Raw genomic sequence first — 807500 nt, 5'->3', positions numbered from 1 at the left:
ACGCCGATTTCCGGAATGAAACATCGTGGCCACCTGGCGACCTGGGATAACGGAATGACAGCCAGCTAAAAGGCAGCTGTACGCGCAAAGGAAACGGACGCAAACAAACGCCTAATTTCCAGTTATCTGTACAAAGTTATAGCAACTCTGCGGTGAACGGCAGTTTATTCCCCATTCCTGAACTCAAGTGCGTTTTTCTACTGGTAATTCACTCAGAGAAATCCAATATTACTACTGTAGAGTTATAGCCTTGTCAAAGAAAAATTTTCCACACTAATGCTGTCTTTTGTGTTTTAACTTTTAAGAGAGAGAGAGAGAGAAGGGAAGATGGAAAGGCAGGGAGGTTAACCAGATTGAGTCCAGTTTGCTACCCTACACGTGGGGAGGGGAATGGGGAGTGAAAGAGGGAGAGAGACAACTTAGGTGTAGGACTTTTAAACTTTCTGTCATACTTGGGAGCTCAGTATAAGTTTGCGTGTCATTGTCGCAGGTTCGTGAGTTCGGTCCCCCTGTGGTGGTGCTGGGCAAAATTTATTTTTCTTCGGCGTATGACGAGCTTAACACTGTGGATGAGGGGACTGCTTGTTGACGGTGTACTTGAATAGACGGACAGAGGGACACAGCCAAGTGAGTTTCGACAGTTTTACTGATGTCGCGGTACTAATAGCAAAAATTAACAAATACCCTAATGGGAACTTCTGAGCCTGTCCGAATGATCCTGCTTAACTACACCAACACGTCATTTCGGGAACACGTGACTCACTAAACATGATATGCCGTAAAGCACCCGCAGCCAAGAAATCTGACACATTCTTGCTTACGAACAAATTCCGGTGACGAAATGATCCGCCACAGACTGCCATTTCTCCTAAATAGATGGCTGGTATTGTTCCATTGCTTTTTTTGTGCTTTTGCTATGTGATGTCATTTTCTTTGTGTGTTAGGTAGATATTGTAGAAACGCTGTTGCCATCGTATTCCCATTGTGAATTTCTTTTGGTAAGGGGGTACAGACCCCGTCAAGTCTCTTTTCTGTTTCCTGTCGGCACTCGATCCTGGCTACCGTATATTTAAATATGCGCGATTGTCAAACATGGGCTGCTAAGCACGACGTCGCGGGATCGAATTCCGGCCACGACGGCCGCATTTCGACGGGGGACTAAATGCGGAAACACCCGTGTACTTAGATTTAGGTGCACGTTAAAGAACCCCAGGTGGTAGACATTTCCGGAGTCCCCCACTACGGTGTTCGTCATAATGAGATCGTGGTTTTTGCACGTAAACTCCATAATTCGATTCGGCTGTCAAACAAACCTTCACTTTGACGTAAACAGTCCCGCAGTCTCGCATAAGCGTGCTCCATAGGTGCAGCTACCGCAGTGCAGACTGAAGTACCAGCGCGACCTATCGTCCGAGACCTATAGTGAACAAAATATACCGTCACAGTCATCAAGCACCGCACAGCCAATGCCGTTTCCAAGGTTCCTGTACACTACTAGCGACAAATCAGCGCCGAACGACCCTGCACTCAATTCGCGATTGGAAAAAAAAATGGCGAGGCTTAGCTTGGTTAAGCCAAGAATGCGTTGCATATTGCGCGAGTTGGGGCCCAGCTTTTCTTCCGGCTGTCGTGACGTCACGTCACGTGGTTGCGCTAAAGGTCAATGGTGGCTGCCCGGCCGCGCCCAGGGGCTGAACTGAGTGATTTCAATATGCAACGCATAAAAACACTGTGTACATAGGTTTTGTGGGAGCTGTGATGTAGCGGAGCAATGTACTTTGTACCACGACAATTACAACGAAGAGCAAAGACACGCTTGCCGTTTCACTACCGTCATCGCGGAAAGAGGGAATAGAAATAGACCCACATATGAGACGCGCAGCAATGAACAATGGCTCGCACCCTCAATGGCGGCTGCCCGGCCGCGCCCAAGGGCTGAACTGAGTGATTGCAATATGCAACTCATAAAAATGATCTCGATTACTACAGTGGTGCGAAACTTCCTTCTTACCCTCACACCGTGCCGCAGGCCTCATCGTCCGCGCTGCTTCCGGCGCATGCTCGAGTGACGCGCCGTAGCGTTTCGCGAAGAAAACTTTCCGAGACCTTCGACACATAAGCCACGCCACCACACTTCTTTTTTTAGACAACTATCTGCCAGCACGCACGCATGCCAACGCGTGACTGAAACGTGGAGCGCAGATCGAGACACGCTCGGCACTGAGTGGTGGGCCACGCAAATACATGCACGCTGGACCCGCCGTGTACGTGAGTAGCCTTGGCTCGGGGCTCCCCGAGGGCGCTTGTTTCGTGCATGGATTATTGACGCGCGGAGACGGTACATCTGCGATGCGCGATCGTTAGTCACACGCTCGAGAGTATAAACAGACCGCGATACGGTCTCGTGCGGTGGGACATTCATATTTGGCTTTGTTCGGTTTAACGAATAAAAGAACCAAGAAACAGTGAAGGGAAGGAACGAAAAACACAGTGTGCGTTGGAAAAAAAGTATTTACCTATTGGTCACGACAACAGTTTTCCCCCTTCACCCTCCTTACCCTGCCCGTAACGAGAAAGTAAAACAAACTGCCACTATAGAGCTTGACGCACGAACACGGTTGTCGTACAAGGAATCCGCACGAAATTTCAATATAATACTCAATAGAACGCCCCATTGAAGGCCATAGAAGTGCGAAAGGGTTTAGCAGAGTAAAAAAAATTCGGCTGGAACTAAACTACACACCGACGCGGACAGAACTTCACTTCATGGTGGGTGTTATTCCTTTTCGGGGAAATATATAGCACGGGACTTTTGGAAAGCCTGCAATAGAAAACGTAGCGTACGCATCTCGAAGTGACCGAAATGCGAAAACTGTGATGCGCATGTCAGCCACATTTTTGACAATATTACGCGAGCAGGACAGAAGGTGGACCAGCGCACTCCTGAAGAGAAGAACGCGGCAGATAACGCTTGCACTGAAGAGTGCTTCGTGCGCAATGTCACAGATCTCGTTGCTACTCTGCGTTAGGAGGTGCTGGCGCAGTGTGTGCTGTTCGACATGCGAGTATTCAGATTGCTGACACAGATTTAGGTAAATGTTCGACCAGCGGAGCTTGTCCCAATATTCTGGAATCCCGCACTACGACATTTCTTGCCGCAGTGTTGCTTTGGGACCTTAAATCCCATTTCAAAAATATATCGGGATAGCCGATCTAAATTGGACGGGCACTGCTTTGACGGCAGATGGAGCTCGATTAGCCTTCCAAAGCGAATAGCTTTCTTCGGCTCATCAGACCAATTTTCTTCTATGTCACCGTTCATGTGGGCCGATCCCGAAGGCAGTGGAGTCAAACACATCTTCTCAAAGCAGTAGCTGCCACGAGGGAAGAATGCGAGAAACGGACACGTGACCTACACGCCGGACGTATCAAAGCGCTACTTTGGCCCCATAGAAGCATGCGCGTAATTGTAGCCTACATGAACACCCTTCTTCAGGGTTCTGTGGAAGACATCCTAGAAAAAAGCGGATAGCATCCCTGCAGTCCCTGAAGCAGTTTTCTATGGTATCCTCACGTGGACCTGAAGCGGGAATGTGTATACCGTGGCACATAGCACTGAGGGATTTATTCTGATGACATTGGATATGGCATCAGAATAAGAATCTCTCGCCTGCAACCATGTCTTACCTGGGAGGGCTTCTGTGTGCCGTTCGAAGAAAAACGACGTTATAACGCCTGGTGGCAAGTACTATCGTGAGCAATGTGAGCGGGAACACGCGAACGCGTGGCGAAGAGCCTCGAAACCGAGTTAGCACGATACGCGGTTGGCGCTGTCGAAAACAGAGGAGGAACTGGGGCGCTCTTCCGCTAACGGTTTGCACTCCCTCCTCACTATGCTACGAAACGGAAACCGATTGGGTTTCACCGGCTGCTACACTCTAAAGACAGTTTGCACCCTTTGGGGTGTATATTTGTCCCATAACGATAATCGTCATCTGCCTTGCTTGCGTTTCCTTTCTTGAAAACTCGTTGCTCGCTACTTTGCTGTCGAGAATGCTGGGTCACACTGATAACGCGCATGCCGTTCGTGACTGGGAAGTACCGGGCTCGCAGCGTTAAAGAAAGGAAACGCGGGCAAGACAGATGACGATTATCGTTGTGGGACAAATATACACCCCAAAGGGTGCAACTGTTTTTAGAGTGTAGCGATGATAAGGCGGTTACAGCACACAGAGCGCGGCAAATGTGTTGCCTTATAGTTGCGCGCAAAATACATCTATCTCTCTCTTTCTCTCTGCGACACGCCCGGAACATCTGGCAGCGATACCGGCTTGATAGTATAGCCCGTGTAATAGCGTTCACGAGCAGGAAAAAAGACCCTGTTGTTTTTTATACCTATTTTGCTGTGTCCTGCTTCCCGTGAACGAAGAAAACTTGCACGCAGTGGTCGGTTGAAAAGTTTTTTGGGGCGCTTGTGATATGGTAACAAGCTTCACATGTACATAAAGAAAGTGCCCCATTACATCAGCATTAGCTTGACCTTGCGCGATTGGTGGGCTAATAAAGGGTCATGGCTCGCCCGGCTTGAATGACGGCTTCCATTATTTTTGGCAGAGAGCATCGACGAAGGCTGTGTCAACTTGAAGACGTTTCCACTTTTCTTGCACGGCTTCCCACAGTTCATCAGCGGTCGCCAAGTCCAAGAAGAGCGTGGAAAGGTTAGTCTTCATACGCGCCCAAACATGTTCGGTTCCATTATGTTCATGTCCCCCACCCTTCGCACACCACTCAAGGCGCATTAACCCTCGCTCATCTAAAAGACGTGTTCCTACCTTTGCTGTATATGCGCAGGAGACCAGTCCTGTTGGTACAGATAGGACTCATCCGGGTGTGGACCTTTCTACGCATATGGGATCACCTCGTGCTCTAGCAATGTGCAATATGCAGCACTGGTAAATCTCCCAAATATTCTAACAAGGGAACTTATAGGCCGTCACGCGAAATAGCCGCCCACACGTTTACCGACGTGTATCCGCTTGCGGCTATCTCCTTGATGTTCTGCGGACAGAAGGGTGTGTTCTTCATGCGCCACACTCTTTTCTGCTGGTACCAAGCGGCTCGAGGTAGTAGATTCGTCGGAGATGATGACATACTTCCAATCCGCCACCCTCCGGTTACGGTGATTGACAGCGAACTTCTCGCGAGTAGTTTTGTTGGCAGCTGTAAGAAGGGGCTTCTCAGCGGCGATGCGACTTCAGAGTGCGGCTTCCCTTAACCTTCGCCGTACCGTGCTGTCAATTGCATATGCCAGGTCGAAAATACTGCGCACGTCCTTCGCACTTTAAAATGGCTTCTCATTGACTGCAGCAACAATTTGCAGGTCTCGGTCCATCGACGTGGCGCGGGGTCACCTCTTGAAGGACGCATTAAGGACGCGCCGCACATATCGCTATGCTTGGACTGTCCTGTTGACGGTCTTCAACTGGTAGCGTGTCAAGGCAGCAATGTCGCGCTGCGTGTGACCTTTCTTTGACAATTCGACGACTTCTTCTCGCTTATGCACAGGCACTCGGAACGTCATTAGGCGCTGAAACACAGATGACTGCTAGGCACGCACAGCCGTGGTCTACTTTATAAGTATATTCCACGAAAAGAATGTAAAACAGACGTATCAGTGCTCAGCCAACACCACCAAGATATAAGCAAATCATGTGTATCACGGCGGGCTATATGTCGCGGGCGATCCCTCAGTGGTTATGTAGCCTGATGGGTCATCGGATGTGATTGCCCGCACTGATATCAACTCATATCATCGCTAGCGGCCAGGCACACGCAATCAGCTGCCGTTTCGTAGCAACGCTAGCGAGGCGAGGGTGCAAACAGTTAGCGGAACCTCGACGCCCTTTCCACTTCGTTTCCGACAGCGGCCGCTGCGAATCGCCCCACTTCGGGTTCGAGGCTATTTGCCACACGTTCGCGTGTTCCCGCTCATACAGCTCACGACAGTATATTTGGCGCACGCGTTTGAAAGCATCCTGGTATCGACATCTCAAGTATAGGCAACGCAAGAAAAGGGTGCAGGAGAGAGCGCGTCTGCCGCAGCTGCAGAACAGTCTTCAAAGTTCGTCTATTGCCTTTCGAAAATCCCGAGGACGCCTCATACGACATGTTATTGCTAGTTGATTTATGCACTCTCTGGAATCTATAGCAGAACATACGATAGGCATGCGGAAGCTCCGCGATCAAGGCAATCGTTTTCGAAAAACTGTGGTTTATGTACTAGGGTACATGCGGCTCAGGAGGCCGCAGCCAGAGTGGATGTTTCCGTTAGATGCATGTGTTTTCCTATCTGAGTATTATGTGTGTGTACATGAAGCTTGTAGACTGCTACTGTCCTTCTTTTTCATGCAGTAAAGAGACAAAAAAAGAGTGTAATCATTGCCTATTGGTGAGAGAATTGGGCTGCTGTCATGGAAGACACCTTCGATCTCACCATCATTCGAGCATTTCTTTATGGCATTATAAGTGGGCTTCATCCACTCGAGATTTGTATCGCGTACCCTTCACACCACACTGTGCGCGAAATCGCAAATTCGCGAGAGAAGCGTTTGGTCATTCGCTTATATTGTCATTCATCATCGATGGTTCTCGCACATATTTTTGGCTTGACACTGTTTGGTTACTGGCTAATGAACCTGGCTTCCGGTTTTAAACCTATTTAGTCGGTTGGCATATCAGTTCGGAGTGATTCCGCTTACAAAGTACCCTGAGCCACCCCTCGGGCTTGGCGAAAAATAACAACCCGCGGATAGCATATGCTGCTGTGAGCATCTCAGCCAACTTGTGCAGTCGTTCGTGGTGCTCGCAAGCGGAGCACAAAGTCACCTTTCTCTCAAACGCTCTCCTTTCAACAGAAGCCTGCTGCTCACACTTTTCTGGACGCTTTATTTCGTAATGTAGCAGATTCCCATACGCGGCTGCTATTGGCCAAAAGCTGACGTCAACCAAGAAGGGTTTTTTGGTCAGCCGGCTTCTTCCTACTGTTACTGTGCATATTTATTGACGCAGTTTAATAAACAGGCTGAAGTAAGCGAGGCTGCTTTCGAATTTCGATAATAATTACGTACTTCCGGAACAAGCCGACTGCCCTCTGCTCGCGCTTGGCCGCGGCCGCACGAGCAGAAACTATGGCCACGTTGGTCATCGGTGTCGTAACCGTCCGGTCTCGCCAATTTCGACTAGTTTTGAACACTCAGCTATGGCTTCGACCCATGCAAAACTTAAGGTCAGACCACACGCACCCTTGCCAGGGCGCGCTCACCCCTGGCCGGTCCTGGTTAGATGCCTTGGCACACTTCGCTTCGTGAGGAGTTATTGACAGCGTTTTTAAAATGCGCAAGTTACCCGCGGCTTCACCCACGGCTACTATCCGTCGGTGAAGCTAGTGCAGGCCAAAGCCGGTCCGCACCTCTGCACCACGTAGCACAGCGAGACAGGAGGGTATGAGCGCGAGCGCGCACTCAAGCCAAGTCATGCACAAAGCAAATGCTCCAGTGGCATGTTCGGTGCACCTGCGGTCTGCTACGTAGTGTAAATACCGCGGCCGCCGCGGGGTGCCGCCACGAGCCGACTGGCTTTAAAACCCCTTACACTTCGTAAAATAGTGCCATGCTTTGAAGAATGCCGCCTCCTCCTCGCGCGCTCTGGCCGAGGCCGATGCCGCGCCGCTATTGGCCTAATAGTATCACGTGGGGCCTCGCGCCGTGCGTCAGCGCCATTTTCGCTCGAGAAGCGTCTACGGAGTGGCGAGGAGCGCATGTTGGCGCTGTTGCTACGCTCGAGCAGTGTAGGTGGCGCCACGGTCGAGGAGGGAGCGTGAAAGAGAGGATAAACGAGGAAGAGGGAAGGCGGAGGAGGAGAGTGTCGCTACTTTACGAAGTTTAAGGGGCTTTAACTGGCTTAAGGGTGCCTCGATGTCCTCCTCGCGGGCGGGCAAGGAAGTCATAGGAGGCGGAGGAGGAAATAAAGAGAGAAGGCAGGGACGTTAACCAGAAATGCGTCTGGTTGGCTACCCTAATCTGGGGGATGGCAAAGAGGGAACAGAAAGATAAGATAGAGAGAGGGAGGAAAGCTGCGGTTAGCTCGCGCACGTACGCGCCGGGCTTGAGCGAGTCAAAGGCGTTCACGTAGGGCCAGTCTCGCTGAGGACAACCGCGTTTGGTGCGTCGTAGGCACCAAAATCGGAAGTTTCCGCGTCTACGTAAACATGCGAAATAAAACTGGAACTGCGTGCCACGATGACGAGAAGACGGAGCGTTTTGGGCACACCCCGCTCCACCGTAGCCTTAGCAGTGAAAGTCATTGAAGAAGGAGGGGAAGCACCGCGAGCGCTATGTTTGATTGCCAATAACTCCCCTTCTGCTGAACGCACTGAAGAAATTTGTTGCGGCAAAGTATTTTTGGAATAGTCTAACTTCAAATGCATTTCTCGACTTCGATAAAAAGTGGTTCGGGGCCCCTTTAAGTCCCTAATATGGTTAGCATTAAGCTCGAGCCATTCCGGCTGACTCGGCGCAACGTGGTCCTGCAATATAACAGAGAGCTATGATGAAAGTGCCACGTTTGTCCTGTTATTAAATCTAGCGAGTTCTGGTCCCTTCACCCATAGAAAGTTGTTTGGCTTTCTAATGCTCCTAAATGTATCAGCAGCAGATAATCTATAAAACCGGGACACCAACCGATTCAATGACAAGTTCAAAATGGCGTTACACACCAATCGACAAGTTTCCCGATCCAACAGATGATAAGCCCGCCACAAAGAACGTTGCAAAAAAAAATTATGTGGTTTTACGTGCCAAAACCACTTTCTGATTATGAGGCACGCCGTAGTGGAGGACTCCGGAAATTTTGACCACCTGGGGTTCTTTAACGTGCACCTAAATCTAAGTACACGGGTGTTTTCGCATTTCGCCCCCATCGAAATGCGGCCGCCGTGGCCGGGATTCGATCCCGCGACCTCGTGCTCAGCAGCCTAACAGCATAGCCACTGAGCAACCACGGCGGGTCAGAAAGAACGTTGCAGCAAAGAGACAAAGCGAAAATAAGCGAAAAAAATACAGTTCTGTTTCACGCCCAACGACATCGCTTCTATTGTCCCTTCATCCCGCTACTGCTACTGGCCGGAAGACACCCAAGTTTCAGTAAATACTGCTCTTGACTCCACCGACAAAGGCACGCCTTCATCGTTCTGTCCTGTAGCTAGCCGAGTAGCACATACGAAAGCGTCGTCATCACCACCATTGTCACTGAGCCCGCGGTGGGAGACTCCCCGGCTTCGGTGGCAGAGGTAATTGGCGCCATCTATGAGGAGGGCGAAGCCGAATATCCGTTTCCCTTTCATGGCCTCGTAGATCACCGCACGCATGAGCGCCGATCCAGGTGGCCGAGCCCTTCCTCCACCATCTCCTCTCCCCTCGCCCACCCTCGTAACTCCCTCGCAACTCCCTCACCTTCAGCTGTCTCCGCGCGCGCGCCGTGCGGCCCCACCGGCCCGGCGCCAGCTTAGCCCGCTGCATGACGTTTCATGTTTCGTTATCTGGTGTTATCGGGAAACGTGCGCTCCTGTGCGTTGACCGGCGTGGGTAGTTTCGTCAGTTTCGTGGTCCTCCGTAGCTGTGTGGTTGTGCTCCGCGATGTTTCACCCGTTTCACGACTCGTACCGCTCGTGCATCGTGCAGGGATGCACGAATACCTCAAGAACAAGCCCTGCAAGGTTGTTCCGGGCGCCTACAGATAAGAGGTGAGCGCGCAGACCCAAGGACATCAGAAGGCGCATGAACACGAACACAGCCCTGTTCATGTTCATGCTCAATGAGCCTCTGGACGTTGTTGCGCCTTGAGCGTGCTACATTTCCCTCTTGCCGGTAGAGACAGCTGACAAATAGATGTTCCTCCTCATTGTCACCTGGTCTGTGACTTGTGTTCTTCTGTGCCAAGTCTCATTCTGCAACTTCAGTAACTTGCCCAGCTTTCCGTTCCACCCTTAGTGCTTTTTATGTGTGTCACATTCTACAAACGTACCAACAGCTGAAAAATTACTGTTTGTGTTTGTGTATTATCTCAGTAATCGCCGATGGGAAAACCGCGCGAACAACTTTCATGTGTAGGCATGATACGCTTTTTTTTTCTTCTGGAAAGCATGAGCATTGCAAGTGTCCTACATGCAAATTTGTGCAGTTCGTGTTTATTATACAAAGGAGTGCCTAGTAGGTACGACTTAAGTGAAGCAATTTTACTGCTAAGCATAGCATACGGGGGAACAAGAAGTCGTGTTGTTGGCTTATTTCACCAGGTGTTTGATTGAGGAATACGCCTTTCTGCGAATGTTTTCCGTGTGCTGCTGCAAAAGCCGACTGCCTTCTGTTCCCCCTTGCCACCGTTACTCAAGTTGTGGCCAAGTGCAAGATAATGTGATAATGTGTATTTCAGTTTTTAGTACAATGTGATTGTTGTTCTGCCATGCCTTTTTCATTTTGCTCAGTAGTAATGAACACGTAACGCATTTCATATAGTTTCGTGCAGGTTTATAAGTAAGCTCTTTTTTGCTATGTCTGTCAATCAAATAATGTTAGCATTTTATTCTACTTTTTAGGTATTGTGCGTGTCATTGTTTTTGCCCTTACTAGTGAGTTTTCCCTTTCTATAGTTGTCATGACTATGTCATACACGTCGTCCAGTTATGTGCAATATTTTAGTGCATATATCAGAAGCTCGTCTACATTCCGGTCTTGAGAGCATTATATAAAAATCTTGTTTTTTTATACGTGTGTGTACATGAAACGGCATTCGCGTTTTCTAGCACTTCCATTTTTGTTATTTCACCGTCTGTGAACTTTTGTGTTTAGTACTCTTGTAAATGGTATGCACCTTTCCCTTTTGCTCATTTTTTGAGCGTGTATCACACCACGTTATAAGAAAAATGTTTTCGGAAACGAAGTCAATAAAGCGAGGCCAAAGATCTGTTGTGTTGGAAGTGGAAATTTTTTTTATGTAAAGCCAGGGCTAATCTTAATCACATTCTGTGGGAATGCCCACAGGCTCCCTCTGAGGGAAGAATAAAGTGTTTAGAACAATGGGAGACCTTATTACTCAGCTCCGATCCGGACATTCAACTGAAGACCGTCCGACTGGCCGAAACCGGCGCTAGGGTCCAAGGACTCGTGGCCGTCGTCTAGGTGGGGAGGCTTAAAGCCTTCCCTACATCTGTTGCACAAATATAGTTTTACCATCCAAGTCCAATGTCCCGGTACATGTTGGTATAATATAAGTATGGGAAAGACTGTATGCTGTCCTACACAGCCCCAGCCTCGAAGAACAGTTATGGGCTGTCCAACGGGCCCGCGACGCAGCGGAGACGCTCGGCCTCTCTGTCCCGACGTGGGAGCGGCCCGCTGCGCGCTAGGGCGCGCCCTAAAGGACCCTAATAAAGTTTTTCATCCATCCATCCATCCAAGACTGCGTGCGTGCCAACGCATAGCCCAAGGCGCACCACGCGCCAATTCGCTAGCAATGCCAATGCGAGGCGCAGCGCGCGCGATTGAGAAAAAAGAAAACAACGCGCTGCGCACAAGTAAAAGCAAAAAACAAAGTAAGCGGTGTGCGCGGCACGGGGGAAAGGGAGCGGAGTGGGTGGGCATAATAAAAACAAAAAGAAAAACGTTTGGGAGAGGAGGCACCGTGCGGCTGCTGTTCCTGTTGCTATGACAACGTAAACAATCGTGTACGTGTGCCGCCATTTTGCTTCTGCGTCGCCCTGCTGTTAGGGCCGTAACTGAAGGGGACCTCGGCGCTAGCGTCGAAAGAGCGTCTGCTCGAAAACAGCCACTGGCAGCCATACGGAGAATTACCCCTGCGACTGAGCTTCGGCGCGCCGAGACCCGCGGACAGCTCCCGGCCGGCAAACTTCATCGGCTACTCTTTAACAAGGGCTTGGCAGAGGTCATCGTCGTCTTGAAGCACCGCGGAGGCATCTTCGCAGCACCTGCCGCACGTTCGGTTCACGGCCCAAGCCACGGCGCCCAAAGCGCCGAGGTACGCCAGCACAGCCACGATGTGCCAGGTGAACACGCTGGCGGCCAGCATCATGTCCGAGTGGCTGTGCACATCCCATGGCGGATGTTCGGGTAGCGGGCTGTAAAGGATGAATCCGATCTGCCAGAACCACGTTGCCTGCAACAAGCAGAAGCACGCGCGACCCAAGGATGCCAGCACGCTTCGGGGTCGACACATCTCGACGAGGATGCAGGCCGCCTCGGCCGCAATGGTGTAGACCAGGAGCGTGTGGACCAGAACGTCCAGTTGGGCTCTTCCGTGCAGGTGGAAGTGGAACAGCAGGCCCTCGACGGTGACGGCCAGCAGGAGCACCGCGTAGTCGGTGTACGGCGGGAAAGGGAAGCGGACGTTGGTCATGACGTCGAAGACACCGCTGAGCAGATAGAAAAAGTACATGGAGATGTGCTGAGCGCTGTCCATATGAACGAAGCAGCCGCTCTCTATGCCCGCGGCCACCTCGTTGGCAATACCCACAGAGCAGGTGACAATCTTAGCGATGCCTTCGAAGCTGAAGCGCTGAGACAGACAGGGTATCGGGTACGAGCAACGGCAGACGTAGTGCCGCTTTTTCTCCCTGCTGCGGACGTAGTTGCGCCAGGCGAAAAAGGCCCACCAACTTCCCATAATGAACAGGAAGGTTCCGGGCAAGGCGTGGCCGAAGAAGGTTCCCATGGTCCCGACCACTGGACAGTGACGTTCGAGGCACTCCTACTTTGCACTTGGCCTGCGATAAGTGAAATCATAAGTACGATAAGCATGATTACGGCCGTGCGTAAATTAGGTCATGATGATGCTCGACTATGGCGCCTCTGCGAACCACAGCAGAAAGGCCACGAAGCGGGTAGTTGTAGAAACGTAAAATCTAAACATCAGTATACTATATAGAACCTATTTTACTGAAAATCGGCTTTGAAAGGTCTCCTGTATATCAGCTGTATTAGCCTGAGGAGAACACCACTTGCGAGACCAACTACAAAGCGCTGTTGGCTAAGTAAAAAATTGCTAATTATCATTGTTGTAATTCACTTCAGAGCACATGGTTTTATTGCGAAATCGAAACCTAGCAGATAATGATGCAGTACTTTATTGGCACAAATTCTTTCCTTAGCGCCAATTTCTATAAATACGACATACGTCTTCGAAACCTGTGGCACAATGCATCGATTTACCACGACGCATTAGCCCCGTTTTCGACAGAGCTGATAAGTGGTAATCAAACATCAATGCTTCTTGACGGAGGAAGCCTAAAAACAGTGAAGAAGAAACTAGTAATTGGCAAGAATCAGATGTATGCGTTAAGAGACAAAGCCGGCAATATCATTACTAATATGGATGAGATAGTTCAAGTGGCTGAGGAGTTCTATAGGGATTTATACAGTACCAGTGGCACCCACGACGATAATGGAAGAGAAAATAGTCTAGAGGAATTCGAAATCCCGAAGGTAACGCCGGAAGAAGTAAAGAAAGCCTTGGGAGATATGCAAAGGGGGAAGGCAGCTGGGGAGGATCAGGAAACAGCAGATTTGTTGAAGGATGGTGGACAGATTGTTCTAGAGAAACTGGCCACCCTGTATACGCAATGCCTCATGACCTCGAGCGTACCGGAATCTTGGAAGAACGCTAACATAATCCTAATTCATAAGAAAGGAGACGCCAAAGACTTGAAAAATTATAGACCGATCAGCTTACTGTACGTTGCCTACAAACTATTTACTAAGGTAATCGCAAATAGAATCAGGAACACCTTAGACTTCTGTCAAGCAAGGGACCAAGCAGGATTCCGTAAAGGCTACTCAAAAATAGATCATATTCACACTATCAATCAGGTGATAGAGAAATGTGCGGAATATAACCAACCCTTATATATAGCTTTCATTGATTACGAGAAAGCGTTTGATTCTGTCGAAACCTCAGCAGTCATGGAGGCATTACGGAATCAGGGTGTAGACGAGCCGTGTGTCAAAATACTGAAAGATATCTATAGCGGCTCCACAACCACCGTAGTCCTCCATAAAGCAAGCAACAAAATCCCAATAAAGAAAGGCGTCAGGCAGGGAGATACGATCTCTCCAATGCTATTCACAGCGTGTTTACAGGAGGTATTCAGAGACCTAGATTGGGAAGAATTGGGGATAAAAGTTAATGGAGAATACCTTAGTAACTTGCGATTCACTGATGATATTGCCTTGCTTAGTAACTCAGGGGACCAATTGCAATGCATGCTCACTGACCTGGAGAGGCAAAGCAGAAGAGTGGGTCTAAAAATTAATCTGCAGAAAACGAAAGTAATGTTTAACAGTCTCGGAAGAGAACATCAATTTACAATAGGCAGCGAGGCACTGGAAGTCGTAAGGGAATACACCTACTTGGGGCAGGTAGTGACGGCGGATCCGTATCATGAGACGGAAATAATCAGAAGAATAAGAATGGGCTGGGGGGCGTTTGGCAGGCATTCTCAGATCATGAGCAGCAGGTTGCCAATATCCCTCAAGAGAAAAGTATATAATAGCTGTGTCTTACCAGTACTCACCTACGGGGCACAAACCTGGAGGCTTACGAAAAGAGTTCTACCAAGGACTCTGGTTCTACTCAAATTGAGGACGACGCAACGAGCTATGGAAAGAAGAATGATAGGTGTAACGTTAAGGGATAAGAAAAGAGCAGATTGGGTGAGAGAACAAACGCGAGTTAATGACATCTTAGTTGAAATTAAGAAAAAGAAATGGGCATGGGCAGGGCATGTAATGAGGAGGGAAGATAACCGATGGTCATTAAGGGTTACGGACTGGATCCCAAGGGAAGGGAAGCGTAGCAGGGGGCGGCAGAAAGTTAGGTGGGCGGATCAGATTAAGAAGTTAGTACATGACCGGGGTTGTTGGAGAAGTATGGGAGAGGCCTTTGCCTTGCAGTGGGCGTAACCAGGTTGATGATGATGATGATGATGATGATGATGATGCTTCTTGCAAAAATTTGGGAACATAACTTCTCCAAACCAATGTGAAGCACATGATTTCCGCTTAGGAAATATTATTAGCTTACCTGTTAAGATTCAACTTCGCAATTGGGGAATGTGCTCTAAAGGGGCTAAATAAAAACGTAATTAGTTCAGGAAGGGGTGAACTAGTGTAATTAGTGAAAACACTCAGTAGCTCAATCTTTCTTGTGGAACATCGTCTGCTCTGCCACAGGAGGCTAAAGCGCTAAAAATCAGTGCCGTTAAAGAAAGGTGATATGGCAGGTTTCTCATGAACACAAAGTTTTGTAAAACTTTCAGCACAAATATGCACCGTAGGTCCTAGAAGACTCACGACCGGACCTTTTAAGGGTTCATGTGCGACGTCTGCTGCTTCTTTTTCTTCCTTATGTGCTTTGCACGCGTGAGTCCACATCGACCAAGATTAAGGAAATTGTTCAACACTGTAAGCAGGTAATGGACAGCAGAATCTTATAACATGTAAAGTCATGCATGGGTTAAACCACATTGCAGCCACATTTCCAGTTGACAAAAATCCTCGATGGTGAATGGGATGCTGCACAGGAAAGTTCAAGTGATGGCAGCAAAATAAAAGACAGTGTGCTCAATGTGATAAGGTGTTACCTGTTGGTGTATAACTTTACCAGGGACAAACTCATCTGTATAATGAAATATTAGTTGCAGCTTTAAAGAAAATTCATTGATTAGATTCTTGCATTTCCGTGCATGTTCTTGCGCCTGCGCGTTCGCGTCTTCTCGTAATGGGAATTGTCCTGTTTGCGTTTAATTTGACAACGGCAAACTTCGCCTTCGAAATATCTAGTAGGCTTGAAGCCCTTTTGCAACAATGAAAACCTAATTGAAGAAAAAAATGAAGCGCTTGCTCTACACCTCCGCTCAAGTGTAATGGAGCGTAATTAAAGTTCCAGCTCAAGAAATTTCATGAAAATGTACGTGGTGCGGAAAGAAGACCTAGCATATCAGATTTGTAAAGTCACCAAGTCAATTGCTTCATTCGATTCAACCAAGTGACTTCTCGGGAAAAAATTGTGACAGTGGTGGAATAGAAATGGCAATGAGAATTAGAAACAAACTTTGCAGGCAGTGCCTGATTTGTCCTTAAATCGCACCTGCGTAGCGCGTTAATTGGTTTTGAGCTAGACATACCCTGGCTTTTCGGGGACGGAGAGGCTGCACACTGTAAGCCAGCTGGACTCGCAAAAGCAGGTCGCAGCGTGGTCATAAACATTCCCGTCATAAGGTCACGGTGAATCGAGCGGTTCCTGTGGAGCTATGGATTCCAATTTTCGGAAAGACCTTGTTTGACGTGTCATAAGCTCTATGAAAATTTGCGCTCCGATCGACAGAATTAGCTCATTCTACAGGCATAAATCTGTGATAGATATAGAAGACAATTACACCGAAGTCCCCCTGCCGAGGTTCGTTCTCAGCACCTGCTGAAGAGAAGCATTGCCACAGATGCACTGTGCCGAGGACAAGTGAACAGTCCGAACGCGGCGGCCGCATTTCGATGGAGTGGGGGAGGGGGGGGGGAGCGAAAAGCAAGAACGCTCGTGTGCGGGTCATGGTAAAGCGAGTCCCAGGTGGTCAGAATGAAACCGGAGTCCCCCCCTTAATGGTGTGCCTCGTAATCAGATCAAGGTCTTCGTACGTAAAATCCCAGAATTATTTTTTTTTCTTTTAATCGCGCTGGATGCAAGAAGTTTGGCATGTACGAGCCGTAGTATGGGAAGGCTTCGAAGCAAGTCACTAAGGGTTGCTCCATTTGTGACAGCGGTATCAATTACAGTCTTTCCAATGTTGTGTACTAACAGATTGATTGATTGATTGATTGATTGATTGATTGATTGATTGATTGATTGATTGATTGATTGATTGATTGATTGATACATTGATTGATTGACCGAATGGTTGGAAACCGACCGACCGTACCAAACGGCTGGATTGGTCCCCAAGCAACACAAAGGCTACAAAAAACGCAGCAGAGGAGGGGCTCCGAGTTGCCTTCTTTGGCCATCTCCATTGTCTTTGACGGCGCACTCGAAGCATGGCACGCGAGCGTTTTATTTTTCCATGCTGCCATTATCGCGATGCGGTCAATTAGAAGTTCAACCCACGACGAATTAGTTACGACATACGAAAATAACTTGTTTCTATCGCTTTACGTCATTTAACGTCATTTCAATGATTGGCAGAACTGCACGTTTTCCCAGACGTACTATCGTGCTTAGCATGACGCATTTCGATGGGGGCGAAATGCGAAAACACCCGTGTGCTTAGATTTAGGTGCACGTTAAAGAACCCCAGGTGGTCAAAATTTCCGGAGTCCTCCACTACGGCGTGCCTCATAATCAGAAAGTGGTTTTGGCACGTAAAACCCCAAATATTATTATTATTATGCTTAGCATGAGCTACAACTAGCGGCGCTAGCCTTGCATCGAGTGCCCTCCTAGATAAAATGCTCTCCCTGGGAGTGCTCCTGGGAGTGCTCTCCCAGCTCTCCCAGGTGGCGCTAACTTGCCACGACTAGTCACGCTCGAAGTTGAAAAGCGTTTCAAAAAAGATCGCTGTACATTCGAACTTGCAAAATCGGTTGAAATCGGTAGATTTCTTCATACTGGCAAAATGTGAATTGAAACGATGTTATTTTTTTCTTTTGCCAGTGCGCATGCAGTTGTTGCTGTTATATTTCTAGATTGTGCCATCTGCTAAGCAGGAACGCCAAGACAATGACCTTCAAAATCCCTGGCGCTGTGCGCGCCTTGGAAAAAATCCACACAGGTAATCGAGAAGTAAAAATAAACGAAGAAAGATCCCCTCTCCAAATCGTCAATGAAGTTACAGAAAGGCCAGCATATGACATCTGGTATAACTGAAGTGGTGCCTCAGATTTCGCTTCAGCCTAAAAATAAAAACAAAAGAACATGCAAAGACTCGCTCGTTGCTCGTGCGCTGTAAACGTTGATCGCGCTTTAGCCCTAATCTATTGAAAGAGTGGTGGTAGATTTTCTAGAAATAGCCGAAATAACTAGATTTCTTTTTAAAGTTCATAAATTTCGCGATCCGTTACGTTCAACACGAAGGAAATCGGCACATTCTCAAAGCTTTATTACTGAATTAATAAGATAGAAAAACATAAGCAGACTCACTCATAAACTATGGCGTTGAAGCTGGCTGCGGTTGGTACATTTGAAAGTCATAACAGAGCGAAAGTCGGCGAAAATAGGGGAGGAACACGAACGACGAGTCGCTGATCTTCAACTAAGCAATGTTCCATGCTGCGCAGCGAATATAAATGCGAAAAAAGGGGGCTGAGGAGAAAATCATGACCTGACTGCGAGAAAGTTCGTATGAAATGCCACAGCTCAAACACGCACGTAGACAGCAGTCGAAAGGATTCTGCAGAAATTCGAAGATGTTTTTTTTTATTAAGTCTTCATGATTGATTGGCTGGCTGTTACTTCGCTTTCGCGTATTTGTCTTGCTGGTTCATGTTAGTCTAATCACCGCTTTTTCCGGAGCCGAAAAAAAAAAGCTTACGCATTAGTAGACGATTCTCAGCATTTCTGTGGCATTTTACAGCGAAGCTGCGTATGGCTAGCCGAAAACTCCTCCGGCGCAACCCCATGCGCGTGCGCAAGAAAAAAAGAGAGAGAGAGAGAGAGGCGCGCGATTGGCGGCGCCGTTAGTGACGTCGTTGCTTTCCGACAAGCGCAGTGTTGCCAGGTTTGGCTATATGTATAGCCAAATTGGGCTACAGAAAAAAAAAACATTTGGCGTCGACCTGGGCGAGTTGGCCATGTGGCTATATATTTGGGCTGCTGAAGATATGCGACTTGGCTTTGTTTGGGCTACGCGTGGCGCCCTAACCCACGCGAGTGTACAATCTTAAAACTGTACGCTCTTAGACAAATGTACACCCTTTGGGTTGTATATTTGTGGTCATCTGTCTTGCTTGTGTTTTCTCTCTTGAAAACGCTACGCTCACTGCTTTCCTGTCGAGAAATGCTATGTCGTGCTGATAACGCCCATATCGTTCGTGACGTGGAAGTACCGGGCTCGCAGCGTTAAAGAAAGGAAATGCGGGCAAGACATACGGCGATTATTATTGTGTGGCAAGACACAACCCATAGGGTGTAATTTCGTGCAAGAGTGCAGTCGGATGTGAAAATGTATATACGAATGAAACTGCAAATAAAAATGGCTATATTTGGCTACAATTTCTTCCTCTTTTTTTTTGGCTACATTTGGGCTACAATTTCTCTAGCTTTGGGCTTCAACGCCTTGCCCGACGTGGCAACACTGGGCCCGAGCGCGCGTGCAGCAGCTTCTCTCCGGCTCCCAAATGAGTAGGCCACGCGTCATACGTACTCCTGATGAGCAGGAAGCTTTTTTTTTTCCTGTCCAGTCCTGTCCGAGGGTGGCCACCGTGGGCGCGATTCAACCCGGGACCACTAGCTTTGAGCAGGGCAAGTCCACAACCACTGCGCTACCACCGGGGGTTACACGAAGGGAAACACGGTACTATGTGCATTGCTGGAATGGCAAAACGATCTCAACTTTTGCTCACCCCAGCGTGACCCGTTTGCAGCAACGAGCTCGGTCGGGAGAGGGTGTTCCAGCCACGGTTCGAGCGTGAGGGAACTGAGGGAAGCTCACAGTAAAATTGATTATGAGGAACGGCTGATGAATATGGAAGAAAGTAAAAGGGCTGGGAGAGTGTTGAGATATCTGTACAGGAAAAACATTGATTCACAGTGGAGGAAAATAACTAGGAAGTTTACCAGCAAGTATGCGGCCTCTAGGGTGAGCAACAAAGCAACAAGGAACGTCAAGCGGAAAGTCAGAGAGGTTGAAATAATCTCATGGGTGGCGGCAATGGAAAAAAAAAAAACCTGCCATGAGTAATTACCTAAGAGGAAGAAACGAAATCAGGAAAGAAACAATTTATGGTAACTCAAGGGGAAGCTCATTACTTTTCGAAGTGAAAGCGGGATGCCTTAGAACACGCACCTATAAAGGGAGATATATAAAGGAAGAAGAAGCATGTACTTGCGGCGGTAAAGTTAAGGAAACGATGTAGCATTTCTTTATTAGAACGTGAAGATATCGGCACAGCGGTCGATTTAGGCACCACTGGACACCTTAAAGCGCTTAGGTTCAGCGAGAGCAGGGGGAAAGTAAACATGGCTGCTATAGAGATTAGTAAGAGGCGATTGAAAGTGAAAGAAAAGTAGGGAAACGACAAAAACAAAGATCACAATAGCGGGTAAAAAAATTTGGTTATGGGAATTCATCGTGCGTTTTTATTTCTTTTTCTTTTTCCTTTTTTAACCTAGATAGGACATTAGGCAGAATAATAGCGAGAGCTTGATGGAGCAACACACCGTCCCGTTTCAAAGGGGACGCTCATAACATCGATCCATCCATCGATCTATCCAGCGTTGCAGCGCATACTGAACGCATGTCGCACACCTGCAAACATATATACATATATATATATATATATATATATATATATATATATATATATATATATATATATATATATATATATATATATATATATATATATATATATATATATATATATATATATATATATATCCTGTAATTAAATTCGTCGCGGTATCGAATCCCGGCCACGGCGGCCGCATTTCGATGGGGGCGAAATGCGAAAACACCCGTGTGCTTAGATTTAGGTGCACGTTAAAGAACCCCAGGTGGTCAAAATTTCCGGAGTCCTCCACTACGGCGTGCCTCATAATCAGAAAGTGGTTTTGGCACGTAAAACCCCAAATATTATTATTATTAATTAACTTCGAATGTTTTCCCTTCTGCATCACAAGAGTGCTTGAGATCCAGGGAGTTTTCAGGTGCACTGTTGTTCCCTGCAGATGTATAGGCACAGGTGTTTGATGTGCACGTATACTTCGCGTGACATTACTATAACCTCCGGCTAGAAATTCGTATTACAAGGAGCATAGCTTTGTTTTCCTTCCGCGATCTTTCTTGTCCGTGAGAGAAAAAAGAATAGAGAACAAAGAAGCGTTTTTTTAACCCGTTGTTGTTCTTTTTTGCAAGCTATTAAATCACCAAATAATTCACGACAGCAACTAAAGGCGAATACGGGGAAAAGAACCCGTAAATGTGTTACATCAGCACTCCTTCAAAGAGGAGGTCGACGACCTCTTCGGCGAATACCCGAGTCACCCGTGCCAGCTCACCGCCGAAATTATTTCGCCCTACTGGCGTCTACACTTCGACAGAAGCGTACTTACATTCAAGATGCGTTGGCTACGTGTCCTACGGTCGACGAAAAAAAAAGGTGTTCGTCAGCTACGCTGAGGATGCCTTTTGCCCGCTCACGTAAGCGACAACGTGTCCACAGCTGTTGAGGAATCGGGAAATGCCTCCGGTTCAAGTACGCCAGGAACCTCGGAATTCCGCACATATTGGCCCGAGTAATCAGTGCCTCGGCGCCACTTCATCGTGTAGAGATAACCCACGTCAGAGGCCCTATATGCGGACGAAGTCAAGCGCATACTTCGACCGCAGCTTGAGACCGCAATTACCTTGTGTAAATGTCAGCCCGAGATAGCCATCCTTTCGTCGGCACGCTTTCAGAACTGCCGTGACAGCGGTCAAATTTATTCAGACTGTCGTCGGACGAGGATTTCTGAACTCTGGCCTTCAGGCACTGCGCTGTTTGTTGTACTTCGGCCGACGCCCGACAAAGCCCCGCGCCATTTTAAAGGTCTGGCCACCTACGTCAAGATTCCGACTACAGTGTTCTAGAAGGAGGTAGTGCGCTCACATGGTGGTGGCGCTTGACGCATTTCGTGTCGCCGCCGACAGGTGGCGCGGCTCGCAGCGTCACCTGAAACTCGCTGCCATGTCGGAGTAGAGCGGGTACCGCGCATTGCTGCAGTTCCCGAAAGAAATGCAACACTCACGATGTGCAATGCGCGATACTTGTTCTGGTGCCTCTTATCAGTGTACAGAGAAAATAATTACCGCCGCTGTGGCTGATCTACCGAGCGTAGGCGATGTCTTGTACCGGAAGCGCGGATGAACGCGCCTGGCTATTAACGCATATACAGGGCGCGAAGCGATGGACGATCCTCTTTTATTTCCTGCTATTAAAATGTGCAATGTGGTTTCGCTAATGCAGCAGTCATATTGGAGAGAATTTTAGCATTGCCTTTTTTTTTTTCGTAATCGCTGGCCTGCAACGGGAATGCGCGCTACAAAGGAAAATCGCTTTTTCGAGTGTTAAGCTCATGATTTATATGCATGACATCGTTCGCACTGTTAACACGACACAGCATATAGAAAGGAAATATAAAATGCACGTACGTTTAGCCAATGTTTATTTACAAAGAAACGAGGAAGGAATGTGGACCAGAAAAATCAGGCTCAAGATGGCTGAACGTTTATAAGTGGAGATGTTTACAAACTGATATAAACATGCACCTGCAGGCTCGCCTCAGGAAGTTTTCGCGATCTTCCTGTGCATGACTGTTTTCCTTCTCTCGTGTTTTTCCGAGTTAATGCCCTTTGTAAAAAAAATGGGGCTGCATTCTAATATAAAAGCTTATTACATTCTTGGTGAGTTCGGCTGAATGCTCACTGCAACCAATTTTGTGCGACCACTTTGCTTTCACCAGACTAAGCACATCCAAGATGCTATCAGCATGTAGTCGTTTTTTGCTGAAGCATTCAGTAAACATGTCTTCAAGCATTTTTACAAACGAAAAAAGTGTTCCACGTGGGTAGAGAAGGCCGCCTCTATCCCTGTGCATGCAGTGTCAACGCAGCAAGCCCAGGATTCTCATCTTCGGACGACACGGTTAGCGCATTCATGCAATCCTGGCAGTTGGTTTTCATTAAGCACTTTCGTGCGACATATCCAGACACATAGTAAGTTATCCGAGAGTCGCTCCTCTCTATGTGCTGGTCGTGATCGACCGAAGACAACACTACTTCGGCGCCTGGTAAATTCCTCGAAACAATGAGAGCATCTACCTGGTCCCACAATTAAGTTGTTGCTGGGAGAGCAACTTGCGCTGCTCTGCTGTGTGTTTAGCAAGGCAGCTACGGCACATGGATCCGCATTACCATATCTCACGGTTTTCACTAAACTGTAAATGAGAAATTGGGTGGGCGTCGGATGATCATTACAGGCCGAGACTTGTCTGACAATCCCAAACAAATTCTCAATAGGGTCCTGACTAAGCCGGGATGTCATAAGATACGAATAACCTAAATTTGTAAGGTACGAAAGAAGCTCAAGAGTGCTTGAGATTGTGACAGGCAGCCCAGTCGCTGTTGACTCCTTTCGCAGTTCTTTATCATGTGGGACGCTGAACAAAGACGCCTTTGGTGCATCCTTCGCACGACTGTATCCAGTCCGGCACACGGGCGCGAAACAGTAATTTCGACGGCGGCCAGGCATTCTCACGAGCACACATACTGCACATTGAGCCAAGCACCAAGCATAGCACAGGCACAGAGAGATATTGCGACGCATACAACGCCGGCGGTATTTGCAGTCGAGCGCCGACAACGCCGAACCAACCGTGCTGTACAGAGCGCGCCACCACAACCGCAACACGAGGCAAGAGAAGTTTTCCAGGTGAAACATGCGGCAGCGACTCTGGCGGGTATGCGGGAAATCGACGCTGAGTGCGCCGCGGCGGAGCGGCGCAGGGATACGACAGTGAGCCCACTGCCCCCTTCTAGAACACTGTAATTCCGACTGAGTTGGACTGAGTCCCACTAAAGCCCCTTAAACTTCGTAAAGTTCTGCCACGCTTTGAAGAATACCGCCTTCCTCCTCGAACGCTCTGGCTGAGGCCGACGCCACGTCGCTATTGGCCTAATAGCATCACGTGGGCCCTGCGCCGTGCATCAGCGCCATTTTTGCTCGAGAAGCGTCTATACGGAGTGGAGAGGGGCGCATGTTGGCGCCGTTGCTACGCTCGAGCAGTGTAGGCGGCGCCACGGTCGAGGAGGGACCGTGAAAGAGAGGAGAAATGAGGAGGAGTGAAAGCGGAGCAGGAGAGTGTCACTACTTTACCTAGTTTAAGGAGTTTTAAGTCCGACTACGTATGCAGGGTCTTCAAAGCTTGACTAATAGTAATTTTAATGAAAACGCTATGTAAGCGACGTAAAATAATCTGCTTGCACATGCTGGCGGTCTATGTGTGCTTTGGCGAACGCAGTTTCCGCGTCAAACTAGAGAGTCACCAAACACACACTTAACAACAGCTCCTTCATTATGTTTTTTTTTTCTTTTAAAGATTGTGGTAATGTCTATATTTTGACCTCTCGAGACAACCATCTTGGAATACAGCGTCACAACAACCCAAGAGCCCTCTGTTCGCTCCTCCAGTAGCGTTTCGCTTCCTAGGTACACATCTTTGCGGTGGCATTCGCGCAGGCGACATTGGAACACCACGATGTCAGGTTCCCGTGCAACAGCTGTACAAACTCCTAGCTCACCTTGATCGGGGAACGGGCATATAGCACGACGTGACAAAAAAAAAAAAGATGAGTTACTGGTTAAAGAGAGAGAAAAAAATCGGCATATAAAGTGTTGTCTGTTCGAACCAGGTATACGCGAGGTGACTTTTATATCATAAATATTTTTTTATGTTTCGATGCAAATTCGGAGCTGCGACACACGTTGCGTCGCACTTTCAGTTCACACTGACGACGCACGCCGGATTTCGCGACGTGAAAGTCGCTCTGCATCTGCGTGTGTGCGTGCGTGCGTTCGGAACGCGGACGCCATGCTAGTTTACAGAGCGGTGGTTGTTCAGCCTATTACACCCGGCAACAACTTTTCCGTGGTAGCGCAGCCAAAGCAACGGAGCCGAAGCACACATTACTGCGCATCTGCATGTAGTCCGCGAATGCAAGCAACTGGAAGGTATAGTACGTAGCGCACGTAGCATAAAACCTAGCGTACATAGGAAGGTACGTAGCGTACAACAAATCGTACCAATTATTATTTAATTTTTTTTAGTTCAAGATTTATTTCATAACAAAATAAATAATTTTGCTTAGGAAAATGGTTTCCGCTGCTTACAGTTCCGAGTTTTGCCTTTCTGGTGTCCACGTCTGGTTTTCCTGCAGTCCTGTAAACCGCCAGCGAAACGTCGGCACTACTTGGCGTAGTTACAAAAGAATAGAAGATCTGCACGTGCGAACGCGTGCGCGTAGCTTTCTCTGTGCTGCCGCAGAATGTTGTCGTCGGGCATAGATAAGGTGACAACGCCGCCCCGCATCCCTCGTGCTTCGAAAAGAAGCGTCACGTTAATATATATATTATATATTTTTATTCTCTTTTTCAATTCTCTTTTTCAATGTTATATGCAGCATCCAAACATACATCGCCACGTCAGGAGTGAGGCTAAAGGCTGTATATGCCTGACGAGGCCTATCCTCCTTGTGGTGACAAACAGTGCATTTGAGACAACAAGCTCTCTTCTAAACTAACATTAAAATCGCACAAAGAAAGAACATCCACAATTCTGCACAGTATATAAATGTTTCGAGATAGTACTTTTTTGAAATTACAGCTGTGAAAAGAAACAGGAAAGAGAGCACACAACAATAAATAAATAAGTAAACCACGGTTATCTAGCAATGTTGTAAATGATCTGCCACGCTAAGACTACAGTAGGCATAAGTTGTGTGTTATGACCTAAGTAATAGATCGATAACTCTTTTTTTGTAAAGTATTTTACTTGGGAACTCGTGTATTAGCGTTTCGATATCTTTGTTGTCATTCAAGAAAGCTATAACGGTACGTTCAAAGGTCCTGAAGCCCATAGTTAGTTCTAACGTCAGCAGTTTTGTGAGAGACATATCGGAGTTCATAAACAGCATCAGGCCGTGCAACTGAACAAAAGCTAAGGTTAGGTCTCCTGTGGATCAAGCAATGAGCATCTATTGCCTGTCGAAGTGTTATTAACTTATATATGTTAAGAAGGCGCAGTGGTCGCCAGCATTCTCGTGTACTCAAAGTGTAGGGAACATTACGGATTGCTCTAATTGCTTTTTTTGTAATATAAATAAGGAGTTGAGGTTTGTAGACGTTGTTCTACCCCACACAAATAAGCAGTAGTGGAGAAGTTACTGTATAAGGGTAAAATATAATTGTTTTTTTAGCCAGGTTGGTAGAAGAAGCCCTAATTTATGCATTAGTCCGACTGAGTGTGATATCTTGGAACGCAAGTGATTAATATGCTCTGTGCTGGTTAACTGCTCACTGAAGACCACACCAAGAAACGTGTAGATCTCACACGTTCACTGTTTTCTCCTCTGAAACTGAGGACAGGCTCGAAGGTTAGGATCTTATTTTTAGGTTTAAACACTATAAATTTTGTTTTTTTTTTACATTTAGCTGAAGCTCATTGGCATGTATCCATAATGATAGTTCAGACAAATATTTGTTTGCATTTGCTAAAGTGTTCAAGAAGTCATTACCGGAGAAAAATATGTTAGAGTCATCTGCATACAGAACTATATCAGCTGAACCAGGTACATTGATAATATCATTAATGTAAAATAGAAAAACTAAGGGCCCTAAAATGAAACCCTGTGGAACACCTGTACATATTGTGCCAAAAGCAGATGGAACACCGTTTACAACTGTGCACTATATTCTTGACGATAAATGGCTATTAATAAATTCCAGAGTAATACCTCTTATTCCATAAATCGGTAATTTACGTAATAATATTTCAAGTTTAATAGAACGGAACGCTTTCTTGAAGTCTAGGAATAACCCAAGTGTAATAAACTTATTTTCAATATTACTAATAATTTTGTTTTTCGTTTTGATAAGTGCCATTTCAGTGCATTTTCCTTTCTGGAAACCATACTGATCAATTATTATTGCTGATGTTTTAGTGAGGTGAGATGTTAATCGGCTCACGATAACGTTTTCTGAAATTTTGGAAAAAAACAGATAGAAATAAGATTGGGCGGTAATTATTAAGATCATTATGACTCCCGGCTTTGGGAATGACACACACCCTTGCTGTTTTTAACTGCTGCGGAAATATCCCTTTTTCTAACATTAGGTTACATACGTGCACCAGGACGGGTGCAACTACATTAGTAATAGTTTTCACTGCTTCCGCTTTAATATCGTCAGTTCCAGTAGAAGAATTATTCTTTAGTTGTGGCACGTACTTCTGTATCTCAAATGGCGTCACCGGCTCGATATAGAGTGAACCTACCGAACAATTAAGCAGATAGTGAGTAGGGTCTGGACCGGTAGAGGTAATATTGCTATTAGCACATACAGTGAGAAAGTAATCATTAAATTTATTTGATAGAGAGGCACCGCTATAAACCGTTCTGTCGATCTTGATCTCGTTTGGTATTGATGGGTTGGCTTTCGAACGCAATTTATTGAAAACTTCCCATATTTGCTCCGGGATATGTTTCTCAAAGAACACCTTGCTATAATATTCTTGCTTAGCTTTCTTCACATCAGAACTTAGATTATTTCTCGCTACTTTGAAAGCATGAAGTAAGTTTAAATCTCCACTTTGTAAAAACTTGGCGAAAAGTTTCTTTTTGTGAACAATTCTTTTGTATAGTTCCATATTTATCCAGGGCTTTCTCGACCTTTTGTGTTTAGTACGACGAGTCAGTGGAAAAGCAACTTCGTATATCGCTAAAGGTTTTTTCAAGAATATATAATAACAAACGCTGGGGTTTGTTTCCTTTATACGTCAGACCAGTCCAACTGAACGGCTAATTCGTAAAAATGGCTCGATGTTTTCTCATTATATTTTCTGTAACAAGAATGCTCTGTTCAATTATTTAACTCATATTTATGAATAGGTAGGATAGCAAATAAGTGGAACATGGTCACTGAGATCAGAAGCCAGTGCACCAGAAATAACATCAGAGAATAGAAAATCCGTAAAACACAAGTCAATACTAGTTTGAGTATTTTCAGTTATTCTTGTCGGTGCCGAAATTACATTCTCGCAATTATAACTTGACAAAATATCTGATAGGTCTCTAGACGCCACACTACCTGATTTAATGTCAATGTTAAAATCACCGAGTAAAGCAAGCGAGTTGTTAGTGTTAGCAATGTACTGGAGTGTATGCCCTAAATACGACAAAAGGTTGCTTATCTTTCCGGAGGAAGGCCTGTAAATTAAAACTACAATTATACCATTTGATTTAACAACCAAACCTTCATAGTCAACCCGTCATATTCAAGTACCCTCGCAGGCGTGCGATATTTAAAGTATAAAAGTCTGTCCTTCACTTCGTCTTCGAGTATGCAATCAAGTTCTTTCCTTGAAACTAATGAAAATAAACGTTTTTAAATAATAATTTAGCAGGCTAGGATCATCTAACTTTTCTCGTTAGTGCCCCTTTAAGGGAGCAGATATTGATAGTTTTCCTGGACCTCGTGCCCTTTGAACATTTAACGTATCGGAAAACGTATCTAACCGGTCTCGACATATATAGCACGCATACGTTACGAAACTTCTGTATAGGCTGGTTGTACAATCGTAATAACTGCATGTGTAAAAAAAAGATATGGCCTCTTTTTTTCTCTTTCTTTTTCGCAAGCGAATATAGAGCGCAATATGCCATGGCATCCTATACACGAGCAGCAAAAGGCACAAAAACTAACACGACAACAACAGGAGCCACTCGAGAAGAGACACAACTGTAATATCATCGTACTTCAGGAATCAAATAGTTTGAACCAAAATAGTGAATGTGATATTTTTGGGCATGCGTATGTCTTGGTTTGAACTCTCTTCGATTCTTCAAGTCAGTTGATAGCTGAACTCCTTGTTTAGTGGCTCCTGTTAGCTCCACGTTAGTCTTTGAGTTCGTATAAGTGTGCGTATAAGGTGGTGCACCACCAATGACCTCCGCTCATTTCACTAACTGGTAATATGGAATTATTTGCTGATCGTTTCAGATCACTGCGACAGCACTGAAGAGGTTGTGTTTAGGCTTCATGGTCGCTAATATTTAAGCCAACTCTAGATATGTGATCATGAGGTCTCAGTATTTACATTCCAGCCAGTTCATTTGAATAATCAAGCCCAGCCTCTTGTATTTGCTACCTTAAGCCGTCTGTCCAGCGCTTTCGGAGTGATTTAAAAGGACCACTCGAAGATTTGACGTTAAACACGAAAAATCAGGGCAGTGATGAAGCTGTTAAATTAAATCAAATTATCAGTCTTCACGTGCCAAAAGGACGATCTCATTGATTATGAGGCCCACCGTAGTAGGAGACTCCGGAACATGCATATAAATCTAAGTACACGGGTGTTCTCGCATTTCGCCCCCATCGAAATGCGGCTGCCGTGGCCGGGATTCGATCCCGCAACCTCGTGCTTAGCAGCCTCACACCATAGCCACTAAGGAACTACGGGGATGCTGATGATGTTGGACAGGCTAATTTGCTGCAAGGCTCGCGAAACGTGTTACCATAGCAATATCTCTCGGGACGCTGACAAACGACAGACACTGACAAATGAAGATTATGACGATGATGTGTAACATGAACAAATCTGCAATGTAACGGGGCAGTGCCACATGTCACTGAACTCGTGCTTTTGACAAACTCTCCACGAACACGCACCGCAGAGTTCGATCTGTGGCCATGGTAACATGTTTCAATGTTGACGCGGGTTTCAGCGTGGGTAAAGGGGCCCAAAGGTGGGGCCAAAGAGTAATGGGTGTGCAACGTTCAATCATGGGCGTGCAAGATTGTTAAGGTTGGTCTTACCTGTAGAACGAAGCCGCTCTCCCAGCCGGTCACCGCTTGGCTCGCACTCTTGGCCATTCCTTTGAAGTCCGTCACGCAGTCCGGGACTCGCAAACGCAGGAACAGCAGGTAATATGTAGACCGTGGACTGCTTCAGACACCGCTGGCTTCTTCTTCGACGTGGCTCTCGGCACATGCATCCAGCTCATCGCAGCCAAACGCCTTCACTCCTGTCTTGAAGCCGCGCAGTGTCAACCCCCCACCCCCCACCCCCGCCTTCTCTCGTACCTGTGTGTTATACTATCAGCTTAAGTTGAAGCACAAACAGGAAATCACTCATCACGACGTAAGTACATGGAAGGGCGAAATGTGATCGCTCTGCAGTATGTAGTCCACGTACACGTTTCCCAAGTACACGTTTCATAATCTTAATTCGCTGTTACAGATGCCGTTTAACGGAGAAGTGCAACGGCGGATTATCGTGGTGTCTGAACTGTTCGCGTTTGAGCCTATCTTGATCAAGCCTGCACTATCTCCTGGGTCGCCCAATGCCCGCACATGTTGCCGCAGTATGGGAGATATGTGGAAACATGAACATGCGCGTGATATAAGAGTACGTGCGCCGCTCACGCAGCTGTACCTGTATAAAGGTCATCTGCCTGGTGAACAAAAAACACACAAATGTTCAGGAAGTCGCCCCATGCACAGGTATAGCACATATGTGCGCAAGAAGCACCCGGGACACCGCATTCTATGCACGATACGCAATTCTGGGAGGTGTTTGAACTGAAGGTTTATTCACAAGATTAGAAACCTTAAAAACGCGATATGTACTATACGTCATCGAAAATACCAGGTAAAGAAAAAGAAAATTATTGGTGTTACACACACCAAAATATCTGCCACGTGTCAAGCCGCATCTGGAAAAGCTACTTCAGTATCATGGAGCGTTATGGAGGCGTGGCTGACAAAACGTGCTCCAACCGAGGTGCTCAGTCAAGCAGGCCACTTACCACCGTATTCAGAATAGTCCATGCTTGACTTGATCTATTCGACGCCTGTCTTGAACGCGCCGGAGGAAACGCAGTCCAGGCGTCATTTCGATCAAATCGAGCATGGGCTTCAAGTTCAGATGCATTTCTGAATAATGGGGGAGGTCAATTCGCGGGAAAAAGAATTTGCCATCGTCTCCATCACAGACAATTCATTGCTCAGATCATGGCTACACGATTATCTGTTGTAACTCTGTCCTGTGTTGTTGCGTCCACTCCTCTCTGTGTAACACCGAGAGGCACTGACAGTAAATGAAATGAAACATTCTTACCATCACAACGTCCCGTAGGCCTCATCGTCCACACGGTTTCCCGCGCACGCTCGAGCAAGCCATCGAAACCATCTATCACATAAACCGCGTTGTACGCCAACGCCACCGCACCTTTCCCTCTCTGTTTTTTTTTTCTTTTGTACAACAACTCTCGGCGAATCCGCACGCGAACCATGTCAAAGCGCGACTGTGGTCCGCCGCGCACAGGCATGCGTGGCATACAGTGGGCCATGATACTACACGCACCATGATACACGCACCAAACCACCGTATACGCGAGGAGCCCTGGCTAAGGACTCCGCAGCGTGCTTTTCTCGTGCCTGTATTATTGACGCACGGATAGGGTACATCTGTGACGCGCTGTCGTTACTCACCCGCTCGCACGCAAATAGACTGAGATAGACCGTGTGGCACGGCATTCATACTTGGCTTTATATTAGGTTGGCCCGGTGACCAAAAAAGAAAGCGAAACTAAACAAAACATGCGAAGGAGCTCCTATTGTGGTTTGGAAACAGTCATTATCCATTGGTCATGGCAACAGTCCCTTGCCCCCCCCCCCCCCGCCCATCTCTATTCGCCTTCTCCTCTCACCACCCCCATCCCCCCATAAAACAAAAGAAAGTAAAAAAATGCTGCCACTCGAAAATTTATCTCCAACAAAATTGTCTTAAAGGTACTAGCACCGAATTTCAAGAGATCTTGAATAGAAAATTCATTGAGAGCATTAGAACCTTCAATGTGTTCGAAAAGGAAGAAAATTTTCGCTTGCAGCTCCACAGATGCACCGTGCCGGACGGTATATCACTTTGGGCTGAGTGTTTTTCCTCTACAAAAGCTTCTGTCTTAATGTTACCCTTTTTTGCCTTTTAGTGTGTTTGTGTATGATGCTCTACTGCTACTGTATCAGTCGGTCTTGATGATCGTTTCGATTGGGCGTGAAGATGATGCCCGTGATGCATGTACTTGTGCACTTCTTGTGCTGTCATGGTTTGTACGTTTATTGACGCCGGCATGATTTTCTTTATTACTGCAATTCATTAACTGTATTCTTACGTATGTATACCTTGATGTGGTATTTGTAACTTTTTGTTGTTTGAAGATTTTTTTTACACCTTTCGGCATAGGGACTACAGACACCGTCAAGCCATTTTCTTATAGCTTTCTTTATCTCGCTGATCTTCCATTTCTCTTCAAACTCATTCACGGTATCCTCACCTGTCCACCACTCCTCAGTTTTATCATGCTTCGTATTCCGCGCAAGATCACCAGAGAACATAAACATTTCTGTGCCCCTGCCTGTCATCAACAACACGCAACCGTCCACAGAATGCAGCGTCTTTATAAGGCTTATTTTCATGATGTTGATATTTTTCATAACTCGCTGTCATTGTTCCTTTCCGAGCTTTGCCTTGTTGTATCATAGTTCCATGCATTTCTAAACTGGCATTCTCTTCATTTTCATTTTGTATTTCCATTGCACTTTGTTGTAGTATCTACTCTTCTTTCGACAATTGCTATTTTTGCTCATTGCTTTTTTATTATATTTCCTGCCGTGTTTTCGGTGTTGTTTTTGGATTTTAATGTAATTGTGCGCCAGTACTCATATTTTAGGGTTGTTCCTTGGCCCGTTAAATAAACGCTATTATTATTATTATTATTATTATTATTATTATTATTATTATTATTATTATTATTATTATTATTATTATTATTATTATTATTATTATTATTATTATTATTATTATTCCAAATTCCTCAGTTGTATCATGTTTCATATGCCACGCAAGATCACCAGGGCACATAAATCTTTACATGTTCCTGTCTGTCATTACCAACACTCAAGCGTCCACGGAATACATACATAGTCTTTTAACGCTTATTTTCGTGATCCCAATATTTTTCATAACTCGCGGGCATTGTTCTTTTCCAAGCTTTGCGTTGTTGCATCATGGTTTCACACCTTGTTCAACTGCCCTTCTCCTCCTTTTTCGTTTATATTCACATTGCGCCTTGGCGTAGGTACGGGCTTGCTTTGTTCATTTTTATTATTTTTTTGCTTGCATTCCCCTGCAGTTTTTTTATTTTGTTTTGTTCTTAGTATATGCATGCGCCAGAACTCTGATCATATGGTTGTTCCTGGGCACGAAAATTTGTTTATTTATTTATTTATTTATTTATTTATTTATTCATTTATTTTTGTAAATAAATAAAATCGATAATAAGACTGAAACACCGTGTACACATACAAGCGGGGCAAACAGGCCTAGATAAGTGAAAAGTTGAATTGAGGAGCTGTCATTCTCTTTGCAAATTTAAACATAACAATGATCACTACAACCACATTGAACGTGTTGAAGCTAGTATGACACGTAATCCAAAATATTTCTAGAGCTACGTGCACTCTCATTCTTCTAAAGAGAGCGCCGAACATGTATGTGTTGTTGATGACAATGGCAATGTTGTCTCGAACACTGATTATGCATTTGGAGAACATTACTGTTCTGTATTTGGTGTAAAAGATGCCTCTACCTCAAGTCACGTTCCTTCTCAGTCTGATTCAGTGCGTACGCTATTACTCAATAAAGACCTGTTTTCAAGTGTATTCGTTGTGTATTCGTGTATTTTTTTCGTGTATTCGCGGGCTTATTTCATGCTTGGAAAAAAGTGACAGCTTTACCCGAAAGGCGAAGCATCGATTGCGATAGCAAATTAGTAGACAGCCATACGAAGTAAAGATAGTAGTTTTATCGGGCGCATAAACTTGGAAACATTCGCTTACTAACTGAATTGACAAGCGTGATGTCAGCGCACAAGCAAACATGAACACGTCACACTCGACGAGCGCGGAAACTCGGTGGAAAGCGCTGGAAGCCGGTGTGAACAAGCGCGGCAGCTGCAGCGAGCGAAGTTCGCGCGGCCTATCGCTTCAACGCAAGAGCGGCGAGAGCACAGCGCACGCAAAGCCATGAGCCGTCTGCAGATCCCTTTCAAGCTACGGCGCGCGTGACCGCACGTGACCTTGAAAAGGACACCCTTGTTGGTGGAGTCAAAGGCGCCGGCCCCCACCTTGCCGCGCTGCCTCCCCACGTTCCGCCATATATGGCGCGCGAGATTGAGCGGAGATCGACAGTTGCCCTTACGGCCGGTCGCGAAAGGAGCAGTTGCTGCCGCAGCACAACGCCACCCCCTCCCTCTCTTTCATCCCCCCACGGCCTTTCACGCGACGCAAGACGGTGCGTTTGCTCTCCGCACACGACGGGCGGCAACGGTGTTTATCGCTCTTGGATTTTATACGGAACATCACGACGACGGCGACAGCGACAGCAAAAATGCGCCTGGAGTGTCCGCCGTACAGTTGCTATTGCAATGAAACACTTTTTTGTGCACGTATTGAGCAGCAGAAAGCTGTATCGGAAGTTTTTTTATGTAGCTCTACAATTTTCTCATTGACACTTTTAATCTAATTATGATATTCGAGGAGTTGAATAATTATTGAGGACAAAATATGTAATTAGGCGGAACGTAAAAAATCGTCTGAGTATCTCCAGACGACGGCTACAACATGGCCTTGGTTCTGTTCAACTTCGTGGCATTTGCATATCTTTGAAGTTTGGCTCAAGTCACGTGGCACACCCTATATAGACAGATAAGAGTGAGTAATTGTCCATGTTGTTTTGTGAAAAGTGCATTACTCTTCCGTTCTACGAGCGTTGTCAAGAACAAAAAAAAAGAAAAGGGGGGGACTGATAATTTGTTTACGAATCTGTCTTATGTCTTTCTCCCTCTGTGTTTCTTTCATTCTTTTTCTTTTTTTTCTCTTTTCTATCGACCATTGCCCTGCGAGCGCCAACATTCAATGTTCTCAACTGAATATTTATTGAAGGCTGTAGGACGTCCGGAAGAGAAAACTTTAAAAGGAACCAGAATATATCGGTGCGTATTTAAAAACAAATACAATCCTCGTCATGCTTTTTTAGATGTGGCGCTCAACTTCTAACCCATTGAGGCTTTCTTTTTTTCAAAAATGAAGCTACCATAATTGATCATTTTTTTTTTGTGGCGTGAAATGCGACAATCACGTAATTCGAACGTAGAAATATGCCTTCATATATATTCTGGGATATCTAACTCCGTAAAAGTGATCATTGGTGACATACGTTGTTTACCGGAAGCGTGGTATAGACATTGGAATTCGGGCTCCGTAAGAGCAGAGTCCAGCCAATTCTTGTGCTGGACATACTATTGGCGAAGGCGGTCGGCCAATGACATGGAGCCCTTACCAACGAAAAGCTTTCTGAATTCGGCCCCAGCTCTTCACAGAGTATACAATCATGGCCATATTCCAGGTCTTTTCTGAGCGCCTTGGCAGTGCTGCATATCCCAGAGAGCGCTACTTAAGCAGTAGTTCAAGACCACACCTAATTGCAGCAGTAACTAAGCGCTGCTGCTAAGTGTGAGCAAGCTCTAATAACGATAATGAAGCCATGCCATCGCAGCATATACACTAGTCGCATTCTCTTGTTATAGATTTAATGTTGTCCTTCACTCTGAGGTTTCACAAGCGCACTCTTCAAACGGCACAAATTAAGGCAGACACAAGATAAGCGTTAATCCTGCGTCTGCCTTCTTTTGTTTCGCCTTTAGTTATGAGCCTGCTAGTTTGAGGTAGTCGGTAAGACACATTAACACACTAACAGCGCAATTACCGACAGAGACAAAAAGTTGACAGGGCGTCCCCTTTCTTGCCACCTTTCTTGTCTTCGTCAGCAACTGCGTGGTTGAACTGTTCTGGAATTATGAAACCGGGGACGCTTTTTTTTACCGTAACCATTCCTCCCACTCGCGTCTGTGCGTCTGTTATCTTAGACCGGTCACTGCCAGTTGATCAAGTTGTATCGCGGACCAATGGGATTTTATCCCATTGATCCGCAGTCGGTGACGTCAGTAGAGTGCGGCACTGACCACTGACGTAGCGTGAAAAGGAATAGCATCAGTAAAGGCATCGCTACAAAATTTAATTAAATTATGGAGTTTTACGTGCCAAAACCACTTTTTGATTATGAGGCACGCCGCAGTGGAGGGCTCCGGAAATTTCGACCACCTGGGGTTCTTTAACGTGCACCTAAATCTAAGTACACGGGTGTTTTCGCATTTTGCCCCCATCGAAATGCGGCCGCCGTGGCCGGGATTCGATCCCGCGACCTCGTGCTCAGCAGCCCAAGGCCATAGCCACTGAGAAACCACGGCGGGTGCTACAAAATCGCGTCCCAGGAAGCGCGAACCAACTATATATCCCAGCTACACGTGCAAGTAAGCTGTCTTTCATATGTTTTCGTACGCAGCACTGCCGGAGCACAACAAAGCGACCCAGTCGAATACACGTCGTTACCTTGCAAATCCATGGCCGAGACGGACAAAATGGAAGCCATTCATACCACATGACTGTTAACGCCACCCAGCGTCAATCACCACCACCACGGGCATTCTTCGTTGCGACGTTCTCATGAGCCTCATCTCACTGGCGGGAACGTCAGGCACGCCAGGCCAATAGCAGTGTATGCTCGCCGCTTGCATCAAGAGTGTATAGACGAGAACAGGCATTGATTGAACAGTGCGCGCTCTCGTGTAGACGTGAATCACGAACGGAACGGGGTCTTCCCATTGTTTTACTGGCTGGGAAAGTGGGTCGGCGGCTTCCGTGCGCCGCCCGCTGGCAGTTTGCCCGCGCCCTCTTTGAACGTATTGCACTTGTTCTATATTAATCTTAATTTATTTTTTAATCGTAGGTGGCACCCATCACAATTGTACTCTTTGAGATAGATTATTCAAAGGTGAGGACATTGCTTGCTCGAGAAATGTCAGCACATAACTGACCAATTAAAAACTAAAGTTTAGGTGACTAACTTTTAACTAATTGCTATTGAGATACCTTGAAAGTCATTAAAAATTGAGCCAGTGAGTTTGGAAGGTATATCCTCTTAGGCCGAAATTTGGAAGCTGGCCCCTGCAGTTTCGATGTATACATGCCTGCGTTCTTAAACTGTGCGACGAAAGGCGCATTGCTCATAAATGAGTCCTCCGCTGTTTAACGACCTTTCGTTAACAAAGCAAGTGTTTTGGTAATCCATACTTCCTTAACTTTATCTCAATTTTCTCGACGAAAAAAACAATCGTGCGTTATTACAGCAGAAAATGAAAGGCCAAGCATCAACTTTCTTAGATGTCACGCAAGATCATTGACGTCAACGTAGGTCCGGGCAACGTCGTGAGTTTCAAAGTATATATCACTTTGTACTGCAACTGTTCTTGCAGGGAAGGAGTTTTGGAAACCTGCTAGGTTCGAGTAGTTGATGCGCGTAGTGCCCGTATGTGCTGTCAGCATGTTCATGCAAACTCGCGTCGAACGCGCCGGAGTAGACGCACCGTGCCGTTGCCGTATGATCGTCGTCGCCATTGTCACCCTTTCTGTCGTTGTCACACACACACGCACGCTCGCCTTACACAAACACGCCGGTCTACCTGGTAACGTTTTGCAGAACCCCGCGTGATGGTCGACAGCCACCTACCAGCATAATGCGTCTCATAACGCCGACTCCCGCAGCGCGTGCGATTTGCATAACCTATTTTCCCCAAAGGCCTTCTTTATACTAACTGTGAGGGGCGTAAGATTGTGGGGCACACCTCTTTGTTCTTTTTTATCATTTGATAGTGATCAGACATGACATACAAGAGGCCTCTGACAAGAAGGCTGAGCCTGTGCGAACACTAAATAAATTATAGGGTTTTACGTGCCAAAACCACTTTCTGATTATGAGGCACGCCGTAGTGGAGGACTCCGGAAATTTTGACTACCTGGGGTTCTTTAACGTGCACCTAAATCTAAGTACACGGGTGCATTCGCATTTCGCCCCCATCGAAATGCGGCCGCCGCGGCCGGGATTCGATCCCGCGACCTCGTACTCAGCAGCCCAACACCATAGCCACTGAGCAACCACGGCGGGTGCCTGGGCGAACACTAGGCGTAACTTGCTGTCGAGATTAAAACGCCAGCTGAGCGCGTATCTCGGAGGCACATATGACTCAAAGGAGCTTCATCGACCAACACGAAAATTTCACTGTTACTTGCTATCGCGAGTAAAAAACGCTGCAATTGCACGTACTCGTGCATATTGTTTACAGTATATACACACTTGGTTTTACGAACGCTGGATTCATCACAAATTCTATGAGCGCTCTATATGCTTGCTCTTACCTTCCGGACACTTTTTTCCTTCAACTGTGATTAGGAGAGTTGTCGAAGCCGCATCGATTTTTGGCAGTCAAGCACGAAACATGCTAATATATACATTTGTGTCATCAGGTGCTGAGCCTATACGTTGGGCGCGTGCAGCCTGCAGGTGCAGCAGACGACATACACAGTGCAAGCGAGTCGTCCGCTGCGGCAACATGCCTTTCTATGGCGCCGTCTGCTACGGTTACTTGCCTATACGATTTACATATGCGTCCCTCGGTACAGGTACAGCATACCGACCACAGTACAATCAGGCCTCCAGGGAGGTCACTTATGCAATGCATGTCATGCGAACAACACTGCGAGTCTGACAATATGCGATGGGGCATTGGAGAATAGGTGAGGGTCACAGAGCGCACGTGTACTAATACGTGTACTTAAATAACGGCACGCATCACTGACATCGGCAAAGCGTTCGTTTGTTTTGGCTCTGCCCTTTTTTTCTCTGTGTTTTCCGCTTCCCGACGAACAATCGGCTTTGGTGAGGTTGTCTTTCTGATATATTTGTTCTGGTTCATTCATCCATTGTTTCCATATATTAATTGGACCTGACAGGCACAGAAAAAAAAATTTCAGATTTGAGGCACCGCTAACTTCCAGCTGCGTCCACATTGTACGCTCTTACCACCTGTCACAAGTCAGCTGTGGGTTAACATAAGTACATGTGGTGATAGATGTAGGTTGGCTTTGTCGTCTTTGTACTTGCTCGGTAGAAGTACTGCTGACAAAGAAGTAAGCGTTTCATAAAATTCAACTCCCTCTGCCAGTAATGAACTGTCAGCAACCATGCAGTCGGACTAAATCAATATTTTGTAGTGCTTTCTGAGGGGGTGTATAATAGCTGCTAGCACATGTGAAATGCTTGCAACACATTTTGCAAGTCACTGTTGCGGCAACTCTATGAAACGGACCTGCATGCTTACGTTTAAGGACAGTCTAGCTCCGTCTGTTCCGATAAAAGAAAATTCGGTTTGATTCGGCATGTTAAAGCATATTTAGCCCTTCGACGAGAGCGTTTTCGTGATTTTGTGACGTCACGTGACACACAGGCGAAGTGGGCATGGCCCGAAATTTTTATTCCACCCATCGGGGAGGGCTAGTGGCAGCAATGGAACAGAAACAGGTTGGAATAGCTATACTTTATATAGCGCCCGTGGTTAGACTCCCCAAAATAACAAATTGATTTGGCTAAATCATGAGAATCACGGCCTGCCTAAACGCGAGACATTCATATTGAATTGCTAGTAATTATTGATCGGAACTCATCTTAACCGTGCTTTCTCCCAAGAACAGGTGCCCCTGCGAAACAATCACGTCTCTCCTGTCTCCACAATCGTACGCAACCGTTCTCACGTTGCATCGGTATTTCTCCCTCGAAACTGCAACAAGCAATTGTTATCCGTTGCAGTCGAGCAGAAACGAATATCCGAAAATGTCGAAATCCTCGAATCAAGTACGGATAAAACAGCAGAGCATGTAAGATTTGTATTGGAAATTTAGAATATTCGCTCAACCCCACTTCCAGCTGTACGTCCACACGACGTTACGCTACAGAAAGGCCCCGCGCCGTTTGTGTGTAAAGTGCAAACTTACAGCATGTTGTCAAGCTCAGCATGCGGGTGTGCTCCACGCTTCCTTCCAAAAAAGCAAACATGTCTAAACTGACGTAAAGAAGACGGCTTCTTTTCTTCGCGCTGGCCACGCGAACACACCTTGACAGCTAGCCTCGTTGGAATGGCCGACTGCAACAGCTGCGACACATGTACAGCTGTGACGAGAGCTTTGCGCAAGCCTTCTCTGCGTCTTCCGCCGTTATAGCGACGCGTGAAGTGCTTGACAGAGTAGACAATCGTCGACAACCAGGGCAGACAGCCATAGGTCAGTGACTCCAAAGTGACCCCTCGCAGAAGGCAATATATATGATGCTCCAATTCCCGAAGTCTACGGGCCTACATGATAAACTTCGAGAAAAAAAAACTGCGCACTATACTCATGACTATGCACCCATATTGTGCGGTTTATGCTCCGTTCATTGTTTTTGTGGTATGTTATTGGAGTAAACACTTTTTTAGTATTTCTGTAAACTTTGCCCCATTGCAGGGTAGCAAACCAGAGGTGCGCGTGGTGAATCTTCCAGCGTTTCCTTGCTTCTCTTGCTCTCTCTTTATCTAATTAGTATTTGAACAAACGTTGCTTGAATGCATCATCAGCTTAATCGAAAAAAAGACTGCTCGACGTGACACTTACGCAGACCAATAATCTAATTATGGTAAACAATTATCGACAAAAGGGTCAAAACATAGCTTTAATAAGCTCTTAATTGCATGTTTCTTGTTCTCGTTAACATTGAACCATACTGCACCACCTATCCTTGAGTATTTAAGCCAAGGGATTACAAAGTTTGGAACACCGAAAAAGAAAATGAAGACCTAGTTACCTGAGTGACACGAAATATATGAAGTTTATCAAGAAAGGGCGTAAATGGCAGCGGTTAAGTCAACGTTTCATCAAGGGAACCTGATCAGGGTGACGAAGACTCTCATCGTTGTAACCTTGGTTGCAGCTTGACCTGTCTTCGTCAAGATAAAGACAAGACCCTTCGTCAATGCGTCGGTTCAAACCTGAGACACCCCCTCGTTCTAATACTGTTTGTCACCGCAAGCCTCCATTCTTCCCGTGTGCACTTTGTTTTGTTTGGGCGGAACCATTTCAGACGCGTAATAATAATAATATTTGGGGTTTTACGTGCCAAAACCACTTCCTGATTATGAGGCACGCCGTAGTGGAGGACTCCGGAAATTTTGACCACCTGGGGTTCTTTAACGTGCACCTAAATCTAAGCACACGGGTGTTTTCGCATTTCGCCCCCATCGAAATGCGGCCGCCGTGGCCGGGATTCGATCCCGCGGCCTCGTGCTCAGCAGCCCAACCCCAAGTAACCACGGATATCCGGGCGACGTCCGACGGACGTCCTTTCTGGATATTCGGGATGTCCGTGGGATATCCATGAATGTCCGACGTACGTCCGAGGGACGTCCCTGGGAAATCCAAAGGTAATTGCTTTGGCATCCGTAGTACGTCCGACGCGGACATCCAGCATGGACATTCAGGGGACGTTCAGGATATATATATATATATATATATATATATATATATATATATATATATATATATATATATATATATATATATATATATATATATATATATATATATATATATATATATATATATATATATATATATATGTGTGTGTGTGTGTGTGTGTGTGTGTGTGTGTGTGTGTGTGTGTGTGTGTGTGTGTGTGTGTGTGTGTGTGTGTGTGTGTGTGTGTGTGTGTGTGTGTGTGTCTTCCCGGGGATATTCCAGATATACACATGCCTTGAAGCGACAATAGTGGCCGGGACACATTCAAGCACCGGACCATTATATATATTACATTGGTCTAATGCTTGAATGCATTCTTGTTTTAAATAAACGAGAAATGAACTTACACCAACTTCCAAATACAATTAAACGTTTATTGTCACCTTATACATATACATAAAAAGACCAATAAGCAGATATATGCGTACTGTTCAAAGAACAAATAAATACACGGATAAAGAAGAAAACTTGCAATTTCAATAGCACAACAACAAGGTGGAGAACAGCAGAACAAAAATACTTATTGCCCACCCTGCTTTGGCATTTGAGTTTGCAGCATGGAATAAAAAGAAAGAGCAAAAACACATCAATTAGCATTATTAAGCAGCGAAAGCAACAGAAATTACATGAATGAATTGATCTTGACTACATCACTTCACTAGCACTCTGCGACACGGGCACAAAAAATGACATTAACTGGCTAATGCCTTAAACTTTAATGTCATTCGCGGGGTGCCACACGGACATGCTTAATGGTATTGCAGCTTAAATGTTATTCGCGACGTAGTGCGTTCTCGTAAGTCAACTTGCCGTCAAATGCGTACTCTCGTTCCCAGTGCCTCCACATTCTGACGTGGCTAAACGAACTATTAGTGAAGAACAATCAATATATTCTTCACTTTCTTTAAACAATAGCTCTTTCTCGTGGCGTAGTGCGTTCTTACAATTATTAAAACTCACTTGGCCATCGAATGCGTACTCTCGTTTACAATGTCCCCGCCGTGGCCGTAGTGACCATATTCTCACGATATTAAACAAACTTGTAGATAACAAGAACTAATATATTCTTCACTTTTTTAAAACGAGCTTTTTATTTTCGTAGAGATCAGCAGGCGATCTTGCCGCTACTGACGGCTAGAGCTCTGATCATGAGCGCATTAGCCAGGAGAAGCCGTTTGCCAGGAGAATCAAAGGGCGCCGATGAAGAGTCCGCGGTAGCTAAAGCAAATGTAGACTCCGGGGTCCTGCTTACCAGAAAACCCGCATTGACTTGTGCGTACACCTCTCCTAAGGGATCCTGTTCCGTTCTCACAGCGAAGTGAACCATCCGAAGCGTCACGTAGAGTATATCCATCAGGGAAGCAAGGCACATTGTCCTTAGTGCGCGTAGTGCCACAACCACCGTCCTGAACTTCCGATGTCGCCTCGGTGCAGCGACCAGCATCACAAGGCGTACAAATGTTTGCAGGGACAGCCCGAACGCACATGTTAATGCATGCGTGCGGGGTATGCGCGCCACTGCACAGTTCTAGACTTGCGAATTCTCGAGCTGTTGACTGCTGGCTGCCGGTGTGAGATCCGAAGTCCTCGAATATCGTCTTTGTTTCCAGCGACGCTCTTTTTCGCGCGTGCGGCTTCTCCCGCAGTCTAGGCATCCTGGCACCTCTGAAGAAAACACATTTCAATACCCAAACGAATTAAAAAAGAAATCGATGTAGCTGTCATACCTTGGTAGCTGAGTAGGAGACTTTGGCAGGCACGGAAGGTGACAAACGCTGCTCCGCTGCCCTTAAAACGATCGCAGAATGAAAAACGGCGTGGCGACGATGGCTAGAGCTTGGATTGGGTTGGATGACTGCAGCGTTCTGCTTTGCCAAGGTTGTAACACTTCCACGTGCATCTACGCAAACATAAATAGGTTTTTAAAATATTCTATTATTACACAGTGAAATATTTACTTATTCTGGGAATATTCGGTATCTGATTTTCGAGTTTTTAGTTTCTGCTAAAGCTGTCGGCGCCAGAAAAACATAGCCTTTGAGATTACTGTCAATGCATGGCGGCTCTGACGCATTATAGCTTTCGTAATCGCTTTCAACGCACGCAGCCACCAAAAGCGTAGCCTTTGAGATTTGTTTTTGTTACCTATAATGATATTATTGTACGCACAATTGAACACTGCAGACAACTTCCTGTTTTAAGAAACCAGCCAAAAACAGGCGCACACAGGAAACATACGAGAAGACAGGAAAGAGGCTGGAAGAGGCCTGTCTTGTGTATGTTTCCTGTGTCCGTCTTTTTTTTTGCTGGTTTTTTCTTAATACAATGCACCAACTAGCCCAACAACGTGTTTTACTTCCTGTTTCAATGATAAACCTGAACCTACATGTTCGGAGGTGAGGACCAAAACTCTATAATCAGGAACTTTTCATAATGAGGGATAACTTGAGTGCTTGGCTCTAGGTCGAATAAGTGGCTTCAAATGGGCGCTTATATATTCTGCTAGTCATCCACAAGCATTTTTTTAAAGCAAACTACAAATTGTTTGTATGACCCACCGATAGAAAAAAAAATCGTATTTTAATACTGCGATGTTAAAGTGGGCAGAATTGATATCAAGTTGGAAATATATTTATTTTGCTTTTAAAAAAGAATGAACTGTGTCCGATAGAGAACAAAAATAAAAATATATAATATGAACAAACTAAAATTTCCGGCAATATATTTATGCTAGTTTATATATAACTCACTAGTGTATATCCTGGGCATGCCTATTTATGGACAGCCAGCGGACGTTCAAAATGGGATGTCCCATGGACATCCCGGTGGGATGTCCTTCGGACATCCAAACAGGATATGGACTTCTCCTGTACGTCCCACGGACGTCCGTGTTGGATATCCGGATGGATGGACGTTGGGACTTATGGTGGACGTCCCACGGATATCCGTGGTTACTTGGGACACCATAGCCACTGAGCAACCACGCCGGGTTCAGACGCGTACGTTGCATGTGAAGGGAGAAAAGCGAAATGAAGGAGAGAAGGCAGTGAGGTCAACCATGTAGACCAGTTTCTGGTTTGCCACCCTACACGCGGGGCTAAGAATAAAAAATAGCAGTTTCGCCCGAAAGGCGAAGAACACTGACAGCGATAGCAAAGCTTCGCGTGGCGCTTGAACCCACCGGGACGGTGTGCGACTATGTGCGAATGCGACATGCGAATGCGGGGGCTCCAAAATTTCTGGCACCTTTAAAAGCTTTCACACTTCGCGTAGAAACTGTGATGACATAGTATGAGACTATACAGCGCGGTAACTAACGGAGACAAAGGAGGCACACTAAGCATACGCACAGACGCGGTACTGCGTGCGTGATTTGTCTCCGTCGGTTCCCGCACTGTAGCCAAATGTAGCCAAACTGTAGCCAAAGCCGTCATTCAACCAACGAGCCCAACTGGTGACTCTGTTCACGTTTAGTGACATCGCACAAGCGCCACTGTCTGTCCGACGCCTAAAGAGCGCGGTGCCAGTGAAATTATAGATTCCCTTGAGATTGTGAGCGCTAGTAAATTTTAGCACTTCTTAATAGTCTGACAACACTTGGGAGAAAAAGTGTGCGCTGTGATTAAAACATGCTTCGTGAGTTTCAGTTGCACAATGCGATTCTCAAAAAAAAAATTTAAGGCATGATACACTCAAGAACTTAAAACCAGGTCTGAACAACTTTGGCGGTGGAATACTGCATGCATCTAACTTGCATACGCGGCGCAGATAAACATTGTACATACAGAAGCAGCAACAGCAACAGTGTATTCGACCAGTGCAGGGTGAAGGCCTCTCCCAGAGATCTTTAATTACCCCTTTCTTGCGCTAGCTGATTCTAACTTGCGCCTGCAAATTTCCCAAGTTCATCGTTCCACAAAATTTTCTGTCATCCTCGACATCGCTTCCCTTCCCTCCCTCTGTGTCTCTCTCCGTTTTTCCTCCTCGAGAGAGTTTGCAGAGTCGCTGCTGATGTATTCAGAACAAAAACAAGAGATGATGACATAATTTTTTAAACCAGTTGTTAGTGCAGATAACTAAGCAATGTATAGAAGGAGCCACTGCAGAGGAGGCACTCAAAGTGCCAGGCCAGTTCTATCTGTTTACTGGATCGTTTATAAACGTTCGGAGGAAAGTAACCTAGAAGTAATCGATTACTTTTGAGTAATTCCCCAGTTACATTGGTGGGGCAGTCATTGGTAACTGGAATTTATGACATTTTTGGATTAAGCAATTGTAATTGTAATCGGTCACTTTTTTTTTCTGCAATGCGTTCAAGTATCGTGTGTACTATAGGTTTTCGTTTGACTTGTCAAGGGAAAAAAGTATGGCTTAGCCAACGCCCCCCTGGAAATCTACGCTGAAGTCTACGCAACAAGACCCGCAATGCGTGCAACTGTACCTTATTTCCAACTTCTCAAATTGTTTACTCTTTCGGTTTAAATGCAAACACAGGTTCAATGACCCCACGGTGGGCGGGCTTTTGAGGGTGGTGAAGGAAGAATTGTAAGGCAGAGGTGTAAGTACGGAGTACGAAACATACCGGGGCATGTTTGGCGCTTCAACACGTCACGCGGAATTATGACCAAACATAAAAGAGGCTAATGACTCCTTGCTTTAAAGCAGGAGGCCGTCGAAACCGCCCACCCGCCTCCACGGCTCTTTCTTTCAAAGGTTCGCCGCTGGAAGTTCAAAAGAGGACGTCGATCAACAACCTTTGCAAAGTGCTTGCCCTATCCATATGCGTCGATAGAAAAAAAGAAGTATACATATATCGAGTTGGACGTTTCGTGTGGGCCGGGCTCACAGCTGCGGATTTGAAATTTTACGCTGAAAGGGGCAAGCCTAATGCCACGCTCTGCTCGACACGCTTCAGCGCATTTACACCAGGCGTCGTCTGCTTCGACGTTAAGCCTTTACTTTGACGGGGAGGCGTCGTGTAGTCGCCCGGAAAAGGGCGCTCGGGAAACGTCCGCGTCCGTCTGCTGCTCTTTTTTGAGACGGCGCCCTCCCGTAAAAAGACGACAAGGTGTCGGACCGCAAAAGGAAAACTTTCGACGATTTCAATGCACCGCACCCTTCTCTTACCTCCACCCCCCCCCCCTCCCACAGACACACATGCCCTCAAGTAAACAGCATAAAGATAGATAAATAACGGCAGGCTATAACAAAGAAATCCAACGCGTCTTTACGGTTACGTCCGTCAATCGATATTCTGTGGAAGGGTTCCCAAAGGAAAGCACTTCAAGTTACAGGAAGATACGCCTCAGAAATCTAATTTTCAGTTCAATATGTTTAAGTTAAGTTCAAAATGGATGTTTTAAGTTTATCGACGCCTTTTTTATATAGTTACTTCCCCCTTCCCCCTCGACAAGTGGAAAAAGTGTGGTCTCTTGGGCAAGTCTGGAGCTTCGTAACAAGACTAGCATAGTTTTATAAAGCAGCCTACACTGTTGCAATACACATAGAGCACAGACTGCAAGAAAGCTAAAAAAAGTTTGTTTCGTTTTATTGTTTATTCTTAAAAAAATAATTGTCGTACATTGTCGAGTGGTTTCCCAAAATGCACATAACCAAGAAAGTTGAAAGTTATAATAAAATCTAGATACTTTTGTTTTTTATTTATTTATCGCAGTGCCCTCAGCGTCAATAGCGCATTACATAGAAGGAAGGCGGGGAGGGGAGAAGGGTTGCGCGAATTGCACAATATGTAATAATGGGAAATGTGCAGGCGGCACATGGATATCAAAACCAAGCATCAATACTGGATTTGTTTACAAAAATACTTCAGGCCATATACATCAAGTACGAAGCATCAAATATGGGATTCCAAAAACGAAAGTATGTATCATAATGTTAAATAACAGGCATCAAATACAGATTCGAAAAATATACAACCTGTATCACATTAGTAAACATCAAATATTGAATTTAAGAAATAAAACATCATATCACATCAATTAACAAGCGTCAAATACTGGATTTGAAAGAAACTTGCAGCGGAGGGTAAAAGGAAGCGTTGGAATTAGCGTGGGCAACATTGTCCGTTAAGCGATTGTGAAATTGCGTGATGAAAAACGAATTTCTAAATTTGTCAGTTCTGTACTTGAATTCATTATAACGTTGTTAGTATGATCTACTCGTGCAGCAACATAATACTGTAGATGTATGTACTTGTCTCTTTCCATGGTCTGTTCTTAAAAATAAAAGGAACACTGTGAGGCATCTTTAGCCTTGTTCTTTTTTCTTTTCTACGCTTTTCGAGCGTTCCCCTTCCAAGGCTTTCTTTCGCAAAAGTCGCGCTAAAATTACTTCTGCGATTGCTAAATACAAACCTTATCACTAAATTTTGCATTCTTCTTTTTCTATATAGTTATTTATACCTTTTCTTTAACGCGGAGACCATACTGTACAAGCGTATACTCCAGCATAGACTCCTGAACGCTAGATTGACATAAAAGCTGCTTACTTACTGTGAAGAAATGTTTCGCATTTCGCCGCCAGAAACCAAGTACTGATTATTCGCACTCATCTGCGAATAATCGCACAGAAGAGGACAAGCCGTTGCAGATATTTTTAATAAAAATCAAAAATAACAAAGGACCTAACACGGACGCCACTTTTTTCGGGTTACGCGGGCTTTGTTTTGTGCTTGGGAACAAAAAAAAAACTTTACTTGGCACGTATTGAGCGACAAAAAGCTGGATCGATATATTTTCAGGATGGTCTACAATTTTCTCATCGACGCTTTTGCTCTGACTATAGCATTTTAATGAAGTGGAATAGATAATAAGAATTATTTATACAATTAGGCGAAATAAAAAGAAAATATTGTCTCACTTGCTCCAAGCGACGGTCAACAAACAACTTTACCTTGGTTCTGGCCAGCTACGTCGTACTTGGGTATTTTTTTTTAAATTTTGGCACAAGTTACGTTGGACACATGGTACATCGCGACAATCTTGTCTGAATATAGCTATATTCAGATACATGTCACACGCGGACTTCCAGGCGGCGCCACCAGATGGAGCAGCGTGTCCAGAGGGAAGAGCGAGAGAGCAGCTGCCTGCATACACGTCTCATAAATGACGCGTCTAGACAGTTGGTGATACGGTATGCGTGTGACTACGGTGCTTCACGCTGATCGAGTTCAAGCATTGCACAAGTATAGCAAGCTTCGCACAATGCAAACCTCGCTTACATTACGGAAGTGACAGTTCCACGGTTCGGCGTTTTAGTTTCGGTTTGCTCTGTGAAATTGACTGGAATTTATTATTTCGCGGAAATCAACCGTTGCGTCAGCTTTCTTCAGGTCTTGAAGTGTCGCATTACAGGAGCGATCGTCAGGCTGTTTCGATAGGAAGGTAATTAGTCCGATTGGTTGCTCGTCTAATCACAACCCCGAATCACTTTATTATCCGTGAGTACCACCTGAGTAAAACCGACCCGGAATTGTTTTACTGTCTAATCTTGCCCATTATTGCGGAATTTCCACCGCATTTTTATTCACGCTAGCACTGACAAAGACGCTATTATATTAAAGTATAGATGTACGCATGGAAGGTGCATCACGATCATCAAAGTTAAATTGCCCTCGTTCGTGTTTCCGCCGGTTCCTCTTGGGGAGATCGCAAGTAGCGAACAGACAACACATACATGCGCGCACACAGTTAAGAAGCACAGTGACAATGACTGATTAACGCTCATCAGCTGTCCAGGAGAGACGCCAATGCGGGAGGGTTGTGGGTTATTGAAAACTACCTGGGCAACCCCTCCTCGAGTGAGGTTAGGTCGTGACCAGACAGAATGAAACACAGTCTTTGTTGTTGTTTTTCTTCGTCTTTTATTACTCAAGTGAGGCGATGCGACATCATTGCCACGCAGGCAGCTATGTACTTCATGTTAATTAGTCTTGATCATCCACTCCTTGACGCATAAATCACTCGAGGCTATCAGATCGGGTGAATATGTATTAACAAAAACGAGAGCATGTTCCAGATCGGCCTGAATTGTTCACGCGTCATTCGAAAGATCTGTCGTATGCTCTTAACGGAATGCGCAAGCAAGTCCTTGACTTGTGGCGTGTTTCGCGATCAAGCCTTGAGGTGTCGCCAACTTTTAAACGATGACAGTGCACTGCCGGCAGTGGTAAACGAAGCGGCATCTAAGCCTTTATATTGTAAGCTTTCTTTCTAACGCTTGAATCAATGCGTACAGCAGAAAAACGTTGCTCTTTTCATCTTTAAAGTTTTCGGAAGCAGATTTGGCTTAACGCTGAAATGCTTTCCATCATGACACACTTGAATGGGCAACGGCCAGAGAGACAGTATGTATAGGCAATCTGGACGGTCTGGACCAGAAGACGAACTGTCGCGACAGAATTCACGGTTGTGCAAGTCACGTGGTTATGCACAAATTGAGCTGCGGTTGGCTGAATACTGTGAACGAAGTGGTGTCTTCTGCTACATCTTCTGCTATCTACTTCTGCTTCTACTATCTTCTGCTACAAAAGTGTAGGAACTGGAGCCCCATACCAGACTTCGACGACTCTATATTGTGGTTGGACGTATCTCTTCATTCAGCGGCGGACAGATTGTGTCTGCGATGTGCTTGTGTGTTCGCCGACGTGTGTGGTGGGACTGTACGTAGTATCTTTTTTTTTGTGCTTATAAACAGTTATGCATGTTAAGCATCGATATATCTGCTGAAACGCCGTTCACGTGACTTTTATTTCATGTAAAGATCGATGCTGTATATATAATAAAGCCACTTTCTTGCAGCGAGCTTGTGTGATTAGTGTTCTGATTTCGCTTGGCCTTTGCGGCATGCGCCAACCTCCAAAGGTAAATGCACAAGCTACTTCTGAATTCCAAATAAGAAAAATATATCAAATGTAAAATTTAAGAGACACCTGACCAAAGCAAGCAGGAAGCCGCAATAACAGAAGCAATCGATGGTGGCGTCGATCGAGTTTATGCGGAACGCTTCACAAGCGTCACTGCGCTTTCGTCACACATTTAACTTTCTAAGTGTTTACAAATTATTAACACGTCACGTATCGTTTTTCATTTTAGATTATAGGTGACTAATAATCAAGACATCATCTGGTATTCGTATGCGAGGATTTTTTTTCTGTTATCAGTGGAACTGCCGCTAATACAGACACCGCTAGCATCACCTTCAAAAACCAGCCCCACTAACTTTGTGGAAACATCGCAAGGTAGTGTTAATTACAAACACGCAACTCGCTATAGCCTGCTAAAATATATTCATGCATAGGACCCTCCAGTTGTCACAAGTTTTGCTCCCAATTAGAACGTTTCTCTATATTTCAAAAAATACCTATAAACGTACAAGGAAGCTTCATGTTATCTTGGTGCATTAGACGTGCTTTGTTTTTATTTATATATTAGAACACATCAAGAGCATGTAGTTGTATACCGATCTATACGGCACACAATATTTGATTTCTTCCCTGGCAAACTTCTGCACCGTAAGCGCGCCACCGGTGGTTCTATAAGGCCGCGAACGCTGCTGCCACAGCCGAGGATAGAACTTGCCTTAATCGTTTCCACGTGCTCCTCCAACAGTCGAGACGTGTGAACGTCGCCGTTGCTCCGCCGTAGAATGATCGAGCCTTGCGATTTGGGGCATACGCGTTACCCAGCGATGCGTGCCAAACGACTATATGTGGCCACAATCCTTGTCGTCCTGACCCATGGGTGGGGCAGACGCCCCAGAGATCGGACAAGGCCGCCAGGCGGCCCCGCCTCCATCGCGCACGCGCAGAGAAACAAAGCACACACACAAACACAACAAGCATGCACATGCATGTACATACATACGTACACACATGTACATACATACATACATACGTACATAAATACATACGTACGTACGTACGTACAGACAGACAGACAGACAGACAGACAGACAGACAGACAGACAGACAGACAGACAGACAGACAGACAGACAGACAGACAGACAGACAGACAGACAGACAGACAGACAGACAGACAGACAGACAGACGCACGCACATAACCCTTAAGGCCTGTCGTTCATAAGCCTGGCAGAAGTCGACAACAGGGCCAAACATCCTATTAAGCGAGTGTCGGGCTCTCATCCATCGGCGCCTGTAATTTCATTTCGTAGCTCTTGTATAATGACACCCGGAAGTGGCCTTCTTTCCAGACAGACGACGTCGATTAAGACTTACTGCGTCGCCCGGAGACATCCCTGGTTCTCTAAACATATTTTGCTTGCTATGTCATAGAACAAAAAAAATACATTCGACATAAAAAAGTTGCGTTAGCTACGAAGTTTCCGTTATATATATATATATATATATATATATATATATATGTATGTATATATATATACACATATGTATATATCACGGCCGCTCCGTTGTTTCTACACAAGAACACTGAGAAGCCATATGTTAAATTTAAAAAAAACTCTATAGCGGATGATTTGGCATATCTGCACAGTCAGTTTCAGTGTTAGTAACTTTTTTACAGCTCATCTGTCAAAGCAACTAGTCACGCTAAAAAACCTTGTATGTCACTTTTCAAGGCTTTCCAGAAAAAGAACCTAAATCCTTCACAAATTTTACATTTTAGCAAAATGTTTGCAATGTTGTGGGCAATAGGCAGGCAAAATTTTAATGGTCCAAGTGTGTTAGGGGTTAAATGAAAATTTCCAAATGCTCCTTTCCGGCCTGTTCAGATGCCCTATACGAAACGCTTAAAAAGTTTACCCGCTTTCCTAAGGAGACTAGGAATGCCAGAGGTTTCACATTTATAGCAAATTGAGAGACGGACGGACGGGGGGGAGGGGGGGGGGGCACCTTATGGGTGACGTGTACCACAAGTTTGAAGTGTCTATGTTAATTGCCTTTTTTTAAATATAATTATTAAATACTCGTCTTCTGCCAATTTTTATACGTTCTGCGCGGCGGGTAGTTGGTTTTCGTCGATATCATTGGTGAACTATGTGAGGTACTGCTTTTATAGTTTGTTTGAAAAAGGAAGAATGCCGTGCATGACAAACGATAAACGTTTCATGTGTGTAGCTTATTTACAGCCTTTGCATGAAGTTAGTGATTCGGGTGTTCCCGAATGTCATACTGCTCTAATTCGCAGCATTCCCGAAAGTCCTCAAAACAAATGCAACGTCATCAACTTCAAGTTCGATGAAAATATTGAGCACGTTAAGTGTAACACGTGAGCAAACTTTCGCGTTCTTGGTTTGAGTAGAAGAGTTGCAAATAATTGCTGAACCCTCGTAGTTTTCTGATTTTCGTGTGTTATATACAAGGCTCGTGGATGGATGGATGGAAAACTTTATTTGGTCCTGCAAGTAGTGATAATTAACCACTAAGCGGGCCGCTCCCACGTCGGGACCGGAAGGCCAAGCCTCAAGGCCACGTCGTGAGCCTGCTGGACAGCGCAAAATTGTTCATCCAGGTCCGGGCTGCGAAGTGCAGCCTCCCACCTGGACGCATCCTTGATCGCCGACCGAGTCTTCAATTCTTTCGCAATACCAGAGCATGTGTTCGAGTGTGGTTAAAGCACCACAATCTTGGCAATAAGGCTCTGTATACGCCTCCGGATAAAACATGTTCAGTCTCCGTGGGCAAGGATAAGTACCAGTCTGTAGTAAGCGTAATGTAAGTACCTGAGCCCTGTTTAGTTTAGGATGCGGCAAACCGTAAACCCTGCTCGTGGTTGGCTCCTCCAATGTGTCCGGGGAACTGGACAAGACACCATGCTTATATTTCGTGAAAATAAGGGGAAGGTGATGGCTAATGACGAAGTTCCAGATACGTGGAATAGATGCGGCATTTGCCATGAATTACCGTGTCCAAATGCTCCGGAGCACTATGAGTGTGTTTTAGAAGCGTCATATTTCTTCCGCTGCAATGACAAAACTACACATGCCACCGAAATCAGTCAGCAAAAATCACATGATTATGTAGATGACAGTTCACAAATTAAAGCTTTTTGTGAACACATTTCAACCACATGTAATCGTATGCATGCAATATCACGTTATGCAATGATCCAACATCTGTACCGCAATCTTTGCAAATAACATTTGTTTTTTCATTCTATGCATATTCTTTTCGTGAGTGTGTTTGTTTTTGTTTTATTCAGTAAGGTATGCCTGTCGTTTGAAGTTTACCTTCCCTTATTTTGGAAAGACTAGCGTGCCAACCTTTGGCCGGCGTCGAAAAACGACGATTCGCTTGCATGCAGGAAGTTCCACAATGTCTAGTTTTTTGAACGCGCTGCTCCTTCAGGCTTTTCTACTTACTACTGCTACATTCCTGCTTTTCCAAATGACTAACATTGCGATAAGAGTAACTAATCGCTAAAAAATTGTTTCCATAATTATTTAATGTTAGTGCTTAATCAAATGTCTGTTGCACCATCCTCCAGACTGACCTGGCTGAGCTGCCTTTGGAGAGTGCACGGCTAGCTGTTTTTTTTTTTTGGGGGGGGGGGGGCGCAGTTCGGGAATTTTTTTTTGGTAGGAGTTATGCGGAACTTCTGTAGTCTTTTTGTTTTTTTGTAGGGAGAACTTCCCATTGTCTCTCCCAATCTTACCTCTCCCATTTGTTTGTTATAATTTTGCACAGAATGTCGATGGGTTTTTTTTTTCTTCTGCCTGTGGGCTTGTGCTGTTCGATGCCGAAGTACTTCATGAGCGTGCTTAGAGAATATACTACAAGATTACGTTCTTGAAAATTGTTGTCTTGATTTATGCTTGAGGTTCTTCAAATGATTAGTACACGCGAGCTTCTTTTCTGGGTTTGGCAGACCTAGTCCCCTCTCCAGGTGAATGAAGTAATTATTTACTGACAGAGGGCGGTTGGTTTTCCCATAGATAGGTATTTACCATCGTTGTCGTACGATTTACCACTTACCGGCGAATTATAGCTAATCTTGCTAAGTAAGTGTAAATATGCTTTTATTTTGATTATTGTGATGGCTCGGTGTTGCTACGTCTCTGAGTGTTTTATCCATTCTTTTCTTGATTGTTTGGCGCATTTACAGTGACACTTTACCTGGCACCAAAAGAACATCTAGTAGTTTCGCCTTTTGGGCTATTTGGGTTTCTGTCGCAAAAATTAAAGCATTGTTTTTACTTGATTTAGTTGCGCGCCAGACATTGAGGGGTATTCGTTAAACAATTCAGCAAAATGACTACAGCTTGATTTATTTCTAACGGTTTGGTAACACATACAGCTGCAAAGTTACGTTAGTGTTTGAGCGAAAGAGCGAGAGAATTTGTTCACCTCCAGGCTCGCGGGATGAACGTCGGTCGACTTGGGGGATGAACGGACAGTGACAGTGTGACAGGAGACAGGTGACAGGAGGAGAGTGTTCGGTGCTGATATTGTGGCGAAGGCTGCACTTCGAATGCTGAACACGCTCGGTGTAGGAATGTGGAAAGGGAGAAATCACCCCTAGCTACCTCTCACGCTTTCATCAGGCACTCCGTTTTCGATATTTGATTCGATATTCGGAGATCATTTTTTTTCTCTAACACTCGTATTCGATTCGGGAATTTCGATCTTCGAACACCCCATGAATAACCGTTTACCGTAAAATTTCCCTCTTTGTTCACTTTGGTGGCTGATACACACACACACACACACACACACACGCCCCCCCCCCACACACACACACACACACACACATATATATATATATATATATATAATAAACGAGAACAAAGGGCGTTAACCGAGGGGCCCGATATTTATTAATAATAGCATAAGAAGCCAACAAACAAAGACACCAAGGACAACACAAGGGAAATTACTTGTACTTAATAAGTTATTTTAAAGAAATTATATATTTATGGAAGTGAAAGTGAATGAAACAACAACTTGCCGCAGGTGGGCAACGATCCCACGTTTTCGCATTACGCGTGCGGTGCCCTACCAATTGAGCTACCGCGGCGCCGTTCTCCCATCCACTTTCTGAGGTATTTATGCACGTGTTAATACTACGAACTTCCCAATGGGCATTCGAACTCCTCTGGACGTCTACTGGACTACCACTTCTGGATATCTTGGTCATCCATAGGACGTCCGCAGATCGCCTAAGGGCGTACGGCGGACATCCACAGGACTAGCAGGCGCATACTAATTGGCAGTCCGAGGGGTGTCCCGTGGATGTCTAGAACGGATATACGGATGTTCCTCGGACGCAAGAATTTGTTTAGGTTTTCATTGCTAAACGTCCGTCAGACATCCGTACGACGAACTGTGGACCATTAAGGGATGTCTGCAGGATGTTCATTTTTATTTAAATGGGCTGAATAGCACAGTTAGCGTAAACATTGGCTTTGTGTAGAATCTGTGCTGCAAAGATGATGCAGTATACTGACATGCACCAATGAAAATACAGCTTGCACCCATGGAACAAAGATTCCAAAGCAAGCTAAGTTTACATAAAATGGACAATCAATTTCACAGTAATTTTTATTCATTTCAATTACAAAAACTCGATTTAATACATGGAGAGCCGGTATAGTGATGCAAGTGTTACAAGTACTCAAACACAGAACTGGTCACGAGACAATTGATATACTGCAAACCTGTAACATACAGAGAAAGAATATGTGACAGTCCTGCATTATAATAAAAGCCAACAACTTATTAGCACAAACTAAGACAAAGTCTGCAGGTGACAGCTTTTACAGCAGTACATTAAAATTTTCAGCCCCCAAGGGCTACAAGAGTGAGATGTGATCACATAATATAAGAGTGTTTACTAAGCACCACTATCGGTAGTATATGTATATCTTTAGAAACATCAAGGTGGGCAGGGCCAGGTGTAGCACTCAGGGTACTTCAAAAGCATGGTACACTTCTTTCACTATAGTACGATTATTCTTGACCTTGACATCAGGGAGCATGAGAAAAAAGCTCAGAATGCCACATGGTATACGAGACAGCAACAGAGCGCAGGCATTCACTGTTTCATTAGCGTGAATGAGTCTTGAGGTGAGGCTCCTATCCCCGAAAAAAAAATTGGCGATCAGTACGCTATCGCGTTTCACTACATTCAGTAATGAGTATACAATGAACATAAAGGTACTAGCAATCCTCACACCTAAAATAACACACAGCTGAGACATAAATTATCTGGACTTCGCCTTTTTTTTTTCATATTCTAGCAATACCTTGGAAACGGCAAATGATCCCTCCTTGGTTTACACATGCATATGGACAAAACTATGCAAACAGTAGCTGAAATGTGACAAACTTGCAATGCACTACAAATAAAATACTGTTTCTTCTCGAAAAAGTAAGTCACAGTAAAACAAAATGCAAATAAGAACTGAAATAGTGATTCTCGCTATGTACTAGATAAAAACTCTGGGCTGACAGCAAGAAAACAAATACAACGCTACACATAAAAGTAAAACGACTAGAAGAGAGCAGACTTTTTGCCGCCAGCAAAGACCAGCATAAATGATAAATACTTCACAGTGAAATAACTATCAAGGAAATTATTGTTTGTAACAAATAAACATAAATCTGGAAGTGACACAGAATGGTTAAATGTGAAATATGTGTAGCATTGACTTGCTACATGCTAGTAGCCCTGCCACCTCTTCCTGAGGAAAAGAAGTAAATAGCAATGAACGGAACGGTTGATATATACTGAAACTGGAGTCCTCATGCAGTACTGCTCAATATAGTGCAGCCTTTCCGACTCACGGCCACATCGTAACACAAAAGAGGCATAATAAAATGTAATCAAACTGTTTCGTAGCCTCACCTTGCAACACACTAGAACTTAGCCATCACTTGAATTGAGATAGTAGTAAGCTTACACTTTAGCATGGTTCCTACAATACCACGTAACATAACAATGGACAACAGGAAGTACACACAAGTGGTACTGTGCATTTATGCATGTTGTGCTGTATGCAAAAGTGTCAACATTTACCAGCTAGTTCAGCTTTCTTTAGTGGTAACACAAACTGCAACGGAAGTAGCCGCATAAGACTGACAAAAATACTGCAATGGAATCGATTACAAAATAATAGAAATATAGTGAGAGGACTACAAGAAAGGAGACATTTCAACAGCAAATCTATTAAGATCGATACACACAAAAAAGGCCGTTCAGAAGCATGCAGCCATGACTTGCGAGAAAGAAAGACTGCAGTGGACTGGCTGCCCTTCACTCATTGAAGTACTCAGTGAAGACAAAATGCCCACTGATGCCTTGATGCCTTCTATTTCACACCCTTTTGTCACTCAGAATCTGAAAAGTGACATAAATATCAGCATTGTAAATCAGTCATTCAATGGAGAAGAAAACTGTGAAAACAATGAATTTAAGCACAAAATTGTGCACAAATAATGTTACAATATCAAATGATCAACTGCAGTCTATGAAGGCACTACTCCAGCCAATACACCAGAAAAGGAATTTTAAAGTCACAAGTATTCTAGCCCGCAGCAGTGGTTCAGTGGTATTGGGGCTCGGCTGCTCGGTCGAAGAACACTCCTGCCCGGTGCACGCAGAATGGAGAAGTTGAAGGGATTTTTTCGTCTCCCGTGCCGCTTTCTCTTCAGCAAATCTCTTGCGAGCTTTCTGCATACTTTACGCGCACTACACCGTATTAATAGTGAGTAGCAGCTCCCAGCAACATATGCGACCGCAAGCAATCGCGTACAGCAGCATCTCCTTGCATATATGCGACTAAAAGAAAGGCGCTCACGCGAACTACTGCGCATATGTGGCCTGTAGACCACACCGACAACACATAGTACAGTATAAAGTCCAGGCACGCTTCATCTTACCTTTACTGCGGGGCCAACCCGGCCAGGAGCTCAGGAGAAAGAAACAACAGTCTTGACCACCTTGCGCAGCCGTAGTGACAACTGAAAATGGCGCCTCCGCACTAACAATAAACGCGCGAAACGCTCGCCTTCGCGCCTTTTTCGCAGGCCAAGTTTCATCCTAGAGGCCAGCACTCGCATGGTGCTCGCTTCTCTCCCGGCGGAATGATTTCACCTCCCACAGGTGTACGTTTTCGCTGCTTCCCGTCAAGGTCGCGCCCGCGCTTAGCTCGCGCTGCGCGCGAAACGTCTCTTGTTTCCGACGGCGCCTCTTCGAATGACTGGAAATTATTGTGTTGTTAACTGTCACAACATCAATGCAAACACGAAAGGGTTAATGCCACCAGTGAAATTCTGCCGATGCACACTTCCAAAAATATTGCCGGAAAGAGCCCGCACGATAAAAAGAAATAGCCTCCCGCAAAAAAAAAAAAAAAGCAGGGTATGCGAAGCTTCAGAAAAGATTGCGCTGGTAGTATTGGGTATGCTTGCTGCGCGTTTTCTGCATCTTTAGAGAAGATCGAAATATTTATGAAGCTTCCAAATGTGTGGCTGCTGTTAATTATTATTATTTGAAAAGCGTCGTGAATGGACGTCAACTATACAATGGCGCAGTTGATCTCTGGTCACATCGATGCCTGGCGAGCGTGATGGCTCACAAAGGATATGCGTGATAACGCGTGAGCACTGTAAGCACAGAAATCATTCTGTGGCTCTGCAAGTAATAATAATGAGGCGGTCACATGTGCATGCACGTACCTTTTACGATCACGCTGTTCGTTATAATTAGAACCAGTCCACTAACCTGCCTCCGTGGGTACCTGTATGCTCTCCACCAGAAGAAGGAAATCCCATGGGCGGGTAGAATTAGATCGAATGTGGTTTATTTTATGCCGCATGTTTGAAGACTCGTTGATATTTCGCCGACAAACGTTGATGCCTCTATTGAACAAAGTTAGCTGTGGCTATAGCTTGAATGAACTCGAGGTCGGTTCTACGTTGGTATTTGCAAGCGCAGAAATGCTCAGCAAGGGAGCAGTTCGTCACTCAAATCCGAACAAAGTCATGCTCAGGATATTGGCGAAATGTCCAGCACGAATGACCTAAGGATGTCCGCAGGAGGATAAGAAGTGGATGTTAAAGTTAGTCCGATAATGATATCCACTGGATGTCCCCAGGACGACTGCTGTAGGACTTGGACGTCGGGATCTTATCCGGACGTCCGAGGGAGTTTCAATGCCCATTGGGTTTTCATTCACTTTCATTTCCTTTAATTTATCATTTCTGTAATTCAATCAGTAAGTACAAGTAATTTCCCCTGTGTCGTCCTTGGTGTCTTTGTTTGTTGGCTTCTTATGCTATTATATATATATTAGGGGTGTGCGAATATTCGAAATTTCGAATACGAATCGAATATTTTCCTTATTCGAAGCGTATTCGATTCGAGAAATGCATATTCGTAAATTCCCGAATATTCGAGGATGGCCGAATAATGGTCGAAACGGCGAATATATTCGGACAGACTGTGAATAATTTAGCCATTAACGAATTATACGCTTGCTCCACATTCTCCTAAGAACATGTTTATTCACTGAGAGCTTCACATGATCCGCTCATTATCTGTATGCTCTGCATCAAGATGGCAAGTTGGGCCAGTTGGTTGGGATTCACAGTAAGGTTCGTTACAGCGCAACACAAAACAAGGACAAAAGAAAGTACAAAAAGACGACACAGCCTTACAGCACTGTGATCTTAAGTGCTGTAACGAACCTTACTATGAATGTGTACGCTCTGTTCCAGTCTATCTGCATCAGGCCCGTGAGACATGATCAGTTTCGACTTTTTTTTACCAAGCTTTATTCCAGGGCTCTTTTATAAGAATATATGATGTACTTTCGGGCTTTGTAAGTATGCGCAATAAAATATGCACCTAGAAAATGTTACCTGGACCAATGTTGTCACAGTGCATAGAGAGCCTTTACTTTCTGAACATGTTGAGCAGTCAATTTTCCTTCGCGATAACCTGCAACAAGCGCTTACCTGACAGAGCATTACCTTACATTACCTGAGTGCATTACCTAGAATGAGGGCCTCTTTAACCTGAAGCAGCCTCGTAAAAATGCAATATTATTTTTAAAAGGGTAATAAAGCTATTGTTACCTCGTTTCGCAATTTTTTAATAGGACACATATATTCGATATTCGATTCGATATTCGAAGACAGTTTTTCGCCTTATTCGTATTCGATTCGTATTCGAAAATTTCAATATTCGCACACCCCTAATATATATATATACCCCTCCACACACATGCACCCTCGAGAAATAGTTGGTGCGTCACTGGCTGCCGTGGCCTGCTGAGCACAAAGTCACCCGTTAATTCACGCGTATGGCGGCGGCTGTATTTCATGGGGCCAAAATGCATCCGCATCCCTCCACTTGGGTGTGTCTCATAATTTAGGGCGCAGTTTTGCAACGGTAATGGACACAATCCAATTCGAGTTCATATCATTTACAAAATGGAAAAAAAAAAATGCAGAAGCAAAAGAATTTTTTATGCCGAAACCCGGGATCGAACCAGGGACCTTTAGATCTTCAGTCTAACGCTCTCCCAACTGAGCTATTTCGGCAGCTGTTCATGTTGAAAATTAAACACGTTGTACGGCATGAACAAAAGATAATTTTATATTAGGCATAGAAAAGAGATAGTTTTTTTTTTTGTGAGTGCCTAGGTTTTGCAATGCACAATGCTGAAATTTGCTCTCAGTTATTCCACTGAAGCGAAAACGGCCCTGAATGCTTCGACCCCCCTTAGGTCAGCGGCGTTCACAGAGCCATGAGACGTCATCGTAGCGCAGTGCAAGCGTTTAACGAGCAAAAATAAATGTTTATTGATATCATCGCCATTCTCGCAAGCCAAAATACAGCGGCATGCAACGTGAATCATGCGGAATGGAACACAACTTCTACGCGATACCGTCGCTGCCGACACGCCGACATCTGTGTCGGTGTCTCCATCTAGTGGACGGTGGTGATGTTTTGCCGTGTAGCGGAAGTCAGCTGCTCGCACGATGTGCATTCAGCTTCCGGCGGCATTCGAAAAATGGCCGGCTTGAGGCAAACGCCGCTCACTTGTTCGGGTCATACCCGGCCCGTGGTGGACCTGTGTTTCTCAAAGTTATCCTCGACGGGCGCCTACTACCTAATCTCGGCATGCAAAGGTGAGCGCGCCTGGTGTACCGCGAAGTGTATCCATATAGCGAGTGGCAGCTCGGAGCGACGTGTCAACATGCGAGGCGTATCGCGATTCTTTCATTCGGCGTTCCATGTGCTCGCCTCGAAACGTTGCTTTCACGGTTGAGCCTTTGCTGTCTAAGACTGTTTGAATGGATTTGTATTTTTCTTCTAATGAGGAGGTCGCACTGCGACCCTGGCGATGTCGGGGTCATACGTGGGTGTCCACTGTCTCGTGGTCGTAGCTGCGTAGGTCCGGTGCGTCTATTTGCCACCCTACTACCGGCATGCCGGCTCCGAGGAGGGATTACGGTTGCTGTTAACGTTCCTACTCTGTGCCTGAACAAAAGAATTTCGTACACTCCAGCAAACAAACCGGAGCCGAGGCTGTCGCCCGTGCTTGCAATGGTTAAAAATTGGTCGCTGCTGTAGTTTAACGGGTGACAGTCATGACAGATCGTAGGGTGCGCAAGAAGTTCGCTGTGGAAATTTCACTGTACGTTGCCTTGGTGCTTGTAATCTTCATAGCCGTATCGGCCCACGTTTGCTGCGTCTTTGTCATTTTCTGTTACGAAACGTGTTTATGGACGTAGTACAGTATTCGGATGGCGTTCTTGTCCTGTAGGTCTCAGCATCGTCATCTGAGAATCTCCTTAGTTATTGAGCATTGCCAGCAAGTTCGCCGCCGTTAAACTGCTTTGAATGTAATACCCCCCTGGTGGCTGGTATCTTTGATGGTGGCATATTGAGTTTCTCTTTTCCAGGCTAAGTAATTGTTTCATTTTCCTGCCGGAGAATTTACAAGCCGCAGACAGGGAAATGCTTGTCATCCTGGGTGCATCCATCACTTTGCCAGTGCACATCTGTTCGCATCATAATGCTAACCGCCTGTGACTGTCTTTCGAGTAAGATTCAAGGCTGGTCTCGGAACTTCATTTATGCAAGAGCGTGAGTGGGCACTGTGCTCGAATAATTTCAATCGATATATTGCGTCTGGAGGCTAACAACTTGCGCAGCCCTCCTAGACCAAGCTGAACAGGCCTTCTCCCTAGTTATCTGGTTATCCTTGCCTTTCACAAGTTTTCAGGCAACATATTGTTTCGTGTCTTGTGAGAGGACCGTATGCAACCTTTAAGATGACTTGTTCTTGGTCAAGCTTGGTTGGTATTTGGTGAAGCCATTGTAACAGAAATGAAACAAGAACAAAGAACACTAGACTAATAGCGCATGTGGTGTCCAGCCTTCTGTTCTTTGCGTTTTGTTTTATTTGTGCTGCAATGGCTTCCTCAAATGTGCAACTTTGTTGCTCGGTTGACTGCTGGCACTAGTAGAAGTACAGCTGGGAATTGTCAGCAGCAATGAACATTAGTGGTTTTACCTGTGTTCAGACTAACTTGTATATTTTGTGCTCTGCTGGCATCGCACTATGCAATGATTGTTGCATTGACCCACCACTGACCAAAGGTGGGCAAACAACCTTGCAAGGCTTGACCTCACATCATTCTCAAATCAGATTTAACGAACTCATTCAATCTCATTCCATGACGAAGTACTCTTGGGATACCTCACCTTGGCGTCATCTCAAGCTCATTATTTAGGTAGAGTACTCAATGTTGGATGTACCTAGCTGTTTGTATTTTCAGTCCATAAACCCATGTAAACCTGTTCAAGTGCCTCTGATGCAAGAGGCTCAAAGCCCTAATATAGTAAAATAAAGTACTGGTTCACGAACATTTTTTCTTGGTAAAACTGCAAAATTTTCTCTGTTAAAGCATCTTGTGGCTTATGTAAACTAGACCTGAATGTCTTTGTAACAATGTAAGAGTTTACATCAAAAGAAAATCTACTAAACACTGTTGAGCTACTGTGTGCACAAAGGACATAAGCAGGGTTAACAAACAAGCGCTTTGCCTACATCCTTCGTCTTTTGTGCTCTTTGCAGTTCGATAGCGAGACCTTACCAACTGGCCCAACTTTCAGTTTTATTAAGCACAGCTGACTCAGTTTGCTCAGGAGGAGCTGTAATACGTCGAAGCAGCCATGAAAACCTTCGGCCACAACACTGGATGTCGTGACAGTTTCTAACTTTACCTCAGCCTCACCACACATTGTGAGCTTCAGGTCAGAACCTCATGAGGTCACCCACCTTAGCAAACACTGATCTCGTGGATTTAGTTGCACTTGAAATAAGGGAAAGCTCAATGTTACTATGCTAGCTGCTGACAAATTGAATACTTTGGTGCGTTTAGTCACATGCTTAAATGCAGTAGTGTGAGCTTTTAGTGCAGATATGGAACCATTAATCATTCTAAAAGTCATAAGATGGGCAGGTGAGCAGGCTAGTTGGTCAACTATTATCTTCTGCCCTTTTAAAGCAAAACAGAAAAAATGAGAAACGACAAGACAAGGCACCACTCTCAACTTTTTGTTGCGCCTTAAAGGATTCTGAGGATAAAAGTACTTTAATTTGCAAGTATATCAGGGTCACTTACAATGCTGTGCTGACAGCTTTACTTATTCTATATGTTTGTTTCTGCTGCTCAGATGGGAAGCCCATGCTCAGGCAGGGAGACACTGGAGACTGGATTGGGACGTTCGTCGGACACAAAGGCGCCGTCTGGGGCGTTGCTCTCAACAGGGACGCCTCCAGGGCTGCCACCGGTGCAGCTGACTTTACTGCCAAGGTAGGTGTCATTGCCCTCCGGGTTCTGCAGGCTGATTATGAGCAAGCTTTAGGTCAGGAAAGTAAGGGGACACTGACTCATCAATATTTCTGCAGGTTATGTGCTCCCTCGCACTCAAGTGCTCGCACCTCCTCATGCCAGTTCTTGCTTGCCTTCATAATCGCTTCCATTTGAAGTTTCTGGCACATAACTCCACACTCGCCAACAGTAAAACTCGGGTTCATATTCATGTCCATTGACACACCCTTGGTCACTCATTCAGTTCTCTGTCTCACACCTGTGAAATGTGTGTGGGGCAAGTATGAGTCTATGTACTCGTCAGTATACTTGGCTGTGTCCGGGAGGCGCATTTAGATAATTTTGTTTTAAATTCTCTACATTGAAAAACCAGAGAGACAGTTTCCTCTGAAGTTATTATACCGTACGTTCTCGTTACATCGGGACCGGAAATATGTTTCATTATATGTGGTGCTTTGTTAAAGGTGCAGAGGTCCAGAAGAGGTGCAAGGTGTTAAAGGTGCATTAAAGGTGCTCTAAAGGAAGCATAGTAGGGCAAGGCAGGCATTCAAACAGTGTGATAGCTCGTAAAAGTTAAACAGAAAGTTAAACACATCAGTTCTCAGCACCAGTGGTGAGATCCCACTGGCATCCTTGAACAGCTGCCTTGCCTGTTTGCTAATTATTACGCAGTAGTTAATCTGAAGGAGCTGTTGCCATGTGGCGAAGTGGCCTTAGCAGCAGTTTATGCCTCTGTGGGTTAATACGAAAAAAGCAAAGGACCACCATGTGTGCTGCACTGCATGGTCCCGTGCAGATATTTTCTGTATCACACTGTGAAAAGTGTGGCGTGGCACCACTCGGAATACAGTAGGTTTCAGTTAATTTGATTCTGGTTAATTAGAATTTTTTCGGTAATTTTGTTCTGGATCAAAGGTTCCAGCCAGCACCTACACATTTCAGTGGGCACAAAATTTTATTTCGAACCTGAAATTGAATTTTGCCAGATAATATGTACTTGACCAGTCAGCATGCATGTACAGTCAACCACAAAAGTTTATGGGACGCATGATCTGCCAAGAAGCTCAATTCTCGCGAAGCATGATCACACAGCCTCGTATTAAATGATCCAGCATGTAGTAGCCTTCGTAACCTGCACAGTGATTCATTAAATACGAATTGTCATACCTTAACATTGCAGAAATTCACATTTGAAGGGGAAACCGCATCCCGTAAACTTTTGCTGTTGACTGTACCTATGGGGACCCAGTGGCGACTGCTTTAGTGACCCCTCTTGCATGTTTTCCCTCGAAACAGTGAACGATGTGTGAGGCACAGTCCTGTTGGACTTGGATTTTATATAGAACCTAGGCTTTTCCTGGCAGATGTTTCACGCTGCTCTAAGAAAGATAAGACTTTTTGTTGGATAAGTTGGCAGTTTCATGGTAGCTCTGGTTCACCGATTTTGCTCCGCAGCTGTGGAACGCAGTGGCCGGGGAGGAGCTCCACACCTTTTCTCATCCCCACATAGTGCGTTCCGTGGACTTCGACCCCGACGGCAACAAGCTGCTGACGGGAAGCAACGACAAGTCACTCCGGATCTTTGACGTCAACAAGGTGGACGCTGGTAAGCCTCTGAGAACACTGAAGGGGCTGCAACAATCCGTAACAGTGATGCAAAATGTGTCTGGTAGTAAAGGGACACTAAAGAGGAAAAATTGAGCAGAAACCATCGATGACAGTTGTCAGTGTAAGCTGTTAGCCTGAACAAGCGAACAAACCAACTAACTAGTGAGGGACAGTTCCTCCCTCCTGCTTCCATTGCAACTCAGTGGTGTGAGAGCACATGCCCTTTCCCTCAGTACCTTGGTATTGCAAGTTTGACATCTGATCATCGACCGCCACCGACCATGAAAATGGACAAAAGAAGAAAATATAGCTGTCGCTTTTTAGTAAGTTGAGCTGTTAGTTAATTGCCCTTCTACAATGCAGTCTCTAATCAATAATTCGTACTTAGGTGGCTAAAACGTCTGAAATATCAGATTTGCCAGAAAATAAGTGACATTATCCAGAAATTGACACAAAAGCTTGTCACTACATTGCTTACCTATGTAGGTATGCTTGCGTTTGACCTGGTCAGATAGCCAAGATGTGGTCAACAACGTATGCATTGAATTTCCATCTGGCAACCTAAAAAGAGGTCAACTGCGTTCAAGTAGTGGAATGTTTGTGTGTTTTTTTGTGACAGTCATTGCCCAGCACTTCATCGCCATCCTTGTTGGCGCAGACATCGAGAGTGGATTTGGCTCCACTTGGAGCTGCTTGACGATTATCCGTGACAATAATTCTTTGTAAAAGATTAATACGTGGATTTGAGGAGAGACCTGAGTGCGGGATCGAATCCCGGCCACGGCGGCCGCATTTCAATGGGGGCTAAATGCGAAATCACCCGTGTACATAGATTTAGGTGCACGTAAAAGAACCCCAGGTGGTCGAAATTTCCGGAGTCCCCCACTACGGCGTGCCTCATAATCAGAAAGTGGTTTTGGCACGTAAAACCCCATAATTTAATTCTTTGTATCAATCAAAGCAATCAATTGGTTATCTACAGCTAAGTTCTGCCCCAAAACACAACAAACTCTTATCCGTCCGATTTAATAGTATGCCTCAATCATCTGGAATCCTTTGAAAAATGAGATAAAGGTGTTGGAATCAGTACAAGAAGGAGTTAGATTTATCTGCCGCGATCATAAGAAATTTCTCACCTTCTTCAAATCTTCCAGACTTGTATCTAACCATACTTCGGGAACGTCGTCACATCGAATGTTTGAAATTTTTGCACAATTTTGTAAATTCACCACAGTGCACTTCACCTGACTATATTACTTTTTTTCTGCACCCTTCAGGAACTGGACAGTACCATTATCTCAATATTATACCATATACTTCTCATACAAACATATTTATATAAAGTTTATTTCCCCATACCATTCAGTGGTAGAATGCCTTGCCTAGAAATGTTTGTGAATTGCCTTTAAATGAATTTCTAGCAGCCATCGAACACTTGTACTAGTATGCACAATTTATTGTTTTATTATTTTGTAACCAACTTCTGCTTTAGTGTAGATTGGGTTGCAGTGCATACAAAATGAAACAATAAGATTGCCTGAAACAGCATAAGCATTTAACAGTAAATCAACAAATGCTGGGCACCAGGAATTTACACAACAAATCAGAAGCTTTGTGAATGCAGCCTTTACAACATAATAAGTTGGCTTAGCTTGTCTAAAAATTTGGGTGCCCTTGGTGACTACAGGATTCACTAGCCTTTGCTAGCTTAAGTTTCGTAAAAGGCACTGGCAACGTGGCCGACGGCCATGCCAGTGATCACGTAGAAAGAAAATCTGGTGATATGTCAAAACAATATAGTTCTGCTGAACTCGGGGGGCCAAATTGACACTCGGTCAGTCACACAGGCAGAGTCCTTATTATTATAGGAATCCAGAATTTTGTTCGTTCCTATAGTTAAGTCTGCGGGGCCAGTAACAGTGTTGCGAAGCTGTCCAAGTTATCTATCAGTGACTTCAAAGCAGAGATAGACACAATGCTAGATTACATAATGGTAACAGGTAAGTAGCTCATCAGTGAAAACGGTAAGTTTTGTGCTGTGTATACTGGAAAAACATTTGTCACATTTGTTCGTGAGAACATTGTGAACCGCTCCATACAGTTTATTTTCCATGCTACTGAAGTATTGCAGGGTCCCTTGAAGTTTCCTAGCTTTGTTTTACCTGCTTTGTCTTGACTTCTTATTATGAATGGGAGGCTGTTGCTCAGTCCGTCTCTGGTTACCAATTCGATTTTGCTTGCGACTAAGCTAACCATATTTTGCATCTTAGTTAGCAGAATTTATTGTATTGCACAGCAGGTTCACCTTGCGCTTCAAGTGCTGTGTGATGTAGACTTGCCTGAGGTACACTGGAGAACAAAAGGAATTAGCTCAGTCGATCAGTGACATGAGCAGTGAAATTTTGATGCGTATAGTTACTGTGTAGGAACCGGCTGATAGTGGGGGTGCGGAGCTCTGCCCATGTGGCAGATATACAGCAGCTTTCAAGCGATTGTGAATCTTTATCCCAATCTTTCCATTTTGTGTATGTATGCTGGCCAGGAGTTATTCTTTTCAAGCAGCAACTTTGTAAAGAACTGCTCTTGAGAGCGAGGAGTAGGAATAGCCTTGTACTCATGCTTTCAGTTTTTCATCAGCACAGCATCCCACATTTTCAGCACCTCAATCGCTGGTCACTACTGCTATGTTTTCATTGCTTCAGTACAATGCATTCTGTTTCATGCATAGCAAGCAACGCTATGGATTGTTAGAGCAACTTTTCACACTACCTTGCATTCGTGACCAAAATATTGTGTGCTGTGCTCCTAATCCTTAATATCTTGAATACTTGTAGGCATACAGCGACCGCAGTACTAGTGTAGCTTTTGCAGCATTGCTTGTTAACTACAAAGTAGAATATAATAAATATAGCCTATTTTTGTTAATTTGGCCTCTCTGGGGCTGCAGTATTGTTCCACTTGAGACTGGGTTTTGTATGCCTCTTTTTGTCCCTCTGAGGGGCAAAGTGGAAGTAGCTGAGGTCAGATGTCGATGATGTAACAGGATGCGAAAGAAAGTGAAGTGAGACCAGGACAGGAATGGAGCATCTTTTGCAGAGGCAAATGGGCTACGAGCAGATCAGGCTCCGTAGAAAATAGAGAACAGAAAGTAGGGCCCACTAATGGAGAAAAGTAACGTAGAAGAGGTTTGAAATACATCAACACTTGTCCTATCAAAGCTTCCTATCACACGGTAAAAGGTATGAATCAACTAGCCCAGCAACAAGCGTTGACAGATGTTGAGTTGACCAGTGAACGGTCTCCCATCCCAGAACCCACTGTGCTGAAAGGACATACATCTGCCATCAAGAAAGTGCTGTTCCTCCAAGACGAAAAGCGCTTTGTTTCTGCATCGGATGACAAGACAGTCAGGTAACTGCTGTTTTGACTAAACTAAGAACAGTCATAGGCCTTTGATGAGACATCATTGGAACTGTGATGTTTGTGAAGTTTCCAGCATGCATTTTTACTTGGATGGGTAACTTTCTTCAAAGCAACCACCCCACAAACTGAATGGTAGGAAGAGCCCTATAATGTTGCTAGCAGTTCCGTAACAGACATGATGCTTATTGCACTTGTCTTCAGTTAATAAAAGCAAGAAGTTATGACAAAGTTAATTTTTGCTGGCAGTGGCAGAAAGCATAATGCGTGATACACTGTTTCCAGTATGCTCCTCGCGAAATTTCGCTAGTTGTTCTTTTTGTTGTTGTCCATATGCGCACCAAGTTTGGTGCACGTATGGCAGTCGCACAATTAAAACAGGTCACTGCTGAAGGCATGACTACTAAGTAGGGATCCTGAGGCTAACACCATGTATAATATATTTGTCAGTAAAGTACGTCAGTCCTTATTTATTTATACAAAATACCCCTAAATGCCCTCACAGCTGAGGGTATTACATAGGGGGGCTTTGTGGGAAAACGAGACAAGGAGCACTAGTGCATATCATTGCAAGTTTGACATTGACTCACTTCTGATTTTATAATGCACTAAAGTGAACTGCAGTCAATGTCTGACTGTTCATACAGCTTAGGGGCCACAAGAACATCCGAAAAAGTGGGCAGTCTGAAAAAGTGAATGCACGCCTTTTACAACTCCCACCAAGGGCTCAAATTGCCGCTGGCGCATCTGAAATAGCTTTAAAGGCCTGCCACTACGCATATTAGGCGTATTGGTGCTCGTAACGTGACAGGAGAAGGCAGGTGCAAGCGTCAATAAGGACCACATACACCTTTCCACTCTTAGTGTGTTTCACAGCAATCCATCACTTATGCTTCACTGGTTAACATTACTGTAATGCGGCGAAGCTGACTTTTGTGAACTGCCATTACGCAATCCTTGACCCTTGCCGTGTTTTCCGCACTTTGAAGCTGTTGGCGAGAATGACAAATGCGTAATCGACGACATTGCTGACAGCAGTGGATTCTTTCAGTGAAAAACATGGTGCCGAATAGCAGGAACCTTGGTAGGAAACGTTGAAGCAACTTTTCCTGCGTTGCCACGGTGGTGGCTATGGCTGCCAGAGGATCTGCATGTGGGAGCACTGGTTCAAGGCTGCAAGATAATAAAAATGGCAGCGGCGGTGCCTTCCATTAGTGCTGTTTCGGACCTGTGGTCACGGCAAAAAGTCCGGAATATTGAACGGTCAAAGGCTTCAGTGCCCAAAATTTCAGACGTTCTTATACATGGGTCCTATGGGGTACATGACGATGAAGGGAATGTGTACGAATCATCGGGCATACCTAAAAAATTGGTCATTGATTGTATTACACACTTAATCAGTAAAATTTAGTTACAGATCTTGGTATAATTACCATTTCTAACTTGCACTGCAGCTGTTGAGGAAAATGACCAGTTTAGAACCTCATCATAGTTTAAGGACAGTCACTGAAACATCCAGTCTTCATCAATCTGTGTTTTTACTTGAACAGCTTTAATAGAGGATATTGCACTCACTCCTGCTTTCTTTTCTGTTTCTTTTTGGCCAAGTCTCGAAGCCAGATCACATTTTCTTATCTGCATTATTCAGTGCAAGGTTTGACACGTTTGCTTATTTAGCACAGAAAAAAATTAACCACCATCTTGTGCACATCTCTACACCGCAGAAGTGTGCTGCTACACATTTTTACCACATTTAGTAGATGGTGCACATTTAGTAGGAAATTAAATGTCCAGCCAAACCATGACGCAGCATTTTGTGTTAACAATGCAGGTGAAAAAAATTCTTTTTCTCCAAAATTTGAGTGAGAACAAAGCTATACAGTCGCCGACCGTTTATTCGGACCTCACGAGGACTGCGAAAATGTCCGAATAAACAGGTGTCCGAAAAAGCAGATTAAGAAATAAAAATTAAATCCTTTATTTCCACGCACTTATTCGGGCTCGGCAGTAGGCTTGGAAGAAATCGTGAGTGCGCCGTTGCACGCTGTTCCGTTTACGCGCAGTCAGATAAGCCTGAATCTCGGAGAGGGTCGTACGGTCACTATTAGCGGCTGAAAGCACAGTCACTGCTTGTACACGCTCTGCATGCGACGGCAGCACAGCACATGGTGCGTCATGTTCCGACTCAGAGTCATCGTCCGCGGTGCAGCAGAAACCTGACGAATGATCTTGCCATCGTCGAGTTCTGCGCATGTCAATACAGCAGTGTCAGCACCTATGAAACTGTCAAATGAGACGGTGTCCGGAATCGCAACGCAACCACTGCGCAGGTCTCGGCAGAACATTTTCCGCGTCAGTAGGGAGCACATCGGAAGGCGACAAATGCTAGGCCTCCCGGCACCCGCTTGCCGGCATTCCCCAGCGCAGTCTGCGCGGGCACTGTCGGCGCCATTAGACACTTGACGCGATGTTTCCATACGCCGCGTTGGATCACCGAAACCTCGACACAGCACACAAAGCAAACACCACCGTGCCGACACCAGTCGCACAAACGAAAAACGCGGCCTGCTCGCAGCGTCTTGCGCGAAGATACAAATCAACTGCTGGATTGTCTTGACATGGCTGACTAAGCTGAAACCGGAACTGCTGCAGAGCCACTCCATCTAACCAGGCAGAAACGATGATGATGAGCGGGGATTTCCAGTAGCGCCACTTCGTGGGGCAGCAAGGAAGCTCAGTTCAAAACAAAAATGGCGTTCAGCAAGTCGAGCCATGCACCGGTCAGAGTCGGTGCATGGTGCTTTCGACCGAGTTGGCTCAAGGAGTGTCCGAAAAATCAGACGAGAGGTTGCAAGGTGTCCGAACTTTCGGCAGTTGTTATACATTATGGTCTATGGGGAGAATGGCGGTGCCGCGAAGCTGACCGAATAATAGGGCATGTCCGAATTTTTGGAGTCCGGAAAATCGGTCGGCGACTGTAGTACTATATTTACACGATTGTAAGTCAACCTGTATTTTGAAATTTGAAAATCTGAAGTTGGAGGTTCAACTTACAATCAAAATCAAAACATGGCACCGCAGGAAAAGCGAGACCAACGGGATAACAGGGGAGCTACAATATTGTTACAAATTTGTTTGCTCTACAGCCCCACCCGTAGCTTTGCGCTATTCCACATGTTTGTTCGCTTTTCGGAAGCGTTTTTCAACATTTTTTATAGTTTTACAGTGCACACAGCACTCATGTGAGGGTGTCAATAGCTCTTGGAAGTGCCGCTGTTTTATTTGTGGCGGCACCCTCAGAACAGCTTGTGGGAAATATCAGTAGTTCATGAAAGAGCAGACATTGCTCGCACGTTACTCTTTCCCTGTAGCTCTTTAGTTTCGTGCATTCGATTTGACTGCCAGCCACGTGCTACTTCCGTGCTTCCTCAGTCATCATGAGTGCTCCGAGTCCACTAAACATTCGGCGCTCGTTCACAGCAGCGTTGAAGAGGGCTGCCATCCTTTACACTGAAGAAACAAATAACTGCACAGTGGGCCGCAATTTTGATGTTTCTTAATGGATGGTGCGAGAGTGGCGACAGCAGTGAAGCAAAATTTTCACCTGTTTGACTATGGCAAACATTTGACCTTCAGGTTCTGGGATTACGTGAGCGGGTCCGAGGTGGGCAAGCTGGATCTGTCCAGTGCCCCAAGCGACCTAGAGTTGACCCCGGACGGCAGCATGCTCTTGGTCACCCACGGCCACATGGTCAGCACGTGGAGCACCGAAACGTGAGTGTTCATTTATGCCTTTGTTTTATTTGTTTGAAAATACCTCACAGACTCTGTTCAAGGCATTGAGTGAGAGAGGCATCACTAAGACAAGATCGGCAAAAAACATTAAGAAATCAAAATTTGTATTAAGGAAGTGCAAGACTAACAAAAGAAAATACGAGTCACATTATACCAGTACAACTAGCAAACAAGGAGTGGAAGTTAATACAGATACCGAAATAAAGCTTCAAAATAAAGAATTGCGAAATGATTTTGTGATTTTGATACCTGTCAATTTCACATTGAAGGAAGGAAACATTTCCAAGCATTCACTGAGTGGTTGCAAATTTCATGAGCATGTGTTTGGCGTGTATGTCCACATGGTGCAAGTGTGTTGTGAAGATGTGGTGCCTCACAAGACAATCAACGGGGCACCCATGAATTTTTCAGTCTGCAATACAGTAAACTTGAGTTAATGCGACCCTGACAGGTCTAACAAAACTGACTGAATTATCCATTGGGTTTAATTAAACAAGGTGCACAAAATACGCGAAAATACACTGCAATTTCGAAGTATTTTCCAGAGTCTTACATGTCCCCAAATCAAATGCGCACACTTTCTATGTGTCCAAATAAAAAAAAAGTTATAGATTGCATTAAACTCCGAAAGAAAGTATAAATCTAACGTGCTCCTGATTTTTTTAGCGAGAAAATTGTGTTGCACAATGACAGCCAGTTTTCTAAAGTCAGTTTTGCTGCAGTACACTTAGGTTGTGCGGTGAAGTATATGAATGTCGTGAAAGCGGCTTTGGTTTTGTTTTGTATCTAATTCGAAAGCGCAGGCAATATTCGGCACAATTTCAGCAAAAAAGAAAGTCACAGATTGGAATTCGGTAAATACCATAAGCAAGCATTGTGAGCTCCGGTTACTGTTTGAAAAATCCTAAGGCAGGCTGAAAATAGGTGTTTTCAATCGGCAGCGGTGGTCCAACTGCGCCATTTGCGCCATCTTGCTACAATTCGACTTGCCAGCTCCTGGCTTTGCCCACTCAAGTGCCATCTGTGCCAACTGGGCAAAAGTGTGGTATTTTTGCGTTTTCACAACAATGCAATGTTTTCAAAAAGTAGGGTTATGCAACTACAGTCAACGACCGGTTTTCCGGACGCCCAATTTTTCGGACATGTCTGATAATTCGGATGCCTTCACGGCATTGCCACAGTACCCCATAAAGTCAGTGTAAAGAACCACTGAAATTTCTAATGCGAAAACCCTTTGCCGTCCGACTCTCCAGTCTTGTCATGACCCTAGCTCCGAAACGACATTGATCAAAGCCATCAACGCCGCCATTTTGTCTCGCAGCCTAGAGCAGTCACTTTCGCACGCAGGTCCGCTGGCAGCCACAGCCACCACCTCAACAACGTTAGGCCTAGCTACTTTGACGTTCGCTACCAAGCGTCTTGCTGTTTGGTGCCATCTTTTTCAATAAAACAATTTGCCATTGTTAGCAGTGGTGCCGACTCCGCCTTTGTAAACCTTGCCAGTTGGTTCGAAGTTCGGAAAGCACGACACGTCGCATAATACCAGCTCCCGAAAGTCAGCTTCGCCTCAATATCGCATAGGTACGTGGGGAAGCAGATGAAGCATACCAAGAGTTGGAAGCGGCAATTGTCGCGAGACACAGTATGTATTCCTTAATTATACATGCATGCACCCACCATCTGCTATCACAGTACGAGCATTGATACACCTAATAATTGTATTGGCAGGCCTTCAGAGCTGTTTCGAACGTGCGTGTGGCAATTTCTGCCCTTGGGGGCAGTAAAAGGTGGTGCTTCGAAAGGTCAGTCAGGTATCGCTAACAAAATTTGTTGCGCCAAGTCAATGTATATCTATTCAAGGAGGCCACACCACACACTGGAAGATGACAAATTGCCTCGCAACGAAAGTGTGTACAGGATGGTACCAATAGCGTTCTCCACCGCCATCAGCATCTTTGCGACACACCATAAGGAGGCATCTCATCTTAGCGCTGTTCATAAACACACAGTTTCTTGTCAAGCTTCTAGAATTATTATTGAGCATAATACACATTTTGTCTAGTTCGCTAAAGCATATCAAAGCACGTCTGTTATTTGGACAGGGTGTCTACCAACCGGGAAAACCGGGAATTCTCAGGGAATTTGAACAGTCTGGAAAAACTCAGGGAAAACTCAGGGAATTTGTGCTTCTATCAGGGAAAATTAGCTGTAACTTTATTGAAAGGGAACGAAAGTCGTGTTAATGCTGGCTCCAGTAACAGAGGAATCGCAACGAATCGTCATTGACGCCGTGTCATCGGCACGATGTATTGCCAGAGTAGTTAACGACCGATTTTCTAGACGCCCGATTTTTCGGACATGCCCGATAATTTGCATGGTTTTGCGGCACCACCACGTACTCCATATAGTCAATGTATATTGCCCCGACTGCAGGTCTGAAATGGCATTAATCAAAGCCGCCACCGCCGCTATTTTGATTATCTCGCCGCCTCGAACCGGCACCCTCGCAGGCAAATCCGTAACCACCACCGCGGCAACGTCAGGCCTAGCTGCTTCTATGTTCGCTATTAAGCTTCTTGCCGTGCGGTGCCGTGTTTTTCATTGAAAGAATTCGCCGCTATCACCAATGGCACCGACTCCGCTTTTGTAATCCTAGCGATTGGCTTTGAAGCTCGCAGAGCACAGAGTGTTGCGTAATGCCAGTCTGCGAAAGTTAGCTTCGCCTCGGTACACTATTGTTAGGCGGTGAAGCATAACAAGCGTGGGAAGGGGGCAATTGTCGCGGGACACAGTATACATTACTTAATTACACATGCATGCACGTCGTCTTCTGTCACAGTACAAGCCCTGATATGCCTAAAAAGCGTACTGGCAGGCCTTCAGAGCTTTTTGAGACGTGCCTGTGGTAATTTTAGCCCTTAAAGGCAGTTAAAGACATGCTATAATTTTTTTCAGACTGCCCGTTTTTTTTATTTTATTTTTTTGCGGCCCCTCGGAAGTCCAAGAAATCAAATGTTGACTGTACAACTGACCAAGCGGATGCTTCAGATGATCCATGTTGTGAAAGCGTGGTAGAAGGAGGATGAGAACAGAAAGGACCGACGCACTGAGGAATTAACGGGAAAGGAAGGGTGCCGCCACCTTTTTGAAGGAGCTTGAGCTAAAAAAACTAAGTGATGGCTGATGCTGAGACACAGGTGTCCCTCATCCAAACCAAAATAAATTGTTTACGCAGTGAAACCCAACACTGAGATGTTGTGTACGGGCTGAGAGTATGTCAGGACAGTTGAGGTTGACTTCCCAGCTGCTGAGAGAGAACCTTAGTTGTGACAAAGTTCAGGACCTCATACAGATGAGCTTGCTATCAGTTGATAGAAATAGCTGATATTAAAAAAATATTTACTTATGTATGCATCTCCTTTTCATTCATATTTGAAAATGTTCGACTCAATTTGGAATGGGCTTTACCATTTCTTTCGCTGTGCGTTTTACTAACACCTTCCTTCTGTTTTCTTTTTAAATAAAATATATATTACTCCTTACTATTCAAACTGGATTAAGTCATTTTTTTTGTTTCAGCATGCTTACTAGAGAGTGACAGCATCGGGCAGCGTGGTGTCAGCCTGTCTTGACATAAAACAAAGATCTGACTCATTCAGGGAATTTCGCAAAGGTGCTCAGGGAAAACCTGGAAAACTCAGGGAATTTGGAAATGTCAACTTGGTAGACACCCTGTTGGAATGCGCATAAGACATTTGCCGTCACTTTTTGTCTTGTGCCTGACTACACAAATTGTTCTCGCTCATTTGTAATTATATGTCCATCTTGTGCCCAGGCACGTGTCTTTGTTCTCATTAGCCTGCAAAATTTTATTTGTTTACGAAGTTAAGTTACTTGCCTACCCAAATAAATATGTTTGCACCATACCATGCATGCTGTACCATCCGTGGGAAGGCAAGCTTAATTGGTCGCTGTTGGCTTTGTGTTTTCCTTCACACTTGAGCACCACTTACTGATTGCGCTGTAATAATAAGCTTCACCAAATGGTTGCAAATTACTGCTGTACTACTCCAGGTGGTCCAAAAAGACGAATTATTGCGCTCCAAATTTGCTCCAAAATAAAATGCTGGTGTGGCTGCTCCTAAACTGCTCCAAAAGGACATTTTTCCTTCTCTAAAAATTTCACCAAATCCTAAACTTACTGGACTACGACTGGCTGTGCTTCCGGTAACTATGCTTAAACTGGGTTAGTGAGGTTTCATGCTTCTTGTGCTAGCGTAAAGACATGAATGACAGGGTTAAAAAATTGCTGGCTCTCCTGTGATCGAGAGTAGATGTAACCGTGAAAGGGCAACCTGCAAAGCAGGTTGGTTGGAGATGATACTAGCTATAATCTTAAAATGGGTGTAGCGCATGTTCGCAATAGCACACCTCACCACACCGCACCACGCCATACCGTGCATTGGTCCATATGAACGCTGCCCATCTAGAAGAAGAAAACAGGCTGAAGGCGGCACAACCGGCAGCAAAAGACGCCAGGGAGATGGAGTGCACTGCCCAGTTAGAAGAAAATCGCCTGGAGGAGGTGCCACGCATTGTGGCGCCATCTCACGATGCAACGCAAAACCCGTGCCGCGGAACTCGCAGACCGCTGGCTTTGAAGAGAGCACAGGCAATGTTGTCTCAGTGCCAAAAGATGACAATGAAGTGTGTGGTGCCCTGTATCTGTCTTTTGAACGTCACCATAGGAAATGACAAAACTTAGCGTACTAGATGTTGCAGCTTGAGTGATATTGTGAACTAACATTAGGAAGAACTCGGTAGCAATATATATATATATATTAGCTTGTTTGGGCAATAACTAGCGTATGTAATGCAGTCCTGTACAAAGGGTTTGGGTCAGAGACTACATTTTCTCAAGTTTTGACTGGTTGCCCAGATGATAAAATTTTACTCGCAACTTGCCCGGTTGTTCTCGTTTGAGTACCCGGATAACGACTGGCTTTTGGCTCAAGACCACTTGAAGGTCGCAGACAACAGGAGCTAAAAGCATTTCATGCTTAACATGCAAAGAAACAATATTTGAATTAGTGAAATGCATGTCACTCATTCAGTCTTGTTTATTCATGTTCGTGATCTTGTCCTTCGTAGTCCAATATTCATGTGCACCTGCTTTGAGAATATCTTATCTCACTAAAATCTTTAGATTGCTTGTCAGCACGTTCAGTTCAGAACATTTGATGGATTGCTCATAGTTTGGGGTCGACTGTTGTGTGCGGAGTGTCGGTCTCAGGATCCCAGGCTGTAGTAGCGTACCCAGCACTAACTTGGTTTTGTTTGTGCATGATAAGTCTCTGATGCCATTGAGGGCAGGATATAATGTTGGTGGCAAACACGAGCTTGTGTCTGTCGTCTGCTTTATGTTCAAGTAGTGTGTCTTGGTGCGTTATTCTGAGGACTGCGAAAATCTGCCATGTTGGCATTTTGAGCCTATCGGTTGAATCGTCGCCACCATGTGAGACAAAGCAAATGACTGGATCACAAATTTTACAGTATCCAGGAGTTTGACAGTGTCTAGAGTAGTCTCCTTGTTCAATGGTGGAATTTTATGTAGCATCCATTTTCAGTTTGTCAGCTTCAGAATGTATTGGAACGTTGCCTGTTTGGATTAAGTCATGCAGGGGCTTTTTTTGGTAACAATCCATGTCATGTTCTGTTCTTATCATGTAATGCGTAGAGTGACCAGTGGGTGATATTCAATATGTCAAGTGTCATCTGCCGTCTCGTCGAAGGCATGGCAGAATAAAACTGCTCTCTCGACACCACGCCTACAGATATAGCTGCTGCTTTCATCCATGTTCTGTGGTGGCCTCCTAATGCAATTCTAACAACAAGCTAGGCTTGTATCTTTTCTGACACTAGATAATGTGTGAGCAAATAAAAAAATCAGCATGCTAAACAGTGGCCAACGCGGACATTTTGCATCTTGTTCCCTCTTGTCTGTTTGTTTAGTGCAAGTGTATAAATATATATTTAGAGTACCTCCCCCTCCAATTGATTTCATCAACTGGTAGTTCCTGCTTTTTAAAATATTGTCTATTAGAATAAAGCACTGGTAATTATTCATTGATGCACATTGGCAAAATACAACAAATGATTTAATATGTTCATTCAATTCTTGATATATGCAATATCATCAGAAGCCAACAAACCAATGACATTGAGGACAATGTTGGCTTCTTGTGATGTAACTAATAAAAATTGGGCCCTCAGTTTCCTTTCTCCTCATTCATGATACGTAGAGTGTTATACAAGGCTTGTTATGCAGTAGAACCCCATTGATGTGTTTTTCAGGGGACCATCGAAAACAGATGTAATAGTCAGGAAAATGTGACAGTGAGGGGACCCCCAGATCACCGCTGCAATGTCGGGAACAGCTCTGCGCATGTGTATAATTATGAGACATCTACTATGTTCTCTGGCAATAATCCCTTTTCATTAGCATACTTCACCGCATAACACGGTTGTGTTGCACTGAAGCAGATTATTAAAAGCCAGCAAAAACTACAGTCGCATTGTGACAGGTTTATTGAAATTGACAATTACATACTTCCTGCATTTCATACTTGTGAATTTGCCTCTGCACCGCTACATTTATGAGACCACTGCATTCAAATGCAATGTCAAATGCAGGAAAATTCTAGAATGGCGACGTATCAAATGTAAGCATACTACATAGGAGTCAATCGACTTTAGGTCAACGCAGTGTAGCATACATGCTTGCATGGTTGTCACCGCTTTTGTTTACTAGCAGACACTTGCGCTTGTGTTTTGGTTGTCTGACTGGCATGTCTCTCTCGCACAATAGCATGGAAAAACTGAAGGAGTTCCAGATTCCAAGCCAGGTTAACTCAGCATCCCTGCTGCCTGACAAGTCCTTCTTTGTCTGTGGAGGCGAAGACTTCAAGATGTACAAGTTCGAGTATGAAACTGGAACAGAGCTTGGTGAGGCCATTCTCTGGGCTTTAGTCCTGAAATCTCTAAAATTGATCTTCACTGATAAAAACTGCAGTAAATTCTTTATTGTGGCAGGTGTTAGCATGACAGTGATACTCTTTGAATTTCAGAATCATTCAAGGGACACTTCGGACCCGTGCACTGCGTAAGATTTTCCCCCGACGGCGAGCTGTATGCGAGCGGCAGCGAAGATGGAACCCTGAGGCTCTGGCAGACAACGGTTGGCAAAACGTATGGCCTGTGGAAGTACGTACAGCCAACGGAAGGCCCCGCTGGTGAGGGCGTGGCAAACAACAATAATAACAACGAAATTCCCACGCCCCCCGACACTGCTGCCACAACGCCGACCGCCAACAGTGCCGTCAAAGCAGAGGCATGATCTCCCCCCCCAGGGCTGGTGCGAAAAGAAACCTGGAACTGAGATCCAGCAAGCGTTTGGGGGCAATCTTGGATCCTGCACAAATGAGAGGCGGATGATGCCGCTGTGCAACTTGCAGCATAGCAGAAGTGGCGCCGTTTGCTAAAGTTCGGCAGACGGTTGAAAGTCCAGAAGTGTGCTGTCACCACAGTTGCATGCAGAATGTTCGTGTCTTTTTTTTTTCTTCCCCTGACTTTCTTTTTTTTTCTTTTTTTTTTTTGAAGGAGGTGAATAACTAAGGGGAGAAAAATGTCCTCCGGTTCCGATTGTGTTCTGCCAACCATGTTATGCACAGTTATGCTGGTATCGTGGAAGTGCGGTTGCCGCCTTTGCTTTATCCAAAGTTTGGGCATTTTCCTTCGACGTTCGTTTGAAGCATCGGGGCTCGTCTGCCAAAAGTCAGTAGATAGCTGGAAACCTAGCATTGTGGTGGTCACTGCAATTGCACGCACAATGATCGTGCTTCCGTTTCTTTTCGTTCAACTTCTTTGTTTTTCATTCCTCTGTCTACTTATGAGAAAACCAAGTTGACTACAAGGAAGAAGGGGGTCGTTTGCTTCAAATTCTCTCCTGGTAGCAAAGTTATGCATATTAATATAATGTTCTGCAATTGTGACAGTTTTACTATGCTGAAAGCTGGGGCATTCTCATCTTTTCTCTCACTTCTTTTTTTTTTTGTCTGGTTTGTTATCTGGCAAAGGAGAATGTGTGAAGGCCATGGCATTGATGGACATGTAATATGCTTTCTTTGTTGTTACATAATGAAAAAGCAGGTTTACTGTGCCCAAAGCTTGGGTGACTTTTTTCTTTCTCCTGTTTAGTTCACAGTGCATTAAATCACAAAGGAGATAAAAGTGAACTGGAAAGCACTGTCTGGTGTTGTTGGGGGTCGATTAAAGCCTTCTTTTTTGTTAAGCTTAAGGCAGGAACCTTTGTGCTGTGCAGCTTCTATACCTGTTTAACATTATGCAGTGCTTGACATTCATTAGAGGAGGATTGGTATGCAAATGAACCTGCAACAAGCATTGCTTTTTGGCTGCTGTGAATTTAGCTAAAATGTGGCAAATGGTGCGTGTTAATGTGCAAAATTTTTCAAGATTTCTTGCTTCAGCCTTTCTACTACATGGGCTTTCACCCATTTTTTTTCTGTGAAATGGCAGTTTGATATTGTAGATCAAGTTGGATTGCTGTGTCATAGACTTTCCAGGTATCACTTAACATTGGCAGATATGTTCTTGTGGCTAAGTGTACTGTACATTCGCGTGCATTGCCAACTCCTTAATGTAGCCTACACCCCCACTTTCAACTCTCAGAAAAAGACTTCAAGATCAGTACTGTGGAACAACTGCATATTCATTACAACATTCGTACCTTTACATAAGGAACTCTGTGCAGTTGCTGGTTTGAAGCGCAGTGTGGTTTCCCAGCCATGCAGACTACATTTAGTGTGAATCTGCCTGGTTTAGCTTCATGGCAGCGCACCTTGAATTGACATCAACCACACCTGAAGGTAAACTTTCTTGCCTACCGGCAATGTGCTTAAATGTATGCATTTTTAATGTACTGCACTTTGAGTTTGTGCGGACAAAGAACAAGTAGAAGTGAAAAACTAAAACTGTCTACGATGAATACTTTGTGGCTAGAAGGAAGGATGGTTCAGTTTCAGCATTTCAAGTATTTTACGCAGGTTGGGATGACGTTTTAAAATGTGCAGTTGGCATAAAAGGTCTTGGGAATGAAGCATGATGCTTCAGTACAACTGTCTTAATACACGCTCATCACTGTAGCAGTTTTATAGCGCTTACGAAAAAGATGTGGTTACAAGAAAGTTCTCCATTGGAAAATTTTCTATTTTTCAAGCAAGAATCTGGAACCCATGTTCTGCATAAGCTAGCGGCTTTTGGTCTACGAACATTTATCCACAACGGTATGCTTTTTCATGAATGTGGATCCCTCTTGGATGCATTAGTACCCACAAAGACAAGAAGCTCTGATTTTACACTGTTCCAGGTTTCCCCTGTGAAACTTGTGCAGAACAGGGTTGTTTACATTGGCAAGGTAATTGACAGGTTCAAAAACTTTTGGGCAACACTTGAGATTGAATCCCTTTCAAGTGCTTTGTAGCCAAGTGACTACAAAGATAACTTTCCTTCAACAAAGTTTTCCTGCCATACAAAAATTCTTTAACAGTTTATGTGGTTCATAAACATTTTTTCCACAGCTTTGTACACTTTGATGAAACATGGTTTCCCTTCTTTTTGTGCGCTGTATAGCAATGATAGGTGGGGAAAAGAATGCTTCAACAGAATTATCAAGGTTGCCCGACTGTGAAGAAGAGTTGTTTATGCAGCATGGTAGTTGCTTACGTGGTTTGTAAACCTTTGTTCGCAACCCTGTGCATTTGAGTAAAGCAGAATCCGTGTTTTGTGCTCTAGTAGCCGCAGCTGATAAGCCAGTGGCTTGGCAGCATTAGTGGAGCTTTGCTGCTAGAAGATCTCTGGTAACGAGTTCTTCACTTTAGTTTGCTTAACGAGAAAGTTCGACACAGCTTTGCTCGTGGATATGTCATGTTGGTGCTCATCTCACCCGCATCGTAATATCTGTGAAGCTGCAGCAGAAATTAAGTGAATGCTGATTTTTCAACGGTAGACACACCTGATGTCCTTTTTTATTCCAAGTGTTTGATTTTGCCGTGTTAGACATTTCGTTTCCTTCTATTCCTTCCCTAGCAACGGCAGGCTGCTATTGGACGAGTATAAATGTTACATTTTGTTTGCGTTACATTGTATTACCAGTTCTATTGCGAAACAGTCAACTGTGATTCTCCAAGAACGACCTGTCCTCTTCTTCTACAATGGGAGCGACGCTTGCCTCAAGTCGGAGTTATATTGATGACTGTGAACTTCGCAAAATAAAAGTTTGGCATGCCATGCTAAAGAATGCTAACAGTAGTGTTGCTTCCAACTTTTTGCATATAACCGTGGCGTTTTAAAGGACCCCTAAACCATTTGAGAGTTTCGCAGTTGCTACCCTCCCCAAAGTCGCTTCCTTCTCTGCTGTGATTATAGATGGCGCTGCATCAGCAGAGCCACCAGGGGGCGTGTAGCTGACCTTTCTGTATCACACGGCACAGCACTGACAGTTTTGTTTGGCTAGCTGTGGAGGTTGGCTGCTTTTTTGTAAGTGTGTTTACCGTTAATTGCTAAAGAGAGTGCATACTTCTCTAGAAGATATGTATGGCTACAGCAGTACCCATTGTCTCACTGGCGCTTGTTTTGAAAATGTCAAGTTTATCAGGACTCCACACCGTTGCCACCGCACACGCAGTGTAAAACACTCAACACAAAATGATATCCTTTAACTGTGCATGAGGACGAGCGTGCAACTGCATGGCAAAGGCATGCTAGCAGACAAATCTACTGTTTCTTATACGTGGGCCAGTTGACATTTCACACACTGTTGACATTGCGTTCATGACCTTGTTCATGTCGCAGTTTGTGAAGGACCGGAAAATTCTGGAGAGGTGGTTTGCTACCCTTAAAAAGGCCATTACATGACATCTTTGACTACTATATTGTTTTAAATTGAAATTAAAAGGACAGCTGCCGGTCGCCTAATTCAGAAGTTCTGAAGCTTTGCAGGCTCTTAATCAGAAATAAGTGACTCGGATTATAAGCTTTAAGCTTTTTTAATCAGTAGGAACCGCATGTTGATGTAGAGCATGCAGTGTAGTGTGATGTGGAGCATGCATCTATAGTAGTACCCCCGAGTGCCTTGGCACTCGGGGGTACTACTGACCAAGAGCAGTGCCCACGGTATTACATTCCAGCACTGTGGCAACTGCAGTCGTTACTCAAATTGGCGCTTGGGCTACAAGGCTACACTATTTTCTGCCCAGCCGCACCACACAAAATCGGGCTCGCCGCCGCAGAATGCAAGCCGATGATGTCAGTTTCATATCTAGTCAACCGTAGCGGTTAAATTGTGGTCGTAATTGACCCGCTATGGTTGCTTAGTGGCTTTGGTGTCGCGTGGGGTGAAATCCTGGTCACGGCGGCCGCATTTTGATGGAGGCGAAATGTGGCCGTGTATTTAGATTGCGGTGCACGTTAAAGAACCCCAGGTGGTCAAAATTCGTGGTCACCCACTACGGCATGCCTCATAATCAGATCATGGTTTTACACGTAAAACCCCTGCTTTTCCTTTCTTTATTTAGTGGTCCTAATTAAACGTGGTGAAACCACAAACCTCGGAAATTAAGTTTGCAGCAACAATGTTCACGATGTGACTTGTGCAGATTTTGAGTCGAAGAATTTTATTAAAATATTGTTAGACGCATTAAATATTGGTTGTTGTTTTACACTGGCTTTATAGTGCCTGTGGCAGAACTGCAAATATGCCTGAATAATCGAGCTTATTCAAGATATTGGTCAGTGATGCAGACCAGAAAGCCGGGGAAAATTTTTATCCCTTTATTGCTTTGAAAAATGTCTGAGCTTTTTCTCGGCTAGCGATGTGAAAGGCTGGCAAACATTCAGTGACCAGTACATCACTTCACATTTATCCTGTGGCATTCTGCTATCCTAACTGAAGGTCACCAAGAAAAAAAAAATTACCTGAGGGCACTGTGTGTACGCCATTCTTTATATCTTGATGGGCGTTGTTCATGGTGGCCGCTGTGAATATTTCTCCTTCATTGTGCACGAATACGTTTAATTAGCTAAATTTATAAACTTACCTTATCGATGATATGTCTATGAGAAAGTTGTGGTGATGTTGGTAAACACCCAATAACAGCATTTTTTTAACAACATAACTTTTGTAATAAGAAGCACAGCCCGTGAAATATGTTTCAAAAGTTAAAAAAGAAAATGCTGTGGTCGTGACAATGCTTCTGCACACTAAAGATTGCATAAATATATACACAAACCTCGTCAAATAAGAGACAGTCGGAATGAGCGGCTGCACTTTTTTTCTTGCCGCATTAGCAGTTTCTGGCGCGCATCTTCAGTCCCTATCAAATGCAAAGTAGCGCGACCTTGTAACAGTTTGCTTTCCAAACCATTACAAGACCATTGCCCAAGTTTGCACGTTCGTAGTATATACAATGCACTGATGACAATGTTTACATCTGAGACCACTTGTATTACTGGTGCAAAGACGTGTTGTCGCGTAGATCTTTAAACAAGTTTGCAGGCATTTGCTCGTTTTTCTTTGTCGGAAAAAATTACCACAAGACTTAGGGCGCTATATGCGCCGTTATCGCTCATTTATTGACATATTACACAACCTTTGCATTGGCACCCTATTGAATAAGCAATAAAAGGTGGTTTGTTACAATTAAATGTTAATTGCTTGTTCACAGTGAAAAAAACAACAATATACCGTATTAATTAGAATTTGGCCAATAGTTTTTTTTTTAAATCATATTCCAAACTCTACGGTTGGCTTAATACTCAACGGTCGGCAACAATACAGAACAATAATCAGCGACTCCAAGACAGCTATTAGGAATTTCACAAAGGGCTGTGTCTACCGAGGCAGCCAAAATCCTGAACCGCAGAGCTGAAGACTAAGAATGGCACAATTACACTCAAATACCTCAAATGGATCCCGGCACATATGGGAGAAGTTACCATAAATGCCCCTCCCAACCTCAACGAGAAGGCCCACCGAGTCGCGCGAAAACTAACCCACTGCGACACGGACAGTGACTGCCCAACACCCCGCAACCCCCGGGGAAGGGGGAAGGACTGCGGCGGAGGCGATGGAGAAGACGGAGGAGGTGAAGACGACAAAGAAGCGATAAAAGACGACAGGGACAGACTGGTCATGCACCACGACATATGGACACACTACACAAAACAAAGAGAAGCATACCCACAACCCCACAAACAGCTCGACAGGTCTCAAGAAACAGATTGGAGAAGATCGCAAACCAGAACATTCCGAAACCCAGTACACTTAAACGGAATAAATTCATCACAATACCCAGACGCAAGCTGCAAGCTCTGCAAACACGAACACGCAGATATGGCACACATCTTATGGAAGTGCACACAGATCAGATCAGTATATGTAGAGGACAAGATAGAACCGGACCTTCTCGAGGAGCGAAGGCCAAGCGCTCTGACTAGCTCAGAACTACACGACCAATTATGGTCTATCCAGCGGGCCCGGGCAGCGCTGGAAAGGCTGCACCTCACCGCATGTAATGCCCGGGTGGCCTGAGCCCTGGCTGGCAACTTTGCAGGTCCTTTTTCCGTTTTAAAGTTTTTTCCGTCCGTCCGGGTCTGAATCGAGGATTCTAAATAACGCGCCAGTTCATTGAAACTGCTAAATATGTTGCATAGCTAGCGCCATCTAGAAAAGTCAGTATTGCAGCCGCTACTAACCATGCCAGTAGCCAACCGTACACAAGTGAGGTCGCCATTTGACCTGTGTCGTGTCGGCCGTATCTTCTTTATTCTATGGCCGTATCGGTGTGCGGCGTGGTGTTATCTCGGTGGCACCAAGCAGGACATGCCACTACAGTGCCAGGTACTTTGATTGTGCGCGCATTTAAAAAGTGCAGCATGTCTAATGCACTCGACGGTACCGAAGATAGTGCACTGTTTGACGTTTACAAGGAACACCGCGACGACTCTAGCAGCGACGACAACGTTGAATGAGCTCTGCACGTTCAGATTCAATAAATGTTGTTTGCGTTTTGTGAATGCTGTCCTCGCTTTTTTAGAGCGCAGCTCTTTGGCGTCCGTTCCTGGGTTTCGCGTCGTCGTCGGCGTTGTCGTCGGCGTTGTCGTCGGCCTCGTAACCAGCTCGCCGACGAATCTGCTGCTCCGCCGCCGCGCATGCGCGCTGTCGGCTCTCCGGGCGAGGGAGGATGATGGAAGGGAGGAGGAGAGACTGTGGAGGAGGGTTGGCTACACAAATGGCTCTTTGGCGCCCGTTCCTGGGTTTCGCGTCGTCGTCGGCGTTGTCGTCGGCCTCGTAACCAGCTCGCCGACGAATCTGCTCCGCCGCCGCGCATGCGCGCTGTCGGCTCTCCGGGCGAGGGAGGATGATGGAAGGGAGGAGGAGAGACTGTGGAGGAGGGCTGGCTACACAAATGGCTCTTTGGCGTCCGTTCCTGGGTTTCGCGTCGTCGTCGGCGTTATCGTCGGCCTCGTAACCTGCTCCGCCCCCCTTTCATCCCCCCAGCGCTAGCAGCGACCGACTGATACCGCTTTCGTGAGTCCGCTACCGCACTCACGAAAGACGTCGTGCACTTCCTGCAACTCGCATTAACCGTCCATCGATCCACACCGATGTTAGTAGTGGGGGACTTTAATGTTGACATAAAGACAAACAGCAATTTCCTAACACTTATGCGGGAGAACATCCCGTTCCTCTCGCTCGTAACGCGTCCCATGGCTGTGACAACCTCGCGAGGCACTTGTATAGATCTCGTCTTTGAGAATCAAGCATTGGTGTACCAAGTCGAACATATATCAGTCTATTTCTCCGACCACAAAGCTTCCTTCATGACTGTCAAGAACTGTTAGTGGAGTCTTTGTTAAAGGAATACGTGTGAAAAATAAAAAAAAATTCTGTGATAGCGCATACATGTGTTGCTCGATTTCTTTGCCTCAATCTATCGAAAAGGTGAAACAGCTTATTTGCTGCGCTCAAATTTCGCATTAGGAAGTAACGTAATCGTCGGTAATTTTTTGTTCGGCCTACATTCGAGGTAATATATATATATTTTTTGTTGGCTTCGGACTTTAGGGGGTCAGCTTAGAATCGGGGTCGGCCTAGATTCAAGTAAATACGTTATACATTAACACAAGCCTATCGACATAGAGTGGGCACTGTTCATGGAAAACACTTTTTTTCTTGGCCACATTCAGTTGGCACATCTGGCATGTAATTTCTGAGAAACCTCTATGGGCTTCCTTTGTAGCTTCGTGCTACAGTCAGGTGAATGACAATTTTTTCTTGTGATGAATTTCGCTCTCCTTGCGGGCTTCTGCAGAACCAATCTGCCATAACTTAATAGTTTTCTGCAAAGTCAGGTAAGGAATGCCTACTTCATATGCCTGTATTTCACTCATATTGACCTTTATTAAGCTGCTTCAAAACACGTATTTACTGCTCCAAAACAAACAATTCCTGCACCTAAGTGCCAAATTTGCTGCTCCCAGAGCTGCTCCAAAACTTCCTTGGCCACTTCCATCCTCGTCTCTGATCCACACCGCTCTCTTCGTATATGGTATCGTGGAGCTGTAAATATATTTGCCAAGGCAGGAGGACCTTGGTTCCACCATTAGCAGTGGCATTCGTTTACGCGCTTGCCTTTTTTGATGACTTGCTTATACGGCTCATTACTAGGAATTATTGCTGTGACTACCAGGACGGCTAGGATTCTCTATCATTCATGTGGGTAGATAGCGCACTGTCGATGCTGATTGACTAAGCCAATGAGTAGAATTCCTGTTGCTCCAGATGGCACATCATGCAAAAGTGAAAACAACCCCGAAAGTGATTGGCCAGGAATATGGCCCCAGGTGGGATATCACCTCCCATTCCGATGTTCTCCACAGGGTGTCTACCAACCGGGAATTCTCCGGGATATTGAATAGCCTGGAAATACTCAGGGAAACCCAGGGGATTTGTGCTTGTATCAGGAAAAATCGGCTGTAATTTTTTTGAAAGGGAACGAAAGCTGCAGTAATGCTGACTCGCGTAACAAAGAGGGATCGTGACGAATCGTCTTTAGATGCAGTGTCGTCTGCTGGAGGAGTTGTCAGTGTACAGTCAACGACAGACTTTCCGGACGCCCAGTATTTCGGATGGCTTCGCGGCACCACCACGTAACACGTACATAGCGTATATGGACGTCTGAAATTTCGGACGCAAGAACACTTCGTCGTCCCACTTTTCGGGCATTTTGCCGTGACCGCAGGTCCGAAACGGCACTAATCAAAGCCACCACTGCCGCCGTTTGTGTTACGTTGCCGACTCAACCGGCGCTCCCGCACGCAGATCCACTGGTAGCCGTAGCCACTACCGCGGTAAACGCTAGGCCTAGCTGCTTCGACGTTCGCTACGAAGCCTCTTGCCGTTCGTTGCCGTGTTTTTCATTGAAAAAATTCGCTGCCATTGGCTTCAAAGCTCGGAAAGCACGGGGCGTTGCATAATGCCGGTTCCCAAAAGTCAGCTTCGCCTCAAATACAGAAATGTTACGCGGTGAAGCATAACAAGCGTCTGAAGGGGCAATTGTCACGGGACACGGTATCCCTTAAAGGAGTACTGACACAACAATTTGAAGTCGAGATAACTTGTGAGATCGATGTAGGTGTTCACACACACATTGTCTATAAAATATCACCGGCGACTATAGCTTAGAACATATTTAAAATCTATTTTAAAGTACGTGCGCGAAGCCAACCGCAAAACGGAGCACCTTGCGACATTGATATCGAGGAAGGATCGTAAACAACCAAGAAAACGCTACGTCATGTGGCTACGTCACGAATTTTCGTTGGCTGCCATGTGGCTTACATGTGCTCTTCGATCTCCTCTGTTGTTGCTTGTTATATATAAAGCCCAAGAAAGATGGCCCTGCATGTGATCACGTCGCAGCAGGCTTTGGCACCTCGCACCGTCACATTATTCTGTAAAGACGGCAATGCGTGGCTGCTGCAACTGCTCAATGGAACGACAATATATGCACGTTACAAGAAGAAACCATACTTGATTGAGCATATCGGGGGGAAATTAATGTACAGAGCAGTTGGCAAATCACTCGAACAAGTGCTCTGATTAAAACCTACTGCGAATCGTACACGCCGGGCCAACTCCATCGAGCACAGCCAAGAGTCTGAGGTCGTTTATAGGGATGACTGCTGAAGTCATGGGCGAGAGAAGAGGGCAAACGAGAGCTTCACGGAGAGTTGGCTTGTAAATGTTGGCTGTCAAACGTCATGCTCCCCGTTTAGTTCCTTTCTTTTCTCCTTGGCAACATTGTAAGGGTTTGCAAATATTCAGAACTTTTGAATAATGAATGGAATAGTGTCCTATTAATTTCATTCTTCAAATCAAATAGTCAGTATTCGTTAATACGAATATCTTTCAAATAGTTCTAAACATCAACTGTGCACAATCAAACATAAAACAGGAGTGAAAGTGCAATAAAATTCATCCTCGTGGCCACGAGATGGGCATAATGCATAACTTGTGTAGTGGAGCAGGCTACAGTGCTCAAGGAGCCAGACCTTACTGGATTTACAGCAATCATTTGCACTCTCAGGAGAGTCCTGTGTATGAGAGTGAACTGCTTCTTAGCTCCTAAGGCTTCATTTGGGCTTTTAATAAAAAGTGCTGCATAACGTGCAACATATAATGACAGAAACTTGCTGCTGTTATATATGAATACTAAGATGTGAACATCGTCTTATATTCTGAAAATTCGACTGTTCAATATTCAAAAACTATTCGACATTTCATTCGCTTCTGGCATCATTTATTTCAGTCTAAAAATGACTTTTGTTTGCATACACCTAAATAAATGCAAGGTTCCAGACAATACAGACGTCAGATTTTTCTGGCTCCCTAGGAAGTGGGAAAACATAAAAAAAAAATGATTGCATGCCTTTGACTGCCCTCAAGGGTTCAAATCGCCACAGCCATGTGCGGAGTAGCATTAAAGGCCTGCCAGTACAATTAGGCGTTCTAGTGCTCGTACTACGACAGGAGACGGCGGTGCGGGTGCGCGCGTGTATTAATAAGAAACACTTTTTCCGTCCTGTGACAGTGGCCCCTTTGCACTCTTGGTGTGCTTCACCGCAATACACTGCGTATGTTTGACCGCTTAGCACAGGTGTAGTGCAGCGAAGCTGATCTTGGTAAACGGGCATTATGCAACGTTTTAGGCATCTCGGTGCTCGTACTGTGACAGACAGCGGCGAATCCATCAAATGAAAATATTAAAAATGGCAGTTTTATCTGAAGGGCAAACCGCTTACTGCGATAGCAAAGTTTAGCATTGCGCTTGAACTTTTGAAATTTAAAATAAAAGGCATGCGCTGCGAATGTTTACTTATATTTGTATGGGCTGCCATTCTCAAAATTCCAAGAAATAATAAAAAATGTAAGGCCTGCATGGTATTGAGCACCTTTATACGGGTGTCACACAAACACTTTTTATCGCAATCAAGCCCAATCCTGATCGAAATTCTTGACAGCGATTAGCTCCCTCCCACAGCTTGCGCAAAGGAGCCAATCATGACCGAGAAATGTGATTCGGATCAGGCTTGAATGCAATCAAAACCGTGCGACACCCGTATTAGTGATTGAATGGTGTAGCAATATAACCCGCATATACCCGCATAGCCATGCCTATAACTATTACATAGCATTTAGCCAGGTATGCTGCCGCTATGTCCGCTTATCGCCATCATGAACCGCCGCGAGGGAAGCACATCGATGGCGTAAATCGCGCAGCCAATGCCTTCATCAGTGCACTGCTAGAGTGCATGTTTATACGCAGACAGCTTGGGAGCACTGCAATCCCGGCACACAAATGGCTACGTCACCAGGGTAGTTTTTTGTATTTCGCGGGCATCCCCAGTAAAGTGAAAAACACTTAATACTTGATAGAGAGTTAGTAACTGTCTAATTGGACGTTTTGCAAAGCGCTCTACAACTTTTTGATTGGAATTTTTTGTCTAACTTTGTTGCTTCAGAAGTTGGTTAATCAATCTTGACTAATTATCTAATCAAGCAAAATACAAATAGTAGCGTGACACGCTACATACAAAAGGGAGCAACATGCACTTGGTAGCCTCGTTTTAGAGTGCATCGGCATATTTTTAAATACTGGCTACAGTTAGCTGACACACCCAGTATCAACCGGCTGCACGGTTGCTGCTTCCCGGCAATTGCAGCTTATGCAACCATAATATTTACCAAGAAACGCTTGCGGCGAAGGCTGTGCGCGAAGGCGAGCTTTCGAGTCTCTTTTTTTCTTTCCTCCAGTCGACCGGCATTGTCGCTGCTGTGGACGAGCGTACGTGAGCACCATCTCGTGGTGCTTCAAGGTGGCTTCCTCCATTTTCCTCCTTGCACTTTATTCGCTATTCCAGTCCCCTGCTTTTCTCCTCTCCCTTTTGCCATACTCCCCTCCCTGCTTTCTGCCTCATAATTTCACTGTAGCCTCCTTTTCGCTATCGTCTTTCATTCCCCGCTGCGCTCCGCATTCTCTCGGTTATGCTGACGCTCAAGGCAGGAATGGGCACCGAAAAGCTGTGCTCTAAAAGCACGGTACCTAAGTGCATGAAGCTTGATAGTGAATGTCGAAGCAGCTAGTTGAGCGGATCGAAGTGCAAGAGTGCTGGTCCAAGGCTCCAATATAATCAAAATGGCTGTAGTCGTGGCTTCAGTTAATGTCGTTGGGGGCCCTGCGGTCACCGCAAAAAATTCGAAAAACTGTGAAGCGTCTCAGTGTTCAAAATTTCAGACGTCTTTCTACAGTGGCTCCATGGGGTACGTGGCTAGGCGGCAAAGGCGTCCAAATTATCAAAGGCATGTCCAAAAAAATGAATTGACTGTATTAGCTACAGTTGGCTTTGGTGCTTGAAATAAGTTTTCTGGCAACAAAAATATTGAATGCTCAGCCATGATCTACTTGAAACGGTACATTCTGGATGTGAACATGCATTTTGGCCAATGGCATGGCTTCCCTGGCTTGCTGCCACTAAGCCTATGTGCCCATCCCGTGTTGTTACAGCAATCGTACAGTTGCTTGTCAGCCCTGCTGCATCAAGCTGCCCCCCCCCCCCTCCCTTTTTTGCAAACCTGATCACAAATTTTTCTTTTCACCAATATCAGCATGCATGCTTACAAGGAATACCAGACATAATGGAGATGTTTTTATGTCACATGCAGACCCGACTCCAAATGTTTCTTTTCAAGGATTTCAGCATGCCTGTTATAGTGATTGTCAGACAAAGAAGGTATTTTCTTGGTGGATGCAACTGCGGTATTAGAGCAAAGCCCAGATGTATTGTGGCACAGTCCATAGACAGATGTATGGGCATGTCGGAAGCTGTGAAGACCAATAGTACACTTCTTTCTACAACTGTGTATAAATGAGACAGATGCCAAGAACAATGGATAACCTATCTTTAATGTTCGAACTGCAGCGAACCTGCACATAAACTCTACTCCACCGGATCAAAGGTATAGTGGACGACTCCATCGTTTGGCCGTTGTGGTGGACCCTGGAAAAGCATCAAACAGCAGTTTGTTACAGAAACCTTGAACATTTTTTGGCAAATTACGAAAACGAAAATATGGGCAACAACAACAGAGGCAGTCAGAGGGACAATATTTAACAGTTTTCAAAAGAGCTTTCTCTGTTCATCCCGACGCTTTGGTTCAAGTATGCCTAACAAGTGCATGTATGAATGCGGCTGAGCACTTACTAGCCAAATCTCGCTGTGATGACGCCCTCTCTGTCACGCGCCTGCCAGTTCTTAAGTGCACATTGCTGCACGTGCATGATTTTGATCCCTGCCAGTTCAGGACACAAAGTTCAGGACACAAGTTCAGGACACAGTTTGTAAGGGTGAGGCTGAGCATAATGTGGTGGCCTGACAATGACAGCAGCCATCAGTGACCATACACTGCGTACTTCACAGATGTTCTGCAAACATACTGTCACAATAATTTGTTTGATGTTTGTTTTACATTTTATGCATATTGTTCTTAGTGCAATTTTACTGTGCTAGTTTTGTAACATTTAATGAAGTTTTCATGTCAATGTTTGTTTTTGTTTCTAAAGTTCTTTTTTATGCATATTGTACCCACCCCCTCTATAATGCCCAATGGGTCTTAAGGGCATGTCAACAAATACATAAAATAGATGACCTTAATGATGATGGCCGTCGTCACCGAATTAATAGAGTATCCTTTCACTTGTTTGTCTTGTGTAAGATCATGAGTTGACCAGGCATCTAGCTCTAAACTATCATTATGTTGCACCAAATAAGTGTAAAAAAAGCCTTTTTTTCACCAAGCTAAGCGTATACAAGCTTTATATTTCACGCTGTTTAGAAACTTGATAATATTTCGTATTTAATTTGGAAGTTTTGCTGTCTCAACACCCCCAAGTTTCTTGCTTCTTTTTTTATGCTTTAGCATTAGGAGTGCCAAAGTAGAAAAAGTGTATATGTGCGTGAAGTGTGGAAAGCCAGTCACGTGGTAGGGGTGGTTCATGTGGTGGAGGTATATATACACACACACATACATATATATATATTACACACACATTAGGGGTGTGGGAATATAAAAATTTTCTAATATTTAGCATCGAATATCAAATTAGCAAGTTGGTTTATTGTAACATGTTGGAACACTGCAATTACTTTGTCATTGATAAAAAGATTAAACTAGCAAGTCATTATACTAAAAGATTGTGTATTTGGCTCATGTTAGCTTTCAAAAGTTGAGTAATTTCCACTGGTTGTCTGTCCTCGCAAACCTGAGCCTTATTATAGCGCATCAATTTCCCGTACACTCAAAGGCGTTTGACCCTGTATCAGCTGTCACTCATCGCATTTGCTTTCAAGCAATAAGCTCAGGATTTGGGGTGGAATGTGCAAAAGAGTGCACCCTCGCTGTTTGCAAACCCGTGCCCCTTGCTACTGAGAGTGGATTTCCTGCAAAGCTTAGACGTTCAGTGGCTAAGTGTGCTTTACAGGCGAAATTTCATTAGCAGCATGAAATTGTCGCAAAATTCAGCACAAAAGCAGGCAGTTTCTTAGATAAGATAGAAATAAACGCCAAAAACCATGCTTACTTCCACAGGGCCAGCAATATATTCAATTTGTTTCAAATATGCATATCCAATTGTATATCAAAAATTTTTATGAATATTCGCACACCCTTAATATATATATATATAAATATATATTATGTGCACACAGTCAGTTGCACTTCGCTCCTTGAAGAGGCAGGATGTGTGTTGAGCGAGTTCCTGAAGAACGCAGCTTAAACCTTCAATCCGGGACATCAAAAAGGAGCGATGTAATGCTAATGCATTTCAAATCGCCACTGAAATTTTTCTTTGCAATGCTTCATTTACAGTGTGCTAATATAAACAAGCAGTTGACCAGGGTGCTCATTTACATCGCTCACAGAATTTCAAGATTTTGATGTAGTTTGTGCAACTTTGTTGATTCAGTAGACTTGTGACTCTACAGCTGTTGAAGCTGCCCATGTAGCGGCCCCCATGCTATTGACCATGGGTTCAACGGCCTTCCAAATGCCCATGAAACACTAGTACATGTATAACAGCCCTGTAATACATGGGCCTTGTTACAGAAGTTAATTGAGGGACCTCTAGCACTAGTTGTCTATGGGAGCTGCAAATATTGCAGTTCAGCAAACAGGAATGACTTGCCTAAACTTTGTCCTTCTGACTTTAAACAGCTTTCTCATTTTAAAATTGATCATTTTTCAACAGCATACTGCGCTGCATATGAAGCAATTAGAAGTGATTGGGCATGTGTGCAAAGAGCGATTGCCTTGCTGTGTTTAGAAAATGACAAAAATCTTGAGAACTTAGAAACATAAAGCTTAATAAACAATGTCCCAAGAACGCCTGAAGCCACAAGCATTATGATCAGGCAAATACAGTCAAGCCTCATTTTAGCAAACACAGACATAGCAAATTATCAGATATAACAAAGTAAATATAACATGTTTCTTCCCAGGGGTGGGCAGCACAACCCGAATGAAAGACAAAAGGAAATGCATGATATGGATCGTCCGGGCAGCGCTGCCCACCCCTAGGAACATGTTCAATCACAACTCCCCTAGCTTGCCATGTTAAAAACTTTCCTTGCCGATATTTAGTGTATTACCGGTTATTTAGTGTAATATCGTGGATATATAGCTACTATAGTGGATATTTAGTGTAATATCGGTTATTATGAAGGTATTTTTATATCAGATCCCACTTCGTTATAACAATACTCAACTGTACACGCACCAACCACCTTTTCCATGATGGCTGAAGGGTCGCAAGGCCAGACTTCCCTGTAGTCATTTCTGTGAGGAACTCTATGCTCTAATACACCCTGCTAAATGCCAAGCCATGATGCTTTGCAGCTGCGCGCACTACATACCAGGTCTACACCAATCTTTGGGAACTCTGGGCGGTTGAAGAGGTTGCTGAGGTACCAAAAGCCAATCACTGTGCCCAGAAACATGGCTATCTGCTTCCACCTGATGAACAATATAAAAAAAAAAGAGGGGGCTCGTTAGCATTGACCCAGAGACACACAATCAGGTGCACAGTGAATGACCAGTAGCAAGTGCGATGGCAGAGCAGATGTTTTTACTTGTCAAATTACTACACACTGGACACCATAGAATTTCTTAAACCCCATTCATACAGGCAAATTTAGTGACACTTACCATGAGCGCACTTCACTGCAGTGTAGCAGCATACCGTGAAATTCCAAGCAAGTGCCCCTACTCATGCAAGCACCCCCTGTCCACTTTCGAGTGATTTGAAATTGATGCCAATTACAGAGCAAGCGCCCCCTCCCTTTCATCACCCTGTTCACCAATCCATGCATTTTCACCGGACCACTTGGATGGTTCTTTTGGCACTCTTTTTACGAAATTGCATATTCAATTGCATAACATGATGCAGTTTAGTGAGAAAGAAATTTATTGTTTAGCCACACTTCTGCCGAGGTGATAGTACACCTCGGTCGTCAGTCGTCGTTTTGGTCAAACGTGCGAGGTGTCACATGCGAATTAAGCACGAGACACAAGCTGCAATTTTGCATGCAAGCTGTCATACGGTGATTCGAGACACTAGGTACGAATAAGCGAGCGGCGGGTAGCTCTGCCCAGAACAGGTGCCGCTGCATGGACGTTTGGAATGACTTCGCAAATAAAGCGAAGACAAACATGTTTGCACAGCTCTCTCATCAACAAAATGCCAATATAAACAAGACTATGTGAGCAGTGTAGACATGTTTCCGCAAGGCCACATCCGCAGTTTTGGCTCCGTTGATGGCCGCTGATGACTAGGAGCCGGCAGGTCTAGCTTGCTGGGCCGTCAAATCGGGAGTCCGGTGGCGCTTGGGATGCACCCGCATGCAGCTTGTAATGAAGTGCCTATGTTGGTCAGCACAATGTGTACACAATTATGTCATGCTTAAATTGCAATACATTGGATTTTACCGATGCCGGTGGAAGTAAACGAGCAAGCCAGGCGAGCCTATGATCGCTGAGAGACGGTATATAGGCCTACCTCGCTGGCTGCCGGATTTGGTGCCGACAGCCCTTGAATTTCACTTTGTGACCAAGCAAAGGCACCCCTGCAAACTTTCTTGGATTACCTTGGGGGGGGTCTCGGGATTTTACGGTACTGCTACACAGAAAAGGAAACAGCCATTCCTAACTTATGGCAACCTAGATGGGTAAATCAGCTGGCACATTTTATACAGTGGAAGTCCGTTTGTATGTTTCTTAGGGTACGAAGAAAAGAGAGTGCATGGTCCGCGAAAATGTAAGATTCCAGTGCACAAGCACTATAGATAAAGCAGAAAGCAATTCCCACACAAAACCTAATTCGAAGTTGAATAGAAAGCCAACGCACCAGTGAAAACCCATTAAACAAAGCTCATTATCACTGCCTGGTGGCCAGATTGAAGTTTTCCAAGTGCTGTTTTTAGCTCCAATGCACTTTTATTTTGCAGACACTGCAAACAATAAGAAATTCATGTTGTGCATACTAATTCACCCATTGCTACTGCCGTCAATCCTTCGTGCAGCAGCTCATCACCAAAGTGCGCTTGCTCATAGTGGCACTAAACTTGCCTGCCCCCTAGACCTCTACAATGTCTCTCATAAACTATTTTGCAGTTCTGGAATGGTAAAACCAGTAATTTTTAATTAGCGTATGTGTCACCAGGTGGCATAAATGCCACTGAACGATGTCTTTGCTGCCAGTGGATGCGTTAGCATTTGTGAAGCAGGGCTGCAAACTTGTAGTACTTTAGTACTTACATTGGAGTACGTTGCCTTTGCAAGTCTAGTCTTTCGAGGGTGTACGCATCCATGTAGATGTTAATCTAGACAGAAAGAAAGGAAGGGGTCAAATTAAACTTTTGCGGCACTTTGATAGCTGGCAGCAAGTTGTGGGACACTGCTAAACAGCAGTCAAGTTATCAAAGCTTGCTTAGGCTACGTAAAAGAATTCCACAGCCTCTCGCTGGGGCCTCATTGGAAATTTCAATTATGCCCTTGAACCCAGATGCACCAAACATTTTACCAGGGCTGACAATTATGTTTTTATGTGTTTGGGCATAGTATGCCCAAACACATAAGGCTTACATAAAACATTTATAATGCATTGCACAAAACCATTTTCATTTTCCTGCGACCAAGTTACAATGCGCCACTAATAACATTTACACTCAAATGGTGCCGACACTAAAAATTATTGCTTAGGCTTGGATTCCAGGAAAAGAATGCTAGCCAATGCATGACTAAATTCTATAAATTTGGAGACATCATTCAAAATTATGGCGTTTTTCACTGGTCGATCTGGAGCAGCCGCCTGAATCCTCGAGCGAGCGCTCGGCTTTCACCAATCCGAGTCTGCCAGTGGAGCACACGAACGCTCAGCGGGAGATCACACAGGAAGTCTGCGTGCACGTGACACAAACCGGTTCCGCAAACTATGCCCAACACAATGTTGTGCGTACCGACCGGGTACCGATTTCGCTTGAAGACGGAAGTGACGCCATGTGATGCGTTCTATTTCCGCCCGAATCCGCGTCTCGGCGGCGGAGCAAGTGAGAGCGATCCGGCGCGGAGCGAGTTGATCCGAAACGACCAGTGGAACGCATGAACCCGCTCCAGATCGACCAGTGAAATTCGGATTCGTTGCCGCGGAGCAAAAAATCCTGCTCCGAATCGACCAGTGAAAAACGCCATTAGTGTTCTGGCGAAGGTTCATGCAGCTCGGTGGTTTGGCGCAAGATGGTGCGATTAGAGCAGCACTTCCATCCCTGCATAATAACTAGAGACTCGATTTTTTGGATTTTACTGATAAATGCCAAAAACTAGTTTTAGGGATTCGGTTTAAATAACTATACATAAAAAAATCTGAATTTAGGAATTCGTCATGATTCAGAACACTGAGCCTGCGCAATGTGACCAGACCCTCTTAAGCGAGTTGGGTGCTTAGGCCCCCTTACTCAAGCTCGGGTGGTACAAAAGCTCCAGTGCATGTTGGGATACAATGCGCCACTAATAACATTCACACTCAAATGGCGCCGACACTAAAAAGTATTGCTTAGGCTTCACTGGGGTTCACTGGAGGAGCAGATTTTCTTTTTGCCAGCCTCACTTGAACCTCGTGCGAATAATGGGGGGCCTCGCCAACGGGGCGTGGGAGAGCTTTGTGCCGCAACCATTCATGACCACTCTTCCTGCATATTGTTGTCGGCTTATGCGTCCGTCTGTGAAAAAGGAGAGTAGGATGTGGTAATGGGGATTTATGCACACCAAGGAGACGTCATTAGTGCATGACTACTCGTGGACGCGAGCAGGGTGAGGATAATACGAGACAGCCCATTTCAAGAGGCAAAAGCCAACTGGCCATTGTGGATAGAGTAAGATTCTAGAAATTTAGTCAAGAGTTCGACGAAAGTTCGTCTGGTCAGGTAACGTGATGATGAAGAAATTGTGGTCACTGACCAAATCAAGGTGAAAATAACACAGAGACGTTTCGGGACCCGTACGGGTTCCTTGATCACACTCAAGGAACCCGTACGTGTAAGTGTGATCAAGGAACCCGTACGGGTCCTGAAACGTCTCTGTGTTATTTTCACCTTGACTTGGTCAGTGGCCGCAATTTCTTCATTCTAGAAATTTGCAGGGGTCCCCGTCTTTTTTCACAGGCCAGCTTCGAGGCATTCTTGAAATAGACGCACTACAAGTGCGTATGGTCATACACAGCGTGCACCGACCTACGTGCCCATCCTATGCTCTTGTGCTTCTTTGCAGTGCTACTGCAACAGATGCAGGGCAGCAGGATTCAAGTGTTGCTTGCACATGATTGGCAGCGCGTGAGACGGATTGTGCCAGCGATCACTCAAACCTTATTCCACCTTAACATATATTTGTATGTTTTTGTAATAATTTGCCTCCTGCATTTATAACAATAAAGCTTTCTATTTCCTTCCCGAAATAAATATGCACGAGCAGCTTTTCAAAGGGCCGAAAATGCAGTCAAGGCAGTATTGTAAGAGAATAGGTACCTATAAATGCAGAATTTTTCAAGGAAAATAAGTGCCGATAAATGCCTACCGAATTTAAATAAATATAGGTGCTGAAAAATTCAGTCGCAAATTATAACTTATGCTAGCTCCAGATAACGTAAGAACATCCTCTTGCTCTTACCGGCTCGCCGTAATTCCGCCTCAAGTAGGGAAAGTCGTAGTCCTCCTCGGGGTCCCTGCTTCCTGCCGGGACCGTGGGAATCTTGGGGTAGTCGCCCCAGGTGAGGCCCTCACTCTGGTCACGCACCTTGTAGTCCTCGGGCAGCATCCTGTACTTCTTGGCGGCCGCTCTCAACTCTTCCTCCGTCTGTGGTGCCGGCTTGGGGCACCAGTCCTTGTTCCAGTCTGCAAGCAAAAAAAAAGGCCACAAAAAGATCAAGATTCATTTACAACAAAGACAAAGTACAGGGTTGGAGGCCATCCTGGCAAGAAAGCTGTGAGCCTGACAAGGCCAGGAGGCCACCATACAGACAACAGCAGCAGAGAGCGCTGGTGCAGAACAATGAGTGCACTGAAATGTTAGCTTCATCTAGTACATTAGGCACATGTGGACGCTATTCCCAAATCTCACTTTGTATTATATGCGGGTCTGTACATTATATGTGCATTTTTACAGTAGCTTGTATCAAAAAAAGGAAAATGAAAGTGAATGAAAAGACAACTTGAAGACAACTACATGAATTCCCATGTAGGGTCCTTGTAAGGTTTTTTTTTTTACAAATAAATAAATAAGTAAATAAGTAAATAAATAAAGATCAGTTCAGCTTTCAGACACCTGTGGCAACTCCTTTGAACGTCCAATTTCATTACACTATTCTCTTATTTCAGCACTTCTGTTAAAAAAGAATAGTTAATTGTCCCTGTGATTTCCCTGGTTTCATTGCCCATTTCTGACTTTGTAGTAATTTTGCTGAAACTGAACTGAAATTCGTGGGCAGTTCAGTTTCTGGCTCAATACTGGCTGCCTCATCTGGCGGAACATTCTAGCTCTTGCCGCCCTCACATTCACAATAAAGAACATAATGGAGACTTTGGAATATCCTATGTAGTGAGCCATTCCAGGAAGCTAAACAAGCCGAATGAAGACAGTTGAAAGGAGTGCATTACAAAAAGTTCGTGTACATTATATTCAGTCAGTAGAGCCTTCAGTTAGCATGTCCCTTTGACAAGATGGATTAACTTTAACCACATTTTTGAGGATGCCCTTTGAATCATCCCTGTGAAAAAACATGAAAAACATCAGGCTCATAAAAAACATCAGGCTATTTTCTAATTGTTTTGGGTTTCACATACTAGATGGACATATTTGTCTACATTTTCAGCAGTAGTTTGAAAAACAATGGAAAGATTCTTGCTCTTCGGACTCCTCTGTTGCTGTAGCCGTTGCAACCAGAGTACCAGGATCAAAAAGAAGCGTACAGGCTTCCAAGTGGGCTCTTTTTTTTTTTTTCACATACCACTGAAAATTGAAAAGCAGAACCATTCAATGCTGTGCTTAGTTTTCGAGGGCCAAGTTCAAAGGCAAAAATATTCAAAATCTGAGTGCTAAAATATGCAAGAGAGCACTCCACATTCCTGCTCGTTCTAAACTTCTATTATGCTCACCTTCTAGTTTTTTACCACATCTGACATGGAAACCGTCAGAGAACAAAATGAATCAGACATTTTGTAAATGTGGTGTCTTTAGTAGATTTTGGAGCAATTTTCTTACAACAAGCACAGCGGAATGCTGAAAGAGCGGAAGGTGTTAAAACACAGTGTCATGTGTGCCTTACTTACTGTGCCCTGGCCTTCCATTTATATGCTCTGCTTGTGGTTTTGCCCTTGAAAGCAGTCGCAAAAGTCACCTTTTAACTTGGCTTGCTTAGACTAACAGGAACACCGTGGCTAACCAGTGATGTTCCGCGTGGGGAATTTTTCCTTTTTCAAGAAATTTTCAGCCATAATGTAGGACCAAAGGGAATCTTTCTGATATTAAAGGGAATTTTAGATTCATGGAGCAAATATTAAAATTATGCCAGTGAACGAAATATATCGTTGATCCACAGCATGTCACTGTCAGTGCACGGGCTTAACTGGGAGTTGGTCAATTTCTCATTCTTATACTCTGCATTGTCAAACAGCCGATATGCTGTTTCATAAAATTAAACCTGTACTTCAAAGTGTTGTGTTAATGCAAAAGTTAAACCACTAAGAATCGAAAAGATGCTTCATGGCATCAGTAATAGTCGATGCTAAAGAGCAAAATGCGCGGAAGAGATGTCCGGAAGCGAACAGGGCACCACATTAGAAATTAAGTTCTCACATCATACTGTCCAACCAATGTAGAATCATGTAATGTTTTTCAACGTGAGTTTTTCTTTTTTTATCTAATTTTTGTGGCTGTCAAGATACTTCATCAAAGATTATATCTGCGTTTGTATGTATGTGCAGGGAAGTTTGTGGGAACTTAATTCGAGTCATGGCGGGGAAAAGTGCTGGAAATAGGGAACTTTCATGTCTAGGAATGAGAATTCTCTGAAGTACGAGAATCACTGTGGCTAACCACAGAACGGGAAGCAGAATTCGCAAACATGCGCCAGATATACATTATTTTTAATTGCAAGCGTTCTCTGGCTGTGTGCTAGAAGTTCGAAAACGTCTGAAAGCGCGCTTCAAGCATGATACAGTACGACACAATTTCAGAACGTGAAACCGTGAAGACCTTATTGACGAAACTTGCCGTAGTTCCGAGTCACTCCTCAACGTGGGAAAAACTCGGAAGCAGCAGCCGGCTTCTTTTGGTGGAGTTTGGCAGACAATACCCCATATTTGTTCACTAAAACTCGTGTGCTTGATCGAGCAGCCGGCAGAGAGTGAACTTCCAATATCCCCGTGCAAAATTCAATCCTCCCTCTTAGCATACCTGCGTTCCGTGCGAACGCCGGGTCAACGCATAGCATGAAATAAACTACATTACAGATACTTACGGGCTGATCGGCATGATGCGATCAGTGGAGCCTTCAGCTGGTACCGAACAATTTGCCCGAAACGACCGGACCGACCTACGAGGGCGGCCATCTTTCTCGATCCTTGCCCGTGACGTAAAGGAAGTCCAGCCTGGTCTAGCCACCGGAAATGCCGAGACGGGCCCTGGCGGATAAAAAGTAAACTTCGGGAGCCAACATGGCGGCATGTCGTCCGTGGTGTGCCGTGGAGAGGTAATTTCTGCATTTTCTTTGCGCTCTGTCTCCGCTAGAAACCTGCTCGAGTCCACGTCAAGAGCCGCATTTCGATCCCGGTTTGCGTTTCTGACCCTCTGTGTCCAGCAGTTCGCTGTTCCTGCCCTGCTGCCGGCGCTCTTCAGCGCAGTGCTTTGCCATTCCCTTGTTCAAAAGGAACTCTCTCGTCTCTTTCCCCATGCCAGCTGAGAAATGTGTCGAAATGAGGTTGCTGTCGAAAAATCGAGAGGCTTCGCGATACGCTTGCAAAGGGTGAGAACGTCCCGTTACCAAGACCGGCAGACCGCCGGAATTTACTCGCGTTCTATTCGTCGACGTTGCCCGAACGAAGCGACGGCCGGGTACTACAATAATCATGTGCGCCGTAGACTCACCACCTCGCCGGTAGGCTTATCGTGTTCACGTCGGGCCCGTCCCATAGCATTCCGCCTAGGTCTGGCTGACTTTGTAGCGCTGTGTATGCCTTTACGCGACTGTCACCGACGCCTTGACACACTTTTCGGACCTCGACAAACTGACCGGGCCGCACCGGGACCGTTTTTCGGCGACCTCTCCGATTTACGTTGTTTCGCACTCGTCACGGCGCTGATTAGTCAGTACCGTGCGTGCACCCGTCGTTGCTGTATGCATGCGGTTCCTTGCGATCTCGCGGCGTTTGAGAACTTGCTGTAAGAATTTTATAACAACAAAAAAGAAAGCTTGAACTTTGAGGCGATAGTGGCTTGCACTGTTCCTTCGTAGACGCGGAGTTCTCTCGCGGCATGATTCAGCCTGACGTAGCAACAAGCCGGACGTCCCGATTATCCGCATCAGCGTGATTCCTCGGTTTTAATAGTGGGGGGTGAGCCTGGGAAAATACTCGTGAGTCCTGCCGCTTGTCCGTAAGACTTGTAGTTATCGGGAACTGTAAGGCGGTCGTGAATTTTACCCTCTTTTCCAAACTTTTTTTTCCTCGAGGCCGTATTGCTTAGTGTGGCTGCGAACATTTTTTCTTGCTTTTTATCTGTTTGCTGTCTTGGAGCTCGTAAGCGGGATTTTATTCGTCGGCATATTTTTCGGCCGCTTACGGTTCTTTACGCTGAAAAAACAGCCACTACGAAGACGGTGTCGGTGCATCACTATTTTCTTGCGAGACCATTGCTCCACCCCAGGGCATTTCACGAACTTTGGCAATCTGATGCCTTAGTGTGCGCATATTGGTATTTCAAAGTTGAAAAAGATGCAGTTTGTTGTTGTAAACAAAAAATACATTTACATAGGCATATCTTTAGTCACAATAACAATCACACTTGTGGGTAATGCTCAATACTATTCTTAAGTTATGGTTCAACGACATTTCCTCGAGCACTGAACAATGCAGTTCATGCTTTTGTGTGTGTGTGTGCTGCTGTTTTGAAGAATGCCATGCTGCTGCAGCAAAGCTTGTCTGTGCTCTGCTGCCCACCTAGTTCATAAATACTGGTGAATGTAGTGAAACGCCATTGTGTGTCGTACATTCCTTTTGGGGTCCGTCTTAGGTGTTTGCGCTGTAAGTTTATGTTCGGAATGTCAGTGAACTCAGTATTGCTTGTTTAATAGTAGCATTGAAAGCGGTCACGTGAGTCAGCTAAGAAGCTGATCCTATGAGGCATGTGTGAGTTATATAGATACCTGCAGCTACAGTAGGATCCTAATACCATGAAAATGGTTAATGCAGCTGTCAGTTTGACGTGTCAACAAACAAAAAAAGGTGGGAAGTGACTAAAGATGAAGGTGGATGGTGGTGCATGGCCGTTCTTAGTTGGTGGAGCGATTTGTCTGGTTAATTCCGATAACGAACGAGACTCTAGCCTATTAAATAGGTGCGGGGTTCCCAGCACCTTACAACCTTCTTAGAGGGACAAGCGGCTCCTAGCCGCACGAAACAGAGCAATAACAGGTCTGTGATGCCCTTAGATGTCCGGGGCCGCAGGGGGCAAACAAGGGAAACCTTAGGGGGCAAACAAGGGAAACCTTAGGGGGCAAACAAGGGAAACCTTAGTACAGGACGTGTTGCTTAGAAATGTGCAAGAAGGTGACTTCACAAGGAGAGCATGTCACACAATACCACTATTGACTTAATGAAAAGAAGACATCAGAACAGCGAATATTTTTTTGTGTGTGTGCAAGCACTATAAATAGACAGTGCAAACATTGTGGCACGTCTTTTCTTTTGCTAGCTTCGTCAGGTGTACATGTTTAAGAAACTTGAATGTGGGGGGCCATGTTCTCTGTAAGGCATTCTGTGTTTCGTGCCGATAAAAAGAATGCTCAGTACGGGCCCGGAACTTAAATGCAGAGGCTTTTCTTTGTCAGGGCCCCAAAAGAGACGTCCCTCTAATTGAAACATTGAAGGGGGGTTGTGATTAGCTAGTTAGACCAATGTTCATGAATTGATACAGTTAATTACAAGGTTATGCAAAGTTTGAGTGGTCAGACTATTTTCGTTTGCAAGGTTCTGCTGTACATCAGCCACAAGACGTGCGCCTTTATTGAAAGGTGTGTTAATGTGCACTTTAAAAGTTGCAGCAATTCTATGCCACATGCTTTGCACTCATAAAGGGATGATGCTTCAAATATGTGAAGGTTGCAGAATACTCATATTTTAATTTGATAGTAAAGTCAATCTTGAATAGCCATTTTGTTTGTGACATGATAACACAGGATGAAATTCGATGACGTGTAGCATTAAGACTAGGTGTTATGACGTTGCTCACACACGTGCACAAAAAGCGCTGCAAGCATTTATTTTTGGCTGCACTCACATGCAGTGGCCGCAGTGATTGTAGAAACTAAACAAGCCAATTTCAATGTGTCATTCATTTGTCGGCTGGTAACTCAAAACTAGTTCTAGAAAAAAGTATTGTAAATTATTAAAGTTGCTGTGGCGATGCCAGTACCTTTTCTAGGGTTTAAAAGGTTTGGTCCGTCACTTAATGCAAGAAAATAAGTTATATCTTTTCACTCGGCAACCTTTGATCTTTGAATACACATTTATGTGCCCCTAACGTATCGTAGCCAAGAGTATCTACAGTGTAACTAAATTATTCATGCACAGCTTGCTTGAGTCTGACGTGTGGCTTTTTTTTTTTTTTCAGCAAAGCTCACCACTAAAATAATTCAAAAATTGAAGCAAAACTCCACCACCGAAAGGCACTCACACGACAGATCTGGTCCGATTGATCCACATTCCACGGAAGGAAAGAAAGTAAACCGATTTCACCCTTCATTAGTCTGAGAAGCTGCCAAAAAAAAAAAAGAGGAAAAGAACAGGTTAAAAACGCTGCCGCGTCGTCCACAATTGGAAAGCTCATCAAGCAGCAGCAGCATCAGTTGTCGAATTTTCCGGCCAAAAAAAGAAAAAAAAAGCAAGTTTAAACAGTGCTCCAGTTTTTCCATCAAGAAGTTTTCTCTCTCAAAGAAGGAAAGGAAGACGAAGATACGCACTGGCAAGAAGTCCACGAACCAGCATCGTTACAGCATCGTAATCGCTAAGCCGCACAAAGCAAACACCGTTGCCTGTCTTGTCAGCTCCGGCAGGTTCCGCACACACCTCCTGGTGCCATCATGGCCAGCGCTAAGTGGCAGGTGAGTAGGGGGCATCGTCGGGCTTGGTACCATCAAGTGGTACTAGGTGTGGGACATGTGGCACCGCCGAGCGCTACATTTGTGATATGTTAGGTAGATGTAAATGGAAGCTGTAGTGGGCATGGTACTACCAAGTGGTAGCGTTGTACACTGAGTTCAGGCGTTATTGTAAGTGGTACTTATTATGGTACACTGAGTACACATGGGGAGCCAGCATTGTCGGTGGTACCAAAAAGTAGTACTTAGTGTAGGACTTCAGTAGTAACGAGCGGTAGCATTGGATGTTCCATTGATAAAATATGTGGAGGTGGTATTGGTTATGATACCACCGAGTGGTACTATTTGTGGGACGTGTGTTGGATGTGGTACTACTCAGTCATTGTGATACATTGAGTAGATATAAGTAAACGGTGTTCTATACGGTACCACTGAGTGGCACTTAGTGTGGTACACTGAGTAGATATGGTGAGGCGGTATTGTGCCTGGTTCCACTGAAGGGCACTTGTGGTAATGTGGTAGTCTGGGTATGTGGAGGCAGTATTGCGCATGGTGCCACAATGTGGTACTTACTGTGGGGCTTGAGTTGATAGGAACTGTTATTGGCTGCAGTGTCATTGTGTGGCGCATTGAGTAGACGTCGAGGTGGTGTTGGGGAAGTGGTACCTAGTGCGGGATATGATCTTCTACACACAGTGCAAAGAAGGATGGTGGAACCAAGAAAGGGTGCGAAGCACTGTGTCATTCTTTTTTTGTGTTTCGTCCTTGTTTGATCTGTACATAGATCATGGATAACCAGCTTGCCCAAGCCACCAGTCTAGTGTCAGACATTCACTAGGAATGGAAGGGGGGCATTGAACTTGGCACCGAGTGGTACTTAGTGTGGTACTTTGAGTAGGTATAAGTGGGAGCAGTGCTGGGCATGGTACCACCCAGTAATGTCCCTAGATAAGTTTCAAGGCAGTGCCATTCTCCCTTTCCTGCTCCTCTACTCTTCGTACATAGAATGCCGCTAGCATCTTCCAAATTTGAGACCTCTCAACATGCATGAAAAAGCAAATAGCTTCTAGATTGTGTTGTACCACATTTGTTCTCAATAGTAATTCTGAAACTGCATTCCGTGCAGTAAATCCTTATTCATACATATTTTGGTGTAGACCATGCTGTGTGAAAAAGCCTTGGAGCTTTTTGAGGATGCTAGTGATCAATGTGGCTGCATAGAAATGCCACTTGATCACACTAAGCCAATCACATTTAGGCAATGGCGAGAGCGCATAAGGATGAGGAGGACAGCAATTAAATGGAAAGAATGGTGCTTATTTGAACTTGTTATTTAGGGACCTTACCAGCCTATGTTACTTAGAGTAGGGTGGTATTCTGGACTCTTGTATTCGACCACATTTCGAAATTCTGCCACGTTTCAGTGTTGAGCCGACTGTACAGGACGTAGCTGCCCTGTAAGGCCATCAGGTATAACATGACGGAGTTTGAGTGTTCATGAGCTCTGATCTTGGACGACCACATTCTTGAGATTTCACAGGACTAATGCCAGATGCACCAGTGCCCACTAGCAATGCAATTCTTGGTACAGTACCAAGCTGACTGCCTTATCATTGTAGGTCAGGAATACTGTCTCTCTTCAACACACACATCTTCTGCTAGACGCAGGAAGTCTCGTGAAAGTGGAAGCATCCGTGAAAATGATTGTTTGAGAAGATCACCCCGGAATAGCACCCTGTGCCTAGTAAGATTGTTTTGTTTGAGGATTTTGCTTTGACATGATCGTTTTTGCTTGCACCATTTCCGAGCCGTACCGAAGCTGCACATTATTCCACAGTGTCGAAAGGAAAGAACTGTGATTCTACTTCGTGACGCTTCCTCAATCTCTGCATATTTGCAGGCTGAAGTACTATAGCGCCAAACAGACGACACAGGAAGAAGAGACACGGACGAGCGCTTCTTCGTCTTCTCTTCTTCCTGTGTCTTCTTCCTCTTCTTCCTGTGTCGTCTGTTTGGCGCTATAGTACTTCAGTAATGCACCAACTAGCCCAACAAGAAGTTTTGCTGGAATATTTGCAGGCGTCTGGCGCTCAGCAGGGGGAAGACGAAGCCGGAGACCAAGCGTCATCCGGTTCCCCCAGGCAAAATGGAAAGCAAGGGAACGCGCATAGGGAGGCCGGCATTGTTGAAAAACTCCTGGTAAGCTCTTGCGTGCCTCCTTGTGATTGATGTAGACCTCATTACTCCAATACCCTGGTCACTTGCACACATTACAAGAGTGTTCAAACCGAAGGCATCGGAAATCTGCGAGCCCCGTCTGCTTGCTCCCATTGCAATTCCATGAGCTAGCAATGTGTTACATTTCGAATGTTGTCTGCTGCTTTTTATGATGTGGTGGATGTTGCGAACATTTGAGCCAGCAGCAGAGCCGTGCAGACCACATTCTTGTTGCCAGGGTGACGTGCGTCACTTTTCCTTGACCCCACTCAATTTCTTTGTGCAAGTCATGTCCATATCGCCGTAAGGCAGCAGCTAGCACGCAGTGACAGAAGAAACTTAAAATAACCAGCCAGCTCTTGAAATGCTGTCTTGAAAACACGCGAGGTGTGCTGCTCGCTGCAGCCAAGATGTGCACAAAACAAATGCGTCACTTATTTAAATTTGCGTCAGTCAATAGGAGCACTTCCTGTACGCCATGTGACTGCTAGTTATCCCTTTTCGCACTGGCTTTTGTTGCGTTTATTACTGCATGGATAAATAAAGTGTTGTGACTGTCTGAATCTACGTCAACTGAATGCCGCACTTGCGGGATCAGCTGTGCTATCACGAAGCCTGATTTTTGAAGACAACACACTAAAAAAGTCAATTTTTTTCAAATTCTGCTGTGTATTTCTTTTAAATAATTGTCCATGAGATAAAGGAAGGTTTAAGGATGCGAAAAAAAATTAATAAAAAATTTGAAATTCAGATTAAGTCGGCCATTTCATTGCCACAGGCCCCCTAAATTCAGAATTTTAAACGTTTTTGGCCAATATGAATTTCGGGCGATTCAAACTTTTACGCTGTCCCAAGGGATTCGTATCATCGAGATGCCACTGTTATAGTGCATAATGGTACTCAGCATGCCAAACTCAAATGGAACCATGTTTGAGTATGCAGGACGTTTGGTTTAACCACAGTGCACTCGTAGTTTTTGTCTGTTCCTCACTAGAGCATACCTGCCAAATCTCCCATACATTCCTTATAACGTTTAGGAATTGTGTCTCGATCTTATGAATGTTTTGTAAAGTTTGACAAAAAGTACTGTTGGAAGGTTTTGCTTCTTGGTAGCCAACTGTGTAGCCTTCAAGCCTTTGACGTTGGAAGTTCACTTGGGTGATACCTGCTTCGAACAAGTTTAGTCATTCGAGTTCCTGAGGCAGGCGAAATCAGTAACAACAAAATGGCCGAAAATGTTGTAGTGTGTTACTTGTCAATTTGTGCTGTTCCAAGTTTGCTGCTGTTGGTGTGCTCAGTCTAAAGGTAAAAATGTCATTGATACACGGTGTATATATCCCACGAAAGGTGGGTGCTTAAGGCAAACAAATAAAAATGTGCTATTGCCCCCTCCTGTTTCTTTCCCTTCTTGTGCAGTGTTGGTGGGTTATTTACCAATTTTATTATTCACAGGTTGGCAGGTATGTTAGAAGGGAACTGGCAAATGCTAGTTGGTAAGCGCAAATGTGTGCACCGTGGATGAAAGGGTTAATGCTTGGGCCAGGAGTGAATGTTGACTCTATACATAAAAAACATGTGACGCTACCGTGTTTACTCGCATAATGACTGCACCCTTTGAACATTGGCCATCGAACATTAGAATTCTTTTTGCTTTATAAAAATGTGCAGGACTGTCTGCTAAGCATTTGTGGTGCCATCTCGTGGCAGTACAGTGACGTAAACCCTACAATACTTGTCTTGCTTTGGCTTGGCTGCAGCACTCGTATGGATTCATCCGGTGCTGCGAGCGGTCGGCGAGACTGTTCTTCCACTACAGCCAGTTCACGGGAAACATTGAGCACCTGCGCATAGGAGGTGAGTCACCGTTGAGGAATTCAGGGGCTGTATTTAGCCCCCTATTCAGTGCCCCTCATAATGCCCCAAAGCGTAATAAGCTGGGATTGGCCTCTCGCCATGGTTGAAGATGTAAAATGAACAGAACCGGAACAGAAGTATTGTGTAACCAGATACACCCTGATCAGATGTCATACCCATGCCGTTGTGTAAGTGATTAGGCAGAAAATAAACAACAGAGTGACCACACTGAGGAACCTTACTGAGTCAGTAACATGGCAAGCCTCTGCTTTAATGTGTTTGCCAGATAAAGAACAAAGAGTAAAACACGGTTCCAGATTTAATTCATAAGCGCAAAGTTTGGACAGCTTGGTATACATTTCTAGCTCCTCTTTTAGTGCAGGCACCATATATGCTTCTCGCACCATTTGGACAATGTGTAATGCGCTCCGAAAACACTCGCATGTCCTCTGAAGCTGTTATCAAAGCTTCGTGTTGTCCACCCAGTCACCGCCTACGATACCTGCTGAAACAGGTTCGTTGAGCCGCACTGGGCACCATGCGCATCCATTGTAAACACTGAGGCGGCTGAAGCAATAAATGGACTTGTCACCATGGGATCAAACATGGCGGCGCCCACGGGATGACTGTGGAAAGGGTCTATAGTCTACCAGGAAAAACAAATAACAAATCAAGGTTGTCGGTTGCCCTCCCTTTATGCCTTAGGCTTGCTGAAATATGTGGTTGAGTGTGTTGTGCTTGTTGCACTGGTCAATCCTGTACATCTCATTGCCCAGACCCGGTGGAGTTCGAGATGACCAATGACCGAAAATCGGGAAAGCCCGTAGCCAGCGCCGTGGTTAAGATATCGTCCGAGGCCCTGTCCAGCGAGGTGCTTAGCGATGAGGTGGCAACGGGCTTCATCACGACCGAAGCCAAGGACGGTGCCGAGGTGAGTGACAAAGCATCTCCTTAGCTGTTAAATTTTGCTGCAATTCTGGGTGAGTTCCAGTACTTTCTATGGATGGCTAAATAGGTAACAAAGCAGATAGTGGCCACATTAAACGGACACTACACAGAAGAATGAGTTCAGTTTTTACTAATAAATTGCACTTTGAACAATATTAAAGAAGCCACTGTTGCCATGAGAGAAGAAAAATGGGTAGTGACGAGGGGGGGGGGGGGGGCGGGGGCTTATAAGTTCCTGCAGCAGCTTGCCGTGATGGCATGGATTGTGACGCCGTCTGCTTGTGCGTCATGATTTTTTTTTTTTTTAAGACATGGCCACCATTTTAACATTCTGAAGTCTAAGTATGGCAATTTTCAATAACTTTCACTGAACCACAAGAGCCCACATGTGAAAGAAAAAAAAAAAAACCTTGAAATTTGTGATGCTCGCCCTAACGTACCGCCACTGTGATTTTAGTATGAAATTTGAAAAAAGTAATGTTGGCCTTCATTTCTTCTTCTAATGATAAACCTTTTATATCAAGGTTTCAAAAATTGGGGTTCTGAAGGAATATATTTAATGTGTGTAAACCGATTGTTTCTCTTTTAGTGTCCAAATTTATTGTCGAAATTTAGTGTCGAAGATAGTCAAAATTTATCTAGAGCTCTCGACTACAGTGTCTCGCATAGCCACCATGTTGCTGTAAGAATCTAAACCCTAACACGAAGGAGTTACTGGAAACTAATCGGGGAGTGAGTCACCGACTGTGCTGCAGAAAAGTGCAGCAAAATCAAGAAGACCGAAGGTGTACATCTGCCTCGTTTTCTCATGTGCGCCCAGGGCCGAGTGGCATATGAGAGTCGCGGCGAGTGCTTCTTCCTGCCGTACACGGAGGAGGACGTCGAGGAGGGCTACACGCTGCAGCAGAACGACAGCGTGCGGTTCTATCTGGCCACCTGCAAGGAGACGGGCGCACCCTGTGCCAAGCGCGTGCGCCCCGAGAACGCCCCCGCCAAGGGCACTCCAGAAGCAGCCCGGGGGGCACGCAAGAGCCTGCCGTCACCGTCGCCATCTGGACAGCGCAAGCAGGGCGTCGTCTGCGCCCTCAAGGACACGTTTGGCTTTATCGAAAGGGGAGACGTCGTCAAGGAGGTACGGCTGTGACTCCCTGTTGCCCGAAAGCATTACTCAGACCAGGAGCAATATTCTCGGGGCGATCACTCTTGGGGACACAATCACTGATGTAATGCCCAAAGTATCATACGTGCTACGCTGAGTTTGATACTACTAAATCCTTATTTAAGCTCGAGAAACTTGATGCATAGCTTTTAGCAATGCTGTTCCTTTCTATATATATATATATATATATATATATATATATATATATATATATGCACATTGGAAGTTTTCCTATTGGAGATAGTACAGCAAATCAATTAGTAATTCATTTATAAATTAAGTAACATTTCCTTGTATTGGTTTTTGTACAAATATGCTCTCCATGCCCAAAAATAAAAGTTAACAAGTTGTTTTAGCTTACCTTGATGGGGAACTGTATTTGGGCAATACAGGGTCAAGAAATTGCGACACAGAGAAGCCATGTTGTGTTCCAATGTCAAGTGTGTGGCCTCGCGTTGTTCCCACTTTGCCAGATCTTCTTTCACTCGAGCGAGTGCGGCGACTTTCGGGCCCTATCGCTGGGCGAGGACGTCGAGTTCACTGTGCAACTTCGCAACGGCAAGGAAGTGGCATGCAACATCACGCGCCTGGCGCCCGGCACAGTGGTCTTCGAGGACGTCGACCCCGAGCTGCTCCAGGGCCGTGTGACAGTCGTGGCCGACAGGGGTCGGCCGTCACAGGCAGCCGCCGCTGATCCTCTGCCGGGACGCATTGTCTACACACAGGGCGAGGAGTGAGTGTTGAAGAAGGATCTGATATTTTGCTTTGGTTGGCACGGGGAGTGAGAGAAAGCAACTACGTTAGGCTCTCTTTTGGAGAAGCTCGTGTGGGTTTTCGCTCATAGGTTATACTACTCTTGTATGGATGAGTATTTTTCTCTTTTGTGACTTGATGAGCTTACGCAAGCACTACTGGTGTGCTTTGAATGTATGGTGCGAAAACAGTAGAATCCCACAGAGATATATTTCATTTAAGGGACCGCGGCAAAAGAATCTATGATCTGCAAAATGCAACATCCAATAATGCTGGCCCTTGTTGCACTACTGAGGAGACTGAAGCCTGTTCTCACCCAAAACCTTATATGAAGGAAACAAATTACGGTCAACTTTTAGTAATTCGACGCTGATGGGACCGACAAAATTCATGGAATTATCCGGTGGGTTAAATTAAACAGTGCAGAAAAAAAGGTCAGAACATGCTGATTCATTTGGCAGTATTTGCCGGATTCCAATGAGCCTGAATCAAATGTGTGCCCACTTACAATGTGTCCAAAATAGGTGACTAACATAGAGATAATATTAAAGCTCCTAAACGAAGGCAAAGCCGAAAGGATTTATTTTTTTCGGGAAGAATGGGCAAGGATATGTCTTGCACAGTGGCAGCCAGTTTACTAAAGTTAGCTTTGCCGCACGGTTGTATGTAAAGTCAGCTTCATTGCAATACAGCAACGTTATGTGGCAAAGCATACCACCACTTAGAACGCAGTTTTCCGCCCAGTTTTCTTTGCAAAAAAGGGGTGCGCATTAGAATCGGGTTAACACCATGATCCAGACATAGGCAAGCTACCGTTATTGCTTAAAATCTTTGTAGGGCACACCAAAAATAAATGTTTCCGATGGAATAAATCTTCAATATATTCACTGTCCCCTAACCTCTGCCCAGACAGACTCTGCCAATAAAGGAGCTGCTACAGCTCCTTTATTGAGCAGCTGCCCAATTATAATGATCCCAGATGCAACGATCTGTCGGTTATAACGACTGCATTTCAGTGCATTTACAATTTTCGCACCCTTCCTATGGAAACTGCCTCCAGATATAACGAAAATGTTTTAAATTGTCGTACTGCTACCACAAATGTATCGAACCCAGTCACGGCAAAAAAAGGGCACACGGGAAGTGCCAAAGCGCGGAAGCACAACAAAACTGGGCGCTTCGCTCCAGTCCAAATCGCTGCAATGATACGGCCTGCAAGATGAGTGAGCAGCCACCTCGCGCCAATTTCGGAAGCTGCGAAGGTCACGAATGGTAGCGCGTTTTCAAGGCACGCCTTCATTGTGGAGGCAGGCCGCACGCATCGTAAACAGCAGGGCGCTAGGCGTGCGCCAGTGCAGTGACGGCATCACTCACGTTTTTGTGCAATTGTCCATTTGGCACCATGTGCATTGTGCCTGATTCAACCATTTGGAACGACCATGTATGTCCTTCCACCACGCGAACAACGGCCACTCAAGCGTACCTGTCAACGCGGCCAGAGCCGGCGAGAACGCTGCAGCACGTGCTGCCACCACACAGTGCTTGAAAGGATCGGCGGTTACTACACCGTTATCAAAAGATCCCGGTTGGGTGCCCGTTAACTTACGTATTGTCGATTAGTGATAACGGTTTGCGGTGACATCTTATCTTTCGAACGTCTAATTTCTGTCGCCCAAAGCAACATAGATAACTTATGTTGAATTCCAATGGCGGAGTCGGGGCAAGCTTTTCTGCTCGTTTCGGAGCAAGTTTGTTCCAATGGCAGAGTGAGGGCGGGAGTAAGGTGTTCCAATGAGAGAGTCGGAGGGGATTCAAGGCGGGAGTCACTCCATGGAGCAGAAAAAGATGCTCTGTCAAAATTGGCGGAGTGGACAGGAACTCTGCGTAACGCATTTCCTTTACCATGTTTTTCTGCTGGGAGGCGCCACCGGTCACGACACGCGAGGAAGCAAAAGCTGCTGCACGCTTGGCGAGATATCCATTCCGCACTTTAAAAAAAAAACAGGTGAACGGCGCTGAAGAGACAAGTGACCGGTGCGGCGGTGCTGGGAGCAAACAGTGGAAGGAAATGACAACACGCAAGGTATGCTGGGTAATTGGTGATAGAACTTCCGCTTCCACCTTGCTCTGGTGGCGCAGGTTGTGTTCCACTCACGGATCTGGAGGCGTTGCTCTGCGCCAGAGTCGAATGCTCGCTTGCAGAGTCCGTCGGCTGCTCCGACTCCGCCATTGGAATTCAACATTAATTTTACAGCTCTTGCATGGCTGATGCGCAGTCGTAATGCCGATTCCATGATGTCCGAGACTCTCACAGGACGGCGGCATGCTGCAGTAGTTTCCAAAGTTTACGCTTCTGGCCGACTGGAATACTTCACTCGTGTGCAGAATACAGGCATGTCCCACTGGTAGTAAAATATATCACGAGATCTCGAATAAAAAATGGCTGCTGCACTTGCAGTTTCGAAATGATAGGCGATCGGAACCGGCCGCTGGTTTGAAAGAACTGCACGATGACTGATTTCGTTCTTTGGATGGACGTTTCTAATGGAAGTTTGCAGTTAGGTGTGGGAATGCACCGGGAACAAAAATGACATTAAAAATTTGGTTTTCGGACCAAAGTGCTGCCAAATTGGTTATAAACGGGTTAGTCTGTATTGGAGTCACCATATAGGGTTCGGGTGCGTGCACGTTGACTTGTCAAGTTCGAATTTTCCAGCGAAGGTGGAATTTAAAATCCAAATGAAGTTTGGGCTTATAGAAATGCGTGAGTGCCGACCAGGGCCTTCGTTCGAGACCGAATTAATGGAAGTCAACTGTATTAAAATCTCGCTTAGTAAAGCTAGTTATTGCTGCCTGATAGTTCAGTTGAAGTTTAAGAAGCTTTTTAGGGTGGTCGTAGCTGTAGCTTCTTTTAGTGCTTAATTTGAATCTTTGTGAATCAGAGCCTCTATTCAAGCACTCGCAGCCCTATTTGAGTTTACACCCAGCCTTGTACATTGAAGGAATGTATCAAAGGTCAGGAGACAGTATCGCAAATGTTGGTGTGGGTCGACTTCACGTCCCTTCATCTACTTCCCAAGACTTCATGAGTAGTGTTGAGATTGGCAACAGGTGACAATCTGAACACAGTGATGGTGATCTTTCTCTGCCACATGACAGGTTCTCCAAAGTGACCATTTTCAGTGGTAATGTAAAACTGAGAATGTATCAACAAGGTTCCTTGTTATTTTGCCAGAGAACTGTATGCCTGCCTTTCATTCACTCATTCATTGCGCACTGTTTTGTCTGCAGAGAACTGGAGATGCCTTATGGTGAACGCGACCCAAAGTGCGAGTACTCCCTCCAAGTCGGCGACCAAGTCCAGTTCAGCATCGCCACCGACCGCCGGGACGGCCTCCAGCGGGCCACCAACATTGAATTGCTCGACCAGACGTTTGCCAACGAGTCTCGACAAGTGGTGAGCCTTCCTGGACTGTGCCGTTTTGTTACCAAATGGCATCGGTCTTGCTGTCTGTCCTTTAAACCATGAATTGAAAGAGCTCTGTGGATTCACATATGTTGTACTTGGCACGCAGGAGCAACTTTTAAATGTTTGTTCTTACTGAGCAGCTAGCAAAGCACCATTGTTGGGTGCAGTGTTACAGAAGAGAGGTCTCTTGTCATAAGCTTTTGATATTCCTCAGCCTGGCATACCAGAAGTAGTGAACGAAGCGCTGCGGACGTTTTAGTTGTGCATAGCTTCATGTGATTCCATCAGAACTTTCTAGCTAATACAGGCTTCTAGAAAGCTCCATTCTAATGACCTTTGGCTACAACAGTAGTACCTGGGGGAGACAGTCATTCTTTTAATACAGTCGAACCTGTTTATTTTGAACTCTGTAGTTCCGCGAAAAGTGATCATTGTATCAGTAGATCATTAGATGTGGACTCAGCCTTCAAAACATAAAATAAATTGACGACAGTGTAGCTCGTGTTGGCAGTTACAATTCAACGCCACTTTGGTCCGAAAGTCGCATTTTTAGTCTCGTCATTTCTGTTCCGGACATGTGTCCAGCTGCAAGTTTCTGTTAAAAACTTTATCTAAAGAACGAAATGGGGCACCATAGCTCTTTTAAAATGGCGCCTGCCTGGTTCCGATAACTGGCCATTTCGAAACTACGAGCGCAGCTGCCAGCATTTTTTTTTTTTTTTCGAAAGCTTGTGATATATTTTACTGTCAGCAAGACACAAGTGGATTCTGCATGCAATAGTGAAGCGTTTTAGTTGGCTGGAAGCAAAAGCTGCTGTGGTGGCTGCAGCATCAGCGGTAACTGGAAGTTAGGTTTTGTATGTTGCTTCGGTTGAAAAAGTATGAAGCTGCAAAGCTAGCTCTGGGCCGTCCAGACGGCTCACGAAAGGGCGGAGGCTCACAGGCTTCCCGTTCCAACGTGAGTGCGGCCCAGGACCCCTGCCGACCACTAAACCAAGAGTGGGTGAGGAGGGGTTCCTCAGGACTCAATAAAGTTATTTCCTCCTGCAAAGCTAGAACGCCATTGTGAACGTTCATCAGGGATTATGTAAACAAAGCGTCCACGAACCGCAATCTCCCGGTAACGGCATAGTAACTGCCAGCTCTTTGCAGTTTTGCGTGAAATTGGCGCGTTGTACTGTGTTCACATGGACTCTGGCCACGTTGATGTTCACAGCAACGATAAACAAGCAGCGCTTGAGGGACTATTAGCCCAGATTGGTTCAAATAATTGAAGTAAGGCGTATAGCACAAGCTACTGCAGAGAGAACTGTGCAGAAATGACAGTGGAACTGTTGTGCCCTCCGAGATGGCACACGGAGTTGCACGGAGAACTGCGCAAAAACTAGAGTGTCGCCGTCGTAGCACCTGAGATAGCACCAGTGCCATCATCTCTGAGGCCACAGCCGCCATACTGCCTCACCCAGAAAGCTTGCTGGAGACGTGCCTTGAAAGCATGCGTGGTTACCCTAGCATGGTTGAAAGCGAGTGGGTTTTCTCGTGGCATCTGAGATCCACATGCAGCGCTCGCTCATCTCGGGGCCCGTATTTCCGTCGTGGTTGGAATGCAGTGGGCAGACGCACTGCTCTGCTTCGGAACTTTCTGTGCACGCTCCTTTCACTGCACTGGTTTTGTAGTGCTCGTAGTAATATGACGCTGCTGAAAATGTTTATTATATCTGAATGCAGTTTCAACGGGCAGGGTCAGAAAATCGCAAATGCAGTGAAATGTGTTCGTCATAACCGATAAATCGTTATATCTGAGATAAATATAAGTGGGATTGACTGTACCTTTATATTTGATGTATAAAGAAACGTTAACACATGTGTATTCGATGTATTGAGGTATTACTATAGTGCCCTGTTATTTGCTATAGTCCTGACAAGCATGGCGGGACAGGAGTGGCCATGAATGATGGTTTTTTCATGAGTGGGCTCCTTTGCATTTGACATATTGAGGTTTAGTGCCCCTGGAGGCGCACTCAATGTCTGTTCTAGCTGTAGCCATGTTTGACTAGCTCTGGGTCTCTTCATGATAGCGGCGACCACCTTTTCATTTTGCATATTGACGTTTGACCAGATGCACACCTTTTGTCTTGTCTAGATGTGCCCATGCTTGGCAGTCCTGCACTGGTTGCCGTAAAGAGTCTCTTAGTATGACGAACAGCATCCTCACCGCTGGGGTTTTGATAACTTTAGTGCCAACGAGGCATGCTTAGTGCCCTGTCAGTAGCCATAGTCATAGCCATAGCCCTGTGTGGTAAGATTGTGGGGGTTGTCATAGAAACTGGTCTCTTGGCAAGCAGTGGACTTTTTTTTCCTTGTGCCCTCCCTCTTGGCGCGTGTCGTAGGGTGTTGTGGCCACAGTGAAGGAAAGCTTTGGCTTTATCAGCTGCCAGGATCGCGACAGCCAGATCTACTTCAAGACCTGCGAGCTGCTTGACCCAGACATGACCTTGCATCCGAGTGACGAGGTGGAGTTCACGGTGGCTCAAGTAAGGGACTCTCGCCAACAACTGCTGCCACTGTTTCCATCACCTCCGCCAGGTTGCTGCACTCGACTTGCACGTGCTTCTGCGCTGACGCACCTGCACATGCATGCTTGCTCTTAGCGACACTGCTTGCAAAGCTTGCTGCTGCTATGGGGAATCTTGCAACGAAATACGGGCAGGCCTTTGCACGTCTTGGTGCCTGTAAAGCCATACGTAGCGAACAGCTGTTTTACCTTGTGGACTTGTGCATAATAATTCGAGCACTGTTATGACAAGCACTGCTGCACCACTGCTGCCAGAAAGGTTGTAGTCTCTAGTGGTTTAAAATGAAACTTTGATATGAAGCACATATGCAGTCAACGTCTGATTTTTCGGACCCCCTATGGGCCGCGAAAACATGAAAAAAAATGTGAATGCATGCCTTTTGCTGCCCCCAAGAGCTCGAGATGCTGTAGGCACATCAGAAATGGTTCTGAAGGCCTGCTGATACACTTATTAAGCATATCGATGCTCGTAGTGTGACAGGAGACTGAGGGTGCACGCATGTATATTTAAAGAATGCGTACTGAGTCCTGTGACAATTGCACCCTTTCCACTCTTGATATGCTTCACCGCAGTACTTCGCCTATGCTTCACCGCGTAACACTGCTGTATGAAGGCGAAGCTGACTTTAGGGAACCAGCATTATGCAGTGCATTGTGTTTTCCAAGCTTCAAAGCTATTGGCGAGGATTAGAAAGGCGGATTCAGTGCCATTGCAGACAGCAGCAAGTTCTCTGTGCACAGTTCTCTGCACAGTTCTCTGTGCAAGTTCTCTGTGCTTGCAGTTGCTGCTTGTGTGTGGCTGCACGAGCCTGTTCTTGTGCCCAGGCTGCAGCATTGGCACGGCGTAGACGAGCTCGTTCCCGGTCAGCTCGCGGCATTGCTGATTGAAAGCTGCCTGCTCCTCAGGAGAGCATATGATGCGTGGCCTGCCCATTTCGGAGCCGCAGAGAAAGTGCTGCAGCTGCGTTTGGCTGTGACGGAGAGCAACGACGTCACTACTGGCACAGCTAATCCAACGCCACCTAGACAGCTCGGGGCCTTTTCACTCCGATCAATGGCGTCATGTTACCTGGTCCGACTGCTACAGAATATAATGGGGATGCTCCTGAGTAGGCAACAGTGATTTTGATATGCCGGCTTTCATTACACCAGCCTTGTCAGTATAAATTTTGGGCCAGGTAGCGTGGCGTCATGGATCGGAGCAAACAAGTCTTGTGCTATTTAGGTGGTGTTGGCTAATCGCGCGCCTCTCCTTCTCATCGCGTCGGAGGAGTTTTTGGCGTACAGGCAACGGACGGACGGACGAAACGGCTAGTGATATACAGCTTCGCAGTAAAACACAGCACCGAACAGCAAGAAGTTTGGTAGCGAATGTCGAAGCAAGTAGGCCTAGCATTGCCACATTGGTGGCTATGGCTGCCAGCAGGTCTGCGTGCAAGAGTGGCTGTTCGAGGCGGTGAGATGATCAAAATGGCGGCGGCAGTGGCTTTGATAATGCCGCTTTGAACCTGCAATGATGGCAAAAAGTCAGGAAAATCTGACGGTGAAGGGTTTTTGCATGTGAAATTTCAGACGTTTTTAAACATTGACTCTGAGATTCGTGGTGGTGCCGCGAAGGCGTCTAAATTATCGGGCATGTCCAAAAAATTGGGCGTCTGCAAAATCGAACCTTGATGGTATTTTAAATGTGACAAACCAGATTAACCTTTGAGTTTAACAAGTGGGAAGGGAAAGATAAGTCAAAGAGTCAGCTAACCCCCACTTGCATCCCCCTGATAATTCACCTGAACAATCGACAGTGGCATTCTCCTCAGCACTACCCTCATGGTTTACTTGGAACTCAAGTGCAGCGAGAAAATGGAGAGGACAATTGGTATCACGGCACTGGCATACCATGTGCATATGAACTCTGAAATGTGACTGATTAAGTTACCGTATTTACTCGCATAATGATCGCACTTTTTTTGTCAGAAAAAGTGACGCAAATTCAGGGGTGCGATCATTACGCGGGTTAAATTTTCCGCGAAAAAAAAATATTTTTTTTTTCGTCCCGCGTTTGCTGCGGGATGAGAGATAGCGGGTGCGGGACACCAAAACAAAAATGGCGGCTGGCGGAGCAAGCCGAACGCGCCAACCGCGATTTTTTTTTCTTCTCGTGAGTACATTACGTGCATTGAAACAGTTTCTTCCGTATCAGTGATGAATATTACCGTTAATATCGGCAAGTTTGCGGCAATAACATAGCCATGTCCACTTTGAGGGGACAGAAACAGGTGGGCGCGCTTAGCTGCCAGTGACATAGAATCACATGACGGGCATGCTGCGGAAACTGCGGCATCTGTCTTCACTACTATCCTAATACGGCATGTTTCCGCTAAGGGTGGGCGAATATCTTAGCTGTGTTACAAGCGTCGGCGTATGAATAGGGTACACTTTAACGTATCAGAGTAAACGTGGCTACTGTCATTGCTGCACGCGATTTGTTGCGTGCTCACGAGTGCAAAAGCAGATGAAAAGAATCGAAATGCGCCTTTATTGTTTTTGTTGACATCAGCCATTATAAAGGCAACCCATAATAAAGGCAAGTTTGGTTGTACCTCATTTTGTCATGGAAGTGCGGAAAGTGATGAAAGTAATGAAATGAGGCATCTACTTAAGAATGTTTAGTGCGTGCAGGCCGCTTGGCTTGTCTTAAAGAGTCGTTCGCGTAGCATTCGACAGGTGGTAAGCGCGATCATTATTCGCTAGACTTAGCACACGACGTATCGCTGCGGCAAGTTCGGGGTGCGATCATTACGCGGGAAATAAAAAAAATCGAATTTTGACGACAAAATTTAGGGGTGCGATCATTACGCGAGTGCGATCATTATGCGAGTAAATACGGTATGTACAGTCATGTGCTATATCTTGACCAACATTTACCTCGTTCTGCATCATCGTGTTTCGGAAGCTAGCTGTATTGGTAGTGCTCTGGTATGCTGCTATGATGTATAAGACCCACCGCGGCTGTAGTGCCTTGCTGCATGCTTTATTGTTATAGTGCTTTGTTGCATAAGATGCGAAAAATTTTTGCTGGTAGCCAGGTGCTTTTAATATCTTGCCATGTTGTCAGGGTGGTGGTATTGATCATGCATGCAATGTTAACGAAAGCCCAGGTATCCTCAACAGGTATTTGCTGTAAAACAGGCTTCTGCACATTTGCTTGCTTTCATCGGGTGGTGGTTGTCATGTGGCTATAACCAGCTGCAAGATTCGCGTGTGATTTTAGCTGGTGCATTGGTGATTGGCTCATTATTGCTTCATTAGCCATGTGTATAGGCCAGCCTGTGGTATTGCCGTGCTTGCCAATCACAGAGAGCTCTTCGGATAAGGTTTGCAAAGCTGACTTGTGGCCGGCATTGTTTACTTATGGCAGCCTCACAAAGCAGTGACGCTTATGTGACTCCGGAAACGGTTACAGTTTTCCTATACTTTGCGCGAGCAGGCCGAGGAGCTACTTGGTGTAGACAAGAGCACCTTTCTGTTTTGGTGCTCAAGACATTTGGGTGGAGGAGCTGGTGGTATGGCTGGTTGTTGTGTATGGATAATGCAATTTAGCTGTCATTGATAGCCTAATATCAACTGGATGTTTCCTTTAAAGGGACCCTGAAACGATTTTGGCGATTTTCTACAAACGTACTGAGTCGTTAGAGTAGGTTCTTCTGATCATTAATTGATGCATCTAAGTGCTCTGCGTAAAGCGTGTAATTTATTATAAGGTTTTAAAAATACACATCGCTGCCGATCGCAGCGCACTGCTCGGCGGAATTTTAAGCCGCCCCTACCCATATGATGCAAATAACCCATATTACGTCACATGGGCGAGCTATCTGATTGGCTGACCAGGGCGCGTGGTCGATAATTTTTCCAACTTTATGGGGAACAAATGATGCTCGTAATAGTTGGAATGTTAGTTACTTTGTTTTTGTAAAAAGAAAATAACTTAAAGAGAATACACAAGAATAGTTTTTTAGTACACTTCAGCACTTCCGGCACACAGCAAGTGTCGTCTGCTTGTGTTACAACGTACTCCATTTTGACGAGAGCTCCGCGGTCAGAGTCGGTCTCAGTCTTTTCGCGAGCACTATGATTCGACTTTGTTGCCTTGTGGACTGCAAACCGCGACTCCAGTATTAGGGCAAGCGCAAGGGGACAGGGTCTGGCCGCTTGACTGTGCTGGGATGAGCCACGAGATGAGCAGAAGGGCAAATGTGAACGGTCTGGACGGTGCAGCCACCTGGTGGCACAGAGCTCAACCATACACAGTAGCAGCAACGAAGTGTATTCTTTGCTGCTGGTGTGTATTTTTCGCAGGAGTGTAATCATCAACACATTGATTTATAAATGTTTAAAATGCTTTACACTTGGTTAGAGCAATATTAGCGCTTTGTTTCACTGGTTAAGTGCTGCGCCAGCAAGTGTCTGGACCGTGCAGACCGATCAGGCTGCTCACGTACGTCTACGCTAAAGTTCCTTCATCAGCTTGAGTTTATGCCTCCAGTCATTTGCCGAAATGACCAGCTTGCCTGTTTTTAGCGGAGTACCGGACACGTTCGGCGCTACGACAGAATGCTCGCAACATACGCTGCTTCGATAGCTCTCGGTCGACGGCCAAGCGGCTAGCGGAGAGGTCTCGCGCGGGAGGGGGCGTGCTCCTAAACAACCGGAAGTGAGCGATGTGACGTCGCATCGTGACGCTGAACCAGTGAAGGCGGAGCTTAGCACCGCTCGCTCGGCGAGCGAGTTGAGGAGGAAAAGCATAGCTAGGGAGGAGGGTAACTTCTAATCGCTTGCAGCTCCATTAATACGTAACGCTTCACTTAAATTGTGGTGCAAATGTTCTACTTAAGCTGTACCCTACGCGCCTACAAAATTTGTCCGAACCGTTTCAGGGGCCCTTTAACACTGGCGCATACTGTACCTCTGCAACTTGCCCTGTAGCCGTGATTGTCTTAAAATTCAATAAATGTGCTACATGCCATTTTATTCCTGCTCTATGACTTGTGCGCTCGAATTGCCACAATTCTTTTATTTTGCCTTGGTGGTGGTTGCAGAAACTTGCATGTATTGCATCCTTGTCTTGCCATTGCTTTCTTCTTGGCCCACTCATTCTGCTGTTTTTGACATCGTTTCTGGCCGAGCTGCTGCTTTTTTTCATTTAACCTGCCTGATTGTCTTTTGTCTGCTGATTCACTATGCCAGCTGCTGTATTTTCTGGTAAAAGAATGATTGACCAGTACAATCTATGCTCAGGTGCTGTCAATACATTGAATGTCAATGCTTTCTTTGACAGCGTTTGCCACTACAGTGCTGCTTCATCAACGTGAATATTTCCGATGATCTGAGAAGTGGTCGCCGTATGTTAGAACGAGTGTGCTTGCAGGAGGTCAGCGTCGCGCAGCGTCTGATATATAGAATGTGGCGGGGATCGGGATTTTGGTGTACCGTATTTACTCGAATGTAATGCGTACCCATTTGCCTTGACCTAAAGAAGGAAAGTCCTTTGCAGTACCGCACACCTCGTTCTTTCATGCAAAAATACAACTTTCTCTCATTTGAAAAAGAAAAGATTTACTCCCAATGCACTACTTGCGATTAGTAAAAAGAAAGTTGCAATTTTGCCCCAAATGTGAAGCATTGATTGAGATAGCAAATTAGTAAACAGCTATACGAAGTAAGGATAGTACTTTTATCAACCGTGTAAACTTGTAAACATTCGGTTACTAGATTAACAAGCGTGGTGTCACGTGTGTGCAAGCAAACATGAATATCCCTCACTCGATGACCGCGGGAACTTGCTATCAAAACGCTGGAGTGAGAAAGTGCGGTAGCAGGAGCGAGCGAATTGACCTTCATGCTGCCTCTTGCTTCAACGCGAGCTAAGCCATGGGAATGCAGCATGTTGTGCCTAGACGCATAGCCTCTGTCCCCGTTGCAGATTGCTTTCAAAGTAGGGGCCGCATGGCCGTGCTGTACGCAGCAGCCGCCAGAGTAGAACGCCTCTCCTTATGTTAGCACCAGTCCGACGCGCAAGTTTTGGGAACTCTAAACGCCCGTGATGCGGCCTGATTTTCTTCTGTCTGTGCATGCAAGATCACTTTCCTTCTAGTCTCACTGGAAAGATCACTTTCCAGCTAGTCTCGAAGCACGTATGAGGTCGCCATATTGAAATGCCAATAGCGATATGATGACCGAGATTTAATGTTGTACTCGATTCTAAAGTGTACGAATTATCCGTATTATCGGAACCCGTATTACCGGAAAGGAAGTTCAAATTAGATTCGAGTAAATATGGTACGTGTAGTACAGTGCTATACTTTTGCACAAGATTTCCAAGGAAGCGTCACAACAGTTTGATATAGACAATAATTACATATGTCCAGGTTCGATATATCCATGTTAGACTGAAACTGGGCACTTTTTTGCTCTTAATGTAGGATCCTGCATCTCCCAGTCGCTTCTTGGCAACACGCATTCGCCGCCTGTGGTCCGTGTGTGATGACCAAGACGGTCCTCGCACAAGGCGCTCGCTGTCGAATGGTGACGGATCTGCTGTCAACGGGGATGAATCCAAGAACTTGAGAAACAGGGTAAGGTTCTCTGACAAATCTAACCCTTGCTGGACAATTTTTGGCTACAGGGAATGCACTAGAAAAATATTGTTTTCATGCTGAGTTTGTTTTCAGTATGGAAAGAGCTTGTACACTTCTGCTTTACATTTTAAAAGTGTCTGTACAAGTTCCACACAGTCATAGGTGGCCTTGGGTGAAGCTTGCTTCTGGTGTTCTGGCTCGTGTTGTTCAACTTATTGCAAGAAAAGATTTTGCTAAATATATTTACGTTGTTGAATAACCTTATACCCTGTATTTCGGTCACTTCATTGAAAATAGTTTCCTTCGGGTATTTCATGATTGGACCTTTCTCAAAAAGTTCAGAAAAGAGTTTGGGCCCTAGACCCAAAACTATTTGTATATCTTTATTCGTCATTTGTCAAGTTATGGTGCTAAGGACTGGACATACTTGATATGCTTATTTCGTAATATGGTTCGTATTTACTCCCTTTGGGTCCAATTTTAACTGTTCTTCAAGAAGACTTAAAATCGTGGAAAATGATTGAAAATTGGTTCCTCCAATTTTGCTTATCAGCATATAAGTGGCCGCTACATGGTTAGAAAGAATCATATAAAACCAACCTTATTGTTCTTTCTGCCCTAGAACAAGCATTGTAAGACTTCAAAGTTGACACTAAGAGGAATGTGTTTCTTGAAGAATTATTTGAATCTTCACGAAACTTTGCTCTCGCATGACGTCATGATAATGATCAATGGTGCCAGTTTTGCTATTTCACGACTAACTTTACTTAGTGTCAAATTAATATTTTAGAAAATGTTTCCTAACTTTCACATTTGCTAAGTGTCGCCATACTTTTACATGCGGAACAAAGAAAAAGTATGGAAAACTTCGTAACATGTCACTTAAGCACATGTGTTGTTTCTTGTGCTTTGCAGGGAGAGTCTGGCAAAGCCCGCGGTGGGCGAAATGGCTTCCGGTACACGCACCGTGGCTACATAGCAGCCCTGAAGGAGAGCTTCGGCTTCATTGAAAACGAAGAGCACAACCAGGACGTCTTCTTCCACTTCAGGTAGCCCGCTGCTCCAGCAAGTGTGTAATAGATGTGCGTGATGTAGAGGTGCCTGCAAACAATTGTTTAAGAAGGGAGGCTACCCTGGAGACCGTACTTCATTTTTTAAGCTATCTGGATGAAACTTTCAGGGTACGTTCACACCACCGAACTATGAGGAACTGCGAAGTTTCATGAAGATATGTTTATTAGTTCCAGAGTTACTGAGGTCTAACTAGGTGGTTCATGCGTATGCCTGAAGAAGAGCCTGGATAAATGCCAGGACATCTTAAGAAGCTGAAATTCAATGTGGTAATCCCTTGATAGATATCCCAGTAGGCTACAAAGCCCTTTTCTTTAATTTCACCTCCAAATAATTTTAACCCAACTTTCAGTTTGATGTAGCCAGTAACAACCACATTCATAAAAAGTTAATTGCTCGTTTAAATTAACTGCACCAGCCCTAAAAAAAAGAAGCTTGTTACAACCAGGCAAAGTCATTCAGGAACAGAATTGGAAAAAAAAAACGGCACACAAATCTGAAGAGTGGTTCTTGAGATATCGCCTTCCCCAGCACCACTACTAGCTAAAAAATCCATTCTGAGAAAACAGGCCTTAAAGTGGAACACAAGTTTTTATTAGAAAGCTCCTGCGGAGCTTCTAATGAGCTCTTGCGACTCCAGGCACACTCAATGTGTCAGATTCTCGACAGCAGACAGCACAATTCCGCTGCTGCAAGTGTCTAGGCAGTCAGCACTCTCTGCGGAAGATCGGAAGTTCAATGCTCGTACAAATCGCATATCGCACTTCCGCGCACCAAACATCTGCACTGTCTAGGGCTTCATTGCTGGCATTGCGTGCAACAAAGAACTAGTGAAAAAAATAAGCTGAGAAAATAATCTAAAAGATAGTGCGAGGCGATGAGCAGCTCACAGTAGCTGTCTGTTGAGGTGGACGGAGCAAGGGGCAACAACGATGTGAGTGCGGCGGCCGTGTGGTATCGAAAGGCGCAGCCGCCGCCCGCACAGCAACCAATGGCAGGCGCGCTTTAGCCTGCGGGATTTGAATGCGCCACTCCCGCCAATCAGCGTTGCGCATCGCATCGTAGAAAAACGCCAACAGCGCCTCAACCGCGCAGACAATGCCATTTAGCAAGGCGGTGAAACAGAGACAAAGAATTCGCGGTCAGATTGATACCACGATGGCGCGGGCAGTCCGCATGGGCTGGGAATGGCACACGCGCAAAGTTTGACTTCATTTCAGCATTTGCGCGTGTTTTGCGGGCCGCGGTGGCCTCAGAAGTAGTGTTTTTTTTTTTTTTCATACTGTGCAGCTGAATTAGGTGCTGATAATTACAGAACAGGTAGTTTATGAGACATACAACCCAAAGATATTGTTTTTCAAAAATTTACTTTTTTGAAATTTTCTGGTTTTCAAGGGCCTCGTTCCCCATTAAGTGCCACCTATTTAGATATCTAAGGCGGACAAAGTTTATGTAATGTGTACGTGCTGCAAAGCACATGTTGCGCTGCGTAAGCTGCAAACCCATGTATGTAGTATTTGTTTGCTTCAGCGACTCGACAGGTTGAATTTGCAGTACTTCCGTTTTTTGGCACAGCTGCGGATGTGCAAACGTTGTGTTCCAATGTTTTGAGAAACTGTTGATCTTCGGCAATATTCGGGAAAACTGCCAGGTCTTAAATGTAAATTCCTCTTCCTGCATTCGATGGAATTGAGAATTCTTTTATTATTTGCAGCCAAATTCATTCAAATCAATGCAGCTGCTGTGTAATGAAAGCGTTCCTGCATTAATAAAGAAATCGGAGTTAGCCCTGAGGTGAAGCCTCCTCTTAATATACACTTCGCTTTGTAGCTGGATTCCTTGAATTTCTGGTGAATTTTTTTTTGCTTTCTTTTTGTTTTCAATGAAGGTGGCATCTTGTCTCCCTCCACACCCCGCATGCCTTTTACATCTCTGCAGTGTTTTCGAGGGCAACCCGCAGACCTTGGAGCCCGGCCAGGAAGTGGAATATGGCATGGTGCTCAAGGGCACTAAGCGTAGTGCCGAGTGCGTGCGCAAGCTTCCCGCAGGCACACTGGCCGATCCCGAGGAGGTCGTCAAGCCTGAAATTCTCAACGGCACCGTCGAGCGGCCCGTGCGTTGCTTCAACCCGGATCAGGAGCAGTACGCGGGACTCATCCGCCTCACCATCTCAGGTGAGGCACGACGAGACAGTTAGCGAAGCAATAAGTTTGCTTCACCCTTGGTCTGAAGCACTGAGCCGGTATAGCTGGATCAGTCTTATGGAATGTAAGTCTTGTATATCGTGTGAAAAAGAAAATTTTATTCAATGTTATTGTGTCGTCTTGAACTCGGCGTGGTGGCATAGTGGCTTACCGAGGTGGCTTAGCAGCTATGGTGTTGCGCTGCTAAGCATAGGGTCACGGGTGCAAATCCTGTCCTCAGCGGCCACATTTCGATGGGGCGAAATGCAAGAACGCCCACGTCCCGTGCGTTAAAGATCCCCTGGTGGCCATAATTAATCCGGAGTCCCCCACTATGGTGCACCTCATAATAAAATTGCGGTTCTGGCACCTAAAACCCCATCATTCATTCATTCATGGCAATGTGCTACTAAGCCCATGGGCACTGGATTGAATTCCTGCGGCAGCGACCGCAATTTGGTGGGAGTGAAATGCAAAAGCGCCTCTGTACCGTGCATTCGGTCCACAGTTCAAAAACCCCAGATGGTCAGAATTATTCCGGAGTCCCTCCCCACGCCGTGCCTCATACTCAAAGCATAGTTTTGACACATGAAACTCCAGCATTTAAAATTTTTGTGTGATCTTTGTTAGTAGACTGCCTGTGGGTGGAGGAGAGAAATAGCCCTTAATTCTTGCTCATTCTGTCCGGCATGTTGCTTCTTGCTGCTTGCTTAATTTGAGGTTTTTCACTTTTGGTTCTGGTTCAGGAATAAGTTGAGAGTGCATAGTGTCAGGTAATCATGGTAGCTAGAAGCCTGGCTAGTTCTACAGGCACTATATTCTCTGCTGTAACATCAGTGCAGGCGCTGAGAGTAAAACCTCTGACCGCCCCTCTGTGGACTGGAGTTTGAAACATCTCAATGCAGGGTGCCTTTTAGTTATTGAATTTTAAAGAGTGCGAAAGCTAAGGGTGTGAGGATACCAACATTTTTTCATACAAATCGAATACGAATACAGTAGAACCTTGATAATTTGAAGGCTGTGGACCATGAAGACTCTTTGAATTAAGCGGATTTTCGAATGAACTGAAATGAAGAAAAGAAAGAAAACAAGCAAGAACTTGCCTCAAGAAGAAATCACCTTTATTTTCCATGCCCGAGAAAGATACAGTAATCATTGATGCGGAATTGCTTGGTGTGGCAGTTCGCCACCCCAAGTGCCACGTTATCCAGCAGGCTCACAACATGTAGCATATAAATGTAACCATGAAGCAATAAAGCGACTGACACTGACCAAAAGAAGTACTGAAAAAGGATTAAATCTAAAAGACGTTTCGGCTTCCCTGCGGAAGCTTTGTTCACAGTGAGATGAATAAAAGTTCACGAAAGCGTACGTATACTTCAGAACGCGATGTAAGCAGCGCACGTATGATGGGGGGGAGGGTTCCCTCATTTCGATTGAGTGTGACGTGTTTTTTGTGTTAGATTTAATCCTTTTTTTTGTAATTCTCTTGGTCGTTTTATTGCTTTATGCTTCATCCCGACCACAGACGGGCTTCCGTTGAACCCTCGACTTCATAAATATCACCACCGCCAATACGGTGATGCTCTTGTCGACTGTATACAGAGACGACGTCACTCTTGCACAAATCCAAGCAAGCCTCCAAACGTTATTTGAGGCACGGAACAACGTGTTGACGTGATGCGCACGTGTGCTTGGTCAAGCTGCATGCACCCACCGGCAATGCCGAAGTTGACGGTCTCGAGGAGCTTCAAGCAACCGCGTCGACCCGCAGTGCCATGGCTTGCAGCAACACTGAAGTTTTCGAGGAGCTTGGAACAGCGGAGTCGATCATAATACGATGGCTTGAGGTAACACCAAACTTGACGATTTGAGTGAGTTCGGTGCAGCAGCCCCGGGGGACCGCGGTACTATGGCTTGCGACAACACTGAAGTGGCCGTTCCCGGTGAGCAGTGGTGGCGTTGATAGGTGGCGCTGTGGCTTGCAATGACACCGAAGCTTTCGACGATGCACTTCTCTTGTTCCAAGCACGTCTCCTTTTGTGGACCACTTTCTGCGTGCTTGATTTCAAGTGCGAGTCCCGCCCCACCAGAATAACAGCACAAAAACATGCACATACGCACGGCGCGGCAGCCTGGCTAATAAACGTAGGAACGAAAGTGCGAGCTAAAAGGGAACGAATTAACGATGAAAATATTTACATGAACGGTGCAAAAAGAGACTGTGGGGCGCGAAACACTGCACAACAAAAGGACCCTCGGGTGCACGCAGACGACAAGAAGGAGAGGAGGTGCACGCCAGGGCCAATCAGAGGGCTGCGCCTTGGAGAAGCGCGCGCTTCGCCCAATCACTATCGCTCTTTCCGAATTTCAAACTTCGAAAATGTCACCGATGCCATCGCTCACAGAATGCCTTCGTCGTGTTGAAAGGCGCCAAAATAAAGTACAGGAAACCAGCTTTAAAGATACAAAATTTATTCTGGGAGAAATGGAGTGAATGCTTGAGGTCACAATCGTATGATGTTTCACTGCTGTGTGTTGACTTGTGTAATGCTTTCGCAACTTTGTGCAGCAAATTGATTATGTAATTTATTGTTTGGAAGATGTTCCCATACTTGTTTATAAAATCACGAGGCACGATCTTCCTGCCGCCAATGTGACCACAAGATACGTGCCCACTGGCAGATGGCCACTTTAATGAAGATTGCGTTGCCAAACTTGTTTCATTTGAAAATGAAGGAAGAGAAGATCGAGGCCGTAATTTGCTCCTTGTGTGCAGGGGAGAGCGCCGAGCCCACTCCCACCTACCCGTTTGGCATCACCAGCCTGACGGACAAACACGAGCTGCTCCAGAAGAACGATGTGGTGCAGTTCCAGGTGGCCACCACTGGATCGGGTGTGGAACGTGCCGTCAACGTTGTGGCTGTGCGAGCTCGGGTTCAGGTCAGCGTTGTGTTTCTGTCACGTTAGTTGAGTGAGCGCTGCATACCATTTTCAACAAATGCATTCTGAATGTGCCAGCTTTTCCTTTTGTTTTTCACTTGCGGTAGAAAGATGTACTCGGTGTTTGCAGTGCTTTACGCGGCCACTTATCTGAAGCCTCTTGTGTGTCATGTGTGGCCCTGAGATCTGTAGTCGCGTAAAATTTTATTTGAGACAGTTACTTATGCTTAGTGTTTGCACTGGTTTGTGAAGCGTCTTGCATTATGGTGTCTTATAACATGTAATCATAGAAAGTTTCACTTAAACGTGCACTTAATGTTCGCAATGATCTGTGAGGCCACTTGTCTGAAATCTCTTGCGTCATATGACCCTTTGAAATGTCATTTTTCTTGCCTTTTTTTCTTTTGCTGGGAGGATCACTTTGCTACAAATCTGTTTGCAGGCTACGGTGGAAGCAATCAAGGGCCAGTTCGGCTTCCTCTCTCACGAGGCCGAGGAGGGGCGCAAGCTGTTCTTCCACACATCTGAGGTCAAGTCTGGCAACCACCTCCAGGTGGGCGACCGTGTCGAGTTTGTGGTTGTCTACAACCAGCGCACCAAGAAGTACGCCGCCTGCAGTGTCATCAAAGTTGGGTATGTTGCTCTCACTACACCATCTTTATGCTCTGACTACACTATCTTTGTGCTCTCACTACACTATCTTTGTGCAGGCTCTTCTGCGCACGCAGCTCTGTTGCCTCAGTTCAAATCTCGAATTGGTGTTCACTAGGGGTATGCAAATACTGTGTAGTAGATTTCGAATCAAATTGAAGAAAACAAAAAAACCTGAATATCAAATATTGAATATAAAAAAATTATCACAAAGGCTAATTAACGCTTTCAAATTTTCGTAAGGAAACATGGAGCTACACATGCTCTGGAGTCTCTTTGCATTGCATAACAAGAATGTAACAAGTAACTTAGGTAAATAAAGATCAAGATATATAGTGTGGTCTAATCTTATTAAAGGGAACTCCAAATTACTATTCCAGCACTGATTACAGCACAATTCTAGCACAGCATATACTGCTTAATGGTGTAAGTAGAGGCGTAATTATCCACACTACAGTCGAACACACTTATAACGATGCCAGATATAAGGATCTGTTGGTTATAACAACCACATTTCAGTGCATTTATGATTTTCCAACCTTGACTACTGAAACTACTTTCAGATACAGTAAAACCTCGTTAAGCCATACCCACTTAAACAGTAGTTTCATTTTAAAGGCAGTAAAATCAGACCCCCACTCAGTGGCCATTGAACGTAATGTGTTTTGTATCTGCATAAACCGTACCAGCTTATTGCGTACGTATCAGTTAACACATAGTGTTTTGACTTTTCGTCATGCAATAATGGTGGTGTGTCATCCTCATCGGGCGGCCCAGCAGAAAAACAAGCCTCAGATCTGAACAACGGCCTCCAAGCGCCCTGTGCATTCATTTCAGCGCTGTGCCAGAGGGCATTGTGCGTTCCGGCATGCGAACGATGCCCTCTGAGGCACAGTGGTGCTGCGTCGTGGCAGCTTTGAGCACTGTATGAACGTCTCCCATAGCATGATGTTGGATTTTCGTGTCCGGAAAACATGGAAGGACTCTGGTATGAATAACCTTAGTGATATAATGGTGTGGCAATATAACCCGCATATACCGCATGCCATAAAGCTAGGTGTGGCTTAACATGTACTAAATATATACAGGCGAACCTCGATATGTCGAACAGCACGGTGATCGCAAAATAGTTCGATATAGCCAGAATTCGATATATAAAATCACGTAAAAAACGCGTCAAAAACTAGCACAAATCAATCAATGAACCAATCGTGGCGCAATAGATACTCACATGAAGCTTCAAACAAAGTATTTATTTCGTTCGCTGAAAGTACTGAAGCAGCGTAGCCTGCTTCATATTGGAAACCGCGTGCTTGACCACGGCGTCCTCAACATAGTCCAAACGGTCCACAAGAGACGGTCCAGTGCCTTCTATTGCGCCGCAGTAGCGGCGTACAACGGCCAAAGCAGCTACAGCCTCAGTTGCAGTCGGGAGCGGGGCAACATCAGCGCTTGCTGGATCAGCCTCGGCAGCGTCTTCGTTTGGCCGCTCAGCAGTCACTTCTGCCGCGATCTCACGTCTGTTAACTCCGCCACTGTTCCGGTGCTGTCGTCACCGCCAACGAAGTCCTCAATGCACATGCTGTGTGGCTCAGCACCGACAAAGCGCTCCAACTGGCTCCACGGCCGCCTCGATCACGCGCGCACGGCGGGGGCGCGGGCACGCGTGATTGAGACGGCCGGGCTGGCTCACGGCCGGTCTCTAGGGGAGCGCGCCCTCCCTTTGAGACCGGCCGTGGCGGGCTCCAAGCCGCCGCGTGTGTACGCCGCTACGTTCAAATGGCGCCCTCGGCGCAACCGATGGAGGAGCTGTCGTACGCAGCAGTCTGGAACGCCCATCGCGCCGCCGCTATCTTCGAGAGTGTTGTGGGAAAGCTCGCCTCCTGTCAAAAGAGTGCACTTGGTCTGGGGCGGCGGAGTTCGATATATCCATTTTACATCCGGCCCCGTTCGAAATAAAAAATTAAAAATGCATGCGATTTTCGACGTGATATAGAAAGTGTTCGATATACGCAATAATTCGATATATCCGTGTTCGATATATCGAGGTTTGACTGTACAGCAATTTTCACTCACTGATAATTCCGCTGACGCCGACACCAGCACTGGATTTTCTGCCACAATGGGCCTTTAACGCTATTACATTAAAAAATGCAATGGCTCATACCCCCATAAGGCAGAGGCTACAAGTGCACAGCAAAGTGAAGCAAGCAGTGCATATATTTATTGAAATCACCCATACAACACGCAGAAAAGCATATGCTACAATAAAGAAAAAGCTCAAAAGAAGCATCTGAACCATAAATTAAGCATTGCACACCCTCCCTTCTGTAGTTATAGTGGTGGTTTCGCAACAGCTTTGCTGGACATCTGCTTTTGCAGGGCAGGGATGGCAATTCAATTATCTTTTGCATGGGATTTCCAAGGGGGATTTTACAGCTGTTCGATTGAGAAATATATCCTAGTTAGATATATCCAAGATCAACTGCACAACACAAACTAGACACCATTGGGCAGAACACACGACTTGTCAGATACAGTAGACGTCTGTTAATTGACTCCAGTTAATTTGATTGAGATGAAAAGGTCCTGGCTGGCCTCATACAATTCTGTTGGTCCGCACCTAAATTATTCTGATCGCAACATTGGCCTTCATCGGTTAAATTGAACTGGCCAATTTCGCCACAATACAGCCGTGTTATGTGGTGAAACATACCAAGAATGGAAAGGGGCCACTGTCACGGAACAAAGCATGCGTTCCTTAATTACACAGGCGCGCATGAACCATGTCCAGTCACAGTACGGAGCACCTATACATGTGATAAGCATACTGGCAGCCTTTCAGAGCTCTTTCTGACATTGCTTTTTTGATTTGAGCCCGTTTCACCCGCCATGTGTGTGTTATATGTGAGACCGTTAACGGGGCTTAGTACATGTTACTTAATTATACACACGCACATGCACTATTCACCCAAGAAGTGGAGAAAAGCCATCTTATGTTTTTAAGAAAGACAGATAGTGAGAAGGAAAGCAGTAAGATGAAAAACTGAAAGTCGAGGGTACGTTTAATCCCAGCAAAAGAGTGGTTGTATTTTTGGATGTGCCAGCAATCTTGCTGCTCTAACTGTGAGTGGAGACGTCACATGTGCTTTGTCCCGTAACAGTGTCATTTTTACCTACTTGATATGCTTCACCGCATAACAGCGTTGTATTATGGAGTGACCAGCTTGTTTCGACGTTTTTTTTTTCTGCCATTTGTGCAAACAGTTTCATCGCTCCCGTCAGGATTGAATGAATGGAAGTTCACCATGCAGTGAAATCTTCATATAGCGAACTTCAAAGGACCGCAGCAAATTGTTCGTTAACTTATTCTGAAATCTCATTATAGAGTAAAGCCCAAAATTAACCATTCCGCCCATGGGTTCATCAGTTGGCTTTCGACCTGTGCTGCTGCTATATTCCATAATTCCGCTGCTCGCACCACTGAAGCACTGTATAGTACGAGCAGCGTGCAAAACAGACACTGATGCTGGGAAAATCGTCGGCATGAGGCCTCCAAAGCTTAATGTTTTTTTTTTTCACATTTCTTGTGGACACCACAGCTGTCTCGCTTGAGGCAGACACCTGAGCTATTAAAAAGCGCAAGCATGTGTAAATGACACCATCTGGAAAGTAGCATCGACACGAGCACGGAGGTTTGGTTACATTTTGGCACGCATGTAGTTACCGTATTTACTCGCATAATAATCGCATTCGCGTAATGATCGCACCCCTGAGTTTTGTCGTCATAATTAGATTTTTTTCTTTCCCATGTAATGATCGCACCCTGAACTTGTCGCAGCAATATGTCATGTGCCAAGTCTGGCTAATGATGATCATGCTTACCATCTGTCGGATGCTAGGCGAGTGACTCTTGAAGGCATACCAAGCGGTCTGCACGCACCCAACATTCTTAAGGGGGGACGCGGCACTTGAAAAACGAAAATCGGCCCGAAAATCGCATTTTCAATCTCTTCATTTTCGCATTCCCGAGACCTTTCTGCACCGACCTGCAACTTTTGGTTTCAATATTACGCTTATTTTATGAGTTATAAGAGATCAAAACTGCGAATCCGCGCACGCGGACCTTCAAATTGAAGTCTAAACTCGCCTATTTCAAGCATCCGTAGCCCGCGAACTACGCGCTCCACCGCCGCCATTTTGGTCTTGTTTGAAAGCTCCTGTTTCTTGCGTTTCATTTTTTTTCTGTAAGCAACCCTGCTCATCACGCGAGAGCGAAAAAACCAACGACAAAAAAATGCGCAGCGTGTTCGTCTATTGGTTGGTTGGCGCACGTGACCAAAATGGCAGTCTGCGATTGGCTAGGGAAGCTTGTGTTGCCAACGCCGCCTCTAGATTTACATACATGCCGCCATTTTGAAAAGTTTTTTTCGCTTGCGAACGTGTGTTCTGCCTAACGTGATCGTGCGGTTGACTATGCCAGGCGGTGCGAAGAAGTTCCGATCTCTGCATGCTTTCGGCCGTACACGAAAGAAAGGCAGGGGCAGAAAGCGTGTTGGAGCTGATACTGCGCCGCAGGAGCATGTGAGGAACAATCGGGCCCTGACATCGCCTGATAACGCCGTCGTGACCGAGGACGCTTCCCCCCAAAACGTGCACTGTGTGGACTCCGGCCGTGTAAGCGTGAACGTCGATGTTATCGGTGACAGCGGTGTTCGTGGGATTGCTTCCCCTGACAGCGTGGACTCTGGCCGCGTTATAACCAGCGATGCTATCGGCAACTGCGCAGTGCGTGAGGACGCTTGCCGTGACAACGAGCGCGATGTCGACTCCAGCCGCGTGAGAGTAGACTCCGATGTTATCGGTGTCGGAGAAGTGCGCGAAGCGCGTGCTCGTGAAAAGGCCGCACTTGAGGGGCTTTCGTCGGTACCGGCAACAGCACGGAAGGTTGAGCCTTTTGCAGAGGCGAGCGGTGCAGCGGCGGCGTCAGCGTCAGATCAGCCTACCGCTCCTTACATTATAGTGAACCTGAACTCCCTCAACTTGCTCCTTCAAGTTCTACGATGTGAAACGTGCAACGAACCAGCGCAAGTAGTGAGGGGTGATCGCGACTACGGCCTCGCAGTGAAGCTGACTGTTGTGTGCAATAATTGTGGAGACGTCGCGGCCGGATGGAGCTCGCCCCGAGTTGATGGCAAGAAGACGTGCAACCCATTCGACATCAACTTCTTGGCTACGCGGGCGATGATGTCTACTGGAAATGGCCAGACAGCCATGAATGATGTATTTGCGGCAATGGGATTGTCGCACCGTGGGATTCATCACCGGACTTATCAGCACCACTTGAAGAAAACGTTGAAACCTACTGCCACGCAAGCGGCCGAGGTCGCTATGAGCCAGTGTGCACAGAAAGTGGCCACACTGTATGAGGACCTATGTTTTGGTCATAGAGGTAACATAGCAGTGTGCTATGACGGCACTTGGATGACTCGCGGTCACTCCTCTCACATAGGCGTCGGTGCTGTCGTAGAGCTCTTCACGGGGTACGTACTAGACTATGTTGTGCTATCAAACTTTTGTTTATTGTGCGAACTTGGACCGAAGCCTGATTCTGACGGCTATGCAAAATGGAAAGATGCACACCAGTGCCAAAAAAATACTGACAGCAAAGCTGGTCATATGGAAGTTGAAGCTGGCCTCACACTGTTTCGAAGATCTTTAGAACGCCATGGATTGAGATACACGACCATCTTGTGTGATGGTGACAGCCGCACATTCACTGCTATCCAAGAAGAAAAAGTTTATGGATTTGTTGATGTCCAAAAGGAGGACTGTGTCAATCACGTCCAAAAGCGCATGGGGACGGCACTGCGTAATTTAGTGCAGAAACAGAAAGGTGAGGGGAAGAAATGCCTTGGCGGGAGAGGCCGGCTGACAAATGAGCTCATCACCAGGCTCAGCATGTATTATGGCTGGGCTCTAAAATCCAATGACGGTGATGTGGACGCCATGCAGAAGGCTGTGATGGCGACGTACAGGCATGTCACGTCGACTGATGAACGTTCGGATCACAGCCTGTGTCCAAACGGCGAAAATTCATGGTGTCGTCACAATGCTGCAAAAGCAAAAGGAGAGCCTGAACCCAGGCACCACTATAACTTGCCAGAACATGTGGCAGAAGCAATGCTGCCTGTATATACGCGGCTATCCGAAAAATCTCTGCTCCAGAGATGCCAGCGAGGCAAGACTCAGAATTCAAATGAGAGCCTTCACTCAGTGATTTGGAGTTTAGTCTCAAAAGAACAGCATGCTTCTCGAGCAAGAAGCGAGAAGCCTCTTTGAGTGCAAGGAAGCTGGCTAAGAAGCGGCATAAAGATGGGATGCATCCAGATTATGCCCCTGGTGCATTTCCATGAGATTTTATTGGCATGTTGTCAATAAAAATGTTGCAGAATGTTTTTCCTTGATTTCTCAAAACAACAATTCTGACAGACTTCCGATTTTGGAGGTGAAATAGCTTCTGTCCTATTTCAGCTATCGGAATAATTTTTTTTTTTGCCAGAAAGAGAAATGTATGCAGTATGCAATATGCCCCTTTTCAAAGCAGTACTCTTCTCAAAAAGTTTTTGAAATTGGTCACATGTTTGACATGTCAAGATGGCATTTTTTTCTCACAACTTTGATGAGCTCTAACTCTTGCTCAGATTAGCCTAGAACATTGATTAATACCTTATGACACTCCCTGAACATTCTAGATAGTCTTCATACTCAAATTACTGTGTTAGGGTTTTCTGTTTAGATGCTAATTTTCCTCCAAACAAAGGACCCAGCTTATACAATGCTTTTAGAGTATATCGGAAACTACTTATCCTATGGCAAAATTAATTACATTTTTAGAATCTGCACATTAAAATACACAAAGTGTGAAAATTTCATTCAGATCTGTCCACAAATAAAAAAGTAGTCTTTCAAGTGTAGCCCCCCCCCCCCTTAAGCAGATGCCCCATTTCATTCCTTTCATCACTTTCCACACTTCCATGAAAAAAAGCTACAATTAAACTTGCCTCAGCTTTATTATTTGTAGGCTTCATAATGGTTTTGGTCAACAACAACAACATAAAGGGCGCCTTTCAATTCTTCTCTCATACACTTGTGGGCACGCAACAAATTGCGAGCGGCAACGATAGTGGCCACGTTTACACTGATACGTTTGAAGTGTACCCTATTCGAACGTCGGTGCTTGTAACGCAGCTAAGATATTCGCCCACCCTTAGCTGAAACGTGCCGTATTAGGATAGCAATGAAGACAAATGCCGCAGTTTCTGCAGCATGCCTGCCATGTGTTTCTGTATCAATGGCAGCTAAGTGTGCCCATCTCTGTTTCTGTGCCCTCAAGGTGGACATGGCTACGTTATTGTTGCAGACTTGCCAATATTATTCATTACTGGTATGGATGAAACTGTTTCAATGCACGTAATGTACTCACGAGAAGAAAAATAATCGTGTTCGGCGTGTTCGGCTTGCTCCGCCGGCCGCCATTTTTGTTTTGGTGTCCCGCACTGACAGTGCGTGACACCAAACGCCTGCTTGTCATCCCCGCAGCAAATGCAGGAGGCAAAAATAAAATGTTTCTTTTCGAGGGAAATTTAACCCGCATAATGATTGCACCCCTGAATTTGCGTCAATTTCTGTGGCAAAAAAGTGTGATCATTGTGCGAGTAAATATGGTAGTGCAGCTGCAGGAAGAAGCACGAAAGAAAACGTGGAAAAAGAAGGGCAAAAGAAGACAAACTTGCACCTCCGTTGCTAGGCAACACTCACCTGGGCGGAGCATGTGCTCACAAAACCTGATCCATTGTCATCTCCACAATAGGGAAAAAAAAAAAAGTCCCCTCGCATGATTTTCTCTTCTGGTGCTGTGTCAGGTTTTCTGAACCCATGTGCCGCGGTGTCTGCTTTCTGTGCCTTGTCGTCTGCTAGGCTACTGTGCTGGCTGCCACGGAGGATACACGAAACATGTTTCAGAATATAATTTGTAGTACTGAGGCATTGACGTGACACAAACTGAATAACGACTGTCATTCAGAAAAGTTCGGTATTCTGAAGTTTGTATTACTGAAATATTTTTGTTATAACTATAAGCAGCCATCAAGCGACTTATGAAAAAAAGGTTTGTTTTTGTTCATAGCAACAAGGTTTCACTGTATGAAACCAGGGTGTCTACCAACCGGGAAAACCGGGAAAACCGGGAATTCTCAGGGAATTTGAACAGTCTGGAAAAACTCAGGGAAAACTCAGGGAATTTGTGCTTCCATCAGGGAAAATTAGCTGTAACTTTATTGAAAGGGAACGAAAGTCGTGTTAATGCTGGCTCCAGTAACAGAGGAATCGCAACGGATCATTATTGACGCCGTGTCATCGGCACGATGTATTGCCAGAGTAGTTAACGACCGATTTTCTAGACGCCCGATTTTTCGGACATGCCCGATAATTTGCACGGTTTTGCGGCACCACCACGTACTCCATATAGTCAATGTATATTGCCCCGACTGCAGGTCTGAAATGGCATTAATCAAAGCCGCCACCGCCGCTATTTTGATTATCTCGCCGCCTCGAACCGGCACTTTCGCAGGCAAATCCGCAAATCCGTAACCACCACCGCGGCAACGTCAGGCCTAGCTGCTTCTATGTTCGCTATTAAGCTTCTTGCCGTGCGGTGCCATGTTTTTCATTGAAAGAATTCGCCGCTATCACCAATGGCACCGACTCCGCCTTTGTAATCCTAGCGATTGGCTTTGAAGCTCGCAGAGCACAGCGCGTTGCGTAATGCCAGTCTGCGAAAGTTAGCTTCGCCTCGGTACACTAGTGTTAGGCGGTGAAGCATAACAAGCGTGGGAAGGGGGCAATTGTTGCGGGACACAGTATACATTACTTAATTACACATGCGTGCACGTCGTCTTCTGTCACAGTACAAGCCCTGATATGCCTAAAAAGCGTACTGGCAGGCCTTCAGAGCTTTTTGAGACGTGCCTGTGGTAATTTTAGCCCTTAAAGGCAGGTAAAGACATGCATTAAAGGGCCCCTGAAACAGTTCGGACAAATTTTGTAGACGCGTAGGGTACAGCTTAAGTAGAACATTCGCACCACAATTTAAGTGAAGCGTTACGTATTAATAGAGCTACAAGCGATTATAAGTTACCCTCCTCCCCAGCCATGCTTTTCCTCCTCAACTCGTCCGCCGAGCGAGCGGGGCTAAGCTCCGCCTTCACTGGTCCTGCGTCACGATGCAACGTCACATCGTCGACTTCCGGGTGTTTTGGAGCCCGCCCCCGCCCGCGCGAAACCTCTCCGCTAGCTGCTTGGCTGTCGACCCCAAGCGAGAGCTATCGAAGCAGCGTGCGTTGCGAGCATTCTGTCGTAGCGCCGAACGTGTCTGGTATTCCGTTAACCTCAGGCAAGCTGGTCATTTCGGCAAATGACTGGAGGCACAAACTCAAGCTGATGACGGAACTTTGGCATAGACGTACGTGAGCGGCCTGATCGGTCTGCATGGTCCAGACACTTGTTGGCGCAGCGCTTAACCAGTCAAACAAAGCGCTAATATTGCTCTAACGAAGTGTAAAACATTTTAAACATTTATAAAAACGTGTTGATGATTACACTCCTGCGAAAAGTACGCACCAGCAGCAAAGAAGGAAACGCTTCGTTGCTGCTACTGTGTATGGTTGAGCTTTATGCCACCAGGTGGCTGCACCGTGCAGACCATTCACATTTGCCCTTCTGCTCATTTCGGCTCATCCCGTTACGGCACAGTCAAGCGGCCAGATCCTGTCCCCTTGCGCTTACGTTTGCCATAATACGGGACTCGCGAAACGCTATTGCGTTAGTAATCTTCCGGTGTAAAGTGACGGCCACAAACGCGCAAATCCTGCGCAGCAGCCAGTTCGCTTGTACGCTCCCTTGCAGAGGGACACGATGTCGGAGCTTGACATATTGCCACTCGCTATGTTTGCAGCCCACAGGGCAACAAAGTCGAATCATAGTGCTCGCGAAAAGACTGAGACCAACTCTGACCGCGGAGCTCTTGTCAAAATGGAGTACGTTGTAACACAAGCAGACGACACTTGCTGTGTGCCGGAAGTGCTTAAGTGTACTGAAAAATGGTTCTTGTGCATTCTCTTTATGCTACTTTCTTTCTATAAAAACAAATTAACTAACATTCCAACTATTACGAAGATAATTTGTTTACCATAAAGTTGAAAAAATTATCGACCACGCGCCCTGGTCAGCCAATCAGATAGCTCGCCCATGTGACGTAATATGGGTTATTTGCATCATATGGGTAGGGGCGGCTTAAAATTCCGCCGAGCAGTGCGCTGCGATCGACAGCGATGTGCATTTTTAAAACCTTATAATAAATTACACGCTTTACGCAGAGCACTTAGATGTGTCAATTAATGATCAGAAGGACCTACTCTAACGACTCAGTACGTTTGTAGAAAATCGCCAAAATCGTTTCAGGGTCCCTTTAATTTTTTTCAGACTGCCCGTTTTTTTCCATTTTTTTTTTTTGCGGCCCCTCGGAAGTCCAAGAAATCAAATGTTGACTGTACAACTGACCAAGAGGATGCTTCAGATGATCCATGTGGTGAAAGCGTAGTAGAAGGAGGATGAGAACAGAAAGGACCGACGCACTGAGGAATTAACGGGAAAGGAAGGGTGCCGCCACCTTTTTGAAGGAGCTTGAGCTAAAAAAACTAAGTGATGGCTGATGCTGAGACACAGGTGTCCCTCATCCAAACCAAAATAAATTGTTTACGCAGTGAAACCCAACACTGAGATGTTGTGTACGGGCTGAGAGTATGTCTGGACAGTTGAGGTTGACTTCCCAGCTGCTGAGAGAGAACCTTAGTTGTGACAAAGTTCAGGACCTCATACAGATGAGCTTGCTATCAGTTGATAGAAATAGCTGATATTAAAAAAAATATTTACTTATGTATGCATCTCCTTCTCATTCGTATTTGAAAATGTTCGACTCAATTTGGAATGGGCTTTACCATTTCTTTCGCTGTGCATTTTACTAACACCTTCCTTCTATTTTCTTTTTACATAAAATATATATTACTCCTTACTATTCAAACTGGATTAAGTCATTTTTTTGTTTCAGCATGCTTACTAGAGAGTGACAGCATCGGGCAACGTGGTGTCAGCCTGTCTTGACATAAAACAAAGATCTGACTCATTCAGGGAATTTCGCAAAGGTGCTCAGGGAAAACCTGGAAAACTCAGGGAATTTGAAAATGTCAACTTGGTAGACACCCTGGAAACTTGTTAGGGAAGCATGTTTTTTTTTTTTTGAAAGCCTATGACATTACTAGTGTTAACGTCTTCAAGAAAGCCTTTCAAAGCACTTTGCATAGCCTTGAGCGTACAGATGGGCTTAAAGCACATGGCCAAAAATACATCTTTTCATATCTTGGGCTTGATCTTTACAGTGAATCGCAGCCAACACAACGTCCGGAGCGTCTCGTGAGCCGGCTACGGACCCTCTCTACTGAGGACTCCGGTCCACGCATCATCATCGTTCGTCAACCCCGCGGTCCAGATGGCACCAATGGGTTTGCCAGCCGTGGAACGGAAGCAAACCCAACGGCAGCTGAAACACTCATTGAAGAGTCCGAGGAGGCCGTGGAGTCTGAAGAAGGAGGGAATGGAAATTCTCAAGACGAAGCCGAGGACGCGGCCAAGCCTGATGAAACTGAAGTTGCTGACAACACGCTCGGTGCTATGGCTGCAGTGGAGGCCGAAGTCCAGGCCTAAAGATTTAGGCTTAGTGAAGGAAGTCGACAGATTTTCTTTTTCTCCGCTTTTTGTGTTCTCTATTGGCTGTGGTGCCAGCATCAGTCTCTTTTGGTGCAAAAAAACAAACAGTGGGTGCAACAAGACTTCATATTATTTTCTTCTGCATGCCGCCATTTCTAGGTTTTGCGTTTGAGCGCATCCCTGGCAAGTTTTTTTTTGCCCTTTTTTCTTTCCTCTGTCAGTTTATGAAAATGAAAAGAAAAAAGGAAGTGGCAAATCTTATGTATTCTCTTGTTGAGTTGAGCATGTATGATTGCGTGTGCTTGTGTGGGTGTTTCTTTTATTTTTGTTTGCATTTTTCTTCGATAAGTTTCACGGGGCGCAAGTTTCAGCGAAACTTTTGAAGTCTTTGGAATTGAAGTTAGAATCGTGAAGAAAAAAAGAACAGTGTGATTGCTGTCTTGTGGCGTTTAAAGCAATGGTGTAAGTGATGTGCGCATTTTTCTTCTCCACGGCTCCATTCTTGTTTGTCTGAGGCCTTGCCTCGGCTCGGATTCTGTCTTATCAAAGATTTTTCCCCCTTCCACCTGTTTCAAAGGTACAACTGTTCTGCATGCTTGTTTTGAAACTTCGAAGTAGCCCAGTTTGAGAGAGCCGAGGCAGTCCGTTCTGTTTCTTCTTTTTTTTTCTCATTTCAGCTGCACAATTGGTACCGACTTGTGGGTGCCTGAACTATGTGATTTTTTTTTCGGTCGTGATTTCACGCTTCTTTCTTTGGTCAGCTTTCAATTTTTTGTTCTTTCACACCTTAAATGTTGACTTCGTTAATCTTTCTTTTTCTGTGGTGGTCTGTAGGAGTCGCAGAACAATTCCAAGTCTTTCTATGTGTCTGTGCATTCGTATCCAAGCAACGAACGATAAAAAAAGTTTGAAAAACTGTGCTGCTTGTTTTGATCAAGCGCGATGTTTCTTTCAATTCCTGCCCCTCATCAAAACGTGGGGTTTCCACCCCGTAAACTCCTTGCCTCCACAACTGCAATGCCACCCCAATACCTTCTCATGAAAGCAATGCCCTTTGGGGGTAATACTCATGGCAATACAGCTGACTTTTTTTTTCCTCTGTTTTCACTAACTTTTATTGTTTTGCCAATATGGTTAGAGTTTTCTCTCTCTCCTGAATAAATGACCTGTGGTAAGCCCCCATTTAAATGCCTCTGTTCCAGTAGGGTAATCAATTGGAAAAGCCGCACAGTATTGGCTTGCAAACTTCTGGCCAATTGTTAACGAGGTTGGTACGGGCAACAAATTTAAAGCGGGATATAACGAACATATAGGGCAACTACACTGATAATGATTTTTGGCAAGTCCACGTTTAACTGCCTTGGTCCCAGTGAAATTATAGGCAGTGCCACACAATATTGGGCTGCCATGTGTAACAACATTATTTTTGGGAAACAGATTCAAAGTGAAAGAAAAAAGTCAACACAGAAAGCTGTTGCGCAGGTCAGTTTGTTTGTTTTTGACTCCTGTGATAACGTGCAACAAAAACCTTGAAATTGGCAGCGCTCTACTGCAGTTTGGGTTTACTTAGCAGTAGGAGTAGCATTTTTAATATTGTGTGCCCTTAAGCAATCGTGTGACACTCTTTCGTAGAAGTTGTTTTCTTGGTTGCATTGAGGTGTGAGACCTTGCTGAGTGTGAGCACACCCATCCAATGTGCTGTGTGCCATGCCGTTGTTGTCTTGGGGGAAAATTCTGCAGCAAGAACCGAGGGGTGAATGACCTTGACTTCCAAATATTTCTGGTGCCTGTCTCGTGCACCGATCAGTGTCTATCTGTGTGCTCCTCTTGCTTCAATTTCGATGCTGAGTCATCAAGAGTATGGCGCTGTTGCGTGTTTAGATTCTGTGTGCGTTGCTTCATGAACCAAGGTGTTTTAATTTCTGTATTAATTTCTTCATTACCACGCTACAACATTAAAGCCTCCTATTAAGACCTTTGGCTATACATCTTTTGCTTTATCTGCTCTCGTTAAATTCATCTGTTCACTTTGCTGCCTCGAGAAGTTTTTGTTCTCTTGGATGCGGTGGTGTAGAGCTAGGGGTAAATTTTTGATATTGAAGTTACAGGTGGCTTTGGGACCTATATGTCGTGTTGTACCCTCCTCCACTGGAACGAAAATATAGAAGAACTGTACATTTTTCAATTACCGGCGCTTTAGGAGTGTTGAGGCACTATTTTGTAGCCTAGGATTTACTCAGTACTTTGCTGGAATGTCAGGGAAACGTCCTTGTATTAATTTTTTCTAATTTTCTGAGTTTGCTGTAGTGTATTGATGTTTGTGTCACTCTTATTTTTTTTTTTTCTTCTGATATTTGCCTGAATTTTGACAGGTTCTTCAGCATCCTCTATTTGAACTTAGTTTGATGACTGTTATATATTGTGCTATGAATTGTTTCTTCGTAAGGCATTTTTAGTCTTCGAGGCATTCACATTCTGGGCCGAGCAAACGCTCATTTCAGATTTTATTACCACCTTTTTGTCTGTGTAGAACATTTTAGCTCTGTCGACGCTCGGCAATGCCTGTTTGCAGAGTGGAGTTGATGGATGGAAGTGTTTAAAAGTGTGTGTACCGTCTTTTAATGTGGCACGGCGTTATGCAAATTATAGGGGGCGCCCAAGTAGCTTTGGAAACTGGGCCACAAATGTTGCAGTGTTGGGACAGTATTGGCATGACGTTGGACTGGTGATGCCCAGTATTGTGCCAACACGCCTTTACACGGGACATTTGTTGGCCTTGCTTCTGTGCTGCTAGGGCAGCGTTGGAAATAGCAACCCATTACTGCCTTGTTGATATCATGTCTATAGTATTGGAATTGGAGTGTATTCAGTTTTGGTGGAAAATATCATTTCTTCCTAAAGCTGTATATTGTGTGTATGTGTGTGCAGTCTGTTTTTCTTTTTTCTTTTTCACATTGCTGCTTTGAACGTTGTGGTACTTGGCTCTTCGAGTTGGCATTTTCAATTGTACACACATTAGAAGCGCTGCGAGTTTCAGTGCTGACTGTATCTTCTAACTTTATTGCTGACCTTAAATTTTTTTGCAGTATCGGTGTAGCAGATTCTTTTTATATATATATATATATATATATATTTGTATTCTATCCTACTGGAAAAGTTATGTATGCATTGTAATTACGTTTTCCCCATTCCAATTGGAAGTGATACGGACTCCATATGACTTCCACATACTTCTTGTATGAGTAATGCGGAAAACTTACTGAATTATGAGACTCATATCAAACTTTTTCAGCGGGGGCCTTAGTCATTCATTTGCTGTAGTCTGCAGACTTCTGCCATTGGCAGCCAAGATTGTCTGCAGTGAATCATTGTAGCTGAGTTTTGCCTTATTTCTCGTACTTCCGCTTCATACTCTAAATTAATTTCCACTTTTAGAGCATAGCATCTGCTTTGAAAAATCCGTTTGCATTCTAAAAAAAATTTGTGTTGCTTATATGTAAAGAATGCACAGTTAACTGTAGAGTCCGGCATTCCTTGTAGGAGCAACATGCGAAGTAAGAAATTAAGAGAGCGTCTATCGAATTTTATCGGTAAGGGCAGGCGTGTTCAGAAGGAGTTCTGTCCCGATTGCGTACAGAAATCGTATTTTTGGAAGTTCAACATGCACACTTGAACGAAGCCTTGTAAATTTTGAATGAAGAGCTGTCTGCTTTCTGCGCCTAAAGTATCACTTGGACGTGTTGAAAAACTTGCATGGTCTGAAAGGAACATGTGAAAAAAGTTTCACCAAGAGTTTGTGCAACACTTAGGAAAATCGCGTACTGTTCCCCAGTGCATTGCCGTCAAGACTGTTCACGTGTACCGCATGGGCACCGTGTGGAGGTGTACTGTCTAAATGCTCTTCTCTTCTTTTAAATGTTCTTTTTTCCCACATGTTGCGAGAGTGTTTAAATATGTGCTGCTCAAAATCAAATGAAGGAGTCTTTTCTTTTTCTTGGATACGATTGCCTTTGGTAGCGAAAAGTCAGTCTCATAAAAAAAAAATGTCATTGAATTACTGGTCGCCAGTTAACTTGCTGTGTCAGTAAGGTTCCTTTCCCAACGCTTGGTCAATGCAGGCATGGCCATATTGTACCAGCAAACGCAAGCAGCCACAGAGTGTGATGTGAAAGAAGCGACTACTTTATATAAAGGGCTGAGGAGAGGGGATTACTAATGAATTTGTCCCGCTTTTTTTTTTTCCCCACCATACTTATCCGAGACAAATCTGGTCTAACGGAGCTCAGAGAAATCGTGGAAGGGGTCATCTGTGGTTTAGATCAAGGATGTCTCGTCCCTCCCAATTTTGAAGGAGCCCTCTTTATTCTTTGTCCAGTGTTTCTAAATGCTGTGGTCTTGTCAGATCACATGCAAAAAGAGTCTTTGTATGGGAAGACATTAAAGAAGTGTTTCTAGCCAACCTTGTTGCGTGATGGTTCTAATAACATATTGCATGATATCTGTGTTAGCAGGTGGCATTCCTGATTGTCATTAGGGGTCATATCAAATATTTGTCCCTCACCAAGTCTATGTGTGTTTATCAATTCGCAGAAATGATGTTGGATTTAAATTTACATTTAAACAAAAAAATTGCGTATAGTAAAATGCTTTGGTAATCTGGACTGGCATCACTATGGAAGATGCATTGCAGTGGGATTCATTGGCCTATATTTCCACTGGTAATAAAGGCATTTATTTAAGCTTGTAAGTTACAGCTGGTTCAGAGTTGGCAGTGACTTGCAAATATGACATTGTTTGATCAACAAAATACAAAAAAAAAGTGATGCAGATCCCACGCACTGTGGGAATCTATGTTAGCAAAGCTCTCCGTGTTGCTTGTTTTGATTGTCGATAATTAGCGGTGGTGTTGATGGCAAATGTTAATTTCTTGAACGTTTATTCCAATATGAGAGTTGATGTTAAACATTACCTTGTGTATTCCACTGATGATAGTGTGTCCAGAGCACAGAGGGATATTTTTTTGCTTGCACTATTTCTCAACCTCTGGGAGGGTTGAGCAGTGTCATTGCCTCGCATGGCACATCACATCATGACAGAAGTGTTAAAACATTATTTTAATTATAGGTCTGTACTTAACCACAATTGGATTATCAGGCACAGCGTAGTGGCTGACTCTGGATCAATTTAGCAGGGTGTCTTCCAACCAGAAAAAGCGGGAATTCTTGGGGATTTTGAGTAGTCTGGAAAAACTTGGGGAAAACTCAGGGAATTTGTGCCTCTATCAGGGAAAATTAGCTGTAATATTATTGAAAGGGTCGAAAGTCGCGGTAATGATGGCTCGAGTGACGGACAGGAATCGTAATCGTGTTTGACGCCCTGTCGTCGGCTGGAGGAGTTGCCAGTGTAGAGTCGACGACCAACTTCCCGGATTCCCGATAATTTGGACGGCTTCGCGGAACCACCACGTGCCCCATAGAGTCAATGTATCGGAACGTCTTAAATTTCGGACGCAAGAACTCTTCGCCGTCCAATTTTCCGGCGTTTTGCCATGACCGCAGGTCAGACAGCAATAATCAAGCCACCACCGCTGCGATTTTGATTATTTCGCCGTCTTGAACCGGCGCTCTAGCACGCAGATCCGCTGGCAGCCGTAGCCACCACTGTGGCTACGCAAGACCTGGCTGCTTCGACATTCGCTATGAAGCTCCTTGCCGTTGGGTGCTGTGTTTTTTACTGAAAGAACTTGCTGCTGTCGGCAATGGCATGGACTCCGCCTATGCGGTCCTCGCGATTGAATGAGAAGCTTAGAAAGCACGGTGCGTTGCATAATGGCGGTTCCCGAAAGTCAGCTTCGCCTTTGTACAGAAATGTTACTTGGTGAACCATACGCAAAAGTATTGCAGTGAAGCATAACACGCATGGGAAGGGGCTATTGCCACGGGTCACACTATGTATTCCTTAAGTATACAACGCATGCACCCGGTATTGCCTGTCAGTACGAGCACCGATATGCCTAACACGTGTACCGACAGGCTTTCAAGCGTTTTCGAATGTGCCTTTGGCGGTTTGAGTCCCTAAGGGCAGTAAATGACACGCATTTATTTTTTCCAACTGGCCGATTTTTCTAACGTTTTCGCGGCCCCTAGGGATTTTGAAAAATCGACCGTGCGCTGTGCAACTGACCGAGAAGATTATTGCAATGGTCAATGGGGCGAACAAGTGGCGGAAGGAGGAAAAGAACAGAAAAAATTTACGCATTCAGGAATTAACGGGAAAGGAAGCGTGCTGCTACCGTTTTGAAGGAGCTTGAGCTCAAAAAATATAGAGTGTTGGCTGATGCCGAGATGCAGGTGTCCCTCATCCAAACCAAAGTAAGCTCTTTAAAGCAGTGAAACAACACTGAGGTGGTGTGCGCGGGCTAAGAGTATACCTCAACTGTCCTGACATATATGTCAGGACAGTTGAGGTTGCCTTACGAGCTGTTGAGAGAGAATCGACAAAGTTCGGGCCTCATACCACTGAGCTTGCTATCAGTTGATGGAAATAGTTCATATTCGAAAATATTTGCTTCTGTATGCATCTCCTTTTTATTCGTATTTGAGAATGTCCGACTTCATTTGCAATATATTTAGAAGACATTTTATTTGCTGTGCATTTTACTAACCCCCCCCCCCCCTCCTCCTATTCTCTTTTTGAATAACATAAACACTACTCCTTAGTATTCAAATTGGATTAGGCCGTTTTCTTTTATTTTTTTCATATGTTCACTAGAGAGTGACAGCATCGGGCGATATGCCATGGGTGCGATCGGAGATGGTTGTTCGGTGCGTTCGTTCGGTTACCGGCGCGCGCGATTGGCCTACTCCGCGCCGACGTCGCCAGCCGCGGGGCACCGCCCCGTTTTTGGTGACGTCAAAATGACGATACGCTCCTGTCAATCATCCGCCCACCGAGCATTTCGTCCGAACGCGACGGGAGTTGAGAAGTTTGGAGCGATCATACGGCTTCGCATGGCGCGTCTGGTGGATTGGATTGGATCCGACAGGCGGCCTTTTCGGCTGCAGAATGGCACGTTTGCGAAACGCGTTTGAAGAAATGACAGAAAGTGAATTCCGGCGTCGTTTTTCTTTCTCGAAACAAATAATTCGTTGGTCGCACAGAGAAATCGACAACATCATCGGTGCCAGCGAGCCACTGGGATGTTGTCGCTGCCTCTTGAAAAGTGCGCCACTCTTCTCGTCGTTTTTTTTTTCTTTTTCCTTCTCGATGTGCGCGACACCACCTAGGGACGACGCAAAGAACCTAATAGTTATAAATTGCAGTAGTCACACGTACTGCTATTTGAAAACGTGTTTGAGATTGAGAAGAAAAAATACATTTTTTTAGACAAATATTTCATTCAATTGGAAGACGAGAAACATTTGGCTTTGTAGTATACTGTTTGCGAGGAGACGACAAACGACGGAGGTAAACTTCCGGGGAGGTGACCGCTTCCTGATTGGCTGCTCTCTCCGCCCCGCTGTCACAAATTTTGCATACTGCAACTTTGTGACGTTGCAGCAACTGAACAGAACGCGTATCGAACAAAATATCTCCCATCGCGCCCATGGTTTCATTCCGTCTTGACATAAAATAGTTCATCACTCAGGGAATTTTGCAAAGGCGCTGAGGGGAAACCTGGAAAACTCGGGGAATTTGGAAATTTCAACTTGGTAGACACCCTGATTTAGACGCCTTGGTGTTCTTTAACATCTACCTAAATCTAAGCTGGCTTCCGCGTTTTTGTATTTCGCCCCCGTCCAAATGTGGCCTCCACAGTAGGAATCGAACCCGCGACCTGGAGCAATGCCATAGCCGCAAAGCTACTACGGCTGTCATAGAAGTGTTGATTTGGCGTGCGACCACTTCCATAGTGTCGCAAACGCCCGATAGCGCACGCAGACCCTATAGCGCACGCTCTGCATCAGCTGTCTGCACCAAAAATTTTAATGGTGGGAGTTTTCCAGAGGTAGCAGAAACTTAACTCTACCTTGAACTTAAATTTATTCAGTTTGCTGGCAACTCACTAGTTGCGTTTCGTTGCCTTCTCACGTCACCTTTACCTTCTCCTGGCCTTCCCCCCCTGCATGGGAACTGCGAGCTTACTCGATTCACTCATTTCGCAACTGCGTCTTCTACCCATTTTGTGCCCTGTCTCCCTGCCTCATCCCTACCATTCTATCTACCTCCCCTCTGGACTTGCACATTAGAAGGAAGTTAAACGCTGAAGTTCCTGCATTGCTTTTGTGGGGTGTCATGGATAATTACAGCCGTCAAGAGGGTATTGTCGTGATGCCCAGGGCGCTCCTGAGGCCATTGTGCGCATTCGACGCAGTGGCAAGGTCCATACAAGTTTCTCGTGTTGCCTTTTCTATCTGGCACACTCCTGCTATGCATATGAACGCTCTGAAATCTGTCGCTGTCTTGCATTCCCAGATGCGGCGCTTCGTTTTGAAATCTGGCTGAACTGAAACATTTGCAGTGTTATTTGCTGTTCATATAGTACTGGCATGTTATTTTCGGCCCTTCATTTACTTATGTCGAATGAAGGTACAGGACCTCTAAGCCCTAGAGAACACTGACACGAGTAGAGGGGACACGGCTTTGAGCAGTTATCTTGTTTGCGGCTACTTTCAATTTTTTCTCCCAAAGGTGTCTGTCGTGATGTCATGACGCTGAAAGTGGTCACGTGGGAGCAGTACATCAGGACATACTGACATGCTCTGGCTCGCTCAGTCGCTGCACGCAGTGCTGGCTCCATATGCTACATATTGCAAGGCCCAGTGTAGCAGCATAATCGATTGGCGAGCTGAAGCGAGTCAAAACATGGCGATGTTTTTCCCCACGTGACTACATTCTGCATCGTGACTTACAAGACAGTCACCTCCTGGGAAACGAAACTTATACTGGCTGTAAAAAAACGGAATTATTGGGGTACTCTGATGTTTGTTTGCCACTGTTTTTTAAAGATTTAGACATCTTGGACCTTGATATAACACAGAAAAATAGTTTTAAAAAGTAGCACTTTCGTCCGATAGATAGAATAAACTTTATTGTCCAACGGATAAGGTGATCCACCCAACCCTCGACACACAGGTCAGGGGGCGAGTGCCGCCGCCTCAGATGCAGGCTGGGAAAGGCGAAGCATCGATTGCGATAGCGAATTGGTGGACAGCTAGCTATACGAAGTAAGGGTAGTTTTATCGACCATTTAAACTTGTAAACATAGGCATACTGACTGAATTAACAAGCGTGGTGTTATACGCGCACATAGAAACATGAACGCATCTTACTCGACGACCGCAGAAACTCGCTGTCGAAACGCTGGAGCGAGGAAGCACGGCAGCAGCAGCGAGCGAATTGACCTTCGTGCTGCGTTTCGCATCAACGCGAACTAAGCCGCGAAAACAGCACGCGGCAAGCTCTGTCCCCGTCGCGGATGGCTTTCAAAATACCGAGGCCCGGAGTAGAACGCGCTCCCCTCCCCCCGGATCCTTGCGCGCGACGGAAGGCGGCGCGCTTTCTCCCTGCTTTCCTCGCTTGCATGCGCGAAATTCAGCCGCGATCGCCTGCTCACACACACATGCAGCACGCGGCGTCGGTTTCATCGCCCTTGTACTTTTTACGGAACCGCATGGCGATGGCAGAAATGCGCCTGGGGTGTCTATATAACTGCCATTGCAATAAAACATGTCAGTACTTTACTGTTAAATAAATTTCCCTGCCCCTCCTTCCTGAAGGGTGTGGCAGGGTCGTCTCTTCAAGTGGTTGTAGCCGTAGCTTGCTCGCTCGCGCATCTCTGCATTTGTATTGGTAGTATTAACAATGACGTCATACGTGCAGCACTTGCAAAACACCCTTGATGTATTTGAATAGGCGGCATCGTTGTTGGCGCCAACTGCGATGCATACTTAAAAGCAATAGGTCTGGACACCGACCAAAATGGTTTGAAATAGTTATTGACGTTTCGGACACACACAAATGCACAGTTTAACTCAACATTATCAAGCATGAATTAATGAGAATGTTCTCGCGATCATGGAATCAGTAACGTTGGTAGATCAGCTGCTTTCGATGACGACATTACGGATGCGAGAACGAGCGAATGTTCACTGCTTTTTGACACGAGGTTGTAAAATCCCTGCTGCATGCAGTGCAACAATACTTGGCTCACATGTTCACAGGAGATTCATTAAAAGATGGGCAACGTTTCTTTACTATGTTCAAAAAGTGTTAAGGCTCCTTTGACTCAGTAGCCGGTGAGCTAGCTGACAAAAACATCGCAATACACGACTGAATATCAGTTTAAAAAAATTATTTTCGTCTGCGTATGCACTTTTCATTGCTGAGTTCCTTCGTGGTAGCAACAAATCTTAAGGGGTAAATGACTGCCGTCCACAGTGTGATTTCGTCGCATGAACTGAAACCCGGCATATTCTCTCATCCCCTTCACCCCATTTCAACCTAGTATAATCGGGCGAGACGCTCATTTCGTTGTTTCGGCGTTTTCAGTCTATGAATACGTGTCGGGGAATGGTAAGTACTTCGTTAAATCAAATATTTCGGACAACCGCTCGTTTCGTTAAATGGAGGTTTGACTGTATACTGATTGCTCTCGAAAATCCGTTCCCTATATCTGCTTCTCGTCACCGCAGACTGCTTTGGTTAGTTGGCTATTGGTTAGTTTTCAAAAAGTGGCCTATACGTTTTCGAGAATGCTTTTAAATATCACCCCGAGCGCTGTGCGTGGGCGATGACCGCAGCAGACGACCTCCCCCCCCCCCCCCCCACACACACACACACTTGATAGTTCCGTTGAGCGTCACGACCTTCCATTTAAATCAATTCCTCGCCGCTCTTCTCTAGGATGGCGCTGCGATCGCGGGGCGCCCCACCCCGCAGCGCCCGAATAATGGTCTCTAAATGACCGGGGACTTTCCCGCGGCTCGCGGAATCACTTTGCGCGCGCATCTGAACTGGCAGCTGGGCCCCCGACTGTCGATCCTAATTCATCGCTTGCGGGCGGATCGTGCTTCGAATGCTCGAAATCGCTCTTGCGCCGAAGAAAGCAAACGAAAGCATAGTGTGAGAAAGCACATACTATCTATCTTCCCTGCCGAACTGATCGCGCCAGAGACACGTACGTACATGCACGTGACACGGGGCCGCAATTTAGCCGTGCGTGTCCGTAGCCGGATCAGTCCCGATGATCTCGCGATAGAGATAGGCGAACGTTTGTGTGGTTGCCTACGATCGCTGCGATCTCCTTCAACACGAAGGCCAGGGTGCCCGGAGCACCCTCTCGTGCATGAATGAATTCCTCTCCGTTTCTACTATACGCGCGTACGCGTGTATTCCTCTTACGCAGTCTCGTATCGTGGTTGTAGAATTGTAGTCGTGAGAGGCGGGGGTTGCGACGTCCGTCCGCGTGTACGCCGCCGCGTTCCCTCGCGGAACTCGTACTCTGGGCACACGGAGACGCCACTGGGTGGTGGGGGGTGCGCTTTCCAGCTTCGGCAATCGTGTGACGATTATGGGAGCGCCCAAACGTGGTCTCACGACTTCCCGAGAGACCTGCCGCGGAGCGCTAAGTGTGCGCTTCTACTTGGCTAGCGCCACATTGCGAGAGTACAATTAAACTCGGCCCGCCTCCGTAGCTCTCCAGTGCGGACTGCGTTGGTCCCACTGCTTGTGCACCCAGGGGAACCACAGTGCGCGTTCCATCAGCTCAAAAATAAATAAATATATAAATAAAGGACCGGAAGCTTATTAGTGAGCCATATAGGATGCAGAATGCCGTCTCGACCACCCAGAAAGTCGTGCAGCTGCCCGGTACGTCGTACGCGCACAGTCTCTCCCAATGTTGTACGCTTAGAAGCATTCGAACTGTTGGACGGGGAAGGAGCGGAAGTGAAGGTCAACGAGGAACGTTTCGGCAACTTGCCGTTTGCAGATGACGTCGTCCTGTTGAGCGACGCTGGAAATGACTTGCAACAAATGGTTGAGGACCTTAGACGACAAGGTACCATTTGAATGAGTTTGAAGATGAGTACGCAAGACAGAGCTATTGTTCAATAGCCTGGCAAGAGGACGAGAATTCGTGGTTGACGTTCAGTCTCTAGAACGGTTGCAAGCAAGCGCATTAACATTCAGCCTCTGAAAGAGAGAGAGCGAGAGAGCGATAAAAATGAGAGAAAGGCAGGGAAGTTAACCAGAGTTAAAGCCTCCGGTTTGCTACCGTGTACTAGGGGAAGGGAAAGTAAACCTCTGAATAGTCGATAGCTAGAGCCACCACCGTCTACGTCACTTGTGCTGGGCTACATAATAGCAGCCAAGGGGCGGAAACCGTTCAGTGGGCTTGGCGAACGCATGAGGACAGTGCATCAGAACAATCCGTTCTTGTTTTTCATCCAGGTGAGCTACTATCACCAAATTCCCAGCGGGCGTAGTAATAACCCATATCTGTTGATTGTGCCGGTCCAACGGTCGCTGACAAATGTGTACTTTTGTCTTGTAGATATATTTCTTCTTGCGGGCCGGGACGTTGGATTTAATCCTGGACTGTCTACGGATGAAGTGCCTAAAAAACATAATGCATGAAATGCGAGAGATCAAGGTAAGCACGAGTTCTTCAAGCCAGTGGCCTGAAGATAAACTGAATTCTATTGACAGGAAAGTAGACGGTATCGCAGCCGCTGTCACGTAATACCCGTGCAATATATAGGTGAACTACAAACAATCGTCGATCATCTGATTCCCAAAGTAGACGATTTGTAAAACAGGAGTAGATGGAACAATTATTTATGTGCTTCAAAAAAAGAAAAAAAGAAGGATGAACAGCAGAAGGTTTTAGAACATGAAGTTACCAAGAAAATCTTGAGGGCGTACTGAAAGTTCTAAATGTTTAGAGCGTACTCATAGGCTTGGGACGCCATGTGAGAACAAGTCCCGACTATATAGTCATATTTAAACTAGTTGATGATAGGGATGAGAAAATTCTCAATAACTGTGGCAGTCTTAAAAGTATCCCTTTCAATATTTTTGAGGGTTTCTCGCCTCGTGTTCGGTGATCAAAAAAAAATTAATGCACAAAAGAAAACGGGGACAATCACGACAAAGTGGCGTTGACTTACCACAAGGTAAAGATTAACGGCAGGCTACTCAGGTGGGATGATACCCAACAAGACCGTCCTCTTAAATGGCAAATGACTAGGTGCCCTAAACAAACCAAGCGACAGATCAAAGCGAAAACAGAACATGAAATCAGCGGGTGTGCTCCTGCCTATACGGGAGCTTACTATATCACTGCTAGTGCTTGGAGCATAACGAATAAAACTAGAAAGCCACACTTCTGACCTTTCGTTCTGATGAGATGCTCCTAACTGAAACGTGAGTATGCGAAAACAGCAAGGGATACGGACATAGTACCAAGCTCTCGCATAGTGGTCAGGAGGGATCGTGGTGCAAGAGGGGATGTCGTTGCTATTATTCTAAGAAAGGGAATTGACTTCACTAATATTCCTCACGAGACGAGTATTGAAATGGTCTGGATCCTTGCTCATCATGTGTGCGTACGCAGCCTGCCAGTCTAATCGGTGTAGTCGGTGTAGTCTGTAGGCCTCCCAACGCTGACGGTGCAGTGCTTCACTCACTGCATGCATTCCTTCAAAACAACACGAAACTCTGCAACAAGCTTATCATGTGTGGCTACTTCAACGAACCCGCAATAGATTGAGAACCGTGCTCACTACCGCCTTGGGCGCTCAGTCTAATGTGTTGCTCGACACTGCGTACTGTTTTAATCTCCCACAGCTTGTGCAGACATCAACGCGTGTCACGTCCCATGCCAGCACCATACTTGACCTTGCTTTTGTTTCTGAAACCGTTCATGAAAGGGCCTTTCTGTGGATGTTTCTACCCGGAATAAGGGATCAGAAAATGTTTTTTTTTTAAATGAAACTTCACGATAACAAGATCGCGTGAACCTACGAAGGAATCCTTAGATTTCAACAGCGCCGAAGAAGAAAGTATTCTCGACCACTTAGAACAAGATTTCCACTTTAATTTTTTTGCCAAAAACAAAGACATGGTTTCCTAGGCGTCAATGAGCTGTGGCTGCACTTTAAGAGTATACCGTGAATGAATGCATAAGGAAATACGTTCCCAGAAAGCGAAAAAGAAAAGAAAAAATCGAAGAATCCCATGGTTTACCCGCAGGATCCTCCACTTAAAACGGCGATTAAAGCGATTATAATCATCTCAGTCAAGCCACTCCGTCTTAGCGTCACTGGGAGCAAATCTTAGAGCCCACTTGAAATCATGCGAACACCACTTTTTAAATCATAGCATGGCAGCTTCCTAAAAAAACCTACTTAAGAAAGTCTTGGATGCATATAACGAAGCGGATCAACCCTGTTGATAATATAAAGTTTAATGACGTCGAAGTTGCCGACGCTTAGAGCATTGCGGAAGCGTTTGACAAGTTTTTTCATCGGTATTTTTACGCGAACCCGCTAAAAAAGCTGATGGTCACAGCGTTGGTTTCGAGCTTCCAGATCTTGCCATACCTGAGGAAGGCATCTTTTCGTCTCTGCTAAACTTGGTTGCTAAAAAAATATGCAAGTCCTCACGCCATACCTAATGCTTTTCTTAATCGGTTCGCGGAATAGTCCGCCAAATACCTGTTCGTGATATTTAACGAAAGCTTAAAGGAAGGGGATCTGCCTAACGATTGGATGACGCCAAAGTAGTCCTAGTCCTCAAACATAGAGACAAGCATAACGAAGACAATTACCGACTTTTGTACACACACACACACACACACACACGCACACGCACACGCACACGCACACACACACACACACACACACACACACACGGTACTGCAAGGCTCCGTTGTAGGGTCACTTATTTATTAAACTGAAGGACTTTGCCTGCAAATGTCCCGTTCGGCACCGTTTTTTGTGTATATGACTGTATCGTTTAGTCAAGGCAAGTCAAAAGTTTTAACCAGTCAAGTTTAACCCACTCTTTGAATACACGGCTGGTGTCTCCTGTGGCATATGACCTTGAACATAACAAAATGCTTGCACATGGTTATTACGCGTAAGAACATCCGCTAGTTGGCGCGTACAAGATAAAGAATATACATATTAAACAAGTAGTTGAATTCATATATCTCGGAATAACAAGTGTTACTAATGTGACCTACAATAAAAAACGCACATGTTCGGTGCGTTTCCTTGGCAGCAATAAAAAAGTTGTGGCTATTAAAGCATCGTTTGAAAAACTGCACCAGTGCTACCAAATTTACGGCATCTAAGACGATCATTAGGCCAATGCTCGAATATGCATATACTACCTGGGACACGCACACTAAGATTGGTATAGACATTGTCGAAAACGAAAGCACTTAGACTTATCTATAATACTTATGACCGGCCCATTTCAGACACCGATCTGAGATTGCAATCTGGGCTCCAGACACTGAAACTCCCCGCAAACTACGCCGTCTACAAACAATGTATATAATCGGGACACCTACATACAATTTAATTAATTGCGACAGACAAGAGGTAAGCACAATAAAATAATTTTAATGCCGTAACGCGTATCTTTCTTCCTTCTTACCCAAGACTACGCGAATAGTACGCCCTTCCGCAAAGAGTGCTCTCGATCAAGAGAACTCGACCACTCCCGGTTTTCTTATCTTCAGTGCGGGCCTACTTACAATGTCATGCACTCATTGTTTCTATTTGTTTCTGTTACACATTCTGATGTTTCCTTTTACATTGAAGCTGTTTACCTGATGGACCTGTGTGAGTGAGCGTATGCGTTGTATCGTGGGAGGGGGGGGGGGTGTATCTGGGCTGGCTAGCGTCCGTAATGTGAACAAAAAATATGGCCGTGCTGCTTGGTCTCGTAGGGGGCGAGGGGGCTATCTGGGCTGGCTAACGTCCGTAAAGTGAATAAAAAAGATAACGAACGATAGTAAGGCGCAGCAGAAAGAAAGGTCACGTGACTTCACCGCACGCCGCAACTGTGCAGTGGGGAAGCGCACCCGCGCTGGCCGCCGTTGCTGCCGGCTGCCGTCTGCTGTCGTCTGCCGTCAATATGGCGGCGCGCCAGTTGTGGCGAGAAAACATGAGGACGTGCGCCGCGGTAGCCACTGCGGTGTGTAAGAACCGCATTGTGGGTTGCAGAGGTAGACCAGTGCAACAGTTGCAACTCCAACAAAAAACGGGAAAAGTGGGAAGACCACGCATGGTGCGCGCGGCCGAACAAGCCGAGTACGAGGAGAGGCGTCGACAGCAGAGACGCGACCGACAACGTGCCCGTGCGAAAGTGAAGATTGCGGTCAGTGACTTTGCCTCCGAAGAACGTCAGCGGGAGCAGATGCGATAATCTAGTCGTCGGCGTCGAGCGCAAGCCACCGATGAAGTTCGTGCGCTGGAGGCCGCTTGGCAAGCGTCAAGCTAGGTCGTTCGAGTCGGCGTCAAAGTGGCAGAATCGTGAGTTGCCACCTCCTTCGAGTCTCACCGGGGCGAATTCCAAATTCAAGAGAGCGTATCTGGACGCGTAGTTTGGCTATAGTGGCTCGATCTGCGATCGACTGCTGCGCGGGCCAATCCGCCATCATTTGAAGGGCTCGGTTCGAAGTTTTTTTTTTTTTACGCCTTTCCTATTGTCAGCAAATGTGATGGCGTCATAGTATTTGTTCGTAATGAATTGTGTATTAGGAAACGTTTGCCTTGTTTACTACACTTTTATTTTGTTTCCCTTGGAGGAAATGAGTATAAAATCATGCATGTACCACTCCTGCCTCGGCTTCCAAAACGAAGCCGGCAGTTTTGTTAAACAAATAAATAAGGAGTAGGTTCACAAACTCCAAGTAGTCACTATTGACCGCGATCATGAGAAGAAAATTTGCAGAAAAATAAAAGTGCGTTGGAGGACATATACGGCAGGCATTACCACGTCGTGACCAGCAGCTAGCTCTATCCGTACAGAGAAAGGCATGCAGTCATAGCATTCTACCGATACTAGCATATGGGGCAGAAACTTGGAGGTGCCCTCCCCTTGTCTACGCCCCTGAAGACAGCGGAGTCTGTTAGAGAGCAAACGGGGGTAGCCGATATTCTAGTGGAGATTAAGGTGAAGAAACGGAGTCGGACTTGTCACGAAAATCGCAGTGCAAGCAACCTGTGGTCTATCAGAGTTGCAGAATATGTGCCAAGAAGAGGCAAGCGCAATCGTGGACGGCAGGTAACTATAGGTAGTGTGACGAAATGAGGAAATTCGCAAGCATAGATGGTGTCAGTTGGCTCAAGACAGGGGTGATTGGAGATCAGTGGGAGAGGCCTTCGTCCTGTAGTGGACATTAATAGGTTGCCGAAGCATGTGGCGTTTGAAGCTTTGGAGCAACACGATGTATTCTTATTTTTGCTTGCTCCGTGTGGTCTCCACCACACCAGCTCTGCGTGACCAAGGTACTCAGCCGATCAGGAACCTCCCCAGCGCGAATGCCGGCGTGACGACAACAGATAAGATTGTAGCCCTGACATTCAAGCTGTGATCCGTATCTGTATTGGCGCCGTTGTCTAAACGCTGCTTACACTGCGTTTAACTTTGGGACATATGTTTGTTCCTACAGAAGGAGACGTTCAGGCGGAGCAAATGTCGGCATGCTTTGGCAAGGCTATAACCGCCAGTACCTAGACCACTGCTCCTCTTCTTACTTTTTGTTTCCCGTGGATGTCCGTAAAAGGAAAGCTGGATTCCAAATTAGCTGGCATTTGCTAACCAGGTTTCGCCTGACGTCATCGTACCTAGAAAGGAAAAACTATAGAAAGTGTCATTAGATCAGTTTATGCTGGTCACGTGCTCTTGACGCCGTGTTCCCTACATTTCCTTTCTTTGCATTCTCCCGCTCTTTCTCCCTATTTGCATCCGTACGGAGGAAGAAAGGCTGGTTAACAGTGGATAATTAAAATGGTGGCGAGAATTTCCCTCGTTTAGCTTCATCCCCAGTACATCAGTGTGACTTCATTGACATCAAGCTAATCTCTTATATTTGGGCACACACACGCACACGCATCTCAACAGACGTCTCGAGGGTGTCGGCTGCCGCTGCCCTCGAGAAGAGGGGAGAGTGAGGAAGGAGGAGGGGGGGCGGAATGCTCCCGTCTATCAAGCGTGCGGTCCCTCTGTGCGGTTCGGCTACTACCGTGCGGGATCATTTTCAATTTTCCACTCGGGTCTGACGCGCCCGCGCACACACACACTGAAGCGGAAAAAAGACTGCGCGAACCCGCAACCTCCTCACCCGCGCGCTTTCCCATCCTCCGCTGTTCCCTTCCCGTCGACTGCTGCATCCGAACCATGACATTGTCTTGACGGCCGTTCAAAACTAGCCAGCACGAGACAGACCCGCGGCATCTTCGCCATTGCTAAAGAACAACCGTAGAAAAGCAATCAAGTAGCCGCTTTCCGTGTAAAAACCGCGAGCCTCTCCCCCCTTGCCGCCCCCTTCCTCCACTTCCCCTTTCCACTTTCTCACCCTCTCCCCATCCCCTTCTGCCGCGTATACACCGTAGCCATTCTGTTCAGTGCAGGTGCTGCATGCGAAGGGAAGTGTATGACGCCTGAGTAACTTACCTGAGGCCCGCTTTAGGTATTAGCGAGAGAAGAAGCGGGGAGGAAAGGGCAAAGTTCAGAGCGGAAGTGGTAGACGGGTGCGCTTCCCACGCGCTCACCGGGGCTACGCAAGGCGCTATACTTAACTCGAGCTACGAGAGTGGTACGTCGTCGAGAATCACAGCGCGCTGTACGATATTGGATGTCGTCCTGGGCAAGCTGGTGCATTCAGGCAACGCGCTAAGGAAGACGAGGGCCCCCGTTGAAAAGTTGGCTTCAGCGATATGCTACACGTTACTTGTCCTAGCACTGTTAATCACTACCAATCGTGGTTATTTAAAGGGACAATAAAGACAAAAATAAGGTGCGCGCTGCGTTAGTAAATAACACTTCTACAACAACAACAACAAAATGAACAATCAGTGGTGATGCAACGGTGAATGTGATAGAAATGCTTAGCATTACGGTCTCACCGCTGTGAGGTCCCGGATCCATGATTTGATCAGCGCTCACCACATTGCGAAGTGTCGTTCAGGAGATAACTCGACACATTTCCTGCCTTTTCAAGGAGCGAAGGGCAACTAACATTCTTCCGCAGCAGACCGCCATCAGTTGCACTATATATATATATATATATATATATATATATATATATATATATATATATATATATATATATATATATATATATATATATATATATATATATATATATATATATATATATATCGCGCTGCGACCTCTGACAAATTGCGTGAATAGGAATGGCATCGGAACAGGCATCGCTAGAAAACTGCGGCCCTTGTCCCCAAACAGCGATCGCCCACTTTTTTATGTTCCATTTTCTTTATTTAACGCTCTGCGCTCCTTACTTCCCACTGAAATATGGGAAGTAATATCGGACGTTCACATTCGGCGATATAGTCGTCTTCGCGGGACGTAGTGCTCGACCAGCCAATCAGTTCATTTGGTTTTGCTCAACCAGCCAATCAGCGTGCGCCTGGTGGCACTGGCGACAGTATCGCCCAAACTGATTGTCCCAGAATACGTCCCCAGGAGATGCTCCGCGTTAGTTTGAGTTCGCAGCTGAAGTATGCAGACTAGAGCGCACTAGCTCAGGTGGACCTCTCTGTCTTTCCTGTCAATAAATGTTATCTTCAGGAAAGTGCTGGTACCGTCCGATAAAGAGGACACGGAAATGGTGGGATATTTTTGGATGATAACATACGCGCGCTTATACGTCAACGTTCGCTTTAGCCTCTGTGCGTCCAGCCAAGCTCTGGTCATACCCATGCGCGTTGGAGAAGCGCACGCGCATGCGCACATGCGTTTCAGCACGCTGGGTCCAAGCGAGGGGAGAATCTGGACACATGTACCTCAAGATGAGCGAGGACATTAATGACGCGAAATCACCAGCATGCACTGCTGAAAACTGCTTCCACCGCTCGCTAGGCTGCGTGTTACGACACTGTTGTTGCCACGCTTGCTTCAGCGCTGGTTGCCCATATAGAGAAACAAGAAAGGCACACGAGATAGATGGTTACTATTCGGGGACAAGAGCCAAAGAGTGCAAACTTTTCTCAGAGTTTAGAACGGACGTCGCTTTTGTACTTACTCCCGTACTTTTTCATGCTAGAGTTGCGTTTCAATTTATGCATTTGCGAGTAGAGCCTAAATTACTGTGCATGGGGACTCTATATGCTCGCCACGATGTAGACGACGGAGTTCATTTTCCTCACTTTACCAACCACGTGCCTGGGGGTTTTAAGGTGATTACAGGGGAGAGATCCGCAAAACAGTTGAAACTGCGCATGCGAGGAACGTACCAGAATTACTAGCATATTTTTAGTTTCCACGGGATATGCAAGTATGTGGTGATTTAACCAGAACGGGAATGGATAGCACATAGATTGGCCTAAAAACTGCGTCCTTCTGGCTTCAAACTGCCTTGTGAATTTGCATAATTGATCAGTTTCGGGGAAGCTTTGCGTTATGAATGCAGCGATATATATATATATATATATATATATATATATATATATATATATATATATATATATATATATATATATATATATATATGAGATGTATGTTTGTGTGTACGTGTGTGTACGTGCTAAGAGATTTATGGTCGCACTATGTATAGAAAATTAAAAAATTTAGAAATGCTTTAGCGTAATAAGTAACGCCACAAGACCGTCTGAAGCCGACACAAGTGCCAAAATTAGACAAATCCATGTTCAATATCCCGGCATTCCCACGGTAGCCGCTCGATCGCCCCGCCAGCGTCCCCTCCGAGTAAATCTATGGTGGGAAAACTCAATGGAACGAACGGCGTTTTGCGAGCTCGGAAATAAAAGCGCGAAATCTCTTCGCCAGGCAACAGCGTGCGTTGCTTTCGCGGTTTCACGACGCCCGCACGGCAAGCACGTCTTGCACAGATCGCGGCGCTCGACCCCCCATCCCCCCGGTCCCCGATCTTCTGCCCGCGCCGAGTAACCCCGGATGAACGTGACCCCCGGTCGGTCGGTCGATTGCCCTTTGATCGGCGCCGCAGATAAAAGGGAGCCGCCGATCACCGCTGCAAGCATGCGCTGTGCCCTCGCGCGTGGTGTGTCTGTACGTATGTGGCGCGCGCGTCCGTGACCGCGCATGCGCCGGCCCTGTTGAGAGCGCGATGGTGCGGAGGCGTCCGAACCAGCGCCGCGCGTTAGTAGTCAAGCTGCCTTCCGATAATTGCGTGTACGGCACTGCGGCGGCGGTATCGGCGGCATCGATGTAGCGGTCTTCTAGTTTAATTGAGAAGTTGAGAGAGGAGTGGTCGCGGCTCACGTGATCGCGCAGCCGAACGCGTGCGTGCTCTGGAACCGCGTGCTTTGAGAACCCGAGCGGTGTGTAGTTCGGTAGGGAACAATGACGCGCGTCAGTACTTCTCGAGCTCGTGTACGCGGGCCCCTGCTTCACCGCCAGAGTGGTGACACTGTAAGTAAATTCAAAGAATGTGTTCTTAATTGAAATGCCCATTCTGAAACTCGTCAAAGTAGGGCTTTTGCGATAATTGACAAGAATAAGGGGATCCAAAGGACAAAGAGTCAAAACTATACGAACAGGCAATGAAGCCAGAAGAAGGCAAGGGGGGGGGGGCGGTGACGTGAATGGTTATGTAAAATTGAAACGTAGGTATATATGATAACGTGAAGGAAAATGAAAGTGGACGAAAATATTACTTGCCGCAGCTGGGTGGAGTGGAACCCGCATCTTTCGCATTACGCGCGCGGTGTTTTTGTAGGCTTTTTTTGTGTGTGTGCGTTGGTACAGGCGTAAGAACTCGACTGACGTGTGCAGCATCGTAAGCATTTGCGAATGAATACCTACAACATTACCGCGCTGAGGAGGCCATTCGCCGCCACTTCCACTGCCCCTGCATTTCGCCTCGCGAGCGATGCGTTCTTAAAATTCTCGATCGCGATGAATCCCAATTATCGTGCATGAAACCCGCGCAGCGCCGCCTTTCAGTCCAGCGTTGGGTTTTCAAGACCGCACGTACGCGCGCATTCTCCCCTCCGCATTGACTTTAACGAAGTGGGAGACGCGAAGCACTACACCCGGTACTGTGTAGGTTCTTCCATGCAGAGACCAAGAGATTGCGCTTCAGAAGAACGATATACGTTGGGCTGGTTGGTATTCCATGATATGATGAAACTATTGACAGCGCTAGACGGTGCGAACTACACAAGTTATCTAGATACGCAGACAAGCGCAGACTATATCAATAGACAACTTTATTGAAAGCTCACGTATATAGATAAGCGATGATGCAGGCGACAACAACCGAAAATGACGCTGTAAAAGGCGCACTTGGCATGAAATGGCAACATCAGAAAATCCCTAAAGAAACTTCAATTCAGTTCAGTTATATGGGGTTTTACGTGCCAAAACCACTTGCTGATTCTGAGGCACGCCGTAGCGAAGGACTCCGGAAATTTCGACCGCCTGGGGTTCTTTAACGTGCACCTCAAGCTAAGTACACGGGTGTTTTCGCATTTCGCCTCCATCGAAATGCGGCCGCCGTGGCCGGGATTCCATCCCGCGACCTCCGTGCTTAGCCGCCCAACACCATAGCCACTGAGCAACCACGGCGGGTCTAAGGAAACTTGTCAAGGTAATCTGTCTCATGGAGCGAAACAGACGGACGCGCAACATACGGGTCTCCTGCCTTGTCAGTGAAGTAGGCTTCGACTATCTCTCAGACCAATTTGTCCCCGTACCTCGATAGTGCTTTGGTTTTTTGAAGACACTGGAGCGCAGCCACTGCCGCATTTCTTGCAGTGCAAGGCAAGATTCGAAGATGGCTAACTCCTCAGGGAAGCCATACGTTCCCCTAAGGCGTATACATTGCCGCATCTCGTCTGGCCAGTGTACCGCGCCCAGCACGAGAAGGGAATTTCAGACACCACTCCTTTCTTGCATTGATCATGCTTTTGCCGGTGCTGAATGCCGAACACTCGTTGTTCCGCATCTGCACTTCCCCCCTGCCAGGTTATGAACGGCAGCACAAATCCTCCCCAACTTGTTCTTCGCTGTAAAAATAAAGGGCATTAATGCCGTACCATGCTCCAACCTTCTTCAAGCGGTGCGAAAGGCCATGCATGTAAGGAACGCTTTTGGACTTGAGGATCAGGTTTCGGGGACCACACACCTGCTGGATCTGTTCTACCCGGTCTGTTAAACCAGTTCTCGATTTTCACTCGGGGCACTCGAAGGTTGTTACGAATGCTATAGCCTGCTCCTGTTTGACTGCGTCCTTTAAGAAATCTTGCCCACATTTGATGGAGGAAAACTTTACTAGACACTTGGGAAGACAAGGTGAGGCGGGGATACCCTGTTTGTTATTTGGCCGTCCTAAGTGAAATGATTCTGGAGAAATTGAAACGCGAAAGTAGTGGGAGAAGGCGAGCAAGATGTGTTAATGAGGGTCATGTGGTAAGCGTTCCTTATATACGTGGTCTTTATATACCAGCTCTGAAGGCACTACCACGTCTTAAGGGACGTTGGACGTGCGGCATTGCGTCAGCCAAAGTTAAACAAAGGGCTTTCCTACCTCGTAATGGCCGTGGACAATGAGTAGCTTGTGTTTTTTGAGTCGGTAATCAAGTAAAGTTTATATATGGAAAACGCAACATGGTTGACTGTATACCAAAAGGAGATTTTACTACTCCATAACTACGAGGAACCAACTAGAAGATCCTCAACCAATTATCCTATCGCCTTTGCCTTCTGTGCATGGAGCCTGTAACGCGTTGGAATAAAAAAAAAAAATGACTAGCACATTAAGATATCGACAGTCCATCATTATTCGTGTTTGAATGGAAGAAGCTATACCTCCTGCATCCGGCCTTCGGTTACTCCATCTGTGGCACTTAATTACGCCAGTTGCAATTCTCTCGCGTAGTTTTCGGGAAATCTTTACCGTATTCGCAAGGACAGTGAACCAACACAGAACGGTGCTAGTGCACCGTGGTTGAAGAAAGCGCCGCGCCCTGGCGCTCCCATCGCTGCTCATGCAGTCGACGTCTTCCGCGGGCGGGTAATAGGTAAACTGTAATACGCTTACGAATAAGATGCGCCTTGCTTCGACAGTTGCATATGTAGTCGGGAGTGCATGTTGACATCAAGTTATCGCATCTTTCTTTTAAAAAAATTAGTGTGCCTAGCTGCGCCTGATGTCTTTGTTGCGTATAAGTTAGACGACTCACTCTTTCTTTCTTTCTTTTTCCTTCTAAGCGAAGCTTTCTACCGCTGTGTTCTATGGACCTATATGCTACGCTGCGAAACTCGGCACAAAAAATGAACGGGTAAATCTATTGCGATGAGAAAAAAGCATTGAACAGTTGCTTGCATGCACTTGGACGTAAAATATTACAACGGACATCAGCCGTCTCTTTGCGCAACATTTAATAGAAACGTTTTACGAAAGCTAAGCCTAACGTACATTCCAACAAGTGCGTTGGACGTGTCGTATTTGTCTCTTCTTTCGTGCGCTTGCAGGCGGTCGCACTTTGGACGTTCGTATAAGCACACTCGGACGAGAATCCGCCGTCGCGTGCTATTCAGCACAGCGCAAGCGCGTGTTACAATGCTGTCAAGTTTGTCTGCGATTCGCCCTTTTTTTTTGTTTTTCTCTTTGTGCCCGGAGGCTCGAGAATCAGCGCACATACAGAATTACTCTTAACCTAGTTTATTTTTTATTCATTTCTTTCCCCCTCCGCTTTAGGTTGCGCGCAGAAATGTGCTTACCGCATTCGCGCGAACTTAGGGAGCGTCTGAAACAAACTTGTGCGTCCAGGACTTGCGCGGCCTTTGTTTCGACCGAAACTTTTCAAAAGAGATTCTTGCCGTACGGGCGGATACATTTCCTTTTTATTTTATTCAAGTGTCGCCTAATGAGATTTATTATTTTTTAAGGATTTCTTTAGTCTTATATTAATAATCGAGTGCAATATGGGTAGCTGGTGCCACCAAACGAAGAAAACTCCACTATGCATTTTCATCTTACTACTACTACTACTACTACTACTACTACTACTACTACTACTACTACTACTACTACTACTACTACTACTACTACTACTACTACTACTACTTTACTGCTACTACTTATTTATTTATTAAAATCTCCTTACAGGCCTCGTATGAGGCATTGGGTAAGGAGGGCGACACAGAAGGACTAAAAGAGTATATATATTGGGCATATAACAAAACATAATATACATACATTATTAATATACAGTGGAAAAATGTATACACATCTTAGACAACCATTAAAGCATTGCACAAAAATAATAGGACTGGTAGCGTACATATTAGAGAAAATACATACTGCTGCTATTACTACTGTTTCTACTACTACTACTACTGATACTACTACTACAACAACAAATAATAATAATAATAATAATAATAATAATAATAATAATAATAATAATAATAATAATAATAATAATAATAATAATAATAATAATAATAATAATAATAATAATAATAATAATAATTGTAATAGAGAACCACCGCTGTAAGCATTCCACTTGCCCGTCTTTGGCTATGTTATTCAGGTCGTTCGAAAGCCGTCTATTAACGTGAAAGCGTTGGCTAGTTGGTCATTCATTTTCAGGTGGGAATTGTGCGAAGGATGAAGACAAAATTAAAGCACACGAAAAGTTGACAAACTAGGGACCGCTGCGTACTTAAAAAGTGACGTGCAACAACGATACAGTGCATTGTCATGTCTTTATGTTCCTTTACATCGCACAAGTCCTTAGCGCTATCCGCGCCTGAGAACGACAAGTGCGCAAACTTCATGGCCAATAGCTTCAAAAATACTTCCTACAGGTAAACAAGGGTGAGGGAAACATAACCGACACGTCCACCTGAGTCAGAATTAAGGCAGAATCGCACAGGCTGTCAGAAAATTGAAGCCTTTATAAAGAGTAGGTGTGTCATTAATAACTTCATTATATAATTTACTGGACTATGTATACGTGGTATGAAGAGTTACTCAGTTGAGTGTCTCCTTTAGTCCTAATTTTAACATGATGAAGTGACGGAGGTATAGGAGCGCCATCTCCTAATTTAGCTTTGTGTTCACGGACACGCGTTTTAATTGTTTGTTTTAAACACTGATTGTACCATGTGTGGACATAGAAAAAGAACTACAGAAAAAGTAATTAAATGGGGTACTGACATGGAGAAATAGGACACTGACACGAGGATGAGCATGCATGTGGAAAATAGTGAATAAAATGTAATGGATCCTGAGTCTTTATTGAAATAACGAAAAAGGGCTAACAGCAATGAACACATAAAAGTGTAAGGAACACTCACCTAACAAGGTAAAGATACATCGAAATCCAGTGCCTTACATACATACATACATACATACATACATACATACATACATACATACATACATACATACATACATACATACATACATACATACATACATACATACACACACACACACACATGCATGCATGCATGCATGCATGCATACATACATACATACATACATACATACATACATACATACATGCATGCATGCATGCATGCATGCATACATACATACATACATACTAGTTTGGCGTTGGCATTATGTTGTTGAGCATGAGGCCGCGGGCTCGATTTCCGCTTGCGCTTGGAGCGAAGTGAAAAAAAAATGCGCGTGCACGGAACATCTGGTGCACGTTGAAGAACCCCAGGTGGCCAAAAATAAATGTGGAGCTCCCACTATGGTAACTCGAACGCGTTGCTTTCAGTCCTTAAACCCTACCCGCCAATATGATAGTAACATTACAGCATACTCGGCAGTCTAATAAATTTACCGACTATTACGATACTTCCTAATGCGAAATTTGAGCGCAGCTCTACATGTATTTTCATTTCGCGATATATTTGCTTGCGCGGACAACCTGTCCAGGGCGGCACGTTCCAAATGGAGCGGAGTGCGGCGCATCTGCCTCGCTGATGGGGAGAACACGAGAGGCAGAGGTTTGGTTGACGCGTGGGAGCGATTGACAGCAGCCGCGGCAGACAGACCTCCGTTCATGCAGCGCTTTGTTTCCATACAGACGACGCGCACTGTACTCTGACGCCATATCGTAGCCATCGTCGCCGCACAGTCCGTCTTGCGCAGCACGACGAGTTTGTTCTCACGCTTTAGTTCCACCAACCACGAGAGCGGCCTTTCGTCGCGGGGAAGTCTTGCCACCAGTGTCAGCGGCGACAACACCCAAGGGAGCATTGCATCGAGCCTTACTCGTAGCCGCTCGCCATCGCCCCTTGCAGGAGCAGTGCTCCCCGTCCACACGCCGGTACCGCGGACTGACCTCAGCAGCAGGCGCCGTGGATGAGCGTGGCCCTCCCCACACCGCAGCATCCCCCCCCCCCCCCCTCGGAAGTGCAGATGAGATCGCCCACGCGGCTGCGGATACCGTGGCCACCGGCAACTCAGCGCATGCGCAGGCCGTCTCCCCTGTACTCCTCCTCCGCTTTCCGCATCATCGTTCTACTGCCCCCTCCCCTCCTGCACTTCGCTATGTCCTTTCTTTCATCTATCACTTCGCTCCGCGTTCGCTTTCATTCTTCGCGGCGCTCGCTCGTTCAGTTGCGCCGACGCTGCCAACGCTGGCCGCAAGAATTGGTTATTTTAGCAGCTGCGCTCTAAAAGAAGCTTCAAAGGAAGGTGTGGACCGCGCAACGAGTGATGATAAACGAAAAATGATAGGAGCTTTAAGAGATAGGAAGACCAGCGGTGTGGACTAGAAATCAAATAGGGGTAGCCAATGTTCTATAGCTTACATTGAGAGGAAGAAATCAACTCGGGAGGGCCATATGTAATGCGTAGGGTGGGTAACCGACAGTATGTTTGAGCTGCAGAATGGTTGCCAAGGGAAAGGGAGCGCAGTCGAGAACGGCAGAAAACCACATGGTGCAAGGACCTACGGAATTTGCAAATATGAGATGGTGTGAACTGGCTCAAGATCGGGGTCTATGGAGATCAATGGGAAAGGCTTTCATTCGGCAATGTACACAAATAGGCTGATGATCATGAGTTTACTCCTTTTTAAGGTAACGCTGCATGCAGTGTGGTTACCAAGTCGCGTAGTTCGGGGTATCGAAACGTATACGCAAACGCGCTAAGGCCTATATTCGCGCTGATACGGTACATTCTCTCCGAGTCGCAGCCCTTGCGTCCTTTAGACGCTCTCCAGAGGAAAGTTTCTTCGCGTTTATTGTCTTCTTGGTTTGTCGGCTCTACGCATCCATCGCGAAGAACGTCCACAAACTCGTTAGGCAAAGCAGTTTCCGGGCTTTTCGCCACTCTCGCAACACCGGCGCGCCGAGCTAACGAGGCGCCGAAGGAGGAGAGAATAATGCAGGCCACGTTTCGTGCCGGCCGTGTTTGCCTGATGCCTCCTCCTCCTCCTCCTATTCCAGCCGTGCACGCGAGGCGTACGCTCGCGCGCGCCTCAGACGTTTTCCATCATGAGATGCGCTGCAGGGACGGCAACGCTGGAAACTTTGATCAGGTGTTCTCGCGAGAGCCTTCCACCTTATTGGACTGCTGACGAACACGTTTATTTTCGCACCTGATGTACGGGCAAATATACACACGGCCGATTGCGCTGAGTCAGCAGAACGGCCAAAGAACAATTTTTTCCTTGCGTTGCACGCATGCGTTTTTGTTAGATTTGTTCGGCAACGAGCAATGCCGAGCATGCACTCAACACTTTTATGTGCACCCGCGTTTGATCCTGTCTGTCTGTCTGTCTGTCTGTCTGTCTGTCTGTCTGTCTGTCTGTCTGTCTGTCTGTCTGTCTGTCTGTCTGTCTGTCCGTCCGTCCGTCCGTCCGTCCGTCCGTCCGTCCGTCCGTCCGTCCGTCTGTCTGTCTGTCTGTCTGTCTGTCTGTCTGTCTGTCTGTCTGTCTGTCTGTCTGTCTGTCTGTCATTCATTCATTCATTCATTCATTCATTCATTCATTCATTCATTCATTCATTCATTCATTGACGCTTCCTGTCAAGACGTGGCAGAGGGCTATGGGATTCCTTGTTCCCTGAGGCACAAATGGAAGATGTCGTAAAAAAGCCAGAAACTATTGGTGATTCCTTCATTGATTGTTGTGATGCAGTATTTTGGGTGATTTGTAACGCGAACGTTGTAGAAATTCACATCAAAATAATCCTATCATCATCAAACACCTTCTTGCGACAAAAGACAGAACCTTGCCATAGGATCTCATCTTCCTTTTTGGATTGTGTAGTCTCCGGAGAGCAAGAATGATAAATAGACATGTCGAACTATCCCGAGAAACGAAACTTATTCCAGGAGAAAAAATAATTGAAATACACGGGATTCACGTGCATTCTAGTGACTCTCTTGACTGGTTCCTTCTCTTTGTCTTGTGTTTAAGTCTGCCTGGTCATTGATTTACGATGTGTTTAGTGTAAGTGCCACAGTTTCGCTTCCCAGCAATAAAGAAAAAGGAAAGTGCATTCGTGGCTTAATGGTTAGGGTATAAGGCTTCTGTGCTAGAGATCTTCGACGGTGAAAATTCGCCTGGAGTGTCCATGTGATTGCTATTGCAAGATAAGTGTCTCTTCTAAGTGACGTTCAGGCGAATGCGACGAAGGCACCTCCGATCATCAAGACCACGTGGCATACAAAAGTTAGACTTGGGGTCGAAACAGTTATGCGGACCGTATTTTCGTCACTCACAGGCTGCGCCGAGAGCGCCATGCAACGGCGGACACAAGCAACAATGCGTCACATCTTGAAAATGCTATCAGGCTCAGCTTAGGTGATTTTCCGTGTGCAGTTCCCGCCGCATGGTCAGCTCTGAAATCGCCTGCTGTTCCACAGTGGGCGGGGCAACCACTGAAGCGCAACACCGCAGAGTCACATGCAGGGCAATTATGCGTAAGTACTTTATTTCGGTGACTAGCTTAGTCTTTTGCAGGCGGGGTGACTTTAGGCATTGCATATAGCAGCCCGTGAATCACTAAAATTTACTCCCTCGTGAGCTGGCTGTTGCAAAATATCAGTGGAGGCTGCCAGCAATGCAGCAAGCTTAGAAGACATGTCCTACGACTGTGTCTTTCTGTTATTGTGGTCTTCATTGCTGATACCGACACTCCTGTGGCAGATGATGCAGGCACGTCCGAGTTATCAGCGCGAAATGTGACAGCAAGCACTGTGTTCGAGGAACAACGGCGCAAACGAACTGGGATGAGATAGAAAACACGGACGAGCACTGAAGAAGTTAAAATTAGAAGCAAAAGGTGTCGTGAAAAGAGAGGCCAACGCTAATAAGCCAGTGGCAAGTATTCCAGATCTGCACAGCTTGTCTCACCGCATGGAAAATGTGGATAGCAGATTCGGCGTAAATGTAGTCTTATCGACAAGAAACAGATTAGGCTGCATCTGTGCAGCGGTAGTAAGAAAGGGTGAAGGTAATGCACAGAAGCGGCGTGATTGCGATGTTAAGCACGGTGACGGGTTCCTTTATGTGTAGAGAGGGTGTAGCGTATCACATTCCCCTACCCTGCGGGAAGTGGTACATTGGACAAACAGGACGGGGTTTGAAGAACCGATTAATGGAACACGGAGCTTGCTTGAAAGGGCAGCCGTCGTCTGATCTGTGCCTACATTGCAAAGAATGCAAGTGGAAACCGTTACTAAAGGAAACGAAGTTGCTGTCAAGATGCAAAGATAGGACAGCGAGTGAGATTGCGGAAGCATCCTTTATTCATAAGCCCTGTGACATGTGCGTTGCGAGGCCATCGGTGAGTCTGTACGAACCAGACATTGATTAGTTAACCACTAATCTTTAATCTGCTACACGCGTTTATGGCAGGGTATATATTTGCATGTTCTTTTTTTCAACCTAAACATGCTGTTGCTAGTCTGCGCTCACCCGTGTTTTCTATCTCGTCCCTGTTTATTAGCGCCATTCTTCACTGAGTATGGATTACGAACAAGTCAGTACTTCTAAAGTACTTCGTGAGGGGCAGACCTGATCTGAGGCAAAACATGCCAGACTCGTCCCAGTCCCATGTCAGCTTTTCTCCTGACTCCAGGTATAGCGGCGGAAACGTACCGTGTAGAAAACTTACAATACACGTACCGGGGACGCGAAATTGGCCAAATTGTGGGCGGATAAACGAGGAGGGAGATAGAGGGGGTAATTAGTGTTTGTAGTACGAGCAATACTAAAGCTAGAATTTAATATTTCGCGCGAATAATTTGCTTAAAAGCAGAGGGATGAGAAGCACGCGCCCTTCAGCAGTCAGTCTACCATACACACGCTGGGCACGAAGACTGGTTGGCGCGGGTTTTCCTCTGAACAGGGCACGAATAGGCAGCTATTGATTCGTCTCCTTCGTCGGAAGGCTCCGCGAGCGTAACAGACGACACCGATCGCTTCCTGGTCGTGCAGTTTCAACAAAAGCGAGAGCATCTCCACCCCGCTCCATATCTCCCTACCGCGACCACTTCCAGTACTGCAGGCTTTGAGAGCTTGCAACTACTGTTTGTCCGTTGCCTTTCCATCGGCGTTCGTCTATTCATCGAGCCTCGGCCACCCGCGAGGGGGCGCGGTGATCTGGGAGGTCCCCTTCTTTTGTGCTCAAGTTTGCTGAGCGACTTAGCGAGCGTGCGGGACCTGCGCGCGTGCGTGTGGGCTCTTAATCGGGAGCTGGTTCAAGACAGGCAGCTACACCCTATATACTCGAAACACGGGGACGAATAAGTCACGCGCCCTGTACTCCGGTACGAGCCGTCTTGCTGCCGAGCCGCGGATCGCACGTCTTTCGACGGGCTGCCTCACCGGCCGGCAGTGTCGACATTTTGTGACACTTTGTCCGGCCACATCGACTTAGACAACGTGTTTGCGTTATCTGGGTGTTCTCGTTGAAGGAAAGTAAGAGGGGACATTACGTTAGCGACTGCGTCGCTACCAACGCTGTTTCGCCTGTAGATAATTAAAATAGGGTTGGTTACTGCGATATTATATTTGTCTCCTGTGAAGTTAAATTTTGCGCCTCTAGGTGGGCCACCATCGCGGTTGCTCACCATCTGTGCCGGTGTTTACGGAACACTGGCGAACCTGGATTACGTAAATAACAATACGTAAACATACACGCTAGAGCTATCTATTATCGGGTGCATGTCGTTATCAGCACCCAGTGTCGGTAACATAGCAAGAAAGGGCCTAAATGTATGCGAATTTTTAGTCGCCCTCGAGGCAACTTTGCCTTTTAGGAGTCTGTTCACGTTATTAATTTGCTGGTGTAGTTAATGATCCAATCAGTGAGGCTTCAAGTGAGCCTAGCTGACCCGACATCGTTTGGTTTAGTGATGGTTTGGTTTAGTAAAGTGATGGTACTTGCATTTCGCACGAAAGGCAATGTTCGGCTGTGTCATTTTCATTGTCTATTGTAAGAAATATGAGCGCAGTAAATCGAATGATGGTAATCGAATGTTTGCTGCACTACATACTGTCAAAAATCTACGAGCGTCGCTTAGCGTAATATCCTAACACGTTACTACCACTATTAATTGTTCGCAATCGGGGAGAAACTGCAGCTTTCTTTCTTTTTCTAGTACTACGCTGTACTGTATCGCACATTGTTCTCATTCTCTATTTTTCTTCCTTCCTGACCTGAGAACATTTGTTATTGCAACCTGAGCTTTGATATCATTTTTGGAGCTCTGTGAACACTTTTTCTGTTCTTATACTGCGTCCTAAGAGATTACGAAGAATGCGTAAAAGCTGGATCAGTATTTCATTTCATTTTATTACCTTAAAGATCCCTTCATAGGGGTATTACATAAGGGGTGGGAATGCATTAGTACATAATTTGCATAGTACATAACTGAACACGCAAACAACAACAAAAAACTGCATGAACTAAAGTGTTACATATGTCAGCGCAAATACATAGACCTAAATAGTACAAACTAAAATTGCATGAGCATATAAGTCTTTAACACAAGTCATTTTCATTGTGAAAATGGCGCAGTGACACTCTCCATGAACGTACAAGGGCAAATGATGGCGGCGATTTGGTGGGGCAGGCTGTTTCAATCTGTAGCGGCATGGCAAAAGAATGAAACGGAAAAGGTAACAGTGCGGCATGCGAGGGCGGTCCACTTGAACAGTGTGCCGTGTACGATGAGATGTTCGGGCTGCGGGGAGGATATAGAGTGGTTGATTAAGCGAGCTGTCATAAAACTTATGGAAAAGTGAAAGTGTTCCAGTGCGCCGGCGCCTACAAAGGGGAAGTAAATTCAATTTTCTTTAAGTAAGATATGCTCACGTCATATGAATAATTAGAGTGGATGAACCTTGCGGCGCGGTTTTTAACGGCTTGGAGTGCGTTGATGAGATATGTTTGGTGTGGATTCCATATGGCGGATGCATATACCAGTATCGGTCGGACTATTGACTGGTAGGCCAGTAGTTTACCAAGTTTGGGGGCACGTTTTAGATGACGCTTGAGAAAACCCAGTGATTTGTTAGAAGATGAAATGATGTTACTGACGTGTGTTCGCCAGGATAAGTCGTTAGGTATAGTAACACCTAGGTACTTGTAAGACTGCGCAGCACACACGGGAATGTTATTAATTGTGTATTGGTAAGGAAATGGGTCACGCCGACGAGAAAATACCATCAATGAAAATACCATCAACTGCCCTAGTGTCTATAGCAGTAACGCTTCCTTGCCTTCTCACGTCACCTTCTGTCCATGCTGAGTGTCCATGCTGACACAACAGCTGAACAACATGGCAACCAGCTCTACTTCCGGCTTCGGGTGCGCCGTACTTACCCCACTCTCTGAGAATGCTATTTCAGAGTTTCACGGGTTTAAGAACGACCCCGACACTTGGGTCTGCACCGCCCACTCTGTTGTCGCAAAACACTCTTGGCCAGAGCATCAAGAAATCCATCGCAGAAGGGCGTCTCCGAGGAGCTTCTGAGGCCTGGCATCGCTTCCATGGATGCAAATATGCGTCATGGCCAACTTGGATCGGGGCTTCGGCGTCCGCATTTGAAGCTTTTTCGAGCGCTTATGAAGCTCGGTTCGCGAAGATGCGGTCACGCCGGCGAGCCTCAACAGAAGACATCGTCACCTATATATCTACGACAAGCTACGGAGCCTGCGACATAGCCTGGACCTCTCCGGCAGACCGACAGTATGTCGTCGATGGCGTACGTGACCCAACGCACGCGGCCATACTTTAGGGACAGGGAGTCCAGAATGATGTGGAGACTATCGTTGAATGGGCACTGCAGTTGCAGGACAGTATTAGTCGGCGCCTGGGTGTTGGCTCCTCACAGGAGCGCACTACATTGCGGCGGGGATGCTTCTCGTGCGGGCGTTTTGGCCATATATATAAGACCTGCCCACAAGTGCCCCGTGAAGCCACCCAATACCAAACGCGACCGCTTCAAACAGTTAAGGTCCGCGTCGACGGCAACGGAGAGCTTACGGCTCTTGTTGATACTGTAACTCAGCGTACGGCGTCACTTCGACGCCATGCCCCAGTCGCCCTCCAGCCTTGGACCGAGGCACCCCTGCGGGGCCTCGGTGGTTGCGTATTGCCTGTCGGTGCGCTAGACCTGCCGCTCCAAACCGAAGCCCGGAGCAAGTTCCTTGTCGCAGTTCCCGTCTTCGGGGACCTGCCTGCTGACATGATCCTGGGAGCCGAGCACCTCCTCTCTGGTGAAATCACCGTAAGGGGCGGTGGTGTCCACGCCCGCTGCTTGACTCCGAGTACTCCGCCGGTTCAACATTACCAAGGTGAGCGGGCAACCCTGCATACACTATCAGCTGTATTCGAAAGGCACGGTCCCTTTTTGCTGCGCAACTTTCCGGAACCAGCTTGCTAGGACGCCATATTCCAGCTGACAAACATCCACTAGTGGCCATACCGTTGCGACGGTATGCCGAACGAGAGAGGGCTGTAACTGCCGGACAAATGCAAAAAAAAATGCTAGTGGCTAATGTTATGAGGCCCTTCTTCTAGCCCGTTCGCGACACCCGTTGTTTTAGCCCGGAAAAATGACGACAGTGTGCGGTTTTGCTTGAACTACAGTGAAAGCTCGTTAATTCGAACTTCATTAATTCGAATTTATGGATAATTCGAACTGTACGATTTGGTCCGGCCAAGCTCCACAAAAGTCTATGTATAAAAAAGTCCGTTCATTCGAACGCGAGAAGGTTCCCTCACGGATAATTCGAACTACGCTCGCCTGGCACACGGCCAGAGAAATGCGCCTACGGCCTACACACAAGGCTGTATTGCCTCCTAAACGGAGAGAACGGCGAGAGAAGGCAAAATCGGGAAAAAAATCTAACCGACGCGGGGTCAGCCAGAAGGCAGCGGCGGCTGCCGCCTCTCCGTTCTACGTAACCTCCGAGACTTCTTGCCCGTTGCGAATCTCGGAGGCTTTGCAAATCTTGTGCTAATGTTGTGCGGAGATGGCACGGCAAGCGCCAAAACACAGCGAATGAAGTACGTCGCAGCTGCGCTTGCAATCAAGAACCAACGAATCAGGGCCTTCGCCACCTTCACATGTTCGGCGTCTTCGTCTCGGCAGTCTTCATCGGTTGTGTACCTCTGTTTTCAGCTTAGGAGGTATCGGCCGTCGCGATTCATTGTGATGGTGTTAAGCCTCGGCTAACGTTCGTTTCTGTGGACATCGGTGGTGTGGCACAGTCGGACCCAGAGCTTCGACTGGAAGATGGCGTGTGCCCGCGGCACACGCCATCACTTTCTGACACGCCAAATTTCTGACATTCCCTACTGCTTCCAAATCGCAGTGTACTGTTGCTCTCCTTCACTTTCGTTAGTTCGAACTTTCGTTAATTCGAACTGAAGCGGCTTCCCCATGCGGTTCGAATTAACGAGCTTTTACTGTATAGGGAGCTAAATAAGCACAGCATAACCGATTCATACCCGCTGCCGCGTATTGACGACGCCATTGACACCGTAAGAATTTCAAGATTCTTTTCGCCTTTAGATTTGTGCGTAAAAGCGGGGTATTGGCAAATTAACGTGGACGAGGAGGATATGTGCAAGACGGCTTTTCGTACACCTTCTGGCTTGTACAAGTTCAACCGAATGCCTTTCTAGCTGCGCACAGCCCCAAGTACGCTCCAGCGCGCCATGAACATAGTGCTGGGACCGCTCAAAGATCACGCCTGCGTTGTGTGCCTCGACGACATCCTGGGTATCGGTGCAACAGAAGAACATCTACCAAACCTCGACAAAGTACTCGAGAAGTTACACGACGCCAGAACCCAAATGAACCGCAAAAAGTGTCAGTTTGGATTGACTGCTATATCGTACCTCGGTTGCATCATGTCTCAGGACGGCGTCCATGCCCCTTCCTGAAAGAATTGCAGCCGTAACGAACTATCCTGCACATGTATTACATGTATCCATACATACATGTATCTATCCATATATGTATTAAGCGGTTGCAGGTATTCCTCGGGATTGCGTCGTATTTCCGCAACTTTGCCTCCAACTTTCCGTCTACTGCTGCTTTACTCACGGACCTACTTAAAGAAGATCAATTTCAATGGAAACCTTCGCAGGACGCCATCTTCCGGACCCTAAAGCACCAGCTGACACTGACTTTTGTTCTGTGCCACTTCCAATGACGATTGGGAAACAGAAGTGCACACTGATGCGGCTCAGGTTGGTGTCGGGGCAGTTCTGAGCCAGCGTGACCCTGACGGACGTGAGCAAGTAATAGCTATATACGCCAGCGGCAAACTTTCGGGCGCGGAGCACCGCTAACACTAGAACAAACTGGGGTGCCTGGCCGTCGCTTGGAGCGTAGAAGTTTCGTCACTGCTTGTTTGGCAGACAATTCACCGTTGTAACGGATGACTCCGCTATCGCATGTATGTTTGCTAAACAATACCTAAAGCGTAAGTTTGCACAGTGAATCGTTTGGCTGCAAGATTACTTACTACATCCGACACCGTGCAGGAGCACAAAACGAGATTGCGGACGCTCTATGGCGAAACCCGATTGAGGGAGGCTCCCCACAAAACCGAGAAGGCTGGCTCATGTTCTCCCAGCAAGACGTTTAGAAGGCCCATTGTGTCGGCAAAGACTCGGTGCCGATTATGAATTCCCTAAAAGATACGAGGCGCAATAAACAAGTTCATTTTGAGCGAAGGTACGTCGTGTCGTCATCATCGTGTCAATAAGGAAGACGAACTCCACCTTCCGTTCATTCATAACCTCCTTACGCTCTGTGATTTTGCGTGCCATCCATGATACACCCGAAGGAGGCCACGTGGGATATCGATCCACCTTGCGGAAGGCACAGGGACGCTTTTTGGTGGCCGAGAATGGATAGAAATGTGCCTTCGTATGTCACATGCTGTGAGGTGAAGCATGCAGTGTGGTGTGCCAACTGCGCAAATGGAGTCCTGGGTGTCAATCCTGGATACGTTGCCCCTATCACGCCCCCTGAGACAATTTTCCGCACTGTGGGAATAGATCACATCGGGCCTCTTGCAAGGACGACAGCGGCTAACCGATATACTCGCTGTGGACCATTTGTCAAAGTTCTTAGAGGTCGCTGCCGTGCTTTCGCTTGCGGCCAGCAGCGTCATAATGTTCCTACGGGACTGCTACGAGTGGAGACACGGCCTCCCTAAGAAGCTCATCTCCGACAGGTCATACGCGTTCCGCAGCCGTGAACTCACCGTGAACTTACCTACAACAATCTGGAGTTGAGCACCACTTTCCGTTAGTGAACCACCCACAAGCGAACGGTCTGACTGAGTGGTCGAACCAGTCTATCGAAGCTCGACTCCCACCGCATTGTAGAAATAACAAGCCAGGCGAAGCCTTTTGGGTAAGAGTACTTTCAAGCGGCTGCATACGCGGTTCATGCACACGGCATTACAGAGCTCCAACGGCACCTCCTCTTACGAGATTGTGTATGGCCAACTTCAAACACTGAGTGCCACGCTCAGCTTGGACATGCCTGTAAAAGTGGGACGTTCCATTGCGCGTCAGACGATTTGCCGCAACATCAGAACAAAAGCGCACAATAAGATTGTGCATGCGTGCCCAGCAGGCGCAAAAGATGGTGCTGTGACCGCTGCCGCCGTCTGGCACCGGAATACAATATCGGCGACAAGGTGCGGGGGCAACGAGGTGCACCGTTATCTTCAATGAAATTAGACGCAAAGTTCGAAGAGCCCTTCATTAATACTGCACGAGTGGGCGAGAACTCTTGGCATGTGCGGTCCTCGACATCTGAGTGGCATGCAGACAGGAGATAGCGAAACAACGCCTCTGCGCATGTTTCGCGTATGAAGAAACTGTGTCCGTCGGCAAACCGAAAGTGCTGCGATGCGTTTTTCTTGCAGTGGCACAACCAGTCGCAGTGTGGCCAAGTAAAAGAAGACAGGGTGGAGCTCGGGATGGGCTGCTCGCTCGGCGAGGGCGAGGAAGCGGAGGAAGACGAGGCAGAATATAACAGGCAGCCCGGCGAACGGGCGTGGTCTCTGTTGCTGCTTTACAAAATAACTAAAGAAATCATAGGTATGTGGACGGCAATATGTAAAACGCAGATCTGTTCTCAATTTTTCTTTATGGACCGTACACATGCTCCTTATGGCCAACTAGACGATGTGGATAGACTCCATGTAGTAACTAACTGTGATAAAAGCTTTCACTTGTTCATTTCGTTTGTGGGCATCTCTTTGTCGATCCTTGTCATCATGGCAATGACTTTCTTCGTTTCCTTTTGTTTCCCTCCAGCTTCACCCCAACACCGAGTAGCAGACTAGAGCCCTCTTAACCTTTCTCTCATAATAAATCTCTCTCTCTTCCTGAGTATAACCAATAAGGGCCAGTCTATGAGGAAGCCAAGCAGTCTACAGGAAGGCAACAGACGATCAAGACTGCCTAAAGCACGCACAGGAGGGTCCGAATCTACAAAACCGTGTCTCCATTGAGAAAGGAAAGGGTTGTATATTATCGGTCCTGGTGGGATAAACGGGAAACGCAGCAGGACGAAAAGTTTTGAGGGAAATGTTTTGAGTCCACAGCAACCCTTTTCCGACTGTTCCATCCGCCTTCCGCGGCGCCGAACCAGCCAGCGTGACCCAATCAACGCGGCCGCATGTTTGTTTCGTTCCAGTCCGCATTGAACAGGATGATAGCGGCGTAGCAGGAGCAGCAGCAGCCCGTTTGATTTCCAGTCTGAGCGACCCCCCCCCCCCCCCCTTCCAACCCACCTGTAGCCCTCCTCCCCTTAACACCCCTCCCCCCCCTGCATACTTCGCAGGCGTTCCTTTCACTCACGACTTGGCTGGCAAGCACACGTCCCGCTAGCAAGCAGTGGCGAAGCATAGTTACATAGACGCAGGGACGGGGGGGGGGGGTGACGTGGTAGGTGGGGGGAAGTTGGGGGGGGGAGGAGTATGCGGCTGGAGAGTCACGAGAGAAAACACGTACATCGCACGAAGAGCCCACGGTGGCCTGGCAGCAGAAACAAAAGGACGTGGCACGCGATCACTTGAGTGAAAACGTGGCTACAAGGCAGCAACACGGCGGGGGGTGTTCCATGGGTGGCTGTTGGCGGGAGGGTTGGTTGCGAGGGGTAAGGGAGTAAAGAGGGGTGGTGGTGGACCAAACAACTAGGGGGCGGGCCGAGGGGGGACGCAGTAAGGCACAGCTGGAGGGGGGGGCATGTTTCGTGGCAGACCCCTCCTTCTGCACGCGCGTCTCCGTGATCGACTTCCATTGGCCACCCATTGGGAACTGGGAGGGAAGACGCGCGCGGAGCCAGAAAATCAAAAACCACGTGCAGTGGTAGTAAGCGCGAGCACGACAGCACCGAGGATCCCTAGGTGTGCGTACGTGTGTGTGTGCGTGTGTGCTCAGTTCGGCAGCGCGCTTCCTCCGATTCTGGCAGATCAGGGTCTGAAGTCAAGGCGCAATCACCTGGTGGCCACCGCTACACAGAGAGAGAGTGTGTATGGAGCGCGGCGGCATTTGCCTCTGGAACGGTAGACCTCGAGGCAGCACGGAAGCCCGACTCGTCTCGCACCCCAGACCCCACCTCGCTGTGCCAGCCTGCGTGCCCCGGCACCGCGGAGCAGGAGGACTTCGGAGCCACCACCGCGGTGACCCTGTCACGTGCCCTGAAGCCTCGCGAGAGGTGTGTGTGTGCGTGCGCATTTCACGTTTTTACGGGCCTCCCTCTTTCCACTGTACTTGCCGTTGACAGCGTTCACTGCGGAACTGATGAACTCGGGTACGTGACATTTATAGGCTTCTTCAAGAGCGCTGAAATTAGGAGATTGTCCTTCGATCTTCTTTCTTAAGAACGTGTTGCTTATAGCCATGTTCTCGTGAAATTGTGCCCGACGTTATCAGCACACCATTTAAGTCAGGAACAATTTAAGGGAGGAACTGCTGCTGCGCAGAAGGACACCTTTGAGCTGCCAAATACAATTACTCGTTTAGAACTTCAACTTATGTGACGCCGAGTCGTTTTGTCTTCTTCCGTGTCGTTCATTCCAGTTTGATCTGAAACCGGCAAGAAAGTTCCACGCCCCATGGTGAATTTCCGAGTACATACCTGTCCAAGCCGATCGCCACGGACCAAGCGAAGGCCCCAGAACTTGTGAGCATTAGACAAAACGAGGCCAAGTGGGTTTGCTTTCTTACTACTTGAACTCTGCGCAACGGTGTGCCAAAAGTATGCCAGCTTAGCTTCCATGACGCTAGCGAGTTCGCCTTCACCAGCCGGTTTCCGCACCGCGACAGAACGAGAAAGAGCGCAGGCCATGAGTTCGTACAGGATGATACGAAGCACATCGTCGGCTCACCACCACAACCACCAGCACTGCAAGGCGAGCGAGGTGCTGCGATTCGCGCGGAGGACGCCCTACCACCAGCCGGCCATCTCTTCCGGCTACTCCCAGGCCGTGGCCCGAAGGAACGAACGCGAGCGCAACCGCGTTCGACTCGTCAACATGGGTTTCGCGGCCCTCAGGCAGCACGTGCCCAACTTCACGCAGAACAAGAAGATGAGCAAAGTGGACACGCTACGCTCGGCGGTGGACTACATCAAGGCGCTCCAGGAGCTCCTGGAGCGAGGTGCCAGCCAACAGAGGCACGGTGGTTCCGAGAGGGACACTGAAGACGACGACGCCGATGAGACTTCGTACGAAGGAAACCGTGACCAACGGCAGCGGCACGTGGTCACTTCTTTCGAAGATACGGAAGGCTACTACGACTTCTCGCACATCGGAGAAGACAATGCTCCATCGCCCGCGGACGTGCCAACCTCGACCGTGTCCGAGTCTTCGGCGAGTGCCTTGGACTGCTACGGTGCGGACGATGCAGAGCTCATGGACTTCTGTCAGCCGTGGCTTGTGTAATAGCTGAAACCGTGGTTCTGTGAGACAACTCTAGGTTCTGTGAGACACTGCCATTTTCAGGAACTCAGACCCCGCTCCAAGTTGTCTGGAGAGAAGCTGAACATGCCCGGTACACAAGGACGCGTTTTTGTTATATGTCACACGTGTACAGAAATGTTTTTGTGGCCTGCGTTGCTGCATATTGCAGGACATTGAACTTTTCACACTGCAACTTACATATGTTTTAGGGTTTTATAACTCGGAGCGGCGAAAACCGAGTGTCTCAAACAACTGTTGAGCTCTTCGCACCGTGCAAGATCCGTATAAGCTTTTTTCCTTCTTTGCAGACTTCCTACGGGTTATAAAGCGAGGCAATTTTAAAGCTGACGCAGCCTGTGGAGCATGCTTCGATGTACATGAATATTTTCTTCCAATGCTTTGAACGGAATGTATCGGTACATCTACAAAGGTGCCGCAAAGTAACAAACCCCGCTTGTGCTCAGAAACACTGCCGATAAAAGAAATTCCTTCATTCTAGCCAGCGCAGTCCATGGCAGTTTCCCATGATAAGGGGTGGTTTTCTGAGATCATGTCCTGTGGCCACACTGCAACAAGATGTCAGAATCGAGTTATACTGCCTTCATAGCAATCAATGCCATACGCCGGGAAGTGCAACCTTTGTTATCTGCATACTAAACGCACTAAAATTATTGCTGGCTGCTTCTCTATCTAATCAACGATAAAAAATTCGTGAGTGCTGACTGATTACTTTTGTGGGCAGTATTACAAAGCATCCGTTTATCAAAGCGAAAAAAAGGGCTCATGGAAATTTGCGAACGTTTTATTTCTCACCGTTCAGAAGCAAGTTTCTCTGGAGATGGCTCTGCCGGCTTTGCCAGTACGGGTATAAGAGCATAGATTTTCATGTTATCACAGCTCTAAATGTGACTAGCTTAGCTATAGTAACTTATACTAGAGCCTGTCATCACAAGAAGGTCTGTAATTATTTATGTCATAGCGCAGCTTCCTTTGTTCATCACAAATGAAACCACTACAAAGTTAAGTTTTTTTGTTTATATGCATAGCAGAAAAGTTAATGTCGTCCTCTTAGTATCCTGCTGAGGTCGTCGCCTATCTTTCAACTTTCGTGGAACATGGTAACTACATCGTGCACATTGCGAAGCAAAGCTCTGGACAAGTTCATGTGAGCTGTTCCTGTTGCCTTCCCATATCATGTTAGGAACAAGCTGTGTTCACCCAAGCTTTCATGTTGTACTCATTCTCGAACTGAAGCTTAGATATCACTATTTCTGATTGAGAGGTCTAAAATATATAAACATGGCAATACATCTGCATTTTCGTGAAAGGCCTTTATTCTCAACATGAGAAACTCGAGGTTATGTCAAGCTATCTCGTCTGATTACTTGAGTTTGTAGAGTTTATTCACTTTACACGAGTCGACCAAAGACCGAAAGTGTCTGGTGAAAGCGCCGTCTTTTGAAGAAATAAATAAAGCCAATCTTTTTTTGTGATCTCGGGTATTTGTTTGTTTGTTTAAGACTCCTGTATAGAGATGATAAAAAAGAAGAAAGCAGATCTATCACAGATATTCGACAAACATTTGCGATATTTCACTTGGATAAGAAATTCATTCACATCTCAGCGCATGGTGCATGCTTAATGAAATATTCAACACATATTCAGCAACACTCTGCAACAAGCTTGGATCAGTGCGATTAACAAAGGCCGAAGTGTTTTTTTTTCCTTTCTAACAACATTGCGAATCTAAACTTAAAATATGTGGCACTATGTACGTCGCGGTCAAAGGGCTTCGTGTGTTAGCCGTTTGTAGTAAAAAAAATGCGTTGGCATTTGCAGCAAGTTGGAGCCCAGAAGCTAGCCGCTGCCTCCTGCAAGAAGGTAGGTTTGTCGGTTTTTTGTGCATTGCAGGACGAATGCCTCTGCCAGCAATTTCTAATTACCTCTTTATGCGTCAGGCGTTGGTGGTAGTGACGCTGTTTTACAATAATTTCTCCCACCTGACTGATTTCATTATGTTACAGATTTTAAATGTTTCTGCTGAATACAGTATGTCGCCAGTTTCTCCACAGCGTTAAAGTTTTGCGCAAATGAAGGATGATGAAAATTCTGTTTGCCTCACGGCATGCCTAGCCTGCTGCTCTGAAGGTTTTAGGAGAGTTAACTGCTGGGCTTGTTGGTTATCTGGCATAATAAACGAGTTTTGCCCCGAAACCACACACACAAGAAAGCAGGCAACACGGACTACCCGGGAAAAGCGCCCGTGTTGTCTCCTTTCTTGTTTGTGTGGTTTTTGCTCAAAACGCTTTTATAATGTCTAAATGACTGCGATGATATATGAAATGACACACGCACCAGGCACACAGCACTCAGCACGAACATTTATCACAACATAAAGTATTAAACTATTTCTTTGAGACCAGTACTTTTCAGGAGAGTCAAGAGCGCGTTGACATCGTGGTACGTACAGGCGGCACTAATTTACGGCCCAAGCATGCGTTTCAGATCAAGTTGGGAGCCCTGAGGTTTGTTTAGTGAGGTCGATGGGACCCTCCTTCAAACTGCAAAGAGGTTGCGATTTCAGACTAAGTGTACTATGTGCTCTCGTACATTGCACATAGGGCACTGTGTCGATTCTACCCGTTTAACTTTACAGCAGAAAGTATTTTGTGTGTACGGCGTTTGGGTGGATACGGTGAAATACATGTAGGGGCAGCAGGATGATGACAGGCAACGTGCATCCATTGTGATGACATGTATGCGGGTGTTTCTCTAAGCATCGGTCAGTTCAGTATCTCGAACGGTGACAATCAACAGGCCTGGTTCTTTCTCGATCGCCTGGGTCTCTTCAGGAAACAGTACTGCTTGGAAACTCGAGTGGCAACGAGTCCTCTTCAGCAGGCTGTCAGGCGGCGTACATCTTTCCACGTCAAGGGGCGCTCCCATTCATACGAAGGGTTCCGCATCACCGACCTCACCACATTAGCAAAATACAGGGCAGCAGATCCACCTCCATATTCAAGAAGAAAGCCTGCACGTATACAGGCAGATATACTAGGTTTCCCAGTCTCTCGACACCACCTAATTCTCCGCCCTCCTCTCCTACGCTTCCGTTTACTTGGCGCTGAAATCTTTTACCCCAACGACACGTTCGATCCCCGCACACAAAGATTGTGTAATACAGGGGACTAAGTTTGGTGCAAGTGCAAGCGAGCTCCAATGACAGTATTGTGACGCAGCAGTTATCACGACGTTTATTCCGCGTCGAAGATTGGGCGAACCGAGCACGCCGACAGCACGGATCACACTCGAGAGCCAGCCCCACAAGCGGTGATGAAGAAGAACCCCATATGAACCCCACATGATGACGATCAAGTACAGATGACAAAGAATAGCTTATTAATTCCCACACTATTAAAGTTATTGTCGCTGCTATATCCGTTTATACTGTACTACTGCATTCAGCCACGGCGGCCGCATTTCGATGGGGGCGAAATGCGAAAACACCCGCGTACTTAGATTTAGGCGCACGTTAAGGAACCCCAGGTGGTCGGAATTTCCGGAGTCCTCCCCTACGGCGTGCCTCATAATCACAAATTGGTTTTAGCAAGTAAAACCCCATAATTAAAAAAATACTGCATTCAAATTTAAAAGTGTCCTTAATTTTTTTGCATTACGGCCTGATAACTCTAAAACGACCACTCGAGTGTGTCATGATGGACGATGGCCCATCTGCTCTACGAATTACGTGGACTGCCTCCCCCCCCCCCCCACCAACTTCACTTCTTTTTTTCAATTTCATTTACAGGCAATAGGAACAAAGTGATACAGCCAACGTCTTGTTGCAGTGATATCCGTATAGTCTGTCATCTGTTACGCTACGAAGCAGCGCGTTGGTCCACCAACTATAGGCCGCATCGAACCATAACTAAAATCTCAGGTTCATTTCTTGTCTGTCTAACCCATACTGATATTTTACGCCTAACAATTTCAGTTCTGCGATCACTAGTGCAGAGGAAGGTTTGCCTCAGGAGCTGCTATCTACGTCAGACGCAGTTGCTACATACGTACGGACTCACACTTAATTCACAAGTGATAATTGCTGTCGCATAAAGCGACCACATGATTCCCAGAGTGCTAGATGCCCATCCAGTGGGAGGTATCGCAATTCTGCTCCGTGAGCTGAACTTTTCGAAAGGATGGTTTTACACGGGAACGGAGAAACCATTTTGCTCGAAATCCGCTATAGCGAATTTGATGAGGTTCATTGCGTTTAAAAGGACACGTTATAGTCCACCGACTGCAGGCAGGACATTTTTTGATGAAGGCCCATCAAGCTTTATACTGAAAGTTTTGGAAATTGGAAAATTTAAGAAAACGACTAATGTATCAGTTTTCCAGCTCCGTAACCCTGCAGTAAAAGGATGTCACGATACTGTAAACTCCCCCTTTGCAGAAATAAAATGCAAGACACAACTGTAGCATGACGCACTGGTCTAAAGCATACCACAAATTGTGAATCAGACTTTTGCAAAACTTTCGTAGGCATTGTACCTGCTTCACATAAGCACATTCGAGCTCTTCTACGGTACCTGAAGACGACATACATGAGTGCCCGATTTCGGACACGCTGCACCTGGCTCAGTGCAATTGAAAGGGCGATGGAGACTCCTGTCTACTCTCTCTTTTTCTTTCGCTCGCCCATGCCTCGTACCACGTGTAGGCTAGCAAACTGAACAGTCTAATCAAGCTCCCTGCCTTCCCTTCCTCATTTCTCTCTCTCTGACACAAAAGCTGAAAAGGCGGGCGTCACGTCTGCCCAATTTTACATTCAAGAGATTCACTTTACGAAACTGTGATAACAATTTTCACAAATTTCCGTAAGAAAATTCGAAATCCCAAATTACAGTTATGCTTCCTACAGTCAGTAAAATTCAGTTTTTTTTTCTCTTTAACTGAACAAATTGAATTCAAATAGCTTCAGCGATTGCCCAAAGAAAATATATCTGCGTTATACGTGTATTTGAGTAGGGGAATCGCAGAATCGACCGAATGGTAAAGTTTCTTGTTAAGTTCCCTCGTTATCTTTAGAGGCTCAGCCCAATATGTAAGTATGAGTGGAATGCACTAACCGGATGCTTCGCTTATCAAGGATCACAGACGACCACATCTAAGTCAAGCCAAAGAGAAGCAGATCAGTCGTGTCCTCCTAATTTTTATTTTCGGCAGGCCAAAAGTTGCATCTGCGTGTATCTATCATCACGGAGAATCCGTGCCGCGTCAGACGCAGTTGCTACAAATGTACGGACTCACACTTAATTCACAAGTCATAATTGCTGCCGCATAAAGCGACCACATTATTCCCAGAGTGCTAGTTGCCCATCCGATATATTTTCCACGCTTATGCAAAGTGTTCTTTCTTTTAATAATCGTAGTAGGATTTTTTTAGAAATTTCCAGTAGGAGGTATCGCAGTTCTGGTCCTTGAGCTGGACTTTTCGAAAGGATGGTTTTTTTGCTTGCACGAGGAATCGCAATGCATTAAGACTGGTTAACCAGGTTTTAATATTGAATCGTTTAACTAATAATTTTAAGCCCCAGTTGTAATTAATTAATTATGGGGTTTTACGTGCCAAAACCACTTTCTGATTATGAGGCACGCCGTAGTGGAGGACTCCGGATATTTCGACCCCCTGGGGTTCTTTAACGTGCACTTAAATCTAAGTACACGGGTGTTTTCGCATTTCGCCCCCATCGAAATGCGGCCGCCGTGGCCGGGATTCGATCCCGCGACCTCGTGCTCAGCAGCCCAACACCATAGCCACTGAGCAACCACGGCGGGTAAGCCCCAGTTGTAGTTTACGAACTGGAGATAATGAGCTCGCCGGGCATATCCACTTAGCAGGATTTGTGAAGCTGGCACCGGTCTCCAGATATGCGTTCACAAATTGTGGGTGGAAGTGCACCGGTGTTCCGATTAAATTTGTCCTGCACTGCTTCAAAGTCGTTTTGCAGATGAAGCAAGTGGAACAGTGTGTTTTCCCGCAAGTTTGGCGGTGCTTATTTCCAAACTGGCGCTATAGTTTCGAAATTCGTTCGACATGAAGGTCCCGTGAGGGCTCATCCGCTTCAATTCGCGGATTGCAACACGTGCCCAAGAAAAATGCGTTCAAAATCTTGATTAGTGATACTCCTTTAATAACTCAATTATGCATTTTATTACCCGGGCAAGTGTGGGGCCCACCTCTTTAAGTAATCCACTTTTGGCAGAGCAGTAGAATTGTACTATATGCCAGCAGCGATTACAACAAATCTGTTCAGGATAATGAAACACAGAAGTAATTAGCGATATTTTGTTAATGAGTCAAATACGCATTCTAATTCTAGCGCGTGTGCTGTCCACCTCTTCGAGTAATCGAGCTCAAAGATTGAACTTATGCTATCTGCGCAAGTGAATAATAAAAAGAAAGGCACCTGTTTAGGATAATAGGAAAGAGAAGCGCCTAGTACGAAGACCCTCTAAACATCAGCAGGCTTGCCGTGCATGCGCCGTCGATAGAAGGACAGCACGACGACGCCGATGCCGGAGGCGGGAATGCACCTCGAGCGTCCGCGAAATTGCTATCGCAATGAAATTGCCCTTTCGTCCGAAGGCGAAGCATTGGACGCGCTATTCGTCGGACGCCTTGATGTGTTAATATATACGGAACGTGTAACGTGCGTTCCAGTTCCTTCGTCAACCCCAGCTTCCGATATGAATCTGGCCTGGCAACCCGGATCGCCAATGTTACGTAAGCAGCCACCACGACGGGGCGTATGTAAGCGCGTCCCGGGATGGCAGCAGGTTAGGCACGACGCTCTTCAGAGAATACATCACGAGTACATCCCCAGTTCACAGGTGTGTTTAAAGTTTTTCACTTACCGAGATAACAATGTATGCGTGACAGCGGCCTCGGGTCGTTGAAGTGTGTGCGTTGCTTTGCAATCTGTCAAGCGTAGTCGTCTTGACGCTTACTTCTCGTATCTGTTGCGGCGATGAATGCCACTCCAATGCGGACTCGAGTAGTGCGAAGGACGAGAATGCACCTTTAAATAACGATTTCAGCAGTGCTGGAAATGCTTCGAAGAAATCAAATGCTACAAATGCAGAAGCCAGCGAACTGTCAATAGCGGTCTGTGTACACATATGTACCGCCATGTACAGCGAACTGTACATAGTGGTCGAGCTCAAATTCTGTCAGAGATGAGGGTCATTCAGTGCAGACAAGCTGACGCATAAACGATATTGAACACCTTGAAAGCCAAGGTTTAGACTATCAAAGCACAGATAGATAGATAGATAGATAGATAGATAGATAGATAGATAGATAGATAGATAGATAGATAGATAGATAGATAGATAGATAGATAGATAGATAGATAGATAGATAGATGAACAGATAATTTTGCTGGGTGATCAGATAGATTAGTAGGAAGCCTATGGGTCCTGCTACTTTATTTGGCTTCCATATCGGCTAATGCGCTATGAGCGTATAAAATTACTTGAAAGAAATGGTAACGGACATGTAAAAAAAGGACACAGCGATGTACGTAATGTCACACGTCAGCGTGAGGTTGAAAAATAAAAGGACAAGCGGTCACTTTAGAGAAATGAGGCATAGTGTGAATCACACTTGTCTATAGCTGGCTTGCACTGACGTCATTCTAGGCGCCATGTTCGTTAACCAGCGCGGTGATCAGCATGAGTCCGTTGGCGTCTCGCGCTACTACAACACTCTCCAACACAGATGGCAGGGCAGGAGGACCTCTCCCAATTAATATTTCCATCCTCCATCGAAGCAGGCTACCCATGGCAGTGAACATGGCACACTGACGTCATCCCAGGTAACATGTTGGTTAGCCATCGAGGTGAGCAGCATGAGTCCGTTGGCGTCTCGCGCGGCTCCAACACTCTCCAACACAGATGGCAGGGCAGGAGGACCTCTCCCAATCTTTCCGACCTCCATCGAAGCAGGTTACCCATGGCAGTGAACATGGCACACTGACGTCATCCTAGACGCCATGTTGGCCAACCAGCGCGGTGAGCAGCATGAGTCCGTTGGTGTCTAGCGCGGCTCCAACAGTCTCCAACACAGATGGTAGGGCAAGAGAACCCCTACCAATCTTTCCTTCCTCCATCGAAGCAGGTTACCCATGGCAGTGAACATGGCTCACTGACGTCATCTTAGGCGCCATAGTGGAGAACCGTTACGGTGAGAAGCTGCGTCCGTGACTTCGCGTGCAAACTTTTCTGAGTTGCCGCGTTGTCCAGTTGCGGACGGCGCCAAGTGTTACTGCGGAGGCTTTTGCTTTCACTGATGAAAGTGACCACATCGGCCGATTGACCGTTCCAGACAAATACAATTCTCACTGTACTTGCGATTGACAATACAGCATCACTGCGTTTTTAGAACGATAAGTATTACCGACTTAACGACCGCTCGTTCAGAAATAATGTTTTATATTTACCGCATGATTCGGCGGATGATACAACGTGGCAAATAGCTTAGCAAATGGCCATAACGTTATTATCGTATAACTTCGATGTCAGTCATCAGCCCGTCTATTTCACTGAGACAACTCGTCGTGAAATTTACCTCAAATTGAGGATTAAAAAAATACATATTGACGTGTCACGCACCAAAATCCCCATATGATTATGAGAAACACACTAGTGGGGCACGCCGGAATAATTCGGGACACTTGGGTTTTTTAGCATGTACACAATGCACGGAACACAAGTTTTCTTTGGAGACTTGTATCAAAACAGCCATCATAGTGATGAAACTAAAACTTTCCGGTCATACTGTAGTGAACAGAAGGGTTCGTGCAACTTTCGCAAATTTGTGCTGGCTGACCCCGCTCCGCAGAACAGAAGTACCAGATGTGCTGTAAGCCAACATCGAATAGATTGTAAGGGTCTAGGGATTATTATTATGAGGTTGACGATTGTGCTTTTCCCCTTTCGACTGGGGGCACATTGAACAGTGTTTTAACCAGAAATGTAAAAAAAGTTAGCCATGCATCCTCCCTTTAGAGATGATTGCCGACTTCAATGTTACTAGCAATCTGTCTTATGGTTCATGAGTAGTTGTTGATGGTAGGTTTGATAAAAGGATTATTATGCCAAAGACCCAGTGACCACAGACCCTCAGACCCAGTGACCCAATGCCACAGACCGGGTGACCCAAGTTGGCATCAAAGATGCTTGCTGAAGAGCGGCACATACCCAGGTGCAAATACTATGTGGCCTAAGTTGGCGTCGAAGACTGCTTCAGTGAAGAGTGGCGCACCTACGCAGTGGCATGTACCCACTGGACCAAGTTGGCGCCAAAGAGCTGCGCTAATGAGCGGAACATATCCAGTGACACTCAACCAGTTCCCCAAGTTAGCGCTGAAGATGTCTCTTTGAATGGTACATAGCCGGTGTCAAATACCAAGGCACACAAGTTGGCGCCCAAGACAGCTTCATCGAAGAGTGCCACCTACACTGTGGCACTTACCCAGCGCCCCAAGTTTTCGTGGAAGAAGGTCACTGTAGATGAGTCTTATAGCGCACGAAAGGAGAGGACACAGAAAGACGTGGTACACTAGGTGCAGCCATTGTAGAGCAACACAAGCAGAGTAGCACATGCTGAGGGACCCAAGGTGTCAGAAAGGTTCAGAAAGAGCCCCGCCCGCCTAGAGTTACATTCACAGTGACCCAAGCTGTAGTGAGAGAAGTCCATTGCAGAGCCACTCCAACAAAGTGGCAAACACCTAGTGAACCAAGTTGACGTCAGAGATATACATAGAAGAGCATCACATACCCATAGTTACGTAATCATCGAACCAGTTGGTCCGAAGGTTGTTTGTAAACCTGGCTCCCCCAGCCCAGCAGCCTGATGCACTGCCCATTTGAACATAGACTACATAATTACCCAAGATGACAGGAAAGAGGTCAGGCACGGGCATTGATACAAAGATACGCAGTTACTTACCCTAGTTACGAGACATGTCGTAACTCAGGTAAGTTCCCAAAGAATGCCAATAGCATCAAAATAAGGAAATGGAAAAGACAACGTAAGTGAACGAACGCCACTAATTTCCCCGTGATAACATCTTCAAATTTTCACCGTTGCAGGCGACAATTAGGCTTTGGAACACAAGTTGCCAAGGAGAGGGGGGGGATGTTTTTTTCTTTGGCGTAGAAAGTTTTCTGAGAACTACAAACTACTCTCGGCTTTGTCGCAGCGTGATATGCTGAAAACAGTATTATTGTTTTCGTTTTTAGTGCCCGTTTTCAAATGCCTGTTACTTTGACTGTTTACTACTATTTGCTCATTATATTGTGCTTTTGACGTTATAACGCTGAGACAACCATGCGTTTCGAGACCTTTTACTCTACTTCATTCCTCTGTGTTGTGTGGTGTGTGTTATGTGCTTAGCGCTGAGTCAGGATATGTGCAATTTAAGGAAAACGAAGTAAAACGATACGCATTCTTTTAATTGAAATCATTTAGAAGTCACGCTAATATCAGTGCCTCTTCTGCAGGTGAAAATTTATTCAAAGAAGATACATCATAAATACAGATACATGTACATACAGAAGGATGTTTCGCTCTAAGGCGATTTACCGCGAGCGGGACTTGCTGTACGTCTGAGATGTGTAGAGCAGAAGACGTTGTGGACGATTCAGAGAATGAAGTTTAACAATGCAAGGTGAAAAATAGGATAAATCAAGATGTGATTAATTTTTAGTAAGGATAAATATTTTCATTTTTAAAGCTATTTCGAAGACACTTTTGTGTTTAAATCTTAATTTGAAGTGTCCCGAAAATGAGTTGCACGAACAAAGTTAGCTGCCTCAAATGCTGGAACTGATGCGCAAATGCTTAGGGAATGACAACCGGTGGACCATTACAGTTACAGAATGGATGCCGAGGGAAGGCAAGTGCAGTCGAGGACGGCAGAATTTAGGTGGGCTGTTGAAGTTAAGAAATTCGCAGGCGCAAGTTGGAACCAGCTAGCGTGATACGGGCGTAGTTGGAGATCGCTGGGAGAGGTATTCGTTTTGCAGGGGATATAAATGTATAGTCGGATACAACTTTAGAAAAAAGGGGGCGTTTACTCCTCCGAGGCGGGTGCACCAATGGGCGCGCATTCTGGACCGACGTCATGCGCCGGACGGCCGGTGACTTCGCCGCTTCGGTCATCTGGGCGGGGCCTCCCCTTTTTTCTAAAGTTGTATCCGACTATAGGCTGCTGTTGCTGCTGCTGCTGATGATGATGAAATGCTAGGAATTCTAGCCGAAGTAGGGGTGGGGGGCAGAACGAGTATAGTGTTAATCATAACCGCTGTCCACTTAGGTTTCACTTAAAAGATAAGGTGTTTTGCACCTATTTAAATGAAATGGAGTTCCACATAAATCACAAAATATGTGCAACGGCTTTCCTTATATACCATCTTCTTGCTCTTTAAATTCCCATCACAATAAAAATCGGGAACTATGTTTTCGTTAAATAGCCACGTAGTGCTAGCGTGAAACGTGTTCGGCATATTTGCACCTACTATGCAAAACAATGTGTGTCCCCCCTCCCTTCACTTCGATGACCGGTGGAGTGGATTCGACGGGCAGTGCCTGTTGCTCGACGTCCGGATTGAAAGTCTACTCGCCGGTGGATGAAGAAGCAAGACCGTAGCTTTCTCCACCCAATCCCTTACCATTTAAGGCCCTAATAAAATTTCATACTACTACTACTACTTTACGCCCCTGTAACAGGAACAGCGATCAAGGATGTGGAACGTTGTCCCACCTAATTTTCTGCTTATAGCTTGCACCCAAGTGGAACGCGATTATGATGACCAAGAGTGTAGTGTTGCAAAGCACATGTTCTGAAAAAAAAAACTGTATAAAATATTAATGCGGCAGTTCCCGTATGGGGTTGCGCTGTCCGTACAGCCATGGCTCCACCGGGTCGCCGGCATGCCGCAGGCAAAAATTAGAAAAAACAAAAAGACGCCGCGACGCTGGCTCAGTACGACACGAGAAGGTAACCGATCGGGGTGGGCCTAAAATCAAAGCGGTCGAGGCGGTCCCGATCGGAGAAGGATCCGGAGGGTCGTAGATGGGGGGTGGGAGGTGGGGAGGGTATTCGTCACGGACAGGCGTTTTCAGTCGGGGCCGGCCGCCATCTTCGAGGACCATAGCATCAACCATCACGCTCCGCAGCCCTCGGGGGGTGGCTTCGCGGGGCTATTGGAAAATGACCGCCTCGCCGTCCCGCACACCACGGGGCCGTTGCGCCGTACCGCTTGCTCGAAGGCTCGGCGCATGCGACGCGTGTTGCTTTGTATTAGACGCGCGTGCCCGTGTGGGCACAAGGAGGAATATGGCTTCCTTTTTGTTCTTGCTGCGCGGACGGGCCGGCGCGATCATTCATTTGCAAGTCCCCGTCGGGGATGCACGTTGGCGGATGCGTGAGGGTGACCCGAGGCGGCCGTCCGAGCATGCCGTGTGCTATGTATAGAAGTGCGTATAAACATCACGTGTAAACCGAGTACACACGCACATACACCGCCCGTTGCAGAGAACGGAATTTTGTCGCACCAGCTCGATTAGTACAGGCGAGGCGGACGTTAACTGCAGAACAGATCATGGTGTGGTGTGATATGTCAAATTAACAAAATTTTTCACTACTTACTTCTGTAATTATACACCTCATGGCACATGTCCCAAACGTGGAACACAAGCTGAGCTTTTGTGAAGGAACGCTCGTTAGCCAGATATCACGTGCTTTGGTCCAGCTTCGAGAAATATTGCCCTCAAAATTTGGTGCGAAATGCGTTGGTATTTTGGCGTCCCAGTTGGCTCTTATCGCCGCATCTTCCAGATAGCCTGTGATTGCCGTCACTTTTCATTTGAAGAGGAAAAGCCTGAGATGTGCCGGCATATGACAGGCATATATGGGTAGACTTAGCATCGATGGCGGTGACTTCCTGTGGTGTTGTGAATGACCGCAACGCGATAAACAGGAACATGATGTTTGCTTATATCTTATTTTTTTTTACTGCAAGGGCTGCGATATGGCATACTATAGTTAAATGAATGCATGCAGGACAAGTCACATAGGTCGCCTGCGGACCTTGTCGTCCCTCAATTATCGTTCACGCTTGGCGGGCCGGTCTGCACAGCTCTTTCTTCGAAAAGAAAAATAATATGCACAAATATTATCGTGACAATTAGGCTTGTGGATAAAAAGGAGTACACTGAATCTCCGCACCATACGTTTTGCATGTATTGTTCGTAAATACCATCGCAAGTTTTGCTTGTACTGTTCATTTTAGTTTCATTGTATCCTTATGATGTTGATGTTTTTTTTGGCAGTATATATCTTATACGTATATCATGTCTGCACAATGTACACAGTGTGCATGTATAGCATACATGTACAGTGCTCAGCAATTCACAAGCGATTACTAGCCCGTGTTGCAGCCGACGCTTCTTGCGTCGCCGTTGGGCGCTGGAAGCACCGAGTTAATGTATTGACAGGGAGTGCCTTTGGCAAGCCATTGGCCCCCCAACCATCATATAGCTCTCACCAGTGGTGCAAAAAGCGCCGGCCGCTATGCGGGCCGATTGTTGCGTTGTAATCGGTGTGCATTGTACAGGGCATACTGCATTAGTACAGTGTATGTGTGCGTTACATATTCAAGAGTGTTAGGGAGTATGCATAACAGAGTAAATGAGAACGCAAAACAATAATTCTTGGGGAGACAAGGAGACTATCCGATGCCGGCTTCGTGAATTAAAAAAAAGAAAGAAATTGGAAGACGCTTAAGCTTCGCCTTTAAGGGCGGAACGCGACAGCGTTCAAAGACCATTTACTGCTTTTAATGTTTCCCGGCAACTGCAGGTTATGTAAGCGTAACGTTTATCGGGAAACGCTGGCTGCGAACGCTATGCACGAAGGCGAGCTTCCTGGTAGAAACGCGGCCTCTTGCGTGGATCGATCTCCTGTTATTGTTTCGCACATTTAATATTTTAGTCTGAGAAGAGCTAACATAAAGGACATGCACTGTCGATGTTTTTTTAACATTACAGTTGTTTGTGGGCTGCTCTTTTCAATATTCCGAGAAATAACTTTGTAAAAAGTGAGAGACAAGGCCTGAGCAACTTTGGTGGTAGAAAATTGGTTGGGCATGCGTGGTTCAATATTTGCTTGAATATAAATTGCCTTTCGGAATTTTTTCGATCACGGCCAACGCCGCCGACACCGGCTTTTATGCGATATGGGCTCCTTAATGTTGTCGCGTTAAAATTAGATGCAGATTGCGTCTACAAGGAGCCTGCAGAGCTGGTACTGCTGTAACTGCCCCTCACTTCCGACGGCAGTAAGTTCTTGCGGCGAAGATAATAGTCGTTGGAGAGAATATAACGTTTCGGTCTGTCCGTAAACGTATTACAGTTTGCAAAGTACCAGGACGTCGAATTAATTGACGGCAGCAGCAGCGTTGGTCGCGTCACGTTGGGACACTTCCTTCAACCACAGCACGCAAGAAACGTCTTTGTTGTATCGAGTGCTTTAATTCTCGCACGAGAAAAGACGATAGAAAGGTAAATACGCTATGCGCTAATAATTGCTGCTGACGCCTTTGCACCAGCAGACAGGGAGAATAAAGTCCCTGCAGTTTTAGTTCTATGGGCTATAGTTGACGCCAACGTCAAAATATGGCGTCATAACCGCTGCTGCACACATGTTTCCGTTGTTGCGTAAACAGAAAGCCTTTACAGACAGCCTACTAGTATTATACCCCTGACACACGGGCAAAACTAAAGTCCTTTCCAGTAAACCCCCTTTGCTACTCTGAAGGACCCTTTGCAGAAAGGAGTTGCGCCGATGACACACGGCACCGCACTAAACTTCTTTAGGTAGTTCCTCAGATGAACGCCGCAAGAAAAATAGCGCTCGCTGTTAAAGCCACAAGAGAGAAAACATTCTTAAAAAGCTGCGTATTTATTTACACTTAGCTACTGTAGAACCTATATATATATATATTTTTCATTGTTGATGGCTAGTAATGCTTATAGTCGTTTATTTTATTCGCGTTTTTGCGTTGTTATCAGCCATTTAACTTGGTCCAGCAACTATGTGCAGCCGGTGTTTTGCTGTGCGTGCTGTTTATTCTGGTGATGCCCGCGTTTCTGTCGTCCTTTCTCACGTCTATGTCGTCCCTTCCTTTGAGCGCGCAGGCGTAACGCGTTTTATTCAAGATGTTATTCCAACAACTGTGGTTTCTTCTGGGTATTTCCTGGGGGCGCTGATTGTGCAGTCTCCATCTCGCGACGTGAACACACCACGTGCGCGCAGCAAACGACGACGACACTGCCGGAATTCAACATGGCGGCACTAGCGACGTTATGCGAGCGTTTGAGAGTATAGCTAGAGGAAATCTTCACTATTTGACAAATTGTATTACCGCTAACAATTAAACCATTTTCGCAAGGTAAAAAAAATACCTATGGGCACCGTAGTTGTGTGGCAGGTTTCCTTCTATTGACGAGTTGTGCACGCTGTGTGCGAGAGTAACTCCTTTTCCGCTCGAAAAGTAGTTGCGCGATCTCCTTTCCCGAAAAGGAACTTTGCCGTAAAGGAGATACTCCTTTGTCGTGTGTCACTGCACTTGAACGCCTTTCCGGTAGATGTCCCCTTACCTAAAGGACTTTAGAGTGCCCGTGTGTCAGGGGTATTAGAGGGCCTCATCTTTTCTTAGGGCCTTATCTTAGGAGATTACGGAATGCCAGAAAACCACAGATGTAGACGGTGATGATGACAGATGATTTATTGGTATCCCTTTTGGAACGGGGTGGTGACAAATAGTCACCGAGCCTGCTTGAGTTAATCAGGTATGATATACATACCTTTAATGCTAGCGTTTTTGTATACGCCTCTTTAATGTCTTTTCTCTTGCTCAAAACTTCTTTATCTACCTTGTACCGCTAGCTATGCCTGTAATGGATCCAGTCGTATCAATCTCTTCCCTGTTTCTATTACACCGATACTGTAAACGTATTTGCTTATCTCGACGGCTGACGGTTGATGATGCCGTCAACTTTAAATCCAAGTGCTCCTGGAAGGTGTACGTTAGCTGCTGGTCTTACTAGGTGAAACCCTTCGCATTTGATTAAGGTGTGCATAGCAGTCTCCGGATTTGTGCTGCAGCATACACATGGCTCATCTTGTTGCGAGTATTTTCCCCTGTATGATTTTGTCCTTAGGCGACCCGCTGGAGTCTCAAATAGCAAGGTACTGCCCTTTCTGTTATCGTACAGGTTTTCCTGTCCAATTTCCTTCTTCCCACTCTAGTAAATGTTCATGTTTTCTTTTCTTTCCATTCTTTGCATCAAATTCGCTGTCTCTGTTTGTCTCACTTTCTTTCTGTTAAGTTCTGGTCGTCTATTTACACTTCCAATTACCCTGTAATGGTAGAAGCAGGGCTAGCACCACCTCGTGGTTTTCTAAAGCACCTGCCGATGCTGTTCTCATAAAAAAAAAAGGGAACTCATTATGGTTTTTTGCTTGCTGTAGAGGCCGGTTGCCTCTACCTAAGCAAATGGGTATAGCATGTAGCCTGTCATTGCAATAGCTTTGTATGCTTTGGTTGATCTCAACGTCACCAGATGGTGTCGCCACTGTCGCCTCCAGAATTCTGGGCCGGCATAATGTAGCGGTGCCTTCATCTCGTGCCACTCTTATCATCCGCCGTTGACGCTCCGCCGATCCCTTTGACAACCCTGGCGGAGTTCCGTCGCCGTGACAACTGACGAAGCGCGAAAAGAGCGAAAAAAGGAATGACGTCAGAGAAAGGCGTCGTTACGAAACCGCGGCCCTGCAGTATGATCGGCGAGTGTGATACGTTTAGAGACAAGCAGCTAAATGAGCTCTCTCTTTTCTGCCACGCTTTCTCAGACACAGCCGATGGGCGTCGGCCGGGTCACGTGCGCGCCCCCTTTTGCTCACATCCGTTTCCGCCATTTCCACCTGCTTCGTCGTCTTCAATCGAACCCATGCGAAACTTCCCGATCGGCCTGCTTATGCGACCGTCACGCATCTACGGCCGTGCACACTGGCTCCATCAATGAACGCGGATCGTGAAGAAGGGGGCACAGGCAGCGTAGGGTACCCGCACACAATGAACGGTCGCCCGTTCGCTTGTCGAAGCGCGAGAAAGGGGTATCCTTCTCCTGGCAATGTGCCTCTCTGGCTTTCTATGAATGGGAGCCCCCTTCCCGCAGCGCGACCTAGATAGACGTATGAATGGACAGTAAGCGGCCTCGGGCCCATTAATTCAGCTTACTCCGCGCAGGCACCACCTCTTATTCTTCGCTTGTCTCTACGACGGGCTCACGACGTGAGGTGGCTCATGAGGGGGGGGGGGGGTGTCTGCGCGTGCGTCGTGACCGATGACAGCGGTCCGCGGCCAGCGCCGCCCGTTCTCACTGCGTTGCTTCTGCTACTAAGACTGACAGCTGAGAGACTAGGTATGAATTCACGGTGAACGTGTTAAGAAAACATATATATATATATATATATATATATGTATGTATATATATATATGTATATATATATATATATATATATATATATATATATATATATATATATATATATATATATATATATATATATATATATATATATATATATATATATGTATCCATTACGACGATCCATTACTGTACTCTGACGAAGGCTGGACCAGCAGCCGAAAACGTTCGGGGCAGCCCACTGCCACCGCATGCGGGTGCAAACCCGATTTCTGAAAAAAAAAAGGACATTAATGTATGTGCACATCCCTGAGCCAGCGCATACGAGAGATCAGACGGTTTCAGCGTCCCAGAAGTGTAATTTGCGAATCTGGCCTAATTTAATATTACCTTTCACTGTCCTTTTCGAGTCCTAGTTACGCTTGCGTTCAATTCGATTGTCATTATGAAACTACGGAGCTTTGTGAGAATATCGCGAATTACAAGAAGCCTAACGAAGGCGAAAAAAAGTTGGCGCACGTGTCAGTATCTTGTAGTTCGTAAACAACGCCTCCGATCAGTGAAGCGGCACGTATTAAACCACACACTGCTTAGCGCACCGGTTCCTTCCTCAGTGGGCAAAGCGATCAATAGCGATGCAGTGCAACTTCCTGGAACATCTCAATAATGAAAAATAGGGGTTTCATTTGTGCTGGTAAACTTGCCTTCCTTTTACGGTTGACGAAAAAAAAAATTAAATGACAGGGTTTTACGCGCCGAAATCACTTTCTGCTTATGAGGCGCGCCGTAGTGGGGGACTCTGGAAATTTGGACCATCTGAGGGTCTTTAACGTGCATCTAAGCCTAAATACACGGATGTTCTCGTATTTCGCCCCGATGGAAATGCGGCCACCGTGGCCGGCATTCGATACCGCGACCTCGTACGGTTGACGATCGGGCATAAGGAGGAGGAGTTTGCGTTTGGGACGTCACTAGCTTCATAAGTAATTAGCGCAACCATACAGACATACTGTTTTTCAAAACCTTTAGCTTCCGCTATGTCACTATGGCCAGAAGCTGCGAAGTAAACTCGAATTGTCTGACAATATCAACGTTCCTGAGAGCTTCTCATAGTCGTCGAATACACTGGTATGCACTATACGTATACCAATCCCCTGGTTATTTTCGGTGGCAAACATTTGAATTGTTGGGTTTAACTTCTCAATGCCGCACATGTTCAATGACAAACACCCTGTGGTTAGCTGGGGAAGCGTAGGGGAAGGAGGAAGGAATCAATTTCAACGACTTAGGGTTCCTTCACGCGCACGCTAGGCACGGTACGTGGTCGTTTTTGCATTCTACCGTCATCGGAACGCGCTCGCCGGCGCCGGGACACGAACCCGGGACCTGGTGCGCAGTAGCACACTAAAGTGATGGAGGGACTGGCCGATCCCCGGATAAGGACGAATTTTTGTTCAACCGTGAAGCTTATTTTTTTCTAAGGGACAAGTATGGCGTTCCTTTAGGGAATGCACACCTTATGGAAACCCGTAGGAGTTCCTTGCCCACGCCTTTAGGAACCCGCATAAGCCTACGAAAACACGTACTTGGTCCTTTGGGAATCCGTACCACGTGCGAGCAGTATGCGTTCAATTGAAAACCAATACTTTTACAACGAAGCTGTCTGTGGCTAGGGTTCCGTGCATTTTTGTTCTCCGTGAACAAAAGCTGTCATCATCAATGGCTCATACACCCGCAAGCATTCATGCTCCCGTAAGCAAGCAAAAAATGCAATGGCTCATAGCCCCGTAAGGCGAAGGCTACAAGCAATCAGCAAAGTGAAGCGAACGGCGTTTAAATTCTTTCTAATCATGCATGAAACATACGGAACAGCATGTCGAAAACAGTCATCAATGGCTCATACCCCCGTGAGCAAGCAAAAAAATGCAGCGACGCATAGTTCCGCCAGCTTCATGGCTACTCTCTTTGCGTGAATTAGCTGCGATGGCACTACCCCTGTTGTCGTTGTCGGTGATTTAAATGTGTATGTGTCGGTACCGAAAAGGGAGCGCTTTAGGCGTTCCGTGTTGCAGTTCTGTGTGGCATTCCCTTGCGATGCCGCACAGATTCGGCCCAACCGACCACCCAGCGGCGTACGTGCATCGATTCTGACGTTTTCAAAGAATGTGATTAGAGTAGCTAGGGAAATTTTGACCACCGATCAATACAATAAATGAATTCGTACCTTTGCTCAAAAGTATGTCTCACCTGCGTGTCGTGTGCTAAACAGCTTCGCTGGTCAAACACCGTCACAGAGTAGAACGGCTCATGATTTTTTTGAGACGCCATACCCTGTGGGAACCCATACCCTATAGGAACCTGTATGAGTCCCTTGTAACAGTGCTACTTTATGATGCACGCCAATTTTTATATTGATGAGTTATCAATATTCAGCTTTATTTTTTTGTTAGGGACCGCCGCGTCTTGTGATGAAGCAGTAGCGGTGGCCGGCGTGAACGTACACCCGGCCACAAGAAATTACAGATAATAAAATCTGAGAAAAAGCTGAATATCTCCGCAACTTCACAGCGTGGTCTGGTATTTGCATTTCGGGCCTCGACTAGAACATGTTGACAACATTGTAGTATGGTGCCTATGCTACAGGCTGCTCGGGAAATAAGCGCTTTGTGAGATCCCGTGGTCCGTAAACATTTGTGGCCGGGTGTACATTAGGTTGCAAGAAATGATTTTCAAGATCGGCACAAAAGAAGAAACATGTAGAATGCATCATTGCCTGAACTGGGAATGACAGTGATGCTGAATATGTATAGTAGCATTTGTGCCGTTGCTGAGATTAAGAAATTTTAGTGTAAAAAAAAAAAGACTCTGGCTGATGCAGAGAAAGCATCATTGAAGACATCTGGGAGAGGATTTTGTTCCGCAGTGGATCGAATTAGGCTGGTGATTGTAGTATATATATATATATATATATATATATATATATATATTCGTTATGATGACATCTAAAGTAATATGAATAGGAAAGGAAAATAAATATTCCACGAGCAGGGTGAAACTTGATGGGAACGTGAAAGATTAGAAGTCCTACTCTCAATATCCGTGTCACGTAGTGTATCCGCTTACATTTATTATGCTTCGTGTACGTGGTTCGTCTGAATGCTTTCGAAGGGTTTTAATACTTTAGCATTAGAAGCGCCAAAGTGGAAAAAAAGTGCATGTGGGTGAAGTGTGGGAAACCGGTCACGGGGTAGAGCTAGTTATCAGACAGGAGAGCTTAGAAGAGCGTGTGTGTGGGTGTGTCGAGCGAGCTCCTGAACAACACCTTGCAATGTGGTGAACGCGGTTTATATATATATATATATATATATATGTTTGCAATGTATGCTATGTACGTCTAATCGACGCTATTGATATGTGTGTATACTATCTGTATGTTATATGCTACCACACTGTTGAGCAATGTATGGGTGACAGGGCCTTAGTCAGGCAGACAATGTACTGCCTTTAGCCTTGCCATCCAAGACCTTCACTGTGTCTGAATCAATGCTGAATAAAAAAAAAAAAATCATGTATCCGTGACCTCAAAGAAGTGCGACTTAATGCTAACGCAGTTCCCTCGCTTTTACCGCTAAATTGCCACGGAATCTTGCGTATTTTGATCAGCACGTACTTCTTAAGCTCCCTACCAAGTGACGTTGGGAAACCTTCCCCACAACGTAGGAGTTGATTTTTGTGTGTTTTGTGAAAGGCGCATCTTCTGTATGCTTGCAGATTGCTTTATGGTCGGGTCGCCCCCAGGACCACGAATCACGAAATGGTAAGTTCGCACAGTTTCTCTTAAACATCCGCATTGAGTGTTGCTAACTATACCGTGGCTGGTTCCTCACATGCCAAAGAAAAAAAATACTGGTTAAAGAGTTATAAGTTAGTTAGTTAATTCGGGTTTAATGGCGCAAAAGCGACTAAGGCCACGCTGCGCCAGTCACAGGACAGTATAAGATACAATGTTAAGGTAGTTATAGCAGTTATAGCTGTGTTACCTTAAAGTCGATAAAGATAATCGGTTTCACCTAAAAACTGGAACAGGTTAGTGAATGGCACTAGTGGGTCATCGCCCAATATTAAGGCAGGGTGCAGAGGTATATGTAAGTGATACAAATTTTTGAAATGTTTCCGCCTGTGTGTTTGAGTGTGTGGGCATGATATAAGGATGTGGGTTACTGTTAGCGTTTCGTGACATTTCTCGCATGTTGGTGAACTTTCGTTTCGAAGTAAAAAATTGTGTGTTAGATGCGTGTGTCCAATTCGAAGTCGACATAACATTACCTCGTAGAACCGTTCTTGGTGAGTGCATGATTTCCACTCGCGAAGCAGGGGTTTAGTTATATGTAACTTGTTATTTACGCACGAGTTCCATTCTTGTTGCCATTTTGATGCTAGGGCCTTACGAACCGCTCTAATACTATCTTTGTATGGAAGTGTTATGTGTGTTATACTTTTGTGCGCTGCCATGGATGCGCTTCTATCTGCAGCTTCATTCCCTGCTATCCCAACATGGCTTGGGACCCAGCAGAATCGTATGGTTCCTTCATATTTCTTGTTAAATACTATGTTTAAGATATCGCCAAGCAGGGGTTCAGACGCGGAGTTTAAGTTAAGGGCTCTTAGGGCACTTAACGAGTCGGTATAAATAATAGCATTCTTCTGCTTGTCGGAAGTAATTTTCTTAACTGCAATCCATATTGCATAAACTTCAGCGGTAAAGACTGAAGAAAAATTATTTATGCGAATGCTATTTTCCCAATTTTTTGTTACGATCCCAACACCTACGTATTCTTCTGTTTTAGAGCCGTCAGTGTAAAATTCTGCGTAATTTTTATATTTTTCTTGGATAGCTCGGAACTCTTGTATTATATGTTCTTGTGGAATGTCTTTTTTCTTTATATGTGTTAACGTCCAGTCACACAGCTGTGTAAAATTGCACCACGGGGACAATCTTGGTGGCCTTTCGGCAACCTGCAGGGCTTCGGGAGGAACATCATAGGTCTGACAATATTGTTCGTGTCAAAGAGTTATAAGTGAAACATTAGCGTTCGTGTCGTTGCATACGCCCTTTCTTTCGCGTAACTCCAGCTTTTGACCTCAATGCGAACAACAACAACACAGCGAGAGCTCATTGTTGAACTGTCACATTAAGAGGATGCTTAATCAAATGATTAACGCCTTGTAGCGACTACTTGCTGGTTTGAACGCGCCTGTGTCCAAAACATCACTGCAAGTAGCTCATGCTGTGTAGACAATGCTCATCGCTCTTCATTGGCGTAAGGCATTGTTACCGTATGGGTGTGACATCATGCACCTGCTTATTCACATTAACGCCCACCTACCTCTTCTATTTCTATCTGTTGAATGTGGCCCCTTTCTTCGTGTGAAGCACCAAGTCAGAAGCATGTCATTCAGACAAACCTTTCCGCCTTTCTAAGCATAAAATTTTCTCTCTGACTCTAATATTTGTTTTCGTTACCAATGTCTTCTTCATGCCCTGTCGGGAAATTATGGCACGGGGTCAGCTAGCTATTCTTTTTAATATGTCATATTTATGAGCTGTTGACGACTCTAATACGCACAGACTGCTCTTTTTCTATGTGAAAAAGAGCAGTCGAAGGCCTCGACTGTGAAAAAAATCACATGGCAACACACTCAGTCTTAAGAGGAAGCTTTAACTCGGGAGATCTTATTTAAACGCATTATACCTGCGTCTATTCTGAAATCAAACTGCCCATAACCCTCGTGCGTTTCTGCCAGCACACCACGAGTGGGTAGATGGCGAAAAAGGGGGGCATGAGAGGACATTAGGCAGTATAATAGCAAGAGTTTGGTGGCGCAAGCCACCACTCCGTTCCAAAGGGGACGCTCATAACATCCATCCATCCATCGGTGCCGGATTGTCAAAGGGGGATGGGGGTTAGCGGTGCTTGTGCGTGTGTCTGCGTGTGTGCGGGTGTGGGGGGGGGGGAGATGTATTGGACCTCCCGCGCACTCAACCGCCGCCTTATACCCTTCACCGTTTTCTCCGGCGTATATCGCGATCGCCATTAAACGCGCCCTCCCCGGCCCTCTCAGGCTGGGGCCAACATCCGCGATCATCGTTGAGCGGATCCGCCTGGCAGCGCATAGCGCTTCGAACCTTCGACCATGGCGAACGTCGATGCGGGGAAACGTACACGCGGCGCGGGCCGGACCGGGATCGCGGGGCACAACACCGGACACGGTCGGGCCGGCTGAATTAGGCGACCACCGCTCAGAATGGGTCGTCACGAGGCGGCGGCGGCGGCGGCGTTCCTGCGGCGTGTAGTGCTCGGTCGGGCCGCGGTGTGGCTTAAGGTTCTTCCGCGGGGGACGTGCTTTACTCGCCGACGCCGCGTTGGCGTCGATCGTCAGCGCCAGTGCGAGAGGGCGCTGTGATCGGCGTGACGTCACGCGTCGCCGATTGCGCCGAATACGCGGTGCTTGCGCACGCCTTCTGGCGGCGGACGCCGCTAATTACGTGCAGTATGCGCTGCATGCCAACGACCGAAAGGTTTCGGAGAAGAGGAGTCGAGAGATACGGACACGAAGGAACTTTATTAAAGGGATCCCGAGAAGCTGCTCCTTTAGACGCCAATCAGAAAGGGCCCCAAGCCTAAGAGTTGGAAGCCGCTATCGGGCGTTGATGTCAATCTAGTTACACGTGATGGAAGCCTCACTCCCAGAGTCGACTCTGTCCGTGTACTAGGCATGCTTATTGAACCCAACGGCTCCAGAAACCTCAAGTTGGCTAGAATCACCACGAAAACGGAAAATGTAATTAGGCTCATCGACAGAGTCTCCTGCAGAAGGGGAGGCTTGAAGGAAGACAATCTGCTCAGGCTTTTCCACGTCTTCCTTATGAATCACATCATTTATGTAGCAGCTGGGAAGTGAGAGAAAGAAATAATTTTTTTTACGCGTGGCCTATGGGTTCATAGTGCGAGCAGCTAACTTGTGCACGTTCGAAGAAGAAGAAAATAAACTTTATTGAAAAGAATCGTTCGGTAGTTTTGGTTGCGGTGGTATGACATGGCGGCTCGAAGTCCTTGGACTAGGGCATGACATCTTCGGCTTGCCGTGTATGTTTGAACTTAGCTTTTTTTTTCTTCGTTATATGCATCCGCGTGCTTGTAGCCGATCATTGCACTCTCTGCTTTGTTTCTTTGTTTTGTGTTGATTTTCCTGCCTATCAGTGTTTTCTTTCATTTGATATTCTTTTGATTGAACGTAGCATCGTCCTATGAACATGTAATTCGACCTCATCGCATCTGAAACTAACTTCGTCTTGAGAATGAACAGAAAAACAGAGAGTCAACCAAAGTGGTGTTGTCACACGGATTGACATTTCGGCTTGCACACAGAAGCCTTGTTCACTAGTGAACAAGGTTCAAATGAGGAGCGAAATGCAGTCACAATGAGTCACAAAGGTTCTCCCTGTTATTTATTTACTTATTTATTACTTATTTCAGATACCTTACAGGCCCATTTCAGGGCATTAAATACGGGGGGATACAATTTAAGTGCTCCTACAGGAGCAATCAACATATGCACCAATACAGGCAGTCACAAGATAAGAAAATGGTAAGCTTTAGAGGAGATAATAGAAGACAATAGAATACAGCACGTATACCACTGCGCATCAGCTCGTTCTCCCCAAAGCACTAATTTATGCCGAAACCGCCGTTGTTGCTCAAGGTACTGCTTGAGTTTCAGCAAAGTATTACTTCAGAAATTTAATGACAGGAGCTGAATTTGCTGCAGTAGGCCGAAATTTCCTGCGAGTTATGCATGCTTTATCCGATATGGTCAGAAGTGCCAACCACCAACCAACTGGACGCAATCAGTGCGATAAATTGTGTTAAGTATACGTGGAGCTGCAAAATGGTGCGGCTTTGGGCTTGTTGGTCCATCGTTCTATTCCAGGCAGGACTTCTCAATTTAAAGATAATTCTTTTTTTTTCTTTTTTGTACCGGGCACGTGTGTTTCTAGCCTGTTTCTTGGGCCGATCCCGAAGGTAGTGCAGTCTAAAAATGTGGGTCGTTCCCCTGGGTAGGTGCAATTTAAGTATGCGGGCCGATTCCCCGAAAGGGTCCGGTAAAAATATTAGACTTCCCGACGCTCCTCCTACTCCCATCACGTGGGTGGTCACGTGAGTGGTACCGCGCCCAGTCACTCCGCCCCATTCTCGCCCCAACTCGCTTCAGGAACACGTTGTCTTTGATCGACGTCAGCAAGAGGTGGAATCGCTTTCGAACATTTTTTTATGGTGGTTCTTGAATAGGTATATTGCAATAGGCCGCTGCTGGCCAGGAGGCGCTACGGATCTTAAAGTGTGCCACTGCAAAGAATTCGCGTAGAAATTTTAGGCGACGATTATCGAAGTCAGCGACAGCTTGCTCGAATTACCCTGCACTAGCCCGACACTTTCATTTTCAGCCTTGTAACGCCAGAGTAACACAGCGAAATTCCGCAAAGCTATCGATCACTTTGATTAGTGGGGCGATAATTCCTACTGGAATTTTCTGCACCCATCGCTGCTTGCTATGGTTAAAACGTTCACGTTTATGGCACAGAATATGTTGCTTCCTTGCGCGCACTGCACGGGTCTCGTTTCTGCACGTGTTCTCCTGCACCGTTAGTGTTCTGTGAATGAAAACGGCTGTGTTGTACGCGCGAGTCTAATTAGATAAATGGACCATGCGATTGAACTATTTACGTGCGTTGTCGACATGCAGAGTACATTAGTCCATAGGTTCGGGGTTCAAAGCACTGCATCGTACTGATGTGAACACGCGATAGGCGTGGCGATTATGCACGTTCCGTACCAGTGCACGGCATTGTCGCCAACAGTTTTTTTCATAAATGCTCCACTATGCGGCCTTACGCATCCTTTGCCTTGATCCTACGCATCGACTTCTCGTTCAAAGCCTTAACTCATAATTCAAAAGAACAAGAATGTTAATAATATTCAGCAGTACGTGGAATCAAATCACCGCAACTGTTAAATAAATGAATCTTCTTGCAACTTACGTGACAGATGAAGCAATATCTTATGGCTGAATTTGGCGCATTTCAGAACATGCATTGGGCGTTGCTTCCACCAACAAGAAAATGAGACTCTGAAAAGGTGAAATATCTTTGGTGCTAAGGCTTTGAGCACTGTGGTGGCAGAAATACGGACGATCACTTTTTTGAGTATGTGGTAACAAAGGAGAAGGACAAGTACGAGATTAATACCTGTTAGCTGTTCGTCTTAAAAATTGTACTATCTTGCATGATCGTGAGGATCGAACGTACCACGAAAGCAGAAAACTTGTTAACTAATTCCTAAATCTTAACGAAATGTCTTGCACAACAAATTTGCTTTCAATTTTTCTATTCCAAATACCTGCAGCCCCCCGAAGGCATTATTGCAGGGGTGGTGGGGATACAGAACTAAGCAAAAGGTGATTAAAAAATAACTACAAGGCATGAGAAGAAAGTAATAAATGAAGACAACTGCACTCGTTGATACGTGTGATAACAGGGCCCGTAGCATTGGTTCAGATCGGCACTGGATAACTTGTTTGGGCAACCGGTTCCATTCACGAAATGTAAGAGTAAAAAATGGGCTTTGATAAGCCTTAGTTTTGCATTTAATTTCTCTTATTTTCCATCCGTGACCAAGTTTATTCGACCTGAAACCCGGTGGAAGCAAATAAATATCTTTGTCTATGTTTATTTTACCGTGATAAATTTTATACAATATTTCTGACTGAAAGTTCCTTCAGCGAGTACATGAACGCTTCCATCCCAACTTTAGTTTAATGTTTGTAACACTATTACGGAAGTTATGATCTCTTGATACTGATCAAGCGGCAAAGTTTGTCGGTTAGATATAAAGTTTGCGGTCTGCAAACAACACAAGCATACTCCAATATAGGCCGAACATAAGTTAAATATAGAAGCTTTTTAACCTTGTCATGTTCATATGCTGCGCTATTTGCAATCATCTATATATATATATATATATATATATATATATATATATATATATATATATATATATATATATATATATATATATATATATATATGTTACGTCGAAGCGCGTCAAAGGGACGCAGGGATCAAGAAGGGAGGGAAAGAGGAGAACGAAGACGGTGCAGCGGCCATTCCTGTTGTTCGTAGCCTGCCGTTCCTGCTCTCGCACGCCTGAATAAACCCCTTTTCCCCGTGCTTGTAACAAATTGGTGGAGGTGCGGGGTACACCTCGTAACCACGGAGCCTACGCTGCTACAACTTCGCCGAAGCCGTCGACTTGCCGGACTTCCGCCACCATCACCTGACATGACTGAATACGCCTGCCAGATTCCCGAAGGTTCTGACGCGGCTTCAAGGCCAGCACCTGGCGTTCCGTGGCAATACTACCGGGTGCCACTCACTTTCGGAGGAAAAGCCGGAGAAGATGTCGACGAGTGGCTCACAAACTACCGAAGGGTGAGCCGATCTAATGGTTGGAACTCGACCGCGCAGTTGTCAAATGTTGTGTTTTCCCTTACCGACACAGCACTCGTCTGGTATGAGAATCACGAAGACACGCTCACTTCATGGGAGCTTTTCGTAGAGGAGCTCAGAGCGTGTTTTGGCGACTCTAGCGCAAAAAAGAAACGCGCCGAACAGACGCTTTCGCAAAGAGCTCAGATTCCCGGCGAGACCTGTACGACTTATATCGGAGAAGTGCTGAAACTGTGCAAAATAGTGAACTCTCAAATGTCTGAAGAGGACAAAGTTGGACATTTGTTGAAAGGGATAGCCGAAGACGTCTACAATTTTTTGATCGGCAAAGAAAGCTTGGATTCCGTGTCTGACGCCATTCGCCACTGCAGAACCTTTGAGACGCTGAAAATGCGACGGATAATACCGAAGTTTGGTCGCCTGGCGAATGTCACAACGGTGGCAAGTGTAGACCCGAGTTCGTGTGTTGACCTTCCATCAACAATACGGCAGATTGTTCGCGAAGAGTTGCTCCATCGGGAAGAGATGTACCGTTGCACACCCGGCATCGCTGGTGCGTACTTACCACACGATATGCGAAACACGGCCGTTTCGACCGCATGGCAACCCACGGTTAACTCAGCGACCGTCGAGTATAGGTCTGCCCCACAAACGAGAGGTACCTTGAGCTACCAAGATCATGACTACGACCAACGCCCTCGCCGCACGCACGCCTCCGGGCGGCCGATGCCTAGCCATGATGAATGGGGCCCACCTGCTGGCTATGCAGTCGACAGCAACATGCGTGACTACGTGCAAGAACATCGAAATTTGCGGCATCTGCCGGTGTGTTTCCAATGCGGTGTCACGGGCCACATAGCGAGATTTTGCAATCGTCGGCCAACAACGTGGAATCGTCGATCGGGGTCTTCAACAAGGACCACACCTCCTACGAGGGCAACTCAACAACCATGCACCACCTCTTGGTCAGCTGGCGTCCCTCCTGGCAACGATTACTGGCAGAGAAGCTTCCGGAGCCGCTCGCCGGCATCTGACAGGAGTTTGACGCCACCGCCAACTTCTCGTGCACCGCGTTTACGCCAATCTCCATCGCCAGTGCGCCGCCCAGCCTCGCCTTCACCACCGGAAAACTAGCTAGCGCGGCCGATGGGGGTGAGGTCGCTCGACACGTGCTCTCGACAGAAATGCCCTCTGCAGTTGCTATGATTAAGAACAAAGTGCATGTACTTGTTGATGGTGTTCCTACAATGGCTTTAGTGGATACCGGGGCAACTGTATCCGTAATGAGTCTCGGTTTTAAAGGTCGGTTGGGGCGCAAAGTTGTATTTCCGTGGGACCAGGCTGCAACGTTTTGTGGAGTGAGCGGCGAGTCGTTGCGCCCTGTTTGTGTGTGCACTGCTGAAGTGTCCCTGGCTGGTGGAGTTTTCGCGACGGAGTTTGTAGTTATTCCCCGATCGACGCACGAAGTGATTTTGGGCATCGACTTTTTGCGGCAGTGTGGTGCGACCGTTGATTGTCGCACGGGGGAAGTTTGCGTCGATGGCCATGTTTCGTCCGGGCTCTTAGAGGAGACTTGTAGTCAAGGTGAACTTTGTGTGTCTGCAGATACTGTTGTGCCTGCGTCCACCTCGGTGTGCGTGCCAGTTGTATGTCGCGGTGAAGTTCCAGACAGTTTCGATGCCTCCGTAGAGCCAATGCATGTAAATCTTGTGAAGAAGAACGTTTTTGTCCCTCATTGTGTGGTATCCATCGCCAACGGGCGTGCTGGCTTGTGGACGGCCAACTGCTCAGCAGAACCTGTCCTGCTTCCAGACGGCTTGAAACTCGCCCACTTTACAGAATACACGTCTTCGTCCGTAGCCGTACTAACAGACTCGCCGTGTGAACCTGCTGACCTTCGCCAAGTCTCAGACAAAAAGCTTCTGTCTATGATAAACAAGTCGCTCAGCACAAGGGAGCGCCATACCTTGGTGGATACGCTTTCTAAGCATCTGTCAGTGTTTGACTTTGCGCAGTCGGACAAAGCGTTCTCGATTCCCGAGTCACGAACGCGCCATACTATCGATACGGGATCTGCGCGCCCGATCAGGCAAAAGCCTTATCGCGTGTCGCCTAACGAGCGCAAGATAATCGGGGAACAAGTGAGTGACATGATGAAAAATGGGATAATACAAGAGTCCTCGAGTCCTTGGGCAGCTCCGGTCATACTCGTCAGAAAGAAAGACGGTAACTGGAGATTTTGCGTCGATTATCGAAGATTAAACGCCGGGACTAAGAAGGATGTCTACCCGCTGCCCCGGATTGATGATGCAATTGATTGCCTTCATTCGGCCTCTTATTTTTCTTCAGTGGACTTGCGCTCAGGATATTGGCAAATCCCGATACACCCGACAGACAGAGAGAAAACAGCCTTCATAACCCCGGATGGATTATTCGAATTCAATGTGATGCCGTTTGGGTTGTGCAACGCTCCAGCAACCTTTGAAAGGTTCATGGACACCATTCTGCGTGGGTTAAAATGGAACATCTGTATGTGCTATCTTGACGACGTTGTTATATTCGGGCGCACATTCAATGAGCACAATACGCGCCTGGATATTGTCCTCGACTGCATCAAAAACGCCGGCCTGGTTCTGAACTCCAAGAAATGTAAATTTGGTGACCGTCAAACCCCTGTGCTGGGTCATCTTGTTGACAAAGACGGTATCCGGCCTGATCCTCTCAAGACGGCAGCTGTCGATGCATTCAGTGCTCCGCAGTCAGTGAAGCAACTTCGTAGTTTTCTTGGTCTTTGCTCTTACTTTCGCCGATTTATTCCTCGTTTTGCTGACGTGGCTTATCCTCTGACAGATCTGCTACAAAAAGACGCACGGTTTGAGTGGACACCCGAGTGCGATTCTGCATTTCGTCAGCTGAAGTTCCTGTTAACCTCTCGACCTATCCTTCGCCACTTCAATCCTACTGCGCCGACAGAAATCCACACAGATGCTAGTGGCGTTGGCCTAGGTGCCGTATTGGTCCAACGCTATGACGACTGTCAGCACGTGATTGCTTATGCAAGCCGCTCATTAAGCAAACCTGAACGGAATTACACGGTGACAGAGCAAGAATGCCTCGCTGTAATCTTTGCGGTTCAGCGATTTCGCTCGTACTTGTACGGACGCCCATTCCAAGTCGTCACAGACCACCATTCCCTGTGCTGGCTCGTGAACCTTCGCGACCCTTGTGGTCGCCTTGCGCGCTGGGCTTTGAGGTTGCAGGAATATAACTTCACTGTTTCCTACAAGAGTGGCCGAAAACACGCTGACGCAGACTGCCTTTCCCGTATGCCGCTTGCCACGACGGACTGCGACGCCGACGATTTTGATCATCTCGTCGCTTCTGTGACACCCACTTTTCCAGATATCGATGCGTTCAAAACAGAACAACGGACAGACACTAAATTGGAGCCATTCTTTACTTCTGCCCATTCAAGTGCAACAAGCAGCTACTGTGTGCGTGATGGGCTCCTGTACAAAAGGAACTACTCAGGCACGGGTGCACGCTTCCTTCTAGTGGTGCCGGAGCGTCTCCGGCCAGCAATCCTTCAGGCTATGCACGATGACCCTACCTCCGGGCACTTAGGCACAGTGCGCACACTTTCTCGCATTCAAGAACGCTTTTACTGGCCCCGGATGCGACATTCGGTTGAGTTTTATGTCGCCAGCTGCATACAGTGCCAACGTCGGAAACGCCCAACCACTGCCCCATCTGGTCTCCTTCAACCTGTGCCGCCTTCCAGCTCACCCTTTCGGCAAGTTGGAATTGATCTGTTAGGCCCTTTTCCAAAGTCATGTAAGGGGAACCGCTGGATAATTGTCTGCGCCGACTATTTCACACGCTATTGCGAGACGGCGGCTATACCATCAGCAACTGCCACCGAAGTGTCGCTTTTCTTACTTCACGCTATTGTTCTACGACATGGACCACCTGGTGTTATCATAAGCGACCGGGGACGTCAATTCACGGCGGATATAGTGGAAGAGCTTGTGCGTTTGTGTAACTCGCACCTCAGGCACTCGACGCCATATCATCCGCAAACGAACGGCCTCACTGAGCGCACTAATCGCACGATCACAAATATGCTTTCCATGTATGTTGCGTCCGATCATAAGAATTGGGATGAAGTGCTACCGTTTATTACTTATGCATACAACACCGCCAAGCACGAGACAACCGGCTACAGCCCCTTCTTCCTTCTATATGCTCGGCCGCCCCGGTATACGCTCGACACTGTCCTCCCTTTTTACCACCACGACAACCCTACGGTCGCCGATACGCTGTGCCTCGCTGAAGAGGCTCGGAGACTTGCGCGTCTTCGGACTTTGGCATCACAAGAAAACTCCAAAGCCCGCTACGACGCACGACATCGGCCAGTTACATATAACCCTGGTGATCTCGTTTGGCTTTGGACTCCCACAAGGAAGCGCGGTTTGTGTCAAAAGCTGCTGGCAAACTACGATGGACCGTATGTTGTCATCGACAAAGTCAGCGAAGTGAACTATACTCTCGCGCGCCTCACGAACACTGGTAGACGTTCTGCTAGGACACAAGTCGCGCATGTCGCACGGTTGAAATCATGCACGCCACGACAAGCTAGTTGACTCGCCCAGGGGGCTTTGTCTGCGAGGGGAGGTATGTTACGTCGAAGCGCGTCAAAGGGACGCAGGGATCAAGAAGGGAGGGAAAGAGGAGAACGAAGACGGTGCAGCGGCCATTCCTGTTGTTCGTAGCCTGCCGTTCCTGCTCTCGCACGCCTGAATAAACCCCTTTTCCCCGTGCTTGTAACAATATATATATATATATATATATATATATATATATATATATATATATATATATATATATGATGATGATATATATGATGAAAGTTGGGTGAGTTGGTAAGTGACACAGGCAGAGACGGGAAGCAGACAGGACGGACGCTAACTGTCAACTAATTAGTTATTGAAACTATTATCATATATATATATATATATATATATATATATATATATATATATATATATATATATATGATAACTAATTAGTTGACAGTTAGCGTTTGTCCTGTCTGCTTCCCGTCTCTGCCTGTGTCACCAACTCACCCAACTTTCTATCCTTTTACATAGATGTTGCCTGAACGTCGCATTTTAGTTTCGGCGAGTACGATTCGCCAGATTTTGTGCGTTTTCATATTTCCCTGGGGTTTACTTCCGAGTTCAATAAAGAAAGGCCAGGCCGGCGAAAGATACCGTACATTTCATTGAAAAAATTTCAGATGGCCCTATGGCCCTACCAAGCTACGAAAACGCCGAAAATACCCTGGTGTAGTGTGGTTATCCTACGGCTGGCAAAATCGGTGCACGGAAATCGAGAGGCGGGATCATACGGGTGGCTGTATGAGCATGCCCTTCATCAGGTGTATGTGTGTGTGTGTGTGTTTGGGAGGCGGAGAAAGGGTCTTCTTAAGAACTCAATGTATTACCCATCAAACATATCCCTACAAACAACCTTGCCATTTTAACCTTTTAGATAATATATAACCCTGATCTATCGTTTATTATTGGTCAGAATCACCTAATCAGCCCAAGTATTACACGATTTGCTTTAAATTATAAAGTGTTATTGCCTATAACTCACAGAAACAATGGACAACACATTGTTGGATTTGCTGTGTTAAAACTCTCGGACTCGCTCCCTGTTGATATCAAACGAGTGTTATCTTGATCTTTCTTTAAGTGTTGTTTGTACAGGTATATAAAACATAATTTGTTCACTGGCATCACTCCCTTTTATTACTTCTTTCAATTCACCTAGTATTTTTTTCACTTCTTGTGCTATATATGATACCACCACTACTACTACTACAACTGCGTGCATGCTGGTAATATTCATTAGTTTCGTGCAATTAATAACAAGAGGTCCCATTTTAGTATTAAAATCTGGGATCTCTTTCTGTATATCATTCTACCATGTAAGTACGCTCAAAATATAAAAACACAAGAAATCAATCTGTCAATAAATACAAAAAACGCTCTCGGGGAACCGTATCGGTCGCGCAGGGGTTGTGAACCTCACGCGTTTGTGGCTGCGAGCATTCGTGCGTGCTTTATGCGCGCAGCACATGCGTATCAATAATCCCCCAGGTGGTGTGCGAGCCCGTATAGCGTTGAAGGAGGTCAGATCCGCTTCCGTCATCAGCGTGTACGCGAACCGTGACGTCAGCCAATTGCGAGGGGTCGCCACGTTGCGGAACTCTTTCGAACCTCCCAAAGAAGCTATCCGCATCCGTGGACAAAACTTTCGCCTCTTGCATGAGAAGCTGTTAGTGTTGCGATACTTCAGTGCAAGGACGAGGGACAAAAGAAATGAAAGTGCACAACGCGAGTGCGGATCAGCTTGGGCTAGTTGGAACGATGATCCAACTGGCCCAATTAGCAGTCTGAGAAGGTGTGCCGGATCGCTCCTCGTGCAGTACACTCGTTGTGGCTGTGCAAATGTTCATAGGAAGTATTGGAGGAGCGTTCGCCGACATTAACAACTCCCGAGTTAGGTTAACAAACTAAGAGAAAAATAAAGATTAAGGTGCCAAAGAAAAGGCAGGGAGGTTCATTTGTTGTCAGACAGACAAACGAACGGACGGATGGACGGACAGAGTGATTGATTGACTCACTTCTGACAAATTGACTAACTGAAAGATTGACTAAAACAGACAAGAATGATTGTTCGAGTGACTGCTGACTGGCTAAGACTGACGGATTACCAAAGTGATTGATTGATTAAGACTGACAGCTGAGTTACTGGGTGTGGATTTATGGCGGAAAGAACAGTGAGAAAATTAGGACATGGACAGGAGAAGAGATTGGATGGCACGCGCACTGCTGATGAGTGATTGACTTGCCAAGGAGACATTGATTGGCCGATCGGTTTGCCATTGCTGTTTGAACAACAGCACACTTGCAGACGCGGGGACGGACACGAAAAAAGCAAGCATGACCGCTGATCTTCGTCCAAGTGTCCACATGTGCGCCGCCTTTACAACAGAGACGGACTTGAGTGACTCATCGATCGTGGTTGCGGTGCTTAGCGTGCCAATTAAGGGCAACGTTTTGGCTCTGAGAGTTACCATAGCGGAGGGCTCCAGTTTAATTTTCAGCACATGGACCTTGAGGCTCTTTAACGCGTGCCCGAAGCACGGCACTTGAGTGCTTTTACATTCGCGCTCCGAGTTGAAATACGTGCACCACGTGTGGGAATCGAACCTGCTACCTTGAGCTCAGCAGCAGAACCCTGTGTGCACTCAACCACCACGTCGGTCGAGCAGTGAAACAGGGAAGCGGTGAAGCCCCCCATTGAGGTGCCGCAGCGACCGCACTTTGATGGGGGTGGAGCGAGAAGACGCTGGTGCGCGTAGGCGTAACGTTTACGAAGCCGAGAGGTCCAAGTTAATCCTGAGGCCTCCACTATGTCGTCCCCCGTAAACCTACGTCAACTTTCACCACATTTCAGTCCAGTCTTCTGCGGCAGCAAATGGAGCCCTTGACCTTGTGATGAGCAGCCAGTCAGCCACCCAGGGCGGGTCACACAGTAATTAAAGGAATGAAGAAGCAAACGAAATAGAAATAGCGGGATGGTATTGTCTGGGAAAACAGGTTGTGCAACAAACATTTTCATCCAGACGTCTTGAGGGAAGTGGGTAAATATGACTGCGGTTATTCTACCCCAATCTTATGGAGTTCTAACGTAGAAACAATATTTCAAGATGTTTGCTTTAGTTCAAGCAGCCTATGTGGGTGTCTATTGCCAACCCGATTCAAAGAGAATTCCCTTATCAATCATGGTCATCATCATAATCGTCATACTTGTGTTACAGATACCATAGGTAAATAATTATTACATGCTAGTTTGTGATAATTTAGTGGTGGTATGTGGTATAGTTATGTAGCTGTCGACCGCGGGTTCCTGGTCTGAGGAAGCCTGCCACAACAAATGCACCAACAGCTTCAATAAACGTTTATTCGAATCAATGCTAGTTAAGTAACCAGAGTATTTAACCAGCAAACTAGTTAACAAGTGCTTCACCAGTGGTAAAAAAAGGCGGTGTCTTCGAGAAACCACAGGAGAAAGCGTGTCGTCTTGCACTCATTGTTTCAACGCTTCCACGGAAGCATTCAAGCATCCGCACGATGAAATCTATAACGAAAAAACAACTTCACAGCATCGCACGTTAAGAGCCCGACAGGTCAGATGCAGATGCGAGAGAGTCTAATCTGAAAACCTTATCATGTACGCTAACCTGCATCTTTCGAGCACTGCGCGGCGGTGTTTTTTAATCGGACCCTTCTACGCCGGACGAGGCCGCGAATTTGCTCAAGATAACTAATTAGTTTGCCCAGGCGACTTCCTGACCGCTTATCGCCGCCGTCTCCGGCGTCTAACAAGAGCTGCGCCCGCGAACTCACGGGTCACGACTTCGAAAGATTGCGTCGCGCGATTTCGCCAGGGAATAAGGCCCGTGCCATGGAGGCGGATTGAGAACGGCGTGCGATGTTTGGTGCCGCTATGTGCCCCGAGTTCCTTTTCTTTTTTTCATCTCTGAAGTGAGCGATGCTCAGATCGTCTGGATGATTAAGAAGAGTCGTAATTTATCTGGGACTAAATCAAATGTAGTCGTCACCGCCGAAGCCTTTGTTAAATAATAGCGCCCTCTGCATGGGCAGCTCTGATCCACTGGTCCACCCACTCACGTGCATCTTGCAGCATACCCTATGGACTATGCACAGCGCTACCTCTAGCAAGATTATAGGTTAGGGACCGGGAAGTCTATGCACCGAACTTTCTGATGCGGCTTTTGAGTACAACATGGGAATCAGTCTTTATAAGAGTATCTGATCTTTCGCAAAACCTCGTTTGTTTACTGGGACTGCAGATCTGAGTCATCTTTACTGACGCCTGCCGTAGGATGGAACGAAAAATGAGAGGCCTACCGTTAATGGAAGACTGAAACAAAAAACTGAATCAGTGATACATTATTCCTTCTAAGCTCAATTTTCGATAATAGGTAAATTTTTGGAAAAGGAAACGGTCAGGGTTCTGAAAACTTGAATATGGCGCGGAGTCCCCGCCGCCGTACGTCAGTGTGACGTCACGAATTTCACGGTAGCTTTTTTCGTACATAGCATATTGTGACTCACTGAAGGAGTCTTCGAAGCTTGCTAAGTTCATTCTATGGCTCTTTTAGAATACGATATTACCGACAAAGAGAATGACCTTGACCCGAGGAGACTCCGCAACAATTAATAACGTCACTGCAAGCTGTTGCGAGAACTTCCCGACGGCGTCGCCACCTGTCTTTGGTGCTCGCGTCCTTTCTGGCTTATCAACCCTGCTATCGCGATAAGAGCGGTACCTTTAAAGGACAAAAAGATGGCGGTTTATATTAGAAAGCAAACGGGGCGAGTTGATATTGTAGTTGAAACAAAGAAAGAATTTAGAGTTTGTCAGGTCCCGTTATAAATAGAGCATATAACCGGCGGTATATTAGAGTTACACCATGCATTGGTGCGAGTCAGTGTGGTCTTGCAGATAACTAGGTAAAGCAGATAGCTAGGTGCCTCCTTTTTTGAATTTACCAAAGTGGCAGGCATAAAACTGAGTCAGCTGTATCAAGACAGGGGTGATAGGGGTTTGCTGGGAGAAGCTTTCCCCTGCAGTGGTCCTAATATAGTCTAAACAGAATGATGATGATTATGGCGGTGATGATGATAGTCTTACGGAATCAAGGAGAACTGATAGCTTATGTTCGTCTCAACTATAACAGGCTACGCGAGATTGATGTACACGCGACGTGACAGTCCCAAAATAATCCCGAGTTCCTAGAGTGCGAGAAAACTAAGCGTCCACGAAACGCTAGAAAACTGACGAAAAAACCACTGGCTTGTTTCGCCGCTTTGGATCGCACTTGTCCCTTTATCTTTAGCGGGTTACGTTCGCCCCGTCAACCGTTTTTGCGCAACTATAAGCCGGGTTGGTCACTGTGAGGCAGTTGACATCGTGCCCGGGGACACGGCTTTCGCGGAACTCCAAAATATAGGCCAACGGCGGCTCGGCCTTCGCGAGAGGCTCTAATAAGGCTTAGGAAGCTTATGGGACAAAAGCTACAGAGCTCTGCCCGCTTACGCGGCTGGCTCTTTCGGCCATGTGTCACCGGCAGACGTTAGGCTAGCTGTCGTAGCACTGTTGCCGCGAGCGATATTCTATTTGTATACGCTCACCGAAGTGTGTGGATAGTTACACGTTGAAAGTCTGTCTGAAAACAACGGCGTTTCTTTGTACCTTCACCCATCGCCATTGGCTTAGTGGTTGTAACTTTCTGCTGCTAAGCATGAGGTGCAGGGTTCGATTCTCAGTCGCGACTGTCGCACTTCACTGGGGGCATAATGCGGAAACGTTCGCGTATTTACGAAGATTTAAATGCCCGGTAAGGAACTCCGCGAGGTCAAAATCAATCCGTAGCCCTTCTATACACGGACATCCCTTCTGAAGAACTGTTTTCTTTTCGAAGATAGTTAGAAAGTGCAGGTGGCCAGTCAATCAGCCGAGGTTGGTGAGCAGATCGTTCTAGTTTTCGTCTGTGAGCAGTGGGAACGAGTGCTGGAATGTTGTTATGTTGCCATGTTGAAGGTGTGCAGTGTTTGACGTGGCTACAGCCGTGGATGTGGCGAGCTGGTCGAGTGGAGTGGTCACCTGCCGGGAAGGTGTGAAAGAATGTGTGATCATCATCATCATCATCATCATCATCATCATCATCATCATCATCATCATTTATTATTCCCTTAACGGCCCCATGTTGGGTATTACATAAGGGGGAGGGAAAACAATAATACGAACATCGAAGGAATAGTCATGTACAAAGCAAGGCAATGTCGAGGAAATCTTGAGGCAATGTCGAGGCAATAACGCCTTACGGCGAGACGCTAAAGTTTTCCTGTTACGGGTGGTTATACTAAGACTTTGGTTGTATTAACTGAAGCTACCTAGTCGGTTTCGCATTCAGTTTCGCACACACCAAGCTTGGAATCATTTAAAGTAAACGTGGCCTACTGCGAACACGCAGTACAAGCTAATAAAGCTTGTTCAGCCCATTTCATCTACACTTTACAACCTTTCTTATGAGTGGGGCATCAATAGGAAAGGCGGTGGTGGTCATGCTACCATTTCTCTTTATTAGGCTAGTGCATTTCTTTTTTTAGCTTCTTGCTTTCAGTTTCACCGATGTAATGCCTGGTATCAGTTATAGTAAAAGTGGAGTCGTTTGGGCGCGCCGTATGCTCAATATGTCAAAGTTTGTGCGGCTTTCACTTAAACTTTACGACCTTCTTTACGAGTGGGAGAACCAATATAGAATGATCAATTTGATGGCCTTGAGCGGCCACTTCGCGAAACTGTGCGTCTTTTATGACTGAAGTTGCTTTTGACCATGATACCCTGTAGCGAGACGTCCACCGTAACGATGCATATCATTTTGAAACATTTATAGCTATTGTTTTACAACCTCGAGGCAACCTTGTAGGGCTGGGCTGCTACGCTACCGGGTTCTTGAACGTTATGTGCGACCATTGCTTCTTCAATACTGATGTTTTCTGATGGCGGCGTCCTCTGAAGCTTTGGCAACGCAAGCTCGTGAAAGAGTAGCCATAAGGCGAACGAGATCCCTTGGGTCTGTCGCTGGCATCTGTTCCTGAAAAAGCACTTACTCGCTGCTTTAAAGAGCTTTCTTCGAGGCCAGTGTATAGTCAGCCAATGCTGTGAATAAGTAGTGAATGTAACGTTCTTGTCCGGTGAGGAGGGGCATTGTATGTGGTATTTAAATAAGACAAAATATTCGCAGTAGCATGGAGACTAATTTTATTGTCTGCTTTAGGTTTTTTTTGCTCACTATAGTCAAATGTGGAATAATCACTATAATTTCAGCTCGATGCTAATAATTTGTGCGGTGTGTGGCGAATTGTGTATGATCATAGGCTTCCACAATTAGCCGTGGCCTAACAGTTCTGTCACATTCTTTATTTTGGTCATAGTCAAATAAGATAGTGTGAATGAAAATGAATGAAGTAGTGAAGTGCGCGAATAAGGGAAAACTCGTTGGCCTTTCTCCAGCCTAAGAGCAGCGTTGTTCGCTTCTTTATAGCTACACGTTATGTGTCACCTTTTTTTTAAAACAGTGATAGTTTTCCTAAATTCCGTGTTCTAAACATCTGTAGCGTTTGGGACACCTTGAACTTAATTCCTTCCTGCATTGAGACATTTTGGGAAGCGCGGTAGAAGGCGGCAGATGATTACAAAGGGATGACCGTTGAGATTGGGTAAGGGAGCTAAAGTGAAAGATAAGACAGGCGGGTTAATCTTATAGTGTAGAGGGTATCTAAGACTACGTAGTGTATCTCCGTTTGGCAACCCTGCATTGAGTAAGTGGAAAAGGGCCACGAAAGATAGCAGAAAAGAATGAACAATGTATATCTTTAGACATATATTGATATGCCTATCGGTGCAGACACCGTGACAGTCTTTTAAGGCACCACGAAGACCCACACAGTGCCAGTGTCACGCACCGACATACAACGTCGCAAACTGCACTGTGTCGCCAAACGTCGCAAACTGGACTGTGTAACGCCAAGTGTAACGCAGCCAGTGACATCACATCACAACATCAGGAAATTTGTAGGCATTGGTTGAGTTCGGTTGGCGCAGAAGGATAGGACGTAGTTTGAGTTGTGTAGGAAAGTCATAACGCCTCCGTCTGCAGGTAACTTAAGATCGGATGATGTTGGTGGTGATGACGATGATGATAAGTCATGGCTGTCAGTGAGTTAGAAAAAGAAAGTAAAGAGAGCAACCAAAAACGAAAGGACACAGCTAGGAAGAACCGGCCTCCCTGAGACATCCGGTCCAGGATAGGGCATAGATCCCGTGGAAGCTCGCACGCTCTAGCTTCTTCCCTCTACAAGGGAGCCCGTCGGCTTGGCTTGGCTTGGCTTGTCTCGTTTCGTTGTCGTCGCCGCCTCGAGCCGCCGGCTCCCGGGGAACCTTATCCTCCCGCGTGATCTTCTTCGGCGGGCACCTTCCAATTAACGCCCACCGGAGGCACCCACGAAAGCCACGTTGGAAAAGCGGGTACTATAGGTTCGCTCGCTGTAGTGCGCCGTTCGGCCGAAGCGTGCGAAAGTGGGCACGATTCGCGCCGAGAGCTATAAAGGGTCTTACTAAATTACCGTGCAGCGTGCCAAAAGCCATGCGAAGTGTACCGAAGTGTGGTATTCGTGCGGTACTGGAGAAAGCGGTGCCGTGTTAGCGTAGCGTGTTTGTTCAGCGTAGTTTTCGACGAAAGACGAACAGCATGCAGCCGACGACAAGTGCAGTAATGGCTTCTTACCTCTTCTGGTCAGGTGACGCGATTTCTATAATAATAATTAGCAGTGCACGGAGACAGGACTCCCCACCCGGGCCACCGCTACCTAAAGTGAGACACAAACATACCTACAGCGTTCATTTCCAACTGAATCTTTATTCGTAGAACGGCCTATTCATGCCATTTTGTCAAGGATTTGTTATCACAAATTACATTGCGTAAGGATACTCAATATACACACACACACACACCTGAGGTCTGCACATGCACTATCAGTTTTACGCCGTCGAACTTCGAAAGCTTCTACTATCCCTTTTGTTAACTTATCCGGATGCTCATGCACCAACTAATCACACTCACCGACATTGTAAGGCGAGATTACCGGATATATCAGTTTTGCTGCTACTGCGGTTGTGTTCCTTTATTCATCATGTAAACCAATTACCCCCACAGTGTATTCTTGGGAGTCCTACAACTTTGGTCGTACTGCACGGAGTTGTTCGGACCATGAAGCCATAGCATACTACACCAAGCGCTATCTTACGCTCTGTCCGTCTTCATCCGGGCGAATCTTACCCCCTTCCAAGGGCCGCCTCAGCCCGAGCGGCCCCGCACTGTACAGGAAGGGGTGTGTTTACATAGTGCACGCGGTTGAGGCCTTACGCGTGTTCTTGCGAACCCGTTAGCGCGGCGGGAGCTTCTGCTCTGAGCACGAGGGCTTCATTTATCCTCTGGGCTCGATCGCGCGAGCTTTTGCCGCCCACAGGACGCGCGCGGAGGGGGTGGTTCACTTCACGCCCGCGGATCACGTGTTTTGCGGCGCGGCGCTCTGGCGCCTTAATCGCCGTCGCATCTCTCACGAAGATGCGCCTGCGTTGTGGTTCGACGCTCTCCATTCTCTGTTTGCTTAAGAAGTGTGCCGTCTGCTTGCCGATCTTGGCGTTCGAACCACTGCTGCGGCTTGACTTCCGACCGGGCTGCTTTGGTTTGTTGGCTCAGCCAGTTTTCTCGCCGGGGCGCCTTATTGAGTTGCGCCCGAAGCAGCGTTTGCCCTAGCTTAGACGATGCGAAGAGGTTTGGCCCGACAGAAAGAAAAAAAAGAGAAAGAAATACGTAGATCTGAGGCACTGCGGGAATCAATGTTATGCGAAACCTTTTGCACGTATCTAACAATATAGCGTCGGGTTTGTGGTTCCGCGAAGTGTTAGCAGAAGGCGCAGCATACCCCCGTCGGGTGAGCAAATTTGTGTGTGACGCGAGCGTGTGTGTTGTGTGACGTCAACGTGACGGTGAGGTGACGCAGACGCACCCTCGACGCTCCACCCCGTTGGATCGGTGGCGGAGCCGTGGACAGCGTTCTGGCTACCGAAGCTGGAGTGTGCGTTGTACCCAAGCACAAGGGCAGTGACATTCCTGCTGACGTGATGTGCGTGTGTCCACTTGCCTGACCAGTAAACGTCGAGCTAATGTTGTCTAGTATTTCGCAGGGCGCTAGAACTGACAGTTTTCCCGTCGGTTCCATCTCGTGCACCGTAAAGGTACGACGCCTGCCACGCCACCTATAGGCGTTATTCACCACGCCAGCGCCGCCGGGACGTGGTTCCATGCGCTCAACAGGAGTTGGCTTTCGTGCTGTGGTGCGCCAATTTGTTGGACCCGCATGCAGTTAGGGCGCCGTCTGAAGAGGTTCAGCCATAGAGCTTCTTACAATAATTATTAGAGGAAACTCTGGCGCTGGAATCGTTCAGCCACCATGGAAATGATATGGCTAGTAGATGGACTTGCCTGTTCGTCGTGCTTCAGTATTCAGGTGTTCTTGCGGCTTTGTTTATTTTGCCTTATCGGCCTTCATCGTCTTAACTTTCAGAGCACGCCATACTTTCCTAAGTACAGAAGACTCTGCGAACACGCACAATCACTACGAATTACAGCGGTCCAGCCTGTCGAAGTGGCCGAATCGAAACATGCCAAGCCTCTGAACACTTTGGCTTGCTCATGAGAAATTCATAAGAAATTATAAGGGCGCTTTATGCCGCCTGTCTATACATGAATCCTTGACGCAATAGCTTCAATATCGGCCTTCTGTGCTAGCAGTCCTGTGCCCGAATACTACGAATATTGAGGACTTCACACATCTTGTGTCAATGCTGCACATAACTATTCCGGACAATTGGCAAAGAATTTTCACACACAGTGTCACATACCGATGGATAAAGAAATAAAAAATCAAGTAATTCATAGGATTAGTTCAAAAATCCGAAGACACCTAAGCACTTCTTATGAGATGTGAATGCGAAAGCATTAATGTCCAATTGAATGGTGCTGAGCTGTCCTTCGAGTTTTGCGCTGCGACTAATGTACCATAGGGGCACGTGCTGCCAGAGCCAGCAAGCAGCAGCAGCCTGCGGTGCCAACGCCGTATCCACACCAACCAGGTGATGCCCATCGGGCGAAGCGTCGAGGCGATTCCCCCTCGCCCCCCCCCCCCCCCCCCGCAACATCTCGCTTGCTAACGCAGCGGCAGGCGTTCCTTTCCGCCTGCTCTGCCGGCTCTTCTTCGTCAAGGAGCGCTCGTGCTGAGAGCGAGGGTGACGTGGCGTCGCGGCCATCCCCTAGCTCTCCTCTCACGCAGCACCTGGCGCGCTATCACGGTAGCGGGTGTTCCCTTTCGCCCGCTCTGTTCCGTTGAGGCTTAGCTTGTGACGTGGCGTCGCAACCAATGATGAGCTGCTGCAGATGACAGACGCCGACATTTTCCCCTCAATGGGCGATTGGACGCCTTCGCATCAATATAATGCGTTATTATTGTGAGAGCATTACTTGGCTTATTGCGCAACTCCGCCGCCATCGGAAATCCATGGCAGAAAAGCAATAACAGGCAAACTGTTCACAAATTACATCATCTTCACCTAATCCCCCCCGCCCCCCTTAAAAAGAAACACCAGATGGCACTTGCCTCCATGCATCCGCTGCAGTGGCAGCACCGGCTATGCGAAGAAATGAAAACGAAAATAACCAGAAAGCCCACCTTCGTGCATCCGCGGTTGCACGGTAACGAGGCAGTAACTGCTTCTCGCGGATAGAATTAATTCGAATTGCGCTACGTACACAACGCATGCTGCCTCTTTAACCACGATGCGTTCAAGGCATCCGTCGTACGGCGCTACGGAGTCTTTATCGTCCGAAGTTGATGCGTTCACGTCTGGATTATCAGGCGAGACAGCAAAGCTTGGATGGAGGCGCCAGTTCACCGCTGACGAAGTGCGAGACCATCGCAACGTCGCTATATTGCTCCGATCACAAGGCACTGCTATTGTCGATTAACTTGGACCCGCAGACGCCGTTGCCGGAGCCCATGGCTGACGACGATGAATAAGATGCAATAGGCTTCATGCTACCCGTCGGATGACGACTACGACATCCCGCCAGAGTATGAGCTGGAGTTCACTTGCGAACCCGACGAAGAGATGTAGTGTCAATACCATGGTGCCGCCCAGAAAAGTACTGCAATCGCTCGGCAAAGTGGTGTCATCGTGCTGAAAATTGGCGTCATCGAGAAAGAACACAGCACAATGCGCGCGAAAAATTGCTTTAATAGGAACTCCGCAAGTAAAGCTCAGCTGAGAGATCGCAATATGCTCGATTTGTGGTCTTGCGCTGTCGCGACCACGTAAGCAGCTACATTACCCTCCGAAACATATCGCAGCAGCGCTAAACTCGGCAACATTTCGCGGCGACGCAAAACTCGGCGACATGACTCCGCGACACAGTGAGCGACAAGTAATGCTCTTGCATTTACGTATCATAAGAATTGCTTAGGTGCCCCCTTAGCTCTTTTTATTAAGAGATCGGTGTGCTTTGGAGATACGTATGATCCATTATTGTATGTTAAATTTTACGTACAAGAGAGATGCGCTTACTCGCATTACCTTGTCGGTCAGCCTATCAGCTTGTGCTTGCATTCGACGAAGGGACCACTACGGTTTTTGAAAGATACGGGATTGGACAAGCGGCTGTGACGGTGATATCACGTACCACTCCAGAATGATGGACTCTAACGGACGATGTGTGTGTGCTGTGCTATGTGCTCTCTCTCTCTTCCCCATCTTTCATCCCACCCCATCCAGCTCCGATGTGTAGGGTAGCAAACCGGTTAAGTTAAACTGGTTAAGCTCCCTGCCTTTCCTTGTCCACTTTTTCCTTCCTTCCTTCCTTGTGCTTGCTTTCGGCGCCCGTCTTTTTGTACTACACATATATAGTCAGAAACATATCCGCCGAGATACCTATAAGCAGCAGCCTTGCCAATACACTGGTAATTTGGAAAGGAAGCATTGCTTTTAAGATTCTTGTCGGCGTGCGGGGAACAGAAGGAGCTTCTCCGGTGTAACATGAGTTGCGCGTCCAGAGGTAGGACTACAGGCCTCCGTACTTGTTATACTGCTGCATTGATGTTGGATTCGCACTTTTTATCTAAATAAACATTTTCTTTTTAAGTTCCGGAAATGTAAATTGCTTAAGAAAATAAAAGAAATTCTCGAAAGAAAATTTCTAGTCTCGCGTTGTTTGCCCCGAGGGCTTGATGTCAAACGAACAACTCCAGCATCGACGGGTCCGCCAACAGGAGCTCACCGTCTCCGTGCATGAGAAGGAGCGTGTGAGGCAGGAACGTGAACATTTGCTGAAAGCAAATCCAAAGACCCACGGCGGCTTGGAACTGTATTCGTAACACGAGGGGGCACGCTTTCGGCTTCGCGCTCGGCTAATGGCCGATTACGACCAATTGTAACCCAGCCCCGACGGACGTTGATCGAAGAGAGCAAACTTCGCCGTGACTCGCGATAAATGTCAGGCTTTCCCGCAACTTTCGAAGAGGGTATAGCGTAGACGAAAAGTAAAGAAACGTCGCACGCACTGCCCTAAAGTTGCACAAAACCCTGCTTTCATTCTCTATCGCCTCGGGCGATCTCTCAGCGGTGACCCGCATAGGCAAAAGCAAACCCCCCCGAGAAGCATTACCGCAGGGCACTAGGAAAAGGTGGCTGGAAGACGGATGGTGATCGCGCCCGCGAAGCCACCTTCTAATAGCCTCCGGTGGCATGCACGCAAAAGCGATCGTACGAGAAGCCCGGATCGACTGGACATTACTGCGCCGAGCGAGTGAATCTCCGGCGAAGCGGAAAGCGCTTGCAGGACGCAACGTTTCGTTGCCGTTGGGATATCGACGCCTGCACTTAGTTGCGTGCAGTACGCTTTATTGGAAAGGCCCTGCGGCGATACGTCGAGGTACGATATCGGTCCATCCGTAAAACGCGGAAAATGTCTTTACACAAATTTGAGCACCGAAGAAGTATATTTTTGTTTGTTTTGACTGAATATATTTCGATAATGTGCGAATGATAAGATCTTTAATGGTGAAGACACCTTAATTTGCACAGGCAGGACCCCGAGGCCTATGATGGGGATGGGTAAAAGCATTACACTTCTCGTATAACAACCGCGAACCTCTATATTGATTTACCGGATGTAATAGAGGTGAGTGCGATATGAACGACCATTTAACCCTTTTTTTTGTGAACGTAGTGCCACCCGTAGAGATGAGAATAACAACTTTGAGAAACTGCGTCTATTAGGAACTCATTTACGAAATCAATTCACTCGCATGGGAGAGGGCGAAATCACGTTACGCCCGTCGGGACTGGCAGTTTGGCCCAGTGTAGTCTGCCGAAGTGTTTGCCCTCTTCCTATATCTGTCCGTAGAACTGAAAAGAAGTGAACATTACCGCATGTATACTTGTCCCCCCGAAAGTTTCGAAACGAAACTGTAGTAAATGGGAAGTATCGGGAACGTTTCGACATTTGCAAATTCTTGCTACGGTGCAATGAAAATGCGATGGTGTAAGGGTTGTAGGTTCGGTGTCAAAGAACGTCGAATGAGAACAGCGATTAAGAGAAATAATGACCCGACTCATGCCATTGCTCACGTGAAAAAGAGATGTACAGTGCGGTCGATGGTTAAAGGGAGCACCAACGTGCGGCTCACATTTTGCTGACCTTGTAGCTGCAAGAACTAGTTTAAGCTATGTCAGTGTACTGCACAGGTGTGCAGAAAGGTACCAGTGCTACCGTCAAGTGGAAGTTGTCTGCTTCAAAGCTGGATGGTTGCACACTCACCAAGGAAAAAATTTGCACGTGCACTCTATGCACCCATGGGTTCTCTTTAACGGTACACCGCACGGTAAGCGCATCTTTCTGTTACCCTGTCGTCCTCGTATGACGTTGATGCTTGTGCCATTGGGTCGAGTGCTTCACGCGAATAAGAAACGGCCCCAGTCACGTTGTACATCCTCCGCCTCCAAAAAAAGGTTCAAGATCACACCGTTATTCGTGCTTTTGGCGTGAATAAAGAGTTCGGAAGTCAGCCGAAGAACGGAGGCATAGTGCGGGCAATGTAGCAGCCTTTGACGGCTACCAGGAACCTTCAGCTGCGCGTGCAAGTGGTCCAGGTATCCTACACTGCCGTCCCTCGTACGAGATTCGCTGCACAGTCATGAATTGAATTCAGTGTCAAATTGACCGCTCACTGAATGGATGTTACAGGCAGCAGCCAAGCTAATGTCTCTCGAACTCTTGTTTATAAACAAGATTTCAAGCGATGCGTTACTGTGTGCTACGTAAACAACGCGCAAAGTATACGCTCCTCCCTCTATGTGCCCAATATAAATCTTTGATCAGCAATGCGTTAACAAGGGAAGCTTGAGGCTAGATCTATGACCTAAGGTTTTTCTTGTTTTCCCAGCGTTTATCACATAAAGTATCCGTCTCTGTCTGGACTTGTATTTTTTACGTCGACGTGAAACCTTAAGCGTCAGCGAGAGTAATGCTGTGGCATCTATCGTAAAATTATGCTCGTAATTGTGTGCTTATTTGAATACCTATAACCTTATTTCATGGACCTCTTTCACAGTCCGCGCATAAGGTATAGACTCCGAAAGCATTGCAGTTTCTTCGTTTGCTTGTTTAGAAAGACATTCGCGCCTTGAGGACTCGGAAAACCCCCACCTAATGTCATTATAACATTGTTGATCATCATCGTGAGCTTATCTTCTATCCGCTGGCAAAACGAAGGTCTCTCCCAAGGATCTGCAGTTACGTCTGTCTTGTGTCACGTGACTGCATGCTGTGCCGGCAGATTTTTCGCATTTCATCACACCACCTAACTATTTGCCGTCCGCGGGTGCATTTCCCTCACTTCGGCACGCATTATTTTACTTTAATTGTCCACCTGTTTTCTGGTCTGCTCCAATGCAGGACTTGTTCAACTTCTGTGTTTGTCAATGTATATATCGTAATCATCACCCAGTACCTAGAGTAGCATGAAAGGCGAACAGATAGGATAACATCTCCAGCACACCATTGAAGCGCGTACCTCTATCTTGTTCAACTTACACACTTCCTCTGAATCTCAACGTTATATAGGATACCACCTACCGCTGTTTTCTCTCTTAATCGCCACCATTGTATTTGTCTCTCTTAATGTTACACCTACTCTAACTGCATAAATCCACTAATAGCAACGCTGTACCTACTTCCGTTCGCTCTGAAGGCAGCAGGGGCTGCCCGCTTCACGCACGTGTCAGCAGCCCGCTGCACTGAAATACGAATCCTCGTCAGTCAAGCGCACACCCGGCTTCAGACATTAGTGATCTCGGTTCTATCAGCGTATTATCCTTCCAGAAACTGCATAGACTTGCCACGTTCTTTTTTCTTTTCTTTTTTTTTTCTTTTGCCGCCGTACGCGGCACCATCCCCCTCCCTCCCCCTATGATGGATTGGCCGGTGTCAAAGGTCGCAAGCGCCTGTTGCCGCGATACCTGTTAGCGGCCAGCGAAGTGACCCCGTGGTATACGCGGGGGCCGACGAATATACAGAAGAAAAATAAAATAAAATGAAAGGTACAAGGTGACTGTCTTAATGGCACGCTCCTACTTCTTCACCTGCCTCATCTCGCGGTATTTGTTTTTCCCCCCAAAACATCGTGTGCGCCGCGCCCTGCCTTCTGCAGCAGCGCACGATTAGTCCTAAGGGGAAGTCCCCGAATTCGATCCTTATCACCGCGGAATCAGAGGAACGATCGACAAACTCCGCGCATTGGCCATCTCGATTGCTGCGGCACGGGACTCCACCATTCGCATGTCACGATGTGGATTGTGCTTCTATACTAATGATGCCGATGTGGATTTTGCTGCTTGTATACAGGGCCTCAAGAAATAAATGTGGCACGCGAGCAGTTTCCTGCACAGTTCGGCAGAGGAATGGTGGGGGCGTATCTCCGATGGGTGCTTTTTTAAAAATCTCGCTGGAGTGTTCGGTGCGCCTGCGATTGGGCCGTTCGATTGTTCGTCGTTGTGCCGGGCATGTGGAAGATTGTTCGTGCAGTGTATGGTAAACAAATCAAGTGGTGACCGCATTCCGCTAAGTCAGATCAAGGACAAAGATTGTACTAGGCCGTCAGGTCCCGTTTTCTTCAATTAACCTTTGCTACTTCGAGTGCTCGTGAACAAGCAGCGGTAAATTGAACGACCGTGCAGAGGGTACCGGGGGTCATAGGACACGAAGGAGGAATTTAAAGCATGTGGCTTTGATTGGTAGGCAAGAATCAAAAGTCATGTTTTTAGACTTGAGGCGTTGCAGACAAGCAGCATGTTTGTATAAACAAACATGCGTTAGCTCTACACTACGCAGCGTGTCTCTTCTAAGTCGTTGCAGAAAGTTGCTATCATGTATTTAGTCATCTCAGGTTGTTCATACAATAGCCAGTCTTACCAGTTTCTATCTGAGCAAAAAAAAAAAAAACAGAACTTTCCCACCGCCACCAAGTATCGTACTCATGCCCCAATGTGCCAGGCGCGCTAACCACTGCACCATTGGGCAGTTTTTCTTTATTTAAAGTAAAACACAACAACATATTGCAAAGCAAGCGAGTGAAGTACATGTATAGAAAAGGTAGTGTTTAGGCTAAATCTGTATAAAGTTCAGCCCGTAATCCAGAAAGGCCCCCTAAACATATGGGTCAGCCTGTTTATTAGGCAATTCCCTCAAGACTTCTGGGTGGCCGCCTTCCATTTGGACATACTCCCGGGAGCGATTAAATCAAGGCCAGCAGTTACGCCTTGAAAGATCCGGCGTCTCTCAGTTGAGAACGAAGGCGGTGTACTATATGATATGAGAATGCTCGTAAGGCATCAGAGTCTGTGGAAAACTGTACGGGTGTTCAGAGTAGCGTAGGCACTCTTCACCTCAACCTCTACACAACCTCCATATACAAGAACAGGACAGATAAGCACAGCATAGTACAGAACAGAACAGAGCAGAGCAGAGCAGAGCAAAGAGATCAGAACAGAGAAAAGAGAACAGAACAGAGCAAACAGAGCAGAGCAGAACAGAACAGAGCAGAGCAGAGCAGAACAGAGCAGAGCAGAGCAGAACAGAGCAGAACAGAGCAGAACAGAGCAGAACAGAGCAGAACAAAGCAGAGCAGAGCAGAACAGAACAGAACCGAGCAGAATAGAACAGAATAGAGAGCAGAGCAGAACAACAGAGCAGAGCCGAGCAAGCAGAACAGAACAGAGCAGGAAAGAGCAGAGCGAAACAGAACAGAATAGAACAGAGCAGAGCAGAACAGAACAGAGTGCAGAGCAGAGGGGAACAGAAAGCCGAGCAGAAGAAAGAGCAGAACAGAGCAGAGAACAGAGAACAGAACAGACTAGAGCAGATAGCCGACCAGAGCAGAACAGAGAGCAGAAAAGAACAGAACAAAGAGCAGAGCAGAGCCGAACAGAAGAAAGAGCAGAGCAGAACAGAACATGTAGCAGAGCAGAGAAGAACGAAAAGAGAGCAGAGCAGAACAGAGCAGTACAGAGAGCAGAAAAAAATAGAGAGCACAGCAGAACAGAAGAGAGAGCAGGGCAGATCAGACGAGAGAGGAAAGCAGAACAGGCAACAGAGCAGCGCAAAACAGAGCACAGCACAGCAGAGAGTAGAACAGATCAGAAGAGAGCAGACCAGAACAAAGCGGAGCAGAGCAGAACACAACAGCGCCGAACAGAACAGAGCAGAGAGTAGAACAGAGCAGAACAAAGCGGAGCAGAGCAGAACAGAACAGATAGCAGAGCAGAGAAGAGCGAAGAGAGAGCGGAACAGAAGGCTTAGCAGAACAGAACAAAGATCAGAACAGAGCAGAACAGAACATGCAGCAGAGCAGAGAAGAACGGAGAGAGAGCAGAGCAGAACAGAGCAGCACAGAGAGCAGAACAAAACAGAGAGCATAGCAGAACAGAAGAGAGAGCAGGGCGGATCAGAAGAGAGAGCGGAGCAGAACAGGCAACAGAGCAGCGCAAAACAGAGCACAGCACAGCAGAGAGTAGAACAGATCAGAAGAGAGTAGAGCAGAACAAAGCGGAGCAGAGCAGAACACAACAGCGCAGAGAAAAACCGAGCGGAGCAGAGCAAAACAGATTAAAACAGAACGGAAATGCGCTCGAAACGCGGATTTAGTGTCAAGTAGACAAGACGATACATATCGACATTGTGCCCTGAGCTATCGTGCTGTATTGTCGCTGGGTAATTTGTGCAGAGTTTCGGGTGCGCACTAACTCTGGGATAGGCGGCGTCTGCGTGCGTGTCTTGGAGGCTACAGCAGGGCACTGCCGTAGCGAATGAATGTGTTGCGCGCATCGGAAAGAGGCAGTGTCAAAAACACACCGCGACAACTCCTTCGGAGTACTACACTTTGATCTCAAAGACATGGAATGGTACCTTGACAGCGCAGCAAAACACGGACACAAGAAGAAACAAAGGCAAGTGCTGTGTCCTTGTTTGTTGTGTCATGTTCTGATGTTCATGTTTTGCTGCGCTATCCATACACCACTTCATGATGAGCGGCCAACAATCCCATGCCTCGACCTTCGCTGATCTAGAGGACCATGATTTTTTGTCCATTGCAAGTGCCAGAAGCGATTCTAGAAGCTGATAACATATCATGGTCGCTATGTTCTGGACATCACCTGGAGAAAGTTGTTCTTGAGAAAATGGCGGTGTCAGCGATAAGAGCTTGTCGCTGCCGCCGTTGTAAATGATTTTAGGACCGGAGGAATTAGTAACAGCTGATGTTCAAATCCATGTCCCAATTGACGGCCTCCTCTGTGTAACAAATATTTATCTCGAAGGCTATGGTTTTGATGACTGTATGGAGTGCAAACGATTGCGTAAGCCGGAGACACGTCAAGATGTCAGGTTCTAGCCACCACCTATGTCTATAAAGGAGCTGAAGGTAGGGCTAGCTGGTCTTGATTCACTGATTGATCATTAGCGTTTCCAGGACAGGAAAGGACACTGATGACAAAGAAGCACAGCTCTGTCCGTGTGTGTTTCTTTGTCGTCCGTGTCGTTTGTTGCACTGGAAAAGCTGTTTGGAGGCGCACCTATGTCTATGACGTATTTCTGGCGAGACCTTGCATGACTTTGCATAAAGAGCATGAGCTTCGAGATTAGCTTTTTCTTTTTTGCCCAGATAGAGATACCTTCTCTGCAACTTTATCGTCCAAGAGTTTCCCGAGGAATTGTTTCTTCTGCAGCCCGGCAACAGCTAACGAATAGCTCACCGCTCCAACATGAAAAGCCCGATGATGATATCATGCCCGCACTGCCTGTGGAAACAAAGCAAAAGATCACGCTTCGTCCAACCGGGCCTGCCGGAGCAGCACTTGCGCTCCCGACCTCAAAGCCGCGAACTTTTTGCTTTCAGCGTTGCCCTACAGATTTAATCTTCATACAAGGCGTGCGACGGTGGGTACATAGGCCGGCCGCTTCGTAATTAATTTCGGCCGCCGGCAAAAGAAGTCTTCATGTTGTACACCCCGGCCGTCTTTCAACGTTACTCCTACTCATCACAATCTCTCATCTTGTTTGCTCAAATATTTCCTTATTTCCTTTTTATTTGCTGTAACTTACCGCCTTGTAGGCCACGCGCATAGCATATCTAGATCTTCGCGCTTTTGCCCCGACTTCATTACTTAACATTCCTTATATTCTCTCGATACATTATCCGCGCAGGAGGCCTAGTACTTACTTTTTTTCCTTGTTTTGTTTCCTGTAACCGCGTTGTGTGTTACATGTATTATCTATTTAGAACTTCTCGTATTTACACCGAGTTTATTGTTTCTCGTTTATTTAATTCTGTTTAATGTAATCTTCTCGGAAGTCTGGCAAGGCAATGAGAACGTCACGTATGATGGGATCTCATCTTCGGAGGGCTTTGCCTTTAGTATATAGAAAGCCACGGGCATCGATGTTTGGACGTCTCCTTACGTGAACAAAGCGGCTGGGTTCCGCTATCTCATTTTCAGGGTAAACGGAGCGAGGAAGGTCCGTGGCTGTCCTAGTTTCGCGTGTGAAATTCTTAAGACACCATATGTGCCGATCAACACTTCCCCCCTCCTTCTCCTCCCCCCCATCTTTCATTCCCCCATGCTCCCAGCCCGACCTCCCAGCACTACAGTCGCCACCCTCTGCCATAAAAATGTGAGCCCGTAGCGCACATGTAAATGTCAACTTTATGGTGAGTCGGGTGTTTGATCGAATTTCGCCTTGAATCTGCCTTGCCCATTTGAAAGTTTCTAGAAAAATTAGTACAGACAATTGTGCCGATAGAATTTGTGGGTGCTGCAGTTATGTCGGCACAGCCAGGCGGCGAAAGGTGAATTTGTGTAAACTTCGGCCTTATGGCTTGAAACGGCTTTGTGACTTTGGAAATCGGTCATTTTCAACCAAATTTTAGTAAAGCAATGAAGGGGGCTAGTTGGTGAACGTTCATGGTTATATTGCGCTCAGTTTTACAAACACGATATTAAGGAATGTTACGAACTCCAACCGGTGCCACCAGTGTTACGACATCCCAACCGGTGCCACCAGTGTTACGAACTTCAACCGCTGCACCACGATAACGGCTTTGTGGTCCCGTAGCGCTCGTCACCCGTTTCGTGACAGAGCGTTGGTAGCGAAGACTCCGAGCCTGGCGTCGATGAGAATAACAAAAGGGACTTTATACATTATATACAGGTTATCATACAGGACATGAACGGATCGGCACTGGGGCCGAGAGCTCACACAAACGCGACTGTTCTCGCACGACGGCGTCCGGCGAAAACGCGTGACACATCTCACCCCAGTCGGGAGCGACCCTCTCTCCAGGTGGGGTCAGCGGATCCTGTTTTCGAGCGGCGTGTTGCTGCTTTTATAATCCCCGAGGCCCATTGTCACTCAAACGGCCCAATACAAAGTCAGCACACGACGGTCGTCCGAGGGGTCCAACCAGCGACCGCGCTGGCCACTCGGTTCAAAGTTCGCGCGCGCGGTGACCTCCAGGCAAGGGAGGTGCGGCGCCGTGCCGTCGGGCACACGCGGGCACGTCAAAACACGCTGCTCCGCCGAGGCTTCTCCCGCACGAAGGCGCAGCATCTGGACTTGTGAAGGGAGAATTATGGCGCTCGCAGGATAGATTCTGCATCTTGCAGATTCGGGATCCGCGCTTGTGGTAATGGCACAACAGCATCCCCGCCCTCAGATAAGGCGCCGGGAAGACGAGCTGCCTCCACGTGGCTCGGATGCCAGGCGCGCACGTTCGTCAGGCTCGTCCAAGTTCACGTCCAGTGTCGGGACGCCAGGTAACATCACGTGCCCAGGTCCGACTCGCCAGGACAGGAGCTCTGCTCACCACGTCGTCGCCAAGGCACCTTGACCAGCTCCGCTCGGGTCGTTCCTAAGACCTTGCTTCTCGCCACTGGTCCCGCTTGGTCGTTCTGCAGCTTGCAAAACCGACCGGCAAAAGGCAACACCCAACACGAACAAGTGCCCTCTGTCTCCCGTCAAACACCAGACAAGGCCATAATTCAAATCAACCTAACTAAATTGTTTTCCCCTTTTTTTTTTCTCCCGCTGCAACAAGAGGCAGGTGTACGATCTAGCACACAAGGCTTAAACAATCAGTTTTCAAATCATCAACACAACAAAATAGAAACAATTATTAATCAGCAATAATAATTACAAATAGAATGGTCCCCTTGAAATCGCTTTGGACCGAAAACATACTTCTGAGGAAGCAAATGAGGTCATTCATTTTTCCCGGCGATATTTTCGCGGAATCCGAAGCTGCTTATATTTGCGACCCTGCTTATCCGTGTAGCGGCGGTACAATAAGCCAGGTTCCTTGCCAAATGAAACCCCCTTTTTTTCCACTCCCCGTTTGACGCTCTTCCTCAGATCGGCTAATGAACAATCTTCCTGTTGCTCGCGAATCAGACTTTTTCTTTCAACTGCAGCCTGCTCCTGCCGGCTGGCGGAAACCGGAGCGAGTGCGGAGCCCGCGTCGCCTAATTGCGGCGTCGAGTCTATATCGCGGCTAGCACTGCACGCGTCACTCCCACTCACTTCCAGGACCCGCTCGTCTAGGCCAGCCTCCGAGCTCTGCCTCTCCCGTGACTGCTCGCCACTCAAGTTACCGTGATCGGTCCGTGTGCCGCACCGCTGTTCGCTCACCGACGCTAAGTCAAGTTCCCTCGACAGCGGGCGCGCTTTGGATCGCGTGGGGGCCATGTACGCCACGTCGGCAAAGAATGATTTGCCGTGATCCCTCAGCAACTGCTCCGAGCTATTTGAGAAGAGGTAGGAAAATTGCTCCGGGAGGGCGGCTGACACAGCGGCTTCGGTGTTAAGTTTCCCAAATTCTCCTTCAATGCTAACCGTTGCGATCGGTAAACAGACACTCTCCTTCTCGGCCACTTGCCGTATCCTAACGCACTCTCCCGTAAAATCACTCGAGGAGACGAAAGACGGGTGAACAACGTCCATAGTTGCTGCAGAGTCCCGCAGTGCTCGGCACTTCTTGCCGTTTACCTTAATTTCCTGCACATAGGGCTCCAATAGACGTATGTTCTTGTGAGTTTCCTGTATCGTTGCAAAATCAATTCTCTCTGGGCAGCTTGCAGCGATATGCCCTTGCTTTTTGCAATTGTAGCAGGTTAACGGTTTCCGTTTTTCAAAAGAACGCGTCATTTCGTTTCGCTGTTTCGGACCATCGTCATCATTCTCAGATGCATTCTGTCCATCCCTTACAGTTTCTTTGGGAAGGGACTCGTCGTCCCGAAACTCGCGACGCGTGATTTCCTTCCGTTCGTCGGGCTTCCCGTAAAACCCATCTCTTCTATCTGCTTTTTCTATGCGCACTGCCTTGCTGTGCAAGCTGCGGCGGGTGTAATACTCTTCCGCTAACTCTGCTGCCTTGTTTAGCTTAACCTCCTTTAGCCTATCTTGCAGCCAGAGCCGGACATCCTCATCAATGCAACGGTAGAACTGCTCCAACGCGATGCATTCGACAATTTTGTCGCGGTCGTCGTAAACCTCTTCGCCCTTCAGCCATTCCACCAAGTCGGCTTTTAGACGAAACGCGAAGTCAACATTCGACTCCTTACCCTTTTTTGCATACCGGAACCTCTGCCGGAAAGCTTCGGGCGACAATTTGTACTTCCGCAGTAGCGCTTCCTTCACATCACTGTAGCTCTCAAACGCCTCTTTCGATAAGCAAGTTATTACGTCTGATGCCTCCCCAGGAAGCAACGCTAACAGATTCTGTGCCCAGAGGGATCGCTCAATGCTATTCCGTTCGCACACGTGCTCAAATTTCACGAGGTATTTGGCCATATCCTCTCCGACGACAAAGGGTGGAAGTTGATCGCGTATTCTTGGAACGTTAGAAGTGAGACTAGGCGCTGGCGAGCTATTTCGGGTCTCCAACTCTTTCATTTTAAGCTCGTGCTCACGAATCTCTCTCCTTTCCTCCTTTTCCTCCTCGCGACGTTGCTGTTCTCTCCTTTCCTCCTCCTCGCGACGTTGCTGTTCTCTCCTTTCCTCCTCGCGACGTTGCTGTTCTCTCCTTTCCTCCTCCTCGCGACGTTGCTGTTCTCCCCTTTCCTCCTTTTCCTCCTCGCGACGTTGCTGTTCTCTCCTTTCCTGCTCGCAACGTTCCTTCTCCTCCCTTTCCCGACGTTCATTGATACCCGCCAAGGCCTCAGCGGCTTCCTCAGCCGTTACGTCCCCAGTCCTCATGACCTCAAGGATCGCATTCTTTCTTTTGGTTGAGCCCAACTCAATGCCCAACTCCTCACAAATTTCGAGAAGTTCCTTCACCTTGTACTTCTCCATCGTTCACACTGTCCTCCTGCTGTTTACCCTTTTTGAATATACCTGCCGTACGCTACTATAACACTACTAGTAAGACATATGCAAGTATTTCACACACTGCCCTGTTTACCCTCTCAGCATCCCCTGGTTTTCAAAACACTCTTACTAGGCTTGAAACACACAAGGTTAAACACAATGCAACACCAAGTCAATCCCTGAGCTACTATAACCTGTGTCAGAGAAAGTCTGGTGTTTGAGGTAAACTTCAGGCACTCACCGCGCCGAGGTAGCTGATGCCGGTCAATCCCGTAGCTGCCATCCAGTGTTACGAACTCCAACCGGTGCCACCAGTGTTACGACATCCCAACCGGTGCCACCAGTGTTACGAACTTCAACCGCTGCACCACGATAACGGCTTTGTGGTCCCGTAGCGCTCGTCACCCGTTTCGTGACAGAGCGTTGGTAGCGAAGACTCCGAGCCTGGCGTCGATGAGAATAACAAAAGGGACTTTATACATTATATACAGGTTATCATACAGGACATGAACGGATCGGCACTGGGGCCGAGAGCTCACACAAACGCGACTGTTCTCGCACGACGGCGTCCGGCGAAAACGCGTGACACATCTCACCCCAGTCGGGAGCGACCCTCTCTCCAGGTGGGGTCAGCGGATCCTGTTTTCGAGCGGCGTGTTGCTGCTTTTATAATCCCCGAGGCCCATTGTCACTCAAACGGCCCAATACAAAGTCAGCACACGACGGTCGTCCGAGGGGTCCAACCAGCGACCGCGCTGGCCACTCGGTTCAAAGTTCGCGCGCGCGGTGACCTCCAGGCAAGGGAGGTGCGGCGCCGTGCCGTCGGGCACACGCGGGCACGTCAAAACACGCTGCTCCGCCGAGGCTTCTCCCGCACGAAGGCGCAGCATCTGGACTTGTGAAGGGAGAATTATGGCGCTCGCAGGATAGATTCTGCATCTTGCAGATTCGGGATCCGCGCTTGTGGTAATGGCACAACAGGAAGGACAGGACGTGGACGGAAGTACAGGACGTGGACGGACGTTGCGCTGCGTCCGTCCACGTCCTGTACTTCCTTAATATCGTGTTTGTAAAACTGAGCGCAATATAACCATCAACCAAATTTGTTCGTTATCTGCAACTATGGACAACGATTATGCATACGCGCGGAAACCTGTGGCATTCGTGCGCTTATAGAAATACGTTTACTTATAATTTTAGAGAAGTATGTCATCATCATCATCCACCGCCTATTTTACATCATCGCAGGACTCTCCCTGCGATCTCCAATTACCCCTGTCCTGCGCCAACCGATTCCAACTAGCGACCATGAATTTCCTAATTTCATCGCTCCACCTAGTCTTCTACCGTCCTCGACTGCGTTTCCCTTCTCTTGGTAACCATTCTGTAACCCTAATGGTCCAACGGTTATCTAACCTGCAAATTACATGACCTGCCCAGCTCCAATTTTTTCTCTTGATGTCAATTATAATATCATATATATCCGTTTGTCTCTTAACGTTATAACTGGTATTCTTCGTTCCATCGCTCTTTGCACGGTCCTTAACTGGGTCTCAAGCTTCTATGTCAATCTCCAAGCCTCTGCCCCTTATGCCAGCACCGGTAAAATTCACTGATTGTACACCTTACTTTTCAATGATAATGGTAAGGTTCCAGTCACGAGTTGACAATGTTTGCCGCATGCGATCCAACCCATTTTTATTTTTTTTTTATGAATTTTCTTCTCTTGATCAGGGTTCCCTGTGATAAGTTGACCTAGGTAAACGCATTCCTTCACAGACTCTAGAGGCTGACTGGCGATCCTGAACTCTTGTTCTCTTGGCAGTCTATTCATCATTATCTTTGTCTTCTGTACATTAATCTTCAACCCCCCTCTTACACTCTCTTTGTTAAGGTACTCAATCGTTTGTTGTAACTCGTCTGCTGTGTTGCTGAATAGAACGTCATCGGCAAACCGAACGTTGCTGAGATATTCACCGTCGATCCTTACTCATAAGCCTTCCCAGTTTGATAGCTTGAATACTTCTTCCAAGCACGCAGTGAATAGCATTGGAGAGATTGTGTCTCCCTGTCTGATCCCTTTCTTTATAGGTATATTCCTACTTGTGTAGAATTAAGGTGGCTGTGGAATCTCTGTAGGTATTTTCCAAGGTAATTGCGTAAGCGTCCTGTACTCCTTGATTACGTAATGTCTCTATGACTGTTGGAATCTGTACTGAATGAAATGCTTTTTCGTAATCTATGAAAGCCATATAGAGAGCCTCATTGTACTCTGCGGATTTATCGATTACATGATTAATGACATGGATGTGATCCATTGTAGAGTATCGTTTCCTGACGCCAGCCTGCTCCCTTGGTTGACTAAAGACGAGTGTTGCTCTTATTATATTGGAGATTATTTTGGTGAATATTTTATATAATACTGGGAGTGAGCTAATGGGCCTATAATATTTCACTTCTTTAACGTCTGCCTTCTGTGGATTAGTATAATGCTTGCATCATTCCAGTTTTCTTGGGCGCTTGCAATTGATAGACACTTCGTGTATAGAGCCGCCAGTTTTCCAAGCATTATGTGTCCTCCATCTTTGATTAAATCGACTGTTGTTCCATCTTCTCCGGCCGCTCTTCCTCATTTCATATCTTGCAAGGCTGTTTTGACCTCATATATAGTTAAAGAAGGAGTTTCCGTATTCTGTTCGTTACTGTTTCTAATCGAGGTATCCTGACTCCTCTGGGTACTGCACAGCTAAGTATAGAATTCTTCCGCTGCTTTTGCTATACCTTTGATAGCGCTGATGATATTACCCTGCTTACATCAGTGCATACATCTTGGTCTATCCTATGTGAAGTTTCCTTCTCATTGATTTCAGGCTGCGCATGTAAATGTGTGTAAAGCATGATTAATAACACTTGTGGTTTGAGATCACAAACACCACTATTAGCCAAGCAATGCACACTGTACGTGGTTCCCGTGGGAGCTAAACGATCGGGACGCTTGAGCTCCCTGTAGTAATAAATGGTCTCCGAACGTCACACCCGGCGAGGGCTCCGTAGGGGGGGGGGGGGGATGGAGACGCCAATCTCGAAGGTCATGCTTTTGCGTACTACAAGCGCCGGAAGTGTTGAAGGAGCCGTAAACACATCATGGGTGCAGAGGTATAGACACCACCTGTTTCGGAGAAGAAATCTTTGTGTGGAAATCACGCGCCATGGTACACCACTATGTAGAGACAGTATACGCACCCCAACCATGCAGCCACGCATGCCGAAGCGCATAACGCGAAACTGGCGGCGTCTTCCTCTCGCCAAGCAAGAAACATGGAGGGCGTATAAGGAATATGAAACGCACGCGCCATTTCTTGCGGTATCTGGGGCATCGAATCTCCCACGTTGTGGTGCTTGCTTAGAAAGTAATCTTTACTTGGTTCATTCTGATTGGTTCCCGCTCAGGCATTGTTCACATAGCGGTCTACAACCGGCCGCGATATCTTCATTAAGGGCTACGTTACAGCACGGTTCGCGTTCTATCGTGGCCGGGGCTTCCCCGTCGAACGATGTGGGCTTAGCCTGCGCGGGCGTGTTACACTGAGACTCGAAACAGCTATATTACTGAGAAAGAAAGAAAGAAAGAAAGAAAGAAAGAAAGAAAGAAAGAAAGAAAGGAAGAAAGAAAGAAAAAGAAAGCATTTCGTCCCAGTTCCCATCAGTGTCTGCGAGCCATGGGATAAAGCGTAACAACCACAACGCCGACATCGTTTTTATCTGATTTAAGGTAGCGCACGCCTTGTAGATATAGCGTTGAAAACGGCTTTGTTCCCGGACCCGTGCGAATCGGATAAGCATCACTTTTCGGCCCCCGCCTCGTTGCGGGCACGGATGAAGATGTTCGGCGCTGGACATGCAGCACCACCAGCAGCAGCAACAGCTAATTAATAATTACCTGCGCAAACACAAAGGAACGCGAGACGGTGCTCGATACTCTATTGTTTCCGTGGAGCACGACTTTCATGGCGGTAGCTCGACTTTTGCTGCGGTGAGCTCTGTACCGACGGCCGAGATTACGGGCCGCGAACACACAAAGCTTTCTGTTTATGAGAGCGCTTTGCCGTTGGCCTACCGCCTTCTTCAAAGGTATCCGTCAAACAACGTGGTAGTCTGGCACCAGGCCTGGCGGATATTTCTAGCCTAATAGCTTTTTGGGGGGATTGAGCATGAGCCGAGCTCCGTGACATGGAGCCCTATAGTGGGGTGGGAAAAAAAAAAAACTGGCTGTGGCTTAGCTAAGGTTAAGCCCAGGATGCGAAGCATACTAGCCTTTATTTTAACGCGACAGCGTTAAGGAGCTCGTGTCGCAGAAAAGCCGGTGTCGTCGGCGACGGCTCAGGCGTGCGGCGCTTGCTCAGGCGCACATTTCTTTGTCGCGCCGAACGCTGCGTTGCTCGACGCTCACCGCGTCCGATGCGGAGCGCGTAGTCGCTGCGCCGTACCAAAGCCACCTAGAAACAGTCTCTGTAGCACGCCGCAACCTTCGCTTCTCATTCCAACGAGCAGCTCTGTCTCCAGGAGGCATCTCACCTCGTGAGTGTCTAGCGGAGGCAAGCGCAGCTGCTTATATACCGCCGCGACGCCGCGAGCGACGGCGCGAGTTGGAGCCTCGGTTCTCCTCTGTCGTGACGTCACGGTGTCACGTGGTATTGAAGGCGACACCGCCGCGCCTGAGGAGCTGGGTTGAGCTCTAGTAATATTCTTCGCATAAAAAGTGCTATACATGGTATTGCTCGGATGCACTAGTCATGTCACAGATGATTAGAATATAGTGAGATTTCCGAGCTCTCTATACTAAGCCAATGGCCTTCCGGGACGATGCTTGTCCGGTGCACTATGGCTCCGCAAGACTCATGAAGGCACAAGCTTGAGTTATATAGACGTTGATTTACATAGACAATGACATGGACGCAACATGTATAAATGACGTTTCATAGATGAAGCGAAGCTGTATAGGCGTGTACCCACAGAGATTTATGAGACCGAATCGAATGGGAATCGAACAGTGCCAGAAGCGAATTGAATATCGAATACTTTTCAAAAAATGAATAGCCGTTATCACAATTAATACAGAAGGATGCTCACATTGCAGTATTCTTAGGGTTAGCAAGTTTCTGATATCACATAGTACATTATGAAACGTTGTTCATTAAAAACACAAATGGAGCATTAGGTGGATACAAGTGGTTTATATGCATGCGCAGGGCCCTTCAGAGGGTGCAAAAGGTCGCTCTGCAGCTTGAAAATATGGTTACTGAAGGGACGTAGCCTGCTGTGCTATGCAAACTATCATGTTTTATGTCTATGCGCTCTACAGGGTGTCCCGGATAAATTTAGCCAGAGTTTTAGTCAGATATGTGAATGCCACGTAGCTGAACAGAACCGAGGTAATCTTGTTTGCTGTCGCTTGGAGATACTCAATTTATATTTTTAATTCCGGTTAATTAAATAATTACTCTTAATTCATTCATCAGCTTCTCAAATATCATAATTAGGTGGAAAGTGTCAATGAGAAAAATTGTAGATCTACAGGAAAAACTTCCGATACAGTTTTCTGTTGCTCAATACGCGCTACATAAAAGTGTTTTTTCCGAGTGTGAAAGAAGCCCGCGAATACACGCAAATTGCCTCGAGCGGCCACTCGCGCGGCAATAAGCATTCATGCGTTTATATTTTGTTTTCTGCGCGTAATATGCTAAAACGGCGCATCATATACAAGGTGTTACTGTGTTATTCGCCTGTACGTATAATCGTGAGCGCCTGTGTGATATCCTGCATTACCGATCCGCCAATAAAGTGTTGGCTTGTGCTCTATATAGGGCGCGTTTCTTTTTAGCTTCACCGAAATTTAAAAAAATAAATTGTGGCACACAGCAGAATTTTAACCTTTAAACTGATTTTATTGATGAACCATACATTACTTCCACGAGCAATCAAATGCGTAATTGAGCAATTAACGAAATGTCTATAATTAGGCTTCTGGCAAATAACTTACAACACATATGGCAATTTACAAAGTGTAGCTGGTGAATTTCGCAACACCAATCAACTTGCAACAAATTCTGAGGCTGGCAGCAGCTTCGAAATAGGCGCCGTCAAACTTGCGGTAAAATTGCAGTGCTTCGTTTTTTTAACAGGAAATGCTATTTTATGCATTTAAGCAGAAAAGTAAATGGAATTCCAATGTAGTTAGTCGTACACTTTGAAAATTGATATTTCTGAACTGGCGTCACACTGAGAAACGTTCCAAATCGATATGCCTCGCAAATTCACTAGCTATTATTGTAAATTGCAATGTGTGTCGTAAGGTAAATATTTAATAAGGTAATTAGTTAATCTTCTTGTCAATTAGTCGATTACGTATTTTGTTTTTCATAGAAGTAATGTCCGCCTCATCGAGCAGTCTCGTTCAAATGCTCTAATTACGCTATCTGCAACAGGTTCTTTTTTTTTTATTTGGTGCCACCAAAAAACAAGGCCCGGTATAACAGGCTCCGCAAGATGCCTCACAGAGATATAACTGTATATGAACGCAGCCACTAGTGTTGTAATAAATAGGCTGACGCTCGCTTTTTGTGGCCGAGAGGGTCGCAGCGGTGTGACAATGCATTTAGCAGCACAGACGTTGACGAAAACGTGGGCCAGTTGTTGGGAAACATGTAGACCAGAATGAAGTGGCATTACTGCATTCAAATAAGGCCTTGATGGCGTGGATGGCTAACTGGTGTTCTTTGACTGCTGCCAAATCTAAGTACACCTCTATTCGATGAGATTTAAACGCGTTCGCTGATCATCGGTGAAAGGTGCGAAGCTTTCGCAGTTTAGCTATGCCTTAGTTTCTTGCGTTTGACGTTTTAGTTATGTACCGTCGCGTTTTGTCTTGATTGGTAGAATACACAAGTTTTTGTCTACTTTTCTTGGTCATGGTTTCGTAGTCATGCAGCAGTTAACGTAAACATCGACGAATGATGACTTCAATAGGTATGAACTATGACATCCTTGACACTCCTTCTGATTAACAATGGTGCTGTGGTTTCAGTCTGTGAGCTTCCCATGACTTCACCAGCTTCACTTGTCTGTGGGCACTACATTGTGCCAAGCCGAATAAACCTGAGACTTAATCAAGTGAAAATCTGGGGGACGTTATTACACTATTCTGGTGCGTACTTTAGAGTTTAGATTAAACTTCAGCAATATCAACAACGTGCTGATCCGTCCTATATATATCCATCAGAGAAAAATGAAACAGAAAAGGCGAGTCCAATAATTTACATCTCTGCTCTCCTTTCAGATTGAAACTTTTGCCCGTGGACGCAGACGTATCCGACCGCCCGTGGTGTTGACCGAGCGCACCTACCGGTTGACAAGAGCGCGTAATTACTTTCGAGCTCCTTTTCAATTTGAACTTCACCCCGCCCAGATTCGATATGGAGCACGCACTTCCAACGGGCGCCTCGTTCAGTGTAATCGATTCCTTTGTTTTTTCTTTCGTTTTCTTTTTCCCCGCGGGAAGCCGGTGACGCAAAGACACGCGCGTCGAGGCTAAACACTTCGTACTTATTCCTTCGTAGTGCGGACTCATTTCCGGGTGTTCCGCTTTCGCAATATCGCAATCGGTGGCAGCGGTGTGGGAATCGCTGTTTGCCGAGCACTTCTTTGTCGATGAACGCCGCCGCCCCGTGCGGGCGATATATGAATGGAGCGTACACCGTACCTTACTCTCTCGTCGGGTTTGTTGTTTACCCTTCCTTTATTTGGAGCAGCGTTTTGTTTGTTGCTTCATTTCCTGGAAAATACCTCGAAGAGTGCACTTCGGGAGGGAAGGTTTGCATTGTGCGCTTTGACAGCGCCTATCCAGAAAGGGCAGACTCTTCGTACTTCACGCGCAAGGAACTAAGCCATCAGCATTATGATGAGATTTAATCACATGTGCTTTAGATTGGTTATTACCAGCTGATTCAATTACATCACTGTAGATAGTACCTTGGGCAAGCCATTTAGCATTCTCTATCTTCCGCTTTTATTTCTTCACTTTCTTATTCTTTTTTCACTTCTTTCCATGACCCAAACCACTTATAAAATTTTACGTTACACTATAACAAAAACATCTAACAAATAACTCACCGTAAAGCTATCCAGTGATAGCGACGTTCTATGTGGAACTCTCAGTTTCATTCGTGGTGGCGTCGTGAGCTATCGTTCTAACTCCTACATTGTGGCCGTCGTCGTGCCAAGAATAAGATAAATCGGTTTACAAAAAAAATGACCAGGCTTAGATTGGTTAAGCCAAGAATGCGTTGCATATTGCGCGAGTTGGGGCCCAGCTTTTCCTCCGGCTGTCGTGACGTCACGTCACGTGGTTGCGCTAAAGGTCAATGGTGGCTGCCCGGCCGCGCCCAAGGGCTGAATTGAGTGATTGCAATATACAATTCATAAAAATAGAAGCAACTTAATAACAAACATAGCAAACTTAAAAGAGAATAGGCCCACATATGAGACGCGCAGCAACGAACAATGGCTCATACCCTCAATGGTGGCTGCCCGGCCGCGTCCAAGGGCTGAACCGAGTGATTGCAATATGCAACGCATAAAAGAAAAACGAGAAAAACACGAGAGACCACGTGTGCCCTATGCTTGCAGCTATGCACTTATTCCCTTTACAGCACGAGTTTCCCCCTCGCCATACGTAAGTGCAGAGCTCCTGCGATCCTGTGCAAACTGTCTCGGCTGAATGAAGAAACGATGAAGAGGACACGATGACAGCGACGACGGGGGTACGACATCAGCGTAAATTACGAAGCCGGCCGCGACATGAAAATGACATCTCTGTGAGTGACGTCTAAGACAGCGAACATGCGTCATTGTAAGCGGAACGTTAAAAATGAATGATGTGCTGAGAGGAGCACTACGTGTGGCTGCTGCAAAAGCACACCAGCCAAGTTGCGTGAACGGATCACAGCAAGACGGAGAGAGAGAAGGAAAGGAATGCAGGAGAGGCTCCCTATAATTTGTCTAGTTGACTATCCTACGTTCGAGGAGAGGTTGATGCAGTGAGCGAGGGAGAGAGAGAGACTAGATATGTGTGTAGATAAATCACACGCGCCAATGTCGCAATGAAGGCATTTTGTTAGAGATACCACTCTCAATAAGACACTTAAGTCGAGTGGTGACTCTTGTGTCTTGTTAAGCTGTGTGTGTTACTTTTACGATCCTGATGGCATGGCCTATGGATATGATCCTAAAACAAAGTCGAAGTCTAATGAGTGAAAGCACAGTCGTTCTCTCAGGCCAAAGAAGTTCCATGCACAAAGGTTGGTGCGGAAGAGACTGGCAAAAGTTTTGGGGTGGCGACAGGAGGGGAGTTCCGCTGTTGAACAGGATGCAACAATCATTGCAGCATAATACTGCGCTTTATTCAGAAAGTTCAGGCAAAACGCAAAGAAAGAAACGTCTAGGAAAGCTATGCGATGACGTAATTCTGTTGCATCACAATGCACGGTCACATCCTGCAGGTGAAATAATGGCAAAACTTAGCTTTTAAGTGATGTTCTCTCCTACATGTTTGCCCAATCAGGCTCCTTCTGAGATCCCCTTTCTCCCGATCTCACAAGAAAACTTAAAGGCACAAAGATTTGGGAATGTTTGAGAGGCAACTAATGCTGCAAATGTGTGGTCACACCTGCAGCAAACGGAAGGAATTTTGTTTGCGCGTACTTAAATACGCCGCAGAACAGATTTCGCAAGCGCATTAAATTCCCGGTGGACTACGTGGAATGGCGTGGCAGTTACACCTTCCTAGGCAATATTTTTCAGGAAAGGCTTAGTGCTTATCAACACCCCCTCGTAGAATGCCCAAAAGCAATACGTCAACCAAACAAACGAGAAAACAATGTTTGGTAGGGCCCAATATTTTACATAATTTGCACAAACAACTCTTTAGACTTGTACTTTGTCTCCATCGTGGCCCTTGTTAACAAAAAGCTGTTAATATAGGTTTGCTGGTAAGAGCTAGCTAACCCTGGCTAATCCCGATGCTGGATATATCATTAGCGGAGGCGGTTTGTCAATGGCAAAGTTAAGTTATGGAAGAGAAACTTGTTCAATTTGGCCTCGAAAGCGCAGGTGAATGACATGGGAAGCGGAACGTGCTTTTTGAGCTGTTCACCAATGTATCATTTCATTGTTCAAGAGAAGCAGTCAATCTACAAATGTAATAGTATACCTGACCAGATCTCATGTTCTAGAAAAAAAAAGTTGTAAAGCAAGTTGCAAGAAAGGGAAGTTGCAAAACATGGTCTGGATTAGTCTCATTGAAGCACTGTAAAGAACACTGTAAAGGCGAGGGAAAACACAAGCGAAATTGCCCTAAGCGTGAAGTTGTTTTCTGCTTACTCACAGCCTGCATTTTGGGGCCCGTATTCACAAATACGTCTTACGCGAAAATTGTTCGTAAGAAAAACTTCTAGCCAATCTTGATGCTGGACAACACCGTAAGCGGAGGTGGACAACCAATGGCGAAAAGAACTTACGAGCAGAAAGCTTTATGCATTTGGCCCTTGATTTTATACCTTATCCTTCACCTTTCACCGAAAAAAAAAATAAAACGCTTTCTACGCACGAGAATTAAAGCCACTGTTCAGCGCGACTTAACAGCAAGACACGCGAAGTCGGTTTGACCGTGTTCAAGAGGCGCACGATTAATGTGCCTCAGCAAAGTGACCGGTGGCGATAGGCATCAAAGATTGTTTGCTCATCGTAATCGACTCTGTTTCCCAACGCACACATCGGAAAACACAACAGAGTACCCCCTCTCCCCACATATCTTCGCCGTCGCTCTTGCAGGGGTCGCCTTCATCGAAGACCTCCGGTCCGTGGCCCATTCATCACCGCACGAATTGTCGATTACGATCCCCCCTTTCCCCCGAATACGGAATCGGCCGTTTGAAAGATGCGTCAGCTCAGGCGGCGTGCTGACTGACTGCTCCTTCGGACCTTTCCGCGTGCGAGCTGGAAGCCTTCTGGCTGCCTATGAACGAGCCACGCGCGGCGATTGTCTTGTCATGTCCGGGAAGCGGAAGCGGTTTCTTCAAGACGCCAACGGCACTCTCGCCCGCGATGTTCGTGCGTCCTTGGCCGACATTAAGGTCTCGGAGATCGTACGAAGCTCCGCCCCGCTAGCACGTCCTCCCGCTCAGAGGGACCTGTCCTCATTGGTCAGTCGATACCCGTGTCGTGTCGCGCGGAATCGACCAATGGCGAGGAGTCGCGGCCTGGTGTGACGGCTACGCCTCCACCGCGTGACGCCACGGGGTCCGTCGTCTACGCCTTAAGGCAGTAGGAAGGGGTGGTTACTGTCGAGAGATCACGAACGCAACGCGTGGGAACTGGCGTGTATAGTATAATAATAATGATGACGACGCCGCAAGAGAAATTGACCGATTGTGTGGTTCCTCGTGCAGCTTCGGTCGGTCTCCGATGGGACACCTCTATTGCGAAACGCACGACCTTATTTGCAGGATGGTGAACTCACTGAGGAAAACCCGGATGTTGTTTCTCTTGAATGGACGCATGAAGCATTGTGTCCTTGCCACACCAACACACACATAAAAAAAGAAAACAAAAAATATGGCGTTATGCTCACGCGCAGTCCATGCGTAACGAGTGTACCGTTCGCCCCGACCGGAATGCGTGAAATATGTGCTTACAGTGATGTTACGAGCATGAATGGCGCACTCAGAGGTTGAGAAACCTCCTTCTTTACTTTGCACGTGCTACGAGCGATGCGTCGTGCATAGAGTTACGCGCACAGAGCCCACGTGTGCGAGAGCTGTAATGATGATACTTTGGCTTTGGCCAGCATGGGTATAGATACATTGATTTTTCCCAAACGTTGGCCTTCCAACTTCGAACGGCTTTGGGACTACTTTCATTATTGAACATACAGAACCGGTATGACGGTATGGTATATCGGTATGGACGATTTGCAGTGATTGTGCATGCGCGTGGAAACTTTTGCCTGGCTGTGTTTAAAAAAAAATATGATTGTCTGAAAACCTAGAAAGATGAAGCGTAATAAGCAACGCCACAAGAACGTCTGAAGTCACAAGCACGGAGACTAGACAAATACACGCACCACTCATCATTCTCATAGGGACATAACGATGGTAGCATCACAGTTCTCTCTACTAGTAATTATAGGAAACTCTATGGTGTCATACGTCACTGGCAACAACGGTTAAAGCGAAGGGTTTTGTGCAAATACAAGGAAACATGCTCGATGAAATGTTCGTTCAGTGACCGCACACTCCTAACCTCGTGCATAAGTTCTACCACGTCAGCGGGACATATTTTGCAAACTGTTTAGTTTAGTGAATGGAACCTCGTAACGAGATTAAGAGCCTCCATTCAATGAAACTTAGGCGCAAGACTTTTAAAAGGGATATACAGCAAGAACGGCAAGAACCCTTACCGAATGAAAAGCCGACACTCTAGGCCATTTGTTTCAGATAAGCTCCACCGAGTAAGTAGAACTTCGTTCTGCAAATATGTTCCAAGGACCTTCTATGTTCCATTTAGTGGTGCTTTTTCGTGAAAAAAAATTGGAAATGCAGAAATAATGAAAGCAAATCTATTTTTCACCGGATGTAATTGTTGCGCTCGTGCCTAGGCAATAACCGTGGGCTGTTTAAAATCAAGGAGGCTGGCAAGTGGAGTCACACACTGTGGTATAAAAGTTATAAACAGGGATAAGGTGCCTCAGGATTTTGCTAGGAACTTTATCGCTGTTTATAAGCTTTATACCACCGTAAACTATTTAGTTGTCCTTGTAAGTTCAGCGTCACTGCCCGCCTATAAGTCAAGCAGTTGTCTTATCTCCGTGTCCCGAAACTCTTCTCGTCTCAAAGATCATCATCGACTCCGCCAAGTGAAGCACATCAGCAGCCCTCGAGCGAAGAAAACGCAACGCTTAAGTAACGTTCCTAGGTTGTTTGCACGACGAGGAAACGAATGATCGAGACACGCACCTTCGCAGCAGTGCATTCGAGTGGGCGCCAAGCGTGCCGACCTGTTGAGAAAATTATCGCCCAGGAATCGACGCGGAGTCTCGTTGTAAAGCCGCCCGCATGTTAAGGCGACAGACAACGTTGAGGGGCCTCACTTATTACTTACATACTCATTACATCTGTGTGCGTTACTGCACCCCCCCCCCCCTAAGTAATACCCTCCTGTGAGTGGGAGAGCGTTCAGGGGCATTCGGATTAAAAAAAAAGAATCCGGCGTTGGTGTCGGTGACGTTGTCCGTATGAGAATAACCATCCCGAATCATGCATTTCTATCCACGCAGGGCAATAGACGAGATAATTGAAGCTCAGCAAATTGCCCACAGAGAGAGGCTCTCTGGAACAAGGCCAGGTAGAGCAATACTAGAAGAGGTAGGATGGTGCCCAACCGAATCCAAAATTTCAGGTGAAGGCACAGTAGAACTAAAAGATAGCATAAGAGAGGTAATCAAGACGACTCCTTTCCCCAGAAATATGCACCCAGTGCACAACCTGGAAAGACGAAAGGCAAGGGCCAAAGCTCTCCTGCAAGAGATAGAACACGACAGAGAACATGCGGCATTTGTAGATGCTGCGTGGGTCAGAGGAAAGAAAGCCTTTACGGCAGTAGTAGTAGATGCAGATGGTCTCACTCGGGATGCTATTACAATCATGACTAAAGACACGACAGTCGCGGAACAAGTAGCGATAGCATTGGCTTTAAGGAATAATAAGTGGACGAAGATTTACAGCGATTCTAAGATGGCTATTAGACACTTTACCAATGGCTTTGTAACCAAAAGGGCTGCCCAGCTGATCGGTGAGTTGGACAGCCAAGAGATCGAAATCCGCTGGTTTCCTGCGCACATGGGGTCTGTCGATCCATCTCGGAAGAATTTAAACGAGATGGCTAACGCAGCTGCACGAGGGCTTACTATCCGTGCACTACGCGACCAGGACCTTAATAATATACAGGTGGAGAACAGGGACCAATTACTTACATATAATGAAATCACAAGGCATTACTACATGAACAGAAGGGAATTCCCAGTGCCACACGCTAAGCTCAATAGAGCTCAAGCGGTGACTCTGAGATTGCTGCAAACAAGAACTTATCCAAGTCCAAACTTTATTAACAAGATGTATCCTGAAAGAGAGATACCAATCAATTGCGAGAAGTGTAATGGCATCATTACTCTGGATCACATGCTTTGGCAGTGTCCTGTGACTTTCACAGACTGTGACAAGGAGAGAGACTGGTGGCAGCGAGTCCTAAACAGTGGAGTTCTTTCCGATCAAGTACAGGCCGTCCAGAAGGCCCATGATACGGCGGTAAGGTTAAACCTTACTGTCCCGACGTGGGAGCCGCCTGCGTCAACCTAAGGGTTGATCTTCAGGACATTAATAAAGTTCATCATACCATACCATACCATCCACGCAGGGCCTCTGCGTGGCGCACAAGCCTTGCTGAACTACTTGAATTTCTCAAAGCAAAATGCGTCATAAAGTTCGTAAAGTACGACTTACACACAACCTCCAGACATGATAGCGTCCGATTGTAATTTGAATATGCGAGAAAACATAATTCTGTTACGCGGAAACTCAAACGCAAACCCCTTTTCCAGCTGCCGCTTGAGGTATGTCTTAGCAGGAGCACCACGCCGAAAGCTCGCCTTCTTGCATAGCCTTCGTCGCCAGCGCTTGCCGGCAAGCATTGCGGTTACACAAACTGCTGTTGCCGGGAAGTGAGAGTAGCAGTCAGGGATCTTCGAATGCTATCGTATTCCACTTTTAAAGGTGAAGTTCAGGCATCCTCGAAATTTTCTTTATAAATTTAAATTCTTTGTGCAAGTAATGTCCACCTCTTGGAGGAGACCAGCTCATGGGCTAGCATTGTGCTATCTGTCACAGAAGATTTTAAAAAAAAATTGAAAGCATTCGCTGAAAAAGCCTGTACATTGCACTTATGTGTGTGTATCGACGTGCAGGAAAATTTACAATGGTTTTCTCATGGTCTTATGGGAGAAAACGCCAACCGTGTGGAATTTTCATGCGTCGGAATCGGAATTACTCTGCAAGGAGTGGAACATTACAGCGTTAAAGTACAATCGGAGGATTTTCTGCGAACTATACTATTTGCCATGATTGCACGACAAATCACTTTGCTTTTACACCCGACTCTAGAACTTCAATCAAGAGGTGGCTATAACGTTTTTTTTTGTTTTTTTCTACGTTGATGAACCACTTCTCCCCGTTATTATCTTCACCGCCAGCGGATCATAAAGCTAAAGCGGGAGAGTTTCTTTCTCTCTCTCTTTCTCTCTCTCTATATATATACATACACACACACACACACACACACACACACACACACACACATATATATATATATATATATATATATATATATATATATATATATATATATATATATATATATATATATATATATATATATATATATATATAATGTTTGTGTGCGTGTGTGTGTGTGTGTTAGAGACACTTACCAGGACAACTGACATCACGCTGCAATCAAAGCCGTTGTTGCACAATCGATACAAATACCGACGAAGTAGACTCAGTCCCACTTCCGATGTTAAGTTCACTGGTAATATTTTTTTCGGCTCGGCTATAACCTGTCCCACCAAATACGCACCTGCACGAGAACGCCGATTTCGGCACGGCGGCCAAATGGCCCAACCCTAATCACTTCCGCTCAGTGCTAAATTGCCCCCGGGGAGTCGCGCCTCATTAGCCCTTCCTTTTTTTTTATTTCGCGCTCAGGGCAGGCTGTGCAGTGACGACCTGCGCAGAAATACTAGCATGCAGGAGGAAACGACGTTTTGAGATATCGTGATCGTGGAGGCCAATCTCAGTTAACTCCGGTGCACAGACTTTCGTACCTGGAGCGAAGAAAGGAAGCCTGCCCGATGGGAATGTGAAGTTAAAGTGTTTACCTGCAGTACGAGAATTTCGGCTTTGACGTCGTTATATTTAGTTTCTGTTGATGGAGTTCCCTAACTCCGTTCTTCCTACTTCAAACAGCCATGTCTGCTTTTTTTAATGCGTTAGCATTAGGCGTGTCTTATGACCATGACGTCATTATATTTAGTTTCTGTTGATGGAGTTCCCTAACTCCGTTCTTCCTACTCCGAACGATCATGTCCACTATTTTTTTAATGCGTTAGCATTAGGAGTGTCTTATGACTATGACGTCCTTACATTTAGTTTCTGTTAACGAAGTTCCCTAACTCCGTTCTTCCTACTCAAAACGATCATGTACACTTTTTTTTATGCGTTAGCATTAGGAGTGTCTTATGGCAATGCGGTCATTATATTTAGTTTCTGTTGATGGAGTTTCCGAACTACATTCTTCCTACTTCAAACAACCATGTCCGCTTTTTAAAATGCGTTATTATTAGAAGTGTCTTGTCGCTATGACGTCTTTGTATTTACTTTCCGTTGATGAATTTCGCTAGCTCCGCTTTTCCTACTTCAAACGACCATGTCGGCTTCTTTTAATGCGTTAGCATTACGGGTGTCAAAGGCAGCAAAAAAATCTGTGGTGATTTAGCAATATACGCTAGACAAGTGCGTTAGCATTGCGTTGTACCTCTTTGATGTCCCGGGGAGTTGAGTTGAGTTGAGTTGTTGTAGGCTACTCGTGGGATTAGCCTTGCAGTTGCTGGCGGCAATTGCTCCACCGTAGCGGCACCTAAAATAAATAAATCGCATAATCAGACACAGACCTCCCAATTACAAATGGTCACTCTTCAGTTCACGATGTGGAAGCCAAATCCGTGTCCTGTAGGTAATTTAACAGAAGGCGAGAGACCTCCTTCCTACACAACCGGTTCCCGCGCGGGAAAACAATGTCCCGAAGAGAACTGTGAGGAAGTCCTGTGTTCTTGAGGGACCAGAATAACACCCTCCTTTCCGCGTTATACACAGTACAGCACATTACGTAGTGTTCTATGTCACCGCACACACAATACATGATTCAAACCGCATACACCACACTGAAACGTTGTTCATGAGCTCACTCGGCACATGTCCGGCCTCTTCGAAGAGCGAAGTGCAACTGAAAGCGGTCTACTCCGGAGCACCGTCACTTTTACTATATAAACAGTGTTTCAGCGAACAATTTCAAAAATTGTTAAATGTTGCCTGTGGCAGATAGCGCAATTCTAGTTCATGAGTTGGTCTTCTCGAAGGGGCAGGCATTACTTGCGCGAGAAATTTAAATGTATAATGTCGTCGAAGTTTGCGTAAATTGCTATCTGAGATTCGTATGTTAGTCTATCAAACGTTGATTCGCGCGCACTTTTGGAACACCGGGCTGGCTGGTTCGTTTCTGGAACTTATGACCTCAACTCCAGCGTTACCAAAAATGAAACTTGACATTTCACCGCCGCCTCTTAATGTTCAGCAATCCGTTTCACCTTTTACGCCTTCTTTTATTATGTGTACGTGTGTGTGTGTGACTGCATATGAGGTTTGCCTGTTCATGAGATCACTCTGTAAATCATAACTTTCACCTAGCACCTGGAGCAGTATGCCAGCCGAACAGCCAGGCTAACATCTCCGGCACATCACTAAAGCTTTAATGTATATTTCTCTCTTGTCAGCGTTGACAAATGTACTTATTTATTTTATTTATTTAAATAAACATACCTTACAGGCCCCTAGAGGCATTGTGTAAGAGGGGAAGGTACAGTGAAAGATTATAACATACAATGATTAGAATACATGTACGTGAATACAAATACAAAAACACAGGGTAAGAAATGTGCCAATGCAGAGTAACACAGTGTTGCAATAGACATAATGAACAAACCGAACGCTTTTGAACGTGACAGCTCATTAAAGAATACAATTTCACACAGTAAAACATACTCAATAGAATTGGAGAGCAAGCGGGATATAATTAGGCTATAACAAAGCAGTATTTCTCGCATAGTTGTATAATAATAATGGTAAAGGAAATTGCAAAAATTATACGTTAGGTTCAGTAGAGTCTTATTCCTAAAAGGACGCCACCGCATCTTTTATTTTTTTTATTCACAGACGTAAATGGTGTATGGAACAGCCATCCTGGTACAATCGTCTCTAGCACAGATTCCGAAGAATTTGGTGACCGTCTGCACGTGCATTCCAAGTGTAAAAATATGCTTATTACTCTCTAAAACCGTCGCTTGGCGAACTTACTTATTCATAATGCTTTTCTTCTCATTAATTTAGTTGTATGCGTAATTCTACCTTTCTTCGCTTTGTTATCTCGCTTATCCTTGGGCATTGAGAATACCATCAACGTTTTACTTGTAAGAGTTCTTTCTTGTGTGTTGACGATGTGCTATTTACGTTTCAATGCCTTGTATACTCATTGTGCTATAACTTCGCTTAGCTCGACATATGCATCATACTTGTTCAGTGTACTTGCCGTGATATGTAATATTACTCATGTAACCGCCATTACATGGTGCTCCAGTGAGGAGCCCATGAGTCACTGCGAACAGATAAAGAAATGATCAGCACTAAAAGGCACACTCGAGCACTCAAATACTATGCTGGTGCTCTTCACTGTTCGTGTTTACAGAAAACACTGAAGAAACATCTACGTCGAAAATGGGCTTGCAACTTGAGCGTCAAGCATGGCTGTGAAAGTGGCTTAGTGCAGAAACGCCGCATAGTGAGCGACTCCGAAACACTGTTGTACCATGGTATTGGCGGTATCACGATCGGTATTCTTGGGAATATGATTTTGCAGAAAAGCGGGCTTGCGACGATATATATATATATATATATGTTGTTATGACGGCGAAGAGAACGATGAAGGTGGCTGCTGCTTGGGTGCCATTTTTGTATCTCCTGCAAACCTGCAAATACACATCCGTTTGCATATGTGCGCCTGCCTCTTTCCTGTATCAGTATCAGTAAAATTAGTAAATCTGTAAATTAGTAAAATCCCACACCTAAGTTATCTCTCTCTCTCTTTCACTCCCCATTCCCCTCCCCACGTGTAGGGTAGCAAACTGGACTCAGTCTGGTTAACCTCCCTTCCTTTCCTTCTTCCCTTCTCCCCCTCCCCCCTCCCACTTCACAGACATGCATTTGGTCCAACTTTGACACTTTTAATGCCAACGAATTAAAAGTAACCTCTTCCCTGGCGTCCTCGAATGAACGACTTATAAGCGTGGCTCTTATAGGGACATCCCATGCATGGACGCACGAGGTGCAAAGACGCCGTCATAGCCGTCGGCCTTGACGCTGCCGTTGTCGTGCTGTCCCACTCGAAGGCGCATGCCCGGAACGCATGCGTAGAAAAGGTCTCTATAACCACGGCCGCTCAATGGAAACGCACTTGTTAAACGTAACTTATTCCTCAATGACATCGTCACTGTGAGGCGCTTGAAAAGGTTCCATTGAGCGGCCGTGCTATAACACGCCGGGGTGCGTTTGGATGCAAGAAGGACGAAGGGAAATCGACGCACCTTCAACGCTGGGATTCAGTCGCCTGGCTGGCGCAGCCACGTCGGCATTCTGCCTTCCATCGCTGGCACGAGCGTTGTGGGCACGCCACTATAAGCTCACCATCCGACCCATTTCAATGCGATAGCATTATATGTCCCAGGAGGCATATAATGGGCGTTGTTTTCTACGAGTGCCACCAAAAATTATCATCAGCGCTGATTAAGGTGGAATAAGGTTGGTGCAAATTAGAGCAGTGTGGATTAAGGTAGAGCTGTGGAGGACACGTGACAATCATAATATGTCCCAGGAGGCATATAATGGGCGTTGTTTTCTACGAGTGCCACCAAAAATTATCATCAGCGCTGATTAAGGTGGAATAAGGTTGGTGCAAATTAGAGCAGTGTGGATTAAGGTAGAGCTGTGGAGGACACGTGACAATGCATGACGTCGCGTATCATGGACGTAACCAATTCATTAGAGAAGTATCAATGCTTTCGCATTCAAATTGATTGAGGATACTTGAGTGACTGTCAACATTTATATTTACAAACAGAGTTTCTAAGAAACTTCAATATAAGCTCTCTAAAGCAACAAAAGTTACAGTACCCTTTGACTGGTTTTGCTGTACACTTAAGACGTTTCGCAAGTGATTTGGACTGATAAGCACAAAAAGAAAGATGCATTCATAAGCTCGACGCACGGGCACTATCCTGATACCTCAATAGATCAAGAACATTTGCCTGTTGTATACCTACAAGAGAAAAAAAAAAAACACTTCTTTTTGCTTGGCTAGCTTGACTGTCAAACATGCGTGACCAGAAGCTTTCCGTGGTCATGAACACACTGCTGCCAAATGCAGTGCGGTTAAAGGGATCCACACATGACAACTTTTTGTGGTAGCGCAGCCAAAGAAGAGAGCTTCTGTCCATGTGCTACAGCGCCATGTTGTTTGCGGTTTCGGTATCAATTTTACGAACGCGTTCAGCCACCTGATCGCCCTTCCTTTTTCCTTTCCTTTCTTATGTTTTTTGTCAGTGTTTTTATATAAGCCCACTACTAATTACACAAGGAGGCGGCATCGGAAAAGTGTTTTCAACCGGGATATGTGATAGATGACAGGGTAGACGGTGGCACGATCTCATTGTTCGCGTTACGAAGTTGCAGCGAAACTTTGTAAGGTCCGGCGTATAACGCGACAAAAAAGCTCGAGGTCGAGGCCGATGCGGTAGAACGGCCCCTAGGGTACGTCAATGGGCTTCAGAACGCCTGCAGGTAACGCCGAGGGCCGTTTACGTCGCTGACAAAGGTCACACGCCGTGACGTAGCGTCGAGCAGATATCGGTACAGACCAGGCCAGAAAAACCGACGTAGCACGTAGTCTTATGTGCGGGCCACGCTAAGATGACCAGCGGTTGGGGCATCGTGGAGTTCTTTGAGAACAGAAGCACGAAGTTGCATGAGGAGCACAAGCAGAAGCTCCAGGCCATCGCCGTCTTCTTCGTTAGTCCAAGGAGGTCGGTTGCAAAACTTTATTGAGGTCCTGCAAGGTGCTTGTGAGCACGCAGCGTGCGACTCTCACGTCGGGATCGTCAGGCCAAGCCTGTAGTCTACTGCCAGGACCTGCTGGTCGGCCCAGAGTTAATCGGCCAGGAGCGGGCTGTGGCGGGTCGCCTCCGACCTGGCCGAGGCAGTATAGGGGCTTGTGTACGTTGCCTTGCACTCCCAGAACATGTGCGCCAGCGTGACGACGTTCCCGCATGCAGGGCGAGCGTCGTTGGGGAAGTACCTCGGTATAAATTTCTTGCAGGGTGCTGAGATTAGGGCACGTCTTCGTCTGCATTAGTTTGAGGGTAAGAGCCTGAGGCCCATTAAGTTCGTGGTGACGGGGGCGGGTACACTCTTCGCGCGAGGTGAAAATGCTTGGTAATTTGGTTGTACGTGGTGGGCGCGTCCCCGTTGTCCACGACCTCGTTGTTCTCGAGACGTTGCCCGGAACCGGCGCGGTCGCTTAGCGCGCGCGCGGCCTCGTGGGCAAACTCGTTGAGGTCGGGGGGGGAGCACCCTCGACGTGTCCAACGTATGCGCGAAACCAGATTAGTGCGTGGTGCTTGATACCGTCGCTCCCGCAACTCCGCAGCACGAGCAGGGCTTGCTAGGAGACGATGTCGCTCTCTAAAACCTCTGATTGCGGACCTCGGGTCGCTGTAGATGACGCGTCTTTCACCGTTTAGCATGGCCAGGGTGATAGCCACTTGCTAGACAATCGCCGGGTCGTCGGTGCGGATCGATGCGCAGTTGGTGACTTGCTGTTTGAGGTCGACGACGACCGCGGAGGAGGCGTGGCCCCAGCGGTATGCCGCGCGCTCGACGAAGATATATGGTTGCGCTCGTCGCTGCGGATTTGCTTGGAAGGAGTCAACAGTGTAATGGACGCTGAAGCGTCTGGTGCTACTGGCGAAACTTTTTGCAAAGGTGTTTGCACACCGAAAGTTGAGCGCTGTCATCGCAAAGTGCCACAAACGCTCTCTCCTGTAGACGCTCTCGCGTCCGCTGCTGTACGCGCAAAATATTGCCGCGGTGACTCTATCTGCCACAGCGAACAACCGAGAGTACCGGCTCTGTAGGCCGCAAAATTTACGAAACCGTTTCTAATCACACTTGCGTTTGCACAGCTGGCGAAACGGTTGGAGGCATGCGGTATAGTGGGGGACTACGGATTAATTTCGCCCATGCACCTAGGGTTCTCTACCGTGCATCCAATGTACGGTACACGGGGAGTTTTACATCTTCGCCCCCATCGAAATGAGGCCGCCGCAACCGGAACTCGACCCCACGACCTTGTGTACCGGCAACGCAATGCCAAAGCCACTAAGCAACCGGTGCGGGTCAGTTTGGACCGCAAAATTCAGTTTGAACGTGCATTCGCGGGCGGAAAAGAACATCGACTTCATCGCGGAATGCATGGTTCCTACACATGTTCGTACACAGTAGCTCAGTCTTTTACGCTTGCTTGTGAACGCTATCCTAAAGTCGTCTGTTCGCAAAGGCCGCATCTGTAGCGTGCGCGGCCGTTGTTCTCGCATAGCTCACCCGTGAGGCGGGGGTGTGTTCCTGCGGCGTGCAACCAGCAACCGTGGACGGAGAAACCTTCCTTGTCTGTGGTGTTCCCAGCGGATGTGTGTACATTGGCGCCTGCGAGTCACGCCGTGACAGCGGAATATCACGTCGTAGCGAGCGCGCGTGGACCGAAAAACTTCCGGAATGAAGGTTAGAAAAAAAAATAATAAATCGGGTTGGCTGGAAGCCGGAGGGGGGGGGGGTGGTTGCGAGTGATTGAGTAGGTGTGTGCAGAGGCGTGGCGGTGAAGCTGCCTTTCGGTGTGTACAGTGAAACGCAAGGCATCGCTCCCACTCGTCGGAGGCAGCATGCATAAAGGAGTCGTGATTAACTCGTGTTCCGTATTGTCTCTTGAGAAGCGTACAGATTTTAGGGGGAGGGGGGGAGGGGCGAGGTGTTCGAGTCACTCGCCCGAAACAAGAAGGGAAACCGCGCCATTGTATGGGACGCGAGGCTGCATTGCTTCTCGCCGTTTAGGCTTGGAATTTCAGGGGCACGTTTTTTCTCCCGTCTGGCCTCTGGCTCTTTCCACTCCGTTTGTGTTTTTCTCTTTCTTTTCATTTTAGTCGTTTGTTTTGCTGAATTATCGTCAGAGACTTTGGGGTTAGGCCTGCGCGAATATATATTTCCACGGCCGAATTGATTACGAATCGAATCGTGCTGGATGGAAATCGAATCGAATATTGTAAGCTTTTCGAGTGTGGAATTCGAATAATAAACAGCTGCTTTCAACATTAATCCTAAGACGCTATTCTCACCTTAGTATACTTAAAACCTAAGATGGGCATGGGCAGAACATGTAACGAGGAGGGAAGATAATCGATGGTCCTTAAGGGTTACGGACTGGATCCCAAGGGAAGGGAAGCGTAGCAGGGGGCGGTAGAAAGGTAGGTGGGCGGATGAGATTAAGAAGTTTGCAGGGACACATGGCCACAATTAGTACATGACCGGGGTTGTTGGAGAAGTATGGGAGAGGCCTTTGCCCTGCAGTGGGCGTAACCAGGCTGATGATGATGATGACGATACTTAAGACATTAGCAAGCTTCTGTCATTATAATGCATACCACGACGCGCAGCTTATTAAAAGCTAGAATCGGAAATTGGGAGGAAATAAGCTTTTGTTTGAGTATTAACGATTTTTCCGGATGAGCCGGGAACTTCTAGTTCTCTCAGCGACGTACAGTCTTTGCTCCAGTTTCATGTGTGATGGCGCAGAATTGAAGATTTCATATTTTCGAAAACTACTCCATAAATATCCGTATTTATGAATATTGGCTGTTTGTTTGGAAGACTGAATCGAATTTGACAATATTTGATTCGTTATTCCAAGGTTTCGAACTGTCGCACACCTTCTACTTAGGGGGCTTTATGTACCTCTGGACAGTGTTTATGTTTCTAATTGGAGATCACTGGGGGTGGTCTTCGTCGTGCAGTGGACATTAAAATAGCATGATGATGATGATGATGATGATGATGATGATGATGATGATGATGTACCTGTGGACGGTATTCTTACAGTTTACGGAATGGGGAACCCCAGTGAGGGAAGATGTGCATACAGAGCAACGGGGTAACGCTATCTTTTGTGACGCTGACGTGAACACAATTGTACCAGCCATGCCCCGAATTATTTTTTATCCTCTAGGAAAGCTGTTCATCGGGAAAGGCCGGCAACACAAGCAGTTCCTATGTAGCAACGGTTTGTGAACTTGGCCACACAGATTCATTCGATTGCTTAAGAGGAAGCTTTAGCTCGGACCCAACTGCGACTCGGCCTATTCCAAATCATGTAAAACGCAAAAAAAGACGTTTTTCTGAGATAACCCCCTACCAATTTTAATGAAATTTGTCTTATTTAAGAGATACAGTTAACAATAGTGACTGGTGGAAACAGAATTTTGAATTAAGGCTTGAATTTTGTTAAAAGGGTTTTCAAAAGTTAGAAAGTTTGAAATATATAGAAGCACGAAGTTTACATATTAATAGCTCCGCATCAAGAACAGATATCGCGGTTCTGTAAACAGCATCCATTGGACCAATGAAAGCTGACAAATTTGACGTGTCTTTTTGTATTTTAGGTGAATTTTTTACAATGTGTACAAGAGTTGTGCAAAAGCTCAATTTCCATATTAGTAATTTTTTTCAGATTCACGTGTAACATACCAATTTTATCCGCTTTAGAAGTACTATTAGATGCAGTTCCCACAATTTTGATACCATTTTTCATTGCTGAGTTACACAGTTGTAAACTTGATAGTCTCGCTTTCAGAAAATTTTCGATATTTACCAATTTTCAATAAAAAATTGGCAGCCTAACTGAAACATTCGAAGCCATCAGTCACTAGGTTTTAAGTTCTTCTTTTAAATTGAACGAATCCACCTAATTTTGTGCAGTGGGTGCCGAGAAAAGATTCTTTCTTTACATGTACTCAGATAGTATAACCCGAACTAAAGCTTCCTTTTAAGATTACACTTTTTTTTTGCAGCCAACCAATGCAGACGTCTTCGCTCTACCGTTCCACATTTTGCAACATGAATTGAGCACAGTGCGTTAGCGAACACCAAGTTGCATTTCCGACAGCTGATCGCACAGACGCAGGACATAAGCGGTAACGGTTTCGTATTCCTGTGCTTTCGCCGAGGCAACTTAAGGCGCGCCGCGGAAAGTGTCGTCTGGTTCCTTTAGGGCAAAACTGCTCCGCAAACAGGGTCTATACAGTGTCGTATGTCGACGCCATTTTGACTACCAGAACGTCGCAACGCTGAGCCAATTTGAGGATCTTATAGCGCTAAAGACCGATGCTGGTTAGCTTTCGCATACGGCTATATACGAAAGAGATGGGGCGACAAAGCCGAGTCCCATATATAACCTCGACGGACGTCGTTACGGTCTCAATGACGTCATTTGCGGCCGTGATTGCCCGCGTTCCGTCTCGAGGCGCAGCTTGAAAAACGACGCCCTGTCGACGACGGACTCGAGCCGCAAAAATGGGATCGTTTTGCGGGAAAGATGGCGAGCGTTTCATTCCACGGCGGGCAGACGCCGCGTCGAAACAACAGGCGAAAAAAAAAAGAAAAAAAAAAAGATTTACGATGAGCTAAGAGGGACGTCCCACGGTGTCCGAAACAAACGATTCTAGCGAGCGGCGCGACAGGAGCGAGACAGGAACCCCCCCTGGGATTTTTGATAAACGATGTGGCGTCATGGCTGACGTTATTACGGGCTCCGTTAATTAGGCTTATACGAGAGCGCGGGGCGGCTCGGTTTCCGGGACCGGCGCTTCTGAGACGCTTCCTTCCTCCCTCCCTCCCCTTCCGCGTGCATATGTTCCGGTTTTTGCTGGACAGCGCGGGAAACGCATGTAGCGTTCAGCAGCTCCCGTTTCAGCTCCTGTTGGTCCCTCGGAAAGAGAGAGAGAGAGAGAGAGAGAGGGGAGAGAGAGAGAATGAACATTTTTATTAGGAAAATGCCGCTTTGGAGAGGCGTCCTCATTCCAGAATGCCTTGAGCTTGGGCCGCGTCCTGGGCCCTCGCAATCAGCCGTTGCTGATCCTCGAGGTCGGAGAGAGAGAGAGAGAAAGAGAAAGATTGCGTTTTGACGTTGTCGGTGTAAGAGTAAAAAAAATAGTTTTGGTTTCGAGGCCCGAGCCTTCTGACCATATAACGGCTCGCTTGTAATTAACGGACGAGCACGCTGCCTCGAATGAAGACAGTCGCGCTGGGAGTTTGTAGAATCTTTCTGTGGGGCATTTGGCGTCCAAAACTACTTGCCGCGGTAACTCAGGGGCTAAGGCGCTGCGCTGCTCTGCAGAGCACGAGGTTGAGGGTTCGGTCCCGGCCCCCGGGAGGCTGCAATCTGAAATAAGCGAAACGCAAAAATAAAAAAATAAAAAATACACTCGAGTACTTTCATTCAGGCCCACGTGAAACAACCCCAGGTGTTACCCTAGTCCCGAGTTGCCAGGGCACGTTAAACCGAACCAATAATTAAATCAATAATTGGGACATACTTATTTTATTTATTTTTTGAATGCTTTTTGTTTTACTGAGAGATCGAATAGAGCAGGCATGTGGGCCTAAAATGCAACTCTGTATGAACTGCCCTGTACCAGTTTACAGCTAACTTCAGCGGGTGTTACTACCCAGGCGTTCGTACACTGTCATTCTTTCGTGCGCGTTAGTGAAGGGTAAAGAGCTGCACAAGCTGTAGGGACCATGACCAGCGGCTAATCTTCAGAAACCTGTACTTTTTCCACTTAAAATGCTTTTCGAAGGTCAGTCATATTGTCCAGAAGTAATAGGATTAAATGAGACTACATTTATGTCGGGGCAATCACATTGTTTGTATATGCAATGTACAGTCTTTGTGAAAAGTAATAGAGCTGTACGTTGCTGCGACTTCCACGCTGACATACTGGCTGTTTGAAACAGTTGTTGGGATAAGCAGCAATTTCTAACATCCTAGGGTTGGAAAAGAACTGCCGTGCTCTGGAGTTCAGGATTCTGTGCCACAGAAACTGCACCTTACAACTGAAAGGTTTATACCGTTATGAAGAATTGCCTCTGGCAGATTGTATAAATTATATATTTTTTAAGCTGGATTACTCAGAGGGGCACATTGCTTGCGAGATGAATCAAAATGTATGGTCGACTAATTAACGAAGGTGCGCTAATAAATTTCTGAAATAAATAATATATTGTCACGTGGTAGTGACGGTGAAGAAAGAAGCAATAACACAGTAGCAATACTGTGAACGAGAAAACTAACTTTTATTGGGCGAACCTGTGCCCACAAAAACAGGCTACACTTATAGCACAACGATAGCGGCGAACACGGTCGGCGATCGTCGGGAAAAACTGATCAGCGGGTCAAGCGCGTCGGCTTTTATAGATCAGTCGTCGAATGTTCCAGATTATCTGATGGGACCCGCGTGTCTTCCACAAAGTTCTACACCATTCGTGTCACGCGATGAAATCTGATAACACAAGGTTCGGCGACAACAGACACGCGGATAGAAGCATCGGTAACTTTCCAGAAACTTCGGATACATGCAAGCGCGTCCCGCGCTGCGCGATAAGACCTGCTAGGCGGCGAAACCTGGTCGCCCGATGAATATAAATACACGTGTCAATACCCCCCTCTTGAAAAGCATCGACCCGATGCTGCAAACAAACGAAAGTAACAAAGAAAAGCACTCGTAGCAAAGAAAACAACAAACTAAGGAAGTTCATCAGCGTCCGTAAAATGGTTTAAGGCGCACCACGTGGACCACTTCAGATCGTGCGCGGCGCCGCTGTGAGTGCGAAATGCCGTCTGGCACGACCTCATAGTCTAGTGCGCCAATACGTCGGATGACCTTGTAGGGTCCGAAATAGCGTCGCAGCAGCTTTTCACTGAGTCCTCGCCGGCGTATCGGGGTCCATACCCAAACACGGTCGCCGGGCTGGTACTCGACGAAGCGTCTTCGGAGGTTGTAGTGTCGGCTGTCGGTACGCTGCTGGGTCTTGATCCGTAGGCGGGCGAGCTGTCGGGCTTCTTCGGCGCGCTGGAGGTAGCTAGCGACGTCAACATTCTCTTCGTCAGTGATGTGGGGCAGCATGGCGTCGAGCGTCGTCGTCGGGTTCCTGCCGTAAACCAGCTTAAACGGCGTGATCTGTGTTGTTTCTTGCACCGCCGTGTTGTAAGCGAATGTTACGTACGGCAGGACGGCATCCCAGGTCTTGTGTTCGACGTCGACGTACATCGCTAGCATGTCGGCGAGGGTCTTATTCAGCCGCTCCGTAAGGCCATTCGTCTGCGGGTGGTAGGCCGTGGTCCTCCTGTGCCTTGTATGACTGTATTTCAGAATGGCTTGGGTAAGCTCCGCTGTAAAGGCCGTTCCTCTGTCGGTGATGAGGACTTCTGGGGCGCCATGTCGAAGCAGGATGTTTTCGACAAAGAATTTCGCCACTTCGGCTGCGCTACCTTTCGGCAGTGCTTTAGTTTCAGCGAAGCGGGTGAGGTAGTCGGTCGCCACGACGATCCACTTATTTCCGGTTGTTGACGTCGGAAAGGGTCCCAGCAAGTCCATCCCGATCTGCTGGAATGGTCGGCAAGGAGGCTCGATTGGCTGTAGTAATCCGGGTGGCCTTGTCGGCGGTGTCTTGCGTCGCTGACAGTCTCGGCATGTTCTGACATAACGGGCGACGTCGGTGGTCAGGCGCGGCCAATAATACTTTTCTTGTATCCTTGATAGTGTCCGGGAAAATCCGAGGTGTCCAGCGGTCGGATCGTCATGTAGGGCATGCAATACTTCTGGACGAAGTCCTGACGGGACAACAAGAAGGTAATTGGCGCGGACTGGCGAGAAGTTCTTCTTCACGAGTAGACTGTCTTGAAGCGTGAAGGAAGATAATCCGCGCTTAAATGCCCTGGGGACAACGTCGGTGTGCCCTTCCAAATAATCGACGAGGCCTTTAAGTTCCGGGTCCGCTCGTTGTTGTTCGGCGAAGTCTTCCGCGCTTATTATTCCAAGGAAGGCGTCGTCATCCTCGTCATCTTGCGGCGGCGGGTCAATGGGGGCGCGGGATAGGCAATCGGCGTCTGAGTGTTTTCGTCCGGACTTGTATGTTACGGTGATGTCGTATTCTTGTAGTCTGAGGCTCCACCGTGCCAGCCGTCCTGAGGGATCCTTTAAATTCGCTAGCCAACACAAGGCGTGATGGTCGCTGACGACTTTGAATGGCCTGCCATATAGGTAAGGGCGAAATTTCGCTGTAGCCCAAACGATGGCGAGGCATTCCTTTTCGGTTGTAGAATAATTGCCTTCCGCTTTTGACAACGACCGGCTAGCGTAAGCTATCACGTGTTCATGTCCATCTTTTCTCTGGACCAGGACGGCGCCGAGGCCTAGGCTACTGGCGTCAGTGTGGATTTCGGTATCGGCGTGATCGTCGAAGTGCGCAAGTACGGGCGGCGACTGCATGCGTCGTTTGAGTTCTTGAAATGCCTCGGCCTGCGGCGTTTCCCACTTGAACTCGACGTCGCATTTAGTTAGCTGCGTCAGCGGCTCAGCGATGCGTGAAAAGTCCTTGACAAAGCGCCTATAGTAGGCACACATGCCAAGGAATCTGCGCACTGCCTTCTTGTCGATTGGCTGCGGGAACTTTGCGATGGCAGCTGTCTTCTGTGGGTCGGGGCGTACTCCAGATTTGCTGATGACATGGCCTAGGAATAGAAGCTCATCGTAAGCGAAGTGACACTTTTCCGGCTTCAGGGTGAGCCCTGATGACTTGATGGCCTCTAATACTGTCGCAAGCCGCTTAAGGTGATCGTCGAAATTTCCGGCGAAGACGACGACGTCATCCAAGTAAACAAGACAGGTCTGCCACTTCAATCCTGCTAAAACCGTGTCCATCACGCGCTGGAACGTTGCAGGCGCCGAGCACAGTCCAAACGGCATAACCTTGAATTCATAGAGGCCGTCTGGCGTGATGAAGGCGGTCTTTTCGCGATCCCTTTCGTCGACTTCTATTTGCCAGTAGCCAGACTTGAGGTCCATCGATGAGAAGTATTTAGCATTACAGAGCCGATCTAATGCGTCGTCTATCCGTGGGAGGGGGTATACGTCTTTCTTCGTGATTTTGTTCAGTCGACGATAATCGACGCAGAAACGTAGGGTTCCGTCCTTTTTCTTCACCAAAACAACTGGAGACGCCCACGGGCTTTTCGACGGCTGGATGATGTCGTCGCGCAGCATTTCGTCGACTTGTTGTCTTATAGCTTCGCGTTCTCGCGTCGAAACTCGGTAAGGGCTCTGGCGTAGTGGTCGAGCGCTCTCTTCGGTGATTATGCGATGCTTTGCGACTGGTGTTTGTCGAATCCTTGATGACGTCGAAAAGCAGTCTTTGTATCGTCGAAGCAGACTTCTGAGCTGTTGCTGCTTAATCACGGGGAGACTTGGATTTATGTTGAAGTCTGGCTCGGGAACTACGGTCGTCGGGGTAGATGCAATAGAATCCGAGAGGACGAAGGCATCGCTGGTTTCCTGTATTTCCTCGATGAATGCGATCGTCGTGCCCTTGTTGATGTGCTTGAACTCCTGGCTGAAGTTTGTCAGCAACACTCTCGTGTTTCCTCCGTGCAGTCGAGCGATCCCTCTTGCGACGCAAATTTCACGGTCGAGTAGTAGACGTTGGTCGCCTTCGATGACGCCTTCTACGTCAGCGGGTGTTTCGGTGCCGACCGAAATAACGATGCTGGAGCGAGGCGGGATGCTCACTTGATCTTCGAGCACACTCAAGGCGTGGTGGCTACAAGGGCGCTCCGATGGTATCGCTTGATCTTCCGACAGCGTTATTGACTGCGACTTCAGGTCGATGATGGCGCCGTGTTGGTTCAGGAAGTCCATGCCGAGAATGACGTCTCGTGAACACTGTTGCAGGATAACGAAGGTGGCAGGGTAAGTCCGGTCATGAATGGTAATTCTTGCCGTGCAGATTCCAGTCGGCGTAATGAGGTGCCCTCCAGCGGTCCGAATTTGGGGGCCCTCCCATGCAGTCTTAACCTTCTTCAACTGGGCGGCGATGCGTCCACTCATTACGGAGTAATCGGCCCCTGTGTCGACTAAGGCAGTGACTGCGTGGCCGTCGAGAAGCACGTCAAGGTCGGTGGTTCTTTGTCTGGCGTTGCAGTTAGGTCGTGGCGTCGGATCACGGCTGCGTCGTGTTGAACTGAAGCTGGAACGTCGCTTCGTCAGGTCGTCTTTCGTCGGTGTAGTCTTGGCTTCCCGACTTCGTCGGGACGGCGGCGTGTCGTCATTAGGTCGTCGAGACGGTTTCTTCGTCGTCTTCGTCGGCGGCGGAGGATCTTCGTCAATTCGACGAACAGCAACCGCACCTCCATCGGTTGCTGCTTTTAGTTTTCCGGATATGGGCTCGCAGAGCGGCCCCGGGCTGGGCCGGTGTATGGTCGGTGCTGCGGCGACAGGTAGCGGCCTGGTGACGGCGAACGGGACGGTCGTCGAGGGCTCCACTGAGTAGCGGCGAGGTAATCGGCGATGTCACGAGGGCGTTCACCTTCCCTCGGGCGCTGTGCGTTCACGGCGAAGCCTCGCAATCCCAGGTCGCGGTCTGGGCATCGGCGGTACACGTGCCCGGCGATCGAGGCCACTTGAGGCTGCGACGATGGCAAGACCTTGCGCAGTTCTTCGCGCACGATGGCCCTGATGGTCTCGCATAAATCGTCCGTGGCCAGTGATTGAATTCCGGAGTAGCTGGTTGGCTTGGTGCGTCGGTCAAATTGCCGGTTCCGCAATTCCAGTGTCTTCTCGATGCTCGTCGCCTCACGAAGAAACTCGTCGACGGTCTTCGGTGGACTTCTTACCATACCGGCGAAAAGTTCCTCCTTTACGCCACGCATCAGTAGACGTACTTTCTTCTCCTCGGACATTTCTGGGTCGGCGTGGCGGAACAGACGGCTCATTTCCTCAGTGAAAATCGCGATCGTCTCATTCGGCAGCTGCGCTCTTGTCTCCAGTAGAGCTTGGGCTCGCTCTTTTCGCACGACGCTTTGAAATGTTTTCAGGAAGCCGCTTCGGAAGAGGTCCCACGTCGTCAAGGTGGCTTCTCGATTCTCGAACCACGTCTTGGCGGCGTCCTCCAATGCGAAATAGACATGTCGTAGCTTGTCCTCGCTTGCCCAGTTGTTAAACGTAGCGACCCTCTCATACGTTTCCAGCCAGGTTTCCGGGTCCTCAAATGTGGAACCGCGGAACGTCGGTGGTTCCCTGGGCTGCTGCAGGACGATGGGGGACGCTGGGGCTGCCATTGCGGTTGCCTTGGCCACAATCTTCTTGGTCTTCTCAGGTAGAAGTCCGTGCTCCGGGGGCAGCTCTTGAAGACGGCGGCTTGCTCGGTGGTCCGGGATTACGTTGGTGTTCTGTTCGCGGTCTGGGCTGGGATCACGGCTTGTCGGGGGCGTCCTGTACATGGACGAAAAGCACCTCCACCAGATGTCACGTGGTAGTGACGGTGAAGAAAGAAGCAATAACACAGTAGCAATACTGTGAACGAGAAAACTAACTTTTATTGGGCGAACCTGTGCCCACAAAAACAGGCTACACTTATAGCACAACGATAGCGGCGAACACGGTCGGCGATCGTCGGGAAAAACTGATCAGCGGGTCAAGCGCGTCGGCTTTTATAGATCAGTCGTCGAATGTTCCAGATTATCTGATGGGACCCGCGTGTCTTCCACAAAGTTCTACACCATTCGTGTCACGCGATGAAATCTGATAACACAAGGTTCGGCGACAACAGACACGCGGATAGAAGCATCGGTAACTTTCCAGAAACTTCGGATACATGCAAGCGCGTCCCGCGCTGCGCGATAAGACCTGCTAGGCGGCGAAACCTGGTCGCCCGATGAATATAAATACACGTGTCAATATTGTACACGTTGCAATTCACAAATTGGAGCTGGTGAGTTCAGAAGGCGAATTCCCTTGCAACAAATTTTCAGTATGACGCCAGCATTACTAAATTCATCCCCAAAGTGTGGAATGAAATACATGGGCGTTCCACATATTTCTGTTTTTGAATACGAAAAGCGGCGTTCGCCTAAAAAAAGTGTGTGGGACAAACAATTTTTTGCCGAAACTTTGATGGCCCAATGAGGACTCCTGACAAGTTTATCTCTTGTGACATCTTGTGCATGTCTGATATATCTTTATTGTTTGCGCCATTTCACGCTGTATTTCTCTGGGGGGGACAGTTTATGCTGTCTGCATTTATCGCAATGTGATTCTATAATGCTTTCTGTTACTTTTCTGATCTTATGTAACTCCTGATGTATTTCTGTTTCTGACGTGAAACAAGTGGAGGCAGCATGACCTCCTTGTGCTAACTTCTCGTTTTTCACGTTAATCACACACACGCACGCACGCACGCACGCACGCACGCACGCACGCACGCACGCACGCACGCACGCACGCACGCACCGAAAAGAGCACACAGAGGTGTTCGAATGGTGAAAGTACAACTGTAGAGAAATTTTCAAAAAATAATAGTTAACACACCGTCGAATCAAAATTTGAATTCATTCTTTAAAAACAGATAGTGCAAAAAAAGGAAAAAAGCACGACTGCGTACATACATCGGCAAGTTCAGTAAGAAAAGACATAAAACATTTGGCACAAATTATAACAAATAGACAGGCAGTTTCAAGACGACACAAACTAATTCATGTAACTGCGTGATATCGCTATACAAAAGAAACACAAGAAATTAAAGAAAGCTGTGCACTTCGCGTAACCTACGAAACCGCTGTCACTGACTGCTGCCTCAGAATTGCCGGCGGAGATGGATTGACAACCGATGTCTCAGGCGGCCTTGCAGGTCTATCTAACGTTAGGCATCGCACGAGTATTAAAAAAGAGAATACTCTTAAATTAAATTACGGGGTTTTACGTGCCGAAACCACTTTCTGATTATGGGGCACGCCGTAGTGGAGGACTCCGGAAATTTCGACCACGTGGGGTTCTTTAACGTGCACCTAAATCAAAGCACACGGGTGTTTTCGCATTTCGCCCCCCTCGAAATGCGGCCGCGGTGACCGGGATTCGATCCCGCGACCGCGTGCTCAGCAGCCGAACACCATTGCCACTGAGCAACCACGGCGGGTAAAGAGAATACTTTTCAATGTCACGTTCTCGCAGCGAATAACAGACTATTGCATTCGCGTTCGAATATTCGCTCACGGGCTGTAAAAAAGGGCACGCAACTTTCTAGAACGACGCAGTTTCTGTCTGCGCAGCTGCATACGATACGGTGGCTTTTACGAACCGTGCTCTATCGCGCACATTGACTCGCGTGCGAGCGCTAACGCATTCGAGGCTCGCTTCCCCAGAACTCCGCAAAGTGCAACTCAACTGCGCTTACCACTGCTTTCGCCTGCATTCGATGCACAGAGAAGTACGTGAAGCGCTTCCATATGGGCGAGTTCGAGGCTACATATCTGCCATACATTGTGTACGTGCCAACGTCCCGCCTTGTTTTGCTGCTTTCTCTGTCTGTCTCTGTCTCCCTTTCTTTCTATCTCCCCCTTCTGCTCTGTTTCTCTTTTTATCCCTCTGAACCCTTCCCCCTGCGCCGGGTAGCCAACCGGAACTACCTCTGGTTAACCTCCCTGCCTTTCTCTGCATTATTTTCTCTCTCTCTTCCCTGTCATATAACTATCGCGTCTGTTTCGCACGTTCGTTTCCTTTGACGTCCATGCCTGTTTTCGACGTTATTTTTAACTTCTAATAAACTTTCCACGTCTGAATAATTTTGTACGTTTTTTTTTGAAACCTGTAGCTCCTTCATTTGCGGTATCTATGATCACCCCGTACATTTTTCGAACCCCATTCCAAATTTCGTCTCGTTTCAGTCGACGTTGAACTGTGTGCAAACGTTGAATGAGTTTGCGTGGTTAGGGGTTGGTGTGAAGGCTTGTCCAGCCTTCGCAATGGCTTCTCATGCACTCTGTCTCAACAAAACCATGCAGCACTGCTGAGGCTACAAGTAACGCCAGCTAACGAATATGGAGAGCTAGAAGACAGGCTCACCTATTGACCGCCACTAATCGCCCTCCGCGGGACGCCAACTTAACGAACGTTTATGGAAAGTATAAGCATCTCGCATTGGGTGAGTCCTCCTCCCTTGCACTCATCGTGAATGCAGCGTAAAGCGCACAATTTTGTATCTCGAAATTAGTTTAACTAAATTGGCTGCCATTCTAAACTCTGGGTGTCATTCGGACTCTAACGTAAGTGGTGAAAAAGTACAGCAGTGTTGTAGTCAGGGTGACAGGCCGGACTGAAATGTTAATAACTGAAAATACCAAGTTTTGTTCCTTTACTGTATTTTGAAATTTTTTCTGTGCTTTTTTTTTCTGATGCCTTTCTCTCACCTCTCCCTTTCTTGCAGAGTAGCATGCTACTGAACACTTTTATGCCCACAAACCTTCACTTATTTTGTATAAAGAACTATATTTATTCCCCTTCTTTGTAAGAATGCACAGCCGGCTCAAGATTGCTCACTGGCTAACGCGAGCGTTGGCCTTCTCTGTACTGCACGTTGTCACTGAGGCAGAGTATATGCAACGGCGCCCTGGTTTCTTGAATAAAAATGAAATGAAATACAATATTGCAAAATGCGTCGAGAGCAGTGAGAACGTGATGAAGTGTTATGTAGTGAAGTCTCTTTGGGAGCCACAGGGAGTCATTCGGTCTCGACGGCGGCACGGAGTTCTCGAAAGAAGAGGTGAGCGGTGGTGTTTTTCACGATTCGGGTGGAAGCGGTTTCTTTTACGACGTGTGTCGGGCCGTAAAAGCGACGGATTTACAGCGAGCGTTGAACGTGCGTCGTATGCAGTTGGATAGCCTGTGCGAGAAGTGAGAATTGCGTTAAGAACTTTTTCTGGAGACACGTTTCACGTCTCGCCGAGTTGATTCTTCGCCAATCGAAAGAGACTACTCGGTACATACGGGGATGCAGATGCATATCCTTGTGCGGCCGTGGTGCATACTTACTCTGCTGGATTGGGCAAGAATGTGACCTTTAATCTAAAGGAAGCAGAGTGCATTTGCATCTAAAACAAGTAAAGTAACAGTTTGAGGATAGTTAAGTTACCATCAAAAGAAACAGAGATTGTACAGAATAAGTCACTAAAAACACGAGATAAATTTAGCTGAAATTAGTTCTGCTGGAAGGGAGTAAAAAATAAACATTGAGGCCAGAACGTAGCAATTGGACCCCACCGAACGACGATTAGGTTGATGTTCAGTCCGTGAAAAGGAGGCACATAGCCGCGCAGGGGATTGGCCACACAAAGTGACATTAAATAATTACGTAGACCTACGCCAGAATTTGCGAAAGAGAAAGATGTAAAAGAAAGAACAAGACGGAAAACTAAAGAATTGGTATAGGGCCGAAAGAAAAGAGAAAGCCCACAAAGACGGAGGAGGCTATGCGATAAAATGACATTAAAACAACAGCAAGAAAACGATAACATCAAATTAAAGACGGCACCGATGTTGAGGCAACCTACTGAAAGCTTCGGTAAACTTGCGGAGCCCAGCGTACGCTAGCTTGCTCCGGCAGCCAAATTGAACAACTCTGAGTGTTAATAAATTGGGGACAGCTCCAAAGCACAAGGCGGTTAAGAGTGAGTTATAGAAATGTGGAACTTTAGGTGACAGAACCACGGTGTGATGATGACGCACGCCGTAGAGGGGGACTCGGGGATAATTTCGACCACCTGAGGTTCCCTTTAACGGGCGCCTAAATTTAGGCGCATGGGAATTTTTTTTGCATTTCGCCTCCGCCGAAATACGATCCCCGCGACAGGTGCTTCGCTACCTCATGCTTAGCAGAGCAGGCAGTTGAAGAAAAAAAAATTGCGTATGGAGGTCAGTTGTTTATTCCTTCATTATTTCTTTTACGATAAAAGCCATTATTGTTAATTTACAATGACTGTTGAAAAAGTATCTTTCTACTGGGCCTTTCATTTATCATTATTACCATATATATAGGCTTATTCTTAAAATACATTTCTGAAATCAACCTGCCTCTTTGCCAACAGGTTCTAGTGGTTAGGCGCCACCCCCTTTAAGCTCATCGTCGCGACAACTCCGCAACCATCGTCACCACCACCACCACCACCACCACCACCGCCGCCACCGCCGCCGCCGTCGTCGTCGTCGTCGTCGTCGTCGTCTTTATCATCATCATCATCATCATCATCATCATCATCATCATGTGAAGCCATGCCAAGAATGAATGAATGAATGAGTGAATGAATGAATTTATTTCCATAAAAATATACAAGTTCATAGAGGATATAAGGAAAAAAGTTGGAAAAGAACAACTTGACTAGTCCTTAAACCTATAAGTTCGTTTATAAAGTAACTCTAAGTTCGGCGAATAGGTACCGGATGATATTGCGCGTTTCTGGGCAAAGGCGAACGCTTAGAGTTGCGCTTAGTTTGGGTTGGGTAAAAGTCAGGTTTACGTTTCCGATTGTACAGCATAGCCTGGGCCAACATCAGCTCACGTTGACGAGAAAGGTTAAAGCGAACCCACTTTGCATTGATTCGACGTGAGCGGCAAGCACGTACCTAGGAGTTGCCTTCACCGGCGATATCCATTCTGTCTTTATTACGCGATTTGAGGCATTCATTTCTTTTCTTATTCGAAAAAAAGAGAAAAGGGCGTACTGTGGAAAGCGTCGGCGCTGGAAGAATGTTTGCGATATATATATATATATTTATATATATATATATATATATATATATATATATATATATATATATATATATATATATATATATATATATATATATATATATATATATATATATATATATATATATATATATATATAATGTGCGCCTTGTCTGTCGTAGATGTGTTCTTTCGTCCGCGTCTTCGTAGCGCTCATTTCACCAAATATATATATATATATATATATATATATATATATATATATATATATATATATATATATATATATGAACGCAGAACATAACCGGGCAACCAAAAGCCTGTTTGAAAATGCAGTCGCGTGCCTTAGCTACGAACTATGAATTTATTCGCTGGCACCACGCCGCAATCTTAAAGCGAGCACTGGCGTGCTTCGATCGGGATTGCGTGCCAGTGAACCTCAGGGTCGTCGGCGGCCGTACAAATATCGTTATCGATCTCTAAAGTCTACAGATATCTATATACAGTCTATATGAATTTTTACGCAGTGTGCGTATAATTTCGTACATTGCTGGTCCTATGCAATCTGTGATCTCTGCTAAGGAACTCCGGACAAATTTACGAAACTGTGGGTCGGCACATTTTGCCAACTGTTCGTTGCAGTTGTACACAGGCTACGCCGACGAGCGGTGTTTGCACACAGAAATACGCTACATACATTTGAGTTTTAGTACCCTAGTGTCACACTTGCCCAGCCATATATTCTGGGGGATCGGCCAAGAATCGGCACATTCCCCCGTGGAACATAGCAAGTTGCTCATACCCAGTGTGCCCATAGTTTTCTACTGGGACAGACGGCACCCTGCAGCAAGAGGAAGAGAGAGAGAAAGCAAGGACAGGAAAGGCAGGGAGGTCAATCAGAAGAGAACCCGATTTGCTACCCTACGTTGGGGGTGGGATAAAGGGGAATAGAAAGAGGAAAAAAGGGAGAGAGTAAGCACTGAGTGCGTGTGGGAGGCACACTATACACAGGGACACTATAAACGGTCTCTTAGGCCGGTCAAGTATTGCGCTATTGCACGAATCGCTTTTCGTGCCAGTGACGGGTGTGGCCACGGTTCGAGTTGTCTATTAGGGCACATACCCTCACGCCGAGGTGGTCTGTGCGGCAAGAACGCAGCCATAACAAAACCACTGACCGAAGTTGTCCATATATGTCAACAAGTGCATGCGACAAGGACGAACGCCAAACCGCGCGGACGAGGCAAAGCAAGCTTTTCGCTTTGATGTACAGTACGAGGTCCGCAACCTATGGGCTGTGTCGTATCTCTTGTATAAGGCAAAAACAAAGCAAACAGTTTAACGGTAATAAAATGTATAATTGGCATACTGTTTGTAGACAACCGATCGACTTATCTTTCAGACGTTTTACCTAATAAAGTATATACACCTTGGCCTACTGTCAATACACATGGCCATAAACTGAGGGCCCAATAGACATACGTGGCAATATACTAATGAATGTACGATGTAGTCTACAGACATTAATCTATAGTCTATAGTGATGTAGTCTATAGTGATGTAGCCTGGAGTGATATAATATCTCGAACAGTTGACATTAGTCTTATGACTATAAACGTGTAGTGAATGAAAAGTAGATTGTGGTACATCCCAGTCGATAGACATCCAACCCAGCAAGAAGCCGGTTGCGAAGTCATTAACATCAATAATCAAAAAGGAAATAGTCTTTTCTTCATGTACTTTCTCTGTATGCGGTATATAGACAATATATATCGAAAACCACCTGGTTGAAAGAAGGTACGGTCATCTGCAAAACGTTTACAGACAATCTAAAGCTATAAAGAGCTTAAATTTTGTAAAGGGTAGCTTCTTCGATCGCCGAGCTCAGAAAGTATAGGTATATTTGGACCCGAGAGAACAGGGCTGCGCAAGGAACGATCTTCTTTGCTTGTCATGCTCGAACTAGAGCACGCAAGAGCTTGGCTACCGCTGCTCGGGAAACTGAAACTAGGCACTACGAAAAAGTATTGAAGAAAAGGCGTTCGAATGTTCCAGTTCTGCTTTGAAGAGATTGTGCGCTGGCGGGAAAGGTACAGGAGTGGCTTTATTGCTTTTTCTGTACTTTATTTCTTTCCTCGGTTAGGGTGAGTAATTTTTGTTCAGAGAGCGGCGTCGGTTGTTTACGATGGGAGCCACACGCCCCATTCGTAGGAGTGTGGACGAATGTCACTACATGTGGCGCACGGTGGCTTGTACTCACTCACAGTCCCCCGTCGCATCTGTGTGAGAACGGGAGAGAGAGAGAGAGAGACAAAAACAAAACAAATAAGACAGCATTCGAGCTTTCAAATTTATTCATTCGTTCAAGAAGACATACACTGTCATAGGCCGAGCATAGCATAGTTGGGGTTGGTTTGCCCTGTTTCGAGGAAAAGAAAATGAGTACAATAGAAAAGCAAAACGAAAGAATAAAACAACTAAGACATTTTTTTTAGTCCTTCTGGTCGTAGAATAGACTGCAAGGGCGAAGTGCCAACGCAGACGACTGATTTCGGCTCTGCGTTCCCTATGAAACCCCTCAGAGCCTCTAACGCCCTGAGGGTTTCAGAAACAATATTTCCTCTTTGTACGACAAGTGGTCTGGGAAACTAACAATAACACATGTAAAGCAATGCGGCTGTCTCGTAAAATTGCCAGTTCACATCTCATAATTATAATCTTAACACTTGCCTTCTTGAGTTCGTCGGCGGCTACAAATATTTAGACGTTTACATAACGAATAACCTCTCGAAGCGCAAGTGTGTTCGCCATACTGTTAAGAAAGCTGATAGCGTTGTTTGTTTCCTAGTATATTTCGTGTATACGTTAAGCCGTTGCGCTGTAAGCATAACTAACAGTTCACTTCGTACTTCTTCTTGATTCTCGCCTAATTAAAGCCTCTGCTATATAAAACACCCGTTTGAACTAAGCTCGAATACGCTTCAACCTTCTGTGACCTTTACACTAGCTCGTCAGAACGATCCTAAGAATCTGTCCAAAAATGATCTGCTAGATTTATCCCTTCCATCATCGCTGAGCTGATGTTTCTCGCATGAAACAAGAACTTGTCGGGCGGGTCCGAGTTAATACACGTTGCATATTTTCCGCGTGTTCCATAAATTGTAATAAAGTAATAAGGATTTGGCAATGTCTCGTTTTTCACTTTTTATTCACTGGTGAGCTCGAACTGATAACCGAATGAAGGTTCGTTTGTCTCAGCGTAAGAGCAACGTGCACTTCGAAGCCGTCATTCCTAAAACAAGTCAACACTGGAGTCACCGTACTGCCTCCGTTGTAAACGTGGCTGATAATTTCGCGCACAAGTCTGTTGCCTCTGGCCACGTGCTGCTTCGATGGTGTTGTTTGTTTCATTTTATTTCCGCCCCTCGCTCTAACGCCTCTGTGTGGCCCCGAGAGTAAATAAAAGAGCTGAAATAAAGCTTGCTATGGTGGAGAACAGAGATCAATCGACCGCATACAACGAAATTACGCAGCACTTTTATCTCGGCAGGAGAGACTTTCCTATTCCACAGAAGAAGTTAAATGGAGCCCAGGCATTGACACTCGGATTATTGCAAACAGGTTCGCATCCCAGCCCGGCTTTATTCCACAAGCTTTATCCCGACACCTATGACACTAGTTTTTGCAGGCACTGCAATGACTTCGCTAGCCTAGACCATATGCTCTGGGGTTGCCCCTCGTTATGAGGCACAAAACAAATAAATGAGGACAAGTGGCTATCCGCTATCAAGAGCCCCGATGCCGGGGCGCAACTATGGGCCTGTCCAGAGGGCCCACGATGCGGCGGTCGTGCATGGCTTGACTGTCCCAACGTGGGAGTGGCCCGCAGCGCGCCTTAGTCGCGTACCTCAGGACCTTCATTAAAGTTTTGCATCCATCCATGGATGTTGGTGCGTCGCCCTACGGGGGAAACTGCCACATTTTGTAATGTGTTTAACGTTCTTTGGAAAGTCGATGCGATTTATCGTGGCCGTGGAGTTTCATACAATAATTACTAGAGGGAACTCTGGCGCTGCAGTCGTTGGCCCACCATGGGAATGATGGGAAATACATGGATTTGGCTGATCTTCGTGCTTGTGGATTCAGACGTTCTTGTGGCTTTCTATATTATGCTATATAAATCTTATTGTCGTAAATTTCAGCGCAATCTATGCTCTTCGAAGTGCAGCAGACGCCGCGAACACGTTCAATTGCTATTAATTGCAACGATTGAGCTTGTCCAGGTGGCCAGATCGAAACGCGCCAAGCGGCTCAAGGCACCGGCATGCCCGCGATAAATTCATAAAGGCGTTGCATTCGCTTGTCGATACATGCGTCCGTGGCTTAATGGTTTCAATATCAGGCTTCTGTTCTAGAGTTCCTGTGTTCGAATTCTACCGTCGGTCAATTTTACTGATGTTTATTTAATTAGTTATTACGCAGCACATTGTTGAAGATGACTAGTTTAGAAAGTCACAAAACCGGTTGACACCGAAAGGGCGAACTTCAGGCAAATCCATGTACTTCCCATAATTACCATGCTGGTACAACCGTTCTTGTTGCAGCTCTTGTATGCGCCTGAGTTCCCTGTAGTAATTATTGTATGAAACTCTATGCTCGTGACTGTCTGTCTTGCTGGGCAACTCCCAAAGGCACTGCAACCTAACAGGGCGTCAAGAAGTGCACGGAAGTACTGTGCCGTGAGAACGTTGGCAATGGAGCGTTCTCGTATTCTTTGCTCCTGAATGGGCCACCATTTAGAGCCGCTGCTTGAGACACTGTCGTTGAGAGACGCTGAGTCTATTATATAGCTTTAGAATAAGGGGCCCCAAGCGTTTGGGGCCCAATGAAATAGCGCCGAAGCTACTGCGCATGCGCGAGATGCAAACTGTGTTTCGGTTTTGCATCGGGCATGCTATTTACGTGATTTAGCGGGAGCCCCAAAAGCTTTAAGTCAACAAAAATGGCGGCACCCATTGAAATGGCGGTTCTAACATAGCACCAACCCTGCCTGATTCGTGGTTACGCGTGAAGTCTCAAGCTAGGAGAAGTGACTGCGGTTATAACTTTCTCTCAGCTAGAGTGTGCTATGAAGATTGATTCATTAGACGCCGCTGATTACGAATTAGATTGTATATTTAATGGCCCGCAGGCCTAACACTGCCTAGCTTGGCTGGTGAAGGCACGTAAAGTTGGCTGCTCAAAACTAAGCGCAACTTATTGCTTGCTGCCAATAGAAGAACCTTTAAATTGCAGTTAAACGTGGGAACACGAATGTCAAAATTACTGTTCTTATCATAAAAGCATGTATTTTATTTCATTATTTATAATAGCTTTTCTCTGACGACGTAGTGGCGCTGCAAGCGCAAGACGCTATCCGCAAACGCAAAGCTCTAGTCCCAAACTCGTCACTCTTACGTACCCGAACGCTTACACCCGCAAAGCTCTTCGGGGCCCAAAATTTTGGGGGCCCCTATTATAATACTCTATTTGTCCCAGGTGCTTCAGGGGATTCCAAACTGGTCCCCGAAGAAGCACCTCTCGAAGCATCGGCTGGCTCTCGTCTTTGGGCAAGGGGGTAAAGGGAGGAAGGGCCACGTAATACTGATATATTGCAACATAGTGCCACAAGTAGTCACCTCCCAAACCGCCTCTCAAATGCAATTTTGTATAGCAATCGGGGATGGTTAAATATTTTTAATGCGTTAGCATCAGTAGTGTCTAGTGAAAGGGACAAGCATAGGTGTGTGGGCGTATATATATATATATATATATATATATATATATATATATATATATATATATATATATATATATTGCTATGAGGTGCTGCAGGAGCGAGCTATGATGAGGGACTGACGAAGACTGCGAATGCCGATAGTCGTTCCATCTTGTATGCTTCTCTTATGCCGGTTGTATACATCTTGTAAATATATTCTCAAGCGTCTTTTCTCCCCGTAACAATATATATATATGTATAAATAATGTGAACTGTTGCCATAATAAATTTTAATGTTTCGTTTAAGAAAGCGCGTACATTGTGCCATCATTTCTTGAAGCAACAACTCGCCCATTGATTCCTTACCTTGAGGTCACTCGAAGTGGCGAATGAGCTCCTGAACAACACTTTGCAATGTGAGGAAAGTGGTTTAAATCATGCATTGGGGACCTACCTAGCTCAAAGAGGTGCAGTGTAATGCTAGGGCCTTTGTCTGGCATTTGCCGCTGAATGGGCGCTGATTTTTCCTACATGAGTGGCAATGTCGACATCTCAACACCTTCTTTCAATGTATATACCAGCAAGCATTTCAACATCACAGTATAAGGCATATTTTCCTGGCATATGAAGGCAGTAGCATCGACGACTAAAGGACATGATGGCACTCGTAAGAATTTTGTCATATCGTATTTGCGTTTAAGTTGTGCGTAATGCTAATTAGAACTGTAGAGGATACTCGCAGATTAACCAGAGCAAGCAAGGAAGCTTTTCAGGGTGACGTGCATTGCGATGCCTGCTTACAGCTGGCTCCAGTGGCACTGACACATATTCGTCAAAGCTTATAACTCCGAAACATACACACATCCGAATTTGTGTTACTATGGCGACCCAGAGTACCTCGTATTATACAGCCCTCACCGGGTTTACCATGCAGGAAAGCACGAATACTGCGTGCTCCGCTCTCCCAGCTGTCGCCTGGCAATGGAGGTTCACCTCTTTTTCCCGCCGTTTTCCTCCCTTGCATTCTACAGCACATGTTTTTTTTTATGCGAAGCATATTACTAGAGCTCAACCCAGCTCCTCAGGCGCGGCGGTGTCGCCTTCAATACCACGTGACACCGTGACGTCACGACAGAGGAGAAACGGGGCTCCAACTCGCGCCGTCGCTCGCGGCGTCGCGGTGGTGTATAAGCAGCTGCGCTTGCTTCTGCTAGACACTCACGAGGTGAGATGCCTCCTGGAGACAGAGCTGCTCGTTGGAATGAGAAGCGAAGGTTGCGGCGTGCTACAGTCTAAGTGGCTTTGCTACGGCGCAGTGACTACGCGCCCCGCATCGGACGCGGTGAGCGTCGAGCAACGCAGCGTTCGGCGCGACAACGAAATGTGCGCCTGAGCAAGCGCCGCACGCCTTTGCCGACGCCGAGGACACCGGCTTTTCTGCGACCCGAGCTCCTTAACGCTGTCGCGTTAAAATAAAGGCTAGTAGGCTTCGCATCCTGGGCTTAACCTTAGCTAAGCCACAACCAGTTTTTTTCAGGCGGAAAGCTTTCTCTGCCCTGGTTAGCTCGTTTTCATTACTGGTGTTGGTGGGACTTTCATTTTGCTGGACTCCGCAGTGGGAGTCCGGCAAGAACCTTAGCTGATCTTCTCGCTCGGTTGACACAGTCCGAGAAGGTCCATCGTGTTGTGGCTGGATGGCGCTGCCTCCCACTGCCGTGTGGTGGGGCGTGTTATGGATGTGAGCTCTGGTGGGCTTGCGCATGGCTATACTATGTGCTAGAGCGTTGCGCATTCATTGCGGTGTGGGCACTTATAAGAATAAAGCGAGAGTGTGTGACATTGTACAGATTCAAGAGTGGATGTGCCTTTGTTTGGAGTTTTGGCCACGCAACGGGTTCCTCTCGCGTGAGTCCGTTATGCGCGTCGAGGGTGTTCTTTCTGACAGTCGATTGTGTTGCAGGATGTTCGGTTAGGTTAATGGTATCGGTTCGTGGAGGGGGGCGGGGAGGCAGCAGGGAGGGAGGCGCATCCCCCTCGCGGCTACCGATGTGAATGCGCTCGGGCGCAGGCCCGGGCCTGCTGATTGCCGCGAAAGGTCCCTTGCCCCGTAGTCCCCACGAGGCCTATGTATGAATAGAATTGTGTCTCATCACTGATAGTGTGATGTGCACTCCTAGAAGTTTTTGCACTGGAAAAATTTCTACGTGACGTCTGAGAGCCCACCAGGACTATGACGTAGTCCCAGTGTGGCCTCGCTGGGATGACAACATTATCGCTAGTTCCTCTGCCTCCGCAGCACTGGCTCCGGAAACAGTGAGACATGTAATTATCGTTCCAGTATTGTCGAATACGCTGGTTATGAATGCATTGCTGTCTTGTCGTGCTGGCCGCGTCTACGCGCAAGACGTTGGGGTGATTATCATACTTCCTCGCGAGCGCCTGCGCTCTGCCTTGTCGCCGTCCGATGCGGAAGGTCGGTTGAATGTTCCTGGGAATCTGGGAGTCGTGCATAGTTTCTTGTATTCGCATAGGGATTCTTTGACGGTGTACTGGTATTCCGCATGGAATATCCGAGACGTTTCAAGACACGGTGTTCCGATATCATGCGCTGTAGCCTTTCCTTCTGGCTTACCAGGTGGGCCTCTGTGATGTCCAGTGCCTTGTTGTACATCGCTGTTTCGTCGAAGCGAAAAGTGGTCCCAACTGCTGCAAGGAAAGGAGCGCAGGAAAAAATATGAGGGCCCATTCCACTTTGTGAAGGTGAATGACCAGGGAAGCCGTAGCAGATCACACAGGGTTAGACCAGGGTGCATGCATTTATTTTCATAATCTGGTAACGGTAGTGGTGATACCTTTGTGATTACTGTCATATATACCAATTAATTCGGTTGCAACCTTAGGCAGAATCTTCGCCAAAGTTAAATCTATACACGACCGTTGTTGAGTAGTTGTGTGACTTGAATTGATGTGGCACTTCAAACTGAACTTTTATACCACAAACTGAGTAAACCATTTTTTTTGTATGGTTTTGAAATGTCTACATGGACGTCTCCAACCATGATAAACGGGCTAGTGTCCCCACGGCTTATCCATGCAAAGTGCGTGGTCATGAACTTCTCGATATCACACTTGGGTGTGCCTGCAGATATATACGCGTTGAATATACAATTCTGTCTTTCGCTTGTATGGCATAGACATCACCACAGTCGGTGACATTGTGCTCTTGTGATTCAACTTTCTCAAGATTTCACAAGATTCTTGTGATTGTACATACACTTTGTTCCTTGAGTATATGGCGATGCCCCCTGCTCGTGAGTCCATGTGCTGTTTACAAGTGATTCCAGTATACACGTCGACTTGAAAGGATGCATCCTGATTTATTCATATCATTTATTAGCTATGAGTATTATCATTATCTTTATTAGGGGCTGAGTACTTGAAGCCGCTTCATCTTGCCGGCGTTGTGAGACGTCTTGAAGCGGGCAGTGTGCTGTTCATGCCGGCATGAGCAGTTTCCCTCTTGTGCTGCGCAGTTTCCTGCTATAATTACTGGAGGGAACTCTGTCGTTGCGATCATTTAGCTGTCTTAGCCATGATGGTTAACACAGGATTTGTCTGATTTTCGTGATTCTGATTTCAGACGTTGTGGCTTGTTTATCATACTTTACCTTCCTTCATTATAACAAATGTCAAAGCAATCTATAGTTTTATGTAATGTGGAATATTCTGCGAACACGCATAATCGCTACCAATTGCAACGGTTCAGTATGTCGGGGTGGCCAAATCGGAATACGCCGAGCGTCTCAACGCACTCGCTTGCCCGGGAGAAATTCTTGAGAGTGTTCGACAGTACTTGCCGATGCTTGCGTCCATGGCTTAATGGTTTCAAAATCGGACGTCTGAGCTATAGGTCCTTTGTTAGAATGCTGCCTTGGGACAACTTTATTAATGTTTATTTATTATCTCATAACAGAGTACTTTGTTGAAAACGATGAGTTTGCGCAGTCTCGGGAAAACATTCGAAGCCAGAAGGATGAAGTTCTGGCAAATCCCACGTACCACACATCATTTCCATGCTGGCTGAACCACCCCGATGGCAGCTTCTATAGACACTGGCGCCACAGTTTCCTCTGGCATCCCCCAAGGCTATGCATAGGAGGATCAGCCCATGGATCGATAGTGGTAGGTGCGTGCCGTTGAAACAGCTACCTACGCTCATCTCTGGTGTCCGCCTGCGCCCACAAATCTCCGATGCCATCGAAGTGGACGAGCAGCACTGGATGCGGGCGCCTCTGGCATTGTATTCCTGTCCGGAATGAAATTTACCAAACATTATTTTCAAAGGCATTAATTTACTTTGTTCACAAAAACCTGCCCGAGAAGTGTGACGTAAACCTGAGTGTTTCGCCGCGTGTTGTCACTTTTTGCGGCATCCACCATTTTTGGTACGATCTTTCGGTCCCGCCGACCGATTTTCGCGTAATGGGGCATATAATGATTTATCATGAATAAATTTGAAGGTTTCGTTTACGACAAGGCATCCGCGGTGCCATAATTTCGTAAAAGAACAACTGGCTCATTGGTGGGCCATGAGCTCACTTTCGAGTGAGCTCGTGAAGAATACATTGCAATGCGGGGAAAGTGGTTGGAATGATGGATCTGAGATGCAGTTCAAAGAGGTGCGGAGTAATGCTGGCGCCTCTCTTTGCAATTTACCGCTAAATTGTCATTGATAATTTAACGAGGTAGCGTTAAGGGTCCTGTGTCCGGCGTCAGGGGCTGGCGCCGACTCTCTTGTGAGCGAAAATTCATTCCGAACCAGGCAGCCCCTTCGTGTAGCGCAGAGGCGTTGCTAAACTAAACGAATTTCTCAGAGTAAACCGCGTCGGAAAAATCGCAAATTACGACTCACACATCGCCTACATGCATGATAGTGTCGGACTGTAATTTGAATATACCAGAAAACGTAATTCTGCTGCGTCACAATTCAGAAACAAACTCCTTCATTCAGAGTTTCTGCCATTCATAAAGCAGCAGGCCCGGTTCCTTGCAACAACACCATACGCGGCACACGCCGTAGGCCGCGTTTCTTCCAGAAAGCTCGCTTTCCTGCATAGCGTTCGCCGCCAGCGTTTCCCCGTAAACGTTACGAATACATAAGCTGCAGTTGCCAGGAAGCGTGAAAAGCTTTGAATGCTATCCAGTTGCACTCTCAAAGGCGAAGCTAAGGCGTCCTTCAGATTCTTACAGCGGAGCTCTTTTAAGGTAGTTTTCAGCCTTTCGTGACGTGCGTAGGCAAAAACTATCGTGTTGGCCCACCCTGCTGACAGTGCAGAAAGGGTCCCAGCTCAATGGCACATGGCCCCGTGGGCTCGGGAAACTGCGACGCGCCCTTGAACTACCCTTGTCGCACCTGGGTCCTAAAGATGTCCCAGGCGAGACTTACCGAATACGGGTGAGAACCTCGCCGTGGAATGTGTCGCGTGTGCCGTACAGACTGGAGACGGAATCATTGTCGCCACCGCATACGTACATCAAGGAAGGCCAAAGAGGGACCTTGACGACTTTGTGACCAACACATTTGGGTGGATCCTCCCGGTGCTCCCCAGTCTCATCGTCTTTATGGGTGGCCTTAATGTCGATGTGTCTCGTCCCGACAGAAAGTGGTTCTTGGCATTTCGCTTGGGAAGGTTCCGCCTTCAGTGTTGCACCAATACCAATGTATCCCCGACGCGCCGTCGGTCGTGCTTAAACCTGACGTTCGCTAAGAACATCTTCATGGCCCATGGCCGTCCACCATAGCTAACATTAGGCCATTATTACTGTGGTCCCGAGATAAACGTATGTACAAATAAACATGGCAACGTGCACATTTGTGCTATATTGTTTTAATTTCTTTTCTTTATAGTTATATACAGCTTAGCTGGTTATCCACCTTCACAGAGTGGTGGTGCTGTAAGTTTTTTCCTACATAAATTTAATGGTAATCTCCAAGTCTAAAAAGCCCTTCATTATCCATTAGCACCAGAAATTTCAACATCATAGTTTCAGGCATATTTTCCTCGTATATGAAGACTGTTGCATAAGGTACTAAAGGACGCGAAGGAATTCTAACAATCTTTATCGTTGCTTATTTATGTTTAGGTTGTGTGTAATGCAAATTAGATCTGCAGCCGATATTTGCAGTCTAACGAGAGCAATCAAAGAGGCTTTTCAGGGTAACGTACATTTCCAAGCTTGCTATCAGATGGCTCCATTGGCGATAGGAAACTTTATTAGAGGTGCTTTGTACACAGTGCATTGCACTGTTGGTTAATCTCCAATTCAGATAAAACCTCTAAATCTGCGTTCTATGGCTACGCACAATGCCGTATTATAGTTTGCGCCACAATACGGCAGTTAGTGAATAACCATTGTGACGAACCCGCGAACTCTGGAGATGCTTCGAACATCGACAGTTAATTTAGAGTATGTTCATGCAATAACTCCCTTTGCGGGTGTTGCCTGGCAACGGAGAGGCAGCTCTTCTTCATGCCACTTTCCCTATTTGCCTTCTACAACACATTTTTTTTTTTTAAAGTGGAAGGCTTTCTGCGCCCCTTTTAGCTCGTTTTCGCGGTTGGTGCTGGTGGGATTTCTATTGGTAGATGGCATTTGTAAATTTATAACTAATGCTAAATTTTCCATGTCGGCAGGCCTGTGCACTTCATATATTACAAATTTCTTAATAAAGCGTATTCATTTGTTTCGAATGCGCTAGCAATTATATGGACGCTCCAATCAGTGTACGCTGTTGGCATCGCCATCACTCCCCGTGCATATTGAGGCATGCTGTGTGCCATGTCATGGTGTATATGCGGGTTTTATTGCTACACAAATCTTACACTAAAGATGCTCATAGCAACTCTTACGTTCTTTGCTTAATTAGTGCTCAGTATTTGGAGAATGTCAGCGCGTAAATAAAGTTCATGAAATAGAACACTCCCAGGACGCGCCTTCTATCTTACATCTTCTCGGTTTATTAAATATCAAAAGTGCAAAACAATATCAGTATCCACACCTGAAAGTGATGTAATTTTACTGCCCGAGGGCAGCGCAGTAACTGCGATGTCATTGCGGGCCAAATGTTGAAGCTTGCAAGGGTGCCGGTGCGACCCGCGTCTAGATAGAGCACCGTCCGAGAAGTTTTTTCAGCGACTAGTTCAGAGTGGGGGGGATCCCTTGCTCCGTTACAAAGACACACTCCGTCATCATACACGCATTCGTCCCACTCACGCCGCACCACGGCCATCCTTCTCGCGAGATGAAGCAGTGGCATTACGCCAGTTACAAACCGCAACTTTTCCAAATCCTGTCTCTCTCAATCAATTCTACCCGCACTGTTATGCAGATCGTTGCCCTGGCTGTGGCAGGTCGCCCACAATCTTCCACGTCCCGATTGGGTGCACTGCAAATCTCTTTCCTCCCTTGCCAACTCTCCTTTACCCCCTACGCAACAAAGAGCTGTCTGACGATGCCCTCCGCGACGGACCTCCCGGGGTCCTCCGAGCTGTGATACAACGGGCTCGAAACATCGCCGGAATCATCTCAGGGACCCTGGACTGAGGGTGCCTCCCACACTCCTCTCTGCGTTCAAATATTAATAATAAAGATGTTTTACTCTCTCTCTCTCAAATCAAATCAAATTCAATTTGCTGTCAAGTGCGACCGCAACGCCAAACCTTGCTGTCACACTCAATGCTTCGCCCTCTGGGAAACTGCGAATTTTTATTGCAATCTAATACATTTTTTGTGCACCTCAGCACTGTGCTTTTTCGCAAACATTTTTCCCGTGAGAGCCTATTACTAACCTTCACTAACGTTTTATCCTCCGCTTTATATAGATCCTCGGTAATTGATCGGATTTTTCATGACTTCACCAAGGCTTTTTACACCGTCTTACTCCTTCTACATTTATTGTAACTTAGTGCACCTGACCATGATTGTGGCCTGCCTAAATGAATTTGATAATTCTAGCAGACTAGGACTGAATGTGTCAATTAATGATCATCAATTTAAACTATTTCGTGCAACAGCGTCTGCTCATCAGAGGACTGTACGAGAGTCTCTCCTTTTTTGTATTTATGACCTACCTTATTCCATTACCTCCAATATAAAGTCCTTTCCTGACTGCTGTGTTTTTTACTGGGAAGCTTTAATGACTCTTACATGTCCGTCGTTTAATCTGGCTTTAATAATACTTCCTCTTGGTGCGACAAGTGGTCTGTGAAACTGAAGATAACAAATGTAAATCAATGCGGATGTCTCGTAAAATTGACCAGTTCACATGTTATAGCTATAATATTAACCTTTGCCCTCCTGAGTTCATCGGCAGCTAGAAATATTTATACCTTTATATAACTACTTATCTCTCGGGGCACAAGCACTTGTAAGCAAAGCTAAGAGCGCTATTCATGTCCTAGTCTCTTTCGTGCACCTGAAGTATTGCACTGTAAGCATAAATAGCGTTTCAGTTCGTAGGCATTTCCGCCTTGCTCCTCACCTAATTAAAGCTTCTGCTATTTACAACACTCATTCGGACTAAGCTTGCATACGCTTCAGTCTTGTGTGACCCTTACGCTAGCTTGTCAGAGATAGAGAGAGAGAGAGAGAGAATAAACATTTTTATTGGGTGAATGCAGCTTTGGAGAGGCGTCCTCATTCCAGAACGCCTTGAGCTCAGGCCGCGTCCTGGGCCCTCGCAATCAGCCGTTGCTGATCCTCGAGGTCGGAGCTGGCCAAGGCTCTCTCCCAAAGCTCGTTAGTGGGGTAAGGGTTCGGAGTACTTATTGGTGCCGCTCTGCAACCCCCTACTATGTTAGCTTGTCAGAACCATCATAAGATTCTGCCCAAAACCGTTCTGCTAGGTTTTTGCCCCTCTGTCATTGCTGAGCTAATGTTTCTCGCATGAAACAAGAGCTCGATCTGCGGGTCCGAGGTACTACACGTTGCATATTTTCCGCCTATACCTGTTGCATAAAATATAATAAGCTAATACCGACTTCAGAATGTCTCGTTTTTCACTTTTTAGCCAGTAGTGAGCTCGAACTCATAGCCAAACGAAGATTGGTTTGCCACAGTGTAAGGACAACGTGCTCATCGAAGCTGTCATTTCGAAAACAAGTCAAGACTGGAGTCACCTTACCTGCCTCCGTTGTCTGCATCGATGATAATGACGCGTTCAAGTCGGCTGCCTCTCTGTGACCGTTTCCTGCTTCGTTGGTCTTGTTTATTTATTTTTATTTCCACTCCTCTCTCTAACGCCTGTGTTGCCCCGAGAGCAAATAAATGAACTGAAGCAACGCTTCGGCTCACTGTCGATGCTTCACCCTTCGGACGAAACTGCCACTTTTTTAATATGTTTAGCGTTCTTTGGAAAGTCGGCTCAGACAAACACATTTCCAAACCTACACAGATACAGTAAAATGTTCCCACATACACATCGCGGCATCTGCCCCTGGTGCGGCGACACGCACCCTACACTCTTCCACATCTCGTGGGTGTGCGTGGGCAAACCTCAACACTTAAAGACGCCTAGCACGTCATTTGAGTGGTGGGAGGTACAGCTGACCGGCGATACCCTGGCGGGACAGGAAGCTCTCGTCCAGCAAGTACGTCGAGCAGCCATGGCCAGTGGAGTCCTGGAATGAGGACACCACCCACTCGACCTCAAGAGCAACCACCTCGATGGTTCAAATAAATGTTTTTTCTCTCTCTCTCGTGACTGTCTCGCTGTCTTGCGGTTGCAACTCCCGAAGGTGGTGCAGTCTAACAGAGCGTTAAGAACTTCACTGAAGTACTTTACCACTGTGCCGTGATAGCGCTGGTAAGGGAGCGTCCTCGTATTCTTCCCTCCTGAATGGGCTACCGTTTCGAGCCGGTGTCGTTGAGGCGCTACGCCTACAGTCGAAGGCGCTTCACGCAGTTCCAAACTGGTCCCCGGTGAAGCACTTCCCGAAGTATAGGCTGGCTCCCGTGTATGAGGGCGGTAAGGGGAGGGAGGGCCACCTGTAACCGATATATTGCAACATAGTGCCGCGAATAGCCACCTTCCAAACCACCTCTCAAACGTATATTTACATGGCAACCGGGGGTCGCTGTTAAATAACTTTTCATACATTATCATCAAGAGTGTCTAATGAAACGAATGAGCATAGGTATGCGGGCGTATATATATATATATATATATATATATATATATATATATATATATATATATATATATATATATATATATATATATATATATATATATATATTGACACGTATACTTTATCGGGCAACCACGTTTCGCCGCATAACAGGTGTTATCGCACAGCGCGGGACGTGCCAGCATGTATCGGAAGTTTCTGGCATGTTATCGATGCTTCTATCCGCTGTCGGTGGTCGCCGAACCTTGTGTTATCTGATTTCATCCCGTGATGCGAATGGTGTAGAGCATTGTGGAAGACACGCGGGTCCCAGCGATTAGTCTGGAACATTCGACGACTGCTGTATAAAAGTCGACGTGCTTGACCCACTGATCAGATTTTGACGATCGCCGACTGTGTTCGCCGTTGTCACCGTTCTTTAAATATAGCCTGTTTTTGTGGGCGCAGGTTCGCCCAATAAAAGTTAGTTTCTTTCACAGTATTGCTACTGTGTTCTTTATACGTCACTACCACGTGACAATATATATTAATATGAAATAAGGCAACCGAGGGGCCCCATTTTTCATAATCCTGTCATAAGAAGCCAGCAAACATGGACGAATTACATTACGAGGGTCCCGAATCCGGAAGCATTGATACCTTCAGGTAGCATGTGAGGATTTATTGGGAAGTTGCCGTCACCCAAATAGATCAAGTATTCGTGACGCGTGCGGCAGAAAGGATGTTCCACATCCGCCGCCAAGGTTTGTGAGTGGTGGCGCTGGCTAACACTCCCAGGTTTAGTTCTAGTTGTAAAACAGAAATACCCCAGAAAGTGTATGAGAAAACGGGGCCGCGTTAGCTCAATTGGTTAGCTGCGCCGCGTTCACTCCAAGAGCATCGCGCGCTTAATGGGACGACGTGGGTTCGTATGCCACCTGTAGCCAGTTGTTTTTTTCCTCCGCTTTCATTTTCCATTAATTTGTCGTTTCCTTAGCTCACTTAGTAAGTACAAATCATTCCCCCTACGTTGTCCCTAGTATCTGTATTTGCTGGCTTCTATGATATGTAATTTTAAACCGCTTTCACGAAGAGTTCCCATTTGAAAACTGCTGGTATAATGAATTTTAAGGTTTCCTTTATGACTACGTCCATTGTGCCGTCATTTATTGAAATAAAAAATGGCTGTGGCTTAGCTAAGGTTAAGCCCAGGATGCGAAGCATACTAGCCTTTATTTTAACGCGACAGCGTTAAGGAGCTCGTGTTGCAGAAAAGCCGGTGTCGTCGGCGTCGGCTCAGGCGTGCGGCGCTTGCTCAGGCGCACATTTCGTTGTCGCGCCGAACGCTGCGTTGCTCGACGCTCACCGCGTCCGATGCGGGGGGCGACGCCGCGAGCGACGGCGCTAGTTGGAGCTCCGTTTCTTTTCTGTCGTGACGTCACAGTGTCACGTGGTATTGAAGGCGACACCGCCGCGCCTGAGGAGCTGGGTTGAGCTCTCGTAATATGCTTCGCATAAAACTGTCCCAATGATCCCCTAGTTTAGCTCGTTCGAACCGTCGACTGAGTTCCTGAACAACACTTTGCAATGTTGGAAAAGCGGCTAAAGTTATAGATGCCGGCTCAAAGAGGGGCGGCGTAATCCTAGCGCCTTTCTTTGGCATTTACCGTGTAATGGCTTTTTCCTAGATATACTGAGTGAGGATCTCGACATCCCACCTCCTTCTTTCAAATCCATGAGGAGCAAACATTTCAACATCGCAGTTTCAGGCATATTTGCCTAGCATATGAACACTGTATCACACAGGACTAAAGGACGTCAAGGCGCCATAAATATTTTTAACTTTGCACATTTATGTTTAAGTTGTTCGAAGTGCTAATGAGATCTGCAGACGATATTTGCAGACTAACCAGAGCAGGCAAGGGAGCTTTTGAGGGTAAGATGTATAGTCTGGCCTGCTTCCAGGTGGTTCCATTGGCTGTTGCCGAATGCGCGTGCCGACGTGTTATTGAATTTCAAACGTCAATGCAGTAAGCTACTTCCAAACACACATATCCAAATCTGCATTCTATGGCTACCCACAATGCCTCGTACTACACCCCCCTTGCCGTGTTTGCTACGCATGAAGGCATGAGTTCGGAGCGCGCCGTTTGCGCTATCATGCGGCAATTAGTGAATCTAGCATACTGGCAGACCCGCGAATGCAGGAGATGCTTAGAAATGTGAGGACGCTTATTTCGAGTATGTTCCCGAAATGTTCCCTTTTGCGCATGCTCCGCCCTCCCAGGTGCCGCTTAGCAAAGCAGACGCACCTCTTTTTCCTGGCATTTCCACCCTTAAGCACAAAGTCGCGGTATCAAAATCCCGGCCACGGTGGTCGCATTTCAATGGGGGCCAGATGCGAAAACAACCGTGTACTTCGATTTAGGCGCACGGTAAAGGTCCCCAGGTGGTCCAAATTACCGCACTCACCCACTACGGCGTGCCTCATAATCAGATCGTGGTTTTGGCATCTGAAACCCCGTAATTTAATTAATGAATAATTTAAATACTGGCTGTAGGCGATTACGCAACAAGAAGGAAGACTTATTCAGTCGTTAGTGACGGGTAGCAGCACGTCGGACGTCTCTTCGAACAGGGCAGTGCCCTCAGCAAAGCGATCCTGCGTTGCAGCCCTCGGAACATCGAAGCAAAATTGATGCACGTTGCGTGCGGGTAGGGTTCAAATTACCTGAAGCTCAGTGTGTCTGCGCTTTTTCTTATTTTGTTTGTCATCACAGGACAGAAGTGGCAAGAACGAGTCGCCTACACATACGTCCAGACCGTGATTGAAGGGTATATTTCCCGTAAAACTATTCGCTCCTGGTAAATCCTGGTCGTCCTGGTAGAACAAGGTAAATAAATAAATAGATAAATAAATAAATAGGACGTAAACATTTAGTTGCAGGGCATTTCGATGCCCTTTCCCAGGCCACGTACACGAACTAAGGCCGCCGAGAAGGGACTGGCTCCACGACGACAGCAGAGACGCGAGCAGGGCATTGAGGCGCACGGTGGCCCGTCGGGGGGTCCTCTGCGGGGTGTCTCCTAGCCGAGCGGCTAATGACTGCTTCCGCTGGCTTAGTTCGCACGGAAGCCGCGCCCGACACGCGACCTGTAGAGCACTAGCGCGTGCTTCTCTTGCCAATCGCTGCTGTACTAATGGAGTCTTCACCGTCAGAGGGCGCCGCGGGTCCATGTGGGTGGCGCCCCCTTTCGCGTGTCCTGCTGCGCGCCCTTGACGGACAGGGCGGCTACCGGTGCTTGCGCATGCCCCGCGGATGTATAAGGGACAACGGAGAGGCAGTGACCTCTTAAAAATTAAATTATCGTGTTTTACGAGCCAGAACCACTTTCTGATTACGAGGCACGCCGTAGTGGGGGACTCCGGAAATTTCGACCACCTGGGGTTCTTTAACGTGCAGCTAAATCCATGTACATGGGTGCTTTCGCCCCCATCGAAATGCGACCGCCGTGCTTCGTGCTTAGCAGCCCAACACCATATAGCCACTAAGCAACCACGGTGGCTTGGCAGTCACCTTTTCTGATTCCAGCCGAGGCTCGTTTGTTGATTGTAACCAACTCGCTCTAAAGGTGAACAACCGGCGACCGACAGAGGGAAGTGTTTGGCTGATCGGCGGAAAGATTTAGCGGGAATGGAGGAAGAACCGAGGAGAGTGGGCATTTCAAAACGCATTTCAGGGTACGCTCGCGACTAGGTATTAGTTTAGAAAAAAAAAAATGTCTAAGCTGGGAAATATGGTGTACGTTCGTTTTCGTCTGGTCATGGTACGTGGGACGGTTAAAGGACATCGCCAGTGATGTCAGAAGGAAAGCGAGGAGCCACCTCACTCTGGTCGCCGTAGTAAGCGTGCATGCATTGCTGCAGGTTTAGTAAGCGCATAGATTTTGCTTACGCACAAGCCGCACTGCTACACGCGCTGTGATTGAAGCCTATTATATCATTGCAAAGGTCAATGAATGTCTTAGCTGTATTTCTCTGTCGTTGATGCCGAAATAGATGAAATTTTCTCGAAGGCAAATAATGAGCTGTGAAGCCATTTTATCTGTTTAAGTTTTAAAAACATGTAGCGACCGCACATATGCAGTTGTACCTGCGCAACCATGCATGTACGGCTTTTTATTCATTAAATGTTGGATCGTTGCCAGTAGTACCGGCATTTTCCCTTGTTTTTTGTGTCTATTGCTTGTTGGCTTCTTGTTCGACTAAAGGTGGAGGTAACAGATTATTGATAGACACTTATTACATCGCTTTCTAATTGAAGGCTCAACTAAGTGAGTCTTGAGGACTTCCAGCAGACGCTCAGACACGCATAGAGAAGTACCTCGAAATCCATGATGACATACCATATTATTCAAGTGAACGGTTACGCCGTTGGGATTCCACACAGAGGGAAACGAGCAGGAATACACGAAATGAACAGAGAACCGTGTGTCTCCATCCCATAGAAGTGTGTTTGGACGCTAGTTGAGGGTCATGTCCTAATTTGTGTGTTCATTGCGCTCTCCTTAACTTTTTTGTCACTCTACAAAGTACTTATGTAGTATTTTGCGGGAAAATTGCGCAACAAGAAATTAACATGAATCGTACGTATTTTACCACGTTTACCTTTTTCGTATACAAGGAAAACATTATTTATTGTGAAGCCATGCTTCGTCCATTGTCGGACCTGTTTTTAATGAATAGATCAAGAAGTGTTGAGTCACTTTCCTGCGTTTCTGTTCGTCAGTGCGTCAGTGGCCTGTAGCGGTCGTTTCAGGTGCAAATAATGGACGGCCGCTACAGTATACTCCACCCCACGTTGTACCCGCAAAACCACACACGCGTCCGTCCTGCACGCAGTTCTTCCCATTATTCGACATATCATACACTGTCTACGTTTCTCTTCACTCGCCTCCGCAGGACCACTCGACTCTTTTCACTTCTTTCTATCCATCGACTCTCTTTCTATCCCCGTCTGTTAAACAACTCCTGCCACTCCCCCGAAATGCCGGATACTCGAGCCCGCAGCGAAAGTGAGCTTCCTCGCACCGAGTATGGACGTCTCGGTCGTTACGGTCCGGTATTCCTTGCGTGACGCTTTTGTATACACTGTTTTTGACTTCCAACCTTTTACGCAAAACCTCGCGCTTGCACTTCTTTTTTTGTATTATACATCTTCGTTTGCGAAGCATCGTGTTCCGGTGGCTTTCAGATGAGTGCCTTCGTGTTATTTGGCGCCGCCACTGGCTTGTCTTGTCTTTATACGTACTTCCGTCTGTATCCCTCGAGGGGCCAGCACCGGTGGCGTTTTCTTTGCCTCGGAAAACGATACGTTTCGAGTCTATAATCTATGTTCGCTAGTTGCGCGCAGCGCTGTGGAGGCTACGAGCGCTCATGGCCGATCGAGGGGGACGAATGCTTATCGAGAATTTGTCTATTCGCGCCCTGTTTCCGTCAGCTTGTCGCCTGCTGGCGTCCGCGATGGCTCTTTGCATGCGCATAAAATATTAGCTTTGTATTAATAATATACGTCAAGGCAGGCATTGTCACCGTTTATATATTATTCAGTCCCGAAGACAGTGAGGGATGGAATTGCTTTTTAAGCTCTTTTCTCCCCGGTTTATATGGTATACCAAAGCAAAAAACACTTCTTTGTTTATACACCACATTTAGATGCTGAAGGCAGCATCCCAATCTGCCTGAACAGCGTACCCGTATGATCGTGATTCTAGTAAAGGCAATTTTTATTTGTTAAAACGCGGATAAAGGTGTAACGCGTGTTGTATAGAGGCATTTCGATGCTCTGGATGCGATATAATAGGTTACTGTGTTAACTCGTGATGTTCGAAACATACTTTACCGGTGCTATTCATCGTCTTGACCATATGGTGGTCTATGTAAATATAGTGTGAACTGTAACAAAAGCTAAATGTAACGATATGCTAAAGCTCCAGCTATATACAGTTCCAACTCACTTCAATTTAATTTATGTTTTTCCGGATGTACACTAGAAACACACTCAAGGGCTAAAAGAGATACGGTATGCAGCTTGGCTGATACCAGGCGGCGCGACATTTCCCCCTTTGATGACAAGGACAATAAATATAAATGCAGAATAGGCAGTCTGTCTTACGAGCCAAGTCGTTACAAGTACTTGCGATAAGAAGCTAAGAAAGTAGGTTACATATACCTTTCTTCAATGTAAAGAATATGACCGCATGATAAGAAGCTAAATCATGTGACAGTATTTCAATTAGAATCGCAAATCTTAGAACGCCAATTAAGTGTACAACCCAAATGCATATTACAGTAAGAGCACGATTTCATATACCCCACGTATGTTTCACTCAATTGATTCCGAGTTAAATTTTGGAAAAGACTGAAGGCAATGTGGATCACATTTCACAAGGGGTCGCACTAAGATGCGCATTTACGTATTTTGCTGGGCGCACAATTCGCTCCGGGCTATACTACATAGCCTCCGGAAACCTCGTAGAATGCACAGTACTGCGGCGAACTACAACTACGAAATGTAAATGCGCTAAAATTGTTTATTTCCTTCTCATTTCTATGCTGTTTTGTTTTGTACTACCAGATCCTTCTCCTCCCGGTTCTTGCGTGCTTGCTCTGGTAGATGTTTGGAAGCTGCTGCTCTGCCTCCCGGGAGGATCTTATCAGGTTCGCATCATATATATAGGCTATATGTTCGCCCTTTCTAAAACACGGCCATGGGCATATATATATATATATATATATATATATATGAATCGCGTTTCTCGCGTGTGCCTAGGTGTGGCTGTTGTTGGTCTAGTTTGTCTCTTCGTCAGTGAGAGAAAGACTCCTTTCAAGCAAGGTAAAAAATATATATATAAGAGAAGCCAGGCATCTGTCTTGGAAGCGATACCGGTAACTCCGTTCACTGTTGCGATCTAGAATGGGGCTCGCTGAACATGGCATGGGAAGCAACGGCTGAGTGAACCAGAGAGAACGCGCGTATTTGCATACAGCTTGTCTCTTTAGTTTCACGTACTCACGCTAAAGGCCTATATGGCATCGCATAGAGAGAAGGGGGAGGGGCGGTTCAGGTAATGAAGAAAAAGAAAATTGAAGCACGGAACATATATATTAGTGCAAGGTGGTAAGCATAAAAAAAAATTACGCACGCGTATATAGGGGCATAAACATGCATGCAAGAAATCTGCATACATAATACAAATGGAAGGCGGATCTCTTGAAAATTTAACGTAGAACGCCGTCTTATGCACTAAAAGCCTGAAATTTAACCCCACTGAACGTGGGCACATTTTTGTCACTCACTTTCTTATTACGACGTTCTTTGGTTGTTACTTCATAAAACCAGCGAAAGAAAGATGAGACGAGAACACGAAGCAAAGAAGAAACACGATGTGTTTGCGTCTCATTCTTTTAGTTGGTTCTCTCAAGTAACAGCATGAACCAACTTGCCCTAGTTCTTGAATAAACTGCTCAGTGTTAGTTAACGCAAGTTAACTAACACTGAGCAGTTAGTTAACGCAAGGCTGTTTCAGTAGTTAATTGCCTAATGTAAAAAAAGAAAATTTCATGAGTTCAGTGGGCGCAAATGCAAGCTTTAAAATGTAGTCTAAAGCTTTAAAATCGTGGTAAATACTTAGAAAGATACGTAGCGTCAGTTTAGTTATTGTTTTGTGTAGTTAGCTAGGTGATACAGCTTATGGACAAACGTAATCGGGGCTATCCTTGGTCTGCTATCCAACATGTCCAGGTCAAAGGATGTTATCTATGTCAAGGAATCTTGTGTTATGCATTTGTCCTGTGTTTATGTTTACGTTACATGCACTGTGTATTGTTCTGTGCCATGTGTTACGCGTATACGGCGTGTATTTATGCGAACATGATTTCAAAGAACCGTCGTTGAAAGAGCACAATTCAGTTCCTCCAGATGAATTGTAACTTCACGGAAATTATTTGCGCGATAAATCAAAATCACATTCGAATGAAACAATATTTTGCGAAGTAAGCTCTTTAGCTGATTACTTATTGGCACATATAGGAAGTTATGCACTGTAGGCGGCGATCTCGCAAGGCACATCCACTTGGGAAAAATTCTGCGGATGACATCCGTTTCTAGATGTGCGTTTCCAAAGCGTGCGACGAAATCACTTGCTGAATTCCCGGTTATTTTTGCCCTGCAATACGTAAAAAAGCTTTTCGTCAAAAACTCCAATGGAGCAAGAACCCATTTTATTGCATATTTGACGGCTATTAGAGAGCTTTAGATTAGGGGACGCAAAATAAAGAACTAGGGGCCAGGGCACTGCGCATGCGCGGACCGCTACATCTCTGTCTGCGCATGCGCTGTACCATCGCCCCTAGTTCTTGCGTACGCACGCCACTTGCGTCCCTAACCTAAAGCTCTCCGCTATCTCAGAGCTGGTGCTAGCCTCAAAAGCCGAGGTCAACTAAGCACTTATGAGTTGTGAATGACGAAGCATTAATTTCGATTTGAATGCCGCGGAGCGGTCCTTCTGGTTATGAACTTCTCGTGCGCAAGTTAGCGCGTTGAGACGCTTGGCGCGTTTGTATTTGGCATATTTTGGCCTTACCGACGCACAGTTACAAGGAAGGAAGGAAATCAACTTTATTCAGGTCCTGCAGGCGACGAGAGCTTTGGTCTCTCATGGAGTGGGCGTCTCCCACGACGGAACCGGGAGGTTGAGTTTCCTGGCGGCGTCGTGGACCTGGTGGACGGCCCAGAGTTGGGGAGCGCTTTCTTCGCTCCGGATTCCTTTTTCAAACTTGCGCTTGTCACAGTTACAAAGCAGTCGAGAGCTTGCGTGGACAAGGAAAGGGTGAACAACACAGGCTTGCGAGAGCGAGAGTGACGTGGCGTCGCGGTGACGCCCTCTCCTCCTCACGCAACACCTGGCGCGCTAGCGCGGCAGGAGGTGTGCCCTTTCGCGCGCGCTGCTTCATCTGGGCGCGCTCGTGACGTCGCATCGAAGCCAATGGACTATTAGGTGCCGTGTCGCTCTCGCGGATGACAGACTCCGGCTTTTTCACTCAATAGGCTTTTTGACGCTTTCGCATCAATACATTTTCGGAGTTCACGGACTCTGAGGACTCACCGACTCCTTCTTTCAAATGTCAGTCTGTGCCAGTCTGTGCCCAAATAATTAGTTCTAATGTACGTCGATTAACGAAATTGTGCTAATTGGTCAATTACGCAATAAGCTTTTTTGTGCTTGCACTAGCGTACCTACCAAGCTGTGAACTTTGAAATTTGTGAAGTGTGCCATGAGGGGCGGTGGTGGGCGGAGTCGGTGGCGGTTGCACGCGTTTTTCAATGTTTGCCCTGAGCACGCTTTTTATGTGGGGTACCTGTGCATTTTAATAACGACGGTTTACCTTTAGACGCGGACGACTAGAAGCAACAAACTTGGCACAACCGAGACTGAAAAGCAATGCTTATGTTGTTCTTTGACCACATTCATTTTCAGCGACTTTACTACTGGCAATTTTGAGCGTTTCAGAAGCTAGTTTGAATAAAGTTGCCCGATGCAAGCACCCCTCTGGAATGTGACGTCTTGCGCTGCCACGAAACGGTGGCATGGGTACCATTACAATTTTTCTTGTATCCATTATTTTTGCATTTTGCCACCACATCCTACGACACCTTTTAAAAACATTTCCTTTTCGCGAGCAGAATCTACTTTATACATACCTTACTAAACATTCGGGACAGTAGGAAGCTACGCACTTGCTCGCAGCACGCTTCCTTCATTTATGGAGTTCTGGTTCGCAGTGCGTAGGAAACCAAGGCAGCTGATATGAAAGGTGCGTATGAACACCGAAGAAGTCTTGCCTGCGGGCAACAAGTTAAAAAGAACCAACCTCAAGAAGTTTAAGAGTGTGTTATACAATCTAATTACTATGTAAGGGTAGCAGGATATGTGAAATAGGAAAAAGAAACATTAACAATGAACAAAGAACAAGACAAACTAGCAAACCAACAACAATGGCCAAAGGAAATGCCATGTAGCAACATCTGCTTTCTTGGAATAACATGGTATAAACAAAAATAAAACACAATGTCTCCCTTCGCTATACAACTCGCCTATCCTTCTATCGCGGAAAGCATGGTGCGATAGTATCAAGTAAGCGGTGTCAGGTGGAGTCAGTTGCGTTTCTTCCTTAAACATCACTTCCTGCAGGATAGCTTTGGTGGCTTTGGTACATTGTCCCAGGGACATGCCGCTACTCGCTCTTTGTGCAGACGTGACAATGGGCGGTAATTTGAAGGCATTGTTACCCGAATCGATCGTACATCGCCCACTACTGCTCATCTTTCCACGAGCAAGGATATCCTCTGCACTATAACCAAAGCGCATTGAATGGCAGGCAACTCCGGTCTGTCTTTCGGCTTCCGGCTTGTCCCGGTTTCTGGATGAGTTGGTTCCAAGAATGCCTTCGTCGGGCTCCGTTGTTCAAGAGAAGGGGACCCTGGTCCGAAGACTTTGGCCTGCACTAATATAAAAGCAAGAAGATTACGAAGACGGGTGCGACAGAATACGAAGGGGCTCGTGTATATTGGCTTTGGGTGTAGGTTAAGATACCTCACGTCGTCAAAACAACAATTGTCTGGCGCGCTCTTTGTCCCGTTGAGACTATCAATCAATCAATCAATCAATCAATCAATCAATCAATCAATCAATCAATCAATCAATCAATCAATCAATCAATCAATCAATCAATCAATCAATCAATCAATCAATCAATCAATCAATCAATCAATCAATCAATCAATCAATCAATCAGGAAATCAATAAGGAAGTTAATTAATTAATTAATTGATTAGTTATTTATTTATTTATTATTATTTAATTAATCGATCAATCGATCAATCAATCACAATTTTTAGAAGCGTGTCACTGAAGTGAGATGCAAAAGTCTAAATTACCAGAAAAGCATGCTGCAATGTTGCTAAAACTGTCACTGATGCTTACGAGCAAATTTTTTATAACGCAGGCTTTTTGGAACACCATTATATAAGCTTGCATGTCGTAAATCATTTACCAAAGCGTCTCACGCTCGTCTAGAGTCCGCGTGAGAGATGAATGAACATTGAGTTTACCAGCAGTCTGTCACATTACTATTATTCTTACATAACAACGACCAATGACAGCTGGAATTCGGCGTTTGCCCTCTCATTGTGAGGTTCCAAAAGGAGCACGACTAAACAGAACACAAGCAATTTGATCTTCCTAGCGCCCAAAGCCACTAGGTCCACATTATCTCTGAAAGTGTTCTAGTGATAGGATAGCAAAATTCTTCAAGACGCACAAGGTCGCATGTCAACACGGCGATGACAGATGAAAATTACGCGACCTTTATGCCACTCAAACGCTACGCTTCCGCCCCTTGGTTTACCTGAAGACTAATTACACTACTGAGTAGTCCGAGACCCATGCCATGCGATAAGGAAGGAGTTTGACCAGACTCGCGTGAACGAGCCTAGTCGCTCTTATATATGTGCACGCCTTTCTACAGCGTATCTTATTCTTCACCTGTTGCGTCTTAACTCTCATCATAAAATTTGCAAATGTCCACAAATTGAGCGCATTTAGTGAAAGTCCCAGAACCAGAAATGCTAAGACGCATTGAAATTGCTTCAGTAAAGAAATGAAGAATTTTGTGAGCGCATTCCTAAATCCTGTGAAAGTTACCATTGCTTCACCATGGACAAAGAGGCTTCGCGTTATAAAGTCAATTTCGGCCGCTAACATGTAGCTTTTTAATAACAAATTGTGTTGTAGAAGACTATTTCCAAAGAAACTTTCCTAACTTTGAAGTCGCTTATGTGTCGCCATTTTTTCTGTCGGGTCGATAAAAAGATGTCGCCGCATGCTAAATTGAAAAAGAGATTGTCACTAAACAGACAAGATAGACTCTAAATTTCATGATAAAGTTACTAAAATGGAAACACTGTCAATCAATCTCTATGAAAAAAAAAAAAACCAGGGCCAGGTGCGGGATTCTAGGAACTGAGGACACGTATATGAATTATTTGAACATGGCAGAATGGACATAACACGCAAAACGGAACTTTTGAGGTTTCGACGTGCCTATGCATTAAGCCTTATTCTTAGTTCGAGGGAATTTTAGCACGTTGGCGAGCTCGCGGCAGCCTGCATTTCTATTAAGTTACATCCAGTTACATTAGATTTGCTTTGCTACCAGAAAAGAAAAGAAGGAGAACTGATACTTATTTTTGCCCTTTCAGCTTCTTCAGCAGATACAACAATGTAGGTGAATTCAAATTTACCTCAAAGAAATCGAATTACTTTTTTCTAAAATTTTCAATTTACAGAAATTGTTCTCAGTTCCTCGACAAATATGAGCTTCCACTCGTTGAAAATCTCGGAGCAATCAAGTGAACGAAAGTTATCGCTCGATTTACTTAAGTGTCTAGAAAAAATGACGCCAAGAAACAGATCACAGGATAACCGTTGCTTTCGAAACGCCTCCGAAATCGATTCCAGTATTGCCACAGCCAACGCAGTACCTTGCTCGTTCAAGGAGAACCGCTTACCTTTTACTTCAGCGCCAGTTTTTCAAGCGCTCCTATTTACAACGTCAACGTCAGTTCTACCAGATGGGGCAAGCTATTTTGTAGCAACCGAGTTGAAGCCCATGTTTTCTCAGTGCGTCCTTAGTACTGAATTGAAGTTTGTGCATGCGGGCAAAAAATTAAAAAATTTGAACTCCACTGTTCAAATTTTTATTATGCTATTCGCACGAGTGTTTTGAGTTGTTTTCAATTTTGTGAAGTTCTCGATTTAACAAATTTTTTTTTTCTCGGACATCATCGCCTTGCTTAGATTGTGGTTTGATTGTTACTTTCTCTTTCTGCCAGACGTCTCCACACATTAGGCCTTAGTCGTATTTCCCATGGTTTTGGCTACTTTAGTTCGATGCGTTTTACGAACCATGTAAAACAACCAGGTGCACTTTTTATCAAGACTTTGCAGCAGTACTTTGTCAGCTTAACGATAGGCAAGCTTAACTGTGTCCGGACTAAAATATCTTTTTTTTTCATCAGAAAAAGTTTCATCAGCCCACTGTAATTATGTGCTAGCATGGTGACGAAAACGTCCATTCGAGCTCTGTTAGGCGCAAATTAAAGTGCCGCTCCAGATGGTCCACAATTATTCTAAACCGGCGCATATTACCGAGGCCCTAGGAGAGCTTCCTTCTCGGTTTTTTAAGTCGACTATTTCGTAAAGTGTTTCACCATGCCCGAGCAAAGTCGGCCGAAAACTTAATTATCCAATGCAGTTAAAGCCTCCGTATTGCAACTATTCAGAGCAAAGTAACCTTTTGGCCTTCAAGGCTACCTTTCGTTAACAAGTTAAAAGTACTAGTTCTCGTGAATTCATTAACATATTCATTCCGATGCCTCAACACGCACACAGGCACACATACTTTTTGAAATTTTATTGAGAGCAGAAGCAGCAGGGGACATTTAGTCACGAGCTATGTGAAGACCGTTTGTTTTCAGAAAACGGTAATGGAAACAACTAATTATATAACATTGCAAGAAACGGCACAAGCTCTTAAAACCAAGTACCAAGTTAACTAAGTAGGTTAAACGATGTCTCGGTGTAGTCTGAAAGATAAAGAATTTCTGTTCTAGATACCTGCAGCGTCTTAATGTCTTGCTCAAATGCAAGCACAACCCTTGTAATATATTTGCAGACCCGACAAAGGAAGATCTAAAAGCTTTCGGATTAGGACGCGGCAAAATTTTCAATCCATGCAGAGGAAAAACCTGATACCATGAAATCGTTTGGTGGAAGCAAAGTTGTTTGCTTCTTCCCTTGCAGTTGACATTCTACGATAGAAAGGAACACCCCCCCCCCCCCAAAAAAAAAATAGAGAAGAAATCAGCAGGCTTGAACGAGTCAACAAGGTGAAGAGTTGAACGAACCCGCCTGCTCTGCACTCAGTCACCGTGACATTACCGGAGTGCACCGTCAAAAGAAAACAACCGTTTTCTTATTTCTTTATCAAAGAGCAACGTCATCTGCAGCATTACTTGCCGAGGCCTTGCATATACAATCAGGGACGCCACCGTTCTGAAAGTCTGCATGACGCAGGAAACCCCGCACGAATCGCCAACCGGGACACTCCCGGGATAGCAGAGCGACTACGGCGTCCACCTCCCAAATGCACCTGTGTGCGAATCGCACAGCAAGTAGTGGACGAAGTTTCACTTCTTCACGAAAGAAAGAGGTGCCTAATAGCAGCGTAATCACGGAGGAAATAAATAAACGAGAGAGCATTACGTGATGCCGCGAGCCTTAATCAGCAAGCGAACTCTCCGTGAAGCCATCCACTTCGCTTTTGAAATGTTAGCGTTGTTTGGGTACTCGATGCACATTGCGGGACCTGTCTAGCTGTGTCTATCTGTGTACCTGCGTTTGTATCTAGCCGTTTCCCACCTACCTGGGTGAGTGGATAGTCATTGGTTAAATGGTTGGCCCATGGGTCCTGCTGTGCTGAGGTAGCAGGGTCGCTGAGTACGTGCCAATGTGTACAGACGTGCCTCTCTTTCACAAAGCTCTCTCAGGCCGACGTGCGCCACTGTATGTGTGGCACTGGGTAGCCACCGCTGTTCAAAAAAACTGTTACACCGACTTGGAGCACTGGGCATGGGCCACACGGGACTGTGCTGGCATATAATGAACACGTTTGATGCAAATTTGGGTGACTGGGTATGCACCAGTAGGCGTGTGCCGCTCTTCAATCAACATCTTTGACGCAAACTTAGGTAACTATGTGCCACTGGAAATGTGCACCTCTACACTGACAAGATCCCGTGAATTTATCTGATGCTTAGCGGAACAGAACACTCATCACGAGGCTTCCTCAAGGACGGCAAGGTGACGCATTAGGAGGCTGCGCGACAAATGCACTGGCTATGTGCCAGTTTTCGGGGAACTCCTTTCATGCCAACGCTTTAGCGAGCTGCATCATGAATACACTGGGTATGGGCCACTCTTGAATGAAGCTCTCGCCAATTCGGGTCACGGAGTATGTGTCACTGAGTGTACGGCAAGCGAGGTAACAATTCTCAGCGTTCGCAGCCACCGGCACGCCATGCTTTCGTCACGGAGGCGACGCGCGGACTTCTCTGCCATCACGTTAGGTTGCTGGCATACACCACAGAACTCCAAGTGTCGTTTATACAGCCTCGACTCATCAATGAAACTTAAATTACCAGCGAACCTTCCACGTAGTGACGCAACACTGTTATGTCGGTTGTGGGTAGGAGTAGCATTCACCAACTCCTACAGCTATCGTATTGGAATGGCGGATTCACCAATGTGCGCTAAGTGCAAGTGTGAAGAGACCATCAGTCACCTTCTGTGCCACTGTTCTCACTTCGATAATCAACGTGAGACTCTCCAGCGTGCCTTAAATAGACTGGATGACAGGCCATTTACGGAAGCGAAGATCTTGGGAGCCTGGCCTCACAGTTCAAAAACCCAGAAAGCAGTTCGAGCGCTTTTTCGCTCCCTGAGGGCAACAGACTTGAGTGCCCGACTATAGACATCCTACACCTAAGTTCTCTCTCTCTCTCTCTCTGTCTCTTTCACTCCCCAATCCCCACCCCACATGTAGGGTAGCAAACTGGACTCAGTCTGGTTAACCTCCCTGCCTTTCCGTTTTCCCTTCTCTCTCTCAGCAGTTCCACTAGATAGCGCAGCAGTTCCAGAAAGAAGCGTGAGAGAGGAGTCCGGTTGCCGCTCTACAGGCTTCTCAATGTTTGCACGCACCGGCGCGTCACGCATTGTGGAGGCCACTGGCAGGCTTCGCGGCGGCGACGCTAGATGGAGCTGCGAGTTCTTAGAGAAGCGCGAAAGAGGAGTCCCGCTGCATTACGTCCATCATACTCAACTCATTTCGACGGGGGCAATACGTCCTGTCACTATGTTGATTCAATATTAGCGTATTACAGTCGACAGTCATCATGAGATGAGTTCCGCCGCATTTCTTTTCAGCGTCACGTGTTCAGTAGGCTGAACACGTGATGCTGTGCTCGATGGGCTCGGCCCTGTGAGCTTGGTTTCCGGTAGGTTTTAGTCGACTCGCCGAGGTTCGGGTGCTTTGCTATGTGGTCACTGTCTCCATATGTGCCCGTGCAACTTCGGTTGTTTTATGGTGTTGGGCTGCTGAGCACGAGGTCGCGGGATCGAATCCCGGCCACGGCGGCCGCATTTCGATGGGGGCGAAATGCGAAAACACCCGTGTACTTAGATTTAGGTGCGCGTTAAAGAACCCCAGGTGGTCGAAATTTCCGGAGTCCTCCACTGCGGCGTGCCTGATAATCAGAAAGTGGTTTTGGCACGTAAAACCCCATAATCTAACTTCGGTTGTTTATGTCAAAATATACATCTGTCGTCTTCGTTGCGAGTCGCCACTGCGGCAGGCACCTGTTGATTCCGCACCTGTTGTCTATTTGGTAAATCGTGCGCTGAGCGCGACAATGGCCGAGGCGGAAAGCACACAAACTTAGCACGACATGATCACGTGTTCTCACCGATTGTATCTGGCTACGCTACGATTCCTCCCAGTTCTTCCTCTGTGGTCATAACAAGTCATAATGGCACAGTGCTGACCCCCGTATTCCCAAACAGTCCTCAACTGGAAACTTTTCGTCCACTCCACGAAGTTTCGCACTGCACCACCTCCCAACAGAAGACGTTATTTTTCTGAAGGAAAGTTGTGGAGTATCTATGCATGGCCTTCGAGATTGGCGCGGGCCAGCAACCGTCGCGCGCAGATCTTGAAGACCTTAGTTTATGTAGAGCAGTGACCGCTTTTGTCGTGTGGTGGCGCTGCCATCAACTTAACATAGCATCAACTTAATACATAAACGAAAGTAAGACCTACTGAAGCGTTCACCAATATAATCTAAAAACGAAATGGAAACGGAATCCAGCACTAATGAAACTCAGAGCACTTTGGGTCGGCAATAAATACGATGTGGTGTGAGGAACTTGGAAAATGTAGTGGTGCCGGCATTAATGTTTGCAAATGCAATTCTGAGCTATAAATAAAAAAAATTGTCGAGGCTCGAGATTAACAAGAGATGTGTAGGATGACTTACTTTGGGGGCCAACGGTAAATCACAAGTGAAGCCTTGCAAGGGGACATGGGCTGGGCTTCTTTTGAAGTCAGAGAAGGGTAGAGCAGGATTAGTTTCGAAATAAAAGGCTAAGGAACATGGATAAAATGAAATTGCCAGCTAAAGTGCACAAATATCTCTACTTCAAAAGCGTGGGCACGGAATGGAGCAAGAGGTCAAGAAAGATGGCGACCAAGTACAGGGTAATAGAAAGTGTAAGTAGCTAACCAGGAGTCATAAATAAGAAGGTGAAAGAAACAAGAGCGGCATATTGGATGCAATAGATGGAGTCAAAAAAAGAGGACCATGAAGATTTACAAAAATGGCAGGAAAGAAATTAGGTGGGAAAATCCATATGATAGCACAAAGGAGTGTCTTGATATTTGACACCCGAGCTGGATACCTGAGGACAAAAACATAGCGAAGTAAGCATGCTCCAGAAGACAAGGCATGTGTGTGCTGCAAAAGAAAAAAAAAAGATTCTGGAAACGACTTTGCGCATAATAATGCAATGTCAATATACTGACCCAACGAGACCCCTAATCAACGCCCACCTCCCAGGAGCGTTGGGACACAAAAAAGATGGAAGGATTAGTTTGTCAGCAGTCGAGATTTGTAAGAGACAATTAGAGCATAAGTGAAAAAAAAAATTGGGATGAGATTGATAGAACCGGAGCCGTTACAGGCGGTAACCAATCAATGTAGATATATGGGTTTTAATAAAAAGAGAAAAAAGTGAAAGCGAGAAAGCGAAATGCTAGACAGCTATGCAGGTACATAATACCTGATTAGCTCAAGTAGGTTACGGGACTATTTGTCGCCGCCCCGTTTTAAAGGGGATGCCAGTCATCATCATTACCATCATCACTATAATAATAATAATAATAATAATAATAATAATAATAATAATAATAATAATAATAATAATAATAATAATAATAATAATAATAATAATAATAATAATAATAATAATAATAATAATAATAATAATCTGAGTGGAGCTGGAGTGTTGGGAAAGGAGAAAAGTTCTAGAACACGAAGGTAAGTCGGTGCAGTATGTCATATTGAACTGCTCGTCTCCTTCACCGAGCTTAGAGCTTTCAAGTTATGATTAATGACTTGCTGAACCGGTCTTCATGTCGGCTGCGCTACAGAAACATAATTAAAGGCAAACAAATATGTGCGTGGCATTTATTTAAAAAAGGGTACAAAAGAAAGATAACTCAGCCCTCGGGAGGACAAGCTGACGGTTCAATAATGATCCACAGGTGGTGCCACTTTCCCAATAATTTGTGCTAGTGCGTGGGCTCTGCTTCGCCGTGATGCAAGTAGAACTTGCGGAGAAGCGCGTTTGTACGCATGCTCACGGGGAAGGCGCAGCCGCCTTTAATATTGTAGTCTTTAAGACTTGGGAAGAGGAAAAAAAAGCTTGTCTGTGCACAGCCTCGAATAGTGCAAAGCGAAATCTCTTGGACACGTATTCCCGGCCCGCTTTGAAGACGAGGTCTTTCAGGATATCCAGCCTAGCGGACTGTGTGATTTGTCCTTACACGTTTACGTTACTTATTTTTTTACATGTTTCTCGTACTGCCTTTCATTCATGATAACAGATGAAAATATAAATTACTTGCTACACGCAGGCTAACAGTCATAAGCATTCGCCTTCTAGCTGCTTTATAACAGCAGTTGATATTTCCGTTTGCTGTTTGAAATAAATGCTGTAAGATAAGCAGCGAAATGTTTGATACCACATTAACACACACAGAAAAAAAAAAGAGCACAAGGGAAATATTTTCTAGTAATGACAGAAATGTTAGCAGTATTTTGGGACGGGCTGCAGTTGACGAAAATTAGTTTCGTTTCACTTGTCATTCTGTTGTCACAGCCGTGCCGAATCTGCCGCAGTGGCAGCAGCTTCTGATGTAAGCTTGACGTTTTGTTTTCGCTACAAGACCAGTCCTGTCGGGACAGTAAGAAATTTGTTTGGCCGCTATGAGACTGTAGGCTTACAACAATATTGCCTAAAGTTTCTCCATGTTACCATTAAGCGCAATCTCGGTGGATGATCTTCCCACATGACCTAAAGTTTCTCCACGTTACCAAAAACTGGAACCATGCCTTAGTGGAAGATAGTGCCATATAACATACATTTAATGTTACCAATAACCGACACCAACCCCTTGGTGGACAAATTCGCCTTCGTAAAGAGTCAAAAATCGGCAACAGTTATTAAGGAGGAGAACTTATTAGAAAAAAACAAAGAGGTTGGTCTGAGCCTTAGTGCGCTCTGGCCTGCTGCTATAAAAAGCGAGGAAGGGAGAAGGGACAAAAAAGGGTTGAGAAATTTGACAGTGAGATCAGGAAGGAGGCATATGCGTACGTACGATAACCACGTAACAGTGATTTCCATAGTGCTTCGAGTCTAGTTTGGCGCTTTTCAATTAGACCAAAATGGCCCTTGTAGCTGTATTTCCTGCTGCGAGGTTACACACTGAGGCCAAATTAGAACATTCTCAGAAGGTTTGTCGTCCAAAGTCTGTCATCGTGGAAGTCAGCTTCTTCCGCTGGGACACGTGCTGCAGGCAGTCACAAAACACAAGTTGCAGAGCCTCAGGCACTTGGTGCTCTTCACAGTTCCGGCTCTCCACACTATACTGATAGGACGGACGTAACTGGTCTCGAGTGAATGCGACGTCCCGGCTAATGCGGTGAAGCATACCGGCCTGGTAACTGTGGCCTTGAAGCAAGACCAAGCTCCAGCTTTCTTTCCGTAAATACTAGGGCAGTCGTGCACGTGTAGCATGCCAAATGAGTTGATGCACGGATTCGGAGCTACTTAACAAAGTTAACCGACTTGGCATTGCGTAAACTGTGCACAGCCTGCTGAAACTTTCCTGTTTCGCTTTCTTAAACCCGCATTTAGTTAAACTTGGGCGTACTCGCTCAGGTTGCCTAGTTGTCTCTCCCTGACGTCCCTCCTTTCGCAGATTACTTTGGGCATTCAAGAAGAACGCGGGAGACGGTCTCGAGTGATTGATCGCAGGAGTCGCCATGAACCGAGACTTAGGGGAGGATGCGGTAAAACTCCGGAGGCTTAAGAGATAATGGTGAAACGACCTTGAGAGAGACCAGACTCTTCGAGCGTGATCGTGTGATGGCTGTAATCGCAATCACACTACACGGGCCGAGATAGAATGAGAGAGAGAGAGAAAGAAAGAAAGGTTACGCATTACGGTGAGAGTTTTCGCTGGAGAATGGGCAGGACGGCGGCTGAGCGAAACGTTGTCGAAGGAAGGAACGCCGGAGTTCCAATCTTCCATTCCGCCCTGGTGGAACTCTAAATTAGTATCGTCCTTTCTTTGTTTATTCTTCTTGTCAGTACTCGGGGACCACGGGGGGTTTGCGCTGCTCCGTAAAAGCAGTGAGCCTGGCTCGGTTTGAACTTCGGATTGAAACTGGGGAACGCGTGGTCGGGAAAATATTTTGGTCGCATTTGCACCGTCACTGCCGAAGTTGTACACGGAGTTTGAAGCGAGAGTTGCGTTCCTTTTTTTTTCTTGTTGGCACAGGGTTAAGTTTTGATTGGATGAAGAGTGAGGGAAAAAGGAGACGGTTCTTTGATTCTGAAGAGAGTCTTGCTTTGCCGTGATGTTAACTGAGCTGCACTTAACGTGATAAGGTGCGCCGACTAGTTCCGAAATTCGTTTTTCAGAGTCTTACTCTGCCGTGGGGACTATTACCTCATACTGTCTGATAGCCCATCAACATTGCTAAAGGGTAATTAGCTGAGAAAATTTCAAATTTTGTCCTCGACTGCGTACCACGAAAATCAGTAGTTTTTGTCTATACATGGCCAGTGCCCAAGAGTACCAAGTAAAAAATTTACCCCCTAAGCGTACTTCTGGAAAATTGTGGCGTAAAACACATTCATATGGAAGCGAGGTACTAGCAATGTCAATAACGGCCGTTTAGGTAACGTCCTTTTCTTACATATAAGGTCGACGCAGATGTACAGCAAAAAACATATATATAACGGTCTTGTCTGCTTCTAGCGAGGAACAAACCACATGCTTGATCAACTATTGTCTTCTACACTTCTGTTTTCGATCAAGTATAGTCTCGCCGATGTCTCACCCAAGCTCGTATTTTCCAGTTTTCTAGTGCAAGAAATTAATTCGATCCCACGTGTGACTCGTTGTTCTTACTTCACAAAAATTTCTCATTAATCTAAATGCAGAGAAAGGTTTTGGCAATTACTAAAATTAATGTTGGGCTGCTAAGCACGAGGTCGCGGGATCAACTCCCGGCCATGGCGGCCACATTTCGATGGGGGCGAAATGCGAAAACACCCGTGCACTTAGATTTAGGTGCAGGTTTAGGTGCGAACCCCGGGCGGTCGAAATTTCCCGATTCCCCCACTATGGCGCGGCTCATAATCAGAAAGCGGTTTTGGCGCGTAAAACCCCATAATTTAATTTTAATATTACTTATATTATATAACCAGAAAAATAAAAGCAACAGCCAGGCCGAGGAATACTAGTTGTCAAACAAGAAAATATTCCGACCTGTGCCGTGTCGTGATAGAAGAAATTGCCTCAAGATGTCTGAAAATCAGGAGGTTTTGTGGAAGAGTTAAGAGGGCATTGAAATGAAATTTTCAACATGTGTATGAGTGTGTGTGTGTTTATTTTTTTAAGAAAATGAAGCTGAAAGCCATCTAAACTTTATAAAGATTACTAGGAGGCATCAGAGTGCCCTCAAATAAATGATCTAAGTATCCTTGCGTAAAAACTAGTCACAGTTCCGGCGCCCAGAAGGTGGATAGGTGAAGACGTCATGATACAATGGCTCCACCATTCTTACGATCGCCGCTACTTCCACACGCGAGTGGAGCCAAAAGAAAGGCCCAGGATCACATTCATTAATTTTTTTCATAAGCAACTACTCCATCAAATCCAGCCTTATTACTGCACGACGTCAGCAAATTTTGCTGGCTGCATCGTGACGTCACGGTAATGTCGAGGGTGCCAAGCCCCACATTTCGAGACCAACTTTAGTATCACACTAAAATTTAGGTGTTTCCAAACCTCCACACTGGCTAGGTGTGATGATAACACGCACGAAATGCGTGATAAAAAGCATCTACAACTTCGAAAGTATATGTCAATAATCCCTTAGACGAAATCGCCTTCGTAGTCTACAGAATACGACTGCAGGAAAAAATACAGTGTTTTATTTCAGTCTGAACAGAACTATACTTTCTCAGCTGAATTGCTTGAAGAGGCGGACATGCACGATAAGTAGAAATTCATATAATTGGCTAATTACCAACATTGGGCTAACAAATATTAAATTACTACTGTAAGACAAATACTGAAATTTACGAATGACTGCCGAATAATTCGCAAGCAATAACCGCTTGAAACTAACTCTGAGCAGGACAGCGTTATCGGGACATGCGTTCTCAAACTGGCAGACAAAATGCTTTGGCGCGCACCCCAGTTCAATAGTGCTGCAATGCAATGCAACTATTTTGAGGTACAACTGCTCTCGGGCCAGAGCTTTGTGACGTCAGAAGGTTTATGCACTGTGATAGAGCACTCGAGAAGGAGAGCCCGCAGTTTCTTGCCTGCAGAGGCGAAGCCCGAGCTCGCTCATACTTCACCTCTGAGAGAAGGCCGCGACAGCTCAACTCCGCCCACAGATCATTTGCGTTTAGGGACTTATTGTAAAGTCCAGGCTTATTGATGAATAAGAGCTCGTGGTTTCTGGCTAAAATATTGCCGTCGGCGACGTCCTGATTCGTGATGTGCGCTCCAAAATTTCACAGGACATTTAGGCTGCCTTCTCAAACCAGTGACAGAAAGGACGCCGTGGAACAATATGTATGCGAGAGCAAGGCACCTACACGAATAAAAAAAAAGCGCTGCCTGTTTTTCTCTTGTTCCATGATCCTCTCCCCCGTGGCAGTCACGGTATGGAGAGGAGGATGACAGTTGCCTTCGGTGTCGACGCTTGCGCCGTTTGAAACTATACACGTGAGGCTTGTCAGCTTATATGTATAGCTATACCCAACCATCGCCACAGAATGTGCTGGTTAATGACTTGGTTTCTGCAGTATTTTGCAATGAAACAACCAACGCTAACTAAAGGGTACCCATTGCAACAAATAGGCGCCTTCGAGCGCACCATTCCCCTGACAACGCTGAAGGCTTTTTAAAGATGTTCTATTCACTTACATTGACAGCCATCGTCGATGGCTTCTGCCCAATTCATTAAAACTTATTTTTGCGATAGAGTCGAACCGCGTGTCCACTCCTCTGTGTCGGCAACTGCTTTTTCGCCAATCGAATGGCTTTTCACAGCGAGCAATGACCTGCTTATTGCCACCACAACGCCGCACCCATCTTTTGCCTTCAGCTGCCAAGCGGTTCCAACCCCTTGTGTGCTGCGCATAAGTCAGCACCGGCTGCATGGTGAAAGTGGATGCGAGATCGCCCGTGTACCGACATATCTGTGCACGCAACTCGATTTGGTCGAAATCAATGTGAGTCCTTTCAGTAAGGCCACAATCATTGCTCAATTGTAGCTTTCGGGCGTTAAAACCGAGCTGTCAAATAGTAACACTGAGACTTTTGCGGAAAGGGTGCCTCCATTACAAAAAAAAAAAGAAAGAAAAGAACGACACACTCTTAAGGATGCGAGTGTTAATTAGTGTATTGAAACCACATGTGCGGATTGAAAAAAGAAATAGATCTTCGCAGATGTATGCCAGTTTGAGCAACTGATACATAAAAGACAGCGAAGCTTTATAAGCGGCTTAATTCTAAGACCCTGTCGTAGCACCGACTATCGGCTTGTTGCTGGCTAACTTAGTGATTCTTCACCTATGCAACCCGCACGTCCTCGCCGACCCACACACGCAGTCTGATTTGCTGGACCACGCCACCAGCTTTCACCGCGGCTGCCGCACTAATTTCTAGCTGGCCTCCAACGATACGGAACTTTAACCTCTACAGCCTACACTGACGCGGCTTCTTACTCCAGACGCGCAGCCACAACAGCCACCGTAGTCGTCAACACAGAACATCGGAGCAGCATTTCGCTCACACGAAACAATCTCCTCCAAGCCGAGGAAGCGGCCATAGCCCTCGCTCTCTCCCAAACAGAGGTTGAAGTCATAGTGACCGACTCCCAACAGGCTTGCCGCAACTTTGCTAGCGGCAGAATTCATGCCACTACACTCCGGATCATCAATCAAAAGCCGCCAACGAGATCAGTCATGATCATCTGGGCGCCAGCTCATCAAGGCATTCCTGGCAACGAGGTCGCCAACCACGTGGCTCGAGATCTGACCCACCGAGCCGACGCCGATGAATCTGAACCCGAGCGCATGCACCCTCTAGTCTCTTACCAAGACATCACACAACACTACAAGCTAACCCGCAGAACATATGCACCCCCACACAAGTCACTACCTAGAGAGCAGGAGCGATTCCTCCGGGCTCTACAGGTCAATACATTCCCCCACCCAACCAGGAATCACCTCATAGACCCTACAAAATTCTCTCCGCAATGCCGCTTCTGCGCAGAGCCCGGGTCCCTCAGGCACAAAGTAGGAGGTTGCAGAGCGGCACCATTAAATCATCCGAACCCTTACCCCACTAACGAGCTTTGGGAGAGAGCCTTGGCCAGCTCCGACCTCGAGGATCAGCAACGGCTGATTGCGAGGGCCCAGGACGCGGCCCGAGCTCAAGGCATTCTGGACTGAGGACGCCTCTCCCTATAGCTGCTTCACCTAATAAAAATGTTTATTCTCTCTCTCTCTCTCCAACGTGGAGGCGGTGAAACGTGACCTGAGAAGCAACAGGTATGTTTTCTAGCAAAACGACAATGACAACAACGATAACGACAACAATGACGATGACGACAACCACAACCACAACAACGACAACCATAACGACAGTGACAACAAACTGTGCAATGGAGTTTTATACTCCGGAAAGAAATGCGCAAGGCAATTTTCATTCTGTAATCATTAATAATTACGTTATAGGGCAAATCTGTAGTGACAGCCCCACTACAGGCTACGTTGCCGTATTGCGGCGCCAGCTTTCACCACATCAGAGCAACATTACGATTCGGACAAGGTATATCTGACCTAGATGACATACAGCTGAATATATACTGCGAGCTGACCTCCAACTTGGATATGGTATGACGCGACGCGAGAAAAAAAGATAACGGAATATTATAAGTTGTCCATTCGAATGAGATATCGACATCATCATCATCATCACCACCATCATCATCATCATCAGCAGCAGCAGCAGCAGCAGCAGCAGCAGCAGCAGCAGCAGCAGCCTGGTTACGCCCATTGCAGGGCAAAGGCCTCTCCCATACTTCTCCAACTACCCCGGTTATGGACTAATTGTGGCCATGTCGTCCCTGCAAACTTCTTAATCTCATCCGCCCACCTAACTTTCTGCCGCCCCCTGCTACGCTTCCCTTCCCTAGGAATCCAATCCGTAACCCTAATGACCATCGGTTATCTTCCCTCCTCATTAGATGTCCGGCCCATCCCCATTTCTTTTTCTCGTTTTCAACTAAGATGTCATTTACTCGCGTTTGTTCCCTCACCCAATCTGCTCTTTTCTTATCCCTTAAAGTTACACCCATCATTCCTCTTTCCATAGCTCGTTGCGTCGTCCTCAATTTCAGCAGAACCCTTTTCGTAAGCCTCCAGGTTTCTGCCCCATACGTGAGTACTGGTAAGACACAGCTGTTATACACTTTTCTGTTGAGGGATAGTGGCAACCTGCTGTTCATGATTTTAGAATGCCTGCCAAACGCCCCCCCCCCCCCCCCCCCCCCGCCCCCCCGAGCCCATTCTTATTCATCTGGTTATTTCAGCTTCACGATCCGGATCCATGGTCACTACCTGCCCTAAGTAGATGTATTCCCTTGTCACTTCCAGTGCCTCGCTACCTATCGTAAACTGCTGTTATCTTCCGAGGCTGTTAAACATTACTTTAGTTTTCTGCAGATTAATTTTCAGACCCACCCTTCTGCTTTGCCTCTCCAGGTCAGTGAGCATGCATTGCAATTAGTCTCCTGAGTTACTAAGCAAGGCAATATCATCAGCGAATCTCAAGTTGCTAAGGTATTCTCCATCAACTTTTATCCTGAATTCTTCGCACTCCAGGTCTCTGAATACCTACTGTAAACATGCTGTGAATAGCATTGGAGAGATCGTATCTCCCTGTCTGACGCCTTTCTTTATTGGGATTTTGTTGCTTTCTCTATTGAGGACTACTGTGGCTGTGGAGCCGCTATAGATATCTTCCAGTATTTCTACATATGGCTCATCTACACCCTGATTCCGTAATGCCTCCGTGACTGCTGAGGTTTCGACTGAATCAAACGCTTTTTCGTAATCAGCGAAGGCTATATATAAGGGTTGGTGTCCTTTATATTCGCATAAACATTTATTATTACGTTTCAAAGCAAATTCCCAGCTCCCACACACATATTGCGTTGCATTTACATTTGGTGTGAACTGCATCATGGCACCCTTCACTGCCGCCCGAAAACTGTTGTGAAACTCTCACCTAACCCCTATCTCCTATCCCAAGTGTAGGGTAGCAAACCAGAGACTGATATGTGGTTAATCACCCTGCCTTTTCTCTTCATCTCTTTCTCTCTCTCTCTCACGAGGAAGCTTTAGCCCGGGCCCAACTCCGATGCCGCCTATTCAAATACATGTAAAACGCTGAAATGCTTTCTTGGGACAACTACTGGGCTGATTTTAATGAAGCTTTGCAGTTGAGAGCAAAAGGTGAATTGTAGTGACTGCTGCAAGCGCAAAATTAATTTAAGATCTGAATTGCTTAGCGCTAATTTTGAGAAACTTGTAAGTTCGAAAAAAAAAGCATAGAAGTACGCACTTTACAAATTCTTAGCTCTCCACCAAGAACAGATATCACAGTTCTGCAAACAGCATCTGCTAGGGCGTTCAATGTGGACGGATATGATAAATCAATTTATACCTTATAATAATTAGTTAAATCGGTTAGAAAGGCTTTGCAACATTTCTACTCACATTTTAGTGGTGTATTTGAGAGCAATGTTTAATGCATTACTGTGTACCATTAAATGCAATCGACAAAATTGTGATATCACTTTGCATTGCTGACTTACAGAGCTCTAACATTGATTGCTTCGTTTCTTAATTCTTATTACAAAATTGATGACCTAAATCAACAATTCGCTACAATAACGTCGCCACATTACTTCTAAATGCAACAAACCTCGTAAACGTTGGTGCAGTGCTGGCCGAAAAAAAATTTTCTATTTCCGCATGCATTTACTAAAGTTTCCTCTTAACAGTTTGACTTTAAAACGGTGACAAGCAAATAGTGGACAACACAGTGGTCGAACAATGCGCAACTTCAGCTAAGGTTTTAGACTTCGGGACTTAGTTTCGTTCGAGCAACAACCGCTCCGCAATGGTTAATCAATCCAACTCTCAATTTTCCTGTGATTGCTTTGTATTTCTTGGGCAAGTCAGCGTATGTCATGTAGCCCTCATTATCGTTACATGGGAAAGGCAGAAACTGAGAATCTTCTAAACCTAGAAGTGTAAATAATAATAAAAAATAGAGTGAATGAAGTGTAAAGTTGGATGTTAAAGAAATACTCGGAACTTATTCATGCACGTACAAATTGACAACGTAAATACAGGCCAGCGAAGCTGACGCGATGAAAACAAGAAGGTGTCCCTTGGTTTTTCAACGATAAGTTAAGCCGCTCGTTTTGTGGTTCAGAAAGACGTAAACGGAGCCTTTGGTTCGTGTAGTTTGTCAGAGGAAACAGTACAACTGAACGCGGCGACCTCTTGTTTATGTAGTTATGGAGCCATGTGCCTATAGATGACTCTGCTTAAGGCTTTTTGAGCCATTAGGCATTCACGTATAAATGGCATATTAAAAAATTGTTTAGAAAGAAATATGTAGCTTGCTAATACCAAGCGCGAATTTTCGCTGAAATTGGGTGAGCACGATACTGTGCTTTCTACATTTGTACACACTATAGGTTCATACCTTTCTACTGAAATAATCTGATTTAGAGGAAAAGGTATGTGGCACATTAAAGACAGAAGACGAGCGGCCACCGTGCGTGAATCAATCGCATCGCGCTGTACATGATGCAGGCTACACTCACAAGTGAGGGTGCGACTAACACAGGAGAATAAGCACGAGAGGGCACGAAATACATATGGCAGAAACAGTCATGCTGAACCACCGCGAAATGCATTGAGCGATAAGTTTCTACAGGCGCCGCATCAACGTATATCTACACACCATCGCCGCGAACGAGCGCGCCCAGCCGGAAGCACAGCGACCCGCTCGGTTTCCAAGAGATGTGGCCTTGGCCCACCTTCCTATACAGTGAGAGGGCATTCCATTGAACGCCACGCGCGAAGAGTCAGCACCTGGCCTCCTTTCCTACTCGCAAAAAGAAAAGGAAAATTAGCATCTAAAAACAAAGCCACCGAAAGCGAGGAGACTCCCGAGTCGATTCACAAGCAGTGCCAGCATGGGGTCTGAGCCGCGCGCTTGCCCAACCCTTCTTCTCACCTGCGAAGGGCGCCGCACTGCTATCGCCCGCAGCGCCGCCCTCGCGGCGACCGGCGGCGATGCGTGACATCCACGCGGTTTACGAGGAAGAGAACGAGCGCCGGTCGACCGTGTCCCACCTCGCGGCCTATAAACAAGCAAACTGGCACGGCCCGCGGAAAATGAAGTAAATGTTTCGGGGAGCGACGCTATCGATTCGCAAGAGCCAAACCACGCAACGGGAGTCCGAATTTCCCGCTGGCCGCGCAAGTGCGCGCTTCCTCGCCTCTTACCTGGGAGGCAGCGCGGCGCTGCAACAACCGCTCGCAGCGCCGCCCTCGCGGCGACCGGCGGCGACGCGTGACGACCACGCGGTTTCGAGCGAGCCGGGCCGTCAGTCGGCCTCCGACGAGCCCCGGGTCTGTGGACCGCGGGCCCGTGCTCCGCTTTTCGTTTTTTTTCGAGAATCGCGGAGGCCTGCGTTAGCGTTTTGCCTTTGGCTTGCACAGTGTGGCGGTGGCGACCGAAAGCCCCGGCTCGTTTCGCGTGCCCTTCTTACGGGATTGTTGACGTTCCTGTTGCTCGCCGTGGCTGAGGGCTTTGTTGACACCGTTGCCCTCCTCCTCAGTGTGTGCGCACGCGCTTCCGACGTGCGCTAGTAACACGCCCGAGAGCGACCACCGTTTGCTTGTGAGAGGACAAGCGTTTATTGACGAAGCACAACTCTTGGTGCATCTCGAGTCGCGCCGTCACGTGACCTAGGGCACCGCTGATCCACGGAGCGTGCTGTGTGCGTTGGGCGAAACGGGAGACGACCACGTGGTAGAGGCAAGCGGGGTGTTTGAATGGGGCTAAATTGATGCTTCCTTTGTAGCTCAGCGTGACTTGTCTGGATCACTTCTTGCTCCCAGCTCGAGTTGCTTTGACGTACGCACCCTTGTTCTCTTTTGTGCTATCTTGCATGCAAGGAGTACTTCGCTCCACTTCGTAGACACTTTTGTTTCGTTACTTCCGTTGCCATTTGTTGCTTTCTTAGTTTTGTTGTAGGGTGGACACTCTATCCTCTCTGAAACGGTTTCGTTTCTTCACGTTCGTTAGCTTTTTCCTGTTGTCGTTTAGTTGCTTCGTTTCGTTCAGAGGGGCGTTCGCGACAGAGAGCGGGTAAGCTGACAGGCGTAGTCGAGCGACATCGTTGGGTTGCCGCAGTGGTCCGATGTTTGCGGCGTCTCGCTTTTAGCATTTCAGAAACGGCAGCGTCGAAACGTATGTAGCGCGGGGCAGTCGTGTGAGACTGGAACGTTTTACCCGTCGCCAGTTATTGGATTGCTCCTTCACCCAGCAGGACCTTCGCACATCGCAGCCTCGCTTCAAGCACACACCCAACTTCTTCTGTGAAGGGTGGGTATTGTGGCACTGCTACTAAACGACTACTACCGACGCCCAAATTCTCGCCTATCCGCGAGGCTTCCTTGATGCTTACTTTGTAGCTCAGCGTGACTTGTCTGGATCGCTTCTTGCTCCCAGCTCGAGTTGCTTTGACGTAGGGGGGGGGGGGGCGTCGACTAGAAAAAACATTACCGTTTTATCGAATGCTGATTCTCAAGAAAAAAGAAATGTAAGGCCCGCATGAGACGTGGCTGTGTCGACCTAATCGCAGAGGGAAGTACAGTAAACGCTTTGATCTTGAGTTATTCATTGTGTGAGGCTTCACCGGGGCGTAGGCTAATCTAATATTAATGATATATCATGCAATGAGTAATATTGACGCTATATATTCATGCCATATAAGCGTCGAGTTTTCTAGAACTGAATGCTTAACGAGTGGGAGCGTTGCGTTCTTACACTGCAAAATGAAGTATTACCTCGTGCAAAAGCGTACCCGAATTTATCCATTACATTTAGCGTTTCAGTTTATGCTAGTGAAACCGTGCTTTGAAGGTAGAGCAGTGCTACGCTCAAGAAGCTTTATCTGATGAGCAGCAGTCTAAATACACGAGAAAAGAGAAAGTAATTGTTTTTCTCCGTGTCGGATACACCGAATCCGAATAGGTTTGTAGCATTTCAAAGAAATACATCTACCGACACTATGTATACCGCCAGTATGTCTTTTAAGAGGGAATGTTACGTATATAAACAACTGCAGCATGAAATTTCCTACGCTGTAGCTAAGCAATAAAAAATACATCACAATTCTGTGAATCACACCAACTGAGGCAACTAAAGGACTCACAATTGATGTATTATATGTGCATTACTCTGTAATACAAAACTGATCTATGAGCATGACGTTCGCAAAACTGTCGTTAACATTGGCAAGTTCTTACGTAATACATAACGTCATATGTCAATTTAGGCCTCTTCCGATGCTTTAAGATTCTGTTTAAAAAACTGAGATATCTGCTGTATATACGTAGTTAGAGATTTTCAAACTGTGCGCAAATTTTACTCAGATTTATTGTCAAATGAGAATATTGAAGAGTTTTGCGTGTACTTGAATACGGGGACGCATCGCTGTAAGAACAATGACACTGCCTAAATATTTTAAGGCCACATGAAATTACTGCGATGTTCCTGGCAAATTGCAAAATGAAAGCCTTATTGCGTTCCTTGTGCGTGACATCGACAGCCTGGTGATAGAAAGTGTACAACATCGAAAGCTTGAAAGTGCTTGACTAATGGTAAAATGTGCCTATAATAAACACGAATCACACATCTATTTCATATGGAAATAGGAATCATATGGAATGTTCCCTGTGTTCCGGCAAAATTTATCAACGTCTCATTGACTTGGGTGCGAACTTAGACGAATCTCTTTTCTCTGGTTCTTCCAGGAATACACGTCACCAGCTTCACCGGGAACTTATACGAAAGGCCACTGTGCTACATCAAGGACCAGTGTTTCTGGCAAGGATAAGTTTGTCACCTCTCTACGTTGAAGAAGTGTGTGCGTGTGCGTGCGTTGTGGTGAGTTAGTGGACGCCGGAATACACACAAGAGGCCGGAAGTTCACCAGACTCTGCAATACAGTTTGTCCGGGAGACGTTTGCGGCGCATGTACTGTAAGGTAAGGGAGCACGTGACTGCTTTTGATTAGTTTCTTCAGCTTGTCCACTTGAAAGGAGAACAAAGAGTTTAATTCCACTCACATGGCGCCGTGTACTAGCTTGGTAGTTTGGTGGCTGCGCCGCCGTGCCTACAGAGCGCGTGGTTCAGGGTTAAATTTGCAACCGAAGTGGCCATGCTCGGATGACTGCGTACTGAAAAAAATACGGCCGAAAGTAACTTGAGGGGAACTATTCAGACACGAAAAGATATACTGTGGTTCCGTGTTAGCGCGTTTCCGATCACAACGTTGTTGCTTTTTTTTGTTCCGTTGGATTAGGGCAGCACTGCCTGACACTCACTGACTGTTCTGGTGCATGACGTAGAAGGAACAAAGCAACGACACGCTGGCAGTCCGAGAGCAGGAGCAGTTGTGTAGAGTGGTGAATGGCATCCGGTGTCCAATCATTGGAACCAATGCGCGCAAGCCTCCGCGACAGGTGTTAGATCTGGTATTGGGCTTGAGCATTCTTTTCCCAGGTTTGTAAACGGGAAATGTAGTTTTTTGGGGTGAACCGAAAAATTCAAAATGACCTCGCGTGTCCTTCAAATTCAAATTCTTCCTGTATAGCTTCTATTATAACGTTTCGCGTTCAAAGGAAGAGAAAACAAAGAAGGGAAGAAAAACAAGAAAACACGCTCGAGTAGGCAGCATTGGTCGTGCGAGTCTCCAAGAAGCTCAGGCGGCCAAAATTATTCCGGGGACTTCAACGCTAAAGCGCCTCTCAAACGTGGACTTTCGTTTTTTGGACGTTAAACCCCGACAAGGAGGTATAGTCAGTGAACTGGGATGAGAGCGACGCCTCCTGTTAACGGCCTTAGCAGATGTGTGATTTTTTGAGTACGTGGTATGTAGAGTTTCTGGGCTGGTGCGCAGCTGCGCAATCACGTGGTTCTTTGCAGGTTTTCCACGTAGCTGTATTTCAATTCAGCTTTTTTTTTCCGCGGGATAGTTTCGTAGGGTTGTCTCGGGCTATAACTGCACGCGGGCAACGTGATTCTGCCCTAGCCACCTATACAAGGTGCAGTCACTGAATTAAGGCTTGAAAAAATAAATGCAAACACTGCATAAATAATTCTAACAACTGCATCGAACGTTTAGGGTAGCTGCTTTAGACGAAGCAGAAAAAATGACGTAGACATTGTGGTCTATAACCGTAGCAGGGAATGCAGAAATTAATGAAGTATACGCACATAAAACAACTGTGCAAGATACATTAATTCGTGGCATCGGGGTGAAGCCTGGCGCAGAGCCCGGATTACGGCTTCTGAGAGGATATATACTGATTACAGGCTGATTGATTTCCGGTGATAGTGTTTGATCAAACAAAATGCAAAACTACAAATATCATCAAGGAAGTAAGGGAAACAATTGGAACAAGAGAAACTTTCTCCATCTCAGCCTGAGGCAAATTTCTTGATCCTTTAGCTTTCTTCAGTGAAATTCATTCATATAATACAGGCTTGCGGCAACCTGAAAAAAAAATATTCGTATCATCCGAGATTTGTAGGATCCACAGCAAACCCCAATCACATTGCCGAAGCGAATGCGAGACATTGATGTTGAATGACGGTGGTTACTTCCAGTTGAAGAAGTTTTTAGTGGTTTATACTGACCTTTCTTCCACCAATATCAATGAGCGGAAGCTTTGGGCAAGCATTCAACTTAGTGCCACTTTCTTTACACACGCGGCCAGCTCTCACCGCAGGCCGTAGCGAGCACTCCAGAATAATTTTGAACATTCAGTGTTTCATTCAGTGTGCACACGAGGCACGGTAACACGATTGTTCTTTTATTGTGCCCCGACCGGACTGGGATGGTGTTTCAAGCCTCACTTCAATTCTGCATGTTGGAGAAAAGTTACACCGCGTCAATTTTTTTTTAAATGCGCGAGCATTAGGAGTGTCAAGTGTCAAAATGCAAACGCACAGGTTCACACACCCGCTGCACTTCGTTCCTGGAAAAGGCAGTACGTGCGTCGTCGAGTGAGCTCATGAACATCACTTTGCAATCTCGTGAACGCGGTTTAAATCACGCATTCGGAACCTCAAAGTGGTCTGTCGTAATGTTTAACGCATTCCTGTTACGTTTAATGCTTAAATGGCCCTCATTTACTCTGAACTCGACAGCCATTTCCTTAATAAAAGGGAAAGAACCATGTCGAATGAAGAAAAAAATGTTCTTAAGCGATCATTGCATCATTCTTAATTAAATTTGCTCCATTTGAAAGAGAAAGGCAATTTACCGACTGTTAAAAGGGACATATTGACTTACAGACTCGACGTTTTCTAAGAAATTGCAAAATCGGCAAATAAGAAATTGTGAGGAACAAGTTTACAAATCCCCAAGTGGACAACAAAGGAAAAGAAAAAGGCAATTCTATGGACTATATCCGTTACATTGTAGGAAGCGTATAAAATTGAGAAACTAAAAAATTTAAGGCGCGCGCTGTATTCTTGCACCGCATACTCACGCAATTTTCGCAAAGTATTACTCACGATTTAGCGGCATATTTGAGCACAATGTGCAACATATCGATTTTGTTAGCTTTGAACACCGCCGCCCGGTAGCTCATTTACTATCGCGTTTTCATGCTCAGCACGAGGTCGTGCATTCGACACACTGCCACTGCGGCCACATTCCCACGGGGGTGCGTTGCAAGAAACGCTTCGTATAGCGTGATTTAAGCACTAGTGAAGGAACCCCAGATGGTAAAAATGAATCTGGAGATCTTCATCACGGCGTCTTTCTTATACTCATTGTAAATTTGAGATGCCAGGAAGTTCAAAGTTCAATTCCGTTGTAAGTTAGTAGTGTCTACGTTTAGTAATTGATGTACTTAACAAAGTGAGAAATTTTATTGGTCACGGAGTTGTCAATTTGGTGCTTGATTTCTTTGGAAAGGTTTCGCATCTTAGACATATTTCGTGCAAAGCAAATTATAGGGATCAATTGAATTTATGCACGAAACAGTAGCGCCATTTCGAAATCATGTTTTAATGTTGCTGTCGAGCAAGAGGGTGCTTGCGTCCTCTTGTGTTTCCAGACGCTTGTTGTGCAGTGTGGTGAAGGTGCGACGCTTTTGCGCTCGAAAGTGCAAACAATTGACAGCGATTAGCACTGCATCACCAACCACAGTTCTCGCGTGTGACAGCGAAGAACAATGCGTGAATATTTCAATGTATTTGCAGCACTAAAGGCGGTACTACAAGATGAAATGGACAGCACGAGAGATGGTTGTTTTTACGTTGTGCCTTGTCTTTATTGCTGCAAATACATGACGCAATTCAGGCAGCCAACTTGACAGCTTCCTGCCTTACCTGCCGTGAGCTGTGCTTACGCAAGCTATGTTGTACTTTAGCTTGCGGCGCATGCTACGAAGCGTTCTCGTTGACACTGATTGTGTGCTACGTTTGACTCTGCAACTCTGTACGTCGGAAAGTAACGAGAAATATCGGTTTCAGTGCCGGATTCAACTTTTTTTTTTGTTAATGCGAAGGTAAATGCCTCAGGGCATGCAGGGGTATGGGATGGGGGTGAATAATTCAACTTACTCGGCGTAGTTCGTAAACAGCTCCTAAAAATCGCCACTATACAAAAGCGAGGGCGCTTGGTAATTGGCCGTTGTCACCCTCGACGGACCAGGCTGAACAATGCAGCGATTTTCTCCGACAGGGAACTTCTTGGTTTTGTAAGCGAGCCACAGGCCCAATCCCTGCAGTACCTCTGCGAGGGTAACACGCACTTCCACTACAAGCATTGTCACAATAGTCACCAGTACGTCATCACTGAGCACGACTACAACGTCCACTATCACAACAACTGCCCTAACTCCAGCATAACCACCCTAAGCACCATAACCACAAACTTCACCAGCTCGCAAGCATCGCCACAGCCAGCCAGCACCAAAACTACCACCAGCACCATCACGACAACTACCAAAACAAGTACCACAGCCGCAACCATTGTAACCAGAGCCATCTGAGCTATTACCACAATCCTATTTGTACACGACCACCATAACCTGAAGAACCCCAGGTGGCCCAAATTTCCGGACTCCCCCATTACGGCGTGCCTCATAATCATATCGTAGTTTTGGCAAGTAAAACTACATAATATAATTTTTTTAACATACCATAACCACAGCTACCAGTACAACCAGCATTGTAAGTTTGGCCGCAGCCACGACTAGCACTACCATGAGCCCTTCAACTGCCATAACCACATACCCAACAACCGCAACGACCGCACTACTAAAACACCACTGCCGAAACTCTAACCAAGTACCACCTCCAGCGTAACCGCAACTATCGACAAAATCATCAGAACAAGGCCACCACCGAGGAAGAAAAACGACACCACAGCACTGAGAACCCGTGCCTCTACACTCACTATTACTACACTTGTTTGGGTCTCAAATACATATATTGTTTTCCTCTTAAGAGCTTCACCGCGACGGCAAAGGCGTTTATCTCTCGCTCCTTGACTCCGCAGTAAACGACCAGATGCGAGGTAGCAGACGCAATTAAATTTTCTTATCTGTCGCCGCTGAAGCGGCAGTGCGGGCCATTCAAGGCGAAGACCATATCGAATACTTGACGACGTAAAAAGCTTTACCGCCGGAGCTGGATCGCTGCGTGGTTCTTTTGCATGAAGTCGGTTCTTGATATCAGTATTCAGCGGTGGTATATCAAGAATTTGTTTCTTTTTTTGCGAGAGGCTGTAACGAGTGCTCACTTAATGCGATACGTCGTGTAAGGACGTTACGAGCAGTTAGGCTTCCGTTTTCCGGCGTTATAGCCGCAGCTGGTGCGTATCTTTAACGGCGCGACGTCCCGACCTTTAAAGAGCCCCTTCATTTTCGTAGAATGCCATTCTTTGGGAAATACGTTAAGCAACACATTGTCTAGGATTGCATTACTAGAGTGCTGACTTTTAACGATCATGACGCATGTGAACCCGGGCATGAATGTTTTATGCGTTTTATTTTCTTTGTCTCGATGTTAATATTTAGGAAAACATTGTAGCGGGAATATATGCCTTTGAACATGAAGGAAACGGGTGTTAAGGAAAATATACACTGTCTTGCTTTACGTCGCGCTAAAACAGACATGATGGGTAGTTCTTCACGTACACATACTGAACGGACATTTATTCAAAGTATCTTGGAGAAAATTGAAGCTACTTCAGTGGTTTTGAATCCTCGGAAGTTGAACGGGTGAAGTCGAAGCGTATAAATTTACAGAAAATAAAGAAATGCCCACCAGCGTAATTGGCAATCTTTTCAAATCTAATTTCTTTAAGGTGATCCCTTAAGAGGCATGGGCCCACACGCAAGCACGTATATACGACCGGATGGACGGAGAGCTTGCAAAGGTTTTCAGCACTTTTTATGGGCTTTTACGTGCCAAAACCAATTTCTGATTATGAGGCACGCCGTATTGGAGGACTCCGGAAATTTTGACCACCAGGAGTTCTTTAACATGCACTTAAATCTAAGTACACGGGTGTTTTCGCATATCTTCCCATCAAAATGCGACAGCCCTGGCCGGGATTCGATCCCGCGACCTCGTGCTGAGCAGCCTAACACCATAGCTGCTGAGCAACCACGGCGGGTATTTCAGCATATTTTCAACAAAATGAAGGCATGTGCTAAATACATACACTCGAATGTTCCGTTAGAAACTGATTTCATGATTTCTGAACTGCTGTATGCAAGTTTTTTCTTCGTGCTTTGTTATTCGCGTAAAGACTGAACCGATGCTGACGTGTTACCTGTATATCCCGTTCAGGCTATGAATGTAGCAATGGACTCTATAAGTACAGAAGGCTATGCTTGAGTTATGTTTTGTTCCTCGGATATCCCTCCTTTCTGGCTTTGTTCTTGGGACTTTCCTTGTCATTTTGGTAGGATATTCTCACCCGATCACACCATTTCATCAATCTACGACAAAATACAATAACTTTAATCTCATGTATTGTTTCGTTTATCAGCCCCTGTGAGTCTGTGTCGCAGTGTGCGACAACGGTAACCGCTGTGTACCGACGTTTTCCCCGCCTCGTTCTACGCTTCAAGCTATATACTAGCGTCAGAGGTTCTTGTGAATACGGGCCCGGGTAAACAGACATGCTGGAGAGGTATTCATCAGAGTTAAGTCTCGCGTTTCAGCTAGGCGAAATTTCGAAAGCTGTGCGGAAGGCGAGGCTTTACGTGTGCCAGGTAGATCCGTTTCGTAATGCATCAGCGAACACACCGAAGCTGGGGCGGTTCATTTGCATTGTCTCCCTGTTTAACACAGAAGCACCCGGAAAGTTGTTTTAACCAAGCGCACCAGACATATATGATGGTTGCTTTCCAAACAAGGAACCAGCGGTGCCATGGGAACTCGCTAGCACTTTTTTCTACAAATACGGGGTAGGTTATATGCAGGTGTCCTTATGCAAATATCTCGTACTGTATAATGTACTCTTACACAGGAAGTATCTCGCCAGTCTTTGGGAGTGAGTGCAATGTAGTACAGTTCGTATCTTCTTCAACGGCTTTGCTACTTTGTTTGACGGGCTAAGTTTCGTCATAGAATAGCCTGTTGCTTGCGGTGTTACATCAACGTTGTAGTACCACAAATAAAGAGAATAACGCGCTGGCGCTTATTTATTTCGCTCTGGCAGTTGAACACTTTATCCTTTCTTGTATTGAAATGAATGTTAGGAGAGGTTAGTGCCTTTGTGGCTGCACCTCTCCTTGTCACTTAGCAAAGGAAACAAATTTGCGTAGAAAGAGAGAATAACGACACAAAATAGGGAACTCAGTAACACCAGATGAATAAACACCAAACAGTACAACAGTACGTGAATCGCAAAGTTTTGTGCATGAGTTCAGTGTACAATGGCACAATTAAAGACAGATATTTTGAATAGCCAAACACACAACACATGTCATTACACAGCAAGCACAGAACACAATCACACACTGCGTAAAAATCACGATCATCATATATATCAATCTTTAACCTAGAACAACACACATATCACTCACTTATTATTAGGATCAACTGAAGCTTAACATTTTCCAAAAATGTTGGTGTCCTCGAAAAACTTGTTCAAAGCAATGAATGGTCTTCTGTCTAAAACAGCAAATTTGCTTGAAGTTATTACTTAAAAAACTTCTAACTTTTTTGGAGTTATTAGGGCATAACTGGGAACCCGACTTATGTAACACTGCAGCCAACACGCTGTTGTAACGCACTCTAGAATATCTTCTTTTTTAGTGAGAAAGCCAATTTCAATAAGCTGGTTTTCCTGTTTCTCACATTTCTTTGCGCAGTTTGATTGCTTTTTCCGTGGCTTTACAGAAAAAAAATGTTTTTGTAGAGAATGCGGCCAAAGAACCAAAACAAATGTTATCTTTTTCTCCAAAATCACCACATAAAACCAACAGACAATGGGGCTAAGGAAAGCGTAAGAGTAGTTAGGTGCGGGTGCACTTGAAATGTAAAGAATAATGAAGAGTAATGAAAGTGGAAGAAAACGTAACTTTTCACCGCTGCGGACCGAGCCCACAGCTTCCGCATTATGCGTGGGATGTGCTAGCAGTCCTGCGACAGCGATGGCAATCAATTCGTCCACTAGCTTGGGTATTCTATGTGTAGTAGATCTAGCCCGCCAGGGCTAGATCTACTACACATAGAACTACGCTACACATAGATCTACGCTACACATAGATCTACACATAGATGTACGCTAGATCTACTACACAGTCATGACGGGCGGATGTGGAACACCGATTTCTTTTTTTTTTTGCACGACGACGCCACGTAGCACGTGACCTTAGAAGAGCAGTCACGTGCCTAATAAACCCCCGTATTCTGCCTAATGACATCATGGCTGCCAGATTCGGGTACATCGCTAAAAAGGAACAAGGAGACGGGAAACAGCGGGGCTCTATATTTTAGTCCAGGAGAATGCGACGTTAGGCTACTATGAATGGCTCATACTTGAAATGTAGTCCTGGCACAATGACAACTAAGCGGAAAGAAGAAGCTACAGAAAGAGCACGGTAGTTTTTCTGTTCCTTCTTCATTTCACTTAGTTGTCCTCGCGCCAGAACAACATTTCGGGCTCGACTTTCTTTAATCACGACCGTATTAAGTCGAGTGGCAATGAAGCCAACGAAAGCATAGGGGTAACGATCTGTGCTTGAAGTTGAAATACAGAAAATAATGAAGAAAAAAAAATGAAAGTGGGCGAAAAGATAATTTGCCGCCGCCGGTGACCGAACCCACAGCCGTCGCATTAGGGGTGACTTTTCGTACTCTCGTGACTGTAGCATACATGCATTGCTAAAGAGTAAAATGCTGGTAAGTGGCTGGAAAGGATCATGCAAGTACAGATGAGCAAGCTATGCATCACAAACGAGATGTGACAAGACACCCGGCACTACAAAACACATCCAACCGTTGGTCTACCGATATATATCAATGCGATGAGTGGCATGATTCGGCCGCGGAGCAGCTGTAAGTTCTCTCAGAATTAAGACGGCAAGCTGGGTGAGTTGGTGATTGAACATGTTCCTATGGGTGGGCAGCGCAACCCGGACGAACGATGAGAGGAAGTGCACAAGATGAATCCATGCGCACTTGCATGCGCAATTTCTTTCAGAAATTAGGACTTATAAGGTCACGCATACAATGTCTATCTGCCTATTCTTTTGCGCGTGCTTGTGTAGGTACACATGACTTTCGATAGATAATAGTAACAAGACGAACTAATCTCATTTCATTCACGTAGTATTATCGACAATCTTTTTATCTTTACCGTATACAGACCAATTCTGTTAAAACCGAGAAAAGGTCTGTCTTTAAGTGTAAACACATTAAAAGATATGTGGAGCTGCTTTTCTTGTTGAAAGAAGTTATTTATGGAAAAGAAACCTTTACCATGCCTTGTTTATTGCGCTCGCCCCCTCCCCCGCGTTTCATTTTTCTACATTGATGTAGCCGCTCACACTTGAAAACAGAAAAGCAAATACCTGCCGTACAACTCAAACACAACTTGTATAACTGCGCCAGCCAGTTACGTTCGCTTGCTTGAGTGACGCCACGACGGAGGTCGAATCCTTTCAATTAGAGCGTCTTACGGGAAATACGATCTTCAGCGCGGAGACAAAGAAAGCACAGGCGTTGTGGTTTTGCGGGTGGAGGCGTACCGAGTTATTTAAAGCTGTCACCGATGATGCGATTGAAGCAGGAAGTTAACGCGCCTCCCTTTCTTTCCGATGAAGTCCATCTCCCGGCGTTCGTCAACCGCGAGTCGTAGCACGTGTCCAAGTCTCAGGAGTTGGGGCTCCGAGGTCCACTAACGAGGACCAGAGTAGCACTATGTTGGGCATTCGGTGCGCAGCTAATCCGATGTGCTGCGACGCGAGGTAAGAGCGGCGAGGAAAACGGGCAGCAGAAAAGGCCGCCGTACTTGCAACTAAATTTAGTTGAGGAGACGAGACCGAGTACGTATAATCTCAGTGAAGCTGCACATAATAAACGATGCAGGTACGAAATGCGCAGACAAGCTATCAGGAAGCCGTTATCCAAAAAACCGCTAGTCGCTCTAGTGCAGAGACACGAAAGATACACTAGTAAATGAAACTTTCTTTTTTTTGCTTGTTCAACAGACCTCCGGCAATGCCCGGACAGGTACAGTCGCGGACAGAATAAAATGGACCACGGGATCTCCGAAAACGTTCAATTCCCGAGCAGCCTGTAACAGTAACCAGTAAAACTGCCCACGACAACGTTGTTAGCATATTCTAGTCGAGGTCCAAAATGCAAATACCAGATTGCGTTGTGAGGTTGCGGAGATATTCAGCTTTTTCTTAGATTTCATGGTCCATAATATTCTGTCCGCGACTGTACATCCCGTATTCTTGGTATAACGCGCTCGTCCTCAAGCTACTGCACTGCCGCACGAAGCACACTGGATTGGTGGCGGGGATTTCCGCTCAATTATTAATTGATAAAATGTGTTCCCTCGCGCAGTCATTAACAAAGCGGCCGGTTGGGTCCGCTTACACTCTGCCGCAGCTCCCAAGCAATCTCGTTAGATAGTCCCCTTCGCGATCCGACGCGGTGGTGGCCTGGCAGCGCGTGCTCCTTTTCCGGAAAGAGGCTTTGCGATTCGAGACAAAATCCGGACACGAAGCCTCCACAGCTTACCGCTGACGTGCCAGCAGCTTTGTCGGCACCGATTGAGCTGTCGAGGATTCGTGTCCGGATTTCGTCTCGAATTGCTAAGCCTCTCTGCGAATAGCGACACACGCCTGGACACCTCTATACGTTGCATCGAGAAAGGTGTTATGTACGAGATTCCTGTAAGCTGTGGCAGAGTGTACGTGGTCCGAACCGGCCGTTGTGTGAACGAATGGGTAAGGGCCCACGAATGAGTGAATAGAATTTATTGATAGGAAAGACAGAGAGGTCGACTTGAGCTAGTGCGCTCTAGTCTGCTACTCTGTACTGGGGAGGAGGGAAGGGGAGTGAAAGTATTGGGATGGATGATGATGATAAGAGAAGTGGTGAGTGCTTATGTACATGAGACAGTTGCCTCGCTAGAGCCGCTCGTCGAGCTTGGTGTCCTGCAGGAACTTCAACAATACTTTTGTTGCACGCATTGAACTTGCAGTGTCAGGCCGTGGGCCGAGGATAGCTTCCTCCGACAGTAGTTGTCTGCCAACGCTGGCTAGGAAACGGTCTAACATCCTTCGCTCCAGCATATATGCTGGGAAGTCGCACAGTACGTGTTGCAGTGTTTCGGGCATCTGGCAGCGTACACAATCAGGGCTGTTCGATTGGCCGATGAGGTGTGCGTAGCGACGGGTGAAAGCAACGCCGAGCCGAATCCTGTGTAGCAATGATGTTTTGCTACATTTTATACATTTAGAACGGGAATCACATCTGCCAGTCCACTGAGCTTTGTGGGGGTGCGTGTACCGCGTTTGAGGATGCGCCCGTAATAGCAAGAATGTGGTATGTGCTGGCCCGTGAATTGCTGGAAGTCATTACACACACACAAAAAAAGAAGGGATTCTTGCATTAGTGTACCTTGAGTGTCTCTGTACCAGAGTCAACAACGGATTTCGTATCCTAATTTTGGATAGCCTGCGTCTGCGCGTGATGAGCTTGTATTGCTTACCGAGTTTATAGATTTGGTGTTGCCTCCTCAAATAAATTTGGCTGCCAGTTTCTCGCTGTTTCTGTTTCATCTTTCTTCGGCATTTTTTTTTGTATATTGTGCAACAGTAGGTTGGAGCAGCTATGCACTAACGACCCCAGCAGCTCAGGAACTGTGGTTTTCTTTGCGTTTCGCGGTTCGCTTTCCCGCACGACAGCCCGAGAGAGTGGTGAGGAAGTTCCGCGAAAGCGGCCCTGCATGGAAAGCATCCCACAGACACGCACGTCAAACTCCCGTCCGATCCGTCTGTATGCACATGCCGCGAAGGATGGCTGCTAGGATGATCGGAAGTTCTTAGAAGCTACCGGAATCTTATTTGGAAAGGTGAAGCAGAAAAAAAAAAAACGGCGCCGAAAGGAAGAGGGGACCGCAGAAGGGCGTACGCATTTGGCCTGCTTGGTTCACGACTTGAGAGAGACAGGACGTTTGGGATGGTATAAAGGCGCAGTTTAAATGTTGCGGGATGAGTGCGTGCGACTGCTATCCGAAGCCTTCCATATGCAAAATAGTGGTGATGCATGCTTAAGATACGCTTCGCGATTTCACTCCTTCCAAAGGAGACATCATTACGATTGGAGTGACTTCGTTTAATAATACTTCCACACGTGCTCCTGTTCCCTATTTTCTGTCTTTATTGTCGAACTTTCATTTCTCCTTCTCCCCTGGCAAGGTAGCGAAGCGGTTAACCTTCCTGCTTTTCACACCCTATCTCTCTCTATCTTCGGTTTGAGCGGTACACTGTATATTTTTTTTGAAGCAGCATATTCATGAACAGTTGGTTGTTAGGCGGTGCGCTTATTGTTCTCCTTCTTACGTCCTATTTTTCTCGTGCTGCTTATGCTCAAGACAAGAGGGCTGGGGCCTTTACAAGCGCACTTCAACAACCGGCCCTATATAAGAAAGAACTGTTCCTGCGATGGTATCCCTGACAGAATTCTCTTCCTGTTAGAACCTGGTGTCAAACTTGTCGGAAGTTTGTTGTATGCCCTGTTGGTACTAGCCAAACGACGAGTCGGAAGAATTACACGCGCCTGCGTTTTTTTTTTCTTGCGCCTAATGAGAGAAGCATGCATTTGTTTAAACCGTGGATCTGTCGGACCACACTTTTAAAGGCGGCTGCTTCGGCTGTTGGGGCATAGCGCAACGTGAAGGATATCTTTTTATATCTGCTTAGGGCACCCCTCATGAGGTTTTTGCATGGCTGACAGAAAGGGGCGTGTGTAGAACCCGTGCTCAAGATGGTTGCCTGCAAGGCATGAAATTGCTGCCATGGCCGCGAAAACAGCTCGCATTTCAAATAAAACGCTTATGCACTTTCCCTCTCGAGGGAGTCCAGCTTAGTGTCAGAAAATGAAGGTCACGCGCATTAATAGCTCGCTATAAAGCACACTTGATGAGACGTCACTAATTACGGCACCGGCTTTCTGTAAATCATCCAATAAATCATCCAATTCAGAAAGCGCAAGACCGCCACTGGAAGTGCGGCGCGCTGTTAAGAAATGAAGAGAACAAGGAGAAAAAGAAAGTGAAGCTGAGGACGGGAACTCGACCCGGTCCCTCGGTTCCGGCATGGGAGAAGGCAACCAAGGGGTGCTGCTCAAGTCAATGGGAGAGAGTGTTTGTTGGTAGTGCAGCTCACATTTCCTGGCCTCACCTCAGGGTGATGCGACATTTAGGTTTCGCTTGTCTCCTCCAGTAATGATCCAATTTCAAAAACTAACGCGCCGAAACGCAGTTCAGACACCACAGTACAAGTTCCAGTGTGTGAACAGATTCCAATGCCACTTGAAGGCGGGAGGGGGGGAGGGAGGCGGGGCGCTTTGAGTTTCTCTTTGGACATGATTGTTAGTCCGACTGTAAAACTCGGCAACGTAGAAGTTCATAATTCTGTAGAAGCTCTGCCCGCAGAGAGAGAGAGAGAGAGAGAGAGAGAGAGAGAGAGAGAGAGAGAGAGAGGGAAGGGAAGAACGAAAGGTAGGGTGGTTAACAAGACTGAGTCAAGTTTGCTACCCTACACGTGGGGAGGGAAATTGGGAGTGAAAAAAGAGAGAGAAAACATGAGTCTATACCGCACTTTCAAATGCAGTAAGTTAGGTGTAGGATGTCTATAGTCGGGCACTGAAGTCTGTTGCCTTCCGGTACTGAAAAAGGGCTCGAACTGCATTCTGTGCTCTCGAACTGTGAATCAAGGCTCCCAAGATCTTAGCTTCTGTAAACGGCCTGCCATCCAGTCTATTCAAGGCACACTGGAGAGTCTGACGTTGATGATCAAAGCGAGAACGGTGGCACAGAAGATCAGAACAACACTGCATGTATGTCCTGTGTGTCAGCGTTCAGCAACATACTTCTCGAGAGACACCGACACTTAAGGAAGTTCGCCTTCGCCGTGACGACACGGAGATGAGCGAGTGTAACTGGCAGCCGCATGTGTGCGAATTAACTTTGAATTGAACAGCGGCGTACATCGCCGCCGCATAGTTCGATCGCCAACAAAGTTAAAGTCATGCGAACGCTACGATCTGTTTCGCGCCCAAGTATCCTGTCTTGACAGGCCGCCATAGCGTTGTCGCAAGTTGTGAGCAGCAATGAGCTGCGAACCGGCGTAAAGCGGGGCAGGTGGTGGCCAGTATTGACGCGACGCAGATTGATCGATGAAACGTTCCATTCCACATTCATGAGGGCTGTCGTGCGCGGGCGTGGCATGCAGCTGACATTCGTAACCCCGCAAATGAATTAATAGCGATAGCAGCAGGGGGCGTCAAAGCAAACAGTTCGAAGGCGTACTTTGATTTTTGTCTTCCTTCTGCCCATTCTTTTTCTTTTTTTTTATCATGGCTGCTATTAGGCGTAGCGATCGAACTGTCTGCTGCGGAAGGTGTTTGTGGGTCGTGCAGCGACAGGCCACCTTGTCGGTTCTCGTGGCGGTGTGCGAGGTCACAGATCTCGACTCGACCCCGTTATGAGCAATTAAACCGTCTGTGTGTGTTCGCCCGTGTTCGGTGTGTCGACCTTTGTGACGTTGCTTAATTTGCTTTAGGAAGGGATGCATATTCATTTCTCGAATTATCCGTCTCAGGCGCGCGCACACGCACTAGCATACAGGCGCACGTAAGCGATATGTGCACAGATACACGCACATGGGCTGTGTTCCAACACTCGCCGTAGCCGGCAAGGTATGGAGGGCTAAGCGGATGACCGTCACTGTTAAATCTCGTGCCAGTTCTGATGAACACGTAAAAGAAGACGGCTTCGCGAAGAAAGAATCAAAGTCAAAATCGACGCAGGCTACTTTTCTGTCCAGAGAAGATGGCGTCCGAGTAGGAGGCCTTGAAACTCGAGGTGAACATCATCTGCGCATAAGAAAACCCAGTCACGCATTCCTATGCGCAAGTTACGTCGTGTTTTTAATAGGTTCTCAGAGGCAGTGAGTTAATATACATAGACAATGTGCGTGTTTCGCAACTTTTTCTTGTCACTACGAGGTGACGTCACGCCGCAGGAGCGTCTTCCAGACATCCTGAGACATGTACTATTTGTTGGGCTTGAAGCTGTCTTGGCTGCCTGCATAGGCTGTCTCCGATACTGGCCATAATTGGAACACACCCTTGTGCGCAGCGACTGTTCTGCTTAACACGAACACACACACACACAAAAAGAAAAGCAAGCAAGCCAACATGAAAGCCAACAAGCAAGCCAGCAAGCAAGGAAGCAAGCAAAAAAAAAACACATAGATGATATGAGAAATTAAAGGAACGCCAAAGACTGCAAATGAAGTAAAGAAGGAACTTTTGATTGAAAAACCCTTGTTTCCTGTTTTTCTATACCTGAACTGGCAGCCACTAAAAGGAAACGGATTGAAACGGCCTGCGAGGACGGTAATAGTGGAAACCGAGCTTATAGTGGAAACAAGCTTTAGGGATTAGTACCCTAAGCCTATTGTTGTTGTTTTTCGTTTCTTTCACCGAAGTAAAATATACTGATTGGTAGTTCTGGTTTTTTACAGGCCATTGCGGCGCGTCGGTAATTGAAGATTCTATCTGACTTGTGCTTAGGGAACCACCACGACCAGAAAATTTTTTTTTAACCATTGCTGTAAAAAGGAAAAAAAAGTTGATGCTTCACGTTGAATCAGGAAGTCATAACCCTGTTTACATCTTTTACACGTGTTATGATATCCTTACGCAGAGGCAAATAGCGAAGGTAAACGTGTTTATAGAATATTTACAAACGATCAGGCGTCGAAACAGTCGTCAGTGCACGAAATCCATGTCATCTGCATAGACATAATTATCGATGTCTTCGTAGGTGCATTATATCATGACAATAATTGCGCTGCCGCAAATAAGATAAATCTGGACAAAAGTTATATCTTGGTAAAGCTGACGCTATCGTCCACAGGTGCAAACTATGCAGGTAAATTTTTTTACCTCTCCTTGTCTCAACTTCGAATATTGCAATTAAAGAGCCCCTCATCACTCACCAGGTTGGTCATTGCAATGAAACTCCGGAGCATCCTGGACTCACGCACAAATACCTCTACGCCAGTATAGCAGGCCAGCAGTGATCTGAAAGAGCGTATGATTGGGCATGTTTAAATTCCGTAGTAATCTTCTAGCGCAAAAACTGACTCAGGACTGAAAGCATACAGGTCTGTCCGTGTGGTTCCTTTTAGCAGCGATTGTTGAAGCAACATAACAGTCTGCTCAATGGTAAATAAGAAAGTGCAATAAAAGAAATATAGGATCTCTCCTGATTTCAAAGGCTGGAGGAAAAAAAAGGAATTGGTAAAACATTTTGCCTAGCGAGGGAGGAACAGTGGTCGTGCATGCCACTGGAGAAACAGGACTGGAAGAAGTACTTCATTTTCATGGCTGCACTCAGCGCCACGTGAGTGGTCGGCGGCTGCTTACTCCTGAGTAGAGCGTCGAGCTGCTGCGCTAGGGGACATGCGTGAGAAATGCACTATCAGAGACAAGATATTATTTATTGGGAGTCTACTCGCGGCGGGGACGAGGTTCATACAAGCGACCACACGGCAAACCTTGGGAAGGTAGGCAAAGAAATCGTCGCTTAATATAAAAGAACTCTTCACATAAATCTGCGACTAAAGCATCACGTAAGATTTGCACGTGGTGTCGCTGATGGCGTACTTGCTCGTTGACGACACACAACACCCTAGTGGCGCCCTCGTCTTCTTTATCCGTGATTCAAGTTTAGTTCAATTTGGCGTGGATTGCGCGCTATGCTTGGGCTCCTCGAGTGTCGTATTCTCGGGAATAAACCATTGGTTTCCTCGTTGCTATCCTGACTGGTCGCCGAGCAGTCTGCATATCCTACGACGCACCCTTCGAATACAGGCTTCCACTCCGTTCTCCATACGCGCTCGATTAAGCAAACACGTTCGTACACCTGACAGCGCTTTGCCGAAACCCAAACAATGCCCGACAGCCTGCTACCCGCAATATGCTTCTCAAAACAACCAATCGATCCCCACAATGCGTGGAATCTGCACTTTTTTATTGCTGACTAGACATATGACACAAAAGAGGCTTCAGAGAAGACGACACCCACAAGTACAGGTACAAGTATAATTTGCTACAGCAAGTAAAATTACAAAGTACCACCGAAGCAGAACCTTCGTTCCAGCGCTAAACCAACGACAGCTAATCCCCTGCTTCGCTTTCGCAACAACTTGGTTTTATTGATCGTAGCTATGACTTGTCGCTATGATTACTTTGCCACTATTGTTACCGTAGGTGGAACTTGAATGCAAGCGGGCAGACAGCTTCGGATGTTAACGCTGGAAGGGAGGCTATGCCACGGCAAGCCTTCATAAATTCTCAAACTGGCTTTCCTGTGCAAATTCCCCGTTAGTAAGTCTGCCCTTGTGCATTATCGTTTATCGACTGCAGCACACTGTAGTTGCATAGTTTACATGGATGAATGTGCGCATTCGCTTCCATTAAAGTATCGATTTTCTGTCTTCACTATGGCATCTCCCGTTGACGCTTCTCTAGGCTTACGTATTGCTATATATATGTAGGAATGGTAAAGCAGAGGGGAAAACGCGGACGAAAGGAAAATGTAACACAAAAACCTTTCCTCAATGCATTCTCTCCGTTTTGCTATTCCTATTGCTGAGTGAGGCAACAAGCGGAATCTTCCATCCTGGTCTACGTATGTCTTGCAATATTGACAATTGCCTCCATGTAGCGGTATTTTTTAGTTAACAGAAATACTAACGCAAACGAGTCCGTCATTGTGTTTGTTAATGCGCTGCGTATTTTATAAGTATTGACGAAATATCCAGCCAAGCTTCATGTAGGAAATCAGGGAAACTATGGATGCTATTTGTTATCTGGTTTGGCATCACGCGGCATTTATCTCATACGCCGCCATAATCGTTCACGGAGTTTACTCCTGGCAGTATAAGCGGTCTTTGTACACGACCGTCAGCTCACAAAGTGAAAGCACCATTAATTTCCATGAAGAGTGGCTCGGCCCCAGGGCCGGTAGGGTTACCCGTAGAGTTTTATCTAACCTTCTGGGAAGATATTGGTGCCACTTTTGTGTCTGTTATCAGCAGCTCGTTTGATAACTTTGAATTCCCGTCTAGTTTTCGTGACGGTCGTATTGTGTTGATACCTAAGCACGATCTATCATCAGTTCTTCCGGAAGAATGGAGGCCAATCACGCTTCTCAACGTAGACTACAAAACCTTCACAGCTTTTCTCACCCGACGTTTGGGAAGCCTGATGCCTTAATAGGACACTATCAGGGATTCTCAGTCCCTGGCAGGGAGAAACACAGTGTCTCATTCGTCAGGCGTGACATAATGAGATGAGAATCGACAGGGTGCCCTCTATCCCCAGTACTCTGCGTTCAGCCTTGAGCCATTTTTGCGCTCAGTGCTGAGAGGCCATTATGTGTGCTGTCTCCCACTGCCCGGTAGCGGTATTGTGATGGTTACAGCCTTCACTGATGACATCGCAGTGTATTTCAGGAATGAAGACAGCTTATCCCGTAGCCTCCTAATTTTCACTCAGTCCGGAAATATTTCAGATGTTGAGCTAATTTTTCAAAATCTCGTTAATTTTGCATTGGTTTCGTACAGGCACACCTAAATCCCCTTTTCCGCCTTCAAGAGAGCGATTCGTATTTTAAGCCTTAATTACACCTATGATGGCATATCAGACGGCGTGGCTCTCAATAATTGAAAATGTAAGGCGAAATATTCAAGATGTTCTAGGTTATGATTTACCCTTATTAGAAAGAAGGTACTTAGCACAGTCTGTATTTTGCGGCCATGTATGGTACGTTTGTCATGTTCTACAGCCACTATTACGGCTTACTAGGTTCCCTTCTTGGTTCCTTCTTCTGGTCGGGCAGTACAGAAAGGGTCTGTCGCACGGCGCTTGGGCAACCACGCTCTGGTGGTGGGTTCTCGTTCCTATCCGTGTCTGTTCCCTGCCGGCTGCTCGCTATGCGATTTCTGCTCCGCGTGATACAGCGTGATCAGTGTCTATCGAGTGTACTCGCCTGCTATTTCCTTGGCACAAACATCTGCTACATGCTACACTGCGTGCACTCAAATCGTGGACCACATTAAACGCACCTGCAGTTTACTCTACGGCCGTGGCATTTTATCGCCACGTACGACAGGTATGTCTTCGTGTAGAACGTTCTTGAAAACCGTGTTGTGGACACAACGTCAGCCTTACTAGTTCTTCTAGTCGCCCTAGCGTACCGCGCACGCTCCAAAAATGTGTCGTAAGGTACGACAACGGCATCGTTTGTTCCGCTGCCGCTATGAGCATCTGTAGCGCATCAGCGTTCCCGCTAGCGCTTCTGCTGGGCGATTGGTGCAAAATTGTTACGATGCGAGGGTCTGAGGGGAGCGGACCGACAATACCCTGCTAAAACTGTCTGATGCTTCGGTGTATGTTATCGTCCTGGCGGAATTTTGCCGTGATTCTGACCCAGTGTTCGTATTGTCTCTTGTTGAAATAAACTTTTTCCAAACGCTGTCGTGTTACAAATCGTGCTTAGTAACATTTGCACACGTGCCGCTGTAGGTTATTGACTGCGCCGTCGCACTGCTGAGGTCGAGGTCACCAGTTGGATCTGGGCTACGGAGACCACATTTCGGCTGGGGTGAAATTGAAAAAAAGTTGAAGGATGCTTAAGCTTTGCCTTTAGTAGTGGAACGCGATAGCATTCGAAGATCCTTCAGTGCTTCTCACGCTTACGAGCAACTGCAGCTTATGTAAGCGTTATGTTTACCGGGAAACGCTGGCGGCGAACGCTATGCACGAGGGTGAGCATTCTGGTAGAAACGCGGCCTCTTGCGTGGGCCGATCCCGGAGATAGTTCACAGCGACGCCAAAAAAATTACATAATTTTCAGGTTTCTCTTATTGTTTCCCAGACTGAGAAGATTTAACTTAAAAGGCATGCGCTAACGGTGTTTTGTTTCATGACATTTGTTTGTGGGCTGTCATTCCAGAAATTTTGAGGAATAACTTCGTCAAGAACGCAAGACAAGGTGGGAGCCACCTTAGTGATAGAATAGTGTGGCAATATAAACCGCAAATACAGTATGTCATATAGCAAGGCGTGGTATGTGCGTATACCTAAGCATATACTGCAATTTTCGCTCACAGGACGCCTACGGCGCCGACACCAGATATTGCGCGACACGCGGCCTTGATGCTACCGCATTAAAAACGCTCCTGCATTTAGATCTGAGTTAAGAAACTGCAGGTGTCCAAAATTATTCCGGAGCCCCACGCTACCGTGCGCCTCATGATGAGATCGTGTTGCTGACAGGTGGAAACCCGGAATTTAATTAATTTAAAACTAAGTTCACTGAGTGTGTCTCTGTCTACGTTTGTCTTGTGAACATGGTGCGTCTGGTTTGAAGGGACGCTAAAGGCAAATACGAAGTCACCGTGGACTGTTTAAATACCATTTTAGAAACCTCGCAACGCTTGTTTCGTGCCAAGAAAAGTCTTAGTTTCGGAGAAAATTGCGTCTGAAGGGTTCGAATACCTTTTGAAATTTAGGTCTCCCGGTTGGTTGACGGTGACCGTCCATAGTCCACAACGTCCATGGTGACGTTGCATACGCCGTCACCACCTTTTTTTTTTTGCTGCCATCGGATTAGTAAAACGGCGCCCGACAGAGGGCGGTACCGAGCCAAGACAGAGCGAAGGATTCGCTGCTGCAGCTGTGTTTTGTTCAGGTGGCGTAGACCGTTCGGCCATCTCGCGACATCACATGGAAGTTGAATTCTCTGCTACTTGCAGTTTGTGCGAGTTTCGCGAGCCAGCAGAACCAGCACAGCACTACGAGATGGCGAAACTAATGAGACGTAAAAGCGCGGGCGGCGCGGAGTCGAGCGAAGATGAAACCTTTCGACCGCCCGCGTCGTTGTCAAGAGTAACTTTAATAAGTTCTTTGTTCTAAAATATTGTATTGCGTCTTACAATACAAAGATGATTTTTTTAAAGAAGTAGTTGAGTACTAGTGACATAACTTAACTAAGGAGTGCTTTCGCTATCAGGCAAGTACTTGAATGTACCGGGGTATCTATAACCATGTCCTGCATTTACCTCAATGTCTGGATTATTAAGGCTCTGTTTGCGATAATATTGACACCTTAGAGATTCTGGAGCACTATCCTATCACTTTAGCTTGACTTACTATTTGCCTTTAGTGTCTCTTTATTAAACTTCTCTTTGTGTAGAATAATTACGCGATATTCTTCCCGAATCTATCTACAGTTGAATCTAGCTGATAGGACTTTCATGCGAAGAGAAAAAAACTGGAGGACGCTTAAGCTTCGCCTTCAAGAGTGGAACGCGACAGCGTTCCCGTCGACCCGCCAAGGGATGTAAGACAATGGGCTACGGCGCAGTGACTACGCGCCCCGCATCGGACGCGGTGAGCGTCGAACAACGCAGCGTTCGGCGCGGCAACGAAATGTGCGCCTGAGCAAGCGACGCACGCAACACCGCATTCACTAGAGGCGCGTTTGTACCGCTTTGAAGCATCGAACTCGTGGCCTCCGTCTCACACTCCGGAGACCCTGGTTCGATTCCCACCCAGCCCATCTTGCAAGTTGTTTTTTATTCATGAAGTGCCTGCTGGGATTTATCGCTCACGGCCAACGCCGACACCGACGCCGACACCGACGACACCGGCTTTTCTGCGACACGAGCTCCTTAACGCTGTCGCGTTAAAACTTGGCAGTCACATTAGCATACGCCAGAAAGGGTGAAGTCGAAAGCCTGCACGCTCAAGAGACTTCCATTAAATTACTTGACATTCTCCTTCGAATGTGTTGTTACTTCTTACTACTTGTTTTTTCCCACTAAAGCTTGTGGGTTCGAGTGCCCTAATTAAATGTGCTTTTTTGGCGTGGCTGGCGGCACTGATCTGGCAGCGATGTGGCAGAACAAGATGACGACGACGAACGTGCGAGCAGTGGCAGGAGCAGTCCGATTTTCTGTACCTCACAACGCGACCTTGATACATAATTATCTAAGTCTTTTGTCCTAAACTAATACATATCCAAAATCTTATCACCCAAAGCAAGCTCCAAAACGTATGAAAACAGATGTACTCGGCGACGAACGCCATAGCGAAGCTGTGTGTGGCCTCGACAGATACTTTCCCGCATAACAAATTAGGCGGAGCAGCATCACTCAACGCCACACGAACCGCAGTCAACGCACATTTTTTTTTTTTCAGCAAGGTTGAAATAACTGCATAACTTCAAATAACTTGAAGTATCGCGCTAAACTTTCTTGTTTTCAATGTCCGTAAAAACTGTTTCTTGAAGCTAAAGCACGTTGCAGCAGAATCAAGGAGTTGGAATCTACATGCAGCGAAACTTTGTGTGAATGCATAATGAGTCGAAACACGAACACGTGCCAGTACGCGCACACATACACGAGCGCGAGCGCATACAAATTATACCGAGCCTCTTGTCAAGCGGAGTTGCTGACTGCCAGCGAGTGCGACAGACGCCTTGAACGCGTCACGGTTTCAGAGGCACGTAGTGTACGTAGCGCGATCCTCAAGAAGCGTTTGCTAACTCGTTATCATGCAGCCACGGATGCGCGAAGGTGAGCTTTCGGGTGCTTTTTTTCCCTTTCCCCCGCACGGCCGGCGCCGCCGCTTCCGCGGATGGATGGATGGATGGATGGATGGATGGATCTTATGAGCGTCCCCTTTGGAACGGGGCGGTGGGTTGCGCCACCAAGCTCTTGCTACTATACTGCCTAATATCCTGCCTAGGTTAAACAACGAAAAAAGACAAAAAAAACACTATGAACTACCACGCCCAAATTTTCGGATCCCCTATTGCGAACTGTGCTTTTGTGCGTCTCCGTCTTTTGTCGTTTCCCTACTTCCACCAATCAGCGGATGGATGGATGGATGCTATGAGCGTCCCCTTTGGAACAGGGCGGTGGGTTGCGCCACCAAGCTCTTGCTACTATACTGCCTAATATTCTACCTAGGTTAAACAATGAAAAAAAGACAAAAAAAAAACACTATGAACTACCACGCCCAAATTTTCTGATCCCCTATTGTGAACTGTGCTTTTGTACGTCTCCGTCTTTTGTCGTTTCCCTACTTTTCTTCCACCAATCCTCCAGTCGCCTCAGCGGATATGCCTGCGCGAACTCCATCTGGTGGTGCTGCAAGGAACCCATCGGCGCGCTTGCTCCGCTGTGATGGGTTGGCCTATTCGACGAGGCAACACCCGTGCCGCAGCGCCCACGGTCATGAAACCCGGTGAGGTTCGCGAAGAGAAGTTTCGATTTTAAAAGAAGCCACCGTTTCTTTACTGAGCTGAGGAGCGCGCACCCTCAGTGGGTGTGGTTGCACTGCCGTATCAGTGTTTCACCGCCGCCGGCAACCCGCATGCGTTTTCCTCCAGTGTGGCTGGATCTCAACACGCTATTCATGGGTCGTTGGAATGTTATTTAAGCTAGCACACCGGAATATAAAGCTGTGAGTTTTAAATATACGAGTAAGCGCCCACTTCGGCAGTCGTGTTCTTCAATTTCAGGTGAATAGGCGTCCGCAATAACCATATGAAAATACAATGCTTCTATGGGACGTTGGCCGGGAGAGGGAACGTATCACGCAGAAAAACGTATTATGCATAAAAGCGTTATATGCAGAATTGTGTCAACGTGGTTTCACTGTCGATAGATGGCATCGTTAGTGTATCCTTTGGTTTACTCTAGTGCTTACATGCATGGGACCGCAAGCGTACAAGTTCGCATGTTCGAATATCGGTGGCACACGATTGGAGGAGTAATGCGAAAAAAAGATCACTCGTGTACTTCTGTTTAGGTGCGTGCTTAGAGTATTTCGGGTTGTCGAAGACCAATATATTCAACTCTACGACGTGTCTCATGGAATCTGTGCTGCTTTGAGACGTTAACGCCAATGAGTCGATTTTTGCGCACGCACAATCGCTCGCGTTAAAACACGGCCTCAGAGATTGGGGTGGGGCACGCTGTAGAGAGCACGCGTTGCCCGCTCTCGGAGGCCATGGTGCATGCCGCTCTTGCGTACATTCACTATAGTATCTCATGGGCTCTATTTTGAGGTCGCGCTTGCTTCGAGAATAATGTTTGTCTTTATGGAATACAGCCATAAGTTAGCTGTTTTAAGTACTTAACGGAAATATATTTGCACATTAATTTTTGCCTGGCGCCAAAAACAACCACTGATGTTATTTAAGCTAGCTAGACCTGTAGCACGTGTTGGCACACTGAAATAGCCACAATCGCCACACACGGCTTCCTCCATTTCACACAAATGGTTAGTGGTGATTGAAGAGCGAAATTTTTGAATCGTATACGAACATTGAATCAAATATCAGATAGGTATTCTAATGTAAAGAAGTAACGTGCTACTCAGTGCAAACCTAGCAAACTTCGCTGAGGAATATTTCGCCTAAATTTGTGTATAATATCTGTATGCAGCTGCCAATGGAGGCTAAACCTTTGATTATGCAATGTAGTTAAGCGGCACAGCTCGCATGCCTTGCTAGTGGCCTATATTACATAGTCCTGTTGTTTACACCCACAGACACTCCCATTCGCTTTCCGCGTACCGCAGCACTGCTGTCTCCTCCCTGTGATCCTTTGGGATTACGTTTACTGCAGCGATAATTGCTCTTGATATCGGGCATAGGCTTATGCTATATAGTATTATTCGGCTTTCAGAAATGCTTCCGCCCATGAATGCCTACCAACGTTCAGCACTTAAAAGCATTTACTGTTTTCATTGTTTCTTTTGCTTCGTTCAGATCAAGAGTGATGGATTGCAGGTGTAGTACATCATACATTGTAGTAGATAGATACCACTGTTGTAGGTGGGCCTATGGGTTAATAAATTTTCTCTCTAATCATCGAGTCTGCGCGAACACTGAAGATATAACACAGGTTACACGAAGTATGGGAGTCGGCGTACGCGAAGCTTTTGTGAACAAGCAAGGAAAAAGGACGCCTTACGTCAAGAGACGCACCGCAGATTTCCGGGACGAACGCGTCTCTCAGCCATACCATGTGGATCTTGCAGAGCAAACATAGTCAGTGACAGCAATTACTCGGTTATATGCACGATGTCTAGCCCGAAGGCTTTTTGCATACATGCAGCAGCCAATTAGCTTCACTGATTTGCCTGACGTCAAACGCTTATACGTGTTTAAAGCAACTTCTCTCTTTGTACAGATATAACTTTGTGTCACCGGGGACAGATTGAAACCCGAACGTCAAGGTCAAATTTTATGTGTGGTTTTGACGTCACATTGCTCAGCCATAGCCAACGTTTTAGCTTGAAACAACTCGCTCAAATTTTCTAATAAGCGTAGCATTTACATTAGTGGAGCAAAGTCGTAAAGCCGTTAGCTGATTCTAGCAGGCTCGCCCTTCTTTCAGAGGCGAAGGGCAGCTGCACTGTGTTCTTGAGCGAGGAGCTCGTTTGTAGTTCACGTTGCGAGTGACTATAGACGTTTTATTGAGCAGTAGAGCATGTGTGATCCGAACTCAAGGCATGCTCGATCTTTTAGAAAAGTGCCACAGCGCCAAAGTGCGACGAGAGACGCACCGCGATTTTGAACCACGAACGCGTCCCGTAACTAGTATCTACATCGTCGTCTAGACGGTACAAACACGCTCACTTTGTATAAGAAAAAATGTTGCTATGCGAGGTGGTTAGCCCACCGAGCTTGTCAAACCACTGCATTATTCCACCTGTATAGGCATGCGTCACATGACCTTAAGGTTAAAGCATCGGGCGCCCGGGGTTTGGGGAACAGGGCTCCAAAGCAGCCATCGGACTTCATATATTCTCACTTCTAGGCAAATGTCAAGGTAACCCTCAAGGTAACTTAAACGTCTAGACAGAAAGTACAGACATACAAACCGCAATGTGTCGGTGGAGGGCCAGTGGAGAGCCAAAGATGCCATCGCTTTAAATGACTTGCTCTCTATACACTGTAAAACACATTTTGAAGACAGAAAAAAAAAAGAACGTGTAAAGGAAGCAAAAACTATTTGAAGGAGAAGTGTCTGTAATATACAGTCCTCAAACGTTGAGATCAAGTGCAATGATTCGAGAAATATACACATGCTGAAAAAATGCGCACAAAGTGCGATCCATTGCACTAATCTGCGCTGTATCGCCCCGACAATCCGCGTAGCAGACATGCATATTTTACCCCTCTCCTTTTGGCAGGACTGAACCACCGGCTGTCGAGAATGTGTGGTGTGTGTCTGTGCGTATAGGCATGTTTCCTTCTTTTCTTTCTCTTACCTATATTCCCGGTTGAACTGAGGGCATCGAACGATCCTGCTATCTGAAGATTCAAAAAGAACTCTGCAATCAATATTTTGAGCAGGAGGGGTGAAAGATAAAAAAAAAGCACATCTGAAGATGTTGCAAGCGCCCACATATTCTACTGTCGAAAACACGTTCTATTCATTTGTGAAGAAATATCGCTCGCGATCCTAGAAAGCTCCAAACAAAGCAAGGACAGTCTTTTTTTTTAGTCGCAATTTTATTAATGACGAGGAACTGGCCAAGGTGCACTTGTTCTCTTCTTCGTGCAAGAGTTGGAATCCAACTTGTTTCGCAGCAAACGGCATTCGCAAACATACGGTGCAGCAGTGCTAAATGGGATCCTTGAGCCGACATTGAGCCGGTGACCGCATTCCTATGGGGTGGATTGATAAGAGCCTCGCGTATGCGGTGCATTAGTTGTACGCACGTTGAAGAACTCCAGGTGGTGAAATTTATTTCGCAGTCCTGCAACGGTGTGCCACACAATTCGGATCCCACTTTCGGAGCGTGAAACCGCAGAAAACTTTTTTAAAGCGATATAACCCTGCCAAGTGAACAAAGGAGAAATCAAATACAATAGCACAAACAACTCTCTTGATTTGGTGATTGGCAGGAACAACCTTCACTCAAACCCTGTCTTGCAAGTGAGCAGGAGTGTTCACGTGCGCGACTAGGTAAACAGGATGGGAAGAGGTACCGTATTTTCACGGTGTTCGGTACTGGCACTCTGTCCCACACTATTAGTCTCGACACTTTGTTCATGCGTGCTTGTCTTGTCTTCTGTCTACTCTGTTGAGAGTGCTGATGAGACACTGAACTAATGCAGAAATTTCTGCTATGTTTCTGATTATGTAAAATCCTGTATTCTTGTACATTGAATGTGAAGTAAGATGTTATTAAGTGACATGTTCACAACAACAACAACAACAACAACAACAACAACAACAACAACAACAACAACAACAACAACAACAACAACAACAACAACAACAACAACAACAACAACAACAACAACAACAACAACAACAACAACAACAACAACAACAACAACAACAACAACAACAACAACAACAACAACAACAACAACAACAACAACAACAACAACAACAACAACAACAACAACAACAACAACAACAACAACAACAACAACAACAACAACAACAACAACAACAACAACAACAACAACAACAACAACAACAACAACAACAACAACAACAACAACAACAACAACAACAACAACAACAACAACAACAACAACAACAACAACAACAACAACAACAACAACAACAACAACAACAACAACAACAACAACAACAACAACAACAACAACAACAACAACAACAACAACAACAACAACAACAACGACAACAACGACAACAACGACGACGACGACGACGACGACGACGACGACGACGACGACGACGACGACGACGACGACGACGACGACGACGACGACGACGACGACGACGACGACGACGACGACGACGACGACGACGACGACGACGACGACGACGACGACGACGACGACACCAAGAACGAGAACAACACCAAGAACAACAAGAAGAAGAACAAGAACAACAAGAAGAAGAACAAGAACAACAAGAAGAAGAACAAGAACAACAAGAAGAAGAACAAGAACAACAAGAAGAAGAACAAGAACAACAAGAAGAAGAACAAGAACAACAAGAAGAAGAACAAGAACAACCACAACCACAACAACAATGTACTGAAGTATCACAATGCACTTGTCAGATGAAACTGTTTCTCTGTAGTGAAATCTTAGCCAAATATAAAAGAGTACCTCAGGCACAGCTATTAAACTGCTCACCGGTAAAAAAAGGAGATTTTGGGTTTATACGTGCCAAAACCCTGATCTGATTATGAGCCACGCTGCAGTCAGGGACTGCGTATTATTTTGACCACCCGGGGATCTTTAACGTGCAACCAACGCATGGTATGCATTGGCCCGAATCGTGACCTCGTGCTTATCAGCGCAACGCCGTAGCCACTAAGTGACCACGGTGGGTGACCAGTAGTCTGTGATCGCGCCTCTGCGCTAAGGATTATCCTGTTAAATGGTACGACTACTTTTTCGAGTGTGGTGCGACCTCGAAGCCTCCTCATTCCTTTTTCATGGTATCACAAATTTATGATTAAGGCATGATCAACATATTGTAAGAAGGAGTCGATGATGTGCTGCATTCACATCTGGATGCGACCACTTCATTTGTTTAAAACGACGACAAATGTGTTTTTTTTAGATGTTTTTGTAACGAAATACGGCGACAAAATTTAATTTGTTGTATAGAACTAAGGGTGTGAGGATGCCTCGTCGTGCGTTGGGCACGTGCAGTTACTGATCTGATCACAGCGCAAAGAGTGTAACATAAGGCCTAATGATTCTCCGCGTTACGAATGAATAGTGCGTGGCTCGGTTTGTTTCTTCCTTTCTATGTTGTGTTGTACCACTTTTAGAATGCAATACGAACTCGCCCAATCCTTAACTCTAGGGACAAGATACAACTGCAACGCCTTTTGTGTGTGTGTTTCCATGTGTGCGTGTTTTTTTTTCCTTTTTTTGCGTTTTCCTCTCTGTCATCTTTCTAACCCCTCTCCCCCATCGCCAGTGTAGGGTAGCAAACAGGAGACTCATATCTGTTTAACCTCCCTGCCTTTCCTCTTCATTCGACTATTAATGCAACTTCTGTAAAACCACACGCGTCAGCGAACTTGCCGCAATTTCGTTCTTTCCTTCCCTCCTCTCTCTCCCTGTGATCCTTGCTTTCCCCTTTCCCATTCCCTCGGTGTAGGGTAGCCAACCGGACGTTATTCTGGTTAACCTCCCTGCCTTCTACTTTTCTCTTTCCTCCTCCTCCTCCTCCTCCTCCTCCTCCTCCTCCTCTCTCTCTCTCTCTCTCTCTCTCTTGAAAAGGCCTTTTTTTTAGTTTCAATTAGACAGGCAGTGCCATGTACTTCGCCATGTCACTTACTGAAAATATGGAAAAGACAGCGCGCGGTACCGGGTACCATCGGCGAAAGTCCATTCGGTAAGGGAAGGGGGGGGGGTGGAGGTTCACATTTCGCCTAAACAGAAGGCGCTCGCTTCAAAGGACTCTCATTCGCCCGTGTTTGAGGGACACTGTGCTCCTTCAGTTTACGCTCCGCAGTTTACGTGGCTACACGGAACGCATGTAGCCATGTTGAAACGCATTCGATCGCAAGTGTGCAGTCGCCCCACAAAAGTTTAGAGGGCGTGGGTTCCACAACAAATACTTACACGGGGAAGAGTTAGTGGCAATAGCGCAGGACAAAGGTCACAGCTCCTGGAGACAGTCTACCAGTTACTCTTCGTCTCCCTCTTGCTCGCGTGGTCCAGTCTAAATGCACCGTAGCAATATGAATTGCTGCCCTCGAAAACCGTCCGCAATTCTAATCTATTAAACCCCTGTATAGGTTGGCGGAACTACTCTACACTGAAACCTCGAGTTCGAGGCTACGCGCCGAGGTGTTTCAAGAACTCAGATTTTTCAATAATGTCGTGTTCTCTAAAATTTTGTGATCTAACGTATGTATAGTGCTTGAATGAATAAGCGTATTCGCGCTGTAATGTGAACCCTCCAACTCGACGTAAAACGTTTGCGAGCGTACACGATCGGCTAGGGGACTGTAACCGAGAAAATACGGCACGCGAATAGGACAAACAGCGTACAGGCGTCCGAGCCGCTTGAGAACGTGCGCGCTGGCGCGGTCTCTATGAAAACAGGAACTCCGGAATACCAAGAATAAACAGAAAAGAACGAAAATAAAATATGAGGAACTGCACAAGCAAAGGAGTAGACCTGTGCATGCTGCCGTTTCCTAGGAGACCGCGGACATGCTTGCCGAACGTCGCCATATGTCACCGCCAGAACACACGGAACCTGACGGTTGCAGCACCACCGCGCAGAAGAGCGTTTTTTAATATTTTAGTTTGAATAAAAAAACCCCGACCAGCATCTTTGGAGTGTTTGTACAGTGGACAGGAAAATCTTGAATAGTGAAGAAAAAAAAGAAAAAGGCCGATCGAATGAATTCCTCTCGCAACATTGAAAAACACTAGTAGCTGGCTCTAAGACAAAGGCGATTACAGCGCCGTGAGGAGTGTAGCGGCAGTTGGATGAATGCGAGACTAGCGCATCGCCAAATCAGTCTGGCGCAACGAATTAATGCAAAGTGCCACAATGCCGTACACGTCGTGCTAACTTAAATATTTAGTACAACCTCCGTCAACAAAACCGCACTATACCCGGCCCTTCCACTTCCACACTTAAAAACTCAGCTCTCGAGGGACGCCGATATTGGATGATGTACGCCTCTAGCCTGACTTCACTTAAACGACCGAGTGCTATTGGCTGGCGCATATGCAGGGTGTCCCCGCTAACTTTAGCCAGAGTTTAAGGATATGCAAATGCCACGTAGTCGGAAAGAACAACGGTAATGTAGTTGCCGTCGTTTGGAGATACTCAAACTATTTTTTTTTCATTCAGCCTAGCTCGGTCATTAGTTTTAATTAAGTATTCAACTTCTCCGATATTATAGTTAGGTGAAAAGGGTCAGTGAGAGAATTGTAGAGCGACATGAAAAACTCGTTACAGCTTTCTGTTGCGCAATACGTGCTGCATAAAAGTGTTTTTCGGATCGTGAAAGAAGCTCAAAAATGCACTCAAAATTACCGCGCGATTGGCCGTTAGAGCCAAACACCGGGGAGATAAGCTAATACCAACTTCCAAGAGAAGGCAACCCAAGCCAAACGCCAGCTGAGGCAAGTTAACCCCCAACTTCGAGAGTAGGAGGCCGAGCAAAGACGTCGACGCAGAGGGATTTTTCTCACAGAGGGTGCCAATGAACGGTTCAAGAGAGAGTTCCTCGACCGTGAGTGTGACCACAGCTGCAACGTGTGTGGCAGCCTGTGGTTTAATCACAACCTCACGCAACTGAAGGGTGTGCGCAATCCGGAACCGAAGCTCGAATCTAGCAAAACGACGACAAAGATACCAAACATTTTCATGAAAATCGCGCTGCACAGGAGTTCAAACTTGAGAAAACGACGACTAGCTTCGCTGCTTTGACAGCTTTTACAATACGCGGAAGTGGCTTTACTGTTTTGTCACTCGTTTCAGGGCTAAACCTAACGTCCAGGCACATTTTATGGGTTCCCCTGCCACAGGTAACGCATGATTGGGCCTGAAACAGGCAGCTTTCTCCAATTACTTTAGCATTTCCTTTAGTACAGCTGTGAACAGACTCCAGCTGGTTCGGCTTTCTTCCAGAGCTGAAGGTCAGGTTCGCTGCCTTTTTGTTGGTGAAGCTTCTCTGAAACCCTCAGGCTGTCATCGACTGTAATACTTCCGCCTTCCGGTCTCCTATTTGGAATTCAGTCGCAAGGTTATCTACGATGCTGAAAACTTTACAGCTCTTCTGGTGGCGGCGTTGATGGCGTCAGCGTTAACTACCACAGCCGAACGTATTCGCATTTGTCTTCCGAAGTAGAGCCGGTATAAGGCTATGATAGGATAAATAATGGCGAATTACTAGGTAAAAAAGAGCACTCTTATAATTTACTATCTGTTTGAAGAAATATACTCAAGTTACCTTTTATGTGTTAATTAATGATCATTACGTTTTAACGCGACAGCGTTAAGGAGCTCGTGTCGCAGAAAAGCCGGTGTCGTCGGCGGCGGTGTCGGCGTCCGCGGCGTTGGCCGTGAGCGATAAATCCCAGCAGGCACTTCATGAATAAAAAACAACTTGCAAGATGGGCTGGGTGGGAATCGAACCAGGGTCTCCGGAGTGTGAGACGGAGACGCTACCACTGAGCCACAATTTCGATGCTTCAAAGCGGTACAAAAGCGCCTCTAGTGAACGCGGTGTTGCCTTAGAAACGAGCTGTTTCTAAGGCTCTGGTGTGCGTCGCTTGCTCAGGCGCACATTTCGTTGCCGCGCCGAACGCTGCGTTGCTCGACGCTCACCGCGTCCGATGCGGGGCGCGTAGTCGCTGCGCCGTAGCCCATTGTCTCACACCCCTTGGCGGGTCGACGGGAACGCTGTCGCGTTCCACTCTTGAAGGCGAAGCTTAAGCGTCCTCCAATTTTATGCGAAGCATATTACGAGGGCTCAACCCAGCTCCTCAGGCGCGGCGGTGACCATGAAATCACGTGACACCGTGACGTCACGACAGAGGAGAACCGGCGCTCCAACTCCCGCCGTCGCTCGCGGCGTCGCGCCCCGCATCGGACGCGGTGCGCGTCGAGCAACGCAGCGTTCGGCGCGACAACGAAATGTGCGCCTGAGCAAGCGCCGCACGCCTGAGCCGACGTTATGCGAAGCATATTACGAGGGCTCAACCCAGCTCCTCAGGCGCGGCGGTGACCATGAAATCACGTGACACCGTGACGTCACGACAGAGGAGAACCGGCGCTCCAACTCCCGCCGTCGCTCGCGGCGTCGCGCCCCGCATCGGACGCGGTGCGCGTCGAGCAACGCAGCGTTCGGCGCGACAACGAAATGTGCGCCTGAGCAAGCGCCGCACGCCTGAGCCGACGCCGACGACACCGGCTTTTCTGCGACACGAGCTCCTTAACGCTGTCGCGTTAAAATAAAGGCTAGTATGCTTCGCATCCTGGGCTTAACCTTAGCTAAGCCACAGCTATTTTTTTAAAGCAAAGTTGAGGTTCGACACACGTTGCGTTGAATTTACATTTCATGTAGACCGCACCATATCACACCGTCCTTCACCGCACGAAAGACGTACCGAACAGGTGGGAAAATTGACTTTCCTAACTCTTTGTTGCACGCGAAAGGTACCGAAAAGCGGGGTGGGGGCGCACACTACGATAACCAGCTTGCCGACGTGGCGTTTTCGTCAACGTATTTGCATGCCCGAGCGTGCACGCGGTGCCTCCTGAGAAAAAGTAAATTGGCGCGTGTGGAAAAGACATCCTTCCGCTCCCATTATGGTCCCCTTCGGGCATGACTATCCCACAATCTAAATAGGTACGTGTATACCACCACTCTCTATGACAAGCGCCATCTTCTGTTTTACAGCTAACTGTTAGGCTGTAGTCTGTCGCTCACTCGAAAAACGACAGCAGGGGAAAAAGAGGTTTGTGTTTGAGTTTCCCCGTAACAGAATGACGTTTTCTCGTATATTCGAATGACAATCTCATGCTATCGTGCCTGTAGGCTTTGCCTGAGTCATACTTTGCAAATTTTCTGAGAAATGTTACGTTGAGAAATTCAGTTAGTTCAGCAACGCGCTTGCGCCAAATGGAGGGCTTACAAGGATGAGGACGGACCTTAAACGGCAGCTTGCAAGGGGCTTCACCTTTCAGTTTCCGTGTCCAAATCATATCGGACAGTTTTCCAGGCACAGACGCGGAACTACTAGAGAAACTGAAAGAACGATACATAGGACCACCATTAAACACAGACGCCCCAAACGAGACGCGACCATACCTTGGAAAGGCGAATTCCAAATTAGATGAACCTTTCACATATGCAGAAGTCTTTGAGGCAGCTCAAGCAGCCGCCAAAAACTCGGCTCCTGGCCCTGATGCCATCACGAACGCGATGCTTCGGAACCTGGATGCTAGAGTCCTGACTAAAATCACAGAAGTATTCAACGGCGAGAGCTGGCTCAAAGGCCAATTGCCCCCGGAATGGAAACACGCTAAAATTATCATGATCCCCAAACCTAAAAAGACCCCCTCAATAGGCGCTCTGAGACCCATTTCTCTCACGTCCTGCCTGGGTAAACTGTACGAACGAGTAGTACAAACAAGACTGCAGCGGTACCTCGAAGAAATAAGATGGTTTCCAAACACCATGATAGGGTTCCGTACGGGGCTATCCTGTCAAGACGCATTCTTACTGATCAGAGAAGAAGTTATCGCTAACATCGCCCGCGGAGAAGAAAGACTAGTGCTCGCACTAGACCTCAAGGGCGCATTTGATAACGTTTCACACAAAACAATATTGGAGGAACTCGAATTGACGGGATGTGGAGAACGAACGTACAACTACGTGCGGGCTTTTCTCGCCAACCGCACCGCCACGATAGGAATCGGTCAAATCACTTCCCAAAAGTTCAATATGCCCGGTAGAGGAACACCCCAAGGGGCAATAATCTCACCTTTACTGTTCAATATGGCGATGTGTCGCCTGGCGCGACAGCTGGACCAAATCCCCGATTTGGGTTACACACTGTACGCAGACGACATAACGCTATGGGCAGCAAGGGGCTCTCTGGGACACAAAGAACAAGTGCTACAGCAAGCAGCCGAGGAAGTAGACAAATTCTCGAGGAGTAGTGGCCTCAAATGTGCCCCCGAAAAATCGCAGGTCATTCGGGTACACTCGAGGGGCTACATATCCAACGGACCTGTCAACATAGTTGTGGAAGGACACACGGTCCAAGAAGTTAAGGCGATGCGTATTTTGGGTTTCTGGCTCCAAAGCAGCGGAAACGCATCCCACACCATCAAAACATTGAAAACCACCGCAAATAACATTGCGCAAATGATCCGTCGTGTAACTTATAGGAAAGTGGGCATGCAAGAACACGACACGCTGAGGCTCGTCCAAGCACTAGTAATAAGCCGAGTCACGTACGGCCTGCCCTACCACTTCCTTAGTCGCGAGGAGGAAAGGCAGGTCGACATCATAATAAGATCAGCATATAAAGCGGCCCTCGGACTACCCAAGGGGACGCCCACAGATCGCCTGCTGGCCTTAGGAGTACACAACACATTCGAAGAACTAAAACAAGCCACACTTATCTCCCAGAGGGAACGCTTGAGCTACACTCACGCAGGACGGGCCCTACTGACAAGGGTACGTATTTCCCCACACCCACAATTTATCAGCGAACAGTTATTACCACTACCACCCTCAACACGAGCTCGAATAACAGTGGCACCCATACCCAAAAACATGCACCCTGAATACAATAAAGCTAGGCGAAAAGCACGTGTACAACATATTAGAACAATGTATGAAAATAATACCACGTACAACACAATATACACAGACGCAGCCGCGTATTCGAACGTGCACTCGAACGCCAGTGATGCCCCAATGAACATCAGGAGGTACGCAGTGGCAATCATCGACACGAAAGCACGGCAACAATTTACGGCTTCCGTTAGGGCAGGCACTCCCGCGGCTGCCGAAACTTTCGCCGTGGCAATGGCCCTCGCTCACGCGGAACGCACGCAAAAGTGCGTCACCATAATAACAGATTCACAAGAAGCATGTCGCCTTTTTCTCAAGGGCCACGTGACCAAAACATGTCACTCAATAATACCGACGAAATTCGCCCATCATCACCGGATCCTATGGTGTCCAGGTCATACAGGCCTTGAGGGGAACGAACTGGCCGATTCGCTAGCCCGAGGTATTATTAACCGGGCCGACTCGACTGGGGCGGTCCCAGGTAGCCACTGTAATGACCCCAATCCAACGAATGCCCGGGAGATTCTCGCTCATCAGCGTGCAACTAGAAAAAAGTACCCTCCCCCTCATCCACAACTCAGTGGAGAGGAAGCCGCCAGCTGGCGCAAAATTCAGACTGGGGTATTCCCCCACCTTAAATTACAGAATGCCATGTTCCCCACTCGCTACAGGCCCGACTGCCCGTGGTGCGGAGGCATACCAACACTACAACACATTACTTGGGATTGTGATTCACACCCGTTTGATACAACACACCACACAATGGAGCAATGGGAGGCACAGCTAACCAGCTCAGACCTGGCGGGACAACAGTCCTTCATAACACAGGTCAAGCGGGCGGCCGAGGCCAGCGGGGCCTTGGACTAAAGGGTCTCCGACCACTGCACGTCAATCGTTTATAAATAAAAGTTTCTCTCTCTCTCTTTCAGTTTCCGTGTAGCGGGGTTATGTTTTCTCGTATATTCGTATTACAACAAGAGGCTGTCATTTCTACAGCTTGTGTGTGTCTTACTTTACGCATTTTTAGACGCAATGTACTTATAACTCTAATGTAGTTCAATAAGGCACTTGCGCTTGTTTGCAAGTGCCATTGCTGCTTTGAAATCTGTCCTTCCATGGCCGCGCACTAGCCTTCTTCCAGTCATCGTCCCAAGCGACTATCAGTGATTTCCAGAGCCGTAACTTTGAAACTAAGTCATTGAATTTGCTGAACATATAGAAGTCAGTTCAGGAACACTTAGGGAAAAGCGCCATCGACTTGTCGCTTGTGAGCGAGGGTTGCCACTACGAGTGGCGACGCAGCCCCGACACTCAGGGCTCCGATCATTACCCGATCTCCCTCGAGCCGCACGCTACAGCCCATGGACCGCGGCGCTCCTACCGTGTTACCGACTGGACACAGTTTCGGAAACTCTGTGCTACGCCCCCTACTACGAACATGGATTTCCTGACTCACGTGACACGTTGTGTCGATGCCGCCACGAAATGCTGTTCCGTGCCTGCGGGAACGCCGGTGCCCGACATCAAGCTGCCTAACCTTCGAGCTGTCCGGCGCCGCGCTGAACATCGAGCCATCAAGAGTGACAGGAGAGAGGATTGGACTCTCTACAATCGCCTTGATGCGGCGTGCCGCCGTCATGCCAGGCAGCGGCGCAATCAGAGCTGGAGCAGTTTGTGTGTGTCGCTCGACGATACGCGCAACAGATCGCGCCCATGGCGCATTCTCGGCGCTCTCCTTCGACCAAAGGTCCCTCGCTGTCCTGCGCTTTCCATCGCGGTCGCACAGGGCTTGAGCGCAGAGCAGCTCGCGGACGCGTTCGCCGCCGCCTTTGCACCGCCGCCGCCGTCGCTTCCGCCGGATGGCCCAGTTTTTGAGCTTCCCGAGCTTCCTGAGCACAACAAAGCCGCTCTCTTCGCGCCGCTTCGCTACTTCGCGACGAACGGAATTCTCCAGCAGGTGAAGGCGCTGTGCACGGAGGACTTCACCTTGAGCGAGCTTCGCATCGTGCTCAACGCTCGTAGAGGACGTTCTGCGCCGGGCGCGGATGGAATCACCTACCAGACGTTGCGAAACATCGACGACGAGCAGCTCCCATCGCTGTTGGAGGTGTACAACCATGTCTGGCGCACCGGCGTCGTCCCTCCCGAGTGGAAAGAAGCAACCGTGGTACCTCTGCTCAAGAGTGGCAAACCGCGAAGCAGCGTGAGCTCCTACCGCCCAGTTTCACTCACGTCTGTCGCCGGTAAGACACTCGAAGCTATGGCACTTCGTCGTCTGGAGTGGATTGCGGCGGCACTCGACGCATTCGCTCCCGAGCAGAGCGGCTTCCGCCGGCTGCGCGCAACGGCTGACGCCCTGGCCGAGGTTGTCGCTACTCTCGAGCAGGCGGCGAGCCATCGCGAGGCCGGCTACCTCGTCCTGCTCGATGTACAGGGCGCCTTCGATGGACTGCCGCATTCGACGATCGTCAGTGCGCTGCACGAGCTCGGCATCACCGACCGGCTACTCGACTACGTGCGAGCCTTCTTGTCTGATCGCACACTTCGGGTGCGGGTTGGAGGTGCACTCAGCCGGCCGCGCAGTGTGTTTTCTGGTGTTCCTCAGGGCAGTGTTTTGAGCCCCTTTTTGTTTAATCTTGCCCTGGCGCGACTTCCGGACTACATCCCAAAAGCGATGTCGCACGAAGTACGGGTGGCAATCTACGCCGACGACATCGCCCTCTTTGCGACTGGCCCTACTCAAGTCGGCTATCAGGTGCGTGCATCTGTCCAGACTGCAATTGACGCGGTGGACCAGTACATGGGAAGCATCGGCCTCCAGCTGTCGGTGACCAAAACAGAGGCACTGCTGGTGCACCCACGAGGCACCCGAGCACGTTCCGAAGCGCCACCGCTGACTCTGCGCCGTTGCCCTCTCCCGTGGCGCAAGAGCGTCCGTTACCTCGGCCTGCAGATCGACTGCCGCGTCAACTTCAATGCGGACGTCTCCCACATCTGCAAGCAATCGAGGAAAGTCGCCAGCGCCGCGCGCTCTCTTCTCGCGCGTGGACACGGATGCACGCCGCAACTCGCACTGCGCGTTTACAACTCTGTGGCCACATCGAGGGCACTCTACGCCCTCCCCACCACCAACGCTCGATCGGCGAATTGGAATGCCATTGACATGGCGCACCGTACTGCGGTGCGAGAACTATACGGCCTCTCTCGCTCCTCCCAAGTAGGGGCGACACTCGCGGAAGTGGGCAACTGGCCGCCATCGCTTCGTGCACGAAAGCAGGCGCTCCACCACATTGAGCGCCTGCAGCGCTCACCACAGGGCCAGCGGCTCGTCTGCAGACTCCACTCCCTGCCGAACTCGGGAATGGGCAAGTGCGCCACCGAGTTCTCAAAGCTCATCGGGTCGTCTCCACAGTTCGTCTCCCTGCCGTACTACTCCAGTCTGCTCGACGTGAACATCGCGGTGCCTGGCGTCGCATCAAAGCGCCGAACTGCGGTGTGCGCCATGAGACAGGAGACCGCCTCCATACTGCACGAGCGACTGGCAGGACGACTTCTCGTCTACACCGATGGCTCGGTGACGGCGGACGGGTCTGGTGCTGCGGCTTGCACGGCACCGGACATCTCGGAAACGCGCCAGTGCCGACTGCGCTTTGCCGCGTCATCGACAGTGGCCGAACTCGCCGCCATTGATCTCGCTGCCGACCTCCTATTGGAACATTCGAACATTGTGTCAGCGGCCATTCTCACTGACTCTCGTGCGGCGCTTTGCATGCTGGCCAGGGACTACGGCGGAGTGCCCCTTGTTGTTCGAGTTGGCTGCAAGCAGCGACACATCGTGAATCAAGGCTGCGACCTGGCGCTTCAGTGGATACCCGCTCATATCGGATTGCCAGGCAACGAGGAGGCTGACTCCCTCGCCAAGGCGGCGCACGGTGAGCGCTTTCCTCTCACCCACTTGGTGACCAGCTTCGACGCGGCCAAGACAGCTGTTCTGCGCAGCCTCACTGCGCAACAGCCCGATCGGCGCGTCGCGGCGGGAACGCCCCCGCGCCTGCTCCCGCGTGCGGGCCTCTCTCGGGCTGACTGCGCCTTCCTTCTCCGCCTGCGTGTCGGCTGCTACAAAACAGCGGCGCGCACACACAGGCTCACGGGAACCGGCAGCCCCGTGTGTGGTAACTGCGATGACGTGGAGACACTGGAACACCTTCTGCTTCACTGCCCGGCCTTCGGGACCGAGAGGGAGGCTCTGTACGCCTCCTACCGCCGATGTGGCTTGCCATCCACCACCCTGCAGAGCCTACTCTTCCCCAATGCTCACAGTTCCATTACTAAGCGTGCATTTTCGGCATTGATCGAATTCTGCGAAGCAACACACCTCAGAGCGCGGCTGTAGGCCCCGCAAACGCTTAGCTACATTGTCGTCTTTTCTTTTTTGCTATTCCGCTCTGTCTCTCCTTTTTACTTCCGGTCACTATCTCCATCTTTTTCTCCCCACACCCCTTTCCCCGTGCAGTGCTGTTGAGGTGTCCTCCTGTGAGAGACAGTTACGGCACTGCACTTATCTCTTCCATTTCTCTTTAAAAATCACTTCACACACACACACACATGTCCTCGTCTGCCGCACCCCACTCAGATGACGCGGAGCGTGAACGAAAATTTTAGGGAGAGTGATTTGCGTGTGCCACAAGGTTAAAAGCAGTGAAACGTACGAAGAACCTCTGTCATTGTGTGAATTCGTGACTTTCATTTTTCGCCTTGTCTAGGTCCATAAAACTGAACAAAGATACGTACGGTACTCGGAATAAATAATGTAACTCGTATGGTTAGAACTACAGTTTGTGGTATTATTAGATGCACGCACACGGACTGCAGTACTGGCAAGCGATGGTCACTGAATAGTGTTGTCCTCTAATGATGCAACGGGTTCTAGCTTGCAAAAGGAATTAGAGGACCTTTTTAAGCCTCCAATGTAAAGAATCCAACAGAATGTAAACACGTGGTCATCTCAGAACATGATTCCTACAGCGTGTGACACAATGGGTGACATGGTCAAGGAGTCGTCGCGGGAAACTCGCCACTCTCAGTGTTTAAGCTCTTTTTTGCTTATGAGCAGAATCCCTTTTGTTCACCAGGCTATCATATACGAAAACCCAACGAAATCCCCACTTGGCAGATATATGAAGAGAGCAAATAAAAGTCTACGTACAAATCGCATTCTCTTTCCACAGTTTCTTATGCGTGTTTTTATGATACGCTCCCGTTGGGCCAGTACCTTGTTCCGTACCTTGCTGGAATAAAAAAAAATTATGGTAGTTCAACGATTCCAGAGAGAATCACTATCTCTTAGCCTTTTGTTAAGAACTCAAGTCGTCCTTCAATAGGCTACCGAGAAGCTTAAAACGAGCACGAGTGGCCCGCAAGACGAAATGACTCGCTTTCGGCTGGAAAATTGAATAAAAATGCTATACGTATTCCTGGAACGAGACGCAGCCGTGCCGTTTGATCGTTCTAGACCTGGGCCGCAGTATTTTGCAATGAGTATTTTTGTTCCTATTCACTTTGTTGCATCCGTCCCGTAGAGTGGCCGATCTCCGAAATAGCGGGGCCATGCAGTTTTTTTTAAGCCAATGATACACGTGAAAGAGCAAAACGAATGAAAGCTTGCATGAAAGAAATGTTGCAAAATAGAAACGCTCCGGCCTAGTTATTTCGGGAGACTTCTCAACCTATGCATGAAATGGTTGCTGAAGGCCGTTAGGGCGATGTGAGCTTATCGGCTCAGCTGAACAGCTGTCGTTAAAAGGATGACATTTCCTCGCCAAACAGAAAGACTGGAAAACGGGCACGCGATTGCGACATTGCCAATCTTGTTTGCTCGCAGCAAATATTATTCAAAACGTCCAAGTTCACTGAGATTTCTGGTGCTCTGAGGTCCGCATTATAAAACCAGTCTCGGCACGATCCTTCGCTGTGCCATTTACAATGTGTGATTTTTTTTAGTGGCATTTATTGCATTGTAATTACTGCCCGTAGTGTGTTTTGTTGTTTCAATTTTCCCCCCACGCACTGACAAGCGAACTCTGACTTATGATAAGTAGGAATTTTTTTTTGCTTTACCGCCTCGTGAGTCAAGGATACCTTAAATTTTATACTCACTTGTCGCTCCAAGGGAGCCTGCGGTAGAGTGACTTTGAATGCCACGAGCAAGTAACTTTTACCTAATGTATAAAGCAGTGATTTTTATTAAACTAATCACACTTCATAACGCGCTTGCTTTATTATTTCAGTAAATGGCGTAATAATGCTCTTACTGGTATTCCGGCAAGGCGAGATAGTTGCTGCAAGTTTGTAGGGGCCAAAAGGACTTCTTCTTGGGCATGTTGGTGCTTAGATTTCCTAGGTATACTTCGTGGCGCAAAATACATTTCTTGAAAAGGGACAGAAGAAAGGAAGACAGTGAAGCGCCAACTCAGTATGCTTCACTGTCTTCCTTTTTTCTGTCCCTTTTCAAGAAATGTATTTTGCGCCATAAAGTATACCTAGGAAATTTGTAGGGGCCATTCCGCCAGCCTTAGTTAAGCTTATTCCAGTTATGCTTATCTCGTTTTGCTAGATTGCCTATGTTTTTTTTATTGCCACACACTGATTTTTGAGAATCAGGTGGCGCTGCTTACACAGTACTCGTGCCTCTGTGTTCAATATGAAAGTACCCACTGTGTTCTCTCAGTGGCTGTAGCATTTCATTGGTGAGAACGAAGTCGCGGGTTCGAATATCGGTCCCAGCATCCAAATTTCGATGCGGCAGAACGCACCCCCCCCCCCCCCCCCAGTTTTCGAATCATGGAGCGCACATTGAAGAATCAATATTGTGAAAATTGCGCCGAAATCTTGGACTGGCGGCATCCTTTGGATGTGGTGCGTTGCTTTAGAGCATGTGTGCAAGCCTTACAAACATGGGGGTTCGTTCTACGAAATTATTCCAGCTTGACTAATTGCTTGCTCAGGCCCATTTACCAAGCTCTATAAAAAAAACGCGTTTGAACTGGTGTGTCGGGCAGAAGCTTTATGCGAATAACGTATAAAGTAACGCATAACTAGAAATAACGAATACACCTTCGAGAAAGTACACCACTTTATGAACTTTCGAGATTAGGAGTACTACGTAGCAGTTTATTCGCTGGATAGTGGGTTGTAGTATGCCTGTCAATTTAAGATCTCTTGTACCAGATGCATTCGTTCGAGTGGCCATTAACTTTTGTTTTTTCTGACGCGCTTCCGGTATGTTAACCAATTTAGCAACCTCCGCTACCTCCAGGCACTTTTTGCACAATTGTGCCCACCAAAATAACGCACAAGAAGCAAATTCACTGTTCAAAGTAACAACAGTTAAAATGTTTTGCAAGCATTTCAAAGTGCTCGTGATTGGACCTGTGCTGCAAATTTGAGTACGATGTGTAAAGTGTTCTAGGAAAACGAGTTAGTATGCAGGTGGTACAACCGATCAGAAATCGGCAGGCATTTGGAACTCGCTATCTAGCGAATAAACTGTCAGTACGTCGAATGTTCATTAACTCATGTTGTTTCCTGAAGGTATGTACGTTATTTCTCAAAAGCTCTTGTGCGGCGGACCAGTTCTATCGCGGTTCTTCAATAAAGCCTGGAAAATGACCCGAGCAAGCAATGTCTGCGTGTGTTTGCTTTCGGTGTCAGCATGTTATCATGTAGCAGTTCCACTTATTTCATTGTGGTTTTTTGGTAATTGTTTTACATCCAGCGTATAATTGAAGTGGTTGAGTGGGCGCTTTCCAACTATTGATGATTTTATCATATCTAACGTTTCCGTGGATATTTGTTGCATTAAAGTCCACAATCTGTAAACATAAAAGTTTTTACTTAAGTTTTGGAAATTCTGAATCTGTTCCGCAGCACTACGTTTTTATTGATGCCGAAGGCGGAATAAATGTGGCAAAACTAAATTTTCAACAGACAAAATTTATTGGCGCTTGAAGAGGTTGTCCGGAATTGTGTCTTAAGATAAATGTTTTTCAACGACGACTTTTTCAATTGTATATTCTAGTAATCGTTGATTTCAGCATCTCACTAGTATTTCCATGCCGCTATATCGGCGGCGTATCATAAAAATTAGGTATGGTGACCTTGGGAGTCGCTAAGAAAATGTTCATCAGCACGGGCGGTTTTCGTCTGCAATATCGATCAGGTGCTGCCACACTTTTGCTGTTGATTCAATTCTCCATTGGCATTCTTCTTATTATTTTTTTTAGTAGTGTAACTTTTTTCAGCTATTTGTACATAATCACTGCGTTTTTTTTTTCGGCATACGAAATATTTCGACTAGCCGAGGTATCGTTCGACCTCAGACTTTCCACAGTAACTGATCACCATGCACGAACAGTGATCGCTTTCTTTATCGTTAGTAAGTAAGCACTGCGGAACGTTAGACCCACAGAGCACGTTGCAGGCCTAATTTGCATTTTATCAACAAGAATTTGAGAACGCTCGCCCTGCAGGCGTTGGCAAATGGTAACAAGAGTATCAAAACAAACAAACAATGCACTTGCGAATGACAGATGCCGAGCCATCACGCCGGCGCAGTATGAAACAAATCACGCTTATGCCGCGCTCCCTTCTATGAGCGGTCAATGGAATGCATGGTCATCTCGGGCTCGTTAAAGTATTAGCGAAACGCGCTGCAAGTGGCAGACACTAGCGATGGACGCACATGCAAAGGGCATGCTCGTGCAACTTGTGTCGCTTGACTTCAGGCTCTCGTTCAAACGCAAGAGCGCACAGCTTGAAATAACCTCGTTTTTTTAATGATCGTCATTCAACGTGTGAGCAATGCCACAAGGATTATCTTCGAATATTTTTATTCGTATTTTACCCTGAGTTTTGTTGGCGCCAGCTGATGCATGAATGTCCGCAGCGCACTTCCGCAAGCGAGCAAACAGCTTTCGCCCGCGCTCTCCTAAGCTTCCGAGCGTGGCTATGGCGGTTTGTTTTTGGATGCAATGCGTTTAGATTCCCGACTGCAATCTGGATATTTTGATTGCTGATGTGGCATAATTATGTGCGAGCTTGGGGACCAGTACGGCAGACCATGAGTATACCGGGCTGGAGCTAACACCAAAACGGGTGTCGTTCTTGTGCTGTTTTCAGATGATTGCACATGATTTCGGTTTAAATATAATCCTCTCTCTTTTTATTCTCTGTCCTATTGTTAACTCCTTATCCGCTTCATCTTCTGTAAATCTCTCCGCTATTCCTTACTGACTTTCGTTTTTCTATGCACTTTTTCGTGCTAAAGCAGGCAGGGGTTGCGTTCCACCTGGTGGCAGTTAAGGGCCAACCGTGTTGAGAGAATCTAATGTTTGGAAGCTCTAAAGCAATGGTTCGCAGCGAAACACGTGAGGTACGCCTAGTGATCACACAGACAGCATGTTGTTGTAATTTTTGTTAAGTAAACACTCCGAAATGGGAAAAGTGCCTGCTGAAGAGTTCGCGATCCTAAAATTGTAAATATACAGGAAGCGCTATGTAAGATAAGTCATAAAGATGCCCCTATGGGCACAGCGCTAACTCGAACAAATTTTCCGCGCTAGAGAGAGAGAGAAAGGCAAAGGAAAGACAGGGAGGTTAACCAGAGATTATCTCCGGTTGGCTACACTGTACTGGGGGAGGGGAAAGGGGATGCAATAGGTGAGAAAGAGAGAAGGATAAAAAAGAAAGGAAGAAAAAAACCTAAGCACACACACGCACGTACACACGAACTATTTCTGTGGGCACTGTCACGCAGCCCACAAAGGCATTCCTATAGTCTTACGCAGTCTCACCGTACAGTCCTATGCCACACACTGTACTGTCACAATTTGTCAGAAAGTCCCGTGTCTATCAAGTATCGCAGCAGCGCCTTGATAGCGGATCGCGCTGATGTTCGCGTAGGCCAGGTTCCAAGGATCTTGTTTTCTGTCATTGGCGCTATATTACGCAATGCACTTGCGGGTGGGCGGAAGAAGATTAACAACGTTTAATAAGATGTTGGTGGCGCTACGAACCGAAAGACGCCGTTTTATATGCAATCTAATATCATTGAAACGTGAGCCCTTCCGCGTTACGGAAGTGCCGTACGTCTAAACCAACACGAACATTACACAAAGGTGAGCGCTAGTCAACTTCCAGGTATTTCTGGAGGCGAGCGATATTTCTACACCGTAAATATTATTTTTCTCACATGTTTCCCTAGCACACTTTGAGTAATCTATTGTGAGCTGACTGTAGTTATCTGACCCAATTTTGAATTTTTCTGCACGCCCGACTTCGTATTCCTTTCTGTGACCCGAATTCGCACTTTCTTTGCATGCTCTGTCTATTCAGTGAATTTTACTACCTTGTTTTACGTTTCATTGTGTTTTACTGGATGTTTCGTCGTGAATTACCTTCAACGATCCTATGCGACCCGTCTTGGAGTGTGTTGGCGCTTTGTGTGAATTTTTTATGAATGTGACCTTTTGTTTGTTCAGTGCCGTATTGTTCTTTCAGTTTTATTGTTTACTTATTTGTCTAATGATGAGTAGCCGGTGCCACGTATAGGCGCCGTGATCGCTTAGATGTAATGAAGTGAAGCTTGTATCACTACAACGGCGCTCTGAGCGTTGGCTCTGGCATAGGCACATGAGGCAACTCTATTTTCCAATATGGTTATTCTGCGGGTTGGATGAGCACGTGGCGAGAAAATAGTTCTCATTAGAGACACGCATGGAGCTTAAATTTACGTAGAAGTTTTTGCATGCTAGAGAAGCTTCCCATATTTCACTGGCGGCATTTGTTTGGTCTCTTTTTCGTTTCTGCGTACCAGCTCGTTTGAACATGTGCAATTTGTCTTTCGTTAAAGAACGCAGTTATTCCCATGCCGTATTTGCATTGCCCGCGTCCTGCTCGCAAGATCAACTCACAAGTAGAACTTCTTATTGCTACACGAATTTAAATGGCAGGTTGAACGCCTTGGGGAGATAGCGGCAACTTCTAATTGTATAGGGCTCACAAAAAAGAAAGAAAGAAGACTTCACAGAAAAATGCGGACACACTCAGCAAGGTCTAAGAACGTGCCAGAGCTGTCTGCAAGGGTAGAAAGTCACAATTAAGATTTGAAGAGCACTTCCTAAAATGCCGTAGCACGTCTGAACGTGTACACATCTACAAACAAGTTAAATTACTGAAAAGACTCGGAGAACATGCTCAGAATATTCAGTTTCGTAGACGAGTGGGCTATAACTGTATGCATGTAACTAGGTGATACCATTCAGGAAACCTGAACAAGAATAGTAGTGTTTGGTTCCGGCCACCAGATAACCGTATTGACCAACCATACAACCGTGCTGTTGGGCCGGGCATCGTGTTCATTATACTCTTTCGTTTCTATTTGCTGACTTTCAGGAATAGGGTCCCGACTGACACCACGTTACATGGGAATATCATGCTGCATATATTGAAATAGACAGGCATTCACGCATGGCTGAAACATCTTTGAATATGCAGAATACACTTTTTTGTTCTTAAAATAATTTATAGGAGCAGATCTTGTCGGCTTTCTGAAAACAACCAAGATTTTCGACATTGGCACTGAAGGTTTCAGCAGTAAACGGGACGGCAGCTTAACCGAAATTAAATACGTACTTGAAGGTGAGACGATAGCATTAATGAACCCGACTTGAGTGGATCAAAGTGTGTGGTTGGCCTCTGGCGGTCTTAGCCGTCTGTGTTTAAATAACATTGCACCGGTTGGGCTGAGATGGCTGCGGTAGCTGGCGTCGAGACGAGATATTTCACAGCGTGTCTGCTTTATCAATGCTAGATGCGAACAAGCGATCCAAATGAACCGCGTTGCACGTGGTTCGAGTCGAGTCACGTGGCCATATTGAGCCATCAGGCAGAAATGGGGCCAAGCCAAATAAATCCAGTGATGGCAATGGTAATCACACTGCACGAGTCGTTTAAGAAAAACAACGGGCAGACATTTCGAAGATATCATTATTTGTATGAAAAACGGCATATGTACACTGGTATAGCATATGTACACATATGTACATTGAAGCGGTATGAGCCTTGGAATAGAAGATGAAGAAGCGCAGGAGTCTGGGTTCAGGAGAAGAGAAGGAGGAAGTGAGAATAAAAAGTAGACAAGATGGACGCCAGTTCCACAGCAATGCTTTACGTTTACTGTGTCCTTTAAGTAGGAACGCTACATTATTTTGGCGCAGCCGACAGCGAACTCCAACATGTGGGTGAGATTTTTCCTTGAGGAGACCTCCGCGGACAAGATCATCTTTTCGAGATACCAAGCTGAAGATGAACCAGCGGTGGAACTACCTCGCGAACTCAACTCGGCAGAACTCATGAACCTGGTTTTAGAGAAGGCTTCCATGGACCCTGATGAACTACGTCGGAACGGTGCTGTGAACGTGAACTTGCCTCTGGTGATCTTCGACGAATTAGTTCTTCAACCGATGCGTCGGAAGGACTCTGGATCACAGTCGTCGACGGAAGAGGTGAGCCTCGTTTTGAAAGCACTTCGGCTACAACAAGAACAGATTTCGCAACAAAACCAGCTGGTGACATCGCTTATAAGCTCTTTAAACGCTGAGAAGCCAGTGACTAAATTTGTAGAACCTGATGCATTCGACGGCATGTCATCAAGTCCAGAAGGTTGGCTTGAATTCTATGAATATGCCGCTGGAAAGAACAACTGGCACTCTAATGAGGACAAGATTACTAACATGCGTAGTTACTTAAGCGGTGTTGCACGGAAGTGGTATGATTTGCACATTATTGAAGAGGCTGGCAACTCTTGGAATCAGTGGAAAGAAAAATTCTTGACGACATTCCGAAGCAACCCAGTGCAAAGGTGGGACGCCGCGCTTAATTTCAAATTCAAACAAGGCTCCCTCGTAGAGTATTTCTTTGACAAATGCCGCCTTTTAAAGCTGGCCGAGCCTATGCTTCCTCCGTCTGCCGTAGTAGCACTAATAATGCACGGACTGCACGCGCAAGTCCTGAAGCAAGTGCAACTACGGTCACCTAAAACTATGGACGGGCTCCTGGAGTGCCTTCACGACATATCATTTACTTCAGAAGAAAATATAAACGCTAGCTCAAGCGGTCACTTCACACGGTCCGGCACGGATTGGTCAAGTCGTAATCAGCGAGAACCGCGCCGCCTTGCAGGCGGCACAGAGAGCTTGGGTTGGCGCGCTCCCAGAGGTCGGGTGCATAACATCGACAGCGACCCTGTTCCCCTACTTTCGGACGCTGAAGAGGCTACGACGACAAAAAACTGATAAACAAGGGTGATCAGTCCGACCCGATGACCACAACTGAGACTGTTTATTTAACTTGCTCTAGCCTACTTCACATCCCTGTGAAAGTGGGAAACAGACACATGATGGCTTTGGTTGACAGCGGTGCTTCTGTGTCTATAATAAATGCCAAGCTGGTAGATGCAAGTCACCTGCATAGTGGAAGAGTACTACGGGTGCAAGGCTACGATGGAAAAGTGACAATGCATAATCAGTGGGCCTCAGTAAACATCGAGTTCCAAGGTCATGAAATAGCGAGTGAAGTACTGGTGATTGAGGGGGTGACGTATGACTTTCTGCTATCCAGACCAGATATAAAGAAACTAAAAATCAACGTATACTGGGACGATGCGGTTTTAGTGGAAGGACTATCAAGGCAAGAGACACAGCCGGATAGAAAGGATAACCTGCGAGTTGTCAATTGCGCGGAGGATATTGCAACGACCTATCCTGAACTAGTATGCATAGGAAGCTATCCACCGGCTATGACGTCACACAAGGTGCCTTTCGAACTCACCGACAAGACCGTCATCCGAAAATCACCTTACAACATGTCAAGAGAGCGCAAGATATGGTTGAAGAAGGAATTGCAGGAGATGCTAGACGCCAATATAATCCGGCCTTCGGTGTCACCCTTCGCCTCTCCCATAACTATTGCGCCGAAAGAAGATGGAACTTTCAGACTGTGCACAGATTACAGGGTTCTCAACCGACAGACAGAACTTATACCATTTCCCATGCCGAAGATAGACACGATTATAGATGAGACAGGTTGTTGCCGATGTTTTTCACGTATTGACTTGTGCAAAGGTTTCTGGCAGATCCCGCTAACCGAAGAAACAAAAATGTACACTGCTTTTATCACGCCCTTCGACCTGTACGAGTATAACCGGCTTCCTTTCGGCTGGAAAAACTCACCAGCATGGTTCCAGAAGATTATGAACGAAGTCCTGAAGCCTTTCCTAGGTGTCTTTTGTAACGTGTACATAGACGATATTATCGTCTTCTCCAAAACAGAGACGGAGCATCAGGCACACCTGTCCCAGGTATTAAATGCCTTGAGCTTGGCACACCTCAAGGTTAATTTTAAGAAAAGTGCGTTCTTTCAAAGAAAAGTGGTGTTTCTTGGAAGAGTCTTTGATGGGACTACCAAAAGCACGAAACAAGAGTCCGTCGAGAGGATATCCCAACTGGTAAAACCATATGACGTACACTCATTGCGTGTATTTTTGGGATTAGCAGGACATTTCAGGCCCTTCATAAAAGACTTTGCCATCAAAACAAGATGCCTCACGCGCCTAACACAGAAAGAAGTTCCATTTGAGTGGAATGAGGAATGTGAGAGAGTCTACCGTGATCTGGTGCACAGAATATCTGCTGACCCTATTCTACGCATACCAGATTTCACTTTACCCTTTGAACTGAATACCGATGCCTCACACTATGGGACAGGTGCAGTCTTGTACCAGAAATGTCCAGAAGCATCCGGCCGAGAAAAGCGACACGTAGTAGGTTACTACAGCTACACCCTCAAGCCACCTGAAGTCAACTACACCACTACTGAAAAGGAAGCTCTTGCAGTCCTCAAAGCAATTCAGTACTTCCGTACGTACCTAGAAGGTGCGAAGTTTACTTTGTTCACCGATCACCAAGCCCTCACTCATCTCTTGAATATGACCCAACCTAAGGGACGTATCGCCAGATGGGTGAACTATTTGCAGCAGTTCGATTTCACCATCTCCCACAGACCTGGACCCCTTTTGACTGATGCAGATGCATTGTCTAGACTGATGATACAGGCCAACAACGAACAATCGGCAGAAATCAATGAAATTAAATTGTGGGAAGGCACTGAACAATTGATTTTTAGGGAAGGTCGCTATCAAGTCCCGCCAACGCTGGTTTCCAGGGTGCTTTATTTGTACCACGATAGCCCAGAATCTGGAGGACACGACGGATTTTGGCGCACCTACAACAAGCTAGTCAAGAGATTTACGTGGCCTCACATGAAAGACGACGTCAATCGATACGTTCGTTCATGCCACATTTGTCAAATCAACAAAGTGAAATATAAGCAGCCTACGGACGCCATGATAATGCCTTGCCACTCAAACGTGCCTTTTGAAGTTATACACCTGGATTTCGCCGAGCTAAATAAGAAACGAGAAGGAGTCCGAAAAACGCAAGCTTTTCTTCTGGCCATAGATGAATGCACCAGGATGGTCGCGGCACGGGCAGGAAAAGAAGATGCGAATAGTGTCATCGCCCTTCTCGAACGGGATATGTTTAGGACAACCAAGACAATTGTATGTGACAACGGTCCAGCGTTCAAGAGCGAAAAGCTAGCAAGATGGGCTCGAGACCATAATATATCAATCCAGTTCTGTGCGCCATACCATCCCGCAGCGAATGGGCTTGCAGAGCGTGCTATACGAGATGTTAAACAATACATCAGGATGTACGATAGTTTCCCTGGTGGTTGGAAATGCTCTTTAGAAGCAGCTGTAAGACATCACAATCGCTCCTACACCAGCGGCTTGGGATGCAGCCCGCAATTCGCTTCTTCAGGAGAAACCCCTATTCTTCAGGCGGACCGTGAACTTGGGCTGTTAGAAAATCTCCAGATCGTCGAGGAAAGGAAACAGAAATCGCAGGAGGAGAGGTACCGTAAACGAATGAAAAAAAATTTTGACAAGAGACATTGCTCAGATATTCCAGACATTCAAGTCACCGACCTCATTCTAGTTAGGAAAGGAGTAAGAGAATCCAATGCCAAATTTTATGGTCCTTACTCTGTGACAAAGACGGCCACTCAGAAAGGAATATTGAAGACTGTGTGGTACATTGGCGAACGTGGCTCAGTTGAATGTGCTTCGATTGGAAACGTTTTCAAGTATTACCCCAGGAGGGGTTAGCAAAAGAAACCTGGAAGGGTGAAGCGGTATGAGCCTTGGAATAGAAGATGAAGAAGCGCAGGAGTCTGGGTTCAGGAGAAGAGAAGGAGGAAGTGAGAATAAAAAGTAGACAAGATGGACGCCAGTTCCACAGCAATGCTTTACGTTTACTGTGTCCTTTAAGTAGGAACGCTACATACATATGTATAGCATATGTACACTGGTATAGCATATGCACTGGTATTGATACAACAAAAATAAAATCAAGGCAAAAAAAAAACAATCGACCATTTTAGCCATCAACTCTAGTCAAGTACGTGAACGGATGATTGTTTTGCTTGATTGCAAAATTATAAAGTCATATAATTTGTTTCTTCATGCAAATAAAATTACTTGCATGTTGCAGCATTCTCTGCCTGTGCGTTGTTTTTCCCCATCCAATCATTCGCTATGTACATAATCGACGTGGAGGAGTACCGTCTCGCTCATGATTGCACACTTGCGGGGTACAGTGCTTACACGTGCAAGGCAGGCATTTCTTAACCCGACAAGACGACTTGACATGCTCTTGCCTTGTTCGTGTACTTAAATTTGAATGTTTGTTCTTTAGATTACGGACAAACATTGTACAAGCGACTGAAGATAGATTAACGGTATCTTTGCGACGTCGTTCCAGCAATTTGTCAGCATTCTTGTCATAAAAGCAAAGAAGCAGACATTAAATTACATGCATCAGCACTACGATGCCGCAGTCACAAAAAATAACAGGTACTTGCTAAACAGCATCAAAATAAACATTCAAATAAGGTGGAGTAGGAAAGATTAAACCGCTGTAAATTCGTTGTTGAGGCCGCATACGTGACACAAAATACATCTTCATTATACACGTTTATGCATAGACGACCTTAATGGCACCAGAGACTGCACTGTTACTTTTCACTGGGCATGTTTACCACGCTCATTAGCCATAAGTTGTCGTGATTTACGTGTACATAGTCGTATGAGGTTTTAGCTTGTCTGCGGTTTGGAAGCGTGCCAAGCATATTGGGGATCTGGTGCACCGCCTTCGCGTACTTTGCGACTCATTACGTTGATCTGCAGCTTTTGCTGGCATGGCTGCTTCTGATCAATGCTTCGTGCAAACCATTAATTTTGCCTTTTCTCTTTACCGATCTGTCATTTAGTTTACGCTTTTTCCCGAGAAGCTGCAGCTCTTATTAGATTTGTATCCCTAGCCCTCCTCATGTAATTACGGCTTTTCTGTAAACCGTGAGAACGTGAAGAATCTGTAAGGCATGGCTGTTAGTTCGGCAAGGATTTTCTTTGTTTCTTCACTGGTCTTCATTAATGCTTTAAAACAGCTGTTATTTTAACGTCTTAGGACAACCTATAGCTGTATGAAGAAATCGCTTCCCAGCCTGAGTGAACCCTAGGCGGGCTCATAAAGAAAATAAGTTGAACATCCTCTAAGCACCCCAACAAATTTGCGAGTGCCTCGATTATTGCATGCATGTCCATTATTATTCGAAATGATGAGAAGCACTTGCGATTTCTATTTCATTCTTCTTTTGAGCCGGGCAATTATCTCTTGATCTAAATCACCCCGTGTCAGAGCGCTATAAAAATGCATGTTCGCCTGGTTCCGACATAATGTCAAGAGTTGTGTGGAAAAAAAAAAACTATTCAAAGCTCACCCAACGTCGATGTCGAACACGGAAAGGTCTGCGCAAGCCGATCGAACGTCTACGCACAAAATGCTCCAAACAATAATAAAAAAAAGAGTTAGCTATGTTAGCGTGCTCGATGCTGCCACCAGGGATCAAGCCCCGAGATTTAAACTTAGGAGAAAAGCTCTACAGCAATATTTTGCGACGAAGATTGATGGTACCTCCTGAAGGGCGTTTAATCGAATACATGACAGCTGTTCTACAGCTCATTAACTTTGGGGTTAAAAAAATAAATAAGTTATTGGACGTGTTCGAGGGGTGGTTTTATGCCATGTGGCTAATATTTGAGGATATTTTTTCCAGTAGAACGTATACATGCCAACTTTAGCTTTACTGATAAATAAAATCAGCTTTTAAATTGCCAAATGGTCACGTTGAGCGTGCGTAAGGGTCTATTAACGTTGGTTCCGTACACCTTAGCGCCATGGACATCACTTCACTAAGGCAGCAGTGAGACCTGGAAAATATTGGCTTAATAGGTTACGGCACTATAACTTGGCGACAGCAAAGCATTCATATGTGAAGTAAAAAGAACAAAACACTGATGTACACAAAATGCAGCTCTGGCTGAGCATTTTTTAGAGGGTTGTTGCACGATGTACTTACATTAGTTATGACCAGTCAGCAATGCGGCTGACCTGAAAAAAATTTTTTGATGCTGTAAAATCAGGTGTGAATGTTTTGATTTGATGGGAGTGCACTTAAAGGTTACCTTTATTACAATACAAATGTGAGTTGTTTAGCAATAGTGTACTGAACTGGGGGTGAAAAATATGAACTCTGGGTCTGTATATAGTACCCAGCGACTGAGAAAAACAGGACTAAATAAAGGCGGCTGCACCGTAGAGGGAGCTCTGTATGGTGAGAAAATGCACAGAATGGCGATACAGGACAAGGGTATTGAATCAACCAGAAGCATTTCGCATTCCTTATTAAGTACGACAAGATAGGAAGTTTGGCTACTGTAGAGCCCACCACACTAATGTTCACAGCTAATACTATACACTAAACAAACTGAAAAATATAGTAATAAATAAAGCCTTTCACAATAACTTATCGAAGGAAGCCAACGTTATTTACGAAGACTGTAATAGATCGTTCACTACTGAATACAGTAGTGAACAAAGATATATGATATTTTGCATTTGGATTATGTGAGGTAAACTGTTCATAATGTTGGTACTGTGCTTTACGAAACGGCTAGCTTAGCGACAAGAGTACCTTGAGCACGCACACGGCCATTGTGCTTTATTCCTCAAGCATAGCCCACCCGCAGTGTACAGAATGTGCATATTCCAAGAATATTTCGTAAGAAAACCGTGTACATCAAACAGACGTGAACATACGTAAGCGCTGATGAGAAAGATGTTAAGCACAAGTGGAGAGGTCAGCCGAACAATAGCTTTGTCACGCTGTTACAGGCTTAATATATAACGAGTGTCCGAAATGTGGGTAGAAGACGTCAGATATAATGTGTACTGTTATGTTAGCTCTTCGTGTCCGAAGTGCTGACATAACGACGTCCACAAATGAAAAAATAAAAAAAATAACATCACGTGCTTACAACATAAGCAGTGTCGCGAACAGGAGTTGCACTATAAAGCTTAGAAAAACGCAAGAAACCTAAATATAGGCCCAACACAGGGGCATTCAGAGGCATTCGAGATTGAATTTCTGTTGCGTCATTCTTAACCTCATTCATTTTGAACGAAAAGAACACAGAATAAGACATTCATTCATATTCCAGTGCGACTAGCGTGGCCAATACAACTAATGACGCTTGTAATTCATGTTTTATAGGTTACAGGCTCGGTGACTACATTTCCATGGACTAAAGAAAAACTGTCATCTTTTCGAGCGTGAGTTAGGTCCTGCATGTGGTCAGAATTTATTCCAGAGCACCCGGTACTGGTGTCCCTCATACCCCATGTGTCATTTATTTGTCTTTTGCTTTTTGCATCGGAATGCCAGACAACTCCATGCCTATTCGGACTGTGGTCGCGAGGAGGCCCATGGCACGGTATTTCTTTATTTATTTGAATATCCTCAGGGCCCAAAAGGCATTACAGGCATACAGGCATGTGTGAATGTTAAAGGCATGCTAGAGCCACGTGTATATTATATATAGATATATATATAATATACACAATATATATATATATATATATATATATATATATATATATATATATATATATATATATATATATATATATATATATATATATATATATATATATATATATATATATATATATATATATAATATATATATATATATATATAAATATATATATATATATATAAATATATATATATATTTATATTTATATAATGAATGAATGATCTCGCTACAACGCCTGGAGATGGTCGCTCGCAACAGCGCCAGCATGCTTTGATCCCAGATCAATACAAGGGGCAGCCATTTTTGGAATGCTGACATCGTAATCCATTTCAACGGATGGCCACGTAGGCACTACTATCGTATTTGTGGACAAGACATCCGCACAAGCGGCTGTAGGGTTTGTGGTTATCGGGACCAACTGTGATCGCGTGACAGTACTCCCTGCCTTTCTATCTTTCTATCATTCTCTTGAGACATTTTGACTTGATTTTATTTGCAAAGTCAGTCGCTATCCAATGCATTAGGATTGCTGGAGGATAGTTCATTGTTCGTGCAGACCTTCTTGTTTCCGTTGATCGTACTTACAGAAGATGGGGACGTCCTTTTCTTTTTTACCTCCGTGATAACAAATGACCTGTGGGAACGTTATTGACTGCGTAGTCAATAACACACACGCACTTGCGTGGGTGTGAGCATCAGCCGCGTTTTTTCTTGTTGTCTACATTTTCTATTTCCCTGTTCAGTCCTACACATTCGCCGATGAGAAGAAGAAAAGTGACCCACCGGGCCTTATCGAGAGTAACCACTCAATCAGGCGTCCAACTGAGCACGCTAGCCACACGGAAACCGCCAACCGCACTCAGCTTCCGATCATGCCAGCATGCAAAAGTAGCGTCGATATATCTCCCGCCGCGCGCAGGTTCGGGAACCCTCGTAAAAAGTACTGCATCGAAGCTTGGCTGGGAGTCACTGCACATGTACACAACCCACGGTGTATACTACAGGGAGCACTGCAACGTAGCTGCGCTTTTTCTTCAGGAGAGTGCCTCTGACTCTGACAGGTGTCTCAGTGGTGCCCGAGTCAGACCCGAGAGATACGGCGGCGGGAAGCTCGGTTCATTACACGCGGGATGCGGGCTTTCTTGAGCTCGAAGAGGTTCGCCGTGTACTCGCAGTGCTCGAGAGTGCACGAGGACCTTCGCGTAAAAAGAAAAAGGAAAAGAAACAGGAGTGCAGCGTTGCTTTGAGCAGAGCGTTTCTGGGAGATCGATGCGAGTTCGCCGAAGCCCAGGACACGCGGTGTGGTGGAAGCGAAACGCCCACGCTTTGATTTTCGACGCATCCATGTAGACTGCGGGCGAAAAGTTTGCTCAAATATACTACATTTGTGGGCACGCTGTCTGAATTTCAAATGCGCTACGCCCATACTAGTGTACGCGACCAACATAGTATTCTCGTGGCTGCAAGGTAAAAGTGGGATGACATTTCATTTTCTTTTTTTCGCGCTTCCTCAAGCTTTTGACCTGAAGCTTTTGATGCTGCCCTCAAGCTTTTGATCCCTCAAGCTTTTGACGCTGCCTGTACACCCTCACATTTCTTTATGTCAGACCACACGAATGCCGACCGGCCAGCCGTGGCTGTGTAGAGGAGCTTGCCCTCGAAAGAGGGAAGCTCGTGCCATCGTCAGTATCGTCTTATGAAAAAACTTAAGATGAAGCTAGCGCTTAAGCCAAAGGAATGAAATGGATCACAAGTAGACACCCTTATGGTAAGATACAAAGAGAGAGAAATGAGTAAGAACAAAGCTAGGGGAGGTCAACCTGATGAGCCTGCGGTTTAATACTCTGTAAAGGGGGTAAGAAAAAGGGGAAGAGAAAGAGAAAAGAGAGAGAGAGAGAGAGTACTGTGCACGCACAGTATAGATACACAGCAAGTATACAATCGGTAAATGAAGCTGGCGTCCAAGAGAAACTGCAGTAGGGCATGAATAGCTTTCTGTACGATATAATCATGCGGCCAGGTTGCAAGATCATTTCTATTTCCACTGACAAGGACGAACGCTGCAAGAAAATTTCGTTTGCTTGCTCGCACAACGGCACAAGGTTTCAGGAGCTTGTCTCTGAAGTGTCTCTGCCGCCTACGTACTCTGGACGCGTTGTTATGGCGGAAAGTGACAGTTAGCCTCTCTCGTGGGGACGCAAAGTGGCTCTACTGCCTATGGGTTTCTGTGGCATTTAGGTGCGCGTATTCATTCTGTCTCGGAACGGCCGATACACCAATGGGGCGAAATTTGTGGGTCCGAAGAAATTATCGAGCACGGGTTGTGCACTTGCCCTTAATACGACTTCCAGCGCACCTCCTTGCAGGCCACACTGATGCGACTGAATTCTAGACCATTTTCAGAAGCCCTCAAGAGGTACCTTTAGCTTTCGCTTGGGGGTGCCTCTCTTAAGGGTGGTCCTAAGCTTGTTCCTCTCGTTAGGACGAAGCTTGAACTTATTAAGTGTCCCATGCCTACAGCACGCCTCCTCTGATCAAGTCGACTGTGACTTTGTGACTGGGATCCCTGACATGTGAGCAGTGGTGTGTTAAATTAGAGTTTCACGAACTTTAGTGCAAGCGCTATGGGTAACTTAGAGAGAAATTTGGTAAATTGAACGAGTTTTTTAACCACCCGTACAAGTATGCCTTTTTGGAGATTGAATTACATTTTAGGGACATATTTAGCTACGTGAATGACCAATCCTTCGTCGCCATTTTATCACAAGCGGGTTAAATGAACCGCCATTTGTTGGTTCTTCTAAAGGCATACCGAAGAGCTTTGATTGATCTTTGTAGGTAAAAAAGGATCTTGAGATCAGACCTCGTTCTACAAAATAGGGTTGGTTTTTCCTTTTGACTATCTCACCACTGACTGTCCACTTTAAGAACTATTTTAAAGCGGAAACGTAGACATAGTAACGAAGATCAGAGAACAACTAAAACTAAACTAACGACCTCACGGAGCGGACGAATCGGGCCCTTACCAACATGGTATCAATGTACGTCGCCACTGACCACAAAAGGTGGGACGCCGTCTTGCCTGGTGTTACGCATGCGTACGACCGCACCAAGCATGAAGCCACTGGATAAGCGCCGTTCTTTCGGCTGTACGCAAGCAGTCCCCAGAGCTTCCTAGACACCATTCTACCTTTCGCGTGTCAAGACCCTGTAATCACCCACACGCTGCGTCATGCTCAGGAAGCACATCGACAGGCGCATCTTGGAATGTTTTTCTCACAATGCCACAGCAAATATCGCTACGATTCCCGGAATATCCCCGTCAGCTTTACTCCCACTGCACCTATGTTTGGTTGTGGACACCTGCTCGCAAAAAAAGGGGTTGTAGCGCAAGTTCCTCGCCACTTGCTCTAGACCTTTTGTTATACTCCATCGCTTTGAGTGATGTGAACCACGTTGTCGCCAAAGTGGCGGCAAGTCATCGGTGTTCACGCAAGTTGTTCATGTGGCCCATCTCAAACAGTACCATCACAGACCCCATTGAACTCGCCCAGCGAGATTCGCCTGCGCCAGGGAAAGCTTTCTGAGCACTGCAAGACTAAGTCATAGGAAGAAGTAGAAAGGGATGCTTGATCTCGGCTGTACTCCGTGCCGGCTGGTAATTCCCCATGGCTTCCTCCTGCAACACGTTTCATCATGTAAATCAGCATATTTAGTAAGGATATCAAAATCAAAACAAAACCAATTCTCAGTAATTCCCAGTCGTCAACACTTACCGGGATTACGCTAAAGAAGGAAGGGTTTTTGGCCACAACCAGGCGACTTCTTCCGAGAGAAAGTTACCAATAATAACTTTGAGGACATTGCTGAAGGACCAAAGAGTAGTATTAGCTCGGCCTGCTTGCTTTGCCCATTATAGTTTTGCGAGTAGCAGCTGCACAGCGGCTGACTGCGTTAGCTGTCTAACCATACTGTGATTATTCTGTTTATACTCTGATTACACAAAAATATTAACGCGTTTCCTTGCACTGCTCGCGCGAACGAAGGCTGGGGCCAGCCAAGACGTGAAGACGTGACTGTTTGTGAGGCATTTGACTACCATTCGTCGAGCGGGAGTTGACAGTCAGACAACGCATAGCAAGTCATATACACGCCGCATTCGCATCGCGAAGTTGTTAGTGAGTAAATGGACTTGCTCGGAACTTGCGCCTCAAAAAGTTTCTGGATAGTCTACGGGTATATCCAGTCGTCTCTTTGACACTTTTAACATTCTGTTTGTTGTAGTCGCGTTTTAAGTTTTCCTCTTGCTGCGACGCAATGAATCCGTTTCTTTCGATTTATAAATTACACACCGTTTACAATTAAATTTACCGAGGTTGCCAAGTGGCCGTGGTGATTGAACAATAGACCATTTAGCTTCTCAGCACGCCGTCAACTCCACACTGATGACCACATGCAATTCTGACTTTAGTGAGAACCTGGAGGTGCTAGCCTGGCTGGCTGCTTGGCTTGCTAATCAAGATGTATGGGGTGACAAACGAAATGATAGCAACCATGGTCACACAAGCACAACAGTGCAGGCATACACAGACAGGGCACCTGCATGCATCAACTCTATGCACTTCTCATGGAATCTCGGAAGGTGTAAGGAAACATGGAGAAGTGTCTTCATTGCGTGCCAGCACTGCCAATTTCCATAATGTCCCTCAGGTGTTGCGCTTGGATACGCGAACCTAGGCAGGCCGACTCATTTAATAAAAGGTTTGGTACTCAAGTATGCCGTCAGGGCAGTCGTACCCTTGACCTAATTCTGGGCAGATGAACGCCTTATCCCCACATCCATGTAGCGGGTCATAACCGCGACAGACGAAAAGAAAATAAATCAATAGAAACACGCAGCGACCATCGGACCAACAGTCACTGTGCCGATCAACTTACCGAGAAAGCGTCCCCTTCCCTGCTCTCTCCCCCCCCCTCTTTCTTTTGTCGGTTGGGCGCTTCATGGACACTGTATGTGACTCCGGCGCCGATTACCGCCTTTGCAGGAGGAATCAATACTCCCGAGGAAATGCGAATCGATGAGGCAGGATTTTCGCTCTCTTCTCTTGGACCGTAATTCCCTCTGAGTAACCGAGAACAATAGCCATGCCGAAAATGGGGCGGAAGGGACGCGCTTGCAGCGTCGGTTGTGCATCGATAAACACTGAGAACTTTCCACGCTTCTGTCAGTCCCTGGAACGATTGTTACAAGCCAGGCATAGGAAAGGATAGCCGGTGGAGCGTTTGTTAGCATAACGTTACTACGCTCGCAGGCGGCCGTGGCACTGTAGGGTTATAGAAAGTCGAGGTTACTGTGAGCGAGGAAGTGAAGCGATGACTCGCACTACGGCGCTAGCTGGAACCGGGGCAAGATGAAGGAGAAACTAGTATTTTCAAAGAGTCACGAACGGGCTACCGGCAAAAACCTCCTGACACACATTGTAAACTACTATGATGGTTAAAATGGCTCCGTTAATTTTTAAAACTTCTTTTGTGTATTGGTGGCTCTATGGCGTTGGGTCTAACCACTTGTGCAACCACATAAAAGCCTCCATAATTCGACCGTAACTGCGGACTATTCATGTCGGCATGCGTTTCACTACATGCTGAGTTGGTGGTAATGGTTATATCACTGGGCGAAGTTGTTATTCCTGCAACTGTTATGGTTCCTAAATTATGGATGCCTGGAAAATGGGCCACTAAAGGGCAAGGTACGCTACAGACAAAAAATAAACGAGAAAAGCTAAGAAAAATATGATAAGAACACGCAGAATCAGGAACGTGTCTTAAGCATCAGATCACTGTATGCGACGGGATGTGTTACAGTGTTGATATATATAGCAATTGGTTTCGTTTTTGTTTCTATTTACTATATGTGTATGCCTCAAGAGCGGCAAAAGGAGTTTCCGTTGATGCGTGGTGCAAACATAAGGTATTACTGGTGTGACGTATGTTATCTTAACCTTTAAATGTACTTCTCTGCTGTGCTGACAAAATGTGAGCTTGTGTCGGTCCTTTCTCTTACGTTTTGGGTCTGCTCGCATTACTTGATCCGCAGGATGCCTGGGGTGTTGTGCCTTTACTCTTCGTTATGTACAAGATTATTTCTTGTATCATTTTCCCCCGTACTGATGTAGCCTTTCCTGCACTGAGTGCACAAATGCAGAGGTAATATTTATTTAGACGTTGATGCGTTGCAGGACTAATAATAGAGGCCAAACGCAATAACGGGTAAACAAGCAGGAAATTAGAGGAGATGGTCTGTCAAATAATAGGATTAATAAAAAGGCAATTGACAGCATGACGCACACAACATTACTCAACAGGTTGAACGAGTCAGACTTAGATGAAAAAACACCAAACTATGTTCGAGGCTTCCTAACTGGAGAATAACAAAAGTAAATATAGGAGAATAGGGATCGGAAAAAGTAAATATGGGAAGCGCAGGCACGCCACAAGGATTAGTGATGTCGCCAATGCTCTTTAATCTATCACTAATGGGATTGCAAACCAAACTCAACAAAATACAAGGCCTAAATCACGCCCTATCCGCCGGTGGCATCACCATATGGGCAATTACTGGGATTGATAGCAAATAGAAGAAACACTTCAGAATGCGATAGAGACAGTAGAACGATGCGTAAAAGGGACCAAGCTGAGCTGCTCATCAGAAAAGTAAGAATTATTGCTATACAGGCCAACACGAAGAGGAGGCAAACCGAATAATAGCCTAGAGGGGAATGACCCGGAAGAAGCAGAAATACAACTAAGAACTGCGGATGGAGCACTAATACGTAAAGTGGATGGGAGCGGCATCCTTGGACTAATAATAGAGGCCAAAGGTATCGATGAGAAAACAATCAGGAAGTTAGAGGAAACGATCTCTCAAGTAATAAGATTAATCAAAAGGATAACTAGCAAACACAACGGAATGAGAGAAAAAGAGACGGTAAGTCTGGTAACGACATTTGTTCTAAGCAGACTAGTATATGTGGTATCATACGTTAGTGGGTATGCCTCTGAAAAGAACAAGAAAACTAGAATGTCTGAGAAGGAAAGTATATACGCAGGCATCAGGACTTCCGATGAGCACTAGTACAGAAAGACTGCTAGCACTAGGAGTACATAGCACATTGGATGAATTCATAGCTCAACGCATATAAGAGTATGAAAGATTCTCTAAGACGAAGACAGGAATAAGTATATTAGAAAGATTGGGAAGTAGCTACGACATACAACAACCATAAGAAAAGGACATGCCAAGGCAGATCAGAAATATAATAATCGTTCCCCCCCCCCACCCCTCTCCGCCAAAGAACATGCAACCCACACAGCACGAAGGACGCAGACAAAGCAGGGCCAATGAAATGAGATACAGAAAAGATTTAGACGAGATAAAGCAGCAGTTTTTGTAGACGCAGCTAGACACAAACGCAAGAAAGGATTCGCTGGAGCCGTAGTCAATCACAAAAAGCAATGCATAACAAACGCCACAATAAAGACTATAAATACAGAACCAGCAGAAGAAACGGTGGTAGCACTAGCAATAACACAAACTGAAGCATACATAATGATCAGCGGATCGCAGGCAGCAATTCACAACTATGCAAATGGCCGAATCTCCGCGGATGCACTACACATATAATTGAAAGGGGCAAAAAACAAAGATAAAAGCGTTCAGTTACTATGGAAACCTGCCCATACTCCGACCTTAGCAGTGGACGGTGGAAAGAATGAGGCGGCACACAACGCAGCTCGAGGGCTAACCGACTGAGTTGGGACAGTCATTGGTGCGTTAACTCATGGGCCACTGAAGGTGAAGACGGAGATTGGGCGTTGGGAGACAGATTGACCAAATACAAAGATAAAGCAATACATTATAAAATGTAGCGGTGTATTTATCCACCACGTCATCAAAAACTTAATAAGTCGCAGTCCGTCCTGTGGCAGCAGCTACAAACAAGGACATACTGTAATCCAGTAATGTCGAATATAAGTTATCCGGGTGTATTAGACAAACGAATGTAAGTTATGTGGCTCAAGAGCAACTCTCGAGCATGTGCTCTAGGAATGCTATGGGCTGACGAGCAGCAACGGGGAGACAGCCTCTAGGGAAAGTTTCCGCGTGCATAGGTTAACTGCACTGCTAATCTCAACCCCAGAAAATCAACAGGGGAAATTCCAGCCGGCCGACGACGACGCCAGAGCCCAAGGGCTCGTGGCAGACACCCAGGCAGTGTGGAGCCCGCCCTATTACCTTCCCGGACAAAAAGTTGTCGCCACCTAGGGGTAAAGAATACTTCAGGTTGTGCTTGCCAACCGTTATCTTTTGATTTCTTCCATTTTTCTTCGTTCATGCCGTGGTCACCTGTGTGCATTCTAGTGCTATAGCATTATATGCTGACTGCATTCACATAGTAGGTATCCGTATGTCGAAAAATAAGGGCCTGTCCCGAAGTCAGGGCAGTCTGACACGACGTCGTAAAATTCTACCTCTCATAACGGAAGAATGCGAGACACAGGCACGTGACGTATGTACGTGACGTAGTCGTACGCGCCAGATGTGTCAGAGAGTACCGGAAAGAAGCATGCATGACGATCGTGGTTTATGGTTAGAGAATCGCGCTGCGGTTCTAAAAGACATGTTTTTTGCCGCAATTGAACACTCACAAAAGAAAGACACATAAAGACAACACAGGAGGCACTTCCAACTGATTTATTTTGGGCAGTGACCCAAGAATATCTATACACATACACGCATGCGCCGGCTGTTCACAGATCTACGCTACCCAGCGGTGAAACAATCTAGTTTCTGATTTATAGAGCATGATAGATGTATCACTAATGCAATTTGTTCCTTTCTTTTTTATACAGTAGGCTTCCATCAGCTCACGTGCGGTTTGAAATCTACTTCTGCCAAGAATCCTAATCTCAGAAAACCGTGGTTTGCACATGCAGGCCTTGCAGTGCGCAGGCAAATGTGCCACGCCATCTTTCATTAGGTTTAGTTCGTGTTCCCTGGCTCGTTCATTTATGGTTCTGTTCTATTCTATTCTGTGCTATTCTATTCTATGTTATTTCTATTATATCTCTATCTATCTTTTCTATCTAATCTATCTATCTATCTCTATCCATTCTATTCTATTCTATTTATGGTTCCATTCATTAGGTTCTATCCCGCCATCGACCATGCATTTCTTTGGAGCTCTACGCGTGGACTTCATCCACTTTGGTGGCATCTAACAGAGAACTAGTGAAATATGTAGACCAAGGAGAGAGCCTCGTTCTGTGGACGAAATTTCAAGTTTGTAAGTTAAACGTCATAGAAACGTCATTTTGAAGTGCGCAAGGTCGCCTGTGACGCTAGCGTGCGGTGCTACGAAGCCATCGCATTTATGCCAGCCCTCATTTACATGGTTGCGGAGCTTAGTTTTTGCCTAGCTTTTCAATAACATTGTCTCCGTTTTTTCTCCCTATTGCTTTATTTCTTCTGTTTGTGACATAGCCTACCCTTTGCCGACCTATGTCATTCCAGGCGCACGTCATTTCATGAGCAACGGAAGCAGACTGATAATCTGCGGATTCGTAAACGATACTATTAGAAACTAGCGCTCAAAGTTCGCTTTCAACCAACATCGCCGTAACACGCAGCCTTGCGAGCGCTGGAAACAGTTTTCCGCGTCGCGTGCTCCCACATTGCTCCAGCAGGAAACACCGCCTTTCTTTTGGCACGTGCGTGCTGTATATAGCATAGAAAAAGTATTCGGTTGTAATGTGATATTCTTTTTTTACATTTCTCGTTAGCAGGATGACTACAGAAGGGTACGTATGTGATAAGTGCGTATGTGGTTGCTTCATGGCTAAGACCAAAAAACAGCGAATGACAGGACGAAGAGAAAGACACAGGCCACAGCTCTAATGTCTTCTTTGACTCAGCATATATATATATATATATATATATATATATATATATATATATATATATATATATATATATATATATATATATATATGTATGTATACACTCTACCACTGTCGCGAAGAACAGAACAAAAACAACAAAGGGAACAAAAATTCAGCATGCGCAGAGGCGTAATAAATTGTAATCAATGAGATAGGAAAGCTATCTCCTTCGGAAGGAGAGAAATCGAAGGAAGGCTTATACATGTGTCACTGCAATTATTGATGGGAAAGGGTTCAGAAATAAGACCTGCGCGTTCATCGTGGTATTTTGACAAGGAGGTCAAATCTTTCAGAGACCGCTTGCAATTGCATGCTGACTAATTGACCTTTTTTAGCATCGATCAACTAGACCTCCTGATGAACAGCGGCACGGTTGCGCATGCACTATTAGGGCGAGAACCTTTAGTGGCTCGTACTCCCGATTGCCTTAAAACAAGACGCCTTGTCCAGTGCAATGGCACAAAAACCATCAGCAATGAATCATACTCCCCAAGGAAGCAAAAATTCAATGGTTCGTCCCTTTCGTAATGCAGAGGCTAGAAAAATTGCGTAAAGGGAAGTGCATAGTGCATACATCCGTTGAAATCACGCATGCAATGCACAGAAACACGGCGTCTGGTCGAGCTGAACAACAACAACAACAACAACAACAACAACAACAACAACAACAACAACAACAACAACAACAACAACAACAACAACAACGACAACGACAACGACAACGACGACGACGACGACGACGACGACGACGACGACGACGACGACGACGACGACGACGACGACGACGACGACGACAGCAGCGACGACAGCAGCGACGACGACGACGACGACGACGACAGCAGCGACGACGACAGCAACAACAACGACAACAGACGCGTAACCTTCTCAATCGCTCATACCCCAGTAAGAAAGCAAAAAATGCAACGTCTCACACCCCCGTAACGCTGAGGCTAGAAGCGCTCAGCAAAGTGAAGCCAACGGTGCGTACATTCAATAAAATCACCCGTAAACACCCAGAACAGCGCACGTTTCAGTCCCCTGCTGAGTGGATGCGACGTAATGTCAACGAAAAACGTCGTCGACGCGAGTCAGGCCCCGCTTAACGCGTAGCTGTAGGTGAGCGTCGAAAACTAGCCCAAGAAGCCGAAGTGTGAAAGCAGCCACGCGGCGATACGAGACGGTGCATTAACGAGTGTGCAAGAGGCTTCCGCCTTCACGTGTTGCAGGATCCTAACGTGCTACCGAACTTTTCAGGGCTATAGAAAGCGTTTTATTCTTACAGGTGTTTTTTTCATTTGTACGGTCACCTTTCACATTAAGTGAGGTATAGTACTTTTCCTTCGAGCTGTGGCTTTGAGAGTTCCTTTGTAACGTCGTTATGTTGCTTTGAGTGTAATGTCGTAATGTCGTAGTGTGTACAATAACTTTTCCTCTGCTTACTCTTCGCCACAATATACGTGAATCTGACTGCACAAATGCGCATGCTTAATTTGTGCACCTGCTCACATGTAAAAGGAGCAGCCGGTCTCTTGTCCACTCCAGTTGCACAACTTTGATCTGCCGGATTGGAAAGCGCGCATGACTGCTTTGTGTTGGAAATTGTGGGCCTCAGTTGAGCCAACTGCTTGACATAAGCTTCTGTTTCCTTTCCCCTTCTTCCTGTTAAGAGGTAAAAATGGCTGATGATGGGACTTTATTTCCTGTCAGAACTCCCAGGATCTCAAACTCGCTTGCCGAGACTTCTATGGAGCCACCCTATTCTTCCTTATTTCGTAACACCGTGAGCGCTCCCATTTCTGACCTTCATTGCACATTAACTGATATGAAGCATTGTTAGTGCAGCAGAGCTCTCAAATGTTGATGCTCTACGTAGTAACAAAAAGTAATTCAATGAAATGAGTTGCCTTGATTCACCCTTATTTCCAATGTATAGCGACTACTTGCTTGCATTAAGAACAACTTATTATACTTGCATGAAGACAGACTATTCCCCGAACAAAAAGAAAAGAGTATCGAGGTTTACTCCGATACGTTTTTTGCTGGGATAAAGTTAGCCGGCGTCAGTCCTGAAAAGGAAAAATAAAAATGCAGAATTCCTTTCTAGAAGCGCCTTTTATCCGTATTATATGGAAAGTTCGAAAATGCTTCAGTGGAGCTTTTTCCATCAGCTGTTGTCATCGCGAAGGGTAAATTCATTTATCTCAGTGAATTAAACGGGGCTCAAGCTACTTCAGTTTTATCGTTCAGAGCACCATTTATCATAGGATTGAAAAATGACTCATGAAAGCAGAGCAAGGTGACCCAGCAAAAATGTATGCTCAAGTGCAGTTCTGAGGCGCCTTTATTTCATTCTTTATCCTCCAACCACACGCGATATCTGGCGAAACATAAGTTTGGACTTTTCCCTGGGCATGCTACTTCGTATTATGTGGTAGAGCAACCGCAAAGGTTACCGTAAGGTGCGCTGTTATTGCTTTGTGTGGTGCGCGCATCCTACAGCGTCCGGTCTACTCATCGGGAGCTTGCAAGGCCTGACTGACGGGCTAGTTGGTTCATTGTTTTGTACTGTTCATTGTTGCATTGTATTGTATTGTTCAGTGTTGGTTCAGTGTATTCGGTGCCGTTAAAATGTGGAAGACGATGTACCGGCAAGTCAGGCCGTCGTACCAACAATAGGCTTAGAGAGCATAATATTAATGTGAAATATCTATCAATGAGCGGAAACTTTGCCTTGCAATGTTGGGAGTGTGGATGTAACCCTGTGTTGTCGCAGAGCGAAGCATTGCATTAACACCCTGATAAATTCACCAGGGAAATCTTAGGGGCTTCTGAGATTAACCGCTTGAGCGTTGATTGTGTCAGCATCCCGCCTCTTAAGCTGTGCAAGAAAGAAATCGACTCTCTGAAAACTGCATTGTAACAACAATGTAGTGGGCGCGAGGACTTTCCCCTTCTTTCCTTCTTTCCTTTTGACCAAGGTGTGCCTTGTTTTCGTGGTTTGTTGAGACTGCCCTTACTGCTCTGCGTAAAAGGCTCAGCACGATAGTAAGCGCGATAGCAAGATAGTAAGCAAGATAGTAAGTTGTTAGCGAAATGTGTGTGTATGGTTCCTCTTTTGGGTCCTGTCCTATCCTTCCTCTTTTGGGTACTCTTTCCGTGACTCATCGGGACATGAGCATAAAATTGCGTTAGAGATTTATTTATTAGCGCGATAGTGTTAAGGGCCCCGTGTCACAGAAAATCCGGTGTCGGCACCGGCGGCGATGTCCACGAGAGAAAAATCATTCCGATCCATGGACGCCCTCCGCGTGGAGCATAAACGTTACTGAACTAAGCGAATTGGTCAAAGGAAAAGGCGTCGGAAAATTTGTAGAATGTGACTTGCATACAACCTACAGACATGATAACGTCGGATTGTAATTTGAATATACGAGAAAACATAATTCTAGTACGAGGAAACTCAAGGACAAACGCCTCTTTCAGCTGCCGCTTGAGCTAACCAGAAAGCTCGCCTTCGTGCATAGCATTCTTCGCCACAGTTTCCGGGTGCATAGCATTCTTCGCCACAGTTTCCGGGAAAGCATTAAGGCTACTTAAGCTACAGTTGACGAGAACCGTGAGAAGTAATCATGGATCTTCGAATGCTATCGTTTTCTACTCTTAAAGGCGAAGCTTAAGCATCCTCTAAATGTTTATTTGTTTATTTATTTAGTTATTTATACCGATTCGTATTATTTGAGGACCACGTAACTTTCGGTATGATCTCTGTTTCTAATGTCTTTCACGCCAACTTGGGTTACAGGGTATGTTTCAGTGTTTAGGTTCCAGCGGGTGGGTAACCGAATAGACAGTTTCAAAAGAGATAACTTAGACATTTTGTATGTGCAACAAGGTCAGCACCAGTGGGTACGGGAACATTCTTGGCCAGTACTCCAGAATGAGTGAGCGCAACTGAATAAGGTACTCGGAAAGGGGATGCCAATAAACTATCATCGTCATCAGCAACATGGCTGTAACTAACCGACTAGTAATGATGCTTCACATGGCGGTAACAAGAAAAAAAAACAGAGACTTACACTTCTTGCATATCTGAGCCTAAGTTGCACCACATGTGGTGTCTAGCACCGTGAAAGCAATGCGTTTGCTTTCCCCAAATGCAGTCAACCGTTTCCACATCGAAATTTGTTGGTTGCGGATAGAACTTGTAGCTGGCCTAGGTGATATGCATGCTGAAGGACTTGTCCAACGTTGCACATATAGACTTTAGGGGAGCAAATGAACTTGGGTGACGGAACGGGGAGCAAATTCACACTATTTCATGAAAAGGAGGCACAAGCCAATGACTCAGCAAGCTTCAAATATACCACGAAACCGAGGTCGTATGCAGAATGTTTTACTTAGCTGTAACAAATTTTTAAAAATTGCCTGCGGCAGATTGAACAACATTAACGATTTATCTAAATAGCTTCATGAGGCGGGGATCACTTCAGCGGGAGATGAAAATGTTTACTACGATAATTCAGGTATGCAAGCTAATTACCTTTTTATTTTTTCTTTACGCGCATATTTTATTCTACGTATTGTAGCTAGTAAGTATGCTATGTATATCACCTTAGAACGAATTCTGAGGATGGCGACGATTTCGATATGTGCGCTGTCAAACTTGCTTTAAAAATGCATATTTGTTCAACCGAAAAATAGAACCGAGAATAGAATAGAGTAGAGTGGAGCTGAGATCTGGCAGATGACCCATAACCACTCTGCCTGATTGGCCACGAATCAGGTAGCACGAATATAAACAAACTAGAGTATATTTTCATAATCAGGAAACTGAAGAAATCCCGTATAGGTGGGCTAGTAGCTATGTAAAAAATATATTGCAAACTGTGCGGTCAGATTTGAGATTCAGGTTTTATTTCAGCATATATATGCATAGGAGCTCCAAGATTATTTGCAATCAATAATTCCTGACGTGGTCCTGACCTCCCGTGAACATTGAAAAAAAAATCAACACAGTCGAATACAAACCAGAATAAAATAAAAAAGAAATATAGCTAAAGGTCTGAGTTGACGAATGCAGCCACGTAGAAATTATTTGGGAGTGCATAATGGCTAAGAAAACATATCTGTCAGCGTGCCGTAGAGTCAATGAGCCCAACGATAGCTTAACAGGAACGGTTAAATCATGTCCAAAAGGATGAAGTGGATTTTGAAATTGTATTTTTTTTTTCGAAACCAAGAATATTGTTAACAAGAAAACAAAATAACGGGAAGTTGTAGGTCACTGTTCTGAAGTTTGTTTTTATGCTTTCGGTCGAAAAAAACGACAGAGACAGTGAAGGAGCGAAGTGGACTTCATCACGCTTGTTCTTTTATCCTCTTTTCTTTGCTCCTTTTTTCGCGGGAAAGAGAATGAGTGCCAAATTAAGAGCCATGGTCTCTCGAAATTTCGCCCACAAAAGCGCAATAGCTTCGTACTCGGCGAACACGCGGACTGTCATTGCCCAGAAGAGGCGCTGCAGGACGGCAATCTCGGCAAATGCAATCGGGTAAGCGCCCTATGCGAGTGAGAAATCTTCGTTCGTCTCAACAAAAGTAGGCGAGGCTAGCCTGGGGGCGTGGTCGTCTGCGAAGGGTCTGAGGGAAAGGAGCCATAAAACATGTCGTTCTTGTGCCGGGGGCCACTGAGAACGCGACGAAGGTTGAGTGGTGCTTGAGCACTGTCTGGTGCTCATTGCCTATTCTTTTTCTTGCCTTCAGCCACTGCGCACAACAATCGAGCAGATCACTTCTCTAGCGACGTGCCCGGGAAGCGTTAGCAAGAAGACGTTTGTGATAATTAGAATTCGCGCTCTTTATGCCCCTCATCCACACTCTTGGTTGTCAGCTTCCGCCTTATCTTTAGGACGGAACGAGAAGAGATAACCGGCATAATTCCCTCCCTCTGCCTTCTAGCCAGATGTATGTGGTGCCACGTAATTTCTTCATCATCGTCAGCCTATTATATTTTGTCCACTGCAGGACGAAGGTCTCTCCCAGGTATGTCGTATTACCCTTGGTTTGCGCTAGCTAATTCCCACTAACGCCTGCAAGTTTCCTAATTTTGTCACCCAGCATAATTTTATGGTGTCCTCGACTGTGCTTCTGATTTCTTTACACCAATTCTGTAACTCCAATTGCACACCGGTTGTCGGCCCTACGCCTTACATGTCCTGCCCAGCTCAATTTTTTTCTCTTGATGTGGCCTAGAATATCGGCTATCCCGTTGCTCTCTGATCCACACCACTCTCTTCCTTTCCCTTAACGCTATACCTAAAATTTATCGCTCCATCACTCTTTGCGCAGTCCTTAACATGTTCTCGAGCTCCTTTGTTAACCTCCAAGTTTCTGCCTCATTTGTTAGCGCCAGAAGAATGCTATGAATGTACACTTTTCTTTTCAACGCCAGTGGTAAGCTCCCAGTCAGGATTTGGTAATGCCTGCCGTATGCACTTCAACCCATTTTTATTCTTCTGTAAATTGCTCCTGTGAGCAATTGGCCTAGGTAAACCACGTAAGCTATAGGTTGATAATCTTTATGTTCTCAGTTCTCGCTTTATTTGGCGAGAATTCATGCGCGAGAATAAATTGGTTGTTGCGGTGAGCATCTAAGAGCAAAGAACTAAGAACGTCCAGGCTATCATAACACGTCTGTGATAACACGTCATAACACGTCTGTAACAGGATACCATAGCCCGTCTGTCTCTTGAGTCAGTTTTACCGTACAAGTAAGTCGGCGTTCCCACCTCTAGCAGCCTGTCGTGAAGTCATTTCGGGGAAGATATCATTGACAAAGCCGACCTCACACTTAGGTATCTCTTAAGAAAGATGTATGTTGGTCACCGATCACTTAACAAACTTCTCTGCGCCCTTTACATGCGTCTGTCATTCGAGTATGCATCATGCTTCTGGCATCTGGGTGGCGCAATACATTAACAAACGAACTAAAAGCTGTGCAGAATCCTTCGATGAACTGCAGCGTATACAATTGTACTCGCAAAGTCAGTACTACCAGAGGGAATTCAATGCTTGACTTTGCAGACTTTACTGTTTTGCCATCAAGCATCCAGGCTCACTCTTTCTGGGGGACATTTAATAGTATAGCAATCATCTTCTTGAACTGTTCGTTAAATGTGATTTTCTTATGTTTAGGATTGATTGCTGAGTAGGTGTGTGAGCTATTAACCTGTATTCTTGCCTATAGTTCGCTTTGAACGAAATAAGCGTTCAGTAGGGGCTACAGCTGTCACATACCCATCGTATTGCAATGATTATAATTCAAGCACATGGAAACATAGTTTGGTTGGGTACTTTTCATTCGTGCTTAATTTGTTAGTGCGGTTGGCTTGTCTTTTTGGTCTTGCGTTTGTACTGATATGCTTCCTTTTTACCTCTACGTTTGTTGTAGAAATGTGTAAATTGTGGTATGTTTATTATCGCATGAAATTTTTTGTTTTAAGTTATCTCTTGTAATATACTCTTCCACTATGTAATTTACAAACCCTGAAAGTAAATAAATAAATAAATAAATAAATAAATAAATAAATAAATGAATAAATAAATAAATAAATAAATAATTGAATAAATAAATAAATAAATAAATAAATAAATAAATAAATAAATAAATAAATAAACACTCTAGCTTCATTAAAATGATGGGAAACGACGTCTTACTCAAGGATGAATAATCTACATAAAAAGTTTGCCGTGAGAACCCTACACGTTGTTACTAAAAAATTGCCCACTTGGCTTTTCTTTACGATAGGCTATGTACCCATTTTAATGCTTTAAAAAGCAGCAGTTTGAACCAGAAATAAATGAAATAGACAGTCGCTTGTTTTATGAGCACAGACATGCTGCTGTTAGCGTCAAAATAAAATATCAACAGTCGCATTAACGCAAATATCTGCTTTCTAGGTTTATAACAGGCAAATGAGTAGTATATACTGACTAATATAGGCATTCTGATATAATATATGTGCTGCAAATATGGTCCAGTCTACACCGCAGATATTTTATTAGGTTACACTTTTCACTTAAGAATCCTGTATATAAGATTTTGACAAGGTTCTACCGCAATCTCCTAACACGTAGACCGAGGTCAAAGTGCTGACACTGTGACGAGTTTTCGTCTGCATAATTCACAATTCAATAACTTATGTAGATTAGGAAAAGCATAGACGTATGCACCACCTAATTTTCTTACGACTACATAATTGCGTTTCACCCGTCGCTTTTATTGGGCGATGGACCCCTTGTGTTATACAGTCGTGCTTAGATTTTAGCCTCATACTTTAGCTTCTGTGTCTTCACTCACCCCTGTACAAAGTAGTTATTTTACCTTAGAAAAGTGGAGCTGTTAGAGAAAGTGCATTTAGCCCATTACGCGTATAACCCAATCAGCTGATGTGACGAAACTTACAGAATCCAATTCGAGTAGTATGAACAGTATTGAAGGGGTGTTAGCTAAGTGGTCATTTTTAATGGTCTAGGAAGATGTACCAGATTGGGTACCCTCATGACTTTAGTGTTCAGCTGCCTTCTGCGGAGTCGTGGGTTAAGAACAAGCTAGTATTTACAAACATATCGACTGTACTGAATTTCATGCAAGAATGCAAAGATTGCCTCGATGGGGCAGCTGTTCCTGTTAGAGTGATTTCTGCCAATACTTAGGGCCAAGCATCATTTTAACGCGATAGCGTTAAGGAGCTCGTGTCGCAGAAAAGCCGGTGTCGTCGGCGTCGGGTGTCGGCGTCGGCGGCGTTGACCGTGAGCGATAAATCACGGCAGGCGCTTCATAAATAAAAAGCAACTTCCAAGATTGGCCCGGTGGGAATCGAACCCGGGTCTCCGGAGTGTGAGACAGAGACGCTACCACTCAGCCACGAGTTCGATGCTTCCAAGCGGTGCAAACGCGCCTCTAGTGAATGCGGTGTTGCCTTCGAAACCAGCCGTGGAAAGTTATACTGCGGTGTATATCGGTAATTATGAACATGTAACGTACAGAAGTCACAATTACACGAGTTGCGAAGTGCGTTTCCGCTGCATTTCTTTTGCGCTTTCCGCACACGCAGAGCCATCTTGCGGCAAACACAGAAGACCCCCTCCTCTCAATGTACGGCGCTGCCCCGACAGGAGGCGCGCCGCGCGCGCATTGGGACCGCTGCCAGGCGCGTCGCGGGACTCCCTCTCCCCTGACGACGCTTCGCCGTGCTTCCGGTTTAGATTACTATCTATCTCTCTGCCCGTGCCGATCACGACGTTTGGCTGGCGTAGATCGTTTCCCCTCCGAGACACCGAGTTCTTTGGTTCGTTTCGTTCGCTCAGGCGCACGTTTCGTTGTCGCGCCGAACGCTGCGTTGCTCGACGTTCACCGCGTGATAGGTGGGCGCTAAGTCCGATGCGGGGCGCATCGTAAGTGATTGCTGTGCCGTAGCGCATTGTCTTATACCCCTTGGCGGGTCGACGGGAACGCTGTCGCGTCCCACTCTTGAAGGCGAAGCTTAAGCGTCCTCCAATTTTTAAGCAGCAGGTGACTGCGTTTTCAAACAGGGCAGAGTTTGAGTCTACTGCTTAAATATTTCTTAGATAAAAAAAGTGTTTATGCTATTAGCAGTCATCAAATGTGTCCGATGTAGGTAATGGTATTCACCATTCGAACCTTGAATACAGAGAACAGCACACAGGACGAAGCGCATTAGGACAGAGGTTGAAGCCAATGAGATCTAAGGCTCTGATTACAATCTAAGGTGGGGGGTCGCGCATTGCAAGCAGCAAATAGCCATGTTAGCGATTATTTCAAGGATACACCAAATATTACTCAAAGAGAACAAAAAGTCAAAGTGTTCATATCAACATGAAGGCTTGAGTTGATCAGCAGCCTGAAAAAAGGGAAGCGGGGAGCCAATGTTTTGGCAACTGTGTTTGTGCTTGCAAGGGCAACACATACTTCCTTTCGCAGGGTTTTTCTAGTGGCGTCCTAAACTCCGAGAGGAAAGAGTGATAGACAAAGATGTGCTGAGAGAAGAAGAGATAAATAAAAACAGCGCCTTGAGCCCAGTGTCCTATAATACTGCCTCCTGTATCGCGCAAGAAGTTTCTGCACATAGTGCAGTAGGTTGACGCTGCAGCTAGCATGTCCAGAAGACCTAATATTTGAAAAGATTTAAGTACCTCAAGGAAGCAGCCTATAAATGCACCCGAAGAAATTATAAGTAGCGAATTCCAAACGAAATCCTAGTTGAGAAAAAATGAGTTGATAAATAATCGTGGGGAAGAAACGATATCCTCGAATGAATGGGTCAGAGCACGAGCGATTAAGGGAACTCATTCAAATACTTAGCTAATGTTTTCTCGCACTTTCGTTCTATAGATAGGCCCGTAGCCGTCATAGACATTGCAGATGCAAACACGTCTCTTGAAAATTTCAGCCGAAATTTCAGCCACGTTCTTGAAGAGGGCTTCATAAGAATGACCTCGCAATATTGCGCCTGAATAGCTGCCGAAGTTCGCGGTTTTCAGTATCATTTATAAGATAACGAATAGGCTAGCGGAGAATACGTCGTCTTCTTTATCTAAGCAATCAATAAACGTAGCGAGTAACTAAAAGAGCGTCAACACAATCCCGACGAAGAATCTGCCTCACGAAATTGTCGTGTGATGCCAAGGAGCACACTGATTCTTTCTAGAGTAGTTGCACGCTAAACACGGAACAAACACAGAGATACCCAGAACGACAAGGCATGTCGTTCTGCAAGCATGATGTCAGAAGTAAAATTGTGCCATGTATGGAAACCAACGACACAGGGAGATACCGTCAAACATTGGCATGCAGTGAAGCACATCGCAAACATTAGCGTTCAACTCGAGGTAAGCACAGCGAAACAACAACATAAAGAAAAACGATTACGGTACCGCCTCAGCAAACGCACCCAGGATTGCTGACGGTCGAACACCGAAACTGAGTGCTAGGTAAATCCCCAAACCCAATACGAATCAGCAGGAGATTGCATCGGAAACAAACCAAGGAGAAAGTGCAAAAGTGTAGAAAGAACAAACAGGAACAGAAAGAAATTACACTAATAAAACAAAAATTGGAGGACGCTTAAGCTTCGCCTTCAAGAGTGGGACGCGACAGCGTTCCCGTCGACCCGCCAAGGGGTATAAGACAATGCGCTACGGCACAGCAATCACTTACGATGCGCCCCGCATCGGACTTAGCGCCCACCTATCACGCGGTGAACGTCGAGCAACGCAGCGTTCGGCGCGACAACGAAACGTGCGCCTGAGCGAACGAAACGAACCAAAGAACTCGGTGTCTCGGAGGGGAAACGATCTACGCCAGCCAAACGTCGTGATCGGCACGGGCAGAGAGATAGATAGTAATCTAAACCGGAAGCACGGCGAAGCGTCGTCAGGGGAGAGGGAGTCCCGCGACGCGCCTGGCAGCGGTCCCAATGCGCGCGCGGCGCGCCTCCTGTCGGGGCAGCGCCGTACATTGAGAGGAGGGGGTCTTCTGTGTTTGCCGCAAGATGGCTCTGCGTGTGCGGAAAGCGCAAAAGAAATGCAGCGGAAACGCACTTCGCAACTCGTGTAATTGTGACTTCTGTACGTTACATGTTCATAATTACCGATATACACCGCAGTATAACTTTCCACGGCTGGTTTCGAAGGCAACACCGCATTCACTAGAGGCGCGTTTGCACCGCTTGGAAGCATCGAACTCGTGGCTGAGTGGTAGCGTCTCTGTCTCACACTCCGGAGACCCGGGTTCGATTCCCACCGGGCCAATCTTGGAAGTTGCTTTTTATTTATGAAGCGCCTGCCGTGATTTATCGCTCACGGTCAACGCCGCCGACGCCGACACCCGACGCCGACGACACCGGCTTTTCTGCGACACGAGCTCCTTAACGCTATCGCGTTAAAATACCCACTCGCCCCCTCCCTTTGCCCTCGAAAAAGGTGGTTGCGAGTTGCTGCTGCGATGAATGCTGTGCCCTTGTAACTGCCCTGCCAAGTTGCTGCTACTGCCGATAGTGTCAAAATGGTTTTTGCGACAGCCTTTCTCACTTATTTCGGGGTAGTTAGTAATACGTCGTTTTTTTGTGCTTTCCAATCAAGTCTGTCTTTTTCTTGGATGTTGACAATTGCTTAGCACGACAACCGTCTATCACGCAATGTAGAAAAGTTGTAATAATGAGGGCCCATGGTGTTTTTATAGGAATATGGAAGTGCCTGACGACGAAGCTCCAAGAAAGATATCATGTACGAGAAGTGATAGAAGATCCTTCGAGTGTGTGCTGTGCGATGATGGAATCGCGTTCTCAGTCAAACAAGCAGGATGCTTAACAGCAACGAGAACGTTGTGTGTTTTTTATTGGGTTGTTGGGAACCGTGCGGTATAATTGGACACCTTATTAACGTGGAGTGAAATGTACTCTAAAGAATTACGGGATACTGAACAATTGTGTCGATGTGCCGTTATGCTGTTCTGATTTCCTGTACTCTCGCCCTCTACCGACCTACTTTCGCTTCCACAAAGTACGTCAGACTCACCGGTGTGTCTTGAACAGTCTATAGACGATCGGCCTCTTAGCGAAGCTAAGGCCTTGGGTGCCTGACCACTTAACGGCCAGCACAGAAAGGCACATAAGCGCTTTCTCAGTTTCTCTAAGTAACCGAATTCGCTGTCCGACTGTGAAAATTCGGTAACTTTTCCTGTGCATGTGCCCTCTGACAGTAATCTGACTTTTCTCTTGCCTAACTCCTTCACTCTTCGCTCTTCTTCGCACTTGTATAAGGTATAGCGAACCGGACAACATCTAGTTAACATCGTTACATTTCCGTCCTTTCCTCACCCCTCCCTCGCCCCTCTTCTGTCTTGTACATTCTAAAATTTTCACCGTTCGTGCATGTAACATGTACTTATTACTGGAAACGCAGTGATAAAATTTCCCTCGTGTCCGATGGCCAGTTGTTCGGACGAAACGAAAGACAAAAATCGCTAGGACCCGCAAGTGAAACCATGACGTACGAAGTGGACAGCGCTACAAACGCATTCGATGCACACGACAGGGGCACCATTCACGAAGCACTTGCCAACCCAATGCATGGCTCCCTAGGGGCACCAACGAGCGGCGTAAATGCCACCCTCTTTTACGGCAATGGCATCGTTACGGTGCCGCAGTCCTCTTTGTTTGATGGCCGGTCCGTGCCTCTCCTGGTAACGACTCCGTTGGCAGAGTACTCTTCCTTTCAGTGACCTGCATGTTTAGAGATTCAGTGGTATAGAGCGGCGTCACACGCAATTGATCGATGGTAGAATCTCGTGGCACTAATTGGCAACGATTCTTTTCGAGAAAGCGATAGATACTGTCAAGCCTACTCAAATTTTTAAGTGCCTTCTATTGTATCTGCCGTGCTGTCCGGATCGCTTCAGAGCTGTAGTGTCGAACTGTGGCAGTTACGACTCAATTTGCGAGTTACGAATGCCGTGTTGCCTTGACAAACGTGACAGTGTATGTCTTGCACTGCATGTTTCGCTGAATGGTAGTGCCATAAAATGCTTCGAGTAATAACTTAGGTGGATAGAAGAATAACCGTGCCTTGCGAGCAATGCACGGGAGGACATAGGTAACGTGATGTGCTCTTGCAGCAACAAGGATCGCCCTAATTTCCGCAGTGAATACGCACCAGAGATAACGCCTTGAACTATGTACGGTGCTGTTGAAAGATTATTTTGTATTTTGAAATGAAAGGACAGCCAGCAGGATCACCAATCTTTACTTGAATATCTGTCTGTCTAATACTTGGCCTCTAGCGCAAACAATCCTGGAACGATACCTGAAAGCTAGGCTTTTAAATGACCACACATGCGTTAGGCGCAATGTGTCATTGTGTTGCGATGTACGAAGGAGAGTCAAAAGAAAGTTGACGAGCAAACTTTTGCAGGTGTCATTTTGATGTCTGAAATTGTCAGCTTGTGGCATTAGTCCTTGGAACTTGGCCTGGCACATCGTAGATGTGTAATTTATGGATGGCTGATGTTACAATTTGTGCGGCTTTCTTTGGTACTTTCTTTTTTGCGACGTCATCACTTGAACCACCAGGAACCTAAAAGGGCCTTGAAATAGCAGTCCGAATCGCTGGCTATTCATGGCGCTATGCCGAACGAAACTAACGACACGTGAGTAACATTTTGCGTTAGATATGGATGACGCAACCGTTAAAAAATCTGTGGGCCTAAGAAACGTGTAAGCGACCTTGCTAAATTCAGACGACGTTGTTCGATATGTGTGCTGGCGCAAACATGTCGGACAAGATATCCCTACGCGATGGCGAATTCATTTCTTGCATTTAAAGCAATAGCGTGAAGGACCCCGTGTCGTAGAAAATCTGGCGTCCGGCGCCGGCGTCCCCGTGAGCGAAAATTTCCCTATACATGAAGGTTTATATATACGCCACGTCTTGCTATATGGCATGCGGTATATGCGGATTATAATGCCATAGCACTCCCTCACTAAAGTTCCTCATACCTTGTCTTACATTCTCGACAAAGAAGAAAGGGTACCGAGGGTCCCGACATTTATTAATCATATCTTAAGAAGCCAACGTACAAAGACACCAAGGAAAACATAGGAAGGAGAAATAACTGGTACTTACAAATTGAATTAAAGATAAATTAATGGAAATGAAAATGGACGAAAAAACAACTGGCCGCAGGTGGGGCACGATCGCACGTCTTCGCATTACGCGTACGATGCTCTTGCCAAATGAGCTACCGCGGCGCCGTTTGTCTAGCGCGGTGTCATTGTCACAATCTTGTCAGACTTAAATGTTAAAAGTGCGAAAGAAAACTTGAATCCTGCAAATGATGCTATTCTTTTGGAGTGGCTTTGTACTACCTCCGGAATCGGCCCACGCAAGTGGCCACGTTTCTATAAGAAAGCTTGCCTTCGTGGAACGTGTTCGCCGCGAGCGTTTTGCCGTAAACATTTACACCGGCGTCACACGTACACTTCTAATCGCCATCGGGGATCAATCCGGATCGGGCCTGATCTCGATCGAGCGTTGCTACACGGTCATTTGCGAACATGATCCTGAGGGATTCGGATCTGACCTGATCGCGATTGCAGGCACTTCGATCGCGATCGCAGGCTGACGTCTGCGCCTCTAGTGTAGTATTATGAAAATGTTAAAAACAAGAAGTGAAGGCGGCCTCACAAAAATATATAAAGATCCTTTGATCACCAATAATAAGCTGTAAAATTGAAATATTGTCCAAATTTAACCATATTTTGCAAATCTGTATATGCAGCTAAAGCATTACGCAGTTCTGAGAGCTGCTGACGATCTGCAGAGGATAACTCGATCCGCATAGTTGGACTATGTAGCAGAGACCATTGTTGATCGCGATCAAGAAATACGATGCGTTTCGGCATCGGCCGCGGTCAGAACTGTATGTATGACGCTGGTATAAGGCTACATAGGTACCGTTGAAAGGAAGCGTGATAAGCAGTTAGGAATCTTTAAACGCCATCGCGTTCCACTCCTAAAGGCGAAGCTTAGGCGTCGCCTAAATGTTTTTTTTTATCCTTCTGCAAGTATAATGACGCAACCCAAAATTAATTCTAACGTGTTGCAGTTGAAATAAGTAAACACCACAATATGATGCTTCCAGATTTGCTGTTTAACAAAAGCGTGGGCCGGAAATAGAGGAAGGGTTTAAGAAATTTGGAAAACTAGTACGGTGTATTCGAAAATGTCAGTAGATAAGCAGGGGTCGTTAAAGATAAAGTGAGGGAAACAGAGACCGTAAATTGGATGCAAGGAGAGGAAACAAGAATGTTCATTGAGATTTCGAAGACACGAAAGAAGTCGGAACGAAAAATCTGTACGATAACACAGACGGTAGTGCCTCGCTACTTGAGGCCTGAGCTCTGCTCCAGCAAAAATCCACAGAACTCATCACATCCTAATAGAATGCGAAAGTATTCACCCACCAAGGCCCGTCGGTGACGTCCCCTTCCAGAAATACTGGTATTCAAAGTGGATGGTAGCAATAATCGATTGGCAGTCGAGTTAATCAACAGACATGCATAGTAATTGTGCGGAAAAAGTCAGGGAAGATATTGATAATATCGGATCCGTTACAGGGGCAGGTAATTGCACAAGGTCGACCTAAAGGTTTTAAGCAAAAGACAAAAGAATATACTTAAAATAAGCGAAATGTTAGACTGATAAGCATGTGTAGATTACCTAATTAGCTCAATAAAGCTAGGTGACTATTAAACGCCAGCCTCTCTCGAAAGCGATGCCAATAAACTATCATTTGTGTCATCATATATCACTGATATCTCGGTGTTGAGTTACTTTTGTAAACTGTAACGCACGGAAAGAACTCTCAATTTAGAAGCTTAGCTACGGAACAAACCGGAACAGCAGGTATCTGTGGGGGTCCAGTGTGGGGCGTCAACCAGCTACTGAAATAAAGTGTAGTTTGGCCACTGTTTTTACTTTTGCTTACCAGTGTTCGCACGTGGGCCTAAAGGAATAGTGACAAATATTTTTAGATTTAAGTTATAAAAAATTTAACGCACGCTTTTCGCATGTAAAAGGAAGACATCCAGGAAGTACGAAAGCTACTATTCAAGCCGGTCGCGGTGTCATCGACCTTAATGTGACGTCATGACAGAGAGAAAAAAATAGACGACGCCGTCTAGCAATAAAGCCAGGTATGATGAAGTTGCCCATACAAGTTAATCAAGAGGTGCTGCGGGTCTGTTTTCTAGCTGCGCTGACGTGTAGTACCCAGAGCGATTGGAGGAAAGAACGAGAATAAGTATCATGACGTCATATTGGATTTCTCTAGCCCACCGGAACTAAACCTTGTTAGTAGAAACGAGTATTATAGGAATATTTTGGGTGGTCTGATGCTTGCCAGTTGTTCTCAATGGTTTCGGTGGTTCTTATGTTCATTAGCGAGGAAAAAAACTAACAAATCGGAAATGCCATTTGAGTACGCCTTCAAATGGCTGATGCCAGACACATTCAAATATAAAATTCAAGAATTGTCAAACCATAGTCGTACGGGCACAAGCAACCAAACACGCAAAGAAAGAAACAAACGAACAAAAAGAAGCAAGAAAGCAAAGAAAGATGTCAATACTGATTCTGCGAAAAAAGCAGTGATCCCTTTTCCGAGACCGAATGTTTTTTTTTTACTTCAAGGAAAAATAGGTTTAACATAAAGGTTTCTACAATATGGAAACCAGGCAGAAATATTTTAGCAAGGAAACATCACTTTTCTATATTCTTCGAATTTCATTAAAATGTTCCACTATCCCAGGAGGACAGCATCTGCGAAGGAACATATTGCTCGTGCAGTTCCCAATACGCTTTTATGTTTTTGTGTGTGTTTCTGTGGCTTTATTTTTCCTAGCGATTTCGCGCCTCACACCAATTTGTTCTCCTCCGGCAGTACACGCATGAGTTCTGAAAGCCGCGGGTCAATACCTTTTTTTAGCTGAATAAGCGTTACCAGTGTATGCGGCTTCGGTGAATACAACGACAAATTTAGCGAAAGAATGCAGAACACGCTTGCGTACAATTGTCAAGGTGAGAAAAGAAGGAGGAAAGTTAAATTACAGACATTTCCTCCACATTACACATGGAGACTTCGCCAGATATATCATTCAGAGTTCGGCAAAAAGTGGACAAACACTATACTGCTCCAACGAAAAATGAGCTGGATGTAGCATGCCGTTTGGAAGAAAGGAGCTTAAAGTTTTTTTGAGACACGTGGAAGTGCATGCACTTTGAAAGTGTGCGCTTGTCGATACGAGTTTTCTCGGTGTCTCGCTTGGCGGCAGGAAGAGTAAAAATGTGCGGGTCATGCGAAACCGCCTTCTACCGCATCCTGGCAAATCGCTCAATTTCTCGGAAGGAGTTTGAAAAAAAAAACATCTACAAGAATGACACACACGTGCACACCCCCATGTACGCGCACACACAGACAGACAGACAGACAACGAACTTTATTTAGTCCTGAGGAGCTACTTTCAGGACCTCCTAACGGGAGGCCATTGTAGCCGCTGGCCGCGCCCACGTAAAGGACAGAACGCCGTGACGCTCCGCTCTTTCCTGGGCCCTCTGGATAGCCTGGGCTTGCTTTCGGAGTACACACACATGCAAGTATTTCAGCTCTTAAGAGTGAAAAGTTTGTTTGCATACATCATGACAGTTTCTATGGCATGCCCCCTCACTTCAATGTGTGCCCTACACTCTAGTCGGATCTAATGTGCTTTGAAGATGTGATAAGGTGTTTAATAAGGTGTCTAATATATCTGAAGACGGGAGCAGGATCAGGGTTGGTCTAGGGCTTGATATTACAAAGAAGCTGTATATGGCTAGAGGTCCGGTGCAACAAGAACTATGATCATCAACAGCTCATGCCCCGTAAACATTCATGCTCCCTTGAGCAAGCAAAATATGCTATGACTTATAGCCCCGTAAAGTAGATGCTGCAAGCACTCAGTAAAGTGAAGCGATCAGTTCTTAAATTCTTTCTAATCATGCATACAACATACAGAACAGCATGTCGAAAACTGTCATCATCAATGGCTCATACCCCCGTGAGCAGTGGTTCGTACCAGCGTGAGTAATGGCTCGTACCCCCGTAAGCAAGCAAAAAATGCAATTACTCAAAGTTCCGTGAGGTTCGTGGCTACTCACATTGGGTGAATTAGCTGCGATGACACTGCCCCTGTTGTCTTTTTCAATGATTTCAGTTTGGATGTGTCGATAACGAAATGGGAGCGCTTTACGCCTTTCGTGTTGCAGGCATATCCCTTGCGATGTCACACCGATCCGGCTCAACCGACAACCCAGCGGCGTACGTGCATAAATTAGACATCATCAAAGAATATGATTACAGTTGCGAATGAAATTATGACCACAGATAACGACAATAAATGAGTGCGCGTACCTTTTGTCACGATGACCACTGATCAAGACGATAAATGAGTTCGTATCTTTGTTCAAAATTACGTGTCATGTCCGTTTTGTGTGCTAAACAGCTTCGATGGTCAACCACCTTCACAGAGTGGAATGGCTCATGCATAGAGCATAGAGAGACTGGAAGAAACTATTTTCGCGAAAGAGAGATAAAGAGAGACAAAATGGGATAAAAGACAGGGAGGTTAGCCAGTGTAAGTACCGGCTGGTTAACCTGTACTGTAGAAAGGGGCAAAGGGAATGAAAGGTTAAAGAAAAAAAAGTTTGAGAAAATTCACACACAAACACGATGCTACGCGCTACAACTTTAAAAGACGGTCGCACAATTCACAAGCCCATAAGAACTTAAGCAGCGCTCTCAATGCCTTGAGTGCCGAAACGCGTCTGGAGCAATGTCATAGAGGTTTTTTCTTCTGTGAAGGGGCCATGGTGCAGTTTTTCGAACGCGGTCGCGAGCACTTTTCTTGACACATTGTAAGCGGGGACAGTCACAGAGGAGGGGCTTCATCGCTTCCTCGCTGCCGCAGTTTTCGCCAGCAGGGCTGTCGACCATTCCAATGCGAAAGAAAAAGTGTTAATGAACGTCATGCTGAGCCACAGGCGCCACCGAAAAGTGTTGGTACCTGTCGTGGTAACCCTGGTGGAAGACGGAGTTGCAGACGTGGACCGTATCTGCGGAGACGTGCGTTCGTGAATTTTGTGGTGTTCCACATAGTCTGCGTAAGCTCGCGTGCGAAGGAGAGAAGCCTTGGGGCTGCATCTGTTCTCGGCTGTGGTACTAGTATAATATGGGCACCACACACCCCCATGGGCTGATCCGGCAGTGTCATCCGCGTGAATATACACTAAAGCGACTAAGCCATGGTGCCTCGGCACTACTGCTTTGATATCTCGTAAAGTTTTAATCACCTTCAACTACCATTCCCGCTGGGAAGCAACGTTGCTGTGCCGCTTGTTGCTGGGAGTAGCCTCTACGAAAGCTTTCTCCTATCACATACGTAGAATGGCGAGCAGCCGGGCGTGCGACTCCTGTCAGCGGTAGGCTGTTTCGAGCACCTGTTTTATACGGGTCCTCACTGCAACTTCAAACCGACTTGACTCGAGCCTAGAGCCTGTTCTCCGAGTAAAATACACTCGGACCGTGACCACATCTGTCGCTGGCACAAAAAACAGCTCGTTCTCTACTGCAGTGCGTGAATGTGCATCGAACTCAGCGACCGTTTATAGTGATTTTGGTTTGGCTCGCGCATTCTGTGCTAGCGCTGTGCTCGATTCATCTTTCTATTCCCGCTTTCCCTTACCCCCCCCCCCCCTTCAATGTAGCGTAGAAAACCGGACCCACGACTGGCTGACATACCTACTTTGGCACTCCTTGCTTTATTTCCTTTCTCTCGCTTCCTCTCTCAACTACCTCCGTTTGCCAATCTCTTGGAGCCTTGGGGTTCTGATGGACGCAGGGCTGTAGTGGTACATTAAAAGGAACATTGTGCTTTCGCAAATATAAAGTTGTCCATTAAAACTACTACTTAATTTATTTCGTTATTTAGGGATGATACTCAGGAAGGTGATATTAGGGAACTTCTGTTCCTGAATTTGGCACCTAAACCACAGGGCTGACGTTTGCGGTCTGACGTCACAAATTTCATAGTGCTTTCGTGTACGTGGGCACTTTCTTGATAGCAAAAGTCAACCGAACTTGAGTCTCCATTCATCTTCCAATTCTGTACAATCTATTTCTATCGGTGAACAATTAACTAGCGCCAGGCAGAGGCTGGAGAAATGAGTTGCGCTCAGTCGTTGTGCAGATGGGAATACGGAGTCACTCCGTATCTTTCTTGTTCGTTTTTTACCTCTTTGTTAAACAAGTGCTCGTAGCGAAGGAACGCGTATTCGTCATTCAGAAAGGAAGCCGTAACAAGGTAGCGTCTATTTGCGCCGAATCCTTCGCACTGAGCTTGAGGAATCAATCATTTGAGCAGTTGTTAAAACGCCAAACTTTAGACAAGTGTCAGTGTGTGCTACTGTGCGAGTTCTGGCAACGCAATCTTGTTCGACCTGCACCTAATGATTCCTTACGTCCTGAAGGTTGCGCTTAAAATCAATGTGAAGCTTCACAAAGCTACAATCGAATTCTTCTCAACTTTGGGACTGGACTCCTTCCTACAAAAGACTCGCCCTCGGCATCTGATGTGATGTGTTGTACCTTCCTCTTCTTTTCTTTTTACCTTTTATTATCTTCTTCCTATTCTGTCTTTCTTTTTATCGCTCCTCTTCAAATGAGTGGGCGTAGCCTTCTTTAACAGATAATTGCAACACGCTGCTCGTTCTTCTACGTGGTATGTTTGTGTGTTTACAACAAGAACAACAGCAATGACGACGACGACAACGACAATGACAAATCATCAGTAATGATAATAACGATAATATAAATCGTGAATAACGATAATATCGATAATAATAAATCGTCAGTAATGATAATAACGATAATAATAAATCATCAGTAATGATATTAATGATAATAATAAATCATCAATAATAATAATAATGATAATACTGATAGCATTCAGCGTGTTCCTTAAACACTGATGCAAAACTTTCACGCTGACGTCTTCATTGCAAAACTCTTCGAGTTAGCCTAAAAAAAAGTTTTCTTTTTTAACGTAGGTCTAGAATGACGTCGGCTTACTCATGTCTGCGGCGAATTCTTTATGGATAATTTTTCGTGATTTCCATCACTCACATCCCATGTGCCTTTGTCCAAATTATTCGAAGGCGGAGAAAAAAAAAGGACAAGAATTAAAGAAATATTAACGAAGACACTTATAGCGAGAACCACGCGTGGAACACACCACTACGAATGAAAAGAATAAGACTCGAGCGTTAAACATTCCCAGAACGCCTGAGTGAGCATTAGGCGCTTTCGCTTTAGAACGTTCACTTCACGGTCTCGCTCCCTCGTGCCCCGGCGAAAAGCCTGTGAGCAAGTTATGAACTCGTCGTCGGTTCCGTTATAGTTACACAACCTTCTTGTTTTTCTTCTGGTAGCGATAGCGAACTTCCGTGAAAGCCGGTAGTGGTGTGCTCGCGGATATATTATGGCAAAACACCGCGTGGCGAATTGAACAGTGAGCTCGGTACTCACTATGCCTAAAGCAAACTAACGAAAGTAAGAAACAAATAAAAAACGAACGAAAAAGAGAAATGCCATACATGAAAATTCAGCACGAGACGGTTCTCTGTTTCCAAGGAGATAGAAAACAAAGCGACCATTGAATACGCTTTCACGGTTGGAAGGTCCAGCTGGGCTTTTTCACAGCGCACTTCAGCTAAAATTAGAAGCTTTTCAGCATCTTCGTATGCAGATTTTAGTTCTTTCGGGCTTTAGTTATCCGTTTGTCATGGTATGCCGCGCCGTTACTGAAAACAGACAAACATTACACGCCAATTAGGTGCGTAAGCTGCTGCCATGAAAAGCCAATCAACGCGTAAAGAGTTTGAGAAATGTGTAGGCTTTTTCAATATGGTAATTTCTCACTTCGCGGACGCGTCTGCCCGTTAATCCTAAAACGACACTAACGAGGAGTGTTTGGTTCAACTGGATCAGTAAAGTACTCGCCTTCAATGCTAAAATGGCAAAAGAGAGCACACGAAAAAAAAAAGAAAGAGAGGAAGGAAAGACACGTGGCCACGCCACCCATAAGTTGCTTCAACAGCAGGCTGGGATGTCACGAATTTTCACGACAACTCAGGTCCAAGAGCTATTTATGTATATGCTAAAGGAACCAATGACTGAATAGGGCTAGTACTGATAATTGATTTTTTTTTGTGCTAGGACAGCCTGCGTACAAGAAAATGCTAGGAAATCCATGACGTGACACTGACGTACCAGCACCGAGTTAAAGGCGCAATAAAATTAAGCAAATTTCATCACCTTTCTTTGCGCCGTGTATGTAAATATACTATCGATAATTGAAATGAAATATACATCTAAATATAAGTTACACAGCGTAGTATGAATAAATGCTGCCTTTAGCGTCGGTTTAACAGCTAATAAAAATTTCAGGTGTAGTTTGGCGCATTAAAATTGAATTTGTTTTTTTGCTAACCAGTACATCCACCACGATTTTGTTATGAAACAACACTGTGAAATAACAAAGATGGTTTGTTCCACAATTTAAAAAAAAGCAAAGCACAACTTATTTAATTTAAAGAAAAGGAAGCCTTCCCCACTATATAAAGGCGACTGCAAACAGTATGGTAGCACGGAAAGAACATTAAAGTTATATGGTTTTTAACTCGGCGAATAAAGCAGGTTCTGTTCTTTCAATCTCTATCGAAGTATCTGCCGAAGACGTATCTTTCATCAACAAAAAGCGAGATATCCAGAGGGTTCACCGCGTTATAACTTTCTGAAGGATTTCCAAAGCTGGTACAGCGCAACATAGAAAGGAAGAAACGTGCCGAACCGGCCAGATCAAGGAACAGAGCGCTGTGTTCCTTCATCTGGTGACAGCGCTGTTTTCCTGTATCTAGCCGGCTCGGCTTGTTTCTTCCTTTGCCCGGCGTGGTTGCTCAGTGGCTATGGTGTTGGGCTACTGAGCACGAGGTCGCGGGATCGTATCCCGGCCACGGCGGCCGCGTTTCGATGGGGGCGAAAACACCCGTGTGCTTAGATTTAGGTGCACGTTAAAGAACCCCAGGTGGTCGAAATTGCCGGAGTCCACCACTACAGCGTGCCTCATAATCAAAAAGTGGTTTTGTCACGTAAAACCCCATAATTTAATTTTTTTGTTTCTTCCTTTCTATGCTGCACTGTACCAGTTTTAGAACGCAATACCAAGTGTGCCCAATCCTCAATTCTAGGGAGTTTCTGAAGAAAATTGCTCCCATTCAAACACGAGTGTGAAATGTGGTGGAAAGCTATCAGCCTACTTGAGTCGCGACCCGCCGCGGTTGCCCAGTGGCTATGGTGTTGGGCTGCTGAGCACGAGGTCGCGGGATCGAATCCCGGCCCCGGCACTTCGACGGGGGCGAAATGCGAAAACACCCGTGTACTTAGATTTAGGTGCACTTTAAAGAACCCCAGGTGGTCGAAATTTCCGGAGTCATCCACTACGGCGTGCCTCATAATCAGAAAGTGGTTTTGGCACGTAAAACCCCATAATTTTTTTTTTTGAGTCGCACTCTTTTTTGTAACTGTCGCCGCACGGGTGATTGTTGCGGATCTATCGGACCAAGACAGACCAAACGTAACTACATTGCTGTTCGCTTCTTTTCAAGAATCCTCATCGACGCGGCAAATTTCTTCACAACTAGTCTTGCCACTCAGAAAGCACGATCATTGTAAGCTTTTAACTAAATGCTGAACTAGCGCGAAAGCAACATATTTGGATGACACATGAGTGGGGCGAAACTTACGATGTTGCTCCCAAACTAGGAGCGGCAGCTTCTATATTTATCCTTTCCCGAGCAGCATACGGAGGCTTTATTAGTGTTTGCGTTTCAAACATCGAATAAGCATTTCCAACCCGCGACGAATACGCCAGAAACAGGACATTTGGCATTTGCGTGACCAAGGCAAAAAGCACAGATTAGGTTTCATCCCATCGACACTTCCGCTGAAAATCCATTAAACCATTTTTCATTTTTTTCTGGTATTTTTGCATAGGCGACACTACGTTTTTTTCTCGCAAAGAAAAAAGGCATGCGCCTTTTGTCCTTGCCTTCCCATTCCGCCTTTTTTTCCTTGTACTGAAAGAAAAGAAAGGAAAAATTGGAGGACGCTTAAGCTTCGCCTTCAAGAGTGGGACGCGACAGCGTTCCCGTCGACCCGCCAAGGGGTATAAGACAATGCGCTACGGCACAGCAATCACTTACGATGCGCCCCGCATCGGACTTAGCGCCCACCTATCACGCGGTGAGCGTCAAGCAACGCAGCGCAGCGAAACGAACCAAAGAACTCGGTGTCTCGGAGGGGAAACGATCTACGCCAGCCAAACGTCGTGATCGGCACGGGCAGAGAGATAGATAGTAATCTAAACCGGAAGCACGGCGAAGCGTCGTCAGGGGAGAGGGAGTCCCGCGACGCGCCTGGCAGCGGTCCCAATGCGCGCGCGGCGCTCCTCCTGTCGGGGCAGCGCCGTACATTGAGAGGAGGGGGTCTTCTGTGTTTGCCGCAAGATGGCTCTGCGTGTGCGGAAAGCGCAGAAGAAATGCAGCGGAAACGCACTTCGCAACTCGTGTAATTGTGACTTCTGTACGTTACATGTTCATAATTACCGATATACACCGCAGTATAACTTTCCACGGCTCGTTTCGAAGGCAACACCGCATTCACTAGAGGCGCGTTTGCACCGCTTGGAAGCATCGAACTCGTGGCTGAGTGGTAGCGTCTCCGTCTCACGCTCCGGAGACCTGGGTTCGATTCCCACCGGGCCAATCTTGGAAGTTGCTTTTTATTTATGAAGCGCCTGCCGTGGTTTATCGCTCACGGTCAACGCCGCCGACGCCGACACCCGACGCCGACGACACCGGCTTTTCTGCGACACGAGCTCCTTAACGCTATCGCGTTAAAAAGTGAACTCTCTCCTTCCATATAGGCTTTTTAGTAAATAGAATTTTTTTTCACGTATTTTCGACTTCGTAAAAGATACGTGGGACGATATTACGAATGTAGTGCTAGAGCATGTACAGGATAAAAGGAGACGAAGGTCAGTGAACTTCATGTTGGTTTAACGGACACTGATTTAGCACCTCTACCGAATGCCACTCCCTCATGCCCTCGCAAACGCGCGTCTTCAATGCTTCTTCCACTAACGTTTGTATGAGTTTCAATGGGAGGCTTTCTTTGGCGTTCCAAAGCATACACCTTCACTGCAAAAAAAAAAAATGCCCCAGCCCATTTCCCGATAACTGTCGACGCTGATTCGTTCACATTGAGTTAATATAGCTACACAACATAGTGCCATTGTGGAAACGAGTCATCGATGAGGCGTTGACTGCAGCGGGACTCCTCTTTTTGCGCTTTCCCAAGAAAACTCAGCGCCATCTATCGCCGCCACCTCGAAGCCTGCGCGTGGCCTCCGAAATGTGCGGCGTGCCGGTGCGTGCGCGCGCTGAGAAACGCGTCATGCGGCAACCGGCATCCTCAATCGCGCCTCTATCTAGACGCCACGCGCCACCTAGTGGCTCTGCCCAGAAGTCCGCACCTGACCTCCGAGACTAGAAGCTTGGCGCGCCGGTGCCTGAGAACACCGAACATTGTTCACTGGCTTGCCGCACACCCAGTGGCACATCGTCAGTGACCGCACTTCGGGAGAGATTTATCAAGGGCGATACATACCTAGTGCATTCATGGGGCAGCTCGCTAAAGCGTTGATGTCAGAGACATTTATTGAAAAGTGGCTCATGCGCAGTGCACTTGTGGTGCAGCCTGCTAAAGCATCTGTTTGCTGTCCTTTTGCAATCCTTGTGACAAGGACTCGATTCCGATCAGCATAGGAGAAATCGAAGGGACCTTTTTCGTTATCTTGTAGCGGCCCGTTCCCAGTGGCACATAGCTAGTCACACATATCCAGCGCGTCTAAAAAGAGGTGTGAGGGAGGAACCCGGATGCCGCATGACGCTTTTCTAAGCGTTCGCGCGCACCGAACTGGCGGGCCATGCATCTCGGAGGGCACGCGCAGCCTTGGCGGTGGCGACGCTAGATGGCGCCGTGTTCTTAGGGAAGCGCGAATGAGAAACTCCACTGCAGTAAACACGTTGGTGGCTATGTGTTGAGTCGCTACATTGATTCAATGGTAAACGCATTCAATGATTCCCACCGGGAGATGGGTTGTGCCTAATTTTTGGTCACTACAGCGCGTCCAATTCTCAGTGGCAATTACTTAGTGACTGAATTTGGCGTGCAAAACGTTCATCGAAGAGCGGCACACACTTACTGGCAAATACCCAATGACCCAAGGTGGCAGCAAAAAGCTTAATTGAAGACCAGCACAGATCGAGTAGCACGAACAGAGTGCGTCAAGTTGGCGTGAAAGTGTTTCTTAGAACAACGGTACATACCCAGTCAGTCCAGAAAAGAAAAAAAGTGGCCAGGCACGCCGACACAATCTCTCTAATGCGATTGACTGTGTGCTTAGAAGAAATATTCAAGCTATTAGACTAGGGAAGACTTAGGTAGGAGGATAAATAGCGAATATCTCAACAACCTTCGGTTTGCAGACGACATTGTCCTGTTCGAGCACACCGGGGACGAATCGAGAGAAATTAGTGACGACGTTATCTCAGAAAATGTGAAAGTAAAGTTGAAGATTAATGTGCAGAAGACAAAGGTAACGTTCGATAGCCTGGCATGGGAACAAGAATTCATGGTCACAAAGTAGCCTCTAGAGTCTGTGCAGTAGTCATTTCATATAGGTCAATTACTCACAGGTTACTCCAATAATGAGAGGGAAATTTAGAGAAGACAAAAAAAGGATTAGAGTGCCTATGGAAGGCATAACTAAATCCTCGCTGGAAGCTTACGGCGGTAGTTGAAAAGGAAAGTGTACAATAATTGCCTTCTACCGGCGTTAAAACATGGGACAGAAACTTGAAGGCTAACACGATGCTCGAGAGCAAGTTAAGGATCGCATAAAGAGCGATGGGACGAAAAATTTGAGCCCTAAACTTCGTAGAAAGGGGGAGAACGCTGTGGGTCGGACAACAAACAGCGAGAGTTGATGTTCTAGTTGACATTAACAGAAAAATGCGGGGCCGGTCAGGCCATGTAATCCATACAACAGATAATGGGTCGACCACTAGAGTTACAGAATAGGTGCCAAGGGCAGGGAAGTGCAGTCCAGGACGGCAGAAAATTAGACGTTGTAATGAAATTAGGAAAGTGGCGGTTACAAGAACGAATAAGCTAGCGCAAGACAGGTGTAGCTGGAGATCCCTGTATTGTTTATAAATAGAGGCTGCTGCTGATGCTGATAAGTGCTGTAAAATAATAACGATAAGAACAGCACACTAACCAGCTCTGCGCCCTCGTGATCATCGCCTTTACCAAGAGAAGACGGGACTCGACTGACGTACAAACGTTGAGGTGTCGGCGCCCGAGAAAAAATTTGGTTCATGGGCGCTCATGTTATCCTTGTTTGATTTCTGTCGCCTCTGCAAAGCACGATGTTTGCGGCGAATCGATTTCCGCGTGACGCCCCGCCATTTTTTTTCTCGCCACCGGCAAACGTCATTAGGGCATGTCAGTTCGCCTATCGTGGATGACATCGCGGAGCTGTCCACCGCTCGCCGCCCACCCACCTCATTAGGGCGCCTCGCGGGTTGAAACACCCACCGTTTATAAGAGGCGTGCGCAGCTCTGTCGTCGTTCTGGACGTCATGGTTATCTTTGGTGGCACTTTTCGCAACTGCCTGCATTTGAAAGAGGCAACATACAGTCGCAGTTTTGGCGGAGATGCAAAGCAGTGGCAGAGATGAATCGCCTCAGCGCATTTTCGTCTACACCAAGCTATTTTGAGAGGACTATACTTTAGGCTTAGCCCTTGTCGTGGAAGCTTAAAAGCATTTGTGCAGCAATTTCGGAATTTCAGAAAGTTTCGATGTTCAGGAAGACAAAAAGTTGCGGCTGAACCCTTTCTACGATGGCCGTCGACGGTGATCGGTTAGCATTGAATCAACACAACGACATAACATGTTGCCACCATCGAAACTAGTTATGTGTGAGGCGTGTGCTGTATTCCTCTTTCGCACTTCCCTAAGAACAGTCGGTGCCATCTAAAGCCACCGCCTCGAAGCCTGCGCGTGGACTCCGAAATGCTTGGCGCGCCGGTGCGGGCAAACGGTGAGAAATGCGTCACCCGACAACCGGGATCTTCTGTCGCGCTTCTTTCTGGACACGTTGCGCCACCTAGTGGCACTGCCGGGAAGTTCGCGCGTGGCTTCTGAGACCAGAAACGTGGCTTGCTGGTGTCTGCGAACGCTGAGAATTGTTTCCTCGCTTTGTTCCTAATTGGCAGAACGCACGGAATGCGAAATGTCTATCGGGGAGGGCTCCGATTACTTAATTACATTCGCTTGGGAGGCACCTGGCCGTTGAACGATCACGCACAAAGAAAAGAAAAAAAAAGCAACTTAGAAAATACAAAATTGGAACATGAAAACCTCGTCTCGTCACTTAAGTTCGCGGCTAACCTAACTGACTAATAAAAATTGTCCACTGATGGCGACTCTTGGCATTCTCTGGAAACAGTACAAACCATTCGACCAGCTTCTCGACGAGAGAGGGAGAGAGTGGAAGAGAGAGGAAAACGCTGAACTTTTTGAATTTTGAATCTTATAAACATTTCGTGGAAGTTTCGAGGTTACAGAGTCGTCTGTCCGTACGGTCGCACACTTCTGGCCCGATTCCAAGTTCGGAGAAGCGAGAAACGTCTGCCTCGCTTCTGCCTTAATTTGCGCCTCCATTCGGCGTCCTTCCATCTCCGACGATAGGGGGGGCGTCCTCCCCCGGGCTTCCTACTTGCGCCCGCCATCCCAGAAACCGGAAACAATAACCGCCGCTAAACACCGCTACTCGCCTTCCGTCAAGTTTTGCGCTCTCGTCGAGGAAGAGACACGACGCCCGCAAATTGCGCGCCCGCTTTGTTTCGCCAGCGACCGGCGCTAAACGCCTGGCTTCTCTTCTGCTTGGGAGCCGACGTGCTTAATAAGGAAGCCGCCTTTCCCTCGCCATCGTCGATGTCATTTTCCCGGGCAGAAAGCAAAGAGAGCGACGGGGTCATTTCCATAGTCGGAGGGAAAAGCCATTAGCGAAAGTCGCCTCTTTGCGGCTTATCTTTCGCAATCACAAAGTATACACAGCCCTGGACTAGTTGCTCATTACTCATTTCTGCACTTCTAGCTCCGTAGGAAGTCGGAGATAGACGAGTGTTGTCACATCTGGAGATTCCTCTTGGATTGCCTAAGATTATTGGTGGCATGCGAATATAGGCGAAATTCTCGAAATCTTTGTATTTTTTTTTCACCTTTACTGGGCATAGAACTCTGGATGTTTTAAGCCCAACATTCTCAGTAAACTGTACTGCCACTAAATCTCTTTAATGCTTATAGCCGTATTCAGATAACTATCGCATGATCTTATGTTAAACGACAATTTGCGTGCAAGTGAAATTCTGTATTATTACATTACTGTAAAATAATTATTGTTAGTTGTATTTGGGTGAAACCGCTCGCGTTTACTTAAGTGATTTTGCGTAAATGGAATCCACTACGTCTCAGTTACGACAAAACCTGCATGCATGTGACATTGTTTACGTCACTGGCAGTCCCTGCATGTAAACGAAACGTAATGTGTAAGTGGAAAGCAATACATCTTTACGTTCATCTGTGCAACCTCTGTGTGCTCCATTGTGGGATGGCTGAACCTAGAGTCTATCGACATTATCTAGAACTCGAAATTAGTGCTGATCCTTGTAATACTCAAAAGTGACAATTGCCAGAGCAGCTGTACGATATCTCTGCTGACGGGGTCGGTGTGAACAAGGATATAAAACGGCAGACGGAGAACGTCCGTCAGACACAAGTTTGCTGTCTGTATTTTCTCTATAAATCTCAACTTAAACGGTGGTCTTTCCCTTTTTCTACGAAACGCTTATGGACTGCCAATAGACAGATGTGAAGTATATATACATTATTTGAATTGCCGTTCATCGGCTTTGAACAAGGTTGCTTCCAAATGTCAATAGAGAAATTTTCACACAAGCACACACACACACGCAAGTGGAAAGCCGTAAGCCCACAGAATGTCTTCCATAATTCTAGGAGTCTTATGGCAAGACGTATAGACTGACAATAGACTGCATAGATAAGCTTTTCTGCACCACCCGCATCATCTTTTGACAGATGAGTTATGAGATAGTGTTGCCTGTAAAAGTCGCCCACTGATTACTATTATCAGAAGGAAAAATAAATAGAGCGTGTGTTGCAAAAATAATGAAACGAAAAAAAAGAGAAATAGTAAAATGAGTTCGCCTACTAGCGTCGTTTGTAACGTCGGAGGGCATGCCTGATGGCATGCAAGTAAAAATTAAAAAAAAAATCGAGTACACCTAAGCACTTTTTACGAGTTGTGACTGCGAAAGGATTAATGTCCAATTGAACGCCGCCGAGAGGTCCTTCAAGTATGAACTCCTCGCGGGCAAACGAGCGCGTGGAGACGCTTGGCCGGCGCCTCCTAGATAGGGCAAGGCCAGTGCACTTCGATCGGTGACGTCATGCTACCTTGCCCGACTGCCGCAGAAGCTAATGGGGACGCTCCCGAGGGAGCATCGGTGTGTTTAACGTGAGCGTTTTCGTAACGCCGGGCTTGGCAATGGAACTTTCGATCCGAGTGGCACGATGTCGTAAAGCGTAGTGCACAGGCCTGAAATCTAGGAGGCGCTGGTTTGGTTCAGTGCGTAAGGCACTCAGTTTCTAAAGGTGTAGAGCCGTAGGTTGAATTGCATTGAATTTTACAGAAATAATACAATGCACAAAAAAATGGAATTGCAATAATGCATCGGAATCCCTAGCCTGAAACTAGTTGGGATTCATTCAAGTATAATGATGAAAAAAGAGCGTGCCACATAACAAAACAATGATGATACAAAAAAGATATTGTGCTTACGTTATAACATTTGAAAACTATTTATAACACGAATGTTACGCTGCAATACTATTTCAAATGTTTCCTGCGTTTATACAGGTGAGTTTCGCAGCATTAGCACACACCTGGTTACAGTTGTACAAGGATCACATTCAAGTTTGCACAGAGCACAATGTAGAACACAATTATACATTGGTAGTCATTCCAAAATGCTTACTCGCTTTGAAAAAATGTTGCTTTAGTAGTTTATATATTAGATGACTATATATTCCTTAGGAAATGCCGCAAATGCCGAAATGCCCCTGCCGTTTCCTTGTCCGAAACTCACTGCCACCAACGTTTTTACTTTCGAATTTATTCTGTTTTTTTTGTGTACATTACCTTCTTTGTAGCGATTACCCAGGCGAACTTTGAATGGAGGCGAGAGCTTGAGCGGAGAAGGAGCGCGCAGATAACGCAAGAGAGAGAGAGAGAGGAAAGGGGAAAGGCAGGGAGGTTAACCAGAGAAAAAAAAATCCGGTTGGCTACCCTACGCTGGGGAGAGAGGGGAGGGGGAGGTAAAGTGGAAACAAAGTAGAGATAAGGAAAGGAAGGAGCATAGACACACAATCACAATCGGTCACTGTCACCGAACACTGTCATCGCACAGCACACTGACACCTGTAGCACTATAACGCAAGCTTCCGAGAGTGACGGTGACGTGGCGTTGCGGCGATGCCCTCTCCCGTCACGCAACACCGGGCGCGCTACCACGGCTTTAAATGTTCCGATTCGTTCGCTGTGCTCCGTAGGACGTACACATCACGTGACGTCGCAGTCAATGGAAATTCAGGTGCCGTATCCTTGCTATAGGCGCCGGCTTTCTCGCTCTATAGGCCGTTTGACGCTTTCGCACGGAAAATGGAAGGGAAAGGGTGGCGTAACTATAATTGTACGGCACCTAGTGTTTAATCCATGGGACTGCACTACATGTGTAGTGTAAATGGGGCCTTTGTAAATGCACCATTGAGTCTGTGCATTTTCCTCTCATGTCTCACTGCGAATGTGGTGCCACGTAACATCTGAGTTGATTCGGGTTTGTTCAATAGTCAATGATCGATATGTCCCACGCTGGATTTATCTTACCGTGTTCTTGTCTAACGGACACCGGCGCTGTGCTATAATGGCAAAAATGCAACGTCAGTGCCGTAACGTTACTAGACGTATTTATAGCTGTCCGATGATGCACTCGCTTTCATTTTTACTGGTATGCTGACGTAGGTTTTTCCCTGATATATTTTCCGAATGGTGCTGATTTCATTTCCAGTGTGTTTATGCGTCAATACGGCCTTACTGAGAAACATATGGTGTACCTCGGTACACTAGGATAATTATAGTAGGAAAAGGTATTTTTCTTATCACTTTAGTTGATGCTTTTTTCGGCAGCAGTGATAAGACGGGCTTCCACCTTTTGTTTCATAGATGTTCATAATCAGCGTCAGGTGATGCGCAGGGTATAGCAAACCGGACGCTATTCTGATTCATCTTCCTGCATTAGGACCAACCTCCGTGCCCTCCAGTCCGTACAAGCTCAAGCTCTACGAATTTGCCTTGGACTTCCCAGATGTGCATCCACGGCAGCAACAATAGCCATCGCGCATGACCACCCCATCGATACGTATCTTCAAGTCGACGCTTTAAGGATGCATATCAGGCACTTCGCGCGACTTCCATCGCATCATCTCGCCCCCCTTCCTGCCACTCGACCTCGTTCAGCGTTTAGCAGGATTATTGCCGCCAACCACAAAACTTTACCATCAAACTTCACGCCTGCAGCACGACCGCTGTGGTGCCTTCATCCACTCCAGGCTCTTCTTGATATTCCCGGTATCAAGAAGAAAACGGAGATGCCATCTTTTGCCCTCAAACCAACCGTGCTTTCATTCCTACATGACAAACACAAAGCACGCATCCACGTTTACACGGATGGTTCTGTCTGCTCTAATAGCTCAGCTGGAGCAGTGGTTATTCCCGCAGAGTCTGTCGCCCTCAAGTTCAAGACGTCTCACGTAACGTCATCGACGGCTGCAGAACTCGCAGCTATCCGTGCTGCTTTAGAGTTTATTTGCCACAAATCGTCACAGTCATGGTTCCTCTTATGTGACTCGAAGGCAGCTCTCCAGTGTCTGATGTCCCCTTTCAACCACGGACCAAATATGCAACTAGTGGCAAACATCCGACTACTCCACCATCAAGCAATCAACAAAGGGAACAACGTCATCTACCAGTGGATACCGGGTCACTGCGGAATTGCGGGCAATCATCATGCGGATGATGCCGCCCGATCGGCCCACGATGGTGCCCACGTTGTACCACTACCACTGTCACGAACAGACGCAGCCACAAGTCTTCGCTCCCTCGCCCGCGAGCTCACGCAGAATCTGTGGAACACCAATGAGTTCACGAACGAACGTCTCCACAGATTGAATCCATGTCTGGAACTCCGCCTACCACCAGGGTTACCACGAGCGGAAGCAACACTTCTGTGCCGCCTGTGGCTCGGCGTGGCATTCACGAACTCTTATGCATTCCGCATTGGAATGGCCGACAGCCCTACTTGCGGCACCTGCGGCTGCGAGGAGACGATTCAGCACCTCCTTTGTGACTGTCCCAGCTACAAAGTGCCAAGAACAGTGCTCGTAAACGCGCTCGAAAAACTGGACAATCGCTCCTTTACAGAGGAGAAGGCTCTAGGACACTGGTCCAGCCGGGCTTCGGCACTCAAGGCCTTTAGGGCTTTGCTGAAGTTTTTAAGGACATGCGAATTGTGCGATCGCCTTTGAGTGTTGTATCGCGTAGTATCGCGGTACTGCGTGAATTTCCTTAATTTTTTTTCTCCTCTTTTCTTCTTTCTCGTTTTATTCCCTTTACACCTTTCCCCAGCACAGGGTAGCCAGCCGGTACATACACTGGCTAACCTCCCTGTCTTTCCTCCTCTTTGTCTCTCTCTCTCTCTCTCTATTTCGGCAGCAGTGATAAGACGGGATTCCACCTTTTGTTTCATAGTTGTTCATAATCAGCGTTCAGGTGATGCGCAGGGTATAGCAAACCGGATGCTATTCTGATTCACCTTCCTGCATTTGCTCTCCTCCCTGTCTTTTTTTTCCCTTCTCTACCTCAGGGGACTTCAAGATAAGCTAAATTTACCCTTACGTAAGCTGAATATAAATTTCTCTCGTTTGTATTACTTTCTCTTACCTACAACAAGGAGGAAAATTTCACAGGCTCTCGCGTTTCCCTAATGTCATTGAAACACAATAGCGTTTGTACGTAGATTCTGAGTTTTTCATTACTATGCCTCGGCATCCTTACGTAGTTTTCGTTTGTCAATAATTGTGGCATTACCATCCGGTGCTCCCGTCTTGTACTGCTACGTACCTGTTGCTGTCCACGAGAGCACAAACGTCAGCTATGCTAGACCGAAACGCAACGGCACAGCGATCTCATTTTTGCCGGCTATTCCCGCCGATTTGGACGTATTCAGGGTAAAATTGTACTGGTCACAGTACGAGAATTCCACATGTAACAGCGCTGGCGCAGGGACACTGATACAAGTGGGAAAACGTCGTCTTTCATGAGTATACACTAAGGCACGCCTAGAATTGCTGTGTTAAATTTATGTACCTCATTTGCGTATTGGCACGCGCAGCGCATGCAGTCGGGGCTGTCTCTTCATCTGCCTCGTTCCCTGTGTGACAGTGCGTGTGTGTGTGTGTTTGTGTGTCCGACTTGCACATAACAAATTACATTAATAATGACTTATAATATAATACATTTAGTAGCAGCTTGCAAATTAATCGCCTTTTTACTCGGTAACGCTCACTGTAATTGAGTTACCTTTTCATTAACCTATTATATTTTGCCACTACTTTATTGACGAAGCAAGCTAAAATAGGCGACGCAGCTTTGAGCTCTAGAATTGGGTGGGAGGTGCATTACAGTTAACGCACGCGGTCAACACCGCGCAGCAGCTTCGCAGATGCGTGTGTTCCGACAGGCAGACCCATTGCTCCGTGTTTGTCTCCTCGTCTTCAACGCAAGTCGCGCGTCCTGCATTGTCGGCACTGTATACGCTCGGCATCACGTGATGGTTCTGCGTTTCTATATGTGGTACCAGCGCCAGCCCTTCAGGACGTTCGTGCTTAGTGAGATTTGACTTCGCCTCTTCCCTTGTGATTTAATAGTTTCCGACCTCTGTTTGCAAATTCCCTCGTCTATTGTTCGTACGTTACGGTGCCACCTTTCTCTCAAGCGCATTCAAGAATTGACTTCTCAATGTCCTTGCTAGTGATGCTCCCAATGAAATAGGAGAAGATGACCTATGAAAGGTTTTCAAAGCAATTTGTTGGCGAAGGTAAACGACGTGTGAAAGGCTGCAGAGGACGCAATGAAGGAGCCACGTAAGTCCGTTCCGACTGGATTTGTGCGATGTCCAGAAGTTATGGAGAAAAGTGAGACGAAAATATTAGATAATGTTTTATTTACTCATTAAATTTCGTTACGCAGGAAATCAGTGGTAGCTGTAATCAATTATAACTTTGAATGAAGTAACTGTTATCTTTAATTGAGCTCTTATTCTCTGTAATATGTAGAAGGCTTCTGATTTGTGTATGCGTGTGCGTACGTGCGTGCATGCGTCCGAACTGAGGAGAACTATTATAAGAGTAGTACGTGAGATATACCAAGATTTTGTGTCGTGACAATTTGCGCGACGGATATGTAGGCACGGATGCTGGTAACTGGAATACTGCTACAAGGCCATGACTCATCTGCACACGGTCTTTTACGTTTGCATAAAGTAATCGACTAAATTGTTATTAGCTGGAACTTGACGATTGCCTTACAGTACACTGCATTTTCTGTCAGCGCTTCAAGCAACTCAGGAGAGGTGACGTTATTGTGCTATCTGCTACGCGCTGTTTTCCCGTTTTTGCGTTGCTCTTGTGCCAGTGTTTTCGAGTGCTGTCTTTCGAATGCAGCACTCCCGAGTGACGTCATTTGTGAACCCCCACGAGGACATTTGTATTTTATGAACTGTCCCAAACTCAAATTTTTTGTTTCTTTGTGGATATGTATACGCGAAAAACACAGCTGTGGTCGCTGGGTTCTCTATCTTAATTTTGAAGTTAATTATTTGCATCGTTTTGTGTGCATTCGCGAAGACACGATGATGATTTATTGGCGTCCCATTTGAAACAGGGCGATCATAAATAGTCTGCTACCTTAGGAACCGGTATATAGGTGGAACCGGAATGTAGGTCAAGCCCCCAAACTTTAATTCTGAAAAGAAAAGAGAATTCCGGCATGTACCGGTAAAAAAAATTAACCATATAAAAACCGGAGTCCACTTCTTGCCGAGAATTTTAAAAGAAGAGTTCGATAGATATTCCGGTTTTTACGGCAGCATGCTTGATTTATTCAAGTATGCCATACATGATTTTCATCCTAGCATTTATGTGTACCTCTCCCTTTCTCTTTCTTGAAACTTATTTGTCCACCGTGTACCGCTACCTATATCTGCAACGTATCCGGCTATATCATTCTCTTCCCTACTTTTTTTCACCAATACCCTAAGGGTTTCTTGTTTATCCCAACTGCTGTTTGGTTGATGCTTCCGTCCACTCTAAATGCAATCGCTTCAAGAAGGTATACGTTACTAGCGGGTCTCGCTGTGTGAAACCGTTCGCATTCCATTAGAATGTGCTGAGTCCGTTGTCTGCGGAATTTAGCTGCAGTATACCCATGTTTCATCTTGTTAGCCATATTTGTTCCGGTACATTTTTGTCCTTACGCAACCAGCTCGAGCCTGAAATATAGTTCTGAGTCTTTGTGTTATCGTACAGATTTTCCCTTCTAATTTCTTCCTTACAATTTTTGTAAGTCTTCATGCTCTGTGTTGTTTCCATTCTTTGCATCATATTCGCTCTCTCTGTGTCCTTCACCTTTTTACTTATGGCTCCTTGATTTACACTTTCAATTGCCTTGTAGTTGGTTTCCAACTTTCTTTACCTTTTCCTTTATTCCGAGTCTACGCTTTTCAAGTACAGATACCTGTGCACTTTAGCAATCTCTTTATTTTCATTCATGTTCCTGAGTCTTTCTTCAAAGCTAATTATGCTCTGCGCTTCTCTGACTTTGAAACAGGAGTAACCGGCGTCATAAGAGGAGAAACTGACTCCCGCTATAGGCTTCAGCATCTCCTTGAAGAGATAACAACAAAAAGATGAGAAAAAAACCAAATATAATATCTTTTGAAAGACCATAATTAACTGAGAAAAATTCCCCAAATTCTTTTTTCCCCATTGGTTATAGTACTTTCCTTATAATATTTCAGAAAACGTGAATACATTTGGGCAGCCAGTTGGCTCTCGGCAAAGGTAACACGTCTTCTCATTAGAGTGTACAGGTAAGGAGAGAAACGTGAGGAAGGTGTTTCTAATATCCATCGTCGAATCGGAGCCCCTCTCCTGCTAACGAGTGGAAGCATGCATTAGTAACTGAAGCGTTAATTTAGTCCCGACATTCAGGGAACGCGGTCCTGTGAACTGCTTTCATTACGGAAGGCGCAGGAAAGCTTCTTTAATCTGCTTTGTAATGAGAACGTGCTCTGTGTTCCTACTTTTTTAAATGGAATACTTTTCCCCAAGTGAATCTGCTTCTAATGACGTGCTAACTGAAACTGACTTGAAGACTGGGGAGGCAACTATTTGCAGAAGCGAAAATTGCGCATGACATCCCAATACTGAGAATTGTGCAAGCGTATGAAATAGCTGTAGGAGACGACGACAAAGCTCGTTGTGATTACCTCACACTGCGGCGCATGGCCTCTAAGGTAATTTCGGGCCAAGCGTGAGGTGGCACATGTAAAATGTAATTTGATCAGGCTTTCAAACTCTAATAAATTATTTTAAAAAATAAACAGGGTTAGTGAGCAGACTTTAAAGGAGGATGAAAATTTTGTATCTTTCAAGTAAAAGGAATAATTAAACAACGAGAACGAGACAGAGAATTAATCGAATAAAGAAAAGTAACAATACCAATTTTTGTCGGTGGGAGTCCTAGTGGAAGTTTAATGTACCAAGGCACACATTATTGTCGTTGTGCCAAAACGGGAATTTTCAGGAATATAACAGGTTAGAAACACTCAAGTGAATCCCAAAAGAGAGCAGGACAGAAGTATTCAAGCGAGTTTCAAAAAATAACAGGACAGAAACATTCGAGTCCATGCCAGTCTGGCGCAGAGGAATTTCCAACGCCCCCCTCAGCTACGAGAAGCGAGACCAGGCACAAAGGACAATATATATAAAAATGCTGAAGCTAACCAACTTAATTTCAGAACACACGTATTATCTTCTTTCTTTCCACAATTTCACTTCCTAGCGAGCTCACCTAAAAATACTGTACTGAAGAGAATGGTTTAGCGCAGAATATATTGTCCTTGTGGAGGGTGCGAATGCTATGTAACCTTTATGATAGTTCGTGCACGTGGACCTATTGCCCCCATGGAAGTTTAGCGATTACTCTACACATCTGTACCAATACTGTACATTCACCGAAGGACGTGTGTAGCCCGAGTTTCGTATACAGAGACACTATAGAGCCTTGATAAGTGTGAAAATGTTCCTTCATATATTTCGGCGTGAAAATTGCGGCAGCAGCCATCTCATGATGATGAATGCCGGCGTTAATGCGATAAGCAATGACGCATTGTAGCGACAACGCCATGTTGCCATCGCGGAGGCGCGTCATGTACAGAGCTTGCGTGCAGCTGGGCTCCTTCTCCGACGCTTCCATTTGGACACGCTGTGTCATTCAGTGGGGTCACCGCGAAGTGCGTGTGAGGCGCTTGTGCGGATATAGCATTCAGGGAAGTTTGTCTGTCTATATGTGACGCAGGTTTGATACCACCTATCGTCGTAGAAATTTGAAACACTTCTTTTTTCGCCATAGAAGAGCGTTAAGTACTAGGTGACACATAGTTACTCAGGTTGCGTCAAAGAGGTTCAGCGAAGAGCAGGACGTAGCCGGTGGCTCGTACTAAGTGACACAAGTTGGCATCACAGGGTCAGTGAAGAGCGGAACGTAGATAACGACATATACTCAAGACCCGACGTGGATTCAAAGAGATTCACTGAAGAGTGGTGTACACACATTGTAACGCATACCCAGTGTAAAAGTCTATGGGCACTTTGCCGAGCTAAACTGCGATAGGCGAAAGCCTATCTATGACTGCCTCTGTTGCTGTTGTCTGAACTGTGTTGCAAACGGACGCAGCCGTGGCCGCGAGCATGGGATGCAACCACAGCTGCAAGGTTTGTCGCCGATGTGCGCGCACCCCCACGCGCCCACTCGCACAGCGCTACTGACATGGCGCCTCCCCTCCTTGCTTCCCTCGCCGGTGATCACCGCTTTCCTGCGTCCACCACGGACTGCGCCCGGACACTCATGAGCCACTAAAGGCTTACGCCTTAATATACCCTGTAGTTCACTGACGTGTGGTACATGTCCATTGGCTTGTATAGTGACCCGAGTTGGCCTCAGAAAGATTTATTGAAGAGCGGCACATGTCTAGCGACACATACTTCTATTTTGCGTCGCGTCCGTCGAAGAGAGGTGCAAATCAAGTGTTACAGACCTAGCGCTCCAAGGTAAAAAAGAGGTTTATTGAACAGTGGCACACGCCCAGTGCAATATACCTAGTGTACCAAGTTGTTCCGACAGTTTGTTTTGGACCCTGTTCCATCAGCGCAGAAGCCCGGTGCACTATAGATTAGGACATGGACTGCCCACTCCCGGTAACACAGGTTTGTGTGAAACCTGTTACCGATGACCAACACACATGCTCCACGATTGCTTTTGAACCCGGTTAAGTCACCACAGAAGCACGATGCTCGAACCACTAGACCATGGACTACCAAATGAGCCAAGTTGTTGAGAAAATGGACCACAAATATTGCCAGACAGCTAGTCCACGGAAAGTGCGTAATGCTCTCTAACAATGCTAATCGTATTAAAAAGTTAGTTATTGCTATAGAACTTGAAAGACCTAGCAATGCACTTATTGAATTACACGCCGAAACACGAACACCTGCACGTCCCTGTGACGTAATTGATTCTGCAGGGCTTTCTGGTTTTGCGCTGAAGGAGTTCTCTAAACTTGCTAGCTTCATTATTTTTTTTTCAGGATGCAATGGAATCCTTCTTTGTCAATATAAGCTTTGGTTATAAACCTGTGTAGACGCCGTGAAAATGCGTGACGTCGCGTCAAGCTCCCGACTGGCACGAGGCGTCGCCAACCGCTAATCGTTTTGGCGCCTTTCCTAGATTGCCAAGCCTTCTCGCCCGGTAACAATGGCTGTGTTGATTTTGCGTGATCGTAGTGCATGAATTCGACTTGATGCCTAAATCCGTTATATTCTGTTAGCCATGCGCACTAATGCACGCGGGTTTACTTGAGATTTTGCCCGTAAGGCTTACGTAAAGCAGCGCTAATGCCAGCAGTACTCCCCAAGGTGTTCCCCCGTATGTGATTGCTAACTTACGTAAATAGTGCGGCTGAAATTGTGCACTTAAGAACGTTCGCACGTACAAAATAGAAAAGATAATACACCAATAGCTCGTCGCATAAGAATACGGCTGTAAGGGATTCCGGTGTGTACTAAAGGTCTCTCTTTTACAGGGTTCCACGTACTTTTGGGCCCTTGCCCGTCAGAGAAAGGTAGAGGTTCGCGTTGATGAACTTGCGAAATCATGGCTCCCGCACTGCCTCCTTGGTGAAGGTTCTGCCATGTCCGCCGGTGCCACATCGCGGCTTCGTGCAACATGTGCTCGGATAATAACGGTTATTGCTTCCAAGGTGTTGGCGTGTGCTCTGGCGTTTCTTTTTCTACCGATTTTAATAATATTTTTGCATGACTACGCATGACAGACAATGGGTTGCAGATATGGCGACATGAACCAATGGAAGATCCACGTTTAAGTTGCCATCTCAGGTAAACCATGTTCAAAACAATGAAGCTCTACAGGCATCTCGGAGGAGCATATGACACATAGGAGGCTTCAGGCAAGATGCTTCACGAGCTGGTGCAAGCACCAAGTTTAATTTGCTATTGCAGTAAAAGAAATATGGTTGACGCGGTTCAAATGACTGTCCACTGTAAGACGGATATGTTCTCCATCAACTGTATGTCTGTTGCAAGTGCGCGCGCAAAGAAACAAGCGGATATAGAGGAAATACTGATTTATTCTTCCGTGAATTTTAATCTTTCACGGAGCTAAGCGAATTCACCTGCGGTATTGGAAAATAAAATCGAAGCCTACAAGAGAAACCGACGCCCACTTTCGAAATGAAGCCCGAGGAACAAAGTGCACCGTGAGAGTGTATGGAAAGAAGCGAAGCATGCGTAATAGAATAACGGCGAGGCTTCGGTGGAGTGAGAACCTGTGTGGGATGCATATTGCCATTCACCGTGCTTGTAAGACACGTGTTTCTGGTATTTGGTATCGCGCAACGCGAAATGGGAGACCGGCAGCTGCTTTTGACGCTCCCGAATATAGGAAGTTCACTTGCGATGTTGAAATGTTCCCGCATGAGTGGAGGCTGTGGGCTCCAGTATATATCACGTAGCATCCGTCCTTTGTATCAGTATTTCTATATAAATTTCGCTTATTGCTTGCTTCTGTGTCGCCATTTGATACATCCGCAGTAAGAGGATGAAAGTGTTTCGAGCACATGCGCCTCGGATAAAAACCATAAGAGATAGCGGGCCTACACGTACCCTGGCTCCCGAAATTGCGTTTCCACATTGCTGTTTTTGTTGGCTGCCAGTCGTTCTTTCCATTTCAGCTGATACGATTTTTAACGAAGTTTATAGTCGCGTACTCGCTTGAGTTTATGCTTTTTTTTACTTTACATGTCAAGCATGAAGTTGACAAAAAAATGTAAAATGAATAGTTCGTTTCCCTTGTTATGTCGAGAACTGTAGGACACGCGACGTTTGCTTTAACACTGCGATATTGTTTGCTGAGAAAGACTCTAAAGAGGTGCAGAGTTCACTGTACAACATTTCTGCAAATATACCACATCGGAGGATGATGAATCCATTATAGGAAATAGGACCTGAGCAAGGATGTTCTGGCCGGCTACTTTGCATAGACGCACCTGAAAGAGGGGACGAAAATCAGTGACGAAAATTGAAAACGAGGAAAGAAACGATGCGTCTAGATTCAGATATCGTGTTACACTCGTCTTTCTAATGTTTTGAGCATTTATGTCACTTGTGTACTATGGGAGTGTACAATGCATATACTGAGTGTACAGGTGTCGCGGTCATTTTAACTACTGCTGAGAGCAGCCACCCCTTCCTCAGACGGCACTTCCTTAGTACCTCTATAGGCGTTTCCATCGGTGGATCGCACATAGAATCCTTACGAAGGAACCACCAAGCATTTCAGTGTAGGAGTGTCCCTCGTATTTAGTTGCGCAGGGGCCTGTCCTTATGTTAACAAATGAGCCTGCCATTGAGCGTAAATTTCATCTGCTGTAGTTGATGATACTGAAATCGCTGGCAACGTTTTTCGTCGCCTTTACTACGTGATACGACGAAATTAAAATACGCAAATGATAAGTCGAAATGTGACTATAGAACGCATACACGTAATGATGAGGCTATAGCGTCGATGCGTTTGAATCGATGGCGAATGCGGACAATGAAGACGCATGGCGCACAATCTGCACATAGGGTATGCACACCATGCGGTTGACAAACTGCTGTGGAGCGGCACGTTACCGCAACTTCACGATATTAGAAGAATAAGAGAAATGGGGTAAATGTGTCACCTGGATAATTTCGTCAGGAAGCAATCACATGCAATGGCTCAGCAGCCTTTGCAAATGATACGACTTTTCTACGATGCTTTTGAAGTTCTACGTTGTCACATGCTCGCGCAATTTCGAGAAAGCATTAAAGTAGGGATGACGATTTTATCGAAATGAACTTTTATGGTAGCGACTGCACTCCCAAAACAGGCATTGTGTATTAGGTAGCGTTCGTCTAAACATACTGTCTGGGCTCTGTATTTGTCAAGATTGAGAGCAGGGACATAACTGCGCAGGCAGTTTACGTCGGCAACTCGCGAATTCCTTTGTACAGACATAATAGCTACATCATTCGTCATAATTCATCTTCAGCCTCTTACGTCGGCTGACAATTACTCTTCCCTGGAGCTAGCTGATGGCATCTTATGAAGGCAAAATTTCCTGATTTCATCATGCCAACTAGTTTCCTGCCAATCTTGACAGTGTTGTCGGTCCTTCGGCACCCATCCGGGAAAGCGGAGGAAGAGAGTAAGATGAAAGGGGCAGGAGGAAAGCGGATTGCCGCACGAGACAGGGGCCGCCATCTTGTACGCGTCCGAAAAGCCAACGTTCGGTTTCGCCTCACGCGATTGTCCAGGCCGCGCCGGTATCGCGGCCCGGACAACCACGTGAGGTAAAACCGAACGTCTGCTTCACGAACGCGTACAAGATGGCGGCCATGCCATACGCTCAACGGCGGCGACCAGCTATGCGACGAGCGCTGTGGAAACAAAGCGTCGGCGTGTGCTTCGGACCCACGGCGCAGACACCGCGTAGAGAATCCGCTCCTCGCATGCCACGCGTTCCCGTGTTCGCGCTTTCTCTCCGAACAATGAGCGACGCAACCGGTGGAAATCCTATGTCCGCCGCTGCTGGCTAAACGAGTTGCCCGAGCAGAGGCCCAGCGCTGCAACCGATAGGACCCTGATGATGCTCAGAATCAAATTCTTTGCCGCAACATATGAATTCAATACACTAAAGCAGCTGCGCTCGAAGTTTTCCGTTAGGAAGTGTCGTAATCGTCGGTGAATTTTCTCATTCCCTTTCTTCAGTTCGCATATACAGCGAAAAAAAAGAAGCGACTGCAGAACAGCCTAACAAATTCAGTTTCACGACGAAACCTCGTGTAAAAGCCGACGGGACAACCATTGGGAACGCTATCAAATAGATAATATAAAATCAAGTGTTCATGTGATCGATTGTTTGTGGAAGTGTTTTTTTTTTGTAACTTAGCTTCCAGAAATACAGCTGTGCTTCCTCTTCTGCGCCTGTTCCTTTGACGTCTGCACTTTTTGCAATCCACACTTTACTGAGAATGCTTGCCTCCCGTATGGCCCATGCGGTCACTTATTGCCTTTGCTGCAGGCTTTTCGCCTTTTGAGAGAAAAACACAGCAAGAACAGTGCGTGCTCGGCCACAAATGTTGCGCTACCGATGCTTCTAGGCATCCCGGCGTGATTGAAAGTGCCGTCTTGGTGCTGTGGTTGGGAATTCAGCGAAACCTATGAGATTTTTGTACTAGAGCTTCCGGTTTCACTTTTCCGTTTTTATCTGAATGTTCGCTTTAGCCATCTAGCCTGAAGCCACAGAAAGGCAATGGTGCCGCTCTGCTTTTTTCTTTTTTGGAGTGTTTTGTTGGGCTTTCAATCATTGGGCTTTAGTGTTAGAAGTCTGGCGTGTTGGGCGTTAAAAGTTGCATGGGCGACGTGGGCATTTACACGTTGCCTTTTCTGCGTAAGCTAGGCTTAAAAGCGCGGGAATCCGCAGGCACTTTGCAGTCTTCCTGAAACAATTCCTCTCTAGAGCCTCGTATTGCCGGCTAAGCGAAAGGCTGGCCTTGTGTGCTATGTTGTTGTGGATTTTTCTTTCTATTGATTTCCTTTCTTGCTTCGCTTTGATGGTGAAAAGTGCTGAAATGGCCCGCATACGAGTTTGCGAAGTCCTCGTAACACTCATGCGGGCACTCGGATTCTGTCAGCAATTCCCCCCTCCCCAAAATATATTTTGCACTGAACCGCTTGCATTTCTTTCACGACATTCGAGGTTTGCACGTTACTTTCAGTTGCATGTCCATTTTATGTATTTATTTTACTTTGGCAGAAACGTACACTTTTCTGCTTCTTTGTGTCCAGGAACAGTCCAAAGGCATGATAAATTTTCGAAACAATACCGGGAGGCCGCTGCGTTGAAAAAGAGACGTGTGCGGAATTAACCTCCTAATCTGACGTTGTCAACAATAATAACGAATAGAAGTAGCCAAGGCTGTTCACATGCGTGTAGTATAAGAAATTAATTATTGAGAGCCCAATTTGAGAATAGAGAGGGGCTATCTGATGGCACTGACATTCATCTCCAAGTTTCAACACCTCCAAAATTCTTTCGCTTATACATCAAAGAAAGGTGAGAGTATCGATTATTAATGCTTGATTTTGGAGCAGTGTAAAAAAAAAACAATTTAACGCTTTATTGTTTCGTCGTGAGGGTATTTTCCACATTCGCCATTCGATCGCCATGTGTGCTAATGAGGACAAGTGCCTGTTAGTTGGAAATTTATGTTTTAGTTCATGTTCCTGAGTGTACTCTTGCTTCTTCCGCCAGTAATTTTCTCGTGCTGCTTCTAAATCGTGACATTCAAGCAGTTCGGCCAACCCGATACCTTTGATCGATGTTCGTTTGCTTGACCTATGGAAAACAGTTCATTTTGCTTCGTCGCCTTATTAGTAAAGCAGGCTTCATTGTATTGCAAGCACCCTTAGTTTACGCAAAATATCACGTTGTCTTGACGTTGAAGAGACAACGTCATATCTCCGCAGTGTTTTATCTCACCGCCTTCCAGTATTCACAGTATTGACATGCAGATATCACACCACGTGGCTGAAGGCAGTGCCAAAAACGTGAGGTTAGTATTTAGCTATTTATTTGAACAACTCGGGCCCAGAAAAACGAGCAACGCTCAAAGCGCAACGATGCCGACAAAAACGACAGTCAATCATTCCAATTCCAATTCCATTCCAATTATCAAACATTCCAACGTAATCGCTGATGCTCGATTAAGTTCCATAACGTACACCAATATTCGTTGCGCGCACGCAACCTGATTGGACGAAGACTATTTCTTTTTACAATGGGCGACAACGTTCGAGAATGTTACAATAGAGGAAGGCGCGTCCTGCACTGACCTGCACCTTTCTAACAATTTTTTGCCGGTTGAAAACGGTCACCGGAAAAACTTCAACAACGCACAGGCATCCGTATAAGCAGAAGTGAAAATCTGCCGTTTAGCCTGTGGGTAAATGTTCTGCAAGTTTACGGGAATGGCAGAACACTGATGACGTCGACCGCTGCTGCAACGTTGGAAGCGCCACCTTGGAAAGCTTTCTGCAACCACAATCAGTTAGAAATGTTGTTGCGCTAAACCTTCGTTTCGGCAGACGGGTAAGCAAAACAAAGAAACGAACCATACAATGATTGGTGCTGCCGAGGAATTCTCAACTAGTGCGGTTGTTGCAATTACAGTTCGGCATCCTGTAGTCACCGCCACCGTCGAAAAATGATGCCACCATGGCTCTTGCGCATAGGTCTCGTGGTCTTTCGGTTTTCCGTAAAGTGAAATATGTTTACGGACGGACTTACATTATTCGGCATTTGTTATCACGACGCTTTCGTTTCGGACGGTAACGAATTATTTCGCCGCGCTGGAGAGATGATGACCTGCTCGCGAAAACGTTTTACACGTCGTGTGCAGCGGCTTAGCTCGAAAGCACGGCCTGGAGATTTTATTTTGCAGTGAATCTCGAACCAGGTGGCGTGCGCGCGACGTGCGGCGATGTTAATAGTTCGCGAAGTTTCGTGATTACGCGAGACAAAAGCGTTAGGCTTAGGAAATTTGCCCACTTTTGAGCCGAGACTTATTTTTGTCTGCACGGCAAAAAGCGAGTCCAAGTACACAGATTGCGCCCAATCTCGGCCAAAAAGAAACGCAAGAGTAATAACCTCAGAAAATGAGGCACTTACGTTGTTGCATGTATGAATGTTTGCTTGCTCTAAAAGGCCGGTGTGAGCGGTAAAAAGTTACCCCTGCGAAGCTGTACTTACCATGAGAGCTGTAGTCCAAAGTTTTTCGCGGCCTAATCCTTGCCTTAGAGAGATTTAAACAGAGAACCTGCTTAGAATGCCACTCGCGCGAGGGCTTAGTGGCATTTAAAAGAAGTGAACTTTACTCCACTCTGTTTTGCTAAAGTATTGTGTGCGTGGGCGCACGTAGGCGGGTAGGGGGGGGGGGGGGGCTTAAGATTGCGGTTGCTCCGTCTGCGGTTCGAGAGGCTGCTCACTAAATTTCTTTCTAATACTTTGTTGCAAGACGCAAGACTGTACGCGCGTACCTATTTGTTTATACTTGCACGTTTCTGATGTAAAACAATGAACACTATATTTCTCCTTCCAGGAGTATTATATTTTAATATGTTCATGCATTTGGAACATGAGCAATGTTTTTCGTATTTCCAGGATTAGCTTCCTTTTTTTGCGCTATAGGGACGATCGAACATGTGATTTGCACATGTGTGCTGAGGAACAAACCGCACTACCATCGGTGGATACACGGGTTTTTCGTTACGGGAACATGCCGTTGTGAAAACCATATAATGTGTTACAGAGCTTTGTAGAAGCTACATAAAACTTGTTATGGCGGAGTATTCTTGCCAGCAACACAAAAAATAGCCATGCCATGCGAAAACTGTAAATCAAAATGTACAATATTTTTTTCAACAAGGTCAGTATTTCAACTCGCTAGATATTGGTAAGAAAATAAAACTTGCTTTAGTTGTTAACTTCGTATTGAGAATTTTTTTATTGCACGCATTGTTTCAGTCTAAGACGGCTAGAGGAAAGCCTTGAGTTGCAGTCTCGTTTAATCTGCGGGAAAATCATGGGTTTTGTGCAGTGAGTTTTCATTGATATCCTATGGATTAATAGGTAAAGACCCTTGCCCCCACTATTATACTTTTCTTCCATTGTATGGTATCCATCTTTAATAACTTATTGTGTGAACGGGCAAATGCGCTACTTTCACAACCGTATCACTGTAGGACGCAGTTCTAAGTGTAAGAAAAAACTTTTGGAAAATGTAAGTGATATTTTGCTGGTGACGCCTTCTATAAAGTTGATAATTGTGGGGTCCTGGAACGTGAACTGAACTCTGTTTGAAGTGTTAGCAAACGCATGTATGTCAGAAGGAGGGCAAAAGGGCTCACAACATGAGTGCGCGTTCTTTCATTTACCGTAGCAACTTTCGCACGCACACATCACAACTACGCCACTTTACATTATGGGCAATCTTATATTTCAGTACAGGGCTAAAGTCTACAAAAAGCCGGTTAACTTAAAGTGTTAGCGAGCATTTTGCAAAACTCATCTGGTATGTTTTTGAGGAACGGCTTTATAAATGAGAGTTTGAATTTGTTTATTGCGTTGGGAAATTGAGCTATCTTCGAATTCATTGTCGGATTTACCTCGCCTTGTTCTCTGAAGAAAGTGCCGAACGTTACAAAAATTGATAGAATGCTGCAAAATAAACGCAATGCTAGCAGAGAAAGTGTCAATGATATGTCTTTTTTTCGTGAGCAAGTTCTTTTGGCCGATGGGCTTCGAGAATGTCGCTATAGAAAACTTTGACGGCATTTGAAGCCGCAAGGATTAAGCTGCGACAAGTTTATGGACTGGACATGATTTTTGGGGGGTTTATTTTGCCTCACTACTGACGGCGCACGCAGGCGTTAGCGGCACGTCTGCCTCCGCCTTCATACGAGCCCGTCTGCCCACCGGTGGGGAAGTCACGTGTTCGTTGGCAGCTCAATGTATTGACAAACCAAGGGGCCCAGCGTGTGGCACCTGCGACGTGTGGTGACCGCGTCACAGCACAACATTTGCTGTGTGACGCGTCCCGGCCTTATTGCATTGCGAAATGCGTGCACTTGTGAGCAATAAGGAGCTCAGCCATCACGTGGCACGACTGCACCGTTTACCAGGGAGAACTGCCCTCCGGAATGCCGAACAGGACGGCTTGCTTCTCTCCCACTGGGGAGTCAAATAATCAATTGAATGTAGGCACCTCGCTGGACGCGCCACGGGGTTTGTCTTAGTTTTTTATTCTTTATTAAATGTTTCCCCCTCTTTTTGCGCGTGCTAACCTACGGTGGGCAGCGAAAGCATTCATAGTGAATACCTAACCACGATAACTGCAAGAGCAACAAAATCATTCACTTCGTCAACACTAACCAAACATTTTTTTTCTTATACATTGATCCAGAACGTTCTGAACGATGGGCTATTGAGAACGGCGACGTTTGGCGTTACTTGTGTTTTTGGGTACAGTGCCAGATATTTTTTAAAAAACTTGCAATGCTGGGCTGTCCGTTGTCTTTCTTTCGTTTCTTTTTCTCTCGGTTTTTTATAGGTGTCGCTCTAAAATTCTCCTTATATCACTATATGCTATTTTACAGGGGGGAACATAGGCCCTCGTAGGGTGCCTATTTTGTGATGTTATTGTAACATTGATCCCGCCTCTTCATTTGTACATTTGTACCGTCGAGCGCATTCAGAATAAAAAGGGTGTTCACGACATTATTTTTTAAAAATGTATTTGTCGTGATACTTATCCGCGCATTTCACTGTCACCACTTGCAAAATAATGCCCATGTTTTCCATTCCTTATTACTTGCGTTTAACGTCTCTACTATCCATCCGCATTGACAGCCAATATACGAAAGAAAAGGAGACATGCTATGCGCTTTTTCAGGCATGTCTTCGTCAATCTCACGGAAAAACTGTCAACTCGCGTGGACATATTTTACTTCGACTGAGAATGCATCGTCTAGGAAAGAAGGCCACAGCGCAGCACCCGAGAATGGTAGATTATGAAGCCGAGAACGCCGACGTCTTCAGAGCGCTTTCTACAGGAAAGCAAAAGCAGAAGATAATTCTGTAAACTCAAAGAAAATGTTTCAGCCAGTTGTGTGTGTGGTGTCGTAAAGTTTGTCGTGTTGGCTATTTCAAAAGCGTAGCTGGCTAATACAGTTTAACATCATACTTGTACATAGCTTACCTTTAGGTGAGCAGGCTACATTTCTTTCTATAACTAAAATTTCAATTTTGTTTCAAACAAGTTCCACCAAGAAAAAAAAAATAAACACTTTGCGATATTCTTCCGCCAAATGAAATTATAGAGGAAAATTATTAAGATGTATATAACGTGACACCCATAAGATGCAGAAGCAAAGGAAGAGTCGACGTTCGAGTTCGTTCCTTGCTCGTAAGTTCCTATTAGGCTATTCTAAGAAACTGGTACATTTCTGCAAATAAGCTCCGCTTCCTTGGTGGTGGTGGTGATAAACTTTATTGAAAGGGGCAAGGGTAAAGAGGGACGTGGCTGAGGGTTAGGGCTCAAGTAAGGCCCTGGGCCTGCTTGGCCTTTTCCGCCCACTCCACCAGTTCATGTTGTCGGTCGACATCCCCGGAACTGAGCCAGGCTGTCCAGTCAGTCTCGCTGCTGACGGGGGGATGAGAGAACGGGAGCGAGGTGCATACCCACATTATGTGTGTGAGTGTTCCTGTTTCTGAACAGAGCCTACATTTGTCGCTTTCCCTGCCCCCTGTGATTTTCTTAATGTATTTTGGGTGTGGGTATGTATTTGTCTGAAGAGCGTTCGAAAGATTGTTTTTTTTTTCGACATACTAAAGTCAATCTCACGGAAAAACTGTCAACTTGCTTGGACATACTTTACGTCGGCTGAGAATGCATCCACTTCCTTAGTAAGACCTATGTGAATTGAGATTAAGAGTGCATAGAGGGCGAAATATTTCGCTCACATATGCACTTGATCAACAGGCTTGTTTTCAGTGCAAGTGATGTATCTGCCGTATCAACATAGTGAGCAGCAAAAGGCGCTATTATTTTTTTATATTCCATTGTTCTACAAACAGAGTTCGTTAATTTTTTTTAAAGATAGAATGAAGCACCATAGTTTGTAACGTCGTCTCATGTGTTCTCGGAAAACGCTGATATCCCGTGCGGCAGAATTTTTATTTCTCATTCCTCCTTGGAGCCATCGAAACAACCGCGAGAATGAACACAAACTTGTTTACACCAGGAGCTGTTTAGACAGGCTTGCAGGATAAACAAAGGATGCCCGGCGGTGACGCATGCTGCCGTGTGAGAAATGGAAAGCGGGTGGGTGGCCCTAAGCATACATATAGGTAACATGTCGTTAGCGTCCTTTGTTTGCTGGTAAAACACGATAATCACCCATTTTGCCATCCCGAACAAGATTTAATAAAATCGCCGAACACCCGATTTCCCCGAATGTAGTCCTTTCTTAAACGACAATAATAAATGGAAGTGTTACGAAACTAATCAACGCTGTTCAGCTTTTCTGTGCAGGTGGTAAAATTATATCACGTTATCATAATTAAGCTGTCATTGCATTTACACAGCGCTGCCTAGTGCGGAAATAAAAAAAAAAACAGATTTAGCCTATAGTGACACGAATCTGAAGTAATTCTAGGGAGTCGATGGGGTCTGCTTTACGGATCTATATTTCAATTTTGATGAATCAACTGTGTGGCTGATAAGAGAATAATTTCGACAATGTGCTGTATGGCAACCTGAGCGAAAAGGGAGATAAAGCAAATTCATAAATTTTTTTAGTAGTCGTCTTAGGTTCACTTAGGTGTGTGCACACTCAGAGCGCAAATTCATTTTTTTTTCCCATTTGGTCTCGACATGCCCACGACTTTTACCGATGGCCAAAGATTGAGTTTTTTTCTCATTTCCCTATTATCATCTCCAAAGCAAACCATCCTGCGCAATGCATTTTTTTTTCAGTTCGTAAATGCTTTATGCGGTTGGCCAATCGAACTCGCTAACACAATGTCTGACATTGTGATTGAACGGCATATAGGCCCATGACAACAATTCTGCAGCAATAACTTTCTTTATGGAGAGCAAGCCACCAGAGTAGTTGGGTCTCTTGCCAAACACCCGATGCTTTTTTTGCTTTCACGTCCAATACCATTTCCTCTGCATTCAATTTGTATGCTGCTTTTATAGGAACGGACGTTTCCATATACACGGCATCTTCACGCCTTCTGAACACGCGCTAGCACAAGTCTTCCGGAAAGGGCCGACACTCATTCGGAGCTGTCTGCAGGCGACGCAAAATAGACAGCGGCGCAAACATGCCGTGGGCATCTGACAGCGTGTGCCTTCGCATTTGTACATTGCTGCCCACAGCCGAGTCTTCCGCAGACGCTGACTGAACAATCTTGTTTACCGTGGAGCACAGGAGACCGTGGGCAAAGACAGCGACTTCCGTTCCGTTTGCACGGACAGACGCAGCAGCTGCCGGCGAAGTCCAAGCTCCTGCGAAAGGGACAACAAAAGTCACCAAATGCTTGCCTTTCTTCTTTTACGACGCTTCTTTAGCTCGCATTCAGGCTCCGTTGTCATGGCGGCGGTATTGTCGATGATCGTAGGGCAAACGACGCTTTATGGGATACTTGATTGATTAGCTCGTTTCTAATCAACAAAAAAGAAAGAGTAGTTTTGCTGCTATCTTTCATTTAGATAAACAGTTTAGGGCCGTGTATGAGACGTGCGCTGTGGTCGCGGGATCGAATCCCGGCCACGGCGGCCGCATTTCGATGGGGGCGAAATGCGAAAACACCCGTGTGCTTAGATTTAGGTGCACGTTAAAGAACCCCAGGTGGTCAAAATTTCCGGAGTCCTCCACTACGGCGTGCCTCATAATCAGAAAGTGGTTTTGGCACGTAAAACCCCAAATATTATTAGACGTGCGCTGTAACCGGGACGTTTTCTCTTGCACCAATGCATATCGCTACACGCATTGTCATCACGCTACACGCTATCATCCTGTGATCATTGAACAATATACTGTTTCTGCAGTAGTCGGCAACCGAGTGTTTGCGAATATCTTCATTCAAAAATATTACTCGTGCTTTCTAAAGGACGCGGTCGATTCGAAGTAATTCAAGCTCATTTTTTATAAGCGGCTGAACTCAACTAAAAAGAAACGCTCTAAATTACTGATGACCCTGCTGTAATGTGCACCTGCGATCTGGACGGTTTAACGACTGCGTTGTAGCGCAATTTCAGCGCTTTACAACTTGTACGTGGTTTGGCGCTTCACACGCAGGCTCTGAGAGCCGTGACGTTTGCGCGCGCATCTCGGAGGCCACAGCAGACAATACTATAGTGGACAAGGGTGACGTTTAGCGAACCGTGCAGACAGAGTAGTTCTTGAGAGGTTCTTGAGTTCTTGAGGTGTCTACTGGAAGTAAAGCTGCTCTCGCAGTGTGCGAGTTGAGAGCATCGGCGATCGCTGAAGTCCGCTGACATTTTTCCCTGTCACAGGGAATGAACCATGACCTTAAAGACATCACCGCCAGGACCGTGCGCAGTAAAAATAAATAGAGAAATAAATAAAAAATGAATAAAAAATGAGGGGACAGGCGATTCACTGATGTTACAGACCATTTGGCTCCGTTGGAGGGAAGATAGCAAAGCAGGGCGGGCGAAGTTTTCCACCTGCACTTTTTCTTTTACTATACGGTCCAGTGAATGAAGTTCAGCTTGGCTGCGCTAAGCGCTCCAGGAAATAGATTTGCGGAAATGGGAAGGTCCAATGTTGGGGAGCCCGTTGATGCCTTTCTTCTCGGAGACAATGTGCAGGAAAGGCTGGGAAAGTATTTTCACAATATCCAGCCAAATTTTCGGCTCCACTATCCCGTTTTTTTTTCGTGTTTGTGTTCTTGTAAAGTGATAAATGGTTTACCGTTAGTTTCCGTGCATTTGCGCAGCCTTGCTTGTAAAAGAAAACACATTACCGCTGACACTTCCGTAGGTGCAATGATTTTCGTTTAGCCCAGTATAATGTGAGGGCAAATTTTATTGATGTCATCTTCCTTCATTGTAATGCTCTTCGTTACAGTTCGCACTTGGTATGTAATGTGTTCATGTGTGATATGTTCAAGCTACTTGGAATTCAAATGATGAAGTAATCACACAGCGATTATAACTGGCCACATAGAAGACGAACACTAGCGTTTGAATCATTCTGAATTCACCTGGGCCTTCATAGAAGTATCGCGTTACTATTTCTGCGACAAATAGACTACATGAAATGTGAGATCTATCCCTTTTTTTCTGAGGCGGGCACAGATAATTCTTGTAAAATAATGAAAAGAGCTTTGTACGCGATTTTGCCAGGGAATTCTCAGTCAATGAAGCCCATCTCTCGTTTGTGGACGAAGCATAATATGTCTACGCTGTTGATCCTCAAATCTAGCATAATTTCGTGTTTACATGTACATTTATGCACGGGGCTTGCTGCTACTTGCTCTTGAAACCTTGCCAGGTGTTCCAGCAATCCTTTTAGTAATTTTTCAAGATATATGTGACAAACAAGTTGGCACATAAGATGTCATGGACCACTGCTAGTATTTTATAAAATGTGCTATCACAAGTAAAACTTTGCGCAATTGCGAGTCTCGGAGGCTCAAATGACATGCATCAAGCTTCATACAAGAGGTTTCACGAAGCAGTGCAATCACTAAGTGCAATTTATTATTGCAATAAAAAATTGTCACGCGATTTCAGGCGGCGGGTAGACCGGATCTCCGGACCTCCTCGGGGGTGGCCTAGGCCCAGGCGACGAATTTGTCGGATTTCAAAAAAAAAAAAAAAATGGTACCACGACCACCATATTCGCGTGGTTTAGTACTGCAGGCTACAGCAGGCAATCGTTTTGCAGCGGTTTTCGCAACAGGTTGTCCAGTTCCAGTGTTGTGCTTCGGAGCTAGATTTACGGTTATCTCGATGATGGTAATGTACCTGAGAATGCGAAGAATCTCTCTAACTGGCTTGGACTTGTTCGTGTTGCAGTTTTTGCTGATGTCACATCTACCTACATCCGACTGGCCCGTGTTCAATGGGTTATTTGCGTGTTTGAGCAAGAAATAAGGCAGAGTGCAATGGTTGCTCATGACCTTGTATTTCCGTACGCCTCCTGTCCGCATTGTTTTGCTCTGACATTGCAACCGCATCTGTGCACGCAAGCGTGTCCGGCTGTAGGCGACGAAAGCTTCACTTAAGAACGAAGAAAATTGGCGGATCTTGCGCATGCAAAGGAATCAGTGATAAGCAAAGGTTTCTTTCACGTTTGTTGAAGTGTTGTCACTTCAGTTCTCCTTCCTTTCTGTGCAGCTGAATGTTATTGGTTCAGTGAATGCTGTCAACGTATTTTCGTTTCGTTTTGTTTTCCTTCAATGATAACGTATGCCCGCTGAGTGGTATTGGTCAAGATTCAGATGGTGTTGGGAAATTGCAGTTATCAATAAAATCAGTAAAAGTTTTCATGAAGACATCAACCAAAAATAACGTATGGAGAATTTAAGAAAATCATCCTGAAGCAATTTAAATTTCCTCCCAGGCTCAGTAAACATTCCATTGTACATTTCCACTTAGGAGGCCCCTAGAGAAAGAATGTTCCAGAATGCCAATTGTAAGCCAAGTGATCTTAGAACATTGATACGGCGGCACAAGAAAAATTGATTCGTTGCCTGATCTTCTTCACAGATCAGGCACAGAGGGAAGGGCGCCACACCAGCCTTCTGGCCGTAAAAATTTCACACAGGTATACCCCAAATTTTTGTTCACTTATATTCTTTGTTCACACTGTGCTAATTCAGTTGCTGGCTTATTCATCAGTTCTCTGCAGCCGACTAAAATTTTTCTTGTCGACTTCTCCGCTACTCTGTAGTTCAACGCTCCCCGCTCAATGCCCGCTTGTCTGCGACTTTGTTTCCTTTACATTTTTATTTATTTATTTATTTATTACTACTGATTTCTCCACAATGTGCCTTTGTTGTCTGCTTTGGCATGCAGTAAAACAAGATGACAAGTGGCACTCCTGTCATGGTCGTGGTTCCTCTCTTAAAGCGAAGCTCTCTTTTCCTCTCTTCCTCGCTTTTTGGGGTCCTCACTGCTGCGGCCTTGCCGATTACGCAATAACTTGGGCCACTGGGCTAGTCACACTGGGCATGCGCCCGACTAGACGACAAGGGACATGGCACATTTCAAATTTTGCGTGTGCAACTGCATGCGGTTCTGAATAGACGCTATGCACGGGACACTATGTGCTGCAGGGCATTAGGCTCATGGTGCGTGAAAATTCTTCGCCAGTGTCCCCCAGAATGAATGTGCGCCCGAACAGACATCCAGAATAAGAGACAAGGAGTGAAGAAGTCGGCCGCAGAAAAATTGTATAAGTCAGCTGCAGAGAAGAAAATAAGTCTGGCGTCAAAAGCAGACGAGTCTGGAAAAGGAAGTGAAAGTAACAGAGTGGGACGAGAGCCTGCATTGCGTGACGAGCGCCGAGCAACATAGAAGCCGAGAAGAAATTACGCCTATTAAGAGGAAGGAAGGGAAAAGTGGAGAAGGAAAGGCAGGGAGGTTAACCAGTTTAGCTTAACCGGTTTGCTACCCTTCACATGTGAGAGGGATCATCATCATCATCATCATCATCATCATCATCAGCCTGGTTACGCCCACTGCGGCAAAGGCCTCTCCCATATTTCTCCAACAACCCCGGTCATGTACTAATTGTGGCCATGCCGTCCCTGCAAACTCCTTAATCTCATCGGCCCACATAACTTTCTGCCGTCCCCTGCTACGCTTCCCTTCCCATGGAATCCAGTCCGTAACCCTTAATGACCATCGGGTTACGGACTGGATGGAGAGGGATGGGGGAGATGAAAGATGGGGAAGGGGCAGAGTGAGAGAGCACAATTAAGGGAACATGGAAGAAAGCTTAACTAATAAGTGATTCCCTCATATGCGTTGTGATTCCCCGCGTACCTTTCTCTTTATCGATTTTCCTGTCGAAATCTTTTGATCGCACCTATCTTGACTAGTTACGCGTTTTATGAATAAAGGCACTTCACCAAATATGCACACGAACGATTATGGGGAGAGAATGGTTACAAAATATCCGCCGATTGTTCACACGCGTTTTGGCACCGGGTACGGGTTCCTCAGTTCGTGGAACTTATCTTTCAAATGAGCGGCCTTGTGCTGGCACACTGTCTCAAATTCAAAGCATTTGAATAACAGCAACAGTGACCACGACGAGAAAAAACGAACAATGGCATCACCTCCATCATAATTATAATTTCGTCGTCGTAAACATAATAATAGCATGGTCAACAACAACTTCAGTGGGTAGGTTGAGATCTCAGGGAAGAACTTGGGTCTTTAATCGGCTCATGATGGCAATGTCGGTGCTGATCATGATAATTATCTGAAAGAGAATAAAGAGGGCAAGCAAGCCTTTTCGTCAGAAGCCGCTCTGCGAGAAGACGGAGGATGAAACAGAAAGAACACACACATCTTCAATATGACCGAGCGACGTCATCGCCGAACGAATGAAGAACCGCACTGAGACTGCAGAGCCCTCGTGTCTGGTCTTCTTCGTGTTCCAGACAGTCATTAATTCTTTTTCTTCGGCTCCCTTGCCGACTCCCCTCCCAGTGTCATAAAAGCAGCACAAATATATCCCGTTTCTTTGGCAACCAATTACGTGGACGTCAACTTTTTTCACCCTGCAATATTCCTTTCAAGCAATTATTAGACCCCAGCTATGTATATATGACTGATTTCCACGGAATCATGCTGACTTCCCATTGTTCTCCTGTAATTTTGATAAATGGCGACCTCTCGTGGGGGCGCCGTTAATAAAAGTGATGCTGGCCCACCACTCCAGAGGCATCGCTCTCTGTCTAGATAAAAAAGATAAATATAAGGGGAGAATTGGGTGACCCTACCGCCGATATATGACGTTCTCTGAGAGGAATGTTTGTACGCCTTCGATCTTTCTCCAGTTCCGACGCCTCGTCCACCTTCCCTTAGTCACATAGGCATGGTACCCTTTTTCCGTTATGCCCTGGAGTACACTGTTCATATTATCTTTGTAATAACGCTGGAATTCAGGGTACTCATAGATGACGCCCCAGAGAAAAAAAAATTAAATTATGGGGTTTTGCGCGCCAAAACCACTTTCTGATTATGGGTCATGCCGTAGCGGATTATGAGGCACGCCGCTATGTATCCCAGTATACGGTAGTGGAGGACTCCGGAAATTTGAACCACCTGGTGTTCTTTAACGTGCACCTAAATCTAAACACACATCTGTTTTGGCATTCCGCCCCATCGAAATGCGGCAGCCGTGTCCGGGATCGATCCCGCGATCTCGTGCTTAGCAGTCCATCACCATAGCCACTGAGCAACCACGGCGGGTCCTTGACCCAGAGAAAATCTAACATCGGTGCTTTTTTGGTCAGGATGCGTTCATCAGTGAAGTTCCTGAGTGGCTTAAATGTATTTCTCCATCTACCCAACGAAATGATTGGCTCTGAAGGACATGTCAGGGCCACTGTAGATGAAGAAATAAGGACAATGACACAGATTGGTGGGTCTTGAGCATAACTTCCGTCTTTATCATGAATGACTAATGTGAGGGTGTTCGAGGTGACACAACCGAAACGAACAAAGTTTATGACAACGAAAAAAAAATCCTCGTGCTGTTATGCATACGGTAACCGCTGTCATAGCCGACTGAGGGGCTACGTTTTCTTAATCAGGGCAGATATCATCTAACTTGGCTGCTAATCTGGGTCTGTATAATGTTACATTTTATTACTTTGTTATCACCCCCTGCTGCTCACGGTCGGAAGATCTTGGTGCTAACAAAAGTGCAGCGTCACTCGAAATACTGAGGTAGCGTGTAAAGAAAAATAGAGTTTTGTGGCCCTGGACAAGTATTACAAACATTACAGTTGCGTTGAAAGGAACCTTGGGCTGGTATCATGTAGCGATTCTTTTGCTGTGATGATTGGTCTCTCTTGTCATGCACCGTTCGTGGCGAGTTGAATCAAAGGATAACGCAGGCTTATAATATATAGCGCTGCTCCGACCACTGATGAAGGCGAAACGGAGTGGCATTATAATACATTTGTCACACATTTATCAGTTGTTACGCTTTCATCAGTGGCAACATGAAAGCTGCAACGACGACCTCTTTGTTAGGCCGACGCCTATACTTTCGGTGGATGTTTCAAATCTAGCTATCCTAGAGACGCTGTTGCGGAAGAATTTTTCTGCGAATGTCGGAAGTGAACGTTAGCTCTTCGTACGAACTTTTCACGTAACGGAAGAGAAAGCTTTCATGCACCGGCAGTACAGCACAAAGTTACAAATGAAAGCGTGGTGTTACTCTCAGGTGATGAAATTTTCTTTAAGCGAGTCTCCCTTTGCCTCTTGAGCGTTTCCATTGCTGGTGATGCTGCTGTCTTGCATGCCACGTCTGTAGTTGGTTAGAATGTTTATGAGCTACATGGAAGGAGCGCGGGTTGAGGGGAAGGGCTATGCCCGAAATCATGCCTCGGTTGGGGGCTATGAGAACTTTGCAACGCAAGCCCTCGGGGTCTCGCCACAATAGCCTCCGGAGCTCCATGGCCATGGTCATGATGCCCTTTGGAACTCCATGGAGAGAGAGAGAGAGAGAGAAATAGCAAAGAGAGGAATGGCAGGGAGGTCAACCAGACGAGCGTCCGGATTGCTACCCTGGATCTCGCCAGTGCCCTCTGGACGGCTGCGATTACTCGTGAGCACGCAGCAAAAATATAACCGAAGTCCCATCACTTACCTGAAGGTAAGCGATGCAGCTTGAAAGAAGTTGGCTTACCTAAAGGTAAGCTGCCTGCTTTCTACCATTCTGGCTTTGTCCTTTAGACTACTGAGCGTGAGCAAAATTTTGTACTCCCGCTGATTAGTTCAAAGAAAATATAGCTGGAATAGTAAAAGAAGACAGAGAATGTGTAGAGCCGAAGCAATCACGAAACGAGTGAGTAAGCCTTGCCACTCGGCTCTCGTGTCAGCTGACATGTATGGGAAGAGCGCGGGAGCGAGAAAAGGCGCCATCAGAAAGCGTGTCTTGTTTGCTGTCTCTTCAACTAAAGTAAACGCTACTACTAGACATGGCGATGTTTGCGAAGAAACTGGTACGGTATGGGACCTGTTTCTATTTCTGAAAAAAAAAATGGCTGTGGCTTAGCTAAGGTTAAGCCCAGGATGCGAAGCATACTAGCCTTTATTTTAATTGTTGAACCACTGTTTAGCCTGGTGAACTGCTGTTGCTTGGTTATATTTGGTTCGGCTAGACGAAGAAACAACTCATGCGTTACTCTGCTTCGCCTTCAAGAGTGGAAGGCGACAGCGTTCCCGTCGACCCGCCAAGGGGTGTAAGACAATGGGCTACGGCGCAGCGACTACGCGCCCCGCATTGGACGCGGTGAGCGTCGAGCAAAGCAGCGTTCGGCGCGGCAACGAAATGTGCGCCTGAGCAAGCCACGCACGCCTGAGCCTTAGAAACAGCTCGTTTTTAAGGCAACACCGCATTCACTAGGGGAGCTTTTGTACCGCTTTGAAGCATCGTACTCGTGGCTCAGTGGTAGCGTCTCCGTCTCACACTCCGGAGACCCTGGTTCGATTCCCACCCAGCCCATCTTGCAAGAGTTGAGCCAAAGCCACCTAGAAACAAGCGCAGCTGCTTATATACCGCCGCGACTAAGCGAGCGACGGCGCGAGTTGGAGCCCCGTTTCTCCTCTGTCGTGACGTCACGGTGTCACGTTGTATGGCATGGGGTCAAAGGTCATTGAAGGTGACACTGCCGCGCCTGAGGAGCTGGGTTTAGCTCTCGTAATATGCTTCGCATAAAATCAACATCCTGAAAGTTTAATAATAATATATGGGGTTTTACGTGCCAAAACCACTTTCTGATTATGAGGCACGCCGTAGTGGGGGACTCCGGAAATTTTGACCACCTGGGGTTCTTTAACGTGCACCTAAATCTAAGTACACGGGTGTTTTCGCATTTCGCCCCCATCGAAATGCGGCCGCCGTGGCCGGGATTCGATCCCGCGACCTCGTGCTCAGCAGCCTAACACCATAGCCACTGAGCAACCGCGGCAGGTTCCTGAAAGTTTGTCTGCGTGAACTAGCACACGTAGTACAGGCGCAAAGCCGCACTAAAGCACCGCAGTGTCAACATGATATTACGCAAGCGCCGTCCAGTAAATCACTTCAGCCGCACTGCGATACGCCAAGTGTGGCCATGACAGGGCTAACCTTCCCGCAGGCTACGAATAACGGCGCACAACGACACCTTCGGCAAACACGTCTCACTGTGTGTCCTGTTTACCACGGGGAGAAACACAAGCGGTGCACTCATCGTAAGGCTTACCATCACCTCACGACTCTCGTGTGCTGCCAACATCACCTCCAATTATCGCCAATCAACGCGAACACAGAAAACTTCGCTTACATCGATTCCCACGTTGCGTGAGATCTGCATGATGCACTCTGCTTTTCCTTTTCAGTCTGACAGCTTCCACATTTTCGGGAAATTGGTTTGCCGTGTACTTTCCACGGTATTCAACAAACTTACGTTTTATACTTTTTCTTCCTGTGGTAGCAAGAGCTGGCTACTGACGGAGACTACAGAATCTACAGGACTGAATAATTTTATATGCAATAGGAATGTTACTTATATGAGGGGCCCAAACTAGGACAGAGAACAAAAGCGAGTGACACGACAAAAAAAATGCCAATTCGTTAAAGCGGGAAAACGTTCAAAGCAATTAAGTTGCGAACATGCTTGTGTTCTTTTTTACACAGCTGAGATGCCGCCAATTTTACATACATACATACATACATACATACATACATACATACATGCATACATACATACATACATGCATGCATGCATGCACACACATACATACATACATACATACATACATACATACATACATACATACATACATACATACATACATACATACATACATACATACATACATACATACATACATACATACATACATACATACATACATACATACATACATACCTGCATGCATACATACATACATTGTATGTATGCATGCTCTACATTGCACGAGTTTATTAAGAACGTGCCTCACAAATTCTGGCAGTATATGAATGCAAAGCGGACTAATCCAACTTCACCAGATGCTCTTGATCAGGCTAGAGCTCATGATTTTAACGACTATTTTTGTTCTGTGTTCACAACTGATAATGGTACTGCGAAAATAAATCCTTCCTTTTACAATTGGGATAATCGATTGCTAGGCACGCCTACTTTATCGGAGGCAGGTATTCTTTCACTCCTATTAGGCATCAATGAAAAGAAAAGTAGCGGTCCAGACGCAATTCCCAACAGCTTTTTGAAACGGTACGCGGAGCCAGTCAGCAGATATCTTTATCTCATATATTCCAAATCTTTGAAAGACTGTTGCCTTCCGGGTGAATGGAAAATCGCAAAAATTACTCCCGTACTTAAATCGGGTAATGCAGCGTCTCCTTCTAATTACCGGCCTATTTCTATCACTTGCACTTGCAGTAAAATTCTAGAGCACATTGTATTAAAATATCTCATAAGTTTTATTGAGTCGAACAATATCCTCCACATGAATCAGCATGGCTTTAGATCTGGATTATCCACTGTTACCCAGCTTGTCGAAACGCTGCATGACCTGGCCCTCGGCATTAACAAGCGCATTCAAACTGACGTCATTTTTCTCGACTTCTCGAAGGCGTTTGACCGCGTTTCGCACACTAAACTACTCCTTAAACTCAATTATATATTAGGTGATGGCCCAATTTACCAATGGATTACTAAGTACTTAACTGTCCGCTACCAATTTGTACAGTTCGGCTCTCACTCCTCCGACCTTGCTCCAGTGTTATCAGGCGTTCCCCAGGGATCTGTATTAGCTCCAGTTTTGTTTTTATTATTCATAAATGACATAACTAACTATGCTAACGTGAAACTTAGGCTCTTTGCTGATGACTGCATGCTCTATAACGAAGTACGACACCGCGATGACCAGGTGAAATTAAATATTGCCTTGAACAAAATAGCTCAATGGTGCGTAGACTGGCAAATGACAATAAACACTGATAAAACCGTATTCATGTCCATTACAAATAAAGCGTCTAAGCTGGATTTTCCATATCACTTTAACGATGTGCCACTTCGAAGTGTAAACCAGTATAAATATCTAGGTCTCATAATATCGTCTAATCTCAGCTGGGCAGAGCACGTGCGTCAAGTGTCAAATAAAGCATTAAATAAACTGTTCTTCATTAAACGGGCCTTGTCATATTCTACACACGAAACAAAGCTTCTTGCATACGTCACTTTTGTCCGCCCAGTCTTGGAATACGCCAGTATTGTCTGGTTCCCTCACACTGCGAATGATATCGCCATTTTGGAAAGGGTGCAGCGGAAAGCGGTGCGTTTTATCTTTAACAGATACGGACGCCTTGATTCACCTACTACTCTGTTACAGCGTGCTGGTCTAGCTACCCTTGAAAGTCGCGCAAAGCTTTTTCGGCTCAAATTTGTATACCAACTATTGCATAGATCATTCCGTATAAACCCCGACTCTTACTTTAAATTTCGTGATACCAGACCGACCAGAAGACGGCACGCATGGGAACTTGTAGAATATCCGTTTATTAATAATACGTTTCGTTATTCTTTCTTCCCACGCTCAATTCGTGAATGGAATGCACTGGCTGTAGTCACAAAACAGCAGCCAACACTAGCAAAGTTTATGGACTTAATTGAGCATGCTGCATGAGCCTAAAAGTTGTTAATATAAGTAATCAAATTGCTTTCGTCATGCAATCCATCCTGATTCAGTTTGTACTAGGATAGCACTTGCCTACCCTGTTTGTTCTGTGCTTTCTGTATTTGAATGATGCCTTCTACCCTGCATTTTTTTTTTCCTGCTGGTTGATGTACATGGGTTTCGTTGTGTGTATTATTATGTATGAATGTACTACCGCTATTCTTGAATAGTCTCCAATCATTATGTACTCACGTATTGAATGTTTTAGTAGTGTTAATTGATGTCACTTGTTGCTCACCCCTGTAAAAATCCCCATGGGGGATTGACAGTATTCTGTGAATAAATAAAAAAAATACATACATACATACAAGGCGAGCACATACACCGAGTGCTCGCCTTGGAGGCATTTTGCTGGCTCGTTTTTACGTGCTCCTTCTGCATACGTGACCAGCAGGCTGTCGAGACACCATCTCCAAGCGCTCTCTTCAGGCTGTGGATAATTGTAATGTTTACACTATCACAGCCCCAGCACACCACCTCCAAATACAAGCACCTACATTTTTGTCGCATAGGACAGCAGGCACAGCACGTTCCACTTGTTCTGCGAGTCTTTTGGCTTCCAAACTCGACCTCACCCGCACGTTCCGCCAAGCAATCCCGCTTCTTCGATCTTTTTTCTCCCTTAGCCCCGAGGTCAGGAGCATCCGGGCCACCTGCCCTCGGTTAGCCTGAGCTTCCTTTTGCTTTGTTCACGTAATGTCCACAAGTCACGAAGCACGAGGAGGAGGAGTGAACTTTATTTATAGAAATGAGCTGACGGTGGAATGGTCCGAGGTGGGCTGCATTCCTAGCCCAGGAATGCTGTGGGCCTAAAAGTAAATAAAGAAAAAGAATTCGAAAATAATCAACTTCCACAGGATGGATAGGTGGGCTAGCTGGTAATGAATAATTAGAAAAACTTAGAGCGCTATAAACTCGCAGGACGTATAAAAAGAACAAAACGAGTGCGTGTGGTGTGTGTTTTTTTTTCTACGTTTTGTGTGTTTATTACGCTGTCAGCTTTTCTATTAGTAAACTTCAGGCCCGTTCCTCGCAACGCACACTCGAACACTTTATGAACTCGCCGAGTGCAACAAAGGGTAAAATTATTGGATGTTGCTAGTTTCGCTGTACGCCGTCTGTTTACCAGTATGGACAGTGCACTCATGTCATGAAGCTTTATGTTAATAGGCAGCTAGGCATAACACAGTTGTTTCAAAATACCATAAGGAGTTGCATTCTGCGTATTCTCGACTTATTTTTATCACTTGGGCGTAATCCTCGTACGCAAACGCGTAATTTTAGGTGCGACAGTTATATTTCAATGTTCGCACTGGTGCGCGTAGCCTCTTGTTTGAAGTCTCAGTTGTATGTCATAGGTGCCTCTGATACTCCTATAATGGGGAAAAATTTACTTGTTATACATAAACTTAGAGTGTGTACTGGTTCGTGTCATACGTCCGAAAACGAAAAAAAGATAGGCAGATGTGTGCATCGAATTTGACAAAAGAAAGCGGCCGCCATTAGGGAAGTGTGAGCAAGATGGCACCTTAATGCCGTGCCACAACAAACTTAGAGGGTTTACTACGGTTACGCGGAATCTGACTACTGCTGGCACAGATTTGAAAGCGGGAACCTGAAGTGGCGATTGCTTAAGGTGGCATCTTTTGTAGCATACTCGGTCGATTTGCTTGGCACTTTTCCTATAGCATACTACTTCGGCGTATATGAGCAAGAATGCGTAAGTCAGCCGCGCCGTGTGTGAAGGGTCGCCTGAGTTTCCTATCACAAGTCATTTCAGTCCTGGTTTTATGCGATGAGCTGTGCGGTTTCTCTTGCTTTGTGGCTTGATAGCTCTAATCGTGTAGAAACATTAATACCGTAATTTATCATTTGCAAAACAAGGTTATTCTTCTTTATCTTTCCAGGTTTCAGCGCGAAGAAACACACTTCCAAGGGACCCTATATGCCTGCACCCATAGTGCCCTGAAACTTCGGCTTTCGCCATCGCACAGCCGTGTCTACTCAGCTGTGGTGTGCTTGTGGTGGTGAATAAGCGCCCTCTGCAATGAGCAGAGTGAAGTGAGTGCCGTAGGAAGTGTGCTGCGCCGAAGCTGTTTAAGACCTCAACTGCAGATTGAAAAAGAAGTCGACTCTGCGGTAAGTGGTGTTACACTTTGTTCACTTCTTCGCGTCGCCGACATCGTGCACCTTTAATTTGCTGCGATGGACAGCCAACGCGCAGCTGCACTGCATGTCATTAAACTTGATATGCGACGCAGGTATGACTGCGTACTGAATACGTGCTTGTTTGCGAATGCGATAACGTAAGACATCATTCCGGTTTAGCAGATATAGTCATGCTCTTTTTTTTCGTTATGTGTTTTGTTATACGTATAGTTACCACCCGCTTGGGAAAGCTATTTGGAAATGAAGATAGCGTGGCAATGTCCAGAAAGCTCCGGCCGCAGGCAAGTTAACTTAGAGTTGAGCTCGTTCGACCTCACAATCAAAGGGCTCGTTTTCGTGATGGTGAATTATTGACTGCGGTGAGCCCAAAGCTTTCTCGTATAAGCTTTCAGGAGCACGACGACAAATGAAGTGACAGTAACGACAAAACTGAAGGCGGCCGCTATAGGTGTTACTTGATATCTTACAGCCATGTCTCCATGTTCTTACGCACAGCTGCAAATGTTCCTCCATACAGACTGCTGGGAAGTGTACGAGCACTTCACAGAATACGCAATAAGACTGTAAACCAACTTTAACATTTTATTGTCAATGTTCCCAGCCTATTTGCTATTTGCCTGTAACGCAATGTCAGTGATTTGCGAAACGAAAAAAGATAGGTTCGTCTTAAAACCAGCATTTGGCTTTACTTTTGTCATTGTATTTAGGATTCCATTGCACGTGAAGGCTTTTTAAACTATATTTCTCTATAGGTGCCGTTTTGGCTTCGTTCATAACTTGAAATCACAATCTCTTGGACGGCGCCGAAGCCCACAACGTCGTTTCTCTCTCTGGGCACTCACGTTTTAAGACACGAAAACGCGCTGCGTCAGCGGAGTGCGCTCAACTTTCCTTCGTTTGTTTCTTGACACACATTTGCAACTCCCATTTTAAAAGGCTCGCAAGAACGCAGCCTGTAGGCCTAAAGCTGTCCCAGAGAACTGTCGGCTCATTTCGTAACAACCTCACTGCGGTCAGCGGCTAAGCGTACTTCCGTAATGGTTGGTCGCATTCGTAATGTATGCAAACGCACGTTGAATCCTTATTATATGGGGGACTCGTGTGTGCTCCATCTCGTCACTGGCAGCGGTGTATCGGGCTCCCTGCTCTGGTAATGAGTTCTTGGCGTGATACCTAGTGGTTTACGCCGATGGTTGAAATGCTGTGGGGCAGGGCTGTTTGCGTAGCGATGAAACGTTACCCGTGAATCACAACCAATAGGACAATCCCTACCTTATAGGGGTAATCATTATGGCTCTGCAGTTCCTTTCGTTCCGAAACGTAGCAAATGGAACCTTAGTGTATTTGACAATACGAATAAAAGTGGAGGAATGTTCTTTCTTTACAATATTTTGTGAATTTTTCCTTCTGGTCTGCGTGTTTCATATATAAAAAGCGCGTGCTATGTGCTTGGGTTTTAGGAGAACTTTACGCCCATGTGGCAAATCAACGCGTACGGTGTACCATTATCCCGGCTAAAATGATCCGCTTCGAGGGCCCACATCGTTTACTATCAAAACAGAATAAACAAAATGAACACAGGTTAACATTGAAGGAGCATTAGTAAACGGAGCTATTTAAGCTTACACATAATAAAACAATTTCTTGAGTTCGCTGTTTCATCTTGCAAATAAAAACAAATTTCTGAGAACAATACTAGTGGACACAGTTGAGGAATGTAGGAGCGCCCTCGTAATGAGTGGCTGTTTTATGCAGTAATGAAATCATTGGAAGATGAAGGTAGTTGCGCCCAAGCGGCAAAGTGCAAGAAATTTCAGAATTCACGTTTTCGTTTCCAGAACTCGCCACCTACTTGTGAATGATGTCGGTTCACTTCAGTGTCTTCATTTATGGCTTCTGTGGTGTGTAGCTTGTAAGGGTATTTGACTGACATGAGCGTGAGGCAAACCGAATGCCGCAAATATCTGTGCCGATAAATCTACAAGCTAATTGCGAATGCGGTTGTCAAAAACAATGACGATGGCGAGGGCCTGGAAAGTTTTGAGGAAAATGTACTGATTCAGACGCCTCTAGCACATTCGGATGCGTTATCTGCAAGCTACATGGAGTCTAGGTTATTTTAGGGTCACTACAAGATAACAGGAAAATAACCTTTAAATCGAATCGAATACCGCAAAAAACTGCGAGATGTCAACAATTTAGGAGCATTCCGCTGATTTGGTAAATCACGAAAGATGGCAGAAACAAGACCGTAACCTACACGAGAACAAGCAAAAAATGAACTTTGGAGTTTTTTTGTATGCCTAGACTTTTATTTCGTCGCGCAACCCCTTCTGCGAAATGCGTTTAAGGTGATTTATACTCAAACACAAAGGAAATCGAATCAGTCATCTCATCGGTTATATTTAGTTGTCGATTCGGCAGTTTTTACATCCTTATTGAAGTTTTAAGCTGTTGTATTTGCTACAGCCGCGACGTTTGAGTGATTCGACATTCGCCAAAGAGCGTCACGAGCTCTTTCAAGTCAATGAATCCATTGCTTTTTTTTTTTCACGCTATGTCCGTGCTCAATGACTGTTAAGCTTTCCTGCCACCGAAGCAAATTTTATACCACTTGTTTTTTTTTATTTGAATCAATTTTCTTTAAGAATGACACGGATCGTCTGGCACGATTCGGTGTCTTCAGGTGATTTACCTAAAGAGGTGGACGTCATTTGTGTCACAAATCAGAAGGTTGGCATATAATATACTTGCTAATCAGGTATGTTTATTCACTTTAGGGTTAATACCATCCCCAATTTGGAGATATCAGTCCTCAATATTTGAAAGAGAAGATGATAATGTTACAGTTAAGATCGTCCCATGCTGGATGACGCACACTTTTGGCAAACTGTGAGCGAGAGCGCCTGTGTATTTTATAACACAATTTATCGCTAGATATGTGGTAAGTTGTGGTAGAGAGAAGTGGCTAGCACTAGGCTAGCACTATCTTCTGCAACCCATGCGGGAGCACTGCTCAGCGCCAGCAGGGTGGGCAGTTGTGGTAATTTAAAGTGAAAGCCTTAAGTGGCTTATACCCCCGACGGCCCCGAAAAAAAAAGATGTATCGTCCGGTCTAATGGTACAAACACTATCATCATTAGCAATGGCTTGTACCCCGTCTTTAAGCAAGCAAAAAATACAATGGTTCATCCCTTTCGTAATGCAGGTGCTACAAAAACTTAACAATGTAAAGCGTACCGTACAGACATTCATTGTAATCACGCTTACAACGTACAGAGACGCGTTGTCTAGTCGATTTGTACAAGAAAAAAAAAGCACGCGACCTTCTGAATGGCTCACACCCCATAAGCAATATCTCATACCCCCGTAAGCGAACAAAAATGCAATGGCTCGCACCCCCGTAATACTGAGGCTACAAGCGCTCAGCAAAGTGAAGCTAACGGCGCATACATTCACCAAAATCCCCCATACATCACACACAACAGCACACGGTTCAATGCCCTGCTGATAACGTGCAACGTAAAGTCGAAGAGAAACGTCGTCGGTGCAAGTATGACTCCGCTTAATGCGTAGCTGTAGTTTAGCGCCCAAAAAGGAGCCCAGGAAGCCGAAATGCGAAAGCAGCAACGCGACGATGCGAGTCGGCGCAATACCAAGTGTGCAGCAGGCTTTCGCCTTCACGTGTTGCAGGATCCTAACATGCTGCCGGACTTTTTATGCGAAGCCTACTAGCCGCACAACCACGCTCTTCCTTGCTGCGCCGTGCGCGGCCGCGTAGCTACCATATGACGTCATAACAGCTGCAAAAGCGGAAGCTCAACTCGTGCGCTCGCTTGCGGCCGCGTAGCTACATAGCCGGGTCTCAGCTCGAGCGCTCGCCTGCATGAGTTGTTTCTTCGTCTAGCCGAACCAAATATAGCCAAGCAACAAGGCTAAATCAAGCCAAGTTCCAAGTATAGCCAAGTTCACCAGCCTAAACAGTGGTTCAACAACTAAAATAAAGGCTAGTATGCTTCGCATCCTGGGCTTAACCTTAGCTAAACCACAGCCATTTTTATGATTTGTGATCAGGAAACTTGACTTCACTATATTTCTCAGCTTCAATTTCGCCGTTGGAACATGTTCTGTAAGGCGACTAATTAAACTGTGAATGAGTGAATCTTTTTATTTAGCGATCCAATAATTCTAATATATAGCGCACGTAGGGGCCGCCTCTTCCAAAAATGCACCTGCAAGTGCTAGAAAACGCTTTCTAACAGAGACGATTATCTGTAAAATCTGTTCGAACTATAACAGACAGAAAAAAAAGGGGAATAGGGTTGTATATGATCCCGCATGCCCACCTAAGATGCATGCCAAACAACCGGTGAGAAGTCGCTAAATCGTTAAGCATCGTTTATTGTTTGTTTCATTTTCTCAGAATGAACGTTTATCCTTTCGCGATTATTCATCGCGTCCCAGTTTGCGCACATTTCTGGTCGACTTCGTTTGTCTTTGAGTCCGAGTTTCTCGGCCTCGTAGAAAAATCGACTCGTTAGCGCACCAGCTGCCACCAGATGAGGGGTGCGGAAAGCTGGGCAACGGGATAAGGTTGGATCGTTTGATCGCCGAACACTTGACAGGTATCTTTATCACAGGAGTCGTTAACGGCGGCGTCGATGCTACGTCACTCAGTTGCCATGCCGGCCACTAAGTATCGCTTCATGAACTTGGCAACAGCTTGGTGGTGGCTAGGGTGCCAGGCTGTCAGGAGCACCTGTGCTCCGAGGCCCGAGTTTCGTTAGAGGTGCCCCTGTATAGAAGCAGTGCTTCGTCCTATGCATACATGCAAGCGTCTTGACGTGACTTCCGATGGAGTTCATTAGGTTTCGCTGCATTTCCAATCATCTTAATGGGAGTGTAAACCACTTCACCTACCGTTTACAGAATGTTGTTTGGTTGCGCGGCCTCTTGAAGAACTCCTTTCTCCTCTTGGTAAATGCATTTCCAGTTTGTTGTTTGTGTACTTGGCCATATATATAAGTTGATATTGCTAGAGTATGTCAAAAATTATGTTGCTTAATGTCTTTCTTCTTTACTTTGCGACATAGAGGTATTATGTTCTTTTGTAGCTCGAATGTACGATATATTGCGGATATTGCAGTATATTACGCAGTCATGTGAAAGACACGCACCTTGAGTCCCTAGTTTTTAATTGGTTTCTTTTTCTATGTCGTGCATCTGTATGTTTTCCAGATGTGTATGAAACGTATACTTGTAACGGGAAGGGAAAGTGAAATCGAAATAATCTGAAACTGAAAACTGCTTCGCTTATGTCTTTGACGTCTCTTACAAATTTGTAATGAAGGCCATAAGTCCTCTCGTAATTATTCTAAAGCGTTCTCGCAAGAAAATTTGGAAATGAAACGGCGCGTAAATGGATATTGATGTTATGTAAATTAGCTCGGTGGAAATTCAGCGTTTTGAAGAGGCATCTTATGCTTGCGTAACTCCCCAAAAATGTCCAAACCGCTTTCATGTACAAAGAAAACCGGCATAAATAAAACCTTCCTTAGATTTTGCAGATGATGGCACAGACAGTATAGATATAAGTGCCGATATGAGCCAGATTTACATATTACTTAGGCATGGTTTTTCATATAGGTGTTCGCCTTTCTGTGAGAGTAGCCCGATTACAAGCGGTAGCTCTTACCTAGTTGGGTCTAATAAAGCGAAGCTGTCTTTTCGTGCCCCATTTGGTCTGGCGTGGCTGCTGCTGTTGGGTCGGCCTGTATCTCTGCGGATATATATATATATATATATATATATATATATATATATATATATATATATATATATATATATGCGAAGGTTATATGTGCGCCGAATGCAAGTACCAGCAGCGGGCTCACATAATCTTCGTTCACGGACCGATAAAGTGGTGTCAGTAAACGCATCTGTGTTCTGCGTAATAAAAAAAAGAATACGAAGCTTCACAAAATCTGAACGTATATAGTGGGCTCACAGGCACCTCGAAAACATACTACTCTCTTCGATAGAATAACACTTTGTATTCAACGGTTCTTTGATTTACTTGGCGCTGTTTATCTTTGTGTATGTGTTTGGCAATCGGTATGTTATAGCAGGTGTGTGCCTGTCCTTGGCCAATCCTTGAGAATACATAAGTGCCGCAGTGAGGTGTAGGAACCTTAAAATAGCTAGATACCAGTCATGCCTCCCGGTGCCTACTCCTGTTATCACCCTTGTTTCCTCGACAAACACCGACATTGCTTTCATCCTCGTGAAACCGCGGTGCAGACGTCTCAGACTTTTGCACCTGCTTCTTTGGTGTGGTCATCTCGGCGTAGCCTGGTAGTGTTCTAGTGTGTGAACATCAATGTTGCTTGAGGTTAGCCTTGCGACGTTTGCGGAGGATAAACATATATATTTCATGAGCTTAGGTGCCGCACAGGATGAGAGTAAGCCACATTGTACGCATCGTCCTTAATTGCGCAGCATTTATTTAACCGCTTCATTAAAGCTTCGATTCACGTAGATTACAACATGCGCGTTAAAATTGGGCGCTTTTAATGCGTGTAATGCGTATATATATATAATATGTGTAGTACATCTGACGGTGTCTCCTCTCGACCTCTCAATTGTACTACGGTGCTCGAAGAGGCAGGATGTGCGTGGAGTGAGCTCCTGGCCAACATTTTGCAATGAGGCGAACACGGCTTAAATCAAAGATCCGGGACATCAACGAGGTGGGATGTAACGCTGACGAATTTCCCTCAAATTTGCCACTAAAGTACCACTGATATATTTTTCCTTCTTATGCTAACTCTCTCAAAGTATGTGGCACGTTCGTTTGAGGAGGAATAAAATAGCTCGAGATATATTCAAAAGTTTTGCAAGCTGTAGCTATTTGTGACATATTAAAAAAAAGTACTACATAAACATTTATCGTCTACCTTACTTCCTGTGGCACTGTCATGGACGGAATACGGAAATGCCTAAATAAATCTTGCAGCCTGTTATGTGCAGGCTAGACCCACTTTGAAATGAAAGTGCCAGAGATGTGTCCTTTCCTGTTGTGACACACTAGGCAGCAAAATATCTTCAAAGTCAGAGACTAAGCACTATTTTTCGTTTCATTCATGCCCTCGTAAGCCTTCCGACAACAGGGGTACCTTATAGCAACCACGCCTGCCTGTCAAACACGGCCTCGATGGCGATTGATTATGGACATACGAGGAGCAACCTAGTTCGGCTGGTGTTGCCGTTGCGGCGTTCTCATTTGTCATGTAGATTGAATACAGGCATCCAGCCATGCGATATCAGAGAGGGACGCCATCCCATATGCAAGCACGTCCGCCTTTGTCTACAATATGGCAATCGATGCTCATGCGTAGGTGGCACGACTGATATATGACCAAGTGTGTGGAACAATGTCCCACGCTCATAAACATTTTCGCAGGTACAGGCATATGGAAGAATGTTACGGATAATAAGTACCAATATATGAAACATTGCTCCGTACAACAGCGCCCATTTGATTTTCCGTATTTATTGTTATATGGTCCTGAAAATGAAAAGTCAAAATAAACAGAACGACATTCTATATATCACGATACTACAGGGAACGTCATCCCACTTAAGCAAGCAGAAAATATTTGAAAGAATTTTCCACTTGTAGCTGTAGCCTTACTGGAAGGATCATAAATGTGCATAAGCGCGGCGGCGTAGAAATAAAGAAACTGCTGAAAAGGCATGCTGGATAGTGTCACCTTAACCCGGTGGCCCTCACCGTCAACTAGTGGCCGTTACCATCAACTGGTTGCCGTCACAGTCAGCTGATTACCGTCACAGTCAATGTCACCGTCAAGTGGGTCAGCTAGCGTGTGGATGGAACTGGGGAGCTCTGCCTAAGAAAACGTGCGTGGGTGCTCAATCCTTTGTGGCCCTCGAGTCAATGCTTGAAGAGGGCCAAACGGTACTCGACAGGGTGAGCATCCAGTGATTACTGCCTTCAAAGGAATCTGAATCAATACCGCTGCGGAGCTGGCGAATCGATGAGGCAGGCTTTGCCTTCATACACATGAAGAGCAAACAAAAGTGCTGAAAAATGACTTTTTTTTTACGTGAGGGCACGTGGTATTCTGTCTTCAAAACGGCTCGCTTTCTTAGATTGAAAACGTTATCTTTGGTTGGAATAAATTCAACAACGTCTGAATTTTACTTACGATAGCTCTGAAAAACAATAAATTATGGGACAATGGTTACCTGCCTAAACCCGCTTTTTTGTATTGTTGTTAATAGCGCAGAAAAGGGCGTTTGCTGCCTTCTGCATAATCAAACAGTAAATCACTACATAAAACCTGAGCCTAAATATTGGCCTACAATTAACTCTAAAGCTTACAGACATGAACTAATGCATGATATTCAATGGCTTCATCAATTTTCTTATTTTTTATGTTTGAGATACCTCCTTCCTGAGCCAGTGGTTATGTGTTACAAGGCATGTTCCCATTCTCGGCATATCCTCTGAGTACAAGCATGGGCCACCTATGACATAGAGGGTATAGAATCCTTAAACATATTTTGATATATGTCGCACGTATCTGTGGTAAAACTCTCCTCACTATTTTTCCCTCGACAAGCAACAGCCTTCGCATTCATGATCGGGACATTGCTGCGTCGACACCTCCCAGTGTCTCTACGCCGGAATTGGTGTTTGCATTTAGGCAGAGCTTGTCAATGCTGCTGCGCATACACAGAAACGTTGTTCATGTGGTGTGACTATAATAATATTAATACATACATACATACACACGTACATACATACATACATACATACATACATACATGCATACATACATGCATACATACATGCATACATACATACATACATACATACATACATACATACATACATACATACATACATACATACATACATACATACATACATACATACATACATACATACATACATACATACATACATACATACATACATACATACATACATACATACATACATACATACATACATACATACATACATAAACGCCGCAAAGTGCGTGAAGTAGCCTAAGAATGAAAACGCATCAAACAATCCCTTAAATTACTTCGATATTGAGCCGAATCAAACCCACGTCCCAAGTGTTTCTCAAGAGCAACAACCCGATTATTCGGCATGTTGCGACAAAATTTGGTTGGCATGTGCGATCTTCGATAAACGACTTTCACGCCAAAGATTCAGCAATCGGCGCCTTAAAGGTACTGGGTATGCGCGCTCTTCAATGAAAATTTCGTCAACTTGGTTTACTGAGTATGTGCCGCTCAGTGTGCGTCAAGCGAAAGGACAATTCTTAGCATTCGCAGGCATGGTCGCACCACGCTTCTCGTCTCGGAGGCCAAGCACGGACTTCTCGACAGTGCTACTAGATGGCGCAGGTTGTCTAGAAAAAAAAGCGTGAGAGACGAGCCAGATTGCCGCGTGAAGCATGCTTCAAATATGATGCGATTTTTGTAGTGCCGGAAGCGCGATCTCCGTCGCATGCGACGGAAATCCCTGCCACAGTGCAGACTCTCTCTCACCCCTCTCATCTACTGCAACCAACCGGTTGGTCGCACGTTAGACTGATCGCAGCAATCACTGCGATGTTTCATTTAATTTGTAGAGAGAGTTATCTCGGGGTTTCTTTTGGGAAGTGGCGTATCGCTCAACAAGTGCAATGCTCGGAGACGAGGATTGCCTAATCCAGTACGTCGCACCAACACGCGGAGGGAGAATTAAAAAAAAAATATTCTCGAAGAAAGGCTGCACCCCTAAATTCAGGCCTAAATATCTCAGAAAAAAAAGTTATTCTAGTATAGGCTGCACCCGCTTTCTCCCTTGAAGCCGCGCGGAAGCGTGGAAGCCAGTGTCAGCAAATGCGGATAGTAAACGTGCCCTTCAGGCCGCAGCCTTCGTTATCCTTGTTAACCCTGCAAATGTTTGCTTAGAGCAGAAGTGAAGGTTGCATAACTCGCAGCAGTGGATCGATGGATACTTTGCGCCAGTAGCAGCGGCACTGATTCCGGCTCTACAAGCACACAAAAGTGGATCAAAGGCTTTCGCAGAGGCAGAAGTCAATCCGTATAACGAACTATGTAACAGGCGTAGCGTTGTTAAAAAGGCAGGCTGAGCTGCGGTACGGTTACGGAAGACCTAGACGACAGCGAGTAGATGGGCTTCACCGGCTCGTTTTGCCGAGGAATCCCTGCAAGGAGCTCGTTATAAAAACACGGACTCAGAAGCAAGGAGACACGGCGGTATTGATCTTAGCCGAGAGCAGAGGACAGAACAGATGGTGCCCCGAAGACGAGTCGCTGCGGGCTCGCATACGAAAAGGGAGACGAAAGAAATAAGAGCTTTAGGATGGGCACGGGTGATGTCGTGGTGTTCCTGTGAAATAGAAATTGATTTCGCGTAAAGGGATTGCGCATCCCAGTTTTACCTCATGTTTGCTCATCGTGTTTCCGTGGCGGGTTCAGAGAGAAGCCACTTATCCTCCCTCTATTCGTTGTTTCGCGTGGTAGTGAAGGTAGATTCAGGTTATTTTGACGAAATATATTGGCATATCTATTTATTTAGGACAACTTACCGCATTGATGCTTACAGATGGAGCAATTTTGAAACATTCGGTAGAAGACTTTGCAGTTTCGTGATTACAGGTAAGCAGTAACTAACCTCTATCTAGTGAACGAACAGTGAAGCACTTACATATGTTCTTAGAAGTAACGCTCACCAATACCGTGTAACCAATTGATTTTCTTCTTCACGAAGCAGACATATCAGAAATTGGCCTGTGACAGAGATTGTATTTTTGTCGCATAAGCTGCACGGATTACTCAAACAGACGGACCTAGCCCGACAAAGAACATTGTGGTGCTAGCTAATTCAAGAAACGTTTTTGATAATTTTATTATTATACACTTTAAGGTTCATGTTCCAACTCCGGAATAAATCAAGGGATAATGAAGTCATTGGCACTTAACAGAAGTCTCGTGCGCAGCTCTTGTTCTGACAAATGCAAATTTAATTATTGTTGTGTAATGCGTTGCAGTTAGCATTTATTGCAAAGCCACTAATTGTTCTGCACCCCTTCTTGCTTGCTGAAGCGGATATAGCCGGGTTCCTTGCGTACGAAACTTTTGTTCAAGTAGTGCCACGGTGTTTGTTACCTCTTGCCAGCAAAAACGGGGCGCCGTAGACCACCTTGCATTTAGAAGATAACAACACTCGTTGTGTAGACTATTTATAAGCAGTTACAAGTAACCATTTGATCTCACCCATCAAACTTGAGAGAGCCGAACGTGGAGAGTATACCATTCTTACACGTAAGGAGCCTCAAACTACGAGTAACTTTTGTATAGAGTCTAAAGATTGGCTATAAAACCTCGGTTGACCATCTGAAATCACCTCACAACAAATCACAGCACGCCAACAACTTCATTCGGTTGCTGGTGTATGGCACGGGCACAGGACAGTGTCTGTCGCTGCACATTCTCCAATACACCGTAAAACAAAATGAAAGTGACAAGATAGACGGTTGCGTGATACATTACCACTGGAGTCATCTTGTAAGACGAATTAGCACTTTGTCGAGAACGTCAGAACGCGAGCCTCTTCCAATACCCACGCCATATCTTTCCACGAAACGTGCACATACGAAATGGGAAAAGGCGCTGGGGCATGTGCACCGCAGGGGGGCGTTAACATTACCTGCGCCCGAATGACGCATCGCGCCCGCTGTGTGACATGTATCCCGTGACAGCGGTGAAGCCACATTCAGGCCGGGTTCTGTTCCCCGAAGCCTTAATCCTGCGTTGACGACGCTCGAGGTGACGATTGTTTTCACATCATCCACTTAGCTGCCGTCAAACTCTCTTGCCTCGCGCTGCCATCCTCTACAAGAAGTGTTAAAAAAAATGAAGCGTTGAGAGGTTGCACCTGAGTAAAGCAACAACGCAGCCCGCCACAGATTTTTGTGGCCGCATTACGGTATACTGCGAAATGCAGAATGTTTGTGTATTAAGATTTTGGCGGACGCTGAAGGAATTTCGGCTGGTCAGAATTAATCCAGAGTCACCCACTATACTGGGAAATTGTGGATGGTTGGCGATGTCTCAAGAACAGATCGTGATTTTGGCTCCGAAATACTCCGGAATTTTCTTTTAAATCTGCCGCAGCATGGTTCTAGCTTGGGGACGTCCAAGACGTTAGTTTGATTTGAGTAATTGAGTTCTGCGAATATGAGCATTTTATAACAAGAGCTACAGGCCAGATTTCTCCTAAAGACGCACGGCTCGATTAATGCATGGTGTGAATTTAGTAATAGGTAATCCGCAATAAAATATTCATTTTGTGGTAATCTTGATACTTAGCTAACACATCAATATACACTACGATGGGTTGTGAAAGCCTAATGCCTTGGACTCCAAGCAACCAGCGCTAATATGACAGAATTTGACTATCTGACACACTAGTAAGTCTGTCTTCATAAAAATATATCGGATAGTATAGGATAGAGCAATAAATCTACTGTGTTTAGCATGCTACATACTTCATGTTTGAATGTAGTCAGGGTGTTCGTCGTTAACTGCAACCAACTGACAATCATTCTCCTTCGATAGTTATCTCGTTGAGCCTGCTGTGAAGCTGATACTTTTATTCTTGCATTCTGTTTGTTTGTTTATTCAAGGGCTGAAAGTGAAAGGATTGCTTTTCTAACTTCCGAATCTAGAGGGGTAGGGGTTTCTGTAGTCATCCGTGGAATAAATTTGTTTTCCAAATTGCCCAGATGCAAACAAATTTTTATGAATCCCATGTAATGGAATGGAAACTCAAGATTACATCTTTTGTTCAGAATCAGCCTGCTTTCAAGGGCCCGTCAAAAGCCCGTTGCTGATGACATACGAACGCTGATGTTAGCGTATTGACCATATGGACAGTGCTTCGTGTCAGCGTTCGTGACTTCGATGAAGCCATACAGCATATCTTGATCTACTGCCCTTGTTTGGGCATTGAAGGACAGACATTGCGTACGCTTGAAGCCCGACAGGTTGACAGGCAATTTAGGGAAGAAAAAAATACTGGCCACCATGGTTCCTACAATCATCCTCTCCGTGGGCCACAAGAACACAGCTGCACTTTTTGAAGATGAGTGCAGTCTGCGACTGCCTTTGATTGTGCGGTGAACGTTGTTGTGTGGATGCATTTGCATCACTTGTTCTTCCTCGCGTTCCCTCTTTTCTTTTTCCCTTTGTGCGCGCTTCCCCTTCCCCCAGTGAAGGGTAGCAAACCAGGTACAACCTGGCTAATTTTTCCGTGTTTCCTTTTTTATTATCTTTATCTCTCTCTCCCTCTATACTCATAACAGATAATTTTAGCCCGCTTTCTGGCATGTCGAGATCCTTTTGCTTGTGCAAATATAGATGCAATTAAGCAAAAGGAAAAGCAGCGGAGGTATCCCGAAAATTCATCTAGTTTTCTGGCGTACGCAGGCCATGTAGGTTTAAAAACTTGAAAATGTAATTGAGAAAAAAAAATGTACGATAAGTGTACGTAAGACTCCACTCTCGGAGTTCGTCTTATCGGTCTTCGGCAATAATCGTTAAAAGATATTTCACTCCCCAGATTTTTTTTCTGGAGGAATATCACTAAATGGAATTCATTCTAAGGGCTGCCAGTAGTTGGTTCATTTTAAAAAAAATAAAAAAACTGCACCCTTAGGAACATCACTATGGGTTATACTTGCGACCTAATCGCAAAAGAATGTCCATAGTCATACTGCTAATTCAAGCCCTCGACAACTTATGATTACGCTTTGTCACCGACCTTCTCCGCTTGTGAGCTCGGTGTGAACAGTGCAGTCTTATCAGCCTTGAAAGCTTTTGAGTTGGAACTTCTTTCAAAGGAGAGCGATTTCCTATTATGCGTCGGTACCCTATAGAGAGGACCCTTTCAAAAGAAGGCATTCAGACGTGTTTTCTCAAGCAAGTTTACAAGGAAGTAAGGTGAAGTTTACGTTAAGTCGCAGCTCTCTAAACTGGAAAGCATTGTTATTACTCATCGCTATCCCTCCAATTATTTTTGAAACTGAATCGAATACGAATGTAATGGCGCCAGAAGCGAATGGAATCGTGTATGAATACTTTCCAAACACCTTTTGAGCAATGAACAGCCGCTGTCGCCAATACTATAAAATGAAATAATTCTCTATGTGAGCAAGCTTCCCTCATGGAACTACAAATAACTGGTATTTAGGAAGTGCTCTTTATCAAAAAATTATGGACATATCAATTTCGTTCGAATACTGAGAATTTTTCTCAGTGCGAATGACAGTGGTGTATCCTGAAAAGTGTTGTTACATGAGCGACATATCGCGTGTTCTAATATATACCTCCTTGTACTTTGCGGCTACTGCGACCACCGGGATAACACGTATCGAACTTATGCTCCACTTTTATGTTATATCACCCGCACTTGCCCCGCTAAAATATTCGACATCTATTAGAAGAACTGTTCGACAAATATTTTATTTAAGATGAGTGACCTTGAATTCGAAAACTGAAATAAATTTGTCAATATTTCTTTCATTATTCGAAAGTTTCAATATTCGCGCAAACTTAATGATACTATACATATGTTTCTTCTGTGCTTTCTCTTTTTATCCCCACAAATATGACAAGTCACATTTGTTCAAGTAGGAGTTTTACTTCGCTAGCTTCATTCCGGCCTCTCCAGTCCAAACCAAATTTAACATCCTGCTGCGAAATCATTGTTACTTTGTATGCTGAGCACGCTCTACCACATTTCGCCGTGGATTCCACGAGCAACTTCTCGGGGACATGACGCAAATTCACTTTCAGTCTCTTTAGGAGGGCATGATCACGGGGACATTTGAAATGATTCAGCATGTTAGGCCGTTCGCTCTGCCCTTGAGAATACCGACTGCCTCTCTATTACGTTGTGAAGAGCAGGCACGTTGGAAAAGCACTTGTGTGCTATCTTACATAAATCTGATGATGTTGAGCGCACATCAAAATAATCTCGTTTATATTTGTTCCCAGGATCATCACATAAGGCTTGGCTTTGCTCGCAGCTTACCACGGCATAATGTACTAGCTCTATAGTATATCGCCTATAGCTGTGGGTGTATAGCATTTAGGTAGCGCGCTCATTTTAGACCACATCACATTCCTTCAATCCCCCTTTAGGTGTGTTACATAAGCGGTGGATGGGTGGAAAAGGACAGTCCTGTACGTGTATTTACGGTGAAATGCGGCCCGGAACTGCAACCACAAATTCCGATGAAGATGTGATTGGGGTGAAGTCACGAGGAAGGTCGTTCCAGTCTCTTCGTGTTCGGGAAAGAGGAAATAGAGCAGGAAATATAACAATGTGGGGGAACGTGGGCGAGCAACCATCTCACCACAGTGGCCGGAAGTTCCACATGTGCAGCTTTTGCGAGAGAAGAGGCAATTTCACGCCTTCTCTGCGAATGTCTCTAGTTTCGTCGGACAAAGCATAGGACGCTGGACCACGCTCCAAAAACTCGACAGCAGCGCTTTCATGGAAAGCAGTATTCTTGGAGCCTGGGCGCAGCCGCCATCAGACCGAGCTGCTTTAAAAGCACCGACATGTTTCCTAAAAGCAATGAAGCTCTATTAAACACTGTAATAATTGCTTGGTGTTTGGTCGCGTTGTGGGGACAAATCATTTTCCATATCTTCGTCTGCTCCTCATCTCAAAACAACACTGCTACATTGAGATGCACCGCAGTTGAAGGCTCCTAATAAGTTTTTACAGCCTGGGTGTATGAACAAACGCAGGAAGATATAGTACATTACAGTTTTTACGTTCAGCCTTTATGGTAATGAGTCCGGCACCTAATAATTAAATCCACGAGCTTGCGTTCATCTGCAAAACGGCATAGCTAGTTCGCATGTCAAAATTATCCTGTTAGTTTCACTGAAATTGTTGGGAACAAGAGCGCGAAATCGGCGACTATGTCCAGTAACGTTTGCAGCAAAAATGTCTGCATGGTTATACACCTAGCCTGTAGAATCATGCAACTTCCTTTCCTCCCTGAATTCGTCCTAATGTGGCCAAAATATCCACCGTGCGTAGCACGAAGAATGGTATTTCATCCACACAGACTACATTCTCCCATTTTTCTTCTACCTCTGAAAAATGCATCCTTGTTGCAGCCGGCGTCTGTCAGATAAAGCTGGCGTTGGTGTGCCTTGCCTTTCGGCGTCGAGTGCTGACAAAAGCTGTACCTGCGTCCTCTCAGGACTAGTCGTAAATCACGACTCTCGGTTCTTCCTCTTGTTTACTTAGTTTGTACCAAGGAACGCAGTACAGACTGTTGAGGTAAGGCGTTGATTAACGAACGTGCCGCAAGCTGTGTCAAACTTAGCCGGCCATGAATGGGCCTCCAATTTGGGGACGTCAGGTCCCGAGATTGCCGGAGGAGCGACCTCCAAACGCTTGTTGGGCACTCTAGCAGCGGACCTTGTTTCCGAGGCAGGTGGTGGAGGGGCAGCGTTTCGAGCGCACTCAGTTCACGGTCATAAGTAAGGGCTTTCTGAGGGCGTCCTTAAGGGGGACGAGGAGACGTCGGCTGAAGGGGAGTAAAGGAAGGAAAAAAAGAAAGTCAGCGATGTTGGCGCAGTGCCAAAGCAAGGTCAGCAAGGCAGCGAAGGAAGACTCAGCGTTGCGCGGGCTCGTGTGCACCTAAAATGTTTTAACTATCTTTGTCCTTCACGTTATTTCCAAAAAATTTGAAAAAACTTGTAAAAATTAGCGAAGAAAAAAGAATATATGAAAAGAAAGTTAGTTGAAAGAGCATACAACGAAAAGAAGAAATAGCCATTAGAGCGCTCCACTGTGAAGATTCGGAAGTAGAAGAGGGGAAGGTTCGAAATAAAGTAATGTATGTATGTATGTATGTATGTATGTATGTATGTATGTATGTATGTATGTATGTATGTATGTATGTATGTATGTATGTATGTATGTGTGTGTGTGTGTATGTATGTATGTATGTATGTATGTATGTATGTATGTATGTATGTATGTATGTATGTATGTATGTATGTATGTATGTATGTATGTATGTATGTATGTATGTATGTATGTATGTATGTATGTATGTATGTATGTATGTATGTATGTATGTATGTATGTATGTATGTATGTATGTATGTATGTATGTATGTATGTATGTGTGTGTGTGTGTGTGTATGTATGTATGTATGTATGTATGTATGTATGTATGTATGTATGTATGTATGTATGTATGTATGTATGTATGTATGTATGTATGTATGTATGTATGTATGTATGTATGTATGTATGTATGTATGTATGTATGTATGTATGTATGTATGTATGTATGTATGTATGTATGTATGTATGTATGTATGTATGTATGTATGTATGCATGCATGCATGCATGCATGCATGTATGTATGTTCAAGAAGTACTAAAGAAGGAAAATCAACAAAATAGATAGGCAGCTGAGAAAAATGCCAGCACATATCTGCCCGCGCTGAACGTAGTCCTGGGTGAAGTCCATTGTTACGTCAGTATTAGAGAGGCCTAGATAAGAAGCACTAGCCAGAACTCAGCAGCTGACGATGGGGGCACAATACCACCAGGACGATAACATATGTAATCAACTCTGGCCTGTGTACACGGCGCGTGATCACTAAAATTTTTTTTCGAATTGACACGATCTTGTTACCATGTTTTGAAGTTTTTCAATAGAGAACACCACCAAATTTACACAAAAGTTATCACATGTGCGCACATGGAAACTCAATTTTGTTGTGATAGCAATCACGTGGACACTGGAGGGGCGTCAACGCCGTCGCCGTCGTGCTGTCACGGTATCGGACACCGCCGACTCCGCAGCTGTGCCGCTGGATGTGGAAGCGTGTCCAGATGGAAGCGCGACAGACGCTCCCTGCTGCAGCAGATTCCTCATACGCGACACGTTTTGGCGATTCGCATAACTGGACAGTGACCGAAGGTTATTTCTGCCCGAATTTCTGGGACGATGTTTTGGCCTTTCATACAAATGGGAGCACCATTGGGGAATAGTATAGTATACGTTATGTTACCTTGCGTGCGTCACTCTTTCACCCACATGCTCGTTTAGTTTACATCTGTATTCCTGGCTTGCTTTCGATCCGGCAAAACGGCGTTCGTATCCCATGTGTTCTTGCAGCAAGAGCACTTCAGGGACGGTTTGAGCTTCCCTGACCTTTCAGCCATATTCCGTGCGATTTCGGTCCATGGTATGGTAACGTTAGTTTCCGAGACAGACTATCGGGGCAGCTGCAGCCTACTGATCTAATTTCCAGTCAAGCAACACTGTCTCCCAAGCAGCCTGCAGAATTTTGCGTTTTCGTCATCGTGTCTAAGAATAGCTTGGAACAACTTTTTTAAAACCTGATGTTGAGCCGAGGAACTTTCCACCGCCTCGACTGTGTGAAAAGCGTACAATAGGTCAACTTGATTAGATTGAAACAAGTCGCAGGCGTAAATGGTCGGCGTTCGCTTTTCAAAGGTTACCTTCGGTCGCGTGGAGTGCAGTTCGTTCTGCATCTTCCAGGCAGTGTGAAAAAAAGAACAATAGAGCACGCTTTCTGCGTTTGTGTAGTTGGATCAACTTCCTGATATCTTCCATGTTCCCACTATGCAATAAAACAAATTAAAAAGCCCAGTTATTGAAACCAAGCATGCCGTGAAATCCGTGTAATATATCTACGATTCTTATATCTCGAACCACTGCAGATACGGATAGTTCTTTCTAGTATTTCATGAATGTGTGTCAGCCGTCACGTCTGTTATACATGTATGGTCATGCAGAAACACCTTGTGGAACAAAAAGATGTTCATTATTGCGAGAAACCTCACTCGCATATTGTTATGACAAACTCGATTTCTGTGCTTCGTCGTGAAAAAAAGAACAGACCATGCTACGGAAATGTCTGTCATAGCGAAAGGCTAGAAGCGTGCGGTGAGGGGCTAGTTGGTATGACATTATGAGAACAAAGAAAAACTTTCTTTGTTATAATAATGTCATACTGTTCTTTTTTGCGCAGTTTTTCTTTGTTCTCACAATGGCGAAAGGGGGACGTGACCGCACATGGGAGAGAAAAAAGATGTACTTTCTTTTAACGGAGTATTCCTTTTTGCGTTCATTTCATTGGCTTAAAAAGGTCGTAAAGAAGAATTTGAGAAAATTATATGCAAAGTGCAGTTTTCAGTGAAAGAGCGGGGAAAAGAATGAGATGATCAAAATGAAGGAACTACGAACGCGCATAATGGGGCAGGTGTCGAAATCAAAGGTTTCGAAAGCAAAAAAAGAAATGCAGTGAATACAGACACCTTAACCACGATGAGCGTAAAGCGAGGAAAGTAAGGAGCCCACCCGCATGACTGTTCGCTAGCGATGTTTATTTTTTCCAAGTCTTCAGAAATACACGGAGAAGAAAATCTGCGAGTCTGGCAAAACCCGGCCAACCGTGAATAACACCCGGCAATCTCGACGCACTATTCAGAGAGAGCTTAAGAAGAACAGGAATAAGAACACATTTCATTTGAAAGGACGAAAAAGCGATGATGAACAAGATTTCGCGGAATCGAACAGCAAGAGACAGATTTTGTTTAACTAAAGGCTCAAGGTATTCTGGGAGCAAGCAATTTTCAGGTTCAAGAACATGTCCTGAACAGAGGCGTTTAGAAAAAGGTGTTTCTTGCTGCTGCCTCAACGCCTTTCAATGTTAGTTTTTTTTTCCATTGCTTCGACACCACGCTGCCGATGTGAACGAAATTTCACGAAGTGAAAGCACCTATTCTGCAAACATTTTGCTTCAGTCAACCCTCAATGGATCAGCTCTACGGAGTACAGAGTTTATTCTCATGAATAGGCTTAACGCAGGAAGGGCGGGTGGCAAAATCTTTTCACAATTCTGTCCGTTGATATGTAGGATCTCGTTAGGAAATTGGTACTTGGAATTTTTGTTTTATCATTATCAAAGGGTTTCATTTGTTCGTCCTGTTTTCGTAACGGGGAATCATTGTTTTGAGTGATCGCTTAGAGTATCTTCTGCGCAATAAGCGCATTAACTTAGGTATCCCATGCAAGGCTTCTATAAAGCAGGGAAAATGAAACAGATGTTTGAAAATAAAGAATTCCTGACGAGGTGAGCTGGGTTACTACTGGTGTTTACTGCGGTTACCCTCAAGAGAAGGAAAAACTGACATGCTCAAACTACAGGACCTTGCTGTTCATGACGTACACACTCCTGAATGTTTCGCTGCGCCTGTTCGAAATAAATTTTCCGCTCACCACGGCACTGTTCTTGCGCACAATTTTGCAGAAGGATGGCATTTTGGCGTTGACTTTGTTTGGTATAACATTTGCAGAGTCAGTTGCCTGGTTTGTAAGAGGAAGAGGGTGAAGAAGCGTTTATTATACGAAACATTGTCCGGAGCGAGGCCCGGTATCACCCAAAGGTGGGTAGGCTCCTTAGTCCAGAAACCCTCTAGCTTTGACTGCTCTCTTGGCCCTGGAGACGAGTTGTCGTTGGTCTTCCAGGTGCCCGAGGGTTAGCTTGGCCTCCCACGTTTTGAATAGGTGGTTTGCTTCTTGTGCTCGTTTTGCGTCCATTTCTGGTTGCATTTTGCTGCCTTCCTGCCACGGACATTCCAGGATCAAGTGTGCCAGAGTGTCGGGTACATTGCAGAGTGGGTATAGGTAGGCATGGAGCATCATGTAGAGACGATGCATTATCGTTCCGTGCGCGTAGTATTAATTTGCAGGCGTCTAAGGATCAGACTTTCTTCTCTGCCGAGTTTAGGGTGTGGTGGAGGGTACACTCGACGCTCGAGCCTGCAATGTTGCAGTATGGCCGAATAGTTGGTGGGTACGGCGTCCGCCTCTTCTGTCGTGGGTCGGAGAGCGCGTGGGGAGAGGGGAGCCCGGCTGACGTGCTCGCGGACAGCGGCGTGGGCCGCTTCGTTCCCCTCTAGTCCCTCGTCTCCAGGTACCCACGCTACGCAGGTGTACGGGAGCGAAGTGCTTTGTCTTCTTAGTATCTTGAGTGCATCGGTCGAGATGCGGTCCCTCAAGAAGTTTCTACTGGTGGCCTGAGAGTCGGTGAATATAACCGCTGCATCTGTGCATGTGGTGGTGGCGTGAGCGATTGCCGCTTCTTCAGCCGTTTCCGGCTTGGCTGCTTTGATGGTTGCCTATGCTATCTCGCAACCTCGGGAGTCCACGACGCTGACAGCGTACGCGTTTCGATGCGGATACTTGGCCGCGTACGTGTAGCGGGCTTTCAGGTCGTGCTTGAATCTTCGTTTGATGTCGTTGGCTCTAGCCTGTCTTCTACTTTGTGGTCTGCGCAGCATGTATCCCATATACCTGGTTTGTAAGAAAAAAAATGCAAATTTGCCAGCGCTTATGGGGATGAGAGTTGCTGCCGCGCAACCATAAACTTGTGTAGCCGCCTGCCGTTAGCTGCAGAAAGCAGCGCTTCAGGGAAGGCTGCTGTGTGTTGCCCGTTTCTGGAACACGTGTTCACGCCATCACTACAGCGTTCCTGACGTCGATGTCGGTAAAGAAGCCGCGTGTCTTCTTCAATTTCTATGGATATCTTGAAGTGCACTATTTACTGTAAAAAAATATGTTGCCTGCTTGAATTTTGCTATTAAAGCACTCTTTTGGAGAAATTTTAGAACCGTTCTGCACTTCTGGTAGGGGAACATTTATTATTTGCCTCCCCAACCCCGTACGTTGCCAGCCTAATCGAGCTGTGCGAAGGACCAAGCCGAATGACATGTCGTGTCTTCGGGGTTGTCTTGCAAGCATTTATTAGGACTCGGCTCCAGTCGACATCTACGTAATGTGACGTCTTCAAGGTTTGGTAGAGAGTGGTTATTATGAATGATGTAATTGTTGTGTGGCGAACGGTTAATGCCTATGCCGCGTGTGCCGAACTGGTGCGGAATGCAGCGCACGGTGTTTGTTGTTGCTGTGGCAGCCAGTGACCCAAGCTGGCATCAATAGAGAGAGAGAGAGAAGGGAAGAAGGAAAGGCAGTGAGGTTAACCAAACTGAGTCCAGTTTGCTACCCTGCATGTGGGGAGGGGAATGGGGAGTGAAAGAGAGAGAAACGACATGAGCCAATACCGCACTTTCACATGCACTAAGTTAGGTCTAGGATGTCTACAGTCGGGCACTGAAGTCTGTTGCCTTCAGGAAATGAAGAAGCGCTCGAACTGCTTTCTGGGCTAATGAACTGTGAGGCCAGGTTCCCAAGACCTTTGCTTCTGTAAATCGCCTGTCATCCAGTCTAATCAAGGCACACTGGAGAGTCTGACGTTGGTTCTCAAAGCTAGAACATCAAAGAGGCTCACCTACTTAAGAGCTGTACACATCCTGTGCGCTTGTGGACCGGGCCACATTATCATACGGCTCTTCCTTGGTGTCAGCCCACATTTTCAGACTTGGCTATCTTTGGAATCGCCCCACATTTTTACACAGCGCTATCTTCGGTATCGTCACAGACTTTGAGACTGCGCAATCTTTGGGTAGGCCCACGATGATGAACAAATACTTGCCGCATGGGCATGACAGAAAACTGGGTTGAACTCTCCAAGAACGCTACACATAAAAAAGAAAACGTAAACTCAAGCTGATTGTAACTGTCAAAAACACTGGCAACGGCGTAAACGAAGGCATAGTGTTACATAATGCAGACTTGATGACAGGGTGTGTCAGTGTGACCTTCAGTGTTGGCGGACTCATGGAAACTCTCACAAAAATATCTGCAAAATCAACAGCGCTCAAGATAACCAAGCTGAAGGACCGTCGACGGCGTTGATAGCAAGCTTCGTGAAATTTCAACTTTTACCCATGATTCTCGTATCACACTGTGGGCGCTTGTTCGAAAAGCAAAAAAAAAAGAAAAACGATTATGACGGCTGCGAAGCTCGTTGCCTAATTCAGCATGTTTTGACCAACAACGCGTGGTGAAGATGGCATTCTGCCAAACGCATACGATGCAGCGATCTCACGGATGGCTTTCAAATGTGACATGGTGTGTTATAAAATAAATACAGCTGCTTCGCATGGCAGCGCTTCCATGGCCAAACTTATATAACGCCAAAGCACCAATATGTGTTATGTTTCCCGTAAGGTCTTTCACGTAAATGCTCATTGAGCGATGGGAGACCTTGTTATCCAGCCCCGCCCTACCGATTCAGCTCGCACTGACGGACAGGGGCCAAGAGCTGCTGGAAACATATGGGTCCCGTAACTAGGGAACCACCCCGTCTGGTGCCTGCGTGCACCACCGATTTATTTCGGGCCCAGCAAATGTTGCTTCATCATCATCACGTAAATGCTGGTGGCTCTATTTCGCCTTCATCCACACAAAATACAAAAATTTCACCGCAACACAAATTCTTGTAGCCGACAGCAGTAGCTACATATTTCATCTGCGATTTTTCGTGCTTCATAAACAACTTTTGCTCTCGTGGCACAAAGGCATCGAGAAATGGGAACAAATGTCCCGAACAAAGGTTTCAAAATATACTTCGCTGTTTCTTTGGCCTGTGGATAGCCTCGCGTGGTTTGGCGCCATAAATCAAGTCGAAGCGCAAAACGCCATTAACGAAAGTGCTGTGGTGTTCCAAATGCATCTGTCTGGGCGCCCAACCAAAACGAAAGAAAAGGTCCGTTTACATCGTGTTCACTCCTTGGGGAGACAAAAATTGTGAATGAAATAGCAGGCATTGGTACTTTTCAGTGATGATTTATAGACCCGCTAAGGTAAAGATCAAAATGCAGACACGGCAACCATTCGAGATTTGTGACATTTGCGTTTTCTGGCAAGAGCTATACGTAGGCTGAGGGATAGCTTTACAGTAAGTAATAACAAAAAAATTAATGCATGAACTGGACTACGTTGAGTTGCAGAAACACGCCGATTTGGTGGCGCTGCGTCCGCGGGCTATAAAGCTTTGCTTTGATGTTTGCTGTGTCCGTGCTCTACGACGAGTTACCGAAGTAAACTTTTTGATGTGGTAGCATTGTACAGAACAATCAACTGGCGATCGCCAGTCATGGCATATCAATGCTGCGGACAGGACGTCCTCGGATGCTTTTTATTCAAAGGCCTAGAGTGAGTCCTATTTGGAAGTCATCTTACTGTTCTGTTCTTGGTGAACTAAAACTAAATACAGTGTTATCTAATGACCATTGCGGTGCAAATAATATATATATATATATATATATATATATATGTATATATATATATATATATATATATATAGTGAACGAGAAGAGAGGGGTTAACCGAGGTGCCCGATTTTTATTAGTCATGCGAAGGTTGTGGGATTGTTCCCCACCTGCGGTAAGCTGCTTTTTATCCACCTTCATTTCCATTAATTTATCGTTTCTGTCTGTCATTTATTAGGCACGAGTAATTTCACCTGTGTTTTCCTTGGTGTCAGTGTTTATTGACTTCTGATGATATGACTATATATATATATATCCTGAATTGCCACGCGACTGGTTGGTCGAGGTACTTTGCATGTATTCACGGGTTCCTTTCACGCTCGGAAAAAAACTTTTATTATCAAGCAATGGCAAGCTGTATCGGGAGTTTTTCACGTTGCTGTAAAATTTCCTCATTCACGCTGTCTTATCTAATTATAACATTTCAGAAGTTGAGTAATTAATTAGGAATGATTATGTAAGTAGGTAGTGTGAAAAAAAATAATTTCAGTATATCAAATAAAGTTCATTGTCTGTCTGTCAGTATATGCACGGAACCCCAAACAGCGTTACCTTGGTTCTGTCCAGCTACGCGGCATTCACATATTTCAAAACTTTGGCTAGACTTAGTGGGGACACCCTGTACAAACGGAGCCGCATGTTGCAGGAGATGGCGTGCCCAAAAAGGGAAGATTCTCGTAAACGTTGATAGGAAACTAGAATTATGCATTACGGTAGCTCAGGTGTACCATGAGTTTTCGCCTAGACACTTTATTTACCCATCACTCGTTTCGTGTCGTACGGAATGTCACATGTGCCGAACAGGTGCACCTGGGCTTCCTGGCTCGTTCAGGTAACCCGACTTTCCTAAACTTACGAGAAAGCTGCACTTCATAGAGTGGATGATCAAAATTTCTCGACTCAATCCTTGGTCAAACTCTTACATACGTAACTCCATTCTGTAGAAGAACCGACAATTGGGCGATCTGTTACGGGTGTTATTAGAGAGTTCAGCGCTTTCCTGTAAGTTTCCTGCGTTTTGTATTGGTCGTCTTGCGCTGCTCCTTCAAGATGTCCACTCCATTCAAAGTGATACGTTCGCGTTTTTTTTTTTGTAGTTGGTAAAGTTTTGCCCTTCAGTCCCACGGCGCGCGTCTTAGGCGTCTTTTGTCGATGCGAGGCACTGAGAATTCGTGACCTTTCTGTGCCCACTTGCTTAGCAGTATGCGTAATTACCGGTTTGCTTCGTCGGAAGGCGCAATCGTGAATTTTTGAACGAGCTCGCAGATTCTGCAAGTATCTGTTTCCCACTTGTACAAGATTACGTTTTGTAGATTCATGTCAACATAACGTGTATTACGCTTTGCGTAAACGTTGTATTAAAACATTGAAAAATAATATTTTTTTTTCATTTCCAGCTTGGCAGGATTGAAAAGGCTATCAACAATGAGATATTGCTATTGTGTATGCATTGCATTAAAACAGCGCAAAGGAAATATTGTATCATTTTTTTCCTTTCCTCAATAGGTCATTAATTGAACTGATGAATAAGATAAGACGCTTTGTGTAATAAATTTTAGTTCTCATCTGCAAAGAAGTACTTTCTTTCACTTTTGAATTCTTCAGTTATATTATTAAAAGAATGTTATCAGAAAGCCCTCCATGTGTATGCGCTGTAGCAGCATTATCCCCTTGCACTGGCCATGCATTCGTAGATAAGTTCAGCACTTTCAAAAGTACATATTTGAGAGGCGTAGTTATATGAGCTGGTCTGTGTGAGAGCGGAAAACCTGGCTTAGTTGGCGCACTGTGCATATTCTTGGGCAACATTTGTCCGGTCAAGTAATGGTCATGCATAGCAAATAACATTGGCACGCTAATTTGCACGAGAAAATCCTAAGAGGGCAACCCACCCTGGAGCTGAGAACAGCATTCACAGCGCTGTCTTCGCTACACGCATCAGCGATCTACACGTGCGCGTCATTAAATATGCAAATGTGCAGACGGCACGCTGAATGTTATGGAAGTTCTTAAAGTGAATCTGCAGATGCGGGATCGTTAATTTTCGCGAGTGCTACTTCCACGGCGTGGCGGAATTTCCACGTGCAAACAAGCGTCTTCTTTTTTCCTTCTTTGTGCAAATGTGAACATTTAGCAGTGAGCAATTACTACGTCGGTCACGTTTATCATTGCTGCGGGCATGGGCAGAAAGTAATGAATATCGGAATTCGAATAAATTTCTCTCACTTGGTCATCGCGAGACCTTCAGTACTCCAAAGTGGTTTGCCACTATAGCGTGCGAAACAAAAACAAGTGAAATTAAAAAGAAAGGGGCATGCATGGAGTTTCATTTGTTTGTTTGTTGTTAACTGCTACAAGTTCGAAAGTGCCCCTACTGAAGATCTGGCAATCACAAAATCGCGTTAGTGCGATTAGCATTGAAGCGATGTAGTGAGACAAACCATAGAGCGAACACCGAAGCGCCCACTATGAGGCACATACTGCTGCCGTAGCACGCCTTTCGAGTTCTTCATTGATAACGATGATGATTATGTTTATTGGCATGCCCTTTAAACGAGGTAGGGTCGAATAGTCCCACGGCCTGCTTGATTTAATCAGGTTTTACTACATGTTGTCCATCTAGCCTTTCGCCTATCTGATCTCGATCTTAATTTTAGCCTGCAGCGGGTGACCAGCGCGATGACTTCCCCTGCTGGGTGCCGTAAGCAGTACGTCGCCTCGAGGGGCCCGGCGTTGCGCTCGCTGCAGCTTCCCACTTTCCGTTTCGCGCACTGTGATGGTCGAACTTCCACGTGCCGCAGTTACGCGGGCAATCGCATTCTTTCTTGACCCAGAAGTTGACATGTCTGGAACGGAGAATTTGCTTCAATTTCGCAATTACGAAGAGCCTGCTGAAACTCAACGTTTATACATTATTGATTGATTTTTGGTTAATTACCGACTAATTACCACGTGCCAGTGGTCCCGTAGTGGTGGCGACACTTCTCCGCAGGAACATACTTTTGTTTCAGTACAGGTCTATGTTTAAATATTACTTGGTCTTCGTAGAAACATCCGGTGCACGCGGTTGCCTGTGTTGAGGCATTAAGCAGAACACCGTCGCCTGAATCATTGAGGGCTCGAAAGAAAAGCGTTGCATGAGAAAAAAGAACATATCCGTGGTTTTCGTCTATAATTAGCTGATATTTCAACAGTGTTTCGGCGTCTTACCCGAATCATATTTGGTTGAGTGATAGCACAAGCCTGCTAATTATGGTCCGCGCGTTCAATCTTACATGCGTGACTTAAAGTCGAACGCGAATGCCATTTTTTTCTAAACCGTAAAGGCTACAGCGCCGTGATCAATGCTAATGTTAGCCCTGGATGACGCTTTGCGGTTTCCAATCTCCTCAGGAGTAGACAGAGAATTAATTCGCTGAGTGCATGGATCAATCAATGGAAGCATCGTTGTACTCGTTGTAATGTGTGATCTGTACTGTGTTCTACTTTATTCTTTAGATTTGTCCTGTTGCTCTTCCTTTTCTCTTTTTTCCCCTCCTTCCTATCTTCGATTTCTGTGTTGCTATCACCTCCCTTCTGAAGAGTAAGCAGGCGTTGTGCCCCTTCTGGTGGCAGTCGCCAGCTTGCTCCTCGCTTTCCCTTTCCTGTTAATTCTGTATATGTGTTCAAAACAAATAATAATAATAAACCTCGTTTTGTGAAGCTGCCACTCGTCACGTGATTGATTACGAAACTTACTCGGCATGATAAAACAAGTGCGCTAGCCAAAAAAAAAGCACGAATGAAAAAGAAAGTTATTTTTGATTGAATGGAAGTAAGGATCTTCAGTGTATGTAGGCTTATATGGTAAGCTTCACGGAAGCAAGACAGCGTGCAAAAAAGAAAAAAAAACACCGTAAACGGATATATGGGTAGAAGAAATCATGGAAGTGTAGTAAATGATAATCTCTTGTTAGTTTTTCTTCAACGTTACCGGATGAAGAAATAGTGCGCCTCTGTCGATTTGTATCATTTATACTTTCTAGTTGTCCTTCTATCTGCAGGTTCTTACCGCAAAATTTTTTCATGCGAAAGAGTGGAGCTATAGCCTAAAGGTAATTTGGAAAGTGTCAGGAATTGCGGGTAACTAAACAGCTACTGGAAACTATGTGTTGCGCGGATAACTTTTTTACTGGCATATTTCTGTGTTCTTGCGAAATATACTTTCTGTATTTGAACGAGTAGAACCGTGGCCACTTCAACTGTGTGCTTTATCGGTCCTTGCGTTCCAATAAGGCTTATTTATCGATTACTTTTTGCTGACCTGCACTATATTGCGTGCAAATTATATGCGTTGGGTTGCAGAATTTGATAATATAAATTCTTTGCGAATTATGTAAGAATTTCTTTCGACTTGGTTTATTTTATTTTGACATTGCTTTTGGTTATATTGATTTTCTGGAGGACGCCAACCTTTGATACGTATTCTTTAGCTTAAATAAAGGGAAGTGCTGCCATCACTGGTGATAATATCCTATACTGCATAGCAAGTTATCGTAAGTAACTGATAACACTCTATGCTCACATTCCCCTGCTCTGAAGCGAACCCAGTTCAATTGAAAACAACCAAAAATTAACGTAGAACCTTGTAACCTTGTGATGTTTTAAACAACATAAGAGAAAGAGGAGCGGAAAGTCCGTGAGATTGAGCAAGCGTACGTCTGGTTTCTGGTTTGCTACCCTGTACTGGGGAAGAGGGATGACGACAGGAAGACAGAGAAGGTGGAAAAACGACCCACACAAGCACGTGCAATCTTCGGAATTGTCAGACTGTTCACGTTTATTAGCTATTACAAGAAGGGTAAATGGGTAAGAAGGGTAAACAAGAACCAATAAATGTGGTCCTGTTTGATTCGCTGAAGACGAGAGCAGTCGAGTACACTTAAACAAGCCCACGACACGGATCAATTACTAAGCTTTCTTCTATGAAGGCGTGCTTAGGAGCTGAAAGCTGCTGGTGAGTTTGTGTGCAAAGGTACGCTCCATTTTCTTAGCAGCAGTCTACTTGTGTGTTCAGGATGCCAACTGCCGCATGGTAATTATTTGCGGGCTCGATTATAACCCCGTGAGGGTGAAAAGATTTTACCGTGCACAGTTGCTGTTGCAAGGACATATTTCTCGCAGAAGACAGCCGAGAAAGGTGTGCTCACAACAGCAAGCAGATGTTTGTTTATGCTTAAACCAATTGGTTGCCCGAAAAGCAATTACTCTTCGGGAAGGATTCGAAAGGAGATGCTAAAGAATAGCGAGAGGTGTGCGTGAGGATGAGTAGTATACGAAGCCATTATAGTCGATGATGCTTGAAATACATTTCGTTTGAAAACTAAAAACGAGAAAGTACGTTGTTTGGGTGAGTACAAGGACAAAATATGTTTGCACCTATTTCAGGCTTTGGCTAGGACACCCTCGAATGATGCCGAGGTACTTTGCGCTTTCCTTCCAGCACGGCCAAATTGGAACACGCACGGAAGACACGACAATATTTAGGAAAACGCATTTCGTTACGCAAATATTCCTCGTAGAATGACGAGGCCGAAGGGCATTTAAAGATCTAACAGAAAGTTTTGAAAGCCATGCACGTGTCGCTAAATTTATTCCGCCGCGTTTCTAAGAAGTTGGTCACCCTTTCTGAAAGACGGGAAGACTAATTGAATAACGCGTAATGGTGCGATTTCACGTCGCTACGAGAGACGACGCGGTAGCGGACACGACAGGACCATTTTTGCCTCCTGAGATTCTTTAACGTGCATCCGAGTGTTCTTTGACTGTTCTGCCGTTTACAAAGCCAGTTGTTTCATGCTACACAGTACAATACTAATCCAATGAGCAACCCACAGTGGTTAATAAGAAAAATTTCATGTATATAGGCTGTATCGGGCACGCCATCTCAGTGCTGCAGTCGGTTTAGGTGTCGTAGCTGCATGTGTTGGGACTTCCTGTGAGGTCCGGCACAGGACTGTTAGAGATGTCGCAAAGTATTTGTTAAGCACTGTATACTGCGTGCGTAGTACTGCGTGCTGTCATCCGTGGGGAAGCGTATAACATGTTGACTCTCCGAACTGTGACGTGCAAGAAGGTGCGTGGGCGACAATAACTAATTAACAATTATCATTACAGCACAGCAAAGAAACGTTTTCCGTGGTGTAATGCTTCATTAGAACAATCTATTCTGAATGACTCAATTTTTGTTGATTATTTCTAACAAGGAGGATCTGCACGTTTCGAATGAAAGTGACTGTTTATCTGCGTATTGCCACTTAGCGCGTTCTTTCTTTAGTGTGTGTGTTTAGCATATATTTAGTTTATTCACTTGTGCCCAATAGCAGAAAGCGCAAATCATGCTGTTTCGTTGCTGCATTACTTTTCTATATTGATTTCTTCACATACTTCTTCGAGAAGGTTGTACACATGTGCATATTCATGCACGTTTGCGAAAAGTGCTTTATTGCTGGAATTCCCTTACATCACCTCATCTTATCATCGATAGTCATTGGCCATATAATTGGTTCTAGAAAAACCGGTAACACAGTAGTTTCCAATATTCACATATTCAGCCGCGTCAATCTTTAACGGAATCGACAAATTAACATTTCTATCAAATAATCATTTATAACGCAAGAACAACTTGTTAACTTTGATAGTGCTTTAATACCTCGTGTGGGACTATACATTCTTCGAGCACGTTTTTGTTTTCTTTTTCTAGAAATCCTGCCTCCGCACAATATGCGCGTACCCACCGTTCACTCGCGTCATGTGTCAGTGTCACATTAAGCTGAGACGTCGCCTTATCTGGCAGGGCGCTGTCAGCTTATGTGAAGCTGACAGGCGGGAAATACTTTAGATGGCGAGGCTGCGTAAAAGGGATTACATTGTGAATAGTATATGAGAGTGGAGCGGCGAAACGCGCTGCTGTATTTCTCGTGCATTCATCATTTTAAGGCAATATATTTTTTTCAAATCTTTACCAATGTGCTTCCATTCACTGCGTCAATTATTTGTATTTTCTTTTACAAGCGCACCAAAGTGAAATTATAACATACTTCGCATAAGTACGTAACTGGTGAAACTAAAACAGCGCTGCATCTTCACAGACAAGACGTACGGTACTTGTTTTTATTTTCCAGCCTAGACTTGAATTTTTTTAGCGCTCAAACGGTAGTCGGAAATCCCAAGGCTTGAGAAACGTCAGCAGCAAAACCTGAGAATGCCTTCCAGGGAATGAAAATTTCCCGTACGTTCTAAAATGAGTCACACATTTCCTGCAGTGGAAGTTTCTAAAAACATCTGCCTAAGGGCGGTTCATATTTGAAGAGTTCTGAATGTCCTCGACACGTTTTGGCTTTCAAGATATCTACTTTAACTTTAGGAAGTGTTGCTTTATTGAATTAAGCGACTGCGTTTATCACAGAAACCTAAGTCATTAATGCGGATGTTTGCGGGAAGGGAGGGGGGGGGGGGGAGTTAGTAGGAAGTATTGCTTTCACGGGCAAGATCATTGGCAACCTTGTCATAAGCGTCTTTCTATGATGCACAACTAATACGCGCTTGCGGTTTCCAACCTGCACATTAACAGCAAGAGGAGTTCGTGCGCCAGAACCGAAGGTTGGCAAAGTTTTTCCTTCGCAATGTGCTGGGAGCATAGGGACGAGTGTTGAGACGGTTACAAAGAGGACTGCGCTATTCACAAAACGCACACGGGAAAAAAAAAGATTTGACAGTCGCCTCAGGAGCCTCACGTGATGTGAATGCGAAAGCATTATGACTTGTCTAAGGAATCACCTGAAATTAAAAACGCAGCTTGATTTCATTTTCGTCAGTGGTACAGGTTTGACGCCGTGGCTGTTCACCGAGGGAATTCACAGCTCCAGCGCCTGGAACTTGACGTCATGATTTGGTCACGAGGGTGTTCGTAGGATCAATATAATAACAATAGACGCCATATTTTCTGCTTCCTGGGGCATATAATGCTATCGCATTGATAGAACTAAGGAAACTCAGGAGAAGCTTTTATTTATTTAAGAAGACGAATGTTCCTATCCCTAGCGTCCGCTCACGCATTCGGGAAATTCGGTGTATCAGCATGTGTAGTTAGGACCATTACATCATTATATTAGCAAGAACTCGTGAGATGTCGTTTTTCTCTCTTTCTCTTTCTTTCTCTCTCTCTCTGTGTGTGCGTGCGTGCGCACCTTGTGGTTAACGCAGTCCTCTTCCGCAGGTGCACTAACATTGCAGGGCACCATATTGACGACCTCCGTGTACTAAAGTCTTCAGAAATAGATCAGCATGCTTCCCACCAACTCGCCGTGATTACTTTGCGCAACAGCGTGTCTTCCTTCGGCATTGGATGAGCACAGTTTCTTCTGCTCCAGAGAACAGCGCGTCAAGCAACGATATTGTGAAGCGTCTAAGGTAAATATAAAAAGAAATGCTGGTCGCATGGACCTATATGATGGCTATCAAAAGAAGAAACAAGAAATATAGGGTTACTTCTTTTCATGAAACTTGTATTTTGGGCGCGTCTGTGTTTCGCTTCGGTATACCTTCGTCTGTTTGCCCTTGCAACCTGCGCAAGGCTGGCAGCGTGACGTAATGATCCCTCCTAACTTTCTCCTTCCTTCATGATTATAGCACAACTGAAAGCATAATCTGGTGAATGATATAAAGAAATGGCGACGAAGTTAGAAAAGTACGTAGCCTGAGTATGCATGCAGAAGCCAACGCTGGAACTCACGGCATGACATACGGGGTATATTGAGGAGCTGATGGCAATGTTCCTTAAAATTTCCAAAGATCTAGACCTACTATTCTGTCTTTAAAGTTCTATGCCTCGTTCAAACAAGAGTCACCCGATGCTGATTATTGATTTATGCACTGAAAGTGCGTGAAGTCGAATTACGCAATTATGCACTTGCGGTTTTATTACTATAATTTATTATATTACACAACGAATTATGTCGCAACAAGAGGTCGTCCCGGTCTAAGTCGCCTATAATTTGACTACTATTCGTAAACGAAAGACGCCGCTGTCGGTCTATTAGCCGACCGAAATTTGAATGAATTAGGAACCAATTACGAGACCCTTAACCTTCTCAGAAGCCCATTAGTTTAATAAAAGAACACCTTAATTATTTTATTTAGCCAAGAAGAAAGGAGAAACTTGATTTGGGTTGTTTATGTGACGAATACATCTCGTTGTTGTACTTCAGATGCGCCCACCATCGGCTGGAATTTGTATATGACGATAATAATTAGATTTGGGTTCTTTCAAAGCTTTGAACTGCTATACAGAAATCGTATTTTTGTTGCAACGAAGATATAAAACACTAGAGGCGATATTTTAAGGTATTGCTAAATCACTCAATAAAGTTTCACTACTGGCGCGGTGCAACAAACTTCAGAAATTTTGTTTGAGGCTGGCTCATGAGATCACTTCTGAGTTTTCCATACGCAGACGTTTGCAAGAGGTTACATATCACGAAATTAAAGTAGTTAAAACTTTTTCTCTATGCTTCGCATCGCGCACAGTAATTTGAAAGAGAGGTGTGTGGCGTTCTTATGGAAAAGGGAATCCGCTGCATGATTTGAGTCGAAGGCAGACGCACTGGCTGGCATGAAATACTTTTATTTATTTTAATCATGTTCCGTCCTGCCAAAGCTTCTGCCGTTTGTGTTACATCAATGAGTGAAAGGAAGCGAGCCGTAGAATTTATGAGTTATGCTGTTTTACAGATTTTCCAAGACCAGTTCTCTTGGTAAAACTCTTATCTTTCGGAATTCAAGCGGAAGGATGTGCGTATTAGGCGAAGTGACTATGAGCAGATCCACAACTGACGGCGCTTTGAAAATGGCGTAAATTGTTTCGACCACATGCGGCCCTCTTCTCCAATACTGCTTGCAACAGAGACGCTAGATCGACAAATTAAAGTTAACTAACATATAGCGACCTGGCTTTGAAGGGACCATAGGTTCAATAATAGCCTGCGCATCAGTTTTAAATGCTTCAAAAATACTGTTACATAAAAATAGTTAAAGGCCGTGAGGTGGGGCCGTATTGGGACTCAATAAATCGTCAGCGATATGTCAACACAAAGCTTTCAATGGTGTTGCTAATGAAAATACTCAACAGCAGTATTGTTGAACTATTGAGTAGGTTCAATATCTGTCGACACACACACTCATATGAAATGTATACATATTTAATGATCTAGTTTAATGGCAGTACTTTATTGGCACAATGTCGCTCAATAATTACTAACTATTATTTCAGTGCGACATTGTCAGTGATGATATTATCGCGAAATTGATCAACAACAACAACGTTGAATAATTGTAAAGTGAATGAAGAAAATTGTTGAAACTCCGTTGTTAAATAATTGAGTCAACAATTTTCCGAATTATGTCAATTATGTTTCAGCAGTTATCTTTATAACGGCTCGAGCTACAGCTTTTAGTTGGGCGAAAAGCCATGAAAATATTAGTGGTCGTTTTGTTAACGTGCATTTCCGGCACATATTCGCTGTCTTTGAAAGCCAAATATTTCAGCACATACTGGAGACCCTCCATATCACATTGTCAATAAAGTGAACAAAAAGAAAGGCGAAACGAGATTACAAACAACAGTTAGCACACTCAAACTCATACGTTCTTTCCATACTGTATCTTGCACGGCTCCAAAAGTAATGAGATTTTCTACGTCGAAAAGGCTTAGAAGAGCTCTGGAGAATACCTTCAAGCCTGGCATTCCCGCTATTTGGTGTAGGCCAACAAATCAAAAAAGAAAAAAAAGAAAAGAAAAAATTTGCTGTATTGAGAACCAAAAATGGTTGCAAGCTTGTTACAGGCGTCTTTCCCCAAAGCGGGTAAGTACAGCGCCAATCCCTGATTAGACTGTTTCCTTATCTCACACGAGAACTGCGAAATCGCGGCGACGTCACGTCATGAATACTGCCTCGAGAAGGTTTGTTTTATTCCTGTTCATGACTTTTCCAGTTGAGCTGTTTTACTGCCGGTTCCAACTGATACGTCTGCCTCATTTTTCGCCAGCATCCTTTCCGCTCCAAACGAGTATGTACTTTTTAACCCTGTTCTTTGTTGAAGTAAATTTACGCCAGCCCTTTCTTTTTTTTTGAAGTAGTTTTGGAAATTCGATAAGGCAGAGATACCATACTGACGAAAAAAGAAATGTAGCGAAAGGATTAGATGGAAAATTGTTTTTCCCCCGCCAAAGCGTGCCCCGGTTCACAGACAAGGGTTCTTACCTCACGGGACGAAACAGTTGAACACATTTTCGAGAATAGCGCGTCAAATGTGTTAGCCGTTCAATGCATTTCACTCCAACGCTTTTGTATCTGACAACAACAACAACAACAAGTTGTGCCATGAGAAATGCTTCTTTTTGCTCGGCTTGCTGAAGAGAGGGGGAGAGACTGCTTGGAGTAATTTGCATGCTTTATGAAAAAAAAAAACTTTGATTAGAAAGGGAGTTGTCGTTGGCTTCAAAGTGTTGTACTATAACATGCATAAATAACGCAATCTTTTGTTTACCTTGCACAGTACAACTAGCTAAATATGCAAAAGTAAGTGCAGCCGTACTCTAGAGGTGACCATACGCTTTTCGGGAAAGAAAGAGCTCTCTTCTATTGAAACAATTGTTTGGGCGACGAGGCATATAATTTCAGTAAGCGTTTCTTCAATGAAGTACCAACTATAACTGCTTCACGCAAGTAGTGAGTTAATGATGGGCGAATATTCGAAATTTATAATGCGAATGCAACAGTCAATAGTGATCGATTCGTATTCGATTCAAGAACTCACAATTTCAAAATTTCTAATATCCTTTTTTTTTGCTCTCATACAACACTGCATGTTGGTGTTTCCAGAGAGAAAGACCAGACTCGCAGTTGGGAATAGCACTTCGTACGTGCATCTAGTAATATATAAAATCTCCTTTTTAACCGACTGCCTCCACGTAAATTTTACATATTGATTTGTTTAGAAATTCCGTTGTATTCCGTATTCAACGACATATTCGAATAAACCTTTTGTCAAATATTTGTATGCAATTCGATTACAAAGATTTAATTATTCGTACACGCATAGTAACCACATAATGGACGAGCCGGTGTTTTCCACCTGAAAGCCGGAGAGACCATTCTACAACAACTGCGACAAGATCGCAGAAAACAGAGAGAGACAGAAATGGAGAGAGAGGATCGAATATAGGAAGACAGGGATGTTAACCAGTCAAGGGTCTGGTTGGCTACCCTACGCTGGGGGAAGGGAGAAGGCGAAGAGAGAGAAAGCAACGAGAAGGTGTAGAGACGTGTACGGACAGTACTTGATAAAAAGCCACACAGACTTTTTTTTTTGGTATTGTGCGCAGCAGTTTTTGCTCCATTCCAAGCTCCATGAAGGCCACGGGGCTTTGAATTAACGTACCTTAATCGGTCCCTCTTTCTTTCAGGGATGACTGCTTACCGCCCCCCCCCCCCCCCCCCCCCCCCCGAAAGCTTACACCACCCTTGCCACCTCGTTGGCATCAGAAACACTTACCGCTGCTCAGACCTTCCTTGACTTCTACCAATCCTTGTTTCGGCCGAGGAGACTCAGCGCACGCCCGTTACGCACACTTCGTTTACCCGGCAAGTGCGATAAACGGATCATATCGCTAGCCTTTGCCGCTAAAACTGATGACGGCTTCTTTTAGCTCCCGCTTATGTTATTTTCATAAAGCCCACAAGCCACATCGCAGTATTGTTTTTTTTTTTTGGTGCCCATAGTAGGAGAGCCGTCGTAATTGCCATGTATTTCGCAATTTTTCGGTTTATTCCAAGATGCGATCACATGCTTTGTGACAAAATGAAGGCTAAGTGTTTCCGGCCTAAGTTTCAGTGTTTAACAAAAATTGAAACAAAAGCTTTTTTTTAGACGCAAGCCATGTACATATAAAAGAATACTTGACGAGTGCGTGTCAGAAGGCTTACGCTTACTCTTAATACGAGCAAAACGGTGCTTTCGGGAAACTTGTTCATTACAAAAAAAATTACCGACGATTACGTTACTTCCTAATGCGAAATTTGAGCGCAGCAAATAAGCTGTTTCACCTTTTCGATAGATTGAGGCAAAGAAATCGAGCAACACTTGTATGCGCTATCACAGAATTTTTTTTTTATTTTTCACACGTATTCCTTTAACAAAGACTCCATTAACAGTTCTTGACAGTCATGAAGGAAGCTTTGTGGTCGGAGAAATAGACTGATATATGTTCGACTTGGTACACCAATGCTTGATTCTCAAAGAAGAGATCTATACAAGTGCCTCGCGAGGTTGTCACAGCCGTGGGACGCGTTACGAGCGAGAGGAACGGGATGTTCTCCCGCATAAGTGTTAGGAAATTGCTGTTTGTCTTTATGTCAACATTAAAGTCCCCCACTACTAACATCGGTGTGGATCGATGGACGGTTAATGCGAGTTGCAGGAAGTGCACGACGTCTTTCGTGAGTGCGGTAGCGGACTCACGAAAGCGGTATCAGTCGGTCGCTGCTAGCGCTGGGGGGATGAAAGGGGGGCGGAGCTGGTTGCGAGGCCGACGACAACGCGAAACCCAGGAACAGACGCCAAAGAGCCATTTGTGTAGCCAGCCCTCCTCCACAGTCTCTCCTCCTCCCTACCATCATCCTCCCTCGCCCGGAGAGCCGACAGCGCGCATGCGCGGCGGCGGAGCAGCGGCGCATGCGCGGCGGCGGAGCGCGGCGGCGGAGGCGAGCTGGTTACGAGGCCGACGACGACGCCGACGACGACGACGACGCGAAACCCAGGAACGGACGCCAAAGAGCTGCGCTCTAAAAACAAAATCCCTGACAGTGTCAGGCACAGTGCTGGCAAGCCTTGGAAAATTTCTCTACGTCGAGGAATTTTAGACGTTGTTTAGGGGAGAAGGACAACTTCTCGAAATCTATTGCGAAATGTTGCGCTATGACATCAAAGAAGAAAAAAAGTCGTTACCAATTCCACTTGCTTTCGGGTGATTGCTCGCCATCCTGCATTCTCACCGCTGCATGGTGCGCATGCGCAATCAGGAGATGTGTCTGTCGTTAGATGTAGTGCGCGATACTGTAAGCGCCCAGTGCCGGTCCTGTACATTTGACTAGGCCTTCTGTCTTTACAACACTGCACATATGTTAGACGATTCAAGCCGTCGTTAAGGGCTACGAGCTGCGGGAATTATTTACGGTGAACCAAAGGCAGGGTACATGGTCGTTTCTTGCGTGCTGTCCTGAGGGTAATTCGCCCACCTAGACTGGCAGTCGAACCAACGACCTCGTACTCAATGGCATAACGCCCAAGCTGCAGAGCCACTTAGAGGGATAATTGGAGAGCTTTAGGGTATGAATTATCATCACCTCCCAACCAAGTATAGCATGAGCTCTATTATTAACTTTCACTTTGTTTCTCTATTTGTCTCTCGCATATTTTTTAAACTTTTTTTGTTAAGCTATTTCTGTAGTTCCACCTTTTTTTGACTAATCGGAAGCCTTGTTATTGTTTAATATATTCATCTGCTGTTTTTCTGTTCATTTATGCCTTGTCTCCTAAAACCTTTATTCGTAAATTTAGATGTTGCCATTGTTGTTTGTATTATTAATTCTAGTCATCAGTCACAGGAGGTCCCATTTCAGTTTCTAATTGCAGGATCTCCTTCTGTATATACTTATGCCGTTTTATCCCCATTTTTTTTTTTCGTGAAAACTGATTCTGAACGGATCTGTGTATACATCAACGCCAACTTTTCGAATCACCGTTTCGGGGATCCGAGAGTTGCGACATAGCCAACGCATTCCGCCGCCTTTTGGAGTCCGCTTGCGACAGCAGGATAAGATTGACTGCGAACTGCTGTGTCACGCGCAGTGATGAATATTACGAGTAAGAAGGCTATAGCTGAGTACCCTTTCTTGCAAAAAAAAAGCAATGTAGACGTTAAAAAAATTCCACAGTATATCGATTCTTCGCTTGCTAACCCTAACTTCTCTCAAGTTATGCAGCGAGCAAATTTTCCTGAAACCTAACTCGGCAAGAGTTATGACGAATTTGAGGACGCAAGTGCCGCAAACCTTCTTTCGCGTGGGTCCTGTTTCTGTAATGAGTTTGAGCTTGAGGGCACTGAGACCTAACGGTAGCAAAAGAAGGGCAGAGAAAATACTACTGATGTGCATGCTCTTTTTTTTTTCTTTTCGCGGATAATTTTGTGCAGATTATTTTTCTTTGGAGCTCACCTCCATGGGGAGAAAAATTTGAACTTCATTTTTGTGCGAGTTATTAAAGCGGAATTTGGCAAATTTTTTTTAAAGTGTATTTATTGTCTACGTAAACGTTTATAACGGTAATAGGATTATCTCTTCCTTAAACCCGCGCATCAAAGCCGTCTCCCTTCGGTTGAATATCTCTCAAGTGTATGGTTTTATTCTTCTGTTTTGTAACGCAAGTTTAACACGAAATTCCTGAGAATATTTTTTCTCGGTATGGTAGTTCTACAACGTTCTATATCGTTTTATAACTCCTGTGTTTTCCTCTTAGTAAGTTGTACTCCCTTAGCCGTACGCTTCTATGCTTCCCCGTGTGATAGGGGGTCAGAGCTCCTCAAGCTGTTTTTACAGCTTTTACCTGTCCTCCTCGTAACTTTTTCTTGTTGCGGAATAAAATTGAATTCAGTTCAATACTCTAATCGACTAATTGTTTCCGTAGGCTTAACTATTTCGTGATAGTTCAGCCCCATCATTTACGCTCCCGAATTTCTTCTATTCTGCACTTCACTCTGCACAGGAGTGAAGGCGCCTAGCCACTCCTTGCTTCCGCGGTAGCAAAACTAAGTTTAATCTATAGGCGTGACCTGGCTTTCATCCCAGTTTTTCATTGTACTCTGTAGGCTTCAGACAATGAAGCCCACCAACACCTCTAACTTTTGTCGAGGTAATAAGGCAGAACAAAAGGGTACGAGGGACTTCGGCATGTTTCATTAAAACCTTATCAGCCCACACTGAGCCTCGTACGTTGTAATGGCTGTTGTAATCCCTGATTAGACAGTTTCCTTATCTCACACGAGAACTGCAAAATCGCACCGACTTCATGTCACGAGTACTGCCTCGAGAAGGTTTGTTTTTTTCCTCTTCATGACTTTTCCAGTTGAGCTGTTTTACTGCCGGTTCCAACTGATACGTTTGTCTCATTTTTCGCCTGCATCCTTTCCGCTCCAAAAGAGTATGCACTTTTTAACCCTGTTCTTTGTTGAAGTAAATTTACGCCAGTCTTTCTTTTTCTTGAAGTAGTTTTGGAAATTCGATAAGGCTGAGAGACCATACTGACGAAAAAAGAAATGTAGTGAAAGGATTAGATGGAAAATTGTTTGTCCCCCGCCAAAGCGTGCCCCAGTTCACAGACAAGGGTTCTTACCTCACAGAACGAAACAGTTGAACACATTTTCGAAAATAGCGCGTCGAATGTGTTAGCCGTTCAATGCATTTCACTCCAACGCTTTTGTATCTGACAACAACAACAACAACAAGTTGTGCCATGAGAAATGCTTCTTTTTGCTCGGCTTGCTGAAGAGAGGGGGAGAGACTGCTTGGAGTAATTTGCATGCTTTATGAAAAAAAAAAACTTTGATTAGAAAAGGAGTTGTCGTTGTCTTCAAAGTTTTGTACTATATTATGCATAAATAACGCAATCTTTTGTTTACATTGCACAGAACAACTAGCTAAATATGCAATAGTAAATGCAGCCGTACTCTAGAGGAGACCATACGCTTTTCAGGAAAGAAAGAGCTCTCTTCTATTGAAACAATTGTTTGGGCGACGAGGCATTTAATTTCAGTAAGTGTTTCTTCAATGAAGTAGCAACTATAACGGGTTCTCGCTGGTAGTGAGTTATTGATGGGCGAATATTCGAAACTTATAATGCGAATGCAACAGTCGTTAGTAATCGATTCTTATTCGATTCAAGAACTCACAATTTCAAAATTTCTAATATCCTTTTTTTTTTGCTCGCATGCAACAGTGCATGTTGGTGTTTCCAGAGAGAAAGACCAGGCTTGCAGTTGGGAATGGCACTTCGTACGTGCATCAAGTAATATAAAAAATCTCCTTTATAACCGACTGCCTCCACGTAAATTTTGCATTTTGATTTGTTTAGAAATTCTAATGCATCCCGCATTCAAAGACATATTCGAATAAACCTTTTGTCAAATATTTGTATGCAATTCGATTGCAAACATTTCATTATTCGTACACCCATAGCAACCACATAACAGACAAGCCGGTGTTTTCAACTCGAAAGCTGGAGAGACCATTCTCCAATAACTGCGACAAGATCGCAGAAAACAGAGAGAGACAGAAATAGAGAGAGAGGAATATAGGAGGACAGGGATGTTAACCAGTCAAGGGTCTGGTTGGCTACCCTACCCTGGAGGAAGGGAGGAGGGGAAGAGAGAGAAATGAACGAGAAGGTGTAGAGACGTGTACGGACAGTACTTGAGAAAAAGCCACACAGAGTTTTTTTTTTCTTTTTTGTACTGTGCGCAGCAGTTTTTGCTCCATTCCAAGCTCCATGAAGGCTACGGGGCTTTGAACGTACCTTAATCGGTCCCCCCTTTTTTTTCAAGGATGACTGTTTAACGCTACCCCCGAAAGATTACACCTTCCTTGCCACCTCGTTGGCATCAGAAACACTGACCGCTTTTCAGGCCTTCCTTGACTTCTACCAATCCTTGCTTCGGATGAGGAGACTCAGCGCGCGCCCAGTACGGTCTCTTTGTTTACCCTGCAAGTGCACTAAACGGATAATATCACTAGCCTTTGCCGCTAAAACTGATGATGGCTTCCTTTAGCTCCGGCTGATGTCATTTTCGAAAAGCCCACAAGACACATGGCAACTTTCTTTCTTCTTTTGGTGCCCATAGTAGAAAAACCTCGGGATTGCCGAGTATATCGCAATCCTTCGGTTTATTCCAAGACGCGATCACAAGTTTTGTGACAAAGTCACGGCTAAACATTTCCGGCCTTAGTTTCAGTGTTTAGAGCACAAAAATTCAAACACAGGCTTTTTTTCAGCCGCAAGCCATATACATATAAAAGAATTCCTGGCGAGTGTGTGTCAGAAAGCTGACGATTGCTCTTAATATGAGCAAAATAATACTTTAGGGAAACTTGTTCATTACAAAAAATAAAATCCCTGACATGGTGTGAGGCACAGTGCTGCCAAGCCTGTAAAAATTTCTCTTCGTCGAGGAATTATAGACGCTGTTTAGCGGAGAAGGACAACTTCTCGAAATCTATTGGCAAGTGTTGTGCTATGAAATGAAGGGAGAAAAAACTCGACGACGTGAAAAATCACTACTGCGATGCCGCCATGGCAGCAGCGCGCAACTGCTCGCGTGACGGCGTCTTTTGATTTCAATCAACACAAACTGGCTTCGCATTAGAGTGGAAAATATGAGCTATAATTTTACAGCAGCGCTTGCAGTGAGCGAATCTCGCTAAGCAAATGACAAGGTTTGAATGTTCTACGCTCATTAAGAAAGCACTGCCACTGTGCTGTTGTCTTGCACCTCTAGTTAGGCTGACGTGTGTACATTGAAGGAAATGTGTACATTGAATGTCTACAATGTGTCTACAGTCTGTCTAAATGTCTACAATGTCTACATTAAACGAAATGTTTATCCGCAACCGGCGAAACAGAGGTATACGGCAACATCAAGCAAAACCGCGCAGACTAATGTACGCCTAATTTAACACATACAACTTACGCGGAGCAGAACGAGGTGCTCGTGGCGTTCATCCACCCAATATGCTCACGTGTACTAAAATTTTACCAGGAACCGCTCATAGGCTTAACAACTGCGGCCAAATTTTCAGTGATCACGTGTACGGGTAAGCTTTGGCGGGACGGAAGAAAAAAAAAATGGCCGCGTGTCTGCCTGCCTCGTCGCAAATTGTGAAAATAACCTGTTAGTGCGTAAGCGTGGTGATGCTACTTCAGGACACGGCATGCAAGGGAAATTTATTGCACATGCTTTGCATAGGTGTTGTGACGTAGCGCATTTCTTTGGCGCTGCTATACTCATTAAAGGAGGTTTGGTTGCCATCTGCCTTAACTTTTCAATAGGGTTGTGTGCCAATCGGGGCACTCTCGTTGTTTAAGCGTGTTTTGCACGTAGAGCAACGTATAAATGGTGCTGACGTCTTCTCTGTACGTCGCTTCGAGCAGGAGTCTGTGCTTCAAGCATTACAACTTGCACTGCAAAATCACTGAATGATTGAGCGCAGTGGCTTGTCAATGTTGCAACATTTTAAAAGGAGCACAGAAGTGAATTCAAACTGCAAAATTTGGCACCAAAGCTTATTTTTACAAAAACACTTTCGCAAAGTGAGCCACCGCATTCGGCAAAACAATTTAGGGAAATCTAGTAAAATTTTTGTTGCACTAAGGGGAAAACTATCTTCGGACGGTTGGCAACACTTGGCAGGTGGTAGAATTTGTACAGTAAAGCACGGATGGTCTATTGTTGGCTTTTAAACTTTGTGTAGACTGTTTTCACAGTAGAAGGATGATCGAGCGGGCGATAGGGAACTCACCAAAAATGTTATTGGCGCGCAAACGAGCGTGGGTGTTAGAGAGCACACAGAAGAAAAAAAAAACGTCAACTGTATATAATTTTTTCTGTGTTGTCTCTATCACCTACATATCAAATCTGCGGGCTGATCCCAACTCTTCAACGCTATAGTTGAGACTTGTTCTTCTGCATATTATATGCAGTCTACAAAGCAAAGTCGTTACCAATTCCACTTCCTTTCGGGTGATTGGCCGCCATCCTGCATGACCACCGCTGCATGGTGCGCATGCGCAATCAGGGGATGTGTCTGTCGTTAGATGTAGTGCCCGATACTGTAAGCGCCCAGTGCCGGTCCCGTATATTTGGTGTGGCCTTCTGTCTCTACAGCGCTGCAGATATGTTACACAATTCAAGCCGTCGTTAAGGGCTACGAGCTGCGGGCATTATTTACAGTGCACCAACGGCATGGTACACGGCCGTTTCTTGTGTGCTGCACTCAGGTTAATGCGTCCACCTATACTGGCAGTTGAGCCCACGACCTCGTATTCAATGGCATAACGCCCAAGCTACAGAGCCACTTAGAGGGATAATTGGAGAGCTTTAGGGCATGAATTATCATCACCTCCCAGCCAAGTAGAGTATGGGCTGTATTATTAACTTTCACTTTGTTCCCCTATTTGTCTCCCGCATTTTTTTTACTTTTTTTGTTAAGCTATTTTTGTAGTTCCACCTTTTGTTGACTACTCCGAAGCCTTGTTATTGCTTAATATATTCATCTCCTGCTTTTTTTGTTCATTTATGCCTTGTCTCCTAAAACCTTTATTCGTAAATTTAGATGTTGCCATTGTTGTTTGTATTATTAATTCTAGTCATCATTCACAGGAGGTCCCATTTCAGTTTCTAATTACAGGACCTCCTTCTGTACATACTTATGCCGTTTTATCCCCATTTTTTTTTCGTGAAAACTGATTCTGAACGGATCTCTGTACATCAACGCCAACTTTTCGAATCGCCGTTTCGGGGAACCGAGAGTTGCGACATAGCCAACGCATCCCGCCGCCTTTTGGAGTCCGATTGCGACAGCAGGATAAGATTGACTGCGAACTGCTGTGTCACGCGCAGTGATGAATATTACGAGTAAGAAGGCTATAGCTGAGTACCCTTTCTTGCAAAAAAAAGCAATGTAGACGTTAAAAAAATTCCACAGTATATCGATTCTTCGCTTGCTAACCCTAACTTCTCTCAAGTTATGCAGCGAGCAAATTTTCCTGAAACCTAACTCGGCAAGAGTTATGACGAATTTGAGGACGCAAGTGCCGCAAACCTTCTTTCGCGTGGGTCCTGTTTCTGTAATGAGTTTGAGCTTGAGGGCACTGAGACATAACGGTAGCAAAAGAAGGGCAGAGAAAATACTACTGATGTGCATGCTCTTTTTTTTTCTTTTCGCGGATAATTTTGTGCAGATTATTTTTCTTTGGAGCTCACCTCCATGGGGAGAAAAATTTGAACTTCATTTTTGTGCGAGTTATTAAAGCGGAATTTGGCAAATTTTTTTTAAAGTGTATTTATTGTCTACGTAAACGTTTATAACGGTAATAGGATTATCTCTTCCTTAAACCCGCGCATCAAAGCCGTCTCCCTTCGGTTGAATATCTCTCAAGTGTATGGTTTTATTCTTCTGTTTTGTAACGCAAGTTTAACACGAAATTCCTGAGAATATTTTTTCTCGGTATGGTAGTTCTACAACGTTCTATATCGTTTTATAACTCCTGTGTTTTCCTCTTAGTAAGTGTACTCCCTTAGCCGTACGCTTCTATGCTTCCCCGTGTGATAGGGGGTCAGAGCTCCTCAAGCTGTTTTTACAGCTTTTACCTGTCCTCCTCGTAACTTTTTCTTGTTGCGGAATAAAATTGAATTCAGTTCAATACTCTAATCGACTAATTGTTTCCGTAGGCTTAACTATTTCGTGATAGTTCAGCCCCATCATTTACGCTCCCGAATTTCTTCTATTCTGCACTTCACTCTGCACAGGAGTGAAGGCGCCTAGCCACTCCTTGCTTCCGCGGTAGCAAAACTAAGTTCAATCTATAGGCGTGACCTGGCTTTCATCCCAGTTTTTCATTGTACTCTGTAGGCTTCAGACAATGAAGCCCACCAGCACCTCTAACTTTTGTCGAGCGAATAAGGCTGAACAAAAGCGTATGAGGGACTTCGGGATGTTTCATTAAAACCTTATCAGCCCACTCTGAGCCTCGTACGTTGTAACGGCTGCACCAAGAGAATTAGCATAACAGACAAAGCGAAGCGCTTTGAAGCTGTCACGCATTGCAAAAGCGGTTACCTTTCCACCAGCCCACACGGGCGTGGCGTAAATTTAATAATAAATTTATCCAGTTCACGGAACAAAACACGGGGCTGAAGAACAGCGGTAAAAGCTGTTAAAAGCAACAGCTTGAGGAATCCATAGGCCTTTGCATTCACAGCGACGTGAAGGATAAGCCTCTACACCTAAATGAATAGACTTACAACCGAGCCATCTCCACCGAAATAAGAGTAAATAGAGTGCTCCGAGAACGTGAATGTTCACAAGAAGAAAGAAATCTCTTGAATATAGCGAACAGAAATTCAGAGAGTAATACCAGACAATAAGTTATACAAAAGGCTCCCGAAATAGTATAGAGGAAAGCATGGAAAAGTTATCAACACAGCATCATGCGCAAAAATAATGTAAAATTAACAAACCACTTGGAATTTTGTAAGGGTTGATTCAGAACAATATGCAGATCAAACCGAAACGTATAAAGAAACAGAAAAACAAATATTGTCCGCAGAGAACAATGTCAATCAGAAACCTTCACCACAACAGCTTGTAAGGTGACGTCTATGATTCGGTAAAGCATGCACGTAATTTCTTGACTGTAACTTGGAATAACTGAAAATTTGTTATATTTATTGTTGCATGTAAGCCGAATAAGTTATTCGGTAGTTTTACAACACCAAAGGTACTTACGTACGTAAACTTCATAAGCGAGGCATTTCAGGTCGGATGAAATTCGACCTTCTGTTGACCGTACGAAAGATTACTCACTCTATAATCGCTGGCGTTCTGCTTAATAACTTGTGCAGTTGATTTCACAGAATAAGGTAAGTGGCAATAATGGAACTCTCGTTGTCAAACGTGAACTGTTATCTGCTGTAGTATGAAAGTCCAAGACTTCATGTCAGGTACTTTAGGCGTTTTTATGTGTTGTTTTTGTGTCTCTGTTCTCGTGTCCTCTTGTACAAGGCAGCAGTGCTCCCCTTGGTTCATAATTTTCGCTTCGAATGAGAAGCCTGAATGTGTTAAACAAGAAACAAAAAACTGACTCAAAGCAACGTTTAATGTAAAAGCTTCTCAGCAGAAAGCGTATAATGGTTTAATTAGGTCCTTATGTACTTCGAGCACAGCACACTAACACTAAAGCTAACTCGATCAGGCGAGGCACGACAAGGGTTGCGAATTACCATTTTTACCGCGAAATGCTGCGACATACCTTTTGCGTTTAACGCGCTTTGCACCTGAATCTGCGAAGGAATGGTCAGCGCTGAACATTACAGTTACAATGAGGAAAATACAAGTGGTTAAAAAAATCTATTACCTTGCTGATTGATTAAGCGAGCACCGTTACTTTACTGCACCTAATAAACGGCTGCTGTAATTACATGCAAATAACTTCCTGAAAGCCCCCGTGTCTTACTCATGAAAGTGCAGCCCACGAAACACAAGCATTGGATTTCGCAGGCCTGCTTTAGAAACAAAACAAAGCGATAGAAAAAAAAGTCGAAGTTTCGCCGGAAACGCGAAGCACCGATTGTGATAGCAAATTAGTGGCTAGCTATACTATGTAAGGATGGTAGTTTTAGCGGCCGTATAAACATCTAAACATTAACAATAATAGAATGTGTAAGCGTGACTGAACGACGACGTAGGAAGCAGACAGAGACAGCGCTGTCCTTGTGTGTCTGCTTCTTTCTACGTCTCTGTTCAGAGATTGCGTGCTGACTGTGTTGCTCGACGCTGCAAGAAGTTCATTCACTACTCAAGAGCAGTTTCTGATGAAATCACGCTTTCAGTGGATATCTAAGGTATATCCCTCTGACTGCGACATTGTGGGGTGTGTTCCTGTCCTGCCAAACATCGGAACACTTACGGTGGCGCCGAAAACAAATTGGACACCAAGTGATGAAATGCGTCTCGAACTGTAGGTTTCCCTGATGTACGCCGCTGTGTTTTCTTGCAACTGATAACACATAACTGGTGTGATTCTACCCCATTAGCAGGAAGAACCTGAAATTTAGCTTTGACACACTAAAGAAATGAAGAAAGGAGGATGCATTCTGCACTTCGCCTTTTAACCTGTTTCAGAACGGTCGTCGTATTCGGGACTGAAACAGCTCGTTTTCTACCCGTTTTAAATATGGCGTTGACATTTTCAATATCTCCGCAGCTCTCGCACTTCGAGGTGGCAGTCGTAAAAGTTTGGCGAACGTTCAAGCACGTACGTATTGTAGTTTATGCAGCAAATGAAGTGTGCACGAGGATATCGTGTGCGATATCAACTGATGTGCACCCGTTGATATCGCATCGAAATCTACACAAGAAAAAACCAGGGTTTGGGTTGAACATTTACCAAGTGCAGCCCCAGTGTCTCAGTCCCGATCACGGTGTAAGAATAGCCGCGGTCCCGACATAACCGAGCCACTCGAGGCAGTAAAGCAAACTTTCTGTGAGCTACTTGGCTTGCGTTTAGGGCGCTCAAGCTGTGTACAGCATATAAGGCAAATATTCCTGTCTTCCTATGCAGTACTGCGGGAAAAACACAACGGCTGTGGTCTGGACGATGCATTGAAGCGAGCAAGGCGTCATCCTCCCTAAAATAGTGTGCAGGATTGCACACTTTCACCTCTGCGATATTTCACTGTAGCACCTTCTTTGGCTAATTGGAAATAGCTTACTAAATTACGTGCGTACGAAGGCAAGATATAAAATGAAACTTGTCAATTTTCTCACTTCTTGCTTCGTGTTTTGCTGCGCTGTTGGTTATAGTGCATTCGTCATGCCTTGGTAAGCACCTTTCCTCTCGAGCGCCTTTGATTGAGTTTTGCTCTTTGTGCACGCATTCGCCATGTGTATTCCCTTCCTGTCCCACCTTTATCTTCGTAATATCCTTCCCCCAGCATAGGTTACTTTGCCAAACGCTTCTCGTGTTAACATACCTGCCTTCTTCCATTCGTTTATCTCTCTGCACTACGCTGCCCTGTAGGCCTTCTGCCTTCACTCGCAAAGCCGTTCCGGCCTCCTAAGAAACGCCGCGAAAGCACCAGGTTGTGGCAGTCGTTCTCTGAACACATTGGTAATCGCTCCTGTTTGCCGCAGCGTGAAGCTTTTTTGTTGCTTAAACGCGCGACAGGTGCCCGAGCTTCGACGCGAAAGTTCCGGCAGTGATGGCTGTTTCATCTGGAAGGTGACTGATGGTGCGATTTCGCCATTGTGTGCGGGGGAGGGGGGGGCAGGGGGGGTAATTCGGTGAAGCCCTTTGGAAATTTGCGTTTAAATTTGTGTTGCTTGTTCTTTGTGTAGGAACGCTGGCTCAATTGCTTTCCCCCAGACACGTTTGGACATGCGTGTGTGCATGTGCGTGTTTGTGTGCGTGGGTTTGCACGTGTGAGTATATGTAAATGTGCGTGTGCGTTCTTAAATTTGCCCTGCAACATGTAACTCTTAGGTTAAGAAACATCAGGTTACATTTCTTCAGTTCCATCATCTGTACTTTCGGTTCAGCACTTCATCGAAACACAGCGTACACGTACCTTTGTTAGGGTGAGGATTTTGAAGAAGACTTTGAGGAGCGTTGAATGTTTGCTGTGATATTTCTTCTCTTTTTGAGCTTTAAAGCAACCCGCGAAAATATTTTGGTTTGCTCAATATTCAACACTAGGGCGAAATTAAAATAAGCACGTGTCGAAAACGCTGACGTGGAGGCACAGTTCCACTGCTTTTTACAAAAAAACTGCACATTTGCAGGGACGTTCGGCACCTTTGTCGCGCACGCACCTATATGCTATCAACATTTTCAGTCATCCACAAAACCTTTACTGCAATGTATCCGGATGTTCAGAGTGTTGATATGGCGCGGAAGACGACTTTATTCGTCTAGAAAGTCATGTATAGAGGCACATCTTACACGAGCATTTTTAGCTCATTTCTAGTGGCACGCAATCTGAACACGTACGTTTAGGTTGGTTTTTATAGTTGAAGTGTCCAGTGCACAGGATGTGTGATTTCGCGGAAAGCACAACTATTGCTGAAAAGTTTCATTTTTGAAGCTGCTCAAACTTCAGAAATGTGCGTTAACAGTGCGTCGCGGTTTTAACCGATTGGGCTGTTTCTGTCGTTTTATTGCGATAGCAGCTATGTGGACACTGCAAGCGAAAGGGATAGCAAAGTACAGATAATCCGCCACACCATGCTGAATGCGCCGGTTCTCGTCCGAAACGCAAGGAAAGGCTCACGTAGTGGTGCATATCGCAATGCCGCCGAGATCGCCCGCACAATTTCGTTCTAGTTCTAGCGGGGGAGTACAATATTGTGTTTCCACTTAACGGACTTTTCTGCTCATATCCCTAACGCAAACGTAGCCAACCATGAGATTTCTTCTCTTCCCCGTGAAGGCGGCAGTTGCATTTAGCGGATTTCCGTTTGCCGAGATTCTACTGCATAGCGAAATCTGCGGCTGTCGAGACCAAGAAGGCTTTCGAACTTTCTTTGGTAAAGACGAGCCATCCCCTCCGAGGATCTAACACGAAATGACCAAAACCAGCAAAAATTTTGCAGCTCTTTCATTGCCATTCCATCCGCGGCGTTCACCATCTTTCTGTCAGATACTTTGTGTCTTTTTGTCTAAATCATGTGCCCGTTTTATCATTCGTAATTTCTTGTACAATGTCAACACCTTGCTTTTTTTCTTTTTTTTAGCGAGTCTTTGTGCAAACTCTGTTGTGCCGCCGGAAAGCCGTCACCATAGTAATCTCCTCCCCTTCTTTCTATATTATTGTTCTGCGAACCAGAGACAGCCACTTCGCCCCAAGTTAAGCGCCCTCTGCCTACGAAATATAGCTCGGAGCGCTCGTAAAATCTGCGTGCTGCTTTTGAACGTGAACTCCTGGCATGGGCGGCGCTGACAGCGTCGCGAATATGACTGGGGAATGCGACCGCGTCACGCTGCCGCTTTTATGGTCAACTGTCGATTTGCCTCAGCGTCATTCCCACGCGCTGTGAGTACACAATGTTTTTTTTTTTAATCGCGCTACAGCAGGTTCCACTTCGAGGACGACGGCGTCTGTGTGACTCCGCCCTTGTTTGTCCCAAATAAACTTATTGCAAGTGAACGCGAAATGGACCGCAATGGAAAAAAAAAAACTGGGCAGACCACTCGATGTTTGATCTGTACGTCTTTCTTCGGCTTTTGTGAGAGTTCTTTTTCTGTCTTTATTTCCCTACTTTCGTGTTTCGTTGCTTAGATGGCACATGGCTTTTGTATTGCACAGGATGTGTTGCTGTAGACATACCGTTTCTTTGCATTATGAGGGCTTCAAAGAATGTTTGTAACTGTGTAAGGCGTAACTTTGGTAACTTGGCTTCTGTCTGTAACGGCTGGGGGGGGGGGGAGGTGGCGTGTGTTACATGCCTTGTGCGGTCATTAGTAGATATCAAGCTAGATGCTGCAACCATTTTCGAGGTATCGATAAGAGAAGCGCGACATCTGTTGGTCTTGCAGCAGAACAAAAACGAATTTATTAACCGAGGTATTTTCTGCCTGAATGTCGCCGCAGCAGCACACTTGTCGCAAAACAGAACAAAGAAGGTAATGTCATTTATGTTTTATTCAGAAGCGAGAGGAAGTAAAGAATAAAGTGAACTGCTCTTTTATACTTCGGAGAGTCGACGACGCAAAACACGGTCGCTCTGGAAGCGGCGTGTGGGCGCATCCGGAAGAGACGTCGGAGGTGATTTCCGCTCTTTCTCTGGCCTTGGCAGGCTCCCACGGGGGGCCTATATTCGGACTGCCAGTATTGCGCTGGGGACCTGCACTACTCCCTTCGCTGCATCTCGACAGGTCTATATACTTGTGTCGGCCGTATACGTACCCCGGTGTTGTACAGCGGAGCAGTTCTTGCGGCCCCTTCCCGCGTGTTGTGCTCCCGCAGTATACAGCCGATGCATTCGACATGGACGAATGGACCGCGCTTATAAATAAAAGCCGTTAGAGTGCTATAGTGACGCTTCTGTATAATGCAACTGTACCGGGTAAAGTTGGTTCCCGTGCTCTGACGTCAGCGTTTGCGCCTGCCGCCGTGTCTCACTTCGATTTTGTGTCATCTTGCCCCAGGTATCGTGTTGACAAGCCGCGGTAACTTAGCGGCTGTGGCCTTGCGCTGTCAAGCTCGAGGTTGTGGGTGCGATGCCGGCCGCGGCAGCCGCGATCGCATCCGGTGCACAAGGAATGATATCGTGGTATGTGTTACGAAAAAAAAAAGAAAGATACGCATGCATGCAGCACGTACATATAGCCCAAAACAGCCGTAGGCTAGATCTCAAAAAATAAAAAAAATGCCGAATGTCTCTTAATGTAAATTCTCATGGTGCGAAGCATTATGTAGTGTCTCCTCATTTGCCCGTTTGAGAGCTCAACGTTCGTGCCTCTCTTCTTCCGTTAGATTAGCTTAGAGCTGCCTACCCCTGACTGTTCTTGCGCATGACGTAGAAGCAACGCGCACTATCGTTGGTCGAGGCACGTATTCAGTCCGATAGCAGGAGCATCTGTGTAGGATGTCCGCGTGTTGATTATAATGGACGGTGACGAGCATTTTTCATGCAATAGGACATGCCCAGAACGGGGTATGGGCCAGGAAGCGGGCCGGTAGGTATTGTGCTAACGGCCAACTATAGCTCTTTGAGATGATCCCCGCGTTTTATGAGGGTCAAAAATTTCCATCCATTCGGCAACACACCCACGAAGGAGAAATGGCCAAGTGGCCGGTACATCTAAGCTAAATAAGGAAGGAACAAATACATGCTAGTATAAGATTTGCTACGTTACGTAACACGGGTGCGCGTTAGCATGCACCTGCACGAGCTCGTTTCCTTTAAGATAAAAATACAGTAACGAAATCGGCAAAATTGTAGCATTTTGTCATCCGTTTCACGAAGGATTCGCTCCATGTAATATTCCAACGTGTGTGTTGGATCCGCAGAGTTCTTTTTTTTATGTTCCCGTGTAAGAACAGCTCGGTAAACTTCCTCATAGGTATGACCCTTCGGTCCGATGAATAGGGCTTTCATGTAGTAGCGAGTATGCAGTACTTGCTGTCGTATTGCCCATCTCAGGTGTGTGTATGGCGAAAGAGGTTTACGCCACCTCGTAAGCACTGTCACCGAGAAAAACGTATAAAGACACGTAGAACAATCTATAATGGCCTCCTATTCTACCAGGGTTCCCTTGCGTAGCAATAGGAGATTATACCGCCCATGAACAAAGATGAGGCTCAAAAAGAGAATAATGAGAGAATAAGTAGCAGACAGAATCTTCACAAAAATGATTTGCCAAGTTGTAGCCGAACTGCTTGTAATTCTCTCAGAAATGAAACCGGCAAGGTCCCTTAAGCAACACGGTTAGGAAGTCTCAAATTTTTGACGCTAACTTGAACTGGCTCTACTCTCGAAATTGATTCACGTGGAGAAAGTGAGTGAGATTCGACATCGAAATAATGAAAATTGGAAGGATGCCAGAAGCATAAAATCAGCTTTTAAAGCTAACTCTTCTCCTTCATGAATAAGTTTATTTGGTAAATGTGGACCAGGCTTTGAGATCAGAAATGCTTGTGATGTAGTATTGGCAAAAAGCATATCTTACGACCGCGCAGGACCAAAAACAATCCTTGCCGCAAATCGGAGGAGAGCACGGAGAATGAGGAGCGGAAAGACCAATTACACAAGTGATGCCGTATGCAAAACTGCCAAATAGTTTCAATAAGTGGAGTTTGGAGGCACTTCGACTGAATAGAAATACAGCCACAGGCTGGTCAAATCTGTTACACAATATACGAGGGAAAAATTTACGACGTTGATCAGCTCTATGTTGCATGCGCTGGTTTATAGTACCATGGAAGGCAGACAAAAGAATACCCTGAGAGAGGTACGACGACCTTGGGCAGGGCCTGGTGCGGAAATGTTTTGGTCAGCCGTTTTAAGTTCATGTGTGTATAGTCCCTAAATACAGCGCACATGTGCTTCCTGCCTCGCCAGGAACCGGCAGCCACTCCTGCACTCTTAATATTGCCGCTGGCGCTCTTTAATACGTACCACTCTATAGCGAAGGGTGAACGCCCAGCTCCCGGCTGCAGATATTGAGGCTATGTAATGAAGCGAAAAAGCTTCACTTTGACGAATTTGCCCTTTCTCGCGGTTGACATTGTGGTGAACAGATTCTTAATTGCCGATACAAATGCGCCGACGCAAAGACGAAGGTGCGTCATCAATAGATTGCGCGTCATCACTAGATTGTGCGAGAGCAAAGTTCATAGAGACACAGCTACGGAGCACAGTTTTCGCTCGACGTCGATTGGCTCTTTTGAGACGCACGTGCTGAACACGTGCACGTGTTATGCTGCATGTGGCCTTCGTGGTCGAGTGCTCGGACAGTACAGGTACAAATAGCTGCGACAGGATAGGAGGAGGATGCTGGTCGCATTCCACCGTTTTCATGTATTTTCAGGCCGACGCCCGCGCCACTACCGCTGCACATGGTCTGGCTAATGAGTCTGATCTCTACGGAATTGCGCAATGAAACAACAAACTCCATCTAAATGGCGTTACCGCAAGAAATATACGTTTTCACGCGTGTCGTTCCCTCTGTGAAAGTGAATTCTGTCTAAAAGCTGCAGCTATTCGTTTGTCTTCACAGTCATCGTCAGTGGTTTGTGCACAGTTTTTTTTTTCATAGCAGGAAACCACCCGCATGCTCTCCTAAGCCTGCACTGTCCGGACAGCGGCGTCTTCTTCGACAGCTTAATTACTCCGAAACGAAGTCAAACTGAGAGCGGCATCCCCACTGGAGCACGCTCATTGTTACTCTAATCCATTAGCGAGGAAAAACACTCGCCGGGTCAGCGTCGTCTGCTATAGCGGGGGCGCAAAAAGTAATTACCAGACGTGCTTTGAAAAAACAAAGCAGGAAAATATAACGCTGATTGGACTGCCTCGAGGGCAATCGATTGTTTTGCGCAGTCGGCCGCCATAGCAGCCCCACCGACACGCAGCAATCACGACAATACTTATAAAGGGGGGGGGGGGGGCGTCACCACATCGCGTGCTGACGAAGCATCGGATTGGATTGGCTCCCGTTGTTTGAAGGCTGCGCCACACGTGAGCTGTACATAAGAGGTAGCGCGTGTGGGATTTGCTGCAATTAGCGGCATGCAAATGCGGTCGGCCAGCCTGAAGCATTCCCCTGATTAAGTAAATCCTTGCGGCCCTGCATACGGGGCAGAGTGATATCTCTTTTCCACGAAAGGCTGACATGGAATCCGCACGACTTCTCTTATGAGTGCTATAACCGTAAGCCAACTTGCCTGTGCACTAATTATGACAGCAATGCGTGTCGCATTTTTTTTGACAGCGCTATTGACTTTTGTGGCCCCGCAGGAATGCCAAATGTGCTCACGTTCATCGTAATTACCGGAAATTATAAGCCGGGAGTGGGGCCCGCATTAGGAGGTATTTGCACAAACTCTTAACGATGATAACCGCAGGTGCACTTCTGCCTAACAACGCATTTTTGGGATTCATGTAATGTAACCCCCACCAGCGTGGAATGTACGTGGCAGTCCTTTTGAGGCATCCTGCATCACGCCCGACGGCATGCCAAGCGTAACTAACACTAGATGCCAACCGCTGAACCCAGTGTCTGCGAAGCTTGCTCTTCAGGAATGCGAGGCACGTGAGCCTGTTTGCGCCATCTCACTAATTCCGTGCATTGCAGCGCGAGCTGTGTGGGTCAGGGTCACGGGAGCCATCCAGGAAAGATAGAGGCTTCTTGACTGTCCGCGCCGGAGTTAACGACGAGTTATCTCGTCATTGGCATCAGAGGACGCTCGTTGTAATGAAGAGTTACTTCGTCATCGGCAGTTAAGGGATTAGTGACGCGAAGTGTGCGTGGACTCAGATCTCCCTTACTCTGAAACGCGCAGTCGACTGTCCTTAATGACTGGCTGTTCACACGAGGCCTAGCCTATGCTGCACTGTACGTAATTGATCAGGTGCAGGATGCGGCTGAGAGAACGTAACTACACAATGACTAAAGTAGTGTGAGGTTAGGGAAAAGGGAGTTACTTCCGGCTAATCAAGGTGAATGTCGGCATTGTGGAAGTGCCGCCAGCTGGAATTTTGGCGGCCGACGTGATGGGTTGGAGGGGCAAGGAAAAGAAAGTCATAATAGTTGGCGGTCAGCTGAAACCTGGACATAAAGAATATTTGAATTGTTTCCACTGTCGTACAGAGTGGTGTCGCGCCCGAAAGATAGGTCAAATGCGACACTCACGCGAGCTTGCACTCATGATTCGACACCATATATCAAGGAGATGTGGTGGTGTCGTTACTCACTATATAAACGGTTTCGTTCATCCAGTTGGCTTGAGAGTTGCATCGTAACATTGTGTTGCTTTTGTATGTGTGGTATTACAGTTGTCCAAGCGTTAATTGCAACATAATTATTACTCTGAACAAACACTGGGCATCAGTTTATAAGAGCATAACGGTTGCGACACTCTTACATGGAACAAGTGAAAATAAATGAACGAGTACATCTACAAAATATTTATATGCAAGCATCTTTAAGCGACGACGTCTGCGCGTTTTGACATATGTAATACAGTACATACTAAAATGCAAGAAAAACATAATTGAAGATGAGGAAGCTATGGGAATAAGACAGTCACAAGAACATAACGTTCGACCTTGAGACCACGTTACTTAAAGCTTAGTAAAGACGGCGCACCAAGAAACGTCCGGTGAGAGACTAGAACCTAATGTGAGGACATTTAAATACGCCGTAAACAGGACGCATAAATGTACGTGAAGTCAGCTCAGAAAAAAGCTCGTGGTGTTCGGCACATGAAGAAACATTGTCGGGTAAAATGAAAACATACAGTCAGTTTCAAACGGATGACGCGCACTGCAGGCAACTTACATTCCAGGAATACCACTCTTTTCCAATAAAATCTTGAAGACTGGTCGAGCTCGCTTTTGTGTAAAGTATATGCAATATGTCTTGGCCTTGAACCTGGCTTCTTTTGAAGGCTTAGTGGCCTGTGTACGACTGATATGAGGTTTGCAATCTAACAGCGTCTTTCAGAATTGTGTCGAAGACGGTGATTCTGGCATATATATATATATATATATATATATATATATATATATATATATATATTTATATATATATATATATATATATATATATATATATATATATATATAATACTATACAGCGCCCGATCCACCGTTAAAGAAAGTACCGTTATGTGCCGCTCGAGCTGCCACTGTGAGCTGAAGCTCTGTCAGCGGACCGCACGCATGTATATGAAGGCGCTATTGCTACCAGCCACAAGCAATGTGCTACTGTGGCGGCGGCTGCGTATACGGAGAGGCTGCGGGGGGCGCCGTACCTTGAAAACGATCTGCGATGTGGACAAAGTGCGCCAAGGGCTGATAGCTTCGTGCACGCTGTGCTTTCGACGCTAAGTTCGCGATGATGCGAGACTCAGCACTATGGCCAATTCGCTCGCTGCTGCTGGCACGGTTCCTCACTGCAGCGTTTTGACAGCGAGTTTCTGCGGTCATCGAGTGACACGAGTTCAAGTTTGCCTGTGTGCACATGACAGCGTACTTGTTAATTTATTTACGAAGGAAGGAAGGAAGGAAGGAAGGAAGGGTGGAGAAGGAAAGGCAGGGAGGTTAACCAGTTAAACTTCACCGGTTTGCTACCCTACACATGAGAGTGGGATCGGGGCATGAAAGATGGGGAGGAAAGAGAAAGAGAGCACATAACACAGCGCACACATCGTCATCGTCAGTTACAGTCCGTCACTCTTGCGCGCTACGCGACATCACTGTCACAGCCGCTTGTCCAAGCCCGTATCCTTCTTAAACCAAAGTAGTCCCTTCGTCGCCTTCTGCTGCGATGTCTTCTGTCGGCGATATGTGAAAATGGTTGCAACTGACAGTGGTCTATTGTTCAGGTGCGCTAGAACGGACGCCATGGACTGTCTCTGAACATTATATTCAGGACAGTCGCACAGAATGTGTTCCAGCGTCTCCTCGCAAAGACAGGCATTGCAAAGAGCGTTGTCGGCCATTCCAATGCGAAACGAGTAGGATTTCGTGAAGGCCTCCCCTAGCCATAAGCGATAAAGCAGGGTGGCCTCACTTCGGTGGAGTCCAGTTGGCATACAGAGATGCATCAATGAGGGCAGGTCGTGTTGATGACTGCTGAGGTTGGTCGGGCTGCTTGGTGTGCACCATACAGAGAGCGTGATCTCCCGTGCAAGCACTTGAAGTCTGCTGGCTGCGTCGGACCGTGAAAGTGGTATGGCCTCTTCCTGTGTGTCTTCAAGAGCTGTCCGAGCGACTTTATCGGCGTCTTCATTTCCTATGACGCCGCAGCGACTTGGCAGCCACTGAAACGTCACGTGATGTCCTTTCTCATGTGATGTATGAAGTAGGCATCTAATATTGAGCACGAGCTGTTCGAATGGCCCGCGACGCAGAGCTGATAGCACAGATTGTAGGGCTGCCTTTGAGTCACTGAAAATTGACCATTGTCGAGGTGGTTCCCGATTGACGAAACAAAGTGCAGCGCGAAGAGCAGCTAGTTCCGCAGATGTAGATGTCGTTGGGTGGTCAGTGCTAAAGCTGATGGTAATACCTCTTGCTGGGACGACCACAGCACCGGACGAACACTGGATGTTTGTGGAACCATCTGTATAAATATGTGCACTGTCCGCGTACCTCTCGTGCACAAGAAGCAGAGACAGTTGTTTCAGCACAGGCGACGACAGCTCAGACTTTTTTCCGATACCTGGTACCCTGAGATGGACTGTGGGGCTGACAAGGCACCAAGGGGGTATCGATGGTTTAGATGCAGCGGTGAAGCCCGAGGGAAGTTTGTCGTTGTACTTGACGATAGTTTTAGAGAATGATGCTTGGTGCCTGTCTGAAGGTAGTGTTGCGAGGTGGTGATAGGGGGCACGTGCAAAATGTCTGATATGCGTTCTCAGGCCTTCCACCGTGATGTGAGTTCGCATTGGATGGTCCCGAGCAATCGCAAAAGTTGCCTCAGTTGACGTGCATCTGGGAAAACTAAGACAAACTCTGAGTGCTTGAGCTTCTGCTGCCTGCAGAACACAAATATTTGTCTTGCAGGTGTTGTTCAGTACAGGTAGACTATATCTTAGAAAACCGAGAAAGAGAGCTCTATAGGGTTTCAGCATTTAGCCTACTGACATCCCCCACGTCTTTCCTGTCAAGTATTTAAACAACTGGGAGGTTGCTGTCAGGCGCCGTTTCATGTAGGCCACGTGCGGGCTCCAACTGAGGTCTCGCTCGATAATTACGCCAAAAAATCTGTGTGTTCTGACATAAGAAATGGTCCGCCCATTGATTGAGATGACATAAGGCGTCACTGGTTTGCGAGTAAATGCCACTAGGGCGCATATTTCTGGCGATATGCTCAGACCTTGTTCACACAAGTAGCTCGCTGTCAAAGTAGCCGCTCTTTGCAGCCGTGCACGTATCTGAGGACCATAGAGCGTTTAGAGAGAGCGTGACAGAAGAGGTTACGGGCTGGTACGGGTGAATTTGAAATTCAATATTTTTGACAATTCTACAAATTACTCTCTCTCCCTCATATTATTCGGCCTCTACTTCCGTTTTCACCAGCAGGGTCTTCTCAATAAACAATATTTACAACTGCAGCTATCGAACACCCCTCGTGCAGTTCTTGCTGGACAAATAAAACAACATATCCATTCCAGTGTACTTGGACCCCTACATCATAATGCTTCCGTTACGACAATGATTGGCTTCGCGTTAGATGTAACAGTATCACTGATGTAAGAGTTATTCCGAAGAGGCACCAAAGGACGAGTCTGGTTTAATGAGAGCAGAAGGTTGCGTTAGCGTAAACAAAGATAAAGTTCCATGAGAGCTAAAGATGTTAGTCATGCTATATTCAGGGCTTGCTAGTCGGGATATTCACATAAAAGCCTCGTTCAAAAAGCCCCCGAAAAGGAAAATAAGTAAAAATCTGCAACAATACCAAACAGAGGCTGAGAATTTCAACAGCCAAAAATAGCTTCTCCCTAAAACGTTACCCACGTTTCGCTAAGCGCGATGAAAGTGCCTGGGCAGGGGAAGTGAGAACGGGAAGGGGGACGACCTCGTCGTTTTCGAGCTCCCTACGCTTTGTTTCCTCCGCAAGTGCGATAAACGGAGCGGGGAAAAAAAAAAAAACACTCGTTCTCGTTATTGAGGATGAGGGCTTTTCATCGCCGCTTCTTGAATGTCGTTTCCTTTGTACCGGAAGGAGACAAGGCGCGAGGTGACTGCTTCAGTGCACGCACGACGAAGCCATTAGAGTGCCCGAGTTTATCCCTCCCTCTTTCCCTCTTTTTTTTTCTCGTTTTGTTCCCTGACGCGTAATCAGAAATTTCCAGTCGAGCTGCGATTGAAGTGTCTTCATTAATTTACACTGCCACAGCTGCGAAAGTTTGAGGGAGCCTTTGATAAAGTTCTGTCAGGAAACTTTAGGGACACGTTGAGTTGGGATTTTTTTGGAGTTGCCACTTTGCGTTGACGTTTACTTTTCTCGATGTCCTCGTCTGTGTAGTTTATTGTTTACTGATGTGTAATAGACGCGCAGGAACCACTGAACTAAGGCGAGAAAGAAAAGCGCGTCTTCCTTCCGTCGTTGCGGCGCCCCTATTTCGCACAACTTATCGCGTACCAACTATAGCCGAGCGGCAACTTTTACTATGTTTATTAATGCGAAAGCATTATATGGCTCACGAAGCGGAAACTCCGGCGGCGTCCCCGCAGTTGGTACAAAAGATCACACGTGGTCACAGCTGATTAACAGGAGGCGCGCGCCATGTGGGATCTGTGTATATATATATATATATATATATATATATATATATATATATATATATATATAGCACCGCGCGTTGCGGCTACGCCAATAGGTGAGGGGTGGTTTCTGTGAGCTCTGTTGTGGGCTCGGATGGACGAACCCTCGACTTCTCAGCCAGTAGCTGTGGCCGGCTCCTCTGGACATCAGCGCAAGCATCCGAACGGGGCCTAGGCGTCATTGGAAAGATGCGCAATGCTTTCGCATTCATGCATGCCTGAGTGCATGCATGAATACCTGGGTGCCGTTTATTTTTGTTTTCTTGTGTTTCTTGTCGTTCGCCGCCTCTGACCAACGTACGCGTAGCGGGGTGTTCATGAGGCAGCTGCATTTGGTTTTAGCCCATGCGTCCCAGACAATGTATATTTAGATAGATAGATAGATAGATAGATAGATAGATAGATAGATAGATAGATAGATAGATAGATAGATAGATAGATAGATAGATAGATAGATAGATAGATAGATAGATAGATAGATAGATAGATAGATAGATAGATAGATAGATAGATAGATAGATAGATAGATAGATAGATAGATAGATAGATAGATAGATAGATAGATAGATAGATAGATAGATAGATAGATAGATAGATAGATAGATAGATAGATAGATAGATAGATAGATAGATAGATAGATAGATAGATAGATAGATAGATAGATAGATAGATAGATAGATAGATAAACAGACAAGGACACCGCCGTGATGGCTGAATGGTCGATACTGAAGAACGCGGGTTTATGGGTTCGGTTCCCACCCGCGGCTGGTGCTAGCCGATAGGGTGTAGAATGCAAAAGCGAAATGTGTACTGTGTTCTAGCCGCATGGTAAACAAAGGCAGGTTGCTGAAATTAGCGCGAAGACTTCCAATATGGCGTCCCTCATGACGGCTAAATACCTTTGGGACATTGAGCTGCCTAAGTAAACCGAGGATTCCATCCATTTATTAGCATCAAAAAACAAGAAAGACACAAGTCACGCCGAAGAATAAATCAGCTATCGCCTCCACAACCATTTCCGATTCCTGTGATATCAATTCTGCCATGTTCTCCTGTTTGGCAAAAACCTACCGGCTACCATTTTCTCGGGTGCCGAAACCTGCGTCGAAATATTTGAAATACGTTTTCCAATTTGCTCAATACAGTAAATGCAACCTGGGTTGTCTGATGCTTTATGACATTATAAGAGTCTCATTGCATTCTTGCACTCTGCAGAGAAGACACGCGCTAAAAAAAATAATACAAATTATCGATGCGTCTAGAAACTTTTGCTGCTCAGAGGAGGAGGCGGTTTTTCTGTATAGAGTAACGGTTTGCGTAATTTGAATGAGCATGACTCTTCTCATTACAGATTGTGCGGAAAAGTTCTTGTTATCGAAATTTCGTAGTCTTAAACTCGTAGCGATCCACATTGCCAGTGCCCAAATTGCAAGAAAGGAAAAGAGGAAGACGAATAGGAGACGCTTGCCTAAGAAGGCATCATTAAACTTATGGGGCCACTATGTCTATGTAGAAACTTTACAAAACTTAAGGGCGCAGGAACCTGACGCTCTGCCTCCACTCCAAGCCTGGTAAGAAAACGAGCTTTCGGGATTGGCTTCTGGAGTCAGTAAAATAAAGCGTTAATCTAGAACGGATCGTCACAGCGAACCAAAATGATGAGACGAAAATCTGCAGAATAATATAAACGACTTGGAGTGCATACATCAAGCCTTACAAAGTCATGGTGAGCAGCTTAATCAGTGCTATCGTTGAAAAGAAAGAAACGTACGATCATTGAATTCTACGTCTCCTAACATATGGGACAGAAAGCTGGAGGTTAACAAAGAAGCTCGAGAACAAGTTAAGGACCGCGCAAAGAACGACGAAAAGATAAATGGTAGGCGTAGAAATTAGGCGTACACGGGCAGCCCATATCCTGGCTCATGTTAAGAGGAAGTAGTGTTCGGCAGGCTACGGGTGAATAACCGATCGTTTATCATAGTGAGAGAATGGGTGTAAAAATGAGGGAAGTGCAATCGAGTGAGCGCAGAGAATCAGGCGGTGTGACGAAATTAAAAAAAAAAATTGCAGGCATATACGTACGATGGCGTCGGCCAGCGTAAGACAGAGTTAACTATAGAGATCGATGGCTTTCATCGCGCAGTAGACATAAAAACAGTCTAATGATGATGACAATTACATTGGTGATGATGATGATGATGATTAGCTGGCGGGCGCTCTTGCACGCACATCTGGCACGACTAACGGCAGCCGCGACAATGCAGCCAGGAACGAGGTATAAAGCTTAGGTTAAGCGGTGCACTGGTTCGAACCATAAGCGAATGTGCTGATACATATGTTCCCTGAGGCCAGTAGCGACAGGTGTAATCTTTGTGGGGCGAGGGGAACCCTCGACCGCATGATATGGGAATGCCCGTACTCTCCTGGGGGGGGGGGCGCACAATATAGGTAGTAGAGAAACCTGCGAGACCCTGCTTCGCAGCTCGGACTCTGAGCTCCAGCTCAGGCTCGTCCAACTGGCCGAAGAGGCTACTGGGACACAAGACCTTCCAGCCTGCATTTGAGGTGACGGCACACGCCCCCTGACCTGCGTGTCGGTGGGTGTGTAGATCACCTTATCCGTTGGACAATGAAGTTTATTCTATCTATCTTGTCGGGACCAGCTATCCAGGGTTGGGACCCTGGTGTACACTTCTGTCGAAATCTCGGTCGACTCATGCAGACCAATTCTAAAGCTGACCCATCTGCAGCAAACATGTATTCCATCCTCCTCCTCCTCCTCCTCCTTAAGCTCGGTCGATTGCACCTCCGCATCAGCTCGATTATTTTTTAGTGCTTCTACGCGGCGAGAGACGGCATTCTCTCCCTTTGGTGTACGCCTACCCCCCGCAATCACTAGATGGGCTTCGGAAAACACGAGGTTCCCAGCGGCGTGTACGCGCCCCGTGCTCCTGTAACTACGGAAGCCGTAAACGGGACGATCATCCCTTATTCACAGCGGCACGATGTGAACTTGCACTGCCGGGGAGTGGTCGTAAAAGACAGGGTGTGCCGTTGTGGGGACTTGCCATTGTGGCTGCGATGTGTCGTGCATCTGTGCCTTCAGCATTTGGGTTTGGGCGCTATGCCTAATGAATTCAAGAACACTCTGAAGGTAGTGATGTCGACATACCATGTCTTGCTGTAAGAACTAGTGGAACAATATGGCAGTTGTGTGTGCACGTATAACAATGCTTCTGAGGGCATGAACTTTGATTAACGCATGTGCACGTGGAAGTCTTCCTTTGATAATTAGCTTTATGTTTACCCTGTTGATGTTTTCATGCTTTATTTTTTGCGTAGACTAAGTATATTTTTCGGCCTGTGGCATGCGATATGAGAAAAGGTGCTGCGCCTCGGAATAGGCGGCTCTGTTATAACCTAATTTCCCATTTGTCAGCTGTTAATGGACAACAAAAGCGAGAAAAGTGTGTGTAGACCGCGTAGATATTTTCAAAACGCTCATTTCGAATAGTCTTAAGGCGCAGAGTTGAGAAGTAGGCCTGCGACGGTTAATCTGATTGTCGACGGGTTTTCAGTATAAGAGAGTTCTGGTCTGTCCGTAAAGGCATAACAATTTGAACAATATGAAAACACCCAAAAATCACGAGTATCATAGATGGATGATTAGTGTGGCATCTACTTTGAGGCGTGGTGGTGGCCACGTAAGCGCTTTGATTTTTGCCTCTATTGCGACATTATTATTCGGCCTCAAGGGACACGGCCTATGCCTAGATTACCTTCGAACCTGATAGAAGCAACTTGATTCAAAGCCTGTACTTTATACTCCGCGCTAACCCGCCACAATAATCCAGCCATATGTTATGTAGCGTTCCTAACTAGAACGGCAACAGAAATGACATCATCTAAGTGAGACGGGTGTCGTCCGCCATTTTATTCCAACTTCTTCCTTCTCACTTCTCCCCTAGCACCTTCCTTCGTCTTCTTTCATGCGTCCAGCGCAGACCGCTTCACTCTTCCGGATTTCTTTTAATTACACCTCCTGGGGTAATACTTGAATACGTTTCCAATAGCGGCGCACTCCGTTTGGCCCGAGGCTCCGGTGTACCAGACATTCTTCAATATTCCATGCTGGCATGCAGTCTTAATAACTTGAAATGGTCCGCAATATTTTGAATTTGAGGGCACAGCTCCTTTCCTTACAAGGACATAGTCTCCAGGCTGTATGTCCGGTATCTCGCTACTGTGCCTTTTATCAAAGTTTCGCTTCATGCGGCGCTTGTAGATCTCCTGTTCTTTGACAGTTTTCCTTACTTCCGCAAGTTCGAGGTTCTCTAGGAGACCTAGCTCACGATCTGCAGGAAGTATGGGCGCTGTACCTGAAGTTACAAAATGAGGGCTGCAGCCTAAACGCGTGGTGTATGATCTGTTGTGATGCTTCACAGCGGCCTCGAGACAGCACTTCCAGCCACCGGCAAAGTCTGGATACATCTTCAGATACTGTTTGATGTCTCGTATGGCACGTTCCGCTAGGCCGTTTGCTGCCGGGTGGTATGGAGAAGAATACTTTATCATGATGCCGTGCTCCTGGGCCCACTTTGATAATTTGGCACTCCGAAAAGCCGGCCCGTTGTCGCAGACGAGCGTCTTTGTGTGTTTAAAACACTCAGCTTTGAGGAGGTCTATTACGCTGTTTGCGTCTTCTTTGCCAGCTTTAGCCGCAATCGTCCGTGTGCACTCATCTATGGAGAGCAAGAAAGCTTGCGTTCGCTTGACTCCTTCCCCCTTCTTTTTGAGCTCCGCGAAGTCCAAATGAATTACTTCGAACGGGATGCTTGAATATTCAGGGTTTGTCATAACGTCTGTCGATTGCTTGAATTTAACTTTGTTCACCTGGCAGAGGTGGCATGTGCGGATGTAATGGCTGATGTCGTTTTTCATGCCCGGCCATGTGAATCTCATGAGCAATTTCTTATAAGTGCGCCAGAAGCCATCATGTCCACCCGATTCAGGGGTGTCGTGGTATAGATGAAGAATCCTTGGAATCATAGTTGGTGGTACGTGATACCTTCCATTGATAAACTGGAGCTCTTCTGTACCTTCCCATAGCTTAATATGATTGATTGTATCTGGATTATTGCTTGATTCCTGTACAAGTAATCTTGATAGTGCGTCAGCGTCAGTGAGGAGTGGGCCAGGACGGTGCGAAATTACGAAATCAAATTGTTGCAGATAGTTCACCCATCTAGCAATGCGGCCTCTTGGCTGGGCCTTGCTCAGAAGTTGAGTCAATGCTTGATGGTCCGTGAAAAGTATGAATTTGGCACCTTCCAGGTAAGTACGAAAGTACTGCACAGCTTTTAAGACGGCCAGAGCTTCCTTTTCTGTGGTACAGTAATTGATTTCGGCGGGTTTCAGGGTATAGCTGTAGTACCCCACGACGTAGTGTTTGGTTTGATCAGCTTGTTTGGATGGCTTCTGGTATAGAACTGCACCGGTAGCATAATGTGATGCGTCCGTGTTCAGCACGAAAGGCAAGGAAAAATCCGGTATTCGCAAGATGGGGTCCGACGATATTAGTTTTACAAGCTCACGATAGACAGCTTCGCACTTCTCGTCCCAATGAAAAGGCACGTCTTTCTGAGTTAAACGTGTGAGGCACCTTGTTCTCAGTGCGTAGTCTTTGATAAACGCCCGGAAGTGTCCTGCAAGGCCAAGAAAAACGCGCAGGGAGTGCACATCATAAGGCTTTACCAGCTTGGAGATTCTCTCTACCGATTCTTGCTTGGTGCTTTTAGTCTGTCCATCAAACACCCTGCCAAGAAATACTACGGTATCTTGAAAGAACGCACTTTTCTTGAAGTTGACTTTGAGTTGGGCAAGACTGAGGGCATGAAGAACTTTTGAAAGATGACTACGGTGTTCGTCCTTTGTCTTCGAGTAGATGATGATGTCGTCGATGTACACATTGCAAAATGTGCCCAGGTAAGGTTTCAGAATGTCTGTCATAATCTTCTGAAACCACGCAGGGGAGTTTTTCCAACCAAATGGTAGGCGGTTGTACTCAAACAAGTCAAATGGGGTTATGAACGCGGTGTACTTCTTCGTTTCTTCACTTAGTGGAATCTGCTAAAAGCCCTTGCAAAGATCTATTCGTGAAAACCAATGGCAACCACCGGTTTCGTCAATGATGTCGTCGATTCTCGGCATTGGATAAGGTATCAATTCAGTTTGACGATTGAGAGCCCGGTAGTCTGTGCAGAGGCGGAATGTCCCGTCTTCTTTAGGTGCAATAGTGATAGGAGAAGCAAATGGGGATACAGAAGGCCGGATGATACCTGCATCTAACATTTCTTGCAACTCCTTTTTCAGCCACACCTTTTTATCTCTGGACATATTATAGGGGGTTCTACGAACCACTGTTTTATCTGCGAGCTCGAAAGGAACGACATGGGATTTCATTGCTGGAGGGTAGCTTCCTATGCATACAAGCTCTGGGTACTTAGTCTTGATGTCTTCGTGGTGAAAAATTAGCCTTGATACACTAGGTTCTTCACCAGGGTCTTCTGTTCTTATCGTGTCTTCGGCCATTACCTTGTCATCCCAATAGAGGTTCATCTTAAGTTTTTTCATGTCTGGACGGGACAAAAGAAAATCGTAGGTGACATTGGGAATGCCCAATACGTCACTGGTAATAGCATTTCCTTGAAATTCAATAGCCAGGGTTACCCATTCGCTATGCATGGTCACTGACCCATCGTAGGCTTGGACACGCAATGTTCTACCAGCGTGCAGACGACTGGCATCCACTCGAGTCTTGTTGATAATAGATACCGAAGCTGCACTGTCAACGAGAGCCTTCACTTCAATGCCATCTACCTTAATGGGGGCGTACAATAAGCTTGACGACACCAAATATACTGTCTCACTGAAGCTCTTTTTCTGGGGCTTGTGAGGCACGGTAGACAGATTATGTGGAAGTAGGTTGCCGTGAACTGCGGTAATTGGTTCTTCACCATCCTCACAGTCATGATTTACGCTTCCCAGAGATTTGTTTATGAAGCTGTGTTCACATTCAGTTGACGGCAACGACTCTAGATTGGAATCAAGTTGCTCTGTTCTACCATCTGGCTGTCTTCTCGATGTAATTCTTGGCACTGAGGTCTGTAGAAAGTTCAGAAGGTCATCAAACGTTCTTGGACCTTTGAGCTGGACATGACAACGGATCTCGATACACAACCGTTGCGTTATCAAAGCTACAACAGCAGAAGACGACAGCTTCGGTTCTGCAGAATACAACAGGCGACGCTTCTCAAGACAGCACTCAAGCAGAGAGCCACCTGTATAACTGAACCGCAGTGCCGCATCCCATCTTTCTACTGCGTTGCCTTCGAAAGCCCCTAAAAAGTTGCTTTTCCACAGTTCCCAACATGTTGTTCCATAATCCATGAGTTGCACGTCATACCATTTTCTGGCTATACCGCCTAAATAGCGGCGCATATGCAAAATCTTTGTGTCGTCGGAGTGCCACAGATTCTTGTCACAGGCGTACTCGAAAAAACACAGCCAGTAGTGTGCATTTTGCGATTTTCCTTCAAAAACATCTGGTTCAACAATACTTCGTGCTGACTGCTCTCGACTAAGCGCTTGGACGAAAGTTCTCATTATTTCGATCTGTTGTATAATGTTCCTTTGCAGTTCCATAACACTCAAGTCTAGGCTCACCTTCCCGGCAGGCGTTTCCTCTTTGAGGGTGCCACGTCGTATGGGTTCCAGAACGAGTTCGCTCAGTGTCTGCAGTTGTTGATTCACTGTCACCGATCCTGTTTGCACGAGGGCTTGGCGGCTGATTGCAGCTTGTTGCAGTACCACGTTGATCAGCGCGGTAGAACTAACTTCAAGAGGAAGGTCCGTCGCTGGCTCACCGTGCACTTGGTATCGGGTGAACACAACAGACTCTGATGACGCCTGGTCGACGAAAAACGTCACCCGCATCGCTGGTCTTCGAAAACTGTCGGCTGCGCCAAAATGTAGCGTTCCTAACTAGAACGGCAACAGAAATGACATCATCTAAGTGAGACGGGTGTCGTCCGCCATTTTAGTCCAACTTCTTCCTTCTCACTTCTCCCCTAGCACCTTCCTTCGTCTTCTTTCATGCGTCCAGCGCAGACCGCTTCATGTTACTATTTTCCACCGCAGGCTTCTTTACTTTTCCTTCATTAACGGTCCAAGCTTTATCTCTTGCGTGGGTGACTACTTTCTGGTTGACCTCTGAGTGAGTACAAGGCGATATTTTGATACGTTACGGATGCGCAGTCATCGATGGCAAGATTTCTCTTCTAACCCCGTCTTCTGAGACATCCTGAACTGCCTTCGAATAGTAGTGCACTCTTTATTGTAGTCTCCTGACGCATTCCGGTATTGGTTTCATTCTTCGCTGTTTGATACATTTCCATCGCTGGCTTGGTCGCATTTATCCAGTTTGCTTTTCCTGCCTATCTAACTCTGTACACACTTGTCTATCTTCTGCCGCGAAGTCGTGTGAAACCACGGTAATTTGCCATACGTGGAATTAGCTTTTTTATTTAAATCCCGGTGTCAATGACCCAACCGAAAATTGTATATCGGGCGTTGTGCTTTGTGGTTGAAGAGATGACCGCAAGAGGATGCTATTAGCGCTACAGCCATCAATGTCACCGGTATTTGTCAATTAACACGCTTACAAACGGACCAAACTATTATGTAAAAGTCATCCCTCCTATCCAATATGTTGTTTTGAGCAATTAACACCAATCGATAACGAAATCTGTCAATCCGTCAATCTAACAACGTACGCGCATGCGCACCCATCTCTTCAAACAGCATGGCGTTCGCTCGTGGCTTTGGATCCGCCCGAGTACTGGCTTCAGCTTCTGTTGGCTCAACGTAGAGATCCTTGGTGTTGCATTCGTGCCCCTAGACCTGCTTCCACGTAATAATTAGACCTGCGTTATATGCCCATTCTAATATTCAATAAAGGGGATTGAAATTTTTCCTTTATAAACGTGCTATCTTTATCCGATTTAGTGAATATCATTCAGGTAGTGTTTCTGTCGTTTTTCAATTTTGTTCTTGGCGTTTCGTCGAAGTTTAGCGCTATGGTTTTCATGACGTGACAGAGGCAACATTGAAGTAACGGCGAAAGTCCTTTGAAAGCGTCAAAGGGGGGCAGAGGGGATGCTCTTGATGGTCATAGGCTTGCCGAACAAGTTACCTACCACGGTTTAGCACTGCGCTAACAACTCTCCAGTACTCCGCTTCATAATAGCATGAGAGTCTAGTGGAAGTCACGAAGCATGCTCTGGATTATGCGACTGAGCCGACGAAACTCTCGGCGCAGGCAAGGCGGTGCTGGGACACGAGGCGTCACCGAGAGGATGACGTGAGCTTCCGTCTGAGTTTGCGGCCGTTGTGAAATAGAATTAGGCCTACTAGAGGCAGCTCGTTTATTTGAGGCGCCAGGGCGCAGCGCACAGTAAGCTGGAAGCAGAAGGTAAAACCTCCCGCAGAGGTAACTCTAAGCTCCCTGTATTTGATGGGCTATGGTTGTAAGCAGCTTACATTGGGAAACGGCTGTCGGTTGCTATGGACCGAAAAGAAAAACAAAAGCCGCCAGGTATGTTGAAGCGTTTTCAAACATCGCTGCTCACGTTTTAGCAGAGCCGCACCATTTGCTGTACGCGCATGTCGAAAGCGACTGTAGATTAATTTACAAATTCAAAATGAACGATAGAACCTTCGCCTTACCGTGGCAAATCTACTCGGCCACTTGTAACTTTTCATTTAAGAGCACTTCCAATGTTTCACGCCTCAACAGCAGTCCCCTCTTATGAATTCATTAGTTTACTTGAAGCCATTGTTGCACAATATTGTAAATGTTTGTTTTTTGTTTCTAGATGTGCGTTCCACAGCCGCCGTTTGCTTTTATTTTTTCTTCTGAGTGAACTAACTTTAGTCAGCACGTATCTAAAATGAAGAAGTTCTATAATGCTGTTGTGCTCAAACGTACTTGTTACATGCGCCATTGAATTTGGTTTGCTCATTTTCATGACGTCAAGCAGTTTACCATGTTTCATCGTGGTTTTGACCGAAGTGATCTGCGGCTGTCTCATTTGTTATATATATATATATATATATATATATACCTGCACACAGACGTTATGTGCTATAATGAAAGCACCAACGATCGCTACTGATACAACCCTTGTATGCTGGTCTAGTGTGAGCACCCATGTTCTGAGTTACAGCAAAATAACTTCCTATACAAAAGGAACTATAATTTCAGCTCACAAATACCTCTTATGCACACCGATATGTAAATAAAATGGTGAATGCTTTTTCAATGATTCATTCATTTAGCCATTGAGTATGTGACGTCGGGTGTGTGCCCCATCCTTGTAAATCGCCCAGAATGGCTATGTTTTCCTGTGGCACAAGAGGTACAGGATATTCAAAGATGACTTGATAAGCCTTGCACTTTTCTGGGGATACATCTGTTATGAAGGTGCTTCCCTTAACAGAGAGCGAAAGAGAGAGAGAGGTAAAGAGAAATAGAAAAGAGGAAAGACCAGGAGTTTAAGCAGGTGCACTTCCCTTTTGCTACCTTGCACTGGGCCGAATGGCATAGAGGGATGAAAACTGACGGAGAAGAGCGAGGAACCACGGTTTCCCTCGAAAAGCATCGCACATTGTCTTGGTTCTTGTGACATAGCTGTGTAGCCTCGCAATGACCATCAGCCTGACCTGGAGTTTGCGTTTCGACCTATCTTGTGAAACGGTGAAGTGCGTACAGATAAAAATTCCATGACAATGAGACTGTGACCTGTGTGGTGGATAACCATAGAGATTCTGTGAGATTAGAAGTTGCATAGTATTAAAATAAACAAAACTGTAAACATTCCGTGACAGATGAAGTTGCTACCTGTGCAGTGGACAAACATATACATTGCATGAAATTATGTGTTGCGTAGCATGAAAGTAGACTAAATTGTAAGCGTTGCAGCTGGTTCTACTTCATTTAAGTACATGCTTGATTACGCTTCACATAGGTTACAACATATGCGTTGCATCTGCCTATTTTCTTCTTATTTTTCCCAACTTGTTTGTTTTTCAAGGCCACAGATTACCTGTACAGTGTTTGAGAGTACTGACAGAGTACGAGCCTGAGCATCCAAGTAAATTTGGTGCCCCGCGTCCTAGGGGGTACAGCCAGCAGAGCTATAGCTGGGAAAGAAAATATTTGATAATTGTCAGCATGGCCTGATTTCTCCCCTCAAACTTTGCGTGCCCTTAAATTTGGGTACCTTCGAAAGTCATGAAAAAGTCGAAAATTAGGGGTACGCCTATTAAAGGGGACTATACAACATAGCAGCGCAAACAATGAACATGATCACATTATGGCAATGTTGTTGTTGATGACGATGATGTTTATCGGCATGTACTTCGAAACCGGGCAGAGACAAATAGTCGCCTAGCTTGTTTGAATTGCTATATTTACCGCCAGCTACCTGTTTGCCAATCCGATCCGGATCTCCACTTTCGTATTTCAAACCTCTGTTGCTCTATTGTGCCGTTACCTGTACTTGCAATGACTCCGGTTCTACCAATTTCTTTTCTGCTTTTGTTTCCACCAATACTCGAATCGTCTGTTACTACTATCTCGACTGCTGAGCTGTTAATTCTTGCATCTTCTTCGAATTCCAACGCTTTTCTTCCGGGCGGTGGGCATTCTCTACGGGTCTCGCTGAGTGAATATCTTGGCATTCCATTGCGATGTTCCGAGGCTTTCCAGGGCTCTTTTTTTGCAGCACACACGTGCCTCATCCTGCAGTGCTCATTTGGTCTGGTATATTTTAACGCGACAGCGTTAAGGAGCTCGTGTCGCAGAAAAGCCGGTGTCGTCGGTGTTGGCGGCGTTGGCCGTGAGCGATAAATCCCAGAAGGCACTTCATAAATAAAAAAAAACATCTTGCAAGATGGGCTGCTGGCAATCGAACCAGGGTCTCCGGAGTGTGAGACGGAGGCCTACCACTCAGCCATTAGTTCGTTCCTTCAAAACGGGACAAAATCGCCTCTAATGAATGCGGTGTTGCCTTAGAAACGCTCCGTAGAAAGTTATACTGCGGTGTATATCGGTAATTATGACCATGCAACTTACAGAAGTCGCAGTTTCACGAGTAGCAAAGTACGTTTCCGCTAAATTTCTTCTGCACTCTGCGCACTCGCAGCGCCATCTTGCGGCAAAACAGAAGACCCCCTCCTCGCAATGTACGGCGCTGCCCCGACACGTGGCGCGCCACTCGCCCCATGACCGCGTCCACCTTCATGGCGCGTCGGGGCCCAGCTATCTCTGCCGATCGCGACGTTTGGCTGGCGTAGCGCGTTTCAGTAGCCGGTGCGAACGGGATGCGATAACGCTATCGCGTTCCACTCTTGAAGGCGAAGCTTAAGCGTCCTCCAATTTGTTGTCCTCAGGCGGCCAGCTTGGGTTTTGCGCTATCTCGCTCTTGCGTTATCATATTGATTTTTCCCTGGTGATTTCTTTCTTTCGGTTCTTGTAAATATCTAGGGCGATTTTTGTTTCCATCCTGTGCGTCCAATTTTTCGCCTCTGTTTCGCTCACTATCTTTTTTTTATGACTCCCGGTTGTGTATTTACACTATCAATTACCCCTTACTTAGTTGCCAACATTCTTGACCTCTTCCTCCATTCCGTGTCCACAAGGATACGACACGAGTGCCACCGTTAAACACTTATTTATCCATCTTTTGTTTCACGTGTTCATTCTTCGCGTATTTATGTGAAGAATGTAGTTGAGAAAGGCACAAGATTTCATGGTGTGATTAATGGAAAAACTCCAGGCATACATCCCTAATTTAGTTTCACTTGGGTTCTGTAAAGTAAGTGGAGCATATTTGTAGCTTTGTTCCACTGATTAGGTGCCACCATATATATGAGCGTAGCCTCTTCCGTCTGTCGAGCTTTTTTCTACTGTCAGAATATATCACTAAGTTTATCGTAGTACAATGGTTTCTCTAAGTGAAACATCTCAATATCCTTCTACATAAATTCGCCAACTTAGTTGAGCATATCTGCAAAGAAATTTTCCACTAATTTAGTGGAACCTACGTGCAATGAGATTAGGAGTGCAGAATGAAGTAGGTGGAAGTCAGAAAGGTGTGATTAAATATCGCTGAAAGGGGCCCTCGTTCTGCAACGGGCATTATAGTGCACATGCAAGCTTATGATCTTGATAGTGGTCATGACGAGGATGACAACAACGACAAGGCTAATGACCACGATGGCGAGGAATAGATGAAGGCATCTATCACGATGCTATAGCTGTGGAATCCAACATGCGGACACGTGAATGCATTTTGCTGCAGAAGAGAGACCGCAAGAATTCAGGTGTTTCCAGGTGACATGTCTGCAAATATTTGACAAATTGCAGTGTCCCTTAGCTTCGCCACTCTGAAGAGAACCGTTGTATTGAGGAAGACGTGGGCTAAAATTGTTTCAGTGTTTGGTGCACCAAGATTGGAAGAGCTCTCTCATTTTATATTGTTGATGGTTCTTTTTCGTCAACTTGGTTTCTGGAGCCGTGGCGCTGTCGTTTTTGCGTTTGTTAGCGCGTATGCTGCTTACGCAGCAAGCGCCTGCCGCAATGGCCGAAGCAAGGCATTTTTGAGCAAGCTATTGGCTTCCGCAGAGAGAGACAATGAACAGATGCCTGCTACTGAGTGTTCCAAGTAACGCGCTTGTGGTTAGGGTTCGTAAAATTGACAGCGTTGGATGATCTTGCTTGGCTTTTCTCATTGCTTTAGACTTTTCTTGCTCCTAACTGAACACCAGTACATGTTCGGATGATAACTGAATATTGGTTCACCGTTGAAACATGTTGACAATGTGGAGCTTTCGAAGTCCGGAACGTACAAAAACTGAAAAATAAAGTATATCAATCAGAATTCGAAACGAGTTTGCGAATGCACATAAAAGAAATGTGCAAGTACCCACCAAGCACAAATTGTGCAAATAATGCTGATGTAAATTTTCGAGGAAAGTAAATCACTTTGCATTTCTGTATTGACTTTGCCTGCTCAAACTGGGAAACAGTGACACACGTGAAGCGATAAAAAAGAAAGTTCCTAATAAAACTGGCGATATTTCGGACGAAATATTCGCTTCGTCACGAGAAAATTGATGTCGCCTTACGGAGTATAGGCAGCATGTTCTTCGTCAAAATTAAATTCTATATAATGAAGTGCGCAGTCCGAGTGGTCCAAACGAGGCAAATGAGGTCGGAATAGCTGAGTCTAATGGTTGTCGATAAATTGTGGCAGGTAAGGAGCCCTTCAGCAACAGGCGCGCCTCATTTGAGTGCTCTTAGTTTTAGAGGCTTTCAGTACATTCAAGGCAAACTTTGCCAAGTATTAACGCGATAGCGTTAAGGGTTCTGGGACGCAGAAAATCCGGCGTCGCCGGCGTTGTTCGTGCGTTGGACGTAAGCGAAAACTCGCGGTGGTAGTAAAGAATTCCTAAAATTTGTCTATGGTTAAAAGAATATTCGCATCGACACCAATTTTCTCAGGGGGCTTCCTGTAACCAACGCAAAGGCAGTTGAGCTGAGAGAACTATTGGGGCTTGGATAGAAATTGAACGCATGACAACCGGAATTCAAAACGGCCGCAAAGGCTAGTAGGTTCAACCATCTTAGAAGGGGTCGTAGTGAATGCGCTGGTTCTTGACTTAGCGGCGAGAAACGAGAGCTTGAGAAGCAGTCAGATCAACTTCAATGTTATCGATTCTTATTGTTAAAGGCCATGCTTAACCGTCTCCCAAGATTTGTTTTTCACTGTAACCTTGCAACGCAAAAGTTTGTATTATTTCTTGGTGTGACCGCTGAAGACATAAGATTTCCGGAAAGGTACCGGCCATGAAAAAATAAATAAAAAAACGGAGCGCCAGCTCTTCCATAGCTGTGCCAAGGCTGCCAACGTCAATCATGTCGACAATCAGGTCAACGTGACATGATTGTCTCTTAGAAATTTTAGGAAGGCTCTTCGCCGGCTTCAGCATCGCACGCGCACCCCATCTGCACTCGGCTCGAAAAGTATAGGAGGCGTCAGGTTCCGGGAAGAAGCCGAATTAGCGTCGAGCGTGGGCGCGTTATCTGTAGAACGCTGGGTTGGTAGCGCATTCTAGTCCAGGTTGCGAGTCTGAACTTTCGGTTGCTCGCTCGCCGTTCTTGCGGAACAGTAATGCAGCTTTATCTGACGAATTCCAAGCCTCGGTAATGTTCCGCCGCCGTTAGTGATTTTCAAAGGTGCGGATACAGTCTGGCGAGGCATGGACCCGCACCACACGTGCTGGGGTACACTTGGGGTGCACCGGCGAAAAGTGGACGCTCCACAATCCAGCGTCTCGGGTGCTGACGGCGTGGCCAGTTGCGCTCGACGCGCTTCGACTTCTATGACGCGGTGGGCGCGGGAGTAGAACACGTCCCGTCTCACGCAGGAACCGCTGTATAGACCAGACTGCATCGCGTGCTAGCTCGGCTGGGAAGCGATCTTTACAGTACGTGCCCCCTGGGGCCCGCTCCGCCGTCGCTACCCTATCGGACGCCGATGCGCCGCCAGAAACGGAAGCTGCGCTGCTGCAAACGCGTGTTTAATTTCCCCTGTGACTTCCACAGTATGGGTGTTTTTTTTGGCTGTTTTACCGCTAAGCTTAACATACGCAGGGTTTTCGTGAAGGGGAGGGGAGCGACCCGGTCCGCACCACATGCGGGGAGAAGGCGGAGGTGGCGAGGCTAGGTCGATGCCGCTTTAGCGGCCGCAACCTAGTCAATAATGACACACTATTTTATTCATTGTGTAAATCACACGTTGCTTCATTGTAACATGTCCATTTGTATGTTGTCCTGAAGTTCATTTACGACGGGGCGGAGCATGCGCTGAGCGAGCCCAGTTGCCACGTGCTTTAAAAAATCACCTTCCATTTTGGCTAGCCGACGCAATGCTGGCCTACAGTTCTAGTGCACTGGAGACAGCGCGATTCCTTAGCGCCATTGCCAAGGGAAAAACAACTCTAGCACCCACCCACACCCATGCGCATGCGCTGCAGCAACAGCTGTTTGCCAAGCTGCTACTTGCCACGACGTACTACTGTACAGGGGGCAATGTACTTTGGCGATCCTGGCGTCGCTGTCGTGACATACCTGACGGTGCCGCATGCGGCCTGACGCGCTGGAAACTCCGGACTATATCCTCGCCTCGGTGTCGTATTTCGTTTGTCCCACTGTGTAGGGTAGCAAACTGGGCTCGATCTGGTTAACCTCCCTGTATTTTCTCCTCTCTCTCTCTCTTTCTCTCTCTCTCGTTTAATGAAGGTTACCACGTAAAATTTGTTCTTGACTTACCACTTTAAGACGACGTTGCGATACAAGCCCGCGAACACTGCAGCACTCGTACTAATTCCTTTTCCAAACAGGGTGCACTACGGAGTGATTAATTATTTCGGAGACTACAAAGTGTTTGGTTAGAAATAGTTTGTCTTCATCAGGCGATGGATTGAAAAAGAAAAAGAAGTATAAACAAGAACCATCACCTGAAGAGGGAGCAGCCAACGAGAATAAAATGGCGTATTCATCAAGAGGTAAAGTGTTTGTTGATTTAGGAAAATTAATGGGTTGTGCACGACAGCGTCAGAAGTTTTGGTAAAAACAATATTCTGCAGAAATATGCCTCGGCCTTTTTTTACGGTGTTCTAAAGCCGTAAGCCTCAAAATATGCGAGAATGGTGCGAATTCAGCAAACCTCTGCCGCCACGATTGACCTGAAAAAAAAAAAAAACGTTGAAGGGGTCGCAAACCGTGTTAAGCAAGATGAATTTAAGCAGGGACTTGTATTTTTTTCTTCTTACGGCCAAAATAAAAGAAGCAGGACAATTTATGGAATCACGTGCTGCCAGCCGGAAATGTACCTTGGCCTTGTCGTCCTTCCGGTGTTCCACATTTGTAAGCTGCAAAATATTGGAGAATGGTGCGAATTCAGCGCAAACCTATGCCGCCATGATTCTCCTGAAAAAAAAAAAGTTGAATGGGTCGGAAACCGTGGTAAGCAAGCAGAATTTGAGTACGAGCTTGTATTTTCTTTTTCTTACGGCCACAATACACGAAGCAAGACAATTAATGGAACCACCTGCCCTCAGCCATATGCCATATTTCAAAATGTTCTTCGCATAGTTGTAATATATATATGACAGAGCATTGGAATAAATAATAACGATAAGTCTTATGGCGCCGAAGAAGGGACTCTTTCCTGTTTGATTTCTGGATCTGACGTTATTTCTAAATCCCACGAATGCATGAATATGTGGCGAGTTTGCGCAGAAGCCCAAAGACTGTGCGTATGTGCGTCGAAGGAGGTCAAAACAGCGCGAAAGACGAGAGTAAAGCCGAAACGACCTACACAGCGTAACACAGCGTAGCCGTGCTGTGTGTGTCGTCTCTGCTTTCGTTCTGTCCTTCGCGCTGTTTTTGCATCCTCCGTCATGAACCGACCAGCCCAATTCAACACACTGCTGCAGTGTATGTGTGTATCTGTGCACTTGTGTGTGGGTGTAGGGAAGAATGAGCGAGTTGGAACGGTTTACTTTCTTGCCGTGTTTTTGCTCGATTGTCCGTTCCTTCCTAGAGCCTCAAGCGAACTGGATCCAGAGATAAAGCGATAGAAGATTTAGTAGCAGAAAGGCGGTTGTACATATATATATATATATATATATATATATATATATATATATATATATATATATATATATATATATATATATATATATATATATTTGGCAAATTGTCCCTGCCAGTCATGCGGAAGTCTATTCGCTGACAAGCACTAATTAAGAACGTGGCTGAGCGTGGTAGCGCAGTGGGATGGCGTTCAACTTACAATCTTATTGCGTAGCTCGTATATCACGTGGTGCTTAATCTTTCAGCGGGAAATTTTCTTTGCATGCCTAAGCGTTGACGTCAGTCGCTTTCAGCAGCCTCCCTGAGCCACACAGTTTCACACAAAAATTACTAGAGGGAACTCTAGTGATAACGTCTGAGGGAGCTGCAAGGGGAGTGGTTGAGCCGGCGTGGGAATTATCGGAAGTACGTGGATTTACATAAAATTCGTCGTTCTGGCTTTGTAAGCTCTTCATTTTAAGCAAACAACATAAACATTATTAACGTTGTCCGATGGCAGGATTCGAACACAAGTCCTCTGCCACTGAAGCCTGACGTTGAAACCATTACGCCACGGACGCTTGCATCGACACGCGATATGAAATGCCCTTATGAATTTATAGCGGGCATCCAATGCCTTGAGACGCTTGGTGCATTTCGATGTGGCTACCTCGACAAGCTCAGTCGTTGCAATTAGTAACGATTGTGCGTGCTCGCAGCATCTTCTGCACTTAGAATAGTATAGATTGCACTGAAATTTACTACAATGAAGGCATATAAGGCGTAATAAATGAATCCACAAGAACGTCTGAATCCATAAGCCCGAAGATCAGACAAATTCGTGTACTTCTCATCATTCACATGATGGATCGACGATTGCAGCGCCAGAGTTCCCTCTAGTGATTGTTGCAGGAAACTCTATGCCTTGAGCTACGCCGCATAATGGATGAAGCCTCATGAACATATGTTAAAAAAAAGCAATTTTCTTTTAAACTGAGGCAAATTCGCGAAATATTTGTGAACTATTTCATCTAGCTTTTGAAAGAGAGAACAGAACGCAACACTCCAACTATGGCTCTAAAGAAATTAAATGCTGCCGTGTGGCAGTATTTCAACAAACAAGAAAAAAGAAACGCTCGCAGTAACACAAGTTGATGTAAAGACGTCCATGCTCACAATCGGAACCTGTAGACATGTATTGTCGCAGTACTAAGATTACAGTGTCCATACAATTTCTATTTATGATCACTAGGGGACAATGTGATGTTACATTTGCTCTTTTAGTATAGAAATCGTGGCACAGACACCTTTTTTATGTTGTTTGGCATTGATTTCCTGACAATGCCTTGTAGTAAAATGTGAGCGTTGAACCGTTCAATATTCAAGCTATTAATTTCCTAGTATAACCATAACAAAAGAACTTATTGTTGTCATTGTTTGCGCACAAAAGATTGTGTATGGATCTCGGTACAGGTCATATGCAAGTTAGAATTGAACTTCTTTTTAATTTATGAGATCTGGACTTCATTTGCTTGATTTTTGCTTTTCTGTGCTGTATTGTCCTTGTTTTTATTTTGCCTGTCATCTGATTATCAAGTTAGTCTTCTACTTTGGAGCAGCAAACGCCGGCCTTACGTCTTCCAGTTTCATTAAACTTCCTCTCCCTCTTTTTCGATGTTCTCGATCTCGCGATTTATTTCGCGCATAAATATACTCCGTTCCATACGTAGCAGTCAATGCTGTTCAGGCTAGAGAGACTTCTTGCAGTGGCTTCGTTCGCACTGGGATATAATTCGATGCTTCTTGGCCGCAATTGTGCGCCACTGTTTTTTATTTAGGCTGACTGTTGAATGAAACCAGATTTAATCCTTAGAAACAAACACGCTGTGGTATATGGCTGATAATGCGTTGTTTTAGATACTTTTTTTTATTTTTGTTGTTCTTTTCAACTCTTTGCGAGGAGCCTTGCGCGTGCATGCTATATATATATATATATATATGGCATGCTATATAAAGCAGATATATAGCATACATAATATATATATATATATATATATATATATATATATATATATATATACACGCGGAGTGATACCCTTTCTTGAGCGAACTTCTTGCTTAGCTTCGGAATCGTTGACTGCTGTGTATGGAACGGAGTATAGTTCCTCATAGAACGACGACCACTTTCAACAGTTTTCTCAATGGAATGATAGGGCATAGGGAACCATTTTTGTCTGGACTACTGGCCTCTACAGCATTTCTCTATTTAATTTCGTGAAGCACTGAATCACGTATGCAGTGCGTAATTAGAGGAGTGTCCTAATCCTCTCTGTTGCTTTATTCATGTTTTTCTGATTATGACGAATTTATCAATGTGAGTTAGATAATAATATTGCAGGGATAGTGGGCTTTTCAGTGCCCTGTATTCTTAAACTCGCTTTGTGACAGAAAAAAATAAACGGCCTTGTCAAAGCGTCCTTGCAGATCGAAATGCACTCGGTGTGATTATGGCATTTGTTTCCTCCTCTCACTTTTTCCCGTGAAACAGAACTTAAAATAAGACGAACGTGTCACAAGAAGATGGCGACTTGATGTGGTCAACAGTAGCTGGACATGGAGACCTTCAGGCTCGAGCCAATGTTTTGACGCGGGCATCTGTCTATGTCAGGAATATAGTCTTCTTCAGCCCTGACTAAGTCAAGTTCTTTTGTCGAAATGCACGCTCAAGGCTGGTGCTGCCCTCGTCCGCCCACTCCTTGATCATTGCTTTATGAAGTCCCGAAGGATTTGTTTGATTCGAGTCTCTATTTTAGTGGAGAACGCGTGCTTATATTTTCTTTCTAACGTAGCAACATAGCATAGATGGCTAAAGAAGCTTGTGGAAGGGTAGGCTTTTCTGCCACACTTATTTTCGCGTCCTTTACGTGCCGAGCCTACTGCCAAGTTTCCCATTAGAAGCAATGTTAAGCTGTGCTTTATTGCTTTATTTATGTTGAGTCATGCAGAAGTAAATTCGTGTCTGGAAGTGGGTGATCGAAAATAGGGCTTCTGCACTTGCTTGGTTTTGGGACGATAAGCGGACTGTCCCAATGAAAGCTATTATCCGACCGGCGCCGTGTTCTGTTTCGAGATGCTGTCACAAATGGTTATTCAAGCAATGAGTTTCACATGTGACAAAGGTCAAGCACTGAGCGTCAAAGCTTGTTTTGGGGCACTCAATAAGTAGCAGCCGATATAGACGGTCTTCTGTAGGAGTGAGCATACCCCCACGGCAAGCAGCCTAGCACTAGCATACAGCAGCCAGGCGAGTTATCGTTCATTTATCTATGGATCGTTCTTCTTATTATCGCTTCCGGTTTGTTTGTTTATAGTTAGCGTTTCCTGATATCTTCTGAATTTCTTACTGCATTTTCCACACTGGAGTAACACACCAGGCATTTCTCAGAGTTAAGCTGTTCAACTCTCATAGAAGCCTCCACTCTCTCTCCTTTCGCAGTGTCTACTCTATCCGGATAAGCGCTTGTCCACTGGGTTTATGTTTAGCTCCTTTTTTTGTGCCTGTGCATTACAGAGTAGAACTTTTCGCACCCCACCCAGCAAGTTTCCTTAGTGTCATGTGATTCTGCTATAGTTCAGTGGCTTCCCCCTAGAGAACTAGAGTGCAATCGGTACACGTCCCTCCTCGAGGACTGGCTACGGATGCAGCTTGCAAAGGAATGTCACCCGAGCCGATTGCATTACGTTCCGTCCGACTGCTGTCCTGCAATTGTGTCGCTGTCTTGACTGGCCGAGGGGACGTGGCATCACGAAGCAGCACCGCAAGATACGCCAAGTTGTTACTTCGGGACCTCCGAATGTTGTACTTATACCCATCTTGTATTTCTTTTGTCAAAAATAAATATTGATTGATTGATTGATTGATTGATTGATTGATTGATTGATTGATTGATTGATTGATTGATTGATTGATTGATTGATTGATTGATTGATTGAAGCGGCCGTGATCGGAAAGTGAAGCCGAAGCGATTTGCCGTTTATCGCTGCCTTTGGTGTCCATGGCGCCAGATCTTTTCCCTTGTCTCGTCTCTCTTGCCGAACTCATTTCGTTTGATTAAATTTAACGGTCCAGCTGTCGTTGAGCCTCGTTCCCTAAACTCCGGGATTCCAAAAGTTACTTGTCACTTTTTTCCTTCTTTTGTCATTTATCTTCTCCCGAATCAGGAGTGTTCAATAATTATTTTACGTCTGTGAAACATATCACGAGCGCAAGATACAACGGAGCACAAATATTATAAACAAGAGGGAACGCAAACAGTCAACAACTACTGACATTTACTTGACCCTAGGCTAATTTGGGCAAATGCTGTGTACGGAGTGATTCTCTCACCGCGAATCCTTGCCACTTTGGCTTAAAGTACTCCGTTACTTTCTTTGTGATGTCAAGATAAGTTGTACTAACGTAGATTTATTTCACTCCGTTCAAGAACGAAAAAGTTGTAATCTGTCGCGGTTTATTTTGGCCTGGTAGCGTATCTTGCGAAGTAGATTGCAAACTACTAGCTTCCTAAAGGCATTAAGGTAAAGTTTACGGCCAAGTGAATTCCTTGCCTCTCAAGGCTGTCCTCTTTGCCAGAGAAATTTTATGAATTCTCGACATCTGATGGGAATCGAAGCAACGACCTTTGGTCTGAATTAAGGAGAAGTTAGTTAAGGCAAGGTTAATAAGATACAGTTAATTAAGGCACTCGAATCCTCGACCTTTGGTGTCAATTAACGCAAAGTTACTACAGGCACACCTAATTAAGGTATATTTAGTTAAGGCACTCGAACCCACAAGTTTTGGTTGCTCCGAACTTCAGACATGTGGTGTTAAGGCAAAGTTAAGTATCGCCCAGTTAACTAAGATAGGGTTAATTAAGGCAGTAGGACCCACGGCCTTTGGTGGAAGTTGAACCCAGGATCTTTGGTGTTAAGGCACAGGTAAGTAAGGTACAGTTAGTAAGGCACTCCAACCTGTTACCTTTGGTAGAGTCCTAACCACAATCACTGGCGTTAATCAAGGCGAAATTATTCAACACAAAATTCACTAAGATAGAGTTAATTAAGACACTCGGACCCACGGCGTTGGACTTTTGGTGGGAGTCGAACCCCCTACCTTCGGTGCTAAAAAAGTTAAGGTGATTTAGGTACAGTTAATTATTGTAGAATTAATTACGACACTCGAACCCATTACCTTTGTTGGGAGTCGTACCCAGGGCCTTCGGTGTGAATTAAGGCGATGTTAAGACGTCTGAAAGAGCATAGGCTTCGCGCGGTAGTCTCAGTGCCTTCGCATTCATCCACGCTGTTACATTCTCTAAGGAGACCCGACGCCGATGCTCCTTACAATGCAAATAAGGCTCCGTGAAATCTCAGCCATTTGCTCCAGGGGCTAAAGAACTTTGGTCAAGATTAAAGTATACACGTGCTGATCCATTCTTCTGTTAATATAGCTTCATGCACAAGGTGGTGTTTTTAGCATATACAGTTAGCACTGCAATATCATTTCAGTTTGCTTCCATGGACTTCATTGTATGAATGTTTAGAAATGAGCTTAGAAATGAACTTAAACAACCGTCCTTCCCCGCTGACGTTAACGAAACTTTCCGACAGAGAAAAAAAAAAGAAAGAAAAAAATATGCCGCAAGAGCCCGGTAGATCTGAAGAGATGCGGGGTTCTGTCGTTATACATATTACGACCGAACAGCGAAAGTCTTAAGATTGTATCTAGCACCACGTTTTCTTTTCTTTCGTTTCTTTTGCGGAATAGCTCTGCCAACGTTAGCTGGACCGTGCTATATAATGTTTGCAGTCATTAGCATAGCACAAAAACTTATAATTGCAGAAATCATATGACGAAGCTAGCAACCACATTATGCACAAACCTACTAAAATATAGGAAAAATATATAGTTACAGAAAAGCTGGCTTCGGACGTTTGCAGCACTAGCATTCAGAGTCAGGGCCTGAGCCTCGTGGTCGGAAAGTGTGCTGCATGCGAGGTTCAGTGGGTGCGAGTTGGATACCAACTTTATGTGCTAACGTGCCTCCTTATTCATCGAGGAAGTGATCTTTGTCTTTATGCGGTATTGTAAGAAGCAGCACTTCCACCCTTTTGCCCTGACCTTCCAGTTAACCTGACCTAGCTAACTCGGTATATCAGCGACGTGTCTTGCACCCGAAACACTCGTCGGCATAGGCAGAAAGACAGGGAGGCCCCAAGTTGATTGTCTGGTCGGATGCCGAAGGGAACGTTTCATCAACACAAACATACCGACGATAGTTGCCACGGCCTTCGAGGCTTAATGGGATCAAGATGCGAAGTCTTCCAAAAAAAGAGACAACGAGAGACGAGCCGCACAGCAATCACTGCCCGGTCCCGCACAACGTGGTTTTCCAAAGCAACTAGGGACAAATCGGGAGCGCGGGGGAGTGAGTGAGGGGGGAGAGAAGGGCTGGGGTGGAGGAGGTGTGTTGCGTTGGGGCCAGTGCGTGAATGACGAGGTCCAGGGAAGCTATTCTTAGCAGCGAGGCGTACGCTTTACCCGCTAGCCCCTAACCAACGTGGTTGCTGCAATGACAGCTTAATTACATCGCTGCGTCTGGAAGAAACAAAGCCAGGGAATTGGATGAGCGCGTGTTTTGGTCGGGAAGGGGGAGGAATGGAGGGAGGGGGGAGGGGGTTCGCTGCAGTGAGAGCCTCGTTTCTGGGAGAACATTGAGGGAACAAACATTCGTCCTTGTGACCAAGGGCTGAGCGTGCAAAAATAGTTGCTGCAGAGAAGAGGAACAAGTTGAAGACAGTAAAGGAGAAATCTGATGGCTGGACGCAGCTGAACAAACGACGCCCAGACGAGGCATTTGTACTGGGCAGCTTAAGAGGATTAATTGAAACGCATTACAGGATTCCCGCGGGCAGCGTCTGAGGCACAGCAGACAGAAAAAGTGCGTCTCGTGATAAATCGTGTTGCAAGCAAGATTGCTGTTTGTTATTTGAGAATGCTGCGTAAAGTGCCTAATGAAGAATCGTTGCTTATTCGATACATTTGCACAGTGCGTGGAAATAGGAATAAACAAGTGATTTTCATTCACCAAACCCAGTTTTACTCAATTTTTCGCGATTTTCCTCTGAAATTGAGAGGGAGCGAATCTGGAAGTCTTTTCGGGAGTAAACTTTTACAGCAGAGCTGTTAGCCTCTGGTTGGTGGGGATTTATCGCGGCGCGTCCTCACGAAAAAAAAAGTACTTTCAGCGATTAAAAAAAAAGAACTTCAGCGATAGAAGAGGAAAGTGCATGCATTCTATGGTATCACGCATATTGCATGCAGTACAGCATTCGTTTAAATATTGAACAAGCACGAAACGACCCTCCGAACCGCATCATTGATGATAAGGCACTCCTGATAACAATACGAAGCACGTAGTGCTCCCCGCATACGTGTCCTGGGAAAGATTATGGTTGTGCAAGCTGCAAGGGGTGAGGGCAGCTTGCGACGCGGGAAGTGCCGTCTCTTTCATTCATAAAAGAACCAGCTTTGCAACTGATTTCATTGTTGTTGTAGCACCGCTGTGGTTAGGCAACGCATAGGTAGGACACCCGAGGAGCAGGGTGAGTGCGAGGAGTGGCAAAGGGAAAAAGAAAAGGCGATACGACCAGCGGCTGCGCGCTGCCAAAGTACCACCACTACAGTTACTTTATATGACCATTACTAGCATTACTTCAAAGCAATAAAGCATTGCATACCCCCCTCAGCAGTTGTAGGGGTGTTTTTCAACAGCTTCGCTCGATATCCCCCTTCACACGGCCGGGATGGAGAATCAATATTTTTTAGTGCGTATCAGTAACACAATGTATGCGCAAATTTTTTATGTGCCTACACACTGTGGACCTCAATCGTACATAAATAAAAGTATGTGCCAAAGAATAGACTGTAAAAATGGCTGCATGTTATGTAAAAACAATGATCTCTTGTCGGCGTTTGCCCTACGTACTTGTTGTAGGACACACCTGGCAGCATACGTGATGCATCCAGGTAAACAAGCCTGCAGACTTGTCTGCTGCGAGGTTAGGGTTGGTTAGGCTTGATTGCGCAACGCCCATTGGTCGTGGTTGTTTCGCCAAACAAAAAGGACTGTGGGGGCGCCTTGTGTGAGCATCTATATAAAGCACTTCTGGTCGTTATCGCAACCAGACAGGCAGCATCGTGGAAACGAAAAACAGTGAAGTACCTCGAAAGGAAAAAACAGCCTGTCCATAAAACCTCGACGCCCCCGCTTTCTTTGGAAGTGCGCTATATGACGTCAGCGTGCCGATATCACGTGAGCAGTCCTTCGCCAAAACTACAACAACTGAATTGCGCGTGCTCGTAAACAGAGCATCGTCATGTTGTGGGGGTTGTGAATTTGTGACATCCGGTCGGCAAGTGACATGCAGGAAGCGTTCTCGACGCTTTCTTTTTTTAAACGTTCGATGAGCCACCGCCACAGACCCCAAGAACCACTTCTGGGAGAACACATCTGGCGATGGCTTTCGACGGTACTGTAATTAAGATTAGAGTAACGTAGCTACACACCATATCACTCATGTGAAGGTTATTTACAAACTGTAGCGGTCATTCTGAGTCTTTTTGTTGCTGCAAGGCAATGCCTCCGGTATCGCCTATTTTGCTATGACACTCGCCTTTGAAGATTGGTCATGACCACGAGGGCGTGACGATGATGTAATGACGAAAAAGGGAATGACGTTGATGGAACCACGAAAGTGGTATGACGACAAATACACCATGATTGTGAAAAAATGACGTTAGTGTGACGACGGCAGACATGACAAAGGCTTGAGGACAATGCGATGACGAAGGCTGTGACGACAACCGGGTGTCGAAAGTGGGAAGACCATGATGGAGCGATAATGAAGGCATGGCAACCATACAGCAGCGGACGCAGGGTCACGACTGTTTGATAAAGACGCAATGACGGCGATGTCATGGCACCGGCACCGTAATCACGATTGGATGACTACAGCATTCAAATCAAATGATGAAGAAGGAGTGAGCTGAATGGAATGACGAATGCGGTATGACTACGGCATAAAGACAACGGGTTGACGTTTCTGAAGTGGTGACGATGGTGAAACCACAGAGTGGCGACGACAGCATGTCAAAAATAGTATGGCTACGACTACATGACTAAAATACGTCGCTGTTCCGCCTTTCAGGAGAAACAATGACTTTTTTTTTGCAACACGGCAGTTATGGTCGAACCGCATCCCAGTGCCCTCTTGCAGCCTAGGGGTAAACCCAGAAACAGGATCACGTTTGCGCGCAGCCCGACGATCATAGTTCAAAACTTCTCGACCAGTTTCTTTACCCGTGGATCGGTGCGACGTCCACAGTTTCCGCGGTTGATGACTCGCCAATGAGACGACGCTCATAGCGCATTTACACTCGGCTGTATCACGGTGACGTCTGTATCCCGTCCAAAATACAGAAACAGCTGTACTATCCGAGCCATCACGTTAGCGAGCGTCCAGACACAGGAGCTGCGACCGAAGCTCCCATGTACGGGTAAAGGTACAGAGCGAGAGGTTTGTACTCGCTATGAGTGCCGGGATTCGAGCCACGCATGATTCAATTTCTCCCTTCTTCCTCACGCTGCTAGAGGGCACTGGGATGCGGCTCCATGTTCCAGTTACTTTAGTCTGCACCTGCACCTATATCCGTACGCAGGCTACCTCTTCCAGACGTCCCAACCGTGCCATAGCGTCCAGGCAACGCGAGTGAGGGAAACAAAATGCGAGCAACGCGACGAACATTCGCCGTGACACTCCCGATCACGTATTACGAGGCAACAGCGTTTCCGCATGTTCGCGCATGTTTGCGATCGATATTATAAACGCGCGCACTTGTGTGCATGATCTCGGCAAAGCCCGGTAACATTCAGATGAGCGGTGAAGAATGGCCTCTCATTTCCTTCGCTTCCCGAGCGGCCGGTATGGTAGCTACACAGTTTCCTACAAATATTACTAGAGAGAACTGCGACGCTGCGATCACTAGGCTACCATATATATGATGCCTAGGACACTTCGCTCAATCACACAATCTTCACTCAATCTTGGTTCTTGGCGCTTGAAACATTTTTGCAACGTCTACCATTTATTACTCTGTCTTTCTACATTCCCTAACACCTTCTGAACAAAGTAAGACAAACAATCGGCGCTCAAGCGTATTCATTAAGAAGTGTTGCTTGCATAAATTAATATTTTTGCTGAAAACGATCAATTTTCAATGTCACAAAGCAGTTTGAAGCATCATGGAGGAAGTTTAAGGAAGTGCGTGTACTACCCGTTATGCTCGTGCCGGCTGAACTACCACGCCTGAAGCGCCCGTCGACACTGCAGGCAAAGTTCCTTCTACTGCATTTTTTAATCGTTACGGTGTTAGCGGTGCGAGGGCGACGATGGATGGATGGATGGATATTATGAGCGTCCCCTTTGGAACGGGGCGGTGCGTTGCGCCACCAAGCTCTTGCTACCATATTGCCGAATATCCTACCTAGGCCAAATAATGAAAAAAGAAAAAAAAACACTCTGAACTACCACTGCCAAATTTTCTGATCCCCTATTGCGAACTGTGCTTTTGTACGTCTCCGTCTTTTGTCGTTTCCCTACTTTTCTTCCACCAATCCTCCAGTCTTACCCGCTGTGGTTTCTCAGTGGCTATGGTGTTGGGCTGCTGAGCACGAGGTCGCGGGATCGAATCCCGGCCACGGCGGCCGCATTTCGATGGGGGCGAAATGCGAAACACCCGTGTGCTTAGATTTAGGTGCACGTTAAAGAACCCCAGGTGGTCAAAATTTCCGGACTCCTCCACTACGGCGTGCCTCATAATCAGAAAGTGGTTTTGGCACGTAAAACCCCAAATATTATTATTAATCCTCCAGTCGCCTCTTACTAATGTCTATTGCGGACATGTTTGCTTTACCACTGCTCCCTCTGAACCCAAGGGCTTCAAGGAGGCCAGTGGTGCCTAAATCAACCGCTGGGTAGACGTCTTCACATTCTAATAAAACATGCTCCGTAGTTTTCCTAGCTTTACCGCAGCAAGCACATGATTCTTCTTCCTTCTTATATCTCGCTTTATAGGTGCGTGTTCTAAGGCATCCCGATCTCGCTTCGAAAAGTAATGAGCTTCCCTTTGAGTTATCATAAATGGTTTCTTTCCTGATTTCGTTTTTTCCTCTTAATATTTACTCATGGCAGGTTTCTTTTCCATTGCCGCCACGCATGAGATTAATTCAGCCTCTCTGACTTTCCGCTTGACCTGCTTTGTTGCTGTGTTGTACGAATGAAAAGGTCGTAGCGCCTTCTGGTTGGTGCAACTTGCCAACAGGCGCGATGTGAGGCGTCAACGCCTGATGGAAGCGATTTTCGCTCGAACGACCGCCGTGTTCTACGCCTGCGCCTCGATTTCCATGCGCCTTTTGTTACTTTTGCTTTTCGGTAGCAACAATTACCGTAAATCGATTGGGGACACAGCTTTCCACCTCCCGCCTGCTTGTTTCGTTCTTTCTTGGAAGGTTCGCCGTCATTAAAAGTCGCCGCCTCCGTCATTAGTGGTTAAATTTTGCTCCACCATGCCGGCCATTCGCGGCGCGAGTTCCTCGTTATCGCATGTTCGACGTGATACGCCTGTGAACAGCGTTGAAAGCGCAGATGAGGTGCTGATGGCTATATGGTGACATAGGGGGCTTTTCTTTATTTGACATTTTCTGATAAGACGTTATTTTGAATGCCTATGGTGATGGTGGAAGTATTATGAAATCTACAATGCTTAGATGACCGTTTTTTTTACTGCAGGGCCCATGACGAAAGACATATAATGTAATCTCTTTAATATATTCAGGACCACACCGCTGCTAATTTTATTGTCTAAGGATATGACAGTAGAAGCTCCAGTGTCACTCTTACGAAACGACTGTTGATTTGATAAAAATCATTGCTTGCCGTTTCTTTCTTACCGCCCAAGCATAGCCCCCATTTGCTCGTTTCACGAAATATGTTCCAGCCAAAATGCGGCCACTCCCCTCCTTTCGAGACATGCTCACAGATCGCATTGTTTACATAATCAGGTGAAGCTCCACACTCCATTTTGGTAGCACTATTGTGTTCAATTCATCTGCCTGCAATTCATTTGCGTCGAAATGAACAGCGAAACCATCTTTCCGATAAAGTTGGTTGCATTCGGCACTATGAGAAGTTTATGGACGAATTATTATCTATTTATGAATAATCGCCAACCTTTCTCGTTTCATTTTATTTTCGTTCTTTCTTGTTTCATTAAATATTATCTACCTTGATGCCCCATTTCTGCCTTTCTTCGTTTGCTAATATTTTGTTTATGTTGCGTTAACCACTACAGGTGGTACTTTATTTGCTTTTGTAGCTACCTTGCATCCCCCTTCACTTAATGCTCCAACCATGTAGCCTGTCAGGTAAACATACAAATAAACACTTCACCTTGTGAAAGAAGCTTAAAATATATGCCAATTACAAAAAAAAAGTAAACGCGAGGAATTTCTGCAAAGAATAATAGAATGATGGCTTAGGGCGAACTGTACAGCCATTGGTAGAAATAAATTTTCAGTTCATTGCTGTCGAAGGCAAGTGTGAGCCGCATTTAAGCACAGTCTGTGTTTTTGCATCTGCAAATATGTCCTTTTGTACATTATTTTTAGAAGTGCTCTAACAGTAAAAGCTCCAAATCGAATCGAATATTCGAAAAGTTCAAGTCGAATAAGGAATATTTTCTCCTCTATAAACTACGTCGGGTAAATAAAGGGCTTGTTTACATCTTGCTGCGCATCGGCTGTCGCTGCATGTTGTGTACAGACATATAGCCATCAAACGTCATCACGTTATCTTAACATTAAACGACATCAAACGTCACTTGAGTGACTGCAACGGTCCAGCCTCCGTTGCGGCTGCGTGACGTGCTAGGCAGCTTGCCACGTGACCTTCATTTGCTGCATCGCCTGCCCATCAGTTCCTTAGCACGGCATGTCACCAGAGGATGCAGCTGCGACACTGCCACTTTGTGCAGCATTCCCTGCATGCTCATGCGTTTAAGGGAGGTGGTTAAGCATTAGTGCTACGGCGACCATCTCTTAGTGTATCAGCCTGAATAACTCAACTTTTATGCGCTTAACTCACCTCGCATGACCTCGCCATAGGTTTAATACATCACCAACATAGTATGTGCTACTTATAGGGTATATTCTAGGCCACTGTACAGCCATTTCATAAATACCGTTTGTTAGTGACTGCACGAGAGACTTGATCGTGCGTAAGGAAGGCGTCACACGACACGTTCCCTGCGCATTCCATACCCCGTCGGCGAAGTATAAGCATGGTGCTCGTACCGGCCATTGCCCTATCGCACTGCCGTTACAGCCCACCCGTACTATCGTACTGGGTGGGCGGATGAGATTAAGAAGTTTGCAGGGACGGCATGGCCACAATTAGTACATGACCGGGGTTGTTGGAGAAATATGGGAGAGGCCTTTGCCCTGCAGTGGGCGTAACCAGGCTGATGATGATGATGATGATGATGATGATGATGATGATGATGACTGCCGTTATGTGGTCGTCCTTGTCGTTGTCGTCGCATCAGCTGTGGCTTTTTAGGATGTCACCTAGGATTATTATTATTGCAAGACCCTCTGAATTTTCTTTCTATAGAGAGCAGCATGAGGACAGGCAACTTATACAAAGTCATGATGGAGTCAGAAAGAAAGTTTTCTTGCTCTGTTGTAGGAGAGGGAACGCCCGGGCAGAAACAAATCAACAAAGAAGAACTGAACTATATTGGTTATATACGTGGCTTGGATTCATTATTGAAACTTCGAGCCAAAGCGCATGTTCTATCCGCTTGTTTATTTTTTCTTTACGTCTTTGCGGTGCGACGTCGCCTACTTTAGCAACGTGCTCGTTTCGGTACCACTATACGTCATCGATTCCGCTTGCAAACCAGAAATAGAAGAAAGACACGAAACGCATTTGTAAGAGAGTCTCCTGATATGCATTGCCTCAGTGTGCGTCTATCAAGCAAGGTAATCTGACCTGCAATGAACACGGTATTGATTCATCATTGCTCTTTCCGATTTGTCCACGGAAATGCATCGCAGGTCTTTGTAGGGTTATATTCTGCGTTAATTTATACTGGCAGACTTATCGATTTCATGAAAGGCTACTAGCTTCTCTGTCACGCTGCTATAATGGATTTCGGGGGAGCAAAAAGAAAGAAAAAAACATAATAAAATAGTATTTTTTTTTAGTGGCAGTTCTCAGTTCTTGCGTTCGTTTTATCGAGTTTGTCTTTTTTAGGTTTCACATTTTTACAACTGAGTATTCTACGTTTACAAAAAGCCATGTAGTGATGTGAAGAAAGTTTGCGGCAATGGTGTGCCAAACAGATACATACAAAACGACAGACAGACATGCTTACATACACTTACATGTTTACATAAATAGAAACATTCACGCAAAATAGATACAGACAGACGCACATAAATACGTTAAGATAAATAGAAAACAATTGACGGAAACAGACAGACGCACCGACAGGCGGGCAGGCAGGCAAGATGAGGCAAGGCAAGACGAGGCAAGATATCACGTTGCATCAAGCACAGATGCTTTACGTAGGCACGAAACACATCTCATCCTTGCTGGCACGAGTTCTTCAGCATGCACCTGATGAAGTAATCGAATAACGCGTGTCATCAGACCCGGTGCAGCCAGAAGTTGCTGTTGGAACTACAATATAGCTTAAGGCTTCATGCAAGGAAACTTTTATTTTTTGCCCAGTGACGTAATCTTTGTTCCAAGGGTCAAAATTTTGAGTGTCTCTGCCATATTTATTGGCACATGTGAGAAGCTGGCGCATATGACAAACTACATGCAGGACGTAACGGGAACAGGAGCTTCCCATCTCTATACGAGACAAGATATTGCTCACCTCTTTGGAAGCGGAGGACTGTGCGGTACTAGAAATAATGCTAAAATCTCGAAGACAAGAACACAAGAAAAAGAGTTGAAAAGTATAAATGGAGAGGGCGTTCTTTTTAATGTACTCGTATCATATATCATTGTCAAGATCACTGTATATACTACCTGTATTAATTTGCCCGCTGATGTGTGCTGTCCATTTTTTCTTCAGGGCTTTTTTTTGCTTAAATTTACCATAAAGTGTATCTGGAATTAAACCTGCTATAACGCCAGCAGGGTAAAAACGTTTTGCTGTTGTAGACAATGACGTCGGGTACACCACTTTATTACCATTACACCTGCTCTATCAGCTACGGTGAAGAGTGTTCAAAATACCTTCAATGTGCTAATCGCATACAACTTGTACTGGATCAGTAAATATTATCGTTTGAAAGCTACTATTCAATCCTTTTACCGTCATTACAGTTTCCTCAATACACGATTTTATTCCCTCGTTTGTATCGCTTCTTCATCTAGTGAACATAAAGCGTCCAAGGGCATAGTCTGATTGAGCACGTTCAATGTTCACGAACGAAAACCAGTATTGCAATATTACTCAAAAAAATTGGAAGTAGCAAGCCAGCATAGGATAATAGTACGTGCATAGGATAAACAGTTTAGAGCTTTTGTCTGTTGAAATGTTTAGGTATAGACCGTGCATCAATGATCTAACATTTGCATTAAATATGCCGTCAGAAATGATTGCTACTTGTCAACTTTCTCATCGCAGTGACTAAGCCTTGCCCATTTATTGAAGCACACATTGATTGCAACAAATTCTTTTTTTTCTGTTATCTCTCCAGGTTTAACCTCGAAGATACCAACGCCAACATTGAAGTTCACAGTGACGGGACCTGAAATTGTGGCAGACATGGTCTCGTTTGTGTGTTCGCATTCATCCGTGGCTGTGTCATGGTGCTGATACAAGTGTCACCCTGTGTGTTCGTAGTAGAGTGTGCGTATAGTGGATCGGGCTGCACTGAAGCTCCCTAAACACCATGCCGGCCATGGCTACAAACCTGGTTTGAAAAAACATCTCTGATTCGGTAAGTGGCTTACACGAAAATATTAGCATGAGTTTTTTTTTTTTTCTTTTCTTGAAACCTTGTATCTTGTGTCTCTTAAATCGGTTTGAAGCTGACAGCAGCCGTCGTTTGACCTTATGTCATTGGAGTACAATCGTCCGCAAGCATTCTTATGCGGAATAGCACGTTTTGATTAATATCGTTGATAAATATCAAGAACAATAATGGGTCTAACGCGAAACCTTGTGGGAATACTGAAGCTACGTTACAAACACCGCATTTTGCCCCATTACCTACTAGGTAATGGCATCTTGCGCACAAGTATTCAGCAATCCACATGTAAGCCTGCGAATTAGTATTATATTTCTGTAGTTTTATTAAGAAAAAATGATGCTGTGTGACAACAATGCCTTTTCCTAAATAATACTAAAAAATACAATCAACTATGAACTATGACACGACTGTTGGCTTTGACGTGCATGCCTGTGAGGATATGTTCGTAAAATTTAGTGGAGATTTATGTTTTAGCTGAAGTGTTGGCTCTTGATTAAACTGTGTTAATGATTTAGTCCAGAGCGCTGAATTTCGCTGCTAAATTTGACCGAGGCTTAAATGTATCTCTACGCGTAGCCGGCAACAAGTAGACACTTATACTCATTCTCAGCGCCTATTCTTTTAACACTTCATTTCTTTCTTTCTCTAAATACATTTTCTTTTCTTTGCATTTAGTTTCCCTAAGAAAATGTTTTCTATCCTGGCCTTAACGTCATACACAGTTCCCTAAATGCTCCCTAAATTCTGTTTTTGATGCTACTTTAAATAGTTTATGGGTTCTCCGTACGGTCTCACTAGGACCTCCAATGTACACACACAGGAAAATATATTTACGAAGAAAAAGGTAAGCTGGATTATGATCTAGTTTTGCATTAGTTTTTATTTCTGCCCTCTTACGTATCACTCTCACACATTTAGTTGAGGAAAAAAACATGTGTGATAGGTTTGTATTCTGAGGTGACGTTTTGACAAATAATGGGCAGTAAAGGGGGCACTACGTGATTCAACAAAATAACGGCAGAGTAATGATTTGCCGGAATATGGATTTATTGTGGCTTAGAATGCGGAGTGGCGGTGTGCAATATAACGAAATAATTTATTTCTAGATAACATGGTTGAAGATTTAAAAAAGAAAATTATCCAGGATTACGATACTCCCTACTGCGAAATTTGAGCGCAGCTCTGTGCGCGTGTTTTCATTTCGTGATATGTTGGCTGGTGGGGACAATCTGTCTCGTCCGGTAGGTTGCAAACGGAGCGAAACCAAATGGGGCGAGACTGTCTCACTATACTCGCGGACTTTTCTTGGCTATGAAGCGAAGGCTACGAAAACTAAGCGCGGCTCTTTGGCCGCTGCTGGATGTAGACCCGCAGTTTTGCTCGCGTTTTCTTATGTGGGAAGTAGGAAGCAATACTTGTTCTTTTACAGCGACTAATTTGAAAGAATACGTAACATTCATCAGTCAAACATTGGTATTTTATTGTACGTTTAGTTTGCTCTTTCAAGTTTTCGCACACCGGAGACCGTCGCACGTTGCACATTCATCAAACGCAAAATGTCGCCCTTGTCTTCTGATGAGTGTTCGTCGCTTGCTGTCCCGCCAATCAACTCCCCTGAGAGGCTGCTGACTAACATTGGCAACTAAAGACTGTTGAAGCACATAAAAAAAATTACCGACGATTACGTTACTTCCTAATGCGAAATTTGAGCGCAGCAAATAAGCTGTTTCACCTTTTCGATAGATTGAGGCAAAGAAATCGAGCAACACATGTATGCGCTATCACAGAATTTTTTTTTTATTTTTCACACGTATTCCTTTAACAAAGACTCCACTAACAGTTCTTGACAGTCATGAAGGAAGCTTTGTGGTCGGAGAAATATACTGATATATGTTCGACTTGGTACACCAATGCTTGATTCTCGAAGACGAGATCTATACAAGTGCCTCGCGAGGTTGTCACAGCCGTGGGACGCGTTACGTGCGAGAGGAACGGGATGTTCTCCCGCATCCGCCGCCACCGATCTGGCTCTCTGATTGCCACCGCACAGGGGTTGCATTGGAGGAGGAGCGAAGAAAGGAATTAAGTTCGAGCCGGCGCTTTGACAACCGGAGACTCGCAGGAAGAGGGGGGAGGGGGGCGGCGTGTACACCCAGCGGCAAACGATGGGGGCAGAAGCGCGCGCAGTAAGCGGACAACACGATAAAGGGAGGAGGGAAGAGATAGCAGCGACTAGATGCCGCTGACGCCGATAGTGAGTCAACCCCAGCTGCGGAGTTGGTTTCAGGGACAACGCCGCCGATGCCGGCACAAACAATATGATACCCTCGCTTCCGCAGCGCTAAGAACCAGGTCTAGCCATGGGAAGGTGGTCACGTATTCGTCGACGTGCCGGGGCCTACGTGAAATAACCGGCGCGTCGGCAACTGAAGAGCATCCTATCCGCCACACAAGAACAGGGGGGGGGGGGACCCTTTCCTCCTCTTTCTGCATGGCGGCGACGGTGTTCTATGCAGTCACGTTATCTTGACTCTCTAGCGGCGTCAGCGGCATCCAGCGGTATCAGTCGGTCGCTGCTAGCGCTGGGGGGATGAAAGGGGGCGGAGCTGGTTACGAGGCCGACGACAACGCCGACGACGACGCGAAACCCAGGAACGGACGCCAAAGAGCTGCGCTCTAAAAAGTTTTTCTAGCGTCGGCGTAGAACCCAAGCGAGCCCAACTGGAAATCACAACTATCGGCACGTAGAAACGAGTGAGAGAGCTGACGGCTGCGCAGGCTCTACCGACGGCAGCCCCGGTGGCTCGTTGCCGTACGGCTGCTTCGGAGCTCCGACGCAGGCTGTTCAGATCTTGGTACATATCGTATGGGAGTAAACACTGATTCCCGCCGAGTTATTGTATCTGCCTTGCCCAGAGAAGTTGTGCGAGGTTGGCGAAACCGAAACCGGTACCGAGTGCGCCCGGACTACATTGCGTACGAATACAGTCATGTGCAGAAGCTTCGCCACCGTAGCTTTCGCTTCATGGCCGAAAAAGGTTGTCCGCGAGTGTAATGTGGAGTTCGCGAGAGGCAGCGCGCGGGTGACGTGTGTGCGCGACTCACGGCAGCCGCCGCAGACACAATCTCCCAGACGACGCGCGCTACTTTGGCGCCATCTCGTAGCCGCCGTCGCCGCACCACGCTTTTCTTCTCGCGCTTTCGCCGTACCTCTCTCCTCCGCTTTCCGCCTCATTGTTCCACTGCACTTTCCTCCTCCTCCTCCACTTTCCTCCTCGCGTCTTTCATCTCCCGCTGCTCTTCGCGTTCGCTCTTTCATCCTTCGCTGTGCTCGTTCGCTCGGTTACGCCGACGCTCCCCGCACGAACGGGCGCCTAAGAGCTGAGCTCTAAAGAAAAAACATGTATTCGCTTACTGCGTTCCGTTTCTCCATCATCCACCATCATATTATGTTGGTGGATGCTTCAGCAGGCCTTCCCTTTGCTTATGTATGCACGAACGCAGTTATATTGCTTGACTATGCATATGCATATGACTCGCTGTTGGATTGACACGACGTGATCATCGTCTCTCCGTTCAAGACCATAGCTGTAGATTTCTTTGTGTTGAGCTTAAGACCTAGACTTGTCGCTTCATTGCCAGACTTATTTGCAAGTCTCTGCAAATGCCTTGCATTTTCGGCCAGTAGCACTATGTTGCCCACATATATCGTTCCCGGTAAATTGTGCTGCACGCTTTGCTCATTATGGATGCAAGATAAATCAAAATTTAATTCACTGATTTGCAGTCATCTTTCTATACCCCTAACACAAAGTATGAACAATGAATCAGTCCTGGGATCGTTTCCATACCTTCATTGCATTTCCGACCTTCCCATGCAGTTTGTACTCGGTTGTCGCTATATATATTCTTCAGCGGATTCACAAAATCGTCATGTATGTCTTCGTGCTATATAATATCACATTGCAATTCCCGGTCTCCGCTGTTGCAAGCTCCCTTATATCTGCACATGCTATTCATAAAGGTCAATTCTAGCCTATCCAAATCTCTCTACAGTGAGCTAGTGCAAAAATATTATTCTATGTGTGTCTGCCTGGTCTAAGCCCATTTTGTTGTTTTGAAAATATATTATGTTTTTTTGCTAGCCATTTTGACGCCTCACGTTTTCTGGCTTGCATTGCTATGCTATGTATCAACGGTGTTTCTATAACTAGTCTATAGCTCGTCTTACTCTTATCACCTTTGCCTTTGTATATGAGGTTAATCTTGATTTCACGCCACACAATCGGGAATTTTGTTGTTGAAACACATGATCTATGGTACAAGTCAGCTGTGCCTTGGTTTTGATGCCCAGCTGTTTAATCAGCTGTAATATGATAATGTGTAGTCCTGCTGCGGAACTAATAAAGACATATTCTGCTGATATTTTAGGTCATAGTTTTCATGGTAACTTTTGAACTTTCAGGCTTTTCTGTTGCAGGACCTGGTGGAGCCTCAACTATGCTTTTTCTTTCTTGTCGAAGTTATCAATAATAAAGTTTATCATGTACTGCAGCGTGTCATCTCCTTTGAAGACGTTACCATTTTCTTTCCTTATAAACATTTAGAACTAGTTAGTTCGTACTACTAGTGCCCGTACGGCGTCCCAGAAACTTTTTATTGCGCCTCTGTCTCTTTTACAAATGTCATGCACCCTTAATTCACTTGTGCGCATTTTTTTTTCTTGCGCGAGCTCCCCGTCACTATTTTCTTTTCTCGGTACTTGTTCCATCTAAGGAGCATCTCTACTGCGTGCAATCTAATCTTTTTGGCTTCTCTATGATGCCTCGGCGGCTACTTAAGCTTTTCTGTAACTTACTTTGTTTCCTCGTTACACCACCTTCTGTGGTTTTCTCTTTCTACTCTAACCATATTGTGTCTTGTTTGTCTGAGTACCTGCGGCGCGACGTTCACCATTTCGTTGCATTAAGAGGCGGCTGTGCGAAGAAGTGCCCCCATTTTCTTCCGTGTACGCTGTGCGATCTCTGCTGTTTGCTTTTCAGTAATGTTTAAGCATTCTGCTGCTATTGGTTCATGTAATGCATCGGGGTCTACCACAAACTTTGAGGCTGTACAATTATGATTGCTACCCAGGCTACGTTTTACATGTTCATCTAACGTCATTTGGAATGGCCTTTCGCATAGGGCTTCTGAGACTAAGGCGTAGTCGATACTTGACTGCCTACTTCCACATTACCACGTTACCTCTCCATGACAATTGTTCGCCTTGTTAATAATTACAACTTTCTGACATATCCGGCAGTAGAGAACTGTTGTTCTCAATATATTCACCTAAATCCTGCATAAGCGCACTCATATCTCCTACAAAGGTCACCTAGCATGATTACCTTAACTCAGTGATATCGCTTCTAATAGTGAACGCACCGGTAATTGTAGTTCCTCTGATGCGCAGTCCTGAACCTTTAGCACCACAAAACAGGTGGTGTACGTTTACATATAACTTATGCTTGACAATCACCAGTATGTCATGAGAACGAACGGATGTAGCTTGTTTTCGAACGTATTCAAACGAACAGTCGAACAGGTTGTTCAATGTGTATAGCCGATATACAGTGGTCTCATAAAATAATAGAAACGGTGCTGCGAAAAAAAAGCACAGAACCTCCAGTGGCTTGGAATTACAGGGGGTTATAAGATAGGAGATGTTCAGATGTATAGTTCATACGGTTGGCACAAAGCAGCGGTAATTGCGAATGTCATGCTCTAGTTTTTGTATTTAGTGGGCCCAATTTTGGTAGGGAATTAGATTACCTTTTTCCCCACAAGCATTGCACAAACGTAAAGCCTTGCACACGAAGGTGAACTCTGTTTCGGTACTATTGCAAAAATAATGCACGCCACTCATCGAAATATCTATAAAAAGCGAATAGAAGACATGAAATGCTGTAGAAACCTGACAAATGTTCTATAAAAGTTTTGGGAGGGCGGCGCAGTTTTCATTGGCCCTTTATAGAAAGTTCTAGTTTATGCAGGGTAACTGACAAGTCTCTATCTCAGGCACTGGGTAAGGAAAAGCATTGCAACCATATTTTAACGTAAAAAGCAAGAAAATGATTAGGAGAAATAAATTGTCGGCCCACGTCTCCAAGCGGTCATTTGTTGAGTACTGTGTTTCACCAAAGCTGACGGTGACTCGCGACAAACCGCGTCCTCCTTGATTGCCTCTCTTGTAAGATGAATCGATACGCGCGTAGAAGAGGTGAAAAGATGGGAGACAAGTGGACATCGGTGTCGGCTCTGACGGGTGCGAGGGAATGGCCGGAACAAGAGAGGGTTCAAGGAAAACTCTCTGCATCATGGAAGAAGGAAGTCATACCGAAAAAACTCAGTGCCCTTCCACTCTGTGAAGAAGGATGACCAGCGAAGCTGTGTATGTGGGCCCCTGGTAATATCGAACATGGGCCTCCGCCACCGCTGGGACCGGTCGTCTTCTTCCACGAGCCAGCTGTAGAAGACAATGACACTGGAGCCAATCCCGATGATGGCAGTTTTGTGTCTACACATGGACATGATCCTGGGGAACTGGCCCGTACCAGCTTCGCGGTAAAAAAAAATTCCGTCCCGACAAAACACCAGCTGGGATGTGTCTTACACGTCATATACCACCGAATGAAGAAGAAATCAAGCTTTTATACATGGCATTGGCAGGCCAATGCCCGAATTTACTTTGTATTTTTTGGTGCGTAAAAGCTTTTATTTGTTACCCCAGTATGCCCTATTCTGACTTCTTTTCCAAGTACGTAACATTCACGAAATGTTTTCCTGATTACATCGCGCTCACTGCTTTTTACTTGGAATCAATGTCTTTTATATATGCAAGAACAAGCCTTCATTACACCAAAATTAAACAGGAATCAGTCTCTTAAAATACCCTCGATCGTGTAGACGGGTCACATACATACACTTGCATTTACTCGTAATGTCATGCAGCTGTTGTCATGTCCCGGCTTACGTGGACCGTTAATTGCGCTTCGATTCATTGAATACATACAGCTAGCCCGGTTGTCCAACAATATGAAGTGCACAAAAACAGGTCACAGTTTGTTTCTTGACTGGGCAATACACCTTCCAGCCTTCCAAAAGGGGTGAGATGACTTGTAAGAACTATGAATGTTCGACTAAAACACAATGTAGCGCTTGTTGCTTCGTTACGCGGGAATAAGTGATTGGTCTGTATTTTACGTCATCATCGAAAGGTGCTTTCTGATAGATTACGTTTTCTTTCCTCGTGCAGAGTCAGAATGAACGGACTTTATTGTGAAGAATATCCTCTGGTCAAGAGAAAATACGGTTTATGCGTCACAATCAATTTTTACGGCAAAAGCAAGTGAAATGCTACCTTTGTTATTTGAGCATCAGTGGCCTTCATGTGACTTTGTTTGCCGCATTTCGCATACACTGGAGTGACGTGAGGGTAGCACTGATCATTAATAATATCAAAACAAAATTGAGCAAGGGAAAGCAGTTCGGCGCAAGTCTTAGACCCTTACAAAAGTTGAATTAGTCTATGGACCCGGTATATATTACTCTGAGGATCTTTCATAGACATTCTATAAGAAATATTAAATAAGAAGTGCGATGTTGTATATAAAGAGTAGATCCTATAGACATTTGCCTATAAACATTCAATAAACGGTACTGCATAAAAATTTTAGGACAGTAAGACAGACTGGCCATACACCAGTGTATAGACATTTTGTAGACTACTTTTTGAGAACTGTAAGGCCATAAGTCTGTCTATAAACTAGCCTATGCACAACGTCTAGAATTCTTTTATAGAAGAAAAAAGAATTTGTTAATAGACAATCTATCAATGTTATAAACACATGTGAATTACCATTGTATAAAGTGAAGAGGGAATTGTTGTTGTGAAGTGGGCAGTACTGGGTTAAAGGAAGGTGGAAAACTGTTTACGAAAATGAAAGAAGATTCATCCACATGAGTTTAACACGAAGCTACAGAGCTTTGCGATTTAATAGCCTCATGTTAGCTCAGATAGTAGGGCGACCACCCCGGAAAGGTTTCCTTTGTAGCTTCGTGCTGCAGGCATATTGATGAAAGTTTTCACTTTCTTTACAAAGGTGAAATGTAGTGCAAGAGAATCCGATTAAACGGGAATTTCTTTGCACCTGCTATAGTAGTGATTTAATGCATTTATCCCTAATGGAACAATTTCTATGTATGCCTCTGTACTAGCAAGTGTCACTTTTTCACTCTATGTTGGCGTTCATTTTCCCCAGGCTGTAGTAGTGATCAAGTTATCACTCGGCGCAAGAGGTGGCTACTCTAGCCACGTTTCCACGTGTATCCTGCCACCCGTTCAATGGTGAAAGACACAGAACTCTATGAGATTGTCGGCGTATCTCTAACACTGCTGTACAACATCCTAGAATGTACGCACGAGCGCTAGTCCATCTCGCACACAGCGTTGTCAATTCTGCTGCCAACTCGGCTATCCTCCTCTTCACAGTTTTTTTTTTTCATTATATACAGTGATCATTCCGGAATCTACAGTGACACATATATAAACATTCGGAAGGTTAAAGCACAAAATGCTTAGCTAGTTGGTTGTGATAGGTGCCAAGAAATATAGGTAGGTGGGCGTGCAAGGACACAGGAAGGTGGAAGCGGACAACAAAACAATGTTGGTGTTATAGGTTTCCCTTTTGTTGGGTCTGTGTTTGCCTGCCAAATTTTTGGTATCATATACCGGAAGCTATTGACCTGCGAGATCAATTTCCATGACCGATGACCATGCAAGCCATATCATTGTGATTTGACTGTCAGTTTTCTTTCTAGGTACAAATGCACCCATTAATAAATTATATTTTTACTCACACCTTTCCTGCTGGACAGTACACAGAAGAAAACATTTTGCGCCCTTAGGAGTGCTGAGTTGTCCAATGGGAACACCCTTACCTTTAAGGCAATGGAAAAAAAATGAATGTGCATGACAGTGAGCTAGAAGTACACCTGCAATGAGAAAACCACTAATTCAATGCTGTGTCATTGTGGCCACCAGGCTCGAAAAAAAATATCTGGTAGGAGAGTTTGACAGTGAAAACTATTAAAATGTTTGAACCTACATGTACCCAGAAAAGAACAGTATGACAATGATAGCTATTAAATGTATTCAAATTACCGGTCCTCATCAACAGTTCGCTCTTAAACCAGCTCTCTTAAGAATGCAAAATGTTTGCAGTGATATTTCATACTTTTGGTAGTCACGTGAAGTCGATGATGACGCCTGCGACTTGTGGCAACCAAGAATCGCTCCCATTCTCAATAGGTGGTGTCCAAATCCACATCACTGTGGTGGCGCCCTCTGTACAAACTGATACAGATCTTGAAGGCTGTGCTTCGGCTGGTGCTGGTTGCATGCGATGGAAGCGACTGCGGGAGCCGAAAATACGTCACAGATGTCGGATGCTGGACACCACCTATAATGAACAAATGCACCTCATGAAATGCATTATAAATGAACCACTAAGATGAAAAGGCTTTATGAAGGTTGTCCGTGGTGGTGGTTGTCCGTGGTATGAGAAAGGTTGTCCGTGGTGGTTCTAGTGTTGTGCTTCTTCACCAAGAAATATGGAGGAGGAAGGGGTCGATGTTGCTGGAAAGCCCAATAACCGAAGACCATGAAGCACAGTGGAGTGAATGCTTTCGAACAACAGCAAAAAAATTAATAAGTTATGAGCCCACGGGCAGTCGGGGCGGCAGCAAAAGCGCCGCGTCTCTCGATGCTGGACGTGACGAGAAAGCAATGCGTTTTATTAATGCATGCCGCGAAGGCTGCGCTATTTCTTTCTTCCACGTTGCCTTGGCACACACTTGGCTGCCAACTTCCTTCGTTAATAATGTACTACCGCACAAAAGTGATACAGCGATGATTACTGGCGCATTCTGCTTGATGCCACTCCAAAGGTTTTTATTCTTTACCAATCATTCCGAACCGAGTATGCTGAGTACCTCACGTTTTGTTTTATCATCTTCGTTTCGATTACCGTTATTAGAAATATGCAATGTTCACGAAAAGCGCGAGTTTGAAAATCTGCTGCAAAGGGGATTGCACTCTGACTTTTATGAGCGTGTAGCACCTAATGGTAATGCTACTAGAAGTCTCCATTGGGCAACAGTAAATCACAAGTATCACGTGTTATTCGGATTCGGGGTGATGTGCTGTGTTGTAGGGGCACACGCATGTGTATTCAGAAGCTGTGTTTGACCTGCTTGCCTTGCAACAGGAACACGAGGGTGTGCGGCAGGCCGGGGCTCTCGCGTGAAATTTTCGGCCTTCACCGAAAAAAAGTTTTTTTTTCTTTCAAAAGCCCGGACCTCAAACTCCAATTCAAGGCCGTCCAGAGGGCCCAAGAACTGGCGGAGCGTCACCACGTTCCCCTCCCGACTTGGGCGTCACCTACGGTTTCGGCCCAAGGAGCTCCCCGCGTGTGGTCTCCAACGGCTTAGACCCCTCAGGACCTCAATAAAGTTCTTGACTGACTGACTGACTTTCTTTCTTTCAATGTGACTACCTAACCTAGTTTGTAAACACAGTGTAGAAGACCTCCTCTGCGTTGCCTCTATACACCAAAGAGACAGCTCCATAGGCACGCGGCTAGCGTTGTTGATCTGGCCTCACATTGTCTTATTTATGTAAATGAAATGTAAAGTCAACAGATGCTTCTCTGTGAAGCTTACACAAGTTGTTCTTAGTGAAAAAAAAATACTGGGTACGTTGTCACATCCGTCAAGGGCGCGAAAAGCAATTTGCGCAGTTGTGCTGTTTTTGGGAGACAGCGACCTGACTCACCGCGGTAGCTTATAGCTACGAAGTACCGCTGCTGAGATCGTGGGTTCGATGCCGACAACGGTGGCCGCATTTAGATGGAGTGAAATGCAGAAAACGCTGGCGAACTTGAGATTTAGGTGTAGGTTAAGGAACCCCATGCTATCAAAATTAACAGTGGATCCGCTCCCCTGGCATGCGTAACATCAGATGGCGGTGTTGACACACAAAATTCCATAATCTAATTATGGCCATCACTCTGAGGGACTTTTTATTGTGTTCCTGCGCATCCTCCTTGGAGTCTGATGCGCTTGTTCACTCGCTACGTTTCCTCTTGCGACTCCCCTACTCCCTTACCCACAGTACAGGGTAACAAAACGTATCTTCGTCTGTAATGACATTCCGCCCTTTGCTATCACTAGTTTTTTTATTCTTTGTGTATAGGTTATTTTCGTACACCTCCCAAACACATGGTGCAACGCCTTTTGTCGACTAATGACTGCACACTTTCTGAAAATAGGCAGTTGCTGCTAGCTTATGAGCCACAACGGGCCAAAGGAAGTAGGCTTTCAGAACCTTGTTTTTTACTTACTGAGATAATCTATAACATTAAATAGCCTAAAAGATAATCAGTATGATAGACGGCTAGATCATTACTAAAAAAAATCTATTGAATGGGTATAGACTGTTTACATTGAAATACGAAAGAGCGCAAGAAAATGCAGTGGATGGTTGAATGAGGTCTACCACGTTACTACAAGTGTGGCTGAAAATCGATGCCTCGTTTTTGCCCGGAGTAATTGAACCTGTGAATTTTTAATGTTCAAGAGTATATTTTGGGACAAGGTTAACTCCCTGCAAGTTGACTGAGCGACTGCGAGGTTCAAGCAACGTTAAAAATTTATCGTGTCACAGCTCAAAGGCCTAGATCAGCCTCTCTGTTGAATCATTTAGATTGCGAAACCTTGGATGCGGATGCGTATTTCTACTTGAGAGACGTCTTCGCGTTGGACGAGCGGTGAAAGAGCTGGCAAGAGTACTCAGTTATTAAAAAGATGAACTTCCTTTTTTACGTCGCAGCCTTATGTGTGACACAAAGCTGCCTAGTGATTATCTTGTGGGCTCCATCCGCGAATGGATAAGGTCGTGGAAAGGGCCAATATTCGCTAATTGCCGTAACACATTACACCTCACTTGCCCGAAAGCGAAAATGTAAGTGTGGCTTATTCGTTTATTTATTAGCAACATTACCAGTGGCGTGGCAAACTTAATACGAAAATGCTCTCCGGATATTATTTATCTTGCATTCCTAGTGAATGCGCGCATTTCCATTCCGCGCGCTTTTCCTATATCCGGATGATCGTATCGTTACACAATTATGCAGATCCAACGCACTGTGGGAATCGGTGTGCGCGAAGTATTCCCGAGCTAGCGAAGCAAAGTGGCACACTACAACGAGAGACACGCTGCATATTTCAGTGACGAAGTGTCTATAGCCCGTCACGGTTGATTTCGCAGAAAGAGCAGAAGGTTCATTAAGTATAAAAAGGTTTAAACCACCAGACACGATGTCCTCGACCTTATAGAAAAAGAAGAAAGCATTTATTTGTGGGGACAGCATCGCAGAGGCACAGTGTGGTGAGAGGCGTTATAAGCGACGAAGGCGTCCGGTAACTTTGCTCTTTGTCGTCAGCTATCAAATCCGTACGCTCACATTTTACAAGTACTGTTATGCGACGCGGCTAACGCGTCATTCGTACATTCGTAAGTCATGGACATTCATAAGTGTGTTTTGTTCTAGCTTTCAAAAGGTGTTTCCGGTGGCCTGGTTGCTCGAGTGGTGTACGAGCAGTGCACGTGTCTGTGTGTGTGTGTGTGTGTGTGTGTACACCACACACGCACACGCACACACACACGCACGCACACACACACGCACACACACACACACACATTGTGTTATAGATTCTAGGAATCCTGCGACTATGCATCTGCGCTGTTAGATTATAACTCCATAGTGCAGGGACAGGCTGAGAAAGCTTTGCTTTGATGAAATTAAATTCAAATGCGGTATTGAAACGAGTTTAGTGCGTGGAAACAAGGTGGGAGTACTGGCAATGCGTGCAAGCGCAGTTACTATATGTTAGCTTCAAAAGCCTCACTGCTTGTTGTCGTTCGCATGCAAGTATCGCCTGCAGGGCTAATTAGCATTTCCGGCAACATTAAGACAAAGACCAAATCATAGTCATTTTACTTTCCTTAATCTATGCTAAATACTTGAATGCAATAAACATACGCCTGAAAGTATGTTGTTGAAATGTTTGCAGATAGTGAATAATGAAAGAAAATGTTTCAACGTCGAGGTTAGGTTCGAATGTTTTGTAGAAACAGAATATGCAGATCCGAAGCGCTGTGGATCTGCATATTCTGTTTGTCCCTTATATCATCTGAAGTGTTGACGCAGGCGTACAGACAGATATATGCGTGTTAGATATTTAAATGGGTACACATTTACTTTCTTTCGCACTAGTTTTCATTATATGTTCTTGAATTCTTACGTCCGTTTTCCGCCTGATACTTCTTCGATCCGGTGCTGTTGCAGATCGAACACACATATTAGAACCAATGTGAAGTGAATATATTGGTGATGCCTCTTTGATGCTATATAGAGACTGGTTTGGTTTGAAAAGTTTTATGTGGGAAGCGTACTAGAGACGCAAAGTGATTTTTTTTTGCTTGTGACGAAAAACTGCTCAATACCACTAAGGTAAATTGGCCAACGAGCTACCGGTGTTACAAGTATGCCCACTAAGATTGTCGCCGCATTAAAACTTTACACATCAGAGCCCAATTTCCGGGAAGAACGCGTCCCTGAACTTCTATCTTCATCATCACTACAAGATACGCTTCTTCACATTTTATAATTCTTGCTATGCGGCAGGCCCAGCGTGCGTGTTTGGACATAGAGCACGCGTTTATTCCGGCTTTTCATGCATGCGTCCATAGTGTAACGGAAATGCATAATAAGAAAGCGTCCGTGGCGTAATTGTTACAGCATCGAGCATTCATATTGCAGGATCGGCCACGGATGCGCACGGACCAAGTTGTACGCACTCAGCGACAAAGTTGGCTGTTCGAGGCGCATACAGGGTGGCACAAACACAGGGACCCAAGTTGTTATCTAGGTTGTACCGTATGCAGCCAGAAGCAGGTTTTCTATTCGCAAAGACGCATTCCCAGGGGTCCAATTTGGGCCGTATATCCGCAAATACGTCTGACGAGGAAACTACAGCGAACACTAAACTTCTGGAAAGAGGCAAAAAGAAAAGAAAATGCTTGCGTTTAAAGTGTATTCACGACACGCAGTTAAGCCTGGGTTGCCTCCGTGGTCTCGTGCAATCCACACAATTTTGCGCTCGTAGGTGCGGAGCACCGTATTTTCTCTCAAAACTTATACGTATATTTCTCTCCGTAGCACGCCTCACTTTCCCCGAACTCCCAAAATCGATCTGTGAAGCCGAGCACCCGTCTCGGCAGCAATAACGTATTACCGCGATGTAAAGCAGTGAAGAAGTGAAAAAAGGGCTGGCTCATGGCGTAGTACGCCTTTGTGCAGAGAATTTCGCTCGCCTCCATTGGAAATTGATGGTGCTGTGCTCTCTGCAGCCCGCTTTCTTCCAGAATTAGAATTGGGAGGCCGTGTATAGTGCCTCATTTGCCATATACACTCGCAGAATCAGGAGAACGAGGTCGGAGCACTTGGGAATAATGCCGCACTATCATTCTCCCCGCACATAGAATGGGCGAACGTTTCGTATCCTGCAGTTTACGGTATTGACTGCCCGTTATGGCCGCAGCGAACTTGTAACCATCGGTGCTCCATACTTGAGTATTTTACTTGCTATCACTAAATGACTTCGAACTGCATACATAAATCAGTTGGAGGCGTCTATGGCGGGGATTCGCGCGTATAGGGTCTTTCAATTTCGGCCTGTATATGGAAAGCAAGCACATTCGCTTGAGGCGCTATGTATAGACTGCCTGTTGTAGAAACTTCTATTCTGGCATTGTGGGCTGAATCATGGGAGACAGCGCACACAATAATTGCGTTCGAATCGTAGTGCCAAATTAGCTAGTCAGAAATGTTAGGTTCACGTATTACTCTTTAGTAATTGACCTGAGAGCTTCAATGGAATGGACAGTACTGAGGCCGGCCATTGCTTGAGGCACGTTCGCCTTGAGTCAGCGTTAAATGTTCACGGATCTTGTTTTCTAAGTAAACGCATTTTCCAGCAGCTTTATATCATAGCTCTCCGCCCCCCCCCCCCCCACCCTGGTCCCAGCCACACTCCCCTACAGAAAGAACATAACGTATAGATCTGTTCTCATACATTTGTACCGTCTGGGAATCCAAATACCAGACTGCATGCGTGTTAAACTTGTGGGCATATCCAGATGTTTCTCAGATACAGTAGTCTGTGAGCATTTGACGCCGATGGTGCACTGTATGTCCAGAAGCTAACCGTTTTTCCAGGTCATCATCGTCATCAGCTTATTTTTATGTCCACTGCAGGACGAAGGCTTCTTCCATCGACCTCCAACTACCCATGTCTTGTGCCAGCTGAAACTAACTTGCGCCTGGGAATTTCCTAATTTCATCACCCAACCTAATTTTCAGCCATCCGCGACTGTGCTTCCTTTTCCTTGGCACCCATTCTGCAATTATAGTGGTCCGCCGGTAATCTGACGTACGCATTACATGGGCTGCCCTGCTCTGTTTATTTGTTCTCTTAATGTCAACTAAGATGTCGGCTATCTCTATTTGCTCTTTGAGTCACATTGCTCTATTCCTGTCTCTTAATGTTACGCCTAACATTTTTCGCTCCAGCGCTCTTTGCGCAGTCCTTAACTTGTTCTTGAGCTTCTTTGTTAGCCTCCAAGTTTCTGCCCCATATGATAGCACCGATAGGACGCAGTGATTGTGAACTTTTTTTCTATGACAGTGGTAAGCTCCCAGTGATAATTTGGTTGTGCCTGCCGCATGCACTCCAACTCATTTTTACTGCTCTGCAAATTTCCTTTCAGATATCAGTGTCCCAAGAAAAGTGCCGCAAAACATATCGTTCGCACAAATTTTGTCCTGCAGCGCGCACTTGATAATGACTGTAATCAGTGTGTGTTTGTGAATTTCAGAACACATTTTAAACATAGACATTGCGAAAGCGGTCACATTCTTATGATATACACTTGATGAAGATGACCACATGCCCCCACAGCTTCAAATTCGCAACTGCAAGTTGTCCCTTAAAGAAGGGCATAATAAGGGTGTTAACTTGCTCAATGTATTTAGTTCAATGGACATTTTGATTTCAGATTCAAGTTATCTCCGCCTCCTGTAGTTGTAGAAGTGAAGTGGCGGAATTTCATTATTTGCCTCACACTGTAATATAATAAAATATCTGTACATATCACGAAAACAAGACGATTGACTCTGGACAGCAGCACATCACTATTCCCACGCAAAATGTTTTATGAAGGCAAACGTCCATCAACCTTGACAAAACTGTATTAGTGAGGATCACCCACAAAAAGAATGCTTTACCGTTTGATTACAGTACTAATGATGTGACACATAAGTAACAGAATATAAATATCTTGGCCTCTGAGCCACCAAGAGTCTGAGCTGGAATAAACATAGCGATTTCATAACGTCTTGCGCTTTTCGTAAATTATTTTTCTTAAGGGCTTTATGGTTGTCCTCTCTATCTGACCACCTCCTTGCTTACAAATATGCTGTTTCGCCTACCTTAGATTATGCGACTATCATTTTCAAGCCATTCACTAAGACTAACATAAACAAAGTAGAGAGGATCCAAAGGTGGGCTGCTGGATACATATATAACAATTACTGACGTACATCGGTAACACCTCTCTTAATTAAAACTGGCCTGTCGACAATACCTGAGCAAAATCGTTCTACACGACCTGAGCTCACGCACTAATAAATTAAAGAACGCTACAGAACTTAACTCACCCATTTACTTGTTTTTTTTCGTCTGGGTATGCGACCTGACGACATCAGCTAACTTTAACTCCTTTTCGCGTCCGTAATGACTGCTTTACATACTCAATTATTCCACGGGCTATTACCGATTGGAATAACTTGTCTAACAATGAAATGTTCCAACCATCACTGACGTTGTTCGTGCAACATAATACCCAGTGTGTGTTACTGCATTTTGTTTCACTTCATTGCTGTATTTTGTATTTTATTTTTACTGCTTGAAATCTTGTTCAAATGCTTTATTCCTGAGGCTGGCTGCAGAGCTTCAACTTGCACCCTTATTTTTTTTCGTTTATGTTTTGCCTGTGTTGTGACACTCCTTAGTTCTCTTTCCAAACCCAGCTATAATACCGATATCGGTATTGCAGTATCAGTAAAAAATATATTTAAAAAATAAATCAAAGGTGGGCACTAAATTCTACAGAAACACTGTCAACATCCGCCTCTTTGTGAGCACATAATGAAATGAAGTGTGTAAAGGAGCATTTATACAGAATGTATGTAAAATCCAACGGAATACCTTAGGCAGTAAAGAGCACTAAAAGTGCTCAACGATAAAGACAAGAATAAGACATGTGTCGCACACTGTTTTCTCATTTCCGTGTCAACTAAGCACGTCATTCCAGAAAATGCAAATCTTTTTTTAGATGAAGCCAGTATTTTTTAGTTGCATGTGTCACGTCGGTGTACCCGTGAAGAGTCAGATGATAACAGGATAGTGCGTAAGTGCGCGGTTCACAATATGTTAAGAAAGAAAAGCACATCATCGCCACTAATTTTTTTTCTTGTCAGGTTTTCCATGCTAAGCCGCTGTTTTTCCTGCATTTATGAAGATGGCTTTATGCATACAGGCCTCAGTCAATCACGTCTTCCTAATTCTTGCTTCATGGCTCTGCTCTAAGACAACCGAGATCCTGAACGAACTGCAGCACTGGAACTTGGAAATAAGCCCGTGAATCACTACGTTCTTCTAGCTCAAATCACAGAGCCACATTTTCTGAATGCTTATACGTATCGCACGAGCGTGTATTCCATGCCTGCAGCCTAGCAACGGCTGCAGCTGCTTCAATGCTGCTCCTATTGATGTTGATTGCTGAAGCTACTTGCGAGCTCTCATTAATCGTGAACGCAAGTAATAGCGGGCAGCCAGAAACAATCTCTCTGTCCTCGTAAAATGCAGCCTCCATTTCCCCGGTGAGTTTCCAGTCAAGTTTCTGAAGCACAATTGCAGGCTTTAAAACTTGTACCGAACGTAGTTGTATCGTGTCGGTTGGTGAAACGCCTACACCTGACATCATGTTCTCGCATTTTCAGCTTCCGGGTCCGCGTTCCACTTCCGCTCAGTTAACTCCGAGTGGCGATAATGGAATCTCACACTACTGACGGTTTTAGTATACATTCTTTAGAAATCTCGCCCCGCTCTCTTTGAACACAACCCTTTTTTGACAGCTACGCAGATAAACTTTTAGCGTCAAAATCTTGTACTCAATGACTTCACGGTATACCTAGTCTGCGATAAAGCTGAATTCCGATGATGCCTATATATATATTTGTTTCTTTCGCATGATTGTGCAGCCCGAGATGGGCCACACGCACACTGCATCTATCGGACACACAAACAAAAGTTGGACAACTGCAGTGTCGTCAACAACGCCTAGAGAAACAAAAACTCCCGTACATCAATGGCTTTGATTCTTTTACCTCAATTCCTGAGAACTACAGTTATTACTCATTTAAGCTGATGTTTGCGACTCGATTACAACATATAGCACACGGAATTGTTTAAAATTTTATATAATTTAGTGTAATCTGAGCATTCACTATGATTGAACTTCCCAAATTTTTAAACAAATTTGGTCTATCTTTCCCATTATCCTATGTCTTCCGTGACATCAGAACGTGACATTTTCTCGTGACAATGTATTCATGTTACATTCAATATTCGTGTTATTTTTCTTGTCTTCCTAACTGTCAATTATGCCCCTGGCTTCAGATACGTTTATGTAATTGATAAGAAGAACTTCAATTTGAATTTCCTAATCTGGTACTAAAATCAAGAAAGGGGCTGACAGATGGAATAGCACACTGTGGTATAAATTTTCTAAACATCGATAAAGTGCCTCAGAAAGGCTGGCGAACGTTTCGATAGGAGGACCTATCTTCGTCATAGGCGAAGATAGGTCGCACCTATCGAAACGTTGGCCAGCTTTTCTGAGGCACTTTATCCCTGTTTACAAACTAATTTGGTACGGTACTTTTCATTTCAGAACACCGCAATAGACGTACGTCCTTGATGGATTGATAAACTGGAACAAAAACTAAGTAGAGAAATTCTAGATGCTGATTTGAAATATCCAAGCCTGAAATCCATTCCGTTGTGAAAATTAGACTTATTGGTTTTCTTTTGCGCTTCAGTGGCCTGGGACAGCCCAGCTAGTAGGCTGTCAAACTTCGTTAAATAGCTGCCAAAGCGTCCTCTATGAAGTTGCAGTAACATCCACCTGGTTAAAGCTAATTTTATCTCCTGAGACTGCCATACGCCCGCCAAACTAGTTTTTGAAGTTTGAAGTTTTTTGAAGTTTATTGAAGTTTATTATTACACAATACAATGCAATTACAAAGAAAATGTAATACAGAAGGAGGTCCCAAAGTAAAAACTGTCAGGGGGACCTCCTGTTACAACATGCACAAAATATGTAATATAGGATTAGCAACGAGGGTAAGAACACCGTGAAAATACAATGAACATATTAGAAGTAATTACTGAAACATCGGGTAGTTGAAGATTATACAAAAATTAGCAAGAATAATTCCATATTGAAATACACTTGAAGGTACTATCATCACAGTAATTGAATAGAAGTATAATGATTATGAACAAAAGTGGGCAATCCAACAGTGCAACAAAATTAATTTACAAACGACTGATCAACATAAATCGAGAAAAATAATTATTGTTATATGTTATTGTTGTTATATGTTATTGTGCTGCTTTTGTTTTCTAAATCATATATTCTGTCACAAAATATTCACAAAACGCAGCTTTGATGTGCATGTGGGCTTCGTGTAGTCGCAATTTCTTTCACAAAAGAAAATGCATCTAGCGACGACTCGCCAGCCTGCTAACTGAGTTATGGAGTTGCTCGCGCGGAGATGGGACGGGATGGCATGAAGGCCCCGGAGACCTTTTTGGGAGAAAGCCCGGCGTGTGGTAGTACGGGTGGAGCATGGCACGTGCAACTCGAGCCTCTCGACGAGCGAGCAATTAGCGTCCAACTCAGCCTCCTGCATGATTAAGGTCTTTGCTGCTTTGCCGCTTTTGGAGAACACTGTTGGCACGTTTGTGCTCTGCCAGGCTTGATGCAATGCTCCACTGCTTCCTCCCAGAGGCTTTTCGAAGAGGGATAGACGCTCTAGCCAACTTCAGACAAAAGGGGGAAATACATGAAAGCAGCCCGGACCTTCGGAAGATATCCCCATCCAATCTAATGCACTCACGTGCGACCCAATAATGTAGAGAAATAATAACCACTAAGAGATTTAGGTTACAAAGAGTCTGCATGTGGCTCTATCTCAGAGACATCTCGAGATGAAGCGGTCTACTAGGGGATATCAGACTACTTTCCTTGTTCTCTCAGTAATGTGAAATCTCAGAGGCTTTTCATCTCTGTTGACCTAGTTCTGCTCGTACTGGGCTTCACAATAACGTGATGGTTGCCGCGTAAGCCCCGACATGCCATCTGGCTGTTTAGCATTCATGTAGACCCGTCATCAAGAGTATGCAGACCAGAAACTTAGCGAGGAAACCGATTTTTTTCTCACACTATGCAAATGCTGAATGCACTGGAATTTTTGAAACGCCAATGCTGAACTGATGTGTTCAGTTACATGCCAAAGCATTGAGTAAATCTGTTTCTTGTCGTTTAACCTGTATTGATCACGGGTTTAGCTATTATGCTCTGGTTCGCGTCCGCGAGCATCTGGATATTTTGTCGTCTTTCAAACGAATATCAGTCGATATGTGTCCTTCTGTTCTCGGTCCCTTCATGTCCCTATGTCGTTATCTTTGTACTTTTCAATGTCGGTAAAAGCAGGATTGTTGTCGTTTTTTGCTGTCGCTCTTATTACTGTTGCTGGCTAAAAAAAAAAACATTGCTCATACCTATGAGGAGAACTGGCCAACTCTTTTATAATCTGGATATTCTGTCATCTTCCAAACATCAGTCGATATGTGTATTTCTGTTATCGGTTCTTTCATGTCCCTTTGTCGTCATCTTTGTACTTTTCAGTGTCGGATAAAACAGGATTGCTAGTCGCTTTTGTTGTAGTCATTATTACTGTTGCTGCTTAAAAAAGAAGCTCGGCTCACAGCCACGAGGAGAACTGGCCAATTCTTCCAAATTGTAGATATATTGTCGTCTACCAAACATCAGTAGATACGTGTATTTCTGTTATCAGTTCCTTCATGACCCTATGTCGTCATCTTTGTACTTTGTAATGTCGCATAAAACAGGATTGTTCACGCGTTTGTTGTCGCTTTTATTACTGCTTCGGCCTAAAAAAGAAAGGTGGCTCATACCCACGAGGAGAACTGGGCAATTGTTTCATAATCTTGATAGTCTGTCGTCTTCCAAGCAAAGATCAGTCGATACGTGTATTTCTGTTATCAGTTCCTTCATGTCCCTATGTTGTTAGCTTTGTACTTTTCAATGCCGAATAAAGCAGCATTGTCGTTTTTTTTTGTGTCGCTCTTATTACTGTTGCTGCCTAAAAAACATGGCTCACAGCCATGAGCAGAACTGGCGAATTCTTTCATAATAAATTATTTATTTTGCTTGTTTTCTCGGCGTTTGCTCCTGCTTAAAAGGGAGGAACACACGCGTTATCCTCGGCCTCCAAAGCTGCGCGGACGGGTTTAGACTAAGGGCGTAATGGACGGCGATATTCCATCATCGCTGGCATCAATCCAATCTTGAGTGCATGCGCCTATCTTACGTTAGACGCGACTTTCCTTTTCTTTTTGAAGTTTGGGTGTTGCCTCTCCAGGCTTTTAGCACGCAGTGCCTTGGAAACACTGTGTCTAATGTACACATTTGATGGTTGGCCATGATCCCTTTTCCACGGAAAGACAGCGTGACCTTAATCGGGCGGAGTGATAAGTTTTAGAGGAGCTAGCTTTTCAGTAATAATGAATGAGAGAGAGTGAATGTGGGCAGCTAGAATACTGGTTGAAATTGTGCGGAGGAATTGGTGCTGCCCTTGCCATGCATTACGTAGCAGAGATAGGCGAGGGTCAAAGACACACGGTATGGCTGGGAGTCTGCACAAAATTTGTAAGATGAAATGATGATATTAGAAAAAGGGCTGGCGTAAGATCGAGCCCTTTGATGCAAGAAATGGGTACCTGCGCAGAACGCCGTAAGAGGCCTCATTTCTCAAGTGCACTTGATTAGGGTGATGACAGTGATGATGATGACAATGTATAAATAATTTCTGTTTTTACTCGTCACTGTCTTTTTCCTGCTTCATCTAACGAAAGTGCATTGATACCAGTTGCTGTACGAATTATCACATTGTGGCACGCGTCTTGCCACCTACGTTAGAGATAAAAACAAGGAACGAAACATCACTTGAGCCAACCATTGTCAAAGGAAATGAAACTAGTCGTTACCATGTAATTGGTGCAATCTATGCCAACGAGCGCATCAACAGTGACCTGAAGGGCTGGTATCACTTTCACTACGCAGCATGTGCTTTCATTCAAAATATGTCGCACAAGGTCACCTTTATTTTGTGGGGATCACGCGCTTGTGAACGAGCTAAGAGTGAGCCAGTAGGTTTGAACCAACTTTAGAAAGGCACGTCTTGCATTCCTGGCTCCTGCTCTTCAAGTACGCCCTTCGTGGGACGTGTCACGGTTTGACTAAGGCATTGGGGTGCGCCTATGGTTTAGAATGGCATTCACAAATGCATACTGTTAAGACACAGAAAAGAAGCGGTGGGATTTAGAGAGCAAGCGGGGCGCAGCCGCTACCCTGGTTTAGAGTAAGATGAGGAAATATCATTGGGCGTGTGAAGTGATGCCTACAGCAGACAAGCGGTACTTTATAAGAGTGACAGAATGGATTCCAACGGAAAGGATAAGCCATGACGGTAGTGAGTTAGATGGTGTATGAAAATCAGGAGCTTTGCCGACGTATAATGGAATCTGCTGAAACAAGACAAGGACAATTGGGAAAGACCGTCTTCTTGCAATGGACATGTATTAGGATGGTGATGGTGATGACTGGCGATTGTGCAGCAGAAAGACCGACATGCGAATTAATCAGCTTTTTTCTTCTTTTTTTTTGATGCAGGAAAAGGATCAGGCTCATTCTTTGCGGGTGCATTTATGTTAACGTGCACAGAGCAGCACTCTCCACTCCACTAGTCGAACTGCACAGTGCTTTTCTCTCGGGAATTGAGAGAGCGAGAGAGATAAAAGAATAAATGAAAGGCAAGGAGGTTAGCCAGGACTGAGCCCGGTTGCCTACCCTGTGCTGGGTTAAGGGAAACAGTGAGGCATTGATTAAGAGACGAAAAGAAAGTCTGCTGTCGATATCGCGGATGTAGCAACGTTTTCTTGCCCTATATCGAAGAGGATTCACTCAGACCTTATCACAGGCGGCCACTCAATCCAATGGCCTTCAGAAATCGCAGCAACGTTTTTTTCTTTGTTTTTTTGTAACTAGGGGCTTCAGATGTTCTTGTGGCTTCGCCTCTTACACTTTTACTGGGCCGAAATTGGACTCAACTTCAAAGTAATTTATATTTTTTTTAATACAGCAGCTAATTTGGCTCTGGAAGCAGGTCTAATTGCTGCTGATTGCTGTGGTCCCGTTTGTCTGCGCGTCCGTGGTGTAATGGTTTCAGTGTAGCACTTTTTTGCAAGAGGTCCTGAGTACGAATCCTGCCGTGGGTCACCTTTAATAACGTTTATTGAATTATTCATAACGCGGTGCGTTCTTAAAAAAATCCCTGTGCAAAGTTTCGAAGCCATTTAAAGCGAGACGGACGAAGTTTTGGTATGTCCATGTACTACCCATCATTTCCATGCTTGCTGAACTTGCCTACTGCCTGCTCCCACAGACACTGACGCCGCTGTTCCCTCTAGTAATTAATGCATGACGCTCTCTAGGGTCATGCGTAAAAGTACGTTTATTGTGATGTTCCTCCACTACGCTTTTTTCTTGCTCCTTTTACGTGTGCTCAGTAGGGCACGTAAGAACGGCGCAACAAATTTACTTAAACGCGTGACCCGACGCTACGGTGCGTGTGGTTGCCTGGCAGCGATGAGGGTGCACTACATGCGTTAATGTTTGGTCACGATATCTAAGCGGCCGAGAAAGATTTTCGCCATGTCAGGCAAACTACCGTAGACAAAAGAAATTGAAAGAAGGAAAATATTGAATTGTTATCCGACCGAGTTACCAAACGAAGCATTAGATTTTTTTTTGCGCAACCCTAGCTAAACGACCGACTTTCAGTCGTTTCTCTATATGTGGTATTAACCACTGGCTACCAACATTAGACGTTTCGGTCGCGTGACTTTTCTTGACGCCGGCGTTTTCTAGAAGCCCCCTTATTTTTTCGGGCTTTACCTTCGTTCTACTCCAACCTTGTTTCTATAATGTATTCGACAAAAACAGCCACTGCACGTCTCGTTAGACAATCGAGGCCTCAACTGCATTGGCACTGATTACAATATGAGGGGGCTATTAGATTTGCACCTATAATATGCGTCACGTTTGCGCAGAACCCCAGCTATACAGCGTTCGCTACACTTTAAGCAGACCAAACAGCACCAAAGCACAAGTGCGTATAAACGGACACGGTCGAAAATGATTTTCAACGCATGCAGAGCTATGACGTCTCACATGACGCCGTAACTCGTGCGACCAATTTTTAGGTTTGCGGTTAGTGCATGGTCTGCGTAGCGGTGTGATTAAAGCAGTCATGCAAAGAAGCGTCAAAAAACAAATGCTATGGCTGACAAAGCAAACTGTTCGCGCTCGGTCGCGCTTTCGATAACCGAAGGGGATAACTGAAGAACAGTGAGTGGAGCTAACCGTTTGGATAAAAGGTGTGGTTCTCGGCTTTGCTTATGTAGTTGGCGTTTCTCTTAATTTTTGGATCGCAGTTCCGACTTTCGCGTTTTTTGTAAATGCGAAGTGCTGCAACACGGACGCATTTGCACCATTCTCTTTAGTGGATCGGTAGCGGGCCGTAATTGCATCGTTCGTTCTAAATATCTGCGAGAAGCCTGCGTTTTAGTGGTACCGTGTCGAGGGGCACTCGATGAAGTGCGGTTTGCTTGGTGTGAAAGCACGCATGAACTCTCTGGAAGCATATTCTGTGGCTGTTACCACAATATTGTACACGCCAATCCTCGGGGGTGGGGCCGACTCGGGCATACTGGACCGCAACGCACGCAGAATGATTGTTGACGCAAGGGAAACATGTGTTTGGTTGTTCAGCACACTTATGCCAGATGAATCATAACGTGAAGCATGCAAAAAAAAAACGAAATCCGTCGTAACGTAGTTTCGGCACATTGGTGCTCCATTACTGCATCTAAAGCCCACAACATAGGACAAGGGCAGAGTGAAAACCTACGTTAATCTTCACTGTGTTCTTATTTTGAGTTGTGCTCTATAACTGCAGAAATACGCCGGACGTAGTCCAGTGAAAAACACTACTGGATCCACCTAACGCACGTGTAAAGAAGTGTAAGGGACACTTAATATGGTCCAACTTTGCCACAGGCTAATTTTGGGGGTAAACTTGCAATATATACCTTATCGAAGATTTTTTCCACATTCAAAGCTTTGTATACACGTAAATTGCCCATCGCAGATATAGCCTTCATTCAAATTTATTTCTACAGTATAAATAATGAGAACGTAGTTGTCTGCTCTGGTTTCCTTGGCCCGAATGACTGCTAGGTAGGATTGCTACTTAAGATTAAGCACCTCTGCTCCCCTGATTACTACGACACTGCGTGTGATACTGCGCGACGTCAACTGGTAACCGCGTTTTAACATATCCAGATATGGTTCCTTCTTCCCTCCTTCTTTCTTAGGGGTTGACTTTCCTTCCTTTTATCCCGTTTCCTAGCTCAGGTTAGCGACTAACCCTAAATATCCCGAATAACCCTTCCGTCCATTTCCTTCCGTCTCCATCTCCCTTTCTCGGGGCAATAGAAAGGGAGCCACTTCAACCTCACACTACACGAGATAACGAGCATTTATTCCGGCCACAACGGGGAGGCAGCCGCATAAAAGAGATTGACCCAGACACAAACCTGCGGCCCACTTATACCTGACACTCCGAACTGGAAAATCGCACGCCAGTGTGATATCGTATTCCGGGGCACGTACAAACTCACCCGGTAAGCGTGACGCTCTGCCACAGCGGCCACTCGTCGTAGCGTTGGGGGAACGCCGCTCCCGCATGCCATGCCCAGCACGTCCAACGTATAACGATGGGCCGAGAATGAAGGACAGATGAAGAGGGGGGGCTGGCTGGCGTCTCTCGGATAAATAATGCTAACGTGACCGGAGACGTGATACCGCAATTGCGGCTGGCCTAATTATGGGCATCGCGAGACAGGAAAGAAAAGGGTGGCGGGCTGGAGTTCTGGCATTACCGAAACCTTGACACACATTTGTGGTGCGTGTTTCGTATCGTATCTCACCACTCGTTAAGCGCTGGATAGGTTAGTAATGAAAAAAAGAAACAATAGGGACAGTGACCGAAACGAATTGAATGTTATTGTCATTACCCTGGGAGTATTTGTTTGTTGCTAAATTGGAGTTTTCGCTGAATACCGTGTTGAAGCTTCCACAAAAAGAAGGTAGGGTAGAGGGAGCAGTTATAGGTCTCAAGAACGGTATGCGCTAATTCTACATTAACCAGGTAATTCTGTAACACTGACGCATCCTCACATCGGTAGGTTGTACAAGCAGTACTAACCCTTTTGTGATTCACCGACCTGTGTGATCGTACGCATTGCAACCTGCTGCGTTTTTTTCTTTAAATTTCTGGCTCTCATTTTTCTAATTGCTGTTCTCCCATGCCATAGATGGGAGCAAACAATAAGATTGCTGTGGTTAAATTTTTTACGTTTCCTTCTTCTCCTCATATTTCTATGTATACCCAGCCCGCTATGATCTGATTTCAGATCGCAGTATCTATAACTAAGAATAAATAATAAATATCTATCTAAACCCGCCATGATGACTTAGCGGCTATGGTGTTACGCTGCTAACCACGAGGTCGCGGGATCAAATGTCGGCCGCTGCGGCATCTATCTATCTATCTATCTATCTATCTATCTATCTATCTATCTATCTATCTATCTATCTATCTATCTATCTATCTATCTATCTATCTATCTATCTATCTATCTATCTATCTATCTATCTATCTATCTATCTATCTATCTATCTATCTATCTATCTATCTATCTATCTATCTATCTATCTATCTATCTATCTATCTATCTATCTATCTATCTATCTATCTATCTATCTATCTATCTATCTATCTATCTATCTATCTATCTATCTATCTATCTATCTATCTATCTATCTATCTATCTATCTATCTATCTATCTATCTATCTATCTATCTATCTATCTATCTATCTATCTATCTATCTATCTATCTATCTATCTATCTATCTATCTATCTATCTATCTATCTATCTATCTATCTATCTATCTATCTATCTATCTATCTATCTATCTATCTATCTATCTATCTATCTATCTATCTATCTATCTATCTATCTATCTATCTATCTATCTATCTATCTATCTAAGGGGAGTATTTAGCCAGCTAGCCATACATTCATAATTTGAAGCAACTTCACAGCAGTGTGGTGAGCCTGGCGAGATTTCCAAGTTTGTACTGGCCTGGCTTGCTTTTTCTGTCAGCTGAGATATGCACTACAGGTACTCCTCTATGGACCACTACTATAGACGCTGTAGGATATACAATGCATCTGGACAAGTTTAATGTCTCGCAGAAGACAAACGATCTTCCTATCCACCGGCTCAATGTGCGTGAGAGGATCTGCTCGAATTCGTTGCCATTGTGTCAGTGCGCGTGACGTCACTAAGCCGGGAACAAAAAGATACGTTCTAAATGAGGTCCTGAATATATAATTTTTTAATGCCACGCCGTGTTTGGCTCATCCTGGGTACTCAGAGGTAGGCATGTTCCCGCCTCACGTCGTTTCAGGCCTCTTGGATGGCGAGAAAGGGAAGAGAGAGAAGCGCAGGGTAGCCAACTGGTTAACTGGTTAACTCTTGACTGGTTAACATCCCTGCTTTCCTTATATTCCTCTCTCTCTCTCTCTCGCTCAATGAAGATTCAGTGGCGCTGTAGCGGTAAATGCGAGAGAAACGTGTTAGCCATTACGTCACAGCTCTTTCAGGTCCCCGATTCATGAGTGAAAGCTCGTTCACCACATTGAATGTTGTGGTTCAGGAGCTGAATCGGCTCACGTCCTGCGTCTCTCAACTGCAACTGACAGTGGTCCGGAGCAAACCGCCGTTACTGGCGCTGAGGTATATCAGGCTATACCTCTATCACGACGCTGGTTTCCCACACTTCACAGACATACACCTTTTTTTTTTGTCACTGTCACAATACCATGCGAACGCATTAAGAGAAAATACAAGCGTCTGATTGAACCTCTGACTAGCAGCACAGCAGATCGATGCTCTGACTTTTAGGCCACGATCGCACGCACGTTTCTTGTGCGACAATGCCGAATCCTGAAATGGAAGGACAATTGTTGGGTGCAAGTTTTCACGGCCCTCTTTGGTGAGGAATGGTGCTGTGTACGCTCTATTCGGCGGCAGGCTTTGTAAGTCCACCTTCCGGAGCTTGCGCAGCTTGACAAAGATGACTGCGTTCATTAGCGTAGTAAGCAATCAGAACACTGACTCTACCCTCATTAATGTGCTTCATGTGTACAAGCCTGTCGAGCGTTTCTCGCTTTTTTTTTGGCTAAGTGCGGAAACGTTACACGCTATTATTGAGACGCAGCTTCGTAGCACCAGCGTTACTCCTTTGAAATTGCCCACAACTGAAACTGCATGGAATGAGAACACACACAAGTTCCAGTTGAAAGTTTGGTGTCGTCGAGGCGATGTGGAGGAAACAATAAACCAGAAGACGAAAGGCCAATGACTAGCGCTCTGTAGAAAAGCGTCAGGTGAAGTCTATTGTTTGTGCTAGGTAAATGTTGACTGGCCTCGCTTTAGCAGAACACTCAACACTTTAATGCATTATTCAGTGCTAATTTCGCTAGAGAAAAGCTTCACACTCAGGTACCCAATCTAGTGGAGAAACGAAAATAAAAGCAAAAGAATGTCGTTTGTCAAAAAATTGTGAAATGCTTTTCTCAAACACAAATTCGAGAAAGTTCAGCTTAACGAAGAGACAGATAAATGCAGGCAGGTATTCTCGGAAAATAGCGCCAACAAACATAAAACGTGGAAAAGGAGGCAAACACCAGCCCCCATTGGTCGGTGTTTGCTTCTCCACGTCCCCTGTTTATTGGCACTTTGTTCTGAAGATAAATGCGTACCAACTTTCCCAGCTAGGTTTAGGTCCTTTTGCAGGCAAGCGTTGCATAACGTCTTCAACCTTCTTTTCGTCAACCTCTGCAGCAAAGCTTTTCAGGAGTAAACAGCCGGATCGCTCATCAAACAGACAGTGCTATAGCAGCTTGCCTAGGCTTCCGTACGCTAAATGCAAACTCATAGCGAAACGTTATTGTCTGCGTAACTTGAAAGCATTTAGTTCAACGTTCGACAACGTAAACTCATAGCAAACGTGAGTGGATGTGGCGACATCAGCCCGTCTGCCCACATTCTCCTGAATACACATATACTATGGCGCAAGGTGACATAACGAGGTTTTAAGCGGTAATGTAAGTATGAAGTTCTAAGGCGTCAGCAGCAGATGGGCGTAACATACAGCTCGAACGTGTGCGGCACTCTGATAATTGAATGCGCATAGTAATTCAAAGTACAAGAGGCCTCCCTCCACAGAACATCAAATCAGTTGCTTGTGTCTGACGCACCGATACTAAAAGTTAGTCTGACCTTCCTTTGAGGTGCTATGCATTTTATTAAAGTGACAACTTTCTTTGGCTCTTTCATCCACTTCGCGGTTTAGCGGTTTCAGGCCTTGTTGAAGAAACACGTGCATGGCTGCAAATATATGTACGCAGAAGCCTTTCACGAGTCCCACATTTTTAATATCGTTTCTTCGTGGCTAATCTTCGTTCGGTCGCAGCATGTTTTCTGTGGCAATATAATTCATAAACAAGAACGTCCGTTGAACAACTCTTCATGATGGCCCTTGAATGTGACGATGCATATTTCCTACATTTATAGCTTTAATGCATCTTTTTGCAGTACTGTAGGGCTGGGTATTTGTTTGTCATGCAAAAATGTTGTCCTTGAGCGTCCTCTGCGCAAGTCCTGTGTATTTCAATGCTTCACGCTTTTCGCACAGCGAGAGGCAGAATTGAGGTGCCTCTGTATTTTTCCTTGACTCGTCGTTCCTAACCATGCACTCCAACCTCACTTTGATATGAAAACAATTGTCACGGTGTAAGGTCGCGCTTTGGTCATGATGCATCTGGCATATTGTCATGGCTCGTGAATGTGAAATAGCTTTACTCTATTGTTTCACTTTCGCTTCTGTGTCGAACGTCAGTGTGAAGCGCCAAGTCGCAAACCAATTTGTTCCTTTCACGCCTGTCATCTGAAATGCAAACGGTTGCAGCAACTTTTAACATGTCAAGTCGCGTTGTCGGAGGGTCTTTTGGATACTCGCCTTTTGTTTTCTTGTCTCAAAGGTCTGTCACTGCGCGCGTAAGAACAGCTTAATGGGGAAGCTCAAACAGCAGGCTGTGATCGGCTTCCCACCTTAGCTGGCTGGCAGCTGCCAAGTGCCTTAAGTTGAAGCGAATCTTTATTCCAATTTCAAGAGCAGTACTTGATCAAATATATGTCGGGCACAAATGTAGGTTCATCCAATATGTTCAAAGCCACATGAACCTAAAGAAGGTATTCAGACATCAGTCGTCGACACCTATTTTTAGCATAATTGATGAAAATGTGAAATAAAAAGAGATACGACGTATTTTGACAGTTCCTTAGCTTGAAATTATGTAGTCACGATTACGGGCTCCGTATTCATCGTAACGCAACTTGAAATCTTTGTCTGGCATTTGGTCAGTAGCAAAAAGACGTATTGCGATCTACGTTGCATAGACGACGTAAATTCCCAGGTTGAGTTTCGTGATTACCTGTTTTGCCCACGATTATAGGTATTCTACTTTAGTTGCGCACAATACTTATGAAAAAAAGACATCGTGGTACAATAGAATACATACGTCAATTGATCTTGTATTGATGATGACGTCTCCTTGCCTTAAGGCGTCTGGAATAGCGGGAAAATTCAGAGATAACTTTATTTTGGCCAGTCGTTACTGCAAGTTGACAGTTCTTTTTATCCTCTGCTCCTGAAATCAACTACGCAGTGTCTGGGCTTCAAAGGATTCCTAAAATCTATCACTATGACTGTGAGTGGTGCTTGCTATGACTGCTAAGACGAGGTTTAGTGCATGGAACAAAAACACCCAATAAAGTAACAACGAGGGTACCGTCACCGTGGCCATGTTTGAGAGAATCGCATGAGCCATGCCGATGCTATCGCTTATGCTACAACTGGCGTCATGCTATGTTACCCTGAACTTTCATTTCTCGTTTTCCTTTAGTGACAGCGCCAAGATTACCGAATCTTTACTTCTCTACATAACTAATTCTACTTATTTCTAACGAATAGCACTTACTTCCGTTACGTGCTTTCCTTGGCTTCATAAGGAAATATGTATACGAAACTACAGACGCACTCTGCAGCAGTCATGGGAAGTCCTCGCATTCGCACTTCATGCTATTTCCGGGATTCCTGTATAAAGCTCGAGGCACTTCCGAAGGTCCGCATCTGCAAGCGACGGTATTTACAAGAACGAAGGCTCGTTGAGAGCATCCGCCTACCTGCTTTCATTGCTATTCTACATCGATTCTTTCAGCTGTCAGTTCCATGTGCACTTATATTACGGTTGTATTCGCAGTGAAGCCCTAAATGGGTCTGTCAATGGCAGGAAAGGGGAAGAACGAGACAAAAAAAGATGAACATCTAGCCGGCTTCGACGATGCCTCTAGAGTAGGTGCGTGACAATGCTCTGAGCATTGCTGCTGAGCGACAACATATTTATGTTGGTCTCTTTTTCTTTTCAACTCGCCGTGGTGGCGTAGTGGCTACGGCGCTGCGTTGCGAAGCCCGAGGGCGCGGGATCGAATCCTGGCCATGGCGGCCACGTTTCAATTGGCGCGAAATGCAAAAAAAACGTCGAGGGTACCACCGATTGGGCGCACGGTAAAGAACCCGATGTGGTCAAAATAATCCGAAATTCCTACTACGGCATGTCTCATAATCATACCGTGGGTTTGGCACGTGAAGCCCCAGCATGCAGTTTTTTTTTTCATCTCCGAGGCGTTCAGGGGTGCGACGAAATTAGGAAATTTGCGGGTGCTAGTTGGAATCGGTTGGCGCAGGACAGCTGTAATTGGTAATCGCAGGAAAGAGGCCTTCGTCCTTGCAGTGGACATAAAATAGAATGATGATAATACTAATAATAATGATCGGAGGCGTTGCGAGCTTTCAAATGTTGTAAAATCTCCCGTGTAATAAAATTCCTGTACACAGTAAAAAAAAAACAGGTGGTCATAATTATCCCAATGGCCCTCCACCATGGCCTTCCTTATTATGCACTGCGTTTTGCAAGTTATAATCTATCTGTTAAGTTTTATTTTCCAATTCTTGGTTTATGAATGCTCTTGTGAAAGTTTGTCGTGAACTGCGGAGCGTCATTTCGTCAACAGTGAAAAAGAGTTTTTTTTTTTTTTTGCTTCTCCTGATTACTTGGATTTCGGTTTGAGGCCAGATCAATCCGAAGTCCGCCGCCACAGCATGCTTCACAAGATTGTTGTGTTGATGAGATAGACCCCAGAATAGAATTTATTCATCTTTTTTTCACTTCCTTGAAGCATACGCGTTGTGTATACTCGGAATGTTTTTGGACACATTTTACATTGCTGTAAGCTGAAGCAGCCTCCCGGTTGAAAATTTTTCTAGATTCGACATTTTAATCATCTTGCAGGATCTCGAGAACCTGAACCTGCAGAGAGGCAACCGTTTCAGTGTGCGTTCACCTTGAGCTGACGTGATGCTTTCGATAAAATTTAGTTATTTGAAATGAAAAAAAAAATACCATTGTATTTTGGGTGCCCACGTTTCAATCTTCCAGTAGACTGGCAATCCAGTGCCTCAGTCACCCAAATATATTACAGTGGCAGAGGGTAGCTTTCTGGGCCAATTGCCGCATGATGGCACTGTGATGGTTCTAGCCGGTAAATACGTGACCACTCAAAAAAAGAACGCACTACAGCACCGACCCACAGGACAGGGTTGTCCTGTGGGTCGCTTCTCTACCTGCTAAGACTATCCCACTGCCATGGTAAAGTGGCTTCGAGAGATTAGAAAAGTGCACTTAGCTGCACTGTACAGAGGAAGATAGGGTAGATACGACTGAGGACACGTGATTATAAAACAGTAAGCTCTTCTATGTAACTTTGCCTAATCTTAGCATACCTCGAAAGAAATTGAAATCTACGTTGTACATTATTGTTCGGTAGATTTTCGATGCCTACCATTACAAACCCCTACCAATTGAGGCAAGTCCAACTATTTATGGCGTTGCTTTAAGCCGTCATAGTCTGCCAGTCAATACGTAGAATAGCCGCGCCCATGCAGTACCCTTCACTGGGATCCAAAGGAAAATGCGTGGCCGCTCAACCAGGAGTCCGGAGCGACGCACAGGATAGAAAATGTGCAAGACATCTTTTGTGGCAGTTTTTCCGCCAGCACCAGATGTACATCCCACACATATATGAAAAAAAAAGAAATTCTTCTTTTTTCCAGGAGGTAATGTACATTCTGCTTTGTGGTGCAGACGGAACTAGGCCTAGTGCTCAGGCCATCTCATCGTGCACACTCTACACAGTGCGAAAGCGCGTGCGCGCAGGGACGTGCACAAATTTAAACTTATGCTGCTCCTGTCTGGATTGAGTACTGGCGCGTGACTTATCTACTCTGGAGCCATTTAACTTCACATGGCCAGCGATGCGGCCACAAAGGAGGATTACAAAGGGCGGCTGAATCCGTGAAAAACAGCGCGATTTCTGAACAACACAAGATTCGCTCTATCTGTCTCATCTATTACATGGAATGGACGCGAGCTCCACTTCGTGAGGCGGTCACTCACCGGCACTTGTCCCTGGACCCAGCAAGTGCTCCGCTCAATGGTCGGTTTCCTGACTACAGGTTCTACTTCAAGTTCATAGACATCATCAAGTCCTCCCACAATGCCCGTATAACAAAAAGGGATTGATTGATTGATTGATTGATTGATTGATTGATTGATTGATTGATTGATTGATTGATTGATTGATTGATTGATTGATTGATTGATTGATTGATCGATCGATCGATCGATCGATTGATTGGCTGTGTTTAACACCCTAAATCAACACTGGGGCTAGAGAAACACAGCAGTGGTAATCTCCGCTATGATTTTGTCCGTCACGGGGGCTCCCTAAAGGTGTCGTAGTGCTCAAGGCATGAGCCCCATCCAAGTGCGGCGGCCGCGCCTGGGAATCGAACCCACGGCCTCGCGTTCAGCAGCAAAACGCCAGCTGAGCCATCACCACGGGTGAAGAGTCGTCAACAGAGGCTGATGAGTCGACTTCAGGCGCCGTAGTGTTCCCAGCCTTCACCGGCCCCGGAGCAGTGCGGATCCGCAATAGTGACAGTGAAATACGAAGGCCATGGGCGTTAAAAAAATAAAGACCAATGAAGTGGTGTTCTTCCGCAGCACCTTTATTTGTTTCTTCGTTATTTCTCACCTATTGCATCCCCTTTCCCTTCCCCCAGAACAGGGTAGCCAACCGGAGATAATCTTTGGTTAACCTCCCTGTCTTTCCTTTGCCTTTCTCTCTCTCTCTTTTCGTTATTTCGCAACACAACCTCGTAGGAGTTCCACACGGTTGTTCTAGTCGTGTTTCAACTTTTTAATCCCGTGGGAAAATATTCTGTCTCGAGGCCTTGAAAATACTCGTACAAAGCCACTACTACTTCCGTATCTTAGAATTATTTCTTGATCTTGAGGAAAATAATGAATTCGAGAAATGGGGGCAGTTCCAAGGAGCCAAATCAAGGGATCAGAGAGGAGAAGGCAGAACTTCTAGCCTAATTCATGGAATTTAGCAATTGCAACTGCAGATTGTGTGAACTGGTGGGTTATTTTGAGGAAAGAGAACTTTTGCGAGTCAGTCATATCTGTGTGTGTGTGTTTTCTCGCAGCCCATCGCGGAAGCCATTAACTAGTGTTGGATAATATTTTCCATTGACTGTCTGGCCCTGCTGCCAATATTCAATGAGAATTATTGCTTGTGAATCTCGGAAAACAATGGCAGCGACCTTGCCGGCTGGCAAAATGGCCTTCGCCTTCATCAGGCCATTATAACCGGGGGCTGGCCATGCTCTCACTGCTGTTTCTAGTTCCGTGTGCATAGCCTATCCGAATATTGTGCTCAGTCATAAATTGACGCCAAAAGTCTTGCGCATGGCACTTGAGTAGTGACGAGCATTCTTTTGAAATTTCTAGGCGCATGCGTTTTTGTCCCACAGTCACTGTGGCGCTACTCATTATCGTGCACGAGTTTATCAACTTTCTTTCTTTTCAGTTCTTCGTTAAGGCTATAAACAGAGATGCCTAAAATGTCAGCTATATGTCATTACTGTCACTCCATTATTTTACATTACTGTCACTCGATATGCCGTTACTGTCACTCGATTAGCTTGCAGTAAAGTCAACCGATTCCTCTGTGTTCACCTCAACTAGACGTCATAGCTACGCTTTATCATTGGTTGATGTCCAGCCACGTCATAAATCGCTAATGTAAAACTAAAAAGTTTGTAACGATGCTGCAGTGGCTCCGTGAGGTTTATCAAACACCGCTTTGATGAGTGCCAATGGTAGAATTTTTTCAAATAAAGCTACTCAATCATTACACAAAACTAATCTCGATCCGTGCTCTTCACCAATACCGGCGCGACCACCTCAAACAGCTCTTGAGCGGACACTTAGCAATGCTTCAGGCAGGCAATTACTTGGCATCGATTATCATGAAGAGTGTGTCTATATATATATATATATATATATATATAATGTTAGTGCCGCCACATGAAAATTTATCCTACTTATTAAACTATCGTCGTATGCTTTGTAATCTTTTCTGGGGAGATAACTCACGTGCATTACATTACTTACTTTTCTAAGGAGTGTACGTAAGTCGTCGGAACCATCGTGGCCGTATGGCATCAGGAAGGCGTCGAGGCCATGCAAACTGAGCTCGCCGCATTGTTTTTCGAGTGAGCGCAATAAAGGGAGTCCCTGTCCCCGTGCCTCCTTTAATAAATGGGACGGCACTTCACCGCTGCGATGTCATATCTCTGCGTATAATGAAAGGATGGCATGTCCCCTGATATAGTATAGTCTCGCCATGGAATGCAGCCGTGTGCGTCTGTGGACACTCTTCCCTTCTCGCTTTCCGTCATTCATTGCATGCCCCCTCCCCCCTCCCCCCCCCCGCCCCTGAAGCACGATGCAGGCTTCCAAATCTCTCGATTAATTCCCTCTGGACAACGGGCTCTGAATTTTGGACATAATAAATGAGGCTGAAGGGGTATAAAATGTGTAGAAGCTGGCACTGGGAACTATATACATATATATATATATATATATATATATATATATATATATATATATATATATATATATATATATTATTTACAATTGAGACCTTCAGAAGTGTCTCAGCCGTGGCCACTATAGTTTGCAGCTAAATGAAGACCTTGCTTGTGCGTGACAAAAGTGGCTTTTTGAAATAAAGAAATTAGAAGGCGAATAAACATATGGTCCATGTCGTTGATAGACAAAGAGAGAGAGAGAAAGGGAAAGGAAAGACAGGGAGGTTAACTAGAGATTATCTCCGGTTGGCTACCCTGTACTGGGGGATGGGAAAGGGGATGCAATAGGTGAGAAAGAAAGAAGGATAAAAAGAGAAACGAAAAAAAAAAACCTAAGCACACACACGCACGTACACACTAACTATTTCTGTGGGCACTGTCACGCAGCCCGCAAAGGCATTCCTAGTCTTACGCAGTGTCACCGTACAGTCCTACGCCACTCAATGTACTGTCACAATTTGTCAGAAAGTCCCGTGTCTTTCAAGTATCGCAGCAGCGCTTTCATAGCGGATCGCGCTGATGTTCGCGTAGGCCAGGCTCCAAGGATCTTGCTTTCTGTCATTGGGTGCTTGCCCACTTTGTCTAAGGTGGCTGAGAGGACAGTTCTTTGTGGGTTAAAACAAAGCCTTCTTTGCGTGAGAAGGATGAGAAAAAAGGGTATGAACCACGTCCTTTATGGTGAGAGTCGCGCTGCAGTGACAACGTTCCATCGATGTCAACTAGAGGTTCTATCGCCATCCAAATTTTTCTCGTAAGTTATCGTCTACGTCATCGCCCCCATCATCTTTATTATCAAAATGGTAATATTATAAGTTCTAGTCATCACATAAAGGCGGGGCTCAGTCGCACATTTGTACTGAGCTCAGTTTTACACACCCGGTGGGCTCATAGTGTGGCGCATGCTGTTGGACATACCCAGCGGCACCTGTGGCGCTTATATTTAGACAGGGCTGTCTAGTGGACTGGCCCACAAAAGATGCTAAAAGTAGGTTAGAAACAGACATACCCGATACAGTTAAAGGGGGGGGGGGGTAACTCGCGAAGCAAAGCATTGTCTTCAAGAGAACTCCCTTGTGAAGAATGAACGGTGTACTGCGATGCGTCAAGTCGGGTTCATAACCGCACGCATCATGGCTATGGCTTCTCTTTTAAGTATATCATTATGTATTACAGTGGGCAAGTCTTTTATTGCGCAGTTTCGGAGCTACCTAAAAAACAGGCCTGTTTACCATCTCTAGTTTGCTTACAAACTATGCACAGCAGTATGTTACGCCGAAAAAGAAGGAGTTTGCAGCTACGCGTGCAAGCAGTTGGACGCATAATCTCGCTCACAAGTTGGCAACAACCACGCAATGCCTCTCAATGTGTTGTTTTGTGTTGGCTAAAGCTAAACTTTCTTTACCTACCATCGCACCATTTAGTCTGGGTCGGTCCGACGGTCCGTCGCTGGGGGGTGCTCTCGCTATAGTACACTCTGCCTCACTCATATAAATAAAGAAAAGTGTGTCCGAAGATTCCGATACTCCCTAATGTGAAATTTCGGTGCAGCTGCATACGTGTTTTCATTTAGCGATGTATTGAGGCAATCGATTTGAGACCGAAATCACCGCACCGACTCGCAGTGGGCCAGTGCCGTCAGCCCCTTCGCAGAGGGAGGGGCAGTATGGGAAATGCTGGCATGATGAGTGGCATCATGGAGTATAAGCCGAGGGACGCTCGACACAAGACCAGACGCCTAAGGGCACATTCACACCGGCGACTTGTGGAGGTCGCGCGACCATTTGCGACTCGCAATCGAAAAGCGACCGAAGGCGACCGATGTTCACACCGGCAAGCCCGGCTGAGCGCGACCCGCAAGTCGCAATCACGGAGATTATCGTTCTCAGCGAGAACTCTGAGAATCTACGCGCAATTTGAACGCGACGCCGGAGGAGGCCGGATGTAGACACACGAAAGATCACTTCCGGTGCGCCGCTGATTGGTTTATCAGTTTTGCGACCACGGTCGCGCGACTGAAAAATCGCGCAGAGAGCGACTGGCCCAAAATGGTCGCTTTTCAAGAAAGGCGACCGTTTGCGACCATTTGCGACTGGTCGCTTTGCGACCAACTTGGTCGCGCGACCACTGTCAGTCGCCGGTGTGAATGAGCCCTAAGAGCCGTGCTCTAAAAGCATGCGGCGGCGTAATTCGAGTCTCGGTCCTGCAGCGTAGAGGCGCGATGCTCTAACATTTTGACAACAATAACTTTTTTCTTCTTAGTGTCTGATCAACTTCATGTGTAATACATTCGCAATCTCACGAATGCCTTTCTCGTGAAAATGCCAGCCATCTCTGTCAAATGGTCGCTACGCGTTGACTCTGATTATGATTTTCATACTATGGCACATAATGCCCACAACGGAGGACTGGCGATCAAGTGGGCTCAACGAATCGCGCTGAAGTTGCAGTGTGCTGGAAGAGCCCCCTTCGAGCACACAACTCCAACTATCTTACTATATTTCCTATTGCGATTTCCATACTTGTCTATGTCAATTGTTTGTTTCCTATTTTCTTTCCCATTTCTTTGTTTCCTATATTCTTCTACCTTTCTCCATTTTCATTCCCTCCTCCCGAAAGAGTAGGCAGGCGTTCTGCCCCTCTCGGTGGCAGTTGTCAGCTTGCTCCCTCCCTGTTTCCTTTGTGTGATTGTATGTTTCTATAACTACTACTAATAATAGTAGTAATAATAATTATCCATACGATGGCACATACCTGCAACACGAAATCGAGCAAAAATCACGTTTGTGTGTACCGCAACTGCAATATGTCCCTCGAAGTAAACGATCTAAAAAGAATAAATTATGGGGTTTTACGTGACAAAAATACGATATGACCAAGAGGCATGCCGTGTAGTTGGGGATTCCGGAAATTCGGACCGCTCGGGGTTCTTTAACGTGCACGTGAATCTAAGTACGCGGGTGGTTTCGGGTTTCGCCCCCATCGAAATCCGGCCGCTCTGGCCGGGATTTGAGTTCCGCGACCTCGTGCTTAGTAGCCTAACACCATATCCACTAAGGCACCACGGCGGATAAAGGATATGAAAGTTATTTCCCTAAGAGCCAGGCTAGCTCTTCTGCGGTACATGGAGGTGGTAGATATGAGCGCTAAACGGCAGATACACTTTGCTTTGTGCGTGCGAATAACCTACACTCATGTCTTCTCTTTCACTTTTTCTTTTCCCCCCAACCCCTCCCCACGTTCAGCGTCGTAAACTGTACAAAGTCTAGTTTACATCCCTGGATCTTCTTTCATCTCTGTCTCTCTCAAAAGTTATCTAATCATTTCTGCTCTTTGATCTAATGATCGTATTGGCTCGTCACCCGCATTCTGATGTCCTCCTCTGCTAGGAAGCTACCAGCAAACGTTTTTATGCTTTATTTATTTATCTGAGATCGGTCGTCACGAGAAGAAGCTATATTTCTAAACACAATTTCTTGATGTTACACGGTACAGTTGCCAAACGTTACCTTCTGTAGCAAAACCAGGACACGAGAAGAACAGAAAACGTATTCCAAGGAAGTTTTAATTACTAGCTGTCATTTTCTTTTCGTGCGGACTGGCTCGCAATTTGGGAGATTAAAACAATGGGACCTGGGACGATATTGCTTCAAGCAAGACGGATTCATCAAGATTGTGCTCTAATACAAGAAATGAGCTTTTGGCACAGCAGAAACTTATCAGCAGAAAATTATCACTCAATTTCTTTCTTTTGTTTCGTGGGGAAAAAAATAGTAAGTGAAAGAGCTACACATGCGACAAGGCCTACTACGATAGCTGCCTATTTGTTATTAGCTTTTTGTGTGCCAGAACCGGGGAATTGACGTCCTTATGCTATTTCCAATATTACATAGCACTTACTTTGCACTTTGTCTTTGCAGTTAGTACAAGAATGAAAAAAAAATATAAACACTATTTCGCAGAGCTCAGTAAGTGCATTCCCGCATTGCAGCTGGTACCTTGTTAAGACAAAAGAAAACCAAGTTAAATCGAACTCATTATCTCTGCTCCGCACTGAGTCCTTCTTGCGTAAGCTTAAAGAAATGAGTTGACTGGCTGTAATTACAGAGTTTTACTGGAATTCTTGAAAGATACATGGCGGCATTTAGTTTTCTTTTTTCCTTTTTCTAATACGCGTTAAGGCAGCACTCCCGACAGAAAAAAAAGAAACCAAAAGAAGGCGCGTAATTTAAAAGGGAAAAAAGAAACGTTCATCTTACGGTGTTCGCTCCACTCAGGTGGACGACAGTTTCTGCCTAGATGAAATTTTTCCGAACTTGGCATATTCCAAATTAGCACAAGTTTCTCCGTCAACGTATCGTGACTATGTCTATGCGGAACTGCGCTGTATATTTCACGGTTTTTATCTTCGTCATTTTGTGTACGCTAGGGTGTTTCTGTCCTATTTTCCTATTGTTGTCGCTTTCCTCTATATTAAGCACACCGGGGCAATTAATAGATTGTCTAACCGGCACAGAGACTCCGTCCCATTTCTCAAACGATTCCTTTAGAGCTGCTTTTCTTATTTTAAGGAGCCAGAAATTTTCGTCAATAAATCTTTGCTGCTCTCTGTACAGAATTAGCACATGCGTAAGCTGCAATCCAATCATCAGAAATATTTTTGTGTGTTTCTATTCTTACTCTACCCCTCCTTTATAGGCTCCATTTTTTGCAGGGTGCATAATAAATATTAGTCCGTACGTCTTTTCTAAAGTCCTGTTTTTTGACCGTGAGTCCAAAAATAAGCTTAGGTGATTTAAGTGTTGTCATATCTTTTAACGTTTCTAGGTTTCAAAACACCACAGAAATGTGATATCATGAGAAGCCATCGCAGACACCAAGGGGAAAACTATATCTTTGGAGGAAACTACATGTATAGGGTAACTTACATGAACATTATTAATTTAATTAAAGAAATTATAAATGAATGAAAGTGAAGGCGGATGAAAGAACAACTGGCAAAAGGTGGGGAGCGAATGCAGGTCTTCGCAATACGCGTGTGATGCTCTTACCAATTCAACTACCGCGGCGCCGTTTTCCCATCCACTTTTTGGGGTATTTATGTTTATCTACTTGAACTAAACCTGGGAGTGTTAGCCAACGCCACATCTTACGGCCTTGGCGGATGATCTGGAACATCCTTTATTGTCGCGGGCGTCACATGTACGTCATTTTTTTTTCGATGAAGGCAACTGGTTAATAAAGCCACACATGCTAGCTGAAGGCATCAACGCTGAGGGATTCGAGGCCTCGCCATATATTGATTGAGAAGAAAGGAAACCGAGGGCCTTCACCCTTCACCCGAGGCCTGGAATCCGGCAGCATTGATGCCTTCAAGTAGGATGTGTGGGGATTATTAACCAGTCGCTTTCACCGAAAAAAAAAAACATGGCGTACACGTGACGCCTGCGACAAAAAGAGGATGTTCCACATCAGACGTCAAGGCCATTAGGTGTGGTTCTGGCTAACACTCCCAGAGTTAGTTCTAGGAGATAAATATAAATAACCCAGAAAGTGGATGGGAAAGTGGCACCGCGGTAGCTCAAGTGGTAAGAGCATCGCACGCCCAATAAGAGGACGTGGGTTCGTATGCCCCAACTGCGGCCAGATGTCTTTTATTATTTCCTTTCCATTAGTTTGTTATTATTTTTATATTCATCTAACAAGTACTTGTAAGGTCCCCTATGCAGTCATTGGTGCTGTTGTTTGTCGACATTTTATGATATGACCAATAAAAATCGGTACTTCGGTTTCCTTTTTTCTCGTTCAGAAAAAAATTCGACTGATTCATAAGAAAACGCAAGCTGAAGTATATATTTGCTTTTTCGAAGTAACCTTTTCACTTTGCGAGACCGCTTCAAGGCGTAACTTTTCAATCTGCTTCCATCCAGCAGATATTCCGCATTTACCAAACGTCTTGTGGTATCTTCCGCAGTAATGTGTTCTTCAATTCCACCATACCTCTTCAAAGTGGGGCCGCATCCGAGTCGTCCGTATATCCAGAATTACACTATGATGCCCACTATACTACCTTGTACTAGCCTATAATATAAGAGCGGGATAAACTGTAATTTACCCGAATTGCAGCACGAAGCTACAAAGAAAACCGCTACGGGTTTTATCCTTGTCTGCGGGGTATATTTCGGCTGGATGACAGTTTTTTTTTTCATTTTCGTATACTTTCCTCTACCTTGCAGGCATCTGCAGAACTGAATTGCCATATGCTGTACAATATGCTATACTATTACACGATATACTATGCTGTACTATACGGTGCGTGCCATAGTACTAAACTGTGCTATGGCCAACACGGAATATATCCCTGCTGCACTTCACAGAAGACAATCAGCTGTATAATAGACTAAAAGATGAATCAACCATTGGTTTATGGTGCAAGGCAATCTAATCGAACCATCTAGCGGGCTACGCCAACAGTGAATTTATTCTTCATTCTATACCATAAACCGGTATAGAACTTTATTAAACAAAACCAGTTACACAGTGCACATATATATATATATATATATATATATATATATATATATATATATATATATATATATATATATATATATATATATATATATATATATATATAATATGTGCGGCTACCTGTAGCTTGCAGGCAGAGCTATTGAATCAAGAAAGGGGGCTACAGATATGTGAATCCCAGAAAAGGATTTCTTTCTCGGGGAAGGCTGCAGCTCCTTTGTCGAGTACCGGTGTGTGTGAGCGTCTTCGAGACTTGGAGTTCCTGAATTTCCTGAGATAGGCCGATGAAAGGGCAGACCCGAGTGTCATGATATGCATTCGAAAAAAAAGACAGAAAAGTGAGCAAGTATGAAGTTAAAAAAAACATATTCTCCGGGCTGCTCATCGATTTTCATCCGACCTATTTTGTGCATGACCCGTCCCTTATCACTTGAGGAACACAGCTCGTAAAGGTACTTCTTTATGCTTTTTTTATAGAAGCCGATTCCTTTCACCATGTTTTAGAGTGCGTATTAAACTACTAGTTTGGAAGCTAGGAACGATCTGGCGCGTTATAAAACTTCGGGGTTGTGACCTCATTGAACTCAGTGACGTCCCTTTATAACTGAATTTGCTATAATCGTCTGGAAGAATGTATGAAGCATCCGAGGCTACATATTGGCTTTTGAGTCACCGTAGTGAGAAGAAGACTGTAGCAGCATCTTATCTCTTTTGCCCACGTTAATTTTCAACATTAGGCTGCACTGAAGTATAAGTGAAATTTTAACCGAGCCAAACGTGGCTCTAGAGGCTTCGGACTTGATGATTTGCAAAAGAAGTATCAGTTTTCTTATTAAACCTTGCGGGGCTATATTATGCGTACGTGTAATGTTGCGATGAAGTGTACTGAGAGCTTTGAATATTTAAAGAGGCCAAAAGCTAGAGCAGAAGACGAAAACACCGTGTGTACCTCCTGAATGATGTTATCGCCCAATAGACTAGCCGTCATAGATTTGCAATACAGTTTTCATTAAAACCATTCTAAGTGAACATACCGCGAAACCACACGAGGAGCACGATATTCGACAAGACGGCGAAGAGAAATAAAAATGCAGTGCTACCTTCGTGTATACGCAGAGAACCAATAAAGTTAAACGCAGTGAAGCTTATAAGGCGTCTGTCCTGACATTGTACATATTCTCTGACATCTGAGGTAAATTTTATTTTACATAAGAACTTTCTGGCCGTTCCCATTGGACCATATGTTTCGAGATTTATTCATATGGAAGGAATTCTGTGTCCACATCATTTTCATACGATGAATCGAAGAACAGCGCAATAGGAAATAGGGAAGGACTGTTCTGGTTCTCATGAGTAGGAAATAAATGTGCACTGGGGAACAGGGAGGAAATCGGTTCTGGTTTTCATGAAAAGAAAATAACCTTGTAACAGGCAATAGGAACACAGAACTGTTCTGGTTCTCGTGAATAGGGAAAAACTGTTCAATAAGTAGCAGAGAAGAAGAAGAACTGTTCTGGTTCTTGTGAAAAGGGAAGGACTCTGCGATTGCGAAGGCCTGGAGTGACCGAGAAAGGAAGAATACGTCGTAATAACGGAGAAACAGAACGGACGCCTGGCAGGTTCCGGATAAAGTGTACTATTATCTAATTTTAGGCAGGAAAAGCTGAATTATTTTGGCAAAGCTATAGTCCTCTAATCTAACATGTCGGTTGAAGGTTTTTCCAAGCATACCTCCTTCGAAAAAAGAATGGCTTCGAGATATCGAAATCGAGCTAGCTTGGAAGGCCACTTGGGTAACATGTGGGAAACTCAGGATGGTGACATCGACGCAAGAGTCGCCTTCAGCGATAGAAACATTTTTAGCGGTGAGCGACCAATTGGCTAGAAGACAGAACGACATTGAAGCTAGGCCACCGAAAGTGGACTTTGCAAACGAACATCCCTGTACCCTTCCAAAAACTATTCATATTATATTTCATTGGATCTTATAATAAACTTAATGGAAAGCAATATTAGTCAACAGAAACATAACTAAATGTCTGTAGCAACTTATTTTAGACTGAGAAACGATGTTCTGCACGTTCTATACTCGGTTATGGATGCCGGGAGTGCCAGTTTGATTCCGCAGATACAGACTGAATTACGACTGATGTAGTAGTTAGACAAAGAGCGTCGTTTCTGAGCGTACAACGCTATGCGGGAAACCTTTTCCGTTGAAGTCTGTCTTCGCTTCGTGATTGCATCAGTGGCCGCTCGCGAATACAGACGCAGTATGTCGTCGTACTAACGCGTTTAAATAAAATAAAAAAATGACTGAAACACGGTAAACTTTGCAGAGCCCAAGCGGTCACATTACGTTTGCTACAGACTAGAACATACCCAAGTCCATATTTTATTAACAGGATCTATCCTGAGAGGGAAACTCAAATCAACTGTAATAAGTGCAATGGCATCATTACTCTTGACCACATGCTTTGGCAGTGCCCCGCGGTCTTCACAGACTGTGACAAGGAAGAAGAATGGTGGCGGCAAATAGTACACAGCGAATCACTGTCTGACCAATTACGGGCAGTCCAGAAGGCCCGCGATGTGGCTGAAGGGCTCGGCCTGACAGTGCCAACGTGGGAGCGGCCCGCGTCAACCTATGGTTGACCTTCAGGACCAAATAAAGTTCTTCATACCATACCATACTGAAACGGCCTACTTGTGATGTCATTTCAATCGGGCCTATTAGATATTTCTAACTCATTTTAGTATGTCGAGATCAAATACGCTTAAATGGCAATGTAGCGTATATGTTGTCTGTATATACTGGCACAGTCTTGTTTGTTGACTATCCCAAAGCTGCTTTCGCTGAGTTCTGAGTTGTTATTCCGCTTTGAAGTTCTACCTATAGTTTACTTATGAGGGGTAACAAAATACCGACGAGATTCGTAAACTGGCTCTCATAGACTTGGGGACGTGTTTGCATAAATTAGATAAAATTCTAGACCGTGGCGCCTGTTGACGTTCGGTGGCTTCACAACGCTAAACCAGGCAAGTAATTCAGAGTACTGCGTAAGCTAGGGCCACAGCAACGAATAGCGGAAGGCTATCGGCAAAAGCGATGTTCGGTTCTGACTGAGATCAAAATTTTCTCTTTAAGCACTAAGCCCAGAAGCGATTGAATCTACAGTCGATGCGATCTCATTTCAAAGATTTCTTCTCCACACTCTATCTACCCACCCATTCTCATGCGAACGGTCGCTGCTTCTTTTCAACGAGAAAATCCTACTGTGTTAACTGGTATATTTCTTTTTGCTCAAGGTAATACCGTCTCACCCAAGCCCACCCTCTCTACTTCTTCCTCCTCCCCTCGCGCTATTTCCTGAAGACGTTATTTTAGAAGGTACTCGTAAATGAAGCAATCCTGGGCCAGACGTATCTCCGTACCAGAAGTAGGTCGTCTGGAGAGACTAATGAAACAACAAATAAAAAAGAAAACATACGCAAAGTGCACCTCACAAAGTTGGTTTTGCAAGAGCATGTGGCTTTTTGGAAGCACCAGCTTACTTCTCGGCGCAGACGACACTTTGAACTTGATTACGCAATCACGTTCTCAGCAGAAGTGTCTCGTTTCCTAATCAAAATCGCAGTCGACAGAGGAAGTCGAAGAGCTGAACGCGTCTTCCAGGCTCACTCTTGAGGCCTTCTTTATCAAGAAGAATAGAGATAGATGAGTGAGTGAGCCTTCCATCACATTACTGGATGCCGAATTTACCTTCTTGCGCAACCGCCTTTGATGTCCATATACCGGCTGCTCTTCTGCTTGGTAGGCGCATGCGTCACAAGAGGATATATATATATATATATATATATATATATATATATATATATATATATATATATATATATATATGCATTATCCTTCCTTCCATTAAACAGTTGTGAGTAGCGCTTGTCCTTGTCTGTGTTCCTTGTGTCCGTGGTTTTATTCGCGCTAAGCTACTACTTCAGATTATTTCGAAAAGAAATGAAGAAGGAAAAAGCGAATGACTTGTTCCTGCTGGACTAACATTTATTTTTATGTTATTGGGCAACGCTGCTCACAACCCGTGCGTTGAAAAATTACTCGCTATTGACGACAGCTTGTTATAAGGCGGGAGCATTTACACGAATCCTCATTGAGAAGCTGATAGGTTTGCTCCAGTCACTTTGACTTTGCTCGAGTGACCTATAACTTTGCTTGAGAAACTGTGTAAGGGCTCTGAAAAAGTTTAATCTATTTTGTGGCAACTTCCCCTGCAGTTCTTTGCGCAAGGCGCATTACGCTGCTGTCCCGTTCCCTCTATCAGTGATGCTGCAAAAAAAGCTAAAACAGCAGTTAGCTCTGTGCTGCGAGAATAATGAGAAATACTTGTTCTTTTTTCCGTGTGCTGAAAACGCTTGATTATAATCACCACAATATCAAAACTCTTTGCCTGCACAGCGTATTGCCAATGTCGTTCACCGTTATTTTAGTGTTCGTATGGCTCCCCAATGGCAGCATAATTGTGTTTCAACAAAATTTACGCTCAAGCACGTTTATGTACTTTTTTTTCATTCAGTCCTGACGCTACCTTTTCCTATATCAATATGTTCATTATGTTTTCATTCGAGAGTGTCAAAACTACTTTGACAGCGGCTAAGGCAAACTAATACGTCTTCTATTACAATTGCTCCTTTGCCGAAGCCGTGACTAAGAATTTCTTTGATGTAGGTGCTATCATTCACGTTCGCAAGCATTTTTGCATTCACCACCAACACATGCCTGCTCCACACCGCATTCGCTGTGGCATCATTGAATAATCTGAGTCTCTCTGGATACAATAGGGGGAAAACGGAAAATTAATATGAACGTTTTGTTTATTCATCAAGTTAACGCAGCAAAATGGGCGATCAAAAGTGACATGTTGCAAAGTATTTGCATCCCAAATTCAATTTATTTCAGTTTTATTCGAACGTAAAATGATGCCGTGTTGCGAAATTCGTGAACAAAACATGTCACCCTTGGGGGCCGGACAGGACCCCATTCACGTCTTGCGCTGGCAACAAGCAAGCCAAGCTGCGTCCTGCATTTTCGGCTCTAAAATCTGGCGACACATGTGCGAGGCGACGTACGTTCGCCTCATTATATGGAATGTCATTGTACAATAATGAAACAAGGTCATGCCAGGCGCACTATCGAACGCACACGCAAACTGGGTCGTGCACTGCTAACTGCGCTTCTCTCTCTAGAAAGAAGCTATATACTTGAACCATATATACGCCAAGTCCACACAGGGATCCCGTATAGCATGCTGCCTTGTTGCCGTCTTAAATATTCATGGCTCTCCTGCCCGCCCAATTAGCGCGGAAATAGTCGAGCGAGTCACGTCCAGCAGAGACTGCAACAGAAAGCAATTTATTTCTAAGTATCACACCGTCCTCGCTGTAGAGAAGCTGTAATTACGCTGTCGTCGTCGGCACGTGACAGCGCCAAGGGTCTGTTTACTGTCGCACCAGTGGATGTACATATGCGTGCTGTGTTGCCGCCTCATCATGTATGCGTCGTTTCTTTTGAGCACTTTTATTTTTCTAACTTTCTTGTTATAATTGCAGCGCATACCGACTTAGAGTTGCCTGTGAAAAGACCCCCATTATTAGAAAAAGTACAAATAAATAGACGTTTTGGTGTACGCCGTCTCTTAAGAACTAAAGAGCTTGGAGAGAGGTCATGAATAATTGTGACCACCTGACTCCTCTAACGGGCAGGCAAACTCCGCCGCATGTGAGTTTTTGCATTGCAGTATCATCGATATGCAAGAACAATGACCGCTAATCAAGCGCTCTTAATTTGGATGCAGCCAGGCGCGCGACCGATCAGTACAAAACACGAGCATTCACAGAAAAGAAAGCTGCTGATAGTCAACTTTTTTTATCGTGTCTCGCGCTGCTAGAATGCACTCAATGTCTATGAACTAGTCAGAATCAATAAGTGATGGCCTCGTGCCCTACCCCCCCCCCCCCCCTCCATAAAGCGACTGCTCCTCACAGTCCCGGAAACCAATCTCTAATGCTGTGCTTTCGCGTATGGAATCAACCGGAAGTGATTGCAAGTACTGGGAAAATGTCGTTGTCGCCATGGATGAAACGGCACCTTCAAGCTGGTCGGGAATCAACTCTTCTTGTTACGCAGGAGCGTATGTACAGGGTGTCCCAGCTAACTTTAGCCAGAGTTTAAAAATATATGAATGCCACGTAGCTGGAGAGAAACCAAGGCAATGTTGTTTGCCATCGCTTGAAGATACTTGGATTATTTTCTTCATTCGACCTAAATACATAATTACCCGTAATTAGTTCATCAAGTTATCGAATAATAAAATTAGATGAAAAGTGTCAATGAAAAAATTGTAGAGCGACATGAAAAACTTCCCGATACAGCTTTGTATTGCTCAATACGTGCTGCATGAAAGTGTTTTTTTTTTTCCGAGAGCGAAAGAAGCCTGATGCACGCAAAATGACTCGAGCTTCCAGTCGCGCGGCAATTTTGCGTGCACTTGCGGGCATCCTTCACGCTGGGGAAAAAAATTTAATGTAGCATGTATGGAGCCACAGAAAGCTGTATCGTGAGTCAGGCAGAGCTGGTGATGGTGTAGCGGCTTCTTCGCTTCCCAGGAATACTGTGCGGCACGTATGAATATTTTAGTACGGCCTGATCGAGCTTTGTATGTCGGGTTGTATCTACGTGAGGCCCTAATATCTGGATTGAATCGGAGGCCCACACTGAGAGAGTGCCACACACTCACAAGTGCAACAGAGAGTGACACAGACGTTAAGTAGTACTATCAATAACTTCTTTTAGAAAAAGTTCAGCGACATCTGCAAAAATTCATCCGATTTCATCATCATGTTCAACGATATTAACGCTTTATGGTGCCTGATTTCCTTTAATTTGATAAAATTGGGCGTGTAAGGCCAGTGGAGGAATGGGCTCAATTTTTTCTTAGAAGGACAGCATCGGTGAACGTATTTCGGAAGGCAGAGCGGGCAATGGTGTAGAGAGAGCCAAGACGAAACTTCGTGCATCGCAGATAAGTTCTCCAGAATTAGGACGGCGGTATCCACTTTTGTCAGCCTGCTGCTTTTTTGTGTAAATGAGTGCGTAGCAAGAGTAATGGCCGAAGTGGGGTGATTTCTCTTGTCAATCCGAGAGGTGTCGTGAAAGAAAGCTTACGCGCGTGCTTGAACCGTCCACCACGTATGTTTACCGCGGGTCACCCCATTTCCTCTGCGGTGTGCACCTGAGTGTAGCTCACTGGGAGCACCTGTGCGAGCGGCTTCTTCGGTTCTCAGGCTTGGCAGCCATGATAGCGTTACCTTCATTAATTTTCCTGCAGGCATTGTGAACATATCAGCTGTAAGCCTTCCGTTCGCGAGCTTGAATTACCAATTCTGTGTAGCCGTATGGCCGGGGCGGGGCTTAACTTCAGGTCGCATTAAGGTCCTTGGACTGTGCGGCACGTATGAATATTTTAGTACGGGCTGATCGAGCTTTGTATCTCGGGGTTACTCACGATGGAGGTGAACGAGCCCCTTGTGCTTTGTTTGAGAAATGGCTTCCAGTGCAGTGTCTTTCAGAAGGGCTTCCCACCGTCTCCATAGCTGAATGCTGTTGGGACCGTTGCTTATGCGAGGGAAATATTTTTTTAAAATATTTTTTGTCGCATGCGTTCCGTCTAGAAGACGTCCGCTACAGTGAACTTCTCACCCGGGCAGAGTGAGGAGACGATATAGAAAGATGGCAGAGAGAGAGTGAGAGACAGAGAGAGAGTCAGAAATGTTTAAGAAAAATATATTTCGTTGCTTTGTGAAGCTGACGTTTGTTCAGACTGCTTTCCACGGCGGGTATTTTCAGACGCTGTAATTTTCTTCCCTAACGCAATTTTTTCGGCAAAGCATCTTCCCTTGTCGTTGATGGTTGTGCCGACACTCCTTCGTCGACAACTGTTAATTATTTAAAGCTTGCATCTTCCTGTGAACGTCTGAATTTATTTTCGAATAATACGAACTGCGAATACATCCAGTTCTTGTGCCTATGTTTTCGCTCATGTAAACGTACCGGATGTTACAGCGAACACTTTCAAAACTTTTTACAGGTTGCCTGCTTCAGACAGCACAATTCTAGCGGATGAGCCAGTCTGCTCGAAGAGGCGGGCATTTTTTGCACAAAAAATTAAAACGCACGATCGAGTACCTAGCAGAATTCACTAATTAAATTTTTAACTAATTACTTTGTGGCCATATTGTATTTTACAAATTCTCGACGTGAAGTTCGTAAGGTGGATCCACTTGGAGCAAATTTTCTGGATGACACCAGCTTCGAGGTATAAATTCCCGAACCTTGCGGAGAAATGCATCAGCGTTCCAGTTACTTTTGTGCTTTAATGCGTAAAATGACGTTTTGTTAAGAAAGTAAATCGACCGCCATTGGATTTCTCCGCAACGTTCGGGAATTAATATCTTAAATCTAGTGTCATCCTCAGCATTCATTAGAAGTGCCTTAGAAATCTACGACTAGAATTTGTAACCTGCAATATGCGCCAAAAGTAATTAGGTAAATTTTTGATCAGTTAATTTCTATTAATTAGTCGATTATGTATTTCAATTTTTTTGTGCAAGCAATGTCCGCCTTTTCGACTAGACCAGCTCATGAACAAGAATTGTTCTATCAGCCACAGGCAACGTTTCATTTTTTTCAAAGTGTACGCTGAAACACCCGGTATATCAAACGTACTAGTAAGTGAAAACACAGCTTCAACATATAAAGTCCTCCAATGGAAGTACGACAGTTGCACGCTTCTCGAAACACTGTGAAACACTAAATTGAAATCGCTCAAATATATGTATACAGCTAGCCACTTACAGAACAAAGAAAAAACGTGTCATGCTTATTCGCTGTGATATAAACGCGAAAGCTTTTCCAGCGCCGACCAGCGTTTTAGAACAATATCACTTATAACGTGTTCTTTTGATATTCTTGTTCGCTTATTCGTTAAAACATTTATTAAGATATCACTCAGCAACGCATTTGGTAGATCATGTACTTGCTCAATATTAGGCGCTATAGTATCCTTAAATAACGTTGTTTTCAACTAAGCGAATACCTTTTGCTGCGTTCACTCTGATTTGCATACGCACGACGCTATTCAATTTTCAGTAGACGAGAGCGTGTTTGAAGACAACCATATCCCTTACAGTTTGCGAACAAGGGATTCAGGTGTGGACTACTGCTTGCTTAATTTTTTTGGTTCGCATATCGTAGTGAAAAGTAATGCACCGCAGTTCAGTACAGTATTCGTGTACTTGTACAGAATTTGTTATTCGAATGCAATACCTTAAATATAAGGCACACCCGACGGCACAGTTTGAAGTATATTCTACAAATTTAATCTCGGCCTGAGTGCTCCGACGCAAGGCACCCCTTATGTGGTTGGTGTTGCCTTGACGAAAGCTGATTCAGCGCAAACTGAAATGGCTGACGTTGCGGCATTCGATTTCTACAGGGGCTAAGAAAACGTTGGCCCATTGCACCTATGTCTTCGATTTTACACGCAAAGGCAATCATTGTCCAGTGCAATTGGAACGATTGGAAATATCGTCCACTTACTCTGTTGATTCTTGTGGGATACTGTCTCCGCTAATCATTTGGCCGCGGTGCAGTGAAGACTTTTGTACTTTTTGAGGACCACCGCTCTTTAGGAACGTCTTCGACGGCATAGTGCTGTCCGCACGATCTCGATCATATTCGCCACGTATTGTTTCCCTTTCGAGCACAGTAGAAACAGCTAGCCCCTTCCCTGGCTGATTTCCCTGCGTTATCTCTATCTCTAGAAATCATTCTTTTCTACCTTTTTCATTTCTTTCACTCTCCGTATTGTACAAACATAAGTGCAGTATATCAGGGCCATTTGCGCACCTCTGGTTTTATGGCACTGAGCCATGCTTCCTTAAGGGCTGCAGAATACAGTGCAAACCTTTTCCTTCTTCATAAAGAACCACTCCTCTCTATCTCATGGTGCAACAATGTAGGATTAGCTGCATAAGTACTGAAGTTGCAGATCTCTTTCGCCACAAACTACTATCTTTTTCGAAAGCAGAACAACACGAGCTCGTTACCCCCAGCAAATTTCCACTAACTGTGAACATGTTTGCTTACTCAGCTCAGCATTTTGTTTCTGTGTACTGTGTCCTTCAATCGCTTGAGCATTAGCTCACCTCTGTCTTCCTCAATTCTCGCTTAGCATTTGCTTTGCCCTTCGAGATGCGAATCTTTTATCACCGTGTTTCATGGTTAGTCGCAATAGTCAAACGCGAATGTTCATTGTAAGCAAAATACTGTAGCTGAAGGCACACCACCAGCTTGGGACTCAGCCCAAGATTCCTTTAGCTTTCACGCTGTCTAGTCGGCTGGCCCAGGAAAAATTTTCGGTGCACTGCGTCACCCCCCCCCCCCCTTTAAGCTGGTGCTCAGCTAGCTCTGTTTATTCATCCATATTCTATCGGCAGCCATATTTCAAGCGAAGGCTTTTCTGGCTGACATGCGCTACCGCTTGTGTATGTAGTTGATTAGCATGAACCAAATGAACGCCAAGCACTGGACCATGAATAAACGGATCGGATCACTTTTACAGCTTGGCGCGCTCGAAAGTATTTCGTTATCAGCCCCGTGTAATTTTTCAGCTGCTCTGAAGCACAGCGAACTTGGAGCGTTGTCACGAAAAAAAGAAAAAAAGTAAGAAAGAAGCATCGTCCACGATTTCGCCATCAGGCCTCCCACGCACTCACCAACTTGAGCTCCAAATATATTTAGCATCTCGGTGCACTTAGCGTGAACGAACACGAAGTGTAGCTTCTTGAAGCAGTGTCGTTGAGTTGAAGTGGTTTGAGCAAAATGTGAGATTTCTTCTTTTTGTATCGGTGCCCCTTGGCAACAAGTTTTTTTTTTTTTCACCTTACTGCGTGCCAGTGACAAGAAAGATGGAAGAGCCTTATTCTGCTTAGATAATGGCAAAGTTTCGATATTAGTCACCTTGAAAAGTGGGTCGCATTTCCATCAATGACGACCAGGGAGGATTGATGAGATGGAGGGAGGAGTTGGAGCTGGCGATGCTTGCGACGCTTCACTTTGCATCACAAAGCTTGCACAGAGATTAGTCTGCCCGCTTGTATTGAGAGACAGCGGCTTATCTTATGTTCATTTTCTTCAGATAGGCTTAGAGTGCTAAGAAATGACACATCTATGTTCGGCCAAGTTGGATTCAAAAGTGGAGTTATCAAGTTTTGGTAATCTTTATTTTAGTTTCTTAGGCTTAGAGCGCTAAGAATATGACGCATGTATATTCCGTCTAGTGGACTAAGAGTGAAGACATCAAGTCGGGTTAATTTTTATTTTCGTTTCTTCCCTTCCTTTTTCTAGGGCCTTTCTCTCCCCTCTTCCTGGCAAAGTAGCTTGCAGGCAAATAATACGCCGGGAACACTCTCTGCTTTTAAATATAAAGCCCCTCTCCCTCAAGTAGCAACGATGAAGGTCACACATTTATGGCAGTATATTGCTTATAACTAACTGCGGGGTGGATATCTTAGGAAAAATAATTAAGACAATTTAGATATTCTCTACAGATTTTGAGTAGGCTCTTCTACCTTTTTATAGACTCGCTCTTTTTTTTTTCTCTAGAGAAAACATTCATGCTGTTCACGGAGAAATATCGTAATGACTGTTTTATTTTTTGGTTTAAACGTGGCCATTTGTCTTCGAACTCCGGCTGAATGACAGAGCGAGGAAGGGCCCTTGGCGGTCTTGGCCACGCGCTCTCCCTAACAAATAGGTCGTGCTTAGATTCACATGCAAATTTTTTCCCCAATTTTCTCGGGAAAATATAGGGGGGTGCTTAGAATCAGAGGGAGCTTAGAATCGCGAAAATATGGTATGTATGTATGTATGTATGTATGTATGTATGTATGTATGTATGTATGTATGTATGTATGTATGTATGTATGTATGTATGTATGTATGTATGTATGTATGTATGTATGTATGTATGTATGTATGTATGTATGTATGTATGTATGTATGTGTGTTTGTGTGTGTGTGTGTATGTATGTATGTATGTATGTATGTATGCATGCATGCATGCATGCATGCATGTATGTATGTATGTATGTATGTATGTATGTATGTATGTATGTATGTATGTATGTATGTATGTATGTATGTATGTATGTATGTATGTATGTATGTATGTATACACTTCTTGCTGAAGCAAGGATAATTCGAAAGAAATTTTATCTTACTTCCGCAAGAATGCTTTAAAAAGCCATTAACGTATTGGGCTGCGTGCAAAACATTTGTGGGTTTCAATATCTGTACTTTTTCTCCCTTTGAAATTATCCATGGAAGTTTCTTTTACTTTGCAGTAGTATTTACCTTCCGTTTACTGTCGAGTCTCTCGGTGTCTTGCGAAACAGGAAGCGGAAAAAATGGAAACATTGCAGCTATTATCCGTACTTGAAAGGCGATCTGCATAGCTTAGCTTATTGATAAAGGAAGAAGCGCTCGACAAAGCGTAGTTTCGAAATTGAACATTCATCTCTCAATGCGTGTCTCGACGCATATCTTCATTTTTCTATATGAATGCACCTGAATTCCGTTGAGTTTCTTAGACTAGAGACAGTTCTACTATGTAGTTCGTTTCAGTTATGCTCTCCTTTTCCTCGTGCTGATGTCTTCAGCAATTTCAAGGCAGCAGGAAATACGATTATAAGCAGATGGAATTTTCTCCTCCGTCTGCTTATTCCAATTTCCTGCATCTGATTCAGACTGTCTTTACAGGAGTAAATATATTCAATGCCTCCGGGTCATCAAAAATATAATAGGAGATTCTAAGCATCTCTACTGTTGCGTTAGTAATTTTGTAGCTACTTGTAGCGCCGACAGATGGACAAGCACAAGAGACTTCGAAGTGACGAGCACAAGCGTCTATTAGAGTATTTTGTATAGAAAATCTTAAGTTGGAAAAAAGAAACGTTGGGTGCGGAATACGTCCCAAATATCATAATCGAAGAAATCTCAAAAAGTACCTTGCCAAATAAATAAGGCATAATACCAGCACTGTCTTTTTTTAGAGCGCAGCTCTTTGGCGTCCGTTCCTGGGTTTCGCGTCGTCGTCGGCGTTGTCGTCGGCCTCGTAACCAGCTCCGCCCCCCTTTCATCCCCCCAGCGCTAGCAGCGACCGACTGATACCGCTGGATGCCGCTGACGCCGCTAGAGAGTCAAGATAACGTGACTGCATAGAACACCGTCGCCGCCATGCAGAAAGAGGAGGAAAGGGTACCCCCCCCTGTTCTTGTGTGGCGGATAGGGTGCTCTTCAGTTGCCGACGCGCCGGTTATTTCGCGTAGGCCCCGGCACGTCGACGAATACGTGACCACCTTCCCACGGCTAGACCTGGTTCTTAGCGCTGCGGAAGCGAGGGTATCATATTGTTTGTGTCGGCATCGGCGGCGTTGTCCCTGAAACCAACTCCGCAGCTGGGGTTGACTCACTATCGGCGTCAGCGGCATCAGTCAGTCACTGCTATCTCTTCCCTCCTCCCTTTATCGTGTTGTCCGCTTGCTGCGCGCGCTTCTGCCCCTATCGTTTGCCGCTGGGTGTACACGCCGCCCCCCTCCCCCCTCTTCCTGCGAGTCTCCGGTTGTCAAAGCGCCGGCTCGAACTTAATTCCTTTCTTCGCTCCTCCTCCAATGCAACCCCTGTGCGGTGGCAATCAGAGAGCCAGATCGGTGGCGGCGGATCTGTATATGTGCACCGCCCGAGCCGAAATTGCCGCTGCCGTTCGCCCTGTGCGGTGGCAATCAGAGAACCAGATCGGTGGCGGCGGATCTGTATATATGCACCGCCCGTGCCGAAATTGCCGCTGCCGTTCGCCACTGCGAAATTATCTGCCAGTTCTTTCTGAGCCATGAGCGAGACGACCGATGGAAGTCCTCCGTCTGCTGCTGCTGCTGCTGCTGCTAAACGAGCTGCCAGAGCAGAGAGCAGAGACATAAAGACAAACAGCAATTTCCTAACACTTATGCGGGAGAACATCCCGTTCCTCTCGCTCGTAACGCGTCCCACGGCTGTGACAACCTCGCGAGGCACTTGTATAGATCTCGTCTTTGAGAATCAAGCATTGGTGTACCAAGTCGAACATATATCAGTCTATTTCTCCGACCACAAAGCTTCCTTCATGACTGTCAAGAACTGTTAGTGGAGTCTTTGTTAAAGGAATACGTGTGAAAAATAAAAAAAAAATTCTGTAATAGCGCATACATGTGTTGCTCGATTTCTTTGCCTCAATCTATCGAAAAGGTGAAACAGCTTATTTGCTGCGCTCAAACTTCGCATTAGGAAGTAACGTAATCGTCGGTAATTTTTTCTTTATTCGACCGAGTACTGATTTTCTTGCTTGTACATATAATCCATATCAACGTCGCTGCACTCTTGCAAACGTAACATACGCACCAACAGTACTCAAAATTATTTTTTGCCTGTAATAACAACAATTGCTTTACAAGATCTCTCTTCAATTTCGTTAGCTAAGTTGTATGGGTGCCGCCTTTATCCTTGAGACATTGCTTTCTAAGGGAGCTCCTTTGTAGCGATCGTATCTGTGTTGATCGTATCTGTGTTGCGTTAGTCGCTTTTACGCGAAAAGCGATGACTCCTTATCCGGTATGCATCAATGGTCAGCCTATCTCCTACAAGAGAAGTCACCGGTTTTTGGGCGTCATTGTAGACCGAGACCTTACTTGGAGCCCTCATGTTGCCCACTTAAAGAAGAAGCTCACATCTATTGTTCACGTCTTCAAGTTCATCGCCGGCAAAACATGGGGATCGTCAGTGGGCTCCATGCTACAGTTATATCGAGCACTGTTCATCGGATTCCTACGCTACAGTTCTCCCGTGCTTGCTAAAACATGCAAGTCAAATCTTCGAGAACTTCAGAGCGTGCAGGCGCAGGCACTACGTGCTTGCCTAGGCCTTCCGCGCAGCGCCTCAACAGCTGGAACCATTGTAATGGCTCAAGACCATCCGATCACGACTTATATTAGTACCGAAACGCTTAGAGCCCATGTTCGTCATGTTTCACGGATGCAGTCAAGCTCTCTTGCGTGCCTGCCGGAACGACGACCACAGGCGTCTTTCTCCAACAAGGTCAGCATCCATCGTGCCTCCTTACCATCGGGTTTCACACCCTCTGCACGTTCAACCTCAGCTTTGTGGTGTTTAAAACAACCTCAAGTGCGTCTTACGGTTCCAGGAATAAGAAAGAAGACCGACCTGCCTACCTTGGCATTGAAGCAAGCAGCTCTGGATTGTTTGCACACTTTCTATTTTGATCGAATACACATATATACGGATGGCTCTTCCACTCAGACCAGCTCCACCAGCGCAGTGGTTATACCATCACGATCACTAAGCATCCAATACAAGCTTTCTCATTTGACAACATCGACTGGTTCGGAGCTTGTTGCCCTCCGAGGTGCCGTTGATTATATTAATAACCAACCGGCTAATCGGTGGGCTATATTCTGCGATTCCAAGGCGGCCTTACAATGTCTTCTGGCTTCTCTTCGTCGCGGGTCATGTGAACAACTCGTGTCGGAGATACGAGAAATGCACCATATCATGATCGCGAAAGGACACGACGTCGTGTTTCAGTGGCTGCCTGGTCATTGCGGTATCTCCGGCAACGACCTCGCTGACGAAGCTGCTAGAAAAGCACACGAAGGAGCAACCCTTGTTTCATTACCTTTATCGCGGACCGACGCAGCCCAATACTTAGGCAAGCTAGCGCACTCTTTGACATTGGAGAAGTGGCACACATCTGAATTCACTCACCACCGCTTGCATTCCCTCGATCCCTCTATGCAACTGCGGCTGTTACCAGGTCTTCCGCGAAATGAGGAAACAGTGCTGTGCCGCTTACGTTTGGGAGTCGCATTCACAAATGCTTATGCATTTCTGATTGGAATGGCTGATAGCGCCGAGTGCAATGCCTGCGGTGTCGAGGAAACCATAGAACACCTACTGTGCTACTGCCCATCTTATGAAAACGAAAGGCAAGACCTCTGCACAGCTCTCAATCAGCTAGATGGGAAGCCGTTCACCTTGAAGAAGATCTTGGGACCATGGCCTCGCATATCGCAGCTACAAAAGGCCACAAAAGCGCTGCTGCGATATCTGAAAGTGACCGGATTGAGTGAGCGCCTGTGATTCGGACTGAGTGACCGACTGTTATCTCCAGTGGACTTTCTCTTCTTTTCATCTTTCCGTCCCCCTTTCCCTTTCCCTAGTGTAGGGTAGCCAACCGGGCTCAGTCCTGGTTAACCTCCCTGCCTTTCTTTTATCATTTTCTCTCTCTCTGTGTTGAGCTACGTTTGCCATAATACATGTCGTTTTCCTAATACGCTTTCCTAATATATGTCGCATCCATTGTAATATATCGAACAAAAATGACAATTCTGCGATGCAACTAAACTTGAGCCAGCTGCGCAGGTTCTTGATATATCTCTGATCGGCTGTGTCTTGCTTCTGTGAGAAAAAGACCAGCGACACCACTTATGTTCGGCTTAGGCTTTGGGCACACGCACTGTTTCTCGCATACTTCGTCACCCCACATGTTTGCAACGCACTGACACGCCGGTCAGCCAACGATCGTGCAGGGCTGTCGAAGAATTGGAAGGCTCCGCTTGGCCTCTGACAGCAGTGGATGAAACGAGTCAAGACGCTGATAGTTTCCCTCAGAGTAGCAGGTCTCTCACGCGCACGGTCACAGCTAGCAGTGGTAGTGGGTGGCTCGTGGAACGCGCCAAGGCTTGTGGTCTTTATGTCCTCAAAATATGGCCTTTCTGTCATCTTTCTGGTCTGTTTTGGTCGCTATCACTAATCAAGTCGCCGCTTCTGGTAGCTGTCATCCTAACGGCATTGAATCATGTGCATTGTTTGAATAATAAATTTTGGTTCATTGATTGATTCATTCATTCTTTCATTCATTCATTCATTCACTGATTGATTGATTCATTGATTGATTAATTGATTGATTCATTCATTCATTCATTCATTCACTGATTGATGGATTCATTCATTCATTCATTCATCCATTCATTGATTCATTCATTGATGCATTCATTCATGCATGCATTGATTGATTGATTGATTGATTGATTGATTGATTGATTGATTGATTGATTGATTTATTTATTGATTGATTGTGCAGGTCGAAGCAAGCCGATCCAAAACCAGCGCATGCGGTCTTCCCTGCAGGTGAAGGAGAGCTATACGCGGGTGTATCTTGGCGTAAAGAGCGTCCTTCCCGCCAAGAAAACTGCTCCTGACTGTGGGCGGCTCCGCTACGTAGTTGTCAGTGCTGAGTGCGTTGAAAGGAAAATCTGAATTAGCACAGTCTTCGTCTTGGGCTGCGATGCATGACGGCTCCAGCTCACCGGTGAAGAACAGTCAGCTTTTCGGTGAGTTGGATGCTTCATCTTTTTTTTTCATTCGGCCTGTGTGTTCCAGTTATTGAAGAGCGAGCAAGGTGCCGCATGCAACCTATGTTTGCGAGAAATTTGCGTAAAGCATAAGAAAGGCAACAAGTAACATGCTAACTGACCTTGGTAGGTAGATCAAAAAGCCACTTTTAAGAAACGCGCGAAAAAAAAATTGACTAAACGTCTTCCTACTACTTTAAGGCAAGTTCAAATTGGTAAGCACAAACACCTGCGCACTCGCGGTAAAAGAAATCAGTGAACCAACCATAATTATGTTATTTTGCGCCACAGATTCCACAAGGAACGCAATTCACTGCGCATTCTAACAGAATGTCGCTGAAATGTGGAATGGACGTTGTTTTTGTATTGAATCATGTCGGTGCGTTTCGTCATACAGATAACAAGAAGGAAGGAAGGAAAAGGGGGACAAGGAAAGGCAGGGAGGTTAACCAGTTTGGCTTAACCAGTTTGCTATCCTTTGTTTATTTTTTTGTTATCTCAGACAGGCACCAAGCATCATTCTCTAAAACTATCGTCAAGTACAACGACAAACTCCCTTCAGATAACAAAAAAAATATTTCGACGTGTTGTTGATGTGCACTTGTGTGAATCGTGTGCCTCATACCGATGGGCCTACAGGCTTTCGTGATTTCGAGGTTGTTGTTTTTTTTTTAGTTCTTGTAAACTTCGTTTCTTCATCATTGTTAATATGACGGTCAACCAAGATTTAAATATTGCCACAAAATAATATCAGACAACTCTGCGCACAAATGAGGTGTGCTCAACTACTCAGGAGTTCTATGCGGGAATCGTTTCGTGCATTTTTCAACAAAACACATTTAAATTAACACGAAACCTGCGCTGCAATGATTTGCGGTCTAGCAAAGATGTGCGTGTAAACACTGCAAAAACGTCTGCTAGGTTACACTGGTTCATATTAATTTTTGAAAAAAAAAAAAAGCTAAGTATATATCTGCAATGTTGATCTTGCTTTTTTTTTACATGTACCTGGCATTCCCGCCCCAGTTTTCTTCTTGCTCACTTTAACGATCTTGCGCATTATAAAGGTTGGGTTTCATAGACCAAAGTTAAGCCGAGCCTATCATGCACTTTCGCTTGGAAGAGCGCAGGTCAACTTACTTACGTAATAGGAAATGCTTGGAGTGAGAGCGACCAGTGTTGACAGAGTTGCCGTAGCTTGTAGACTATGACGGTTATTGTCCTTAATTACCTTACAAAGAACTGCCAAGGTCGATGCATATAGGTCGCGAAGCTTCGGGCAAAAAGTCACTCTGAATCAATTGTCACTGACATCGGCAAGTGTAGTTAAGTATGGGAGCAGCGATTGAGTCCAGAATGTGTGAGGAGGGAACAAACATTAAGAAAAAAAAGCGTTTTTTTTTAGTTAAAACAAGCGCACGCATTGACTCATTCACACGAAAATAAAATTCCTAATAAATTTTCTATACGCTTGGTGAGGAAAGAAAAGGGCAACTCTATTTCGCTCAGAAACAACAATTGAGTGCTCTTTTCTGCGACCACTACCAGAGTTCGCGTCCCTACCACTTGCAATGAGAGCGAGACAGAAGGGAAGGAAAGACAAGGAGGTAAGCCATACCAGTTGCAATGCAATGCAGCTCTTCAAGTGCACAGAAGGGTGCGCTCGTAAAGTTCGCCTGTTACAGTACGACCTCACTCACACGTTGTGTTGTTTTGTCAATCAACGTTTGTCTCACTTTGGTGGCGCGGCTGGCTTTGTCTCTTCTTAGCCTGTTCAGTCAAAAACAGCGAGTTACGACCCCCAGATAATTGTTTACTTTAGCTGTCTTCGTGTGGCTGCGCTGGCCAGCGGGCTTTGCGTCCGACGATAGAGTCAAACACTCTGCACTCAAAGCTTTCGTCGGTCTCCGAAGAAAGTATGTTCTATGCAGGGGTGAAATTTCGACACCCGTACGGCTGACCTTTTGCACCATCGCTTTCCGCGCTGAAGTCTCGAAACACCCGCCGAGTCAATTTGCGGGGCATTTGAATATACAGCTCTTACGGCAGGCCAGCGAAGCAAATCATGTGCCTTTGAGAACAAAATGCGTCGCTTCCGTTTTAACGCATATGACGTCACATTATTTCTTTCTTCCGCCGGAAGTGTTCCCACGTCACGAAGATGGCGCTAAGCTCTATCGGCTGCCGTGGAACCGCATAGTTTTTAACGTATGGGCTTCCACAGGTATGGCAGCTTCACTACCAGGTATATTTACCTTGCTACACGCGTGACCGAAGTCAATACAACACTAATCATAAACGAAAAAGCTGTCGTAAGCATTTTTAGTCGCATACTATGCAACGTCATCGCTCTTTTCAACGGCGCATAAAAGTATTCTGAGGAAAAAGAGAGAAGTATCCTTGCGGTCCCTTAGGTGGTGTAAGATAGCCTGCAACAGAAATTGCTCAAGCGGATAGGTGGACTATGGTGCATGCTTTTATAAAAGTGTATTTTTAAAATTTTCGGTGAGCCCTTGTTAGCAATTTCACATTACGGATAAATCCATCAGTAAATTCTTTCAAGTGTTTCAGTATTATTTTCACAGCATGAATTCTTTTGACAATGAACATGACGTTTCTCTTGATGAAAATTATGGAGGCTTTATCTGTGATGCCTTATTGGTGAAGTGAAGATGGGTTCCCGCGTTGTCTTTAGATCAGGCATTCACTAGAGAATACAGACTAGGTTTCACAATTATTGATGATAAATATTGCTGTAGTGTACATTGTGGTCCTTCCATTTTGTAAAAGTTGTTAGAGAAATCCGTTATCTTTCATTGACTGTCGTTTTCTTCAATGAGGTTTCTGTTGACTTTCAACTGAATATTATCGAAGATTTTTCTATCAAGCAATATTTCGCGAATACTTCTTGTGCAGGTATCGCTTATAAAATTTGTGGTATCCTAAGTTCATGGCCCACAAAAAAATGTCAACGGGCTTTCAATTCACTTTGTATGTTTTAATACAAAATGAATAAATGCGGGGATCAACGACGAAAAGCATAGCATTATCGCTATGCAAGAATTAAAGCGAAAAGAATCAAATGTGGTCATTTCGGGATATTATGACGAAATATAATTACAAAAGGACACTATCATACGTGTATTTATTCCTTCTATACATACCTGCTTCTTTGTATAGAACAGAGAACGAAAATTTGCCCCCCCCCCCCCCCCCCTCCTAATTAAGTGTTGTCTTTCCAAAGCCCTACAGTGCCGCTATGCTTGCTATGCGCTCTATTTGCCTTTATTTTCCCACCGAACAGTAAGCTCTGGGCGCCCGCATACTTTGTGGACTGTGAGGAAAGAGCGGAAGATTACCCAGCGTTGTTGAACTAACTTACGGTTATCGCCAGAAACTACTATTCGGGATAATGAAACAAAACATTGCGTCGCAGATGATATATTTTGGCCGGCATACATAGTCTGCTGCGAAGTCTGCATTCCAACCGCTTTAAGCGACGGCAACTATGCATAAGCAGTTATCCCTCGCTAATGTCGTGGGAATGTGGCCATAAAGGCGACCGTGCCAACGTTCCAGCGTGAGTGTTTTCTTTAATTTTCTAGGCAAAGTTGGCCCACGTTGAAATTGCGTTGCTTTCATGTATATCTGTGCCATTAGCGCCAACTCGCTTTGTGCCACTCTGTATCACATTTTGCATGCGCTTCCAGTAGGTTTTGTACAAACTCACAGCACTTTCATTTAATGTACAAATGATCGTCTTTACGTAAAAATGATAGCATTACATGTCAAGGGACAAAGGACTAGTTGTAACAGGCTTTGAGAACAGTTTGTGGCAGTATAACGCATTAAATACAAAGAAATAAATTGAAATCCCCGGTTTTACATTGGCGCATTAGTCCTGTGGTGCTCGTACGAAATCTGACCAATCAAATGGGGTTCCTTTACGGGCTTGCAATTAACCTTCGTTTAACCAATACGTGCTCTGACGCAGCTCTGCGGGTGCTATGTTATTTTAGGATCATGTACTGTTGCGTATATTTCAAATACAAACAGTTCAGGGCTGACTAAATCTCGTTATTTTGCTTTCGCTTTTGCGAATTTATGTATCGCTGGCATGGTGTCCGATTGCGCACTTATTGCAAGTACCATCTTTGCGACCACATAAATTGCGGTGCCAAAATGTCATTCGCGGGTTACTACTTCTGAAACGTTTGTTGCTTGGTAATTTTTGTTGCCGCTTCATTTGTCCGTGGTTGTGACTGCTACCTCGGGACAAATCTCGCTTAGTTTGTGAAAGGAAACCACCGTGAGTTTTACGAAGCGAGACTTTCAATATGATAGTAGTAAACGCCTGCTCGACAACCAGGGTGATATAGACTTGTACCTGTCTGTAAACAGTGTAACGTCACTGCAAGTGCCCCTCCTACCTGCCGCACCTCCGAAGTTGGCACTCGTTGGCAAAAAAACAAAAAAAAAATGATCAGCCCGTTGTATCTCGCTGCAAAGGAGCACTGCTTGTGTCAGAATTCTTGCATGTCGATTTTTTTAACCGACAGCTTCTACGAATTGCGCTTTGAAAGTAACTGGGCTCGATATACTGGCGCAATGACGTATTGTTCATGTCAAGTATATGGTGCCTTATAGTTTAGGTCAGCCATATGGCGATTTCTTAAGAATGACTCTGCCATAGTTGTAACAGTCATCGAAACATTCATTTTTGAAAGCAAATATTTTACCAGAGCAGATGGACGTCTTTCTGGAGCCGAAACCACACTTTCCCTAATTTCCACAGCTTTGAAGTGAATGTACTTAATTTTCCTCCATTTACATTGCAATATTAAATTACATACAAGATTAACTTATCAGCCATATCAAGTTGTGAAAGAAAAAATGCAAGAACAGTCATTGCCGCGCTTTAGGTGCACAGTACAAAAAAAAAAACGTGGTGGTCAATCCCGAGCTCTTCCTTGCAGCGTTCTTCATAAGTGACTCTGTTGGTTAAGGATGTTGAAAACCATATTTTCATTCATTTTACGCGTATTAGTCATCCCAATGCGAATGCACGAAGTGTATATGAATAATGCATAAATTATTGCGCGCTAATTTCTCTGTGCTTGAGGCCTCCCTATGCTGCGTTAGCTGTATATAGACTCAGTTTTGCGTGTTTATGTGCATTATCACAGCATAAATTTCATACCGTAAAGGTAACTATAAGAACGATAAATAAAACAACAAAGTTCAGTGTTTTAGTTAAGACCCATGAGATCTGCTATAAAGCGCGATAATTTTAGTGGAACGGTTTTTGAGCAATCCCGTGGCAAAGCTTAGAACACTACGCAGCTTCGGAAATGGTAAAAATGTGCTAGTAGCGCATGCAATATCCTTGTGGCGAAGCGTAGGTTGTCCCGGCAATGGTATAAGAAAATGCTAGGAGGTCGTTTACAGTTATCACCGGTAAGACGATAGATTATGCTCCAGCTCAATTGTTTTCTCCACACAGCATAGACGGTACTGAGATATACGCGCAAACCAATGATGGCGTCTCATTCATTCCTTCCTGTTGAAAAATGACGGGCGCTTAGGTTTTGTCGACGTCCGGTCGCTGCGAACTGCCCCTACTGGGTGTCCTGCGCGTCCACATTTTGGCAAACGAGACGCACTGTTATTCGCGCATTACACAACACACCTGCATGCGCAAGCAATGTGGTCCGTTTCCGAGCTGCGCAAGTACGAGTCCATACGCTCACTATTATTCGCCGCCCCCATTTTCACGCCACTACAAGCGTGGTGCAGGCCAACTGTTCCTCACCCTCTCAACTTTCTCCATAGGCCGGACAAAGGTGCCCAGCTGCGCAAATATGAGTCCACAGTCTCACTATTATTCACCGTTCCCATTTCACACCTCTACAAGCGTGGTGCAGGCCAACTCTTTATCACCCTCTCACCCTTCTCCATAGGCCGGAGAAAGGTGCAGCTTCAGGCTCCACCGCCGCTAAGACTCAAACCCATCCCCTCTGTGGCATTGCGCAGTTGAAAGCAGGATGTGTTCACTGCTGTGCTGCTTTGGCGCAGATTCGCGCAGCTTTACTGCTTGGAAATTTCTTCAGAATTTTACGCCTCACACGGACAGTTGGAGAGTGTGTTGGTGCAACTACCTCAGAGGTCACGACAGTCACACCCTCCTGTGTCACTGTCAGTGTTATACTTTCTCTTGTAAGCGATAATTGGCGCCATGAAACAGATGAAAAATGCTTCGCGAACGCAACTACCGCTGCGTTCACATCTGGCGTTGTTCCTTAAATGAAAGCGAAGAACATCTCGTAGGGCTTCACGTCACTGCTACTGAGGAGACAATCGAGGGGCTCGATTTTCCTGATTCTTCGTGCTAGTTGCTCGGGCGAACGTCGAGACTGTGTACACCGCTTGGATAGCACATAGAGTGTTTATTGGCCAGTTAACTGCTCTTAAGCTTGCGCACGACGTGAGGTCTACAGTTTACGAGCACATTCTGTACCCGCCCCATAAACTCCTCCGAACTCCCAGGACTGATTTCGTACATTTGCGGAAGTTCACAACAAAGTGGACGGGCGGCAGCTGCCATCTCAGCACAAGTAGTGCTGCGACGTCATTTTTTTTTTTAGCTGCACGTCTTGCCATTCTTCCTCCACTCTTTTATATAGTGCCTTTGGGCCCTGAAAGTGTTTTGCTAAATTTATTTATATATTTATTTATTTTTCAATACTGCTGCTCTCAGCTGAGAACATAGCAGGAGGGCAATACAATATGTGAAACATTTACAAAACAATCAAATATCTAAGCAAATGTAGGAAATAAGAGGTTACAGTGGTACATTACAACAACACATACTGGTTACATGAATGCAGACAGTGAACATAACTTGAGTGTTAATAAAGTTTAACAATATTGATACCATAAGGCAACAAATTCAAAAAATAAATAAATATGTAGTAGTGCCCGGAAGCGCAATACGAATGATGTCGCTTCGGCTCGCAACCGGCGGCGAGTCGTCGTTGCGTCCATTTTCACTTCTCTTTTCCATATTACTTTAACACTACAATTTATCAACGCAGTAATATTTGGCTATCACGTACTACTTGTCTCTATCATGTATTGGCTTCGCATGTGGTTGTTATTAAAATAAAATCGAGACCATCGGTTGTCCTCACCCTTCTAACGCGAAGGCATATTCCCCATCGCGCGAAAATCCGCCGGCGTCGGCGTGCCCAGAAGATGGTATCGAAAAAAATCCTACGGAGCAAAAAAAAAAAAAAAGAGTAGACATACGTCACAATATTCTGGGATGGACGTCAAATTTCTCAGGAAACTTCCGGTAAGCAAAGCAAATTAACGGCATTGTAAAGAAAATTTGGTAAATTTCGGTATCGGCGGTAATCGAACCCGTGCCCCCCGGGGTGCGACACGATGCACGCTTCCCTGAAGCCTCGATGGCTTTATTTTTTCTTTATTACCTTCATTACAACAACGCGTGAACGCGGTCAAAGCAAGTCGGTTCGTGCAGAAAAATAATGTTGCATCAATTGCAGAGACTGTAGATATTTAAAAGGCCCTCAAACAGGATATCACGCATGCCTCGGTGGCTCCACTGTTCTGGCTGACTAATGAAGTGTCTAGTACGTGCGTCATTACACACATCACGTCGCAGCCAACGGGCTGACTAAAGGCGTGGCCTAGAGCGTGCGACATTGGACACGTGACGGCGCGTCGAATGGAGAGGAGGTGGCCCCACGTCACGAGCGTATAAAACGAGAACGTTCACGACGTTCCGAGTTATACAAACGGTATAATGCTTTCGCATTACTACACGTAAGCAGTCTTAAGTGCCACGTACTGCCGAATTTTCGCCTCTCATATCGGAACCAGGTTGCTTTGAAGATTGTATAAGCTACCACTGTGCTTGTTTCTCCGATGTCTGTCGCCTCTCTTTCCGGGCGGTGCAGAAAAGACGGAGACGCCAAATGTATCGCGCTCTTTCTTTCTTTTCTTTATTTCCGCGGCACAATCTGCTTCCCATCTGTATTGGACAGAGGGCCTCCCAATTTTCCCCCGGAGCTATTTTTCGTACCGGCCACGGGCCGTGGCTGCTGTTCCCGGTGTTGTTGTTGTTGTTCGGGTAATGCGACTGGCGCTCCCTTTGAGGAGAGATTTACGCGGCTGCGCTTTTTGGAGACTGTTGGGGATGTTCTTTGTTCCTTTCCAGATGTCCGGGTCTTTTTCGCTTACGGCTTCGGGTTATTCTCGGGGAAGGCATTCGGCTGGCGCGAGTATGGCTCTATACTTTCGTGTACGCGTGCTTGAACGATGTTCCTTTGCCTGTCTGCTTACGCCTGTCCCATATATTCCGTCCGTATCAATCTCTGTGTTTGTCTCCTTCCTTAGAACGTGTTTCTCGGCAACAAAAGCGTGGAGCACCGAACCTTTTGGCCAGAGTTCTTTCCTCCCGGACACGCATTTCGTATGCTGGACTTCAATTGTGCCGTTGGTTAATAGGCTCGACTCTTATCGTTTTCATTACCCTTGCTTTAGCCTCACTACGTAAGGCTCTAGAGGGGGGAACTTTGGGCCAGTTGGTGCGACATGTTTAAAGAGGAAAAGAACAGCGACTTCAGACGGGACGTGATGAAGGAGTGGACAGGATGAGCGGTAACTGGCAACGTAAGGCTCTGTTTGTTTGCTCAGTCAATTATATCTTACGTAAAACGTAAACAAAACGCGAGCTGCGACTGTCGACAGAATGAATTTATGCTCTGAGGCAACGCTCTGAGAGAGAGAGAGAGAGAAAACTTTATTTGATCCATTAAGGGTTTAGCATTCGGTCTTCGTCTTCATCGCTGCAGACGCTTGACCTTCTTAGCAGGGTTGGGCCCCTAGTCCAGGGCTCCACTGAGCCGCGCTGCTTCGCTTGCGTGTTGCACCATTGCCCTTTGGGCGGCGAGCTCGCAGCTGGTGAGCCGGCTCTCCTACTGCTCTGCACTCGGGGTTTTGTGTTGGCGGAATGTGTAGTTACGTTTACACTCCCAGGGTATATGGTAAAGCGTGGGGGTTGCCCCGCACCACGGGTAAGTGTTCCTAAATTGCGTAGGCTACATCTTGCTTAGTATATGTGTGTTAGAGAAGGTTCCCGTTTGCAGCCTCCGCCAACTAGCTGCTTCTTGCTGTGTTAAGGCTTTGTGTGGCGGGGAGTATCTAATTCTCTGGCCTCTGTGGTAGTTCAGTAGCTCTGAATAGCCGATCTCCATGGTGATGGGCTGTTCCGGGGCGTGTGGCCGCTCGACTCTGTACGTGATCTCGCGAGCCAAGCTGTCTGCCCTTTCATTTCCTTCTATCCCCGTGTGTGCCGGAATCCAGATTGGCTTGTGGGTTGCGATGTGTCTGAGGTGTTCTGCCTTGCGGAGGATAGCTAAGGCAGCCCTGCAGATTCTACCCTTTGTGTAGTTCCTGCATGTCTCTGTTGTATCCGTTAACAAAATTGTGGACAGTTCCCGCGCTCTTTGACAACGCCCTCACGATCGTCTTCTCTGCAGCGATTAGTCTTCTCCGTAGACGTCAGCAAAGCCTTGCAGCGAAATCATCGCCAGCTGTGTTCGCCAGCGGCGAAATGATCGCCAGTGTGAGCTGTGTTCTTTTTCGTTTCTTTGGGTGATTGCCTTTTCCTAATCGTAATCGATGCTATTTGATAACTTTCACGCGTGTCGCGCTTGTATGCAAAAAAAATTGAGCAAGCTTTCGTTGCTACTATGCAAGCGTGGAATCTACAGGGTGAGTTGGTGATTGTTCATGACGGTGTTCTGCGCAACGTACGAATGGTTTAAGGTATAAAGAGAATACAGAGAAGAAAGAGCATTGTAGAGCTTCCACCAGATCTTTATTTATAGAATAAGAACAGCATATATACAGGTGTCTGAAAAAAAACAAGAACCAGTGATAACGGAAACGAGGCAAATCACTTGTAGCTGGCGCCTGCAGTTATCCTACAACCCGGCCAGACAATCACGCTGAAGCCGTGATAGTTCGATAGAAGAAGTGCTCACGCAGCAGACACGAAGCTTAGAAATCGCTTATCCTTCTATTATCCCTGCCTTGCCACCACAACGCACTGATCAAGCAAGAAGCGGGATGCAGCCACATTAGCCGCAGTGACTGCCGTAATGGCCCTGCCCCACATTACACACGTTATTTCTGCGCCCACGCAGCCTATCGTTGAGGCATCTGCCGGTCTGCCCAAAATATATTTTTTTCGCACATCAGTGGAATCAAGTGCAGGGAACGAAACGGGACCTGTGCTGGTAAGGACACTATGAAGCGTTAGCGCGAAGTGCGTCAACGTGTTCGCAGAGTTCCCGCAGCCTCTCAGGTGCCGAAAAAAACAACAACCCCCCTCTCCCTCACACACACACTCGCAGGCTGACCAATATCCTTAAGCCTGTGCGAAACGTTGTGTATGTAGGGTAGAACGACTACCCGGCCCATCACGGATCTGTCATGCTTTTCGGGCTTTCCCCTCCGTTTGACGAACTTCAGTAATTTATCGGCCATCGCAGAAACCAAGTGGTTTGATTAGTTAGCGCGTACCAGACGCCCCATCTATTGTGCGAAGCTGTAATGTATCGTGTGGGGGCAGGACCTCTTAAGGGCGTTGGCAAAGCAAATGTTGGTGTTGCACCTATTAACTAACTTCAAGTGGGCCGTGTTGAATAAAAAAAAAAACCTTTTAGATCAGCGCCAGTTCTCCTCTGTACTCTTTTTTGCTACATTCATTCATGCGCTGCTCGAAACAGCGCCGTGCACTGAGATAGTAAGTGATCTTTCTAATATAGGAGATGGTTAACACATTTTAATAGTTTAATATTTGCACACAACTGGAAGTCTGGCTAGTGGGTGCTGATGGATCGATGGATGCTATGAGCATTCTCTTTAAAACAGGACGGTTAGTTGCGCCACCAACACCAAGCCCTTGTTCTTATTTTGCCTTATGTCCTACCTATCTTGTATATCTTCTTTTTTTTTTAAATCGCACAAAGAGCTTCGATCATCAAACTTTGTGAAACACAATTGGGAACTTTGTTTTTGTACGCCTCCGTTTTGTGGTCTCTCCACTTCTTGCGACGAAACGCCCAATCGCCTTTTACTAATATCTATTGCGTACGCGTTTCTCCCTGCTATCCCTGTACGCGAGGGCTTCAACGAGGACAGCGGAACATAAACCAACAGCTGGGTAGATATCTTCGCATTCTAATAAAGCATATTCCATCGTTGACCTAGCTTTACTACCAAAAAGCACATCCTTCTTCGTCGTTGGTGTACCTTGGTATTTATTTATTATTACCCTCAGTGCCGAAGGCATTAAAGTGGGGAGTGGGTTACAGCAAATGAGAAAATAGACTTGCAGTTCTGTTGTAATTACGTAAGATGAAACGAACTGAATTATTTTGCACGAGTTCTAATGAATTAATTAGTTTGGCAATGGCAGGATCCCAAACCGCACATGTATATTCAAGTTTCGGCGTGTCAGGGTAGTCTAAAGAAGAATTTTCTGGGATGAAGGGCCAGTTGAAAAGTTACGGCGTAGGCAGCCAAGCATGCGGTTACCATTGCGAATTACTTAGTTGGTACGAACATTCCACGATAAGTTATCAACGATATGCACACCTAGGTATCTATAGGAGTGAGCTAATTCTAGGGGAACATTATTTAAGTAATATGTACGGATGCTTTTAGTTATTCGGGATACCCTCATAACTTTACATTCGCCAACGTTTAGTACCATTAGCCAATGTTTACACCAGTTTGCTACGTTAATTACATCAGACTGAAGATGGTTAGCATCCTCTGCATTAGATATTTCACGATAGAAAATTGCAGCGTCACAGAAGGACAACGGACATAAAGGAAGTGAACACGCAAAGCGCTGGACGCATCTAGACAATGTCTTGTCTTGTCTTGTCTTGTGTACCAGACAGTGGCGCATACCCACTATGGGAGATTGGCCAAGAAGCAGGTGGTTTTTCGTATGCTTAGAAGAAAAGCCAAACTAGATTTAAATTGTGGAGCGTGGGACTAGAACTCTAATTTATACTGTCACGTCTAGAAGATCATTCTGGGATGTTTTTACCTCTTCATTGGTGTGCGAAGGCTAGATTAGCTATATGTAGTTAAAGTAAATTAAGTAAGAAAAACTTAAAGTATGGAAGTAAATTTCAAAGAACTGTTTGCTCTTCTTTATGAGGATTAATTGCCTACACTTGTATCCTTCAGCAAAATGTCGCCTTTGGAAAGTTTTTATACTTCCAGTCCAAATTTATGACGATGAACTCGCATAACTTAGCCATTATTTTTTCTTTCTTTTAGTTTTGAAATAATTGTTTCTCACGTCTATAAATGAGCTCGTTTCCACATTTCACCCGAGCCTACCCTCATGCTTCATATGAGAATAATATTAAATTTGAATTTATGACCTTTGTATACGTGTATAAACAACGTTATTAGGGTGTTCAAATATGCTAACGTCTTTAAAAAAGCTTGAATGCGCAGAAGTAGAATAAATGGTGTTAAAAATTGTGTTCAACACATTTTAAAGTTATCTAAATATGTGCTTCACCAACATTTTTGTGCTTGTTATGAAACATTACGCTGCCAAATTGTGCCGTAGCTGACGGAGTGCTGCCATCTCCTGACCACCGGTCGATCAAGGCTGCATTCTCGTCGTTGCCTCCGAAACCTGGGTATGCGCCATCTCAGAGGCTATACATTTGCAGTTCAATATTCTGCCGCTCGATGCCGCCACCTGCTGTCGTAGTGCTGCAGTATAACGCCCTGATGTTTCAATTCCGGAAGGAGTCACCTCTATTTTTATTTTCTTGGTGGATTGCTGCTACGCTTCTAGTAATAGGGTCGTTTTTTTAATCTAATGCTAATATTTAAGCAAGGACATTCTACTATCGAAACGGACGCTGAATATTTTCTATTTCTCAAGGAAACGTATCATGTTTGTGTGGGATCCCAAAATAAAGAAAAAGGCGTATTTGCTTCATTTGATACCGAAATGTAATGCCGTTTAGAACTGGAAGCCTGCTCAAATGAGAAGCTTGAAAACGCAAAACAACTGCTGCAAAACAACGCACTACAGCAATGAAAACAAAAAAACAGCACTGAACATCACCCAATGCTCACGAAATCTTAATTTCGTTCTTTTAAGCAGGTAAGTTGGAAACTTCGCTCTAAAAACATTTTACTTCCTACAGAGAACCAGCGCTGGAGTTTGGATGGATGGATGGATGGATGTTGTGAGCAGCCCCTTTGGAACGGGATATTGGGTTGCGCAATTGTCATTATATTATATATTGTCTTGACATTATATTACCTAGTGTCCTGGCTATGTTAAAAAAAAGAAAAAAAAACACAGACGATGAATTCCCATAACCCCTATTGTAAACTTTGTTTCTGCACGCCTCCGTTGTGGGTCCCTTCCATACTTTTGTTCCACCAGTCTACCAATCGCCGCTTACTAATCTCTAGTGCGGACGTGTTTACTTCCCCCTGCTCTCGCTGAACCCAATTGGCTTCAAGGAGGTCAGATGTGCCTAAGTCGACCAGTGGGCAGGTATCTTCATATTCTAATAAAACATCCTCCATCGTTTCCCAAGCTTTACCACGGCAAGCGCATGCTTCTTCGTCCGTCTTATATCTCGTTTTGTAAGTGCGTCTTCTAAGGCAACCTGATCCCGCTTCGAAAAGTAATGAGCTTTCCCTTTCAGTTATTATAAATAAGTTTCGAGTTGATACACAGCGCCCCCATACGGACATCGTGCGCATTGCTTAGTCATACAAACAGAAGAAAATTGCCCATGGCAGTGCGGTGGGGCACGTGCAAGATCCTTGAAAAAAAGTTTGAAGGCTCTCGTTATTCCTGCGTGGTTAACTGCGATAACTAAATAAGCCGTAATATAAGTTCATCAACTTATTATTTTCATGAAAACTACGACCATGAGTGACGTCAGATTCAGACAGGTGCGATCGCACGCCATTTCAAATATTTCGCATTTCAGCTGCCAGCGCCGCAAATACGAGCAGGCATTCTTCGTACGAAATTATTGCGCAGAGTGGGTGAGGCGTCTAACAAGACATTGCTGTTTGGGAGCGCCGGTAGTTCATTCTGAAGCGCAAAGCGCCATCAGCGACATACTCGAAGTGAACCGTAAAAGGCCTAGCGACGATATCGGGGCGAGCTATCAGCGGCGGTGAGGCTTCCTGCGACGCCAGAGTGTCGCCGCGACACTCCTGCATTACTGCAGCTTAGGTAATCGTAATGTTTTCCTGGTAGCGCTGCCGGTGAACGCTATGCATGAAGGTGAGCTTTCTGGTTCTTTTTTTTTAAACATGGATTTCCTTTAGCTCCCATCGTCGGCGGCCTTCAAGAGATCTTGACCCAAAATCCAGAGACGTTATCCAGGAACTCAAGATGAGAATACGGCGAGAACGAAACGAGTACATGCGGGTATCGTTGCTGACAAGGAAATTTATTCACCCGTAGGCTCGCTTACAACTGTGGTATCAACGAAAAGTACAATATAAGGTACAGCACATGTAATACATCACACTTGATGTGAACAAAACAGATTAGCAAATGAAATAATAAATGGTGTTTGCTTCACACTGGCTTTGCCACACACAACAACAACAACAAAACTCATTACAGCGTCCACGCAAAAGCATTATTGTCAGCCTCGAACTTATGAAAGGAACCCGGGGCCCCTACAGATACAGTCTCAACTCAGGCAACAGCATTGAGCATTATTCTGACTGTAGAAAGACTATGCCTCGGGAGACGGTTATGTACCGCGTAGACCAGCGGCGCAGAAACTAGGCTTCACCGAGTTTTAACAACTGTTCTTCAAGGTGACCCCATACTATGACCCGTAGTTTTCGAATTCTGGGGTACATTGCTCTATTTGACTGGCGAGATCGTTCTGCGATGTTGCGGAAGCACCACAAAACGTAGCTAGCGCTGCAGTAGACGAGACTCGCAAACCGATCTTGGCGCTGTGGTTGCCGCACTATAGATATTCCAAACATTCTTGCAACTAGCTTCCAGAAGGTGCGTGCTACAACGCAGTCCTTTACTACATGCGCGTTGGTCTCTGTTTGTGCGCTATGTATGCATTTATCATTCGCTAGTATATGCCAGCGTTCAAGCCTGTCTCTTCTCGTTAGGATGACCCACTGATATTGCCAACGAAAATCCTTCACTTGAGAAGGCAAATCAGGTGAAAGCATGGCTGTCCATGTTTGTGTAGTAGCTGTCCGTGGAGGTACAGTTGTCTCCCACAACATTCCACAAAGCCTGGAAACTGGCGTCGCACGCCACTTTGTAATTCTTAGCTGTACAAGCTGGCTTTGCAAGCGCGCAGCCGTCGCATACTGCGGTGCTGACGTTACCGCCGTCGGAAGCAAGTTGCCCGTACTCTGCGGCATAAGCGTTCGACGGTAATGGCCCAACCAATAAAGAAGCAGTGGCCTACCAGGGTACTCATCATCATCAAGTAGATCACATGTACTCTTAGTGCACAACAGCCTACCGAATGTAACTATGGACGGTAAGCTCCATCCTCCGCTGGATTTCGGAAGACGCAAAAATTGCTGCGCTACGTATAGCGACTTGTTTAGCCACAACCATGAGAAAATAAGTGAGTTTACTACTCGTAATGTTGTTGACTGCGGGAGAGCTACCCTTGCAGCAAACCAGAGTTTACTACACAATTCATTCTTAATGAAGAAAGCCCTTTCTGCCAGCGGCAGTGGCGACACCGTCACTGCTTCCGACTGTTCTTTAACGGAGCTGACAATGTCTCGCCACGTGTGAGATGAAACACCACTTGTACAAAATTTGATACCTAGTATTTGCATATGCTCGGTCTGTTTAGAGTCCCCTGGTAGCGTTATTTCGGCGCCATATAAATGTAATGCTTCACATTTTCTCATATTTATTTTGCCCCCTGACATTGAAGCATATTGTTGCGAGCGCAAAATGAGATCCTGCATGCAACCAGTCAGAACTTAAGAAAATGCCGTCTTTGGCCCCCAACCTCTTGTACAGGACCGCATTACCTACTCTAGTTACTGCCCAACAAATTACAAAAAAATATTGCGTCTGATTTCTTTCTTATACTTGTTCACTATATAATTCAAGCTGCAACTTCTAGTCCGCTGAAGTTGAACTTGTCATTTCCAGTGGCGACGTTCAAAAGACAGATACATGGCACCATATGCTTGTTTGTCATCTTTTGGCGCTGAGGTAAGGTTGCCTGTGCTTTTTTCAATGCCAGCGGTCCTTGAGTTCCGCGGAGCGGGTTTTGCGCCACCTACGAGAGATTGCGGCACGCTGCGTGACCAGGCCGGTAACGTCCCGCGTGCCACGAATGGCTGTGAGAAGGTTGAGCACTCTTAAGCAAAAGTACACCCTTTTGCCAAACAACAATAAGCGTCATCTGTCTTGTCCGCATTTCCTTTCTTTAACGCGGCGAGCCCGGTACTTTCCAGTAACGAACGGCATGCGCGTTATCAGCATGACATTGCATTCCCGACAGGAAAGTAGCGGGCGCAGCGTTTTCAAGAAAGGAAACGCAAGCAAGGCAGATGGCGATTATTGCTGTGTGGCAGAGATACACCCCAAAGGGCGTAAGTTTGCTTAAGAGTGTCATGAGATGGTAGTGAGTAATCCAACGAATCTGCTTTGGCGGCAGACATCTCATGTTTGCATTTACTTTCGGTTACGGGACAGCCAGCATTACGGGTGCCAGCGTCGGCACCAACGCCGCCGACGCTGGTGCCGACGCCGGATTTTAACGCGATAGCGTTAAGGAGCTCGTGTCGCAGAAAAGCCGGTGTCGTCGGCGTCGGTGTCGGCGTCGGCGGCGTTGACCGTGAGCGATAAATCACGGCAGGCGCTTCATAAATAAAAAGCAACTTCCAAGATTGGCCCGGTGGGAATCGAACCCGGGTCTCCGGAGTGTGAGACGGAGACGCTACCACTCAGCCACGAGTTCGATGCTTCTAAGCGGTGCAAACGCGCCTCTAGTGAATGCGGTGTTGCCTTCGAAACGAGCCGTGGAAAGTTATATTGCGGTGTATATCGGTAATTGTGAACATGTAACGTACAGAAGTCACAATTACACGAGTTGCGAAGTGCGTTTCCGCTGCATTTCTTCTGCGCTTTCCGCACACGCAGAGCCATCTTGCGGCAAACACAGAAGACCCCCTCCTCTCAATGTACGGCGCTGCCCCGACAGGAGGCGCGCCGCGCGCGCATTGGGACCGCTGCCAGGCGCGTCGCGGGACTCCCTCTCCCCTGACGACGCTTCGCCGTGCTCCCGGTTTAGATTACTATCTATCTCTCTGCCCGTGCCGATCACGACGTTTGGCTGGCGTAGATCGTTTCCCCTCCGAGACACCGAGTTGTTTGGTTCGTTTCTTTCGCTCAGGCGCACGTTTCGTTGCCGCGGCGAACGCTGCGTTGCTCGACGCTCACCGCGTGATAGGTGGGCGCTAAGTCCGATGCGGGGCGCATCGTAAGTGATCGCTGTGCCGTAGCGCATTGTCTTATACCCCTTGGCGGGTCGACGGGAACGCTGTCGCGTCCCACTCTTGAAGGCGAAGCTTAAGCGTCCTCCAATTTTTGTGTGACACGGGGTCCTCAACGCTATCGGTTTAAAATATGGGGTGATGAAATGGCACGCTGCGAGTAGAGTTGGGCTTGCAACCTCCTTGATGTAATCAAGCCATGCCACCCTATGGATTGCGACAGCATTAAGATTGTGCTCACCCTAAATGCCCCTGCTCACGTAATAGTTATCTAACGCCGCGTACTGTTTAAAGAAACTCACGTGCGCGTCCGAATGCGCATCTCAGCAGTCTGCACGAAAATTTTTGTCTGCGAACGAAATAAATATTTTGTTACGAGCTTCTTGAATAGTAGAGCAACTTTGACTGCTCACTTATATAGTGCGGAGCTATCCCTACTTGCACGACCGTTACTGCAGCATTGAATGACAACTTTCGATTGTTCCATCTCGTGCACATCACTTCAAAATTGTGTAAAGTGTTCTATCACATCATCATTGTATATAACCATTGTGCACACTGTATATATTGAAAATCATTTTGTACATGTGGCATTTAGTTTGTGTAACTGTGCCTTTCCGTGGGTGTACGTTTTTATATGTTGGTGCGTGAGGACTCGGACACTACTCGCGTTGACAACGCGCTGTGTTTCGTGTCTTACATGTTATCGTCCGCGTGGAATTGTGCCGTGATTATGACTCAGTGTTCGTATCGTCTCTTGTCGAAATAAACTTTTTCTAAACACAGCGCACTCCACAAAAAGTTTGGCAGTTTCATTCGAAGGGGCTAAGCCAACACCACCTAGATAGCACAAGGCCTTTTCGCTCCGATCCATGACGTCATGCTACCTGGCCCGACTGCCATAGAATCTAATGGGGATGCTGCCGAGTAGGCAACAGTGATTTTGACGTCACCACTTTCATCACGCCAGCCTTGTCAATAGAAATTTCGGGCCAGGTAGCGTGACGTCATGGATCGGAGTAAACAGGCCTTGTGCTATCTAGGTGGTGTTGGCTAAGCACTGACAGCGCGAGCAAGGTATTGAGTTACGCTTGAACTCCTCGGACGGTGTTCTAACAAAACGCGAATGCAACATGTTTGCGCAACGCAGCTCGCAAGGCAACTGCTGCTAGGCAAAATGAATAGTGCCCTATAGTAGCATTGGAATGCATCATGTAAACCATTCACCTCGGTATGTTTAGTGAAACCTGTGCGCAAGTGACTGTGTAAACCTTCCCCCTCAAAGGCAGGTCGGCTGCGATGACTTTGGACGCTGCCATAGGTCGAACGTTGAAGGCCGTTTTCCCTCACCTAAGGATCTAGGGTGGACAAAGTGTTCAAAAATAACGTACAGCGCAAAGGACAAGGACAGTGAAGACGACATACACAGCGCTGACTTCCAACAAGATTTTATTGCGTTGCCACATCGTGTGTATATATATACAAGAAGAGGCATGCGCAGAAAATGTACGACAGTCACAGGGGGTGTCCTAACAGCAAGTCATTGAACTAACAACATGGTCACCAGAAAAAATAAAAATTAAGCATTACGATTACTATCTGTTTAGAAACGCGACTTCACCAGGGGTCAGCGCGATTGAGGGCGCACTAACGCACATACTGCCAAGTTTTCTGATGAAATCAGCTTCCACAATTTCCCTGGTGAGCTGTGAACAGTGTCTCGCTAAAACTTGCGTGTCTTCAAAGAATGGCACGCAGCCGCAGTCCCGGCAATGAATGCCCAAGTGCCCTTGTACAGTGCTGCGGACGTTGTTACAATGCTCTCTTAGTCGATCGTTTAAGCACCTGCCTGTCTGTCCTACATATTTACTGCCGCAAGACAGGGGAATTTGGTAGACAACATTAGTTGTGCACGTCTGGTTCGATATTTACTGTCTTGCGGCAGTAAATATGTAGGACAGACAGGCAGGTGCTTAAACGATCGACTAAGAGAGCATTGTAACAACGTCCGCAGCACTGTACAAGGGCACTTGGGCATTCATTGCCGGGACTGCGGCTGCGTGCCATTCTTTGAAGACACGCAAGTTTTAGCGAGACACTGTTCACAGCTCACCAGGGAAATTGTGGAAGCTGATTTCATCAGAAAACTTGGCAGTATGTGCGTTAGCGCGCCCTCAATCGCGCTGACCCCTGGTGAAGTCGCGTTTCTAAACAGATAGTAATCGTAATGCTTAATTTTTATTTTTTCTGGTGACCATGTTGTTAGTTCAATGACTTGCTGTTAGGACACCCCCTGTGACTGTCGTACATTTTCTGCGCATGCCTCTTCTTGTATATATATACACACGATGTGGCAACGCAATAAAATCTTGTTGGAAGTCAGCGCTGTGTATGTCGTCTTCACTGTCCTTGTCCTTTGCGCTGTACGTTATTTTTGATCATGAATTACCAACTAGCCCAAGCAACCACCCTAGGACAAAGTGTATTTGAGCAGCCGTTGTTGGCTGATTCAGTGTGCATTCTCTTTCGGTCATGCTAGACCTATGAACTGTAACGTTCTCATGTAGATACTGTAAATAAATCCCATGTTCCTCGTTCTCCATGAGAACAAGTCCTCCCCTGCAACAAGGTTCTCAGCGTGGATGAGTCGGACGACGGCATGGGCCAGCTACCATCTATTTCATGGCCGACCACAACCCTTACAGTGCCACCAATCGTCCTGCCGTGTTTACTAGTGACTACAGGCAGTCTCATTTATGGCTTCCCTATAGTCCTTAAATCTTAACGCTTCTGTCAAGCCTGCTGCTTCTACATTTATCGCTGGCTGGATATTTTCACACTCTGTAAGAATATGCTCAGTATTTCCACACGCTATGCACGAATCGACTTTATCTGAAAAAATAATATATGATGCTGGATATGAAAGGTGACATCAACCGTAACCCGACTGTAGGCACCACAGCATACATTCAACACACAACGACTTCGGAGGAAAAAGAAAACACAACAAAGTACGTAAAGGCTAACGAAGAGCTTGAGGACTATTTCTGCAGAATTAAATCTTGTCTAGTAAGAGAGCAAATGTAACACAAGAAATACATATGCAATAGAGGAACAAGTAGCTAACGTGCACTTATAGAAATAAGTAAATCAAGAAAAAGTAAGAAAATAAGAAAAGAAACACGCACACGCACACACACAATTCGTAAATTGCAATCGCAATCGCGGGTACAATTCGTAAATTGCACTAGCTGCCGTAAACTAAATAATTGAGAAGATAGTGAATCTTTGTTAATTGGTTGAATTGATGTTTAAAGTTCTCGTGCATGTCCGCCGCTCCAAATAATCCAGCCCAAGGAATAGAATTATTTTATCTCCAACAGGTTATCTTTAAAAATTCCGTAAAACTTAAAATTTCTCATCCTGTGGACTGTGTCATTACAAACAGGATATCGACTAAGTGACTGGCCGGGGCCACCATTGTTACGGTGATGATGATGTCTATTGGGATCCTCCTTGAAACGGAACGGCGACAAATAATTAGTTAGCCTGCGTCAGCTTATGAAGCTTTACTACATTTTTTTGTTGTCTAGCACTTTACAAATATGTGCTTTATATTCTTTCACTTCATTATTGCCTCTATATCTATATTGAAAACAGTGTAAAGTTCCTTGTGCCTTTAAGAATTTTGGCTTCATCATTGCTTGCATTCTTCCCCACGAATAATCGAAATACACCTTGCTTATCTCCACCACTGACCAGCCAATGCTCCACCAACACGTTCCACTAACGTGTACTGCGTCTTCTCTCGAATTTTGCGGCAGGAGACACATGTCTCATCTCATTCATAACATTAAATAGCTCCTGTGTGTTCACAGCCAGCACGTGCATCCAACAACAAGGCGGCAAAGCTATGAACAATACAGTGCCCTTTGCAAGTATAGTCGCGCCACCTCTGGAAACAAGGCTGAACGAGGCGAGGCCCGCTATAGCCTCCGAGCCCTGTAAAAGAGCCAACGCAGCGACAACGTGCAAGGTCTCAGACTCTAAACAAGACGGGATGAATTGATTTTGCTGCCGCCCGTTGCCGCGACCATCTGTCTAGTGGAAAGCCCGCCCTGATATTTTTCCCTCAACAGGTTTTGTGTTTCACTCGCGGGAGTGGGATGACTGGAGTTGAAAGCCTGCCCTAAGTTTTTTCAAACAGCTCTTGTGTTACACTCGCGGGAGTGTAACGACCGGTGATGTGGTGCATACTGCTCTTTCAGAGTGCGAGCTACGCCGGGCAAAATCAATGGACCCGCTTGTTGCACTGGCATGAGCCGATGGTGTAGGTATGATGTATTGTTCGCAGACATGAAGATTTCCTCAAAAGCCATAGCTGAAAATTCGGTTCAGGGTTATCCCATTTTCAAAGTAATAGTGAGCAACATCAACTTCCAGTGTTCCTTCTTCGAAACGATTGAATTGTTCATTCACAAGTGCAAGTCACTCTAATTGCTGAACGTTTCACACTATAAATAGTTTTGCCTTATGATACAATAATTAAAACAAAACTCGTATAAATGGGCGCTGCCCTTCATAGCGCAGGCACTCCAGTAAAGATCTGTACTGAGTCATCATCAATCCACGTGCTTAAGTCAGCGTGCCAGTCACTGAGGTAGCCAGACTGTCTGTAAAAGGGCTCGCGGATTTGTCGCGTGTCTTAGCACGTCCGCAAAAGATGGTACACGTCGGTTGCCTTGTGCCAAGGTCTTCGAGTTGTGGCAGATGGCGTCAATTAAAGTAGCCCTTCGCACTTCCCATTTCATATTACGCGCGCGGACTGGCACACCTATCAATCCTACTTCGGAATCCAGGCGCTTTTTCTTTTCGTAAGAACTGCTTGTCATTGGGGAGCGTCTTCGCCAACCATCTTGTTAGCTGTGACTGGGACGGCGCCCTTGTTCATTTCGCTTTCGTACGTGCGCACTGTTAGTTGCAAATCACTCTCCTGTTCAGTTGATGTCCAACCTAGAAGGCGAGCTTGTGCAGCAATGGCGTTGATGAGTACTTACCATGTAGACCTTCAACACAAGCGTGCTCTCCCTCTGTGCGGCGACGGCATTTAACATGCAAGCATGAAAAATATATAATAGAAAAGTATGTAATAGCTGGGTCTTACCAGTACTCACCTACGGGGCAGAAACCTGGAGGCTTACGAAAAGGGTTCTACTCAAATTGAGGACGACGCAACGAGCTATGGAAAGAAGAATGATAGGTGTAACGTTAAGGGATAAGAAAAGAGCAGATTGGGTGAGGGAACAAACGCAAGTTAATGACATCTTAGTTGAAATCAAGAAAAAGAAATGGGCATGGACAGGACATGTAACGAGGAGGGAAGATAACCAATGGTCATTAAGAGTTACAGAATGGATTCCAAGGGAAGGGAAGCGTAGCAGAGGGCGGCAGAAAGTTACGTGGGCGGATGAGATTAAGAAGTTTGCAGGCACGGCATGGCCACAATTAGTACATGACCGGGGTTGTTGGAGAAGTATGGGAGAGGCCTTTGCCCTGCAGTGGGCGTAACCAGGCTGATGATGATGATGATGATGATGATGATGATGATGATGATGATGATGATGATGATGAAAAATACCTGCACAAGGCATCGAAGGCCGCACAGCGGCGTTTGTTGTTCGACAAACTGTTGACAACTGTGCAGTATGTCTGAACTTTATTTTCCTCTTTTCTCTTGCATGCTTCCGTAAGTGCAAAAGCATGTACGCGTATGACGTAGCAAACTTGGTGGAATAGAACGATAAAGACGATGACACGAAGACATTTGAAATCTACACCACAAGCGCTACACGGTGTACTCTTCATGTGTCTTCGCGTACTTGTCTTTACCGTGCCATTGCATCGAGATTAATTGTGCACCAACTAGCCCAAGCGTCAGTACTACTGCTTAGTTAACAAGCTACGCTGATTCACTTTCTCTGTCGACAAAGAAAAAAGCGCAGTTAGCGCTGTCAAACACTGTGGGAATATTTGGAGCAGCAGAGATATGCGGGATCGAAGCTCAACCTCTGTAGCTTACCCTTTACTGCCTCAGAAAGATCTCTTCAAATGTAATATTCCACGTAGCTGCCGTTGAATATTCTTCAAGTGCTACGACCTTCTCCGTAGACATGTTAACACTGTGGCATTATGATACCACAGTTAGTTTTCATAATGCACATACATGAAATATAACTTCGCTGGAGCCTGGCATGTCAGAAATGTCTATATCTCTTGCGGAATTTCGCCGCGTTTGAGTACAGTAGAACGATGGTAATGGTGGTCGCTCTTCAAAGCGAATAACCGTCTTAGGCCTTTTCAGTCGTTTTTGTGATTGGTCGGAGGTCGGTTTTCAATGGTCGGTCGGTGGTCGGTTAGTGGTCGATGTTCTGGCAATGGTCGATGGTCGGTTTCACCAAGGAAGGAAACGTTCCATCCCTCGCTCTCTCTCGTTTTTTCGCTACCTCTTCCTAATTCGCTCGTTCGTCCGCTCGCTTTAGCACTCGACAACTTACACTTATTGGCTCACTCATTGGTTCGTTCGTTCGCTCGTTCGCTCGTTCGTTCGTTTGCTCGATTGATCGATCGGTCGTGCAGTTAGCTTACATTGACAATGATCGTCGATGGTTCCTGTGCAATTTCTTTTTTTTTTGCCTCTACGATAAAGCGAAGATGTTTCACATGAACCCACAACGTTTACTCAGCGAGGAATGGTGGCTACAACATCACAACTTTCGCGTATTGTATACGGCATTGTAGGTTCATCTCAACCAAACGAGAGTAACTTAAATGCACGCCATTATGCCTGCACGCAGTTTTCCTTATTAGATTACGGTAAATGACAACCAAACCAACAACTTCGTCAGCAGCAGTTCAGCGCTTTAGCTGTTAAGTTAAGGCTGCAGTGCTGTACTTTAGCTGTTCTTTAGTTCTGATGTTACCACAACACGCTAACGGGTATCTTGCAACATTCTGTACGCCTTCAGAACCCACCGCATATCCCCTGCCGGCTTAATCACTCACCCGCTTCGCATCGACGAGCTCAGATTTGTTCCTCGGCCAGCTTAATTAATCCATGTGTCGTCGTTACTGTCGCAAGCATATCGGGAACAAACTTTTCCCTGATGCAACAGAAACCGAGCTGACCTCAGCGAGCATGCACTTCTCTCAAAGCGCAAGTGTTTGCATTACAGTTTCATTCGGTGACATCTGCTGACGATGCTGCCTGGGTGGTGTTGCAGCAACGTCTTCAACTCGTGAATCATTTTTTTTTATTCTGTATGTCTTGGTATTTTTTTTTTGCATATGCAAGCATATCCCTTATGTGCACTCTTTGCACAACTGTTCGCGCCAAGATAGTGCACCAAGACCAAGATTAGTGACGAAAATAATTATATTCAAAATGTGTCGCCAGCAACTTGAATCCCTTATGATTTCAACATGGCTGCAAGTTTGAATAATGTATGCAAAGTGGTTTAGAACGCACATGGCCGGGTGTTTGTTCGCGGTGTCAGTATGTCGTCATGTGGTGGGTGTTATTGATTTCATAGTTTTTCCCAATGTTTAACGTCAGGCACAATTTCTTTTTCGGGTGCGTGGATAACTTCTTTGCAAGCATGCTAGATATGAAATACTTGATAATCTCGCACGCAATCTATATTCTCTAGGCTTGAGAAAGCGTACTGAAGAACTAGAAATTCTTAATCCACTCAGCAGGTGGATGTTTTTCGTTATTCTGAGGATGCAAGAAATGTGCCGATACTAAGTTAATCAGCGCCTGAAGAGGACGCTAACAAAATGTAGGCTGAAGGAGTGCGACGGTATCAATTTCCACTCCTTCTTTCTCACATTTTGACGTCCCAAAGATGAGGCGGTCAATCTTCGGTGCGAAATAAAGCACGCAAGTGCCCTGTGTATACCTGATACTCAAAGAAAAAGAAAAAGAAGGGGATAGTAGACTGTATCGGAGACGCAGCGACAGCGGGTGCGTGAAACTTCCTGTGTGTGCTGCAGATGGTGCATGCGCACTGGGCTACCGGTATGACGTCATCTAATACATAAGTTATGTTTATTCACGCGTTTGAAAGCATGCACGACTATATTCACGTTACAGTTATCGAGCGGGCAGCTTACGGTCTAATTTTGCAATTGTGCCCACTCCCTATTTGTAGTGGGCCCGTTTTTTTCGCAGTGGGGGTATAGGTACTAGGACAAAGAACTCCCCCCCCACCCCTACTGCTGGCGCCCGAGACTGCTCTGCTCCACACAAGCCTGTCACACTCCTAGATAGATGGCGCTGTTGCGCTCGCAGGAGCGAGGGCGTTGCCCGTCAGCGCTGTGTGTTTTCTCTTCTCGTGCTTTTGCCTTTCTCCTAGTAGTTCGCTCTCCGGAATTAGCCATTAAACCCGGTCGCTGCAACTTTGTGCAAACTCGCTAGTGAGAAGCCCGCGGGCAACCAATCACGTTTATATGAGACGGTAGCAAATCCACTTAGGCATTCCGGACTGCTCAGCGCGAGCTGCCCGCGTAACTTTCCGTAGATGCAGCGGGAGTCGCCCATTTCAGTCATAAGCAAGCGCGGAATTCGGGCATGCAATAGCACTGACGTGGTAGCATTCGGTTACTTTTCACTGTTATCCACTTGGAAAGCCAGCTGAGCGAAGGCACGAGTTCGCGAATCGGGAGCACAGACAGTATGCTTAAGGTTGTCCCAGCCATGCGCGCCAGTGTTTACGATGAGCAAATACGCCCTGTCGTGTCAGGGCGTCTATGAGGAAAAAGCTGGCCCCGGCTGCCTCCGGCTTTTAAAGCGACTGTGTGTGGTCTGTGTAAAGCGGTACACTACGAAGAAAGCTACGCGCGAGAAATGAATGTGTAATTTATCTCGTCTTTGCGAATAGCATAAAAAATTCAACAGGAAGTGTCAAAATCAGGCTACAAGGATCCAATCTGCAAAAGACCTGTAAATTTTTTTTACGTTCGTGCTCTTTATTCACTCTTTAACGGAGAGACTCGATAAGAATTCCGGAGGACTTATAAGAATTGCAATGCTGCTGTAGCATCAGCAAATATTACGTGAGCAGTGGTATGAAAACTATATAATATTATGCAATGATCTTTTGCGGATGTTTTGACTTTACCGAGAGCAGAGGAAGTTGTATGGTCGCCTTCTTCAGTCCCTTCAGTCGAGAAAGACATGTAACATGGCCGCCTGGCTTGCACTGTTCTGCAGCGTCAGCTGGTGAACAGGTATAGGCAGCTAAGCATAAGAACAAATCAGCAAGGCAGGCTTTAGATCAGATTATCTCCCTCTTTAAGGCAATGATGAGACCGTATGTGGAGCATTTGTACTGATAATGGAGAAAATACTAAACGTTTATCTAAAACCCACATATTAAATTGTAGAAGCGTATTATGAAGAAACCCTGACGCATTTTTTACTGCATACTCTCGGTACAACTTCTGCGCAGTAACGAAAACAGCACTATTTTGGTACATCCTCGCATGAGAACTTGTAACTCAGAATGTGAACTGCTTTGGTGGCAGCCAGTCTCTCAATTTAAATAAAGGAAGAATCATGTTACATTATGTGCAGATAAATGAACATAAAGTTTTTGAATCTCTCCGTGTTTATCTCTGCCCTCACTCCCTACTCTCTCAACTACCCCCCCCCCCCAGCCCCCCTTAAGAAACATGTAATAGCCCGAAAGCTTAGGTGTCCAAGTGATGAAAGTTAAGCCGGCTCATATACCACATGGCGAAATAGAACCATTAGACTAGGGAACAAACTGCACCCGAGACATAGTACTTGTCGCGCGCATCTTACAAGTGTAATCCAAGAGAAACAGAGCAAGTGTTATGCATAATGAGTAATAGAGGTTTATCTCTGCTAGCATTTTTACATGTCGTATTGCTCACTTTCCGTAGCGCGTTACAAGACGCAGGAATTACACAGGGACGCATATTTAGCAACGCTTCTGCTGGTTCCCGGTATAAGCATCGGCTTGGTCCACTTCAACACAATCCGGTTTAATTTGCTTCAGGCAACTCTGTGGAAGCTGCAGGCAAGTACTATTATGATTAGGATGTATCACGCTGCTAATTTCGAGGCGAAGTCGTTGATATATGCGTAGTCCTCCGTGGAAGCACCTATTCCTACATTGCAACTAAAACGCACGGACTTAATATTGCCCCGAATCGCTAAAAGATTACGTTTTTAGGTCGCGAATGCAGGCACCATTATGAGTTGTTCTCAATAAATATAAACGACTGTAACCCTAACAATGAATATTCAGCCTGATAATAGTTAGGCTTTCGTTTCGGGCACGCACAGTTTTATGTATCTAAATCGAAGGTGCAGTCGCAAATTGAGTCTGATCTTATGCGACAAAAAGAAGCTGCAGTGTTGAAGTCCGAAGCATGTAACCAGCATCATGATGTAACTGCGTAATGCTCCCCCCGCTTACCACGAGTAACATCATGACACACATTGGTTACGAACCCTAGCGCGACTTCAATGACGGCCCAACGTTAAAAAAAATTAAATTATGGGGTTTTACGTGCCAAAACCACTTTCTGATTATGAGGCACGCCGTAGTGGAGGACTCCGGAAATTTCTACCACCTGGGGTTCTTTAACGTCCACCTAAATCTAAGCACACGGGTGTTTTCGCATTTCGCCCCCATCGAAATGCGGCCGCCGTGGCCGGGATTCGATCCCGCGACCTCGTGCTCAGCAGCCCAACACCATAGCCACTGAGCAACCACGGCGGGTGACGGCCCAACGTCACGCAACACATAATTCCTCTTTGCTCCAATATCTGTTTTCGCCACATGAACTCCAGGATGTCCTGTCGATGGTCTCTAGCTTATCTCTGCGTCTGAGCTTGCTTGCGATTGCTCGAACGCAGTATATGATGCGTAATTTAGTTATTACGCCGCCGCCTTCTAATGTACAGCGTTTTGCCACCCACTGGCAAATACGCCTCCATCACCCTATGATATGCGTTGCGCACACTCACGCACACACGCACGAAGGCACACACACACACAACACACGACACACGCACACACACACAACACTCGCACACGCAACACACACGCCCATACGACACGCACACTCACCACACAAGAAACACACGCACATACACAACAGTCACACACACAGCACACAACACGCATGCACAAACACACACACAAACACACGTGCACACACAACACACAGAACACACATGCCCACACGCAACATACGTAAACACAACACACAACACGCACACACACAGCACACCCACAAAACGCACACAATACGCACACTCACAGTACATGACACACACGCACACAACACACACAAAATACATACACAGAACACACGCAATGCACACACAAGACACGCACACTCACAACACGCAGCACACAACACACACGTACACACAACACACACGCACACACACAACTCACATACAAAACACAGCACACGTGCACACAGTAAACGCACACTCAGAACACGCAGCACACAACACACACACGTACACACAACACACACGCACGGACCCACAAGTAACATACACACAACACACAGCGCACACAACACATACAACGCACACATCACACATAACACACACTCGCCCACGCCCACGCAACCCACACAACACACACACGCACACAAAACGCACACACACCTTTGCCCGTCTCCTACGGCGTCAGCTCCCTCGACAGCAATTTTGCCTTCGGCTGCTGCTAAATTGCTAGCTGGCTCGTTCACAGTGCTTTACTGTCGTTCCTCCGGGGGTTGTGTCGCATGCACTTTTCCGTTTCTGTCGCGTCCTCGCTCGCGCCGTCTCCAAGCGTCCAAGTTTTCGAGGAACGCTTGCATTCCCAACTGGGAACGAATCACCGCAGGGCGATGACGGGGCGTGAATTGCCAATGGCATCGTTTATTTTAGTGTCGCCAAGCGCAGATTCCACAGCCGGGGGCCATGCTGTCGCGGTCGTCCGATGAGTTAAGCGGCGGCTGAGGCTGTGCAAAAATACGTGCGAATAGCTACCCGCCCCGGTAAGTCGATCTATATGAAAGGTTTATCGAGTTCCTCGAAATCTGCATGTATATGAGACCTTGTGTTACACGACAGGAACATCAACAAAATGCAGAAGCAGACTTAACAGGTCGACATGGCTTTGACTTCATTCCCTGTGGCCGCAGCCGCCTCTCCCAACGGGGATGCTGCCTTCTCCTGAAAACAACAAGAACAACAAGAACAACAACAACAATAACAACAACAACAACAAACACAACAACAACAACAACTTGTTTGCGATCCACGGCGGTGGCGTTCTCTTCCACTACAGTAATGCCTGCTGCGACATTCGGGATGCATGCACAGGCGCTGTCTATCTGAAGCTCCGCGTGAATCTCAAAAGGCCGCACTAAATGACAAGATGCGAAACTGCGTGACAGCACACAGCAACTAGAGTGTCGAGATCTCAACTCTACATTGCATCAGGGGCAGGAGTTCGATCCCGAATGGAGGTAGTGAGCGATGTTTCGTTTTTTATTGCGTTTGCGTTATATGTGAACTCTGCCCACTTTGGAGGCATTTAAGAGAAATTACTCGCCGATACCGAAGGCAACACAGTATAACACTGTATCTCAAGGTAATAGCTATCAGCGGAGTAGAATGCTAGAAACTGGCGAAGTCGTTTGAAAGCGCGGCTTTGACATGAAACAGGCATGTGTGCGATCATGGCGTAATGGTTACAGCATTGGGCAGCTGTGCTGGAAGACAGAAGCTCAAAACCCATCATTGGTCACTCTTTTCTTTATAGAACTACACGTGGACCTACCCCGCTTCAGGAATATGTAACAGAATACTAGGCATGCGCTGAGCGACAGTGACTGGGTCACAGTGCGCTTAAAATCGCAGGTTTCTGAGAGATACGAGATATGCGAATGTCACTTTGATAAACGAGACTGTGCGAAAGGTCGTCTGAGATGCACACGCTCGCAGCTATCCTGACATCACAATTCAAGTTTGCTTATCGAATACCTCGAGAGTTAACCTGGCCTAGTATCTCTTTAGCCCTATGGCAAAGGTGGGGATGAGGGGGTGGCCTAATGGCGATGACACGGTAGTGAGATTGACGTCATCAGCGCAGCGGAGAGAACGGGTGGACACAGTTAAACCTTTGTTTAGAACTTTTAGCTGTTGTCGCTCTAAAGTAATGTCAGGTGGCACTTACAATTGTCTACAGTGAACTCTGACGAAACGTTTGGTGAGTTAGCGAGAAACAGTGAAAGAGGTAGGAGAGTCAATTGAAGCAAATGTGTTTAGGCTGTGAGCTTTATCTTCACTCATCTCACAAAGCTTTGAAGGATCTCTATTCGATAATTGAGATCACAACTTGAGCCAGATATTTGTCAAGTGAATGATGATATGAAGAGACATTAACGATATATTTATCCCTAGGTTTAGTTCACATCATATCCGATATATTGAAGTCCGAAAGCTGAAGCTTATGTTATCTCCGATCGATTGTAGGAAGCAAGAAATAAAAGGTGCAAATTAAGCTCTAAAAAGTCACTTTATGAGTGATGAGAACATTTCTGTGCGTCCTCGGAATAAGCCGATTGAAGAGCTAGTCTGAAAGTCGTTGCACACTGCTGTTCCAACTATCGCCTCCAAAAGCGCCGAAAAAAGTTACGAAGTGCATTAAACGGAGAATGACGGGAATTTTTTAAAGAACGCATCGAGATTCGGACGTGGTCAAGTCTACCATAGCGCTGAGTAAACGTATTAATGAACCAAAATTAACTAGTAACATTCATTCAAAAATTCCCGGCAATTATTACAAATATTTCATTGAAGCGAGCATGGGCTTTGGTCAGTGCCCTTGACCAGAAATGGCTAGCCCGTAGCACCGACGTTGAGGTGTATATAATATCTGGAAGATACGTGATTGTTCACAGTTTGGTGTGAACGAATTTTAATGGGGGCAGCTGTTGTGGTCGTAGCATTCCCCCTCTTTGAAGAAGTTTTTTTGCAATTCTCCAAGGCACATGACATCTTCGTGTACTTGTTGAAGCTATTTTTTGAATGCGTAGAACGACATCGAGAACACGCTTAGTTGGAGGACCAAAAACGCTTTATTCAAGCACTAAGAGAACAGCGGGATGTACACTGTCGTCCTTTATGAAAGGGAACACGCGAGCGCGTGGCATGCGCTCTGCGATGGCTGCCTGCAGCACCATCAACCGAGAGCTTAAGAAAGCACGTCCGCTTTTGGCGTCATCTGTTGGCAAACAAAATAACGAGTCATGGCCGGTGGACAAGCGCTGCTAGATTACGCTCCCTCTTCACTCGCGCAACGGGCGATGGCTGTAGCGCGTGGTCTGGCGCCAACAAATCGAGCGTGGTGCACAAGCACGGTCGTTATTTTGTTTGCCAATAGATGACGCCAAAAGTGGTCGCGCTTTCTTTAGCTGTAGGTTGATGGCACTGTAGGCAGCCGCCGCAGAGCGCAGGCCACGCGTTCGCGTGTTCCCTTTAAGAAAGGGCGACAGTGTACGATACAATAGTTTTTTTTCCAAGAGCAGCCAGTTTCTATTACATACGATATATATATATATATATATATATATATATATATATATATATATATATATATATATATATATATATATATATATGTGTGTGTGTGTGTGTGTGTGTGTGTTCTCTTGGGTAGCCCCATCCACTTCCAGCCTACCCAGCTGGTCCAAGCTGCTGCCCCGGGTCTCTCCTTGCCGCTAGCATAGCGGACACTCGATGAGGTGGTGCAACACAGACGCATCCGCGATGTTACAGCGGGCGCAAGCAGAGAACGGCCTCTTCTTAATGCTATGCAAGAAGTGAAATGTGTAGGCCACCTCCAGGCACAGTCGGTGTATGAGCGCATCGAAATTGCTATCAATGCACTGGCGTGTTATGAAGCGCAAGAGCAGGTCAGTCCTGAATAGGAACCATGCACCTTGCCTGGTCGTAAGACCACGCAGTTTAACGAAGTCTTTGTCTCACGCTAGTTGAAAAACGCTCGTGTTTCGACACTGGATATTCAGTGTAGGTCAAGGTATACAAACTACGTGCCGCAGTCACGAATCTGTTTACCGTCTCATTTCCTCATTTCCATTTAGGAAGGTCCTCGTTTGGGCTGCTTGGTTGGAATTAATTAAAGTAACGGTTCCAAGGTAGAACTTTTACAAAATAGAAAAGAAGTGTATAAAAACATGGCGCTTGATCTGATACATTGTCGCTACTTTTAGCGAATAGCGTTGTCTGTCTTAGTTTTTTATTATAGTATTGCTCCAGCTCGATGTTCTGTAATCGTGTACTGTCATGCGATGCGTTTCGACCGCTACAGTGATCTAATAGTTTTATGCTATTTTTATTGTGTTGTGTTCTAACCGCCTCAGATATGAATTATGATGGATGGCGAATGACTGTCCAAATGTCGTACTAATTGTTCTCGAAGGCACAGCATATCCTATTAACCAAATAGAAATTGAAATTGGAAGGATGATAGTTTCAGCATTTCTGTTAGTGACTCCTCGTAATTACACACTCAATAAATCACAATTTAGTCCGATGGCAGTCAGGTCGCTTTTTGTCATAAAACTAAATAATTGTCTTTCAAAGCACATGCATATGATAATCACTGGCAGCAGGCATCACGAGGAATGAACAGCTATTCATTCATAACTGCTCGCGAAATGCAGCAGGTTCAACATCCTGGCAAATATGGTAGGGCTTTAAGTAATGTAGTCACGTGTGTGCTAATAATCCGCACCATAATGTGAAATGGAGCCACATCGTGCCAACAGGATCTTCACTTTACTTGCAGCTTAATGTGCAGGTTGTTTTTTTTTGTTCTGCCACTACTGGCAAAATTGGAAAAAATAGGTCGCGCACACAAAAATGCGCCGCCTTCTTGAAGGCATTAATGTTGTATTTGTTCAGTCTGTGTAATTGCATTATTGGCTTTACACTTGTGTAACTTGAGTTACTGTGATATTTTTTTACGCTATTTCCAGATTACTACATCATTAGCGTCGAACATCATGTGTTGTCGTTTTAGACGTTCGTATCCAGTAAACATCATGCTGCTAAGCGCGCTTAGTACTTCCTTTGTATGTTTCGGCCGCTACTTTATATGGTGGTTCCAACTTTGACGTACGAAACCTGTGACTAAAAAAAAGTGAATACTGTGCCTGTTTCTGAATTAATCACTGTAGCTAATAATAAACCGTGCCCCTACTTCCTCATGCACTGCCAATAGCCATTCTTCAACAATCGTATGTGCCAGTTCTCAGAACAAACGCGCTCTTATTGATGTTATGTCGTACGCGTTCCACTAAGTAATGTATGGAAGGAATGCAGCGTACATTAAGACCATTCTAATGCAAGCATTTCGAGATGTGAATTGAGCGAGCCCTAGATAACGGCATCCTTGTGTCCGAGTCGGGTTGTTCCCATAAACTATTAATGATCAACCGTTATGGTTTAGGCTGCATATTTTATCTTCTTAGTTGTGCAGCATAATGGGCTTTACGGTTGCGTTTGGTGACTCGAGGTAGAAAAAAGAAAAGCCCGTATGGCCGCTTTGCCGCTATGAATACGCAATAACGAGGAACGACGTGGCGGCACTTCGTTGCATCGATCGATGGGAATGATGGCGCAGTCTGGAGATAACGCCTCGGCTCGGCGAAATGGTTTGTATTCCCCTGACGGTACTAGTTAATTCTCTCCATTGCAAATTTAGTAATGTCCCGTTTTCTGAATGTTCGATCGGAATCATGAGAACCACACAGCTGTGCAAGAAATGATTTCTTTTTCTTTCTTTCTTTTGCACTCGGAGGCTGACTACGGGAACCAACCTGAGCGGGGTGTTATTTTGAGATTTACGCCATATATGCGCTACTGTGTAGCATCTCAGCAGCCCACTGGTGGTAGCACAGGCCTTTACCGGTCACTCTCAATGCTGTTTCAGTATTCTATGTTCTATATATATATATATATATATATATATATATATATATATATATATATATATATGTTTATGTGTGTGTGTATGTGTGTCGGTAGTTGGCAGCCTTTCCGCGTTGCCATGATTGCTTTTGTGACTCCTACAATTCGTCTTCCCTCCCCCTTCGCTCCCTCTCTGTCTCTTATCTTTCTATTCCCTCTTTCCCGTCCCCCAAAGTAGGGTAACCAACAAGCCTCATTTCTGCTTAACATCCCTGCCTTCTCTGTTTGTTTTTTCTTCGTCCTACAATTAGTCTATAATAAATTGAGCTCACGTGAGATATCGTTACGGTTGGGTCTTAAGTTCCGAATTCGGGCGTTACAAAGCAAACCACGTAAACGCGTGAACAGATTCCCGAAGGCAAATGTCAGTTTGATGCCCCATGTGCACAAGTTGAAAAAAAAAATTGTTGAAAGGCGATCCAAAGTCCAGTCGAAATCGGTGAGAGAGAACATTTTTCTGAGCGACTACGGGGAGAGAATGCAGCGCAGTCACTGAGCACGACACTCTACTGCTTCAACCTTCGCGTGAGGGCAGTTGGAGGAGCGACGGACTCTTCAATTAAATGTTCTGGCATCCTTATCTTTGGGATCGGTCCACATTCGAACCTATGATGACCACTTAATAAGTGTAAGTAATTTCTGGGGTTTTACATTCCGAAACTACGATCTGATAATAAGGCGCGCCGTTGTGGGAGAAAAGTGGTACGAAAACGTGGTAGTAACTCACTGGGAAAGACTTCGCCTCAGAAAGGAATGAAACCTGATGGAATGAGCACTCATGTACCTTAGGTATTTGAGTTGCTGATACTGAACGTACCTTGTGATACATGGAGCCGTATGTGCACTTAGCTTTCTGCATACTTGACCGAATTGCCCTACAGCTCTGCCATCAAGTACCGGTCACCTTTTTAAGCACTTCCTGAGATCAGCGGACAGCGCGGGCATATATATATCAAAACGTTTATTTAAAAGAAAAAAAATGCAGAAAGCGAGTGGGTGGAGCCCCTAGTCCAGGGCCCCACTGGCTTGAGCGGTCCGCCGTGCTTGGTCGAGAAGCGCTAGTTGCATCTCCCGATCCTCGCTGGCGAGCACATTCACGACCAATTTCAAACTCTTGGCCTTCAAATGCAATTTACAAACGTCTACTTTCTATTTCTACTTCTATCAATTTTCGCCTGTTATCCCTTAGCCGAATCTTTCTGTCTATCCGTCCGTCCGTCCGAATTTTTCCTGGCAGTCGAAATTTCCCACGGCAGATGATTTCGCAGGTTCTATCCTGGCACTCCGGTAAACGTTACACTTTTGTGTATCTGGCTGCAGCAGCTGACAAGCTTACATCTCGCTCTTTCTGTACAACTGCAGGACCGCGACGAATGACCTGAGCGGAGCGCCTACTCGGAGCCCACAGCATGACGGAGTCTCCGGAACCGGCTGCCACTTCGGCTCCAACCGCGCCGGAAGTGGGTCTCACCATGGCTCCGCGATTGCCACCTCCGCAGATCATCGTCGAGGAGCTCTCCGGAGACGACCAGTACGAGGACGTAGGGGAGGCGCCGTCTTGCGACCGCTTGCTCACCGTGGACGGCGCCTGGCTCGAACACCCACCTCGTCGCGTCAGGCGATCGTACAGGTAAGTGGGGGCTGTTTCAGTGTGTCTCTGATACGCACCCTTTCATCGGTAGCCGACGCTGAGGGCTGTTTCATCTGTTCGCACGTTGATGCAAAGTGGGCATGTCGCCGGAGTCCCCTAACGGTCTTTACTTCGAAAGTCAAAACGAAAGATATCCCCTCTCAACGACATGTTTCAATATGAACATGTCATACTCGATTAATTCACCACGCGGCGTATGAGAAAAAAGAAAATACCAACTCAAAAGATAAAGGTAGAACCCCGACTTCCCAAGCACATCCAGAAGGTTGCGACGATCTGGGCCAGACGCATGTCCTCATTAGAACTCAAACAGTCGATTATATTTCATCTCACGAAATTCATGCTGTCCAGCGAAAACTATTGATTGCGTCAGCCAACCAGACCACAAAGCCAGAGTGGCGAACTTCCTGCACATGGGAAGCCTACCAGGTGAGCATAGGCATCCGTCTTACAGTGGCAAAACTAAGGAACGGAACGTACCTCACCATGTATATTATTTTCCTTGTACTGTGTCTTAGCGCTTGTCTCCTGAAATATCAACTATACTACGCCAACCAGGTCGAGTTTATGCATTTCTTCATCGAAACGGTCGTGTTCTTCCTTCCCCCGCGTTTCTTAGCGCCATGGTCTACCGACTTCTCAACGGAGCATATGTAATGCTCGCTTATAGTATATATGGTATGAGGCCGTACTAAACGTACATGAAACGATGCAAACAATTTATTCTTGACATTAAATAGTAGCAGATAAATTGCAAGAACATAGATCTGTTAACTTTATTATGCTCATAACATTTTTCTAAGAATAACGCGAATAGCCCAAAATAACATCATTTCTGCGATATATCTGTCCTCCAAGTGCTGAGATTTGCATAAATAACAGTATCAGGTGAACACCACTCTTTCTGAACACCGCTGCTGATTTCCGCCTAAATTTCCCTCAGATGTATCATTCTGCATGAAGCTTAGTTTACTATTACGTTTTGGCCATTACATGACACCTCCCCCCGCCTCCAGTTTCGTCCACAATAAACCCGAAGTTTGTGTCCTCTACGGCGTTGCCTGGCAAATATTCTTTTATTCCGTTACTACGGAGATGTGGCGCCATCTGCCACTACTGCAATGATAGCAAGTTTAACAGCGCTCAGTGTAGCCGTCATCGGTGGCCCCACCATTCCGTTGCAGTGGATACCACGTGCTTTGAGTAGCGCCGCTGTTAGCTTACTACCATTGATAGCTTAGGCCTCTCGATCTTTCCTCGATACACGTCTTAGGCATAAGCAGACGGTCAACAAATTGCAAGGCCGAGTGAAACGGAAGATGACAGAACTTTAGCATTTACAATGAGTGCCCTGCACTCCAGTGTTATCGAGCTTCTTAAGACAATCAGGGTAATACGCCTATGTATGAATGCGAGAAATTGTCTGGAAGCTCAGTATTTTCAGGCTGATGCCAAATGAGCCGCACAACAATCAAGAGGTGACTGGCTCTGTACAGGAAGTTCTCGTAAAAACTACAGCGAATTTCTAGGATCATTCATTCCAATAACTGTGTATAATGGGTGTGATACCCCAGCCAACATTTCGAAAAGCATTTCCTCTCAGTGCGGTATGAATAAATAAAAATAATAAGTGGACGAGATGTTATGCAAACTATACTTTTGGCTAAACTTCTTTATACCTTTGTACTCGCTCTACGAAGTTGCAGTATATAGCATTCGTGAAAGAAAAGTAGCGAAACCGGAGTTTTCAAAAGGGGAAACGCAAGAAAGACAGACGAAGATCATTGCTTGGGGACAAGAGACACGTCAAAGCATGTAAACTGTTTTTACTGTGAAGTGTTCATCGAAAAAAAAAATTAAACAGGGACTGGCACTTTTGAAGAGCCATGTGTTTGTGTCTGGCATTCTGTGCTGTCACTGCCTCAACATTCTTGCTCTACACAACACATAAAGAAAGCCGTCACGTGACTGCCTCCGTTGCAGTTAATTTCTGAACAATCTAGCGTCGATAAAATGAACTGTCCGCTCCAAAAATAATGCTAGAAGAATTTTCCTTACAGCATTTGTTTCTGATAAATTTGAAGTCATCTTCGATTGTAAGCACATGAAAATGAAAGCAAATCGATGAGGTAGTTGTGAATTTAGTGGATATTGTTCGCAGTCCCCTCCCCCCTGCTTCAAGCATAAAGAAATCTCGTATGAACGCTTAATGTACATAAACAAATGTTGTTCGCAAACTGTCATATTTCAGTCCTGCATGACGAGCAGGCCGCGGTAACGATGCTAGAAAAAATTATGCAGATTGATTTTCCTTGTATGAAAATTGCTCCAAGCATTTCGCGGTGTCCTACTAATTCCGCTTCCGTTTTTCGTGATTTAGTGACAAGTCACTGATTCAAATAAAGGTTTCGTTCTCTCTCTCTCTGTACACCTAAGAAAAGACATGTGTAGCCGTCATGAACAAAGAACACAGAATTGAGCCGTAGCGTACAAATAACGGTTGAGGTACCCTTATTTTTAGCGTGATCACTGTCAGCGATGTGTCTTCGTTTTCTTATCTACGCGTCCTCCGTTTTCAAAGCGCGTATGTTCTCTATCCTGCGGCAAAAGTGATCTTTCTGCTGTATCATGACTTCCTGCACACATAGTCGTATAAGAATAAGATAATAATTGTTTATACCACACGTCATCTATTTTGTGCATTTTATTTTGCCATGCTCATTACCCCGGAATGAAGTAATGTTCGGCCACTTGGACTTCTCGAACTCTTAGCCAAGGCGATGAAGCGAGTTAACGAAATCGTAAGACACTATTAACACAATTCAGTGTATGTAGAAAAAGACTAACGAATATGCTGATGAAGCACAAGAATAATGTCCACGTGAATAAGTCATAAGAATACGTTGAAAAAAATAATGCACAAATTACTGTTCATAAAAAGGAATAATCTTCTTTCCCTGTATACTTCCACTAATGAGGTATTTGTCTTCTCTATCCGTGATTAACCTCTTGATCTTTGAGCTAACGAACTAACGGAAAGCTGGCATACGACAGCGTTTCAAGGTTCTTGCAGAACCGTGTAGTGCGCAGGAGATATTGTATGTTGTAGCATGCAATAAAACAAAAAGGTCGACCGTCTATGTACAGAGCCTGTTTCCGACACAAATTGCCTTAAATATGTGATCGTTGCCTTTATGTATGTGTTATTCGTACATTCTGAAAAAAAAATCTTGTTCAAGTGCTGGAATCTGGATTACAGATATGGGAAATTTGCTTTTACATTAAAATGATTCACACTTCTTTTTTGTAAAAACACATTTTATTTAATCGTGTACACAACGCAGGTCACTTTGTTTTCGTTACACAATATTTTTGCAGGTAACGCCGCAAATGCAACAGGTAACAAGAAAAAATACAGTGCGACTGAACGAGAGTTCAAGAAATACAACTGCCCGCGGGTACATCTAAGAGAAAGCCCTCTCCGTCCCAACATTACGAACGCAACGCTCCAGAACACGTGCTAAAGTCTCATGTACGTCACGCCACAAACATCGCTCGCATGCACAGAAGCATGGTAAACATTGGATCTTCACTGCATAAGCAACAGTGTGACGTAAAGATTAAAAAAAAAATACGCCACGTTTCGCGGAAAAGAAATCACTGAAGCTAAGAGCGCTGTCGTAAGCATATTCGTAAAGTTTTAAACCTGGTATGCATAATCTAAGACAGAGAAATGCACACGCACAGATGCAATATTTAAAGGTGTTGAAACGTGCGGTAATCACATTTAGTGACATATAGAGATGCCTGATACTTCCAGTATACCATGGCATCCTAATGTCAGTATAGCACTGGGTTGTCATCATCCTGGCAACGCACTCAACATTTTTCGTAATTTTATTTGCTGGCTATCTAGTGCGTGGTGCTCTTTTACAGGTTACAGGTGTATGGTTAGCAGCACCTGTCCCATTTTCTTGCAGTTTAAAGGAAAGGGCTCCATGCTACCATCAGCCTTTACAGAAAAGGTCATAGCACTGCCATTATTTTCCATGCTGTGTACGAATAAATAAACGTAGAACGTACCAAGCCGAATCGGGTGAATGATTGCTTCAGCAGAGAACGGCTGATCTTCATTAATACAGAAATTTTATCGATATATCTTTCCGTTCTTGAGAAGTAGTTCATTACTCGTCTTTCATGGAACACTAGAAATGAAAGATTAACAGCAGATGTGGCTATAGACCAGCGTGAGTTTGTTTCTGAATTCTTTAATCATATGAAGTAAAGAGGACCTGAATTCCACTTGCATACGAAAATTTCAGTAAATCGCATGCTCTAAGATGCGAGAACCACCGGGCATTAAGTTGCTTTGCGACTCCTACATCACCCAACTAATGAAAAAGAACGCCTAGCAGAACTTCACCACATTGTTTCATTACGTTGTTCTATTCTTACCAATAATACAAGTACTTAGTCATTTGTTCTCCGGTCAACTCGAAATTGGAACACTGTGCACAGCTTCATCGTTTCGATCGACCAGCTTGATGCATATAAAATAGCACTTGATGATCATGTGCTGTAATATATTGCTTACATTTTGCCCTGTTACTTAGAGCTTGATGTATGCATATTTTGACGTGTTTCTTTTTATTTTACTTATTAATTATTGCCATTTCTCTTGTTATAGTGGGTGCACATTTCGCCCAACTCCATTTTGTAAAGGCCTTTGCGCATTAGAGTTAAATAAGTAAATACATAAATAAATAAACTTTATGCGAATACGTCCTATTTCGCATACCAAACTTTGTAAGGTGCCTCCAACCAGGCTCCGCAGATATGCAAGGACACAGTAGGAAGTCAGTTCGCCTGCTGCGGCAAGTTTTGTTTCTAAATGCACCATCAGCGCGCACCAAATTGGGTACTTTGAGGTTCTCAAACCGTCTCAACGCTTAGCCAATGCTAGAGGAAACAGAACCCTCTTTGTGCGTCTCCAAAACACTTATTGCGACATCAATTATATGGACAAGCCAGGTGAATCTTCGCCATCACTGTGATTTTCCGTTCATGTATAGGCGAATGAAACTCCGTGCCGTCCAACGTCGCAAAGGTATCAGATCCTTCCGTATTTCACTCAGAGCTCTGGGGTATTTACAGAATGAGAAACATTGCCAACCCGTATCTGCACGTCTTCTTTTCATATACGGTCTTTGTACGCTATACGTAGGCAGTATTCTTTCCAATGTGTTTATGATCGGTGCTTTAAAGGTTAGTTAACAAAATGTTCTATACTTGTCTTCGATGTATTTGGTTGATTTTTTAAACTATGCTATTCTGGACACCTTGGTTCAAATCAACTTGCTGTTTCTTTTTTTCTTGTTTTGTTGTTTGTATTCTTCGACTTTTATTGTTTATTAATTATATATATTCACTCTCCTGAAATCCCCCCTATATAATGCGTACTATAGCCTTTAGGGTAATAAAATAAATAAATAAAAATAAATGAATATATTAATGCTTTAATACATTAATGCATAGGCTATGCATGACTACTGAGATTTATGATTATGACTATATATAGTGATTACTGAAGAGGTATTAAGGGTAATTACGATGAGGTTACTTAAGTCGAATGGCGAATAATTGAGGGCTAATAATATAGTGAGGTTTATTAGAATTATATTATGTTTAAATCACTTAGTCTAATCATTATTAACTAAGGGTACTCAAGGTTAATGAAACGCAACGTCGACTGGTAAATAATAAATATATAAGAGTAATTAGAAATAATTAGGGTATTTAAGATGGCGTAGACTAATTAACAATTATTTTGATTACGTTACTTAGGCCTGTAAAGAACGGCGGGTTGCACAACAAGATTGTCACCTTGCCACCCGATTACAACAAGGGGTGCTAGACGCGCACCTCCCGCTCTCCGCCGCTGCAGCTGCGAGGCGTTCAAAGAAGCGACCTTTGCGCTGGAATCCGCCGCCTTCCTCCAGCCCGCTTCGACATTGTGACAAGACGAGTTTGGTGTGAGGACAATGATTCCAGAGTTCCTCAACGCGGCGCTGATCTGACACGCCTGAAGAAGCTACCGCGGGAACGTCTTATTTTTGCGCTCTCACGGTTCAGCATGTTGCAAAACAACGAGCGTCCCTCGAGCGGCGTCGATTTTCCGGAACGGCACCACCTTCAACGCCGTCGCTTGGGCTTCGGAATGTGTGTGCCTTTGTGTCTGAAAACTGGTCTTCAGAGCAGCTGCGAGTTGGTGGTGTGTAAACGAACAGCCGCCGCGTCGTAGGACCAGCGGATCGAGTGTATAAAAACTGTGGTTGTGCGATTGTTGGACACACTTCTCTTGAGCAGTCATGTTAGACTGGTTCACTTCTCTCATGCAGTCCTGTTGGACTAATACTATTTTTCTCAAACAGTCATGTTAGACTGAGTTAATTTTCTGTAAATAAACCCCTTTTTCCTCGTTCTCGATGAGAAGCAGTTCTTCACTTCATCAACGATCTCAGCGTAAATAATTTGGACGACGGCATGGGCCAGCTACCTTCGAATTCATGCCGTACTCCAATCTTGGCAAAGGACCACGGACGAAGGGATTTAGCCCCCAATCCTGACAACTGGCTGACAGCGGTGAGATGGACTTTGCGACATGGTGCTGTATCTGTGGTGAGTGCTTGGTTTTTGCTTTGACTCTCTAGGCTTCATTTTGTGGTTGTTCTGTTTAGAACAGTAGGGAAGCTAGATTGTTGTGTGTTAGCTAGGTTGTGTTTTCCTAGCTAGATTTAGAGAGCAGAATCAAGGCAGTAAAGCAGCAGTCATGGAGTTAAGGACACTGCTGAGAGACGAGTTGTTGATTGTTGGTGAGGAACTGGGCCTAGATGTACGCAAGGAAATGCTCAAATCGGAATTATTGGAGCTAATTTCCAATCAGGCCAGTGAGCAAGATATTGAAATGGGATTGGAACTTCTCAAAAAGAGAGAGAAACGGGAAAAAGAAAGAGAAGAACGAGACAGAGAAAAACGAGAGAGAGAGGAACGCGATAAAGATCGCGAGATAACAAAAATGCAACTTGAACTTGAAAACAGACGTTTGGAGTTGTCTCAAGGAAGTGAAGGAGCTCTGGGTCGATCAAGTGAGGCAGAATCGTACCGCATGGACAGGCTATTAAAGCCATATGAGGTCGGGACCGACATAGGCTTGTTCCTAAGCAATTTTGAAAGGACTTGCGAAAAGATGAACTTCGGTCCGAGTACATGGCCACAGCGGTTGCTGTCTATGTTGCCGTGTGAGGCGGCGGAAGTAATCGCCAGATTGAGTGTGCAGGATGCATATGATTATGCGAAAGTTAAGGCTAGTCTCCTGAAGAAATACCGCCTTTCAGCCGAAGCTTTTCGGCAAAGGTTTAGGAGCACAGGCAAGAAAGATAGCGAGGGCTATCCGGAGTTTGCATATAGCTTAAAGGCCAACCTAGTCGAGTGGCTTAAAAGCGCGGAAGCGTACGACAGCAGAGACATGATCATTGAATGCATGTGTCTAGAGCAGTTTTACAAAACCATTCCCCAAGCTGTGAAACTGTGGGTGCAAGATAGAGGTAATGTAAACACTGTGGAAAGGGCGGCTGAATTAGCCGAAGAGTACGCAACCCGTAGAAAGTTGAACGCCGAGGAGGGAAACTGGGACGGTCGAAATGGACCGCGGAAGCCATTTCCGTTCAAAAAGGGTGCGCAAGCTAGACGATCCGAGCCTGTAGACATGGCGGAAAAGCCCGCAGAAAAGAGCGAGGAGAAAGTTAACGGAGAAACCGCACAAAAAGAACAGAAAAGAAAATTCGAATCTGTCAGACCAATTCGCTGTTACAAATGCCACAAACTGGGACATATAGCTGTAAACTGCGAGAAGCCAAGCGTAGTTTTTTCCTACGTGGAGGAAAAGGATGAGAATATGGAACTTTTAAGTCCATATCTCCACGACCTGCAAGTTAATGGAAAACCATGCCGAGTGCTAAGAGACAGTGCCGCCACGCTGGACATTGTCCATCCGTCTTACGTGATGGTAGAGGACTTCACCGGAGAAGTAGCATGGATAAAACAGGTTGTAGAAGAACACAGCGTGTGTCTGCCCATGGCCAAAGTCAAAATCAGTGGACCATTCGGGGAGCTAGAGACTGAGGCTGCAGTTTCCAAATTTTTGTCACTGCAGTATCCCTACATCTTTTCGAATCGTTCGAATCAGTTACTGCGTGACAGAGGGCTCAAACTGGGAGAGGGCATAGTACAGGCATTGACCAGAGGCCAAGCTCGTAAGATCGCGGCGCTTTCGGCTGAAAATGCTCAAGCTCCTCCAGCTGAAGCAGAAAAGGGGATAGCTTCAATACCCGAATCCGAGCTAGGCCCGACGGACAAAAGAACAGTTGAGGAGAGCCTGCCAGTTGACCAGCTCAATGAGAGCGTAGCACTAGAGTGTCAGAGTTCTAGCCTGCAGGAAGAGCATGCAGACGCGCTCCCAAGCGAGACAGGGTCGTTATTATCACCGGCCTCAAAGAACTTTGATCAACTCTTACGCGTGGATAGAGAGTCACTGGCAGCTGAGCAAAAGAATGATGAGAGCTTAGCTAAATTACGGGACACAGCTAAAGAAGGCATTGCTAGGCGCAACGTAACGATACATGAGAAAGGAGGATTGTTGTATCGGCATTACAGAGATCGAAAGGGTAGGATTTTAGATCAGTTAGTCATACCTACTAAGTATAGGGAGGACCTTTTGAGTCTTTGTCATGGAAATGGGTGGTCCGGCCACCTAGGCATAAACAAATCAAAGGAAAGATTGCTTATGGAATACTACTGGCCTGGCTGTTTCAAAGATGTAGAAAACTTTGTAAGATCATGCGACGCCTGCCAGCGTTCTGGTAAACCAGGAGAGACTTGGAAAGCTCCACTGAAGGTAGTGCCCTTAATAACAGAGCCTTTCAGACGGCTTGTAATAGACACGGTAGGGCCTCTTCCAAAAACAAAATCAGGCTACAGGTACTTGTTTACCATGCTGTGTCCGGCTACCAAGTTTCCAGAAGCAATCCCTTTGAAAGAGCTCAGCTCCACTGAAGTAGTAGACGCGCTTTTGACAGTGTTTGCACGAGTTGGGTTTCCAGCCGAAATTCAGGCAGATCAAGGGTCAGTATTCACGAGCGCACTGACTTCCACATTCTTGCAAAAGTGCGGGGTAAAGTTAATACACAGTTCTGTCTATCACCCTCAGTCAAACAGTGTAGAGAGGTGGCATTCGGTGCTTAAGCGAGTTTTGCGTGCGCTCTGTTACGAGCACAAGGAGGACTGGGAGAACTGTCTGCCGGCAACTTTGTTTGCTTTGCGAACGGTTCCACATGAAGCGACAGGGTTCTCACCAGCAGAACTAGTGTATGGGAGGACACTCCGTTCTCCACTGAGAATGTTAAGAGAGATGTGGGAGGAAAGAGGGGAGAGTCCAACCGTGGTTGAATACGTGCTAAATTTACTGGAACGGCTAAGCGCAACCCAAGAACTAGTCGGAAAGAACATGGCACTAGCTCAAAAGAACGCCAAATTCTATTACGACAGGAATGCGAGGCTTCGTACGTTTAACGCCGGAGACCAGGTAATGATCCTCAAACCTTCAAGAAAGAACAAGCTTGAAGTTCACTGGGACGGGCCCGTTAAAGTGTTGCACAAACTTTCAGAAACTAACTATGCTTTGAGAATGCCCGGTCGCAGGAAGGAAGTGAGGATATATCACTGTAATTTGATGAAGCCGTATGTAGAGCGGAGCGGAGTCGTTAACTATACTGTCAAAGAGCCGGATGGCATTGGTACCAAGTTTAAGGAGGATAGGGCAACCTCCAACTCTGAAATCGGCCTAGAAGAAGTAGTAGAACACTCGGTAAGCTCGCATGCTCTAAGACCCGAGCAGCTAGATGAGCTAAAAGGGGTGTTAGGGGAATATCTCGACAGATTCAGCGATCGGCCGGGTAGAACCGAACTGATAACGCATTAAATTGAGCTGACCTCTGCCGAACCAGTAAGATCAAAACCTTACAGGGTGTCTCCAAGACAGAGAGAGATTATGGAGGCGGAGATACAGCGCATGCTAGAGTTGGGAGTTATTGAGCCCGCTGAGAGTGACTACACGTCACCGCTAATACTCGTAGAAACCCCTAACAAGGACCCTCGTCCGTGTGTTGACTACAGGAAGTTAAATGCGATCACTAGGGATCAGCTGCACCCGATACCCAACATTGAGGAACGAATTGAAAGAGTTAGCGCTGCTAAATACATTTCAACTATAGATCTCGTGCGGGGGTACTGGCAAGTTCCCCTTTCCGAAAGTGCCAGCCGCTATGCCGCATTCATCTCGCCTGTAGGCACTTTTCGCCCTCTCGCACTCAGCTTCGGGCTGAAGAACGCGCCGTTTAGCTTCTCTAAGTTAATGGATATTGTCCTAAAGGACTTGCAGGAGTTCGCCTTACCTTATCTTGATGATGTGGCCATTTTTTCGGACAGCTGGGAACAACACGTATCGCACCTCAAACAGGTGTTCTCACGGTTGAGGGAAGCCGGCTTAACGATGAAAGCGGAAAAGTGTAGGTTTGGTTGTTCGCAGGTTACTTATCTGGGCCATGTTGTTGGTCAGGGCATGAGACGGCCGGCTGAGCTGAAAATAGCTACGATTGGAGATTTTTCTCAGCCGCGCACGAAAACGGACGTTCGTTCATTTTTGGGACTTGTGGGGTACTATCAACGGTACATTCCGAATTACTCACAATTGGCAAGTCCATTAACAGACGCCCTCCGAAAGGGAGCACCGAGTAACGTACACTGGGATAAGGACAAAGAGAACGCTTTTCAAAGTTTGAAAACGCTATTGGTTTCTCGCCCTGTGCTTCGCGCGCCAGACTACACAAAGGAATTCATAGTTCAATGCGACGCAAGCGACAGAGGTATGGGCGTGGTACTTAGTCAAGTCGGCGACGATAACGAGGAGCATCCTATCCTCTACGCCAGCCGTAAACTAAATGTAAGAGAGGAAGCCTACAGCGCTTCAGAGAAGGAATGCGCTTGTTTGGTTTGGGCCGCCCAGAAGTTGTCGTGTTATTTGTACGGAGCGAAGTTCATCTTCGAGACCGACCACTGTCCTCTGACGTGGCTCAATCAAATGTCACACAAAAACGGCCGCTTGCTCCGATGGAGCCTCACTCTCCAAGAGTACAACTTCTCCGTTAAATATAAGAAGGGAAAGTTGCATAGCAATGCGGATGGTTTGAGCAGGCTAATTTGAATTCTGCGTTTGAGGGTCCCGCCTAAATTTTAGGGTTACTAGTGTTAAATATATTAAGCGAAGAAGATCCCCTCTCATTTAGCAGGATTCCCTCCATGATTGCTGAATTTGTCAGCAGGAATTTGCTTCAGAAATTGGCATAGTGAAATGCAGCATTTTTTTTGTTTCTGCACTTATGTTGTTGTTGTTTTTTTTTTGAAGCCTAGCGAGTCTAAAGTGAGAGCCAATGCACGTCATCTCGGCGCAGAGCCGGGTTGTGGGGTTCATTTTGCAGTTGCCTGTCCTTGTTGGATGTTTTGGGGCGGTGACATCAATGCACAAGTGGTCGCTGCGAGCCAAGACATCGATCCCCCCCTGACCAGCAGCCGTTCTCTTCCTGCCTAGCGGTTGTCAGCGCTAGACAGTCGAGACTTTTGGGGCCATGGAGGCGCTGTAAAGAACGGCGGGTTGCACAACAAGATTGTCACCTTGCCACCCGATTACGACAAGGGGTGCTAGACGCGCACCTCCCGCTCTCCGCCGCTGCAGCTGCGAGGCGTTCAAAGAAGCGACCTTTGCGCTGGAATCCGCCGCCTTCCTCCAGCCCGCTTCGACATTGTGACAAGACGAGTTTGGTGTGAGGACAATGATTCCAGAGTTCCTCAACGCGGCGCTGATCTGACACGCCTGAAGAAGCTACCGCGGGAACGTCTTATTTTTGCGCTCTCACGGTTCAGCATGTTGCAAAACAACGAGCGTCCCTCGAGCGGCGTCGATTTTCCGGAACGGCACCACCTTCAACGCCGTCGCTTGGGCTTCGGAATGTGTGTGCCTTTGTGTCTGAAAACTGGTCTTCAGAGCAGCTGCGAGTTGGTGGTGTGTAAACGAACAGCCGCCGCGTCGTAGGACCAGCGGATCGAGTGTATAAAAACTGTGGTTGTGCGATTGTTGGACACACTTCTCTTGAGCAGTCATGTTAGACTGGTTCACTTCTCTCATGCAGTCCTGTTGGACTAATACTATTTTTCTCAAACAGTCATGTTAGACTGAGTTAATTTTCTGTAAATAAACCCCTTTTTCCTCGTTCTCGATGAGAAGCAGTTCTTCACTTCATCAACGATCTCAGCGTAAATAATTTGGACGACGGCATGGGCCAGCTACCTTCGAATTCATGCCGTACTCCAATCTTGGCAAAGGACCACGGACGAAGGGATTGAGCCCCCAATCCTGACAGGCCCTATCAAGAATAATATTCGCATTATGAATTCGTATTAGATTACTTAAGCCAAACTCAGAATAAATACGATTACCTTAATTTCGTCCAATATGATTAATTTTTTCTATTTCGGTTCACCCATTAGGTAATTGCAACAGGTCATTGCAATACTTTCAGCATCCACCATTTGCATTCGTTGCAACTTGATCCTGAACACAGTCAGCCCCTGTTGGCATGCCTCGGTGAATGAATCAATCATTTGTTCGAGAAGTGCAAGATGAGTGACTGGAAATAATGCCTACGCAGTATCTGACAGCTTTTCTGGTACAGTTATTCTTTTTGTTCAAGTATGTGACTCGTTTATCTGTTCCGTGCGTGCAAGGTAGGTCACATACCATTCTAGCGCCGAAGTTGCTCAGACCAGGTTATAAGATTTTGACAAGAATACTTGAGTATTGGACACCGCGAGCAAAACTCTATGAACATTTCGTTCACATAGCAGGCCTTTTATCTTAAATCTTAAAAAGGAAAGCTGTTCAATTTTACTGGCTCCATTCTTTATGGGCAGCACAGTGGCGTCTGTGCAAAGACATGACGTGTCTCGCAGGGTAGGTCAAAACTTCAGAGGGAGCCAAAATTATTTGACGAACCGCGATGTCATATGCTCGTTTGGTAGCACCCGCGCATACTTAAACGCCATAAATTAAATGTTCGAGCGTAACACCGAATCTTGCTATCGCTGCCACTTCTTCACCCTTCAGGTGAAGCTACCAATTTTTGAGAGAGACACTCGTTAAGGCCTGAAAACAGATTGCATCGCCTTAATAGAAATTAACTCCGTTTTCTGTGTTTCAAACGAGCGTTGTCGAGTCGCGAAGGACTCCGCTTTTAGCTTAATCCTTGGCTGGCTGAATGGAAACCGTGCTGGAAGTCCCTTGTTCCGGTATCTGGCTTTTCAGCCTGCGGTGTCCGTATTACGAAATTTGCTTACCACGGCACGAAACAACCAACACACTGAAGCACGTCACAGCACGTGTGTAGGAACTCCATTAGTGCTAGACCCACGAGAAGTGCTTGATGTGGCTAGCGCAACAAGTTTGTAAAACGTGTTGCATAAAGTGTGCATAGGGGTTGATAAATATATTTTATTTTAACACGAAAGTGTTTTACGACGGAGTCCACCATGAACTTCCTGTAACGAATCTGACGTCGGCTCGAACTCGTAAAATATGCTCTTTCTTGACAGGAATGGCGACCCCATCTAGGAGCGGTGGAGCGAATTACCGCATCACGAGCCTAACGAGCGCCAATAGTGAGCGCTTCAGTAGTCCCAGCGTGGCGGAGGCTCCAACGCGGTGTAGGTTGGTGTAGGCGGTGTAGGCCTTCCGCTGAGGTGACGACGTAGTTTCCGCACATGGTAGGTTTTCCGCGTTCGATTAGCCTACGACACCTCATCGACTACGGAGTGCAGCTTATTCGTGTATCAGCAGTACTTACACACCTCCTATTGCTTCGCTTGTGATGAGGCCAACTAAGGAAAGTGCTGCGCCAAACGGCGCAGAAGGACAACGACGTCGACGGGCGAATCTCGCTTCGTTCCGGCGAGAGACACGCCATCGTGAAGCAGAGCGCCTTCGCACGTTCGCGGTACACGCTATGGACTCTACCACTCGCACTCCTCAAGCTGAGTGTGTCACAACTCAACTGTCTGCCCAAGACACTACGTAACTGTACTAGAATGCTCGCACCTTCGCCGAAGTGACTCGGCAACAGAACTCCGCACGCCGAGCAAACATGAAACACGCTCGCCGACCCACTAATCGTGCGCCTTTCGCAGCAGTGGACCGTGAGTACGCGAAGCAAATATTCAACAGCTTCTGTTTTTGATTGAAAAATTTTACCTAATAGGTAGGAAAGACAAGGGAGGTGGGAAGGGTGGGTCCCTAATCCGGGACTCCAGCGGCCGTCGCTGTACGCTCAGCCTGGTCTAAGAGACCCTTCTGGGTCTCCAAGTCAGGTCGATGGAGGATGGCCTCCCAGGGCTTCCTGAGTGAGGTCAGTATCATGGGCGAGTTTATGTTTGGTAGCCTATATTACATTCCCTCTGTGAGGACACGTTTCACTTTTGTGTTCTACCGATTCCGATGAAAGAGGGATAAACCACATCTTTTTTTTTGTATATCTAGGAAGTTCTGTTATACCCTGTGACAGAAAACACGTAGTACGAATTTCTTCAGAAGCCGGTTGTAGTGTACGCGATTCAAAGTCGTCTAAATGCTACTAGATTATATAAATCACTGAAAATCCCGTTTTCCCATACGACGTTTGGCGACCAAATGATTAGTCGCTGTCCGATGCGTTAGAAACGTACTTCATACATCTAACGTTTGAATTAGCAAAGTAAGCACCATTATATAAGTTCGAAAGCTTGTTCTGTCACCCTGAAATGATAACTTGATGGTGCTGTGCTTGTTGAGTTATGTGGATAATCAACGTAACTCTTCCGCTTAATTTATGAGGCGATTGATTAATATTGTGAGTCAAGGGTCTGTGTGATATGTCTTTATTTGTCTATATTATCAAATTGTGTCGCACTCAGCTCTTGCTGGTTCCAATTTATTGTTTGAGCAACTTACTTCTTGAACTGTCAGATAAAGAGGGCTCGAAATTCTTCCAGCAAACTAATTGCCCGCTTGTATGGGGCTTTCTTCCGTTTCTTGAACGCAACATATTTCCTTTCTCTTCTTTATACACCTGCAGTGTGCCGACGTCTGTTTTAGCTTGTTTGAGCTTCAAGGCAGCTCTTGCTGTGAAACTAGGTCACTTCGTCTCGACACCCCTGAACTTAAGAAATTCTTTGGGGGGGGGGGGAATTCGCTGAATAGTATAAAGGGGGAGGGGGCCAAGCAAATACTTGTTTCTTTCTCGTTAGGATTACTGCTTAACGAGGCTCCAAAGAAAACGGAGCAAAAAAAAAAAACAATGCGCTGTTTGAAGACTTTAATGAACCTCGGAACTCGCACTCGTCCGATAAAATTAAATATACTTTTTTCCTGCTGAAAGGAAATTAAAGCTCGATGCTCACTCAACGGCATAGGCACTTTGCGGAAGCGAATGGCTTTTCTCGTATTCCTGTTCCACGGATACCTGTCGTTGCTAGGCACGTAAAAGGGACAGATACTGTTTGTGTGTGTGCTTGTACGTGAGAACGTACTTGTGTAGTTGGATAAGTTATCGGGGGGGGGGGGAGGAGGGGGCGAGTTGTTGTGGGGGCACGCGTGCGTGCGTCTCAATACCTAAACAATATTTCATTTTTTTTTTCAGCCGCTAGAGAGGAGCATTAGTCACTTTGACTTTGAGTCACTGAGAAACGGAATTAGCGTAGCTTTGTGGAAATGCTAAATGTTCTCTTCGAGATGCACAAAACCTAACGCGTGGAGTTAATTACGTGTGGGTAATAGGTCTGGGTATATTTGTTCCTCAATATTTTGTCCTGCCCGCCAGCCCAGACGTAAGTTTGCAACAACAACAGCAACAAAAAAGCGTGTTACGATCATTAAGTTTTAAACAGCCGTCCGCTCTAAATCACAGCTTTCCCGCGTGCCACACAGCGGTGAGTTTTTTTTTATTAAGTAAAAGGCTTTTGTGAATACCGTGCCGCTTGAAATTATTGGCTGTTGTTGGGCTTTAATGCGAGTATTGAAAGTACTAAAACTGACTTCACGATGAAAGGAAATCCCGGCACGGGTGCGGAGCTTTAATTGAGTAGAACCTGTTGCTGGGCGAGTTGGTTGGGATTTAATGAATACATTGTTGCGCCAAAAAAGGAAAATAAAGACTTGGGAGGGAAAGTACAAAGCGACAATCAGCGCTCCATCTGTGGTTTCGTACTCCCCCTCCCAAGTCTTTATTTTCCTTTTTTGGCGCAACAATGCGTTTATTGAGCTTTAATTAAAGCTTTTTTTATTCTGTGACAGGGAAATCTCCTAGTCGGTCTATTTTCTGCACGCGATCTGCGGCGGAGCCTATGCAAATTGCGCCGCACGCGTTGTCGGTCACAAATTGCAAAAAAAATGAAATGCAGATTGAGTGCTAGCTACGTTGAAAATCACTCGCAAAATAGAAACGACATAACGCAAAGCAAGAATAAAAACAAGCTATTGCCCACTCCCGCACTATATTCTGGAAAGAACAAAAATAATTATGCACTGAAATTTTTTATTGTCCCTGTATGTTTCAAAGATAGCGAAGACGTACAGGCGCTCCCAGAATAATTCGGAACGCCTGACACGCAGCTGCTCGTCGGCGGAGCACGCCGGCGGATAAATACCGGCAAGATTTGCGCATGCGCGGTCTCCCTAGCGAGCAAGTTTCGCTCCCTAGTGCATCTAGATTGGCGTTGCCTTGCTCCAAGAAGGTAGCACTAGGTGCCCTGGGCGAATGAATGTCTAGCACAGCATGAATGCACCGTAATCTATAAATAAAGGCTCGTGGATTCCTTGCAGCGTATTCTCGCCATGGTCTACATCCCGCCTGGAGATAGCAATGCTTTGCGTGATTACATGCTAGTGAGGAGGCTTGGCTACAACGGCATCGCTGCCTTATTTTTCCACCGTGTTAGCCTGTCCTGCGAAGTATTAGCTCTTAGTAAAATAGCTCCCTATCCGTGTTACTACTGGCTTCGTAATACGAGGACAATTACCACTATTACACGACTCCTCTTAACGGGTGTGTCTGCGATAGTTGCAATAAAAAAGTTTACAATATAAAATAACGTGGCCCGTTCATCAAGGCCAATTTCACGCTCAAGAACTCACTTCATACAAAGGGCACTCTAATGAACTCTTCACGACTCTATAATTTATTGGCGCACCCCGTTACGTGGTTCGCATATAGTGTGCGCCAATCAATCACGGAATCTGGACCATTGGTAGCGAGTATCCTCACGTATTGATCGCGTGTCGGCGTTTGTTGGCGAAGACATTCATTTTCATGCTCATTTTATTATGCTCAGAGGAAATATACAATGATAATCATGGGTAGGCTGTGTGAGCTGAATGCAAAAAAAAAATAGTAAGGAGAACATAGTAAATCTAAATGACAGGAAGCACACTGGGTTTAATTTTCCACAGTAAACAAATAGAATCCAAACGTAACTTTTTCGTCTAAAGCTGTTGGCATATTCCGCTATCAATATCTCGCGAATGCGCCGTCCACGCGAAGCGCAGCTTGTACGCGGCGTGGAATTGACTCGTAGAGTGCGTCGACGAAGTCCCTCCTCTCACCAAGGCGCTTCCACTCGCGCATTATGGCGAGCCAGAGCTCGTCGGCACTGGCGCCTCCCAGATTCAGCTTTGATAAGCTTTCCTTCATCATGCCCCACACGTTCTACATAACATTGAAGTCTGCACCTTTCGGAGGCTAGTCAAGAACGCGAACACCATGTTCTTGAAGAAGTTTTTCCACAGCTCTGGCGGTGTGCACCGAGCCCAGGTCTTGGTGGAACAAGTAGCAGCCATATTTAAATGGCCCTTCCAGAACGTATGGCAATAGGTGGTAGTCAAGAATTTCGCAGTAAGCTTTAGCTGTGAACTATGGGGACAGTCGGATTAGCGGACCGAGGCCCTCTTTGCTAATTGCTCCCCAAACGTTGTTAGTACAGCGGCCGCTGCTGTAGATCTCGTAAACATACCCAGGCTCGTATCTACACGAAAAGAAGGGAATAGATAATGGTCTTTTGGAATAGGGCGAAATTCGCGTAACTGTCATTGTTTCAATGTGTCCGTATCTCTTTATCAATCGAGCCGCCGATATCATCACGGTTGCATCAGACGAAAACACCGCCCTTTACCAGCGCTAGTCACGGTCACCTACCGTAAATATTTTGAGCAAATGATAAATATGACCCGCACGAAAAATAAAAAAAAAGGCGCCCAAGCACCCGAACATGCAGACACGAGCGCTTATGCTCCAACGCTAGTGCATGCGCAGACACAGCTTGTCACAGACACCACTGGCCCAGCCTCCCTTGACAAAACGTTAAGGGGCACCTAGGGCTACCGTTTTGCAGACACGCAACACAAACTAGATGCACCGGGGAGCCAACCTTGCTCGCTAGGGAGACCGCGCACGCGCAAACCTTGGTACTACTTTTTCCACGGGCGCGCTCCGCCGGTGAGCGGCCGCGTGTGTTGCGTTCCGAATTATTCTGGGAGCGCCTGTACCATATCGGTGTTTGTACGTATATACACGTATTTCCCTGTGTAGACATTTCGATCGCAAATAACTGGCGCGAGAAACCCCCTTGTTTCCTCAAGCAAGTTAACATTTCAGTATAACTGTACTGTTTAGGTTAACACGAAAATTCATTATTCGGCTGTCACGGTAGAGTAACTTGGAACGTGACAATCATTCTTTAGTAAGAACGATTGTCATGTTGAAATAATTAGGGCGTTGAATGTCACGTGCATGGCAAAGCTTCCCACTGGAAGGCAGTGCTACAGCTGGGGAAGCATTATTATGCGCGATCAGCTCTGTAGTTTATAGCGCTTCTCTGATTCGAGTGCCATCGGGACAGCACATTAGCATTTCGGGTTTCCTAATCACAATGCCGGACGCGCTTATACGGCGTGCTTGATGGCATAATTATGCCAGTTAGCAGCCGGGCACACCGGCGGGTCCATTGATTAAGATTCTGCTCACTCAAACTAAGGTTTATTCCCTGGTTAACGGCGTGCTGAGGCGCTGCGTAGAAGTCTCCTGCTCTAATGTGGCCCCAAAAAAAGCTGTTTCTGCCACGCACTGGGGAATTATTTTTTCATTAGTGTCAAGAAATACAACAACGATATCCTCTTAATCGAGTACGTCTCAAAATTGAAGACAAGTTTGGCAAGAGTAAGTTTGATAAACAGATATTAGCCGTTGAAGGATGCACATTAACGAGCAACCGTCTCGAGACAACAGCAGTAAAAAAAAAGAGAATAAATATTTTTTTCGCCTAGCTCCAAACGCGGAATTGGTTTATGCACTTCATCGATCATACACACGCACATATAGCTCTAGCAGTTGACTTCAGCGGGCTTGCGCAAGTAACGAAGGAAAAGAAGTTCGCGGAAGCACTCATTTGCAAACGTTGGCTTGCCACCTTACAGACCATTTTTTTTCTCAACAATTTAAAATTTTTTGTAACACTTCATGTGGAGGTACAACCAAGTTCGTATGAGGCCGCTCCGTAGCTGAGCACAAGGTCGGGGGTTCAGGTACCTCGCACAGCGGCCGCGTTTTGGTGGCGAAGAAATGCAATAGCAGCTGCGCACTTAGCTTCATATGCATGTGGCAAAGCAGCCCAAATTGGGCCGAAAATAATCCGGATCCCTCCACTATGCCGTGCCTCGTAACCCCCTGTGCAATTTATACACGGCAAACCGCACGATTTAATTATCTTTATTGAGCACCAAGTTGGTATGTGCACCGAGGTAAAAAAAATGAAAATGTCAAAGTGCATCCTCCAACACGTGACTTTTTCCCTCAGGGCGAACACCCACGTTCATCAAGTGCCCTAATTCGAAGTTCTCCCTAGAGGAGAGAAGAGAGCTCGCGATCACGCAACAGTGAAAATATCTATTAACTCAGAGCAATCTTAGGTACAACAGCAAGTTACATTTAAGTTATATTTAATGCAAGATATATTTAATAAATATTCAGAAAGGTCATGGTCTTGACGGCATTCCAAGTGGTTTTTTAAAGCGTCATGCGGACCAGACCTCGGAGCATCTTGCCAAAATTTTCAATTTATCTCTACAAACCAGTGAGTTGCCTAAGAATTGGAGGAAGGCTCGTGTTGTACCGATCCATAAAAAAGGGGATAAATCACTTGTGAATAATTACCGACTCGTATCAATTATTTCTACATCCTCTTAACTTCTAGAGAACATCGTGGCCCACTTTATAAAGGACTTTTTAAAAGAAAATGACATGCTATCATCTTTTTAGCATGGATTCAGGGAGGGAATGTCAATCACTACTCAACTAGTTACAACGGTTCATGACTTTCTCAGCGTACTGGATAATTCGGGACATATCGATGTTCTTTTTCTGGATATGGCGAAAGCTTTTGACCGCATTCAAAGCTGCTTTATAAATTGCATTTGATTGGTCTTCCGTAGTATCTTGTAGAATGGGTCAGAGCATACTTAAGTGTAGAACACAGTCTGATGATGTGAATGGAGCCCTTTATGAATCGCTTGCTGTTACTTTCGGTGTAGCTCAAAGTAGTGTGTTAGGAGCTTTGCTGTGTTTAATATACATAAACGATTTAACAAATGTCATCCCATGGTCAGTGTCAATAAAATAGTTCGCAGATGACTGCATTGTATATAAAGAAATAGCATCAATAGAAGACCATCAATTGCTTCAAGAATCTTTGCTCAAAATATGTGGTTGGTGTGAAGAATGGAATATGGATGTAAACATTGATAAGAGCATGGATCTCCGGGTTGCGCGAAAAGAAAATGTTAGCAGTTACCAATATTGCCTCCACAACGGTCACATTATAGCGAGGGCTCACAATATAAATATCTAGGAATAACTTTTAACAACCCATTAGCCTGGTGCACTAATATCTCTGAAGTCTGTTCAACTGCATTCTCGAAACTGTTTCTTGAGGCGAAAATTAAAGCACACTCTTAGCCATATTAAGCTTTTGGGTTTTCAAGCTTTCATCAGGTCCAAACTAGAATAGTCAACCGTAATGTGGGACCTGCACACTAAGAAAGACGTCTATCAATTAGAGCTCGTTCAGGGAAAGGCAGTACGTTTCATTTTTCATAAATACAGAAGGTCAGACTCCCCAACACGGCTTAAAAAGGACAATAATATCCCGTTGCTTAGTACACGTTGAAAACTGAAAGGCATTTCTTTCTTTCATAAAATTTTGGCATGAAAGCTTAGCATTGCTCCCCCCTCATTCCTCAGGCACTCCACTACTCGAAGGACCCGTCATAATAGGGAACACTCATTACAGCCTATTTTTGCTAAAACAAACTCGTTTAAGCACAGTTTCTTCCCTCAAGCAACAGCTGGTTGGAACCCTCTTCCTGAATTGGCATTTCGCTCTCCTGACGTGGAACAAGCCCTTCAAACTTTTTTGTTTTCAGTAGAAAGAAACAATTTTCCTCTGAGAAATTTGAATAGTCATTGCTTTTTGTTTCTGCTCTGTCATCCTTTAATTTTTTGTTCGGTTGTAGGTCACATGCAATGCATTTTTTTGCATGTATGTGTTGTTATGATTTGTGTTTTCATGCCCCTCCTGCTTGGGCCAATCTGGCCTGCTGTATTGTGAAATAAATAAATAAATAAATAAATAAATAAATAAATAAATAAATAAATAAATAAATAAATAAATAAATAAATAAACCCCTTTTGTCTGAAGCCTCTTGCGCGTCATATGTGCCTCCGAGATGTGTGTTTACATGAACTTTTACTTGCGACAGCAAGTTATGCTTAGTGTTTGCACTAGTTCCTATCATCTTCTCAGAAGCCTGTTTTGTTTCACGTGTCTATTCAGCAAAAAAGAAATAAAAACATGCAAAAAGGCCGTAACAGACCCGAACTTGGGAACCGAAATCAAGGATGCAATAGCTGCCATTCGTGTAATGCATACTAGATGGCGTCACAACAACGTGCCGCAATATCGCCCCGTTTCGAAACGGATGCCAAGAAATCGTCATCATCATCAGCAACACTAACCTTGGTGATTTCATCATGCCCGCCATGGTTGTTTACCAGCTGTGGCATTGGGCTGCTATAGGACGAGGCCAGAGGATCTAATCTCGGCCACGACGGCCGCATTTCGATGGGGGCGAAATGCGAAAACGCCCGTGTTCTTAGATTTAGGTGCACGTTACAGATCCCCAGGTGGTTCACATTTGTGGAGTACCGCACAACGGCGTGCCTCATAGTCAGATCGTAGTTTTGGCACGTAAAACAATACCGTTTAATTAAGCGGTTTCCTCATGCGGTGTTGCATCTGCCACTTGTTAGCGCATAGTTCGTTAACGCGTACCTGAAAGGGCAACTCATGAGCAAAAGCATGCACGTCAGCCGCACCGTGTGCAAAAGAGACCTTTACTTGCTATAGAAAGCCCTTTCAGTCGCAATCTTATGCGAAGTGCCTTTAGTATTGTTTTTTTTTCATAGTGCCATTCCAATAAAATGTACACTTCTATACGATGCGAAGTGTCGACAGATTTTTGCGCTGACATACATCTTATTCGTTCTTGGAGGCAGTTTGTTGTGCAGAATATGTTTGCATTTTTGGTATGTAAGAAAAGGCGATCAGAAAATGGGGAGCACAATGCCTATCTACAGAGCTTCCGTATATTTGAGAAGCTTGAATATATGGGTTTGTTGTGTTACTATCTCAACGGCAACATCCGCGAAGTGGGATGAAAGGAAAAAGCAGACGAGAGAGCAGCTCTTTCTTTGTGCCGTCTGTTCTTTCCTCCCCTGCTTTTTCTTCGTTGTCACCGCTAAATGATCTCATGCTCATTTAATTACTGTTAACTGTTGGCCGTTAGCGCTTCATTGTATTGTGTTCTTATCCTGTTAAATCAAACCCATTTTCGCGTCATCCTTTGTATCTCGGCACAAACAAACTATAATGCCATGCCGCACGGCTGTAAATGTTCCTGGCCGGCGCACACAGCTCTTATCAAGCGCGTCAAGCTGGGCTTCGCTAACCTGGTAAAGTATGGCCCCGCATTGTTTACACGTTAAGCTCGTGCCTGCTACGCGAGGGGCGAATTCCGCCTCGTCCGGGCCCCTGTCTCTCCTCTGTCGCCCGTCCTTTAGCCACGAATTCACGCTTTCCCGCCAGTTCCCGGCCCGACGTGAACACACGCTCCGCTAACGTTAGCGTCGGGGTAACATCAATGACAGGCCTTGTGGATGGGTGGGGTCTTTTCGTGGCATACTACGCATCGCTTCTCCCGATATCGATTATCCCACATCATTTCTGGCCCGCGCACTGCATGACCTACAGCAGTAAGAAAGAAAAATAAGTAGTACTAGATAGATTAGAAACAGAAACCGTCTGAGACAAGGACGAGGGAGAAAAAAAAAGAAGGTATGACGGAGTCGGTGATCGCGCTGCCAGAAAGGTTCTCTCCGGGACCGTCATGGGTGGCCCCGTATGATGGCAGAGAGGAAACCGGGAACACTACGCCCGTTTGGCGGACTGCTGTCCTGAGAGCACTGTGGCCTGCGTTCCGGGCGGCTCGGTCGATAATAGGGCCGATGCTTCTTGGGTGCACGTGGAGAGACACGTACCGGTGTGTAATGAAGCGGCTGGCCCACGGATGTGGCGTCGGTCATCAGATGTACGCCCTGTTCACGACGTCGAGAAGAGGCTCGCTTCTTCGCTTTCTCTTTTAGTTTGTTCGTTCGTTCGGTCTTAGCTCTGTCGCGAGACTCGCGAACGTTAATGAGAAAGTTGCCATAAGGCGACACGCAGGAACAGCCTTTGACCACACTGCGTTGGGAACGTTGCCCGGTCATATTTGTTTAGCGTAAAGCCAGTTCATGGATTGACAGCACAGACTCAACGAAAATTGACGATTGCCCGCTGTGCCAGGGAACATTCTTCCCGCCGTGGTGGCGCAGTCGCTTTGGCGTTGCGCTGAGAAGCACGAGGTCAAGGTATCGAATTCAGAACGCGACGGGCAATTTTCGATGGGGGTGAAATCCCGAAATGCAGAAACACCCGTGTGCCGTGCATTGGGTGGCCGTCAGAGAACCTCAGATATTATTCCTGAGTCCATCGTTACGACGTCCCTCATGATCATGTCGTGGCTTTCGCACTTAAAACTTCATAATTAATTAACTATAGGGGACATTCTTAGACGTAGTCTCCTTAAATGAATCACTATTGATACGTTTTCTGAACTTTTCGTCGTCGACCCGGTTAGAGGCGCTCGCTTACCATCCCAATGCTGCACGAAGACCTTGTGAGATTTCGTCGGGCATAACAAATTACACATGCACATATAACTTCCACGCACCACCCGTTTTCTGCCATAGGGCAAACTTTAGAATAAAAATCATGATCCATTCCACTCTGTGGAGGTGGTTGACCAGCGAAGCTCCTTAGCACACGACACGGAGGTGACACCAAATTTTCCACAAAGGTACGAATTAATTTATTGTCTTGATGGGTGGTCATAGTGACGAAAGGTACGCGCACTCATTTATTGTCTTGATCGGTCGTTACTCGCAACTGCAATCGCATACTTTGATGTCAAATCGATGCCCGTACGCCACCGGCTATTCGGCTGGGCCGGATCGGTGTGGCATCGCAGGGGATATGTCTGCAACACGGAACACGTAAACCGCTCCCTTTTCGGCACCGACACACCCACATTTAAATCACTGACAACGACAACGGGGGAAGTGTCCTCGAAGCTAATTCACGCAAATTAAGTAGCCGTGGACCTTACGGGACTATGAGTCATTGCATTTTTTGCTTTCTTACGAGGATATGAGCCATTGATGACAAGTTTTAACATGCTGTTCAATTGATTGTATGTCTGATTAGAAAGAATTTAACCCTTTCAGACGCCACTTTATCGTGTTTATTGAAAACTTGCTTTCACCACATTTCATGTATCTGCAGAATCTTCGAAAGTGTAAAGCTGCAGAAAAGATAAAGAATTTTCAATTGTTTAGCGAGTTTTGTCAAGTTTACAAAATTTCGACTCCATGCAAAACCTCACTACAGGAACATCAAATATGAGAACATATACTATTTCGTGTTTTGAAAAGCTTACCCGCCTTGGTTGCTCAGTGGCTATGGTGTTGGGCTGCTGAGCACGAGGTCGCGGGATCGAATCCCGGCCACGGCAGCCGCATTTCGATGGGGGCGAAATGCGAAAACACCCGTGTGCTTAGATTTAGGTGCACGTTAAAGAACCCCAGGTGGTCAAAATTTCCGGAGTCCTCCACTACGGCGTGTCTCATAATCAGAAAGTGGTTTTGGCACGTAAAACCCCAAATATTATTATTATTATTATTGAAAAGCTTCAAAAGCACTTATCCAGCCATTTGAAAATTATGCCTGGTGCATGACATTGTGAAAAACAATGAAAGTGAGCCCGCTACATATAACATACTGACACACTGTAAAAACATCCAGCCGTCTACCTTCCCACTAATTTTGCTAAAACATTCTGCGCATTATTCCAAATTGCAGCACAATTCCAATAGTAAGTGTTTCAAGATGTATGAAACACATTTTAAATATCATTACTTTCATCAGTGCTTTTGCTATTGATGCCCTATCCTGCTGTGCACAATTGTGTAGACAGTGTCTCAAAGGGTTAAGCACTGTTCGCTTTACTTTGCTAAGTGCTTGTAGCCTCTGTCTTACGGGGCTATGAGCCATTGCATTTTTTTTTCAGCTTACGGGGTATGAGCCATTGAGGATGATAGTTTTTGTTCATGGAGAACGAAAGCATCTGTTCTTACCCGTGTGCATAGGACCTTTAGATCACACGTGTGGCAAGAATTGTTCAAGGGCGCGTTGCAGGTTCCCGAGCCCACAGGTGTATGTGCCATTGAGCTTGGACCCTTTCTGCACCATCACGAGGATCGTCAAACATGATGATTTTTACTGTTGACGGATGTCGAATTAACTACGGGAGGTTGTTGTGTGTGTGTGTGTGTGTGTGTGTGTGTGTGTGTGTGTGTGTGTGCGTGCGTGCGTGCGTGCGTGTGTGTGTGTGTGTGTGTGTGTGTATGTGTGTGTGTGTGTGTGCGCGCGCGCTTTCGTGCGTGCGTGCGTGCGCGCTTGCGTGCGTGCGTGCGTGCGTGCGTGCGTTGGCACGACACACATTCGCAGAACATGTTGAGCGTAACTGTCGTAAGCAGCGAACGTCGGCAGCGAAGTTTCTTTTGCTTTGCAGTCGTGTTAACGTTACCATTGTTAGGAAACAAATGGCAGGACAGCGGTGCAGAGTCGGCCGCCGCCATAATAAGGCGGCCGATTCGAAAGGCATGTGGATGAGTAATCGACCGATGTGTAGCGAACTGAATAACAATCACAAATGGTCACTCCCTCACCCGCCGTTCGAGCGAACGAAGGGCTCCAAATGGCTTTTGCTGTGTCTAGCTTGCTGCGCTTGTTATGAGGAAGTGGCGACTGGGTAGCGAGGCGAAACAAGTTATTGATTGCGCAGGAGGCAATAAAAAAGGGAGACATTAGGTATTACTGTAGCATGGTAGATAAGATGGAATGTTTAGTGACGCCGTCAGAGTTTGGTAACTTTTTTTTTTTTGGTGCTGTTATGGTTATTTGTCCCGGAGGTTCAGTTTCACCACTTTCCCTGCGTCCTTAAACATCATATAGCACAGATAGCTCCAGGACAGATTGAAAATGTTGAATTTTTCGGGTGAGTTTTCTCCTCTCCTTAAATGTGGTCAGTCTTGCTATAGAAAATATAAGCTATTACGCGTGCAGTGTTCTTACAAACAACTAGTCATCTTAGAAGCTATCCTCGGGCAAATTATTATTCTCAAGAATACCCGTTACACGTCAAGCACCCACACATGCAGCTTTTCGCGTTTATTTTATGCGTTAGCATAGGAATGTCAAAGTGGGAAAAAAGTGTATGCGAACTATGGGAAACCGGCCGCGTGATATATATAAATATATATATATATATATATATATATATATATATATATATATATATATATATATATATATATATATATATATATAGGAGCCAACAAAATATAACACCAAGGACAGCACAGGGGAAATTATTTGTAGCTCGTAATTGAATTAAAGAAATGATTAATCAATGAAATCAAAGTGAATGACAGAAACAACAACCGGCCGTACACGGGATACGAAACCCCGTTTTCACAATGCGCGTGTGATGCTCATAACAGTTGAGCTACCGCGGCGCTAGTTTCGCGTTCACTTTCTGGGGTATTTATGCCTGTCTACAAGAACTAACCCTGGGAGTGTCAGCCAGCACCACTACTCGTGGCCTTGGCAGTGGATGTGGAATAGCGTATCTACCGCAGGCGTGAACCCGTAGTACGTGAATCTTTGTGGTGAGTGAAACTGGTCAATACATATCCTGCCAGGTTTATTGACCAATGTGTAACTTCCCATCTGTATGGAAGCAGGTTGGCTACCCTACAAGGCAGAGGCCGATAACAAAGGAGGAGGACAAAAGCCCAGATGTTTCAGAGATCGTGTGGCATCCAAGTAGCCCTTGGGGGCTCCGAGACCTCTGCTTTTTCAGCTTCACCTGGTAGATGAACACAACGTCTTAATTTATCTGGACATCTCTTTAAGAACTAGTTCTAAGTTTAAGAACTTGAATAACTTTTAGAACTTTAAGAATGAATCCGTTTCTGTGACGACAATTTGCTGTTTATGTGAACATTCTTACATCAACGGTCGCTAACAAAATCTGTGCACTCGATGGACCGGACTCGCATGGGACCGACTGTATTGGTCGTGGTGAAACGGTGGCGCATTGCGACGTCCAACATTTCACGCCCGCATAATATCTCAATAAATCTGTTGAACCTGATCGCAAATCACGCACTTCGTACTCAATCTTAGCGTCCTCAATTTATTATGTCGTGCAGCTTCCAATGCATACCAGGACATCATCATCATCATCATCATCATCATCATCATCATCTGTCGCAACCACACGCGCTGACGAGTTCATTGCGTCACAATTCCTCGCAGCAATCTCATTGTGTATCGCTAGGCAAAACTTTTACACATGTAGGGTGTACAAGCGATGCAGCTGCTATGATGTCTGTAAAGCCTGCGCTCAAAGATTAGGAAATTGAAATAACCTATCTGTGCCAATATTCTAGCAGCATGCTTGGAGGCCATCATGGCGAATTGGTTTTTCAAACAGTGGTTCCAGATGGCGATGCTGGCGCTCCTGTCACAAAGCTTCGGGGACAGTTGAATCCTCGTGGAGGTAATTGCTCTAGTCTATAAAGATTGTTCTTCAATCACCTAAACGTTCTATTTGAAAGCAAAATAACTAGTCGAGGAGAAAATTAAATGTCCGCCTTTTTACCCCCACCACGGTGGCATAGCGGCTATGATGTTGATATGCTAAGCACGAGGTCGTAAGATCAAATCCCGCCCACGGCGACGGCATTTCATGGGGGCGAAATGCAAAAACACCCGTGGTCCCGTGCATTGCGGGGCACGTTAAGTATCCCCTTGCAGTCAAAATTAATCCCAGGTGTGCCACTATGGCGTGCCTCATAATCAAATCGCGGTTTTCGCACGTAAGATGCCAGAATTCGATTCAATCTTTTTACTGACATACAGCTTCTCTGATAATGTTGGCTTGTTCTAGAAGACTGTAGACAACCAGAAGAAAATATTTCAGTTTCTTTTTATGCAGGGTAGCTGCTGCAAGAGATGTGGCGTTCAATAAATGAACCAGACTAACGTCAAGTAAACGCATGCAGCCCTTTATGATGCAGGTAGTGCAGAAATCAGTTCGCGCATTCGCTGTCGGTTATCCAACTGGTATAGTGCTGTCGAACGTTACGCTTGACGGTGGCATGTCTGGGCATCGTTTGCCCTAATATCCCGACTACCATGGCAAAGCCACAGGAAGTAATGAGTGTCCACCAGCAAAGCCTCAAACTGGGCACTTAGGATAAACAAGTTCGATGGTAGTCGGTTGCACATCCCCAGGCCTAGGTGGCGTCAAGGCCAGCCCTGCCTGAAGCCTGAGCAATATTTTTAACGTGACAGCGTTAACGAGCTCATGTCGCAAAAAAGCCGGTGTCGTCGGCGTTGGCCGTGAGCGATAAATCCAGGGAGGACCTTCATGAGTGAAAAACAACTTGCATGATGTGCTTGGTGGGAATCGAACCAAGGTCACCGGGGTGTGAGACGGAGACGCTACCACTCAGCCACGAGTTCGATGCTTCAAAGCGGTACAAAAGCGCCTCTAGTGAATGCGATGTTGCCTTAGAAACGAGCTGTAGAAAGTTATGCTGCAGTGTGTATCGGTAATTCTGAACATGTAACTTATAGAAGTCGCAGTTACGCGAGTAGTGAAGTGCGTTTCCGCTACATTTCTTCTGTGCTTTCCGCACACGCATAGCCATCTTGCGGCAAACACAGAAGACCCCATCTTTTCAATGTACGGCGCTGCCCCGACAGGTGGCGCGCCACGCGCGCATTGGGGCTGTGCGGGGACCGGTGCGAGGCGCGTCGCGGCCCGGACTCCCTATCCCCTGACGACGCTTCGCCTTGCTTCCTCACGGGTTGCAGAATCAAGCGTCCTTCCTTTCTTTATATCACTATCTGTCTCTGTCTCTGTATCTGTCTCTGCCCGTGCCGATCACGACCTTTGGCTGGCGTGCATCGTTTCCCCCTCCAAGACACCGAGTTGTTAGGTTCGTTACGCTTGCTCAGGCGCACGTTTCGTTGCCGCGCCGAACACTGCGTTGTTCGACGCTCACCGCGTGATTTGTGGGTGAAAAGTCCGATGCGGGGTGCCTCGTAAGTGATCGCTGCGCCGTAGCCCATTGTCTTACATTGTCTTACACGTCTTGGCGGGTCAACGGGAACGCTGTCGCGTTCCACTCTTGAAGGCGAAGCTTGAGCGTCCTCCAATTTTTTTCATATAAAGTATATCAGCTTTATATAGTCAAAATGGTTGGTTTATATATAAAAAAAGAATGCAAAGCGGTTAAGAAAGCATTAGAGCCTAACATTGGGCTGGCATCATACCGAAATAACACAAGCGACATGGAACATCTGTTGTTTTGACTTCCCAAATTGAAAACTCAAATCTAAAATACGCCGCAGGGCAATCTCTGTTGTCGGTTACTAACAGCCTTGTTCTTTCAATTACGGCTTATTCCACCTCTATCCAACAGGCAGCTGTCCTCCATATGCCTACAAAGTTCGTCACACCCTGCTCGACGAGCACGTCCCTTTTCCTGGTCAAAGTTGCGAGCGCAGTGGTGTTTCAACGCTAGCACGAATCTATTTCTTGAGCGGCTACGTTTGTAGCATTTGCTTCCTTGTTTTCCTGTTTCCTGTGATCGCCGCAAAAATAAATCAGCTGGAAAGTTCCTTAAGAGCAGGTTTTCTTTTCAGTCAGCACGTGCTCTACCTGCTACATGCAGAGGACGTGCTCTTTTTCGCGTTCGTCCTTCATTCTGACTGTGCAATTATTGCAGCGTTTAGACAACATGTTCACTGTCCTTGCCTTGCAACGCGGTTCATGTTGCAACCGATATTATAAACGCCAACGCCACCTTTAAATTTCTGGTTTGCGTAGGCAAAGTAGAAAGGATCTGTCGATGTGCTTATACGAGAGCTGCATGTTCAAGAAAACAACGCTTTCTGCTTTGGCTTGCTGGGGCTATACTCAGACTCGATTTTGTTATAGCGGCAGCGCGACTTTAGAGACATCGTACACGAACACTGAAAGACAAACACAAGCGCCTCAGGGCTTCGGGTTGTATATCTTGGCACATACAAAGATATGTGTGTGCTGAATTTAGCCCGTTCTTCTTGGAGGGCTGCCGCCTTATATTACACTGAACTCGTTATAGAAAATGTCGCTGAATCATCTTCCCCCAAAATTCGCAGTGCGCTATTAACAAATTGTAAGTGACACAAATGGTTCCTGTGCAACATTTGTGTGAAAACATTAGTTAGGGGAATTAAGCCGGAGTTTCCTTTGCTTGTCACCGCAACACCTCGTTCCCTCTCAATCACGAAGATTTGCATAGTTTGTTTTTCCTTTATTTACGTCCCAGTATTCAAAGAATCGGGAAGGAAATACCAGACACAACAAAAAGCACGTGCGGTTTGCTACCCTACGCAGGTGGAAGGGATTTAAGGAACGAAGCTCCGCGCCAACTCATTAGATTACCTAGTTTCAAGAATATTCTAGGTCACAAAAGTGCTTGGACAGTGTCCACATGCGTGAATAGCCGACAAAACGATGCGAGCGTTATTGTGAAATTCCTTAAATAGACATGCCTTACAAAGCGACTGCACCTCCCATGTGCTATAATTCTCCTTCCACTCAGCACTACGCCTTCACTACAGAAAGTGAATGGCAGTGCCGCACCTCGACAAAAGTGGTTGCTGCGCTTCACTGACACCCCACAGCGATTCTCGGAAAGCATAATGTCTTATTCAGCCGAGAGGCGGCACTGCGCTCAACTCGGTGAGTGAATAGAGCCAATACCGAGAAGATAAAACGCTGGCGAGTGAGCTCGTTGGAAGAGAAAATTAAATGCTCGAGCGAACGCATTCTCGAAAGGGACAAAGGAGCACCAATAAAACTTTGGATCTATGTAAGAGCACTCGGTGTTCGAAATAAATATTCGCAAACGACCATCAGGGATGACGACGGTGACAGCTTCGAAGTGCTGCAGTACATCAGCGGTATTATTGGGGATAGCTTCGGCATGAAAGAAAGCGTAGGTTAGACTCAGACAGATCCAGCAGCAAAAGAGAAGCCTGAGAGACAAAAATTGAGCGCAGAAAGCGTTTGCTCAGATAAACAGAAAATGCCCCTAATAACAAGGTCGCAAGACCTGATAAAATAGCAGTAAAGTTAAACAAGAGCCTCGGTCCAAAGGGCATGACACTGCTACCATAGAGCAAGTGATTAGAACTACGAAAATTCCGGTTGGACGGCGTGAAAGGTAGGGGGACTTACCTACAAAGGCAAAGGTAATTAGGATAAGATGAGCTCGTAGAGGTCAGTTACAGTAATGTCGTTGATATACAGAATGACAATGCAAGCCATAAAATGTTAACTTCCGAAACGAGTGGAAAAAAAAAGGGTGTACTGGGGGAACTACGAAATTGGTTCAGACCAGGCAGACGCATATAGGATAATATGTTTGTGCCAACTCACTGCATAAAGATTTCTGTAGCTCAGAATAGGCTTTGATCGATAACATTCCTAGATATTAAAGGAGCTTATGAAAACGTAGACAGGGAATTGTTACGGGATATTATCCAGCATGAAGCTATAGATGACAATATCATGCAGCTGCTGAGTGTTATATATATAGACAGCGGCGTACAAATTGTATGGCAAGGCTGGAAATGTAAAGAAGTGCCGGAAATTCTCCAAGGACTGAATCAAGGATGTTCTCTGTCTCTGTTGTTGTTAACGCTTTATGTTAAGGGCATAGAAAGAGGAGTGCAAAGCAGTGAATTAGGATTTGGTTTATCACACATGCGTAATGGACAAAGCATGCAACAGAATTTCCTGGGCTGATGTTTCCAGACGACACAGACATGGTCTTTATTGAAAAGATTAGTAATTACATCCTGTCAATTCAACAGCAAATCATACCTACAGTCAAGCGTTATAAATGCAACATTAAACACATTGGGGCCCCAAATAAGAATGAGGTGGTGTGTGGAATCTGGAAAGGAGTAATGGTGCCAGCGCTCACATTCCAAAATGCCATTGTGTGCTTAGAATCAGATGTTTTGTCGGGTTTCGAAGTTAACCAAATATCCGTAGGCCGATTGTCCTTGAGAGCCCACGAAAAAAGCACAAATAAGGCTGCGCAGTGCCGTCAGAGAAGCGAAGTGCAAAACTAATTTTGAAGAAATACTCAGGAACGGGGTTCAAAATAAATGGGTAACAAAAGTGCCCGAATATATCTGTACCTGAACGGCGGGGACGCAGAAAAGAGGAAGAGGTCAAGAAAGTCGGCAACCAAATACCGAGTGGCTGAAAGCGTAAATATACAACCAGGGGTCTTCAGAAAGAAAGCGACAGATACAGAGACTGAGAATTGGATGCGAAGACTGGAAGCAAAAACGACCACGCATATTTACAAGACTGAGAAGAAAGAATTTTGAAGGCAAAATTTGTACGTTAGCACAAAGGGCAGTGCTTTGCTATTGAAGCTCGAGGTGACTATCTAAGGACAAGAACATACAAAAAGCAAATACTCCCAAGATGAGGTATGTGAATGTTTCGGCAAAAATCCGGACGCCACTCAGCACATCCTAACAACAACGAAAAAATAGACGTGAAGGGATTCATCCAGTGAGACCCGGAGGTAATTTACACGTTCCCGAAGCGCTTGCAGAAGTGGACCGAAGCACCGGTCGGTCAGAAGTGGAGATGAGCAAGAGGCGACTTGAGCACTGATGTAAAAAAAAAAGCAGGAAAAAGATTTATACGACCGGATCCGTTACAGGCTTAAGTGGCGATACAGGGTGAGTGACTGAGTGGGAAAACTTCATTTCAAATCAGAACGATTTGCAAAGATGGAGAAGTTTTGAGGAATAAAATATGGTTATGGAGATCAGTACAAAAATGCTAAATAAAGAACAAACGCAGTATACCGATAAAATCAAGCAGGCTAGGAGATCATTTGTGAACACCACGTTTCAAAGGGGATGCCAATAAATATTCATCATCATCATGAAGTGGAGGAAGAGTTTTGAGTCGAGAATTGTTTGACAATACGGGGGTTCGCATATCTGAACTACTTAGTAAGGGTTCACTTCTGCTGTAATGGTGCCGCATACTCTAAATGAAGGCGGTAAATGTAGACACCATGGGTGCAAGTGTTGGTCCACGCTACATACAACATCCAGCTTTGTTTACATTATGTGACACCGTTCCACCCAAAATGAGCCACCGTAGTTCCGATGTGTACGTGCGAACGAAACTACACTCAATGTATTGTCACAGGATCGAAGTGTGGAATCTAATTATGGCTGGAATGACAAGAATCAGAGGCACGTGTAATTTAATGCAATTGTCAGCGCATAATTTGTCTCTCTCTAGTTTGACTGAGCCGGTGTATTCCAAATTCCGTGAAGTGTTGATCGCAACTTCAAAGAGAATGTTCACAACCACATTACTGATGGGAGCGTCGTATGTTTGTTGGAAGCGACGGCTGGTTAATACACTGCGGGACAAGGTTGATTAATGCGATTGAAATGAGAGGGGGATCTATTGTACGACGCCACATGCACGAAGTCCTCTCTTAGGACTTCACTTGCTTAACCACGCGCTTTGTCGGCGTTAAACAATTGGTACGTGCCGTTGCATAATTAAGCAGGTCGAGTTACCCATGAGAACCTTTCGGAGAATCACGAAGCTCGATATTAACCTGGGCTGCCGAACTTCTCAGAAATGCCACCATCGCTGTCCTCATAATTTTTTTTTAATCCACCGCTGCCTTGTCTCTTTCTTGACATAGACAGAAATAAAATGATTGATTGATTGGGTTTTTTTACGAATGAGCTTGCGATGTGGTTTTAGCGAATGTAAACTGTTGCACGATATCTCATGGACTTCCTTCTTAGTTAGATGACAAGCCAACTAGCTTAACAACGAAACGAGGATATCATTTCTGTCTAACACTTCAAGATATAAATCCCTTAAATAATGGCTTATCATTATTTTGATTTGTTTTTATTGAAGCGCGTGGTTTGTTTTCTCTACACACGTTGTACTCACATTACGGACCATTTAGGCTTTAGGGAAGGCTCACTTTTCATGGCATAATGGTGTGCAGCTCAGAAGCTTTCTCGGAACCAAACGTTCACCACCTTTCTGTACAAGAAGACATGAGATGAATTTTGCAGTTTTACTACTATATTTGCGGAGAACAAAGTTATAAGATAGCAATTGCCTTTGTCCTCTACCTATGCGCAACCATTCCCTCATGCCAGGTCATCGCGTGCTTGTTTAGGCGTCAAGTGCTGTTCCCTCTTTCATCCAAGAGCAGCACTGCATGTTGAGTCACAGCCATCAGCGTTACCACTCTTCCTGAATGCATATCCTCGGGCAAACATTCATAGTTCACTTGGATCGGCTGATTTTATTTAGTTTACTTTATGCCCGCTAAAAAAAATTATGCGGTACATTTTGTGCAGTTCTTGCAGATTTTTGCCGCACGGCAAAAATTTGCGGGTACCACAAATAACTGCAGTACCCGCAGTATTAAGCGCGTGCTAGTTGCCAAGCAAGCGGAAATTTCAGTGGGTCTTTGAGAAAATTCACTTCTATGACGACATCTGGTGGCAACAGCATTACTCGCCATGGAACCTAAGTGGCTGTAACTTTTTCTTGCTGCCGATCCAGAGGCCACGCGTTCGAGACCCGGTCGCAGCAGGCCCATTTCTATTGGGTCGGAGTGCAAGAACTTCCATCCAACGCGTACCGTAGGTGGCCGAGGTTAATCCGCAGCCACCCACTCCACGGCGCCCTTCCTAGTCCGTCAGTGGCAATGCCTTGCTACGTCGAACGTGACAACTAAATTAAACTTCAGGGCCTGCGTTCATTTTGGTTGTTTGCCTACGCGTGCCGCGACAATTCTCGAAACGCTCGACATCGGGGACAATCGCCGCATATGACACGCCTGCCTTCGCTGCCGCGTCCTCGTGACAGGACGCGTCCGTCCGTGTCAAATTCAATCGCGATGGCCGGGCCGCTTCTCGTTTGTTCTGAAAGCTGGCTCGATCCACGATCCCCGCGGCGGACACAACGGATTGGCCTGTGTGCTTGCCTTATTTCATTTCGCGCTCTCGAACCCCCCCTCGCCGTCCCAGACGCCGTGTAAAAACGCGCTGCACAGCTGTGTGCCGTAGACGAGTGCACGTATACGCGAGGCAGACGGATCGTGACACCCACACACCTGGCGCCTCCCCGTTGCCCGCCGACGTTCGTTCCTTCGAAAACGTGACGCAACCTGGGGGCTCGACTGTTGCTTGTCTTCTTCGCCGATACGCGCGTTATCTTCTCGTTTATTCGGCCGCTCGGTTTTGTTCCACCTTCCGTGTATACGTCGGCCGGTTCTACAGCCCGTCCGGACGGATGAGTCATTTTCCGGGGTGTAGCTTCTATCCGCGAGATGTCGCTACTTCTTGACCGCTTAATGAGGCCCAAGGGCCACCAATGGCGGGTCTCTGGTGTCGGCGACGTAGACACGCTGGGATTTCAATACCGTGTTGTTGCTGAAGCGCGCATGCCGGCTTGAGTGCGGTGATTTGGATGTGGTCTTCCCCGTGTTTCCGCAAGGAGTGTTGTGCTTCGATTCCGATCAGCCAGCTGCGAATCGTTCACGCTTGTCCAATGCGACGTGCACCTGCGGATGAGCTTGCTATGGAACTGAACGAAATTTCATGACGCCATGGGCTGCTGTTATGCCAGGTAAGACTTCAGCAAGCAGACTTCGTTTTTGTTAGGAACAGCCCTGTGTTTTACGCAGGGATGCAGGTTTTTTTAGCAAGTCGCTAATTGTTGGGCAGATAAAGAAAAAAACAAGGAGAGGAAAGGCGTGGGGATTGACCAGTCCGGTTTGCTAACCCACACAGTGGGCAAGAAAAAGTGGGAATAAAAAGAAGAAAAAAAAAGATTATGTCAAATGACGATCAGCACTCAACCAAAGGATTTCAAAATTGAGTAAGGAAATCAAAGACGAAAACAAAAATGGCTGTGGCTTAGCTAAGGTTAAGCCCAGGATGCGAAGCATACTAGCCTTTATTTTAGTTGTTGAACCACTGTTTAGCCTGGTGAACTGCTGTTGCTTGGCTATATTTGGTTCGGCTAGACGAAGAAACAACTCATGCGTTACTCTGCTTCGCCTTCAAGAGTGGAACGCGACAGCGTTCCCGTCGACCCGCCAAGGGGTGTAAGATAATGGGCTACGGCGCAGCGACTACGCGCCCCGTATTGGACGCGGTGAGCGTCGAGCAACGCAGCGTTCGGCGCGGCAACGAAATGTGCGCCTGAGCAAGCGACGCACGCCTGAGCCTTAGAAACAGCTCGTTTCTAAGGCAACACCGCATTCACTAGAGGCGCTTTTGTACCGCTTTGAAGCATCATACTCGTGGCTCAGTGGTAGCGTCTCCGTCTCACGCTCCGGAGACCCTGGTTCGATTCCCACCCAGCCCATCTTGCAAGAGTTGAGCCAAAGCCACCTAGAAACAAGCGCAGCTGCTTATATACCGCCGCGACGCCGCGAGCGACGGCGCGAGTTGGAGCCCCGTTTCTGCTCTGTCGTGACGTCACGGTGTCACGTGGTATGGCATGGGGTCAAAGGTCATTGAAGGCGACACCGCCGCGCCTGAGGAGCTGGGTTGAGCTCTAGTAATATGCTTCGCATAAAACACAAAACAACGATGAAAATAAAAGCAAGAAGAGAGATTGACAGGAGTGCTACAGCTCAATTCTTTAAGTTAAACCACTTGCTAGCTCTCGGCTTGCTATACAAGCGACTCAAGGTGGGCGCGGTGAAGGTCAGATCAAGGCAGTGGTGGAGCAGCAATGGCGTGCTAAATTCCTTTACGTTAATTTTTTATAATTATCAGCGCTTTTTCTATAAATGTTTATTACTCAAAGTGGGCCTGAGCCCACGCAAGAGTGAAATGGATGAGCAGGACTTCCAACCTCTCCACCTGAACCTTCAACAAAATCGGTCTGTCTTGTACTATCTATCTATCTATCTAATCATTGTTGCATGTGGCCTCGGTAGTGTGCGTACTACAATATACGAAAAAATCTAACTTACACAGATTTCAGTGGACAATGAAGAATTTGGCATGTTAAGAATTTTTTAGAGCTTCCGGTGCACTCCTTCTCACAGAAACACGGGTGCTTCAGTGTACACATCGAGTAATCTCCTTTTGTAGCTTCGAGAGTTAAACGCGATTGATTGACTGATTGACTGATTGATCGATAAATTAGCGTGCCATGGATTCCAGAGGTGCAGATGTTTTACGCCAGCTCAACAAATTGACAACGCAGGCGTATTTTGGAAGTATATAGCCCCGACGACCGAATCTTGCTTCCGTCGTCAAAGAAAATACACCTCAAAATAGCTTGATGCGTATCCAGGAAATCTCTCGTAACAAATTTAAGCGCACATGCCTCTCGACAGCGCTGATTGTATCCTTCATTGATTTTGTGATCACGATTGCCAAATACATCATAAAAATAACGTTGCGGTAATGGGCTGCCAGAAATCTTGTATTTTTGGCAATGAGCAAAGATCTGAACACCGAAGTGCGGAGAGGAATAGGCATTATCTATGATCTTGGATGTAGTAGTAGAAAAAAAAACGAAAAATACCAATTCAGCATCTGTTTTACTTTTGAGAACACGTTACCATTTAACAGACGTATATAGTACCCGCTAATAAGTTTGACAAGGAGGATAACAAGTGTCTCTAAAGCATTGACGTTACACACAGAAGAACGAAATCTAAAAGAAATTGGTTAGCCGGCTAAGTATATTTTCGAGAAAACGCTATATCTCTATCTAGTTGAGTGTTCTTCTACTCTTGTTTTCCAAGATGAGGTAAAAAGACAAGGGCAGCGGGGGGGGGGGGGGGGTGCCAGGGATGTAACTGATTTCTATCTTGCATGTGTATGTAATTAACGGGCCCGTCACATACCTACACTGACGCTCCGTGCTTTATCTCTGGCAGTGGCCTAGCCTTTTCCGGAGATGTACCGCGCTGCAAAGCCATCTTGGCGTGTCTTGGCCAGCCCTTGCTATTTATACATTTGTTTTCCTCACGAGGTTCTCTTGTAACTTATCCGGTGGTAGATTGTGATTCCTTGTACAACCTGAAATTCGTCTCTCGTCCTCGTACTTACCGGCATCATTAGGACAAAGACCTTGAGCTATGAACTATACTCTCATGTTTTACCTTTGCGTCAGCGAGTTTCTTTCTATACAGCAGACGAAGCCCATCTTGCTTTTGTTTTGACGAAAGGATCCCAGATCCTAAGTCTGGGGAAGGTTAGCCTGTCTTGAGCCTCGGCAGGATGCGTAATTATTGTTGCAAGTCCCTCCTAGCTCGTGCGTGGGACCCGTGAAGTTTTCTACCCGAATACGTAAGCCGACTCCAACCAAGATGACGAAGTTATTAAAAACTTAACATTCCCCCTTCCCCCCTATGTACGGTAATCTCATTCACAACACAGGTCACATTCACGACATTTTTTTCCCTCATTATCTTGGTCGTTGCCTGCTTAATTCTCTCCGCGAATGTTCGCGACCAGACGAGATATTTCTTTTGTTTTCTTTTTTCAGACTCTAGGCTTCGCGTAATGAAGGTTGTTATGAATGCCGCCTCTCGCGCAGTGAACAAAAGAATGTTTCGTGCTTATCTGCACTTTTGGTGAAGCGAGGCAGAAGCGAACACATACAGCGGGGCAACTAACAGGCAGCACAAGAATTGCGTCGAGTGCCTCATTATGAGGAGGACCGCGGGTTAACGACATGCCGGGTCTCACTCCGGCTTAATATTCACGTTGGTATTCTGGAAAGCGGGTTAAATAGGAAAAGAGACGGTACATGGCAACTTCTCTGCGGCCCTGATGCTTACGATTCGCACCAGGTATATGGCAAATTCCTTTGCGACTAGCTTGAAAAGAAGTACTGACTGCGATTAGAACACCGCCAATTTTCGCTAGAACCGACGCACGCACACAAGTCCGCTTTTTTCCCCCGAACAGTGTCTGAATGTAATTCTTCGCCCCAAAAGATTTTTGAATCTGCCGACTTTATGAAGGTACTCGAGTCTCACATTGTGAACTTCAATGGTTGAACATTGCTACGGTCTTCGTGTTATCTTGATTTTTGTTGTTGTTGTTGATCTTCGTTACATTGTATGTACCCTCTGTAGCCCCTCCTGCTAGGGCCAAATTACTGGCCTGCAGTACTGTGTAAATAAAAAAAAATATTAGCCGCTGTTTCGTGCTTGGGTGTGTTTTTACAGATTCTAGAGCGCATTTGCGTGTATGTAAAAACTATTGTTCTGTGTTCTTGCCTATTTCTTTAATTTCTCTATATCTCCTGAACTATTCATTGTGCTTCAGTTGAATCTCATGTATGAATAACGAGAGCCTGGAAGTGGCAGCCATTCTAATGCCTCGGATGTAGTCATAAATTAAGCTCTAGATGTATTTCAAATAACTGTAATGTTCCTGCTTAATTCATGCGTATCGAACACTGGTGATAACTACGTCTTCAACGTACAACCTGACGAGAACTGAGGTGAAACAGCGCGAAAAAGACGAGGACACAAGGAAACAAAGACCACAGAAAAGCGCTGACTGCCAAATAAACTTCTTCACCTCAATTCTGAGCATGAACCAACTAGCCCTCATCAAGAACTTACTAACCTGACGGGCTTCCGTTTCCAGTGTCATAAGTGACGCAATCATTTGATAATGACGCCTCTGGCAGTATGAAATTGTGGCACCTGTGGTTTATTCTACATTCATTGATCTGTACGCTCGTATAGAACACGAGCTTGCTGGCTGTGACACTAGGTTGATAAGCTCGACGTCGCGGGTGCAATCCCGGCCACCACGGCGCCATGTTGGTGAGGGCAGAATGCAAAAACGATCGTGTACCGTGCGTAGTAGGCACGTTACAGAATCCCACGTCTTCAAAATTAACCTGGAGTCTCAAACTACGGCAGGACACATAATCATATCGTGGTTTTTGGCACGTGAAACCCCCAAAGTCACTTAGTTATCTTAATTTCAATGGGCGCGAAATGCGAAAACACCCGCGTGTACTTAGATTTTCGTGCCCCGTGAAGAACCCCAGGTAGTCAAAATTATTCCCGCGTCCTCCACTACGGCGGGTTTCATGATCAGAGTGGGGTTAGGGCGCGTAAGACCGTACTTTCTTTTTTTTTCACTTGTTTCTCTGAAATATATGAAGTGATTGCAAATGCGGCCATTGTCCCATTAATCGTACATTTCCCTTAAAATAAAAATTTTTTCACCTGCAATTTACTTGGCTTAATCTTCTGTTGACTTCATATTGTTGCTTCTAAAGGTCGAGCCCCTCCAGTTGTCTCTTGTTGTTCTCGCTATTGATCGCGAATGGCAAGAAATTTATTGTCTTTGGCATCTTCAACTTGGAATTGAAAGGGCGATGAGGCTTTCTCAATAACAAAGGCCAAACGGAAAGTGCTGTGTTTTCGATTATACGCACTTTTCTCGAATGGGGTGTTTAGTACTTTCTCGGTGAAAGCATTCATTGTGAAAATCACCTGCTAATGTGCAGTTATTTATCCATATTCGAAGTTCTCAGTGCCATTGTGTCCCACAATGCGGTTCGTACGCAGCCGTCAGGCTATTTTGGACCAAGTACGTTCAATGCTCTTCTGGGCCAGGAATCTTAACGACCCGCGTATTCGGGAATATCCATTTGCTTCTTGGTCCGAGTTCCAGTGCCCGTGTCAACGCATCGCGCGGACGACAAATCGTAATACAAATCTCGTAATAAGTTCACGGAACAAGAGATGTTGCCCCTGGCAACGCCCTGTGTTGTGCCCCATGGCCCTGTGATTATGCCTGCTTCGCTTTTCCGCGCGAACAAAGCTCTTAATTTCCGTCCGGCCATTCTGTCCCCCCTTCTCAAATGCCCGGATGTTTTCTTTATCTGCTGTCACGTGTCTCTGCTACGAGAGAGAGCCGCTTCGCGTCCCCCTTTTCTTTAAGGCTTCGGTTTTCTTACTTTGGTCCCTCGGTAAATACGTCCTGTAATCAATGTCATTCCCCCTCGGTGAGCCACTGTCGCTCCTTGAATAGGAACGATAAAATGAGCATCGAGGCCTCTGACTGTGTCATTTCGAATTTGTAATGCCTCTCATTTTACTTATACATCGAAGCCCGCACCCATTGTGGATGTGTGCGGCACGCGAAAGTGAACACAACGAATATGTAGAAGACCGGGCGTAGAAAGCCGATCCCTAGTATTAAAATATTGTCAGGCCTACATGAACGTCAAGTGGTAACAAGAGAAAGATCTTGCAAAAAAATCACTCTAAAGGCGCATGCCAAAGGCAGTTGCACTTGTTACAGAAATGCGAGGAATTAGCAAATGAAGTAAAAGCTTTTGTTGCAGTTACAGACATCAAATATAATACAACCGAGGGAACATCCAGAACACCCTGGATTCGAAAGCGATAAGAAGAGTGGCTTAATTATGGCGACATGATGCCTGTCAGTATGGCATGTGGCAAAATAGAGAAGTTTTCTTCTTACCACTGCGAATGTATCCCTTACTCTGGGGAAGTATGTTCTCTTTGCCGAGAGGAAGGAGAAAGGTACCTGCACTGCGGGGTTACAAATAGAAATGTGGGAAACAAAATGGAGAATGAAATTCCTGTTAAGCCAAAGCCTGTAGTCCAGGAAACCCAACACAGAATAGAAGTGTTGGATTAAGTGCGCATATTCTCTCCGTGTAAAAAGGTTCTTCCAATTTATCATCTCCAGTGGTACATAGACCTGCGTCTAATGGCTTGTAGATGTTGATGTCATGATTTTTTCTTTTCTTTCCATTTCATTGTTATAAAATGACCTAAACGTCTACGCAGCTCATCGAGCATTGGGTCATATAAATATAAATTTGCATGATCTGTTATTGGCATGTGCACTTCTCGTAAATTGTTTTATTCATAGAGGGTAATGTACTTTAAAAGCTACATGAGGTTCACGTGCTTTATTTAGGCAGATGGCCTCAAGAATTGCGCCGTTTGTCTAATGTGGCGCACATGCATCTAAGCGCTGGGTTCTTTTGTGAAACTCTGTAGATATTAAAGGACAAAAAGTACAGGGTTACATGTTGTTTTTGGGCATCGTAGTCGCGAAACGCAGCAGAACCATTTTTTTTTTCTGGCGACAGGAATGTATTGCGCCTTTTTATGTAGAGTTGTCGAAACGGAGGCATCTTAAAACTCAGCCGTAAAAACTGCGTAATCTGAGCTGTCGTCATGTTGTCGCAACAAACTTGTAGCGTCAGCAATTTCTGTCATTAATCTGATGGATCGCTCTTACGACAAGGTCACTGCCGTCTTAACGAGAGAACGTTTTGTCACTTACGTAAACAGAATGCTTGCGACGGAGAATCTTCTTTTATTTTGTTGCATTGTCTATGACAATCTTTAATGGAAGTTCTCTAGGCTTTCTCATAAAGCACCATTAGACTTTCTAGACTGCCAAGAAATATTTTTGGTGATACACGACGCGTGCTTCATGTGCGTAACATAGTTTTGTTCATAAAGAAGCACTTCACATTTGGTTTCCATTGAGCCTGTCGGAATTATACAGAGAGGTGAGTATGGCGTGAAAATACTACGCGTCATATTTTCGGTGTACTGTTTATCCACACGTGGTTTATGCAATTCATATAATTGAAGAAACTGCTTTAAACTAAACAACATCCGCTGCAAGCACTTAGAGGATAGTTATGGCGATCAGTTTGCGTCAATACTGCGGGACTAAGTTGGATGATGGCAATGAATGGATTGCTCTGTGAATGTCTTGGTAGATATATGGTCATACAGGCCAAGACTGGGAAAATATTCCAGCCTTCAGTAATTGTGTTTCCTTATCTCTCCGTCAGGGCTTGTTGCGAAGCTCTTTCATGAATACAGATGTCTGCGGAAAGTTAGTCGTTCGGGAAAAGAAGCTTCCGAGGACGTAGGAAAACTGATGTTGCCTTTTCCGTAAATACACGCACTTATTGACACTTGGAATATTTTCCATATCGTCTATACGTATTCGCAAATTGTTTGTACCGCATTTAAATAGATGTACAATATATATTCCTGCTCGTAGTTCAGCAGAAGGTAGGCGTAGTTTATAAAGATATATTGTAGATGAAGTCTTCCTCGAAGATATTATTCTATTTGTATCTTATAAAAAATGTTGAAGGAAATTTAACTAAGCGGAATCAACCCAGTTTCCGCTATGTGTTACATCAATCAATCTTGTGAGAACACGGGGAAGGCAGGAGATGGAAATTCAAGACTGTGAGTAAAACGAGAACAAGGTAACAGCGGGAGCCAACGTTTCGATGACTGGATGTGTCTTTTTCACTTTTTCAGTCCACTCGTCGAAACGCTGGCTCCCGCTTTTACCTTGTTCTCGGGCTGCTCGTCATCAATCAATCTTCATTTTAATGGCACCCGTGAAAGCATTTTCCGGATGCTACAAGGCGAAAGCTACTGAAGTGCCTTTTTTTGCTACTTGTGCTTAATATTTTCGGTTAGATCGTGTCTGACTATGTTGAAACCTAAAATATATGCCGGTTACAAAAGCCCACCTTCTGTTCTTATAGTTGCATATCTTCGCGCTTTTAACAGATATTTAACTAAGGTACTTTCACAGACGCAGGGGCATCTGAGTCAGCCGGCGTTTCGTATGTTGCGACACCATGAACCCAACACACGAGGGTAGGACCCACCCACGCGTAGTCGTGCACATCTTAGCTGTGTCTGGGGAAACGGGGATCCTGGGAGTTCAGCCGATGACATGTGTTCGGACCTTTAAGGCCCTTCGGCAGAGGCAATTCACCTTTTCGGCTTCCTCTTCACATGTGCAGAACCTCCAGACTGACCCACCTGGTGGAAATAGGCAGCTGCCTTTTACTGTCTTCCTATTGATTTTTTTGCTTTCTCTCTCGCTGTTTCTTCTTTCCTGTCTTCTTATCACTTCTTCTCACATTCGAATTTCCGGGCGGCAAGGGTTAACCTGGTGTAGTTATCCAACCTTGGGTATCTTATATTAGGTTAGGTTATATTAGGATATAGTAGGTTAGCTTTATATTAGGTTACGTTATATTCGGTATTATTACGTTTTAGTAGCTACGTACAGTTGGCGTATGCAGAATATATTATTTCTGCTCCTGTGACGTCCCGACGTTGAGCTCCAAGGTGGGCAGTGGGCATTCCCACCGAATACAGTGATGCTACATATGGTTTCAAGTCCCCCCCCCCCTCCCTGATTGCGCCCTGAAGAGGGGGTGCACCGAAGAAACATTCAACTTCATGAAACTAAAAGACACATTTCCCAAGTGCCTTGTTATACACAGTCAACATGAAAGCAAGTCTGTTCGCACGATATCCCCATTTGTTGTCGCAAAACGTCTGACATAAGCAATCGACTCTGCTTATAAACTAAGATGGCAAGCCAACATGGTTAGTTACCGCAAAGACCATAGCGACGCTTTCGCCTCATGGGGCGGTATCGCCATAATAGTTGATGACGGTGTCGCCTGCCAGCATTTACAGCTTCAAACGCCCCTTGAGGTAGTTGCAGTCAGCGCGGCTCTTTTTGGTAAGCTGTTGACAATTACTCCTTCATACACCCTGCTCAGCTATCATCTTTTCAAAGCAGAATTTGAAAGTTCAATTGCACAACTTCCAGAGCCCTACATTATCATTGGAGACATAAATGCAGAATAATACCTTGTGGGTCGACTTTCGATGTAATGCCAGAGGGCGCTGCTAGAAAATTTCCTTTATGCACAGGTGAATGTTTGCTAAATAGGAAAGAACCGACTATTTGCAGCGTCCCAAACAAAACATTTTCGTAAATAAACTCATGCATTGCATCAAGTACAGTTGTGCGGTACTTGGAATGGAAGTAAGTCAAGAACCCATACGGAAGTGACCTTCTTGCGATTATTTTAGAATTAACAGAACGGGACGAATGTTCTCTGCATGGAGCTCCAGAGGAAAGCCGACCCAATGGACTGGCAGCTGTACAGAGAGCTGGCATATTTCATCTTAAATGAGATTGGTATGTTTAGTATTGACGATGCAGTTGCATACTTAGCACCGTTTATTGCCGATGCAGCATCAATATGCATCTCGCAGACAAATGGATCGCCTTCTAAACGCAGTGGTCCCTGGCGGAACAATGAATGCATGGAAGCATGAAAGAAACAAAATAAGGCTTTGAATCATCTTCATGACTCTCTGACTACAGAAAACCTTATCAGCTTCAAGCAAACAAAGTCTGAAGTTAGAAAAACGCGCCGCCGTACCAAAGGACAAAAATACATATCCGACATGAATTCTTATACAGGTGAAAGGATAACCTAGAACAGGGTAAACAAAATAAAAAGGCAGTGAAACTCATCACCTACCGTTAGTCAGCTCACAAGGAGACACTCTTGAGAACCAGGCGGACCATCTAGGATCACATTTCAAACACATTTCCAGTACAACCCATTACACAGACACATTTCTAATCTACCAGGGACAAGCAGAACGACAGTCTCCGAGCCACAAAGGCACAGTCAATTAAGCATGCAAACGTTCATTTATCATGGCGGAGTTTCAGACCTCACTGAGTTGTTGCAACAAGTCCGCACAACGAAGTGACAGAATACTATATGAAATGATAAAAAATGACACCATGAAACCCACAGAAAACCACTACACACTTCAACTCCTCTGCCCGCTGTATTCCGTCCGCCTTGAAGGAAGCAATCGTAATTTCAATGCTCAAAGGGGGCAAGGACACTTCCTCGGCCAGTAGTTATAGGTCTATATCTATGCAGACTATGCAATTGTCTATGCAAACTCTTTTAGAAGGTGATTTATCGACGCCTTAGCTATCTTTTGAAAGCAAGAAAATACTCGAAGCACTACAGTGCGGTTTCAAGAAAGGTAGATCCACAACAGATCCCCTTGTCCCCATCGAGACAAATATCCGTAATGCCTTTGTGCGTTAACATTTTTTCTTGTCAGTATCTTTAGATATGAAGAAGGAATCCCACACAACTTTGCGTTTTGGAATTCTCCATGACCTGGCTGAAGTGGGAGTCCGAGGCAACTTACTAAGTGTGACTCAGAGCTATCGCTCTTATCGCGCGTTCCATGTGAAAGTTGACAACATCCAGTATCGGTCATTGACGCAGGCGGCCGGTGTACCACAAGGTGGTGTGTGTGTGTGTGCGTGTGTGTGTGTGTGTGTGTGTGTGTGTGTGTGTGTGCGCGCGCGTGTGCGTGTGTGTGTGTGTCGGGGGGAGCGTACGGGCGTTCCACGTTTACCGGCGTACCGTTAAATTTCCGCACGACGTAACACAGATGGTGCCGCCAAGCGATGCGCTGTGCTCGGCTAATTCGACGAGGCAGCTATTGCATAAGTATATTGCTTTCTGAAGCACGCGCACAGAAGGTCCCCAAAGAGGCGAGGCCATCTCACATATCATGTGCCACTGCGCAGAAAACCAGCGTATCATGCCGCACATATACGTCAGCTCACTCGGGTAAATGCCAACGAGGCGCCTTGATGAGAAATTCTCCACTTGCACGTCAAACCCTCGCTCTATATCAAACGCCCCCAGTCGTATAACAGAAGGCTCCATACAGATGACGTTCCCGCTGATGACGTTGAAATGTGACGCATCCCTACCCGTCTGGCACGGAAGGCATAATTATGTTACGGTAACCGATGCTAAATCAGATCAGGGAAGGTAGATGAAGGTGTTTGGTAAGGAAGCGAGAAGATAAATAAAAGCGGGAGTTACGAGCGCGAGTGCAGGGAGAGTTGTGGGTGACGTCCTGGGAAGGAAAAGTATGGGTATAGCCGTACCTTCTGTGGAGTACGATCAATGCGGCTATCGTTCCCGAATAGGGAAATGCGGGAAGCGTTAGCCGGTGGATGCGGGCGGATCCGCAATTACCATTCTTAGCCCGTATACGCCAGGGGCACTTGTCTATACAGTCTTCTCATTGTTTCTCGTTTCGGCCGCGCTTACCCACTCGCACAGACACACGCGCACACACTCGCCCATTCGCACGTGCACGCACAAACGCACGGACTTTTACGCGAGACTGGATAAATCCGATTACTGCCGGATTTCTCTTCTTTTTCTTTCTTCTTCCGCCTAATGCCGTTCACTCTCTCGCCCGTATCATCGACGCTCTCTGGCCGAAATAAGAAGGGAGAAATACCTCCGGTCGTTATCCTGTCCCTCTCCGAAAACAGAATCGTTGGTTCTTGAATATTTTAGGAGCGCGTGGTACACGCACCTTTTTGCTTGCTCTTTTGCAGCTCTGACATGCAGTGCGAATGCGGTGAGCGTTATCGCTTCGTGAGGAATCGACTGCTGTGAGCAGCCTGCTGACTATAAGATGGTCAAAAGGCGTTTGTTTTTGGGTATATATAGTTCATTTCATTGCGCCGTAGCTTGTTTTCGTGAGACAACTATAGACGTCAATGAGAGAAATGCTGCAATACGCTAAGGGAACTGCAATAAATTATATATATATATATATATATATATATATATATCAGCTAAATAGAACACAGTCCAAACAGATTAGTGACAAAATGAAATGTTGACGCGAATTACTTACCGTTAGAGGATTACCGGTTTACCGAAGGCGTGAGCGGCCGGGTTGCTGGCACCACCTGGTGGCACACAGCTCAAGCAGAAAAACACACAGGTATTATTGCGCCAGCCGAGTGCGTTCCACTTCGCTGTTGGTGTAAATATTCGACAGTTCCGTAGTCGTAAACACGTTGGCGTTTCCCTTTTCTTTTTTTGACAAGAACACTCATCGGACAAGAAAACGCGTCTGTAAGTCACTTGTTGGAGAAAGCGCCCCAAAATGTCGGGGCGAGCTTCTGGCTACCCGGCATGACGCAGATGCCACTGCGCATGCCAGAATGCCGGCCACGCAAAAGACTATCTGTGTATTAGAGAGCTTTAGTTTAGGGGACGCAAGCGGCTTGCGTCCGCAAGAACTAGGGACCACGGTACTGCGCATGCGCAGACCCCCACGTCAGCGTCTGCGCATGCGCAGTACCGTCGTACCTAGTTCTTGCGTGCGCAAGCCGCTTGCGTCCCCTAAACTAAACCTCTCCGTTGAAGAAGGGTGTGAGTGGACGTGCGTATGGAATGGAGTGAGTTCCGGTGAGTCCTCGTGAACATAGGTGTAAATACGTATGCGTGACTGTCGACAAATGTGCGAGTGAGTGAGTGAGTGAGTGAGTGAGTGAGTGAGTGAGTGAGTGAGTGAGTGAGTGAGTGAGTGAGTGAGTAAGTGAGTGAGTGAGTGAGTGAGTGAGTGAGTGAGTGAGTGAGTGAGTGAGTGAGTGAGTGAGTGAGTGAGTGAGTGAGTGAACGAGCGAGCGAGCGAGCGAGTGAGTGAGTGAGTTGGAATGAACGCAACTATAAGCGTTAGTGGGTGCTTGTCAGTGGCAATGGAATGACTGGCGAGCCCGAATGAGTGGGCTTCAGTGTGATACGAATATATCCTACGAAAATATTGCTGAGTCAGTATGAGTTAGCATCCGCTTATTCCGCCAATCCATGCTTCGAGGTCTCCCGTGCTTAGTAACCACATTTCGATGTATTCTCGGGGCCGCTTATTCCTTTCGCTGTGTCATAAAAGGCAGGCTCTCCACGTTACCCACTTCACCAGGCATTGAGCCATCATTCAAATCTATTATTCTTTCTACCTTTCGAAAGGCAGAATTGCTCATGAGATCCACGCCTTCCGTCGTAAGGCAAAAGCTGCGGCGACCCATTTTCACCTGTTGCTTCGCCAGAAAATCAAGAATAAGTTCGCGATCAGTTTATTTTCGTTACCCTCGTGTACGAATAATGCTGATATAACGTATGTACATGTTTGTTGAACAAATTCAAGTTAAAGCTGCTGATGTTGTGATCGGAACTGGACTTTTTTTTTCGCAAAGCATGGTTCCGCTCTTGCTCTGCTGCCACGTCATGAAACAAAAATATAGAATAGGAATGCACACTCAATAATTCCATTCTATAACAACAGCATGTCGGAAAAAAATAATGTGACCTGTTTCACGGCAATGAATGTTGTGCTTGAGAAAATATAAAAGAGAGAAAAGCAAGAGAGAAAGAGAGGTAAAAGAGAAGAGAAAGGCACAGAACATAGATATCCAGTTAGCTACCCTGCAATGGGGAAGGGTTAAGGGGAGACAGAAGGATTAAAAAACGTGCACACACACGGAAAGAGTGGGACATGGGGAGAAAGGAAAAGCAAAAAACACACAGAGGAATAAAAGCAACGCAGGAGTGTTACAGTCGTTCGGGTAGGTCGCTTGACCGGAGGAACCAAAGCAGCGCCTTCATCGCCCTCTAGTGTGAAGATTGCACCAGCCGGCACTTAGTTGTACGGAAGTTAAAGAGCAAACGACTATCGTATAGTAAACTAGGTAACAAAGGGACAGTTTTAAACAAGGAGTGCTAAAGGTGCTGTGAGATGAATGGAATAGCTAGTTGGGAGCCATGGTGAATGCAAATACAAGAACAGGGCAGATAAAAGTAAACGTCTCTCCCCTTCTCGCCTTTGTGCGGTGCTGCGCGAGGCAGATATCAGCGGCTGCTAGACTCGGATAGAAGCGCTGTCTTGTGTGCTGTCTGTGGTGTTCCTGGCAGCCTTTCTTCGACGAAAAGAATAATATTCGATGTGCGTGTCAAGCGGTGCCTTGTTATTTCCACCGGCTATAAATAAGAAAGAAGAGACTGTGAAACGACAACCGAAAACGTCTCAGACGTTTCGCTGGAACGCCTTTAGCTCCGTGTCGCATTTCCCTGCGGGGCATGACAGTTGCAACAGCCGCGTATAACCAAGGTTGCCGAAGAAACGACTCTCCTTATCTTCTCATTTCGATCTTGCTCGCATTGTGCTCACTTGGGAGTTATCTCTGAAAAAAAGAAAGAAAGAAAGAAAGAGAGAAAGAAAGAAAGAAAGAAAGAAAGAAAGAAAGAAAGAAAGAAAGAAAGAAAGAAAGAAAGAAAGAAAGAAAGAAAGAAAGAAAGAAAGAAAGAAAGAAAGAAAGCGATCGAACTGCCTCGCCCCAGGCGGCATCTGCAAGTTTCAATTTTGCGCGCCTCTGTTCGGAGGATTTAAGTGGTTGCAGCAAAGCGCAGGTGTGGCGCTGCGGTCGGTTTGCGGGACAACTGTGAGGAGTACGGGAAGCACCGTGGGGATGAAGGGAGAGAGAGAGAGAAAGAAAGAGAGAGAGCCGCGTACGTTCGAAAGGCGGAGAGGAAGCAGCACGTGGTTGGGGAGTGGCGGGATGGGTATTTTTTCGGGGGGGAAGGATGGGACGTCGTTAGACAGGGAGAGTGGGTCGCTCGCACCGGTCGCCGCTTCACCCGGAGCTTCGCGCCGAAGGCTCATCGGGCGGCGTGTTTCGCACCGTCTTCGAATCGCCGCGGGCGCGCAACAGCTCGCGGCGGAGTTGGCGCGGTGCTCTCGTGTTTGCTGACATTCGGATATGGCAAGAGGCTAAACAAGAAGAGCTAACTTTCGTTTATGTTCTGCTCGCGCGTAGTGCCTCCGCGACGGTTGGCCAAGGTTTCGGTGTTTCCGACGAGGGTGGACTGACTAGGCAAGCTTCGTAGGAGGCCTCTGACTATTCGCTTCGACTGCTGCAGCGACTATTCAGTGAGACTGTGCAGGAAGTGTTTGTGCATCGATGAACAGTGGTGCATGAGTTTACGAGGTACACCATAGCGACCATCGGCCAAGCGCAAATACACGCCGGAAAAGGTACATTGTGGTCCTTGGATGCGCATCTCGTCGAACGATGGGAAAAACTTTTGGTTAACTTGAGCAAAACTTATTGGCTTTGATACCGGTCATCAGCCAGAGCTCTACGAAATGCATGTCAACTTGGGACGGTTGGGACGAGAGGCTGCTGCAATGGCAAAGGAGGACGCCAAATGTTAGACGTGCTTCATCGAAGACGTGTTGAAGATGTTATGGTGGAGCCACGTCTCGATGACGAAGCATGCAAATTTCTAGTGGCCTAAAGGAAGGTGTCGTTGAGGCTTTCAAGTTTTTGTGACTATGCAGGATATAACGTTTGTGCTATCTGATCGTCGTTAGCCGCTGTAACATGTCCAAAGGCACGTGATAGTAGCGTGTTCTTGAAGTGCGGAATTCCGATCCGACCAGATGCTTTCCTGCAAGAAACTTTTTTGCCTCGGTTGACATTTAGCTAGAAATGCAATAATCATGGTCAGCGGCTATCTAACGAGACTAGTCAACTGGAGTGAAAGCAACCGACCAAATTATCGCCAAGGAGTTCGCGTCTGCATCAGCTTACGATAGAAAGAACAAGTCGTCAGTCGCCTCGAAGGAAATAGAAATCGGCAGCAGTGAAACGTTCTACCGTGCCAAGAATCCAGAACAATTGCACAGAGGTTTCGCAAGAATCGCCAGGAATAGACGAGATCTCCGTGTTCAGCGCGAAAAAAAAGACAACATAACATTGAGTGGAAGAAATTTGGTCGCATGTTTCGTGATCGCATTTCTAGCGAACTAGATTGAATGTGCTTCACATTGGAATGCGCGGAATTGAACGAGTCGCCTCTTGAACGGAAGCAGCCCATTGCGGATATCCCATTCAAAACGGTCTCCAAGCCGTAAATGAGTCCCCTTCGCAACGGCTCTCGGCTGAAATCGCTTTATTCCGTCATTTTCATTGGTCAGCTTACGCCTTCGATCGGAAATATGAAAGACATGTTCTATGCAAACACTTTCTCCTGTTCTTGCACTGACGCTTACAAATGCACAAATTTGGGCTAACACGAAAGTGAACTCATCAACAAAACCAAAGTTTTTCCTGCTTATCGAAGTGAAGTCTGGCAGATTGCTTGCAACAACTGTTTTGACCTTTCACTGTCTCACGCTGTCGCATTCTTTCACATCACTTTTGCTCTGGGATGTTTACTGCTTATCCAGGCTACTGAACAGGACGTATTGCTGCAACGACCTCCTAAAATGTGAGACGTGTTTGCTCTGAAACGCAGCATCTAAGTCCAGAAACTGTTTTAGTAGCAACGATTGTTTAGCAATTTCTTGAGAAACTTTTTTCTTAGGAAAGCACTACCCATTGCGACAGTGCAGGTCGGCCGAAATCACTTGTCGTCAACAGGAATCTGCAGATGAGGACTCTTTGCTGTTTGACGGCCCACACTGAAGGCACGCTTTCAAAAGGTCGTGACCTCATATGCTGGAAAAGCCGGCAAGAGACGACTTGAGCAACGCAGTCGGTATACCCCTACACTGCGAGCCGTTTTATTCACACTGTGCACCTACGCTGTTGGCCCTGCGGGAACGGTTCAGGAAAGCTGAAAGTACCACGCTTCAAGGGGTGCCTCAGCGTTATCCCCGTTCCTCGTCAAAGCGAGTTTCCGCTCTTCCTGAGAGAGAAAGAGGTCTCGTATTCATCGTTAGCGTCAAGTCAGCCAGAGTGTTGGATGCGCCTGTTTCGTGGGCTTGTAGCTACAAACAGCCCCGGATGAAAGCTACTGGGGCGTAGTGGAGAAAGAATCTGCGCTCCGATCTTGGTGCGCGTGCGTCCAACACGTGCCAGCCCCATCACTACCGGAAGCCTTTTCTGCGAGCCTGTCCAGTACCGCGCGTTGTCGAAGCCAAGAAGCCGCGGTCACGACTGTAGATGACAGAGCCAGCGTGCGCTGGTAGACGACAATGGTTGGCCGGTTTTCGGAGAGTCCAACTGGTGCCGTAAGCCATCTGCAGCTGCCTGCGGCAGCTCTCTCTTAAACGGGTTGACCGAGTCGAGTCATCAATCAGGCAGAGCCCAAACACTTCATCCGAATACGACAAGGGTGCAGCTCACGCTGAGGTGGACGGACCAAGTTCAGCCTCAGGCATCGACGTGGCTCTTCTACGCCAGTGACACAGTTATCTTTCTCAACGTTGTGAGCGCGCTTGACGGGACCTGTTAGGAAACTGTGTGTGTGTGTGTTCTGTGTACTTCGGGCGTTTTCGTCCCAACTCGACGCGCGAGTGAAGACTCCTCCTCGTCGGCTTCGGCTCGCTTTCCCCCGGAAATGATTTAGTTACGACCGTGAGAGGGCGTCGCAGTCAAGTGGCAAATTGTTGGCGAGAACTTTGCTCTCAAAGTCTCGGCGTGACCTTGAGTTTGCCGAGGGTGCGGGATTGAGTTAGCGTCGGGGGGAGCCGCCGCCGCGCAGGCTTATCTCCGCTTCGAAAACTCTTTCGAGCCCCGCTCTGATGGCGCCGTGCTTTAGGTCGTAGTTAACGTTTGGTCGCTTGGTCATGCGCGCGTGGAAAATAGCTTCGAACGATGCTTTTAGGACTCGCTAATGGACCCGCGACATTCTAATGCCGGAAGCCGCCGGGCTGTGTGACAACAGGGACTTGTTGAAGTTTTCGAAAAGCCCGTTGGCGTCATAAAACAAAGAGAAAAGAAAAACCAGATGCAGCAACCTGATGCTAAAGACGAAGTACAACCGGCTATTGCTTTCCTGCTTAGTCTGAAGTTCATGATAGATTTTAGTATGCAAGCTTGCTTTAGAAAATCGTGAACATCCGTGTTGGCGTGTCTCAGTTATTCTTGGAGCTCCTGGAAAATGAGGCCATTTTTTTATAATCAGACATGGCTGGCACCTTAAAAACTCGCGTAGATTGTTTATAGAATCAGCACCTATTCCTATTCAAATCACTGAATATTTACTAGTTTTGTTTCTATTGCCTGTGTGTTTGGTAGAGTGTGAATTAGTGTTTCTGCACGATTAAGTCAACATACTTCCGCGGAAACGTTATGGTCTTCGATAACGTGTCTTTTGAAAGCGTGAAAGAGAGGGAAGTATAGCAACACATCTGGCTTTTTTCTTTGTTTATCTTGCTGCATGCGCTTCTTACGGGAACACAGGCCAATTTTCACTATTACATCACGAGCTAAACTAGGTTGTTCAGCAACCACATTCGTTTTCTTGAAGCTCCTCTACGAAGCAACAAGATGAGGATGGCCCTAGGCCATACGCCATTCTCGTCCTAGCTTGAAATTGAAAACCTGTCAGCAGACTCAAGCCTTTTTTTCCCCTTCTCAGCAATGAATATTTTTTTTCGTTTATTTTTACACTTCAGTGAAATCTTACGTCTCAAACCTGTCACACTACACAACTTCGCTTTACATTTTTTGCATTTTCGTTGACACCCTCTTTCGCAAGGTCATTTGAGATGCGCGGCTGTTTTCCAAAATAGTTTCGGACCTTGAGAAAGAAAACGAGATTTATAAATGCGACTATCTAAACTTTGGTTCGCTCTTTCTGTTATCCTGCGACTTCTTTGAGTGTCTTGTTCTGCAATTGCATTATAATTCCTTTTTCGCCAACGTACTTGAGCGATGGTATGCTAAAAAGCTTGCCACCTCAATAAGTTTGCCGCATTCGTGTCTGGTTACTGTGCAGGGTGGACGAAGGTAACTTGAAACGGGGTGCACATTTCGATTAAAATAGCCGCGATGCTCTGTTTATTCCCTCGATACGCAAAATGACGTCACTGTTGAAGCCAGAAAAAGGGAGAACATCTGGTCTATCCGCACTGCCAGTTTTTCACACATAAGCAGCAAAGTTTGACAGCCACCTTCACTTCCCGTTTCTTTCGTGTTAACAAACTACTTAATCAAGTATCTAGGTCGTTTCTAAGCCTACGTGCTGCAGCAAATCCAGATAAAAACAAATACATCGCTCGAAATTTTCGTTTACCATATAGGGTGACTAAATTAATTGGATAACGGTGTCCTATTTCGTCGAAGATAACCAGGTGCTTCCGTACATTCACTCGTTAAAAAAAAGCTATAGCTGCTATATCGATAAAGAAACGAAAAACAGCTGGCCCTTATACACCCGCGTTCCTAGGATAAATAAAGTGCAAAGCTTTGCATCTTCTATTAGGACCGATTCTGAAACTCACTCAAAGATTTCGTGGCTCGGCACTTTTCCTTGATTGCGAAGGTGGAGACTGCGCGTGCGAATCCAGCCTTGTTGAGAGAAAGGCTCCTCTCTGCAGACTTCGGGGTCCGGTTTAGACTAGTGCATCGCTCAGTGTTCCGTTTGATCGCGTCTGTCCCTCTCGGGTCTAGGTCTTGGAAGTTAGCTCATCGACGCATCCCCAGAGAAGGTTATTCCGCAAGTGGCTAGAATTAGGAACTAATGAGTTTCCCCCGCAAACTTCCGATCGATGAACATAGCTCCACGTTGAGTGTCTTAGCCAGCGTTGCCCCTTCTGGAATGAAGGATACACTTAAGGAAGGATGGTTCATTGGAATTATTGAAGTTTATAGTTTCTTCGAGTGTTTAAATTTCTTAACGTCACGCTTGCAGGGACGTCTCAAGTGATCCACGTTCCCTTCGAGTGTTCTAAGTAAAGCCACGGCTTGTAATAAACTACAACCTGCAGAAACATTAAATAGCTCGGGCTGTTGTGCCTGAGAGAAGACCAACAACAGGTTGCTTTTCCTTGATCTGTCAGAAGGTAATTCCGCCAAGCATATGTCTGATTGGTACGGTAAAAACATAACGTCAAAAAACACCCAAGTTGTAGCGATGTTGGTTTCCTTGTTATGTGGCACGTTTTAACGTTGATGCCAGCTGATGTTTGGCTGACTTCAAAGAAAAGTTTTGCCTGTGCACTTACTTCGACCTAGGCCCAGCTTGTATGGTCTTACACATCTCATGTATCTTGCAGTGTTCAAACCGCTTCAAGGACAGCAAAGATAAGCTACAGCCTTAAAAAAGAAAGGGGCTCGCAAGCACTTCAACAGTCTCTGCTTTTTACTATCTGCCACTTCTTTTCAGAGCTTCTCGTTTTTTGACGCCTAACGATGCTAGTCGTAAAACAAGGAGCGAGCAAGTGCTCGAGCCCAGGGCGGTAAATGTGTTCCGCGGGGGGCACGGATGTTTGCTCGAATTGTGATTGGTCACCTGGGCTCTTTCCAAGCCAGTGTGTCGTAACCCAGGAGGCGATCGTCTGCGAACGAGGAGCACAATACACGCGCATAACGGCATCCGCTATCACCGCCTCCCCTGGACCTTTTACGATAGTTGCGTAACGGGCCTCGGCGTTTCCTAAGAGAGTGAGCTTTGTTTTTTTGTTTTTGATAATATCTTTACCGTCCCTCTTTGAGCGTCACCTGATTCGCGCTAGTTTTCGAAACCGTTCAGGTGTACAGTGGACCGCGCTCGCGTACTACAAAAGAGAAATAAAACAAAAACGAAACTATAGGCGCAATGCGGTCTGGATTGCAAGTTTGAACATTGAAGGCGCGTGACTTCGTGGCCGCTTCGCGAGAAAAGGTGCCAGAACTACAAAAAAGAAATACGGACGAGAGAAACTCGGGACTAGCACGCTGCTTCTCCCATCGCGATAGCCTACTTTCGTTTCTTTCCTTCTTTGCATCTCTCGCGCGTGCCAGTTATTTCCAGGGGGTGCACCCATTGTTCGTCGAAGCGGAAATTGCCCAAGATCACGCACAACAAGCGCTGTTCCGCGCTGCGCCCTCTCCCCTTCCCTCTCGCACTCCTCGTCCTCGCCGAAAGCGCGCCGAGTGCAGAGAGTTCGACACGTCGAAACCACAACTGCCGCGTGCGCCCGTCCATCGATGCGCATAGTGACGCGTGTGCCGGAGTTCTGACTCGCCGCAGCTGCTGCCTGATCCTCGACAAATATTTAACGATCCAGCCGCGTCGCGGCCGGCGGGCAGGATTTGTCTCACGGAGCCGCTCGCGGCTCAGTTCGTAAAGTGTAAGCCGGAAAGACTTGCATTGGTTCACGTACAGGCCGCGACGGGGCTCTACCGAGACTTTCAGACGTAACGAACTTTCGAGTTAAGCGTTCCAGTTATAGTGAGACGCCTGAGAAGTTCAATTTCTGCGTAGGTGGCTCCAGTTCAAAGCCTTTGTCGACGAATTCAGCCATTGCGGACTTCGTAGAGGGGGGCACTCTTACAGTTTGCTCGTGGCGACTCCAACGCCCCTCTCGTATGACGAAACTTCGTTGGCTACCACCAAGCCCGAAGTTACCGCGGTTAAGTTCAAACTGTTGGCGCTTGCACCCGTTCCAACGGGATAAATTGTGAAGAGACCGGATTTCTTTTGGTGGGGTGCCGGAAGGGCTTTCTTTACCTGCCCACCACACGCAGCCGTAGGTGCTGATCGCGGCGCAACCTTTCCAAACAGGTCCTCAAGAGGGTAAACACGAGCGCGCTCTTACTCATCGGATAGCTGCGTCATCGCGCAAACTCGGCCCACTGTTTAGGTGGGTAGGCGGCCTCTGCGAAGAGTGACGAGGCTGGGAATTCTCGCGCGCCGGGCGTCGTATTTATTCTAAACGCTCCGGCTGCAAAAGAGCAGCAGGAGGGGGGGCGGTGGAGCTCGCGCTGGCTGGGAGCCGCCTGGAGTCCCCCGTTGGCGATAAGCTCGGCGCGCCGAGAGGCTGATATATAAGTGGTGATTGTGTTTGTTGTGACTGAAGTGCGAGAGGGCGGCGTAGAGGGAGGAGAGGGACGAAGCCTGCGCTCGACGGCTCGCCGGAACGTGCGAGCACGCACACTTTGAAGCGCGACTGAGCGGGCGTGTACGTCGCGTTGGACGGGCGTCGGTTTGACGGGCGATATTTTTTTTTTTCTCTCGCCCGGCGTTTGGTTGATTCCGGCGGCGACGGAATACGCACCGACGGAAACCCGGGTGGGGGGCCACGCTTTTTTCGCGTGTCTTTTGTTGTTGCTTCGGCTCGAAATCCGGCTTATTCCCGCTGACGGATTGACGGTTCTGCGGCCGTGTTTTCGGGTGGTGCGTAGTGGTGTGCTTGCACCGGCAGGCGCACTGGAAGTGTTTGTGCGCGTGAGTGCGTCAACACCTGGCGTGGCTGAAATCTCGCTGTGCGCTGGTATTGTGCGCGCGCTTTCGCGAGAGAGTTGACACCAATCCTCGGTGAAGCGGAAAAAAAGAAGCAGTGAGAAAGATAGAGGGAGAGAGAAAAGTGGGTTTCCGCCATCTTTCTTCTGCGTGGGTGTTGTGTCAGTGAGTCAGTCTGGCTGCCACGGGATTGCTTTCTCTGCCCTTGACGACAGATTGCGGCGCCGAAGAACTTTCTCCGCGGTTTTTGTTGCGCGGCGAACGACGAAGTGCAACCGGGAGGACCTGGACGTGTTAGCCAGTCCCGCGAAGAAAAGTGGTCGAGGTGTGTGTGTGTGTGTGCGCGCGCGTGTGTGGCGTATACTGCCGTGTGGGATATACTTCCCGTGCCCTACGTGTCGTCGCTTTTCGTGCTTTCCTGGCATCGATCCTTGGATCTGTGCTGTGAAATCGTGCAACTATTATGAACTGTCGAAAGGGTGCGTGCGTGGATTGAGCCCAAACATCTGGCTTTCGTACATGGCTTCTGCAACTACGTGCGCTGAGACGTAAACGCTGAACCTCAAGATGTAACGACATATGCTGTTGTTCAACCATTCGCGGAAAAATACCGTGCTTTTTTTTTTTAGGGACGACGTCTGTGTAAGGCGTTCCACTGTTGTCATTGGGGAGCAAGCGTGAGGTAAAGGATATCTTGAGCAGCGTTGAGAAATAAGTTCTTTATTGCGCCCCACGCAAGACGCTCTGAACCGAAGCTCATCTCTCTGTGTTATCTAAAGGAAGATACCGTGCTATTTTGTCACTGAAGATGACCACTGACTATAACAAAGAGAACGCTCCTAACGTTTTCTAAGGATAATGACTAGACATTCAGCATTCTGCTTACAATAAGTGTTTGCCACCCAGATACAACATGAGCAGTCGGACTAACCCCACGAAGGAAATCCCGCATCTGCACCGGAAATGGCATTCCATGTCGGACAGAATTTCACCCGTAGACACGTAATGATCTCTCAAGACACTCGTATAGAAAGGTGCATCCGAAGAACAGCATAACGACTCGATTTTTTCCAGTAAGTACATTGCAAATCTTGCAGATAAGGTTGCGCAGCGATAAGCTTCGAGTTTTCCTCCCAGAGACCTTCGCAGTCTCCGAAGCCAAGCTGCCTTGTCCAACCACGTGCCCACTCAGTGCAATCTGGATTCAAAACATCGCAAACCTCGCGGCCGTTCCGGAAGTTTAAAAACGTGCGAAAAAAACCAGTCACGTCCTCGCTGTGACGTCACTTCCGGTCCAGTGAGAACGAGCACCGCTGCCACGGCCGCCGACGACACAGTGGATCACAAGGTGACGGAACTGGTGCGAGGCTTTCTGTGCCAGGACATGCTTTGTCCCGGAAGCTCGACGGCGGGACCGTCCCATCAGGGACTTCCGGGACGGTCCCGGGGCGGACCTCGAAGACCCGGGTGTTACAGGCACCGCCCCGCCGTGCGGTACAAGATCCGACCGGGTCTGAACCCCGGTTACCGAGACATCAGTCCACAGGTCAGCGTCCGATACTACAGGTACGTCCCTGCGAATCATTCGTAGGTAGTCTGCGTTCCAGGGTGTTTTTGGTTGCTCGAAGGCGCTTTTATTCTTTCGCTTATCGCGCTTCGCTCTGAAAAGTAGCGTCCAGCCCACCTAAGCCTGAAGTGACATTCCGAGGCACATTGCTGCGTGCGCACTTATCAAGATAGCTCGAAGTATTCGAAGCGTATTTTGTTCATGAGGAATTCAGTCCAATGACTTTTGCTCTATTCATTAGGTTCATGCCTATGGTGACAAGCCGCGTTGATTGGGTAACCGCACTCTTGATCAACACAAGACCTGTTATTTTAGATGTAAGCGGCTACACTAAAACAAGTGGTTCTAGGGTTTAGCTAGCCATCATTTGACGCACCACGGTGGCTTAGCGGCTATGGTGTTGTGCTGCTAAGCACGAGGTCACGGAATCAAATCCCGGCCAATGCAAAAACACCCGTGCCCCCTGCATTGGTGTCATGTTAAAGATCTCCCTGATGGTCAAGATTATCCCAGAGTCGCCCACTATGGCGTGCCTCACAATCATATAGGGGGTTTTGGCACATAAAAACCTAGAATTAATTTTATGGAGCATCATTTGTGTCAGTATAACAAGAGTTGCCGAGATAACATGGCAAAGCAGTATATACTTTTGCAAAGAACCGAATAGCCTTGCGCTCATTAAACTACCCGTACAAAGCAGTAAGTGTGTGCCGATTCTTGAATATATGCTATGGCCAAATTTCTTCACATGTGACTCAACTTTTCTTGCGTAATAGTCCTCCATGCTGATGACGCCGTTTTTATGGTTACTAGTACCCTCGACTGATAAATGGAAAACATCTATGCTGAATATTTTCATAGCTGATTTGCTGAGATCCTGTTTGACAAGCGACGACGATGTTCGGGCATGCCAGTTCGAATGAGCTGGTTAAAAAACCTAATTAGACGTGATCGCATCGTAATTTAATGATTCCATTATTATAAAACTTATTGGGCAAAAAAGACCCTGGATGAAGAGAAGGAACACACACCACACGCTCACTCACAGCTGAACTTTACTGCATATACGGAGACAAATACACATATGAAAAATAGCACATGCGCATGTGAAGACGGGGTAAAGCAAACATACATCGAAAGCACGTGTTCAACATCGACTACTGAAATTTAATTCTCCGTCATGCAGTAAGAACGATGGCTGGCTTGCGCACAATGCGGCGTTCTTGATGATATGATTGGCTTCCGAGATTTCTCGTGTGGTTTGCTCAGGACGACGACAAAAAATGACCGTGTTTTCGGTGAGGGCCTGGTTTACACTGGCACGATTGTCAAAGTAAGGCAAGATGAGAGGACGTCGCACCATATAATGACTTTCTTTGTTCTCCGGGGCGTATGGTAACACATCGGCCTGTTTGGCCAATGTCGTACGTATAAGCACAGGAAAGGGGATTTTCGTACCCCACGCTTGAAGCACAATCGACACAACTATTGGCATGCTTCTGGCTGCATTTCATATTACCCATTGATGTGCCCTGTGCACCATAGAACAAATGCGGCTAAGACTGGTACAGAAAATGCCACCCCTATGCCATATAGATTTCCCGCATATCTTTAGACCATGCGGCATTTTATGTACGCAGGGAATACCTGCCAAATTTCTGTCTCTTTCATTATGCCCGGAAGGGCGACGCCCATACTTTTTTTTTTCTTTACTACCACTCGAGCTTTTCAAAAACTGATGTGATGAGGTGCATAGGATAATGCGTGGTCTTTAGGCGATTCAAATACCTTTGAAAACTCGTGCTCAGCTTACGCGTGCAACATTTCTTCCAAGGCCGCGCATAGGCACGACAAAACAATTCCGCGTTTTATAATTTTTTTACTGCCCCGACGCGAAATCTAAAACTTTTCAGATCGTGGGTTGCACTGCCAGCAAACGTGGTCCGCCAAGGAATTCACGCACATGCCAAGAAACTGCAATCTATTATTACACGGCCTCTAGGAAGTTAATTCTAGACCCATTCCTACGTTTTCAAAGCAATGACACAAATTGTGCAATGCCTTGAAAATGAAGGAATGGGTCGAGAAAATGAGCACTCGATATGTATAATATTCCTATACATAGAGAAATCGATTCGGTACCACATAGGGTGATTGTTTTTCGCACCTCTGACTGCGGGAATTTCGGGTCGTTTGCATCGTTTCCTGGGCCATATTCTATCGGTGCGCTAAATCAAAGTGTGCGTTGGAGGAGCAACAAGTGAATCTCGTAGTGTTAACTGTGGTGTCCCGCAAGGCGTCGTCTTATCGCCGCTTCACTTCAACAGCATACTTGCTGGATTTCGAAGCCGATTGCCGCAAGAATGTGACTTTTCGATGGGCATAGAAATCTATGCTGATGACATCGCACTGTGAATCAGCAGTCTTTCGCACCACGGTCGACGTCTTCGTGGGATATTTCAGAATGCTCTAAATGTCACATCAGAGTACATGGGTGAGGTTGGTCTACAGATTTCCCCCGATAGGACAGCCGCAATTGCGTAGCATCCTATACAACGCGCTCGACGAACCATGAACCGGCTATACCTCGGAGATACACCGATAGATTGGGTACAGCAACACCGCTACCTGGGCGTAGTTACTTATGATCGCCTATCATAGCGCACTGCCGTCCCATCTGTGGGCGAAAATCGTAGTCCCTGCTCAGATATGTGACCGCCTTGACTGCTAGGGGCGACGGTTGTGATCAGAAGAGAGTACTGAAGGTATATCAATCATCTGTACTTTCTGACGTGCCGTATGCCTTGTCAGCGTTGAACGTGTCGTCTGGTTTGATGTCTCTATTAGAGCGGGACCATCGTGTTACCCTTCGAGTCATTCTTGGCCTACCTCGTAAGGCGCAGTCTGTTTCATTACTAACTGGAGCACACCAGCTTCTCCTGAAGGCGGAAGCAGACCAGAGAGCGTTATATCACTTAGAGCGTCTGCACCGAGCATCAGATGGACAAACGCTTATTAACCGGCTGATTCAGTGAACGTTGTCCCACGGCATTGTTCGTTGCCATGGCTGGCAGCTCAGAAGGTGCTACCTGTTTGACAACTCTGAATGAGCACAACAAACGCCCCTTCCCTATTCATCTTTCGATTCCCGAAATACACAAGAAGTCTGACCAGTCTGTTTCGGCACTATTCCAGTTGGCCCAGCTGCGGTTATTTCAAAAATATGAAGATCATGTTTAAGTATTTACGGACGGAGCGGTAAGCAGCGACCTTCAAGGCGCTGCAGCAGCTTTCATCTGCCCTTCGACTGACTTAAGAACGGTGTTTCGAATACCTCATCCATCCTCATTAACAAGTGTGGAGCTGGCAGCGATTGATGTTGCCCTGAAGCACACCCGCGAGCAAAAGTATACGGACCACAGGGTCACCGAAAAAACGGGATTTCTTCGTAATTAGCACGTATAGGCGAAAATTGACGAGTGCACTAGAAAATTTGTAATGCCAAGTGTGTACTGCAGTATGTAATTTCAATTTGCATTGACAGAAAGAGGAAGAAATGAGTTTTATCGCGCAATCCTTGGTCCGTGTACTTTTGCTCACGGGTGTACGTACAGGAAGAAATGAGCACGTCGAAGATCGTCATCTTTACAGACTCCCGTGCTGCGCTTGACAGGCTGTCCAGAAAGGATGCCAATAGCCCAATTCTACGCAGTATAATAGAGTCCGCCGACAAAATTACTTCTCGCGGGGTGTCCCTCATTTGCCCAGTGTGTACCTTCGCACGTGGGTATTACAGGAAACGAAGAGGCTGATCACCTCGCTTCAACCTGTGCTCGCAACGGGAGTGACTGCCCAGAAATTTCTTGTATGACCGACAACGTCCGTGCGTTAATCCACCGATACTTCCTAAACCAGAACCTGCAGACCACCGTGTTGCAAACGGCTCGTACCCTACTCGTGCTCGGGGTCGTGGCTTGCCTCTTAGTGCTAGAGCAGTGTTAGTGAAATCGAGAGTTGGCTCTGTGCTGGTGGGCGAACGCTTGTATCGTGAAGCACGTGTGGACAGTTCGTCGTGTACGTCCGATGGCTCCTGTGAGACACTTGAACACGTAATGTGGGAGTGTCTCGCATTCGTCACAGAACGTGCACTGCTAATTAAGGAATATGGACTGATTGGACTCAAGTGTACCACCCTTGATGATTGCCTGTTTCCGAGAGGGAGGTCTGCTCAACGCGACCAGGTCCCTAGAGCCTTGCTAATTTCGATGCACAAAACTAATATGGCCTCCCGGTTACAACATTATTTCCGTATTCCTAATTTCTCTTGTGCGTATCTTCGTCATTTGTTTATTTCCTATTTTCTTTCCTATTTCTTTCCTATCTTCTTCTCTTCTTCTCTTTTCATTCCCTTCTCCCGAAAGAGTAGGCAGGCGTTGTGCCCCTCTCAGTGGCAGTTGTCAGCTTGCTTACTCCCTGTTCCGTTTTTGTGCTTGTATGTTTCCATAAGTAAAACTATTATTAATAATATTAATTTTCGAAGCAGTCAGCGATGTCTTCACTTCTCTGTGACGTGTGTAATTTGTCAGGACATACAAAATAATCGTATACATATTTATAGAACTGATATACGTACCTTTATGAAGTTTGGCGTTTACAGTTCTTTCTACCGCCCTAAGAATACGAGAACTGAATACTGGCGCCGCGCACCAACCCATACAGACGCGTGATTTCTTCATATACAGTGCTCCGAGTCAAATCACGAACGTAGTATTTAAATAGTAAGTCAAAACTTCTAAACAAAGGCTAGACCGAAACACCACATCTATTCCTAAAGGCAAGTTTGTCGTTGCATTCTACAATGCACTTTTCGGCACCGTTTAACAATTTGTCGTGCGGAAAGGAATAATAAAGATCTGCTACGACAATGCTGGAGGCTGTGAAGCCAGCAAGGTCATTGCTACTAAGGTACTCCGCTATTACGCCGTAGTTGTCAGCATAAAAAGGGTCTTTAATAATTACCGCAAAAGGTGCTTCTAGAGAAACTTAGATGCGGCTAGCTGCCAGGTGCCCTTTTCCAATACAATAGCTCCAAACGGCATTTCTGGTTTGTGCGTTTTAGCAGTGAAAAATATTTCTACCTCTAGACTTCTCGCTTTCTCAATGCTCGAGCCTCGATGGGGGTGGAATGCGAAAACACCCGTGTACTTAGATTTAGGCGCACTTTAAAGAACCCCAGTTGGTCGAAATTTCCAGAGCCCTCCACTACGGCGTGCCTCATAATCAGAAAGTGGTTTAGACACGTAAAACCCCATAATTTACTTTTGATTCAACGCTCGAGTCAAGCTGTTCTGAATTAAGCCTTTTTAACAAAAGCTTCGCTCTCCCTTTAACCTCCTTGTATTCCCCCGAAAGTGGCTTAAAATTCCTCCCCAGGACTTCCGTAGCTTTTTTGGTAAAGGTTACATCATTAATGACCAAAATTCATGAGCCATTCCACTCTGTGAAGGCGAATGACCAGTGAAGCCGTTTAGCACACGACACAGAAGTGGCAAATAATTTTGAACAACGGTACGAACTCATTTACAGTGATATTAAGTTATATAAGTTCGCATGGAAGACTGGAGCGCCGCGCCGAGTAGTCGGAGGAAACTAGACACGCGTGACGTTTCCGCAGGGCCACCACCACGGGAAACCGGAAGGAAAGGAAAGTAGACACGTAAGCGCTTGGAACGCCGACAAAGACAGTGCATTGCGTACGTAGACATTGCCGGCGTGGGACAAAGTGTCTGTTCTTATCAGCTTAATAGCTGATACGGGTTATACTTGGATCCAAAATATAAAACTTTATTTTTGAAAGTTCGCGGAGCGCTTGAAGCTGGCTTCACTTCCACCGCGGGTCGGCCCAGCATTGAACTATCTTTGGGATCGGCCGATGGTTTTTGCACAGGCAGAACAAAAATGCACGGAACTCTAGTCATAAACAGCTTTGTTGTAAAAAGACGAAAAAAAAAAACTTTATCGGAAGGGAGCAACCTGAGCTTCCTTTCTCAACAAAAATTTACCATAGGGACAACACGCTTTCTACCCTTAATGCTCCGAGTTTCACTGGAGACTATGTCAACGCATTCCGCGACACACGTATATCGTTTAGAACGACAGAAAGCTGAGCTAGTTGGTAAGGATTCATTATGCAAAAAAGAGGTGAGGTGTGCAGACAGGACACAAGAGTAGAGAAGTGGACGTTCGTGTTGTCCGCTTCTCTACTCTTGTGTCCTGTCTGCTCGCCTCACCTCTTTTCTGCACAATGAACACGTATATCGTTTTACGTCTTTGGCCGAGCCTGGGGACTGCGCGAGCTGTAGCTACTCTTTCTTCCTGGAGGAAGGAAAGCTCCACCCGTAAGTTCGTGTCCCGTGCCTCAGAACGTACTCAAATTTCTCGGGCAGTGGCACGCCACTCAGGTTTAGGTCACGTGATTTTGCGCAAACAGATTAAATTGCCTGCTTTACAGAGACATACACACGGGGTAGGAGGCTCCCGTTTTAAGCTCGCCGTTCTGCTCGAAGATAGCGAAATATTTGTAGAAATTCCCAGTGTAGGCTTTGCGACCAAAATAAGTCAATGCACGAGGACCAAGGACAAGGGCCTAGTATCCTTGGCTGACGGTTCCTAAGGATGTACCATATGAACATTGTTCCATTACCCAGTGAGTAGCTCTTGACTGCTAGGGTGACGCAGTTCGAGGGCATTAGCAGATAGTACGAAACTGGCACAACTAAGCTTTTCACGAGGTTGTTTCAGTGTCAGTCATGGCCATTTTGCTAGAGAATGGGTGTCGCACCGCATGTTCTACATCTGTGTGCTACTAATGCACATACATGCTATAGGCACTGAGCGAACACCATGGTATGACCTCGAATCTTGAATGTAAACTGAGGCATCGAATGAAAGCCTTTTTTTCACAAGTGCATTATTTTTGGGAAGATGACTGATTACGTGCTAGATGATACACGGCTCTTATAGTGTCCAAATACTGGTTTCACTTTCCAAATCTGTTTTACAAGCTCCTCTTGCCTCGCCTATCTTGCGGTCCACGTTTGTACGTGTATTTCTCTCTGGTGAGCACTGGTCAGCTTTAATTAGCGCCGGTTACCCGAGCTTTTTTTCTCGAGCTACCCTTTTCAAGCTTCAGGAAAATGGCGCAACAGGGATTTCACAATTGCTAGCTGCAGGAATGTTAATTTTAGCTAGTGCATCCCATACACTAGACGGGAGAAGAGCATTGCACTCCTCTGGGAGTACTTATCGCAGCATGGTCGGTACCATTACCGCATCTATCGGGAGAGGTAGGTATGTTATTAGATTAGTCTACAGGTAGGACTGCGCGCAGGAACACGGAAAAAGAAGAGACACTTACACAGGAAGGGCGCGTTCTTGGAGCCAAGCAGCCCGAACCAAAGTTTTACTGCTATTAGAGAACGCACACTCGGTCGACGCGACCAAACCTTCACCTTGAGGATAGTTGGGATGAACTCGTCGCGTGAAAAATTGAAACGAAGTGCTGTTGTGTGTTCCCAAGTGCTCGATCGTGTTCGCGCTATCCCGAAGCTCAAAGCTTGTTGCACCCGCGGAGGCGTGTATCTTGCTCCGCTGTTGCAGGAAGGCCATAACCATCAGCCAGAACATGTCGCCGTTGCTTACGGGCTCTTTTGTCTCCCACCGCCAGGGCCCATAGCCATTACTCTCCCGTAAACTGCCGCCGTATATGTACGAAGGTCAGCGGGGAACGCTGCAGCAGCAGGAATCTATTCCGATTGGGATAGATGCACTCCTTGATGGCTTCGGGCGCTTTGTTCTTTGCGATGCCCTTCCGGGACGATGTACCGCAAAAACGATGAGTGCGCGCAAACTTCGGCGCTTCATTCGCCCGCTTTGGGAGGGGGGGCTCCTCCGTCGGAAGACACATGAGCGCTGGTCGCTGGCCCGGTTTGTCTTTCGGGTCAATAATGAAAACGTATCACCGCCTGCGCGCGGAATCGACCTTCGGCGTCATCGCTTTCTCCACCTTTCCCTTCTACCAGGCAGGATCGCTCTTTCTTTCTTTCTTTCTTTCTTTCTTTCTTTCTTTCTTTCTTTCTTTCTTTCTTTCTTTCTTTCTTTCTGTTGTTCGTCCATTCATTCTCTGTTCTGTCATTCATTCTTTCTTTCGTTCTTTAATACTTTCCCTCTCTCTCTTTCCACATCTGCGATGCAGGCGTATCGACCAACGATTGTCGCCCTTCGAAAGCGCGCTGCCCCAAGAATGCTCCGTCGACTTTTTGCATGCTCATTTGGCTCGTAATATTTGGTGAAACCTTGCCCGATTCCGAAGACGGTGGAATTCACGCCCCCCCCCCCTTTTTTTTGCTTGTTTTACATCGATGGTGCTGCGAAGAGAACTGGCTTATCTGCATTGGATATGACCGTAGGCGTCGTCGTCCTCCTTTGTAGTGGCGTGAGCAGACTTTATGCGTGGAAATTCTTATCGACTCCGCCAGCGACTCACGCTTGCATTCAGATTGAAAACATCCCGCATAAATCGCTCGCTTTGGACCAGGACTGAACAACATGCGGCCCGCGGGCAGTATGCGGCCCTCCAGAAGGCCTTTTGCGGCCTGAGGCTGAATTATGTGGCGCGCTGTTGGCTGCAAACATAGTACGATAGTGCGATCGGTAAAACAATACCGTCGCCAAACACAATATGCATGAACGATTTGGCGGCGTCACACATAGTAAATCAAGAAAGGACAGCAGACTCAAGCGATTCCTCCAGCCTGGAACTTATTTACTGTGACCGCAGTGGCATCTCCCAGTGAAGTCCAGCATCTCTTTCTTGTGCCCGAACACTGGCTCATATGAAGCCAGTACTGGAATTCGATTTGTTTTGGTTGCCTGCTTCTTCCTGGTATAATTGTGCTCAGCCAATACGGGGAACTGAACAAGAACTCGGCGGTTATGGGGCGGTTTGTTAGGGTCGAAGGAGTGGTCGTAAGTAAACCTATAAAGTAAGAATTAAAAAAAGGAGTGTTCATCGTAACACTTGAACACTTATCAAAATTGTGTGATAGTACAGGAATAATGATGTGGATTGGATATCTTCCGACCATTTGTTCTTTTGGGACACGCAACTACCTTTTCGTATAACATAGTATTGTTTGTTGTGGAATTCGAACCACGTACAGTCAACCACAATATTTTACGCAACATGAGATTTGAGAAGAATCTGAATATCTGCGCAGCCTCACAACGCAACCGAATATTTGCATTTGCAGCCTCTATCAGTATTGTGAACAACATTGTGATGTTTGGTTTCACTGGGTACTCTTACAGGCTGCTAGAAGATTGACGGTTTCCTGACATCACGTGCTCTGTAACCTTTCGTGGTTGACTGTTAATCAATAGGCTTCAACACTCTCAATTTAAATATGCTATAGTTATTTAATTGAAATGCATAGAATTAAACGATATTTTATTCACAGTTCTTTTTACAATGACTTATGCTGATATTCCTTTTTTTTCGCGGCACTTCAACATTTTATTATCGGATTATGTTATATTTGATAATTTGATATAATGAACATCATATTTAATTCAGGTAAGGTTGGTGAATCATATCAATTTTTGCTTGTTCTGCTTAAAACAGTCATTTCATCGTTGCGTGGAATATGAGAAGACCTTCAAATTTGAAGCTCTTTTGGACAATTTTTATGTTAGTTTTTGTGTAAACTTATATGTAGGCTGCAGGTGAGAAGGAAGTTGCTGTGTTAAAGTATATATCCTTCAGGCTCTAAGACTCGTTTTGGAGGACCCGCAGGGGGCCTTCAAATGAGGCGTTGAAATGGGGCTTTCAAATGGGCTCTGAGGCCAAAAATCTGCTAGAACTGATGTGACGAGCAAAACGACGCAGTGTCACCTGCGAGCTACGAGCGATTTCATTTTCTCAGTAATTCTGAATTGCTACTATATAGGGCCCTTGGCACCTGTAAGTGTCTGCGCAAGCTACGTGGTGTTGTCGCTTTGAGATTGCTGTTGGCCTTACAATGGTTAGTGCTTTCGGCGTCCTTTGCTACCAAGAACCTTATTCTCGGCGCATCCTCTATTGTGGACGTGTGTCACGTATGAGGCTTATTGTGGTTATTGTCCTGTACGCCTCCTCTGCGCTGCCGACGCTGTTTTCACGAGCATGATAGTAAAGAATTGCCCACAAACACACAGCCATCTTGTCAAGAACAATTTCTGTCCAATATACACAATCTAAGCCTCATCTACACAGTATTGCTGGTTATAACCTCCACAATACATGAACAGACGTCACTGCAGTGCTCTAAGAGCCTAGGTGGGACGCAAAAGCCTTGCAATAAGTTCACAGCACTATAGTGGCGCGATAGCTCATGTGATTAGCGGGCTTGACTCCTCAATGCGCATTGCTTGACTGGCGTGGGCTCAGATCACAGTGAAAGCGGATGTGCAGAGAGAGAGAGAGAGAGAGAGAGAGAGAGAGAGAGATAAGATAATGCAGAGAAAGGCAGGGAGGTTAACCAGAGGTAGTTCCGGTTGGCTACCCTGCGCAGGGGGAAGGGTTAAAGGGGATAAAAAGAGCAACAGAGCGGAAGAGGAAGATAGAAAGAAAGAGAGACAAGCACGAACAAAGCGCGTACAGTAAAGAGCGGTAGGGGGCGGCATTCTTAGTCTGTCGTGAAGCCCCGTAGACCGCAGGAACCTTAATAACGCGAGTAAGGCCTTTAACGCGGATGTTTTTTCGGAGCATTGACCTAAAGCTTTTAGTTCTGATAGTGGACGATTGTCCAACTGGTCCAGTACTCTGCACATCACTTGTCTCTGAGCAATATAACGCGGGCAGACACAGATAATATGTGCGAGCGTCTCGTCGATGTTGCATGTGTCACACGTGGGGCTGTTGGCCATTCCAATGAGGAAAGCATATGAGTTAGTAAAGGCAACGCCTAGCCACAGACGGTAGAGCATGGTCTGTTCACGTCGTGGTAACCCAGGCGGGAGGTGCATCCGTATGTCCGGAGACAACGAACGCAACCGACACATGGTGAAAACATTTGAGTCCCACAGGGGCAAAGTACAGTCACGGGACATCAATCGCAGCCCAGCCGCGGCGTCTGTTCGCGAAAGCGGAATGAAGACTCGTCGACCACTTTCATGCGCAGATCGGGCGGCTTCGTCGGCATGGTCATTCCCGCTGATGTTACAATGTCCTGGAAGCCACTGAAAGATTATGTTATGTCCCTTTTCATGGCTTTGATGATATATGTGCCGAATTTCTGAGGCCAGTTGTTCACTGGGTCCGTGGCGCATTGGGCTTCCTATACACTGAAGGGCTGCCTTGGAGTCACTAAAGACTGTCCATTGTTGCGGTGGCTTCTGCTTAATGAAAACAAGTGCAGCACGAAGCGCCGCGAGTTCTGCACCCGTCGACGTGGTCGCACATGAAGTGCTTACTTTGATTTCCTCAGATGTTGCAGGGATGACGACTGCAGCAGCAGAGAGGTTCAGTTTTACTGAACCATCTGTGTACACATGTTGCCGGAATCTGTGCACGTTGTGAATGTGCTCCAAGGTTGCTTGTTTCAAAGCTTGCAGTGGCGCTCCAGCTTTCTTTCTGATTCCTGGAATTGTCAGTTGCACTTGCGGCCGGTGCAGACACCACAATGGATCTGATAATCGTGTAGCGGGCGTAAATTCTGATGGCAAGTAGGACTGATGTCTTACAATAGTTTTGACAAAAGTTGAAAGTGGCCTCTTTGCTGGCAAGCAAGCAAGATGGTGGGAGGGAATCCGAGTCAGGCGTCGGATGTGTGCTCTCAGGACATCTGTATCCATGTAAACGGTCAAAGGAGCGTCTCTGGCTATGGCCACTGTCGCAATCGATTACGCAGTTTTGGGGAGACCGAGACAAGTCCTGAGTGCTTGGGCTTGCACGCTTTGGAGCTTGCGGATATTCGTAGTGCAAGTATTTCCTAGTGCAGAAATCCTATTATTTCTACGAGCTGTGCGGAAATGAAGATACTGAGGATGACGAAGTTGCCGCATGACGAAAAAAAAAGAAAAGAAACGTCGTTGTGCGCTGTCAGTGACGATAATTGTCGTCAGCGTGACAGTAGGGACGGACGGATGGATGGACGACGGACAAGGCATGCTTAGTTCCGAGCACTTAACTGCTTTCGCAGTAAAATACAGCAGTGCATACTTAGACATCAGCCTTACCCATCCCAGAGTGGCCAGCGTGGTCGTTGGATTTGAGTTTTTCTGTTGAACTCCAAGTCGGGGGTTCGATTCAAGATTCCATCCAAGACAAGATTTATCTTGCATACAGATTTTGGGGCACGTTAAAGAAATCGAGGTGCTCTACTTTGCTCCAGAGCTGCCCAACTACGGTCTTTTTCGATGCTGGTATGTTGTGTTCTAAGGCCAAACACTTTCGATCAACGTAAACTACCCAGATCCATTAAAATAGACGCTTGAAGGGTATGTGCTTTTTACGCAATGTGTGATTCTGGGCTAGCTGATGCATAGCTGCCGGTGATCGTGGCACAACAGGTTTGCAAAAGGAAAGAAGAAACGGGCGAAAAGAGCGCCAAGCGCACTCCATCCGTTTTCGATCTTATAGGCATGTGGGTTCACGCAGTGGAGCTCCGGCTCTCTTCATTTCCGAAGCGACTATATAAGGTAGAGCCAGTGAAGTGGCCAGTAATGCACATTTTCTCCGATTGCCTCAACTGGCAAGCTGTATTTACTCCTGTATCATTGTCGCTTGCTGCAAGGGCAATTTTGGTCAAGTGTTTCACGAAAGCTTGTCTAGCGAGGGAGCATAGTGTTGCAAAAAGTGTGCACTGGTCAAGGACGACAGAAAAAGAGCAACATGACGTTTCGGGCCCCGTACGGTTTCCTTGATCACAATGAAGATGCAAGCATGGGCGCGCGACTATATATAGGTGAGGTGGCGCACTGTGCGGGTGTATATTTCGGGAAGATTGCCCTCCGTCCTGTTTATCGTGTGCTCATCCGATTGAATGTAGTGGTTCTAAAAGCAAACTGGCTGTCGTAATCAGCTACCAGCCTTCCTAACTGTCGTCGAGTACCTCGACTTGTCGGATCTCTCGGCGAGACTATAGGAAATTTCCACAAAGACGGATAGCCTAACGGCCATCCCACCACCTCGGGCTTCCTGATCCACCACAACTTCGCTTTTGCTGGGCCACCTCCTATACGGTCTATCACCAGCCTACTCCTCCGGCCGAACCCACTGGGCCCTCCCGGCCGGGCTGCTCTGATGCTGCTAGGACGACCCTCTACCTTTCTCCTTTCTACCCTCTCTCTCTCCTTTACTCCCATCTCCACCACCCTGCTGGCTCTGAGCCGTGCTCCCGCATGGGTTGCAGAAGGTAGTGCTAGCCTTTCCTCCTTTCCCCACAAGAACCACTTCTCTCTCTGCAATGACGACTGCAGAGTACCAGTCAATGTTGTGTCCGGTTAGTTCGTGATGTCCGGCTGAGGCGCTTACGGCATTGTGGCCCTTGGCGCCATCATTCTTGTGTTGCTTTAAAACGTTGTTTAAAATTTGCGCTTGAGCCGATGCACGGCCGGTCACACTCTTCACAGAGTATCTTGTAGCCTGTGCGCTCAAAGAATCTTTTACGCGAACCAGCTGTCGGTAATGTTTTTGGGAAAGCACGTGGAGAATTTGAGCACCGTCGTGATTGAAAATTCTTGCAAGGGGAAATGGAACATGGTTATGACGGCACGTTTTAGGACGGGACTTAGAAAGAATTCAAGGAGGACAATCGCTGAACTTGAACTGAGTTTTACTGCGGAAAAGTTACGCAAGCAGCCATTGCTGCGCGGAAGCACTGAAAAAAACAAAACAACACAGAGCCACAGCGCGCTTTGACAGAGCAATTACAACAGAAGATCATCATGTCACAAATCACTGCTAAACGTCCTCTTCTGCGAAATAGACACGTTTGTAAAACACGCTGTAACGACAATACACGCTCTTCATGCCCGCGGACTTAAAAACTTCTTGTGCAAATATGTCTCTTCTTGACAAGTTAAGTGACGCGGTGCTAAAGGCGCCGTTATAACCCGTTTCATCAAGCCAGCAACGAACTAAACCATCCAAGTCTTAAATCCTGCGAGGACTTCGCTTGTTTCCGCAGAGAACGGTACCGCCACGCGTTTCACTTTTTCTTTCGCAGCTTCAGGTCTGGGTTTAGCTGAACTGCCTTACTCTGTTCTGAGCAGTTGTGAAGGGTAGCCGCTGTTCAACAGTTCCCTTTTGACAACGTGCAGTTGATGCCTGTGTTTCGTGGGGATGGAGCACACGCGGAGGGTCCGGCGAAACGCTGCTGCACTAGCAAGGTCACTGACGACGCTCCTGATTGCTTCAGCATTGTGAGACGCCTGCTAGCTGCCGGGGGAGAGAGAGAGAGAAACAACTTTATTTGCCACTGTAGGGTAGGAAGTTAGGGCAGGTAGGCCTATTGTGTGGCTCCCAGGTGGGGCCGACGTCTTGGGCCCACGAGACGAGTGCGAGTGGCGTTTTCTTGTCTGCTCTTGTCAGCAGCTGGTTCCAACCCTCCTCGGAGGGAGCTGGCAGTAATGATTGTGGGGGAGGGTTACCCTCGCATCCCCAGAGAATGTGTGCCCGAGTGGCGAACACTCCATTGTCGCACTTAGTACAGACGGGGTCGTAATCCCCTCCAGTGATTAGATAAAGCCTAGAATGACTGAGGATTGAATCCGTCTGCAGTCTGCGAAGCATGGTGGCTTGCGCTCGTTCGAGGTCGGGGTGGGGAGGCGGGTACACGCGTCTCGTCTCCTTGTAGAAGTTGGTGATGTCAGCATAGGATTTGGGGGCCTCCGCGAGCGCATCTGGGTTCAAGGGGCCGGCCTCCCGGTTAGTTAGGCCTCGGGCTAAACGGTCGACCCCTTCGTTCCCAGAGTTCCCCGCGTGAGCAGGTACCCACACTTAGCTGACAGTTCTGTCGAGAGCGCAACCGCGGGGGCTGCCGGGGGCCCTGTTCCTTCTACACAGCAGGAGCTGCATTACTTGAAGCGTCGCGTCAACATGTCGCATTCGCGTGGGGTTAAAACATAGTCTAATGAGCTTAAGCCCAAAGTTAAACCTTGCTATCACTGCCAATGATTCGTCCTTCGCTCGAAAGAGCCATTGTGTTTCTTTTATTGTTTCGTTTTTGAAAACGGGTGGCTTATAAAGCCACCTTTGTCTGTTTGGGCCACGACTTATAAGGCCACCTTGTCTGCTCTCGTAACTCCGCGCTCTCTCTCAAATTGACTTCGTCTTTCATTCTTGCCCCTCTCATCTTTCTATTTCTATTCTTCCTTCCCTCAGCTTAATGTAGGCAACGACACTATTTTCCGATTAACGTCCTTGCCTCCTCTGTTTCCTTTCTCTCTCTCTCTCTTTGTCTGTCAGAGAGAATGAGTGATCTGCTGCACTATATGTCTGCATAAATTATGTAAATAAAGAGCTGTCGGAATTCTGATTGCTCAGAATGCTTCCGCCGCGACTCTTTTCTATTTCTCATAAAGATTTCTCAAGCACTACGGTTCATAAAGGAATAGCTCTACCGGAAAGGTTGAAAGATAGTTCCACTGCGTTATTCGCTGAATATGCTCTATAGGCTTCAAGCAAAACGCGCAGCTCCTGGCAGAAGCGTTCCCTTTCCTATACACCAGAACACCCTGAATTCAAAGGGCGCCGCCATATTGATGAGCGCCGGTCGCGCCATCTATCCCAAGCGCCGCGAAGTAGCAGGCCTGGGCTTGCCTTTTTGTTATAGCCAAGGCGAAGCACCGGCGCGGAATTCTGCTCTGTAGGCTTGTTGCCCAGAAAGTGCTCGGAGCAAACCTGCGTATTACGTTTGTAGGGCCCAAAGTTGAACGTGGCACCAAAATATACACAGATCGAATACTCACTCGTGCATTTTCACTGGGTTGGTAGTTCTTCCTATTCACTGCAGCTATCCACCGGTGGCGCAGCTTGGCATTCTTCGTTGCGGATGGAAATCGGCGCAGGCTGAAAACACCGCACTGGCACGATTCCCTACGTGTGTTGTGCTCTTCGCAAACAGCGCTAAGCAACCTGCTCCTTTTCCGCTGGTTGTTTTGGCATCAAAACACGACGCAATGATGCCCAGATGACTTCTTCTACTTTGGATCCGTGTGAACGGGCACATTTCCGCACTTTGGAGCCCTAGAGCTGGCGCTTGCCATGTCTACTGGTCGCCGGCGAACACACTTTGGCAGCCCAGTACAAAAAAGCGCCGGTCGACCGGGCAACCCGGGTGCGAGAGTATGCGTTCGGTTAGTCTGGGTGCGAGACTAGCGTGTTCTGGTCTATATAAGCCGCGCAATAGTTCTCGACATGCTGCTTATGTTTCTTTTATTTTTTTTTGTCACGCAGCCGTAGAAGAGAGACTTGGGGCCCTAGCGAAGCATTCAAAATTCGGAGCACTGAAAAATAATGACTTCATCGTCACTCGGAAAAATGCGACAATCAGAGCGAAAAGCACAGGCTGCCGGGGAAAGGCGATATTACTATCTTCAGTTTCTTGCTTTCTTTGCCACCTACTTCCTCATCGAGATGAAAGAGAATAACTTCCGAGGTAGCCTACCTTGAGATGATTTTTTTTTCATTTCGTAAACAATGACAGTGGATTACGATAGAGCTTTCCGGGGGAACGAGAGCTTAACAACTCGGCGATAAGCTAAGGGAGGCAGGTGCAACGTAATGCGAAAGATTGGACTATTTTTTTTTCTAATCACTCTTCGGGTTTATATTCTCGAAAATCTCTCATCTTTGAAATGCATATAAAGGCGATTCCCGTCGGTAAATGTTGTTGTGCACCGAATCGCTCAAAATCACTGCCATTTCTTATCATTTGCATTCTTCTCACTCGAGTGTCTACTTCAGATAGACTAATGCTCTGTCTTTTTTGAAACCTCGCATTCGTTTGCTACATAAGGGGTCCCCATGTGTATAAAGTTTCAACTGCAAATTTCGCCATACACTTTCTATTATAGCTCATAGGCATAAAAGGGGACACCCCTCTCCCCCCCCCCCCCCCCCCCCGGAAACAAGCTGATACAAACTGGAGCGGCATCTTCTAAAGGACCCCAAATCTAGCGGGATACGTTAAGCGATGAACTTTTTTCAACATACTTCTTATGTAAAATACGATATAACTCTTACATTGCATTTCGATACGTGCTACTGTACGGCCAAAGTTAAAAATTATGGAAAGATAACTGGTAAAAAATATCACTTTGCATGACACAGTGTTTCGTTAAACGTTGATGTTGGCATGCTTAGTGGTTCTGTCCTTGTTTTAGATGAAGGCAAGTAAATTTAATGCAGCAATCAAGGGCGCGTATTAATGTAGCCATGCACTATTGATTAATGAAATATCCTGCATCAAATTATTTATTTCTTCAGAGGTTGTGAAGGGATTTCAAAAGTTCAAACGACGCTAACACAGCACCTCTGACCCCACGAAATGTAAGAAAGAAAAAAAGAGGAAGAGGTCATGAGACGAACGAGTAAAGGCGGAACGGAGAGAAACGTTTTGGTGACAACTGCAGATGTTAGCATAGCCAAATGGCTGCTCGAGATGATTGAGGCATAAGATGAGATGGAGCAAAAAAGCATGGTCATTGGAAAATCAGTGGTAAGGATAGAAGACAAAATGAAGTCCGGGAATCATTCATGACAGACAAAATAAAAAAAAATTACTTGTAACAAAAGAGATACGCAAACTGAGTAACTTCAAGAGGATTGGGAGACCTTAATCAGCGTAGCTGCTCACATTGAATATAACTGTCGTTGTTCGGGCTGGCCTTAGTCGGTCAGAGTCTATTCTTGTCTCTGACACTAGGAATGATTTCGCTTGCTAGGCCCGACAGAGCTTACGTGCCGACCTGAATCAGCTCTTTCGGGGATGAAGCGGGGCAGCCAGCGGAAGCATTACCCAGACCTCTGCCGCCGGTGTGCTCCAAGATTCTGCGCGTAAACATTTTCCCTGCGGCGTAGTCGTGTAGGTGCTGCTGCTGCAGCGAATCTGCTTCGGAAGGATAAAGCTCAGCGCCACCGGAATGCGTGACGCGAACGTTGACGTATAGCGAACGCTCTGCGGCCAAGTTGAGCGATGACGCTGAATGATGTACGACTTGTCGACGACATCGATGCTAACGCCTGGCTCGCGGACTAGTCGCGGGCAACCTTCTGTATCGCAATGAAGTAAAAGCTACAGGAATGGAGCTTCGGCACACTTGTTACTTCGCGAATTATTCCGGCGGCGTTCGACAACGTTTTTCATTTCATTTTGTTTATTTCACCTCAAAAGCCCGTGGGCATTACATAAGAGTGAAATGGGGGTGAGGGACAGACAGACAGACAAAGAACTTTATTAATGGTCCTGAGGAACCGGCGTTAGGGTACCTCCCTTTTCAGGGAGTCCCCGTAGCCGTCGCGGGCCGCACCCACGTCGGGGTCGGAAGATCGTGGTCCTCCGCCCTATCGCAGGCCCTCTGGACAGCCCGTAGTTGCTCTGAGAGGTCGCCGCTCTTAAGGGCTGCCTCCCAGTCGGTTAGAGTGGTTAGCGATGAGCTGCGTAACGCAGGGCATTGCCAGAGCATAGAGGGCATTGCCAGAGCATAGGTGCGAGGCGAGGCAACACAGCAGCACATACACAGTTCATATACAGACTCAATATGCGGTTTCTTGGAAGAGATACTGGGAATACGCGCTGCTTCTGACGAGCTGCTTTTCCGCATATGCCCAAAACGAGGAAGACAAAAGCAGAAAGTAAAAGTGTAATTTTAGACTCGGTGGCGTATGTTTGTCTTAATCTGCTGTTGTAAATGAGCGGTTTATGCTTTTCTTTTAACATCGTTTAAAGCGACGCGCAAGAGAGGGAGTTCATTACTTGGACACAGCTAAGCGTTCGAAATTGGCTTCCCCTTGTCCATCCGTCCCTTCTGTCCGTCCATTCTGTTACGTTGACGGCGATCGTCGTCGTCACCGGCGACACGCAATGAGAGAGAGAGAGAGAGAGAGAGGAAAGGGGAAAGGCAGGGAGGTTAACCAGAGAAAAAGAAAATCCACGCAATGAGAATTTGTGTCGTCCTTAGGGCCTAGCTTCGCCATTGCTCCGAGCACGAAGAAAAAGGAAACTTCTCCCCGTTGAAGTCACTTCACTCCGACGAAGGCCGGTCCTCCGGCCGAAACGTCAGTAAAAAGATATGCCATAAGTTCGTCTTTTTTTCTTTGTTGAACGTTGTACCTTCGTGTCTGGCGCAAAACCCTTCGACTTGTATGTATGTATGTATGTATGTATGTATGCATGTATGCATGTATGCATGTATGCATGTATGCATGTATGCATGCATGCATGCATGCATGCATGTATGCATGCATGTATGCATGTATGCATGTATGTATGTATGTATGTATGTATGTATGTATGTATGTATGTATGTATGTATGTATGTATGTATGTATGTATGTATGTATGTATGTATGTATGCATGTATGTATGTATGTATGTATGTATGTATGTATGTATGTATGTATGTATGTATGTATGTATGTATGCATGCATGCATGCATGCATGCATGCATGTATGTATGTATGTATGTATGTATGTATGTATGTATGTATGTATGTATGTATGTATGTATGTATGTATGTATGTATGTATGTATGTATGTATGTATGTATGTATGTATGTATGTATGTATGTATGTATGTATGTATGTATGTATGTATGTATGTATGTATGTATGTATGTATGTATGTATGTATGTATGTATGTATGTATGTATGTATGTATGTATGTATGTATGTATGTATGTATGTATGTATGTATGTATGTATGTATGTATGTATGTATGTATGTATGTATGTATGTATGTATGTATGTATGTATGTATGTATGTATGTATGTATGTATGTATGCATGCATGCATGCATGCATGCTTTTCGAAGAGGCAGGACACGTGTCGAGTGAGCTCCTGAACAGCACCATGCGATGTGGTGAACATGGTTTATATCGCAGATCCAGGACCTCAAAGAGGTGCTACGTTACGGTAACGCATTTATTTACCGCTACCTCTCCGCTGAAGCTTTAATGACATCAATGAATAAGGATGCGCTAATTGGCATGGATAGATGGTACCGGCTACCCCTTTCACATGGGCAATATGGAAAGTCATCACCCACTATCACGAAGGTCAAAAAGTAGGGGTGTGCGAATAGCGATCTTTTGAGACCGAATCAAATACGGAACGGATTGCACCAAAAGAGAATAAAATCGATCCGTTTCCGAGTGGTTTTCTAATAAAGAAGTGCCGTTATCACAGTTGCTATAAAACAACGATCACATGCTAGTATTCTTAAAGTTATAACGTTTCTGTCGTTACATAGTCCGTTATGCAGCGTTGTTTCTTAAAAGCACATATGGAGGAGCATTAAGAGCAAACACGCAGTTTCTGCGCATGCGCATGAATCTTCAGAGAGTGAGAATGATCGCTGCGTAGTCTAAGGTATGGCTACCTAAGCAATGTAGCCTGCTCCACTACGCAATTTCTCATGTTTTATGTTTACACTATGCCGGCGGGACTGAAGATTTACCGTGCTTTTGCTCCAATTTTGTGTTTCATTCGGCGCAGTAAACATTTTAAAATATTGGAAAAGTATTAGCAAAATATTCGCATTTGCACATAGTGACAATGTGATTCGAAGACCAAATCGAAGAGAACACTACTCGATTTGTTAATCGTAAGCTTCGAATATTCGCGGACGCCTTAACAAAAAAGACATTTCAAAGTGACAATGTAAAAGGGCTCATTATGAGTGTCACAAAAGTTACCTATACAGTACGTGATACACAAAAAACGAGTCACAAGAGAGAAAAGTGCACGATAAATGATACAATGTCAATGTTGCAAGCACGGCAAGTGCAATATAGGATCGCAGAATGTCGCACTAGAAAAGAAAAGTCTCAAAACAATATTCGTCATCTGTATGGCATGCCTTTCCTGTATCCTTGTTCTAACACTGTGTGCACTTTCAGGTCACAAATGGCGTGCGCGTTGTCAGCGTGGCAAAGCATTCTTGACAAGAAAGTTGCGTTGGCCGAGTTTTCAAGAAAGTAATCGCAAGTAAGACATATGAGGATCCCGCAATATGAGTAGTTCTCCGCAATATGAGTGACATCCAAAAGCTATTTGAAAACAGCAAGCCTTTGTTTTTCAATGATTATTTGTTGCTTATCGGACCATCAACATTTTTAAGCTCATTGGCCTTCGATCAAGTCTCACGAGAACTTGTCCAGTGCCAGTGCTGCCAAAATACTAGAACATACAATGCAGTCCGTGACCTCATACATACTCTAATGGTGGCGTTAAGCAGCTCATAAAGTGACGAGGGGTTACAGAAAAGAGACAAAAAATGTCCGCATTTGCCACACATATTACCGTACGCTTGCTCTGGAGGGACATAAAAAAAGGAGTGTTCGTCCTAAGTTTTATCCAGTAATAATCAACTATTTCCCATCATTGAAGTTCTCAAAGAAACATGAGTCATGAACACAGGGCAAGCGCACAAACAATCAAACACACCCACACCCTAGCGGTGTTAATTGATTTAGTGTTGCTTGTTAGTGTCCCTGAAAACTTCGAGATATTTTACGACTCTCCTCTCGACTCACGTTTTCCAGCTCTATCCTCTTGACGACATCGCTTTGCTCGTAGGGCGCACCCTCATATTCCAAGGAGTGCCCTTTTACATTTAAATTTCACGCACGACATGCCATTTCCAAGTCCACTTCTCTCTTAGCTCGACCTATATTATCAGCCAGTCTTTTTTCACCTGTAGGTTCATACGACTCCCCGTGCGCCACCCATGGGTGGTCCAGCCCCATCATTTTTATCCCCAGCTCGGCACTAAATGTGACCAACTGCCAGTCATTTCTTGCGCCCTCTGTCCCTTTATATTGCTTTGCATCCTTTATTCCCACGAAGAAAGCTTAGGCCGTGAGCAATCTTGGACAGCCGACCAAGGCCACCAATCACTTTGGCTTTCTTATGTTGTTAAAGGGCTATTCCTTCATATACATCAGGCCTTTGGAAGAGTGCAGGTCTCTCCCGCCTCCCCTTCCCACTTTCTTCTATCATTCTCTGTCGGTATTACAGGGCCTCTCTGATTAGTCTTCATCGGCGAGGTCAAATGTGTTCTTGGATGTATAGCTCTTTATTCGGCGAGGTTATTTATTTCTTACGTCCTGGCAAAGTGATGGCTCTGACAGAGCTACCGAAATAAGGCGTGACGGCTAGTCTGTCATACTTGCAAGTAGCACAGCTTTGGTGGGGTATGTTTTATTGTCGTTGCATTAGTGCCTTGTTGTGTAATGGTACTGTAATGACAGTCTGTGGTTTCGAGTTTCTCTCGTTTCTGTCTTGTTTTATTTGTTGTTGTTGTCGGGGGAACGTCTTCCCCAACTTAAGCAACTTGAAGCTGCCTAGTAGGGGAATTCGTGAAAGAAAATTTCTGTTGGCGACATTTTTGGCTTGTTGTCTACAGTCCTGTATGCAGTAACGTCCGGTTGTCTACGTCCTGTAATCTCCCGTGCCGTATAGTCCCACGCCCACATTTTTTTTCGTCTTGTTGGCTGTAACTATGTTTATTGAAAAAAAGGCGACAGAGGTTCCTAAGACGACAATATATATATTTCTAAAATGCGAAAAATGAATGAAAAAGCAGGAAGTTAAAAAAACCCTTTAAGCTGGGGATTCTAACTTATTACTTAATACACACGAACCAGGTACCATACCAGTGAGCCACGCTGAATACGTTTCCATGAGGAGAGGATACGCTGGCTTCCCGTGCCATCTATGAACATGGAACGAACTTGGAATAGGGAACTTCTATACTAAACTCTACTAGGAACTCCAGAAACTTCATATGAAACTCCTGGACAGCGGATCGCACGTCCTTGTGGCTGAATCCCACATGCCTCAAACGAATTAACGTGTCCAAGCGCGACGATAAACTAAGCTATCGCTGGCACTGCTTCACCCTTCAGTTGAAACCTGCGATTTTTCTTTGCCTTAACACTTATGTGTGTATTGCAACTAGCGTCTAGTCGAGACCGTTACTAGTCGATTCAAGCGTGCTGAGGCCAAGTGATCGTCATTGCGAAGAGTACGCAGTATGTGTTGCATCTGCGTTTAGTTTGAGCACTGTGGCCTTTATTTACTCATTTTTCAACGTAATTTCTGCGTACTCACTTGAAAGTAAACTGTTCCAGAAAAAGCCGGCAACGCAATTTTCCGAGATTTCCAATATTAATAACTAAATGAACTCAATCTGCTGTTTGTTGCTGGTATGGCGTTTCATACGTAAAACTGATCAGATTATAGCTTAGATTTCGCAGCGTGTTTCAATGGAGAGGCAGGCAGCACTTTTATTGTGCTACTTTGTTTCACTCTATTATGTAGGTTGAGGCACTCAGATGAAATTACGTAAAAGTTTGCCAATTTGCTAGAATCATGGTGGAGATATGGGTGAAATGCTGGCCCAAGGCGGTCAATTCCTGTTGTGCATAGAGAGTGTCTTTGTTGAAGCTTAGTGGGTTTTCCTAATTTGGTTGCTCATGTACTATTACAGCCGTACTAGTTTCTCAGCATTCCTTTCTTTCTTCATTTTCTTTTTTTTGCTGGTTTCCGGCTCTACTCCATGCCTGAGTAAATGCAGTGGCATGGAATAGGACTTGAACTTTCAGACCAGAGAATTGGAAATCGCTGGCAGATGCCCTCGCCATGCAGTGGGCATAAAATTTACTTAATGGTGATGAAGGACATGAATGTTACTTGAAACATTTATTTGGTGAAAGTAGTAGAATCACCTATGAGTCAGTTGCCACGGAAACCTGTGGAAGTAGCAGGTGACAGAAGAATGTGTTGCCGGATTTAGCACGCTGCCAAAACATTCTGCTACCTTTCTTTCTCACTATTTTTGTACGGCAGTGCATTCCATGATCATTCCATCAGCTGGTTGAAATTATTCTCACAGCGTTACGCGTTATTTCACAGAATACCTTCTCATTCCTGATGGTTATGGGATTACTAAGAGGGCGCTCCTGTACTCCATCATTGAATGCTCCTAATACGGAGCTAATGCTCGCAACAAAACAAGGCGTGTATATGGTGCAACAAAAATCCCGAGACCACTCAGCACACCCTAATATAATGCGAAGGGGGTCACCCAATGTTGGTAACGTACACCTCCCAGAAGCACTTGGATTTAAAGTGGATGGAGGCAACAACCAGTCAGCAGTCGAGATATGCAAGAGATGTTTAGAGTGTTGGTAGACAAACAGCAGGGACCGGATCCGTTACAGGCATAGGCAGCGGTACAAGGCAGATACCGAAGTTTTGAGGAACACGAAAAGGATTAAGGAGATGCATACAAAAATGATGGAATAAGAAGCATGTATAGCATACCAGATTAATTCAAGCAGGCTAGGTTACTAATTGTCACCACCCTAATTCAAAGCTAATGTCAATAAACCACCATCAATCATTAATGTACAGGGATACAAAAAGCCGAAAAAAAGACTTCGTATTGCAGGATTCAATTCTAATCGTACGATTAAGCTCGATTCGGTTTCAAACACACATTCCTAATAGCGAGGTCGTATCGAATTGTGGATGAGCTGTAAATTGGAACTCATTATTTCGTTATCTCCGTTTTCCGCTCGCATTAGTACATTACATCGGCACGGCCGCGCGTTCAAGGTTGAGGAAATATCAGTGCGCGCAGCTGTACGTTTGTGAATTACCGTATTGCGCTTATGGAATATTGCAAGTCTTTCCCCCATATTGCGTTTAAGTCGCATACGACGAGAAACCTTTCAATACGGACTTCGAAAACCATGTATTAAAGCATGTTGCTCGACCAAGTTTCCTACCGTATATCCATTTGATACTAGAACTTTTGAGTGCACTTATGTTGTCTTCAACGTCTCATTTTCTACGTAAGCACTTTGCTTGCGTATTCCATTAGTTGTTTTCTATGGGCACATCTGTTGCATAGTTGGCTGTTCTATAACCACTGCACTGCAAATTGATTGGGCGTTTGTATAGGTTCCTGTATAACTGTGAAGTATAATTTATTTATATGTATGATTAGATGGTTGGATGACAAGCTCGCCTGCGACATCCGGAACCGCTAGCTTGAACACCCAACTACGGCATTTACAGAGGTATCGATTCCTCAGCGCTGTTACGAACTTGTACCGCTGAACCACGATTACGGCTTTGTGGTCCCGTAGCGCTCGTCACCCGTTTCGTGACAGAGCGTTGGTAGCGAAGACTCCGAGCCTGGCGTCGATGAGAATAACAAAAGGGACTTTATACATTATATACAGGCTATCATACAGGACATGAACGGGTCGGCACTGGGGCCGAGTGCTCACAACAAACGCGACTGTTCTCGCACGACGACGTCCGGCGAAAACGCGTGACACATCTCACCCCAGTCGGGAGCGACACTCTCTCCCGGTGGGTTGGCGGATCCTGTTTTTCAGGCAGCGCGTTGCTGCTTTTATAATCCCCGAGGAACCATTGTTACTCAAACGGCCCAATACAAAGTCAGCACACGACGGGCGTCCGAGGGGTCCAACCAGCGACCGCGCTGGCCACCCGGTTCAAAGTTCGCGCGCGCGGTGACCTCCAGGCAAAGGGAGGCGCGGCGCCGGGCTGTCTGGCACACGCTGACACGTCCAAACTTGCGGCTTGCCGAGGCTTCTCCGCTTCTCCCGCAGGACCCGCTGCCTGACGGCTCAGCATCTTGACTTGTGAAGGGAGAATTAGGGCGCTCGCAGGATAGATTCTGCATCTTGCAGATTCGGAATCCGGGCTTGTGGTGATGGCACAACAGCATCCCCGCCCTCAAATAAGGCGCCGGGAAGACGAGCTGCCTCCACGTGGCTCGGATGCCAGGCGCGCACGTTCGTCAGGCTCGTCCAAGTTCACGTCCAGTGTCGGGACGCCAGGTAACTTCACGTGCCCTGGTCCGACTCGCCAGGACAGGAGCTCTGCTCACCGCGTCGTCGCCAAGGCACCTTGACCAGCTCCGCTCGGGTCGTTCCTAAGACCTTGCTTCTCGCCACTGGTCCCGCTTGGTCGTTCTGCAGCTTGCAAAACCGACCGGCAAAAGGCAACACCCAACACGAACAAGTGCCCTCTGTCTCCCGTCAAACACCAGACAAGGCCATAATTCAAATCAACCTAACTAAATTGCTATCCCTCTTTTTGCTCCCGCTGCAACAAGAGGCAGGTGTACGATCTAGTACACAAGGCTCAAACAACCAGTTTTCAAATTAACAACACAACAAAATAGACAAGAAACAATTATTAATCAGCAATAATAATGACAAATAGAATGGTCCCCTTGAAATCACTTGGACCGAAAACATACTTCTGAGGAAGCAAATGAGGTCATTCATTTTTCCCGGCGATATTTTCGCGGAATCCGAAGCTGCTTATATTTGCGACCCTGCTTATCCGTGTAGCGGCGGTACGATAAGCCAGATTCCTTGCCAAATGAAACCCCCTTTTTTTTTCACTCCCCGTTTGACGCTCTTCCTCAGATCGGCTAGTGAACAATCTTCCTGTTGCTCGCGAATCCGAGTTTCCCTTTCAACTGCAGCCTGCTCCTGCCAGCTGGCGGAAACCGGAGCGAGTGTGGAGCCCGCGTCGCCTAATTGCGGCGTCGAGTCTATATCGCGGCTAGCACTGCACGCGTCACTCCCACTCACTTCCAGGACCCGCTCGTCTAGGCCAGCCTCCGAGCTCTGCCTCTCCCGTGACTGCTCGCCACTCAAGTTACCGTGATCGGTCCGTGTGCCGCACCGCCTTTCGCTCACCGACGCTAAGTCAAGTTCCCTCGACAGCGGGCGCGCTTTGGATCGCGTGGGGGCCATGTACGCCACGTCGGCAAAGAATGATTTGCCCTGATCCCTCAGCAGCTGCTCCGAGCTATTTGAGAAGAGGTAGGAAAATTGCTCCGGGAGGGCGGCTGACACAGCGGCTTCGGCGTTAAGTTTCCCAAACTCTCCTTCAATGATAACCGTTGCGATCGGTAAACAGACACTCTCCTTCTCGGCCACTTGCCGTATCCTAACGCACTCTCCCGTAAAATCACTCGAGGAGACGAAAGACGGGTGAACAACGTCCATAGTTGCTGCAGAGTCCCGCAGTGCTCGGCACTTCTTGCCGTTTACCTTAATTTCCTGCACATAGGGCTCCAATAGACGTATGTTCTTGTGAGTTTCCTGTATCGTTGCAAAAGCAATTCTCTCTGGGCAGCTTGCAGCGATGTGCCCTTGCTTTTTGCAATTGTAGCAGGTTAACGGTTTCCGTTTTTCAAAAGAACGCGTCATTTCGTTTCGCTGTTTCGGACCATCGTCATCATTTTGAGATGCATTCTGTCCTTCCCTTACAGTTTCTTTGGTAAGGGATTCGTCGTCCCGAAACTCGCGACGCGTGATTTCCTTCCGTTCGTCGGACTTCCCGGAAAACCCATCTCTTCTATCAGCTTTTTCTACGCGCACTGCCTTGCTGTGCAAGCTGCGGCGGGTGTAATACTCTTCCGCTAACTCTGCTGCCTTGTTTAGCTTAACCTCCTTTAGCCTATCTTGCAGCCAGAGCCGGACATCCTCATCAATGCAACGGTAGAACTGCTCCAACGCGATGCATTCGACAATTTTATCGCGGTCGTCGAAAACCTCTTCGCCCTTCAGCCATTCCACCAGGTCGGCTTTTAGACGAAACGCGAAGTCAACATTCGACTCCTTACCCTTTTTTGCATACCGGAACCTCTGCCGGAAAGCTTCGGGCGACAATTTGTACTTCCGCAGTAGCGCTTCCTTCACATCACTGTAGCTCTCAAACGCCTCTTTCGATAAGCAAGTTATTACGTCTGATGCCTCCCCAGGAAGCAACGCTAACAGATTCTGTGCCCAAAGGGATCGCTCAATGCTATTCCGTTCGCACACGTGCTCAAATTTCACGAGGTATTTGGCCATATCCTCTCCGACGACAAAGGGTGGAAGTTGATCGCGTATTCTTGGAACGTTAGAAGTGAGACTAGGCGCCGGCGAGTTATTTCGGATCTCCAACTCTTTCATTTTAAGCTCGTGCTCACGAATCTCTCTCCTTTCCTCCTCGCGACGTTGCTGTTCTCTCCTTTCCTCTTCGCGACGTTCCTGTTCTCTCCTTTCCTCCCTTTCCCGACGTTCATTTTCTCTCCTTTCCTGCTCGCAACGTTCCTTCTCCTCCCTTTCCCGACGTTCATTGATACCCGCCCAGGCCTCAGCGGCTTCCTCAGCCGTTACGTCCCCGGTCCTCATGACCTCAAGGATCGCATTCTTTCTTTTGGTCGAGCCCAACTCAATGCCCAACTCCTCACAAATTTCGAGAAGTTCCTTCACCTTGTACTTCTCCATCGTTCACACTGTCCTCCTGCTGTTTACCCTTTTTGAATATACCTGCCGTACGCTACTATAACACTACTAGTAAGACATATGCAAGTATTTCACACACTGCCCTGTTTACCCCCTTAGCATCCCCTGGTTTTCAAAACACTCTTACTAGGCTTGAAACACACAAGGTTATCACAATGCAACACCAAATCCTTCCCTAAGCTACTATAACCTGTGTCAGAGAAAGTCTGGTGTTTGAGGTAAACTTCAGGCACTCACCGCGCCGAGGTAGCTGATGCCGGTCAATCCCGTAGCTGCCATCCAGTGTTACGAACTTGTACCGCTGCACCACGATTACGGCTTTGTGGTCCCGTAGCGCTCGTCACCCGTTTCGTGACAGAGCGTTGGTAGCGAAGACTCCGAGCCTGGCGTCGATGAGAATAACAAAAGGGACTTTATACATTATATACAGGTTATCATACAGGACATGAACGGGTCGGCACTGGGGCCGAGTGCTCACAACAAACGCGACTGTTCTCGCACGACGACGTCCGGCGAAAACGCGTGACACATCTCACCCCAGTCGGGAGCGACACTCTCTCCCGGTGGGTTGGCGGATCCTGTTTTTCAGGCAGCGCGTTGCTGCTTTTATAATCCCCGAGGAACCATTGTTACTCAAACGGCTCAATACAAAGTCAGCACACGACGGGCGTCCGAGGGGTCCAACCAGCGACCGCGCTGGCCACCCGGTTCAAAGTTCGCGCGCGCGGTGACCTCCAGGCAAAGGGAGGCGCGGCGCCGGGCTGTCTGGCACACGCTGACACGTCCAAACTTGCGGCTTGCCGAGGCTTCTCCGCTTCTCCCGCAGGACCCGCTGCCTGACGGCTCAGCATCTTGACTTGTGAAGGGAGAATTAGGGCGCTCGCAGGATAGATTCTGCATCTTGCAGATTCGGAATCCGGGCTTGTGGTGATGGCACAACAGCGCGTGTGTTGCGCGGCATATTAGAACCCCGAGTCTAAAAAATTAACAAGCCAATTGAATCGGGGACCTCCCATACGTGCTTTGATCTCCGAGAAGTGACGGGCATAAGAGCTTGAAAGAACTTCGTCAAGCACCATCCTCTGCTCGACGGCATAGAGCACGGCGATCATTATAGAGAAGCACACGAACATGTTCAAGTGCCACCGTGTGGAATCACCGAGGAATAGCGATTATCTAATATTCTTTGGTGGCGCAGCCGTGACCGTTTCGAACTTATTCACGGATAGAGTAAAAGCGCGCCAGCGCCTGAAGAGCACCAGTAAATTAACTGCCGTCTTTCCTCATTGCTTATGCCGTGAGCTGCGGAAAGCTGAAATCTTTTAAGCGGCGCTGAGTTCTGCCCCGAGGATGTTTTCCTGCCAGCGAAAACGAAGGTGCCTTCCTTCTTTATTTGCCGTAAAGAAAACAAGACAGGAACGAATGTGCAGGGCTCCCTATCATGACCATCTCGTATAGTTTTCGTCAATTGGTAACGCTTTGTATTTCTTTTTTTTCTCTGTGTGTGTGTGTGCGTATCTATTTATTTATTTGTTTATGGAATACTGTGAATCCCTTCAGGGATCGTAACAAAAAGGGTATTCAAAGAATTACACTGATACACACAAACATGAGAATGATGAACGGTTCAGAAATGCACATTATTACATTGAATAAACTTATAGATCAGCAGGAGTAAAAAATATACAATGAGGTTTGCGCTGCAAGATTTGGGTTTGACAGATAAATGTACCACAAAGTGCAAAACAAAGGTAGCAACAAAGCGATACTGACAATAATTAAAATAATTACTGAAATGCAAGTAGATAGTTTTCTACAAGCGCGATAAAAACAGTTAGTGATGAACTATTAAGAGAGCTCACGTTCAAAGCGTTCCAATCGCGTATAGTCTGTGGAAAGAATGAATCGCATGGAGAAACCGCTTTTAAGATCACCCACAAATTTTAACGTCACCAGTCACCCGCAAGCGGAGAATTTATGCGTGCAATGCGACTATAAACGCTGTTCTTCGTAATACTGTACAAGATGCCGTGTCCACATCTCAAATGGAAAACGAAATGTGCTCTTTTACAGCACCTTGCCCTTCGTCGCCTTTTCGAGTATACGATAAACGATATCAATAGCATAAAGAGAAACAGACGACCAGAATATTACTGCGAAGAAGCTTGCCTTCAGTAACGACAAGCCGTATAGTAAATAAATTGAGCACACACCCTTTCTTCGAATTCGATACTTCGAACATTTAATAAGGTAGACGGCGTTCCAGGTAAGTGAGCATGGGGAGCCTTCATGCACAAGCTCGCTAATACGCTGTTAAGGGTGTAGACGTGGCTATAAAGACTCCCTAGATTACCTACGTTTGCTTTCTTACCTTTCTTCATGCTGTGCACGAGCCTCGGGGGGAAAAGAGAGGGCAGAGTGATAAATTATCGCCAGGAACCGTGTCAGATTTACAGCGGCAGTGACAGCGTTGCTGAAGTGGAGCCATGAAGGCTACTATGCCCAGGCTGGATCTTGCTGGCCCATACACAGGGCAGCGTGTTCCCTACATTGCCATGAGAGTTTCCTCTTCCCGTCCTCATATGGAAAGGAAACAAAAAATTGTGACGTTTCACTTCGTGAAACGGAGCCTTTGCCTTTGGGTGCAAGCCTTTGGGGGCTATAGCGCACACGACGCTATCGGCCTTCGGTGCGCGTAGACGCCTACACTGTCCACATCGTAAATCGTATTCAGCAAAGGGCTCGCGCGGCCTCACCATACGCAACAGCCGCCGGAGTAGAAGGAACCGTTGCAAACACTCGCTTACTATCTTAATTATCTAGTAGTGTCAGCGCGCACAGGCAAACATGAACACTTCACATTCAATGACTGCGGACGCTCGCTGTCAAAACGGTGACGTGAGGAATCGCGGCAGCAGCCGCGAGCGAAGTGGCATTCGTGCTGTCTGTCGCTTCAACGCAAACTGAGCGGTGAGAACACAGCGCACGCAAAGCTACGAGCCGTCGGTCCACTCAGAATATGCCCCCAAAGCAGATAGCTTTTAATATAAAGACCGCGCTATCGCGCGTAATCACGGCGTGGGACAGTATGGTGGCACCGCTGCCAGGGTAGTACCGTTCAGTACCGCATGGTGGCACACTGCTCGCATTCCTCCCTCGTGACAGTTAGAGCTTTGAGATGCTGTCATTGGGGCGCTGCACCTCTGGTCGCAGCGTTTGCGGTCGAAGGTGGTGGCAGGGGCTGCACGGGGTTCCAAACGCGTTGCTCGAGGAAGTGGCGGTCGAAGTACCAGTTAGCTTCCGCGTACGGGTAAGGCACGGTGGTAAAAATGTGCACCCTTCATAACAGGGCACATTATAGTACCGCAAATGACCACCTCCTGATATGTGCTCAACGGGTTCTTGGTTAGGAAGCGGGGTTGGTTCTTCATAAATTTGTTTTGTTATCAATTATTAGCGAACACTTCAGCAGCGCGATCTCAGGTATGTGGGTGTCAGACTTTGAGTTCAAAGTTTTAGCTTAAAGAGTATTAAGGGCGCTTAACAATTTCATCCTCAAATGTCAGCGTTGTCGTTGTCCGTGGCGCTAATTAAATGTGCAGACAAAATTCGCTGACAAACCGGAGCCAGAACGGAGGCCCAGGCGCCTTCCTCGTTCGGTTGCTTCGCGGCTTCAGACAAGCGCCACCGATTTCACGATTTGGCCACGGTTCAAACAAGAAACATGAGTCACAAATGAGAACAAGCGCTACACCGACCGGGATATGTCCCTCGAAGGCACTTTGGTTCAAGTAATATATACTTGTGCTCTTTACGGCAGCGCTTACAAAGGTGATAGTGATGCGAAAAGAGACCAACTGCTCATGATCGACGTATATGGGGCACGCCGCATTAGTACAAGATCTGTAACTGTCGCTTAGCAGCGATACTGTCGTTGTCAGTAGCGTCTAAGCACTTTACGCTATACGCTTTCACGAACATGCTGTTTCCGTATCGGATCAGCAACTATTTCGATACGCTTACTTGAAGGCTTCGAAGACTTCAAGGACAGCTCGCCCGGGATATAGAGAAGGGCAACTTTACTGAACCCTACAGTGTGACGACATCCCGCAACTGGTAATAGTTGACGCCCTCAGAACTTTCCTTTTATGCTCAGCACACTGCAACTTTGTCGAGAAAAAAAAAAACGCATCCGGTGATTCGCTGTTTTCTTCTTCGTTTCTCCGTCTTGTTTGACGCCGGCCGAAGTTTGAAGCGACCACCGACTCAAGTCTGGCCTCCCATCCGGCTCTCCTCGGTATACAGGCCCCTCCCATGGGGGTCTGAGTCTCTGCGTACACAGCGCGTCGCTGCTTAGCTCTTAACAGCTGGGCCCGCTGTGCCTTTACGTTTTAAGCGCAAGCAAACGGGGCATTCCCTCAAGATCGTTCGCCGCGGTCGGCGTGGGTGAGGAGAGTCGCACGCCTTCTATGTATACGGCCTCACCGGCGCGCGATCAATATACCCGCTGGGGGCGGTCAAGTGGCCGAGGTTCGTTTTGCGCCAAGTCGATGATACGCCTCCCGCCGTCGCCTGCTGCACGGGCCGTGGGTCCAGGACGAGCATTCGAAGCGCCCCTTCCCCCACCCCCCATTTTTTTGTTTTTTTTAACGACACAGCGCCCGAAGAACCCCGGGGAGCTCGGAGCAAGCTTTTAGAGCGTGAGGGACATCCCTCGTGGGAGAGTCTTCACAAACAGCTGGTGCTTCGCCGGCCGCGAGATTATGGGCGATCCGACGGAACTCGCGCGTTTCTGAGGAGACCGGTCGGACCGAGGGAGCCTTCTTTAGAAAGGCGACTGTGGAATGCCTTCTAATTTGCGAGGACGGAGGCGCGTTCTTCTGTTTGGTTCTGCGCGGAAAAAAAAACAAGAAACAAGAAGTGATGGGACTAATCTGCCCAAACTTCTGTTTCGTAGGAACTTCTGTTGGATTTGTTGCCGTTTTCTCTGTCACTGCGACGTTGCAGCTGTTAGATTATTTGCAGGAGCAGTAACTTCCTGGAACTGTTTCTTTGTTTTGGCGTAAGGATGCTAGAAAAAAAATATACGCTGTACGGGTCTTCTGGCGCGAATTGTATTCATCTTTGCACAAGCCTTTCAGCACCCCTAATTTCGGGTGCGAGATACCGTCCGGAGGCACATAGATGGAGGACGTTCCGGAGGCGCATAAGACACACAATAGGCTTCAGACAAGAGCCTTCAAGAACTAGTGCGAACACTAAGTAAAACTTGCTATCGAAATTGAAAGCCTCACGGAGGAAAAAAAACGAACAATTTCGGGCTAGATAGCAAATGTACCGCCTGCGACACTGACGACGAGCACATCCGACTGGACATTGATGTAGTGAAGCAGCAAGGCAGAGCGCCCGATAAATGCAGGAGTAACTCGAGACAAAACATAGAAACGAAGCGTCCTCGAGGAATGCCGTCTTTGACTAATAAGTGCATTTAAATGTATTCGGAAGTGTGGGCAGGTGTATTGTCGCCGATTTTTGCCGGAACTATGAATTGCTCAACGATTAAACGATTAAAGAATGGCAGGCTAAGGTGAGTGGAGGGCACTTGCTGTTTCTGATTCCGCACGTTCTGATCAAGCAGAACAACGTGTTTAATTAATTCTCTACTCAGGTACCACTTACAAGCTAACCATCCTCGAGTACCTTATCGACTGGCGATACGCAGTTGCGTTTCTCCCCTATTTTCTCCTTTTGCGCATGCGCCTTGCGGAACGTCGCTTTCATGAAGATTTTTAGCTGACCTCTCGCCTTTATACGACATCCTAAAACACCGAAGGCCGCAAGCCGTGTCCCATCGTTTTTCTTCTAAACTGAAAGCAGTAGTTCGCGGCAATCGGTCGTAAAGAAGACGAAAAAAAAAAGACTAGGAGACGTCAGCACCGTCCTCGTTGCTTTCACGGAATTCGAAAAGACCGAGAAACCAGACGTCTGGGTGCATGGAGCGTCTGCCCCGGCGAAACCTCGTTTGACTTGACTGGGACCCCCCACCCCCTATACCAAGCGCGCGGTTAATCAAGCGGAAAAGGGAACCGTAAAGCCGTAACGATCCGCGGTCGTTTCGATCTGACTTGGAAAGGAAACTCGCCGATTCCCGATGCCGCCGCCTTCGCCGCAAGATCGATGCAGAGCCCATCGTTTCGGCGCGAGCTTTCCGCGAAAACTGGTCGAGCGTTTTGCTAACGTGTCAGTAGGTTCTCTGTGTACGGCTTTTGTTGTCCGCGATCCCTACTGCTTTCGAAAGAATGTGCGTCTCTATGCCTAACATAGACCTCGCCATTTTTCTTTTTTCTGGGTGATCGGTGTGCGGAGAGCTTACCTTGTTGGATCGTACCATCTTAGCGTCGGTTCCCATGGCGGGTTGGACGTTCGCTCGCAGTGGGCCTTTGTTAAGAGCAAGGGAAGGTACTGCCTAAGAAGCTTTCTATTTTGTGTTATATTTTAACGAGGCGATAAGGTCGGATTTAGGTGTTGCGGCGAAAACTTCAGACGTCTTAGAAAAACTCGCTGGTTATGCTCCCACTAAAAGATATGTTCTTTGTGGTAGGCTTTCTCTCGATAGACTTCTTAAAAGCAACACAGTGAGGCGAAAAAGAATTCAGCCCACTGAATCTAGAGAAACTGATGGTTTTATGGCTCTTAACTCTTTACTCTCGATTGAACAAGAAGTCGCAGCTCGAAAACCACCCGCACTCGATATGATGGCCTTGTGGGCTTCGCATCTAAAGTCTCGTGCTCAGTTGCGACCACCTTAAGCGTCTCTTTTGCGTTCACTGAGCAGACCACAGTCAACATCGTCGTTAGTTGACTCACAGGTAAATAGAATGCTGGACACAAAATGCACGTGTGTGAATCTTGAATGTGTGATCTCAAGAGTCATCCGCCACGAGGGAGCAGCGACTATGGCGCTCCGTTGCCGAGGGTGAGGTCGTGGGTGCGATTCCGAGCCGCTGCGGTGCCAGTTCGATCGGTGCGCGGTGCGACGTGAATGAACGCTCTGTCGCCTACATTTAGGGACGCGTAAAAAAAAAAGAATACCAGGTGGTCTAAACTGATTCGCGGCCCTCGACTGCTGCGTCTCTCATAGCCCCAGTGTTTGTTCGACAATCAATCAATCAATCAATCAATCAATCAATCAATCAATCAATCAATCAATCAATCAATCAATCAATCAATCAATCAATCAGTAGAGAGTGTCATTCTGTCGCATCATAACCCGTTGGTAGGCGGAAAGCGCAAGACTTCTGTCAGCCAATGTCTTTTGCATTTCTTTTTCAATTTCAATAAAACAAATATAATTTGGTGCTTCAGTGTCAAGAAAGGCGAAAATTAATCCTAGTATTGCTAGGAAGAAAATACGTATTCACGAAAAAAATATGGAAGCGTTTGGTCAGACAGAAGCGTTTCTTTTTCTTTTTTTCTCTACGAATATTGTCGAATCCGCATTTTGGTTAACTCAAAAAGAAAACTGGTTGAGGCGACGGCTCTCAAAATATTTAGTGATAGAGCACCGGCCAATAGCATTGATTTTAAGTAATTATTACACACTGATGACTACAACGGCGAGAAAAAATCGCAAAAACGGAACATTGTACACTATTGGTTAAAGTCAAGATTTTGTTTCTCCGTATCTTTGCAGGGCATGCTTTTCAAAACTTGTCAGCCTTTTTTGCCATGAAAGTCGTTGAAATTTCAGCCAAGTATGCGCACGATAGTGCGCATACTTGGCTGCGCATACTTCATGCGATAGTGTACCCTTTCCATTTCTGTCTTCCAAATTTGCACCGCATTTCACTGAAGACCGTTTTGCCGTCGAGATGACTCATCTATGTTACGTATTTTGTTACTTTTACCACCTGTGTTCTGCTGTATCAAGTTTTTGTCGCATGTTCACTTTTCTTCAATTTGTCCCCCCCCCCCTGCAATAATGCCCTTGTGGCGCTGCAGGTACTTGTATAAATAAATAAATAAATAAATAAATAAATAAATAAAATAAACCCCAATATGCTGTTGGCTCACTGCAAGTTCTTCCGCTGCGGACTCCCTCATTGATTAAGTTACTGCCCTGTGTACTGCTAGAAACATTGTTCTATCGTCCTCTCAATATTATACTATACGTGGGACGTGCTCCTAAAGGCCCGATATCTAGAGTAATCGCTCCAAACCATGTGATAATACCACACCGTTCTCACGCTGAGCTCGTGCACGGGTGTTGCGATTCCTCCGTAAAAGACGCGCCGAGTGTTTTCACCCCCAAATTTTCGGTTTTCTCAATCCTTGCTTCCCACCCGCCGTGGTTGCTCAGTGGCTATGGTGTTGGGCTGCTGAGCACGAGGTCGCGAGATCGAATCCCGGCCACGGCGGCCGCATTTCGATGGGGGCGAAATGCGAAAACACCCGTGTGCTTAGATTTAGGTGCACGTTAAAGAACCCCAGGTGGTCGAAATTTCCGGAGTCCTCCACTACGGCGTGCCTCATAATCAGAAAGTGGTTTTGGCACGCAAAACCCCAAATATTATTAATCCTCGCTTCCCGAACCATCCTGGAGCATTCGCGTGTCCCCCCTCTCCCCCCCCCCAAAAAAAAGGAAGCCTGCAACCACGGACGCGCACGGAACCCACTGTCTTATCAGTCGCGTCTCTCGCTTTATTATTTTGAAATAAACAAAAACAAAGATGTTATGAAACATTTTTTCTAGATTATATTAGTTCGAGTCAACACACTTTAGTCAGGAAATTTTGAAGAAAATTAAGGATTGGTTTAGATAGGAAACGGATTTTTGAAGTTGAGCTAATATAACAAGAGGGCTAGAGTTCAGCGCATCCCGCGAAATTTTAGTGCCACCTGGACAAAGATATTTGCCTCAGATTTCAAAGACATTCGTGGCAGCCGGCTGACAAAATGTAACAATTCATACCTACTCGCTAATTATTTTTAGAGCCGTGGCCCCTACACTTTTTCTTTGGGCGCTAACCAAAATTTGGTTTCCGTTAAATTCGTAATTAGCGCAGTTGGCTGACCGGGTACTTCCGTATTTTTTTCATTAAAACAATTTCTTTTTCTTGCAAATAAAAGTCAGTTTCGTCTTACTGGCACTCAGGCAGCAATATATATATGTATCATTTCATAAAAGCTTTAAGTGGTCCCCGGACATGCCCGGCTGAACTTATCTGAACGCACCACGAATAACTTTATGAAACTGGGAAAAAAAATTGTGGTCCACCAGAATGTAGCGCGAAGGTACATAGGAAATCTATACGAGCTTCTCAGTAAGAACGCTTGCAGCTGAAGAAAAATTGGTCCTGGTCGGGGAAGCGCTCTTTCTGAGAAAAGCGTATGGGTTTTCTGTGTCGCTTCGGGCTGTAGTCAGTGCTTACTCTCTCCCTTTCTTCCTCTTTCTATTCCCTTTCCCCCACCCCTAGTGTAGGGTAGCAAACCGGATGCTGTTCTGGTTGACCTTCCTGGTTTTCCTACCCTTGTTTTCTCTCTCCCTCTCGGGCTGTAGTCTCGTGGATTACACTTTTTTTCCCTTTCATGATACTTCTCCCGCTAGGCGGGATTCCGCACAACACATTTTGATGTATTCAGAAACAAATATATTGACGCATAATTTCGTGGTATTCGATTAAAGAGAACATCCCCGTGAGCACATCTATTCGTGAAGCCCGTGTGTCACCGCAACAAATCACAATAAGCGAGCAGGCATGTGAGGGGAACCGAAAGGCTTTTTTTTATTTGAGTTACGACAGCCTGAAACACAGAGACAATGAAGTCAGCTAAAACATAGGGAAAAATAGGTTCATCTCAGTCGGAAGGGTCAGGTAATAAGAAGCGTAACGAAAGTAGAATTAAGACAGAACTTACTACATTCGGGAGACGCACCCGCAAGTTCCGATTTATGCATTCGATGCTCTATACCATTACGCTATAAAGTCACCGTGGCTTTCGTCCTTGAGCCTATACTTTCTTGTGCACTTGTCCCATAGCTACGGAGTTGCAGTTGAGTTAGGAGTTGCAGTCAGCGCCACTGATGGCCATTACGGGATATATGGACAACCTTTCAATTGTCTCGAGGTACGTGAACGTAGGAACGTACAGATGGCCAACAGACCCTCGTATGCTATCGAGGCTGAGAAAGTTGATACCTTCGCAACGAAGTGAACAGGAGAGAGAGAGAGAGAGAGAGAGAGAGAGAGAGAGAGAGAAGTTTAATGACACGAAATGCAGAGAAGTCAGCCTGAGGTATATTCCTCTAGCCAGCTACTCGGCGTTGGGGGAAGGGGAAGAGGGAAAGCAAGAAAGAGGCGCATGATGGGTGACGATGACGATAGAAGGAAGGCGTAGAACATATGGCAAGCAATTTCGCATGTTCAAAACCTACAATCCAGGCCCGTTATTTTTTTAAAAAGTTCAGTAACGCCTGGATGGCCTTGAAACTCAATTGGTCGTCTGGCCGAGGGCCTAAAATAACGTCCTCCGACAACGGTGCGCTGTCGAGACGCGTAAGGTCGTTGTCCAAGTGAACAGGAAGAATACGGGAAACCTAGGGGTTTGATGTGTGTGTAACGTTATGTCTCCGTTACTTTTGAGTTCTGACACTGAGGTTCGTTGGTAAAACTCCCGCTATGTAGTCTGTTAGTGGCGTGTTGTGTGAGCACTGTGCAGTAATTGCATTTTATCTGCCTTGTCCACAAAGTGAAATAAAAAACTGGCTGTGGCTTAGCTAAGGTTAAGCCCAGGATGCGAAGCATACTAGCCTTTATTTTAACGCGACAGCGTTAAGGAGCTCGTGTCGCAGAAAAGCCGGTGTCGTCGGCGTCGGCTCAGGCGTGCGGCGCTTGCTCAGGCGCACATTTCCTTGTCGCGCCGAACGCTGCGTTGCTCGACGCTCACCGCGTCCGATGCGGGGCGCGTGGTCGCTGCGCCGTAGCAAAGCCACCTAGAAACAGTCTCTGTAGCACGCCGCAACCTTCGCTTCTCATTCCAACGAGCAGCTCTGTCTCCAGGAGGCATCTCACCTCGTGAGTGTCTAGAAGAGGCAAGCGCAGCTGCTTATATACCGCCGCGACGGCGCGAGTTGGAGCCCCGTTTCTCCTCTGTCGTGACGTCATGGTGTCACGTGGTATTGAAGGCGACACCACCGCGCCTGAGGAGCTGGGTTGAGCTCTAGTAATATGCTTCGCATAAAAATACGTAGATCCACGTGGGCATATGCAAACACGTGCGTTGTTGCTGGCTTGTGGCTTCCGCATCATAGCCTAAATCATTTTTTGTGCCAGTGAGCCCGATATAAATGACTATAGCGCTTGTTTAACTATAACTCAGGCAATAATATCGTGAAACGACTGGTGAATTGCAATAGAGTTAAACGTGATGCCTACGACAATTTATGACTATGCTTTGAAACGCGTAAGCTGATGCAATATTTATCTACCGCACGGGTGCCGAGCGTTGATGTTGTGCAATGCATATGTTAATTCCCTACAGGGGCCAGAAGCCGTGCCGAAAAGTATACGGCAGTTCGTGGGAAGGGTCACGGCGACTTGTTGATACGTGCAGTGATTTCGCAATAATGAAGGAAATATTTGATGTGTTTGAGTTGCACGCAGAGGCGAGTTGTATGCGACATACAAGGCCGCGGAGTACGGTCGAGTATTATCCGCCCGGCTCGTTCTCCTGCGTTCATAGCCTAACGAAGGTCTGGCTCACCCACCGCGCGACATAAGGCATGTGCCGGTCGCCTCGAAAAGCTATAATTAGCCTTGGCACGAGATAATTAGGCGTGCTGTTGTCGCCTAATGGTTGCAGCATTCGGATGTTGCGCTGGGAGACCGTGGCTCAAGCCCCCACCATCGATCGCTTACAAAAATTATTTCCTTTTGTGTGTCATGAGCAACTGGGCAAGACACGAACAGCTAGCAGCCACAGTCAGCAAAGGCCGGAAGGCTTGGAAAGAAAGCTTTTTTTTATTTAAAAACATTTAGTTAAGAAACATACTAAGCTAGTCTGGACCGTCGTTCGTAGGGGATCCACAAGGCACACATTCCACGAAATGAATGAATGAACGAATGGCTTTCTTTTTGTTTAAATATTTATGCTACGTAATTGAGCATACGTATTCGATTGGGGGGAGGGGGATAGGGCAGTGGATGTATTCTCAACGTGGTGAACGCGCACTACGCGAAAAAGTCAGTAGACTTTATGCAAAACATGAAAGTGCACTGCTCCACGCACCTTCTTTGACGGAATCAAGATGGCGGACCTCGGACGAGAACCAGGACTGAAATATCAACGTGCGGCTCGCTGACATCATTCCTGTCATCGTCCGTTCCCTGCACCGTCCAAGGTTTCAAAACGAGTATGTCAGCCTTGACAGCGCTTCAGCAGGAACGCAGCCATCTTGGTAAGGGAAAGTTAGCTCCGTGGGAACGCCTGCTTACGGACTTTTCCACACAGTGTATAGCGTAGCGCACCTATCCAGGGAATGAGTGGCTCAAGTTTCCCATGTTTATGGGAAAGGGTTCACGAAGTGGCGGCTGAGAGAAAAAGTTGAGGAGAGATCCTATAGGGGCAGTCCCAATGTGGGTGCGGGGCGCTCGAATAATTCTGCACTTTCTGTGATGAGAAATGGAAAGTGTGGCAAAAGAAAAAAGGGGGGGGGGGAGAAAAAGAACTGAGAAGAATGCGAAAGAACTGCACCTCCAGTGGACGTTCACGAATATATTGCACCGAAATGAAGACGCGTATTTCGGCTTGCTGCGCTCTTCGCAATAAGGTCTCAGGTGTTCTGCCGCCTTCTATTCCGTCTATTCTGCCGTCCTTCTATTCTCAACACGTTTCGAGCTGGAATACCCACGCGAAAGAAATGGTTGAGGGCACCAAAGCCAGAGACTCCAGGGCATAGCTTTTCCTTGTCACGTCTGCAGAAGCTCAAGTCATCTACGTGAAAGTTTATGAGCGAGCACGTATGCCTTGTTTTGTGCGTATTTTATATATAACACCGCATTCGAGCGCAACCCACAGTAGCCATGTTTCAGCAACGTCAAGTTGGAATGGGAGAAAACGGAGCGGGTCAGTAATAACTTGGCAGGAAGCTTGGAAAGATGCGTACGTTGCTCTGTACATCGATGTCGTCACTGTAACGGAAAAAGAAGCTGCGACGGATGTTACGGAAGACATACCAACTAGTTTCTTACATGCATATTTTAGTGTGGCTTACACAATATTATTTTTATTGAGATAGTTTTTATGTATTGCGCACACAGCTGGTTGCTTGAATTAGCTATTATATATATATATATATATATATATATATATATATATATATATATATATATATATATATATATATATATATATATATATTACATAATTTATAACTACCTTACACAGCCCTCGTTGGCCATCATGAAAAAAGGTCACCAGTACAGCAAACACATCGATAAAGATTGAAATACAATTGCGCCTTAACAAAGTAAAACATCGATTAGGGCGGAAAGGTGCGAATAAGCCCAATAACTTAACGTATATACACTGTAAAGGCAAGGAAGAAACAGTAGCATTCAAAGAAAAAGACAAAAATGAAATTCCCACAGTGAACAAAAATTGAATTTTAACTCAACGGCAATAGTGCTGCGGAAGACTAAACAACTGACTAAAGAGGGTTTTCATGCAAAAAAAAAGAAAGACGGACATATTGGTAACATTACTGTAGACAAGGACAATGCAAAACATGAGATTTTGGAGCATAAATATTCTTTTAAAGATTATCGCGAAACTTTGCGGGATCTCGCCATAATCCAAGGCTTTCCGGAAGGCCATTCCACAAACTCATAAAAGAGCCGACAAGTTAAACGCGTCGGTATCACCGTAGATGCTCGTAAAGATAAAGTTGTTACTCATTCTGCGTAAAGTTCGATGAGCGAGATTAAGGTGCACAGAGGACGTCATACCAGTGTGAATGTCTTTGTTGATTTGTGATAAAAGAGCAATGTCATGACGAGTAATTAACGGCTCAAGTGAAAGGTCTTGGTCAATTTGTGGTTTTCTGGACGGGTATCTTTAAATATGCGTAATGAACCACTCTGTTCTGATTGGTTTCTAACATGTTGGTAAGATATTGTTGGTACGGGGACCACATTGACGGGTCGGGCTCAAGTTGAGCACGAATTCAAGCGAGATAAGCCAGTTTACGTACACTGGAGGGAGATTTATGTAGGTTACGGCGTGCAAACCTAATAACCTTGATGCGCTAGCACAGCTAAAAGTCACATGTACGGACCAAGAAAGATTTGGGGTTAGGTTTGTGCCAAGGTGCTTGTAATGCTTAGCACTTTCCACAGTGTTGTTACCAATTTTATTGAGACCACTAGAGTTATGAAGTTTACGGCTAAAAATAACTAGTTTGCATTTGGAAACGTTTATAGTCATTAACCGGGTCTTACACCACTCGCCAATACGTTGCAGGTCCTGTTGAAGGGCGAGATGGTCTGTATTGTTTTAACTTAACCGTAAATAACACTATCAGCAAATACGCGCCAAGGAGATTATATGTTGTCAAGGAAGACATTAAAGTAGACGAGAAAAAAGTAACGGGCCGAGAACGCTGCCTTGCGGTACCACACAGGCAACGTCACAAATGGTGAACAGTGATTGTTTACAGCAGTCAACCGTTGTTTATTCCTTAGAAAATTACGGAGCCATGTTAACGTAAGTGAATCCAGTCTTAACGATGATAGTGTTAAAATCAAGCGGCATTGAGTTACACGATCAAAAACCTTAGCAAAGTCGAGGAATACGCAATCTGTCTACGTCACTGTTCATGTTAGAATGCAGGTAAGTAGTAAATTGAACAAGACGAGTCTTGCAAGAAAAATTCTTTCAGAAGCCATGCTGATCAGAAAAAAAAAGGAAGCTGTTACACTCTACATGAGCTGAACTATGAGGCATTTCGCAAGAAATGCATGTCAACGAAACCTGGCGATAATTGCCAGGATAATTTTTTATTTCATTCCATTTTTATTTCCTTAAAAACCCCCCAGGGGGTATTACATAAAGGGTGGGTTTTATTTACGCAGAATATTGGTGACACAACGATCAGTGCGATGTTATATTTGATTTGCTATGCATGAAGCCTGATGGGCAGGTGATAGTGGCGATGTTGCGAGAAAGGCTGTTCCAATCTTTTGCTGCTCTGGGAAAAAATGAAGCAGAAAATGTTTTAGTGCGGGTACGTGGGCGGGAGACTTGTAACGCATGACCAGTGCGATGAGATACGTGAGCTGCAAGGATAACGTAAGGAGCACAATTAAGTGGCGATTGAAAGAACTTGCGAAATAGTGAGAGGCTTGCAATGCGTCGGCAACAAGACAAAGGTGATAAGTTACATTCGGCTTTGAGGGATGGAGCACTGATTTCATATGAATACGAAGCATGAATCAATCTAGCAGCACGATTTTGAACGAATTCTAGGGTTTTAGTTAGACTTACTTCGGGTGGGTTCCAGATGGCAGATGCGTACTCTTACTTAGCCTTCACTAATGATTTGTAAGCAGGTAGCTTTACGTGCATCGTAGTGTTACGTAAACGATGTTTTAAGAAACCCAAAGTTCTGTTAGCTGATAAGGTGACTTTAGCAATGTGCGTGTTCCGAGACATATTGTTAGGTAAGGTAAGTCCAAGATATCTATAAGTGATTACTGGTTCAACGGGGACGTTAGCTATGTTATAAATGATGTGAAGGCGAGTTTGACGGCGAGTAAAAGAAATGACCTTATATTTAGTAGGGTTTAGGGACATTAGCCAGTCATCACATCATTGTACTATGTGGTCGAGATCTTGTTGTAGAATCACATGGTGAAATGGGCTAATAACGGTTCGGTAAATAATGCAGTCGTCAGCAAACATGCGGAAATTAGGAGATACATGCAGAGGTAAGTTGTTAATGTATATTAGGAACAGAAGAGGACCAAGGACAGAGTCTTGAGGTACCCCCGATGACACTGGAAGTGGGCTGGGTAATTTATTTATAAGCACTACTTGTGGACGGTTAGTCAAGAATTCTTTTATCCAATTTAGTACATCCGGGTGCAAATTTAAGAAGCGTAATTTTAGAATTACGCGTTTTTGGGGTACTTTATCAAAGGCTTTCACGAAGTCGAGAAATAAGGAGTCTGGTTGCACTTATCAAGGTTAGCATGAGGGTCATGAGCGAAGATGGCAAGCTGGGTTTCGCAGGACAGACCCCTACGAAACCCATGCTGAGAATGGTGAGGGAAGTTATGAGGGTCAAGGAAATTCATGACGTAAAAGTAAATGACGTGTTCCATGAGTTCACGTGTCCCTCTTTTATGGGCTGGTACTATTTTCGCTATCTTCCAGTCAGCAGCTACCTTTCCAGTAATTAATGACTGCTGAAATATGTGGACTAAAATTATGCTTGAGACTAATGCAGTATTCCTTAAAACTTTACAATTAATATCCGCAATGCCAAAAGAAGACGTCTTAAGGTTTCTATAATTTTAGAAATACCTTGAACTGTAATATCAATGGGTGCCGTGTAAGTGTAATTTTGCTCAACAATGTTGGGAAGGTCTGTAATCTTCAGTAGTGTAGACAGACAAAAATAATGAGTGAAAAAAATATGAATAATCAGTATCGGGGATAGGACTGTTATTTTCATTATGCAAGGGAGTGCAGTTACTGTCGCCATCACGACTTACTTGCCAGAACTTGTTCGAATTAGTCTTAAGGAGTTATGGTATATAAGCCTTAAGAAAAATGTTTTTTCTTGGCAGCAGCAATTTCGTAACACTGTGATTCATAGTTATCGCAAGCAGACGGTGAAAGATAAACTATCGCTGTCTTATAAAGCCGCTTCTTTTTGTTTCCGAGTCGGCACAGAGCCTTGTTAAACTACGGATTAGTTTTATTATTAGTTACAGTTATCAAAGGGACGTGCTTTTCTATTAGTCTTGACATCTTGTTTTAGTAACGAACCCAGCTTCTTCTATTCAGCGACTGTAAAAAAAAAAGAAGGCGGTAATTTTACGCCATGAAAAAGGTAGTACCTTATTAATGGCGTTGTGGTTGGCTTTATTATAATCCCTAATTTGCTTTATTCAATTCCTGCAAAAGGCGGCTGGATAGCAATAGTTACTTGTAGTAGCATGTGGTAACTAATCCGATTTAAATAATCTACGTGGCCAATTGTTTCAGGTATAGTTGTTAGAATGAGGCTTAACGTATTGGAACGGCGAGTTGGGTGAGTAATTACTTGGAAAAAATCAGCCTAAAGTTAAGTTGATGAAGTCTGCCGAGACATTGTAAGAATGAGAAAATTGCGCACAATGAATAAGTGGAACATTGAAATCGCCAGAGAAATACACTGTATAAGGCTGACAGATTTCAGTGCCGCTATTAATGCTACTGCGCAGCTTATCTAAATAGGAATGGTGAGAAACTGGAGGGCGATAACTGTTGCCGATCAATACTTTTGTGGAATGAAATATGCAAACTACCCAGACGATTTCAAGCTTAGAATATGAAGTGAGGGTGTATGACGTAAGGAAACCATTAATGGCAAGGAGAACGCCACAACCCCTTCCGTCAGTGCAATCACAATTTGTTATGATTTTCGTAGGCGTGGCATTATGTTTGGCCATAACACGGTTAAAGAGCATTTGCTTTGTGTCTAGAAAACAAAAAGAAATTACACATTTATTGCAGCTTCCCCGCCAGTAGATACAGTAATGATGCAAACGAAGGGCACGGAATTTTGAGGCTCTGCAATAGATTCTTCAGTTCAACTACACAATGGTCCACAGCACCAGCTTTTGCCTGTTTTTTCGATCAGATGCGAAGAATGGAATGCGGACATTAACGTCCTGATAACCAAAAACCACCTGCAGGGAATATACCTGTTATTCAGGTCGGTTCCTATTGCCGACTGGTATGCTGTGAACGTGTCAATTTAAACCGATTGAAAAGGTAAATTCTTGGAATAGAACGTCTCCAAAAAACTGCACAGCGGGTCACACGGCACGCTGTAGTGAAGGGTACCGGATCACTATTAAGCACTTCCGGTTTCTTTAGCGTGCACTTGAATATAAGTACACGAGTGTCCTTTTCACGTTTCTAGGACGTCAAAATGCGGTCTCCGCCGCGCTGGTGATCACGATGTGTATGGGCATCCGATTTGAACCGGGCAGCGACAAATGGACGCCTAACCTGCTTGATTTGATCAGGTTTTACCATGTCTATCGTGGTTGGGATTCGAACAGGCAACCTCGGGCTCGGCTGCGTGGAACGTCATGGCCACTAAACCCACGTGGCCGGTCGACAGAAAGTCTCTGGAATTTTCACACGGGAACAACGCATACTAGCGCTGAGCTGTTGCAACGTCGTGGCGGTGCACTCTGGGATGCAGCAGATGGCGCTCCAGCTGGTACAGTATGCGAGAAGGGGGGGGGGGGGGGGGGGTATTCCGTGGGTGTCGTATTCGGTGCTTCACTTTTCCCCCTTTTTTCTTGAACCGAACGATGACAGCAAGCAAGCAATCGCATGCAGGACGGCTTTGTGTCGAAGCGGTATTTACGTAATTTTGTTTGCAGCACCCCCACCCCTCCCACCCCATTCTCACCTTTCTGTTTCCGTTATCTCGATATTCGGAGAGTTGCGACGAGAGCTCCAAGAATTTTCTGCCAAGGTAAACATTCCGCCCTTTACGACACGCTTTTCTTTTGCTTCATTTCGCAACTCGAACTTAACAGCTTGGTCCAACAACAACAAAGAGATAAAGGACAGTTTAGAAATGCAAATACTCGTCGTTCTTTTCTGTCCTGTGCTTTCGAGAACCCGTGGATGCAGGAGCGATAACGCCAATATGGTGCCGCTTCGTACGCCCTCGGGAATCCCCGTTTCTCCTCTAAATAAAACAGAATATGGAAGGAGCGAAAGACAAATCCTATGAGCACAAAACATTTATAGAGTTCGGGATACGTGGAAATGGGTACGCCTGGTTTCACGGGGAGCTACCGTTGCGAATGTTTGTGCAATTTCTGTTGTAATCTTTTAATGGCCAAACACAAGTCTAAGTCGAGAAAGATGTTGGCAACTTGTCTACCTTTTAACGCGATAGCGTTAAGGAGCTCGTGTCGCAGAAAAGCCGGTGTCGTCGGCGTCGGGTGTCGGCGTCGGCGGCGTTGACCGTGAGCGATAAATCACGGCAGGCGCTTCATAAATAAAAAGCAACTTCCAAGATTGGCCCGGTGGGAATCGAACCCGGGTCTCCGGAGTGTGAGACGGAGACGCTACCACTCAGCCACGAGTTCGATGCTTCCAAGCGGTGCAAACGCGCCTCTAGTGAATGCGGTGTTGCCTTCGAAACGAGCCGTGGAAAGTTATACTGCGGTGTATATCGGTAATTATGAACATGTAACGTACAGAAGTCACAATTACACGAGTTGCGAAGAGCGTTTCCGCTGCATTTCTTCTGCGCTTTCCGCACACGCAGAGCCATCTTGCGGCAAACACAGAAGACCTCCTCTCAATGTACGGCGCTGCCCGACAGGAGGCGCGCCGCGCGCGCATTGGGACCGCTGCCAGGCGCGTCGCGGGACTCCCTCTCCCCTGACGACGCTTCGCCGTGCTCCCGGTTTAGATTACTATCTATCTCTCTGCCCGTGCCGATCACGACGTTTGGCTGGCGTAGATCGTTTCCCCTCCGAGACACCGAGTTCTTTGGTTCGTTTCGTTCGCTCAGGCGCACGTTTCGTTGCCGTGCCAAACGCTGCGTTGCTCGACGCTCACCGCGTGATAGGTGGGCGCTAAGTCCGATGCGGGCCGCATCGTAAGTGATCGCTGTGCCGTAGCGCATTGTCTTATACCCCTTGGCGGATCGACGGGAACGCTGTCGCGTCCCACTCTTGAAGGCGAAGCTTAAGCGTCCTCCAATTTTTTATCGGGCCATAGAGAGTAAATTTATATAGATACAGTGAAATGTTATTTCTGTCCCAACTTCAATAACGCACCAAATACTATTTATACATTAATTTGCTGAACTATCTGTAAAGGAACACTCACTCCACCGTATCAAAAACGTCACTATTCGGTGGGACACCATGTTTACCATGTTTAAGTCTCAACTTTGAATGATCAAACCCAGTGTAGCATAACGTATTATACGTTATAAAGTACATGGTAATACGGTTATTGTGTATATCCTCACTATTACCGAGCTCCTGTGGAAGTATGCGAGGCGATCAGTCAAGCTAGCCGCTCCAACTTTACGTAAAGTCTGCATCTCTCTCTCTCTCTCTCTCTCTCTCTCTCATGGTACAGGTCAAATACTACTTACCGTGGCTCTTATTCAAGGCTACTCAACAAAAGACCATATTTACACTATCAATCAGTTGATAGAGTAATGTGCGCAATATAACCAACCCTTATATATAGCTTTTATTTATTACGAGAAACCGTTTGATTCAGTCGAAACCTCAGCAGTCATGGAGGTATTACGGAATCAGGGTGTAGACGAGCCGAGCGGTATGTAAAAATACTGAAAGATATCTACAGTGGCTCCACAGCCTCCGTAGTCATCCATAAGGAAGCAACAACGAGCCGTATGTAAAAATACTGAAAGATATATATAGCGGCTCCGCAGCCACCGTAGTCATCCATAAGGAAGCAACAAAATCCAAATAAAGAAATGCGTCGGGCAGGGAGATACGATCTCTCTCATGCTATTCACAGCGTATTTACAGGAGGTATTCAGAGCCCTGGATTAGGAAGAATTGGGGATAAAAGTTAATGGAGAACACCTTAGTAACTTGCAATTCGCTGATGATATTGCCTTGCTTAGTGACTCAGGGGACCAATTGCAATGCATGCTCACTGACCTGGAGAGGCAAAGCAGAAGGGTGGGTCTAAAAATTTTTCTGCAGAAAACTTAAGTGATGTTTAACAGTCTCGGAAGAGAACAGCAGTTTGCGATACGTAGCGAGGCACTGGAAGTGGTAAGGGAATACATCTACTTAGGACAGGTAGTGACCGCGGATCCGGATCATGAGACTGAAATAATCAGAAGAATAAGAATGGGCTGGGGTGCGTTTGGCAGGCATTCGCAGATCATGAACAGCAGGTTGTCATTACCCCTCAAGAGGAAAGTGTATAACAGCTGTGTCTTACCAGTACTCACGTACGGGCCAGAAACCTGGAGGCTTACGAAAAGGGTTCTACTTAAATCTAGGATGACGCAACGAGCTATGGAAAGAAGAATGATGGGTTTAACGACAAACGATAAGAAAAGAGCAGTCATTATGCAAAATAGAAGTGAGGAGTGCAGACAGGACACAAGAGCAGAGAAGTAGACAACACGAACGCCGACTATCATCTGAAGGGAGCACTGAGGCGAAAAATGAAAGAAGACACAAAACTCATCTGCGCATGCTCAGGAATGCCTCACTTCTATTTTGCATAATGAATCCTTACCAACTAGCTCAGCTTTCTGTCGTTCTAAGAAAAGAGCAGATTGGGTGAGGGAACAAACGCGAGTTAATGTCGTCTTATTTGAAATCAAGAAAAAGAAATGGGCATGGGCAGGACATGCAATGAGGAGGGAAGATAACCGATGGTCATTAGGGATTGCGGACTGGATTCCAAGGGAAGGGAAGCGTAGCAGGGGGCGGCAGAAAATTACGTGGGCGGAAGAGATTAACAGTTTGCAGGGAAAACATGGTCACAATTAGTACATGACCGGAGTAGTTCGAGAAGTATGGAGAGGCCTTTGCCCTGCTGTGGGCGTAACCAGGCTAATGATGATGATGACTTCTTATCCACCTTACTCCATCCACAAATCACTCTGGAGATATTTATATGCTACAGTTAGTTGGCCATTGTTGGGAACGCAGAGTGCCTCTAGGCACATGTGCAAAATACTGAAGGAGAGAGAGGGAGATGCTATCTTTAATGAGAGCTGGAAATGAATGTCTGGGTGGCTGATGTCCTCGCATGTCACTTCCAGAGTTAGACGAAAGTTGCGATGTAGACAGTGACCCCACAAGCACACGAACCATGCGTACACCTATAGACACGCACCCTTAAACTTATCATAAAGTTTGAGGAAGGTCCGTAGTTTTGAAATATGTTGGGAGCGAAATCGCTGGACGCAGTGTGCAGTCGGTGTTTCGCCACGGGCCAGGAATGTCGCACACATTTTGGCTAATGTGGTGGCACAAATGCAACGCAGATGTCAAAGGTTTCCTTTCTGTTAACTATTGGCTCGTCACATAAAGCATACGCTGCTAGTCCCCCGTAGCACCGCCCACTGATCACATCGGCGAGACTAAAAAATTCACTGCCATTCCACTCTCTGAAGATGGAGTGGCAGCGAAAGCTGAAGACAGTCAGAGCTCTCGAACGATGATAACAGGCGCGGTGGTATCATCCTTTCCAAGCCACTGTAAATACGTGGTCATAAACTGCTTGATTTCGCAATTGGAAGTAGTGGGCGAGATGTACACCGTCGAAATCGCGATTCCTTCTTCTGCTTGTATAGCACGAGCACTCTCATAGTCGGTGACGATTCTGTTCATCCCAAGATGGAACAGTTGCACTTGAATGTCGTTGTTCACGTATGTAGCAGCACCCACAGCGCGACTCCACCCGGCAATCCCACACGACAGCGGTGCAGCCGTTGAGCTCGCCGACGGAGTCTGACCACGTTTCCGAAAGGCACAGGATGGGTGTCTCGCTGAGAATTGCATCGTGATTGAGATCTTTCGAATGCAGATTCAATGAACGGATGCTCAATGCCACGACTACAATCGTATGCGGTTACTGCCGTAGTGCTTGGCAATTCTTGTTTTCAAAAACGTCTGTTCTTATTCGCGTGCTTCGGACTTCCTCGCGTCCTACGTGTGACAAGAATAGTTCAAGTGCGCGTTACACGTTCCCGAGCCCACAGGGGTATAGTGCCATTGAGCTTGGACCCTTTCTGCGCTATCACCAGGATCGGCCCACGTGATCTTTTTTTTTCTGTTGCCGGACGCCGAAAAGACTACGGAAGGTTAGTCATAAACAGCTTTCGCTGTAATAACTAGGGTTTGCGTTCAAACTTGGTGTGCGCCATGCTGAGCCTGACGCGGTCAAGACATGCTTGCTCACGCCTACGCAGGCCTCAAACACTGAAACAAGAGGCAAACGCAGAAACTGAATTGCCAAATCACTTCTGCGCAACTCCGCTAGTTGGAGGAATTTTCGTAAATTCGAAAGATTGTCATGAGAACGAAGGAAGGAAGGAAGGAAAAGTGGAGAAGGAAAGGTAGGGAGGTTAACCAGTTTAGCTTAACTTGTTTGCTACCCTACAGATGGGAGTGGGATTGGGGGATGAAAGATTGGCAGAGCAGTACTAACCTACTATCGAAACCCGCACGTGCTTTTCAGTAAGCAAGCTTCACGGTGGAAAAAAAGTTAGACCTGATCCGAGATTGAAACAGGAATCAGCGCCTTTAAAGTGCCTAAAGTGCAACTATACGTGAAAGTTCTGTGCTTTCGTATCGAAAAAAAAAACATGCTGTCCAACCAAACACGTACCTCTTCTTTGCAAAACGGCCAGTTATAAAGTCGGTTCAGTGCTGTGTTAGCTTTGGATTCATTGGTGCATTCAAAATTCTGAATGCCTGATTGCGCACAAGCGGTTTTTTATTTGTTTTGTATTCCTTTAGCTTAGTAGTAGTAATTTAGTATTCGTTTATTTGTTTAGTATTTGTTCAGGTGAAGTATTCAGAGTGCACCATTATCTACATTTTTAACTAAGGTGGACGCAGGACGAACAGAGTGGAACGGGATGTTTGTAACGTCGGCGGGTGTGTGGCCGTACAGCTAAGTTGTGAGCAAAGAGTATACGAAAGAAATTGAAAAACTTTTTTTTTTCAGAAATACAAGAACGGCGGGATGAGCACTCGTACTGTCGCCGTCCCTGTGTTCTTGTTTTATTCTACAAGTTCTACAAGTTAGCACAAGTTCGACTAAATGAACTTGTACTAACTCTCCCAGCCGCTTACTTTTCTCCGCAAAACTAATTGCACGAAGGAAAGTCTTTACTATACCAAACCTAAACGGAGCGTTAACGTGTGAAATTTCTTTTTTTACGAACCATATAGTGATTGCTATTGTAGTTATCACAACTACCAGTACCGCTTCTCTTTGTTGCAGTGTACTAGCGCGCTCTTCCTGAATTCAACCGTCCCTTTGTATGAGCGAACTCGGCACTACAAGAACGCGAATGAAAACAACTAATGGTTTCCCAAGTTCACGCGTATATTATTCACGCTTTCATCGAAATTCCCGGTGCGGGATTCCGACGAACGTCCTTTCTGAGAGCTTCGATTATAATGCTAAACTGCGGGGAACATCAAAAGTCGAACAAAACTTCGCCTTCACCGGTTTGTGCGCATAATGCTTTGCGAACGCGAATAGTAAATGAAAGCGATGACGTACTTTTGAGGGCAGCTCGTGAATTAAAAAAAAAATGGGAACAGGTCAGTGAACAAGCATGGTTCCCGTTTACGCAAAAGCAAACAATACGCAGCATCCGACGATATTAAAATGACCTGAAGCTGCCGACCTGACCTGACCGCATGCCGAGGGAAGCAAGCGGAAACGAATGAGAATGGCGGTGAGCCATTATCATTTATATTGCCTGACCTCCGACTACTTTCCTATGGCTCTGTTCTTAATTTTTTTTTCGTAGTGCTTTGCGTATTTATCGTTCAGGTGTACAAGACCCATTCAAACGGTGATTTTGAGGGAACATTTATTCTCGTTTATATTTTTTTCGGTATTGTGCGGCATGATTTTCTCTAAAGAAGGGCAGGAGCAAATCTTTTGGGCTTATCGCTCGTTAAGGGCAAGACACCTGAAGCTAGATATTTGGGACAAATGTTGGGCCAAATGTTCCCCAGACAGCAGTAAGATAAATATCAGTTTATAACACTTATCGTCACTGTGCGCACATTCGTGTGTACGACTTCCTTTTGCCATTCCTGTCCGGCAGAGACAAACAGAATACCACGAAGGTTACATCGCGGGTAAGCAAAAGTCTCTGCTGACCCAAGGCCATTTACATTTCACGTCAATTGGCAAAGTATTACTGCAGATCATCAATCTACTTAAACACTTCATTAAGGCGGAAATTGTCGTCCACCCTACTGCAGCACGAAGCTGCAATGGAAACCCATGCATGACGTAATAGTTCTGCGGAAACCCGCAAGGTGGAGAGGTGTAATTATTTAACTTTTGCCCTACTTAAACGCATGCATGTTTCTCAGAAAGAAAGCGTCGCAGCTGTAGAAACATTTGTGATTCGGGGATTGAAACCGAGACAAAACGTTTCTGGGGCAGTCACTAGCTTAGATCGTATCGAATGCTAGCTGCAACGGTATATACCCGGGGGCTGAAGAACCCATGTGTTTCGTTTCGTGGCCTCCTGCTGCTGTCAGTGGATCAGGCAGACAGACAGTGAACTCTTATTGAGGTCCTGAGGGACTAGCCGGTGGAGACCCGTTGGGGTCCCCGGCTCGCCGCTGGCTGCTCCCATGTCGGAATCGGGAGGCCAAGCCTCTCCGCTCTTTCACGGGCCCTCTGGATGGCCATGGACTGGCACTTGAGTTGCGTACTAGATATGGCCTCGTCCCAGTCCCGTTCGCTGGTGTGTCAGAATTTTTTTTCCTTTCGTAAATTTTCCTCCACCTTTCGCGCTTTCGCGGTACTGATTTGCAATATTCAGAAACCTTCAGTATTCCTAAAACCTGAGGATTATCTCGTATTATTTGTTGTTTTTATGTAAGCGCGTCCTCCTTTTAAAGTTTGATCAGTATCAATAAGCCTCCAACTACATTCTGTGTACGCACAACATTATAGAATGGCTGCTGCTGACGGCACGTCTTTGGTACACGGGTGCCCAAGATGTGCTCCCGTAACGTCCCCTAGGCGGCCTGTCATTCACGATGTCCTTGAGAAATTTTACTATTTTTAGCTGCTAGCTTTCGCCATATGTCCTGCGCAGTGAACAGTAAAGGAGTGTTTATTTTTTTTTTCAAAGCCAACAATTTGAGGGGGCTGGGTCACCACCATCACGGTGCCTTAAGGGAGGAGTTCTCTCGAAAAGCTTTTTTTCCCGTAGGGGCGGTTGCGATGCGAAAATGATGACGGAACAACGTGGTGTTATTGTGTCAACTGTGTCAACAAAGGACCGTCGCCATTTCATTTCCCGTGTGGTGTGTCTGTGGTATGTTAGGCCAAACTCCAATGGAAGGAAATCAAAAAGGGTATTATTGACTCCACGGAAAGATTATTTTCTCACTGACGTCTCTTTCGTTTTCCTTTTCTTTGTTTCCATTTTAGCCCACTTTAGAAACTGTCAAATTCTGCCTTTGTTACTTTCAATGCGGAGAAAATGTCAAAGATTCAAGTATGCTTCTTTGGGGGGGGGGGGGTGGTTGTTCAAGAATCTTGGAATGTTTTTGTTTTCGAGCTCTGTTCTGAGATACTCCCCATTTCATTGTGGTTCCCGATGCGAAAGACTGCTATTTTCTCTGTTAGTTTTCACGAAGACAGCTTCAGTATGAAACTGCTTAGACAAACACGGCTAAAACCTCAAAATAAGATGCCGGACTAGTCCGTGCCATGTACACAGACAAGTAGCTGCAAGATAAAGGAAATAAGAAGAGAGAGAGGAATTAACACAGTACGGCAAGCATAAAAGTACGCTGCACAGGTTCTGAAGGATTAGTATAGGAAAATAGTTCCATTATACGTATACACATATTCACGAGGACACTACAAAAGAGGTAGGACAATAATAAATGTTTGGAGCATTCTTGCATACTGCTACAACTCCAAAACTAAGGATATTTTTGTGATCGTGTGGATATTTTGTGAACTTTTGTGATCGTGGACTAGCAGTACTTTTATATATTTAATTCGTGCTTTTGGTCGAGTCTCAAAGTCTAGCATAAACAGTATGATATGAGCATTTGCTTAGCATTCCCGCAATTACCGAAATTAGTTTATGGAATCCGTAGTAAGCACGCGTAGGAGGTTTGTGCATATTTGTTCTTGGAAAGTTCGTATATGGTGCTTGATTTCCACATTTCCCGATGAACGTATTTACCGCTGTATGAACTTATAGTATATGGAAATGTATCTTGTGCTTGTGTAACCATGTTATTTACGGTATGTCTGTCTTAACCATCACAAAAGCGCTTGCTTCGCTTTATTCGGTCAGTATTGGGTATTTCACATCGTTTTGTGAGCAAAACTAAAAGTATTAGTAAAGTAAACAATGTTCGTATACCAGAGAACTTACGGGTGTTTATTACGACGTTCTTCAGCGCGAAGCAAAGACTGTGCATACGACGTTACAAAGTAAAAACTATACATTTCCTATTGAAACAAGAACAAAAAAAAAATTTTGAAGGCTCGTCCATCGCAATCTCTCTCTCTCTGTTTACAGTTTGCGCCTCGCTTCTCCAAACCAGTGTGTCAAGACACAACGCTTATATTTCCGTGTTTACCTTCTGTGTTTTGTATTCCGTGCGCTTCATTTGTTGTCTCCATCTAGGCAGTTCCTCTCGAACCAAGTGTCAACTCTAGAACTGTATAGTCTTATCTCACGTTCGAGATTGCTCAAGATTAAAGGACAGGCACTGTGTACAAACAAGGCGCAGCACTGTGAAAATGTCTGCCCGTTGATATCCTTGACGTCGATCCTGCTCAATATACGCCGGGCCTGTCAAGAATGGCCGAACAATGGCGCTCGGATATAGCGCGTAGCACAAAAGCGTGCTTAATTAAACACACCCGGTTGATCAGGAACAAAGGCGTTGATGCTTCCGTGAGCAGTTATCTATCTTTTCCACTCGAACCGTGCCAGGGTAATCCGCATGTCTGAAAACAACGCCATGCGTTCTTTGAGGGAAGTCTACTGCGTGCCTTTCTAAGAAAAAAAATTGGAGGACGCTTAAGCTTCGCCTTCAAGAGTGGGACGCGACAGCGTTCCCGTCGACCCGCCAAGGGGTATAAGACAATGCGCTACGGCACAGCAATCACTTACGATGCGCCCCGCATCGGACTTAGCGCCCACCTATCACGCGGTGAACGTCGAGCAACGCAGCGTTCGGCGCGACAACGAAACGTGCGCCTGAGCGAACGAAACGAACCAAAGAACTCGGTGTCTCGGAGGGGAAACGATCTACGCCAGCCAAACGTCGTGATCGGCACGGGCAGAGAGATAGATAGTAATCTAAACCGGAAGCACGGCGAAGCGTCGTCAGGGGAGAGGGAGTCCCGCGACGCGCCTGGCAGCGGTCCCAATGCGCGCGCGGCGCGCCTCCTGTCGGGGCAGCGCCGTACATTGAGAGGAGGGGGTCTTCTGTGTTTGCCGCAAGATGGCTCTGCGTGTGCGGAAAGCGCAAAAGAAATGCAGCGGAAACGCACTTCGCAACTCGTGTAATTGTGACTTCTGTACGTTACATGTTCATAATTACCGATATACACCGCAGTATAACTTTCCACGGCTGGTTTCGAAGGCAACACCGCATTCACTAGAGGCGCGTTTGCACCGCTTGGAAGCATCGAACTCGTGGCTGAGTGGTAGCGTCTCTGTCTCACACTCCGGAGACCCGGGTTCGATTCCCACCGGGCCAATCTTGGAAGTTGCTTTTTATTTATGAAGCGCCTGCCGTGATTTATCGATCACGGTCAACGCCGCCGACGCCGACACCCGACGCCGACGACACCGGCTTTTCTGCGACACGAGCTCCTTAACGCTATCGCGTTAAAATTAAATTACGGCGTTTTACGTGCCAAAAGCCACCATTTGGTTAGGAGGCACGCCGTATATAGAAATTAATTTAGACAACCTGGCCTTCTTTAATGTGCACCCGACGCACTGTACACAAGTGCTTGTTTTTATTTCGCCCCCCTCCCCCCCCCCGATCATTGAAGTACGCTGCAGAAGAACTTCAGTTTGGCCTAGTTGGTATTTACTGCAAATCATATTGACCGCAAAAAAGACGGGGACAGAGGAAGAAAACACATAAACAGCACCGCCCGTGCTGTTTGTGTTTTCTTCTTCTGTCCCCGTCTTTTTTGCGGTCAATATGATTTGCATTGAAGTACGGTCGTGACGCTCGACATTTTATCCCAAGAAATTGTGTTATAGCAGCGCGACGCCAAAAGCCGCTAAGCAACTCATGCTTTTTCATTTTTCTGTTAGCATTCACTTAGATGACACCCTACAAAAGCATACGAGCAATAGTCCCTTGCGATGTTTTCCTGCTGACCAAGCACGTAATGGAGACAAAGTTTGGTGGAAGCAGTGGCGACGTTCTCGTGCATGAGCTGGGGCGCATATATATAATATGTACTCAGCTTCACGTAACCGTAATACAGATAGAAAAGAGATAAGAGACGATAAAGTTCGAAGGAAGGAAGGAAGGAAAAAGTGGAGAATGCAGGCTGGGAATGGGAAGGCAGGGAGGTTAACCAGTTTAGCTTAACCGGTTTGCTACCCTACACATGGGAGCGGCATGCGGGGCTTATAGGGCTACTCTTTAAACGCTATTCGCAGAAAATCCGGCGGCGAACATGCCTTCGGCAAAGATTTTCGAACCACACATACCCAGGCCGTCCATGCGACGCAAGGAATTCACTGAACTAATTGAATTTCTCAACCTAAAATTCGCAGGAAAATCGTGAACTAGGACTTACACACAACCTACAGACATGAAATGTCTCGGATTGTAATTCGAATATACGAGAAAGCATAATTCAGTTACGCGAAAACTCAAACAAACCCCTTTTCCAGCATTTCTACAATGCTCGGGTCGGAAACTGCGTCCGCCATTTGCGCACGCCGGCGCGTAAATATCTCGGAGTCCATGAAGTGGCGCACCCGCTTCCTTGAAACACTTCCAGATGGCGCTCGCCTCCGCCGCATATTGACGAGTGTGAAGAACAGATCACGTGGGAAGTGGGAAACCGGCAATCGACCATTGATTACTGTCTGATGACAGAAGGCATTCATGATAAGTTGAGAGAAATGGTCATCGATGAGGAAGGGTTTAACAGCATAGGGAGTGACCATAAACGTATCATATTGAATATGGGATATGTAGTTGGGAAAGATAGCAAGGATAGCAAAATGGCCAGCCCCAATTTGAATGCTGAACAAATAGCAAATACAATCACTAGATTTGAGGAAGAACTTGGCAAATGGCCAAGAGTGGGAATATGGTGAGCTTCTAAGTGTAATAACGACAGAAATACGGAAAGAGAAACAACATGTTCGTTAGAAAGGAAAAAAGAAACCGAAAAGCTGGTGGAACAAGGAGATACGAGAAGCGATCGCCGAATGACAGAAAGCATTTCGAGAGCACAGGCAGGCAAAAAGGCGCAGTTGCCACAGGATGAAGTAACCAGTAAATGGGAAATATACCAGGAGAAAAAGTCTGTGGTTCAAATACTGGTGCAAGCAAAATTAAAAGGTGAAAGTGAACGTTGGCTGTCAGAAATACGTGAGAAAAAGAAGGCCGCACCTAGAATATTTTGGAACCACATAAAATTATTAGGCAGGAAGTCAACAACAACACAAAACATATCCTAGACGAAGATGAAAACACACTGGAAGGAGCGGCAATAAATTACATCCGAAAAGCAACAGCCGAATCTTTCCAAGGCAATGACGAGGTTGTGCTTGATTAAAAAAAGAGCATGAAAGAGACCCAAGTGGAAAAGGAGCTGGTGCTGACAAATTTAAACTGGAAGAAAGCGGAAGAGAAAATTCCTAAGCGCACAGCCACCGGGCTAGGCGAGGTTCCCGTTAGGCTGATAAATGAACTAGGACCAAAAAGTAAGGAAGCTCTGGTGAAAGCAGTGGGAAAAGCTTTAAAAGACAGACGAATACCAGACAGTTGGCGACAAAGTAGAATGAATTTAATTTATAAAGGTAAGGGGGAGAAAGACAGAATTCACTCGTATAGACTCGTATTACATCGGTAATATACAGGCTAGCAATGCAGGGAATCGAATTAAAGCTTCAAGCGTGGGCAGAGAATAATGGCATTTTGTGAGAGCTTCAGAATGGCTTCAGAATAGGTAGGCGTTTGGATGATAACTTGTTTGTTCTTACTCAGTGTATTGAAATATCAAAAGCAGAAAGCAGACCGTTGTATGTGGTCTTTTCAGACATTACAGGAGCCTACGACAACGTAGACCGCAAGATTTTGTGGGATATTCTGGAAGGGGAAGGCTTGGGTAACGATTTTCTACAGCGTTTGAGAGAGATTTACCTAGAAAATACCGTTTGCGGTGAATGGGAAGGGATGAGGAGCGAGGAGAAAGTTCATATCAACAAGGGACTGAGGCAGGGTTGCCCTTTATCCCCACTGCTGTTTATGATGTACATGGTGAGGATGGAGAGGGCGCTAGAAGGAAGTAATATCGGGTTTAATCTATCATACAAACATGCGGGTGCAGTAATAGAGCAGGAACTCCCAGGTTTATTTTATGCGAGCGACATTGTGTTGCTAGCTAACAAGCAAAGTGATTTGCAACGTCTGGCTAATATCTGTGGACAGGAAGGCAACAATTTAGGTTTGAAATTTAGTGTTAGAAAATCAGGTGTTATGGTATTCAATGAAAACAGTGAACAGACAGTGGAGATACAGGGCCAAGAAATACCTCGGGTAACAGAATATAAATACCTTGGTATATGAATAAACGAACGCAATGGATATATGGAAACACAGGAAAAAACATAACAGTAAAGGGGAAGAGAAATGCAGCCATAATGAAGCACAGAGCGCTATGGGGATATAATAGGTACGAGGTGTGGAAAGGTGTAATGGTTCCAGGACTTACTTTTGGAAGTGCGGTTGTTTGCTATAAATCAGGGGTACAATCAGGACTCGACGGGAACCAAAGGTCAGTGGGTCGCCTCGCATTGGGCGCTCACGGGAAGACTACAAATGAAGCTGTGCAGGGGGACGTGGGCTGGACTAGTTTTGAAGTGAGGGAGGCTCGCAGTAAAATTGAGTATGAAGAACGGCTGAGGAATATGGAAGAAAGAAAATGGGCTGGGAGAGTGTTCAGGTATCTCTACAGGAAAAAGATTGATTCACAGTGGAGGAAAAGAACTAGGAAGCTTACCAGCAAGTATGCGGCCTGTAGGGTGGACAACACAGCAACAAAGAAGGTCAAGCGGAAAGTCAGAGAGGCTGAATTAATCTCATGGGTGGCGGCAATGGAAAAGAAACCTGCCATGAGTAACTACTTAAGAGGAAAAAACGAAATCAGAAAAGAAACCATTTAAGATAACTCAAAGGGAAGTTAGCGAAGCAAGGGAAGTGTAGAAATTAGCCCAAATAATAGTAACTTAGTAGAAATTAATTAGGTACTAATCATAAATTCCATTGATGAACAAAGCAATCCTGTCACCGAGCCCTTTGTTGACTGACTTTTGTATATTGATTACAGGCAAAATTTGGCTCAGGCCGACCTGTCTGCCTTCTTTCAAACAAATCCTCTCTCTCTGGTCTCTCTCGCCTTTGCACTCCGAACTTCTCCATACTGTGAAAAGAAGTACATTTGTAAAAAAATAAGTGTATTTACAAAGCAAATACAGGCAACTCGCTGCTTATTTATTGCGCAAACAGCCTAGGGAGTGTAAACAACATATTTTAAACATATTGACACGTGTACTTATCTTTATCGGGCAACCACGTTTCGCCGCTTAACAACTGTAATCGCAGAGCGCGGGACGCGCTTGCATGTATCCGAAGTTTCTGGAAAGTTATCGATGCTTCTATCCGCGTGTCTGTTGTCGCCGAACCTTGTGTTATCAGATTTCATCGCGTGACACGAATGGTGTAGAACTTTGTGGAAGACACGCGGGTCCCATCAGTTAATCTGGAACATTCGATGACTGATCTATAAAAGCCGACGCGGTTGACCCGCTGATCAGATTTTCGACGATCGCCGAGCGTGTTCGCCGCTATCGTTGCGCTATAAGTGTAGCCTGTTTTGTGGGCACAGGTTCGCCCAATAAAAGCTAGTTTTGTATTCCACCGTACTGCTTCTTTCTTCACCGTCACTACCACGTGACATCTGGTGGAGGTCACTGCGTCACCCATGTCACAGCTTACGTTTATCACCTCTGGAAACAAGCTGCAAATTCCTTTGAGCACTTGCAACTTGTTCGAACTTATAATTAGCGTTAAAGGAAGGAGAAAGAGCAACACAATTCGACAATTTTTATGTTACACCTGAAACTGGCACCTTCAATTTTTATTTCGCAGACGCTGGGTGTGATTACGAGTTTCGCGACATCTTTCGATTGTGGCCATGCCGGAACACAATTTTAGCTGCACTATATTTTTCAATGAATCGCGCATCTAAAGGAAACTCTCTTTTCAACTTGACGGCAACATTCGGTAACAAAACTTTTTTATCCCTAAATACCTTTGTCCTCGTCACTGACCGACATACCGGTGTCAGTTGCTCTGTGACTGCAGAACTCTAGTTCCTAAAACGCAAGCTTGAGGGTGCGTTTCCTGACGGCGGCGTCTTCGTTGATGTGTGACAAAAAAAACTGTCTATCAGAACCTTCTAATAAACGTAGACAGTCGAACTCACAGTGACCAGTCGCAATGCGGCGGAAGCAATCCCGCCGTCGTCTATAGAACCTAACAGAAACAAAACACTCTAGTTTACCAAAACTTTTTGACAGCGAAAATGGTCTTTTGATATCGTGGTAGCAGGGCGCGGAAAATGCACGCAAGAAATGGAGACAAAAGCACACAGGCATGTGCGCCTCTGTTAATCGTGGGCGATTTCGCACCCGTTATGACCTAGCATTAAAGGACCAACACGAATGCGAAGAATGCTCTTTGTGAAGAAGCGTTATCACACTCGGAACGCGCGAGGAGTTTCATGCCTGGTTAAGCTGGTATCCGCTTCGCTTGCGCGCTGTTGCAATAATTTTCTTTTCTCTCACAGATGACGCCCGCGACGCCCACGTGGCCTTGGGATTCGCTATTATTCGTTTATGTGTCCCCTTTTGTGCCCAGACTTCGGAATGCTTTCTTGCGCTGCAAATTCCGCTACTCAGAGGCTCCGTCCTTTTTTTTCTTTTTTTTTGAGAAGTACCCTTACTGCAATGGAATTCAGTTTATCGTCTCCGCGTTGTGAACTGTGGGCGCCGCTTTCATGAGGTGCCTAGCTAATTCACCGGAAATACGAACTGCCGCCTCCGTCGTACTGCGCTTTTGTGTCGTTTCGCTCCACCTCGCGGCATTATTCTTGGGCAATTTTATTGGGGTGCATTTCAGAAAAAGCGTCTGTTTTCATCGCAAACTGGGTCAAGTGACTTCTCCTTTACATTTTTTCTCGTTTTATTTTTTTTTTCTACTAAATAAAGAATTACAAAGGTCCCTTGTTCCGCGGCTGTCGGAACTCGGTTTTCAACCTGCCTTGAGGCTCACTTGGACGTAGATAACGATGGGTTTGACCTTAAAAATGCTTTTATGCGCGAATGCACTCAATAAATAATACATCGAGACAACTGTTGCAGAAAACAATTACTCTTACTTATGCGAGAACATAGTTTCTTGGAAAGCCTTTTGTACAACAAGAACAGGTCTTTTTATTAGTCGAATGTTTGGGGAAGTTCTGATCAGGCACCTGAAGTCTCGTTTTCTTCGTACCTGAGTTTTCTGCGGTTTCCTTTATCATAATCGCCAAGCGACGCATGTGGACAAATAGTGCAGTCTTCGATATGTTTGAAGAATTAAATTGAACGGTAATGCATTCAACATTCTAGGGTTATCTCCCTCGCAACTCTGTTTGTCCGTCCATCCGTCTGTCTGTAACACGCGACACAATGCGTTACAAAGGTTTACGAGTACAAAGGTTCCCTTAGGTGAAGGTGAGAATGCCTTATTACTATGCATGACTACTGAGGTGTGGTTATGACGGCGTATAGTGAGATATCTGGAGTAATTAGGATTAATAAGACTCATAAGAATAATTACCATGAAATTCAGTTTAAATTCGACTACTTAACTCAGGCTATTGAACGGTAAGTCGCCTAACGGAGACAAATTACGACAATTTCTTAAGCGCAATAACAATAAACTGAGGGTAATTAAGAATAGTGAGGCTAGTTAAAAGCAATTTAGCGTAGAAATGAGCTTAATGAATAGTAATTTAGTGCAAATTAATTAGGCACCAATACTAAGTTTCATTGATAAACAACAAATTAAGGCTAACTGCGAATGATTAAGGGAAATTGGCTACGAAGAACTCATGGAACGTGCATAAAATAAGTGTGTAGTGGTCGAGGGCAAAGTGATCTTCAGCAACATTTTTCTCGGAGTGTCTAATACTGGGCGCACTAAAGCTTTCATATTTAAAAAAGAGTTATTGGATTTTACGTGACAGTACCATGATCTGATTATGAGGCACGTCGTAGTGGGGTACTCCTGAATAATTTTGGCCAGCTGGGGTTCCTTAAGGTGCACCCAGTGCACGGTACATGGGAGTCTTTGCATTTCGCCATCCATCGAAAGAGAGCCGCTGTTGCTGGAATTTCATCCTCGGAGCTCGGGCTTGGCCGCGCAACACCAAAGCGACTTCGTTATACCACGGCGGGCCTTGTTCAGCTTTCACCTGCTTGATCTTCGGCTGACATCTCCCATTTTTCCAGGGCACTTGTAAGCATATCGCTTTGCCATGTCGAGCTGCAGCGTCAGTTGCTAGAGTGACACCTTTTCTTATTAGGCAGCTCGATTATGCTGAAGCCCCGTAGTGTGGAGTAAAATTCTTGGAAGGTTCATAAAAAGAAAAGTTCGCGAGAAAACATCATTCACCCGATGGTTGCCCACAAGCTGCAAAGTAAATCCATACGGGCCAATATGAGTCGGTGGCTCCGAAGTTAACGAAAAAATTCGTCTTTGCCTGGGAATGTCGGCCAAATTTGTTACCCAAAACAATGCCTCGATGGGGTGGTTTATCTACCGCTTGAGATAAATAGAAGGCATGCGGATCGTAGAGCGAGGCAGGATTAGTCAACAATTCGAAGCACAGGAACAATGAATGTGGCCCGCAAAATGGAGCAGTGATTGCATACTCAAGAAAAATAAAAACGGCTATAGCGCCGACAAAAAAAAAACAAACAGAAGGGTTAAGCAGTCTGCAGAAGAATACAAAATCAGGCGACTTTGAAGTTATCCATTTTTGGCATAGCGCACAGGCTAAGACAGGCAACACGTGGTCACACACGTGATCAGAAAATCATTTTTTAAGCTTCATTAAGGCTATATTTCTCTAAAAAAAAATTCAGTTAGACAAGCGCTCGATCCGTCCTCCTCCTGTTGTATTTGCTAGCTTGTGCGCTGTGCAAATGCGAACATGGACGAAATCTGAAGTGTAGGTTTTTAAATTCTTCCTAAGCACCTAAAACCTACGGGCCCCTTCCGTCCCCATTTACACAAAGTAAGCAAAGAATTAACCTCACTTATCGTACGATAGTAGTTATACAGCAGTAGCTAGTATATCAATAGCATATACTACCTAGTACAGTAGTATATATCAGTAGCTTGTATAACAGTAGTATACGGTTGCTAGTATAGCAGTAGTACGTAGTAGCTACTATAGCAGTAGGCAGTGTAGCCGTAGCTATATAGTAGCCACACCTGTGCATCACGGGTGGCCTGAACGGGAACAAGGGGAGTCTTGCGACATACGTTGACCGATAGCTCGGTCGGTTAGAAAACGCGTGTATGTTGACGTGTGTGCAAGGGAAAAAAATAGAGTGCTTCTGAATGTTGAACAGTGTGAGCTTGTAAAGGAAACCCATCGAACGCCTTGTACTCTACAACCCCGCGTCTCAACGTGTTATGCGGCTTCTCTTCCATTCTATCTCTGCGAGGCCAATGTCATAGTAAGTATGCGAATTTCCTGAGTGGAAAGACACAAACGACAACCACGCAAGGCCTTGCGATGCTCGAAGTGCTGTCTCTGACGGACAAGAAGTCTCCATGCCACGATGACGAAGCAGGCGTAGGTCTAATGAATTCTTGAGAGAAAGGTTTATATATTCTAGTTTCATTGCATCTTAGCTTGCTTCGCCTTTAGTAAGAGCACCACGCCCGTTTTTACCACAGATCACGCTACTGAGGCTAATGGATCACAAGATGTTTTTCTTTAGATGCGCTTTAGCAGACGCTGGCGCCTATATGTGAAGCGCCTCGCTGGCTGCCATCTTCTTTCAACAATCAAATTAGCCTCAATAATCAAATTAGATACATATATATATGTATATGTACATTCTTTTTCAATTTCATAAATGTTACCAATCAGGTGTAAGCGAGGTCGTTCGTGTTTTCAGTGAAATTTTAAGAAAAATCGTGAAGTGAAGAAACTAATTGAATGAAACGAGTGTTGTATAATTTGATTGATTGATTGATTGATTGGTTGATTGATTGATTGATTTATTGATTGATTTATTGATTGATTTATTGATTGATTGATTGATTGATTGATTGATTGATTGATTGATTGATTGATTGATTGATTGATTGATTGATTGATATTTGTAGCGCTGGTCCCGTCCATTTCGTTTCTTCATCCGTCTCTGAGTTCACCGGAGCCAATATGAATGCGACATGAAATAACATCACTGATGTACGCAGAAGCAAGGCTCACGTTGTATGTTTTCTGTAGACGCATCAATGTGATCGCATCAACCCGCCGTGGTTGCTTCGTAGTGATGGTGTTGGCCCGCTAAGCGCGAGGTCGCGGGAACGAATCCCGGGCACGACGGCCGCATTTCGATGTGGACGATATGCGAAAACACCGGTGTACTTAGATTTACGGGCACTTTAAGGAACCCCTGGTGATATAAATTTCCGGAGTCCCCCCAACAGCGTCCCTCACTATCAGAACGTGGTTCTGGCACGTAAAACACCATAATTTTAATTTTATTAATGTGGCTGCATCACTACGTAAGACTTTCCGTAAAGCAAGGCCGATGATAATAATTAACAAAGTGTTCCAACGCTATGAACTACTCGCATTTGAGTAGATGCAACACAGCTCGAACATTTCGGACGTAATATCAAAGAACCCGACCCGGCAAATGGGAAACGGCGCTTACGAACGAAAAAGAAACAAAAAGAATAGCTTCGGCCCCGACATCAGAAGACATTCCATCGTCAGCGTATCCACGAGAATGTGGCATATGCATGATTCAGTAGGACTCGCGCTCCGAACAACGCACTGGCTGACCATATTGTTCCTGTTGATCGTCACCGCCAGGACTATGGAAGCGAAGATAGGAACAACAAGAACAAGAACAACCATCCAACCAACCAACCACCACCACCCACAACAACCAACGAACCAACCAACGAACCAACCAACGAACCAACCAACGAAACAACCAACGAAACAACAACATGAACATACCACCGCCTTTCGGACACTCCATATTGCTGTAGGGTAAGTATGCACTTACCCGACAGGCGGATACAAAGCATGCACGCGCAGAAGTTTTCCGCTTGATGATGCAGGTACGCGGAAATCGGGAAGGACAGGCGTAGGCGGGGCGGCGCCTGTACATTTTCTCTTTTCCCGAGATGCAGATGGGCGAACAGGGATCGCCCTATCTCTCTCTCTCTCTCTCTCTCTCTCTCTCTCTCTCTCTGAGGCACGCGCACCGAGAGCCTCTCGCAAATATCGGCCGTACGTGCCGAACGTGGCCAGGCTGCCCGCCGCCTACCGCGTAGCGCCAAACGCAGCAGCCTGTATACGCTGGACAGTTTTCGCTGACCGGAGCCTGGGCGGTCTCTTTAATTACGCCGCATGCAACGACAGTAGGAAACTTCCACGAGACAGCTGCGCCCGCTGCTTATTCCCTCTTCCACGCACCCCCCCCCCCCCCTTGCCTCCCCCGGTGTCTGTACGCGTCCAGCTCGGCCACACGAACGGATATCCCGCCTACAGGAACCGTGTGCCATCCGTACATTTAGGCATGCGGCCACGGCTTGTGCGGGGACGCTGCTCGTTCTTATTATTTATTTGCTTGTCTGTTTTCTTCACTGCGCAATGCGTCGCTTGAGCTAGCTGGCTGAACGCTGCACGAAGGAGGGCAGGATTCACCCGAAAGCATTCATTTTGGTGCTGTTGTGTCTCCAGAGAAGGGGCAGAGGAGGGGGGTTGTCAGTGTATGTGAGCTACAGGTTTAGCGTTTCTGTTTTATTAAAGGTTGCTTAAGTTAGGTTAATGTATGTACACTTAATGGTTAGTGTAATGCAGGCGAAAGACGAAAATAAAAAAGGGACTGATTTATTGATAAGGACTCTACCTACCGGGAAGCTAACTATTATGCTAACTATTATTATTCCGCTAACTATTTTGTAACCTCACCTTGTTGCTTGTACCTTAGTACACGTCTCCTCTATTAGTTTATCACTTCTTTGTAATGCTTCCACTTATGAAGATGTACATTTTATAATCCCCCTTAACGCAATACTCCCATTGTAGCCTGTGAGGTTTTTGAATAAATAAATAAATAAATAAATAAATAAATAAATAAATAAATAAATAAATAAATAAATAAATAAATAAATAAATAAATAAATAAACAAGCAATGTTATGAGGCTCTTGGGTGTCGTTAGGAACAGTCGTTTCGACACCATTAGACGTTGGCTTTACCAATATTTAAGCTACATATAGAGGAAGTCTGATCTCCCTGGCGCGACTGAGTGTTCATAAATCTAATGTTATTAGACAGTTTTAGTACTGCTTACGTAGTGTACGCAACGGCGTTGCGTACTTAAGTTTGCTACTTTCTTCAAAGTGCGCATGCGCATAAAGCAACGCGATCGTACGGTACGAGATGCGTACGCGGCCGCTGCGTACGCGTGCATCCGATTCTTGCGTGCGCACGTAGGGAGCCTCGCGTGCTGCTCTCGTAGTTCTCGTTTGTTCGGGAGAGCGCGAGACAAGAGAGTTTCCCAAAATGGCAGCGTCAAAGGCGACCAGCTGTACTTTCCAATGGCCTACGATTTGGCTTTGCTGCGTGAAGTGAACGCGCAGAAGCCATTCCCGGATCCTGCCCGGTGGGAATGCATAGCAAAAATGGGAACTTTGTTTTTGAGAAGAAAGTGTTCAGTGTGTGCTGTTCGCAAGAAAGGCTCGACCTGCTTCTGGCGCAGTTCGTCGCAAATGACCGTAACAGCCCCAGAAAGCAAATACTCGGTTTTCATTTTTCTCGATGTGATTCGTGCATTTCATTCGCATTAAAAGTGGAGTCTCTTAAAAGGCCTAAATATAGTTCGACGAAGCGGGAACGTGCCCACACGTTACGTCACGTTAGCGAGATCAACGGCGTCTAGTTCGACCGATGGTTCGACGTACTGGCGGACGCGGCCAAGGTACTCCGACAAGCCCGGCGTCTAAACGCTCGCCAGCTTACGTAGTACGTAGGCATTTCGCTGTACTGAAAGCCCTAACGCGACATGCGCTCCTACGTTCCACAAAGCAATTTTATTTAATGCGAGGGTAAATGCCTCAGGGCACACAGGGGTATGGGATGGGGGCGAATAAGGATGATTAAATGAATGAAAAAAGATTTGCTGATCTAAATGAAGTCCAAGAGGGATCGATAGTGTGGTCCCTGCGTCCAAGCAGTGTAATTCCGCAAAGCACTTGCGTGCTGCGTACGTGTTGTCACGGCGCAGTACTAAAACTCTCTATTGTCACCACACCAGGCTTGGTCTTTTTTAAGCGTCATTTTGTTCCTCTTACGAGAAAGACTTTCACTCGTGGGCCAAACCGGAGCGTAACACGTGAAACGCAGGAATACTTTCCTGAAATAACCACGTTACCGATTTGAATGATGTTTGTTGTATCTAAGAGACGAGGTTAAAAATTCTAGCGACTGAAGAAGGCGCAATATTTATTTGGGGCTTTGATGACTTCACGAAGGTTGTCGAAAATTGGGAAGTTTAATAAGATAAAAGCAAAAACTTTTCAAATTCCTAACTCTGCACCACACATAGAAATCACGCATCTCCAAATTTGATCCGTGAGAGCATCTAAAGTGGACAAGTTTGATACATAAATTCCCAAGTTACACGAAATTGTGTGTAGGTTTACAAAGGTGTTGCTAAAGTTCTATTCACATATTAGGGGTATACTTAGGAGCAGTGTATAATGCATAAATGTTTGTCTTTTTTAGTTGTATTATTGGGAGCAGTTTCCAGCATTACTGTGTCGTTTTCATTGTTGACTTAAGAAGTTGTATTATTGATAGTTTCGGCCTTTGAAATTTCGCAGTTTTGAACTTTTTCTATTTTAAGAAAATCGACGATAGAAATGAACGATCCGCTTCCAAGACTCACTAGATTTTAACTTCTTTTCCTTTTTTTAAATATAACGAAGTACATAAGCTTTTTAAAACAAACCTTTCAATACATCAAATACTCCAGCTAATGTGCAATTTTCAGTACACGCGCTGCAGATATGCTTTCCCCATTGTTTTCCTCCATTTTTATGAGTGATATACGACATTCGTTATTCGTTTCTCCTATATTCTCGGTGAATCAAAGCACCAAGGTTTAAATTCAGCTAACTTAATGGACAGGTTGTGGACAAAGCATAAGAATAGTGGATTGATTCTGGTCTTTGCAGCAAATTACGTACGCTATGGTCTTTACTATCGCCCTCATTTTCCCTGAGCGTTATGACTTTGTTTTACGAATGGCGCAGTATTTTGTCCACGGCCTTGTCATAATGGCAAACGCCACCGTGATGAAATTTATCGAACGTGGTAGGAGGGGATACGGCGAAGAAGTGTGTTGACATAAAAGCGTGTGGATGAAATACGGTTGTCGTAAAGGATTCATTTATGAAGTGTTCTAAAGCTCGTACTAGTACAGTTCAAAAAATTTTTCTATTCTGCGCCCCTCTAAAACCCACAATATAAATATTTCCAAAGTAAATACGAAATGCCGGCCGTAACAAATCAAACGCAAGCAATCGTATGGAGCCCAGTGTCCATTTCAACGTGCTATTCAGCGGGCCACATCTTCCGCGGGAAAAATTACCCCTACTATTGTAGTCGTAATCTCAAACCAATATATTCTGAAACCGAACTATGCAGTTCATCTCCTCTGAGACTACAACGGCTCGTCAACGTGGCGTAAGAATAATTTCTAGAAGCAGCCACTGGGCAGTCAGTGAGGGCTACGTGAACTCCGACGCTCTTACGGCTAAGTTTCTGGGACGGTAAAAAAAAAGGAGCTCATAAAATTGCAACATGGAAGCTTCCAGCGATGCGTGTTCCATAATAGTAGTCAGTTGACTTCACGCCTTTACTAGTGTTTTACGCGCCCCCTCTGTTATTTCATCACTACTTTAAGAATAACTAGAATGATAGTGTTCTGAGTTACGGTCACTGTTCGTCGAAAAGTGATGGCCTCCAAAATGATGTGTGTTTCACTGCGAACGTTACGTTTAGTGCCATCTCTTTCATTCTTTTTTCCTTTCATTCTTTTGATAGTGACGTGTTTAATGTTCGGTTGAAGGCTTATAGAGGTTGGTGGTCTGCCATCCACGCGGTCGATAACACAAAGAAAAAGGCCTGTCGATAAACTCCTACAAGTTCGCGCATTTTATACGAGCTGAAGCAGCGTACTTATCTGGCCATATAGTATAGTGACGTCTCTCCTATGTTCTATGTTTCGAAACGAAATCGCTGCTCTCGCACGCATAAATTGTGAACTATTGTTCTGCGTCATTTGCCGTTCGCGCGGTAATATGCCTCCGCCACCTCGCTGATGTAGTACGCCTTTTCTTATTTTTTTTTCTTTATCGTGCTGCTGTGTTACGCCTTTCTTCGGACTCCTCTGACCACGAGAAACTTGCGCGAGATTGCATGTGCACGTTGCGAAACTAGCGGGACCCAAGAAACCCATCGTCGTGGTATAGGGCATAAACCAGCTGCTGCTTACGTAAAGGCTATAAAGCCCACACGCATATATTCGCTCTTTAATGCCTCCCGTTGGCGATCTTAAGTCGATAAATGTGGCTGATAACGTCGCCACTACGCGCGCACACGCACACACACACACACGCAGACAGACAGACAGACCTTGGGAATTTCCGCATGGTTGCATCTCCGAACGCGAACAATTTTTTTTCAACAGCCGCGCATTGTCTGTGACAAACCCATAGGAATTTGCCAAATAGAAGTGCATTCCCGAGAATATCGTTTAATTATGGCATATTCAACATATTTCATAAATTCTGAACCGACTTTCAGAATCATCCGGTACATTCATTTATTTTTATTTTTATTTGCACATACTGCAGCCCGATCGGGCTATTGCAGGAGTGGGTGTGAAAGGCAGAGATATGAAAATAGTAATACAGGCCCAATACGAACAATACAAACAAACACAAACCAAAACTATTCAATGGCCGCCATGAATAAGTTTAAAGGAAGAGAACGAGTAGCACCAGGCAAAGAATTCCAGTACTCGATTACACGGTGAAATAAACTGTATTTAAATGTGTCCGTACGGGCGAAATAAGGTGCGATGTTTAGGTGATGGTGACATACATACATACGTACGTACGTACGTACATGCATACATGCATACATGCATACATGCATACATGCATACATGCATACATGCATACATACATACATACATACATACATACATACATACATACATACATACATACATACATACATACATACATACCAGGGGCGTAGCCAAGGGGGGGGCTTATGGGGCTTCAGCCCCCCCCGAAATTTTTTCGTGCTGTCCATGCACCGCCGACCAAAGCGACCCCCGGCGCCGGAAATCACTCTGGATTTCGTCTAGAATGTCTTTTTGACACTCGAAAAGACATTTAACTACGAAGATTGCAAACTCGGGCTGGATTTCGTGGCAACGCCCATACACCGGTAGTCACATAACGCCAAGCAGTCCCATCCGAGCACAAAGTTTCAAGGGCGCTTTGATGGGGAGCGGGCTCGCCGCGGCATCTCACTGAGGCCACGGAATCTATGGAGCGCATGGATATCAAATGCGAAACTTTATGGGTATAAATCTCATAAGCTCTTGATGTGAAAGGTGCATTGACATTTCCAAAGTTGTGCTTTAGATTTTTAATTGCGGAACTTTGTGGGTTTAATGTTGTTATAAACATTTGATGCCAAAGGTCTATTGACTTTTCTAAAGTCTTACATCGGAACATACTACGAGACAAGCCAAATCAACACACTATAGCAGACGAGTTCACAAAGCAGGCAGCGAGGTCCAATGAGACGAAGCGTTGGGGTGGTTCATTTGTGCCGTCATGTCACATAAAAAATATCAACATTTTTTTTAACCTATACGCCAGAACATCCATGTCAAGACACTAAAGCCAGCCAAAAAAACTACGTTCTGATTTATTTTTTTCTACTTTGACTTTTATTCGCGAGGACACATTGAGCCTCTTCAATTTTTTTTTTGTTCTCGCTACCCTACCCGCGGGCTGCCAGAGCCAGTCAGAGCGCAAACGTTTTTCTCGTATGGCCCCGACCACGTTGCGGTGCACTTCGGTGCGCGTTCGGTTTGCTTTGGCCGAATGGATTTTCACCGGACAGGGTTTTGGACGCTTTCTGGCTAGCAGACGAGAAAAAAAAAACAATGGTCGCTCGCCGCCATCACTGTGGGGACTCGAAGGATTGCACCGCATTGCTTGAGCGGAACCTTTCCGGAAAGTCTTGTTTCGCCGCTGTAGGATACTGAGCAGTATGCGTATGGTTCTCAGTGGACCAAGCGTCTCATGTTTTCTTCGGTATTCCTTCCGTAGCCCCATTAGGTGCCCGAAGTAGGCATTAGATTCTGGCCAACGTACTTTCCTATGCGTTTTTTTAATTCATTTTGGTGCCTCCGCCTCACAGAAAAAAAATACATTGTTGCGGCGCAGCGAATTGTCGCACGGTGAAAGTTCGATTTTGATACTTCTTTTGCGGAAAGTAATGGGTGAAGGGATGCTTCAGTTGCCGGATACGTTTATTATATTATTGCGAAAGCAATTATATGGACACTCCAGGCGCATTCCTGCCATCGCTCTCATGTTTCGTATAAAGTCCAAGGGTGATAACATCGTGACCACGCGCTTCATGCTGTATGTGCGAGTGAAAGCGTAGGAGGGGAGGTGGAATGGGTCAGCCGACGATGGTGGCTCAGTCTTGTGTGCGCAAAGGAGAAAAGCGGGGAGCAAGCGCGCCGCCTTCTGTCGGGCGCAATACATCGGGGGGAGTGGATGGAATGGGGGCGGAATCTAGGATTCTGTGAATCTGTGATTGTGCAATATGTTTATTTGCCTTGTTTGACGCATTATATACAGTTACTTCTTCTTACATACATAGACTCATTGGAGACTTATACGTATACTTAAATATCTTGTTGCGAGGTTTTGTGTATACATGCAGTGAACTTTGTTTCCAGCGACACTTTTTTGTCCTTTATCAAGCCGTATTTTCGCATTTGCATATCCCATTGTATCTTTGGATTTCTAATGTACGAGGGCGAGTCAAATGAAAGTGAACCTACCCTAACCACGCAATAATGGTTTGGTTCATTATCTGCGAGGCATGCGCGCAGGAGAACGGCATGTCTCATTTACAAAAGTGACACGCAGGTGTGAAGATAAATGTTCTTTGATGTTCTCATACACTGGGTTGAATATGGTTGCGTCACATAATGGATACTTCAAAAGTTGAACAGCTCGGTGTCGCGAATTTTTTTGACAGCTGAAGGTGTTTCCAAAACAGAAATTAATCACCATATGACTGCCGTGTACGTTGAACACTGCATTTTATTGACCACTGTGAAGCGTTGGAGCAAACGGTTCAAAGGACGTTGCAAAGACATTGCAAGACCGGGCGAAAACCATCGTGCAATCACCCCCCACACAATTTCAAAGGTTCATGAGCTGCTGAAACAAGAACGGAGGATAAGCATCGATGAACTGGCAGACCGTCTGAACATCAGTCACGGTTCGGTTCACGCCATAATTCATGAGCTTCTCGGTTATCGGCTCTTTGGTGCGCAATGGATCCCCAAGATTGTTATCCGTCGCGAGAAGACGGAGAAGTTTCGCGCTGCCTTGACTCATCTGATCGGGTATCACAATGAGCATGACGACTTCTTGTTTTCAACTGTGATCGGGGACGAACCTTGGTGCCACTACTACGAGCCTGAAACACGACGGCAAAGCTTACAGTGGAAACATTCGAATTTACCACGCCCAAAGAACGTAAAGGCCATCATTTCCGCTGGAAAGGTGTTGTTGACTTTTTTTTTCGATCGACAGGGTCCATTACTGATAGAATTTGCTAAATCTTGAGAGGCTATCAATTGTTTCCGATATTGTGAAACGCCAGAACGGCAGCGTGTCGCAATCAAGAACGAACAACGCGGAAAATTGACGAATGGGGTCATCTTGTTCCACGACAATGCCTGTCCCCACGTCGCTTATGTGGTTAATACAAAAATGGCAAAGTTCAAGTGGGAAACTCTGCAACATACGCCATACAGCTCAGATCTGTCACCTTGCGACTTCTACATTTTGGGGCAACCGAAAAAACAGCTCAAGGGAACCAGATACAGACTTTTTGAAGCAGCAACCCAAGGAGTTTTATAAGACGGGAATCACGCAACTCGTTAGTCAGTAGGACAAATGTCTAAATTCTCATGAAGACCACTTTTAAATAAAGTACCCCGTTGTTGGCTCATTCATTTGACTTGCCCTCATATATCTTGCAGAACTCCTGCTTTTTATACGTGCTCTCTGTCGCGACTATAACTTCGGTGCAATTACTACGATACACGACAAGGGACAGCTGCTCCTGCATAATACATTGGAACAAACGACAGCGTCATTGAGATTTTTCACTGGCCATTGCATATATACAATAATGTAAGCACGGTTCTTGAATGACAAAGTTTCATTAACATATTTGTCCTCAACTTGTTCAGTTCATTGCCTTTTAATTTTTCATATCAGCGGCATGCACTGCTTTCCTGGTTTCGAACTGATATAGTTCTAAAGTTCGTGTGATATTTTCTTTACTTAATAAATAGACAAAAAACATGGAAGCATTGACGTCAATTATGTTGGGCACAATTTTTGGCACATACGAGTATAATATGTTATGAAAAAATACATATTTTACTTGTATTTACAGTGCGTAGCTTTCAAGAATTCGTTTGCAGCATCTTTGGCAATGACAATGCAGTTATTATTCATGTATTTGATCCCTCGATAAATTGTTTAAGAGGAAGCTTTAGCTCGGGCCCAATCCGACGCGGCCTATTCAAATACTTGTAAAACGCAGAAACGCTTTTGTGAGATAATCCTGCTAATCGCTTTTATTGATATTCGTTGCATTTGAGAAAGTTAAATCCTAGTGTCTGTTGGAAACAGAACTTCGACTTAGGGCCTGAATTTTGTTTAAAATATTTTGGAAAATTCGAAAGTTTGAAAAAATAGAAGCACGACGTTTACAAACTAATAGCTATGCATGAAGAACAGATATTGTGGTTCTGTAAACGGCATTTATTATAACAGTCAAAGCGGACAAGTTTGCTGTGTCAATTTGTATCTTACGTGAATTGGTAACGTTGTGTACAAGGGTTCTGCAAAAGCCGTATTTCCACAATACTAAATTTTTTTGAGATTCATGCGTAACATATCTATTTTGTCCGCTGTAGATGTACTATTAGATGCAATTCACAGAATTGTGATATCATTTTTCATTGTTGAGTCACGGAGTTTTCAACTTGATAGTTTCGTTTCCTGAAAATGTTCAATTTTGGCCAATTTTTAATAAATAATTGACCACTTAAATGAAAAATTCGAAGCCAGTAGTCACTAGAAATAAACTTTTTCTTTGAAATGCAACAAACCTCCTCAAATTTGGTGAAGTGGTTGGAGGGAAAAACAAATTCCCCTTCTACGTGTACTTAAATAGGAGCACCCGAGCTAAATCTTCCTCTTAAGGAGGAGGCTGAGCTGCAACGTGCAGATTATACAGTAAAAGCTCGTTAATTCGAACCGCAAGGGGAAGCCGCTTCAGTTCGAATTAACGAAAGTTCGAACTAACGAAAGTGAAGGAGGGCAACAGTACACTGCGATTTGGAAGCAGTAGGCCATGTCAGAAATTTGGCGTGTCAGAAAGTGATGGCGTGTGCCGCGGGCACACGCCATCTTCAAGTCGAAGCTCTGGGTCCGACTGTGCCACACCACCGATGTGCACCGAAACGAACGTTAGCCGAGGCTTAACACCATCCCAATGAATCGCGACGGCCGATACCTCCTACGCTGAAAACAGAGCTGCACAACCGATGAAGACTGCCGAGACAAAGACGCTGAACATGTGAAGGTGGCGAAAGCCCTGATTCGTTGGTTCTTGATTGCAAGCGCAGCTGCGACGTTCTTGATTCGCTGTGTTTTGGAGCTTGCAGTGCCATCTCCGCACAACATTAGCAGCTGTACAAGATCTGCAAAGCCTCCGAGATTCGCAACGGCCAAGAAGTCTCGGAGGTTACATAGAACGGGAGGCGGCAGCCGCCGCTGCCTTCTGGCTGACCCCGCGTCGGTTAGATTTTTTTCCGATTTTGCCTTCTCTCGCCATTCTCTCCGTTTCGGAGGCAATACAGCCTTGTGTGTAGGCAGTAGGCGCGTTTCTCTGGCCGTGTGCCAGGCGAGCGTAGTTCGAATTATCCGTGAGGGAACCTTCTCGTGTTCGAATTAACGGATTTTTTTATACATAGACTCCTATGGAGCTTGGCCGGACCAAATCGTACAGTTCGAATTATCCATAAATTCGAATTATTGAAGTTCGAATTAACGAGCTTTCACTGTATATATATATATATATATATATATATATATATATATATATATATATATATATATATATATATTGGGCCAGTGGCGTAGCCCCCCCCGAACAAAATTTCTGGCTACGCCACTGATACATACACAGCCCCTTTAACATTCTTCTTGCCTTCCCTCCTTGTTTTCTATTTCGATAGCCTTACATAGCTGAAGCCACAAGCCATGGTGTTTCTCTGCCAATTTTTTTCTTAACAACTTCAGCCACATTCGCCCAGAATTGCCACAGTGCGTTTGCAATCCAAGAATACTTGTCAATGCATCACGTTTATGAACACTGACAAGACGCTGGGTTCAACGTCATTCGATCCCGTCATTCCTAATGAGCCTTTCCTTTGTAGAAAGTCAGTATTTCGCAGTAGTAGCCTCATCATCCCAAACCTGTGTTGGCGAATTACTACAGCCCCTAGAGACTGCGCGATAAATGGAAACAAAACAAGAAATCAGGTTCAGTTGACGAAAACATAAGCTCACGCGACTGGGTGAAAGTAAGAGTTTTAAGGCTCAGCAAGCTTCTTACTCGCGCAACGCATTGACGCTGGCTAGTTTTTCTGCCGCAGTGGGATCGCAGCGACGCCTAGTGTCGAGACGAGGCAACAGAACGCGCGAGCATAGCGTGCGGCTTCCTTATCGTTGCAGGCTTGCTCGATCCAACATGCGAGTAACGGGTGTGCTCTGCATGGCAGTTCAGCCAGACCTTTCTTCTCATTACTCAACGTGGTAAGCGAGTTTGGACCCGGCAAACCGACTCGAGCCTCGTTTTCGTCGTGTTCATTTCAATGTCCCTCTATGCGACAAAAAAGGCTGGCGAGAAAAACTAGGACTATAGATAGCTTCAGTTTCAGTTTGTTCAGACATACATTGCCTGGGTTGAAAGGACTAAAGGCAGATGAACTCTGCCTGATTAAGATCCCTCCACCTATAGTTTTTACGAAATCGAGGAACAACGCGAAAGCAGCCTAGGAGGAAAAAAAGAACGCTCAGTACTGATCTACGACTGATTTTTTTTTCTTTTTCATGTTGTTGCTGAATATAGCTGCAGATATACAGGAAAGTAGGTTACATTAGTGCTGGCAATTCCGATATATAGTAAATGATTGAGCTTGAATCAAAAGAAGCATCCCGTATATGCACGGCCGTTATATAATAGCAACTCATGCCCACTGTTGAAAAACAAAAGAAAAACATCATTGCCCCCCCACGTCTCAGTTTTCTGCAGTCCTTCTGCAAGCACAAAATAGGTTGCTGTCCACGACGATGACGGAACTGCACGACTGCATACGACTGTGGTGAGGGAACTTTCTCTGGAAGTATGTTCAGACTGATGACGTTTTTATTATTTTTAGTATGGTTTACTTTGCGTGTGTTGTGCCCCTTCCCAAAGTGCAGGGCATCCTATTCGCAACGGCTTCTGTTTAACGTAACCGCCTTTCCTTCTTACTGGACTGCTCATCTCTTGCTCGGACAAAAGAATGAACGGCGTACCGGCATACAGTGTTTCTTTATAGAATAACGCGACCGAGAGATTATATAGGGGAACAGAATGTATCTGTAAGAGACGGCAGCGATTGGACCATTCACCAGGAGAGCGTAACATGACATGTGTCCCACAGCGTTGACTTCCTTAACAACGCACACGAGTCCTGGCTGACCGGAAAGTGCATACCGACCGAACCCACGTGCCGGATACGGGCCGCATTGTGCTTGTTTATCTGTTATCCGGGACATTCCCGCTGTCTCGCTGGCTCACTGGACACGGATTCTTACTTCCGGTGGCCAGCGATACGAAGGATGTTCCCGCTCCACTGAGAATCTCTACTGTGGCATTTTATTGTAGCTCTCCCGGCCATCTCCAGCTATCATTCCCTTGGGCCACGTGAAAGAAGCTCAGTACTACTATAAATTTCATTACATCATCTCACCAAGTTATCTGTCATCGTGAAAGGCGCAATCCCCTTGGCAACAATTCTGAAACTCTCACCACGGGTTACCGGTCCTGCGCAATGCATGGCCTACATCTTAATCTCTATTACATGACCGTAATCTTAATATAAGCGACAACATCGTCTACAGTTAGATCGGTCCCAAAAGGCGCCATAAATCTTTTGTGGCCTTCTGCATGCAATTTCACGTGCGCGAGAAATCCGTGGCGCTGGGAGGCTTGATCTTTTGTTTTCTTTTTCTTTTCCTTTCTTTTTCTTTGTCATTTACAACCATATCAAGCTACACCCGCCACCTTGACCGTGGGTGGCGTGGGCTAACGGTTTTCAGGCTACGTCTAGCTAGCACACAAGGAGTTCAAAAGTTTAAAGGTGGGCGGCCGTCGCCGTATCTCGATTGGTAGGGCGTATCGTGCGCGTTACGCGGAGGTTGTGGGCTCGACTCCCACAGCCGGCAAGTTGACCTTCCTTCCACTTTGGTTTCTTTTCCTTATTCCTGCATTTCAATCAAAAGTTTGTTTATTTCCATTTTGCTTGCTTTGTATTCATCATCTGTTGCTTTCACGTGGTTGTAGTTTATTGTACGGAATTTCACTTCGCACCATCGACTTCGCTTTGTTGCTTTACCTCAGTGCTTGGTTATGTTTCTTTTAAGCATTTCTCCGTCGTAGTACAGGTTTACCTTTTCAAATTGATCTCACTTAAGTGAATTGAACTTTTATTCACTTCGCTTTCGTACAGTCAAGTAGTCGCTTCACTTTAGTACTTTAGTACAGTACACTTTAGGAGAACGGCTAAAGGCAAAATGCCTGACGAGGCGCATTTCCCTACAATCAGTCGTAGCATTTTTCAGACAGCTGTGTAAGCCACCCCACAACACAGCGGATATAAAGCAGGGTCAGTTTCGTGTTATGAAAACACGCATAGAATAACATCGTGTACCGCCTAAGCGCTCTTGCACTGAATACGGATACTACTTTTTCTTAAACCATTCCTCTGAACAACCACTGATGCACGCAATCCGTTTCCCTCTCGATTGTACAGTTGGCGGAAATTTCAGTTTTGAAACCCACGGACTCCGTGCTCCAGGTCTATTCCTTGATTTAATTACTTGTGGATTTGTTTATCATTAACACAAGATCATGACGGTAGTCAGGACCAGACCCCTATTACTGGTTGCAATTGCGGTGACACCGTGATTGCTGCTCGGAAATGGCTATGAGTAGTCGAGGGGCCAAAAACTCGACGGGCACTTCAGAAAGCTATAGATTCTTGCCAGTCGGATGACGTCACCGTATTCCGCCGCAGCTGCACCTCAGATGAAGTAGAGCAAAACGCCTAATATGCATAGGCGCGTTCCTTAAACCTGAGATACAAATGTCTTCGAAAAAAAAGCAAAATTTGCCATCAGTATGCGTGAAATTGCTTGCGCAGCTAAAGCTTAAAAATATTGTTATCACATCAACGATGCGTGCGTCATTGCACTGCAGCAAATATACTTCTTATTGCTGATTGAGACTGCAAGTTCAAATGGGCTGACTGTGGAAAGTAATATACCTCATGAAAGCCAATTTGCAGAGTATGTAGACTGTCATATATTTACTATGAACGGCTTCGCCTTTCTGGAGTTTTCTTCCTTTGTCTACAAAGCTCTACAGAAGTTCTATCGATATGGGCAGCTAAGGTGTCCATTTTGTTAAGTATACTTCTTGTTTGGCTATCGTAAAAAAGCTTTTAAGCGGTCTATTTCTTTCATAAATTCCTTATATACATGTTGTATGGAAAAAAGTCTAGTCACATGTCTGTGTCTTTTTCAACCTAGATTTGATCACTGAATTTGGCTGTTGACAAAAGTCGTCAATGTAAATATTCAGACAAAATATGATCTTCGAACTTACGAGAGCGCTGTCCATAACACGTTTTCCGCCTGTTTCCGGTTCGTTATCACTGCTTTGATTCAACCATTTGGAGCGATTATCATGCAACCTTTGTGCCAAATAATACTTGGGAATGACGGCAATGCTTCTAAAAGGTGGCCTGTGAACATGAAGATTCATTTTACGGCGGAACTCTAATCCACGTCTAATAAAGCTTCGCGCCGACTTGCAATCTCAAGTTTTCGCAATTCGTCGATGTGCCCATGAAGTATTATTTTCTTTTTCAATGTTCTTTTTTCTCGCGGAATAATTTTAAGTCGGGTACGCTAACATTTTTGCTGCACTAGCGTTGACAGTCAAGGTAGCCTGATTACTTTATATATATTGTTAGAATTCTCGTTAGGAGTACTACTAAGAACAGCTAGAGGTTAGAAAAGTTATCCGGCATAATTTATGGTAATCGATGGTCTGAAAATACTAGAGCCCAAACTTTTCTTCAAAGCACTTCACGCTAATAAATGCGCATTTGGTTATACACAAGGCCACCATTGTTACAGACATCAAGTGCAAATATTTGACTGGCGAAAACAGCACCTAATTTGCATATAGAGGCTGGTTAGAAGGATACATGAATAAAATCACCATTAGAACATTTTGCAGACTTGTAAATATTTATACTCGACAGCCTTGTAGAATCCATCTTTTTTATATCTTAATGCGGGCACATAGATTCCAACATTTGAGTTGAATCTGCATGAGTTATTTTTTACTATCCAACTCGCTGAACGAGGCACTAAACTTGGCGGCAGACATTTCCTAATTTTACCACCCCATTTTGCATGCGACTGTCAATCAGTATGAATAAAGTAACTTGAAGCGCTGACACACACTGCTCTATTATTGAAATGCTTGTAATTTACATTCACCGCTGTATAGTATTCAGCGATGCCATTGCCGCTAGAAATGTACTCATTTTCGGTGCTTTAAGGCCTTAGAATTTTATTGCACGACGTAGTAGTGGCAAAGTATGCTCTGATACGTAAAATTATAGCCTGATCACCGTTTTTTAATGGATGCATAGCATAAATAGATATTAAGATAAGTATGAGTATTATTATGCCAATCTTACGAGACGCTTCTCGAGGAACACGAATGAAAGTAACTATTTACTATATTCTGTATAAGTACTGGGAGTAAGAAGAATATCATAGACATACAAAACATGCACCTGGTTTCTTGTTTGCAACATTTGTAATCCAGATCCCGCAAAATAAGAAAGAATGAAACGAAGATTTCTGGCGTCAATAAGAGCCATAGAAATGCCCATGCTGGGTGGACAGTAGCTTCACCAATGTGAAAACGGGTAATTTCCTATTGTACAAGGGGCAGTTTTTTCTTACTCATCGCAATTGGCGCCTGTTTCGTTTTTTTTACAGCATTCCTTAGGCTCGCGAGGAACCGTTGTCAGGTCAGGGAGCATGCATAAGCCTCATCATTCTTGATTATTGCGTTCTTTCAGCTTTTCTGTGCAAGCAACGCAGTCTAGTTTGCATTCAACTGGCGCTGGAACCTCCGCGTGCTTTGTTCAGTTTCTGTACAGTGCTCTACAGTAATGTGTAGAGCTGCACAATATTGTACAGTAATGAATAAGAGCGCTTGCACATACTGTGTCCAGATTGTACAAGATTAGACAGCCACTCAAGCTTCGTTCGAAGGTCGCACTGAAATGTTCTGCCTGCTCTTGTGCGAGTGAAAACCTCACAGACTGAAAGGATTGCTCGTGATAATTTGTAATATGCTTTACAAGAAACCCACAATGAGGAAACTGAAGTTGCGCTCTATATATTGCGCTGGAAATATTGTATTTCCTAATGAGCAAAACAAGAACAAGGTGAAAGCAGGCTCCTGCTTTGACCGTGTTCCCGTTTTACCCATCGTCTTGAATTTATATCTTCCGACTTTCCCCGGTTTTTCCTGTATTTGCTAATGTCGTATTAATTTTCTGTGTTGCATGAATATTCCTTTCATTGTACTGATGCTTTTCTTTTTCTCGATTCCATACGAATATGTTACCGTATTTCCCCCCTTACACATGTCTTCTCGAAGGCCTATAAGGTACATGTCAACAAATAAATAAATAAATAGATAAATAAATATAGTTGAACACCCTTGTCAAAGCACGCACTCTCATGAGCACGTACCGTTGTTCGGGTCATCGTCTCCTCCCCATCTTTCATCCCCCCATCCCGCTCCCACGTGTATGGTTGCAAACCGGTTAAGCTAAACTGGTTAACTTCTCTGCCTTTTCTTATCCACTTTTTCCTTCCTTCCTTCCTTGTTAAAACAGCGTAGTTGGATTGAAGAGTTGGCAACTCGACCGAAGTGCCTGTGTCTTCACTGATGCTGCCATTTAAAAATCATATTGCAGTGACGACCGAAGCGAAGATTTCTCGCCATTTATTGAAGAAGTGCTAGAAGCACTGGCGGCTAGTTTCGACGAGTCCTCTAGTCGAAGATTATTTTTTTTTCCAGTCTCCCCAATGCGCCGAACGTTGTCATATCTCAAGAATATAAGTTCAGACATCATTTCAGATGGTGCACGACGTTGCGAATAGAAGAATTTCAACGGATGTGTTCGAACAGCGCGGAGAGAAAGGGAAACAAAAACGGTAACGAAAGAGTTATAGTAAATCTCCAATCGCGCGGAGTACTCCAGCCGACAGGCGACGTCGTTATTCGGTCGGTCTGTTACAGAAAAGAAAGCTCCAGTGAGTTACGGTTAAAGGAGGACGTCGGAACGATAACCTTAGAACTCAGAAATGGAAACTCTTTCATTTTTTTTTTTTGCGTCGGAACAACCTACAGAATATGAAACGCGAAGTTTAACGAGAAGTCTGTGGTTAAAATGTGAACGCCTGGGTTTCATTACGGAGCGCTCACAGCGCGCTGCAAGTGCAGTTTTTCATTTTGCTCCTGTCAGATTGGGGCTACTGTGACTGTAAATGCAACACGTGACATAGTGCGCGCACACACATAGCGCTATATCCACAAAGTCAGCGCGGTGGGTTCTTGTCCCACTACGGCAAACAATACGCCCAATTGTCGCCAGTTTATTGTTGCGACAGTAGGACATACTCATGCATGCCTCTGCGTGAGTATCCCTGTTGCACATGACGTACTGCGCTGCCACAAGTGGTCGGAAGAGGTACTGTAACAATGTCATGTCTGTAATCTTTTTTTTTGTAATGTTGCTGCACCCTTTCTTTAAACATCATTAAAGATTGACTCTAATCGACTATATCTTTCGTAAAATTTCACGCAACATTCGTAAAATCGTACATCGAATCCAACGTCGTAACTTTAGCACAAAGTTAGGAATGTTGGCAGGTATGATCTATATACGGGCTAATATTAGATAATTAAAAGAGCTCAAAAAGGCGCATTCGCAACCACACACACTGCCACACACACAGACACAGTAGATACGTTTCCCACAGTCAGAGCTGTGTGTGTGGGGGGAGGGGGGCGTATCTAGTGTGCGTGTGTGGTTGTGTGTGCGTGGTGGTGAGTATGCCAACTTGCGCTCTTTTATTTATCCGAGATGTGTTACCAACTAGCCCAACGGCAAATTCTTTTGGAATATATGGTAGTTGTTTTCAACATCTGTCGCTTCATACCCATCGGCCCATTCGCTGTTGTCTACCCACTCCTTGTTGTTTGAGCACTTGGTTATGACATCACGAAATCCGAGTGTCCCGCTTCAACAGCCCCAGGCCCACAAAGCCGCTCGTGGTCCAATTTCATGAAGCCTCTTATTCATACGTGCTCATGCCAGTGGTGGACTGCGTTTGGCTTATAAGTTAATGACATGTCCCAACTGCACCGGCATCTGCCCTTATGAACGCTACTAGGGTAGGAAGCATGCGTGTGATAGGTTAAATTGTAGCCCGAACTGTAACACGAAGCAACAAAGGCAACATAGGGGTTTCTCATCTTCTTGTTACAATAGAGTATACATATATATATATATATATACAGCATCCTCCACCCTGCGGTCCTCCGTAAAACTGATTTCTTACGTATGTTTGCGCATGTATGTTTGTGTTTGTGTGTGTTGTTGCAAGAGAGAGAGAGAGAGAGAGAGTAAACTTTAATGGGCACCAGCAGTTCAGTCGGCTGGGCCTAGGCCTCCCACGATGGGACGTCGAGGTCTTGCCTCTTCGCCGCTTCGTAGGCCTGCTGGGTCGCCCAGAGTTGGTCGTCGAGATGGGAGCTGCGCAGGGCGGCGTGCCATCTCGACGAGAGGGTCACGGGATTAAGGTCTGGGTATTGATGTTTGCACTCCCATAGCATGTGAGGGAGTGTTGCCGATTCAGTTTGACAGACCTTGCACGTCTGGCTCGGGTAGATGTCGGGGTATATAGTGTGATAGCGTGTGAGGGAGGGGTATGTATTCGTCTGTAACAGGCGAAGGGTGGTTGCCTGTGCCCTGTTTAACTTGCGGTGAGGGGTGGGGAAGGTTCTTCTTGCAAGGTAAAATGACTTTACAAGGTCGTTGTACCTTGTAAGGCGGTCGCGTCCTGCGGGTGCACCTGCACCGTCTCCGGCACGGTTGACTAGTCCTCGTGCTACGGAGTGTGTAACCTCGTTGAGGTTGGTGAGGTGCGGGTGGACAACGCCGGCGTGTGCTGGGATCCAGACGAGTGTGATTTGATTTTCAGGTGAGTGCGGGGCTTGTCGTAAGATACGGAGTGATTGATGAGAAATACGACCTTTGATGTAGTTGTTGACTGCTGTGCGAGAATCACTCAGTATAGTGTGACAGGCTGGGTCAAGAGTGGCCAGAGCGATGGCCACTTCCTCGGCCGTCTCGGCATTTTTGGTAATGATGCTGGCAGCATGTCGGAGCAAGCCGCCTACTGTGGTAACCGCCGCAAAGCGCCGTCCATCTTGGTATTCAGCTGCGTCGACGAAGGTGACGCCCGCGGTGTTGGCGTAAGCTTTGATGAGGGAAGTAGCTCGCGCCTTCCTACGTTCTTTGTTGTAGTCTGGGTGCATGTTTTTCGGAATAGGGTCGGCGTGTATCCATTGCCGAATGTCGCGTGGTACTGGGTGTTTGTCTCCATGTTGACGGTGGTAGGTGATATTAAGCTTTTTTAGAATGCCACGGCCCGTTTCCGTGAGAGTAAGCCGCTCTAGTTGAGATCGACGTTGGGCCTCGATTAACTCGTCTAGCGTGTTATAGATACCTAATTGTAATAGAAGTTCCGTGCTGGTGTGGTTGGGTAGTCCTAAGGCCTGCTTATAGGCTCCTCTAATGATGATGTCCAGTTTAGTCTTTTCAGCTTTGTACCAGTTGAGAAAGGGCGCAACGTAAGTAATGTGACAGACGATAAAAGATTGGACAAGGCGGATGAGGCTTTCTTCCTTCATACCCCCTCGCCGGTTGGTCACTCGTTTCAGCAGTCTGGATGTATTGGCGGTCTGTCGAAGGATCTTTGAGATAGCCGTAGAGTTAGCTCCGTTGGCTTCTATGGTCATACCAAGAACGCGGATGCAAGGGACCACGGGTATGGGTCTGCCATCCCTCAAGTGGAGTTCGATTTCCTCGTATTGGCGTTTAGTCGTGGAGCCCCGCGGGGGGCGTCCACGGAGTGTGGGGCGATATAGGAGAAGCTCCGACTTTTCAGGGGAACAGCGGAGTCCCGTGCCTTCAAGATAATTTTCTACGACGTCAATGGCGTCTTGTAGGGCAGTTTCGATTTGGCCGTCACTGCCCTTTGCAGCCCAGATTGTAATGTCGTCGGCGTATATGGTGTGTTCAATGCCATCGAGTTTTTGTAGTTCCTGTGCTAATCCAAGCATAACCAGATTAAACAGTATTGGGGAAATGACAGAGCCTTGCGGTGTGCCCGTGCTGCCGAGGGAGAGTACCTCCGATCGGATGTCTCCGACCGACAGGAAGGCCTTCCGATTGGATAGAAAGTCTCTTACGTAGTTGTAAGTGCGTTCTCCAAGGTTGAGCAAGGAGATACGCTCGAGGATGGTGGAGTGCCTTATATTATCGAAGGCGCGCTCGAGGTCGAGGCCCAAGATCGCCTTCGTGTGACGAGATTTGCCATCTAGGATTTGATGCTGAAGTTGGAGCATAGCGTCTTGGGTGGAAAGATGCTGTCTAAAGCCAATTATCGAGTGGGGGTAAGCGCATGTGTCTTCGAGGTGAGTGTTTACACGGGTTAGGAGTGCGTGCTCCATGACCTTGCCTACACATGAAGTTAGCGATATGGGCCGGAGATTGGCGAGGCTAGATTGCTTACCGGGTTTGGGGATGAGAATTACTTTGGCCGTTTTCCATGTCGAGGGAATGGATCCCTGGCGCCAGCAGTTGTTGATGTATTCGGTGAGTTGTTGCACCGAGGGGTCATCTAGATTTCTTAGTGTTTTATTCGTAACACCATCTGGGCCTGGCGCCGAACGGCTGTTCAGCTTATGTAGGGCAGCATGAATCTCTGCCACGCTGAAGTCTTCATCAAGGGCAGGGTTGGAGGTCCCTGTGTATGGGCCGTGAGGTTGAGTGGGTCCAGATTGGATGTACTTTTGACATGAGCTCTTCTTAACGTGGTCCTGGCCATGCGTCTTGCTTTCTGTGTATAAAAGCTTGGTGAGGCGATCTTGTTGATATGAGCGGGTGGTGGTGCTATCAATCAAATGTTTGAGGATTTTCCATGATCGGGGGTGGTGGAGTTGCCCGTCTAGAGAGTGACAGAGCTCTGTCCATTGCTGTTGATTTAGAACGCGGCAGTGAGCTTCAATTTCCTTGTTGAGAAGTGCGACCTTCCGTCTGAGTCTCCTATTGAGCCGTTGTCCCTTCCATCTAGAGAGGATGGATGATTTGGCCTCGATAAGGTGAGCGAGTCTACTGTCCATGCGCTCAGTCGGGGCGTCTGTTGTGATAATGCGGGTGGCCGATTTAGTTTCAGACAGTAGATCGCATGACCATGATTCTATGTCGGTAATGGGAGTGTCCGTCGTTGCTGTTATACGGCATTTACGGAACGCATCCCAGTCCGTCCAAGTAAAGTCCCTTGTTCTTCTCATAACGGCTGGTAGGTGTGGGAGAGTAATTTCGATGATAGAGTGATCACTCCCGAGGTCGTGTTGGGTGTTGCGCCAATGGGCGTTGTCTGCGTTTTTGGTGAAAGTGAGGTCTGGCGTCGTGTCTCGTTCAGTAGAAGTGCCGAGGCGAGTGGGGAAGGCTGGGTCAGTAATGAGTGTAAGCCCGAGATCATGGGAGTCTTGCCATAAGTTACGACCTGCAGCAGAGCTGTGTCTGTAACCCCATCCTGTGTGCGGGAGATTGAAGTCACCTCCGATGATAAGGGGGCTGCTGCCTGCGGTGTTAAGGGCCTTTTTGAAGAGGGTTAGAAATCGGCTATGGCGTTGAGATGGAGTATTGTAGATATTGAGGATAAATATTCCTTCCTTTCGTTTTCTGTGCGGGATGAGCTCAATGAAGAGGTGTTCGATGCGCCGATCGTTCAGGTCGTGTTCGATTGCGGTAATTCTTTTTCGAACGAGTGTGGAGACTCCGTGCGGAGCGTTGTTCGCAGTGAAAGAGTTATATCCTGGAAGGCTGACCGGATTATTGTGCGTTTCCTGGAGCAAGATTACGTCGGGTTGACATGCAGTAGTACGGAGGTGTTGACGGAGAACGGGTTGCTTATGGAGGTAGCCTCGGCAGTTCCACTGCCACAATGTTGTGTCAGTTTTTGTGTGGGCCATGATGAAGGATAGGGGATGCCACAGGTGGAAGGGTGGCGGCGACGGTTCCTGTGGTGTCCATGGCTACGGTTTGAGCGGTGGAAGCGGTGTGCGTGAAAAGGGTTTGAATATTAACTTCCATGGTGGTGACTCTGTGCATAAGGGCGATTAGAGAATTCTGTAAAGTTTCCACCGTGCTTTGGAGTGTCACGAGCATATCCTTGACCTCGGAGCGTACTTGGCCCTGAGCTCCTTCTTGGAGGGCTCGCTTTTTTGGCGCTGGTCTTGAGAGTTCTTCGGTTTGGCTGCTGGTAGCGGGTTCTGGGATGTTAGGTGTGGGTTGGGTTTTGGGTTGTTTGAGGCTGTGAACCTCCTGGGTAAGCTTTTGGATTAAATCACGCATAATTGCGTTTTCTTTCTTAAGGTGTTCTATGTCTGTGTTTTCTGTGTTGGGTTTAGGCAGTGGGGGGGATTTTACGTGACCCTCTCGCGAGACGCCCGTCAAGGCCTCTGCGAAGCTCACCTTTTCTGAGGTATATCTGGCTCCTGGAGTCGACGTGGATCTTGATCTGGACCGACCTCGGTCCGACCTCGGTCTGGAGAGGGAGCGGGACCGGGACCGGTGCTTGGTCTCCATGGAGGGGAAATCTTCTGACTGAAGGGCTGAATGCCGTGCTACTCGGCGTTCTCCGAGGCGTCTTCGTATAATGTACGGCGTTTTGTATCTGGCAGTACAAGCTTTGTCCGCTGTGGAGTGGGGTCCACCACACAACATGCACTTGGGTGTACACTGGTGATCTTGATCTGGGTTGCGAGCTCCGCAGCCCCGGCAGATCTTGTTATTAGGGAACGGGCAAACGTCCATGCGGTGCCCGAGACGGCCGCAGTGGTAACAGATGTCGATCTGTTTGCGGTACAGGGAGCATGGGATTAATGTTGCGCCGTACCGAACCATGTATGGTACGTCAGGTCCGTCGAAGGCAATGACGATGGTCGTGGTGGAACCGATTCGCTTTGCGGCCAGGGCTAGAGGATTACGCTCATTTATGATGTTAGCATCGACTTGTCTGGCGTCATCGGTGAGAGGGATGCCTCTGATGACTCCTTTGGTGGTATTATCTGGGGCGGCTTCGTACGCGCTGACCTCGTGGGTTACCCCGTTGACTTGGATGGACTTGATTCTTACGTACCGGTCCGCATTTTGCGGGCTGGGCGTGCTGATCACCATGATGTTTTGCTGGTTGTTCGAGCATATTGTGTCGTTTTGACTGGCTTCTGAGCTATGTTGCGCTGCTTGAAGAATAGCTGCAGTCACTGTAGGGCTGCCGACCTTGGTAATATTGAGTGCTCCTTTGGGTCTGACGATGATCTTGATCTCATTTGCTGGTAGTGGGAGCATGCGCCCGGCCTTGAGAACCTGAGTTCTAACTTGCTGCCTGGGTCTATAGCGAGAGCGAGAGTCTTGCGTCCTAGGTTGCTGGTCTTGGGATAGTTTTTGGCTCCGCTGCTCGTCTGTGCGACGGGCGGTACACCGACGGGAACGGGCGGTACACCAGCCCATCTCGGCGGTTAACTCTTCTGGGGAAATATCTTTGCCACATACTTGGACTTCCATGCTTCGCAGATTTGGCCAGGGGCTTGTG

The 807500-nt window shown here is 45.8% G+C and overlaps 5 protein-coding genes, 1 non-coding gene and 1 pseudogene across 30 annotated transcripts in view; 4 read left to right on the top strand and 3 right to left on the bottom strand.

The window, feature by feature from the left end:
• Positions 1-83700, top strand: part of LOC135911492 (serine-threonine kinase receptor-associated protein-like) — a 100619-nt gene extending 16919 nt beyond the window's left edge. Inside the window, exons 1-7 of one of the 2 annotated variants that reach the window (XM_065443810.2) lie at positions 61623-61781; positions 64339-64478; positions 65952-66102; positions 69416-69515; positions 73161-73298; positions 80188-80324; positions 80447-83700. In XM_065443810.2, the coding sequence (XP_065299882.1) occupies positions 61664-61781; positions 64339-64478; positions 65952-66102; positions 69416-69515; positions 73161-73298; positions 80188-80324; positions 80447-80715 (1053 nt within the window). In that variant the 5' untranslated portion in view covers positions 61623-61663 and the 3' untranslated portion in view covers positions 80716-83700. Of the gene's footprint in view, positions 1-61622; positions 61782-64338; positions 64479-65951; positions 66103-69415; positions 69516-73160; positions 73299-80187; positions 80325-80446 lie in introns of those variants that run through there. The other variant, XM_065443811.2, reaches the window with a different exon arrangement.
• Positions 11526-30079, bottom strand: LOC139050715 (transmembrane protein 45B-like). 5 transcript variants are annotated; one of them, XM_070527378.1, is made up of 3 exons: positions 29904-30079; positions 12586-12835; positions 11526-12484 (listed from the first exon to the last, which is right to left on the bottom strand). In XM_070527378.1, the coding sequence occupies exons 1-3, from the start codon at positions 30076-30078 to the stop codon at positions 11971-11973; spliced, it is 939 nt and encodes a 312-aa protein (XP_070383479.1). In that variant the 5' UTR covers position 30079; the 3' UTR covers positions 11526-11970. The 5 variants fall into 5 exon arrangements, with proteins under 5 accessions (XP_070383479.1, XP_070383483.1, XP_070383480.1 ...); XM_070527382.1 differs by lacking the exon at positions 29904-30079 and adding an exon at positions 18256-18358; XM_070527379.1 differs by having other exon boundaries at positions 11526-12835.
• On the bottom strand, positions 61118-61190 carry TRNAF-GAA (transfer RNA phenylalanine (anticodon GAA)). The gene has a single exon. It is a non-coding gene; the product is annotated as a tRNA-Phe (tRNA).
• Positions 83701-93901: 10201 nt separating the features above from the next.
• Positions 93902-104763, bottom strand: LOC139050612 (NADH dehydrogenase [ubiquinone] 1 beta subcomplex subunit 8, mitochondrial-like). The gene is made up of 6 exons (XM_070527195.1): positions 104704-104763; positions 104078-104240; positions 101230-101453; positions 98827-98891; positions 96927-97026; positions 93902-94016 (listed from the first exon to the last, which is right to left on the bottom strand). The coding sequence occupies exons 1-6, from the start codon at positions 104746-104748 to the stop codon at positions 93957-93959; spliced, it is 657 nt and encodes a 218-aa protein (XP_070383296.1). The 5' UTR covers positions 104749-104763; the 3' UTR covers positions 93902-93956.
• Positions 104215-150669, top strand: LOC135911493 (RNA-binding protein Unr-like). 3 transcript variants are annotated; one of them, XM_070527192.1, is made up of 15 exons: positions 104215-104308; positions 107446-107935; positions 110012-110131; positions 111907-112003; positions 112780-112934; positions 113772-114083; positions 114584-114843; positions 118155-118320; positions 120723-120866; positions 127384-127536; positions 128455-128588; positions 130549-130784; positions 133573-133736; positions 134179-134369; positions 145883-150669. In XM_070527192.1, exons 2-15 carry the CDS (start codon positions 107915-107917, stop codon positions 146205-146207), a joined length of 2478 nt encoding a protein of 825 aa, XP_070383293.1. In that variant the 5' UTR covers positions 104215-104308; positions 107446-107914; the 3' UTR covers positions 146208-150669. The 3 variants fall into 3 exon arrangements, with proteins under 3 accessions (XP_070383293.1, XP_070383295.1, XP_070383294.1); XM_070527193.1 differs by lacking the exon at positions 104215-104308 and adding an exon at positions 104445-104581; XM_070527194.1 differs by lacking the exon at positions 120723-120866.
• Positions 150670-158606: 7937 nt separating this feature from the next.
• LOC139050528 (achaete-scute homolog 1a-like) lies at positions 158607-655939 on the top strand. Of its 18 annotated transcripts, none has more exons than XR_011508926.1 (10): positions 158607-158663; positions 158767-158865; positions 176261-176361; positions 209233-209278; positions 306214-306296; positions 331259-331491; positions 463089-463320; positions 558287-558529; positions 619326-619575; positions 655673-655939. XR_011508926.1 is itself a non-coding variant. In XM_070527035.1 (5 exons), exon 5 carries the CDS (start codon positions 187212-187214, stop codon positions 187875-187877), a length of 666 nt encoding a protein of 221 aa, XP_070383136.1. In that variant the 5' UTR covers positions 158607-158663; positions 158767-158865; positions 176261-176361; positions 181110-181247; positions 187015-187211; the 3' UTR covers positions 187878-188589. The 18 variants fall into 18 exon arrangements, 6 of the variants coding, with proteins under 6 accessions (XP_070383136.1, XP_070383137.1, XP_070383135.1 ...); XR_011508927.1 differs by lacking the exon at positions 306214-306296 and adding an exon at positions 280929-281068; XR_011508925.1 differs by lacking the exon at positions 306214-306296.
• Positions 655940-722325: 66386 nt separating this feature from the next.
• On the top strand, positions 722326-722505 carry LOC139051104 (U2 spliceosomal RNA; annotated as a pseudogene).
• The last annotated feature ends 84995 nt before the right edge of the window (positions 722506-807500 follow it).

This window comes from Dermacentor albipictus, chromosome 10 (genome assembly GCF_038994185.2).
Source record: "Dermacentor albipictus isolate Rhodes 1998 colony chromosome 10, USDA_Dalb.pri_finalv2, whole genome shotgun sequence".
Classification (NCBI taxonomy): domain Eukaryota; kingdom Metazoa; phylum Arthropoda; class Arachnida; order Ixodida; family Ixodidae; genus Dermacentor; species Dermacentor albipictus.
The sequence above is the reverse complement of the archived record's forward strand: the minus strand, read 5'-3'. Positions and strand labels throughout refer to the sequence as shown.

Coding starts and splice junctions, on each gene's coding strand:
- LOC135911493 (XM_070527192.1), top strand. CDS start 107,915: ATGGCCAGCGCTAAGTGGCAG. Junction 110,132..111,906: donor GCATTGTTGAAAAACTCCTG/GTAAGCTCTTGC, acceptor GCTTGGCTGCAG/CACTCGTATGGATTCATCCG. Junction 112,004..112,779: donor TGAGCACCTGCGCATAGGAG/GTGAGTCACCGT, acceptor CTCATTGCCCAG/ACCCGGTGGAGTTCGAGATG.
- LOC139050612 (XM_070527195.1), bottom strand. CDS start 104,748: ATGGGACGGGCCCGACGTGAACACGATAAGCCTACCGGCGAGGTG. Junction 101,454..104,077: donor CGCATCATGCCGATCAGCCC/GTAAGTATCTGT, acceptor TTTTGCTTGCAG/ACTGGAACAAGGACTGGTGC. Junction 98,892..101,229: donor GGCGGAATTACGGCGAGCCG/GTAAGAGCAAGA, acceptor CTTTCTGTCTAG/ATTAACATCTACATGGATGC.
- LOC139050528 (XM_070527037.1), top strand. CDS start 187,212: ATGACGCTAGCGAGTTCGCCTTCACCAGCCGGTTTCCGCACCGCGACA.
- LOC139050715 (XM_070527378.1), bottom strand. CDS start 30,078: ATGTGCCGAGAGCCACGTCGAAGAAGAAGCCAGCGGTGTCTGAAGCAG. Junction 12,836..29,903: donor AGAGCGGCTTCGTTCTACAG/GTAAGACCAACC, acceptor CACTTATCGCAG/GCCAAGTGCAAAGTAGGAGT. Junction 12,485..12,585: donor CTAAGATTGTCACCTGCTCT/GTGGGTATTGCC, acceptor CTATCTGCTCAG/CGGTGTCTTCGACGTCATGA.